The 973,129-nt window shown below is 39.8% G+C and overlaps 6 protein-coding genes, 3 long non-coding RNA genes, 1 other non-coding gene and 5 pseudogenes across 41 annotated transcripts; 10 read left to right on the top strand and 5 right to left on the bottom strand.

Moving 5' to 3' along the window:
* Positions 1 to 22,677: 22,677 nt before the first annotated feature.
* Positions 22,678 to 135,781, top strand: CACNA2D4 (calcium voltage-gated channel auxiliary subunit alpha2delta 4). Of its 8 annotated transcripts, XM_003988301.3 has the most exons (38): positions 22,684 to 23,412; positions 27,197 to 27,278; positions 29,055 to 29,171; positions 34,430 to 34,489; positions 36,667 to 36,829; positions 37,191 to 37,322; positions 47,249 to 47,309; positions 47,969 to 48,119; positions 49,835 to 49,909; positions 50,820 to 50,909; positions 51,019 to 51,132; positions 51,609 to 51,687; positions 53,169 to 53,302; positions 55,047 to 55,124; positions 55,913 to 55,993; positions 56,569 to 56,643; positions 59,750 to 59,836; positions 60,380 to 60,451; positions 71,716 to 71,777; positions 73,051 to 73,118; positions 75,367 to 75,412; positions 75,506 to 75,603; positions 77,904 to 77,997; positions 86,120 to 86,215; positions 88,264 to 88,391; positions 92,037 to 92,117; positions 118,942 to 119,003; positions 119,994 to 120,038; positions 120,203 to 120,265; positions 127,524 to 127,594; positions 127,982 to 128,057; positions 128,583 to 128,635; positions 128,989 to 129,044; positions 129,361 to 129,381; positions 131,899 to 132,016; positions 133,651 to 133,763; positions 134,086 to 134,168; positions 134,956 to 135,781. In XM_003988301.3, exons 1-38 carry the CDS (start codon positions 23,237 to 23,239, stop codon positions 135,058 to 135,060), a joined length of 3,366 nt encoding a protein of 1,121 aa, XP_003988350.2. In that variant the 5' UTR covers positions 22,684 to 23,236; the 3' UTR covers positions 135,061 to 135,781. The 8 variants fall into 8 exon arrangements, 6 of the variants coding, with proteins under 6 accessions (XP_044917142.1, XP_044917141.1, XP_044917143.1 ...); XM_045061205.1 differs by lacking the exon at positions 134,956 to 135,781 and having other exon boundaries at positions 22,680 to 23,412; positions 133,651 to 134,169; XR_006600471.1 differs by lacking the exons at positions 131,899 to 132,016; positions 134,956 to 135,781 and having other exon boundaries at positions 22,681 to 23,412; positions 134,086 to 134,169.
* Positions 95,377 to 114,388, bottom strand: LRTM2 (leucine rich repeats and transmembrane domains 2). 4 transcript variants are annotated; one of them, XM_019834298.3, is made up of 6 exons: positions 111,559 to 114,388; positions 104,702 to 104,885; positions 104,100 to 104,237; positions 100,879 to 101,469; positions 97,508 to 97,921; positions 95,377 to 96,434 (listed from the first exon to the last, which is right to left on the bottom strand). In XM_019834298.3, exons 3-6 carry the CDS (start codon positions 104,164 to 104,166, stop codon positions 96,412 to 96,414), a joined length of 1,095 nt encoding a protein of 364 aa, XP_019689857.1. In that variant the 5' UTR covers positions 104,167 to 104,237; positions 104,702 to 104,885; positions 111,559 to 114,388; the 3' UTR covers positions 95,377 to 96,411. The 4 variants fall into 4 exon arrangements, with proteins under 4 accessions (XP_019689857.1, XP_003988312.1, XP_019689856.1 ...); XM_003988263.6 differs by having other exon boundaries at positions 97,444 to 97,921; positions 111,559 to 114,386; XM_019834297.3 differs by having other exon boundaries at positions 95,377 to 97,921; positions 104,702 to 104,881; positions 111,559 to 114,387.
* Positions 135,782 to 139,452: 3,671 nt separating the features above from the next.
* On the bottom strand, positions 139,453 to 219,587 carry ADIPOR2 (adiponectin receptor 2). 5 transcript variants are annotated; one of them, XM_019834302.2, is made up of 8 exons: positions 219,453 to 219,587; positions 177,612 to 177,868; positions 155,601 to 155,720; positions 150,758 to 150,929; positions 147,028 to 147,214; positions 146,582 to 146,769; positions 144,083 to 144,276; positions 139,453 to 142,301 (listed from the first exon to the last, which is right to left on the bottom strand). In XM_019834302.2, the coding sequence occupies exons 2-8, from the start codon at positions 177,780 to 177,782 to the stop codon at positions 142,173 to 142,175; spliced, it is 1,161 nt and encodes a 386-aa protein (XP_019689861.1). In that variant the 5' UTR covers positions 177,783 to 177,868; positions 219,453 to 219,587; the 3' UTR covers positions 139,453 to 142,172. The 5 variants fall into 5 exon arrangements, with proteins under 5 accessions (XP_019689861.1, XP_006933453.1, XP_003988313.1 ...); XM_006933391.5 differs by lacking the exon at positions 219,453 to 219,587 and adding an exon at positions 217,269 to 217,401; XM_003988264.6 differs by lacking the exon at positions 219,453 to 219,587 and adding an exon at positions 217,202 to 217,335.
* On the top strand, positions 195,212 to 213,701 carry LOC109501899 (annotated as a pseudogene).
* A 305-nt stretch (positions 219,588 to 219,892) lies between the features above and the next one.
* On the top strand, positions 219,893 to 270,369 carry LOC102900339. 2 transcript variants are annotated; one of them, XR_002159458.3, is made up of 4 exons: positions 219,893 to 220,026; positions 254,228 to 254,326; positions 264,880 to 264,963; positions 269,963 to 270,369. It is a non-coding gene; the product is annotated as an uncharacterized LOC102900339 (long non-coding RNA). The 2 variants fall into 2 exon arrangements; XR_006600473.1 differs by lacking the exon at positions 269,963 to 270,369 and adding an exon at positions 267,565 to 269,916.
* Positions 270,370 to 273,873: 3,504 nt separating this feature from the next.
* LOC111561310 lies at positions 273,874 to 282,427 on the top strand. The gene is made up of 2 exons (XR_002743740.2): positions 273,874 to 275,687; positions 281,024 to 282,427. It is a non-coding gene; the product is annotated as an uncharacterized LOC111561310 (long non-coding RNA).
* Positions 276,034 to 382,089, bottom strand: WNT5B (Wnt family member 5B). Its single transcript, XM_023256605.2, has 5 exons — positions 381,442 to 382,089; positions 289,534 to 289,691; positions 288,058 to 288,305; positions 282,631 to 282,923; positions 276,034 to 277,454 (listed from the first exon to the last, which is right to left on the bottom strand). The coding sequence occupies exons 1-5, from the start codon at positions 381,445 to 381,447 to the stop codon at positions 276,996 to 276,998; spliced, it is 1,164 nt and encodes a 387-aa protein (XP_023112373.1). The 5' UTR covers positions 381,448 to 382,089; the 3' UTR covers positions 276,034 to 276,995.
* LOC109501418 lies at positions 285,248 to 286,978 on the top strand. The gene is made up of 2 exons (XR_002159460.3): positions 285,248 to 285,709; positions 285,836 to 286,978. It is a non-coding gene; the product is annotated as an uncharacterized LOC109501418 (long non-coding RNA).
* FBXL14 (F-box and leucine rich repeat protein 14) lies at positions 325,749 to 332,510 on the top strand. 5 transcript variants are annotated; one of them, XM_045061215.1, is made up of 3 exons: positions 325,749 to 326,119; positions 326,221 to 327,228; positions 332,265 to 332,510. In XM_045061215.1, the coding sequence occupies exons 2-3, from the start codon at positions 326,294 to 326,296 to the stop codon at positions 332,326 to 332,328; spliced, it is 999 nt and encodes a 332-aa protein (XP_044917150.1). In that variant the 5' UTR covers positions 325,749 to 326,119; positions 326,221 to 326,293; the 3' UTR covers positions 332,329 to 332,510. The 5 variants fall into 5 exon arrangements, with proteins under 5 accessions (XP_044917150.1, XP_044917145.1, XP_044917149.1 ...); XM_045061210.1 differs by having other exon boundaries at positions 325,749 to 327,228; XM_045061214.1 differs by having other exon boundaries at positions 325,749 to 327,181.
* LOC111561497 lies at positions 342,796 to 342,847 on the top strand (annotated as a pseudogene).
* A 28,789-nt stretch (positions 382,090 to 410,878) lies between the features above and the next one.
* On the bottom strand, positions 410,879 to 926,303 carry ERC1 (ELKS/RAB6-interacting/CAST family member 1). 13 transcript variants are annotated; one of them, XM_023256607.2, is made up of 20 exons: positions 926,135 to 926,302; positions 884,496 to 885,320; positions 829,387 to 829,803; positions 813,329 to 813,403; positions 806,425 to 806,580; positions 805,070 to 805,162; positions 801,336 to 801,503; positions 779,522 to 779,689; positions 749,804 to 749,941; positions 748,300 to 748,440; positions 746,239 to 746,379; positions 736,373 to 736,566; positions 716,392 to 716,403; positions 698,567 to 698,702; positions 679,194 to 679,325; positions 640,422 to 640,582; positions 536,622 to 536,766; positions 495,460 to 495,558; positions 456,465 to 456,653; positions 410,879 to 416,495 (listed from the first exon to the last, which is right to left on the bottom strand). In XM_023256607.2, exons 2-20 carry the CDS (start codon positions 885,162 to 885,164, stop codon positions 416,358 to 416,360), a joined length of 3,372 nt encoding a protein of 1,123 aa, XP_023112375.1. In that variant the 5' UTR covers positions 885,165 to 885,320; positions 926,135 to 926,302; the 3' UTR covers positions 410,879 to 416,357. The 13 variants fall into 13 exon arrangements, with proteins under 13 accessions (XP_023112375.1, XP_044917156.1, XP_023112374.1 ...); XM_045061221.1 differs by having other exon boundaries at positions 805,079 to 805,162; positions 926,052 to 926,302; XM_023256606.2 differs by having other exon boundaries at positions 926,052 to 926,302.
* On the top strand, positions 476,825 to 477,176 carry LOC123386508 (annotated as a pseudogene).
* On the bottom strand, positions 557,448 to 558,179 carry LOC101086574 (annotated as a pseudogene).
* Positions 926,304 to 928,151: 1,848 nt separating the features above from the next.
* On the top strand, positions 928,152 to 928,254 carry LOC111561537. The gene has a single exon (XR_002744186.1). It is a non-coding gene; the product is annotated as a U6 spliceosomal RNA (small nuclear RNA).
* Positions 928,255 to 940,128: 11,874 nt separating this feature from the next.
* LOC101096577 lies at positions 940,129 to 941,216 on the top strand (annotated as a pseudogene).
* Positions 941,217 to 973,129: the final 31,913 nt, after the last annotated feature.

The following is a 973,129-nucleotide window of genomic DNA, read 5'->3' on the forward strand; positions in this document are numbered from 1 at the left end:
AGCAACAATGGTGTGTAGCTGGATGGGAAGGAGGGAGGTAGAACACAAGCCACTTGGTGTTGCTGGAATTTAAATGGAAAGCTAGAGGGAGGCAGGAAACGTGGCTGGAGAAAGCCCAGGCCAGACTCCGCAGATAACAAGGAGCCTGGGCGATTCAGGCAGGAAGGGCCATGGTCAGATCCCTGGCAACTGAAGAGAGGGCAAAGGCAGGGAAAATGAGCAACAGGGACACTGTGGGGAGGTGTGGCAGGGGTTCACATGGAGGAGGATGATGACCTGGTCTGAGGCAGGGGTAGCTGAGGTTGTTTGAAAAAGAAGGGACAGTTACAAGAAATATTTAGGAAGCAAAATCAGTAAGACTTAGTAGTAAGTAAGATGATTAATTACTCATCTGCGGATAGTAGAGAAGAAATCAGGTTTCCTGCTTGGTTGCCTAGGTTGATGATCATGAGATTAGATGAGGAAATGCTGGCTAGAGGTGAATAATAATAATAGCAGATAGCACCTATTAAGTTCTTCATATGTACCAGGCACTTTTCTCAGTACTTAGTACTTTATTTCATTTGTCCCTCACTGAAATCCTGCGAAGCATCTCCTATTTTATGGCTGAGGAAACTAAAATTCAAAGTTCACTTCTTAATTGGACCATTTTACTAAGTCATTCAGAGGCAGGGCCATCCTTCCCCAGGGGCCCAAGCTGAATGGGATGGGAGGCAGGAGGTGGGATGGCCATGTTGGCAGGCTCGCCTAGGCTTGGGGAAAGGAGAACACACCGCGTGTGCTTCCCCAAATCCAGATTCCTCCCTGGGGCTGATGACAGCAGAGCAGGGCCAGTCCTAGGAATGAGGAAATCTGGGCCCAGACTGACGACCTCATCCTGAGCAAATGGGAACAAATGGTCACCACATATATTCTTCTAGAGATCCCCTGGTTCAGCTATGCAATTAGCACCAGCCTTAGACCAAGCCTAAAAGAAATCAGACTGCACACAAGGAGTCTAAAGTCAGGAGGCCACAGTCCGGGCCTGGCTCTGTCATTAATCTGCTGTGTGTAACTAAAGCCAGGTCATGTCAATGTTCCGAGCCACAGCTTCCTCTGTCAAATGAAGGGTTTGAACTAAACGTGGTTTCCTCCAATCTCAGCATCCAGCGTCCTTGCTCCTTTTGGGCCTTTCCTTTTGGATTAAGATGAAAGTTCAGAGGAGGTCACTGTCAAAGGTGGTCACTTGTCCTGAGTGTAAGGTGGCTCCCACTTTCCCTGCCTTCACTACCACCTGGAGACAGGCTCCCTCCATGCCCAGGATAAGGATGCTCTAGACTGTGGAGGGATGGCTTTACAGCCCCATTTTGGCTCTGCCATTGATCAGATCTGAGGTGTTGGGCAAATTATGTACCTTTTCTAAGCATCCCTTCAAGAACCCCATGGGAGGTCCTGCTTGCTTCTCTCAAATGCACTTTGTGACCTTGACCAAAGGCACTCACTGATCATAAAATGTAACCATGAGAAAGGCTTTTGTGATCATAATCTGACCCTTTCATTTTACTGATGAAGACAGGGCCCAGAGGTGAGTTTTGACCTGCCCAAGGAGGTACAACCAGTTAATGGCCAAACCAGTACCAAAACCTTGGCTTCACGGCAGCTGCCTCCTATGCCTCTTCTCCCAGCACAGCACAGCACAGCACAGCTCTCTCCTCCCCCCTAAGGGACTCCAGCATTCGTCAACCTTTAGAAGTCTGTGTTTATTTATAAAGCTGCTGCTTTCCTTCCAGCATCTGAGAGCATTTTACAGGCATTAATTAAGGAAGGTTCACAGCAAGCCCAAGAGGGAAGGAAGGGTTTGGGGCGGGGGTGGGGGGATTCTTTAAAGGACCAGTTTCTCCTGCTATGTGCTTCTCCCTGTTTTTCTTTAACTTCTCACTCTCCTCAGTACACACATGTGTGCACCCATACGTATGCACACATATACATGCATATACACGTATGTGCACACTCATACATATGCACGCATACACGTGTGTGTGCGGTCATGTATAAACACATATACATACACATATATGCATACACATGTGTGCGCACACACACACACACATACACCAGCCATCTCCAGCAGCCTTCTAGCATCCTTCATAGCAAACCTCTGCTGACTCCGTCCTGATTGCATCTCTGACGCCTCCCTGAGCCCCTTCCCTTGTGGTTTCACCCAACCAGCAGTGCCCAGAGGATGCTCCAGGGTCAGAGTCACTTCACCCCACACGACCCTCACCCCTCACCCCTCCTCTTTCCCAAATTCACTCCTAAATGTTGCGCACACTTCAGCTCATCTCCCACGCTGTGCAGAAATAGTCCTTTCCCCCTCCCATTAAGGCAGAAGAGGTTCATAGGGGAAGGCCAGGACCAATAAGGCACTTCAGTGTCGGTGGTAGGGCCACTGCACTGGGTTCCAAAGTACCACAGACTGCCAGACTTGCACAACAGAAGGGTATTGTTCACAGTCTGGAGGACAGAAGTCAGACCAAGGTGTCAGCACGGCTGATTCCTTCCAACCTGAAAGCCACGGTGGGGGAAAATGGGGGGGAGGGTGGAATCTGTTTCATGCCTCCGGCTTATCTCCTGGGGGTTTGCTGGGGATCTTTGGCATTCTTTGGCATTCAGAAGCATCACCCTGAGCTCTGCCTTTATCTTCACGTGATGTTCTCCCTGTATGCATGTCTGTCTCCGAGTTTTCACTTTTCATAAGGACACCAGTCACATTGAATTAGGGGCCTACCCTCATCCAGTATGACCCTGTCTTAACTAATTACATCTGCAATGACTCTATTTACAAATAAGGTCACATTTTGAGGTACCGGGGGTTACAGCTTGAACATCCAAATTTGAGGAACACACAGTTCAACCCAAAACAACTATGTCACTGAAACCACAGGTCCTCCTAGGCTAATTAGTGTCTGTCACTGGTGGCCTGAGTGACTCACATGAGAAATGTTCCTATTCAGACACCAAGATTATAACCCACTGGCTAGTGGCTGAGCCTCCTTACCTGGAGAACCCAAACATAGTTGTACACGAGTTTCTTCAAACTGGCCTTCGTGTATATGTGTTAATTGCTAGACACACAGTTCAGCAGTCAGTTTAGTCTGATTTAATTGCCAGACATGGGAATTAAACATGGGACATGGGAAGTTTTAACCCTGAGTGACCAGAGCCGGGGACTCTTCCTTGCTTGTGCCTGTCACTGTCTTGGATTCCATTCCTGACATCGAACGGGCCAGGTGTCCTTCTCTTGGCAACAAGCCTGGAAAGGATGGTGACCTCAGAGTCCCACTGCCTGCTGACTGCAGAGACTCTTGGGGTCCATTGAAGTTCAAGTTTCTAAAGCCTATGCTTTCTGCCTGCATTCTGCCTCCACCTCACTGCTGCTGTTGCTCTTTGGTTTTCAATTTTTCTGTCAAACTCTGTCCCTTTCTACCTTGGGCACAGAAAAAAACTGGATTATTCATACTCCTTAGTTTCTATAAACCTTCATTATTGGTTTGGACAAGAACATTTTTTTTTATTTTATTCATTTCTTTTCTTCTATGTTCAAACCACACTGCATTCCCTTCCTTCCTAACAGCCTCCCCACAACCATTCTATTGAGCCCAAATGTACTCAACACTCTTAATTATCAGGGAAATGCAGACTGAAGCCACAATGTGGCACCACACACGGCCACCAAAGTGGCTAAAAATCAAAGGCTGACAGTATCTTGAGTTGGCAAGGGTGGGTATCCATTAGAATTCCCATATGCTGCTGGAAGAAGTGTCAAATGACACATAGCCTGTCAGAGAGAGGACAATGCCTACTATCCTGTGACCTTTTTGTTTGTATGTGTTCTTACAAAATGTGTATTGTTTTGTACAATAAAGTATGGATTTATTTTTTATTGAAGTATAACAGATACACATAAATAATGCAAATGTTAAGAGTACAACTTGACAAATTTTATAAATAACTGTGTAAGTATGTCTGGGTACACCACCCAGATGAAGATATAAAAATATCTGCATGGGTCTCTCATAGCCTTGTCGGTCAAAACTAACCCCAGAGAGACCATTTTTCTGATTCCTACCATCAGAACTTCACACAGTGAAGCCCACCTGGGCTTGAACTTCACACAGTGGAGTCATACAGATTTTTTGTTACCGGCTTCCTTCACTCATCACTATGTTCATTTTTTTTTTAAATCTCTGTGTGGTATTCAGCCATGTGGACCTTTGAATTGTTGGACCTATTAATAGACCGTCAAGTGTTTCCAATTTTTCTACTCTTCTGAATAATAAAGTTACTGTGCACATTTTGGTACATGTCTTTTTGAGCTTCTTTCTTTCAGGTGTGCACTCAAGAGTAGTACTGTGGGTCACAGGATAGCAGGCTTTGTCCCCTGTCTGACAGGTTACATGCCATTTGACACGTCCTCCAGCAGCATGTGTGAGTTCTAACGGATACCCATCCTTGTCAACTCAAGATACTGTCAGCCTTTTATTTTTAGCCGGTTTGGTGGGTGTGTATGGTGTCACATTGTGGCTTCAGTCTGCATTTCTCGATAATTAAGGGTGTTGGGTACATCTGCTGTACATGCGGTTATTGGCTAATCCCATATATGGGCTGTAAAGTGCCTGATCAGGTTTCTTGCCTATTTTTTAAGTGGCCTATTTGCTTTTTCATATTGATTTGCCTTCATTCTTCAGATGTTCTCATATAAGTTATTTATGTGCACCCACACTTTGTTCACACAGCCCCCCATCGCTCTGTGCAGTTGCTCCTGTGTCTATGACTGAAGTGCTGGGACAGAAAGGCACTCAATCCAGGACACTTTTGTCCTTAAACTTGATAACATGCAAACTGTTGTACAGAATCTCCATCTCTCCACACTTCACTGACTCTAGGATGTGTCAACCTCCCACTCCTTTGTACTTAAGTATTATAGTCCCAAAGCTGAACTCTCTTGTGTCAATGCAGGTAAGCCCAGAGGAATGGCTCTCAAACTCTGGACACTGCACTGGGTTCCCCCAGGGAGACTTGGGGCCTCACACCTCAGTAGGTCTGGGACAGGGCCTAGGAGCCTGCATTTCCCACAAACTCCCTAGATTATTTGATATGCAACCAGGTTTCATCTACTCAAGAAGTATTTATTGAGCATTTACTAATAATGCCAGCTACTAAGCACCAGGAATAGAGCAGTGAACAAACAAATATTTCCCCCTTGAGGAGGAGATGGATAAAAAGAAAGACAAGTAAAATATATAGATATTAGAGAGACAGAAACACCAAGGAGGAAAATTAAGCAGAGAAAGAGTATGGCAGATTCAGAATGAGGATTGCACTCTTTGATAGGGTCACAGACGGTCTCACTGAGAATGAAGCATTCAGTAAGGACCTGAAGGAGCTTCAGGAGTGAGCTGCAGGGGAATCTGGGGGAGGGCAACTGGACAAGGACACAGCTGCTGCTCCTTAACTTCTTAACTCTTTGCTGCCTCTAACTTGTTGGCTACACCTGGAAAACCACTTGCAGGGCCAAATATTTCTGAAACCTGTGAAGAGGCCACCCACCAGCTGGAGGCAGGCTCTACTGCCCACCCTCCAGTGCCCACACCTCACTGGTTGATCACACAATACCTGTCCACCACTCCCTTTCTCCATCCTATCAGACCTCAATGTTTTGGGTATCCTTTGTGTGGTCACATTCTTTTGGGGAGGTGGGCCCAGCCCCAGCAGGAGGGGAATTATGATTGCTTTAAGCTAGTTGTGGCGGTTCTTCTCCCTTGCCCTTTACTCCTTCAAGCATGACCCTAGAATACAGTCTGGCTGTTGAAAAAGAAAAGTCTGCTGGATTATTTCTGCAGCAAATATTCCTCACAGATAAGCAATGCCAGGTAAAATCAGTCCTTCAACTCCTTCAAGATATTATGATGTCTGACCATAATGCCTAGAACAATGGCAACTCTCTTGTGACCATGAAGGGAGCTAGGCTGAGGACAATCCAAAATACTGAGGATGACAGGGAAGAAAGATGGGAAGAACTTGACCTTTGGTACATCATTGAGCTGCTGTATTAACCAACTTTGAGACTGTCTAGAGTTCTTATGTAAGATATTAAATTGCCATCATTTAAGCCAAGTGAATAGGGGTTTTCTGTTATTTTCAGGCAAAAGCACTAACTGATATCCACTCCATTGATATACCTTGAGCCTATTTAAGACATCCTTCCAATAGTTCCCTGAAGATACGGGCTAAGCAGAGTCTACTCTCTACTCTTACGACCTAGTGGACCATCAGGTGTTTGGGATATACTCGGGCTTACTTTTAGACTTCATCTGCCATCACAACAGCATAAAGGAAGTTGCATGGAGCAAAGGGCAAAGAGAGTCAGCTGCGCCAGCTCTGGGTTCCCACACTCCCCTATTGGGTTGGGATTTTTTTGTGTGTCTCCCTCGTCAGCAGCCTATGAGCTTCCTCCAGAGCAAGAAATTACCATCATCCTAGTGGCTCTGAGTCCTCAGGGTCTTGCACAGTGCTGGATGTATACTAGGTGCTCAGCAAAGGTTTGCTGAGTGTTGGCAAGACATGGAGAACAATTGAGAAACAGGAAAAGAGGAGGAACAGAAGGGGAGGCAGAGAGGGGAAAGCTAAGAGGGTTAGGGAAGTGGAAGAAAGTGAGGAGTGGGGTTCCAGACAACTATTTGCAGAGAAAAATATGTGTAGCGTGTCTTCTTCATAGGGACCATAAAGGAAGAAAGCAAGGCTGTGAAACAGAAGGTTGAACACCCAAGGGACCCAGAGGCCAGTGGTCATGGACAAATGAGCCTGAGCACACACCTCATTATCAGCAAGCCCATCTGGTCCCCCTCCTCCCTCCCTCCCAGTATGCCTCCTCTCTTGTCCCTGTTCTCTCTCTCTCTCTCTCTCTCTCTCTCTCTCTCTCTCTCTCTCTCTCAGAAATGAGGACACAGCTTATGCTTATAGGGATGAACTTTTAGTTGTGTGTAACTCTAGCTATGGTTCCCAGAAATGCTTTGGGGATTCATCAGAACCAATAACTGCCTTTTGTCTCCTCACCTACATTGCTCATTCTGCTGCTCCAGAATAGTTGCTGAAGCAAGCACAGATATCACCCACCCCCACCTCCAGGGATGTGCTGCAGTCTCCCTGTGAGACTGCCTACCTGCATTATGGGTAACTGATCCATGGACTGTGGCCAGGAGTATGAGGATTGTGACAGTGACAAGGAGAGCCGTGATGACCACAGGATTTAGTGAGTGCTTGCCATGTGCCAGGCAATGTGGAGGATGTGGCACATATCCTCTCACACACCCCTGACACCACCCTTCGTTCTATTAAGCAGGAAATTTAGAGTCTCCCTCTGATCCCCCACATAATCAGAGTGGTTCCAACTCTCATTTGCCACTTGACCTTCTGAGATTTTGTCTCCCCAAGGTAGAGGCAGAAGCCCCTTCCCCAAGCCTCTGAGGTGTTCCCAAGGGTATTGTGAATTGGAAGGTTAGCTCAACCAGGGCAAGGCATGGGAACATCCCACTGGAGGATGGCTGGCCAATGGAGTGAGAGTCCATTAATGAGGGCAAGGTACCACTCACCAGCTGGTGCTTCATTCAGTTTCCCAGCCAGAGTAAACTGACAAAGCTTTGCCTCACTCGTGTGGTCTCCCTGCTCAGGATAAAGTAGGTAAGAACTTCCTAAGGTTAATGGGGTTCATTGTAATCACACATCAGTGCAATTGATGGGCAATATTTTCCTTACAGATTGCATCAGGAAAGCCCTGGACAGCAGACCTGGTGCCTGCAGGGTCTCTTCACTTTGTTTTGCCCTAGATAGTGCCAACCTGAGGGTTCGCTGCAAGTAGACACTTAACAGGCCCTTCCTGGCCTTTCTGGAATGCCATCCCTGGGAAGCTCCAAGCTGCAATTTCTGAGCAAACTTGCAACCTGAGTGAGGTAATTTTCACAGAACCTGGCCCAGCTCTGTGAGGAAACACTCCACTCCCCGCCAGGACCAAGGCCTTGCCATCCTCATTGCTTTTGCCTCCAACTGCTCCCACCTGCTGTGGCCCATAGGGCTTAGCACTGGGGTTCCTAGCTGAACACTACTACGTTTCAGCACCTGCTTCCAGCACCTTGCTCCAGCTGGCATGGGCCCCAGGATTTTTAATGACAGGGCCAGGTTTTGAGAACCACATTGCCAGGATACGGCTGAACAATTCTAATTTAAGCTCATGCAATTTTTCAGACACAGGCAGTGGCGTGGCCTGTGGGACTTATTTCCACTCCAATCTTGGCTGCCAGTCCCGGGGGGGACATTACACACGCAGGCTGCAGACTGCCCCCACCTGTTTAGGGGAAGTCCACAGCTAATTTCTCAGGGACTCTCCCAGGATTCCTTCCTCCTCCACCAGGACCCGTGGGGGCATTCAGAGGTCTCTCCCTGGGGTGCTGCCCGGGCCTCTCTGCTTCCCCCACCGTTTTTCACTTCAGCCAAGTCTCACTGCTCAGCTTCCTGCCTGCCCAGGAAGGAGTGGAAACACTACAAACAGAAGTGATGGAAGTGACTCGAAGGCCTTCCTAGTGACGCAGTCCTAGCAGCAGTCTCCTCCGGAGGACAGTTTCCAAGGGAAACGGACATAGTTTCCACTTTCCCCCATGCAGAGATTCCGGATGGACACTGCCTGTTGGCCTCACATGATAAGAATCACCAAGACCCCTTTACCACAGGCAGCTGACCTCAGCCCCAGCCTGCTCTTCCTCTTTGCCTCCACTTTGACAAGCCCTTTTGCACCTTGTATCCCCTGGCCCATCTTCCTCTTCCTTTTTGATAATTGACATATAACATCATATTAGTTTCAGCTGTATAACGTAAGGATTTGATAGTTGTCTATCCTGTGAAATGATCTCCATAGTAAGTCTAGTGAACAATATTTTCTTGCAATGAAAACTTTTAAAGTCTACTCCATTAACAACAACAACAAGAAACTTTCAAATATACAATAGAGTATTATTAACTATAGTCACCGTGCTGTACATGACATCCCCAGGGCTTATTTATTTTCTAGCCGAAAGTTTGTACTTTTTGACCCCTTCACCCATATCATCCAACCCTAACCCCTTGCCTCTGGCAACCACCAAACTGTTCTCTGCATTTTTGAGTTCAGGAGTTTAGATTTCACGTGTAAGTGAGATCCTACAGTATTTGTCTTTGTCTGACTGATTTCACTTAGCATAATACCCGCAAGTCCCATCCATGTTGTCAGAAATGGAAGGATTTCCTTCTTTTTATGGCTGAGTACTATTCCATTGCACATATAAAATATTCAGCTGAACCTTGAACAACATGAGTTCCAACTGTGCAAGACCACTTATATGTGGGTTTTTAAGAGCTGACAGCAAAGGCCACAAGGCATTTATTTAGGACTGCCCGCCCTGTTCTCCACGGAACCAAACCAGAGGTGGCTGGCACAGAGATTGTGTCTGCTGCTGAGTAGCCAGGAGTCCCACAGGGGCCACCGGCAGCCTGTGGGTAGGCCTGCAGGGCACCTCACATGTCCACAGGGCAGATTGGTCAAGTTCCCAGGACTGGAGGTAGGAGGCCAAGCTGAAGCCGAGGAATGTGCCCAGAGAGCAGGGATATTGCTGTTCAGGGAGCCCTGCACCCTCAGTACCTTCATCCCTGGAGCCCTCTTCATGCCAGTCTCTGGGGCTGCTCAGGGGAACCACTGGCCTCTGGCCACTCCTAGGCCAAGTGAGAACCCCTGTCCACAATGGTGCCTTGGCCCCGTGGCTTCCCTGAGGCTGGTGCATTCATGTGTGGCCACAGCTGCCAACGACCAATGGCTGGTGGTGCACCTCCAGGCCACCGTTGCTGCCCACAGACTGCCCAGTGGCTGCCACCGCTGGGTCAAGGCCACCAGCGTGTGGAATATCGCCATCCTGAGAAGTCTGGCTATATGCAGAGTGTTTTTTAAATATATATATATATATATATATATATATATATATATATATATGTGTGTGTGTGTGTGTACTATACTATAAATGTGTTTTCTCTTCCTTATGATTCTCTTAATAACATTTTATTTTCTTAACATTAATGGAATAATCCATTACCACATTTTCTCTGTCCATTCATCCATCAATGGACACCTAGGTTGCTTCCATGTGTTGGCTATTGTAAAAAATGCCACGATGAACATGAGGGTGCAGGTATCTTTTTGAGATAGTGAGGAACCTCTGTACTGTTTTCCATAATGGCTGCACCAATTTACTTTCCCACCAACAGCATATGAGGGTTCTCTTTTCTCCACATCCTCACCAGCACTTGTTATTTTTTTTTGTCTTTAATGCTAGTCATTCTAAGAGGTGTGAGGTAATATCTTATTGTGGTTTGATTTGATTTGCGTTTTGCTGATGATGAGTGATGTTGAGCATCTTTTTTACATACCTGTTGGCCATCTGTATATCTTCTTTGGAAAAATGTCTATTCAGATTCTCTGCACATTTTTCAATAGAATTGTGGTATGGCTTGGGGGGGGCGTTGGTTTGGGGTTTTTTTGTTTGTTTTGCTTTGTTTTATTGATATTGAGTTGTATAAGTTCTTTATATATTTTGGATATTAACCCTTTATAAGATATATGATTTACAAATATTTTCTCCCACTCTGTGGGTTGCTTTTTTATTTTGTTGATGTTTTCTTTCCTTTGCTGTGCAGAAGCTTTTTAGTTTGATGTAGCTCCATTTGTTAATTTTTGCTACCTGGGCCCATCTTGACAAACACTTTACATATGTTTTAATGTGTATGAAATTTCCCTTCATCTATACATGCTGCATACATGTGCTTGAATGAGGACCTTGCGTGTGTGTGTGTGTGTGTGTGTGTGTGCACGCTTACTAGACTCCCAAACCACTAAGGCCCTGAGGTGCTTCTTCCTCCAAGGATTCAAATGTCTTACATTTGCATAGAACATCACATTCTCATGTCCACTATCTTACATGGTCCTCTCTTATAAGAATCACACACATCATTGTATATAGATGACAAAATCAAGAGGTTAAAGTTTTAAGTCATGCAGATGACTAGCGTCATGGCAAGAACTAGAACTAGGTCTCCTGACCCCTAGGTGGATGCAGCTGCTCTTTCCAGTGATCCAAACTATGAAGGAAGTTGGTAGCCAAGGAAAAGCTCCTAGACTCCATGGATCCTCGTGCCCTGCAGCTGAGTCCTCCCCTTCCCTGACCTTTCTACATACCCTGTCTTCTCCCCTGAAAAAGAGGGAAAAAGCTCTTTGCCAGCTCCCCTTAAAATGTCCTGGGAGTTAAGGTCTGCCTGTCAATCCTTCTATGGAAGAGAATTTATATGTAAATAGTAATAGAGGATGTTTTTTAGGGCCAGATCCTGATTCTGCTTAGGGAGTGTGGTATACCAGTTGCCCACATAACACCCCCTTCTCCTGTTCTTTCTTGGTAACAATGTCCAGCCCCGGGCAGGACATCATGATTTATTAAACCAGGTGAAACAATCCTGTTCCCATATTTCCAATATACCTTGTAGCTCATTGTGACTATGTGACTCACTTCTACCCAATGGGTCAGAAACACAAGCCTGCTGGCAAGGGGCAGAGAGGTGAGTAAAATTCTGGAGAAATTTTTTGTCTCATGTTTAAAAAATGAACAGAAGCATCTGGCATTGTGCTTCACCTTCACTCTACCTTGAACTCAGGCATGATGTTTGGAACAGCAGCAGCCCTTTTGTGACAATGAGATAACAAACAGAAGAGGACTGTAGCAAGTGAAGGAGGGAAGGGTAGAAAGAGGGAGCTCTGGAGGACTTCTGGGAGCATCACAAAGCAGTAAACCCAGACCAGCAACTGCCAACTGCAGACTCCTGGCTCTAGGTTAACAAATCCTTATTTGTTAGCTGTGTATCTTGTTACTTGCAGCTGAATGCATTCCTACCTGACAGGGAGTATCATCCCTATTTCACAGATAAGAGAAATGAAATCCCTTGGATGACAGAATAAGGAAGAAATAGTGCTAGAGCTCAAACCCAGATCCCTGCACACAAGAGCCTGAGCTCTCTTATTGTCTAAAAAGAGTTTTGTTAAACAAATTATTAATATAAATAAGTTTGCAAAGAGAACGTTTATCCTATTTAAAAGGATAACTACAGGTTAATTACGAATGAAACTTATCTTCATATTAAATCATGCACATTGGCCCCTGTCCCCAATGCTATGCGTGTCCTCCCCTAGCCATGGCCACATGGCTGGCCCCTCACAAGAGGATCTGGGATTCACTGGGGCTGAGCAAACACAATCTTCCTTCAGATACAGGCAGTGAGGCAGGAAGTCAGGGTAGCCTGAGGAGGACTCCAGCACACCAAATTAGCCTAAGCCCCACTACCTACAATGAGGAAACTGAGATCCAGAGAGGGGAGCACTTTGCCCAAAGTTACCTCTAGCTAAGGCCAAGCTGAGACCCAACACCAGGCCTCCTTCCCCAGGTGGGTGCACTCTCGGCCCTCCCAGAGGCTTCCAGAGTTCCTCTGTGTACTGTGACTCCAAGCCCACGTGGTCAACAGGTGGACCAGGTTTGAGGACAGAGCCCTTTGCTTCCCAGTGTGTGTCTCTACAATGAAGCTGCTGTCCTGTGAATGCCCATCGGTTTCTGGCATGGACAATGTCACACTGCCACACTATCCATACATGGGGGTCCTGAGTCCCCAACACCAGAACTGGAAGCACACAATCCTGGCCCATTGCTCATTGCAAGCCCTCACTTGGTAAAATGAGGGAATTACTGGCTTGTGGCTGGTACCTCTCAGCAAGCACTTCCTTTGGTCCTTCCTCTCAAAGCCTATTTCTTGAAGCCTGAATTTCCTCGAGACCCCTCCCCACACTCCTCCTGGGGCTCTGAGCAGGAGGGAGATGCAGAGAACTGTGGACTTTCACCATCTCCTTTATCACAAGTGCCCCTCTCTCCCCCCTCAGGGACCTCCTCCTGGGGTTTCTTTTTGCCCCAGTCTCCCACCCTCCTTTCTTGCCCCTCCCAAACATGCACGCGTGCACACACACACACACACACACACACACACACCTGCTCACCTTCCTCTAATAAGCCACCTGTCAGGTATTTACAGACCCCACAGGTCTCCCAGTGACCTTCTCCAGCTGCCTGCTTGGCCAACCTCTAATCAGCCTTGTGCCCTCTGCCCTGGGGCTTTGATGTGCCTCAGACCCTCCAGGCAGAAGTGACAAGTCAGGGGCCTGATGTCCCACAGGCAATTGCACCAGCAAATCCAGGTTGAAGTTAGGCTGGTGCTGGGTTGTCACCTGCATCCATGTGGTGTTTCTATGTGGTCAGGGGGGAGGTTGTGTGTGCAGCTGGGTGGAAGGAGGCATGTTGAGTTAGACCACAGCACTTTGTTCTGTGGCCATATTCTTCCTCCCTTTTCCCTTGTAAGAATTGGCTAAGCCATGATTAAAGGCATTGGCAATATGAACATTACTCTCTCTTTCAAAGGTCTAGAATCCAGCCAGAACCAGTATTTTTTAGCAATGGACATTTTAAAAATGGGAAGCAGCCTCAGGAAGACAGAGCAGAGTGTCCAAACTCCCTTGGCTCTGCTCATGGCAGCTATACATGCTTCCCCTTTTTTCCTACTTAAAACAAAAATTGTGGTTAAAAAAAATCTCACAAAATTTACCATCTTAAGTGTTTGAGGGTACAATTCAGTAGCATTAAGTACATTCACATTATTGTGTGACCAAGACCAACCATCAGGATTCTTTTCATCTTGCAAAACTGAATCTGTCTACCCATTAAACATTAACTCCCCAGCTCCTGGCAACCACCACTCTGCTTTCTGTCTGCATGAACTTGACTCCTCTAGAAACCTCATATAAGTGGAATCAGACTTCTTTTGTTTTTTTTAAAAAAAAAATATTTATTTTTGAGAGAGAGAGAGAGAGAAAGAGAGCACGAGCAGGGAAGGGGCAGAGAGAGAGGAAGACACAGAATCCAAAGCAGGCTCCAGGCTCTGAACTGTCAGCACAGAGGCCGGCATGGAGCTTGAACCTACAAACTGTGAGATCATGACCTGAGCCAAAGTCGGACACTTAACCGACTAAGCCACCCAAGCGCCCCCTTCTTTTGTCCTTTTGTGACTGGCTTATTTCACTTAGCATAATGTCCTCAAGGTTCATCCAAGTTGTAGGCTGAGTCAGAATTTCCTTCTACTATGTTCTATTGTACGGATTATTCTGTTGTATGGAAATACCATATTTTGCTTATCCACTCATCCATCAGTGAACAATTGAGTTATTTCCAGCTTTTGGTTCCTGCAAGTAATATTGCTATGAACAAATATTGTAGTGTCCAAATATTGTAGATGCCCTTTGTGATGTCCTCTGTCATTTGAAGATGAAATGAACCACCCAAGACACATTTGCAAAAGGAAGGGGCAATGAGTGCCTTTGCATGGTTATGCGGTGGTTTCCAAATTGAGTTCAGGGCCCTGGGAAGGGAGGGGGGAAGAGCAAGCAGGACCTGGACTGACCCCCCTCACACTGTCTCCTACCAGAGTATCTCCACTTCCAACCGTTCATCCATTTCCCATGTATTCTCCCATTTGCACTGAGCACTGATTTAGACGGTGGTGGGAATACGGCACAGAGAAAATCAGACCACAGTCCCTGTACTCACAGAGGTTATGCTTTGGTGGAGTGGACAACAGATGAGCACAAGCCATAACGAAATACTGTACATGATATGTTTGATGGCAACCCCTAAGCAAAAAAAGTGCAGGGAAAGCCCAAAGCAAGAAGAGTCTGGGAAGAGGGATATGAAATGTTGAAGGCAGGCAAAATTTTAGATCCTGTAGCCACGGAAGGATTTACTTACTGAAAAAAACATTTAAAAAAAAAGAAATGTAATTCACTCACCACAAGAGTCCCCATGTTAAAGTGGCTTTCAGTATATTTACAAAGTTGTATACCACCACTATTATCTAATTCCAGAACATTTTCAGCATTTAAGGTGATTTTTGAGAAATATCTTATGCTGGATACCTTCCATCTGCTCCTCCCTCCATGCTGTCTGCCCCTCTTGGCCCAGAACATGGGTGGGCTGTATCAATGGGTTCCTTCTAAGGGGGCCTCCAGGTGGCTTAAATAGCTGGGAGCACCTGCTGGAGAAAAGAGGAGGACTCACTCTTCAAGTTCCCTCTGGGTGGGGTCCCCACAGACTGGCTGCATCCTGAGGCCACTGTCCCTGTGAGATGGTCATCTCCATGGAGCTCACTCTCCAGGTTCCAGGGACTCCCCTCCCCTTGTCCCTTCATGCCTAGGGATTGGGTGCCTGCTGTTTCCAGCCCAGGATAAGGCAGTGTCCCTGTCATTTCCACACACACCCTGTCCATACCTCTGTAAATAGTCCCTTTATTACACTCTTCTCAAGGCACCCAATTCAAGTATGCCGTCTCTTCCTGCCAGGAACCCTGACTGACAGAGGCCTGATGGAAATGAGGGAGCCAGCCACCCAGGGGCAGCAGGGCAGGCAGAACCACTGAAGGGACTGCAAGCTCAAAGGCCCTGAGGCGGAAGCAGGCCAGACTTGCTCAGGCAGCAGCGAGATGCCACTGTGGGAGGGGGCCCATGAGTAAGGGCAGACAGCACAAACAGGCCAGGGATGAAGCCAGGTCCAGCTCATGTAGGGCCTTGTAGGCTGTGGCAGAAACTTTGGCTTTTACCCTAAGATGCATAGCCTCTGAGGCTTCTGAGCAGAAGAGCGACACGGTCTGACTTACCTTTTAAAAGGAGCCCTCAGTTGCTGTTCTAAGAATAGACTGAAAAAGGGCAAGAGCAGAGGCAGGGAGACCATCTGTCAGACAGAGGCCCAGCAGGAAATATGTGGGACACTCATAATGGGAAAATTGGAGGAAAGTTTCTTACAAAGGTGCAGATGTAGAGGAAACACAAGGGTAACCCAGAGCTTTGGAGCCACTGAGATGTTAATATTTTCCAAGTCATGGGAAGGAAGCAGTTACTAGTGGAGCCCAAAGAGAGCATGGAGGTCAACTTTATATGTCAGCTTCACTGGGGCACAGAGTGCCCACCCATTTGGTCAAACATTAATCTGAGTGTGTCTGTGAGGGTGTTTCTAGATGTGATTAACTATGTATGTATGTATGTATGTATGTATGTATGTATGTATTTATGAGAGCGAGAGCATGGGAGAGGCAGAGAGAGGGTAAAAGAGTCCCAAGCAGGCTCTACGCACTCAGCGAGGAGCCCAACACAGGGCTCGGTCCCACAAACCATGAGATCATGCATGACCTGAGCCAAAATCAAGAGTCCAACAGCTCAACCGAGCCACCCAGGTGCCCATAGATGAGATTAACATTTGAATGGACAGACTTAAGTAGATTGCCTTCCCTAATGTGGGTGAGTCCTATCGAATCAGTTGAGGGCCTGAATAGAACAAATGCTGATCCTTTCTGTGAGTAAGAAAGAATTCCTGCCTGACAGCCTTCAAGCCAGGGTATTGGGGGTTTTTTCCTTCCTTCAGACTCAGGAAACATCAAAGCTCCCCTTGGGTCTCAAGACTGCTGGCCTTTGGACTGAAACACCATCAGCTTTCCTGGTTTTCAGACCTTTGGACTCAGACTGGAAATATACCATCTACTCTCTTGGGTCTCCAGCTAGCTTGAGGCTTGTCAACCTGCTTAATTGTGTGAGCCAATTCTTTATAATAAATCTGTATATACACACACATACTCTCTCTCTCTCTCTCTCTCTCTCTCTCTCTCTCTCTCTCACACACACACACACACACACACACACACACATCTTATTGGTTCGGTTTTCCTGGAGAAGACTGGTTAATACAAAGAGATGGTTGTTCAGAGGTGCCCTCCTGAAGAAGCATAGTGGTGTTGGGTTGAAGATCGTGGCCAGCACAAGGAGACCTCACTCTCTTTCCAGGCACCTGCTGAGGCTCCCTGTTAGCTGAGCTCCCTGTTAGCCTCAGCAGAGGTGGTCCATACAGATGAGACTCCCAGGGCACCGAGCAGGATACACAGCATAGAGCCTAGATCTGGAGAGACAAACAGAAGGTGTCCAGCATAAGTAGTAGGAAGGATGTCACAATCCAGGGAAGAGACAATGGTGGCTTGGGCCAGGGTGGTGGCTGTCGGTTGGGGAGCAATGGCTGGATTCTGGATATATTTGTAAGGCAGAGCTGGCAGAATTTGTTAACGGCCTGGATGAGCAGGAGTGAGAAGAGAAGGGTCATAATGACTCCAAGGTTTCTGGGTTGAACAACTAGAAGAACAGGGTTGCCATTAACTGAAATAGTTTTCTTTGGTTTCTGCAAAAATTTCTTTTGAAGAAATGACTCAATTGCTAACAAAATGTTCTGAAATCCTTGATAGCATATTTTATATTTTGTCAATGAAATACACTGCTCTTGCCTCATTTGATCTTCACTATCCCCTGAAGCAGGTAGGGGAGGTATTCGATGACCAGTGGGGAAATGGAGCCTGGGCACAGGGCCTCGCCTGCAGCTGTGCTCATTCATATTGATGGAATGAAGGGGAAATTGACATGGAATGGTGGGAAATACTGATTTGTCATACTCGGTTATAGAATCAGGCCTAGAGACCTGATTCGTTCCATTGTCTGCCCTTTCATTGCTCAGACAGGAAGAGCCCAGAGATGAGTGAGCTCCAACCTAAGCTTAGTCCTTGAGGAGCTAGTAGACCAACTCCACAGGGACAGTCACCAATAATATAAAGAAAGTGTGTGTGGAGAAGAGGGGGAGAGTGGGAGTGGGGAGGCGGGGAAAGGGGACAAGGGAAGAAGAGGGCAGGATGCACACCTTAAAGAGGAGAGCTTGGGAATTCTCACTGACCAGTGCTCACTGAGCGATAGACAAAGAAGTACACTTGTAGTCTGTGCACAAAGGAGCTTAGCACAAATACATGACTCTTTTATATCTTTTCCTTCCCTGTTTCTTTTCCTTCCCACCCACCTGTTCCCCTGTACTGCCACACCCATAAATCGGTACTTTCTAATAGATGTGGACTTGCAGCAGGGGAGATTTGAGTTATATTTTAGAAAGAACTAATATAATCCCTTCATAATTTAGGTATAATCTAACTTTTCTTCAGCCTCATCTCCTACAGCACCTTTCTCACCTCACTTACCCCCAACCCTTCCACCCTTGCCATCCTCCCTTATCCCTCACCCTACTACCCTCACAGTGGAACCACGTCTGCAAATTTTTGACCCTCTTGCCATTGAGAGGTAGGGTCTGTGTCTCCTCCCTTTGATAATTAACTAACCAATAAAACACAATTGAAGTGATGCTCTGGGACTTCCATGGCAGACCATAAAAGGCAATACAATAACCAGTATATTCTCTTGGGATTCTAACTCTTGGACCCCAGTCACCATGCTGTGAGGAAACCCAAGCTGTCCACGAAGAGGAAGTCTGAGCAGCCATGTGGAGGAAAACTGAGTCTCCTAGCCCTCAGCCTGAGCTGGGTTCCTAGCCAATAGTCGGCACCAACTTGCCACCTTGGAAGTGGATCTTCCAGCCCCATTAAGCTGTCCTGCTGACACCGCATGGAAGAGCCTTCCCTGCTGGGCCCTGCCTAAAATGCACATTCATTAACTAAATAATATATTGATTTATTTTAAGCCACTAAGTATAACTTAGTATACAGTTATGGATATCTGATATTTTGACTATTTTCCAACAAGTGTATACAACATAACATGACCATGGTTTCCTACTCTTGTTCCTTCTGTTTCTTGTATGCTGTCTGTTCCTTATAACTATCCATTGAGGAGTCTCCAATTGGTGAACTCTATTCATCATTTAAAGCCCAAGTCAAGGGGCACTTGGCTGGTTCAGTTGGAGGAGCATGCAACTCTTAATCTCGGGGTCGTGAGTTTGAGCCCACGTTGGGTGTAGAGACTACTTAAATAAATAAAACTTTAAAAAAATAAATAAAGACTTGGGAATGCAAGCTGGTGCAGTCACTCTGGAAAACAGTATGGAGGTTCCTCAAAAAATTAAAAATAGAACTACCCTACGACCCAGCAATTGCACTACTAGGTATTTTTCCAAGGGATACAGGTGTGCTGTTTTGAAGAGACATATGCACCCCAATGTTTATAGCAGCACTATCAACAATAGCCAAAGTATGGAAAGAGCCTAAATGTCCATCGATGGATGAATGGATAAAGAAGATATAGATATAGATATAGATATAGATATAGATATAGATATAGATATAGATGATATAGATATAGATACACACACCTACAATGGAGTATTACTCAGCAATCAAAAAGAATGAAATCTTGCCATTTGCAACTACGTGGATGGAACTGAAGGGTATTATGCTAAGCGAAATTAGTCAGAGAAAGACAAATATCATTATGACTTCACTCATATGAGGACTTTAAGAGATAAAACAGATGAACACAAGGGAAGGGAAACAAAAATAATATAAAAACAGGGAGGGGGACAAAACATAAGAGACTTAAATATGGAGAACAAACAGAGGGTTACTGGAGGTGTTGAGGGAGGGAGGATGGGCCAAATGGGTAAGGGACATTAAGGAATCTACTCCTGAAATCATTGTTGCACTATATGCTAACTAATTTGGATGTAAGTTTAAATAAATAAATAAATAAATAAATAAATAAATAAATAACGCCTAATTCAAATGTCTCTTTCACTGTGAAGTCTTCCCTAAAACTTCCCTCCTCCTTTTTCCCCACCATAAGGAGAGAATAATGTCCCCTCCACTACATTGCCAAATACTTCGCTTATGCATCACAGCACTTAGCTCCCTAAGCTGTTGTTTTGAGATCGGCCTTCCTGTAAAGACTCTGAGCCCTATCTCATGCACCATATCCAATCTTCATGCCGGCTCTATGCATCATATCTCCAGTGCCTGGTGCCAAGATGCCCTAGGAAAGTGGGTTAGGATGGATTGATTAAATTGTGGGGGGTTTGATATGAAACACTGACCAAGAGAAAGTTGCAATACTCCTTCTCTTATGGCCCTTAAAAATAAAGCCATGGGGCACCTGGGTGGCTCAGTTGGTTAAGTGTCCAAGTCTTGATTTCAGCTCAGGACATGATCTCACGGTTGTGAGATCGAGCCCCATGTGGAGCTCTGAGCTGATTGTGGAGCCTCCTTGGGATTCTCTCCCTCCCTCTCCCTCTGCCCCTCTCTTCCACTTGCTCTGTCTCTCAAAATAAATAAACTTAAAAAAAATAAAGCCACAACATCAGTTCTCTCCTAGCCAGCATGAATATGCCATCCTGGCCTGCAGCTAAGGGATGAGCCCCTGAAGGTTCTGAGTTTCAAACATCTGTCTTAAGGACTGATCATTCCCTTAGCTCTATGCTCTGCTCCCATGCTTCATTTTATTCCTACTAAGACATCTCTTCTCTGGAGTTATTCGGCTCCCAAGTCCTCTGCCCTCCCTTACTCCCCCCGCTCCCACCACAATCCGTAGTGTTTCCCAATATCATGCAGTATACCTCTGGGTCATAGTCCTAATGAGCAAAATGGGCCAGAGTAAACAATGATACAAAGCAATTATTTTAGAGTTATTTAAAAGGTATTTTTCTCTAGACAGCTGGTTAGGCACTTGCAGAGTGAAATACCTCAGTAGGTCATTCAAAATACATCACTTTCCTTTACTCACCATTGTAACATCAGTGTTTTTCTTTACAAGAACCTTGAGGTCTTCCCAAGCAAATCTAAAGGGCCAGGTAGGACCTGGGCCACTGTTGTATCTGTGAAGTGAGCAAAAGTTTCTATGTAGCTCCATGCTTATCCCGTTAGAAGAAGTCAGTGCCTTCAGTGAGCAGGTGCCACAAAGGGGTCAGGGGCCAGATGCTGTGGGGTCAGAAGCTTGCAAAATTTCGGGGTGGTTATCTATAGTAGAAAAGGAATGCAAATTATAAATACAAAAATAGATATTAAAGTGAACATTTATTTAGAATGAAAAAAATCACTTGAAACTACACATTTTAAGGTGATGAATACTACAGAAATCATAAACCTAGAAAAAGTACGTGTTCTTATTTATTAATTGTCCCATAAGCCTGTGTAGTACTTTTTTCTAAATTTGCTATGATTTGTATTTTTAAAATGTGCAAACTTCATCTGAAATTAGGCATTCATAGAAACAATTCAAATGCATTTAAAAATCGGCTGCCATGTTATGTTGAACCAAATAATTGCGTAACCAGATTACTCTGATGCTACAACATTGACTTATTGATAAATCTGTGTAGGAGTTCTGTCACTAGAACACTTGCTTCTTCAGGCATTTCTCTGCGTTGGTGGCAATTTTGTGTGCCACTTTGCTGGAACCCGCATATTTTGTCAGGACAAGATGTATCAGATCCACTAAGAAGCACCGATACGTGTTCTGTGTAAGCTGAGACTTCACATGCAGTGCCCGTGTAGCACCAGTACCAGACTGGGCCCACAAACACAACAGTTTTGGTCAAATTATGTTTTGTGTAATCCCCATCAGAAGAGAAGACAATATAAGCTATATTTATAATTACATACATTCAACATTGACTACTTTCCTAACAAGAGAGAACTGTTTTGGCCAGGCCTTGATAAGAACCAAATCCTCTGCTGGCAATTTTACTTGTTTGATCATTGGAAGAATCTGCAAGACTAGCTTCTGGCTCAAAGTATTTCCAAACCTTATTTTTCCCTCCCCTCCCACATACTTCCAATGGTGGGTGCTGTAGGACATTCACACCATGATAAACTTAGGCTGCACCTGCACGTCCTGATGAACAGTGTAGGCACTGGCAGTGATGAGAGTGTTCCTGGAAACCATTCCTATACCCGGATGGTTGCAGATAAGTTATCTATACATGGAAGTGACAGTGAGCTACAGAAATATATCTCTCTAAGCCCAAATTAAATGTTTCCCCAATTCAACTTCCTCTTAGCTGGATCCCTGAAATGCCCACAGGCACTCAAAACATCACCCAACTAAAGGAAAATCAGACAGAGAAGTTGGAATGGAAAGAGACAGAGCTATTAACCACTTGTACTTGGACAATCTTACTTTTGCATATATTAACGCAACATTTGGGTACAGGAACATGCTGCCCCTCAGGGAGGGGCCCTGAAGCTTCATCAGCTTCCCAGCAAACATGTCCCTTAGCCTAGGACCAGGAGCACATGGGGGAGACAGGGGCCATAGGATATTGACATTATCTATGACCTCATCAAAAGGCAGCAGGCCTGGAGCCAGAGTTACAGTCTCAGCTCCGTCCCCAAGCCTCCCTGTGCCTCAAGAGCCCCCTGAAAACAGGGATGATGACACTGAACTCCCAGAATGGCTCTAAGATTTAAAACACCAATTTGTTACATCTTTTTTTTAAGTTTATTAATTTTGAGAGTGGGGGGAGGGGTAGAGAGAGGAGGAGGAGGAGGAGGAGGAGGAGAGAGAGAGAGAATCCCAAGCAGGCTCCATGCTGTCAGCGCAGAGCCCAGCACAGGGCTCAGTCTCATGAACCTGAGATCATGACCTGAGCTGAAATCAAGAGTCAGACCCTTAACCAACTGAGTGACTCAGGCGCCCCAATTTGTTCCTTCTCTTGATAAGTCAGAGCACTGGACAGATGCCCCCTGTTGTTCTCAGGCCAGTGTCACAGTCTTCTCCTCCCCTTGGGTCCAGAAGAAACAAGTCTACAGGAACGGGGCTGTCTCTTTAAAGTTCTGGCCCCTAATGGAATGAACCGAGTCCTGTCTTCTCAAATCAGGGTAATCCTGCTGAGGTCATTTCTGCCACCTCCTCCTCCCTGCTGTCAGGCAGGGGATTAGAGGAGAGGCCAATGGATTAACGGGTCCATTTTGTCACAACCACCCCCCTCAGACCATCAGCCCCCTCTTGGAGCCTGCTGGTCAGGTGGGGCGGCTCCTCTGTGCACTGTACTCTGTGGGCAGAGAGAAACCGCCACCCCTGCCAAGCGTTGCAGCCAAGACAAGACAAAGCTGGGAACCCCAGCCTTGCCAGGAAGGCAGAAGGCCTGGGGCTGTCCCAAGGATCTAGGTGACAGGCAGACAGAGCTGGCGGTTGGAGACTGCTCTCTTCTCTCCCTGCCTTCACCCCGAGCCCAGCAGAGACACCATGCCAGGACTCCCCAGGTTCCACTTAGACACCAGCGCCCCCCACAGCAGGAGGCCCTGCCACCAATGGCCAGGGTCCTGGGCCTCCTTGCAGAAGACCGTGGTCATCCTGTGCCTGCTACTCTCCAGTACCTCCCTGTCCCCCACACACGCGCAGACCGAGATTCCTCTGGAAACGTAAGCATCAAGTTCACCCCAACCCTCTAAAATCTTCTGGCCCTTTCCTCCCTTCCTTCCCCCTGTAGAGCTCAATTCTCTGTCCACCTTCCCACCTGGACCTCTAGCTTCCCTCAGGGCTCCCCCTGGGGGTTTCCACTCTCCCTTTCCCTCCCTTCTTCCCACATTCTGCCATTCAGGAGCCCCACCTGCCACTCCTCACACCTGCTGACTTCAGGCAGAACTGAAGTGAGGGTCCTCATTTCTCTGGCTGGCAAGCAGCATCTCAAGCTCCTGCAGGCCCAATGGATGCTCCTTCCAGGATAATCGCTGCCATTACGCCCCTGGCAGTGGGAGATGTGCTAGCTCAAAATGATCGTCGTGGCTCCCCAAGGATTTGTTGGGAAATTTGTGTTTTGACATTCTGAAAGGGTAAAGCAGTTCTAAACCAACAAAATGGCTCATGCAACCGGGAGCTGAGTAAAATTGGACTTTGGTCGCCTTAGTCTTCCCTTCTGCCTCCTTCCAGGCCCCCTTCTACATTCTGTCAATCAGCCCAGCTCCAGGAAAGAATCTGCTCTCAGTCATTTACATTTTGGTATAAAGTTTAATTGCTGTGCAACCTCTCTGAGAGTGTCTAGTTTTCCGTCCTTTGATCATGTGGTCCTATTAAGAAATGCCGATGTATGTGGGGAGCAGAGAACTCTAGAGTAAAGGGGGCAGCTTGCTCAGTCCATATCTAAGCCCAGCTACTCACGACCAGCAAAATAGGCTACCAGAGCCAGCTGTCAACCTCATTTCTTAACAGAAGTGGAGACAGGGAGGACAAACAATGCACATTATGTCTAGCTTTGTTGAGCAATGGATTTGAGCAGCCTTGTTTACACTGGATTGTATAACCTCTACTTTTTCTATGCCTAGTACAGCATTAGGTGCTTTATAAATAATATATTTACTCCACACAGCAATGCAATGAGGTGGGTGATAGCTTCCCTATTCTGTACTTGAGGAAATAAGCTCAGAGAGGTTGGATGACCTCCCCAAGTTCACACAGGCAGTAAACGGAAGTGCCAGAATCTAAACTCAAGTCAGCTTGGCCTGTGCTTCACCTGTTGCTGGGCTATAAGACTATCTGATGCTGAGGGAGATGTTGAGAATAAGTTTCCAGCCCCAGAATACACACCAAAATTGTAGAAGGGGAACTCCAGGAATAGGCTGAGTGCTGAGTAAAGATGGCTGGAATCCAGGTCTTTGTTGAGGAGAATGGCAGACTGGACCATCTACTTAGAAACCTCCACAGTTGGCTGAGATTATTAGCCCTCAAACCTGCCTGTATCTGCACCTGCCCTCTTCCTGGGAGCCGGACCTCTGCCAGGCCCTTGACACAACCCCACCTCTCTCTCCTGCTGAATCCTCTTCCACCCCGATGACATTTCATCTCCCTTGTGTCCAGCTGTGCCCTTGCTTCCTGCTCAGCCCTCAGCCTCCACCACCTGCCCAGGCTTCTACTGCCCTCCCAAAACTGTTCCCATCGAGATCTCCAAAGATCTCTTCCCTGCCCAACCCAGTAGACATTCCTGGCTCCATCTCCCTGGACTCTCTTTTACTTGAATCTCAATGCCTCAACTTCCATTAACATTGTGCTCCTCTGGGACTCCTTGGGCACCTGAGCTGACCTTCTGTCCTCCTCAAGCAATACTTTCCCTTTGCCTGCCCCCCAGATTGTTGGTGCCTCCCAGGGTTTTTCATCAACTCACAGGTCTTCTCATGCTCCACACTCTCCTTGAGAGAGCCCATATACCTTCAGAATTTCAACTCTACCTATGTACTAATGACTCTCAGCCCTATCTCTATTTGTTAGACTCACATACCATTGCCTGTGGACAGCTCTTTCTAAATATCTTGTGAGGTTTTAAGTTTAAGTTTGTGTCTTCCAAGATATAATGCAATTGGTACCTTCTGGAGTTGTGCAGTGCACAACATATCCTACAGCACTCAGTAGCTTTGCAACAGGAACCTCACATTCTATATATCCCAAGAGACACTCATCACCTTCCACCCTCTCAAACTTGTTCCTCCTGATCTTCCTGATAATTCTCAATAGCACCACCATCAGCTCAACTACCCAAGCTAGAAACCTGAAGTCATTTTTGACCCCTCCAAGCTCTTCTATACTCTCTACCTAGAAATCTCTTTGGCAGGCTAAACTCTCCCAAACTTCTTTTACTTTTCTTTCTTTTCTGTGCTTTTCTTTTCTTTCTTCCCTCCTTTCTTTCTTTCTTTGGGTGACAGGGAGAGTATGAGCAGGGAAGAAGGGCAGAAGGAGAGAGTGAGAATCCTAAGCAGGCTCTACACCCAGCACAGAGCCCAATGTGGGGCTCGAACCCTTGACTGTGAGATCATGAGCTGAAATCAAGAGTTGAATGCTCAACTTACTGAACCACCCAGGTGCCTAAACTCTCCCAAACTTCTAACACTGAACTCAGATCCCACTTGTCCCAAGAAGCCTCCTGGTACCACCACTACCCTCCCCAGCCCTTTGCAGGGCTGGGATCAGCCCTGCAATGGCACCCCTCCCCTTCAAACATGTATTATGCTATCTGTATATGGAGGGGTGTCCTTCTAACTGAGGGTTTTACAAAGATGAAGAAGGACCGTGATGTGACTGCAGTGCTGTGCACAATGGCTGGCACACAGGAGGACCTTAATAATTATTGGTTGAGTGATTGAATTAATGTGGACCTTGACAGGATCATGAGGGCAAGCTCCTTTTGCTCCATCTGGAGAGGCTCAGACACAGTCCTATGTATTCTCCCCAGGATGCCACCAGCCTGCCCAGGTGGCAGGATCTTGGTGCACTTCTGGGAACGGATCAGAGGTCAGGGCTTCTCTACTAGGCTGCCTGCACCCAGGGTGAGGGGTTGCTTCCTCACACCCTCCCTGTCTGGCCTGCTTTCTGCCCCACAAAAGCAGCTCAGAGCCTCTTCCTCTGTCCCTGGCCTCATGTCCCCTCTGAAGTTTCAACAGAGGATTTGGCAGCCAGTCGTGACCTTGAGCAGGGCACACTGAAGGACATAGCCCATTAAGAAGCTGCAGTGGTGCCGGGGCACCTGTGTAGCTCAAGTCAGTTCAGCATCCAACTCTTGATTTCAGCTCAGGTGATGATCTCAAGGTTCCTGGGATCAGCCCTGCAATGGGTTCTGTGTTAATGGTGCGGAGCCTGCTTGCAATTGTCTCCCTCCCTCTCTCTCTCTCTCTCTCTGCTCCACCTCTGTGCTCTCTCTCTCTCTCTCTCTCTCTCTCTCAGAATAAATAAGCATTAAAAAAAAAAGTTGCAGTGCTACCAAACAGTTCCTGTTTCCACCCTCAGTATCCTCCCCACCCTGGTCTGGGCCTGTCCATAACCTCTTTCCTTTCTCTCCTCTCTGTTCACCCACAAACCAGAACCCTTAGGGGTTTGGGATCAGGCTTTGCTTCCCAGCTCATCTGCCCTGCCCTGAGGGCAGCTGCTGTGCCCCCAAAGGGTCCTCTAGGTCTTCTGCCTGGACCAGGAGGGATGGTAGCTCTTTGTGGGTGTTTCTGGGTGTAGGTGGTATGTACGTGCATCCATGTATGCATGTGGGTCTCTCTATGTGCTATGTGTGTCTCTGTGTGTGTATCAGCGTGTGTGTGTGTGTGTGTGTGTGTACACGCTGGTGTTCTATGTGCATGTGTGTGTGCATATATGTGTGTGCATATATGTGTCTCCATATCTGTGTGTCTGTGTGGTGCATGTGTATACACATATACTTTCATTCCCCGGCAGAGTGAAGCTGTGGGCAGACACCTTCGGCAGGGACCTATATGACACGGTGACCAAATACTCGGGCTCTCTCTTGCTGCAGAAGGTCAGTAACCCTCTTCCAGGGAGCTCACAGGGGGCAGTCAGTCAGGGACTTCCTCCTGATGGAGAAGCAGAGTTCTCAAGTCCCAATGTCCATGCTGTAAGGGGTCTTAGAGATTATCTAATCCATTCACCTCATTTGCAGATGGGGAAACTGAGGCCCGGGGAGGGAATGATTTGCCCAAGTCACAGAGCAAGTCAGTGGGGGCAGTACGGTGGAGTGGCCAAGAGCACAGTGTAGTGTCAGCTCAGATGCCCCAGAGGCTGATGCCAGGATGCTGTTAGAGAGATGGGGGTGTGTGGCTATGAAGAAGAAAAGGGAGAGGGAGCAGGTGTAGGCAGAGTGGGATGCTCGCCTGACTGTGAAGGGGTATGCAGAGGAAGGAGAAAGGGGTAAGTATCCTGCAGGTGCTTGGGTAGTAGAAGGAGATGAGAGGGCCTATGGCCTCTGCAGAGAGAGCTTCCCTTACCTCCAGTTCTCAGGACCTCCAGCCCTGCCGCAGCACTGCCAAGCGCCCACACAGGCCCTCGCTGAGGCCTAGCCCGTGCATGGCTCAGGGCGGGAAGCAGTGTCTGATGGACAGGATGCTGCACGAGCTCCCTCCACACCTTTATTTATTAATTGCTTTTTGAGCAGATTGACACCAAGCTTGTCCTCTCACTGGATTATAAACAACCTCATTCTAATATTTATAACTTCCAGACTGGTTTTAGTAATAGCCTGCCATCCTTTATTATTACCATTTGCTAAGAGCTTTATATTCACGCTTTAATTTATTAGGTGAGTACGATCTTCACCATTTTCTAAATGTTGCTAAGAGTAAACCCCCAGGGTTTTATGCCTTCGCAAGGCCACACTGCAGCCCTTTCCTCCGGCCCGCTGGTCCTTGGCTGGCGGGAGTGGGCCGGACCGGAAGTCCTGCGCTCCCTGTAGGCCGCTCCAGCAATGACAACTCAGACCCTTTAAGCTCACTTGGAGCTTCTACATTGCAAAGCACTTTACTCATTTGTGCCTTCTAACCCCGGGTGAGGGAGATACAGCAGTAATTACGTCGGTCGCCGTTTTGGGTAAAAGCATTCTAGAGCCTGCTCTAAAGCCATGCAAATGTGACGTTTTGTAGATGAGGAAACTAAGTAACTCGCCTGTCACATGACCACTAGCTGGCCAAACTGGGTCATTAGACACACGCCAGGTGAAAGATTATCTCCTGCGGGCCCAGAGAGTAGATTTGATCCCAGCTCTCTTAATTCCTAGGCCTACTGGCAGTTCTTTGGGCAACCTGCAGCTGCTGTCAAGCTCTGCCCCAGCAGTGAGAATCTCAGTTCACATGGATGTGAGAAGAGACCACACTGATACCACTAGGTGTCAGGGAAAGATGAACTGATGTCTCACAGTCCCTGTGAGCAGCCCAAGGGAGGCAGCATGACTGCACAAAAAACATGGAATTCTGGGCGCTCTCCAGAATTCCAGGATGAGGTTCTCCATTCACTAGCTGTGTGACCTTGGCCAAGTTTGTTGACCTCTCTGAGCCTCGGTCTACTCCCTTTTAAGGATATTAACCACAACATCTCCAGAGTTCCTGGAACAGAGAGGACATTTGATAAGAGACAACTATTAATGTTAGTGGGGGAGATTATACAAGAAGGGGAGGGCCTGTCCTTGCCTCTAGTCCAGTCAACAAGATTTCACAGGTGTGAATACACTAGTTGGGAGGTTGGAGGCCACACATAATCATGTACAAGACCACAGGTGCCCATCTCTCCCACTTCCCCTACACAGAAATACAAGGATGTGGAGTCCAGTCTGAGGATCAAGGAGGTGGATGGCTTGGAGCTGGTGAGGAAGTTCTCAGAGGACATGGAAACCATGCTACGCAGGAAGGTGGAGGCTGTCAAGGTACTCCAGGTCCTATGATTTGTGGGGGTTCCACCCCAGCGCCCATGACACCAAAATGACACTCAGTGTTGTGGCCCTGAATCCTCTTTCCCACACCATCCTCTTCCTACCTTATGAGTGTCTGCTTTGTATCCCCATGAGCCTAAAGATCCTTGTAACGGAGAAAATGATGGCAAGCAAGGGGAGCGAGAAGGGGCCTGAGATTTGAGTTCTGCCTTAGGGAACAATGTCCAATACAATAGGATCAACCTACAGTGTTAAGAGGGACTCTGCATCACAATCTCACATTCAGAGACTGGCAAAGAGCAGGTACAGAGTGAGGGCTTAGGAGTCAGCTGCTGAATGAACAGGTGGATGGCTGGATGGCTAGTGGGTGGGAGGGAATATAGCTAGATGGAGAGCTCAAAAAGCGAAGCTCCCTCATCTCCTCTCCCTTCTGTCCTCTCCCCTTTTCTCCTTCCCCTACTCCTCCCCCCACCTTCTCCTCTTCTGTATGCCAAACCATCCGCCATGGCTCTCGAGTGCTCAGAGGGCCATCCAGGCAGCAGAAGTACTTATAGTGTTGGGCCTCATGCACAGGTGATTCCCTCACTGCACATCCACCAAGCCTGGCTTGGCCCTGCTAGAAACAGAATGTGTCCCTTCCCTAGCATGAAGGGACTGCCCTGATATCTGTGGGGACTTGGCTGCTTGGAGAGACATAGTTCCTGATCCACCCATCCAGACATCTGGCCATCCAAAACCAGTGTTATCCCCAAAAGGACTCCCTTTGGGGAGCCAAGAAAACAAGGAGAGAGGAGATGGAGCTGGGTGGTAGGTTGTGCAGGAGAGGCTGAGGACAGGAGTTAGGGAGAGATCTGGCAGCGCTGACAAAGCAAGCTGCAGCCTGACCAGGGTCCTGCCCGGCTCCACACATCCCCATCAAAGCCCACTGCCTGGGAAGCATCAGTGTCAAAGTCACTGAGAACTTCTTTCCCACAAGTGACAATTTGCAGCCTCTTTTCTATAGCTTAGGGGCAAGGGATCTCAGCATCAGAGAAGATACTTGGGGACTGGAAAGCCCATCCTGGACAGTAGGGGGACAGTGACCTCACATACAACCAACGTGGGCAGTAACGCTTGCCTCCTTCCACCTTCAGTGTTGTTTAAAACATCTCTCTGGGCACAGACATTGGGCCCTTCCATGGGGATGCCCTGTGGACTTTCTTCATCACATCCTAGGATTTGGTGCTTGAATTATTTGACCCAATATACAGTTATATGAATAGAGACCCAGAGAGGCTTGGTAACTTGCCCCCTAAAAAAGCCAGAATAGGAGCTCAAGTCTTTTTTATTCCCCAGGTTTATTGAGGTATAATTGACAATCAAAAATTATGTATATTTAAGGTGTGCAACCTGATTACCCAATAATATACATATACATTGTGAAATATTCACCTCAACCAAGCCAACCAACATCCATACCTCGCACTTTTCCTTTCTCCCTTCCTCCTTCCCTCCCTTTCTGCCTCCTTGCCTGCCTTCCTTCCTTCCTTCCTTCCTCCCTCCCTCCCTCCCTCCCTTCCTTTATTTATGTGTGATGAGAACACCCAAGATCTACCCTCTTAGCAAACCTCAAGAATGCCAACATTCAAAACTGCCAACTAAAGTCATATTGCTGTACATCAGTTCTCTACAACTTATTTATCTTGCATAACTGAAACTTTATACCCTTTGACCAACATCTCCCCATTTTGCCTTTCCCCCATCAGCTCTTGGTAATTGTTTCTATGAGTTTGATTAGTTTAGATTCCACATATAAATGATATTATACAATATTTGTCTTTCTGTATCTAGCTTATTTCACTTAGCATAATGTCTTTCAAGTTTACCCATGTTGTTGCAAGTAGAACGGTTTTCCTTTAAGGCTGAATAAAGATAGAATAGAGAGAGAGAGAGAGAGAGAGAGAGATCATGTTGACTAACATTTAGGTTGTTTCCCTATTATTGGTATTATCTTCAGTGAAATGGGAGTGCAGATATCTTTTTGAGATCCTGATTTCATTTACTTTGATATGTACTCAGAAGTGGGATTGCTGGATCATATGATAGTTCTATTTTTAAGTTTTTGGGGAATGTCCATGCTGTTTTCCATATGGTAGTACCAATTTATATTCCCACCAACAACGCAGGGATTCTCTTTTCTCCACAGCCTCACCAACACTTGTTATCTTATGTCTTTCTAATAACAGCCTTCTAACAGGTATGCAGTGGTATCTCATTTGTGGTTTTGATTTGCATTTCCCTGATGATTTGTGAAATTGAGTACCTTTTCATATATCTATTGCTCATTTGTATGTCTTCTTTGGGGAACGTCTATTCAGGTCCTTTGACTTTTTTTTTTTTTTTAACATTACTCAGTGCTCATCAAGTTGTACACTCTTAATCCCCTTCACCTATTTTACCCATCCCCCACTCACCTCCCCTCTGGTAACCGTCAGTTTGTTTCCTATAGTTAATAGCCTTTTGTTGTTGTTGTTGTTGTTGTTGGTTTCTTTTTTTGTTTGTTTGCTTTGTTTCTGAAATTCCACATATGAGTAAAATCATATGGTATTTGTCTTTCTCTGACTTATATCACTTGGTATTATACCCTCTAAGTCCATCCATGTTGTTGCAAATGGCAAGGTTTCATTCTTTTTTATGACTAATATTCCATTGTACATACACCACATCTTCTTTATCTATTCATCTATCAGTGGACACTTGGGTTGCTTCCGTATCTTGGCTATTGTAAGTAATGCTGTAATAAACCTAGGAATGCATATATCATTTTGAATTAGTGTTTTTCTTTTCTTTTCTTTTTTGAGTTCTGGAGGTGGATGGTGGTGATGAATTAGTGTCTTTATTTTCTTTTGGTAAATACCCAGTAGTGGAATTACTAAATCATCTGGTAATTTTATTTTTAATTTTCTGAGGAATCTGCATACTATTTTCCACAATGGCTGCACCAGTTTACACTCCCACCACCAGTGCACAAGAGTTCCCTTCTCGCCACATCCTCATCAGTACTTGTTATTCCTTGTGTTTTTTATTTTAGCCATTCTGACAGATACAAAGATATATCTCATTGTGGTTTTAGTCTGCATTTTCCTGATTATTAGTAATGTTGAGCATCTTTTCATGTGTCTGTTGCCCATCTGTATGTCTTCTTTGGAAAAATGTCTATTCAGTTCTTCTGCCCATTTTTAATTGTATTATTTGGGTTTTTTTTTCTGTTACCTTGTATAAATTCTTTATATATTTTGGATATTAAGCCCTTATCAGATATCATTTGCAAATATCTTTCCCATTTGGTAGGTTGCCTTTTTGTTTTGTTGATGGTTTCCTTCACTGTGAAAATCCTTTTATTTTAGTGTGGTCCCAATAGTTTAATTTTGCTTTTGTTTCACTTGCCAGAGGAGACCTATCTAGAAAAATGTTTTTATGGTGAGTGTCAAAGAAATTATTCCCTGTGTTTTCTTCTAGGAATTTTATAGTTTCAGGCCTCACATTTAGGTCTTTAATCCATTTTGAGTTTATTTTTGTGTATAATGTAAGTAAGTGGTCCAGTTTCATTCTTTTGCATGTAGCTCTCCAGTTTTGCCAACCATAGGTTCACTCTGTTGATTGTTTCCTTTGCTGTGCAGAAGCTTTCTGGTTTGATGCAATCCCCTTTCTATTTTTGCTTTTTGTCTGTGTTTTGGGTGTCACACGCTCCCCCAAAAGACCAGTGACAAAAAACTTTTTCTCTATGCTTTCTAGTAATTTTATAATTTCAGGTCTTGCATTTAAGTCTTTATTTTGAGTTGATGTTTGTATTTGGTATAAGATAAGGATCCAATTTAATTCTTCTGCATGTGAATATTCAGTTTTCCTAACACCATCTATTGAACAGACTATTTTTTTCACCATTGTGTGTACTTAGCACCCTTCAAGATCAGTTGTTTTAAATGCTGGATTAGAGGTGCATGTGTATTAAGTGTCTGACTTCAGCTCAGATCATGATCTCATAGTTTGTGAGTTTGAGCTCTATGTCAGGCAGCCTGGAGACTGCTTTGGAATCTGTGTCTCCCTCTCTCTCTGCCCCTCTCCTGAGCTTATGCTTTCTCTCTCTCTCTCTCCAAAATAAATAAATAAAACATTTAAAACATTTTTAAATAAATGTATGGATTTATTTCTGGGCTCTCTATTCTCAAATTATTTCATTTGTTTATATGTTTTTTCTGCCAATACCAACTGTTTTGATTATTGTAGTTTTGTAATATATTTTGAAATCAGGAAGTGTGATGCCTCCAGCTTTGTTCTCCTTACCCAACATTGTTTTTGGCTATTCATGGTCTTTTGTGGTTCCACATGAATTTTACGGTGGTTTTTTTTTTCTGTTTCTGTAAAGAATGATATTGGGATTTTGATAGGGGTTGCACTGAATTTGTAGACTGCTTTGAGTAGTATGGACCTTTTAACAATATTAATTCATCCAATCCATAAAAAGGGATCTTTCCATTATCTGTGTCTTCTTTAATTTCCTTACTTCCCATCATGTTCTGTAATGCTGACATCCTTCTTTAAAAAAATTATGGTAAATACACATAATATAAAATTTACTATTTTTACCATTTTAAAATGTACAATCCTGTGGCATTAGATACACTCTATGCATCTATGCAACTCCGATCACCACCGAGTTCCAGAACTTTTCATTACTTCCAGACTGAAACCCTATACCCATTAAGCAGTCACTCTCACTCCCCAGCTCCCAGAAACCACTAATCTGCTTTTTGTCAATAGATTTTCCATTTGAATATTTCACAAAAATGGAATCATATAGTATGTAACTTTCTATATCTGGAGTCTTTCACTTAGCTTATTATAGGTCATACAGAATAGCTTCACTGCCCTAAAAAATTGTCTGTTTTCTGCCTATTCATCTCTCCCTCCCCCAAACCTCTGGCTAACACTGATCTTTTTACTGTTTCCATAGTTTTTCTTTTCCATAATGTCATAATGTCACGTAGTTGGAATGCAGCAGGTAACCTTTTCAGACTGGCATCTTTCACTTAATAACATGCATTTACCTTTTGGCTATTGTGAATAGTGCTGCTACAAACATTTGTGCACAGGTTAGTGTTTGAGTACCTGTTTTCAGTTCTCTTGGGTATATTCTTAGGAGTAGAAATTGTTGAAGACCTACTGGCCTTGTTTTGCCCATTCATTCTCCCCTTTGTGTTTCCATCCTTCAGAATCTGGTAGAGGCTGCTGAGGAGGCTGACCTGAACCATGAATTCAATGAATCGCTGGTGGTGAGTCCTGCTCCCAGAGCTGCTGCTGGGAGGGTATGATGACTAATCACTAAACCCCCACCAAGAGCCAGGGTCCCTTGGGTATAAGATACAGAGGGGTGGGGGAAGGTAGACAGTCCAGCACCATCTTTTAATGTGCATAGGATACGTATGACCATATAATAGCTTGATTCTGAAATACTCTCCAGTCTTTTCAGAAGAGATTTATGGACCAGATAGGAGAGAAAATTTTCAAGACTTTTCAAGACTTCCATAAACATTTTTTGCCCAACCACCATGTGCTAGCCTCTGGATAGATAAAAAGTCAAGAAGCTCATAGACCAAATAACTCTAGCATAAGGCATATGTAACAAGTCCATGAGAGTTGGTAAACAGAGTTACAAGAATGCAGAAGGGAAGGAGTAGAGGCTCAGAAAGTCCTGCAGACAGGGTGGCATTAGGACCAGCCTCAGGCTGAGTGGGATTTGAACAGGAAAGGCATGGAGAAGCTGAGGGAAAAGAAAAGACACTGAAATAGGAAAACACAAGATAGAGGAAATTGTGAATGGTCAGTTCTGTATGTCCAGGGGATGGTGAAGTAGGAAGTGACTGTGGACAGATAGGAATCTGGCCTCAACTCAGCCTGGAATGTCACAGACTGAAGGGTTTGAGCAGGGGAGGGACACAGCTGGATTTGTGCTTTAGAAAGCTCTTGTACCAAAATGATTCTTCATCCTGATTTGGGACATCAGTTCATTTAGTTGGCCCTTAAACTGGGTAAGTGCATTCAGTGCACACTGAATTGTATCTAGCTGAACTCCCAACTGCTCTTCATCAGCTTGAATGGCATACCCACTCTTTCTCTGAATTTCCTGTTTGATTAGAACCTGTAAAGTTCTATGGGAAAGGTCCATGAGTTTCCTCTTGTATTGTGCAATTTTGGCCATAGTTGTGGTTTGATTCTTCTGTAATTCGCTAATCTTCAGATATGATATCTAATCTGGTCTGCTGTTGCTTAGTCATCTGATCTTGAAACTTCAGTCTTCGAAGAAGTTTTTTGAAACCCACCATGAGTACCAGAATTAACTTTTCAGAATCAGGGTTATTCACCTTGGCTTGTTCCCAGATAATAGGATCAACACCAGCAGGAGGATAAATGTATGTCAGTTTTTATATATTTGTGAATTCATCTGTGGGAGGAGTAAAGGAAATCCAGGAGTATTTAATGATTGTGGTTTTCTTTTCATTCTATAAAGATTTGAAAATATTTTTTATATTATTTTACTTATTTGGAATTTACAGAACACACTTAAGCAATTAGGATATAACAAAACTACATTTTATCATTTTTTCATTTTTGCAACTTTTTTGCTTTAAAAAGCAAATCTGTCCTTAGACCTTTTTATTTCTAAAAAAATGATGAAAACTTAAATCAATTCTTGATTGTAAAAAAAGAAAGAAAGAAAGAAAGAAAGAAAGAAAGAAAGAAAGAAAGAAAGAAGAAAGCTCTTGCAATCAGCAGTATTGTGGTGTGGGGCAAGACATAAGGTGCCCTGAGGGGGCTGTTCAAGATGTGAACCAGGTGGTGTGGAGGGAGTGGGGTAGGTCTGATCATGGCTCTAAGTGTGGTATTCCAAGTAGACCCTTTAACACTACATGCTAGAGGCAGAGAGCACACTGCTGGCTCCTCAGAGGGACACGGGGGCCACAGACCCTGCCTCGGGCCCAGGCTGAAGGCTGTTTTCTAAAGAGAGAAGCCTCACCTCTCAGGACCCACCACTCTGGGTTCCTAGGAGCCCTCCTACACTGGAAGAAAATTGATGGTGCCCATGAGGCTGCCCCTGTCTCTTTACTTCACCTTGGACCTTTACCTACCCGTCTCTGGCTCTGATCTGGTCATGCCCACACATGACAAACAAAGTGGAGAACTGAGGCAGTAATCTAGACAACTTACATCAAAAACCAAGTGAATCAACCATGCTCTCCAACTGTCTGGGATCTGTATTTGTCCAAATGTGTAATACAGGTCACTGCCTCAGTTGTCCATGGATGTTGCTTGTATGGATGCTGTCAGCCCGTCTGACCCCACCTCTCACATCTGAGTGCTCTGATCTGTGCCATTTCTCTTTCTCTTTCTCACCTTGTATGTCTCTTGTGTCCACACTGTCTCTGTGCTGCTATTTTCCCTCCACCCCTAGTTTAACTATTACAACTCTGTCCTGATCAACGAGAGGGATGAGAATGGCAATTACGTGGAGCTGGGGGCTGAGTTTGTCCTTGAATCCAATGCGCACTTCAGCAACCTGATGGTGAACACCTCCATCAGCAGCGTGCAGCTGCCCACGAACGTGTACAACAAAGGTAGCTCCTTTGCCCCACCCCGCAACCTGGCACTCTCTCTTAACAGTTGTAGTTGTTAGGTGGTACTGGTGAGTTTTAAAGATTTGCCTCCATTTTCCTGAGAAGACTTGAGGAGTCCAATCTGATTCTCCAACCTCCTTGACTGGGGAGAACAAGAAAAAGTATTCTACGCCAGTTTCGGCTGGGAGAAAACTCAGCATTCCTCGATTAGAGGGTGTGAGTGTGGCTCGCCAAATGCAACGTAGCAGAAAGTTGTAAACAACAGCACTGCAGGCTGCGTGTGTGTTTGGCAGGAGAAAGATGGTCACTGTTTCTTCTGATTTAGTTTCTCTGCAGTTCTTTCTATAATTTCAACTTTTAGACCCAGACATTTTAAATGGAGTCTACATGTCTGAAGCCTTGAACACTGTTTTTGTGGAGAATTTCCAAAGAGACCCGACACTGACATGGCAATATTTTGGCAGCTCCACTGGATTCTTCAGGATCTATCCAGGTAGGGATATCAGGAGGCATCTCCATGGTCTTCTGAGCTTTTCTGGGACAAAGGCAATAAAGACATTGAAGATGGGCCCTGGCACTCAGACCCCCCAGTGAATGGACGCCCCTCCTGTCCAAAAGCATCTCCAACCCACATTTTGACACCCTTCACAACATGATAAGCACATTTACAATAAATAGCTGATGAATGAATGAATGAATGAATGAATGAATGAATGAAACTATCAAACACCATGGTAACTAATCACAAAATGCTCACATTAAACTCTTGTCCTATGAAAATCACTGTGGAAAATGCAAAGGAAGATAAAACAATTCTGGATCTTAAGAAGTTTACATTCTAATTGGAGAAAAGAGCATATTCACTTGAAGTTTTCAACAGCAATGCACAAAGTGTCACCAGTTAATATGTGGTTAGTGGCAAACTTAATAGATGGCACGGGAAAAGTCCCTTGTCCATCAATAAAAGTAGAAAACAGAAACATCTACCACAAGGTTTGCATTTTACTCCAACCCATTTTTATATTTTAGCACACTCCTGAAAGTCTTGAAGTTGCCCTGTTTTTCTGAGACAGGAAATCAGAAGTCCTTTAGGACCCTTCTGTGTCCCCAGGCTGGAAAAGCTAATTCTTCTGCAGGAAGACACGTGATCTTAGAACTCACACACAGGGTTTTAGCATGCCCCTGTTTCTCTGCCCAAATCCACAACCAGTCACTTTCTTTCTCTGCTCTCTGCAGCCTCAACAAGCAAGCTCATCCCTCTTCCTTAGAACAGCCCTTAAAATGCTTGAAGACAACTCACATGTCCCTCAGGTGTTCTTCAGGGTCCAATTCCTGCACATTTCTGCCACATCCAGAGACATCAACTTGTGTGCAGACAAAACAGTCCAGATATGGCCCATCAGTCTATGAAGAGGGGAGGGCAACTTCTCACATCTGCACCCACATTTATAGATATATATCAGCCCTTAGGTGCACAGTATTGGGGTGACCATAATCCACGGTCATGGTACACTGTTCTCATGGGTCCATGCAGGCCTATTTCTGTGTTTTTTTTAATTTTTATTTATAATACAGTGAATGCTTGTATTTACATCACCAACGCAAAAACTAGAATGTCACCAAACCTCTATTTACTTATGTGCTCCTCCTCTGGCCTCTGCCCCTCTGACTTCTCCCTGATTTCACCCCCTTCAACTGACCAGGTAACAACTATTCTCCACTTTGAACTTATCCCTCTATTTGACTTTTTTGGCTCTCTGCTTAGTTTTATATCATTTTTACAAACACACAGACATCTCCCTAAACAATATATTGTTTTGTTTTGCTTGTTTTTAAAATTTATTAAACTGGTTTTGAGTATAGACTTTCAGAGTTTGCTTTTTCATTCAGTATTATACTAGCAAGATTCATCTGGGCTGTCACATATGTCACATATGTACTTTGTCATTTTTTTCTATATCATATTCTTGTGGGCCAATATGGCAGTTTATTCATCCTCCTGATCCTATCTGGGTTGTTTGCAATTTTTTGTTTTTCTTCTCTGTTTTTTTTCCTTTTAAGAACAGTGTTGCTATGAATGTTCTTATACATGTCTCCTGAGACATATTCTGAGAATTTCTCTTGGGTATGTACCTAGGAATGGAATTGCTAGGTTATGAGATATGTGACTCTTCAACTATGACAAGAAAGTGCAAAATTGTTCTCCAAAATACTTGTACCAATTATATTCCCACCAGTCATGAATAAGAGAGTCTGTTGACCCACATTTTCTGAAATCCTGGGTATTGTTAAACATTAAAAGATTTTGTTAATAACCCTTTAGTATAAAATGGTATTTCACTGGTCTGGCATTGCATTTGGCTGATCAGTTGTGAAGCTGAGTATCTCTTTCTTCATATGTCATGTATTGTATGTATTTCTTCTTCTGTGAATGCCTATTATGGCATTTGTCTAATTATCTATTGACTTTTCCAATGTTAATCCATCCTTACATTGATATGAAAACATAACTTGATCATAGTAAACTAGTCTTTGTGCATTGCTGGATTTAGTTTATTAATGACCTTGTTTGGGATTTTTTTGCACTCATGAGTGAAATGGTCTTGTAAATTTTTTTCTTATACTGTCTTTGGTTTTCAAAATTATAGTAGCTTCAAAAAATAAACTGGGAAGTATTCCCTCTTTTTCTGGTTCTTAGAAGTATTTAAATAAGTTAGACTGATCCTTTCCTTGAAAAGTTTGTTAAGATTCATCTATAAAACCATATAGACCTGATGTTTTCTTTATGGGGATATTTTAAATTACCACTTCAATATATTTAATACTTGCAAGACTCATAAGATTTTCTATTTCTTCTTACTTTGGTAAAATTCTTTTTCTAAGAATCCATCCCTTTCATCTGGGTTTTCAAAACTATTTCCAGGAAGCTATTATTCTATCATCTTTTTAATCCCTGCTGTATCTATAATTATGTCCCCTTTTATCTATAGTATTACTCATTTTTTTCTTCATTATCCTGCCACTGGTTTCTCTATTTTGTTAGGTAGGAATCATCTTTTGTCTTCGTGGACTGCTCTCTATTGCATCTTTGTTCTCCAAGTCATCTGTTTCAGCTCTGAGCTTATCTCCTCTTTTCCCTTTCCTTGAGTGTGTTCTACTGTTCTTCTTTCTAACTTATTAAATTGGACACTTAGCTTTAATTTTAAGACTTTCTTTATGTCTAAAATAAGCATTTATGGCAATACCTTGGCCCTAGAAGCTCCACTTTTGCTGCATCTCACAGGTGCAGTTAGTAGTGGTTTTTAAAATTTTTAATCATGGTAAAATACATATAACATAAAATGTGCCACCCTAACTTATAAAATGGAATTATGATTGATATATATTATATTAGTTTCAGGCATACAACATAATGATTCAATATTTTTATACATTATGAAATGATCACCTAGAAAGGTCTAGTTACCCTCTGTTACTATACAAAGTTATTACAATATTATTGACTGTATTCCCTATGTTGTACATTACATACTTCTGACTTATTTATTTTATAATTGGAACTTTGTACCTCTCAATCCCCTTCACCTCTTTTGCCCATTTCCCAACCCCTTCCCTCTGGCAACCACCAGTTTGTTCTCTGTATCTATGAGTCTTTTTCTGGTTTTTGTTTGTTCATTTGTTTTTAGATTCCACATATATGGTATTTGTTTTCCTCTGACTTATTTCACTTAGCATAATACTCTCTAGCTCCATCCATGTCTTTGAAAATGGCAAGATTTCATTCTTTTTATGGCTGAGTATTATCCTATTGTACATATACACCACATCTTCATTATCCATTCACATATTGATGAACACTTGGGTTGCTTCCATATCTTGACTATTGTAAAGAGTGCTGCAATGAAAATAGGGGTGCATATATCTTTTCAAATTAGCATTTTATTTCTTCAAATAAGTATCTAGATGTGGAATTGCTGGATTGTATGGTAGTCCTGTTTTTAATTTTTTGAGGAGCCTCCATACTGTCTTCCAGAGTAGCTGCACCTATTTACATTCCCTGCCAAGAGTGCATAAGGGTTCCCTTTTCTCCATATTCTTACCAGCACTTGTTATTTCTTGTCTTTTTGATAATGGTTATTCTGGCAGGTGTGAGGTGGTATCTTACTATGGTTTTGATTTGCATTTCCCAGATGATTAGTGATGTTGAGCATCTTTTCATGTGTCGATTGGGCATCTCTTTGGAAAAATGTCTGTTCAAGTCCTCTGCACATTTTTTAATCACGTTGGTTTTTTTGTTGAATTTTATGAGTGTTTTTGATATATTTTGGATATCAACTCCTTACTATATATCACTTGCAAATATCTTCTCTCATTTAGTAGGTTGCCTTTTGTTGATGATTTCTTTCACTGAAAAATTTTTTTAGTTTGATGTAGTCCCATTTTTATTCTTATTTTTTTATTTTAGAGATAGAAGGACCACAGGTGAGCCCAAGTTGGAGAGAGGGGCAGAGGGAAAGGATGAGGGAGAATTTCAAGTAGGCTCTATGCTCAGTGCAGAGCCCAATGCGGAGCTTGATCCCATGACCCTGGGATCATGACCTGAGCTGAAATCAAGAGTTGGACATTCAACCAACTGAACCACCCAGGTGTCCTGATATAGTCCCGTTTTATTTTTATTTTTGTTGCCTTGCTGAGGAGACCTATCCAAAAAAAATATTGTTAAGACTGACGAACTTATTGCCTATGTTTTCTTCTAGGAATTTTATGGTTTTAGGTCTTACATTTAGGTATTGAATTTATTTTGAGTTTATTTTTTTATATGGTGTAAGAAAGTGGTCTGGCTTCATTCTTTTGCACTTATCTGTCCAGCTTTCCCAGCACCATTTATTGAAGAAATCATCTTTTCCCCATTGTATGTTCTTCCTTTATTGTAGATTAATTAACTATATAATTGTGAATTTATTTCTGGGCTCTCCCTCCTATTCCATTGATCTATATGTCTATTTTGTGTCAATGCCATACTGTTTTGGTTACTATAGCTTTATAGTATAGTTTGAAATCAGAGCAATTGATTCTTCCAGCCTTGTTCTTTCTCAAGATTGCTTTGGCGATTTGGGGGGTCTTTTGCTGTTCCATACAAATTTTAGTATTATTTGTACTAGTCCATCCTACCTACCTTTAAGTGTATGACTCAGTGGCATTAAGTACATTCATAATATTTTGCAACTGTCACCACCATCCATCTCCAGAGCTGTCTTAATCTTACAAGATTGGAACTCTACCAATTTGAAAAAATAACTCACCGTCCCTTTTTCCTCTCAGCCTCTGGCAACCACCATTCTTCTTTCTATCTCTCTGAATTTGACTACTCTAAGTATCTTGTATAAGTGGAATCCTACAATATTTGTCTTTTTATGCCTGGCTTATTTAACTTAGTGTAATGCCCTCCAGATTCATCCATGTTGTAACATATGTCAGAATCTCCATCCTTTATAAGGCTGAATAATATTTCATTGTATGATAGATCACATTTTATTTACTCATTCATCTGAAGATGGACACTTGAGCTGCTGCTTCTACATTTTAGCTATTGTGGATAATGCTACTGTGAACAGGGATGTACAAATACCTGCTTGAGACCCTGGTTTTGGTTATTTTGGGTATGTCCTGAGAGGTGGAGTTCCTGGGTCATATAGCAATTCTGTTTTCAATTTTTGGAGGAACATCCATACTGTTTTCCATAGTAACTATACCATTTTACATTTCTACCAAGTGCATAAGGGTTCCAATTCCTCCCCATCCTTGTCATGTGAAAAAAAAAAAATTGAGAGTAGCCATCTTAAGGATATGAGTGGTATTTCATCATGGTTTCAATTTGCATTTTCTTAATGATTAGGGATGGTGAGCATCTTCCCACCTGCTTATTGGCCATTGTGTGTCTTCTTTGGAAAAATGTCTGTTCAAGTCCTTTGCCTATTTTTGAATTGGATTGTTTGCTTTTGTTGTTCTTTAGTTGTAGTTCTTTATATTTGGTAGATATTAACCTCTTATCAGATAAATAATTTGCAGATATCTTCCATTCTGTGGTTCTCTTTTCACTCTATTGATTGTGTCCTCTCATACACAGAAGTTATTATCTGTGTTTTTGGTGTTATGGTAGTGTTTAAATTATCATTTGCTTCTAAATATTGTTAAATTTCCTTGCGATTTCTTCTTTGATCTTTTAGTTATTTAAAAGTGTATTATAGGGGTGCCTGTGTGGCTCAGTCAGTTGAGCATTCCACTCTCAATTTCAGCTCAGGTCATGATCATGGGGTCATGGGATCAAGCTCCATGTCAGGCTCCATACTTAGCATGGAGCTTATTTGGGATTCTCTCTCTCTATATATATAATATAAAAATTTTTTTAATTTATAAAATTTCTAAGTATGTAAGTATTTTATACTTATCTTTTTTAAATATGAAATTTATTGTCAAATTGGTTTCCATACAACACCCAGTGCTCATCCCAAAATATGCCCTCTTCAGTACCCATCACCCACCCTCCCCTCCCTCCCTCCCACCCCCCATCAACCCTCAGATCCTTCTCAGTTTTTAAGAGTCTCTTATGGTTTGGCTCCCTCCCTCTCTAATTTTTTTTCCTTCCCCTCCCCCATGGGTTTCTGTTAAGTTTCTCAGGATCCACATATGAGTGAAAACATATGGTATCTGTCTTTCTCTGTATGACTTATTTCACTTAGCATAACACTCTCCACTTCCATCCATGTTGCTACAAAAGGCCATATTTCATTCTTTCTCATTGCCAAGTAGTATTCCATTGTGTATATAAACCACAATTTCTTTATCCATTCATCAGTTGATGGACATTTAGTCTCTTTCTATAATTTGGCTATTGTTGAAAGTGCTGCTATAAACATTGGGGTACAAGTGCCCCTATGCATTAGCACTCCTGTATCCCTTAGGTAAATTCCTAGCAGTGCTATTGGGTCCTAGGGTAGATCTATTTTTAATTTTTTGAGGAAACTCCACACTGTTTTTCAGAGTGGCTGCACCAGTTTGCATTCCCACCAACAGTGCAAGAGCGTTCCCGTTTCTCCACATATACTTATCTTTTTATTATAAATTTCTAATTCAATTTATTTGCATTCAGAAAACATGGCATATGTGGTACTGATTTATGTGAAGTTAGTTGAGATGCCATCAAGTACGTCATCAAACTTTATAAGTATTCCATATGTGCTTGAGAAGAATATGTGTGCTCTAATTGTTGGATGAAAAATTCTACATATGTTGGTAATCAAGCTTATTAATTGCATTGTTTAAATTTTCTATTTCTTTGCTGATTTATGTCTGCTTGACTCTCTTTAGCCCCTTTGACACTTTTTGTTATAAATCTATTTTGTCTCATATCCACAGAGTGATACCAGTTTGCTCTTGGTTAGTATTTGGGTAATACATATTTTTTGCCTCCTTTTACTTCCAACCATCTATGTCATTTTCCTTTAATCATATGTCTTGAAAATAGCTCATAGCTTTTCAATTTTTATCGAGACTGACAATGTCTTTTACTGGTTGGTAAGTTAAACTTGTTTACATTTATTGTATTGAAATTTGTAAACATGCTATTATATGATATTTAAAATTTTTATTGGTCCTTCTATTTTTATGTTTCCTCTTTCCCCTTTGTCTTTTTCAGAGATTGGCATTTTTGATAAATATCTCCTTCCCTCATTACTTCTCTATTTTTCTATCAGTTTAGAACTTATCCTTCTGTTTCTTTTAGTAATTACCCCTGAAATTTTATCAGGCATACTTAACACATGATGTTAAAAGTAAATAATATTTTTACTCTTCCTCCAGTCACAAAAGAGCTTTAGGACTCGTGCTTACATCCACTTCTCCCACCTTGGCTTCCATTCTATTGTCACGTAATATATCCCTTTTTTGATCCCCACAAATTAGATACTATGCTGTTACTTGAGACAGACATGCCTATTTGGAATGGACTCTTTGTTTACTATTTTATTTGCCCACCATTCCTTCATGCATCCCAAGCTGTCTTTTCAAGATCCTTTTCCTTCTTGAAGTAAATGTCAGAAGTTCCTTTCTGGTGGGTCTCTTGGTGGTAAATTGCTCCTGCTTTGTTTATCTATAACCGCTTTATTTTATCCCCACTTTTTTGTTTTGCTTTTTAATTCATCCTTTTTTATTCTTAGGAGTTACATAAATCATTTCCTGTTGTCATCTCATTTAAACAGAAAAGGCCAAGTCTTTTTTTTTTTTTTTTGAAGAGGAGTGACTAAGCCTACATTTGATGACACACCCCTGAGAAATAGCACAGAGGAACTAGAAACCCCCAAGCAGATTTCAGAAAACAACACTGTTGTTCTCTATCAAAACTGTTGTATTCTTTAATGATTGTTTGGCTGGGAATGCATTTCTAAATTCACAATTATTTTCTCTCAACACCTTAAAACTGTGTTTCTACTGTCTTCTGACTTCCATTGATGTTGTGAAAATCTGCTATCAATTTAACTGCTGTTCCTTTGTAAGCATTCTCGCTTTTCTGGCTGTTTTCAAGGTATGTATGTATGTATGTATGTATTCGCCCTCGGAGTTATGCGGTTTCACTACTATGTGTCTACATGTGGATATCTTATTTATCCTGCTTGGGATATGCTGTGCCTTCTAGATCTATGGATTCAGACTGTTTCTCAGTCCTAGAGCATTTGCCAACATCAGTTCTGTGACCATTGTCTTTCCTCGCGCTCTCCCTTTTCTCTTTCTACAGCCCCAGCCAGATATATATTAGACCTTCTCATTCTAGTCTCTGGGGGAATCTTTCAAATGCATGGATTTTCTCTTATGCAGACCTCTGTCTGCATAATCCGTTATGCATTTTTTTCAACATTTAGAAAAATGTTCCATATTCTTAAGGCTGTTTCTTTGTTCCTAATCACTTCTTGTTATTTATTCTTCCTGATGATTTCTCCAACATAGCTATCTTCTACTTTGTATTTGGTAGTTTCAATACCTGTAATCCTTGGGAGGATACAGCTGATAGTTCTTGCTTCTGCTGCCTCTCACTCACACTGCCTGTTTCTTGTGTTTTTGGTAATCTTTACCTGTGAGGCCACACCATTTCAAGAGTCAAGCTTCCCCCCAAGAGGACCACTTCTGTTTCTTCTTGGAGTTGAGGGTACCCCCACCAGGACCACTAAACCCCTCTTCCAAGGTTTTGGTTCAGAACTGAGAACCTTAGACACAGTTTCTCCTCCTCATTATTGTTCTAAGAATCAGATTCCCCACACCCGTGCTTCTGCTATAGGAATGTGTCCTTTGGAAAACCCTACTTCTCACAGCTGCCTTCAGGTCTACATAAGAGCCATTGTTACTCAAGCTCCCACCATGCTCTGGTCCTGTTTCTTCCTTCCAGGCCTTGGCTCCTGGCTGCCCGGGCCCCTGCCTCTCACTCTTGAAACTCGGCTTTCACTTGTTTGGTTTTGGGGGCATGATCACTGAAAACATCTCCTACCTTTGAGACAAGCAATGCTTCAGAGGGTGTACCTCATCTGAAGTCTAACTGTTATGGAAAAGGATGATCCCTTGGAGCTTCTAGACATTCGTGATACTGACACAACCTTTTTTGTAGCCCAAACATAACCAACTACACTTTCACCTGTTATTTTTAATCTCCTTATTTTGAACTCACTATTCCCAACCATTAAAATCTTTCAAAAGAGATTCTATCATTGATCATGTCAGTGTTATCTGTGCATTGTGTACATTTATCCAAGTTTTTGATCAGATGAATAAGACAAAAACATTCTGTGAGTGCTCAAGGTAAGACCTTTCGTACTCATTCATTCATTTTGCATTCAAGTAACAAACATTTATTGAGCATCAACTCTGCTAGGTACTATGTTAGACACTATACTAGGCCCTGGAATCCTTGACTTCAAGGAGCTTACAGTCTTATAGCCAAATCACTTCTTCCAGCGATCTTAATTAAGCTGAGTAAAGCGGGTGAGCTAGAGAACAGAGTACCTGGCTGTTTATCGCTCTGTCCATGTTTTGCTGATGGTAGTGGATGTTAACTGTCACGCCTCCTTCAAGCTTCCCCTTCTACAACTTGGTGTGAGGTTCAGTCACAAATGAGTCCCAGGTATCACATTTTGAGGGGCCTGTAAAAGTAACCCCAACTCTGGGTCTGGGCAGTGTTGGTGGTAGGTATCCCTCCATAAGTTGCCCTTCCTCCTTGCCTGCTGCCTCAGTTTACAGGGTGTGATCTAGTGGTCCCACACCTGCTGTCCAGATCCGCTGCTGGCCCTGCCTTGGGGTGGCCAAACTGGACATTCTGTGCTCTTTACTGAGTGCTCTTTATTGAGCTGGTAAAAGAACCAGCCCTTATTTCCCCAGGCATCAAATGGACGCCTGATGAGAATGGAGTCATTGCCTTTGACTGCAGAAATCGTGGCTGGTAAGAGCTCCAGGGGAACGGTGTCTGGTGCTGGTATCTCTCTTATAACCTTTGGGTTCTGCCCAGTTCTCCTCCAGTCACTGCCCTACCCCCACCACCAGCCAAGGGCCTCAGGTGTGTAGAACCCGAACCCAGTGCAAAAGCAGGAAGAGTTGCCAGCTGTACTTCCCTTCTCTGCAGCTGCCCTTGCTCTAGGATTCATCACATTTGTCTTTCTTACCCCAAACCTCCTTCCAGCACATTGAGCTGTCTCCAAATCAACCCTCTGCCAGACACTCCCCTCCCTTCACACCCCTCTTCTGGCAGATTTGTAATGGAATCTGAAGGTGAAATCCAGCTTTCTCCCTTCCTGCTGCCTGTCCCTCCAGGACCCTGGCTGGTCCAAAACAAAAAGGACAAGGGTTACCACCGGGACTGCACCTTCCTCCCACCTGATACGTCCATTAGATGAGCACAGTCCCAACTTTTGACCCCAAAATGGCTTTAGAACTGTGCTGAGTGGTTATGGGACATGATAAAAGCTAGCATTGATGTATCATTGCCCTGAAGCTTGGGTACACCTGAGCCACAATCTGAATAGAAATAACAAGAGATTCAGTTGGGTGGCTGTTCTGGCTTTAGTTTTCCCATTATTGGCCTGTGCTTTCTTTCTGTTAAAGGTATATACAAGCTGCTACTTCTCCCAAGGACATAGTGATTGTAGTGGATACGAGTGGCAGCATGAAGGGGCTGCGGATGACTATCGCCAAGCACACCATCTCCACCATCCTGGACACACTGGGGGAGAATGATTTTGTTAATATCATTGCGGTAAATGTGCCTTCCTATTCTAGAATAGCTCTCCCCAGAAAAAAAAAAAAAACCTTTCTGCCTGCACTAGAATGACCTATACGCACAATCACTTGATGCTTCGCACTGTAGAATGATTCTCTTCTCTGAAGCTGGGGCTTCTAACCTAAACTGGACCAAGGATGGGCTTTAAGGGATCCACAGAGTTTCTGAAATTGTGTGTAAAATGTGTGCATCCACTTTTCTGATTCCACAGATTTCATCAATTTCTCAGATGAGTCTGAGAATAAAAATTAAGAGACACTTGCCCTGAGCAGATACTTAACTCACCCCCATCCATGTGCTCTTGACTGGTACCCATCCCTGGAACAGCCTCTCCATTATGCTTAGGATGAGTGAGCCCTGCGCTCTTGCTTTTTACATTCCCAGTCCCCCATCTTCTTCGTCCCACCAAATCCAGACACATTAGGAGAAGGGGAATGTAGGTAGTGGGGGCTAGAAAGGGACCAGCAGACCTTGGTCCTGCTTGCATGGCAAATCTTCCTGAGGATAGCTCTAGACAGGATAGGTCTTCCTGTCCTAGAAAAATAATGAAGGAGAGGGATGAAGCAGAAAGAAATGGGAAGATAACAAGTCAGAAGAATGCTTTCAATGCAATGAAAGAGCAGACCAGTTCAGCCCTCCAAGGAGGCAGAGTTGACTGCCACCTTGGGGGCATCAATTTGAAGGCACCTGATCCAAAGCTTTCCCCATCATTCTGTCACATTGCTGAAAATGCTTGTCTTCAATGGAATTTATATATCTAGTAAAGAAATACCAAGGCAAAATGGGCCCCTCCCCCATCTCTGAATTGCTCCCCTGAGGCCTGCATCATTTACCCACCCACACCACCCCTGGACCTCGCCCTCCCCAACTCCACCACCTTTCCATCCCTAGACATGACCTGCAGCAGTGACAGGACAGTTACAAGGACAGGCCTCAGTCTTTCACAAGAGTGGGAGTGTGCTCCTCCTGCAGAGCCTGCCCCACCTTTCTCCCAACCCTTCTCCTGCTTTTGGGGAAGAGAGGCAGGAGAAACATTTGTTCCCTACATTCCCCAAGAACACCCCAGCACTTGCCCTAGAATCTGCCTGCACTCCTACCACCATGTCACCATCATCTCCCTTTCTCTCCCTCTTGTATTTAAACAGAAGTAGATTAAAGACATCTTCAAGATTTGAATTCTAACTATAGGGAAATGGAGAGATTAAGAAAAGAGGGCAGTAGTCATTCATTTCCCCCCTTCCCATTCCCTGTTGACAGCTAGAGGATCTTGATCATAAATGCAAGACAAAAGGTAAGGTAAAAGAATTCAGTTCCTAATCCCTATACCCAGGCATTGGGGAGGGGTCAGAACATAGAAGAACTAGAAGGCTCTGGGATTCTTGTGGAAGGCACTTTGTCTTGTCCTAAGGGCGGAGACCAAAGGAATTCTCTCAGTGCCTTCAGGTTCTCTGTGTATTCTAGGAGATGGACATCACTCAGCCATCTGAGAAGACCAAGACCAAGATTTGAGGAGAATTTTTAGAGTTAAAGCCCCACTGTCCTCTGTACCCCCTTCTCTCTACTCAGAAAAACTGCCAGAAGCATAGGGTACTCCAAGATAATATTACACAGGTGCCAAGTTAGCCTGTGAGTTTCCTGAGCTTCCAAACTGATCCTATCTCTTCTGTCCCCTCTGCCCTCTGCAACGACAGTACAGTGACTACATCCATTACATCGAGCCTTGTTTTAAAGGGATCCTTGTCCAGGCAGATCGGGACAATCGCGAGGTGAGTGTCCACCATAGGTGAGTGCCTGATGCTTCTGAACCCCTGCTTGATTAGGATGGTGGGCAGTCACCTGAACAGACTTCCTGACGGCCCCCTTTACTTATTCCCATTGCACTTGGAAAGAAGGAAAAGCAGTTACCCATGTAAATACCCCCAAGAAATTGCCTCATAAATATGCTGCCTGCTTATCAGAATAGTGAGCAAAGAGAGACCTCCCATCCAAAGGAAATCTCACTTATTCAGAACTGCTTTTTCACTCTGTGGATTATCCATGACTCAGTTTCCCTCTTTGCCTCCTCTGTGGGTCTTTCCACTGTATCAGTCCTCATGAAGAACTTCCCCAAAAGGAAGAGAAGTTCAAACCCATTGGATTGAGTCTTTCTCAAAGGCCAAGGAGGAGAGGATGTGGTAACTTTTTTGAAAGGAAAAGTTTGCAGGTCACAGATCCTTCTTTCTGTGACTGGAGAATTTGAGTTTGGCTTCTTCTTGAATCCCAGCCTCGGGTTGGACACTGGAGCCCCTGGCGGCCTCCATGGTTTCTTCTGTGAAATGCTCACCATTGGGTTATGTAGGTCTGGGTGCTGAGGATGCTGGGGATCTGGGCATTGGTTCCCAGCAGGTCTGCCTGAACTGTCCTCCCTGCTCTGGATGGGCTCACACTTGGCATTTCCTTCCAGTAGTGGGGATGTGTTTGCACCTAGCCACTTGCACTCTTTCTGTTTATCTTGGGGGCATTTAAGAAACATCTGTTGTAGGGTCCAGCCATGAAATTAGCTGGATCATGAAGAGATGGATCCTGTAGTCATGTTCTGGGCAAATAGCTCTAAACAGCCTCTGAAATTAAGACCACAGATGAAAGTTCCTTGGCCATCAATCCACTGACTCTCCTCTAATTTTTTACCCATGATAGCATTTCAAACAGCTGGTAGATGAGCTGATGGTCAAGGGTGTGGGGGTTGTGAACCAAGCCTTGACTGAAGCCTTCCAGATCCTGAAGCAGGTACCGACACCTGGTGAAGCTCCAGGAGAGTAAAGGGTTAGGAGACGGGGTGGAGGTGTGGGGGGGACAGTTGGGCTGTAGTCATGTTACCTGTCCTTTCCCCACACAGTTCCAAGAGGCCCGGCAAGGAAGCCTCTGCAACCAGGCCATCATGCTGATCACCGATGGGGCTGTGGAAGACTATGAGCCAGTATTTGAGAAGTACAACTGGCCTGACCGCAAGGTTACCCTTCTGGTGGAAGTCAAGGGGGCAAGGGAAGGGGCCAAGGGAAGCGTTCTCTTACTGCCTGCATAGGATAACCAGTGGTGCCCAGAAAAACCAGGCCTGCCCTGAGTTCAAATGTCCTGCTCCATTAGACACATTAGTAAATGTCCCAGATTGGTGTTCCAAAATTATGGTGACCCTAGGCACAGAGGACTCATGTGAGAGAGTGTTCTGGGTGAGAGACCAGATGTGGTGTTCAGATGAAAACTGTCAGGCTGTGACCCTCCACGCTATACCTGGCTCACATTACCATGGTCCTGGCAAGTCCCATTGCTGCCTAGGCCCCAGGGTCCTTTCTGGTCAAAAGGATGAGAGTGGAGAATTCAAAGTCAGCAAAATGCTTGACCTGACATCCAAGTCTCACATAAATAATATTAACACTACTTATGGCCAGGATCTATGTCTGCTGAGTGCATCTGTGTCTTGTGGATTAGGTTCGAGTTTTCACTTATCTGATTGGAAGAGAAGTGACTTTTGCTGACCGCATGAAGTGGATTGCATGCAACAACAAAGGTAGGTGGTGTGTGAGCAGAGCTGCTTGCAGCCTGCACCCAGTCATCGGAGGTTCTGAGCCATGGCTCCTGTATTGGGGCCTTACAGAGGTACTGTGTCAAGATAACAGTATCTGCCCCTCCTTCTAACTTGGAAAAATCTAGACAAAATGTAGATTGCCCCAGGAAACCTTGAGTAAATACATGATCACCCCTGCAGGACTCTAACTTATAAAGTCACCTGAAATGAAACTGAGAGGTCATCTGTCCAGTGTTTGCAGAAGACAAAATTCTCTCTTCAAATAAAGCCTGTATGAATCATAATACAGACAGAGTGATGCAGGGGTGAGACCTACAGTTTAAATGTCAGTTCTTTCTGATGTCTAGCCTCCATTCCTCTGTTGCAAATTAAGTCCATTTACTCTGGTTCTGCTTCTAGACAAAGCAGAGGGTCATAATTTTCTTTAGAATAATGTTTTGGGTGCAGTCCTCATCTGTCTCTGGCCAGAGCCAAAGATCTGGGCTGTGCAATGCCAACTTGGTCCCTATTGATTCGACCAAAGTTTATTGAGAATGTACTGTCATGCCTGGCAAAGTTTCCAAATTGTGGTCAGGATGGACTCAGTCTTGCTCTTGTTGCTGTCCAGCAGAGCAAACAGACAAATCAGCCATCAGTGGTGATATAAACTGTAAGGGCAGAGGGGCACAGACCTTACAGGGGCTGGGAGATTGATGGGAGAGGCACTTCCCCCATTTGGAGGTGGCAGGGAGGGCTTCCTAAAGGAAGAAGTGTCTATGCTGAGATATAGAGAACGGTAGGAGTCAGCCAACATAGAGAGCATTAAAGAGTGTTCCAGAGAGAGTGAAGATCATGTTCAAAGGGTGTGAGATAAGAGCATGCTGGGAATGGAAAGCAGTTTCACTTTTTGGAGGGTGGAATGAATGTTTTGTGGGAAGTGATGCACAATGAGACCAGACAGGTAAACATGTACTAAGGCATTCAGAGCCTTATAAGCCATTTGCTCTTTTAAATATCACTGTGGCTACAACCAAAAGTCTATAGCACCCCTCCCTGTAAACAAGGAAGGACAGTAGTCAGAGATAGGGGGGTTAGGGGACACCAAGCTACTGTCTTAGACTGGACCCCAATACAGAGCTGCCTGCAGGAGGGGGTGCTCTTGGGAGATGACCCTGTAAGGAAGTGAGGAGGGCATAATCATGAGAGGGAAAAAGAGCCACAAGGCCCCTGCTGCTCCTGTGGCATTTCTGGACTGAGAGGTCCCCCCACAGTTCTCCCAGATTAAGGCAGCACCACTGGCCTCCAGCTGCCCGCGGGAAAGGACACAACCTTGGGGGAAGTAGTTCCCTGTGGCCCAGGGCAGCTCCCAGTGAGAGCCCAACCTGTAAGCTGAGAGCAGCTGGGGGAGCATTTGTGGGCCCTGCAGAGTGATTCCAAGTTGAACCCCCAGCTTTTCACAACCACACAACCCTTTCCTCTGCCAGGCTACTATACACAGATCTCCACACTGGCAGATGCACAGGAGAACGTGATGGAGTACCTGCACGTGCTCAGCCGCCCCATGGTCATCAACCATGACCATGACATCACCTGGACAGAAGCCTACATGGACAGCAAGGTGGGGGCCTGACCCTGCTCCAGAGTTAGGGGCCCCAGGGAGTAATAGGTAACTTCCTGGGTCAGGAGAGGGGTGAGCAGAGCACCTCCTCAGGAGATGGCGTGAAGGGGTGAATACCTTTAGCCCACTAGAAGACCCATTGTCTGTATGTTACCCCCAGAGGCCCAGAAACCCCGTGAGCAGACATGTCCAAGGCTATTCTCCATGGATAGAACCCCTTTTCTCTAGACTTGTGCCTCCCTTCTTCCCATTGTCCTCACCTCCCTCATTGTTCTTCTCTCCTACCTGTTTCAGGAAGAAAGGTAGCCAACCAGTAATTCAAGATACTATGGCTTCATCAGGTGCTCCCCTTCCTGCACTTTCAGAGACTGCCTGTGGGTTGCAGTGATTTACACAAAGGAATAGATAGCCAAAGTAGATGAGATGTGTGGGGGCAAGAGGGACCTTCCTGGCACTTTTCAAATCATATCACATACATAGCCACCTGCTTCAGTGGTAAAGTCTCAGACTGGGATTGAGAGAGACCTGAACATAGTGGCTTAAATAAGAGAAAAGTGTACTTCTCTCTCATGTAAAAGAACTTTAGGGGTGGCATCCCAGAGCTGATGAGGAACTTCCTGGTCATCAGGGACCCAGGCTGCTTCTTGCATCCCCTTGGTCAACCCCAGGGTCCTCCTGGTTCCAGTAGCTACTAAAACATTAGTTAACTGAAACTACTCACTTTCAGAAAACCTTACTTCCAAACTCTAAAGTGAAAAACCAGATGAGGAAGGGGAAGAGACTTGATGGTTAATGATCTATGCATAGTATAATGAATATAGACAATATCTTACTATAATTATGTAATGTAAATAACATCACTACAATGGCAATCATGTGACAATATGTAAATGTATCAAAGCAACACCATAAGTTTACACAATATTATATGTCAAATATATTCAATTTTTAAAAAGTTATTCATTCTCCAAGAAAGTATACTATAGACTTTCATGGCTCAGCACCCTCCTTTGGTTGATCCTGATGAAGATCACACATATTAAACATACCTGTGCATGCCACCTGTGAGGACCTATCTTCATGATAAAGTGGGGTGCTTGTGCAGAGCCCCTTCCAAGGAGGCTGAAGGAGGCTGCACAATGAGATGAGGCAGTCAGGGAGGAGGGCCATTTGGGAGGTGTGGAATGATGTGGCTCTGGTGTTCTGAGTGACGAAGAGGTTGTGGGTCTGTCCCATGTGTGTTGGGAGTGACCCTGAGGTCAGCTACAACTATGCCTGCCCTTGAGCTATGCTTCCTCATGCATGTGCTTGTGTTTGTGGGTGGCTCTGTGTCAATGTCCTTCTCCCTCTTAACTGCCCTGGGCTGTCATTTGGATCCACAGCAGAGATTTCTGGGCATGTGTGTGATGTGCCCCTTCCATGGCTCACGCTCATCGTTGGCATGGCCAAGACAAGAGTACTTCATGAGCATGTTTGGGAGCTGGGTTGTGGGCTCTGGAGTTTTGACACTTGTCCTGGTTTAGGACTATCGTTGCTAAGAGACACTGGCCTGGTCCCCTTTCCAGCCCACCTCTCTCCTTCAGCATTTCTGCCAGCTGTCCTTTTGCAGAGAAGGGGAACCTCACTTGTGGTTTCGTCTTCCTGTTGGAAGGTGACACTTCAGCGATAGTTGACATTGGTGACTGTGGGTCCTCCACACTATGGACTCTGAGATCTCTGTCCTTTGCTCTTTCCTCCCTGGCAGTTATTCACTTCACAGGCACAGAGCTTGATGCTCCTCACCACTGTGGCCATGCCAGTCTTCAGCAAGAAGAATGAAACGGTGAGTGGCTGCTCTCTGAGAAGTTCCAGCAGATTTTAAAAGTTGGGGTCCCTGGCTGGCATCATTAGACCAATGGTTCTTGATTGGATGGGCATCAGAACCACCTCAGAAGGGTTTTATATTCAGATTCCAAGCCCTATGCCCAACCATTTATATCAGAATCTCTTGGTTGGGAGGGGAGTGAGGGTGGGAAGTGGAGTGGGGTCCATACTTCCCAAACTCACCCCTTGATTCTGCTTAGTCATTTTGGGGTTGTCTTATTTCTCTGCACGTGGGACCACTGTCCTGAGGATATAAGGCTAGAAAAGTCACCTGCCAACTTTCTGGCAAAACAACACTTAGCCTACCAGTTTGGACAGCCTCTAATTTGTAAAGGCCTCTGGTAAAGGACTTTCTAGAACCTTCCATCCTCTATCTTGTCAGAAAATGTTTCCTTATAGGCCTTGTGTGTTCAGAGCATCCATAGATTATGGTCCTTCAGATTCTGATACTCAGCCTCTGCTATGAAAATTAATATTTTATTCAACTTTGTATTTCTTTTAAATATTATGATTTAAATATTAATACTGGAAATTAATCTTCCCTGCAGCTGAGATTTCTCCTGGGGCCTCTTCCAGTAGGTTCTAGATTTTTATTCCAGAGAGCTCAGCCTAAAATCCAACTGCAGAGGAAGGGTCATATAAGGAAGTGGCTTATATCTTCCAGGTTCTGGGAAGGCCAAGGGTCCAGTCCAGCCCTGTGCACAGGGAAGCCTGGCCTCCCCCTGAACCAGGTATTTTTCTTTCCAGCGATCCCATGGCATTCTTCTGGGTGTGGTGGGCTCTGATGTGGCCCTGAGAGAGCTGATGAAACTGGCACCCCGGTACAAGGTGAGCCTGGATCAGATGCCTGAGTGGGGGGTCACAGGCTCCCTGGGAGCTGTGCTACCAGGCTCAAGAGTCTTTTTGCAGGCATTGCAGCCAAGCCCAGAGTTGGGATGGGGCCCCTCAATCCCACCCCACAGAGAAGTGCAGGCACTGAGCCTGGTGGCAGTGGTTTGGATTTCTGGGACCCTGTGTCACCACCAGCTCTGACTTGCTCTGTGGGCTTCAGAAAGTTCTTTCCCTTCCTGGTGCCTCAGTTTTCAATCTGCTCCTCAATGCCATGCAGTCCTGTTTGGGGAACAAATGAGATTAAATCATCAAAGCACCTCGATAGAGCATGTGATGGGGAAGAGGCTGAGTAATGATATGCATTATTGTGGCTGCTACAAACACTAAAACTTAGAAAGGAATTCAGAATCAATGGCTAGAAGCATGACGCTGGCTCAGTTATATTCTAATTTGAAAAACTCACTGCTGTGAGCTGCCATCTTTAATAGTCCTGCAATCCAACCCTCACCCAGCTCCAGTTCTCCAGCCCAAACAACAGGTCTGATGCCCCTCAATCCCTGTTGTTTTGGCAGCTCGGAGTGCATGGATATGCCTTTTTGAACACTAACAATGGCTACATTCTCTCACATCCTGACCTCCGACCCCTGGTAGGTACAGATCTTACTTGCATTGGGATCTTAACTATATGGGATTTGGGGACAGTTCATAAAATCAGTTAAAACAATGAACATACATTGGGCTCCATTTAAGAACCCAATAGATAATATAAGAAAAAAAATTTAAGTCATGGTTTCCGTCTTCAAGCTGTTTGTAATCTAGCAGGAAAGACAAAACAAAAAAAATAGGTGAACTGATTAATGAACAGTCCAGAAAGCATATAATGAAATGTGCAGTTTTCTCTGAAGGACAAGCTTCCACTTACATTCCTGTCACTGCCTCAGTTGCTCCACACTCCTCTTGGAGTCTTACAGTGGTATCAGCAGGACTCCAGGGACTGCCCCCTCCACAAGGGGGTGTGAACATTGAGTTAACAATAAAAATGGCAAGGGAAGAGTCTCATGAGAGGTGGGGGGGAGGGGCAGTAAAGCTGAGGCTCCCCAGAGTTTGTCTTGGGATGATATGTTCCTTAGCACTCCTGCCTCCTTCCTAGCTCGCTCCATCCTGATGCATGGGGCTGGGAACATTTTCACATGCATTCAACAGAACAACTGATGACCAAAAAAGTTGCATCATTCTATCTAAAAGTTCTGCCTCCAGGGCTAGGGGCTCCCTGATGCCTCTGGTCTGGGCACTTGGCTGCTATTGATGACAATGGCCACACCTTTCAGTGTGATTGTTCAGGGAAGTAGGAAGAAGGCAGTTAAGTCCTACAGGAACCTTAGCCCTTTCCCCTTAAAGTCTCACACTAAATTGAAATGGCAGCTGAAGACAATACCAAGCAGAGCATCTTTGTGAGAACTTACTAAGGGGCTCATCTGCCCCAGGTACCACTTGAAGAAATCATTCTAAGCCAAATTCCATTTCAATTTGGTTCAGATAGATACTGAGTGTCCATAAAGCAACTGACTGAGCTATTTAAGGCAAAATATAGAAGTTCATAGTAGAGATCAGGGCACACTGGAAGCCATGTTGTCTTCCCAATTCAGACTCTACTGGGCAAGCATCTGAACCCATAATGGGTCACTGACCTCTACCAGTGGGTTCTATAGGGAGCATTCCCAGTGGCAATAAGATGATTCACTAGGAAAAAAAAATAATATGTCAATCATGGAGCTGACTTGTAAAATTGAAGGGCAATGGTCAGAAACTCATCGGTCACCATCTATATAATCTAGATGAATATAAGACTTCAACCAATCAATTAATATTGTGGACCTACTGGGTGCCTGACCTTATAACACTCTGAGAATACTATAAACAGAAGGTTATATCTAATTAAGGAAATAGAGTATACACAAATAGACTTGAACAAATGAAACGATTAGAGAAAAATAGCATGTAGAATATTATTACATAACAAACATTATTATGTAAAGCCACCATGATGAGATTCCTAAGGAAAGCACTATCAATTTGTGGTAGGTATTAAGAAGAATAACAGTTAAGTTAAAAAATAAAAATAATAGAGGATTTGCCTAGTAATAAACTGAAAGTGGATCAAGAGCCATACTTCTGGCCTGAAATCTCTCTGTCTGTGCTCCAAGTTATACAAAGTAGAACTGTGGTTTTAATAAAATGAGCTAAAGATGATCTTTCATGTATCATCAGGAGTTAGAAAATAGAAATGAATGACGAGTATTGCACCTTACTCAAAAGAAACAGATCTGGTGTAAAATATGGCAGGGCAGTGCTGTTTGCTATAAGCACAGCATCACCAAGGCCAAGAACAGAAGCATCATCCAAGCATGGATGCAGAGAAAAAGAGAAGAATGAAAGAATACTACTGGGGCCATTATCATGCAAATCTCCCAGAAATAAGGTGACACTTTCTTGAAAAAAGAAAAAACTGGCAGAAGCAAGATACACAGTGATAGGGGACTTCAGTCTTTTAAGCATCTTCAGGGCCCCATTCTGCTAAAAGTAGACCCTCTGATTAATTCTTAATTTACCCTGACAATAAACCATCCTGTTTCCTTTTTTGATCTATTATTAAACTAAACCTGGGAAGTGCTGCCAACCTAGTAGCAGATACCTTGACAATATCTGTCTTGGTATCAGAGAGAGGGTGGCAGGGAGAGATGGAAGTCAGGGCCAAAAAACAACAACATTCAAAGACTTGATTAATGGCTCTATGTCAAGCTGGAGGGAGGTCTTTATTAGGCACTGTAGAATCTGCCTGTCCTTGGCTTTGTCCCATTCAAGAATTCAATCAACAAGATGAAAACATAGAAATCAGATGACACCAAGTCTGGAAGGTGTGGATAATACATTAAGGGAGGAAATTAGTATTCGGGCAGTATTATAAACAATGGGCTGAAACTAACAAGATGAATATATTAGGATGCATGGAAAGTTCTGCAAAATATTCAATGCTCAAGCATAATATTGAAAAGATGCAATTTAACAGTGTACCATGTGAGGAAGGCCAAGGGCACTTAACTGACTGAAAACTCTATTTGGGCCATTAGGGCAGTGTAGCTGCCCTGAAAATCCAGTAGAATCAGAGGCAGCAGTCAAAGCCATATGATATTTTGGTCCACACAGGTCACACCCACACTACACTGGTCAGAACCCCATCTAAAATATTGACTTTCGTCCTGGGCTCTTCATTTTGGGAATGACATGGACAAAGTAGAGCATATTCAGAGGGACCTGAGGGATCTACAACCTGAGAATGTTTAGCTTATAGAAGTGAAGTCAGGAGTAACAAGCACCTTCCAAACCTTAAGAGTTGTCAGGTGGAAAACATGTGCAGCTCCAGGGAAAGAATAAGACCAATGGGTAAAAGTAACAAGGAGCCAGATTTCAGCTCTGTATGGGGAAGAGCTTTCTAACGATTTAGAGCTGTCCAAAACCAAAACAGGCTGACTCACAAATAGAGAGCTCCTCATCATGGGAAATACTCACTCAGAGGCCGTGAGACCATCTGTCACAAATGTTGGGAAGGGAAATGCTGCATCAGCTGGAAGGTTGACCCAGATAACCTTTAAAGAATCACTGAGATTCTTTGATTTTATGAATATAACTGTAAGGCTTTATAGCAGGGCCTTATGTTTTAACCTCATGTCTTTCTTCATGACCTGCCCACTCCAGTACAGAGACGGGAAGAAACTCAAACCCAAACCTAACTACAACAGCGTGGATCTCTCTGAAGTGGAGTGGGAAGACCGAGCTGAAACTGTGAGTGGGGAAAGCAGGAGAAATAGAAGCTGGTGTAGCTCTACAGCCAGTACTCAAGCCAGCTGTGGGGCCATGAGCTCTGAGACCACCCTGTTCCTCCCCATGGAGGCTTTCCAAGTCCAGACCAGAAGCAGTTCTGTATGACTGCTGTAACAACATAGCAGTATCTTACTGAATCCCAGGGGGGTGCTGAGGCTGAATGAGCCATGTCTGTAAACCACAGAGGCTGAGCTCCAGTGGTATTTCATTCTGACTTTTGGGGTCAATAGCTCATTCAGAAAAAATTGTGTCTCAGTAATATGGCACTATGTTCTCTCATACATCAGTGTACTTGGGAGCATTATCTTGGTGAATGTCTGGAACTATAAGCTGAGTGGAACCTAGAATCATATCTATGTTCCCTCCTGTGTATTCTGCTTAAAGGAAAAAAGGAAGAACTGAAACTATTCCTAGGGATCACCTCCAGTCTGGTCAATAAAGCTCAGTGCCTTCCGCCCTCCAGTGTGAGCCAGGGAACTAATACCATTATCTTTCCTCTTGAAGCTGAGAACAGCCATGATCAATGGGGAAACAGGGTCTCTCTCTATGGACGTGAAGGTTCCACTGGACAAAGGGGTAAGGTGCTCGAAGGAAAGAACCAGGGTCTGGTACCAGGAAGGCAGCTTCCCAGTTGATTGAGATTTGGGGAGGTGACAAGGGACTTTGACCTAGCTTAATTAGAGCTTAAGTCTTGAGTGCTTGCTGTAGTCTATGGGGCTTGACTAGAGAGTATATCCAAAATGTGCATCAACCCCAGAGAAACATCAGGCCACAAAATGATCAGTTCTTTGGAGACTACCAAGAGAAGCAGTAGGTTTAGCTCAAGGCATTTACAACGCTTTTTTCTTCCTGATGCTGCCTGCTATTTGGCTCTTTTGTTGTTTGTTATGGAAAGGGGAAAAGCGACAGTTAATTTTATAAATTGTTAGCAACTCTTGAAATCGTGTTATATGGGAAGAGGTTGAAAATAATTGCCACTCCTTAGAGCTGATTTTCATCCACTGTAACCACAGATAGTCAAGAATCAATACACTCACTGATGCCATTGCTGTCTTCCCAGATCTACACATCATTTATAAAAGATCATATCATCTTCTCATTTAAAAGGTTCCACTGCATTTGTGGTGAATTTTCATTGTCCCTTGACATATTTACAAATGTCACCTCCTCCCTCACAACCACCCCCACCTCCTCCTCTTGTTGCCCATCTGCCTCAGCTAAAAGAACACAGGCATCTGTCTGCAACAATTAGACCCAAGTTCTTCCACAAACACAAACCTCCATGGAAGCCAAACAAGAAAGCATTGGAAAGGAAAAGCAATTCATTGCATTCCCTTTAGACACATGGGCTGAATTTCACTGGGACCAGTATCTGATTTCTGTGGCAGTTGCCTGCTTTTTATAAGCTCTCGGCTGAGAAAACCCTCCTTTAGGCAGACTGGAAAATATCAATGATGTTACCAGTTATGGCAGCTCTTTCTCCTAATCCAAAAGAGTAAAGGTTTCTTCCATGTACCTCCACCTTTATCCCAACAGACTCCTGCTTACATGCATGAAGGAGCTCTTCCTTAGCCCAGCCCAACCAAAACATTTCAGGTAGCTATAATGAAAATTTTAACATGCACATGGCAGACAGCAACTCCCAGATAGATTGGAATATAGCTATACTATATCTAATTCAGACTGACTTACAAAGTAGGTACAGTGTGTCTTCTATTCTTTCCTCCCAGTGCCCAATGTTCTCATGCTGCCTTCACACTTCTCAAAGCCACCAATTGAGCAAGAGTTCTAACCAGATCCAGACAGTCTGAACTTCTCCTCAAATTTCTGCCCATCCCTTTGAAATGTGTTCATTGCTGATAATAAACCATCCAGGTCAAATGTGCTATTTAACAAAAGCTTCCAGACATGTGGGTGCTTTAACATGAGTAGGGTGATGCTGATGATGATCATGATATAATGCACATTTCATAGCACATAGGTGTTCATGCCTTACTACTACTACTAATAATAATAATAGTGGTAGCTAACATTTATTTGAAACTTGACTAAGCATGTTATAAGTATTCACTTAACATTCACAATCCTATGAAGCATATACTATCCTATCCCCATTTTATAGATGAGGAAATTTAGAGAGGCTAAAAACTTGCCCAGTCATCTAGATGATTAATTGCAAAGCCCTCATGTGTCTGATTCTAGATCACACACTCTTTTTTTTTCTGAGAGAGAGAGAGAGAGATTGAGAGAGAGAATCTTAAGCAGGCTCTGCACCCAGACTGGAGCCCGACATGGAGCTTGATTCCACGACCCTGGGATCGTGACCTGAGCTGATTTCAAGAGTCAGATGCTTAACCAACTGAGCCACTTAGGCACCCCTAGACCCCACACTCTTAACCACTAATGTTTAAGGCTTTTTTGTAGGAGTAGCCCTGAATTCTCTACTCACTCTCCAGCCTTAAAGAATTCCCAAGAGTCTCTTTAGAATTCTGTTTCCATCTTTAAAATTCATTGTCTTCTCCTCTCCCTCCACCTCATTATATCATAACTCAACTCTAATCTTTCATCTCTTTACTTCCATGCTCAGAAGCCATCACACCTGCACTGTGTGTGTAGGACATTTTGCTATGTGGCCACTACTGTGGTATCCAGCCTCCTGCTGCTCTGATCTATTATGAGGCCACTCTGCGATGTTGCTACATTTTTTTCACTACCAATTGCTTTGTCTGCCCAATGTGTCTTCTCTTTTTAAGAGTCACAGACAGTTCCATTGTTTTCTCGCCTGCCACTCTATCCCATCCTTCACAGCTCAGTGGTGTGTCTCACCTCACAAACTCGTTCCTCACTAGAAACACTCTTCATATCTAGGCCAAGGGAAGCTTTCTTAAAGCATTGTGGGAATATCTGTCATCATTCAAGCCATCCTTCTGGCAGGTGTAGTTTGTTTTGTTGTTTTCTCTAGGGGATTTTACATGTATCCTTACTTCCCGTGGATCAATTTAGACCTTTTTTCCTAAACACCAGACAGGTAAGTATGGTGGCATTCACAAGACAGTAATGGCAACCCAGCAAGATTTAGAGCAGGGCTCACAAACTCAAAAACCTATGGGGTCAGATAGGCTGTGTTCAGAAATGTGAGTAATAGAGACAAGCCTCAGTATTTGTGGTTCTGGGAACTGAAGAGTTACATGTATCATCTAAAGGAGACAACTAAGAATCTGTATTTTTTAATGTGCATTTAATTCCAAAAATATTGAAAACACAATCTGGGCCAATATCTAAGATATCAAATTGAAAGGAATCCAGCTTTGGCTTGTAGGCCTCCTATTGGCCATTTTGATAGCTGTCTGTTTTCCGCAAAATGTGGACCAGTAATAGGTATCATAATTTCTAAACCATCAGTAGCATCCTGGGCATCCTAAGACATGTTTAAAAGAAAAGACAGGGACACCTAAGTGGCTTAGTCAGTTGAGTGTCCAACTCTTGGTTTCAGCTCAGGTCATGATCATGGGATCAAGCCCTGCATCAGGCTCCTCACTGAGCATAGAGTCTGCTTAAGAGTCTCTCTCTCTCTCTCTCTCTCTCTCTCTCTCTTTCTCTTTCCCTTTCTATTTCTCTCTCCCCCACTCACACACACACTCTCAAAGAATAAAAGGAAGGAAGGAATGAAGTTCATTAGTTTAATTTAAAACTTTATTTAAAAAAAAAGAAAAAGAAAGAAAAAACAGGTAAAATATCCTGAAGTATCTTATCCGGCACGCTTTTTATCATTTTCATCTTGTTTGATAGTTTAGGACAAATAATTAGCAGTGGGAGAGGAAGAGAGACAGACAGTGTTCTTTACTAGCCTTTAGATTTTTCCAAGTTAGCCCTGCTGATGGGTTCATGGTGTGTATACACACACACACACACCCACACACACACACACCAGCAACTGACATAGTCAGTTAGGACAGATTTGCCGCATATTCCTCCAGTACCTTCTAATCCCTATGCACTGGATTCAGGGGGGTAGCTCTGTAGCACTTTCTCATTCTCTCTGTGTGTTACACACTCATTCACTTTTTTTCCAGCAAAGGAAGGCAATCTATTAAAGGAGGAGATTGTTCTGACACCTCTTTACTTGTATTTTCCAAACCTCTCCAGTTCTTTCTTTCTGTTAACAAGATTCAGAGACAGCACCACTCCTCTCTTCCTTTTGCCTCAGCCTTAAAAGATTATCTCAAAGTTATGATTCTAGTTATGAGGGAGCAGCTTGCAATAGACTAATTCTCCAGTATATAACAATTATAAATTTGAACAAAATATTAAAAAACAAACATTTAAGGACATGCGAAAGTGGCCAAAAGCAGGCAGAAGCAAGGGTTGAAGAAGCTTCAACCCTTGAATCAAGAGAACTACACTGGGTGAAACACACATTTATGTGTTTTTTTTTTTTCTTAAGGGATGCCCCAGTCTGTTTAAATGAAATAGCTATAATTCAAGCAGAAAGCTATAGTTACCATCTTGAAGTATCAACTAACAGAACTTGGGCTCTCAGAGTGTATTGAAATGAAAGAAAATACCCTAGAAATAAGGGATCCTACAGTTGGGCTGGCCCTAATATATGTAAACAAACTCCTCTCAAATTCTTGACCGACCTTAAAGTACATATACGCAGGGGAGACTCTAAGTACCCAGGGGAAAGCAACAGTTGAAAGAGTTGAAAATCAGGGGCGCCTGGGTGGCGCAGTCGGTTAAGCGTCCGACTTCAGCCAGGTCACGATCTCGCGGTCCGGGAGTTCGAGCCCCGCGTCAGGCTCTGGGCTGATGGCTCGGAGCCTGGAGCCTGTTTCCGATTCTGTGTCTCCCTCTCTCTCTGCCCCTCCCCTGTTCATGCTCTGTCTCTCTCTGTCCGAAAAATAAATAAACGTTGAAAAAAAAATGTTTAAAAAAAAAAAGAAAGAGTTGAAAATCAGAACAAGGATTTCAACTGTTGCCTATGGTAATGAAGACAGTTTGGACTCTAAGTCACACCAAGGTGAAGAGGCGTGGTGAATACCTCAGGATTTTCTTTGAAAGCACAGAAGAGTTATACTTTAGGAGCAAAAACTATGTCCCAAGACCAAGAGATTCACTCTAGACCTAAAGACAAAGTTGAAACAGACCCACCCTAACAAAAATGTAAATCCAAGCCTCCACATGCTCAAGGTGATCAGCTAATTATTTATCTGCTGATTAAAATAAAAATCAACACTTGTCAGAGGAAGACAAGGTATCTCCAACCTATTCTTTACAATAGCCAGTATAGCATAAAAATTAGCAGGTGCATGAAGAAAAAGGAAAATGTGACACATAGTTAAAAGAAAAAGCAGTCTTAGAAACTGACCCAGAGATGACCAGCTGTTGGATTAGAAGGACTTTATAGCAGATATAACACATTTGCACAAGGAATTAAAGGGCAGTCAGAATGAGTGAATAAATGGAGAGTCTCAGCAGAGAAATGGTTGGGGTTTAATCAAAGTAAGTCCACTACAAGTGATATGAATATAGGGTTTTATTCCAGGGGTTAAACATTATGAGATTGTTATTGCTGGTAAAGAAGTTTGTAAGGCTGGTGTCTCTGCATCTAGTGGTGAGTTTGAAGTCATCATAGGTCAGTAGGACTAGCAATTTGAAAGGAATGCTGGATGAAATGGTGGGGGGAGGGTGGTGCAGGAGAGGGAACAAGAACAGACTGAAACCCATGAGGAAAAATAGGAAGCATAAGCACAACTAAAACCCACATCTGTCTCTCACTACCTCTAATCTCAAGAATATGGGCAATCTGCAAGAAAGAGCTAATGCCATTCATGTGGAGCTGCATAGTCACCAGGCTCAGATCTCAGGAAAGCTGAAGGAAGAGATCCAGTGGCAGCTGGGGAAAGTTTCTGTTGGGAAAGCCCAGAGATCAGAGCAAGCTGCAAGTGCTCGATATGCTATACTTACCTTTAGCGTGTAAAATGGCTGTTACTTCCCTTCTGCCTTACAAATCTCATGCAAACTTCTCTCTTGGCCAGCCCTAACTTGGAACCATTCAGGAAAGTAAGTCTGGAAATGTAGATCCAGCTTAGTTAATTTGACACAGTATATAAAACCACAAGAACCAAGTGGAAATTCTAAAACTGATGAGTACAATATCTGAAATGAAATTTTTACTGGATGGGCTTATCAGCAGTTGGAGGAAAAAAGGACAGTGAATTTGAAGACAGATAAATAGAAATTATCCATTCTGAAGAACAAAGAAAATTTTGAAAAAATGTTTGAAAAAAAAATTATCCCTCAGTTACCTATGGTCTGGCATTATGTCCTAAGAGTCCCAGAAGAAGGGAGAAGGAATGGAACAAAGGTATTTGCAAAAAAGAATGCCCCAGATATCTTGAATTTGGTGAAAAACATCACTCAGAAGATATAAAATTTTCAGCAACCCCCCAAGCAGATAAAAAGAAAAAGAAACCACATCTAGGCTCACCATAATATACCAGCTGAAAATCAAAGATACAGGAAAGTCTTAAAAGAAGCTAGAGGAAAGCAGTAATAAAATTATGGCTGACTTCTCATCAAAAACAATATAAAATAAAATGTTTTAAATGCCAAAAGGAAAAAAAACCTCTCAACCCAAATTTCTATGTATGGAGAAAATATCCTTCCAAAAGATGTGTATTTAGACATTTTCTTATAACAGAGAACAGAGTTTATCACCATCAGATCTGCTCTATAAGAAATGCTTAAGGAAGTTCTTGAGGCTGAAGAAAAATGACACAGATGGAAACTCAGATCTATATGAGGAAATGAACAGCACTGGAAATGGTAAATATGTGCACTAATATGAGACTCTTTTTGAACTCCTCAAAAAGACAACTATTTAAAGCAAAGGTTTTGACATTGTATTGTAGGGCTTATAATGTACCCAAGTATAAGATAAATGGGAATGATAGCACATAGTGGAATTATCCCAAGAATGTAAGGCTAGTTTGACATTCAAAAAAGTCAATTAATGTAATTCATTACATTAACAGCATAAGGGAAAAGCACCATATGGTCATCTCAATAGATGCTGAAAAAGCATTTGACAAAATTTAACTGGAAACAAAAGGAAACTTCTTGAATCTGGTAAAAGGCATCTATGAAAAGGCTAACTTTAAATGGTGGAATATTAAACACTTTCTCCCGAAAAGTGTGAACAAAGGAAAGATGTCTGCTTTCACCACCTCTGTTCAACATTGCACTGGACCCTGCAGGGATCTATCCTTACAATAGGTAAGGAAACAAAAGGCACAAAAATTACAAAGGAAGAAGTAAAACTGTCTTTATTCATAGACAAGATGATTATTTACACAGAAAATTCCAAGAATCTGCAAAACAACTACTAGAACTAACAGATAAATTTAGCAAGTTGACAGAACACAAGATCAATACTATAAAAATCAATTGCATTATATATATCAGCAAACAATTGGAAATAAATTATTTCTAATTTCAAATTTCAATAGCATCAAACAACATAAAAAACTTACGAATAAATTTAACAAAGTCATATATGACCTCTACGCTCAAAACTGCATAATGTTGCAGAAAGAATGTCAAAAAGTTAAATTAATAAAAATATATAACCATGTTTACAGGTTGTTAGTCAATATTGCTAAGTCATCCATTCTCCATCCATCAGACTGACCAGTAGATCCAATACAATCCCAATCAAAATTTGAACAGACTTATTCTAGATATAGCATAAGAAGTGAACAGGAGGTGATTCTAAAACCTATATGAAAATGTAAAGGACCTAAATAATGCCCAAAATGACCTTGAAAAATAACAAATTTAGATGTTTCGTACTATGTGATTTCAAAACTGACTGTAAACCTATAGTAGCCAAGCAGGGTGGTATTGACATAAAAATAGACAAAATAGGGGCACCTGGGTGGCTCAGTCAGTTAAGCTCCTGTGACTCTTGATCTCAGCTTAGGCCATGATCTCATGGTTCATGAGATCGAGCCCCACACTGGGCTCTGCACTGACAGCACAGATCCTGCTTGGGATTCTTTCCCTCTCTCTGTCCTTCCCCTGCTTGTGCTCTCTAAACAAACAAACAAACAAACAAACAAAAAGAACCCAGAATAGACGAAGGGATAGAGAATCCAGAAATAAACTTACATATTGTCAGCTGATTTTCAACAAAGCCACCTTGTCAAATCAATGTAGAAAGGAAAGTCTTTTTAACAAATGGTGCTGGAACTACTAAATAAATGTATGAAAAAAATAAATAGTGAGCCATATCTCACACCATAAAAAAAATTAACTTGAGGGGCACCTGCATGGCTCAGTCAGTTGAGTGTAGGATTCTTGATTTCAGGTCAGGCCATGATCTCACACAGTTCATGGACTTGAGCCCCATGACGGGCTCCAGCCACTCTGGCAGTGCACAGCCTGCTTGAGATTCTCACTCTCCCTCTCTCTCTGCTCCTCCCCTGCTCTCTCTCAAAATGAATAAACTTAAAAAAAATTTAAAAAAAAAATTAATTTGAGATGGATCATAGCCTCAATGTAAAAGCAATAATTGTTAGTCTTCTATAAGAAAACATAGAAGATCTTTACGACCTGAAGTTATCCAAAGGTTTCTCTTTTTTTTAAGTTTATTTATTTACTTTGAGAGAGAGTGGGGGGTGGGGGGAAGAGCAGAGAGAGAGGGAAAGAAAATCCCAAGCAGGCTCCACACTGTCAGCATAGAGCCCAGTGTGGGGCTTAGTCTCACGAACTGTGAGATCATGACCTGAGTCAAAACCAAGAGTCGGAGGCTTGACCGACTGAACCACCCAGGCACCCTTATCCAAAGATTTCTTAGATAAAACATGAAGAACACGAAACATAAAATAAGATTTGATAAATTGTATTTCATCAAAAGCAATAAGTTCTGCTCATCAAAAGGCACCATTAAGAAAATGAAAAAGCAAGGCTCAGACTGTGTCCAGAATACATAAAGAGCTTGTACAGATTGTTAACAAAAAGACTAACAACCCAATAAAAAATGGGCAAAATACTTGAGCAGACCCTATGCATCCTTAGTCATCAAGGAAATGCAAACTAAAGCTGCAGTCAGATTCCATTCCATACCTTCTGCTAGAATTTAAAGGACAGATAACACCACATCCTGGCAAAGATGTAGAGAAATTGGAACTCATATATTGCTAGTGGAAGTATAATAAAAACAACTTTGGAAGATTGTTTGGCAGTTTTTTATGAAGGCAAACACTTTTAGCATATCACCCAGAAATTCCATTCCTAGGTATTTATCAGGCAAAATAAAAACATGTCCATAAGAAGACTTGTCAATAATATTTGGAGCAGCTAAAGCTGCTCAGTATAGCCCCACACTGGAAACACTCCAGATGCCCATCAATAGGTGAATGTAAAGGCAAGCTGGCATGCCCACACACTGGAGCGCTACTTAGCAACAGAAGGAAACACACTGCTGATACACACAACACGGGTGGTCTTAAAGATGTTATGTTGTGCAAAAGAAACCAAGCACAAAAGGTACACACTGCAAGGACAGACAAACCTAATGTAAAGTGATAGAATTCAGAACAGAGTTCACCCTTGGAGGGGTGGGGTGGGGATGGGCTGGAAGGAGGCAAAAAGATTTTTAGAAGATGCAAACATTCCATACCTTGACTGGGGAGGTAACTACATGGGTATATATATATTTATCAAAACTAATGGAAGAATACACTTAAGATCTGTACATTTTGCCTTTTTCTTTAATAAATCAAAAAAGGAGGGGCCCCTGGGTGGCTCAGTCAGTTAAGCGTCCAACTCTTGGTTTCAGCCCAGGTCATGATCTTGCGGTTTCATAAGGTCAAGCCCCGCATTGGGCTCTGCACTGGCAGCATGAGGCATGCTTAGGATTCTCACTCTCCCTCTCTCTCTGTGCCCGCCCCAACTTGCACTGTCTCTGTCTCTCTCAAAATAAATTTAAAAAAATCAAAAAAGGAAAAATTTTATTTTTTTTCAATATATGAAGTTTATTGTCAAATTGGTTTCCATACAACACCCAGTGCTCATCCCAAAAGGTGCCCTCCTCAATACCCATCACCCACCCTCCTCTCCCTCCCACCCCCCATCAACCCTCAGTTTGTTCTCAGTTTCTAAGAGTCTCTTATGCTTTGGCTCTCTTCCACTCTACCCTCTTTTTTTTTTTCCTTCCCCTCCCCCATGGGTTTCTGTTAAGTTTCTCAGGATCCACATAAGAGTGAAACCACATGGTATCTGTCTTTCTCTGTATGGCTTATTTCACTTAGCATCACACTCTCCAATTCCATCCATGTTGCTACAAAGGGCCATATTTCATTCTTTCTCATTGCCATGTAGTACTCCATTGTGTATATAAACCACAATTTTTTTATCCATTCATCAGTTGATGGACATTTAATCTCTTTCCATAATTTGGCTATTGTTGAGAGTGCTGCTATAAACATTGGGGTACAAGTGCCCCTATGCATCAGCACTCCTGTATCCCTTGGGTAAATTCCTAGCAGAGCTATTGCTGGGTCATAAGGTAGGTCTATTTTTAATTTTTTGAGGAACCTCCACACTGTTTAAAAAAGGAAAAATTTTAAAGGTAATCTCCAGTTCTGACCTTCAAGCCAGCCCCATCTTGGAACACCGGGCTCCTGAGGCCACCACAGCCCTTCCTGGCCCCCGACTGCCCCAGCACCACTGTGAGGGAGGCTCTGACTGAGACAGTGGAGGCAGGAACATTATGGGGATGAGGCTGGTGCTGGAGAACTGTTCATTCAGGTTTGATCTAAAGCTGGTTTCTTCCAGAAACAAACTTTTTTGCCACCCAAATTCCACTGCACCCCCTTCGGACATCTTATTCTAAAAGCCAGAAAGAAGTGAAGGGAATAAGAACATGTGGCTTTCCCAACAGCATAAACTTCTCATGGACAGGACAATCCACAGGACTTCAGACCCCAGAGCAAATCCTGCTCTTCCCTGGACCCACCCCTATCCATTAAAGTCACACTCACCACCTCATGGCAGCCTTATGCATGGGGTGCTATTATTAATCCTGATTTACAAATGAGAATTCTGAAGCTTAGAATTGAAGTGAAACAGCTCACCCAAGAGCACACAGCTTGTAAGTGACTGAGCTGGCTCTAAATCCAGGTCTGCCTGATGCCCAGCCCAGTCCCTGAACCACCGTGTGAACTACCTGATGCCCTAACTTACACAATTCTACTGAAACTGAAAAGATGGCAGCTTTGAAAGGAAAAAGAAGTTGTAAAAGAGTGACGTAGCCCTGGGAAGGGGTTAGTGGAGGGAATCATGCTCCCTCTCCCTCGGCTGTATTCCAGAAAGGGGGAGGTTGTAGGTGGGTCATACACAAATGAGCTCCAGAAGCTTTTAGCACCAGCTGGTCCTGTATGAACCCTAGCATCGCTGTCCACACCTGCACTGTTCAATACAGTAGCCACTAGCCATGTTGGCTATCTAAATTTATATGAACTCAACTAAAACTTAAAACTTCAGTCCCTCAGTTGCACATTTCAAGCACACAATAGCCTCACATGGCTAACAGCCACTTCATGGGACAGCAAGGGTGTAGACATTGGTCCTTTAATCAGGCAGCCCCAAGGCTACAGCCTGCTGGGCCTGGTGGTCAACAAGGTGAGGCATGCCCCTGGCAGTCAGGGAAAGGGGTCAGAGGTGAAGGAAGTGGCACAGAGACAATGAAAGCCAAGGGCATTAGGTGAGGAGGTAAGTGGCATGGTCAGGCACTTCTCTCTCCAGCAAACCTCCTTTTCTTTTCTCTCTTTCAGAAGAGAGTTCTTTTCCTGACCAATGACTACTTCTTCACAGACATCAGTGACACACCTTTCAGGTGAGGGACCCATGTTTTATTTGGAAGGGAGAGGTGGGATGGCTGGAACATAAATTCCAATAACTCCAAGCAGAAATTCCAGGTCTGGGGAAAGAATTTACTCATATTTAGTTGGCAATTTTATGGTAACAGAAAAAAACCCCAGGCTTGCCTTCAGGAAACTTGAGGTCTAGACCTGCTTTGCCAGTGTATCCTACTTTGCAGGGTCTGGAGCCAAACTGCCTGGGTTTGGGTCCCAATTGCACCCCTAGCAGTCTGTGTGACCTTAGTTCAAGTTACTTAACTTCTCTTTGCCTTTGACTCTTGTTTGTAAAATGAAGGTAAAAATAGTAGCTACTTCTTTGTGGTTTGTAGGACATAATCTACTTAAAGATCTTAAAGCCATGCAATGTAAAAGATTGTAAGATGAAAGATCAAATCTGAAAATCTCTTTGGTTCCTTCCAACTGTTGTCAACATGAGGCATTATACAGCTTAGGAAACAAATAGCCCTTATCTCTGAATTACCTCATTTCTCAATAAAGTGTGGTGCCCAACCTGACTGCTCATTAGAATACCTGAGGAATTTTGCAAAACTGTCAATGCCCTGGCTCCATCCAAACAAATGAACTCAGAATTTCTAGGATATACCTGTAATTCAGATATTCAGCAAACATTAACAGCAGTGTTCTACTAGGAGAGAGAGGAGGGCATGGTGGTGTTCACCAGGCAGGAAAGCAGTCTCCTATTTGTGAAAGCCTGTGAGACATAGAAACCTCTCCACATTTCAGGAGGTCCCTGAGAGGTTTTGGATGAATCTTGTCTAAAATGGTAGGTGATGGGGCATCTGGGTGGCTCAGTTAGTTGATTGTCCAACTTCGGCTCAGGTCATGATCTCACAGCTCATGGGTTCGAGCCCCACGTCAGGCTCTGTGCTGACAGCTCAGAGCCTGGAGCCTGCTTTGGGTCTGTGTCTCCCTCTCTCTCTCTGTCCCTAACCCACTCACATTCTGTCTCTGTCTCTCTCAAAAATAAGTAAACATTAAAAAAAATTTTTTTTAATAAATAAAATTAAATGGTAGGTGTTGGGGCTCTTGACCTACAGAACTGAGAGTCCTTCTCAGGAAGAGAGGTTGATGGAAGCATAGAACTGCTGCTTTAGTTCTAGAGGAGACAACTTGTGAGGCCAAGGGCAACATTCATAGAGTCCAAGTTGCTGAAGGCCAAGGAAGTAGGCTGGACATTGCTTGGCCCTTGTTGCTGCTGAGCACTTGTGTTCTCTGTTCTCCCCATAGCCTGGGAGTGGTGCTGTCCAGGGGCCATGGAGAGTACATCCTCCTGGGGAACACAACTGTGGAAGAAGGTGGGTCTGTGCCCAGTTCTGGTGGGCAGTGTGAGAGGAAAATGGATTCTCCTGGGACACTGAGCAGGGCCATCCTGGGGACAGAGCCAGAGTCTCCCAGGTCCTGGACTTGAGCAAACTCTCAGAGCAAGGCTGCCTGGTGAGAAGGGGTCTGTGTGTCCTGTGTGCCAGGGCTGCAGGATCTGCCAGTCGGTTGTCAAAGCCGGCAAAGCCTAGGACTTGCCATTGTGGAAAGCTTTGGTGGACCAGAAGAGGTAGGTCAACGGGATATGTTTCTTCTTTGAACAAAGCTGAATTTCACCTAAGTCATGACAAAGGAGGCCGGAAAGAGTAAAGGAGCAAATCTGTAGCCGTTGGATAAGGCTAACAAAACAAAGTACCACCAACTGGGTGGCATAAGCAACAGAAATGCTTTCTCTTGCAGTTCTGGAGGCCATGCCCCCTCCAACACCTCCAGAGCAGGATCCTTCCTGGCCTCTACCTCCTGATTGCCCCAGGCATTTCTTGACTTGAAGCTACAGTTCTTCAGTCTCTGTCCTCACCATCACATGTAGCTTCTCATCTCTGTCTCTCTAACCTTGTACAAGGACACCAGTCATATTGGATTAGGGCCCACCCTAATGACTTCATCTTAACTTGATACGTGCCATGACATTATTTCCAAATAACGTCACATTCACAAGTACTGGGGTTCATACTTCAACATATCTTTTGGGGGGGACACAGCTGAACCCCTAGTAGGGAACTTATGGGAAGTGAACTGAGAGGGGCAGCAAGGAATGGTGGGGAAGGATGGGGGACAAGGTCCCCACCCTCCCTAACCCAACCTGTTCTTTACTTACAGCTGCCTGAGCACGTTGAGAGAACAAAACTAATATCCGGGATTCAGGGATATCTCAGGAAGTCCTGGGATGGTTTGGTCACAGTTCCATTTAACACCCACATTCTGTCCATTCTTCCTTTATCATCTCTTGAGTGCATCTCATGTCTCCATATCCCTGCCACCGCCCTAGTCATTGTCACCTCTCTCCTGGATAACCACAGCAGCCTCCAACTGGTCTCCCTGCCTCTCTCTTCCTGTAAATCTCTGCCAGAGAGATCCATCTAGAAATGCCAGATCAGATTGTGTCACTGCTAAATGACCTTTAATGGCATTCTAGGGTTTTTTTCTATTTTTTGTCATTTCTCCATGCACTAAGCTTTAAGATCTTCCCATGTGGTTTGCTCTCCCCTGAAATGCTCTCTTCTCCAGTGCCCACCCTCTTAGCCCACCTAACTTGGACCCACTCTTCATGTCCCAGTGTAGATGTCACTTTTCCAGCAGCTGTCCTTGGCAGACCCCCTGTGCCCAGCCACATGCTCCCATGTGACCCCTGCATTCACCCTTTCACAGCATACATCCATGGCATTAGACCACACTCCTTCCCTGTCTTCCACTGTCCCCAAAACGATCAAACTCCCTGGGCCTCCATGGTGCATTCTCTCTTCCTATACTTTTCTTTCTGTACTTAGATATTCTCAGGGCACATTCCTGCAGGGGACAGAGACCAACTTCCATGGGTGAGACCAACCAGTGATCCAAGGACTTGGAATTATGGACTCAACCAGGCTTACTGTGGGGAAAGGAGCATCACCCTGTAGCTATTTGCCTTATGTCTATGTCAGTCCAGTACCCCTTTTAATAACTCCACAAATTTCCCCTTGGTATTCATATCATCCTTTCCTTCAATTTAACAAACCTCAATTGAGCACCTATTTTTGAGGACTGAGTAGGTGCTCAGTAGGGCAATTGTTCATTTACTCATTCAATCAACAAACATACACTGAGCACACGGTTAGTGTAGGTACAGCAAGAGGCTACAGAGATTACACAAAACAGACTTGGCCCATCTCTGAGTTCTACTTTTGACTGGCCATTTAACTCAGTTGGGTACAATGCAGACAATGAAGCAAAAACCACTGGTTTCAAAGTATCAGCTCTTTGAGAGATCCAAATAGGTGGGATTTGGGCACAAGACAATGGGAAGAAAAAGCATTTCAGGAAGCAGGAGCAACATGGACAAAAGCGTGATTTGTACAAACCCAGCACCATCCTATGGGTTGAGTCCCTACTCCGAGCTGAGAACAAGGAAGAATAAAACCCAGTCCTTCCCTAGAGAAGCTTCCTGGCAGTTGTTTGTAAACAATTCAGGTGCACATCCTCACAACAGTGGGTGAGCACCGTACTGAGTGTGAACTCTGGTTTCAGGCCTGCATGACTTGCTTCACCCAGATCTGACCCTAGCCAGTGACTGGTAAGTGGGAAATTCGCTGTTCACAAAGAGTAGAGAATGGGAAGGAGAAAGGTGGAATTTTCTTGAGGTAACATTGATTCTCCTGGGCTCCAGGATCTACTGCATCACAGATATCGACCCAGACCATCGGAAGCTCAGCCAGCTGGAGGCCATAGTCCGCTTCCTGACAGGGGAGGACCCAGATCTGGAGTGTGAGTGCTGACCCTGCCCACCAAGGACTTTCTTTTTTCTTTTTTTCTTTCTTTCTTTACTTATTTATTTATTTTATTTATTTATTTTAATTTACATCCAAGTTAGTTAACATATAGTGCAATAATGGTTTCAGGAGTAGAATCTAGTGATTTGTCCCTTATGTATAACACCCAGTGCTCATCCCAACAGGTGTCTTCCTTAATGACCCTTACCCATTTAGCCCATCCTCCCACCCATAACCTCTCCAGCAACCCTCAGTTTTTTCTCTGTATTTTAAGAGTCTCTTAGGTTTTGTCTACTTTTTTCTTTTTTTAAAAATTTGACTACATGTGAGTTTTAATATGCCATTTATCAAAAATAATATAAGAAATTTAAGTGAAATCAAAAAAAAATACACTAACCTTGATGGGTAAGGTCTTGACGTGTGGTTTTTTTTAAGTGTTGACTTGTTGACATCTTATCACATTCATTATCACTGTCAACTTTTTTTAGTTCTAATTAACATAAGTATTATATTAGTGTCAGGTGTACAATATAGTGATTCAACAACTCTATATATTACTCAGTGATCATCATGATAAATGTACTCTTTAATCCCCATCGCCTATTTCACCCATCCCCCACCCACCTCCCTTCTGGTAACCAAGTTCTCTGTATTTCAGAGTCTGGTTTTTGTCTGCCTATTTTTTCTTTGTTTTGCTTCTTAAATTGCATATATGAGTGGAGTCATGTGGTATTTGTCTTTCTCTGACTTATTTCACTCAGCATTATACTCTCTAGATCCATCCATATTGTTGCAAATGGCAAGATTTCACTCTTTTTTATGGCTAAGCCACTGAGGACTTTACTTACTGCCAAGTAGCCTTATCCCTGGAACTCACCCATGGCTTAGGGAGAAGAGGGAGATTTTCAAAGAAAAAAGCAGAACTAGCCTCCCTATGGGACCACGAAGTTGCCTAAGTTCCTGGCACTGTGGCAGCATGAGTGTGTCCCCATGTCAGGGACTGAGATTGCTTTAAGCCTCTTTCACCAGGCACTGTTAAGCCTTCAAAGAGACACTCACACAGTGTAAGGGCATCAGCAGCCTGCCCCTAGATCTGTCCCTACTACCATCTAGCTGATACTGATGCTCTGTACTCTAAAGTCCTCATCTCAGCAAAGGAGAGCATTTGGCCAAGTGGCATCTTGTAGCCTGTGGTCTGTGAGAGTTTTCCAGTGCCTGGCTCTCAGGCTAAACTTAAATTCCCCAACACAGATGCAACTGGTGAAACCACAGGGCCACACCCTCAGCAGGGTCCCTCTTCTTCCTCTTTGGAAGAGGGACACACAAATGTCACCCCTAAGACAGGACCTTGCTTCCATGCTGGCCCAAAAGGGCACTCATTTGTGCATTCACTCACTCCATCAGTAATCAGTACTGAGCATGTACTTTGTGCCATGCCTGGGGTAGGCGCTGAAGCTACAGAGATGACCCAGATGAGTCCCTTATTCTCATGGAGCTTGTAATCTAGTGGAGAAACTACACAACAAAGAAGCAAGCATGTGTGTGTAGGTGTAGGTTATTCCAAATTGTGGTAAGTGCCATGAGTAGGATACTGTATGGGATCCTATAGAGCGCCCAACTCTGTCAGGTAGTGTTACTTATGCTGAGGATAAAAAAGAGTGACCCGAGTGCCTTCACAGGTACAGGGTCTGTTTTGGGGGCGATGACAGAGGTGATGACTGCACATCATTGTGAATGTACTAAATGCCACTGAGTTGTATACTTTAAATTGGTTGATTTTATGTTACATAGATTTCACCTAAATAAAAGTAGATAATTTTTTTAAAGAGAGAGGGAAAAGAGCCACACATGCAAAGAGTTGGGGAAAGCATCCAGACCAGGGAACAACATGCACAAAGGCTCTGAAGCAAATTCACGTGCACAGAACTGGCAAAAGGCCAGTGTGTTGGGAGGGTGATGATCAAGTTGCAGACTGATGGCAGCAGAAAGGAGAGGTAGCCTGGGCTCAGGGCAAGGTCTGATGTCCCTGAGAGATTCTAATCTCATGGAATACCAGAACTGGGAAGAGCCTTAGAAATCAGTTCTGCTCACATGTTGTTTGGGATTGAGGATGTGAAGGCTGAGGGAGACGACATGATTTCTTCAAGCTCACATAGATGGTTTTATGTGTCCCAGATACATGTTTATGAGACACATCCCATTCCCTGAAGTCAGGATTCCTTACAAAGGTGGATGAGCTGTATTCAACATCATAGAGGAAATAAGTGGTTTGGTCTCCTTTTATTTTGTCCCCAGGCGATGAGGAACTGGTGCGGGAGGTACTGCTTGATGCGGTGGTGACGGCCCCCATGGAAGCCTACTGGACAGCGATGGCTCTCAACACCTCTGAGTATGTCAGTCCAGGGTGGGGCTGAGGGTTCTGTGGAGCGAAGCAGCTCCAGCCCCTAGGATTCCCTTGACTGAGTCAGGGTCCCTCCCACTTCCTGGCTGGCAGCTCAGGAGACAACTGGGTCCAAGATGAAGGTGATGACAGTGGGCAGACATGGGAGGAGTGAGAGCTTCCTTCACATGGGCCCCAGTAAAGCAGGGACTTGGCACAGCTTCCACATCCCACATGTGCTGCTGCTCTCCCCTCTGGAAAAGCACCAAATGTGGGTCCCCCTGGCATAGCTCCAGATCCCCCACCCACACTGCAGCAGCCCCGTTCCAAGAACACCTCTCTCTCGGGGTTGGTCTGTAGCTGTGTAAGCCTGTTTCCAAGTACCCTAGAAAGAGTGGTTCAAGCAGGACCCAATTTCCAGCACATAAGGTCAAGACACTATGAAGTACAAACTTGGCCTTTACCAGTGCCTTAGATTTCCTCACTCCCTTTGCTGATATTTATCTTGTGCTATCAGGTTTAGTGAATAGGTAGAAAGAAGAAATGAATGGTGTGTGTGTGCACACGTGTGTGTGTGTGTGTGTGTGTGCTTGAGCACGCATGTGTGTTGGGAGGGTACAAGATATTAATGAGGTTAAGAATACAGTGGACTACACCTTGTTCCTGAATAGGAAGATTCAATGTTAACATCATGAAGATGTCAAACTCCCCTAAGACACTCAAGTTAATTAATGCTCTCCTAAAGAAAAGAATAGAATTTTGTATGAAACAACCACCTATTTTAAAAAGCAAGATGCAGACTACTGTGTACAGTTTGAAACCATTTCTATAAAAAGGAGGGAAAACAGTATATCTGTACGTGTGTGTGCGCATATGCATGTGTGTGTATAAAGTCTATGAAAGTCCAAATAGGAAATAGTTCACTGTATAACTTATAACTGTTTGGTATAATTTTGAACCATGTAAATGTATTACATATACAAAATTAAATGAAGCTAGAAAAAATAAAAAGAATATAGCAGGTCAGGCACTAAGTACTTAGTGTATATTAACCTCATAACCACCTTCCAATGTAGGTACTATCATTATCCCCATTTTACAGATGAGGAAACCAAGGTAAGGTGTGATAAACAACTTGCCCGAGGTCATACGCCTCACAAGTGGTGAAGTTGGAGTCAAACCAGGCAGTCAGGGGATTGGATCACTGGTTTGGAGAGAAGGGGCATGATCTTCATCTTTCCAAGTTCAGAGATTAACCAGAGACATTTTTTTTTAAATTTTTCTTTAATGTTTATTTTTGACAGAGAGAGAGAGAGAGAGAGACAGAGCATGAGCAGGGGAGGGGCAGAGAGAGAGGGAGACACAGAATTGGAAGCAGGCTCCAGGCTCTGAGCTGTCAGCACAGACCCGACACAGGGCTTGAACTCACGGGCTGTGAGATCATGACCCAAGCTGAAGTCGGACGCTCAACTGACTGAGCCACTCAGGTGCCCCATAGCCAGAGACGTTTTTAATGTTGAGAAACACTGAAGAATAAATATTCTTAACCAAGGTGTATATTAGAAAAGAAGACCTAGAGAATTAATATAAAATAGCATATTAATAAAGCTAGGGTGATAAGTCATATAATCACTCTCATAGATGCAGAAAGATATTTGAACAAATGTTAATATCCATGCATGTTTTTAAAAACTAATCAGTAAAGTTAAAATTGACCTAAGCATGAAAGTCAACATCTGAACGGGGCTAGAGGCTCTCTTAACTAAAGACAAGACTAAGATAGGCATTCCCATATCCTTATTACTATTTAACAAGGTCGGAAGGTATTAGTCAGTGCAACCAAACAAGAGAATGCACCTAGAAGCAATGAGAAGGGAAAGGGAGAAGTGAATTATCTCTAAGAAGGTGATATGATTATATTTCTGGAAACCCCAGAAGAATTTATAGGAAAGCTAGTAAAACAATAACAGAATTTAGTAAAGTAATAGTTTATAATATGAACATCCAAAAATTAATATCCTTTACCTATAAAAACAAAATTAAACTTAAAATATCATTAGAGAATTCCTATTTAAGAGGGCAAAAAATAAAATGTAATCAAACACCTAGGTATAAACTATAAGAAATATCCCAAAACTTACATAAGGAAAATATTAAAACACTCCTGGAAGACACAAACATAGTCTTGAACAAATGGGGAGGTATTCAGTGTTTTTGGATAAGAAGAATCAACATCACAAAGACATTGATCCTCCTTAGATTAATTTGTAAGTTTAATGCAACCCCAATAAAAAACATAATCAGTATTTTTATGGATCCAGATAAACTGATTATAAAGTTTATTTGAAAGAATAGTCAAGAAATTCCTGAAAAAGAAAAACAACAAAGGAAGTTTTGTGCTCCCAGGGTATTAAAACATGTAATTTATGAAGTGTAGTACTGACACATGAATAGAAAGGCAGACGAAGAGGAAAAAATAGAAAATCCAGAAATTCATCTAAATGCATGTGGAAATTTAGTATATGACAAAGACATCATGTCAAACCAGTGAGAGGAAAAAAATGGACTCTTTAATAACTGATTTGAGAGCCATCTGGAGAATGATAAAATTGTATTATTTCCTCACACCATACACCTGGACAAAGTCCAAATGACTCAGAGATTTAAATGTAAAAAATGAAACCATATAAGTACTAAAAAAAAAAAAAAATGAGCCAGTTGCTCTAAAATCTAGGAATTAGGAAATCTTTCCCAATGATGACTCAAACTTCAGAAACAAGAGAATGACTGATAAATTTAACAACATAAAAATGTTTATTTGGCAACAATAAAAACATAAGCAAGGTGAAAACATAAATGACAAACCAGAAAAATGTTTGCAACTTAAAAAACAAAAGATTACAATCTTTTATTCTCAAAAAATGAAGAACTTCGAAAATAGAGAAGTAAAAGACCAACCACTTTATAGGAAAAATTACCAAGGTATTCGGACAGTTCTGAGAATATATACAAATAGTCCTTAAACATATGAGAAAATGGTCAATATAGCTCATAATAAAAGGAATTCGTATTAAACGGTACCAAGATTATATACATCACTCATCAGATTGATAACCATCTAAGTTTGTTGACATGCACTACCGGCAAGGCTGTGGGGAATCAGGCTCTTGTATATTGTCAATGGGTATACACAATGTTTCAAGGGCTATGGAGAAGAATTTGGCAATATCTAACAAGTTAAAAATGCATTTACACTTTGACTCAGCAAGACCACTTCTAGGAACATATTCCAAAGATACACTAATAAAAATAGGAAAAGATATATACATGAGCTTTTTGTTACAGCTCCATTTAGTGAAAGATAGGAAATAACCTACATCCATCAGCAGGAGCCTAGTTAAATAAACCATGGTAGATCCACATAATGGAATACTATGTAACTGTAAAAAATGAGAAATCTATAAACTGTTATGGAATGGTCTCATCAATGGAGAAAAGTGTGTATAACACCTCCACTATTTATTTAAAAAGAGGAAATTCAAATATATTTTCATAGTTACACATATATAAACATAGACACATGTATGTATGTACATATGCACACATATATGTTTAATGGAACAATAAACAAGCAAACAAAAGTTACTTTAGGGAGAGTGAAAGACAGGCTTATAAATATGCTTTATTTTGCATATTTGACTTTGGAACGATGTAAATGCTTTATATCATTATAAAACAAAATTAAATTTTAAAAAATAAGCTCTAGGGGCGTCTGGATGGCTCAGTCAGTTGAGCGTCCGACTTCAGCTCAGGTCATGATCTCACAGTCCATGAGTTCGAGCCCCGCGTCAGGCTCTGTGCTGACAGCTCAGAGCCTGGAGCCTGCTTCCAATTCTGTGTCTCCCTCTCTCTCTGCCCCTAACCCACTCATGCTCTGTCTCTCTCTGTCTCAAAAATAAAAACATTAAAAAAATAAAATAAAATAAAAAATAAAAAATAAGCTCTAAAAAATTGAAAACAAAAGAAACAAATAAACCTGTGTATCAAGTTCATGAAATAACTGTACATAGATGAATTCCCTCAACGGACTTAAAAACACACACCATAAACAATAAATAAAATCATAAACCGTGCTCAATAACCACATTGCTAGAAACAACATTGGCACTGTTATTCTCAAACTATATAGATGGGTAGGGCAAATAGTATTGTGTTAATGTCATTAGGAACCAAGGTTTTCAAGAAACAAAAAAAAGAGACGCAAATTTTTTTAAATCAAAGAAGTTAAGATGTACTGCTGAATACGAATTGGAAATATCAATGAACTCACGATTATTTTCTCTGAAAGAAACAAAAAGGATATCCTTGCCCTGTACACTGAAAAGACCAACCTCAGTGAGCACCCCAGACCCAGATTGTGGACTTTCAATGTGCATATTAAGAAATTCTTATTAAAATGAGTCAGCGATCCTTGGAGAAATGTCTGATTTCAGGACAGTGACAAATGTACAAAATGAGCCAGGAGTATCTTGTCATAACCAGAAGCAAGAAGTTACTGAAGACTATAATGAGATTGTGCCAGTGAGACCCCAGAGCCAACTGGAAGCGACTCTCACTGGTTAAAGGTGGAAAAATTAGAGCAGCAAAAGCAGTGACAACTGCAGTGGATTAAAACATATTAAGTATGCTAAAATCCTGTGTTCACAATGATACTGGGGAGAAAAAAAGACTTTTGGTCATCTTCAGAAGATGTTAGGAAACCAACTCTTATTCTAAACTGGCAAGTAAACAGAGAGACAATTATTTATCCTGGCTCTCCTGTAGAAGCTGCATCTCAGGATAACCAAATATTGATGAGGAGAAGTCTATCTTTAATCAAGTATTTCAGGTACAAATAAAATAAGGAAGAATCCTGTCTTGCAACCTCTGGTCAATGAGAGAGTGTGCGCCTCTTGACAAAGAACACACCACCTATAACTCAAACCTATGTCAAACCCATAGCTCTAACTGCTAGTTTATAAGAAATACATGGGACAAGAGAGCATGCTAAATAACACCACAGCATCATGATCAGCTAAACCCAGAATGCAGAAACTCTACAGAACCAACAACCTACTTCAGCAAATAAATTGCAAAGAGAAGAAGAGAGGGAAAGAAGAGAAAGGAAGGTTGAAAGTGACTAAACATGACTGATAACAAGTATGGGGTTCCTTTTGGGGATGATGAAAATGTTCTAAAATAGACTGGTGATGGCCATACAACTCTGTGAATACACTAAAAACCGTTTAATTGCACACTTTAAATGGATGAACTGTATGGCAAGTGGATTACAGTTCAATAAATATCTAAATTGAGATTGAGAAATGAGAGAGAGAGAGAGAGAGAGATGAGAAAAAAAAAGAGACATATGAACTGTGGACCTTAGTCTGATTCTTATACAAATAAGCTTTAAAAAAGTCATGAGGATTGTGGATTATTGGATTATTTGATGCTATTAAGGAATTGTGGATTTTTTAGATGTGATAATGTCATTAATGATTTTTCCATTCCTTATATTTTAATGATAGAAATTAAAATATTTATTAATGAAATGATATCTGAGATTTGCCTCAAAATAATCTGAGGGCTGCAGGAGGCTGTAGATGAAACAATATTGGCATAGACTGGTAATTGTTGAAGCTAATTTATGGGTGCAGGAGTCTCATTAGACTATTCTGTACTACTTTTGAGTAAAAAATTGCATCAGGCAGATTTTCAGAGAAAGAGTCCCTTGGGCCCCACCCCTGGAAATTCTGGTTACTACAACATCAGAGGTGGGCAGGCAGTCAGTCCCATCTGCATCTCCAGACCTTGGTGCTTTTCCAGAATGTAGACCAAGTGTTTCAACCCAGCTCCAGGTACTATCAGTTGATATTGCATGGTGCAACCTTCTTCACAATATTCCTTTAGGGATACCCTAATAGCCATACAGCTGAGCCTTGATTAAAAAAAAACAAACCCAGGGTGCCTGGGTGGCTCAGTCAATTAAGCATCTGACTCTTGATTTTGGTTCAATCAAGATCTCAGCATTCAGGAGTTCAAGCCCTGCGTCAGGCTTGACTACTTTATACACTCACTAAAACCGCTAATCTAGGTACTAAGAGAAATTAGGTAGTCTCCTGCAGCAAATTGGGCTAGGCATATGAATATTAATAAAGTTAGAAGTAATTAAATAAAAACCATATATAACAAGCCCACAGCTAATACCATATTCAGTAGTAAAAACAATGAAAAGCTGAAAGCTCTTGCTCTAAGATCAGGAACAAGGAGTTCTTACCACTGTTACTCAACATAGTAGTGGAAGTCCTAGCCAAGCAAGAAAAAGAACAAAATGAAAAGGCAGCCTATGAAATGGGAGAAAATATTTGAAAATTATATCTGATAAGGGGTTAATAACCAAAATATATTTTTAAAAACTCACACAACTCAATAACAATAAAACAATCTGATTTTTTTAAAAGGGCAGAGGAACTGAATAGACATTTTTCCAGAGAAAAACCTACAGATGGCCAACTGATGCATGAAAAAGTTCTCAACATCAGTAATCATCAGGGAAATGCAAATCAAAAACACAGTGAGGTATCACCTCACATGTTAGAATGTTATCAGAAAGACAGAAGACAAGTGTTGGCAAGGATATGGAGAAAAGGAAACCCCTGTGCACCATTGGAATGTGAATTGGTGCACCCACTATAAACAACAGTTTGGAGGTTCTTCAAAAAATTAATAATAGAACTATCCAGCAATCTCACTTCTGGTTATCTATCCAAAGGAAATGAAACCATTATCTTGAAGACATGTCTACACCCCCATGTTCATTGCAGCATTATTTATAATAGCCAAGATATGGAAACAACATGTCATCACTGGACGAATGGACAAAGAAGATGTGGTGTATATATATATATATATATATATATATATATATATGAAGATATATTATTCAGCCATGAAGAAGAAGGAAATCCTGCCCTTTATGACAACCTAGATGAACCCTGAAGGCATTATGCTAAGTGAAACAAGCCAGACAGAGAAAGATAGATACTACATCATATCACTTATATGGAGAATCTATAAAAGAATAAAATAAAGTCAAACCCATAGAAACAGAGAGAAGAAAAGTGATTGCTGTGAGCTGGTTGGGTGAAGATAGGTCAGTACAAAGTTTAAACTACAAGCCACATAAGGCCTCAGGATCTAATGTAAAACATGGTGACTGTAGTTGGTTAACATGGTATTGTATAATTGAAATTAGCTAAGAGAATATTCTCAAATATTCTCACCCCCCCAAAAAAGATAAAAATACCTAATATGATGGATGTGTTAATTAACTAGATGGGAAGAGTCCTTTCACAATATATCAAATAACCATGATGGACACTTAAAAATTTTACAATTGTATATCAGTTATACCTCAAAAAAGCTGAAATTAAAAAAAAAAGAGGTGATGACTCCCACCCCTGGTGCCATCATCGCAGAAGTATGGCTTTGAGACCATAAGAAAAACTAGTTACACTCCAGCTAGCGAATGGATTTTCTTTCTCAAATCTTGCTGGCAAGGTTATAAAGTTCACTGGGTTCCCATAGGTAGATGTAGACAATCTACAATTCTTTCACAATTCAATAATAAGGTAAACATGTGAAAAGGGCTTTAAAGCTGTGGAGTGTCATGTATGTGTCAGTCATGAGAAGTTCCTGTTCCTGAAGTCCCAGGACAAAATCCCTTTTCCTTAATTCCTTCTGTCCTCCAGAGCCAACTCCCCTAAAACCTGGATGGACAAATTAGGAGCAAAAAAAAAAAAAAAAAAGCAGAAAGGCAGAGGCCCAAGGGACCCCATTAACAAGGGAAGATGCTGCCCAGGGGAGCCAGGTCAACCAGATGTAACAAACATGATGCTCACAGAGGATGGCCAGTGCATGTGTGTACAACCCCCTGAGCAAGCAACGTGTCTGTCCATTTCATGCTCCCCATCCCAAAGATCAGGCCAGAAACTAGGAGAGGCCCACAGGTCTTCCCCATGCCTCCAGTGCCCTCTTCTTAGTCCTGTCACTGCACTGCATGATAATGACACCTGTTCTGTCTGCTTCACAGCGAGTCTGAGCAGGTGGTGGACATGGCATTCCTGGGCACCCGGGCTGGCCTCCTCAGAAGCAGCTTATTTGTAGGCTCCGAGAAGGTCTCCGACAAGTGAGTCATGCTGGAGAGGGAGCGGGATCCCCGAAAGGTGTTCCTGTGGCATGTCGTCAGGCTGACTCTTGGAGTCCAGCAATGCAAGGAGGGTGGAAAGGTTATGGCTTGCAGATTGGGAGGGTCAGAAAAGTAACTCTTCCACCAGGTTTTAGATGCATCCTGGAGGTATCCCCAAGAAAGAAGGGACAGCAGCCCAGTCAGAGAAGAGAGTGGATGAGACTAAAGTTGGAAGGGTTAATCACTTCCATAAAGGGAAAACCAGAAGTTGTTTTTCCCACTGGGACCAGTGTCTATGTGACAAGCAAAATTATTTGGCTGTGTCCCCTTTTTTAACAACTTACATATCCCCTAAACCGGGGGTATTTTCCCCCATCCCCACCCCAGGGACATTTGGCAATGTCTGCAGACATTTTTGGTTGTCACAGCTAGGGGATGGGGGCTTGCTACTGGCATCTAGTGGGCAGAGGCCAGGGATGCTGTTAAACATCCTCACAACAATTATTTGGCCTAAAATGTCAATAGTGCTGCTCTCGGCAAAGCCTACATTTTGGGAGACCAGGTTGCCAGGGTGTCCTCCCCACCAAATACTGAAGCAAGGGGAGGATGGGAGAACAGAGCCACCTGCCACTCCACAAACCACCAGACTGAAATAGGCAGAGGCCACCAGGCACTTGGAGGAGAACAGTGAGGAGGCACCTCACAGTCTTCCATCCACACATGGCTGCTCTCACTGAATCCAAGCACACTCGGCCGCAGAGTGCCATCTTTAAGCTTCTTCCAGGACTCTGAAAGATCCATACTTGCTTGAAAGCTGAGGCTTTCTAGGAAAACAAAGTTGCTTCTCCCTCACCCACTTCCCCTCACTCCCAGAGAGGTGAACAGAGGAGAGCGCTGTCTCGCTAACCCTTTCCATGGCCCTGTTAGAGACACAGCAAATGACTCAATGGACCAAATCTGGTAGGTAAACTGTAGATTCACTCTAAGGCCTTGAGCAGTGTGGGGAAGTGACCTCCCCACACTTACTACCCCTCCTGCTCTCCACCCACTTGTACTTCCTCATCTGCTTACACTTCCACCCCCACACAGAAAATGACATCCATGTCATTGCTGGCCAAAGTTGGACAGGGTGAACCATACCTGGAAGTAGGAAGGGAATAAAAGCATCCTTCGTATTTCCCTAAATCCTCTCTGAAAGGCTTCTATGAATGAAAGAGGAAAATCTCAATACAGAGAGACCCTCCTGGCTTACAAACACAGCCACCATAAATGGCCACATGGGCACCATGCAACTCCAGAAGTCTCCCTTCACCTAGACCATGATACACCTGGCTGCTCAGGAATTGTGCAGGAGAGCTTCTTTTGAATATATAAGCCAAGCACTCTTAAAATCAAACTTCAATTATCCACCTTGTGGGTTATCCACAGTGTCTTTTTTAATCCACAAACCAGCTTTTCTCCCTGCCTCCCACTCTGCTTCTGGACCAACACTCCCTTCTGCTGGCTGCTGTGTGTTCAGGGAATGCAAAACCATAATTAGCAAGGTAAAGCTGTTCAAAAAAAAAAAAGATAACTCATAATGCATTCTAAACTCTGGAGGCAATGACTTTTGAAGTAACCATTTGGGGGGAATCTATGCCCTTCTATTAGTGCAGTGGTAGAATTGACTATACGGTTTCCCCATTCACACATGCTGATTAACCAGACAAAAGGAAATTAGGCTATATCCCAAAGAAATAAACCCTGCAGGCAAAGGAGTTTTCATTAAAAAAAAAAAAGTGTTCTTTCACAATACAGGCTCTATACCTCCTCTACCTAGTAATATGTCATCAGGTACAACAGCATTTGATTCTGGAAAAGGCAGGAATTGCTGGGGAACATTGTGTGGGGTAAAACTAGTTTAGGGGCTAATGTTTTCTACCTGCAACTCTACCAAGGCAGAGATGAATCTCTCTTCTTGGCCCAGCCAAGATGACCTTGTGTAAAAAGAAAGAGGGATGAACATATTCCCAGATTTAGGGGGAGGTACCAAATCTTTCTCCTTGCAGAAAGTTCCTGACTCCTGAGGATGAAGCCAGCATATTCACCATGGACCACTTCCCTCTGTGGTATCGACAGGCTGCTGAGCATCCTGCTGGCAGCTTTGTCTTCAATCTCCGATCAGCAGAGGCACCAGGTGATTGGCACCCCTGTGCTCCTGGGGCTGAGCTGGGACCAGGGCATGTCTCTTCCTGAGGCTTTTGGTGGGAAACAGGAGCAGACATGGAAAAGAATGTCCACACCTCGGGGTCCAACCTTCCCTCCTGACACCTGTCAGCAACTTGGAAAAGCTTACTCATGCCTTATCACACAATTGGCCTCTACTCTGAATATAGGACAGATCATTTTATCTCCTCTCCAGCAGCCAAAGTTGGTCCCTAAAAATCCAGCATGGCACAAAGGAAGAAATTTGACCCAAAAGTCAAGAAGAGCTGGATTCTAGCCCAAAGTCCAAACAGGTGGATATTAGAAAAGTTTGTCTTTAACATTCTTCTATTTCTAAACATCTATTTTTGAAAATGTCTTAAACCACCCAGATGAAAGTAACAGACCTTATTCCATCAGAGGACTTCTGTACTTACCAAGTTCACTGCCCCCATTGCACTTCTGCCCAGAGAAAGCAGACTGGTCTCCACTCCCTTGGGGTCTCCCAGGAAGGGCAACATTGGGCTCCCCGTCTGCTCCTCAGGAACTCCCAGTAATAATTGGGTGCCTCCTGGCTGGTAGGCCACTGGAGGCTCAAGGGGTAGGAAGAGTGGCAACTAAGATTGGTCCCATGGACCAAGCTACCAAATCCCTACTCGTCCAAGGCCCAGGAAAGGTTTCAGAGCTGCAGGCACCCAACTCTCAACCCCCAGACCCCACTCTGAAAAATAGCCCAAGAAAAGTTAAGTGACTTTAACAGAGCACCAAGAAAATTGCAAAATGTTTAGAACAGAAAGGGACTTTGGAGGATGCAAGACTTCACTTTCTTAATGTACACTCAAAAGATTCTATGGCCCAGAGAGGTTAAGGGACTCATCCAGGGGTCCAAGAGTCTGCAGCAGAGCAAGCTCTCCACCAGGTCACCTTGGGGGAAACTGACCCTAGCACAGTGGAGCAAGAGGGCCTAGAAATATCCATGTCCAGGTCAGAGTGCAAAGAGATAGAGAAAGAGAGGGAGGAGGGGGAGGAGAGGGAGGGAGAGAGGGAGGAGAAGAAAGAGAAGGGGGAGGAGGGGGAAAAGGGAAGGAGGGTGAAGGAGAGGAGGAGGAGAAGAAGGGGAAGAGAGAGGAGGATGAGAAAGAGGGGCAGGGGAAAGGAGAGAAGGAAGAGAAGGAGGGGAGGAGGGGAAGAGGGAGAGGTAGAGAACTCAGCTGAGTCCACCTGGAATGGAAATGTCCTTTCACCAAAACCCTCCAGCCACCACTTCCACCAAAACCATCCTCAGCTTTCTGGTGGAGAAATTCCCTGAGCTGACAGCTGGGGAGACCCAGGAGGTCCCCCTCTATGTCCTTTTGACTCCTTCTTCACCTTGTGCCTAAGCTCACCTCACCATCCCATGCCTGTTCCCCTCACTGAATGCAACACTAATAGGCTTTACAAAATGTTCTAGAGCATATAACTCATTTAATCTGCACAACTCTGTAAATGTTGTTATTCTCTTCTTGCACAGGAAAAATTTCAGGCTCAGAGAGGTTCTGTGACTTGCCTAGGATCATGCAGCTAGAGAGCCACACAGGCCAGGCTAAACCCAAGTTCTACCCACCTTAAGTATAAGCCAGGAGAGGTTAGAGGAAGGGAGTCCCAGTGAAAGCTTACAGGGGAGGCTCACAAAGCCAAGGTGATGGTCCCCTCCCCACATTGCCCCCCAGAGCCAGAAAGAGGCAGCCCTTTCTTCCTGTCGCCTTCTATAGCAGGATCAAGGGCTCCCCAAGGAGGGGCTCCCGCAAGGTCCTGGGGAGGTTCTCTAGAGTGAAGCTCTGGCCCCCCACCCCCAGTCCATGATGATGGCTCCCTCCTACCCGCATTGTCACTGGGCCCATGCCTGAAGGCTGCTGGGGTTGCTTTTTGTGGCGGTGAGGTAGGAGGGCGGTGGGTGGGGAACCAAGCCGCAAGGAGAAGAGAGGGAAGCTGGCAACCCAGAAGGGGGGACGGTTGAGTAGGGAGGCAGGAGCTTGCTCTCTTTTCACACCCTCGCTTGCTGCTTTAGCTCCTGCCTATGCTTAGAGACACGTGGACACCTCTGCACACTCCATTCTCCCCCAAGGGAAAAGACAACAACAGCTTCATTGTAATGGGGAGTGGGTACCCCGGGGAGGTGGAGGAGTCACCTCCAGGGTGAGTGGAGTCTTCGCTCTGCCTCTGCAGGCTGACTCTGTTGCCCTTTGCCTGAGGCCTGGTGGGCTGAGTTCTGCCCACACAGAGCCATCCTTTGCAACCAGTCCCTGAGAAATCTGCCAGCACAGAGCAGTCTCACCAATGCCCAGGTGCCTCAGGCTCATCACTCCTGCTTCTAGACATTTCTAGAGGCAAGGTGGGGAAGCTGACTTCTGTGTTTATTGTGGTTTTATCATGGCAAATTCCTCGGATCAAGGACAACGCTACATATTGTAAGTTGCTAGTATCAGAGTAATTTTGGGTTTCTGTGGGATATTTGATTATAGCGAGGTGCGATAGATGAGCTTAGCAAAAGAGATATGAGAAAACAGTGGTTAATTTAAGTTCTGCTATAGCAGACGATTTCCACACGAGCTTCTCATGACCTATTTGTTTCGAGCAACATTTGATATATAAAGACATTCTAACAAGATAGCACTTGATAAAATTTTTCCCCTTTCTTGGAATTTTTAGTAATGGAAATTGGCCTGTGGACAAGAATGCTTTGAAAAGCGAAGCCATGTCCCTGGACTGATGAAAATTAAAAAGCCCGAGGTCAGATACTAGCCCATGTCTTGGAGCCAGAAAGCTCTGTTTTAATGTAGAGCTGAAACTGCCACGTGAATTTTGCACCTGTGGTGGCCAGATTCTCTTAGAAAAGGTGGGGGTAGCAGCTCAAGGCAAGCCCCTTGCCCTTCAAGAGCCCAACAGAGTGTCCCAGAAGCACACCAACCATCTGCAAAGCGAAAGACATGGCTTGATAACGGGGTGGTGGTGGCAGGTTGGCCACCAATGACCAGGATTTATGGAGTGCCTCAGAGGTGTCAGGCACTAGCCAGCCTTCTGTGCCTGGTGCAGCCCTAGCATCCGGCCTCCAGAGGGGCTGGCTGTCAGTGTCACCCTGACTCATGTGACTGTTGAAGGACAACCCAGGATCAGCCACTGCCGAGTCCTGGAACGCAGCCTGTCCTTCTGCTAGAAAGAATCATTTGATGCAAGGCAAGTCTTCTGAGTGGAGCATGTGCTGAGAGGGTCAGAGCAGTGTCCCTGAGCTCAAGCGAGGCAACAACCAGCAGACAGTTGCTGCCCTGAGACAGAGAAAACTCACAGTGTCCTTGTGACATGGACAACACTGCATTGTCCAGGTGGGCAGGGGCTGTGGTGTATTTATCTGTCAGGTTCAGATCTGCACAGGAGGGGCAGTGCCTGACACTCAGGAGGGGCTCTGCAAAGACCAGTGGTTGATGGTAACAGAGCCACCATGGCGACAACTTCCCCAAACACTGCCCCCTTCGCCCCAACTTATTCAAGGAATGCCCTCACCTGGTATTTATGTTGTCTTTTCAGCCTACCCAATCACTACCCAATGACAGGCTCTTCCTCAGGTACTGAGAACTTGACTTAGCAATTTTTGTTTCCCCAGAAAGTCCAGGCCAGCCAATGGTAGTAACAGCGAGCACTGCTGTGGCCGTGACGGTGGACAAGAAGACAGCTATCGCTGCAGGTAGGAGCTGCCCTTTGCGCCACCATGGTCGAGGAGCTGTGAGTCAATGTCAAGAATAAGGCACACAGTAATAGCAAGAGGACCCTACCTATGGTCTGCAAGTGACACAGCCCTCAGGCCATAAGTTTTCCCAAGTGAAATGTGGGACTAAGGGAGAAAGGAGTCCTCCCAAGCCATTTTGGTTATAAAACCATAAAATCTTAGATCCAAAAGAGTTTAGGAAGTAAAATGAAGTTCAGACAGGTTAAGAGATCTGCTCCAGGTTGCACAGGACAGAGACTGCAACCCAGACCTCCTCACCACCCCTCTCTGCTACTTCCCGCTTCTATCACCTTGGGTCTAGCATCCTTCTGTGGAGAGAGCTGGGCCTGTGACTGAGACCCTAAAGTAAGAGCCCGGGACACATGCTCAATATGTGTCAGGCACCTCGGAAACTGCTTCCTGGCTGCATCTCCTTCAGCCCTCAGGGTGATCCAATGAAGCCGATACTTTTGGCTCCATTTTACAGATAAAGAAACTGAGACATAGAAAAATTATTTGCCCAAAGTCACCTAGCTAATAATTAATGAAGCTAGAATTTGAACTCAGGTTGCCTCTCTTTAAGCCCCAGCTTCCTACCCCATGTTGCCATTTGCCACAAATGTGATGAGAGTACCCAATGACCCTCCCACACTGCCCTGACTTGGTAGTTTCTTGGTATCTAAAAGAGTCCTTTGCATGGGTGCCTCCCTGCCTGAGTGCTGTCAGGCCTGTGTGGTGAAGCCCTCAGCCCTCAATATAAATCCTAACTTCAGTTTCCATGTCTCAGAGCCAGCTGTGTTCTGCAAAGTTGTGCAATCCAGTGGGCAGTCAAGCATCAGCCACCCCAGGTCCTGTCCTGCCTCACCAGGGGCCCGGAGCCATGTGAAAGGGCTCCAGCAGCTAGAGCAGGCAGGGGCAGGCAGGGGTGGTGCGCCTTGTCCCTCAAAGCTGGATTCAGGGCAAAAGAGGTGGGAGGAGCCGGCTAGGGTCTGGCAGAGATTTTCCAAACCTGTCTTACTGCCTGAGGAAACACCAGCACCACTGCTGGCCTTCAGGATGTACCACTACAGCATTTGGAAGGGGCCATCTCAGCCACCTTTTTAAACTCAGGCCACAGTGTGCTAACTTCAGACCCATTTCTAGGCCAAAACTGGACCTGAACTTGTCTCTCTAAAGACTATTCTGTGGTCCCAGCTGAAATCTGTGCCTGTCCTGCTCCCTGTGATATGGACCTTCTAGCTCCTGCTAGACTTGAGAGTCTAGAAACCAGAGGGGACAGGGGTCAGGCTGCCGGCTGCATTCTCCTGCACTCTCCAATCATTTGGTATCATTTTTAACTCAGAGCTGAATCAGAGCCTCCAGGGGTTGCCATAGAAACTGTGTCCTGGTGCCTCCGGCTTAACTCACTGCAGACAATGGCTCTGACGCTCTGGGATGCATGGATGTGATAGGAAAAGAGTGAGGCACTGGAGACCTCAACTTTTTGGGGAGTGTCTCCTTTTGCAATTTCCCTTCCATGGCAAATGGCTCAACCTCCCTGATACTGGGGCCAGAGGAGGCCAATAGTTGAAAGCAGAGTAGGCAGCTTATTTGCTATCCTGACAGTTTCATCCCTTGGAAATAAGTGACACCATGTGCATGTGAGCTGCAGGACCAGGTGAGCAAGGTGGCTGCCGGGCGGGCTGCATGTGTGATTTTGCACACTGAGCAAAGGGAGAAGGTAGGAGACAGGTACTCAGACCAGCTACGGGGACCGGCTACATGCCAGATGTATGCATAATGACACGGGTTCACACAGAAGGGCAGATGAATAAAGAGGGATCATTTTGATCTTAAGCAGGTGGTTTATCAACTGTTTATGCAGAAGTTCTAGGAATCTTTTTGATCAGGATCCAGTTTCGATTTCCCATGCCCTCCAGACCTACTTGGAGAATATTGCCCAGCATAATGATGGTGGCACCATAAATTGCAAGTGTGTTTCTCTAGCACGTGTCCTGTAGTACACACATGCCCCTGCCTGGAGGCCTTTAGCGATGAGCCTGCTGTCTGGAGCCGCACGAGGTCTCCTCCACTTTGCCTACATGCAAATAGGCCTAGCTGTCAGACCTGTGTGTGTACATGCACAGCAGTGACGTGCATGACACACCTATGCATTCCCCAGGCCTGTGCCAGGCTGCTGAGGGACCTTGGTCTCTGCTTCTGCAGCAGGGCTTGGGGAGTACTGTCTGTTGGGTCTGATACACCTGTTAGGCTTCAGGAGGCAGCACCCCACAATTATCACTGCCTCTGAAAAGCAAACAGCCCGGCTCTGCTGGGAGTCCAGCTGAATGCCAGGAAGGGGCCTGGATGGCTCACTTTTCCCTAGGGCTTTCTCCTGGCTCACTGGGATATCATCCAAAGGAAAGCTCCTAGGAAGGAGAAAATTCTGTCTTGGTCTCTGATGACTAATGAACCATAGAGCCCAGGCCCAATTAGCCAGAGGCCGGTCCAGGCCAGGAGATGAGTCACTCCAGCTTGGGATGGATGAACAACCCCAGAGATCTGGCCCTCTGGCTCATCTCCCCTCCCAGTCTCCCAGCCCCAGCCTCCAGTTTATAATTCTGGTCCCGTCCCACCACTGAACCTGCTCAGTCCTGTGGAAGATCATATTTGTAAGCTCAGAGTGTCATCTGCCTGTCCCTAAAGTCAGTCTTGAAGGTGCAAGAGGATAATAGTTTAAAAGGGATTCCTCTTTCACGTTAGCAACACCCCAATCTCACCAAAGCTGATAAAACCTAACCAATAGCTCTTGGAGAGCCCTTCCCCCGCCTCCCATCACACAGTGGTGTCCTCTGGGCAAATGCATGCCTTCCTACCACATCCACTCATCTGTCCTTGACTGTCACAGTGGATGAGCACACAAAGGGCTCGGAGCAGTGACAGGTCTCCAGCTGACCTTCACTGCCCAGTGCTACATGGAGACCCAACCTGAGGCTCACGTACCCATACTGTGAGGCCAGCACATGGGTGACTTGTCACACTCGGCTACAGAACCCGTTCTAACCCAGGACTCAGCCCTCCACATCTCTCCTGGCAGTGCCCCAAGGCATTCCCTCAGGCAGGAGTTTCCTGTCTTATGGAGGTCTGGACACTGGGGTGACATCCTGAAGCAATTTTTGCAGCTGCCTGGGGAGGTCAGGGCACAGGAAGCCACTCTCCCAGCACCTACATGCCCTCCCCACCCAAGGAAACCAGGAGGTACGTAGGAAAATACAGTCTTTATTGTTCTTCTGAAACAACAAACCAGAAATATAATTTTGCCTTTAAAAATCTTCTGTCTCTGGCTGAAGGTACCACAATTGACAACACCCACCCCTCCCCTCTCTTTCCCTTAGAAAATGCCTAGATCTGGTATTAGCTGGGAAGAAGGAAGACTGTGCCCCCAGCCTCAGGAGACATGTTTAGCAGCCTGCTAAGCGGCATTCCCTGCCTTCCCCCACAACATCCTTCACCTACCATGGTCCTCTATGAGGTGGAAGGATCGAGGGGTGCAAGGCAAGGTGGACATGCCCTGTCCTTCCCTGTTCCTCTTCAGACCCTTGACCTCAGTGTTCCAGTGGCCTCTTCCCAGGCCACCACCAAGACTCCTGTCTTGGAGCCAGAAACCAGCCTGATGCCTCCCGACCCTCCAAAAGCCTTGGAAAACTTGTGTCCAGCAGAGGGAGACCTAGTACTCATCTGAGATCAGACTTGCAGGAGGGCACAGACCTACAAGAGGGGACTAGTGACCCCCAAACCCCATACAGCCATCTTCTCACCTGCCGCCCCTTTTGTGTAGGCTGCTAGTAACAAACAGGCCCCCTGGCCCATGCTCTGGTTTGGAGCCCAGTCCAGGTGCAATTAAAACCTCCAGAAAGCCAGACTGAGCACGTAAAACCCTGGGAAAGGGACCCCACAACTGATGCTTCTGAGCAGAATGTGGCAGCCCTCTCTCTGCCCCTGGGGCCTGCTTGGAATATGCTGGCAGGCAGTGAGCTTTGGTGAGGGCCACCTGCTTTCCCAAGATGCCACCAATCATGACTCAGTCCCCGCCCCAAGGTCCCAGGCCTAGAGCTGCTTAAGATGGAGGGGTGAGGGGTACAGAGCAATGGTTCTTGGGCTGCAGGCTATAGGAGTGGAACTGGTGGGTATCCCCATGGGGCCTGGCAGTGATGATGTCCTTAGCGCTGAAGAAATGCCCAGTGGTGTATGTGCCTGGGCTCCCGGGAGGCTGCCATCCACACATGCTGTAGCTTCAAGGCCTCTGGGCCGGTGTCCCTGGAAAACCCAGCAGGAGAGGTGTGAGAGGGTTACCATGGTGACAGGCAGTCTCATCCAGCAGCACCACTTTGGCCCACTTCAGAGGATCTCAAAGGAAGCCTTGTGTTGTCAGTGTGTGCTTCTCCCCCTGTTGACTTGAGAAGATTGCGGTGAGCAAGCAAAAGGTTCTGTGGCCTGAGGGCTAGAGATCCAAGGGGAAACATGTCTCTACTGCCCAAGTTCTCATGACCTGTGTCCATGTGATTCTGTGTGTGTATGTGTGTGAGAGAGAGAGAGAAAGAGGGAGAAAGAGACAGACAGACAAGACAGAGACCAAGAAAGAGAGAGATTTCCAATAGATATAATTGTGCTGGTGATGCTGAGTGTGTGTGAGAGTGGATAAGTGAATCCAGGAGCAATGCAGTCGGTGTGGCCTATAGCAGATAGAGAGACCTAATGGCTTCAGCAGAGGGGTGTGTTATAATCATGTTTCTTAGAGCTGGGTCCAGATGCCATGGCTGGTGTGATTGTACATTAGTACTAGCAGTTGAAAGCTGGACCCAACTCCGACACTAAGGGCAGCTGAAAATATATTCCTGGCTTAGAAGAGGGTCACAGAAGTTGACCCTTGGCCCCCCTATCACTTCCTCCCCACCCCTAATGCAGATGAGGTGCTATGAGCAGGAGGTAGGGAGAGTCACCCAGTCTACAGCCAGGGCAGGAAGGGCAACAGGGGAACACTGAGTCCAGAAGCCTCCACTTGCACACATATCCTTTCTTCCCTATGGCCAGAAGCTTAGGGAGATCCCCCAGGTGTTCCAGAGACTTGGTGGCTCAGAAAGGAGCATGAGCAGGAGCCTTTAGCACAAGTGTGGCTTCCGCAGAGACTTGGAAGTTCATGGAGACAGCCGCACTGTGGCTTGTTTGCTGGAGGGATGGGGAGGAGAGGGGAGGGGGGGGCTATGGTGGAGGGAAGGGCAAGCCCTTACTGAAGCAATCCCCAGCGTGCTCTCCCAGCCCATCCTACCTAGGCCAAGTGGGGCTGGGCTCTCATGCCACAGAAGAGATCTGCTTCTGGTCTTCATGCTCACCCTCCGGGTCCCCCATTAGGGGCTGCCTCTTCTTGAGCTCCCGGTGGTACTTGGCCATAAGGGAGGCATAGATGCAGCCATAGGCAGCAGCCACCACCATCATGATGCAGACAATGCCACAGACAACCCCCGCGATGATCACCGTGCCGATGGCCCGCCTCACGCTCACCGGCCGATACCTCTGCTTCTGGGGGCAAGCAGTGCTGGGCTCGGGCTCGGGCTCAGCCCCTGGCTTGGGTTTAGCAGGTTCAGGGCTTGCCTTGGTACAGGGTGGCCCAGGAATATCCAGCCCAGCTGAGCTATTCTCATCCTCCAGCTGGGAGCAGTAGTTGAACATCTCCATGGGGACCACACGCATGTCCTTCCCCCTCAGTTCCTTAGGTAGGGTGCAGGCAAGCTGGTCCAGGCGCCCCCCTGCATCCAGGGAGAAAAAAAGGAGGAGATGACGAGACATGCAGAACTTGGACTCCCTCTCCCCATCCCCAGAAAGCCCAGAAGGTCTAGTTTCTATCAGGAATGCAGTCAGTCCTGAAATCACATCAATAGGAGAGGAAGAGAGAAGAAAACTAGCATTTATTAAGCCAAGGATCATGATAGGTGAGGTACATATATCATGTCATTTCATCTACACAGAAGCCATATGAAATGAATATTACCATTATTCCCATTTTAGAGCAGCACACAACCATTTCAGTCAAGCCTGCTCCCTCCAGTGTCAAACTGATGCACAAGAGTAAGGCAATGTTTATATATGGAGGTACTCAGGGAAGAGTTGACAATGCAAAGATAGAGCCAAGAACCCTGCCCAGGCTATAATTCTTCTCTTCTCCTTGCCCCTGAATCTGCCCGTTCACTATCTGTAAACCCAGGGCACTGTTCTCCGCAGTATCTAATTACTCCAGAGCTCCTCCCTCTCACAAACAGGACAAGTTAAAGTCACTGTCACAGTGACCATGCTTCCATGCAGAACCTTTTGGTTGCCCAAGACCACCTACTTGGAGAAAAAAGGTCGGGTGACAATGTTTTCTTTTTCCTTTTTAAGAGCAACTATAACCCATTAGCACCCCAACCACAGCATCTCTGAGTGAAGCAGCATCTTGAAAGGAAATCCTGAAAACCCATGAGGGCAAAGGAGAGGGGGCCAGTGCTAATGAGGGGGTGTGGGCAGCAATAGGTGCATGGGCTAATCACAACAATAGTGATAGCCACACAATGGTGAAGTCATGAGGGCATGTAGATGAAGAACATGGGTGGGGTAAGAGAGAAAGTAGCTGAGGAGAATCCCCTAGGATGTCAAAGTCAGATTTTGGCATTCTATCCACTTCCAGGCAAGGGACACCCCCCCCCCTTCTAAATGGCTCCTGCTAAATGTGCTCCTGCCAGTCCATCACTCCCAGGTCCATCTCCCAGCACAGCTGCTGCAAGCCTCCTCATACAACAGATATGCTTCTCCTGGGATGCTGATGAAAACACCCTGGGATTTTTTTTTAAAGAAATGCAAGGTTGAAAACAACTGTACTATTGAAATTTCCAAGAATATATATTCCCATTCCATGCCCTTTTGTGCTGAGAATTTAGTTCCTGATGACTATATGAAAGGACAAGGACATTCCCTTGGGATAACACATGGGTCTGAAGACACCTGGTCTCTAGTTCCCCTATGCCACTGACTGCCTGGGTGACCTATGGCAGGTCTTACATCCAGTGAAATGTGTCCAAGAGCCACCTTTGTACAGGCAGGAACTGGGTGCTGAGATGGGGACAACCTCACCTTCCTGCTCCAAAACCTGAGGTTGAATCATCTTGCACAAATTATTTAATTTAATTGCATTTGAGTCTTGTTTTCTTGGCCATAAAATAAGAACAGGTAACTCACTTAACTGCTATAGGGATTAAACAGATAATGTACATGAAAAAATATTTGTAAACTGGAAGCTATATTAATTATTATTTCCCAACTCACAAAAATGGGAGAAATTATCATAGTGACTAATATTTTATGGCACTTTACAGTTTGTAAAATTTAATTAACTAACACATGAGAATATCACCCAAATAATTGAGATGGTGGCTGGATATGAAACAAAAGGAGTAAGACTGAGGAAAAGCATTAACACTCTTCATATTGATTTCACTCATTCAGCAAATATTCATGGAGTGTCTACTTTGTGCTGGGCACAAATTATGTCTTATTAAGTCCATTTGCTATTATGGATATTACTAACAAATGAACAAATAAGTGAATAGGTTTCATGGAGGACTTACTTTATGCTAAGTACTTGTCAAGACACTTTTTGTGCATTACTATTTAATCCTCACAATGATTCTATGAGGTAGGTGGTATTTGCCCCATTTTACAGATGAGAACACTACCACAAAGAGGTTTCTCAGGATCCCACAGCTAGTAAGTGAGTGACAGGGCCACACATCAAACCCAGATCTGGCACTTTTAACCATTATGCTCACTTCCTTGCCCTCCTTTTCCATTCCATTTTATAGTCATTCTAGAACTTTCCCAGGTTAACAAAAAGGGGAAGGGAAAAGAGTAAAACTAAAGATAGGTGGGGGCACCTGGGTGGCCCAGTCAGTTGAGCATCTGATTTCTGCTCAGGTCATGATCTCGCAGTTTGTGAGTTTGAGCCCTGCATTGGGTTCTGTGCTGACTGCTCAGAGTCTGGAGCCTGCTTCAGATTCTGTGTCTCCTTCTCCCACTGGCTCCTCCCCCACCCCTGTACTCTCTCTCTCTCTCTCTCTCTCTCTCAGAGATAAATAAACATTAAAAAAACCTAAAGACAGTTGGCTTATTAAAGCTTTGAATATAAAACTTCTTGAGACAGAGAGTTGAGATCATCATCAAAGTGAAAATTTGGTTTTATCTGTGGATTTAAATTACATTCCACCCTCCTGAAACTGTAGATATTTAAGAAGGTATTGTATTATTCAGAAGAGCAAGGGTGTTTTTTCTTCCTCCTATCATGCCGGGGAAGCCCAGAGGCATACCTGGTGGGATGCAGAGAAAAATTATACTGAGTCTTTAAGTTGCCTCATGAAACCTACAGAAGTGAGATCAAGTTACAGTGAGTCAGTCTAAAAGAAAAAGAACAGGAAGGAGGCTGGGAGCTGGGAGGGGTACACAGGGAAGAAAGCGTATCAGTAGAACAGGAGGGAAAGCAGCACGGGCCTCTCAGCCCTGCTGATGATTTGGAACCGAGGCTGAGACTCTTCCAGCCAGCCCTGCTGGTAGAGAGGTAGGACCACTCCCTTCTCCCTGGACCTCAGCCCTGAGTCAGCGCTCAGCCTCCAGGAAGTGTGTTGGGCCAGGGGGTGACCCTCCCAATTCCTCACACCCAGGCAGGACTAGCTGTGCTTACCTCGGTAGGAAAACCACTCCATCCAGTGCTTGAAATCACGTAGGTTACAGTCGCATTCCCAGGGATTGTCCCCAACCTGCAGCAGCTGCAGGCTTGCGAGGGGTTCAAATGTCAGCCGGTCCAGGTTCTGCAGACGGTTGGAGCGAAGTGATAGGGAGCGCAGAGCCGGGAGTCCATCGAAAAGGCCAGGGGGCAGCTGGGCCAGGCCGTTGATGGACAGGTCCAGGTGGCGAAGCAGGGGCGAGTGCTGCAGCAGGTCCCTGTCCAGGGTCCTGATGCTGTTATTGCGCAGCTGCAGCTCTGTAAGATTCGTCAGGTCCCGGAAAATGGAACGGGGCAGCTGGTCCAGGAAGTTGTTGGATAGGTCCAGCCGCTGCAGGCTGGACAGATTGGCGAATGCCCAGCTAGGCAGGGCACTCAGCTTATTGTTCAAGAGTAAGAGGGTTCGGGTGGCAGCCGGCAAGTCCGGGGGCACCATGGTGAGGCCTAAGCCACTGCAGTCCACCTCCAGGCTGCGGCTGTCACACTTACAGGAGAAGGGGCAGGCGGGGAGGGCCTCCACAGCATACAGGGTGATCCAGCAGGTGATCCCTGGAGGGGAAGAGAACAAAGAGGTGGAAAAAAAGCAACAGGCTGGGGGTTATCACCTCCTGCTTCTATGCCCTCCTTTCTAATTTGTATCATAATGGCCTCTTGACTTTATCTGTTTTGGCCCAAGCCACAGTCAATACACAAACCTTTACTGACCACATAAAAAGATAATTAACAAACCCAAAGCAGGTCTATATTATTGGACATCACACAGTGTCAGTAGGGCTTCTTGCCTCCCAGCATATCTGGCAAAAGAATCCCTTTAGTGGAGTACAGTCCTGCAGAATGGCAGACCTGAGTCCAGAAGACAAGCAATGTTGTTCCACAAAAATGTCCCAGCTTGCAGGGCCTCCCATGGTTGATCTTCTTGGGAGTTTGGGCCCCACTGACACCATAGATGTTGACAAAATAAAGGATCTAGTAGTCAAAGAAGCCTCCTCCCTTGTTCCTCTCCCAGTGTCACAGAGAAGGATTCTCTTTCCAAAAGAAAATGGCCACACTACTGATTCCTTCTCCTCTGTACCCCCACCCCAACTTGGAGCTGTACTAGGCTAAGACATGCCATGCATGGAAGCATGAAGACCAGAAGCTTGAGCCCATCTACAGTCCCACTCCAGAGACCACTGTGGAAATGATGAGGATAAGATGCACAATTCTACTTCCATGCTGAGGAAGACTTGGGCACAAGCCACTTCACACCATAGGTCTAGAAGTTTCCTATTTATTCTCATTCTAAAACCAGCCATGAACTTAGGCTGGGTTCCTGTTCCTAAGGGCTGCAGAATGGACCCATTAACAGCATTCCATTAGTGGTCCCATGTTTTGCCCAGGACCCCTCTGAGTAAGCTCAGAGCCTAGTCTGGGGAAGGGCTGGGGGGTGGGAGAGGGGCCTAAAAGAACAATCACAACAGAGCAGTTCATCCTATTGCCCAGCAGCCCTTTTTCAGAGTGACTGCAAAAGTTAAGTGTCTTCCTGAGTATCAGAGAAGCTTGCTCACTGTGAAAGAGTTTTCTCTTTCTCATCCCTGGGATGAGCTCAAAATAGTTCAACTTCACTAAGTCAGCACCCGGTCTGGCAAATTACTGGCCCCATCTTGGATGTGGGATTCATGCAGATCTGACAGCACGTGGGAGGCTGTAGAGGGCCAGGGGTGGGAGTGCCCTTTTGTGCTCTCTCTCTTCCGTTAATGGCATGTCTTAGGCTAGTGCAGCTCCAGGTGTGGGGATGCAGAAGGGAAGGAAGAAGTAGTGTGGCCATTTTCTTTTGGAAAGAGAAGCCCAGAGGAAAGACCCTAGCCAGGGAAGTGGCAGAGAAGTTCAGACCCAGTTCGTGGCCCAGGTGGCCCCACCCAGACAGGCAGCAGCCACCCTGACTTGAGTGCCTGAATGAATCTGTGTCTGGTAGATGTCTGACTGTCTGGTGTCCTCAAGAGCAAAGCTTGAAGGAACAGTAGGGGACTGTCCCCCCCTCCACACACACACACACACACACACACACACACACACACATACACACATACCTGCAGGGTCACTGACAGCTGAGAAGCAGACTGCAAGGCTGACACCTGAGCCTCTTCATTCTCAGGGGGAAATGAGCACAGTCATGGCCATGGGAGCCAACTGGTGACCCTCCCTGGCCACATGTGGACACCTGATGCTACCTGTCACCCTCTTACCCCTCTGAGCCCATCTGCTGCCAGGTCAGCCTGCCCCCACACTACCCCCACTATTCCATTTGAAAATCAACATTCTTCAGACTTTACTTTCCACAGGAAAAAATTCAATCCATCCAGCTTCCCTCTCAAAAGGATCAACATAACCAGAAGCCATTATTCTCCCCACCCCTGAGAAATTCAGGGTGACATAAAAGCTCTGGTGACAAGAAAACATAATCCTGTATTGCAAGGTGTTGAATGATTCCAGAATGAGGTTGAAAGGGGATCTGAGCAGCTTGGGGATCAGCCATTCTCACATGATGAATAATTCAGGCTGCTTATGTAGTGGGGCAACCACATCACAGGACTGACCTTACGAGGGGAGAAGTCAGGCAGAATAATGTCTTTTAGGACTATGTCTTACCTCTTAACCACACAGCCTTGGGCAAACCGGTCCTTACAGACCTCAGCCCTCTCCCTCATGTGACGAGAATTCTCAGGGCTTCTTTCAACCTGACAACTTAAAGCCTTTCTTATGGGAAATCGACACCTCAGTCTCCTCAGAAGGAGGGGTGGGACCCAACCTGTAAGGTCCTTCCAACACCACGACCCAGGAGCTCTCTAGCTCCCTCCATTTCAGAGCTGGGAAGTCTGAGGCAGAAGAGAAGTCTCCAGGCTCACCCAGCCAATGGAAGAAAAGAGAGAGACTCGCCATTAGAACAAAAGGACTCTCCTAAACTGGACTTCTGGGCACAGGAACAGACTCACCTAGGAAAACAGGTCCACCCATCATGGCCTCCAGCTCCCAATTTAACCACTAAAGCTCTCAGTGTCGACTCTTCCTTTGCCACAGATGCGTAGCATGGGCAAGATTTTAGAGGGCAACCTCTGGCCCCCAGAGCCCCCTGCAGCCTGGCATGCATCCCTGCACGCCAAGCTAGCCCCTGCCGCTTGCCCCCACCCCATGGTACTCACAGTAAATCTGCCTCCACAGCACGGCAAGCCCGGTCCTTTGCTCGGGGCCACTGCCCCGGGCCAGCATGGTGAATGCCACAGCTCTCAAGGCCCTGAACCTCTGGGGAGAGAGGAGCCTCTCGGTGTGTGCTGTCAGTCCTGAGAGAGAGAGAGAGAAAGAGAGTGGTGAGCAGGCACTCAAGGCCCCATTCCAGCCCAGGGGTTAGGGAGAGGGCCAGGTGTCTCTTTACACTCCTTGTCGTCCCCTCTCCTGTTCTTCTCAGCTCAGCTATGGTTCCCTGGGGGGTGGGGGTGGGGTGGGTACGAGGGGCAGAGACGCCAGGAATCCTTCCACTTCCCTGGGTGACTGGGGAGGCAAGGAGGGCAGGCTCCGGCCTTTGGCATAGCACTGGGCTCTGTGTGTGGGACTCTTCTGCATCCTCTCCCCTGTCTCTCTTGTTGTCTCTCTGGTGTGTTGATCTCTAAAATGTTTTGGAAACATTTTATGGTCTCCTTTGTGGGCTTTCCCCCATGTCACAGATGGGGAAATTGAGGGATCTGTCTACCAGGTAAGCAGAGTGAGGCCATAGTGACACTGTTGCCAGGCCCGGCGCTGCTCTTACCATGGCCCCCGAGGAGGCAGAGTCTGCTGCTGAGTCAGGTGTGCAGCCTGGGCCTCGCTCTTGCTGCCGGATGGCCTCCTGCTTCCCCTCCACCTTTGCCTGAGAGGTGAGGTGCAGTGCTCTGTCTTCCGCCCGCTGGGCTATAATAAGACTCATCAGCTCAGGGAGTTCATGCAGCAGCTGTCTATGCAGGAGACAGGGGCAGGAAGGAGAAGAGGAGATTTTGGAGCACAGGGAGGGCTAGGAGTGGCCCTGGGGCTGCAAGAAGGCAGGTTTCTCTCGCAGATGATGAAAGAGGGGTACTCACTCTGTCTAGGGTCTCAGGACCTGCCCTGCCCCAACCCTATGGCTAATAAGAGGGACACGGGCCCTCCTCTGGTCCTCATTTCCTTCCAGATATGGCTAAGGCCCTTAGAGGCCAGAGCCTCCACTCTCCCAGCCCCAGCAGAGGAATGGGAGAGGAGACTGTGGTGGGCTGCCCTGCAGCAGGATGGGACAAGGTGGGGAAGGGGACAGGGGAAGGGAAGACTCTGCCCACAGCCCAGCCCCTCCGGCTCCCAAAGGGCACCGTCCTCTCAGCCCACTGCTTCTGGCTGGCTCCTCTGGTTTCCTGCTGCAGCCTTCCCTCTCCTCGCCCCCCTCCCCTGCCCCCATCCTCCAGAGCCAGGGGCAGAGTTAAGCAGGCAGCTGAGGAGGTGGAATGGGCTGCTGGGAAGCTAATGCGTTCAGCTCTGAAGTCTCTGCACCCAGTGAAGCGGGTTTCCCTCAGGCATTTCAGGTCCTGCTGCAGCTCCTGGTGTCTCTCACTGCCTCCCCAGCTCCCACTCTTGAATCCAGCTGCCTCTGGTGACAAAACCCACATAAAACACAGCAACCCCTGCGAGAACTTCAGCTGTACTACCAGCAAGAGCAGCCTGGTGTGTGGGGGTCTTGGCTTTGCCTTCCCCCCACCCCTCCACCGGGGAGGGCTCCAGGTTGTACAGGCCTCCCAGAAGCTGGCAGAGACAGCCACAACTGGCCCCTGACATGGGGCGTGGGGAACAGCCAGGTTCCCCACACTGCCTCTTGACTGAGGTGTGAAGAAGCCTAGAGCAGCTCAGGTATCTTCTCCAGCTGTTCTCTCAGGGCCAGGCCCCCATAGGCTCCTAGTTCAGAAGCCCAGGCAGGCAGGACTCCTAGTTTCCTTCTGGTCCACCACTCCCTAGCTGTGCAACCTTAAACAAACCCGTACACTCTCTGAGCTCCAATTATCTTATCTCTAAAAGTGGTGATCGTAATACTTCATGGGCGGAATCTCTGTGTGGATCCATTTAATTAAGGGAGGAGAGTTAGCATTTACTATATTTAGTACACATTACCTTAGGAGAGAATTCAGGCGAATGTGCCCAGCTTGGACTTGAGCCCATGATAGATGTGAGGAAACACCAGTTCCCTTCTTCTGTGGGTAGGGGAGAGCAGCTTGCAACAGCTCTAGGTAATGTCTCCTTCCTGGTCCCACCAACCTCACGCATGTGTTTACTTCTCTATTCCTGAGCAGATGGGCCATCACATGATGCTCATGGCCAGACACCCCACACACACAGGCTTCACAGACTTCCATCGCAGATGACAGTGTCCACCCTCTCTGTGTCCCTCAGGCCCTGACCCTCAGAACGATCTGTTTCTCCAGCAAGAACCCTCACATCCAGAGCTCACAGCACCCACACAATATTAGGCAGCTTGGTGGCCATCCAAGGCACAGAGATGAGGACCAACTTGCTCAGGGTCACACGCTAGATCAGAGATAGGTCATGGGCTTCTGAGCCTGGCTGCTCATCCACTCCCTGGCAACTGTGGGGTCTTAAGGGAAGACACATATGTGTGCACAGGGCAGGGTGCACATAGGCTCCCAGACACGTGTGTGGAGCTTCCAACATAGCACCTGGTGCAAACACACACCCACAGAGAGCTGTGCAGTTAGGCACGTGCTCACACACACACACACACACACACGCGCGTGCACACACACATGCCCTGCCAGCAGCCCTCCAGCCCTCCTCTTCAGATGCCAACAGTCAGCACAGTGAGATGCCTGGCAGGTCCCAGAAGCCCCCAGCGGACAGATGTACAGGGGCACCTCCAGCCTAGAAGGGAGGTCTAATGAAAATCCTGAAGGGCAACCTCTACCACAGGACTTTTTCTATACCCAGACCCACAAGGGTGCTGGAGACCCAATCCAGGCCTCCGCTCTGCTCTTTCCAGCTTTCTGCAAGGAGACAGGTGGCAGAGAATCCCTCTCACCCAAGCCCAGGCCCTATGTCCACCTGAACCTCCTCCCCTCTTTCAAGCAGGTTCTCCTTTTCCACCCCACTTACCCCTCCCTGACCTCAATGTCACCCCCATGGTGAGCCGAGGAGTTGACCAGCAAGCACCCATCAGTGGAGACAGTGGCCTGGAGCAGGTCCTGATGCCCCATCCCCAGACTTAGACAATGTCACCTATGCAAGGCAAGTCAGGCAAGTTGCCACAATGCAGACCCATAGGCATCATCTTTCGAGGTGGCAGGGCACTGTTGACCCTAGTATCTCTGGAGATATGTGATGAAAACAAAATCCCCCAGGCCCATGGGTGGGGGATGGGGGCTTCACCTGTGCTCCCTAGGGAGCTGGCCCTGCCTCCGTGGGCACCATGGAAGTGACCTTTAGGGAGATTTGGGGCTAGAACCCAGCACTTCCTGGCTCCTTGGCCCTTTGCCCACAAGCACACCTCCAACCAAAGAACCCCTTCTTACCCCCAGAAGTATCTAGCCTCATCAGGAAAGGGGGTGACCTACATTAGGAGAGCAGCTGCTGCAGCAGGCGCTGGCCAGCTGCTGGAATAAATTTACACTGTCTGAGAGGGAAGTCCCACCCAGGATGGAGAATGAAGGACAGAAGAGAGCAGAGAGGTCCTGCCAGAAAGATCTATCTCCAAGTCCTACAGCTTCCTGGCTCTGGATGCCAGACCTGCTCCTAATCATCATGGGACTCACTGTCCCAGTCCCAGAGACAGAGACACCAGAGAGAGGGGCTGGGCCCCAGCAGGAAACCCCTGCCTCCTTTGCCAGCCTGTGCTGAGAGAACCAGGATTGGAGGATGGGGCCAAGGAGCTACAAGCAATCAGACGGAGAACCCCTGAGAACCCTTTGCTACTCGGCATGGTCCATGGGCCTCACCTAGGCATTTCTTAGATGTGGAATCTCAGGTCCCACCCTGGTCCAAATGAATTAGAATCTGAATTTTAACAAGATCCCAAGCTTGAGAAGCACAAGACGAGATTGCTTCTCCCCCAGCAGGCCCCAGCACCTCCCAGGAGGCCATGCCAGTCAGTCTCTGGAAGCCAGGCCCCATCTCAGAAGCGTCAGTGACCTGGGCCGAGTGGGGAGGATACTGACACTGGCGCCCCCTTCAAAAAGCCTCTGTATGGGAAGAAGCGATGACCATAGCCACAAACGTCTGTGTATAGTGTCCTTGGTCCTCATAACAACTCTCTGAGGTTGGCATTACTTTTAACACCATTTTTGCAGATGGGGGAAACTAAGGCAAAGGAAATTAAGTAATTTGCCTCTGGATAGGCCCTGGAAGAATGAATACAGCTTTGGGTTCAAGCAGTCTGGTGACAAAGCTACTAACTCAGCTGCCTTTATAGGCTTCTCGGGCTGTTCTGTTCCTGGTCTGTTTACACACGGAGGTTCCGGGTATAAGAAGGAAAAGGCAGAAAAGGGAGATGCAACCTTTCACTTATACAGTACTTCACAGTTTACACAGCATTCCCTCACCCACTGTCTCACTGGGTCTGAGGAGGCAGAGGTTTAATGCCCCTCCTCCTGATGAAGAAACAGGGTCTGTGAGGTCCTGGACTCAGACACAAGCCCGGTCTCACCCTCCCAGCCCCTCCTTCCAGTAGCATCATAGATGTAGGGAGAAGCCCCAGGTGGCCAAGATCTTAGGAAAGGAAGGGAAGGGGGCTTTCTAGAAACCTTCCGGAAGAAGGTTGGGTGCTGAGGTGAGGAGGGTAGGCTGGGAGCTCCAGGGAAGCCAGGGGTGGAAGATAGTGATAGAATGAGAGGCAGCAATAAGAGCAGAAGGTTCCACGTGCTCCTGCTGAGCTGAGTGGGTGCAGCATCCCCTGGAGACTGGGAGTGGGGGCTGCTTCCCAGGTGGGGCACCTCACCTCAGCCCCCTGGGCAAGGAGCAGCCAGCCAGAGCCCCCAAACCCGAGTGCTCAGGTTAGGTCGGTGCAGAGCCATGGCCTCTCTGTGCTTCTGCCCCTTCAATTCCTCCTACAGACAGAGATAATCCTCCAAGTGGAGCTGCCTCAGACCCCAGCTAGAAATCTCCAGCACACCCACCAGCAGCCTGGTGTCCACACCCTTCCCCTGATGCCTCTGTCACATCCATCTCCCCAAGTCAAGTGTCCAAACCATACAACTGCTTAATGCCTATTGTACCTCAACCCAGGGTTCCTGACTCCTGGGACATCATGCTGTCCCTGCCATTCACCTCCACTGGTATCTCTCCCTTTGGTCAAGTATCCCTAGTTGAGGACAAGGCTTCTGCACGCCCTCAGCATCCAAGACTCACAGGACTTACAAGCAGAAAGGGACTTCGTAGTCGCCTATGCACCCACTTCACTCTGCAGAAAGGTGAAGGTCACAGGCGGGTGAGAAGCACCAAGAGGGTGAGAGGCACCTGCACCGCAGAGCGGCCTGAGCTGAGCCCTGTTTGGTGGGGACTGTGCAGGGCTGAGCTCTGCACCTGCTGCCTCCAGTCTGGCCATCTGGGCCCTTCCAAGAGACATTCTCAGTCTCTTCCTGCCTGTCACCCCCATAACATACACTGCCCAGGCAGCACGGAAGCAGGTTTTTTTTAATCTCTCTATCTGTACTTGGAACAGGCAAACCTTCCTGGTTCATTTCAAAATGCATACCCCATTCTCACCCCCAGCTTCCTGCATCCTGGTTTCCTTGTTGAATATTCCTGATCCCAAACAGATCCTCTGCTAATCAGAACAGAAACACCCCCTGAGTCATTCCTCACCGGAGCCCCTCTCCGTTGTGAACAAACTAAGCATGTTCATTGAGGTCATGGATCTGGGCTCAGGCCATGGCCTTGGGTCCATTGAGGTCATGGATCTGGGCTCAGGCCATGGCCTTGGGTCAGGGCGGTGGGGATTGGGGAGGGGGACAGAAGAGGCTTGATCTGGGTAGAAGGAGGGAGAACCCGAGAAGAGACTGCCTCCGCTCCAAGTCCTTCCTCCCCAGACACCCCAACATTACATAAAGGCCCTCCCCTGCCTCCTCCCCATGATACCCATTCCACCAAAAACAGCCCAGTAGGGCCCCTTGGCTTTAGTGCCTAGGAAATGGGAATAAGGTTTGCTTATCTGGGCCCCAGACACAGCTTCCAGCCAAACCCCAAAGAAACCAGATCGGTTGCTTAAGAAACCTCCCTCCTTCTCCTGCCACCCCCAGGCTGGCTTTCCTGGGCTCCCTCTTTTGGCAGTGCCCGAGACTGAGACTGTGGCAGCGGGGAGGTGGGGTGGGAAAAGCAGGAAGCTGCTTCGGGTTTCCCTCCTGCTGGACTTCCCCCGCCCCCTCCACGTGCTCAGCCTCCCCTCCCCTCCCCCAGCCTATGTAGTTATCTAAGCTGCCGGGTGTCAATCTGAGTCATGCCAAGGCAATGCCCAATGCGCCCTGACAGCCAGGTGCCACCTTCACCATCACCCCCAGAAACTCTGAAAAGCTTAGCCCAAGGAAAAGACAAAGCAGTCACTGGAACTGAGCTGGGTGGTCTGGACTCCTGGTCAGACTATCCTCTCTGCATTGTCAAAATGGGCCTCGGGGCTGCTGAGAGCAGCTTTCCTGATACAACTCAGGGTGTCCATGCCCCACTGGGTTGGGAAACCAGGTAGGAATGGCTTGGCCATATACCACCCTCTCCCCCTAAGCTGAGTCCACAATTCCCACCATGGCATAAGGCTTCTGAACCCATTTATGGATAGAGGACCTGGTGTGTAGCTGGGGGACACCCCGAGCGAATTCTCACAAGCCTGGATCCATCCCCTGCCCCTGGGACCCTGGAGGGCTGGGAGCAAGGCCTCAGGCTCACCAAGGAAGAGCTGCAAGGCTTTTCTCCATCATCCACTCCCAGCCACGCCCCCACCAGGGAGGCTTCCCCCACAGCCGCGTGGACCCATGTCCATGTAGGGAAGAGCTCCACTGCACCCTGTACAAGGGCAGCTTCCTGAAGGCCAATCCCGTGCTGAGGGCATCCTGAGGAGAGGCTGCCCCAGGTCTATTCCCAGACCTCAAACAGCATAGTCCTCCAGCCTGCCATCCCCGCCACCACCACCGCCCCCCCCCCCCGCCCCACCAAGCTGTCCTCTGTACCAGCCCTGTCACCAGCATCCCTTTCCATAGCACCCAAGCTCCTCAGGCTGTGTCCGCGAGCCGGACAGGCCGACGGCACAGGGCTCTCGGCTGGCACTCCCCGTGCTGCAGGGATTGGTTTCTATGCCCCCCCAGGGCCTGTCATCTGGCACTGGCACTGCCCTCCTCTCCCCTCCCCTTCCCCAGCTGCCCCCTCCCCAGCAGAATCCCAGCTTACCTCCCCAATGCTGTGATGTCAGAGTACCCCTGGGTCCTGTATCTTTGGGTCGCCCAGATGTCCAGTACTGAGCACTTCCCCAACCCCAGCCATCGCTCCCAGGCAGCAGGCAACAGCCACTGTCTGTGCAGGGCCAGGAGACCCAGCAAAGATGGGCCCTGTTCCCTGTGACCCAGCCACCCTGCAGCCCCACCGGCCCTTCATTCCTTCTCTCCAGAGGACAGCACTCACCTTTCTTCACCCTGACCGCAAGCTCCTTAAATCAAGTAGCTCTTAGCCGTCCGGCGAGTCCCTCCTGGGATTCCTGGAGAAATCCAGACAGCACTGCCCAGCGGAGCGCTGGGGGCACTGAGTCTCCAGTCGCCCGGCCGGGAGCAGGGACCTGGCACGCAGCGCACAGCACGGGGGAGAAGGAATGCCTGCCGCAGCTGCCAGGGGGACGGGGCTGCTGGGTCAATAGCAAACTGAGAAGGAAAGAGGGAGGGACAGAGGGAAACCGATAGGAAAGGGGAAGAAAGGGAGAGGAGGGGAGCGCGCGCGTGTGCGCGCGAGCGAAGAGACGGAGCAATGGAGTGACAGCTGGGGGTACATCTGTGATGACAGCGACAGTAGCACACACAGGCGCCGCGCGCACAGGCGCACACACACCGGAGGCGCTTGCGGCCAGAGGGCAGCGCTCACCCTTGAAATGCTCACATTTCGGTGGAAAAAAGCACCTATGGATTAACCGCTTCCAACTCGAAAGGAGGAAAGCTGTTGAAAGCCCTTGTACCCTGTACCTCCATCTTCCTTCCCCAATGTCCTCCAAGCTCTCCCTGCCCCGACCGCAGCCCCCCTCTCCTGTCTCTCCCCTTCCCTTTGGAGAAAGAGGGCCAGGACCCAGAGGGCAGAGAGGCCCCTAGGAGGCTGGGTCTGTCTCCCGTTCAGAGATCTGCAGGGTAGTATCTTCCATCCTGCCTGTGGAAAAGGAAAAACTAAACCCTTTTCTCGGTCAAAGGGTGATTTATTCCAGAGAGGGTCATTGGAGGGGTGCAAAGGACAGCCCATATGCCTGGCAGTCCTCCAGAAAGGGGCCCTGAGCCACACAGAGCTAGTGTCATGGTCACACATAGATCACTGAGCTTCAGTGACCCCAGACCAGGGCTATTTAAGGAAGTAAAATGCCAAGGCTGACAGGCTGGGAGCTAAGGGGACTGGAGCTGGTTGACAGGTTGTCTGTAGTGCCCTGGGGTGAGCCCTGGAGGAACCAGGGGTAAATGCAGCCCCGCCCCATCTGACTTGGCTTCTTTAGGCTCCTTGTTCTTATCTAGATGAGGTAGGCTTGCAGAAGGGAAGAGACTGGTATTCAAGAACTCAGAGGCCTCGTTGCTAACCAATCAGGACAAAGAAGTTGAGGAAATTGATATTCCAAGAGATGGCAAGTGTCTGATCCAAAGGCAAAAGACACCAGCAACTAAGCCAGAGGAGGAGTCCCAGCCTGGGGCACAGACCCCTAAGTGACCCTTCCTTGCATCTCTTAAAATCTGCCTGACAAGCAGGTGGCATGGCACATTGATAATATATGTCAGGGGTATCCCGGTGTCCCTCTTCCACTTTACCTGTGTTCCTTGGGGGATTCACCATCAGGACTGGGGTAGAGGTGAGGGTCAGGTCGAGAAACCCCCAAGATGCCTCTGACAGATGCTCCTGCACCATCTTTTCTGTCTGCCCTGCTGCACAACACAGCAGCAGAGGCTCAGACCACTGTTCCAGGAGGAAAGAGGGCATCTTCTACCTGGGAATTCACCTACACAGAGGTCAAGTGCATCCTATCCTTCAGGCTAACTGCACCCACTTACCTCTAAACAGATCTTGGCTCTCCCAGCTTCTTCCCTGAGTCTGAAACACCCTCCGTCCCCATGGGTAGCCTCCCCCTTCTTAAAAGCTCAGCCAGAAAGTCACCACCTTTACCAAGTTTCCCTGTACGGTCCACAGACTTGACCTTCTCCAATCTATGGCCTTTCTTTGGGGCACCCTTGCGGTTCATATCACAGAAAATGTACAGCAGCTTTCTGTGGGATGGCTTATCTTCTTTCATATACTATGAGCTGTATCAGAAAATGGACTCTGCCTCTCCCACACCCCAGTACATTCTTGTCAGCTGAATCAGGGCTAGAAGGGAAGAAAGAGCCCAAGCCTAGGCATCAGGAGACCCGGAGTCTAGACTCTGCTGCTCATTAACTAGCTATTAGCTAGTTAATGAACCTGACAGCCCTGGGCCTTATTTTCCTGCTCTATAGAATGAGGAGGGAGAATGATTGAGATCTTGGGTCTCCCTTCTGTTACTGGCACTCTATGACCTTGAGCATCTGCTGGAAAACCAGCCTGTAGGGTAAAAGATGGGCCCCTCCTAATCTCACAGCTCTTGATCAGTTAAACGCTCTCCAGGCTGAGTTATCAAGGCAGAGAGGGGGGAAGGACAAAGTAGCTATGAGAGCTAGGGGGTAAAGTGTGGAGGTGCTGGAAGAATGGCTCCCAACAGGGATCATTTCTGTGTGTGTGTGTGTGTGTGTGTGTGTGTGCACAGCTGCTTTGTTTTGCCATCTGTAATGACAAAGCAGCACTGAGGTGACAGCCAGGACCCCGAGCAGATAGGTACATCTTGATAAGCCATCTGCTGCCTGTGGTCTTATTGAGGCTTTTTGTTAGGTTGTCTGACAGTCAAGGGAATGTTAAAGAAAAGCTGCTTCAGAGGAAGACACAAGATCATTGTGGAGGAGAGATCCTTGTGCAGAAGCAGGGGAGAGAGGAAAGGCAGGAGGAGGCCAGAGGAGGGAGAAAAACAGGCACGGCTAGGGGCAGGAGGAAGGAGCATCATTTCTCTGCCTCTGTCAGGTTGTAGTGGGACCTGGGGTCCAACGTCTGTCTCTGAAACAAGGACCAATCACGCACAGAAAAGAGGGGGTCTCTTAATAACCCACTGGGGGTGGCAGCCCAGAGAGGCCAGTGCTGCACATTCCCATGGCCCCTTTGCTTGGATTTCTCTTCACCACTAGTTCCGTGCCTGCCTGCAAACATAATACCATGAAGTATTATCTCCTGCACACAGCAGGCTTATAGGAGGCACTAGGAGGGGGGTGACCCCCTGGTGCTCCCCTGAGACAGGTGTCCAGTGAGGTTCTGACAGTCGACCACCTGAGCAAGCAGAACAGGGACCCAAGGGCCACCTTGGCAGGTCTCCCAGGAGAGAAGCCTGGACTCTCGCAGTGTCTGGGGTGGAAAAGTACAGTTTGGGTTGTAAGGCAGGAATTGAACAGGATTTGAAATGATGAACAGCAGAACAGACGATTTGTTGTTGAAGATGCTCCCGTGATCCTCACTACCTCCCCCACTCTATACCAGCCCCTGCTGTCAGGATCTAGCAGATCCTACCATGAGGAAGCTCTTTTTGTCTCTCCTAAAGTCCCTGTTTCTTAGTGGGCTCCCTCCTAGGCCTTCAGGGGAATCAGAGCACAGCTAAACCTCTAGGGTCTCAAGTCCAGATCTATAAGAGGCCAGGCTCCATATGGGAGGAAGGAGCTCAGCTCAGTCCTAAGCCCTAAAGGTAAGGGATGAGATGGCAAGATCTTGTAGAATTTGCTTCCCAGTCAAGTGGCTGACTCAATGGAATTCACAAATATTTACTTAATTCAAAAAATAGTTATGGTGGGGAGCCTGGATGGCTCAGTCAGTTAAGCATCTGACTCTTGGTTTCAGCTCAGGTCATGATCTCATGGTTTATGAGTTCGAGCCCTGTGCCGGGCTCTGCACTGACAGTGCAGAGCCTGCTTGGGATTCTCTCTCTGTCCCTCTCTCTCTGCCCCTCCCCTGCTCTCTCTCTCTCTCTCAAGAATAAATAAAATTTTTAAAAACTTAAAAAAATGTTTATGGGCGGGCGCCTGGGTGGCTCAGTTGGTTAAGCTTCCTACTTTGGCTCAGGTCATGATCTTGTGGTTCTGTAATTTGAGCCCCACATTGGGCTCTGTGCTGACAGCTTGGAGCCTGGAGCCTGCTTCGGATTCTGTGTCTCCCTCTTTCTCTGCCCCTCCCCTGCTTGTGTTCTCTCACTCTCTCTCTCTCTCTCTCTCTCTCTCTCTCAAAAGAGAGTATGTTAAGTATTATACTAGGTGCAGGGATCAGAACTCACTCCCTCTTCCCTACTTTTAGCCCCCATGCTAATAAGGTGAGGCAGGCAATAAATGGGAATAAAATAAATCTGTTGCTGAGAAACTAAAAGTGATGAAATAGAGAGTGGAGGGTGAAGGAGTGGTCTGCTCTGTCTGGAGAGGTCAGAGAAAGCCTCTCTAGGAGGCAATGTTTGGGCTGAGATCCGATGATGAGAAGGAGCCAGCCATGTAAAGTTCTAGGGGAAGAGCATTCCAGGAAGGAAGCACAGCTTTGATGCACAGCCATTTAAGGGAGAAGATGATTCAGGTTGAAATCAGAGAGAATGGCAGGGCAGGCTCCTGTGGGGCTTTGAGGCCATATTACAGAGGAGTTTAGATTTTGTTCCAAAACCAGTGGAAAGGCACTGGAAGGTTTTAAGCAAGGGAGTGACATGACTTGATCTTCAGAAAGATCATTGTTATGGCTATTGGGGAACGGAAGGCAGAGAGGCAGGGAGACTGCTTAGGGATCTAGCACATTAATCCAAGTGAGGGATGTTGGTCTGGCCCAGGGTGGTAGCAGCAGAGGGTGGAGTAGACAGACTTACAGTGTTTTGGAATAAGGGCTGCCGAACTTGGATGGAAGAAGGGAACATGAGAACGATTAAGTGGAATATGCCCCAAACGGAAAAGTCTCAAGGAAGGTCACATTTGGGGGAGGAAAAGCCAGAGTTCAGTTGTGAAATGCTTCTTGGTGACCCAAGTGGAGATGTAGGCAGTTGGAATGTCCTCAATTCTGCAAAGGACACCCAGATGCAAAGGACCTGGAGCTCGCCTTAGAAGAGCTTCTGGTCCAGTTGTGAGACGGAACCTAGGGGAGAGACAATCTGCTTGGTTCCCCACTCCTCCCATTTCTAGCCAAGAGCCTCAAAAACCTGTTTCATTAGGGAAAAACTAACTCCCACCCTCTCAAGCCTCTCTGTGTTAGAATCACAGAATTTCTTCTGGCTCTGGAATGTCATGATTCCATGAGAATTGGCTCTGAGCAGGCAGGTAGAAGGGCAGGGTCTTCCTCTAGGAATCGTCTGAAATCTCTTTGACTATGGAAGCCAAGGACAAGGGTCAGTGGCCCAAAGATCTGATCATTCTAAGCATTAGTGTGACTCCTCTCTGACAATTTTTAAAAAGTTTCTTCCTTCACTCAGCTTTCTTTTGTTGGTGAAAGAAATGGTCTAAAATGAATATAATGGGTGGTCTTAAAAGGAAGAAAGGGAGAGAAAGAAGTCACCTGCAAGTTTAGAGGGAAGCATGGAAGGGAGGATAGGGTGTGGTCACCAGCGCTGGACTCTCCAGCACAAGCCTCGTGTGTTGATCATGTGCTGTGTCAGTGCATCTCTCGTCTTTGTCATGACCAAGAAGTGGGTGTGCCTGCGCCCTTCCCACCCCTCCTCTTAGTCATCAGACCTTGCAGCCCAAAGAAGTGCACAAAGAACTCAAATGTTCCCATATCATAGAACTTGTTCCAGAAGGCTAGCCAAAGTTCCAGCCACAGAAGTACCATGAGACTCCAAAGAAGGGGAGGGGCTTCTTGGGGCCTTGGTTTCATCATCTGTAAATTCATGTATCTAGAATTGCATTGTCCAGTATGGTGGCCATCAGCCACATGTAGCTATTTAAATTTAATTAAAATTAAATTAAAAATCTAAAATTCAGGCCCTCAGTCATACCAGCCACATTTCAAGGGCTCAATAGCCACATGTGTCTAGTGGCTACTGTATGAAACAGTGCAGGTCTAGAACAGAAAGTTCAATCAGATAGCATTGCTTTACAACAGTGGTTCCCAAAATATGGTCTCTGGGCCAGTAGCATAAACATCATCTAGAAACACTTTAGAATTGCAAATTCTCAGGCCTCACCCCAGACATACTAAATGAGAGACTCTAGGGACAGGGGAAAACCTTCCAGATGATTCTAATGCATGCCAAAGTTTGAGAACCAAGGCTCTAGTGTAAAATAATATTCTCCTCCATTATCTGTTTGAGCCTCAACAATCTTATACTCATTCTGACTTCCTAGGGCGAGTATAATCATGGTTCATTTTGTAACTGAAGAAACAAATCCAAAGATCACAGCCTTGGCAAACCCAGGGCCAGAACTCTGGCCCCTTGACCCTTCCTTGTCTCATTTTTTTTTCATAATATTTGTCTAGGATCATTCCATATTGAAAAAACAAAAAAATACAATTCTGTATCTCTGTGCCATTCTAGAACTCCAGCCCATTTAGAAGAGCCTGTTGCTGAGTTTTGGCAAGTCAGAATGGTCACAATGGAAGATCTCTCCAATGAGTGGTCATTGGGGTGCCTAGAATGTCTCATGAATATAGTATAACAGTCAAGAGCTCAGATCCACGCCCACTGTGCTGATGAGGGGACCGCAGCCCCAGGTGGGAGAGTGCTTGACTAGAGAACAAAAAGTTAAGAGCCTTAGGAACAGACCCAGCTGAGTCCTGGTTCTGCCTTTAGGGGCTGGGTGACTTAGGCAAGCACATCACCTCTGCAAGCCTCCATTTCCTCAGCTGTGAAGTCCGAATAAGAATAGAACTGGTCCGCTGTGTGGATGAAATAAGCTCATGGATGTGAAGGTGACTGGCACTCAAAATTTTCAATATTATTATACCAGACAGTAGGAAGTCGACCTAGTTTTTTTATTCCTTTTCTTTTCAATATAACCTGCCTTTTTGTTATGTTCTCTGACCTCAGATTTCTCTTAGCATGTGAGCTCCAGCTCGCATCCTCTGAGCCTATTTGGGAACCAAAGAGGCACAGGTGGCCCTTGGACGTGGCATCATCAAGAGTAGCTTTTGCCAGTTGGTAGCATCTCTAGTTTTCTGGAACCTACTTGGGTAAACCTGATCGTACCTTTCAGCAAGGAAAGAGACTTCTTACAAAGTGGGGGAGACCCTGAGCAGGAATGGGGTACAAGACAGGCTGTTATGTCAGGCTTGAAATCTAGAAAGCTCCATGAAGGGCGCTGAATTCCAGTCTCAGCCTACCACTTCTGGTCCGATGACCTTGAACAAATGGCTCAGTCTCTCTGCCTGTTTTTCCATCTGTGGGAAAAGGGAGAATGATGTGCCTAGTGCACCTGCCTCAATTTTCCCAAGATCAGAGGAGAGTGCTGTCCTCATTGTTCTGTAGAACCTGGGACTCATCTTTCTCTTGAGCATTTTCTGGTGTTGCCTGCTGTGGAGAGACAGAAGCCACCAGCCGGTCTGCTTTTCTCCCCACTCCCACTCCACAGGAGCCTCAGCTCTCGAGCACACTGCCATCTGACTCAGCTCGATGCTACCTCTCCCCTCAGTTCCTGCTGATGCACCTCCTCTCTCTGACTTGGATCTATTTTTTTCTCTCACTGTCTCTTCCCTCCCACCAACCCCCTCCCCAAAAAACACGCCCATGGTTTTGCCCTCCCTCTTCCCACTTCCTCGTAGCGGTGGGAGTTCAAATGAGGCTGGAGTTCCTACAACGCACGTTCTGGGCAGCGACCCGGCAGGTGGGTGTGAAGGTGCCAGGTCAGGGCCAGAGGATTGGCCGACACCTTGGGATGAGGAGGGCCCGCTCCCTCGGGCAGCGCCCACCGCCTCTTGGCCCACCTCCTGGGCCCTCAGTCTGCTGTCCCAGATCCCTTCCTTCTCTGCCTGGCTCAGTTCTCTGCACCTCAGCATGTGGACTCCTGACCTTCCTCACCAGGGGCTCTGTCTCAGCTCAGACCCAGAGAAAGGGCAGGACACAATGCTCCCACCTGCCCTGCCCCATCAGGCAGAGGAGAGAGCACCCCTCGTCCCTCCAGCCAAGACCCAGGCTTTGACTGCTGTCCATCCTGTGCTTCCCACTCCACCCCATCCTTCCCCACCTCTGCTTTTCCTCCCCAGAGCCTGGAGCCCTCGCACTGGGCTCTTCCCCCACTTCCTGGGTCTCCTCACTGTCTTCCTCAAGCTCCTCTGGCCAGAATCTTCCCCTCTGTGCCATGGCCCCCCCATCTGTGTGTTGCTGCATCCTCCCTTTGAGTGGGTTTAGGAAACCACAGAATGAAGATGGAAGGGATGGGAGGGGAAGGGGCACCAGCCCCATAACCTAGCAGCACCCTTCACATCAGGTGGGATCACAAAGAACAGGAGCCTCTGAAGCCACCCCATGAGGCTTCCAGTGCCCCCCTCACACATGGGCTGCAGTGGCCATGGCCCCTCAGACAAGGCTGAACCCGCCAGCAAGGGCCTGCTTCTCCTTGCCCTGACCCCACTAACACAGCTTCACACGTGCATCACACCACACGTATACACCACACATGCACACATGCACACTGAACACAGACGCCCTACACATACAACACACACACGGCATACATACCACATATACCATACACACACACCAAACACATACAGTATAAACCCCACATCAGTATACGAATATAACACACACACAACACCATACAGATGCACATACACAGGCATACACAGTTTACAATTTCTCCTCTTCCTTCCAGTGCGGCACTGTGGAGGGGCCATGCCCAGAGAGCTGCCAGGACAGTGTAAGTTCTTCCACGGACCCCCCAACCACATCCTTCCCTGAAGTACTGGGCCACACTGCGTGCCTCTACACTGGTCACGCAGGCCTGCCTTCCTGAACGCCGGGACAGGCACGTTACCCAGGGGTCATGGCCCAGCCATGACCTCCTCCTGGGTTTCTCCCCAGCACCTGGACTGCTTCGTCATCGACAACAACGGGTTCATCCTGATCTCAGAGAGGTCCCAGGAGGTAAGGCATTGGGAAGTAGAATTAGGGGGCAATCAAGTCATCTGGCAGCCAGGACAGCCAGGGGAAGGAAGTAATCCTGGCTTAGAGCAGATGAGAGTAAATGGTCTGAAGAAAACAGAGTCTCTTCTTGAAACCAAGTCCATATAGCAAGATCACAAAATTCAGACACTGTTCCACTTGGGTGGTCAGAGAAAATGTTACTTCTTATTTTGTCTGTACCTCATCTGGCCTAATCCCACGGTTGGTAGAGAATCTGCCCACATGATGAGGAGAGGCAAGACCAAACTCCACCTCAGGGTAGCGTGTGTCCTGTGCCGAGGCCGTGCCGCTGACTCCCAGAGTCCACACACCCTTGTACTGCCCATCGCCCCACTGCCCTCCGTCACGTCCCCTCCCCACTTAGTCCATTCAGGCCACTGCAACATGAACAGACTGTGTGGCTCATCCACAGCTGGAATTTATTTCTCAGGGTTCTTGAGGCCAGATGTCAGAAGCCAGGGTGCCCATGTGTTCAGGTGAGGGCCCTCTTCCAGGGCACAGAGTTCTCATGGTATCCTCACATGGCACAAAGGGCAAGGGAGCTCTGGGGGTCTCTTTGATAAAGGCACTGATCCCATTCCTATTCTACCCAGATCACATTTGCTCACAAGTTGGTACAACTTTGGATATTTGTAAAAACAAATAGAGACATATTTTATAAAGTATGTGTTTATTTAGCTTATTTACCCCTATTTTCTCAACTATTATAACATTGTATGTACTTTTAAAAGCCATCCCAAATCCTTTATAGAATGAAGCAGGGTGTAAATGAAATGAAATTTAATCTCATAATAGGGTTGGGACCATCCAGAAGCTCCTCCAGAGCCGCAAGCCCCCAGTGTGCTTGGTTACCCTGGCCTCTGACACTCCGGTGCTTCCACTGCCTCCCTTCCCCCACTTCAGGGCCCCACACCACCGCCACCATCATCTCCAGTAGTGGTATTAGTCTCATTTTGTCCTGGAGTTAAAACTGAGGCTGCAAGGTGAGGTTAGCAACCTGAAAACCAACAGCTGCAGAAAAGTCAGACTTTGAGCCTAGAAATACGAGTGAAGGGCAGTGACAGTGACCAGGGAGATAAGGCCTTCTCTGGGGGGCGTGGCAGACCGCAAGCCCCAGCCTCCGGGGTGGTCCTCCTGTGGCCTGGGCACCCACCCCAGGCTGCTCTGTTACTGCTTGGGGCAGAGTTCATTCACTTTGCTGCGCTTGGCTGAGTCTGATGGAATTAGGACCAATGCCTCTAGGACGCTGAATGCCAAGGCCAGGCATCCCAACCCCCAGATTAAACTCGAAGGCTGGTGCCAGGGCTCTGGGAGCAGTGTCTTGACAGAGCTCCTCTTTCCTCACTCTGGACAACTCTCACCCTGTGACCGGAGCTGTGTCAGGTTAGGAGAGAGCCGGAAGGGAGGCACCAATGGTATAGCAGCACCAGGCACAACACACACACCACACACACCAGGCACAACACACACTTAGTTACTACATGGAGAATCAAACTGGCCTAAAGGTAAGAGAGGCCTGGAAGAAGCAGGGACTGGACTGGAAGGTGAGTGGAGGGGCGCCTGGGTGGCTCAGTCGGTTAAGCGTCCGACTTCAGCTCAGGTCACGATCTCGCGGTCCATGAGTTCGAGCCCCGCATCGGGCTCTGGGCTGATGGCTCAGAGCCTGGAGCCTGCTTCAGATTCTGTGTCTCCCTCTCTCTCTGCCCCTCCCCCGTTCATGCTCTGTCTCTCTCTGTCTCAAAAATAAATAAATGTTAAAAAAAAAATTTAAAAAAAAAAAAAAAAAAGGAAGGTGAGTGGAAACACAGTGGTGGAAAGCGGGTGCTGATGCTGTAGATCAGCTGTCTATCCATCCATTTTTGCTTTTTGTTTTAACTCCTCCATTCAACAACTCTATAACAGTTATCTGTTGCATGTAACAATTTACCCCAACATGTAGTGGCTTAAAGCCACCTGACTTACTGTCCCACAGTTCTTGGGCGTGGTTTAGCTAGCTGATTCTGGCTCAGGGTCTGTCATACAGCTGAAAGGAAGGTGTCAGCCAGGGCTGTGTACTCATGTCAAGGCTTGGCTAGAGGACGGTCAGCTTCCAAGTTCACTCACATGGTCAGTTACCACATGGGCCTCTCCACAGGACAGCTCACAACATGGCAACTTGGTTCATCAGAGTGAGCAAGCCAAGAAGAGCCAGAGACAGAGAGAGTGAGAACAAGGTGGAAGTCACTGTCTCCTGGAACCTAGTTTCAGATGCGACATCCCATCACTTTTACTATGTTTTATTCACTAGAAGCAAGTTACTATATCCAACCTACCAAGGAGCCATTACAGAAGTGTTCTACCATAAACCCCTTCCCCTTCCCCAAACACACCCAAGTGCTGTCAAGGACCACATGGTCTGGCCCCTCCTCCAACTCATTCATTTCCCCCCCTTTTACTCCTAAGCCTCCAAGTGTTGGGGGGCAGGGGTACTGGAAGCAGCAGCAGCAGAAATACAAGTTAACAGAAATACAAGTTCTCGGGCCCTACCCAGACTAAGGGAATCAGAAAGTCTGGGGTGGGGCCCACCAACTGCGATGTGACAAGGCCTCTGATGATTCTGATGTGTGATAAAGTCTGAGAGCCACTTCCTAGGCCTTAATGCCAGCTGCTGTTGATCTGGATGCACTTTCCCAACTGGGCTAATGTGCCAGAAGGTCCAGACTACTCGTTGTCCCTGCTGAGGTCCATCCAGGGACCGGAGGAGAGAAGACTGTCACTGCTCTGGATGCAAAGATTCTTCCCAAAGTCCCTCCCAGCCCTTCCTCACTGCGGCCCTCCTGCCCAGCAAATGTGAGTGCAATGCCCAAAGGCACCATCTGTGGTCTGCCTGAGGGAGGGGCAGCCTGAATCTCTCCTGGCCCTGGTGGTGTTCCAGTCCTGCTGATTAGACATTTGGTCCCACTGAGCCTCTCTTCCAGCTCAGGGCTCATTCTTTTAATAAAGAACTACAGATGACAGGATTACAGCCCTCTGTTGGGGCCTAGAAAGAGAAGCAGACAGCTGGGGCCAAGAAAGTGACAACAGCTCTATAGATCTTTGTAATGTTTACAGTGGATCTGTCACCCTGGATTTGGGGACTCCAAGTCCTGTCATTTGCCTGTGGGTAGCACCCACACAGGAGAGCTTCAAAGTGGACCTCAAAGGGACAGCAAAGGTAAAAAATCAGATGCCCCATCATGATGTCTTTCCCTGAGGACTTGAATCTCTCAGAAGGAATGCACCCCTCTACCCCCAGCCCAAAATGCTGAGCTTGTCCTCAGACCAGGGCCTCTGATGTGCCTGTCTTGAGCCTCAGCTCCTGTTTTCCTTGGCTTCCCCTTCTCCTTCCCTGCCTTCCTACACACCTACCAAGCAAGTGCCCCCCACTGTCTTCCAGTCATACTCCCAGTGCAGTGGGTACGGTGGACACAGTGCAGGAGAAACCTCCAGCCTCCCTGCCTGGCTCATGCGTCTGACCGTGCCGCTCCAGCCCCCATCCCTCACCACCTGCCTCAGCACATCCCAGGCTCCCCCAGGCTCTGGCAGCAGAGCCTTCCTGGGGTCAAGGCAGCCTCATTTGGGCAGCTCAGGCTGGGTGTCTCTAGAGAAAAATTCAGCTGGCCACCTGCCCCAGAGATGACCCATCACAGCAGAGGACCTCTGGGTGCCTCTCTCCAAAGTGGTGCTAATGGCCACTCCTCCACATGCTTCCCTGGTCCCACTGTGGGGCCAAAGGCACTTGTCAAGAGACTGAGAAGCTCAGAGGAAACAGGCAGGGCTGTACAGTAGTAAGGAACAAAAAGAAATTGGTCCTCATGAGGAGCCACACACAGTGACTTCACTCTGGTAACTCATTTAATCCTCACACCCCTTAATTTTTTAGAGAAGAAACTGAGGCTGTCCCTGGGTAAAAGGCTGTGAGACATTTGCCCCATTTCAGAGTCAAGGGCTCCCCCACTCACCCTCTGGCCTCCCTTCCCTCTGGGGATAGTAGCTTCACAGAGGCATGCAAATTAGCCTATGCACAGGGCTGCTGCTCAGTCAGCAGGAATACTCATCAGTTCTGCCCCCTCTGCCACTACCTGCCCCATCTGCTTCCTGCTTGAGGCCCTGGGTGGTACCTCGCAGGACCCCATCTCACTCCTGCCTCATAACAGACAGGAAACACAGAAAGCCCCAGGCCCTTTGGATGCAGTCCCAGAGCTCAGGCAGTCCAAAGGACATTGCTTATCTGTGGACTGTCCCCTGTACACAAGTGGAGCCCTGACCTGCTGTGAGCAAACCTAGATGGCATGGGGACCTGGAGCTTCCAGAGACCCTGTACTGTGCTGTGGGTGGACAGAGGCAGGAGACCCTGTGCTGTGCTGTGCTGTGCTGTGCTGTGCTGTGCTTTGGGTGCTATGCCACAGTCAGTCTGGGGGACCTAAACTGACAAGGGTACTCAAGTTTGAGTGTTTCAACTTGGGCTTTGCAGGGTCAGGAACTAAATCAGTTTACCTATTTGAGGCACTGATTCACTCTGATGAAGCTCAAATGAAACTATCAGCACAGAATAGTGTTCTGCTGTCAGGAATAGTGCCCCCACTACAGTGTTTTTTATGTGGGTTTTTTTTTTAACTTATTTTTGAGAGCAGAGGAGGGGCTGAGAGAGAGACAGACAGAAAGACAGAATCCGAAGCAGGTTCCAGGCTCTGAGCTGTCAGCATAGAGCCCACTTGGGGCTTGAACCCAGGAACTGCGAGATCATGAACTGAGCCAAAGTTGGCTGCTTAACTGACTAAGCTACCCAGGCGCCCCTACAGTGTTTTAAACAAATTAAAGGTTTATTCTCTCATGTGAAAGAATAGAGAAAAGTAGCCCAGGCCTGGTATGGTGTGGTCACCAGGTGTCCCCATCCTCAAGATCACAACATGGCCATAGGAGTTCCTGCCTTCTTATCCACTTTCCAGACAGGAAGAAGGGGGAGGTCAACAGCCATGAATGAGGTGCTTCAGCAGATCTCCCTTTAAACAGATTCCCAGAAGTCTCACCCAGGAACTTTGCTCACATTTCATTGGCCAGCCCCAGCTGCAGGGGAGTCTGGGAAATGTAGTGTTTTAGCGAACACATTGCTACCGTAATTCAAGTCAGGATTGCCTTACCTAAAGAAGAAGGGGAGGATGGATATGCTCTGCCAGAGTGACATATCCTAGAAAGTCACTCTGTGTATGTGTAGGTACAGAGGAGGACACATTTTTCCCAGTGTCCAGGAGCTTGTCTTCTCAGAATCAAGTGTCTGAACAACAAAGAGAGATAAAGGGACAGCCTTGTGGGAATTTGGGCCGGCAGCTTCATCAGGAGCCTCTTTTCCATCCCACTGCACTTTCCCAGCAAGAGTACTCAGATCACTCATTCAACGCCCTGTCCATTCACTCACACATTCCTTCAGCAAATACATGCTGAATAGTGACCATGAACAAGACACTGTGTGGTCTATGAGAAGCCAGGAGGTGGATGTCTGCCCTGGAGGATCTCGCTGTCTAGTAATGCAGGAATGCACAGACACCTGGTCACTGGAACAGCAAAATTTAGCAAACCGCAGCTGACGGAGAGGGATGACTTGAACTGGAGGGACTCCAGGTGGGTTCAGGGCTGCACTGTGAGGAACAGCAGGACTGGATGCCTCTCACCTTTTCACTTGCTGTTCCTTCCCTTAAGTGCCCTCAGCCCCTCTCTGCTGTCCCCTGTGTTCTGGCCTCAGAACACAATGAGCCTCTGGCCAAAGAAAGCACAGAGCTCAGAAAAGCCTGAGTGTCTCATTGTATCCAGCTCTCTCATGGCTACTGCCTCGTGCCTTAGTCATTAGCCTCTAGGTTTCCAAGTGCAGAGGAGGGATGCCATCACTCCAGCTGGAGAGGGGAGAAAGAAAGACTTTTTAGAGGAGGACAAGTAAAGCTCCTTGGAGTGGGACTGAGGAAGGGTCATTGAGGCAGAGAGAAGAGCCAAGGCCTGGAGCATCTCCTGTCATATGGCCACCACATACAGAGCACTCACTGTGTGCCAGATGCATGGTACACATTATCCCCTAACTTACCCATGGCCACACAGTGGGCAGTGCCAGAGCCAGGATCTGAGTCAAAATCCAGTACCTAAGTCCAGACTCTTTCACTCTGCCATGCTGAGAAATCGGCAGAAGAGGCCAGGGCAGGTGAGGAGGTCAGTGTAGGGGTGCAGCTGGAGGGCAGTCTGAAGCCAGAGCACAGCAGGCTTGGGTGTCAACCAACGTGGAGGGACTTTGCAGGCTTGGAGGATACCGCCTAGCCTGGCACACTGGCACATTGGTCGGTGCTCACCAGTGCTGGCTCATTGGGTAATGGAGGGACGGAGCAGGAAGGAGACCAAATCCCAGCTGTATTTGAGAAAGGTTGTCTGGCAGCAGGGCTGGGGACTGGGAGACAGCCCAGTTGGGAGGGTGGAGTGAGCTGCCGTTGACAAAGGTCTGGGTTCAGTCACTGTCCACGAGTCAGAAGGTGAATGACAAACCCGCAGGGCACACTGGTAACTGGAAAGGTGGGGGGAATGGGGAGGGAAAATCAAAGGCAGCTCCAGAGTTCCGAAAACAGGATTTGGCCGAGTGATAAGGATGCCAGTGTGAGAGACAGAACTCTGCGTTTGAGCCTTTTTAGACCATGATTCACAGAAAGAAATACATGTTACATCTGATCTAGGACATACACATGCACCAGATACAACAAACCAAATTTCACAAAACCTTGTTTAACCTGACTGCATGCAGTTCACATGAAATTGTTCAAAGGAATTCTGTGCCTAAAAAAAAAATCAGACTGCAACCCCCATATTGATTTCATGGCCAACTAATGGATTACAACTTAGAGTTTAAAAAGGACTGAGAATATGGCAGGGGAGCAGGTTAAAGAGGGAAGGACCAGGTGGAATGGATACAGTTTTGATTATATTGAAAGGAATCTGAGGGGAAACCCAACCAGCAACTAGTCTGGAGCTCAGAAATGAGCCTGGCCTAATGTGGGGGACCTAGAAGTCCTCATCCAGTGCCAGCTCCCTCCCTCCTCTCACCACCCATCTCTCACGCCCCCTCCTCCTCCGTCTTTTCCCTCCCCTTGTTCTCCCCCTCTCTCCCTCCCTCCCTCTCCATCCATCCTTTCCTTCCTCTCTCCCTCTCCCCCCTCTCTCTCCCTCACAGATGGGAAGATTCCTGGGGGAGGTGGATGGCGCTCTCATGACCCAGCTGCTCAGCATGGGGGTGTTCAGCCAGTAAGTGGGACATGCTTCTCCCCAGACTGAATACACACAGAAAAGGCAGGAGCTGATGCTAAATGGTCCCGACAGATATCGGGATCCTGACCTCAAAAACCCATAGTAAAAGCCCCAAAGAGCTCCCAAAGCAACCTTTCTGAAGCCAGGGACTTGACATGAGGTGGAGAGGGGTATAAGGTCATATGGGCCCTTAGAGGGAAAACCAAATTTGCTGTTCAACCTCTTTAAAGCAAAGTGCCGAGATGTAATTTTCTGATCTGCCTATCCTAACCCATGCACCCTCATGAATCCTGGTGAATGAAAACCCTGCAGCAAACTTCCCCTGGGTGGGGGCAGGGAATAGGGGAAGGTCTGGACTCCCCAGATTCTGTTTCTGATTTTCAGAGTGACTATGTATGACTACCAGGCCATGTGCAAACCATCAAATCACCACCACAGCGCTGCCCGGCCCCTGGTCAGCGTAAGTGTCACCCCAGACTTTCCTCCCACCTGCTAGCCCCAGGACCCCACTCTTGACTCTGATCAGAAAGTCCTGTCCAACCTCTTCCCACACCCCTGCTCCCTGTTCTCAGCCTGCCCCCTGCCCCCAGGTCTTCTCTCTGGGGCTTCAGGGAATTGTTCTGGCAGCTCGTGAGATAACCAGGGATCTCTGGCAGAGAAAGCAGACCACATAGCTCCTTTCTTGCTTCGTTCCTAACCTCAGTTGCTAGTGCTTTCACTAGCACAAGAAACCTAATTGGCTCTTCAGGAAGAGAACTTCACTAGTCTTCTAGATGGGCATTGTCTAACCCCAAGTGTCTGCCCTACAATAGAAATTTATCAGATAACTCAGTTATAAATGTTCCCTCTGCTGGGAAGGGGTGGGGGGTGGTGGCAGCAGGAGGGGGATCCCCCCCCTCCGTGGTCGTTAATGGTGGTGCTGAGGGGAGCCCTCGCCAGGGTCCTGGGGTCCTGAGCTTAACTGTGTGTCCCCTTTCCTTCCCAGCCAATCTCTGCCCTCCTGACTGCTACCAGGTGGCTAGTGAATGAGCTCTTGCTGTGAGTGGGGTCTGCATCTGGGACGGGGGGTGGGGCCCTGGGGGAACTTCATGCAAGTGTGGCTTATGAGGGAGCCCTTTGAGCAGGAGCTGTCCAAAGTCCCCACAACCCCAGAGGAGGCAGGCAAGATCCCTGGGTGGAACTGGCCGGGCATGTATGATGCTTGCCTCCTACACTCTGCTGCCAGAGGTTGTGAGGCTCTCTGCTCACCTACGAGCCTCAGGCAGGGAGAGGGTGTCCTGGAGGAGAGGGGCTTGACCAGGGGCCATCAGGGAGCTCTGGTGCTCCAGCTGGCTGAGGGCCCAGCTGGGGAGGACATGCAGGTCTCTGGGATTCCGCTCTGCATCTGACAGGCTCCTGCTCGAGTGGAGTGCCTGGGGCTCCTGGCGTGCAGACAGCAAGGCCGAGGGTGAGTATACAGGACCACAAAAGGGAGTGCTTACTATCAAAGCCATTTCAGTAGAATCTGTCACTTCTGGGCGGATGACAGAGGGGATGGGGACTCTGGAAAGTCCATTGCTCACCTCTCACCCTGCTGGGCCATCTCTCACTCATCACCTCCCTGTCACTCCTGGCTCCCCTCACCTCTCTGTGTGACATCACACCATCTTGGGACACCCACTGCTCCATGTGACATCATTCATCCCATGTGACATCACCACCCGTGCCATCCTGCCCTCATGGGACATCATGCCCACCCTGTGCTGGGCCTCACATCTGGACAGCCAAAGCGGTCTTCCATCAGTGTAAGTAGCATTCACTGGGGAGCCTGGGAGTGTGGGGGGTATGGGAGGGACTGCAAAGGGCCTGTCTTCAGCTCTCCATCCCAGGCGTGCATCTAAGGAAGGCTGAGCTCTCTTCACTGGGGACACCCTAACTCAGAGGGCCTCTCCCAACCTAAAGCCCCATTCCTCACGGGGCAGCGGGACAGCCCAGATCTTATCCCACACAAGTACAGCCCTACCCCAGGGGAACCACCTCCTTGGGTAGGAACATTTATGATTCCAAGTGGAAAAGGATGAGCAGCCACCAAATCTCCTTGCAGAGCAAGAAACAGTGATGCCTCCAGCTCAGGTGTCCACCGAGCCCTCAGCAGCGCTCAGGGTTGAAGGCATGGTAGGTGGAGGCCTTGGTCTGGTCACAGGAACACTCTGGGGACAGTACATCTCCTGTGACCTTGTATCTGAGGACAGTGTCCTCCAAAGGCCTGATCACAAGCCAAAGATCAGCTGTGACTCTAGACTGCCCCCCTCCCAGGAGAGTGCAGCCACTTGATCTTTAAATGCAAAAAGGAAGCTAGTGGCTTCCACTTGCCTGGCTAACATGGGGTTCCCCTACCACACAGGACTGTCTTGCTTTAGCCAGTTTTACTCAATTCTCCATGTTAATAGAGCCTTTGCCGTGGGGTTCTGGAACATTGCCACTGCCTGGGCTGCACTCCCCACCCCATTTTTGTTAAGACTTTGGCTTCCTGATGGTGTCTGTGACAGGAACCAGGAACCATGTGTCACAACCCATTTAGAAACAGGTCCCTCCTCCCCTCTGCATGGGAACACAAGGTGGGGGACACAGCTCCCTCCTTATCTTTCTCTCTCTGCCAGCAGCTGCATCTTGCAAAAACTGGGAATGATCTCCCTCAATCTGCTTGTTCAGAATTTTTCATCTTCAGGGCAGCTGTCCCTGGAGCTTCTCCCTCCTGCCTAGGAGGCCTGGTCTGGCCACTCATCCATGTCCTCAGTGAATAGCGCTGGACTTGGGAGTCCAAGGACATGGATGAGTGAGGCCCTGATGCCCTTTCCCAGCTGCATGGGAGCCACTTCACCCTATCGTGGCTGGCATTGTTACTATCACTGTCACTGAGATAACCTACCCACACAAAGGGGCTCAGGTGACAGGCTTAGGGGACAAAGCCAGTGCAACTGGCCCCTGGAAGGAGTGGAGCCAGCCCTGAGTCTTCTGCAAGCTTTAGCCAGAGCACCCACTCTCAGGTTCCAAGGGGGCCCAGACAGCCACACTGCCCAGCAGGAGCCCTTGAAGGTCTGGTGGAACCTGACCGAATATATAGACACCCGACTTCTCTGCCTGCAGACTCCCCTCCCCTCCCCTTCAAGGTCTAGTGGGAAGTTTCTGGGTCTGGGAGTTTAGGAGACCTATAGCTCTCCTACTAACCCTGAGACCTACTAACCTATGTAATCCTGACTTAGGGATCTATCAAATGGGAGTGATATTGCCCACCCCTACCCCCCTATTTCACAGATAGGCCCTGAGAGCAAAAGGAAAGGCATGAGAAGTGCCTGGAAGAAATAGAAGTGCGGTTAACAAAACAGTGCTGCTATTTTGAACAGAAATAATGTCACTCAGCCTGTGAACCAGCCTTGTTTTGCTTTTGCTCACCTCAGGAGCAAATGTGGGCCCTTTAGGACTGGGCTTCCTGGGCCTCAACTTTTCCTTTTGCAGAGTCCTGTTCACTCATTCTTTGTCCCCTTCTGAGTGAATCCAAGTGTACCACACAGATACTAAGGAGTCTAAAAGGCTGTGGCTCCTGGGCTTAAGCAGCTCTGGGCACTGGAACCTCCCCTGCCGGTTCTCTCCCAGTCCCCGGCAGTCAGGCACTCAGCCCTTGCTGCTCTGCTCATAACTGGACACAGGGGTAAGACAGCAAGCCTAGGGCTTGTCCGGGAGCTGCATATGGAGAACACTGTAGCTAGACTTGAGAAATGTCACCTGTACACAATGGGAATGGGAGGGCTGATAGCATTAAGGGACCAAAGTCTCCCGCAGCCACCCCTTGACACTCCTACTACTCACCTCTCGGACCCTGGATGTCAGTGCTCATGGGTACCTTCAAGGGGTCCACTTCCACCCCTCCTCCCAACCAACCAGCTTACATTGAGGATCAGGCTTCCAAAGAGAGGAGGTGGTTTTTTCCAAGGTCACAGGGCTAGTTTGCTAATCACACACAACTGAGAGCCGAGGCCCCCAACGCCTTCTCTGCTGCCCTTTCCACTGTGATATCATTTGCTCCATTTATTCTGTTCCTTTTCCTTCCCTGTCTTCCTCCCACCCAACCTCTCCTCTACAAGCCCTGAGAACTTCTGACAAGGGGGCCATCTGCATGCACATGGACAAAGGGGTGTTTCATTGCATAGGGACTGCACCTGCCCTGGCAGTGCTGAAGCAGAGACCCCCACAGGCATGGCTTCTTGAGGCCCTCCCAATTCAGCAACACCCCATTACCCATGTGTGACTCTGTCTCTCTGCAGCCCACAAGCACAAGAAACAGGACATGCTGCAGCCCTGTGACACACAGTACCCTGTGTTTGTGCACCAGACGGCCATCCAGGAGACCAACGGGGCCATCGAGTGTGGGGCCTGCCAGAAGTAAGACCCAAGGGCAGCTCCCAGGGTCCCCAGCCATGCTCCCAGGGTCTTTGCCTCTCACTTGCCTTAGTGAAGGAAACACAGGCTGTTGCAGAGGGCAGGCCAGCTGGGGGCGCTGATCGGTTCCGTGTGCTGCTGTCTTAGGGAACCTGGGGAGAGCTGGTCCAGAGGCCAAATCCAGGCCCACCCACCCCACCACAGCCTCCCAAGTCATGCCACACAGAAGAAAGGCTCCCACAACCTCTCTCGGTGACCCCCTCAGTGTGGATCTCACTCACACCTGCATAGCCCACAGCAGCTCAGTGTCAGGGCCAGGCAAGCTTGGCTGCATCTGCAAGCCCTTGGAAGTCAAGGATAGCTTTGAGGAAAGAAACCAGTCAGCTCTCCCTCAGAAATCTCTGTGCAGAGAAACTGGCAAGCTTGAAGGTGTTCTCAGGAGTGGGTGGGCTAGAAGAGGGCTCGTAGCGTTGTCACCTGGCCTCTCCACTCCTGGGCCTGGAGCCTGTATGTGGCCCTGCCTAGACTCAGGCCTTCTCCCCTGTACAGACCACTAGATCTGACCAGTTCTGCCAAGCCCTGGCCCAGGAGGGCAGGAAGGCCTGACAGAAAGTTCTCTCCTGCTGACTCCCACCCCGACCTCAAGGACCTCCCAAAAAGCCCTGCCATTACCAGGGGCTTCCCAAGATGTACCTTAGAGCCCTAGACCTCAAGCAAATTATTTTATAGTGTAGCACCTCAGACTGTGGTGTGAGATAGACCTACTAGTGTGCAATGCCTGCGATTTTAATCTCACCACAGCAGCTTTCTTGGAAATATTGTTATTTATCTCAAAGTCTTGTTATGAGGATAAAGTAAATGGTATGGTATAAGGCAAAGACTTTATAGAGTAGACACAACTACTTCCTAGTTGTGTAATCTTGGGCAAGTTATTTAACCACTTCTAGCCTGTTCTCTCAGCTACAAACAGGAATAATACCAACCTCATACAGAGTGGTGAAAGTTAAATATATATGCGCATGTGTGTGTGTGTGTGTGTGTGTGTGTGTGTGTAAAATCATCCACCCCAATAGGAAATGCTCAAGAAGTGGCAGCTACTGTTATATAATGCGCCAGGCCTAGTGCACAACAAGCTTTCCCTAATCCTTCACTCCCTTCCTCTGGTGGGGCTCCGGGCTGTGTGCAGGTGTGCTGTGTGTGCCACCTTGTGGCCAAGCCTGAGCACTGCATCCCAACAGTGCTTGCATCCCAACAAGGCCTGGCCTCCACCATCATCCAAAGCAAGGACAGCCACACATCCCTATTTGCTTGGGACAGTCTTGATTTATGCTTGTTGTCCCTGCATATATTAATAACAACTCCTTTCACTCTCAAAATGTCCCAGTTTGGACTTCCTCACCTCTGATCTGCTAGAAAGGAGCAGTACAACTGCAAAGGCTTGTGGGTAAAATAAGCCAAAAGTCCTGAGTTCCTTGCCTAGGACTGTCCCTGCAGTCATGATCTGACCTGCCTCATGTTTCTGTTCCTTCCTCTGCCAGTCCAACTCCACACTAAGTCTCCAGAAATTCTCTCCCTAGAAACTCAATGTGATGCTTGCCATAGAGAAGTTTCATGACCCATCTCTCTCTCTGCTGCAGGATATTTGTGATGCAACAGATTCCCAGTAGTAACCTTCTCCTCCTGGTGACAGACCCCACCTGTGACTGTAGCATCTTCCCACTAATCCTGCAGGAGGCTACAGAAGTCAAATATATCCTTCCAATCCTCCACGATATGCCGGCTGAGGGAAGGGTGGAGGTGAAGGAGATGTCACTGAGGGGCTCAGATTTTGAGAAGATGAGGCCAGCTTCCCTCACCGTCAGCATCCCACCCTCCCCCACAGAGCATTGTGATTTGTTCTCCAGCCTTCCACCCCACTCCGACCCCCCACCTCTGGGTGCTGCCTCTGACCTTAGAAGCCACTTGCAAGACAGCTGGTCCCACCAAGGGGAGTTTCTTCCTGAACTTAGTCTCTAGAATCTCCAGAATCCATTCCTGTCATGAGGTGTTCACCTTAACAGTGAATTCTTCACATAATGCCTCTGTCAAGTGTGACAGGATGCGCTCCCAGAAGCTTCGCAGGAGACCAGATTCCTGCCATGCCTTCCATCCAGAGGTGAGGGCTGGAGGGGAGATAAGGGGCGGGGCTTGCTCTTCATCCCCAAATCCTCAGCTCTGGGACTGTGCCAAGGCACTTGCAGATAGGAGTGCTTCTGGACACTTATGAACATAACCGTACACGTGATCTCTGTGGAATACATTTGTGCATGTGCATTTACATTTAGGCCCCTGTGTCATTCAAATACTAAGTCAACCAGGAGCCAAGGATACTCTTACAAGGAGGGCCAAATTTCCCAGGGTTTGGGCCCTCAGTGGTTTAAAACCCAGCTTCCCCATATTGCCGTTCTTACTACTGCACTTAGCTCCAAATGATCTGATCAAATAGAAGAAACCATTATATGCATAATACTAATGGTGACCAACATTAATTGAGCACCCACTATGTAAGGTGCTTTTAGCTTATGGCCTTAACCTGGGTGCTTTATACATAGTATTGTCTTTGCTGAATATGACTGCCACAAATTATCCACCTCAAAGAAACTTCCAGAGTTGATGGCTTCCCTAAAGTCATTCTAAGGCATGGCCCCACAGCCACTCCAAGACTAGGGACAAGCAGAGGCTTGAGCCCAGTTTTGGGCTGAGTGTACAGCCTCTACTTTTCCCTACAAGGCAAACAGCCTAAAGGTGCCAGTGCTTCCTCCATTTTCTGGAACTTCCCTCTTACTCTAGGTTTTTGGTTCCTATTAGTCCCAGAGACCCTCCTCCCTACTCCTTGTCTCTTCTGGTGGGGATGGTTGCCTCATCTTGAATGCTACCCTTTCATCTCTGCTCTGGGTTCACAGGAAAATGCCCAGGACTGTGGTGGCACCTCGGACCTCTCAGCCTCGCTCCCCATGCTCCTGCTGCCTCTGTGTGCCTGGGTCCTTCCACCCCAGTTGCTGCGGTGACACCTGCCCAATCTGACCTCTGTTTTGATGAGATGGTCCTTGCAGAGATATTCTAAAGAGTCAAAAACTGGTGTGGGACCCACCTCACTACACCTGGGTTATCATCCAGGTCACTGTTCATCTCAATCTTAGGCTAATGGTCCCTGCCTCCTGAGCTTCCTGGACAGAACCAGAAACCACTTCTCAAAGACCTTCCAGGGTGTCTAGTACCATCCACCCCAAGTCTCGATGGGCATGCTCCCATCCTTCCTACCTCCTCTTCAGGAGCCCAGCATGAGCTCAACTTGGACCAAGACAAAAGAATTCAATTCCATCTATTTTCCAGAAGTCCAGAGCCAGCCAAGGGTCAGCTGTTTCTAATGAACCTGGTCGGACTTTGGAAGAATCCAAGAACTTAAAGGTACTGAGAAAGAGGGGCAGAATGAGGCCAACAGCAGAAAATGAGATGAAGAACATGCTTCATCAACCTGAAATACAGCTTTCTCAAAATGAGATGCATGGTAGAGGGTAGCTCAATTTCCTAGCTGCTACTCAAAAAAGTTGTGTGTGCGTGTGAGAGAGAAACAGAGAGAAAGAGAAAAAGAGACAGAGAGAAGGCAGGAAAGTAAATAGTAATGGGAAAAACTCTTTTCCTACAGGTATTAAATCCTTTTATATTACTGTGGTATATGCAAACTATTGCCATTAAAAAACTTCTAAAAATGTCTTTACAAAGCTCTAACATACAGGAACTTTTTTATCTAAGAAAATGCCAATAGGGTAAAATATACAGCTGCTGCACTAGAAGGTGATGTAAGTGGCGTAAGTATAGATGTAGCTGTAGCCAAGCATAGAGGTCCCAGAAAAAAGAACAGTCCTTCACAGTGGACTGGTGAGGGGTCCCCTGAGGGGTAGCTCCAGACTCTGCAGGAGGTCCAGGTCCCATGGCAGTCTTTTTCTAGCCACTAATCGGTGCAAGACATTACCAGACTCTATCCCTCGGGTTGGAACTTCGGGGAACATTCCAATATGCAAAGCAAAGTCCACTGAGAGGGGAACTCTAGCTAGCTAAGAACTTACTCTCCACATGCACAACTCCCCACAGGAGTCTCAAGGCCCTGGAGCTTCCTCCTCCTTCTCCCTCAGACCTGGCTCCTGAGAGACAGCAGTCTCCACTGTGAGAGCAATATTAAAGATAGAACCATGTAGAAATCTTTAGGTGGCCTCAAATCTTTAAATTTAACCAACCTCCAATGAGGAGGTCTAGCCAAATCCCATGACAGGCACAGACAGCATGCAGGGCCTCAGGGAACCCTTCCTTCCAGTCCTCCACAATTCAGAGTACAAGCTTCCCACCAGCAAATAGTGCCATTTCCCTAGAGTAGGCTGACTCTGTATGGCCTTGTTCATTGCAGTGTTTGTAACATGCCTTGTATTATTGATTACCTGACGTTGTTTTCACCATTTAGTCTCACAAGCCTGCGAGGTAGGCATTAACAGCCCCATTTATAGTTGAAGAAATCGAGCCTCAGAGAAGACAGTGACTCAAGCTCACTTGCTCAGCCAGTTTAAGTGGCAAAATAATGCTAGGAATGGCCAAGGCTTACAGGTACCTGGTAAGTAACAGGTATTGACTCAGTTAATCCTCACAACAACCCTCTGAAGTAGGTACTGCTATTAGCTCCATATTATAGAAGCACAGAGTTGAAAATTGACTGCCAATTACTGAAAGAGGTTTATGAAGTTTGAGTGCGATATTCATGTAATGTGCTGGGCATATAGTAAGCATGAATTACATGCTAACTACTATTATTCTATTCCCTCATTTTGTGAAGGTGGGGGCAAGATATGACACTTTGGATGCCAAGAATAACATGCAAAGATCACAGGTGTCTGTCTGCCTGGCACAGGTGGTTAAGAAAGCATCAGGGAACCCTTTCTCCAGCCCCCTCGATTGCCACCACCTTCATGATAAGACTTTACTGTGACAGGCATGGCAACATGAACACTTCCTAACTGTTGCTCCAGCAACACCCCCCTGCCCGCCCCCCCCCCCCCCAAGCAGGACCCATGGCCTTCCCTCTGCTTTCCTTTGTCTGTTTCTGGCCTCCAACAGGATCCAACCTCTACTACCAACTCCCAGACACAGGCTGCTTATCTTTCTCCCTAAAACAGCAAGCCTGTCTTTTGAAAGGCCTGTCTTCCCTGCCCAACCAGGGAGAGCATTTTCAGGCAAATTTATCAACCATCTCAGCTATGTAATTTAAAAACCAAGATTAGAAGTACTGGGGCAGTGGGGGTGAACAAGTGGCTCAGTTGGTTAAGTGTGCATCTGATTTCAGCTCAGGTCATGATCTCGGTTCATGAACTCAAGCCCCGCGTCGGGCTCTGTGCTGACAGCTCAGAGCCTAGAGCCTGCTTCAGATTCTGTCTCCCTCTTTCTCTGCCCCTGCCCTGCTCACGCTTTCTCTCTCTCAAAAATAAAAAAAATTAAAAATTAATTAAAAGAAAAAAAAAAAGAAGTGCTGAGGCAGCTCCTGGCCTTGTTTTGTCTGCTTCATCCCCATGCCTCTGCATGGCCAAGAGGAGACCGTAAAATTGGGAAATCACTTTTAGAACCAATGGAAGGAATGAACTACTTCTGATAACTAGCCTTGTTCCTCGCCTGGCAGAACAGAATGTTCTCTTGAGCTCCTGAGGTCAAAACTATTCCTTTCTTCTTTTAACAGAATAAAGGACAGCAGGTGGCAGCCTAGCCCAAGCTAAAGAGCCATCACTTTGATTTCAGAGGAACAAAGTTAAAACCAAAGTCATTTAATAAAGAACAAGATTCTGGAAGACAGAATCTTGACATTTCTTTACAATGTTGCACGCCTTTGGATGACCAGTAACTCAAAGCTGCTTTCAGATCCTTTTTCAGTACCAGTGATACATTAACTAGTAGATCCACCTAATAATTTTGTACATTTTAATAGAAGTGCTTTCAGGTTAAGAGTTCACTACTTCATAATGCTAAGTGAAGTTTTGGTTTAGGAGGACAAGGAAATGGACATATCTTAAAGCCAGAAAAGTAAATACAGGGAAGAGGGTGACAAAAGGGAGGGATAAGAGTAAGAGTTTGGCAGAAATGCCAGCCAATCACTATGTAAACTTTGAGAAATGTTAATCTCAGTGAAAGATGCAAAGAATAGAAGCCCATTTTAACAGGTGAGAAAAGGTGCATTAGGAAAATAAAACAACTCTTCCTAGTTCACTGGCAAATGGCAGAACCTAACTCTGAACCTACCTCTTTTTTCAGGTAAGCATAGCCAAGGCAAGGGATGGTAGTGGGCCATAATGAGAGGCTTTCATGTTCGTGCAGCTAGATTTCCTGTTTCATCAGTTTCCCCTAGGCCATCATAAGTAGAAGTTACAAGAGGCAAACTGACCTTGTTTCCACCAAGTCAAAAAGTTGAAGGCAGAAAAACTTTGCACATTAGGAAACAGGGAGCAGTGGTCAATAGTTCATGACCAGTGAGGGAAGGAAAATACAGAATGTGCTGTAACTGAAGCACAATATTCTAGAGACAAGGATATTATTTCTGGGATAACTTTAAAGCAACATTGCCAGGAGCTTCTTTAGGGAACTCAGAGCCCTAGCAGTCTATAAAGTCAAAATTCAAACTTACCCTTTATTTCCTTTATAATATCCACAGAAATCACCTGAGAAAGGGAGCATATAGACCGTTTTTAGCAAAAGACTAGGAAAAAAACCAAGTGTTTTTTTAAAAGGCCTCAGAAGAGAATGCAATCCAGTGTTCTATACATAGATAATATATAGGGAAACCCTAAAGTTAGATCTATACTTAAAAACAAGAATTCAAATATTGGAAATTCCCCTTGCAAAACAATTTACCCAAGGCAAAGGGGTTGGGATTCCTCTTTTGTAAATTACACAAAGGGTTAACAAATCCCAAAACCTTTAAGTCAACATACATGAAACTATTTAACCCAAACTTTCTTCTTATTGTGAAGAGTGCTGGCACAAGAGACTCAAACCTGGCCTTTCTGAGCTTCAGTCTCCTCATCCAGGTAATGAGGGAATAATACTGATCTGTTCACAGGGAGGTGGTTACAGGTATCTGAGATGTCAAGAGTCCTTCAACAGAAACTTTCCCATGAAGTGTCCATTATGTTAGGTATTATTCTTATAAACTTTAACCATAAATTGAGAACTGGCCTTGGAGTTAGCTCTCCCCTCCATTCTAACCTGGTCCCAGTTGTCATGAAAGTTTAAGAAAGGTCAGGAAAAGTGAGTTGGGCATACTTTGACTTATACACTGAGAATGGGAAGTCTCTGAAGATAAGCTTCAGTGTCTAAATTAAGGCTTCAAGGGAGGTGAGCTGAACCAGTAAAAAAGTACACAACAAAAGTTCATATTCCATTTGGTTCTTTTTATTAGAAGTTGAGAATACAGCAAGTAAGGGAAATCCCATGATGAATGGAACCATCACACAGAGGCCTCTCTGGAACCCCAACCTTCTATGATCCCCAAAAATGTGCTTTGTGGCTTCAGCAATTTATAAAGGGGGAAGGGGAAAATACTGAAAAAGGCCACTATTTAATGGTGAATGAAGCTGTAGAGGTCCTAACCAGCCTAGGGCCAACAAAGAAAATTAAAAATCTGCACAGAGCAAGCAAGCCTCTGATGCTGAGAGTAAGGCATTCAGGCGCCAACCTGGTGAGAGTTCTCAGCAAGCACTGTGAAGACCAAGTGCACAGTGAGGCTACTGGTAGTGAGTTGCACATAGACACACACATATAAATGGGCACACACACCCACACACGCGCGCACACACACCCTAAAGAGGGAGATTTTTACTGGATTACGCATCATTGATGTTAATTTCATTTTTCCTAACAGTTTGTGCTATATTGAACCAGATTCAGCTCCTCCTTTGGGGTGTGGGGTGACTGGGCCCGGAAACTGCTACTTCTGTTGGTGTTGTTACAGGGCTGCATCTTACACCCTGTATCCCAAAGTGCATGACCGAAGAGCAAGTCTGGCTTCTGATATGTGCTGTTGCTTCCATGAGACTAAGTGAGCTTTCTTCCCGATGGCCACTGACCTGCTGGGCTGTTCCCTCAAAGGGAGTAATACTGTTCTTTATGTTGTCAGGCACTGCACCAGTCTTGTCACCCACTCAGTCTTTTGCTGGGTCCCCTAGCACCCAGGGCAGTTACCTTATTCAGAACCAAAACACTCAAGTTCCTTCCAAGTTCTACCAGTGGAGTCCTTTTCCTGGTTCCCACCTTTTGCTGGAGATTGGAAGGGGAGAGAAAGGAGAATGACCAAGGAAACTCATTACTGAAAGGAGGCCCTCCCCATATTCCCAAGCACCTATTTGGTGCCAGTCCCTGTGCTCAGGGCCTCAACGTTTCCCTCTAAAGCCCACAATCCCCAGGGTGTAACTCAATCACCTGGAGTCTTGGATGATAGCAAGTAACCTAAGACTCAAGTGCTATTTTGGTGGTTTGCCTATGAGCCAAGCTCAGGGTTCTATGAACCAGAACCTTCCCCTACCACTCTCCCTGAGGGTACCTCTGGGGCACGAAAACTCATTTTTCTATTCCTGGCAGCTCTTTAAAGATATAGCTTAAGGACTGTACCAGATTCCCTGGCAGTAACAAACAACTTTCTTTTCAAACTTCCCATCATGCTATCCCCCAAAACTGGGGTTCAGAGAATACTGAAAACTCCATGGTGGGTACTGGACTTCGCTTTTATAAGAGTTCCACTGGCCTTCTTGTTCGAAGGACAGCTGATATGTGTATCACAAACTAGGCTTACTAAGCGATGCTAGAGGTGAAATTCATCTTTCCTGTCTAAAGGAAGCATTCTCCAACCTATGTAAATGAGCTCAGGAGGCACCTGGACAAGTCAGAATCTCTTTTGTAGCTGGCTCCATGCCAGAAACTGTGATGCCAGGGAAAGGTCCATTTACATTCCCAGGAGGAAGAAAGGTAGTTAGGGCAGTGACTTTAACAGAAGGAAATTTCTAGGGCAATCCAGAGCTCTATAGCAAGGATATGGAAAACTCACATCCCTTCAATCAGATAAAAATCACCACAAAATTGAATAGGATGCCAGGAAGTAATCAGATCAGGACATTTCCAGAGCTCCTCCTACTGTCTCCACTACCCCTTTGCTGGCATAACTGATTTTCCCAAGTAGATGGCTCTACTTTTTAGAAGGGGTCACTATCAGCACAACCAGTCAGTCTCTCAAATGATACCTTAACTAGAGCCTTTATCTAACACATCCTGTTAGCCTCACGTGCTGCTTCCACTGAGAAAACACATACAGCTTCCCTCTACCACAGGACTCTCAAAAGCTCTCAGACATGAGAGTGGTCATGTGATCACTGGGTTAGGGCTGTACTTTCTGCCCCCCAGGGTCCAAGGTATGTCAGCCTTTAGAAGGCACCTTGGTGTACCAAGGCATTATACATTCTGGGGCCATCACCTGAACCTCCTACAGTCACCTTGTGCAAAATTGAAACAGTGTGTGGTACTTGCATGTTTCATTCTATACAAAAATTCCCTTCCCTCCCCTACCCCTATGTTTTAAACATTTATATAAATTCTTATTTAAACAGTAAGTTAGAAATCTTATTTACATTAATTTCTTTGTTCTCCCAAAAGAGCATCTAAAATCACATTCCCACCCTTTAATAGGATACAAATGTTCACCTAAATTTGTTTGTATTACTGATTTAAGGAGAGAGAAAGGGAGAACAAACCACCAGCTAAACTGTTTTCCCATCTTCTACAAATAAATATGAACACGGATCAGAAGCCAGTTTGCCAAGGGTCTTGCAGAGCCCTCAACTGATAGATCCCAAGTGTAAGTCAAGGTCTGGGCCATTTCTCCTTTTCTCCAAATTGATGCACTCCATCCTTTGAGGTATGATTTATTTTTGTTTTTCTCTTCTCAGCCATGTACCAGGTGGAGCCCCAGGGGCATCACAAAGCCCATGAGGCTGTCAAAGTTTTGGGGCTCCTCTGGCACTGGCATCGATGGCCAGTAAGAGAGGCCTGCAGGTACCACAGGCCTTGGTTCAGGGTCACAGTCCCTGGCTTCTGGAAGGTGTCACAGTGCATCTTCTTCACTGCAGCCTCCGCCGATCATGAAACGGAACTCCTGGAGGTTTGAGACACCATGGAAGTGAACGAAAGCGCCAGCAACCACAAAGATGTGAAACAGCTGATGAGAGTGAAACTGGAGGCAAGGGGGAGTGGGGAGGGGGAGAGAAATCCATTCGTTATTAAAGTCTGCTAAAGAGTCTTCAGATCATTTGTGCTGAGCAGGGCAGGGAACGGAGGTGACAGAGCTCAAATTCGAAGTGTGCACAGATCTTGGAACATCCATTAGGCATATCACATTCTGCTGAACCGAAGGCTAGCCATCCCCAAAGAAATCAAAGTGCTGCCACTAAGTTTTAACCATGAAGATTTGCACACGTAACACTGGAGTATCTGGTGAACTCAGAGGCAAATGGCATACACATACTCTTGCCAACAGACATCAAAGGCCCAAGGATTCCTCCTTGCCCAGCAATGGACTGCAGTTAGACATGGGGAGGTTTTTCTCATTGCTGATGGAGATTTTTATCATGGACTGAATAAAGCACCAGAGCTATGGCCATTTAAATGTTGCTCTCTCCCAGGAAAACTACAGGGATTTCTAGGATTAGGTAGAAGGTCAAAACATATGTCTGCTCAGCAATAAGAGTCTGGAATTACATGAACATACTGTATCAAAAGACTAGGGAAGCCAGGGCTTTTTAATTCCTTCTCAAATAAGAAATTGGTCTATAAGCATGTGATGTTTTTTTCTGACTTAATCTGTTCTTTTGAATGCTAGTTCATTTCTTAAAAAGGGTTATCAATTGCTCAGTGCACCAAACATCACTTCAAAAATTACACTGTTCTCTCATTATACTCTCAAAATGAAAAAGTACAGTTGCAAAAACAGTATTCATCAAGGGAAAGATATTGATTTTAAAGGTGTAAACTAGAAGTACCCACAAGTCACATCCCAAGAAAGGCTTCCTAGGAAACCAATGGGGATTCATTCTCCCAAAAGTGGGGGGAGAATTATCTCCATAATCAACATCAAAATGACGATGAGGCAATCTCCAAAAGATAAATTAACTAATTTGAACCTGAAAGATTGCCTAAATTAGTATTATCTTCATTTTAGGAGGGCTAAACTTTGAAGACTAGGTGATCAACTTAGCCTACAATAATCAGCAACAGGTTTGAGGAACAGAATTCCAAAGGTCAGACTTCATATCCAACAACACTCCAATTCTACACCTATTGAAAATGTTTCAGGCCAATTTCAGTTATAAAATTTTCCATCTGTTGGTCCCTTCTATTTCTTTTCCATCCCTTTTTCCTTCTCTCTTAACCACAATCTAGTTAACTCTACCTCCTATTGTAACCAAACACACATATACACACTCAATCTCTCATGACAAATCACTGCGTTTTAGTATCAAAAAGGACTTTGGTAAAAACTCTAGTCCATCACCCTCATTTTACAAATGAGGAAACCAAAACAAATTAAATGCATGGCCAATTCAGTGTAGTATACAGGAGCACAGATTCTGATATCAGAAGACTAGCCTGATTCAAATTCTGCTCCTACCACCCAGGAGTAACTTGTCCTAATGTTGCTAGTCTCCCTAAACCACATTTCCTAATCTGTAAAATGAAAACATTAATAAAAGTTGCCATACCTTATACAGCCGATGTATTAAATGAGGTAATCTATGTAAAGTGCTCACTCAGTACCATGCCAACACCAAGTTAGTGCTCAGTAGAAGTCATCACTGTACTTATCCAGAGAAACACTAATGAGGGATAGTTACAACTAGAATACAGGTCTCTCAATTCTTAGTCTAAAACTTTTTCAATTATTTCACTCCCCGGTCTTCCAATAACAAACTAACAGATATGTATGTATACACACTAACTGCCCCTGATCATACTTACCCAGATATCACACTTGCCGGGAAAGAAGCGTTCAGGGATGCGGGCAGCATACAGGGCAGCGCCTGTGATATAGAGGCTGGCCATCAGCATCAGCCAGCCAATCTGCCCAATGGTGGCAGCCTTCAGGAATCCCTCCGAGATGACATAGTGAAAGGTAGGAATGATTCCACTCAGGCCAAGGCCCAAAAACACTCCTAGCAATCATAAGAACAGAATAAAGCAAAAATGCAGAAGAGAAATAAGGAAGGAAGAAGTCAGTATTAAAACACAGTACTAGTAATTCTACAAACTGAATATTTCAAGTGTGATGCAACACTGGCTTCTTGTTTGAAAGGAAAAACGTTCTTCAAACTCTTGGACACTGCCACACCAGACAGCACAGCTAAGTTCTAAAAGACAGATCTATTTACAAATGCAAGGAGCCTCCCGCTAAGAGATGCTTAGTTTAACAAGTCAGCAGTCCTCAAAGGGTACAGAATTGTGTCGCTAAGGTTTCAGGAATAGACAGTTCTAGGAGTTTGTTTAAACTTCCCTAAATGTTGCCTCTTTATAGACAAAGATTGCAAAACAGAGAAGTTTTACATATTTTATCTTCCCTGTGAAACACCAGATATTCCTGGCGTTTAAGCAGAGTGAAAGGGTGGAGGTGGCAACTGGGCGGAGGGGAGGGCACGACTGCTCCTGAAAGCTCCCAGGCCCAAAAAGTACCAATCCGGTACAGAAATCTATCAGAATCACTCCACCACAGCCCTACTGCTTTCCAGATCATTTATAGCAGTGTTTTTCAAACTTCTGGATAGGACCTAGGTTATAAGATCAACTAAGTGATCTCAATCAACAATTTTTTTTTAAGTGAACTAAAACAAAGTAAAAATTACCAGACTGTCATAAATAGAATGTTAAGTAAAAGTCTGTAAAAAGCTGAGTAATTTATATGTGTGTGAACTTATGAATATATACACAAATATGTGTCCATCAAAACACCACAGGAACACCTCTCAGCAGCCAGTAACTGCTCCTACATTTTGACACAGTTAAAAATGATCTTTAACTCTCAAAATACAAGAGGCATATTGCTTGCTTTGGACATTACCAAATACACTGCTGGTATGCACCAATATATGTATACACATACATCTCCAAGAGAAGAGGAAAATGGCAATACTCCTCACAGAAGAAAAATCATCATGATCCTGTTTTACTTGTTATTTCCCTCTACGTATTAAATAAAGGCTCTACTGGTCTTTCCTATCATTCTTGGAAGTCAGAGCCTCAGGAACTTGGTTCTTCTGATTTGTATCACAGCAGAATGTTTCTTATCTCACATGCTTAAGCAGGCTTAGCACCACAGTTAAGTACTACTGGACGCCAATCCTGACCACTGGTTATCTGCTCATATAATCACTTAAAAAGGGAAGTCGGGGGGCGCCTGGGTGGCGCAGTCGGTTAAGCATCCGACTTCAGCCAGGTCACTATCTCGCGGTCTGGGAGTTCGAGCCCTGCGTCAGGCTCTGGGCTGATGGCTCAGAGCCTGGAGCCTGTTTCCGATTCTGTGTCTCCCTCTCTCTCTGCCCCTCCCCCGTTCATGCTCTGTCTCTCTCTGTCCCAAAAATAAATAAACGTTGAAAAAAAAAAAAATTTAAAAAGGGAAGTCGGTAGACTGTTGCTAACAGTGGTCATTAACAAGAAGTTAAATTCTAACTTCTAACCTTCTAGGTAACCGTAGAAGAACCGCAGCTTGGATTTTAATACTCAATGTTTTGTTTTTGTTTTTTTTAAAGGTCAAAAGAAAACATACTCCTTTTACTACTAATTGTTCATTCTCAGCACCAGGCTTGGCACTGTGGATAGAAAACTGAAGACATGGTTCTGGCTACAAGGAGTCCCCAGGCTACTGGGAGACAAAAACATGTCTCTCTGAACTCCACACTTCTACAGGAAAGCTCAGCCAAGGCCTTTTGGCTTTCCATATGATCTCCAGCTAAACAAGCCATTATCCTAAATATAAAAAGCCTCTTTATCCTTACATCAGAAGAGATGTATGGTGCCTACTTGAGTAGAATACAATCAGTATGGAGTGAAGTTTTTATTTACCTAAGCAGTACACGTTAGAATAAAAATATAAAACAAAACAAAATGATAACAACAACAAAAGAACGAATTACTAAAAAAAAAAGTATACTCCAAGCTGACAGACTAAGAATAATCATTGTTTTACAAAGGTTACAGAGCCACTTGCTGCCTTATGGACAGCATATAGTCATAAACTCAAGTGAATTACAAAATATATACATCAGCTCATAAAGCTCACAATACCCTAAACTCTAGTGCTTTAAGATAACTGATGAACACTACTACATAAAAAGCCCTCGAAGAATAGAAACTATGACTTATTTATATTTGCATCACAAGTACACAGCATAAGACTTGCCAAGTGGGCCTTTAATAAATGACTGGTAAATAAATCAATGTCCAATGCAAAACTCCCGTATCTCTTACCTGCTCTTACTCCTCGATACTGAGGGGTAGCAAACATGTCCCACTGGGAAACTATGATGGCCGCAATGCCCAGCACACAGATGACAATCAAGTAGATGAAGCAAGGTTGTGGATTACAGTAGAAAGAATAATAAAGCCATGGAACAAAACTTCCCATAATCAGAAGAGCAATACCAGAGTAATCCAGTCTAAATTAAGAAAAAAAAAATCCATTTGATGTTAAAAAGTACTGCCCACTACAGGTTCCAATTAATCCCCTATAACATGAGCTAGCAGTAACAGCCAAGAGGCAAACTAGGATGCTTGCTTTAAATTAAAAACTAAATAAATAATTTTTTTTTAAGTTCTCTTCAGATGGTATCAAGAATTCTCCCTACTCTACTGGATGTTTTTCCCTAACCACTGACTCTAATATTTGATTACAATGTAGGCTTTCAGATACGTACTTAGAGAAGAGCCGGGAGACCCCTTCTGAGTGGCAGTAGACTGTGTGGAAGAGCCATGAAAAAGAAAGGCAGAGAATGGCCCCCAAGAAGAATAATCCAAAGACCACCTTCTCTTGCAGAGGGGCCACAAAGGAGATGTTTGGGCGAAACATATAAAAGATCCCCAGGCACAGGAAGAATACACAACCTATGAAAAGAGTGTGGGGAGAGAAAAGATTATCCTTGTGAAGAAACAGTGCTGTATATTCATTAGGCTTTCAGTCCTTCACAATCATAATGATATCTAAATCAAAAGTTCCATAAGAGGGGCGCCTGGGTGGCGCAGTCGGTTAAGCGTCCGACTTCAGCCAGGTCACGATCTCGCGGTCCATGAGTTCGAGCCCCGCGTCAGGCTCTGGGCTGATGGCTCAGGGCCTGGAGCCTGTTTCCGATTCTGTGTCTCCCTCTCTCTCTGCCCCTCCCCTGTTCATGCTCTGTCTCTCTCTGTCCCGAAAATAAATAAACGTTGAAAAAAAAAATTAAAAAAAAAAAAAAGTTCCATAAGAAAAATGTTCCAAATAACTGAGGCTTATCCAAAATTTTGGTCTACTTCATACATGGTTGGTACCCTATACTCCTCAGCCTCAAAAAACGAGTTTGTAGAATACAGTAACTTATTTATCTAACAGCATAATCAAAAAAAAAAAAATACAATGCTGCTACTTCTTAGAAGGCTAAATTATTCCACTTCTACCTCTAGATCTAGTATAAAATTTCATTTAGAAAGTTTTTGGTGGGGCACCTAGGTGGCTCAGTCAGTTAAGCGCCTGACTGCTGATTATGGCTCAGGTCATGATTTCATGAATTTTGAGTTTGAACCCCATGTTGGTCTCTGCACTGACAGAGCAGAGCCCGCTTGGGATTCTGTCTCTCCCTCTCTCTCTCTGCCCCTCCCCCATTCACACTCTTTCTCAAAATAAACTTAAAGAAAGAAAGAAAGAAAGAAAGAAAGAAAGAAAGAAAGAAAGAAAGAAAGAAGAGAAAGTAAGTTAGTTAGTTTTTAGCACATATATTGGAGTCCAGCTTTCAAAGGTCCATTTTATGTTTGCTTTGCAATGAATTCTAATACCTCCAAACCCTGGCAAGACATACAGCTTTCCTCCACCAACAGGTGTCAAGGAATATTATGCTTCTCTGGTCCTGTCCATTGACCCAATAGATTCAAAAGATAAGGACAATAAATTATGCCCATTTATGTTATTTCATAACCAGTTTTTCAACTGCTCTTTTTCACAATGAGATACATGTTTTTATTGCTTAGGGAAAAAGGCCACTTAACACAAGGAAGGCACACAGAAATTAAGAAGTTAAACATGTGCTCCCTCTCTCTCTCTGTCCCTCCCCCACACATGCTGTCTCCCTCTCTCTCAAATATAAACAAACATTAAAAAAAAAAAAAAAAAAAGAAGTTAAACATGTGCTATGTGACTGACTGTTCAATCTATTTAATAAATCTTTTACCCCTGAGTTGGAAGTCAGCAACAAGCTGGATTTGATTCTCTATTCCACTCTTACTACACTAGCAGGCAGGAACTTGGAGACACAATGGAAGCCAAATGTGTGATATGAAATGCAAGTCAAATCAGGTAAGCCAGAGGGGCGCCTGGGTGGCGCAGTCGGTTGAGCGTCCGACTTCAGCCAGGTCACGATCTCGCGGTCCATGGGTTCGAGCCCCGCGTCAGGCTCTGGGCTAGTGGCTCAGAGCCTGGAGCCTGTTTCCGATTCTGTGTCTCCCTCTCTCTCTGCCCCTCCCCCGTTCATGCTCTGTCTCTCTCTGTCCCCAAAATAAATAAAAACGTTGAAAAAAAAATTTTTTTTTTTAAAAAATCGGGTAAGCCAGAAAAGATTTAACATATTCACAATGTTATGCAACCATCACTATTATTTAATTTCAGAATATTTTCATCACCCCAAAAAGGAGCCTATACCTATTACATTCATCTCCCACTCCCCATTACCCCACAGCCTTAGACAACCACAATCTACTGTGTCTGTGGATTTTCCCATTCTGGGCATTTCATGTGTATGGATCATACAGTCTGGCTTATGCCACTTAGCATAATGTTTCAAGGCTCACCTATGCTGCAGCACATATCAGTACTTCATCTCTTTTTACAGTGAAATAATACTTCATTTGTATGGATATACCACATCCTGTTTACCCATTCACCAGCTGAAAGATGTTTGGATTGTTTCTACTTTTCAACTATTACAAATAATGTTGCTAAAAACACTTGTATACATGTTTTTGTATGAACATGTTTTCAATATTCTCGAGTACCTAACTAAGGAGCAGAACTGCTAGTGACTCAGTTTAACTTTCTGAGGAAGTGCCAAACTGTTTTCCATAAAGACGGTACCATTTTTACATTCCTACCAGCAATGTATGAGAGTTGTAATTTTTCTACATCCTTGCCAAGATTTGTTATTTTCCATTTTCTTGATTATAGCCATTCTAGTGAGTATAAAGTGGTATCTCATTACATTTTTCAAAGTTTTTGATTTGCATTTCCCAAAATGACTAATGATGTTGAGCATCATTTTTTTTTTTAACTGAAACAGAGTTGACACTTCAGCATCTTTCCATGTGTTTACTGTAGATTTATTTGTAGATCTTTGGAGAAATGTCTATTCAGATGTTTGTCCTTTTCTTGTTTAGTTGTAGAAAGTTAGTTACTAGATCCTCATCAGTTGTATGATTTGCAAATATTTTCTCCCATTTTGTGGGTGATCTTTCCACTTTCTTGATAATGTCCTTTGACATACAAAAGTTTTTAACTTTGAGAAAGTCCAACTTATCTATTTTTAATTTGGTTGCTTGTGCCAAATTTAGGCATCAATTCTAAGAAACTGTCACCTAATTCAAGGTCACAAAGATTTACATCTGTGTTTTCGCCTAGGTTCTATAGTTTTAGTTTAGGTCTTTGATCCATTTTGAGTTACTTTTGTATATGGAGTGATGTAGAGGTCCAACTTGATTCTTTTACATATAATTACTGTTTTCCTGAATACCATTTGTTGAAAAGATTAATCTTCCCTCGTTGTACTCTTTCTTTAATATGCAATCATGATGGAAAAAAAATTATAGATCACATTCTACTTCAAGTGAAACTAAAATTGTGACTATTTTAAGTAATGACTTTGAAAAATCAGGGTTTTTTTAAATGTTTATTTTTGTTTTTGAGAAAGACAGAGACAGAGTGCAAGCAGGTAAGGGCAGAGAGAGGGAGACAAAGAATCCAAAGCAGGCTCCAGGCTCTGAGTTGTCAACACAGAGAGCAACACGGGGCTCGAACTCACAAACTGTGAGATCATGACCTGAGCCGAAGTTGGACGTTCAACTGACTGAGCCACCTAGGCTCCCCCAAAATCAGCTTATTTCTATTAAATAACCACCCTCCTCACATTGTTCATTAAAATATTATACACATTTTGTATAGCAAAATGGCCTTGGCCTGGTTCAAGGACACTGTTGACAATCTAAGTAGAGAAAAATATGACTCAGCTATAATAAAATCAAAGTGCAAACTAGGATAACCAGAGTAAACCAATAAGAAATTATCATTAGAAATTCAGAAAACAAAATGGCAAGTCCGAAATACATTTTAAATTTTATCCTTAACCCTCAAATACATGGGGGGAAAAAAAATATAGTGAATCATTAATTCCTGACACCATTGATATTACATACCCAAGAGATGGGTCCAGATGTTTCCTGTCTCTGTGTGTATTCTGAAAATGCTCTTAAAACAGGCCCGGAAAGAAGGCATTGGGGGCCGATGTCCATGTAAAAGGAAATCGTTATCCTTGAGCCAGTCTGGTAGTACATCATGAGGGATTACTCGCCACCGGCCTTCCCATACCTGGAAGAAGAGTATCAAATACATATGTGGTTGTGTCAACATAGCAACACTGGTTGCCCTAAAGGAGTGGTTTCAAGCTTGGTTTCAGTCTGGCTAAAGGCAGGGTGAGAGGTCCACATATACAAACTCTCCTTCCTTCATTATCCACAACAAACTTTACCTCTGAAAATTCCCTGTGGTATTAAATATGACCGTTCTTATATTTAATATTTCTGTTGGTGGAAAAAAGAACTACAGTTGACCCCTGAATGTGGGTTTGAAATGCATGGGTCAACTTATATGCAGATTTTTTACAGTACAGTCCTATAAATGAATTTTCTCTTCCTTATGATGTTCTTAGTAACATTTTCTTTCTCTAGCTTACTTTATTGTAAGAATACAGTATAGTTGAGTTTATGTTATTGTTAAGGCTTCCAGTCAACAGAACCCTATTAATAGTTAAGTTGGTATACAGAATTGATGTAAAGAACAAAGGCAAAAGAAAAAAGTAAATTTCCTTACAACTTACAGCCCACTGACAAGTACTTGGGACAGGCAGAGTGGCCTTCTTCCCGGAACTCACTGATCTCAATGTTAATACTTTTCGAGAGGCAAAAGGCAACCTTAACTTGACATTAGCCTGAACTCCAGGATCCTATAAGTCTTCTTTAACATATGAAGATCTCTTTGGAAACTTTCTTTATCTTTACCCACTCTGCAAGATACATATTAGCAATCACCCTCCAAGCATATGGCCCACTGATATACATCTGAAGGGTCTCATGACAAGTGGTTTTACTAGGCAGTAGTAAATGATCTTTTCTTAATAGCAGCTAATCCCTCAAGGTCCTGGAAATCTTGCTCCCAAATTCCTTAGAGACTTATGCTATCCCGAACCTCCTCCCAACTTAAAAGTATATAATCAGTCACTCATAACCCCAATGCAGCTCTTTCTGCCCACAGGTCCTATCCCATGCTTTAATAAAACCACCTTTTTTGCACCAAAGATGTCTCAAGATTTCTTTCTTGAACATTTGCTCCTGGACCCCAACAACATATCAGAATCACTTTTGTGTCTTCTGCTAAAATCTCTCCCTCTCCCTTCTCTTCCTACCACAACAAACACGATGAAGAAAGAGCACAGCAGTCAAAATTTTGGATCTCGGCTATTAACTAGTTGAAGGAGCTTTAATCAGAAAATCACCAAGGGGTGCCTGGGTGGCTCAGTCAGTTAAGCGTCTGACTTCAGCCCAGGTCATGATCTCACAGTTCGTGAGTTCGAGCCCCGCTCTGTGCTGACAGCTTAGAACCTGGAGCCTGCTTCGGATTCTGTGTCTCCCTCTCTCTCTCTACCCCTCCCCAGCTCATGCTCGCACTCTGTCTCTGTCTAAAATAAACTTAAAAAAAAAAAAAAAGAAAAAGAAAATCACCAAGCTTCAGTTTCCTCATTTATAAAATGAAGGTAACAATACTTTGATTACTTCCTAAGGATCAAATGAAATAACCCAAAGCAAGCCCCAGCATCCACCCCACAGGTGGTATGTAATCCTGACCATCCCCAGAAGGTATTTATTACCTACCTAAGAGTTAGTGACTAATCCACCCTCAATCATGCTGGAGAGATGGCAAAGAAACTCAACCTTCACTGCCCTTCAAGTCTCGTCACCACCTCCCCTTCTCCCTTTTTCTTCACTGTCCCTCCCCCTAAGACTCTAACAGGAAAGGGTCAGGAATTTGGTACTCTTCCTTAAAATAAGTTTGTCAACCTCTGCACTGTTTCTTTTAATGTCTCTCAGCCCAGAGAGCACACATCACAAGGATCACTTAATCCTGAACTAACTTATTTCTACTAACCAGAAGGATACAAGGAAAAATGCCAGGTACGTGGTCGACCTACAGGCTTCAGGTTCAGACAATGACCCCCACACTTATCCCCCAGGGTTCTTGTGACAAATAACACGGCTAGGCTATACAAACTTGGCGCGCTCTCTCTCTCTCTCTCTCTACTATGCAAAATGACTTTTGTTCCACATCTTCCTGTTCTCTGCTATCCTTAATCCTTCTTACTGAAATACATTTATAAAAGAACTGATCTTCTGTGTAACTCCAAAGGAAATGAGAACAATTTAAGAGTAGACGTGGCCCTCTTAACACTATTGAAACTCACTCACTCTCTAGCCTCCCCACTTCCTGTCTCACCTTCTAGCTCAAACTGTGAGGCCTGCAGTTACGAGTGCAAATCTGACCATTCCATGCTTGTTCATAACATACAGTAAAAAAATAATAATGCCCAAAAGACTAATCTAGATTTTTAATGTCTACTGGTATAAGGACTTTCTGGAGAGAAAGAGAACATTCCAAGATAACTGAATTTCTTTCATCTAATTTTTACTTGAAAAAAGATAGTTACTGTTAATGTTAACTTTACAAGATGCTACTCTGTTTCACTTTGGGAGAATTTTATATTCTAACAGGGAGAGAAAAAGAGAAATCAATCCTCACAACTGCTCCGTAGTTCACAATATGCAAACAGCTCTGTGTGACCATATGAAAAGTGCTATTGTGTTATCCCACACAGTCAAAATGAACACTTTCTGCAGTCAGAAAGAATATGTTGAGTTTCTTACTAGTTGTATTTGCATATAATATCAATTTTTTTTCTCCACTGTTTCTAAACAAACATTCTAATGGACTAAACTGAGCCAAGGTGATATACTTTCATAATTATACTGAAATTAGTGTCATATTCAACTGACATTGCAACCTCAATTCTCAACTTGGGAGTCCATCCAAATGCCAACCCAAACAGGCATCCTCTTTTACCTCTCCATCATAAAAAGGATAGGATCACAGCTTAGGCAAATACATATTCATTTATAAGCAGAACAAAGGCACTGCATATAAGAAACATCTGAGCAATGGTCCACTGGATTCGTATTAGACCATTAACGCACAAAACATTTATTCTTAATTGAAGGCTGGGAAAAAAGAGACCATGATCAAACTTGGACACTCAATAAAGATTTTATGATTTTATTTCCCCTATTCCTATAAGAAAAGCTTTTCCAAAAGGGATAGTAAGTATACGAGCAAGGCCACAGGACACTTCATTTTAACTACTGTTTACTTGCTTCCAATACAAGAAAAAAATTTTTTCTAGTGTCAAGTACACTCAGGTGCACTAAGGCAGCAGGTGAAGCAAGCCTGGAGAATGTCATGTCACAGGAAGCCCCTTCAGACCACTCTCACAGACAAACTCTAGAGGGTGATAAGGGAATGGTAATAATTTTTGTGCTCCATTCAGTTTTCTTCAGTAAATCATAGTTTGGAGCAAACAAATGCCCTAGTTATTCTCCCATTAGCTGTTACACTGTAAGTTTTATTTGCTTTATTCTTTACTTAGTTCAGAAAAAGAGAATAAAAAAGAATAAAAGAGAATAGGACCCCACTGATCTATAAATATTAAAAATTCCTAATGGCCCAGACACTAAATATCCAACTTTGAGAGATTTACCATCAAATTTGCTTGTTGAAAAACAAAATGTATCTTCTATATACTTTTGTATTCATTCTCCTAAGACAGCAATCACTAGAAAGAATGCATTGTTTTGCTTGGCTTTTTGCTATGGTTTTGCTTGGTTTTTTCTTCACCAATTTTCAAACACTGATTAAAATTTCCTAGGCTCTAAGTAGACCCATAAATATTTATACCCCTCCCTCACCACTCTTCATCCATCCCTTTATCTTAGAAGGGGTGTCTATAATGTCCTCTTCTCATCCTCTTCTCCAAAGTATACTATTCTAGAGTCAACTGGCCCCAATTATTTCTACCACCACTGTGAATATAAGCAAACCTAATTTAGTTTTCAGGATCCAAGACCACAGGCATAAAAAGTCTTGGTTTCATGAAACCCATGAAAAAGCTAAGAGTCACAAAAATTTCTCTCTAAATGATCAAGAGTTCTCCAGAAATATTTAACAAATGAATTTATTTACACATACAAACATAGATTGACTTATGACTTTAGATCTGTCAAAGCCCTATCTAATGATCAGATTATCAAGTAGCTGTAAATTTACCAGTGTCCCTATTTTCTCTAAGAAAGCACCCCCAATTCCAGTTACCGATTTAGAAGGAAAAAAATCCCCACAATAGGTCTTAAAGAATCAGATAATGTGTTAGAAGAAAAACTTTAGAGACTGAAAACATGCCAGCTAAATTGGAAATCCTGGATGTTCATGAAAACCAGGAAATTTCTATCTAAAGAGTAGTTTGATTAGCCAAATAATCTTTAGCAAAATTAGCACATTTGCCATCACAGTCAAATAACAAAAGAGATTCAAGGCCCTTGGGACTTCAGTATCTCTAGGCATCATCTCCCCCCCACCCCCCACACACACACCTTTCATCCTGTCTTATCTAAACTATCAACAAGACATCTATTCTGTTAACTTACATCAGGAAACACTTGTTAATAGATGGATGTTCTAGTTTTATCACAACCTTATCATGGCTGCTGCAGGCAAACAAATGTATTTTGTCTTAAACAGGGTTAAAGTCATGATATTGTTTCTGTCTCCATTTTGCTACAGATTATCCCCAGAGTAAACCAAAGGCAGCTCTCCTTAAAGGTTTCTGTTTGGGAAGGGTTAAATATATAGCATAGGAATAACAAGAAACTGTCATCTTACCTTACAAACAAATTCTTCCATTCTTTCCATAGCATGATGTGCTTGTAAAAGAGGGGATATACCCATAAACCCCTCATCTTCCTGAGAAATTTCATCATTGCACTCATGTTCCTCAGAGATCTGTAAGGCAATCAAAGAAACAGTCAGGGACAGAGACCAGGGCCAATGAAAGAATCAATACACTTTCTTTGAAAAATTATAAATGAAGTAATTCTCTCTTAAGGTCAAAGCAAAGCCTCAAACAAGTAACAATATAGGAAGTAAAGTTAGTTTATTATAGAATTAGGACTACTAAAAATGAACAACAGTTAATTCTTCTCTAACAGACAAATGAAATACAAGAGCATTCCTATGTTTGTTTTAGTAGCGAATTCCTGGGGTAGCTTGAATGGTTCATTTTTTGTTTTAAGAATATATTCACAGTTCACATATTATTACTATAAAATTGATAAATTACTGAGGGGAAAATCTCCAGGAACCCCACCTGGTGTATATAAAATAAATAATTGTAATGCAATGTGGTAAGTGCTCTAGAGAGAAAAAAGGGGAAAAAAAAGAAAAAAATTTTACTCAATTCTTAAGATATGCCAAGCATAAAAGAAAGGACTTTATAAAGGCCATCTAACTTAATCCTGACAGCCACTTTATCATTAGATAAGTTTTCTTATCCCCACTTAACATATAAAGAACATTAGGCAAAAAGGTTAAATAAGTTGCCTAAGGTTAAGACTAATAAAGTGAAAAAGTAAAAACCCCCCACCCACTGCCTTTCTACATTCTTGACAAAATGAAGAAAGAAATGATAATCTGGTTAGACCTTAAGAAATAAATCACTAAAATTAAGACTTCTGCTTCCAGATGAAGCTTCTACTAAACAGAAGGATACTGTGAGAAGGGCAACTGACCAGAAGTCAGAAGACCTAAGTCTGGTTTTGCCACTAATATCCATGGAACTTTATATAGGTCTCTCAACCTTTCTGAGCCTCAAGTTCCTCATTTCTAATCTAAGAGGAGTTTAAAACTAAACAATCTCTACAGTTTTCCCTATTCTCTAAAATTCTGATATTCTGCAACTTAGTGAATAAATGAAAGCACAAGAGAACGGTAACTCCATATCTAATAAGTCTGCTAGATACATAGTACTGCTAACATACCTGCGTGAAGAAATGAAATGACCTTCTACCTCCAGTCAGAAAACTGGTAAAGGATGAACATGTAGGCACAATAGGTAATCTACCACAACACTTGAATTTGGACATGTTTAAAATGAAATCCTAAGATTTTATTTTCCTACTCTTTACTCTTCAAGATAACTAGATGCTTAGTATTAAGACACAGGTAAGACATGTTACATACCCAATCTCAACTGTTAAAAAATTATCTTCTCCAAGAAATCTATCTTGACTCTGCTTCTCTACAATTCTTACTTATAAAACACCCTCTTTTCATTACTTACCTAAAACTTATTGTCTGTCCTTCGGTGCCCAGTTTCTCATGATTGCCACTTTCCCCCAAGGCACTTTTAGTTTGCTTCTCCCATTCCCAGAAAATTTTATTAACCTAGATATACTACATGTTTATGTGCTATGGCTCTTCAGAGGGCTACAAACCACTGTAAAATTTAAGACTTTTTCAAATCCCCCTCAATCAAGAAGCAGTTTTCACCAGAGAATGTATATGCCCTAATCCATAGCAACTGCCTCCCTTTCTGAACTTCTCTAACACTTGAAGGCTGCAGCTCTCATTTGACAACGAATATAATATCTGATTTACAGCTCGTCTCATTGACTTATACTGTTTTATTTCGTGTTTGACTGGATTTTACTTTTTTAGTGTATCATTTCCTAAACAAAACTTTAAGTGTCTTTGTGGTCTTCTTTCCCATGGCCCCGAGAACAGTTCTCTGTAATATGTTATATACTTCATGGTGGCCTCAATTAATTAATTAATGCTTTAAAATTTTTTCAACAAAAATTGTTAAAGGTTTGTGCCTAATAAAACATAAGATTAAAATGATAAACTTCATTAAAACATCAAATACAGGGCACCCAGGTGGCTCTGTCGGTTAAGCGTCTGACTTCAGCTCAGGTCATGATCTCTCGGCTTTTGAGTTCAAGCCCTGAGTGAGTCAGACTCTGTGCTGACAGCTCAGAGCCTGGAACCTGCTTCAGATTCTGTGTCTCCCTCTCTGTGCTCCTTTCTCGCTCCCACTCTCTCTCAAAAATAAATAATAAAAAAATGTTTTTAATCAATTATATGAAAACTGAAAATAGATAATAGTTTAAAATGATTGGCAGACTGATTTTAAAGTATAAAATATAAATTTATATATAAAATGTAAAACAGCTCAAATATTTATACATGTTCAACATGTATTTAATTCTTCACAAAGAGTAACAGAAACAAAGATTCAGTCTGGACTTTCTCACAAATAAATTACGCCAGCAGTTTCTAATGAAACTACAGATGAGCACATAAAGTAGAACTATAGTTAAATGTTTCCTGTACTATCATAAGTAAAATCCTATTAAAAGTTGTAGACCTGTCTGACATATCAATGGGATTACTTACAACCAGTTAGTTTTGAGTATCAGGTTAATAATGCATTTGGGTCCACAGAAGACTACTGATGGGAAAAGGTAAGCCAGCCTCCCTGGCAAACTAAAGTCATTTTACGCACTTAATCTTAAATTATAGACTTAGATAAGAAAGAAATGAGGATAAGGTGACCTTTCTCCATAGGTACTCACCACTATACCCATATACAGAAAAGAGAGATGAATGGTTCAACTTCCCAATCATGGGGAGGGAAGAGGAATAATGACCCTGTTGCTGGGGAAGAAACAGGTTCACATCTTCAGCAAAGCTAATACATGTTTATTGAAAGAAAACAAGTACATTCAGAATGCAAGATGTATGGTCTAAGTCAAATACCAACTAGTGTACAAAAACACTGTTTATACATTTAGTCAAATATTTTTTTAGGAAAAGGTGGCTTGCCAAAATGGATTAAGAGTGAGTCTGAAGTCAGATAAACAGTGACTACTGATAAATTCTATCATCTTTGACAAGATTATATTTAACTAAAGCATCAGTTCCCTTACCTGTGAGATGATTTTAACAATATTGTACCTACAATACAGAAGTTTTCAGGATCAAAGATAATAAATAAAAAGAAACTATCACAGGGCCCAGGACTCAGAAGGCAAGAAATAAATGATGGTCCTTACTATTATGATGATGGGCTAGGTACTGAGAACATTAAAGTTAGTATCACAACCTAGTGGAGAAGCCATGCATGTAAGTAAATACAGCAAGGAACTAGTGAACAGTAAGAACTGTATGAAAAAGGTCTGATGCAAATAGAAAAATATTTAACTTTGGCACTGCTGGGAAGTTTTCTAGAAAAGTAACATCTGAACCAAGCCCTGGAAAACGTGTAAGAATCTGGAGCAGAGGAAAAGTAGGACAACCATAAAGGCTGTTCTCTTTATCTGATTTAATACCTTGAAAATTCAGAGACCTGGGAGCACGGGGCGGGGGTGGGGGGGGGGGGGGGACAAACACAAAACTAAAGTTCAGGGCAACCTGGTTTCAAATGTCTCTTTTGTGATTTTTTTTTTTTTTTTTTTTGTCTAAGGAAGTTTACAAAATGCTTAACTATATACTTCAACAAATACAGTTAAAAGAGTCCAGGTTTTAGAGTCAGAGGCCTGGAAGAAATGGCCTATTCATTTCAACCAATACACCATATTATACATTTCAAAAAGAATTTTGGATGATAAAAAATATTGCACCAGGACTCTAGAGATCTGCATTTTAGGCCTCAATCGTCTAGGCTTACTTACTACCAAACCCTCCACTGCCTTGTACCTTTGACCCTTCATTCTAGCTATGCTGAACATTTAACAGGTTTAGACACCAGTACACACCAGTACATACTCGATACATGTTAGCTATTATTGGTACTATTCCCTAAAAGCATCATGCTATTTACTTCTGTGTCTTCACATCTGCTGTTCCTTCTGTCCAGAATGTCCTTAGGCTTTTCTTAGTTAACTCTGAAACTCAAATTTTACCTCCCTAGATGCCCAGTTGAAATTAGAGTTGCTCCCATAGTACACTCCACAATCACATAGCACTTAGCATAAATGTATCAATATACTTGTCTGTCCTTCTGACTAGAGTGTCAGCTGCTTAAAGGCAGACACTATGTCTTATCTTTGTATTCCAAGAGTGCTAATACATACTTAAAAAAAAAAAACACCCAGAAACATCTGCAGAAAATTGATGCATCTTTTTAAAAAATTTTTTTAATGTTTGCTTATTTTTGAGAGAGAGCGAGAGACAGACAGAACGAACAAGCAGGGGAGAGGCAGAGAGAGAGGGAGACACAGAATCTGAAGCAGGCTCCAGGCTCTGAGCTGTCAGCACACAGCCCCCACAAACGGTGAGATCATGACCTGAGCCACCCAGGTGCCCCAATTAATGCATGTATCTTTACTAAAACTAAATGACTCTTGGTATTCCCTCCATTCTGATATTCCAGGAACCAAGTTTAGGTACTTGGAAGAAAGTTGGGACTTTTTTTTTTTTTTTTTTTTTGAGAGAGAGAGAGAAAGAGGGGGCATATGGGGTGGGGGGAGGAGGGGATCTCACGAACTGTGAGATCATGATCTGAGCAGAAATCAACAATCAGATGCTTAACTGATTAAGCACCTTAACCAGGTGCCCCAGGTGGGACTATTTAATAGGAAACAGTAGTGTGTCAGAAGGAAAAGCTTACGAGGTAGGGGGTAGGGTTGGGGTTGTGGGGAAGCAGGCTAAATTAGTTCAGTTTGAAGCAATTAAAGGTCCAATATAGAGGTCAGTACTAAGATGACAGATTTAGAAATCACTTTTGTGAAAAGACTACTGAAGTTGAGGTGGCTGAGATAGAAGAGTAAATTCAGGATGTGTTTACCACAATCTATTGCAACTACTCGAGCATTATTACAAAGGAAGGACAGCAAAACAGAATTGTTACTTATTGTGTACTAACCACATCCCAAACACTGTACTAAGTGCTTTCACAAATTAAGTAATCAAATCCTCAACAACTTTCTGGGATGAGTATTTCCATCCCCATTTTATGATATGGAAATCCAGACCAAGTGTGGTACATAAAGAAATGGAATCTAAGGGAAGTTACACAGCCCTAAGTGATACCTTGATTCCCAACCTAATGACATTATCTTACATAGATGAATTAAATTCCTTGTCAATTTCTATCATGCATTTTTTAAACTAATATTACAAATATGGCCATCATGTGGGGGTCTGTTAAATGTTTCTGATGTTTAAAGAAGGAAAGGGGTTATTCTTGAACCAGCAAGTCCATTCCTAAGTATACAGCTAACAGAAATGTTTCTATATGTTCACCAGAAGTACTAGAATATTCACAGAAATACTCTTTATAATAGCCTGAAACTTGAAACAACCCAACTAGCCTTTAATAATAGAATAAAGGTGTTATAGTCACACAAAGAAAAGCTATAGATAGAAAAGTAAAAATGAACAAACTATAGCTACACAAAGTACAAATGAATTTAATGTACATAATACTGAATGAAAGAAGCCAGATACAAGAGTACATATTGAATGGTTCAGATGACATAAAGTACAAAGACAGGCAAAACTAATCTATACATTAGAAGTCAAGATAATAGTTACCTCTGGGAAAGGGATAGGCAGGCATCACTATGAAGGAGGGAAGGTATTAAGGGGGCCTCTAGGGATACTGGTTACACAAGTAGTGTCCAGTATATAAAAATTTACTGAACTATTCACTTATGACATATCCACTTTTCTGTATGCATATTATATACTTCAATAAGGGTTTTTTTTGTTTTTTCTTTCTCAAAAAATTTGGGAAATGATGCAGAAGGGATTAGACATTCAAATCCAGGTCTCTCTGAACTCAAAACTCTGGGTTTTGGGTTTTTTTTTTCCCTTTTACCGAACTGCTTCCTTTGAGATTATCTACTGAAGCACAGAAATGGCTTCACTAAATAAAACCAAATTTGGTAAAAGTGATAAAAGTAGCTATTAAGTAGGGCTATTTAAGCAAAGATACCTAATTAGGTCAATCTATGAAAAACTAATTATGACCCTCATTCAAGTTTTATCCTCTAACAAGAGTTAAAACTACAGGGGGGTTGAGGAAACTTTAGATATCACCTAGTTCCAACAACTTCATTTCAATATTAAGAAAATGAGGCCCAAAGAAATAAAATTGGCAAAAACCACACAACTGGCTGGCAGCAGACCAGGACTAAAACGCAGGTTCAATCATTCATTCATTTTTTTCCTTACTTACTGAGCAAATACAATATTCCCAGACTATTTAGGTGCTGAACATAGAACATAGACATGTTCAGGGCGCCTGGGTGGCTCAGTCTATTAAGTGTCCGACTTTGGCTCGGTTCATGATCTCATGGTTTGTGAGTTTGAGCCCCACGTCGAGCTCTGTGCTGCCAGCTCAGAGACTAGAGCCTGTTTCGGATTCTGTGTCTCCCTCTCTCTCTGCCCCTCCCCTGCTTGTGCGCGCGCGCTCTCTCTCTCTCTCTCTCTCTCTCTCTCAAAAATAAACATAAAACAATTACAAAAAAAAAAAAGAACACAGACATGTTCAGGTTAGTGAAAACATAACAAAGTCAATTTTTTTAAAGATGATTACAAAGTCTAATAAGAACAATATCCAACAGATTATGTCCTGTTCTTTGGATTGGGCAATCTTCCTTTTTAAGGTGAAACTTAAGCAAATCTTTTCTTTCTGACACAAATACAGGCCTCCAGTGATGTACCGTATCCAACATTTGTAAGTACTTTCCATGTACCAGGCATTGTTCTCACTGCTTTACAGGTCCTATGCTCACTACAACACTGCGAGACAAAGTACATGTTATCAGATACTCCATTTACAGAAAAGGACACATTTAGTTACTCTGGGCCAAGGTTTACTCTGCTGAAGTTCCATCAGTCTAGAACTATACATATGTATCATGAAAAGGAAAAGGCTATAATCGCTTGTTCTCAAATTTTAAGTGTGCCCCAGAATCATGTGAGGGAGTTTGTGAAAACTAGATTCCTACTGCAGAGATTTTAATTTTAAAGTACAACCGGGGATGAGGCACTGACCTCCCATGTAGTCAAAAATCCTGTATAACTTCTGACTCCTCAAAAACTTAACTACTAACATTCTACTATGGATCAAAAGCCTTAAAAATAACATAAACATTTGACTAACACATATATTGTATGTTACATACTGTATTCTTACAATGAAGTAGGCTAAAGAGTTATTTAAAAAGGGAATATATATACATTTATAGTACTAGTACTACATAGATCAAAAATCTCTATATAAGTGGACCCACACAGTTTAAATCTGTATTGTTTTTCTTTTCTTTTCTTTTCTTTTTTTTAACATTTACTTATTTATTTTGAGGGAGAGAGAGTGCAAGCACAGGGGAGGGGCAGAGTAAGAGGGAGAGCGAGAATCCCAAGCAGGCTCAGCACTATCAGTGCAGAGCCTGATGTGGGGCTTGATCTCATGAATGGGGAGATCATGACATGAACCAAAATCAACAAAGGGACGCTTAATCGACTGAGTCACCCAGACGTCCCTAAACCCGTATTGTTTAAGGGTCAACTGTATTTGATTTCCAGTACAGTCCTCTTTCTTAAACCATTTTGCTTCTTAAGGAATCAAGCAGATTAACCTCTCCATTCCCTCAAAGAAAGGACTCCCATACACAGGGAAATGAATGTAACTGTGCACACAGATATTTCATTTGATGCTAAGAGTCAATTCTACAATTACAATGGATCACTACCACTTGTCAGTCTCTTTTCCCACAATTTTGACCATCTATGAAAACAGTGTCCTTGAAAATGTATTAAAGGCAAATAAGCAAACTGCCAAATCACACTTTTGACAATAAACCAGTGAAAAGAAAAACTCCAGCCCCCGTGAAGAGTATATGATCCTCCAATAAGAGTCCCTTTGTCACATAAATTCAATGGAACCTCAGTTCCATCACCTGTAAAACAGATACTATTAATACCTACTCTATAAGGCTCCTCTAGGAATGAATGAGATGATATGTGCAAGAGAGCTTAGAAAGTTGCCTCATACATTGCATAGGCTCGGTAAATATGAGCTATCATTCTTCTGATAAATAATAAGAATGCACTTATTTTATCAAAGATTAAATAAGTGTGTTAACTAATTTTCCCTGATCATCAAAATAGCATACCCCAATATTCTCTTTCTATACATCTCTTTATGGAAACTACTTGAGACAATTTAGACCTAGAATACTATATTGGCTACTGATAAACTCATTCACCTATATGTTATACGCCTACCATGGATCAGAAAGACTGGTCTAGGATCTGAGGATGGGGTGAGCAAAAGGCAAGATTCTTTCCACTATGGAACACAGTCTACAAGCAAAAATAATTACTAAACATCTATCTAATGATAGAAATACATAATTACAAGCTGTGATATGTATTGTGATGAAATATAAAAGTTATGATTAAAGATAAGAATGGGAAAGATGAAATAGAATAAATTAGGGAATAGAGAATTTGTGAAAGGTTTCTCTAAGGAAATAATACTTAACCTGAATACTAAAGAATAAGCAGCAATTAGCCAGAGGTGTGGATCTACAAACACCCCAGGCAAAGAAAACAGCCATATTTGAAGACTCTCAAGCTGGAAAGAGCCTAGCCTGTTTAAGGAACTGAAATAAGGCCAGTGTGGTTGAGGCTCACTGACCAAGGAGGAGAACACTGTGAAATAAACTTAGGCAGAGAGGTGAGATCATCAGAGTCCTGGATTATGGAAAATTATGGAAGATTATGGAAAAGAGTGGGGTTTTTGTCCTAAGTGCAAGGAGAAGCAAATGATTTTTTAAAAATGGAAATGGCTAATAAACTGCATTTTTAAGAGTTCTCTTAGGGGTGCCTGGGTGGTTCAGTCAGATGAGTGTGCAACTCTTGATTTCAGCTCAGGTCATGATCTCAGGGTTGTGGGATCAAGCCCCACATTGGGCTCTGCACTGGGCATGGAACCTGCTTAAGATTCTCTCTCTCCCCTTCCCTCTGCCCCTCTCCCCTGCTCACACTCTCTCAAACAAACAAATAAATGAACGCATTCTCCTTTGCAACTGTGTGAAGAATACACTGGACAAGAACAAACAAAACAGAAAGCCCTGTTAGAAGATCTACCCAATATTCCAATATTCCAGATGGGAGATGACAGAAACTTAAAGTAGTGACAGTATAAGTGAAAAGAAATGGATCATTAAAAGTTGAACAGACACAACCTGAGTTTTGTAATAGATTTGAATTCGGTTTCTATTTCCAAAGTCTTCAAAGAGGTTAAATAATTAAAATCTTCAGCCACAGCTAACCTAGGAAGGTCTCCTGATAAAAACTCAAGAGTCAACTGTGACCACAATGAGATGCCACTTCACACCCACTAGGATGGCTATATTCAAAAAGGCAGATAAAAATAAGTGCTGGGCAGGACATGGAAAAAATGGAACCCTCAAACGTTGCTAGTAGGGATGTAAAATGGTACAGTTGCTATAGAAAACAATCTGGCAGTTCCTCAAAATGTTAAACAGAGTTAACACATGGCCCAGTGAAAAATCACTCCTGTGTCTATACCCAAGAGAAATGAAATCTTATGTGCACACAAAAACTTCTACATGAATGTTCATATCAATATACTCGATAAAGTATAATATGTCCATACAATGGAATATTACTCAGCCATAAAAGAGAATGAAGTTCTAATATGCAAACAACATAAATGAATCTTGAAAACATTATGCTAAGTAAAAGAGCTGGTCATAAAACACCACACATTGTGTGATTCCATTATATAAAAAGTTCAGAACAGGAAAATCCATGGAGACAGAAAGTAAACTGGAAATTAGCTGTCTAGGCTTGGGGTGTGGGAACAGGGTATGACAGCTAATGGCTAAGAGGTTTCTTTTAGAGATGATAAAAATGTTCTAGATTAGATTGTTGTGATGGTTGCACAATTCTGTGAATATACTGAAACTTTTGAATTATACACTTCAGAATGTTATTTATATATGAATTATTTCAATATTTTTTAAGAGTCAACTGTGAGTAAATATGACATTTTCCTTTAACAAACAGCAAATAAATTCAACTTGATTTCCCAAATATTCCTCGGAGAACATGTATAGATTTGTCTTTTTGTAAATCATGTTTCTGAGAAGTTTTTAGTACATTTTAAGTAAAACAGAACTATAACTTTAGGCACTAGTTTTTAAACAGAAGTGAGCATCTTAATCACTTGTGAAGCTTTTAAAAACTACATTCATCCAGGACCCAAATATGCTGATTTAGTAGGTTAGAATTAAATCCTGGCATTTGTGTTTATTTTCCTTAAAGGGCCATAGGCGATCAGATAAGCATTCCTAACAGATTCACTGACTTAAAGGAACCTGTTGATATACACTTGAACATAAAGACATATCACTCTGTAATGGATTACAACTACCTTTAACCCATTTTTTTTAATAAATTCAGAATTTCACTTTTTATTTAAAAAAAAAAAGACACTCCTGTTATCTTTTCTATTACATTTTTATTCTTATGCACAATTGGCATTTAATGTACCTAGAGAGTCTAATGGAAACTGCCACATTTTTTAAAAAGCCTATGCAATCTATTTAAGTTGTACATCTTTAAAAGAGGGAACATATAGACAAAGAAAATAATGCAAAATTATCAGAAATGTGGAAGACCGCACCATGATAACGTTAGGTTTATTGAATTTCAAAGTAAGCAAAAAATCCATTGAAAGGTTAGAATGCATCTGAGAGGCAAAATTGTCCTGGCCTAACAAAAAATAAGGTGTGTGCAACAATTCTGTCAAAATACAAGTACCAATAGTTGAATCTAACCTCTGGGTTCAACATAAATACTCAGGCAGAGTTTGGAATTGAGAAATATGAAGTCAACCTGCTGCCAATTTTTATAAAGGCAGCTTTATTCAGATGAGAGTGCAGAGGACTAATTAATTAGCACATGCTCTCGTATACATGTGACCTTAGACAAATTACTCTTAAACTTTCTAAATCTTACTTTTATCCACGTTTTAAAAGAGATCATATCTGTTCTTCCTATTTCAGAGGGCAATCTTGAGAAGCAAATTAGATGTTTGTGAAAGTGCTACATACAAATTTAAGGCACTATTATAATTTAGAAGGATACTCTCCATCTGCTAACAGTTCACATACTTCCACTTCAAAACTGGAAATTTCAAGAAATTAGTCCTTCCTTCAAAAACAAACAAAAAATTAGCGTATGGAAATCATTAAGTCCCTTGAAGATATTAAGTTAATATTTTGTGTTTAATTCCCAGTCTCAAAATTACAGTTTTCTGTAACTCTACCTTCCTTCTTTTCTAATTCCCATGATTATTCTATACTAATAACCCTGAAATTAGCAGCAAGGAACAGTGCTGTATATAGAGCAATGAATGAAGAGGAAGGGCCAAGGGAGAACTAGCGCAGCAGAAAACTTTTCATTGGATCATTTAAATGATCCACTAAGTTTTCTATCAAAACTATCTCCCAAGTAGGTAGTACCTACAGATGGACTGGTTTTTTCAGAAACCACCTTCTTTTTTTCAGCAAAGAACTTCTACACCAAAGAGAAATAATATATAAAGGGCAAAGGAACAAAAAGACACAATTTCCTCATTAGTAAATTGAGGAAGGTAAACAAGATGGCTTCAAAAGAGACTTTTCAACTGTAACATTCCACAATCTATGGATCAGATTCTCTCAACTCCATGATTCCTCACAGAAAATCTGTTACAACAGATAGGAAGAAAGAAATGGTTTTGTTCAAGCTATTGGCTTCTGGGTTAACTTAGAGTAAAGGAAAATGAAATACAGGTTTTCAAGGCAATAGAATGAGTTCATTCGTAAGGATGAAAAAAAATCACATTCACTTAATTATCTGTTAGTGAAACAAAGAGCACAAACATTGTATTTAGAAGATACCACTCTATCAAATGAAGATGATAAACAAACATACATAGTATAATGAGAAACAGATAACCACTGTGAATCTGACACAAAAGGACAGGATGGATAAATTCTCAACTCTAAAAACATTTTACTGTCTCATAATTAATATTATAAACAGAATTTTGTTGCCATTCTTAATCTCAGTCAAATTGGCTAGTCTGAAATTCCTTCTAGTTTTACAATTCCTTAGCTTCAATAAGAACATGTATCAGTTTTAAATATAGTTAAGAAAATAATAATAATTTTAAAAAATAAATATAATTAAGAAACAGTGGTACATTAAAAATCATACAGTGATACAGCTACTGACTATTCAATTATCTCTAAGATGACTAAAGAGAATCTCAAGTCTCACATTCTAAAACAAAAGTCTTGATTCCTCCCCCACTTTCAAAAAGTTTTTTATTTATTTATTTTAATGTAATCTCCACACCCAGCGTGGGGCTCAAATTCACGACCCCTAGGACTGAGAGTCACATGCTCTTCCGACTGAGCCAACCAGGCACCCCTTGATTCCCCTTTTTAAACCTGCTCACTTTACCAATCCCACCCAGTTTTTGCTGAGTTAAAATATCCAATAATCATCCTTGATTCCCCTCTTTTCCTCACTGTCCACATCAAACCCACCAGAAAGTCCTGCTGACTTGACCTCCAAAATATATTCGGAATCTATCCACTTCCATTTCTGCTGCTACTATCACCCTGTTTCAAGCTAACATGGAATACTGGAATATATTCTCACCTGGAATGTTCTATAGGCTCCTGTCCTTCCATTCTGTCTTTTCACAATTCATTCTCCACAGTGAGTCATCTTTTTAAAATCATCAATCCCGGGACACCTGGGTGGCTCAGTTGATTAAGCGTCTGACTTCGGCTCAGGTCGTGATCTAACATTTGTGGGTTCGAGCCCCACGCCAGACTCTGCGCTGACAGCTCAGAGCCTGGAGCCTGCTCTGGATTCTGTGTCTCCCTCTTTCTGTCCCTCCCCTGCTCATGCTATCTCTCTCTCTCTCAACAATAAACAAATAAATAAAATAACCAATCCCTACCCCTGTTTAAACACCCCAAAGGCTGCCTACTTTCTGGTGGATTTTATTAAAATAAAATCTAAGCTTTTTCTATACACCTATAGAATCCTGGTCCCTCTCTGGCCTACTGACCTCATTTCACTCTTCCTTCTTGCTCCTCATGCTCTAATTGCACTGGTCTTTCAGTCCTGGGGGGGGGGGGGGGGAGGGAAGAAGGAGGAGATAGGAGGAAACAGCAGAAGCAGAGGGAGGAAAGGACCTCTGTACTAGCTTGTTTCTTCTATCTGGAAATACTCTTCCCCTAAGGTCTTTGCTGGTTCCTTATCATTCAGGCTTCACTTCAAACACGCTTTCCTTAACTATATCTAAAGAATTGCTGGGGGTGGTGGAGGGAGTAGGTAGAGCACAGAGGATTTTTAGGGCACTGAAACTATTCTGTATAATATCATAATGATGGATATATACATATCATTATACATTTGTCCAAATCCATAATATATACAATGTCAAGAGTAAACCTTGGGTAATTACAGTTTGTCAATATAGGCTCATCAACTTTAACAAAGGTAGCACTCTGGTTGGGGATGGTGACAGTGAGGGAAGCTATGTATATGTGCAGGCAGGGAGACGGCAGGAAATCTCTATATTTTCCCCTCAATTTTTCTGTGAACCTAAAAACTACTCTAAAAAAATAAAATCTTAATAAAAAGTAATTCTTTTAAATCACCTCACCTCATTACCTTAGCATACTTTTCTCCTTGTAGCACTTATCACTGTTTGTAATTATCTTATTCATTTATGTGTTTCACGGATTTATTGCCCATGTCTTCCCTACCTCTGCACTGGCACCATGCAGGGAAAAATTGTGGCTCTGACGCATCACCATATTCCTAGCACTTAGAAAGGCAGCTGGTCCAGACAGGGCCACCATATTCTACCCTCTAGGCTGTACACAGCACAACTTAAGATGGATCATTCACATGGATTATGATTTGATGAAAATCTCTTGAAGGTTTGCAAAAAAACAGACCTGGATCTGAAAAATGTATTCCTACAATACTTCCATTAATAAAACTATAATATTTCTAGATATGCTAATGCAACAATGTGCTACCAACGTAGCCAGAACATAGGTTAGGTTTCTCAACCTTGGCACTTACATACTTGGCTAGGTAATTCTTTGCTGTGGAGGCTGTCTATGCATTGTAGGATGTTTAGTAGCATCCCTGGCCTCTACCCACAAGATGCTAGTAGCATAAATTCGCTAGTTTTAACAACCAAAAATGACTCCAGACACTGCAAAATATTTCCTGGGAGTCACAACTGCCCCAAATTGTAAACCACTGGAATGGTCACTTGGGCTTACACCATCTCAGTTTTCTCATCTATAACACACAAAGGCTCAACTTATCAAAGAGGCTCAACATATCATAATTCAACTGTACACACTCGTTTACATCGTCTGAAGAAACCTCTGGATATTTACACAACTAAGTTTTTTTTGTTTTTTTTAACCCAATGCTCATTATTTGAATTTAGGGCAACAAAGTGGTATAGCAAAGCAAGCATCAAATCTAAAAACTAAAAGAATTTTCACAAATCTTCACATTATTCATATAACATGCATATAGAAGATATACACAATGTTATTTTGCTCTTTTCCAAAGAAACTGATGCACTGAAAAATTCTGCAAAGTCATAATTAGGAGTTCGATAAATAGAAGAACCTAGATCTTCCAACTGTCATTCCAATATTCTGTGGTACAAGAAAATTATCTCCAGCATGTGGCACAACACTGAAAACTTATTATATGAAGTATGATAACCTATATAAAGATACTGGGATAGGGAATGCCTTTTTCCTTTAGAAACTGTGGCAGATCATATATTAAAGTTCTCAATTATTCACTTACTCCTTCCCCTCAGAGGAATATAATCCCACCCCATTGTCATTGGACCTAGCTACATGACTGCTTTGGCCAACGGAACATAAGTAAATGTAACACACATCATATATGAGCAGGAACTTTGAATGCAAATGCAATTTGATTTGTTCTCTGGGACTTTTGCAATCTGCCACAAGAACATGTGCCAACCAGCCTCCTTCAACCTGGGTCCCAGAATGGATTCACAGAGCTGACCTGCAACAGACCGGCAACACAGACTAGTAACATTTTACCTACTGCCCTCATGTATGTTTGTATTGTTGTAAAATCACTGAACTTCTGGAGTATTTAGTTTCTGCAGCAAAAGCAGAATAACACAGGGATGTACTTTTTTGAGTACACAAACATTAAAATACTTACATAACTCTGAATTTCAGTGTATAGGACGTTATAAGTTGTTCCCTCTCCCTCCCTCTCTTTCTCTACACACACACACACACACACACACACACACACACACACACACACACAGGCACACACACAGAATCTTTTGCTTTTCTTTAACATTATTCAATATACATATTATGAATGTTTTCAGAGATAAAAAAAATTATCAGAACATCTGTCTGCACTGAAGACAGTTGTTTTAAAATTCTCAATTCACATTTCAATATTTAAATACCACAAAGATGGCTCAGTTGGTTGAGCGTCCAACTTCAGCTCAGGTCATGATCTCAGTTTACGAGTCTGAACCCCACATCAGGCTCGCTGCTCTCAGCCTATCAGTGCAAAGCCCACTTTGGATCCTCTGACCCCCTCTCTCTGCCCCTCCTTGGCCTGTGCTCTCCCCAAAATAAATAAATATCTAAAAAATAAAAAATTAAATACCACAAAGATAAGCATAGTATAACTACCAAGTACACAGAATCCAGGAAAAAGTGTTCACAAATCTAGAGAGTTGGAATATAGTAGGCCTGTGTCCTCCAAATTAGTCTCAGTATTCCTTTTATAGTCAAAAAAACACCAAAAAATAAATACTTGTATCTACACATTTGCCATCAGCAGACTAAAATGTGCTCATTTATAAAAGGAATAAGCAAAAAATTAAAGGCTTTGTGTAATTTTATTATTATTCTATATGGGAAACCAGAAAGTTTAAAATAATTTCAGCACACAGGAAACACACTTGGAAAAAAAGCTCACATGTTTTTTTACATGACAGAGAAAGGACTGCTTAGTACACATGCTATTGAATACTCATCACCTGCTATTCACAATCTGACCTACTCCAAGGTCTGGCTTCTGTTCCCACTCCTCTACCAAAACAGCTCTTAAGTTCACCAATGACCACCATGTTGCTGGAACCAGTGGTCACTAGCCTATCCTTTTTGTCCACGATTTCTTTAGCAGCAGTAGAAATAAACCAATCACTGCTCCCTTCCCTCCTTCTTGAAACACTTTTCTTAATTTTTGTGATATTACACTTTCCTGAGTTTCCTCCTACCTTATAGGCTTGTTGTCTTTAGCTTCCTTCCTCTACTTGCTTTCTCTCTTTGAAATGCCCTGTGAATGCTGGTGTTCTTCAAGCTAGATCTTAGGACTCTTAAGTAACCTTAACCATTTCAACAGTTTTAAATATCAGCTACACTGCAGCTACTTCCTAAATAATTACTTCAAGCCCAGGCCACTCTTAGGAATGCCACACTCCTACCCAACTATCTTCTAGACACAGCCAGTAAGATGTCTCACATACATTTCCTATTTTTTTGTAAGTTTATTTATTTTGAGAGAAAGAGAATATGAGCAGAGGAGGGGCAGAGAGAGAGGGAGAGAGAGAATCCCAAGGAGGCTCCATGCTGTCAGCACGGAGCCCAAAGCAGATGAGATCGTGACCTGAGCCGAAATCAAGAGTCAGATGCTCAACTGAATGAGTCCCTGCGTTTCATATTTAACACAGCCAAAAGCAAACTTGATCCTCCCATTTATACCTACTTCACCTCTAAACTTATCCTCTAGTTCTTCCCATCTCAAAATACAGATTCTTACCCCAGCAATCTAAATATTCACATCATACCCCAGACTCATTCTTGTCATTTCCTTCTCTTCTCCCTTAACCCATCACATCCAATCTACCAGCAAACTGTCAACTCTATCCCCAAGGCATAGTTCAAATGTATCCACTTCCTGCCAACCAACAATCACCATCAACCCAGAATAAGCTACTCTCATGAATTTCTGTAGCAGCCTTCTGACTCATCCCCAAGTTTCTCTCCCCACCAACAGCCCCCAAAATCTGTCTTCACATCAGAGCCAAAAAGTGATCTTTTCAGAACGTAAATAAGATTCTATCACTCCCTTGCTTAAAACTTTCCAATAGCCTCCAATGTACTTTCTCCATATCATGGTCTACAAAGGTCCTACTACATTTTTTCCTCATCTCTTACCATTCTCCCCATTATCCACTGACCACACTTGTTAAATATGCCAAGATTTTTTCAGATTCAAGGCGTTGAACACACTACTCCTATTATTCGAAATGCCCTATACATACTTCCTCCTTTCCTCTTCCCTCACTTTCAACCAGCCTTTACTAAGCATTCAGTTACATAATCACTTTTAGAAACTGCCAGAGGTACTACTTATCACCATCAGTTCTTTAAATTAGTTATGGGTATATTCCAGAATAGTTCGATGTGGGGCACCTGGCTAGCTCAGTTGGTAGAGCCTGTAACTCTTGATCTTGGAGTTGTAAGTTTGAGTCCCACCCACATTGGGTGTAGAGATTAAACATAAAATCTTAAAAAAAAAAAAAAAAAAAGGAATAGTTCAATGTGTACACTCTAGAAACCCTTGAGAATATTTCTTAATATCGAAAACTTGGTAAAAACGTAGAATCCTATCACAACTGGAAATGAAAACAGGCATCAACTATTATCCTATTGTATATGACAAAAAATAAATCCAGGGGAATTAAATAACTTGCCTATTTTATAAGGCTAAATGATAGGTCTTCTGACCCTGTGTTCAGTAAACTAGTCAACCCTCTTCCAATTCTGTTTATTACATTTCCACTTTCTTTAAGATAACCTCAATCATTAAAAAAAAAAAAGTCCTGAAATTCATATGGGATGACAAAGGGCCTCAAAAGTCAAAACAGTCTTGAGAAAGAGCAAAGCTGGAAATATCCCACTTCCTTCAAAACATACTACAAAAGTACAGTAATCAAAATAGTACGGTACTGGCATAAAGACAGACATATATATAAACCAACAGAACAGAATCAAGAGCCCAGAAATAGATTCATGCATATGTAGTCAAATGATCTTCAGCAAGAACAGCAACACTATATAATAGGAAAGAGACTATACAATCTCTTCAATAAATGGTGCTGGAAAACTGGATTACCTACATGCAAAAGAGTAAAACTGGACCCTTATCTTACATAACATAAAAAAAACAATTCAAAATGACTTAACTCAAAAAGAACTTAAATGTAAGACCTGAAACTACAAATTTCCTTGAAGAAAATATAGAGAAATAGTTTCATAATATTGGTCTTGGCAATGATTTCTTGGGTATGACACCAAAAGCACAAATAATAAACGCAAAAATTAGACAATTTGGAGAATGTCACACTAAAAAGCTACTACACGGCAACAACAGAAAAATCAACAGAATGAAAAGATAACCTACAGAATAGGAGAAAATACCTGCAAACCATATATCTGATAAGGAGTTAATATCTAAAATACATATAACTCAACAGGGGGTAGGGGGCCTCAATCACTTTATACTGGCTTAAAAAAATGGGCAAAGTATGTGAACAGACATTTCTTCAAAGACACATACTGGTATATGAAAAGGATGCTCAACATCACTAACATCAAAGAAACCTATCACAAAACTACAATGATGTTCCACATCACATCTGTTATGATAGCCATTATCAAAAAAGAAAATAGTAGGTGTTGGTGAGGATATGGAAAAATTAGACCCTTTGTGCTCTATTGACAGGAATGTAAAATGATGCAGCTCCTATGGAAAACAGTATGGAAGTTCCTCAAAAAAAAGTAAAAATAGAACTCTTATGACCCAGTAATCCTACTTCTGGGTATTTATGCAAAAGAACTGAAAACATTATTGGTAGCATTATTCACAATAGCCAAGACATGGAAAAAAACCTAAATGTCAATCATTGGATGGATGGATAAAAGCAATGTGGTATATACCTACAATGGAATATTATTTAGCCTTAAGAAAGAAGCCTCGGGGCACCTGGGTGGCTCAGTTGGTTGAGCGTCCGACTTCAGCTCAGGTCATGATCTCATACTCTTGTGAGTTTGAGCCCTGCATCAGGCTCTGTGCTGACAGCTCAGAGCCTGGAGCCTGCTTCAGATTCTGTATCTGCCCCTCCCCTGCTCATGCTCTGTCTCTGTCTCAAAAATAAATAAAAACATTTAAAAAAAAAAAAAAAAAGAAAGAAGCCTCATCACATGTTACAACATGCACAAACTTTGAGGATATTATGCTAAATGAAATAAGTCAGTAATAGAAAGCAAGATACTGTATGATTCCACTTATACAAGGTGTCTAAAGTGGTCAAACTCATAAAAGCAGAGAGCAGAGTAGTGGTTGCCAAGGGCTAGCAAGGGCAGAGAAAAATGGGGAGTTGCTATTCAATGGCTATAGAGTTTCAGTCATGTAAGATGAAAAAGTTCTAGAGATCCAATGTGCATATAGTTAGCAATAATGTACCATACACTTAAAAAATGTGTTAAGAGGGTAGATTTCATGTTGTGCTCACTATAATAAAAAGAAAAAAAAAAAAAAAAAAGATAACCCCAGTCACTCATCCAAGCTTAGTAACATTGCTTAGGCCTTAGCAGCAAATGAGGAAAACAGCTGGCTCAGCTTGGATAGGGAAGTCTTAGTTGCTAGTACTTATTACAGTAAAATGGCAGCAAGAAGGCAAGGTCTTAAGTGTTGATACAAGTTCTTGACCCAGATTATCTGGTCAACTTTTTAAAAAAAAATAATAATGCTGGCTTAAAAGCCAAATTGTATCATATGTAGTGTAGGCAAACAGCTTTTTTCTTTTAATCCTACTAATCTGTCCTGTGTATGTATGGGTATATATACCCACATGCATGCAAATAATCCTTCACCATAGTACAACCTAGCCAAGAAGATAAAGCTGACTTATAAAGAAAGTGTTACCAAGAATAGAAGAAATACTTTAAATTTCCTATTCTGTACCTATACTACTACAATGCTCTGATGAAATTCTTATAAAAGACCTGAAAGGACAAGACAACCCTCTGGGGTTCAAACCAATACCACTATTACCCACACAACCAATGTATGTCTTAGGACGGTACAGATGCAATTTGGAGTAGAGGCTTTCAAAATGTTTTTAGCTACAACTCACATGTATGTATTTTTCATATCTGTATACATATCTATATAAAACTAAACAATTTCATCAAATAACATAGTTTAAATGAACATTACTACATATATGCACCTCTTTGTTCTATTTTGCTGCTTAATATTTTAAACACAGCGTACAGTACCAAAATTTCACAAACCACTAATGGACACAACCTAGTTTTAGAAACATTGTACTAGAGCCACAACACTGAACACATGCTACGTGATTCAAAGTTACAAAGCATATAGCTAAATATCTATAATAAGGGCTTATTGTATACAAATATTTTACTATATTTTTTAATAGTTATTTATTCTTGAGGGAGAGAGAGCATGAGCAGGGGAAGGACAGAGAGAAAGGGAGACAGAGGATTGGAAGCAGGCTCTGCACTGACAGCAGAGAGCCCAATGCGGGGCTCAAACTCACAAACCGTGAGATCGTGACCTGAGCTGAAATCAGATGGTCAACCAACTGAGCTAGCCAGGTGCCCCTATAATAAGGACTTTCTGATGCTGTTCACAAACACTTATGCCTTTGCTCTCTAGGTAGATGTGCTTAAATAATTTAAAAGCTGCTCTTTTCTCTGGGAAGTAAAAGGAAAGATTAAAACCTACCTTCTGTTCCCAGAATTCTAATGACTCCCAAGGTATGCACTGGAGATAAACCATATTTGGAGAAGCAGTTCCAGCACAGAGTTAGAATTTCTCCAAAATTATAAATGACAATGTCGTAACTAAAATACAGTTTAGGGGTGCCTGGGTGGCTCAGTCGGTTAAGCAACCAACTTCGGCTCAAGTCATGCTCTCACGGTCATGGGTTCAAGCCCCACGTAGGGCCCTGTGCTGACAGCTCAGGGCCTAGAGCCTGCTTCGGATTCTGTGTCTCCCTCTCTCTCTCTACCCCTCATCTGCTTGCTCTCTGTCTTTCTCTCAAAAATAAATAAAACATTTTTAAAAATTAAAAAATAAATAATAAAGTTGAATTATAAAGACTAAATAGTAACTACAAAAACCCATTTCCCTTCTCAAACAAAATAAAGCAGATAAAGTATGATTTTAAGTGTCAGCAGAAAAGGATTATAAAATCAAAGAATACCTAGCCAATTTAAAAATGGGACTTCAGGGGCGCCTGGGTGGCGCAGTCGGTTAAGCGTCCGACTTCAGCCACGTCACGATCTCGCGGTCCGTGAGTTCGAGCCCCGCGTCAGGCTCTGGGCTGATGGCTCAGAGCCTGGAGCCTGTTTCCGATTCTGTCTCCCTCTCTCTCTGCCCCTCCCCCGTTCATGCTCTGTCTCTCTCTGTCCCAGAGAGAAAAAAACGTTGAAAAAAAAAATTTTTTTTTAAAAATAAATAAAAAATAAAAAATGGGACTTCAAATCATCTTGAACAAAAACAAAAACAAATATGCTCAAGATTCCTCTTCAAAACCCCATCCTCTCTCCAGCAATGTCTCATACATTTTTTTTTTAATATGCTCCTTCCAACCACATTCCCATAAACTTTGTTTTACTTACCATCCTTCCCCCTTTAACTTACTTTTTTATGATACGAAGAAAGAACAGATGCCTCTAAAATAGGCTCCAAATTTCCTTGGTGGTTGTCATTATCACTTTTCCTTGTACCATCAAGTTGGTGCCCTTTTCTGAGCCTTATATCTGGCTCTGGAGTCCTGCTGCACCCCAATCGGTTTTCTGCTGTCTGGTTCATGGGACAATCAAGCCTTTCTTACAAAGAGATGTTTCTTTCTGTCCCTTCTTCTTGGGAGGATGGATTTTCTGGATACTGAGTTGACTCTAAGGAGAGGAAAGTTATGAATTAACATACTTTAAATAAACACATTAAATGAGTGCTGGAGGAAGACACAGGTTATGTTATTATACACTCAAACAAAAGAATGCTAAGCAATCATTAAGAAAAATAAAACAATGTATATAATATCTAGGAAAGATTGCCAAAATCTATTTGTAAATAAAAAAAAAGCAGTATACAAGACAATGCAGATAATGTTCCCAGAAGTTATAAAACTATAACTGTATATGTACACAGAGTAATTATTGGAAAATACTCAAAACTGTGCTTGGTACACAGAGAAGAACTTATGGTCTCAAGTGAGAATTCAAATTGGACTAAAAATCAGCCAACTATTTGTTTAACAAATCATTTTGTTCTGTCTGCATTTTTTTTTTTACAATATGCCATTACTGTTTCAAATATACTATTTTACAATATACCATTACTTTTTCAATGAAAAACATACCTATCTGCAGAAAGAATACAGCTGGGTCTTACATATCTAATCTCATTTAAACATCACAATGACCCTACAGGGTATATTTTTTGTGTTTCTACCTTTCAGGTAAGGAAACAAAAATTCACTATACTTTGTATGAAACAGGACAAAGTCTGTGACTTTTATAGCACATATTATTGGTAATATTTTGCATATAAATTGCTTAAACGTCTGACATTTCAATATTTGAGTTGTTCTGAATTCTAACTAGACTACTCTGGAAGGCAAGAAACTCAGGACCAGAGAGAGCATACTCCTTTTACATTCCTTGAGTTCCCAGAAAGTACTATGCACATGAATGTTTAATGAATATATGATAAATAATATTTAAATGTTCTTTGTGTAAAAACACTTCCAGAAATCATCACTATCTCTCTAAACTAGACTGTAGTACGTTTCCTAGGTGTTAAATTATTTCAAGTCCTTGACCCTCTTAACTCACATGCAAAACTTAATTTAGACATGTAGTTATATATACTAATAAGGTCATTATCACAGCCAATCCAACTAGAAACACTAAAACATGATAAAGCGAGGGTATGTGTTATGCTATAAATCCCATGAGATTCAAAGTTCTTACTGGGGAAAAGGAGGAGTAGGGCAAAGTGGAAGGGCCTGGATATTATAAAAAGAAGGTAAAATGTGGATCTGGTTTTCATATATATGGGTACTAAAACTAAGAATCAGTCCTAGAATTCAAACTGGACTAAAAATTAGCCAACTATATGTTTAACAAATTATTTGAGTTTGCTTCAGGATTTCTCTAAGGGCTTTCAAAGTTCTGGAGCAAGAACAAATACAAATCTTTAAGGATCACCAAAACTTAGCACGTTCCTATCACATAAGGACCTAAGCAAGCATATTAATAATATTGAGATTATAAACTATGCTATTAATGCCAAATTCTGAAAGAGAAAACAATGTTAATGATTTCTGTTTATTTATGTACACTTCACAAAGCTATTTCACACCCACCATTTCATTTTGTTTCAGGGAAGAGGAAGCTAACATTTACTGCAGATCAACAATTCAACAAAGTTAAATTCCATACCAGAGAATTTACATGTGGTATCTCACATAACCCTAATATATAGCCCCCTGGGATATTTTATCTCTCATTTTATAGATGTGGAAACTGAGACTTGGAGATTAGTTAATTTATTCAAGACCATTAGTCAAGAGGAGCAGCTGGAATTTATATCCAGGTCTTTCTGGCCTGCACAATATCCATGTTCTTTCTATACCCAAAAGATTAAGATTGGGGGGAAAAAAAGATAAAAACTTGAACCCTAAAGTCATTTGGCTCACATGGCAAGTAAACTACAGAATCAGAATCTTTATTCACAAATTGTAGCAAGTAAAATAAAGTTTACTGCAAAGTAGCCTTGAAATATGACCACACTAAACTTCTCATAAGTGGGAGCTATACATGGAGGAGTATTGCTCATTTATGAGAATATAAATGGAATGTTCTATTAAGTTAGAATTGTTTTGTAATCCACAACTCAGGAAAAAAAAAAAAAGCAAATAATAAGAAATAAGTTTTCCAGGGGCACAGTTGACTAAGCTCTCTGATTTCAGCTTAGATCATGATCTCGCGGTTTGTGAGTTTGAGTCTTGCGTCTGGCTATGCACTGACAGTACGAAGTCTGCTTGGGATTCTCTTCTGTCTCCCTCCCTTTCTGCCCTTCCCCTCGCTCACCAGCACTCTCTCGCAAAATAAATAAATAAACCGAAAAGAAAAGAGAAAAAAGAAAGGAAAGGAAAGGAAAAGGAAAAGGAAAAGGAAAAGGAAAAGGAAAAGGAAAAGGAAAAGGAAAAGGAAAAGGAAAAGGAAAAGGAAAAGGAAAAGGAAAAGAAAGGAAAGGAAAGGAAAAGAAAGGAAAGGAAAAGAAAGGAAAAGAAAGGAAAAAGGGAAGAAGGGGAAGGAAGGGAAAAGGGAAGGGGAAGGAAGGGAAAGGGGAAGGGAGAGTAGAGTGGCAGGAGCAAGGAGGAGGAAGAAAATCTTAGTTCTGTCCCACCAAATATCTTATAGATCTTCTGCTGCATGGCCTTCATAAAAGAAACACCATGACAACTGGACTTACTCCTAGAATGAAAGACTAGTTCAATACAGATAAATCCATCAATGTAATACATCACATTAATAAAATGAAGGAAAAATACATAAGCATCACAACTGATGCAGAAAAAACACTTGACAAGATTCAACACCTTTTCATGATAAAAACACTCAGTAAAACAGAAAGAGAAGGAAATGTTCACAAAAATCATATATGAAAAAACCCATAGCAAACGTCATAATAGTGAAAGACTTAAAACTTTTTCTCTAAGATCAGAATTTTGTACTTCGTGAATCTGTTCCAATATAAATTTAATAATTCTAAAAATTAATAAAAAATGAAAATAGTCACAAGCACTAAATATAGTTTTTACTACCAAAATCATTAAGTATAGGTACCTTTTAAGATTTTCCAAGTATTCAGGGGTGCCTGGGTGGCTCAGTAGGTTAAGTGTCTGGCTCAGGTCATGAGCTCACGGTTCGTGGGTTCGGGCCCCACACTGGGTTCTGTGCTGGCAGCTCAGAGCCTGAAGCCTGCTTTGGATCTGTGTCTCCCTCTCTCTCTGCCCCTCCTCTGCTCATGCTCTCTCTCTTTCTCTCCCTCAAAAATAAGTAAACATTAAAAAAAATAAAATTTTCCAAGTATTCAGAACATAAAAGAAAATTAAGCATTCCTTTCTGCATTTTTTTTCTTTTTTAGAGAGAGAAGCGCACGCACTTACAAGCAGGGGAGACGGGCAGAAGGAGAAAGAGGGGGAGGGGGAGGGGGAGGGGGAGGGGGAGGGGGAGGGGGAGGGGGAGAGGGAGAGGGAGAGGGAGAGGGAGAGGGAGAGGGAGAGGGAGGGAGGGAGGGAGGGAGGGAGAGGGAGGGAGGGAGGGAGGGAGGGAGAGGGAGAGAGAGAGAGAGAGAGAGAGAGAGAGAGAATCTCAAGCAAGCTCGACACTCAAGTGTAAAACACGACATGGGGCTCAATCCCATGACCTTGGGATCACGACCTGAGCCAAAGTCAAGAGTCTGACACTCAAATGAGCCACCCAGGCACCCCACCTTTCCATATTTCATATAAACTGTCCTATAACCTCTGAGTCTGAAACAATTAAAAGACTGATCATGAAATGACAACCCCAAAGGTCACATTTTTAATGTAATAAAAAAAGTTACATTATTTTATATATATAACTTTTGTACATAGTATAGCCTATTCATCACATACAGCTCTCTTAAGCCAGACCTTTATACAGATAGAAATCACCAAAAATGATCAATTTTTAGTTTTAACAATTCAAAATAACACCTACCAATAACAGTATGTGGATATCTGAGTTAGATGTTTCACAGAATTTGAGCTATTGGCTGCCAATGCCACTTGACAAATTTGGGGCTGTCATAAATCTCTTTTCACAAGCAGTATTTTTTAATGATTCTCTAAGAGTTGTACTTTGCAAATGCCTTTAGAATTGCTATAATCTCTAGGGGAGGAGTCAACATGGTGGAGAAGTAGGGGGACCCAAAGTTCCCTCATCCCTCAAACACAGCAGTATTAAGGCCAGAAGACTGGGAATTCCAGGAATCTGGGCTACAGTGACAGAAACATCTCCAGGGACCCATGGGACAACTAGGCAGGCTATAGGTGTGTGATTGCAAACTAGGAGAGATAAAACGGGTGGCACAGGCACAGACGGGAGGTTTCCCCTGGGTGGAAAGACAAAAGGAAGAGAAAGGGAGGCTGTGGAAACGTAGGACTGTATTTGGACAAGAGAAAAACCACAGACCTGGGAACAGAAAAAAAAAAAGAAGGAACCAATTTCTACCTCATTCTAGGGTGGCAGGGCTTTCTCCAGACTGGAGCCACCCTGTGCACGCACCTGGGGAGGAGGGGAGCCAGCACCAGTCTCCGTAGCCAGCTCAGAGGCACAGTCAGAGACAGCAATCCTCTCCCTTGAATGCTGTGGGAAGAAGGCAAAAAGCCATTCCAAGAACAAAAGACTCTGCAGGTTCCTGCCAGCCAGAGGCCCCTTACCAGCTGAGCAGAGTAGTGCTACCCCAGAACTGGGGCGCAGAGCAGGATCCTTTAAGACGTCCAACAAACCTGCTCACTCATGCCCGCCTAGCACTGTGAGGAGCCAGAGGCCCTTTGTTGGCTTCTGGAGTGGCACTTCCCTGGAACCAGGGCACTTGGAGCGGGATCCTTTAAGATATCGGGGTTTGAATCCCAGCCAAGCACTTTGGAGGTGCAGGAGACTGTGGAGCACACTTGCCCAGCACAGTGAGGATGGCCTGAACAGAGTGGTTGGGGACACCCGGTCCAGGGGGAAAGAGACTGGGATATTGCCATTTTTCTCCCCATCACCAACAAGGTGGGGCTTCAGGGAACGGATGAGGGGCCCACAGTGGAGGCAGGACCACCTACACCAAACCACACCCCTCTGGGCCTGGTAACTGCATGTCTACCTGAGCAAGACTGACAATGACCAGACCAGACAGACCCTCCTCCAGACCAGCACTGCCACCAGTTCCAAGGCACCATCAGATACCAGTCCTGCATTTTTGCATTTTCTGATTTGATTCTTGCAATTCTTATTTTATATATACATATAAAATAATATATATCTTTTTCCTTCTTCCTTTTCTTCTGCTTATTCCTTCCCCTCTCTATTCTGGTTACTAAGGTTATTGAGTTGTTTAAGCAGACATTTTTAATCTATTCTTTTTACACCTCTTCTGTATCTCCTTCTTTATTTTCCTCTCTCTCTCTCTCTCTCTGGATTAAGCCGTCTAGTTTCTCTGATTCTCTGCCTAGTCAATTTTTTTTGTTGTTTGTTTTCTTTTTCCCTACCCGTCATTTCTCTTTTTGTATGGGATAGCCTTCTTCTACCACACCCCCTTTTCTTTTTTTTAAATTTTTTCCAGGGCTACTTCGATGAACAAATCAAAGTTTACCTGGTGGAAGGCTCAAACCACCACTACAAGTAGGAAGATAAAGCACCCAGAGTCACAACAACAGACATCACGCAACACACTCCAAAAACACCTCCTAAAGGACTAGGCCCTGGATAGTGTATGACCCCACTTTAATATAATAATGCTTCCAGGTGTAGGACACATAATAAGCTTTTAAAACACATATGGGGCGCCTGGGTGGCGCAGTCGGTTAAGCGTCTGACTTCAGCCAGGTCACGATCTCGCGGTCCGTGAGTTCGAGCCCCGCGTCAGGCTCTGGGCGGATGGCTCAGAGCCTGGAGCCTGTTTCCGATTCTGTGTCTCCCTCTCTCTCTGCCCCTCCCCCGTTCATGCTCTGTCTCTCTCTGTCCCAAAAATAAATAAACGTTGAAAAAAAAAATTTAAAAATTAAAAAAAAAAAAACCACATAAGGTACAGAAAACTACCCAAAATGAAAAAATGGAAGAATTCTCCTCAAAAGAAATTCTAGGAAGAAATGACAAGAGAGGAAGAAATGACAGCTAGAGATTTTAGATTAATAGTCATAAGATTAATAGCTGGGCTTGAAAAAAGTGTAGAAGACAGCAGAGAATCTATTGCTGCAGAGATCAAGGAACTAAGGAATAGTCACAATGAATTCAGAAATGCTGTAAATGAGGTTCAAAATAAACCAGACGCAGTGACATCAAGGATGGAGAAAGCAGAGGGGAGAATAAGTGAAATAGAAGATAAAATTATGGAAAATGATGAAGCCAAGAAAGAGATAAGAAAATACCACACCACAAGGGGAGAATTAGAGAACGAAATGATTCAATGAAACGTAGTAATATCCATATCATAAGAATTCCAAAAGAAGAGCAAGAAAAGGGGGCAGAAGGTTTATTTGAACACAATTACAGCTGAGAACGTCTCTAATTTGGGGAAGGAGGCAGACATCCATATCCAGGAGGCACAAAGAACTCCTTTCAGATTTAACAAGAATAAGTCTTCTCCAAGGCATTTCATAGTGAAATTGGCAAAATACAAAGATAAAAAGGTAATTCTGAAAGCAGCCAGACACAAACAGGCCTTAATCTACAAGGGTAGACACATAAGGGTAGTAGCAGACCTGTCCACTGAAACTTGGCAGCCCAGAAGGGAGGGGCAGGAAATATTCAATGTGCTGAATAGGAAAAATATGCAGCCAAGAATCCTTTATCCAGCAAAGCTGTTATTCAGAATAGACGGAGAGATAAAGGTTCTCAGACAAAAAATTAAGGAGTTCATGACCACTAAACCAGCCCTGCAAGAGATCCTAATGGGGACTCTGTGAGTGGAATGCTACAAAGACCACAAGGGACCAGAGACATCACCACAAGCATTAAACCTACAGATAACACAATGACTCTAAATCCGTATCTTTCAATAATGCTGAATGTAAATGAACTAAATGCTGCAATCAAAAGATACAGGGTATCAGAATGGATAAAAAAACAAGACCCATCTATATGCTTTCTATGAGAGACTCATTTTAGACCTGAAAACACCTTCAGATTGAAAGTGAGAAGATGGAGAACCATTAGCATGCTACTGGAAGTCAAAACAAAGCTGGAGTAGCCATACTTAGACAAACTAGATTTTAAACTAAAGGCTGTAACAAGAGATGAAGAAGGGCATTATATCATAATTACAGGGTCTATCCATCAAGATAAGCCAACAATCACAAATGTTTACACCCCCAACTTGGAGGCACCCAAATATATAAATCAATTAATCACAAACATAAGCAATCTTATTGGTAAGAATACAGTAATTGCAGGGGACCTTAATACTCCACTTACAACAATGGACAGATCATCTAGGCAGAAAATCAATAAAGAAATAATGGTCTTGAGGGGCACCTGGGTGGCGCAGTCGGTTAAGCGTCCAACTTCAGCCAGGTCACGATCTCGCGGTCCGTGAGTTCGAGCCCCGCGTCAGGCTCTGGGCTGATGGCTCAGAGCTTGGAGCCTGTTTCCGATTCTCTCTGTCCTTCTCTCTCTCTCTGCCCCTCCCCTGTTCATGCTCTGTCTCTCTCTGTCCCAAAAATAAATAAACGTTGAAAAAAAAATTAAAAAAAAAAAAAAAAGAAATAATGGTCTTGAATGATACACTGGACCAGATGGATTTGACAGATATATTAAGAACTATTCATCCAAAAGCAGAATACACATTCTTCTCAAGTGCACATGGAACATCCTCCAAGATAGATCATATACTGGGTCACAAAATAGCCCTCAATAAATATAAAAGAATTGAGATCATACCATGCATATTTTCAGATCGCAATGCTATGAAACTTAAAATCAACCACAAGAAAAAATTTGGAAAACCCCCAAATGCATGGAGGTTAAAGAACATTTCTTCAGAAAAAGAACCAAGCAATTAAAGAAGAAATTTAAAAATATACGAAAGCAAATGAAAATGAAAACATGACAGTCCAAAGGCAGTCTTAAGGGGAAAATACATTGCCATCCAGGCCTATCTCAAGAAACAAGAAAAATCTCAAACACAAAATCTAACCATACACCTAAAGGAACTAGAAGCACAACAGCAAAGAAACCCCAAAGCCAGCAGAAGAAGAGAAATAATAAAGATTAGAGCAGAAATAAACAATATAGAATCAAAAAAAAAAAAAAAAAAAACCAGCAGAACGGATCAATGAATTTAAGAGCTGGTTTTTTAGAAAAATGAACAAAACTGATAAACCCCTAGCCAGAATTCTCAAAAAGAAAAGAGAACCCAAATAGATGAAATCACGAATGAAAGAGGAGCAATCACAACCAACACCACAGAAATACAATTATTAGAGAATACTATGAAAAAGCATGCCAACAAACTGGACAACCTGGAAGAAATGGACAAATTCCTACACACCCACACACTACCAAAACTCAAACAGGAAGAAACAGAAAATTTGAACAGACCCATAACCAACAAAGAAATTCAATCAGTTATCAAAAATCTCCCAACAAATAAAAGTCCTGGGATGACTTCCCAGGGGAATTCTACCAGACATTTAAAGCAGAGTTAAATCTCTATCTTCTCAAGCTGTTCCAAAAAAACAGAAACGGAAGGAAAGCTTCCAGACTCATTCTATGAAGCCAGCATTACCATGATTCCCAAACCAGAGAACCCACTAAAAAGGACAATTACAGGCCAATATCACTCAGGAACATGGATGAAAAAATTCTCAACAAGATACCTGCAAATCGAACTCAACAGTATAGTAAAAGAATTATTCACCATGATCAAGTGGGATTCATTCCTGGGCTGCAGGGCTGATTCAATACTTGCAAATCAATCCATGTGATACATCACATTAATAGAATAAAGGATAAGAACCATATGATCCTATCAACAGGTGCAGAAAAAGCATCTGACAACATACAGCATCCTTTCTTAATAAAAACCCTCAAGAAATCGGGATAGAAGGAACATATATCATAAAAAGCCCATGAAAAGCCCATAGCCAATATCATCCTCAATGTGGAAAACCAGAGTTTTCCCCAAGATCAGGAACATGACAGGAACACGGCAGGAATGCACTCTCACCACTGTTGTTTAACATAGTGTTGGAAGTCCTAGCCTCAGCAGACAACAGAATGAAATAAAGGGTATCCAAATTGGCAAAGAAGTCAAACTTTCACTTTTCGCAGATGACATGATACTCTACATGGAAAACCCGTAAGACTCCACCAAAAAGCTGCTAGAACTGATACGTGAATTCAGCAAAGTCACAGGATACAAAATCAATGTACAGAAATCAGCTGCATTTCTATACATCAACAATAAAGCAACAGAAAGAGAAATCAAGAAATTGAGCCGATTTACAATTGCACCAAGAACCATAAAATACCTAGGAATAAACCTAACCAAAGATGTAGAAGATCTGTATGCTGAAAACTACAGAAAACTTATGAAAGAAACTGAAGACACAAAGAAATGGAAAAACATTCCATGCTCATAGATTAGGAGAACAAATATAGTTAAAATGTCAATACTACCCAAAGCAATCTACACATTCAATCCCAACCAAAATTGCACCGGCATTCTTCTCAAAGCTAGAACAAACAATTGTAAAATTTATATGGAACCACAAAAGACCCCGAATAGCCAAAGTAATGTTGAAAAAGAAAACTAAAGCGGAGGCATCACAATCCCAGGCTTTAGCCTCTACTACAAAGCTGTAATCATCAAGACAGTACGGTATTGGCACAAAACAGACACACAGACCAATGGAATAGAACAGAGAACCCAGAACTGGACCTACAAATACATGCCCAACTAATCTTTGACAAAGCAGGAAAGAGTATCCAATGGAATAAAGACAGTCTCTTCAGCAAATGGTGCTGGAAGAACTGGACAGCAACATGCAGAAGAATGAAACTGGACCACTTTCTTACACCATACACAAAAACAAACTCAAAATGGATGAAAGACCTAAATGTGAGACAGGAAACCATCAAAACCCTAGAAGAGAAAACAGGCAACAACTTCTTTGACCTCAACCGCAGCAACTTCTTACTCAACCCGTCTCTGAAGGCAGGAGAAATAAAAGCAAAAATTAACTATTGGGACCCCCTCAAGATAAAAAGCTTCTGCACTGCAAAGGAAACAATCAACAAAACTAAAAGATAACCGACAGAATGGAAGAAGGTATTTGCAAATGACTTACGGATAAAGGGTTAGTATCCAAAATCTATAAAGAACTTATCAAACTAAACACATGAAAAATAATTCAGTGAAGAAGTGGGCAGAAGACATGAATAGACACTTTTCCAAAGAAGACATCCAGATGGCCGACAGACACAAGAAAAGATGCTTAACATCACTCATCATCAGCGAAATACAAATCAAAACCACAATGAGATACCACCTCACACCTGTCAGAGTGGCTAAAATTAACTCAGGAAACAACAGATGGTGGCGAGGATGCACAGAGAGGATCTCTTTTGTACTACTGATGGGAACACAAACTGGTGCAGCCTCTCTGGAAAAGTGTGGAGGTTCCTCAAAAAATTAAAAATAGAACTATCCTATGACCTAGGCAATTGCACTACTAGAAATTTATCCAAAAGATACAGGAGTGCTAATTCATAGGGCCATTTATACCCCAATATTAATAGCAGTACTTTCAACAATAGCCAAATCATGGAAAGAGCCCAAATGTCCATCAACTGATGAATGGATAAAGAAGATGTGGTTTATACATACAATGGAATACTACTTGGCAAAGAGAAAGAATGAAATCCTGCCATTTGCAATGACACGAAAGGAACTGGAAGGTATTATGCTAAGTGAAGCAAGTCAGTCAGAGAAAGAGATATCATATGTTTTCACTCATAGGTGGAACTTGAGAAAATTAACAGAAGACCATGGGGGAAGGTAAGGGGAAAAAATTGTTTCAAACAGAGAGGGAGGCAAACACAAAAAAGACTCTTAAATACAGAGAACAAACTGAGAGTTGGTGGGGGGGGGGACAGAGAAGAGATGGAAATGAGTGATGGGCACTGAGGAGGGCACTTGTTGGGATGAGCACTGGATGTTGTATGTAAGCAATAAAGCACGGGAATCTACCCCCAAAACCAAGAGCACACTGTATACAATGTATGTTAGCTAACTTGACAATAAATATTAAAAAAAAAAAAAAAAAAAAAAGGGAAGAAAGAATTGCTACAATCTCCCTGAATAAGAAAGTAACACAACTAAACCCTTCAATTCCCTACTTTTCATAAGAAACATAAAACTTGGTGGTCTTGAGATAAAGAAGGCTGCTATCATATTAACCTTACTTTTGTACATTCCATTCAGAACCTCGAATTACTAAATGCTTTCTTCTAGTAGGTGCCTATCTTATGGCTGGGGGACCTAAGCCTCAGAGGTAGAGATCTAACAACGGAAGTAAGTAGCAAAAATCAGATCCAGATCTCACAACTGACCCCCAATGAGTTCAAATTCTTGGTATTAGATAGAATGTTTCAATTCTCAAAAAGACCATCTTAATCTATTAAAGCTCATCTTTACCTATCATTATGTTATATACCATACCTACTTTCACCTAAGGGCTGTTCCACTTTAAAAACATTTACCTTGGAATAAAGAACTCTATCTCTAAAGAAAATCACTTAATGGCATTCATGGTCATTCCATTAAACCTGACATTTATTATTTTATAAGACTCTCCAAGGCTTTTTAGTTCCAGACAGGTTATTTGTCCCAAAGGTACACTTTCTGGCAAAGTATGAATGCCCTACATGTTTTCTAGTGATTCCTAGCCTGTCAGTTGGCCACTGAATTAAATAAACCAAACCACTGTTTATTAACCTTATATTTTCCTGCTTAATGATTTAAGGCTTTACCTTTCTAAGTTATACTCTTCAACTTGCTGACTCAACAATCAACTTGCTAATACTATAGATTTACTTGCCTTAGAGGATAGTATTACACAACATTATTGCTAAAGATATTCCTCCCTTATCTCAAATCGCCATATCCAATCCATTAGCAAATGTTATAGATTTTACCTCCAAAATACCTCTCAAATTATTTCCATTTCTTTTCCTTTCCTCTGTCACACTTCTTAAGCCAGGTTATCCAGTATTCTCTGACCAAGAATACTTTTGATAGGGGCACCCAGGTGGCTCAGTTCATTAAGTATCTGACTCCTGATTTCAGCTCAGGTCATGATCTCAGGGTTCATGAGTTCAAGCCCCGCACTGGTCTCTGCTGACAGCACAGAGCCTGCTTGGGATTCTCTCTCTTCCTTTCTCTCTGGCCCTTTCCCACTCACACTCACTCGCTCTCAAAATAAATAAACTTAAGAAAATAAAATTTAATTTGAAAAAAAAAGCATACTTTTGATAATCCCCTAATAGGTCTCCCTGTCTTATACCTACAGTCCTCTATACAATGGCCAAAGTGCTCTTTTTTTTTCAACTTTTTTTTTTTTTTATTTTTTTTATTTTTGGGACAGAGAGAGACAGAGCATGAACGGGGGAGGGGCAGAGAGAGAGGGAGACACAGAATCGGAAACAGGCTCCAGGCTCCGAGCCATCAGCCCAGAGCCCGACGCGGGGCTCGAACTCACGGACCGCGAGATCGTGACCTGGCTGAAGTCGGACGCTCAACCGACTGCGCCACCCAGGCGCCCCCAAAGTGCTCTTTCAAACAGAAAAATCATACCAATTATCCCACTAAAATCCTTCCAGTACATTTTATTCCTTGTGCAAAGGAAAACCAAAATCTTTTCCATAATCTCCACAAGGTCCTTCATGATTTTGCCCCTGTCAATCTCTCCAATTTAACTCATAAAGCTCACTCATCGGTTCACTTACTCTTTTAATCCTTGTCTATACCAATCTTGATCATCATCAGGACCTGGAAAAAGACCTGATCCCTAGAGTCACCTTTTGTAAAAACTCTTACATGACCATTCTTACCTAACACAGCATTACCCCATCCTCCATACCAGTCACTGATAGCACTTTACACTGTTTAATTTCCTTCATAGCACTTCCCACTCTCAAATCATATTTTTACTTGTTCCCTTTTTTATTATCTATCTTGCCCCACTAAACCATCAGTTCCAAAAGTGTTAAACCTGGTCTGTCCTGTTCACCACATGTTCACACTGTCTGTCATATAGTACACCCTCAAAATTTATTTATTTCTCTTTCAACTCAATTACTGCCCCTTCCCTCCCCTCCTCCCCAAAAGAAGCCTTTATGGAAGTTATTTTCCCCACCAAAAAAAAAAAAAAAAAAAAAAAAAGAATTTTTATGGCAGTATAAAATTAAACAAGAAATCTTGAAGAGAATCTTTCAAAAAATGTTATTCTTTAAAACAAGTGACCTACCCCCAAATATATTTGAGATGGGTTTTTTATTGTTACTTATTAATGTAACTATTTATTCTTATTTTTAAGAAAAATATTCCTTTGCTCTTAAAAGGAAATACAAATCTGAAGAGTTAAATAGAGAAAAAAATCCATGAAAATGGCTTCATCATTCAACACAGAAGAAAATCTTGTCTCTTAAATGTACCCACTCCATTAATAAGCATGCTTATGAAGCTGCCAGATAGTTTTGAGTAGCAGAGTTTATCCACCGTCAAAAGGTGATGGTGGGAAGAAAGGAGAAACCAACATAACTAGCAATTTGAGATAAGATGGTTTCTGCTGGCTGGAGAATTCACCTAATATAGTATTTTATTCTTTTAGGTTCTGGAATTCTTCCAGACACACTTTAAACAAAAACAGTAAGAGAGGGAGGAAAATACAAACTCCCTAGGCAGGGGGATAAAGGGTTGTTTTGTTTTCTCTAAAACAAGAAATGACAGAATTGGAGCTTTATTGGCTGACATGACAAATTAAATACAATTTGTAAATAAAACAAAGTGATAAAACTCATCAAGGTGTGCCCATAAGGGAATAACACATTAAAATCAAGTAGTGATAATATTCTAACATTTACTTCCACCACTGAATAGGAAAAAAAAAAAAAAAATTTAAGTGAATTTGACACCTGAAAACTCTAATAAGACACTGACCAAATCTTAAATTCCAAGTATGAATATGGAAAAGTGTTGGAGTAATGCTGTCTTTAAAAGTCAGTATAACAAACCGTGTTTTTTGCATTATAGGAAAACTAATCATTCACTGACTTCTTTGAGGACCCATACTTCTATTTGGTAAACTTGGAAATTATTATAACTAATACCATGAAGACAACTAGGTACCAACTCTAGAGGGAATGGACTAATTTTGAAACAATTCAGCAGAAAACCTAAAGCCTGGTAACAAACATACATTTTCTATATGACAAATTATTAATACTCTTTGCTTAAAAAAAAAATCCCCAAGTATCTTGGGTACTCTCTTTAAAAACAAAAACAAATACAAATACAACTTCAACTATGAAAAGCACACTGAAATATACTTAAACGATCTGTCTGAAGAACAAGTATTTAGACATTGAGTATCTAACAAAAGGAGACCACCATTTCAAACAGAAATAAATATACATTATTTAATATAAACATATGTTGTCAAGTATCCTTTAACTGATTTATTCTTCGTAACCACTGTAAAGATTCAATACTTCCCATCTACAGCTGAGGAATCTGAGGCTCAGACAGGTTGAGCAGGTAACTCAAAGCCTCACAGCTGGCAAATGGAAAAAGAGAGTTCAAACTCAGGTGTTTCACACTTTCCAGTCAGCCATGATGCTCTAAGTGGAAATGAAAATAGACCAACAATATGCACAGTAACTCTGACCAAATTTTTTGTGCCAAAAATAGGGTGCAAGGTTTAACTAGAAACATATTTTCCTGATTTTAAGTTTATTTGGTTATTTTGAAAGAAAGAGAAAGCACACATGGGGGCAGGGTAGAGAGAGACAGAGAAAGAGAATCCCAAGCAGCCTCTGCGCTCAGCAAAGAGCCCAAGACAGGGCTTGATCTCACAAGTGTGAGATCACGACCTGAGCCGATATCAAGAGTCACACACTTAACCGAATGAACCACTCAGGTGCCTCTGTATTTTCCTAACTTTAAATTTCTATACTTGAAATGCAGCTCCAAAAAATCTAATTTAATAACCTACAAAAAAAATTTTTTTGATTCAGTAATTCTATTGATATTGATATTTAAAACTTGCAAAAAAAGAAGTTAATGCAGGTCTCAAGAGTCTAATTACTCTTAGGGCTATCTCCAAGAGCATGCTATCTCAAGGAAATCCTGTTTCCCCACCTATAAAAAGCAGTATTTGTGAAAAAAATCTTATTTAATTACACTAAATGCACATTTAGTGTTCTAAAGTAATCAAGAACAGAAGATACAGATAACAAACATTAATTTTTGAACAAAAAAAACCACAGTATCACCACTTTCTTAAGGGAAACCATTGAGAAGCTTAAAAGCTAAACAGTTAGACCTTAGAATTACAAATAACCTGGTATTACTCTTGTTTAGATAGCAATATAAACTGCAGTAAACCTCGAATCTACATAGAACAAGACCTGCAGACCTAATTATATACCAAGAATTATCTAAAAAACAGCCATGACTCCTTGACCTAAAATCCTACTCTTTCAAATTTCTCTTTGAAACTGATACAAAAGCAATACAAAAACAGGAAAATCCATATGCACAAAGGTATTTATTTTGGGGAGAAAAAAAAGCAATTAACCATCCTTGTGTTTTTTTATTAGAATATTAAATAACATTTAGAAATGTATAAACAGTTTATTTATGGTATCTTAAAATTAAAGAACAAGATAAAATGCTTATCACAATTAGATAAAAATAAGTTTTACAGCTATATAAAAATGTGTGTGTATAATACAAAAGTTTAAAAGGCAATTTACCAAAATAAGTTGAAAACTTACGTCCATGCAAAAAACTACACAAATAGTTTATAGTAGCTTTATTCACAATTGCCAAAAGTTGTAGCAACCACATGTTCTTCAATAGGTGAATAAACTATGATACATCAATACAACAAAACATTACTCAATTAAAAAAAAAAAAACAAGCTATTAAGTCATGCAAAGAAACTTACATAGAGGAAATTTTGCTAAATGGAAAGAAGCCATTCTAAAAGGCTACATACTATATGATTTCAAAGCTGACATTCTGAAAAAGGCAAAATTAGGGAGACAGTAAAAAGATGAGTGATTAACAGGAGTTCATGGGAAAGAGAGATGAATAGGTGGAGCACAGGACATTTTTAGGGCAGTGAAACTATTCTGTATGATCCTGTAATGGTGGATACATACACACATGTCACAACCCACAAAAAGAATAAACCCTACTGTAAACTGTGGAATTTAGTTAATATTAACATTTATATTGGCACATCAAACATAACAAACACACCATACTAATGAAAGATACTAATACTAGATGAAACTGGAGGAAATGAGAGGGTATATGGGAACTCTGTATTTTCCACTCAATTTTTCTAAAAACTTAAAATTGCTCGAAAAAAACACAAGGTACTAATTTTTTTAAAAAGAAACTTTGACAAAAACAAATATAAAAAAAATAAAATCATTCAGATAGAGTAGTGGATTAATCAGTGATATTTTTTCCTTTTAGAATTGGTTATTTTCATGTATTATATTTAGCAACACATCAGCCATGAAATATAATTCTAGCAATGTCTGAAGTAGCTGCCCAGTCCCCAAACAGAAATCAATTCATTCCTAGTTTTACCTACATAAAACCGCACACAAATTATCCATCTGTGATTTTTTTAATTGTCCTCAATTTGGAATAGAAAAAAAAGTTGAGCGGCAGCTTTCAACTATTACACCACATATTGAGGGGCAGAGAGGGAAGATGTGAGGAATCTATATAATTGCCAGCTAATTTCAGTCACTTAGTGACTACGAATGACTAATGATTTCAATGGAAAGTGAAGAATTTGATGTGAACAGTAGGGACATATGCCTCCCTCAAATTTTTAAGACTTTAGAAGAAATGTCTTAAACTTTTACTCATCTCTTACTTAGTTTATAATTACCAGAAAATCATCCACAGACTACAGCTCAACTGATGACAAGATACCACATAGTTATGATGAAAACCAATACTGAAAATAAATGTCCGACTTGGTCTATCACATTTTTCAAAGCTAGAGATTTATCTCAACACCACTTTAAAACTGTTTTCTATAGATAGGAATTTATACATCAATTTCTTAAAAGTTCAATATAAAGTCCAATCTAAATCATTGTAAACATTTCCAAAATCATTTTATTATCTGAGTTAACATGATCAGTTAAGTCATGCAAACATCACGAAAAATCTTACAATCTAATATGTTGCTTAAAAAGGAATCGACAGAGAGTGATATCAACAAGAAGGAACAGGAGTTTTCAGCACTCATTTCCCACAAAACAGCAATTTTGATAATTGCCCATGGACTAGAGTACCTTTGTGGGAACCCTGGAGTCCCAGAGAGGTCTCATAAGCTCTTTGGAGGAAAAAAATCTGCAAGTAAGTACACTGAAGAAAGTAAAAAGAACAGTTACAACTTCACCAATGGCATACTTTCCCTAAAGCAGCACAAATCAGTGCCAAGAAAGAATCCTTCCACCTGTGATTTCTACCACAGGGGAAAGTGAGAACAAAATGAGCACCCACTTCCCCAGATCTACAGGATGCTGCTCAGGGGCCCCTTCATTCTCATTCCACCCAGAACACTGAGACAAAGCAGGGAAGAGAAACAGGGCTCACAGCAACTAGGGCACAGAATTCAATAAAGTGCCATGGATGTCACTGACCACTCACAGGCTCCAGCAAGAGGCCTACCCACAAACCTCCTAAGACACATTACCTGAAGATAACCCCAACTAGGCCCCATGTGCCCCCAGCACTCCATGTGCTCTTCCCCAATGAAACCAGCTCACGCAAAACACGGAAAATCATAGACAAAGCAATCACAGACGGCTGGCTCAACTCTCCTGGACTGAAAGATGGTACATGGCCTTCAAAACTTCAGGGCACTGCCCTAGGAAAAAATAAATGGGAGCCTGTCAGTATAAACAACAAAATTGCTTTTTAAGGAAACTCAGTGACCTACAAGAGAGCACAGATAAACAACTCAATGAAATCAGAAAAAGACATAAAAACGAGAAGTTCAACAAAAATATAGAAATCACAAAAAATAATCAAACACTAATTCTGGGGCTGAAGAATACAATAAATAAAATGAAAACTGCAATAGAAAACTTCAAAAGCATGTTCAATCAAACACAACAAAGAATCTCTGAGCTCAAACATGTCATTTCAAATTACTGAGTCAGAGAAGAAAAAAGAAAAACAAATGAAAAACAATGAAGAAAACTTACAGGAATTATGGGCTACCCTCAAATGAACCAAAATACCCATAGTGGGAGTCCCAGAAAGAAAAGAGGAAGAAAAAAGGCAGAAAACTTATTTAAAAAACAATGGCAGAGAGGTGCCTACGTGGCTCAGTTGGTTAAGCGTCCATCTCTTGACTTCGGCTCAGGTCACGATCTCACGGTTTGTGGGTTCAAGACTCCAAGTCAGGCTCTGCATGGACAGCGCAGAGTCAACTTTGTATTCTCTCTCTCTCCTCGCTCTCTGCCCCTCTGCCATTCGTGCACATGCTCACACTCTCTCTCAAAATAAATAAATAAACTTTAAAAAAAATTAACGGAACAATGCCTGAAACTTCCCATATTATGGGAAGGATATAGACCTCTAGATACTTGAGGCTCAGAGGTCCCAAAATAGGGCTATCCTAAAATGATTACACAACAACACATTATAACCAAATCTCAAAAGTTAAAGACAAAATGAGAAGTTCGAAATCAGAAAGAGAAAAGCAACTCATGATATACAAGGAAACCTCCATAAGGCAATAAGCAGATTTCTCAGCAGAAACTCTGCAGGCCAAGAGAAAATGGGATGACATATTAAAAATGCTAAAAGAAAACAAAAACAAAAAACCATCTTCACCAACAATACCCAGCAAAACAGTCCTTCAAAAACAAATGAGAGATAAAGACTTTCCCAAACAAAAGCTGAGGGAGTTCTTCACCACCACACCTGCCCTACAAGAAACGCTAAAAAGAGTTCTTCAAACTGAAATGAAAGGATACTAATTAATAACATGAAAACATATGAAATTATGACACTCACTGGCAAAGGCAAGTATAGACTCAAATACAGAATACTCTAATAGTGTAATGATGTTGTGGGCATCACTTTTAACTTTAAAAGTTATAAAACAAAACTATTAAAAATAACTCTAGAAGCACCTGGGTGGCTCAGATGGTTAAGTGTCAATTATATTAATATGTAATATTAATATATATTAATATTAAGTGTCAATATATATTAACATGTAATATTAATATATATTACATATAATTATAATAACTGTTAATAATTACTTGACATTATGTTCAGTAAAATAAGCCAGACACAGATCAACAAATATCGCATGAGCTCACTTAACATTTGTCATCTAAAAAAGTCAAACTCAAAAAACAGAAAGAATGGTGGTTGCCAGGGGCTGGGTAGTACAGGACACAGAGAGAGGTTAATCAAAGGGTGCAAAGTTTCAGTTACACAGGACGAGTAAGTTCTGGAGATCTAATATACAACACGGTGATTACAGTTAATAATGTTGTATTGTATACTTGAATATTGTATACTTGAATACTTGTATACATACTTAACACTGTATATTAAGAGGGTAAATCTTAAGTGTTTTTACTAGACAGATAGATAAGGGAGGGGGAGGTAACTGTCAGTTGATAGATGTGTCAATTACTGGACTGTGGTAACCACCTTACAAAATGTGTATGTGTGTATACATATAAATATAAAGCTAGAGGAGGGCAGAGAACAAATCTACATAGCAGGACTGGTCACAACGGGTGAAAAGCTGAAAGAACAGACGAATGGATAAACAAAATGTGGTATAATCATAATATGGATTATTCTTCAGCCATAAAAAGAAATGAAATTCTAATACATGCTATAACATGAACCAATGTTGTAAACATTATGCTATGTACTAAATAAACCAGACCAAACACAAAAGACAAATATTGTATGGTTCCACTTACATGAGGTTACTGGAATAGGCAAATTCACAGAGACTGAAAGTAAAACAGAAGTTACCAGAAGGAATGGAAAGGAAGGAGTAGGAGTTATTAATTGGTACATATTTTTTTTAGGATGATGAAAAAGTTCTGGAAATGGTGGGGATGGTTACACAACATGTAAATGTATTTAATGAATTGTACACTTAAAAAAGGGTTAAAATGGAGACATGTGGGTGGCTCAGTCAGTGTAGCGTCCGACTCAACTTCAGCTCAGGTCATGATCTCACGATTCAGGAAATCAAGCACTGCTTTGGGCTCTGCGCTGACCTATAGAGCCTGCTTGCAATTCTCTCTTTCCCTCTCTCTGCCCCTCCCCCAACTCGTGCTCACTTTCTCCCTCTCTAAGTAAACATTTTTTTAATGGTTAAAATGTAAATTTTATTTTTTTCACAATAAAAAAAAAAGTAATGAAGTACTGACACATGCTACAACATTTCTCCCAAAAAAAATGTTCAAGGTTTTATAGAGGGGGTTTGCCAGTCACAATAGATGAAAGGTATTCTGTGCAAAGAGCATATGCAAACAAGAATAGTAAGGTCTATTCAAAAATTAGAGGACAAGGGACAGATTCAAGATATACTCAGTAGAGAAATATCAACACTGGATGACTGATTAAATGAGGGTCAATGAAGAATACAAAGACATTAGATGACTCAGGTTTTTTGCTTAGGCAGTTAAGTGTATTTAGAGAATACCATTCATTGAGATGAAGGGATGTTAAAGGGGAAAGTAATGAATTTGTTTTTGGAAATGAAGTTTGAAGTAACAAATATTCAGCTGATATCAGGAAGCACAAATTAAGAAAAGAGAATAAGCTTGAAAATAGTACTGGGTGTTACCAGTAACAAAAGTGATCTAACATAGTTACCAGCCTAACAACAGTGGCCAAAATCCTTTAAAAAGAAGTGAGGGACAAAAATGAAAGTGAAGAATCCAGGAGAATACCAAATATTACATGATGGACTGGAACCTAGATCTCTTGACTCCCAGGCAAATGTACTAACACCAGGTTGCCTTTCTAATGGAAAAGCAATGGAAAATTTTAAATTCCCACTTCATAGACTTCACTTTCCCTTCAAATAATACTGCATAAAGTTATTACACTGCTTAAAAACACCGAGGTTACTTACATGTACCTCAAAAGCAATTTTTTCTACCTGAAGAAATTGCTAACTTAATTGTTTGACACTTCAGGTCTAGAAATATAACTCTATTCTAGGAAATGTATTTTTTAAAAAACAATAGTTTGCATGTTGCATAAGGGCAAGGATTCCTGTTTTGTTCACTGCTGAAACACAAATTGCAAGATATACAGGAGACATTCAATATAGGTTTCTTGAATGAACGAATAAATGTCCCATTCTCTAGGGGGACAAATGGAAAAAAGAAAAGGATTTAAAATTATTTATATTTAATCATAAGTTGGGCTTGTTATTAGATATTAGTATGATGTATTACTTCACCTATTTTGTGATTTTGATTTTTATGTTGCCCTCAATTTTAAAAGAACAGGCAAGATGTGGAAAACAGTATGGTAGTTCCCTCAAAAAAATTAAAAATAGAATCACTATATGATCTAGCAATTCTATTTCTGGGTATACACTCAAAAGAATTCAAAGCAGGGTCCAGGAGAGACATTTATACACTCATATTTATAACAGTGTTACTTATAACAGCTAACACATGGAAGCAACCCAAGTGTCTTATCAATGAATGAATCAATAATATAGTCTATACATACAAAATACTTAGCCTCAAAAAGGAAGGAAATTCTGATACACACTACAACCTGGATGAACTGTGGCATTTTGCTAAGTGAAATAAGCCAATCACAAAGAACAAATGCTACATGATTCTACTTGTATGAGAGAACTTATTAAAGTAGCCAAAATCACAGAGAGAGAAAGTAGAATGATGGTATCCAGGGTTTGGGGGGGGGGGGGGGGGGAGAGACAGGGAATTACTGCTTAATTTATAGTTTCCATTTTGTAAGATGAAAAGAATTCTATAGATAAATGGCTGCACAAAATGCACAACATGACTGCACATTTTAAAAATGTGTAGTAAAAAAGACAGTAAATTTTATATACATTTTACAATTTTTTAATTGGGGAGAAAAAAAACAATCCCAAAAAGTAATACACTGTATGATTCCATTTTTATGACATCCTTGAAATAACAAAAATACAGAAATGGAGAACAGACTAGTGGTTGTCAGGACTTAAGGAAGGCATAGGAGTGAGAAGTGGATACGGTCATAAAAGGTCACCATGAAAGATCCTTGGGGTAACAGAATTGTTCTGTATCTTGGGGCGCCTAGGGGGCTCAGTCAAGCGTCTGACTGTTGATTTTGGCTCAGGTCATGATCTCACAGTCGAAAGATCAAGCCCCATGTGGGGCTTTGCGTTCAGCGTGGAGCCTGCTTAAGATTCTTTCTCTGCCCCCTCCCTGCTCTCTAAACTAAATTTCAAAATTAAAAAAAAAAATTGTCCTGTATCTTAAAAATGTCAATATCACAAAAAGAAACAACAATGTCAGTATCATGATTACAATATTACACTAGATATAGTTTTGTAAGATTTTAGCAGTGGGAGAAACTAGGCAAAGTGTATGGGGATCTCTGTATCATTTCTTACAACTGCACATCCACCTACAATTATCTCCAACAGAAAAGTTTAATTCAAAAAAAAGAGAGAAAGCAGGCAAGTCCAGCTCCACAGTTTTATACATAATACTCCACACCAGAAATTTCAATGCAAGGAGTGGAAAATCATGCACATAGTTTCCGATAAAAATACATACCACGATGCTAATAGCACCTGGGTAGTAATTTCTAAAAAAAAAATCTCATCAATACATTTCACCAAATAATGGCGACCATAATGATAATAAAAACAAGAGTAACAGGTTCCTCAAAAGTTCCTCAAAAAGGTAAACAGAATTACTGTGATTCAGCAATTCCACTCCTGGACATATACTAAAAATTGAAAACAAGATTTCAAATAGATACTTGTATACCAATACTCCCAAGAGACAAAACATGGAAACTCTACTAGCATCCATGGACAAATGAATGGATAAACAAAATGTAATATAAACACGTAATGAAATGGGGTGCCTGGGTGGCTCAGTCGGTTAAGCGTCCGACGACTTCCGCTCAGGTCATGATCTCCAGGTTCCTGAATTCAAGCCCCATGTCGGGATCTGTGCTGACAGCTTGGAGCAAGGAGCCTGCTTCGGATTCTGTGTCTCCCTCTCTCTCTGCCCCTCCCCCATGCGTACTCTCTTCCTCTCTCTCTCTCCTTCTCAAAAATAAAACATTAAAAATTTTTTAAAAACATACAATGAAATATTAAGCTATTAATAAATAACAAAAGAGGATTAAGTTTGGATTCATGGTACAATTGACAGAACACAGATTATCAGGGCTAGTGAGAGGGGCTAATGGCGAGTTATTGCTAATGGTTAGTTTTTGTTTTAGGTGATTCAAAAGTTTTGGAATAGATACTGGTAAAGGTTACACAACATTGTAAATATATTAAACACTAATGAAATATAAACTTAAAAATGCTCAAAATAGTAAACTTCATATGTATATTTTATCACAGTAAGAAAAATGGTAATAGCAACTATAGCTTATTTAGTGCTTACGATACACCAGGCACTGTGTCTTTTAAGTAATATACAAGAATTAAGTCAGTTAAAACTCTGTGAGATATGAGATGGGTACTATCAATCCCCACTTTATAGATGAGGACATAAAGCAAAACAGTCTGAGTAACTAACACACAACTAGTAACTGGTGAGCTAAAATTTCAATCTAGTGCTCTAGTGCTCATTCCTGGTGCTCTTATTAATCAATGCTACTTCTATAGTTTTATTAATAAATAATTAATATTAGCAAAGAGAAAGCTCAATTCACTGATCCCTACTTGGGGAATAAATGAAAAGAAATTTTAAAATTGTAAGTCAAATTACCATTAAAAATTGGATGAATAAAGAAAATAGAAATATATTTCAAAAAAACATGCTCAGCTTAGAGCCCATAAAGTCCACAGCCTGTAAAATATAGAAAAAAGGTACCAAATTAAAGTTTTAAGAACTGTGAAATAAGATGTCAAGGCTGCAATCCAGAAAAATATACTACAGTACTGCATTGCCTCTTTGCTAATAAACTTTTTATTGATGTAAAAAATACATTCAAGAAAGCACACAGAGTTCACAAAGATCACAAAGCATAAATGTCACATAACCAGCAAGGAACAACATTCTAGTATCCAGAGGACACCTCTCCCCCATCACTGTACCGTTCTGTAAGTATTAATTTTAAGAGATCAACCACTTTCCCTGCAGTTAGTGTGACAGAAATCTTCCATCCGAATTCTGTAAAAACTTAAGCCAGTCAAGTAACACACATCAGTACTTCATTGATAGTGGTTAAAAAGGAAAAAGCTAGGGTTCAAAAGAAAATCTAGCACCTTTAATATCCTTACTGATCCTACTGATGGAATAAACTATTCCATCCTAAAAAATAATCCCATTCCATTAGTTGAACAACTAAATCTGAACAATTTGTATCCACTATATTTTACTTCACAATGAAGTCTGAAAGAGGAGGTAATAAGGGACACAACATACCAAAACTTCCATGTAGAACATTTTGTACCATTCAGGTTTCCAATGAAGGAAAAGCATGAATTTGATATCAGGAATCTCATTAACCATGCACCAACTTCAAAGGCATACCTCAGTGTGGAATGATAGACCACAGAATAGTTTCAGTATACAACTTTCCAGTCACTTTGAAATTGGCTACTTTCACCTTAGAGGAAGCCAACAAAAACCTGGGGACATATTTGGCAGCCTGTCCTCTACCACTGAATAATCTAATTATAGAACTAGAAAGTGATGCTCCTAGATTTCAACTATTACACCCTACTCACTGTGTCCCAACTAATACAAAGAGACACTGCACTACTGGCCCTCAGAATCTGAAGACTTAATATACTAATTTTTAACAACTTCAAAGGTCCATGGCAGATGGCAAATTAATGTGTAAAAGAGTCAACAATCTCCATGTCATGCATAGTTGTGAGAACTGAATAAGTTAACAGAGGCAAAGCACCAAGAATTAACTTAAATCATGCCCTGTGAGGTTGGCAATAGAATGAGATCACTAGTGAGAAAGCCCAGCTAAATACCACACACCAAGTAGCAATAGTCATATTTGAAGATTGTGAAGTTTCTGGTCACAACAAACACTAATGACAAACCAGTATTAAAAAGACACCTTAGGGGTACCTGGGTGACTCAGTCATTTAAGCACCCGACTTGGGCTCAGGTCATGATTTCATGGTTCAGGAGTTTGAGTCCCGCGATGGGCTCTGTGCTGACAGCTCAGAGCCTGGAGCCTGCTTGATTCTGTCTCTGTCTCTCTCTCTCTCTCTCAAGAATAAACATTAAAAAAATTTTTTTTAATTTAAAAAACCACCTTAATGCCATTTCATTAAATTTGTGCATTTCTTTCTGCCATTTTTTTATTTGGAAGATGAGGTACCCATAGTATACAAAAGAATTAGCTAAGTATAAATGTAGTGTTTAAACTAAATGGCGGAAGCCCTAGCTTATAATCACATAATGAAATGCAAAAGTATGGAAATGATAACTAACCAATACCTACTCTTCTCTCACTAAGCAATATAAAGAATCAAACCCAATACATGATTTCAAAATATGTGATGGGTTCAATTCTTTATACCAAGTGGAAATCATTCAATAGATTCTCAAAGGTCTCCAAAGATGAGGCTCTCCCACAAGCATTTCTTCAAATATTTGATACTCCTTAAGGTCTAGAAATCCATAGTATTCAGGATGAATATCAAAAGACATCATCATTTTAGTTTTCCACAATGATAATATCCATTAGTTTGCTGCAAATCATTATTGTTAATTCAACTTTGACCAATCCAGGCTAAATAATTCTTATTCATTAAGCTTTTCCATAAAGGACTCATTTTTTAATTTCTGATCATTTCCTGGAGACTTTACTAGACTCTACCCAATTTTTTCATATCCTATCTAGCATAAGAAGCTCAAAATTAGATACAATATTATTAAAATGTTTACATAATACTCTTCACAATTATTACCATGTGATATGTGATGCAACATATACCTATAAAACATTATTTAGGCACCAAAGAACGTAATAATAAGACCTGTCATAATACACTCAGCAAGTCCTACTAATTCAGTCTTCAAAACATAGTCCAAATCTACCCATTTCTATTACTTTCTGGTTTCAGCCAGAAAATAAAATCTCTCACCTGTCCTAATACACTAGCCTATAAAGGTCTCCTTGGTTCCATCTTTGTTACCCAACTATCCCCATTCCTTATGCTTTAGAATCCAGAATCCACTACTCACACAGCAGTCACAGTGATCTTTATCAAAAGGCACCCCCTTGTTTTGAGCCCTCCAATAACTTTCCTTTATAACTAGAAAACCTTTATCCTGGCTTACAAAACCTTAATTGATTTTAGCCCTACCTTTGACCTCTTCTTGTACCACTGTCCCCCTTGCACACTACATTGCATCCACTGACCTGTCTGTTCCTCTAACACTCCAAAAGCTCAAAGGGCTTTATGTCACCAGGTTTCCCAAACCCTGGAATGCTCATCCCTCTGATCACCCCCATTGCAGGCTCCTTCTACACATGCTGATCTCAATTTAAAAGTCACCTACTCAAAGAATCCTTCTGTCTACACAATCTAAATTGGCACCTCCTAACTCAACTTATTCCTTACCATATGACCTTTTTTAATCTCTTTCTTGTCTGTGAGATTTTTGTTTACTACTGCTCTTTTCCCATTAGAATGAAAGCCCCTGAGAGAACAGACATTGTCTTCTTTATTCCTATATTCCTAGCACCTAAAACAGCAACTGGCACACACTAACTATTCAAAATAAGTATTTGCCAAATAAATGTATAGGGAATTACTACTCAAAGTTTGTAAGAAGTTCAGGGGCAGAAATTAATTTCCCTGACCTCCCCAGGCTCCTAACACTAACTCCTTTATTCTTATTAATGTTTTTATTATAGCACCTGTCACAATTTACTGCATTTATCCATTTACATGTTTGCCTTCCCTTCCTGGAAACTTCTTAGGGTCAGAAAACCTTTAGAATCCATTTTTGTTTCATAACACGGATGCAAAGTAGGAACTCAAAACCTTTGTTGGGTGTGTAGGTGGAGGAGAAAGAGGAGGAGTACTTACTACATGCAAAGAACATTTCTCATGAATTATCTCTTTAATCTTTACAACAATTCTGGGGGATAGGTACAATTATTTCCTCCATTTTGGAAATGACAAAACCCCCAGGAAACTTCTAAATAACTTGCCTGAGTTAACTATATTTACAAGTGGCAAACTAACCCACCTAATCAACCTACTCTGCCTAACACCCAAGTCAATGCTCTTATTCACAACCCTCTGTTTCCATGAAACATAAGCTCTACTAAATGCATACTACTTAAATGCCAAAATCAGGAGTTTGAACACTGATAATATGTTGTACTTTACAACAACGTTGAAAATATTAAGAAACAGTCAAAAAATAGGGAAAAACATAGAGCCTTGCTACATACCAGAACCAATGAAACGACTGATTAAAATTGGAATTCTTCCCCAGACACTCAAAACATTTCTGAGTAGAAAAATGTCAATAAAACAAAACTGGAATGGGGGGGGGGGGGGGAGGAAGTGACTGATAAAATGGGAAAGGTTCCCAACATATACTACTGATACAGCCCTTAAGAAAATGGTACAGCTGACAACTAAGAAGAAGAAATACCTCAATTTTTAAGATAAGCATTCTCAAGCCTTCATGTTCATAAAACCTTAACTGCTATAAACACAAAGAAACATTTCAAATCAAACAGTTTATTTTTTAAAATTTACTTTGAATAGGGGAGCCTGGGTGGCTCAGTTGGTTAAGCATCTGACTTCAGCCCAGGTCATGATCTCACAGCTCGTGGGTTCGAGCCCTGCATCAGGCTCTATCTATGCTGACAGCTCAGGGAGCCTGTTTTAGATTCTGTGTCTCCCTCACTCTTTTCCCCTCCCCCACTCACACTGTCTCTCTCAAAAATAAAAACATTAAAAAAATATTTTTTTTAATTATTTTGAATATATAAAGACAGGCAACACTTGGAATCATTTACACTACTTTTTTTTTTTTTTTGCCCTAGCATGAAGTAGGCCAACTTTTAAGTAAAATCACATGGAACCTGTTCTAACTGCCATATCCCACTTGACCAACTTTCTTGAGGGGAAAAAAAAAAAAATCCCATCATCATGTGAATGACAGTTGGGGGAAAAGTCAGTGGAGCAGACCACACAACTGGCCTATTGTTATGCCTAATGCAAATCTTCCTATAAAGATTTCTAAAGTTATAAAAAGATGCCAACTGTTATTTGCTGCACTGCTACTTTATAGGCCTTTCCACTAGTTATCAAGTCCACTTTGGCATAAAAAATCCTTCAGGAATGTTTGCAAAAATTCACAGAACTGTACCTCTAAAAAAAGGGTGAATCTTATAGAGTGTAAACTATACTCAATAAATTTGACTTTTTAAAAAGCTAAACCATAAACATGACCAAAAAAGTTTCTACTCCTCAGTAAAAAAAAAATCTGAATTTGTTTTGTCAAATTCCCAAAATATAAAGTCAAGTTCTAAGCCTTTAAGAAACAGAATTGGAGGGAAGACACTGGACTTATGCTATATGTATTATATACTGTACCATTACAATAAAGTAAGCTAGAGGAAAAAAAAGGTTATTAAGAAAATCATAAGAGAAAATACACTTACAGTACTGCACTACAAAAAATTCACATATTAAGTAGACCTGCACAGTTTAAACCCATGTAGTTCAAAGGTCAACTATATTCTGAAGTTTCAAGTATCAAGATGTCAATGGAACACCTGCTTATCTGGTTTCCAAAGTCTGTGGATATTAACCAGCAATGCAAAAGACAGAAATCTGTTTCCTCAAAGTGTATCCTTAAACTGCACACCAGTTCTACTACAAAAGTGGTTGAGAAAAATGACATGGGTGAGATCTACAAATATGTTCTGTATCTATCTACTCCTCTAGGTTGTACTTCTGAATCAAGTAATCGCTCAATCATTTCCTCTTGCCCAGAAGTCACAAACTTGAACATGTGAAACAGCCTGAGTAAAGACAAAGGCTGTTACTGTGTTGAACCAAAACTGCTTAAAAGATTAACAATTCAAATTCTAAAACACACTGTTAAATGGTGCTGTAATAACTGATTATGCATATAAAAAATTAGATTAAATCTGTAGTAACTGATTATGCATATAAAAAATTAAATTAGATCGCTGCCTCGTATTATATAAAAATACCTTTTTTTTTTTTCAGGCAAAATATTCAAAACATTTTTTCAAAAACTTTTAGAAAGAGGGGCGCCTGGGTGGCGCAGTCGGTTAAGCGTCCGACTTCAGCCAGGTCACGATCCGTGAGTTCGAGCCCCGCGTCAGGCTCTGGGCTGATGGCTAGGAGCCTGGAGCCTGTTTCCGATTCTGTGTCTCCCTCTCTCTCTGCCCCTCCCCCGTTCATGCTCTGTCTCTCTCTGTCCCAAAAATAAATAAAAACGTTGGAAAAAAAAAATTAAAAAAAAAAAAAACTTTTAGAAAGAAATATGGAAGACTCTTAATGACCTTGGGGTATGGAATAGATTTCTTAAGACACAAAGGACACAAATAAGGAAAATGGTAATAGATTTAATAATCATTTATATTCAACAAAACCATCTAAAAAGTTAACAAATAAACCACATAGCTTGGAAGAAAATATTTGCAATTCATTTAGCAGACACAACTAAAATATTTAATAAGCTCCTATAATCAATTTAAAAAGACAAAGGAATAGGCAGGACAGGTAGCAGATAGTCAATTCAAGAAATGGAACTTGAATAGTCACTCAACAATTGAAACATGTTCAATCTCATAATTAATCAAGAAAAATAAAGATGATATGATACTTTTCTGTAAAAATATCATCTGATTTGTAAACACATAAAAAAATCTGGCAATGCCATGGATCCTAATGATTTGGAAACAGCAAATTCTCATATTCTCGTGCTAAAATAAAGTGGCACAATTTGGGAGGATAATTAGGCAATCTATGACATAGTTAAAAGTTCCCATAATCTCCATAATCTCCAACCCAATAACTTCATTTCTGGGTAATTTTCACTTCATTTCAAACTTAGTAACCACAGGGGCACCTGGGTGGCTCAGTCAGTTAAGTATCCGACTTCAGCTCAGGTCATGATTTCCCAGTCTGTGAGTTTGAGGCCTGCATCAGGCTCTGTGCTGATAGCTCAGAGCCTGAAGCCTACTTTGGATTGTGTCTCCCTCTCTCTCTCTGTCCCTCCCAGCTCAAGCTCTGTCTCTCTCTCTCTCTCTCTCTCTCTCTCTCTCTCTCTCTCTCTCTCTCTCAAAAATAAACATTAAAAAAAAATTGTAATAAACTTAAAAAAAACACTTAGTAACCACATAGATACACATACACAAAAAGAAACAAAATTTTCACAAAACATTTTATCCATACTGCCTGTAATACAACCTAATACTTTTCTATCCTATTTTAATTCCTGATTAAAACTGATTTCAGAACCCATTAATGGCTTCCAACATGCAGTTTAGAAAACCTGCCAAAGAGCTGAAATATGTGCACAAGGATGCCTAATCAGGAATGTTCAACGTAGCATTGTTTTTAAAAGAGGAAAAATTGGAAACAACCTAAATACCTATCAACATGATAAATTAAAAATGGATGTATTCATATAATAATGTAATTGTACCCCAGATAAAAGTGATGACTATAATTAGGCTGAACCACAGGAAACTGTCATTCTTGTAGGTCAAAAATGGTAATGTATCAACAGTTTCATATGAATCTAAAAGACATGTTTCATGGGGTGCTTGGGTGGCTCAGTTGGTTAAGCCTCCAACTTCAGCTTAGGTCATGATCTCATAGTTCATGAGTTCCAGCCCTGCATGAGGCTCTCCACATCGGGTTCTACGCTGTCAGCACAAAAGCCCAATTTGGATCCTCAGTCTCCCTATCTCTCTGCCCCTCCCACACTGTCATGCAGGCTCGCTCTCTCTCTAAGATAAATTAAAAAAAATTAAAAATAGGGGCACCTGGGTGGCTCAGTCGGTTGAGCATCCGACTTCGGCTCAGGTCATGATCTCGCGGTTTGTGAGTTCGAGCCCCGCATCGGGCTCTGTGCTGACAGCTCAGAGCCTGGAGCCTGCTTCGGATTCTGTGTCTCCTCCTCTCTTTGCCCCTCCCCTGGTCATGCTCTGTCTCTCTGTCTCTCAATAATAAATAAACGTTAAAAAAAAAATTTTTTTAAGTAAATAAATAAAATACAGATATTTCATGAAAAACAAGTTACAGAATATGCAGAACATTGTTTACATCAAGTTTGAAAATATGCAAAACAATATTATGATCTGTTTATAAACGTTATTTCTATGCAGTTATTACATAAAAATAGGCATTAGGAATGATCAACACCAAATTCATGATAATCATTACTTCTGTAAAGAGACTGAAATGTAATCCAAGAAGGTGCTTCAACTGTATGTGCAATTTTTTTCTTAAAAAAATGGAAATGAGAAAAATGTTAAGATTTAATACAGCTGTAGAGTAGATACATGAATGTTAATTATATTGGTCTCTGTATTCTGAATGTTTGAAGTATTTTGAAGAAAAAAAAAATCTGTTAGCCAAATAAAAAACACATGTGCAGCCCAAATTCAAACCAAACCCCATAAAAAATTTCTTCCATTGGCTTGAAATGCTAATGCTTGGTCCTAGCCCTTTAACTAGGGCCTCTAGCAAAAACAAACAACAAACAAAAAATTAAAGAAACAGCTTTTTATGTAATTCCCATTTTAAACAGTTCTTTAAAATCTGTCAAGAAAAGATTTACCCCTGGAAAATTGGTCTTATTCCTCCTTCCAGTTTAGTGCTATGTATTTTACCATATTTCCATTTTTACCTTTGCTGCCAAGAAAACCCAAATCCAAATTTTATTCTTAGTCATTGAATTATGCTTCCTCCTTTTCCTCCTTATATTTTATTACATTTCTGGATGAAAATGGATATAAATAAATTCCAAGAAAATAAAAGTAACCCTCTTGTTCCAACATGCTAAACAGTTTTTACTACCACCACTTTCTTCCCTGACCCAAGGAATATACAGATACAATTATGTATACATGCTCACTAAAGTAAGATTTCAGAGCACATAGGATTAAAGTGAATATGCTGCCAGTGAAAAATAATCAGCAATATACTAACAAAAAAATGCATACAAAAGGCCTAGCTGGCCAAAATTTAATAAGGTAATTAAGTTTGTCTCTTCGAGACCATATGCTTTATATGCTTTGTTTTCTAGCACATAACGTGGAAAATACAGAAGTCCAAAAAGAATATGCAATACTGTAAGTCAGCTATTAAAAAAATCTTATTGTTCTGTGCTCTTACATCAAAAAACTTCAATTGTCCTTTCCCACAGTTATTTTACCCATGTCTGAAGACATTCTGGCGGTTTCCAGAATTTAGCTTCACTTTTCCTTCTGTCTGGACGCTTAAAATGTCTAAATCAGGCTATATAATCACTAACCAGCATACATCCCTTCTAACGCATGGTATACTACAAAACAGAAAAATCAAAACCATGGGTCACGTGAAACAAATCCTCTATTTAATCCATTTAACTTCCAAAACTGAATACTAAATGTACTTATTAAATAGATTAGGTTAATTATTCCTAACAAACAGGTTCTAGGATATCAATCAGCCTTATTTCATTTTAGAATTAAAAGAGGAGATAAAGCTGCAATTTTTCAAGTTTGTATTTCACAAAGACTTTGAAAAGGTTATTTTTAACAGAATTGAAGCACTTCACTTAGCAAAAGAATACAATCCAGTTTAGGTTTTAAAAAGACCATTTACTCCCTACTTGCTATACACCAGGACTGCTGTTTGATATAAAGAAAGCTATCCTCTCTTTACCCTCAAGAAATATACAATCTACTGGCCATCACTCAGATTTTTTTAAGAGGGGTGGCAAAATCACACTGCTTTCAAGGGCTAAGTAGGAAATCTTAATAGATGAACAGATCTAAGAAAGTACTAGGAAGAATAACTACAGAATGTAAGCACCACCTAAAATAATTCTAAATCAACTTCAATGCAAATCTCAGTAGAGATTTTCAAACTGCAACCAAATAAACCCAGCAAAGAACTGGCAAAGTGGTGACATTTATGGCACCCATTGGTCACTGCTACCCAGAACATCTAGACAACTTTCCTCAAGAGTTGAAAGATCTGCTCTCCTACAATTACACTATCTTGAACACAGATCTTCCAATAACATTTTGCAAATCTTTGATCTCTGGGAGAAGAATCTGATCAACCCATCAAGTTTGCTTTTTTCTTTTTGAGAGAGAGAAAGAGAGCAATTAAGAGAGAGAGAGCACACAAGAGTGAGCAGGGAAGAGGCAGAGGGTGGAGAGAGAGAATCTTAAATCTATATGCCTAGCACAGAGCCAATGTGGGGCTCAATGTCATGACCATAAGATAATGACCTGAGCTGAAATCAGGAGTTGGACGCTTAACTGCCACCCAGGCACCCCACTACTGTTCTTCTTTTAACTTCTACATTGCCATATAAGCTTCTAAGATTTTATACACTCATTTGTAACAGAATAGAACTGTGAAATACTGGGGCACCTGGGGCACCTGGGGCACCTGGGTGCCAGTTAGTTAAGCATCCAACTCTTGATCTCAGGGTTGTGAGTTCATGCCCCTCATTGGACTCTGCACTGGCCATGAAGCCTCCTTAAAAACAATAAAAGAGGGGTTTTGGGTGGCTCAATCGGTTAAGTATCAGGACTTGGCTCAGGTCATGATCTCACAGTTCATGGGTTCCAGCCCTACATCCAGCTGTGTGCTGACAGCACAAAGCCTGGAGCCTGCTTCGGATTCTGTGTCTCTCTCTGCCCCTCTCCCACTCATGCTTTGTCTCTCTGCCTCTCAAAAATAAATAAGTGTTAAAAAAAAAAAATTACAAAAAAAGAAAAAAGTGTAAAATACAAGAATACTAGATGGCTCAGTCAGCTAAGAGTCCGACTTTGGCTCAGGTCATGATCTCATGGTTTGTGGGTTTGAGCCCCGCATTGGACTCTGTGCTGACAGCTCAGAGCCTGAAGCCTGCTTCAGACCCTGTGTCTCCCTCTCTCTCTGCCCCTCTCCTGCTCATGCTTTCTCTCTCAAAAATAACAAACATTAAAAATTTTTTTTTAAAAAGAGCCCGACTTCAGCTCAGGTCATGATGTCACAGCTCATGAGTTCCAGCCCTGCATGGGACTCTCTGCTGTTAGTGCAGAGCCCACTTCAGATCCTCTGTCTCCCTCTCTCTCTCTGCCCCTCCCCAACGCTCTCTCTCTCTCAAAAATAAACAAACATTAAAACAAGAAGAAGAAGAAAGTGAATATACTATTGCAGAATTCCATATGCACATTTTAAGAGACAGCAATGCAACTGTAGCCAAGATATCTTTGAAAGTGATGACTGAACTCCAGAAGAAACATCTGAAATGATGCCAAGACTGCCAGTGTTATCACAATTCATGCTTCTCTAAGGTCACCAAAGTATTAGTTGCTACCTTGACCTTCCTCCTAGGAAAAAAAGAACAAGAGAAACAGGACAGTGACTAAGAATCTTAGTGCAGTATGCCATAAGGAAAACAGGCTCCAAATACAAGGAAAGGTTGAAAAGGTTATGGAAGTGCTTAGAAACAAAAGAAGAGAAAAAAACAGAGGTGTTTAACTTCTCAGCTATCCATTTGAGTCCTGATTCCCCAAGGTTTTGCAGAAATACTATTGCCGCTAAAGAGCTCTAAAGAGATACTCTACAAACTCTCCAGATTGGTGGGAATTCATGAGCTTTTTCTAATTTCTATCCCTTTGTGCAAAGGTTTCTATAGCAGCACCAAAGAGAAGGAGCAAGATCCTTCTGTTTGTGCACAAACATCTCATAAGCTGGTAGTCCCAGAAATCAGTCATTGCTCATAATTGAGGCCACCCATTTTGTTGTGGACAAGAACTCTGAGGAAATCATGACAGTAGGAATCAATGAAGGAGATTCTAAGAAAAAGATAACCGCTCAATGACTCCATTTCCCCAAATCCTGGCCTAGTATAAAACACTCAAAGTAAAGAATCTGATGATGTCTGCTGCAACTTTGACTCAGTTCTTCTGAACAATGAATTTCTCAGATGCAGAAGAAATTCCAGGGTAAGACTAGATAAAATCAAGAGTACAAGGATATGGAGAATTAGATGCTAAAGCTTATATTCTAGGAACTGAAGTGTTGGAAATTGAGAAAGAGGAAGAGAACAAAAAAGATGCATGGGGAAGTAGCTGTCTCAGTGAGGCAGAGAATGCTAATGGTAAATAGGTTGACGTGTTATCACGCTTCCAACGAAGAACAGCAACAAAATCTCCAAGAAGCTGAACAGCTTCAAGGAGGAGCCACAATGTCCAATCAGAAAATAAGCATTCCTTCAGAGAAAAGCAACTGGCACTATAACATAAACTTTTGAAAAAGAAAAAAACAGAATGAAGTAACTTTCAAGCAACTTTTCCATTCCAAGAAGACTGTTAAATATGTGTCATAAACCTGAAAATTAGTGAAACAATGATGTTCATTTGCATTAAAAAGTCCAGAAGCACTGTATTTTGAAAACCACAAAGCACACTATAGAACAATGACTGGTTGAATCCCTTTTTAAAAAACTCTGCAACACAAAGAGGAGCCCTATTATAATCAGATTTTAATTAATGACAATGTAACAATATTGGTTCATCAACTGTAACAAATATGCCACATTAATACATGTTATTAATAAGGGAAAACAGAGTAGGTGATATGGGAACTTTCTATACCATGCATAGAAATTTCTGTAAACCTAAAACTTCTCTAAAAAATGAAGTCTATTAATTTTTTTAAGACCTGCACATGTGGACAGATTTGGGAATAAACATTTGTATAAGCAGACAAAGAGGTGGCAATCTCTATATCAAAGTATTAACAGTGGGTTTCTACGGAGAGTGAAGCTGAAATAAAGTGTGTAACAAATTTCTACATCATGTACCCCTGGACTGTCTAAACTTTCTACCCTGAGCGGAAAGGCTCTGTAGCATATTGGGAGCCTGGGTCCTAAAACCAGACTGCATGGATTTAAATCCCAACTCCACTATTAAGTAGCTGACAAACTTGGGCAGTTAATTTCTCTGTACCTCAGTTTCCTCATCTTCAAATATGGATACTAGTACATGTCTCTACAGAGCTGCTGCAGGTAAGTAAGTTGATACACGTAAAGTATTGGAAAAGTACCAGTACACCAGAAGTGCTCCCACCACCACCATCAAGCATCTTTCATTCTTGATTTTATTTTTATCTTAACTGGTAAACAAATTAGGAAAACCTGGTTCATCCAGCCCCTTTCCAGTGAGCTCTTTGATGCAGAAGTACAAATGTATTCCATAGCGATGTAACAATAATCTGAGTTTGGGGGCACCTGGCAGGCTACATCGGTAGAGCATATGACTCTTTATCTCAGGGTCATGAGTTGAGCTCCAGGTTGGGCATGGAGCCTACTTAAAATAAAATAAACAAATACACAAATAAATATAAATAAATAGACAATGAGGGTTTTTTTAAACCAGATTACAAACCAACACTTAACAATATGAGCCCATTTATACAAAAACAACTAACAGATTCTATAAGAATAATCACAAAAACAAACCCTTCTGAGTGGTGTGATTCTAGACAATTTTTACTTTCTTCTTTATACTTTTCTGATTCATTTTAACTTTCTATACGGGGCGCCTGGGTGGCTCAGTCAGTTGAGCGTTAGACTTCAGCTCAGGTCATGATCTCGCGGTCCCTGAGTTCCAGCCTTGTGTCGGGCTCTGTGCTGATAGCTCAGAGCCTGGAGCCTGGAGCCTGGAGCCTGGAGCCTGGAGCCTGGAGCCTGGAGCCTGGAGCCTGCTTCGGATTCTGTGTCTCCCACGCTCTCTGCCCCTCCCCCACTCACACTCTGTCTCTCTCACTCTCAAAAAATGAATAAATGTTGAAAAAATTAAAAAAAAATTTTCTACATTACATATGCATGATTTTTAATAAAATAAACTAGGAGTCAGCAAGCTTTTTCTATTAAGGACCAGACAATACATATTTTAGGCTCTGCAGGCCATACGAGTCTCTGTCCCACTACTCACTCAGTTCTACCCTTACACTGCAAAAGCAACCACAAACAACATCAAAATGAATACATACAGCTATATCCCAATAAAAACTTAATTTACAAAAACAGCTAGCAAAAGTTGCCCCACAAGCCATAAAGTCTGTTCCCGGAGATAAAAAATAAAATTATTTTCATTTTGGAAAACCTGATGTGATTTATACCAAAGAAAGTGCAACAGCTAAATTGATACCATTTGTGGGGGAAAGAAAAAAAAAATCCATCCATTTACTTATTCATAGTCTAGGAATAGAAAAAGACAAACTCTTAGGCTCTGGAAATCCTTTTCTCATCCCTAACATTCAGGTAAGAAGAGAAAATTTGCTACTAAATAGCCTATAAAGTGTAGATATAAACATATACTGGTGGGTATGTAGTTACAAATAGAAGCTAAAAGAAATGTCTTTCATATTTAAATCAATCTGAAATGTTTTCAAAGTTTGCAATAATTCACCACCAAGCAGCTGCCAACACATGTGCGGAAGTCCCAACTACTGATGAAATTATTTTAGTTACAGATCATCAGTCAGCACTCTGACATATGTATGAGAAAGCACGAAAATATCTATGAACAACAGCAGTAGAAATGAAATTTCTATAAAATAAATACTATGGATGAAAATTTTCATTTCTATGAAATGAGAAAGTAGAAAAATCTATCAAATTCTAACAAAAAAAGTCAGAGGGTGGTAAAAGGAGACATAGAGGTGGCCTTTGGATAAGAGAACACTTCAAACTTCAGAAATAAGTTTAAGATCTCCCCTCCAAAATTAAAGCTTTGCGTTGAAGGAAATTATTTTTAACATTTCACTGAAAAGTTCTGTGATCAAATTATTTTAAATGTTACAACAGATTTCTTCAAATTTTAAACAGTTTCTTGGGGATGGGGGCACTGTTTTTGGAAGAGATTTAATGGGGCTAACATAAGGCTGAGAAATCCAGCATCTAAAAATAAAAATATTAAAAGGCCAGTGTACTAAAAAAAATGCCAACAACCTGCACTGAAGTCATCATACCCAGTAAAATTCCAATCTGACATTTGAATCCTTCTACCAAAAGTCACAGTTGGGCCGTCTCATAAAGTCAAATTCCAGAGACAAACGTATTTGTATTTAATGTCAAAAACCAAAAAGAGGAAAAAAAAAAAAAGTTACCTGACAGTTTCCAATCCAAACTCTCTCATGGACCCCTAGATGAACTGATTTAAACCTTGTTAGCATCAGTTTAAAAGAAGCAAGCAATGACAGACGAAAGGCCAAACCAGTTTTGGGAAAACAGGGCCCAAGGTACTAACTATTCCAAGTAGGTTGCCTGAAGCGCCACCAAAGAAAAGGTAAAGAAAATCTTCCTACCCCAGGGACTAGAAAAGTAGCACTAAGCAGATCCCATTCGAAGCCTGCCACCAAAGAAATTCCTAGAGCTAATGAAAGAGACAAAAATGAAGAAAGGGAGGGCAGATTCTCTCGGTGGGCAGTAAGGCAGGGCAACTGCACGCGAAGGGGAGAAGAGCTGAGACAGTGCTCCGGACGCTGTATCAGGAGGGGCGAGGCAGGTGGTGGGCGCCAGGCGCCACAGACAGCGGTTGAAAGGAGGGCGGCTCCAGGCCCCTCTCGGTCGGTCCCCCCGGTCACAGCACAGCACGCCGTGCAGGGCGACAGGTCAGGTAAGGAGGCCGAGTTGAAGGCTGGGACGGAGCGCGCGCTCCCCGGCCCGCGCCGGGGACACTCTCCCCCTCAGAGCCCTCACCTCCTTCTCGACCCCGGGCTCTCCCTCTTCTCCCCTGAAACGGCGCTCACACTCCAGAGACCCTCACCCAGAGCTTGTCGCCGCCTCGCCGCGCGTCTCGGACTCCTCTGGAACCAGAGCTGAGGGGAGGGGGAGGAGGGGGGAGCGGAGGAGGGAGGGGACCGAACCCGGGGTAGCCGCGCCGCTGCCGCCGCCGCGATACCGCGTCTGGAATCGTGCTCGCGCCGCCGCGACCGCCGCCGCCGCGTCTTCCCGCCCCCACGACTGCACGTCGCCGTGACGCGCATCGCACGAGGCGGTTCGAACCAATAAAGTCAGAGCTAGTGCGCAGGCGCGCTTGCCAAAACCGGAAACTGCTCTTCTGACCGCTCTAGATCGTGGTGGCATCTTGGGAGTTGTGGTTCGGCCAGGAACTCAACGAAAACAGTACTGAGAAAGTGCTCCGCGGGCACTCACACAAATCTCCTTCGTTTTCTTTCTCCCATAGAAAGCGGAAGCATTTAGATCAGAAGAGGCAAGGGGCCCGCCCGGCTAGGGGACGCTTTTTCCGGTCTCTATGGATACGGGCTACACACCTTGGGCGGAAGCCAAAATTTTGGGATTTTTAGGGTGGCTCGTGTTTCTGTCAACGGCCAGTATATTGTTAGGCGTCGTCTGTGAGAGCTTCCGAAATAAATCCGAAAGTATTAGCCAAGTCTTGTGCAAGACAATAGCGTTTACCTTTTATTACCTTGTTAAGGTATTATGATTTATGCCTTCTAAAAAACAAATGTGAACCCACTCATTCTTAAAATACATGTAATTCGGACTAATTTGTAAAATGTTTTTAACGTAATAGCAGATCACTATAGCAGAAATGTAATAGCAGAAACTAATCTGGCATTAAATACTGTGTCTATTTCCCAGAATGAGTGAGTTTCTATTGAGCTCTAACTTCTAAGAAACCAAGAATGGTTTGGTTACATACTTATTCTATAAGAAAAGAAAATAAAAGCTCCCCACCCCCCAGCCAAAAGTTCGCTTTTTCACTAACCGGAAGAATTAAAAAAAAAAAAAAAGTTTTCGCTTTTCCGAAATGGTAATTGTTTCTTTGTTTTTCCGCCTTGGCTTTGGAAAGGCTTCAGTGAGAACACTGTACTTTCGGATAGCCAGGTGAAATCGGTTGGCATAGAAAAATGTGTTTCTCACGTTCAAAGATGAATTTATCACACTCTGAAGAGGTAATTGCCTTAACTGTCAAAACTCTTGTTATTGATATAGAGGAAATCCATAAGCTTTCAAGAACACTTATGCCCATACCTTGCTTGTCTTTCCCTGAACCACAGCAGGAGAAAACAAAGAATTCTGGAAAAACCTGCACAGATCTCATAACCAAAAGGCCTAGAGTCTAATGTATGAGGAACCTGCCCCTAAAAAAAACAGGGAACTCTTCAAGCCTGGAAATGTGAATTCTAAGAAGTGATTAAAGTCACTAAAATCACGAGGACCATGAATAAAATGCTCTTAATACGATAAATTAGGCCACCCAGTTAAGGTTGCAAGAGATAAAATTAATGCAAATAAGATTATAGAAATTAAAAGAATAAATTCCCTTCAAGGAGTAGTTTACAATGAAAATGTAAATTTTTTAAATTTACATATTTTTTTAATTTACATAATTTGTAAAAGATATAACAATAATGACTTCTGTTTTTCCAGGTAAAGACATAAAGCTTTTGAGATTGATATCAAGGAAGACATTGATACACTTCCACAGCACATTAGAAATGAAACACAGACACCTTTGGATGGCAAATTTGACCCGGTATACCAAATCACATAGGGAAAAGATGAGAAGAACAAGAGCCTGAGAGTTAATAAAAGGTCTGCTAAAGGGAACAGAGCTATATAAAAAAGACAATTAGAAAAGATCCAAGATCTCAAATTTTTTCTCAAAGCATTCTTCTCTTTTAATGATTTGCTTTGACAAAATGCTCAACTCAAAGAAACTTCCTCTGGAACAGTCCATTGTGTGCTGAAACATGTGAGAAAGAGTGTTATTTTCCCACCAAGATTTTACCTCCCATTCTCTGTCACCTTGATCCCATTCCCAGATCACTACTGCCAATTCTTGATGTTCACCATGATAAACCACTTCATTTCCTCAGAATGCTCACACCTTCTCAGCTATTGAGGGTGTTGCCAACATACTTCACCTGAGGGACATTCCCCTGAGGCCCATGTCAATACTGGCTTCACCCATATCCCTTACCTAAATGTCACCATTAAATGTTCCAAAGCAGATTTCTCAGGACTCTCTCCCAGGCTGTACTTCAGTTGCTAATCTTTATATATTAACTTATGACTCGCTGTCCAAAAACCAAGGAGAATTCAGGACAATTCTGTGTCTTCAGTGTCAGCTGTGGATCTTTAGAATCTCTGCTGTCTCCATTCTTAAAGTGTCACACTTCCCCACCACAGGAGAGTGGAGTTCTTCATCTTCCACAGCACCAAGAAGAGTCCCTTCCACCCCTACTCTCCATACCAGTCACCAATGACACAATAGTGCCTGTGGCACAGCTAGTCTGATGTAGTCATCTCAACAATTATCAGATATTGTTGACAAAGAGAATGCATCACTGGGTGAGTAACGTTCATAATCTAGTTGTAGCCATCCCAGAATGAGGCTTGAGTGACATTACAATATGTTGCCAAAATGTTGATATTGGACTCGTTGGAGGAGCAGGCTTAGGTTCCATTGTGATATGTGAGTCAATAGCCAATGGGAATTGAAGTTGTATCTAAAATGACAAGCAAATGAAGGTACAGCTTTCAAATTCTAAAAGGTAAGAAAAAAGTACTCTACACTCCATTGTGAACTTAAACTTGAGTTCACAACGGTTTTTGTTACTTCTGTAAAGAAAAGAAGAATTATTTCATTCATTATTTTCCTAATCAGAACAATTGTTATTTTCAAGAAGAAAAAAGGTCAAATTATCTGCTAGAGAAAACCAAAATTAGTAGTCTTCTTTGAGAGAACTGTTTGTATGACTTTCCCCAAAAGATTACAAAGGAAATCAGCTTCATTATTACAAAATACCTAAAACCAGCTAAACTCTTCTTTTGTCCCTCAAGATCTATAAGCTTTTGAAATATGAACATTAGAACTGAAGGAAAAAAATCTGGACAATATAGAAGTTGGACCATAAAAAAAAAAAGATAAACCAAAAGTAAATGCAAGACATGTCAAATCAGTCCCTGTGTCTGTGTCATATACATGTTGTAGGAGAGGAGAGATTGTCCTCTTATGTTCCATGGCTGGCATATTAATTAAACTGACATAAAATAGATTAGAAGGAGAAAAGTATGCAAATGTATTTAATATTTTTCATGTACACAGGAATCTTCAGAAAGAAAATGAAGACCTGAAGATGACTTTAGACACAAAAGCTTATATACTTTTTACACAAAAAATGAAGGACTCTAGGGATGTAGCAAGATCAAGGGGCTTGCACTAAGAACAATAAACTGTGGGAAAATGACTAGGAACTGTAGTGGAGAAGCTAAGGGTTACTTTAGCAGGTTGTATATATCCACTTGGGCATTGAATCCGGATCTCTGATATGAATGTTCTTAAGTGATGGATGTCAACCAAACTTTTCGTGGTGATCATTTCGCAATGTATACATATATCCAATCATTATGTTGTGCACCTGAAACTTATACAATGTTAAAATGTAATTATATGTTGATAAAACTGGGAGAAAAAAAAGAATGTTCTCTTCCTGGTACAGAAAGACTACCTTTCTCATAGGAAATTTATGGCCTGCTTTTAGGTAAAAAGGGACAGGGTAGAGTGCTTCGTGCATTTGCTGTTTCTCAAGTACTCTCAGCTCAAAATAACTAACATGCCAAAGTTTCATATTTTGGAGTGGCATGTTCTGAACCCCTCCAATGCAAAACAGTCAAATGCAGCCAGCTAATTGGAGTTTGAAGCATTAGGAATCAATGGTGTTAGTTGCTTTAAAAATTATCTAGTAATCTAGGGGTGCCTGCATGGCTCAGTCAGTTAAGCATCTGACTCTTGATTTCGGCTCAGGTCATGATCTCACAGTTTGTGAGTTTGAGCCCACATCAGGCTCTGCGCTGATAGTACAGGGCCTGCTTGGGATTCTCTCTCTCTCCCTCTCTGTCTGCCCCTCCCCCACTCATGCATTCTCACACTCTGTCTCAAAATAAACATTAAAAAAAATATAAAAATAGGGGCGCCTGGGTGGCTCAGTCGGTTGGGCATCCAACTTCAGCTCAGGTCATGATCTTGTGGTTCATGGGTTCGAGCCCCACATCAGGCTCTGTGCAGACAGCTCAGAGCCTGGAACCTGCTTCTGATTCTGGGTCTCCCTCTCTCTCTGCCCCTCCCCCACTCTCTCTCTCTCTCTCAAAAATAAATAAACATTAAAAAAAATTAATTAAAAAATAAGAAAATAAAAATAATCTAGTAATCTATATGGCAAAATTAGAGTGAAAAACATAAATATCTGCATTCTTTCTTAATTACAATTGAAATGATATCAAACATATATTGATAAATATCACATTAGTCTGAAAGTTTTCAAGGAGTCCATTTTAAACACTTAGAGAAACATCACAACACACTAAATTCCCATTTAAGCCACATTTTTGTAAAGTTTAAAACTGAGGATAAAGAGCAGTATAAACGTCCTCATAACTACATAAATTACGATAGAAGCTCCACAAACACAGGTTAGGTAACATAGTCCTGGAGAATGAGCATATGACTGGGAACATTATTACCAGCTGTGCTGCTAACTGACTCCCTGTTTAACTATGACCTATACACAGTTCTTGTCAAGCTTTGATATCTTCATTAGTAAAATGAGGATGTCTATTAATACATTTTATTAATGGACAGAGAAAGAAACATACAACTTTATGAATGTGCTTGCTGGTGGGAAGGGGTGGAAAATAGATCTGGGAACTAAGAATTCACCTTCATTGGTAATAATTCATTTCTCCTACATGGAGAAAGATAAAGCAAATGACAAAATGTTTAACATTTATTAACCCTGGGTCGTGTGCACATGGATGTGTGTGTGAGAGTCTTCTTTAAATATTTTTTGTAGTTTATAAAAATCAACTTTATTGAACTACGCTTTACATAAAATAAAATGCACCAATTTTTTGTGCACAGTTCAAATAACAGAATTTTTTTCAGCTTTATTGATGTATATTGAACAAATAAAATTATAAAATATTTAAAGTTTACAACCTGACAATTTGATATACATGTACATTGTGAAAGGATTCCCCCCCACACACAGTGAGTTAACACATACATCACCTCACATAATTACGTGTGTGTGTGCGTGTGTGTGTGTGTGTGTGTGTGTGTGTGTGTGTGTGAAAAGATTTAAGTTCTATTCTCTTAGCAAGTTTCACTGATATAATATAGTATAACAACCGTGGTGACCATGTTATAATTTAGATCCTCAGACCTTACTCAAAACAGAAAGTTTGTACTCTTTTACCAACCTCTCCCTATTTCCCCTACCCTACAGCCCCTGGCAACCTCTCTTCTACTCTATGATTTTACAAGTTCAACTTTTTTTAGATTCCACGTGTAAGTGATACCATGCAGCAGTATTTGTATTTCTCTGTCTAGCTTATTTCACTTAGCATAATGAACTCCAGCTTTACCCATGTTTAGCAAGTGACAAGATTTTCTTCTTTTTAAGGATGATAATATTCCATTGTGCATGTGTGCATGTTTGTTTATATATACATATATACGTATATACATATATATACCACATATCCTTGATCCATTCATCCATTGATAGACACTTAAGTTGTTTCCACATCTTGGCTACTGTGGATAATTTTGCAATGAACACAGGGGTGCAAATATCTCTTCAAGATAATGGTTTTGTTTCCTTTGGATATACATCCAGAAGTGGGATAGCTGGACCATATGGTAGTTCTACTTTCAATTTCCTAAGGAACCACTATAATGATTTATATTTCTACCAGCATTGTACAAGAGTTCCCTTTTCTCCATATTCTTCACAGCACTTGTTAGCTCCTGTATTTTTGAGAATAACCATCCTAATAGGTGTGAGGTTATATCTTGGAGTTTTTATTTGCATTTCTCTGAAGGTTAGTGATGTTGAGCCTTTTATGTATTTGTCATCCATTTGTATGTCTTCTTTGGAAAAATGTATATTCAGGTCCTTTGCCCATTTTGAAATTGGGTTACTTTTTTTTTTTTTTTTTTGCTATTAGCTTCTAGGAGTCCCTTCTATATATTTTTTAAGTTTATTTGTTTATTTGAGAGAGAAAGTGCACACAAGCCAGGGAAGGGCAGAGAGAGAAAGAGAGAGAACCTCAAGCAGGCTCTGCACTGTTAGGGTGGAGCTGGACACGGGGCCAAACCCACAAACCACAAGATCACGACCCCAGCCGAAATCAAGAGTCAATCACTTAACCTAGTGAGCCACCCAGGCACCCCTATATATTAGATATTGGCCACTTATCAGATATGTGGTTTCCAATATTTTATACCCTTTCATATGTTGCCTTTTTATTTTGTTGGTGGTTTCATTTGCTGAACAGAAGCTTTTTAATTTAATGTAATCCAACTTGCTTATTTTTGCTTTTGTTGCCTTTAGTTTTTGGTGTCAAATCCAAAATATCACTGCAAAGACAAATGTCAAGGAGCTTATCCTCCATGTTTTCTTCTAGGAGTTCTATGATTTCAGGTCTTATTGTCAAGTCTTTAATACATTTGGAGTTGATTTTTCTATATGGTGTGAGATAATGTTCCAATTTCATTCTTTTGCATGTGGATATCCAGTTTTTCCAACATCATTAATTTTTTTTAGTTAAAAATTTTTTAAATTATATATATATATAGAGAGAGAGAGCACGTTCAAGCAGGGGAGAAGGGTAGAGGGGGAGAGAAAATCTCAAGCAGGCTCCATGCTCAGTGCAGAACCCCATGCGGAGTTCCATCCCACAACCCTGGGATCATGACCTGAGCCAAAATAGTCAGTTGCTCAACCAACTGAGTCACCCAGGCACCCTTCCAATATATTAGAGAGACTATCCTTTTCTCCTTGTATATTGGCTTCCTTGTCAAAAATCAATTTAGCATATATGCATGGTTTTTTTCTGTGCTCTCTATTCTGTTCTATTGATCTATGTGCCTCTTTTTATGCCAATACTATACAATACTATATAGCTTTATCATATAGTATATATTATATGTAGTATAATCAGGAAGCATGATCCCTCCAGCTTTATTCTTCTTGCTCAAGACTGTTTGGCTCTTCAGTATCTTTTGTGATTCCATACAAATTTTAGGATTGTTTTTCTATTTCTGTGAAAAATGCCATTGGAAATTTGATAGAGATTATATTAAATCTGTAGATCACTTTGGATACTATGCACATCTTAACAATATTAATTCTTCCAATCTGTAAGCATGAAATATCTTTCAATTTATTTGTGTTGTCTTCAATTTTTTTCATCATTGCCTTACAGTTTTCAGCATATAGAACTTTTACCTCCTTGATTAAATTTACTCCTAAGTATTTTATTCTTTTTGATGCTATGAAAAATGAGATTGTTTTCTTAATTTTCTCTTAGTTTATTGTTAAAGTATAGAAATGCAATTGATTTTTGTATACTGATTTTTTTTATCCTGTAAATTTGCTGAATTCATTGATTAGTTCTAGCAGATTTTGGAAGGAGTCTTTTGGATTTTCTACATACAAGGTCATGTCATGTACACATAGAGACAATTTCACTTCTTCTGGATGCCTTTTATTTCTTTTTCTTGCTTAATTGCTCCAAGACTTCTAGTACTGTGTTGAATAAAAGTGGCAAGAGTGACATGCTTGTCTTGTTCCTGATCTTAGAGAAAAGCTTTCAGCTTTTTACAATTGAGTATGATGTTATCTGTGGGCTTAATAATGGCCTTTATTATGATGAAGTACGTACCTTCTATACCAAGTTTGTTGGGAGTTTGGTGAAATGTTTTTTCTGTATCTATTGATATGTCATATGATTTTTGTCTTTCATTTTGTTAATGTAGTGTATCACATTGACTGATTTATGGATGTTGAATCATTCTTGCAACTCTGGAATAAATCCCACTTGATCATGGAGTTTGATCCTTTAAATGCACTAATTTGGTTTGCTAGTATTTGTTCAGGACTTTTGCACTTATATTCTTTAGTGATATTGGCCTCTAATTTTCTTTTCATGCAGTGTCCTTGTCTGGCTTTGGTATCAAAGTTATGCTGGCCTCATAAAAGTAGGGAACTGTTTCTCCCTATAATTTTTGGAAAACTTCAAGAAGAAGAGATATTAATTTTTCTTTAAATATTTGGTAGAATTCACTAGTGAAGCCATCTCATCCTGGATTTTTGTTTACTGGGAGGTATTTGATTACTGATTCAATCTCTTTAGAGAGATTGGTCTCTTCAGATATTCTATTTCTTTACAATTCAGGCTTAAGAATGTATCCATTTCTTCTAGGTTGTCCAATTCATTGGCATATGATTATGATTACTCATAGTAGTCTCTTTTTTTATTTTAAAGTTCATTTTTTTTATTTTGAGAGAGAGAGAGAGGGAGAGAGACAGAGAGAGAGAATCCCAAGCAGACCCACACTTGGTGCCCCTTGTTCATAATAGTCTCTTAAGATCCTTTGTATTTGTGTGGTATCAGTTGTAACTCCACTTTTATTTATAATTTTGTTTGCACTCTCTATCCTTCTTATGATAAATATAGCTAAAATTTTGTGGATTTTGTTTATCTTTTCAAAAAAAAACAGCTCTCAGTTTCATTTATTTTTTCTATTATCTTTTTAGACTCTTTATTTTCACTGTGATTTTTATTGCAAATCCTTCTACAAAGTTAGATTGTTCCTTCCTTCTACAAAGTTAGATTGTTTAATGGAGAGCTTTCTTTTTTCTTTCTTTTAAAAAATTTTTTAACTTTATTTATTTATTTTTGAGAGAGACAGAGAGAGACAGAGAGAGAGAGTGCACAGAAGCAGGGGAGGGGCAGAGAGAAGGAAAAACAGAATCCCATGCAGGCTATGCACTATCAGTGCACAGCCCGATGCGGGGCTCAAACCCACAAACAATGAAATCATGACCTGAGCTGAGACCAAGAGTTGGATGCTTAACCAACTGTGCCACCCAGGTTCCCCCTTTCTTTTTTCTTACTATAGGCATTTATCACTATGAATTTCCTTCTTAGAACTGCTTTTGCTGCATCACATAAGGTTTAGTGTGTTTATTTCCATTTTCATTTGTCTCAAGATACTTTTTAATCTTTATTTTTGAGAGAGAGAGAGAGAGAGAGAGAGAGAGAGAGAGGAGGGAGGGGCAGAGAGAGAGGGAGACACAGAATCTGAAGCAGGCTCCAGCCTCTGAGCTATCAGCACAGAGCCCAATGAGGGGCTTGAACCCACAAACTGTGAGATCGTGACCTGAGCCAAAGTCAGACACTTAACCGACTGAGGCACCCAGGCACCCCTCATTTGTCTCAAATATTTTTTTATTTCTCTCTTAATTTATTTGATCCATTGGTTGTTCAGTAGCATGTTGTTTACAAGACCAGTGCTCTAACCCCTGAGCTATGGAACCCAGTAGCATGTTGTTTAATCTCCACATATTGGGTTAATTTTCAGTTTTCTTCCTGTAATTGATTTCTAGTTTTGTACCATTATGCTCAGAAAAGATGCTTGATATGATTTAAATCTTCTTAAAGTTTTTAAGACTTGTTTTGTGGCTTAAAATAAAATCTACCCTGGAGAATGTTCCATGTGTGCTGGAGAAGTTCCATGTGCACTGTGTATTCTGCTGCTATTCAATGAAATGTTCTGTAAAATGCCTATTAGATCCATCTGATGAAATATGTAGTTTAAATCCAATGTTTCTGTATTGATTTTCTGTCTGGATGTTCCATCCATTGTTGAAAGTAGAGTACTGAAGTTGCCTACTATTATTGTATTGCTGCTATCTCTTTTTCCCTTATTAACATGTTAATATTTGCTTTATATATTTAAGTTCTCCTATGTTGGGAGCATAAGTATTTACTAATGTTATATCATCTTGATGAATTGACCGTTTTATATAAAAGGCTTATATATAAGCCTTTTATATAAAACAGACAAATTTCCAGAAACAGATGTAAATGACACTACAGAGAAAAGTAATTAACCTGATCAAATTCAAAATAAGGGTCATAAAGATGCTCACCAAAATCAGGAGACTAATGCATGAACAAAGTGAGAATTTTAACAAAGATTTTTAAAATATTAAAAAGTACCAAACAGAGGCACCTGGCTGGCTCAGTTGGAAGAGCATGAGACTCTTGATCTCAAGGTTGTGAGTTCAAGGCTTATATATAAGCCTTTTATATAAAAGGCTTTTATATAAAAGGCTTATATAATGGCTTATGTCTCTTGTTACTGTCTTTGGTTTAAAGTCTGTTTCCTGATATAAGTATAGTTTAGCTCTACTTTCTTTGGGTTTCCACTTGCATGCAATATCTTTTTCCATCTCTGCTCTTTCAAGCTATGTGCGTCCTTAAACTTGAAATGAGGCTCTTGTAGGCAGCATAGAGATGGGTGTTGTTTTTATGCATTCAACCAGTCTATATCTTTTGATTGGAGAATCTAGTCCATTTACATTTAAAGTAATTATTGAAAGACAAGAACTTACTATTGCCATTTTGTTCATTGTTTTCTGGTTGTTTTATAATTCTTTTATTTCTTTTGTCCCTTCCTTTGTGTTTTAATAATTTACTTTTTAATTGAAGTATAGCTGACATACAATGTTACATGAGTTTTCAGGTGTACATGTGATATGATTATTTTCTATCAGCACCATGAATATGTCATGCCACTCCCTTCTGACTTGCAAAGTTTCTGCTGAAAAAACTGCTGATACTATCATGGGGGCTCCTTTGTTCATAACAAGTTGCTTTTCTCTTGCTGCTTTTAAGATTCTCTCCTGTCTTTAACTTTTGACAGTTTAATTATAATGTGAGTTGGTATGGGTCTCTTTGGTTTACCTTTTTGGAATGCTCTATATTTCCTGGATCTGGATATTCGTGTATTTCTCCAGGTTTGAGAAGTTGTTAGCCATTATTTCTCTGAATAAGCTTTCTGACTTTTTCTGTCTCTCTTCTCCTTCTGGGACCCCTATTATGTATATATTAGTCTGCTTGATGATATCTCATAAATCCTTTAAAGAATCTTTACTTTTTTCATTCTTTTTTCTTCTTGCTACTCTGGATGAATTTCACTGCCCTGCCTTCTAGTTTTGCTGATCTTTTTTTCTATTTGATGTAATCTTTTGTCAAACCTCTCTATTGAAATTTTCAGTTTAGTTATAGTATTCTTCAGCTCCATATTTTTTGTTTTGTACTTTTATTTTACTTTTTTAGTAATCTCTGCACCCATCATGGGGCTAGAACTCACAACTTTGAGATCAAGAGTCTCATGCTCTTCCAACTGAGCCAGCCAGGTGCCTCTGTTTGGTACTTTTTAATATTTTAAAAATCTTTGTTAAAATTCTCACTTTGTTCATGCATTAGTCTCCTGATCTTGGTGAGCATCTTTATGACCCTTATTTTGAATTTGATCAGGTTAATTACTTTTCTCTGTAGTGTCACTTACATCTGTTTCTGGAAATTTGTCTGTTTTTTTAAACATATTTCTTTTTCTTCATTCTCCTTGATTCTCTGTGTTGGTTTCTGTATATTAGATAAGACAGCCACCTTTCCCAATTTTGACAGAGTGGTCCCATGTAGGAAACTAATCAGCCTTGTCAATCAGCCTGGCCTGAGCTCCTGGTTGTCTCCCAAACCTGTGTGATTATCCAAGCCACCTTCTTTGTTCTTAGTGGCTCCTAGCAGTTGAGAGTGTGCCAAGACCCATCAGTGCCCCAAAGGGGAGGATCTCATTCAGCACCTAGATAAGGGCTGATTGGGAGCCAGACCCTCAGGCAGGAGCTAAAAAAGTATGTAGTTAAGGGGTGCCTGGGTGGCTCAGTTGGTTAGGCGTCCAACTTTGGCTCAGATCATGATCTCACAGTTGGTGAGTTTGAGCCCCACATCAGGCTCTGTGCTGGCAGTTCGGAGCCTGGAGCCTGGGCCTCAGATTCTATGTCTCCCTCTCTCTGCCCCTCCCCTGCTCATGCTCTGTCTCTCTTTGTCTCTCAAAAATCAATAAACATTTAAAAAATTAGAAAAAAGAAAATATGTAGTTAAGCCCCTTCCAGGGAGAAACTAGGAGATGGACATTTTTGTTTGCTCCTTCTGCACTGGGTCCAAGTCTAAAATTACAAGGAGATAACTCTTGCACCCATGAAGAGCTGCTTCTTGTTTGCTATAGTCCTGTGGGACTTACGAATGTGAATCCCATTGGCTCTGAGAGTCAGGTAATCTAGACACCTGTGCCTTGGGCAACAGCTGAAAAAGTTGGGGCACAGTGTGTACACACTGACTCAAGGGGAATACTGGTGACTTGGAGGGGGCTGGAGAGAGAGAGTGGGGGAGGTGTCCACCAGTTTCCCTGGTCTCTGGGGAGGTCACAGTCAGCCTCTAGATGTGTGCTAAATTAGAAGCTTGACCCTCAGGAAATAGCTTTCAAAGTATACAAATGGACCCCTTTCAGGAAAAGGCTGATATATATACAAATTTTTGCCTTTTTCTGCTCCGAGCCTGGGGGGATAGCTGTTGAGTGCTAACTGCCAGTTAACGACTGCTTCTTTGTTTGCTATATTCTTTTTTTTTTTTAACGTTTATTCATTTTTGAGAGATAGAGAGAGACAGAGCATGAGCGGGAAGGGGCAGAGAGAGGGAGACACAGAATCCAAACAAAGCAGGCTCCAGGCTCCAGGCTGTCAGCACAGAGCCTGATGTGGGGCTTGAACTCATAAACTGTGAGATCAAGACCCAAGCTGAAGTCAGACACTCAACCAACTGAGCCACCCAGGCACCCCTGTTTGCTATATTCTTGAGGGTTTTGTGGATGCAAGCCTCATTGGCTTTCAGAGCTAGGTGCTTTGGGAGCCCATCCTTCAGGTGGAAATCTTAAAAGCTAGGGCACTAAATGTGAAGTCCAAATCCTTTGCTCTTCAGGGAGAAGCTAGAAGTTGGGAGTTCCCTCCCCATGGTGTAATGTTGTGCTGGGGATGAGATTAATAGTAAGAGTGTATTTCACCCTTACCTACACATTCTGATGTGAGTATTTTCTCATTCACCCAATGTATAGGTAGTTTCTGGATTTCTTTCAGTCGTATTGCTCTGTGTGTAGCTATGCACTTGGTGTGTCCATGAGAGGAGAGGAGTTCAGCAGTCATCCAGTTCAAATGAGTTTTGACAAAGGTATACACTCATGGAAGCATCACTTCAATCAAAATATAGAATGTTCCAACACCCCCCTCCCAAATTCCCTCATTCCCCTTTGAGTCAATAGCCCCCTCCCAAACCAGGCAAGCACTGATCTTTCTGTCACTGCAGATTAGTTTTGCCTCTTCTAGAATTCCAAATCAATGGAATCCTGCAGTATGTATTCCTTTGTGTCTGGCTTCTTTCACTCAACATAACGTTTTGGAGATTCATTCATGTTTTTGTACGTATCAGTACTTCATTCCTTTCTAGTGCTAAATAGTATGCATATATCACAGTTTCACCTATTCACCCATTGATGAATGTTTGGGTAATTTCCAGTTATTGACTGCTATGAATAAAAGCTGCTATGAACATTTATATATAAATCTTTGAAAAGACATATGCTTTCACTTCTTTTGGATAAATACCTAGGACTGGAATAGTTGAGTTTATGGTAAGTTTGTGTTTCTTGCATAGAACTTCTTTGCCCAAATAAAAAGCAAGCAGGATATATTTTTTAAGAATTTCAGGGTTACATAATATTCCAAAGTTACAAAGAGTTGTTTTCATTTAGTCTCTCATTTACTGTGAGAATGGAAATAGAAACAGAAAAGTTTACATTACTTTAAAAACATAGAGTAATATGAGACACCTGGGTGGCTCAGTCCGTTGAACATCCAACTCTTGATTTCTGCTCAGGTCATGATCTCACAGTTTGTGAGTTTGAGCCCTGCATCAGACTCTGCACTGACAGCATGGAGCCTATATGGGATTCTCTCTCTCCCTCTTTCTCTGCCCCTTCCTTGCTCAAGTTGTCTCTCTCTCAAAATAAATAAAGTTGAAAAATAAATAGATACAAAACATAAAAACACAGTAATAAAGCTCTGTGTTAAAAAGCTATAAATACTGGAGGGGGGGAGGACAGGAAACAGAGGTAAAAAATCAATAAAGATAAAATTAATCTCATAAGTAATTTAGACACAACTGCTAGTAAAAATCTGTCAGCTTTTTATTAAGAAAAAAGTCAAGACAACATCTGTTCTGCTTAGTGACTACTTAAGCAATCACCCACACAGAGAAAACTGCGAGCCAGTAAGAAAAAGAAAAAAGAGCATTTTTTGTGCTAAAGGAGGTTTCTTAATCTTGAAATATCTTGATGATGTACAGTTAAACTCAGAACTTACAACCAAGTGCTTAGGGTAAGTTGATAAGAATTCTCTCATCAGGTTACCCAGTATGAATTCCCGAGCCCTTGAGGTTGCAATTTAGTGAAGAGACATTTTGCAGAAATAAGTGCCAAGAACTGACAGGCATTTACCATGAAAGAAACAGGACTGATCTGGAATTAGATTCCAATAAATGTGATCAAACAGTCACTGAGAGTGAGGCTGGAAATTGGGGGTTGTTCTCACAGCATTGTTTCTCAAATATTTTTCCTTTTCTATTTTTTTGTTTTGTTTTTTTTTCGTTTTTGTTTTTAAGTAAAAGCCAACTTAGTAAGAAAAGGGGGCTCTGGCAAAACACACACACACACACACACACACACACACAATCCCTACAGAAAAAGTGCCTAAACCATTGAAAGTCTTACTCACTCTTCTCAAATTTTCTCTTTGTTTAATAGTTTCATATGCTTTGGGTATCATCAGCCAAGGTTAGCCATGCCTGGCATACTACTGACAGGCCCGAAACAAATGTAGAATAGAAGAGCAAAGGGAAGAAAGAAAGTAAAGAGAGAAAGAGAAAAGAAAGCAAAAAGAAAAGCTGAAGGTGGTGTAAGGTAGCCACCTCAGGTAGCTATCAAGGCAAGTAAGCCATACACTTTTAAAAGATAGAATTGCTTTCTTCTTTCCCAGCAAATGAAAGAAATAGGTGAAAGGTTATCAGTTTTGTGTGTTTCTACAAAATTAACATTGGAGAGCTTCTTAAGAATGTTGATTCACAGACACTATCTCCAGAGATTCTATTTCATTAACTCTCTGGTAGGCCCCAGAAATCAAATTTACCAGTCAGATACCATATTTTCTGATGCCATGGGCTCCACACAGGCTTAGTCTCATGGACATACAGCCTGTGCCATTGCACAGGGCTCTGTGCTCAAAAGGACTCTTCACTTGTGTTTAATGCTCTCTTGTAGCTGTTGAAATTCTTACTTTTGAACAAGAGACCCTTCCCACTGGGTCTTGAAAATTATGTAGTTGGTCCTGTCCCCATGGACCACACTTTGAAAAACATGCAATAGAGTTTAGACTTTAGGCTTCAATCTTTCACTACTGAAAATATTCAGGCAACTATCTATAGGTCTATTGGATTTTAAGACTGACAGATACCCAGCATCTGAATAAAATCGCTTTACACAATTTCTACTTGGCACTCTTGGATCAGGGGTTCCTAAGTGGGTTTGTTTCCAGAGGGAGAGCCCAGGGAGAGAAGTAGCCATTATTACAGGAAGCAAATTCCTGGGGGCAGTTGTTACAGGAATTGGAAATTATTTGCTCAAGGAAGAAAGAAAAAAAAAGGTAGAGACCTCAGAAATAATACAAGGAGAACAATCACTCTCAGGCATTTGAGGGGAGGCAAAATTGACCCAACAAAGGTGAACAGATAACCCTGAGATTCAATTGTCAAAAGAAAACTTTGGTCATCAAAAGCTAGAAAAAGTTAAAGACCTTTGGAATAAATTTCCATCTAATCTAATTCACCTAACCCTTTCAGCAGTAGAGATGAGTGGGTAGAGATGGGGACTTAAAGAAAATGTTTGTCAGATTGTCACAGTATTTTATAGGAGCACTGGGACCAAAAAACTTTGACTGCCAATCAAAAGTTCCCATTTCCCCATTCAATGTTTACCATTGGTAAACCATCAACAATGCACATTCCATGGGGTAAAAAAACAACCGAGGCAGTGAGTCAGTTCCATTCCAGGCTAAAAAATAGAACCAGCGCACATGTTAGTTAAATCTAAGAGTCAAAATGCAACTTGAATACACTCATCTCAGCTGTCAAATAAGATTACCCAGGCTTAAGAGCCTAGCTATCCTTAAAGTAGAATGAGAAAAGCTGTATTAGCTTCACCCAAAATGGTCAGCTGGTTATTCAACATTTCTTATGGTTGCTCATTTTTATTCACTCTTAAGTGGCTTTGGGAAGATATAAGTCATCATGATTTTCACCATCGTTATCATCAATGCCACATGCATGTAATAATTATAAAAACAATAGCTAATATAGATAGACTATGTACTATATGCTGAGCATTTTCTGAGCTATTTATACATATATATTATATATTTTACATATATATTAATATACATATGTATATATTAATATATATATATTAAATCATGTAATCCTTACCACAACCCCATGACACAGTACCATTGTTATCTCCATTTTACAGATGAGGAAACTGATCACAGAGAGGTTAAGTGACTTGTTTAAGGTCACACGGCTATTACATAGCAGAGCCAAGAGTCAAACACAGGGACTATGACTATATTACTCAAGCACTTAACCACTAGACAAGGTAGCAAAGAGCACTAGTCAGGGAGCTTAATGAAGCAAAGCAAACAGAGTTGTTTGGAACATTTTTGGGGTTATGGACTCCTTTGAGAATCTATATCCCTCAGAAAAATAAATATATACAGCACATATTTACAAACTGTCAGAGGACTGCCTTTGTTCCTCCAAGACTATACATTTACGTTTATGACTCAATCTCAGGCTAAAAATGCCTACTCCAGACACTAATTATTTAAAATCGTAAAATAGCTATAACTGCCAAAGACAAAAATAAATTAAAAATCTAATGGTGGGGCACCTGGGTGGCTCAGTCAGTTGAGCAATGGGCTCTTGATTTTGGCTTAGGTTATGATCCCCCAGGGTTATGGGATCGAGTCCCACATAGGGCTTTGAGTGTGGAACCTGCTTAAGATTCTCTGTCTCTCTCTCTCTCTGTGTCTCTCTCTCTCTCTCTACCCCCTTTCCTCCACTCACGCTCTATCTCTGTCTGTAAATAAATAAATAAATAGAAAAATCTAATGGTTCTGTGAAGTGTGGACTCAGACCATTAATAAAACTGTAAGCCTTATGCTTGTACCATATCATCAAATCCAAAAACAGCCTATTTTTAAATAACAAACTTTTTTTTAGTGTTTATTTTCAGAGAGAGAGAGAGAGAGAGCCCGCATGTGCACACAAACATGGGAAGGGCAGAGAGAGAGGGAGAGAGAGAATCCTAAGCAGGCTCCGTGCCATCAGCTCAGAGCCCAACACGGTGTTCAATCTCACCAACTGTGAGATCACAACCTGAGCCAAAATCAAGAGTTGGACACTTAACCAGGTGCCCCTAAACAACAAACTTTAAAGCTTTTTATCAACTGACAAATTATTTCAAAATGAAAGAACAAATCACTGTAATTTCTAGCATGTAACATGGTACTTATCTATACTAAGTGCCAATAAATGTTGATAGAGAAGAAAAGGGAGAAAAGGAAGGTAAAAGTATCTTAATGTTCCTTAGTAGTATAGTAAATATGATTCCAAAATATCATTCAACTTTTTTTTTTTAAGATTCTTTTGAAGTAATCTCTACACCCAATATGAGGCTCGAATTCACAACCCCAAGATCAAGAGTTGTATGTTCCACTGGCTAAACCAGCCGGGCACCCCTCAGCTCCTTTTTAATAGTATTCACCTATTCAAATATTTATTTAATAAGATTTGTTGAATATTTATTATGTAATATAAACCATGCTAGGCATCAAGGGTATGAATTTAAAAGGCACTGAGGGGGGCGCCTGGGTGGCGCAGTCGGTTAAGCGTCCGACTTCAGCCAGGTCACGATCTCGCAGTCCGTGAGTTCGAGCCCCGCGTCAGGCTCTGGGCTGATGGCTCGGAGCCTGGAGCCTGTTTCCGATTCTGTGTCTCCCTCTGTCTCTGCCCCTCCCCCGTTCATGCTCTGTCTCTCTCTGTCCCAAAAATAAATAAAAAACGTTGAAAAAAAAAATGTAAAAGGCACTGAGGAAAAAACACACCAAAAATGTGAAATCTGTGAAATGCAAGTTGTTACATGATGAACAAAGCTAGCAATTAGAAAAACACACAAAAGAATATATAAAGGTTGAAAGCAAAATCTACATAGGTGTTGCAAATCTGGTAAGGGAGCATCAATGTTTGCCTTTACTTTCCACGTTCTTTCTTCCCTCAGTCCACACCCACACCTTGACAACTCATTCTCACAATTAAGTTATTTGAGTTTTCTCCAATAAACTTCTTAGCTTGATAGTTCTATTGCTTTTCATTAGTTCACTCATTAATTAAATACTAAATGTGGCATTTCTGAATAGCAGGTGTCCATTTAAATTTAGCCAATTAAGGGGCACCTGAGTGGCTCAGTCAGTTAAGCGGCTGACTTTGGCTCAGGTCATGATCTCGTGGTTTGTGAGTTCGAGCCTTGGGCTTGCTGCTGTCAGCACAGAGCCTGCTTCAGTTCCTCTGTCTCCTTCTCTCTCTCTGCCCCTTCCCTGCCTCACACTCTGTCTCTCTCTCTCAAAAATAAATAAACATTAAAAAAATAATAAATAAATAATTTAAAAAATTAATTTAGCCAATTAAAAAACAAGTTAGAAAACAACCCACAACAATTTGGGGAAGGGAGACTCATACTCAGGACACGTGTATGACAATAACCTTAGAATATACCAGGGTATTGAGAAAACAAGTGCAAACCAAGACAGTTTAGGTTGTCATCATGCCAGCTAGACATATGACCCAGTAGAAACAGGTGATTAAATTGGCCTGCTAATAAATTTGGTGATAGAAAGTCCAGATCAATGATTTCAGAAGATCTCGTTAACAATAGAAACAAACAACAGGGGACTCCTTAAAACTCTTACTGCTGATGCTAAGAACAGTTGTTTATACTCTGTAGAGCAATGGCTCTCTCTGTTTTGCTCTACTTTCCCTGTTTTTTTTTTAATTTTTTTTAATGTTTATTTTTGAGGGAGAGAGGAAGAGAGTGAGCAGGGGAGGGGCAGAGAGAGATGGAGACACAGGCTCCAGGCTCTGAGCTGTCAGCACAGAGCCTGACATGGGGCTCAAACCCACAAATCATGACCTGAGCCAAAGTCAGATGCTCAACTGACTGATCCACTTAGACACCCCTCTATTTTTCCTGTTTTAAAACTATTTTTCAAGCTGTACTGATGCATGTTTTTCAAGCCTGGGTTCAATCACAGGAAAGCTCTAACTAGCTCAACAGGCTAATGAGCAGACATTTTATAAATAGCATGTCTGAGAGTTCATAATGCTACTCCATTGGGAAGCAACTTAGCTCTAGAGAATGCTATCATTTGTCTATAACAGCATCTTTTGTCAGCCCCAATTTGGTTAATAACTACAATTATGCTTTGGTCATTTCAGCAGCTCTGAGTCTTTGTCAGGCCTTACCCCTATTATGTGCCTTCATACCTTCTTCTTGGTCTACTGCAATAAGTTCCTAATTGGTCTCTCTGCTATCAGTCTCACCACCCTCTAAACCATTCTATATGTTACTGCCAAGACTAACCTTTAAAATGAACCAAGTTTGAAAACTTTCAAAGACTTTCAAAGTCCAAATTCCCTTAAGCTGACAGCCAAGGCCCTCCACATTCTGTCACTAATTTACTATTCCAGAAATTTGCTCACATCATTTCCTGTATCATGTACTGTGTATTCCCAGACTATGTCCTCCACTCTCTGCCTCTCTGCCTTTCCTTCTTTTGGAAAACCTTAGCTTCCTACTAACTTATTAAGAAGTCCTTTCTAATACTGCAGCTAAAAATGGGCACCCTTTTTGCAGTTTTACCCATCATTAAAAGCTAATTCATAAATTTTATGGTATGTATTTTACCACAATTCAAAACTTGTTTAAATTAACACACATACACACAGTTAATTAATAACCTTCAAGTTTGGCAAGTTGGCAGACTAGATGTCCTGAAATTTTTCCTGTGAGGAATACCTAGAACTGCTGAATAAATTCAAAAGCTTTCTTTCAAATGCAACACTGAATACTCAAGAAAGAAATTTAATTACTCAGGTTTCACAAAAGGAATGAAAACCACTGTAGTAAATGTGAATTAAAGCTTAACTTTCCCCTGAAGATAGGGAACAGGGAAAAGAAAAAAGTCTTCCCTGAGAAATTAATAACCTTACAATAACCATGTAAGCCTAAGATTTAAATGTAGAACAATATTATTGATGCTAAAAAATAAGCATTTTAAAATTATAAACTATCTAAAAGAAAAACGTAAGAACAAGAATAAATGAAACAAGAACAAGTAGAAATGCAAAAAAATCAAATTTCTAAAAATAATAAACAATCATTTAGTGAATAAGTTGAACAGCAGATTAGATATAGCTAAAGAGAAAATCAAAAGACTGGCTGGATTAACCTAGAAGACATCACAGATGAGAGAGAAAGAATAGACTTTTAGAGAAAAGAGGAATATATGTTCATTATAAGTCTAATAAAAGGTGATCTAGAAGGAGAAAAGGGAGAAGAGAAGATGGTGGCAGAGTAGGAGGACCCTAGACTCACCTTGTCCCATGAATACAACTAGATAACTACCAAATCATCCTAAATACTCTAGAAATTGATCTGAAGACTGGCAGAACAAACTCTACAACTAAAGGTAGAGAAGAGGTCACATTGAAGAAGGTAGGAAGTGCAGAGATGTGGTTTGGGAAAGAAACAGATTGTGGCTGCTGCAGTGAGGAGGGAGCTATGGACTCAGAGAAGGGCGAGAGATAAACTAGCACACAAAGGAGCACACAAGGAAAACAAATCCCTGTAGCAACTGGCCTGGAAAGAAAGAGAACCCAAATTTTGCAAATTCTTGCAACCAATGGGGCTTAAAGCCTGGAGTTTTAAAGGTCAGTGTGCTTGGCTCTAGGAGAGCTCAGAGGCCATTGGGGCTGTTCTTGGAGAGAAGGCAAGCAAACAACCCATGGACATACAACATGGAAACAGCAACCTGAAGAGTATCCCAGGCACACAGTGGTGAGGACAGTTGCTCATATCGGAGCATGTCCCAGAGAGGCAGCATACATAGAGGGACCCCTCTGGAAACAAAGGAGCTAGCTGCTACCATTTCCCTCTCCCCCAACTCAGCATAAATACAGAGCCACCTGCAGGTACCAGCACAGTGCCCACACTTGCTACCTAACTTGCTTACACCAAGCCTCTTCCCCCATGCTCCAGAAAACCACTCTTCCCAGTCAGACCTGCCTCAGTCCCAGTGTGGTGGGACCCTCCCCCAGAAGACCAGCGCACACCCTTCCCAACACAAAGTCTCCTGACTCAAGAGTTTTGTGAGCCCTTTGTTGTGGTGGTGGTAGCAATGGGTCTCATTTCACAAGCTGACCAGAGCACACATAGTTAAACTCACCATATTCAGGCCAGGGACCAAACACTGCCCACACAGGCAAAGAGAGCCTCTGCAAATGACTGGCCAAAAGGATAAAGTGGCCAGGACACAACAGCAGAACACATGCAGCACACATTGGTGGCACCTTCAGAAGTGTCAGGCCCTGTGGAAAAGAGGACATTACACTGCAGAGCACTAGAAGACCTCTTCTTCATAAAGCCATTAAACTCAAGAACAGGAGATGTAACTGACTTTCCTAACACAGAGAAACTGGCACAGAGATTTAGACGAAATGAGAAGACAGAGGAATTTGTCCCAAACAAAAGAACAGGACAAAGCTGTGGCCAAAGACCTAAGCAAAACAGATATAAGTAACATGCCTGATAGAGAACTTAAAGCAATGATCATGAAGATACTCACTGGACTTGAGAAAGAGTGGAGAGCATGAGTAGACCCTTAACACAGAAATACAGAATAACAGGGGCACCCGGGTGGCTCAGTTGGTAAGTGTCTGACTTTGGCTCAGGTCATGATCTCACTGTTTGTGGGTTCAAGCCCCACATTGGGCTCTGTGCTGACAGCTCAGAGCCTGGAGCCTGCTTTGATTCTTTATCTCCCTCTCTCTCTGCCCCTCCCCCATTTTCTCTCTCTCTCTCAAAAATAAATAAACATTAAAAAAAAAGAAATATGGAGTGACATAGCACAGATAAAGGACTCAATAGATGAAATGGGAAACATACTTGATGGAATAAACAGCAGGCTGGAAGAAGCAGAGGAACAAATTAATGACCCAGAAGACAAAGTGATGGAAAATAATCAAGCTGAATGAAAGAGAAGAAGGAATTATGCAAAACAAGATTAGATTTAGAGAACTCAGGGACTCCATCAAATGTAGTAACATTCATATTATAGGAGTCCCAGAAGAAGAAGAGAGAGAAAGCAGGCAGAGAATTTATTTGAAGAAATAACAGCTGGAAGCTTTCCTAATCTGGAGAAGGAAACAGATATCCAGATCCAGGACTCACAGAGAACCACTATCAAAATCAACAAAATCAGATCCACACCAACACATATTGTAATTAAAATGGCAAAAATATAATGATAAAGAAAAAAATATTAAAAGTTGAAAGACAATAAAGACAGTAACATGCAAAGGAAACTCCATGAAGCAATTCGGTGGATTTTTCAACAGGAACTTTCCAAGCCAGAAAGGACTAACATGATATATTCAAAGTGCTGAAAGGGAAAAACTTGCAGCCAAGGATATTCTATCCAACAAGGCTATCATTCAAAATAGATAAAGAATTCCCCAGAAATATAAAAACTAAAGGAGTTCATGAACACTATCTAGCCCTGCAGGAAATACTAAAGGAGACTCTTTTTGAGAAGAAAGACCAAAAAAATGACAATATGAAGTTGGAAACACAAAAGCAGTAAAATGAATATTTCTGTAAAAAATCAGTTAAGGGACTCACAAAATAAAAGGATGTATAATATGACAACATATACCTAAAACATGGAGAGGAAAGGAGTAAAGAATGAGTTCAAACTTCAATGACCAACAACCTAATATAGACTGCTATATGTAGAAGATATTGTATACAAACCAAATGGTAACCACAAATCAAAAAACAGTAACAAATATGCAAAGAATAAAGAGAAAAAAATCCAAATATATCACTAAAGAAAATGAGCAAACCAGGAAAGAGAGAAAGATAAGAAAGGGTCAGAGAAAACCTTCAGAAACAACCACATAACAAGTAATAAAATGGCAATAAATACATATCTATCAATAATTACTTTGAATATAAATGGACTAGGTGCTCCAATCAAAAGACATAGGATGACAGAATAGATCAAAAAACAAGATCCATCTCTATGCTGCCTACAAGAGACTCATTTTAGATCTAAAGATACATGCAGGGGCACTTGGGTGACTCAGTTGGGTAAGTGTCCAATTCTTGGTTTTGGCTCTGGTGATGGTCTCACAGTCGTGGGATCGAGCCCTGTGTTGGGTTCCACACTAAGCACAGAGCCTGCTTAAGATTTGCTCTCCCAGGGGCACCTGGGTGGCTCAGTTGGTTAAGTGTCCAACTCTTGGTTTCAGCTCAGGTCATGATCTCATGGTTTTGTGAGTTTGAGCCCCACATCAGGCTCTGCATTGGCAGTGTGGAGCCTGCTTGGGATATTCTCTCTCTCTCTCTCTCTCTCTCTCTCTCTGCCTCTCCCCTACTCGTGCTGTCTCAGTCTCTCTCAAATAAATAAATAAAATTTTAAAAAAAGATCCTCCCCCCAAAAAAAGAAAGATTTTCTCTCTTCCTCTCTCTTTGCCCCTCACCCCCCTCTTCTCTCTGTCTCTCTTTCTCAAAATAAATAAACATTTTTTAAAAGGAATTTAAAAAATACATGGAAACAAATGAAAATGAAAACACAACAGTTCAAAAACTTTGAGACTCAGTTGGTTAAAGGTCCACCTTCAGCTCAGGCCATGATTTTATGGTTCATAAGTTTGAGCCCCGCATCAGGCTTTGTACTGTCAGCTCAGAGACTGCTTGAGATCCTCTGCCTCCCTTTCTCTATGCCCTTCCCCATTCATGATCTCTCTCTCTCTCTCTCTCAAAAATAAACAAACATAAAAAAAACACCTTTGGGACACAGCACAAGCAGTTCTAAGAGGGAAGTGTTTAGCAATATAGGCCTCCCTCAAGAGGCAAGAAAAATCTCAAATAAATAACCTAAACTTACACTGAAAGGAGCTAGAAAAAGAACAAAAACAACAACAACAAACTAAAACTAGCAGAAGGAAGTAAATAATAAAGATTAGAGCAGAAATAAATGATATAAAACTAAAAAATACAATAGGACAGATCAATGAAACCAGGACCTAGTTCTTTGAAAAAAATCAATGAAATTGATAAACCACTACCCAGACTTATCAAGCAAAAAAAAAAGACCCAAGGAAATAAAATCACAAATTGCAGAGGAAAAATAACAACCAACACCATAGAAATACAAACAATTATAAGAGAATATTATGGGGGCACCTGAGTGGCTCCAACTCTTGATTTCAGCTCAGGTGATGATCTCACAGTTCATGGGTTCAGGCCCCACATTGGGCTCTGTGCTGAGAGTGTGGAGCCTGATTGGGATTCTGCCTCTCCCTCTCTCTCTCTCTCTGCTTCTTCTCCCACCCTCAAAAATAAATAAACTTTTTTTCAAAAAAGAGAATATTATTAAAAACTATATGGCAACATATTGGACAACCTAAAAGAAATGGATAAATTCCTAGAAACATACAAACTACCAAAACTGAAACAAGAATAAATAGAAAATTTGAACAGACCCATAACCAGCAAAGAAATTGAATCAGTAATCAAAACTTTTGAAACAAAGAAAAGTCCAGGGCCAGATAACTTCCCAGGGGGATTCCACCAGACATTCAAAGAAGAGTTAATATCTATTCTTCTCAAACTTTTCCAAAAAATAGAAATGGAAGGAAAACTTCCAAACTCATTCTATGAGGCCAGCATTACCTTGATTCCAAAACCAAACAAAGACTCCACTAAAAAGGAGAATTACATGGGGTGCCTGGGTGGCTCAGTCAGTTGAGCGTCTGACTTTGGCTCAGGTCATGAGCTCACAGTTCGTGAGTTCGAGCCCCACGTCGGGCTCTGTGCTGACAGCTCAGAGCCTGGAGCCTGCTTCGGATTCTGTGTCTCCCTCTCTCTCTGCTCTTCCCCTGCTCACATGCTGTCTCTCTCTCAAAAATAAATAAAGATTAAAAAAAAAAAAGGAGAATTACAGGCCAATATCCTTAATGAACATGGATGCAAAAATTCTCAACAAGATACTAGTAAATCAAATTGAACAGTACATTAAAAGAATTATTCACCACGATCAAGTGGGATTTATTCCTGGGCTGCTGGTGTGGTTCAATATCTTAATCAATCAATGTGATATACCACATTAATAAAAGAAAGGATAAGGACCATGTGATCCTCTCAATAGATGCAGAAAAAGCATTTGTCAAAATATAGCATGAATTCTTGATAAAAACCATCAACAAGGTAGGGACAGAAGGAACATACCTCAATATCATAAAGGCCATATATGAAAGACCCACAGCTAATATCATCCTCAACAGGGAAAAAATGAGAGCTTTTCCTCTATGGTCAGGAAGAAGAAAGGAATGTCCACTCTTACCACTGTTATTTATCATAGTACTGGAAGTCTCTAGCCTCAGCAATTAGACAACAGAAAGAAATAAAAGGTGTCCAAATTGGAAAGGAAGAAATCAAACTTTTCACTATTCACAGACAACATGATACTCAATGTAGAAAACCCAAAAGACTCCACCAAGAAATTGCTAGAACTGATACATAAATTCAGCAAAGTTCCAGGATATAAAATCAACATACAGAAATCTGTTGCATTTCTATACACCAATAATGAAGCAGCAGAAAGAGAAATTAAGAAGGCAATCCTCATTTACAATTGCACCAAAAACCATAAGATACCTAGGAATAAACCTAACCAAAGAGGTAAAAGATCTGTACTTTGAAAACTATAGAACACTTATGAAAGAAATTGAACAGGATGCAAAGAAATGAAAAGACATCCCATGCTTATGAATTAGAAGAACAAATATTGTTAAAATCTCTATACTACTCAAAGCAATCTACACATTTAATGCAATCCCTATCAAAATACCACCAGCATTTTTCCCTGAGCTAGAACAAACAATACTAAAATTTGTATGGAACCACAAAAGACACTGAATAGCCAAAATAATATTGAAAAAAAGCAGGGGCGCCTGGGTGGCTCAATTGGTTAAGCGTCCAACTTCAGCTTAGGTCATGTTCTCACGGTGTGTGTTCGAGCCCCAGGTTGGGCTCTGTGCTGACAGCTCAGAGCCTGGAGCCTGCTTTGGATTTTCCCTCCCTCTCTGCCCCTCCCCCACTTGTGCTCTGTCTCTCAGAAATAAACATTTTTTTTTAATTATAAAGAAAAAATATTAAAAAAAAAAAAGAAAAGAAAATCTGGAGGCATCACAAGCTGTAGTCATCAAGACAATATGGTACTGGCATAAAAACAGACACATGCATCTGTGAAACAGAATAGAATACCCAGAAATGGACCACAACTATATGGTCAACAATCTTCAACAAAGCAGGAAAGAATATCCAATAGAAAAAAGACAGTTTCTTCAACAAATGATGTTCAAAAAACAAACTGGACAACAACATGCAGAAGCATGAAACTGGACCACTTTCTCATACCACACAGAAATATAAATTCAAAATGGATAAAAGACCTAAATGTGAGACAGGAAACCATCAAAATCATAGAGGAGAATACAGACAACAACCTCTTTGACCTCAGCCATAGTAACTTCTTATTACACACATCTCTAGAGGCAAGAGAAACAAAAGCAAAAATGAACTATTGGGACTTCATCAAGATGAAAATCTTCTGCACAGTGAAGGAAAAAATCAACAAAACTAAAAAACAATCTATGGAATGGGAGAACATATTTGTAACTGACATATCTGATAAAGGGTTAATATCCAAAACACATAAAGAACTTATCCAACTCACCACCCAAAAAATAAATAATCCAGTAATAAATAGGCAGAAGTGGGTCACCTAGGTGGCTCAGTCAGTTAAGCATCTGACGCTTGGTTTTGGCTCAGGTTGTGATCTCAAGGTTCATAGGCTCAAGCCCCACATTGGGCTTTGCATTGGCAGTGTGGAACCTGCTTGGGATTTTCTCTCTCCCTTTCTCTGCCCCTTCCCTGCTTGTACCCATGTGCACATACTCTAAATAAATAAATAAATAAATAAATAAATAAATAAATAAATTTTTTAAAAAAGAAAGAAATAGGCAGAAGACATGAACAGACATTTTCCCAAAGACATCCAGATGGCTAACAGACACATGAAAAGATGCTCAACATCACTCGTAATCACGGAAATGAAAATCAACACCATGATGAAATACCACCTCACCCCTGTCAGAATGGCTAAAATTAACAACACAGGAAACAATAGACGTTGGCAAGGATGTGGAGAAAGGAGAACCCTCTTACACTGTTGGTTGGAATGCAAATTGGTACAATCACTCTGGAAAACAGTATGGAGTTTCCTCAAAAAGTTAACAATAGAACTACCCTATGACCCAGTAAATGCACTACTATGTATTTACCCAAAGGATACAAAATACTGATTCAAAAGGGTACATGCACCCTGATGTTTATAGCAGGCATTATTAACAATAGTCAAATTATGGAAATAGCTCGAATGTCCATGGACTGATGAATGGATAAAGAAGTGGTGTACACACAGACACACACACACACACACACACACACACACACACACAGTGGAACATCACTCAGATATCAAAAAGAATGAAACCTTTCCATTTGCAATGACATGGATGAAGCTAGAATGTATTATGCTAAACAAAATAAGTCAGTCAGAGAAAGACAAATACCATATGATCTCACTCATATGTGGAATTTAAGAAACAAACCAGATGAACATAGGGGGGAAGAGAGAGAGGGAAGCAAACCATAAGAGATTCTTAACTACAGAGAACAGACAGGGTTGATGGAGGAAGGTGGGTAGGGAATGGGCTAAGTGGGTGATGGGTATTAAGGAGGGCACTGGGTTGTGATGCCAGTTGTGATGTTGTGATAAGCACTGGGTGTTATTGTAATTGATTAATCACTAAATTCTACACCTAAAACCAATTTTACTGTATATGTTAACTAACTATAATTTAAATAAAAACTTGGGAAGGGGTGCCTGGGTGGCTCAAGTCAGTTAAGCATCTGACACTGGCTCAGGTCATGATCTCACGGTTCATGAGTTCAAGCCCCATGTCGGACTCTGTGCTGACAGCTCAGAGCCTGCAGCCTGCTTCAGATTCTGTGTGTCCCTCTCTCTGCTCCTCCCCCACTCATGCTCTGTCTCTGTCTCTCTCCTCCTCTCAAAAATAAACATTAAAAAAAAACTTGGGGAAAAAAATCCCAACAAACAAAAGTCTAGGACCAGATGGCTTCACAGACAAATTCTGCCAAATATTTAAAGAAGAGTTAATACCTATTCTCAAACTATTCCGAAAGATAGAAAAAGAAGAAAATATCCAAATTCATTGTATGAGGCCAGCATTACCTTGATACAAAAACTGGATAAAAGCACCACACAAAAAAAGAAAACTACAGGCCAATATTTGAGCATAGATGCAAAATTCCTCAACAAAATGCTAGCAAACCAAATCCAACAATACATTTTAAAAAACATTCACCATGATCAAGTGGGTTTTATGCCTGGGTTGCCATGGTGGTTCAATATTTGCAAATCAATCAATGTGACACATCACATCAATAAGAGAAAGGATAAGTATCATATGATGGTGGGGCACCTGGGTGGCTCAGTGGGTAAAGCGTCTGACTTCGGCTCATGTCATGATCTCACAGTTTGGAAGTTTGAGCCCCGCATCGAGCTCTGCACTGACAATGAAGAGCCTGCTTGGGATTCTCTCTCTGCCTCTCTCTGCCCCTCCCCCACTTGTTCTCTCTCTCTCTCTCTCTCTCTCTCTCTCTGTCTCTGTCTCTCCCCTTTTCCCTCTCTCTCACAAAATAAATTAAAAAAAGAGAATTGTATGATTGTTTCAATAGATGCAGACAAAGCATTTGACAAAGTACAACATCCATTCATGATAAAAACCCTCAACAAAGTTTAGAAGCAACATACCTCAACATAATAAAGGCCTTATAGAAAAAACCCATAGCTAACATCATCCTCAATGGGGAAAAACTGAGAGCCTTTCCCCTAAAGTCAGGAAGAAGACTAAGATGTCCACTGTCACCATATTTATTCAACATAGTACTGGAAGTCCTAGCCACAGCAATCAGGCAACAAAAAGAAATAAAAGGAATCCAAACAGGCAAGGAAGAAGTCAAACTTTCACTATTGCAGATGACGTGATACTATATATAGAAAACCTCAAAGACTCCAGCAAAAATATACTAGAACTGATAAGCAAATTGAGTAAAGTCACATGGTACAAAATCATTCTACAGAAATCTGTTGCATGATTGTACACCAATATTGAAGCAGCAGAAAGAGAAATTAAGAAGACAATCCCCATTTACAGTTACAATAAGATACCTAGAAATAAACTTAAGCAAAGAGGTGAAAGGCCTGTGCTCTGAAAACTATAAAGCACTGATGAAAGAAATTGAAAACGGCACAAAGAAATGGAAAAATAACCCATGCTCATGGATGGGAAGAACAATTGTCTATATAACCCAAAGCAATCTATACATTTAATGCAATCCCTATCAAAATATCAACAACACTTTTTACAGAACTAGAACAAATAATCCTAAACTTTGTAGGGAAACACAAAAGATCCTGAATGGCCAAAGAAATTTTGAAAAAGCAACGCAAAGCTGGAGGCATCACAACTCCAAAATTTAAGTTATGTATTACAAAGTTGAAGTAATCAAAACGGACATATAGGTCACAAAAACAGACATATAGATCAATAGAACAGAATAGAATAGAAAGCCCAGAAATAAATCCCTGATTATGTGGTCAATTAACCTTTGACAAAGCAGGAAAGAATATCCAATGAGAAAAAGACAGTCTCCTCAACAGATAGTGTTAGGAAAACTGGACAGCAACATGCAAAAGAATGAAACTGAACTACTGTCTTACACCATACACAAAAATCTATTCAAAACGGATTACAGACCTCAATGCAAGACATGAAACCAGGAGCGCCTGGGTGGCTCAGTTGGTTAAGCCTCTGACTTTGACTCGGATCATAATCTCACAGCTAATGATTTTGAGGCCTGAATCGGGTTCTGTGCTGACATCTCAGAGCCTGCTTTGGATCCTCTGTCTCCCTGTCTCTGCCCCACTCATGCTCTCTCTCTCTCTCTCTCTCTCTCAAAAATAAATAAACATTAAAAAAAAAAAGACCTGAAACCATAAAAATCCTCAAAGAGAGCACAGTCTGTAATATCTCTGACACTAGCCTTAGCAACTCTTTTCTAGATAGGGTCCCCAGAGGCAAGGGAAATAATAATAAACTACCGGGACTACAGAAAAAAAAAAAAAAGAAAGAAAGAAAGAAAAGAAAAGAAAAAGCTCAGTGAAGGAAATAATCAACAAAACTAAAAGGCAACCTTTGGAATGGGAGAAGATGGTTGCAAATGACATATCTGATAAAGGGTTAGTATCGAAAATATATAAAGAGCTTGTAAAACCCAATACCCAAAAAACAAATAATTCAGTTAAAAAATGGGCAGAGGGGCACCTGGGTGGCTCAGTCAGTTAAGCAACCTACTTCAGCTCAGGTCATGACCTTGAGGTTTGTGAGTTTGAGCCCCGCGTGGGGCTCTGTGCTGACAACTCGGAGCCTGGAGCCTGCTTCGGATTCTGTGTATCCTGCTCTCTCTCTGCCCTTCCCATGCTCATGCTCTGTCTCTCTCTGTCTCTCAATAATAAATAAACGTTAAAAAAAATTTTTTTTTAATGGGCAGAAGACATGAATAGAGCAGCAAATTTTGGGTAGCCACACACCCAGAGGCTACAGAAATGCTCTCAGGGAATGTAGCCTGGGGATGCCATCTTTGCACTGTCCCTTGGCCTTGCTGCAGTTTTCTGGTACTTCCCAGAAAGGACTCATCTGGAGTCCTGATTTTTGCAACTGTCTCCAAGGAGACACTTTCAGATTTCCTGATCTGGAGGCCAGCAAGGTTAACCTTTATGGTACCACAGGACTGTATATATTTGCATACCTTTAAAGCTGCTGCCTGAGGGTCTACTTTCCAATTAGCCTGAAATTAGGGGCTGAGACTGTCCCTCTGGAACTGGAAGCCTCTCAATAACTAGGACCTATCAGGAATAAATCAGGTTGGGGTGCCTGGGTGGCTCAGGCAGTTGTTGAGTGACCGACTTCAGCTCAGGTCATGATCTCACTATCTGTGGGTTCGAGCCCCATATTGGACTCTGCTAGCAGCTCAGAGCCTGGAACCTTCTTCAGATTCTGTGTCTCCCTCTCTCTTTGCCCCTACCCTGCTTGCACTCTATCTCTCTCTCTTTCAAAAATAAACATTAAGGGGCGCCTGGGTGGCGCAGTCGGTTAAGCGTCCGACTTGAGCCAGGTCACGATCTCGCGGTCCGTGAGTTCGAGCCCCGCGTCAGGCTCTGGGCTGATGGCTCAGAGCCTGGAGCCTGTTTCCGATTCTGTGTCTCCCTCTGTCTCTGCCCCTCCCCCGTTCATGCTCTGTCTCTCTCTGTCCCAAAAATAAATAAACCTTGAAGAAAAAAATAAATAAATAAATAAACATTAAAAAAAAATTTTTTTAAAGGAATAAATCAGGTTGCTTAGACAATCACTAAAGTTGGAGAAACAACCAAGAACTAAGGCAAAGTTAAACGATAGGTTTTCTTTCCTACAAAAGGCCACTCCTTTAACACTGGAAAAGATAGCTGTTTCACCTAATGTATAGAAAGAGAGAGTTAAGCAAAATAAGGAGACTGGGGTATATTCCCTAAAAAAGAACAGGGTAAAACCCCAGAGGTGAAAAATCTTAATGAAACAAAGATAAGTAATTTATGTGATAAAGAATTCAGGATAATGATCATAAAGATGCTCACTGAACTCAGGAGAAGAATGGATGAACATAGTGAGAACTTCAACAAACAGACAGAAAATATAATAAAGTACCGAACAGAAGTTACAGAACTAAAGAGTACAATAACGGCACTGAAAAAATACATTAGAGGGGTATAACAGCAGACTCGATGAAGCAGAAGAAAGAATCAGTGAGCTGTAAAAGAGGGAAGTAGAACTCATCCAATCAGAGTAGCAAGAAGAAAAATTAATTTTAAAAAGTGAGACAACATCACGCAGAATAACATCTGCATTAGAGGGGTCCCAAAAGGAGAAGAGAGAGGAGAAAGGAGCAGAAAATTTCTTTGAAAAAATAATAGCTGAAACATTCCCTAACTTGGGGAAGGAAACAAACGTCCAGGTCCAGGAAAGCCAAAAGACTTCCAAAAAAGATAAACCCAGAGAGAGCCACACCGAGACACATTATAATTAAAATGTCAAGAGTTAATGGGGCGCCTGGGTGGCTCGGTCGGTTAGGCGTCCGACTTCGGCTCAGGTCATGATCTCGCAGTCTGTGAAATAGAGCCCTGCGTCAGGCTCTGTGCTAACAGCTCAGAGCCTGGAGCCTGTTTCAGATTCTGTGTCTCCCTCTCTCTCTGGCCCTCCCCCGTTCATGCTCTGTCTCTGTCTCAAAAATAAATAAACGTTAAAAAAAAAATTTTTTTTTTAATGTCAAGAGTTAAAGATGAAGAGAAAATCTTAAAAGCAGCAAGAGAAAAAACAAAGCACAATGTGAAAAAGAAATGCTGTGGCCAGAATGGAGTGTCCTGATATATTCAAAAGTGCTGAAGGGGAAAATCTTCCAACCAGGAGCACTCAATTTGGCAAGGTTATCATTCAGAATTAAAGGAGAGATAAAGAGGGGCACCTGACTGGCCCAGTCAGTAGAACCTGTGACTCTCAGTCTCAGGGGGGTAAATTCAAGCCCCATGTTAGGAATGGAACCTACTTTAAAAAAAAAAAAAAAAGAGTAAAGGAGAGATAAAGAGCTTTCCAGACAAACAAAAGCTAAAGGATTATTTCATCACCACTAAACTGGTCCTACACAAATGTTAAAGGAATTTCTTTAAGCTAAAAAAAGGGGGGGAGGGGGGCACAAATTAGTAAGAAGAAAACACATGAGAGTAAAATTCCAATAAAAGTATATAGTAAAGGTAGTGGGTTGATCACTTACAAAGCTAGCATGAAGGTTAAAAGGCAAAAGTAGCAAAAATAACTATAACCACAATAATTAGTTAAGGGATGTACAAAATAAAAAGATGTAAATTGTGATGTCAAAAAGCAATCCATTTTAAGTTGATAACAAGTTTGAATGCATTCTAAAACTCTACATTTTTAGTCCCTCTCCATAACTTTTTATATTTTTGATGTCACATTTTGCATTTGATAGCAAAGAAATACAGGGAATCATAAGACACTACTATGAACAATTATATGCCAACACATTTGACAACCTGGGAAAAAACAGAAACATTGTTAGAAACATATAGTCTTCCAATACTGATTCATAAAGAAATAGAAAATCTGAATAGGTCAATTACTGCAAAGGATTTTTTGAAGTGGTAACTAGACATTGTGGTGATCATTTTGCAATATATACAAATGTCAAATCATGTTGTATATCTGAAAACTAATATGTTGTACATCTAAAAACTATACTTCAATTAAAAATTTTTTTAACATTTATTTATTTTTGAGAGACAGAGAGTGAGTGGAGGAGGGGCAGAGAGAGAGGGAGACACAGAATCTGAAGCAGGCTCCAGGCTCTGAGCTGTCAGCACAGAGCCCAACAGGGGGCTTGAACCCATGAACTGAATCAAAATCATATGTTTAACCGACTGAGCCACCCAGGTGCCCCTGCTATAAATTGCAAAACATAATGTGTTTTGAGGTAAGCAAGTTACAGTAGAATACATTCAATATGATCTCACACAAAAGTTGAAAAAAAATAGATCTCAAAAACACATAGACTAGGCAAACCATAAGAGACTCTTAAACACAGGAAACAGAGGGTTGCTGGAGGGGTGTTGAGTGGGGGGTGAGCTAAATGGGTGATGGGCATTAAGGAGGACACTTGTTGGGATGAGCACTGGGTGTTCTATGTAAGTGATGAATCACAAAATTCTACTCCTGAAACCATTATTACACTGTATGTTAACTAACTTGGATTTAAATAAAATTAAAAAGAGAATAAACATATACTATCAAAAGAACACACACGTGGGCATGCCTGGTTGGCTCATAGTTAAAGGTGTCCAACTTCAGCTCAGGTCATGATCTCACAGTTTTTGAGTTGCAGCCCTGCAACAGGCTCTCTGCTGTCAGCACAGGTCAGCACAGCTGTCAGCACAGTGTCTGATCCTCTGTCCCCCTCTCTCTGCCTCTACCCTGCTCATGCATGCTCTCTCTCGCTCTCTCTCTCAAACACATACACACACACACACACACACACACACACACGAACTAAAACCAAGTGGCAAAACAACCTGAACAGTAAAATGGCATTGATTTGAATTAAAAAGAACTTACCTGCTCATGGGATGGAAAGGGAGAGGGAAAAGAACTAAGAGTCGTGGTTAAAGGGACTTTAGCTACATTCATAACGTTTTATTTCTCTGCGGGAAAAAAGATAAAGCACATAAGACAAAAATTTAACAGAAATTTTGGATTGTGAGAGTAGAGGTGTTTGTTATATTATTTGTGTTTTCTATATTATTATCTGTGCTTGAATTTTAAAAATATATTATAAATGTCTGAAAATTATATAGTGTTTTAAAAAGAAGAATTAGGGAGTCTAAAGAGCAATCTAAAGTTTTGGCCTAATGTCATCTATGTTCTATAAATAATCCTTGCTAGCATGTGGATTTTCTTGGAGCTATGCACCTGCTCCATGGGAGGACATACACCAGTTTTGCTCTCCATCCTCCTATTTCTAGATTCTGACCAAGTTGATCCACATTTTCAGATTTCCTCTCCTCACAAATTTAACTCCAGAATAGAATTCAGGGTAAGTTAGAAAAAAAACATTCTATTTGCAGTGCAAAGATAACATCACGAATTAAGGTGAAATGTTTATCTTGCACTTATTTTTTATATTTGCTATATTTACCTTGTCATAGTAAAAGTGTATTCTGTTTCAGATATGTAGGTTTGTGGGCAAGAGTACAGCCAAGTGTTAAGTAGACCAAAGGAACTGAAGAAACAGATCCAGTGACAGAGGCTGGATCTAAAAAGGGCAGCATCCAAGGGTTAGGGCAAGTTCAGCTGTAGTTAGGACAGATATCAGCCCTTAGGACAAAGGACAGATGATTATTTGGCAGTTGGAATACACCAGCTCTGTTAAAACTGTTGGGTGTTGGGTCAGATTAAAGGTCAGGCTGTGGCAATAGTGTTATTGCTTGTGATCTGACCACTTACATCAGGATGCTAGCAGATATACAGAACCAATATTCTGAGGGAGTGATTTGGTAAGGACTAGTGAAGATTATAAGACTATATCCTGCGAGCTTACGAAGGATTTTTGCATTGGTTGGGACCTGTTTAGTTCCTAATAATAGAAACTCACATAATTGGGTGGCATTAACTTCAGATGCAATGTGATCAAAGGTTTAAATGATACACTCACAACTCTTTTTCACTGGCCATCTATGTTAATCACTTTTGCTGTAAACATGTTTTGTAGCAAGTTAGCCCCCTCACCTCAATGCTGTGTAACAAGTAACTCAAAATCTCAGTGGCCTACAACAATGAAAATTTATTTCTTGCTGACAAGTCTGTAGATTGGCTATGTTTAAGCTAATATTGGCTGGTCATGGATGGGCTTAGCTGGACTACAGTCTTCAGGTTAGCTACAGATCTGCTCCATGTGTTCATCCTGGGACCAAAGCAGAGGGATGAACAGCTATCTGTTCTTTCCATGGGAGAGAGCAGAAGATCCAAAATTGTTGGTGGAAACTCATAAGGCCTCAGCTTAGAATGGGCGCATTGGTCATTTCTTTCTTTTTTTTTTTATGTTTGTTTATTTTTGAGAGAGAGACAGAGCGACAGAGTGTGAGCAGGGGAGGGGCAGAGAGAGAGGGAGACACAGAACTCAAAGCAGGCTCCAGGCTCCATGCTGTCAGCACAGAGCCTGATGTGGGGCTTGAACTCATAAACCATGAAATCATGACCTGAGCCGAAGAGGCTTAACAGACTGAGCCACCCAGGAGCCCCTGCACTGGTCATTTTCATCCCTGCTCTACTGGTCAAAATAAGTCATATGGCCAAGTCCAAAGTCAATGGGCACGGATGTAATTCCATTTACTCTAGTGGGAGGCAATGCAAAGTCAAATGGCAAAAGATTAGAGAGAGAGAGATGAATAGAGATAGATGATAGGTAAATAGATAAATCTATCTCTCTCTATATATATAATTTCAAATTAAGCATGAAGATTTGGAAGCTATAATCCAATCCACCACTCACTCTATCTCTGAACTTTCCTTGCCTCTGCTTGGCTTCCCTAGCATGTAGGCTCTGTTGCCAAAGTCAAGATGGCTGTTAACTGTTCCTGTCTCACTTTCCCCAAGCTCAGCAGTCCTAATGGATAGAGAACATCTTTCCAGGTAACTTTAGTTAAAAAAAAAAAAAAGTCTAAGGAGAGTTCTGATTGGACTGGCATGGGTTTTACCTATTCCTGAACTGACCGCCACCACTAAGGAAGATAGGGCCCTCTGATTGGCCAGCCTAGGCCACACACCTATCGCACTTTATTATCCAGGGATTAGGAGGAGGTCTTCATAGCCTCACCAGGATCACATAAAACTTTAGAGGGGTCCTTAAAGGAACCAATACGGAAAGACAGACACTGCAGTCTTTAATCTCAGCAGGAAACTAGAGGCCTAGACAGGGAAACTAAGTAAAAACCCAGCCCTATGGCATCAATGTGAAAAAAGTAGGAAGGAACAGCAGACCCTTGAGCACCAAAGTTACAGCAATGGGACTTAGGCTGAAGCTTCTGTGTACTTCTTATCCCTACTGTGGACCTGAGATAGGCCTGGTAGAGACATAGAACTCCAGGAACATCCAGCTTTAGGAGCAACTGGGAGGAAAAACAATGTGTGTTTAGCTGTATTGGTAAAGTTAAAATGCTGGGGTTTTTAAAGGTGAAAAAGTACATCTGAATCTTAGGGAAAAGCTATACTGTGCCAGCTTCAAGATTCAGACATTGGTGCCAGTGAGAACCACAGGGTAAAATGAACACAGCACTTACAGGTGTAAGTACACTGGGGCCAACGTGGCAGACATTTTACCAGATGTCAGGAGTAGACTTGTGACTCACAACACTGTCCTGAACACTAATAACACACCAACAACTTCATACTGCAAAACAAAACAAAACAAAACAAAACAAAACAACTATAATTTAGTTGAAGTGAGAAACTTAACAAGCAAAGTCTTTCCAAATGAGTTGTAAACTATATCATTTCTTAAATAATGGAATGAAGTCTAAACCTCCAGTGGTTTGTAAATTATGTGCTCAGCAAATATAAGGTGAATGAATGAACAAATCATCAGGATTCCCTCCGTTAACCGGTTTTGTGGAAGACCTGTACCAGTAACGAGAAAAATGTAGGGATAAAAATAGAGAATGGGGGAGAGAGTGCCTGTCTGAGGGACGTTATAAAGAATTGCTTGCATTGGAAACAAAGTCAGGCACTATTAGCTTTGGAAGTGAGTGAAGAGGAGGTGACAACTGTGGTTGCTCCAAGATAAAGAGGCTTTTGCCTCCAGGCAAGGTCTTCAAGGAAAGCTTTAAAGGGCCCAAACAGGTCCATGAATCCCCTTTCTGGTTTGGTTCATTCTCCCTCCTTCAGGAGCTGATTCTCCTCCACCCTCAAATCTTCAGCCCACAGAAGGAGATGTGATATTAGTACTTGCCTCTCCATGTTCTTCAGAAAGAGAGTTGGATTGGAGTGTGGAAGAAGCCAAGTATCCCCTGTAGCCTGAATGTTTGGAGGTAGTAAGAGTATAGAATGAGCCCTGTTTTTTCTAACACCAAAAGAAATAAGATGTGTTGAGGTGTTCTTTGGTCTATGAAAGCAAAAGCTGGTGATGTTTCTGATAATCAGAGATTATTTGAAGGTAATACCAAAACAACAACAACAAAAACAAAACAAAACAAAAAGAACAAAAACACAAAAAACAAAAAACCTAATGTGTCAAGGATTCAAATTGTACCCAATTGCTGTAATAGTCTGTTTCTACCCAATCCTCCTCCCTGAGCCAGAGCTCCCATTTGTAAGACAAATAAACGCCAACTGAAATAAAAGTTCTTTTTAGACAAGGGTCAAGGCAGATTAGAAATATTCTAGCTAGGTTTCCCAATCAAAGATGGGTATTTTTCAATTTCTCTCTAGTCAGAGTCCAATGGCAGTGATGTTTCCATGCCAGTAGGCCATGTACGGATCCCATGGTGCTGAGTGGGAGGCTCGGGGACCAGAGCACAGGCCTGGGCTGGGCACACCAAATGGGCCCTGTCATTGGTAGAGGCAGTATAGGGTGACATGCCACAGGACACCTTGGCTCTCACTCAGACTGTTATTTTGAATAACAAGAGCACAATGAAGTGGGCTAATCAGTGTTGGGGCAAGCAGGGATTGGGTCATGGCTACACAAAGTTACAAAACCAGCATTTGGCTGGCATAAGTAGACAGCAATATCACTTTCAGATACCAGACTCCCTCTGCCCTAGTTCTGTTCAAAGTCCAGAAACCAGGACTCTCCCTAAAGTCTAGAGCTTGAGATATGCTCGCTCACACATATTATGACACTGTCTTTGAAAGGAAATTCAGTTAGGACACTGGTGGAAAGGTCAAAAAGCAGTGAAATGTCATTCACCTGAACATTACCAATGGATAGTTGCTGTGTGGAAGGAGTGAGGGGCCGGGGGGAGGTCCTCCCACAGTTGCAATGTTTCTCCCCTTTTGGCCATTACAGAAAACAGAAATGGCTTCATTTGGTTCATCCAATGGTTCATTGGATGTTTCCACCTGTGTGAAGGAAATCTGAGTAAGGCTCACTATCTTCATCACTTAAAAGCTGTTTGTTTAGTTTAGTTTTGTTGTTAGTTATATATATATATATATGTATATATATATATATAGTTATGTTAATAGCTCGCGCATGCACGCCTGTTTATGTCTGAATGTCAGAGTTGTAACTCACACTCTCATCAAAAAATTTATAGAGAAAAAAATAAAGAAGGGTTTGGTTAAGGTTCATGGGGCAATAATAAGACCGGTTAAGCATTGCACCTTTTTTTTTTTTTAAGTTTATTCATTTACTATTTGAGAGAGAGAGAGAGGAGCACACAAGTAGGGGAGGGGCAGAGAGAGAGACAGACAGACAGAATCTGAAGCAGGCTCCAGGCTCTGAGCTGTCAGAACAGAATCCTATGTGGGTCTCGAATTCAGGAATGGTGGGTCTCAATTCAGGAATTGAGATATGAGCTGAGCTGAAGTCTGAGTCTTAACCCATGGAGCCACCCAGGTGCTCCACATAGCACCTTTAATGACTAGTTAATGGTTTTATGCTCGTCAGGACTGTCAGCTAGGTAGGCAACTTCTTTTTTTTAATTGTGGTAAAATGTACATCACATAAGATTTATCATTTTAATCATTTCTAAGCATACAGTTCAGTGCAGTAAGTACATTCACATTGCCGTGACTCCATCACCACCATGCATTTCCAGAACTTTTCCATTTCCAACTGAATCTCTGTTCCCATTAAACACGAGTTCCCCATCCCCTACTCCCACCTCATCCCTGGCAACCTGCAGTCTACTCTCTGTCTCTTCTGACTACTGTAGGTCCCTCATAGAAGTGGAACCACATGGTATCTGTCCTTTTGTGACTGGTCTGTTTCACTTAGCATAACGTCTTCAGGGTTCATCCATGTTTGTCATAAGGTTTTCATAGTTTATTTTCCATTGATTGGACTGTTTTGTTTTCTTGCTGAGGACTCTGACTTGAAAACAGAATAACTATCTGAAAGTTTGCCTGGCCATGGGCTTCCTTCTCACTCCCTAAAATATACTTGTCTTTGCCATACTGGACATTTTTCAGTGTTTTTTCCTGCCTGTGCACTACACAACTGGTGTGGTAATAGCTGCTCCCGGCTCTCGGCAGGGGTTGAGGGTGCGCACCCCATCTTTCCCCTTCTCTCTCTCCTCAGGCAAAGACTTCAGAGAACCAAAAGATGCCCTTTCTTCTCTTGGTAAAGTCGAGGCAACTCCAGATCTAGAGGGCAGGCAATGCTTATCTTGCTCTCTAAGCAGAGCTGGCTCTTAACACATGCTTTTTGTTTGCTCTTTATGATTATTAAGTAATACACTCACATGGTTAAATAAATACAGAGTCAGAATGTGCAGTGAAAAATTAATCTCCTTCCCACCCCTCACCCACTTCCTTGTTCCCCTTGCCAGCGATCAACCATTGTCACCTTGTCTATCTTTCCAGAGATGGTTCCATGTAACCAAGCACACAGGTGCCTTTTTTTTTTACACAAAAGATATCACCTTATACCCACTGATCTATATCATGCCTTCTGGAAAAATACAGAAAAGTAGGAGGCAATACACAAAGTTTCAGAGCTGATGAGAATGCTTAGTCATAACGGTTTTTTTTTCTTACATAAATGAGGTAAAATGTTACAGAGAAAGTTGAAATAGTCTAAGACCAAAAAAAAAAAAAAAAATTTCTATGATCTTCACAGTCAATCCTGCCCTCCTCCTCCCATCCAGTGCTATCATGAATCTGTTGTATCCTTTCAGTAAGCTTGTATATTTTCACATGCATTCATAGATATGCCCATGAACCATTTTGTGTATTTTTCAATTTATATAATAGCCATGTTTAATATTCATTCCCTCTATTGATAGGCATTTAGGTTCTTTCAGACTTTTCCTCCCCAAATACTGATGTAAGAAGGTTTTTTGTGCAAACATCTTTGTATACACATATGTTTAGGATAATTCTATAGAGGTGGGTTCACTGGATCAAAAGATGCGTGTATTTTTTTTTTAATTTCTTTTTTTTTTTAATTTTTTTTCAACGTTTATTTATTTTTGGGACAGAGAGAGACAGAGCATGAACGGGCAAGGGGCAGAGAGAGAGGGAGACACAGAATCAGAAACAGGCTCCAGGCTCTGAGCCATCAGCCCAGAGCCTGACGCGGGGCTCGAACTCACGGACCGCGAGATCGTGACCTGGCTGAAGTCGGACGCTTAACCGACTGCGCCACCCAGGCGCCCCAAGATGCGTGTATTTTTATTTTGATAGATTATTCCAAAGTTGTGGTACCAATTTTTACTCCACTAACAATGCATGGAGTACCTGTTTCTCCACATCCTCTCTCACACAGTGATTTATCCAAAAATTGTTCATCTTTACTCATCTATTAGGTGAAAAATTACATCTCTTATAATTTGAATTTACATTTCTTTCGTTAAAAATGAGGTGGACCAGGGGCACCTGGGTGGCTCAGTCAGTTAAGTGTCCAACTCTTGACTTCAGCTCAGGTCATGCTTTCACAGTTCCTGAGGGTTCAAGCCCCCACTTCAGGCTCTACACTGGTGCTGCTGGCACAGAGCCTGCTTGGGAGTCTCTGTCTCCCTCTCTCTCTGCCTCTCTCCACCTCGTGCTCTTGGTGTCTCTCTCTCTTACAAACAAATAATAAATAAACATTTTTAAAAATGAGGTTGATCAATTATTTATGGTTTGAAAGCCATCTGTATTTCTTCTTTTATGATTTTTTGAAGGTCCTTTGTCCATTTTTCTTTTGGGTTTGTCATGATATACACTACAAATATTTTCTCAGTTTATTGTGTGTGTTTTGATTTGCCTTCATTATTTTTGCCACATGGAAATTTTAATTTGTATGCAATCAACTTAACAATCTTTATGACAGCTTTAAAGTGATGATACATTTATTGCTTTCTCTTCCTTCTCTGTCTCTCCCACCTTCTCATTTTCTCCAAATACCAAAATTAATCTGATACCAGTCTAACCAAAAGCTCACCTCATATTCCTGGGTCTAGGGTTAGATCAACAGGAGGAAGTCACCCAGAGTTAAGCCATGTGAACCCTGGAGGTTTGACATAATCACAGAGGCACCAGTTGGCTTTGGCTCAGCTTTGCCCTGGTGTGCATTTTAAAGGGTATCCTAAATCGGGGCACCTGGGTGGCTCAGCCGGTTAAGCGTCCGACTTCAGCCAGGTCATGATCTCGCGGTCCGTGGGTTCGGGCCCCGTGTCGGGCTCTGTGCTGACAGCTCAGAGCCTGGAGCCTGTTTCAGATTCTGTGCCTCCCTCTTTCTCTGACTCTCCCCTGTTCATGCTCTCTCTCTGTCTCAAAAATAAATAAATGTTAAAAAAAATTTTTTTTAAGTAAATAAATAAAGGGTGTCCAAATCAATCTGAAGCACTGACACATCTGGGACTTTTTACAATCTGGGGGTGCACCCACAGCCACGCTGGTCTGCTTAGACTGCTTCTGCCCTAGTCTGAGCTATGCCCTTGCAGGCATTACAAGAAGGCTGACACGGGAGCTAGGATCGTGGTGACCCATTGCTTCTTTTTTATTCTTTTCATTGGAGCCAGTTTCTCACTGTCAGAGAAAATGAAAATGAACTTTATGGTGTTGACTGGAATTGGAATATGGCTATCAATGCAAACGCGCAATTTCTAATTCCTAGAGAAAGCCATAAAGGTAAATACAGGTGTACAGGTGAGTGCGCAACTAGGAATTTGCTTTAGTGTATTCTTTGAAGGTTTCACCCACACACATCCTTTTCATTTTTTTCGTCAAATCCTTCTTCCCTAGTTTGTAAAGACAAACTGCCCCAGTCAGCTATTTCCTTTGCTCTTTCCATATCTCTTCTATCACAAATACAAAGGGCTGCACAAAACATCATTATTTAAGCATTGAGTATTAAAAAATAAGACTGAAAAAAAAAAGATCATTAGTTGTTCTGGACTGAGTGGTGTATTCCCTCATCGTTCTTGCCTTCAACGGTGCTTCTCAGTAGAAGGTTCCAATCTGGGGGCGCCTGGGTGGCTCAGTCGGTTAAGCGGCCGACTTCGGCTCAGGTCATGATCTCGCAGTCTGTGAGTTCGAGCCCCGCATCGGGCTCTGTGCTGACAGCTCAGAGCCTGGAGCCTGTTTCGGATTCTGTGTCTCCCTCTCTCTGACCCTCCCCTGTTCATGCTCTGTCTCTCACTGTCTCAAAAATAAATTAAAAAAACGTTAAAAAAATTTAAAAAAAAAAAAAGAAGGTTCCAATCTGAACCTTCTACTAGCCCTTAGCATGGCTGCACCCTCCCTAGAAATATTTACCCCTAAGCAACTTCCCTCTTCCTTTCTTTCTTTCCTCCCTCCTTTCCACAAATGTTTACTGAGCTTTTAACATGTGTCAGTCACATGTGCCATGAACTGGTGCTGTATCCAACAGATCCAAGCACTGTCTTCAGCACCTGTACAATCTAGCAGACATAACATAATGAATCACTGGGGCACCTGGGTGGCTCAGTCGGTTAAGCGACCGACTTCGGCTCAGGTCATGATCTCGCGGTTTGTGAGTTCAAGCCCCGCGTCGGGCTCTGTGCTGACAGCTTGGAGCCTCCTTGGAATTCTGTGTCTCCGTCTCTCTCTGCCTCTCCCCCACTTGTGCTCTGTCTCTCTCTATCAAAAATAAATAAAGTGTTGAAAAAAAAGTAAAAAGAAAACACCATAACAAATCACTAAATAAACTTCCTTCCAGTAGCCAATCCCTCACTGGAACAGGGGTTATTAGCAGATCCCAACTGTAGCCTCAAGATATACAGACACCTCCACTGCACATGATGAGGGGGATCTAGTGGAGGTGTGGACAAAATCCCATTGGGACCTTCCCTGAATTCTCTCTTCTCCACAGTGAAGGCTGTCGGGGAGGAAGAGTGAAGTTAATGGACAATTCTGGAGGGAGAAGGGGTTGCGAAATGGCAGGAATTCGTGTTGCCCCCAGTCTCAGGGCCAGGGCAGAGCAGCATCAGCGGAGAGGATGAGGACACCAGTGGGGGAGCAGTGGGGGGGCAGGGGTGAGAAACCGAAGAGGGGAGAGGGGCACATCTGAGGAGAAGAGAGGTCCAGCCGCAGGAGTCTGTCTGAGGGCGAATGCCTAGGTCTGTGGTTTTTCTTCAGCAAACCACAGCAGGAGAAAGGAACAGAGAGAAATCAGACAGTGGGTGGCCAAGGTAAGGAGGTAACCATTCAAGGTCATGCCCCAGGAAAGCACTTTGAGCATTTGAAAGCTGTTTTTATACAGGTGCAAAAGACCCTTTCTACCCTGCAGGGGTCAGGAATCGGATCTAAGAAGGCTCTTTGCCCCAGTGGGAGAGAAAGTGAAGTGTATTTCCTCAGTGGCTGGATGCCACCGGCTCACCCCTGTAAGTCACACGCTGCTGAGTGCTGCTTCTCAACAAGATGGCCAGTGGAAGGTGGAATCTGAGGGTGCCGGTGGGGTGGGGTGCTCATGACTGGCCATGAGGGCCCGGTCCTGAGAGCAGAAAATGAGGGCAGACGAGGGCAGACAGCCAGGAAGTGTAGTAATGAGAGGACGTGGCACGTTTGGAAGCCATGAGGGAGAGGCAGGGGAGCTGGGGCTCAGGGATCCAAAGGGGATCTAGGCTTTGAAACTGCCAGATAATACAAAAATCAGGGTACAAGTTCCACAGGTGTGGCCAGCTTGTGAGTTGCCAACATGGCCCAGCTTACTGTCAGGAGACTGGCTGGGAGGAAGAGGTAGCCACGTGCCTCAATCCCACTGCCTTTGCAGAGGAATCCCCAGGTGCGGAGAGGGGAAGGTCTGGAGGCTTTGCTGGCTAGTTCTGAAATTGTGGGGTATGCACGCAGCACCTCCCCCTCCTCAAGCCCCTTAGCATAGGGGCATGAGAGAAAGAAGAGCCTTTACCCTAGAAAGCTTTTCTTTCTTTCTTTCTTTTTTTTTTTTTTTGATAGAGGGCTCAACTGAGCAAAGGGCAAAGAGAGAGAGAAGGAGAATCCCAGGAGAGGCAGAAAGAGAGAGAGAGAGAGAAGTGGGGCTCCCCCAAAACAAAGCTGGAGTTCACCTGATGGGGACTTGAACTCACGAACTGTGAGGTCAAAACCTAAGCTAAAGTCAGATGCTTCATGCCTGAGCCACCCAGGCACCCTAGCAAGTTTTCAACTGAGGACATTGTCAAGGAAATTCCAGAATTCACTTAAGGCAAGAAGGAGTGAGAATGTTTTACAAAAAACAACTTTAGCCTCTATAAGATTTTCATGGAATCTTCTGGATGCTTTCCCTAGAACCAGAGTGAAGTTTAAGCTTCAGGGTGTCTCTCTTGCTATTCATAATTTGGTATTCATTATTTTTTTTATTGTCTCCCCCACCTCCATTGTATAGCCTTTAACTCCCACAAAATCTTAATCTATGTCTGCCTAGAACTCTACAAACTGGGATTTGGAAAAAGCCCGGGTTCTATAAATGAGTCCTGGGGACGTAATGACAGCGTGATGGCTGTGGTTAACACTGCTCTATGCGGTTCACCTAAAAGTTGGTAAGAGGGTAGATCCTAAAAGTTCTCATTATGAGGAAAAAAAGCATTTTGTCTTTTTCTTTCCTTTTTCTTTCTTTTTTTTTTTTTTTTTTTTTTTGGTATCTATCTGAGATGATGGGCGTTAACTAAACTTACTGTGGCAATTATTATACAACATAGGTAAGTCAGGTCATTATGCTGTATACCTTAAACTTGTACGGTACTTATGCCAATGATGTTTTCTTAAAAAGCTGAAATAGAAATAAATAAAACTCTCTACATGAAATGCAAAAAAGAAAGAAAGAAAAGAAAATGAAAGAAATGCAAAAAAGAAAGAAAGAAAGAAAGAAACTCTCTACATGAAATGCAAAAAAAAAGATAACCTCAGTGTTTTGATTTCCAAACAGTTTTTCTACTCCTGTATTGTCAAAAGACAGGAGAGGGGTGCCTCGTTGGCTTAGTCAGTAGAACATGCTACTCTCAATCTTGGGGTTGTGAGTTTGAGCCCCATGCTGGGTATAGAGATTACTTAAAAATAAAATCTTAAAAAAAAAGATAAGCAGGAAAAATGATAAGTGTGCTACTTGGGAGTTAATTTTTTCTAAACATTGTTAGCCTGAATAGTATCTGAAGGTGTGTTACTATGACCTCAGTGGAGGTCACGGTTACCCAATATTCTTCAGCTCAGAGCAAAGGTTAGGTGACACGTTAGGACGTGTGACTGTCACATGCACAGGCCATGTTCCTCTGGACAGGTCTGGACCTGTCTTTTATGTTTATGCATCCCTAACAAACACTAGGAGTTGAGTTTCTAAACACACCCCACTCTGTAGTAGGGGTGACACGCTAACCACCTCCCTGTCCTGAGAATTGTGACAGCTGACCAGCCATTGTTTGTACAGAATGTCCCCAACTCATGAATGGGCATTGTTTTCGGAAAGGGAATTTGTAAGTCAAATGTTTAGAATTGGGAGGCATTTCCCCTAGATAAACAAGGGAATGTGTAATCTTAATTATTCAGAACAGCCCAAGAGAACTTCCTGTGTCCTTAAAATCATCATTTGTACAAGGGTAACACAACCCCCCCCCCCCCCGCCCTGGGGGAGTTATCCTTCAGAAAATGCCTTCCAACGTCCAACCTGAGATCCTGAGAATCTTCTTCCCCCATCAGAGAACTTTTCTGGAGGGCGGGGGCACTTCCCCGATTCTCAGCCCTCTGTGTGACTGCCACAGCATGGGATGGAGGCCACAGAAAAGAAAGAGTTATGAGCAGCGTGGCCAGAACCTGAAGAAGGCAGAGTAAATCCCAGAATTCCTCTGAGCATCTGGCTCCCCGTCCACATCTTCTGAGAGCCCCAAGGATAACCCTACTTTCCTTCTGCTTCTAGTCCAGGTTTCTTGGTCCTTTTAAGGTTTCCTAAGGTCTTTGTACCCCAGAAACAATGCTAAGCAGACTGGAGATTTAAAAAATGGCTCCCTTTTGAAGAAGAGCGTGTTTTCTACTTAATTTTGAATTTTCACGTTTTTGAAATTCTAATTTATAAACATTCACTTATTTTTCAGTTAATGACCCTCTCAGAAAAGACCAAAGTTGACACAGGAAAGAAGAGTGGATTTCCGGGTATACAAAAGACTAAAGACATCCAGGTGAGATTCCTTACAGATGTAGTTGGCTTCAATCAAGAGATGATTCCCAAGATCTTACATGTCATAATTCTGTACTTTTTAAAAATCATGCTTTCTTTGCTTTTGCCTCGATACAGTCTCAATGTATCTATACCAATATCTCAATCTCTCAAAGGATTGTATTTCACAAAAGGTTTTCACATCCATTATCTTATTTGAGGTAAAGATATTATTATCCCTGTTTTATTGCCAGGGAAACTGCATGAGATCACTTAGCTAGTTGCTTGGGAAGCCAAGTATCTGCACCAGATCTGTGCCCTTGCTAATGTTTTTTTAGAGGTTGGTTAATTCCCTAAGGGAGGCAGGACTCACAGAGTTGAGTAGCTGAGCTGAGTCTCCAGAGTGTGTCTGGTTTTCTCCCTGTCCCCAGATTGTACTAAATTCTCCCAAACATCTAAATGTACCTTATTTTCTTAACTTTCTTAGGGAATGAGATCTATAATTCTCAGTTACCTGTCCTGGTGACAAATAGCCTCTGTCTGGCTATTCTATATCCACCTTGGGTTTTTTTTTGTTACCAAAAAAAAAAAAAAGTTTGTTTGGCAGAAGAAGTGTTTTTTACTACTTTGTTGGGAAAACGCAATAGAAGGCTTAGAAACAGGGATTGGGTCAGTTCACAACACTCCACAGCATAACTGAAATAACTGACACCAGAATGGATTGTGTGCATTTTCAACATTACTTCCTCATCTTCTGTGGCAGCTAAGCCTTACACAACCCCTGAGTGGTAGGTAGAGCTGGCCAGGAGCTGATAAGCAAGCTAACGCCTGGAAGCCTGATGTTTTTGTCTTACACAAATTGTCAACAGAGCTGATGAGAATTCTGGTCTCTGGCCCTGGGTCTCCATGCCCATCAAAAGTTCATATTGACTCTACAGGTTAACCAAGTTTTTATTGGGGTGAGTTCTTAATTTGGTGCCAAACCCAAATTCAGGACTGCTGAAACAGAAACAGAGATGCTCCCTGGGGACTTTGCTTAGAGAACACAAAGCCCCAGTTGGCTTCTGCCAGTCGGTCCTGGGGCAGAGCCAGCCAGTGTGTGCAACTGTTCAGTTCAGCAGAGCTTTGCCCTGCTCTGGCCGGCATGGGAACCCACAACGTTCAGAGGCTTCTCTTGAGCTCTTATCTCTCAGGTCTGCCTAGATCTGCACACAAGGCGCGTAGTCTTGTACAATCTGAGAGCAGTGCTGCTTGTGCATGCTGTGTCTGGTGCAACTCTCCAAAACTTGGGGAGTCAACTGACCACAGTAGAGATTAGCAACGGGTCTAGGAGGTTACACTTACACATCTTCTCATGTAGGAGGATCTGGGGACAGACTGTACTGCTCTTAGTCTCTTGGGAGATTCTAATCCGGGACAGTTTACCAGTCTCCCTCCCAGTTCACCCTTTTTCTTTCTCTTTTTAGGCCTTTGTCAAATGTAGGGGAGAATTCTTTTTTTTTAAGTTTATTTATTTTTGAGAGAGAGTGAGAGAGAGCACATATGTGCAGGAGGGATGGAGAGAGAGGGGGAGAGACAGAGAATCCCAAGAAGACGTGGCACTGAAAGCATGGAACCCAATGCGGGACTCGAACTCAGGAACCACGAGATTGTGACCTGAGCCAAAATGAAGAGTCCGATGCTTAACTGACTGAGCCACTCAGGCACCCCTCCCAGTTGACTCTTGAGTGTGTAGACATTGATGATTGACTCTGAATTCCCATCCTCAGACCTCTAACACCCTGGGACTTGGGTCACTCTTCTAAGCCCAACTGTTCCTGCCAATAGCCAATCTTACTGCATGGAACACTTGGGTGTAGTCAGACATGGTAACCTATCAGCAATTCCCAAACCTTGCTGGTGAGCACAATCACCCAAGGGGTTTTTTTAAAACACAGGTTCCGAGGCCCCACCCCAGATTCACTCAGCGGTATCTCTAGGTCTAGATCCTGAGAGTCCCAAGTTTTCAATTCAGCCAGATCAAGGGCAAGCAATGAGGAACCAGTGCCTAGCAAGCAATGAACTCCCTCCTTACCACCACCACCAAAAGGGGAACATAACTGCTTATTTCACTGTTTCCACACACTAGATAGAGAGAGCATTGCTTCAGACTGAACTCAAAATAACCAGCTGCAATCCAAGCTCTGCTCGATGTCCGTTTCAAGCTTCCTCTCCTGTGACACTAAACCCCATCTTGCTTTGACCGGGGCTCCTTTCTCTCCGAGCAGCTGGATGATGGGGAACCCCAAGAGCTGCTCACTCCACAGCACTCCCCTACTCTTGCTCTGAGCCCAGATGCCCGGGTGAGCCACTCCCTTGGGCACACCTGGCAAGTGTGACGAGAAGAGCTCCACGTTCTCACTTGGCATCAAAACACCCTCTGTGTCCTGCCCTCAGTGTCCTGCCCTCAGTGTCACTGTCCCCACAGTGCCTCTGACCCCATTGTGGAGCACACAGCCTCCACGCTTTGACTGGTCTGGTCAAGGGCCAAGGCTATACTGGGTTTGGAGATGGGGCCTTTCAAATGGCTGAATGGGTCACGTAATTCAAAAGTATTTCAGATTGTCTCCTTTCCTTGTGATAGAAATTACTTCTTTGTGAAGAAGAATTAAGTCCTGGCATAGAGACTGGACAGCTGGAAGAACACTTGGGGAACGGAAGTTCAGAAGCTCAGCTCATGGTTTTGTCTGTTTGCCATCAGACATTTTTAGAGCCCTTGTGAATTGTAAAGACCACTATTATTCAAAACCTCAGACTCCTAATACCTGGGAAAGGCAATGGAAAGAGAATTTTCCTTTGGGTAAATACAGGGGAAGCAGCAGAGAAGAGAATGGCCTCTGAGGCCCCTTCCTGAGGACTGGCCAGATTTCCACCCTGCTGGTAGGGAAAGGACATTTCTGCCAGGAGACTTGGCTGCTTTTTGACTGGAAAGGAAATTCCTGGAGAGAGACTTTACTGTTCCAAGGCTTTTGAGATACAAGGGAATCCCAGTAACCAAGGATCATGGGGAAGGCCAGAAAGCTGATGCATCCAGTCCTGAGAGCTCAGGCCATCTCCTCAGAAGGAAGAGATGCTGCTCTGGCCTTGGGGGATGAAGGCCAGCACAGGGACTGACTCATAAACCCGGGAACTGTGTGACTCCCCTTCCCACCCCTGCTCTCCCACCAGCCAATCCCCATTCTTTCCTCTGTTCATAGACCCTGTAAGTCCATAGAAGGGCAAGCAATGAGCAACTTGACTTGTCCCCTTCCCCTCAGACCTGTCCTTAATAATTGAAAGGAAGGGTATTTTTTTCTTTTAAAGCTCCACATTAAGGCTGGTACAGTTCCTCCTCTCCCTCTTAGCACTTGGGATTTGACACATGAAACCTACCCATTGTTCATCTGTACGGCTCATCCCCTTTCCATGAAGAGTCCATCTCACCGCCTCCTGCCAGCTTGGTGCTTTCTCCAAGGGCCACAATGTCTCACCTAGCCTGAGGGCTTAAGTCCTAATGCTGTGTTACTTACATTGCCAGAACAAATTAAGATTCGCAAAGAAAAAAAAAAACTGGGGTGCCTGGCTGGCTCAGTCGGTACAACACATGACTTGATTTCAGGGTTGTGAGTTGAAGCCCCATGTCAGGCGTGGAGCTTATTTAAAAAAAAAAAAAAAGCCACTTCTCTTGTGTACAATGACCCCACCACAAAGGCAGCTCTGTAATTCATACTGTGAGTTGCCTAGTTGGTTGCACTGTCCTAGACATGTAACTCCCCAAGTTCAGCAATACACAGCTCTCTCTTTGCTTCAACACGTACATAAATATACTCTGGTCATTTTGTGCCTGATTTCCTGTAATTGGCTCTGTATGCTTTGTCCTTTTACTTTATCTTTTCAATTTTTTTTAAAGATTTTATTTTTCAATACTCCCTGCACCCGACATGGGACTCAAACTCACAACCCTGAGATCAAAAGAGATCAAGAGTCACATGCTCTACCAACTGAGCTGGCCAGGCACTCCCATCCTTTGACTTTAGATTTGAGATCACCAAGTTCCTTCCACCGTGTGCCCCATCAAAAGAAATTTCCTCAGTCGCTCTTCTCATCCAAAATTCATGCTGGCTAGATGAGGAAGATTACTGTACACACCTTGAGACTTAAAAGGAAATAGGCACCTCTTATTTCAGGTGACTAGATGCTATAATTACCCAGAAACCCACTAAGGAACCAGAAAGAGCTCCGGTGTCAGCATCAATTATTAGCTGTGTGAGTCAAATGATATTACATAGCCTCTCTGAGTCTTAGTTTTGCCATCTGTCACATGTGGATAATAATGCCTAGCTTACAGAGGTACTGAGAGAATTATGTGTAATATATATAAAGCAGCCAGTATACAGTAAGCACTAGATAATTGGTAGCTATAATTATTCCCCACGTCTATAATGATAACCTTCAAGCAAAGCATGCAAAGTATTTCGCAGCATAGAAACTACTTAAGAGCAAGGAATAAACTTTGGCTAAAGGCATGCCCAGTATGCAGCCATTTCCCTGACCCACACTCCATTGTCATCACTCAAGTTCAGTGGCCCAGCCAAGCAGGACTAGGCATTGTCCTCATGGTTTCCTTCTCCCTCCCCCAATGGTTGCTTGATTTAAATTTTTTTTTACCAGTGGGGAAGAGGGGCAGAGGGAGAGAGAGAAAGAGAATCCCAAGCAGCTACATGCTCAGCACAGAGCCCAACATGGGGCTTGATCCCACAAGCCTGTGATCATGACCTGAGCCAAAACCAAGAGGTGGACATTCAACCAACTGAGCCACCCAGGCAGCCCGGTTGCTTGATTTTTTAATCTCATGGTTTCCTTAACTCTATTACTTTCCACACTCATCTCTAAAAATAAGTAAAATAACACCTCTTTCCAAATTGGTTCAAACAAACAAATAAAAATCTAAAAGTCAGATTTCGTTTGGTGTTCAGATTTCGTTTCTGCCATTAATTCACCAGGACCCCATTGCCCAACTGTTGAACTAAGGTGTGAGCCACGCAGACGTCTGGCTAGAACTGGTAAAACAGCGACCCCGTGTGGTCAGATAGAAGCACAGCCCAGCGCCCAGAGGGAGCCTCATGAGCCCACAGTCTTGGCGCCTGCGGATGAGCCATTAGATCTGTCAGTCAGAACGTCAAATGAGGAAGGAAACATAGCACCTTGCAAGTGTGAGAGGAATTACTTTCTACCTTACAAATGGGTCTTCCCTGTCCGCAGCTCAAGATCTGAAGGCTGGATGGCTTGTGCTCTCAAAGCAAAAAGGACAAAAGAAGGCTGGCCACAGGGCATGGGTAAAGTTTGAGATGTTTGCTGTGTCACTCCTTGGGAGGTATGGAAGATTTACAGAAAAATCTTGTAATCCTTATCTCTCATACGTATTCTTTTTGTTTGTTTTTATCTCTTACATGTTCTTTTTGGCGTGTACTTAGACTTCGAAGAACTAGGGAAAGTATGAAGGAAGCATTTGACATTGTAGTTACACCACCAAAAGGAAGATATCTTTAAATCATTAACAGGAATGGCTGACTCTTCAAACAGAGTTCAGTGTAAAAAAAAATTGCTACGTCTGCGGGATGGAATGTCAGCCAGGCGTTGTCACTGAGTCTCATCTAGTCATCTGTTTCTTAGCATCCTCATCTCCTCTGTGTCTGTCAGACACATCAATGGGCATCCGTCTCATCCCTGCAGTGATTTAGGGAACAGGAGCCTTCCTCTTCACACTGTTGGGCTCAGGTTTTTACCTCTTTGAGAAGAGTCTCAGGACTTGTCCCATAATTATGCATTTCCACAGATAAAAGGGTGAATTGCCTAGGTTATTTTAGAAAAACAAACAAACAAACAAACACCTAGGTATTTCCATGCACAACAACAAGCTAGATTATGCATGCTGTCTGATCTGTCATCAGGGAAATTGATGGAGGAAGGAGTGGCTTCTCCTGCTTGGATGAATTCCTTTTTTTTTTTTTTTTTTTTTTACTTTTAAAAAATATTTATTTTGAGTGAGAGAGAGAGAGAGAGCAGGGGAGGTGCAGAGAGAAGGAGAGAGAGAATCCCAAGGAGGCTCCACACTGCCAGCACAGAGCCTGATTCAGGGGCTCGAACCCATGAACTGTGAGATCATGACCCTAGCTGAAATCAAGAGTCCGATGCTTAACTGACTGAGCCACCCAGGTGCCCCTTGGATGAATTCATAAACTCCTCTACTTCATTGACCCTGAACCACTGTAAGGTCACAGGATGGTGGAGAGAGCCCTGGCCCAGGAATTTGGCACAAGGTTTAGGAGAGATTCAGAGTCACTTCCCATGGCTGGAGCTGGAGCTTGTTAACTCAAATTCTGTTGGCTGCCATGTTTCCCCATGAGGGGCAGAGGAAGCTGGTCTGCAGAGGCACAAAGGAGAGCAGACCACAGAGAAGAGTGAGGAGGAGGGAGAGAGAGCCAAGGTATCTGCCTTCAGCCCCACAAAGACCCTGGAGTCAATGAGACTCTCCTAACTCTTATACTACCTGACTCCCTTTAAACTGATTCAAGTTGATTTTTGCTGCTTACAACTGTGAGAGCACAAACTACACAATGGCCTGGGCAGTTAATCTCATCTGTTCAGTAAGAATCATCATTCATTCATTCATTCAGAAAATATTTACTGAACATTCCTCTGCGCTAGGCACTTTTTAAAGTTCTGGGAGACATAGCTGGAAGCATGGGAGATTTTTCAAAATCCTTTCTTCATGAAACTTCTCTTCCACTTAAACAGTCTCTGGAAATGGTATAAGTATATGAGAGAAGATATAAACTTCAAATCATGTACTAGCCAAAGGACTGATTGACCCAACAGATAGGGCACACGCCGGGCATCTTAGAAAATGTACTGGAGGGCCAGGGACACTTAAAACAATATTCATTCCTTTTAGCTTTACAATATGATTGGATTAAAAAAGGTTCACCCTTGCCATTTGCAACTACGTGGATGGAACTGGAGGATATTATGCTAAGCGAAATTAGAGAAAGACAAATATCATATGACTTCACTCATATGAGGACCTTAAGATACAAAACAGATGAACATAAGGGAAGGGAAGCAAAAATAATATAAAAACAGGGAGGAGGACAAAACATAAGACACTCCTAAATATGGAGAACAAACAGAGGGTTACTGGAGGGGTTGTGGGAGGGGGATGGGCTAAATGGGTAAGGGGCACTAAGGAATCTACTCCTGAAATCATTGTTGCACTATATGCTAACTTGGATGTAAATTTAAAAAATAAATTAAATAAAATGATAAAAAAAAAAAAGCTTCACCCTTTCTATAGTGTCTTTTCTTTTACATCTTAGGCCCTTTCCGATGCTTTGCTGATAGGCCCCACACCTAGACAAACTCTCTTGATAGATACTGTGATTTCCTACCTGCTTTGGCTGTGGACAGCTTCAGTCTATTTTCAGTTATCATGGGGAGCAGCAGATAATACACATAAGTGACACATTAAATTCACAGATAATTTTAAAATCTAATTTTAGCCACTCCTTTTCCCACTCAGTTATTTATCAAAACTACTTAGGAGGCCCAAATGAACTGATTTGGTTCTATCTTCTGTTGCTGCCTCTGGTAGAGTTGCAAATGAACAGATTGAAGAGCAAAAGGCAGGCAGCAGGAGGGAGAAAGCAAAGAATGTGGATAATCTACAGGATGAATGCCCAAACTCTCAAACAATCTAGAAAATTAACCGTGGGAGAGCTCAGTCTTCCCTGTTGCCTGTCTGACCCTCATATCTCCCTACTTATGGGCAAATTACCCATAGTTCTCATGTAAAACCAGGAATGAAAGCAGCCTTTACTTATTGTTTTGGTATAAATACAGCACAGGGATTCCTTCACTCTAAAGGAGTAAGAAAAATATTTAGCAAGCATGTCTCTGGTGGCCCTTCTCAGCTTCCCAACATCCCTTCTAGAGATAGGAAGTTTGTCATCACTAGCCAACCAAGGCACAAAGATTTCCAATAAAGATGGACAATCCACATCCTGCAACATCTCAGCCAGAAAAAATGATGGTTATTTTTACTTTTTTTTTTTTTTTACAGCTTCCTTGCCTCAAGTGCCTCCCCATCTCTCCTCCCAAATTAATGAAAAACATTCATTCCTGTGTGCATGGGTGTGCATGAGCACGCATGCACATGCCCACACACCCACCCACAGACACACATACACACACTGAAGTTCTCCCAAAATACATGTGACCAATGTCAGTGGGGTCTGGCTATGCGTCAGAGACTGTTTTAAGATGGAAATGACTATTTTCTTCCACCTTCTCTGGATCGTGTGGCTCTCTGCCCAAGAAATAGATTTCTTTTTTGATAAGCTACTGCAGCTGTGAGATCTGTATCTCGTGGAGCAATCTCAACCACAGATGTCTTGCTAGCTCCTAGAACTCCAGCAAATGACAAAGCTTAAGACAGTGAGCAGAGCAGAATTTCAGAAGCAATAACTAATTTGGGGTTTTAATACAAATAGCAGGTTTTGTCTCTGACCTCAGAGGATAGGCAGCGGATGACCACTGAGTTCTCCAAATTAGGGTTTCGAATCCAAGTTCTTGAGAGACTTGCATCAGAACGCTTTTATGAATGTAGGCCCACCCTCATCTTAACCCTGGTTGTGACTGCGTTCCTACCCTCTTATCTACTTTTTTTAAAAATGTTTTTTAATGTTTATTCATTTTTGAGAGACAGAGAGAGACAGAGTATGAGTGGGGAAGGGGCAGAGAGAGAAGGAGACACAGAATCGTAAGCAAACTCCAGGCTCTGAGCTGTCAGTACAGAGCCTGACGCAGGGCTCAAACTCACGAACTGCGAAATCATGACCTGAGCTGAAGTTGGACACTCAACCGACTGAGCCACCCAGGCGTCGCCCCCCGCTTATCTACTTTTAAGTGGAGGCAGTCAGACATACCTTTCTCCGAATTTTATCTTGAAGACAAGGTGAATACATGCAGACAGTTAAGCAAATATGACCGTACTATATTTGTAATAGATCTGTAGGTTTCCCCCGACCAGTCCTAGGCAGAAGAGGGAGGTAGAACATCCCAGGGCAAATCGGTTCTGCTCTATGCCAGAATGCTCTTTCCCCTCCCAATAAAAAGGATCCCTGAGATGGTTAGGACTGCTTGGTCCAGGCATTACATCCAATTCAGTACGCTTTCAGTTAGACTCTAGGTTAACCATAATAAATTTCAGGTACGAGGAAATAATCTTGCACAGCGTTGCTGAGACGACTCAGATGCCTGTCTCCCTGTGGATGTTGGGCTCGCTTTTACTGACCATAGGTCCAGTGTAGTGTCTGGAACACCAGCAGAGGATCCCCTCAGGGTCTTGTTAAAGGTTCAGACAGTTGTTCTGGCTCCACTCCAGACCAACTGAATAAAAATCTCTGATGCTCGAGGCCCAGGCCTCTGCATTTTTACACACACTAGACTTTGGGACCTACTCAAGATTTGGAGGCCCTTATCTGGAAACCCAGGAGCAGGAGATCTGACTGCCACCTTCTGTTCCTGCTCGAACACTGTGTGGTTCTGAGCAGAATCTCATTTTCTTAGGTTGGTATTTTCCAGCCACATTCCTACAGCATTACTGGTCACAACACAGACAACCGCCAATTCATCAGGATTTAACAAGCATGTAACTATTACTCCATCCCAATCTATTTTGAAGGTTACATCTTTCCTAACCTTGGTGGTCAACGGCTGCAACAGTCACATTGGTATTGGAACATATGACTTGCTTTCTCAAGAAAACATTTAATATTTACTCAATCCCCTTGCCATGACTCTGCAGGAAAACCTCAACACAACAGGGATGATCTATCTCCTTTTCACGAACGTGAAAGTCACTTTTTGTGGACCAGTCACTCTCACCTAATTTCCTGAAGTTTCTAAAGATGAATTGGATTTCAGCTCTTAGACACTTTGAGCACCTGACATAAGGTAACTCTCCAGGAGTTACAACAGTGATGTAGGAAATAATGCCAGCCAGTGTTTCAAAACCCTTATTGTCATGGCTGGTCTGTGTGACCACGTTAGTTTGGCTAAATGCCAACTAATGAAGATGAGGACACAGCGTTGATCTTGTGTATGCCAGATGAGTTCAATCCCTTTCTTTCATGGACTACTCATCTTGAAAATGTCAACCAAAGAATCTGAGTAACAGTGTGAGGAGCAGTTGCTAGTGAAATAACCCTAGGTCTGGTGTTCTTTGATGTCGAGTCAGAAGGTTCTTCTTTAGGCACTGAAGATACAAGTAGTATACATGGCCATGAATACCCTCAGACAGAACCTCTTTTACATTGTTTTGCAATATAATTTGTTCATTACAACCCAAAACTCCTTTAATTCCATTATTTCCCCAGAAGTAAACTTTTCTAGAATAAAACTGGTGTTTTTATGTGGTTACTTACTGGGTCACCTGCAGGCTAGCCACTCCGTTGCACCTGGATCAATGTGTCTCCCATAACTACTTCCTCCCGTTCTAGAATATAACATCTCCCTTTGTGGATCACCCCTGAACTCTGTCTCCCTCTCTCTCCCGTCTCCACATCCTGGAGTCCAAGACAGGAGATCGCAACATAGAGAAGGCTGCAGAGAGTGTCCCCATCACCTGTGCTTTACCAAGGACCCAGTGACCAAACCAGGGATAACTGGGTGAGCTGTAAAATGGAAGAAGGGAAGGTAGACATGAGGTTTAAACTGAAATCTCTGAATTCTTTTGCTTATAATTGTGATATTTTTTTCATAATAGTAATACTAATAGCTATCATTTATGAGTATTTAACTTTGGGCTAACCCTTGGGGAGAGTGCTTAAATGCATAAACTTACTTAATTTTCATACTGTTCTGTCTCCAACCACCAGGCTAGAGTTCTAAAGCATTTCCATGCCCTTACCTTCTCCCATACGTGCACCGTGGAGCAGGGTTCTAAGGATCAGATCAAACATAAAAGGAGACTCATGAAACATAATTGCATGTCCAAAAAGGAAAGGGAGAGAAATTCCAGTGAAGGGTATTTAATATCAGAGAGAAACTGTACATCTGGGGCAGAGATGAAAAGACGGTGCCGGGCCAGCGGAGCCTGACTTGGCCACGCGTCCTGTCATTGGTGGGGCCCCCGTGATGGAGGAAGTGACAGCAACACCCCAGCTGCCCCTCCCTGCGGGAGCACAGTGCAATGTTTGCTTGGTCCAGTTACGCTCCTGGCTCTCTGCAGCTGTGGCACAAATACTCCGTTCACATCTCTCCTAACAAGTCAGGCCAAGGGACTCGCTTTCCCCTCGGCGCAGGGAATGGGTGGCAGGAGCTAGTGAACTGTGGAGGGAGAATAATTCTCGCTGGAAAGTCAGGCCCAGGAGTCTGGGGAGATGCAGGTCTACTTCGTGGCCACCGGTCAGAGATGACATGGGACCTGTCCTCATTCCTGTAACTGTGGATTCTGCAAGGGTGCACATAAACCCAAGGGTAAGCAAGCCCTGGGCCTCTTACAGAAATGATCGGTTTTCTGGACAAGACCCTGAGGATGCGATGGTTTGAGCTGAGTTCTGCCACCTTGCACAGGGCCTCCTGGCTAACGACGGGGGTCACAGGGCGGCTGTCCACCCAGCAAAGACTCCAGACTTCAGACAAAAGCATCTTCTCCATGTAACCACCATGAGTCTCCTCGAGGCCGTGGTGGCCTGACAGTGAATATCCCCGAGTCCCTACCCACTGTGACGACCCACCAGAGGGAGGGGGAGAATCCCCTTTCCCCACCCACCCAGAGTAGAGAACCAGCACAGTTCAATCCTCAAAGGTCTCCAGCGTCTCTTAAATAAGCTTTTCCTTTCCATTTTCTTCTTTTAATTATTTATCATCCATCCATTTATTTATACAAATATAAAATAGATTTATATAGATTTCTATAATATAAACTTTGTGAGGCAGAGCAGAGGCGAGGCCAGAGGAGTGGGCCCTCGCTGGCTATTTGCACACGTACTGGTCGACGATCTCAGTGCATTTCCTGCACTTGACGAAGCAGCACCAGTGGAACTTGCAGTGACAGCGCTCCACCTGGACACTCTTGAACTGGTCATAGCCACGGCCACAGCACATGAGCTCGCAGCCGTCCATGCCCTCCGAGGTCTTGTTGCAGAGGCGGCCCTGAGTGCCCAGGGAGCCTGTGGTCTCGTTGCGCAGGCAGTAGTCAGGGCTGGGGTCCACGTAGACCAGGTCCTCCGGGGTGGGCTGGTTGAAGCGGCTGTTGACCAGCTCCAGCTTGCCTTTGCGGGTGATGCGCATGGCGGCCGCGCTGTCGTACTTCTCCTTCAGCTGGTCCCCCACCTTGCGGAACTCGGCCAGCTGCAGCCAGCACGTCTTGAGGCTGCAGGACCCTGAGACGCCGTGGCATTTGCAGGCCACGTCTGCCATCTTATACACAGCCTGAGGGGAGGAGAAAGAAGGCGATGAGAGGGAGCATGCTGCTGGAAGATGTCAAGAGGGTGGCTGGGGGTGCCACAGGCCAAATACTGAAGATGGCTAATGGTTGGGGAGGTGAGGATTAGTTTTTCAAAAGTATAGAAAGATCTTTCCAGGATCCTCAGTCACCCAAATCGAAAGTGGATAAAGGGAGCACCGCATAGAAAAACACAGGGAGGCAGTGTCTGTGTCTGATCAGCTATAAGGATGGCATCTGGTGCACTTGCCCTTTCTACTTTGCCCATTTCTTTTTTGTGCTTTTTTTTTTTTGAGAGAGAAAGGGGGCATAAATGAGTGAGGGGCGGGCGAGGGGTGGAGAGAGACAGAAGTGGGGCTCGAGCTCACAAACCGTGAGATCATGACCTGAGCCAAAGTCAGATGCTTAACCAACCGAGCCACCCAGGTGCTCCCTTTTTCCCATTGCTTATTACTTGAAACTTGTTATGATCAATGTGTCATCTTTACCATCAGGAAAACAGGGATATTTCTATCTTGACCAAAGTCTCAGACAAACAAACACAAACCAGCAAACAGTGTCCAGCTTTTGCATCATATGGAATACAATCGGGGAAAAAAAAATCCGGTCGTACTGCTAGCCTGTCACAGAAACTGCTGGCATGGCCCTGGTTAGCAAAAAGCTCTCTCTGACTCTGCCAAATCCCCTAAGAACTAAACAGTCCCTTTTTCTGTGTTAACATTTGGTCCTCAACTCCACAGTCACAGGGGCCTCGCCACACACCACACGGTGTTTGTGAACAAGACCGTTTTCTTGCACCACAGCACCCGCAGACCCCCCCCCCCTGGAGGGACTGAGTGTGGAGGCAGAGAGGTAAGGCCCTGTGCACTGCAAGAGTAGGTCAGTGGGCCCACTAACAGAGGTGATGTATTTGAAAACAAATCCCTGAAGCCACTGAACCACAACAATGTGGAGTGGATTTGAACTTGGGTTATCCCAAATCAAAATTTTAAAAGCAGGCGCAGACCAAAAAGCTGCTTACAAAGTGCTTTTCAATGAAAGCATACTGATGCATTGTGTCCAATAGCCCTGGAGGCAGGCCCGGGTGTACAGATGGCAAGATAAAAATGCAAGCCCGCTGCAAAACATTTTCTTATACCACAGCTATTGTCATGGACGGAGTCAGGACTCATTTTTTCAAGGGTTTCTCTAGGATTTCTTTTCAAGAGTCCCCAGATTGTGTCTTTATTCAGCACTGCGCAGAGACCACTGCAGGTGCAAGAAATAGCTTAACCATCATCAGCTCATCTTACTATTGTCAAAACTCTTCCTGATTTTTTTTTCTGGTGTGGAATTATCCCCACTATTTTGTGGTGGAGGAACTGAAGCTCTAGAGAGGCTCAGTAATCTGGCCAGGGCCACCCAGAAGGGAGTCAGGATGACTAGCACTTTTGCACTCCAATCTTGGGGCTTAAAAACAGCTTAGGGTGGAGAAGGAAGGAGCCTCCTCCCCAGCGTTAAAGGACCGGCACTTGGCTGGCAGCTCCAGGCCCAGGGCGTAAAGGAACCAACACCCCATTCCAACAGGCACTTCAAAGACAGGGTCTGCAATTACCCTCTTCTGGCACAAATCCCCCAGTCTGAGCCGGGGCCTGACATTCCCCTGGAAATGGTCCTCGGTTTGGAGAGGGAGGTCAGGCATCTGGTGCTGCTGGAAAGAGGAAACATTAAGGGCCTAAAACTGTATACCCCACCACTAAGTGACCAAGGGAACAGGATAAGCATCTCTACTGGAAGCAAACACTTAGGGAGATTTGGGGAAGGAGAGCCGGAGACGACTCCGCAGAGTAAGAACGGAGCTTTTGTAAAACAAATCCAAGAGGAAGAGTGTCACGGATCTTCACTATGCAGACATTCATTCCACCCTTCATCTATGGAGACACTGTAATATTTGTATATTCAAACAGTTTACTATTGATAATATATATAAGCTCCTCTTTTTTTTTTAATTTTTTTTTTTAACGTTTATTTATTTTTGGGACAGAGAGAGACAGAGCATGAACGGGGGAGGGGCAGAGAGAGAGGGAGACACAGAATCGGAAACAGGCTCCAGGCTCCGAGCCATCAGCCCAGAGCCTGACGCGGGGCTCGAACTCACGGACCGCGAGATCATGACCTGGCTGAAGTCGGACGCTTAACCGACTGCGCCACCCAGGCGCCCCTATATAAACTCCTCTTACAGGAAAAGGGGGGAAAATCTCAATGTTTGGCCTTTTCTGCTAACTGAAAAAGCAACAAAGTTTTAAAATATTTTCTTGGTTCTACATCTTGCTCCTTGGCAAAGCCCTAAGTCCCTCTTCTGCACTAATGGTGTGACTGAGCTTGGTAACTGATAGGAATGTCACAAGGATTAGGCAGCTTTTATCTGGAAAATGCTTAAGCCCTTGAGTGACAAGGCAGTATCAACCCACTGCTCTTGCCATCGATGTCTAGAATGGGGTTACTAGAGACTCTCAAAGGCCAAGAGAAATTGCTTGCAAAGTATGCCCAAGATTTATTCTGTGGCCAACATGTCAGATCCTAGATAGTCTGTTAAAAAAATGGTTTGGGGCTCCTGGCTGGCTCAGTCGGCGGAGTGTGCAACTCTTGATCTTGGGGCTATTGTGAGTTTGAGCCTCACGTTAAGTGTAGAGATTACTTAAAAGTAAAATCTTTAATTGGTCGTAGAATACGAGTGCAGGAAATTTTCGATCCCTGCCGCCATTTTAGTCTTTCTTAAGGAACTGTTTGTGTAGGTGTGAGGAGGTGGGAGGTGAATACCTTTGGCCTCAGATGGTGATTGATGGCAGAGGCCTGCTCCTCAGAGAGGGGAGAAAAAAATAGAGAGGGACAGGAATTCCCAACCTGGAGCAGACAGGAGCAAAGGGAGAGATAAAGGCTGTGGAAGAGGTGTGGAGACTGGAGGAAGGGGGCCCAAAGGCAGGGAGACAGACAGAGGAAGACAGGAAAGGTGTGTAAGTGAGAAACAAGGCAGATGGAAGGAAGGTTTGCCAAGATAAGGGCCAGAACAAACAAACAAACAATTAAGGGCAATAAAATGAGGAGCCAGCAGAAGTGGGGTCAAGACTGTGACTGAAATGGAGTCCAGATTAGGATGAATGCCTAGTCACCTCAGCATCTGCCACAACGCCCCAAGGATAGCACAGAGCAGAGACGGGAAACAGCCTTCCATGAATTTGACCTCTTCCTAGGAGGCAATACGGGGGCTTTGCTCTGCACATTTGCATGTGCCCACTCATGTAAAGCACAGTGAGCGTTGTTTCAAAGAGCTATAGATGGAATCCCTGTCCTCAGGAAGTCACAGCCAGTGGGATGAGGTAGAGTAAGGAATACCTCAAGAAACATAGCAACTGCTCTACTGTGGTTCAGAGGCAGAAAGACTACTAATTATGAGGGGTGGGGAAGATTTTAAGGAGTAGGTGCTGTTTGAAGTGGGATCTTGAAAAATGGATAGAATCTGGGCATTCAGGAGATAAAGTGAAGATCCTAACCTTTTTTGCCAAATGTCTCATGGTAGATACGCAAAGACTGGCAAGCAGACTGCCAAACAGAGACAAAGTCCTGGGGGACGGCGGAAGGAAGTGGCCCCGGAGATGCCCTGAGAATGGAAGGTCATCTAAGACAGTGCTGCTCTCTCTGCTCTGGTTTGTACTGGAGCAACACCCAGAATTCCTAACATCACCACAGATTAATACCACCCCCCACACCCAGATCCATAACCACCCGCCCAACCCCAGATTCAGCCTCCGGGTATGGGCTTTGTAAGAAAGATACTGGCCAAGTAACCAATTCTAATTTCAACTTGACATCACACTATTGATGATAGTAAGTTTACACAAGTGCACCATGTTCTACCAAGCCAACATCACAGATCCCAGTTCCTATAAAAGACATTTCAGTTCCGTTTATTGAATATGTGTTCCTATGAAACATGAGTTGATTTTTTTTAAGTTGATAAACTTTTTAAGAAATACATCCATATCCTATTGCTGAATCACCAATGAACCAACATTAAATTTCTCAATTTATTTCTTCTCAAGAAGCTGCTGGCCCCACTGTTTAATGGGTTCATCTCTGGTGTCCCTACAGTACCTTGCAAACTGGCTTGATGCAGACCTGAGTGCAGACAGAGCTCCCAGAAAGAAGTCTGCGTGGTTTCCTAAGAGGTCTGCAGTCCCCTGGCCCTGTGCCAGGAGGGACTCCCACCACCCAGTGCTCAGACCTCAGACCTCTCTAGGAGGAGACCTGGACGCACATCCACACTCCCCTGCACACGGGATGTACCAAACCAGCAGAAGGAGAGCTTCTGCCCCAGCGAGCCCTTTGGTTTCCTGCAGCAGAGACAGATCATGTCGGGAGCAGCAAAGGGAAGGGGAGGCAGAGCATGTGCTCAGCGGTGAGGCCTTCATGAGCGAGGGGCAGGCAGAGAAGGCCCGTGCTCCTCAGCACACCACAAAGGAAAGCTAGAGCCATCGCCCAGGTATGCTCTGCATGTGCAATAAACCACGCTCACCTCAAACCCCACATTATAGTTTCCACTGAAACGGAGGCTCACCCAACAGTCACGTCTCACATCACATTGGTGACACAGCCTTGAGAAGGTGGTTACCCATCCTGCTTCCACTCATGCACAGAACTGTGTTTGATGTTAGCACTTGCGTGTGCTTTTGGATTGGGCTTCTGGATATGCATGGTGGCAGCTCTTAAAAGTCAGCTCTGCTTTTACCTGAGCCTCCAACAAATCATAAACCCTTGGCTAGGTCAAATGGCCTAAACTTCCCACCATCCTATCTGCTCACGTTACAAAGGAAGGGCAGACAAGAACTCTACTCTGTATGGCTGGAATCCTGATGGCAAGGAGCCTCCTAAGTCTCATAGGGACAGATGTCCTGTGAAAAATAAATGAGGTTTATAAAAATTACACCTGCATGTGTCCGTTGGGAAACAGAGCCTTGTGAAATGGAATGGGGCATTAATGCAGGAATCCAGGTCAGCCACGGTAGGTAAGAATCACCATGGTCAGACCTACCCCCTTTTTCACAGCCAGGCCACTGTTCCTGGCTCAGCCCAGGAACAAGCCAGGGACCCCACGGTATGTGTGGAGGTGGGGGAGCTCCAGCTTACCCTCCGACCTGCCTCATTGTTCTGCAGGTTCATGAGTACTCGGCCCTGCTCCTCCGACCCCTTGGCAAAGTTCTTCTCCCGCTCGCGGGCATCCACAAACTCCTTAGCAAAGCGGTAGCCATATTCCACATTGTCCCCGCAGCCGCCCCACAGCCAGTCCCGGGGAAGGTCCTTGGGCCGCGCTGTCCGGCTGCAGCCACACGTGGAGAGCTCACCCTCGCGGCAAGCTCGGCTGATGGCATTCACCACGCCTGCCGCGCTCACTGCGTAGGTGAAGGCCGTCTCCCGGCTCCCTGCAAGAGAAGGCAAGAGAGGTGGTGAAGGATGCCAGCTCTCTGGGAAGGCCCCTTCCTTCCCTCTGTCTCTCCTGGACCCAACACCATCGCCTGGGCCTTAATACTCCAGGGGAAATGATGGCACCTTTCACTTCCCATGGCTCTAATGGTCAGAAACTTCTCCTGATAATGAGCATAAATTTGCCTTCTCGGCCCTGTGAACACACACAGTAGAATGAACCCCTCCAGCCTTGGCCCACACTAACATCCATTCCAGGGAAGGGTACATAGCCAGCAGATTCCTAGGAGGCAGACCTAAGTGGAGGGGACAGTGGGCATTAAGGAGTTTATAGAACCTGTGGGAGGAAGATGAGACAGAGTAGCAATCATGGGACCAATAGTAAGACTGTATCCTAACACAAACCTCTCCCTCACAGATGCCAAGTTCTCACCACTCTATGGGCCATGCATCTGCCTTTTTCATTGCTGCCATTATCTAGCTAGATAGTGGCAAAGACCAGGAGTAGAAGTGAACCCGAATTACAATGTCCAGGATCATCCAAGCTGTTTCCCTCTGTCTTCTATGGGGTCCACACTGCCTCCCAACTCATGAACACTGGGAAACCACATCTATAGGACCCTCAGCATGGTCTCTCCAAATATCCAAATCACTCCCCGTAGAAAATCTGAACTGTATTCCTCTAACCACTTAAAAACTCATATGATGTAGGAGCGCCTGGGTGGCTCAGTCGGTTGAGCATCCAACTTGATTTCGGCTCAGGTCGTGATCCCAGGGTTCTGGGACCGAGCCCCACATCAGGCTCAGCATGGGCTGTGCACTGAGCATGGAGCCTGCTTGGGATTCTCCCTCTCTCATTCTCTCTCTGCCCCTCCCTCACTTGCATGCACACTCCCCACCCCCAAAATAAATAAATAAACTTAAAAAGAGATCTTACTGAGATTAACAAAACAAAACAAAAACACAAAAAACTCCTGTTATGTTCCACTTCAATAAAAAATGTTATGAAAAAATAATATTCAGCCACTAGGGAAATGCAAATCAAAATCACAGTGAGATACCACTGTGCACTCACGAGGATGGCTATAATCAAAAAAGCAATAGTAAGGTGCCTGGCTGCCTCAGTGAGTACAGCATGTGACTCCTGATCTCGGGATTGTAAGTTCAAGCCCCACAGTGGGTGTAGAGATGACTTAAAAAAAATAAAAGCTTTAAAAAAAAAGGCACTAGTAACAAGTTGGTGAGGATATGAGGAAGCTGGAATGCTCATGTAGTCCTAGTGGGAACCTTAAGCTTTGGAAAACAGTCTGGCAGCTCCTCACAAGGTTAAACACAGAATCACCATATGACCTAGCAATTCCACTCTTAAGATATATCCAGGATAAATAAAAATACACTCACACAAAAACTTATACATGCATGTTCACTGAAGCATTATTCATCATAGCCAAAAAAATGGAGAGAGCTCATATTGTCCATCAGTGGATGAATGGGTAAACTCAAGGTGGCATTATCCAAGCGGTGGAATATTATTTAGCCATACAAAGTAATCGAGTGCTGGTACAAGCTACAATGTGGATGAACCTTGACTCATTATACTGAGTGAATCACTTAACATTTTTTAAAAGATTTTATTTTTCAGTAATCTCTACACCCAACATAGGGCTGGAACCCACAACCCTGAGATCAAAAGTCACATGCTCCAGCCAGGTGCCCCTAGCATTTGGCATCTGTACTGAACCAGATACAAAAGACCACATAGTGTATGATCTCATTTATATGAAATGTCCATAATAAGAAAATTCATAGAGGCAGAAGATTTGTGATGGCCTAGGGTTTCAGCAGAAGGGGAGGGAGGGAGAGTGATTACTAACGGGTATGCAGGTTTTTTCATAGGGTTACGAAAATGTTCTGGAATTGGACAGTGGCGATGGTTGCACAATCCTCTGAATATACACCAACCTGTATGTACTCTTTAAAATGGTGATTGTACAGCATGTGAATTCTGTTTCAGTAAGGCTGTCATAATAAATACCACTCATAAAAACTCAGGTATGGAAGAAAAGGGCTAGGTTCTTAGCAGGAATCTGAGATCCAATCTTGATCTCAGGGATTAAGCTAGGCAGAATCTTCTGTTCTCCATTTCCTCCTCTCTTGAGTCTTGTGGTCAGAAGCAGACATCCCATAATCCTGTCTTGGCAGGTGGACAGGGAAGTGGCCTGCATTCATCAATAGGTCTAGAGTGATCTCTCAACTTTGCCCTACTTCTCAATTGTCTGGGCAGGACACGGTGAAGCTTGCAACCAGACCAGACTGGGCAAGTCAGTGTTTCTCAAGTAACCAGGGGTCAGCTTCTGGTCAGATGTGGACTAGCAGCCACGCAAGAAAAACCCAGGTGATGCAGGAAGTCACTCTCATGATTCAGCCATCAAGCTCGACATGTAGTCAGTGCCGAAACCACTGGAGCTTTATCTAATCTAGGGTAGTCAGACTATGAGAATGAGCAACCAGGATGCTAGGATGACCAAAAGGCCTTTAGGGAGGAGGGCCTAGGCCCCTCTTTGAGGGAGCCATGTCTGAGAAGTCTTGCTAAAATGGAGCCTCAAGCCCCTGACTGGGCCTTCTGGGACAGGAAGGAGCCTCTGATCTGCAGCCCAATGACAACCCACCCACCGTGAGTCTTCCTTTCACGCATTTTTCAGGGGAGCAGGCTGGATTTTCAAGGCAACCCATCCCATCCCATCATCTATTAATGACTCTACTCACCAGAATATTCTTTCTTACAGTAAGTTGAAAAATGCCTCCCTATAACTTCCACCCACTGGAGCTAAACTGTCTAATCCCTTTCCGTTTGACAGCCTTTCAGCTTTTGAAAACAACTGATGCGCCTTTTATGTTTTCTCTTTTCCAGGCTACACGTCTGACTTCTTCCTCAGTTTTTTAGGAAACATGCTTTTCAGAGCCAAATCACTCCTCCCAGAACTGCCTTTCAAAATAACGTACCTGCAACTGAGCGTAATACTGCAGCCACTATGTGCTCTGATGGTCCTGGTCTGTCCTGATGGTTTCAGATCCCAGTCTGTCCTCAGGTGGATTAGCTGTCCTTGCAATTACTCTGCCTCTTTTGGTTGGGGGCATCATTAGGTACTGAGTGTGGGTAGCTCTGCATTCAGGGGGAGCATTTGGGTCCTCCGACAGGCCTGGTTAGTACAGACCATAGTGCCATTCCCAGAAAGCAAGACATGATGCAAGGCTTCAGAGTGGACGAGCAAGGTGGGGAGTTTCTCTATATGTGGAACAACTCAGAGTGGAAACTCAAACCATCTCAAGTAAAAAGTCTAAGAAACCAGCAGCCATGGAACTGCTGGAGATACCTGCCATCTATCCCCTAGAAGGAGACAGCAGGACAGTTCCATGCTCTCTGTCTCTGCTCCACACCCACTGCCAAGAAGGTGCCCCCATGGTCCCCTGACCAAGGCTGGGGGCAGTGTCAGTAGCTCCCTCCAAGCTACTCTGCTGCCCTCTGCTGGTGGAGTCTTGCAGCAGCTTCAAAAAAGGCAGGACTTTCTGGGAAGTTGTAACACAAGATAGCAGACAGAAGACTCACTAGGAGCCACCCTGGGCCCAAGGGGATGACTGGAGGATAACTTCCTGGGTAGTATAAGTCTGTCTGCAGGGAAGCTACAAAAAGAAACTGTGGAAAGAAGGCAAGCGGAGGGTTCCATTTGTAACAGAATAGCATACAGAGACAATGGTAGGATCTGCTTTCATAGGTCATTCCCCCAATCAAATCTGGATTCTTTCCTGAAGTAAAGCTCAATTCTTGGCCTTCACTCAAACAAAATTACACATGAAAAGGATCTAGCCAATGTCAGGCACACATGAGGTCCCAAAGAAACAGGAGTTCCCTTACAGTGATTAGTGGATGCCTCTCTCTATACCTGGGTCTCCTACTTTCCTCCCCCAGAACCCAGAGCAGGCAGTGCTGCTAAGACTTCACCATATACCGAGTGTATTTAGAAGAATCAATAAACTACAAACAATTCTCACTTAACCCAAGTCCATTCTTTTTTAGGAAAACTGCCTGATAAGACTGTTGCAGGAACACATGAGAATTCCTTGTATGGCCCTTGAGTGAATACTGAAGGAAGGAAGAGAACAGCAAGGTTCAGAGCATACTTTCCCCTGGTCCTCGCTTGTCAATATGGGGCAGGGGAGGTAGGGAAAAGGGTCAGAAAGGAGAGGTCTTCCAAACACCCTGCTTGTTGCTAAAAGCATTCTTTGGGGAAAACTCAGCCTCAGGTAATTCCGGAATGCCATCCTTGGAGGAGAAACTTTTTTGGGAGAATGGCAGACAGAAGAATACAGTGCTCTAACACCTTCCTTTTATGGCCCTGGGGATCAGACCCAGTAGAATAGGGCCGGATTTCTCAATTTCTTGCCAGGGAGAGGAGGATTGCATTTCAAAAGGACCTAAAACAATTAGACCCCAGATCACACCTCCATCCAAGCAATAGGGCAGCCAGAGGGTCCAAGTGGGAGAGGGGAAGGGACAGGAATCCAGGAAGAGGTGGCCTCTCCTCTTTCTTCTGGGTCTGTCCCCTTCCCCCACTTTCACACACATCCCCTTTGGAATGAAAAAGCCAGGACTGGATCTGGGTCAGGTTAATGATAGCTATCAGCAATTTGGCTCAAAGTTTCTATCTCTCTCAGGGTCCAAGTGGAAGAGGCAAAAGTCATACAGGCTTTTTTGGTTTTCTACCCAATGCTGCCACCAGAGCAGGAGCACGGGAGCTGCCCTGTGCTGGGGCGAAGGGCAGTGGCGGCAGGCAGTCTTGCTAATCCACTCTAACTCAGCTCGGCTGTTCTGCGACCTTCCTCGAGTGAGGAAGTTTGGTTGTCCCAAACAGGATGAGGCCAGCAGCGGAGCACCAGCTGAGCACTGAGCTGTGCCACCCACACATCATCCAAGACTCTGCTTCCTGAGTGCTTCCCCGTCGCCTTGCACACTGCTTCCCAGCCTCGAGAGAACTGGACGCTTGTGAGGGCTCTCCGCACCAGTCCCGAGGTACTTGCACCCAGGCCGGGTGAGCCCAGTTCCTTCAGCCAGGCGGTGTCTGGGAGGCCTCTTACCTATCTGCATGACTCTCCCGAAGACAGACGTGTTGTCCACGATGCTGCAGTTCCAACGCCTCTGCCGGAACTGGTACTGGCATTCCTTGATGCCTGTCTTGGCTCCCTCCCCTATGTAGGCCATGTGCTCCTGGTACAATTGGCACAGCTTTCTCTGGCCAGGGGACAGCCCGGGAAGCTGGCTGCACACGGGCTGGGCACCGATGATAAACACCTCGGGTCTCTGCACCGGGTTCACAGCTAATGACCTACAGCAGAGATCCAGAAAGCAGAAAAAAGGCCAAGGAGTGAGCATATGCCATGTGCAGCATTAAGTCATTCATTCAACGCATTTATCACACACTTTCTTTCTGTGTACAAGGCCCTGTACTAAGGGCTTGGGAAGAAAAATTGGTAAAACAGAGCACCTGCCTTCAAAGGGCAACGGAGGAAAACTGAGGCACGGCCACAGATGACGCGTGAGATGTCAAATGCCAAAGGCAGACTTGAACTTCTGCATCCACAGTGATCAGATAGAGAAAGAGCTCTTACAGCTGGAGAGAAGCTTTTACAAGGCGATGGTGTGAACCGGGTCTTAAAAGGGAGAGGGCGGGGGACAGGCAGAGAAGGTGACAGAGAGGGCAGAGGACATTGATTCCAAGCAGAGGACAGAAACGGCCAAACCTCAACAGGAGAGCACGTGACTTGTTCAAGGGGTAGGGGCGACTTGTTCACTTTAGCCCAAGTGCAGGATATGTGATGGAAAGCGAAAAACTCCTTGAAATAGAACTCCCCTTATGCCTCGAAAACAGAAGCCAATTTTCATACATCACAACATAGTCTAAATGTTTTCACTTCCATATCCCACCCACAAATCCCCTAACCCACTCTATCAGTTCACGGGCTCTCCCTTTGGCTCCATCCTCTACCAGACATAGTAAAGTGTTCAGTTAAATTTGCCATCAGAATAAAAATGTGAGCGGGGCAGGGGGGGGGGTGCAGACCATGCAAAATAGGTGGGGTGTGCCTGCCATTTCCATGTTGACTTGGCAATGACATTAGTCTTCAAAACATAAAAGAAAGCCACGCACAGTCCTGCATATCTCTCAATTTCTCATCTGGTCATCAGACTTCTAAAATAGGAATTCTATTCTTCTTGCCCCCACAGAAAAAAAAAAAAAATCAATATCCTTATTGATCCAAGAGCAACACAAGAGCTATTTCTAACAACCCATGAGGACGGAGGAAGGTCCAGGAAAAGGGGAATGCAGACAGGATCAGAGGAAAACACCAGATGAACTAATCCTTTATTCTTGGTGAACCTTTACCTCTGGGGGCCTGTGAGAGAAAAAGCTGTCCTAGTTTTCCTGGGATAAAAGCAGTCCTCAGGATTCCTATGAATAAAGGAATGATCACAACACACGGTGACCCTTCTCCACATTTAATTACCAAAGGAGGCGTAGGTTGTAGAGAAGGACTTCAGCCCCTCTCACTCACCACCAGGAGCTGGCTTCGGCCGGAAGCTGAGCCCAGCTGGACAGCAGTGCAGCGGCGAGCAGCAGCAGACTGGGCATGGTCGGCCTCGGCCTCGGCCTCGGCCCTCCCCAGTGCCCTGGGAAGACCCCGGGGGCAGTCGGCTTCTGAAATGGGGCTCCCTGGAGAAAGCAGAACAGAGAGAGAATCAATGTGGAAATGGAGCAGATGAGGCAGGACCAGGGGAGAGGAGGAGGGAAGCACAAAGGATGAGCTCTGGGTAGGTCTAATGTCAAGTTCTGCTCCCCCCCCCCACCTCCCCCAAAGAAATTCAGCCTCTTTCCAACCTCCATTTCTTACTGCTACTCTGCTCACCATAGGAGCCTCCAAGTCTCTTACCCCAAACTGTGGGAACCCTACTCAGGACCTAATTCCAAAGGAAACAATGAGCTGAGAAACTAGAAAAGAGAAATGAAAACAAGTCATTCCAAGAATGGTGGCTCCGTGCACCATGAAGGAGGATGCTTTGGTTGCTGCAGCAGACACCTGCCGTTCCCCAACATCCAAAGAAACCAGGGTATCCATCGCCTCCTCTCTCTATGTCTCACTGCAGTCAGAGGCTCTCCTTCGCGGGCTAAGAACAATTGGTGAGTTGGATTTACCTATAGCCAAATAGGTGTCTTCCCTCCCAATCTGTACTCTTCTCACTCCAAGAAAGTTCCCACATTCCAGCATTCCCACATTCCCATTACCAGGAATATAGCAGACAGAAGGGCGAGGATTTTGCACCTTCTCAAGACAACTTCTCTGAGAAATGTGAAAGCCACAGCCAGCCGTGTGCCCCTAAAGCCCCTGCGGATGAGGCGGTGTCTTCCTGGGTGGCCTCTTTCCCCTCCTGTGCGCTGTGGCCCTGCAAGGGCAGCCAGGAGCACAGACAGCAACAGTGGGGCACAGCCAGCTTTGGTCTGCAACTTTTGCCTCAAATGTCTGTGCCCAGGACGCATCTTCCAGAAGCAATGACCCCTTCCCTAGTAGCTCAAGAGCTTCCCACATCTTTGCCATATTTTTTGTAACTGACGCCTGTGCCTGTATCCGCGAAAGAACACCTTTCCTCCAGCCCTTGGAAACATACGAAAAATCGTTGCTTCTGGATCCTGGAGTAAGTCTATAAAAACACACCCCCTCCCATTCACCCCCCACCCCCATCTCGTTTCTCCCTTAGCTTCCATCCAGGGCGTGACCCCACATCCCCAATGAGTCTTCTTCCCAGGACCCCTTAACACCTCCGACTCTACACGCGCAAACACACATCGGCGCGCACGCTCCACGCCGCCCCCGCCTCATCTCACCGCACTGCTCCCGCAGCCCTGGGTCTCCAGGCTCTCCGGGAGGGGGCGGCAGGTGCTTCGGATCATCAGCCTAGGAGATATTTTTGTCCTGGGGCCACCAAGAGAGGAAGGTGGCCTGAGCAGGATCCAGGGAAGCTGGGCCAAAGCCTGGTCCCCACCCCCTTTTGGTTTTCCTTCTTGAGATCTCAGCTGGGGCGGGAGCACCAACAGGCAGGTGTGTGGGGCCGGCAGGGGGCAGATCAAAGAAGAAACTTGCTCCTTTCCCCTTTGTCATGCAGAGCCAGCTCGGAAATGATCCGGCCTCTAGCCCGGCTGACTAACAGCTCCCCACACCCTACTTTCCTAACAGACCTCTCCTCCTCTAAAGGATGCCCCCTCCCCCTCTCCCCTCTCCCCCCCATAAATCCTCCCCCTCCCTCAGGGCAGGAGGTCTGTGAATGCACCGACTGGAACCAAGAGAGATGGAGCAGAGATAGGGCTGGCACCAGAAGCTAATGGCTTTATGGAGGGGAGGGAACCAGGTCCAGAGTGGGGAGGACCAGAGAAGAGCTTCAAAGAGTTTCCTTGTGCAAACATCCTCAACTCCACCTACCAGTCCTTCTTGGGGACTGAGGAGTCAGAGCTGCCCCCATTCCCTGTGGTCCTCCTCCCTCCCCCACCCCAGCCTTCCCACCGCCCTGCCTCTTGCAAAACCCCTGCTCCCGCCTGCCCCACATACATCCTCATACATTTCCACTGCCAGAGTGCTCAGTTGTGTCTCCCCACGGGTGACACTTCTTATCCCCAGGGATGCCCCCCTCATACCAGCGTCTCTCACTTCTGTCACACCTTTTCTTCAAGCTCCTGTGAAATCTTTTTGGTTCTGCAAATCCTAGGTTCAACTGAGGCCATGGCGGGGGGGGGGGGGGGTACTGTTTCTGAGCCAAGGACAGGAGTCAGTGCCTGCTAATGGTCACTGTGGCTTTGACTCCCCAGTGACAGGCCAGCTAAGGCCAAACTTCCCAATAGCTTCTAATCCCGCCCCTCGCAAACAAGAGCTGAGACCGGACTCAGACACGGACTGAGATAGGACTCACTGCTGACAGCTGTTCCTACCACCCTGCGCTCTCCATCAAACTCTCAGCTCATTAAAAAAAAATATATGTTAAAAACTTGAAAAAGAAAGGAAAAAAGATGGTAGCACATGTGGGGACTTCTTTCTCTGTCTTCCAGATACATGACACCTGAAACTGAACCCCAACGCCCTCCCCCCAGGATGCTCTCACTCAGGATGCAGGCAGACGTGAGCTGCCCTCTGCATGGTCACAAAACCCCAGGGCCACTCTGCCCTCACTTACATTCTTTGCTTTCCTTGTGCGGAGCTAGGAGGAGAAGAGAGAAGATTGGGGATTGGTTTCATCAGCATGGGCAGCATAGAAACTTCTGCCTCAATCCCACTGGGGTGGAAGGAAGCTGAGCAGGGACTCATGGTTTGGTCTTAATGAGTGAGACACATTGAAAGCTCGGTTTGTGGGTCATTGGTGAGTTTTACAGCAGGACTCAACCAAGGGATGCTGTCCTCTGCATAGGAAGAAAGAGCTAGTAAATACTGAAAAGACAGGGAAGGGAATTCCTTGTGCTGCCTTTTGTCATAACTACAGATCTCCTCAGAGAACCAAAGCAGCTCCCCTTCCTAGGAGAGGTGAATGTCATGTCAAACAACAAAGTTAAGCACGAGAGAATCCAGGGTCTCTGTCCTTCAGTAGTAGAGGTTCGGGGATGGGAGAGATGCTTCCAGAGGGCCAGAAGGAGCTGGTCAGACATCTGCTCTGCCCTACTTCTTCAGTCAGTTATTCATTCATTCATTAAAGTCATTAATCAGATGCACACAGGGGGCCTAGTATGTGCCAGCTACAGCTCTAAGTGCCAGGGATATGGCAGGGAACAAGTGAACACCCGATGTGTTAGGGGACAAGGATCAAGAATAGTAAGGGGTGATGGCTTACATTATTTAGGGTCCTTTATGGAATCTAAGGAAAGCCCTACTCTGCAATGTCTGCCCAGCCCACCTCTCTTCAAACTGCTGTGGGGACAGGCAGGTGGCCAGGGGGTGGGGGTGGGAGAGACGCCGCTGCACATCCCAGACCCTGCTGTGCCATGTCTCAGGTCCCTTACTGAGATGTGATGCCCACCTTTACCCAACCAGAGGGGTGCATATTTGAATACAGGGCTCCAGGTCCTCTTCCTTTTGCTGGGTGGACTCAGTCACCAATTTGCATTCCTTTAAGTGGCCACATGCAGTTAGTCCAGAGATAGGAGACCAAGGAGAGAGACGTGGGCAAGTGGGGCTGACCCCAGCCAGGCTGTCCTCAAAGGGACACCTCCGTGCTTCCACACACACACCTCAGAGCAGTCAGCAAGGGCTGAAACCATGAGAACCCCACCCAGTTGGCAAGGGCTTGACATGGTCATGAACTGTTCACAAAAGCCACCACCACCGGGTGTTCAGGACTGACCTGCCCCAGAGCCTGAGGACTCAAGTGACATACAGGAGTCGCACATGAAATGGTGTCACATCCCACACCTGCCCTCTTGCCCCAGACAGGCACCTCACACCTAGAAACTTACCCAGAAATAACCAACAGCCTCCATGGGAGCCTTTTCCTGGTTGCCACTGGCTAATTCTTTCTGTGTGACCCAAGGAGGAGCTATGGAATGTGTAATTACAAAATACATTTGCAGGGTGCCTGGCTGGGGTCACTAGGTAGAACCTGGGACTCTTGATGTTGGGGCTGTGAGTCCAAGCTAGAGTGTGGACTCTACATAAAAAATACATTTATAGGGCGCCTGGATGGCTCAGTCAGTTAAGCATCTGACGTCAGCTCAGGTCATGATCTCACAGTTTGGTTCGTGAGCTTGAGCCTCGCATGGGGCTCTGTGCTGACAGCTCGGAGCCTGGAGCCTGCTTTGGATTCTGTGTCCCCCTCTCTCTCTGCCCCTCCCCCACTTGCACTCTGTCTCTATCTCTCTATCACTATCTATCACTCTCTGTCTCTCTCTAAAAAAATTAATAATAAACATTAAAAAATACATTTCCAATGTTGTTAACATTCCTGACATAACAAGAGAGACCCTCTTAACAGTCTTTGGGAAGGGAGTGCCTCCTTTTGTGATCTTCTAGCTGCACTCATGTCCAGGTATCTGCCAGTTATTGGATGATCTCCATGGCGGTGCAGGGGTGGGGGAGGGAAGGGACAGGAGTGATAGACCCTTCTCCTCTCCCCGTGGCTGCTTTTACCACTGTAGAGAGAGATTCTTTTTTTTTTTTAATGTTTATTTATTTATTTTGACAGAGAGGAAGAGAGAGGATCACAAGCAGACTCTGTCAAGCGCAGAGCCTGATGCAGGGCTCTATCCCACAAACTGTGAGATTATGACCTGAGCTGAAATCAAGAGTCAGACCATTAACCAACTGAGCCACCCAGGTGCCCCTGTAGAGAAAGATTCTTTATGGATCTCAAAACACTTGACAAGCACCTCCTAAAAGGCACTTGGTTCACATATTTCCTTTCCCTGTTTTCAGGTAAGTGCTCACCCTCCTTACACAGACCAGTTCTCTGTGGTCTAACCCATGGCTCCCACATAACCCATGTTAAAATACTAATCCTAAAATACTAATTGTGCATCTTAATATTCCCATTTGAGGACCTACAGTGGTTCCCAGGTCTTCAATCATTCTAAACTTCCCAGCCTGGCATCATTTTATATTTCATCCTTCTCCTGAAATTCCTGCTATGGGATATCTTTTCCAGTCTCCCTCTGCTCCTAGAATAAGCCCTCTTTTCTCTCAAGCCCTCCTACTGATCCTCTTCCCAGGATGCTTTCTCATCTACAGCAATACTTCCAAATCCGTGCTCAAGATTCACTTTCTCCATAAAGCTGTCTTTGATTAATCCCACGCCATGAAAATCTTTCCATTGATTTGGGACTTCCTCGGCACCTGTGAAGACAGGGAACTAGTCTGCAGCACCCCATCCCACACAGGCTGTCTTGGTACTGTGCATATTTCTTCCAGTAGATCCAAAGCTCCCTGAAGGTCAGAACTCACCTCCCCTACTTTCCTGTATGCCCCCATTGTGGCTGGTATAGTTTTACTAGACAATAAAAAACAGGCTCTTGGTTGATAGCCGGTGACAATACTAAATATGAGCAAACACTTACTGACACTTCCTACATGCACTGAGCCAAACATTTTACATCCAATTCTCCCATTTATTCTTCACTAAAATTCTATGTGGTATATGCCATTATTATCCTCACTTTGAATATAGGGAAACTAAGGTATAAAGAGGTTAAGAAACTTGCTCATACAACAAGGGAGGCTAGATCCTGGCTTGGAATCCAGATCTTTCTACTTCTCCCCGAACATAGGCAAATATATCCCATGCTTGGTAGTTCCCCTGTCACTGGAACATAACACCTCTCCGCTTTGTTTTTGTTCTTTCCACCATTGTCCTGCTACTGGGGCTGTGAACAGTATGACTGTCAGATCACAACATCCTGATATATAGGAAGTAGCACAAAAAGCAATGTTTATCAAAAAAAGGCTGATTGCAAAGTTACTAGTATAAGTGCGCACGCACACACACACACACACACACACACACATACACACACACAAAGTGTGTTTGGGGGGAATCCAGACTTCTCTTCATCCAAAATGATATCTGGATTGTGAACAGGTCTGGCTGTTTAAAGTTGGAGATACTAAAATAGAAAAATAGAGGCGCCTGGGTGGCTCAGTCAGCTAAGCATCTGACTTCAGCTTCATGATCTCATGGTTCTTTTTTTTAAAAAAAAATTTTTTTAACGTTTATTTATTTTTGAGACAGAGAGAGACAGAGCATGAACGGGGGAGGGTCAGAGAGAGAGGGAGACACAGAATCTGAAACAGGCTCCAGGCTCTGAGCTGTCAGCACAGAGCCCGACGCGGGGCTCAAACTCACGGACCGTGAGATCATGACCCGAGCTGAAGTCAGACGCTCAACCGACCAAGCCACCCAGGCGCCCCATGATCTCATGGTTCTTGAGTTCAAGCCCGGCGTTGGGCTCTGCACTGACAGCTCAAAGCCTGGAGCCTGCTTCAGATTCTGTGTCTCTCTTTCTCTCTCTCTCTCTTTCTCTCTGTTTCTCTCTGCCCCTCCCCACTCACACTCTGTCTCTCTCAAAAATGAATAAACGTTAAAAGAAAAATTTTTTAATAAAATAAAACAGAAAAATAGTTTTTAGAGAGCTGGAGTTTATGTATATGTTGGGTGGGAAAAGACAAACCAAGAGATAAACGTCAGGAAAGATGGCATGATGTGAGGTGCTCATGGGAAACCCTGGCAGAGGTGAGGAGCAGAGTGGTTATGTGAAGAAATGTAAAGTTCGGAGAGAGCATGGAAAGAAGCTTTAGATGCCTCATAGCAGAGAAGCTAAGGGGCTATGTCTATTTGAGAGCATAAAATTGCATTACCTTTCAATGACTATAGCTACCTAGAATCTCCTTTCAAAACTCATATTTGACCATGTGACTCCCCTGCTTACAACCCTTCAAAGGTTCCCCACCTCCTAAAGGATGAAATCAAAACTCCTCACCACATTATGCAAGGCTTTGCAAAAATCTGACCCTTGTCAACCTTTCCATCCTATTTTGGTTTTCACTTTGTGCTCCAGAAACTGCAAACTGCTATGTATACTTCCTTACCCACCCCTCATGCTGTTTCTCCCCTCTGTGCCTTGCTGACTTCTGGGAATTGTTCCCTTCTCTCTGTGCAGATCAGGCTCCTTTGTCCTGAGGTCACACCTTCAAAGAAACTTTCCCTGCCCGTCCTATCCAGAGAATGGCTCCACCTCCATCATCCTCTCCCTAGCTTCTTCCATGTTTTTGTCACAGCATTTACTATAAGGCGGCATAATTTGGCATGCTACCCGTTTATTTGTATTTTGTTTCTTTCCAACGGTTTTGTTCACCATTTTCTCCCCGGTGGTTAGGAGCGTACCCCAAGGGTAACTGGAAGGTGCTCAGTAAGTCTTTGCCAACTGAACAACAAGAAAAGCCCTCCTTGGCTCCCACGAAAATAGAAGGCAGGCCATCAAGGCCAGCCTCTCATGGAGACAAAGGAGCCCTTTTGGCTTCCATATGGCCCAGCCCACAAAAAAGCTGTTTCTACTGACGTATCTATCCCCTTAATTGGGGACAGAAAATTTCAAGGTGCTTTGAGAAAGGTAGGAGAGGTACTGCAATAAATAAGGACTTCAGAGGCTCCCGTGTGGCTCAGCTGGTTAAGCATCTGACTTTGATCTGGCTCAGGTCACGACCTCATGGTTCATGGCTTTGAGCTCTGTGTCGGGCTCTTTGCTGACAGCACGGAGCCTGCTTGGGATTCTCTCTCTCTTTCTCTCTGCCCTCCCCTGCTGGTGCTCTCTCTCTCTCACAATAAAAAAAAAAAAAACATTTTTTAAAAAAAGAAAGAGGGCTTCAATGATTTCCAGTGTTCTCAGAATCATTCTTATTCGTTAAATTTATGTAGTCCCTCTGAACACTGTTACTGAATTCCCACTAGGCATTCATTATCAATGGCCCAGGAAAACTCTCCTGATCTCTGGCTTCTGGTTTCACCCTGCAAGAATGGGACCTGAAGGCAATAATCAGTCACCTTTTGACAGTGAATTGATGGTTGGGGAAATCCTCCCAGAGAGTCAAGAAGCGCAGAAGTTGAGACACTGATCGACCACCCTCTTCTCTTCTTTCATGATCTTGCTCCATCTTGCTAGTTCTCTACCAATTCTCTCCCTGGATCCAGGCCTAGAATCTTGCTGCCCATTTTGACTCCTCCCTGTCCTTTACCCTCCAGGCCAAACCAACTGTCAAGTTCTCTTGACTGTGTCTCCATAGTATTTACAGCACATATTTTCTCCTCTCTTTCCTGCTGTCAGACTCTGAGCTACTACAAGGACCTGTGAATTGCCTCCTTTCCCTTCAACAATTTGTAAGTGTCTTTTTCCTAATTCTTATCTATTTAATAATGGAATGAATTCCTTCTGCCCCCAGTCCTCTAATTACCAAGGTAATAGCCAGCTACCAGAAGTACGGTCCCCAGACTAACAGTATCAGTATCAGTTGGAAACTGATTAGATACACAAATTCTCAAGCCCCACCCAGACCTATTGAATCTGAAACTCTGAGGGTGGTGCCTAGCAATCTGTTTAAACAGGCCCTCCAAGCAATTTTTTTTAAGTAGGCTTCACACTCAGCGTGGAGTCCAGTGCAGGGCTTGAAAACTCTCCATCCTGAGATCAAGACCTGAGCTGAGATCAAGAGTCTTAACTGAGCCACCCAGGCACCTCCAGGTGATTCTGATGGACAATAAAATTTGAGAACCACTGCCCTAAAGCAGTCTGTAGTACTATGGAATTAATTAACGCAGCAAATCTTTCAAGGAACATGTATCTATTTTAATGACAAATTTCTACCTGTCATTCCTTAAAGCAGTGGTTCCTTACCTGGGGGGCCACAGAACCACAGAACATACGCAAACCAAGCATTACCTCTGGAATGAATAAATATGTCCACCTACTTTTACTGCAATGGTCTACATGTATGTAGACCCTTGTAATTAATCAAATACTAATTCATTTAAAAGTGTTACCGATGGAGGATCCTGGGTGGCTCAGTCTGTTGAGCATCCATCCAACTCTTGATTTTTTTCTCAGGTCATGATCTCACAGTTTCATGAGTTCCAGCCCCATGTCAGGCTCTGCACTGGCCACATAGAGCGTCTCTCTCCCTCCCTCCCTCTTTGCCCCTCCCCTGCTCGTGCTCTCTCAAAATAAATAAATAAACAAAAAAAAATTTTTAAGTGTTACTGATGATTGTGGTAATGGTTGCACAACTCCAGGAATATATTATAAAACACTCAATTGTATACTTTATACAAGTGAGCTGTATGGTCAATAAAACTGTTACATTTTTTTAAAAACATTCATTTATTTTTGGGAGAGAGAGAAAAAGGGGAAGGAGGGGCAGAGAGAGAGGGGGACAGAGGATCCAAAGTGGCTCCATACTGACAGCAGAGAGCCCAATGTGGGGCTCGAACTCACAAACCGTGAGATCATGACCTGAGCCGAAATCAAGAGTTGGACACTTAACCAACTGAGCCACCCAGGCTCCTCAGTTAACATTTTAAAAAAGTGTTCCTGGGGCTCCTAGGTGGTTCAGTTGGTTAAGTGTCCAACTTCGGCTCAGGTTATGATCTCATGGTTCTTGGGTTCAATCCCCGTGTTGGACTCTGTGCTGACAGTTCAGAGAGCCTGGAGCCTGCTTCGGATTCTGTGTCTCCCTCTTTCTCTGCCCCTTCCCCACTCACACTCTTTTTCTCTCTCTCGAAAATAAATAAACCTTTTAAAAAAAACAAACCAAAAAAAGTGTTCCTGATGAGGCAGCAATTCCATTTTCCTGGAGACATCTGCCCACGTGCACACCAGGACACATGTCAAGAATAGCTGTGCTATTAGCAGTTTCATACTGGAAGCAACACACATATCCATCAACAATGCATGGACCAATTAATTGTGATATATTAACACGATGAAATATTAGGCAGTGATGAAAATGAATGAACTACAGTTCCATGCAACAGCATGCATGAATCTTACAAACATCATGTTGAGAAGAAGCAAAAGGATATATAACAAAAGGATACATAAACTATGATTCCATTTACAGCGAAACTATATTGTTCAGGGACCCATACATGGGTGGCTAAGCCAGAGAGAAAAGCAGGGAAACAATTACGGTAACTGTCATCAAGAGAATGGTTTCCTTAAGGGTGGAAAGGGAATTGTGAGGAGAAGAGGACATAAGAGAATTAATTTCTGGAGCACCAGCAATGTTCTATTTCTCAACCTGGGTAATGGGTACATGGCAGTTCCCTTTATAACAACTTATTAAGTTGTGGGTATACGCTCCATGCACTGTTCTGTATAGGTTATGTTATACAACAAAAAATATTTTAAGATAACAAAAAATCGGGTGCCTTGCTGGCTCAGTTGGCAGAGCATGTGACCCTTGATCTGGAGGTCAGGAGTTCAAGCCCCATGTTGGACCTAAAGAGTAGTTTTTAAAAAAATAAAATAAAATGAGAAAAAAATCTCATTAATACCTAATGAGGGGATCTTTATGTCTTTTCTTAGTGGAAAGTACAACTATAGCCTCATGGGGCACATGACCTTTTGGTGGAGAGCTTAAAAGAGGGTCCTCATACTCAAAGAGAAACCTCTGCCTTAAATGCATGTTCAACAATTTAGGCACAGAGACAAGCACCTGGGATAACTATTTGAGGGCAGGTTCAGTGCAAACCACATGGGTACTGTACACGGAGTACAAGGCCTGGATTAACTATACATGTAACAGCAGCTGCCATGACCATGCCAGGGGCTGGCTCAGCATTTTGTTTCTTCTCTTCTCACTCCAGGAAATGCAGATCTGGCAAAATCACCTTCTGGCAAAACCAGCGCTGTCTCCTCCCCTTTTATTTTTTCTTCCAATATTTACCATTTAGTCTTATAGCTAGCTGTTTCTCTTATATGGATTTTTTTAATTTATTTTGAGAGAGACAGAGAGAGCACAAGTGATCGGGGGAGGGGCAGAGAGAAAGAAAGAGAGTCTCAAGCAGGTACGCTGTCAGCACAGAGCCCGACGCGCACGTTCAAACTCACAAACTGTGAGATCGTGACCTGAGCCAAAGTCAGATTCTTAACTGACTGAGCCACCAGGTGCCCCCCAAAAATATATTTTTAAAGTAGTGATGAAAGATGAATGCAATTATGTACCCAAGACTTGATCAGACAATCCTGCAACCTCTCAAAAGAATCCCCAGGTGCTCATCTTTCTTCTCAGCTCAATTAACATAGCCTTTCCCCGCCAGCCTTAATTATTTCTCCCAAGGGTCTCTCTCTCTCTCTCTCTCTCTCTCTCTCTAGGTGTCTCTAGTTCTTCCTTCCAGGCTTTTCTCAATGAATCCTCTCAGCCCGAAGTCAGAGCATTCTTTTGTGTGATCTACTTTCCTGAGGCTTGGTAGAGATGAAAATTAAAAAATATTTTTTGGGGGGCGCCTGGGTGGCTCAGTCGGTTGAGCGTCCGACTTCGGCTCAGGTCATGATCTCGCGGTTGGTGAGTTCAAGCCCCGCGTCAGGCTCTGGGCTGACGACTCAGAGCCTGGAGCCTGTTTCAGATTCTGTGTCTCCCTCTCTCTCTCTGACCCTCCCCCGTTCATGCTCTGTCTCTCTCTGTCTCAAAAATAAATAAACGTTAAAAAAAATTTTAAAAAAAAATATTTTTTGGGGGGCGCCTGGGTGGCTCAGTCAGTTAAGCGTCTGACTTCGGCTCAGGTCATGATCTCACAGTTTGTGAGTTCCAGCCCCGCGTCGGGCCCTGTGCTGACAGCTCAGAGCTTGGAGCCTGCTTCGGATTCTGTGTCTCCCTCTCTCTCTGCCCCTTGTCTGCTCATGCTCTGTCTCTCTCTGTCTCAAAAATAAATAAAGCATTTAAAAAAATGTATTTTTTTGGAGCAGGTATCCCAGCTACCAACATATTGCTCATCTCCCAAATAGTGTGTGTGTTTTGTTTCTCTCATTTGCAGGAGAAATAATGCCCTGGGGACGGGGGATGAAGGGGATTAGAAGGGGGCAGGAGCTCGATGAGATTTTAATTCTAGCCCTCAAGAAAAATGCAAAACTGCCCGTTCTCAAAACTGTGTTTGCCATTCCCGATGAGAAATTTCCCACAATGTGGGAAATATGGAGCAAAACGGATGCAATCACAGCACAGGATGACAAGGACACAGAAATAGATCCTGAGGCCTCCACACTAAAATCTAGTTCTTGATGTTTCAGAGAAAAATGATTCCTGAGTCTCTAGTTTCTAGTGTCTGGAGAAGTGTGAAAGTGGCCTCTCCTACTGGGCGAGAATAACCCCACACCCCAGGCAGAGCAAATCCCAGAGACTTCAGGCCCTGTGTGGTTCCCAGATGTGGCCCATCCCAGCTGACTCTTCCTCATCTGTTACAGTTGGGGGGGGTGGGGGTGGGCAGAGGAAATCAGTCATTTCCCTGGGGACCAAGCAGAACCTCATCAGAAGTCTTATTCTGCACAGAAGATAAGAAAGGAATTTTTCCTTCTCCTAAATCCTGAATAATTTCAAAAGATGTTCTAGCAAAGAAGGCAGAAAAGGTATAGCCACAGATCGGTGTGGTACAGGAAATTGTTCAAGAAGCATGGCAGCCATGGGTGTGGACTTTGTTTCAAGAGACTTAGGGAGTTGAGGCGAAAGCTGTCTGGATGCACTCATCTTTCTTCAAAGTAACCTGTTTTCACTGGGTCTGGTCCTATGGGGAAAAAAAATTTCCTGGGAAATTGCCACCCACTTCTGCAAATTTCCTGGCTTGGATAGTGAAAGAAGCAAAGAAATAGAATTCTGGATCCCCATCCTGGGCGGGGTGATGACCTCTCTATGCCACAGGCTAATGAGAATAAAAATGTATCTTGTGCTGTTAAGTAAACGTGTTCCTGTTTTTGCAAACTGAAGTGTATTGTAAAAAGACCTGGGGCAATCTTACTGTTTAAAAAAGCAGGATCACCAACTGGCAGACAACAAAATCTCTTTGGCCAACACAATATTTTTAAATTTGGGGAATATGACTGCCTCGGTGAGTGGGTGAGAGGTACACAGCCCTCCTCATCTCCCCAAATCCCTGCTGTTTTCTATTGCATCTCTCCTGGCTGCTTCACAAACTCATCCTGCTTGTCAGGTGCCCAAAGGCTTTTAAGTATGCCACTGTTAGTTAAAGGAACTGTAATATGTGTATTATATATTATAATTATATATATTACATATACAACAGTCATTTTACTAATTGAGTAGTCATTCTGAACTATTTATAAATCTGGATTTGCACACATGGAGTTTTAGGAACACAGTTATTCTAGTTCTTCTTTTCTTCTAAACAGTTCTGTAATTTCATCCCAGGAACTAAGTTTGGATGAGAATTTATTGCCTCACCTCATCCTAGTCTTCTTGCTCTCTTGGAATCTTGCTGAAGCTGCCAACCTTAGGCTTCAAAAATTGGCAATTTCCAAATGGAAAATAGGATAGTTACTTCGTTTTTTATAAACAAGTGGGAGGTGACTATTACAGTGGAAAGAACAGCAGAAGCAGCCGCCCTAGATCCAGAGGCCTTGAGTGGTGAGTGCCAGGGCCTGTCTTCCAGCTGTCCCGGGTCAGGTGTGCCCGGAAGGAGGAAGGACTGGCTGGCAAGGCTCCAATGGCAGTGTGGGAACAGACAGACTGCAAGCTAATTCCCCCCCCCCCCCCAGAGCTTACTGTTCATGCAGAAATGACACTTCAACGCTTTTTTTTTTAAGTTTATTTATTTATTTTGAGAGAGAGACAGAGTGAAGAGATGGAGGAGAGAGAGAGAGAGAGAGAGAAAGAGAGAGAATCCCAAGCAGGCTCTGTACTGTCAGTGAGGAGCCTGACACGGGGCTCAAACTCACGAACCATGAGATCATGACCTGATCATGACCCCAGCGAAATCGAGTCTGACGCTCAACCGACTGAGCCACCCAGGCACCCCTACACTTCGTTTCTATGTGGGGGGAAACCAATAACTAAGTTATGCGGGTCTACCTATTACTCACCCTAGCTGTTATTCCTGCGTTTCAAACTGACCCTTAGGTGGTGCTGTGGCTCAGAGGGAAGAAGTGCCAGGCAGCTTTCTAATGAAAACCATAGACAGAAATCCTTCAGTCCCTCTCAGATGCAACCTCACTTCCTTCCTCACCAGGTGAGAAGCCACGCCAGCCACCTTTCTCACCTCCGCTCATGCTGAACACATGCCCATCTCCTTCACCACCGCTGGAGTCTCTGCCAGCCGTCTTCAGGCCAGGTTTGTGGGCCTCACAGGTTCTGATTTGGGGAATTCAATAAAATCCAATTCTGAGGCTTCTTCAGGAAAAAACATGATCACCAAATTCAGGCCTGGGCACGTTAAAGAGGCTTTTGGTTTACCGCTGAGATTCTTTCATTTCTTTTATGGCTCTGCCAGGCCTGTTTCACAGAGCTCCAACCCTCTTGCTAAATGGCTCCCAATTGCTGCCTGCTTCCCTGGTGAAGGTTGCAGTGATGGACGCCAAGCCTCAGGGTCTGGGCCACCTCAGCTCAGGGCTCCGCAGAAAATGGAGGCAATGCACAAATGGCCCCCGGCAAGCACCCTGAATTCAGCAGCCATTCGATGAATGTTAAATGTTCATCATTTCACACATATTTATTGTGGGCCTGCTGAGCACCTAGCACTATATAGGAGATTATAATAAATTATTAAGATGTTACTCTCCCAGGAGCTCGATATCACTGTCTTGTCCAGTATGGTAGCCACTGGCCACATGTGGCTTTTCAATAGGACATTTCCATCATCACAAAAAATTTATGGATGGTGCTGGTCTAGAGTGGAAGCTAAGCAAATAAACAAATTATTACTCATATGAAACCAAAAGCTCCATTTGAAGTCTACTATTTAAGGTTGGCACAACAAAGGCTGTAATAGAGGGAACATGTAAACTATGGGCACTTGAGTCAGGGCAACTAACTCTGGAACCCATGGCCCAGGACCAACATCCCACCTACCAGCTAGGGATATAGACATTTTCTACTTCAATGACAACCTCCACTCATCATCTTTAGACTTGTCATTAGGAAAAGGAGACAATGTAATGAATCAGGAAGCAATTTTTCATGATTAGAACTAAATGAGTAGCTATTTTACATTTGCTACTCAAGAAAAAAGGAAAAAGTTCAGACCCAGTGAAAATGCCAGAAAGTAATGTAAATGGAATTCTTTCTGTGACTCCAATTCAAATCAATAATATATATTTTTTAATGTTTATTTATATTTGAGAGAGAGAGTGCGAACAGGGGAGGGGTAAAGAGAGAGAGACACAGAATCCGAAGCAGGCTCCATGTTGTCAGCACAGAGCCTGACACGGGGCTCGAACCCACAAAGATCTCGAACCCATGACATCATGACCTGAGCTGAAGTCAGATGCTTAACCAATCGAGCCACCTAGGCGCCCCCAAATCAATAAATATTATTGAGCACCTACCAGTTCTTACCCAAAGAGTAAGAGAAATTGTTATAATCTTGTAGACTTGAGACAAGACATGTATGAGTTACAATATTTAGCCGAGTAACATGTTACAATGGAGATACCAACTGCTATCCAATTGTTATGCTAATATTTGTATCCAAGTATTAGTTCTACAATCAACTTATTAATTCCAAAGGAGGGCATTCTTCATGATAGAAGTGGTATTTGAACTTGTCCCTAAGAGGACAGGCAGAATTCCCACAAGTGGAGATGGAAGAGGGAGACCCTCCCATTGGGCAAAGGTGCAGAGGCCTGAAAACACATAACACATTCTAAGAATGAGAAGAACATCACACAACAATTTCATGTCCACAGAGAAAGGGAGAGAGAGAGGGAGGGAGAGGGGTGGGAGAGAGAAAGAGAGAGAGAGAGAGAGAGGGAAAACAAAGCCAAAATGCAAAGAAAAACAAATCATTAATTCTTGGTGAAGCAGGACCTTCATACTGGGACTTGCCCATGGAAGACTTTGAGGTCCCACCTGGGAGTTTGGGCTTTATTCTGTAATCCTAGGAACCATCAAAGGCATTTAAACAGAAGAGAGGCATCATCAGATCTGTATTTAGGAAAACTGCTTATAGTTTGCCAGCAATAATGATTGATGGAGTATAGAGGATGAGAGTCTAAGGGTTGAGAGCCCAGCTGGGAGGACTAATCCAGCAGAAACATGATAAGGGGCAGAAGGAGAACACTGTCAGCCTGAGTGGAAAGAAGGGGAGGAGGTGTGGTCTGTGCATTATGCAGCCATGAGAATAATGAATGTTAGTGGTGGAATCAACCACCAGTACAGGCCCTCAGACCACTGCCTTTGGTCCCTATTGAATTGAAATAAAAAATACTGATGATAGTATATGTGCATGTGGCTTTGGGGAGATCCCACTATTTAAAAAAATTGTTTTTCAATATTTATTTTGAGAGACAGAGAGAGATAGAGCGTGAGTGGAGGAGGGGTAAAGAGAGAGAGACACACACACAGAATCTGAGGCAGGCTCCAGGCTCTGAGCTGTCAGCACAGAGCCCAACATGGGCTCAAACTCACAGAGTGTGAGATCATGACCTGAGTTGAAGTCAGATGCCCAGCTGACTGAGCCACCCAGGTGCCCCAGAACAGTTTTGATATCCATGAAATCTGGCCATCTTGCAAATACATGTCATTGATCAAAAAGTCACCACTACTAAAGAAATAAACAGCTTGAGGTATGTATAACACCTCGAATGAGTCCGCAGAAATACCTATATCAAAATTAACAAAAAATTATAGTTAATAGTAGAAATAGGGGTGCCTGGCTGGTTCAGTCGGTGGAGCATGTGACTCTTTTTTTTTTTTTTTAATTTTTTTTCAACGTTTATTTTTTTATTTTTGGGACAGAGAGAGACAGAGCATGAACGGGGGAGGGGCAGAGAGAGAGGGAGACACAGAATCGGAAACAGGCTCCAGGCTCTGAGCCATCAGCCCAGAGCCTGACGCGGGGCTCGAACTCCCGGACCACAAGATTGTGACCTGGTTGAAGTCGGACGCTTAACCGACTGTGCCACCCAGGCACCCCAGCATGTGACTCTTTATCTCAGAGTTGTAAGTTTGAGACCCACATTAGATTAAGAGATTCTTTAAAAATAATTTTTTTAAAGTTCATTTATTTATTTTGAGAGAGAGAGAGAGAGAGAGAGAGCGAGCAGGAGAGCGGGGGAGGGGCAGAGAGAGAGGGAGAGAGAGAATCCCAAGCAGGCTCCATGCTGTCAGCGCAGAGTCTGATTTGGGGCTCCAACTCACACACTGTGAGATCCGACCTGAGCCAAAACCAAGAGTCAGACACTTAACCGACTGAGCCACCCAGGCACTCCTTAAAAACAATCTTTACAAAAAATAGTAGAAATAATTATCAATAACTTCTACACTCCTGGGTTTGTGTGTATATACACATATATGTATATTTGCCTAAGAAGATACTTCACCCCATATGCTGTCTTCCTACTTTGGACCCTCAAAGTTATTCATGGCAGAGCTCACTTAACAGTCACTGAAACCGCACAGGGCTTGACTACATCCTCCAGCCTCCAACGCACTAAGATGCCATCATGTGATTGGGTTCTTTCTAATGGAATGTTAGAAGAAATGATGTCTACCACTTCCATGCCTGGCCCACAAAATTCACCCACAAATAGTCATCCATGCTCGCTTTCCTTCTTTCACCTTGATGCAGATAAGCATAGTGGCTTTCTATTTTTTTTTTTTTATGTTTATTTTTGAGAGAGACAGAGACAGAATGTGAGTGGCTTAGGGGCAGAGAGAGATGAAGACACAGAATCCAAAGCAGGCTCCAGGCTCCGAGCTGTCAGCACAGAGCCCGATGCAGGGCTTGAACCCACGAGCTGTGAGATCATGACCTGAGCCGAAGTCGAACACTCAACCGACTGAGCCACCCAGGCGCCCCAAGCATAGTGGCTTTCAAAATGAGAGCTAAGGATAGAGTCACAAGACAGGCCCCCAAATTACCCCTTGGAGAACTGCCTGCCAATAGGAACATGCATTTTGCCTTTTACTTGGGCTAGAAACAAACTTTGATGGTTTTAGAGCCAACTTACATTGGGGTGTTTGTTCATTACAGAAGCTAACATTTACCTTAACAGAAACTCTGCCTGATGTTAGAATCATCTATATACTTTTAAAATATCCCCCTTTTGGACTGTAAACACCCTATTTTTATTTATAATTGCTCAAGTGGTTTCCAACTAAGACTATCAAAGGGACTTCAATTACAGATAGATTGCTATCCTCATTAAAAATATATAGAGGTATGCAGCCACTCAGTCACATAAAGGACAGATTGAGTGAAGGTAACAATGCCTGAATTCCTGTTCTTTGAGGTCTATGACATTTTGTCTGCCCAGAAAGATAGTAAAGCACAACATCCTTGAGGTATTAAAAAAGACAAAAAAAGTTGAATCCTGTATTAAGCTCTTTATCTACAGCAAGGTCTAAATAACAGCCCATGATATTTTACGAATGCAGTCCCAGCTCTTCATAACTGTGCGACCCTAGACAAGTCACACAGCTACTCTAGGTCCCTGATTTCTCAATTACAGAATAAAAGGTTGAACTGTATGATTCCTAACATCTTTTGCAGCCCCTAACATCTCTGGCATCTATTGGCCAGTCCACCAATCCAGCTAAATTGGCTCATTAAGTACATTGGGCAATTTATTGCTCTTTCAAAATAAACTATTTTTAAGATTTCCAACCTTTAATGAAAATAAAGCCTAATAAAATACTAGACTAGGTTATAGTTTTAAATGACAAAAGGTAATTAAGATATTTAGATAGTGTCATTTAAAAAAATCTTTTCTCATAATAGGTGAAAATGCCTATCTGATTTTAAACTGCATTTCTTTGATTATTAGTGAGGGTATGTACACTGTTAGATGGTTATAGACATTTGTATTTCCTCTTTCATAGGTCATTTAGTTTTAAGACTAGAACACTGGCAGTAGGATCACAGAAGAGGATATTATTGCCGGCATCTTTCAGCCAGTAGCCAACTAAAGGGGCATAAAGTGTCTTGCCCACAACTGTCACCAGCTCAACCGACAGAACTGTAGGGCTCCTCGCATTGGTTCAGCCCTATGCCTCCCAAAGTATGCCTGCCTTTTATTATGTGTCCAATTCAATGGAATAAAAGTAGCTGCAAGCATAGCATTGTGGGGTTCCATATTTATTCTCTTTCTGTGACAGCCGCATCCAATTTTCTCAGTTGAGAAGTCAAAGGGGTTACAAATTCCACTCAGGACCTGGAAATCCAGCTGGGCTGTTAGAGCTTCTTTCTACTTCTCCATGAATAAAGATTCTATGGAGAGGCCCTAAGCCAACAATGCTGCTAATGATGTATGAGGCAGATGGGTCCTCAAACTCAACTGGCCAAGGAGACACTGGCTTTGCCCGGCTAACTCTCACACAAAAATTTGTTTTTGCCAAAAGAAACCCTGTAACTAGATATGTGCTGAAGTCACACAGAGAACGGAAGTGTTGAATCAGAAGGCATTTTTTGGCTCCGCTGCTTTCCCGAGCGTAACCAGGCTCTGTGGCCACAGCACTGTCCTGACATCACCCTTCTGTGTCCAGGTGATACAGTACATGTGCAGCGATTCAAATGATGGAAAAAAACCACTCTCTCCTGCCATCTGGGTTCTATCAGCAAAATAAAACAACACTGTGGGTTTCAAAAGCATTTAGAGATTTTGTTTAAAAAACAGATTTAAAACACTGACACAGAGGGGAATTCTAATGAGGATCCTCTGCAAAAAAATGCCCAGTAGCCAGTGCCACCGAGCTCAAATCAAGAAAACATTAGCAGGAGTGCTGTCGGATCTCAGCCACTGGAGCACGAATAAGGGAGGCGTGTCCTTGATATTCTGCAAAAGGGCCTTGTCCTTGTGGATGTCACTGTCTGGGATGGCGGTAATAGGCAAAGACAGCTGGACCTGAAGCTCTGATAGACCACAAACAAATGTGCGTTAATAGCACACAATATTACCATGGTTTCCTTGTCTTCTTGGCTGCATCAGAGAAGCTGCATTTTTCTACTTACATGTAGCACATCCACCACACCACAGAAAGCCTAATGCCATGGGTGGCACACAGATGAAAGCAAGAACAGGAATGTGAAAACGTATCCCGAAGACAATTTCCAGCTTCAAATGACCAGACTCCTAGGAAAATTTCAGTGGTAAATGTGTTCGTGTTTGTGTCGAGAGAAACCACACACCAAACCCTAAAAGCCAATATCAACAACCAAAAAGTCAATGAAAAACAGCACGGGATAACATAGCAAGTATAATGTGGCCTGATTTGGTTCGTAGGGAACAGCATGGAATGGTGTGCAGCAAATGATAAAACTATTGCATTTTTTCAATATTAAGAAAACATTCTCAAAGACTGAGGCAAAATGTGCTCTCTATTCCAGCTCCTGCCCCCACCCCAGATTGCTTCCCACAATACAGATTCATTCACTGATCTATTCTTTAAAAAACAGCTTGGGGCGCCTGGGTGGCTCAGTTGGTTAAGTCTCCAACTTCGGCTCAGGTCATGATCTCACAGACAGTTTGCGGGCGCATTGGACTCTGTGCTGACAGCTCGGAGCCTGAGCCTCCTTCCGATTCTGTGTCTCCCTCTCTCTCTGCCCCTCCCCAGCTCGTGCTCTCTCTCCCTTTCAAAGATAAATAAATAAACTTTAAAAATTAAAATACTTAAAACATTAAAAAAAACCAGCTTCCTCTTCCCCTCCCACTCTGGTCCCCACCCCCAACACATATTAACCAAAGAAAATGATCAGAATTAGAGGCAATATTTGTTGAGTGCAGACTGCACACACTGTACCAGGGGCTGAGGGATGGGGATGAGGTTTGCAGGTGAAGAGTAACAAAAGAGATACAACTCTCGCCCTAGTTCTGGAGTGAGAGCAGCCAGGTCAGGAAGGTCCAGGGTGGGAGTGACAGTTACAAGCAAGACAGGGCTGTGGGGTTGAGGGGTAGGGCCGAGTTCCCATCACAGTTAAATTCTAGGCAGCAGCTGCTGCAGAATCTCTACCTGTTTGGTTAGCCTGTTGAACAAACAGAACTTGTGATAATTTGTATGCACAGAAGTAAACTTTCCTTGACCCATTAAACCCCCTTCTGACTTAAACACACAAACAGCTTTTTTAAATTATTATTACTATTGAGACAAAACAGAAAAATGCACAAATTTTAAATATACAGCCTGATGAATTTTTTACATTTGTATACACCCATGAAACCATCACTCAGACCAAGAACCATTTAACCATGAAGCAAATCAAATTGATATGCTACAGAAAAATGCAGGAAGAGAATCCAGTTGGATCTCTAACATGCCTTTCAAAAATTGTTTTATTGTTGTGGATTTTATTTGGATGTTAGAGATAGTTTACTCTTTTTTTGTGAGCAGGAGGGACATTAAAAGGAGGTCCACTCAGCAGGATCTAGGACCACAGACACTCATTCAAAGTAGAATTTTCTGTTTGTTTGGGAATCTTTCAGGATCCTTAACATTTAAGAAATGTTTAAGAAAACATTCAGGCTTCAACCTACTGCTGCCACATATTTGCATATCCCTTATGTTTAGGAACAGGGTGTGAAACAGTTTAACTTTTATATGTAATCTGGATGCCTTCTCTTGCATAACACCACAAATCTAATTCCTGCCAACCTCCTTTTTTTTTTTTTTTTTTTTTTTTTGCACGCCATTTCTTTTCCATGGCAGAACAGCAATGGCAGACAATGTTGTTTTCAGGTCTTCAATTCTCCTGTTTCCAGCTTTGTCTTAGAATTTAAATAAACAGAATTTTAAAACTTGATTTTTTTAATTTTATTTTTAATTTTATTTAAATCCAAGCTAGTTAACAAATACTGGAGTAATGGTTTCAGGAGTAGAATTTAAACTTGATATTGTTAAAAAACAAAACAAAACAAAACAAAACAAAACAAAACAAAACAAACAAACCCCTCAGTTTGGAATATGATCTATGCATTAGAATGAAAAACCAGTTCGCTCCCAGAGCCATGGAGAATTTAAGATGATCTAATGTTAAGCATGCGATTCTTTACGTTGGTCAAGGATTAAGAAACACTCAAATTTTAAGCACTTACTATCTTCATGCTACAGAACACAGAAAAACTTTAGTTCACATATTAATTCATGTAGTAGTTGCAACTATCTACCAGTTTAGGCCACCTTACAGAATTTTTTTTAAGTTTATTTATTTATTTTAATAATCTCTATACCCATTGCACAAGGGCTCAAACTCATGACCCCAAGATCTAGCATCACACACTCTTCCGACTGAGCCAGTCAGGAGCCCCCAGAAAGTTTTTAATAAATGCTATGTTTATATTGAAAATTATGATAATTAGGATATTAAGGGTAGCATATGACAGCTGATATGCCATCTGTATAGTGAAGCATTACAGACTAAGGCATGTTGCTGATGAAAACACAATGCAAGCTAATTCACTTGCAAGCAAATCTCTTAGTCTTCATATTGTTTTTCAAACTATGCCAAACTTTTAAAATTTATAGCGTTAAAATCAGAAAAATGGAGGACTAGGCTGAAAAAGGATTCCAAAGATTGTTTTCTATTTTCCCAAAGCACTTTGTCAGTAACATGGTTGGGTGACACGCATAATCACTCTTTCTAAAATAAAATGTTCACTTGTCCTCCTTTATTGTAGTTAAATCAACTGGCAATCCTAATCACTTAGTAGCATAAGTGATCAAATTTAATTCTATGTACTTCTGCCAATAACTGATTATGCTTCCCACGGCGTATGAGTTTTCTTGAAACATCGCGTACAGAGGTGATCCTGAGTGCGCACCTGAGTGAGGAATTCAAAGATGCTCGCAGGTCAGAGGAACGATGCACTCAACCTCAACGGTTCCCAGGACCCTGAGAAAATCCCTTCTTTATTCTATGCCTTATTTTCTCCATTTGCAAAACAAACAAATAAGTGCTGTCATCAAATGTCTACACAGTGCTCTCAAAGCTTTAAAGGGAAGGTGTCACCTAATTACTAAGTTTTGTTATTATGTCAGAATGTTGACAACTCCAATTTCGGGTCATGCCCTCACCTAGCTAAATCAAAGAATTCTTGATGGTTACAACAGATCTTTTGAGTAAGTTACTTGAACACTTTGGCCTTAAATGGTAAGTGAAGTTTAAAAATAAAAAGTAAGGGCGCCTGGTGGCTCAGTTGGTTAAGCGTCCGACTTCGGCTCAGGCAGGTCATGATCTCACAGGTGAGTTCGAGCCCCGCATCAGGCTCTGTGCTGACAGCTTAGAACCTGGAGCCTGCTTTGGATTCTGTGTCTCCCTCTCTCTCTCTGCTCCTCCCCCGCTCATGCTCTGTCTCTCTCTCTCCTTCAAAAATAAATAAAAACAGGGGCGCCCGGGGGGCTCAGTCGGTTGAGCGTCCTGAACGTCTGACTTTGGCTCGAGTCATGATCTCACAGTTAGTGAGTTTGAGCCCTGCATCGGGCTCTGTGCGGACAGCTTGGAGCCTGGAGCCTGCTTCAGATTCTGTGTCTCCCTCTCTCTCTGTCCCATCCCCACTCATGCTCTGTCTCTCTTTGTCTTAAAAATAAGTGAAACATTTAAAAATTTTTTAAAAAATAAAAATAAATAAATAAAAACATTTAAAAATTTTTTAAATAATAAAAATAAAAAGTAAACAACAAATAAACTTCACTGGATTCTAGGTCTCAAAACTAAGAGAAGTTGTTTTAACTTTAGAAAAAATTTGAACAGAGTTTTTGTACTGTTTTCACATCCCTCTTTGAAGAGGGGAAAGCCAGTGCTTGGTGTATTGGCAGTTTGGGGAATGACTGGTATCCAGAAAAACAACAGTATCACATGATGTAAAGATTTGCTTTTTATCTCTTTTTTTTCTTTTAATTCTCTTTTTTTTTTAATTTTTTTTCAACGTTTATTTATTTTTTTGGGGACAGAGAGAGACAGAGCATGAATGGGGGAGGGGCAGAGAGAGAGGGAGACACAGAGTCGGAAACAGGCTCCAGGCTCCGAGCCATCAGCCCAGAGCCTGACGCGGGGCTCGAACTCACGGACCGCGAGATCGTAACCTGGCTGAAGTCGGACACTTAACCGACTGCGCCACCCAGGCGCCCCTAATTCTCTTTTTTTAAAAATTTTTTGTAACTATCTTTTTTCTGGGGTGTGAAGAGTTAATTCTGGCTATTTTCTAAACCTTTAACCCTACCCTCTTGGCAGAAAAGGGAAGCTGGCTGTGAGCTCTGCAACAGAGCTGGTGCCTCAGACTCCTCTGGGTCTGGCATTATGTAAGAAATGTAAATGCTTTGGTTCATCCACATAGAACTTTCCAGAAAAACCTGGCTCAGCCCCAGTACCTTTTCAAAATAGGAATAACCTTCAAACTCTGGCTCAGTAAGGTTTTAGACAGCAGAGTTCCAGACCCGATGTGGAGTTACAAACCAGTTCTGAGGAAGATTGATCGTGATTCCATCCTTGCCTTTTGAAATATTTATCAAGATATGACAGATCTATGAGGATGACCTTCACTGGCAGAGAGAACACAGCCTCAGGCTATGGAGAAAGAGGAAAGTTAGCTGTCCATTCCAGGGTGGTGAAAACCTGGAAAGTAGCCAGCCTTTGTTAGCCCCACAGTCTGTGCTTACTTCCCTTGGAAAAGAGAATTGAAACTGGCTAAGAATATTCCTTGTGTAATCCCACTTCAGCCCTCAGTACTGAAGCTCTGGAAAGAGCTCTAGATGCACTAACTGTCCCATCCCATAAATACAAATGGTACTGGGTGAAAAGTGATATCAGGACTCTCACTTGAGCCCATCTTCCTTCCTTCCCCCCCCCCCCTTGCTCCAAAATGTTCTGCCTTTCCTGCCTCCCCTTCTTCCCCTGCCAGAAGTGAACTACTGGTTATTTCCAGTGGTGCGTTCCCTTCCTTCACACTCTTCCTCTCTCTTCTTGCCCTGGGCCATGCTCCCCTTCTCTCAGCCCCTCCGTGCAGTCTCCCTCAGGTTCTGCTCACTGAGTCTCATTTGGAAGAAGCACTGACACGGAGTGGCGGTTTCATGGAGGAAGGGCTAATGGAGAAGTAACCACTAGAGGGTGACATAATTACACACAAGTGCATTCCTTGGGGACACTACAAGGCCAGAGCCAGCCAGGCATCCAGCTGTAGGTCTGGAGATGTAAAATGGATTATCAACATATCTACCCACAGTGTGCACATCACACAGGCTTGCACATGTTCTCTCTCCCTCTCTCTCTCTCTCTCTCTCTCTCTCTCTCACACACACACACACACACACACACACACATACAGGCACACAAATACCAACCTACCTTGGCTAGCAAATCAAACAGTGTCTTCAAGCGTTTTGTGTGAAAGCCACACCTTGCCCTGGCCTAATATTGCTTACAGTACAGTCACTATCTCATTCACTGTTAACAAATTTTTTCCTGGACCCCTTCTTCTTTGATGTCATACAGAAACCACATCCTAGCAAGGTATAATGATGTTCAGTATAATGAAAGTTCAGATTCCAGTTCCGCTACCTGTTTTGTCTTGAGCAAGTTACTTCTCTGTGCCATAGTTTCCTCATCTGTAAAATGGACTTTTCTTCTTAGTTCAGATTCCACTTATTAACTGATTAGCTGTTGCTAGCCTGTACTATTTAGCTGTTGTGAAGAATAGATAAGTCCATATATGTAAAGACCTTAAAAGAATGATTAATACACAATAAATGCTCAATAAATATTAGCTATTTTCATTATGGTCAGGAACTGTACTCTCACAAAACTCCCAAGATACAAAAATCACTAGTCCCATTTCATAGTAAGAAAACCAAGGCTCCAACTGATTAAAATAATTTGTCCAATGTCACAGAAGTAATAAGTGATAGAATCAAGATTTTAAACCAGAATCTGACTACAAAACCTATATTCTTTTCACTCTATCACTGGGGGGAAAAATTCAGTCATCATGAGCTTATGATCTAAAAGATGAAAGATGAGTGGTGGGAAACATCGTTTTTTTTCTTCTGTGAATTATTTTTATTTTGCTAAAAAGGGAGAGACTTTAGGAAGTATCATTTAATGGAAGTCTTTAATTTTTTTTTAATGTTCATTTATTTTTGAGAGACAGAGAAACAGAGTGTGAGTGGGAGAGGGGCCAAGAGAGGGAGACAACAGAATCCAAAGCAGGCTCCAGGCTCCGAGCTGTCAGCCCAGAGCCCAACGCAGGGCTCGAACCCACAAATTGCGAGATTAAGTCGGATGCTTAACCACCAGGCGCTCCTTAATAGAAGTCTTAAAGCAGGAGAAAGAAAACTGGGTAGTAGGAAGTTCACCAGGGTTGTCAGTGCTGTGATCCCAGTCAACAGCATCAACATCACATGGGATCGTGTTAGAAATGCCAATTCTCGGCCCCACCCCAGACCTTCTGACTCAGAAGTGTTCAAAGTCATTCTGCTCAAGTTTGAGAACCGTGGCTCCAAGCAAGAGTGTGAGAGTTGGTAGTGAGATCATACATTGAAGGCAACAGGATGGATGTTGTTCTGGCGGAAGTGGTCTGGGACCTTTCCTTGGTGACTGAATGGAATCTGCTGCTCTTCCTGACTTTTGGAGGAGAAAATGAGATGGAGAGAGATAGATGGCTTGCTCTAACTGAAAGATCATTTTATTATGTTCTTGCACTTTTGCTGTGTTTCCACCCCTTTAACCTGCACATTTCTTAAAAACAGGAAATAACGTTTAAAAAAATGTTCAACTGTCAGCAAATGTATATCTGTACAAATTGAGGGCACACCTGTGTGGGTTTTTCTTTTCCCCCACAGTGCATTTATAAAAGAAAACCCAAAACATAGCATTTATTTGATCTCTACTATGTGCCAGGTCCTACACTAGGCCCTTCCTTTCCTGTGGATTGTTTTTTCCTCAGGGAATTTGGACAACAGCTCTGTGAAAGGAATTACTTTCACTTTATAGATGAGGAAATTGAAGCTCAAAGAATTTCAGTCACTTTGCCTGAGGCCATGTGTCTAGTATAATAGGAGAGCTAGGATTCTAATGCACAACTTCAGACTCCAAATCTGGTGTAGATTTAGCTCATGATGCTATCTTGGGAACAGAGGTGACCTCAGGGGCTGCCATGTTGCAAGCACTTACGGGAGACACACGTGGGAACCACCTTTGCACCTTTTAAGGGGCCTTTTAAGGGGCCAGGCAGAACACTGAATGGCTCCTCTTCTCCATCCCTGCCTGGATGTGTACTATCAAGCTCTACTGTCAGAGAGCAGTGAATTGGGCAAATGAAGAGAAAGACTGCCAATCAAGAAAAAATTTTTTCAGGGCAATCGGGTTTGTAAACACAGCAGAAAATCCAAACCATGAACTAAAATTTTCTGACTTCAGATACTGAATTCTAATTCCAGATGAATAAGAATTAAAGTTTCCTGGGGCGCCTGAGTGGCTTAGTCAGTTGAGCATCCAACTTCGGCTCAGGTCATGATCTCACCATTCATGAGTTCGAGCCCCGTGTTGGGCTCTGTGCTGACAGCCGGAGCCTGGAGCTTGCTTCGGATTCTGTGTCTCCCTCTCTCTCTGCCCCTCCCCTGCTCGTGCTCTCTCTGTCTCTGTCTCTGTCTCTCTCTCAAAAATAAATAAACATTAAAAAAATTAGAAAAAAAGAATTAAAGTTTCTTTATTCTTGAAGGGAAAAAAAGCCAAAAATTCTTTGAAAAGATGATTTTTAAAATTAACCTGGTGTCTCAAAGGGGAAGAACCGTAACAAAGTATGACAATGTATGGCTGCTGTTACAGTGTTCTTATTTCTTTCCAAACAAGTAAGGAAAAATTTCAGCCTGTTGTCTAAACAAGTTTCTACTTGATGTAATGACCTTCCTTCCATCAAAACGATTCATAAATTCTAGGCTTCCCTATGGTTACCCTCTCAATGGAAACATTTTATTTCTATCACTCTGTCGGCACTGTAACACCAACAGACACATCACTATGAGTAGGCGTTTTCTAGCTCATTGCTTGGTCTAAATCGTTAAAGACAGAAACATCACTTCAACATCTTTGTCTGCTTCAAAGCACCGAGCAGTGCACAAAAATTGTTTCAACATTTCCTGAACTACTGAATGAGTGAAAATCCACCTTTTTAGGTGTTCATTGCCCTGGAAATAGCTATATTTACAACACAGGTTTGTTTTGTTTTTTTTTTTCGAAGATGCTACCTGCTTTGTAACAAGTATCTAAGGTTTTTGTTAATATTAACAAATAATAGCTGGTATTCTATCAAAGTATTTCTTTTTTTTTTTAAGTTTATTTATTAATTTTGAGAGAGAGACAGAGTGCACGAGCAGGGGAGAGGCAGAGAGAGTGGGAGAGAGAGAATCCCCAGCGGGCCCCACACTGTCAGCACAGAACCCAACTCAGGGCTTGATCCCATGAACCCGTGAGATCATGACCTGAGCGCAAATCAAGAGTGGGATGCTTCATGAAAAGATGCTCAATGTCACTCCTTATCAGGGAAATACAAATAAAAACCACACTGAGATATCACCTCATACCAGCCAGTCAGAGTGGCTAAAATGAACAAATCGGAGACTATAGATGCTGGAGAGGATGTGGAGAAACGGGAACCCTCTTGCACTGTTGGTGGGAATGCAAACTGGTGCGGCCGCTCTGGAAAACAGTGTGGAGGTTCCTCAAAAAATTAAAAATAGATCTACCCTATGACCCAGCAATAGCACTGCTAGGAATTTACCCAAGGGATACAGGAGTGCTGATGCATAGGGGCACTTGTACCCCAATGTTTATAGCAGCACTTTCAACAATAGCCAAATTATGGAAAGAGCCTAAATGTCCATCAACTGATGAATGGATAAAGAAATTATGGTTTATATACACAATGGAATACTACTTGGCAATGAGAAAGAATGAAATATGGCCTTTTGTAGCAACATGGATGGAACTGGAGAGTGTGATGCTAAGTGAAATAAGTCAGGCAGAGAAAGACAGATACCATATGTTTTCACTCATATATGGATCCTGACAAACTTAACAGAAGACCATGAGGGAGGGGAAGGAAAAACAAAAAGTTAGAGGGAGGAAGCCAGACCATAAGAGGCTCCTAAAAACTGAGAATAAACTGATGGTTGATGGGGGGTGGGAGGGAGGGGAAAGTGGGTGATGGGCATTGAGGAGGGTACCTGTTGGGATGAGCACTGGGTGTTGTATGGAAACCAATCTGACAATAAATTTTGTATTTAAAAAAAAGAGTGGGGTGCTTTTTAAAAAAAAATTTTTTTTAAGTTTATTCATTTTTGAGAGAGAGAAACAGAGCATGAGCAGGGGAGGGGCAGAGAGAGAGAGAGAGAGAGAGAGAGAGAGGGAATCCAAAGCAGGCTCCAGGCTCTGAGCTGTCAGCACAGAGCCCGACATGGGGCTCGAACTCACGAACCATGAGATCATGACCTGAGCTGAGGTCGGACGCTTAACTGAGCACCCAGGTGCCCCAAAAAAGAGTGGGATGCTTAACCGAGGCACCCCACTATCAGAGTACTTCTAATCCTTTGGTTAGGTGCCTGAAAATATGAAAACATACATTAAAGTTAATACTCAAAAGTTGCAAATTACAACTTACAAATGGCAACCCCACTTCCAGGGTAGAAGGAGGGAGAGACCATTCAAATGGGGGTGATCATTATTGGCAATCCCTTTCACTCTCATGAATTTTTCTAGTTCAGACAATAGAGTGCACAGTCGCCTTTCATGGTGGTGGCGACAGGCCGAGAGTGCCCCACGAAGGCCTCGGGCACCCTGCAACGGTCCAAGGTGATGGGGGTCGGCCTGCCCACCCCCAATGCAGCACTCAGCCCCTCTATGGCCAGGGAATCTTTTGCACCTAATCATATTGGGACCAAGCCCCCCCTTCTGGTACTTTGTGTCTCAGCTGAGGAAGACGAAAAAGTCTTCAGGCGCAACTGTCTGCTGCAGACAGGGGTGCAAGAAATGCCCCTTGTGGGGGAAGAGCTTCAGAGCCTGGCTGAGCTATGACTCCAGCAACGGCACCCAGGGCACCGGTACCCGAAGTATGGGGACCGACCACTGCAGGCTCTGGCACCCAGTGCTGTCCTGACATAGGCACTGGCACAGCGCTCACTCGATCCAGATCATGAAGGTGAGGACTGCAGCCAGCAAGGGCAGCCCACTGGCAGCCAAGCAGTTCCAGGACTCCAAGATCAAGTTCCCACTGTCCCATCTGGTCCTGTGGCCCCAGGGAGAGCCACACTTCACCACCAAAAGGCCCAACATTTTCTTTCAGATGCAAAGCTTCCCTGTCCCCAAGTTGGCCCAAATAAATTCCTTGGGAAACCTCCCTCTGCCCCCCTCAAATAATAATAATAGTAATAATAATAATAATAAAGTGCACAGCTATCCTAATGAGAGGGCTCTACCTACCCAGACCCCAAGTCCTTATTTTTATTGTGGTGGATAAAGCCCATGTTTACAGGATATAGCAAATTAATAACCTAGGAAGAGTAAACAAATATTTCAGGGTATTCCTGGCAATTTGTTGATATGAGAACAATTTTCACCAATTTTTTCCTTTTATTCACATCTTTATTTCAAAATGTTCGTTCTGTTTAATTTTTTTTTTTTTAAGTAGGTTTCATGCCCAGTATGGAGCCCAACGAGCTCGAACTCACCATCCTGAGATCAAGACATGAGCTGAAATTAAGAGTCAGACCCTCAACCGACTGAACCACCCAGCCACCCCTATGGTAATTCTATTTTTAAGTTTTTGAGGACCCATGATACTAGTTTCTACAGGGGCTGAACCATTTACATTCCCACTAACAGTATGCCAGGGTTCCAGTCTCTCTACATTTTCACCAACTCTTGTTATCTTCTATTTTATTAATAGTATCCATCCTAATAGATGTGAGTGGTATCTTATTGTGCTTTTGATTTACATTTCCCTAACAATTACTGATGTTTAGCATCTTTTCATATGCTCATTATCCATTTGTATATCTTCTTTGGAGAAATGTCTGAGAGATGCCCCAAGAAACTCTCATTTAGTAATACAGTAAAACCTTGGTTTGCGAGCATAATTCGTTCCAGAAACATGCTTGTGATCCAAAGCACTTATATATCAAAGCAAATTTGAAGAACCATTGGCTCAGTTATGATCATGTGACATTCGACCTCACACACTACTTGTATTGCAAGACATAGCTCTTTTTATCAAGTTAAAATTTATTAGAAATGTTTGCTTATCTTGCGGAACACTTGCAGAACAAGTTACTCGCAATCCAAGGTTTTACTGGACTAGGAAGGAATAGAAAGAATATTTCCATCAAGAAATCTTGAAGTTGGAAAGTAGTTGGAAAGGTACCATTTTATAAACCTCAGATGTCCGTTGCTATTGGTTGTCCAGATTCTTGGAGACGTTTTGATATGCATGAAGTCTTTCATAAAGATATTATGTTATTACTGTTCTCATTCATTTCAGTTCAAAAACCTTTACAGAGTGTCTACTACACAGTAGTGCCATGGATACTTTAGAGTTAATACAAAACACACACAACATATTTTAACTCCTTTGATCCAACACTTACCAGCTAGACTCAGGGTCACTAGTTTTGGATCTGTATTTTTTTGAATGACTTTAAAAAGCTGCAGATCTCTTCCGATCTTTCCTGCCAGATCTTCCTTCTCTGAACGAGGAAGTACACACACCCTTAAGTAAGCTTGATATCCGGGTTGGGCCTCTCAATTTTCCCAGGCCTCACCCAGATGAAAAACACACCCATCTGAAAATCTAGTTCCTTTAAAATTCTTGATAAAGTTTTGGAGAGACTTCTTATACAGGGCTCTCATTTTTGTTTCTATACAGAATAGCTCATTCAGAAAAAAACTCCTTTCTGGTTGCAACTTATTGAACCATATACGAAAATCTGAACAAGTCCTTAGAACACGAACAGTGCCTGTGCTGCCTGCCCCTCCTTGCCTCCCCTCTCCCAACCCACGCCCAGGGAACCAAAGCAAGAAGCAGGGACCACGTTCCAAGGCAAGCTGATGGCCCTCAACTACCACAACCCTGCTGGCTTCAACTGAAAAACTGAAACAGAATTTAGAAACCTTATTGTTTGACTTGAAGACCAGAAAATCAAACACCACAAGATTGAAGGCAGAGGTAGTTTAAGAAACATCCACAGCAGTGACTGGTCCAAGTCCTTTGAAAAGTATCTCAGACATGTTAACTGTCCTTTCAAGATTCAAGATCAACAAGAAGTAATTGACTGGCTTCTTGGTTTAGCCGTTAGACTTGAGTATGGAGACAATGCTGAAAAATACAAGGGCTTGCTACCTGATAATACAAAAAATGCTGACAGTGTAGAGGCACTGATCAATTTGGATGTAAATAATCCTGATCTTAAGGCTGGTGTAATGGCTTTGGCTAACTTTCTTCAGATTCAGCATCTTAATGGTTACCTGGTAATGCTTAAGGCAACTCGCATTTTGGTCCAGGAGCACCTGAGCAGGATGCAGTTGCTAGAGCAAATCAAACAAAAGAGGGTTTGCCTGTTACTTTAGATAAATATATTCTTGGTTTTGACACTGGAGATGCAGTTGTTAATGAAGTGCTCAAAATCTGTAATTGCTGCACATAGAAGAGCTCAGAGACCTACAGGCAAAAATTAATGAAGCCATAGTAGCTGTTCAGGTAATTACTGTTGATCCAAAGACAGACCACAGACAGTTGGAAGATGTACATCTTAGGATTTCAGCTTCTCACTGACAAGTATAGTTGGGAACCATGTACACTCTAGCATGTGTTTGGAAATCAACTGTCATATTTTTGAGGGAAGAATCCCAGAAAATTGACTATGTTCTAGAGATTTACCTTCACTTTTGCTTTAATAAAGTTCAGCAAAGTGGCGGGGGAGGGGGGGAATGAACAGCTATCCATAGGATTTTCTACATTGGTATCCATCTTTCTCAGATAATCAAGGTCTCTGCTCTCTAATATGCTCCATCCATTTTTGTGTCCCAAATCCGAGCCTAAACCAAAATCCCCAAGGAGCCATTGCACGTGAAAATATTTTAAACTCTGGCCTGTCTTGAGAACAATGCGCAAGCTCCAGGGTTGAGAAGCCAGTAGGACTAATCTAGGCTCATGGTCTCCCAGGGTGTTAATACTGGAAAGGTCCCTGAAGATTATCCAGTCAAATCACCCTACTGTTACATAAGGAAACTGACACCCAGAAAGGGGAGACATTTTCTCAATGCTATAAAAAGTCACCGTATCTCCAGACAGCATAGGGCTCATTTGATGCCACACTTCCTTTTCTCCACTAATGTTCATTTTCTGAGATGCTTCTTGATGTTTATTTTCCTATTTGTTGAACATGAAAATAATCATATTACTGCAAATCCTTGAAATATGTTTGAACGTCTTCAACAAAAGGCTCTGTATTAATAAAACTCAGGAAAAAGTTTTGGTAGAACTAGGATCAAGTGGCCAACTTCTAGAGAAAGTGTTTCTGGGCATCACTGAATGACTCTTCAGAATTGAGAACAATACCCTGTCTAGAGGAGGAAAACCAGTAAGCTCCTTTTCTTCAGGTCATGCTCCCAGTTTACAAATCCGCTCCCCCTACCCCATGTGTGGTCTAGCACTTTGTTTTGTGTTAAGTAGGATTAAGTTGTTTTGGACTGATACTTTGACATCAATACAAATACATCTACATCTACAGAACGACAAAAAAGTGACTTTCATGTAGAGTTTAAGGTAAAAATTTAGTCATAAGTGACTGAGACAAACATGAGGCCAGATACACTCTAGGAGAAGAGTGTTGGCTCAGGTATGGCCTGAAATTATTGCCTCAGCACATCTGGATCATCTAGGTGACTAACAGTACAGTCCATTATTTCAGAGAGGTTATAAAAATCTATGGGCCTCACATCATGTGTAATGTGGGTGAGGTGGCAAATGTGTAAGAGTTTTTGCTTCTGCATTTCCTGATTTATAGACAGGAAAGGTAGGGGCACCTGGGTGGCTTAGTCAGTTGAGCGTTGAGCCTCTGACTTTGGCTCAGGTCGTGATCTCACAGTTTGTGGGTTAGGGCTCTGCACTGAGGGTGCTGAGCCTGCTTAGGATTCTCTCTCCCTCTCTCTGCCCCTCCCCCACTTGTGTGCACAAGGTCGCTCTGTCTCAAAATAAAGAAAACTTTAAAAAAATTTTAAGAAATAGGAGAGGTGGATGGGGTGTGTGTAATATATATTATGCCTATTAGTGAATCTGTATGCACTTGTATTGGTCTCTTGAGCAAAGAGAAGTGGCCAAAAGCTAATCTCATATACTGAAAATGGAGCCCATTCAAAATTTTGTTCAGGTCCTCAAACAATCAATGAAACCATTTTCCTTTTCCGATAAACAGATCAGGTTGTCCTGTATCAAGTTGTACGGACCCATAAGTTCATTAAAAATAGGGTCATTTTCTCTGATGCGAAGATTCATGGTTTGGGGATAGTTAAAAGGAAACTCTGAAATCCTATATTCAGTGTGGCATTTAAGACTCAGGAGCCACATTGTAGAAGAGAGCACTGCCCTGGTTCAATGAAACAGTTGACAGACCAACAGACATTTGCCTGGAGCATTTTAAACCAAGCCCAATAGTCATTGTATTTTATCTAAACAGTATCTTTGTGTTTGTACATACAAATATACTATCATACAACTGTCCGTAAAACTGTATGTAGTCTAAAAGGCTGGGGAGAAAGGAAAAGATCACAAAACAAGGCTTAGGGACGGCTGCTCCCTTCTAAGTGTAAAGCAGGCTGAGGAGATGGGAGGACATCTGTGGCGCTCCCGACAGTTCAGTTCACAGTTCAGCAGCCAAGTGCGGAAGTGGAGGGAAGTTTTGATGTATAAAGTACTCACAGAGGCGTATGGACACAACCAGAAGATGCTAGATGGAAGCAGTAATGGATACTTCTAGTATGAGGGCCGGAGAGGGTCAGTGATAAGCTAGGGCAGAGATGAATAAAGTCGAGTTTCTTCATAATTTGAGGCACAAGACTGGAGAGAAAGGAATCGTAGGAAACAGCCCCGTTGGAAGAATTGGGGGTGTGATAGCAGAGACAAGGGGCATTAAGGACAGTAAAAGAAGGAAGGAGAGTCGGAGTGATGATTATTGAGTACTACCACTGGAAGAGGGTCTTGCAAGGATAATAAAGGGAGAAGGGTGTAAAGTAGGGGTCAGGAATTGCAGGGGTAAACTATGGGAAAAGACTGCGCAGACGTCAGCAGCAAAGAAAAAGAGAAGGAATGGGGTTGGGGCGTGGCCCAGAAAGGGAATGGCTCAATAGCGGGCTACGGGGTGAAAAGGAGAAGGGTGGGGAAGAGCCTGGCTGACAGCTGCTCTCAAATGGCGCCTACAGGGTTAAAAATCGGGGCGGCCAGACTAGGAAGAACTCGGTTTCCAGGGTAACGGCTCCGACAGTTCCGGCAGCGCAGGCTCGTACCATTGCGCGAGAGCGCGCGGGGGGAGCGCGGCGGGAGTGAGGGAGGGGACGCGCGAAGGAGCAGTCGGGCAGAGGGGTCCGGCCCGGACTCTACCAAACGCGCGGCCCGCCTGCTCGCTCCGGGCCCGGCGCCGAGCCGCGCTCCGGCCGCGCCGGCCGCGGCGTCCTCCGTGCCCGGGCCGGCAGCTCCCAACTGGCCGCGGACGGCGGGGGGGAGAAGGAACGTGCGCCCGGTGGCCCGGATTGGCCTCCAGGTCCCCCCGCCTGGGCGGCGGAGTGCGGGCGGCCCGGGCTGGGAGGTTTGAAAAGCGGGCGAGAGACAAAGGCAGCAGGAAGCCTCCTCGGCGCCCGGAGCCCGTGCTCGCAGCCCCCGGGGCCCCCCGGCCCGGAGCAGCAGCGGCGGCGGCTGGCGGCGGCAGTGGCAGGAGGCAGAGGATGCGGCAGGGGGCGTGGGAGCGGCGGCGGAGCGGGCGGAGCGGCGCGGCCCGAGCGCGGTGTGGTTAGACCCGAGGCGGCGGAGGCGGCGGAGGCGGCGGCCCGGCCGGGCTCGGGAGTGAGTGAGAGGGCGCCTTCCCCGCCCGGGATGTGAGGACCGAGCGGAGCCCGGGGCGGGGGGAGGGAAGGGAAGGGAGGCGAAGCCGGCAGGAAGGAAGGAAGGACGGACGGACCAGGAGGAGGAGCGGCGGCGGCGGCCGGAGCCGGAAGGCGGGGAGGAGCCGTCCGTTGGGCCCGAGGCGGCGGCGGCAGCGGCCGGGGCGAACCGCTCTTGTCGCCTCTCGGGGCAGGAGCGGCGGGGCCCGCGCCTCCTCCCCCCGGCGCCGCGGAGGGGGGAGGAGGAAGATGGAGACCCACATCTCGTGCTTGTTCCCCGAGCTGCTGGCCATGATCTTCGGCTACCTGGACGTCCGGGATAAGGGGCGCGCGGCGCAGGTGTGCACGGCCTGGCGGGACGCCGCCTACCACAAGTCGGTGTGGCGGGGGGTGGAGGCCAAGCTGCACCTGCGCCGGGCCAACCCGTCGCTGTTCCCCAGCCTGCAGGCCCGGGGTATCCGCCGTGTGCAGATCCTGAGCCTCCGCCGCAGCCTCAGCTACGTGATCCAGGGCATGGCCAACATCGAGAGCCTCAACCTAAGCGGCTGCTACAACCTCACTGACAACGGGCTGGGCCACGCGTTTGTGCAGGAGATCGGCTCCCTGCGTGCCCTGAACCTGAGTCTCTGCAAGCAGATCACCGACAGCAGCCTGGGCCGCATAGCCCAGTACCTCAAGGGCCTGGAGGTGCTGGAGCTGGGGGGTTGCAGCAACATCACCAATACCGGCCTCCTGCTCATCGCCTGGGGCCTGCAGCGCCTCAAGAGCCTTAATCTCCGCAGCTGCCGCCACCTCTCGGACGTGGGCATAGGGCACCTGGCCGGCATGACGCGCAGCGCCGCCGAGGGCTGCCTGGGCCTGGAGCAGCTTACGCTGCAGGACTGCCAGAAGCTGACTGACCTTTCTCTAAAGCACATCTCCCGGGGGCTGACGGGCCTGAGGCTCCTCAACCTCAGTTTCTGCGGGGGCATCTCGGACGCGGGCCTCCTGCACCTGTCGCACATGGGCAGCCTACGCAGCCTTAACCTGCGCTCCTGCGACAACATCAGTGACACTGGCATCATGCATCTGGCCATGGGCAGCCTTCGCCTCTCGGGGCTGGATGTGTCGTTCTGTGACAAGGTGGGGGACCAGAGTCTGGCTTACATAGCTCAGGGCCTGGACGGCCTCAAGTCCCTGTCCCTCTGCTCCTGCCACATCAGCGACGATGGCATCAACCGCATGGTGCGGCAGATGCATGGGCTGCGCACGCTCAACATTGGACAGTGTGTGCGTATCACAGACAAGGGCCTGGAGCTGATCGCGGAGCACCTGAGCCAGCTCACTGGCATAGACCTGTATGGCTGCACCCGAATCACCAAGCGCGGCCTGGAGCGCATCACGCAGCTGCCCTGCCTCAAGGTACTCAACCTAGGACTCTGGCAGATGACGGACAGTGAGAAGGTCAGGTGAGGGCAGCAGCACCTGCTCCCCTTGTCCCACCCTGTTCATCCTCCGGTCACCACCACACCTCCCTCCCCCCCCCCCCCCCAACACTTGACATGTACACTTACACATAGATCATTGTAGTGGATGAGATGGGGGCAGTGACACGAAGCCTCAGGCTCATTTTCTCCCTCTTCCAGCACCTCGGCCCACTATGCACCCATTCTCATTGCATCTGGGGTTCCTCCGCTACCCCTACCTTAACTCCCCTCTCTTTTTCCCTGAGGATAGAGAGATTGAATCAGCTACTTACCCACCCACTCCTCTCGGCAGGGGGATGGAGGACTGTTTGAGCTACTGTGTCCCCCACTGCTTTGCATTTGGAAATGGGGGAGGGGGTGGGGAGTGACTAGTCCTTAAAACCCTGGGGAGTTGAGGAAAATGTCTGCCTTCACTTAAGCTTTCATTTGAATACTGTGATCTGGTTTTTATTTTGAAATGTATAAAGAGCAAACCCAACTACCACGGCCTTTTCACCCTTCTTCCTTCCACTTTGTAACTAATCCCAGGCTCTTCTCCTCCCTTCTCCTACAGTGCTCTGCTATTCACGTTCATTTCCTTTTTATTGTCTTTCTTTTTCTTATTTTCATTTTTTAGAGAAATTCGAAATCACGGTCCTTTTTTTTTCTGCTGAATATAGTCTATATATTATATATATATAAATTATATATATATACATATATATATGTCTGGCTACCTCGTTTTAGTTTACTTTTTTCTCTGAAGCCCTGGAAATCTACAAGAGAGATATTTTGAGACTGAAACATTTTTGTGCCTAGACTGGAAAGATGCCCATTGGGTTTGTACGTCCATTTTGTTTTGGCTTCTTCCCAAACCCCATCCATCCAGTGTGTCCACTTCTACATTCTGGCTAGAATTTTTTCTCCCCATCCATTGGGATTTGAGGGCCCAATGGTGTCCATAAATCTTGACTTAATTTATAGCACAAATGTGTGGAAGAAATGAGAGTTGAACTTTTGTTTGTTTGCTTGAGACGCAGATTGTGTCTTGAAAATGATTATTATATATGCAAATTCTGCCCTACCCTCACCCTCTTCCAAGTTTCCCCACAAAAAGGTCACACAGTGAGGCTTCCTGTTGGAAGCAGAGGGGCAGAGTTGGCCTACGGAGCCCCTGGGGCTGTAACGTGAAGGGGAGGAGACTGAAACTCCTGTCTCATCTCTGTTCTGTTAATAAAATGGGAGTTTGTGGGTTTTACAAAAATCTGTTTCTAAATGGAGGAATAGATGGCTTTCTTTATTTTGGTGGGGGTTGGGACTCGTGGCTTTAAAAAAAAAATTGCTTTTGAGTAGGATGTATATTTCTGTTGGAGTTTTTGTTTGTTTGTTTATTTTTTTAGAATCCTCCACAGCAACCTGTGAGACCATGGAGTTAAAGAAACCCAGAGACCTTTATCAATTAATTGTACTGTTTGTGAATTTGTATAAATAATAACAAAGATCCTCTTAAAACGTTTATATTCTTACAGTAAAAGGTTAAACTGATATTTATATAATAAAAGAGGAAATATGAAGTATGTTTTTGAAAAAAAAAAACAAAAACAAAAAACCTTGTATCTGTGAATTATTTTGAAGGCAGTGTGTGTTTGGGCCCACACCAAAGTAGGAGGTGCTGTTTGTGTACTCTAAGAGGAAATAAGGTATAGGGTTTGGTGCATCCTATGTGGTGTGAGTAAGCTCACGGTTAAACATTTATTCTGTATAAGGTTTACCACTGACACCTAAATGTTTTGTTTCTAGAAATGTGACTGGACTGGAGATTGGTATAATTCTTGGTTTTAAACTGTCAACAACATGGAAATTTTAAAAAGCTGAACAAAATGGAACTTTTTAAAAACGTGATCTGTAAGAGTCACGGTTTCCCCAGGGTGGAAATGAGATCGAGGGGTCCTGTTGAAAAATGGCTCATGGGATGTGGAAGTGGGGGAGAAAGAGGGGTTTCTTTCCACTCTGAGTGGGTGTGGGGAGGATGTGAAATGGTGAAGGGTGGAGGGAACTGAAGCCATTGTTCAGAAAGTTAAAAGAGCGCTGTCCTTGCTCGCTCTCTCTCTTGCTCACTCATGCATGCTGAATCTCACAGTGTGAGTGAGGGTCCTAGTGGAGAGGAGGAAGGCAGTTCAGCCCCTCTTTTTAACATTCTCCTCCAGGCCTGGCTGTATTTAAGCACTTTCCTGGGGGATGGGGAGGTTGGCCAGGAGTTCTTGCACATTTGCATTTTAAGCACTTCCAGCTCTGAAGCTGGCCACTCGATCCACTGTGGTGAGGGTTCTTAGAATTCTTCCGGGCAGATAAATGAATACCAACAATTCTAGCAAAGAGTTCCCTTTGGTAGACATTAACTAAATAATCGACACCCTGTAGAAGTGGAAGGGTATAAGCGCTCAAACAGTGGAGCAGTGCATATTCCTGGTTTCACATAGGTCTTTCTCGTTGTTTCTGAGATTTTTTTTAAACCAAAAATACTGATCCCAGCAAGAGCTAGTTAGAGTGGTATAAAACTTTCCTGCAAAGACACCTCTTTCCAGGAAGAGAGCTAGAACCCAAGTTTCTCTCGGGGTAAGGTTGTTTTGTAAAATTTCCAAGCTTTCTGCTGGAGCCTATCACAAAAGCTGCATTGTTCCTTTTTGGAGAGCTATCACAATTGGGTCTAATTGAGCCTGACACTAGATCCATCTTCCTTTTCTTTGGGGAAGGTGTGGATCTCTTTCTTCCCTCTTAGGTTGCAAATGCTTATGGCCTGGGGGGGGGGGTGATGTGTGAACCCTAATAAGAAGTCTGGACTTGGAATTAGGGTCAGCTTTCTGATTTGGCACTATAATGCATGAAGGTTCCATAAGCTCTAAGTTCTTAGAGGATCTTTCTTTCTCCCAGACTGCATGACTGTACAGATTCAGTCCATCAAAATTTGAGCACCCCCTAAGTCTTAGACTCTGTGCTCACATTCTTCATTTTAATACACAGTCCTACCAACTAACAGGAAGTTTTCCACTTTTCTGTTTGGTTTTGTTTTTTACTTGCAAGGCTAAATAAATATAAGCCTGATTAAAGGTCGGTGAATGAATGTTTGAAAGTTAAGATCATGGGCCTACTGTCCTCATGCTGAACTGGGTATGCTTAATATATCTGGAGTGTCTCTGGAAACGATGAATAAACCATTTACTTTCATCAGTCAAGGTTAACTGTTTATCTCTCAACCTTCATGGGTAGAAAGAAATGAGTATGTGTTGAGAACCTATGGTATGCTTTGCATGGTACCTGAATATTTCTCCTTTTAGTCTTCAAAGCAACCTGTTGAAACAGGTATCCTTATTTCCAGATAAGGCATACTACTTACCTTAAGTCACCCAGCCACTAATTGAGGGGAACCAGGACTCAAACCAAGTCCAGTTCCAAAGTCCAGCTCCCTTCCGTACCTAAGAAGGTTTAGTTACTAATCGTACCTTGGTTTCCAGTAAGGTGACCTCACAGAAATGAGTGGCAACTGATTGATCACAGTGTGGACAAGCTCATGCCACAGGGCACTACTTAAAGGGAATATGGGTGGATCTGATCTCCGCCATACCTACAGCAATTAGAAGCACTAAAGAAAATAAGATGTTTTGTGGGCACTACAAAAGTTAAAAAGCACTTCAGGGCAACTTTTAGAATAACAGGAAAACCTGGTTCAGGTATTTGCTGAAACTTCAGAAGTGAAAAACCTTAGTGTAAACTTTATCATCTAGAAGTAATAAACCTCATAGAAACTGGGTAGTGGTGAGGACAGGGCTCCACATACCTTTCTTTTCTGAGCCTCATTGGGCAATAGCCCTTGAAGTCTGTCTGGAAAAGATTATCAGTGCAACCTCACTGGGGTCCAGACAGTTTCTGCAGCCCCATAAGGACCATGCTAGGCCTCTAGCTAGAAGTGCTGGGCATTGTTGCATGATGCTCCCTGCTGTGGACTCCCTCCTGTGGGATTCCTCAGTCCTAAAGTGGGGGAGCCCCCCCTGCCCCGCACCTGATTTACCCCACATTTGGCAACAGAGACAGGGATGCTTGCCTAACTTACAGCCTGTCTTTAAATAGTTTAGAAAATTCAAACTGATCATATTCTTTCCTGATTCAAATCAACAAAGATCTGAAAAAGCAAATGTTTCTTTTATTGGAGTTTCCTTTTAAAGGTAAGGACTTTTCTCTTTAAAAAGGACACTTGATATGGAAACTGAAGTATGGCCTGTTCCCTAAATCCTGGTGCTTTCCTGCAGCATTTACTAGATAGACCCTGGTCTCAGAATTAGTAAAACTTTTTTACTTTTGACTTAGAAAATGTGAAGTCAAGTTTTCAAAGGGGAAAGGTATGGCCCCCAGAGACCACTGTGTTTTCAAGGAATAAGAACCTCTTGATTAAAAGATCAGATTTGTAAAACAAAACCAAGACCTCATGCAGCCTCTGACAACCGTCTTTTGCCAGTCCCCTGAAAGGGGGAGCCCCTGGCCTCTGCTCTCAGCTGCCCTGCTGGAGAAAGGGAGGCTACAGTAAGTCATGTATCAGTCGCCCTCTCTGGTGCCCTTCTCTTCCCTGCATCTCACATCAGTCCCTTTTAAGTTCATTCTATCCACTTAGTAGAGGGCAAGGCCTAAACTCCGTATGCCTCTGAACTCCTATGGAGGCAGGGGTGAGGCTTTCTGTTGAGATAATGTGGAGCACAGGATTAGAAACTGGAAAGCTATGGTCAAACACAGGCCTATGCTTGGGTCACATATCTTGTTTTTGTTCCAATATGATGTAGCAAGTTAAAATATTTTGAAAAGTGGTATCAAACAGATAAGACATTCATATTTGGGTCACTGGCAACTACTAGTTTAGAACTTAGCAAGGGTAAGTGCACAGCTGGAAAGAGCATGTACTTTCAGGTCTTGCATAGAAAACAAGTATTTCTAGACAATGATAAATTTAAATGTCCACAAATGATCAGTTTCAGTCTTTTCCTCTTTTCCAGGGATTGCTCTGATTTTGCCTGGTGGAGTTGCCTGTACCAACCCAGAACATTTGGTACTATGTAAAGTCAAGTCTTCCTGTTAAGGTGGAAGAGAAAGTAAGCTTGAGATCTTAACTGTGCAGCACTAGTGTGGGGGTATGTTGAGCATCCCCACAAATAAAACAGAAGTGGAATTCCTCTGCTTGCTGTTTGTTAACCCAGAAAATTGCACATTCTTTTCTTAAAAAAAGACTTCTGTTTTTATTATCTCATTGTGCTTAGACTATAATTGTGTAAAACACAAATGCCACATATCCTTGTAAGTTCACTTTTATTTGTGATGGTGGAAAATAGTGTCAGTTGCAAAGAAAAGAATGAGGTCTTCTGCAGCAGCAAAGAAACTTAAGGGGGGACAGTGTTAGGGATGTGAATGCAACCTGCTGGAAGAATTTAGTCATGACACAGTGTTCACTTTCTGTCTCAAATGTTTGTTTTCACAAATCTGGTTGATACTGCACACTTAATTTTATAAATGGGGAGAGAAGCTTGACAAAGGTAAGGTTTTGCCACGGTGATATGAGGAGTACTTATCAGAACCGACTGCTGCAGACTTGACTGACCACCTCAGAGGGTGATAAGCATGCCGGTAGCTCTTTGATCTTTCCCTGAGGTATTGTAAAGGGCCACCCTAACCCCTGGCTTCAGAAAGGTGCTAAACCAGGGCCTGTTTTCATTGGGAGTAGGGAAAAAACAAAAACAAAAACAAACCCCACCAACTGCTGAAAGTTACTACTATTTAATATGTATTATTACGTTTTATTACGTTGTGCAAACTTAGATATGTCTTGTCAGCATCATATATAGAGTTATTTGAGAAGCTGGAAAACTAGTGCAAGTTGGTAAATGGGCTCTAGGGTACTGAAGTAGCTAGTAGTGTTAAATCTGTCCCCTGTTGTCCTCAGAGGAATTGAGCCGGTTTCCAGAACACTGCTTTGTCACAAATAGTGATGCGAAGTACGAATGCTGTAAGTCTGTGCTGGTGTTAAGAGTTCGCACATGTTCAGCACACTACAATGCCTGTCACACAATCCTTATAAAGTAGAATCAAGTTGCAGGATCACCAGCTATTTCCTCTTCATTCAAAGGTAAAAAGGCTTGACTTACCAGATGTTTTAGTTACAAATCCCTCTTGTCCAGAAAGAGTACAAGGGTCTAATTTGTTAATATCAGGCACTCTTGTTATGTTTATTGCTCCTCAGTTTATGTAATCCACACTCCAGAAGGACGGGGCCTCGCACACAGCTGTCTGTCAGTAATTACTACTCATATCATGGATTCGAGTCACTGGACCTGGCCTGTGGGAAAATCATTCTTTGAGACCAGATTAACTTGTTATAAATAGCAAGGGATAACTCAGCATGGCTGGCAAGTACTATTTTCCTCATCTGAAAAGAATATGAAAATATTTGCAAACACCCATAATATTTCTCCTTAGGAAATCCTTACCCCAAACTGGCATTTTAATGCACACATTTGCGTGCTACCATTTGCTTTTTGAGAAATGGTCTCTAAATAGGGAGGAACCAAAAGAATTAGTCATAATATTCCTGGACTCTTTAGTAAAATCACTGAGGCTAAAAGTGGACAGATGGATGAAATAAGGGAGGAATTAACAACAGTTATGCCTCTCAAATTCTTAATGTTCTTAGATGGAAGGCAACTAATTTGCACCTTCCATTATACTTCAGTGTTTTAAACCTTAGCTTCATAGCTCAAAAGCTCACTACTGTGAACCAAAAAAACAACAAAAAAGAGGACCAGACCAGTAGGTGTGTCCAAAGGAAACAACATGGAAATGAAAAAATTAAAGTGATAATTTCTAGCTCTTCTAGTTCATTCCAAATGCACACAATTTCGAGAGTTTCAGGAATACTCTGTAAAAATGGTCTGACCAGATTCTCTGATGTAAGCTTTATCAGGCTCACAGCTTGCTGCTGCAGGAAGCAGACAAGGTCTCCTCATTCTGTGAATCTGGAATAGATGACTGGCTCTTCCAACCCTAGCTGACGTCTGTGCACTTTAGCCAGATGCCCTGCCATTGTACTCAGAGTCAACTGGCGACAATTAGAGCAGCATGGCCCAAAGGAAGACAGCTGCCCTATCTTCTTCCCACACATGAAGGTCTAAATTTCAGTGGACTCACAAGAGGAGCCGCAGAAATTCACTTGAGTAAGTACGACATAGGATTTAGCAGCAAACAGCCTCATTACTGCTTAGTTTAGAAACAAAAATTGAGTCAGTAGAGCATGCAACTCTTGATCTTGGGGTTTTAAGTTCAAGCCCCACGTTGAGTATAGAGATTACTTAAAAATAAAATCTTTTTAAAAAATTGAAAAAATGCATATATGCGAGTTAGGAGACAGAAGTCAAGCACTACATTTTACTGAAAGGCAGGGGTGGAAAATAAATGTTGACTTCTTCTACATTGCTCCTTGACCTTCCCCCTCCCCGCAAAAAACAAGAAACCTTTCCCACTCACCCAAGACTGATCCTCCCCACTGTGACGCAGCTATGAATCAGGTTTACACCAGTATCAGAGGTAGCTGGGAGTCCAACCTTGTATTTTTCTTTCCTGCTAGTCTACTAAGATGATTTTAAGATCCACTATAAGGCAGAAAAATAGAGCATAGTTACTACAAATGAATGGAAATTTGTTTTCCAATGTGGAAGATGGAAAGTAGAAAGAGGAAACGTATTTATCCACAAAGCCTGCAAGCCCTATGTTTTGTCAGCAGGTGGCAGCATTGTCTGCGAATTGGAGGTTATTTCCAGTGGGGCGCCCAAACCTTCCCCCTCAGACAAATGCCCTCCAGTCACCACCCCCGCCCCATCTTCCCCCCAACCCAAAGAATTTCCCCAGGGTCTAAGAGCTGACAAAGGAGGGATTATTACCAAAAAGATGAAATTAAATTTTAAAACATCAGTGAAGCTCTTCAAAGGAGCCCAGGTGTACAGCACTTTGTTCTCTGAGAAAGGTAACAGATGTGACCTCAGAAAGGTTCCCTGATTTAGCTCACAGTGCTCTGCTTTTGGAGGCTGTGGGAATCAAACATCAATTTCTAATTTTTCTTAAAGACCATCTTGTACAAATCTGGTTAGATTGTCATATTTGGGAAGTTTGGGAGAACAAATGGGCTGAAATTTTAGTCATACGTGGAGAGAGGTTTGTTTTTTTTTTAATTTTTAAAAATGTTTTTATTTTTATTTTTGAGACAGAGAGAGACAGAGCGTGAGCAGGGGAGGGGCAGAGAGAGAGGGAGACACAGAATCCGAAGCAGGCTCCAGGCTCCGAGCTGTCAGCACAGACCCCGACGCAGGGCTCGAACTCACAGACTGTGAGATCGTGACCTGAGCTGAAGTCGAACGCCCAACCGACTGAGAGAGGTGCCCCCGTGGAGAGAGTTTTAACAGCAAGAGTAGAAGTTCTGGCTTTTTTTATGGCAAAAAAAAAAAGCGCATATCATCTGTAATGAAAAATTCTAGAGAGCCTTTGAGGAAAAACAAAAAAGTATTTTTAAAATTGTAGGAGTGTCTATTTTTATTACAAAATGAGCATCTTTATTACAGATGAAGACATTTTCATAAAATCTAAAGGAGTCTATGACATTGAAAATGTTTAAGAGCCTGATAAAGGTGTGAGGTTGCTCACATATCTAAATTCTTCCTATGGAAAACAGACATTAGGAAAAGGTAGGAGAAATTAAAAAGAAAAGAACTTCTAAGCCAAGTTGGCCAGATTCCATAAGCCACACAATAAGGGGCAGGCTGAGGGCTGGAGAGGCCTGAGGGCTCTTGCTGTCCAGGTGCTCCGTAGTCTGGCCTCAGGGAATCAAAGCGTGGATCTGAAGAGCAGTTGGTGCAAACATGGAATGAAAAGGTGGAAGGTGGAAGGTGGATATCCCCCATGGCTACTTCTACAAGCTGCATTCACTGTGGAGGGCACAGCTTTATTAGCTAATACAGAGGATAGTTTGGGTTGGAGAATGAGAGAAAAGGAAAAACTTCTGGAACTCAGGGCCCAGCCACGAAGCAAATTAGCAATCCCGGCATCATCCATGAATGTCTTACAAAAGCAGAAAATCTCCCCAGGCAGCTCTATGGACACTGTAGCTGAAATATGCCATTGTTAGTGACCATGCCAAACACAGCCTGAGGGACAGCAGCCCAAATAAAGAAAAGAGGTGGTAGCAAGGCCGGGGAGCCTGCATCCCTCCACGTGAGGCTGAGGACAAGACAACACGGGGCAGGCTGAGGAGCCAGAATAACCAAGAGCGATTGCAATGAAATTAAGTGAGGGAAAGCACAGACTAAAGACTCGCAGTTTCTCAGGACGGTCGTTGGAAGGAACTAGCAGAGTTGCTCTTTGATTCACAGCCTCCAAGAACAGCTCTCCTGGGCTAGCCACATCTTCAAGAAGACAGGCCCTCTTGCTTTGTGTGAATCTGACTTGAGACAAACATTCCGGCTACCAGGCCACCAGGCTGGCCTGAGGTGAGCCCGAGGCTGAGGATGTGCATGGAAGGTGACGGTCCTGTGCACCTGCCAGCATCCTGCTCCGACACAGGGGCCACCCCCCCCCCCCCAGCCGTCAGCGTCTGCGGTCAGGAGAGCGGTATGTTCTATCCCGCATCCTGGTTGTACAGGGAAAGCAAGCTAGGGCGACAGTGTACACGGGGAGAAACAGAAAACAGGCGTTTCCAGGGCCACTGGCGAGTGACATCCCTCACACGGGCCCTGCAGACAGCGGTTGGCTCCAGTGGCCTGAACGCTGCCTACCAGCTGCCTACCAGCTCCACGCGGCTCAGCTTTGCACGCTCCGTTTCAGCAAAGAAGGTATTGTAACAACTCTAGTAACCCAAGAAGACAATTTCAGGTAACTCCGCAAGCCCTGACCCAAGAGGGCTGCCAGTCCACACAGCCAGACTACTTATTTGCACACAGGGCAGCCACTGCCGCTGCTCTCCTAACCTTCTTCTGTCCCCTCTGTTGCTGCCCCACAGAAATAAAGGTGTCTACACACACATCCACGTCCTTAATTTAAAGTGATCCAGGGGCGCCTGGGTGGCTCAGTCGGTTAAGCATCCGACTTCAGCTCTGTGGGTGATCTTGCCCTCTGTGAGTTCGAGCCCCACATCAGGCTCTGGGCTGACAGCTCAGAGCCTGGAGCTGCTTCCGATTCTGTGTCTCCCTCTCTCTCTCTGCCCCTCCCCTGTTCATGCTCTGTCTCTGTCTCAAAAATAAATAAACATTTAAAAAAAAAATTTAAAGTGATCCAGCACAGCCCCTTCCAGGCTCCTTGAGTTCTGGTTGCCCCATCTACAGAGAGTGTAAAGAGGGGCCCAGAGAGTGGTGTATGTGTGTGTGTTGTGGGGGGAGGGTTCCAGGTGACATAGAGGCACATAACCTACAATGAAGCACGTCTGGGGCCTCTCATATACCACCCAGCAGGTACCCTGCATTTTCTTGCAATCCTCCTTCATTTGGGTTGCCTCGCACTTGATGCCCTGGAGGTAAAGCCCCATGGACCATTCCCAAGCCCGGCAGCTCCCACTCCTGTGCCCACTCCTGCCTCTACACCTGCCAGGGAATTGCAGAGAAACCACAGCACTTGTGCGCAGGGCTGCAGACACCTTCCCACCCCTCCACCAGTGCCCAGAACAAGCCTGCTAATGCTAATCTACCCCCTCACTTGCAGCTCAACAGCTTTTCTCCTTTAAGCCCCTGATAATGGTTTTACTAAAATCCCCTTTTGATGGAAAAAAATCCCAGCTGGACATTTCAGGCCTCAGCACAATGTACAAGGCCGCGGGTCCCTTTCCCGACCTCACAAAGGCCTCTAATCAAGTGGAAAATGTGCTAGAGGCCAGAGGTTTGGGTCTGCAATTATTTTTTAAGGGATTACTAGAGAAGAATAGGGGGCAGCAAAGGACCCCCCCCCTACTTTGTTTTCCATTTGGTCCTTCTCTTAGACATATTGAACCAGTACAGCCGTCCAGTTCCCCAAGCCCAAGAGCCCCATGCCTCCCTTCCCTGGTGGAAGGGTGTCATCTCTGAACGCCATCACTTCAAAAAGATTTAGAGGGTTTGGAAGCAATACGCAGGTCCTATTCTGACCCCATTTAAGCCCTTATTTATAAAACCACCATAGAACAGGATCTCGTGGGTGAGGAGAGCACTCATTCATTAACCTCTAACCCCCACTCTGTATGCAGAGGGGAGAGTTCACACCGTGTCCATACACTGCTAAGATTGGGAGCATTCACTAGGGCTTCCCAGGCTTTGGAGGGCAAGAGGTCATGTTCCCAATCTTGCCAGATATCCTTCTTCTTATTTATATACATTGACCCTTCCCCTCAACACAGAGCAAATATCCATGAAAGTCCTAATGCAAAACATAGATGAAAATATAAAACCCCAACCATTCTTATTAGCCTATTTTAAAAAGTACACTATGGAAGACAGTTTTCTTCTCTCTATATTTTCATGCTACATAAATGCTCATTAAGGGCTAACTGAGAAATGAACATTTCAGGTTGGTCCTAAATTCACATCATTCTATTTCAGCACAGAGAGACTGCTGCTCATCCTTCTAAACCTAGCTGGTGAGTGATGTATGCAAATACCCAGTAAAAAGGAAATGATCACAATTCCTAAACTCATTCTGGGATGATCAAGGATTAGGCTGGTCAGCTCTGAAAGTTAGAAGTCAGCATATGTTGCAAAATAAATACCAGGCTGAGTGATAATTTTCAGGTCCTTTCTTCAAAGTCCCTAAAATATCCCTAGTCAAAAGCAAAAACCAAAAAATCCCAAACCAAACCAATAAACAGAAACCAAAAAACCAAAAAAAAAAAAAAAAACTCCTGTCTGTTTTCATCAGTATAAATGCCTTATTGATATATTTTGCCTTATTGATTTTTCAGTTTTCCCTAAAACCCTAAGCAATAGAGAACCAGATGGATAAAAGCACAATTATTATATTTAATTTATTACATTTAATACTAACACCATAGCAGTACATTATGTTGGCCTTCAAACTTCTTTTGGTGGGTGCTGCAGGAGGAGGGGGCCATATAGTTTCCCTAAAGAAACTCCACCCTCTGGAGTCCTCTCACCAGATAATGACAGACAGCCTTGCTGAATCACTTCTGCTGGTTATCAAAATGTTGTGACAGCTTTCTCCAGGAGCGAATAATCTTCACCCTGCTTTACATGAGGATGAACTTGTTCAGCAAGGTGAAGTGATACATTCAAGGGCATCAGAGAGGACAGTGGACTGTCTCTAAAGAAGAGTCTAAGTGGGCCTGGTTCCTTAAAGAAGGAGCAAATCATGAGGTAAGTCTGCCTTATAGGTAGAGTTGTTCAAAATCTTCCTCTCCCGGATACGCTTCCCGAATCATTACTCAGAATGCCTGTTTGCTTCTTTCCTGGGCTTATCAGTATTATCTTAATACTCATCACTATTCTTATGCTTCTCCACCCTTTTAACATACTACATGGAACAAAGTATGGGTTGTTTCGGAAGTCACTCTTCCTACCAAAATCAGTTTGGGAAAGGGTAAAATAGCAATTTGAAAACAGTAATTTGTTAAAACAGTGATGACAATGCATCTCCGATTTTTCAGGGCGGTTGAATATTGGGATGTAAACATCTTTCAGACTCTTATTAGATCACAAAAGTATGTAAAAACCAACCTAAGGCCATTCAGAAAAGAAAATGACCACAATTAGAACTAAGAAGTACAAAGTGTGGGCTTTCAAATTAACTAACAGAAAATTTTGTTCAAGGCCTCCTGAGAGAAGGAAATTGTATCTTGAGGCTGAAATGTTATCGGTCCAGAGTTCACTGTGTCCGGCTGGCACACCTAAAATGGTTGGGAAGTGCCCTTGAGTCCATGGAGAAAATATGAAGTGTTCTTCAGGTTGCACCAGGCAGGGTAGCCAACAGGGAGAAATGGAGCCTCGTTTCTCTACAGTGTTTTTCTCTAGATCCTTCTCTCATGCTCTTAATAACCAAGGTCTGTACCTAACTCCTGCTCAAATCACCTGTGCTGTATTGCTTCTTATTTCTGAAATTCTCCCTGTGCACTCACTTTCCATTATTATGGGCACACTTATCATCTGGTTCACCTAACTCCCTAAACCACCGCTTCCATGCCTAACAATCTGGTTTCAGCAACCACAGACCCTGCTTGGGATTGCTGTGCACCTGACTCTGGTTCCCTGCTTCCCCTGCTCTGCCCCAGCACCTCCCAACAGCTATGGAACTTTCCAGAATCATCCAGATTGTTGGTGGCCAGATGAGTGACAACTGCCATGACTATATTTGATTGGCAATCTTGACACCACAGTTTATTATTTTTACTAAAATATGCCTACTTAAAATATGCCTGCTGTTCTTAAAAGTGATACATAAATCCTTATCTTAAAAAATCATCCAGAATAGAAAAATCTGGATGACAAGGTAAAATTGCCCTTCAGTCCCCATCTAATACCATCTCCCTGCCCCAAGATGCCCTAGGAGATGGAGTGGTCTGTGTCCTTTTGGACCAACTCCAGCTTTCAGAGTTGCCAACAGCAGTGAGGTGGCAAAATGCCCCAAATTTGGATCTGATGCAGAATCTTATCCTTCATTTGTATAAGATCTTGAAATTAACCTTTTGTCAGAATACGTTAAGCCCCCAAAGGGTCTATGGTAATGAGGCAACATTAAGAATCTCTCTCCCTTGGTTTCCTGCTTAAGAATCTCTTAAAAAGTTCCTCTCTGGGAACTATTATGAGTTTATCTACATAGTGCTGACAGTCAAGTGGCAGGACTGATAAAGCTTGTGCTTGGCTTTATCAGTTTTAGAGCTAAAACTACTTTGAGAGCCCATAAAAATGCTAACAAATATTCCTTCTGCCCAACCTACAATAACGGCCCTTCGCAATCACAAGATCCTGTTGGCTTATTGGGATTAATTGCCAACTAATAGTTAAAATGCTAGAATTTATGAATGACTGTTCAAAAATACAAATTAGTGTGGATTCAGGCTATCTTTCACTTAGTAAATATTTATTTGGCAGCCACTATTGGCCAGAATCCTGCACCCAGGGCTCGGGATACAGAGTAACGTCTTACACTTACTTGTATGGAGGTCTGAGTGGGAGAGAAAGAAGTGGAGTTTCACTGGGAACTGCTCCCAACCCACAGCCTGATTTATCTGTGCCGCAGCCTGTAATCTGGATATGCCCATGGGAGTGTGCCTCATGTGTGTTTTAGGGGGAAAAAAAAGAAAGTTGGGGGTTGCTGCTTTACAGAGTTCTCTGCGCAGGAGGAACCAGCCAGTGACAGATAAGGAGGCAGAACTGAGGTTTGTAGACATACAACACTAAATTCTTTCCAGCTTCCCCAGAGAGTGACAGCCTAGTCCGACTCCACACCGGAACTACTCTCTTCCTCATCTCTCCTGACCTCCTGGTCTCTCCCCCACCTCCTGGAGGCTGCCCTCCATGTCAGCTTCAACTTGATTTCAATGGGACAAAAATATTGAGTGAGGGGCCAAATGAGCCACGGTGGCCTACAAGACCTCCTCCCCCCAGCCTCTGGAACGGCCACTCTGCCTTTCACTCAGGTCAGCTTAGCCTGCCTGGCCTTTATTAGCACAGCACAAGCTAAAACGTCTCCAAGGGAGGCCGAGCCAAACCAGGTCCTTGATTTAAATGACTGTTTTAATTATTCCCTGCTTTATCTCCAGTAATTTTATTAGAGAAAGGGTTTGTGAGAAGAAAAGAGACATTTAAGGTTTCCTCTTGCTGTTCAAAGCTAGTTAAATGTAAACAGAAAAAAACCTGTTGGTCTGTGTTGAGGCACTGTGTACACTTTGTCATGTGCATCTCAGTGTGGACACAAACACACATGCCCGCAGGCTTCACAAGCAAGGGGAAGTTTCCCTGAGTTGCCTTCTTAGGACGGGACCTTCTCCACTGAAGACCCTGTGAAGGGAGGAAGTTCAGAGTTTGTGCCCAACCTGCAAACCACCTTGTTTATTTGTTATTATTTTTTATTAAAAGAATGTTTTTAAGTAATCTAACCCAACCTGGGGCTCGAACTCACAACCCCAAGATCAAGGCTTGCTTGGTCTACCTACCGACTGAGCCAGCCAGGTTCATACCACTTTGTAATAATTCCCCAGGACCCAAGTACAGACAATTCCCCAAAGACATGCCCACAGAGATGGTAACCCTCTGTGCGCTTCCTCCAGTGCACATGTGAAAACTGACCACACACTCTCCACTCACTGTTTTCCTCCCGACCAACCACCAGGTGCCTCCATAAGCTCCCACGACTGTCAGCTCTAGATGCTGACACAGCGTGGACAGGAGCCAAAAGCAACTCCAGGGGCAAGGATCACAGTGTGCCAGGCAGTGGGGGTGGCGAGGTGCGAGGGGTGTGATTCGGATCGCAGAGCCCTCCATGAGCTTCAGATATGGGCTTTTGATACTCTGGTTACTCTTCAGATGGTATAAATCTTTCGCCTTTTACTAAATATTTCCGTGGACAGATATGGGCTTTTGGATGGGGGTAGAAGCGGTGAGCACAGTATTCTCACTGACCAATGAGGAGGATGGCTTTTTTCCTGAGTGGCAGTGTTAGTATTTACTCAAAGTGCCATTATCCCAGCCACACACGAAGTTCTATGCTTATGGCTGGAAGATTCAGGGCCAGAGATAGGTAGGCAGGAAGGTAGGTAGGTAGGTAGGTAGGTAGGTAGGTAGGTAGATAAATACATAAAAATACTTTCTTTTTGTTCAACTCTTAATCAGCATCCCCTGAGAAACTGAAGTACTTTTATCTCAAAGTGGAATAAAGGGACCCCAGTGAGCAAAGGATAAAGCTGTGGGGAATCTTTATTTTTATTTTAATAGAAGTTTTTTCTCCCTTGGGGTTTTGCTTAGCTGTCCATATATGTCCACAGAAAATATTATTCTTAGAGTCCAGAGTCTGTTCATGTTTGTTTGTACAGATTTTTAAGGGCAAATAAAGGCAAGTGGAGATACTTTTGATACTGTTGTGCTTAGATGATGTCCTTAGATCTTTCCCATCTAGTTCAGGAGCAATTTGTTGGTCATTGCTGGCAAAAAAGTACCTTCGAAATACACTGTTAAGCTCGTCAAACATGACTTATAAAGAAGACCCCTGCCTTTTCCAATGAACTCCTACCAAAACTTTTCTGACAGGAATAATCATGCTCACATTAGACTAAAACAGTCATCAGAACACCAGGAGCTGTGACCAGATTACGTCTGAAGTAAGGTAGGATCCTTCTGGCCGTGTCACCAAGGTTTTCTGCCCACATCCGACCACTAAACCATGCCCGTGGCGGGACCACAAAGTGTCGTGTGACATAAGCATCACTGATGCTCTAGGCCCTAGGAGGCCCTGAGTTTTAGATGCCTCAGAAGAGGGTTCTAAAGGCTCCTCTGGATGACTAGCTGGCCCTCAGCTCCCAGCAGATTCCTGCCTGCCTCCCAAGGCACCTCTCCCCTCCCCCTTTCTCATTCATCCCACTGCTTCTCCAGGTGTAGTCTTGTGTTGACTTGTGGAAGAACCACCTGGGTGCTTGGTGCTTGCCCAAAATGCATTCTGCAGGGGGAGGGGTTCACAACCTCTCTACTCTATCCCAGAGATTTCTTCCTAAAACTGTAATCTGATCATATGGCTATCCTGCTTAGAAACCTCCACTAACTTCCTGTTACATTAAGAGTCAAGTCCCAACTCCTCGCTATCAGCTGCCATAAGCCTGCAGGGGTCCCAGTTACTCCTCAAGCTGCATTGCCTGCAAGTCTTCATCCTTCCAAATTCCAGCCTCTTCTGCTGGTCACATGCAACCTTTTCACGCTTTTGTGGCCTTGTGTATTTTGTAGCCCCAGGCCTAGAATGTTCTTCCCTCCCAGCTTGAAGAACTTGTCCTCACTCCTCAAGGCCTGGCTCAAATGAACTTTGTAGAACCTTCCATTACTTTCTGCTATGCAGCCTTACAACACCTTGTATGAGGCTCTGGTCTTAGTGCTTCTGGCCTGTCTGGTAGTGTCCTCTCTGCATCACTCCCTCTCCCTAGAAGGATCTCCTAGTCATGGTGGTTCGGGAGACATTCAGCTGACAGGCATGCAAATATGTGTTGAGTTTCTACTAGGTGCTCTGTGAGAGGGGCTGAGGATATAGCAGTGAACCAACCTTAGCACCAGTGTCACCAGCCTATAGCCTTGTGGAGAAAGGAAACAATTAGTAAGTAATTACCAAAATGGGGAGTGAATTTTTTTTTAAAAACATTTTATTTTTTATTTTAAAGAGAGAGACAGAAAGAGAGCATAAGCAGGGGAGAGGGGCAGAGGGAGAGAGAAAGAGAATCTCAAGTAGGCTCTACTCTCAGCATCGAGCCTCATGTGAGGCTCAATCTCACAACTGTGGGATCATGACTTGAGCCAAAATCAAGAGCAGGACACTCAACCGATGGAACCACCCAGGCGTCCCAGGATGAATGTTTTGACAGGAGAAGTACCTTGTATAGGTTGGGGGTGAGAGACTCAAATCAAAAGGCCCTAACCTGACCTAGGAATCAGAGAATGCCTCGCAGACAATGCCAGGACTTACCTTTGCTTTGCTTTTCTAACTGTTGCTTACACATTGAGACAAGAGTCAGACAGCCTACTGAGCCACCCAGGCACCCTGAGTTTTAAAAGGCACGTTATTTGTATTAAAATGTTTGCAAAGGTACAGGAGGAAACTTTGGGATGAAGAAAAGTTCTGTATGTTGATTGTGGTGGTGATTTCATGGGGCATATGCCTGTCAACACTCACCATATTGTATACTTTAAATGAGTGCACTTTGTTGTACATTAATTAGATCTCAGTAAAGTTATTATAAATAATGTTCCCTCCAGGGGTGCCTGGGTGGCTCAGTCAGTTAGGCATCCAACTTTGGCTCAGGTCATGATCTCGCGGTTTGTGGGTTTGAGCCCTGAATCGGGCTCTGCACTATGGATCCTCTGGCTCCCTCTCTCTCTCTGCCTCTCCCCCACTCATGCTCTTTCTCTCTCCCAAGAATAAACATTAAAAAAATGTTTCCTCCATCAAAACCATTGCATGCATTGTCATACCACCACCTACACTGCTCCATCCCTGCCTACCTGCCTGTAAATCTTCCTTTCCTCTTTGCTACCTCCATGAAGCCTTTCCTGACTCCTCCAGGCAAACTTGGCTGTCATTTCTCTTGTTCCCTACAGTTTGGATCATCCCTCCCCATCCTTGATGGTGAGGTCTCTGAAACCCCCTTGGTAAAAGCATTTCCAGTCATGGAGCTTAAGACTTCATAGAACCACCAGGCTCAGGGCGGTGAGGTCTCATGGGACCAAAGCGCAGGAACTGTCTTCACCCTAGTGGCCCCTATACTCAGGGAAGTGCCTGCTATGTTGCAGGTGTTCAGTAAATATCTGAGGAACAAGTGGAGTAGAAGACACATACTTTGCACACTAGGTTCAAATGATTTTGACTGGAAGGAGGCAGATGAAGCCTGTAGTAATGACTACAAACTTGCACTAACCTAAGTAGTGAGATATCTATTAAAAGCCCAGATTTATTAATAAGTCACTCTTTGATAACTGCTGTGTCCCTATCCCAAGGTAACACTTCAAAGTCAAAGCAACAACATAAGATGATTAGAATGTTTCAAGGATTTTTTTTTAAGTTTATTCATTTATTTTGAGAGAGAGAGAGAGAAAGGGAGAGAGGGAGTGCATAAGCAGGGGAGGGGCAGAGAGAGAGGGAGAGAGAGAAGCCCAAGCAGGCTCTGTTCTGTCAGTGAGGAGCCCTATGCGGGGCTCGAACTCATGAACCATGAGATCATGACCTGAGCCGAAATCAAGAGTCAGATGCTTAACCGACTGAGCCACCCAGGCACCCCAAGCATCTGACTCTTGATTTCGGCTCAGGCCATGATCCCAGGGTTGTGGGTTTGAGCTGGGCCCGCACTGGGCTCTTTGCTGGATATGGGGCCTGCTTAAGATCTTCTCTCTTCCTCTCCCTCTGCCCCTCTCCCCTGCTCATGCTCTGGCTTACTCGCTCTCTCAAAAAAGGCAAGAAAAAAAAAGCAAGTGTTTCACGACTACGGCTATACAAAACATGCTTTGGGAGATATACACAAGTATATCTAAAATCTAAGATATACACAAGATTCAAAAACTGTGATTGAAGGACTGTCCAGTCAAACGGTCACGGCAATGACTGATCATTGTAATAAATGCCACACGGTACGAGGACTGTTGACAATAATGTCATATTTAATGTGCCACTGTCTTGCAGGGATCTCTCACTCGATTCAGCAGACAGGGGCAGAGGAGCTGAGCTGTGACAAGGCTGGCGTCTCTCCTTGCCCCTGGCGCCACGACTCCCCCCAGCATTACCACAATCACTCAGGAGACCACTGAAGGGGTAAACATCAAGAGAGACAGAGGAGAATTAATACCATTTGGTCTCCATGATCCTATCGTCAAAGATTTATTGAATATTTAGTGTATGCTCAGACTAAAATAAGTGAAATTGCTCAGAAACTTGGGTTCTATTCTGCTTTGCTCACTTAGTCCTTGGCTTAGCTTGACTGGCCTTCCCTTGCCTCATTTTTTTTCACTTGTAAAACCACACAAAGTACAATACATAATCCTTGCCATTAGATCCAGGAAAGACTGTAGGGAATCACAAAGAGTGAAATACAGAACAATTCAGCAAATACACATTGCAGGTGTAGAGCACGCAGCTGGTGCCCACCCAGGCCCCTCCCCTCCACACTTCAGGACACAGAAGCCCACCTTTTAACTGCCAGATACCACATTTCTTAGCAAAGCTCTCTTTGCCCATACTGGTAGGAATTAGGCACAGGGAATTAAGGGCTCCCTGGGATGGCCCTCGGCCACTAACAGGAGTCCCTGGGCCGTGTGTTCCATTCTGGCTACGTTCTCCAGAGGATTTAACCTCAAAGGCCCCCAGCAGTAACCAGCTTAGCAGCTCACCTGCTCCTGGCCGCCTTCCTTCTCCCGCTTACTCTTCCACTCCCTGACCAGTGGCTCCCTCACAACACAGACGATCTGCACAAACCACCACTACCTTTCCTCAACTTAGAAAGAGAAGAAAATAAAACGGAGAGAAATGCTAAGGCAAGACAAAGAGATGGGATGAGCTCAGGCTATCGCATTCTTTGACTTACACACAGTCTCCATAAATACATATACATTTGCACATAAGGGTAATACTGATTATATTAGCAAGTATAGAGATAAAGATGCATCCTTTTCTGTTCTGTAGTTCTTTATACCTCATCCTCATGAAGATGCTTTTAAGATTATTATGATTACATTATAAAAGGTAATTATTCTAGGTTATTCTTTTTTTTAATTTTTTTAAAGTGTATTTATTTATTTTGAGAGAGAGACAGTGCTAGTGGGGAGGGGCAGAAAGAGAGGGAGACAGAGAATCCCAAGCAAGCTCTGCACCACCAGTGCAGAACCCGACACGGGGCTCGAGCCCATGAAACCACGAGATCATGACCTGAGCCAAAACCAAGAATAGGACGCTCAACCAACTAAGCCACCCAAGCACCCCTATTCTAGGTTATTCTTAATGTTTCAGGACTACACTTTGTACTGCCCAGCCCAAAATGACCTCAAAGAAGCACACTTTAATTATATATATATATGTATATGTTTATATATGTACATATGTATATGTGTATATGTATATATGCACATATATACATAAAATTATGATACATACAATGATGACATATATTTCTGAGAGAGAAAACTGAGATTACACAGTGACAGCTGACACACAAGGAATTCACAACCCCCACCCCCACCCCCAACAGCATCTGGATGGTCTGCCTAGCAATTCCCCATGGAGTATAAGAATGTCTCCATTTTTCTATCCCTGTTCCTTCCCTGAAAACACTTTCAGTCATGTGACAAATCATTATCATTCATTAATAATGTTTCCTGAGTGTCTATATGTGAAAGAAATTCACCATATATTTCACAGTTGCAATGGTCTTCCCTATGGAGCTTTCGTTTTAATGGAAACTACAGAATACGTACGTCTTCCTTTCACGTATTCTGTTTGGGTTTGTTGTTTCTTGTTTTTCTCTCTTCTCTCTCTCTGGTCCAGAAGAATAATTTCCCGGTTTACAATCTAAATTGGATCATTTCACTTCCATGAGTCAGGGAATACTTCATGAAAGAATAAACATTTAAGAGGACTGGGGACAAGGGGTGGAAGGAAGTGGAGTAGAGGCAAACGAGGCAGCTGAGCAGTGGTGGCTGCACGTTCTCAGTACAGAAGAAAGTTCCTGGTGGAGGGTCATTGTAAGCAGGGATCAAGGAAGAATCACTGGGGACAGAATATGCATACACCAAGGGGAGGCCAGGCTGATAACAAGAAAGAATGGTCCCATTGTCACATCTCACATTGCCTTTTCTCAAATTACCTTGTCAATTTGATGGGACCAAATTCTCCTCGTCCCCATCTCAGAGCCAAAGAGACTGATTTACATACTACACAGCTTAGGAAGTCCGGAGAGGTGGAATCTCAAGTTCTCTTCCAAGTTCTGCTTTAGTCGAGCCAGGATGGCCAAGGTGTTGGAGAACGTTGTCTCTTATGATTGTTCTAGAAACTGCTGCCTATGCCCAGTATAAGGACACTGATAAGAATCCTCTCCCTGCTGCCCAAAAGGACCTCCTGGCTTGGACTCTAGTATAAGGACCCCAAGGTATGAGTTTGAATACATGGTGAACGTGGCTGACTTGTGCTTTTGGTATAGAGACCCTTCCCAAAAACATGAAAGTAGGGACACCTGGGTGGCTCAGTCAGTTAAGTGTCTGACTCTTGATTTTGGCTCAGGTCATGATCTCACTCTTTGTTGAGGTGGAGCCCTACATCGGGCTCTGACAGCACAGAGCCTGCTTGGGATTCTCTCACACGCTCTCTGCCCCTCCCCTCCTTGTTCTCTCTCTCTCTCTCTCTCTCAAAATAAATACATAAATAAACTTTAAAAAAAAAAAAAAACACGAGAGGGGCACCTGGGTGGCTCAGTTGGTTAAGCGTCCAACTTTGGCTCAGGTCACGATCTCACGGCTTGTGAGTTTGAACCCTGCATGGGGCTCTGTGCTGACAGCTCAGAGCCTGGATCCTGCTTCAGATTCTGTCTCCCTCTCTCTCTGCCCTTCCCCCATTTGCACTCTGTCTCTCTGTCTCTTTCAAATATAAATAAACATTAAAAAATATTTTTAAAAAAACATGAGAGTACTATCCAGTGGTGTAGACAATTTGATGGGTAGACCTATTTATAGTGCATCACAAAGAGAGAGATGGTGATTATCTACTCTAGTGGCTTTAAACTTTTTTCCCCTAAGAAATAGAACTCTGCTTTTCCACCAAAAATTGTATGTTGAAGCAAAAGAAATAAAAGCAGGGGTGCCTGGGTGGCTCAGTTGGACGCTTAAATGTCCAACTTTAGCTCAGGTCATGAGCTCACAGTTCATGGGTTTGAGCCTCACGTTAAGCTCTCTGCTGTCAGTGTAAAGCTGGCTTTGGATTCTTTGTCCCCCTCTCTCTCTGCCTCTCCCCTGCTCATGCTCTCTCTCTCAAAAATAAATAAACATTAAAAAAAGAAAGAAAGAGAAGCATTTATGCAGTTGAACCTTGGAGAGGGAAAGGATCTCCATACAAGTTCCTTAGTAAGAACTCTCAAAAACCACTTGTGCAGCCCGGTCCATCTACATTATAGGTGACTAAATGGGAACACAGAGAAGTCAGGTAGACTACCCAGCATTGCAGAGCTAGGGACCAATCTACTTTCTGGATGCTTCATCTCTTGCTCTTTCTGCTATAGCATCCTGTCTCGGAGAATCCATTCTGAGCCTACAAATCTACATGCGGCAATATTGAGCCACAAAAATTACTGACTTGATGCTTTCATTACTCACTCCTGTTCATATCCTGAGAATGAGAAGCTTGGGGTTCTCTGTACCACATTAACTTCAGTGGTTAATTCTGAATTCCCTTGTGGTGGAATAATATAGGTCAGATTCCATTTAACACATATCACTACAATAAAAAAAAATTAGAATCCAGCTCATGGTCTACAAACTCCAGTAAGATTTAATGAGCAAGAGCTTAGTACTGTTCTATAAAGAAATGGGGATAGTGTTTTGGATTTTACTGTAAAAAGACTTTGCCTATAGTGTAAATATTGGCCTTGTGGTGGTAGATCTGATAACTCAGATAGCAGATGGCTTCCAAGTCCCTCACCATAAAAGGGCCATGTATTCCACAACCCAACACTGAAACACCACTCCCTGGGATCCCTGACTTCATTCAGCTTCTCCAGGTAGTCAGACATGATATGCAATTTGCTATCCTGGCACAGAGAAGAGGAAAGGAACTGTCAGCACTCCCAAGGCCCACCCATGGCCTCAGTGGGACCCCTCCAGGAGTGCGCTCTTGATCCCAGCTTCGTCAGTAAGGAGCCTTAGGTTATTTATAAGACCAGAGTCCTTAAAGTAATTATGTTCAAGTCCATTAAAATGAAAAGAGGAGGGGCGCCTGGGTGGCTCAGTCGGTTAAGCATCTGACTTCGGCTCAGGTCATGATCTCACAGTCCGTGAGTTCGAGCCCCACATCAGGCTCTGTGCTGACAGCTCAGAGCCTGGAGCCTGCTTCAGATTCTGTGTCTCCCTCTCTCTCCGACCCTCCCCCATTCATGCTCTGTCTCTCTCTGTCTCAAAAATAAATAATAAAAACATTAAAAAAATTTTTTTAATGAAAAATAAGTAGGAATTTGAATGAAATTAAGTGAAAAATTTAAATGAAAAATAAGTAGGAATTTGAAAGAAATGTATGTACATATTTCAAAAATTCAGGGACAGAGGGGAAGTGGGCTTAGAAGTAGGAGGAGGTAGGGTATCAGAGTGGGAGGCTGGCCCCTCTGGGAAAGAACCTGCAAATGGGCTTCCCGCTTACTCATTCCCACACCTCTGAGGTTGGGTGGGGGAGGGAAGATGTTGCAGGCTCAGAAAGGATGGTCACGGAAGTAACAAAGAGGAGGCCACAAGGAACGAGGAAACTGTCGACATGGAGAATAGACTCAAGGCCAAGATCCAAGTAAAACATCAAATTGGAAAGAAAGAAAAAAACAGAAACATTTCAGATGACAGAGCTGAAACTGTCTCTGGGATGTGGCTACTTAGGTTTCCCTCTCATGCCTGACAGCTAGGATCAGAGTGCTGCCATTTCTAGCACTGAGTCCTTGACATGTGATGCCTCTGGTACAGATGGAACCCACTCACCACGCAAGTGATCTGGGCAGGGGACGGGGTGTGTGGAGCCAACTTGCACCCCCGACTCGGGTTTCCCAACCATTAGTTTGTATTTGAAACCTGGCATTAGAATAGTTCATGCTGGGACACTCTCTGAACTCTGCTTGCCCTGGTCCTGGCACTTCTGCCCTACAAAGGGAGGGTAATCTTAAAAGCATTTTTAAAAAAAAGCAAGGAAGAGGATGAAACACTTGTAAAAGCTTTTGATAGTACTGAGTCACACACACAGAAGCAATCAAGTGGTCAGGGTACTGTATGTTCTGTAACAGACACAGTAAAACTCTCAGTGTATCAACCTTTCATATTACCTCATGGGGCAGCAAGGCTGAGCTACAGCTGAGAGATACACTGAAGTTTCTAAACATCTGGGGCTTTTAAACACCTTTGCACTAGATATTGGTTTGGGGTGACATACAGCTTCGGCAGAGAGCTGAGCCCTGAGTGTGTGTAAATTCTGCAACACTGAATACAGAACTGGGGTTTAAAATTCAGTTATGTCAATTATTGGCTGCATGACTCTGAGCAAGTTATCTAACCTCCGGTCCTCAGTTTCCTTATCTGTAAAATGGGAGTATTAAAACCTACTTCAGAGGGTCATAGTTGAGATAAATGAAATGAGATGATATATGCAAAGCATCTACTATAGTGCCTGGTAGGTGGTAGATGCTTCGTTCATTCAACCAATATTAACTGGGCACCTTACTATTTTCCAGGCACTATGCCAGACGCTGCAAATACAAAGTAGCAAAGACAGCCTTGGCACCTGTCCTCTGGAAGCTTTTGGCATGGCCACTAGTCTAGTCACCTAATAGTAGCATTTACTGTGAATTGCTCGTCTTGACTGATGTATGTGGATGGTAGTATGTAGGTTACAGAAATAAGAGAGGTCCAGGCTTTGTTCCTCAACTGCTTCCACTTGACTGAGAAGGTAAGAGAACCATATAACTGGATGGCTCTGCTACTAATTATGTGACCTTGGGCAAGTCATTTAACAATTTTGGAGCAGGGCGCCTGGGTGGCTCAGTCAGTTAGGCATCTGACTCTTGATTTCAGCTCAGGTCATGATCCCATGAGTTTGAGCCTCATGTTGGGCTCTGTGCTGGCAGTGTAGAGCCTGCTTGGGGCTCTCTCTCTTCCTCTCTCTCTGTCCCTCCCCAACTCATGCATTCTTTCTCTCTCTCAAAATAAATAAATAAACTTTAAAAAATCTTAAAAAAAAATAATTTTGGATTTCAGTTTCCCTGTAAGTACAATAAGGAGCTTGGATTGGATGACTCATTCTCAAACTTGACTGGGTATCAGAATCTCCTGGAGGAGCTTTGGAAGTATAGATTCCAGACCCCCACCCACACCTGCTGGTCAGAATGTGGGGCTCAGGGATCTATCATGATTTTTTAAATGTTCCCAAGTGATCAAATGCAGACATCTTGGTTTTGGTCCATTTGTAAGATTCCTTTTAACAGGAGTAAAGTTCTGTGACACCTCACTGCCACACGAAGCTGAAGCTAACAGAGCCACAGAAGAGGCACCAGCACAGCATTATGAGCGAGGGTGAGGAGAAGGTAGACAATGGCTGGGCCAGTGGCAGCACGGAGTGAACTTGCGATGGGCCTTGGCTGAGGGCTAGAATCTGAACTTGGGAGAGGGAATAATAGCATGGAGAACAGAAGCCAAAAATTGGGCCAGAGGACAATGCGCTTGAATGGGAATGATGGGACAGAGGTTGCCAAGTTGGATTAAGACCAACCTCATTCATTCATTTATAATGTGACCTCATTCAGAAATAGGGTCTTTACAAGGTAATCAAGTTAAAAGTGAGGTCATTAGGGTGGGCCCTAATCCATTATGACCAGTATGTTTATAAAAAGGGGAAATTCAGACAGAGAGACATTCATGGAGAGAAGACTATGTGCAGAGACACAGGGAGACCGTCATGTGAAGAAGGGGGACTGGAGTGTGTGTGCAGAGGCCAAGGGATGCCAAAGATTGCCGCTAACCCACCAGCAGCTGGGACAGAGGCATAGTACATTCTGCCTCACAGGCCTCAGAAGGGACCAATGCTGCTGATGCCTTGATTTCAGGCTTGTGGCCTCCAGAACTGTGAGATAATACATTTCTGCTGTTTTAAGCCACCTAGTTTGTGGGATTTTGTTACTGCAGCCCTAGGAAACTGACACATGATGTAACAGAAATAGAGGCAAAAGAGCTGTGAGAGACTGTGGATTAGAGGCTTGACAATTCATTTCCTGGAAAGGTTGGATTAACCACTAATTATGTACTGAGAATGTTGGCACTCACCATTTGGTATCATCCAGTATCAACAGATATTTGCTGGGTAATTAATGAGATGTTGGGGGTCAAGGAAAAGAAAAGATGGATTCCTGGGAAGGACGGTGGCAGGTGGGAAGAAATGTAGGTGTCGTGTCAGACATGTGAACTTCTCCAGATAGAAATATCTAGAGGCAGCTGGAACACAGAAGTGAAGCTCAGGAGAGAAGTCCGGGCAGAGATTAAGCTTTGGGAATCACCCATATCGAGACAATAGGTTAGATGCAGTGAGAAAAAATTATCTAGGGAAAGAAAAGACAGCTAAAGGCAGACTCACCATAAGTTAGGGTCTCCAAAGAGTATGGAGAAAAAGAGGAAAATAGGAGAATCTGGTGGCTCAGAAGCCGGTCATGGGGGAGGCCCTAGCTATGGCAGAAACAGAAAAAAAGACATGGATTTTGGCATATTTCAAGGCATTTTCTTTCCATATTACATCAGGTCCTTTTTTTTTTTTTTTTTTTAACATAAATCCATGACAAGTCTTGAATGGTTTTAAATGGAGCAGGTTTGATTTCTTAAATTCAAGTAGAGGTTCTGGGGAAAAAGAGTGTTAGTGTTGATGTCTTGAGTGTTTTCAATAGCAATTTTAACCTGAAAAGCTCAAAGAGCATTCGATCAGGCAAATGATCTAATAGCAAGTACGATGTCCTAATGTCACAGATACAAAGGCTCAGGAAAGTAAAGATTTGTAGCTCCATTTGCCCAGAACATAAGGTTCAAGTGAAGAGCAGGTTCTGATTCAGGGGCAAATGTTCAAATCCAAGCACCAGCCAGTTCATCCATTTATCCACTCATTCAACACATTATTGATCACTGCACTGCACTAGGAGCACAAAGATGAATAAAATCATCAAGGAACTTACAGTCCAATGGGCAAGAGAAACATATTATCAGGTGTTAAACATCTTAACTAGAGAAACTTTAAAAAACAATAATGTTCAAACATGGATGACCAGATAAACAAAATGTGGTCCAGGGTGCCTGGGTGGCTCCGTCGTAGAGCATCCAACTTCAGCTCAGGGCATGATCTCACCGTTTGTGAGTTTGAGCCCTACATCGAGCTCACTGCTGTCAGCATAGAGCCCACTTCGGATCTTCTGACCGCCCCCCCCACACACACACTCTGCCTCTCCCCCACTCATTCTCTTTCCCTCAAAAATAAAATAAACATTTAAAAAAAAATGTGGTCCGTGCATACAATGACACATAAATGAACTTTGAAGACATTATGCTAAGTGAAATAAGCCAGACACTAAAGGACAATTATTGTATAATTCCACTAACATTAAGTACCCATGGTCGTCAAATTCATAGAGGCAGAAAGCAGAATGGTGCTTTCCAGGAGCCAGAGGGAAGGGAGAAGATTGGAGAGTTAGTGTTTAATGGGTTGAATTTCAGTTGCGGATGACAAAAAATTTCTAGGGGTAGATGGTGTGATGTCTGCAAAGCAACATGAATGTACTTAAAGCCACATAAGTGTATACTTTTTTTAAATCTTTATTTATTTATTTTTGAGAAAGAGAGAAAACAAGCAAGGGGCAGAGAGAGAGAGAGAGAGAGAGAGAGGAAGAGAGAGAGAATCCCAAGCAGGCTCTGCACTGTTAGCACAGAGCCTGACTCAGGGCTCGAACTCATGAACCATGAGATCATGACCTGAGCCAAAGTCGGACGCTCAGGCGCCCCCACAGAAGTGCAATACTTAACAGTGGTCAATTTTATATTGTATACACTAAAAATGTTGTTACTGTGTTTAAAACAACAACAGCAACACAGTAATGTTTGTGACCCTGTCAGACGATAATTGAAAAATTAAAGGTCTTTTTCCATGATTCTGATCAGAACATACATCTTCTTCAGCTCAGTGAATAGCTAGGTCCATATGCCACCAGATACAAAGTTGGGTTGAAAGGAGAATGTCCCACTTCTATTGCCCAAGTTGATAGGTGGCAGCACCCCAAGGATCAAAAGACACATGGAGGCCTTCTTGACTGTGACCTCATGTGTAATCCATTCTTACCTCACAATCAGGGATCCAATGGACCTGATATAATGTTCCAGGGGTTCAGGAATTGTTGCCCATCATCAGGGAGAAATAAGAACTCTCTCAAGTGGCCTCCTCTCTCCCACTGCCACAGAAGTGAGATTTTGACCACAGCCCTCTCAGAAAGAAGCCAAACTCAGACTGCAACCAGGGGTACTGTCATTGAATTTCAATGGCACTTTACCACTGGCATTAACTGTTAATATTTGTCTTAATAGATGGCATTCTAAATTTCTTTTTTTATGTTTATTTATTTATTTAGGGAGGGGAAGGGGAGAGAGAGAGAAAGAGAGGAGAGAGAGAGAGAGAGAGAGAGAGAGAGAGAGAGAGAGAGAGAGAATCCCAAGCAGGCTTCATGCTGTCAGCGCAGAGCCTCACAAGGGGCTTGATCCCACAAACCATGAGATCATGACCTGAGCCAAAAACAAGAGTTGGCCGCTTAACTGACTGAGCCACCCAGGCTTCTCCTAAATTTCCTTTTAATACACGGGAAAGGTATGGAGAAGCTGGCTGCCAAATATTAAGTCAATGTCAAAGTCAAGTAAAGAGCAGGTCAAATCTGTTATCCCAATACATACTACATGTTTTCAAGTTTTATTACAATTATTTAGCATTTGCATACTTAAAAGTAACTTTTCGGTTTTATTTTATTATCTCTTTACTTTTAGAAATGTTAGAAAATAAGAAATAGGGAGAAATAACACTTAAAACTCTACCATTTAGAACTTTTTTAAAAATTTGATCTTTTTTTTAAAGTTTATTTTGAGAGAGAGAGCACAGGTGCACAATTGAAAGTTGGGGAGGAGCAGAGAGAGAGAGAGATGAGAGAGAGAGAGAATCCCATGCAGACTCTGCACCTGTCAGTGCAGAGCCTGATGTGGGGCTTGAAGTCATGAACGCTGAGACCATGACCCAAGCCAAAATCAGACACTTAACCGACTGAGCCACCTAGGCACCCCTAGAGAGAACTATTATTAACACTTTGGTGTAGCATCTTTTAGCTGAAAAATGTCCTATATTCATTTTTTTTAAGTTCAACCCTTTGTATGGGAATTTGCAATTCTTCCTACGTACAAATGGCAAAGAGTGATCTAGAAGAAAGGATCAGGTGGCTTTCCCAGCACCTCACAGTCTGTCAGGAGGAAGGTCAGAATTAGAATTCAATTCGAACTCGGCCATCCAAGGCTCTCTGACACTCCAGTAACTATCAGGATGATTAGAGTCATTGCTTACCACAGCCAGAGCCCCTGGCTAAAAATACACCCTCCTCTGAGATGGTTTCTGTTATTTAAATGTTTGAGAGCCAGCCAGAGCCTGCCCTGGGCACGGAGCGAACATCTGGGCAAGGGATTGGCCAGAGAACCACCCGGCAGCTGGAGGCCATATGGGTCCAGAGCCTCCCCAGTGGGCAAGACCTCCCTCCACCTCCCTTCACCTCTCTGCACAGCACGTTGGGCCTTCAAAGCCCTCCACCTTCTCTTTTGCCAGATCACAGCTCTCCTTTGCTCCTCTGCCCTACCTCACTTCCCCACTCTGTCCAGGAGAATAATTTCTTCTGCCTTCTTTGTTCCTTTTCCCTGTCATGCCTCCATTGACTTCCTTTTCCACTCTACCCTGCACCTGGAAGAGTTTTTCCCTCTCTCGCTTGTCAGTCTGATGGTTTCCTCCAAGTGCTTCCTCACAAGCCATTTGTCTCTGAAAGGCTTCCATGGATTTCCCACACTGGTGGCTTTTATGCCACTTCCTCTGACTGGTTAGCCTCACCAGAGAGGGATCATGCATTTAACCAAATTCACCAAGATCTATTCTGGGTCAAGCACGGTGTGCTTCTGCGGGCACAGTAATGAATGGGAAGAGGTCTCTGCCTTTAAGGGCCCAAGTCCAGTGAAGGGAAAGATGAATACAAATAGTTAAAGGGATGTGCTAGATGTGTGTTAGAGTTTGGGGGGACAATTTTGTTAGATTTTGGGAACTTTGAGAAGAAAGCAACCTTGCCCATGGAGGTCAGGGAGGCATGAAAAGAGCACCCCTCTGAGTGAATCTAGTGGTAAAGGTCATCATTTCACGGGTTTGCAAGGTGCAAAGGGGCATTGCCAACAGTGGGGAGGGCATGTACAAAGGCCCATGGGCAGGCTAACTCAGGCAGGAAGGGCTTGGAACTCCACACTCAGGAGTGAGGGTCCAGCTCCTCGTGGGGCCTCACTGTTGCTCCTGGGTCCCTAATAAAAGGGCTTAAACTGGCTGTGAGCTCTTCAGAATCTGTGGCTAGTTCTTATTTTCAGTTGGGAAAGTTCAGAACAGTTTTCCCCAGACATCACAACAGAGTTAAAACCATTGCCACATGCATTGTCAGAGGTTCATAAACATCAAGGAGTGGCCATGATGCAGTCACTGGAGTCTACTGGAGGCAAATAACCTCAGTGATGTCAGATTCTCAGAACTTATGAGTTGGCTCATCTACTAAATATGGTGATGGACGAGGGCAGGGACTTGCTCAGACAAAAGAGGGTTTCATAGTCAAGTAAGCATGGGAAACGCTCGCCCTCCTGAGGGATTCACATTGCATATGAACACATTAAAGTTCTGTGGTAGGGGGAAACAAAAGTGTTTAATTTGGTTGAAACCAGCATTTCTCAAACTTATGTAATTCTCCACCACCCCTCTCCCCCCGGACCAAATATCTATTAACCTCTAGGGAGAAACACATGTGGGAAAGTGCTGGATGAGATGGTTTCCAGCCTGCCTTTCAGCCATTAAAACCCACTGCTGAATGGATTGAGAATAAGTAGTCGGGCTGGAACTAGAGTAATCGAAATACAATTGGGTTTTTCTATACACTAACATTTATTCTAAGAAGATAATGGAACTAGAAGCAGGCGTGACTCTGAGAAAGGGTGTGATACTAATGATGAAGGGTCATGCGGGAGGCCCAGAGTGAGCAGAGAAATAATACAGAAAGCCTGAAGAAGTCCCACAGGGAAGACAAACTGGTTAAACGCTGAAGCCAGGAAAACTTCGATCAGAAGGAAAAAAGGACCCAATAAGTTAAGGAAAGTTTAGAAATCCCACAGAGGTTCTTTGGGCACCAAGAAAGGCTGAGCTAGGGATCAGGAGAAGGTGGGGGGGGGGGGGAGGGATGGGCTAAATGAGGGATGGGCTAAATGGGTGATGGGCATCAAGGAGGGCACTTGTTATGATGAGCACCGGGTGTTGTATGTAAGTAATGAATCATTAAATTCTACTTCTGAAACCAATATTATACTTTTATGTTAACTAACTAGAATTTAAGTAAAAATTTGAGAATAAAATTTTAAATAAAAATTTCCTGTGAGAGGGAAGCTCGGCAGCCCAGTAAGGGTATGCTTTCTCCCAGTGAGAAAGCATAGCATGATCACAGGTAGGAGGGGAAGAATCAGATAACCTTGGGGTGAAAGAGCTACTGAATATCTGGGGCTGAAGGCTGCTGGTGACCTGTAATCTACAGCCCTTCCCCTCCCCAGGCCTCTGGGACCTTGCTCCACTGCCCACACTGGTCTCTCAAGTATCTTATGCCCCTTTCTGACCCACCTCCAAGTTATCCTTACCTCTGCTGACCCCTCATGTTACCTGAAGTTCCTGACCTCCACAGCTCAACTTGAAAGGGGTTCCAGTGCCGTATTTATGACTTCCTGGATGGACTAGCCACCTCCAATTCAACATGTCCAAAAGTGAATCCTCCCACTTCCCCTCAGTCCAGCCCCTAACATCATCATCCACAACCATGTTCCAATCAGGCAGACTTCAAGTAGACCAAGTCACTGCCCATGACTACATAGGTGACCAGTCTTATCAAATCTATCCCTGTGCCACACTTGGTGGAATCTCATTGTGCCACCTGACCCCTATCATAGTGGTCTTCTAAATGTTCTCCAGACTCAAACACTGGGAGGGCAAATCGTCACATATAGGCCCCTCTCCCTCTAACCTTACCCAGACGCCAATCGTAAGACATCAGGAATGGATCACGGCAATCTTTCCTGCTAAACCCACACCTGGCCTCACAATCTTTCTTAACAAAGTATACAATCCAAGGAAGCCAGCATCAGTCAATGAAAGTTGACACTCAAGCACACATTTTATCATAGTTGAACAACTCCGAAATCTGCATGCAAATGTCAACACTGCCAAACAAATCTCAATGTTGCAAATTATGCCATCGTGACACAAAACTGTTATCACCTCTGAATGGCAGAATTGGTCACAGTTCTTCATATTGTTGTCACTTCACGTGAGTAATGTGACTGAAGAAATGACTGAGTTATTCATTCATTTGTTTATTTATTTATTATTTTTAATGTTCATTTATTTTGAGAGAGAGAGAGCATACTCATGCAAGGGGGAGAGGGGGAGAGAGAGGATCCCACGCAGGCTTCGTGCTGTCACTACAGGGCAAAGGGTGGAGCGCCAGAATCACTGTGCAGGTCCTGGGATGGCAGTGGCTCCCTGTCACAGCATCAGAGCCATTGTCTGATGCTGGACCCTCCGCGGTGGCAGGGCAGGGCATCTGCCCGGTGACTGGTGAACTGACTTCAGTCTGTGAACCCAGAGCTGCCATCATGATTCTAAGCATATGTGCACCTTCACCGTAGGACTTCTTCCACGACAGTGCCCTGAGGGGCCCCAGCGTATTTCAGGACACCCGATTTGCCTTCTGCTAGAACAACCGGACACAGTAAAATCCCAACTGTCTACACGCAGCTTAATGCATGGGTGTGAGCCACATGGCTCAGTTATCTGTCTTAAAAAGGGTTTTTATTTCCCCTCTAGAGAAAGATCCCCTCTGAAGAAAGCACAGCGTATGTTGGAGGGAAAACGGCTGTCCACAGGAATTCATTTACTTCACTTCACCTCATGTACCCTTCTAAATCCTGAAGCTGAGGCACGGATGCATGTTTGATATGGGGTGGCTGACAGAACACGTGTCCCCAGGGAAAGAGCCAAGAAGGAACTCCATAAGGATTCAATGGATCTGCCGTGCCGCCATGCTGACAAGCCTCTGCAGCTGTGAAATGACAGCAAGTTCAGAACACAGGATTCTCAGATCTCCCAAGACCACAGAAATCACCTGGGGGAAGCGACACGTGAGACAGCCTAGTAAACAGGACTGTACAGAAACAATCTGGGCCCACGTTGTCCATCGGTTTGGAGAACTCGCAAAAGCCCCAAAGTGGGAAGTTCCCACATTCCTTGTCCCGGGCCTCCTGGGCCTCTCTCAATGCCCATTCTGATGTGGGCAATCTGTGCAACAAGGTGGCCACCGACAAAAAGCCCTAACAGTACCTCTCGTGATCCTTCGCATCTGAGGACAAGAGGGCCATTTTCAAAGTCCCCTCACACATCCCTGCACTGATCCTCACAACACCCCAGGGAAGTGGGGGCACACACATGAGCTCCTCAAGAAACTGTTCCTCAGGAAAGGCAAGTATCGGCCTGAGGGCAGATGGTGAGCTCTCCAATCCAGACCTCTCCAAGTCAGGACCTGTCTATCTCATCTTTAATCCAAACACCTCAAAGCCTTCTTACTACCATACAAATGGGCAAATGGCAGAGTGAAATGATTTGCCTGAGGTCACACACACATGTAAAGCATTATCGTATTATCACCTGCTCTGGGAAAATGATTCCCATGAACTACAAGCTTGCTAGTTGATGGAAAGAACAGGCTGGCGTGGGAGACTTGACTCACGCTCAATGATGGACATGCCATTGAAATATGACTCCTAGAAATACTTTCCAAAATATTTAGCAAGATGATAATGTTCAATTAGAATCCTGTGTTATCTCTAATTAGCTCCAATTATCTTGAGAGGTGTCATGAAACACAGAACTAAACTAATTTCAATTCACATTTAACAGACACACACCATGTAGTATTTTGTGGGAACGGAGGAAGAATTCTCACAACACATAATGATACATGCTTCCATTACAAAAAATTAACTTTTATTTTCAGAGGACTTTCATTCACCTATAAGCTTCTAAAATTATGCAAAGACACTATGGACATAAAGCTCAAGTTACTGTGGAATTTGGACATTCCTAAGATCCCTGAGCTCTAACCACTAGGTGCCTCATTCAGCCAACACTCCTACTCAACAAGCCAACTGTCAGATGGGGCTTTGATGCACAAGTCATCTGTTCCAAAGGAAAGTCCCTAGGCTTCTGAGCTCCTGGAACCTTAACAATATTAGTGACAATTACAGGATTTTCTACTTATTAACAACATTAAATACTCTCTCTATATAAGCAATTTGTATTTTGGCAATTTATCACAGCTTAACCAGCTTCTCTCAACACGTTTAGGTCACTTCATCTATTGATAACAATGCAGGATGTCTCAGAGACCTGTATTAGCTGCTCAATATGTTTTGAACTTTCCTCTTTAGTGGTGCAAACAATGCTCCCAAGAGGAAGCAACCCACAAAACAGGAGAAAATGTGTGCAAATATAAGATCTAAAAAGCCACAACATGTTAACAACACTCACAACTCGGGGTGCCTGGGTGGCTTAGTTAGTTAAGCATCTGACTCTTGATTTTGTTTCAGGTCATGATCTCACTGTTCATGAGTTTGAGCCCTGTTGGGCCCTGCACTGACAGAGTGGAGCCTGCTTGGGATTCTTCTCTCTCTGCTCCTTCCCCAAACACAGGTCCACGTGCTCTCTCTCTCTCAAAAATAAACATAAAAAAAAAAAAAGAGAGAGAGAGAGAGAGAACACTCACAACTCAATAATTAAAAGACAATCCAGTTTTCCAAATAGGCAAAGGATCAGAATAGACATTTCCCCAAAGAAGATATACAAATGGCCAATAATGCAAATCAAATCAAACCCATAATGAAATATCATTTCAAATGTGTCTTAATCTGCTCAGGCTGTCATAACAAAATACCATAGACTGGATGGCTTAAACAACAAGAATTTATTTTCTCACAGTTCTGGAGGCTGGCAGTCCAAGATCAAGGTGCAAGCATGGTTAAGTTCTGGTGAAGTCTTCCTTCCTATTTTGTAGACAGTCACCTCCTCAACAAGGCAAAGACAGAGTATGTGCATTCTGGTATCTCTTCTTATAAGGACACTAATCCCATCATGAGAGCTCCACCCTTATGACCTTCCAAAAGGCCCCATATCCAAATCCCATCATACTGAGAGTTATGGCTTCAACATGTGAATTTGAGGGGAACATAATTCAGTCTATACCAATACCTACTAGGATGGCTATAATAAGAAAGTCAGATAATAACAAGTGTTGACAAGGATGTGGAGAAATGGGAAGCCTCATACATTGCTGGTGGCACTGTAAAATGGTAGAGACACTTTGAAAAGCAGGCTGCCAGTTCCTCAAAAGGTTAAACACAGAGTTACCAAATGGCCCAACAATTCAACTCCTAGGTGTCTGCCCAAGAGACTCAAAAACTTGCATACAAATATTGGTAACAACATTGTTCATAATAGCCAAAAAGTAAAAACCCTAATGTCCATCAACTGATGAAAGAATACAATGTGATATATCCATACAATGGAATATTATTCAGCCAGAAAAAGAAATGAGGTGCTATAACATTGATTAACCTTTAAAAACATTATGCTAAACAAAAGAATCCAGTACAAAACACCACATATTGCATGATTCCATTTTTTGAAATGTCCAGAATAGACAAATATGTAGACAGAAAGCAGATTGGTAGTGGCCTGGGACTGGTAGGGAGACTGGGGAAAATGGAGTGACTACAAATAGGGGTGGGGTTTCTTTGAAGGGGGGAGGATGAAAATGTTCTAAAATAGATTGTAGTGATGGTTGCCCAACTCTGTGAATATAATAAAAAACACTGAATGGTACACTTCAAATAATTGTATAGAATGTGAATCATATCTCAAAAAACTTTATGTATATGTATATGTATATGTATATGTATATGTATATGTATATGTATATGTATATGTATATGTATATATGTATATATATATAGTAAGTGGTAGTTAACACCCCTGGAATTGAGCTGACACACGCCATACGAGTAAGGGCCATGCCCTACAGTAAGACTTCTTCTAGACTCAATCTAATAAAGTCCAAAACTGAGCCCTAGGGAACTTGGGTGGCTCAGTCAGTTAAGTGTCCGACTTCAGCTCAGGTCATGATCTCACTGTTCATGGGTTCAAGCCCCAACATCTGGCTCTGCACTGACACTGTGAAGCCTGGAGGATGCTTCAGATTCTGTCTCCCTCCCTCTCTGCCCCTCCCCCACTTGTGCTCTTTCTCTCTCTCAAAAATAAAATAAACATTAAAAAAAATTAAAAAATTAAAAAAATTAAAAAAATTAAAAACGCTGAGCCCTAACAAGACCTGCAGGAAAGATGAAGTTACAGTTTGAGTCCTGCTACATTAAAATTTGTGCTTTCTACAGATCCTCACTAACAAAGTGTTAAACCAAACCTACATTGGCACAGTAATTAGCCAGCAATTTAACTGTCTGCCAAAACAGGAATCAACACACTTCAGAGAATGCTAACAAAATCCAGAGTCTTTAAAACTTATTATCATCTAATATTCAATAGAAAATCACCAGACAAAAATAAACAAATAAATAAATAAATAAACAGGAAAAATTTGAGACAAAATAGTCAAAATAAATCAAATTTGACAGGCCTAGGTGTTCAACTTAGCTGACAAAAACTCTGATGTTGCTATTATAACTACATTTAAGTAAGCAAAGGAAAGTATGTTCAAAGAACATAATAAAAATGTGGTCTTAATATGGAAATAAGGGAATCTCAGCAGAGAAATGGGAACTATATAAAGAACCAAATGAAAATTTAAGATCTAACGAGTACAGTAACTACAATGAAAAATTCACTGGATAATCTTCACATCACATTGGAGATGGCAGAAGAGTCAATGAGCATTAAGACACAGCAACAGAAACTAAATGCAATTAAAAGATAACAATAAAAGGATGATAGTGGGGCATCAAAAAAAAGAAAAAACCCATCAGAAGAAATAATGACTAAAATTTCCCAAAGTTGATGAATCCTGCTATAACTGATGGATCTAAGAAGTTCAGCAGATTCCAAGAAGGATAAATGTAAAAAGAACCACGCCTAGGCACATCATGGTCAAAATTCTGCAAGATAAAGATAAAATCTTGAAAGCAGTGGGGACTGGGGCTTGTGGAAACACATTGTGTCCAGCAACAAAAAACGTTTAAAAAGCTAGCCAACTTCTCATCAAAAACAGCAGAGGTCAGAACACAACGAAACAACAGCTTCGAGGTACAGAAAGAAAAAAAAATTATACCCCGCAAAACTAGCCTTCAAAAACAAGGATGAATGAAATAAAGGCATTTTCAGATAAATGAGAGCCGAGAGAATTCACTTTCAGTAGACCTGCACTACAAAAAAATACTAAAGTATATCTGTCAGGCTAGAAACGTGGATCTGCAGGAAAAAATGAAGAGCAACCGAAATGATAAATAAGACCGTAAAGTAGAAAAAACTATTTTCCTTCTTCTCATAATTTACCTAAAAGACAACCAACTGTTTAAAGCAAAAGCAATAACTATAAATAGGGGTTTGTAACCCTATAGATTAAATCTATAGGTAAAATATCAACTCTGTAAAGTGTGGACTGTGAAGAGGTGTGATGTTGATTCTAAACAGACCCTGAGAAGGGCGCCTGGGTGGCGCAGTCGGTTAAGCGTCCGACTTCAACCAGGTCACGATCTCGTGGTCCCTGAGTTCGAGCCCTGCGTCAGGCTCTGGGCTGATGGCTCAGAGCCTGGAGCCTGTTTCCGATTTTGTGTCTCCCTCTCTCTCTGCCCCTCCCCCGTTCATGCTCTGTCTCTCTCTGTCCCCAAAAAATAAATAAACGTTGAAAAAAAAATTTATAAAAAAAAAATAATAAAAAAAAAAATAAACAGACCCTGAGAAGCAAAGGATGTTTGCAGCCGTAGAGGACCACCCAAACCAAACAATAACAACAACAAAAATGGGAGGAGATCAGTGGAAAACAAATAGCAATATGGTAGACTTTAATCAAACCATATCAAAAATTAAATGATTAGGGGTACTTGGGTGACTCAGCCAGCTAAGCCTCTGACTCTTGATTTCAGTTCAGATCATGATCTCATGGATCCATGGGGTCCATGCTGACAGCACAGAGCCTCCTTGGGGTTCTCTCTCTCTCTCTCTCTCTCTCTCTCTCTGACCCTCCCCCACTTGTTCTCTCTGTCCAAATAAATAAACTTAAAAAAAAATTGAATGATCAAAAGTTAACATCACCGGTAGTAAGAAATACTGACTTTATGTACCTTGTGATATGATGCATTGAGAAGGACACAGCATCACGTCTGTAGTAGTCCTGCCAGAAATGCATAACCACAATCTAATCCTGAGAAAACATCAGACAAGCCCAAACCGGAACATTCTTTAAATGTGCACATCAAAAATGTGAAGGTCATGAAAAACAAAAGAAACATTGAGGAAGTGTCACTGACTGGAAGTGAGATACTGGGTTGAATCCAGGGGCAGAAAAAGACAATAGGAAAAAAATAGGCGAAATTGGAAGAAGATCTGTGAATTACTTACGAATACTCAAACGATACTAATTTCTTATTGTGGACCATTGTTCTGTGCTTGTGTAAATTTTTTGCTTTTAAGAGAGAGCACAAGAGTGGGGGAGAGGGGCAGAGGGAGAGAGAGAAAATACCCCAAGCAGGCTTCACGCTCGGCATGGAGCCCAACAGAAGGCTCCATCCCATGACCCTGGGATCATGACCTGAGCCAAAATCAAGAGTTGGACACTCAACTGACTGAGCCACCCAGGCACACCGGTTGTGTAAAATGTTAATACGAGGGAAATTAAGGGAAGTATATACAGGAATTCTCTGAACTATTTTTGCAGCATTTTTGTAAGTCTACATTGATTTCAAAATAAAAATTGTAAAGATGGAACTAAATGCAAAGACTAAATATCTCAATTAAAAGCCAGATTACTGGGGTGCCTCGGTGACTCAGTCAGTTAAACATCCGACTTTGGCTCAGAACATGATCTCACAGTTGTGAGTTCGAGCCCCACATTGGCCTCCCTGCTGTCAGCACAAAGCCAGCTTCAGATCTTCTGTCCTCCTCTCTCTCTGCCCCTGCCCTGCTCTCCCTCTCTCTCAAAAATAAATAAGCATTAAAAAAAAAAGGTTGTTATATTAACCAAATATCTAGAATGATCCAAATATCTACCAAAAGGGGATACACTGTCTCATATTCATTCAATAAAATACTACTCAGCAATAAAAAGGAAGGAACTACTAATACCTCAACAACACAGGCACATTTCAGATACTGTGCTAAGCAAAAGAAGCCAGACACCAAGAAAAAACTGAGAATTCTGGTATAATTCTATTTGTGTGAAATTCTAGAATAGGTAAAAGTGACTTACTCACATAAATCAGATCAGTGTTTGCCTGAGGCGGGGAGGGTGGGGAGTCTGTGGAGACTGCAAGTTGCCAGCGGACTTTCTCAGGAAGTCAAAATATGATTGGGGTGTGGTTGCATGGTTGTATATATCTGCCCAAATTTATTGAAGTGTGTGCACTCACAACCTGTGAATTTTATTGTATGCATATTATATCTCAATAAAGTTGACTGAAAAGGAAAAGTAAGCATCGCTGCTGCTCAGCTGTGGCAACAGAGGGCGGCATGTGAAGGAACAGGGCAGAATGTATGAAGTCTGAATTGGGGCACTAAGACTTTCCCTAACCTGCAGCTATAAACAGACTGTGGAAGTAAGTTCACGGTATTTTCTCAGAAGCGTGTGTCCCCTAGTGAGCCAGACATCTCAGCCGGACACCATCTCTCCACAACTCCCTCTCTGAGGGCAGGCATCGCAAGCTGTTGTGTTTTTTTAATGTTTACTTATTTTGGAGAGAGAGAGAGAGACACAGTGCGAGCAAGGGAGGAGCAGAGAGAAGGAGTCACAGAATCTGAAGCAGGCTCCAGACTCTGAGCTGTCAGCCCAGAGCTCAATGTGGGGCTTGAACTTGTGAACTGTGAGATCATGACCTGAGCTGAAGTTTGATGCTTACCTTGACTGAACCACTCAGGCACCGCCAGGCATCGCAAGTTTTTAAGGATAAAAAATGCCACTTAAGGCTACTCCTCAGCACGTGGATGGTTAACAGGACGCTTCAAGAATCTCATATGAAAGAAAAATATTTAACAGCTGCCTGGTAAGCTTTTGACCAGGATTCTCTTGATTTGGCTACAGTGTAATACACTGTCCGTATCTGAAAATGCAATGTTATTGAGGTCAGATAATTGCTGAATTGACAGGCTTGTGTAGCTTATTAAAGCCCGTGCTTAACTATGAAAATAACACCAACTCCGTCCCTTCTTTCCAGACACAACCAAGCTTTAGATAGTGTCAGCAGAACTAGTTACTGTGACTGCACAATAGCATTTCTCATGGTTGTTCAGGAGCACAATTAGAGCAAACATCTACTGAGTGATTTCTATGCGCAAGGCCCTGCTAAGTGCTTTCCAAGCATTCTGTGTAATCCTCACAACGGCCTTTTAAGGGCTTCAGCAGATGACAAAACTGAGGTCAAGTTTGTGGGTAACTTGCTCAAGGTCACCTCTGTGCGATATTCCCACTCCTGGTCAGTTTTGGGGCCAGGATTGGGCCAGTACCTTTTGGGCTCAGAATTTGATTTCTTAAGCACTGTACATAAGAGATTAGACTTACTCTTTCATGAGAAAGATATTTGTGTTAATATTAATGATACTTTATCTGACTAAATTTCCAATGTCAAGGCAGTGAAACAGGAAAATACGAAATGGAAAAAAAGCAAAAAAGTGCATATTCTAGTTGTAGGATGTTACTTCTCTTTGATCCTTTGGGATACTATTTTACCTCACCAGACAAGCTTCTGCAAAGTTTCAAAGACTCTTTCCTAGAAATAAAGAAATAAGACAAGTGCCAGGTATGAATCACTGCTGAGTCACCTAGAACTGCATTTTGTCAGTGGACTTAAAAAAAGTCTCTGTCTGGGTCACATTTCCACTCCACACATCCTCCTACAGGTAGGCACAGTGCCTTACATTGGTTAGAAACCACTTTCACACACACTGTCTCAATCCTAATAACTATTCTATGAGTTAGGCAAGGCAGGGCTACGTTATAAACCCATTTACGGATGAGGACAGGGAGACTTGTCCAAGGTATCTTCTGCCCAAGATCCCTGGTAAACAGGGGCAGAAACCACAGACTTCTGATTCCCAAGTGACTGCCTGGGAGACTGAGAGTCCTCGAACACCAGCGTCCAGGATCCACGGGACACCTGGTCTTTGCCTAATATTTCCTATCTCAGTTTTAACTCTTAGTTGGTAGATGCTCAACATGAAGGTGACTCTCTAACTCTCCTATTTGGCAAAATAACAGTAGCACATTTCCAAGGGAGCACTAAGGCGGGTACCAAGAAATGACATGAGGTCATCTTAGTAAATAGTGATCAATGACATTACCTTATTTATGAGATGCTACAGATTCTAAATTGCAAAGTTCTCCCAAATGAACTATGACACATACTGATTTTAAGTTGCATCCTACAGGTACCTGGGTGGCTCAGTCAGTTAAGCATCCAACTTCGGCTCAGGTCATGATCTTGAGGTTCATGGGTTGGAGCCCCGGTTGGGTTCTGTGCTGGCAGCTCAGAGCCTGGAGCCTGCTTCAGATTCTGTGTCTCCCTCTCTCTCTGTCCCTCCCCTGCTCACACTCTTCCTCTCTCTCAAAAATAAACATTAAAAAATGTTTTTAAGATGCATCGTAATCTCAGATATATGAAAATGTATCTTAGTATCGATGATATAAGACAATTCAAAAAATAAAATAAAATAAAATAAATTAAAAAAAAAAAGACAATTCAAGACCAGCTTTCTTAAACTGGGGATTATAACCTCTTTAGAAGCCACCAGCTCAGGGCACCTGGATGGCTCAGTCATTTAAGTGTCAGACTTTGGCTCAGGTCATGATCTCATGGTTCATGGGTTTGAGCCCCACATTGGCCTCTGCACTGACAGTGTGGAGCCTGCTTGGGATTCTCACTCTCCCTCTCTCTCTGCCCCTCTTCCACTTGTGCTTTCTCTCTTTAAATAAATAAATAAACTTAAAGATTGTTTTAAAAAAATTGAAGCTACCAGCTCACTAATTTATCAATATTATTAAGCAAGTAAAAACAGTGTTGAATGCTGGGACTGTCACTGGGAAGAGAGAAGCAAAGATATGTAGGGTATCATTTCTGCTATTCAGAACCCACCTCTCAGATTGGGTCCTCATGGAAAATTCCAAAGAGCCAGGAGCTGCAGAGCTTTGAACAGTACTTTGATAAAAAGTTGCTGGCACATAAGTGAATTTTCAGGTCTCCTTTGCTTCCTCAATGTTGAAACAAATCAAATTATACAATACTCAATTCTTCTGTTTTTTTTTTTTTTAATGTTTATTTTCGAGAGAGAGAGAGAGAGAGCAAGCACACACATGAGCAGGACAGGGGCAGAGAGAGAGGGAGACACAGAATCTGAAGCAGACTCCAGGCTCTGAGCTGTCAGCATAGAGCCCCACGCAGGGCTTGAACTCACAAACTGTGAGATCATGACCTGAGCCAAAGTCAGACACTTAACCAACTGAGCCACCCAGGCACCCCAGCTAATACTCTGTTTAAACAAGTACATAGTAAATAACAAAGCCTCTTCTGGCTGGGCACCCGTTTAATCAGTAGGATGGCTGAGGGAAATCACCTGAGGTGATTTGGGTACATATAGTCCTAGCTGCACGTGGGAACTCACCTAAGTTCTTCTACCTGAGAAGAAAGCTTAGCCAACCACATAACTAGTGGTGAAAATAAGACCCCATCACAAGTAATTACAATATAGGGCAAAGTGTGAAAAGGGCCATTATAACGAATGTCTCCTGATATAACAGCTCTTCGGGAAGCCAACTCCAAGCCACAGTAAGATCATTTCTGACAGAGGTGGCCAGGGAGGTAGCATCTGAGCCATACCTTGAAGAACAGGTAGGTTCTTCAAAAAGGAAGGGAAGGGGTCTGAGAGGAACAAGAGGCATGAGCAGACCCTGAGAAGTAGGGGAAGCAGTAGGAGAGAACTCTGGAAAGGTGGTAAGTTAGGGTAAGATTTTGAAGGGCACTGAACAGCAGAGTAAAGATGTCTGTTCAGTAGGCAAAGGAGGAGTCACCCAAGAATTATGAGCAGGAGAGGGACCTAGAGCGAGCAGGGTGAGGGGTGCCCTTGTGTGGGGAGACCAGGGACAGACAGCAGGTGAGAAGGCTGGGGCCATAATTCACATCTGATGCATAAAAACTCACACTCAGGCAATGGCACAGAAACAGGATGCAAGACGAGTGACAATTCCAAAGGATTTAGGGGACGTGGAAACAAGGGAGACAAGAGAGACACTTTAGGACAGTGGTGCTTAGCCAGGGGGAGGTTTTGCCCCCACAGGACAGCTGGCAATGTCTAGCAACACTCTGACTTAGCACTACCGGCATCTAGCGGGCAGGGGGCAGGGATGCGGCTAAACATTCTGCAATGCACAGGACAACCCTCCTCAACCAAGAATTATCAGGTCGAAAACAATCAATAGGGGTGAGATTTAGACATACGGTTTTAGAACTGTAAGGAAACACAAGTGGTAGAGATGCTACGCTGGTCCTGCGGCTCATGAGACGAAAAGGCAAAGAAACCCAGGGCCTGGCTCCACACAGACTACAACTGCTTACCAGGTGACAGACCACACACTTGTTCCTCGGCCCTATGTGCACCTGCTCCGGCCAGGCCCTGTGAGGTACTGAAGGGGAGCGGCACGGGCACCGTCCTCATCCTCAAAGTGTCACCATTGGGAAAGGAGCAAGCATGTAAGGAACACACACGTCTACAAACACATATGTGCCTGTACACGTATGTGCAGAGAAGACTGAAAAGGAATGCTCCAAAATATTATCCATGATTACCTCTAACTTGGAATTAACGTTTTTATTTTTCCAATATTTTTCCCTGAAAATATGAATGGATTGAAAAAATGAAAAAAAATTCTGTTTTTCAATGAACCTGTCTTAATTTCGTCAGTTAGAACAAAGAGAAGTATGCCACACAGTCTCACCAGCTGCCCTGTGTCTGCCCTCCAGTGAGGGAGGGGGAAGAAGAATGGGGAAACCACAGAGCCGAGGAAGGACCACCTCTTCCACTTGTAGCCCTTCCATGTGATGTGAGAGACCCTCACCGTTCTTTCAATTCCTTCACCCACTACGAGTCAGGCATTGTTCTACATAACAAAACAGACAAAATCCCTGCCCTTGTGATGTGTATATTCTAGAAAGAGGAATCAGACAAAGTACAAATATGTAAAATATATATAAATATGCACGTCCAATGGTTATAAGTGCTATGGAGAAAAGTAAGGCAGAGAAGGGGGTGGGGAACAGGTAGGAGGTTTGGGGTTTATACAGTGGTCAAGGAAGATCACAAGCACATGACATTTGACGGAAGGCCAGAGGAAGGAGCAGGAGAGTGGGATGCAGTGCAGGTAGAGGGAAAGCAAAGTGCGGAGCCCCAAGGCAGTTGCGTGCCTGCTGGGTTCACAGACCAGCAAGAAGGTCACCGTGATGCAGCAAAGGGAGAGAACAGAGGTCACGGAGGGAAGCAAGAGTCAGATCGGCCAGGCGAGTGAGCTGTCGTAAGGACTCTGCATTTCTCCTGCACCAGATGGAAGGCCAGCGGAGGGCTCAGTGGCACAATCTGATGTGGTTCAACAGGGAGACCAGGGAGGAGTCCGTCCATCACTGTGATCCCACAGAGAGCTGCTGGTGGAATGAGACAGGAGAGGGGTGGGGAAGGTGAGAAACAGTCAGGGATCTGAGTATCTTCTGAAAGTAGACTTGGCAAGATTCCCTGGTGGGTTGGATGCGGGCAGTGAGAGGGAGAAATCAAGAACGACTCCAGGGTTTATGGTGGAGCAACTGGAAGGGTGAGGAGAAGAAGCCTGTGCGAAGAGCAGGTTTAAGGGAAGAGGTCAGAAGGTAGGCTGGGATGCCTCTTCGACTTCCTAGACGAGACACTGCTTACGCCGTTGGGCACACCAGTCTGAAGGTCAGGGGAGACCAGCAGGCAGGAGATTAAAATGTGAGATGGGAAGGAAGGGGACAGTACTTACAGCCATCAGAATGGATGCAGAGGAGAGAAGAGGTCTGAGGAGATAAAGGAAACCAGGACAGCCGCTGCCAGTGACAGAGAAGGGAAACTAGGCTATGACACATCACAGGAGGTAGTGGTACAGTTGCCTGTGGCAAACTAGAGAGCTTTTCCTATCAGTTCTTTTCGAAAGATACTCGATGTGGCTTTCCTGGATGCTTGTGCTCAGCAGTCTAGGACCAAAGAGATGAGATCTAGTAACTTCTAGATGGTGCCAATCTGGAATGACTGAGTGCCTGGGATACAAGATACCCAGGGAACTCCTAAATCAGTTTCTTCACTGTCTCTCAATCTGGTCACACACATGGGTGAAAAATATCCCACCAGTAATGGCAGCATGGAGGGATGTTCCAGATCCCCTTGAGAGCAAGTGAGGACCCAGCTTGAGCAACAGGTCAGGTCAGTGCTACAAGTCATGGATCTACCATTGGGCCTCGACGGCTTCCTCTGGCTTCCTGTTCCTTCTGCATTTCCGCCCTCTACTGCATCCCCAAACTGCCTGTGATGCGCACGATCAAAGATGGGTCTAACGCATAGGCTGTGGGAGAATAAAAGAGTTGAGAGCTTCTGAAGTACTGCACACTTGCTATCTGCATGCAGTAGAAGTTTCTAGAACAAAAGCTACTGAAGTTCAGGAACTATGTCTTATATCTCTAGCACCTGGGACATGCCTACATCAATATTTGTTATATGAATAATTCAACCATCATCAGAAAATCAGTAAGGGATGGCATACTTATTAGGCAAAATGGGCTTATTTCTAGCAATGAACATGCTACACAATTCATTGCCCTCAGATCAACAGTAACAAATATAGCTTGACTATCTTTTAACCTCAGACACTGTTCAGACACTGTTTTCGCTCTGAGGATGCAGTGCAGAACAAGACAAACATGGGGCAGGGGCAGACTTTTAACAAGAACTAATAGGGGCGCCTGGGTGGCTCAGGTGGTTAAGTGTCTGACTTTGGCTCAGGTCATGATCTCGAGGTTCATGAGTTTGAGCCCCACATCGGGCTCTCTGCTATTAGCACAGAGCCCACTTCGGATCCTCTGGCTCCCTGTCTCTCTGTACTGTACCTCCCCTGTGAGAGCTCTGTCTCTCTCAAAAATAAATAAACGTTTAAGAAAAAAAAAAAAGAATAAACAGGAGAGTTACAGATGGTGGTAAGTGCTCCAGAGGAAACAGAGTGCCTGGGGGCAGGTGACAGTTCTGCTTGGCAGGATCTCTCTGAGAAGCTGAGACCCAAATGGGGGGGTGGGGTGGGGGAGGAGGGCATGAGCAGTCCAATCAGAGGGAGCAGCAGGTGCAAAGGCCCTGAATGAGGTGGGGGGGTGTGGGGGGGTTCTGTAACATCATGCACACCTACGTGTGGCAGGAAGTGGATGTGGAGAGGGAACTGCTGGAGGCTGTGGTGAGCTTGGGAGACCTTTGTGCAGGGCTGGGTTGTATTTCTTTCAAGTTGCAGTGAAGGTAAGGAGGGTATTCTCTGGGAGGTGTGAGAGCTCCCTGTGAATATCACGAATGATACACAAAGTCTATAAGAAACCCCATTTGTAATGGCTCTGTTTCTGACACCTCTGAAAGAGGCCCCATTCTCTTTGAGAAACTGGGAGATTAGGTTAGGAGATTAGGACTAGGGATGAGTAATCTCTGGGTTTTGACAAATTAAAGGACCCAATGCAACCCTCTAGAGGCAACCTCACGTCCATTCTGGAGAAGGGATCTTAGCTGGGAAAGCAAGGGGGTCCCTGCTTGTCAGCCTGAGGCTCCCTAACACAGAGAGAGGTGTTGGGAGGGTTGACCATGAGTTTAAAAAAAAACATTTTTTTTTACTTTATTTATTTTGAGAGAGCAGTGCATGCACAAGGACGGAGCAGAGAGGGAGAGGAATCCTAAGCAAGCTCCACACTATCAGCACAGAGCCCAACTTTGGGCTCAATCCCATGAACCAGATCAGGACCTGAGCTGAGATCAACAAGGGTCGATGCCTAACCAACTGAGCCACCCAGCCCTCCCCCCTCCAACAAAACGAATTTTAAATGTCTCAACTGGAATGCCTTTAAGTGGGAATACGCTCTCAATTTGCCACAGGGAACTCTCCTTCACTCACTATTGTATTACAAACTCTCAGCTCCTCCCTCATGCATTCCGGCTACCTGCTTGGCCTTTGGGGACACAGGAGAATGAGACCCTGAAAGTGTCTCTTTTCTAAGTAACTGTACTATTTGTTCTCACGGTGGTAGACACATCCAGCCCAGGGGAAAAAGGAAAAGTCTCAAATCTGATCTTCCCCTTTATATTTAAAGCTTATTTGAGATTTGGTATCACAGAGGTTACCTTTTTAAGAATAAGAAAACACAAACGTCAAGAATTTGAGTGGTTTCAAATACAGGGAATGTTTCAGCATCTGCTTAGTAAAAACAACAGACTTTTTGAGATGGGGTCAGCAAGACCCCTTCCCTCTCAGCTGGAGACTTGTTCAGTCCTCAACTCTACAGGACCACATCAGAATCCACTCTCCTCCTAAGAGTGCCCCACTTTTCCCTCCCTTCACGACAGCCACCCCTGAACATCTATGCTCTCCTGTTATGGGTCATTACACAAACAGGGACCCTCAATTCCCACTGATGCGACGATCAAAACATCTATGCCTGATTGGACAGGGTCGGTGTTCTTCATGAGGCTCCCTGGAGAACTGGAGGGCACATGCTGACTTAAGCGATGAGTGTGCTGCTAATGTCCCACACAAAACAGCCTCCATCTTTAAATGCAGAGCAAGTAGGGGGCAGGGGCCAAGTAGTTCTCCCTGTCCTGCCAACAGGCCTTCATCAGTAGCATGGTAACATTGCACTTCTACAGTCCTACAAAATCCTGGACACAGTTTTAGTGCTTTATATACACTAATTCTTACTACACCCCTCCACACAGCAAACACATAAGTATCATGTTACTGTTTCTACTTTACAACCGAGGAAATTGAGGCACAGAGAAGTCAGGTAACCTACCTGGCCGGAGGTTCTACCTGTGCTGGGGTTCCACACCCAGGCAGCCTGACTCCAAAGCCCAGGTCTTCATTGTCTTTGCCTTCTATAGCTTCAGGTCTCAGGGCATAATCTGATAGTGCAGTCTAGAACTCCTCCCCATTCTCTTCTCCCCTCCTCCCAGCCTGAGTCCCATTCACCAGCTCCTGCTCCAGAGTGCGACCTGGAATTTTCCAGTTTTAACCTTATATACAAAATCGCTCTAAGGTTTCATTACCTTGATTGCAACTCATGCACCCCAAACAAGATCTGGGTGAAATATTTAGTAATTCATTACTCAGTTTTTTCCAGGAGAACTTTCTCAATGAGTATAGGTGAAGTACATAATCTTAGAGATGATCTATGAGGAGACCCCTCTGAACTGCAGCCCCCTGCAGCAATGGAAGACGGATCGCGTGGGATATTTGCTGGAAAGAGAAACGCAGGAGGGTGCAGGAGTCCTGGTTCAAACCCAGGAGATGCCCCAAGTGCAGGGAGCCGAGCTCCCCTTCTGTGGAAGGAGAGCAAAGGACCCTCAGCAGCACACCTGATTACCCCCAGCTAGTGTCAGAAAAGCTTTGTTACCGTATCTCTTGCTCTCCCAGCAGGAATCAGCAAATCTACCCACTGAACATTCTAGATAACTCCACAGTGACCTTTGGGGACTAACGTTTGCAAACCAAAAACTTCTAACCCACTGCCTTTTCTAACTAAGCTTTCCCAGGCCTGGGGAAATCCTCTCCTGACCCTTTATCAATTAGTCAGACAAGAGCAACCTTTGAGGGGTTCGCATTTCTGGGGCTCAAGGGGGCTGTAGAGGAGAGAGGGCTGGAAACCCAGCCTCAAGTCACCCGAAGCTGGAGACGGAGCCTCGCGGTAATCCTCTCCTCGGGAGGCCGACTAACCACAGAGGCCCCTGCCAGGCCGGAGCCCAAAGCCAGGAGCACAACCAGAGCCTCCGGCGCGACCACAAACCCTGCCTGCGCGACCACGGTTTGTGAAACAGTAACTCTGTGAAAGCAGCCGGCCGGCCCGCCCCTCCGGTGGGAACGCACCTCCTCTGATTGGCGGCTTCCCCTCCCCAGGCCCGGCCAAGGCAGAGGGATTTCCGAAGCGGAATCGGCTAAAGCTGTTGAAGACGACAGAACGCTAGCACGGGAAAGGGCCTCCAGCGCCCTCATTTTATGGAAGAGAGAGCTGACACCTCAAAAGGAGAAGCTGCAATGCACCTCGCTCCCGCCCCTCTCCCCTGCCCCCCATCCCCACCAGGGTAAATAACCTTCCCTGCAACACCACAGGGAAAGACGCTGATGCCAAGAACCGGACATACAGACAGGTTGAGATCTGAGGGGGGCCGGGGGCGGGGGTTGGAGGTTTAGGGGTGCAAAAAGAAATTGAGAAAACACTCCTGTGCCTTTAAGGACTGCAACTGCCGCCAGCACTGTACTTGCTCTTAGGGGGTCCCAGACCAGGCGGGCGGGGCTGGGTAGTGGTCAGTCAGCACCGGCAGCCCTGGGGACCTTCGGTGACAACATGTGTCTACGTGTCCTAAAACCTCCGTGCGCGGCACTTGGAGGGTCTCCCTCGAGGACCAAACCAGGTTCCAAGTCACCCAGGAGGAAAGGAGTTGGGAAGAACGCCACATGGGTGGAGAAGCAGGGAGGAAAGAGACCAACTTTAGAAAGTCTGGAAGAGGATTCATGCAGCACAAAAAGACCCAACTGCAACCGCAGGGGCAAAGAAGTCAGGAAATGCTGCCGGATCAGCCAGCCCAGTGGCCAGACAGCCAGCCAGAGGGTCAAACTGGGATGGAGGGGGCGGAGGTTTAAATTTAGCCAGGTAAACAGAGCCTCTGCCCGGGAGGGAGAGGGCCCTGTAGGAGCGGAGCAGTCACCTGCTCTGCGCAGTTGGGGGACCTGTCGCTGAAGGAAGGGCACAGGAACTACCCCCAACAGCAGGTGGGCTCCCAGGTTGGCTCCTGGCTCCACCAACAAGCTAGAAACCATGCCCCTCAGAGTTGGATAGAAGGTTATTATTACTTTAAAAGGTGGCTCAGTTTGGAAACAACCAGACCTTCTCATCTCTATCATGGTATCTACTCCCAACCCCTCTGCTGGATTTTTCTGGATTCCTACATACAGTTTAAAGATGCTCAGTAGAAACCAGGCAGGGATGCCCAGATGAGGCTGGGGAGCTTCCATATTCTCTCCTCCTTAGAGGATCTTTATAGCTTAGTGCTGTTGTGAGTCTTAAAGAGACCTGAAGGAGTTACAAACACTCAGGATTGTGTTCAGGTGTGGGGGTGAACAAAGGTGGAGTCTGAGGGAAGACCTGTTTAGAAGACTACAGAGATAAATGGCAGGTAGTTTGAAAAGGAGCTAGGGAGGACCAAACCAGAAGAGTGAACAGGAAAGCTTTTGTGGACATGTTGTTTTTTTATTTCAGAGAAGGCAAGGACTATCACCTCATATAAAAATTTCCTCCCCTGCTGGAGATGCCAGATGTGGCAATCCAGAAACCAACAGAACTATCTTAGAAGCAAAAATTAGAACAGACTAGCCTAGTCCTCTGCCCTTCTTGAAGAAGAGCAAACAAAAAAATCTTTCAGCTGCCACTAGAGTTAAAGGGGGGGGGGGTGGATATTCAGGTGAATAACAATCCCAGATTTTTGCTTTTCACAGCATATGGCGCCCAGCAATTTGGCAGTATCCCTTTCACTTACGCTTTTGGGCTTTAAAAAAATTTTAGAAAACTTTTTTTTTTTCAAGTCAGTGAGATACCCTTTGAGATATTACAGCCACCAAAGGAACTTAAGAGGGGACTGGTTTCAGACATCCTGAGCAAACACCTAACACACACACACACACACACACACACACACACACACACACACACCCTCACTCACCCTCACTCATATATTCATACTCAAATACATAAGAAGCGAAAGCCTGGGAAAGTAGGAAATCCACGGATGGAAGAGGGCCAGCAAGCTCTCCAACGCTGACTTCTGCACCCCTGGCAGTCAGAAGCCCCTGCTTCCAATGCCCTCAGTGTGCCACACACCCTCTGTCTGATTTTCTTCAGGAAAGAAAGAGGAGCTGTCTCTCACAGCTGCCCTTAGGTATTTATCCACCACTGTCTCTTTAGGTCCTTGTATTCCATTCAGCTCCTACCCTGGTGTGAGTTCCACCTGCATGTTTGAGTGTGGAGACAGACCCCCTGTTAAGTCTGCTTCTTCTCTTGGGCTCATGGACTTGGCATCACAATGAAGGGCCTAGCTACATTGCTCCTGGCTCACAACTGTGCAAAAGAGGTCTCTTGGCATTGCCTTTCCTTCCCAGGAGACACACCTCCCTCTTGCTATTTATAACCACAAATCTTCTGTGTCAAAGAGAGAACAGACACTATTTTGAAATGGAGAAAAACCACCACTCATAGGTTGGTGTGTTTGCCAGGACTTGTGTGTGTGAGCCTTGGACAGGCGTGTGGGCACAAGCTTGAGGCCTGGCATCCACTCATCCCTGGCTGAGATTGGGAGTCTTGCCTTTGATAAGTAAAGCCCACAGCTGAATCAGACAGCAGGAGGTGTGGCTGGGTCCAGGAAAGGGTCCTCACGCTTTCTGAGGGTGTGTCTGCTGCTCCCAGGGCCCTATGTTGCCTTAGGGGCCAGCCACAGAAGGAGTCACCCTAAGGTTCCACCCACGTGTGCGCATTAAGTGCTGGCGTTTGGCCCTGCCCTGCTGGCCCAAGGTTTTCTGCACCAACATGGATGACATGGCACAGATGCCCCATGACAGCTCTCTGTCAAGTGGGCACATTCCTGGGCTACTGTAGCAGTTCAAGGGACTGGTAACATGATCCTGAACCTTTCTCTCCAGGTACCAGGTTAAAACTCTGCCCAGGGTGGTAGTAACTGAAAGCTATTGCCAATGTGATCAGGTGGCAAAGCAGTGAAGGGGGGGGGGGGAAGGCAGGCAGGGACAGGGTGGAGAGCAAATGCCTCCATTCACAGCTGGGTAACCAACCCACGGCCTGAGCCACCTCAGTTTCCCTCTTGCAAAACAGAAGCAATCATGCCCCAAGCAAATTGAATCATCTCTCACAGTGATTCGCAGGATGGAAATATCTAGGAAATGTGGCTCTGACTAGAGTGCATGGCCAAATATCCACTGAGGTTCCACGAGAAAATGGAGAACTAGGGCACCCTCCCCCCACCCACCCACCCGCCTTCTCCCAGGGCTGGGATGGATGAGGCACAGGAGTGGAGGAGCAATGAAAGAAAACAGAAAGCTCCCAATTCCACTCAGCGCCTTACCTGCTCTGAGGCTTAGGCAGGAATTCGGGCACCAAAGTAACCCCGCTCCTGGGGGTTAAAAAAATCCAGATGTAGTTCTCGCTCCAGTCTGCTGATGCGGGGCGCAGACCTCAAGCGCAGAAGTGCAGCTGGGCCGACTAAGCCCGGAAAAGTGACCAAGAAGCTCCAAGGGGCTCGCACTCAGCAGGGACCAGAGACGGTCCTTGGGCGCGCCCGGGGGTTACAGCTGCCCTGGCCCCCTCCTCGGTCGCCCTACCCTGGGGAAGGACTGCGGCGGGCGCCGGGGCTGCAGGGGGAGGGCGAGCAAGCCCTAGCCTACCTGCCCGCGGCCAGGAGCGCGCCCTCGGTGTCCAGCCCCGCACGCTCACCGGAGGCAGTCGCGCGCGGAGAGTCCGTCGCCCCAGCTTTGTTCGCGGCCGGGGCACTACGCTTTCCCCGGCGCTCCCTGCCCCCCACCTGACCCGGGGCCGCCAGCTCGAGCCAAGCGCCGCGAGGTTCCCCGCCGAGCGCAGGGCCCCGCTCCCCGGAGCCTCCGCGCCGCCCCTCGGCCCTTCCCGCTGCCGGGAGCCGAGCGCAGGCGGACGCCCAGGGGGCCGCTAAGTCGGGGCGCTCCGGGAAGTTTCGGCCGCCGAAGCCAGGACGAGGACGCCTCTCGGGCGGCGACAGCCGGGGGCCAGGGTCCGGGGCCGGCGACGGAGGCCCGCCGGCTCCCTTTCCCACAGCTGGCAGCCGGGCGCTTACCTGCATGTCCCGCCGCCTGGCAGGCCCGCGGGCTCTGGCTGGCCGCTCCGTTCGGCCCGGGTCTTCCAGCGCCCGGCTGCGCTGGGTCGGCCGGGCGCGCCGGCGTGCGGTCTGGAGGGCTCTGCCCCGCCGGGGACGCCCGGAGCAGATCCTACCGGCTCCTCTCAGCGAGCGGGCCGCTCAGGCCCCCGCACCGGACTCTTCATCCGCCGCCCGGCGCGGGGCTGGCGGCGTGGACCCGCGCGCTCCGCTCCGGGGGGCCCGCCGGGGCGTCTGCTCTGCCCCTCAGACGCTGGAGCCAACTCCGCGGGGGCCGCGGAACCTCCCCTCCCCCGGCGGTCCCGGGTCTCGGAGTCCGCGCACCGGGCTGCCGCCGGGAGGGCTCCCTGCTCGGCGCCCGGGAACCCCCGAGCTCAGCGGTCGGGGGCGGTCGGGGAGCGGAGCCCGCGGCCGAGCCGGAGGGAGGCCCTGGGCCCGGGGCGCCTGGCTCGGGCCGCCGCCGTCGGTCGTCGCAGGGCTGCGCGCTCTCCTCCGGAGCGCGGGACCCGAAGAAGTTTCGGCCCCAAGTTGGCTGCGGGGCGGGTGGCGGCCGCGGCTCGGAGTGCAGAGGCCGGCGCTGGGCGAGTGGATCCCGGGGGCTCCGCCGCCTCCGCCCCGCCTCCCGCGCCTCCTCCCCGCCCCCCGGCAGCCGCGCCGGCCCCTGGCTCGCTCCTTCCCACCAGCGGAGCCCGCGACACCCCTCCCCAGGGCTCCTCCCAGGCGCGGGGACCGTGAACTCCGCACCTGCCTCCCGCCCCACGGGCGCACTCGCCTTGCCCCTCCGCCCCTCGGCAGAGCGGCCCCGGGCTTGGACGCGGGGGTGCCGGGGGGTGGGGGCCCGCCTCAGAGGCCAGCCGCCCTCCCCCTTCCCCCGGCCCAGCACAACCGCGGCCTCCTCCCGGAACTCGACCTGGTCCTCTGCGAGGACCTGAGGGACTCACTCTGTCCAGCAGCCCCCTCGGGGCACCCCGCGCTCCTGGCTGGCGCTGCGGAGCTGGAGGCGCTGAGAGCAGGGAAGGTTCCGGCCATAGCTCCTGAATTTACATCAGCCACTCGCACGCGTTCGTCCTCCTTTGAATACCCCCAGAGAAGATCTGTTATATCCGCTTTACAAACTCAAGTTATCCCCTCTTGATCTTGGACCGCCCCCCCCCTTCTCCTACAGCACCCAGCAGAAATCTCTGGGACTAGGAAATCTGGTGGAGGAGGGGGTACACCAAGTAAAATGTTTCCAAATGGGAAATGCATTCTCCGATGGTTTCTGCGACAGCTCTGGGGCTGAAATATTCGCCTGCCTTTTTATGAGGAAACTGAGGCACAGAACATTGGCACGACCAGTCCATAATCACTGAAGGGAGTTAGTAGCCTGAAAAGTCACTAGAGCCCAGTTTTTAGCCTGAACTCAGACCGAAGTTTAAATACTTTCATTGAGGTCCCCAAGTCCTATTGGTAGATTAGCTCATAGCACCTCTGGGTGAGCTGTCCAAGGAGTTAGCGAAGGCTTCCCAGGAGGCGGGAGCTCCAGCCCAGGCTGCTGGACCCTAGTAACAGGGCACCAACAAAGAGCAGCCAGCAAGGTTTGAGGCGTGCCCTCCAAATGCCTTTTCTTTTACATTCTGAGACCCAGTCTCTTCCCTGAGTGAGTAGGAGGTCACCCTGCTAAAGAAATTGCCTTTGAATGCAGTACAGTGAGGAAACAAAACAAAACAATAGTAATAATCGAAGGCTTTGCCTTTTCTTAATTAGTAACCAAACAAGGTAACAGCCTCCCCTTTCAGTGGGGGAAGGGGCCACAGGGAGCGTGAGGGAATGAGGGACCAGGAACCCACCACATTGGCCTGGCTGGCTATAAGGACCTATTGTCCTCTGGCTTTTACAATAAGGAAAGTAAGAGCTGTTTTAGCAAATACCTGACTAATTAGAGGGAAAGGCTTCCTTGGAATTGTGCTGCCTTGGGCCGGAGGTTCTCTACGACTTTTCTCACCTCACAGTGAATGGGGTTTATGAGACCAGGTCCAGCAACTTTAAATGAATAGCCTATAATTGCCATTGGGGGGGATAGTCCTGCATTCACTGAGGGGAGCTAGTTCAAGGCTTTATCTTTGGGGACAGATGGAACTGGGAGCAGAACTGGTCTAAAGCAGCCATAAAAGCTTTGAATCCACTTTGTCAAATTACAAATAGGCTCAGTTCCTCTCCTCCTCAGAAGAAAGCATCAGTTCCGGGGGTAGGGTCTTTGCAGGAGGTCAAGGGAAGGTCTCATCCAGGAGGCTCCTATCACTCTGGACTGCAACCTGGGGGGATTTGGAGGTCCCCTTCATGCATGCGTTTATTGAGCCCTTAACACACAAAGATGACTCAGACCAGTTCCCAGCCCAGGGAAGTTTCAATCTAAAGGAGTGGGGTGGAGTTAGGGGCCAAACTTCTCATTTGGGGGGTAGAATGAGCACAAGAAGGGACACCTTTGCTTGGTCCCCAGCTGATGACCCAGGAGAAGAGCAGGTGACAGATGACAGCACTCCCACCTGAATGCCGGTACCTACGTAGTCCCTTTCCTCCTACCGTAGTCTCTGTCCAGGATGAGTCAAAACTTGTGGCCCACAGAGGAAAGCTGCAATGGCCCCAGGAAAGGGGCTTGTGGCCCAGTAACTGGGAAAACATTCGAATGAGGAGCCAGCAGAGTCCTGGGCCAGATTCCCAAGGGAAGTGGTGAGCGCCCCATCGCTTGAGTCACTGAACTGCTGGGGAGTCTAGAGCCAGCCCTGGAGGCAAGCTGATGGGAATGCGGACAGATCTCACCCATGTTTTGTCTGTGATTGCTGGGTGGGGTCTCTCGCCTTCTCCCCCAAATAAAACATATCCTGACTTGGCATTTGTGGTTTAAACAAAGAAAGAAAAAACAAATATTTGGGCCTATGAAAACGTGTACTGATTCCTGCCCCCCCCCCTTCCTGGCCATGCCCTCACAGGCCACCAACCACCCCCAGAGGTCTCTTCCAAGCCAGATGGGCTAACAAAACCTCGTCGGAAAGAGTCAGAGAGGAGCCAGACTCCATCTCCTAAGCTCTCTGTGGCTTTCCCATGGGGGTACGTCTAGAGCTGACCTCTGGCCCTTGGACTGTGCATTCTTAGGGCAATTGCCCCCTTACCCGCCCCAGCCCCAGCAGGAAGGGCTTCAGGTAGCACTGCTGCTCTGGCTCCTTGGCGGTCCCTGTTGCTGGAAAGTTCTTCATTCTGCCCCAGTCTGTTCTCTGGCCCCTTTCAAAGGATTTATTTGGGATGCACCGAAAATTTCTTGGGGAACCAGCCTGATGAGCGTCTGCAGCCCCAAACAATCATAGAGGCAAAGCTAGTGACCTTATATCCTGACAGCTGGTTCATGGTGCTGTACCTCTGCTGTCTAAGCTACTCAGGGCTCCTTTTGTGCTTGTTATCTGGATGTTTTTTTAGGAACAAGGGCTTGAAAAAACTGGTGGATTCTTCTTTTTTTTTTTTTTTTTTTTAATGTCTTTTGGGGCACCTGAGTGGTTCAGTTGGTTGAGCTTTCGACTTCGGCTCAGGTCGTGATCTCACAGTTGGTGAGTTCGAGCCCCAGGTCACACTCGGTACTGATAGCATGGAGCCTGCTCAGGATTCTCTCTCTCTTCCTCTGTCTCTGCCTCTCCCTCATTCTCTCTCTCTGTCTGTCTCTCAAAAGTAAATAAATAAACTTTTGAAAAAACAACAACCCCTCCCCAAGAATCATGCTTTGTGTGGTATATGCTCAATAAATATTAATAATAGTCTTTTTACTGTTAAATAGACATGACTTGATTTTCCATTTAGATAGTCTAATGTTGCTCTTGGTTCTTGAACTCTTGGATTTTAATCCCCATTTTTTTCACCCAAGAGAAGACAGAGTCCTAAATTGTCCCTTGAATGAATTCTTGCTTTACAAATATCTAGAATGAAGGAGGTGAAGGTGTCACTAAAAATCAGCAAAACCCAGAGACCCCCACTGACTGGGACGGCAAGAATTTCAAGTCAGTACCACCTGTCAAGGTCCAATAAAGGGACAACCAGAAGGGCTAACGAATGTGGTCCTGATAATAAGCTGCTCCAGGGGCACCTGGGTGGCTCAGTTGGTTAAGCGTCCGACTTCAGCTGAGGTGATGATCTTATAGTTTGTGAGTTCTAGCCCAGCGTCAGGCTCTGTGCTGACAGTTCAGGGCTTGGAGTCTGCTTCAGATTCTGTGTCTCCCTCTCTTTCTGTCCCTCCCCCACTTACATTCTGTCTCTCTCTCTCTCTCTCTCTCTCAAAAATAAACATTAAAAACAATTTAAAAAATAAGCTGCTCCAATGCTTGACCAAAAATGAGGCACTAATTGGAATTGTTATCAGGAAATGATATTTTTCCTTGTGACAGTTTAACAGTGCCACGTCCCTCCTGTTTTCCCCTTCTCAGCTTTGACTGAAGTCCTCTTGTGTATTCTGTACTGAGGAACCCACTGAGGAAAGGGGGACAGAGCACCACCCTCAAGGAGCTTTACTCTAGTGGTGGGGCCGGGGTACAAGCGGACAGAAACAAAACAAAGGACCAATGCCCATGCCATATACCCCTAGGTGCTGAAGCCGTAGCAGCTTACGGCCATCGGGATTAAGGGTAGAGGCCTGGGCTGTCCCCCCCCCTTCCTTCCTTGAAGAGCTCTTTTACCCTGGACACTTCATCTCCTCTCTCTGGACCTCAGTGTCCTCACTGCTAAAGAGCATGGATCTCACTAACTAATCCCTAAGATTTCTTCCAGAACTAAATGAATCTATGGTTGAGTCAAAGGGGAAATGGAGAAAAATGGAAGTGTGGGTGGAAGATCATGAATTTGACTGCAACATTTTGTGTTGCAAAATGTGTGTCAGTAGGGCCATCAAGTGTTGACAGCAAGAAATAGAGAACGGGAAGGAGGGTTAAAGGTCAGGGTGGTGGGAGATGGGGTCTGAGTGAAGGGAGCTGGGAAATAGGAGAGCGGGTGTGAGGGTCAAGGCTGGAGGAGCTGGCAGAGCACTTGCTCAGTAGGTGTGGATAATCCTTGCAAGTTTAGCTAAGGAGGGTGGGGGAGGGACCAGACCGTGTGGCGGGGGCAGGGGCAGGTGGTGCATGGGGTCAAGTGATGTGGTTTTCACGGTAAGGGAGCCCTGGACACGCTTGAAAGCAGAGAGAAGAAAAGCGGGGAGGGTGGGATATCCCTGCCGTTAGAAAGGGAGGGGGCAGGGCTGGAGCAAGATCCAGTGGGAGGAGGGAGGCCAGGAGCTCAGCTGGGGGGGGGGGTAGCATTCCAGAGCCTGAGGGGCCCCTTCTTCCTTCTTCTCCAGAGACAGGACGCCAGGAAAGGCAGATACCCTGAGAATGAGGGGGGAGGAAAGGAGGCTGCGTTTGCAGTGAGGAGCACTGAAGTGGCCCCAAGCAGGAGACACACCTATGCCAGTGTCAAGGTCACTAGCTCTGAAGTAGCTCCTTGGGAGGCTTCCTAGGACACTGATGGGTTGAATTGCTGGTTTATCAGAATTTCTCAGGAAAGAATGTATGTTAAAACCAGATTCCAGGCGGCACCTCCAGCCTTCTACGTATATGTGGTTGCAGTCTGTAACTGTTAAGGCCCCACAGATGATTTCTGATCCTCAGCCCAGTGTGAGACTCAGTCACAGGGTCCCAAAGGTCCGGCACCCAGCCTACAAGGTGGAGAGGCACTTGCTGGAATGTGTAAAACCCTGGGGAAGGCTGTGGCCACCCCCAAGCCTCAGGAAATTACTAGTTAAGTCCTCTCAGGCTACACTGCAGTGGTGGTAGAAAGAAAGGGGGTGGGGTAGAGCTCAAATCTACCTGGTTTTCCACCAGCCTGGTTTCTTCCTGCATTGGCCTTGGCCAGGTCTAGCTGGGGTGCGCTCTGCCCAAATGACACTGGATTCCAGGTTCCGCCATCATCACCGTGTTTGAGTTAACTTTTGCTAAATGGTACTAATAAGGATGATAAAGGAAATCCACAGGTAATCCAAACATCTCAAGGTAAGTAACAGTTTGTCTCCTGACCTGTAATTATCATCAAAAGCATTTATAAACTCCTGAATTCCGCTCCATGGGGCTGGGACGCTTTGCTAGGCAGTTTCCTATCTGAAGTGTTTGTTGGGCTTGAGGAAAGTGGTTGTGCCCCAAGAAGCAAACAGTGACAAGTGAAAACATATCATTGTGATGGACAGTTGTTAAGGTTAAACTTAACATATGTAGTTTAACACTCTTCCTTGTTATCTGGTTTTCACTATGCATTTATGCAGCCGCCTGGGTCCTAACGCAGAACTAGCTTGGGCATCCTGCATTAATTCTTGAGGTTCTTAAATATTTTGGCTAATAGGATCACCTACATCTGACTTTGGCTCAGGTCACGATCTTGCCGTTCATGAGTTTGAGCCCCGTCGAATCCCGTGCTGATAACTCAGAGCCTGGAGCCTGCTTGGGATTCTGGGTCTCCATCTCTCTCTGCCTCTCCCCTGCTCACACTCTGTCTCTCTCAAAAATAAATAAACATTTAAAAAATTAAATTTTTTGATAAAAAAAATGACTCCTAAAAAATAGCAACCAGCTCCATTGTGAATTAGATTTGAACATTTCTCCAGTCCTGAAAGTCCTTGAGACTTCATGTGTCTCCATAAAGACACTGAAATCCAGGGGCACCTGGTTGGCTCAGTAGGTGGAACATGTGACTCTTGATCTCTGGGTTGTGAGTTTGAGTCCCACACTGGGTGTAGAGATTAGTTAAAAATAAAGTCTTTAGGGAAAAACAAAAAAGACACCAAGGTTGAGAAAGATGGATCAAAGGAGACAGAGTGCGAATTTCCTTTCCTGCCAAGTTTCAAATATGGGCCTTGAACACCTTGAGATCTAAAAGGAGAAGGGACAGGGGTGCCTGGGTGGCTCAGTCGGTTGAGCGGCCGATTTAGGCTCAGGTCATGATCTCACGGTCCGTGAGTTTGAGCCCCGCGTCGGGCTCTGTGCTGACAGCTCAGAGCCTGGAGCCTGTTTCGGATTCTGTGTCTCCCTCTCTCTGACCCTCCCCCGTTCATGCTCTGTCTCTCTCTGTCTCAAAGATAAATAAACGTTAAAAAAAATTTTTTTTTTAAAGGAGAAGGGACAGATAAATGCCAGTGGTTTTTACAGGTTTAGTAATGTGCGGGAGGTGCTGACTTGTTTTTCCCAAGCCTGAGTAGGAAGGAGGGAAACAGATAAGGAGAGAACAGGGCAAGAGGCAACTGGCCCAGGGAGGGGAAGAGCTGGTAGTGACCTCACCCTCATGCAGAGTGCTGAGGTCCTCCTTCATGCCTGGCCTCCTACCTCCCCCTTTAATTTCCTTTTTGCCTTCTTGTAGCCTGATAACCATACCTGTATCCCCACCTGCCTATCTCATTCTTGGGCTGCCGTCTGTGGTGTGCTTTAACAGGAAATTCTGGAAAGAGAAGATCCACCAGATCCACAGCAGATGATTCTCCAGTGGTGGAATTTTAGGCACTGAGACCTCTGAGTGCAGGAGATATTTCAGGGCCCCAGGGATAGGTAGGGGGACCTACGGGAGCCTCCCAGTGCCTCTGGGTCTTACCACCCAGGCAGCTACTTGCCTCTGTTGGCTCCCCACTGCCCCAACCACTGGCAGGCAGCCAGGAGCTGCTCGCTTGGCTTCCTTAATTTAAATGTCCTTTTGGGGGGCACCTGGGTGGCTCAGTGGGTTAAACGTCCGATTTCAGCTCAGGTCATGATCTAACCGCTCATGAGTTCGAGCTCCGCATCGGGTTCTGTGCTGACAGCTCAGAGCCTGGAGCCTGTTTCCAATTCTGTGTCTCCTGCTCTCTCTGCCCTTCTCCTGCTCACACTCTGTCTCTTTCTCTAAAACATAAATAAACCTTAAAAAAAATTTTTTTAAATGTCCGTCTGGCTTTGCAGTAAGTTCAGGGTCTCCAGAAGCTAACAGTGAAGGCCCAGGTAATTGAAAGCTAAGCCAGGCAACCCAGTCCTCAAGATTTTCCCTCCCTGGGAGGGATTTTGACTGTGTGTTTCAAAGATGCCTTCATTCTGCCAAATAAAGTATCCGAACAAATCTGGTCATAATCGGTATTTTAAAACCTTCTCCCTTTGCACTTAGAGAATTCTCGGCTTGGCCCTGCTTGCAATGATGGCTGATGACAGTGACCCAGGCAGACAGAGGCCACTCATTTGCTCCAAATACCAAGCACATAAATATTTACTGCGGTCCAAGCCAGATCCGTGTGCCTTTTATGTGGTGGGAAAGATGAATGAACCAGGTAGACTGGCAGTTGGGCCGGGAAAGGAAGAGGAAGGGGAGTTTCTTCTCTGGGGAGCAGCCATCTGAGAGCTGGCAGAAGTAGGAGAGGGAGGTGTGCAGCCAGGGCTACTTGGGCATGGGGTGTCCTGAGAGGGTGCACAAGAGGGGAGCCTGCAGACACTGTAAGGACTGAGCCTCGCCTGAGAGGGCTTTGGGTCACTCTTAACAGCAGATGCCAGGGCTGGAGGGGCCCCTGCGGCATTCTCTCCACTGTTCGAAACACTGTGATCTCAGCCTTGTCAAAGGGCCAAAGACAGGAGGAAGGAAGGGAGTCAAGGGAGAGTATTGACCACAGGCCCTTGCTTCCTGCCCCAGGCCAGCAGTGCCACCTGCTGAGGACTGGGTTTCAGAGTCCATGCTGCTAAGAAGGCGGTCCTGATGTAGGTCGTGCCAGAGATGGTGTGTCTTCCCCTACACGAGTAACACTAACACCGCACTCACACCCCAGCCCCCAGGGTGAGATTCACAGAACCCACTGCAACTTTATTTCCAATCTCATTGGGGTCAGGGAGGGGCTGGCTGGGAGCAGTAAAGGATGTTCTGAGCAGCTGACCTCACAGGTAGAAACTCGGATCCCGGAGCCCCAGGATGAGATACCGGGCAGCCCCAGGGTGCCATCCTTTCTGTCCACTAACTCCTCCCCACACAGGATGCTACAACAAGGGGAACCACTTAACCCGGGGCTGTTTCTGGGACTTCCCACTTGACCTCTGCTCTGCTCCAAAGGCTGGCCGAGAGAGACAGAAGCAAAGCCGTGGAAGGAACTCCATTCGGCCTCTGTTTCTAACTAAAGGAGATGTCCATCTTCTCCTGAACCAAGCCCGGAAGCCTCCTCCTCTCTGGTTTCCCTTCAGGGGCCCAGGCATGGTGGTCGGGGTGGAGCTGAGGTCTTCTGTGGGTGGGGGAGGGAACACCTTCTCCAGCAGAACCCAGCATTAGAAGCACAGTCTTGGTAGCATGGATTCAGGAGTTCAGTCGTCAGGAAAAGTTTTGGGATTAGGATAGTTTCCATGGCTGCTGATGAGGGGGGCACTGTCAACTGTGCTGTACCGTATAGATAGTTGTTCATTTTTATAAATATTCTATTGGCCTTTGGTGTGAGAAAGTATGCCTTAGTCCAGGACTCACTTCTGCAGGAGAATTATAATAATAGCAGCACAACAATAATAACGACCTGTTCTAATTAAGCACTTGCAGTAGGCTAAGGGATTTAATCCTCACAACAACGCTATGAGGTTGGCGCTTTTATTATCCCATTTTAAAGATGAGAAAACTGAGGTAAAGTTACCTACACGCAACTCCGTGGCTAGCATAGATCCAGGTCAGCTGCACACTGGCTGTAAAAGAGCCTGTCTGGAGAGAACCCTTGCAGCTGGTTGGGTCAAACTCCCTGCCCCAGACCACCACAGACCAGAAGTTAGTCTCCTTTCCTACCTCTTACAGTCATTCAGGGACAGGAAATCTACTCTGGCCCTAATTCTATAAATCATGGGAGAGGAAGAGGGGGGCCAGGGAACTTGAGAAAAATGCCGAAGATAAAGTGCTTTTTATATATATAATCTGTTCAAGTTCACAATGAGGCGGGAAACCAATTTTCCCCAAACTAAGAATTGAGGAAAGGGCAGTTCTTTGATTTTTACCTCAATCTCTCACCCCTGGGGGCTCAGACGTGTTCCTTTTAATAAAGCAATTTCGAGGGTGTGTTTGGAACTCCAGGGAACAAAAGCCCCGAAGTCTGCCGAAGATGTGAATGGGTCAGACCCATGAGAATTGGCCTCTGAGAGCGTGGGAGGGCAGCCATTTCCTTCACTGTAGTCTTACTGTGTCCTTTCTCACCTCCACCAAGCTGCAAAGGAAGACCCCACCAAATCCCAGGGTGGGGAGCTCCCCCTAGTGGCCCAATGGACCCACTTGCTGATGGCCCCTGGGGTCTTGAAAGGAGAAGGAAGCAAATGTTTGAACAAGTCCGGAGTCAGGCCTAAGAAAGAATGGGCCACTTGTAGGTATTATGCCCAAAAGAATTGAAAGCAGGGACTTGAAGGCATATGTGTATACCAAGGCTCATAGCAGCAGTATTCACAAGAGCCAAAAGGTGGAAACGATTTAAATGTCCATTGACTGATGAATGAGTAAAAAGGAACATTATTCGGTCTTAAAAAGGAATGAAATTCTGATACGGGCTACAATGTGGATGACCCTTGAAGATGTTATGCCAAGTGAAAGAAGCCAGACACGAAAGGACAGATATTGTACAATTCCACTTACAGAAAGTACCTACTTAAACTCTTAAAAACAGAAAGTAGACTTGTGGCTGCCAGAGGCTTGAGGGAAAAGAGAGTGGGTTTTTAGTTATTTGATGGGCACAGAATTTGAGTTGGGGATGACGAAAAAGTCTGGAGATGGATGGTTGCATAACCATGTGAATATACTTAATGGCACTGAATTGTACACTTAAGAATGGTTAAAATGGTAGGGGCTCAGTCAGTTAAGTGTCCGACTCTTGATTTCAGCTCAAGTCATGATCTCACAGTTCCTGAGTTCGAGCCTCACATCAGGATCTGTGCTGACAGCATGGAGCCTGCTTGGAATTCTCTGTCTCCCTCTCTCCCTCCCCCCCCCCCCCCGCCCCGCCCCTACTTCTGCTCATTTTCTCTCTCTTTCTCTCAAAAATAAATAAACATTGAAATAAAATAAAATAACTAAAAAGTGGCTAAAATGGGGCACCTGGATGGCTTGGTCGGTTAAGTGTCTGACTTCAGCTCAGGTCATGATCTCATGGTCCGTGATTTCGAGCCCCACGTCGGGCTCTGTGCTGACAGATCAGAGCCTGGAGCCTGTTTCAGATTCTGTGTCTCCTTCTCTTTCTGTCCCTCCCCTGTTCATGCTCTGTTTCTCTCTGTCTCAAAAATAAACGTTAGAAAAAATTTTTTTTAAAGTGGCTAAAATGGTAAATTTTATGTTGTGTATGTTTTACCATAATAAGAAAAACAAACAATAAAAAAAGAGAAAGAATGGGTTCACTCATTTTCGTGGAAAAAAACACACCTTTTTACAGCTTCCTGAAAAAATTTTCAAATCACCCCATTTATGTGGAAATTTCCTGTGCCTGGTCTCAGCCTAATATGAAATCTAAGATGAATATTGTCTTAAAATCCACTCAGTTTCAAAGAATAAAGTGGGAGAAATTACTCTACTCGATGTGAAAACTTACTATATAGTTACAGTAACTGAGACAGTGTGGTCTTAGTGGAAGGACAGAGAACCCAGAAACAGATCCCCACAAGTGTGCCCAACTGACTTTTGGTGAAGATATAAAAACAATTCACCTTTTCAACAAACGGTCAGTGCTGGAGCTACTGGACATCCACAGATTAAAAATGTGAACTTCGATCTACATCTCACACTTTATACAAAATTAATGTGTGTGTGATTAACTACTAGGGAAATGCAAACTAAAGCCACTATGCGCTATCACTACACACGTATTAATGACTAGCTAAAGTACAAATAAGTGACAATGGCAAATTCTGGCAGAGTATGGAGGAACTGGATTTCTCATACATTGTCAGGGAACATATGAAATTGTACAGCCACTCTGGAAAGTGGTTTGGAAATTTCTTAAAAACCTCAACATACACCGACCACACAATGCACAATTGCACACCTGGCCATTTATCCCAGAGAAATGAAAACTCATGCTCACACAGAAACCTGTATGTGAGAGTTCATAGCAGCTCTATTTGTAATAGCCAAAAATTGGAAACAGCCCAGATACCCTTCAGTAGGTGACTGTTTACACAAACTGTGGCATATCCACACCATAGAATACTATTCAGCAATAAAAAGGAACCAACTATTGGAACATGCAATGATTTGGATGGATCTCAGAGGCATTATGCTGAGAAAAGCCAAACTCAAAAGGTTGCTCCATGATTCCATTTATATAAAAGTCTCAAATGGATAACATAAAAATGAGAATGGATTAGTGGTGTCAGGGGTTAAGGATGAGGTGGGAGGGAGGAGGATATGTGTGGCTATTTAGGATAGCATAAGGGGGTGGCAATGAAGCAATTCTCTATCTTGACTGATGAGAATCTACACGTGATAACATTGCTTGGAAACACACATGCATGCAATGAGCATACTGTTGAAATCTGAGTAGGGTCTGGAGATTACACCATCTCAGTTTCCTGGTTTTACTACTGTACTATACTTATGTAAGATGTGGCCATTGGCAGAAACTAGGTGAAGGGTACAGGGGACATCTCTGTACTATTTTTGTAACTTCCTGTGAATCTATAATCATTAAAAAAAAAAAAAAGACTGGAAAAAAATGCACTTAGCTCTTCAAGAGACAAAGAAGAAAAGGGCCAAGTAAGTGTGATGGAACATTTACCCTTTGCCCAGACCTGAGCCAGGCACTCTCCAAGGATCAGCATTTGACCTCCTCATGGCCCTGCAAAGTGTGTATTATCCCATTTTATAGACAGAGAGACCAAGGCCGAAAGTGGCAGAATTGTGTTGCAAACCAAGTCTGTCTGACCTTAAAGCCTGTCCTCTTTTAGGGAGCTGAAATGCATATGAGCTTCCAAGGTTGAGTGTGAGAGGAGGAATAAGTGATCATCTTTGCTTTGCCTGCCAAAGCACTCAGAAATGAGCCCTGTGCACATATTGCAATTATTGTGAATTGAATGGCTCACTCCTCAGGCTATCCTGTTTGATGGCATCCATGTAAGCTAATCAGAACAAATCCTTGCCTTCTGAAAGCTCATGAATTTTCTTCAACACCACTTTTGCATGTTACTCTCCTGCCCATAAGTCTAGGTGGCCACTGAGAATGAGGGCTGAATCTTTGACTTGGTGCTTGGGCACTTGAGGCCCTGACCGACTGTCTCCTTAAGAAATGTCCAGGGGGCGCCTGGGTGGCTCTGCCGGTTGAGCTTCCAACTCTTAATTTTGGCTCAGGTCATGATCTCACGGGGTTCGTGGGATCAAGCCCTGAGTTGGGTTCTGCGCTGACAGCACAGAGCCTCCTTGGGATTCTCTTTCTCTCTCTCTCTCTCTCTCTCTCTCTCTGCCCCTCTCCCACTCACATGTGTGTGTACATACGCACACACACACTCTCTCTCAAAATAAATAGAAAAATTTAAAAAAAAGAAAAAGTAATGTCCAGTGGTCCCTCCCGCTGCTGTCCATGTGGACTGTCTTCTCCAGCTGAAATATTTATGCCTCCAGACTGACTTACACACATCATTGTTTCCAGAGATCCTTTCACTGTCCTTAGCCTATCTAGATTCTATCCATCTTCACAGTCCTCACTGTCTGCGAAGCCCACTCTGCTACCCCAACACTCAAGAGCTTTTGTCTCTACCTAGCACATGGGAGGCACTCAGGTGCATTGAAACAGTGAATTATGATCTTATCACATATGGCCTTGTGTTGACACTGAATGTCTATTTATATGTCTGTTTTACCTTTCTAAAACAGGATGGTGAGTTTCTTAGCTAATTAGCCCACTTTGTATTCTCAACAGCCCTTAACCCAATTGGTTAACTGATTTTAAAACAGCCACTAAGGGTGCCAGGGTGGCTGTCAGTTAAGTGTCCAACTCTTGATTTCAGCTCAGGTCAGGATCTCACAGATTCCTGAGTTGGAGCCCCACATCAGGCTCCACCAGGCTGTGTGCTGACAGCACGGAGTCTGCTTGGGATTCTCTCTCTCTCTCTCCCAAAATAAATAAATAAACATTTAAAAAAATAAATAAAACAGCCACTAACAATGAGAGCTTATTCTCACACCCACGACTGGATATCCATCTTTACCCCTGGTCACCTATTTGGATGAAACTGTCTCAGACACAGTCACCACAGAGTGTAGTGGTGGCCTGAGATACAGCCGCCAGTGATGTTCTAATTCTTTCTTCTTCTCTTCTTTCATGGAGAATTCTGAGTTGCAAAGGTCCCAGATGTGCAATATCTTCACCATAACCCACCCCCCCACCCCTCTCCTCATGATTATTTCCTTCAGCAATTATAACCTTCCTTGGGGGGTTGACTTGGCTCCTTCAGTTTCAAGACATGAGTCTGGAATGAACTCAGACACCAGCACTTAGCCGCGGTCATCCATCTCTCGGGATGAGCACATTAGGAGGGGGCCATAGAACGTGTAACTGAAGAAGAATTAGTGGCTGGGGAAAGGGCTGGGCTGTTACTGAGTGAGCCTGATCTCATCGCCTTTCATAACATAAGTCAAGGCTGAGGCTCTGAGGGAGACAGGCCAGCAGGAAGAGGGTGTTTGTGAAACTCAGATGCCTGGAGTAGCAGCTTGTGTCAAAGGCAGTGAGTAGGAAAGGCTGCCTCTCCTTTCTGTCTCCATGTTCTTCTTGGAAGGTTCTTGAGCCAGTAAGCTGTAGTGGACATCTGCTCAGGGATGCCATTAAGACAGAAGTTCTGGGTGTTCCTGAGCCTTGATGCTCTGGGGCCAGACTGGGGTTCTGCCATCAACATCGCTTCCCAGAGAAACACATGTAAGATGCTTTCAGGAAGGATTCAGCACATGTGTTGACACTGAGGTCTCTAGTGCCCCTCCTGTTCTCTGATCAAGCAGAAGAAGCAGACCCAACATCACAACTTAGAGACTAAAGTGGCTTTGTAGGGTGAGGGAGGTGGAGTGGTGGCTGAATCTGCATCTCTACTTTCATTGGTTGGGTCAGATCCAGGGTGTCAGAAGGAAAAGGTGAATTCCCTGGAAAGGTATTCCCAGAAGGTACATTTCCCTCCTCTCCACCATGATGCAGACACACACAGCTCTTAACTGATAACATGCCATTCCAATATGGCGGCATAGTAGCATGACCTGTGTGTAAGCCCAGTAACTTCCCGGGAATCCTAGCAAACATCTGGAATTTCAACAAGAGGAAAATGGCGGTCTCCACAGATTTTTCTCTAGACTAAGTGTTGGCCAACTATATCTCAGGGGTGAAATCCAGACTACTACCTATTTTTGCATGGCCTACAAGCTAAAAATGGCTTTTACATTTTTAAATGGTTGGAAAAAATTTTTTTGAAGACTGATATTTCATGACATGTGAAAATTATATGATATTCATGTTTCAGTGTCTACAAATAAACCTTTATTGGAACACATGCAATTATTTACACATTGCTTATGGCTGCTGTAGTGCTGCAGCAGCTTGGCTAAGCAGTTGTATTAGAGACTATATGAACCTGAGAGCAAGCATGGCTACCAAATTTACTGTACAAAGTGAAAATGTGTGGCCACTTGTTAAAAAATTATTAAGAATTCCACGATGGCAACAATAGAGCATTAAACCCAGTGTGATGGCCCCTCTAAAGGTAGGGTCCTGTGTGACTGCCCATGAAGCCAACACTGACTAAAATATTTACTTTCTGGCTGCTTTCAGAAAAAGTTGGCTACCTTCTGCTCTAAGGATTCAAACACCAACCTAAAAAAAAAAAAAAAAAAAAAAAAAAAAAAAAAAAAAGATTAGGTCCCCTGGGTGGCTCAGTCGGTTAAGCTTCCAACTTCAGCTCAGGTCATGATCTCATGGTTTGTGAGCTCAAGCCCCGCACTGGGCTCTGGGCTGATGGCTTGGAGCTTGGAGCCTGTTTCAGATTCTGTGTCTCCCTCTCTCTCTCTCTTCCCTTCTTCCGCTCATGCTCTCTCTCTCTCTCTCAAAAATAAACATTAAAAAAAAGATTAATGTTATTCTCCAGCAAAACATTTAGAGAAAATTACTAAATTATTTCTGGACACTTTGAAAATAAATTATTACATATTAGGACTCAATTTAGAGTCACTAAAAATCATTCCAAATTACACTCATTTTCTTTTATTTTTTTTAATGTTTACTTATTTTTGAGAAAGAGAGAGAGAGAGACAGAGTGTGAGTGGAGGAGGGGCAGAGAGAGAAGGAGACACAAAATCTGAAGCAGGTTTCAGGATCCAAGCTGTCAGCACAGAGCCTGATGTGGGGCTTGAACTCATGAACTGTAAGATCAAGACCTGAGCGGAAATCAAGAGTTGGAGGCCTAACTGACTGAGCCACCCAGGTGCCCCAAAAGCATAAATATTTTTTAGTCTTCTTATTTCTCAGATACCACAATAATTCATTTGAAAGACTATTCCAAATACCTTTATAAGGTTGGAAAGTTAATTCTGAAAGTTATTTCAAAGTTACTTGGGCTTTTTTTCCTCAAGCCATTTCAGGGGCTCTCTGTGAAGCTGAATATATATTAACATTTTTTTCAGATACAGAAATTGAATTTGGTGCAAACCTAGGTAGCAGATATAGTTTATGGTTCCAAAATGGAGAAGGGGTGAATCCCCATCTAATCCCCAAAGGTTCGTATCTACTGACAATTTTAGAATCTAAGTGAACATTATAGTTTGGAAGCTGCACACAGTGTTTTGCTGTTTCCACTAGATATCATCAGCTTATTAAATAAATGTGAGCTGCAGTTTCCATAAGAGGCCCTGATGGGGTATCCATTTCTAGGTGCAGTAAATAATATTGATCTTTGCTATTTCTCGTAGAACAGATTTATTCTTGTTGAGGTAGAAAGAAAGGGCTGGGGGATGGTATCCAGGCTCAGGCTGTGTCTCGCCTCTAGCAGACTGGCTCTTGGGTTAACCTCAGGGCAGATGTGCTCTTCATTGCCTGTGGACAGGGAGGTTCCCTGAGCAGGGGGGCACGTTGTCGGGCTACGGCAGGAGGGAGAACTGGCTGTAGTGGGGGAACTCTAGCCAGTGTCTAGTTTAGCTGGAGCTGGGTCACCCCAGCTCAGAAGTCTCATGTGCCATGCTGGAGGGAGCCCAAGGCTAAAGAGCAGGGGCCTGGGTGTTGCCGAAAGTGGGATCTTGACCACATTGCTTATTATTTCTAGACCCTCTTATGTTTATCTTTATTTAGTTTTTCAAGTTTATTTATTATTTTTTGAAAGAGAGAGAGAGAGTTGGGGAGGGGCAGAGAGAGGAGATAGAGAATCCCATGCAGACTCCACACTGTCAGCAAAGTCCGATGTGGGGCCCGAACCCATGAAACTATGAGATCATGACCTGGGCTGAAACCCAAGAGTCAGACGCTTAACCAACTGAGCCACCCAGGCTCCCCTCTTCTGTTTAAAATGAAGAGAGTGGACAGGACTATTTCTAAGATCCTTTCCAGCTCTCGTTATCTATGAACCTCTAAGGAAGCGTTTTCTAACATACATATCTGTTCAAAAATAGAACCGGCTGCTTTAGAGAGTAAGAGGGGAAGTTAGGGCAACCCCCACTGTTCTCTGACGATGCCCTTAATCGAAAGCAGCCTTTCTTTAATAGAAAGTGAATTCCTCAGGAGCATTCTGCTCTAAACCAAACAAATCTAATAAAAGGTAGTTGTTTCAACCTCCTAGTGCCCTATTCCCCATTTAGAAAATGGAAGAAGCCCTCAGGTGTAGTTTTAGAGCAGACAAGAGGGAGCAAGAGTGGCCAGATGGGCATCAGGGATGGAAGCCCCTGGGCAGCTTGGGGAAATGGCTGGGGCTGGCATGGTGCTGCCTGAGCCATTCACTATTCCAGAGACACTTGCTTTAAAGGGGCCAACGCTGAGCAAAGGAGGTGGGAGGCCCGATGAGCAGTGACCAGACCAGTGGAGAGGCCTTGGTGCCAGGCTGATGAGTTCAGGCTTTATCCTTGGCTAAAAGGAGCCTTTGAAAGATTCTAGTCGAGGGAGTGACAAGGACCAAGTCGCTTGGACCAAGTGTCCAAGACTGTAAGAATCGGGTATGGGAGCAGCTTTTAAAATAAAAAACATGATTGTGGTAAAAAATACATGACATAGAATTTATAATTTTAACCATTCGTAGATATACAGTCCAGTGGCACTAAGTATCACAATGCTGTATAACCATGGAGCACAGTCTACACCTAAAACTTTTCCATCATTCCCCAGAAAAACACTAAATTAACTCTATTCTATTTTCTGTTTGTATTTATTATTGTTATTTAAGATTTTATTTTATTTTTTAAAGTTTATTTATTTATTTTGAGGAGGGGTTGCAGAGAGAGAGGGAGAGAGAGAGAGAATCCCAAACACTGTCAGCTCAGAGCCCGAGGGAGGGCTTGAACTCACAAACCATGAAAGCATGACTTAAGCAGAAATCAAGGGTCAGACGCTTAACTGACTGAGCCACCCAGGCACCCCTAAGATTTTAATTTTAAGTAATCTCTACACCAACGTGGGGCTCAAACCCACAACCCCGAGACAAGAGTCACCGGCTCAGGGAACCTGGGTGGCTCAGTCAGCTGAGTGCCCGACTCTTGATTTTGGCTCAGATCATGATCCCAGCATCATGGGATCGAGCTGAGCATGGAGCCTGCTTAAGATTCTCTCTCCCTCCCTCTGTCTCTCTCCCTCTGCCCCTCTCCCACCCTAAAAAAAAAGAGTCACATGCTCCACTGACTGATCTAGCCAGGTGCCCCCGGATTTATAATTTTTAATTAAATTTTATTATGATAACATTTAGATAACATAAAAATGACCATTTTAACCCTGTTTAAGCAGCTCAGTGGCATTAAGCACATTCACATTGTGGCCCCACAATGGCCACTATCATCTCCAGAACACTGTTCATCTTCCCAGATTGTAACTCTGTGCCCACGAACCACCAACTCTCTTTCTGCCCTTCCTCCAGCCCCTGGTAACCTCTAATCTACTTTCTGTCTCTGTGAATTTGCCTGCTCTAGGTCCCCCATAGAAGAGGAATCACACAACATTTGTCCTTTTGTGTCCATCCTAATCACTTAGCATAATGTCTTCAAGGTTCAGCCACATTGTAGCATGTGTCAGAATTGTCTGCCTTTTTAAGGCTGAATAATATTCCACTGAGGGATATTTTGCTTGATGCATTCATCCATTGCTGGCCACTGGGGTTGCTTCCACCTTTTGGCTGTTGTGAATGATGCTGCACAAGTGTACAAATATCTCTTTGAGACCCTGCCTTCAATTCTTTGGGGGATAAATACACAGAAGTGGGATTGGTGGATCATATGGTAATTGTATGTTGAATTTTTTTTTTTAAGTAGACTCCATGCCCAGCGTGGGGTCCAACATGGGGCTTGAACTCTGTTACCTGGGCTGAGATCAAGAGTTGGACGCTTAACCGACTGAGCCACCTAGGTGTTTAATTTTTTGAAGAACCACCATACCGTTTGGGGGAATCTTTGAAAGAGCCCCATGAGCTGCATCCTGAGAAGATGAGGAAGATCCATGGAAGGTGGAAAGGAAGGAGCCTGGGCTGAGGGCCAGGCAGGCATAGACCGCTATCCATCTGGTCATGGCCAGGATGCGAGATTCCACATAAGCAGCATCCCCCTCTGTGCCCCTGTTTCCTTTCCATTCGTTTATGGAACACATTTTTATTGAACACCTAGAATGCTCCAGCCACTCTTCTAAGCACGAGGATGCACTGATGATAAAACAGATGTGGGCTGTGTTCTCGTTCAGCATCTGTATAAAACGTGGACAGTGATCTCAGGAACATATGAAGGGGTTCGCTCAGTGTCTGACTCATCATAAGCACTTAATAAAGGCTTCTTTCCTTCCCTTTAACTCAGCAGCTGGATGATCAAGGATGCTGTATGTTCTCATATAAATAACCTCTTGTTGAGGTATTCGTATAAATAACTCTCTTCTAGTTCTCATTTTTAAAATTCACAGAGGGTCACTGTGAACAACAACAACAACCCCAAGGGGTGCTTTGTGTGAAATGAGAGCTGTGTGCGGTGAAGGGGAGGAAGAGGCAGGCACTGGTGGCCTCACCAGTTTGGGTCAGCTTGCCGCCTCTGGGCTGGGAGGCGTTAGGAGGCGCAGAGGGGAGCTGGCGGGGCCCAGGTTTGCCCTGGTAACTAAAGTTACCCACAGTCAACAGTGGCTGACGCAAACCTGGAAACAGACAGACACATATCAGCAAACCTCAAAAGGCATCCCAAGAAAAGCTGGTGAGAGGCACGGAACGTAAATGATGGAGTTTCTCCACCAACCTGGCCCAGCTGCCAACAGCTGGGATTCTGTGTCCTGGAGACTCAGGACACATTCCTTCCCAGACTTGCTGGGAACACATCAGACCTTGAAACCATCCCTAGTCCACACCTGAATATAGTGACCTCCAGCTTGCAGACCAGCGTAATTCCCAGCCCCTGTGTTTTCCTAATCTGGTTGCTACATATGGAGGAAGAGAAGAAAACAATTGTGTGTGTGTGTCTGTGTGTGTGTGGTGGGATCTTTTTAGGCAAAGGGAGGAAATGGAAGAGAAAGAAAATAAGGGCAGCTGCTGGGGAAGGCTGGGCAGGTTTGGGTTGGAGAAGCTGTCTCCATGGGGCAGATTAGTGGCAGGTGTGGGTGAGGAGGGCTTAGGTAGAGCAGCCCAGCCTTCCTTCGGTCACGGGCTATCTCCCAGCTGTCAAGAGGAAGTGTGACCCATCACTACAGCCTGTGTGAGCCACCTCTGGGCCCTCATTTCATATGCAGGGCTTGAGGCACACACCTCTCTTTTCTTCCTCTCTCTCTCAGGAGGGAGAATGCAAAGAAACTCCGGGAGGAAGTAATTACATTTAATAGAAGCCCTGCTTTGCAGACACAGATATCCAGGCAAGAATATTTAATCGCTATTTACAGAGGCACCCACAAACACACATATATGGGAAATTGTGCCGAGGGGATTAGATGGAGTCCAGCCGGACCCACCCCCACGTTTCAGATCTTTGAAGGTTGCAGAGATTCTGGGCAAAGGCCCTCGGTGCTCCCAGGAGATTACATGAAGGAGACTTAGAAGAATGCTGTGGCTAGTCCCCAGCTATGATTTTTTTTAAGAATACATTTTATTTTATTATTATAGTAATCTCTACACCCAACGTGTGGCTCAAACTCATGACCCCAAGATCAAGAGTCTCTGTTCTATTAACTGAGCCAGCCAGGTGCCCCTGTGCTGAAGATTTTAACACGTTATAATAAAACCAATATTTTTATTAAGATAGGAAAGATGGCTGAATTCTAGCTGACCAGAAGAAGACCAGTGTGGTCCTGTGTCTACTGACCACAGCTCCTGCCTTCCTGCCCCCACCAGTGTTGCCTGTGGGTCCTCACCAGCCCCCTCAGATCAGAGATCTCACAGGGGCCAGCTCAGGGATGGAGGGCTTATGTCATGTATAGAATGGGGTGGCTTATGCCAGGCACCACAGGGCTCTGCAGAGGCAGGCTCTTGTCCTTGGCTGGCTTGTGTTAGAGACAGGAGATGAGACTCTTCAAGTTCAATGACACAAAGTCACAAGAGACTCTACTGGTGCAGAAACGTCCTCAGAGCTGAAACAGATGGAGGACGGGAGCTGGGCTAAGTGTTAGTGAAGTGCCCGGGGTTGGCAGAGCCATTTTAGGAAGACATCTTGGAGCTGAACTTGGGCTGGAGCTAAGAGTGGTTCCCTCTGCACTGTAAAATCTCCTCCTCTTGGTCCCCTCCACTCTGATCCCATCCTGAGTTATGCTGCTCACTGCTGATTCATGTCTTTGTTCTGATCCCTCAACTGGATTCAGAACTCCTTGCACACAGTGATTTTGCTTATATTTCTGTGTCTTGTGGGCATAGTCCCTGCCCCCAGTAAAGGGGCAGCTGATCTTTGGAGGAGGGAGGCTGCCTCAGGTTGGGTGGAGAGGGCTTGGTAGCTGAGCGGCTGGGGCTTCCCTTTCCCGCTTGTCTCTCAAAGGCAATTTGGGCCAGTTCTGGGACTGGCTGGACTACAAGTTCTGCTGCCCTGCCATGAGTCCTTCAGGTATAAATGAGTCTCCATTTGTTAAGGAAACAGTAGGAAAGGTAGAAAAAAATTCAGTACCCTGAAGGCCTTACCTGGGCTCCGGCCGCATCTCCTCACTCAGCCAGGGTGTGTGGCTGGATCGGAGCGTGGCAGCCCCCGCTCCGCCTTCCATAGGTTGGATGGCTTGGCTCACTCCCACTCACTGTCTTCCTCTACTTGATTCCTTCTGGATTAGCTCAGTGTAGCTTTACCCCAAAGACTCTGTCCGAGTTGGCAAGAGTCACACATTGGGCTGTTTGGCTTTTAATAAAGTTTATGATTTAAATCTTGTGCTCTTAACACCTTCTTTGCAAGCCTCAGAGGGAAACAGAAATGTTGAGGTTGTTTACTTATTTCCTTCATAACATGGAGACCCTCACACTTGGCCAGAGCCTACATATACGTGTGTGTGTGTGTATTAACATAGAGTTAGGGTGTATGGCTGTATGTATACACATACTCAGAGGGACAGGAGGAACCTTTAGAAAGACTGGCTGCATTTCAGTCCTTGGCAAGTTCCCAAGACTTTAAATGAGCCCTTCAGCATGAAGATTTTCCTCTGAAGAACTAATACCTGCATTAGATTCTGAGTCTTTGCTCCCTCACCAAGGTCAGTGAGGTCCAGAAGGAGCCCTTATCAGACTTCTTAAGAGCCAGTGGAAGGAAATAAAAGCTCAAAGACACCAGAGGACCCAAGCAAAGAGTTCAGCACAGGGGAGAATAGAAAGGCCCTGGTAAGACCCTCAAACGGGATCTCGAGGCTCGGAGGTCAAACCTGAGCTGCTTTTCTCCCAGCTGTTTGTGTCTGAGATGCAATAACAGGGAGGCTGCTGCTCCCTGGCCTGGCCTGGAAACAAATAATCTGACAGAAGAAGCAGCCGACGGGACTCCCCATGACATCAAGTAGCTCTGGCACAGGCTTGTTCTGACCTGTCCTGCCCACAGGGGAAGTTGGGTTCATGACAGATGTCTGTGTGAATATTTCGGGGATTGATACATTTCCAGTGACATAGGCTAAAACCTGGCCAGCTGTGGAAAAGCGTATCCCAGAATACAAACCTCGAGGGAAGCCGACAATGGAGCGAACCAGCTCAAAAGGCTTCGTAAGCTCTGGAGTATGTGCTATGGGCCCGCAGGGGAGCCAAAAAGGAGGCAGACACATTTCCTGCCCTCAGGGGCCTTCCCGGCAGAGGGGACAGGGAGAAGAAGACAGGGACAGAGCAAAAGGAAATGGAGGTCAAAGTGTCCTGTCACTTCTGGGGTTGAATGGGGACAACTCGAGTGCCTTTTGCAAGTTTTAGTCCACGTAGGAGAGCTCAGAGGTATTGGACCCAGGGTTTGTTTGCACGCTGCGGCCTGGACTCCACGACGTGACGTCCTGGCCAAAGAATCCAACGTCGGGCTCCAGTCTCCCTGGGTCTCTTTTGTCACAGTGACTAACAGGCAGGGCAGACAAAGCTTGCATTCAAGAGCCCATCCCTGCAGGAGGATAACACGGCCCCAGCTGATGAGGCAGGCACATTGGCATCTGGGTTTTTTTTCCTCCTAAAGCAGAAGCAATATGATTGTTGGCATCTGGCTCCCCTGGGGGAGGGCACTGCTGCCTAAGCCCGGGGGCCAGACTCCCAGAAGGCAGGCCCAGAGCTGTCTGATGTGCTTTCCTGAGTTCGGGCAGGGCTGGGAGGGAGCCTGGGACAGGGGGAGGGGGTGGAGGTGGGTGGCGATTCCCCCATTTGAGACTCCCCATTCCAGGCCTCAGTTTTCCCATCTGTAGGATTCCACACAGTGGGAAATAGCACTTGTAGGCTCTGGTCAGAGTGAGATGAACTTTTAAACAGGTGATGGTTCATTTTCAAGTCTTGAGGCAAAACAGTATGTAGATTTACTCATAGGCCACGGGGATAATTCTACCCTACCATTGGTGGGTGCTGCCCAGCAAGCGGTTCCCAAGCAAGGGACAGCCCCCCTCCCCCCCACCGAGCTTATTAATGCAACAAATAGCTGCTGGGTGCCTCTCCTGCACTTTCCTGTGTGCTATCTTGCCTCACTTCACCATGCACCTGTGAAGTAGACACTGTTATTTCTATTTAAAAAATGAGGGGCACCTGAGTGGCTCCAGCTCCGTCGGTTAAGTGACTCTTGATTTTGGCTCAGGTCATGGTCTCATGGTTTGTGAGTTCCAGCCCCGCATTGGGCTCTGGGATGGCAATGTGGAGCCTGCTTGGGATTCTCTCTCTCCCTCTCTCACTGCCCCTCCCCTGCTCTCTCTCTCTCTCTCTTAAAATAAATAAATAAATTTCAAAGAAAAACACATTAAAAAAGTGATAAAACTGAAGGCCAAAGAGGTCTAGTGAATTCTCCAAGGCCACACACCTAATGAGCAGTGCAGATAAGACGAGAACTTAGGTCTTCTTTCATTTTCAAAGCCAATGAAAATGAATTCATTTTCATTTCCACGTGCCGATCCCTACATTGCCCTTGTTCTCTACCCAGTAAGAGGGATAAGCATCGTGTTCCCCACAGCCATTTGGCCCCACAGACGCTGTACTTGGGCAAGGAGCTAGTGTGGCCCAGAGACAGCCTCCCTGGGGTAGCACAGCCTCTCCTGGACAGGTGTCCTTTCAGAAGCTTCGTGTGGTGGGAATGTCCAGGAAGATAGACTGGCTTCTTGAGTTTTCTTCTTTCCTAGAGTCAGATGACTCCTAAAGCTGTAGGATCTTCCTGACATCCATACTTATGATAACGATCAAAGAAAAACTTCAGTCACTCATTCACCCTGGAGCCTGCCCTGTGTTTCCAAGGTTGCTGCCTTTGTCCACTTGGTTCTCCATTTACCTGGACGCCCAGCTCGCTGTCATGGGAGGGACAGCAGGGCCGTAGCACGTCACACAGAAGTTCTCATCGCTGGGCTTTGTTCCCAGCACATCTATGCCACACAAACACACAGTAAGGAGTTCAGGGATGCCACCCCATTAAATTGTGCACACAACTCCAAGATTGCAAATGGACTCCCTCCAAAGCTTCATTTCCGACAATGCTAAAGAATACAATCATAATAGGGGCACCTGGGTGGCTCAGTAAGTTAAGCATCTGACTTCGGCTCGGGCCACAATCTCATAGTTTGTGAGTTCAAGCCCTGCGTCAGGCTCTGCTGACAGCTCAGAGCCTGAGGCCTGCTTCGGATTCTGTGTCTCCTTCTCTCCGCCCCTCCCCAATTTGTGCTCTATGTCTCTCAAAAAATAAATAAATGTAAAAAAAATTTTTTTTTAAAGAATAAAATCATAATAAAAAAATCAAGCCCAAGACAAACCAAAAAGGAACCACCTCTTGAGTGTGAATTCCATCAGGGGCCACAGAGGTGGCTTTTTGGCATGGAAACTCTGCAGACATTTGGTGGACATTTTTTCCTCATGTCCAACACTCCCTCTTAAATGAACATGGTTCAAGTTCTTCACCCTCACAAGCAAGGTTGAAGGGCTGGGGGCACTGAGACTGAGAGACGGGAAGGAGTGTTAATGCAGGAAGGGAAAGATGAAGCATGCTGTCGTGGCACAGCTGGAAGCAAGACAGAGGACCAACGTGAGGATGTGCGGATCCCTCAGTCACCCTGTGAATGTTGCTTCTGGTGGGGCAATTACTTCTTCCATCAGACATGGCAAGGGAATGGTCTCTGTGGACAGGGAGGGCTGACGTGGTATTACCAAGGCTTCAAACCTCATTTCTTTCCCATCAAGGGCCGAGAGCATTCATAGTGCTCCATTGCCTGATTCTTGGGGAGAAATGGCGCCCAGAGCTTAAGAGCACAAAATCCTGTGTGACTCATCCATCCTGCTTGTGAAAGAGCAAGACACATTATTTTCCTCTTCCTTTGAACACCCGCAGCCCCCAGGCTGGCCTCGATGCCTCACACCCTGCAAGGCTAGCAGGGAGTCTCCTCAGAGTCCCGGATCCCACAGAGCCTTCTGGAGAAGGGAACCAAGGACAAAGATTGGCAAACAGACGGACCCAGGTTTGACCCTAGGCCCATCACTTCTTGGCCTTGTAACATTGGGCGATTTCCCTCCAACAGCTCCAGCTACAGCCTGCTCCTATCTCCAGCAGCCTCCATGGTCACTAGGACTGGAGACTTCCTGGAGTTGACCCACCCAGGTGCTTTTCTTTTTCTTTTAATTTCTTTCTTTCTTCTTTCCTTTCTTTTTCTTTCCTTCCTTCTTTCTCTTTCTTTCTTTCATCAGCTCTTGTTGTGGCTGTAGTTATGGTCACTGGTGGTGTGGGTAATGCTCTACCTTGCCTTCCTTTCCAGGAAGGTAGAGATCTCTCACAGTATGGGCCCATCCAACCTCCTTTTAAGCCATGTTTGCGGCCTCCCTGTCTTCTCCTCCATGGTTTTGAGCCAAGCAGTATTTGACCTATTGACATTAGACTGCTTGCTATCCCCAAATACATGGTGTCCTTTTCCACCTCCCTGTTTTTGCTCAGGCTCTTTTCTGCCTTCTCCATCCTTGAACTCCTTTGCTGGCAAAATTCAGTTTATCTTTCAAGGTCAAAGTTGAAATTCTGTGAAGAGCATTGCCTGCTCCTCTGTGTTCCCACAATTTATTGGGATTCGTCCTGTACTGACTGTGAGCTCCTTAAGAGAAGTGGCCACAGGAATGGGCTGAAAAGCACAAGCTCTGGAGACAGGGCTGGGTTTAAACTCCAGCCCTACTACTTACAGGCTGCAAGACCTGGGGAAAGTTGTTTAACTGGCCCGCGCCTCATCTGTAAAATGGGGGTAACAGCACCTACCTCATAGGATTGCTATGAAGAGGAGATAAAACGTGTGTGGTGCTGAGAGCTGAGCCTGACACATGGGAAACGTGCCCCAAGCTGGTATTACTTGCATGGCTGGTACCCAGAATACAGCAGAGCATGCACACTGAACTGAGTGCTCTGCTGGCAATTTGTGAAGGTGGGTTACTTGGAACCTTGGGGAAAAGGTGCATGTGTGATGACTGGGCAAGTATAATTGGAGGATGTGACTCTTGAACTCAGGAAAATTCCCAGCACCCGCAATCACAAAATGGTATAATGAAGCCGGTGCACCCAGCCCCCAGCTTCAACAGTTACTGATTCGTGGCCAATATTTCTGTACTTATAACCTGCTCCTCACCACCTCTCAACACACATACTGGATTATCCTAAAGCAAATTGCAGACAAGAAAAAAGCAATTTTATGCTTTACACTCTTAAAGGAGCTTTCAAAAGGGAAACACATAATCATATATTATCCTCATTATGGCTGTGGCTTGTGACCTCGATGAAGGCGGCCTTATTTTCAAGGGGAAGGTTGAAAAGAGGGTGAGAGATCAAGGGGCAGCCAAGGGCTCTGGGCTGGGAAACCAGGGCTTTTTCCAGGACATCTGGGAAAGCTCGTGGATCTCAAACCAGTTCAGAACACTCCCTCACCCCCGGATCTAGCTAGTTCTTAATCATCTTTGAGCCAGCCTGGGACATTCCACCTCAAAAATCAAATAGCAGTCTTTTCCCAATTCAGAGAAAAAAAAAAAAACCAAGTTAATGGATGGAATTCTCAATTGCAAGTTCTCTTCTCACATATTTTCCTTAAACCTTGTGGTCTCTGTGTCCATTTGTCTGCAACTGAGTGCTGGTAGACCGCAGAGTGAATAAACAAATAGTGAAATAAGATTAATGGAAAACCCTGGAAACAGCTGACCAGTGTAATCTGACAGCTTCCTGTGGACACATCTGCTGGCGGTTGGGATTTTATATCCTGCAGTATGATACACGTTCTGTAAGTGGAATCACTCCTGCTTTGTGACGAAATGACGAGCAACGTCAGATTTCCAGTCCTGCAAATAGCACGGCCTCCCAGGTGCTCCTCCACCTGGTGGGACTTCTCAGCAGCTGTGCCAGCTGGAGGCAGGCAGGGCTAGAGCCCAGGTGCTGGGAGAACCTGCCAGGAGGGGCGACGTCTGACTCTCCTGTCCAATTCCCAAGTGCCAGAGCACAGTGGGCAGCAGTTTCCATGGGAGAGGGAGTGCATGCAGCAAGCAGGTTGATTCCCTTGTGGAGTAGACGCAGAAACGGAGCTAAGTAGAAAGCGAATTCTCACAAAGAAGTCCCCCAGAGTAACTTCTTATTGAGCGTAAGACCAAGACAAATACCAAAGCTGGGGAATTTTCACACACAGGTTCTCTAGCTCCTTGACTCTTGGTATTGGCACCTTCTGTTGGTTCCTACAAACCCCACATCCCTGAGCTAATACATCAGATGCACCCCTGTGAAGCCCGAGTCCCAGTTAAAAAAAAAAGTTCATTCATTTAGAGAGGGCAAGTGAGCATGAGCAGGGGAGGGGAAGACAGAGAGAGAGAGAGAGAATGAGAAAGATCCTCAGTAGGCTCCCCTCTGTCAGCGCAGAGCCTGACTCGGGGCATTGATCCCACGAACCATGAGATCATGACCTGAGCCAAAATCAAGAGTCAGACACTCAACTGACGGAGCCGCCTGGGCGCCCCCTTAGTCCCAGTCCTGAATGAAACCACCTCAGCTATGCCATGGCTGCTCCTTCACCTGAGTACAAGCTCTGGAAACGCAGTTAGATGCGGAATGGGGAAACTGGCTCAGGGCCTAGCATGTAAGGGAGAAAGGAAGGTGGAAATTGACTTTGAAAAGCAATTCAGGGGGCTCCTGGGTGGCTCAGTTGGTTGAGCATCTGCCTTCGGCTCAGGTCATGATCTTGTGGTTCATGGGTTAAGAGCCCCATGGCAGGCTCTGTGCTGACAGCTGAGCCTGGAGCCTGCTTCAGATTCTGTGTCTCCCTCTCTCTTTGTGCCTCTCCTGCTCACATTCTCTCTCTCTCACTCTCAAAAATAAACATTAAAACAAAATTTTTTTTTAATTAAAAAAAAAAAAAAAAGGAACTCAGGGGCTGCCAATCCAGAGTTCAGATGGGAGCCTGAAGGAGGCCTACTCATTTGGGGGCATCACCCCGCCAGGCCCTTCAGGACTGAGCCAGCCTTGGGCTCCTCTGGCCCCACCTTAACCTGGAGCCCCACTGGTTCTTGGCTTACTTACCAAAGTGTTAATCTCTGGGAGACCACTGGCTTCTCCCTGCTTTTCTGGCATTTGAGGACTAATCTCACTTGGATAATCAGGCTGAATGAGACTCAAAGAAAGACACAGCACACAATTTTTAAATAACTTTATAATTTCCTGATGGATTTAGTTTGTGAATAAAAAAGAAAAAATGGACAAAGTGTTTACAATAATTATCAAGGCAAAGTTGACTATAACACAATTTCTTTGTAATGTCATTATCCTGTCAGTAACATGACTCTGGCCATCACACACACACGCAAACACACACGCACGCGCACACACACACACAGTTGAAGGCAGCAGGTGCATCTGCATCACAGACACCATCATTGCGGCTGCTACTGTCACCAAAAGGAACTCAAGCTAGGAGTCAGTGCCCAGTGCTCCTCAGCTCCTCACTAAAGTGCAGCTCCCCTCTTCCAAAGCAGAGGGGGCGAGTCCCAGGGAGACCCCCGAGTCCCCATCCTGGACATCCCGGTGTGCTCAGCAGGTTCCTGGGCTAGTCGGCTAGTCCTGCGTGGGCAGACAGGCCAGAACGGATGGTGTGTTGCCCTCAGGTAGGTCTGGCTGCATTGGAGCGTGAATGCAATACTGGTGCGGTGTGGAAAGAAGGGCTGGGCTCAGAGCGCTTGTTCTGGCCCGGGGCGAATTCTCTGGCTTCAGCAGGGTTCCCGTCCTTTCCTGATCAGGGCATCTCTAGGGCCAAGAGAGACAGCCTGGGCCTGGGAGATGTAGGGTCTAAAAAGCTTAAAGGGGAAGGAATCTAGGGACTGAAGCCAGAAGGAATTGAGATCTGAGTACAATTCATTCACCTGGATTGCAGGCTCCAGGCTGGCCACTGCTTGGCCCATAGTGGATGAGTCACTGGATGATATAGCACCAAGTGGGCAGGAAAGAGGTTCTGTGGCCTGTACAGGGCTGCCGGGTGTGGCGCTTCCGAGTCAAGCCTAGGTTACCACACAGTATTAGGCACACTGAGCTGGGACCAATGTGGGTTTGAGGGTGGTTATGGGGTCACAAAATTTGAAACCTCTACCCAGGGGTCCTGAGGATGTATAGGAAATCTCTGGCACAGTGGGGGCTTTCTGAGCCCCAGATTCCAATTCCTTTTACTCAGCAGTTGTCTCTTTCACTCAGGCAGTCCCCTACCTAGAGTGTGGTCATCGTGTTTCCCAAGTGGCTAGCCCAGGTGCCACCTAAGCCAACTTGGGAGGAGGGGGAGGAGTTGGGCTGCCCCATAGCTTGAATTCCTTTATTAACATGATATCATTTTGCATTTTTAAAAACACAGCTCTTTAACTTTTCAGTTCTACAAACTACTTTTTAATATCTTAATAATCTCAACAATGGACACAATGTAACTGCCCCAATGCTCTGAGCCACACAGACAATATCGACAAGCAGAGAAACAAAGAGGAGGTGGGATGGGACAAAAATCCGCTCCCCCCAAATCAATCCCTAAAACCACCTTTCCCCCAAAAGAGTCAGAAGAAATACCTACAATAGGGTCACAGCACTCACCAAACACGTTGGAAGAAATCAGGAGACGCTTGGTTACAGTTTTGACACTAAAAAGTTTGGAAACAGTTTTTGCTTAAAAAGAGTAAATAAAGACAGCCATTTTGTTCAGAAGGATTTCCCTGTAATGTGTGTGTGTTTTTGCCCAAACATTCCCCTAGTCCGCATGGGGAAAATGCCAGATTCTTTTTAGAACATGTCTTTGACCAGTTCAAGTCGCTGTTCTGAGAAGCCCAGGGACTGGCAGTGATGGAGGGGTCGGCCTTGCAGGCTTGCAAAGGGTAGCATCCACACCACATCTACTGTCTCCTTACCTGCTTCTCCAGTTCTGAACTCCTGCAGGAGGGACATGAGGCTGGGGAGGCAGACGTGGGAGTTACTGATATTGCTGACACAGGGCCCATGGTAACTTAGGAAGTGCCACATGAGGGTCACATTCGATGCGACAACATATTCTTTGATTTGCTCTTTCCTCAAAACCCCCGAGAGGGGAGCCAGCGGGCCTATGCTTCACTGCTGGGGTCAAAGGGGAGGGCAGGATGGTTCTGGGATCAGCAGCAAATCCAAATGCCAATCCTGAATGTCGCAGGGGAGGGATGACTAATAAAACTTTGTAATGACTTCCTCTTCTCTCTGGGGAGTGGGTGAGCCAATGAGCTCCCGTGGAAAACCAAACAGACTTTTATTGACAAAAGGTGTCAAGTCCCACTGCTACTACTGACACCAAAGGCAGTCTTGGGTCCAGTTTGCTTCACTAATATTTCTAAAGACCAACTGTAAGGAAGAGAGAGAAGCACTTCGATCTTTGTTAGGTTATAAGGTACTAGGTTAAAGGTTAGAGCTGAGATGGATTTAGGGATTCCCATTCATATTTCTTAATATATTAAAGCCTATTTAAAATCTTTTCCATTTCAAATAGTATCCAAGTCTTTGTAAATCTCAATTCAGATACTTCATCAAGAACTCAATGAGTACCTGGAATAGAGGTATATGAAAAGATGAGAAAATCACATTGTATTTCTTCAGCCCCACATTGGATTCCACTCACTCTTCTTCATCTTGTCCCCTTTCGTGATGACCTTGATCTTTAGGTGCTAAGGGGCAACTAGACTTGCCAATGGAACGGATGAGTTTGGTGAACATAATAGGCAATGTGCAGTGAGCTTTCAAGGCTCTAGACCTTCGGCAGCAGTTGAGTGACCTAGTGAAACCATGAACACCAGAAGAGTGTCATGCAATGATAAGTCTTTGTGTGATGGGAATAGTGCATTTAGTAAAAGTTGGCTCAATGAGTTATCTCAACTCAAGAAGATACTCTAAGTGCTGGACACTGTATTAATTTTGTCCCTATAACATACAGTCAGGTCATGTTCACTACTAAAGTTTAGCCAGAACCTACTTTCATCTAGAACCAAACAGTCCCCAGAACCATTTGAGATGCTAGAATGACCACCCAAGAGAAATCAAGGAGATCCCTGCTACGGTTCACAGAGACCACACAGATAATGTTTGCCCCAGATATTTTTCTTACTAGAAGTATTTGTCCAGAGGACTTCAATAAAGTTTTGGAGAAGAAGTAACAAGAAGGCTTGAAATGAAAAGGGGAAGAAAGGTAGTGCAGTGAGAGTCATGCACCAAGTGGGCAAAAGTGACAGGCATTGTATTTGACAGCAAAGACAGAACGAGCAGGACCCAGGGAGACCTGCTGATGCCTTCCCTTGCCAAAGCTGCTAGAGAACAGCCAGAACCAGGCCACTTCTTTGTGGATGGCCTCTTCTCCTGCCTTCTCTGTTCTGCCGTAGTCCTGTGAAGGCTATTATCATACCTCAGTTCCTTGCATTATGGTAGATAAAGTGAGATGCTAATACACCAGGCTTAAAATACTGGGGGCTATCTACATGATTTATGGGCAGTGCAATAAATACATGGAATTGAGGTGATTGACCACAAACGACCACCACTTACTATCTTACCCCTACATCTCCCACTTCCCCTGCTTCTGGCCAGCCTGGCTATCAGGAAGCATCTCAGTAAGAAGTTTATGAGCAGAGTCCACTTAAACCTTCGATAAGAAACAGTCTACAGCTTCTCATAGGAGAGGCTGTTTTACAGCAGGGAATCAGGGCAGCTGGAGATATGACCATATAAGTTAATGGGACAGTCAAGGGCTGCTGGTGGGAAGATACTGGACTGAAGGCTTGTGATGACTTTACAGGCAGCATCATTCTTTGGGTGAGTAACTGGGGAGGGGGAAAGGACAAAACGCAAGACAAAAGCATTTAGCCCAGCAACTCTTATCAGAAGATGTGAGTATCTGGTGGGCGTCTGGCTGGAGAGGTGGTTAAAGGCTACATTTGGGTTAAGTGGTCTCTTTCTTGGTGCCTGATTATTTATTTACGACTGTCATTGTCTAAGCCTGGGAAAAATGCCCCTCAAAATGCCAATACCTTCAACTTGATTTGCAACTTTAGGGTCAATTTTTTGATCTGCAACATGGAGCTGGCCAAGTTCCACGTGGTGTACACAGATGTGTGAAGAAAACACTATCTACTACTGCAGCCCCCCTAAACACTATACTCCTGCAGGGTAACGACGACAAATAAAAATCCCGAACCACCAAATAAGATCCTGCAGGCAAGTAAGTGACTCAGCTCCCTGCCCCTGAACTCATCAATTACATTATAGTGAGAAATGCTCATCTGTAAAACATTTTTTTATGAAAAAGATAACTTCTACTCAGAAGGAGTAGGGAGAGGATAGGTATACCTTTTACTGCTTTGACTCAAACAAGGTATGTCTCAGAGTCCTTTACATTTCTCCCTCACTAAAAAGAGACTTTTTTTCAAGGATGGATACCTAACAGTGACTTGCACATAGTAGGCATTTCATACATACTATTTGAATGAAAGAATGGAGGAAGGAATGTGTGTGGGATGAGAAACATTCATTTGTGCCAGAAGGGAGGTTCCAGACAATGCACGAGGCTATGGTTATGGGAGTGCACATCAAGAGTAAAGCTAAAAGGGTAGAAGGTGGGTCATAAACTTCAGCAACTGCTGGGCCGCAAGAGCATACATAGAACATGGATGGTGGGAAGGCAGAAGCATTCTTTAGGGGCTCAGGGGACTAGAATGCTGATGAGGGAGATGTTTAGGAGAAACCAGCCTGGGCCCAAGGAGCGGTCATCTTCTACAGAAGCAGAGCAGCAGGTGGTTGATGGCAAGGTTCGTGTCAAACCCGTCTTCTCTTTCAGACTGAGATGTATAATCTGACAGATTAAGTATAATAAGGTCAAAGGTCTTAAACAAGAGGGACTGGGGGAGAACTGTTCACACCATCTTCTTATTAACTGGTTGAGAAGAGCAAGGATGAGTGAGACAGACAGGACTGGGTGAAGACTCCAAACTTGTGGTATTAGTGTTCACTAAGCCCTCATGAGGCCTGCTTGCAGCTCCCCTGCATAAAACATTACATGTGAAAGTGAGCGAAAGAAACAGTAAGAAGAGTCAGTTTCTCTTTGTCCCTGTTCTCTCTTTTCCCCCTCTCTCTTTTTAAGATTTTTTTTTAACCCTTTTAGGAGAAAGCACCTGTTGTGATATTAGAACACTCAGCTCTCTGGTCCATGGGGAAGTTTCTTTCAATATGTTGAACTCCAAGGAGATTCCAGATTTAGTTCTCATGTCAAGGACAGAAGGTAAACAGGCTATCTACTCCATGTCCCACTGTAAGGGCAGAACCACCAGCTTCCACAGTCCTCCACTGTTGACGACCAGATGGCAGTTCTTCACGGAAACTTGGCCACTTACCTACCCTGGACATCAAGAAAATTAGTGTAGAGACAATATCCAAAGTAGAAAGGCAGAGTTAAGATGAGAGCTGTAGAAAGGGTGCTGGAATCATACTTGAAGGACCAACCAAGATGGGATACAGTTTGTAGTGTTTGCTGGGTGCCAGAAGCTCCTGGGAGCCTGTTCCTTCCAGCTCTTCTTTCTTGGCACCTGGATTTACTATAGCAGGCTGCTGGGCTGGCTACTCCCCATAAAGCAGGGTCAGGATGACTCTTCCAATGCGTTGACCACTTGCTCCAGGATGTCGGGGCAATGATCTGCTATCTGCTGGAGAATGGCATTGGCAAACTCCTGCAGTTCTGCATTGTCCCGTTCACCTTTTTCTAGCTCATTCTGAAGCTGAAAGGGAAAGAAAAGATGGATTTCAGATAAAATAAAATTATCCTGTTTGCACTGGGTTAAGAATTATTGTCCATGAATAAAGAAATTGCATTTCCAACAACATGGATGAACCTGGAGGGCCTTGTGCTAAGTGAAATAAACCAGACAGAAAGGCAGATACTGCATAGTATCACTTATAAGTGGGACCTGGGGGGAAAAAGTCAAACTCACAGGTTGCTATCAAGGGCTGGAGGGTGGGGGAGATGGAGCAGGTTGGTAAAAGGGCACAAACTTTCAGTTATAACATGAATAAGGTCTGAGGATCTAATGTATAATACGATGACTACAGTTGATAACATCATACTGTAGAATTAAATTTGCTGAGAGTAGAACTTAAGTGTTCTCATAAGGGGAAAAAAGGAAGTATGTCAGATGACAGATGTATTACCTCGACTGTGGGAATCTTCACAATGTCTATCAAATCATCATGTGCACTTAATAGATCACAATTTTGTCAATTAAACCTTAATAAAGCTGAAAATTAAAAAAAAAAAAAGAGAGGCACTTTCTATGTGAAGTCTTCCTGCATCAACGTTAACAACCAGGAAAGTGTAAACGTTAACATCAAGTGTTTGTTCGTGAAGGTGTGACTAGTTCACCAGTAATCTGCGGAGCTGGAGCCCCAGCTCCAGTCCCCTCATTCCAGGTGGAACATTCTCTCCACTGTGTCCCAATGTCACACCTCTGTCCAGGATGGGGAAAGGGATACATGCATGACCTCAGGTAGGATCTTAATCTTGTGTAATGGTTCTCATCCTAGGGAAACTTACAATTTAAAAGACTTTCCCCATTTGCTATATACCACTTTTGTTCAGTACATTAGACTATCTGCTCATATAGCTAAAGAGATTATTTTGAGAAACATTTAAGATGCTTAGAAATATAATTCTAACTTCCTGTTGTTTCAAACACTCTTTTGAACATTCCTTCAAGCATTAAAACAACATTTATTGAGGGCCTACTACTTGCTGAAAGATGGAACGGATCTGGTCTTTTCCCTGAAGACCCACTGGGTTAATGGAAGAAAACACACAAACAGATCATTACAACACAGGATGGTAGGGGCCATGGCCGAGGCTCAGACATGCACTGTAGTGGAAGACATAATAGGGCTGTTTGCATCCTGGAGGAGTGTAAGAAGATGCTACTGTAGGCAGTATGTGGTGTGAATCTTGAAGGCTGAGCGGGAGTTTGCTGGGAGGTCAAAGGCAGAAGAGGCTTTCAAGCACATGAAACAAGGGCAGGTGTGTAGGGCTAAGAAAGGGCGTGGGACCTTGGGGATGAGGGAGTTTCTCAGCATGGCTGGAGCATAAGGTAAGGGGGCTGGGCAGAGAGTGACAGAAAATGAAGCTGATTATGCTAACTAATTTGGATGTAAATTAAAAAAATAAAATTAAAATAAAATAAAAAATTAAAAATAAATTAAAAAAAGTAAATGAAGATGAGGACACAGACAGGGCCAGACTGTTTGTAAAGCTAAGGAGTTCAGATTGAATCTGGTTAAAAAACAAAGAAAGAAACACCCACAAAAAGGAAGTCCAAGAGTTTTCAAACAGTGTAGTAACATGGTCAGCTTCATTTTTTTAGAAGAGACCTGTGAAGATAAAAACATGTTAGCCTGAGTGGAGGGAACACTAAGCTAAAAGAAGTTTTGTGGCAAGCCCAGGTGAGAGTTAAGGAGGGCTAACATGGGGGCACCTGGATGGCTCAGTCGGTTAAGCTATCTGACTTTGGCTCAGGTCATGATCTCATGGTTTGTGGGTTTGAGCCCCCACGGCGGGCTCTGTGCTGACAGCTCAATAGATTGAGCCACCCAGGTGCCCCTGTTTTAAGGACTGAATGAGCTATTTATATAAACTGCAGTACAATACCTGACACACAGAAAATTATGTATGTTAGATGTTGTTACAATTATTGTTGAATAGGTAAGATTACCTAGACAGAGCATGTAGATTAAAAGGCAAATAGAACCAAGTTTTTTTTTTTTTTAAGAACCAAGTTTTAATTATACTGCTGACAGAATCCACATGCTGTGAGCCAAGAATTAGCATGCTGCGTCTTCAAATATATCAAAAAGTTGGGAACAGATTTTGCAATCTTTATTCTGTTAAATGTTGACTGAATACCAGGACATGCAAAGACCAGATTTGGACTACTCTAAGTCTTGACGCATCTCAAGGTCTGACTGTGTCATATGAATATGAATCTCTGAAATGGGGAAACCAAAGAAGCAAAGTGTCTTTTAAATACAGCTGCAAAGAATATAACCCAGAAATACTGCTAGGTGAAAAGGCCACTATTCTCAAATCTCTTGAACAGAACTGAAGTCAATCACACAAAGTAACAGAGGAGGTTGTGAGGTTGTATTGCTTCAGTTTCCCATCTCAGTCCTTCCTAGGAATATTGTGAACATCTTTGGTTTATATTCTGAGTCGGGTATCTGCACTTTACTCTCTACAAGTCACATATTCATTTCCTATGAAATATTTTTCTAATTTGGCTTCTGCTAAGCAGATAATCACGAAGTTACTTAATGGATTCATTTTAGTTTAAAAATTTTCAGTTTTTTTTTCTAATTCAAAAAGTATTACGCATGCATTGTAGAAAAATTTTAAAACAAAAACACCAAGAAAAAAAATTAACTGTAATATTAGCATCAGGAGATAACCACTGCTACATATTTTGTCATATATTCTTTGAGACTTTGTTTTATTACACACACATACACACACACACACACACACACACGTGTAATTTTAGAAACAAAATGGCAATGATAGTATATAGATTATTTGTGAGCTGATTTTGTTTTCACCTAAAAATATACTACAAATACATTTCAGACCAAATCCCAAAGGCTCTTTCAGAGCTTGCTAACTAATTCTAAAATTTATCCCTATGTATAAATATACAACAGGAACCAAGAAAATATTTTAAAGGAAGAAAAACAATGTGTAGACTGGCTTACCAGATTACAAAACATACTGTAAAAAGCCACGAATTAGAAGAGTATTGTACTGATGAAATTAGATCAATGGGATTTAGAATATGATCAGGAGGCATTTGAAATCAGTTAACTGTATTAGGTCAACTGGGCCCAGTTGTGGTCAGATTCTTGCTCATATCATATATAAACATAAATTTGAAATTACCTAAAGATCTAAGTTTAAAAATTATACTGTGAATTCATATTCTTCTCATGTGCATACAAAACATTCTCCAGGATAGATCATATGAAAGCCACAAAACAAATCTTAATAAATTTAAGACTGAAATCACATCAAGCATGTTTTCCAACCACAATGATATGAAACTAGAAATGTTACAAAGTGAAAACAGAAAAATTCACAAATATTTGTAGATTAAACAACATGTGACTGAAAAACCAAAGGGCCAAGAAAGAAATCAAAAATTACTTGAGGAGCGTCTGGGTGGATTAGTTGGTTAAGCGTCTGACTCTTGGTTTTGGCTCAGGTCATGATCTCACGGTTTGTGGGTTCAAACCCTGAATCAGGCTCTGTGCTGACAGTGCAGACCCTGCTTGGAATTCTCTCTCTCTCCCTCTCTTTCTGCCCTCCCCTGCTCGCACTCTCTCAAAATACATAAATAAACTTAAAAAAAATTACTTGAGACAAAAATGAAAATACAACATACCAAATCTATGGGCTCAGTAAAAACAGTTCTTAAGAGGGAAACTCATAGTGACAGATGCCTACAGTAAGAAGCAAGAAAGATCTCAAACAACCTAACTTTATACCTCAAGGAATTAGAAAAAGAACTAAGCCCAAAGTTAGCAGAAGGAACAAAATAACAAAAAAGACTAAAAAAACAATAGAAATGAAATTGAGACTAAAAAGACAATAGAAAAGATCAATGAAACTAAGAGCTGGTTTTTTGAAAAGATAAATAGACCAAACTTTAGCTAAATTTACCAAGAAAAAAAGTAAGAGAACTCAAAATTGGAAATTAAAGATGAGATGTTATAACCTGTACCAGAGAAAGACAAAGAATCAAAAAAGATTACTACAAAAAATTATATGCCAACAAACTGGACAACCTAGAAGAAATGCATAAATTCCTAGAAACATACAACCTACATAACTGAATCATGAAGAAATAAAAAATTGGAACAAACAGATTTTTAGCAAGGGAACTGAATCAGTAATCAAAAACCTCCCAACAAACAAAAGCCCAGGACCAAATGACTTCACTGGTGAATTCTATCGAACATTTAAAGAAGAATTAATACCAATCCTTCTCAAACTCTTCCAAAAAATAGAAGAGGAGGGACAGTGCCAGACTCATTTTACAAAGCCAATATTACTGATACCAAAATCAGAAAAGATACCACAAAGAAAGAAAATTGTGGCCAATACTGCTGATGAACATAGATACAAGATCCTCAATAAAATATTAGCAAACTGCATTTAATACTACATTAAAAGGATGTACACCATGATCAAGTGGGATTTATTCTAAGCATGCAAGGATGCTTCAACATCTGCAAATCAGTAAAATGTGATAAACTACAGTAACAACATGAAGGCCAAAAGTCATATGATCATCCCAACAGATGTAGAAAAAGGATTTGATAAAATTCAACATCCATTTATAACAACTCTCAACAAAGAGGGTATAGAGAGAATATACCTCAACATAAATTAAAATAAATAAAGGAAAAAAAAGACAAAGGATTGGGATCAATGTATTATGAAAGTATTAGGCTTGTATACAAGCCTAATAATAGAAAAATGGGTGGAGGATATGAACAAAAAAACTCATTGAAGAAAAACAAATGGCTAATAAGCACATAAAAAATACACAACCTCACTGAGTATTAATAATTACTAATGAGTAGTTAAAGAGATACAAAGTAAACAAGATAGAGTTTTGTTCCCCCTATCACACTGGCAAAAGACTGTTAATCCGTGTTGGTACAGATTTGGGGAAGTGGGTACTTTGATACTGCTAAGGGATGGAAGGACTTTCAATTTTACTCTCTATACGTTTTTTTTTTTTTTTAATTACAGTTGACACACAATATTACATTAGTTTCAGGTGTACAACAGAGTGATTGAACATACCTATATGTTTATGCTATGCTCACCACAAGTGTGGCTACCATCTGTCACCATTACAACACTATCACTATACCACTGACTATATTCTCTATGCTGTACCTTTTATCCTCATGACTTATTCATTCCATAACTGAAAGCCTGTATCTCCCACTCCTCTTCATCCATTTTGCTCGTCACCCATCCCCATCCTCTCTGACAACCACCAGTTTGTTGTCTGTATTTATAGGTCTGTTTATGCTTTTTGTTTATTCAATTGTTTTGTTTTTCAGATTCCACATATAAGTGAAATCATATGGTGTTTGTCTTTCTCTGACTTATTTCACTTAGCATAATGCCCTCTAGGTCCATCCATATTGTTGCAAATGGCAAGATTTCATTCCTTTTTTACAGTTGAGTAATATTCCATTGTATATAATGTGTATGTGTAGATACATCTCTCCCTTCCTCCCTCCCTCTCTTTATCTTCTTTATCAATTCTTTATCCATTCATCTATTGACAGACACTTGGATTGCTTCCATAATTTGGCTATGGTAAATAAAGCTGGAATAAACATAGGGAAGAATGCATCTTTTCAAATTAGTATTTTCATTTTCTTTGGGTAAATAGCCATTAGTAGAATTACTTAATCATATGGTGTTTTTATTTTTAATTTTTTTGAGGAGTCTCCACACTGGTTTCCACGTTGTACCAATTACATTACTTCCAAGAGTGCACAAGGGTCTTCTTTTCCCCATAGCCTCATCAACACTTGTTACTTCTTGTCTTTTTGATTCTAACCATTCTGACAGGTATGAGGTGATACCTCATCATGGTTTTGATTTGCATTTCCCTAATGATCAGTGATGTTGAACACCTTTTCATATGTCTGTTGGCCACCTGTATGTCTTCTCTAGAAAAATGTCTAGTCCTCTGCCCATTTTTAATAAGATTTTTAATTAATTAATTAATTAATTAATTTTTTTGGTGTTGAGTTGTACAAGTTCTTTATATATTTTGGATATTAACCTCTTACTGGATGTATCCTTTGCAAATATTTTCTCCTATTCAGTAGATTACCTTTTTGTTTTGTTGATGGTTTCCTTCATTGTGCAAAAGCTTTTTATTTTGGTGTAATCCCAATAGTTTATTTTTGCTGTTATTTCCCTTGTCTGAGGAGACAAATCTAGAAAAATGTTGCTAAGGCAAAAATCCAAAGAAATTACTGCCTGTGTTTTCTGCTAGCATTTTTACAGTTTTAGGTCTCAGATTTAGGTCTTTAATTAATTTTGTTTACTCTATATACTTCTATATTATTTAATACCACAAGCAGCATCAATTTTATAAGAAATTTGGATAAAAAGATATAATATAAATATTCAAAGCTGCATGTGTTTTTAAACATGTAATTCTGATATTCCAAGACTGAAAAGGGGCAAACAGAAATGTATAGAATATTCATTCAAAAAGTATTGATTGTTTTGCCAATGAAAAGGAATTTAGTTCTGATACATGGTATATAACATGAACCATGAAAACACTATGCTGAGTCAAATAAGCCAGTCAACAGAAGACCACATACTGTATGATTCCATTTTTATGAAATGTCCAGAATAGGCAAATCCAGAGTCAGAAAGTAGATTAGTGGCTGCCTAAGGCTGGGGTGGGATGGGGTAATTGGGAGTGACTGCTAATAAATATGTGTTTCTTTTTAGAATGATGAAAATGTTTGACAATTGATGTGGTGACAGTTGTCCAATTCTGAGAATGTACTAAACCTATTGAATTGTACACTTTAAATAGGTGAATTGCACGGTGTGTGAATTACAGCAAAATAAAACTGCGAAGACAGAAAAAAAGGAAAGAAGGAAGAGGAAGTTTCTTGAAGAGTGTGGCTGTTGAGATGAGGGCAGGAAAGAGGGTCTGGAGAAATACTATGAACTATTCACAGAGGCACAGAGGAGGAAATGTACTTGGCTGTTCACTGAAGTTCAGGAATACAGGAATTACTGGGTCTTGACAGAAGCAGTACCAGTTCTTTGAAGGTGACAAAAGGTCCTTGGGCTGGCTAGGCTTGGGCACTATCCCTCAGACGACCCTCACTCTATTACATGGTTTCAGTGAAGCCACACCTAGGGCACTGCGTTCCATTTCAGGCACCTTATTACCAGAAAAATGGAGACAAACTGGAATGAGTTCAAAGGAAAATGGCAGGCATGACTAAGAAGCTGAAAGGATCATTTTATGGGGCAGGATTAGAACTAAGTAGTAGACCTGAACTAACTGAAGACTAAGCGAAGGGAATGCGATTATTACCTACAAATGTCAGGAGGGTGTACACAAGAAGCTGGAGGAGTGGTTTAGCAGTGGAGGAGAAAGTATAAGTAGAAGTGGTAGAAAAAGATTAGGGGGAAAAAAAAACAGAGGCAGACTATAGGCTATGCTTTTTCCAAGGGCTAATGAATGGTTTGCCTGGGAAAAGGTGTTTAAAAAGAGGATCAGAAGAATCAAATAGTTCAGAGAAGGAAAAAAAGAGTTTAGAGAAGGAAGTGTTCCTTCATTAGCTGGAGGTGCTTTCCATCTGGTGGAGCTTTCTCTATTCTCCAGGGATTATGCATGGTTTGCGTTTTATCTGAAAGCAGTATTAGATGTGGGCATGGCTGAGCAGGGAGAGAGTTTATTGGCACTTGATCCAATATATGCTAAGATTTCCTGTCTTGAAAAAAATCTCAAAGATCATTTTTTTGTGTGAAACCTGAATTATATTTAAAATGAGGCTTTTTATTTTGACTTCGAAATGCAAAGCTTTAGTCATTCTGAAGTCAAAGGAGTACAGGAATGTGTGAGAGAAAAAAAAGACCACTTAGGAAAGAAAGGCAATGTGAAGCCATCAAACTAAAAATGTAGACAGATGTGTTATACAGCACAGGTGTGAAAACAAATCTTGAAATATATTAGTACCTTGTTATTTTAAAATATTTCTTTAGCATACACATCGCATGTTTAAAAAAGGAAGTTTTTATACGGTATCAGTATGTAGTGGGTCCTATGGATAAATTGGGAAAAGTGTGTTCTAGCTTCTGAAGTATAATTTACCAGATATCTCACTCTTCTTGATCCCTCTACCCCTGCCCACACCCTGCCCCTATGCCTGCCTATTCAACTCTCACCTCCTCCCCAAAGAAGGCCCCTTTAGATTTAACATCAGAAAAGAATTTCCCAAAAAGTACAAACATGTAATATTTGGGGTTTAACGTAAATTCTTATTACACCCTAGCTGCTAGGAATTAAATCCTTTCCCCTCCCCTCTTTCCCTTCCTTGTTAAAGCTACATATCCAAACTTAGTGGATATTAAGATTGAGTAATCCAACAAGATCTTCTATTTCCTATTCTCTACTTTCTAATATTGGCAGGCTAATTCCACCACTGCAAGTACTGAGGTGAAAAATACTGTCTTCTTGGTTTACTTTCTTAAAACACCATAATTATATGCAGCACTTAAGTTTGCACGATGCCCTCTCTAGATAGAAAGATGCAATTTTCTGTGTACATATTGAAAGCTTTGCATCTAAACCAAACAACAAACTTAAAAACACTTCCAACGTAAAATAATTTCTACAAAACTGCAAAGTGGATTTGTTCCCACGAATCCCGCAAGCTCCTGCTGCAACTTAAGCATTAAATCCCTTATCTCAGCACCCTCGTTTCCCTCCATATATAAAATATCACTACAAAATCTTCCTCAAATCTCTTGGGTACCTCAAGATTGAGTGGAAAAACCCAATTCTACTAAACCTTAATTTGATGAAGATACTCTGAAGGAAGAGATTATTGTAGTAATAGATGAATAGGTATGTACAGTAGAGAAAATATAAAATAACATGCTTTGTTCAATGAAATAGGGATTTGAAAATGTGGATTAGGGATGACTATGAGGGCAACAAGTCTTGCTGCTCCAAACATTCTGCACATGGGGTCTGGGGCCATTAGTGACCAAGAGCACAGCACTCATGATGGGTTAGTACCATTCACTGAATAAGCAACCAGTGAGTCTGAGGAAATTGTTACTAAGGTAATGCAGACATGAAACAACACTACACCTCAAAACAACCTCACAACACTCCTTGTTCCTAATCTATTTTCCAGGTACCCTGTAGCCACCCTTCTATGACCCTGTCCCTTCAATTAACTCTGTGTTTCCAATCTCTCCTCTCCCCTGGTCTTTCACCATGGCTTCAGAGGGCACTCTCATCCTGAAATGACCTGTTGAATCTGCTTCCCTCACAAGCTAGTCCCAATTTTTCTCTTTCTTTCACTACCAAACATCTCAAAAGAACAGTCTATATTTGCTACCTCTGTTTCCTATTTTCCTCGTTAGCATCTAAGAATTTAGTTTTTGCTATTCACTGAAACTGCTCTCTCAAAAGGTTACTAAGCTAAGACTCCCACACTGAAAACTGTAAAACATTATTTACAGAAATAAAAGAGATCTTAAATGGAGGAATACAATATGATCATGGATCAGAAGACTCAATAGTATAAAGAATTAATTCTGCCCAAACTAAGCTACAGATTCAATTCAATCCAAATAAAACACTCTGGCATGTGTGCATGTAAACTGACAAGCTAATTCAAGGCGTAAGTGGAAATGCAAAGAACCAAGAAGAGCCAAAGCAATCTCAAACAACAAAGTGATAAGAACATGAACTATGTTACTGTTATTAGCATAGCTTGCTATTGGCACGAGAACAGGCAAACAGACCAATGGAACAGACAAGGGGACCCAGAAAAACAGCCCAAATCTGGGAATAACCCCAATGCCCACCAACAACTAGGTGATAAATTGTGGTATATTCATTCATACAATGGAATATCATACAGCAATGAGAATGAACGTATATGTATATCATAATAGACACATTTCATAAACATGACATTGAATGAAAGAAGCTAGACACATACTCTGTGATTCCAGGTATATAAAATTAAAAAACAGGCAAAATGAAGTGTTAGAAGTCAGGTTACCCATGGAGGGTGGAGTAGTGGCATGACAAGAGATTTCCGAGGTGCTGGTAACTTTCTGCTTCTTCAGGTGTTCATTATAGGAGTGTGTAAAAACTCATTGAGCTGCATACTTATGATTTGTGTAGTTTCTGTATGCATGTTATAAAAAAACAAACAAACCAAACCTCAAGGATTACCTAACAGCACAATCCAGTGGTCTTAACTGTCTTATCCTTGAACTCCTCTGTGATACTTGTTCTGATAACACCTCCTTCTAAAATCTCTCTCCCACTTGACTTTCTGGCTCTTTTCTGCCTGTCCCTATATTTCTTGTCTGTCTTGCTGCTGTTCCTCTTCTTTCTGCTTCCTCCCACACATGCAAAACCTGAGTTTTAGGGGACATTCCTCTGTTCTTCGTCTTTTGTCCTCTGCTTAGACTGTTTTCCTTGAGCTTTATTTATAAAGTGGTAATAATAACAGCAACTAACTTACTGGACATTTATTGTGGACCAGGTATTATTCTAAGTGCTTTAGTGCATTGACACAATCTACTTTCTTTGCCCATTTTATGATTTCTTTTGGGGTAAGTTTTTGTGGGTTTTGTTCAACTTTAAGCATAGAAAATTTCACACATACACAAAAGAAAACAGTAAACGAACCCTCACGTGACCTAAATTTAAGGATTATCAGGGTATGTCAACATAATTCTAATTCCCTTCTCTCCTGAATTTGACTATTTTTCAAATGCTTAATAAATACTTCTTTGTGAATGTTCCACTTATACATCAACTCGTACTGCTCATACTGTTTAATAAACTGTTGTTTTCACTTAATAATTACTACAAGGAGTTTTTCATGTGATTATAAATCCTTCTAAAATACAACTTGTATTTTTATTAAAAATTTTTAAAAAATATTTATTTATTTTTGAGAGACAGAGACAGAGTGTGAGAGAGGGAGGGACAGAGAGAGAGGAAGACACAGAATCCAAAGCAGGCTCCAGGCTCTAAACTATTAGCACAGAGCCTGACGCAGGGCTCAAACCCCCAAGCCATGACCTGAGCTGAAGTCAGACACTCAACCAACTGAGCCACCCAGGCGCCCCTAAAACACAATTTTTAAATGGGTCATATTGTAATCAAGTTTATTGATGTATTTTAATTTAAATAATTCCATTATTAGAAATTTAGTTTGTTTTCAATTTTTTCTTTTTATAAATAGTGACATGTTGAGTTTGCTAGTACGTAAGTCTTTGCGTATTTATGATCGTTTTCTTTAAATTCTTGGATCAAAGGGTATACACCTCTTTAAAGCTTTTGACATCTTACCAAACTGTTCCAGAAGAGCTGAACTAATATTCAGCCCACAGACAACAAATATGGGTGCTCATTTCCCCACCCACTCAATATAGTGGGGCAACACACATGCACACACGCACACACACACCCTGATCTTGCAGATATGACAGGGCTATTTTCATTTGCAGTTCTTTGTAATTCTTTTCATTTATAGCGAAGCCAAAAATTGAGGCAAAACATTCATAAATATATTTATTGGCCATTTCTTCTTCTGGGAAATTCCTGTTAACGCCCTTTCCAGGCTATGTTTCTTTTGGTTTAGTTTCTTCCTTGCTGATCTCACGGTCACTACCCTAACACAAGCTATCTTATCCTAGATCTTTTGCTTATTGTAATAGCGTCACATGCACATCAACCCTGGTTTTAAGAGCACTCTTTCTAAAAACATGTTGGATTAGGTTCCCTTCTCCTCTTCCAACATCTTAAATGATTTCCTACCTACAAAACGGAGGCCAGTCTCTTTGGCATGGCAACCACAGTCTGGCTCCATCCTACTGTCCCAATTTCATCCTCTGTTATAGCCTTGCCACGTGCAAATAGCCTCCTGGTATGTGCTCTTGTCTTTGCTTTTACTTTGATGTGGTTCCCTCATTCTAGAATGTGGATAATCTTCCCTCCTACACACCTCTCTTCCCTGTCTTACTCATTCTTTATGATTGAGCTCAACTGGCTCTTCTCTCTATGAAGGTAGAGGTAAATATTGCTGTTCTTCTCTGTTCTCTTCAGAGGTAAATATTGCTGAAGTATTAATTTTGTCTTGAGTTTCAAGAATTGGCTATTTAATTCCCCAACTCTTCTTCAAACTCCTTGATGGATTCTTTTTTACATATCAATGCTGCCTAGCAAAATACCCTGCACATAACTAGCAATTGAGAAACGACTGGTGTATAGACGGAAGGAATGCATGCTAATCCTGGATGGGGGAGGGGGACACTGATAACTTTCCAAAGAGTTTTTTTTCTCTAAATTTGTTTGTTTGTTTGTTTAGAGAGCGTGCTAGCAGGGGAGTCGCAGAGAGAGGGAGAGAGAATCCCAAGCAGACTTTGCACTGGCATCAGGCCCAACGCGGGGCTTGAACCTATGAACCATGAGATCATGACCTGAGCCGAAGCCAAGAGTTAGGCGCTTAACTGACTGAGCCACCCAGGTGCCCCTCAAAGAGCTTTTTAAGATAAAATGTGAAGCATCTCAAAATCAAGACTGTGTGATGATACAGACCTTATAGCAGGGCACATAAACCATATACTGTAGCATCTCACTTTGTTTAAAGTTCTCAAAAGATGGAGTATGGGCCAAGTAAAGGATACTAAGGTGGTCTCTGGCAAGAATTTTCTGGCTTTGTCTGCTGAATGTTATTATAATGTATTCTGTTCCTAGTAGCTATTCCAGCCCTCCCTGAACTCAGAGTAGTAATATGATTTCTAGAGGGACTCGAGCCAAGAATCACAAACGCAAAAGCAACTCAATCTGAATGCTCGAAGCAACACAAGCTGGAAGTGTGTGAATACAAGGGAAGGAGAGAATGCTTCAGCCTCCACCACTGCTCAGGGGACCAGCAGGCAGTGGAAGCTCAGAATGAGGTTTGTCAGAGATGATGTTCTACAACCTCACACCCACCAAAAATATTCTTATGAAAGCCTAGCTGTAAGGGAAACCAACCGAGTTCCCTTTCTGCCTTCAATGTTAGGACTGTTCTCTGTAGGAGAACAGAGCTGATGGTATGAAGAATGAATAAGGAACATAGCTGGACTAGATGGAGGAACAGAAGTGCAGCTGAAGGATGGGCGGATTTGTTCAGGAAAGTTGCCCCTGCTCAGCACAGGTCATGATTTCAGAATAACTACCATATCTCTCCATAGCCAAGTAAAGGCATAGGGAGAGCTAACAAACTCACTAATTTGACAGTCTTAAAGGAGAGAAAATAGCCTCATTTCAAGGTAAACAGCTCTATTCACAGTCATAGGGGATGAGGTGAAAGAAAAGGACGTATGGATGGATATACAGAAGGGATGGTTACAAGAGAGGTAACTGAATAAATTCAGTTGTGGTTGGCAGTGACTCAGATTAATTCCTTTCCGGAGATAGCTTTGTGGTGGGCAGAAAATTATACAGAGATGCTTAGTTTGGTTTAAGCAGACAAGAATCTGAACTTGAGGTTTTTAACAGCTAGGTCTCAGGATGCATGGGCCATGAGGTCTGAGCTGGTCACCGGCATGATAATTGGAGCCTTTCAGCGGTGATGGATCAAGCTGAAACAGTCCTCCACCCTGGCCAGATCTGGGCTAGAGTCCCCCAGCCCAAATCAGCAGGCTGTTCAACTACATCTGCTTAGGTGATATGAAGACATGAAATAATTTCTGAGGTTGGATTTTTGAGAAATGAGAATAAAATGAAACACATTTTTTAAAAGAGTCCTTCACTGTTTTGGTATCTTTTTTTTTTTTTTTTTAAGTTTATTCATTTTGTGTGAGAGAGAGAGAGAGAGAGAGCGAGCATGTGCAAGCAAGTGCATGCACGGGGGTGGGGGGAGGGGTAGAGAGGGAGGGAGAGAGAGAATCCCAAGCAGACTCTGTGCTGCCAGTGCACAGTCCGATGTGGGGTTAAAACTCACAAACCAGGAGATCATAACCTGAGCTGAACTCGAGTCAAATGCTTAACCAACTGAGCCACCCAGGTGCCCCTAAAATGAAATGCATTTTGCCATAATATCTATTCATAAAATACAAAATGTATGTGGTCAGAGGGATCTGAGCACACAGTGGGTATTTCTTGCCTAGTTATTTACTTTTCTAGAGGTATCTGGCCACTTTTTCACTCTGTAGAATCCCTCTAGCATTTAGTAACACGGAAAACTAAAGTTGTTCTTGAAGTATTTGTCCTGTGATTATTTCCCACAGATTAAGACCAATTCCACGGGTGCCTGGGTGGCTCAGTCGGTTGAGCGTCCGACTTCAGCTCAGGTCATGATCTCACAGTTTGTGGGTTCGAGCCCCGCATCAAGCTCTGTGCTGACTGCTTGCTCAGAGCCTGGAGCCTGCTTCAGATTCTGTGTCTCCTTCTCTCTCTGCCCCTCCCCCACTCACGCTTTGTCTCACTCTGTTTCTCAAAAAAAAAAAAAAAAAAAAAAAAAAGACCAATCCAAAACCTTCTCTTCCCTGGTATTCCAAGTCTGAGCTTGCAGCCTAAATCTCCCAGTTTTCTTCCTAAAGTCTCCACCCGCCCCAGTTGCTTGTCATGTTACAGCCTAAGGCAACTGCCACCACAGCCCTAGGCTCTGTGTAATGCTGAGTGGAAGTGGTAATGACCATGAGGTTGCTACTGGGCCTTCTCCTTCTCCTTAACTTGTAATGAACTCCTTTGTCAGGCAATATCTGATTTTGTTCTCATAGGAAAAAAAGGCTTTTGCTGCTTAGGCCCAAAGTAAACAGATGCTGCTGCTCCTCCATGACTAATCTTAAACAAAACGGCATAACAAAAATAAGAGTTTAGCTCCATTCCAGCAAGGGGACCTGCATATACATCATCCAAACTCAAAATTCCACTCCTGAACAGTGTGATATTCCAAAGTGATCTCCCCAAGATTCCTTTGGTTTTATATCACTAAAGGAACTTCCTCCTATCATTCCCTTATGACAGAAGCATCAAGGTAGGAGGGAACTCCAGGTACTTAAGCCTTTCAGAGCAAGAAAATCATAAATTACACCCTACTATTTTCTAGTACTTTCAAGAGCATGTCATCCCTGGCACATATGAGGTGCTCCCTAAATATTGATTAAATGAATGCATGCCATTTGCCTTGGGGTAGCTAGATTTTTCAGTGTAATATCATCATGTATTTTTACCTTTAGTTTTCAAAGGTTAAAAAGAAAACAAAAACAAAGCAACTAAAAAGCTGCTCTCTTTCTTAGCTATAGCTCTGCAAATTCTGCAGTTCTACCCTGGCAGCTCCCCAACTTTGAAGGAAATAAAGAGTTAAGATTTTTAAGGAGTCTATATTAATACAAAGCATAAAACTTAGTTTTCTACACTAACCCCCACCAGTTCAATTCTCTAACCTTGTAAGTAAGACAACTACAGCCTAAGGGGATAAAGTGGCCAGTATAATTTAGATTGACAGAAATGTCTGCCTCAGGAACACTTATGCATCATCCTTCCAGCCCAACCACTGAGTAGCTAGGGGATCAAACTCTACTGTCTCCAGATGCACAAGGTCTCCATAGAAAAGAGGAAGTCTCCCCTGCCTCAGAGGAAAATCCTACGAGAAATTTGGTCTTGCTAGCTAACTATCAGACATCTAAGAGTTGTCATATTACTCACTGTTGCTTATTATTCTTTTGAAAGTTAGAATGAGTCATGATTTTGTGAAAGGCAACAAGTGAGAGGTCAAGTAGCCCAGGTAAAATGAATTGGGGTCAGTGGCAATCTAAGGGACCAAACACTTGTTGCTAACACCTGCCACTCTAAATTAATCTCCTTACACAGAGCAGGAGCTGGAACCAGGCAAGTACAATGGATGTAGCAATCCAGATTTAGAAAGTTATGTGTACATAAACCAGCACAAACTTTTGCTTTCTGATAACTCTAACTCTAGTTTGTATTTGCAGATGTCACTAACATTTTAAATTCTAAGCTACTTACGTCTAGACACCTCAAAAATGCTGGCTGCTGCTTTCCTGCCTAAAGCATTCTTCCCGCTGAGATAATTTGAGCTTTTTCTATGTGGTATTCTGTGCCTGTAAGAACCTCGCAGGTTACCAACTTTCCTACAAGACTGTATCTTGATATAGGTGTTATACCTTCTCTGTGCAAGTGAAGGGAGTGAACAGAGGAAGAGTAGGACAAGAAAAAAGAAGACGTGACTGCAAAAGGTAAGAGTGGAAATAGAAAGCCCCCCAGGAAACCCAATAGGAGATTTATATTGGTCTGACTGGTCTCTGATACAAGAGAATGGGATATCACCTTTAGTGTAAAAATGTTCCTGGAACATCAAAGGAACTGTGATGTATCATCCCCTCAAAGAATAAGCCTACAGTTGGTAACACCGTATTGTATAATTGAAATTTGCTAAAAGAGTAGGACTTAAAAAACAGTAGATACGTGAAGTGATGGATTGTTAATTAGCTCAAAGGGGGGAAATCCTTTCACAATGTATAGGTATATCAAGTCATTACATTGTATACTTTAAACATCTTACAACTTTTTCAGTTATACCTCAGTAAAGCTGAAAAGAAAAAGAATAAGCCAGTTACCCATCTGGGTGGAGTGCTCACACGAAGCACACTCCTAAGGCAAAGAGATGGATAGGTTGGTCTCCACAAGGCTTTACCAGCCCAAAGACTTGTTGAGGTAAAACTTGAGGCTTGAGAAAGTGTAGAGTGTTATAAACAAATAACCATATTTTCCACTGAGGCAGAATTTTAATATGGCTGCCTAAGTTGATTTGGTAGTATCTCACATTATCTCTTACAAATCTGTTAAGTGAGGTGAATAGAGACATTAATATTAGGGGTCTGTCATTATCAAAATGGAGAAAAATTTCCCTCTTTGCCAAAGGGATCCATCAGAACAGCAGCACAGTTCTGGGAATCTCAGACACAGACAGGCCGGCCAGCCCAGTGTGTTTGGTTTGGCTCTCAGAAAAGAAAAGTGTCAAAAGGGAGAGAGTAAAAAAACAAAACAAAACAAAACCCAAACAACTAATAAGAAATCTAATGCCGCAACTGTCAGAGTGGTCAAGAGCAGGGTTTTGTTGCAGCTGAGATTTTAGTGCTAAACCGGCACAGTGCCTAATCCAGTTCCAGAGAATCTCTCTGGCCAAGCAGGGAGAAGGAAATTTCCTCCACCACAGTGGCAGTGGCATGTGCTCAGTGCACACTCTATGTTCAGGACTGCTGTGTGTTGTTTCCAGCACATGGATCGGATTCTGATGAGACTGAGGCAGGGAGAGACTGGAAAGCCTCCCACAGGGAACTGTGGATCTTGCTTGAGTTTTTCTTTTTAATTTCTTTAATTTTTTAAACGTTTTTATTTTATTTTTTGAGAGACAGAGCATGAACAGGGGAGGGGCAGAGAGAGAGGGAGACACAGAATCTGTCAGCACAGAGCCTGATGCAGGGCTCAAACCTATGAATGCAAGACCATGACCTGAGCCGAAGGTGGATGCTCAACTGATTGAGCCACCCAGGCACCCTAAGTTTTTCTTTTTTTACTGCCAACCTGACACATTCCTTGGGTGGTGTCTCCTGATTCCTTGGTGAGATGACAGAATGATTCTTTGTGTGGCACAAGTTCCTGGCCCAGTAACAAGGGCCTTGGAAGGGGTGCTATTACTGACCAAGGCTCTGGAGTCATGTGGGTTGTTCTGAGCGACTCCCCTGGGTACACATGGCCATCTTATGGAGGATCATGAGCAGTGGTGAGAGGCAAGCGTAATACAATGATATGGCAAACTGGGTCTCATGTGACGTGGAGAAGGTTGAGGATGAGGTGGGGGTCTGGAGTTGTATCTTGTGGCTCAGTCGGTTAAGCGTCTGACTTTGGCTCAGGTCATGATCTCACAGTTTGTGAGTTTGAGCCCCGTGTCAGGCTCTGTGCTGTCAGTTCAGAGCCTGGAGCCTGCTTCAGATTCTGTGTCTCCCTCTCTCTCTGCTCCTCCCCCACTCAAGCTCTGTCTCTCCCTGTCTCTCAAAAAATAAATAAACTTTAAAAAAATTTTTAAAAAATAAATTAAAAAAAAAAAAAAAAAGAAGGGTGAGAATGAGAGGCTCCAGGGCCATCTCCAGGCCAGCCTGGCTCAGTGAATGCTGAGGTTCACCATGTTCATGAGCACAGTTCCCCCAAAATGTGAGGGAAAAGCCATAGCAGTCCAGAGCTCAAATGGCCTCACCCAGCTTTATTTCCACATGGAAGGAATGACCAAGCTTGTGAAGGAAAGTCCACACCACAGCCAGTACTTCTGGGAAGTTTCACCTAGATTATCGAAGAGAAGGATCACCAGATCTTTTCTCTCTACTTCTCTTCCTGAGAAAGCAGCTGGAGGGAGATGAGCTCAACCTTCAGAAGCAGCCAAGTGAGAAAGTGAGTTCTTCAAGAGAAGATGGAGAAGGCATAGGATCATCCCACCCCACACAACCTAAGGAGGCCAAATAAATAGCCCCAGTATCTCCTGCATGTGGCTCTTTCCAGTTATGCCCAGTGCCTACAGGACTGCTGCCTGTGGGCTGCAGTATCGTAGATGGTATTAAAGAGATAAACACTAAGGGTTCAACTGAGTGTGCAGGGTGCAAGAGAGGTGGTGGCAAAGATACAGCCCTCAAGGAAGTTAAAGAAACTTAATAGATATTTTAAATTATCTACTATTTACTTTTCTCCCCCAAAGAAAGTCACAGTGCTTAGTCTGCACACAATGCAGGAACAGACATGCATCTACGTGCTGTTATCTGTTGCTGACACATACTCTGCTTGGGCTCGAAGGCAAATGGCCTTGCAGCGTCCTGCAGATTATTTAATATCACTATAGGAGAATACAGTTATTACTAGAGCTTCCTCTGAGGGGCTAAGAACATCTTCTTCCAAAGAGGGCTACAAGGTGCAATAATGGGAAAATGTCTGAAATGGAAGGAGACGTCCAGTCCCAACTGTGCCACTAAGCTTTATCATCTTAGGCAGGTCACTTCACCTCTCTGGCCTCAGCTTCTTTATGTGCAAAAGAAAAAGGTGTGTGTGGGGGGATCCAAAGATCTCTAAGTTCTCTCCAGCTTTAATCAATCCATGAATAAATATAGCTCATTCCTGATATTAAAATAATATTAGAACAGTGATCCCCAACTTAAAGCCTGCAGGCTATTTCTAGTTAGAGGAGTTTTTCGGTTCTCATGAGGATTTCTCATTGTGCCTTCTGTGTGTCTCATCATAGGATGCTTGAGAAAACCCAAGCATGCAAATGTTGCAAAAGTTTCTTGCATCATCTTTCTGATGATTCCCTACCTTCCTGCTAGGTGCATCCTCACATCCAGCTGTGGTGAACTTCCTTCCTTCCTTTCCTTTCTTTCTCCTTTCCTTCCCTCCTCTTCTCTCCCCTCCCCTCCTCACCTCTCCTCTCCTTTCCTTTCTTTCTTTTTAATGCTTATTTATTAATTTTGAGAAAGAGAGAGAGAGAGCACACAAGTAGGGGAGGAACAGAGAGAGCGGGAGAGAGAGAGAATCCCAAGCAGGCTCCACACTGTCAGCGTGGAGCCGGACACCGGGCTTGAAACCACCATGAGATCATGACCTAAGCCCAAACCAAGAGTTGGATGTTTAACCTTCTGAGCCACCCCAGCGCCCTGCTGAACTTTTTTTTTTTTTTTTTTTTTTTTTTTAGGAATAGTATCTGTTGGCTCAAATTTAGGCTAAAAGCTCCTGAAAGGTTGGTGTGATTTCCCACATACTCTTGATGTATCAAATAGCTGAAAATCAGAGAATTCAAAGTATAATGATGCTTTATCACCAGGCCTGGGTTATGCTGAGGAGATTAATTTTTTTTATTTTTTAAATTTTTTAACGTTTATTCATTTTTGAGAGACAGAGACAGAGCATGAAAGGGGGAGGGGCAGAGGGGGAGGGGCAGAGAGGGAGGGAGACACAGAATCTGAAGCAGGCTCCAGGCACCAGGCTCCAAGCTGTCAGCACAGAGCCCGACATGGGGCTCGAGCCCAAACTGCAAGATCATGACCTGAGCCGAAGTCAGATGCTTAACTGACTGAGCCATCTAGGTGCCCCTAATCTGGTTTTTAATCTGGCAATTTGGTCTTTTTTGACCTCTTCTGAGTTACTCACTATTCTAATCATTCTGGTGTTCAGATACCCCACCAGACATGCTAGGTGGTAATGTCAATGTGCTATCCTTCCTAGAAATTCCTGCATTTAAAAAGGCAGTACTTTGGTGGGATACATGATTCAAAGGAATAAATTGAACAGTGAAATTTAAGAACAGATGAAATCAGGCAGGAGCTTTATCAAACATCCTATGATACTACTTTTAAGCCACTACCATATCATACTTTTCTGTTAAGTTGGCAACAGGATGTTAGTGTCTGACCTTTGGCTTAGGGTTTACATTAGAAAAGGGTAGGATTTTTTTTTTTACTCTGATAACGTTAAAACCTAATCTATCAATCAAAACCTAATCTTTAGGGCTTCTGAGCATCACTACAATTTATAGCAAGATCTGTTCAGTGTTAAAATTAAAGGCTCCCTTTCACCAGGACAGCATATGCTAGATAGGGAGATATGCCTAGGTGGTCTTTTGTATAAAAATTAGTAGACAAAGCAATATGATAGCATTCATACAGTGTAGAACATCTCCAAAAATTCCTGATTTGATTCATTCACTAAACAAGTGTCTACTTTATGTTTGGTGCTTTTATATCTATTACACAGCTTTTAAAGAAAGGTCCAGTTGCTAAGTTCTTTTCGTAGTATTCTGGATTGAAGTCACCAGTACGCCCTGCAACTCCCCTAAGGGAGTATTTTGTAATTAGTGGGTGTGAGTAACAGATTGTGCAGTACCCTCCTACCTTTTAATAGGCAGGGCCCCAGGATTTATTTGGAATGCCGTTTCCAGAGTTTGAAAGTCAGTTGTTTGAAACCCAGAAACAATTACCTAAGTAGTAGTTAGGTTCCCCAGTAGTCCCCATGAGACTACTGACCCATAGTGTTTGTTACAGGCTGAATCATGCTCCCTCCCCCAACTCACATGTTGAAACTCTAATCGCATATCCTCAGAATGTGACTGTAGGTGGAGATGTGACTTAAAGAGGTGTATTTAAAGAGATAACTGAGTTAAGATGAGGCTGTTAGGGTGCGTCCTATTCTGATGACTGGGTGTCTTTGTGAAGAAGAGGAGGAAATCTGGACAGAGACATCAGGGATGCACATACACGAAGGAAAGGTCACGTAGAGATATGGTGAGGAGGTGGCCATCTGCAAGCCAAGGACAGAGGCCTCAGGAGGAAGCAAGCCTGCCAACACCTTGATCTTGACTGCTAGCTTCCAGAATGGTGAGAAATAAATTACTGCTGGGGCGCCTGGGTGGCGCAGTCGGTTAAGCGTCCGACTTCAGCCAGGTCACGATCTCGCGGTCCGTGAGTTCGAGCCCCGCATCACGCTCTGGGCTGATGGCTCGGAGCCTGGAGCCTGTTTCCGATTCTGTGTCTCCCTCTCTCTCTGCCCCTCCCCCGTTCATGCTCTGTCTCTCTCTGTCCCAAAAATAAATAAAAAACATTGAAAAAAAAATTAAAAAAAAAAAAAGAAATAAATTACTGCTGTTCAAGCCACCCAGTCTGTAATGTCTTGTTATGGCAGCTTTGCAAACTAATACAATATTGTTGGTGTAAGGGGTCACAGAACTTAACCACCATTCATAACGTTTTACATACTGCAAGATGCCTTCTGGATTCTAACTCCAGACATCAAAAATACATCTTCACTTGCCCCAGTGGCAAGTGAGTATGGCCTAGTCCCACCTTTCTGACTTAGCAGAAAACCTCACTTCTATGGCAGTGGCTCCAGCAAACAGGCTGTTCTTATAAGGGGTGCAGGAGGTTCTCTTAGAGACTCAGGGAATACAGCAGTAATAGCTAGTGGCTGTTGTGAAGGGCTAGGTCATTCGAGTAGCAGGGACTCTTCAGACTAGTGAACAGTATAGGAAAAGAGGTTGTGGTAGCATTTCCCCTCTACTTTCTGGGGGAAGCAGGGCTTTACGTTATGGGGCACAGGAGAGCCAAGTCAGGAATGGCAGTACTGTCTGTATGGAAAGACTGCTTACATTTTATGGTACCCTTTTGATTTTACACCTAAGAGGTCATGTCCCACTGGGAGAGGGGTTTGGTCCCACACCTTTTGTCTTTTCTTAAGTTTAAACAGGTCTCCCTTAGAGAATTACTTTTGTACCTCGCCACCGTTACTATAGGAGCTTTGAATCCTTCTGGTATGCTGGGCCAGAAACATGGCTGTGAGTCCCTGGCATACACCAGAGGAGATACTCTGCCCATAAAAAATTTGTTACTTCTATTTCTGGACTGTCCCACCAAACCTTTGGTAAAGAATTAAATAGTTTGGAAGAAAACTAAGGACCATTTATTTCAAATGCTCTGACTAGACCAAAAAACTGTCATTTCCAAGTTTCCGTGCCTATGCTGGTCATGTTTTTTTTTTTTTTTTTCCATCCACAGCATTAATTTTCTTCTTTGCTTAGTTGGAGGAGCATTATCTCTGCAAGATGACATTGGAGACGACAGACCCGTGTTTAATGTACTGCACTGTAGTAATTGTTAAGACTCATTAAAATTCCAAGACGGTAAATAATTGCTCCTGTAGGAGCTCTACAGAATCAGGAGTGTTAACCTCTTCTCCCATGGAAATACTTTAAACACAAAGGAAAAAATGCAATTAGGGCAGCTAGAAAACATTAAGATCTCTATAAATATAGAGCTTTGTAATTAAAAAATATTCCACATTCATATTTTAGAACTCTAAAGGGTCCAGTGCAAGACTGAGGTAATAAAAACTGAAAAAGTTTCTTGCATTTTTTTGCTGCAAAGCCAAGGACACGTGAGACCTGAATTCAGAGTAGGTGTTTTATGTTCACTTTTATTTAGTCCAGGCTAGTTGGAGGTAGGCACCAGTAATGGGGACCAAGAGCTATCCTAGGCAAGAAGTGGAGGGCAAGATCTACAGACAAAACAGAAACAGGAGAATTCCCCTTCTCTGAGGCAAATTAAAAAAGGAAATGGTTCAATGGATCCTTTCTATCAAAAAAAGTTTTGGTCTAGCAGGGTCTCTTAACCTCTCTCTCCACAAGCAAGATTATTCTACATTCTGCCCCAAACCTATAGTTTTGTCCCTAGTTAACTGAAGCCTTTCATGTGCACACCATAAGGCTACTCTCACATTGAGAGCGAGCTGTGGATAATGCTTAATATCTGTGTAATTTCAACTATGTAAAAGACGTCCTTATTGCTTTTATATTCAAATCCTCATTTCCTCTTCCTTTCCCCAACTCAGCTTTCGGGGATTTTATCAGCAGTTAAGGCAGCAGTTTTGTGTCCTATGGCCCAGCTTAGTACCCTGTCAGCCCCTGTCCTCTCTCGTGGGGTCTGCCCAGCTCATTCCTATCTTTCTTTCCTTTTTTTTTTCTTTTTTTGAACAAGCTTTTCTCTGCCAAATTTTCAACATCCAATTGGCAAGATACTCTGCTCTTTGCACAAAAAGGTTAATGGCAGCTGTCAGAAGGAGGAGAAAGTGCCAGACTGTGTGAGAGCAGATAGGAGAGAAACAGTGAGGCTACTCCACAGGATTTTTCTCATAAATTTGTTAAGACACACACGCGCACGCACACACACACACACACACACACACACACACACACACACACACACTTCTCAAGCCCAGTCCTGATACAGGCACACATTTATCTTCGCAGCTCTGCAGTTATTTTTGCTGGATTGCTGGTCTTGCCTCTCTCAGCCTCTCACACTCTCCTGCTCTTAGTTTTTTGGACAAGAGTTCAACATTGGAGCTAAGGAAACAAGTTCAAACATCACAAAAAGAAGAAAACCAGATCAGAAACATTCAGGCTGGGAACCAGAACAAAGTTTGTTGCCCCACAAAGAACCATTCTTTTTCTTTCTTTCTTATTTTCTCTTGCTGTTGCCCCCTGTCCCTTGCCCCCCAACAGCTCCTAAGTCCATTTGGCTCACTTCTGTGGTACAGCAATCTGTGCAGATGCTAAAACAGGAGGATGAAATGTCATGTTGTGACTAATGACTGATGCACTCCCTGAGTGAGGGAGAGGACTTTTAGGTCCTGTGCCCAATACTGGCCCCAGCATTTAACCCCCCGATTCACCACCTTGAAAAGAGAGGAATACATGCCAAAGAGTGATTGATCAAAATCAAGAAAACAAATGGAAGAAGAAATCCAGGGAGAGGGCAAGGTCTGAGCCAAGTTTTGGAACAATACTTCCCTGGAAATTAAAAAATGGGACAGAGTGCTGGGAAAGGGAGATGGAATCCAAAGCTCCATGACCCACAGAACAGACTGGCTGATACAAGTTCATTCCAGTGTGGTTGGGCCCCTGATGGGAGGCTGGCATTCATGGTGGAGAAAAGGAATTTGTACTCTAGGGAGAAATTCCATCTTAAGTTTTAGCAGGATCTGCTTATCAGTCCAACTTCTTCAAAAAGTTAAAAAGGAGCCTGGCAGTGGGGAATGATTTTTCAGTTTTCATTTTTTTTATTCAAGTTTTTTTTAGTTTATTTAATTTTTTTTTTTAGTAATCTCTATACCTAATGTGGGGCTCAAACTCAAGACCCCAAGACCAAGAGTCACATGCTTGTCCGACTGAGCCAGCCAGGTGCCCTTCTGTTTTCATTTTAATTTAACTATTGTTGACATATTGTGAAATGCACAGATCTTTAAGTGTACAATTTGACAAATTTTGATAAATACATATATCCATATAACCATCACCCCAATCAAAACACAGAACATTTCCAACATCCCAGAAAGTTTCTTGTACTATCTTTCAGTCAATTCCTACAGGAAACCAGTGTTCTAATTTTACCACCACAGATCAGTTTATTCTGTTCATACATTAATTACATTTTATTTTGTATCTGGTTTCTTTTGTTTGATATTGTGTTTTTGAGATTCATTCATAAAGTTGCTTGTATTTAGTTCATTGTTGTTTACTGCTTAGTAGTATTCCATTTCATGATATAAAATAATTAAAAATACCTGTTTTGTTAATGAACATGTGGAATGTTTCCAGTTTTGGACGTTTACAAATAAAGTTGTTATGAACACTCTTGTACACATCTTTTTGTGGACACATCTCTTGAGTAAGTAAGAAGGGAACTGCTGGATTACAGGATAAGAGTATATCTAATTAGGAGTATTAGAGTATTTCTAATTTAATAAGAAACTGCCTAATGGCTTCCCAAAGTCTTGTACCACTTTAAATTCTCACCAGTATCAGAGTTCCAGCTGTTTGACACCTAACAAGTGGCATTACCAGTTTTGTCAATTTTAGCCATTTTTGTGGGATTATAGCACAATCTCATTGTGGCTTTCATTTGTGTGAGCATTTTTCCATGTGCTTAATTTGTGTATCTTCTTTGTGAATTGCCTATTCAAGTCTTCTGCCCATTTAAAAATTGTATCGTTTTGTCTTTTTGTTACCAACTTTTAAAATATCTTTGCGATAGAAGTCCTTTGCTCAATATACACACACGTGTGCGCACACATATAAAGTGAATGTTCTGATGAGCACAAGTTTAAAGTTTTGATAAAGTCCAATTTTTTTTTCATTTTTCTCTTATGTTTAGTGTTTTATGTTCCCTATGTCTGCCAAATTGGGGGTAATTTTAGCTATTGATGGGCCATTTGGCGAACATCTGAAATTAAAAAACATTTCTTTATTAAGACTTAAAAACAACTACCCATTGCTAATCCTTGTTTACAAAGGCTCAATTTTGGAACCAAAAACACTGGCTTTACCAAAATTCCAGGGCTACTAAAGTTTTACAAATGAAAGGTTTACTTTCAAAAATATTTGCATTCAACATACAGGTCATATATATTTACTGACAGCATGAGATGATCTATATCAAATGGGCACAATATGATAAGTGTGATGGGGTTAGGGAGGGGGGCACTAAGTGTCTGGGACTCAACTTTAGTTTTTAAATCTCTCTGAAAGGAAATTCTACCACATCCCTTTGAAATTTATTCCATGTCCACAGATTTTTCCCTATGTTTAACTGAAACATATCTTTTTGTAATTTAGTATACTCTCTCATTCTGCCCTTAGATGAATAGAAAAAAGGAGAAACCTGGGCCCTCGCCATTTAGACAAAAGCCTTTACCCTATAATTAAGTTCTGTACTTTTAATTTCTCTATGTAAGCTGCCCTTTTGAAACAATTGTTTATTTTTTTTTATTTTTTTTTCAACGTTTATTTATTTTTGGGACAGAGAGAGACAGAGCATGAACGGGCGAGGGGCAGAGAGAGAGGGAGACACAGAATCGGAAACAGGCTCCAGGCTCTGAGCCATCAGCCCAGAGCCCGACGCGGGGCTCGAACTCACGGACCGCGAGATCGTGACCTGGCTGAAGTCGGACGCTTAACCGACTGCGCCACCCAGGCACCCCAACAATTGTTTATTTTTAAACTATTCCTACCTTCTGCTTTTCAAATCTTTTACCTAATTTATTTTTTGAGTTTGAGTTACAATGTCATATTCAAATACAGTCTTAAAATTTTGGGGGCTAGGGCTGTTTACATTCCCTTTACACTAGAATGACAGACAATCAGGATTGGGGGTAGGGGGGAAACATCTTGGAAATAATCTGACTCAAATAATCTCCAAATGCTGAATTCTTTCTTTCTTTCTTTCTTTCTTTCTTTCTTTCTTTCTTTCTTTCTTTCTTTCTTTCTTTCTTTCTTTCTTTCTTTCTTTCTTTCTTTCTTCCTTCCTTCCTTCCTTCCTTCCTTCCTTCCTTCCTTCCTTCCTTCCTTCCTTCCTTCCTTCCTTCCTTCTTTCTTTCTTTCTTTCTTTCTTTCTTTCTTTCCTTCTTTCCTTCTTTCCTTCTTTCCTTCTTTCTTTCCTTCCTTCCTTCTTTCTTTCCTTCCTTCCTTCCTTCCTTCCTTCCTTCCTTCCTTCCTTCCTTCCTTCCTTCCTTCCTTTCTTTTTATAAAACATCTCTTTTAAAGTCTTATTTATTTTTGAGGCAGAGAGAGACAGAGCATGAGCAGGGGAGGGGCAGAGAGAGAGGGAGACACAGAATCCGAAGCAGGCTCCAGGCTCCGAGCTGTCAGCACAGAGCCCAACGTGGGGCTCGAACTTACGAACCATGAGATCATGACCTGAGCTGAAGATGGACACTTAACCAACTGAGCCACCCAGGTGCCCCAATACGCAAGTGAGCAGCTTCTCCAAGAAAGAACTAATTTCCTATATGGCTATCCATTTTTTTTTTTTTTTTTGGTTGACAGATACAGAAGTTTTTCTTTCCGTTAAACTAAAAGCTGCCTTATAATGTCTACCCACTGGTTGTGGGGTTACACAATTAGTCTATATATAAAACGTTCATTCTTTTTTTCCCCCACAATTTTATTTATTTAAGTGATCTCTATACCCAATATGGGGCTTGAACTCACAACCCCAAGATCAAGAGTTGCATGTTCTTCCCATTGAGCCAGCCAGGTGCCACACCCCCTGCCCCCAACCCAATTTCATTCTGTAAAGGGTTGCATCATCTTGTTGCTGCCTATGGGTAATATTTTGGAGTCGTCTAGACTAATACACTTCTTAATATTTTCAATACTCTAAAGCACCTCCATTTTCACAAGACGATGAAAAGCTGAACCCCATATTTACTGACTTAAATTTTTAAAACTTTTTTGCTTTGAAATAATTTCAAACTTACAGAAAAGTTGCAAGAATACAAAGAACTCTCCAACCCCTTATCCAGATTACTTAACTGCTAACATTTTGCTATCTTTGCCTCTATCATTCATTTACTGTATCTCTATATAACTTTATATGTTTCCTAATTGTTAAATTTAGATTACATACTGTGTAGCAGAAAAACACCTGTGTTCTTCTCAGTGCATATAATCAGAAAGCATGTAATGTTGATTTGTACCACTAAGGGTGATGTTAAACTTTAGTTACTTGGTTTAAATGGTATCTATTGGGTTTTTCCAATGCAAATTAACTAAAAGAATTTTGTGCTAATTAAGTGGGATAGTTTTTTTGTGAAGAGATACTTTCAGACTATGTAAATACAAACTTCTACCTACTGTTTTTCACATTTATTGATGATTCTTGCCCAAAGCAGTTACTACTATGATGGTGGCTAAATAGTGATTCTCTAATTACATCATTCCTTCCACCTTTACTAGCTCACATTCTACTATAGGATACAGCTTTTTCCTTTCTCCCCCATTTGTTTATTCATTCATTTCTTCATACCAGTATAGATTCACAGATTTCTATTTTATTCAATGGGTTATAATCTGCTACTATCAATATTTATTTTGCTGCTCAAATTCTTCAACATTTTGCCATTGAGAGCCCCATGTCCTTCTGAAATATACCACCGCTCTTGGAACACTTTCTGGTATAACATAAGATGTTCTGGATTTATGCTGTACTATTGCCACACATAGCCTTAGACTCTGTCATGGCTCCAAGGAGTCCTGAATACCTGAGTACTTGGGCAGCAATATTTAGGGTTTCCTGAAAATAATTTCTGTTGAAATGAACTCTGGTGTTATGATATTGTTGAGATGTTAAAGAAAAAAAGACTATGAAACTCATTCATAGTAGTATATACTGGAAAGACGATAAAGATGTTGCTTGTAATTTGATTCTGTATGAGCACCCATGGGGGCTCCTGGTATGTTTTAATCTTTCAGGATACTACAAACTGCATAAGTAATCAATTTTCTCTCCTGACAGTGCCTGAGAGTTCACTCCTGGATTCACCTTATTTTTCTCTAACCTCTAACCTGATTGTTAGAATCACGAAGATGGGAATGTAGAGTAGAGGACAGTTCTTTGGGAGATTCTGATATCCTCTATCATTTCAGAGAAGCGCTGCTCCAGAAGTATTCACTCAATTTGGAGTACAGTAAGGTGTACGACTGAGTTTCTGGTTATTCATTCTATCCTTTTGGAACATGCTTCCCTTTAACCTCAATGCTGAATGAATACAATATTGTGAATATAACTTCTAATTTTATATGATAAGAAGTAAAAATGAATAATGTGAGTTAGAAAAAAAATTACCTGAAAGATAAAATAGTGGATGTTCTTTTGTGTACCCAAGATATTTAAAAACAAGGCTTCTCTGGCCATAAACTATCTCAAATGTGACCTGTACCAAATTTACTTGGTTGTTGGAACTTGACAAGATCACAGCTAGAGACGAAATAGCCTTAATTTCACTATTTGAACAATGTATGCCTGGTAAAGTGTAGAGATAAAAACCCAAAGGAATAGGACCCAAGTCTTCAAAATATAATTTCCATGTATCCATTCACTTGCAAACCAAAATACTGAAAGTGTATATAATTAACTATAGGTATTCCCAAATGAATCAATTTAGTCTTTGATGATTATATTGATTCTGGCCAGTGTGCATAAAATCACAATACACACAATTTCTTCAAACCAGGATACTTTGACCCATGAACAATATTATGCTCCAACCTGGTTACCACATTCACTTTATATGAGCCATTGTGCTGGTGACAAGTTGAAAAGCTGTTCATTGTTGCAGGGAAATTATGTTATACAAAACAGAAGTGTATGAATAAGAGAGTCATAGGAGACTTATAAATGCTTCCTGTCCTCACTGTAAAGCTGAACATAATCACTTGCAGCTATGTTATACATAGGAGTGTGGTCTTTCAGATATCTGTACCTACAAATATCTGGAGTGTCCCACCTTGTTACATCTTTCTGAAAACAAGGAACTGTTATGTAGCAATATAACCTTTAAAAAACATATATAATACTTATGTTAAACTCATTGTTATCCCTCCCAAATACACCAAGACCCAAATTCTCAAGCTCTATTGAAAGTAAGTCTGAAAACTTAAAGTCTCAAATTGTCTACATATACAGAAAAGTTTTAGTTGAAAAGTTTCCACAATTTTCCCAACAGTTCTATAATACTTGCCCCAAGAACCAATAATCCAACTCCTTGAGTAGATGTTAGTTATATGTTAGCTAGTATCAATTCAGTGCTGGATTTATGGAGACACTAACAAGATTTCCTGCCTAAGAGCTGGCAAGAGGACTTGGCAAAGAAATGAAGGCACCTGGGGTGCCTGGGTGGCTCAGTTGGATAAGTGTTCGACTTCAGCTAAGGTCATGATCTTGTCATGAGTTCGAGTGCCGTGTTGGGCTCCATACTGACAGCTCAGAGCCTGGAGCCTGCCTCAAATTCTGTGTCTCCCTATCTCTCTGCTCCTCCCCTGCTCATACTCTGTCACTCTCTCTCTCAAAGAGAAAGAAACATTAAAAAAAATTAAAAAAAAAAAAAAGGAACAAGGCACCTTATGTAGGAGAAGAAGATAGAAGTGTAGTGTGGGAAATACAGACCTGCAATTTCCATTGTGAGCTGTGATACTGGAAGATAACAGACAGTGGTCAAATATGGGACTAAAATAAACAGAGAAGATGTTCAAATCTAAAATTGAACTTAATAAAACTTTTTCTTAATGCTAGGCACTTTGTACCATAATAGCATTCTACTTTGACACTATCTCAATCTAGTTTTTCAAACTTTGTACCATAATAGCATTCTACTTTGACACTATCTCAATCTATTTTTTTAAAGACAGCTTCTTTAGGGCTCCAGAACCATATGTAAAATGGTAAAAAATGTATATTTATTTGAAAAAATTTCAACAATGTCTCTTTTTCCAATACTAAGTGACTAGAGAGCCTGGGAATAGTAAACAATAAAGAACAGAAAGATGGTCTAAGTAGTATGATGCCACTTATTTCAAATTTGTATCATACTAAATCATATTGCATATTGTTTATGGAAACAAATATGTACATTATTAAAAAGGTAAAAAAGTAGACTGCAAAAATGCATACCAATTTTGGATAGCAGTTGCCACTACAGATGAAACAGGAAAAATGCAACTGAGAAGGGGTATGAAGAAGACTTTAACTATATTCAGCATTAAAAAAAGCTCTGAAGGGGTGCCTGGGTGGCTCAGTTGGTTAAGTGTCAGACTCTTGATTTTAGCTCAGGTCATGACCTTACATTTCATGAGATCGAGCCCCACATCAGGCTCTGTGCTGACAGTAGGGAGCCTGCTTGAGATTCTCTCTTTCCCTCTCTCTCTGCCCCTCCCCCATGGTCGCTCTCTCTTCCTCTTTCTCAAAATAAATAAGTAAATACTTCAAAAAAAATTTAAAAGCCCTGAAGAACCCTCTTACATGTTGGTGGGAATGCAAACTGGTAAAGCCACTCTGGAAAACAGTATGGAGATTCCTCAAAAAATTAAAAATAGGACTACCCTACAATTTAGCAATGGTGCTACTAGGTATTTACCCAAAGGATACAAAAATACAGATTCAAAGGGATACATGCACACTTTTATAGCAGCATTGCCAACAATATCCAAACTATGGAAAGAGGCCGTATGTCCACCGACTGATGAATGGATAAAGATGATGTGGTATATATACACAATGGAGTATTACTCAGCCATCAACAAGAATGAAATCTTGCCATTTGCAACAATGTGAATGGAGCAAGAGCATATTATGCTAAGTGAAATAAGTCAGTCAGAGAAAGACACATGCCATATAATTATACTCATATGTGGAATTTAAGAAACAAAATAAATGAACGTAGGGGGGAAAAAAAGGAGGTAAACCATAAGAGGGAGACTCAACTATAGAGAACAAACTGAGGGTTGATGGAGGGAGGGGGAAATGGGCTAAATAGGTGATGGGTATTAAGGAGGGAACCTGTTGTGATGAGCACTGCGTATTATACATAAGGGATGAATCTCTAAATTCTACACTTGAAACCAGTATTATACTACATGTTAACTAACTAGAATTTAAATAAAAACCTGAAACAAAAACAAAAATTAAAAAAACCTAAAACAGATATAACAAAGTAGTGTTTGTTAATTCTGAGTATAAAGCTGATGTTATATTAATCTCTATGCTTTTTCTGAAAGCTTGAAATGTTTCATTAAAAATAATTTGGTATAACCACGAAGAAGAACATGTGGACATAAAAAATGGCAACTATAGGTTTTCTCAATCTTCTGCAAACCATTTTTGTGATTCCTAAAATATCTATACTTAAGACTGCTCTCTTAGATCACAACATGGATACACAATGATAGGAAGCTTGAAATTAAGAAAGCACAGGTATAGTTAAAGATTTAGGGTCAGACTTTTTCATGCTCAAGATTCTAGAACAAGGCAAAATTCCAAGGTTGATGTGGAACTCAACAGGCAGTCTTAGTAAAATATTAACCAAAAATAATGAGCATGTAAATAGTAATAACTATCATCTACCATTTATCATCTCCCATGAAGCTGACACCTGTAGCACATGACACTAATGTATACATGCTTGCCTGTCATCCATGTCAAGTTCAATCCAATCAAAACTAATATATCACACACAAAGACAACTCCAAAGAGTATAAAATTTGGGGGCAGACCTACAAAACTTCAGAAATTAAAAGTCACTGCTGTGAACAATTTCAAGGTAGAGCCTAGAAAGAATATATCACATTCTTCCATCTAGCTATTCTATAATTATCATTAAGCTACCAACCTATTGATAGGTTGAGAAAAAACTTTAATAGTTCTATGGGTATACATAATCTTCCACCTTTCAAAAAAGGGATGTTTTTATTGGAGTAAGTCCATGCCAGTTCTGTGAACATAGCACGAGGAGTAAAAATGACATCAATCCTCGTATTTCCTAAATGGACCGTTAGAGAATTCTGTACAATGTTAAGACTTTACTTCCTAATTCTATTGGCTGTTACAGTGTGTTAGTTAGAAAGATTAGGGTCAGAGTGGGAATCCCAAGATAGCCCTACCTCCATGGTACAGGAAGTGGGGTCTGGCAAGGTTTGAGGGTAGAACAGTAGCACTACAGAAATCTATCCATACTTTAGACGCTGTCTGAGCATAAGTTGCAATGCCTGCCATGAGAGGACAGGTACACAAGACCCACTTGCACCCTGGACTCTTCTTGGGTATAAAGCAAGAGTAGTGTGCTAGGGGAGGCAAGAAACCTTTCAGTGCCTAGGGCCTGATTCTGCTTTGACAAGAAAAGCAGTGTGTGCTGGGGGCAGGGCAGGAACCCTGTTCCTAAAGACTGGATACCACTGCAATAGTAAAAAATCTATCCTATCTTGCATTGACACTAGGCAAAGGAATCTATCACCAGAGAAGAGATAGGGAGTCCACTATGCCCCCAAATTCTGAACTGATTCAAAGCAGAAGTCTGCTGCTTCTGGAGAAGAGAAGGAAATCTGCCTGCAGTCTAGACCTTGAGAGTAGGGAGAATTGTCTGTCACTGGGGTGGGGCAGGAACACTGAAATGGAGGCTGCCTACGACTGAATCTGGAGCAGAAAAACGAAGAAACCTCCCCTGACCCAACCATGAACAGTGGACTGAGTAACAAGAGCAGTCTGCTACTTGGAGAAGGGCAAGAGGATAAAGAAAGAGCCCTCCATGACACAGGCATGAGGAAAGTACTGAAAACTGAGAACAAAGTAGGAAAACAAAAAAAAGTCAATACTCTAGAACTTATATTAAATATATGATAGTGGCAATTTGCTGGAAAATTTAAAGCCTGTGTGCAATGAAGTAACTACTGCTAAAACAAAACTCAAATCCAGCTCAATTACTGACTTACTTGACTCAGTTCCCAACACTAATGGCCTGATGGAAGAGGAATGCCTATTTCCAGACATAAATATTATTGACTTCAGTTTCAACTGTTCTTTTACATATAGCATTTGCCATTTAATAAAAAAATTATGAGACACACAAAAAACGCAAGTGAACTTGAAGACAGATCAACAGAAATCACCCAAGTTGATAGTAGGAATCTCTAAATATAACATGAAAGACAAAACAAAACAGATATCCAAGAAATGTGGGACATGATCAAATGACCTAACAAATATACAACTGTAGTCAGAGAAGGAAAAGAGACAAAGAGGCAAAGACATATATAAAGAGAAAATGGCCAAGAATTTTCTAAAATTAATGAAAGACAACAAAATGCAGGTCCAAGAGACTCAGAGATCCAAAACAGGATTTTAGTCCAAACAGGAAATACAAAGAAAAACACAAGTAGGCACATTAGTTTCAAATGGTTGAAAACAAAAGATAAAAAGAAAATCTTGAAAGCAGTCAGAGAAAAAAAGAAACATGACAAAGAAAAAGTATATATATGAATATAAAAGACTTTTCATATGAAACTTATGTAAGCCAGAAAAAAATGTAACAGCATCTTTAAAGTATTAAAAAACAGAAGAGTCAACCTAGAATTCCATATCCAGACAAGAATAGCTTTCAAAAAGAAGGCATATTAATATGCAAGGCCGTAACAAAATACCAGACTGGGTGGTTTAATAAGAGAAATGTATTTTCTCACTGGTCTCAAAGTTAGAAGTCCAAGATCAAGGTGTTGGTTGGGTTGGTTTCTTCTGAGGTCTCTCTCCTTGGCTTGCAGATGACTGCCTTCTTTCTGTGTCTTCACATGTTTTTTTTTCCTCTGTGATCACATACCCCTAGTGTTTCTCCATATGTTCTAATCTCTTCTTCTTATATGGAACCAGTCAGATTGGATTAGGGCCCGCACTCTCAGTCTAATTTCAACTTAATTACTTCATTGAAGGCTCTGTCTCCAAATACAGTCACATTCTTGGAGTTTGGGTTTCAATATAAAAATTTGAGGGGACATAATTCAGCCCGTAATACCCCACCTCCATGTGTTTCTCACATGCAAAACACATTTATCCCCATCCCAATAGCCCAAAAGTCCTTTTTTTTTTTTTTTTAAGATTTTATTTTTAAGTAATCTCTATACCCAGCCTGGAGCTCAGATCTATAACCCCAAGACCAAGAGTTGCACACTCCTCTGACTGAGCCAGCTGGGCATCCCCCAACAGCCCAAAAGTCTTAACTCAGTTCAGCCTCAACTCTAAACTGCAAATCTCATCTAAATATTATCTAAATCAAATGTGGAAAAGACTCAAGGTATGATTCATCTTGAGGCAAAGATTCCTCTGTAGATGTGAACCTGTTGAAACCAAATTATCTACTTCTAAAATACAATGGTGGGACAGGCATAGGCTAGCCAATCCTATTCCAGAAGGGATCATGGGTCCCAAGCAAATTCAAAACCTCACCGGGCAAATTCCACTAGATTTTAAGGCTTGAGAATAATCCTCTCTGGCTGGATGCTCTGTCCTCCAGGCCCACTGGGGTAGCAACTCCACCCCTCTGGCCCTGGGTGATAGCCTAGCCTATTGAAACCTAGGAGGTAGCCTTGCCCTCTGGAACCAAGGAGGAAGAGACAGCCCTTCCCCCTAGACCTGTGCCCTCTGGGTTGGTGGGATATATACTAGACAGTATATACCTGTGACAAGAAACTCATTTCACATATAAAGACATAGATAGCTTAAAAGCAAATATATGGTAAAAGATATAGCATGCACGCACTAACCTAAAAAAAGTTAGAACGGTTATGTTAATATCAGGCAAAGCACATGGAATACCATCAGATTTCAAGAAAGACATACAATGACAAAAGAATCAATTCATCAAGAAGATATAATAATCATTAATGTATATGCACTCAATAACAGAGCTTCAGGATACATAAACCAAAACCAGTGAGTAAAAAAAAAAGAAAAAAAAAAGAAATTCCAGGAACGCTTATAAATAAATCTTATAAATAAGATTATATTTCTATAGGCCAGGAGGTTGTAGATTATAGGATTATGACTCAGGATGAGTCTGAAGGGTTCCTGACATCAATAGTCAGATTATCCAAAGCTACTGAATGGCACTGAGAAAACTGTCTTGGATTGCCAAATAAATAATCAGCTAAGTATATAGTAAACATTCTCTATACATGTAGTATTCTGCTAGGGACTTTAGAAATATAAGACATGGTTCTGGCAGTGAAGGATCTTTTGTAGTTGGAGAAATAAGAATCTCAAATATGAAATACAAACTAGTAAACTACGCAGAACTCACTGGAATTCACTCACTCGTTTAAGTTACTGAGCAAGTGGTACTTGTTGATGTGGTGCTAATTTTAAGATGAAAATTATATAGCTCATGTCTTCAACAGACAGAAAGCTTAAAATGGGAAGACAGATATGAAAACAAGTAAGTGTAAGTGTTACAGGTACTACAAAAACCCTAAAGAGGGAGCAGCACATTCTGCCTGGGGTTTCAGGAAAGGATGCATAGAAGAAATGATGTCTTAGCTGAGCTTAAAAACACAGATTCCTAGGATGCCTGGGTGGCTCAGTTGGTTAAATGTCTGACTTCAGCTCAGGTCATGATCTCATGGTTCATGAGTTCAAGCCCTGCAAGGGGATCTCTACTGTCAGTGCAGAGCCAGCTTCAGATCCTCTGTCTTCCCTGCTCCCTCTCTGTCCCTCTCCTGCTCACACTCTCTAAAAAATGAATAAACATTAAAAAAAAACCCCAAAAACAAAAAACTCAGATTCCTATTTAGGTACTGTCCAGGGAGACAAAGTAGGGAAGGGCACATTAGGCACAAGGATCAATATGATCAAAAGAACAGAAGTATAGAAACTGTAAATAGTTTAAAACGAAGTGGCTGGGTATGCTTCACGGCTAGGATGAGAAGGGACATGAGAAGCCAAATGAAAGAAAGTCTTGCAGGATGTGATAAGGAGTACAGAATTTACCCTACTGTCTTCTGTCTCTTATTCATTCAACAAATATTTACTGAGCAGATACTATACGCTAAGCATCTTTCTTGATATAGACAAGATTCCTGTCCTGTCCTCATGAGGGTGTTACTGGGGACAGTGAAATACACTGGACACACAGATTTGGATAACAAATGTCAGTTGCAGAAGACTCTACATCCCCAAAACAAAAATGTAAACAGAATACATACACATAAAATAAACCAATGGGTGTGTCTGGCAGTGATTCATGTCATATGTTTCTAGGGCTTCAAAAAGTAAAGTCAAACCTTGAACATAATACTTTCATAGACAAATCATTTTGTAGTATTAAGGGTCATCTTTCTCAACAGCCTGCATTGTTCCCTTAAATTCTTACTTGTGGTGAGGCAGAAAATTGATTGGTTTCTCCACCAATAGAAGGTGGTGTTGGTTGCTGTATTCTTTTACAGATAACCTAAGTCCCCTGTTTCCCAGGTTTTCCAGGGAAGCCTGCTAAAGATACAACTTCATACACTTCAAGCAATAACTTCAGTGACTGAAGCACATTCTCAATCAAGAAGAAACATATTAACACAATTCATGTATATGAGCAAAATTGTTTTGATGTTTACAGTAGCTTGATTTTAACATAACGTGTAATGCAAGTCTATTAGTGAATTCCTGGTTTCATTCACTCAAAACTTTTTGAAAAATTCTTAGTTTGAAATTTTCGATTTTGGCCTCATCCTGGAGATATTTTTTTTCCCCTTAGAGAGACTGAGTTAAGCCCATTCAAGCATATTTGAAAAATGGAACTAAGCTAAAATACTTTTTTCATTTCAAAGACAGGCTGTTACACAAAGAAATAATTTAATGCTGGTTAAACTTTGATACATTACTATGGTCAGTGCTTTAAGAAGCATTGTTCTTCTGTAAAATTTTGAAGTAAAAGTTTTTTAAATAAAAAAATTTTAATGTTTATTTGAGAGAGAGCGAGTGAGCACGAGTGGGAGAAGGGCAGAGAGAGAGAGAAGGAGAGAGAGAGAGAGAGAGAGAAGGAGAGAGAGAGAGAGAGAGAGAGAGAGAGAGAGAGAGAGAGAGAGAGAGAGAGAGAGAAAATTTGAAGCAGGATCCAGGCTCGGAGCTGTCAGCACAGAGCCTGACGTGAGGCTCGAACTTCCGAACCATGAGATCATGACCTGAGCAGAAGTCAGACGCTCAACCGACTGAGCCACCTATGTGCCCCTGAAGTAAAAGTTTTGAAAATTAACCAGCCATGTGTTCTGCTTCCAGTGGGCTTTCAGTTGCATCTTCACTACATGGTTATTAATATCCAAAGGAGCTACTCGGAATCCAATTTCATTCTGTCCTTTGGATTTTTCTCTTTCAAGAAGAGAGAAATTAAAATTTCAATGGCAACATGCTACATTTGAGAGGCAGGCCTTACCTTTTTACTAATTAAATAAGTGAGGTAGATAACTAATTAGGCTGTTAAATAAATATGTGTTCTATGAGGCAATATCCATATCAGGGGTAAGTAAGCACCGCTCTACAACTCCAGTCTGCATTTCTTGATCTGTGGGTTAATACTGCTGTCTTTACCATTATACCATGGAAGTACTGTATTTAACACAATTTTCCTTCACACATTGTAAGTGAACAAATAGTGCTTAACAAATAGCAAGGATTTAGCTGGACAACAGCATACCGCTTCAAAATTCTGCAGAATTTTAGTAAATTTACACCACCAGTGCAGTTAAGTCTCTTGGTTAGTATGATTATAGCCTAGTTAGGGATATCATCAACTCCATCTATAAACTAGGAACAAAAGGAGCTTAGACTTAATGTTTTAAAAACTGTTCTCTTTCTCTGTATTTATTCAACTTTTCTTTCCTTCACTTTCTATGTCTGCTCTCTATAGCTCTCCTTTTTCATTTTTATGTTTCTTTTATTCACAGTTTTTCTGTCCAGAATAGCCTTTCTCTATTAAACAAAAGAACAAAAAATAAAATAAAATCACAATATGAATAAAAGAGAATCACTGGGTATTTTACAGGCAACAGTAGGCAGAAAATGTAGCATGGGAAGCAACATTAACTAATTCATCAAATGGTTCTTTTACTTAAAAATTTAAGTGTGTTGTAACCCACTGTTCCCTAGAGACAACTGAAGATATATGCTACTGACTTGTCAAGAATCCTTTATCCAAGTATCCTTAACTCAGATTTTCCTTCAGTATCCATAATTATCAGTGGTCATTGCTTCTATGAAACAACACATGGCATATGAGCAGACTGTCCTTAACCCTCTCCTTTCTAAGCAGCCCTTTTTTCCCCCCAATATATGAAATTTATTGTCAAACTGGTTTCCATACAACACCCGGTGCTCATCCCAAAAGATGCCCTCTTCAATACTCATCACCCATCCTCCCCTCCCTCCCACCCCCCATCAACCCTCAGTTTGTTCTCAGTTTTTAAGAGTTTCTTATGCTTTGGCTCTCTCCCACTCTAACCTCTTTTTTTTTTTTCTTCCCCTCCCCCATGAGTTTCTGTTAAGTTTCTCAGGATCCACATAAGAATGAAAACATATGGTATCTGTCTTTCTCTGTATGGCTTATTTCACTTAGCATAACACTCTCCAGTTCCATCCACGTTGCTACAAAGGGCCAGATTTCATTCTTTCTCATTGCCACGTAGTACTCCATTGTGTATATAAACCACAATTTCTTTATCCATTCATCAGTTGATGGACATTTAGGCTCTTTCCATAATTTGGCTATTGTTGAGAGTGCTAAGCAGCCCTTTTTGATACTTGAGCAAGTCACACTGAGGGAAGAATAAAGTGGTACTTTTGCAAATGGTAATTCCTATTATCTGTTGAAGAACTACCCTTTGCTAAGAATCCTGAATCTGGACACTGAGTTTCCAAAGGTAGCTCCTACTGCATCAATCTAAATAGCAGCTGAATTTTAAGTGTCTTGTCAAAGTTCAAGTGAGAGACTTACCTGCTCCTGGGTCATCTTCTGCAGCTCATTCTCCCAAGCTGCCTGGTCATCGTCCAAGTTATAGGAAGCTGGTGGAGTGAGTCCACGAAGAATCAGGGGGTCTCGGTCATGGCAGAGGGCTGTCAAGTGTCCAATATACAACTTTAATTTGCTTCTATTCTGGTCAAGTTCTAAGAGGGGCTGGATGATCTGAAGTGAAAAAATTGAGGAAAGTCAAGGTCAATCTGAAACAAGAAGTTCAAATATCTTTGTCTTCCAAGTCAAAGAAAACTGGCCAAAGACTCAAACTGCTCTAACCACCACTGAAATCTTCAGGATTATAAAAAGATACAGTTCCACACACTTGCACATTTACACTGTCACATCTAAACCCCCTTTTGGGAGACAGGTAGGGAATGCTGGCTTAGTCTATCAAGATGAAACTGAGAGTTCCGTACTTAGGCAGGGGATTAAACACAGGACTAACTTGTTTTTACCACGATGACATTCATGATACAGAAAGACTCCAGTTACCTCATGATTTCTCTTCCCATTTATTTATAAGAGGTTACAAAAAAAAATGCTAGCGAAATTTGCTCACTGAAAGCCTGGACAGCATATACTTCATGTGTTCCTTCACCTCCCGGAATGGAAGAAAAATTCTGTCTCTGGAGAAGGTGCAAGTTTTTCTTGGCCATGAGATGTGATGAGTGAACTCATTACTAAATCTGCCTCATCCTGGCTTAAGCGCCCCTCATTCATTTCACAGAGGTATCCAATATTCTTTTTAAACAGTGATTGATAAATTCTTATATAACACCAAACACCTGACTCACAGCCAAGGACTCTGAAATTCTCTCAGTTGTAACACTGGTTTGATGTTTATCTTGAAAAACAGTCCTGCACTTTTTTTTTTTTTTTTGGTATTCTCTTTACCCTGGATGAGTAACTATCCCTTGATTCCACTTGGAAGCACATGACAGATGACTTCTACCCCAGAATTTCATTTGACAGCTCTCATGACAATACTCTGGTCAGGTACTTGGTAGTTGGTCAAAGCCTGGCGCGTTTAGGAAGAGTTGGGCCAGATCTCACATCTCAGAACGAGGAAATGTTAGAGCAGCACCTGCTTGATACATAGCAGCTGTGAGAGTTGCGAAGCTCCACCAAAATGCTGGCAATTCTCAAAATGTTCCCAGGGCTTAAAAGGCAGAGGTCTGCACCTGTTACATGTCACTAGGCTGGCATTTTTCATGTACAGGACACCTCTAACCTACCTAATGAATAAAGGAGCTCAGTTATCTTCTTTACAGAAACAAGGACTGGCATTACTTTCAAAAGTGACACTGATTTCTCCTTGGCTCCCGAGAGGCCTGCTCCTGCTGCTTTCCTTTATTTCTCTTTAAGAGTTTTTTTTAAATGAATAAAGTTTTACATATTTTATGAAATTAATACATATTTACTCTGAAAAATATGGGAAAAAAGTATAAAAGAAGTGACAAAATAGGCTATAGGCATTACCATTTGCAATGTTGGGTGATTTTCTTCTAAATCTTCTAATAAACTTATATAAACCAACTTTAACAGTATCACACTTCATATTTTGCTTGATACACTGTTTATCCATTTAATGTTATAAACATTATGAGTACTATTCAAACATTACCTATTCCTGGAAAAACATGGTTTTTAACGGTGGCTTTATAAATACATCACATTTCCTGTGTTTTCTAATATTAATTCCATGAAATAATTGAGAGGGAAGAGCCAGGGGCAACTGGGTGGCTTAATCGGTTAAGCATCCACCTTCAGCTCAGGTCATGATCTCATGGTTCGTGAGTTCGAGCCCTGCATCGGGCTCTGCATCTGGACAGTGTGGAGCCTGCTTGGGATTCTTTCTCTCTCCCTCTCTCTCTGCCACTCCCTAACTTGTGCTCTCTCTCTCTCAAAATAAATAAAAACTTAAAAAAAAAAAAAGAGAGGGAAGAGCCAGGGCATAGTGACTAAAACAATCTTTAGCTTACTAAAGAGATCAGAGTTCAGAGGTTAGGCCTATCTAGTATTACATATTATAGAAGTTGAAGCCTGGCTAGACAAACCAGAGAAAGTAAATCAACTTAGCATTATTTTGTTTTTTAAACTCATACACACATTTCTATAAGGATAAAGGTTAAACACTTAGGTGCTGGTATGGAAAGCTCTTGGGTTCTATAAGAAACCCCTAATCAGCAGGCTCATGGTACCAGTTTGTGCTGGCATTTCCTACCTATGATAGACATATTGGCCCTGCCAATCACAGAAGGAAGGGACTCTTTGAATAAAGCAGAGGATTTAGAGAGTGGGGAAGTTGGACAATTTTTCACTAACATCACCAATCTCTCAAAAAGAATTGTATTTTATTTCTGGCCACAAATGCATACTCACTGCAGAAAATTTTATAAAGAATTCCAAAGCATAATCTTTAAAAGCAATATAAAGGCAATATTCCCTTAAATGCATGCACACTTTGCACTTCAATAACTAAACTGCCTAGTCATGGTAATAGAACCATAACACACCACATCCCTGAGGCCTCCACACAATGTAGCCCTATTTCTTTTCTTCCTTCCTTCCTTCCTTCCTTCCTTCCTTCCTTCCTTCCTTCCTTCCTTCCTTCCTTCCTTTCTTTCTTTTTTGGTTGTTGTTTTTAGCTTGGCCTTGTCTTCCATTGATAAAAAAAAATTTGGTGGGGGAGGGGGAATTCACTTTTGGGACTACCACTTATTCTGTGTGTGTGTGTGTGTGTGTGTGTGTGTGTGTGTGTGTGTGTGTGTGTGTGTTGGGGGGGCACTATAGATGTTATCACATCTGGGCTGCAAGGCTGAAAAAGCTGATATTTTAGGTAATTACTGTTTGAATAAGCAAACTGGCATGAAAGAATATGACCACAGAGGAAGGGGACAATGTGATAAATGGTAGTAATGGAAAAGTCAAATTTCTGATAGTAAATGACATTTAGAAAAATACTACCTCATTACTACATGACTTGAAATGAAAAAACTTATTTTTCAGGTCCTTGTTCTTAAAGGTAAATTTAAATTGATTTAAATGCATTTCATGTTGAAGTGCTAACTGACTAAAAAACATGATAGTCTTTTGCACTCTATAATTCCTCAAAGTCCAAATTGAAAAGTTAAAAAATGATGGAATTTGAAATTCTTTCCAGAATAAAAATTCATCTATGCAATAGCCCAGATGTCTGTCCTTTCTTCCCATGGCTAAAGGAATTGCTTTAACAAAACAAAACAAAAACCCCATAGGGCTTACTATGTGAAGGCATAGGAAACAGCCCAAGTAGCACAGCTCTCAAATCTACCCTCTTAAAAAAATCACTTTGGCCTCTCTGGGACACATTTAACCACGTCAATCATGTGGGAAATGCCCTTATCTCTTCCTTTTCCCCCTATCTGACTTGGGCAGGCCACTTAGAAAAGAAATTGCATTTCCCACAAGGTAGAACTGCCACTGCCTAATCTCAAGAGGGAAAAGGGACGCTTGTCAAGTGGAATGAGGATGCCTTACAGGATCTGTAAGTTATGTCTTCTGTCCACATGCAACCTCAGTACATTGGCAAGAAGTCCTACCAAAAACTATCAGAAATGTGGTCAGGCTTAGTTCCATAGCTATGCAGAAAAATAGTTATACATCTTTTTTTGTCAAAATGAAGTTAAAAAATGAACTTATCAAGATTAATTTCTGCTTGTATCAAATGTAATGCCAAAAGGCAATGTTCCCCTAGTCTTAATATTTACCAAATTATTAAGGAAAAGAATTTAAATTACAAAAAGGGATAAGATAATTTTGGTTGACTTACTGATAGCTTTGTTTCTTCTCTAAAGGATTTATTTGCTTTTGTACTAGATTCTCAAACTGACTTCAGAGGCCAGCATTTGATGACATATGGTGACAGAGGACAGTGATCTTCTGAGGTATTTATTTTAACCTCCTTTCCACTTAAGTGAGATTAGATGGGTAAAGGTCTTTTGGAAAACAGATGAATTGCTCCTGTATTGTTCAGTGTAGACTGTGAGTGAAAATTCCACAGTTTTCCATTTCTGCAACCCATGTATCTATGATATCTGAACACACTTTCTTAGACCATTTGACTCTTCAATACCAGGATGGAATGTGCACAGTGAAAGACTTTTAACTAGTCCATTATTTAGCCTCCTTTTCTCTTCTCCCTCTACTGTTTCTTTGTCAGACACTTACTCTAAGTATAGATAAGTTCGTTGTAACACATTCTAGGCACTGGTTTTATTTTTTTAATTTTGTTTTTTATTTATTTCCTTATTTATTTTGAGAGAGGATGTGAGAGCATGAGCAGGGGAGGGACAAAGAGAAAAGAGAGAATCTTAAGCAGGCTCCGCACTGCCGGCATGGAGTCCGACACCAGGGCTTGAACCCACAAACTGTGAGATCGTGACCTGAGCCAAAATCAAGAGTCAGAACCAACTGAGCCATCCAGGCATCCACCCTAGGCACTCATTTAAAAAGGAATGGTGTAGCTTCATCATAAAGGCTGAATGAATAGGTACTCAATATTATTTGGAACTTAAGATTTTGGGGTAACTAGTATTTTGCTGTTTGGAAGATGCCATTTGTTATTATTTATTATTTATTTATGTTAAAGTAGTCTTCAGGCCCAGTGTGGAGCCAACATGGGGCTTGAACTCATGACCCTGTGATCAAGACCTGAGCTGAGATCAACAGTCGGATGCTTAACCAACTGAGCTACGTAGGCACCCCAAGAAGATGCCACTTTAAAAAATATTTTATTTTTGAGAGAGAGAGAGAGTGCAAGCATGAGGAGGGGAGGGAGAAGGAGAGAGAGAATCTCAGCCTCCATGCCCAGCACAGGCCCAATGTGGGGTTTTGAGATCATGACCTGAGCCCAAATCATGAGTTGGACACTTAATGGACTAAGCACCACCCAGACACCCCAAGAAGATGCCATTTTTAAAAATGTTTATTTTTGAGAGAGAGTGAGTGAGTAGGAGGAGGGGAAGAGACAGAGGGACAGAAGATCTGAAGCAGGCTCTGCACTGATAGCAGACAGCCCAATGTGGGGCGTGAACTCAAGAACCATGAGACCATGACCTAACCTGAAGTCAGACACTTAGTTAAGTGACTTAAAGTTAAGGGTGACTGAGCCACCCAGATGCCCTGAAGATGCCATTTGTTAAAAAGCTAACATTTATCCATCATTTACTGTGTTCCTGGAAAATTATTTTTACATTTGCTGTGATTCTTCTGTGGCCAGCTGACTACCCTTAATTGGCTATAAAATCTTCTTGTTCCTCTTTATATCTGCTGCTGAAGTCTTCAGAGACAGGTTCACCTGCCCATATATTAATGGCAAAAATGCTAGTGGTAGTTTTGATTTCTCACTGGGTTATCAATACACTTCTGTCCCCCAGTGTAGGTGTATCAAGAAAGTCCCAGAACAAATAACATTAACTGCCTAGAGACATTAGTTTCTTAACTGTATTTTTGTCTAGAGGCTCCAGCAGAGGGCTAACTCTGAAAAGTAAAAAAAAAAAAAAAAAAAAAAAAAAGAACCAAATAAATAAATAAATAAATAAATAAATAGATAAAATTAATCAATCTAGTCTCAAAGTCTTTTCTCCTTCAATAACTAAGTTTATCTTCTTGGCCAATTATATACTTCAGGATAAGAAAGATGAAGGCTAGTGTTAAGTTTCTTTACAAAAGTCTGGAATTTTGTGTTATGTTCTTACTTAAATGCAGTTATTTGTTTAAGAATAGAGTTCTTTCAAAAAATATAGTATATCAAATGACATATATTGAAACTAAAAAGTTATATAATTCACTTAACAAACATTTAGTGAATGCCTTTGTGTCATGCCATATCCAGTTTTAGCTGGTGGGAATATTAAGAATAAGGTGTGGTTCTACTCTACATTAAAAAAGTCATGAAATAATGGAGCTAATGTGTTGAGTGTATACAAGAATTAAAATGCATAAATTCATGGTTTATCTTCAAGTTTACTTTTGAAATCAACTTCAGGCAAACAAATTGCTAAATAAACCTCTGTGCCGTGCTGTGAAGCTTAGTTTAACTTTGTCTTCATATTAAGGTTATAAAATTCAAGTTTTTTCTTCTTTAAAAAAATTTTTTTAATGTTTATTTTTGAGAGAGAGAGAGAGAGAGAGAGAGAGAGAGAGAGAGAGGCAGAGAGAAAGTGGGGGAGGGGCAGAGAACGAGGGAGACACAGAATCCGAAGCAGGCTCCAGGCTCTGAGCTGTCAGCACAGAGCTCGATGCGGGCTTGAACTCACAAACCTCGAGATCATGACTTGAGCTGAAGTCAGATGCTTAACTGACTGAGCCACCCAGGCACTCCTCAAGTTTTTTATTCTTAATGGTCTCTGAGATCCAACTTCTTAATTAGCTTTCTCATTTGAAGCCCAAACAGAAGGACAATTAATGGATTCCCTAAATGTTTTTGGTGGTACAGTCTTACCCATTTTTAACCCTACCAAATAGAAAAAAATATACTTTTGAGAATGGCCCTCACTAGACACTTTTCCTGCAAGAGAGAGAATAGCTTTAGACTTACTTTGTACTTAGAGGGCTAGTAACTGAAAAACAATTCTAGTATAGCATAGCTGCCTTTCTTTTAGGGGTAAGTTAATAAACTTCCAAAATTCCAGGAAAAATTAACAGATAACCTAAAGTTAAAGGCAAGTTAAAGTTAAGGGCTCCAAATCCTAACCCTTACTTCATTAACTATTTTTCATGTTTAACTATTTGACTCCCCAAATTTTATAGAATGTGACTTTCCTGTATTTGTCTCCTAAACCAAAAATAAAAATCATGACAAAAGCAAAACAATCATTTATATCATAAATATTTTCTAAGTACCTAAAATAGGTGTGTTACAGTAAGCAGAATCTGTTCTTTCAGCCTCCCTTACAGATGACCTACTATTACTACTATAGTAAATGAAATATTTGGACTGGGGAATCACTTAGGCTCACTTAACCCTCTCATTATGTTATCTATATACTGGTGGCAAAGATTCTCACCAAACTTTAGTTAGGTTCTCCCTGAACTCTCTTCTCAACTGGCCCTAATTTGGGGCTCATCTCTACATTGTCTAGCTCTATCAAGAATTCTGCTAAATTGGTTTATCAAGAATCTCTCATCCTTGATATTTGATTACTCTCAATATATGATAAGGTTCCTCATCCTCCCTCACTCTCCAGGTGATCGCTGGCCTGCCTTCAGCAAGGATCTTATTAGGTCAGTTTAGCCAGAATGTGCCCTTATCCCTGGTGTTTTGTCTTGGTAAGTGTCCATATACTGATCCCAACCCTGCTTCTTGGCCATGAATTTCCAGTTTTCCTTACCGTATTCAGTTCAAAGATTGTTAAGCACAATCTTTCTCCCCACTGAACAACTCCATTGCACTGCTTCCTATTCCTACCACAGTTGTCTTGAATAAAGTCTGTCTTACTGTTTTAAAAAGGGAATGGATAATTTTTTTCTTTAACACTGAGTAAAGGAATAGTAAATACTCAGTTACACTAGGAATTCAGGTTCAGGGACTATTGGGTCACTGAGATGAATAAATGTTAATCAGAAATCTTACTACAAACAGAAATATCTACTTTTTAAAGTAAAAACTCTCTCCAAAGGTTTTAGATTTTAAAAAGGCTTTATGGTTTGTTAAAGTTTAAATGTATCTATCAAAATTGCCAAAGGCTACAGGTTTTGAAGTACAAACAAAAGTGGTAATCATTTTATAAAAAACTGGGGGCTCAGTTGGTTAAGTGTCTGACTTCAGCTCAAGTCATGGTTTCACAATTTGTGGGTTCAAGCCCTATGTCAGACTGTGCTGACAGCTCAGATCCTGGAGCCTGCTTCAGATTCTGTGTCTCTCTCTCTCTCTGCCTGTTCCCTGCTCATGTTCGTTCTCTCTCTCTCTCTCTCTCTCTCTCTCAAAAATAAACATTAAAAATTTTTTAAATAACATGTGGTCATTTCCTCTTAGTTTCATGGCTCAGAAATCCGTTGTCAACTTTTCTTTAAGTATATACTACCACTTCAGCAAAACAAAACATTTTCTACTTCTTGATCTGGATACACAGAGAGAGAAAAAAAAATCTGTACTCAAAGTTGTAAGGAGACAGGAAACAGGGTACAGAATAAAATGAATCTTGAAATCTGAACTACAGAGCTGCTCACTATATTTTGCCTAGTTACTCTTCGTTTAGTTAAAACCTATCCTATTTTATGCAGTATAATAAATGCTACTCAAATACAGCAGAGTGTTGCGGGCCTGCCCACTGGTAAGGGAAGGGCATCTCCCACTGGGCCCTTTTATTCATATGCTCATGGAGGATGTTAAAAGCTGTAGGTATTTCAAGTACCTGCTTTAACACTTGGAAATTTGTAAGATACGTGAAAATAAGATTATTTACCAATAAGGGGGCAGACAAGTATGTACAAATGAAGAAGTGCAGATAAATGGACATTAGGTGGAGAGAATGCTACTATGAGGCACAGAAGCTACTACAAGCTAACCAATCAGGGGGACACATAGTAGGCACCCTGAAGACATGGTCAGATGAGAGAAAGAGAACTAGATTCAAGAAAACCACCCACTCTGCTAGATTAAGAAATGCTAAGAATAGGTGCATGCTCCAAAATTCTTCCTCGCTCTTAAGAGCTAATAAAGATGGAAAGCATCTTCAATTCAGTTCTTGGCTGAAGGCTTGCCTCTCCACAATAAATCATTTATTGTATTTTAGTGAACAATGTAGGGGTTAAGTATTTGTGTGTACACCTAAAAGTGTACACAATAAAACAGGTAAGTGACCACCCCATTCTATACTAAAGTTCCATGGCTATTCACTCATGAATGAGAAATTACAGGGAAAAAAATCTAGGCATGGGGGAGAAAAATGAGGCAGAAGAGGGAGAAAAGAGGTTTACACTTTTGGAACAGGCGAGCCAAATGAATACTGATGCTGCATTGAAAAGGAAAAACTAGTTAGGAAGTTGGCCGCAAGCAAAAATGGTGGCCTCAACTCCTTGCATGCCTGTGCACCTACCTGAGTGTTGAAATTAATAACTCACACTCCATTCTGATCCTTTGAGGTGTGGGGCCTAAAGTACTCCTGCTATAATTGTTTGTTGCAGTCATGCACAACAACACTTCTTGGCATTATTACATGTCTGCTAGACAGATGGATCTGAAAAACAGCAACATGCTTGTTGCCTGTTGGGCAAACCACAATAACAACCTTATCACAACATTTCATTTTCTTCTCTTTCCAATGCAATGTACCAACTGCACTGGAAGAGGAAGAGAAAGCCAAGTGGAGGTACCCAGGGTAAACAAAAGGAACCTCCTGGCTTTGACAGTCTTTCAATAAATAGGGAATGATCTAACAAAGAATGTACATTATAGGGAACATATCCACTAGCTCCTTCTCATAGTCTAGTCTACAGGAATACGGAGAAGAAAAGGGCCAAGTATGATTATCTAGTAACTATGAGATTTGATAACATATCTGTATAAGGGCTCCCAGAGGCCAGTCTCTGGAGGAGACTGTTTTGTGATTAGCTTATTTTAAGGTCAGGTTAAAGCTGTGTGTGTGTGTGTGTGTGTGTGTGTGTGTGTGTGTGTACACACACCTAAAAGAGTTGGAGGAGTAGACAGAGATAGTTTGCCATTAGTCACATTATTATTTCAACTCTAATGTCAAATCAAACACAGCAGGACCATGCAGATATTTAGAAGTCTACTATAGAATGCTCACTGATAGGCTGTGGCCACTGAGGGGCTCATTCTATCTGAAGACAGACATGGTAGACATGGCTCCTCATCAAACAGTGCTTAACAAGAATGTACCCCCTACGAGGGTACAGGTGGGAGAGGACAGTTTATCTATCATTTGGAACACAGGGGAAAATATCTATAGCTGTGGAGAGATATCAGAAATGGGTATTTCTGCTATTTAGAGAAGAACTAATTTTCATATAGGAATTTGATCTCTTAATGCTAAAGTTAGAAATAACCAGGAAACAAACTGTGACAGGTTAGACACGTGATTTGGTGTGTATAAGAAGGCACACGGATATCCTTGCAGTGGGAAGAGGATGGCAAGGGCAAGATGGAAGGAAAGATCTGAGCAAAATGGCCCTTAGCCATTATATTCAGGTTTAGCACAGCTTAGAAATCTGCAAACTGAGAGGATGGAAGTGTTTCTGAATATCATAAAAGAGCACTTCAAGAACTGAAACCAGTACCAGGACAGGAGACACAGGGTGTCTGTCTCTTTAACTTCTCCTTCTCATTAGTATACATTAAATAAAGCTAGGCCCCCCGTGAGCTAAGGCTAATTCCAGGAAAGGTGCCCTATTTTAGCCCCAGTAGCACCATCATTCTCTTCCTTTCCTCTTCTACCTCTCTCTCCTCCTGACCTACTCACACGAAGAATCTGTATTTCCACTCCACACATACACACCAAAAAATGTCAGATATCTGAGAATTGGAAAGGGATCTTGGCTGCTCTGACAGAGCCATCCTTCCTGGATTTATGTCTGCCGTAGTCAATCAGGAAATCATATTTAAAAAGCAAATTCTTTCTGAAAATCTTATACACCGTGAACAAATCCCATGGATTAATGATTTCCAGACATTACCCTTTTGCCTTGGGAGTAACCCAGGCTTTGGGTGGAAAAAAAAGGATTTGGGAAAAACAAAAATTAAGAAGATGGTTTTCTCTACCCATTTTCTTTATTTCAGAATAAAACCTCCCAAATAGTCACTGAATTAATCTCCCCTCCTCCTCCTCTCTGAAAGTTAAAATTGCTTAGCACAGCACAAACTCTGATAGATATCACTATTACATTATTACTAGTAGTTGATGCTTAAGCAAAGCTTTTATTATTTGAGGATAGAAAAGTTACTATGACAAAATACCAGAAATCCTGTTATAAGTTAACAGCCAGAGGAATTCAGGATTAAGTAACCTGGGGCAAATCAAGCCTTTTTGTGTATATATGACCCAATTTTTGGAAGAAGGATTCATGTGCCCAGATTCCCTCTGATCCAGTACAGAGTTCAGTAAATGCTGACTGAAGATCAGCTCTGAAGTACAGTGGCAGAGTGCAGCAGTCCCACTGGAAACTGAGGAACAGAGGAAAGAGCAACACACTCTGTGACACAGCTGACAGATCCTAAGAGAAGAGCAGCGGAGTACTTGCAGGTAAAAGAATGGAGTGCCAACAGACCAAGGGAGAAAGTTCCAAGGAATTAGAAATGGGGGTGTATCTAGACTGCAAGAAGGTAAAGTTACACGATATTACAGAGGAAGGAGGCTCTTAGTATAGTTATAAAGTGACTTGACAGTGGGGGAAAAAGGTACGTTTGTACAGAATCTTCCTAATTTGTTTCATCTACAAGCCTCTAGCTCCAGCTTTTGGTACTCATGATAAAGCTACCATACATATGGACCCACATCCAATTCTGTAGCAGTTTTCATGGGAAACACAAAGGACAGAGACCATGTTTCTAAAATAATCAGAGTACCTAATATTTTATTGGGCTTAGAAAATAGGAAACAATGAAAAAGTGCAGTGGAAACTCCAACCCTGAAAATCAGCCAAAGAGGAAAAGCAACAAGAGAATGTAGAACACACCTTTTCTTTACCATGTTAATCTGTTCATGTCACTAGTGCTTTTCCTTGGTCTCTTTCCAGGGAGTATACTTTTAGTGTCATAAACTTTCACAGCAACTAACAGGAGGAACAGCTCTCTCCACGCTTCAAGCAATCTGCCCAAATATATGCATCCCTCAATTCTGGGGGATTCTTTACACTAAGTTGCTTTGTAGGCTTCAGCAGCTGTAATCTTCTGTATGAGATGCTATTGCTGACAACAATTAGAAAGCCCTAGATCATCCACAGGCAGCAAGGTCTCTGCCATTCTCACCTAAACAATAAAGTCTCACGCCATTTGGTCTGGTGTACTTCTGTATTCATCTATCTAATACACCATCCATATACCATTTCCCAGATGTACCCTTTCAAAGAATACTGCAAAGCCATCCTAAGGCTGACATTTGTGTCTCAGACTATCTTGTGAGTTCAGTGCTGTACATTCTATGTACCTGAAGGTTTTCAGCTCTGATTTAATTAACATGCCCATCTAAACAATCATACTTTTTTGTGCACAACAATAGAGCATCAGGTTCACATGTTACACATGCGTGCGTGCATACACACACACACACACACACACACACACACACACACACACACACAAAATATGCGGTTTGATTACAGGGGCCAGGCTCCTCTAAACTGGAACTCTTGCATCCCAGTGTCTCCTGAAGCAATTACAACTTGTACCTTCTAGGAAAGCAGAGTTGTTTGCCTGGCTGCTTGCCTTATCTGCTCTCATGTTAGTTACTTCACTCATGAAATTTTTGCTAATTAGCCATGGAATTAAAGTAACTTAGATGGTCTTCTGTATCTTATGATCTTACTATGAATCTTATCGACTTGAATATTTCTCCAGAAAAAGCTGCTAGGGCATCTCATACTTTATAGCACTATAATCCAAGCAGACACAGTAGTCTCCATTCTTTACTGCCAGGGAAGGCAATGTGGCTGGCTGTGGCCACAAGCATGACTCATTCAAACACTGTAGCCATAAGCATGTAGGCCCTTAGCTGGTAATGTTAATTACTGGGCATCCAGTTTCAAAGACTGGTGAAAAAAGGCTTTTTCACCCAGAGGCTGTCCTCACCAGAAAGACAGATTTGTATTCCTCACATTATGTGGCTATAAAATGTCTGCATTGTACCAAAAACTCTGTGAGGAAGTACAGAACTATGGAGCAATACTGTGCAGTAGTTAAAAGCATGGGCTCTGGAGACAGACTGGTTTAACTCCAGGCTCTGCAACATTCTAGCTATGAGACCAAGGACAAGCTACTTTGGGGACAGTGTATTTTATGTGATTGTAATAATCCATGTGTCTACCACAGAGGAAACTTGTTCAATAATTATTAACTATTACTATTATTTTTAACTATTACTATTTTCAAGAATCTGTTTCATCATCTATAAAATAGATCTGAATAGATGTAAAATACAAGTTATTCTTGATAATTTTAGCTGACACTCTGATCCCTAAGACATTTTAACCCTATCACTGTGCTTCGCTCCACCACCAACTGTGGATGGTGAGACAACCACTGGATGCGGAGTAATGAGAAAAACAAAGAAGAGCTGGATCAGCAATAGACCAGAGGCTGGTAAATTACAGTCCGTGGACCAAATTTAACACCACTGCCTGTTTTTCTGTAATCCATCTTCTAAGAATGGGTTTTACATTTTCAAATGGTTGAAAAAAATGAGAGGAAGAATATTTGGGTGACATATGGAAATTACATACAAATCAAATTTCAGCATCCATAAATAAAGTTGTATCAGATTGTGAGTCATGCTAATTTATTTACATATTACCTATGGTTGCTTTTAATCTACAAACCTTTACCCAAAACTTTGCCAATCTGTACAATAGATCAATTCCAGACAGTGGGGTAACTATAATATTAGGAAATTCTTATAACTGTCTCACAGATTAGTTAAGAAATAAATAATAACTACCATTAAAAAATTCAATTCATAACTACAATGAGACATCACCTCACTCCTGTCAGAATGGCTAAAATCAAGAACACAAGAGACAGCAAGTATTGGTGAGGATGTGGAGAAAAAGGAACCTTCATGCACTGCTGGTGGGAATGTAGCCTGGTGTAACCACTGTGAAAAATAGATGGAGGTTCTTCAAAAAACTGAAAATAGAACTACCCTACAATCGAGTAATCACATTACTGGGTATTTATCCAAAGAATACAAAAACACTAATTCAAAGGGATACATGCACCCTTATGTTTATTGTAGCACTATTTAAAATAGCCAAATTGTGAAAGCAGCCCAAGTGTCTGAAAGATGAATGGATAAAGAAGATGTGGTGTATATATATATACAATGGACTATTACTCAGCCATAAAACAGAATGAAATCTTGCCATTTGCAGTGACCTAGATGGAGCTAGACAGTATTATGCTAAGCAAAATAAGTCAGTCAGAGAAAGGCAAACACCATATGATTTCACTCATATATGGAATTTAAGAAACAAAACAAATGAGCAAAGGAAAAGAAAAGAGAGAGAGACAAACCAAAACAAAGACTTAACTATAGAGAACACATTGATGGTTACCAGAGGGGAGGAGGTAGGAGGATGAGAAAAATAGGGGATGGGGATTAAAGAGAGTACACTTATCATGATGCAAGAAAAAAAAATATATATATATATAAAAGAATCAATTCATAATGAGTATTATTTGCATCAATAGTGATATTAACATAAAATAAAACGTTGATGTAATAGAAAAGTGAATTTGGCAATAGGCAAATGGAAAAGAAAGGATACTAAAATGATTCAGCAAAATACTAGAATAAGAATATTGAATAAGAATATTGAAAACGTTAGCCATTTTCAATTACATGTATGGAACACTGATAAAGAAATTAAATAGAATTAACTTAGTTTCAGCTCCCGCAAAAATTCAGTGAAAATTCCTTGACACTGGTATATCCTGATTTAAATGTTTGTGAATAGGTCAAATATTTCTATAGAGTCAAACATTCTCAAGGTTAAACAAGCGTGAAACACTAATTGGACCAAAACAGCATCTTGTACTCATTTTCAGTACAGAGCTAAAAGATGGGAGGAATTTTAAAGATCACGTAGGTAATCTATTCCCCTTCTCCTTGCCCTACTTTCTAAATGAAAAATTCAAGACCTGGAGAGGTAACCTGACTTGTAAACATGGTTAGGAGCTATGTTACTCAGCTAGTGGCTGTGGATCACAGCTTGATGCTTCTCCCCTTGGCTTTATTCACTGCTGTTTATTTGAATAGTTCCTGTGGGCAAGTTAACTTCCTAAACCATAACTGGGCTTTTATACTATGTTCTCTATTTTCTAACCCAAAGAAGATTGGAAACGGTTGGAGACATTTCTTAGAAGAACCAAAGTTTCTTGATAATGAATATATTCCCACTTTACTAACTCTTCCATCCTTGCATCTATTCAGGCCTTCAGCATCACTCTCCAAGACAAAATAAGAAGCTAATCTTAACTGACCTTCTCGTTTCCAGTATTCTCTTTCTGTCCATCCTGTACAGATTACATGGCATACTAAGGTCTTCATGATCTACCTGCTGACTGCACCAGCTTTCATGGCTTGCCCTCCTCCTACCCTGATACTCTCTGGTGTTTTAAAATAACTCCAAAATTCTTTTGACATGCCTCTCTTCAAAAAGTAGAGCCTGAGATACTCTACTCCATTAAATGTGGGATGGTCTTAGTGACTTGCTTCTAAGAAACAGAATATGGTAAGAGTGCTGGTATGTACCCTCTGATTCTAGGTCACAGAAGGCATTTGTGGCTTCTTCCTTATTCTCTTCTCCAGATTCATTCATTTTGGCTGAAGTTGGCCACCATGTCACGAGGATATTCCAGCAGCCTTATGGAGAGACCCATACAGGGAGGAACTGAAGGCTCTTGCCAACAGCCAACATGAGCTGTAGATGAGCCATCTTGAAACTGAATGCTCCATTCCCAGTCAAGCTTTTGGATAACTGCAGTCCCAACTGACATCTTGACTGTAACCCCATGAGACTCTAAGTAAGGACTACCCAGCTAAGTGGCTCCTGAATTCCTGACCCACAGATACCTCTGAGATAACAAAGGCTTATTATCTTTTATGCTGACAAGTTGGGGTTAATATGTTATGTAGAAATAATTAATTACACCTTAAGCATTATCCACAGTGAACTACTAAGAGTATACCAAATTTGTTGTGCTGTTTATGCTTCCTTGTCTAAAATTATATCTGTTTGGCAAATGAGAACTGCTCCTTCAAGAGGCAGCTCACTGTTACCTTCTCTGTGAAACCTTGAGTTTCTTGGAGAGGCCTGGGTTTTCCTACTGTACCTTGTATAATTTTTTCTGTTGGAGAAAATGTGGTTTAATATTTGTTTTACAGTCTTGAAACATATATTTTAATCCATATACCTAGTGCAGTATTTGGATTGGAAGTAGACTCCCAAAAAATATTTTTGACTTAATTTTCTCATTTCAGTCAGTTTTAAACCAAACAATAAAAACCTCAAACCACACTTATGGAATTATTCTATGTGAACTTAGGACCCAGATGTCAATGATAAAGGAGTATGGAGAATGTGCTTTTCAGCTTGTTAAAACATGAAGTGAGGGATAAACATTCTGATTCAATTTCTGGAGGATATAACAATATGAATGTTAGATTCTAAATAGTGACCCACCAACAAAATGACTATGAAAATTTAAGCATTTAAGATGTTTTCACTTAATATCCAAAATGACAAAAGCAAAATTTGAATAACTTATTTTATATTCACATGAAAAGGAACGCAGACAGTCCAAGTGCTTTCTAGGTTTGCCAAATCCCTCCTCATACAAAAAGTTTGTAATTCTAGTCTTGAAATTGAGGAAGAAAGAGTGGTACATATTCAATGTTGACTATCTTTCAATGAAAAGAAATGAAGTCTTGCTAACAAGTGGTTTGCCTTAAAACCTGAATTTTCACCAAAAAGAACCAGCCATCTGTTTCAAATATTTTAAAGACTAAGCCCCATTTTGTGCTCTGCTTTGATCTCCCAGGATAATAGGAAGACAGTGATACAGTCCAGCTACACCTCAATCAAGTGTGCTCATTTAATTTATCCCAGAAATGCTAACTGCCAAATCCAGCTGGAAACTTTAGCCTCGTCATCTTCGGATCAGGAAGAAGGAGGAAGACACATCAATGGAGAATAACTCTTTTGTTTTGGTTGATGATGCATTTTTGTATTTCAGAAAATATTCCTTTAACCCAAAACAGATAGTAATCCTAAAGACAGAGAGAATGTATAGAAAATAACAAATTAGTGAGAAGCTGAGGACAAGTTAATGAAAGGAATACTGTAGAACCCTATTGTAACAAGATTGTTGTTTAATAGTTCAGATAAAATGTGATTCAAATCATGTCCTCCAAAACATAACTCCACAAAATAAAAATGTCATATAATAGGCAACTGCTAAGCCTGTCTTCCAAAACTATTAAAAGGGGGCCCTATCATATGGTAACTGGTGGGTGTGCATGGTGAACTTAATGGCATATTCTAGAATGTGCACTAGATACTGACTGGAGCTAGATCAGTCTGGAAAACTGATACACATGAATAGAGTCAGATTATAGGATAAATAACCTGTTAAGGTACAGAAGAATTTAAAAGATTAAAAATATCTGGTACTAATGCATAAAAACTTAAACAAATTATATGCAACTTCCCTTTATGGTAAAAACTCACCAGCTTTTTCATTTGATAAATATATACTGAGCTCTGCAGGGTCTCCACATTTTCAGATGACTGTGAAAATCAACTGAGATGTGAAAACTTTTATTTTGCACAAAGTGTAAGGGTATTTTTATTGTCCAGGAAGAATGTCTCAATCACAAACTGCACCTCAAACAGGAGAAAGACAGCTCTTCCCCATTAGTCAAATGCTCATAATCATTAAGATAAGGACCAATGGTGGGGCACCCATGTGGCTCAGTCGGTTAAGCGTCCAACTTTGGCTCAGGTCATGATCTTGCGGTTTGTGGGTTTGAGCCCCACATCGGGCTCTGTGCTGACAGCTTGGAGCCTGGAGCCTGCTTTGGGTTCTGTGTCTCCCCCATGCTCTGCCCCTCCCCCCACTTGCATTCTGTCTTTCTCAAAAAAAATAAATAAAACACTTAGAAAAAGAATTTTTAAAAGGATCTGAGAGCATATGTTCCAGAAACATTTAAAATACCGTAGTTCTGAGTCTAAGAAATAAATCACATGAGTCACAGGACAATGTCACCTTAAATCATTCAGTAGAAACTATAAAAATGTAGGATGTACCTATGGAACAGTATAAAATGATGTCTTAAGAATACATCAAGAGAAAGGTTTCTCTCCCAAATTACTTACAACTTTCTCATGTAGTCTAAGAGGTCTTTGCCTCTGTGGAACTTACGTAATTTTCAAGTGTGTCCAGAATTACTTTAGACTCCAGTATAGAGGTGGTGGTTTCTACTTCTTACTATTGCCTGAAAATCACCTTCAGGTCAGAAAACTCCAGAAGAAGAAGACACCTGCCATCATGGGGTGCTCCTTAAAGGTAATCAGGTCTGACTTAATATGTATGGCTAACATCCCATGCCTTGAGGCCTTGGAGAGGTACCTATATTGTTGCTCAGGTACTACTAGTAAACTTTAACAATTCAATTAGAGATTCAGAAAAGAAGATTAATTTCTTTTGCTGCAGGAAAAAATAATTACTAGGATTGTGGGTTACCTGTGCAATTAAAGTAATGTTACTCTAGGGGCGCCTGGGTGGCTTGGTTGGCTAAGCGTCCGACTTCGGCTCAGGTCATGATCTCACGGTCCGTGAGTTTGAGCCCCGCGTCGGGCTCTGTGCTGACAGCTCAGAGCCTGGAGCCTGTTTCAGATTCTGTGTCTCCCTCTCTCTCTGCTCCTCCCCTGTTCATGCTCTGTCTCTCTCTGTCTCAAAAATAAATAAACATTAAAAAAAAAATTAAAAAAAAAAAGTAATGTTACTCTATTAGGAGGCAGGAAAAATCTATAAAATAAATAGTAGCATCAATGGATCTCATAAATATTCCAGGGTTGTATCACAGCCACTAAGAATGTCTTTGCTACTGTCATTTATTTAGCACTTCCTACTGCCAGGCAAAGGGTTAAGTGCACTAAATACCTTATTATATTTAATCTGCACAACAGCCTTTGCTGCAGGTTTTATTATTGCCATTTAACAAATGAGGAACACTTAGAGAAGAGGTTAAGTGATTTGTGGGAAATTACATAGCTACTGAGCAGCATTCAAATTAGGTCTAAAGACAAACACCCTTTACCACCAAGGTAAAAGGCCATAAAAATAATATAACTGCCTTATAAAGGACACAAAAGAAAAAATATTTTGTCAGTTTCATAGGTGGGATATAATAGTACATTAAAAAAAAATTTTTTTTTAACATTTATTTTTGAGACAGAGAGAGAGCATGAACAGGGGAGGGTCAAAGAAAGAGGGAGACACAGAATCTGAAACAGGCTCCAGGCTCTGAGCTGTCAGCACAGAGCCCGATGCGGGGCTCAAACCCACGGACCGCGAGATCATGACCTGAGCCGAAGACGGACGCTTAACCGACTGAGCCACCCAGGTGCCCCATAATAGTACATTTTTAAGAAAGTAGAAATTTTTTTCTTTTTTTAATTAAAAAAATTTTTTTTTCATTTATTTATTTTTGAGAGACAGAGTGTGAGCAGGGGAGTGGCAGAGAGAGAAGGAGACATAGAATCTGAAACAGGCTCCAGACTCTGAGCTGTCAGTACAGAGCCCCACGCAGGGCTTGAACTCACAAACCGTAAGATCATGACCTGAGCCAAAGTCAGACACTTAACCAACTGAGCCACCCAGGCACCCCAGAAAGTAGAAATTTTTAAGTGCACTAGTGTGCATGTATCACAGTTATGACAATACCTAAGAAAGAAATACCTAAGAAAATACCTAAGAAAAACAATAACACTGGACTATGAGACAAGAGAATGTTAACTGAGATTGCATCAGAGTGGTGGGATTATGGGTAATTCTTTCCCTTTCGAAGTTAAGTGATTAGTGTTGACTACAAATCCAATTTTTCTCAATCTGCCTTCCTTAAGACTCCTAGTTCTCACACAAAGAAAGTCCCCACACAGTCATTTATGCACAGAAGTGTGCATTCTGACAAGTAGAGAGAAGAGAGTATATATAAATCTAGGAGATACAGTGAGACCTATTCCTTTCCTGTCTGCTGCTGGAATGGGGAAATGGGGCTGGGCATGCCTCTATCTATCTTCATGGTCATCCAGTTCTGGAAGACCATCTAGGCTTTAAGGGAAAAAAAAAAAAAAAAAGTGAAAGGCCAGGGAGGGGGGAAGTTCTGAGATACTTCTAGGTTGGTGACCAGTTATCAGAGAAATCCTAATCGGGAAGAAGATGTATAAATTCACCAGGAGTACCAGTGTGTTGTGGCTCCTGGGGGCCTAAATACCCTAGTGGGCTTTTAGAAGGAGAGCAGAGGCAGCCATCTTGAAGGAATCCCAACAGTTATAATACCTCTACAGCAGAAAAATGTTTTCATGAGAAAAAGCGGAGCTCTTGGGTGCTTGCTTCCAAGATGACCATGGAAAGAAGAAACAATTATCATGAAGAAAAAGGGCCGCCAACATTATGTGCAGCTTGTTCATTGCACCCACTGTGCCTGATGTGTGCCCAAGGACTAGGCCATTAAAACGTTCATGGTTTGAAACACAGCAGAGGCTATAGCTATCAGGACATTTCTGAAGCAAGGGTCTTTCACACCTTTATGCTTCTCAAGCTCTAAGTGAAACTACATTACTGCAGGAGTTGTGCCATTTGTAGCAAGGTAGTAGGGTATGACTTTTGTGAAGCCCAGAAGGACCAAACACCCCCTAATGGGATTTAGATCTGCAGGTGCTACCCCATCACCTCTGCCAAAGCCAATGTAAGGAGGTGAGTTTTTAAGTCTGAAGAAAAGCTATCCTCTGGAAAACAAATAAAATGGAAATCATACTTTAAAAAAAGGAAAGAAAAAGAAAAACATTGAAGATAAAATCTGGTTCAGTCACAAATCATTCTAAATCATGAAGGAAGAAAGAATGGTAAGCTGAATTTAGAAGTACAAAGGTACACAAAACAGTGAAAAAACTGGGGAATGATTACAGTTAGTAAATAAAAGCAGTATTCTATTTCTATGATAATGTTGATAGAGCTTTCATATTGTAGCTAGCATGCATTACTTTATCTTACTATATCAACTATTACAGTCCACAAAGCGTGTAACATAGTTATAGTCTGAATTTGGCAAAAACTGTAGTCTAGAGCAAAGGTTCTAGAATTCTGAGAGTATCTGCAGGCTATCACAAAGCACATTGACTTCAGAAAATGTTGACTAACGCTAAAAATACAGAAAGTTGGTGTTTAAAATACAGAGATTTGGTGTCAAACAACTATATCCTTTTCCCATCAGCATTCCTTTGATGTATCTGTAAAAAATGTTCTAAAACTAAAAATGAAGACTGCCTGTGTTACACTTCAAATACCACACAAAAGCTATCTGAAGTGAATGCTGGCTGTGCACCTACTATTTGCATAGCAGCTTATGGACTTATAAACACCTTTCACACTCACTACACTGCCTTAAGAGAAATAGGACAGTTATCATCACACTCATTTTAGAGATGAATAAACTAAGGATCTAAGAGGTTAATGAATTACTTAAAATATCTGACCTTCATTTAATGTTTTTTTAATTATACAAACAGCTGTCTACATTTTTCTTGGATAATTCATGTGAAACAGAAAAGACATATTTGAAGTTTGAGGAATTTAATATCTAAGGGCCAGAAAAATGATAGTTGATCCTAACAGTCAGTCTGTCAGAGAAAAAACAACTTTGGCAGTTGAAAGGTTGTGCTAAAAACCTAACAGCTCTGTCCAAGTCATATAAACAGATCAACATTGTCCCACAGTTATTCTGGAAAGGCCAAAACACATCAAGGAGGAATGATGTGAACCTTTGTTCACAGAGGAGTGATTATTTTTGTGACAAATTCTTTTTGTTTCACTCTTTGCTGTGAGATAAGGCTGAGCAGGTATAGATGACTGGCACCTCTCTTAGTTGAATAAAAGAGTCAGGATCTGGTGAGGCTGGTGAGAACACTGGTATACAATGCTTGGTTCTCTGCTCTGTTTATCAAGGGCTCTTATAAGTTTGGGGGAAAGAGGACAGCAGGAAGTAGAAGCGGAAGCATCCACTCTTGCAGGAAAATATTACTATCCCCACAGGACAAGTAGCAAAATCACATACCAAAAAGTACTCTCACTCCCAACTATTAAACACAATTCAGTATAAGTGCCTTAACAAAATTATATACATGTACCCTTTTATAGAAGAGAAATACCACTTTGAAAGAAATAATTCCTGACAGCAAACAATCTTAATTTTCCTCTAGTCTAAGCAGAAAAGTGCTATTCCAAAGCTAAAAAGAGATTAACAACCAATTCAACAGAAAGAAAAGAAAAGAAAAGTTTCTTAGGTTTTAAAGATTCAAATAAAAGCTTCTTGAGGTCCCAAGCCATTCTGGTATTTTCTCTGGCTATGGGTTAGTGAGTTACTGTTGACCTGTGAAGTATATATATCATCAGCTCTTCTCATGACATAATGTTTCAGCAGATGGCCAGTAAAGAAAATCACAGGGGACTACTTCAATGTTTACTTTATTTCTCTTTAAAATGTTAAAACCAATCTAAGAGGGAAGTTCATAGTGATAAATGCCTACCTCAAAAGACAAGAAAAATCTCAAATAAACAATCTAACTTTACACCTCAAGGGGCTAGAAAAAGGACAAATAAAGGCCAAAGTTAATAGAAGGAGGAAATGCTGAAGATCAGAGCAGAAATAAAGGAAATAGAAACCAAAAAGACAATAGAAAAGATCAATGAAACTAAGAGCTGGTGTTTTGAAGTGACAAACAACAGCTAGACTCTCCAAGGAAGAAAAGAGAGAGGATTTAAATAAATAAAATCAGAAATAAAGGAGGAGATGTTACAACTGATACCACAGAAATACAAAGGCTCATAAGAGACTACTAGGAACAATTATATGCCAACAAATTGGATAACCTAGAAGAAAAGGATACATTCCTATAAACGTACAACCTATCAAGTTTGAATAATGAAGAAATAGAAAATCTAAACAGACCAATATTGAGTAAGGAGATTGAATCAGTCATCAAAAATCTCCCCAAACAGAAAAGCCTGGGACCAGATGGTTTCACTGGTGCATTCTACCAAACATTTAAAGAATTAACAGCAATTCTTCTCAAACTCTCCCAAAAAACAGAAGAAGGGAAACTCTTGAAAACTCATTTTATGAGGCCAGTATTACCCTGATACCAAAACTAGAAGAAAACAGAAATGCCACAAGAAAGAAAATAATTATAAGCCAATATCTCTGATGAACATAGACACACACACACACACACACACACACACACACACACACACACAAATCTCAAGAAAATATTAGCAAACTGAATTCAACAATACATTAAAAGGATCGCATCTTGGATCTGGTGGGATTTATTCCAGGGGTACAAGGATACTTCAACGCCTGCAAGTCAGTCAATGCAATACACTGTTAACAAAATGAAGGATAAAATGATGATAGTCATCTCAATAGAGGCAGAAAAAGCATTTGACCATATTAAACATCCATTTGTGATAAACTCTCAACTAAGTGGGTATAGAGGGAACACACATCAACATAATAAAGGTCATATATGACAAGTCCACAGTTAACATATTCAGTAACAAAAAGCTGAGAGCGCTTCCTGTAAGATCAGGACAAAACAAGAATGTCTATTTTTACCAGGGCTCCTGGGTGGCTCAGTGGGTTAAGCGTCCGGCTTCAGCTCAGGTCATGATCTCACAGCTTGTGAGCTCGAGCCCTGTGTTGGGCTCTGCGTTGTCAGCACAGAGCCTGCTTCGGATCCTCTGTCTCCCTCTCTCTCTGCCTCTTCCTAGCTTGCACACACACTCGCTCTCTCTCAAAAATAAATAAACATTAAAAAAAAAAGAATGTCTATTTTTACCACATTTTTTTTAGTATTGGAAGTCCTAGCCAAAGCAATTAGGCAAGAAAAAGATATAAAAGCCAACCAAATCAAAAAGGAAGATGTAAAACTGTTATTATTTGCAGATGACATATTATGTATAGAACACCCTAAAGACTGTGCCAAAAAATTGTTAGAATACATGAATTCTGTAAAGTTGTAGGATACAAAATCAATACGCAAAAACCTGTTGTGTTTCTGTACACTAATAATAAACTATCAGAAAGAGAAATTAAGAAAACAATCTTGTCTACAATTACATCGAGAAGAGGGGCACCTAGGTGGCTCAGTTGATTAAGCATCCAACTTCGGCTCAGGTCATGATCTCATAGTTTGTGGGTTCAAGCCCTGTGTCGGGCCCTGCGCTGACAACTCAGAGCCTGGAGACTGCTTTGGATTCTGTGTGTGTGTGTGTGTGTGTGTGTGTGTGTGTGTGTGTGTGTGTGAGAGAGAGTGTGTGTGTGTCTCTGCCCCTCCCCCACTTGTGCTCTCTCAAAAATAAATAAATGTTAAAAAAAAAAAAGAATAACATACCTAGGAATAAATTTAACTAAGAAGGTAAAAGACCTGTATACTGAATACTGTAAGTCATTAATGAAAGAAATCAAAGAAGACACAAATAAATGGAAAGATATTCCATGCTCAAGGGCGGGAAGAACTGATATTATTAAAATGTCCAAACTATAGAAAGCAATCTAACCCATGGATTCAATGCAATCCTTATTTAAATACCAATGACATTTTTCACAGAAATAGAATAAATAATCTTAAAATTTCTAAGGACCCATAAAAGGTCATGAATTATCTAAAAGTAATCTTTTTTTTTTTTTTAACATTTATTCATTTTTGAGAGGCAGAGCATGAGTAGAGGAGGGGCAGAGAGAGAGGGAGACACAGAATCCAAAGCTAGCTCCAGGCTCTGAGCTGTCAGCATAGAGCCTGATGCAGGGCTCGAACTCATGGACCGTGAGATCATGACCTAAGCTGAAGTCAGACGCTTAACTGACTGAGCCACCCAGGCGCCCCTATCTAAAAATAATCTTGAGAGAGGTGCCCAGGTGGCTCAGTCAGTTAAGCATCCGACTCTTGATTTTGGCTCAGGTCATGATCTCACGATTCAGTTCGTAAATTCTAGCCCCATGTTGGGCTCTGTGCCAACAGACAGGAGCCTGCTTGGGATTCTCTGTCTCCTTCCCTCTCTGACCCTCTCTCTCTCTAAAGTAGATAAATAAACATTAAAGAAAAGAAGAAAAGCAATCTTGAGAAAAATTAAAGCTGGAGAAAGTCAATATTCAAGAAGTATTCATTGAATGCCTGTTAATTTGCCAGACAACACTTAAGTGACCTCTACTGTCACTTTACATTGCTCCCTGTTGGTTTAAGACTAATAATTTAAAGACAAAGGGTATTATTAGAAATAAGGATATTTCATAATGACAAGAAGAATAGTTTAATAAGAGTACAATCAGGGGCGCCTGGGTGGCGCAGTCGGTTAAGCATCCGACTTCAGCCAGGTCACGATCTCGCGGTCTGTGAGTTCGAGCCCCGCGTCGGGCTGTGGGCTGATGGCTCCGAGCCTGGAGCCTGTTTCCGATTCTGTGTCTCTCTCTCTCTCTGCCCCTCCCCCGTTCATGCTCTGTCTCTCTCTGTCCCAAAAATAAATAAAAACGTTGAAAAAAAAATTAAAAAAAAAAAAATAAATAAGAGTACAATCATAAATGGGTATGCAAATAATAACAATGTCAAAATATATGAAGCAAAAATCGAAGAATTCAAAGGACAAATACAAAAATTCCAATTATACTTGAATATTTTAATATTTCTTTCTCAGCAACTGATAGACATCTCCATCTCATAAGTTTTTGGTAAAGTCATGCAATTTGTGAGCAATTTTATCAACCACCTGGACCTAACTGATATTTATAGAACACTATATGCAATAACTAAAGAATACCATTCCTTTCAGGAGCACATGTATTTTCATCAACATGGACTGTATTCTGGGACATAAAATGAAAGCCTCAGAAAATATAAAATATTAAAATAATACAAAGTATATTCTCTGATCACAATGAGGTTCACCTGGAAATCAATAAAAATATGACCCAATTTGCAATTAGACACTTTAGCAAATCTGTAGGAAGAAGAGAAAATATTTTAAACTAAATAATAATAAAACTGCCAGGATAAGTGAGGTAAGCAAAACTGTAAGGTATTTCAATATAAAAAACAACAACTGTATTTTTATATATTTGCAGCAAACAACTGAAATAAAACATTGTCGATACAAGTTAAAGAAGATCTAATTAAATGGAGAACTATACTATGTTCATGGTTTGAAAGACTTAATAGTGTTAAAATGTCAACTATCCCCAAACTAGTTTACAGAATCAATGCAATCTAAATACCCTCCCTGCATGATTTGTCATAGAAACTGACAGATTAAAATCTATATGAAAATGCAAACAATCTGAAATAACTATAACAACTTTAATAAAGACTAACAATTTGATGCGGTACCTGGGTGACTCAGTCAGTTAAGTGTCCAACTCTTGATTTTGGCTCAGGTCATGACCTCATGGTTTGTGAGTTCAAGCCCTGCATTGGACTCTGCCCTGACAGTGTGGAGCCTACTTGAGATTCTCTCTCTTCCTCTCTCTCTCTGCCCCTTCCCCACTTGTGCTCTCTCAAAATGAATAAATAAACTTAAAAAAAAAAGATTAACAATTTGAAAGACTTACACTACCTGATTTTAACATATTATGAAACTATAGCAAGCAATTAAGGCAGCGTGGTAATATAAAACAGAAGAGGCACAAACATAGACACATATTTACATCTTTGATTTTTTTTACAAAGGTGCACAGGAATTCTATAGAGAAAGAATAGTATTTAAGAACAACTGGATATGCATTTGGGGAAAAAAAAGAAACTTGACCCCTTACCTTACCAAAATATATCAAACCTAGAGGTGGATTACAGAACTAAATGTAGACACAAAATGATAAAGTGTCTGGAAAAAGGAAAAAAAAACCAGAATATTTTAGCTCTTATGTGTTAGGCAAAAGTTTCTTAGAAACTAGAAAGCAATAACCATTAGAAACTGATAAATTAGACTTCAGTAAATTAAAGACCTGATAATGAAAAAATACCATTAAAAAACTGAACACACATGCCACAGACTAGGAGAAAATATTTGCAAGATATGTATCTCAAAAAGGACTGGTATCTAAACCATATAAAGAATGCTTACAACTTAATAAAACAAAAATTCAATTAAAAATAAAAATGTGAACAGATGCTTCAGAAAGGAAAACATGCAAATAGCCAGTCAGCACATGACAAAGTGCTCATCACTAATCAGTGACAGAATTAAAATGAAAACCACAATGAAATACCTGTATACAGCCATAAAAATGGTCAAAATAAAAAAAAAAAAAAAAAAAGGAAAGTATCAAATGTTTAGAAGGATGTGGAACAACCAGAAGTCTCATTTGTTGCTGGTGGGAGCAAAAAATATGATATAACCACTTTGAAAAAGTGGCAGTTTCTTATAAAACTCAAGAGATACCTATCAAATAACAAAGGTAAGTCCATTTGTAGGTAGTTACCTGAAGAAATACAGGCATCTGTCCACCTAAAGATGTGTTTAAGAATAGTTTTATCCATAATTGCCCCAAACTGGAGACAGGCCAGACATGAAAGAGATCTAAATGAACTGTGATCAGTCACCACACAATGGAATACAACTAAGCAATAAAAATGAACTACATCTACAATTAAAAAAATGAATGATTTTATTTTTTATTTTATTTTATTCTAGTGTAGTTAATGTACAGTGTTGTAATAGTTTCAGGTGTACAATACAGTGATTCAAAAACTGTATACATTAGTCAGTGCTCATCATGATAAGTGTACTCTTAATCTTCACCTATATCACCCATCCTCTCACCCATCTCTCTGCTGGTAACTACCAGTGTGTTCTCTATAGTTAAGGGTCTGTTTTTTGGTTTGTCTCTTTTTTTTCCCCCTTTATTCATTTGTTTCTTCAATTCCACAGATGAGTGAAATCATATGGTATTTTTCTTTCTCTGGCTTATTTAGCTTAGCATAATACTCTCTAGATCCATCCATGGTACTGCAAATGATAAAATTTCATTATTTTTTTATGGCTGAATAATATTCTATTGTATATATATACCATATATTCTTTATCTATTCATCTGTTGATGGACACTTGGGCTACTTTCATAATTTGGCTATATTGCAAATGTTGCACTAAACACAGGGGTACATAAATCCCTTTGAATTAGTGTTTTGTATTCTTTGGCTAAATACCCAGGAGTGTGATTACTGGATTGTAGGGTAGCTCTATTTTTAATTTTTGAAAAACCTCTGTATTGTTTTTTACTGTGGGTGCGCCAGTTTGTATTCCCACCAACAGTGCATGAGGGTTCCTTTTTTTCCCACGTCCTTCTAACACTTGTTATTTCTTGAGATTTTGATTTTACCTATTCTAACAGGTGTGAAGTGATATCTCATTGTGGTTTTGATTTGCATTTCCCTGATAATGAGTGATGTTGAGCATCTTTTCATGTGTCTGAGGGGCATCTGGAGGTCTTCTTTGGAGAAATGTCTGTTCATGTCTTTTGCCCATTTTTTAATTGGATTATTTATTTTTTTAGTGTTGAGTTATGTGTAAGTTCTTTACATCTTTTGGATACCCCTTATCAGATATGTCATTTGCAAACATCTCCCATTCAGTAGGATGTCTTTTAGTTTTGTTGGTTGTTTCTTTGCTGTGAAGAAGCTTTTAATTTTGATGTAGTCCCAATAGTTTATTTTTGTTTTTATTTCCCTTGTCTAAGGAGACATATCTAAAATGATGTTGGTACATTCGATGTCAAAGACCTGTGCTCTCTTCAAGGACTTTTATGGTTTCAGGTCTCACATATAGGTCCTTACTCAAAAAAAATGAATGAAATTTAAATGTATTATGCTGAGTAAAATAAATCTTACACAAGAGGACAGACTGTATGATACCATTTATATGTGGTTCTAGAACAGGCAAATTAATTTATGTCAAGCAAACACACAAACATTAACTGTGTTTGCTTCTAGGTATGAGTACGTAGGTACAGACTGGGCAACGACAAGAGGTGAGAGAAAATTTTCTTGGGAGATGTTAATATTCTGTATCAGGGCCTGGCAAGCAACAATGACCAAATGATCTAAATCCAGACAGCCGTTATTTTTGCATGTCTGTTGGCTAAGAATAATTTTTGCACTTTTTAATGGTTGGAGAAAACTATTTCATGATATGTAAAAATTCTATGAAATTCAAATCTCAATGACCATAAATAAAGTTTTATTGGAACAGAACCATTCTTATTTAATTACTTATTGTCCACTAATGCTTTCTCGCTACAGTGGTAGACTTAAGTAGCTGCTACAGAAACCTAAATATTTACTATGTAACTCTTAAAAAAATATTTGCTAACCCCTTTCTGTATCTTAATAGGAGTTTAGGTCACACAAAACTCATAGAATAGCATAGCTTAAGATTGGTGCATTTCACTAATAAAAAAAGAAACCATAAATTTTTGAATTTTCATAAAATTTTCATAAAAATTCATAAAATTTTGAATTTTAATTAATAAGCAGGGGGTGATGGATACAAGTGTCTCTTACTTTGAAATGCATGAAAAAATGAGACCGGTTGACATACAGATGGGAAGATGTGATAAAGTAAACATAACAAAATCTTAGAGACTCTAGGTTTAAGACACAATTTTTTTCAACTTTCCTGTATGTTGGAAAAGTTTCATAATAAGATGTTGAAAAAAAAAAAAAAAGCAAAGATCCCATATAATTGAAGTTGGTAAAATTACTTAGTGTTTCAACTCACTTAAAAACTCAGCATGTAGCTGCTAGGTTGGCTACATAAAGTCTTGGTAGTAAGTATGGGCTGTGTACCTTTGTTAAAGTAAGCCCCAGCGTGAACATATTTAAAAACAATAAATTATGTAAATGATCCTTTTGGAGGAGCTTCCTATCCTAAGTAGTTCAACTCACGGAAGCCCCGCAAACAGTACAAATTCTTTAATATGCTAAGAGATCAACTACTAAAATCAATAGCTCTGTTCCCAAGTAGAGAACAAAAAGCTAAACAAAAGCTCAAAGGCAGTCCTTTTCCATTTCAAAACTTTAAGATATTTATCTGGGAAAGAAGGGTGCCTCTCTGTCTTACTTATATAATGTTTCAAATAATAGTGCATATTTTGAATACATTTTGCCAGAAGATCACCATTAGTTGTTTTTCACTAAAAACGTTGTTTAAATTGTGGCAAAAACCCCCCACAAAAAACAAAAAACCTGTAGTAAAACACACATAACATAAAAATTTCCATTTAACCATTTTTAAGTGTACAGTTCAGTAGTGTTAAGTATACTCACACTGGTGTGCAACCAACCTCTATATTTTTCACCTTCCAAAACTGAAACTCTAAACCCATTAAACAACTTCCCACTTCCTTCACTGCTTCTGTCTAAAAATTTTTTTTTACTTTGAACAAAATCTGATTAAAAACATAGCTTCCATTTTGATACGGAAAATTAATTGAAAAAAATGAGTTTCAATGCAGAAATTTATTTTACAGAAGACAAAATTTCCCCCCAAGAATAGGACTCTTCTTTAAACATGGAGATGACTAAATAAAATAACAGGATGTGAGTGCCAGGTTTAAAAAGACCTTATAATTTTGGAGTCTTTCTCTAATACATGTTAGCGATATTTAAAGCAAGCAAGGAATATTGTATCTACATAAAGAAATTTATCTAGGACTTATAATTTTTTAAGGAAAATGCATTTGTAATCTAACTGTAAGATATATTATTATAAAGATTAAGGTAAACATCTAAGAAAGTAGTTACATCAGAGGGGTTAACTGATAAATTTTACCCATTTTCCTTAAATGGAAGAAATTATATCAATTCTCTACAATCCCTTTCAGAGGACAGAAGCAGAGGGAATACTTCCTAACTCACTCTATGAGGCCAGCATTACCCTAATACCAAAACCAGGCAAAGACATCAGAAGAACAGAAAACTACAGACCAGTATCTCTCATTTACATAGATGCAAAAGACCTCAACAAAATATTTGCAACTGAATCCAACAATGCATTAAAAAAAAAAAAATTATACACCAAGACCAAGTAAAATTTATCCCAGGTATACAAGGCTGGTTCAACATTTGAAAATCAATTAGTGTAAGCCATCATGATCATCAGCAGGCAAAAGAAGGAAAATCACATAATTGTATTAATAGATGTAGACAAAACACCTGACAAAATCCAACACCAATTCATGATAATAGTAAACTGGGAATAGAGGGGGGAACTTCCTCAACTTGATAAAGAATGTCTACAAAAAATATATATAAAGCTAACATCATACATAATGGTGGGAAATTTGAGGCTTTCCCACTAAGATCAGGTATATACAAGGATGGTCCCTGCACCACTTCTTTCCAATATTGTACTAGAAGTTCTAGTTAATGCAATAAGACAAAAAAAAAAAAAAAAAAAAAAAAAAGGAAATAAAAGACACACAGATTGGGAAGGAAGAAATAAAACTGTCTCTATTCAGAGATGACATTATTGTCTAGTAGAAAATCCAAATGACTGAAGAACAATAAAAAAAACTCCTGGAACTAATAAGCAATTAATTACTGTTAGGATGTCCTTGGAACCACAGTAGAGGGGACAGCCATCTTGCCAGTGCAACCCAAGGAAAAGCCCCTAGTAGCTGCCAGAACGAATTGGAGGTCAACCAATCACCAAGCAACAGCACCACCTGACGCTAAAAAGGCCCACCCAGACCTAAACCCCGAGCCGCTGCAGCTTAAAAACCCCACCCCACCACACCTGGGTGCGACTTCCCTGACTCCTCTCTCTCTCCCTGAGTCACTGAACCTCGCCCGAGACCTTAGTTCCCAAATAAAGCCTTTGACTGCTAAAATTTTCTAGCCTCTGACTCCTATCTTTACCCTGCCTTACGCCTGACCCTAACAATTACAATAATAAGGTTGTAGGGTATAAGGTTAATATAAAATCAATTGATTTCTGATATACCAACAATGAACAAGTGGAATTTGAAATAAAAAACACAACGCCATTTACATAGCATCCCCCCAAATGAAATACTTAAGTATAAATCTAACAAAATATGTACAAGATCTATATGAAGAAAATTACAAAATTCTGATGAATGAAATCAATGAAAAAATTAAACATGGAGAGACAGTCCAGGTTCATGGATAGGAAGACCCAGTATTGTCAAGATGTCAGTTCTTTCCAACCTGATCTCTAGATTCAATGCAATCCCAATCAAAATCCCAGCAAGTTATTTTGTGGAAAACAGAAAACTGATTCTGAAGTTCATATGGAGTGCCAAAAGATACAGAATAGTCAACATAATTTTGAAGGAGAAAACAAAGTTGGAGATCTGACACTACCTGACTTCAAGCCTTACTATAAAGCTACAGTAATAAAGATAATATAATATCGACAAAAGAACCAGCAAATAAATCAGTGGGAAAGAACAGAGAGCCCAGAAACAGACCCACATACCTAGAGTCACCTGATCTTTGGCAAAACAGTATAGGCAATAAAATGGAACAAACACAGCCTTTTCAAAAAATGATGCTAGAACTGGACATCCACATGCAAAAAGATCAGTCTAAGCACAAACTTTACACTTTTCAAAAAATCAGTTCAAAATGGATCATAGACCTAAATGTAAAATGCAAAGCTATAACATTCCTAGAAGATAATATAGGACAAAACCTAGGTGATCTTGGGTATGACGATGACTTTTTAGTCACGAAAGGCACGATCCATAAAAGAAATAATTGAAAAGTTCAACTTCATTAAAATAAAAAACTTCTGGGGGCACCTTTGGTAGCTCAGTCAGTTAAGTAAGTGTCTGACTTTGACTTAGGTCTTGATCTCGCAGTTCATGAGTTCGAGCCCCATGTCAGGCTCTGTGCTGACAGCTCAGAGCCTGGATCCTGTTTCAGATTCTATGTCTCCCTCTCTCTGCCCCTTCCCCTTTGCACTCTCTTTCTTTCAAAAATAAAAAATAAACATTAAAAAAAATGGGGTGCCTGGGTGGCTCAGTCAGTTAAGCATCCAACTTTGGCTCAGGTCATGATCTCCCAGTTTGTGGATTCTAGCCCCACGTCGGGCTCTGTGCTGATAGCTGGAGCCTGGAGCCTGCTTTGGATTCTGTGTCTCCCTCTCTCTCTACCCCTCCCTCACTGCTGTCACTCTCTCTCTCTCTCAAAAATAAACATTAAAAAAAAATTAAACATTTGTATTAAAAGTTTGTCTTAACAGTGATATCTCTAAGAAAGAAAAGTTTCATAACATACTGGTCCAAAACATGTTTTGAGATGCTATAGTGCTGATCGAATAGTCAGGCAACTCATTTTCAGATTTTAGTCAATGGAATGGTCTTATTCCAAGACCAAATGCTAAGTCTCTTGACAAGTACATCCTTTATTTGAGGGCGTCTGCTGCTAGTTTACATAAAGCGCTTCCACGGAATGAAGTATACAAAGAGCACATGGCCATGGTACCTACTATGCTCCAGGTTCTTTCTAATGGCTATGAGTCACAGGTTCTAGGAGGAAAGTTTCTACCCGAAGGATGTTCAGTTTTCAACAAAAAATATTTCTCAATTATAGTCAACTCTTTTTTATTTAGAATGAAATTATGGGAGCCTGATTCTAGGGCTTAATTATGGCTTTCCTTTAAATTCTTAACATTTCTCTGTACAGGTCTTTTGTTTCTAGACACTTTTCCTATCTTCCTTTTCAAAACTTCCCTTTCTTGTACTGGTAATGCTGACATTAAAGCTAACAGCTAATTGTATGCTCTTGGTTTCAGTGTAAACTTTACTGTTTCTTCTCTGGATTTCATGAATTCAAAAGTTAATTAATTTAATATAAACTTACTGAGGGCCTACTATATACTAGGCATTACTCTAGATGATAGAAATATACATTTTTTTTAACGCTTATTTATTATTGAGAGACAGAGAGAGACAGAGCATGAGCATGGGAGGGGCAGAGAGAGGGGGAGACACAGAATCTGAAGTGGGCTCCAGGCTCTGAGCTGTCAGTACAGAGCCAGATGCGGGGCTCAAACTCACAAACCGTGAGATCATGACCTGAGCTGAAGTCAGACACTTAACCAACCGACTGAGCCACCCAGGTGCCCCAAGATGATAGAAATAGAAAAGTAAACATATTGAAGTCCCTGCGCCCATGGGGACTACTTTCTACTGTAAGGGAAAAACAAGAAAGAAGAAAACACAAATTAAAGGGATGGAAAATAGTGGGAACACATTTCACATGGATTTCCTATAGGCTGAGGGGAGAGAGAAGGGACTCTCATGCTTTCTTTTTAAATACATTTTTTAAAAAAATGTTTACTTACTTCTGAAGGAGAGAGAGACAGAGCATGAGTGGGGTAGGGGTAGAGAGAGAGGGAGACACAGAATCCAAAACAGGCTCCAGGCTCGGAGCTGTCAGCACTGAGCCTGACACAGGGCTCAAACTCACGAACCACGAGATCATGACTTGAGCTGAAATTGGACCCTTAACTGACTGAGCCACGCAGGTGCCCTGGGACTTTCATGCTTTCTAACTGGAGGTAACACTTGCATTATTCTGTGTGTCTGAGGAGGGTTTCTTGACAGTAAACTCTTTCAAAGAAAGTTTCAATGAATAAATCTCTTTTATAGAAAAATTCAAGGTGTTTTCTCGAGGGAAAAAAATTCCTCAGCATACAAGAGATTAAACTTTTGGTGACAAAAAGGGAGATATAATCATCAATATGTCTTAGATTATCTCTTTCACTGTCAGCTACTAGTTCCTCTTTCCATACCACAGAAATGCCTGGGGGCTTTAAAGGCGTATCTAAATCTTTTTTTTTTTTTTTTTTAGCACCCTTACAATATAAAATGAGGGCACTGGAATAGATATTAATAAAAATGGTAACTGACACTTACTGAATGCTGACTACTTCCTGGAGGTGGATTCAAGTTAATGATGACAGCAGCAACAACAAATATAATAATATAAGCAGAGTACATGGTGGAAGACACTGTTCAATTCATTTTACATACATTAACTTATTAATCTGTCCAACAACCCTACAAAGTAGTCCATTAATAAACCCAGTTTTACAAAAAACTGAGTTAATTTCCCCAGGCCACGACGAAGGTGGAGGAGTCTAGATGCAAAGCAGTGCTGTCTGACTCCACAAAGTTTATGCCTCTCACAACTCATCTGCTTCTCACAACAACACCCATTTGAAAGATGAAGAAATTGAACTGCGGGGAGATAAAGTATCTTGTCCGAAGTCACAAGTTAAATATGTGGTGGTGTTAAGATTTCACCAGAGACATTCTGCTCCAAAGCCTAGAGTCTTAACCATCATGTTCTGCCACTTCTTATGAAATTACCGAGACCCCTCTCAGCTCCGTACTTCTATGATTCTCTTCCTGAGTATTGATTATATCTAGTAAGACCTAGGTTTTGCTGTTGATATGTACTGTGTTTTACAAAAGGTTTGAGATGTAAAGTATTATTTATATTCTTAAGTTTTACAAGGTAAATCATCAATTTCAGAAGTTTAAAGTTTTGTTAGGAAAAACTTCTCTGCAAGAAAACAAGTGAGGAAAACTGGAGGTCAAGTCATTACATCTGCAGTCACTCACGCATTTCTTATGAAACCCTTATGATAATATGACATTTATAGCACATTTTAGAAAATTGGAAGTACTGTATCATAGGAACTCCACTTAAGACCAGCTAATTACAACTCCACTGTGTTAAACCAATGGTAGTTAACATTTTAGTGCAGTAAGCTGTACTTTTATTTGGAAAAAATAAACTTTTGGAATAAACTTATTTGGAAAAAGGAAACTTTTATTTGGAAAAAAAATTAATAGCATTTCAACTCTCTGTAGGAGTTATTCTACTAGGGAAGTAGAGAAAATACGGTGGAGACTTTAGGAACAAGTGTACGTGAAGGTTTGTTCATTTTTCAGTCTCCTGAAGTTATATATGGGCCTTCTTCCTGTACCACTAACTTGTTTCTTCTGATTGGCTAGAAAAAGGGTATACAATCAATACAATCCTATTCATATACATCAGGTACGTGCTTCCTGCTAAGGCATGCCAAGAGGCTCCTATGTTCTGCCAAAATAGACATGGCAGGTTCATTTAGAAGGAGGGGACTGGTAAACTGTATTCAACTACCGTATGGCCCCCACATCCTTCACGATGACAAATAGCTACCCTTACAGGGGGTAGTGTAGATAAAGAGAATTAGCACACTAATTTTCTCAGCTTTAGCTTTGTCTGGCATGCAACACTCTAACTGAAAGAGGTTTTTGGCTGGTATACATTTCGCCTTTTACACCCTCAGGATAAAGTCATTTGGAAAGCTTCCCATCTTTACAGTATATGCCCCTTTCCACAACTTACCTCATCATCCTTCTTGGCTGTGTTTGCTAGTGAGAGGTCTACACATGTTCTCATCATTTTAAGAAGTATAACACTAAGACACAGAATTTTCAGGGAGAACTGACTCCAAAAGAGTGAGATCACCAATAAGCAAGGGCAGTGAATCCAGGGAGTGCAAGGCCACCAATATGTGTGAACTTATTAATTGTAATTATTTTTTTTTCTAAGAAAAGGATTTCCTTAGTCAAACCTCCAGGGCATCAGATCAAAGGGAGATACTGCCACAGCTGGACTGTGTTTTCCAGCCAATTGGCCTGGAAAGGAGAATCTAGACAGTGTCCTGGCAACTGTTTAACACAGCAGCAATCCATAAAAGAGAGGGAAAGAATTCTTTAGACCGATTTTTTAAAAGGTCTTCCTTTACTTCTTTACTTCTTAAAGGACAGTTTGAGAGTAATGTCAAAGCCCTAGGGGATGTAGGCACTCTGTAAGAACCACTGACCCTGGGAATTCAGAGCATCCTTCTACAGATAGAAACAAAAAGTTTTAGTTCACAGCACAATTTTTTTAAAGACATATATTTATAATTAATTATCATAAAAAGTATATCCCAAACCTACTGGCAGAATATTTGAACAACTTTCTACTTCCAGTTTGATGTAAGTCACTATGAACCTTACCAGGACACTGCTGAATCACACTAGATAAGGTAGTTTATTAATAAAATCACAAAAGGAGAAATTTATTTATATGCCCTGGAAGTTCTCCCAAAAATGTACATAAAGAAATTATAAAGGTGACTATTAACACACAAGAAAAAAAAAGCCACAAAACCCAACCGCACTATGTCAGAAGCATAGCAATACACACAGGAGTCATGTGAAAATGAGAACACAGAAAGCACACCAAACAATTTCATGAATTACAAAGAAACAAGATGTGAGAATGATTGTGTAAAAAAAAAAAATGAAAGCAAACAAACAGAAAACATTTCTATAGTTAAGGAAAGGTGTTTCTCACCGTTCTGAACAAAATGGCTGAACTAAGAGCATCTGATTGGCTATGCCCATATACCCTCCTCCTCATCCTAGGGGAGAGAGTTGACAAAGGGAACAATGTCCCAGAGCAGCATGGGAATGAAAAAGAGTTGGTTAGTATTTAAAACAAAGACATAAGCATAATGTAGTAGAAGAAAATGGTCTCTAAATTCTTGACTCTTCTTATATTAGATTCTAATTCCCTAAATTCCCTAACCTACTCAAATTAGTAATTAGTTTGTTGTTACACTTCTACTCTTCCTACCTTTCCAGGATACTGTCTCCATTTCAGAGCAAGATCTGGGCAACATTATCAGGTTGAAGGCTTTTCTTTATTTTTGCCTTTTCTTCAAACTTTCCCCATTTCTGTTTGCCTACCACTACTCCCAGGCATCCAATTCTTGTATTTATACATTATCAAAACCTATTTCAAGGAAAGAATCTAATACTCATCTTATATGCACTGGCATAAATTTAATTCTGGGTATCAAGAACAGGCAGAGATAGCAAAAGTATTTCTTGGCAAAGAAAGACTGCTGACCTCAGACAGACAGTTCTCCATTCTGCCTACATTAAGATTGGTATTGTTTTCCCTCTAAAACATAAGGCTTGCCTAAACTGGTTTAGTAAATGTCATCAAACTATGACTCTGCCTTCTGTATCTTACAAAAAAAATTGCAATTTGGATATTATTGCTGCTTTCATCTGCAATATTTCTTCTTCTAAGACAATGCCATGGCTATCATTCAGTGGAGATGTTTAGTGGGGGAGTTTCCCTTGACTTTTTAGTCATATGGATGTAATTACTTAACTATTATTATTATTTTTTTCCTTCAGCTATACATTTTAAGATTGAGTGTGATGGAGATGTTGAAATCTGATTTTTGGCAATGGGATATGAGGTAATCTGTTCACCACTCTCTCCCATCCATCATTTTCAAGATCTTGGGAGAGTTCAGTTCTTCCAAAAGACTGGAGTTGAATATGGCTCCCTTTAGACTCATCAATGCCCCTTTTGCATTGATGAGAAGCTGAAGGCAATAATTTTCCTTAAGAATGACAAATACTGGAGGGATCAACCAAGGAAATGAGAGAGAAGAAATTTTCACTCTTTATAATGGGTGATGATTAGAGATTTTAAAATTTGCAATTAAACAATAGTTATCTCTAAACAGAGTTGTGCCTTATTGAACTCAAAAGAGTTTTTTTTATAAGGCATTGTTTTAATAAGAAAAGTAGGACATTTACAAATTAGTATATATCTGTGAGATTAATCTTTTTTCTCAACCCAATTCAACGATTTTTTATAGTCCTCAAACTTTCAAGTATCTCCTCTTAAAATATTCAGAATCACCCACCACCACCTTCCTATACAAAAACTGAATCTGTGTTTAAAAACATGAGTGAAGGAGATATCAGAAACTGATGATTTAATTTTATTTTTCTAACTTATATTCTGGAATTTGTAACATGCTGGTATAAAATATAAGGAAATAAAAGCGCATTTGTTTCTATAAAACATTCAAGAGCAGTCTTACCTGGTCTGGGGAGGGCTTGTGATTGGTTTGATTGGAACGGGAGGACATGAAGCGGTCATCCTCATAGTTGTCCGCCATTAGCTTCATTCTATTTTGTGTCTAAGAAGAAATGGTTCATGAAGTTAAAATGAAATAAAAATTTCTATGATACACTGAAAAGTAACAAGTACCTTAAGAATGTCATAAGAAACAGGGGTGCCTGGGTTGCTTAGTCGGTTAACCATCTGACTTTGGCTTAGGTCATGATCTCGCGGTTCGTTAGTTCGAGCCCTGCCATCAGGTCAGCATCAGGTCAGGCTCTGTGCTGACAGTTCAGAGCCTTGAGTCTGCTTCGGATTCTGTGTCGCCCCCTCTCTCTGTTCCTCCCCTACTTGTGCTTTCTCTCTTTCTCAAAAATAAATAAGCACTAAAAAAAATTAAAAAAAAAAAAGAATGTCATAAGAAATGATAAAACTAATTCTGTCTGAAATAAAATGAACATCAGATTTCTGAAGATATCAGGGAAAATTTAGGCACTGCACTGAACTGAATTGTGCACCCCTCCTCTGTCTCCATTCATGTTGGAGTCCTAACCCTCAATGTAAGTATATCTGGCTAGAGTCTTTAGGAGGTAATTAAGGTTAAATAAGGCTATCAGGGTGGAGTCCTAATCTGATAGGACTGTGGTCTTTTAAGAAGAGGAAGAGATCATTCTCATTCTCACTTTCATTCACCACCCCCCACCCCCACTATAGGAGAAAACATTATGAAGTTGGCTTCTGCAAGCCAGGAAGAGAACTCTCACCAGGAACTGAATCAGCTGGCACCTTGATCTTGGACTTCTCAGTCTCCAGCATTGTGAGTTTATGGTATTTTGTTATGGCAGCCCAAGCAAACTATGACAGGCACCAAAATTAGTATAGAGATTTTAGAGGGAAAGAGTAATCTTCCCAAATTAAGCCCTCTATGCAGTGCTTGCTTTATTTTTTATTTAAAAAAATCTTTTTTTTTTTAAATTTTTAATGTTTATTTACTTTTGAGAGAGACAGAGACAGAATGCAAGTGGGTTGGGGCAGAGAGAGAGGGAGGCACAGAATCTGAAGCAGGCTCCAGGCTCCGAGCTGTCAGCACAGAGCCTGATGTGGGGCTCGAGCTCACAAGCTGTGAGATCATGACCTGAGCTAAGTCTGACGCCAAACCGACTGAGCCACCCAGGCGCCCCTAAAAACATCTTTTTAATGTTTATTTATTTACAAGAGAGAGACAGAGAGACAGCATGAGTGGGGGAGGGGCAGAGAGAGAGGGAGACACAGAATCCAAATCAGGCTCCAGGCTCTGAGCTGTCAGCACAGGGCCCGATGCGGGGCTTGAACACACGGACCATGAGATCATGACCTGAGCTGAAGTCGGATGCTTAACTGACTGAGCCACCCAGGTGCCCCAGTGCTTGCTTTATTTTTAAAAATAAAGACTGGAATGGTGTGCCTGGCTGGCTTAGTCAGTACAGCATACGACTCTTGATTTCAGATTCATGAATTCATTGCCCCACATGGGAGTAAGGCCTACTTAAAAAAAAAAAAAAGGTTTAAAAAAATAAAATACAATAAAGACTGGATTATATTATATCTAGGATAGGACTCTGTAACTCTTTTTTCACTTCATGATATGTATGACCCATATTTCCATGTTACTATAAAAACTACTCATTTTTTAAACAACTATTCAATTTGGGGGCATGTTATATTATATAAAGACCATAAACATTGGGGGGGAATAGTTCTGTAAGTGAAATGACATACCTACAAAATCTAAGAGAATCAACCAAAAAACTTACAACTTATAATAAAGTTCAGTGAGATGATTAGACAGAAGCTACATATATAAAATTCAATAGCTTTTCTTTACACCATCAATAAGCATTCAGTTTTTCAAAATAAATCACATCTCCCAACCAGAGAGTTCTATAGGGCCTCAGCTCTGGTGGAGCTGGTGTCAGGTTTTATTTCACAACCAGACCAGAGTATACCTGGCTAAAACTTGCCACAATCAGGCCAGGGACCAAACACTGCTCACAGCAGGCAAGGAGGAACCTCCACAGATGACTGGCCTGAAGGACAGATCAGCCAAAACACAAGAGCAGAGTGCATGCAGCACATACCAGAGACATTTCTTAAAGTGCTAGGCCGGGGCACTACATGACTCCTTCTTCCTAAGGACAATAGTTTGAGGAGCAGGAGACATAACTGGATTTTCCTTTTAAAAAAATTTTTTTTTCAACGTTTATTTATTTTTGGGACAGAGACAGACAGAGCATGAACAGGGGAGGGGCAGAGAGAGAGGGAGACACAGAATCGGAAACAGGCTCCAGGCTCTGAGCCAACAGCCCAGAGCCCGACGCGGGGCTCGAACTCACGGACTGCGAGATCGTGACCTGGCTGAAGTCGGACGCTTAACCGACTGCGCCACCCAGGCGCCCCCATAACTGGATTTTCTAACACAGAGAAGAAGGCAGAGACTTAGACAAAATGCCATGATGGAGAAATTCATCCCAAATGAAAGAGCAAGATAAGGTCACAGCCAGAGATCTAAGCAAAACATATGTAAGTAACAGGCCTGATGGAGAATTTAAAGTAACAATCATTAAGGATACCCACTGGGCTTGAGAAAAGAATAGACGACATCAGTGAGACCCTTATCACCAGTATAAAAGAGTTAAGAAAGAATCAATCATAGATGAAGAATGCCATAAATGAGATTGGAAACAGGCGTGATGCAGTGAACAGCAGGCTGGAAGAAGCAGAAGAATGAATTAGTGACCTAGAAAAAATAATGGAAAATAAAGAAGCTGAACAAAAGAAAGAAAGAAGAATTATAAAACACAAGAACAGACTTAGGGAACTCAGTGACTCCTTCAAATATGGTAACATCCATCTTATAAGAGTCCCAAAAGAAGAGACAGAAAAGGGGGCAGAAAATTTATTTCAAGAAATGATAGCAGGAAACTTCCCTCATCTGGGGGAAGGAAACAGACATCCAGATCCAGAAGGAACAGAGAACTCCCATCAAAATCAACAAAGCAGGCCAATACCAAGACATATTGTAATTAAATTTGTAAAATATAGTGGTAAAGAAAAAAGTCTTAAAAGCAGCAAAAGAAGTCCCTAACTTACAAAGGAAAACTCAAAGCCTAGCTGGACATTTCTCCACAGAAACATGGCAAGCCAGAAGAGACTGGCATGATATATTCAAAGTGCTGGATGGGAAAAATCTGTAGTCAGGAACACTCTATCCAGCAAAGCTATCATTTAGAAGAGGAGAGATAAAGAGTTTCTCAGACAAACAAAAACTAAAGGAGTTAGTGACCACTAAACCAGCCCTGCAAGAAATATTAAAGGGGATTCGTTGAGTGTAAAGGACAGCCCCAAAGTGACAAAGACAAGGAAGGATCTGAGAAAATTTCCAGAAATAATGACAAAACAAGTAATAAAATGGCAATAAATACATATCTACTTATAATTACCTTGCATGTAAATGGACTAAACACTCCAATCAAAAGACATAGGGGGTCTGAATGGTTAAAAAAACAAGACCCATCTATTTGCTGCCTATAAGAAGACTCATTTTAGACCTAAAGACACCTGCAGATTGAAAGTGAGGGGGTAGAGAAACATGTACCATGCAAATGGATGTCAAAAGAAAGCTGGTGTAGCAATTCTTATATTGGGCAAACTAGATTTTTTTGTTCTGTATTGTTTTTATCCTGCTTTGGTATCACGGTGATGCTGGCCTCATAGAGTCATTTTGAATGTGTTTCCTCTATTCCATTTTTTGTAAGATTTTGATAAAGATTATCTTTATTATTTTTTTGTGATACAGAGTGAGAGAGAGAGAGACCTGAGCTGAAATCAAGAGTTGAATGCTTGACTGAGCCACCCAGATTGTCATTATTTTTTTTTTACTTATTTTTAAGTTTATTCATTTTTTTTTTTTTTTGAGAGGGGAGGAGGAGGCAGAGAGAGAGGGAGAGAGAGAGAATCCCAAGCAGGCTCTGCACTGTCAGCACAGAGCCAAACTCAGGGCTCAAACTCATGAACCGTGAGATTATGACCTGAACTGAAACCACGAGTCAGATGCCTAACCAACTGAGTCAACCCAGGCACCACTGTCATTATTTTTTTTAATGTTTAAAAAAATTCTTTTAAGTTTATTTATTTATTTTGGGGGGGGGGCAGAGAGAGAGAGAGAGAGAGAGAGAGAGAGAGAGAGAGAGAGAGAAAGGGAGAGAGAGAATCTCAAACAGGCTCTGTACTGTCAGTGATGAGACCCATCAGGGCTTGAATTTGCAATCTGTGAGACCATGACATGAGCTGAAATCAAGAGTCAGACACTTAACCGACTGAGCCACACAGTAGCCCCAGTTTTTAAAAAATTTTTAAAGGTTTGGTAGAATCCACCAATGAAGCCACATAGCCTTGCACTTTTCTGTGCTGGGAGATTTTTGATTTCCTAATTCAACTTTCATTCTTTCATGTTATTGGTCTAAGAAGAATTCTTATTTTTTTGGAGTCAAGATTCATGATTCATTCTCAGTAACATGTGTGTTTTTAGGAATTATGTTTTTTCCTAAGTTATCTGATTTGTTATTATTATTGTTTACAGTAATCTGTTATCACACTAGGTATTTCTGTGGTTATCTGTTGTATTATTTTCTCTTCCATTTCTCATTGTGGTTTTTGAGACTTCTCTTTTTTTCCCTTAACTAATGAAGTTAAAGCATTGCCAATTTTGTTTATTTTTTTTTTTAAACTGGTCATTACTTTCAATGTTATGTTATTGTTTATTCTGGTCTCTATTTTATCTATTTCTGATTTTTTCTTTGTTATTTCCTTCCTCTACTAAATTTCAGCTAAGTTTCTTCTTTGTCTAGTCCTTGTGGAGTAATGTTAGTTGTTTATCTGAACTTAAAAAAATTTTTTTTAATTTTTTTAACGTTTTATTTTTTGAGAAACAGAGTATGAGCAGGGGGAGGGGCAGAGAGAGAGAGACACACACACACAGAATACAAAGCAGTCTCCAGCTGAGCTGTCAGCACAGAGCCTGACACGGGTCTCAAACCCATGAACATGAGATCATGACCTGAGCCAAAGTTGGATGCTTATCCAACTGAGCCACCCAGGTACCCCAATGAACTTTTAAAAATAGAAATAACAACATAAAAATCAGGTTCTTTGAAATTAATAATAGATAAATGTTCAGCAAAACATGTCAAGAATAAAAGACATAGACCCATAATAGAAGGAACCAAATTGGAGGGTATAACTATAGACAGAAATTCTAAAAACCATCAAATACTGTATGTATGCCAATACATTTGCATACTTAGGTAAAGGGGATACTTTTATTAAAAAATAACTTACCAAAAATGATGCAAGAAGAAATATTAAATATTAATAAATCAACAGTAAATGAACTCTCTCATTTCACTATGTAGGTAATGCAAACATCTTGCATAATGGTAAAAGTTTTGAAGTGAAAGCATTAAATTGAAGGACAAAAAAGAACTATCTTTTACCACTGCTCCAATTCAACATTATTTTTTTAATAAAAAAGTTTTTTTTAATGTTTGCTTATTTAGAGAGAAAAGAGAGAGAGAGAGAGAGAGAGAGAGAGAGAGAGAGAGAGAGAGCAAGCAAGCAGGGAAGGGGCAGACAGAGCTGGAGACACAGGCTCCAGGCTCTGAGCTGTCAGCACAGAACCCAATGAGAGGGTCAAACTCACAAGCGATGGGATCATGACCTGAGCTGAAGTTGGATGCTTAACCAACTGAGCCACCCAGGTGCCCCATCCTATTCAACATTATATTGAAAGTTCTAGCCAGGGCAATAAGGAAATCAAATGAAATCAAAGATATAGAAATTGAAAAGGAAAAGATAAAACTTTCAATATTTGCATTATCTCACTGCCTAAAATATCCACGAGATCTACAAATTATGAGACAGATGACAGTTAAAGTATTAACCAAGTAAATATGTAATATGAAAAAAGAAAACATAGCAATAGCTAGTAAAATATGAAGAAATTAGGAAAGTACGTATTTTTCTAAACAAAAATGATCTGTGAATGAAATCATAAAATAGTAATTAAGAGCACCAAAGAATAACATCAAATGGAAAGACAGAACATGTTTTACAAGTCATGATACCCTTCACATAAAGCTTAAAAGCATATGAAATAATGGTATCAGCTGCTCTGGAGTATGTACATATACAGTACAAGTGTACAGAAAAGGAGATATTAGTGGTGTGGAAGGTGGGAAAGGGTAAAGGACTGATGTATGTGATCAGGAATGGGTGACACAGTTATCTCTAGCAGTTTCACATATGTTTCTTTCTTAATCTGTGTGGTGAGTACATGGATGGATATTATTATTTTCTGTACTGTCACAGTCCTATTTATTTTATGTATCTTATTGTTCTCTAAGCTATTTTTTTATTACATATGTTTTATAGTTTAAAAATATTCATGGAACAATGTGGTCCTTCTACAGGGTTTAAAAATTACAAGCAAAAAATGTGAGTTATAAAATTTTTAAAAGTCAGTAGGCTGACACATTCATTATATTAAATTTATTCCTGCAGTGAAGAGGGAGAAAAGAGAGAGAGAGAGAAACAAACCAAAAAATAGACTCGTAACTATAGAGAACAAATTGATGGTTACCAGAGGGGAGATGTGGTGAAATAGGCGATGGGTGAAATAGGTGATGGGGATTAAAGAGTCACTTATGATAAAAACAAAAGAACTGAAAGCAAAAAAAAAAAATATTCTAAAATCTAATTTTAAGTGGCTGCATAGTATTCAGTTGAATGGACACTGAGTCTCATATAGTTGGGCATTTAGGTTCTCCACATTTTTACCTAACAATACATGCACATTAGTAAGTCGTTTGCTCTCTCCAGTATATAATGTCAGCAAAGAAAATACTTAACCAAATTTCTCTTTTCTGAGATGACTTAGGGCAACCTTGAAATATGTAGGGTAATTTTTCTTATGTCATGTGGTATTTCATGACAAATGGAAAGTTTTCTACAAAGTAGCTCTTGGGAGACAGGAGAGAGGAAAGGGCAAAGAGGTGTACCCGGAAAGTGACCAAAACACTTGCTCACTTTTGGTTAAGAATGTGGTTAAGAAACTTTTTCATGTTGACTTTAGTAGTAATGCACACTGAAAATAAACTTGGCTAGTTATTTTCTTAGAATACAACACAATCTTTAATATGTGATACCCAGTTTAAGTTTAAAACCAACTTAAAAGAAGTGCTAATAAAGAACATACAAATCCACTTTGAAGGCAGAATGTATTTCATATATTTCTTAGGAATGAATATGAAATCCTCCCAAAGGAATTGATCACCAAAGATTACTTATTAAATACATGTAAGTGAATGAAGACATAGTCTTATGACATAGTCATAAGAACTTAGCTCTCCATTTCTGTAAGACATAAAGATAATCAAAGTCTAGTGTTTCTATGTCTAGTATTCAGAAATTTGATTTTTAAGTTTGCTTCCTGCATAGTCATGAGATTGAGCTCTAAAATACTGACAGCTCACAGAACATTAGAAATTATACAGATTGTATAAATGATTCTGTGCTCCTAAGGAGCTCTTGTTCTATGCTCTTCTAAAGATAAGACCAACAAGCAAAAGGAAGAAGTCTTTTATGTTTCACTGACATGAAAGATATTGTACACCCAGATATTTTCCCTCTTAAACCATGCCATGTGCATGTGCAGACAGTTAAATTCCTCTGGTCCTAATGACATACAGAATAAGATTGTCTGAAGGGAGAGAAAAAGAAAGGAAGAAACTTACTAAAATAAAGTTCTGTAGTTGTAAATGCATATCCATGAATACAGGCATACATACTCACTCAGAGGAAAAGGAGTTCATTATTTATTCCGTAATCTTTTCTTTTAAGATTAAGATGCCAGTGCTCAAACAAGGTATTAGAGAAACTGTATTTCACAGAAAAATACTTAGTTAAGGTAAGAAATGGTATATGTTAGTTATCTGAACCCAGATAGTAAAAGAAAAGGTTTGAATTCTAATCAGTTATCTAGTTCACTAATCTTTGCTTTTCAGTTTGTGATAATATTATTAACCTACCTAAATAAGTTTTAGAAATAATAATAGTTGGAAATATTTTGATATATTTTAGAAAACATACTGTGAATAAATTTTACCCTTACTAATTTGGGTTATTTCCAATTATAATTATTAAGAAAATATTAAAATTACTTCTGCATATATTTGTTGAGCTTTGGCAATAATTTTATCATAGTGAACTGTAATTAAACTTTAGTTATATTGATATCTGATACACAAAATGAAAAAAGCATAACTCCTAACAATTTCAGTTAGGTGTGTCAAATTCAGTGCTGGTTATACATTTAACAAAATCTCAACAGGTTACCTTCGAGCTTTGTTTTAAACTTCGTTTCATGAAAAAATATAGATTAGTCATTATTTTTTTAAATTTTATTATTTTTTTAGTAATCTCTACACCCAACGTGGGACTCAAACTTAAAACCTCAAGATCAAGAGTTGTATGCTCTAGCGACTGAGCTGGCCAGGCGCCCCAGTCATTAAGTATTCTTGAGTTGTGCTATATATTTGTCTTTTTATACACAAATGACTGAACATTATCTTTGTAGTTGGGAAAATTTCTTTTCCACTGGCTGAACAGCTTTTGAAAGAACAATGTGAGGCAATGTAATAGGAAGGGGATGGCAATAAGATTAGAAGAAACATGTGCTGAATTTAGCCCAACAGCTGTCATAGTCAGATTACCTTTACATCCTATTTTATTTTCTCAACTGGCATTTAAGTTCTATAACAGTGAAGTGTATTTTCCACTGATTCCGTTTTGACTCTTAAATAAATTGGTTTGGTAGTTTAATTTTGGTCCTGATTACTATTTTTAGTTTACTGATGAAATCTTGAAGCTTATTATCTGGCAAGCACTTTCTATTATACACCAAGAAAAATGAAACCATAAAGAATCTCAGCTACAGAAACTCAAACTGACCAATTCTCCCCATCACTGCCTTGTTATTTTAAATAACTTAATTATTATTCTTTTGAATATTTTTGTACATTTATGTGATACAAGAATTTACAACCATAAAATTATGTCTACCTCTTACTCCTGACAGTTCCTCTTCAAGGGGCTACGACAGTTACTAGCTCTTTGTGTATACTGCAAAGATTTCACGACATTCCATGGCTATGTAACTGCACAGCCACGTGCGCGCACGCACACACACACACACACACACACACACACACACACACACACTTGCCTACACTGACCCAAACTAATGTCTAAAATGAGGCTGTTCAAAAACAAAGTACGACTGAAATTTTATTCCCGATCACTACCTTACTTTCTAGCACATATTTCCTCATCCTTTAAGAAGCCTAAAGTAGCCCTATTCCAGTTTTAATATCATCATGATCATTTCTGCCAGCTATATTTATTCTCAAAGATATGGTCACTCTACATTCTGGAAAGCAATCAGAATGTTTAAGGGGAATATTAGCTAGATCCAGTGAGAATCACCATAATACCTAAAGAAAAAAAGAGCATGTAGGCAGTTGTTTTTTATTCTAGGTATCAACAAAGGCCAGGATTTGGGAACATTTACCACAGAGTTTTATCTATGGCTAAGGCTATCTGGGTGGCTGAGTATAAGTTAAAATTTTCTAGACATAGAAGGCCAGGAAAAAAGAGAAGTGACACTAAATTTCTTCACATGTAATCGGAAAGACACTTAAAAAAAAAAAGCACTTTAACATCTAAAGGAACCAGAAGCAGCAGAACAGCAGAGAAACCCCAAAGCCAGCAGAAGAAGAGAAATAATAAATATTAGAGCAGAAATAAACAGTATAGAATCCAAAAAAACCAGCAGAACAGATCAATGAATCTAAGAGCTGGTTTTTTGAAAGAATAAAAAAAATTGATAAACTCATATGTATAATTTGAGAAACTTAAGAGAAGACCATGGGGGAAGGGAAAGGGGAAAAACAGTTTCAAACAAAGAGGGAGGCAAACCATAAGAGACTCTTAAATACAGAGAACAAACTGAGGGTTGATGGCGGTGGTGGGGGGCATTGAGGAGCGCACTTGTTGGGATGTGCATTAGGTGTTGTATGTAAGTGATGAATCATGGGAATTTACTCCTGAAGCCAAGAACACACTGTATACACTGTATGTGTATATTATATTAGAAATTATATTTTAAAAAACCACTTTAGATCATGTGAATCAGAAATCCTTAAAGTAATAGGTTTTGAGGAAATTTTATGGTTTCTTTTTACAAAATCATGGTTCACGTGTGGGAAAGTAAGGAATGAAACTGACTCAAAATATAAGTTATTTACAAATTGTACACTCAAGTGTATGTACACGGAAGTATATTTAAATAAATCCAGGGGATATGAAAGTATTCAGATTCTTACTGGAAACCATTCATACTGAGAGCAACTGACATTAAGGCCAAAGCTTGCAATACCACCTTTTCTTCCTATTCTGTGAGAATTCAGTATGAAAGGCTTTCTCTGTACCTATGTGATTGTACAAACTTCTATATGCGGGTAAATTGTTAAAACTGGTATATGATGATTCTTGGTGCCCTCTCCATTCTCCCAAGTTACTTCTTAAATTACAGAGAAGTACTTTAAAATGATCTTATATATTTATGATTCAAATAATTCACTTACAATTTGATAAACTCAAGTATCTTAAAAACTTTGATTTCTAGGGGCAACTGGCTGGCTCAGTCGGTAGAGCATGTGACTCTTGATCTTGGGGTTGTAAGCTTGAGCCCTACTCTGGGTGTAGAGATTACTTAAAAATAAAATCTAAAAAAGAAAAAAAGCAACTTTGATTTCTAGAAATAAGAAGCCACAGGTATACAGATACTAAGAAGGAATGGATACCGATTAAGGACCATTGAGAAGAAATTAGACACTGAATGAATTAATGATACTAGACGGCAAAACTTGTCTGCTACTAGAAGTAACATTTACTAAGACACATAAATATATGACTGGGGCTGGGGGAAGGGTAGTGATAAAAATTACAATTCTAAAAACACTGGATTATCTAAAATATAAGCGCTACTGGGGCGCCTGGGTGGCGCAGTCGGTTAAGCGTCCGACTTCAGCTCAGGTCACGATCTTGCCGGTCCGTGAGTTGGAGCCCCGCGTCGGGCTCTGGGCTGATGGCTCAGAGCCTGGAGCCTGTTTCCGATTCTGTGTCTCCCCCTCTCTCTCTGCCCCTCCCCCGTTCATGCTCTGTCTCTCTCTGTCTCAAAAATAAATAAACGTTAAAAAAAAATTAAAAAAAAATAAATAAAATATAAGCGCTACAATTTAGCCTATTGATTACTTGATGTCTAAACCCAAAACACACCTATGTTTTCCTAAATAGAAAAGGAGTTCTGCCTGTCTTACTTCAAGAATAAATGTTAGCTTTAATGTCTGCTTCCAGAAGATGAAGCAGATATACTTTTCCCTAAACCTTGTAAGAAATACAAAAGTACAACTAAAAACTGTCTATAAGCTATGTATATATACATATAAAACTATACCCAAAACAAACCCAAACCCACACAACATAAAAATGGTGGAGAAAAGGTAATAGATTGATTAGGGAGACTGGGACCCAAAGAATGATACAAATGGTAAGTTCCTTGGATTTCCTTTTTGTTCATATATCTAGACTTGGAGCTATAGAAACCAGCAACCTGGAAATACCAACTGTTAACAAACAGCAAAAGCCTCTGTTCTCTAGCAACAGATCTAGAAAGGAAAGGGGCATGGTAGCAAAACAAAAATTTTAGACAATAATCACTTGATTCCAAAGACCACAGAAAAATACTATGGCCCTATTGTTACAACTGGGTTCATCTAATCACCCAAAACTCATGTTTGACATTAGTTTCATTTTAGAAGTACAGTAAAACCTTGGATTGTGAGTAACTTGTTCTGAGGGTGTTCGCAAGACAAGCAAACATTTCTAATAAATTTTAACTTGATAAACTAGTGATATCTTGCAATATGAATAGTATGTGATGCCAAATATCACATGATCACACCTGAGCCAATGTTATTCTCTCTCTCCCTCTCTCCCTCCCTTTCTCTCTCTCTTTTTCTTGCTGCGGGATTGTGGGTGAGCATCAATGCAAAGTCACATTTCCGTGAAATCCTCAAAAGGAGGCAAAAGCAACTGGATCCAACCTATCATTGGATAGGTTCCTTGTTAAAGCTGCACATACAAAAATTTCATTCAGCCAATAAATAGCAGTGATTCCATTAGTGACAGTGAAAGTCATCCTACACAGTAACCCTCCTCTCTCTTGTCTCCCTCACATGAACCATGAAGGTTTTCAAAGGTAAGTGCATTTTAATTTACTTTTCTTTATATTTTGTCTTTTATTATTTTGTATTATAGTATTGTAATAATTTTTATATGAATATTTTTGGGTTGTGGAATGAATCATCCATTATTTCTTATGGGGAAATTTGCTTTTATATACAAGTGCTTTGGATTACAAGCATGTTTCTGGAATGAATTATGCTCGCAAACCAAGGATTTACTGTAATTAAATGTCCTCTACACCCTTCCAGAAGAATTGACAATACCTCTGGGCTTCCTAAGCATGTTGAGGTAGGTATGTTGAATTTTCTTTCCTGTTTTAGGTTAAAAAAAATTCCTTCTGGGGCGCCTGGGTGGCGCAGTCGGTTAAGCGTCCGACTTCAGCTCAGGTCACGATCTCGCGGTCCGTGAGTTGGAGCCCCGCGTTGGGCTCTGGGCTGATGGCTCAGAGCCTGGAGCCTGTTTCCGATTCTGTGTCTCCCTCTCTCTCTGCCCCTCCCCCGTCCATGCTCTGTCTCTCTCTGTCTCAAAAATAAATAAACGTTAAAAAAAAAAAATGAAAAAAAAATTCCTTCTTTGGTCCACATGTAGCTCCTTCCCATTTAGATTTATGACAATAAATACTAATTTTTCAACTCAGTAATTTATCAATACATTAATATTTACTTTTATAACTTAAAAATTACTAATTTTTAAAGTTGTTGACTTATTAATCAATGTTAATGGACATTTGGTGTTTACTATATAATTGATTTTTTAAAACCTATTAATTTATCTTATTGGGGATTACACTGTTTTAGAAATATGCAGAAATTTACTGGCTAAAGATCAGTTCTAATTATATCAAGAGATAGGATCATCACCAAACACGCTGACTTATCTCTGTTAAAATGTTTTTTAATAAGCCATTTACTATTCATAATATAGACTTTTTATTATGATTAGAAGGAAATAATTTACCAAAAAAAAAAAAAAAAACCAACTTCTACTGGTATTTTGAAGTTCAACTATCTAAATATATCAAAGAATTAAATGGCACTTAAAATGAATAGGTTAACCGGCCCAAGAGTATAAACAAAAGGACATTTCATAGTTTTGCTAAGGAATCAAATGCAGAAATATTGAAAACTTAAGACGCTTTAAGAGAAACAAAGAAAATAACCTGCAACTGATAGGATTTGGACTGAATTATTTTCTTTAAGGAATTTCTTTGGCCTACATTTATTTTACCTCTTTGAAATATTAAGTGTAGCATTTATACCCCCATCCTCCTTGGGACATATTAAATTTATAATGTCAAAACAGTGAAATGACTATGGGGTACATAATATCACAACTGCCTGTGATATATTATGCCATAAATGTTTGAGGCATTTTTAAGACATACAACATGGAAAAAAGGTCTTAAAAGCCCTGAAATCTCATTAAAAAACTGTAGCAGTTCATATCCAATAAAGTAAATTCTGAAATTAGTTAACAATAAGTTGTATAGTGGGCATATGCTCATTGAGTTATATTATGTAAGGATGAAAAGAATGGGATGTGTTAATTAACATTTTAATATACATCTCAGAAAACAGTAAAAAGTAAAATGTGCCTGTATTTTCTCTTGAATAAGGTAATCTATTTTTATGGTGTTAACTATAGGCATTTCTGTTTTGATGACTCCAAAATATCTAGCTCTCATCTTTATCCAAAACATCATACTTATCAGTCTAATAGGCTTCTTGATATCTCTACCTGGGTATATCCCATAGATATAATACATTCAACTCTACTAAAAAGCAATGTGCCATATTCTCCTCCATATATGGTCTTTCTTCTGGAATAATTGTCTCAACTAGTGGAACTACCTCCACTTACTCACCCAAAACAGACATTTGACTGGCGGATGGTGTGTGGGTAGAAGTACCTCAGGGTTTAAGCATAGAAGAAACAGCACTCAATCTTCCAGCTGTCTCTTCCTTTGCCGCAATGACTAAGGAGACTTCATAGTGACAGAGTTAAGATATAAAAACTTAAGTAGGTTGAGATCACTGAATTGCTGCATGGAGAGCAACACCTCAGAGTCAGCAAGAAATGCAGTAGATTCTACATAACTGAGAAATTAACTTTTACAGTGTTACACCACTGAGATTACGTGGTGTTTGCTATCATGTTATAACCTATGGTATATACTATCTCATCTCAACTGCCCTATATTTTTAAAAAAATTTACCTTAAGACCTTTTTCTTTTTTTTATTATGGTAAAAGATACATAAAAAAGTGTAAAACCATTTTTGCACTTACAGTTCAGTGTTATTAAATACAGTCACACTGTTGTGCAAACAATGCTACCATCTAATTTCATAACTCCCTTTATCTTGTAAATCTGAAACTCTATACCTATTAAACAATAAGTGCCCAATATCCCCTCTCCCTAGTGCCTGGCAATCACCATTATACTTTTTATCTTTATTTATTTTGATTACACTAAGGACCTCATATAAGTGCAATCATACAGTATTTGATTTTTTGTAACTGGTTATTTTTATTTAGCATATTGTCCTCAAGTTTCATCCACGTTGCATATTACAGAATTTCCTTCCATGTTAAGGCCAAATAATATTTCATTGTACATACAGTTGACCCTTGAACAACATGGAGATTGTAGGCATTAACCTACCATACAGTTGAAATCTGCATACAACTTTTGACTCCCCAAAAATTTTACTAGTAACCTACTGGTGATCTAAAGACATATTGATAACACAAAGAGAAGATTAACACATATTTTATATGTTGCATGTATCATATACTGTAGTCTTACAATAAAGGAAGCTAAAAAATGTTAAGAAAATCATAAAAATATATTCATAGTACCATATTTACTGGAAAAATTCATGTATAAGGGGACCCATGTAGTTAACACCTATGCTGTTGAAAAGTCAACATTATATACCACATTTTACTTATCCATTCATCCCCTGACAGACACTAGGGTTGCTTCCACATTTTAGCTATTATGAATAATGCTGTTATGAGCATGGGTTTACAAATATCTCTTTGAGATCCTACCTTCAATTCTTTCGGGTATATACCCAAAGGCAGAACTTCTGGATCCATAGCTGGATCACATGTTTTTCATACATTCTGCCAATCTGTTTTTTGGAGAGCTTAATCCATTTACATTTAAGGTAATTACTGATAAGGAGGCACTTACTTTTGTCATTGTGCTATTTGTTTTTCATATGCTTTATAGCTTTTTTATTCTTCAATTCTCGTATTACAGTCTTATTTTGTGTTGGCTTATTTTTGTTCTGTAGTGAAATGTTTAAATTCCTTCATCATTATCTTTTGTGTATATTCTATAGCTGTTTTCTTCATGGCTACCATGGGGATTACATTTTAACATCCTGAAGTTGTAACACTCTAATTTGAATTTATACTTAACTGCAGTAACTTAAGAAAACTCTGCTCCTTTTCAGCTGTGTCCCCAAGCTTTTCAGTTTTTGATGCACAAAATTACATCTTTATATGCTATGTACCTTTGAAAATATAAACTAGTAATTTTTTTAAATTACTCATCTCCTTGGGGCAGCTGGGTGGCTCAGTCAATCATCTGACTCCTGATTTCAGCTCTGGTAATGATCTCACAATTCCTAAGTTCAAGCCCTGCATTGGGTTCTGAGCTGACAGTGTGGATCCTGCTTGGGATATATTCTTTCTCTCTCTCTCTCTCTCTCTCTCTCTCTCTCTCTCTCTCTCTCTCTCCCTCCCTCCCTCTCTGTTCCTCTCTCTCTGCCCCTGCCCTGTCCTGCTCTCTTTCTCTCTCTCAAAAAATAAATAAACTAATAAAAAAATTTTAACTCATCTCCTAAATTACACAGAAAACAAGATGTGGAGTTACAAACCTGTTAGAGTAATATGAGCTTTTACATTAATAACTGTTTTCTGAAAGTGTATTAGCCTCTTAAATCATACAGAAAACAAAAGTACAGCCACAAACTACTGTTACAATAATACTAGATTTAAAAGTCCCCTTTTATTTACCTATATTGAAATCTTTATTTCTCTGTAGGGTTTCAAGTTACTGTCTAGGGTCCTCTTATTTCACCTTGAGGACTCCCTTAAGCATTTCTTGTAGGGCAGGTCTGGTGGCCATTAACTCGAAGCTTTTGTTTAATTGGGAATGTCTTCATTTCTCCCTCATTTTTGAAGGCCAGTTCTACCAGACAGAGGATTCTTTTTTTTTTTTTTTTCTTTTATCTCTTTGAATACATTGGACCACTGTCTTCTGGCTCCAAAGTTTCTGATGAGAAATCTGCTGAAAATCATACTGAAAACCCCTTGTATGTGATGATTCACTTCTCTCTTGCTGCTTTCCAAGTGCTCTTTTTATCTTTTGAAATTATAATATGGCTAGGTATGGATCTCTTTGAATTCATCCTACTTGGAGTTTGTTGAGATTCTTGCATGCTTATGTTCATGTCTTCCATCACATTTGAGAAGTTTTAAGCCATTATTTCTTGAAATATTCGAATCCTTTCTCTTCTCCTTTTGGGACTCCTCTGATGCATATATGTTCATTCATTTGTTGATATCTCTTAGGTTATGCTCACTTTTCTTCAATCTTTTTTCTTTCTGTTCCTCAGCCTTGACAATTTCCACTGTCCTATTCTCAAGTACACGGATTCTTCTGCCTTATTGTACTTATTATACTACAAAAGTTATTGCACTTTTCAGCTCCAGAATTTCTTTGGTTTCTTATTATATATTCTATTTACTGATTGATATTTCCATTTTATTCATACTTTTCTGGACTTTTTCCACATCTCCCTTTAGTTCTTTCAGCATCTTTAAGACTACTGGTTTAATGTCTTTGTCTAATATAGCTGCCATTAAATTTTTTTCAGGTACAGTTTCTGTTGATTTATTTTTTTCCTTTGGCACACACTTTGCTTATTTCTTTGTGTGCCTTGTGATTTTCTTTGCTGAATACTGGACATCTGAATCTAATGCAGTAACTCTGGAAATTAAATTATTCCACTTCCCTAGGGTTTGTTTTTGTTTTTTTTTTATTTTTTAATTTTTTCTATTTTAAAAATATTTTTTTATTGACTGATCGTTGTAGGCTGTGTATGAGCACGAGGTGTAAACTTAAGGTCTTTTCAGGTCTTTTCTGAATGCATGGTCATTTTCTAATTTTTCCTGTATATTCAATTGTTTTTGATGTCCTGGTCTTTAAAGTCTGGCTCCCAATAGTGAAAAATGCAACGAATGAAAGCGGGGAGAATGGTGCTAGCTGGTTAGGTCCCCTAGAAGACATTTCAGCTAGAGGAGGAGGGCCTTAGGACAATGGGGGTAAGGAAGAAACAACAACAATAGCTACCTGCTTCTTTGTCAGCACCTCAGTGATCTGAAGCAGCAATCAGTGATCAGAACACAGATCCCAAGAATTTGGAGGACGGGGCCCGTTTTGCCAATCCTGTCTCCCAAAAGCTGTGTGCAAGCTGCTCCAGGAACACATGCACATCTGCTTGCCACATGGCTGGTAGTGGAGGATGGGTAGCTGTTAGTCTGCTAAGAGCTGAAATTGACTGTAATTAACCATAATTTACCAAGTCTTCCCCTGGAAACTGCAAGCCTTCAACAGATTCCAGAGTTCCAAAAAAGTTACACTGACAGATTCTGCCAGTTCAACTGTTTTGGTGGGGATTCCTGGTGCTTCCTACTATGCCATCTTACCAGAATCCTCTTGATTCTGCCTTGTATTCTTAGTTTCATCATATCATATCTGGATAAGTGGAAAAGACTCTTAATCTTCCTGTTTTTAACCTTACCATCCTCTTATCACTTCAGGCTCCCTCCAACTTCTATTAACTGCCATAGTGAATTACCTCAATATTCTGAAAACATCAGTGAGACTAAAAACCTCTCCACAGGTTGGCATTACCTACAACAATTCCAAACTAACCTCAAGCATTGTTAATACAAGGCTTTCTATGATATTCTTTTCTAGTTCTAGAGTCTCATCTTATGTCACTCCCATGAGCAGTATATCCTTGGTAATAATGAATCTCTTATAGTTCTCTGATCTCATGATGCTTCATGCTTTCAGCACTCCTGGTCATGTTGATGCTTCTGCCTAAAAAGGATTCTTTTCCAGTTTTCTTTTTCTTCCCATGAAGCTACCTCTTGTTAGTCTTTTAGGATTCTCCTTTCTCAGAAAATATTATTTGACCCAGGCTACTTCCTGGTTGTCTCAACAAGGCCTACTGATAGAATGCATACCTCTATCATTGAATGCTAATCATTACACAGAAATAATGTATACTTCTCTTTCAGATAAAGAGCAAACCAAACGCATTCAAAGTCAATAAATTTGTACCATTCATCTTTGCATCCCTACACCTAGAAAAATGCTTGGCACAAAATAAAAGGTTAAACTGAATTCCTATTCCACATCCCAGAGTAAGCTTGAGACAAAATAAAATTCAGAATATAAGTGTTAGAAGTTCTATATTTTGGGGGCGCCTGAGTGGCTTAGTCAGTTGAGCGTCCAACTCTTGATTTTGGCTCAGATCATGATCTCACGGTTTGTGGGATTAAGCACCACACTGGGCTCTATGCTGGCGGTGTGGAGCCTGCTTGGAATTCTCTCTCTGCCCTTCCCCACATACACGTGCTCTCTCTCTCTCTCTCAAAATAAATAAACATTTAAAAAGTTATATATTTAGAGGTGCCTGGGTGGCTCAGTTGGTTAAGCATCTGACTTCGGTTCAGGTCATGATCTCACCATTCCCAAGTTCGAGTCCTGTGTCAGACTCTGTGCTGACAGCTCAGAGCCTGGAGCCTATTTCAGATTCTATGTCTCCCCCTCTTTCTCTGTCCCTCCCTGACTCCTGCTCTCTCTCAAAAATAAATAAACATTTAAAAAAAGTTATATATTTTTATAACCAGTTCTATTTATATATTATAGAATCCTGAAGATATAGGAGAATAAAACTGTTAATATGAAGGACCCAAGAAGCTATATCGTGTACACCCAAGTATTAGTTTCCTAAAGCTACCATAACAAATTACCACAAACTTGGTGGCTTAAACCAACAAATTTATTTTCTCATAGTTTTAAAAGGCAAGAAGGCCGAAAGCTGGTAGGGCCTTACTCCCTCAGAAGGCTCTAGGGGAGAATTTTTCCTCATCTCTTTCAGCTTCTGGTGGCTGCTGGTATTCCTTGGCTCATGGCCACATCACTCTGGTCTCTCTGCCTGTGCCTTCACACCACTTTCTCCTGTGTCTGTCTTCTCTTCTGAGTCTTATAAGGGCTTGTTATTGGATTTGGGATCAACCCAGATAATCCAGAATGATCTCATCTTGAGATCTTTAAGTTAATTCCATCTGCAAAGACTACTTTTCCAATTATTTGGAAATTATTTGGACCTGATGGTCATTTACAGGTTCTAGGGATTTGGACATGGACATATGCTTTTAGGGAGTACCATTCAGCACATTACAGCATGTTCTCTAGCCCCCCAAAATTCATATCCTTCTCATATGCAAAATACATTCACTCTACCCCAACATCCCCCAAAGTCTTAACCTATTACAGTATCAATTCTACCTTTAAAATCTCATGTAAATAACATCAGCTCAGGTCTCAAATCTCATCATCAAAATCAGATCAAGAATACTCTGGGTATGATCCATCTTAGGGAAAATTCCTTTCTATCTGTAGACATGTGAAACTAAAAACCAAATTATCAGTTTTTTCTAAACTACAATGCCAGGACAGGCATAGACAGGATAGACATTTCCATTCCAAAAGAGAAAAACTGGAAGTAATAAAGAGGTGATCAGTCTCAAGCAAATTTGAAACCCAGCAGAACAAATTCCATTGTTTCAAGACCTGTGAATAAGCCTGTGAGGCTCAAAGCTCTGACCTCTGGCATGAGCTGGCTCTACTCACCCTTGCCTCTGGGCCCCCCTACCTGAAGCAGCTCCACTGACATAATATCTTAAACTTAAAATTTTGATTTTAAGGTAGAACTAATCAATACCATTAGAAGTCAGGAGAGCAATTACTCTTGTAGGTCTAGGCAGAGGACAGTGCCTGGAAGGGAGAATGAGGGTTAGTTTTTGGGGTGTTGGTAGTTAATGGTCTGCTTTTCAGATGTGCATGTTGGTTACATGAATATGTTCCTTGGTGAAAATTCACTGACAAGTACACTTATGATGTGACTTTTCTATGTGCTAAATTATATTTTAATAAAAAGATTTTTTCAAAAGGTTGTATCACAAGAAGCTTTAAGCAAGAGAGGAAATAATCTCTGATGGAGAGTCATTTCTTTCAATTATAACTCATGTTTTCTCTTTTCTGTAATTATAATATTATGGTAATGTAAAGATGCTAAGTTATGATTACTCTCACCAACTGACATAAAAGTGAGAAACCCATCTTAGTGTCAGATTAAAAGATGTAATTTAGCTTTCTCTCCTATTATATATTAAGAGAAAAAAGTTATTTCACTGCACAGCCATAGGAATAGCTGCCAGGGTGGTAGCTAGTAATATCGTTACTATTCAAGATGATAATCTGGGATTAGGAAATACTGCTATGACCACTGTTTCAATGTCTAAATACAGTCAATGATGGCAATCAGCTGAAGTGCAACCAGCAATGAAAACTGGTTTCCTGTACCGTATAATTCTGCTTGGTTATTTTTTCTAAATAATAAGGCAGATAGAGAGGCAAGTGTGGGAAAACCATTACAAAAGATAACTTGATTTTAAGAAGCACCTATTTAGCAATGACTGATATTAACAAATGTTGAACACAGAGTAGAGGGATATAGTATAACTGTGTGCTTTCACTGGTTTCAGGCCAGTGACTGAGAGCCAATGAAGAGTCAACTAGGCTTCTAAATATGTTCATTGTGAGTCTTAATAGACAATTTGGTATTGGTTTCAGGTACGCAATTTGGGTAAACTTGTTAAGAGAACATCTATATAATTAAACATAGTACTATCAATACAATCTCTCTTGTATTTCTGATGAATCAGCTAGTTAAAAGCTAGGGAGGTCTAGAAGGTACATGATCAAAATTGTTTTCAGAGATCCCATAATTTTAGATTTGGCCATTAGTAGGTTGTAATTTTATACAAGTCCAGGAAAACCATCATATCCAATTCAAAATGCCCTATTCAGAAACATGACTGGTGATACCATAAACTTTAAGCACTGAAAACCAACTATCACACATACTTTTTTTGTACTAAAGCTCACCAATTTACTTAATTAAACTCTTAATTTTGGGGTTTCAATAACAACTTTTCAGTCTCTCATCTCTATGAGTTCTTCCTGAGAATGCAAATTTATTGTTAAATCTAAAAAATTTTGGTGAACAAAAGCTATTTTAATAAATTCTGTGTCATATTTTGAGGCCAGATTTCCATGTATAAGTATATATGGTAGTAACAGTATTTTAATGCCAGAATTATTTGTGATGGTAATTTAGGGTTACTTTTCAAACTGGGCTATCTGATTTCAAATACTCTCTGAATCAGAACTCTCTGACCTCTAGCTTTCATTAACCTAGTCAATAATTTCTAAGATTATTGCTGAAATGAGAAGACATCTTTTGATATAAGATGGGGAAGCGATCTTGACCTGTCAAGATTCTGAATAATTTTTCAAAATTGAGAGAAGTCCTTTATGGTAATTTATATATTTTTACTGTAATTTAAAATAAGAGATGATTACTCCAAACAAACAGAAGTCGAGGACCAGAGGGCTCCACAGTGAATTCTACCAGACATTTAAAGAAGAGTTGATGCCTATTCTTCTCAAACTATTCCAAAATATAGAAGAGGAAGGAAACCTTTCAAATTTATTCTATGAGGCTAGCATTACCCTGATCCCCAAACCAGATAAAGACACTACAAAAAAAAAATAATAATAAAGAGTACAGGCCAATATCTCTGACGAACACAGATGCAAAAATCCTCAACAAAATATTAGCAAACCGAATCCAACAACACTAAAACAATCATTTACCACAGTCAAGTGGGATTTATTCCTGGGATGCAAGGGTGGTCCAATATTTGCAAATCAATCAACATGATACGTGACATCAGTAAGTGAAAGGATAAAAATCATATGATCATTTCAACAGATGCATAAAAAGCATCTGACAAAGTACAACATCCATTCATGTTAAAAACCCTCAATAAGGTAGCTTTAGAGGGAACATACTTCAACATAATAAAGGTCATATAGGAGAAACCCACAGCTAGCATCATACTCAATGGTAAAAAAACTGAGAGCTTTTCTCTATGGTCAGGAACAAGACAGAGATGTCCACTCCCACTACTTTTATTCAACATAGTACTGGAAGTCCTAGCCACAGCAATCAGAAAACAAGAAGAAATAAAAGGCATTGAAATTGGTTAAGGAAGAAGTAAAACCTTCATTATTTGCAGATGACATGATACTACTATACATAGAAAACCTTAAAGATTCCACCAAAACACTACTAGAACTGATAAATAAATTCAGTAAAGTCACAAGATACAAAATCAATCTACAGAAATCTGTTGCATTTCTATACACTAATAATGAAGTAACAGAAAAATAAATTGAGAAAACAATCCAGGGAACTTGGGTGGCTCAGTCAGCTAAGTGTCTGACTTTAGCATAGGTCATGATCTCACAATCTCACATTTCATGGGTTTGAGCCCCATGTCGGGCTCTCAGCTGTCAGTGTGGAGCCCACTTGGGATACTCTGTCTCTCTCTCTCCCTCTGCCCCTTCACTGCTCCTGTGTGCGCCCTCTCTCTCTCAAAACTAAATAAACATTAAAAAAAGAAAACAATCATATTTTAATTGCACCAAAAATAATAAAATACCTAGGAATAAACTTAACCAAGAAGGTGAAAGATATGTACTCTGAGGGGTGCCTGGGGGGCTCAGTCAGTTGGGCAGACAACTCTTGATCTCCACTCAGGTCATGATCTCATGGTTTGTGGGTTCAAGCCCTGCATCAGGCTCTGTGATGCCAGGGTGGAGCCTGCTTGGGATTCTCTCTCTCTCCTTCTGTCTCTGCCCCTCCCCTGGCTCGCATGTGAGTATGCGCACGTGCTCTCTCTCTCAAAATTAATAAACTTAAAAAACGAAAGACAAGTACTCTGAAAACTATAAAATATTGATGAAAGAAATTGAAAATGACACAAACAAATTGAAAAATATTCCATGATCATGGATTGGAAGAATAAACATTGTTAAAATGTTTGTATTACCCAAAGCAATCTATAGACTGAATGCAACCCCCATCAAAATACCAACAGCATTTTTCACAGAACTAGAACAATCCTAAAATTTGTATCAAATCACATGAGACCATGAATAGCCAAAGAAATCTTGAAAAAGAACAAAACTGGAGGTATCACAATCCCAGATATCAAGTTATACTATAAACCTATAGTAAACAAAACAGTGTAATACTGGCACAAAAACAGACACATCGATCAATGAAACAGAATAGAAAGCCCAGACATAAACCCATGATTATATGGTCAATTAATCTTTGACAAAGGAGGAAAGAATATGCAATGGGAAAAAGACAGTCTCTTCAACAAATGGTGCTGGGAAAACTGGAGAGCTACATGTACTGGACCACTTTCTTACACCATACACAAAAACAAATTCAAAATGGATTAAAGACCTCAATGTGAGACCTAAAACCATAAAAATCCTAAAAAAGAATATAGGCAATAACTTCTTTGACATTGGCCAGAGCAACTTCTTTCTACATATGTGTCCTGAGACACGGGAAACAAAAGCAAAAATAAACTATTGGGACTACAGCAAAATAAAAAGCTTCTGTACAGCAAAGGAAATAATCAACAAAACTAAAAGGCAACCAATGGGATGGGAGAGATATTTGCAAATGACATATCAGATAAAGGGTTAGAATCCAAAAAACGAATAATCCAATTAAAAAATGGGCAGATGACATGAACAGACAATTTTTCCAAGAAGACATACATACAGATGGCCAATAGACACATGAAAAGCTGTTCATCATTGCTCATCATGAGGGAAAAGCAAATCAAAACCACAATGAGGTATCACCTCATACTTGTCAGAATGGCTAAAACTAACAACACAAGAAACAAAAGGTGTTGGTGAGGATGTAGAGAAAAAGAAACATTTGTGCACCGTTGGTGGGAATGCAACTGGTACAGCCACTGTGGAAAATAGTCTGGAGGTTCCTCAAGAATTAAAAACAGAATTACCATATGATCCAGTAATTGCACTTTTGGGTATTTACCCAAAGAATACAAAAACACTAATTCAAAGAGATATATGCACTCCTAGGTTTACTACAGCATTATTTACAACAGCCAAATTATGGAAGTAATCCAAGTGTCTATCCAATAGATGAAATAATAAAGAAGACATGGTATGTATATATACCATGGAATATAACTCAGCCATAATAAAGAATGAAATCTTGCCATTTGCAACAACATGGATGGATCTAGAGGGTACAATGAATGTAAGTGAAATAAATCAATCAGAGAAAGACAAATGCCATATGATTTCACTCATATATGGAATTTAAGAAACAAAATAAATGAAAAACAAACAAACAAACAAGAGACAAGCAAAAACCAGACTCTTAAACACAGAGAACAAACAGGTTGTTGCAGGAGGGATGGGGGGGGGGGGGAAGACGGGGGATGGGTGATACAGATGAAGGGGTTAAGAGTACACGTATCATGGGGCGCCTGGGTGGCGCAGTCGGTTAAGCGTCCGACTTCAGCCAGGTCACGATCTCGCGGTCCGTGAGTTCGAGCCCCGCATCAGGCTCTGGGCTGATGGCTCAGAGCCTGGAGCCTGTTTCCGATTCTGTGTCTCCCTCTCTCTCTGCCCCTCCCCCGTTCATGCTCTGTCTCTCTCTGTCCCAAAAATAAATAAACGTTGAAAAAAAAAATTAAAAAAAAAAAAGAGTACACGTATCATGATGAGCACTGACAAATATATAGAACTATTGAATCACTATACTGTACACCTGAGACTAATAAAACACTATATGTTAATTATACTGGAATATAAACAAATAAGTAAAAGATTATTAAAGTAATATTTATCACAAGAGAATTATAGGGTCATTGATAATGGCTGACGGCTACTGAAATCTCTAACCAAAAGCACACAGTGATGGCAACATATTTTGGTGGAGTGATTAGTAGTGTCAGCACTGGAGTAATAGCATCTGTTATGATTCCTAGCTCAGTCACTTACTAGCTATGTAAACTGGGGGAAATTACTTAACATCTTTCTCTCAGGATCTCCTTAGTAAAATGAGGATTTCTACTTAACAGCGTTGTTATAAAGATTAGTTAATTCATGTGAAGCACTCAAAACAAAGCTTAGCTCGATAAATGTTAGATATTATTATCTGTGAAGTGACTAATGGCATGAGTACTGTTTTTTTTTTTTAAACATTTATTCATTTTTGAGAGAGAGAGAGAGTCCAAGCACGAGTGGGGGAGGGACAGAGAGACAGGGAGACACAGAATCTGAAGCAGGCTCCAGGCTCTGAGCTGTCAGCACAGAGCCCGACCTAGGGCTTGAACTCCTAAACCGTGAGATCACAACCTGAGCCGAAGTCAGTGCTTACCCGACTAAGCCACCCAAGTGCCCCCTTAGTACTGTTTTCTAGAGAACCATGTAGCAGTACAGATGATTTAATTGGTTGTGTTAACTACCCATGTAAAGGGCACTCTGTGATAGCAAATGTTGTAGTTTACCTAATACCATTCTTCCTGTTCTTGAATATAAGTATCATTCAATTCCACATTCACTTAAAAAAATTTTTTTAAGTTTTTATTTATTTTTGACAGAGAGAGAGCAAGCGTGATCTGGGGAGGGGCAGAAAGAGAGGGAGACACAGAATCTGAAGCAGGCTCCAAGCTGTCAGCACAGAGCCCGACATGGGGCTCGAACCCACGAACCATGAGATCATGACCCGGGCCAAAGTCAGACGCTTAACCGACTGAGCCACCCAGGTGCCCCTCCATATTCACTTTTAATAAGTATTCTCATTAGTTAAAAAGAGACCAAAAGAGGCAGTAGGAATATTCTCTGTGGAAAATACTGGTCTGACTGATTCACCAAGAAAAGTTTAGTAGAGGAAAGGGGAAACATTCTCAAACCAATCTTTCTAAATTCTACTTATGCTTAATGAGATCCTCAGACCAAGGTCAATGAGCACAAGAAACAGTTATAAATCATGCCACCTGACAGACATAGACCAAGAAGCAGGAATAGGAGAGGTACAAGCATGGGGACAGGAAACCTAGGCTGATTTATTTGCATTGAGACAATTCAAGAGGGATCAGGAAACTCAGAAGATTTATAAATTCCCTGTTGCATCATAAAAGGCAGCAGTCTGACAATAGGAAGGGCAAGTTAGATTTGATGCTAGAAAAAAAGGGAAGAAAGAGTCTTATCAAATTTTTGTGAAGAATTTTCCTACATCTGGAATTGATGACAAAAAAGATGGAACAGATGGATGAAAGGAGACTGGGAGGAATCCAGATTTCCCCATATCTCCAAACCTCTGGACTTCACTTAGCTCCAAACAAGCAAAACTCATCAAAAGATGATCTATTTCTTTGTAGAATACAAAAAAAGGCTTTAAAGGGATACTAAGTAACCAGGATTTTTAAAAAAAATTCAGAATGCAATACTTACTACTTTCATAAAGTAAGCAAATCTCTATAGACAGATTTAAGCAGTCTGTTTTCTTATGCTTTATAATTGCATCTTTTAAAAATATTCCTAATGTCAGCAATTAGCAGATAATATCACTCTAAGTAATTAATTTGTCAAAACATGGAAAATAAAGAACTTTTAGACTTCAAAACTTCAAAATTAATTTTATCTATCCATACAGTATTATAAATGAGGAAGATAAAACAGAGAGAGGTAAGTTAGGCAGCTTATGGCCTGGCTTATATAAAAAAAAAAATTAATTAAATGGCAACATTCAGGTATTGAGAGATTTATAGGTGAAGAGGGTCAAAAAAAATACAAATTTCTCGGGGCGCCGGGGTGGCTCAGTCAGCTAAGTATCTGACTTCAGCTCAGGTCATCATCTCACGGTCCTTGGGTTTGAGCCCCACGTTGGGCTCTGTGCTGACAGCTCGGAGTCTGGAGCCTGCTTCAGGCTCTGTGTCTCCCTCTCTCTCTGCCCCTCCCCCACTCATGCTCTGTCTCCCTCTGTCTCAAAAAAAATAAATAAATAAACATTAAAAAAAATTTAAAAGAAACCACAAACTTCCAGTTACAGTATAAATAAATCCTGGGGATGTAATGTACAGCATGGTGACCACAGTTAACAATACTATGCTGTGTATTTGGAAGTTGCTGATAGCAGGTCACAAGAAAAAAAATGTGTAACTAATTGTGCGATGGATGTTAAGTAAACTTATCATGGTAATCATTTCACAGTACATACATATATCAAATTGTGCTCACACCTAAAACTAATATGTCAATTATATCTCAAGAAAAGAGATTTATATAAATTTGTGGACTCTGAAGAAAAGAATGGACGCCTGTGTAACACAAAGCTCACATCATGTATGGCCACAAGTTGGAATTAAAACGTGGCGGCTTTTACTACTAGGAATTTATCCAAAGGATACAGGAGTGCTGGTTCATAAGGGCACATGTACCCCAATGTTTATAGCAGCGCTTTCAACAATAGCCAAATCATGAAAAGAGCCCAAATGTCCATCAACTGATGAATGGATAAAGAAGATGTGGTTTATATATACAATGGAATACTACTTGGCAATGAGAAAGAATGAAATCCTGTCATTTGCAACAACGAGGATGGAACTGGAGGGTATTATGCTAAGTGAAATAAGTCAGTCAGAGAAAGACAGATATCATATGTTTTCACTCATATGTGGAAATTGAGAAACTTAACAGAAGACCATGGGGGAAGGAAAGGGGGAAAAATAGTATCTAACAGAGCTGGACGCAAACCATAAGAAACTCTTAAATACACAGAACAAACTGAAGGTTGATGGCAGGGGGTGGGGGAGAGGGGAAAATGGGTGATGGGCATCGAGGAGGGCATTTGTTGGGCTAAGCACTGGGGGTTGTATGTAAGTGAAGAATCATGAGAATCTACTCCCAAAGCCAAGAGCACAGTGTATATACACTGCATGTTAGCTAACTTGACAACAAATTATATTTAAAAAAAGAAAACATGGCTGCTTTTACAGAAAAAGCATTTGGCCCCTAGTTAATCACAGAGTCTCTCTCTCTCTTATTGTCTTACACACTTTATTCACTTCTTTAACTTAACGATATTTGCCTGGCCCATTTAGCCACAGGGTTAGGTGCTCTAAGGTATTTGACTAATACTTTGTAAACTGTAAACTGTGCATATTAGATGGTATTACTATGGTTTAAGATTATATGCTTAGCTATCAACAGAGTTGGAGCTCTGTTGAAGCTCAGGTCTCTTGACACTCAGTTTGGTGTTATTTCTACTGTACCACATGGCTTCATACAACAAGAAAACCAGACAGCCACAGTTACAGAATGGGAATTCCTATATTTGAAGAAACAGCCACACCAATGAGAATAATTTGTCTTAGAATACATAACGTTAAAAACAACTATAGTACAAGTGAATAATTTCTTTTTCTTTTTTCCTCCCCTCCCATGTTTCAACTCATATCCAAAGGAGGATGAATGTGTGAGTGAAAAAAGGCACAGAATGAATTTGCTAATGGTTAAAAAAAAAGAAAAAGAAAAAAAGATTTCATGGCTAGGAAATTCCAAACTACAAAGATAAGTCTTGAAGTGAAGATTAAAGTAGAGATTAAGACGAGGAAATAGAAGGCAATTGCAGAGGTGAGGACAGTGAATGGAAAATGCTTTGCATCCAGTTCCTTTCAAATAAATCTGGATATCATCAGTAGGAAAAATCTAGCTGATCTTAATGTTTGTAGTGGTGTAGAGAAAGAAGTATGTATACTGAATACCTAATACAAAACAACAACAACTAACCCTAGAATCCTTCAGGGAGATAGGATAACTAAAAAGAGATTAACATTTTTATCTGACCAAATCAGAAAGGGCCACTGAATCATTAAATACTGACTGAACTGCAATCTTCTATTCTGGCAATGTCTGAATACTGTGTATTTTAACTAGACAGAAGGTTTTCACTTTCTCTGATCATAAAATAACAGTCACTATCAGGAGATAATGTCATACAGGACAGCTGAGACGTGGACATGTGTATACGGCCAATACAGGAGAAAGCAGGCACAGTCAAATGCAACATCAAGGGGTTCTCCAGCAGTGCCTAACGTATATGTCTTCTCAGGAATGCCTGCCCAGTCAAGCAAAAGATACCTGGCACTATATATGTGTGGTAGACAAGTGGATACGTGAATGCTCTCTTGGGCTGGTCTCATCATCAAGAATTTAAACTGCTTAGTGAGACAGACAGATGCCTACTAAATTCTGCTTTTCACCAACAGCTACAGAGTAGCACTTGAGTTACTTCAACACTTGCTATTTATTTTCCCCTTTGTTCATTAACAGCTCAGGAGCTCTTTGTAGCTTTACCTTATTAATGTTCTCTTTCTAAAGAATGCAACACAATTTTATTGTTCTCTCTCCAATTTTAGATGCCACTTTTAAGCTAGTTTTAATACTGTGATGAATGGGTTTTTCCAGCTATTCCAGAATTAGTGACCAGGGACCAAAGCTGGGGACAAAGAAGAGCTAACCAAGCCATATTATATAGAGCTACTAAGAGGTGGCAGAAAAGGCATGACTGTCCACTAGTTCAACACGTCAGCACATACCTTTTCAGCCTGAGACAGCTGGGAGTGTGGTGCCAGGACTGGCAGAGTAGTCTTGATGGCACAGGGATCTATGTAAGTGTACACTAGGGTCCCTGTGTCCAAGCTAAGCGAGAGGGCTCGAAGAGAAGTCAATCCTAAATCCTAGTATATTCAATCCTAAACTCTGGGTAAGAGTAAAAGAAAAGGAAATTGGCATCTCGTTCCTGTCTTTGGTACCTCCTTAGGCATCAATCAGCCTTGTTGATTTGCCTTGTGCTTATCCGAGAAGGAAAAAAGAAACTGGTGATAGATGAAGAATGGACAGAGAAGTACTGAGGCAGCCTATAGATTCTCACTCTCACTATCTGGCATGGCAAGGATATAGAACTTTCCTGTGAGTCAAGTAACATTACAGAAAGCAGCCAGGTTTGTGTCTTTCAGTTACTGCTTTCCTCAAGGAATTGGGGGCCAATGTTGGTCAGAGAGGCAGCATCAGCACTGCCCAACACCAAAGGAAGCGGAAAAAAAAAAGAGAATGGAACTTGTTCCTTTCCCAATGTAGGCCCCGCTTATGAGTCGGGGTAGGGAAGATGAAATCAGTTCTGCCTTATTGTCTTACCTGTTTTCTGAGGTCATAAATTAAAAGTCTTTTCTAGAGTTTAATATAAATATGGAATATTCTTCTGTCTGGATTCTTTTGTCCAGTTGTGTTTTTGAGAATCACCCGCATTGCTGTGTTTTAGTTCATTCCTATTTATTGTTGAGCAGTATTTCATTGCATGAGCATACCACAAATTGTTTATTCATTCACTTGTGGTAGCCAACCTTCAAGACAATCTGCAAAGATCCCTGTTTACAGTTATTCACACCACTGTGTTGTTCCCTCTCACATCATAGACAGTTGGTTTATGTAATTAATAGAATAAGGTTGAAGTAATGGTATGTCACTTCTGAGATTAGACTACAAAAGACATTGTGGCTTCCGTCTTTGTTGCTCTTTTCCTCTCTCCTGGATCACATGCTTGGGGGAAGCCAGCTACCATGTACTGAGTAACCTTCTAGAAAAGCCTTAAATGGTGTAGAGCCAAGAGTCATATGGGTGAATCTGGAAGTGAATCTTGTAGTTCCAGTCAAGCATTCAGGTAGACCCGGCCAATAGCCTGACTGCAAATTCATCAGGGATCCTGAGTCAGAACACCCAGCTAAGCTGCTCCCAGATTCCTGACACTAAGATACAATGTGAGATAATAGATGTGTGTGTGTGTGTGTGTGTGTGTGTGTGTGTGTAAGATTTTATTTTTATTTTAAGTAATCTCTACAACCAACATGGGGCTTAAATGTACAACCAGAGATCAAGAGTCACAAGCTCCACTGACTGAGCCAGCCAGGAACCCCTAAGTGTTTGGTGTTTTAAGACACTAAATTCAAGGTATTTTTTATGCAGTAACAGATAATAGATTTTGGTAACTGCCACAACAAAAACCTAAAATGTGGGAATGGCTTTGGAATTGGGCAGTGGGGTGGAAGCTGGAAGAGCTGGAAAGATTTTGAGGAGAGTGTTAGTGAAGATGTAATGTGCCTTGAATAGACTGTTAGTAGAGATACAGGTTTTGATGAGACTATCAATGGGGTCTTCAAAAGAAGTGAGCCACATGTTATGGGGATCCTTGTTAAGTAGGAGCAGAAAGTTCAGCAACAACATTACCAGCTGTAATGTGAAAAGTAAAAAACTGCACTTAACGAACTGAGTGATTTAGTTAAGGAGACTTCCAACTAGAGGCCTGAAGGTGTATCCTTGTTCGTTCTTGCTTCTTATGTAAGAGGAAAGAAAATGAACCATGTTTCCACCCCAAAGACAGCTTGGTCCTTTTTTGTGTTTATTGGGAACTTAACAAATAATAAACTTACTGGCAACACACTTCCATGACAAATTTCATTCCTATGGAAAAATCTTTAACATGAGTAAGGACCCTACTGAAATGTCTATTTTCTTGGCTAGTTAAAAGGATTTTTCATAATTTTTTTTCTTTTAGTAAAAGAAAATGATAAATCCAAAGTCATGGCTTTCACCAAACTGAGTTCATATTAATAGATGATTAGTATGTCCTCACATTATTTTAGCTCTGTTCAGAAACAACTATGCATACTACAGAGAACCAACAATAAGTCTGAAAAGTAAGAATCCAATTATTTATTATCATGCTCTAACTCAGCAGTTCTAAATGTCACTTCAGTAAGTGGGTTGGGGCCTGGGGCTAAGAATATGAAAACCAAATCTGAGTTGATGTGTTTTCTTTTAACATACCTGACCCATAGTTTCATTTTTCAGAACAAACTTGAGCCAGTTCTTCCTAAAACTTAGTAAATAAGAAGCAATTACATTTTTACATACAAAGCAATAGATTTACATTCTTTACTCAAAACTATGAGATAGGTAGAGGAAGACACTTCAAACAAAATAAAATTATTTAAGCTTGGCTTACATAGAATCAATACTGAAATAGCATTTTCTTTCATTGAAACTGTGATAAAAACAAAACAAAACATGTGCCTCAAAGTTGGAGTTGGAACAAATGATATTTTTTTGCACCCTAACCCTCAGTACCAAATAAAAGGAATTTACTGAACTTTCAAAAATTTATTCTCCTTTGGACCATGGATAAGCATGAAAAATTTAATCCAAAAGATAGTTTATTTGGAAAGTTCCAAATGCCTGGAGTGGTTATGAGAAGTACCTTTTCAACTATAACTTCACAGTTAGCATATCATGCTACTATAATGGTAGCCTTCAATGCTATGAGGAGGAAGAGATGACATATCTCTCTTTGTCATCTGGGCCAATGGTCAGCCTTATAACATGAGAAAAGGGGTCTACAGTCAAAATAAGAACGGTGTTAACCTATACACACATTCAGTTTACTATTAACAAAAGTAATAAAATAACCCAAATAAAGGAAGCAAAAGAGAACAAGTCTATATTATAGAATAAGTTGTTTCTGAGTGAGCTATGTGGATAGAACATTGAATACTGTCATTATCAGTAACCAGCATTCTAACAAGGATAAGGAAGTCTGAAGAATGTATAGATACGGGTTTACAAATGCATGAAGGTATAATGCTAGATGCAGTAAGTGCCAATTCAAAGCACAGGCCAGTTTCCTGGGCCTAATTAGTGGCTGTCAAAGTCCTTAGCACTATCCAATAAAGCAATAAATAAAAGTATCATGCAAGGTATCACATATGTCACATGTAGCTCCTTGCAAGAGACTAAAAATCTTATCTAGAGAGTGAGCAGAACTGAATAAAAGACAATTACTTAAAGTATAATTCACTTCAGATAGTTTTCATACTGTGCTTCTTGAAAATACTTGGAGCAACACTGAAGAAACTCATTTCCATCAATAACTTAGAGATTAGGGAAATAAAGTGGTCTTGTGAGGGTTAAACAAATAAAATACACACAACACAATAGAAAAGTAAGAAAGTATATGGAAACACTTGACTGAAGAGTATAGGATTACCTCCAGTATCAATAGGGATCACCTGGGTGTAACTGCAAGGCAGCAGAACTGGGACAACTGGGAAAGGATTGTGTGAACAGAAAGGGATATTCAGACTGAACAGTGAGAAGAGATCAGGAGCAGGCTCTGGTCAGCTGAGCACTGTGCAGATGAACCTTGGCATTAGTATCTGTCTGACAGCTAGCTTCCCTGAGTGATACATTTATCTGTAGGTATATATACACATCACCCAGCTCTGTACTTATGTATTACTGTTCTCCAGAAGATCTTGGTTCTAACTCATCTTCAAACTTCCTGAACAGAAACAGGACAGAGATAATAATCATTTTACTTGGGGGAAATGAAGCACAGATACACAGCAACTTATCCAAGGTTTTTCTGTATCCACTAAAATATGTATATGCATTATTTATGATTCTTCACACCTACTCAGCTAGTGAACTTAGCTATCCTTAATCTATTTATAATTCTTCTATTTGAGCATTTTGGAAACTGACAATTTGTTGAGAATATATAAAATAAGGACAAATTAAAATTAGTTTAGAGTTCTTCAAATGAGACAGATTGAACAATCTGAAATTGTGGGACAAATCACTGATATATGTTTTTGCTCAATTTTCTTGTGTAGTGTGAAAGAACAGCAACTTCTTTGCCACATTAGGTGACGTGAAAATTCTTATGTGACAAAATACCTAGAAATGCCGAAGTAGTTGAACATACAATAAAGAGAAGTCTCCAAGAGCCATGTTTGCTTGCACCCTTCTATCACCAGCACCTAGAAGAGGGCTTGGTACATAGTAAAAACTAAATAATAATTGGCAAATGTTGCTAAAATTAATTTAGGTGAGTGTCTAGAAGGATCTGTTAACTGTAAAGGGTATGGGTCAAGGAAGAAGAGATTCCTGGACAGCAGGGAAAATGTTAAGGTTGTCTTGAATTATAGCCACAGAGTTCCAATTAGGAACACTGATATGATGGTGTATGCTATCTGTGCTAAAGTACAGATCTACTCTTCTTATAAGCCTTTGATACCTATAGGTGATTTATGCTGTTAGCTGGTCAGTGGCCTTGATTTTACCTTCTGTGAAATGGAACTACACTATTTTTTTTTAATGTTTATTTTTGAGAGAGAGAGAGAGAGAGAGAGAGAGAGAGAGAGAGAGCGCGCGCACGAGCACATACAAGCAGGGGAGGGGCAGAGAGAGAGGGAGATACAGAATCCCAAGCAGGCTCCAGGCTCTGAGCTGTCAGCACAGAGCCCGCCATGACGCTCAAACCTACAAGCTGCGAGATCATGACCTGAGCCAAAGTTGGATGCTGAGCCAGCCAGGCGCCTCTGGAACTACATTATTGTTATTTTTTGTTGTTGTTGTTACTGTTTTTGTTTTCTTGGGGTAGGTTTATTTTATTTTATATGAAATTTATTGTCATATTGGTTTCCTTACAACATCCAGTGCTCATCCTAACAGGTGCCCTCCTCAATGCCCATCACCTACTTTCCCATCCCTCCCACCCCCCATCAACCCTCAGTTTATTCTAAGTTGGAACTACATTATTAATAACCTCTTTTCCTCACAGGAGATGTTGTTAGAAAATGATGACAATATTTTGCGAAATTTTTCTTCCAAAGGGGAGCAAGATGAATGTTCCGCGTCACATATAGCCAAATGTGAGGGTATAATAAAAGATGTGAGGCCATTCTGACTTTATAAAGATCTTTTAAAAACTCAACTGATTTTTGATGTCAGTACACCACACAGGACATTTCCTGATAGTTGTCTTAATACAACATCAATGAGAATAGTTCAGGTCTTGCAGGAGAATGAGAATATAGAAGGTATAAAGAATCACAGGTTTAATGCTGACAATGATTTTCATAATAAATTATGAATATGAGAAATTAATATTTGAGAAGAAAAGGTTAAACCTTAAAACATTTTATGTGATATAACTCAAAAGCAATGATTGTTTAAAAAAAAGGAACCAATCAAAATTCTGTGCTTCTCATTATGAGTGAATTGACTACTTATCTTACTTATACCTAATTTAGCATTATCCTATTATAGAAAGTAGAGCATTTGCCTACAGAACTCAAGAGTTGAAAAGTTCACAGTGGATAACATCATCAAGTTTCCAGGGTAATCTGTGATTATGAAAAATTAATATTTTAGAGGTAGCTACTACAGATTATTTTTCTCATTTTTGTTTTCTTCAAAAAGAAACTCAACCCGAAAAGCAACTAAATTAATTCTGTCTAAATCTCAAGTGGGTGGTCAGCTAAATATTCTTTAAGAACAATAGTTTTAAACCCATAGGACCCTGAAATGACTACTATGACTGTCTGCTCTTAGAAGGAACCTGTAATTGTTCTTTATTTCATGCATGTCATGTTCACACATGATAAAGGTCAGGGATAGCAGAGCTTATGTGGGCAATTTTCTTAACCCCACATAAAGGCCAAACAAACTGGCCACAGAGGCTACCTGCTGGACAGCTGCAGGGTTAGAATATCTCTTCACTACCCGTACACTGGTCAGGGATCCAGAGGACCAAACACTCTTTTATAATCACTCTGGAGTTGGAAAGTCTCCATATATTCAGGGTGGTCAAAGTCTCTGAGAGGCTGGCTCCCAGCTGGTGCTTTTAGGAGCCATTTGCAGATGGTTCAAAGAAGGCAGGACGTGAAAGTGAAGGTGCACTGTTAGAACAACAGCATGTTTAGTCCTGATAGAGTACTGCCATCTCCAAAGACAGAAAAGAAGCTAAATTATACCTCACCGTACTTTTGCAGCTTCAAGTTCATATCATTTCTCTTAGTAATTTGGAGAACAGAGTCAAATCACACCATTTCTTTTTTGTTTCAGGTTCTTCAAAGGAAGAGAGGGGAAGTACTGAAATATAAAAAATACCCTTTCCCATCTCTCAGGGGAACAAACAACTGTCATAAAAACTTAAAACAACATTGTTTGTATTATTCGAATTGCAATACAACTTTCCTAATTACCAACTGTCTGGAATTTCCATGTAAGATGGAAAGAGTAAGAAGAGAATGAACTCTGGTCCTTCCACTTAGTCCTTGTGGAAATTTAGCCAAGAAATTTAATCTTTTGGAGTCTGAGGTGCTTCATCTACATAATGGAGATAATACCATACAGAACTGTGGTGAGGATTAGATATGATGTGTATAAAGCAACTATGCCCAGCATATTATAGTCACTTGATAAGTGGTAGCTATTTTTGTAGTTATCCTATTTTCACATATTTCTGAGAACTTGTATGAGTCAGGGCTAGAAGAGGCATGTATGCAAGCAGAAAGTCACAGAACTAGAGAGTGAGAATACATGTTTGGGTGTGGTAACGTTCCTAGCCCTGACAACTTCAGGCAGGTGGGCGTTTAAACAATGATCTTCTATGATGAAACTATAAGACTTAAAAAAGATATATCAGAATTATTTTTGAAAAATGCTGTATTATAGTTCTATCACTGAAGAAACAGGTAAAAAGAAAAAGGAAGGATAAAAAGTACCACTTATTCTCTTAAGTGCTCTGAGAAATATGTTCTTCCTCACAGGAGTAGAACACAATGTGCTGGCTATATAATTCTAAATACAATAGTCATACTGAAAAGTAAACAGCTATCAGAGATGACTGAGAAGGAGAGCCATAGTTACTGAAGCTCTCCCCTCCCTCAATGTAGCATGTATCACCTAGAGATAGCACAGTTCTCACTGTGAAACAGGGATCTCTGAAAGTGGAAATCTAAGTGCTATGGGTTTGCTGTGTTCTTTAATTTCACACCAACCCTGTGAGGCAGGTAACATTATCCAAATTCTATAGATGAATCTCAGAGAAATAATTTGTCTCTTTGGTAAAAGAGACAGCTAGAGAGAGGTACAATCTAGGTCTGATTAGCTTTCTGCCAGGTTGTTAACTAGGAAGACATTCATTTTCCATTTATACAATATTTGACACACAGTAGATACTCAAAGAATGTGAAATGAATGGGCAAATAAATCACGTAATGCAGGGATGATTTGCTGAGACTGTCAGCAGGAAATGATGGTAAGACTACTTTCTACAGAATGGTTTTGCCAAATGTTTAGAACAACTAGTATTTTAAGCACTACCCTGTGAGCTGCTTCTTTAAGGCAAGTACTGTGTCTTTATATCCCTCATGCCTAGACAATGCTGGAATAAAAGAATATACTGTTGACATTTCATCCTAATGCAGAGGATTCCAAAATTATAGTTGTAAATGAGACTGTCTAGATTCAAACCACATCAGTTTAAGTTTGTAGCATTTACTCATAAAGTTACAGTTGACCTTTAAAAAAACAGAAACAAAAGAAAGCAAAACAAAACAAACCCAACCATGTAGCTTGTCTCAAAAAGCCCAATCTGCCCACGGCACATCTGCATAGAGCACACACAGGGGCAGAGCCAGACTTCACACTAACAGCAAATACAATATGGAGGCTATAAAATTCTTGAGGTGAAAAGAAGAAAATAATGCTGAGAGAAAGGCCATCTTGTGACAGCTGCTGTGGCTCAACAGATTGTGTTAATGCTTTCCAGGGTTCCATGTGAGTTTACATTAAATCCAGCGTGGGTGCTTGACAATCACAGCAGGGGCTTCTTCATGACTTATAATCCGAACACACTGGTTGGCACCCACCACAGCACATCTGGAGTTTGTTAGACAACCTTTAGGTTTTATTTTTTTCATTGGCTCTGGCCCCTTCCTCTGATGCAGCCTCTCCAAGTGCTGCTTTGCCATGAATGAGTCACGGAAATAAGTTACCCTGGGGTGGGTATGTAAATTGGGACCATCTTAGAGGGTGACCCCCAAATCTGTAAATCCCTTGTTGCTTCATCTCTTTCTGACAATAGGAACTGCCCATGAATGCCAAGAGCCCATCAGGCAGTGGCAGCTCCATTTACTGGAAAGCCCGGTCAACGTTGCCTGCTTCCTTGTTAGGAAATGGCCTTTAGATTGAGGCACATTCCAGCAAGTCAAGGACTAGAAGCTTTAAATTAAAACAATATTGATGCCATATCCGCTTTCCAAAAGGCCTCTCCCTTGTCTAAAAGTTAGTACACACACTTAGAAAAATTAAAGAATCAAATATCTTTGGCAAGACCGGTTCCTTCTTGCTCATAGCATCCTAGATACTCTTTGAGACAGCAGGAATATGAAACTTTACATGGAAAGGAGACAGGAAAACACTGTTAGGAAGGACTCCCAAGAACTACATTTATCTTTCTCCTTACATAGATCACATCACTATAGAATACTCAGGGCATACAGTTAGATGTAAAGGCATTAAGCCATTATTTTTAAAGATTATAAGTTCATATCTTCAACTTTCACCTACTGAAAACATATAGCCTTGAGAACCAAGTAATCAAAAGCTACTATGAATGAGATGCAGTACTCTAGTCTGCTAGACATTTTATAGAGATAGTGTGAGCAGGGGAGGAGCAGAGAGGGGGAGACAAGAATCTGAAGCAGGCTCCAGGCTCTAAGCTGTCAGCACAGAGCCTGATGTGGGGCTTGGGCTCATGAACCACGAGATCATGACCTGAGCCAAAGTCAGATGCTCAATCGACTGAGCCACCCTGGCACCCCCAGATGTCCTTAAAATTAAGCACATTCTTCCTGCTTTACTTAACCGGTATCCAAATACTGGTTGATGTCTTCTTATGACAAATTATTTTAGGACACTGGAAAAGTTTCTTTTGCTTATAAATGAGCAGTGGGTTGGGTTTTCTTGCTGGTCATCTATCTATCCTGTAGAAAGGGACATCCTCAGAGAAAGACAGATACCATATGTTTTCACTCACAGGTAGATCTTGAGAAACTTAACAGAAGACCACGGGGGAGGGGAAGGGGGGAAAAAAAGAGGGAGGGATGCAAACCATAAGAGACTCTTGGGTACTGAGAATAAACTGAGGGGTGATGGGGGGGGGTGTGGGGGAGAGGGGAAAGTGGGTGATGGGCATTGAGGAGGGATGTAAATGTAGCATGTATGAACACTGGTTGGGATGAACACTGGGTGTTGTATGGAAACCAACGTGTCAATAAATTATATTTAAAAAAGAAAAAAGAACAGAAAGGAAAAGAAAAGAGAAGGGACATCTTTTGGTATTTTCTCAAGCAAAGTTGGCCACAGAAACATAAAATCTAGTTCTACACAGTTTTAATAATGGCCCACAATTATTTTTATTGTGTAAATACTGATTCTTGTTAATTTGAACATTAAATATTATGTAAAAATACTATCAATTAATGATCCCCTAGAGTAGAAAAAGAAATTCCTTCACTTGAAAAACTCTTTCCCAGTCTTATTACTTCAGACAGAAGAGCAAATGAAGGCAGACACAACGCACAGAAAATGTATCTGAGAATAAAGGAGATGATACTAGAAGACATGACTTGTGGACACTGCAAACAGTACAAGAATGGCCAGTGAAGAGCATTAAAGATAAAGAAGGGGACTTAGATTCAGCTTTCTGTTTATTTTCAAAGATTTTCCCCCCAGTTTAAAAATTGTGGTAAAATATATATAACAAAAAATTTATCATTTTAACCATTTTTAAGTATACAGTTCTGTCCACTAAGTACATTTACAACACTGTCCAACCATCAACAAAAGGGAAGTGTTTAGCTTTTATTTCCACAGGTTTTACATAAATATTGAGCATTACATTTGGGGAGGGTTTAGGTTGGAAAAGAAAAGGGCAAAACTTTGCCCTTACCTTCAGAACATACTTAGCTCTGAATAGCTAGAATTGTTTAAGTAAAAATATGCCTTCTACAGTGGGACTCTGGTTGGATCATTCAAAAGAAATGAGCCTTTTTCATTTCACCCGGGCAGAATTTCATTAATTTCATCCAGCCATTGCACAAGTTAAAAAATGCTCTCAGGAATGCCTGGGTGGCTCAGTTGGTTAAGCAACCAACTCTTGATTTTGGCTCAGGTCACGAGCTCATGGTTGTGGGATTGAGCCCCAGGTCGGGCTCTGTGCTGGGTGTGGAGCCTGCTTAAGATTTTCTTTCTCTCCCTCTGTTCCTTCCCAGCCTGAGCATGTGCATGCTCTCTCTCTCTCAAAAACAAACCAAAAAAACTTTCTCATGAGAGACTTGTGACATCTCTAATTCCTAGATATAGCCAGAGATTTGTGAAGATTAAAGTCTCTGCTTATGAAAACTAACTAGATACAAAGATCAGATGTCTAATATGAGACACGAGACCTTAAAATACAAGCTGGCAAAGATAAAGGTAGGGAACGGTGTGAAAGCTGGACCTACTGACCCTCTATGGTGGGGCCCTCCCTGGCATTTAGTTATACCTGCTGTTTGAGCTGCTGTACCAGACGATCCTTCTCCCGCTTCAGTGCAGCCACTTCCTCTTGGGTCTTTTTCTTAGAGGATGAAAGCTCCAGAAGAGCTATGTTGGCATCTTTTTCACTAATGGCAGCCAGAAGAGCTTCTTGCCTACAAAATAAGGAAAATTCCAGGGCTTTCATTTATCCTGAAAACAATCCTTTGAAGTTACTATTATCATCACACCATTTTATGGGTGATGAACCCAAAGCTCCGAGAGCTTATATAGCTTGCCCAAATTCACACCAAGTAATGGTGCAGCCAGGAATCCCACTCAGGTTTCTCTGATTGTAATGTCTTTATCACATGTTATACAGACATCTTAAAAAAGAGCTCCTATAGTTATAGTTAAACTCGAAAAGTAAACAAAACTAACGACTTTTAAACTAAGAATAATACTGTCACCCATACATTTGACTCATTTAACTTATTCTTTTGATAAGCATTTGGTACCTTCCAGGCAAATTGAGGCATTACTGAAACTGAAAACATTTTTATGTACAGAGTGAATAACAAATTGTAAACATTAGTAGATAGGATTTAGAAAATCAGCCATCTGTTCTTGGAGCATTCTAAACATCTACAATTCTCTTTCTCTCATCAATGCAAATACATTTCCAGTCATGGCTTTATTTGGCAATGATCTGTGCACTTTGAAACAATAACTTAAACCTTACAGATTCCTTGTGGTTTGGCTAACGACTTTTTGGTTCACATCCAGAGGAAAAGAAGGTGGCATTTAAAAGAGGGGTGAACAGGAGAAATTTACAAAATAATCAGAATGAAGTTGGTGAACAATTAGTCTCACAGTCAAAAATGCATTCCTCAATAGCGCATCTTTTATTTAAGTCATCTCTAAGAAGGCAGATTTGACTTACAGGAACTATTTAAGTGGCCTGAGCTTTTGACCTAAGGAAATGCTGAATCTGAGAATGAACTGCCCAAGTTTAACCTTGCTTCTGTCTTTTGTTAAGATAATTATGCTTCAATAGGAGTCATCTGGAAGAGTTTTAGTTTAGCCACAAACTGGAAGACTATCTTTTGCATATTCTGACAAGGATTTTCTATTTTCTGGATGGGTAGGTCTGGAGAACTCTGAACAAGCAGTACTAACAAATAGAGGATATAGATCAGCTTACATCATGGAAATGAAGATTTGTTTAACCAGTCTTTGCTGTTGGAAGGAAAGAAGATTCTCAGTGACCCCAGTCTAATTTTCCACTGTCCCCACACTCTATATAATTCTAAAAAAATGGCAGATGGCTTATCTCGTGAAGTTCTAATCAACACCAAAGGGACAACAATAGTCTAAATATATCCACTGACCACTTGAAAAAATGTTAAGTGGTGAAATGAGCTTAAAGGTGGAGGAGTTCAAGTTGGTCTCACTATGCACAATTTCCTGCTGATTGCTGTCATCTGTTCCCTTTGGGGAAGCTCAAAGACTGACAATGCTGGAATGAGAAATGTGTTTTCTCAATAAGGGTGCTGCAGCATTTCTGTGCACCAATAGTCAGAATTACACATTTAGCAGCAGGCAAATAACAGAAGATGAATGAAAGATAAATGACTGTATGCAATTAGATCAAGTAATAAGCATCTTTGCAAATGCGAGATACAAAGGTGATGGGATCTGAGTTCCATTCTGTGCTCAAGGAAAGCCTCATAATGTGAAATAGTAAACATTATTCTATGTTGGTGAAGCATCTTGACCGAATTCCAAATTCTTTTATAAATGATATGCTTGGCCAGCTAGTGCGGTACAGTTAATCTCTGGGGTAAAATGTCACATTCCCAAACTGCAATATGATATAACAGGTGACAATTCAGATTCTAAATTTTAAAATAAAGGATGTGGCACTAGAGTGTGAGCCACTACAATAATGCCTTTTTACTAAGATATATCATTTTAAATCTTTTTCTCTTTTTATATAAAATTCAAATTGAAATTTTATTATTTCATTTATGTTATTTTTTATTAAGCATTGATAATATGCTACAAACTGCACAGAATAAAACTTCATCTCCCATACCCATTGCTCACAATCACTGAAAATTCCCTAACAGTTTAACATACCATTGTCCTTTCCATTTTAAAAGTATACCCTTGATACTGATTTCTGCATGTGTATGTGCCTACAAAGGGCAATTGATAGTCCAGAATAAAATATTTTTATTATATATTGCACATATATATTGGGTAATGTCAGAATCTTTAATGAGTATATTAGTTTTTAGGTTTTTCTTTTGTTTTTGGAAAGAAAGAGATAGTATTGTTCTCTTGTCTACAATTTTGGTAAATTTGAAATGGACAACTATAGGGGAGAACAACTTCATTAAAAATTCAGAAGAAAAAATTCCAAAGAGAGGCAAGAATATTAAATGTAATGAATAGTAACAGCCATCTAATTTTTGGGAATAAGAAAAATTGTTGTTCTCTCAATACATCTGGTAGTAAAGACCATGGGGTATAGGTGAACTTACATGGTTAAGTTTTACAGAGAGCACTCAAAAGTGTCAAAACAAAAAAATTTTAGCCAACACCCTGCTTTTCAGAGGAAATGGAATTTAGCGTGGAAAAAAAAAAAACAAATTACAAAAATAATCTTATTTCAGTAGCCACTTAACTCTTAAATATAACTGGTTCTTTGGAAACAAAAAGGGTAACTTTGATAAAAGTAATTTGCATTCATGGAAGAACTGGAAGACACAGAAAACTATAAAGAAGAAAATAAAAATACCAGAAACAGCTCCTTTTTATTCAGAGTCAATTGCTTGAGATGTGGAAGTCACCTATTCAAAATCAAATATGGCTATTTTAAAGAAAATGAACCTTGATGAGGATTAATAATTACTGGCTTTAAGAGTCTTACTAACTCAAGTCTATCTACAGAAGAGGAAGACTGGCTAGTGAAGCACATTCTGACTTCATTTCCCATGAGCCCCAAGGGAGTAATATACGCACATATAATATGAAAGGTAATATATGTATGCCACAGCCCAGAGCAAAATAAGAACTGCAATGCTCTTCCTGCTAAATTACTCTCCTTGTTCTTCTGTTAAAGTCTTTCCCTCAGTTAAAAAAAAAAAATGTATACACAGAACCTTTCAAAGTGATTAGTGACCCCCTACTGCTTGACTAACATGCCATATTACTTGCATAATGAGTGGGTAGTAGCAGAAACCCAACTTTAAGTCATTAAAGAGGTCTTTTCACTCCATCCCTGGTGCTTTAAACTACATAACAGTTGAACCTGCCCTTTGACCTGAAAAATCTAATAGAATCAAGATGTCTCTAAAAGTACTCTTCTGTGTCATTTGAGCTTCAAGAAATAGTAAGACCACCTCCTTCGTCCCCTTCTCCCTTCTGAGAAATTTTGGAAACAGGAGGCAAATACTCAAAGCAAATGGAGCTCAAAATCTTTTTGAAAATGCCTGAATCCTTGAGAACAACAAAACATTAGACAGCTATCGCTAGTAAATAAGAAATATAATCAGTGTTGGAATGATGGTGGTTAATTTAACAGTGAATCCCAAATATGTGTTTTTAGTAGAAACACCAGACAGAAAAGGAGTGTGGATGAAGGGATGCCACCAAGGTTTATTTTTCCCTCTTCCTCCAACTGGACATTTCAAATTGAATGATTACACAATCAAGTTTCACAAACTCCTGAAAACATTGGGAGATCAGATGAAAGCAAGAATACGTCAGTTGCTTTGGATGTATTATTGTCATGGACATGTAAACATAGTTTAATCTACTTCAATTTTAAGATAAATCTGAAATCTAGATTCTCATCGATGCCTCCTTGATTTTAATGCCTCCTTTACTTGTTATTTAGACATTTAACTATCCAGAGTGAGTAGTAAACTACTGTGATATCTCTTCCACTCTTCCATCAATGAGATGAAAAAAAAATCCTTTTGATTATTATTTTTTCCAACTTCACTTACAGAGGTCTCAGAGTATGGCACACACACTACCTTAATTAAGCTCAGTAAAAACCAGTTTGCAGGTGAGGCTACTTGGGCAAGCCTGACTGAAATGCCTGACCTTTCAAGCTTCGGTCAATGTCTTATTATCTCCACTGTAGGTACCCAGAAATATCTTTAATGTAGAATGTCAACACTAAATAAAATTTTCCATCTACCATAACAAATTTCTCTTTCAGTGTTAATTAAATCACCATTATTTCTAGATCCACTAACTGACAACATCTAAATAATTTGAGTTCTTTGCTTTTCATAACCAATATTCACATTTTGCTGGTTCTTCCTTTCTAATAATTTTTAATGATATCGTGGCTTTGTATCTCCAGATTCACTATCATAGTCACTACCATCCTTTTATCATGGGTCAATATCATTCTTGAACCCATTCTGATTTCTCTGTCCTTGTATAATGTCCAACTCTCCCAATTCATTTTAATCTGGTTTCTTACCAGGTCAAGTGCTTTGGCTTAATATTTAACCAGCTACAATTTTCAACCCATTTCTTCTTCACTGTCCTTCAAGGACCCTATATCACTGAGTTACCACTTTTCACTCAGATTTATGCTATGCTTTCTACCTGAAATGCCTGTAGCTTTCTTGCCTTTAAAACCTGACTCCTCACTTGACTGCTAACTTTTCTCTATTTAGCATTTCCTGTCAATTCACAGTTTAAATGATACTAACAGGTATGTGCTCTGTAAATATCAGTCAATTCATCTACATGTGCAGGGCTGGCTTCCCCAACTATATTATGTTTATGGCTTATATCTTTAAATTTTTCTTCTAATGTTTCTATGGGTTTGTTGGTCTTTCAATTTATTAGCTAACTTAATTTTTTTTAAGTTTTTATTTTTAATTGTGATAAAATACACATAACAAAAAGTTTACCATTTTAACCATTTTTAAGTTTACATTCGGTAGTGTTCCATACATTCACACTGTTGTGCAGCCAATCTCCAGAACTCTTTATCTTGCAAAACTCAAACTGTAGCTGTTAAACAACTCCCCATTCTGCCTCCCCAACCCAGCCCCTAGCAATCACCATTTATTTTCTGTCTCTATGAATTTGATCTCTCCAGGAACCTCATATAAAGGGAATCCCACTGTATTTGTATTATTGTGTCTGGCTTACGTCACTTAACACAGTGTCCTCAAGGTTGGTCCATGGGTAGCATGTGTCATAATTTCCTTCTTTTTTGAGGCTGAGTAATAGTCTACTGTAGGTATACACCACGTTGTTTATCCATTCATCAGCTGATGGGACTTTGGGTTGTTTTCGCCTCTGGCTATTGTAAATAATACCCCTATCTTTAATTTTTAAAATATACTATTTTCCTTCTAGAGTCTTAATTCATGGCTTTGAACACCAGAAGCTTGTAAGCATAATTAATTTTCTGTATTTCATGTGCCTAAAAATTTACAATTTTTTTCTTTTATTTGGTATGAGTTACTCTCTATACTTTGGTATTATTATTCACCAGTGTTCCTTTTTGCCTAAAGCCTTTATTTTGAAATAGCTGGAATGCAAGCTCCATAAAGGCAGAATCTTCATCTGTCTTGTTCACTAATATACCCCAAGTGCCAAGAATAGTTCCTGGCATGGAGTAGGTACTTCACAAATGTATTCTGAACTAATACCTCTTTCAACTCTGACTCCATTTCTATCCAATGTGGTGGTTGTTTTCCCAATTATTCCAATGTATTCCCTTATTTTAAAGCTATGTTTCATTGTATTTTTAAAGTGGGGTTTTTTTTTGGGGGGGGGGCGGGCCCCAGTAGCATGGAAGGCAAATGAGCAGTGAGAACAGGGAAAAATTTGAAAATATGAAAGAAACCAAGACTGGAAAGAGACACTAACTTTGGCTAATTTACATTTCATTTAAAGAAAGATTTGTTTTACTCTAAGTAGACAGATGACAACTAGAGTTGTAGGCTCAATTCTGGATGACATAATTTAAGATACAGTGTTAGAGGGTATCCAAAGGAAGGTGACAGGATAGGGTTATAAAAGGGCATGCTAATCCAAAAAGATTTATCCACACAACATGATAAAGGCTGTCCGAATAACAAGGAATAGCAGAAATAAGACATTTAATGTGTATTCCTCTAGAGGGCACAAATGGCACTGAAGGGAGGAAAGTCACAAAGAGATTTCAGTTTATATAAAATGAACATCTAATGTGTTAACTCTTGTTAATAAGTAGTATTGGGAGGCCTAAAAATTGGTAGAGCTTCCCATGACTGGGTGTTTGGAGAGCTTATTAGAGATACTGTATAAATGGTTTTGTTTTTGCGTGGTATGTCTACCCTCTTTAACTGTAAGATTTCAATATAACTAATAAGATGAGATAATAAATGGTAAGTGCCAATAAATCATATGGGTAGTGGATGCTCAAGGAATACAGTAGACAAAGAAATCACCTTAGGCCGAGGATATAGGAATTGAGAGGGACCTTATTCTGACAGAGATAATGAAAAAGACAGAAAAAGTGGCAAGTGTAAAAGCACAGGCATATGTGAGGACACATGGCGTAACTGGATTAGAGGGTTTCTATGGGGAAAGGAAACAATGAGAGAAGCTGAAAAGGTGGCTTTGAATCAGAGTAGAGATGGTCTGGAATAGCAGAAAGGAATAAACATGGATTATGAAATCCTTGAGGGTTCGGACCAAAACTTGGCATATAGGGGTTACTCAAAATACTGAATAAAGAGTAACTTGATTTTGATAAAATGGAAGCACCAAAAGTGCTAGAAAAGTAAAATAGAGGTTTAGAAAGACTGATTCAGAGGCAAAGAGGGGAGACTGGAACGGATGATATTCAAAGCAGAAAGGTTAGGATGCTATTGCTGGAGATTTATTACGAATCAAATTCCCATATTACAAGAATAATTTTTAAGGAACAAAGAATAAAATTATGTCTAAATTTTGGATTCAAGATCACATGTGGGACTATGATAAACTGATATATTATACAATGAATATGAAATATAAAATAAATATCACATTTATGTTTTGATGCTGGAAAGTAACTTTCAAATGTCACCAAACAGAGACTATCTTAGGGCATTTGATCCAATAGTGTCTGCTGGGGTTCTGCCTTGTGTAATCTTCATACATTACAGTAGCCAGGCCTTTGCCCAGAACAATGTGGAATCTTCTCAATCTTCTCTTGCTTTATATCTACTGCCTGAAATAAGGGAAGAAAACTGATTTATATTAAGAAATACACTGACATAAGAGTGGGTAGAGGAGCTATCCCAATACGGACTACCTTATTTTTCAGAAGTCCTTGAAAAGAATCAAAGTTAAAAGAAACCGGTAGTAGTTATAGCTTAGTAAGTACGGTTGATTAAACAAAATTTTGCAGGGAAAATCTGTATTCAGTTTTTCTCCTCACTTTTTCTAAAATATGAGGGTTTTGATATCTCCACACACTACAGATTATGACAAGTTTGGAAAATTTAATTCGACTGTGACATTATTGACACTTCTGTTATGAAGCTTTGCCTGCTTCTCAGACTGGCAAAAAACTTGATGTTTGTATCTACATTTGTTTGAAAAAAATAAAAGCTCGTATCTTTTCCATTTGTTTTAAAAAATAAAAATTAATTGTAATCTAATCCACAAAGAGAAAGGAAATCAGAGGTTCCCAGAGGTTGGAGCTGGGGGCTGCAGACTGACTAGACAGGGAAGCAAGAGAACTTTCTGGAAATGTATTATAGCTTGACTATGGTGGTTGTTACACAGTGTATACATTTGTCAAAACTCCTATACTGTACCCTTAACATGTATACATTTTATTGTATTGATATTGTAACTTAATAAAGTTATTTTTAAAGTCATTAAGATTTTCTAAAAGAGGAATGTTACACAGCAAACACAACAACAATAAGCACAATGTATTTTTTCATTATGGTAAAATATACATAACATCTAATTTGCTTTTTTAATCATTTTTTAGTGTATGATTCTGTGGCACTGTATATTCACAATGGCCTGCAACCATCAAAATCATGATCTTTCTCCAGAACTTTTTTTTTTCCAACTGAAACTCTGTATCCATTAAACACTATCTCCCCATTCCCTCTTCCCCCAGCCAGGGCCACTGCCATTCCACTTGCTTCTCTACAAATTTAACTACCCTAGTTAACCTGATAAGTAGGACCAGATAGTATTTGTCCTTTTGTATTTGACTTATTTCATTTAGCATGTCTTTAAATACAATGTATTTTTATTCCCCCCAATTTAAGTGACCTTTAAGATAAAATATACACTGTTAAGTATTTTTCCCAAGTCTTCTTTCAAACTTCTTTTCTTTACTCATGTTTTGAAACAAGAAAATCAGATCTCTAAGAATCTATGCCTTTTATTCAGTCATTGTTGGACTAGGAAGTGGCGGTGACAAGAGGCAAAATCTGACGGACTGAACAGATGGGGAAAGGTCTGAGGTGGAAGCACTGACAGGACTTAGTGAATGAAACTGGCCTTCTGCTCTCCCTTATTAAGTCTAGTTTAAAAGTATAATATAGAAACATGGTTTCAGCGCTACATCTACAGACTGGAAGTAACTTAGAATTTCTGTGAAAAAATTGTTTTCTGTCAATGTTAACAGTCATTTACAGTAATACTAAAAATCTGTTCAAGAAATAGAAGGTTAATATTTATAGAAGTTCTACTATTTGGTTAAACTTGAAATAAATATTAAATTACACAAAAGCTTCTCTGCAGCTATAAGACAACACCACCTGAAAAAGTACTAGCAACAGAATAAAACAATCTGGAGATAAAAGGTCTAATAAAGAACTTCATGCAAAAATAGAATGGCTTCCTTTTAAGAAACACCAGAATCCAGCTCTTCCTCCATGAATACTTTAAGTAAAATGCAGCTTCCCTGACTGTAAATAAGGTCTCAATAAACTCTGGACGTTCTTTCTACTCTTTCTCCCCTTGTTTCGTAATGAAGAATCAGCTATTAGTTTCATCCTTTATGGGGCTGATTAGCTGACAATAAGTAAAAAGTTCAAAAACTACACCTTCAACTCAATAAATAATCACAATCATATCAATGATGCATTATGTGGTGCAACGCTCCAGAGTTTTGCTTTCCTGGAGACACTTTTATAAAACCAATTTCATGAAAATTCTAAATAGTAAAATAGACCATATACCTGGAATCTAAAAACTAGAAATTAAGAGATCAGAATTAGTCTCAGAATATGTATGTGTGTATACATGTATATATATATATATACATGTATATATACATGTATATATATATATGTATATATATATTGTTTATTTATATTAGAGAGACAGAGTGTGAGCGGGGGAGGAGCAGCGAGCGCGCGGTCTTGCGAGACAAAGAATCTGAAGCAGGCTTCAGGCTCTGAGCTGTCAGCACAGAGCCTGGTACCGGCTTGAACTCACAAACCCTGAGATCGTGACCTGAGCCAAAGTCAGCGCTTAACTGACTGAGCCACCAAGGCACCCAACTCAGAACACATTCTTTAAAAAAATGCTAGGAAAAAAGGATTACTTTAAGATAATATCTACTCATTTAATGTGTCATTTTACTTGATTAGAATATGATCCACTAAAAATTTACAGAATCCACACTAATTTGTAAAATAATGGTACATAGTACCTATCTTTAAAAGAAATCTAGAGGGGCGCCTGGGTGGCTCAGTCGGTTAAGCGTCCGACTTCGGCTCGGGTCATGATCTCACGGTCCGTGAGTTCGAGCCCCGCGTCGGGCTCTGTGCTGACAGCTCAGAGCCTGGAGCCTGCCTCCGATTCTGTGTCTCCCTCTCTCTCTGACCCTCCCCTGTCCATGCTCTGTCTCTCTCTGTCTCAAAAATAAATAAACATTAAAAAAAATTAAAAAAAAATAAAAGAAATCTAGAGCTATAAATTATTCAAATACCAAACTGTATATAAAATGCATCTACATAATCTCCATATTAAAAGATTCTAGTGAGTGATATATTTTTTTGTGATATCCAGATATGCAGAGATCAAAACTCCCTTCAATATTTTATGCAGTTGGTTGAGCGTCTAACTCTTGATTTTGGCTCAGGTCATGATCCCAGGGTCATGGAATGAAGCCCCATGTCAGGCTCTGTGCTGAATGTAGAGCCTGCTTAAGATTCATTCTCTCTCTCTCTTTCTCTCTGCCCTTTCCCCTTGCTCATGTTCCCGCTCTTAAAAAAAAAAAAAAAAAGTGTACTTACCACAATGACATTAAAATGAACTACAACTTATAATGAAACAGTTACAGAAAGGAAAACAATATCATTTAGGTAAGAATCTTAGACTTTGTTCTTTATGTAGTCACAGTTCATTAGAGTGAGTTGTCCCTATCTCTGGTTCTGTATAGAAGTGATTTCTACCTAATGTCCAGCTATTTCCAGAGAGAACTCATATAAATAAAAACATATGTTTTATTTGATCTAAAATGACTCACTGTTCATGCTACAATTCCTCATGCTACAATTATTGATGTTCATCTTAAAAGAAAAAAAAAAAAAAAGACTCCACCGACCCTACTTTTCCCTAAACTTCTATGCCTTCTTTTTTTCCCTCCTGGTCAAAATTAAAAAAAAACTCTAATAGAGTTCTAATTAAAATTTTGGATTCCTTATTTCAAGATGGCAGACCAAAAACCTCTCAGCTCCCTTCTCCTTTAGAAAAATCACTCTCAAATATCAGGATAACAACAAATAGAAACAAATCCTAACCTTGAAAATACAAGAGTTATGGCAAAGTGTAATATAAAGAGAAAATGGATAAGCAAATTCTTAGAACATGAAAAGCAATCCAAAGTGTCTACTGAGGAAAACAGCTATGAGAGGGAAATAGATTTACCTGCAAAACCCAAGAAGAGCTCAAGAATGATTAGGTCAATAGCTGTGGAAAGTTGTATAACTTTAAAAAATGTTTCAGACTTGCCTTACAAAGAATGGTTCTCCATTATTTGGTTCTCCAACATAAAATAAATTATTAAAAATGGGAGTCTCTGCTCTACTGCTGACCTACTACACCTGAATTTCAAAGGATGGGCATCTATAACTTTTAAGAAGCAGTCAAGGTAATTTTGAGACCCACTACTTTACAGAAAGATGAACTAATTTAAAAGACCAACAGTAAGGTATTATAGGTACCCCTGATTCCTCACATGCTTGCCAAGCCTCAATTTTTATTTAGTATTTGCATTTACTGTTCCTAATTCAATAAATACATAAAAACCTTCTAATTCTATAGTGAAAATAACCAGTTATTTTAAACTCTTAAATTCTGATACTGCAGACATTAATAATATTGACCATCACTGGACTCAGAAATATCATGCAGAGATGACTTTTCTGCAGTGTAATTCTACCCAACAGATTATTTGAAAAAAGGTTTAGGCAAACATCTCATAATGCATTCATAGGCAAATTTCCTCCTTTATGGCAAGGGCCATCACAAGACAGACAGGTGAACTCAGAATTTTCTACTTTCTAAATCTCTGTCTTTAAAAATAGCTGGCAGTCAAGGGAGTTTTTGTTGGGGATTATTCAAATCCTATCAAAATCCCTAGTGAATTATGTTCTTAAACCCACTGATTTCTGCTGGAAGTGCTGGGGGTGGGGGGAACAGCTTAGCATGAGCCTCAAGAGATGAAGCTAAGTGGTGGGTTCACAGTAACATCTGGGGATGATATGTACAAAAAGATTTATATTGTTTTTTTTTATTTTGTCTTTACTGTTTCATAATAGTATGTCTGTTCTGCCTCAAGGTTAATGGTGTAACATGAACAGAAAATTTCAGAATATGAACCTCTCTTATAATGATGTAGTCCCTTCAAAATAAGGCACACCTGTTATTGTCCTACTCACACTTTCAGGCTATACCATTTATTGTGTCTTCTTAAGGATGTCTCTATTTCCAAAGGAAAATAAACTCTTAACATTGTTTCTCAGAATTCAAACTCCAGCATACCTCCATTTATTTAGATGTCTGTTTTAAGAATTATTGAATGCTTTAAGCAATTAATCCCTGTACTTTGTCACTGTCCCACTGTTTAGTTAACCTTTTCCAGTCATAGATGGATAACATGTCCATAGCAGCTGTCCACACTATGCTACCGTGGAAGCTTGCTTTTTTTTTTTTAAGCTTCCACTGCATTCCAAGTCTGTTTGCTATGACATTTGCTAGAAGAATGCCGATGGTATCATGGCACTCATTTCTCCACCTTGCAGAATGATCCAGAGCTAAGTGTGTTCTTGATTTCACAAAATATCCAATATCCAACATTATACATAACATGTAACGTTTGAATTGTTGGTGCACTGCCTGAAAAAAGTGGGTACTGTTCCCATGACTAAATACTCACAATATTCCTCAGGTTATAGATGAAATATATAAAATTTGCAGGCATATAGATTAGTAATGTGAGGTGTGCTGAGAGAGGACTAGAGACACTGGTGTTGCTGAGATCTTGAAGGCGATCAAAAGCATTTATTGGCCAAAATAGATGAAAACAAATTCAGTAATTTATTACCTTCCTCTGTTAATTATTCAACAATTGTATTATCCATCTGCTATTAATTTGTTGGCAAAAACTGTAAGACCAACTCCTCTCCAACACAGCTTTGGAATGAAACATCTGGTGGAGAAATTCTATAGGCATGGGCAAGGAGTTGTGCCTGCATTTGGCAGATGAATTATTATTGTTGCCAGCTTGGATGATCCCACCTTCTCTGCATCTCTTCTTAGGTTCTAGCTACTTGTAAAATGCCAAACATAATTTGAAAAGCATGGTTATTATACCTAATTTTTCATATGGCACATGATTACAGTAAGCATAAAACAATGGGAAACGCAGAATTTTCTGATAAGTGTTTTTTGACATTTTCTGCATAGCAATGGTATTATTTTTAATAGGAAAAATATTACTCAAAAGTAGTAAAGCAATAAACATCACTGCTTACTAAGTCACACATTTACTTCTCAAAGATATAGGAAAACGACCACTGAAAATATATATTTTTTTAATATTTATTTTTGAGAGAGAGAGAGACAGAGTGTGAGGTGGGGAGGGGCAGAGAAACAGGGGAACACAGAATCTGAAGCAGGCTCTGTCCAGGCTCTGAGCTGTCAGCACAGAGCCTGACATGGGGCTCGAACTCACAAACCGTGAGATCATGACCTGAGCTGAAGTCGGGACGCACAACTGACTGAGCCACCCAGGCCCTGAAAATATTATTTCGAAACAAGTTTTGGGATTTTACTATATGTAAACTTAAATAAAAAATTTGGTTCGGGGGCTCCTGGCTGGCTCAGTCAGAGGAGTGTAAGACTGTTGATCTCAGAGTTATAAGTTTGAGCCCCATACTGGGTGTAGAGATTACTTAAACGCAAACACACACACACACACACACACACACACACACACACACACACAGAGTAAAGATTTTAAAACTAGAGAAAATGATAACTATAACTGATTATATTTTGTTTATAGCCTCTGGGCCTCTTCCTCCTCAATTGAATATTTTATTTCTCTTAGAGTCCCTCTACTTTGTCGTATGTTATAGCAATATATGCATTTTCTCTATTTCTGAAAGCTGATTGATGGCATAAATGTTATCAAGTCTACCTTCAACTCAGCCAATCTGACTTGGCTATAGCACCTAACTGGTGCCTTCCTTATAGGGGTAATTCCATTTTCCATAGTGCATCCTCTCTATGACTGGTTAGCTCACCTGATCAAAGGAGTAATAAAGACAAGATACCTTCTCTTATTTCCAGTCTGTTCCACAGCCCCAAATTTCACTTCTAGCACACACAGTTGTTCTTTAAGTCAGTATTTCTCAAAAGTGTATTCCACGGAAGTACGGAAAGAGATGTTAACAAATGTCCCATGAAAAAAAGATTTCCATGGTCAAATAAATAGAAGGAACACTGGGCATAATAGTACCCTGGTGAAGAACTCACAAGAGCTTTTTATGGTGTAGGTTACACATCTTTAATGGGAGGCTACATTTTAAAGCAGGGGTAGCCAAACTACTGCCCACAGGCCAAATCAGACTAACCATCTGTTGACATACAGCCTGTAAGCAAATAGCTTTTACATTTTTAAGTGGCTGAAACCACAAAAAGAAAATTATTTTTTTCTAAATGGTTAATTTTATGTTATGGGAACTTTACCTTATTTTTTAAATGTTTATTTATTTTTGAGAGAGTGAGAGCAAGTAGGTGAGGGGCAGAGAGAGAAGGAGACGGAAGATCCAGAGCAGGCTCTGTACTGACAGCTGAGAGCCCGACATGGGGCTCGAACTCACAAGCCCTGAGATCATGACCTGAGCCGAAGTTGGATGCTTAACAGAGTGACCACCCAGGTGCCCCCTCAAAATACTTTTATGACATAATGTAATTTGTAGTATATTTTATGAATATGATTTGAAATGCAATTTTCAGTGTCCATAAACAAATTACAAATGGGAAAAAGCATATCCATTTGTTTATGTATTTTCTATGACTGCTTTAGCAAGGCAACAGAAAATCAGAGTGGTTGTGACAGACACCAAATTGTCCCCAAAGTTCAACATATTTACTATCTGATGCCAACTCTTTTATAAGACATTTTCCAAACCTAGGTGACCACGGAACCCTACTTCCTCAGTTTTCTGGGGAATACCAATAAACAACTGTAGGAATACCAGTATTCCAAGAAAACAGTTTGGAATATGATGACTTAACAATAAGCCAACGATCTCAAAAGAATGAATAGAAGAGTATAAATGCACTGGGAAAAAATTCACCATGATCAATACAGCCAACTTGATTACCACAGAGTTGGCTACTCTGTTAAGCATTTTAAATAGATTAAGTAATTTAATCCTTACAATAACCCTATGAATTTGAGAAAAGAGATATCTAGTAGGCAGTTGTACTGATGGGCCTGGGGCCAGGCCTTGAATTAAAGATGGATGTGGAAATGGTCAGTAAAGAAGGTAGCTGAAATAATGAAACCACCAAGATCAGAAGAGAGGCATATAGCACTGGTAGAGTAACAGTCTATAAAAGAACTAGGCGGGGGGGGGACAGTCTTAGAGGAATAAGAAAACAAGAAGACAGTGGTATCTTTGAAAGCCAAAGAAAGTATGTTTCAAGCAATAAGAAGTCATCAAATACTTTAAAGTGTTTATAAACAAGTCAAAATAAGGAATGCAAAATTTCCATTTGATTTAGTTTTTAGAATATTTCTAGTTACTGTGGAAAGCAGTTTCATGGCTAGGAGTAGAAGCCATATTGAAAAAGGTTGAGGAGTAGACACACACACACACACACACACACACACACAGTGAAATACTACTCTGCCACGAAAAAAAAAGAAATCTTGCCATTTACAACAGCATGGATGTACTTTGAAGATGTTATGCTAAGTGAAATAAGTGAGACAAAGAAAGACAAATACCGTAAGATTTCATCCATATGTGGAATCTAAAAAAATCAAAACAAATGAACAAACATAACAAAATACAGAAAAACTCATTATCTATATCTATATTGATATATAGATAGATATAGGTAACAGATTAGTGGCTACCAGAGGAGGAGGGTGAAAGTGGGCCAAATGAGTAAAGGGATCAATTATATATATGTATGTTTGTATGTATGAATGTATGTATGTATGTATGTATGTGTATGTGTGTGTAAACACATATACAATATTTTCTTTATCCATTAACCCATCAAGGAACATTTAGGCTGTTACCATTTCTTAGTTATTATAAATAATGCTATAATAAACATACCTCTTTTTAATATACTTTTTCAAATCAGCATTTATGAGTTCTTTGAATAAGTACCCAGAGCTGGTTCATATGGTAGTTCTATTCTTAATTTTTTTTTATTAATCTCTACACTGTTTTCCCTAGTGGTTATACCAATTTTACATTCCCACCAAGAGTGTATCAGATATCCTTTTTTTCCACATCCTCTTCAACATTCGTTATTTCTAGTCTTTTTGATAACAGTTGTAATAGCCATTTTAAATGGTATGAGGTAATACTGCATTATAACTTGAAGTTACACTCTCCTAATCATCAGTGACATGGAACAACCTTTCATGTGCCTGTTGGCCATCTCTATGTCTCTTTGGAAAAATGTCTTTTCAGAACGTCTATCCATTTTTAATTTTTTTTTTGTCGTTGTGTTGTATGAGTTCTTCATATAATATGGATATTAATCCCTTGTTGGATATATGATTTACAAAAACATTTCCCATTTACTATGTATCCCTTTTGTTTTGATGATGGTTCTTTCACTGTGCAGCTTTTTAGTTTGATATAATCCCATTTATTTATTTTTGGTTGTTTCCCTTGCCTCTGGAGTCAGATCCACAAAAATACCACTAAGACCAATATCAACATTTATCAACTATGTTTTATTCCAGGTATTTTATGTTTTCAAGTCTAACATTCAAGTCTTTCATACATTTTGAGTTAATTTTTGTGTATGGTGTAAGATCGTGGCCTAGTTTCACTATTTTGCATGTGGCTGTCCAGTTTTCCTAATATCATTTACTGAAAAGATTGTCCTTTCTCCATTGCATGTTCTTGGTGCCTTTGTTGTAAATTAGTTGTCCATATATGTCTGAGTTTAGTTCTGGGAGGGACCTCAATTCTTTCTGCTGATCTGTATATCTGTTTTATGCCCTATATCACACTATTTTATAGCTTTGTAGTATAGTTTGAAAGTAGGGAGTGTGATTTTTTCAGCTTTGTTATTCTTTCTCAAGATTTCTTTGGTTACTCAGGATCTTTTGCGTTTCCATACCAGTTTTAGAATTATTTCTTCTAAAAAAAAAAAAAAGAGGTTAGAGTGGAAGAGAGCCAAAGCATAAGAGACTCTTAAAAATTGAGAACAAACTGAGGGTTGATGGGGGGTGGGAGGGAGGGGAGGGTGGGTGATGGGTATTGAGGAGGGCACCTTTTGGGACAAGCACTGGGGTGTTGTATGGAAACCAATTTGACAATAAACTTCATATATTGAAAAAAAAAGAATTATTTCTTCTAGTTTTGTGAAAAATGCCATTGGAATTTAGATAGGTATTGCCCTGAATCCATAGATTCCTTTGGGTAGTATGGACATTTTAATAATATTAATTCGTGCAATCCATGAGCATGGAATATCTTTCCGTTATTTGTGTCTTCTTCAATTTCATCATACAGGTCTTTCACCTCCTTGGTTAAATTTTTTCTTGGTTATTTTATTCTTTTTGATGTAACTGTAAATGGGAATGTTTTCTTCTCTTTCTGGTAATTCATTATTAGTGTATAGAAATGCCACTGATTTCTGTAAGTTGATTTTATATACTGCTATTTTGCTGGATTCATTTATTAGTTTTAACATTTTTTGGGTGGAGTCTTTTGGGTTTTTAATGTATAGTATGGTGTTATTTGTAAATAGTTTTATTTCTTCCTTTCAGATTTGGATGTCTTTTATTTTTTTTTATTTGCCTAATTTTTATGGCTAGGACTTCCAATACTATGTTAAATAAAAGTGGTAAGAGTGGGCATCCTTGTCTTGTTCCAGATCTTAGAGAAAAAGCTTTCAGCTTCTTCATCAGAGTATCATGTTAGTTGTAGGTCTGTCAGATATGGCCTTTATTATGTTGATGTATGTTTATTCTATGCATAGTTTGTTGAGTTTCTGCCATAAAAGGATGTTGAATTCTGTCAAATGCTTTTCCTGCATTTATTGAGAGGATGACATAGTATTTTTTCATTTTGTTACTGTGGTGTATCAAGTTGATTGACTTGTGGATATTGACCCATCCTTACATCCTTGGAATAAATCCTATCTGATTATGGTATTTGGTCCTCTTAACGTATTACTTAATTCAGTTTGCTAATATTTTGTTGAGAATTTTTCCATCAGTGTTCATCAATGATACTGGCCTGTAATTGTGTGTGTGTGTGTGTGTGTGTGTGTGTGTGTGTGTGTGTGTTTGTGTGTGGTATCTTTGTCTGATTTTGGTATCATGGTAATGCTGGCTTCATAAAATGAGTTGGGAAATGTTCTTTCCTCTTCTTTTTTTTTGCAACAGTTTGAGAAGAGTAAGTATTAAATCTTTCAACGCCTGGTAGAATTCACCAGTAAAGCCGTGTGGTCCTGGACTCTTGTTTGTTGGTTTTTTTGATTACTGATTCAATCTCTTTATTAGTATAAAGATTTTCTATTTCTTCATGATTCAGGCTTGGAAGATTGTATGCTTATAGGAATTTATCAATTTCTTTAAGGTTATCCAGATTTTTGGCATAAAATTGTTCATAGTAGTCTCTTATGATTCTTTGCATTTCTGTGGTGTCGGTTTAACTTTTCCTCTTTCACTTCTGATTTTATTAAAGCTTGTTCTATTTTTTTATTGATTAGCCTAGCCAAAGGTGTGCCAATTTTGTTTATCTTTTCAAAGAACCACCTTATTGTTTTATTGATCTTTTTCTTTTGTTTTTGTGTGTTTCTTTGAGTCTCTATTTCATGTATTTCATGCTCTGATCCTTATAATTTCCTTCCTTTGACTGATTTTGGACTTCATTTGTTTTTCTTTTTCTAGGTATAAAGTTAGATTGTTTGAGATTTTTCCTGTTTCTTGTTAGATCTTTATTGCTATGATCTTCTTTCTAAGAACCACTTTTGCTGCATTTCAAAGATTTTTATATGTTGCATCTCTGTTTTCATTTGTCTCTAGGTAAGTTTGATTTCTTTGATTTCTTTGATGACCCACTGGTTATTCAGTTGAATGCTGCTTGATGTCTACGTTTCTGTGGTTTTTCCACTTTTCTTATGATTCATTTCAGATTCATACCACTGTGTTCAGAGAAGATGCCTAATATAATCTTCTTGAATTTATTTAAACTTGTTTTGCAGCCTAACATGATCTATCTGGAGACTGTTTCATGTGCACTTGAGAAGAATGTGCATTCTGTTGCTTTTGGATAGAATGTTCTGTATAAACCTATTAAATCCATTTGGTCTAATGTGTCATTTAAGGCCAATGATTCTTTAAATGATCTACCCAGTGATGTAAAGGAGAAGTAAAGTCCTTTATTGTTGTATTGCTGTCAATTTCTCCTCTTAGGTCCCTTGATATTTGTTTTATATACCGTAGTACTCCTATGTTGGGTGCATATATATTTATAAGTGTTATGCCTTCTTGTTGCATTAATCCCTTTATCATTATGTAATATCCTTATTTGTTTATTATGACAGTCTTTTTTTTATTTAAAAAATTTTTTTTAATGTTTATTTTTGACAGAGAGAGAGAGAGACAGAGCATGAACGGGGGAGGGGCAGAGAGAGAGGGAGACACAGAATCCAAAGCAGACTCCAGGCTCTGAGCTGTCAGCACAGAGCCCGAAGCAGGGCTCGAACTCACAGACTGCAAGATCATGACCTGAGCTGATGTCGGACACTCAACCGACTGAGACACTCAGGTGCCCCATGACAGTCTTGTTTTAAAACCTGTTTTGTATGCTGTGAGTATAGCTACACCAGTTTTATGTTTCCATTTGTATAGTTTCTACATCCCTTCACTTTCAGTCTCTATGTGTCCTTACTTATGAAGTGAGTCTCTAATAGGCAACATAGAGATGGGTCTTGTTTTTATTTACCCATTCATCACTCAATTTCTTTTTTTCTTTAATGTTTATTTTTGAGAGGAGCTGAGGAAGGTGGGGGTTGAGGATCCAAAGAGAGCCCAAAGTGGGCTCTCTGCTGTCAGCAGGGCTCAAACTCACGAACCATGAGGTCATGACCTGGGCTAAAGTCAGATGCTTAATCGACTGAACCATACAGATGCCCCTCACCACTCAATTTCTTGACTGGAGTTTAGTCTCTATATTTAAAGCAATTAATGGGGTGCCTGAGTGGCTCAGTCAGTTAAGCGTCTGACTTTGGCTCAGGTCATGATCTCACAGTTCATAGGTTTGAGCACCACATCAGGCTCTGTGCTGTTAGCACAGAGCTTGTTTTGGATTCTCTGTCTCTCTATGTCTCTCTGTCTGCTCCTTCCCCACTATGTCTCTGTGTCTCTTGAAAATAAACATTTATATAAATACACACACACACACACACACACACATGCATATATATGGTAATGATGTAATTATTGATAGGTATGTACTTACTGCCATTTTGGGAATTGCTTTCTGTCTGTCCTTTCTCATGTGCTTTTCGGTATTTAAGTCTTTGTTTTGTGGTTACTGACAAGTTCACATATAGCTTCCTATGTACAGAATGATCTATTTTTTTTTAATGTTTATTTTTGAGAGAGAGAGAGACTGAGTATGAGAGTGAGCGGAGGAGTGGCAAAGAGAGAGGGAGGCACACAATCCAAAGCAGGCTCCAGGCTCTGAGCTGTTAGCATTGAGCCTGATGCAGGGCTTGAACCCATGAACTAGAGATCATGACCTGAGCTGAGGTGGATGCTCAAGCGACTGAGCCACCCAGGTGCCCCTAGAACAAAATATATTTTGAGTTGACAGCAAGTTAAATTTGAACACACTCCATAATTTTACATTCCTGCCCTCTTGCCCATGCAATCTTTTTTTGATGACACATTTTACATCTTTTCATTTGTGAGCATCCCTAATGCCTAAACTTAACTAATTATTGTAGTTTTAATTTTCCTATTTTTGTCTTTTAACCTTCATATTTAAGTGATTGAGCCATTACTTTTACTACATATTTACCTTTTCCAGTGAGATTTTGTTTCTTATGTTTTCTTGTAATTAATTAGTGTCCCCCCTCTGTCCCCCCCCCACCCAGTTTAGAGAGGTCCCTTTATCATTTCTTATAAGGTCAGTTGAGTAGTGATGAACTCCTTTAACTTTTGCTTGTAGTAATAGTCTCAAAATAGTCTCAAAAATCCTTCTCTTCATCAGATCTTTGATTCCCCTGCAAAGCTTTTGGTCTCTGAGCGTGAATATGGAGCTTTACTCCACCAATAATATGGTATTCTTGTTGTAGTGCACTCTGAAGTTCTTCTTCTGAAGAAAACTGAATCCAACCCATGCCTCTGTAAAATCCAGTCTCTGTCAAAAGATACAGTGCACTTTCATATATGGCCAAACTGGGCAAAGTGTTCTCTCAGCTCACTCGAGGCTGCGGTCCAGGGAATTTTTCTGACAGAAGCCACAGGAGGGCTAGTACTCATGCACAGTGCCACAGAGTCCCTCACTAATGAAGCTGCCATCTTTAGATCTGTCTGGAAAACTCTTAATCTCTCCCTCAAGTCTGAATGATAATTTTGCTAGGTTGAGAACTGTTTGTTGGATGCCATTCTCTTCTGGTTTCAAAATCTCTGCCAAAAAATCTGATGGCCTTATGGAGTTTCCCTTGTATATATTAAGTTGTTTTTATCTTGCTGCTTATAAGATTCTAACTTTGGGGCGCCTGGGTGGCTCAGTTGGCTGAGCGTCTGACTTCGGCTCAGGTCATGATCTCGCAGTTCATGAGTTCGAGCCCTGCGTTGGGCTCTGTGTTGACAGCTCAGAGCCTGGAGCCTGCTTCAGATTCCGTGTCTCCTCCTCTCTCTGTCTCTCCCTCCCATGCTCATGCTCTCTCTCAATAATAAATAAATGTTAAAAAAAATTTTTTTTAATTTATTAAGATTCTAACTTTTACCATTTTAATTGCAATATGTTTGGAGCCTGCTTTGGATTCTGTGTCTCCTCCTCTCTCTGTCTCTCAACAATAAATAAATGTTAAAAAATTTTTATTAAAACTTATTAAGATTCTAACTTTTACCATTTTAATTGTAATGTGTTTGGTGTGGATTGCTTTGTGTTCATCTTTTTTGGAACTGTCTGGGTTTCCTGGACCTGTATGTCTGTTTCCTTTCCCAGATTAGGGAAGTTTCCAGCCTTTATTTCTTCACATAGTTTTCTAGCCCTTTCTCTCTTCTTCTTCTGGGAGCCTTCTGTTATTCTACTTGAAACTGTCCCCAAAGTGAATTTATCTTCATGTCTAAAAATTCTTTTTTGTTTTGCTGCTTTATCTGGGTATGTTCTACTGCTTTGTCTTCCAATTTGCTGATCTTGATCTTCAGTTTCACCCACTGTGCTGTTAAACTCCTTCTAGTGTACTTTACAGTTCAGTCATTATATTCTTCAGCTCTGTAACTTGTTTGAACCTTATGTTTTCTCTTTGTTGAGGATCTCACTGTGTTCAGTCATTCTTCTGCTGAGTTTGGTGAGCATCTTTATGACCATTACTTTGAACACTTTACCAGGTGGATGATTTATCTCCATTACATTAATGTCTTTCTCCAATGTTTTGTCTTGTTCTTTCATTTGAGACATTATCCTCTGTCTCATTTTGCCCAACTTTGTTTCTATGTATTAGGCAAAAGATATATCTCTCCCAATCTTAAAGGAGCCACCTTTTTAAGGAGATGGTACATGGATCCCAGAAATGTAATCCCCTCTGACGACCAAAGCTAGGCACTCAAGGGATGTCTCCTGTGTGGGATGTGCACTCCCATCTACTAAATGTGGCCATATCTGTTGTGTAGTGGTTGGCAAGGTTATTGCCCAGCCCAGCTCCAATATATGACTGGCACTGGAAAGTAGTTGTGGGCTAGGCTGTGACACATCCTTGCACGAGGATGTGGGGCAGAGTTCTCAGCAGGGCACACTCACTGACTCCAGCAGGGTAGAGGGACAGTTCCAAAATGGCATCTACTGGCTGTGACAATGGAAAGGCAGGATGAAATTACAATTGGATCTGCCAATGATTCCATCCATGAAAAAAGTCCCAAAAGCTTCCTACCTCTCCAGTAGGCATTTTAAGATTAGTAAGTGAGTCTCCTCCACAACCGGTCTACATGCTTTTCAAATTGGTATTTTTGAATTAGGTTTCAGGGAGAATGAGTCTGTGAGTGAGCCCTTTGGGGGAGGGGAGGTCTCTGTTACCTATAAATCTACGGTTTTCATAGTCCTTGTTTTTCAAAACCTGGCATTTAGGGGTCTTATCTCTCTTCTGCAGGATTTAAGAGCTGGCATGCCTGATATGGAGCATCATGAGAGAATAGTTCAGTATTTTTGAGATCCTTCATGACTGTGAACTGCTCCAAATAGGATGGGTCTTTTTTGGCAAGACAGGGTCTCTGCCTCTCCTACGCATCTTGATGCTGTCGTTTTGTGTGGGGGCTCTGCTCATCCAGTTTTCTGGCCTTTTCCAGAGGAAATTATTCCATATGTAGCTGTCCATGGGAGTGAATTTATGAACTTCCTATGCCACCATCTTGAACTCAACTCCCTTTCCCTGATATCTTATTTAAAGCAATCTGTAAGCTGTACATGTATAAAGCCTATTCTTACGATCTCAATTAAACAATAGTTAATTGATGTTGGAACTCCTCCTTTGGTTATTTTGGAGAACAGAGTAAGGCTTAAGAAATTACTATAAACAGTACAAAAAACAAATGTGCCTCTTCTATGGCTCTTTCATGTTTAGACTATACTATTAAATTTTGTGGAGATTAAAATATAACATTATTGGGGAATGTTCTTGCTTGAGTCAGAGGAGGCAAAACGAAATAACTTCTAGTGAATTGTATCACAGTTGACAAAGGGGCTTATTATTATCTATTGACTGGATTGGAGTTGTTATCTGCTCTATGGTAGTTTCTTTTTTTATTATTTTTTTAATGTTTATTTATTTTTGAAAGAGAGAGGGAGAGAGGCAGAGTATGAGTTGAGTAGGAGCAGAGAGAGAAGGAGACACAGAATCTGAAGCAGGCTCCAAGTTCCAAGCTGTCAGCACAGGGCCTGATGCAGGGCTTGAACTCATGAACTGAACTGCGAGATCATTTAACCAACTAAGCCACCCACGTTCGCCTATTGTAGTTTCTGTTACATTCTCTGCAGAGGAGGAATTCTGTTTTTTTGTTTGTTTGTTTGTTTTTTAAGTGGGCTTCACACCCAACATGGAACCCAATGTGAGGCTTGAACTCATGACCCTGAGTCAAGATCTCAGCTGAGATCATGAGTTGGATGTTTAACCAATTGAGCCACCGAGGCACCCCCAGTGCAGGAATTCTTAATACATTTTATCTCTGCTACTCTTCTAGCAAGATAAGAAAATTAAAAGCTTTTTGTGAAGTTGTAAAAACAACTACAACAACATTATAACATTATATATTAATTTATAGTTGATTATTTGATTTGCCCAAGTACACATCTGTGTAAGAAGACTTAATTGCTTCTCATACCCTAGAATTTTATCACGATGAGAACTAAGAGACTGGATTGAGTACACATGTTGAATTGGCATTTAATATTACATGTGAAAAAGAAGGTATTTAAAAACAGTTCTATTATAAACACACATTGTCTTACACAGGAGATGATGAATATAAGAAGTTTTATTTGGATGTACTTTGAAAAAAACAAAAAGAGAGAAAGCAACAAAACCAAGTGTAATAGTCTCAAAAAATATTCCAGATAATCTCTAATTATGTGTTTCTAGTTTTTGCAAATTTCTGTGAATTCTGGTTGCATGTGCCAGTACACTTGAGGATACTTGCTTTAACAACCTAAGACTGAAGCAGGGGGTGGGGGGGGGTGGTGCCTAGGTGGCTCAGTTGGTCAAGCATCTGACTTTGGCTCAGGTCATGATCTCACAGCTTTGGAGTTCAAGCCCCACATTGAGACCTGTGCTGACAGCTCAGAGCCTGGAGCCTGATTCGGATTCTGTGTCTCCCTCTCCCTCTCTCTGCCCCTCCCCACAAAAATAAATGAACATTAAAAAAAAATTGGAATGCAAACTGGTGCAGCCACTCTGGAAAAAGTATGGAGGTTCCTCAAAAAATTAAAATAGAACTACCCTATGACCCAGCAATTGCACTACTAGGGATTTATCCAAGGGATACAGCTATGCTGTTTCGAAGGGGCACATTCATCCCAATGTTTATAGCAGCACTATCAACAATAGCCAAAGTATAGAAAAAGCCCAAATGTCCATCGATGGATGAATGGATAAAGAAGATGTGGTATATAGATATGCAATGGAGTATTACTCGGCAATCAAAAAGAATGAAACCTTGCCATTTGCAACTACATGGATGGAACTAGAGAGTATTATGTGAAGCAAAATTAGTCAGAGAAAGGCAAATATCCTATGACTTTACTCATATGAGGACTTCAAGATACAAAACAGATGAACATAAGGGAAGGGAAACAAAAATAATATAAAAACAGGGAAGAGAACAAAAACATAAGAGACTCTTAAAGATGGAGAACAAACAGAGCATTACTGGAGGGGTTTTGGGAGGGGGGATGGGCTAAATGGGTAAAGAGCATTAAGGAATCTACTCCTGAAATCATTGTTGCATTATATGCTAACTAACTTGGATGTAAATTAAAAAAAATAAATTAAATAAAGTTAAATTTAAAAAGAACCTAAGACTGAAGGAATAGGAGAATGAGAAATTATGAGAATCTAGTGACAGATCTCAATCGGACGTTTTTTGGATTAACAATATAAATTCTAAATATCTTCTAGCTATAAAAATTCACCATTCTATGTAAAAGTAAGTACACAAATTTACAAGCTACACGACAATCAAACCATTCACAATTTGGCTACAATCCAAACGTTCCAGCATGATGCTTTAGTCATTTGAAAATTGTCATGTTTCCCAAACACATACTTTCCTTTCTTAGTGCCTTTTTCATCCTTTTCACTTAAAATTCAGTCTTCTAATTCCTCTTGCCCTTGGTGGTTCAGCTCAGTTCAGTACACATTCATTAAATGTCTTATATGTGACAAAGGTCACATTAAGCACTGAGCCAAGATAAGGCCTCCATCTTAAAATGTTACCCCGAGAAATCTAGGTAACTAGAACACGGGTACATGTGAAGTCTGTTGGTAGACTGAGCCTGGAGTGCCCTAAGAACTCTGTGAAACAATAAAGTAGGTTGAAGCTTTAGGCCTTTTGAAACTCCGGGGAGAACAGGGAATTTCAATATGTTGTACTGGGTTGAAATTGGTGGCCTAATGGATTTTGAGGCCTTTTGAGGCAGTGCACACTAAGTAGTAATTTATTTATCAGCTCTTCAATTATATTTTAAAAAGGAATTGCTTGTTTCCTTCTAAAAAGTTATCTGTAAATGACACTTATAAAATTGGAAAATAAACTCCAATTTGGTTAACATGTGTATCTAAGAATTACTTCTTCTACATTTCATTAATATTGTCTCTCCATTAAAACAAAAGAATCTTAAATTATTTAATTTAAGCAAATAAGTCTGTATTCTGGATACTTATGTTATAAAATAAGCATATACCATTATTTCATAAAACACATGTGTTTAAAAATTTCAAGTATCAAGAGATTGGGAAGACAAGCCACAGACTGGGAGAAAATATGTGTAAAATAAAGAAGATATATATATGAAAAAATGTTCAACATCATATGTCAATAGAGAACTACAAATTAAAACACTAATGAGGTATCGCTACATACCTATTAGAATGGCCCAAATCCCAAACACAAACAATGTCAAATGCTGGTGAAATAAAACGGACTCTCATCATTGCTGGTGGGAATGAGAAACTGCACAGCCACTTTTGAAGACAGTTTGGCAGTTTCTTGCTCAAAAAACTAACCCTTACTCTTACCATACAATCTAGCAATCATGCTCCTCAGTATTTATCCAAATGAACTGAAAACTTATGTTCACATAAAACTTACATCCCAAAACCTGGACAGGGATGTTCATAGCAGCCTTATTCATAATCGTCACAATCTGGAAACAAGTAAGATGTCCTACAGTAGGTAAATGGATAAATTGTGGTAGATCAAGACAATGGAATATTATTTGGCACTAAAAAGAAATGGGCTATAAAAGCCATAAAAAGATGTGACAAAAACTCAAATACATATTACTAAATGAAAGAGCCATTTTGAAAAGTGTACGTACTATAAAATTCCAACTACACATTTTGGAAAAGGCAAAATTATGGAGACAGTAAAAAAAAAATGGTTTTCAGGGGCAAGGGAAAGAGAGAGATAAATGAGAGCATGAGGATTTTTAGGTCAGTGAAACTATTCTATATGATACTACAATGGGTGATACATAACATTATACATTTTTCAAAACCCACAGAATGTACAAAACTATGAGTGAATTCTAATATAAACTATGGACTTTGGGTAACAACAATGTATTAATGTAGCTTCATTGATTGTAACAAATATACCCTGGTACCCACAATTGATGGGGGAGATTGTGTATACATGGGGATGGCAGCGATGAAGATTCTTTGTACTTTCCACCCAATTTTGCTATTAACCTAAAACTGCCCTAAAAAAATAAAATCAATATAACAAATATATTTAGTAACTAAAGTCATGGTTAAGAGTCTCTGTTTAGAGAATGATACAGACTCGGAGAAAATATTTGCAAACCACATATCTGACAAAAGAGTAGACTAAAGAACTCTCAAAACGCAACAATAAACAAACTCTCTAATTAGAAAATGGAAAGAAGACATTAAGAATTATTTCACTGAAAAGAATATACAGATGACAACCACATGAAAGGATAGTCAACATCATTCTCCCTTAGAGAAATGCAAAGTAAAAACCACAATGAGCTAGCATCATACAATTATCAGAACTGCTAAAATAAAAATAGAGACAACACCAAATGCTAGCAAGGATGTGGGAAAACAGGATCACTTACACACTGCTGCTGGGAATGTCATATGGTGCTACCAGTCTGGAAAACAGTTTAACAGTTTCTTAAAATATTAAATATGCAACTACCATATCATCTAGAAACTGTACATCTGGGCATTTATTCTAGAAAAACAGAAAACAAGTTATACAAAAACCTGTACACAAATGTTTATAGATTTTTTCCATAATAGACAAAAACAGGAAACAACTCAGATGTCCTTCTACAGGTGACCGGTAAAACAAACTATAGCACATCCATACCATGGAATATCACTCAGGAATAAAAAGGAATGAACTACTGATAGATGCAACAATCTGGATTAATCTCCAGATAACTATGCAGAGTAAAAAACAATCTGAAAAAATTATACACTGTATGATTCCATTTATATAACATTCTTGAAATGAGAAAATTATAAAAACGGAAAACAGATTGGCTGCCAAGAACAAGGAAGGTGGGGTGAGAGGGAAGTGGGCGTGAGTATAAAAGGGGATCTCTGTAGTGATAGAAGTGTTCTGTATCTTGACTATATCAAAGTCTATATCCTGGTTGTGATACTGTACACAATATCACATCCTGGTTTTGTAAGATGTTACTGCTGGGGAAACTGGGGATCTCTCTGTATTATATTTTACAACTATATGTGATTCTACAGAATCTACAATCATCTCAAAATAAAAATATTAATTAAAATAACGTGATTTCATTCAGATTAAGGTGAAAAATTAATTAGTATCTTGTCCGTTTTGGCTCAATATCTGACTAGCCATACAAATCCTAAATATAATTCTAAGAGCATCTCTTTATTAGTGCTGGGAATCAAATGAAGTTCAAATGCTAGGTAAAATTCTAATCTTGTTGCAATACTGGCAATCACAAGCATAGATGCAGAAGATGATGTAAGTAATAAATCCAAGACTGGATGGACTAAAACATAGCACACAAAAAACCCAAGGACACATTCCAAACAAAATGCTAAACTTACCCAGTTCTAGAACTATACATCACTATAAAATAGGAAGAGATCTCTTGGACATGACATGAGCTGCGGCTGCTCTGCCCTATCTCACTTTATGGATTTATGACAGTTTTCCTGTTAAAGAACCATCCCAGAAACCATGTGTGCCTTACATATTTGCCATTCCTACTCTGGTATGACATAAATAAATCATGGGGCTTGGGTCAGTACAGCCAGCCTGTAAAGTGATTCATGAGGCCAGCAGTACCATCCCCTAGGACTGTGTACTTTATTACAGTAAACCTCAGAACAAGATACAATTTCCTGACTCAAGAAGCAGCCTTTAAATCAGGACACCTGGACAGCCCTGGAATCACTTAAAAATACAATAGATCTCAATCCACCATTGTTACTCAGTGCTGGCCTGCACTTGCCCCAGCTCTGTTCCTTTTAACACTAAATACGAAATTCAAAATGAATCCCCTCTGAGTGAATTATTATGGTAACAGAACTACAGAATAAATTTGAATGCATCGCATCCTTTTATCTCTTTTGTTCCCTGTTTTTCCCTAACTTTATTCACCCATTCAAAAAATAATATTCCCCGTGTCAAATTTCCCAGGCTTTAAAACTCATAAAGCAAGAGCACCATTCGGTACCTAAAATAAAAAAGCAAATGACTGAACCTGGTTTCCCTCTAGATAACTCAATAAGGAACACCATTTAGAGCAATCCTAGAGACAAAGTTGCCAGGGCATTCTTTGGGCTTGGAGACCTATTCTGCAATCAGTATGATTTATATAGGTATCATGTATACTTTAAACCAAGACTGGCAATAATTCCATACTCTTGTTTGGGAAAACTGGCAATATAACCAGTTGTAAAAGGCATGATTTTTGAACTCCTAAGGGCTTTTTACATTAGCATCTAAATATAATCATCAAACTATCTTTTTATGTCCTCAACTCTTTGAATAAAATGCTTAAAGCCACTAAAACAAACAAAACCACATTCCCAGTTATCAAAAAGAACTACTGATGAGTAAGATGCTGAACAGTTTATAGCTAGATTTGCGAATTTACTGAGGCTTCCAAATCAAAGGCCCATCACATACTAATATTATTTTATACTTCTTGAAGAAATCCTGGAGAAAAAGTGTTGGGGCTCCCCATGATGGCCACAGAACTGATCCCAACGCCCTGATCTTCTGTGATACAACTGAGGCAAATTTATTTTGATTCAATAAAGACTTACTGTGTTTATGTTTTGGGCACATGCAGCCAATAGGTACAAAAAGCTGCAGTGCTCTACTACATTCTTTTGCAATAAGAATCAGACTAAGAGAAAATACGGAGTCTTGCTCCTTAGCCTCTTCACACCTTCCCAAGTCATCAAAATGACTGGACTGTACACATGCATGAGGTGTTCAAAAATTTGAGCATGGCAATTGGAGATCAAGGCAAACTAAAATAACAGATTCATAGACCTATCGAGGCAAAAGCTTTCCAGTGAATCAAAAAGAGAAAAAAGAAAGGACTATGGGAATTCTCAGCAACTACAAACAAACTACATGTTGATGATAATATGACTGCTCATAAATCTTAGGGGACACAGGTCTTTGTAAATCTTGTCATATTATGTTTTAAGACATTACACAATTTTTTCCTTAAGCTGATACTTTACCACTGACCATACAGTTGAACAAGTTTCCTAGAAAGAATTCAATAATAAAAGTTCTTTAATTAATAAATATTAAAGCTTCAGTAAACAAAAGGGGCAGATATGTTCCTTTTTAATGACCTCGGGCTCACTTCAAGCACCTGTATCTTGCTAGAAAAGACACTCAAATCAGGAAGAGGTAGTTGGCAGATCACTTACATCAGTCATGCATGGAGTTGTTTCTCACTAGGAAATGCCACAAGCGTTCATGGCCTGCCAGACAGTATAAATAAACACTGCAGATAAGCTTTAAAATGGATCACCCAAAAGATTCTTTAAATACAGAGGACAAACTGAGGGTTGGTGGAGGTAGGGGAGTGGGTTAAATGCGTGATGAGCATTAAGGAGGGCACTTGTTGGGATGAGCACTGGGTGTTATATGTAAGTGATGAATCACTGGGTTCTACCCCTGAAGCCAAGACTACACTGTATGTTAACTAATTTGAGAACAAAAATAAAAAATAAATAAATAAAATGGATCACACTCTAAACAATCAACATATTGGAGAAATATTTGAAAAATGTCGAAAAGTTCTCTTCTAGAAAAGCCTTGAATTCTTAACCTGACAACAAATGAATACTTTCTGGGGTACTGTGAAACTTGATAACAATCACAAAATTTATTTAGTATTTTGTAGGAAATACTTAAGGATTATCAAAACAGACATGTTTGAGTTTTACAGAATTTCTCTACCTGGAAATTACCATATTACTTCAATTTCCCTCTTCAAGGTAGTTAATTTTGATTTGGATGCATTTAAAGACATTTTTGGAGGGGTGGGTGTCTGGATGGCTCAGATGGTTAAGCATCCAACTTTGGCTCAGGTCATGATCTCACAGTCCATGAGTACAAACCCCAGGCCTGGAGCCTACTTCAGATTCTGTGTCTCCCTCTCTCTCTGCCTTTCTCCTGCTCGCACTCTCTCTCTCAAAAATGAATAACGTTAAAAAAATTTATTTTTGAGAGAGAGAGACAGAGTGTGAACAGGGGAGGGGCAGAGAGAGAGGCAGACACAGATCCAAAGCAGGCTCCAAGCTCTGAGCTGTCAGCACAGAGCCTGACGCAGGGGTCAAATTCACAAACCATGAAATCATGACCTGAGTCGAAAGCTACCCACGCGCCCCTTGATTTGGGTGCATTTTAAATTGACTAATAAGGTAAGCACAGTTTGAAAAAGTAAACTGTGGCTCTAGTACACTAGTACTGGCACTAAAATATAACCTAGTATTTCAATGATATATTTCAAAAAATACATTTGAAAACTGCCAAGAGTCTACCGAAAGATGAACAATTGTGCTTGTCTCAATTCTAAACTATGAACTATAAAATACCATCCTCAGTTGATTCTGGCCCAAGTCTAGAAAAAAAACACAAAACAAAAAAAAAACAAAAAGCAAAAGACTTCAAAACTATCTAGCTATTAAAAAAACAAATGTCAGGGGCATTCACTTTCGAATGTCCCCTCTGTAAAGAGAGCTTCCATACTATTTTTACTTTCTAATCTTATACTCTAATACACTTTTTCCTACTGCTCAAAAAATAACAACAAAATCCCACAAATGTCACAACACACTCTGTTTCCTGAGTATCAGCTAACTGATAATATCTACTTACTCTGTTAGGGTCAATCAATCAGTGATTCTCCTAGAAATGAAAGGAGGATTGTCAATGTTTTGACTTGGGCCATAGCTGACTAAGGTTTTTAATTGAAACATGAAATTCCTCCTGTCATTAAGGATTATGATCCCCTTTAAAGTTTATCAAGTTTTACCCTCTCAGTTTCCTCCTTTGTAAAGAGGGACCTATATTAAATATATATGAACATTAATAAATATTTACAAATAGCACTGAAGAAATGTAAAGGATATAATGTAATATGAAAAAAGTACAGGTTTTCACCTAAGAAAAACCCTTTCAATATTCTCTCCAGTATTAGTGATTTCTACAGATCGACATGCAGCTACACAAGACGACAAACCTATTCTTGTCACTCAGGTCCACTTCTCACCCAGACTACTTACTGTCACTGATTCTACCATGAAGATAAGCCAGATGGGGTGCCTGGGTGGCTCAGCCGGTTGAGTTGTCCGACTTTGGCTCGGGTCATTATCTTGCGGTTCGTGGGTTCAAGCCCCACGTCAGGCTCTGTGCTGACAGCTCAGAGCCTGGAGCCTGCTTCAGATTCTGTGTCTCCCTCTCTCTCTCTACCCCTCCCCCGCTTGTGCTCGCTTTCTCTCTCTCTCAAAAATAAATAAACATTAAAAAAAAAAGATAAGCCAGTTACTGTGCAAAATGTAAGGCTTTTATTTATATGTGTAAAGAGAAAACATAAACATGTTATGTATAATATGAGCTTACCAGAAACGACATTTTTCACAGTTATATGGAGCAATCAGAGTCATTTAATGTTTAATGACAAAAAAATATATGGGGCGCCTGGGTGGCTCAGTTGGTTAGGCATCTGCCTTTGGCTCAGGCCATGATCTCACAGTTCATGAGTTCGAGCCCTGCATCAGGCTTTGTGCTGACAGCTCAGAGCCTGGAGCCTGCTTCGGATTCTGTGTTTTCCTCTCTCTCTCTGCCCCTCCCCCACTCGCACTCTCTCAACAATAATAAACATTAAAAAAAAAAGTTTTTTAAATATTTTTTTCCTCCTGTGATCTCTAGACATCATAGAGTAAATGTGTTCAATCTGCAATAAAAAATTAAGTAAGTACTAAATAAACATTAAGCAGACTATGAAAATAAATACACAGGTAAAAAAGGAAGACCCAAATTCTTAATTTCATTTGGCTACGTTGAACTTCTGTACATCTTCAATAAAACAGCTGTAGGTGTTGGACACTATGGTATAAGTTGAAAGAAACACAATCTCTGCACTCAAGAATTTATGGTCCAGGGACTGGTAAACTATAACCCAGGAGCCAAATTTACCTGCTGCCTATTTTATTATGATTATAATTAGTAGTAGTAGTAGTAAAATGTACATAAAAGTTACCACTGTAACCATCAAGTGTAAGATTCAGTGGCATTAAGTACACCGCAATGTTGTACCACTACCACTATCCATTTCTGGAATGTGTTCATATCTTTAAACAGAAACTCTACACCCATGAGACAATAATTCCCCAATCCCCGCTTGCTCAGCTCTTGGTAACTTCTATTCTGTATTCTGTCTGTATAAATCTGCCTATTTTAAGTACCTCAGATAAACAGAACCATAAAATATTTGTCCTTCTGTGTATGGCTTTTTTTCACTTAATGATTTCTTTTTTTAAAATTTTTTAAACATGTTTATTTTTGAAAGAGAGTACGTGTGGGTGCATGTGTGCAAATGGGGGAGGGGCAGAGAAAGGAGGAGACAGAGAACCTGAAGCAGGCTCCATACTGTCAGCAACAAAGTCTCACAAGGGGCTCAAACCCATGAACCACAAGACTGTGACTTGAATCGAAGTCGGACGCTCAACCCATTGAGCCACCCAGGTGGGGACCCCACTTAGCATAATAATTTCTAGGTTCACCCATGTGGCAGCACATGCCAGAATTTCATTTCTTCTCAAGGCTGAATAATATTCCATTGCATGTATACACACACACACAAACCACATTTTATCCACTTATTTGTTGATAAATACTTAGGTTGCTTCCACCTCTGACTATTGTAAATAATGCTGCAATGAACAGTGGTGTACAAATATGTGTTTGAATTCCTGCTTTCAATTCTTTTGGGTATACACCTAGAAGTAAAACTGCTGACACTTGTTCTTGTAAATGAAGCTGTCCTGTTACACTGCCACATGTATTTATTTACATATTATTTATGCTTGCTTTTACACTACAATGACACAGTTGAATAGTTATAAAACAGACCATATGACCTACAAAGTCTAACATGTTTTCTATCTGGCCCTTACAGAAAAAAGTTTGCTGACTCCTTTTATTGTCCATCGTCTTATGATGTGGAAGAGGTGGAGAAGAAGCTAATTTTGTCTTGTAAAGTTATGTGGACTGTGTGTGTGTGGGAGGGTGGATGTACACGTGTGTGTGTGTGTGTGTGTGTGTGTGTGTGTGTGTGTGTGTGTGTGTGTATTTTGGAGGGGGTAATGGAAATAGTATCCTAAGATCCTAACAATACTACCTTGGAAAAAATTATTTATATTTTGTTTTCACACTGAGGTTAGGGTTACCATATAACTCACTAAATTAAAGCATTTAGTTTAGGCTTTCCAAACTATACTTCAGAGCTTCACTGAGCTTCTCATTTTAATGATTATAGGTTAGCTATACTTCCTTGTTTTCTCAACACTATATTCTCCCTTGGCTTCCTTAAAATCATACTTTGCTGGTTTACTATCTAGCTCATAACATTTCTTCTTCATTTTGCTGGGTCATTTCCCTCGCATCCACATGTTGAATTCCCTAGTGATCTATCTTACGGTCCTCCTCTCATTTTTACTCTTATTCATTCCCTTCTGTTTGAACTTCAGACCTACGATATCCAAATGTCTATTGGCTATATCTATCTTACTGTCCTGCATTTCAGTGGACCAATATCCACCTATTTCTCAACTCAGACACCTAAGAGTCATCCTTAACTCCTCTACTTCCTCCCTCACCACAACCAATCAAAACCAATAAATTATTATGTTTTTTCTTTCAAATATTTCTCCATCTCTTAGATCTCATAAGCACTGCTTCATTTCAGGATCTCAAAAACTCTGGATTACTACAGTATTTTCATGACTTTAATTTTCTCCTCTATACCTCATTCTTCACAGCAGAATCATATATGTGAAATGTAATATAAATGTCACTTCTACGCTCAAAACACTCAATAGCTTTTTATTGCTCCTAGGATAGGATAACCAGCCTCCCAATATGGCCCCCATTGATCCCCACAATCTGGTAATCATACCCTTTTGTACCTTCTTTCTACATGATACCAATGGTGATCTGTGTGATCAATATAAGATGGTACAAGTGATGTAAATCACTTCAAGATCATGTTATAAAAAATACTGTGGCTTCTGTCTTCAGTGTCCCCTCACCCAGGGATCACCCACTCTCTGGGAAGCCAGCTGCCATGCTGTGAGCATCCTACAGAGAGGCCCATTCTGTGAGGAAATAAAGTCTCCTGCAAATAGCCAATGAAAAAATGAGGACTCTTCTCAACAGCTACATGAGTTTGCCATCCTGGCCAAAGTTTTTGATACCATAATCGAACTTCAGATGACTGCAGCCTCAGCTGACATCTGAACTGCAGTCTCGTGAGAGGTCTGGTATCAGAAGCACACAACTAAGAGGTTCCCAAATTCCTGACCATCAGAAGCTGAGATAATTTTTGTTTTCGGTAATTAAATTTGGGATAACATGTTATGTGGAAATAAATAGCTAATATAGGATAAAGGCTAAATTCCTTAGTTATGGTCCATAAGACCTTTCATGAGCTATGATTATGGCTCTATCTCCCTCCTCACCCATTTTAATTTATGCTTCAATATTACTCAGTTACTTGTAATTCTCTATGTCTTATCAACCGTTACCCAGCTTTCAAAATCCTTTTCTGACATCATAACCTTCTAAAGCTGTCACTGCCCATCAATTCCTATGTCCCTTCTCATGTAATTTGATGATGGCCAGAATTCTGTACTACTTTTATACATGGCCAACTGCACAGTACAATTTGAGTTGTTGTCAATATGTGAATGGTACAATGTGGCCACACACAACCATAAATATGTTTCTATTTTTTATCTTGACCATGCTTTAGTGTATTTTATACATCCCTCCTTGGCATCTAAAATAGGTATTTGGTAAACACTTATTGAATTAACAGACTTGTGTTAAATTTTCAATATAACCAGATTACACAAACACTTAAAATATGTAATTTTAGGGGCACCTGGGTGGCTCAGTAGGGTAAGTGACCAACTCTTGATTTCAGCTCAGGTCATAATCTCACAGTTTGTGAGTCTGAGCCCCACACTGGGTTCTCTGTTGTCAGCACAGAACCAGCTTCAGATCCTCTATCTCCAGCTCTCTCTGCCCCAACCCCTCTCTAAAATAAACATTTAAAAAAAAGTGAGGTAACAAAATGCTGAGGATTCTGAGTAACAACTCCAAATCTGGAGAAAGTAAGATTGAAGGGTGAATTGACAGCTCAAGAAATGAAAATCAAGAAAAATACTTATTTACAGAAGCCTCAGTACAGGCAAAAAAACCCTACCAGGATAGGTTGTTGTTTGGGGATCACTAAAGAATTTCACAAATGATTTGAACTCTCCTCACTCCTACCAAAGTGAGTATGTGACATTTTATCAAATTTCACAAGACAAAAAACTGAGCCCAGGTTGTCCAACAAAGACTGTGCAGGGCCCTAGCTGAGGGCTGTGCCTTCTCCTTACACCTCTCAGGCTATATAAAAGCAGAGTGACTCCATTTGGAGCCCTTAGGCTACTGTCTACAAGGAGGAAGCAATCAGGTTTCAGATAAGGTGGGGGTAGTAGGAAAGGTATCAGGGAACACTCACTCACTCCATGTTAGAAAAATATCCAAGAATTTCATAACCAGCTAAATAATTCTTTAAGTATAATGGCAAAATTAACATCATCAGGCATGCAAAAACAAAAACAAACAAAAAGAATTCAGTATCCATAAATCTTCCCTGAAAAAGCCAATTAAAGATAAAATTCGTTAACAAACAAAAAAGAAACAAAGAATTTAGGAAAGTAAAGAGAAAATGTGATAACAGTTAGTGGTAAGCACTGAATTTAAATGTAGAACCCAGACTTAAGTAAATCTGGGAATTAGTTATAAATTCAAATGTAAATGTTACAAACCTTGGTGAAGGTGAAATGAAAAAAATCTTTATATACTGGTAAGAAGTGTTAATTTCCTAATTTTTTAGAGCACAGGGTGAATTAAAACTTAGATTAAATGTTGAAAAACATGACCCTAATCTCTTAATCTTTTTTCTTACCCTTGAGAGGGTATCTTGGAAATTCTTTTCCTGTGTGGTAAAGAAATACTCAGTTGAAATTCCATTTGCTCATTCTGTTAAAATTAAATTCAACTTATATTCAAGCTGGAGTATTATTATGGTTCCATTATGTTCTCCTATTTTCCCTTTTGTATATGTGCATAGATACATGACAAGAATCAGTACTCGCCTACTTGATTTCGTTTTTGTTTATTGAATTTTATCTTTAATTGGCTTGTTCAGGAAAGATTTATGGATACTGAATTCTTTTTTTTGTTTGTTTGTTTGCTTGTTTTTGCATGCCTGATGATGTTAATTTTGCCATTATACTTAAAGAATTATTTAGCTGTTATGAAATTCTTGGATGTGTTTTTTCTAAGGTGGAGTGAGTGTTCACTGATACCTTTCCTACCCCCACCTTAATCTGAAACATGGTTGCTTCCTTCTTCTAGACAATAGCCTAGTGCAAATAATGTTTACTTCCTAAGCACTTTACTTTGAGCTAATTTTTGCCTTATTCTTTCTACTTTTGCTCTAGCTTAAACTTTCAAAAAGAATAACAAATAGATAAATAAAAAACTCTGACTTGAGGTACACTATCAGACACAATAGCAGGTGCTTTGGACTTCAATGTTGTCATATACTTCCTGTGTGACTTGAGACAAGAGACTTCTCGAACTTCATTTTTCTTATCTATAAAATGGGAATACGGATTCTTAAACTTCCCAGAGTAGTTGTTAAGACTGAGGCAGTTACAAATAATATGCTTCATTACAACTGTGAATCTGGCACATGGTAGGAACTTAACAAATATTAATATTCCTTACAGAGTTTGGGCTGTGAGAACAAAAGCAGAAAGAAGAAACCCAATTATAGCCTGTGTTTTATATTTGTCTCCAATTATATCTTTTAACCTCTAGTCAAGTCATGAGTCTTATTTCCCTAGACTCGTGTGGCTAAGGACTGTTTGCTTTGTTACATTACAACACGATGACCAAAATGTACTGTAGAAGGGTTTCAAAATATAAACTATCATTTGGTTCCAGAGTCTTTCCTCCTGCTAAGAAATCTGTATCTTCTTGATTCAAAGCAAAGAAAATATTATTTTTATTTAAAAAAAAATTTTTTTTAACATTTATTTATTTTTGAGACAGAGAGAGACACAGCATGAACGGGGAAGGGGCAGAGAGAGAGAGAGACACAGAATCGGAAGCAGGCTCCAGGCTCTGAGCCATCAGCCCAGAGCCCGACGCGGGGCTCGAACTCGCAGACTGAGAGATCGTGACCTGAGCTGAAGTCGGACGCTTAACCGACTGAGCCACCCAGGCGCCCCGAAAATATTATTTTTAAAGTGTATTAAAAATCTCTTTTCCCCATTGAGATGCTGACAGGATCTACTGCATCCTGAAAACAAGGTCATGATTAGCAAAAAAACAAAACAAAACAAACCACACGCACACACACACGCACACCCACGCACACGCGCGCGCACACACACACACACAAAACAACACATAGGAGTGGATCAGTGAACTTAAAAAAAAAAAAAGAGAGAGACAAAGAAAAAAAGACCTTCCCCTAAAAGTGGACACTCCCCTGCCTTTGGTTCTATGAAACTATAGTTACATGTTTTATTTATGAACAAAGATAAAAATGTTTTTACACATGAAATCCATGATTAAAAGATAAGCTTCGGAATATAGGCTTTTTAAGCATATTAGCATGTAGTTTAGAAGCACTATTAAAGGGAAGCCCAGCACTATCATGAATTCTATATGAGCTGATCTTTACCACTGCAGAGAATGAAATATTTAAAGTATCTGAGACTTGAGTTGGGAGAGAATGAAGAAGTTGCAAGACACAGATGCGCAGGAGGGTAGAAAGTAAGTGATGGTAAAAAAAAAAAAGGTGATGAAAGTAATGAGTTGACAGTAACCCCATAACTTCCTAAAAAATAACTCAATATCAATACCAACATAAATAAACTCTAAAGTTATAATCTGCTTCAAGGAAGAATAGACATGTAGTTTCTATGCTAGATACGACGCTCCTGATGTAGCTTATAGGAACCTTTTAAATTAAAAGCAGCATGATGACTGAATGTGATATTTTCATGCCAAAATGATGAGAGGCAGAGTTCTGAAGCTATAAAATACAAAGACTGGTATCAAAGCTGATGCAATTTATTATTTTTTAAAATTTAAATGTCCCATGAAATATTTTAAAATCAGTGATACAGGTAAAAGGGGAAATACTAGTTTTAACAAATGGTACTTTCTTTGGAGTGATGGAATCTATAATGGAAAAAAAATGGTCACTTGCTTATAAAGCTTATTTGCACAAGGCTCTGTTGATCTCATGTTGCCTACATGAGAAATCCCCAGAGGAGCTGTAAAGTCGCCTTTAAGTCCAGGTGCTCCTATTCTTGTCTGTCAAAACAGGGACATTTTCTTAACAAACATTTCAAAACTGTCTAGTGGCAGGACAGGCTAGTTTAGGGACTGGAGGGAGTTATAGACAACATGAGTGACAGTCAAAAAAGACAGACTACATATATATTGATATTTATTTCATTCAAATTCTATGAGTGTGCCAATTCCCAAATTTAGAGAGTATTCCCTTCTGGACCCATCTAATGGATTCCTTACTGGTCTTTCTCCATTGTTAACAGAGCCAGCATTATCTTCCTGAAATTTGGATTGGATCATGTCACTTTCCTGCTCCCTAAGCCTACAGAATAAAATTTATAATTAGTGGTGTAGTACCCAAGGTCCTTCCAGCTTTATCCTTCAGAATTCACCTTGAATATTATTTGTTCCACCTTGAACATACCTTAATATTTCACACCTTTGTGACTTTTCATCTTCTATTTCTCTATTAAGAATACAGGACTTCCACTGCTTTCTTCTCTCAGTTCTCCTTAAGAAATAGCAAAAGGGTCTATGAAGCCTACCTTAATTCCAGGTAGACTTGGGTGCCTCCCACTCTTCAAGCTTCCATTGAACCCTGTTTATATCTCCATTATATCTATCATAACAATATATTATGATTTCCTATTTTCCATGGCTTTCATCTATGAATTCTCCCAAAAGACAAGTAACTGGCAAACTGTTTGACATTCTGTGAAATATAAGAAGTTCTTATAAACATTTTTCAAAAGTTCAAAGTTTGAAGTATCTATTCTGTGATTCAGAAATAAACGTGTCAAATAGAAATACCTACAGTATGCCAAGCTAATCTCAAATTCCTAGCCTATTAAAAAAATATAAACCCTGTCACATGCTACAACATGGATGAATCTTGAGGACATAATGCTAAGAGATACAAACCAGTCACAAAAGACAAATATACTGTATGACTCTACTTATTCTTATAGTAGTTAAAACCATAGAAACAGAAAGTAGAATGGTGGTTACCAGAGGCAGAGAGGAAGGGGAAAAGAAGTGCTTAATGCAAAATTAAAAAAAAATCTGGAGATCAGTTTTACAACAGTGTAAATATACATAACACTAGGGAAGTGTACATTTAAAAATCACTGAAATAGTGTATTTTATGTTATGTGTTTTTTATCTCAGTAAAAAATCTCTTGAATTAAACAGACAACTGCAGGGTGCCTGGTGGCTCAGGTGGTTAAGCATCCAACTCTTGATTTTGCCTCAGGTCATGAGATTGAGCCCCTCATGGGGCTCCATGCTAAGTGTGAATCCTGCTCAAGATCCATTCTCTCTCTCTCCCTCTCCCTCTCTCTCTCTCTTCCTGCCCCTCCCCTGCTCGTGCATGCTCTCTCTCTCCCCCCCCCAACCCTGTCTCTCAAAATAAATAAACTTTATTAAAAAGACAACTGCAAGCTAAAAAAAGATAAATATAATCACGAGAGTCTGCTTTAGAGCAACACCTGATACATAGTAGACATTCAACAGTTTTAATGATTGAATATGTTAAATAACTAAATTTCTCTAGCAGATAATGTGTATTTCTGGGAGATAGGTTTTAATTCTGAAATTCTGAGAATCTTCATTCAATTCACAAATTCTGTCACATATTTCATATAGCATAGAATGAACAATTTCAAGGGAAAATAGAAATGTTAATATCTAATGTTTTAAACCAATATGTATTTGTTCCTCTGGAAGAGCAGTAAAGACAGAAGTGGAACAAAGTGTCAACACATCACTTAGAGTTAAAATAACAGGAAATAGAAAACATAATATCCTTAACATAAGGGGGCCAAAACAATAATTCATGGTATATCATTTAGAGAAATATTATGTTACCAGTGAAAATAATGATATAGATCAACATTAGTTGATTTTAAAATATTTTTTTTAAGATTTAATTTTTTAAAAGTAATTTCTGCACCCAACGTAGGGCTTGAACTTACAACCCCCAAGATCTAGAATCACAAGCTCCACCAACTGAGCCACCCAGGCATCCCTGAAAGATTTTCATATTTTTGCTAAACTGGAAAATTCTTTTCCTGAAGACACAGAATGAAGTCTGAACAGTTGTATAACAATTAATTAGCTCTAGATAGGATTACAAGTGATTTTCATTTCCTCTTAAGATATTTATCTTGGACTTTAAATATATCAGCACTCTTTTATAAAGAGAACATTTTAACAGCATTATAGTCATCATATTGTACATTACATTATATCTCCAGTACTTATTAATCTTATAACTGGAGGTTTGTATCTTTTGAACATCTTAACCCAGACCAATTTCCCCATTCCGCACCTTTGGAAACCACATAATTTCTCTCTTTTCTTTGAGTCTGGTTTTTTAGATTCTACATATAAGTGAGATCATAGAATATTTGTCTTTTTCTGACTTAGCATTATGCCTTCAGGGTCCATTTATGCTGTTGCACGTGACAGAATTTCCTTTTTTTTGAATCGCTGAATAATATTCAATTGTATTTTTATCTGCCACATTTTCTTCATTTACTCATCTGTCAATGAACACTTAGGTTGCTTCCATGTCTTGGCTATTGTAAATAATGCTGCAATGAACATGAGAGTGCAGATATCTTTTTGAGAAAGTGATTTTGGGTTTTTTGGATATATAGCCAGACATGAAGTTGCTAGATCATATGGTAGGTCCCATTTTTAAGCTTTTGAAGAACTTCATACTGTTTTCCATAATGGCTGTACCAATTTACATTTCCACCAACAGTGCACAAGACAAGACTTTCCTTTTCTCCACATCATTCCCCACACTTTATATTTCTTGCCCTTTTGATGGAACCCATTCTAACAGACATGAGGTGATATCTTCTTGTGGTCTTGATGTGCATTTCTCTGATGATTAGTGATGTTGAGAATCATTTCATATATCTATTGGTCATTTGAATATCTTCTTTGGAATAATGTTTATTCAGGTCCTGTACCCATTTTTAATTGGATTATCTAGGTGGGTTTTTTTTTTTTTTTTTTGCAATTGAATTGCATGAGTTCTTTATATATTTTGCAAATTAATCCTTAACAGACATATGATTTGCAAGTATTTTCTCCCATTTCATAGGTTGCTCTTCGTTTTATTGATGGTTTCCTCTGTAGTATAGAAGATTTTTAGTTTGATGTAGTCTCACTTACTGATTTTTGCTTTTGTTTCCTTTGCTTCTGGTATCAAATACAAAAAATCATTATGAAGACGAATGTCAAGGCGCTTATCCCTATGTTTTCTTCTAAGAGTTTTATGGTTTCAGGTCTTATGTTCAAGTCTCTAATCAATTTTGAACAGATTTTTTATGTATGATAGTGGTCCAGTTTTCCCAACACCATTTATTAAGAGACTGTGCTTTCCTCAGTCAGTATTATTGGCTCTTTTGTCATAAATTAATTGACCATATATGTGTAGGTTTATATATGGCTCTTAATTCTATTCCAATCTTTTTGTACACCTACATCATACTGTTTTGATTACTATAGCTTTGTAATATCATTTGAAATCAGGGAGTGTGAGACTTCCAGCTTTGTTCACTCTCAGGAATGCTTTGGCTATTCATAGTCTTTTGTACTTCCATACAAATTTTAGTGTTGTTTTCTTCTACTTTTATAAAAAAAGGCCATTGGAATTTTGGTGGGTATGACGCTGCATGTATAGATGGCTTTGGCTAGAATGGACATTTAACAATAGTAATTCTTCCAACCCATAAACACAGGATATCTTTTCATTTATTTGTGTCTTCTTCAATTTCGTTCATCAGCGTCTGGTAGTCTACACTGCAGAGATCTTTCACTTCCTTGGTTAAATTCATTCTTAACTATTTTATTGTTTTGATGCTATTGTAAATGGGATTGTTTTATTTCTCTTTCAGATAATTCACTGTTAGTGATAGAAATACAACTAATTTTTATATGTTGATTTTGTATCCTGTACTGTACTGAATTCATGGACTATATCTGTTTTTTGGTGGTACCTTTAGTATTTCCTATATATAAAAGTATGTTACCTACAAATAAAGACAATTTTACCTCATTCGTTCCAATTCTGATGCCTTTAATTTCTATTCCTTGTCTGATTGTTTGGGCTAGGACTTCCAGTACTATTGCATAGGAAGATTTCTTTAAGTTGATTTTGGTGACTTATACAAGCTTCATGAACTTCCATATCTATACTCTTCTCATATTTTGGAAGTTCTGTTTTTATTTCATTAAATAAACTTCCTGTTCCCTTCTTACTCTCTTCTCTTTCTGGAAATGCAATAATTCACAAATTGGTCCTTTCGATGGTATCATATAGATCATGTAGACTTTATTCTTTTTTCCTGGGTTCTCCTCTGACTGGATAATTTCAAAGCTCCTGTCTTCATTTTCACTGATTCCTTCTTCTGCTTGATCAAGTCTGCTATGGAAGCATTTTTCAATTCATTCACTGAATTCTTCAGCATCAGAGTTTCTGTTTAGTTCCATTTCATGTTTCTATCTCATTGTTAAACTTCTTGTTTTGTTCGTGCATTGTTTTCATGATTTTGCTGAATTGTCTGTGTTTTCTTGAATTTTTCTTGTAGTCCACTGAATTTCTTTATAACAGTTATTCTGAACTCTTTACATCATAAATTGTAGATCTCCATGTTTTTGGGTTTGGTAACTGGAAGATTACCACGATCCTGTGGTAGTGTCATGTTTACTTGATTATTGATGTCCCTTTGAGTGTTATGCTGTCTTCACATTTGAAGTAGGAGCCATATCCCTCACCAGTATATACAAATTCACATTTTGTTTGTTCCAATGGAGTACTGCATTCTCTGTGTACCTAGACTTCCACAAAGGCCTTCTTTTCTGTTGGTGACTAAGCTAGTGTTCTCCGGGAGCTCCCACACCTCAGTTAAGAGAGGCTGGAGCTGATTCATGGATCACTTCAGTGTCCACAGGCAGGAACAAGGTCTGTCTGCCTATTACATGATACATGGGTGGGCAAGATTCTTTCCAGGTCCTTTGGTGTACAGTAGGAAATCCCATAGCTCCCACCAAGGGACTTCTGTTTGTGTATGGATGCCAAGTATTTATTGTTGGGGGTATGTGGGAAGGACTAAAATGAGAAACATCTTACGCAGCCACAAAGCTGATGTTACTTCTCTGTCTTTGCACTCTGCCCCCCACCCAACCTCAAGAACTGAAAGAAATTGTAGAGAGATATCAGAAATCGTGTCCTGTGGTATAAATATGGATTCCTATATTTTTATTTGCATGGCATTTGTTTTTCAATGAACTGGAGTACCTTAGACTGTCCCACTTCGATTATTATATTATGTCTCATTTCAGTAATTTATATGATCTGTTTGGTCCTTGAATACATCTGAATTTGCTTCTATAGGCTTACAAGATTGAAAAACTGGAGCAAACAGCCAAGGCAGAATCTTCTTACTTATGTGGACTTAACAGTGCACTCCTTACATTCACATAACTTCTTAAAAATTTAAATTCAGGGGCACCTGGGTGGCTCAGTCGGTTAAGCATCTGACTTTGGCTCTCATAGTTTGTGGGTTGGAACTCCGTGTCAGGCTCTGTGCTGACAGCTCAGAGCCTGAAGCCTGCTTCAGATTCTGTCTCTCCCTCTCTCTCTGCCCCTTCCCTGCTCATGTTCTGTCTCAAAAATAAATAAAAGTTAAAAATTTTTTTTCTAAATTAAAAAAAAAACATTTAATTCAAAAACATGACAACTTGGTGGGAAAAGACTAGTTCCAGCATACTGGTAAGCCCATAAGTCCTTATGGTTTCACCCACCCTGGATATGCCAAATAAATGTCTGCGAATTTGAGTGTAAACTAGAAATCTTGGAAGTAGGGGTCACCACTATGGCCAGAGCAGAAATCTCAGCCACCCAGGGCACAGCACCACAGGAAAATAAAGAGCATTCCTAGAACTAAACAGGATCAATTATTCGAGACAAAAATAAATGAGCCATTCTTGATTCCTTTGTTTTCTTAATCCCCAATATTCAATCCATGAGAATGCCAAAGGCTCAACCTACAAAATACATTCTGTATCTATAAGCTTTAAAACCATAAAATGGACCATGCCAAACCCCATTTAAAATACTTCAATGGCTTCCTATTCCACTTAGAATAAAACTCAACCTCCTTTAAAACCTTAAATGACCTGGTGTTTCCAACCTCTTTGGACACATTTCCTATGTACTATTTCCTCTTTGGGTACATTTCCTATGAATCCCCTCTTTCACTATACTCAATGGTCATTTTTCTATTTTTCAAATAGCCTAAGCTTAATTCTGCCTCAGGGATTTTGTATTTGCACCATCTTCTGGGAATGCTCTTACCCCAGATATTCACATGGCTAATTTCTTTTCAACATTAAGGAGACAAAATTCAAGAAAGACCTAAAGATGGTTCAAGAGTCACAAATCAATCAACATGACACATCACATTAATAAAACAAAGTATAAGAACCATATAATCATTTCAGAAGATGTAGAACAAGCATTTGACAAAGTATAACATCCATTCATGATAAAAATCCTCTCAAAGTAGGTTTAGAGAGAACACACCTTAACATAATAAAGGTTGTACATGAAAAACCCACAGCTAATATCATTGTCAATGGGGGAAAACCGACAGCTTTTCCTCTATGATCAGGAACATCAGGGATGTCCACTCTCACAACTTTTATTTAACAGATGTACTGGAAGTCTTAGCCACAGCAATTAGATAACAAAAAGAAAAGGCATCCAAGTCAGCAAGGAAGAAGTAAAACTTTCTCTATTTACAGATGACATGATCCTGTATATAGAAAACCTGGAAGATGCCACCAAAAAAACTGCTAGAACTCATAAACGAATTCAGTAAAGTTGCAGGATACAAAATCAACGTACAGAAATCTGTTGCATTTCTGTACAACAATAATGATATTCCATGCTCATGGATTAGACAAACAAATATTGTTAAAATGTCTTTACTACCCAAAGCAATCTACACATTTGATATAATCTCTATCAATACCAAGAGCATTTTTCAGAGAGCTAGAACAAATAATTCTAAAATTTGTATGGAACCACAAAAGACTGTGAATAGTCAAAGCAACCTTGAAAAAGAAATTACAAAAGTAGAGGCATCACAAAATGGACTTCAAGTTATATTACAAAGTCGTAGTAATGAAAACAGTATGGTACAGGAACAAAAACAGACACACAGATCAATGGAACAGAATAAAAAATCCAGACATAAACCCACGATTATATGGTAAATTTATCTTTGACAAGGCAGGAAAGAATATGCAGTGGGAAAAAGACAGTATCTACAACAAATAGTGTTGGGAAAACTGGACAGCCATATGCAAAAGAATGAAACTGGACCACTTTCTTACACAATACACAAAAACAATTTCAAAATGGATTAAAGACCTCAAGATGAGATAAGAAACCATAATAATCCTAGAAGAAAACACAGGCAGTAACTTCTTTGACATTGGCCATAGCAACTTCTTTCTAGATATGTCTCCCAAGGCATGAAAAACAAAATAAAAAATAAACTATTGGGACTATATCAAAATAAAAAACTTCTGCACAATGAAGGAAACAATCAACAAAACTAAAAGCAAACTACAAAATGGGAGAAGATATTTGCAAATGACATATCTAATAAAGGGTTAGTATCCAAAATATATGAAGAACTTCTAAACCTCAACATGCAAAAAAATGAATAATCTAATTAAAAATGGGCAGAAGAGGGGCACCTGGGTGGCTCAGTTGGTTAAGTGTTGGACTTAGGCTCAGGTCATGATCTCACAGTTCGTGAGTTTGAGCCCAGTGTTGGGCTCTGTGCTGACAGCTTGGAGCCTGGAGCCTGCTTCAGATTCTGTGTGTGTGTCTCTCTCTCTGTCCCTCCCCTCCTCACGCTCTGTCTCTCTCTTTCTCTCAAAAATAAATAAACATTAAAAATTTTTTTTTCTTAAAATGGGCAGAAGAACTGAATGGACCTTTTTCCAAAGAAGATATACAGAGTGCCAACAGACATATGAAAAGATGTTCAACATCTTTTTTCATCAAGGAAATGTAAATGAAAACTACAATGAGAAATCACCTCCCATCTCAGAATGACTAAAATCAACAACACAAGAAACAATAGATGTTGAGGAGAATGTGTAGAAAATGGAACCCTCTTGCACTGTCAGTGGGAATGCAAAGTGGTGCAGCCACTGTGGAAAACATTATGCAGATTCCTCTAAAATTTAAAAATAGAACTACTCTACAATCCAGCAATGGCACTACTAGGTATTTACCAGAAGAATAAAAAAACACAAATTCAAAGGGATACATGCACCCCAATGTTTACAGCAGCATTATCTGTAATAGAAAAATTCATTTACAACAACATGGATGGATCTAGAAGGTATAATGCTAAGTAAACTAAGTCAGAGAAAGACAAATACCATATGATTTCACTCATATGTGGAATTTAAGAAATAAAAACAAATGAGTAAAGGGGGGAAAAAAAGAGAGATAGAGGCAAACCAAGACTCTTAAATATGGAGAACAAACTGATGGTTACCAGAGGAGAGGGGGCTTAAATAGGTGATGGGGGATTAAGGAGGGTATCGTTGTGATGAGCACCAGGTGATGTACGGAAGTGTTGAATCACTATACTGTACACTTGAAACTATTACACTGTATGTTTACTAACTGGAATTCAAATTAAATTAAAAAAAAATGCACTAAAAGCTTTCCTAGACCTAAAATTTTTTCCTAGATCTAAAATTTTTCCCAGTACACTATCAAACTGCTCTAGTAGTCTATCTTCATGAAAGAACTCTTACAGTTTCTTCTTGTTACTTAATCGTTGCTAAAACTATTTAGTTACTTATTGTATTTACATTCTCCCCACTAAAATGCAAACTCCATAAATACAGGGACCTTGTGTATATTAATCCCTTGTATATCTCTTGATATGAGAACAGTTTCTAACACATAAAGGATATATAATAAGTAGTGAATGAATCAATTGGTATTAAATAACCGCATCATTTGTCACTAGTGATATGAACTTTCCAATTATCTCTTTTGGCTTGGTGTCTGAAAGCTCTTCTACTCCAATGGAGACCCCATGGATATAATACTAAAGAAATACAAAAGGTAATAGCTTTGCTTTTAGGGGTTTATTTTGTATTTGTATTTCTTTAGTATTAATATCAGATGGGGGAGTTCAACACATTTTGGAAGAAATAACAAGAAAGCTAGTAGGCTGACAGGAACAGAAATGGTGGGATTCACGCAGTAGAGGACTAATGTTGAGATGTGAGCAGATCTTCCTCTGCAAAACTCCAAAGAAATTCAGGATTTGAAATCCACATATGTAAGGGATAGAAATGAGAAGCCAAAAATAAGGGATTCCATTCAAAGTCTATCTGCTGAATAGCTGGAATGCTCCTCCTCACTTTCCTATCCTCTTTTTTGGACAAGCACCTTGTTATTTTCCCCACCTATAACACGCAGGCCAAGAAATCTGAAGAGATCTTCTCTATGATACTAAATAAACTAGCTGGGGAGATACAAGTTGCATATGGGTTGGTGGCCTTGAGTAAATTTTTCATTCTTGGATTTGGGGATAACCTCCAACCGAATAGCTGAATCTACACCCATCCATCCTAAACTGATCTCTGCCAGTTGACAAGTTCAGCTTAAATATATGAAAGTACATATCAGCTAAATCATTCAGAGGAGATACCTAGCAGAGAAATAAACCTACAAACACCAACAAAGGAACCTCAATTCATCCACCTACTACAATCAACTCAGTTCTTAAATATAAATGACAGTTAAGGATCATCAGATATATGTGATAAACCTCTAAAATGAGAAAAATTTTTAGATGTTAATAATTGAGGTAGGAGGAAAAACAATTCAGGAAACAATAGTTTTTAAAAAGATATAATTCCTTTTCTCAGAGAAATTCAAGAAGATATTGAAGCTACAAAACAAGATTTCAGAGGCTGTGAAAAAGAACATTCAGATTATAAGAAAGTTAGAATTTCATTACCAAAATAAAAAAATTCAAAAGGAGGAAGCTAATGTCAAGAAAATAAAACCAGAACTGAAGGAAGAAAAAAAACAAAGAGTTAAAAATGTAAGAGTAATGGAGGATTAATCTGATGAGATCCCAAATCCAACTACCAGAGGCTTTAGAAGGTAAGAATCATGAAAATAAAGGAAAGGCAATGGCCAAAGAACTAATACTAGAACTATTCTGAGCTTAAACAAAGGGGGAAAAACAGATATGGATATACTCCAAAACCCAGGAATCTTCAAAGAAAGACTTCTCTTCATGATGTTTTACTAAATTCATGCTTTCAGGCATAAAATATATGGCAGTGACAGATAAAATAGAGAGCAGTCTAAAAAGCTATGGCTGGGATCAAATATAACTTAAACATATGTGTGGATCAGAAATGGATCAGAACTATAAAGTGATATGCAGGGGCTGGATACACAGCCTGCCTGGAATCTGGATCAGCAAGTAGGCTGGGGTGGTCGGAATTTGGCTCCCATAGGATGATGGGTCTAAAAGCAGTTTATGGAAGATACAAGTTCATTATTTAAAGCTAGAAGCCAAAATTCTCCATCCCTCACCCTTCCCAATAATTAATTGCTCTCCAGGATCAGGGCACAGAGAATCAAGAAGACAGACTCAAGAACAGAAACAGAACCAAGGCATTTACTGGCTCTGTGACTTGATCTTTGCAAAAGCTTCAATATCATGCTGGGTCAGGAACCACCATTATACTGGACATGTTCCTGGCACAACTGTTTTTAAGTGCCCTCAACTAAATAATCTATGTCTCCATCAACACTACAAGAATTATTAGGCAGATAGATAAAGAAGTGATACAGTCATACAATGTAATAAAATAGCATGAGACTGGAAGAACTATTAACTACATGGAACAAGCTGAATAAAAATGTACAATGAAAGAACTCAGACACAGTATTTACTTTATGATTCCATTTTATGTAATACAAAAACGGGTAAAATCGATACATGTTTTCAGAAGTCAGAACGCTGGTTACTGAGGGGAAATGTTACAGATTGGAGGGGAACACAAAGATGGCTTCTGAAATACTGGTAATATTGTGTTCCTTGAACCGAGACCAATTTATATAAGTTGTCAACTTGTGAAAATGTAGTGAACTGAACAAAATACATTCTCCTATAAGTGTAATATACTTCATAACAAATAAGTTACTGAAATTAAAAACAAAATCTAAATAAGTGTGAGACTTACCACTAAACACAGTTTAAGGACAGAATAAATGAACTGGAAGACAGTATTAGGAATTCACTCAGAACACAGAAAGGAGAAATAAAGAGATAAACACAGGTAGAGAAATTAAGAGACTTGGAAGAAAGATTGAGAGACTCTAATATAAGTCTATTAGGAGTTGCAGAAGAACTCTCAAGAGACTGGGAAAAGAATATTTGAACAAGTAATTGTTGCTAATTTGCCAAAACAGAAAACAAAAATGAGTTTTCAATTTTACAAGTTTTTAAAACCTAATACATTTTTAATTAATATATTTTTAGATTTTTTTTAATTTAAATTTTTATTTTTATTTTTTTTTAAATTTTTTTAACATTTATTTATTTTTGAGACAGAGAGAGAGACAGAGCATGAACAGGGGAGGAGCAGAGACAGAGGGAGGCACAGAATTGGAAGCAGGCTCCAGGCTCTGAGCCGTCAGCCCAGAGCCCGACGCGGGGCTCGAACTCACGGACCGCGAGATCGCGAGATCGTGACCTGAGCTGAAGTCGAACGCTTAACCGACTGAGCCACCCAGGCGCCCCTAATTTAAATTTTTAGAGAGAGAGCGCACAAGCAGGGGAGAGAGGTGAGGGACAGAGAGAATCTTAAGCAGGCACCACATTCAGTGCAGAGCCCGATGTGGGGCTCCATCCTGGGATCCTGGAATCATGACCCGTGCCAAAATCAAGGGTCAGACACTCAAGTGACTGAGCCACCCAGGTGCCCCAAGTTTTCAACTTTAAAGTACTGCTGTAGGTCTTGATAAAATGAATAAAAATATAAGTTCTACTGTCAAAATTTAGGAGCTGAAAGCTAGATGGGGAAAGAAGTGGAGACGAGTAGATGTACTGATGAACTAATTTTGCATAGTAGCTCATCAGAGAGCCTAGGAGACGTTGATAGAACAGAAATTAGAGTTTTAAGTGTATAATTCAAAGTAACACAGGCAACAAACAGCAGTGCTAAAATAATTATTATGCTAGTATAAACACTGGGAGAGTGGGGGAAGGCAGGCAACAGTTTGAGCTAAATTTTGACCTTTGTAGCAAGGAGGCAGTAAGAAAAAAAATGGTACTGAGCATGGAGTGATGAAGAGACTTCAAAATGAAACATAACACACTCCAGGGAGTGGGACTAGGGGCAAAAAAGGCAGTATTGTTGCTTTTCCTAAGTGCTTTTGTACTAGTTGATTTTGCACCAAAGTCATATACCATGTTAATTATCTATTTCACGAAAGAAGATAATAGAAAATAGCAATGGTTTTTAATTTCCTATAAAAAGTGAAGTTGCTGTTCCTAGCTACATTATACAGGATATTGATTCTCAGCCATAACACAAAAGATACTACTTAAAATTTCAGCACTGAGTCCACTACCCCTGGCTCTAGGATTTAAATATCTCCATCTCAGATACATGCACCCCCATTTGTAGCAGCATTATTTACAATACCCAAGATATGGAAGCCCAAGTGTCCATCAATAGATAAATGGATAAAGAAGATGTGATGCAATGGAGTATTACTCAGCCATAAAAAGAATGATGTTGCCATCATTCTTTCATCATCAAAGCTAGAGAGTACAATGCTAAGTGAAACAAGTCAGTCAGAGAAAGAAAAATACCATATGATTATTTGTTTTTAAGAAAAAAAACAAATGAGCAAAGGGAAAAAAGAGAGAGAAAGAGAGACAAACCAAGAAACAGACTCTTAACTATAGAGAACAAACAGATGGCTACCAGAGGGGAGGTGGGTAGGGGGAGGGGTGAAATAGGTGATGGGAATTAAGGAGTGCATTTGTCATAATCAGCACCAGATGATGAAAATAAAACTTAAAAAAAAAATATATATATATATATAGAAAGAGTAAAACTACAGTTCACACAAAATTTCAATACTTTGTATTTGCTAGAATCTTACTACTGAACACTGACTACTGAATTTAAATGTAATAGATATTGACGCAAAAAAGACAAGAATTAGGACTTGAGGGTTAGAGGAGACAGAAAAAGATGATGTCAGATATGGTTTTCCAGAAATGGGTGACACACATACTGAGTCTTAATGGAAAAAGAGTTAGCTAGGCCAAACAAGGAAGGGCACCTTACACATTTAGAAAAGGACAGCAGCATACATAAAGACATAGGGGAAAGAGTGCTTTTCTTTTATTTTATAGAGAGTACGAGTGTGTGTGGGGGGGGAGATGGGCAGAAGATGAGAGAGTGAATCTTAAGGAGGCTACTTGCTCAGCATGGAGCCTGATGTGGGGCTCAAGCCACGACCCTGGGATTATGACCTGAGCCGAAATCTGAAGTTGGATGCTCAACTGACTGAGCCACCAAAGTGCCCAGGAAGTGAGAGCTTAATATACTCAAGAAGAGCAATATCCACTAGAACTTTTACATAATAATAGAAATGTTCTTTATCTGTGCTGTCCAATACAGCAAGTATTGGACAAGTTGAGGAACAGATTTTACTATTTTATTTAGTCTTAATTAATTTAAATTTAAACAGCCAAGTCTAGGGGTGCCTGGCTGGCTCAGTTGGTACAGCATGCCACTTTTGGTCATGAGTTCAAAGCCTTACATTGGGCACAGAGATTACTTCAAAATAAATAAGTAAATAAATAAATAAAATGTGAGGATATTAAAAAAAATAAACAAACAGCCATATCTAGGAATTGAAAAAGTACGGCAAAAATAATGTGAAGAAAGGGCAATGTAAAAAGCTACAGAGATGAGCACAATGCAGACACTGAAGGGCCCAGCACATATTGTTGCCAAGTAGTTAATTTTTATCTTGAAAGTCAGAATGAGCCAGGCTAAGCCTTTAAGCAGTCAAGAGACAGGATTAGCTTTACATTGAGAAAAGATCACTCAAACAGCAAGTGATATACCGAACTAAATGGGAAAAGAATAAAGATAGATTATAAATTTGCAGAAATACAGCAGAGAAAAAACAAGAACGTAAGTTTAGGCAGAAGTTTACTACTTAAGAGAAAGAGGATGGCTTTGAGTGATGTAATATGATTAAGTGGAAATATTGATTAAGTGGTGACACAGCTTCATTATTTTAAGGTGTGGTTGAGAAGAGTACTGATTTCTGGCTTGAGAAATTGAGAGAATAAGCATTCATTGAGACAGGCTAAATAATTAAATAAATAAATATTTTCATCTCAGGTTTTATAATTTGCTTCCAGTGGGAACTGTTAAACTCTTCTCCAGTCTCTTTATTTACTTACATTTTTCAACATTTACTTATTTTTGAGACAGAGAGAAACAGAGCATGAACGGGGGAGGGTCAGAGAGAGGGAGACACAGAATCGGAAACAGGCTCCAGGCTCTGAGCTGTCAGCACAGAGCCCGACGCGGGGCTGGAACTCACGGACCTCGGAGATCATGGCCTGTTTAACCAACTGAGCCACCCAGGCGCCCCTTCTCCAGTCTCTTTAAAGGAGAAACCAAGCACACCAGAACAGTGAGGTCAAAAGTCTTGGGACCTTTTAGCTTAAATCATCTTTGACTCCTCCCTTTCTTTCAGAGTCCACATATCCCTTTGTCATTAAATCTTCTGTTCATTCTGCCTCCTCAAATTTTCTTTATTGTCTCCCTCTAACACAACCCTAATTCATTACCCCTTCCCTGGATTACTTTAACGTCTCCTTTATCAGTATCTTCGTTATTCACGTTTTCCCTATTCCTCAATAAGGTAAGATTTATAAGGGTAGCATTAGGTAGCAAAAGGGAACCAAAGTTTTAGATCTGTTCCTTTCCATTTCTTAGTATAACTGGCAAAATTACTCTCACTTTATTATACCCTCAGTTTCCTCAGTTATAGGAGTACACTGAAGGCAGCTTTCTCACAGGCTGCTGTGAGGCTTCCATAAATTAACAACACAGTATATATTCAGAAAATGTGAAATAATCTAATGATATTATCATTGTTGTTGTTGTACTTATTGCATCTTTCTGCATACCAAATAGGATTTCATTCATAGAAGGCTATCACTAAATATTTGGTTTAGGCTGTTATAAAATTATTTTTTTAAGTTTATTTATTTATTTATTTAAATTTTTATATTTTTTAAATTTACATCCAAGTTAGTTAGCATATAGTGCAACAATGATTTCAGGAGTAGATTCCTTAATGCCTCTTACCCATTTAGCCCCCCACCTCCACAACCCCTCTAGTAACCCTTTGTTTGTTTCTTCATATTTAAGAGTCTCTTGTTTTGTCCCCCTCCCTGTTTTTTTAGAATTATTTTTGAAATATTAGATGTATATACAGAAACTGACAAAAAAATAAAACTTTTTCTAAGATTTAAAAAAAGTTACCTTTTAAATAGACATTTATTCATGTATCAAATGAACTCTTGAGGAGTTCCAAGAATGAAAAAGAACTCTCCCTTCCTCCTTCAGAACATCTTATTCACAGTTATACTGCCAGGATATAAAACAGCTCCTAACACTCCTTCAAGATGTTTACAATTTAATAGAAAAGAAAACATGCATACAGATAATTTCAATTGGTGGTAGAAAATGATAAAACAGTAAGACAGGTTCATATCAAACTCAGAAAATGGTGACTATTCCTGCTGTGGTACCAAACTGAAAGAGAAGGATGGGTGAAGGGAGAGAGAAAAAAGAAAAACAGAGAGAGGAGTTAGGGAGGAAGAAACAGGATGAAAGTAAGGTACTAAGGGCCCTGCAGTGGTGAACAAAAGGAAAGGGTCAGATTAAGAACCCTGAATAACATGCTAAGGAGCCTAAATTTTATCATGAAAGCAATGAATAGTCTTTGGAAAGTTTTAAGGGGAAATAATATGACCACACATGTATTTTAAAAAGTATTAATCTGGAGGAAACAGAAGAACTAGCAAAGGAAAAACTGGTTAGAGGGTCAATTAATTAAGCTGGTGTTACAAAAACAAAAGCAATAAAATATGAGAAACACTGCTACAGGGAGAAAAGCAATGTCATGTGGAGATATAATTCAAAGGATCAATAAGACACAGGATTGAAAAAGCTGTTGGGGGCAAGAGAAAGTAAGTCATTAGTACTTATTTACTAGTTTTTGCCTTGAACAACTGAGTGAATGGGTTACATTTATTACTACTGGATATACTGGAGTAAGAGTCGTTTTGTTGTTGTTTTATTTTATTTTTTTAATGTTTATTTATTTTTGAGAGAGAGAGAGAGAGAGAGAGTGAGAGAGGCGTGGGGGTAGAGAGAGGGAGACACAGAATCCAAAGCAGGTTCCAGGCTGTGAGCTGTCAGCACAGAGCCCAACATGTGGCTGGAACTCACCAACTGCGAGATCATGACCTAGCCAAAGTTGGACATTTAACTAACTGGGCCAACCAGGTGCCCCGTTGTTGTTATTCTATATTAGAGTAATCTCTACTCTCAGTGTGGGACTCAAGCTCCCACCTCTGATATCAGGAGCTGCGTCCTCCACCGACTGAGTCAGCCAGGAAGCCCAAGAGTGTTTTTGTAAAAGAAATGAGTATAATTTTAGCCATGATGAGATTGTTGGAATGTTTAGTAGGTCATTTACAATTGATTGTTGATACAAATGTCCAAAGCCTGGAAGAGACACATGGGCTGGAGTAAACAATGTGTGTGTATCTATTGGTACTTGGAAGTCATCAGTGCATATAGATGGTAGAAGCCATTAAACAGTTAAAATTACTTGGGGAGAAAATATAAGGGAGGAAGTAGAAAAGAACTAAAAATGGACTCATGGGGAGCATAAACCTTAAGGGAAAGAAAAAGGAGCCTTTAAAAAATGGCCAAAGAGGTAGAAAGAAAATCAGGATAAGTAATTAAAAGAACCAAGATTAATCTTCAAGCAATGTGAAGAACTTTCTATTGAAGAATTTATTCAGGCTAGATATCATTTAATGCTTTATATTCATGAAGGTAAAGGGCCTTTAAATGCTGCTCTAAGTAATTTAAATACTTGTGAGTATACATTTATTGTGCTAAAAATAATCTGTAAGAAGTTCATTGTTATAAAGATATGAGAAATGCTTCTAAAGTGATAGGTCCACAAAGACATGTAAAAATCATTTTTGTTACCTTAATAGAAACATCTTATGGTTTCCTCTCCAGAGTAACTGGCCCTTAAAAAAAGGGGAGGCTATATATTGAAGTAATATGGCAACTAGAAAACTTAGGACACAAGATTTAGAACTAAAACCATGCCATGAAGTAATTTTAAATTGTGTTGATTTTCAACATTAGATATAAAAAGAGCAAAGAAAAACCCCAGAATTTATGGACCACTATAAATGAGTTAACATGATAGGTGCTATGCAGTTGTTACCAATGGAAATAATTTAGTTTTAGTAGACTGTAGATAATCTTATGTGTCATCCACAGACTTTTGAAATTAATTTAAAAAAATAGCACAGTAAAAGATTATTGAAAAATTGAGCCTGGAGTAATGTGACTGTGCCATATTTTTCATTTTGGAAAAGGACATCTAGAAACAGGAAGTTTTACTTTTCTGTTGGCAATCCCTAACCTTTTCAAGAGGGAGAAATTATTTTAAATGACTGAAGATATTACTCTATGAATTATTCATAAACAGGAAACAAACCAAAAAATACATGGATTTTTAACCAAAAACATTTGCTCTTCTAAACAGTTCCTATTAAAATTCATGGGAGAGTTTTTGCTCTACATCTAAAATCTCACATTTCAAACACAGAGAATTACGGCACCTAGCCTGTCCCAAGTTCTTCTGGCGTATAATCTTTCTGGGTTTGATAAAGAATGTTTTAACAAAGTTCAATGTGGAAACAGTACTATCATGCAGGACCAGAACTTAGTTTGCACCCTTTCTGGATTAATTGCTTTTTTGCTTCAAACGCAGTATACTAAAGTGACCTTTTATTATGAATACTTCTGGCTTTATAGATTCAGGATCATCCCAAGGCTGTCTAGAAGTTATCACGTGATGATCAGGAAATTTAGGTGGAATAATGGGATTTAATGAAGTTAGTTCTTCAATCTAATTTGTCAGGCCAAGGACTTGTTAAACCAAAGTCTGACATACTCCTTTTTAACTAACAGGCTTTGAGTAAAATGTCTTGCTTCTAACCTTATTCCACTTTGCCACAGGTTACAGATCAGTATAGTGAGGCTTTTTCTACCTTACTCTCATAAAATAAGGATTCACACCATATATGTAAAAAATTCATAATTTAAGGAAATTTAAGAAAATAATTTAAGGAAAAGAAATAAATGTAGTTTTAGGACTGATGCCATATTAGATTTGGCCTCATTTTCTCCAAAAAAGAAATGAGAAGCCTTTGGATCATGAATATCAAAGTAGAAGATTGATTGTTTCATATCACAAGCAGGTCCCTGAAACTGAGAAGGTTTATTTGACTTCAGTGTGATTTTGCATATTATAAAATTAAAGCAAATAATCAAACTGAAATAATTGTATCCTATAGTTATAATTAATAATGAAAAAACAAACAAAAGAAAGAAAGAAAGAAAGAAAGCAAGCAAGCAAGAAGACACAAAGAAGCAAGCAGGCATGGGGAAGTAAAGAGGAATCAGTAGACAAATTTCCATATACTATGAAAGAGATAAGGAATAAGCTATATTCATGAAAGGAGAAATGCTGAGTCAAAACTATTATCCTTATTCTTTAATGTCTACACACTTTTGTTTATTCATTTTTTCCCAAGAAGGAGGAACAGGTCAATTATAAGAACTGTAATCTTTAAAAATCAAATTGAGCATCCGACTTCAGCTCAGGTCATGATCTCACAGTCTGTGAGTTCAGCCGCGTGTCGGGCTGTGTGTTGACAGCTCAGAGCCTGGAGCCTGCTTCAGATTCTGTCTCCCTCTCTCTCTGCCCCTCCCATGCTCATACTCTGTCTCTCAAAAAAATGAATAAACATTTTAAAAATTTTAAAAAAGCAAATTGAATTCATAGAATTGGAGAAGTTAAAATTGTAATATTCTTTTTACTGAATTGGCTTTTCCAACTATGCCCTTCTAATGTTAAACTTACAGAGTTCTATGAAACATGCCCTCATTTAAATGCTTGACAATAAAATCAGTTGTTTTGGCTTCTGAGGTTTTCCTATGGTAGAAAATGCTAATTAAATAGAATGAGACACAAAGCCAAACTCAGGGGTTACTGGACAAGATCAGCAACTTTGACCAAACCTCCAGACACAGTCGGCATTTTTTTCAACCTCTAATCTAGTTTAAAATGGTACATTATAGGTTCCATTTATCAATGGAAGCTAAACAAGAAAGGTCCTGACATTTTCTGTCTGAAATGTGCATTAATATAGACTCCAAAAACACTGATGCAAACTCCTTTTCTTCAGAATATTTTCTTTTTAAATATGTGGTTTCTCTGTTTCTTCTTTATCAATCTCCTAAACTGCTGGACCACTACTGCAGATTAGGGAAAAACTGGATGGGTATTAAGATATTTTTTAAAAACTTTCCAAATTTCATGTTCTGCCTAAAATTGAAAAAGGGAAGCCAAAGAGCTTCTCTACAAATACCAAAAAGGCAAATTTTTCATTATATGGTAGGACATCGTTCTATCAAATATTTCTCGAAATCCATGGGCCAATTTCAAGCCATTGATGAATCTTTTGATTACTATGATCATGAATGCCACAACTACAGACAATAATGATAATAATTTAATTTTTACAACCCAAAGAGGTAAGTATAATTATCTTCATGTTAGAGATAGGAAAGCCATAAATAAGTTAATTAACTTGTTCACATTTATAGAGCCAAAAATGTGGCAGAAATTTTGTCTCTAATATTGACCTATGTCTTTAAATACCAGCACTACCAGCAAGAATATGATTAGTGAAAACAACAATTGAATGGACAGGCCTATAAATCTAAGAATCAATGTACAGAAAATACTATGGAAGAATATGTTAAATGTCTTCACAGTGATGCAATTAGCAAACTCGAGAATGCAGAGCTAAGAACTTGTTGTTTTTTTTTTCCAACAAATATATTGAAAGAGGTAAAAAAGATGGAAGGGTAACTTAAAATACAATTAAGAGACCCATGACCTAACTGAAATATATAGACTGATTTTGATGCCAAGCTCAATAAACTATAAATAATCAAAAGGACAAACCATTTAAGGAAGAACCTGGGAAATACTAACACTAACTTTGGTGAGAATAAAGAATTACTGTTAATAATTTTTAGTTGTGATAATGGTACTGTTGCTATGTTTTTAAAAAGAATTCTCATCTTTTAGAAATATATATGGGAAGATTTAGGATAAAAATAATATGATGTCTATAATTTGCTTCAAAATTTGGGGCGCCTGGGTGGCGCAGTCGGTTAAGCGTCCGACTTCAGCCAGGTCACGATCTCGCGGTCCGTGAGCTCGAGCCCCGCGTCAGGCTCTGGGCTGATGGCTCAGAGCCTGGAGCCTGTTTCCGATTCTATGTCTCCCTCTCTCTCTGCCCCTCCCCCGTTCATGCTCTGTCTCTCTCTGATCCAAAAATAAATAAACGTTGAAAAAAAAATTTAACTAATTTGCTTCAAAATAAAATAGAATGGGAGAAGTGAAAATAGAGATAAAATGAAATCAGCCACAAGTTGATAACTGCTGAAGTTGATATGTAAATACAAAGATTCATTGTTCTATTTGTTCAACTTTTGAATATTTTTAAAATTTTCCATAGTAAAACAAACAAAACATCCCACGTCTTAAACATTCAAATCACATAAAATGTTATTGTTTGAATTATACACGAAGTATCAGAAATTTTAAAACTATCTTATACTTTCATTTGAGTGGCTTATTTAAAAAAAAAAAATCACAGTTGCCAAAGTAAAGGAAGAAACATATAGCTCTTCTTGTCTAGTAGAAGGTGACATTTCAACTCATCAGAGAAACTTTTCCTATTGTAAAGATATTTTATTACAAGAGTGTTTATAAAAGAAACATTGAGTAATACAGAGTATCATACATTACAAAAATCTTCACATTTGTACTACAAATAATTGAGATTTTTAAATTTTAGAGACTTTCAAAGTCCATCAATATTTCATGTTTAGTTACATATCTAGTAGTTAACTTAAAAAAATTTGGTACATTCACTTCAAGTTGCCTACTGTGTGGGCTACAAAGCACATGTGTATGAGGTGCTATTCCCAGTGGAGGAAGAGTATGTAAACGAGGATAGAGGTATAAGACATTAAATACTTCACTGTTGCGAAACCTGAAAAAAGGGGGGTGAATGGAAGTATAAACTGAATTTGGGATTATAAGAGATTCACCAGCACTCATAATGAAAACAAAACTAGAAGACTTATTTTAAATATTGACATTGTTTTGAACTGATTTTGGGATTGTTAGAAAACATTTTCAGAAACTGAATATGAGTAGCTAATAATTCTGATGTCTTATTTAGCATACAATATGTATCAGATAATTTTTTAATGTAATGAAAAGATATACATATTTATACATGTTATAATATCTTACAAGGGTATTATACTTAAAAATGTATATACTTATAAAGGTAACTTATATGGTATAAAGCTTCCATACAGTATGGAAGCTCAAAGGAAGAGTCGGCTCATTGGGAATCTGAAGAGGGAAGATCAGCATGGAGATGATATACATATTTATCTCAACCACCTTGTAAAATGTGGCTAGTGTTAATTCTTTGCAACTAATTCTCTTTCACACACATGCATGCGCACACACACACACACAGTTAATCAAATCCTACTTACAATGTTTTCTCTATGACTAGATTACCCCAGTGACTGTGACTAAGACCTCTGACTTGCTAGGTCCAGAGTAAGATAACATTGGTATCCATGAATGACAAGTTACATTTCTGACAAGTATCCAGCAAAGTCTACCTGTTAACTTTGAAATGCATTCTATTAAAAAGTAAAAATCTTGGCAGGCTCCAGAGTGAGTCATGCCTACTGTCTGGGTTCTTTTCCCACTCAGGCGCTGGTCAGACTTTTTTTTTTTTTTTTCAACGTTTATTTATTTTTGGGACAGAGAGAGACAGAGCATGAACGGGGGAGGGGCAGAGAGAGAGGTAGACACAGAATCGGAAGCAGGCTCCAGGTTCTGAGCCATCAGCCCAGAGCCTGACGCGGGGCTCGAACTCACGGACCGCGAGATCGTGACCTGGCTGAAGTCGGACGCTTAACCAACTGCGCCACCCAGGCGCCCCCAGACTTTTGAGTTCATCATCACCTCATCAGTATTGGTCTGTCAGCTGCCAATGGTAAGAGAAGACTAAGCCACTCACCAACAGCCGGACTTTCTGACTTCCCTAAAGCAAAAGCAAATCCATAAGTTTTTAAGCTTACTATACCTTATTTATTAATTTTAATTTATTGGATTAATTAACTCAAAATAGGAAATGACTAACACTAGAGATGAGATTAAACAGGCACCAAATACTCTATTATCAGAACTAAGAGCAAGACAATCAAGATGTAAACTGGGGGAGATAAAAGCACTAACCTACCTTTGATATAATGCTAATACTTGGGTTCAAGTCTGACAGAGATTCAGAGAAAAGATTCAGAAGGTAAAACAGCAGAAGTGAAATCGTAGGAAAGGCAATGAAGTATCTTAGGAAGTAGAAAAGCTAACAATATAGGCTTCAAGAAAATAAGTGGTTACATGTTGCACATTTAAAATGAGGAGTATGTGTGGATTTCTGGTTTGTTTGTTTTCAGAGAAGACAACAAAAGCAATTATTCTGTCTAAGCAAAATATTTTCCTAATGCCTTTTCTATCTTGGAATGTGGGTTGAAGTTTTCAATTTTTCTCTGGGTAAAATGTAGCCATAGTTAATAACTAATCTAATCTCTAACTAATTTGCTACATTTTCTGCCCATACTTAGAAAACTTATTTAAAGAATACTGAAAAAACATATTTTAGAAGTATTCTAGATATGACTGCTTTTCTTATACAAATATAGCATATGATTCCCAATGTTTACAATATGCACGGAACAATAACCTTTGAAGTCTTTTTCAAATGGTGTGGCAGTAAAAGAATAAAAAACATTGGCCATATTTTACACTGAAATATAATTGTTTATTTACATATGTACACCATTAGTACATAAAAGTGCTTTGAAAAGTTACAATATGTAAATGGAAGAAGTTAACAACTTACCTTGGCAGGAGGGAAAGCTAATCCTTAAAGCGAAGGCACAATACATGACCAGTAACTATAAATGTGATATCTTTGGTTGTAAGCTTTCATTTTTCTATCACCAGCCTTATAATTCATCAAGCATGTTTACATTAAAATTAGAATTATTCTATACTTTACACATGTCCAAAATTATTTGTCAAAAGTTAAATATTCATAATCCTCTTTAAATATGTACTATTGGGGCGCCTGGGTGGCGCAGTCGGTTAAGCGTCCGACTTCAGCCAGGTCACGATCTCGCGGTCCGTGAGTTCGAGCCCCGCGTCGGGCTCTGGGCTGATGGCTCAGAGCCTGGAGCCTGTTTCCGATTCTGTGTCTCCCCCTCTCTCTCTGCCCCTCCCCCGTTCATGCTCTGTCTCTCTCTGTCCCAAAAATAATAAAAACGTTGGAAAAAAAAATTTAAAATAAATATGTACTATTTATCAACTTGGGCCCTTTTTTTAAAAAAAAAATTTTTTTTAACGTTCATTTATTTTTGAGACAGAGAGAGACAGAGCATGAACGGGGGAGGGTCAGAGAGAGGGAGACACAGAATCTGAAACAGGCTCTAAGCTCCGAGCTGTCAGCACAGAGCCCGACGCGGGGTTCGAACCCACAGACCGCGAGATCATGACCTGAGCCGAAGTCAGCCGCTCAACCGACTGAGCCACCCAGGCGCCCCTGGGCCCTCTTTTTTAAGATACTAAATTACTTTTCAAATATAATTTTTCCTATTGTGATGCTGAAGAGGCCTGGCAATAAGAGAGATGCAAAAGAGAGTTGGGTTTCTTAATTCCTCGAGTTTTCTTTTTATCAATCTACTATTAAGGCATACAAATTCACATTAAAATTGAACCAGCAAGACTAAGGAAAACCAGATGTGAAAAATGAAGTCAGATATAATTGAATTAATCTAGCAAAATCTGGGATATTTTGGGTCTTCTAACATGGGCAAACTGAGTTTAGCAAACTGGAAAACCAAGTTAGAAGTAAAAATTTAGAAAATATAAACATGCCCAAATTGGAAAAATGACTACTGAGCCAGTTATAGCACCTTTCACTAAGGATAAAAATTCAGATATGGACAATTTCATCAGTTGAGAAGAGGTGAACCTAAAAAAAACCTTCTGAGAATTATGGAATTATCATTAGTGAAGATGATTATGCTGGAACTCAACACCCACCTTTCTGGAATGGGGTTAGTATAATGAATGCTTAATCTTAGCAATTTCTACAAGTACTACTAGATCTTATAAAGAGGGGAAAAAAGATAAACCAGTAGTTTTTGTTTTTTCTCACTGAAAATTGTATACATGAGAATAAATGAATATGGATGTTGTTTGGTATAGTGGAAAGAATCTACGGGCAATCAAAGTTGCAGATCTAGTCCCAGTTCAGTCACTAAATTGGCCTTTTGACTGTGCACAAATTACTTAGCCATTCTGAATGCCTGTTTCCTTAAATGTAAAGTAAAAGAACAGAAAAGAAGAAAGGAAACCAACATGCAGAGACCTACTATGTACACCATGCATTTGTAGTTTTTTTCACGTGTTGATAATACTCATTTTATGCTTACAACATCTTTGTGAACTGGTTAGTATTCTCATTTTCATAAGTGATGAAAATTGATTCAGAGATGAATTTGCCCAAAGTCACACCTATAGAATTGTGTCCAGCTCTATTTGACTCTGAAGTCCGTGATTAAAAAAATTTGTATGTTACATGCTTCTTAACACCCTCAAAAGGTATCATTAACCTTATTTCTCTGTTTTGCTGATTAGGAACATGCCATCTCTTTTGCCATTTTCTTACTGAAGACTTTTCCTCTGGCATAATGTACTAGCTCCCTGACAGATTCTTCCTGCCCCAATCTCTACTTTCCTTCTACTTCCCATTTTGTGATCAGAGTGATCTGCCAAGGAGATACAAGCTTGTTTTTACATCCTTGCATAAAAGCTCAAAACACAGAGAAAATGCCAAGATCTTTGGAAACACATATTAATGTTTTTATAGCATGCTTCTAACTTTCCCCCCAACCTCATTATTCTGGTCATAATGAGCTACTTACTACTGCCCATTGTCAAAGGATTAAAAGGAATAGAAGACAAACAAGAAGTTTGTATCTCATAAAAGTGAGGTATCATACAGTCAAAGGGAGGAAACAGCTTCAAGGAAAAAAAGGGGGTGGTAGGAATTAGCAGGGTAACAAATACTATAGAGCATCCGCACAGAATGAGGACCAAAAAGATAATAGTTTGCTCCTCAACTTTTGTAAATAAACAAATTCTGCAATTTCATACTGAAAAGGGTGGTGTCTCCAGTCAGGTATTCCCCGCCAAGTGTAGATTAGAAATTCCCATAATTCTAAACACTGGATATGTCTAATTCAAGTGTCAAATACTTTAACAGATGGGGGACTTAGATCACTTAATTGAAAAGTAAGATATCAATTCAAGTATACAATCCTATATGAGCACAGGGACATTTATTCCCTCTCCTATAACAAACTTGGAAGAAGATGACTACATCTCAAAGCATTAAAACACAGAAATTGCTCTGATCATTGGTTCTAAAAGGATTAGCATGGCTGAACATAATACGGAAAGAAATAACCCTTTATTTCTAGGAATATCCTATTAATATGGGAGTGAATCTTCATCTTTAATTTTCTTAGCAAAAAAGGAGAGAAATGCTTAATACCATGCAGTTGGGGACAGTGTGCTCAATAAATTCATAGAAGAGGAGTAGGAAATGTTAAAGGAAGAGAAATATGTATTATACAAATACTCAAGTGTTATTTATAAAGGCTTCTAAGGCAACTGCATGTTTTCCCAGTATATCACCTAAAACCATGTGTAAAAAATATTCTGATTTGAAGGACCCACAGAGAACATTCATCAGGAATACAACACGTTTTAGAGGTCTCAAGTTTCTAGGAATGAAGCTACTTTGCCTTGAAATTATGCTCTGAAGTAAAACAGAATTCAAAGCAGAAGCTGCATTTTCTATGCTGACAATTCAATGCATAATTGATTAAAACCATCACTGACAATCAGGCTCCACTGGATATATGTACAGCAAGCAACTGCTACTTTTACAAGAGATACCTGTCCCATATGAGAATATGTAGCAAAAGAAATTTAAGCTTGAGATTAAGTTACATATATTAACAGCAAAGTGAAGGACAATTGTTTTGTAGTAAGTGCTAAAGGAAAAAAACTGAGAAAATAGGAATACATTTAGTTTGATGACAGTATGAGTAAAAGGCAATCAAGTATAGTTAATATTCCTTATTTGTAGTAATTATATTGTATAAAGTAGCTGCAAACACTGAAATAGCAAATACTGAAACTGTGCTCCTAAGGGAAATACAGACTTAGGACTGGTGAAGCTTCTGGTTGCAACATTTTCATCATATAACTGTATTTTATGTGTGTTCTTGTTTACAGGTATCTTACTGAACATGAACATACACACACATACTGACAATTAAATGTATAATTGATTAAATAAAACCATCACTGACAATCAGACTCCACTGGGTATATGTGCAGCAAGCGACTGCTAGTTTTAGAAGAGATACCTGTCTCATATGCAGCAAAATAAATTTAAGAACATATATATGTAAGTATTTAAGACTGTATGTGTGTGTATATGTATATGTGTATATATATATATAAAAGAACATATATGAAATATATGTAACTTTATCTCAAGCTTAAATTTCTTTTGCTACATATTCTCATATTCATATATATATATATATATATATATATATATATATATATTCATTAACATTCAATAACACTAAATTTACCACCAACAGCACTGTATCTCATGCCTGAATGGAGGTTCACTAACACACATACTTTCTCTACAAGGTACAGCATAGCCTTTGTGTCTTAGGAACACTAAACAGCACTTCGTGCAAAAATGTGAAACATGTGGCCTAAACAGAATGTGAAAATGATACTTGTTTACAGCTTGGGAGCTACACAAGAAGGCAAAACATCAGTTCAACCTCAGCTGGTGATGGGCATATAGGGTGGTTCATAAAGTTTCGCCACTCTGTCCATGTCCACAAATGACTATGAAAGTGTCACGAGTACTGATTTTGGATTTACAAGTAAGTTTTAGTGAGCAGGTAAATTGGCAGAATCCACAAACGAGGGTTGATTGTATTGTTTCTCAAATGTATTAAAGGCAAACAAACTTTTATTTTCTACCCAGTTACTCAATCCTGATTCCTATTAGAGTGACTATGATCTGAAAGCGTTACCTTTTTTGCCTCAGTTTTCACTTTTAATTTGGAAAACAAGCAATGTAGCAGCATATCAAGAAACTAAATCTACAACAAAATAGCTATTCACTATGCTTCAATCACATCATCATAATTTCCTGAATAAGAACATGCAATACAATTATGGATAAAGTTAGTAAAGACTGAGTTTATGAATGGATCTGAACAAGAAACTGGAATTCATAATTCTTTATCTCCTCAGATTATAATCCATGATAAAGATTCTCTTTTGCTAATTGTAAGGTTAATTCATTCATTCCTAGTAGATTCTTGGGAAGGAAATGTTCAGAAAGGTGTAGATTTGATTCCATGTCATCAGTATTCTTCCAGCAAATGTAACAGCTTAACTGTATATATGAATATTCTACCAAATTTCACGTAGACAACTCTGTCTCTAAGAGAAATGAAATGTGCTCAATAGTCACAGAAGGAGTGGAAGGTTTACTAAGTATAGATATGGAGAAGTGGCATCTTAATAAATCCCTAAACTTTTTAAGAGATACTCAGAGTTTGCTTCTCCATTACAAAGGCCTATGAGTGAACACAGCTGCAGTAAGGAGCCTGAGAAATATAGGGCAGATGTTTGTTTGTTTTTTTTTAACTACCATTCTACAAAGGTCAATGGTATTGTCTGATTTGTGTTACAACAGTAGAGTAACCTTCCCCCTCCCTCTCTCTCCATTCTTTCAAAATCACTTATATGCAATGTGCTAGAAATGTGCTGGAAATTAGAAAGATAAAAAGAATATATGGCTTTAATAAATTCAGTATCTATATGGAAGAGATTATAGGTAAAGAGGCAAATAAAACATGTGTTTTACCTGTATTACCCCCAAGCTGGAAACAACCCAAATTTCTAACTATGGTAGAATGAATAAATTGTGCTATGACGTGAACACTACATAGCAATGAGTAAATGAACTTGAACTACATGTAGGTATGGCAGAAAGCAAGAAAGAGATCATGAAGGTCTAAAAACACCATGATAAGAAAAATATTTTTGTGTGTGAGGTATATGAGGAGAGGAGATAGAGACATCAAAGAAGTTTAAGTAGAAGATTCAGCACATCTGAACTATTATATTAGGCATTATAGCAGGCAATATGAGGCATGTACTACAACGAGACAAATAGACCATGTAGGAGGCAATTAAGGAAATTCAAGCAAAAATCATCATGAAGGTACAAATTACAGTAGTGGCAGTTGTGCTAAAAAGAAGAGGACAAGAGAAAGCAAGTATATTAGAGTCAAAAGGACTCAGAGCTAAAATGATTGTGACAGAGGGACGAGTCCAAGGTGAATCGCAGAATCATTCTGGAAAGAGCAGGAGGCATTTTATTCTTCACAGTATTTTTTGTCATTTTAAAGACTCTTTAAAAAAAAAAAGGCAACAAACCAACTCTTTATTGTTAGCCAAGTTTTGCAGCCACATGAAAAAATTCTGAAATAGGGGCACCTGGGTGGCTCACTTGGTCGGGCATGCAACTAATAATTTCAACTCATGTCATGATTTCAAGTTTCGTGGGATTAAGCCCTGCCTAGGGTTCTGACACTGACAGCACAGAGCCTGCTTGAGATTCTCTCTCTCTCTGCCCCTCCCCTACTCGTGATCTCTCTCTCAATATAAACTTAAAAAAAAAAATTCCGAACCAGAAATTGTGAAAATTTCCCAAAAGTGTTTTCAAATGTTCTATAAATTGGATGGTTCTTCCATAAGATATAGGTACAATGGGATACAAATAGAAAACTACAGACCTGCTGCATAGTTGTGTATGTTGTAGTCTACATGTAGAAACTATGCTTGTAAGTAAGGCAGCTTATGTCCAGACTGACCTTACAAGGAAAATACTTGAAAGCCACTGAGGTGTTACAATATCTTCAAAGAGTTAGAAATGCTGGTCACCAGAACTTGTGATAAACAAAGTAAAGAACACAGTAATATATCCATTAATTTAGTGCTGCTCTAACTGTATTAAAACAAGTGAAAAAAAATATCAGAATGCTCTGCATTTGAAAATGAAAGTATCACTGAATAAAATTATTTTCAATAAGATAGAATGCAATGCGTGTATGTATTACATGTTTAGATATTTTACTGAATTGGCAAAGGTCATCCAAAGACTTACAGGAAAAAAAGCAGAAAGCAAATTAATTCTACAATAAGTTACAGTGCTTGAGTATGCCTCTGAATATGAATTCTTACAACATTTCAAAGGAAAGTTTAGAGAATAGTTAGATTAATATCCTGCTGAGTCAATTTAAATCACCTAAAATCATTTTCTATTCTCTTAAGTATAAAAAGAGAGACTTTCATAGCTACACATTTAGTGGTGTTAGTAAATAATTTATCTTTTACAGTTGCTGACCATCCAAAGTGGCAGAGGGTGGACTGGGTAATCTGAAGCACTCCCAAGCAAACCAAGGCAGAGAAAAAAAAAAAAAGATGAAAATTAGTGTATAGGATACAAAATTTTAGGAGGAGCATAAAGAAAACAACAACAACAACAACAACAACAACAACAACAACGAAGAATTGCATTTAGGACTTCTTCAATTCTTTGACATTGGAGACTTATGCCCAAGGCATAGAAATAAACTTGTCAGCAATCTTTTCTAATTTGACATCCCTGACAAGAAAAGTTTTATGAAGTCTTTGAAGTACAAATGATTTAGAAGTAAAAATTAATGAAGTGAATCTGGAAGAAACATAAGACATTTAAACATATTGTAGTGATAATATGTAATACTTGTTATTTTATGTATATATGTATGTATGTATATGTGTATGCTTGTATGTATGTATGTAATCTCTACACCCAACGTGAGGTTCGAATTCACAATTCTGAGATCAAGAGTTGCATACTCTACCAACTGAGCCAGACAGGCACCCCTGTAGTACTTGCTATTTCAAAAAACTGATACTCTTCTACTATGGGTATATACACATCACTAATTCAAAATTTATTTCTTTACAGAATTTCCCAGAAGTTATCACTGGCTAAATTTTAGTGGCTCATAAGCAGCTCCAGTTCACTCACTCACACACACACACACACACACACACACACACACACACACACACACACTAATGTAAGACTGCAACATACATGCCTGATAACATAAGAACCTGGCCTGAGGACTGCTTGCATCAACCACAGCTCCTGAATAAGTGTGTTACTGAAAGAAGCTCTTACGTGTGTGTGTATGTGTATACATGTTTCTTAGTTTCCCATTCACATTCATTTTTTTCACCATCTTATAACATGAGAAGCCACTGTCAAAAAAATCAAGCCATGGTAAAGGCCTCCTTCCTAGTAAACTAAATGGTTTGCCTCTGCCTCTATGTTCACATTTAAATAAAGTGGAATCGGGTGCCCAGATGTCTCAGTTGGTTAAGCGTCTAACTTCAGCTCAGGGCATGATCTCACAGTTCATGGGTTCAAGCCCCGCACCAGGCTCTGTGCTGACAGCTCAGAGCCTGGAGCCTGCTTCAGATTCTGTGTCTCCCACTCTGTGTCTCCCCTTCTCTCTCTCCCCTGCTCACATTCTGTTTCTCTCTCTCAAAAATAAATAAACATTAAAAAAATATATTTTTAATACAGTGGAATTGACAACAGACATTCTGTGACTAAGTTTCATCACTCTAGACATTACCTCTCAGAATTTCATACTGCAGGAATAACTCTGGCAGAAGGAGTAAAAGAAATCTAAAAGACCTTTCTATTTACTTACATGTGTCAAGTGCTGGCCACTGTATATACTCTCCCATACAATTTCTTATTTCAGTTTCCTAACTCTACAAGACAGTTTTCACTCATTTCATATACATATGCAAGGAATCTGAGATCCAGAGTAAACTAAATGCCTAAGGTCACACAGTGTAAATTTAAACTTAGTTCTAACTTGAAAGCTCAGGCTTTTATCACTATATTAAAAGATACTTAAAATATTATATAGATAATATATTCTCATGGTTAAATTATTCAAAAGTGTGTGTGTGTGTGTATATATATATATACACACACATATACACACATATGTGTGCATATATATACATATATAGTGAAAAATATCCCTCTAACCCTTGTCCATCATTCTGTCCTCCATTGACCCAGAAAATAACAAGTATTTGTGCCTCCATATGTATATTCTTATGCCTCCCTCTTTTAAACAAATGGCAGTATGCTATGCACACCGTCTTCCATTCTGCTTTTTTCATTTAATAATATCAACTAGAATTACGGACACATATGCCATCTAATCCTACAATTCCACTTCTGGGACTTCATCCTACAGATATACCTGCATACAGGCAAAATATCTTTTGTACTGGGTTTTTCGTATCTTTATACAAATTTTGTATTACTACAAATTTATTATTATTTTGTAGCACTGTATGTAAAATAGCTAGGTATTAGAAGTAACTTAAATGCCCAACAACAGAGAACTAATTAAATATGGTACCATGGAATACTACACTACTAGAGAAGAAACAGAGTAATGATATGGAAGGATATCCTGAATATAAAAACAGGTCAGCAAAAGTTTAAAAGATAGATCACACACAGTGTGCCCAACAGTGTGGGGAAATATATATTCTCATCCACAGTTGGCAAAAGCATATGTGGTAGACTTTGTTGAGAACAACAACAGATACCAAAATAAATATATATTATGTTTTGACTCAACAATTCCATTAAAGAATCTATTCTAGAGAGAGATGCTTACATGTGAAAAGATGCAAGTATAATCACGTTCTCTGCAGTACTGTTTGCAATATTGCAGAACTGGAAATAATCTAAATGGCCTTCCGCAGAGAAAGCATTTTAAAAAACAATGTAACATCTATATAATGGAACACTAACCAGTTGTTAAACAGAATATAACAGATCTTAATATTGATGTTAAAAAATAACCATGACATATTCAGTTAAAATACAAATAGCAGAACAATGTACCTAACATTCCATTTACATACAAAAAATCAGAAACACAAATGTAAAATAAAATGAAACAATAACCCTACCCTATCACAAAAACATAAACAGATACACAAGTATCCTGTATGTTTTTCCATTTCTACCAAATCTTCAGCTACTTTGAACATGAAAATGTATAATAATTAAGTAAAGAAATGCAGAATTTAAACACACAAGTATATTTTTGTGATGGCCAGAAGTTTAAAAACAAGAATCAAATTATTAAAATTCCAAGTCTTTTATTTTCCAATGATAAAACTCAACTTGTGATGTTTTAGTCATATATAAAAATGTAATATATAGGAACCTAAATGGAAAGATGAAATCTGAAATAATACCTCGTTACAATAAATTCTTGCAACAAAACCCAAGTGATACTTTTAGTAACACAAGTTTACGGGACTAACCAGCTAGAAGTATATGAGGCTGCTAACTGGTAAATTACTTGAAAGAAAAGAACAGGTATATCATACAGCACCTCACACTGTTCTGAATACACTAAGGGCTTAGAACATAAATGGCATGGGGCGACTGGGTTGCTCAGTGGTTAAGCGACCGACTCGGGCTCAGGTCATGATCTCACGGTCGGGTTCAAGGCCTGTGGTGGGCTCTGTGCTGACAGCTCAGAGCCTGGAGCCTGCTTCTGATTCTGTGTCTCCCTCTCTCTCTGCCCCTCCCTGACTCTCTCTCTCTTTCTCTCTCAAAAATAAACATTAAAATTTTTTTCAAAAAAAGGAACATAAATTGCCAAAAAAAAAAAAAAAAAAAACAAAACCCAAAAGGGTAAGGAACAAAAATTCTGTAATACAGAAACTCAGTCTGCGTCGTGTAATAACAGGCAATCATGTGTTTTGAAGCTTTCAAATCAGTAGTCAGATCAGAGATAGAGTAAATGATTTAAGATTTTTCTATTTGGGATGTGAAACAAAGCAGAAAGTTAACCAATAAGACAAAATGCTATCCTTAAAGCACACATACAAAAATATACCCATCTATAACAAACAATAGGGGATAAACATCAAAATTGTTTCTTAAATTATAATCTTAGAATAACTGGATAATATCACTGCTGACTTAAAAATAGGCAAAATGGACACTGACTTGACACTAAGGGATGAAAAATGAAGAAGATAATCACTGTGGAATACAAAATAGAAATAATAAGACAGCAATTATAAAGCAAGCATCAGTAAGTTCAAAAGTCAGGAACACAGAAGAAATATGGGCTCAAAATTCTCTTCTTTGGGAATTTTCCTCCTTTTCGTTGGGAATAACATATTCTGACAATTACTCCCACAGAGGAAATGCTTTTCTATAAACTCTTTTTCAAAATTACAAAGAGCTGAGAATTACACAGTAGATTTTTGGCAGTTAACCTTGGAGAGACTGTTGCTTGGAGCTGCTACACCCAAACACTAAGCTTCTCAGCAAACAGGGCCTGCTGCGGCCCATAAACTAACCTCTATGGAGGGCCCCACTGAGAGACCCACATGTTCTACAGCTAGTGCCAACACCCTTTTCAATACTCCAAAGGTTCACTTGCAACTCTGCATAAATTGCCAGTTTCTCTTGGCTCCAGAGACAGCTTCACCTGCAGGGTTTCATTTTTCTGCTTGACACCTTAATGTTGATTTTCTTATATACTACAAAAGAGCCCTCTCCAGTGCTTCTCACACAATTACACAATCACTCCATTGTAACTCAGGAGAGGATTAATGATTGGGTTTTATTTGATTGTAGTTTTGATTAATCCCGACTTTGTTTAATTTGTGACCTTTGCTGGAATCCCAAGGGCTGGGAATTAGAAAATGCACACTGTACCACTGTATTCTGAGCAGTTTGAGCTTGCCAATTTATTTCATGCCTCATTAGCCACAAAAGCTATGAAATCTTAGTCCAAAACAGCTTCACATTTTTTCAGGGCATGGGTACAAAATTCTGTAAGCTGTTCATTCTGATTTAAATATAGTAAGCCAATAATTAAGTCTATCCTGATTATACCCATAGAGTCTTAATTCCAATTGGCAGGTATCTCAGTAAAATATCAAACCTAGGCAAGTCATATCATGATGAAGCTGTCCTGACTTTCCAAGGATTAGAATTACTTTTTGTGAGAGTTGAAAAAAATATTAGAATGTAAAAAATTAAAATATCTGTGGATAAATTCATCTTTGGAATTCAAACTAAATCCATACGAAAAAAATTAGCCTAGTTTGTAGTACATCTTAAAGATATTACATCACAGAAAAGGTGCTGTAGGTTTTAGTTATTTATCATTTCAGAATCAGGTATTTACAATATTTTTATCAATAATTTATACTATACAACATTCTATATAAAAACTTTCCCTTTTGAGGTTCCCAGAATCAACAAATTATTTATAAGAAACTATACAAGATGCCCTTTTATATGACACTCAATTCTGCTTGTTGATTTTTTAAAAGTTCACTAAAGAATGGAAAAATTATATATATAAATGTATACTGCTTTACAAATTTTAGTTGTAGCCAAGGTCCAAAGCTCTCACCATATGACCTATTGACCTAAATTGTGCACTTTTTTGTATTCTGTCCAGTTCATTTTGTTAAAGTAGGACTAGAATCTAAAGATATTTGAAAGCAATTTCAGTTTAAAACCTGTTGATTTAAAAAATTCTCCCAATATGTAATAATTATTTCACTTTTAACCTGATTCAACAATGATTCTTACATGCCTTCCTTGTATCCTCTTCCCACAATATTTAGCTTCAGTTTCTTTTTTTTAAGTTTATTTATTTTGAGAGAGCGAGTGAGCACAGGGAGGGGCAAATAAAGAGGAAGAGAATCCCAAGCAGGCTCCACGATGATAGATTTCACCAACTATGAGATCATGACCTGAGCCCAAATCCAGAGTCAGACACTTAACCAACTGAGCCAATCCAAGAGCCCCTAGCTTCAGTTTCATAAAAATATTTGGTCTTATAAACGCCATTTGTTTCATGTAATAATAAAAACACTTATTCCAGTTATTGATACTGTAATTAACAATATATTTTTAAAAATTTATTATTACTTTTTTATTCTAGAGAGAGAGCGCAAGCCAGGGAGAAGAGCAGAGGGAAAGAGAATCTTAAGCAGGCTCCACACTCAGTACAGAACTGGACATGGGGCTTGATCCCACAACCCTGGGATTTATGACCTCAGCTGAAATCAAGAGTTGGACACTCAACCAACTGAGCCACCAAGGCACCCCTAATTATATTGTTGATACACAGGCAAACAAACATAACAATCATACAACTCAAAAGATTAAATGAGATATGCAGAGTATATTAGAGAGTAGTCTAATAGCTGTTCTGGTATTCTGTTAGTATCTTTAACAGAGTGAAAATAAAGGCTCAATCTAACAAGTATGTCAAGGGTTAAGGGCAAATTGATTACAAGGGTTTCTTATATATTTAACAGTGCTCAGTTGGTCTCAAAGTGCCTATTAGCATAAAAAAGAGGTTTACCATTTAAACTGTGGATTTGTGCTTCTGGAGATAATATAATTATCAATTTTATAAAGTGATAAGAAGTAGGAGCCATGATTCACCTTCCTTTCTGTAAACTACATTACAACGTGTTTCTTATCTTTCTCTGTCTCTCAATATACCTAGTCTAGAATGTAAATAAATAGAATATTGTGCAGGTAGAACAGCACCAGGAAAGGAAAAACCTTATCTATCTATCTATCTATCTATCTATCTATCTATCTAGTATAATCTAATTGTAACAGGGTATTATGTCTGTTGTTAGATGTTTGAGAAAGACATCTTTTAAATTAAATTTTCTTTTGTCATAAGAGAGGCTTAATATTTTTAAAATAGTTTTATTGGCCAAATGCATTTCCACTTTTGTGCATTACTTATTTATGTTTTTGCCTACTTTTGTCTCAGGACCAATACTCTCATTTCATAGATAAAGAAACAAAGGATGGAGCACCTGGGTAGCTCAGCTGGTTAAGCATCTGACTCTTGACTTAGGCTCAGGTTATGATCTCACAGTTCGTGAGTTCCAGCCCCACATCAGGCTTTGCACTGACAATGTGGAGCCTGCTTGGGATTTGCTCTCTCTCCCTCTCTCTGTGGCTCCCCCTTGTTCCCTCTTTCTCTGTCAAAATAAGCTGGAAGGAAGGAAGGAAGGCAGGCAGGCAAGGCAGGAAAGGAAAAAGAAAGGCAGGCTCAGACAGGTTAAATAACTTCCTCAAGGCTCTACAGTGAATTAAACATATCCATGAAGTTAAAATGTTGGCATCTTTCTAATACAACAGGTATATAGGAAGTACTGCTGAAATACTGGTAGGCAGTAAGCTTAGCATGTAGGCTCATAACACCCTCTAGCCCAACGCCACCACCACAAAAAAGGAAAAAAAATGTTTTAAAAATAACATTTGTTATTTTTGAAAAAATACTAAAACAGTAATGGGAAACATCAGAACATTTTTGATCCTTTTTTCACATATTTTGTTTAGTTTATAATAAAATTTGAATTACATATGGGAGGCAACTACCCTCTTTATGCTGAGTGGTTTACTGCCTCTAAACGTCTGACTCTGGTCTTCCAACTCTATCTCAGCTGAAGACTCTAATATGCTAGGCAAAATGGAGTGATTTTTCTGAACAGGAAACTTTGGTAGACACTGTTATAGTCACCTGTTCAATATCTATTCCATCATCTTTGTTTACTAATGGAATCTAGATTTTGAATCAGAGAGTCCTTGCCCAATGAAAACATGATTTTCTAAGCTCCTTTGTCAGTAAGAAATAAAAGGAAATCTAGCGGGTGGGTCTTTAAGTTAGACTCAGTTGGCAAATGCCTTTTGCTGCTTGTATGTCTTTCTTCATCATCTGCAATATGCATGCAAAGTCACAATACCCAGCCATTTTGCAAGCATAAGGAGAAAAGCCATGTACGAGAGAACAGTGGAAAACAATCAGCCCAGACCCTTTTGATATCATAGAACCACAAAAGCTGTATGAGACTGCCTTCCTCCATAGTTCGTGTTAGGGGAGAAAAAAAAAACCTGTTCTATTAATATTTTCTTATACTTTTATCGAAATAAGGGCATTATTTGGATTTTCATTAAAAAAGAAGACAATGCTAAATTACATTAAAGTACTGTCAAAAGTAATTATTGAGAAAAATCATTCCAGCATTTATATGTCAGATAGCTGGGAGTTGAGAGGAGAGTTGGGAAGATGGGTTGCAGTTATTCAGGCAGGGATAACAGGCTAAATGCTAAAATATAAGTGGCTGAAGCAGAAACAAAGGAAACACAAACCTAAGACACTCTGAAAGTAAAATATTTCAAAACAAATTCAATTCATGTGAAAGAATGGACCAATTCATATCTATGGTAGATGATTCAAGCCTAAAAATAAATGTAATTTAATAGAAGTAATTATTTTAGGACTGAGGAAAGAATCTACCAAATCAATATATTAAATGTTTCTAAAAAGAACAACTACTTTACTTCTTTGAGAGACAAATACATTGGAGAAGTCATTACCACCCTCAGTGTGTTTGTGGGTTACAAGCAAACATATCATTCTCCCCAGCAAATGTTTTTTTCTATCACCTTTCAGTCGTAAGACCAGGGGTGAAGATTGAGGTACTAAAAGTACTTTCAGCAGTACTAAATTTACAACAAAAACTCTATATGGGGGTATACAATCATATCCGTGATTACAAATAAAGAGCCCCATTTATTCCTGTTACTGATGAAATAATACAAACAGTAGCCATAGACAGGAGAAAATGTACTGCTAAGAGAAGGAAATATGCCATCCAACCTTTGAACTGAAATGCAAAAGACGAAATTATGTTTTGGGGGGTAAAGGGGTATATAAGTCCTCAAACAATGCAATTATGTATTTTGGGAAGCATAAATAATATTTGGCTTAATCTTCCATAGTACAAATTCAATCATATAAACCAACAGGAAAGTTTTCAAATTACTCACACCTAATGAAATACCATTCTCTTCAGCTGTTGAAAACACTTATTTTGGGCTATATACCTCCAGAGAAAAAAGGATAGCATGGCTAGTTCAAGTGCAATAGCCAGAAGGATAACTGATAACTCTATATAAGAAAGCAATCACTCTTTTTAAAAAAATTTTTTTAATCTCTATTTATTTAATTTTTTTTAACGTTTATTTATTTTTGAGACAGAGAGAGACAGAGCATGAACGGGGAAGGGTCAGAGAGAGGGAGACACAGAATCCAAAACAGGCTCCAGGCTCTGAGCTGTCAGCACAGAGCCCGACGCGGGGCTCGAACTCACGGACCGCGAGATCATGACCTGAGCCGAGGTTGGACGCTCAACCGACTGAGCCACCCAGGCGCCCCAATGTTTATTTATTTTAGAGGGAGACAGAGCGCAAGCAGGGGAGGGGCAGAGAGAGAGAGAGAGAGGGAGACCAGAATGGAAGCAGGCTCCAGGCTCTGAGCTGTCAGCACAGAGCCTGACATGGGGTTCGAACCCACAAACTGCAAGATCATGACTTGAGCCGAAGTTGGCTGCTCAACCGACTGAGCCACTCAAGTGCCCCGAGAAAGCAATCACTCTTTTTTGAGTAAAAAAAATAAATAAAATAAAGTACAATAGTGCTTGTAAATTTTCTGCCATGGATACCAACCATTTCCAAGAATTTCTAGTCTAAAATAAGATATCATAAGCAAACCAATAACCGCTGCCACATTACACTTACAATAACAATAATCAATCTATTACCCAGTATGTAGCTGAAAGAAATAACTTTATTTATTTTTTATATGAAATTTATTGTCAAATTGGTTTCCATACAACATCCAGTGCTCATCCCAACAGGTGTCCACCTCAATGCCCATCACCCCCCTTTCCCCCTCCCCCCACCCCCCATCAACCCTCAGTTTGTCCTCAGTATTTAAGAGTCTCTTATGGTTTGCCTCCTTCCCTCTCTGTAACTTTTTTTTTCTCCTTTCCCCTCCCCCCTAGTCTTCTGTTGAGTTTCTCAGGATCCACATATGAGTGAAAACATATGGTATCTGTCTTTCTCTGCCTGACTTATTTCACTTAGCATAACACTCTCCAGTTCCATCCATGTTGCTACAAATGGCCAGATTTCATTCTTTCTCATTGCCAAGTAGTATTCCATTGTATATATAAACCACATCTTCTTTATCCATTCGTCAGTTGATGGACAATTAGGCTCTTTCCATAATTTGGCTATTGTTGAAAGTGCTGCTATAAGCACTGGGGTGCAAGTGCCCCTTTGCATCAGCACTCCTGTATCCCTTGGGTAAATTCCTAGCAGTTGAAAGCAATAACTTTAAAGACTAATTTAATTCCAAATAAAACCAGAGGCTTTTCACTGTGTTTCTTAAAGAACAAAGTCTCAAAGGGAAAATGGGAAAGGAAGTGAGAAATTATTCAGAAATAGTGCATCCATGTAAGTGAACACATGTTACATCAAAATTGTAAAATTCAACATTAAAGATGGAGCAGGAAACTAAAACTAAGCCAATTCTCTCAAGATTTATGTGTAAAATCCTTGACCCAGGCTAAAAGATCCCACATGATGTAAGTCCTGCCATCTTCACATATCTTGGATATTTTCAAACCCATTGTCTACACTTCCCACACTAGCTTTCTTTCAGATCCTCAAATAAACTAAGCTTGTTGCCACCACTGGACCTCTGTTCATGTTGATTCCTTTGCTTGGAATATTCTTCTCCTCTTCTAATCCTTTACTGGCCCCCATTTAGTAATATGGCACTCCTACTCATTCCTCAGGTTTTTTTTTTATTTGAATCTTTAAAAATTTACTTTAAAAAAGTTTACTTTCTTCAGCTTACTGAAATATCGGTATATAACATATAAGTTTAAGGTGTACTACATGATGATCTGACACATGTGCATACTGCAAAATGATTACCACACACAAATACCATTCTAACTCATTTCTATGAATTCAGTTTTCTTAAGACTTCATAAAAAAGTGGGAACATACAGTGTTTGTCTTTCTCTGTCTGACTTATTTCACTTAGCATAATGTCCTCAAGGTCCACCCATAGGATCGTAAAAGAGAGAATTTCCTTTTTTATGGCTGAATAATATTCCACTGTATATACCTATACCATATGTTCTATACCTAGTCCATTGATGGACATATTGTTTTCCATGTCTTGGCTATTGTAAATAACACTGCAATGAACATGAGAATATGGATAGCTCTTTGAAATAGTGTCATTTCCTTCAGATAACACAAAGAAGTAGGATTGATGAATAATATGGCAGTTCTATTTTTAATATTTTTGGGAATCTCCATATTGCTTTCTATAGTGGCTGTACCAATTTACATTTCTATCTATAGTACAAAAGGGTTCCCTTTTCTCCACAGACTTGCCAACACTTGTATGTCATCTTTTGTCTTTTCATTAACAGCCATTTTATCAAGTATGAGGTGATATCTCATTGTGTCTTTGATTTGCATTTACCTGATGATTAGCGATACTGCACATCTTTTCATGTACCCATTGGCCATTTTTGTCTTCTTTGGAAATGTTTATTTCAATTCCTTTGCCATTTAAAAACTCAGATGCTTTGTTTTTGGGGGATTGTTTTGTTTGCTGTTGCATTATATGAATTCCTTATGTATTTAAGCCCTTATCGGATAGATGGTTTGCAGTATTTTCTCCCATTTCAAAGGTGGCCTTTTCACTTTGTTGATTGTTTCTTTGGCCATAAAGAAGCTTTTTAGGTTGATGTAGTCCTAATTATTTATTTTTGCTTTTGTTGCTTTAGCTTTTGCCATCACATAAAAAAAATCATTGCCAAGACCAATGATCAGGATTTAACGCTCCCCTTACCTATTTCTGCTAGTAGTTTTACACTTTATGGTCTTACATTTAAGTCTTTAACTCATACCAAATTAATTGTGTGTGGTACAGATGTCCAATTTCATTATTTTGCATGAGAATATCCAGTTTTCCCAACCACATTCACTGAAGAGACTAATGTTTCCCCATTGAGTATTCCTGGCACCCTTGTCAAATATTAGTTGACTGTACTGTGCAGGGGTTTATTTCCAGGCTCTCAATTCTGTTCCACTGTTTTGTTTGTCTGCTTTCATGCAAGTACCATACTGCCTGTGCTTGGAGGAGGAGTGATGGGAGTAGTGTGAATCTATCTTTTCTACCCTCCTCAGTGTGTCTTTTCTTATTTCTGTGTTTTATGCAGATGCTATAATGCCTCACATGAATCCTTGGTTCCTGTGAAGGTATTTTTGCACAGAGACTGTTATTCAAATTGATATTTCTGGCAGGGGTAAGAGTGCTAGAAATTCCTATGCCATCATTTTGCTGACATCAGTCTCATTCCTTAGGTTTTAAATGCCACTTCACAAGGAAGATCACTGCAGATTAGTTCAGACTCTGTTATAATTTTCATTTAATACTACACTTTTTGTTAGTTAGACATCACAATTGTAATTAAATTATTTGTGTAATGTGTACTCTCCTCACTAGGGTTTTAGAGACAGGGACTGAACACATCTTGTTCAAAATTATATTATTAACGTCCAGTATGGTTCCTGAGACATAGGTACTATTCCAGACATTTATTAAAAGACAGGAAAAAAAAACACAAAGAAACAAAGAAACAGGGGGAAGAGGGATGGCCATGGTTGTTTCAGCCCCCTGTGCCCTCCTTTCCTCTGATTTGTCTATGTAGAAAGTCATCCTGTTCTGCTCTCTGCCATATAGTAAAATAGTAGTTATTCTATACTACTATTCTATAGTAAAATGTAGTTATTCAGCTGTGCTAATGGGTAGATCTAATTCTGGAGTAAAATATTAGAAAGGCCCCTGGCTGCAAATATAAAGTCATGTATTCTGATCAGCTTTATCAGTATAAACATTATTTTCATCTCCCTTTTCTGACTTCTCTAACTCTCAACTAGATCCAAACTCAGAAAGGTAAATGCAAAATATCTTTGGTAAGTGCTACAAAATTTATCTGCCTAGGAGTAAAACCCAGAAAAAAACTTGGTCTTTTACCTATATACAGTACCATTTTTAGAGGTTGAAGCTACTAATGGTTTTCTTCTAATTCCGTAATGTACTAACCTCATTAGGATATTTGGGGATTATTCATTGAGATTATTCAATTAATATTTTAGTAATAAATAATACATCAGTAATTAATAGCCAAAGTCTGTTTGAAGTGTTTCACATACATTTATTTAATCCCCTCAACACTGTAGATTATTAATTCCCATTTTATAAATGAGGAAACTCTCATTAATTGAGAGTTATTTAATACTCTCATTAATTGAGAGGTTAAATATCTTGCTCATGGTACAGATAGGAAATGGTGAAGGCTATTTTAAAACCAAACCAGGTCCCAGAGTCTTAGTAAATGCACTATTTTGTTAAACGCATGTTTCAGTTAACTGTGTGTGTGTGTGTGTGTGTGTGTGTGTGTGTGTGTGTGTGAGAGAGAGAGAGAGAGAGAGAGAGAGAGAGAGAGTGAAAGAGAGAGACATGAAAAGAGGGGAGGAGCAAGAAAGAAGACAGAACAGGACAGGGAGATGTAAAATGTTTTTGTACTGGGGTCAAAGTCAAAGGAATTTGAAAGCCATTGTTCTTAATTAATATGTCATGCTGTCTCCCCATAGGTAGATGAAGAGTCTGTTAATTGCAAGTATACAATTTACTCACTTCCCCTACAGTTTGGCAGGGCATAGTTACTCTTGAACTAATAAGATGCCATCAATACTTATTATTAGCTAATCTTACTCTTTATGATACTACCACAGTCCCCAAAGCACCAGGCGAACTCACAGGTGCACTGCAAAATATTTTAAATTTCTGGGGGAAACATAGTGACATCTGTCAGACAATGTGAAAATTACTAGCTCAACGTAGTTTATAGTTTCAACACTAGATGATGATATACCTTCTCATGAGACAATCTATCTTTGTGAAACTGAGTTTTTGATGGTTATTGTGATTAAAAGCAACTAAGATGTGAAAAACTGCAGCACCCAACGAGCACACACCCCATTAGTAAGTTAAAGTGGTGATTTAAGAATGAAATTAAAATGTTATTTTTTCATTCAAAGTATCTCTATTATTTTTTAAGTAATCAATAAGTTAAGTAATTAGAATACAAATATTTAAATTGTGTGAACTTAATCACTATTAGGAACTGTTGGGTATTTATTTTGGCCAAGAAGTCATGAAAAATTTACTGATTATACTGAAACCAAGAGAGTTTGGGAACCTCTGCCCTACTATAAGTAAATGGACTTCCTTTAAGGATGTTATAAGATCATGTCTAGCATGTAACTTTGAAGAAATATCAAGTACTCCATTTTGTGCATGTGGAACAACATAAATGGTCTTTGTTTTTCATTAAAAATTCCTCATTTTAATATAATTGAAAGTGAGCTCATTTTAAATCTCAGGTCTTTATCAGCTTCTAATCTGCTGCAAAACTGATCCAAGGGGAAACTGCCTATGAAGTGATCACTACCATTCATGGAAAAAAGCTTAGAAACAGAGCTAAAACAGAAAAAGAATCTCAACTGCAAAACTATCATAATTCAGCAGCCACTCACCTCCCATGTTCCCTCTATCCCTGTCAGAGGCTAGAACATTGCCCTACCTTATGAGCTATACCGCTATTTTTTAAATAATGAAATAAGGTCTTGCATATGCACAATGAGCCTTCCCACAAATGTGACCTTTGGGATTTATCTCCTGATATTTTTAACCATGTTGTCAGTATTCAGATGGGATTTACAATGAATCAAAGCTACTACTGTTCACACTACATTACATCTACAATAGAATGCAATAAGATACCATAATATTTTCATTTGGTACTTTTTATTAGCCTACAGTTCAGTTCTAGTCAATGAAATACACAGTGCTTTCTAAGTTGAAAGCCTCTATTTATAGCACTTCTTTAAGAAGCTGAGATGAAAAAGGAATAACACAGATGTCAGGATTCCTCTGACCTAAAAAGCAAGTAAATTACTAACTGCTCGATTTTAAATAAAAATCTTGGGTGGAATAAAGGAATCATCAACTTACCTAAACGGTGACTGGTGACTATAGGGGTACTCTGGTGTTAGTTTAAAATAAAGACCAAACACAGCTCTGGAACTATCTTATGATTTAAAACTGAAAACAAAGATGTAATTATTAGAAGGATGCAACAGGTAAGCACTAAAGCTAAAAAGTGGTAGGATGAGAAGAAACTCCTTCAACTGCTGGTGACACCCAGAGTTAACTTCAAAGGGAAGTCACTTTATTCGAAACTCAGTGTGTAAATTCTACTCAATCCCAAGTACTAAAACATGATAAACACAATTCCTGGGCCTATGGACTCACTAAAAGCATTATGTTCAAAACCACAAAGAGGGGGATGGAGGAATGGAGAGATTTGGGGGGTTGAAAAAAAGGAAGAAAATACCTCAACTGAGAATCAAATAATAAGGAACTTATTTTATGAAACACTTACTAAATTTACCTATTCCTTCTGTATTTATTGGCTCAAAATTAAGTGACCCGATTACCTGCACAAAAACAGAATTAATTTATTTTTTATCCAAAGAAAGTGACAACAATTGCCATTTGCTAAAATAGCTCTCAACTTAGTGATAAAAGAGATGGGTTATAAATGGTCTCTAGGGCTTTTCTTGCTCTGGAGTCCATCAGTACTTTCCAGGATGGTGACTGGGAAGAAGAGGGTATTTACCCACACTATCCCTATATGAAACCTGCCCTAACACAACCATGTCAAAATATTTCTATTGTTTGCATATGACAAATGCATAAAAGAGAGAGAGAGAGTGTGTGTGTGTGTGTGTGTGTGTGTGTGTATGTGTATGTAGTGCAATTATTTGGATACTTTCTAACCAATAAAGTAACAATAAAATGAGAGGAAAATACTCTTAATTAGCACAGACCCAACTAGAATGTGTGTGTTTGTTTTGGTAAAGAAACACTCTGATTAGTCTCTCTTGCACATCTGGAAATTACTGACATCTTTGAACAATATTACTTCACTCCTAGCGAGAAGAGCTGTAGAGTCTATTTAATAGTGTAACAATTTAACCCACCTCCTGGTGTCTTAGAATTTTAATACTGAGGGTTTTAATTACAGTAAGCCTGCCAACAAAATAAAAGTAAAACAAAAAATCAGACCCAGAAATAACAAGAAAAGTCCTGAAGCACATTTTTTACATGGAAAGATAGAAATACACAAGCACAGTGTGACTGTCTTATCTCTTCAGGAAATTAGTAGCCAAAAAGGTTCACTCCTCCAGTTTCTACTTCAGTATTAGTGGGTTGAGCAATTACCACATGGAACAAACCCCTTTAATACCACCTGGTCTACTTCCCAGCAGTGAATTCCACTCCCAGGCTTGTCATGGCTCATTTAGATAGTACAGTAAGTTTCCTCTGTAAGTCGGCTCCTAGAGCTTACAGAATTTAAGATATAATGAGATACGAAGGTGTTTATCATGAGGTAGAATGGAACTCTGAGCCAAAGCAACAGGAGTTGGATATCATGAGCAGGCTGGGAACAGAAAGGTTTTTTTTTTCCTCTAAAGTATATTGGAAAAATAAACTATTCCATAAGACGCACAAAGTTTGGGTAAAGATGAAAGTTTTTAAGCAGAAGTAAATCTCTACCTTATAAAAACTTAAAGAGAACAAAATAACATTTCAGAAATACAGATCAAGAGGGGCGAGCACATCTTTCATCATTGCCTTTTGCTACCTTTCCACATAAAATTTTGGTTCGAGAGAGTTGTAATCTACTCCATCCCTTAAGAAAAAACAAAATTTTTGAAACATATAATATGTCTAAAAAGTAGCAATCAAAACTCTTGTTATGGATTTCAAAGACTTCAGGAAGGAAAAGTATGTATACAAAAATAAAGGCCAGCAAAAATTAAGAGAGAAGGAGAAAAAAAACTACCATATTGAAAATAAATTTAGTTTAAATGGAACTTATAATTCTGATTAATGTTATGAACTAAGCCAACATAAAAAGGCCCTCCCCTCATGCTCCAAATTCATGAAATCACTCATAAAACAGAAATTAGGTATCAAGCACGAGCTAAACCAGAAATGCCAATAACGAAGACCAAACTCAAAGTCAAAGCACTGATGGAGTTTAAGTGAAATGGCTCATGAGGGGTAAAAAAAAAAAAAAAACCAGGTTAGAGGCCTTAATAGCTAAGGACTAGGGAAGAGATTCCAGGATTCAGGCTCAGGAAGAGATGGAAATGATCTATATGTATAAAGCTAAAGAAAGTCACAAAGGTTTGTTCCATCTGTAAAATGGGGACCAGAAAAACTCTGCCTACCAGGCCAATGGAGCAGCAAAGAGTCTACAGTTATGAGTGGGAAAACAGTCATCCGTGAAAAATCATTAGGTTCACGTGACACAGAATTCCAAGCACAGCGATTCATATAAAAATTGATCCAGAAACAGTGAATGTATTTGGTCCCTGCACAAAGTCAAAGCTGATCTAAAGAAATAAGACTTCTAAGAAAAGTAGTCCCACAGAAGATGAGTTCATTATCAAAAATTACAAACCTATATATATAAGAAAAATTCTCATGAGAAAAACTTAAAAGTTACAACAAACTGTGGAATTCACATTGTAAAAATTGGAAATAACTGAGCTGTGTCAAAGGGCATTTAAAAAGAAATAACAGGAGGCGCCTGGGTGGCTCAGTCGGTTAAGCGTCCGACTTCAGCTCAGGTCACGATCTTGCGGTCCCTGAGTTCGAGCCCCACGTCCAGCTCTGGGCTGATGGCTTGGAGCCTGGAGCCTGCCTCCGATTCTGTGTCTCCCTCTCTTTCTGTCCCTCCCCCATTCATGCTCTGTCTCTCTCTGTCTCAAAAATAAATAAACATTAAAAAAAATTAAAAAAAAAAAAAAGAAATAACAGAAGCTCTCCTAACAGAATGCCATGTATCATCCTCTTTATCCCTTCCAATCAATTTGCTGATGCTCAAGGCATACTGAAATGAGGCAAGTAGGAGGCAATTGTAGAAGACTATATTGGGATGTCTGGGATGTCTAACCAACATCCATACTACTCCTACCTCTTAGCTTCTTCCTTCCAACATTTTTAATGTATTCACTCCTTCCACAGTGTGGATCAAAGATAAAGACCCCATCTTGACCTCAGAGGTAGATTCTAATTAAAACAAGGTAAAAATGGTAATCCTATTTTCCTTTCCCAATCACTTGGCATATGATTCAGGCTGGCCAAATGGATGTCCAAGGGAAGCCTGTATGGAGGAGGCGGGAGAAGACTTCTGAAAAAGTGGTTCTTGTATCTAAGGAACACCTGAAAATGGTTGGCATCATCTTGGTAACAGCCTGAGGATACAATCAACATACAATCTGAGGCCAGTATACCCATTCGGTGGATAATTTTAAACATTTCTACTGTAGCTATATTTATGTCTCCTTTGCTTACCTTTTATAGATTATGCTTTCTCACTACAATGCAATAATATTGTGAAATCAACACTAAGTACTTTCCCTAATTTCATGAAATGAAACTACCCTACCCTCTATAACACATGGATTAAGGAGAAAAGCTCAGGAAACCAAAAGACTATTATAATACAAAATGAGAAATTTTTGTATATCAAAATATGGATATAGCTAATGGGAGTCTTAGAAAAAAATTTATAGCATTCAATAATAACTAAAAATATTCAACTCAAGTAACTTGTGGGACGCCTGGGTGGCTCAGTCGGTTGAGCATTCGACTCTTGATTTGGGCTCAGGTTATAATCCCAGGGTCATGGGATTGAGCCCTGCATCAGGATCCACTCTGAATGTGGAACCTGCTAAGATTCCCTCTTTCTCTCCCTCTGCCCCTCTCCCCTGCTCATGTGCGTGCTCTCTCTCTCTCTCTCAAAAAAAAAAAAAAAAAAAGGAAGAAAGAAAGAAAAAGAAAAAAACGTTTTAAAAAAGAAGAAAAGAGTAACTTGAAAAAACCAAACATTGTAAATGTAAGAAAAATAGAAGAGGGACGCCTGGGTGGAGCAGTCGGTTAAGCGTCCGACTTCAGCCAGGTCACGATCTCGCGGTCCGTGAGTTCGAGCCCCGCGTCGGGCTCTGGGCTGATGGCTCGGAGCCTGGAGCCTGTTTCCGATTCTGTGTCTCCCTCTCTCTCTGCCCCTCCCCTGTTCATGCTCTGTCTCTCTCTATCCCAAAAATAAAATAAAAAACGTTGAAAAATAGAAGAAATTCATAATAGAAGAGAATCTAGTGGAGTAAAATCAAATAGATATTGAACAACATCCAAATCTGGCCCCTTAAAAAGAAATATAAAGGAGTCAAACTTCTAGTGACATCGAACATGGTGGGGGGGGGGGGAGTCAAAAAGTATATGAATGAAAACAGGACATAAATACGGTATAGATTTTGAAAGTACCCACTAATCAGAAATAATAGCACTGAACTGTTAGGTAAGTGAGAAATAAACTTTTATTGTGTTAAGTCACAGAAAGTTTGGGGTGAGTTTTTTACAACAGCTTGTGCTACTCTAACTAATAAAACTAATAAAGGGGTAATAGGGTATACAATAGCAACATCTGCTTTAAAAAAAAATAACCCTTTTGCACACCAGCAATAAAAATCAGAGCATTTAACTGAAAAAAAAAATAGCATTAATATGAAAAGAGTAAGGGTTCCAGACAATTCAGACACAGAACACTGAATAGAGATTGGTTCTGCCACTACCAGAACTTAAAAGTAAAACAGTAAATAAAATCATAATGAACTAGCACAGCAATAACAAATAGGTGAATGGAAAATTGTACAGAGTCCAGAAACAGACTCAAGCAGGAACTCACTATGTTATATGGATGGCAGCAGAACCGACTTTCCAAAGGGGAAAAACTAAAAACATTTTCCTCACACCAAACAATTCAGATATATTAAAGACTTACACGTAGAAACAAAACTTTCACACATATAAAACCAATTCTTTTAAAATATATGATCTCCTCCAGAATGTCTTATCAAAGGATGTACCCCACTCATACTGGCCATTTATTTTTATATTCACCCACAGAACCTTATGCTTCATTCTATAAAAAACTCTGTGTTTAAGTCTATAAGCTCTGTAAAGTTAGGAACATACAAACACATATCTCAATGAGTACTTTATCCACCATATTTAGCATAATTTCAGAAATGTATTAAGACTAGAAACAAGGCATAAATATTGTAAAATGCACTAAAGAAACAAAACAGAGACTGAAGTTTAGGGGAACTAGGGCTGACAAACAAGATTATGCAGGTTTCTCTATAGCCAATGTGATGTGGTGTAAGCCATGAGAAAAAAGTAGAACCATAAAAGGCAGAATTATGAAGAAAGCATTTAAGACTGAAGAATGGTTTTAGCAAAAGTATTTAGGGAAGGAGAATATAAGGTAAATTTGAATAATTAGATGTTTCTGGAGAAGGAAGATAAAAAGTATAAAGGGAAATAAAGCCAGAAATTTATCTAGAGACAAAATTACAGGTTTGATTGGAATATGGACCTTCTAAAGGTTTTTAAAGACAAACCTGTAAGTACAACATAATTAGATATAAAAGTAGGAATAAATAAAATAAAAATAGGAATTGCTTATAAATAAATGTTTCAAGTAGAAGCCGGGATATTAGGAGCACCTGGGTGGCTCAGTCAGTTGAGCACCCGACTTTGGCTCAGGTCAAGATCTTGTGGTTCATGAGTTTGAGCCCCACACTGGGCTTGCTATTATTAGCAAGGCAGAGCCCGATTCAGATCCTCTGTCCCCTTCTCTGTGCCCCTCCCCTACTTGCCCTCTCTCAAAAATAAATAAACATTTTTTTTTTCAACGTTTATTTATTTTTGGGACAGAGAGAGAGAGCATGAACGGGGGAGGGGCAGAGAGAGAGGGAGACACAGAATCGGAAACAGGCTCCAGGCTCTGAGCCATCAGCCCAGAGCCTGACGCGGGGCTCGAACTCACAGACCGTGAGATCGTGACCTGGCTGAAGTCGGACGCTTAACCGACTGCGCCACCCAGGCGCCCCGAAATAAACATTTTTAAAAGCACCTGGATATTAGAAAGGTCATGATAGTACTTTTATCTAGTTCATATTCAACTCAGTAATATGCATTATACTGGTCACTCCATAAGATGAAAAAAAGAAAATGAAAAGAGTAACATGGAACTTTATTATATTTTATGTTATGGGAGCAGGGAAATGAATATTTCTAACATCAGCCTTTTGACAAAAGAAAAAAGAACAGTGAATACAGATCTTGATTATTTTTAAAAAATAATATCCATAGAGCATATATGAATCAATCACACTTTTATAAGAGAATAATCTTATTTGCACTGTCTTGCTCTTTTTATGATTTTAATGCCCAATTCCAAATTTAACCATTAGATAAACGCAATTTGATAATCCTAAGGATTCAAATGTTTTATAAATGAGCTAAGAAAATGCATATACAAAGAAAAAGAAATGAGAGCAAAACAAAAAACAAAAGACTCCAAAAACCCAAAAAACAAAAGGCAACCGAAAAAACCAAAAACCAAAAGAACAAAACCCAAAGAAATAACAAAAGAAAAGGAAGGTTGTATGAGGTAGGTGTACCCAAAGACAAAGGAATACCAAAGGACTGCTATATTTGTGGGTACTTTGAGCTTGAAAGCTAACACCAAACATGGCGCCAGAGCCCTAAAGAGGGAGATATATTTTGGTAAATCCATTCTACATGTGTACATTACCACCTATGAAACTCAAGTTCAATTTCAAGACCAAAAGTGCTTGCTATCTCTAATAGTTAGTAACCAACCACCTAGCTCTAAAAAGCAACAGTATCTCTAACCAGAAAATGCATTGGTCAGAAACACACTGAGAAGAAATAACTTCATTCTGAGTGGAAAATTATACCAATGTTGATGGGGTATTATAAGAATGTCACTATGTGGAAGAAAAGACAAAGAATGAATCCAGCCACAACTGCTTTCATATGCACAGCAAAGATATCCTTTGTTAAAATAAGAGGTTCATCTGTTTTCCCTCAGAGAATGACTTAGGTCTAAAATTGATGTGTGTATCACAAATATTTTCCATAGCAACAGTTCCTAACCAAACAAGGATCTTTTTAAAAAAAGTAAATTCCACGCCCAATGTGGGCCTCAAACTCACAATGGCGAGATCAAGAGTCTGATGTTCTACTGACTGGGCCAGCCAGGAGCCCCCCAAATAGGCATCTTTTATTTAATTTCCTAGATTATTAAACCAGAGAGAAAAGATGAATCCTGGGCTAAACAATGTTCAATGTGTCCTGAAAATCTAACTTGTAGAATAGACAAATAACGCAAAGGCTATTTTAAAAAGTTATTTGCCTTTATATTCTCTTAGAATACTTTCACTTTGAAGATAAAAATAATTTAGTACAATTCAAAAAATATATACTGTGTGCCAGTTATGTGTTGGGTACTAGGCTTATTTCCAGAGATCCAAAATAAGCAACACTTCTGAATGTCAGGTGTCTGGAGGAAAATAAAGCCTGCAAAAAAATGACTTTAACACAATGGGGTAAATCCTATAGAAACACACATGCAGGGGTGCCTGGGTGGCTCAGGTGGTTAAGCATCCAACTTGGGCTCAGGTAATGATTTCATGGTTTGTGAGTTTGAGCCTTGCATTGGACTCTGTGCTGACAGCTCAGAGCCTGGAGCTTGCTTTGGATTCTGTGTCTCCCTCTCTCTCTGCCTCTCCCCTGCTAGCTCTCTCTCTCTCTCTCTCTCAAAAATAAACATTAAAAACAATTTTTAAAGAAACACACAGGTAATAGATATTTAACATCATTTGTAAACTTCTGTACAAAATCCTTTACACATATATACCTTTTAACATTTAGTTATTTCCATTTTCTTAATGGTGTCTTTTGAAGAACAGCTTTTAATTTTGATGAAGTCCAATTTATCAATTTTTTTCTTTTATGGTTGGTGTATTTTGTATACTGAGAAATCTTTGCCTACTCCAAAGCTTCCTGTTTTCCTCCAGAAGATTATGGTTTTACCTTTAAGCCTAAGATGCATTTTGAATTAATTTTTGCATATAGTATAAGGTTTTTACCTCATGTTGACCCTACAGACATCAATTATTGAAAAGATGTCTGTTTCTCCATTGGTGCCTTTGACTATTAATAGGTAAGTCTATTGCTATACTCTTTGTTCTGTTTTATTATTTTATATGCCAGTCTTCATGCCAATACTACATTTTTTTATTACTGTCATTTTATAGCAAGAGTTTAAATTAGGTAGTACAAGTCTTCCAACTCAGTTCCTTTCAAAATTGGATTCACCCTGCCATATCCATTGCAATGCCATATAAATTTTAGACTCCAATTGTCAGTTTCTATCCAAAAGCCCCCTGTGATTTTGGCTGTGATCGAGGTGCAAATATAAATCAATTTGGGGAATATGGGTATCTTAAAGTTTCCTTATTCAAATCATAAACTAGATATATCTCTATTATGTAGGTGTTTTTAATTTTTCTGAGTATATTCTGTAGTTTTTAGAGATCTTATATGATTTTTGTTAAATTTATTCTGAAATACTTTATGTATTCTGATGCCATTATAAATAACATTTTCTAACATCTCAGTTTCCATTTATTTGCTGCCAGTATATGGAAATACAACTGATTTTTATGTATTGCGCTGCTTAGATAATCACATTATCTGTGTTTAAAGACTACTGTACTACCTTTTGAATTTTATTCTTTCTTTTCTTGACAAAATTACGTAACTAGGATCTCCAATGTAATTATGAACAGTGGGATAAAAGTGGACATCTTTTTTTCCATTTATCTATTTAATATATTGTCAAGTTAGCTAATATACAGCATATACAGTGTGCTCTTGGCTTTGAGGATAGATTCCCATGATTCATCGCTTATAAAAATGGACATCATTATATCCTTTGCAATCTTACAGGGAAAGTGTTCAACTTTCATCATTAGGTGCGACGCTAGCTGTGAATTTTTCATTTGTTTTCTTTATTGAACCGAAGAAACTATTTTCTACTCCAAGTAAGTTAAGAGTTTTTATCATGAATGGATGTTGCCTTTTGTCAAAACAGGTTTCTCAATGTACTGATAATTGTATCATTTTTATTCTCTTAATGCAGTGAATTTAATAAATTCATTTTTGATACCTGAACAAACCTTATATTCCATACATAAGCCTAATTTGGCTGTTAATATGTTAGCTTTCTTCTTAGGTTAGATTCAATTTTCCAAGACTGTTGGGGACTTTAATGTCAATGTTCATGAGGTAGACTGACTTGTAATATTCTCCTTTTATCATGTCCTTGACAGATTTAGATGTGGGGCAAATTCTGGTCTCAAAGATGAATTAAGTATTTCCTTCTCTATTTTCTGAAAGAGTTTCTATAAGACTGTTATTATTTCTGGGGTGCCTAGGTGGCTCAGTCGGTTAAGCGTCCGACTTCGGCTCAGGTCATGATCTCAAAGCTTGTGGGTTTGAGTCCTGTGTTGGGCTCTGTGCTGATAGCTCAGAGCCTGGAGACTGCTTCAGATTCTGTGTCTCCCTCTCTCTGCCTCTCCCCCGCTTGCACTCTGTCTCTCTTAAAAATAAATAAAGATTGGGGCGCCTGGGTGGCGCAGTCGGTTAAGTGTCCGACTTCAGCCAGGTCACGATCTCGCGGTCCGTGAGTTCGAGCCCCGCGTCGGGCTCTGGGCTGATGGCTCAGAGCCTGGAGCCTGTTTCCGATTCTGTGTCTCCCTCTCTCTCTGCCCCTCCTCCGTTCATGCTCTGTCTCTCTCTGTCCCAAAAATAAATAAACGTTGAAAATAAATAAATAAATAAATAAATAAATAAATAAAGATTAAAAAAATTTAAAAAAAGATTATTAATATTTCTTACTTAGACGTTTAGTATAATTCACCAGTGAAGACATCTGGGCCTGGAGTTTTATTTGTGGAAATGTTTTTTATTATAAATTCAGTATCTTTAATAGATACAGGCTGGTTGATTTTATATTCCTAATTTTGAGCCAGTTCTGATGAACTATTTTTCAAGGAATTTGTCTATTGTACCTAAGTTATCACATTTATTGGTATAAACGTATTCTAAATGTTCATTTAAAAAACACTTTTTTTTAATGTTTGTTTATTTTTGAGATAGAGAGAGAGTATGAGTAGGGGAGGAACAGAGAGAGATGGAGACACAGAATCCGAAGCAGGGTCCAGGCTCTGAGCTGTCAGCACAGAACCTGACGCGGGACTCAAACTCACAAACCATGATATCATGACCTGAGCAGAAGTCAGACGCTTAACTGGCTGAGCCACCCAGGTGCCCCTAAATATTCTTATTGTCTTTTCAAATGTCCTTAGAATCTTGAATGATATCCCTTGTTCCCTCTTTCATTCCAAATATTGTTAATTCTTGTGTCTTCCTTCTTCCTTGGATGAGTCTTGCTAGGGGCCTATCAATTTATTAATTCTCTGACAAACCATGGTTGATTTTGTGAATTTTCTGTGCTGTTTTCTATTTCCTTGATTTTTGCTCTTATCTTTATTATTTCCTCCTTTCTATTTACTTTTGTTTACACTTTGGTCTTTCTTTTTCTAATACTGTAGTGTAGAAACTCAGATAACTGAATTTGTACTTCTTTTCTGATACAGGCATTCAAAAGTGGAAGTTTCCCACTTAAGTACTAGTACAGCTATATAACACAAAATTTAACATTTATATTTTCATTAAGTTCAAAATGATTTCTCATAATCCTTATGATTTCTCTGAGCCGTGGTATTTAGAACTGTATTATTTAATTTCCAAACATTTGAGAGCCTTCCCAGATATCTTATTAATTTCTAACTTAATTCCATTATGGTCAGAGAACAATTCTGACATATTTAGTCTTCTGAAATTTATTAAATTTATTTTTATGGTCCAGCATATGGTCTACCTTGGTGAACATTCCATACATATTCAGAAAACATATATGTCCTTCAGTTGTTGGGTGTACTATTCTATAAATATTAAATAAGTCAAGTTGATAGTCTCAAATAATCTGTATTTTTACTGCCTACTTTTTTTTTTAACATTTATTTATTATTGAGAGACAGAGAGACACAGAGCATGACAGGGGAGGGGTAGAGAGAGGTAGAATCTGAAGCAGTCTCCAGGCTCCCAGGAATCAGCACAGAGCCTGATGCGGGGCTCGAACTCACAAACTGCGAAATCGTGGCCTGAGCCAAAGTTGGTCACCCCACCAACTGAGCCACCCAGGTGCCCCTACTGCTTATTTTTTTATTCACTTACTCTATCAATTTCTGAGAAAGAGGGGTTATAATCTCCAGTGATGACTAAGGGCTATGGATTTGTCTGTTTTTCACATTAGTTCTTTCAGTTTGCCCTTCATGAATTGTGAAGCTCTGTTATTAGGTATATACGTTATGTAAAGAACCGCTGTGTCTTTCTAATGAATTGTCTCCTTTATCATTATGATAAATCCTCCTTTAATTCAGGAAGACTCTTTGGAAGTCTCCTTCATCTGATATTAATATAGCCATACCAGGTTTCTTTTGGATTACTGTTTACAAGGACCATCTTTTTCCATTCTTTAATTTCAAGATCTGTGTTTATAACAGTATATGTCTTACAGACAACATTGCTTCTTTTTTTAAATTCATTCTGATAATCTCAATCCTTAATGTTTAGCCCATTTCACTTTGACATAAGTATTGATACACTGAATTTCTATCTATCATACATTTATCCCTTCTATTCTTTGTTGCTCTGTTGTTCCTTTCTTGCCCTTTTTTTTCTGAGTAAATGAAATAATTTTAGTATTATGTTCTATTTCCTCTACTGAATTTTCAGGGAAGGTTGTTGTTTTTTTTTTTATTTCTGTTTTTGTGGTTAACTTTTTGAAGTTGCTTTACAGCTAACAATATGCATCCTTAACTTACCACAGTCCATTAAGATCAGAAATTATAAATCTTCACAACTGATACTTCCTACTTTCTATTTCACAAAGGTAACAACCTTAAAATATAAAGTTTCTCCCCAACCTCTTGTGCTATTATGGTCATATTCCCTTTTATATACATTATAAACTCCACCAAATAATGCTGTTACTTTTGCTTTAAATAGTCAGTTGTCTTTTAAAGAATGATAAAAAAAAAAGTTTCTATAAATCTCAACTAATTTACCAGGTTTGGTGTTCTTTATTCTTTCCTACCGATTCATGTTCCCATCTGGTTTCATTTCCTCTCAGCTAGAACATCCATTCATAACTTCTTATAGAAGAGTGTGTCTTCTAGAAATAAAGGCTTTTCATGTTTGTTTATATGAAAATGTCTATATTTAATCCTAGTTTTTTAAGAGTCTTTTTATTTGGCCATAGAATTCTAGGCTAATAATTTTTTCTCACTATTTTAAAAGAAGCTCCATTTCTTTTGATCTCCAATTTTTTTTTTTTTGAGAGAGAGAAGGGAGGGCCGGAGAGAGGGGGCCATTCTTACATACAAACCATATATATTCATGGGGCAGAGAAAGCACTGTAAAAGCTGAAAAAGAGAGGTACTTTGGGAGTCTTTATCTGTAAAGCTCAATGCTTTACTTGCTACTTAGAGATTATTCCAGTCATTTGAGGCTCTTCACATGAAAAAGATGATTAAGAAGCATGATTTTTTTTTAAGAATATGGTTTCTTCTGTTTAGAAGTTACATCTGGGGGCATCTGGGTGGCTCAGTCAGTTGAGCGTCTGACTTCGGCTCAGGTTATGATCTCACCGTTCATGGGTCTGAGGTCTGCGCTGACAGCTCGGAGTCTGCAGCCTGCTTCACATTCTGTGTCTCTCTCTCTATGTCTCTCTCTCTGTCCCTCCTCCACTTGTGCTCGCACCCTCTCTCAAAAGTAAATAAACAAACATTTAAAAAAAAAAAGTTACACCTGACTCTAAATGGCAAAAAAGTGGATTAAGGCTTTAAGGGAGGAGAAAGGCATGGGATATTTGGGGTTATTTGTAACTGATTCCAATTCAGGTCACAAGAAAATAAAAAGATTTGAGAAAAACATTTGTAATACACATGCCGTTTTGTGAGAAGCTGAGCATCATGATCAAAGTTTAGGAGCAGAAAGAGGTAAAAAATTCTAATAATTACTACATCCATTAAAGCCATTTCTTCCACTGTTCTATAACAACTTAGAGCCCCAAGTAAACTATCAGTCTGATGAGGAAAGACGCCAGTAACAGTTAAGATCATTCCATAAGATGGGTATATAAGTGAGCTGGAGATCAGGGCTGAAAAAAAGGGGGCAAAATTAAGGAGTTAATCAAGACTAGAGAAGAAAACCCAAAGTCCCAAGGGATAGTTGATTATAGACACACATCCTGCTTTATCATTTCAACAAGGATGGGTCCCACCAGTGTTGTTGATGGTTATGCTATACAACATACTTTGTTTCCTTTTTCAATTCAAGTATAGGAAATTTTTATATTTATGTGATTTCCTAAAGAGTATTTAAACTTCTGTATTTTAGGCCGCTGTGAAAAATGCTTCCAACTTCACCATAAGTCTTTTATCATAGGTCTACTGCTTCCAAGATAGGCATCTGATGGAACCATAGATAAATGTGGCTTTGCAAAAAGTACACATATTCTTATGTAACTTAGAATGCACTTCAATTGGTTACTAGGGTATAATTGTTCCTGGGATATAATTTGTGTAACTCCCCAATTTTGTGGTTAATTTGGAAGACTATCATCAATTTCCAAATGGGATTCTTTTTATAATGTCAGCAACTTTACGATAAATTTAAAAATGAAATACTACAGGGTATCAGAATAAAAATAATTAGTAATACAAAAATAATTTATAACACAAACTAATTTTAATTATTCAAGGTATAACAGATTAACACCTAACCTATACTAGCCCCAAAGTATTAGACAAAAAAGCCTGGACTCTTTTGAGTAACCATTTTCTATAGCTTAAATTCTAAACATATTCTATTTTTCTCACTTAAAAGGCAAAGAGTCTTTAAATGTCAGAACTTAGATTATATTATTGGACTCCTTCTAGGTACATGCAAAAATTTATTTTATTTGTGGGAAGTCAGATCTTTCTTTAGCCAAAAGGCATCTCAAGAATATATAATTTAGCCCCAGAAGTTTGAATTTCTCTGCCAACTTTACTAATGGAATGCTACTTATCAAACAACTCTGGATTCTCAAAGAAACTAAAGAGGTTTTCCACCACTTCCCTAAATAAACCTGTTCTCAGGGTAGTCATATTCATAGTTTAATAAAAATTTTTATTAAAAATGAAAAATTAGTCTTTTTATTCATAGTACTGACATAAGGTGAGACAGCAGCAGGAGTGTGAGTGTGAGGCAGCAGAGGATGAACCATATCTAGATCTTACTACTCAAACTCATGACCTGAATTGATACCTAACATTTATTATGGTTATAAGCATTGTTATTTTATTATTTTTTTCCTTCTCCAATTCATCCTTCATTTCTTAGGGAAAGAGACTAATATAAAAGCAGAATAAAAAAATAATGGCTAACAAAACCACAGCATAAGTAAAAGAAGAACCAACATGGGATCTGCCAATAAAAATGCTCCTTTCAAAGCTGGCTAACCAACTCAAATGTTTCTACTGACTCATTGGCATGCTACCAAGTGAACAGTTTCATATGTCTCCCAAAACTCATGGCCACCATTTGTTTGAAACAGATGCTCAAAAATTACAATCATAAATGCTAGGGTTGGAAAAGAATGATTAGGTCATTCCATTTGGTCTGATGTGGTCAGGATTATTGCAAAAAACTAGACTATTCTAGCACTTTGCTAACAAATTTTCTGTATTTTTTTATATATACAGGCCAGCTGCCTTCTCCTCAGGGGAGACTTTTCTTACTCTAGGTTTGAAGTCACACATATGCATGTTTCAGTCTCTTGTACATTGCATTCCTCTCATATTTCTTCTGCATTTCAAGTTCTCTGGTTATAGTGAACAATTCTTTTCATGTATTCAATGATCAATAATTAAACACTGTAAACATTTAAAATATGGTGGGTCCTGCCATGATTACAGTGAAGAATCTGGTTGTCACTGTCAATATCCACAGGTAAGGTTATTGCCTTTTTCCTTTTTAATTTCTTATTTTATTGTCATGAAAATTCTATGAAGCAGAAGCAATTATTTTTGCCATTTTTTTAATGTTCATTTTTGAGAGAGAGAGTGCAAGTGGGGGAGGGGCAGAGAGAGGGAGACACAGAATCTGAAGCAGACTCCAGGCTCTGAGCTGTCAGCACAAAGCCCGATGTGGAGCTCGAATGCACAAACAGTGAGATCACGACCTAAGCCGAAGTTGAACACTTAACTGACTGAGCCACTCAGGTGCCCCATTACTTGCCATTTTAAAAATGAGCAGATTGAGGCACCAAGAGGTTAAAGAACTTGCTGAAGTCATAGAGCTAATAAGTTCTGATTCAGGCTCTTTTATTCCAGGAAGTATGTTCTTCCTAGTTGCCACAAGTAATTAGAGGCAGATATCATGTAGAACTAGTTGGACGTAGTAAACATCTTACAAATTGACAAAAGAATGAAGTAAATTCTGAGCAAAGTTGTAGAAACTGAGATAAGCTCAAATGAGGACAGATTAGCAGAACTTGCTCAACATATGGAGAAAAGGAGTCCAGAATATAGCAGAAGAAAGGCTATTGTCTTGGTTAGCTACATAGTGAAAACGAATCAAAAGCTCACTGCATTAGAACCCACTATATGTCAACCATAGTGTTTTGTGTATAATTATACTTAGGTTGTAGTTTTCAACTGAGGTTTTATGAATCATTTATAAGTATGCCATACTTTGGGAATCTACATTTTTAAAATTTATTTATTGAGGGGGGCGGGGAAGAAAAAGAACAAGCAGGGGACGGGCAGAGAGAGAGGGGGACAGAAGATCTGAAGCAGGCCCCATGCTGACAGCGGAGTCCTATGCAGGGCTTAAAACTCACGAACTGTGAGATCATGACCCAAGGAAGTCAGCCACTTAACCGACTGAGCCACCCAGGTGCCCCTGGAAATTTACATTAAAAAAAAAAAAATAGGGAATTCAATTCACTGTTCTAGGGTAAAGAATAAAATACCTGCTGCTTCACAGACTTGGTAGTGCCATGTGGGTTGGCTTACAGGGCAGTGCAAACAGAGAGGATCTGCTAATAAAACCTCCACTCTCTTAACAATATTTGGATAGAGGATTAGGTCTAATGTGCTGAGAGAACTTATTAAAAGGAAGGTATTAAACAACAATTTTACTAACATATGAAACTAAAAGACAACAAGGGGAAATTTAAGTGCAAATTAAAGCAAGGACTACTTTTAGAACTTTATGTTGGCAAATCCGCATGACACAAAACTTATGAAAAAATGACTAAGAACATCATGATACCACAGAATATATTCTGAGCAATGGAAGAAGGTGATTTAAAAGATAGGTCATGGGGCACCTGGGTGGCTCAGTCGGTTAAGCGGCCGACTTCGGCTCAGGTCATGATCTCGTGGTCCATGAGTTCGAGCCCCGCATCGGGCTCTGTGCCGACAGCTCAAAGCCTGGAGCCTGTTTCAGACTCTGTGTCTCCCTCTCTCTGACCCTCCCCCATTCATGCTCTGTCTCTCTCTGTTTCAAAAATAAATAAACATTAAAAAAAAATTAAAAAAAAAAAAAGATAGGTCATATAAGAGTGCCTAGGTGGCTCAGGTGGTTGAGGGTCCAACTTTAGCTCAGGTCATGATCTCACGGTTCATGAGTTCAAGCTCTGCATCGGGCTCTGTGCTGACAGCTCAGAGTCTGGAGCCTGCTTCAGACTCTCTCTCTGCCCCTCCCCTGCTCATGCGCGTGCTCTCTGTCTCTAAAAATAAATAAACATTAAAAAAAAAGAGAGTTCATCTACCAGAGCCAGGTTTTAGCACTTTATTTCTAGAACTTTCATTTAATGTGTATTAAATTTCAATACTACTTATAAATTTCTCTACATACTTTAATCTTTTATGCCTGTCTTATTATGCAAGTGCTTGACATCACCAAAAATAGTTTTGCTAATCACAGTATTTTTCAGAAATGTAATCTCTGACCTGCTTTGGAAAGTGAAGTTCAAAACAGAGTGTAGCACTGTGGTACCAAAAAAGAAAAAAAAAAATTACAACTTCCTTTTCATAGCTTGAAGTCAAACATTCTTTTACAACTTCTTTCATGTCTTTGCAAGGTCCTAATAATAAAGGAAAATTTCTATACAAATACATCACTATTTTGCTATATACAGATTTGTACTTAGTAGGAAAGATCTGACAGGTGAAGTCAAGTACATGGAGACAACAAAACAAAACTTACACACTGTTACTTTAGTGAGGGCTGTTTCTGCTTCGGAAGATCACATGTGATACTTGGTTTTCCACAACATTATATCCATCATTCGTCCATTTCCTTAATTACTTTGGGCTCTGATTTAATTTGCTTCTCAACTCCTACCATGTTTTCAGTAATGGGTCCCAGATCTCTTAAACTCAAATGATTGTATGCTTTATCACCAAAAGTTACCTCTATTACTCCATCTCCAAAATATCAGGTTTTGAATTTTAACCACCAGTGACAAAAAACTTGTCTTATATTTCCTTCACTAACTGCTCCCTAAGAAGCATATTCACAAACTTTTATTCTCCTGATGATACTCAGAACCCTAACCTCTCTCTCCATTCTCCCAAGCATGTCGATTTCTTTCTGGCTTCAAATATGCATCACTTCCAAGAGCAGGTCACCTGTAATGCTTTTCTAAAAGGTTAGAATCTCTTAACCTTGCACTGTGGTCTAAAAATCCATAAATGCAGGTGACACCACAAGAATTTCTTCCTTGACTCTTATGTTGCTATCAGAATATCACATGTGCCATGGAAAATTCACACTAAGGTATAATGGTAAGGTCCTCTTCTAGTCTATAATTTGGATATTAACCTAAAGCAGAAGTTTGTTCATCGTAGGTCAAAGAGACCCAGTATTTATGGAGAGAAGAAGAAACTAATAGAAAGTGAGCACAGATTATACGAGAGAAAATTAACAAAGGAAGGCTGCAGAGCTGTGGACCTGGGCTTAAAATCTGTGACAGAGACCAGAAGCTGCCCAGACAGCTGCCAGAAGCTGCTGAAGGAGAGAGAATATCTCTTCTAAAATAGAAGGGAAGACAACAAAAATACAGGTAGCTGTTGAGGTAAAGAAGGTAACCGAGCTATCCCAGGATAAATTTTTCATAAAACCTGGGAGCAGGATGATGACGCAGAGGTGAAGGTTGGGAATAATAGAAAGTACTACTGAACTCTCAAAAGAGACATATTTGTTTTAAAGAGAAAGAAACCAGAGCTCCAAAGTTCACAATGAAGGAAAAGAAGCATCTATTGTGTACCAGCAGACATGTACATGCTTCACTACAGATTATCTCAGGAGACTAGTAGGAAAATGATGTACAGCAAAGTTCTGTTAAAATTGACGACTTTGTAAAAATTGACTGGAGAATGTGGCAATCTATTAGCTCCTAAATATGGAGGATAAGTACATACGGGCTCATTATACTATTCTCTCTACTTCTACATACTTTCAGAAGTGGTTATAATAAAAAATGTTTTAAAAAAGTCAAGTCCCTAGCTATCAGATGACCTCAGAACCAACAGTCATGTTCCTCAGTAAACTCAAAAATAATGGCTGAATTTTCCATACAATTTTAGAAATTTCAGAGATGCAACTGGATATGGTTACACACACACACACACACACACACACACACACACACACACACACGAGGACTTTAAAATTCAATGAAGAGGCAAAAATAATTCTATTTTGACCAGAATTTGTTCCAAATTTGTTCTAGGGAAAAATACAAGTTTACATTAAAATTAAGCTAAATGTGTTAGGAGTAATAAGTAGGGCCAGAGGATGAAAGTAATGAGAAACAGGTTTTCTACTATGCATATACCTGAAAAGAAGATTATAAACACTTACTTCATCTCCAGAACTTCCTCTAAGTGTTTTCTTCTCTCCGCCCGAAGATTGGTCAAATGAGTTTCCTTTTCTGCCAGAGACTGTTGGGTAGAGGACAGCTTTGCTTTCATGGACTCCAGTTCCTGCTTTACTTTCTCCATAGCCATCAGTAACTCCTCCACCTATGGTAAGTATGGAAAAAAAAAAAAAAAAACTGAACATTTTGATTAATTAAAGACAGAGGAGCAAAGTAACGGGCAATTCCTGGGTCTACAAATTACAAACACACACACACATCAAAAATTCTGTACTCTTTCTGGATCAAACAAATATATCAAGAATATACCAGATAAAGAAATAAATCTCTGGTCTTCCCTCCACTGTAGTTCCTTTCAGGTTCACCAAAAAGAACTTCATTTCCTTTTTGATAAGCACAATTGCATATAAGGCATCAGTTCAAGAAGTCACACTCTGCCACAGTCAGTCCCTTTTGAAGATTTGGAAGTGGTCCACAAATACTCATGAAAATAACAGTATAACACAGATAAAAATAGAGGAACAAAATCACAGAAAATATTTCTATAAGGATTTTAAGAAATAAACTTGACTATAATAACATTCAGTATAAACATACATAAGTCATTTTTATTCATCCAAAAATTTTTCTGTTTACACCTTTAAAAAAATTTCTTTTTGAAGAAATAGCTAGAATTCAATCAGACAGTTTCTTGCTCTAAAGCCAGGTAGATAGAGTTTTCTCAAGGAAGGCAGGAAGAAAAAAAGAAAAATACATAACCACCTAGAGAGAAGACAGAGGAGACCAAATGCTTTAAAAAGATTTGAAAAAAATCCTGAGGGAAAGAAGACAGAACTCTAAAACACAAGGAACTAAGAGAACACAGTATGTACTTCATCAATCTTTTCCACTCAAGCTGGGTGGTGTCCAAATCAGAATTACTTAAATAGACATGTTCATTTTAATTCGGAAAGAAAATATATGCTGGCAAAAATGTGTTAATACCAAAAATCAACCTGAACCAGGTAATCAACCAGCCAACTGCACCAATCACAAGAGTTTATGTCAGGTTGCTGCTTGCCAAGAAATAATTTTGTTGACAACAAGCCTTTTCAGAGGAAGAGGTGGGGGATTTGCCATTCACTAACTCCTACATAAAACCAACTTGTGTGATACTAAAACTGAGAACAGTGTAGAGACAAAACTGCAATATAACAAATCAGAGTTGTTAACAGACCCCAGGATGTTAGTGCCTTATACCCAACCAAAGTTTCCACGTTGATTGGTAACAGCTGCTAAACAGTGATAGCAAACAGACACATTTAGTGTTTTGGCACCTGAATCACCTTACTTTGTGCATATTTTCAGAAGTGATCAAGTTAATTCTCAGCTAATAGCTGTGAAAATAACTGTTGTAAGAATATATATGAATTCACATATCTACAAGCTTTATGTAAATATAAATCACTATCCACCCTTTAGAAAACTACCAGTAAGGATGATTCCATTTTAATCAGTTTAATTCATGGAAAATCTTATTTAAAACTGAAATGAAATGATATACCAAGGTACATTCTTGTAACAGAAAATCAGTAATGGACAGCACCCTTTATAGAAGCTCTAATAAAGTGTGGTATGTGTCCATCTATGATGAACTCACCTTAAATCTCAAAAAAATCTCCCTCTCATCTTTCACTACTCCAAGCAAGGCATGGTATCAGTTTCTTATATAATTTAGATATTATGTATATACATAAGCAAGCATATAAAAACAACTTATTCCTCCTTTTCTATACAAAAAGGAAGTCCACTTTATATATACTCTAAAATTTTTGGTAAGCTTTTTATTGAAATACAACACAAATACAGAAAAATCCATAAATGAAAAATCCAACTTGAAGAATTTTCTCTAAGTTGAACACACCTGTGTAATCAGAACACAGACTTATAAACAGAATATGAAGAGTTCCCCAGAAATGCATCTCATATCCCCTTTCCAGATGAAGAGTAGCCATTATTCTAGCATTCTACCTTATTATTGCTTATTCGTTTATACAAATGGAATTACACAGAATGTAATTTTAAGTACAGATTTTCTTCACTCATGTGTTATGTCTATGAGATAGGAATTCCACTGTGTGAAAATAGCAAAATTTACTGAAGGAACTTTTGATTAAAAAAAAAAAAAACTTTTTTCCAGTTTTACTGAGAAATAATTGACATACATCAATCCCTGTGTAGTATTAAGGCACACAGCATGATGGTTTGATTTACATATTTATACGTGAAATGATTACAATAGGGTCAGCTAACATGTATCGTCACATATAAATACAATAAAAAGAAAAGAGTGAAAAAAGCTAATTTCCTTCTTTTGAAATTTTTTTAATGTGTTTTTTGAGAGAGAGAGAGAAACAGAGTGTAAGCAAGGGAGGGTAAGTGAGGGAGGGAGACACAGAATCTGAAGTATGCTCCAGGCTCTGAGACATCAGCACAGAGCCTCACACGGGGCTTGAACCCACGAACTGCAAGATCATGACATGAGCCGTAGTCAGATGCTTAACCGACTGAGCCACCCAGGTGCCCTGATTTCTTCCTTTTGACGAGAACTCTTAGGATTTGCTCTCTTAACAACATTCCTACATTTATCACAGAACACTATTAGCTATAGTCATCATGTTGTACACTACATCCCTACTACTTATTTTATCTTATAACTGGAAGCTTGTGCTTTTTGACTACCTTCCTCCACATCACACTCATCCCACCTCCTACCTCTGGTAACAAGACTCATGTCTTTTTCTGTGAGTGTGTATTCATTTTGTTTTGTTTTAAATTTCACATATAAGTTAGATAACACAGTATTTTTCTTTCTCTAATTTATTTCACTTAGCATAATACCTGGAAGGTAGGTATATCCACATTTTAATTTTTTTAATTAAAAATAATTTAAAAACTAGTTTTTAATATTAATGGGGTTTAGCTAACTAATTTTTTTCATTTATATTTCTTTTACGTTCAGAGCTTTTTGTATACTGGATAAGAAAATTTTGTCTACCACAAGATCATGGAAAGATTCTTTCTTCTAAATCTTTTATTAAATTACATGTTTCACATTTAGAGGTATAATATATACGCAACTGAATAAATACAGTTGCATGGTCAAATATTATTTTTATCAATTTGGATATCCAACTAAGTCAGCACTCTGAACAGTAGGAGGACTTTTACAGCCACGATAGTAAGGCACTTTCAGCCTACTGGCAAAAGATCTGAAATTATGTGAAAACTACTTACAAACTATAGAAAAGATAATTTGACAATGCTTCATATTGTTCATAAACACCTTAAAATTTAATGAATAAGCAATGTGAAATGTTATATGTATATAAAAAAGGAATATGTATATATTCCAGAACCAAGAGCAATACACCCATCTATATACTCACTATCCTTTATACTTTATTATCTTTTATACTCACTAGCTTTATAAGTGCAATTATCCAACTGTATCCCCCAAGTCCCCTATGATAGGTCATTACTATTCTTTTCTTTTTTTTAACGTTTATTTATTATTGAGAGACAGCGAGAGACACAGCATGAGCAGGGGAGGGGAAGGGGGAGAGGGAGGCACAGAATCCGAAGCAGGCTCCAGGCTCTGAGCTGTCAGCACAGAGCCCGACGTGGGCTCCAACTCATGAACCGCAAGATCATGACCTGAGCCGAAGTTGGACGCTTAACCAACTGAGCCACCCAGGCACTCTGGTCATTACCATTCTTAATTTGTTACTTAATCTCTTCCATTTCTTTATTTTTGCCTTTCGTATGTATTTAAAAATAAATCACTGCTTTATTCTATTAGTTTATGAACACTGTATAAATGGAACCTCCTGACTTTATTTCATCCAACATTATGTTTTTTCATGTAAAAAAGGGACCTATTCTATGTGTGTATTTCTGAACCAAAAGGACAACATACACCTATATAATTCACCACTCAGGAATTAAAAGCAATGAGAGCCAACAACTTTGAACACCACAGCACCCAGGCTATAGTTTCTCACTAAACTGAAAGGGCTCCTTAAAAATACAGCTGATTCTAGATTTGGGCAAGAAATGTACAAAAGGTGAACTTTACACAATTTAGGCCAGAAAGCAAGAGAAATGGGAATCATGGCAAAAAGGGATCATGACACAGAAATCCTTATGAGAAAACAAGAAAAATATATCACAAGAAAGGAAACTACATAAGAATATACCTTCTGAATACAGAAGGTATTCAAAAACTAAAATCAAACTAAAATACTAAAAAATCAAACCCAGTAAGATCTAAAAATTGAGATTTATCCTAAGAATGCAAGGTTGGTTTAACACATAAAAAATAAATGCAATAAACCATATTAATAGAATATAGGACAAAAACACCATATGATTGTCTAAGTAGATGTAGAAAAAAAGCATTTGGCAATTTCTAACAACCTTTCATAACAGAAACAGTCAAGAAAATACAAAGAACCTTCCTTTGGGTGCTTGGGTGACTCAATCAGTTAAGCATCCGACTCCTGATTTTGGCTCAGGTCATGGTCTCATGGTTGTGAGATCAAGCCCCATATTCGGCTCCTTCCTAGGTGTGGAGCCTGCTTAAGATTTTCTCTCTTGTTCTGCCTCCCAACAGCTCTGCCTCTACACACGCTCTCTCAAAACAAACAAACAAACAAACAAACAAACAACAAAAACAAAAAAAAACCCAAAAAACAAACACTTTCTCAGCCTGATAAAGGGCATTTATGAAAAACCCACAGATAATATACTCTTTAATGATGAAAAACGTAATGCTTTCCCTCTAAGGCCAGCACCAAGAACAAGACTAGAAAGAATGTCCTTTCTCACCATTTCTGTTTAATATTGTACTAGAAGTAATAGCCAGGGAAATTAGAATACACAAAAAATTAAAAGGTACCCATGTTGGAAAGGAAGACAAAACTTTTTCTGGTTGAAAATGACAATCTTATATAGTGAAAAATGCTAAGAAATCCTCTAAAAAATTATAATCAACAAGTATACAAAAGTTGCAGAATACAAGATCAATACACAAAAATCAATGGTCTATCCATACATAAGCAACAAACATTCCAAAAATGAAATTAAGAAAACAATTCCATTTAAAATAGCATCAGAAAATGGGGCGCCTGGGTGGCTCAGTCGGTTAAGCATCTGACTTTGGCCCAGGTCATGATCTTGTGGTTTGTGAGTTCGAGCCCCGCATCGGGCTCTGTGCTAACAGCTCAGAGCCTGGAGCCTGCTTCGGATTCTGTGTCTCCTTCTCTCTCTGCCCCTCCCCCCTTGTGCTCTGTCTCTATCGAAAATAAATAAATGTAAAAAAAATTTTTTTAAATAACATCAAAAAGAAGGAAATAGCTAGGTATAAATTTAATTTTTAAAATGCATAACATGTATAGTGGAAATTCTAAAAGATTACTGCAAGAAATTAAAGAAGATTTAAATAAATGGAAAAACATCACATTCACCAATTGAAAGACTTAATATTGTTAAAATGGCAATACTCCCCAAAATGATCCACAGGTTCACCATAATCCCTATCAAAACTGTCTTTTTTTGCAGAAAGTGACAAGTTGATCCTAAAATCCACATGAAAATGAAAGGGAGCCAGAATAAGAAAAGTTATCTTGAAAAAAATAAAATAAAATTGGGAGACTCTTACTTCTTGACTTCAAAACTTACTACAAAACTTCAAGGTAGTGTTGGCATAAGAATGGAAAAAGAGATAAAAAAAAAAAAAAAAGAACTGAGAGTCAAGAAATAAACCCTGTTATGCCAATATGATTTGACAAGAGTGTAAAGGCAATTCAATGAGGAAAGGATATTCTTTTGACTCAAAGGTGTTTGGACAACTGCCATATTGCTTAACATTTTTAATTTTCCATGCCATTAGATTCATGACAAAATTGAGTCACATATCCTATAGAATGCCCCACATATTGGGTTCAGTCGGTTATTTTTTCTATGGTGCTATTTATGCTGTTCCTCTTGTTTTCATGTTTCCTATAAAATGAAAGTTATATCTAAAGTCTTCATTAGATTGAGATTCAATTTGTCTTTTTAACAACAGTACTCCACAAATAAAGTTGTGTACTTCATGTTATAGCATATGAAGAGACACATAATGGTTGTCCAACTTTTAGCAACAACATTGATCATTGGGTGCAGATAGCAATAACCTGATTTCCTCTTTATAAATTTCTCAAGAAATATTTTATCAAGTTCTTTCATCACTTCAATAATAACCAGTATGGTTAAACATGTTTCATTTGTTTAGGGACCATATGTGCTGCTGCTTCTTTGCCACTCAAATCTTTGCCCCTCCCCCTGCCTCCACTGGCTTTTCTTACTCTCGTTGATTTGAAGGAATTTTAAACATATATTCTCAGAAACCAACATTTCATCAATTAAATATTTAGGAAATTACTTCTCCCACTTTGTACACTATGTGTTCCTTTTCATTATGGTATCTCTGTATGCTCAAAAATATCTTAATATAGGGGCGCCTGGGTGGCGCAGTCGGTTAAGCGTCCGACTTCAGCCAGGTCACGATCTCGCAGTCCGTGAGTTCGAGCCCCGCGTCAGGCTCTGGGCTGATGGCTCAGAGCCTGGAGCCTGTTTCCGATTCTGTGTCTCCCTCTCTCTCTGCCCCTCCCCCGTTCATGCTCTGTCTCTCTCTGTCCCAAAAATAAATGAACGTTGAAAAAAAAAAATAAAAAAATAAATAAAAAAAAAATCTTAATATAAACAAATTCATTAAGCCTTTAAGATTTGTGACATTTACATCCTGTTTAAGAAATCCTTCTTCTACCCAGGGTCATACGATATTCCCCACTTTTGTACTGCCTTCAGTAGACTGAATTAGCGGTCCCAATTATTCATTACACTACACTATTAGTATTCATCCACATCCTTCCCATAGTATCATGATGGGCAGAGTATACTGCCTTTAATGACCCTTATTATGGCTTGGCTATATAACTTGCTTAGGCCACTGGGATGGCAACTCAGACACAAGCTGAGGCTCTTAATACATGTAGCTAGGTTGTAGTTCTAACGCTGCCAAAAAATCCCAACATTCTGAGTAGCTGCTGCCTTTCAGTTGGGTCCTAGAAAGAGCCACGTAGGCACGGCCAACCCAGTCAAGGACTAAAGCAAAGCCAACTCTACTAACCTTCCAATCTTTGTGATTAAGAAATAAATGATTATTATAGGTGTGCTAGAGTTCTGAAGAGAAAGAGAAGCAATGGGATATACACTGAATACAGTATGTGTGTGTGTACAGACATACCTTGTTTATTGTGCTTCAAAGACCTTGTATTTTTTACAAACTGAAGTTTTGTGGTGACCTTGTGTCAAGCAAGTCCTTCTGTTGCCATATTTTCAACAGCATTTTCTCAATTCACGTCTGTCACATTGTTATTCTCCCAGTATTTCAAACTTTTTCATTATTATTATTTTAAAAAAATCTTTTTAATGTTTATTTTTGAGAGAGAGACAGAGCATGAGTGGGGGAGGAACAGAGACAGAGGAAGACACAGAATGCAAAGCAGGTTCTAGGCTCTGAGCTGTCAGCACAGAGCCCGACACGGGGCTCGAACCCACAAACCGTGAGATCATGACCTGAGCCAAAGTTGGATGATGCTTAACCGACTGAGCCACCAGGCACCCCACTTTTTCATTATTATTATTATACGTTATAGTGATGTGTGATCTGTGATCTTTGATGTTATTACTATAATTCTTTTGGGAGCACCATAAACTGCACCCAAATAAGACAGCAGACGTCATTTGCCAAATATTGTGTGCTCTATCTGCTCCACCAACTGGCTATTCCCCTGTCACACTCTCTCTCCTTAGGCCTCCCTATTCCCTGAGATACAACAATACTGAAATTATGCCAATTAATAACCCTACAATGGCACCAAGAGTTCAAGTGAAAGAAAGAGTCACAGATCTCTCACTTTAAATCAAAAGCTAGAAATGATTAAGCTTAGAGAGAAAGGCATGTCCAAAGCTGAGAGAGGCTGAAAGCCAGACCTCTTGCACCAACAACCACATTGTGAATGCAAAGGAAAAGTTCTTGAAGGAAATTAAAAGTGCTAGTCTAGTGAACACACGAATGATAAGAAAGTGAAACCACCTTATTGCTCACACGGAGAAAGTTTTAGTGGTCTGGACAGAAGATAAAACCAGCCACAGTGTTCCCTTAAGACAAAGCCTAATCCAGAGCAGAGCCCTAACTTTCTTCAATTCTATGAAGGCTAAGGGACGTGAGGAAACTGCAGAATAAAAATCTAAAGCCAGCAGAGAACTATTCATAAGGTTTAAGAGAAGTTGTCTCCATAACATAAAAATGCAAGGTGAAGCAGCAGTAAGTGCTGATGTAGAAGCCACAGCAATTTATCCAGAAGATCTAGCTCTGATAATTAATAAAGGGGGCTACACTAAACAACAGATTTTCAATGTACATGAAACAGCTTTCTACTGGAAGAAGATACCATCTATGACTTTCATAGCTAGAGAGGATAAGTCAATGCTTATCTTCAAAGCTTCAAAATATAGGCTCTTTTATTATGGACTAACACTTCTGATGACTTTAAGTCGAAGCCAGTGCTCATTTACCATTCCAAAAATCCTGAGGCCCTTAAGAATCATACTAACTGTGCTCTGTGTTCTATAAATGGAACAACAAAGCCTAGATAACAGCACATCTGTTTACAACATGGTCTACTGAATATTTTAAGTCTACTGTTGACACTTACTGCTCAGAAAAGAGATTCTTTTCAAAATATGACTGCTCGTTGGCAATTCACCTGGTCACTGAAGAGCTCTGATAGAGATGTACAATGAGATTATTGTTGTTTTCATGTCTCTAAACCAATATCCATCCTGCAGTCCATCAAGAAGTCGTTTCAGCTTTTAAGTCTTATTATTTAAGAAATACATTTCGGAAAGGCTACAGCTGCCACAGATAGGAACTCCTCTATGGATCTGGACCAAGTAAACTGAAAATCTTCTGAAAAAAATTCATCATTCTAGATGCCAGAAAGAACATTTGTGATTCATGGGAAGAGGTAAAAATATCAACCTGAACAGGAATTTGGAAGCAGTTGATTCCGATCCTCCTGGATGACTGTGAGGGGTTCAAGATTTCAGTGGAGGAAGGAATGGTAGATAGAATAAAAACAGCAGGAGAACTAGAATTAGAAGTGGAGCCTAAAGATGTGACTTAATTGTTGTAATCTTATGATACAATTTGAACAGATGAGAAGTTGCTTCTTTTAGATGAGCTAAGTAAGTGGTTTCTTGAGATGGAATCTACTCCTTCCTGAAGATGCTCTAAAGGCAGGTGAAATGACAATAAAGGATTTAGAATATTATGTAAACTCAGTGGATAAAGTAGCAGACTTTGAGAAGACTGACTCCAACTCTGAAAAAAGTTCTACTGTGGGTAAAATGCTACCAAACAGCATCATAGGCTACAGAGAAATTGTGAAAAAAGAGCTGATGTGGCAAACTTCACAGTGTTCTTATCTGAAGAAATTGCAATAGGTAGTGGGCGAAAACAGCAGACCTCAGAGAGCTCTGAGCAGCTCCACCAACTCTAGCCTAGTCACCATCAACATCCCAGGAGGAGCTGCAGCTGCCAAAACCAGCCCCGTCACCATCACAGCAACCATGAGCAGCAAAGTGGAGACCTTCCAGTCACCCAACCACTGCCCCTGCCCCACCACTGCTGACGCCAAGCCTGACCCCACAGCTGATGATGGTGGCCTCCCATCGGGGTGCCCACCAGCATGTACAAGAAGGTTTTGGTAACAGTAGGATGGTTCAATGTAAGAAATGGATATGGTTTCATTAATAGTAATGACACCAAGGAAGATGTATTTGTACACCTGACTGCCATAAAGAGGAATAACCCCAAGAAGTACCTTCATAGTGTGGGAGATGGAGAGACTGTACAGTCTGATGTGGTTGAAAGACAAAGGGTGAGGAGGTAGCAAATGCTACAGGCCTTGGTGGAGCTCGACTACAAGGCAGTAAATATGCATCAAACTTTAGCATTATAGACACTATCCACAGTGCAGGGGTCCTCCATCAATTACCAGCAGAATTACCAGAACAGTGAAGGTGGGGAAAGCATGAGAGATCAGAGAGTGCTCCCAAGGCCAGACCCTACCGCAGGCAAGAGTTCCCATTTTACTCATGTGGAGACCCTGTAGGCATCAACCACTGTCTTCCAATCTGCTTGTGCAGGGAAAAGTGCTCAAAGTGCTGACAACCAGAATTCAGGAGAATAGGTAGACCAGTGAGACAGAGTATGTATCAGGGTTATAGACAACAATTCCACAGGGGCCTCCTCAGCAGAGACTGTCTAGAGAGGACAGCAATGAAGAAGTTAAGGAAATCAGGAAGATGAGACCCAAGGTAAGCAGTCACCTCAATATTGCTACCTCCACAACTTCAATTACCTACACATATGCCCAAAAAACCCCAAACGACAAGGTGGCAAGAGACAAAAGCAGATGATCCACCAGCTAAGAATTCATCTGCCTCCCCCTGGGCCCCTGCCCCACAGACTAGGGCAGGGCCAAGTAAATGCTGGTATAGCATCTCTACCATCATCTGGGTTAGTCATCCAACAAGAAGAAATGAATAGGATATTCCGGCAATAAGAAATGAACAAAGGACTGGAGGGGAAGATTTTAAGTGCTTGCTTTTTGCCCATTAATCAGATAACTTGAACTATCAGCATTATCTATGGAGCATCACAGGGTTTTTATTATTCTTGCTGAAAGACATCTCTTTTTAGTAATGGCAAATATGCTAAAAAAAAAAACCTGTTTTTTTCTCAATACACCTTTAAAGGTTTTTAAACTGCTTCATATCTGGTCAAGCTAATATTGTTAAAAGCCTCATTCCTGTTTGTAATAAAAGATTACAACTTGATTTTTTTCAAAAAATGTCAACAAACAGCAAGTACCTGTTAATAAAGGTCTTAGAAAGTTGTCCAAAAAACACAAAAAAAATAGAAAGAGGAATTGCCACAGCTACCCCCACCTTCAGCAACCACCATCCTGATCAGTCACAGACATCAATATCAAAGTAAGCAATCTCCACCAGCAAAAATATTACAACTTGCTGAAAGCTCAGATGCTAGTTAGCATTTTTTAGCAATAAAGTATTTTTTAATTAAGGCACAAACATTGTCTTTTTAGACATAATGCTATTGCACACTTAATAAACCACAATATAGCATAAAAATATTATATATATATATGTTATATGTATATGTTATGTGTTATATGTTATATGTATATGTACACACACACACACACACACACACACACACACACACACTCTAAGAAACCAAAAAATTTATTTGATTCACTTTATTGGCACATTCACTTTATTGTAGTGGTCTGGAACCAAACTGGCAATATCTCCAAGGTAGGGCTGTATATGCATGCATATACATACATACACATACACACACACATTTCATTCAATATATGTCCCAATAGTTTTGTTTATCTGTGGGAACCTAACCAATAAATAAATATATATAAAAACTATATTAATGTTAATAAAATTAGATGTAATTACATTAATTACATTAATATAACATACTATAACTATTATACTAATATATAAATGTTACACATATATTAAGATGTGCACATTTTATAAGAAATTATATATAATGTGTAACATTCATATTATAAAACACACACACACACACACACACACACACACACATATATATATATATATATATAACAATATATAAAATAAGTAATTGGCTCAGGAGATTATGGAATCTGACAAGTGCCGAGATTTGCAAACTAAATAAGCAAGCTCAAGACCCAAGAGAGATAGCTGTGAAATTCTGGTCCAAAGACGGGCGCCAACTCAAGACTCAGGAAGAGCCAGTGTTCCAATTAGGGTCCGAAGGCAGGCAAAAGCCAATATCCCAGTTCAAACACAATCAGGCAGGATTTACTCTTACTTGGGAGAGGGGAATCAACTGACCAGAAGGCCTGAATAAAACAGGATGAGGGCCACTCACATTAGAGAGGGCAATCTGATTTACTCAACTGTTATCAATTTAAATGTTAATCTCATCCAAAATACCCTCACAAAAACATGTACAATAAAGTTGACTAAATATCTGGGCACCCTGTGTCTCAGGCAAGTTGACACACAAAACTAACCATCACAATTTGCTGTTGTTTTGTGGTTGTTATACACTATCTGACTGAAAAGCTATCTAAGAGTGTTAAGTATTGTGTTTAACATCTGGTCTTTAAACTCCTTGAAATTGCTTTTTTGTGTATGGTGTGAGGTAGGGGGCCAATTTCATTTTTCCCCATAGGGACATCCAACGTCCATTTTTAAACAATCCATTCTATCCTAACCTTTGACATGTCATCAAGTATTTTCATAAGTATGGGTATGTTTCTATGCTATTATGATCCACTAGTTTGTCCATTCTTACACCAAAACATTAATTTAACTATAGCTTTATAAGGCTTAATATCTAGTAGAACAAGTCCTTCTCTTTTCAGAAGCTTAACTATTTTTTAATTTCTGCAAAAAATATTATTGAGTCTACCATAGGCCAGGCACAGTTCTACAACAGTTCATGAAAGAGACATAGATTTAGGACTATAACATATTTCAAAAAGTTTTATAATTTTCACCACAAAAATCTTGAACATTTTAATGATATGTATTCCGAGGCACTTTATACGATTTTCTTGATGTTTTAGTAAACAGCACCTTTTTTTAAAATGTAATTTTCTCTTTGATACAGGTTATAGAAATGCAACTGATTACTATATATTGATACTGTCTCTAGTAATCTTCTTAAATGCTCCTATCTATAGGTTTTTAATTTACTATTTAGAAAACCACATCATATGTACAATAAGAAAACAATTGTTTTCTTTCCTTCCAATCTGTATATTTGTTACTTTTGCTTGCCTTTCTGCATTGCCTATGTCTACCACAATGTTGAATAGATATGATGACAGTGTGTACTCTATTTTATTCCTCATCCTAAAAGAAATGCTTTAACAGTTTTATTTGTATAAATTATAGTATAAATTATCTGTATAAATTAAATTATAGTATAATTTTTAATAGATATGTTTAATAGATATTTTTTATCAGGTTAAGAAGTTTCCTTCTTAGACATTTTTCCAAAAAAGACATACAGAGTGTCAACAGACACATGAAAAGAGGCTCATCATCACTTATCATCAAAGAAATACAAATCAAAACTACAATGAAGTATCACCTCACACCTCTGAGAATGGCTAAAATCAACAACACAAGAAACAACAGGTGGTGGCAAGGATGTGGAGAAAAGGGAACTCTCTTGCACTGTTGGTGGGAATGCAAACTGGTACAGCCATTCTGGAAAACAGTATGGAGGTTCCTTAAAAAAAATTACAAGTAAAAGTACCCGATGATCCAGTGATTGCACACTAGGTATTCAAAGGGATACATGCACCCTAATGTCTACATTTACATGCAGCATTACCCACAATAGTCAAGTTATGGAAACAGCCCAGTGTCCATCAATTAATGAATGGATAAAGAAGATGTCATGTGTGTGTGTGTGTGTGCATGCATGCGTGCGTCTGTGTGTGTATACAATGGAATATTATTCATCCATAAAAATGAATGAAATCTTGAAATTTGCAATAATGCGGATGGAAATAGAGAATATTATGCTAAGCAAAATAAGTCAGTCAGAGACAAATACCATGTGATTTTACTCCTATGTGGAATTTAAAGAATGAAACAAACAAGCAAAAGGAAAAAAAAGAGGGGACGGGGTAAACCAAGAAACAGACTCTTAACCATAGGGCACAAACTGATGAGTATCAGAAGTGAAGTTGATGGGGGGGTGGGGGGGATGGGTTAAACAGGTGATGGGGATTAAGGACAGTACTTGTTGTGATGAGGACCAGGTAATGATGTATGGAAGTGTAGAACCACTATATTGTATACCTGAAACTAATATTACACTGCATGTTAACTAACTATAATTTAAATAAAAACTTAAAAACAATTCTATTGCTAGCTAGTTTTAAAAAATTAAGTAAAGTTCCTACATTTTTGAGATGATCATACGACTTTTTCCTACCAGCTTTTAATGTCATAGACTATAGTAATTAATTTTCTAATGATATCAATCCTGACTCCTGGAATAGGCCTAAAATGTCTTCATGCATATTTTTCTCTTTCACATACAGTAACTTTAAATGTTTATTTATTTATTTTGAGGGTGGGTACGGGCAGAGAGAGAAGTCTAAGCAGGCTCCACGCTCAGCATGGAGCTCAATCGTATGACCACAAGATCATGACCTGAGCCAAAGTGAAGAGCCGGATGCTTAACTGACTGAGCCACCCAGGAGTCCCCACATACACTAACTTTAAGTTGGCAATATTTTGTTTAGAAAATTTTCATTGATGTTCACAGTTGAGACAGGCCTACATTTTTTCTTTCCTTGTATTAACTCTGTCAAGTTTTGATATGAAGTTATGCTAATCTTATAAAGTATGTTGGTGATTAATTACTCCCTCTTTTTTATTTTCTGGAATTCTTTCTGTAAAACTGAAATTATTTGTTCCTTGTATGTTTATTAAAACTCAGCCAGGGCGCCTGGGTGGCGCAGTCAGCTAAGTGTCCGACTTCAGCCAGGTCACGATCTCGCAATCCGGGAGTTCGAGCCCCGCGTCAGGCTCTGGGCTGATGGCTCAGAGCCTGGAGCCTGTTTCCGATTCTGTGTCTCCCTCTCTCTCTGCCCCTCCCCCGTTCATGCTCTGTCTCTCTCTCTGTCCCAAAAATAAATAAACGTTGAAAAAAAAATTAAAAAAAAAAAAAAAAAACTCAGCAGTATAATGCTCCAGGCTTGAAATTGGTGGGAAAATTTTATTATGGACTCATTTTTTCAGGTTTTCTTTTTCACATTTAGCTAGTCTTGCTAAGTTTCATTCTTTCTGGCATTTTCTCATTTAGTCTAAATTTAAAATGTATTGGCAAAAATATCCTTGTATCTTTTTAATACTTGCAGGACTTGTAGTTAGGAGCTCTTTATCACTTCAAAAATTGTTCACTTTTTAGTATCACCAAAGGCCAGTCAATTTTCTTAATGTTTTCAAAGGACCAATTTGGGGCACTGTGCATTGTTTTTAAAAAGGGTCGAATGGGGCGCCTGGGTGGCTCAGTCAGTTGAGTGCTGGACTCCTGATCTGGGCTCAGGTCATGGTCCCAGAGTCATGGGATCAAGCCCTGTGTCAAGCTATGCACTAAGCATGGAGCCTGCTTAATATTCTCTCTCTCTGCCTCTGCCCCTCTCCCCGACTCAAGCACACTCTCTCTCTCTTAAAAAAAAAAAAAATGGATGGGGAAATTGGTTGTCTACTAGGCTCTCTACCTTGGGCTGCCATGACCTTTTATTTCTTCTGCCAAGATACAAAGCCTAATGTTCGAGTACAACAGCTTATCAAGTACTTATATTTGAATTTCCTGACTAATCATCTCCTGAGAGTTTCTTACTTTCTTGCCAATTTATGATACATATTTTATCAACCATCTTCAATTCTTTTTGTGGCAGTTATTTTCCCAGCATCTAGTCTGCTGTGTTTACAGGCATGTTTTAACTTCCATACTTTCACTTATAGAATTTTGCTTGTTAGTAAAATGTAACTTTCTTAAAGGTTGCTTAACATTCTCGGCCATTATAGTGCCAGACCCACAGGGTATTCCTACTTCAGATTATATATACAACCAAATAAGTGTTAAAACATTTTTGTATTTAAGGCTAGAGTGGTACCACAGACCAGGATTTCAAAATAATTATCTCATTTGTGCTTGGGCTCCAGCCAGGGAAATAGTTTCAAGGTCAAATTGAAATACTCTGTTACTTTTCCACAACCCAGAGAACACATTCAACTACCTTCATTTGGGTATCTAGTCCATCACACGCCTACCACACAGCAGCTATACAGTTTTAGGTATAGTCACTGAGAGACAAAAGCTGAGTAGAAGAAAAGAAGAGATATATACCACACTAAAGAGCGAAGAAATTCTCCACCATTTAAAAACGTGCTCCAGGTCACAGTATGTCTTCAAAAACATATGTTTTAAGACACAAAAAAAGTCCAGGCCAGAGCTGGGATTCAAGTATGTAACTTAACTGCCTCCAGTAACATATTAAGAGAAAGCACAGGGCTTGACAGTGTACAGTGCCAGCAGGACCAGATGGTTTGCTTAAATCACAAGCTAATAAACTTTTACTCAGAATAAGAAGAAACAAATTATGGCTTTACCACAGACCCATTTTCCTTAAGAAAGCAAAGCAATTAGGTGCTTCAGGTGTTGGCAGAGACCGCATCTTCAAGTTTCCCACCTTCTTCTGTTCCCCAGCCGAGGGGAATATACTCCTTTGCAGTCTCCAAGATGCTTGTGGAAAATCTTGCTATAGTTTCTTAGGAGGGTAAGAAGCATAAGTCTCCAAAGGAGTGAAGTGATTAGAAGAAAAGAGTGCACGAAAGAAGTACCTAGAGGTTAAACATTCATCACAGAAATCATTCCACTTGAGAAGTCCACTCACTCTTTTGATTTCAAAGAAATTCTAGATTACGACCCACTCCATTATACAATTAACAAAAAAAATTTTTCAAAAGAAAAAACTGTTACCAAGCTCCTGAGTTGAGAAGCATTTTTGAAATATTAGTGAGAGCTTACTTACATGCATACATATATACTTCCTACCATCCTCTCCCAACACACACCTTAAGGTATCACACAATTACTTCTGTTGAGAATTTAAATTTACAGAACTTCTGAAACAGATATATGCTAGCATTTATACTAGAAACCTTCTTTTTCCTGTTATGTTCTTTTTGTCAATGTATGGTAATTCTTTGACAAGATACACACCAATAGTACAGTATTTTATGAATAGGGAATAGCTGGAGCTATTGTAATAATAACAGTAACAACTTACATTATTTGAATACTTTGAAGTGTTCTAATAAATGCTTTACAGATACTGTTTCATTAAATCCTCATAATGATCCTATGAGTCTGGATATTAGGTATTATTATTATCTCACTTTTACAGAAGACAATACAGGTTTGGAGGGTTAAAGTGCCTTATTCAAGGTCATACAACTAGAGGAGACAGAACCAGGATTCTAAGCTAGGCAGTTAGACTTCATTGCATTCAGAGTTAATGTTGCTTTGTTACAATACCAGTCTTCTAAAACAGTTTTCCATAATTATATCTAATAAATCATTCTGGGAAGTGTTCCCAGGCCCAGTCCTGCATCTTTCCATTCTCCCTTCTCCCTCTTTTCTCCCATCCCCTGAACATTTAATTCCTACCCTGTGCAGGTACTATGTGTTAGACATTGAAGGTGCAACAGAAAACAAAACAGATGTATTTCTGTCTAGCTGTTGAGCTCTGAGTCCACAGTCATTAATTAATAAAATTCATAAATATTTAATTATGAATTGTGTATAGTGTTATGTAGAAGATATATAACACCATGAGAATAAGTAACATGAGGCCTTGATCTATATTTTGGGGGCCTAGAGACTTTCCCCAAAAAAGTAAAGAGGAGATGGGGACAAAAAGGGCATTCCAGCTTGTAGAGTAGCCTTAAAGTGGGAAAGCACATAGAGAAAAGATACAAGGTCTGATAAAGAGAAGGGTGCAAATGTGGCAGGAGAGGGAGGAAGGGGCTAGGTGTAGAAGAATCTTGTAGGGCATTATTAGAAATTTTGGCTTTTATCCCAAAATGCAACAAGAAGGTACCAATGGGATCTGATTAAATAAAGGAACAAGAGGATTCAGAATGTGAAAATGAGAATTACTAAAATAATGGAATAAGGAATATAAACTAAATACAGAGGGAAGAAAAGACAGGGAATACAGACGGAAGGAAAGACGAGGCTACTGGATTACAATAAAAAAAAGGGGGGGGGGAGAAGTTCAAATGAACAAGAAAGCTGAAATAACAGGCAATTGTGTTTAGAGAGGAAGGTACTGTAATCAGCGAATGTGGAGGTGGGCTAGATTACAACAAGGTTTAGAATGCCAAATATGGGATGAAGAAAGTCAAGGGAGACAGGCTACTGGTCAAGAACCTGAAAGGACAAAGTAACAAATTATCTATGCAGATTCTGAAGTCAGTGAGATAACAAGTCTTCAATGAAAGCCTTCAATGCTCTACCTGCACAGCATGAGACTAAAAGAAGTAGGGGTTCTAACCTTAAGAATGTGATGGAATAATGCTCTGAAGGTAGAACAGGAAACAAGAAGGATGAGAGTCCTACCTTTAACCCTGAGGTTCAGAATAAACACGTATTTAACACCAGAAAGAGTTGCTGGAAGTTGCCAGGGGAGAGGCCAAATTATACTCCAGACAAATAAGGTGAAGGCTGGCTCAGGAAGAAAAAGAGAAAGTCAAATACAGTACGATTTCACTCATACGTGGAATTTAAGAAACAAACAAACAAATGAACAAATGAGACAAAGAAACAAACTTTTTAAAGAAATGTAGACATTTCTTTTTCTTTTAATTTTTTTTAATGTTTATTTATTTTTGAGAGAGAGAGAGCATGCAAACAGGGGAGGGGCAGAGAGAGAGGGAGACACAGAATCTGAAGCAGGCTCCAGGCTCTGAGCTGTCAGCACAGAGCCTGAGGCAGGGCTTGAACTCACAAACTGTGAGATGATGACCTGAGCCGAAGTCAGACGCTTCACCAACTAAGCCACCCAGGCGTCCCATAAAGAAACTCTTAAATACAGAGAACCAACTGGTGCTTGCCAGAGGAGTGGGGGGTGGGGTGGGGGGTGGGGTGGGGTGGGGGGGTGGAATAAAGGGGGTGAAGAGTTCCCTTACCATGATGAGCACTAAGTAATAGAAGAATTGTTGAATCATTATACTGTCTACCTAAAACTAATATAACATCATATGTTAATTATATGAGGAGTAGGAAGAAGTTAAGAATGTATGTGCCAGGGCCTGGCACAGAGTAGATAATAACTATCTGGTGAATCAGTGAATGAATGAAGACAAATGAATTTGTGACTTTTAGTACCTTAGTAGGAAGATGTAGAAGGAATAACAACAGTTGAAGAATATGTTAAGGCAAGAAAGTACTGAACAGATAGGGAAAATGGTGCAGTATAGACGACTGAAAGCTTATTCTTTGGGCAATGTCTAATGAACTATAGGATGAAAGGCACAGTAAAATTAACTCTACTAGGTTTTTTCAAGAGGGTGGACACTGGTTCCATTGGACCAGAATTTCAAAATAAAGCAGATGATACCAAAGTAAGAATTATGAATTATTTTCTTTTAGTCCTCATTTAAATGCATAGGACTAGGGTACCTGGGTAGCTCAGCTGGATAAACATCCAACTTCAACTCAGCTCATGATATCACAGTTCATGAGGTTGAGCCCCACATCAGGCTCTCTGCTGTCAGCACAGAGCCCACTTTGGATCCTCTGTCCCCTCTACTCTCTGCCCCTCCCCCGCACATACGTGTGTGTGTGTGTGTGTGTGTGTGTGTGTGTGTGTGTGTGCTCTCTCTCAAAATAAACATTAAAAAAATAAATGCATAGGACTTATAGGATAGCATGTGATTATAATTTTCTGTTTATTGAAAATAAGATATTAAGTGATACCTGAAGTAACCTAATGGTAACAGATACCGCTGAATTTAGCAATATATTCAAGTTAGGAATTGTAAGGTATTACTGCCATCTTTTACTCCTGACTTTATGAAGAACCCAAATATGAGTAGGAGTCACATATATAGCACTGAAAAAGAAACCATATTTCTACAATTCATCTTAGGAGTCATTAGATTTCTTGACTTTTCAAATAATGGTGCATTTCTCTAATAAGTCACCATGTCAAAGGTTTTTGAGGGTGAATAAAATCAACAAATGACACTTTAAATAATTAATGTGCTCCATGGGTGAGGAATTTACAAAATGTTTTTACCATCCCTCAAAATATGGTTCACATTCCTATAGGACACTTAACAATGCTGGGTATTTCTATAAAAGCCTTATGGTTTATAAGAATCCACAGAGTTAAGACTGACTTTTAGAGGAGGTAAGTGCACATTGATTGACTACATTTCTTCATTGCCAACTGCCTTTAAGTTTCCAGTAATACTGTGCTATGGTAATAAATCTTCAGCTGAAGATAGTATTTTTTTTTATTGAGGTATAATTGACATACAATATCCTTTTAGTTTCAGCTGTACATCATGGTGACTCAATTATTTTTACACATTATGAAATGATCTGCACAATATGTCTAGTTACCATCTGTCACCATACAAATATAAAGTTATCACAGTATTATTGATTATATTCCATATGCTGTATATTACATCTCCATGACTAATTTATTTTATAACTGGAAGTTTGTACCTCTTAATTCCCTTCACCTATTTCACCCACTCCCCTCAAGTCTTCCCTACTCTAATAACCAATAGTTTGTTCTCTGTATCTATGAGTCTGTTTCTGTTTTGTTTTGATCACTTGTTTTGTTTTTTATATATAAGTGAATCCATATAGTATTTGCCTTTCTGTGACTTATTTCACATAGCATAATACATTCTATGTCCACCCATGTTTTGCATATGGCAAGATCTCGTTTTTAAAAATTTAAAAAGAGACACAATGTGAAAGAAATGCTTTTTTTCCCCTAAGCCATCTCAATTTCTCTTTTTTCTTTATCAACTCAGAAAGCTTAGGAAGATAAATCCTATAATAAGCCCTCATCATTCCTAAGGGGAGCTTTAAAAATCAGACATCAATAAAATGTGGGTGCACATTTTCAAAGCAAAGCAAATGTCCCCCCGCTGCTATGAATCTCATAATTTGTGTCACTGAGGTTGGAAAGCGGCTTTAAGAAGGGCTAATGTTTATCTTAGTGCCAATTCCAGTTAGGTGATTTTTTGGTAACAAAGCATCAAGACAAAAAACTAAAAATCTGAATTAAACTCCAAACTATTTTTTAAAGAAAACTGTTACTTGATTAATATCTTCTATAATTCGCTTATTTCAGCAACAAAGAGTTCATACCAGAATCAAGTAAAACAAAAATAATTGCCTGGGTTGACACAGACTCCATGACTCTACTCCTAGAAGAAAAAAGGACAGAAATAATCTAAATAACATCACATTTTCTTTCTCCAGCAGCAGCAACAAAGATGTGGCAGCCATCATTTTACACTCTTCTGCATCTGGGTCTGAGACCTCCTTATATCTCATTAGAATTTGACAAATGAGTATATCAGGGAAATACAAATAGAGATGGGATGACAAGACTTTCCCTCAAACTTCGGGCTCTAGTAAATTCTCTTCTGAAAAAAGTTTGGTTTTTTTCCTGAATTATTAGGAAGTCAAGACAACAGGATAAAGTACATGGTAGGAGGGCTGTACAAGCTGTCCAGTTTTTAAAAACAAATTTCCTTTGTAGTTGAAATCATTTGGTCATTTCACACGGAAAAAACATTAACTTCATTTCATCACAGAAAACAACAATCCCCTCAATAGCATAAAGTCATCAACAGAGAACAGAGCATTTAGGGCTTGAGCCCTTTTTCTAAGATCAAATGACTAATTTGAATAAAACAGCTTCATACTCTTTCCTTAAGTTTTCAACAATGAGAGTTTACTGGCATTTTAACTGAAAATTTTAATCCTTCTCATTTGCATTGCTAGAAAAACAAAGTCAAACAGCTATCTAGACATAAATGGAATGTTATTTCATCAATTACAGATATATTTAATGGAGAAAACATTATTTCAATATAACCCCTGGAAAATGGTTACCAAAAAAAATGGCAAATTAAATGAGAGCTATTTGACCTTACCAAAAATTTACTACTAGAGAACAAAAGTAAAAGGGTGGGATTTAAGGTCTGGAAACCCAAGGATACCAAGAGAGATCTCGTAAGTATCACATAAGTGTGTATGTACACACACACAAACACACACATGATTATTTCGGTCATAATAATAATGCTCAACATTTGTATACTGCTTTTATAGGCTACCAAAGCAAAATTATTGTGGGGATAAGAATTTACTTCACTCTACTACAGAGGCTTAAAAAGATTATGAGCCTTACCCTAAATCACAGACAGTAAACAGAAGAACTAGAACCCATATCACTTGACTTCTGGTTCAGTGCACTTTATACTAGCCTTTATTACCTCTTATTCATTCATTTAAAAAGGTAGAGATAAGAGGAAAGGACAAGTGAATGCCAAAATAGAGCCCAGGACATGCCACACACAAAAACTATCTGTTGTGTAGGATAAATCCTGCTGTGCATATTTCTCTAGGAAAATATGTTTTATTGAAAACATCCAGGAAGGTGCAGCCAAGGAGAACATAAACTGCATATAAAAATCAGTGGGACGCCATCTGGCTTTCATGACTTCACCTTCAGCGATATCTTGGATGACTGCCTCTATCGTCAATAACTTGGTTTATCAAACTTCTCAGTAGGAGATAACAGAATAAGGGCCAAACACCCCAAGAACTCATTACAAGCAAACTAAATATCATCTGTTACAGATCTGCCACATAGATTCCAAAAGGGCTTCCCAGTGCAGTAGTGGTTATGCAGTTTAGTCAGAAAGTACAAAAATATGTCTATTTTGAAAACCAGTATCTATAGACTCTGGCACTCATCTCTGTGGTTCAATTTTGGGGTGTGCCAAAGTTTTATTTCTTTTCCACTTTAGTTAATTTTTCATTTGATTATAACTTCTGAAAACACAGATGTGGTCCTTTTGTTGAAGGAAAAGGAAAAACTTAAGCCAAAATTTAGAAACATAGGTATTTCTTGAAGTTCTGGGATAATATAATCATGTACTATTTTATCAAATAATTTTCAAGAGTAAAAACCTGTAATAAAAAAGGCAAACACAAAAGCATTACTTTAAAAACTACTGTTACAAACCACTCATGTGTAAAAAGATTTTTTTGGTCATGTGGTTATTTCCTGGGAGCTTCAGTCTCCCTTCAGAATTTCTTGTTGTCTACTGACCCCATCTGGCAAAATTATAGAGGAAGTTATAGTGACTAAAGCTACTGCCAAGCCAACCCTTTTATTTTATCTAAGGAGACATTTTAAGAGAAAAAAAGAAAACAGAAGATCAGGTAAAATAATCTAAGGATTCTTAGCTTGATCCCTCTATAATACATAGGATGATAGGGAAAAACATGTAATATTAAAAAGGTCATGCCACTGAGTTTTAATGATTTTATATCATTACAGGCTAAGCTCTACTCCCACTTAATACCATATATAGAATCTCCATATTTTTACTGCTCTGTTATTTATCTGTCTTCTTTTTCAAGTGTACTACATATGACTCCAACAAATGAACATCTTTCAGGGCTATCAGTATTCTAAATGACAGAATTCGTGTGCTGCCTTTTCACTGTTATTCTTCAAGATGCTTTTTAGTATTCTGATCTTTTATTGGAAAAGTTTTATTAAAACTCTGAGATCTTCTCTTTGTTTAATACAATGATAAGGTAATTACTTCAAAATCATATCCAACAAAACTGGATGAAAAACATTTTAAACAATACAAGGTAGTTCAAAACTTCAAGTACGGAGTTACTAAAAGGGGAGAAATGTCTGTTTAACCTATGCAAATTGGTCTTGAGACTACAGGTTTTCATTGTCTGCCATTCTTACTATCAATATTCAGAATATGATCCTACCAAAGGGGATAAAAAGGAGAAACTGAAGGGGAGTTTTAAAAACACATTGAGAGCTCCATTTTATTCACCATCTGACTTATTCCACATTTGTGAAAGTGGCTACAACATTAATACGAAGTTTCAATTCTTCTTTTGAACACTCCTCCTCTGAGACATTTGAGTTTTTAGACCTACTGTTATTTGAACATATTTGGGTAATTTCCATTAATAAGTGGATTGAAATGCAGAATAACACTGGGTTGCCATTGCTACAGACTATATCATTCCCCTAACTTAAAGCCCATTTCATACATCTTTCTAAGATCAAAAGAAGGAGAAGTCTAAACATGGAGATTTCTGCTATGGCAGGGTATAGCCATTTAACTTCTTCTTTCAACAAGCCAGAGATGGCAGAATTCTCTTTGAAGTGGCAGCCCTGTTGGCCTTTGAAGTCCCTTGTCAATTGCAGAATGGCTCTGGTGGGGTTTGTTTTGTAGCCAGCTGTCACCATGAAGGCAGACATGACGTATTTCCAGCAGTCTCACTTCAGGGTCTGTCAAGTGACTGATTTCATAACCAGTCACCATAACAAAGGAGATTCAAACTCATTGACATTAGAGCAAGAGTCTACAATGAAACTTACTAAGTTCCCCTTGACAGAGCTTGATTTAAATACTGAAATGATTACACAAAGCCAATGAGAAAATGATTGTCAATTTAACTGTCACCATCTAAGATTCTTAGAATATTAATGTACTTTCCATAAGTTTATCAATGAAGTGGTTCATTAATAATATCTTGTTTTAAATGAAGCATCCTTGAACAATAGTACCTTCAATCTGCACTGACTAAAAACGATGACTTCTGCAGAAATCAGTAACCTGTTTTAAAAGCAGTTCATACTGCTAATTTACAACTGGATTTACTTCTAAGACTGAATGATTCTATGTAGTTCTGAGAAACGTGTTTGTATTTATAATACTTTTAGACTGTTCAGCGACTTACCTCAAAAATCCCCAGCACTACCAACATAGAAAACAGTTTAAGACATAAAAGGATAAACAGTGGGAAAAAAATGGTAGGTTAAGAAACTTCTATCAACCATAAATGCAGCCCATTAGAGTACTACATATAAGGAAACAATCTTAAATTACAAAACCATCTTTAAGGCAGGAAAGATGAGACAAATCTTGAAAAACCTAATGCCAAGTTCACCAATGATAATCAGAAGTATTAGTTCCACTGGAAGGAAATAAAGCAAGATCAAAAACATTTTCATCCTAATTTAATCACAGTTTATATCTGTTCTGTAGAATGTTTTGATTTTTCTTCTTTGAGAGAGAGAGAGAGAGAGAGAGAGAGAGAGAGAGAGAGAGCGAGCGAGCACATGCAAGCAGGGTAAGGGGCAGAGGGAGAGAAAGAGAGAATCTTAAACAGGCTTCATGCCCAGGGTGTAACCCGACACGAGGCTTGATCTCACAGCTGTGAGATTATGACCTGAGCTAAAACCAAGAATCAGACACTCAACTGACTGAGACACCCAGGTGCCCCAGACTGTTTTGAATTTTTACGTGTTTTTATGACATGTAAAAACCACCATTTCAGAGTTGAAGACTACATAATACAGACTACCACTTTTAGGTAGCTCCTACTATCTGAAAGATCAGCCACAATAGGACAGAGTACTACACATTCATCCCATGAGACATAATAAGTCCTCTTATTTCCCACTGAAGGACAGGTCATGGATAATGAGGATTTCTATATTTTATTTTTTCCATTCTGGCTACCATGCTTTAAAATCACGCTTTAAAAATAACCTTTCAAATAATATCTATTCTAGTTCTTTAAATCTACAATTGTGAAATCTTTTGAGTTCTTCTGGTCAGATGACAAAGTGCTTCATCAAATCCTGTAGATAAGAGTTGAAAGAAAGAATAAAAACAATTCAAAATATTTTTGTAATAATTCAACATATTTTTGTAATAATTCAAAATATTTTTTGTTAGCTAATGTAAAACTCATAAAACTGCAATTAAACTTTACATTGTTTAGTAAATAAAGCGACACTTCTATTACCAGAAGTGTAAACATTCAGGATGTCAGAATAAAATTTCACTCATTCACTCATTAATTAATTCATTCACTCAACAAGTCTTCCCTGAATGCCACTATGTATCAGACATAATGGTAGGTATTCAGGATACAATAGTAAACAAGACACAATCCCTGCCCTCAAGGAGCTTTCATTCTAATAGAGAAGATGGAAATAGTCTCTTAAAGTGACAGACAGTAAATAAGTAATAATAACACAGTGTTGCCAAACAAACAGTACAGGGTACTGCTGAAAAACACGGGAGAGACATGTAACTCAGACTCAGGAGATAAGAGAAGGTTTTATGGAAGGAGAAGTAGGATTTATCCAGGTAAGAGAATGAAATAAAGATGAAGACACTGTTTCATCCACAGGTGACATGTAGTTCAATAAATGCAAACTATTCTTCGTTCTTCTGCAAAAGGACTCAATGAGCACTGATGTTCTTTTTCTCTCCAGGAAACATTAATATATCTAAGAATTTCGTTCAGTGATTAAAAACTAGTATTTATCATGATGACCAGCAGTTAATAGGTAAGCAATAAATGTCAATATATCAAGCCTTGTAATTATATTAAGAGTAAAATTCTATATACTTTCACTGTGTCACGTTTTCTAGTAATAATAGAGAGTAAAGAGGTACCTCCTCAATTTACGTGTATTTGAGAGTGACTGGTTTATAGTTTTTAGCTCATAGCACACTTCTAAGCTAAAGCCATGTATCCAACTCCCTACTGGACAACTTCATGGGAAATAGGGCACAGGTATCTCAAATTTAACATACACATAGTTGAATCCCTACACTAAACTCCTCCTCCTCCAGCTTTCCCCATAGTTCAATAAACACCACCACCATCAACTTAGCTTTCATGGCAGACAACACGGGCATCAGCCCTGCCACCTCCTTCTCCTTCATCGTCCACATACAAAACATCAGCAAATCTTACTGCATCTACCTCCAAATAAATCTCTCCATTTTCACTGCCAACACTCTACTATGTTCCTGGATTATGCAGTATCTTCCTAACAGGTATTCCCCCTTCTACCCTTATTTATTTTTTCCCTATCCATTTTTCATATAGTTACCAGAATAATCTTTTCAAACTATAAAATGGATTTTCATCATTCTTCTGCTTAAAATGATTTGAAGGTTAACCATTATGATTAAGATAAAACCTGAAATCACTGATGTGACCATCCTACATAATCTGGTTTCTGCCTACCTCTGCAGTTTCATGTCATAGGATCTGTTCTCTTACTCCTTCATTTGCTCACTCACTCATCTACCTACCCACTCAGCCACCAACTCACTTCTACTCAATTATTCTCCACTAACTGGTGGTTCTCTTTTTGCTCTATAGCATGACTATACCATGCTCTTACCATTATTAAGGTGTCCACACAAGTGGTTTCCACTGAAGTAAATTTCTTGACATTTTGAATCTAATTCCTATTGACTTTTCATGTGTCAATTTAAATACCAGTGTCTTAGAGATGCCTTCCCTGACCATTTATTCTAAATAAGTTCCCCTTGTTATACTTTTTATAATACTATACTTTTATTTGGCTATATCACAATCTCAAAGAGTAAGTTTATGCCTGTGATCATGTGATTAATCTCCATAACATATAAACACCAGGGGGAAAAGGGACCATATTTTTTTGGTTCACTAATGTATTTTCAGTTTCTAACACACAGTAAACTCTCAATTAGCATTAATAGAATGTATAACAGAGTAATGGACTAAATGGTATCTTGGAGGCCATTAAACTATTCATGCTGGGATGGCATATTCTCTCTATGGACAAACACCTCTTTCTCACTTCTATAACCTTTCTACTCCTTTTTCCTATACTAATTCCATCACACATGCTATAAATTGAAGTGTCTAGTATTACACGAACACGGGGTAATACACACACATGCACACACACACACAATTATGGTATCACTTTGAAAGTGACCTAGTCCTTTACTAGTCTAAAGGATTATTTCACCATTATTTCTTAAAGGAATAATTACTTTTGACAAACAGGTTTGTAGACTACAGATGTTTTCCCAAAAATGAAAATTAAAAAAGGATCAACTACATCAGTGCTTGTCCTTCTACATTATCAGTACTACAAAACTCTGTCAGGCTCAGGAGGAAAAATTAAATGGTAGTTTCTAAGTACACATGTATATATGGAAGTATCTATCCATCCAACACACTATGGAGTTCAGCCATCCAATACAGTAGCCACTAGCTATATGTGGCCATTTAAATTTAATTGAAATTAAATAAATGTAAAAATTTGGTTCTTGGGGCTCCCGGGTGGCTCTGTTGTTTGAGTGTTCAACTTTGGCTCAGGTCATGATCTCATGGTTTGTGAGTTCAAGCCCTGTATCAGGCTCACTGCTATCAGTGCAGAGCCAGCTTAGGATCCTCTGTCCCCCTCTCTCTCTGCCCCTCCCCTGCTCATGCTCCCTCTCTGTCAAAAATAAATGTTAAAACAAATGTGGTTCTTCAGGGGCTCTAGCCACATTTTAAGTATTCAACAGAAACGTGTGGCTAGGAGTTGCCATACTGAACAGGAGAGATATAAAACATTTCCACTTGCTCAAAGTTCTACTGGATAGTGCTGGTATAAAGACTACCAGAGACTTTGGTAACAAATAAGCATTTATGAATAAAAATGTATATTCCTAGAATTCACTTAATATCAAAAGAAAAAAAGTAACTTCTGTTTGGAATTCAAATCTTTTTAATAGGGAATGGTATTTAGATACCACATCTGAGCACCAGAGAGGGTACACTGCAACTGAAATAATCAACTTTTTTAGGTACTTTCAGTACACAGGAAATGTGTGTGCATATGCATCTAAGTGTTTAAGAAAAAAAAGACATGAATATTAAACAGATATTTCCAATTCAAGATTATGAGGATCAAACACAATTTTCTTTAATCTTAAATTTTCTGTATCTTCTTACTTCTAGGAATAAGCTCCAAGCATACTGTTCTCAAATCCACATTTTGTTTTAAATCGTGCTAATGAGAGTGTTATTTTTCTTTCCCTCCCTACATTCCTTCCTAAAGGAAACCATAGAGTAATAAATGACTTTGCAAAACTGAAAGATAGCATTAGGATTCAATTTCACAGTATATATTTGTAGCCGTTAACTAAAATCACTAAAATTATTTTTACGAGGAGAGCCGAAAATTGGAAAATAAAGGACAGAATAAGATCCTGAATTAACCTAAGACAGACTCTCAGAGGATGGATAACCCAGTGACAAGAACGATACCTTGTTGACTGACTTACTAGTTGGCTATGGCATTCCCAGGCGATACAGATATTACACATTTTAGGCTGAGCAATGGATTAAAACTTGCGACTTAACGTCACAAGGATTAAAACTTGATATATGGAAATGGGAACTTTTAATAAAAACCATGTTATCACCAGTACTGAATCGACTAGGTGGGTCTGTAGATACTAAATTTCTCTGGGGCCTTAAGCCTTCCTTTAGAGCTATCAAGAGTCATGGTAGTAACAACAGAAGCTTCAGTCGTAGCTAATGTTCACTGGGTGCTTACTATATGCCGACTTTAAGTGCTTTATACATACCACCTCTCTTTAGTGTGGCAGATATATTTAGTATCTTTGACAGCTCAGGGAACCAACACAAATAACTTGCCTGGGGGCACTAGGGTGGCACAGTCGGTTGAGCGTCCAACTTTGGCTCAGGTTATGATCTCACAGTTGGTGAGTTCAAGCCCCATATCGGGCTCTCTGCTGTCAGCACAGAGCCTGCTTTAGATCCTCTGCTCCCCTCTCTCTCTCTCTGCCCCTTCTCTACTCTCTCAAAAGTAAATAAACATTAAAAAAAAAAAAAAAGTAACTTGCCTACAATTACCATTTTTAAGTGATGGAAGCATAATTCCAACCAAGAATTCTAACCCAGAACCCACTTTCTTAGCTATGTAGTACAACTTCTCTAAAGTTCTGGAGTAGCTTTATACTACAGAACCAGAGTGTACAATCTATGTACCTAACCTATCACTTCTGCCTTTCTCAGACTTGCTTCTCCTAACACTCACCATGACTAATTTCAACTTCATAGAATAAGAGTGTTTTGTCACATGAGATGAAAAAGCCTGAGGGAAAAACTGGTTTGAGGCAAGGAATCAAGAATTCTGGATTTGGATGGTTTCAGGTTGAGAAGTTAATGAATTATATGAAAAAAGGTATGAAGTAGACATGTATACAACTGTCTACTTCATTAGTTTGGACCTCAAAAGAGAAAAGTGGGCTGATCATAAATCTGATATGGTAACAATTTTATTACTTACACTAATGTAGCTATCATTTCTTTAGCATAATTTCTTGGTTTTTATCCTCAAACAAGTTTTTCCCTCAGGCTTTCTCCTCTCAGAAAATGGAACTACATCTGCCCAGCTGTCTAGCCAGAAATCAGAGAATCATCTTTATTCTCTCCTTCATCCTTATCCACACATGCAATTTTACTTAGCTCTATTAGTCTTTTATTTAGCTCTATTTCCAAAAGACATTCTAAATCCATCCACTTTTCTCCATCCCCACTGCCACTATGTAACTTACTCACCTATTACCTAATTTACAACTTCTTGCCTAAACCAGAAGCCTACATGATTTTGCTTGTACACCCACTAAATGTTTATATTAACTATGCTTTTAACCTGGTATCTATTTTTTTAACATAAGTTTAAAGAGTTGTAAAGAATGTGATTTCTTAGGAATTTTTTTTAATGTGTATTTATTTTTGAGAGAGAGAGAGAGAGCATGCTCATGTGTCATGCAAGCGGGAGGGGCAGAGAGAGGGAGAAAGAGAATCCCAAGCAGGTTTCTCACTGTCAGCACAGAGCCCCACAAGGGACTCGAACCCACGAACTGTAATATCATGACCTGAGCCAAAATCAAGAGTTGGACGCTTAACCAACTGAGCCTCCCAGTTGCCCTGCTTTCTTAGGTATTTAAATTTTATTTTTAAAAAATGAAGCATCACTCTTTTTCAAGAAAGTATCCAATTAAATGTAAATATTATGGAGACTTGATATCTTTTATCTATTTAAAAACTAACTGTAAAGACAAACTGTTATTAATTAAAGTTTTTATGTTCCTTTTTCCTCTTTGACCTTATGTTTCTGTTCCATTTCTTCCTAAAATTTTATACTGACATAATTTATTTTATGCTAGACTGTTTGTATAGATCCTGTCTCGTACTTCTGCACCAAAGATATATATATAAATTTAAATTTCTTACTTATAAAATCTCCTGTGGTCATAACTCTACTAGTAAATTATTTCAAATTGAGTTATCATTATAACTACTATAACATAGAATCAATAGAAACTAACATACATATTTTATATTTTGAAAAAATATTAAACATAAAAAGTAAAATTTTATTAAAAATGTAACTTATCACTAAACATTTATCTTAATGAAAGTAATGAAACTTTTATTAGATATTCCTTGATAAATATTTCTTATTGGAAAAAAGACCTAGGATTCAATACCAATTCTATTGTATGTTTCATTTCCACAGGTGTAAGCAGTAGGAAACCTTTATATAAATAAGTAAATAGGAATGGAAGGAGCTTTTTGTTATAGCAGTATCTCAAAATTTTGCACTCCTTCAGAATTATATGCCCCAAATCACATATTAGCCCATCATTAAAAATTATTTATAATTATCAGCTGGCAACTTAATTAGGTTATCCTTCAATTTTATTGGAAACAAAGAATTATAAACAATCTGAGGGTTTTTTTTTTTAATGTTTATTTAATTTTGAGAGAGAGAGAGAGGCAGAGCATGAGCAGGGGAGGGGCAAAGAAAGAGGGAGACACAGAACCCAAAGCAGGCTCCAGACTCTGAGCTGTCAGCACAGAGCCCGACGTGGGGCTCAAACTCATGAATGGTGAGATCATGACCTGAGCTGAAGCTGGACACTTAACCAGCTGAGCCACCTAGGCGCCCCCTGACTTTTCTGATCCATCTTCTTAACACTAATATTTGGAATTATCCATTTGTTACTGTTCCAGAGGGTTTTTTCCTCCTAGAGGAATATAAAATACTAAGATTCAGGAGAGGTGTGCCTATTGTAAAGTGAGGGATGCACACTGAAAAGAGAAGTGAAAAAAGAGAATCTGCACATCTTAGATCAATTTGAAGGAACAGTATGTTTAGAAGCTGAAGACCTGTGCCCGTGCTCCTTTTTGGAAAATGTTCATGCATCTCCAAGTCTATGTGCACCTCAGTTTGAAGACCTCTGGCCCAGGCTACTCTAACAACTCATCTGATCTTCTTACTAAGTCCACTCAGCCTTATTGAATCCATTTTCCAACCAGCAGTCAGATGACCTTTTAAAAACACAAATCAGCGGCACCTGGGTTGCTCAGCTGGTTAAGTGTCCGACTCTTGATTTTGGCTCAGATCACGATCTCACAGTTCATAGGTTCAAGACTCACATCGGGCTGTGCACTGACATTGTGGAGCCTGCTTGGGATTCTCTCTTTCCCTCTCTGCCCCTCTCCCACTCACATGAGCACTCTCTCTCTCAATAAATAAACTTAAAAAATTTCTTTTAAAAAACCCCACAAATCAAAGAATGCCATGCACTGATTAAACCTGTTTAACTGCTTCCACCATTCTAAAAAAAATAACCCTGACTTCTGGCCACCCCTTACATAAGACCCTGCACACCTTACACTGCTCCCACCCCCTAGTCATACCAGTTGTCCTCACACATGTCTAGTTCTTTTCACCTTCCTGCTGTCGCAACACTGATTTCTCCCCACTATTCACATGGCAGGCTTCTCACCCTTTCAGACACAGATTAGGGTGTCTGGGTGGCACCCCAGGTTAAGTATCTGACTTCGGTTCAGGTCACGATCTCACGGCTCATAAGTTCAAGTCCTACATTGGGGTAAACCCCGCCCTTCTCTCTCTCTCTCTCTCTCTCTCTCTCTCTCTCTGTCCCTTGCTTACTTGCTCCCTCTCCCCCTCCCCTTCTCAAAAAAAAAAAAAAAAAAAAAAAGACCCAGGTTAAATGTTACTTTCTCAGAGAATGCTCCCTGAGCATTCAATCAAAAATATGTGCTAACCTCTCCAAATTCACCAAATTATTGCCTATTACAGAAAACCTGTTCCTATTCTTTACAGACCTTCTGACAAATTGTAATTAAAAAAAAATTTTTTTTTGTTTTGGTTTAGGATCTGTATCTCTCTGCAGACTATAAGCTCTCTTAGGGGAGAGACCACATATTCATCACAATATATCACCCCAGACTACCACAGCACCACTGGATACTCAATAAAGATCTGTTGATCTGTTGAATGAATGAATGAATGAATGAGCAAGCAAACCCATGAAAAAATATTATCTGCTTAAATTCCTTCAATAGTTTTCCACTGCCTTGAACATAAAATGAAATGCTGGAGTAGAACATGAGACTAAATTTGCTTAAGCATGATCAGATTGCAGGCACCTCCCTATCCCTCCCACAGTTCTCCCTCCCATAGATCATGCCATACATATTTATCCTAAATTATAGCTACTAACCACTATTTAAAGTTTCCTGGATGCTTCCACTTTTCACATATGCTGATCCCTCTGCATGGAATATGATAAATATCCTTCCACATCTTTTTTGCTTAGTTCTTTCTTTTTAAGACTCAGCTCATGCATTGGCCATCTCCTCCAGGAAGCCTTCTATGGATCTCTCCAATCTGGATTGTATGCCTGTCCCTCCTCTTCTTATTCAGATCACTACCACGGCACTTACCAAACTGAACCATAATTATAGGTTCATTCTTCAGTCTTTCCAAACAAACTATGAACTTCTTGAGACAGAGGCTATTTTTATTACCTTTTTATTTCCAGTGCTTACTATAGAGTCTGGAAAACTACAAGGTATTCAATAAAAGTTTGTAGAAAGGGCAGCATAAGTAAAAGGGTCATTATTTTATTTTCTGTGCATTACTGCCACTTAATTTAAAAAATGAGAAATATAACTTACTATAAATATTCAGACCAGTACAAGACTATGTTTATATGACCAAAGAATAAACTGTCAACTCTGGGAATAGCTAAAAGTTAATAAGGCAATGGAAAAGTTTGAAGAGTACAATGATAGTTTGATTAGCATACATCACCTTCTGTAGGCTACCCAGTTACTAGTGATGCTTCAGTAGTGGCAACTGTTCTGTTTGAAAAAGTATTTGGGTATCATGGTGATAAATGCTGTGTAACTGATTGGATAGATATGCAACCAATAGGGAATTTATATATCTTTAAGAATAAAAAAAGAGATGGGACACTTGACAGTTGCCAGTTGCAGACTGGGCCCCATTCACTCATGTGCCTTGCTCCACTTCCTCCACAACTGTGTCTGACAAACCAGACATGACTGAGGATAAGAAATTTGATTAAGTCAAAATTGAAGAAGTTAGAAACACAAGAAAAAATACACTGCCTTCAAAAGAAACAATGGAACAGGAGAAGCAAGCGAATCATAATGAAGCAAGCATTTGTCACCAATATGCACTGTACATTCCATAAGCACTGCCTTCTTATTATTATTATTTTTTTTTAGCTATTTAACTTTGCAAAATGCAAAGAAACTGGATCAAGTTTAAATGACTATACTGCCCATTTTCACAATAAAGAATCAAGAACTTCTGACAGGGAAGGCCAAAAGCCTGTCTTTCCCACCTGCCTGTCTAGCTGGCAGGAAAGGAAAAGAACTTGGATGTTGAAGGAAGAAGGTGGATAGTACAACTGTGAGATCCAGAGTAAAAACCAAGCTGGCCCAAGGTAGGCTGTAAAATGCAGTTTAATCAAGAGTGCCATTTTTTGTTGTTCAAATGCTTTTAATTACTGGAATGCATAATACCTGGGAAAAAATTTTTAAGATGTAATCCTAAAAAATGCTCATTAATCTATAAGTACCTGCATACAAATCACAGGTATAACCTTATGATCTTCTGGGTCAAAAATTTAAACTTAACATACAAGCCAAATAATATCAAAATGGCAATTTCAAAAATGAATACCACTATTAAAAATGAGATTTTAAAACAAAAGTCAGAACTCGTATAAATGTTAGTTATATTGAGAGGATATATCTTTATCCCTCAAAACATTAAAAAATGCACTTTAGGAACATATAAATCCAGCCTACTGAGCCACAAGAAAATATCTTACTACGTTAGAGGGGTTTTTATTTATTTATTTTTTTTTATTTTTAAAAAATTTTTTTTTCAACGTTTATTTATTTTTGGGACAGAGAGAGACAGAGCATGAACGGGGGAGGGGCAGAGAGAGAGGGAGACACAGAATCGGAAACAGGCTCCAGGCTCCGAGCCATCAGCCCAGAGCCTGACGCGGGGCTCGAACTCACGGACCGCGAGATCGTGACCTGGCTGAAGTCGGACGCTTAACCGACTGCGCCACCCAGGCGCCCCTAGAGGGGTTTTTAAATCCTTGGTTAGCAATGTAGTTGTAAAAGACTTCTTCAAAAAATAATCTTAGTGAAGATATTTAAAGTATTCTTTTCAAGTTAAAAAAAAAAAAAAAGCATTTCAAAAATTTAACCTTACAGCAGCACTGCTGAACTAAAGAAATTGCTCCCTACCTCCTCACAATTATGAGACTTAAGACAGCCAAAATTACTCTATTCTCATTTTAGGAAAATGGATTCTCATATTCAACAAAACACAAAACCTGCTAAAACTTGAGCAGAGAGAAGTTTCAGAAAAAGAAAATCCATGTGGAAAAGCACAAAGCAAAAGTAAAAGGAGCCCTTGGGTTTCCCTCCATGGGATTATATTCACTTTCACTTCTCCATTTGCCAACACAGGTTATAGGACATCTTCCTTCACTGGATCATTATATTTGTATATTTATATTTTATATTTTTATATCATTTATATTTTATATTTTTATATCATTATGTATCTTTATATTTGGGGGCATAGGCTCAATATGGAACAGCATGTATTGGGAATAAAGAAACTGTAACGGGATCCTGTAAGAAGAAATGTTTTCCCTTGACCCTTTTTTGCCTCTCAAACTTTAAAAGGCTCTGTATTTTATTTTAGTAAGAGAGACTGTTCCCAAACAATTTTACTCTGCACTTTAAGAAATCAAGAAATGCAGGTATTCTCCTTCTATTAGAGGGTGTTATTTCTTCTCAGAGGCTAAATTTAAGAGACAGAAATGTCCCTAGCCAAAAAAAAAAAAAAAGCTTTACCCATTTAAGATGTTTCAAATGAGTATTTCTAGATTACCCTGGTGTATACAATTAATACATATAAGTAAAATTAACAGCAGAGCTGAAAGACAGAAAAAGATAAAAATAAAAGAACAGAAGATGACAGCAGGAGGGGACAGTGGATTAAGATTATATAGCCTCAGAAATACAAACATAAAAGAGGCTTCTTCATACTTTAAACCACTGAGAGCTCAAATGACTGGTCTCATGCAATATTTTACTCAATAGCTTCAGATAGGCAATGAGTAGCAGCATGGTAGAAAAGAAGAAAAAGATAAACAGGGAGGAGAGAAAGAAAAAAGCATGTAATTAAAAGCAAATTATATATAGCCACTTTGGAAGACAGTTTCACAGCTTCTCACAAAGTTAAATATAATCTCACCATACAATCCAGCAATTCCCAGGTGTTTACCTAATTGAGTTGATAATTTATGTCCACAAAAAAACCTACACACAATGTTTATAGAAGCTTTATTCATAATTGCCAAACAGTGGAAGTAAATCTAGATGTTCTTCAGTAGGTAAAGGAATAAACAAATTGTAGCATGTCAATACAATGGAATATTATTCAGAAGTAAAACAAAATGAGCTTTCAGGCCACAAAAAGACACAGAAGAACCTTAAGTGCAGAGGCTAAATGAAAGAAGCCAGTGTGAAAAGGCTACAAACTGTGTTTCCAACTATATCGACATTTTGGAAGAGGAAAAACTAGAGAGACAGGAAAAAGACCAAGGATTACGGAGGTGGAGGAAGGATGAATAAGTGGAGCACAGGGGACATTTAGGGCAGTGAAACTATTCTGCATGATACTGTAATGGGGAATACATGATATTATACATTTGGCAAAACCCAGAGAAGTGAACAAGATGAAGAGCGATCCAAAATGTAAGCTATGGACTAGTTAATAATGTATCAACACTGGTTCATCAATTTTAATAAATCTGTCACACCAATGTTAACACTAGGGAAAAGAGGTGGAGGAAGGAATATATGGGAATTCCATGAACTTTCTGCTCAACTTTTTTGTGAACTAAAAAAATAAACTGATCTAAAATAAGTCTATTATAAATAAACAATAAACACATAAATTTATAAATAAATCTACCCCCCAAAAAGCAAATTATAACTACGTTCACACAATAATACGTTTTAAAAACACATACCAGTTTACATGTCATAATGACAGGATGTATTATTAATTGTCAACATTTCTATGATTCCCAATATGTAAGACTTGTCATTACATAATGATTCCTAAACAGAAAAAAATCTTCACAGAAAGAAAAAAATGGGGTCATTTTGAAAATAAAGGTAAGAATGTACAAAAGGTAAAATCAATAAAAGAAAACACCTCTTCACCCTGGAACAATGACTGTCACCATCCCTTCTCTGAAGCTCTCCACTACCCAAGCTCTACTTAACTGTACATGAGGAAATATTCAAATTACAAGTGGACAAGGCATTTATGTAGGAACAAGGCACTGAAAGACACGAAAAGTTCAATCTCTGCTAATAAATATCAGTTTGTCTTTCTACACTTAACATTAAAGAAAACATATCCTCATACTAACAGTTAAGAAAGGACCTCCTTAAGGCGCACACTACACCATGCCTGCTTTCAGAATGCACCTTCTTCCTTGTTATCCAACAGTATACCTTAACTCACAAGACCACTGGTGGTCTCATGATGGGGGTTCCCAAAAGATTCAGCTTACTCTCTCAATGAACTCTTTTTACCATATTTCTCCAACAAAGAAATGGAAAGGAAACAATAACTAAAAAAATTAAATGTCACGATCTCTGTGTAAGGAAGATTCAAAATCTCTATTCATATTCTCAAAATGGAAACTGATATTAGAGACTTCACTTGTTAAAACCATTTTTCCATTCACATTTCCCATCTTTAGTTATTCCTCCTAACAAAAAAGTTAAAAGCCACTGCACAGGGATCTAAAAGATGTAGAAAAATATATAAAGCAAACACCACACACAGCAACAGTAGAACTCTTTAATAAGTCACCTCAGGGTTGAGACATACTGATTGGTTAGTCTCAAGTGTCATGATATCTATGTCCTTCATACTTGCTATTCACCTTTACTTGTTATAACTTTAACTGCTCTCTTGAACAAGGCAGGGTATAAATAAACTGTCTGCTATTTAAAATTAACATTTTAACTCAGATCTGTTTGTGTTTTCCCATTCAATTTAAAAGCAGGATTGTGACCAGTCTTGCAACACACAGACAAGCTCCATTTCATCTCAACAGATACATGAGCATATACTACATATATATATATATATGTGAAATAAGTCCCAAATTATGAATGCAGAGATTTTTAACATCATAAGTCAATTAACATGAGCCAAGTCTTATGCAAACATAAGAATTCCAATTCTTATTTAGGTCCAAATACTTGTACCTGATGAAGTGCTTCTGAAACCCTATAAACATATGCAGAGTTTGCCTAAACTATACTGGTTGGGTTTTACCTTTTGTTTAACCAGCAGCATTGCCAGTAACTGTATAAAATTGCAGACCTGTTTTTCAGCACTGGTCCTGGCTGACTCCTCTTGTGCTAGCACCATTTCTCGCTCTGCAGTTATCTGTACACTTTCTCTTAGTGCTTCTTCCAGCTCTTCAATCCTGTCATCCTTCTTACGGAGACTGTCCTGGAAAACGATGGAAGACCAGGTGAAGTAGACTAATTAGTTAACCCAAGAGAGCCTATTTATCAAGAAAGGTTATTTGCTTATTAAATATTCTTCCCTTCAGAAATAAATCCAAGCCAGAAAGATATCTTCACAGAGGAAAGAACAAGGGAAGAAAAGAAGTCTAACAGGAGGTTGAAGAAGAATATTATTAAGAGCAAAGCATCAAGTTAGTTAAGCAAGAGAAACTTGTGATGGATTTGTTCCCTGTAACACAGAGAATAAAACCGTGTTAAGCAGCACACACAGCAAGGGCTTGATTACTTAAAAACACAAAGCTGTTTTTGAACTACTCTCTAAACTGGGCTTTAAGCCAGCTTTGATGAAGCCTAAGTAGTAAGACACAATACGAAAACATTCTCTCTCCCTGAAAAGTTCAGCCTAGATGAAAAAGTTAGATAAACAGCATGATTTTTCAGATTATATTCTTCATATTGACACTCATTAGCAAACTAATTTAGAAAAAAAGAAATAAAAGTGATGTTTCCTAATGATTTCAAGACAGCAAAGTTTTCTCTTAATTTCATATGAGAAAACTAAAAATGATAACTGGATATAAGTGATCTGGCTAAGGATGAGTAATTTCATTAGCCAACCAATTCCCACTAGCATTGATATTCTAAATAAGCTGAAAAATTAACTCTTGGGAAGGTAAATATGGATTTCTATCAGAAAGACAAAATCCTATAGGACTTTAAGAACATGTAATAAAGGAAAGATCTTAAAATAAGAAGGATAAATGAAGCAAAGACCAAGCAATGTTAAGAATTAGATTCATCAGATTATAAGCATTTCCTCTTTAAATTCTTCTAGAACCAAAAGATTAAAAATAAAGTGCTGCCTTTTATTAATACAATTAAATTAAAAGCACAAGAACAAGAGTTACTAAAACATTCTCCAACTTTCAGAATACTTGCCATCAGTAAAAGATATGAAAGGATTTTGTCTTTTTTTGTGCAACTCTCACTTAATTAGATTGTAGTTCACTTTTATAAGTGCAAGGCACAGAAAGTCCTTCCTAACAACTTTGTCTTCAAAAATCCAGAACTTGAAATCTGTCAAAGGTTAGTCAGATTTTTCTTCCAGCACTAAAAGAATAGCATCTTTAAAAAAAAGAAGATTCACATTTCAGTAATGCATGCCATGTCCCCCCCCTCCTTTTTTTAAGTGTTCATTCTTCTAGTAGAAAATGTTATAAAATACCCTGATTTGGTCCTGTAAGTAAGGTTCTGCCTTGTACAGGACAGTTTAGCTCTATCAAAAAATGCTTTCTTGAAATCTTAATGCTTCCAGGTGGCTTGCCATGAGTAGCAGAGTGCAGCTTCTAAAACCGTTGAAGCTTCAGCTGAAGGTTCCTAAAACAACGCCAGGGGAAATGAAATGATGCCAGTAAAAACAAAGGCCAAGGTAGTTTCAATTCAAAGAAAATGAAATGTAACAGAAGGATTATGTAGAAAGAGACAGATCAGTGAGTTCAGTCCTCTCAAAATGTCTAATGAATAACTTTATTTGTAGTAACATGGGATTTTGAATTACAAATTGTAAGCAAAAAGAATCACTAATGTTTCCCATTATCAACTGGTTGTGAATAACTCAGAATTATGTTTTTGTCCGGTCAGTTATTTTCTTTACTCTTAAGCTGTCTTTTGAAGATCTCCTGAGAGGCTTCTGTTATTCTAATCTAAATTATCCCAAAGAACTTCCCAGAACCTATTTCAAACAAACAGGCTTATCTGCATTTCTGCATGGACTGCAGCTTTGCAGTTTTATCAGTAAAACTTTTTTAGAGAGAGTTTACTTAATAATTTATCATAATGCAGATCATCAGTACAGGTTTTCATACTGAAAGTTTCATCAAAACCAGTAAGAAAATCAGTCTACCATATGAGCTCAGTGCACCAGGCCATTTATTTAAGCAAAGTTTTCCAGAGGGGGCACCTGGGTAGCTCAGTCGGTTAAGCATCTGACTCTTGGTTTCGGCTCAGGTCATGATCTCAAGATTTGTGAGTTAAAGCCACACATTGCGCTCTGTGCTGACAGTGTGGAGCATGCTTGAGATTCCCTCTCTCTGTCTCTCTCTCAAAATAAACTTAAGAAAAAAAAATTTTTTTCTAAAAGTTTTCTGGACTTTGTGGTAAACAAAGCCGTGCTCAAAATCTGTGTCCATAATAAGGACAAAGAACAAAAGCCAAGAAACACCATAAATAAAAAGAAGAAAACTATTAAACAATATTCATGAAATACGAAAAATTACATAACTTATACTATCTAAGATCAATGTAAAACTAAGTATGGAACCATTTGCTCTAAGGAAGCTGTAATAAACCAGGGTAGTAACAGAAGAATGAAGACACCAAATACCCTCATCACCTTCAAAACCAACACCAATAAAGTCCATAACTACTTAATCCGTCTAGTGAGTAAAATTTGGCTCCAGCTTTATTTTCAGAATCTTAATAGATGTTTGATAAGGTAAACAAGGAAGTTTCCTTTGTACTGAATTACACACCTTGAAACTGTTTCATTTAATAAAATATTAGTTTTTAATAAATTAATAAAATATTAATAAATTTTCATTTAATAAAATAAAATGAATCTGTTTCATTTAATAAAGTATCTAAATGCCAAAAATGAATAGAATCTTTCAGTTCTACAAATACTGGCACACTGGCACACCTAAACACACTGACAGATCATATTTGTAATTATCTGTTCTTGTTGTTACACTTTCGGTGACATTTTCTACACTTAGACCATAATATGGGTATTCTCTCTCTTTTCTTTTTTTTTTAAGTTTAGAATACTAGAGAAAAGATTTTTAAAAGTTTGGAAAGACCAAAAATGATCACCCACAAAGAATAAAAAGTTGGAAGGTACTGGAATTTTTTATTGGAAACACATAAGGGAACTAGAAGACCACTGAAGTAATACCTTCAAAACTCTGAAGGAAAGATGCTTTCCGATCTAAAATTCTATATCCGAACTATCATTCAAATGTAAGGGAAGAATTCACTTCACACCACAAACTCTCTCAGAAAGTTAGTAGGAATGTGCTCCAACAAACTTAAGAAGTAAACATACAAAGAGGAAGACATGGGATCCAGAAAAAAAGGAGTCTACCACAAATGAGTGGTGAAGGGAACCTAGAGGTAATGACAAGCTTAGAGAATAACTACAATTTGGAGGAGAGGATAGATACTCACAGAACGGTGTTTCCAAGAAAAAACGGTGGATGAATAGATTACCAGGTTAATAGATAAGGGCTGATGTATTCTACAATAGTACCAATAATGAAAGGAATGTTAGAGTAGGAGAAAGGAATTTGGGAATAAACTGGTGATATGTATACAAATACATAATAAAACAAATTTAAAAACCGAAAGCTGTTGTTATCAACAGGAAAAACTAAACGTAAACTAAAGGAAATGTAATCATAATATACTACGTGCTTGAGACATAATAAGGTAAAACTTAATAAACTACGAGATGGAAGGAGGGAAGTGTGTGTGGTAACTTGCATTAAAAGGCTAATTCCTTATCATTCACGGTAAGAAGTCAGTAGGTAACTAATGTCCAAATAAGGAAAATAAGAAAACAACAATATAAGAATGTTATTTGGAAAGGGAGAAGTAAACAGAAGAAACAACCAAAACGGTGAAAGTACTTGTCTCAGGGGAGCAGGAATCCAGGTTAGACAAGAATGAGGTTGAGGGCTACCACAATTAATTGTCAGCCATGTAGCATTATTTCACTTTGTAAATGATATAAATAGGTATTGTTCAGAAAAAACAATATCAAATTTAAAAATATGTTAAAAGAGAAGCACGTAATGCAAGTAAATTAGTAAAAATACAAGAATTTCTGGCAATAGTTATAAATGTAGTAACTATTTCAGGTACGGATACTCTAAACATATGGGTTAACTATATACTATGGAAAGAGAACAGTCTGGGCAAATATACTGCAAGATAGTGCTAATGGTGAAAAAACATATACGAATTTTAAGGCACTCTTCCTCGTTTTTTTTATTCAAAAGTTGAATTTTTTCATGCCAATAATTTGTATAGCATGTCAAAATTATCAGAAATTCTTTTCCGGGGCGCCTGGGTTGCTCAGTCGGGTAAGCGTCCGACTTCGGCTCAGGTCATGATCCTGCAGTTCATGAGTTCGAGCCCCATGTCAGGCTCTGACAGCTCAGAGCCTGAAGCCTGTTTCAGATTCTGTATCTCCCTCTCTCTGCCCCTCCCCTGTTCATACCCTATCTCTCTCTCTTTCTCTCAAAAATAAAATAAATAAATTAAGAAATATTTTTAAAGAAATTCTTTTCCAGTCATTAGGTAATGATGGTATATTTTAATAAGAACATTTTTGAGAGAAAAGTTTAAACATCCCAACAGCATATGTGTAAGACACAGCACCAAGCCCTAATTCAAATAGCACTAACTATTCTGCCAACAGAGAAAAACAAACTATGGATTTAAAGGAAAAAGAATTCAGCATATGGCATATCACTTTAATACCTAAGATATAAAGTGCCTAGTATTAGCTGTTTATTGTAATATAATAAGTTGCCTCGAAAAATAGCTGCTTAAAACAACAGTGAACATTTTTTTAATCTCACACAGCTTCTGTGGGTCCGGAACTCAAAAACAGCTTAGCCAAACAGTTCTGGTTTCTCATGGGGTTACAGTCAATACGTCAGTCAGGATTCAGTCCTCTGCTTCCATTTACATGGTTGGCAAGTTGGTGATAGCTATTGGCAAGGGGTCTCTGTTCCTCTCCACAGGGCTGCCTGAGTGTCATTACGATATGGCGCCTAGCTTTCCTCATAGCAAGTGATCCAAGAGAACAAGGCAGACGCATCAATGTCTTTTATGATCTAGCTTCAGAAGTCACATACTATCACTTCTGACATTTTCTACTGTTCACACAGACTAATCCTGACACAATGTAGGAGAGGTTACACAAAGGCTCAAACACCAGGAGGTGACAATGATCTGGGGCCATCTTGGAAGATGATAATCATAGCATGTTAGAGTATACCTTTAGTATAAGAAAAGTGAATTATCAAATGAAGCAATGAAGCATGACAACAGTGAATATCATAACTGCTTGAGAGTAGAATACCTGTTAGGATAACAGGGTCTTACTAGAAAGACACAGCTTTTGCCAAGAGAGTATATTAAAATGGAACCAAATTAACACTAGATTACCTAAAATGTAAAAGACAAATATTAAGCAGACTTCACAAAATTGGGATATCCATTGGCTATCAGCAAAATATACATTTTGTCAACAATTATTCAGAATAAAACTCATGATGGGATGAGTTCTAATGAAATATTTGTTTTATAAATTTTTTAAAATGTTTGTTTCTGAGAGAGAGACAGAGACAGAGAGACAGACAGAATCTGAAGCAGGCTCCAGGCTCTGAGCTGTAAGCACACAGCCCAATGCAGAACTCAAACTCACCAACTGAGAGATTGTGACCTGAGCCGAAGTCGGAGGCTTAACCAACTGAGCCACCCAGGCACTCCTCTAGTGAAATATTTTCTTATGATTATGGTAAAAATTAAAGTAATCCAACTTAATTTGTTAGTAGTTCAGTACTAAGAATACTCAATTGCCAATCAATCAAAGATCAACTGAAAAAATTACTGGGCAAATGTTTAAATAGCTATATGTAATAGAGAATACTAATAGGTTTAGTCCTCACATTTTAGTTAAGTTTCTTTCTTTTGGAAACAAACCCATTTTTAAGGAAATTGGCCCTCACCTATGAATTCCCTATGAATTTTCATTACAATTGATTTTACTCTTAAGGGGGAAAAAAAAAATCACAAAATTTAGCAAAAAAAAAAAAAACAGTCTCATTTAAAATTACATAGAGAGGAATTATTTGTACTATTTGGAGTTAGCCAACTGTCTAGCCCTCACTATTTAGAAAAACATTAAATTGGCAGGGTGGGGGGAAAAAAACCACACAGAGGAAGAAACTTCAATTTCATTCACCTGCTCTAACTTGGAATTTCACTCTATTTAACGAATTTAGGCAACCTTAAATTTAGAATGTACAGTATACCACAGACAACTCACTTAAAAGCCATCTGGAGACAGGAAAGGAACATACTTTACCATTTTAAATAGTTTGTATCACTTAAAATGAGAGCAATATCTTTAGAATTTTACTTCAACTGCTGTAAGTTATGTTTGCACTCATCAAAACTAACAAAGACCAGTTTTCCTACAATGAGATTAGGTGCTGAAGCCTACTTACTATGACAACTACACTTATCAAATAAGGTCAAATAAGATCACTTCATTTACAGAATATAGGGTTCAAAGCAGGGGGTATGTATGACTAGTTTTGGGGGTATGGTAGAGGGAGAGAGGAAGTGGGAAGCTACCAAAGAATTCTTCATATCCTTAAATAAGAAGACTCCTATAGTCGAATGAGATTAGGGCAAAAGCTGTGGCAGCTGTAACTTGAGGCAAATTAACAAGAAGACCAGATTTTGGCAAATCCCATACTACTAATTCCCCTAATAGACTCATCTGAACTTTGCTTCTTGACATCAGCTCTGTCAACATCAACTATATACCACTGCAGCTCTAAGACTCTAGTCTCCACAGCCTTTCCTTCAAATCAAACATTCGTTAAGGACAGCAAAGGCAAACCAAACAAAAAAAACCCCAGCAATTAAAAATAATTTTTTGTTCTCTTCAAACATCTTCCTCACAATTAAAAGGAAAAACGGTACAATACTACAGTACCATAAAAAGAAGTCACCTGAGGAGCACTTGGATAGCTCTATCAGTTAAGCGTCCAACTTCGGCTCAGGTCATGATCTCATGGTTTTTGAGTTCAAGCCCAGAATCAGGCTCTGTGGTGACAGCTCAGAGCCTGGAGCCTGCTTTGGATTCTGTGTCTCCTTTTCCCTCTGCTTTTCCCTCCCTCCCTCCCTCCCTCCCTCTCTCTTTCTCAAATATAAACAAACATAAAAAAAAAAAAAAGAAAGAAATCACTGGATAATGACAGATCTTCTTAAGCTTCTCCCTCTGTCAACAGCAGAGGGAAGGTCACTGCAAATCTCACAAAGATTCTCCAAGGTAACCCAGCCTCCCATGTTCACTCATCACTTTCCCAACTTGAACTCTGCCTTGGTTATGGAGGTCATTTATTTGGGTTAATAGTAAGAGTTCCTTCTTTGGAATAAACACCACTTATCAGAGAAGCTTTAACATGTTCTGAAAGATATTAATGTTAACTGCTATCCATTATCCTTAACATAAAGAGACAGTAATTTTTTATTACTCTCAACCCCACTGCTTATTCTTCCTCTCTTTTCCCCATCCTCCAAGCATACAAACACATACAGAAGATTTCATTAGAATCATTCAACATGTCAGAATTCAATTACCAACTGCTTAGATGCAAACTGGGAGAAAAAAATTGAAGCTAGATGCACTGATGAAGTCAATTTTATGAAAAGAAAGCCACCCTAACACAGAGACAGAATTTGGTTATACACCAACTATTTTTTATTTTAAGGAAATGCTTTGGCATAAAATTTAAAGGTATTTTCTTCCCCCTTCTGTCCATAGTCCCTCAAACATCTCCCGCACTCAAAGTTGAACTCTGTTATAACCTTAATTTTTAAAAATCAAAGTCAAACAAGAGCAGATGCATTTCATTAAAGAGAAATATATACATATACAATGGTGCTTATTTATTTATTTGAGGGGGGAAGGGCAGAGAGAGAATCCCAAGCAGGCTCCGCACTGATAGCATGCACCCCTACATAAATTTTACAGAATATATAGTAAAAATATCCCATGTAGATGAGCCAGGTTTTTATCTTAAAAATTCTGGTATCAAAAACTTGAGCAAGGACTTAGGGTTAGCCTAATCCTAGTACATGTCTCCTCTGATCAATAATGCTTATAGAGGGGCACAGGGGTAGTTGACTGAGTGACTGACTCTTGATTATGGCTCAGGTCATGATCTTGTAGTTTGTGAAATTGAGCCCCACATTGGGCTCTGTGCCGTCAGATTCCTTCTCCCTCTCTCTCTGCCCTCCCCCTGCTTGTGTGCATACTCTCTCTCTCTCTCTCAAAAATAAATTAAGATAAAATAAAATAAAATAAAATATAATGCTTATTAAAAGAACAAGCATAAATTTTCAAAGTCTTTACCAAACATGCCAAAGATAACCTTTTATTTAAAATAATGAATAACTGATGTGGTCTATAAGAGGATGACTTTTGCCTTTGAGGTCTTAGCAAAAAGGATATATAAAGCCTGCTTCTGCTCTCTCTTAAAAATAAGAATCTTATTACAGACTTCACTTTCCAAATACAAAGGAGGAGTTTCCACAACAACACAAAGGAAAGGATTAAACCATTCATTTTACTGAGGTGAGGATATAGTACTTGTAAGAATTTTAGTGCCAAATGTAACTTTAACCAGCCATTATTTTATGGGGAGCATTCTTATAATAAGCTAAAAGGATGTGGCTAAAAGTTCCCATAGAATAGGGCTAACCTTTGGGCACCTGGGTGCCTCAGTTGGTTAAGCGTCTGAGTTCAGCTCAGGTCAGATCTCAATGTTCATGAGTTCAAGCCCTCCATCGGGCTCTGTGCTTATAGCTCAGAGCCTGGAGACTGCTTTGGTTTCTGTGTCTCCTTTTCTCTCTGACTCTCTCTCTCAAAAATGAATAAATATTTAAAAAAAGAGAGAGAGAGAGAGAATAGGGCTAACCTTAACAGTAGGAAGCATCTTAGTAAACTACACATGAATATTATCAATAAACATTCTTTCAGTAAATTTCACTGGCAATCAAATAGAACTGAACTTTGGCCAGAGAGAAAAGTATCTGCAGAGTCTATTTCAACCACTGTAGAGTTCCTTAGAATAAATTTATGACTTGTTTTTTGTTTTCTAAATGGTAAAAAGCAGCACAGTTCGGGCTACAACCTTTTAAAAACTGCACACATGCCAAAAATTTGAGTAGGTGCTTCACCTACAGGAAAGCCAAATTTTCAACTTAATTCCAGCAACTATGCACAAGGTTGTAAAAATGGACCTAATTTGTATATACTTTTCCAGTGTGATCCCTAAGTCCATTTAATATTTCTTGAGAACACCATAAACACCCACCTATGTCCATATTCTAGACAGAAAAAGACCTATTTTGCCAAAGAAAAAAATTAAAGAGGAAGAAATGACATAGGATTAAATCTTTAAATAGGTCAAGGAGAATATTTGTTAAGGAACCAAAATTGATTTTTACAAGAACATCATTAATATATTACAGGTACCTAATATATTAGGTGACACATCACATACTATTTCTAGAAAGAGATCAGAGAATCTTAATTTTTTTAATGTTTTCTTAAATAATTACCCCCATGGCCAATGTGAAAACCAAACATAAGTAATCTTCATTTCAGAAAGGAAAAACATCTCTTACCCAAATGGAAGAATGTTTGCTTTTGATACAGCAAATCCAATCAATTTTTAAAGAAAAACACAAATGTTTCACTGATAATGCTTCTGAAAAGAGAATATGTCTAAATATACATAAAGTTTTCCTGTCACTATTTCTATTGTTTTCATTTTCTTTGAACTTTGTTGTTAATATTCATTGGTCTCAGGAGGGCTGACTCACAAGAGCCACAGTGTTCTTTCAGCAGTCCCATTAATCTCTGTGACAGTACCCTCTCTCAAGGTTAAATTCAAATACTTATCTTTGTTATAAATAAAAACAAAGCACCAAACCACTATCAAACCAAGCTTCATCCCTACCCACCTTCAGTCTACTTTGTCTTATTATTAGAATATGACTAAAACTTGTAGTTTTGTCAAAAGACAAAGTGAGTGTTACTACTTAAAAAATAAAAACATATAAGGTAAATATTCTCAACTAACTGCAGATAACATTTCTTTGTTAAAATATTTGAAGTCCTGGGTGCCTGGGTGGCTCAGTTGGTTGGGCGGCTGACTTCAGCTCAGGTCACGATCCTGTGGTTCATGGGTTTGAGCCCCATGTCAGGCTCTTTGCTGACAGCTTAGAGCCTGGAGCCTGTTTCAGATTCTGTGTCTCCCTCTCTCTCTGCTCCTCCTTTGCGCATTCTCATTCTCATTCTCTCTCTCTCAAAAATAAACATTTAAAATATGTGTGTGTGTGTGTGTGTGTGTATACATATATACATACATATATATATATATATATACATATATATATATATATATATATATATATATATATATATATATAAAGTCCTTAAAGAGTAATCTATGAAATTTTAAAGACTACTAGAATGCTAAATACTGTAGCATCATACAATTTTTTTTTATTTGTAACTTAAATTTTATTATAACAATTATAGCTGCAGTTAGTGAATGGCTGCCTATGTAAAACAATATTTAAGAAAGGCTGAAAAGATATGTTTAAAACAGCCCTTAACCTAAGGCATATATAAACTAGCACAGAAGAGAAAGTGATTAAATCATACAAAAGCAATTATAATATATTAAAAAGTATAAAATGACAAAGTATAATTAAACATATAGGCTGAGGAACAATAGATAAGACAATAACAAAACAGGGTACAGATCATAAAGATTAATTTTAAGCCAGAATGTTTAGGTGGTAAAACTGGAAATCCATCGGGAAAAGATTCTGTATAAGAAAAAGAGCATAGATTAGAAAATCAACAAACTGTATTTACGAAACATCAACACTATAGCTTCTCTAGAATATAGTAGCTATACTAGGAAGTATCTCACCTAAAAATGAGGTTAGAAATACTTAAAGGTTTGGTTGATGGGAGACTCCAAAGGCCAGGCTAAGATGCTTGTGAATGAGGGTTCTGGACATGTATCAATTCAACTGAAATCAATAAACACTTTTAGAGAGAACCAACTATGTACAACATACCAAGACCTAATTCCCAAACTCAAATATATGGGGGAAACAACACACAAATTATTAGTATGTAATATAAAGTAGGATAAAACAGATATCAAAGCAGAAACAAAGTCTAATGGAATTACAACAGAGGCCTGGTTAATACCAACTGTGAGGATTTGGGCAGGCTTCACAAGGGAGGAAGCATCTGATCTGAACCTTATAAAGATAGGCAGCCTTTCAACAAAGAGATTTCCTAATCGCAACATCACCATCAGTCAAATCAGCTAAGATTATGCTTTCATATAATGTTTATTTAGGAGGTCCTTATTGCTGGGATTTGCCTAATTTCGTTTTTTTATACAGCAATTACTTACAAATTGCACTATAACACACCTTTTGACAAAAAGAGCATATCACAGCACTCAGCACAGTGACAGTTCCATAACGGGCACACAATAAATGTTTACTGAGGACAACTACAGATTATTCTGAAATCTTATTTAGCCAATCAAGGTGAAATACAGCTTACAAAAAAATATTAATGAAACAACTCAGAACTAAATTTAATACAGAGCTAAATTCTTGAGTAAGGGAAACAAAGTTCAGCAAAATTAAATGCAGACTATCAAGAGAAGAGGCATTATAATTAAAAAATACGATAGCAGAAAAGGCTCATCACCAATATGCGTCATCACCAATATGTGCAGCATTGTTTTTATCATTCATGTACTTTATTCATGAATATTGAATGGAATTGTAAAATAGTTTAGATGTATATATGGATCATACTAGAAACACTTTAAGTAACCATTGTATAATCAAGTCTTAATATCAGTCACATATATACCTAAAGATAGACATTACAAAGACTTGGTGAAGGGCAGTGAATTTTGGTGAGTGTGTGACAGAAAAACTGGCCAAGGCAAGTGTATAGATCAGTATAGGACCATCTACTATCTCCAAGGTCAATAAGATAGAATGGAAGACATTTATCTACTTTAGCCCAGGGAGATCACTGCTCTTTCTTGACCACTTTGAATACACTGGATCAGACCACTCAATGATGCTGTCCTCTTTCTCAGACTCTCAGCACCATTACCATGATGTACTTACTCCCCACTCTGGAGACCATCTTCTCTCTTGCCTTCTATAATGCCATATTCTCCTTTTTCTCTCCCATCTCAACTGGCCTTTTCATTTTAGTTTCTTTTCAAACACTACCCTCTCCTACCCAAACCCATCTCTACCTACTGAGGATTCCAACAGCTCAGCTCTAAGTCCAGGTTCTTCTGTTAATATTTTACCTCTAGACAATGTGACTGATTCCTACAGACTTCAATGATGATTTTTAAACTCAAGTCCCCAAAATTAATTTCTATGGACTTTTTATCATTATGTTACATTGTCTTCCCCATAAGGCAATATGCTCCAGAGGCTGTAGGGAGCATGGCTTTTCACTACTATATAATCAAGTCTAGCAACAAACTTTTACACGTAGAAAGCATTTGATAATTTTATACTGAATAAATAAAAGACATCAAGTATGTCTAAGGAAAATGAGTAAAAATTAAGCCTGATATCTTGGAGGGATATAGACTAATCAAGGTACATCAACTCTAATAAAATAGCCATATTTTCATATCATAGCTTTATGATTTAGGTCAGATTTTCAGAACAATCAACTTGTTCAATATGGAGAACACAGTAATATCTGCTTTGCAAATTTAGAAATGGTATTTGAAAAAAGCCCAAGATATCTATCCTGTATCATTAAGCTTGGAGGTAAGATGTTTTTGAAATTCACAGCTCATTTATTTCAAGGGAATGAGAACATGAAGTGGATAATTAAAAGTGCTGAGATGGGTGCCTGGGTGGCTCACTCGGTTAATTAAGCCTCTGACTTCAGATCAGGTCATGATCTCACAATTCGTGGGTTTGAGCCCCACATCAGGCTCTGTGCTGAGAGCTCAGAGCCTGGAACCTGCTTCAGATTCTGTATCTTCCTCTCTCTCTGCCCCTCCCATGCTCAATCCTCTATCTCTCTCTCTCAAAAATATATAAACATTAAAAAAAAAAAAGTGCTGAGAAAAGAGTCAATGACAATTTGAAATAAATTTTTAATTCTGAACTAATTATAAAAATACAGAGAGGCTGCAAAATTAGTACACAGTTCCCATATACCCCTCCACCCAGCCTCCTCTAATGTTAAGAGCTTACATAACCATAGTACAGTGATCAAAATTAGGAAATTTACATTGGTACAATACTCTTCACAAAACTAAAGACCTTCTTCTAATTTCAACAGTTTTCCCCTAATGTCCTGTATCTGATTTAGGATTCAATCCGGGATCCCACAGTTCATTTAGTTAACATTTCTTCTAAGTGCCACTCCATCTACAATAGTTTTCAGTCTTTGTCTTTCACAATCTTGACACTTTTAAAGTGTACTGCATAGTTATTTTATAAAAATGTTCCAGAATTTGGATTTGTCTGGTATTTTCTCATAACTGGAATAAGATTATACATTTTGGAGAAAGAGCACAGATATGAGATTGTCTACTTTCTCAGTACATCATATCAAGGGGACCATGATGTCAATATCTGACTACTGCTAATGCTAACCTGAATCATTCTGTTAAGGTGGTGTCTATTAGGTCTGTTCACAGAAATGTTAGTCTTCCCTTTACACCTAATAAACATCTCAGGGAATATATTTTGAGACTATTATTCCTCAAATGTTCACCCACTAATTTTCACAACCATCACTGGATCTGGTCTGCAACACTTATTACTGAGGTGTTTGTTTCGTGGTGATTTTTAAAAATCTGCATCCTTCTACACTTACTAATTAGAAATCTTCTTCGGGAAAGAACTGCTCTCACCCCCCTACTTACTTATGCATTTGATTATTTATATCAGTATGAGCTCATATTTATTTCATTCTATGGATTAAATTCAAATATTACCATTATTTATCTTTTTACTCAAATTGTTTTAACATGAGACATTAGGTGCTCCTTCAGGTTGGCTCCTATGTTCTTTCACAAGCCTGCATTCTTTTGTTGAGCATTTTCCTATTTTCTGGAACCACAAAGTTATCCAGGCTCACTGCATATTTTCCCTGCCCCAACCCTGAAATCAACCATTTCTTCAAGATGCCTTGGTTCATCTTACTGAAGAAAGGTGTATAGAAACCAGAATCTGGGTGTTAGGTGTGCTTACTACTTCTAAGCCTTCTTGGTGGACAAAGAGGAAATATAAGCATATATAACAACCCCATACATATATACATATCAGTATTTCTATATTTATTTGCATATAAATTAAATACCATGAATTCATACTAATATCTCTGATTCCAGTACAACGCTACAGGGTTTACTTAAGCCTTCCCACTTCACTTATTTATAACTTCTTGCTTGAACAATGAAAAGCTCACCCTCATTATATTTACTTGAATTCTAGTACACATATCAAGTGCTCTCAGAATGGCTAGCCTATCCTTTGTGAGAAACACATTTATTACTAGATTACAACATTTATGTATAGTTCTTTGTCTTTAGCTTTCTAGCATTCAGTCAAGACAATGTCTTCCAAAACTATTTAGGTTAGTTCCTTTCTTCCCCAGCCCTTTGAGGGTGTTTGTATTATACATTTATAAAACAAGTTTACCTGTTAGTGTTTGTATTCTTTTTGGCTTTTCCCCCCACCCCACCCCACCCCACATCTTGATTGGTTTTGTTTACCTAGTTTTTAGCATATGTGAAATAGTACTATGGTTCGGAGAGTCAAAGTCTTTATTACATAACAGAAGGTTCTCCTCAAACCTACCACCCCAATCCCATTTCCCCTCTTTCCACTCTTCTCATCACTACCATAGATAACTGGTCTCTTTAGTTTCTAGTTTATCCTTCCTGTTTTCTTTTGAAAAAGAAAAAAAAAAGATGAGATATAAGTGTATTTTCTTATACCAAGAGTAGCATACTATAGATAGTCTTTGTGCTTCCCTCCTCCCCCCAACTTAACAGGATGTCCATATCAGGTCATTAGAGATCTTCCTCACTTTTTTTTAAAGCTGCCAAGTCTCCAGTTTGTGGATGTACCATAGAAGACTCAAGTACTCTCCTACCTACAGGCAATTAGATTGTTTCTAATATTTCACAATTACCCACAATACTGTAAAGAACCGTTTATATAAGTATTTTTATATTGCCTGAGCTGTATCTTCAGATACAACAAGATGATGGATAGCTGAGTCAGTAAGTTAACTGCATATGTATATATGGTAATTATAACCTACATTAAAAAATCATGTTTTGAACTTTAATAATTTTTAAGAGTAAAAGGGGGCTTCTACAACCAAAAAATCTCAGACAATATACATAACACAAAAGTACAAACAGAATACAATGGAATGTCAATGTCCTACATTAAGAAAGGGCACTCGTATCTAAGGCCATGATAAACAATGCCAAAGTTTACAGTCTGCAGGATTCCTAGGTTCTCTCCACTTTCAGGTATCATTTTCATTTCATATGTAAGGAATTTGTTTAATCTTTTTAGAACATTTTTAATGTGTTGAACCAAAAACAAGGAGTAAAGTAACAACTTATTTCCAAACTCACGTTCTGCCAAAAAGTAATACTTTTAGTTCCATCTGAATATTCAAAAAATGGAAAATTGAAAGAAATGAAGTTATCTTTTCAAAACACTTTTAAGATAAAACATGGGATTTTGAATTAAAAAAAAACAGTACAGCAAGGACATCAAATGTGCAAATGCTACACTCAACTATCATGAATAAACCTCACATGTGATGCTGAACAAAAGTCACAGAATAAATATGATGACTCATTTACATAAAATAAAAATATGCAAAACTAACCTATACTTATTTAATATATACACAGGTTGCAAAGAAAAGCAAAGAACAATAAAAGCCAAAATAATAATTTCCTCTAGAGGAAGGGAGGAAAAAATGATCAGGAAGGAATATACATATGATTTCTGGGATGCCAGTAATCTTCTAATTTCTTGAGATGATCACTTTACATGTATTATTTACATTGTGTGTATATGTGTATTTTATGTACTTCTTCTAACGTATTTAATCTTGCAGAATAATGAAAGACAAATTTAAAAAGTAATATCACTGCTTTGTGGCAAACTGTAACTTCTACTAGGAAGAGTGAAGACACCAATGAACTACCATAACTGGCAGTCACTGAATAACAAAAAGTGAAAATTAACCTTCTTGTCTTAAACCAGGTTTTAATCTTCACAAACAAAAGAAAACATACTATGTATTTACTAATATCATCAGTAGAATTAAACTTTGGAAGGCAAGGTGGCACCTGATAAAGATTATTCATTATTCATCAAATCTGAAAAAATTAAATATACCATATTTTTAACATGATAAAGAATATACTTTAATCCTAGAATTATTATGCCTATAGTGGAAATACTAAAATAATTCCTTCCCTCTACATTTCCTATTTCACAAAAACATCAACAGATGAACCCAAATATATATGCAGAAATTTAAAACACACAAAAAAATTCAGGTATTAGAACTATTTTTAATACAAGTCCAAAATCAATTGCTTTTCTACTATTATACTTTCATGAATTCTGATTAGCCATTTCTCCAAGATCACTAGCTTTTTTTAGTGGAGATTCATATTTAGAGATCACAATCTGGGTGCTAGGGATGTTGACTACCACTGGTTGTCATTTGCAACAACATGGTTAAGTGAGTGGCAGAGCTAGTTAGTACAAGAGCTGAGATCACATGGAAAATATCCTAGTTGTAACCCTATACTCTTTTCACTATATTTAAATGAACTACATCCATGTGTATCTTGCATATGGCCATGAGCTATCATTTGTCATTATTTTTATATCCATCACTTACTGAGACACCTTGGAAAAGTCATTCATCCACTCTAAACTAGTTTTCTATATAATATATAAAATAAATAATCTGATGTCCTTATTTCTCAAATCATACAAAGAGTAAAGAGGAGATTACATGTGAAGGCTCTTTTGATAATAACATAAAAACTGACAAAAGATTAAAAGGGCATCTTTTGGTTTACGCAGACAGACTGGTAACAGAAAACATTAAAGGGGTGGAGGACAGAAGACAAATGAAAAAATTAAGGAGGTAACATAAATAAGGGCCTGTCTTATAAATTAAATATTTTCAGTAATTAAAAACATTGTGATACTAGTTCAACAAAGGAGGCTGAATGAAATCCTAGAAATAGCCTAATTGTTCAATGAAATGAGCAATGAAATAATTTCCTATCAATGATCTAGTTAAATTGTTAGCAATGAAGAAAAATAAGACCCTCACCACACAAAATATCCTAAAATAATTTAAATTAAGAAGGTAAAAAATGGAAGTCCAGAGCAACTTAAAAATATTTATAGGCAAATATTTATATGTTCTCAAAACAGGATAAACAAACCAAAAAAATCCTTGGGGAAAAGGCCAACACGGAAGAGAGAAAGCATTTGATTTATATTAACAAATGAATATTTAAGACATGAATAAATACTTAGCCTCACTGGTAATCAAATAAATGTAAATTAAAACAAAAATTAAATATTTTCCGGGGCGCCTGGGTGGCTCAGTCGGTTAAGCGTCTGACTTCGGCTCAGGTCATGATCTCACGGTTCATGGGTTCGAGCCCCACATCAGGCTCTGTGCTGACAGCTGGGAGCCTGGAGCCTGCTTCGGATTCTGTGTTTCCCTCTCTCTCTGCCCCTCCCCGACTCGCATGCTGTTTCCCTCTGTCTCAAAAATAAATAAACATTCAAAAAAAATTGTTTTTAAATTAAATATTCTCCATCCATCAGACTGGCACTTTAAAAAAAGGGAGGGGGGGCACCTACATGGCTCAGTCAGTTAAGCGTCCAACTTCGGCTCAGGTCATGATCTTGCCATTCCTGAGTTCGAGCCTCATGTCAGACTCTGTGCTGACAGCTCAGAGCCTGGAGCCTGTTTCAGATTCTGTGTCTCCCTCTCTCTCTGCCCCTCCCCTGCTCTCTCTCTCTCTCTCTCTCTCTTAAAAATAAATAAACATTAAACAAAAAAAAAAAAAACTTTTTAAAAAGGAGGAAGAAAATTGATAATATCAACTACTGTTGGCAACAGTGAGGGAAAACCGGTACGCTGCTTCTATCAAAAGGTGCTGCATTTGAAAAGATGTGTATTGTTTCTATAAGGACCATGCACTGTATAATAAAATTTATATAAAACAGGAATGAAAAAAGAAATTAAAAAGTCAGATTTTTGTGTCTGAAATGGATCTGTTGTGAAGTCTAAAAATGTCCCACAAATCTCTTCAGTAAAGATTGCAGGATAATGCAATTGTGGCATAAATACTCTCTCAAACCAAATTAAAAGTTTCAACGAGAGAAAAACAAAGTGGCGGCAGCTTAGCAGAATTAGCAGATATGCTTCTCTAAAATTTAAACTTCATTCTGACAGGTTACAGATCCAGAAAGTCTCAGGTAAAATCATGGCTGAGCCACTTACAGAGCTGTGTGCATTCAGGTAAATAATTCAATTTCTCAGAGTCACTTTCTTACCTGTAAAACGTGCACAAAACCACCTGCCCCACAAGATCAATGTCAAGGTTAGAAATAATGAATGACCAAAGGCCTTAGTTCAAGTAATGGGCACATAACAGGAACTTACCATATCATCACTAGTACTGTTATGGAGTTTAGTTACACCTAATTTTTGAAAAATTATCACTCCACTGAAGTGAAAAAGTATAGTTTATACATCCTGTATGATTGTGAAATATGGTCTCTAAAGTGAATATTTAAAAAGGAGGGAAAGAAAGTGAGAAAGGAAAAAGCAGAGAGAATAAAGGTAAAAGAAGAATAAAAAAACAGAATGAAGTTAAACAGACGTTAACCAAGATTAGCAATGTACTCTAATGAAGGAAAATGGCAAATAGTAATACTGACCACCCTGAAGCTTAAGAGAACCCACTCATTAAACTGACGTTGAACTTACCAATTAAATGCGATCAACTTGAAGATGAACTTTCTCCTATGCTGAGGTGTCCTCACAAAGCTGTGGAATAAAACTTGCCTTTTCTATTTAAAGCCATTCCTTTATTGCTAAACAGTTGGTCTCAGAGGAAGGCAGCAAGCAGGGTTAGAAAGAGAAAAAAGAGGAGGATAAAGATGAAGAGAAAAACAACATGCAATCATGGATCAATCTCTTCACCCGATCCTTTCGGATTCTCCTCAGGTTCTAACCTGTAGTTGTTGGGAGCTATCATTGAGGTTATCCTCCCTCCGTCGAGCCTCCTCAAGCATCTGCGCACTCTTCTTCTTTTCCACCTGTTCCTTGTGCTTCAGATTTGCTACCTTCTTATTCTGGTCTTTCACTTGCCTATTGATAAGGGAGGAGAAAAATCAAGCTTTTCATGTATCTGCATAAAAAAGAATATTTTTATTTAGAAATATATAGCACTTATGCCAAAAACTGGCTGAAAACAAACAAAGAATTTCTGCTGCAAAATTTTTCTAACAATTCAAAATTCTTTCCTACCAATGGAAACAAATTGGTAACAATGGTGTTTCAGAAACATGTGTTCAAGCACGTACTTTATGAAGCACAAAATTATAAAACAAAAGAAAGACATAGGATAGTCTGAAATAGCAGAAGAAAAGAAACCAATTCAGAGATTTATGTTGGAAATAGGGAAAGGCTACTGACATCAATGTTATGAAATATTTTCTCTTTTTTATTTGCATATCTATTACTGGTTTTTGACTTGCAATTAACATTAGGTTTCAACATAACATCTTATGCATATATCAGCCTATATTAAGTTGATGGTCACTTAAGCTTGAACCCGTTCTTTACTGATAGAGAATTTAAAACAATGGACAAAAAGATACGCACTGGACTTGAGAAAAGAGAGTAAGACCTCAGTGAGACCCTTAACAGAGAGATAGGAAACATAAAAAACCAATCAGAGATGAACTCTGTAAATGAAATTAAAAATACACTATATGAAATAGACTGGAGGAAGCAGAACACCAGATCAGTGACCTGGAGGACAGAGTAATGGAAAACAATCAAGCTGAACAGGAGAGAGGAAAAAAATAATAGTAACAAATGCAAAGAGACTTAGGGAACTCATTGACACCATCAAGTGTAGTAACATTGGAAATATAGGAATCTCAGAAAGAAGTGAGAGAAAAGAGGGTAGAAAATTTATTTGGAGAAATAATAGCTGAAAGCTTCCCTATATGAGGAAGGAAATGGAAATCCACATCCAGGAAGCCCACAGAAGTCCACAACAAAATCAACCCAAGGAGGTCCACACAAAGATACACAGTAATTAAAATGGTGAGGAGTGACAGAGAATTTTAAAAGCAGCCAGAGAGAAGAAAACAGTCATATACAAGGGGACCCATTAGGCTATCAGCTGATTTTTCAGCAGAAACTTTGCAGGCTAGAAGGGAGTGGCATGATATATTCAAAATGCTAAAGGAAAAAAACCTGCAGCCAAGAATACTCTATCCAGAAAGGATGGCTCCCCAGAGCTGATTAATACAACAAACAGCTGCTGGGTGCACCTTGTGCATTTTCCTGTGTGCTATCTCACCTCACTTCACCATACACCTGTGAAGTGGGCACTATGTTATTTCTATTTTAGAAATGAGGGGCGCCTGGGTGGCTCAGTCAGGGGTCCAACTCTTGACCTCAGCTCAGGAGATGATTTCACAGTTCGTGAAATCAAGCCCCACATTGGGCTCTGCACTAACAACGCAGAGCCTGCTTGAGATTCACACTCTCCCTCTGTCTCTCTGCCCCTTCCCCACTCATATGCGTGCACACTCTCTCTCCCTCAAAATAAATAAAACCACTTAAAAAGTAGTAAAAATAGAAAATTTATTCAAAATCAAACAGTAAGTTAGTCACATAGATGGTAAAATAAAAGGTCTGATGGAAGTGCACACTAATAGGCTATGCTAAGGTCACATTTCAGGTCTGTACTTTCTGCCATCTTGAATATCCACAGAAATATTTAGCCACAGAGAATAAAAACAGATACCAGTAAAAGAAATAAAAATGCAAATCATGTTTATATTTGATTCTCCTCACTATATAATTTTCTATGCTAATGTTTTGATTTTTTTTAATCTGATATCAATTATATCCTAATGGAAAAAAACAGATTGGGACCTTTGCATTAGAAAAGACCAAAAAATGAAGCAAGATTTTTTCATGAATCAAATTGCTCTTTCTCAAAATTAAACTTCTCATAACGTTAGTTTACTGATACAAATATTTGCTGTTTTTAGAGTGAAAAAAATTTTAGATGGTATATAAATTCTTTTCACCCTGCATCTATGGATTATTCCAGATGGTGCTAGCAACCACTAAAGCTATAGCAGTAACCTGGTTATTTGGAGCATTATGACACATGGAGGAAGAAACCTAATTAAAATCACCTGTGTATTTTTTGGTTAGCGGGCCAACCTTAAAGACTCAACTGTTGATCCAATCAAAACCCTTTTTATTCTTCAGTACTTTTTATCATTATTATTATCTGAGAATGAGTGGTTTATTTTCATCCTGACTTTACCCGCAAGCCATAGAACTAGGTCAGGGTGTTTTTAGTGGTGTTTCAGAAATGAGAATAAAAAAATCCCACTGCCCCTATCCTATCCCAATAATCATTCCAATCAAACTTGTAGTATGCATTTAAAAACCAAAACTGTTTGGGGGTGCCTGGGTGGCTCAGTCAGTTAAGCGACTGACTTTGGCTCAGATCTTGATCTCTCAGTTCATGAGTTTGAACCCCCCTGCGGGCAGGCTCTGTGCTGACAGCTCAGAGCCTGGAGCCTGCTTTGAATTGTGTCTTCCTCTAACTCTGCCCCTCCCCCACCCTCACTCTGTTTCTCTCAAAAATAATAAAAAAAAATTTTTTTTAATGTTTGTGGCACCTGGGTGACTCAGTAGGTTAAGTTCCAACTTCAGTTCTTCAGTTCAGTTCATGAACTCACTGTTCGTGGGTTCAAGCCCCACATCAGGCTCTGTGCTGACAGCTCAGAGCCTGGAGCCTGCTTCGAATTCTGTCTCCCTCTCTCTCTCTGCCCCTCCCCAGCTCATGCTCTCTCTCTCTCTCTCTCTCTCTCTCTCTCTCTCTCTCTCTTTCAAAAATAAATAAACTTAAAAAAAAAAAAAGATAATTTTAATCTTCAAAATATTGGTCATAGGATTTTTTTAATGATTATCTCCATCAACTCCAAAAAGACACGACAAAATACTAAGTAATAAATATAGAATATGAAGCTGAATACAAAGCATGATCCTAAACATATGTGTGCATACACACATACATAACTGAAAAAATTAAAAAGGAAAAACTTAGGATGTTTTTAATGTTTCTTTTAATGGTATTCTGTAGTTTCTAAATTTTTTAAAATAGACAAAATACTTTTAAAAAACATTTTAAAATTATGTTTTTAAAAATGAGATGTGGTTTTACCTCAAAATAGGATCTTCATCTATATCAGACTAACAGAAAGTAGTCCAGTATGGCACATTTAAGTTTCCCTTATTTTTTTTGGTCTTTAATTTTCCACTTCCAACTCCATTTTCTTTTCATGTTTTCAATTTCTTTTCTTTAACTTAGTTTTCTGGCTTTAGCTCTACATTTTCATTCTATAGACTAAAGGATAATTAAATAGGAAAATAAAATGATTTTATCTAATAAGTCAGGCAACCAAGAAAAGTATAGAAAATTTTAAGAGTATTAAATCAATATATCTCCCATTGTCTCTCCTACCCCACCTTCTTGTATAATGTTTACATGCACATGCAACACAAATATATGCAAAGTTCTGAATTCACAAATTAACTAGAGTGGATGAATACAACCAACTTTCTTGTCTAATATCCTTTTCAACACTGTTTCTTGGGCAAAGAACACAAACAGCAGTATTATCACAACATACGTGATAAGTAAAAGGAAAGATGTAACTTGAGGAATTGTTTGGGAATAAATATTCTGAGACATAATAGAATATGTGAAACATGAAATTACTTTCTCTTATAAATAGATCAATATGTAATTTGATTTAAATCTGGGTAGACAAGAAAACCCAAATATGTTAGTAAACCCATACCTTAAACAGAAAGAAAAGGATTTAAATGGCTTAGTATAGATTTTTTTTTTCACTCTCTTAGACTGCTTTAAGCCTGAATTAATTAACTGGGGTTAAATTCAAAGTGAACTTATATCCTTTAATATCCTTCAAGCAAGAAAAGGAGAAAGGAGATTCAGAAATGAATTAATCCTTTAAAATGTGATTCTCAATTGAGGAGTTCCCAACTATTATAATAATAATGAAATAATGAATGAATGAATGAATGAATGATGAATGAATTTAACTCTCTCCATTCTCACACAGATATGAATAAATTAATGTGTAAAAAGAGAGAAATGCAAAAATGGAAAAGAAGAGATTTATCTCTACTGGTCTCTATCACAAGAAGTTTTATAAGATGTGATCTACCACCTTGCCATTCAAAGTATGATCCATGAACATACATCATCAGCATCACTTGGGAGCGTGTTAAAAATACAGAATTCTCAGGCTCACACTAGATCTACTAAATCTGCCCCTATTTACTTTTTTACTATTCCCTCAGCCTCTGTCTCTTAAAATCCAAACTCAAACTTAGGTAAACCTCTTAGGTCATAACTACTATTGGCTCTCCTCAGCTCCCATAGTCATTTTAACTAAATATATCTTAGGACATGTTAGTTTGTTCCTCATATTAGTGTAATCCACATGTATATCTCATTATACCTATGAAAATGCCTTCCTAGGGGCACCTGGCTGGCTCAGTCAGTAGAGCACACGACTCTTGATCTTGGGGCTGTAAGTTCGAGACCCACATTGGGTACAGAGATTACTTAAAAATAAAAACACCTAAGGAAGGATGGAAGGATGGAAGGATGGAAGGATGGAAGGATGGAAGGATGGAAGGAAGGAAGGAAGGAAGGAAGGAAGGAAGGAAGGAAGGAAGGAAGGAAGGAGAGAAAATGCCTTCCTAGAGGTCATGGTCCATGTCTGATATATTTTCATAACTCACAACTCATAGCATAGTTCCTCCTTGTGTGTAGATACTCATTAAATATTTGTTAAACACACGCATAAAAAGGAAACTACATCCCCTCTATTGACAAATTTGCCCAAAACACGGCTCTGAGGGAAAATACAGTTTAACATTACAAAACAATGTAAGCACTGAAAAATGAACATCTTCCTTATCTTTAAGTAACTAAGAAAGTTTATTAGGAAAGGACTAGTTCTTGTTCTCCTTCAAAACTTACATTCTATTAAGACACCATCATACTTTTTTCAGAAACTACACTCCTAGTGGCTTTTTGCTTTGTCAAAAAGACAGATACATAATGCTAGTGTAGTAGGTCACCCTACCATAAAAATCTCCCAAGCACATTTAAGAAAAAAATAGAATGCTACTATTGTCAGGTTTAAGGAAATACTAAAAATCAAATCTGACTCAGCTATGTGAGCTTTCATTAGAGAAAAGCAGTTTAAGCTAGAAAAAAAAAGCTTAAAAATACATTAATTTCAAGCAAAATATTGTTCAAGTATTACATATTAAACATCTTTATTATGCATAAATGTTTACATATAGAGAGAATATACAGATATTGCATGTGCATGCACAGACACTCCCTCTCCTTCAACCTTCCCAGGAACACCCTCCATTGACACTTAAAATAAAAACTAAGACGTGAAATTTCATAACACTACCTGAATACCTACACTTGGCTTAAAAAAAGCAATTTCATATTATATCATCCCCAAAAGTATATAAGAAACTAAAAATAATATTTTTTACATATTCTATGTCTAATTACAATGTTTTGGGTTATTTAAGAGCTGCTTTAAATAAGGATTTTTATTTTCATGGCACTGTATCCCTAGCAATCTAATGATAAGAAGCCATACCAAAAAAAAGAAAATATTTCATTATAGAATATAAAATCACTAACAATTTGGAGTTTTATATAAACACTCTTAAATTCTACCGAAAAATGCTTTAGTTATCAATTCAACAGTTTTTGTTTTTGTCTTTTTAAAATCTGGAACACTTCTCAAATTTGCCTGGCATCCTTGTGCATTCTTAGCTTGCAGGCTATATAAAGGGTACAGGAGGCCTGTAGTTTGCTAATCCTTGCTTTAGAGCTTTGTAGGTTACTGAAAAGGCTTTGCTTTAGGAAGCAATTCCTTGGTATCATAAAGTACTAATAAAAATTACCCAATAAAAATTCAAATTTCTATCAAATGAGAAAGCTACATACTTGTCAATAATTTAAAACTAGCATGCATTCTAAACCCAACCATGAAATTTTCTAAGAAAGCGTTAGCCTCCACTTAGCTATTTGGCAAATATTTACTGAATGCCAACAAGGGGTACATAGCTTTTTTTCTTCCTTCAAATTTTTATTTAAGTTCCAATTTGTTAACATATAGTGTAATATTGGTTTCAGGAATAGAACTGAGTGATTCATGACTTACATATAACACAGTCCTTATCACAAGTGCCCTCCTTAATACCCATCATCCATTTAGCCTATCCCCCACCTACCTCCCCTCCATCAACCCTGTTTGTTCTCTATAGTTAAGAGCCTCTCTTAATTTTCTTCCCTTTCTTTTTTCCCCTTCCTCTGTGTTCATCTGTTTTGTTTCTTAAATACCACAAGTGAAATCATATGGCATTTGTCTTTCTCTGATAGACTTATTTTGCTTAGCATAATACACTCTAGATCCATCCACGTTGTTGCGAATAAGGGCTGCTTCTCTTTTAAGGAACAGAATACAACCTCACTGCCCTCAGGAATTTATTGTTGAAAGAGGCAAAACAATTTCAACTAACAAAGAATCTGCATCACACAGCACAGTGGCATGTCCTTTGGGAAAAATCAAATGGAGCAAAGTAATAGAGATGCTGAATGTGATAATAGTTTATTTAGCTACAATGGTCAGGGTAGACATCACTGAGGAACTGCGATGGTGGATGTGAAAAGCAAGCCATGTAAAGGCCTAGGGAAAGAGGGAGAGAGAACATTAGTACAAATACTGTGAGGACAGCAAACGCTTGGCAGATTTCTTTTAAAAGTCGATATGGTGGTGTATTACAAAGGGTAAATAGTAAGTGGTGAGGTCACAAAAGGAGCAAGAAGTCAGATGATGCAGAGCCTTATAAACCATGGTAAGGAGTTTGGGTTTTATTCTGAATATAGAGGGCAGAGCAAGGTCTTAAGGAGTGACAGCATTTACTGTATGCTTTAAGAGTTCAGTCTAGCTGCCATGGAGAAGAGACTAGTAGAGCAAAATGTAGAAGCAAGGGTACCAGTTAGAAAGCTACTCTGATAGTATGAGTAAGAGATAATACTTCATAGGAGGGCATGGAGAGAAATGGCTGAATTTCAGATATATTTGTGACATACGATAGGACTTTCTGATAGATTTAATATAGGGAGTGGCAGGAGAGAAAAATCAGGAATTAGTTGATTTATTTTTGAGCAATGAGTGAATGGTGATACCATTTACTGAACTGGGGAATACTGAGGAAGAAATTTTGAAAAGAATGGAAAAAATGAAGAGATCTGCTCTGGGTAAAGTTAAGTTTGATATCTAATTAAAGACATCATGGAAATAATTAGTATATTACTCTGGAGCTCCTTTGTGTACATGTAGACATATGTATATACATGATAGACATGTCCCACATACACGATAGATGGGAGCTATAAATACATAAGTAATACTGAAAGCCACAAGGCTTGAAGACATCTTCTGAGAAAGTATATGTAAAAACGACAATAGGGCTGAGAATGGAGCCCTTCAAGCTTTAGGGGAATACGGCAGAGCCAGAAATGACAACAGAGTAGGCATGACAAGTGAAGGACAGAGAAAATAAGTAGAATCTGCTATCAGAAATGCCAAAAGAAAATACCTTTCAAGGAAGGGAGTGCGTATAATGATGCTGAAAGGAAAGGCAAGATGGTGACAGTAACTTTTGGACCTGGCACCTGAAAATATACCACCGTAAACCCTGGCAAAAGCAGTTTCAGGGAAGTGATAAAAATAGATTAAAAAATAGATAAAAGAGAAGTCTGACTTGGTAAACTTGAAGAAAGGTGAAGAAATGCAGACAGCATTTATACACAGTCAATTTTTTAAACAAGATTTGTTAAGAAGGAACAGAGAAAAATGGTGTGCCAGCTAGAAAGGACTATCATGTCAAGGAAAGGACTTTCAAAGATGGAGGGTGGAAATGTTAAATCATGCTTATGATAATAAACTAGGAAAAAGTAAAGTTTTAAAAATAAAGCAGAGAGAAGGATAATTGAGAAAGCACCATCCTTGAACTGGGTAACTAGGATAGGATTATGAGAAAAAGTGGCAGAGTTGAACTTAGAACAGTGAACCACTGTAAAGAAAACACACAAAACACACCTGTACAGATGCATGTAAGCCAGGAGATCTAAGGGTGGGAAGATGCAGTAGGTAGCATCTGATTCCTATTTTCTCAATGTAATATGAAGTGAAGTCAGCAGCTATGAGGTGAAGGCAGGGATTTTGTGGATTTGACAAAAGAAGAGCGAGCAGGATATAATCATCTCTGAAAATGTAAAATCAAATTTAACAGACATTTGTATTAGAACTGCCTGTATAATTGGGAGCACATTTGAAATATGTGGCCATAAATCTGCAGTGAGACCTGTCAGGACAGTTGTGTGACTTTTTTTCCCAAGAAATATGCAGTATCTCAGTGCAGAGGCTGTAGAGTACAGAAGTGGTGGTCACAGCTGCACTGTACTTTGCAGCATACTAAGCCAAGGTGTAGAATTCCAAAAGAAAACAATCAACTCCACATACTTAAAGTCACAGGAGAGAAAAGAGGGAAGCTTTATGCTGGCCAGAACAGGTATACAATCCCCCAAATGTAAGAAAAGACACTGCTTAAGAATGGAACCAAAACAGAGGAGAAAAGAAAAACAGAGAACCCATTCTCACATTTCTTAGTATAATTTGTGGAATTGTTTTACTACAACGGTTGATGCCTGTTCCCCAAACTGTATAAAGATAAGAATCCATGACTGTCGGTATATTTAAAATCAATTTAGGGGCGCCTGGGTGGCGCAGTCGGTTAAGCGTCCGACTTCAGCCAGGTCACGATCTCACGGTCCGTGAGTTCGAGCCCCGCGTCAGGCTCTGGGCTGATGGCTCGGAGCCTGGAGCCTGTTTCTGATTCTGTGTCTCCCTCTCTCTCTGCCCCTCCCCCGTTCATGCTCTGTCTCTCTCTGTCCCAAAAATAAATAAAAAACGTTGAAAAAAAATTAAAATAAAAAAAAATAAAATCAATTTATAAAGTCTAAAAAAAAGCAGACCAAGGATATGTCACAGTGCTATGACTGAAGTGTGCCAAGAAATATGAATATGTGCTAGAGAAACAGAGAAACAAAAAAAAATTCCTGTCTTAAAAAACTGACTTGACTTTTTGGATCTGTGACAGAATAAATATACTGTCAATTGTTTTTATTCTTTAAAGAAAGCTGCTCTGTGTTGCTCACTCTGGATTTCTCCTTGATTTATTGATAATGACAGAGGAAAGCATAAGCATTTTTATGGAGAGCATCCATTTATTTTATGCATTATCTTAATGTCTATCATCTAAAACAGGACATACAACTTTATACACTTTTGAGCAAAATTTTGGTACTAAGAGATATATACATATCCTCATGTCTCTCTTCTATTTTTTTTCTCCCTTTTCAATTTTATTCTTCCCCAATACTCCTACTTTATTTAATTTTCTTCTCCCTTTCATATATTTTCTGTTTATATGCCTCAGGCCTCACAGAATCATCCAGAGATTCAACCATTCTTGGTGGCAGTCAGACCTATGAGAATGCTGACCCCATGACCTAGGAAAAGTAACATTCTAGCATGAACAGAACAATGAAACAGACAATATGGCTTTTTATTTCCTGCTATCTTGTTTCCCTCTTTATGTCTGAAAAGTGCTTTGTAGATACTAATGAATGCAATTACTTTCAGTACCCCAAGCCTCTGTCAGTAATGAGCACTGTGAATGCTACAGTTTAATCACACCACAAAACAGTATACTAAGCTATGTGTGCAGAAAGAGTATGCTGTTTGTACTTTTTCACCTGGTGGTTTCACAGGGAGCAGCTTAAAAACTAATTTAACTTGGACATTTCTCTATAACATGCACATGGAGAGGTAATAGCTGGAGGCTACCTTGGGAAACAAAGCATTAATAAAAAGCAGATAATAAATTAAAAAGTAGATAATGGTAACAGTTTTTCTCAGGTGCATATAAATGCGAGTAATCAGCAAACTCCATAACTGGTTTTCTTCATAAATTTTGGGTAAAATACAATGAAAATCATTAAATCAACTGGGGAGAAGATTATTAATCACTAAAGCATTCCACTGAAATGAGAGAAAAGAATAAAGTTTAGTTTCTGATTTCATTAATAAAGCATTGGCCTAGGGGTACCTGGGGGCACTCTTGGTTTCAGCTCAGGTCATGATCTCACAACTCATGAGTTTGAGCCTGCATATGGCTCTGTGCTGACAGTGCAGCACCCTCTTGGGATTTTCTATCTTCCTCTCTCTCTTCCCCTCCCCAACTTTCTCTCTGTCTCAAAAATAAACCTAAAAAAAAATAATATAGTACGGGCCTAATGGAAGAAAGGGAGGCAAAAAAAAAAAAAATCAAAACTGTAATCTATGAATCTGAAATTTTACATTGTATTTTCATCACAAAAATATTTAAACTCCACTTCCAAGGGGTCTTTAACCAATAAGGATATGACTACACACAAACATAATTTATAAAAACTCAGCATGCCGTAAGTGAATTATAAAAGTTTAGTTTACATTTGCCTGCTTTTTGTTTTTGTTAGAGACATACTGACCTCATAATAAAACTCAAGCTTCCTTAATTAGGACCAAAGGCCCTCAAGAATCTTTATTTCTATCACTCCCTCCTGCCGCAGGTTTTTTGTTTTGGGGTGTTTTTCTTTTGCTTTGGTCTCTTCAGTTGTCCTAATGTCTTTACACTATCTCTGCCTAGCATACAAGTACTCATCCTTCAAAATGATATTAAAATGGCAGCATACTGGCAAAGCATTCCAGCACCCCCTGAGCAGAAGTGCTTCATCCGCATGACTAAAGGGTCTGTACCTGAACTATAGTATGGTACCTTGTGTAAAGGATGTAAAGTGTAAAGGAAAGTGTAAGGAGTGTAAAGGAAAAGATTTTCTAGGTTCTCTGTTCACAAATTATAATATTTGAAATATACAAATATTCTAGAGCTACAAATTAAAGAAAGACTAAAATATACAGTGAAATTCAAATTGCCAATATTGATTTAATATACAGGTAAATCACTGATCACAGTGCACTTAAGGTATTTACTACTATGGTCCAAGTGCTTTTGAAACATAAGAAAATTAAACTGTCCCAAAACTTTTCTTTGTCAAATTGGTAAAAACAAGTTTGCTTCCCACAGCACATCATAATATCATCTGAACTTTGCTTGAAATTAAAAGACCATTATTAAGCCTACCACCTCCTTTTTTCATTGGCCCATCGCAATTACAGCAGTTAATACTTGATAACAATATCATAACCACAAAGCAAATGCTTATGGATAAATATGCCATTTAGTTATAGGATTTCACCCAGATGATCCAAAATATGTACATAAGTTGTGTTTTACATTGTCACTGAAATGAAAATACAAAATAATAACCCATCAGCATGATAAACTCGTAAATCTCAAAACATGTTCAAAGTCCCCAGGGAGGTGAGAGCCCCTGATAGGAATACTGTAATGAAGAGGTTAAAAACAAAGCTTTTAAGAGTTGGAGAGCTCTGAATTAAATATCTGATTTACTATTCATCACCTATGTGATCATTAACCTCTTTAAGCTTCATGTTTGGTTTTTGTTGTTTTTTAAACTTTTAACTTATGATATGGGAATAATGCCCATCTGTCATAGAGTCGTTATGTGGAATAAATAAGATAACGTATGGAAAATGCACAGCATAGGATTTGGCACAGCAAGCAGCGAGAAACATTACTTCTCACACGCATATGCATGCATACAAACACATATCCACCTTATTATTTTTTTTTAAAAAAACTGTCCTTTAATACAAAACAAGATAGATAAAGCATTCCTTCTCTATTGTATTTTATCACATAAATTTAAATACCTAAATTCCCCATCATCAACTTGCACAGAATATGCTTTTTACTCTGCAGGTGGTGGGAAGGGTGTGTGTGAGATTGAATACTCTGTGTTTGAATGTAAGTCTAGCATTATGTTAGATAAAATAACTATAATAACCACCTTTATAAGTTTCTCACCATATACCAACCACCTTAATGTACATCATTACATTATCTCTTTTGTCACACCTTATTCAAAAGACTTTTATAAGGCTTTATTATTTATTTATTTTGAGGGGAGGGAGAAGTGTTTTAGTATAAGTATGTCCCAGTATTTGTATGATATTAATACTAAAAAAGTATCCATTGCTTATCTGAAATACTAATTTAACTGATATCCCATATGTATATTTGCTAAATCTGGCAATCATATACAAATTCAAATTTTAACTAACTGTAAATTTAATCTTTCTGCCTTTCTCTACTGAATTTATCATGTTTAGCTACAGAATGCCAGATAATAGTCTATAATTGCCACCATGAAAAGCTACATTTGCCACTTCTCAATGCATGATAACACAAAACTCAATACTTTTCAGTAGAACAGTTAGGTAGATCAGTACAAGTATGTGTTCACACATTTTTTTTTTTTCCTACCAATGAATCATTCAAAATAATAACACTGTATTTCAGGAGAAGGTAGTTATGCAGGCTGTGGCTACACTGTGCTTGCGTGACCCATTACAAAAACGCTAGGCAATATTATTGCTTGAAAGGAAAGAAAATAAGGAAATACACTCTTCAACAATAAGGCTGTTTAAGAAAGCCAACAAGGGGCACCTGGGTGGCTCAGTCAGTTAAGCCTCTGACTTCGGTTCAGGCCATGATCTTGCAGTTCACAAGTTTGAGCCCCACATCAAATAGCTCTGAGCCTGGAGCCTGCTTTAGATTCTGTGTCTCCCTCTCTCTCTCTGCCCCTTCTCTGATCACACTCTTTCTCTCTCTCAAAAATAAATTAAAGAAAATTTTTTTAATTAAAAAAAAAAGAATGCCAACCAAATGACAAGTAAAAAAGGCAATTAACAACAGATCATTCTCCTAGATTATACTCGTGTCTATAAATCAAACTCCTTGTAAATAGATCCCACAAGGTCAGAAATGCTCTTAGGCCTATAAAGTTCTGAAGACTTTAGCTAAAAAAAAAAAAAAAAAAAAAAAAAAAAAAATGAAGGCTTCAAACTATAGTTCTCTTTTTGTGAATGACATGAGGTTTTAGTGCCTACTGTCAGACAACAATGAAAAAAATTCTAAGATGTGCAATCAGAAAACTGGCTAGTTGACTTAGACTTTGGAAATCAATGTAGAACCCTTTCATCAAATTAGATGAAAGAGACTATATAAAAACAGGAATGCATCTGAGCAAGGCATAAAGTATTTAGCTTTTATTACATAACAATAGAGGTACTCTGGTCTAAATGCTGTTGATACAAAATATCCCACAGATTCCAAACATTTATTTTAAAGATAAATCTGCAACAGGCACTGTCAAATAAAATAGGGGTAATAATAATATTGAGCTCAATTTGTGTAAACTAGGAAGTAAATGAAAGGATATTTATAAGCCTCACCTACTGAATGTCTTGCCTTTAGCCAAAGGTGCTAAATCAAAAGTAACAATGAATTATGAATGAAATCATATATTTTCATCTATTCATGGAATCATTTCTTTGTATTCTTTCTCTGGGGATAATGTCATTGAATAATAACTAAAGACATGTATATATGTTTAAGACAGAGAATGTGAATCTTCACTCATTATCACACTAAATGAAATCTCTCTGTACTAAATGGAAGCAGGGACAGAGGAAAGGCAGTAAAGGACAAGAAAGAGAAAACAAATAAATCTATACAAACCAAGAAAGCTTAGAGGAGGACACTAAAAAGCAAACACTACAGTTAAGTGTCACTATTAACACAAAACAGGTGGTTAAAACAAACACTTAAGGGTTAAGTATCCTGCCCATGGTCCCATAATGAAGTTATCCAAATATCCAATCCAATCTCAAGCCATCAATATTCTCTTAATGATCTGTTCAACTGGACTTGGCAAAACCATAATTAAAATGGTGAAATGCTTCTGTATAGAAAAAAGTACTGCACTAAATTCCAACCCGGAACAAAGAAAACCTTTTTTACATACTACAACCAAAATGATCTTTGCCACTGGAAAAACAAAACCTATTTTGTATATCTTGGAAAATAAAACTATTGAGAAATAAGTATAGCTTAATGGCATTTACTGCTAGAGTAACAACTACTAAAATGAACCAGCTAACAACATTATAATTAACATAACCTGTAACTCACAGAATTATGTATACAATAATGACTTTCACACACAAATGCTTCTGGGGCTTTTTGTAGGGCTTTGTTTAGAGATATTTAGATCAAAACCTGTCACACAAAAGACAAAAGCGATAAAATTTTCCTGTAAAAATATGTCCACCTGATGCTTAAGTTAGAGATGAAAGTTCTCCAAACACAAGGCAAAATCCTTCATGGTATTTCATTACTAAAGCTGAATTGTGTTCAGACTGTACCACCCTCAAAATTACTTAAGTGGTACCCATACTGCTTTACTATAATGTGTGGAGAAAATGTTTACAGTAGAAAATGGGAAAGTCACTTTTTAAATTTTTTTTTTAATTTTTTTTTTCAATGTTTATTTATTTTTTGGGGACAGAGAGAGACAGAGCATGAACGGGGGAGGGGCAGAGAGAGAGGGAGACACAGAATCGGAAGCAGGCTCCAGGCTCCGAGCCATCAGCCCAGAGCCCGACGCGGGGCTCGAACTCACGGATCGTGAGATCGTGACCTGAGCCGAAGTCAGAGGCTTAACCGATGAGCCACCCAGGCGCCCCGAAAATCACTTTTTAAATGCAGTATTTGTGCTTGCTATTTTTTTTTTTTCAACGTTTATTTATTTTTGGGACAGAGAGAGACAGAGCATGAACGGGGGAGGGGCAGAGCGAGAGGGAGACACAGAATCGGAAACAGGCTCCAGGCTCCGAGCCATCAGCCCAGAGCCTGATGCGGGGCTCGAACTCCCGGACCGCGAGATCGTGACCTGGCTGAAGTCGGACGCTCAACCGACTGCGCCACCCAGGCGCCCCAATGTGCTTGCTATTTTTATTGCAAACAATGTAAGATTTGTTCTGTAATAAATATGGTTTGAAATAAAAGTTCCATAAAAACCTGAACAAAACAAAATAAATAAAACTGAGTCTTTGGTAGTAAGTAATAAGGCAGGTAACCAATAATGTAAATGAAAATGAAATTTTTAAAAAGAATATGAGAAATCCCAAGAGTTAAGAAACATGTAAAAGAAGAAAAGCAAAACAGACTGAAAAATGTCAATGAGGTGGTACCTGAGCTAGCAGAAAACAGTATCACATAAACTACAAAAGAAGGGTTCCTAGAAAGAAAAGAGGTAATTGATAGTATCTAACACCCCAGAAAGGTCAATAGACCCAAGACAAACAAAGTTACTAAACTTGGCAACCAGTATATCACTGAAGCCATTTTACCATAGCAGTGAGAGAAGAATCCAAATTACATTTGAAAAATAAATGGAAGTGTGGAAGTGGAGGCAGCAAGCATAAATGATTCTTTCAAAAACTGTGCAAGTCAACAGAATAAAAAGGTAAAATGTAAAATTAAGATGGTGTACTGAACTAAGGCCAAGGAAAAGATACTGATAAGGATTATTTACATTTCTTTTTAAGGATGAGGGGAAACTAATACATGTTTTATGTTTGGGAGAATCTGTGGAGAGGAACAGAATGGAAATAAAGAGAAGGAGAACTTAACCTATGGGGCAGGGGTTTAAAAACTGATAAGAAGGAAGTAAAAGAGAAAAGGAAAATTTAGCTTTTGAAAAGAGCTGGGCCATTAGTTCCACAGAAACAAAAGGAAGGTCAATATCAGTGAAAATATAAACTCAAAACTGTGGATACCCTAAAGGTCTGTGTACTTGGCAAAGGAGAGGTGGTCCTCTGTTAATAGAGAAGGAAGAGGATAGTGTAAATCTGACTGACAAAGTCAGATCAATATAGGGGTGGTTCAGTTGGTTAAGCGTCCAACTTCGGCTCAGGTCATGATCCCACAGTTGGTAGGTTCAAGCCCTGTGTGGGGGTCTGTGCTGACAGTTCAGAACCTGGAGTCTGCTTTGGATTCTGTGTCTCCCTCTCTCTCTGCCCCTCCCCCACTCCACTCTGTGTGTGTGTGTGTGTGTGTGTGTGTGTGTGCGTGTGTGTGCGTGTGTGTATCTCAAAAATAAATAAGCATTAAAAATTTTTTAAATTATATCAGTAAATTACGAAAGAAGGGTTTGTTTTTTTAATGTATTTTTTTAATGTATTTACAACCCATACAAATTACTTTATTCTTAAATGAGTCAAAGGTAAGGAGGGGACTTTTTCAGAAATATCATTTAGGTCATCAATTTAAACACTGAGAAGAAATACCACGGAGTAGAAATGGGAAAGAGAATCTTTTCCCTAAAAAGCTTCAACACATATTTTACCTATAGCAGAAATTTAGCGCCTTTAAAGATAAGTGGAGTCTTAACAAAAATATCATTACAGAAGAAGTATCATGCTTTCTCATTTTCTACACATATATAACTTTGCATAGGGATTCTACTTTGCACTTTCTATTAACAGTGGTATGAGTCAATAAGGAACGGTATAGTGTTTTAAAGAACCTGAAATATATCACATCATGCTATCATATCCTGGATCAAACAGGACTCCACAAAAAACACAAAAAGGAGTAATCATAATAGCTCTATATATTGATTGTTTACCCTGTATCTTCTAAGCGCTGTTCATATGAACTCATTCAATGTTTACAACAACCCTTTAGATAATTATCCCAAATTTACAGATGAAAAAACTACAGATGAGAAACCTAAAAAAATTCAAGTTATCTAGGGCTCTATAGCTCACACTCTTAATTCCTATGGTAGAGAGCACAGAATACATAAAGCCCTGAGGCCAAAATGAGATCTGGCTTCAAATACAAATTCCATTATTTATTCACTGGTTGAGCCTACAGAAATCATGTTCCCTAATCTTAGTTCCTTATCAGAATGATAATCTGTGCTGTTAACTTCTCTTCATAATAAAGATGGACAAATTACTTAATGGGCTTGGTCGGCCCTTGTGTTATTCACCTAAAGAGTGGAAATAATCAATCTCTCTACATACTTGTTGGGAAGATCAATGGAAATAAAATATGTAAAGGTCTACCACAGTGCCTCTGGCACATATAAACAGAACTAGGGGTGGCTGTTTATATTCTCATTTATTCTACCATTCAGCAGAATTACAAAACAAAACCAAATTTAAAGGGTGTATAAGTTTGTGTATATAAAATAATTTCAAGTTTCTTCTAAAAACCCACAGACTACAGCACTTTCTCTCCAATATTCACGCTACATTTTATGTCTCTGATGAAATTTTAATGACATTAAAACCATTTTTCTTCTCATTCCCCTTGTGGCTCCTTTCATCTTCATTTTGCTCTCAGTCAAAACATGCTCAGTCCGATTCTTGATTTCTGACTACATTTGAAGCACAGAACTTTGAACCTACTCTTCATCTATATCTTATGCACTCATAACTAGATTTCTAGACATGTCTTTCCTGCAGTAGTAAGTGCTGTCATTTCAGTTCTTTATTAGAGTTCAAGATAAAGATAAGAGCATGGTATACTAACATTGTTTTAGTGCAAGCATACTGACCTTGAAGTGAGACTGAAGAAAACAGCAAATCCAGGAAGAAAATGTGAAAGAGAAAGTTAGAAAGAATTATTAATAAGGACAATATTCAGGAAATAATGTTATTCATAGACACAGACAAAACATAAAGCACAGGATTAGAGGAGGGAAAGGTATAACACACATTCTGCACAGGCATTAAAAATTAGTAATTTCAAACTTATAACGCTCAAGTGTGTTTTCATATTAGATTACACCATTGTACCTTAATTTAAGTTTCAAAGAAAAAATTTAGTCTAAAATTTACCATTTCTTGGAGCAGGGGAAAAAAACAAACACGAAGAAAAAGAAGAGAAGGTCAGCAGCTCCCCTTTTCATTTAAGTAGCAAAGTGTGATCTCACAACTTAAATCATCTTAATTTTATACATATCCACCTTATAACTGACTACTCCTTTACCCACCCCACTCCATTTCTTGGATCCAGGTTATCTATAACAAAAGCAGAAAAAAATCAATAATTTCATTCTGTAGAATACAGAATTCTAGTTTATTTCACTAGTGGAAGTGAATTGTTCCCAAATGTGAAAACAGTAACAATTTTTTCCTAATTAGAACTTAATTATTTTCTCATTCTGAATCTACCTAAATCCACCTCAAATGGTGCAATCTAAAAGCAATAATGAACAAGAATACACAGCTTTATAAGTATCAATCTGTTTCTAATGCTGCTCAGCAGTTAGAGATGCGAAGTTGCCATGCTTAATATTGCTATACAGCATGTAGCCCTGGTGGTTCATTATTGCTTTTTTATAATTAACAGGCAGTTTTCCCTTTCTAAAAATTAATCAATTTCACTGAAGTTAGTATTATCCTCCAAATAACTCAGACATCGAATGGCCAGTGCCATCCAGATTGTCTTCAGGATCTAAATTTTACTTATTAAGAATCTAAAACAAAAGGTTTATTTCTTGAATGCAAGCACCATTTCAATTTGTACTTTGTTTTCTAATGTTTCAATACTTAAAACCAGGGATTTTAAAAGTCACTATGAAAATGGTGAAAGGTAAGCATGACAAGATTTATTATTCCCATTATGTGAGACAAAGAGAAATGAAAAACAGAGAATAAAAATGACTTCCTCACAATCACACAGTGGGTAAGTGGCAGATCCAGGATAAAAATGTAGTCTGCTGACATCTCCCTGGGCATATTTACATGTTCTGTGAGACTTACAGATTCCTAAAGGAAATGTATAAAACAAATCCATGGATCTTTGGCATATATAAAACAGTAGAGAATGCAGATAATGTTCAAAGGCAAAAAAAAAAAAAATACCATTCTCTAAATGATTGTTTCCAATTACCTTTTCTATTTTGTTGGTTATTACACAATAAATTAGAATAATTTTACATTAACAATGACATTAAGTGAAATTTTCTATAGTTGCAAGGCTTTAAATAAGACTTGGGTAAATCCATGGGGGAAAAAATTAAGCTTAGTCCTTTCAACAATGAGCAACTTCTTACCCATTTTATTGTTCATGAGTCATACATAGTTCCTTTTGGCATCAAACTATATAGCTCTAGGAAAATTAATTTTGAAGGAAAAATGTGCATGTAGAATAATTGTATATAATTCTAATATTTGTACTTTTAAGTAAAAACTTAAGGTAACTACTAAACAAAAATTCCTATCAAGATTGTAGTAACCAATGATAAGGTGCTGTGCCCACAAGAAACTTTGGGAAGATGACATAATAGAACTATGTAACGCTGTGTAATTTATTCTTCTTTTAAATGAAATCAGTGAAATTCATCAAGGAGAAAGAAGAAAGAAACAAGCAGCTTCCTCAGAAAGCAAGCTGAAGCAAGCAGGATCAGATAAAGAAGCAGTCATCTTCAGTTACAATATTCTTAGTATCTTTCTTTCCCTTTTTCTTTTTTTTTTTTAAACAGTCCATTCTCCCTCAAGCAAGAACACACAACCCCCAAAGCAGCAGTAGTCATTTCTCTTCTGTTCAAACTACAGGAAGACCATATGCTCTGACACTGAACTTCATGGGTCAAAGGTACATAACCATGAATTTAAAAGTAAGGAAATTCTTCCCTAAGGAACCATTTTCCTCATGAATCATATGCTAGTTTATGCCAAAGCTATATATAGCTTAATATTAATTTCTATACAGAAGATCTCTGAAGACATTAAACTGAGTATCAATTTAGCATTTCTTTACCAAAAAAATTTTACAAATATGAAGACTAAATATGTGGGTAATCGTTGTTAGATTATATTGTGTAGATGCCTAAATATACTATGATACCAATATAAAACAATCAGAAACACAAAGTACATTTTTCCAAAGACAAGGTCCAAAACATTTTTAGGTTGACCTACATAAATAAAAAGGAAGTAGGTAAAACAGTCAAATATCTAATTATGATAGTAAATGTATTCATTTGGCTGTACACACATTTAAAATGGGGTACAAAAGAAAGTAAATTTGGAAATACTTTCTTTCACTCCCATGTTCTCTGAAACAATTTTATTTCCTCTTTGCATGCATCTTCAGTATCAATTCAACAAAGACAGAAGATGTGCCATTACTTTATGTATCACTCAGAAAGAAAAAATTATACCAATTAAATTATGCCATGCCATTATTTATACATGTATCTCAGATTCAGAGAGGTTAAAATGTAAAAAATGAAAGTTATAGTTGGTATTTCATTATGAAAAAAGAGGAAGGAGGTTATCTATATTTCTATGTAACATACAGACCAAAAAATAATCCCCTGGATTATACTAAATTATATAAAAATATTTTATAGATATGAATTTACTTATATTCTTACAGAAGGTAAAGTATATGCACAATTGTAAACACATTACAAACATACAGAAAAAAATGAATAAAATAATATTTGCAATATAACTAACAAGTGATAAGGGACAAAAACATCCATCTGTTTGATTGATGAATGGTCTGAATATACAGGTGACAGATTAAAAAGGGAAGAAATGTGGGATGATCAGATAGTGAAATGAGAAAGGAGCTCTGTCTTTAAGTATTAACATATATATTGATTAGACCCTCAATAATGTATAGTCACAGGAAAACATGATAAACACTATAAGAATGGCACACATAAAGGAAAGAGAAACTACTATATCAGAGAGGTCAGTATAGCTGGCTTTCTTTTCCAAAAAGATAACAGTTAAAAGGGGTCAGATTCCCACAAAAGAATATGAAAAGAGAACATTTTAGTCAAAGAGAAAAGAATAAAAGCAGTAAACAAAAATGGACTCATCTAATTTTGAGGTCCATTTTTTCTGAAAAATGAAATAATTCTAAGACTACCAAACCAAAAATTGAAAATAATCATCCTGTAAACTAGTTCACATTTGTCAACATATGTTAGAATATTTATAAAAAATAAAAACTCCATTTTCATAACATAAAATTTCAGACACTAGTAATCTTTAAAATCAAATCAAGGGGCGCCTGGGTGGCGCAGTCGGTTAAGCGTCCGACTTCAGCCAGGTCACGATCTCGCGGTCCGTGAGTTCGAGCCCCGCGTCAGGATCTGGGCTGATGGCTCAGAGCCTGGAGCCTGTTTCCGATTCTGTGTCTCCCTCTCTCTCTGCCCCTCCCCCGTTCATGCTCTGTCTCTCTCTGTCCCAAAAATAAAAATAAAAACGTTGAAAAAAAAATAAAAAAAAATAAAATAAAATAAAATAAAATAAAATCAAAAACTCAAAAGGCCAAATCCTTGAGCCATGAGATTTAAGCCTAGCAACTACCTTCCCTAATTTCTCCAAATACTACCAGAAAAGTTCTTTCTCTTACACATACACACATGCAAATAACACCCCAGATTATATCTCACTCTTGGAAGGATAGGAAAACAACCCCCTTCTTTCTGTTCAAGCTCAGCTCAGTACATTGACCTTAATCTACCAAAGTGCAGATTTACCTCGCTTACTAATATGAGACTGAGTTACTACTTTAGCAGCTCAGACAGCTAATTCAGGGGCTGATTACCTTGAGCCTAAATTCTGAGCAAAGCGAAAACACAAAATCAGGGATAGGGGGACAAAATCAGTTAAAGTAACTCCAAATGTTTGACTAGATCATATTCCACTTTTTAAATAAAGCCAATTGTTAATGAATCAGAATTTAATTCCCTTGGAAATAACATTATATATGTAGTTTAGGTTTTCTTGCTAGCCCATAAAATTTAAGCTTAGTCATGATGCAAAAGCCTAAAACTAGTAGTTCTAGATGAGGTCTAAAAAAAGATGGTTACCAAAGAAAATACAATTAACCATCAAAAAGTAAAGAAAACTAGAAGCCTCTGGGTGGCTCACTCGGCTAAGCATCTTGATTTAAGCTCAGGTCATGATCTCACGTTTGTGGGATTGCACCTGTGTCAGACTCCACACTGGGCATGGAAGCTGCTTAAGATTTTCTCTCTCCTCCTCCCTTTGCCCCTCCCCCAAGTGCTCTCACACTCTCTCATTTGCTCTCTCTCAAAAAAAAAGTAAAAAAATGAAGTTTCCTCCATTATAATTACTTATATAACTGGACTGATAATGTGTGTGTGTGTGTGTGTGTGTGTGTGTGTGTGTGTGTGTGTATACATGAATGAATGAAAGAATGAATGAATGAATAACAAAACTTGTCCCTGATTCTCTTGCTTTCTTAGAACAGTAGCAGTAGTAGTATCCTGGCTTTCTCTGTTTCATGTCTCTACCTACACAGAGTTCTAGGGTCTGAAATTAAAAGTCCAGGATCCAAAATTATCTACTGGTCTTCACACCAAACAACCTCTCAGCCATTATCATTCAATATTGATCTTAAAAATTAAAAGACCACACTTAAGAGTACAAAGTTCAACAAGAAGTCCCTTGTCTATGATAATCCTATATCCAAGGGTACATATTAACTGAGTAGGTTAGGGAGCATGTGCATGGCTCAGTCAATTGAGGGTCCAACTTTGGCTCAGGTCATAATCTCGTGGTCCATGAGTTCGAGCTGACAGCTCAAAGCCTGGAGATTGCTTCACATTCTGTGTCTCCCTCTCTCTCTGCCTCTCCCACACTCATGCTCTGTCTCTCTCTCTGTAAAAAAAAATTTTTTTTAATTTAACTGAGTATGTTGAGTATTACTTCGCAGGACAGTTCAACCAAACCTCAAACTGAAACCTTATCACTGAAATTTCCAGCTACTACATAAGCCATGGAAAGATGCCTGTGCTAGCATCATCACAAAGGAAAAGACAACAGCTGCTCCTTGTTGGGAGTCTTAGTTTTCTGGGGCCAGAAGTATCTCTTTAATGAGTCTAGACTGACAGAAGGGCTAACAGTCAGACATGTGACTGACACCTGTTGGCACCTGGCAAAAAGCAACCCAGTTCCAAAGTACCTGTCCTCTAAAGACAGCATCCCAGCACATGGGAAAAGCCTTTGGCCTCAGCAAGATCATCAAGTGAATAGCCTCTGAATCATCTAGTTGCCTCTGTCTTCCTCTTCTAGAAGGTAAGCTCATTAATAAAAACTTGAACACAGAGAGGAGGGGGGAGGAGGAAGGAGAAAGAGAAGAGAGAAAGGAAGGGAGGGAGGGACGAGGAGGAGAAAAAAAGAAAAAGACTTTGGAATTCTTAGGTACAACTCTATTACCACCAACATGCTTATGTGATACAGGACCAGTCATTTCATCTGTCTGCACCTCAGCTTCCTTATCCATATTTTTAAAATCTATATAAGAACCCTTTCCAAAAACAAAACAGTCATGAGACAGAAGGGGCAGCAAAAATTAACAAATGCAACTATTAAACAAATTACATTAAAATTTTTGGGACATCTTTCTTAGAAAAATAAGATCTACCTGACACATACCAAAAGAAGACCTATAAGGCTTGCAGAGTTCCTACAGGAATTCTCCACCCACAATATATGCCAGTTTGCTTTTTAATGTTTTTACTAAAGTAAAGAAAAAGAACTGATCATTGAATACAAATGAGGTAAGAGTAATGCCCACATTTCAAAGGAAATAAGGCCATTTCTGTCACAATAAAAATTTGTTTTGGGGGCACCTGGGTGGCTCAGTTGATTAAGCATACGACTTTGGCTCAGGTCATGATCTCACAGTTCATGAGTTCAAGCCCTGCAGCAGACTCTGTGCTGTTAGAATCCTCTGTCTCTTTCTCTGTCTCTCTGCCCCTTCCCTGCCAGCATGCACACACATGCACGCACTCCCTCTCTCTCTGCCCCTTCCCTGCTAGCATGCACACACATGTGCGCTCTCTCTCTCTCTCTCTCTCTCTCAAAAATTAATACACGTTAAAGCTGGGAGGAGCCAAGATGGAGGAACAGCATGGAAGTTGTTTTTGCATCTTGCGTCCATGAAATACAGCCAGATCAACACTAAACCATCCTGCACACCTAGAAAACTGATTTGAGGATTAACACAACAATCTACACAACCTGAACCACAGAACTCAGCAGGTACGCAGCACAGAGAGGTGAACTGGAGGAGAGAGAAGCCACGGAGGGCAGGGAGCTGTTTTTGCTTGCGGAGAGAGGACAGACAGGGGGAGAGTACCAGAAAAGCACCCCCTCCAAAAGCAGCCGGAGAGAAAGTGGAAAGTGGAAACAGCCACAGGGACTGAACTAAAAAGGGAGAAAGGAGAAAGGAGAGGGTTTAAATTCCACTAAGACTCTATAAACGGGGGTTGGGGTGGGCGCAGAGTCTGAAACTCCGCAGCTCGATACCTGGCGGTGCTCTGGTGGGAAGGGCAAATCCCCAAGAGAGTTAGGTCTGGGGCTCCTTGGGCCACATGGGGAGAGGCAGTTCCCCTGCTGGAAGGACATTTGGTAGAGGCGGTGTGGCCCACCCACAGGCAAAGGTGCCAGCAGACCCCAGAGAACAACCACATTCACTGGTGCTGGAACAAGGTCATTAAGGGTGAAGCCTGGTGCCAGATATGTGTTGAGATTTTCCATAATCCCCGAAACGCTGCTGCTACACGATCACGTGAACATTTTCTGGGGTGGGCTGGCACGCAACCACAGTCTCTGGGCATCGGCACCAGCACAGTCCTGTGAATATTCCTGGGTGCGACCGGCACCCAGCCATTGCTTGGTGAGACCCTCCCCCAGAAGGTCGGAGGGGGACAAAGCCACAGTCCCTCAGAAGTGAGGGGTTAGGAAACACAGCTGAATGTGAGATAAAACTCAGGAGGGAGGTGCCACCTGGCAACCTGACAGCTTGATCACCAACAGTGTAAAAGCAGGGTGTGGACAGAAGCCAAAGACAAAGGACAAGTGCATGATTGCTGACCCGGGAAAACAGAGTTCCAATACTAGAGACTGGGTAGCTGGGTGACATTTTTCACCCCTCCCATGAATGCACATACACACCTACAAGCACCACAACAATCCACCCCAGTAAGCTAAGCAGTGCCATCTAGTGGAGAACGGAGCCGTTACACTAAGCCTGGCCCAACTGGGCCAACCTGGCACTTTCAGGAACATCACAAGTCTCTCCGCCTGCTTAGTTTATGGACTATAAATTGCTTTACAGTTTGTTTTCTAGGGGAAAACAAAGTAAATTCAATCGTATTTCAGTCTGTTCCCTTGTCCATCTATTCAATTTTCTTTTTTGTCCCTCTTTTTCATTTCTTTTCTTTTTCTTGAATATAGAAAGAGAAAAAGTTTATTTTTATTTTCAATTTTTATTAAAAATATTTTTCGTTAATTTTTTCTACTATATTTTATACTTTTAGTAAATTTTTCAAATTCCATTTTACTTCCATCATTTCATTTTATTCTATTTCATTGTATTCATTTTTTCAAATTTTCAAAGGTTTTCCTTTTTTTCCTTTTTTTTTTTTCCTTTTTTTTACCTTTTTTCTCTAATCTATCAAGCTCCTTTTCAACAACCAGACCAAAATACACCTAGGATCTAGCATCATTTATTTGATTTGTGTGTGGTGTGTGTGTGTGTGTGTGTGTGTGTGTGTGTGTGTGTGGTTTTTAATTTTTTAATTTTAATTTTTTTTACCTTATTAATTCCTTTTCTCCCGTCAAAATGATGAAACAAAAGAATTCACCCCAAAAGAAAGAGCAGGAAGAAACGACAGCCAGGGACTTAAGGATACAAGGAAGATGGATACAAGGAAGATGACTGAACCAGAATTTAGAATCACAATAATAAAAATACTAGATGGGGTCGAAAATAGATTAGAATCCCTCTCTGTGGAGATAAAAGAAGTAAAAGCTAGTCAGGATGAAATAAAAAAATGCTATAACTGAGCTGCAATCTTGAATGGATGCCACAGCAGCAAGGATGGATGAGGCAGAACAGCAAATCAGTGATATAAAGGACAAAATTATGGAGAATAATGAAGCAGAAAAAAAAGAGGGAGACTGAGGCAAAAGAGCACAATTTAAGAATTACAGAAATCAGTGACTCTTTAAAAAGGAAGAACATCAGAATCATAGGGGGGTCCCAGAAGATGAAGAGAGAGAAAAAGTGATAGAAGGGTTATATGAGCAAATCACAGCAGAAAACTTCCCTAACCTGGGGAAAGAAAGACACAGACATCAAAATCCAGGAAGCACAGAGGACTCTCATTAGATTAAAAAAAAACCTGACCATCAACAAGGCATATCGTAGTCAAATTCACAAAATACTCAGGCAAGGAAAGAATCATGAAAGCAGCAAGGGAAAAACAGTCCTTAACATACAAGGGAAGACAGGTAAGGTTTGCAGCAGACCTATCCACAGAATCTTCGCAGGCCAGAAAGGAGTGGCAAGATATATTCAATGGCTGAATCAGAAAAATATGCAGCCAAGAATTCTTTATCCAGCATAGCTGTCATTCAAAATAGGAGAGATTAAAAGTTTCCCAACAAAAATTAAAGAAGTTTGTGACCACTAAACCAGCCCTGCAAGAAATTTTAAGGACTCCTCTCTGAGGGGAGAAAAGACAAAAAAAAAAAAAAAAAAAAAAGATCAAAGCAACAGCAAAGATTAGAAAGGACCAGAGAACACCACCAAAAACTCCAACTCTACAAGAAACATAATGGCAATAAATTCATATGTTTCGGTACTCGCTCTAAACATCAATGGACTACATGCTCCAATCAAAAGACATAGGATAACAGAATGGACAAGAAAACAAGATCCATCTATATGCTGTTTACAAGCAACCCACTTGAGACCTAAAGACACCTTCAAACTGAAAGTAAGAGGATGGAGAATCATCTGTCATATTAATGGTCAACAAAAGAAAGGTGGAGTAGCCATACTTATATCAGACAAGCTAGACTTTAAAATAAAGACTGTAACAAGAGATGAAGAAGGGCATTATATCATAATTAAGGGATCTATCCATCAAGAAGACCTAACCATTATAAACATTTGTGCTGCAAATGTGGAGGCACCCAAATATATAAACCAGTTAATCACAAACATAAAGAAACTCATTGATAATACCATAATAGTAGGGAACTTACAGCAATGAACAGATCATCTAAACAGAAAATCCACAGGGAAACAATGGCTTTGAATGACACACTGGAACAGATGGACTTAACAGATATATTCAGAACATTTCATCCTAAAGCAGCATTCTTCTCCAGTGAACATGAAATATTCTCCAGAATAGATCACATACTGGGACACAAATCAGCATTCAACAAGTACAAAAAGATCAAGACAACACCATGCATATTTTCAGACCACAATGCTGTGAAATTTGAAATCAACCACAAGAAAAAATTTGGAAAGATAACAAATACTTGGAGGCTAAAGAACATCGTACTAAAGAATGAATGGGCTGACCAAGAAGTTAAAGAGGAAATTAAAAAGTACATGGAAGTCAATGAAAATGATAACACCACAGCCCAAAACCTCTGGGACACAGCAAAGGCAGTCATAAGAAGGAAGTATATAGCAATCCAGGCCTTCCTAAAGAAGGAAGAAAGGTCTCGGATACACAACCTAACCTTACACCTTAAAGAGCTAGAAAAATAGCAAATAAAACCCAAAAGCAGCACAATCTGGGAAATAATAAAGATTAGAGCAGAAATCAATGCTATCAAAACTAAAAAAAAAAAAAAAAAAAAAAAAAATAGAAAAGATCAATGAAATCAGAAGCTGGTTCTTTGAAAGAATTAACAAAAATTGATAAACCACTAGCCACTCTGATCCAAAAAAAAAAAAAAAAAAAAAGGAAAGGACCCAAATAAATAAAATCAAGAATGAAAGAGGAGAGATCACAAGCAACAGAAATACAAACAGTAATAAGAGAATATTATGAGCAATTATATGCCAATAAAATGGGCAATCTGGAAGAAATGGACAAATTCTTAGAAACAAAAACTACCAAAATTGAAACAGGGAGAAATAGAAAATTTGAACAGACCCGTAACCAGGAAAGAAATCAAATTAGTAATCAAAAATCTCCCAAAAACCAAGAGTCCACAGCCAGATGGTTTTCCAGGGGGATTCTACCAAATATTTAAAGAAGAGTTAACACCTATTCTCTTCAAGCTGTTCCAAAAAATAGAAATGGAAGGAAAACTTCCAAACTCTTTCTATGAAGCCAGCATTACCTTGATTCCAAAACCAGACAGGACCCCACTAAAAAGGACAACTATAGACCAATTTTCCTGATGAACATGGATGCAAAAATCCTCAACAAGATATTAGTCAACCAGCTCCAAAAATACATTAAAAAAATTATTCACCAAGACCAAGTGGGATTTATACCTAGGATGCAGGGCTGGTTCAATATCCGCAAAACAATCAATGTGATGCATCACATCAATAAAGAAAGGACAAGAACCACGTGATCCTCTCAACGGATGCAGAGAAAGCATTTGACAAATTACAGCATCCTTTCTTTTTTTTTTTTTTTTATTAAATTTTTTTTTTCAACGTTTATTTATTTTTGGGACAGAGAGAGACAGAGCATGAACGGGGGAGGGGCAGAGAGAGAGGGAGGCACAGAATCGGAAACAGGCTCCAGGCTCTGAGCTATCATCAGCCCAGAGCCCGATGCGGGGCTCGAACTCCCGGACCGCAAGATCGTGACCTGGCTGAAGTTGGACGCTTAACTGACTGCGCCACCCAGGCGCCCCACAGCATCCTTTCTTGATAAAAACACTCAAGAAAGTAGGGATAGAAGGAACATACCTCAAGATCATAAAAGCCATATATGAAAGACCTATCAAAAAAAAACACCAGCATTCTTCACAGAGCTAGAATAAACAATCCTAAAATTTGTATGGAACCAGAAAAGGCCCCGAAGAGCCAAAGCAATCTTGAAAAAGAAAACCAAAGCAAGAGACATCACAATCCCAGACTTCAAGCTGTATTACAAAGCTGTAATCATCAAGACAGTATGGTACTGGCACAAAAACAGACACTCATATCAATGGAACAGAATAGAAAACCCAGAAACGGACCCACAAACATATGACCTACTAATCTTTGACAAAGAAGGAAGGAATATCCAATGGGATAAAGACAGTCTCTTCAGCAAGTGGTGCTGGGAAAACTGGACAGCGACATGCAGAAAAATGAACCTGGACCACTTTCTTACACCATTCACAAAAACAAACTCAAAATGGATGAAAGACCTAAATGCAAGACAGGAAGCCATCAAAATCCTCATGGAGAAAGCAGGCAAAAATCTCTTTGATCTTGGCCACAGCAACTTCTTACTCAACACGTCTCTGGAGGCAAAGGAAACAAAATCAAAAATGAACTACAGGGACCTCATCAAAATAAAAATCTTCTGCACAATGAAGGAAACAATTGGCAAAACTAAAAGGCAACCAGCAGAATGGGAGAAGATATCTGCACATGACATATCAGATAAAAGGTTAGTATCCAAAATCTATAGAGAATTTATCAAACTCAACACCCAAAAATCAAATAATCCAGTGAAGAAATGGGCAAAAGATATGCATAGACACTTCTCCAAAGAAGTGTCCAGATGGCCAACTGACACATGAAAAAATGCTCAACATCACAGAAATACAAATCAAAACCACAATGAGATACCACCTCACACCTGTCAGAATGGCTAACATGAACAACTCAGGCAATAATAGATGATGGGGAGGATGCACAGAGACAGGATCTCCTTTGCACTGTTGTTGGGAATGCACACTGGTGCAGCCACTCTGGAAAACAGTATGAAGGTTCCTCAAAAAATTAAAAATAGAACTACCCTACGACCCAGCAATTGCACTACTAGGGATTTATCCACGGGATACAGGTGTGTTGTTTCAAAGGGACACACGCACCCCAATGTTTATAGCAGCACTATCAACTATAGCCAAAGTATGGAAAGAGCTCAAATGTCCATTGATGGATAAATGGATAAATTTACACACACACACACACACACACACACACACACACACACACACAATGGAGTATTACTCGGCATTCAAAAAGAATGAAACCTTGCCATTTGCAACTACGTGGATGGAACTAGAGGGCATTATGATAAGTGAAATTAGTCAGAGAGGGACAAATATACAACTTCACTCATGTGAAGACTTTCAGATACAAAACAGATGAACATAAGGGAAGGGATGCAAAAATAATAGAAAAACAGGGAGGGAGACAAAACATAAGAGACTCTTAAACACGGAGAATAAACAGAGGGTTACTGGAGGGGTTGTGGGAGGGGGGATGGGCTAAATGGGTATGGAGCATTAAGGAATCTACTCCTGAAATCATTGTTGCACTATATGCTAACTTGGATGTAAATTTAAAAAATTAATTAAATTTAAAAAAAAGAGAAATTCCCAAAGAACATGCCACCAAAGTTACAGACTCACACTAAATTGCTCTCAGACATTGTTTGTTTTATTCTCCACATAATTTTGTTAGAGTGAGCATTTAGTAAAACCAAATTAAGCAGACAGAAATAAAAGTTTGTATACATAATTTTGAAAGTGGCTAAATATAGTCTCTCTAATTTGAGATTATCAATTTAAGAAGTATTTTGCTAAATAAAAAACAATTTCTAAAACCGAAAGAAAGAAAGAAAGAAAGAAAGAAAGAAAGAAAGAAAGAAAGAAAGAAAGAAAGAAAGAAAGAAAGACACGTTAAAAAAATTTGTTTAAGGTCAAAATCTATCACTCTTTAAAGTAGTTGTCTGATTGAGGGCAAAAATCTCTTGTATAATGCCCTTTCCAAAAGTGAAGGGACAAGGTCTGTTCCAGGCATTCAGGTGGGGATGAAGGAAGAGAAGAGACAAAGAAAGAGAGGACTAAAACAAAGGTAACAAAGGACTGAGAGCTGTGTGCACATATCTGAAGACATCAGCATAGTAGAATAATTTGTAACTGCTTTAACTGGTATCCTTGAAGTACTGCCTTATTTAAAAGAACCAAAATTGTCATAACAATTTAATCACCCCTGATTTGAGGCACTAAGTAAAAGAGTGAGGAAGTTAATTTTTGATTCATAAAGTATTAGGTAGAGAAAGACAGCTCAACCTTGGTCAAGGTCCCTAACCTGTGTCTGTCTTAACACTTCCGATGCTTGTTTAACTTCTCAAAACTTTAAATCTTTTCAAAATGGTTGCTTCTACTATAGAAACATTTTTTAAAGAAAAAGAGGAGGAAATAAGTTTGTAAATAACTGTAACAGTTTGAAATCTTTGGGTGTTAAATTACAGAAAATCTTGTTTCAAAATAGCTTAAACTTTTTCTAATTTTTTTAAGTTTATTTCGAGAGAGAGTATGTAAACAAGGAAGGGGCAGAGAGAGGGAGAGACAGAATCCAAAGCTGTTAGCTCAGAGCCTGACACAGGGCTCGAACTCATGAACCATGAGATCATGACCTGAGCTGAGATCAAGAAGAGTTGGATGCTTAGCCAACTGAGCCACCCAGAGTAAAACCCCAAAATAGCTTAAAATTTATGAAAATATACTCTCTCACAAAACATAAGTCTAGTTTCAGAAATACTCCTAAAGTGAGTTCAGGAATATTACTGAACTGAAGATGGCAGAAACAAATGAAAAGATATAATATGTTCACGGCTGAAAGAATATTATTAAAATGTCCATGCTATCCAAAGCAATCTATATTCAATGCAATCCCTATCAAAATACCAATATATTTTGCACAAAACTAGAATAATCCTAAATTTTGTAAGAAGCCACAAAAGACCCTCAATAGTAAAAGCAATCTTGAAAAAGAAATACAAAGAGAGGTATCACAATCCCAGATTTTAAACTCTACTTCAAAGCTAATCAAACCAGTATGGCACAGAAACAAAAACAGACACACAGGTCAATGAAACAAGATAAAGATCTGTGAAATAAACCCACACTTGTACAATCTACAACAAAGGAGGCAAGAATACAAATAGGGAAAAGACAGTCTCTTCAGTAAATGATGTTGAGAACACTAAAGAGCTATACAAAAAAGAGTAAAACCACTTTCTTTCGCCATATTAAAAAAAAAAAAAACCTCAAAATGGATTAAAAATGGTCTGACCTGAAACCATAAAATTCCTAAAAGAAAATATAAACCATAAAGTATTCTGACATCAGTTTTAGCAGTATTTTTTTTTCTGGATATTTCTCCTCAAGTAAGGAAAACAAAAACAAAAATAAATTATTGGGACTATATCAAATCAAACAGCTTTACACAGCAAAGGAAACCATCAACAAAATGAAAGGCAACCTACTGAATAGGAGAAGATACATGCAAAAGATATATCTGATAAGGGGTTACTATCCAAAACATATAAAAAATTCATACAACTCAACAACAACAACAAAATGATTAAAGGGGCACCTGGGTGGCTCAGTCAGTTAAGCCTCCGACTTCGGCTCAGGTCATGATCTCGCAGTTGGTGAGTTTGAGCCCCGCGTTGGGCTCTGTGCTAACAGCTCAGAGCCTGGAAAATGCTTCGGATTCTGTGTCTCCCTCTCTCTGTCTGCCCCTCCCCCGCTTGTGCTCTGTCTCTCAAAAATAAATAAACGTTAAAAAAAAATGATTAGAAAATGGGCAGAGGATGGAATAGACATGTTTCCAAAGAAGACACAAAGACGGCCAACTGACAAAAGATGCTTAATACCATGAATCGTCCAGGAAATGCAAATCAAAACCACAGTGAGATATAACCTCCCATCAGTCATAATGGCTAGTATCAAGAAAGACAAGATATAACAAGTGTTGGTGAAGACATGGAGAAAAGAGAACCCTAGTGCACTACTGGTGGGAAAGCAAACTGGTGCAGCCACCAAGGAAAACAGTATGAAGGTTGCTCAAAAAAATTAAAAATAGAAATACCATAAGATATCTATTTCTGGGTATTCACCCAAAGAAAGCAAAAAAAAACAAAAAAAAATTCAGAAAGATATATGCACCCCTATGTTTGATGATGCATTATTTACAGTAGCCACAATATGGGAACAACCTAAGTGTCCATCAATAGATGGATGAATATGACTTGTATATATATTTATAATGGAATATCACTCATTCATAAAAAAGAATGAAATCTTGCCATCTGGGACAACTGGATAGACCTAGACAGTACTATGCTAAGTGAAATAAGTCAAATAGAAAAAGACAAATACCATAACAAAAAAAAAAACAAAACAAATACCAAAAACACAACAAACAAAAAAAGAAACAGACACATAAATAAGAGAACAGACTGGTGGTTGTTAGAAGCAGGGGCAGGGATGGGGGGAGGAGGAATGGGAGAAATAGGTAAAAGTGAAAAAGAGGTACAAACTTCCAGCATAAAAGAAGTCATGGGGATGAAAATCACAGCATAGAGAATATAGTCAGTAATATTATGATAACTTTGGTGACAGTAACTACACTTATTGTGGTGAGCATTTCATAATGTATATATAAACATCAAATCATTATGTTGTCTACCTGAAACTAATATAATATTGTATGTCAACTCTACTTCAATTAAAATATATACACACACAAAGAAAAACTAATTCATAGATAAAGAGAACAGATTAAGTGGTTGCCAGAGTTATGGGTTGAGGATGGGTGAAGATTGTCAAAAGGTATAAACTTTCTGGGGATGTCATGTACATGAGTATAGTTAACAATACTGTAGGGTGTATTTGAAAGCTGCTAAGAGAATAGATCCTAAAAGTTCTCATTACATGAAAAAAAAACTCTGACTTTTTGCAGATGTTAAGCACAGTTATTGTGATTATTTTGCAATCTACACAAATATTGAATCATTATGTTGTATACCTGAAATTAATATAATGTCATATGCCAACTAGACCTCAATAAAAACAATTTCTTTAATTAAAAAAAATTTTTAAACAGTTATTGCAGAAGTCTGAAAAGATAGTAAACCAGAAATCTGAAAAGATATTAAATCAGAGTTCTATCACTCCACAATTACTCTTCTCTCAATATTTTAAACATTATGCCAAGATAAGCCTCTCCATTATAAATCTAAATATAAACTCTAATATAATCACTTTAGAAAAGAAATTCTCAATTACAATCAGAGTTTCTAAGGCTAATCTAAATTGATCTACTTACATAAGGACAGGTAAAGCTCTAGGGCTTTTTAATTATTATGTTTTTTTCTCCCTTAAATTGAGCTATAAAGGCTATCCAAAATCACTAGGTGAAAACTTTTTTAAATGTCAACTTGGCTAGCCTAAAGTGCTTAGTTACTTAACCAAACACTAATTTAGATGTTGCTATGAAATTTACAATTCATCTTCTAAAAATAATAATAATCAATGAATCAATCAATCTTCTAATCCATTTAAGCAAAGGAGATTATCCCAGATAATGAATAGGCATAACTGAATCCTTTGGAAGGCTCCTAAAAACAGGGCTGAGGTTTTCCTAAGAGAGAAAAAAAATTCTACCTGTGGACTTGGCTGAATTTTTGCCCATGCCATGGGATTTCTATCTTAATGCTGATGTTCTCTTCCTGTCACCTTGCCATCCAGATTTCAGACTTCCTTTGCCAAGTCCCACACAATCATGCAAAACAACTCCTTGCAATAAATCTTTTAAATCTCCTTGTATAAACGATACGTAGATATATATAGATATATAGATATATATAAATGAGATTATATATCTCTCTATATATTATTTATACAAGGAGATTTAAAAGATTTATTGCAAGGAGTTGTTTATATAGATATACAGATATATATATATATATACACACACACACACACACACACACACACACACACACACACCCTACTAGTTCTGCCTCTGGTTGAACTCCCAATTTATATACACCACAGTTTAGAATATGAATTTAGAAGCAGTATCTCTTACACTTAATTGGGAAGATATTTTGTATGTCCAAACATATGGGTGGCCTTACATAATCCTTTTAAAAACTGCAGTAGGTCAACAGAACAACAGTGGTACAACACTGAATCATCCTCTACAGGAGCTACTATTGTTCTACAAGAGCAATGTAGGGGACTATTCATTTTTATCTAGGTCACAAAGAAAAGGCCTAGGAATTCTTTATGATTTAATCTAAACCTTTTAACACTGGAGATTTTTACATAGATACTAGGAAATTTGCAAAGAACACTAAGAATTTTCTCTAGTTCAATGATCATAACAGTCCACTTTTTTTTTTTTTTTTGCATTTAGAAGGTTGCTGAACACCCTTTAGAAATGAATTCTATATCCCGAATTATGTGTGGAACTACCATCACATTAAGGGGCCACAACTTAAAGGGCATGTCAGCATTGGAACAACCACATACAAGATGGGCTAGAAACAAAGACAAAGACAATCATAATCAACAATATCTGAATCTTACCACAGAGAACACATACTTTATCCTCAAAACAATGTCCCAAGAGGTACAGTTCAACTGACCTATACTGGCTGTTCTTTAATTCTGATCAAGCAAAATTCCCAGCAAGCCTCAGCAGTAGCAAAAGCAGCAGTAGCAATTCAGTTTATTACAGAACTGTAGCCTTACATAACACTCACTTTCCCAGGAAGTCCCAAACAAACCCCCCTGACGGTGCAGGGACAGAAACCTGGCGTGGAAGGTACAAATTGCGGGAGACTGGCTTTCTGAGAAACAGCATGGCCAAGAGGGAATACACATAAAAAACACACAGAGACCAAAATCCCAATGGATTAGGACCATGATAAGACAAATCAAAAGAAAGGTGAAGAAACTCAAATGATAAATTATGGGGAGACAGACACCCACATATAGGAAATAGTGGAATGGCAACACAAGAAGCAAATGGTTAGTAAGAAACACAGCAGCCACACACATGCATCTCAGTACTAAATATGGGAACAAAAGGCATAAATAATATAATCCTGACTCTCTTTGACTATTATTCAAATCTTAAACTGTATTACTGAACAAGAAATTATAAAGCCAGTAACAAAAAGTGAGTTTTAAAAACTTCCTTTTTTTGGCAGCCAAGAAACCTTGTGTCAAATCCTAAAACAAAATTACAGTGCGACCTGGCGAGAGGATAAAACTGTAGTGCTTTTCAACCTTTTAAGTTACATTCTGTGGAAAGCACAGATCATTCACAAGTTTCTCAAAATGTGAGAAATACGGTGGATAATGAAAGCTATTTGTTGTGCTTTGAGTCTGAAATATAAATTTAATCCTATTTCTTACTCTCTTTCAAGTCACACCCATCTCCAAAAATCAGCATTAGATCCAAAAATGAATCAAAGTTTCTCCAAGCAAGCTGTCTGAAATAACAAGCAATAATTTCAATGTAGATATCTAATACAAGAAAACAAACGGAAAAATGAAACTTTATCAAGGAATTTCTTTTCTGAAATACTAAAATATTCAGTGGGAAGTCACTAATCCATCAAAAGTATTGTATTTTAAAACCTATGCAGTACTGCTGCTGATTTCAGGCCAACACAGAACAGGGAGGCATGTATCCATGTGAGTATGTAAATGTGTGTGTGTCCTGGGGGGGAAAGTGCAGTGCAAACATGAAAAAAGGCACATAATCTCATCTTGAGACTCTAGTAATTTCTTAATTCTGACCTGAAGAATTCTATCCATTCATCTTATCCAGAACCAGAAATACAAATAGAATTAATATCAAAGTAAAAGGAATCTAGCGAGTATGCAACCAGCTATGTTATTAACACTTTCAGTATAGTGAAGAAAAATTGTGAGGATTAAACTTTATTGTTTTGGTTTCTTGAAACTCAAAATTCTATGGGTACAGAATAGGAGAAAAATTAATTCTAGGGGAGTATTAAGTCTACCAGTCACCCATAAATTTTAAACTTAATTTATGAAAGTTGTCTCAGATTTCCCAACCTTCAAGAACATGAAAATAAAATATTCCTAGAAATCAGCTCCAAGAAGCTACAGAGGTTAGTGACTTCACTCTGTCACTGTCATCTCTGACTATTTAAAAGAACATGGGTGGTTAATGAAGTTCTACTAGAAGAACTGCTTCTATGTACGTGTAAATTTATATTAAATACATGCTGTAAAAGAAGAGGTCAAAAAACAAATACATAATCTTTAGTATAAAACACTCTAATTAGAGGGAGAAATAAAAGAGCTGTCTAGCTAGATCTATAAGCACAGCTCATTTTAAAGAATTCATCTACTTTACTATGTATATAAAGTAATTAAAAAGCAAGTAGCTATTTGTACTCTACTGATTAGCCAGTAGAAAACTTCAATTTCTCAATCAATGAATACTTCCTCACTTTCCAATTAATGATGCTGATGTCCGGAGCTTCCTAATATATTTCCATCCTATGTCACCTTTTAGATGTTGCAGCAATGAATTTACAATGACTTATAATAAAAAGCAGATTAAAAAAAATAACATAAGCACTCAAGAACCTAAATTCCAAGAGGCAGATACACTGAAAAAGTACACCCCCAAAAGTATACAGTTTTAAAAACATACTTTAATCTTTCTAACATAGAGAGTCCACCATTCAGCTTCCCTTTCCTTACCTTTCCAACTCTGCAATCTTCTTATCTTTGTCATTCTTCTCATTTTCCACTTCTTTCAAGATTTCCAAGAGGCGGTCAACTTCTGCCTGGGCCTTGCTAGATTCATCTTTGTACCTGGCAGTCTCTCTCTCCAATTGCTGTATTCGGTCATTCATCTCTGGACTGGCTCTGGCTTCCAATGTTGCCTCATGTGCCTACAAAGAAAAGTGTTCAAATTCTATGATTCACATATAGTGGCAGTGAACACTACAGTTCCAAAGCACTATCTACATTTCAAATTATTTATTTTTTAATGTTTATTTTTCAGAGACAGAGTGTGAGCCGGGGAGGGGCAGAGGGAGAGGGAGACACAGAATCTGAAGCAGGCTCCAGGCTCTGAGCTGTCAGCACAGAGCCCAACACGGGGTCTCAAACTCATGAACTGGGAGGTCATGACCTGAGCCAGAGTCAGACACTTAACTGACTGAGCCACCCAGGAACCCCTACATTCCAATTTAAACATAGCATTATCAAATATCTAATAGCTCATCTTCAATTTATAAAGTTTTTCTCTGCTTAATTATATAAATAAAATATTAGTAATAAGTTGAGAAATAATTATCATGAATTTCAAACAGGTTTGGGTTTATATGTACTACTGTACATCTCTGAATATTAGGCCAAAAATCATCATAAGACAAGAGATTTTTCTGAGTCTAGTGATGCAAACAAGGCATTAGACTACTATTGACCTCTCCAAGATAATTTCTCCCATCTCTCAAAAAGGGATCACCAGAGATCCACTGCTGATGTTACTATAACCACTGCCAATGCTGAGATCAAATTCGCACTTGACCCTTACTTTCCTTCCCTTTTCCTATATACTGCTTTATCAAACATGTATGAATCACATAGAGCATACAGAATCACATAGATGCTGCAGATGAAATACTTCCATGAAAATGAAGTTAGGTTAAGAAAATGGCTATCCACACATAGGTACCTTCCTAAGGCAAGAATTCAGGGTTTTACAAAGTAACATGGAACAAGCAAAGTTAGAAGTCAACGATCACCTTCAGAACCAAGAAGAAAACTTTTATTCAGAATCCTGTTGCAAATGCCAACTAATAACTCCAATGCATTTTGGAATGCAAAGCAATTTCAATAATTAAAAACTAATTATCAAGTCTTCAATTTTCCTTCTGAATATGTATAATGTATTTAATGAAAAGGTCATGGTGAAGATGTTTCATTTTCCCTTATTTAACAGACAATAGAATATACTCAGTTCTTTAAAAAGGTTTGAAAAAATACTAAAGGAGTAAATATATGTTGTTAAGAAATAATCTGGAAAGTTCTGAAAACTAACTTGAGAAATGTTTCCACAAATTGGGCTAAATGCTTTGTCAAAGCAAAAGCTGTACTTCTAAGATTAAAATCCTGACAATAATTTTTGTTTCAGGTGTAACCAGTTTTAAAAATCTAGTTACTAACAGTGGCCTTTAAAAAAGAGTCCACTGGAGTACTTGGGTGGCTCAGTCAGTTAAGTGTCCGACTTTGGCTCAGGTCATGATCTCACCGTTCATGAGTTTGAGCCCCATGTCGGGCTCTGTGCTGACAGTTTGGAGCCTTGGAACCTGCTTCAGATTCTGTCTCTGTCACTCTCTGCTCCTCCCTTGCTTGTGTTCTTTCTCAAAAATAAACACTAAAAAAAAAAACAAAAATGTTCACTGGAAGATGTATTTTAATGTGTTAGCAAAATTCTACCTTAAACTGGTGGTGTTAAAAGCCACAAGATAAAATCTAGCATAAAGATAGGTAGGGCGCCTGGGTGGCTCAGTTGGTTAGGTATCTAGCTCTTGATTTCAGCTCAGGTCATGATCTCACGGTTTGTGGGAATGAGCCCCTTGTGGGGCTCGGCACTGACAGCACAGAGCTTGCTTGGGATTCTCTCTCTCCCTCTCTCCCTGTCCCCTGTTCACGCTGTGCTCTCTCTCAAAATAAATAAGCATTTATAAATAAATAAACAAATAAATAAAATGAAAAGAAAGGAGGAAAGAGAGGCAACTCTGAATCAATTAATCATTAAGAATAAAACAAGGCAATGGGGACACCTGAGTGGCTCAGTCAGTTGAGTGTCCGACTTGGGCTCAGGTCATGATCTCACTGTTGACAAGTTCGAGCCCCCTGTCAGGCTCTGTGCTGACAGCTCAGAGCCTGGAGCCTGCTTCGGATTCTGTGTCTCCCTCTCTCTGCCCCTCCCCCACTCATGCTAGGTCTCTCTTGTCTCAAAAATAAACAAACAAAAAAAAAAAAGAAGAAGAAAACAAGGCAAAAGCAGCAGAAATGCAAACACATCTCAAAGCCTGGGGTGGGGGTGGGGGGGGAATTTTGATCTCAGAAACTTTTCCAGTTTGTATTCAATCCAAATCTATACTTTGTATGCTTTAGACAGGAGTCATTTTAGAAAGTCTATAGAATTCCTACTTGAGGAAGGGAGAGAGAAGGTCTTGTGCATTCACTTTTTTTTAGAGTAGTAAAAAAAAACCTCTCATACAAAATACAGAAAAAAACATCTACCTAGGCTTTATGGCACTACTCTGTCATGTCACTTACTGGTCTGAATGAGTGGCTTAAAACTATTTTCAGGACCGAAAAGGAAGAAGAGTCAGGAAGAAAAGAAGAGAAAAAGGTAGAATGAAATGGTATAAGAATAGAACAAGAGAAAAAAAAAGTAAAAGGTTAAAAAATATAATTTAAAAAATTAACAATAAAAAAATTCTCTAGGAAGAGAGATTTCTTCCCAGAGGAGAAAAAAAAAAGAAGTTAGCACTTTTTACAATTCTGATAATTCAGAAGTTGAATTTCAAGACTGTTCTTAATAATTTTAAGGTCATTATCTCATGCTGAAGACATAAAATACCCAAATTCATATCTAGGATATAAATTCCTAAGCTAGAAGTAAAAAATGTCTTGAATGTATCATTATCTCAAGATTAGTTCCCTTCTACTACAAACAAAATAGAGAAATTTCTTTGAAAATTTCAATAATAATCAGAGCCTTATGAATAAATATAAGTTAGAACTCCAACCTTATGCCACTTACGGTTTTTAGCAAGAAAATGTGCCAAATATCACTTCATATCAACCTACAAATAAATGTGGGTTCATTTCTGAATTTTCTATTCTGTTTCAGAGCATGAATGGAAGTGGAGCAGAGAGACAGAGAAGGAGACATGGAATCCAAAGCAGGCTCCAGGCTCTGAGCTGTCTGCACAGAGTCCAACGTGGGGCTTGAATCCATGAACCATGAGATCATGACCTGAGCCAAAGTCAGACACTTAACCAACTGAGCCACCCAAGCACCCTTCAGAAAATAGATTTTAAAAGTTTCCACAACCGGGGTGCCTAGGTGGCTCAGTCGGTTAAGTGTCCAACTTCAGCTCAGGTTGTGATCTCACGGCTCATGAGTTTGACCCCCACATCAGGCTCCCTGCTGTCAGCATAGAACCAGCTTCAGATCCTCTGTCCCTCTCTCTTTCTCTGCCCCTCCCCCTTTTGAGAGCACTCATGCACGCTCTCTCTCAAAAATAAACAAACATTTAAAAAAGTTCCCACAACTAAAAAATAAGCTGTATCTATGTAAAAAAATAAAAATAAACCTACTAGTAAGCTATAAAACAACAACAAAACGTTAACACAAAAGACAAAGATAACAAAACCCTAGGCCTAATAAGCTACTAAGAAGAATTAAAACTGTAGCAAATTAAAAAATATATATATATAACAATATTTGGTTCTATTTATTTTAGATGAAATTGACATATTAGTTTCAGGCATACACCACAATGATTTGACTATGTACAGCATATTGTGAAATGGTCACAATGTACCTAATTAACATCTATTACCACAAACTTACAAATAATTTTCTTCTTGTGATGAGAACTTTTAAGATCTACTTGCTCTCAGCAACTTTCAAATATACAAAAAAGTATTATTAACTACAGTCACCATGCTGCACATTACATCTTCAGGACTTATTTATTTTGTAACTGTAGGTTTTTACCTTTTGAATCCCTTCCCCATTTCACCTATACACCACCACTTCCCACCCCCGGCAACCACCAATCTGTTCTCTGTATCTATGGGTTCAGGTTTTTGTTTTTGTTTTTACATTCCACATGTAAGCGATATCATGTGGTATTTGTCTCTGTTTCACTGCTCTGCTTTTAAAATGTGCAAGGGAAGTATTTATTACGAGAATGAGATAAAAATTGTTCTGAGTCTCACATTTTATTGCCTAACTCTTATCTCAATCGTACATTGGAAATACTCATTTACTCTAAGACATATTTTAAGTCAAAATTGTCTTTTTTTCCTTTCTTGAGAAGTAATTTCCAACGTAAATTAATGGCTTTAGAAACACTTTGACAATATATAAAGTATTCAAGTTCATCTGACATCTAGTAGAACTCAAAAAGCTACATAAGACATGTATATTGTTAACTCAGACCTCTGTGATATACTCTCAAATCCCCTGGGAGAGGTAACCTACTGATTCCATAAATATTTATGTATTAATTAATAAAACTAAATCTGATTCCCAAATATAGGCAATAATTGTATTTTTATTGCAGGTTTATTTTAGATGTTATTCTAAATGGCAAAACTCACATATATATCTTCATAAAACAAGAATGAGTAAGTCTGTTCTATATGGAAAACAGCTATAAATTCAGCTCCAACATGTAAAACACTTGGAAGTCACCACTACCATTCTTAAAATAAGAAAAAACTAAAAAACTGAATATGAGTTACTTTTCTTGGACCTATCAGAGAACTGAGGGCAAAGGGCAAACTACAACTCCAAAATCAAGAGACACAGGCAAATCCAGGGGGTCACAGCTGGGATCTACTTACCCGGAGCAAAGCTGTTGGCAGAAACACTTCAATTGGTAACTTTGAGGAAATACTAGAGGCTGAGTGTGGACAAGCATGACAGTGAGAAAGCCCTAGAAGCTGCAGTTTCAGGGCAGACCCACCACTCTTTCACAGTCTTTACCCCCAGGAACCTCACCAAGTTCTCACAGTGAAGAGCTCGCAAAAATCCCCTTGTGGTTCTGGTAAGGGTGTGGAGGGGTAATAAATGCCCAAAGCATACTCTACCCAAAGGCAGACTCTCCAGGAGCAAAGATTTTAACAGAGTTTTATCCCACCTGGCAGATGGGCATTCCTCCCGTTCTAGCCCCCTCTAGCTAAGGAGAAAACCTTAGTGAAGGTCACAGCGAGGGACACAGACTCATAAAAGACCAAGACTTAATCATCAGATTATAGAAAGTTTATCTTTTCCCACATCTTACCACCACAACAATAGGGTTCTAGTATGATAACAAAGGGTAACAGCTGAAAGAGCTACAAGATGCAGACTCTCTGAAGACAGAAGCACAAAGTCAACAAAGACAAGGACACTTAGAGGAGACTGAAGCCTCTGGCACCTACAGCTACAGCAAACATTAAATACAGCTCAACTTCTAGCCAGATTAAAACCTCACACATAAGCCTATTTACCTCAGTTTCTGCAGGTACAGTTTCTACCTGATACACTTTCTCAGTTTCTACCTGATACAACATATCTGGCTTTCAACAAAAAAATTACAAGGTGTGATAAAGGACAAGAAAAGACACAGTCTGAAGAGATACAGTAAGCATCAAAATCAGACTCAGATATTTGACAGAAATGTTGGAATTAATCAGGGAATTTAAGACAACTGATGAAAAGTTAAGGTCCCTAACGGGAAAAGAGACAATATTCAAGAACAAATGGGTGATATAATCAGAGAGGTGAACACTTTAAGAGTCAAAAGGAAATTCTAGGTATAAAAAACCTGTAAGAGAAATTAATGCCTTTGATGGACTCATTAGTAGGCTGGATTTGGCTGAAGAAAGAATCCGTAAGCATGAAGACAAGTCAATAGAAACTTCCCAAAACAAAAAGATTTTTAAAAATGAAATAAATAAATTAAAAACCAGTAGAGAACATCCAAGGAACTACAGAGTAATTTCAAAGGTGAAACATATAGATAATTGGAATACCAAAAGGAAAAAAAGAAATATATTAAGGGCACCTGGGTGGCTCAGTCAGTTAAATGTCCGACTTTGGCTCAGGTCATGATTTCATGGCTCATATGAATTCAGGCCCCACATGGGGCTCTGTGCTGACAGCTCAGAGCCTGGAGCCTGCTTTGCATTCTATGTCTCCCTGTCTCTCTGCCTCTCCCCTGCTCACTCACTCACTCACTCACTCTCTCTCTCTAAAAAATGAACATTTAAAAAAATATTTTAAGTAATTATGGCTGAGAATTTTCCAAAATTAATGACATGCACCAAATCAGGAAGCTCAGAACACCAGGCAATATAAATACTCAGCATCTACATGTAAGCACATCATATTAAAACTGTAGAAAATGAAAGACAAAGAAAAAAGGTTAAAAGAAGTCAGAGGGGGAAAAAAACACCTCACCAGCAGAGTAACAATGTTAAGAACTACAGTAGACTTCTCATCAGAAATCATGTAAGAAGACAACAGAGTGAAACCTTTAAAGTGTTAGGAAAAAAGCCCACCAACCTAGAATTCTATAACCATTTTTAATATCTTTCAAAAGTGAACAAGAAATAAAGACTTTCTTAGACAAACAAAAACTGAGAAGTTCATAGCCAGTAGACTTACCCTGCAAAAATATATTAAAAGAAGTGCTTCATGCAGAAGGAAAATTATATAGGTCAGAAACTCACATATACATATAGAAAGAAAGAGAACTGAAGAAAGAATAAAGCTAAAATTTCACCTTTTATTATTTTTATTCTTCGTCTAAAAGGTAACAATTTTAAAGTAAGGATAGTAATGTATTGGGGTGATTATCACATATGGATAAATGAAATGAATGATAACAATGTCATCAGGGAAGGGAAGAAGGAATTGGGAGGATTCTGTTGTATGGTACCTGCACGACACAAAGTGGGATAACATTTTCTGAAAGTGAACTTTGATTAAAAATGTTTACTGTGTGATTTTTTTGATAGGACACCAGAAACACGGGCAACAAAAGCAAAAATAGAAGTAAAAAGCTTCTATATGAAAGTAAAAAGTAAAAAGCTCCATCAAAGTAAAAAGCTTCTATAAGAAAACTATCAACAAAATGAAAAGGCAACGTACAGAATAGGAGAAAACATTTTCAAAACTTATAGCTGACATATTCAAAATAAGTAAGGAACTCATACAACTTAATAGCACAAACACAAATAATCCCATTAAAATGGGTGAAAGACTTGAATAGATAGTTCTTCCAAAGAAGACAGAAGACAAACTATGGCCAACAGGTACATGAAAAGTAGCTAAACATCACTAACCATCAAGGAAATGCAAATCAAAATCACAGTGAGATAACACGTAGCACTTGTTAGAATGGCTATCATCAAAAAGACTAGAAATGAGAGTTGCCAAGACTATGGAGAAAAGGGAACCCTTGTACCCCACTGATGGGAATGCAGATTCATACAACCATTATGGAAAACAGTACAAAGCTTTCTTAGAAATTCTTAAATGGAGCTACTATATGATCCAGCAATCCCATCCCTGGATATATATCCAAAAGAAATGAAATCAGTATCTCAAAGAGATATCTACACTCTCATGTTCACTGTAGCATTACTCACAAGAGCCAAGATATGGAAAGAATCTAAGTACCCATCAACAGATGAATGGATAAAGGAAATATGTGTCTCTGTGTGTGCATATACTATATATATATGATACATATATATCATATATATCATAAATATTATTTAATCATAAAAAAGAAGCTAAAAATCTTTTTTTAATCATAAAAAAGGAGCTAGAGGGTAGAGAAATGAGGAGGTGTTGTCTACAGCCATACCACCCTGAACGTGCCTGATCTCGTCTGATCTCGGAAGCAGGGTCGGGCCTGGTTAGTACTTGGATGGGAGAAATGAGGAGGTGTTGATCAAAGGTTACAAACTTTCAGTTTTGAGTAAATTCTGAGGATCTAATGTATAGGATAGTGACTATACTTAATAATACTGTATTATATACTTGAAATTTGCTAAGAGAGTATATTTTAAAAGCGCTCTCACCACAAAAAAATAAAATAATAACTATGTGAGGTGATAAATGTGTTAACTAGCTTGACTGTGGTAACCATTTTGCAATGTATACATAAATCATCATGTAAACCTTAAATATATACAATTTTTATTTGTTAATTATATCTCAATAAAGTTGGGAAATAAGTAAAAAATGCATACTGCAAACTCTAGAGCAATCACTTGAAAAAACTGAAGAAATACAACTGATATGCTTAAAGGGGCAAGAAAAATGAATTACATAAAATGCTCAATTAAAACCAGGGAAGGTAGGAAAAGAGGCGAGAAAAGGCAAAAAACAAACAAAACAAATAAAAACTATACAAATAACCTCCTTGTTGGACTTGGGAACTGTGGAAGCAGTTTAAAAGGAAAATATCAGTAATGAACTAAAATGAAAAGAAACAATGATCCAGAATGAAACAAAGAAAAATATGAAAAGAAAAATGGCCATTACTAAAACAGATAATAAATCAAAGTAGAGGAAAGCCATCAGCCTCCTCTACCCAAAGATAACTTTATTTTTTCTCATAAACCTACAGATAAAGCCTAAGATATAAGAGGCCATGATAACAAGAAGATTAAAAGTAAACAAATAGAAAATGTGGGATTGTCACAAACAGGGGAGTTTAGAATATTAATGAATAACATTACTCTTGATAGTTCCTGCTCTGTTTTATAACTCTGAATACATGTAACAGCTTCACCTTTGATATTCAGGTATTAAATAGAAAATTATTTCCACCTTTCCAGTGAGGAAAAAAAGCCAACTATCAAATGTGACTTGGTTATAATCGGAGTCCATAATCTCACAAATAGTATTTTCCTACTTATTCAAAAGTAACTATAAGATACTGGATTTTCTTCCTCTCTTTAACTTAAAAATGTGATTTTGCTTTAGACATACTCTACATGAAATATTCATTATAAGGATATCATGTTGAATACACCCAATACATAGAAAGAGAACATAACTTAAAGTCTTGGGGAGCCTGGGGAGCTCCATCAGTTTAGCATCTGACTCTTGATTTTGGCTCAGGTCATGATCTCATGGTTCGTGAGATCCATGTTGACATATTGACAGTGAGGATTCTCTCCCTCCCTCTCTCTCTGCCTTTACCCCACTCGCACACGTGTGTGTATACACGCTCTTCACTAACTCTCAAAATAAATAAACTTTAAAAACAAAAAACATCTTAAAGTCTCAAGACTAGGCTGTACCTGTTTTAATTAGTCATCATATGAATTGAACCCAGTTAACTGTTCCAATACTCACAGAGTTGACAGCTCGGAGATTATAAATATGAAAGTGTTTTGAAACCTACAAACTGCCATATAAATCTTAGAAATAAATCAGAGAAATGGACAATAAATATCTATATCAATCCTAATACTCACCCCTATGGGTGACTATCACTGCTAAATTATCTCCTAGGAAGCCCGATGCTAATGGAAGAAAAATACCAGAAAAATTAAGATTTTTACATTGTGGTCTTATATTTTACTCTTCCTCTGAACTGTCAATTTTCTAAGAATTTGAGGATTTTCAGTAGTAAAATAAAACAAGGTAAATACACTAAGAGAACTGATGAAGGTATAAATGACATGTTGAACTTTAGGGGATTATTACATCATTGGTAATTTATTACATGTGAACCCTGTAGAGCTTTCTACTATGTTCTTATTTAAAGCAAAGTAAGAAAAGTATAAAAATTTTCTTTAACCTTTTTCAACTGAGATTCCATTTTCAGACACTCCTCCTTCTTCTGTTCTAAAGCAATCTCCAGTGTCTTAAGTCGTGAATCCTTTTTCAGTCCTGAGGAAGCCAGGGAAGAAGCATGCTCTTTCAGATCCAAAAGTGAAGCCTAAAAAAAGCAATACACATCTAGAATAAATACTAATTACAAACAAAATGGAAATAAAATTTTTAAATTTATTATCTTGGTGGCTTATATTTTCTGTTCATTATTATATACTGAAGTTTCCATTTCAAGAACATTCATGAAATATAAAACAATGTTAGCCTCAGCTTTCAAGTCCCAACTAAAATAAGTTGAATTCCCAAGAAATACCAATTGAATTGTGATTTAAGAGTTCTATCAGGGTGCCTGGGTGGGTCAGTCAGATGGGCGTCTGACTTCAGCTCAGGTCATGATCTCACATGGGTTCGAGCCCTGTGTTGGGCTCAGTGCTGATGGCTCAGAGCCTGGAGCCTGCTTCGGATTCTGTGTCTCCCTCTCTCTCTGCCCCTCCCCCACTCAAGCTCTGTTTCTCTCTCTCTCTCTCTCTCTCTCTCTCTCTCTCTCTCTCTCTCTCTCTTTCCTTCAAAAAAAATAATAAACATTCAAAAAAATTAAAAGAGGGGCGACTGGGTGGCTCAGTTGGTTGAGCATCCGACTTCAGCTCAGGTCATGATCTCACAGTTTGTGGGCTTGAGCCCCATGTCGGGCTCTGTGCTGACAGCTCAGAGTTTGGTGCCTGCTTCAGATTCTGTGTCTCCCTCTCTCTCTCTGCCTCTCCCCCTGCTCGCTCGCTCGCTCTCTCTCTCTCTCTCTCTCTCCCCCCCCCCTCAAAAATAAACATTAAAAAAATTTTTTTTAATTTAAAAGAGTTCTATCAATACATATCCATTCCCACAAAATAAATGGAAGGAGATCAAGCTTTGTGAATGAAAGTAGTCACTAGTAGTAGGAGTCACTACTAGTTACTGTGGTAGCTACACCAACATAAATATAAAACACTTTTCCCTTTTAGAAGGGAAGTTCCACTAGAAATAAAAATTACCATAAATTTTTTCCAAATGTTTATTTATTTTTGGGAGAGAGAGAGAGAGAGAATGAGTGGGAGAGGGACAGAGAGAGATGGAGACACAAAATCTGAAGCTGGCTCCACGCTCTGAGCTGTCAGCACAGAGCCCAATGCAGGGCTCAAACCCACGAACAACGAGATTATGACCTGAGCTGAAGTCAAACACTTAATTGACTGAGCCACCCAGGCGCCCCACCATAAATTTTCTTAAAAGATATAAGAAAGAAAACCCAAGAATGTTTCTAAAGCTCATGTATTATTACATGATCATAAGGCATTAGGTATTTCTACTATTTAGGTCACATTAACAGGATCCTCCCAAAGCAAGGCTACTAAGTCACCCAACTGGTGAGCAATCACTTAAGATTTCTCTGCCAATACTGAGATGTACTTAAGAGGTACCATAGGGGTGCCTGGTGGTTCAGTCACTTGGCCATCTGACTCTTGATTTCAGCTTAGGTCATGATCCCAGGGTTGTGGGATTGAGCCCTGTATTACACTCCATGTTAAATGTAGACCCTGATTAAGATTTTCTCCCTCTCTCCCTCTGCCCGTCTCTCCAACTCCTGTGCTCTAAAATAAAATTAAAAATTAAAAAAAAATTTTTAAGAGCCATTGTAAATAAGTTGTCCTCCATTTGCATATTCTTTTCATCTATCACCCTTCTTACCATTAGCACAGTATTTTTCCATGTGTAACTGCTTCAGTTTTTTAGAATCTATAAAAATGTCATTAACAAGTAAGAAACCAACTCATAACATATTGAAAGAGAGAAGACTTAGGAAATGAATGATCCAATCTACTACACCTCTGCAAAGCTTTCCAAAATACCCCTTAAGGTCTTCTGAAAAGGCATACTATAAGAATATTAAGAAAACCTTTTCTCAAATACATTTTTATATGCATTACATAAAGACCATCAACATATACATACAATGCACCAACTAAACAAATCATTCTATTTTGGTGATCTTAACCTCTTTTTCTGAGAGGTCGCCTTGCAATAAGCTGACTTTTTCTTTCAAGTCTTTAAGATCTTTTTTGTAGTTATCAATTTCCTCTTGCTTCTCTCGCTCATCTCTGTCCCGCTGTTCCTTTAAGCGTTCAATTGTCCGCTCCTGATAAGAGAGCACATCAATACATAAGAAAATTCCTTTCCTACTTATACCATATGAGTGTAATTCAGCTTTTACTGATAAAATTTCACACTCCCATGCTTCATTCAAAAGACAGTGGTAAGTTGTTAATAATTTACTTTTTAAAGAAGTCATACCTCCTACTCATCTTGCTATAACAAAGATGTGGCCTTGGTCTTTTGACTCCCCTGGGTTTCTGTTCCTATAATCTCAAATAGTATTAGAATCCCCTAAAGTATTCTTTTGGAAAAACCCATTTAACTCCCAAGTATCCAAAAACTTTACACACGGGCACAAGCATGAATGCATGCATGCGCGCGCACGCGCGCGCGCACACACACACACACACACACACACACACACACACCCCTACCTTAAGGGCAACAGTCAACAAATACTCCTTTTTTATATGTAATTCACATGTTGCCCATAAGGCAATGGAAACAACTCACAATTCACACACCAAAAAAGGAGGAGGTTGGGGAGATTATGACATACTGAGCTCAAAGCATAAAAAAGCAGGGTAAAAGAGAGGAGCCGTTAAAACTTCTGTCAACAGATACTTAGGAAGTCTAAAAGTTGAAGCAATTTAAGCATATTTCTGGGTATTATTTCTGAATTTATTCAGGGATCAAGCCTTGATCCCTGGCATACAGTCTGAAGCATTCTGAGTCCAAGACGCTTAAAAAACAGTGACCCTATTCCTTTAAAAAAAAAATCCAATTAAAACGCCCCACCAAGATTCCTTAAACCTCCTTCCAAGACATAAACACTTGTCCGGCTGGGCCACTTATTTACTTAGTCAACCATTCCTGAAAGATTAGGTTTGCTCATAAACACAAAATGCGGTAGCAAGGCCAAGACTAGAAAAATAGCAAGTATGTATTAACGCATTAATACTAAATGTATTAATACTAAAATCCATGACTATATTAGGTACCAGTGTGGTATAGTAAAAGAGAACTAATAATATAGTGCTTCCTGATGGTCAATGTCTAATATTCTACATCCCCAAATCCTAGTTGATGAGATAAATAAAAAGAACTTTTCTTTTTTTTCAGAAGATAGTAAATGGGGAAAATATGGCTTACTGTTTACAAAGTTGAGCCACTGCCCTCTACTGTGGAATCCATCTTGCCTAACAAGAGATGCTTAAGTTGACAAAAACAGAGTGGATTTTCTTTCCCCTATACTATCTATGTCAGCAATAGTACAGAAAGCTTTCTCTTTTGCCCCAAGGGACGTCTTCTGCCTTTTATTTCCAAGTCTCATTACTAGAGAAAATTTTACATTAATGAGAAAGCAGAGGAAATGTGTCTATGAAGAGTCCAAACCAGTCACTCACTTTCTCTGCAAGGGCTTCTTCCAAAGTTGTCAAGGCAGTGTCGGTGTTGGTAGTGTCAGCCTGCAAAGATTTGACTCGTTCTTTCAAGCTGCTCATTTGCTTTTCCTTATCTCTAAGTTGCTCTTGAAGATTTTCAATCTGAGCGGGAGGGGGGGAGGAAATTAAGAGAAATATAGTCACAATAAAAATAATTTTAAGTTGAAAACAGGTAGATCAGGGTTATCTCTGAGTGTGTTCCATAGAAATAATTTAATCCTAAGGGTTTCAAAACTGCATGCAAAATTTTAAAGTTAGAATTTATATCCAGAACAGAGAAAAGATGCACATACACATATATATAAGTCTCTAAAGAAATAAGGAAAATAGCTAGAGAGAAAAGACCCAAGATATAGAGATGGGATGGAGAGAGGAATTATAGAGAGGAAAAACATGAGAAACTGGATTACTTCAATAATGACATTGTAAATCACAATGAATTGAGGATTAGAACAAGCCAGTAAGACAGACAAATTAGCTGTATAAAGAAAAACTGTTCTTAAACACTAGTGTTAAGATATAATCTTAGATCTTCTTTTATCCAAACAGGAAGCATTTTCAATGAAATTCCTTTTGAAATTATTCATTCCTTCATATACATTATGGAGCTGAACGCATGCTATGGATGGCTCTGTGTGTGATCTATACTAGACAGATTTTATTCTGACAGAGGACAACCATTAGGTGTTTTTAAACAAAGAAATGGTCTGGTCAGTTCTGTCTTTTAGATAGATAATTCTGATGGCTATGGAGAAATAATTTAAGGGGACTTACATGGAAAACAAATAGAGCTTATCAATTCAGGTAAAAGATTTTCAAGACCAGATGAGCTAAGAGAGATGGAAAGGAGGGAGTAGGTTTGAGAAACATTATGGAGATAGCATGTTATCATAGGAAACTCAAGTACCCATAATGAAAGACACTGAGTAAAAAAATAAATAAATAAAGGGATTATAGAGAGATAGCCTTTTTAAAAAAATTTTTTTAATGTTTATTTTTGAGAAAGAGAGTGAGTGGGGGAGGGGCAGAGGGAGCCTGCCTGAACACACAAACCGTGAGATCAAGATCTGAGCCAAAGTGAGATGTTCAACCGACTGAGCCACCCAGGCGCCCCAAGAGACAGCTTTAATAAACTAAAAGAAATAATAAGGCAATTACTGTAGAACTCACAAATTTCATTCATTCATTCAACACATACTTGAGCTACTGCTTGCTATAGGCCAGAAACTTTTCTAGGTGTTGAGAATACAGAAGTAATAAAAACGACAAAAATCCCTATCCTCAAAGAGATTACATCCTAATGCAGTAGACAATGAATGAATGAAATAAATATAGAATGTAGGATGGCAATAAGTTCTAGAGAGAAAAATCAAGCTGCAGAATATGATTAGTCTCTTGAGCTAATACTAGAACTAGCTGGTTTACTTTACATGGCTTTCAAAAAGCAACATAAAAGTTATCTCCTTTGAAAAGATTACCTTGCTTTTACCTCCATGAGAATAAAACGCTCTTTGTATTTTATTACACATATACATGTTATATATACATACACATACACACATGTTCTCCATTCTTTCATATATTTATATGTTTGCCACATTTATCTCTATTCTCCCATCTGTATATACACATTGTAACACTAACCCCTGACCATATTATAATTCTTTGTTTGATACATGTCTTCACAAGTAGACTGGATCCTACACCTCCACCCCAATTTTCTATCATCATATCTGGCACACGTTAGGTCTATTATAAATATTGGTTCATTAATCAGTAAATGAATAATATATAAGCTCACACTTTTAGAGACTGTATTTAGGCATACACATAAACTCCTGCCAAGAAAGTAACTATAAAAGAAGCCTAGATACAATGTTCAGATAACTTTCTGCAGTCATCAATTTAATATAAGCTCTTTAAGGAACTTCCTCATTCTACAGGGGAAGAAAAAATCAACTCCTTCTCTAAAGTCAATGAGAATTCCACAAGCAGAATAAATAAGCTATGCAAAAACATTTGGTAAATTTAGAGTAAGGTACCCTAAATACTGTGTAAGGCTTAGATTTTTATTCATTTTTTTTTTTTTAAGGTAGGTAGGTAGGTTGGTTGGTTGGTTTGGTTTGTATGGTTGTTTATTTAGAGGGGGGAGGGGGAGGGAGCGAGGGAGGGAGGGAGGGAGGGAGAGGGAGAGGGAGAGGGAGAGAGAGAGAGAGAGAGAGAGAGAGAGAGAGAGAGAGAGAGAACGCACGCAGAGCAGTGGCAGAGAGGGAGGGGGAGAGAATCCCAAGCAGGTACCATGTTGTCAGACCATAGCCCAACGCAGGGCTCAATCTCACAAACCATGAGATCACGACTTGAGCCAAAATCAAGAGACGGACACTTAGCTGACTGAGCCAACCAGGTGCCCCTAGATTTTTATTCTTTAACAAAGAAACAATCATACAGGTAAACCACTGAAATGCTTGAAATGGGTTCCAGTCTTTTCAATGACATTAAAAGTTGAAACCTACTATCAGAAAAAGACCACCACAAATGAAAACCATTAGTCTACCTTAAATCAGACACTATTATTAGAATCTCATATGGATCACCACTTAGGTATACTCACAACCACTAAAGAGAATTTTGGCACTCAAAAATATAATACTCCATATGCAATAGAGAATGCAATGCCCTGCTTTTTACATGTTTAACCAGCTATGCATGTCATTCTGGTTGTTAACATACAAACCTTATTAAACAAAGAAAAGATATGACCATGCTATTAATCAGACATTCTTGTCAAGAAAGAGCATACAAGAGCCATTATTTAAAATGAAATTTCACAGAAACAACCAAGTTTTACATGCAAGAAAATAGAGATTTGTTTTAGGAGACCACCTAATATACAAATAGGCCTTACAAGCATCATAAGGATATCTTTCTTTCTCCCCTATCATCAGCATCTAAGAAAGAAATTAAGAAGTTAAACTGCTAACAATACCACTCCTATAATTTATACATAGTAAAACTATTAAAGGAATCCATTATTCTTTGCTGGCAAAAACGTTTCATAATATACTCAGGTGCAGAAGCTGCTAAACTTGGTAAAATCCCCATTAACACGTTCTCCGTAAGCTACTTTCTTTTTCAATTACCCAGCTGTCTAAACAGATTGTTGAGTTGGAGGAGAGGAAAAGAATGGCTATTCACTTCTAAGGAGGCGGAATAAACATTCCATACTGAAAAGAACTGACAAAATGAAGGACGATGGACAGTAAAATTGCCTCCTTTGGGCAAGCTGCCATCAGCAAGGAAGAGTTGAAAAAGACATAGATATGTGCAAACTAGCCACATATGCACTGAATAAACCCAAAAGATGCTGTGTGTGGTATCTGGGAGGAGGAGTATGTACAAAAATACTTCTCTTTTAGTTTACCTAGCAACACGATGGATAACATGAAACGTACTAAAAGCTGCTGTTATACACCCTCACTTTGGTTGTGATTCAAAATCGTGTTCTTACCTAATGTTGAAGATGTAAAAGCTGATCACCCGGATAGTCCCATTATCATGTTATTTCAGTATTTATTTGGCAATTTCTATAAAATACACAGTTTCCTATTTCTATACTAAATTCAATTATCCACAGGATCTAAAATAAATGATTTACAAAAAGTCTGGAATACAGTCAAGGAAAAAACTAGAATACAACAGCCAAGAAAAAAACTAGATCAGCTGTGCACATAACTGAATATGAACAATATGGATATTTGGAATCATGTTAAGTAGAAAAATACTCCCCTAAATATACTCAGACTATCTACAAAAACAAAACAAAACAAGACACCTCCATTGTGTAGGAACAGAAACCACAGAATCCTTAAAATAACAAAATAATATAACAATAACAACAAAAATAATAATAAGGGATGCGGGTGGCTCAGTTGGTTACGCGCCTGACTCTTGATTTTGGCTCAGGTCATGATCTCACAGTTTATGAGTTCGAGCCCTGTGTTGGGACCACGCTGACAGGGCTCCTCCCCTGCGTGCACACGCTCTTGCTTGCTCTCTCTCTCTCAAAATAAATCAATAAGCTTAATAATAATACTAACGATAATAATTGTGGTGGTGGTGACAAGGAGGAGGTTAGTGGTGATAAAAGGGACTACTAACGCTTAAAAAAAACATTGTATATGAGGTACTGTTGTAAGAACTGTATATATAACAAAGATTTAAGCATCACCAGAAGACTATGAGATAACTACTAGGCAATGCACCTCTAGAATCCTACTCTTAATCACCATGCTATAAATAATATGTTCTGTGATTAAAAAAAAAATCAATCATACAAATGACTCAAGCCATCTTTACAGAAACTATCCCTTATTATTAAGTAGTGTTTACTAATAGACATGGTACATTATTACTGTGGTCACTTATATCAAAATCTTATCCCCTACTGAAGAAAAGCATGAATGGTGGAGATAGGAAACCATTGCAAATGCAAAAGTACATCTTCCATGTAAGGAACATATATCCAAATACAGTACACTAAAGCTAGTGGGCAGAGCCAAAGACACTTGATAATCAGGACTTCAGTATCATCATACTACTAAAATAGTCAGTTTAGCCTGACTTCCAAGGGGTAGAAGGAAGCTAGTTTGGACTAGAAAGCACTTGACAATGAAATTGCAAAAAAAGATTTTCCTTCACTCACTTGTTTTTTTTTTGTTTTTTTGTTTTTTTTGTTTTTTTTTATTTTTGGGACAGAGAGAAACAGAGCATGAACGGGGGAGGGGCAGAGAGAGGGAGACACAGCATCGGAAACAGGCTCCAGGCTCCGAGCCATCAGCCCAGAGCCCGACGCGGGGCTCGAACTCACGGACCGCGAGATCGTGACCTGGCTGAAGTCGGACGCTTAACCGACTGCGCCACCCAGGCGCCCCTTAATTACATTGAAAATGAATAAATGATTGTTGCAGAAAATTATGTATTTTATAATTCTATGGGCTTTTTTTCTACTTTCCACAAACCCTATCTGATATAGAAATAGATCATGAAGTACCTATTAGTGTATATTCAATTGCTGCATGAGTTTAAATTCTGTAGAGATCAAAGGAATTGCTGTTTATTCCATATATCTATGTCCTTGATAACAAATAGGGAAGAGGGGGATCACCCAGGTTTATACATACAGTTTTTTACCATAAAGAACAATGAAGAATTCAAGATTTTTTTTAAAATAACTATTCACAAAAAGATGACATTGCCCTCTCTAATCATAGTATAGCTCTGTCAACTGGGTTGAAGAAAGAAAGAAAGAAAGAAAGAAAGAAAGAAAGAAAGAAAGAAAGAAAGAAAGAAAGAAAGAAGAGAGAGAGAGAGAGAGAGAGAGAGAGAGAGAGAGAGAGAGAGAAAGAAAGAAAGAAAGAAAGAAAGAAAGAAAGAGGAAAACCTAATTATTGTATTATACAGAACCTTTTTCTCCTCATACAATTTTTATTTTACAGAGAAAAAAATGTATGAAATCAGAGAAAGACTAATGCCAAACGCATGCTACATGTGAATTCATCAAATCTGCATACCAATTCCACATTGGCACAGATTTCTTCACATCTTTTGTTTTGGCTTTTATCAGCATTGCCAGTTGTCAGGAACTATCATGTTTCAATGTGAATGATTTATTCCTAGTCAAGTGGAACTGATTACTCTGCCTCCGAGGTTCTAATCACTGAGTAAAGGTAGAAGACACTTCCTCTAGCATACAGTTCTAAGGACAAGGTATCCAAAAAAACACTTTTTGCAATCACCTAGCTACTTTAAACATCATTTAAAGAATGTTTTTGATGATGTCTCCACAGTTGTTCTAAGTAGTCATCAGCATCAATTTACTATGTAAATCAAATTATTCAGAAAGGCTCTGACCTTCACCTACTAGGTTAATAATACCTTTCAATATCAATGACAGAAGTACAGTTTACATGAATGATCATAATCAGGAGCAAAGAGGGATCTACAGTAATTAATAAAATATAAAAAGGAAAAATTCACTAAGTCCCCTAATTTCTAGGCAATTGTCTACTACCCTATGATCTGGCAAAAAGTACCAACAAGCCCAAACTATACTGGCCTTTAACTTTTACTTGTCCAGGACTGTGTTTCTAGTGATTAGAAGACACAACAAAATCATGAGCAATTCTAAGCAATGTTTTCAATTCAGTTTAGGTTGTGAAAAGCTTCCATATCTATATTGTTAATCACTGTTTATGGTCTTTAATAAGTCCAGCAAAGATTATGGATGGTAACCAATTATTTCTTTGGTTGAGTTTCCTTCTCAACTGTACTGTTCTCTCATCATGAGTTAGAGTAGATTACTGTAATGAAAAAATAGCTGGCTACATCATACTGGGAAAGTTACTTGATCTTTCTAATTATTTTATCTGTAAAACAAAAGAACACTAACATTCCTTCAATTCTAAAATACAACTATATTCTCAGGGGGAAACTGAGAACATTTAAAAAGTAATAAATTTCATTAGAGTACTACTATATTTTATTTTAAAAACTGTTCAGTTCGAACTATACAGAAGGTGTAGCTATGATCTTTAGGAAAATACATTCAGAATCCACTGCTCCTGACAGATTTCATTAATTGCTGAGAGGGAAAATAAGTTTCCTGATAAACCTGCTCTGGGACAGATAATGGAACTAGGGACCTCTTGCATTAAAACAACTGGATAATATGGAACAAAAGCTGGGGAAACCAAAGGTCACTGCCAGTTAAGATCTGCTTGGTAGACAATTATATAAATGTCTCAAATACTTCTTTTTTATCTGGCAGGCATATATAAAAATTTGCCTGACTTTCCTGTCAGCAATCCTTCTGTTAATAGTGACACTTCGCTTAGGAACTCAATTCACATCATCCATACGAATGCTACCCCTTTAAGTTGTATAGTAACAATGGCTATCTAGATAAAACAGTCTTGGAGCACCTGGGGGGCTCAGTCAGTTGGGTGTCCAACTTCAGCTCAGGTCATGATCTTGCAGTTTGTGAGTTCAAGCCCTGCCTGTGTCAGGTTCTGTGTTGACAGCTTGGAGCAGGGAGCCTGCTTCAGATTCTGTGTCTCCCTCTCTCTCTGCTCCTCCTCTGCTTGCACTTGCGCTCTTGTTCTCTGCCTCTGTCTCTCTCTCTCTCCAAAAATAAACATTAGAAATTTTTTTTAAAAAGTCTTACATCTAATAGTTCCCTACATTTTAGTGATAAAACAACTCAATATTTTTAAATAACTAATTAAAGCAAACACACTAGGCTTAGTTTCAAAGAAAAAGCAATCATTCTGTGTTATTTATTAACAATAACAAAGTAGAGAAAAATCAAATACATAACAATAGGTGGCTAGCTAAGTTACATACGATCTATCCACTGAATGTAATATTATGCAACCATTACAATTCATATACTTAAGGATTAAGTGAAGATGTAGAAACCTGCTTTTCATATACTATTAAGGAAAAAGACAAGTTATCAAAAAGTATGTACAATATTACCCCAATTTGAAGGAGGGAAAAGTTTAGTTTTACATAGAATTTTCCTTGTTACAAGGTTTTCCATCTTTCAAATATTTAGAATACATCTTTTCAATGATAACAATAAAAGCAATAATTTTTTAAACATTGTCCAAGAAAGAAATCTTAGGATTTGTGGAAGGAATATGATTAGGATCCTAACAAGAGTTCCCTTATCATATGTACTTATCAACTTGAGAAACCTCTAGGGGTTTCTGCAGGACGGGTGAGCAACTCTTTACTTAACCCACATCTTTCACAGGCTCATACTGTGTGGCAAACAAACCAAGCCGTCAGAGATTTTGGCGGTTTTCTGCAAGGTCAAAAAAAAAGAGTGGGAGACAACTAATGAATTCAAAGAAACCTAGATTTCCAAAAACCACTGGAAATATAAGGTCTGAAGGAATACTGATAAGATGCTTCACATATTTTGAGTCTAAATTAAAGTTCATCTCACTGAACTTTTTTTTTAATGTTTTTATTTTTGAGAGAGACAGAGACAGAGTGTGAGTGGGGAAGGGGAAGAGACAAAGGGAGACACAGAATCTGAAGCAGGCTCCAGGCTCTGAGCTGTCAGCACAGGGCCTGACACAGGGCTCGAACTCAATAACCATGAGATCATGACCTGAGCCGAAGTAACTGGGTGACTGAGCCACCCAGGCGCCCCTCACTAAACTTTTATTTTAGCCAAGCCTCTTTTCATGGCCTGTACGATAACTTGTACTAATACTCAACCCTAATGTGACAAGGCTGGGTTTCCCAGGAAGCAGACCTTGAGATAGACTTTACTTGCACGAAGTTTATTAGAGGGTGCTCTTAACATCAATACCAGTGGAAAGGAAGGTGGTAGGGAGAGAGCCTTATTGTGCAGAGGGAGAAATTCAGATGCCACAAAGTCCCAAAAGATTCAGATGACCCAATGAGGAACTCTGAATCTGGGATGATCTTTCAGAGTTGTCTCAAGTCAGGGCAATGGATTCAAACCCTTATATCCTCAGAGATAAATCTAGGACATCCATGGAAAGCGGTATGCCTTTATGCAAGGGAGGTCTCTTTAGCCCACAGGGGCTAACAAGTAAGGACTATGTCAACAGTACTTCCAGCACCTGGGCGAATACATCTTTAGACCCTCAGGGGGAATATAGGTCACTCACCACAGTATCCACTATATCCAGCAGATATACTCTTTCTAGTTAAATTACAGTTAACATGAAATTGTAACTGACCTCAACTTACCTTGTATTTGAACCACATACATAATTTTATGGTTTTGTAAAACCTAGAGACCTTTGTATCTCAAACTTGTCTGTTTCATGGATGGTGGGCATTTTTTTTCTTTTTTTTTTTAATTTTTTTTTTCAACGTTTATTCATTTTTGGGACAGAGAGAGACAGAGCATGAACGGGGGAGGGGCAGAGAGAGAGGGAGACACAGAATCGGAAACAGGCTCCAGGCTCTGAGCCATCAGCCCAGAGCCCGACGCGGGGCTCGAACTCACGGACTGCGAGATCGTGACCTGGCTGAAGTCGGACGTTTAACCGACTGCGCCACCCAGGCGCCCCATGGTGGGCATTTTTAATCAAGAGTTCATGGATGACTTGGATGTATGATGTCCCCAAAAATGAGCTATGCGCATTTTTATATGGAGAGAACCCACGGCTTTCACCAGATTGCCAAAAGGGTAGAGAAAGTTAAAGCTCATTCATCAGTGGCATTCTTTTACCCAGAATGTTGTTTAAAATGAATACACACTTCACTTAAAATTCCTCACTTAGCTGCTTTATAAAAAATACTATGTTACTGGGGCACCTGGGTGAGTCAGTCAGTTGAGTGCCTGACTCTTGATTTCAGCTCAGCTCATGATCCCACAATTGTGGGACTGACCCCACATCAGGCTCTGCTGAGCATTGAGCCTACTTAGGATTGACTGATTCATTCATTCATTCAATCATATTCATTGTCTGTCTGTCTGTCTGTCTGTCTCTCTCTCTCTCTCTCTCCCCCCCCCCACCCCCGCCCCTCACCTGCACTTATGCACACATCTCTCTAAAAAGAAAAAGAAAAAGAAAAAAAAAAAAAAAAAAAAAACCATGTTGCCAAATTTGTTGTATATAAAATAAGAGTCTGGCCTGGATGACATGCAGGGAAAATAGATCCAAACAACGGTTCCTGGTGTATATGCAATAGAAACCTAAGGATCTTACCAGATTTAATAAATTTTCCTTGGTAGATTTGGATGAATTTTCTAATCCAAAAAACTCCTCTAGGAAAAAAAGGATTAGGAGAAAAAAGTAACCAGATCTGGCAAGTACAGGAAAACAAAGGACAAAACACATGTCTGATGCTTGAAGCTATTTTCTAGTTAGGGTGTACATATTGATATGGTAGAAAGAAGAAACAGCACAAAAAGCTACTCCATCGAAGTCTGATTTATTTAATAACTTCTTCAGGTGGTTAACTATTTCAACTTCTTAACTAAAGTTGACAGGTACCTGGGCATCTATCCAAACAGCCATTCCCACAGGTGAGAATGCAATGCAAGTTAATTCATGTCAAATTATAAGCAGTTCTTAAGCAGAAGAAAATACTGACTGTGCTTCAAAACTTTGATCAGGTATTTTTTTTAATCCTTTGTCCCTCTCTAGATACTTATCTATCTATCTATTTATTACTCTGACAAGTTCCTGCTACAAGGTCTCCTGAGAGACCTGTAAGAATAATCTTTATCATGATAGAGATCTGACCCTTTCCTATTTGCATGCTAACTACCATTTTCCAGTTTAAAATGTGTGCTCAGTCAAAACAGGGCACTCTGAACTAGAGCTTGTAAGACTCTGAGAGTATTTATATGGCACTCTATCAACAGCAAATGGACCCAGATAAACATAGATCTTCAAGTTATTCACTAAGTATTCAAACACAGTTAAAAGTCAAAGGAAACAGTATTTTAACAAAAGTCAAAATTACTTCTATATTTTACAAAGCACTACGGTATAAGCTCTTAAATAGCTCTTATTTATATTATATTACAACACTTAAAAATAAAGCATTTATCCAAAGGCTGTATTCTCTCAGGTCCACTGCTACTGCCAACATGGTAATTTTGGTAGAATAAGTTTCCACAATTCTCCAGATGAGGACAAGGCTATTTAAAATCACATCCATCCCTATCCTAAGAATGCAAGGTTGGTTCAAACATACAAAACTCAATCAATATAATGTACCATATGAACAGAATAAAGAACAAAAACCACACAATCACCTCAATAAATACAGAAAAAGCATTTTACAAAGTACAACACTTTTTGGGGCACCTGGGTGGCTCAGTCGGTTAAGCCTCCAATTTCAGCTCAGGTCATGATCTCGCAGTCTGTGGGTTCGAGCCCTGAGTCGGGCTCTGTGCTGACAGCTCAGAGCCTGGAGCCTGTTTCAGATTCTGTGTCTCCCTCTCTCTCTGCCCCTCCCCCACCTGCACTCTGTCTCTCTCTCAAAAATAAATAAACATTAAAAAAAAATACAACACTTTTTCATGATAAAAACACACAATAAAGTAGGAACAAAAGGAAACTTCCTCAACATGATAAAGGGCATCTATGAAAAAATCCAAAGTTAACATCATACTTAATGACGAAAAACGAAAACCTTTCTCCTAAGATAAAGAACAATTCAAGGATACAGGCTTCACTACCTCTATTCATCATCGTACTGAACAACTTGGGAATAGCAATTAGGAAATTTGAAAAAATAAAAGGCAGCTACATTGGAAAGGAAGAAGTATAACCATCTCTTTGCAGGTGGCATAATCTTACATACAGACAATACTAAAAAATCCACTAAACCACTGTTAGAGCTAATAAACAAGTTTAGCAAAGTTGCAAAAGGCAAAATCAATATACAAAGGTCAGTTGTGTATCTGCACACTAAAAATTAATAATCTGCAAATGAAATGAAAACAATTCCATTGGCAATGGCATCAAAAAGAACAAAATATTTAGGAATAAATTTAAAGAAGTTCAAGATTTATAAATTGAAAACCACAGAACATTGATAAAGGAAATTAAAGACAACCTTGAAAAGTTGAAAGATACTCCATGTTCATCAACTGAAAAACTTGATATTGTCTGGCAATACGCTCCAAATTGACGAGCAGATTCAACACAGTACCTACCAAATTTCCAAATTTCTTTTTTACAGAAATGGACACACTGATCTCAAAATTCATATGGAATTAAAAGGGACCCCCAAAAGTAAAAAACAATCTTGAAAAGGAACAAAGGTAGAAGATTCACAATTCCCAATATCAAAACCTACTAAAAATCTATAGTAATCAGGGGTGCCTGAGTAGCTTCATCAGTTAAGTATCCAACTTTGGCTCAGGTAATGATTTCATAGTTCGTGAATTCAAGCCCCATGTCGGGCTCTGTGCTGACAGCTCAGAGCCTGGAGCCTGCTTCAGATTCTATCTCTGCCTCCTTCTCTGTTCCTCCCCCACTCTGTCTGTATCTCTCACAAAAATAAACATTAAACAAAATTTTTTTTAATCTAGAGTAATCAAGACAGAGTGGTATCACACATGGATAGACATATACACCAATGGAATAGAATTAAGAGTTCAGAAATAGAATTAATGTTCAGAAATGACCACACATGTCTACAACCAACTGATTTTTAGCAAGGGTCCTAAGACCACTCAATGGAGAAAGAAGTCTTTTTCTTTTTTTTATGTTTATTTTTCAGAGAGAGAGAGAGAGAGAGAGAAAGAGAGAGAGAATGAATGAATAGATGAGCAGGGGAGGGGCAGAGAGAGCAAAGACAGAATCAGAAGCAGGCTCCAGGCTCTGAGCAGTTAGCACAGAGCCCGATGTAGGACTCAAACCCAAGAACAGCAAGATCATGACTTGTGGCCAGAGTCAGACACTTAACCAACTGAGCCACCTGGTGCCCCAAGAACAGTCTTTTCAACAAATGGTGCTGGGACAACTGGATATATCCACATACAAAATAATGAAGTTGGACCCCTACCATACACCAAGAATTAACTTGGAATGGTCAAAGATCTAAATATAAAATCTAAAACTATATAAACTCATAGGGGCACCTGGGTGGCTCAGTTGGTTGAGCATCCGACTTCGGCTGAGGTCATGGTTGCATAGTTTGTGAATCCAAGCTCCATGCTGGGCTCGCTACTGTCAGCCTGTAGGTGCAGAGCCTGCTTCAGATCCTTTATCCCCTTGCTCTCTGCCCCTCTCCCACTTAAGCTCTCTCTCAAAAAATAAAATATTAAGGGGCGCCTGGGTGGCGCAGTCGGTTAAGCGTCCGACTTCAGCCAAGTCACGATCTCGCGGTCCGTGAGTTCGAGCCCCACGTCGGGCTCTGGGCTGATGGCTCAGAGCCTGGAGCCTGTTTCCGATTCTGTGTCTCCCTCTCTCTCTGCCCCTCCCCCGTTCATGCTCTGTCTCTCTCTCTGTCCCAAAAATAAATAAAAAAAAAAAACGTTGAAAAAAAAATTAAAAAAAATAAAATAAAATATTAAAAATAAATAAATAAAACTATACAACTCATTGAAGAAAATGTAGGAGGAAATCTTTGTGACCTTCAATTAGGCAAAGGTTTATTAGATAGGACACCAAAAGCACAAGCAACCAAGAAAAAATCAGATAGATTGACTTTCATCAAAATTTAAAACTCTTGTGCACCAAAGGACTCTACCAAAAAAGTGAAAAGATAACCACAGTAGGGGAGATATATTTGCAAATCCCATAACTGATAGGGGTGGAGTCTCCAATATATAAAGACTTTCCAGAACGCAACAATGAAAAGATAAATAGCTCAATTTAAAAATAAATAATATGAATAGGCATTTCTCTAAAAGATACACAAATGGCCAAGTACATGAAAAGATGTTCAACATCATTAGTCATTATGGAAATGCAAATGAAAACCACAAAAAGATACCACTACATATCTATTAGAATGGCTATTTATAGAAGAAAAATAACAGATGTTGATAGGAATGTAAAATCATATAGCTGCTTTAGAAACAGTTTAGCAGTTCCTCAAAAAGTTAAACTTGAAGTTAACATCATTTCCATTCCTAGATATATACACAAGAGAAATGAAAACACCAGTTCATACAAAAACTTGTATATCAATGTTCGTAGAATCATTATTCATAACAGGCAAAAGGTGCAAACAACCCAAATGTTCACAAACTGAAGAATGGATAAACAAAATGTGGTATATTCATTCCAATTCAGCCATTAAAAAGGAATGAAGACTGATGCCTGAATAAAGTACAACAATATGAATGAATCTAAAACCCATTACCTTTAAAAAGCCAGACACAAAAAGCTGCATGCTGTATTATTACATTTATATGAAATATTCAGAACAGCCAAGTCCATAGAGAAAAAGGGTAGGTTAGACATTGCCAGAGGATAGGGGTTATGACTGCTAACAGGAATGGGTTTCTTTTTGAAAATGTTCTGGAATTGAATAGTGGTGATGGTTACACAACCTTGTAAGTATACACAAAACAACTGAATTCTACAGTTTAAAATGGTAAATTCTATGTTATGTGAATTATAGCTCTATTTTTAAAAACCTATTTAATTAACCCATAGTGCTGGCTTAAAAGTCAGAATTCCACAACACCCATCAATGAAGCATGAAACTTCTCTAAGCCTGAGATGTATTCTGTTTTACTCCTCAAATAACACAAAACAATTTAGCCAAGTTTCTCTATTCTTAACAGACTTTAAAATCCTTTTGCATTCAATGTATCATCTACACACATAATCAGTCCAATTATCTTCTAGATGGCACTATCTTCCACATTAGAGCACTAATATGCAAACTTTTCATCTAGACAGCTGTACTTCTCACCTGAGGTGAATCTTTAAAATAAATGTGTAGCATTAATTTACCTTCTGCTATGAGTCCACACTTTGTACCTTTTTTTAACACCTTATTCCTTCGTACTCTTTTTTCATATTTTTATACCCTGTGATAATTCCTGAACTTGGTAAAAAAATTTCAACTGCTTAGAATTTTTTCTGATTTGAAGGAACTTGTTAGGAACAATGGATGATAGTAGAAACTCTATGAATAACAGATTAAAACACTGAGTAGAACACAGAAACAGAAAAGTTCCTCTTCCATTATGATTAATAAAGCTGCAACATCAAAAGACAACAAAAAAGAGAGGAGTTTTATCACCATATCTCTCTCTCACACACACACACACACACACATACACACACACACACACTCTCTCTCTCTGTCTCTCTGTCTCTGTCTCTCTCTCTCTCTTATTCAACATTTTTATTGAATTGGAGCAGATATTTTCCAAAGATGGCCACAGCAATACCTCCCACCTTACATGCTCTTCTGCAGTGTGGCTTTGCCATGCCTCCATTAAGAACTGAAGTCTAGGGGCGCCTGGGTGGCGCAGTCGGTTGAGCGTCCGACTTCAGCCAGGTCACAATCTCGCGGTCCGTGAGTTCGAGCCCCGCGTCGGGCTCTGGGCTGATGGCTCAGAGCCTGGAGCCTGTTTCCGATTCTGTGTCTCCCTCTCTCTCTGCCCCTCCCCCGTTCATGCTCTGTCTCTCTCTGTCCCAAAAATAAATAAACGTTGAAAAAAAATTTAAAAAAAAAAAAAAAAAAAAGAACTGAAGTCTATTTCTTGACCCCTGAATCAAGATCAATCCTGTGGCTATTATGACAAACAGAATACAGCAAAAGGAATCCTCTCACACTTCCAAACCAATTCACAGCATATAACCCTTAACTCATCAGGCAGCTTCTGCTTCTAACACCTGTGACTGTGGAAATCAGGTGGCACATAAGAAGTGTGACTACTCCCATCATGCTGTGGTATACCCAGGGCATATGCAGAAGCCCTGAGGCAAAAGACAACATGTAGCCATGTAGCCAGAGGCCAAGAAGTACCTACGCAGAATGTATGCAAGTGAAAAAGCCAGCTTGGCAGTGGATCATCCAACTGCAGACACCCCTAGCTGTCACCAAACAAATCAGGGACAAACTACTTGAGAGCCCTTCCTAAATTCATGATTCACAAATAAGTAAACAATCTGAAATGGTACTTTAAGTCACTAAGCCTTAGAAATAGTTCATTTATATAGCAATAGGTTTTTCTCCATCTATTGTAAAGCAATGCTATTGCTGTTTTAATTGCTTATATCTGAAATTTATTGTTTCTAGATTATCAGAATTATCAGAATGTAGGGTGATGGGTGCTGTGTTTGTTTTATTGTTTCCATTTTTTCAGATAAAAATGTTCTGGAAGGAGAAGCGATGGTAAGCAGGAATATATCATAACTAAAACAATTTATAACACGGTAAACTTTCCATAGGGAATAACGCATCAATCATTACAAAATGTCACTTGTATAAGATCAACATCACTTAAAAATAGTTATCTGTTGACAAACTGGAAGTTAAATTAGACTTTCCAAGTTTAGCTGTTGACCTCCTTAAGGTTTACTTGAAAAAGAGGTGGCGGGGTGGGGAAAGGGAAAGTTATATGAAGACTGACTTTGTCTTCTCTCAATTTTAGCTTCATTAACAGCTGGGTTGTGACTTAAAAATAACATTTAGAAAACACTGCAATTAATCCTTATTAAAAATAAGATTTTTTTTAAGGATATTAACTTTCTCAGGACACCTGGGTGGCTCAGTTGGTTGGGTGTCCGACTCCAGCTCAGGTCACGATCTCATCGTCTGTGAGTTCAAGCCCCGAGTCGGGCTCTGTGATGACAGCTCAGAGCCTGGAACCTGCTTCAGATTCTGTATCTCCTTCTCTTTCTGCCCCTCCCCCCACTCACACTCTGTCTCTCTCTCTCAAAAATAAAATAAAAACATATACATAAATAAAATATTAACTTTCTCGGAGTAAAATTACTAAATGTTGTTTTTAGTATAAACCATATTCTCCTTTCCATTTTAAGGAAAAAGTGAAGAAATGAACACTACCTTAGTCAATACTATGAAGAAAACAAATAAAATATATTTAAAAACCTATTCTTTCTGACTTGCTACCCAAAACTTTCTCTGTTACCCAGTAGCAGAGAAAATTTTAAGAACCAATCTATGACCAAACAAACCAACTGCAACCTTCTAATTCTATATATTAACTTTCTGCTACTCTTAAATCTAAACTCTACATACCAAAACCAACAAAACTGGAGAAACAAGTAAGGCAAAACACAGAAGTTACAGAAGCACAGACGGGAATGATGGTAACATCTGCATCAGCAAATTAAACTCCAAGCAACATTATCATTTATAATCAATCAAGCAAGAAGCTGTACAATTTTAACACAGATTTCTGAATGCAGCTCAGATTCAAATGCTCAATTACATTTTCCAGGTCAGTAATTTATTATAAAGGTAAGAAATTTACTGTAACACAAAACTACTTTAAAACATAGGGGAGAACCCTGAGAAGGAGGAGCCCAATGCTAATCCCATTGTACAGCATGCCTAGCCATCTGCTATTGTCCCATTTTATTCTCTGAGCACAGGGCTATTCCAGTGCACACAAATACATAAACTACCTAGAGATTTAGAAGATTGTGGGTGGGCAGTGGTGGCTGAGACAGAGCCAAAAATAGTGCAGAGTATGTGACTCACAATCCAGCCACTATCACAGCTGCTACTATTCTCAGAAAACAATGATTTTTTAAATGAATATCTAATATGCCAAAAGTAATGCCAAAGTAATATGCTTCCTGGCATTCCTTCTTAAATATTAAAATATTTAAATATTACTTAAACATACCATTATAAATATTTGTGAAAAAAAAGGATTACAAAATGCAGATGTCAGAAATAGGAAAAAAGATGAAAGCAATTAACTTATCCCTCTTCCTTATGGACTAAGTCTCTGTATAAAGAAGCAAAGTAGGTTAAGTGTGCAGAATTAAGACTTTGCTCCAGGAATAGCTGACGTTCTACCTGAAAGGTTGTATCTCACTATCTACTGCAGATAAATTTCTAGTTTTTGACAGTAAATATTCAAGGCCAGAGAAAAGTGGAACTCTATTTGTTTCCTAAATAAACTAAAAGGAAAATAAAGATGAGTATATTCACTGAAAACTTTCTCCTTATGTAAGAACGGGAAATAAGTGTCCCAGTGACCAGGTAATAGGAGAGTTCATAATAAGAAAGAAAAGTCATTTGTAGACAGTGCTCTACCAGAACCTTGTAAGAATTCCTATTACAAAATGTTTGAAGAGCAAAGGCAGAATTCCAAGGCATGACAATGTGGAAAAGAACACTATTTCATGTTTTCATTCACACTGCTCTCTTAGCTTGGGATGCCTCACTCCTTTCCCATCTGCTTAGCAAATATTCATTCAATTTCACACAAGCTCAAATCTAAAATTCCTTGCTTTGTACCCCACTATACACTATCTGTATCACCACTTCTTTGACTCCCAGAAATCTAAGACTTTAGATTTCTAAAGTCTTTCTAAAGTCTTTCTGGAGAGCAGAAACCACATCTTATTTGTCTTTGTACTTAGCACAGTGCCTACTATATAGTAGAAGGTACTATGCTGAATGGATGAATGAAGACAGTTTAGGAATACTGGGAAGCCACAAACACAATTTGACTATGCAACTGTAAGTGGACGTGGTAGTGAAGAAAATGGAGAAAGAGCAAACAATATTCCAGTGTATATAAATATATACATTGCTTAGAAATCTAGAAAAATGTATGGGTAGTGGTCCTGAAAAAGCCAAAAACAGTTGAGTGTATCACTGGCTCATAACCCAGGCATCACTATAAGAAAGAATTATACAGAGTGATCTCTCCAATTAACTCAGATTTTTTTTAAGCTTATTTATTTTAAGAGAGAGAGAGAGAGAGAGAGAGAGAGAGAGAGAGAGAACGCGCACGAGCAGGGGAGGGGCAGAGAGTGAGGGAGAGAGAGAATGCCAAGCAGGCTCTGCACTGTCAACACATAGCCTGATGTGGGGCTCAAACTCAAGAACCATGAGATCATGACCTGAGCTGAAATCAAGAGTCAGATGCTTAACCAACTGAGGCACCCAGGTGCCCCAACTGACTCAGATTTTTAAGACAGATGTGTAAGAGTCTGAATGAGGAAGAGAAAGAAGAATCTTTAAAATGGCTAGACCTACAAATTTACAAGAATAAAAATTTTTAGATGACAAAAAGAGCTTTGAGAATTGTTTTGAGAAATAAATCTGACAGATGTACAATATACCACAAAAGTCTTTTCTGGCCCTATTCAATATATTATCACTTATATGAAAGTATAAAGAATATGCTCACAGATGGGTAGAAGGCATAAAATTGAAGGAGACAAACTAAATAAATCAAGATTCAAAAAGATCCTCAAAGATTAATTGGCTGAATTTAGCAAAGTAAAATTGAGTAAGAATAAACAATATTAACACCTTATATCCACAGTGTGTAACACTTTATAGGTTCCAAGGTACTTTCATACACATTACATCATTTAACAAAAACCTCCTGAAATAACTATTATACCCTGTCTATAAATGAAAAAACTGAAGGTTAGTGAGTTTCAGAGAGTTGCCAATATCACGTATCAGCTAGGACCAAGAACAGAATATTCATAATGTTCTAATCATCTCTCTTGCAATTAGATCCAAAATTCCAACTGGTCAAGTAAAGAATGGAAGAAAAATAAGTTCAGACAAATAACTCCCATCAGAAAAATTAAGGGCAAATGAGAACATTGAGAGGAACAGAAATATTTCACCTAGGAAAATAAGATGTGAGGGCTGTCCAAGAGCAAGCTCCCAATATCTAAAAAGTCATCCTACAGAAGGAGAATTATACTTATTCAATATGGCCCCAAGTTAATCTCAATCAGCAAACACTGTAAGTAGCCAAATTCTGGTTCAAGGATAAAGGATCAAACTGTCCGAGTCATTAATTCATCATAATTGGATACATTTGACCATAAGATGAATAAATCCACTTGCCAGAGAATTCATACAAAAAATTTTAATCAGACAGCTGAACTTCATCAAATAAGCCTCTACATCTGTATAAGACACTGTTTCAAAATGTACAAATGAACTTCTAGAGAAAGATGGCTCTAATTTTAGAATTATAAAATTAGGAACAAATTTAAAGTGAAATATATGAAAAGTTTTTTCTTTTTTTTTTTTTAAAGATACTTTACCCTCTTTTTTTTGTTTGTTTCATGTTTATTCATTTATCTTGAGAGAGAGACTGCAAGCTAGGGAGGGGCAGAGAGAGGGGGAGAGAGAGATCCAAGCAGGCTCCACACTGTCAGCACAGAGCCTGATGAGGGGCTCAATCTCACAAACCCATGAGATCATGACCTGAGCCAAAACCAAGAGTCAGTTTTTCTTTTCCAAAGAAAATACAGATATATACAAAGAGAGATGGGGTTTTTCTTCTTAAGCCTTTTTTAAGTTAATATTCAAACAAAGGGAAACTAATAAACACCAATGTACCAACCATGCAAGTTTAACAACACTTAATCTGCTTAGTTATTTTCATTTATGTCAAATAATATTTATTATATACATATATGTTATGAAGTATGTGAATAATAAGTTAAATACATACAAACTCATTCCCTATCTTAAGATAGTTACATATCCCTTCTTATGCCATTTCCCTTGCCTTCCCTACATCTAGAAGAATGACTCTGCTGAATTTTTATCCTAAACATTCCTTTGCCCTAAAATAAGAGGCTCCATTGTGTGACTATACCAAATTTACTTACTCATTCTTCTCTTAATGAACATTTGTAGACTGTTTCCCAGTTTTGTTTTGTTATAGCCAAACAAGGCTACTATGAGCATTCCTACACGTATACTGGAGTTCATCTAAGGTATCTGTATCGGGGAGGGTATGCTTATGTTTAACTTCATAACTCCTTCCCAAAATATTTGTACCAATTTAAAAATCCAACAGTGCTCTTCAAGAAAACCAGGTGCCATATTTATTGACACTTGATACTGTCACAGACTTCTTAATTTTCACCAACAGAGCATAAAAGTACAGGTATAAAATTGTATGTTAATCTGGTCTTATTTTACGTTCTCTTGGTTACAGTCAGGGTAAATACTTCTCATATTACCTACGTTTTACTTATATATACATAGGTTATAAAAGTACAAAAGTATGCATCCTGATCCAATATATGAGGGCATTCATAAGTACCAAAATTAAGTGTTCAACTCTGGGACAGAATGGAGGACAATACTATCAAGTAAAGATATGCCAAGGAACATAAACTGTATTTGAATTTTCACTTCTTTTTTTAATTTATTGTGGGGGAGGTGGTGACTAGCAGAGAGAGAGAGAGAATGTCAAGTAGGCTCTGTGCACTGAGCCCAACACGGGGCTCGATCTCACCAACCATGAGATTGTGACATGAGCTGAAATCAAGAGTAGAGTCAGATGCTTAACCAACTGAGTCACCCAGGCACCCCTGAAGTTTTACTTAAGCTGAGTAACTACCATTACTCATTATTCTCTATATTCTTTGCATCTCTGTAACAATTAGTTATAAAATGTAAAGACGCTAATATAAATAACATAATAAGCAAGAACATAGAAAATATCATACCTATGACCTTTCTTGAAAACCTATTCAAAGGAATTCTAGGGCAATCAAAAATTAAATAAAAATTTAAACCTTGGGGTACAAAGCAGGAAGATGGCAGGGAAGACCCTAGGCTCACCTCCTCCCATGAACACAACTAGATAACTATCAAATCATCCTAAATTCCCCCAAAATCAACCTGAGGATTGACAGAACAAATTCCACAACTAAAGGCAGAGAAGAAGCCACATCCACTGTGCAGCTCCTGGACAGAAGGCAAGCAAACGACCTGGGGGCAAACAGCATGAAAACAGCGATGTGAAGAACACCTGAGGTACACGGTGCAGAAATTATTCACTCTTCTTGGAGCGCTACCCTGAGAGGCAGCATTCATGGAGACACCTCTCTGGGAACAAGGGAGCTTACAAAGCCATTTCCCTCCCCTACCCCCTCATCTTAAACACAGAACCATCTGCAAGAGGCAGCACAGTGCCCAAAGGCTGACTAACTTGCTTACACTAAGCTCCATGCCCCTGGGCTCTAGTGGAACTGCCCTTCTCAGTCACCCTTGCCCCAACCCGAGCATAGCAGGCCCCTCCCCCAGAAGACCAGCACAAAGCCCTGCCCATACCACATCTCTGGACCAGAGAGTTTGGCAAGGCCTCAGTTACAGTGGATATGATGACAACTCTCATTTCACAAGCCAACCAGACCACACCTAGCTAAAACTCACCACATTCAGGCCAGAGACAAAACACTGCCCACAGGAGGCAAGGAGAGCCTCTGCAGATAACTGACCCGAAGGACAGAACAACCAGAACACAAGAGCAGACTGCACAGAGCACACACCAGAGACAGTCCCTGAGATGCCAGACCCTGGACACTACCTTAACTCTTCTTCGTAAATCCATTACTTTCAGGAGCAGGAGACATTAACTGGCTTTTCTAACATGGAGAAGAAGACAGAAACTTAGACGAAATGCAAACACAGAGGAATTTATCCCAATGAAAGAACAAGATAAAACCACGGCCAGAGATCTAAGCAAAACAGATATAAGGAACATGACTGATGAAGAATTTAAAGCAACAATCCTGAGGCACCTGGGTGGCTCAGTCAGTTGAGCATCTGACTCTTGATTTGATTTCAGGCTCCATGCTGAGCATAAAGCTTGCTTAGATTCTCTCTCTTTCCCTCTGCCCCTCTCCCCCATTCACACACTCTCTCTCTTTCTAAAATAAAAAATAAAATACACATTCCTTAAAAAAACAAAGCAACATCATAAGGATACTCACTGGGTTTGAGAAAAGAAGACATCAGTGACACCTTTACCACAGAGATAAAAGAGCTAAAAAGAATCCATAAGAGAGAAGAGTGCAATAAATGAGACTAGAAACATACCTGATGCATTGAACAGCAGGCAGGAAGAAACAGAGGAATGAAATAGAAGAGAAAGTAATGGAAAGCAATGAAGATGAACAAAAGAGAAAAAAGAATTATGCAAGACAAGAACAGACTTAAGGAACACAGTGACTCTGTCAAATGTAGTAACATTTGTATTATAGGAGTCCCAGAAGAAGAGAGAGAAAAGGGGGCAGAAAAATTACTTAAAGAAGTAATAGCTGAAAACTTCCCTTATCTGGGGAAGGAAATAAATATCCAAATCCAGGAGGCACAGAGAAATCAACAAAAGCAGGCCAACACCAAGACATACTGTAATTAAATTTATAAAATACAGTGATAAAGAAAAAATTTTAAAAGCAGCAAAACAAAAGAACTCATTAACTTACAACAGAAAACCCAGAAGGCTAGCTGGAGATTTTTCAACAGAAACTTGGCAAGCCAGAAGGTAGTACCATGATATATTCAAAGTGTGAATGGGAAAAATCTGCAGCTGAGAACAATATATCCAGCAAGACTATCATTCAGAATAGCATGACAAATAGTTTCCCAGCCAAACAAAAATCAGAAGAGTTCATGAGCACTATAAGCCAGCCCTGCAGGAAATATTAAAGGGGACTCTTTGAGTAGTAAAAAGAAACCAAAAGTGACAGTATGAAGGCAGGAAAAACAAAAGCAGTAAAAATGAATATTTCTGTAAAAAACAGTCAAGGAACTCACATACAAAGGATATAAAATATAGTAACATATACCTATAAATGGGGAGGAGAGGAGAAAAGAATCGGTTCAAACTTGAATGACCATCAACTGAATATAGACTGATATTTGCAGAACACGTTGGTAACATATATATATACAGACCTAATGGTAACCATACATCAAAAACCACTAATAAACATGCAAAGAATAAAGAGAAAGAAATCCAAATATATCACTAAAGAAAATCAGAAAAACATGAAAAAAAGAAAAAAATGAAAGGATCAGAAAAAATCTCCAGAAACACCCACAAAACAAGTAATAAATTGGCAATAAATACATATCTATCAATAATTAGTTTGAATGTAAATGGACTACATGCTCCAATCAAAAGACATGGGTATCAGAATAGATTAAAAATACAATATCCATGGGGCGCCTGGGTGGCGCAGTCAGTTAAGCGTCCGACTTCAGCCGGGTCACGATCTCGCGGTCCATGAATTCGAGCCCCGCGTCGGGCTCTGGGCTGATGGCTCAGAGCCTGGAGCCTGTTTCCGATTCTGTGTCTCCCCTCTCTCTCTGCCCCTCCCCTGTTCATGCTCTGTCTCTCTCTGTCCCAAAAATAAATAAACGTTGAAAAAAATAAAATAAAAAAAAAATACAAATACAATATCCTTTTATGTGCTGCCTACAAGAGACTCACCTCAGAACTAAAGACACCTCCAGATTGAAAGTGAGGGGAGAAACATTTATCATGCAAATGATGTCAAGTAGCAGGAATAGCAACACTTATATTGGAGAAACTAGACTTCAAAACAAAGATTGTATGTAACAAAAGACGGAATGGCACTATACAGTAATGAAGGAGACAATCCAACAAGATATAACAATTATAAATATATATGCACCCAACATTATTATAATGGCTTATAACACACTGGACCAGATGGATGTAACAGATATGTTCAGAACATTCCATCCTAAAACAGAATACACATTCTTTTCAAGTGCACATGCAACATTCTTCAGAACAGATCACATACTAGGTCACAAAAGAGGCCTCAACAAACACAAAAATTGAAGTCATACAAGAACCTTTTCTAACCACAACAGTATGAAACTAGAAGTCAACCACAAGAAAAAAGTCTGGGAAGACCAGAAATACATGGAGGTTAAACAATATGCTACTAAACAATGAATGGGTCAACTAAGAAATTAAAGAAGAAATAAAAAGTACCTGGAAACAAATGAAAATAAAGACAAAATGGCCCAAAACCTTTGGGATGCAGCAAAAGTAGTTTTAAGAGGGAAGTTTACTGCAGTACAGGTTTATTTTAAGAAGAAAAATCTCAGATAAACAGCCTAACCTTACGCCAAAAGGAGCTAGAAAAAAGAATAACAAATGAAGCCTTAGGGTCAGCAGAAGGAAGGAAATAATAAAAATTAGAGCAGAAATAAAATGATATGGAAACTAAAGAAAAAAAATAGAACAGATCAAGGAAACCAGGAGCTAGTTCTTTGAAAAAATTAATAAAATTGATAAACCTCTGGCCAAACTTGTCAAAAAGAAAAGAGAAAGGACCCAAATAAAATCGCAAAAAAGAGAGGAGAAATAACAACTAACATCACAGAAATACAAACAATTATAAGTGAATATTATGAAAAAATATATGCTAATAATTGGACAACCTAGAAGAAATGGATAAATCCCTAGATTACAAATTACAAGAGCTGAAACAGGAAGCAATAGGAAACTTGAATAGACTGATTACCAGCAAAGAAACTAATAATCAAAAATCTCCCAACAAACAAAAGTCCAGGACCAGATGGCTTCACAGGTGAACTCCAGCAAAAATTTAAAGAAGAGTTACTATTCATTCTTCTCAAACTATTCCAAAAATAAAAACTTCCAAATTCATTCAATGAGGCCAGCATTACCCTGATACCAAAACCAGATAAAGACATCACAATGAAAAGGAGCTATAGGCCAAGATCCCTGATGAACGTGGATACAAAAAGTCATGATAAAAACCCTCAACAAAGTAGGTTTAGAGGGAGCATACCTCAACATCATAAAGGCTATATATGAAAAACCCACAGCTAATAACATCCTCAGTGGGGAAAACTGACAGCTTTTCCTTTATGGTCAGGAACAAGAAAGGGATGTCCATTTCTACCACTTATATTCAACTTAGTACTGGAAGTCCTAGCCACAGCAATCAGACAATAAAAAGAAATAAAAGGCATCCAAATAGGCAAGGAAGAAGTCAAACTTTCACTATTTGCAGATGTCATGATATTATGTATAGAAAACTTAAAAGACTCCATGAAAAAGACTGCTAGAACTGACAAATGAATTCATAAAGTCTCAGGATACAAAATCAATCTACAGAAATCTGCTACATTTCTATATACCAACAATGAATCATCAAAAAGAGAAATTAAAGAATCAATCCCATTTACAATTGCACCAAAAACAATTAAGATACCTAGAAATAAACATAACCAAAGAGACAAAAGATCTATACTCTGAAAAACATAAAACATGGATGAAAAATTGAAAACACAAAGAATGGAAAGACATTCCATGCTCACCATTCAGAAGAACAAATATTGCTTTTTTTTAATGGTTTGTTTTTTTTTTTTTAAGAGAGAGAATTTGAGCAGAGGAGGGGCAGAAAGAAAGGGAGACATAGAATCCAAAGCAGCTCCAGGCTCTGAGCTGTCAGCACAGAGCCCAACATGGGGCTCGAACTTCAGGGAACTCTGAAGTCAGAAGCTTAACCAGCTGAGCCATCCAGACGCCCCAGAACAAATATTGTTAAAATGTCTATGTTACCCAAAGCAATCTAAACATTTAATGCAATCTCTATCTAAATACCAACAGCATTGTTCACAGAGCTAGAAAAACAATCTTAAAATTTGTATGAAACCACAAAAGACCCTGAATACCCAAAGCAGCCTTGAAAAAGAAAAGCAAAGCAAAGCAAAAATCACAATTCCAGACTTCAAGTTATATTACAAAGCTGCCGTAATAAAAACAGTATGGTACTGGCACAAAAACAGACATACAGATCAATGGAACAGAATAGAAACCCCAGAAATGAACCCACAATTACATGGTCAATTAATCTTCCACAAAGCAGGATAGAATACCCAAAGGGAATGTCTCTTCAACAAATGGTGTTGGGAAAATTGAACAGCAACATGAAAAAGAATGAAATTGGACCACTTATACCACGCACAAAAAGAAACTCAAAATGGACTAAAGACCTGAATTTGAGACCTGAAACCATAAAAATCCTAGAAGACAACACAGGCAGTAACTTCTTTGACATTAGCCATAGCAACTTCTTTCTAGATACGTTTCCTGAGGCAAAGGGAACAAAAGCAAAACTAAACTATTGGGACTACATCAAAATAAAAAACTTCTGCACAGCAAAGGAAACAATCAACAAAACTAAAAGGCAACTTATGGAATGGGAGAGATATTTGCAAATGAAATATCTGATAAAGGGTTAGTATCTGAAATATATAAAGAACTTATAAAGCTCAACACCAAAAAAATGAATAACCCAATTATAAAATGGGCAGAAGACATAAACAGACATTTCCCCAAAGAAGCCACAGAGATGTCCAACAGACATATGAAAAGATGTTCAACATCACTTATCATCAGGGAAATGCAAATCAAAACCACAATGAGATATCACCTCACATCAAAATGTCAAAATGGCTAAAACCAACAACAGAAGACACAATAGGTGTTAGTGAGGAGGTGGTGAAAGGAGAACCCTCTTGCACTCTTGGTGAGAATACACTGATGCAACCAGTCTGGAAAATAGTATGGAGGTTCCTCAAAAAGTTAAAAATAGAACTACCCTAAGATCCAGCAATCGTACTACTTGGTATTTACCCAAAGAATACAAAAGCACTAATTAAAAGGGATATATGCACCCCTATGTTTATAGCAACCTTATTACAAAAGCCAAGATATGGAAGCAGCCCAAATGTCCATCAACTGATGAATGGATAAAGAAGATGTGGCATATATATACAATGGCATATTACTGAGCCATAGAAAAGAATGAATCTTGCCATTTGCAATGATATGGATGGAGCTAGAGAGTATGCTAAGTAAAATAAATCAGTCAGAAAAAGACAAATATGGTATGATTTCACTCATCTGTGGAATTTAAGAAACAAAATAAATGAGCAATGTAAAAAAAGAGACGGGGGTGGGGAGAGAGAGGGCAAACCAAGAAACAGACTCTTAACTATAGAGAACTGACAGTTACCAGAGGGGAGGTCAGTGGAGGGATGGGTAAAATAGGTGATGGGGATTAAAGAGGGCACTTGTAACAAGCACCGGATAATGTATGAAAGTGTTAAATCACTACACTGTATACTTAAAACAAATATTACACTGTATGTTAACTAGCTAGAATTTAAATAAAAAATTTAAAAAACAATTTAAAAAAAGAAAAAAAATTATACCTTGGCAATAGTTAGCTGTGACACTGTAAAACTAGTAACAAACATTAAATTCACTTAAACACAGAAGTAAAAGCTAAACAATATGAATTATAATTATAGTAAAAATGTCTTTCCCCCTTGAAAAGCAACACATTGTAAATCCATAAAGTATTATGGATTCAATAAGACAACAAGGCTTACCAACAAAAATCAAGATGGGAGAGATCATAAGTAAACTATTTTTCATAAAAAGTAGTCAACAGATGCAGATTTTTAAATTTGTTAAATCAAAAATACTAATTTGAAAATATATATGCACCCCTATGTTTGCTGTAGCATTACTGATAATAGCCTAATTATGGAAGCAGTCCAAGTGTCCCAACAATAGATGAATAGATGACTGGTGTATATATACATACAATGGAATATATTCAGACATTTAAAAAAATGAAATCTTGCCATTTGCAATAACGTGGATGGAGCTAGAGAACATAATGCTAAGTGAAAAAAAAGTCGGAGAAAGACAAATACCGTATGATTTCACTCATATGTGGAATTTAAGAAACAGAACGAATAAAAAAAAACAGACTCTTAACTGTAGAAAACAAATCAATAGTTAACTGAGGGGAAGTGTGTAGGGGATGGATGAAATAGGTAAAGAGGATTAAGAGTATACTTATCACAATGAGCACTGACACAGGTATAGAATTGCTGAATCACTATATTGTATACACTGTATGTTACCTATACTGGAATTAAAATTTAAAAAGAAAAAAGAAAAAATAACAAAAATTATTTTAAAAGTAAGCATGTCAGGAGAAAGAGTGATGAGGAGATTATATGCATAATAATTTAAATAATTTATCTTGTTGACAAGATATAGTCAACAGATATTTAAAGTGATCAAATATTTATGGTTACATACAGGAAGCAAATGAAAACCAAACTAATATACTATTGGTAAAATACAGGACATGGTCTTCTGTACTACAAAGAAAAGGTGAGGGACGCCTGGGTGGTTCAGCTGGTTAAGGGTCCAACTCTTGATATCCTCTCAGGTCATGGTATCATGGTCGTGAGATCAAGCCCTGCATTGGGCTCCAAGCTGAGCATGCAGCCTGTTTGGGATTCTCTCTCTCCTTCTCTCTCTGCCCCTCCCATGCTCATGGGCACTGAATGAATGAATGAATAAATAAGAACTGAATGTGAGGTTTAGTAAAGAGAGTTTTATTCCTTGGCTATTGTTAGAGGTTAAAAATAAAAAAAAATTTTTTTACATGTATTTATTTTTGAGAGACCGAGAGAGACAGAGGAAGAGTAGGGGAGGGGCAGAGAGAAAGGGAGACACAGAATCCGAAGCAGGCTCCAGGCTCTGAGCTGTCAGCACAGAGCCCAACGTAGGGCTCAAACCCATGAACCTTGGGATTATGACCTGAGCCAAAGTCAGACGCTTAACTGACTGAGCCACCCAGGTGCCCCAGGTAGAGGTTAAAAATAAACTGGAACAAGATCGAATATTTCTAATCTGTCATCTCAGTGGAGATGAACAATAAATACTACTGTCTACTATAACTGTTATCTCAAGAGTATCCCTTACTTAAGCTTAAAAAAAGGGAGGGGAATAATTATTGATACTTTTCTTATTTACTCCAGAGTTAGCCTCTTACAATCATGAAGAACCTACAAGTAACCTACAAAGCGACCTATGAGGCACTTTTCAGAAACAGCAGCATCAAAAATACTATGGACACTAAGTGCATTTACTTTAAAAATTGAATATGCAGAGCAGTTTTAACAATCTACCTACTGCAACAACACTTTCATTTACTAACCATAAAAATATAAACAGTGGAATAAGAAAGAAACTTTGACAGAATTTAGGTATAACTTAGTGGTAGGAATGGGGATGTATGGTAAGTGTAGGAAACTAAACTCAGAACACCTGCACCTTACCTTCTTCTGAAGAACATTAACCTTTCGCTCCTTCACATCCAGCATGTCCTTGAGGTCATGTATCTCTCCAGCTTGTGTCCCCTTCTCCTCGGCCATATCCTGAATTTGTTTTGTCTTCTTATTCAGCATGGTTTCCTTCTCTTCCAAACGCAATCGGAGAGCATCCACCTAAGAATGTGACATTTTTACAAATGATTAAATGAAAAGAAAGGAATGTAATTCCTTCCAAACAGATGTGTACAATTGCCCAAATGATACTTATATACTAAGTGTTCATTAGAATCAATAAAATACCACTCTAAATATAATCATTGCTATTTAGAAACTAAACCATAAACCTTATGAGCAGTTTTGTAATAAAAATAAAATTTACATTAGTTAAATATACGATATAGCAGGATAAATAGATCTGAATCAAGGGACAAAATGGAGACTTGTTATAAAGAGACTGAGTTTTGCCACTTCTATAAAAGTAGTATAATCTACAACTATGCTTCTCAAACTTTAGGTGCATTACAATCATCTGGAGGGTTTAAACAGATTGCCAGGCCCAGCCACCAGAGCTTCTGATTCAATGGGTTTAGGGCTCATGAATTAGTTGTGGGGTTTTTTTTTTTTTTTTTTTTAATGAATTAGTTTTTCCAACAAGTTCCCAAATGATTCCACACTGCTTTAGAAATCTAAAATTAGAAAGAAAACCCTAAGTATCAATCACCAAGCATGACACTTACTGTATCACATAATACAAACTAATGGTAGAATATGATGCTTTTTAGACAGACAATCCCATAATGCACTGAGACATCTGTACAAAGGAAAGCAAAGGTCTATTTTCAGACCCCAAGCCTAGTCAGCTGAAGCCTAGCATCCAGTTACCTTTATCCCCCCCAAGTTTAACACTTCTCACTAAATATAATTTTCAAATAACTAGAAACCTAATAGTAGTGCATATTTTTAAATCCACTCAAAGCAAATTTTATCAAGCATACTCATTAAATTTATTTTGAGTTTGTTTCTTTGTTTTGCTTTTCCACTAGATTTAAAGTTCAGCAAGTAGTAACACATCTATTATAGCAAACGAGGGAGGTACATTTCTTTCATTTTAAGACAGTGTGTTGTTCAACAGAAATATGTTAAGTCCTATGCAAACCACAATGAAACTTAAGCTTTCTAGCAGCTACATTAAAAAATAAGAGATAAAATTAATTTTAATACTGTATCTTGTTTAATCTATCTACAATACTGTCATTTCAAACATGTAATCCATATTAAAAACTATTAATGAGCCATTTTACTTTATATTCTTTGTTTCATACCAAGTCTTAAAAGTCCAATGCATATTGTAATTTTTATTTACATCATATCTCAATTTGGACTACCATATTTCAAGTCTCAATGGCCACATGTGGACTGGTGGCTTCCACAGTGAAAGTGCAAATCTAAGACATCAAGTATATTTCTATAAAACATCTTTTTTTTTTTTTTTTTAATTTTTTTTTTTCAACATTTATTTATTTTTGGGACAGAGAGAGACAGAGCATGAACGGGAGAGGGGCAGAGAGAGAGGGAGACACAGCATCGGAAACAGGCTCCAGGCTCCGAGCCATCAGCCCAGAGCCCGACGCGGGGCTCGAACTCACGGACCGCGAGATCGTGACCTGGCTGAAGTCGGACGCTTAACCGACTGCGCCACCCAGGCGCCCCAAAACATCTTTAACCTAGAACTTGTCCTATATTATTTTTCCTGGCTAATTAACCAGCCCACAAAGAAAAAACAGGTAGCATGAGTAATGACTCACATTTAAAGTACACCAAAACTCTCAAGGACAATCTAATATTATATCTAAACTATAAGGTATTTGAGACCCAATACTGTGTATGGTAATACTTACTGCTAAGTATTATGGAAAATATCCTATGAGACTAGTCTCATTTGAGACTGCTATAGTTAAGTCATTACATACTTACAAATTATGTTGGTCTGTGCTGGAAAGGAAAAACATGTAAATAAACTAAATTTTACTCTGCTAAACTACACTTCTACCAACCACTTCAACGTCACTAGTCCCACCAAGCCAGAAATTGGGGAAGTAATCTTTTTAGGCTCCATTTATAATTCTTTACCACAAATTCTACCATGTCCCTTCAATAAATACCTGTCACTTCTAATTTTCCTGTATTCTATTTTAATAGGAAATATGGTAACCTTATTATATTCTGGAAAGGTCCACCTAAGAACTTTCAAACTCTTAAATTCTTATTTCTGAAACACAACTGTTTTCTTTCTTCTAGCCTACTAAGTTGTCTCTTTGTGCACAGCATAACCTCTGATCTAAAATCTCTTTTCTATCATTCATCCCTATTCTGGTTTTACTTCTTTTTCTCCCAGCCTGAACAATCATTCAACACAGCCTCATAGCACCTCCTTTTTATTTTAGTCATATTCATTTTACACATCTTTTCTTCTCTATTAAATGGTTTTCTTCATCCTACTCTCAGACTTCTGAACCTTTCTGCATACGGTCATGTATGTGCTTGCCAACCATACCTACGGTAAATTAAAAATCCTCACAATTCTATCCTCAAGCATCATATCTTCTTCACTTGCATTCTCCCTGTGGAAAACTTCACTCTCCCCTGGCGACCTGGAAAACTGGGACTGAGAAAAAGTAGCTATAAATAAACAATAGCAGGAATTAAGATTAACTCGTCTGTCTCCAGATCCTTCAATCTTAACCACTAATTCTGTAATACACTACCTCACTAACAACTAGAGAAAAAAGAGTATATATGATTTCATATATGTAAAATTCGAGAGAATGTATATTAATTACAGTAATAGAATAGAACACTAATAGATCAAGGTTGCCTGGGAAGAGGAAGAGGGGGGAGTAGTAAAGAATATCAGGGAAAAGCAAAAGAAAGGAATTACAAAGAGGTACACGAAAATCTGTAGGACATATTCATTATCTTGACTGTGGTACTGGTTTCACAGGTGTGTGTGTGTGTGTGTGTGTCAAAACTCACCAGACTGTACATTTTAAATATATGCAGTTTATGTCAATAAATTTTTTTTAATTTTTTAATGTTTATTTATTTTTGCGAGAGAGAAAGAGACAAAGCGTGAGCTGGAGAGGGGCAGAAAGAGAGGGAGACACAGAATCCAAAGCAGGCTCCAGGCTCCAGTGGTCAGAGCCCGATGCAGGGCCTGAACCCACGAACTGTGAGATCATGACCTGAGCCGAAGTCAGAGGCTTAACCGACTGAATCACCCAGGTGCCCCAATAAATTTTATTTTTTAAAAAGCAAAAGCAGAAAGTATGGTATTTATTAAGAAATAAACCAACAGACCTTTGCAAGAGAAACGGGAGCCGAGCTCACAGACCCACACATACAGGAACCCATACATATAAAAAACAGAGGTGATACTATAATCAGCAAGAAAAGGACAGAGTATTCAATAAACTGTCTTTAAACAATTGGCTACCCATACTGATGAAGGGGGTCAGATCTCTAACTCATACACAAAAATAAATTCTAGGTAAATTAAAGATTTTATATTTGAGAAGCAAATCTTTAAAACTTTTAGAAGGAAAATATACGAAAATACTTTTAAATTTAAATTTAAAACTTCTGCACATCATGATACTATTTTAAAGTGTTTTATTATTTAATCTCTATTTATGTGCCTGAAATATTTCATTCTTAACAATACTAAGGAAAATACAGGAATATTTATAGTTGCTTTAAAAATGTAGATATTTTATAAGCTGGCAAAACTAAATAGGATCCAATACTGAATTTCAATTTTCAAAATTTATGACCATTTACAATCACTCCAAAAAAATTTAAATGCCTAGGTATAAGCCTAACAAAACTTATAAAGGATCTATATGCTGAAAATTACAAATAAGAAATCAAAGAAGATCTAAATGTGTTCTTCCCTTGAATACTTTATGAAATGTAAACGACATGTGTTAAGATAGCCAGCCTATTTAAAATTTTTCTCAGAGATATGGAAAACTAAAAGATTAAAGTGATTTTAAAAAAAATGTGTTTACTGACAAACAGTAGAACTACAATAAATAAAACCCAGTGAATCCAAGAAATATAACAACTAAAAATATACAGTTTTGGTGCCTGAATTCAGCACTAAAGACCTCAGAGCAAGAATTAAAATTCAATGCAAAAAAGATTAATTACATGATTTCCCCAATAGTCCTTTCTAAAGTGCAAGATGACAAAAGTCTTTACATTTCCTTGGTTTTCCATCACCAACCTATTAAAATCAGAAACACTCTACCATGCAAAGAAACAAAAAAAGTCCACAAGACAATGTCAGAACTGAATATTGATTCAATTTGAAGAAATGGACCACCACCACAGAGCAAAGACCTTTGTGGAATATGAAATTCACAACCAGGCTGCTTAAGATGCCAAAAGAGCCCACTGACCCTTATCCACTTGGCATTCAGGCACAGCTCAAGCTGGCCTGTGTGGCTACTAATCCTATTTGACAGTATCAGATTTGGTTCCTATTAGCTGAATCTATTACAGGGCATCAGTCACGGTGATTCAAGAATCACTGACCCTTCTGCACAGTTAAAGAGGTCAAAGTCTTAAAAAAGTACACGTCAGAAAATTTTAAAATAAATCATATACTAAATCATTTGCACCTAATTTCTACATTCTCATTTGTATTTTGTATACTGCATATTCTACTTCTCTCTTTTTTAATGCTTATCTATTTATTTTGAGAGAGGGAGAAAGACAGCAAGCAGGAGAGGGGCAGAGAGAGATGGAAACAGAGAATTCCAAGCAGGCTCTGCACTGTCACTGTCGAGTCCAATGCAGGGCTCAAAGTCATGAACCATGAGATCATGACCTGAGCGAAAGAAGTGGGACATTTAACCGACTGAGCCACCCATGTGCCCCTGAATATTCTACTTCAAACACATATACTATATATCCCAATAAACACAAGCAAAGACAAAGCAACCTCCTAAAAGACATTTCACTCAATATCCCTGAAATATATTACTGAATTCTTATTATAAAGGCAAAAAGTCCAGACATTTAAATTTGTAGATAAGTCTTAACTGCCTAATTTCTTTGTCTCTCAGTTCTTCTCAGCATTAATTTCAGAAAAATGAAATGTTTTCCTTCTGTGGGTAAGAAATCAGAATACAGGGGCGCCTGGGTGGCGCAGTCGGTTGAGCGTCCGACTTCAGCCAGGTCACGATCTCGCGGTCCGGGAGTTCGAGCCCCGCGTCGGGCTCTGGGCTGATGGCTCAGAGCCTGGAGCCTATTTCCGATTCTGTGTCTCCCTCTCTCTGCCCCTGCCCCGTTCATGCTCTGTCTCTCTCTGTCCCAAAAATAAATAAACGTTGAAAAAAAAAATTTTTTTTAAAAAGAAATCAGAATACAGCAGAAATACATCCCTCAGCATTTCTACGTTTCTCATTCTGTTGGTACCAAAGTCTCATAGGACAATAACTATAAGACTTCATATTTCTGCTTCTTTACCAAAAGTACCTAGATATCCTAGCTGCATTTGTACATTAGATCCCTCACTCAGCTAAGTGACCTTGGAAATGTGCCAGTGCTAACCAGTCATAGATACCTGCATGCCATTTTGAGGGAATGTCAGGTATGAGACCCACAGGAATTGGTGACTGAAAAAAAGTAAAAAATGAAAACTCTTGTATTAAACATACAAACCTTCAGTGTAAGAGTAGCTGGAAATGCAGGCTTTGGTATAAAATAGATCTCATATAACAAATATTAGGTACAGAAATACTCAAGTCCATAGTAATTAGCATTACTAAATGATCTTGTCTTTACTAAGTATTCAATTCGAATCACTTACTGTAATACACTTTTTCTTGGTCTACTTTTTTTGTGCATTGAAGAATTTAAATGTGTTTGTCTGGAGATCTAAGATAAAAATAACCACAAAAACCACTCTGCTACTACTAGATTAATTGCTCTGAATTCTACATTGATCTTTTTGGTTTGGAGTGAGCTAAGTTCATAGTACAATTTTGTGTGAGGTCCATATTTTGCAAACCACAAAAAAAAAAACACATTCAGGAAAGCCCCTCAGAGACGAGCTGGACACATAATCATCACCCTAATACCATTCCTGGTAGGAGGAATAAGACCTTGTTTATTCACATCAACTGCACTGGAGGAACAGCATCCACCTAGCTTGCCAAGCGTCAAGGTCTGTGGCAAACAGGTTATGCCAACTTCAAAAACACAGAAGGTTTTTCTCTACAAGATTTTCTCTACCATTGGACATGAACAGAAAAATGGCTACCCGGCTCTTCTGGACTCACTTCTGATCAAAAGCTATCAACTCTCTTAAGCTATCTTATTTACATCATGAATCTAAATACACAATAGCAGTAGTAACTGCATGGATACAATAGCTTGTTTACTAGAACTCCTATCTTGGCTTTGCCATGATTCACTCCTTTCTGATTCTCTGACCACAACTTTTCAGTTTTCTTTGCTGGCTCCTCTGTCATTTTCCCCTCCTCACACCTCACTTTATATAACTTCCTCTGGAGAAACCAATTCAATCCTAGGCTACAGACACCACATCCATTATGACAGCTTCCAAATCTTTATTCCTAACCTCAACCAGTTCTAAAACCCTGAGATTTTAACAAAATATTCTACTTAACCCAGATTTCCACTGAATATTTAGTTTAGACTGAGATTTTGGAGTGCCTGAGTGGCTCAGTTGGTTGAATGTCCGACTCTTGACTATGGTTCAGGTCATGATCCCAGGGACAGGGGATCAAGCCCAAGTCAGGCTCTGTGCTAAATGTGGAACCTGCTTGGGATTCTCTCTCTCTGCTCTTCCCCTGCTCACACTCTAAAATGAATAGAATAGAATAGAATAGAATAGAATAGAATAGAATAGAATAGAATAGAATAGAATAGAATAGAATAGAATAGAATTTTTTTTAGAAACTTTTCCTTTAAAGAACCTTTAAAGATCCCCTAGTGAGGTCAAACATTAATGTAGATTAAATCTGATGGTGTTTATATTACTTTCTGCATTTCTTTCTGTATTTGGCAGTATTTCATAAACTTTTTAAAAATTACTAATCTAAACTCTGTATTTTAAAGCTGATGAGGGGCACCTAGGTGGCTTGGTCAGTTAAGCATCCAACTTTAGCTCAAGTCATGATCTCGCAGTCCGTGAGTTCAAGCCCTGTGTCAGGCTTTATGCTGACAGCTCAGAGCCTGGAGCCTGCTTTGGATTCTGTCTCCTCCCTCTCTTTGCCCCTCCCTCACTCATACTCTGTCTCACTCTGTCTCTCAAAAATAAATAAATGTTAAAAAAAAATGTTTTTTCAAGCTGATGAATCAACGCCCAAACTAAGTGATTTGCCCAAGATCACTAAGTATAATTTCCTATCACCACATTTCTCACTAATCTCATCTAGAACGGAGGCTGAATGAAGGACGCTGGACCACAAGACTGACAACACCCACAAGTAAACGTTCTTTTAAAAGGCTATTTTGGCAAACAGCATTGAGCTGTTTAAAGCCTTATACCTGACAAAAAGTTGAAGAGCTCAGAGAAACATCAAAAAGGCCAAGGATATAGATGTGCCTTTCCACAGTACATAGTTTATTTGTACTTTACTCACGAAGACACACACACACACAGAAAAGTTGCAAATTTAGTCTAAAAAACCAATGTCAATATTGTCTCCACCTGAAAATTCATAGTAAAGACAACACAATAACAACTACACAAAGTATATAGTAATAAGCTATATTCAGCTATGTAGCCTCAGTAGAAATGTTAATGTTGGTCTCTGCAAATCTGATAATGCAGGGCAGTTGGCCAATCTAGTTCTTCTACCCTGACCCCTCTAAGCCAACATATCTGTAACACTTCCTTATTCTGGTACCAGACTAAAATTAAGTAAACCTTATAATCGTGCCGGAAACCCTTAGAATCACAGAAAGAGACCATTTCTTCATTGGAAGGACCTGGTAAGCTTACCTGATTGAATCTCTCCTCTAAATCCTGGGTCTCTATATCCCTTTTAAGCAGGCTTTTCTAGTATCTGAACACCTCCAGTAAAACTCAGGTACACAGTTCCTCTCCAGAGGCTGCCCATACTCTGCTTTTACCAGGCATAAAAGCTATCTCTTATCCAGAAGTTTTAAAAGAAAAGAAAAAAAAAAGAAAAAAGGCTTTTTCTGTACTTTTATCCACTGGCCCAAGTTCAGCCCCTTAGGCCAGATGCTCTTCTACGTAATAGCCATTCAGATACATGCAGACTATCATGTACTCCCAAGAGCGTTTCTTTTCCAAGCTACCCTTCAACTATTCCTTAATATGCCATGATTTCAGACTCTTTGCATCTAAACATGCTTAAATGTGCCAACATCCTTTAAATCACTGTATCCAGAACCAATATTTTACGTCTGATTACTTTACCCTTATATCTAGGCACTTTCAAAACAAATGAAGATTGCATATGGTTTTTTGTTTTTGAAGGGGTTTTCTGGCAGCCACTATACAGATGCTTTTGTCAGTTTTTATGGGTTTGGTAGACTGATTGATTGATTGATTGGGCTAGCTTTTTGTTGGAGAGAGGGAGAAATAGAAAATTAACAATTTTTACAGTCATCCTTTTAAATTTTTATCCTGCTTGGTTTAGCCCATTACTCTCTTTAAAGATCTTTTGGAATGCTGAATTTCTTATCTAATATGCACATTACCCATCCTTCCTCCATATTTTTTTCCATCTGATTAATAAAAATATTTAACAAGGAAGAGTTAACATTCGAGGGATACATAATAAATACTACCAGAAATTTTTATGTAAGTTAACATACATCATTAAACATCACCTTTTGGGAAAAGTAAATTTAAGGTTATGAAGAAACCTAATTACCATCTTATCCAGCTTCCATTTCTCCATCTTATTTACACTGCCTTGCCAGTGCCTTGAAGAGGTATAGGTCTACTACATTTCTCATATACTCCTGATCTTCCAGACTGGAAATCCTAGATATAGGATAATAAACTATAAGATATATCTTATATATCTTACCAGATACAAGAATAATATAAAATTAGCCTGAGATGACCTAATTTTTTTTTTTTAGTTTTTAAATGTTTTTATTTATTTTTGAGAGAGAGAATGTAAGTGGGGCAGGGGCAGAGAGACAGGGGCAGAGGACCCAAAGAGGGCTCTGCACTGACAGCAGCAAGCCGAATGTGGGGCTTGAACTTGTGAACCCCAAGTTCAGGACCTGAGCCAAAGTCAGATACTCAACTGAATAAGTCACACAGGTATCCCTGAGATGACCTAGTTTTAATGTTGACTTTCAGTAATGACCATTTCCACCTCAAGATCCTTCAATATTCCATTCTAAAATAGCACTTAGGGGGCAGGACACCTGGGTGGCTCAGTCAGTTAAGCGTCTGAATTTGGCTCAGGTCATGATCTCACAGTCTGTGAGTTTGAGCCCCAAGTCAGGCTCTGTGCTCACAGCTTGGAGCCTGGAGTTTGCTTCGGATTCTGTGTCTCCCTCCATCTCTGCCCTTCCCCCACTCATGCTCTGTTTCTCTCTCTCTCTCTCTCTCTCTCTCTCTCTGTCTCTCTCTCTCTCAAAATTAAACACTAAAAAATTAAAAAAATAAAATAAAATAACACTTAGGAAAAAGCTTAGGTGCACAGAGGTGGCAATCCTCTTTGTTCTCTTGTTTGAAAATCATAGTGCCATTTGCTCAAAGCCAATCTTAAAAACTGCTATCATCTTCATGATTCCTAAATGATAATCAATAACTGATTAGTAATTTAATTTGCACCTGGGATTTAAACTGTCCTAGCCAAAAACAAAACAAAACAAAACATTTTACAGCACTTTACAGACTAAGGACGCTTAAAATGTAGACTCTGATTCAAAAGTCTCAAGTATGACTCAAGATTTTGTTTCCAATAAGTTCTTAGGTGAGTAAACACTGCTGATCTCAGAATCACACTTTGAATAGATCTCTTGAATACTTTCTTATAATTTCTCTTCTCACACATCTTGGGTATTCATTTTCATTTTTCCACTATTAGAATATACAACCTACTCTTTTCAGTCCTATGATATTCTTCTGGATGGAGAAGACAAAAGCAATCTAGATGCAGAATTTCACCTGCTCTATCATTTAGCAACCTCATACCAACAAGGAGAAGCAAGTGACAAGCTCTACCTTTTATGATCTTTCTCCAAAAGTCTTCACTTTTACTGGATAACCTTAACTAATTTTGGAGTTCTGGTATTAATGACACTATTGTTGTTAGGTTTGTGACAAATTCTTACATTGATATTTGATTGTTTTTTTTCCTACTTGTCACATTAATATCCCTTTTCTACTATTGTCTCTTGAATCTCACCCATTCTTTGTAGAGACAATTTTTTCTTTTTAGCAGTTCTTTCTATGTGATCCATAGGGAGTAAACTCTCAGTCTGTGGTAGTCTGGAAAGAAGTCTTTAACCTACTTCGAGTGATAAATGATAGTTTCACCGGCTTCAGAATTATGAACTGAGAGGGCACCTGGGTGGCTCAGTCGGTTAAAGATCTCTTCTCAGGTCATGATCTCATGGTTCTTGAGTTCAAGCCCCGCATCAGGCTCTGTGCTGCCACCTTGGAGCCTGGAGCCTGGTTCAGATTCTGCATCTCCCTCTCTCTCTGTCCCTCCCTCTCTCTCTCTCTCTCAAAAATAAACATTTTTTTAAAATTAAAAAAAAGAAAGAAACAGGAGTTGTCTAAGGTTTTCACTGACTTTGAAGGTTTTACCCTACCATATTCTCTCTTGCTCCTATTGTTGCTGTTGTAAAGCCTACCGTGGGCCTGTTAATCCTTCATAGGTAAACTATCTTTCCTCTCTCGTGGCTTTTGTTCCTTAATGTTTATTTATTTATTTTGAGAGAGAGTGAGAGTGAGTGGGGAAAGGGCAGAGAGAGAGGGAAAGAAAGAATCCCAAGCAGGCTCCACATTGACAGTGTGGAGCCCAACACGGGGCTTGAACCCACAAACCATGAGATCATGACCTGAGCCAAAATCAAGAGTCAGACATTTAACAGACTGAGCTACCCAGGTACCCCAAATTTCTGGTGGCTTTTAAAATCAGTTTATCTATGGTTTCATTATGACTTTTGGTAGGTGAGGATATCTTCCTGCTCAAGAATTATTTGCTCCTAAACAGAAGGCCCATTCCTATCATCTGGTCAGAAATATTCTCAGCAATTATCTCTTTTAAAATTGCCTCCCATTTCGTCTATCCTCCCCTTTTGAAACTCCCTTATATATGTTAGATTTCTATTTTGACAGACTTCTCTTTAATTTCTATCTTCTTATGTGTCCTATTGCTCTCCGGATAACGTCTCCTCAGATGTATTTTCCAATTCACTGTCTCTGCAGCTCTACTTTGCAGTTTACTACTACATTGTTCTTCCACTTTAGTTATTATGTATTTCTTTTAATAGTTTTAATTAATTTATTTATTTAAGAAAGAGAGAGTGCATGGGAGGGGGAGAGAGAGAGAGAAGAGAGAGAGGGAATCCCAAGCAGGCTCCACACCATCAGCATGGAGCATGATACAGGGCTCGAACTCACAAACCATGAGATCATGGCCTGAGCCGAGATCAAGAGTCAGATGCTTAACTGACTGGGTCACTCAGGCACCCCTAGTTATTATATATTTCATATCTAAAACTCTGTTTTGTTCTTTAACAACCTGCCTGGTATTATGTACAGTGTTTTCCCTTTGTTCATGTTTTAAATCCTTCCTTCATGTATGTAACAAGGTAGTATTTACTGAGTGCTATATGTGCATGCACTAACTCTCATAACATTCTAGAAGGTAATGCTATTCTCACAAATGAGGAAACTGAAGCACAGAAAGTATCAACTTACATTAACAAGTAACTGGCAAAGCCAAGATTAAAAGACACTAAACAACTACAGCTAGTGTTGCCCTTTATTACACTGCTCAGCTTTTACTCTCAATGGTCCTGAAACAACAGCCCAATAAGTTGTATTTTTTTCTTCCATTCTGAAGAGTGCTCCTATGCTTACTTCTCCATCCTTTAGTTTAATCGTTTCATTTATGGTCTCTTTCTATTATCCAACGTTCCTAAGGGTCTAATCATTCTTATTTGTTCTTACTTCTGATATTGGTTCAGAATAAATTCCATAGGTGATTAACTAATTTGGGGTAGTAAGTTCATTCTAAGCAGGGCTCTTACCTGTGGGAATCTGTGTGGACTAGGCTGAAATCTATGTTGACAGCAGCTATGCATATTCAAACTCAAAGCTCATGAGAAGACATCTTTCCTCCAACTCTAAAATCAGGTAAGTCAGTTTCTAATATTGTCAATTAATACTGGTAGGATTAATTTTTTTCTAATCCACTTTTTCTCACAAAACTCCTAGATTTACTCGGTTTCAAATCTGTACCCCATTTAGGGCCAATGTCTGCTCTCCACATGTCAGCATTAAAATATAAGCCCCTTGGTTACCAAAAAGAATAACCCTTCAGAACAACTGTAGAGTCCTTGTTGACAGACGCTCGGTGTTGGAAGGGATGAGAAAAAACAGAGACATCTGCCCTGTCAGAGAGATAAACCAAACAACTCTGAGAATCAATGTGGTAAATACACCATACCCGACATACCTCACAGTAGTTACACAGTCAGAATTACTGTTTTCACACTTTCATCAACTTGGAGAAAGAAATAAATTACTCAATCTTCAGTTCACTTAAAACTATCATTGACCCATGCAAAGTTCTATTGTGCCTTATTATTTTTCCATCCACATCCAATATCCATTCCTCCATCAATATGCAGCCATTCTAATATATTTAATATGTAACTGAATATGCATTAACTTAAAAATATAGAGGCTTATTTTTTATACATATTTTTTAACTCATATGAATGCTATATACCTCTTTCTCTTACTTCTAAATATATATATATCCATGACTTTATGATTACTTCTAAGATCACTGCTTTTGACTTTTACATAGTATTCCATGGTATATACCCACTATATTTTACTTATCCAACCCCTCTAGAAATAACCGTTGGGGCCGCCTTCAATTCCTTGTTCTACAGTGAGCACCCTTATAATACATGTTCTCCTGTGAGCCAGTGGGAGCCAACTATGCCATATACCTTACAAGCACTGAATATTAACTCAATTTCTAATTTTTACCAATTTGAACAATGGAATATATTTCATTGTCTCCAAAATTAAGGATCCCATGCTATATTTATTTGCTAACCCTTAGGTTTCCTTGTTTGTTAATTGCCTACTTAAATCCTCTCTCTCACCCTATAGTCTCTTTTTCTTACTGATTTATAAGCATTGTTTTTTTATTCTATATTCCAATCTTTGTTATTTTGGGAGGCAGTGAAAATATCTTCTAATCAGTCACATATTTGTTAACTTTGCCAGTAGAGTTCTTTCTTGAATGGAAATACTTAAATTTGATGGCGTCATTTAAAATGTATCTTAAATGTATCCTACCTAATATACCTTTTCATTAATTAGGCTTATAGGTTTCCCTTTCACACTGAGGTCTTTAATCAATATGGAGTCCACTGTTTTATCTGGTATGTGATAGGCGGCCAATTTCATTCTCTGTATGTCAATTTTCTAACACTCTTTTAACATGCACTAGTTTATGATGGTCCCATCTATATACACGTCTAAACTCTCTTTTTTCCCACTGGTCTATTTGCCCATTCCTTTGCCAGTACTACACAATTCCAGGGTGAATATTCAGGTATGTTTATGGCTCTGTGGTATATTTTCAAATCTATTAAGGCAGATCTACCCATCTTTTCCTCTTTTTCTTCACTTTAATGTTAGTATAGCTTTATTTGTCAACGTAAGTTTTAAAATTTTTCAATTGTGGTCAAATACACATAACATAAAATTTGCCATCTTCACCATTTTTAAGTGTATAAGTCAATGGTGTTCAGTACATTCACAATGCTGTATTACCAATCTCCATAACTCCCTTCATCTTACGAAACAAAAACTGTTCCACTTAAAAAAAAAAAAAAAAAACCTTCTCCATTCTCCCCAGCTCATAACAACCACCATTCTCCTTCTATCTTTATGAATGTGACTTTTCTAGGTCCCACATACAAGTGAAATGATACATCTTTTGTGACTTGTCCATGTAAAACTTAAAGTAAAATGAGTTTCTAAAAAAATACTGCTGAGTATTTTCATTGGAATTGAAAAATATGTAAATACTAATTTGGGGAGAACTGATATCTTACAGTATTAAATCATACCACTTATTGATAACAACAGATCTCTGAATTTATTTATTTTTCCTGGTATCCTCTTGTAGAGTCTTGGGCTTTCTTGCTTCTTCTACTTTTTGGAAAACATTAAATATAAAAAATGATTATTTTTTAATGTTTTATAAAGCTCTCCTGACAAGCCAAGTCACAGGATTTAGAAGGAGATAGGGTTGAGGCTGAATACCATTTTAATTTTCTATAATGATTGCTGTTCATGTTTTCTATTAATTCTTGAACCTACTTTGTCATATTTTCCAGAAATGTATTCTTTTGTTCTGTATAAGCTTATCAGAATATAATTGCTTATAAATGTCTTTTATTATTTTTAAATTGTATGGTGCTAGTAGTTCTTTATCATTCTGTAAGAGACATTCCTATCTGATTAGACTTTTTAAAACAACACTTAGTTTATTCTATCCTCTACTGATTGCTTACTTAGTATCTGTTACCCTCCATTTTACTGTTTTTTTGGTTTTGTTATTTTTTTCCTAGTTTCCAGACTTATATACTTAGCTTATTTGCATTTACTCTTTATTATTTTCCAATAAACATAAAAACTAGACATTTCCCTCTAGATACTAGACGATTAGTTGTACCCCACAGATTTTCTTTTGCTTTCTGTTCCATTCTCCTTCAACCCATGGTCATTAAGTAGTATATTTTCATCACTAATTCAAAAAGATACATGCACCCCTATGTTTACTGCAGCATTATTTCCAAAAGCCCAGATATGGAAGTAATCTAAGTGTCCATCAATAGACAAATGGATAAGGAAAACATGATATGTATACAATGAAATATTACACAGCCATAAAAAGGATGAGATCTTGCCATTTGAGACAATATGAATGGGCCTAGAGAATACTATGCTAAGTGAAGTAAGTCAGACTGAGAAAGACAAATACCATATGATTCCACTCCTAAGTGGCATTTAAAAACAAAAAAATGAATAAATAAAAAAAGCACAATCAGGCCTATAAATACAGAAGACAAACTGATGGTTGCCAGAGGGCAGGGGAGTGGGGGGTTAGGCAAATTGGGTGAAGAGGAGTGGGAGGTACAAGCTTCTAAATATGGAATAAATAAGTCACAGGAATAAATGCACAGCATAATGAATACAATGATACTGTAACAGCAACATAATGGGACAGATGGTAACTATACTTGTGGTGGACACAGCATAACATAAACAAATCACTGAGTTGTACACCTGAAACTTAATGTAATATTATGTGTCGATTATACTAAAAAGTACTACATTTTCAGATTCCAAATTTATTTGTTTCATGTTGCAATTCTTCATTACTGATTTTTTTTTTAATTTATTTTTGAGAGAGAGTGTGTGAGTAGGCAAGGGGCACAAAGAGAGGGAGACACAGAATCCAAAGCAGACTCCAGGCTCTGAGCTGTCAGCACAGAGCCCAATGTGGGCTTGACCTCATGAACCATGAGATCATGACATGAACCAAAGTCGGACATTCAACCTACTGAGCCACCCAGATGCCCCTTCATTACTGATTTCTAATTCTGCTACATTGGCGTCAAAGAACACAGTCCAGGTGACTTTAATTCTTGGGAATTTTGACATATCCTCTGTGGCCTAACACATTTGATTTTTATGACTATTCAAGAAGTTCTTAAAAAGTGTTTTCTGTATTTGTTAGTGCAATATTTTACAGAATACCTATTTGAGCTTATTAATGTTATTGAAATTTTCTGAATTGTTTTTTACTTTTGTTTCTTTGATCAAGTTCTGAAAGCAATCTGTACTAATGAGCAACTGCAACTGTTGGTTTCATCTATTTCTCACCACTGTTGTTTTACACATTTAAAGGCAATGTTGTTAGATGCATAAATGTTCACAATCATCTTATTTTCTTGATCTACTGCTCTTTTATCAGGACATAACATCGCTCTTTGTGCTTTATAACTTCTTTGCCTTAAAAGATAATTTAATTAATGTTAAAATAAGTGGGAGGGCATATTTTCTTGATAAACCTTTTATTTTATTTTTTAAATTTTATCTATTTTTTTAATTTTTTTTAATGTTTATTTATTTTTGAGATAGAGACAGAGCATGAGCAGGGGAGGGGCAGAGAGAGAGGGAGACACAGAATCCGAAACAGGCTCCAGGCTCCGAGCTGTCAGCACAGAGTCCGACATGGGGCTTGAACTCACAAACTATGAGATCGTGACCTGAGCCGAAGTCGGACGCTTAACCGACTGAGCCACCCAGGCACCCCAAATTTTATCTATTTTTTATTTTTAATTCTGCTATTTTTTTGTTTTATGCTTAACTCTTATTGACAGGATATTTCTGTATCTTATTTTTTAGCCCAATTGAGGTCTGTATTTTTTTTAGTTTATTTATTTCTTTAAGTTTATTTATTTATTTTGAGAGAGAGAGGGAGACAGTGCAAGTGGCGGGGGGGGGGGGGTGGGTGGGGGAGTGATAGGGAGGGAGATAGAGAATACCAAGCAGGCTCCACGCTGACAGCACAGAGCCCAATGTAGAGCTTGAACCCACGAACTGTGAGATCACGACCTGAGCTGAAACCAAGAGTTGGATGCTTAACTGACTGAGCCACCCAGGCACCTCGAGGTCTGTATTTTAATCTACGTTTAACTCATTGCATATATTGCCTTTCCCATATTCACACAATTTTGGCCAACATTTTTGGTGTCTACATACCATCTTGTTTCTCCCCATCCTCACTGCCTCATTCTTTTCAATTCTCCACTAGATAGACTAAATTTTATACTGCACATTTGAAATTTATACACTGTTTTTATTCTCCTAGTATATTAACAGCAATACTTAACACTTATGTTTTCCTGGCATTTTCTCAAGTTTATCATTATTAGCATCTCCACAAACAAGACACGTTCACCACTGTGAATGGTGCTAATTCACCACTGGAGTTGGGAGACTGGTGGTGGTGGCAGGGAGCCCCCCAGATCTGCAAGCCTCTGGTATAATAATATGTACCTCTACTCTGCCAACACTCTTTCTCTAAAATGATCTTCTACTCAGGTATAGAGGGAATGAGAAGGAAGAAGGGGCACTCAGAAGCTAGACAGGCCATCTTCACAAGCTCACTTGAATACCACACCAATGTTATACTGCAGTACCTGCCCCCACCACTACCCCATGACTCATACCTGGCTAAACACTGCTCACAATGGTAATGAAACAATGATCCACCTAGAACACTGGGAGAGAAACAGTCACTGAAAAATATCCCAAACCACCACATAATGCCAAATCCTCCTTTATTCTGAGTTGTTTCATATATACACATATATTCAGATTCCACACAAGGAGGCATTATAGCATTATGATCAAGAACATAAGTTTCAGGGGCGCCTGGGTAGCGCAGTCGGTTAAGCGTCCGACTTCAGCCAGGTCACGATCTCGCGGTCCCTGAGTTCAAGCCCCGCGTCGGGCTCTGGGCTGATGGCTCAGAGCCTGGAGCCTGTTTCCGATTCTGTGTCTCCCTCTCTCTCTGCCCCTCCCCCGTTCATGCTCTGTCTCTCTCTGTCCCAAAAATAAATAAACGTTGAAAAAAAAAATTAAAAAAAAAAAAAAGAACATAAGTTTCGGAGTTTCAATTGATCAGACTCTGAATCCCAGGCAGTAAGTCATGTAACCTCCATCTCTCCAAGCTTAAGTGTGCCACCTATAAAACATTATGACAATTCTTATATGCTAGAAGATTACTGTAATGCTAACTAAGAAAATGAAAGAAAGTATACACCCCTGCATGATACGCAGAAAGCATTTAATGTTACGTATTATCAAATATGTTTTTTAACTAGATTATCTCTCAAATGCACTCTAGCCCTAAGGGTGTATTACTAACTCTAAGTATACTGGGGAAGTCAAAACTCTAGTTTGAAGAGCACAGCATATTGGGGCGCTTGGTTGGGAATGCAAGCAGAAGATGCATGTCAAACAACAATGCCTAAGCTCCAGTGCCTAAACATGCTAGAGCCTGGGCAGTTCTTTACTTTGTGCTGGATGCTGAGTCTCTGACCAACTCTGAAAGAAAAGCCACTTCCTGTAAACTGTCAGTAAGAAATGGATGATACCATTCACCTATAATAAACAGAACTCTAGGGATGCCTGGGTGTCATCTGATACTTGATTTTGGCTCAGGTCATGATCTCAGAGTTTATGAGATCAAGCTCTGCACTGAGCATGGAGCCTGCTTGGGATTCTCTCTCTCTCTCTCTCTCTCTCTCTCTCTCTCTCTCTCTCTCTCTCTCTCTGCCCCTACCCCCCTTGTGTGTATGGGCATACTCTCTTTCTCTCTCTCAAAATAAACATTAAAAAAATAAAAAATAAATAGAATTCTAAAATTAAATGTTCTGGAAAAGAAAAAAATTGTACTACTTTGAGGCAATAAGGCTTCCATTATTTTAACATACTGATAAAATCAGCTCTGCTCATTGAGAACTCAAACAAAATAAATTCATTGTAAGGTCCATGGTACGTCATCAAGACTTAGAAACAAGAAAGTGGGCATAAAATAGAAAATTTCTTGAAAATATTATATTATAATTTCCTGAAAGTCCCAGGGTATTAGTGAGAGTGGCCCCAAGTGCCAATCAAAAGTAATGTGCTAATTTAAAACTTCATGTAACTCTCAACAATAAAAACAACAATCCTTATCTTACCTAATCCATACCATTAATCTGAGGATCACATAAAACAACAGAGATCAAATAAAAGTGCTTATAAATATTTAAAAATATTTGAAATCCACTGACATTTAATAATTCCCTCTAAATTCAGAGGAGAGCTACATAATTAAACATCTATTTTAGCCACAGAAACCTTAGGAAGCTGGTACTATCATTATCCTCATTTACAGATGAGGAAATAAAGGATTAAAGAGGTAAAGTAATTCATCCAACATCACATAACTAATGAACACAGACAGTTGCATTTCAAATTTAGGTCTGACTCCAAAGCCCATCCTTTTAACCACTATGTTACTAGATCCAGACCACTTCTGTGAAGGTTAACAGATTAGAAGAGATGTTCATAAAACAGAAGCAATTCCAGAGATACTATGTATATTGTACACTGCCCATCACAAGAGGGCCTCATTCCCTGGACCATGAACAGGAAAAAAAAAAAAGAAAAAGAAAAAGAAAAAAATCAGGTCTTTTCCCATATCCCCATTTTACTTTAAGGATTTTTAAAAACTCCTTGATCCATGTTCTTTTTCACACATGCTTAGTGATGTGACCATTAGATCAAAGTCCAAGACAGCTGAAGAAATGAGAACTAGATCAGTTAAGAGCAACTTACAGAAAATATATGAGAATTTGTTCAAAGAGCTGGTTCAAACTGCCTTTTATTGGGCTCTCATGAGAAAGATGCTTTGGAAAAAGTGACCTTGGTCAAATGTCACCAATGTAATTTGAGAAAAAAAAGTACATGCTAACAAATAGGCATATCACATTCATATAATCATCCTAGATTCAAAAGGGCATTAGCTTTTACACTGTCATCCTTTTGGATGAGATAGTCATATTTGAGCAATTTGTCCTAGTAACTTATAGGGGTAATCACTGAAACTCAGTTACTTCCATAATGGCTAAAAACAAATATAAGAACCATTCAAGAATGACCACAAATAGTCTTTAGTCTCTATGGTACAAGAAATCAATCACGAGCCCATCTGTGTGAGACCTAGCGAATAAGAACATTATTTGAGAGGGGTACAAAGAAAAGGATGGATTGCCAAGAGGAAAAAGTAATTTATTAGACTGTGACAAGCTTTTAAATGTTTGCATTATCATTAACCAACTGCCTGGTTCTCTGATTCACACACCTGCCACCACCAGCCAATGCTATCACAGTAGTAAACTTGGACGTAGGCTCACCTCTAAAACACTGGCACCCTCTTCTGACCTTTTTGCAGTACTGCAGGCACACCAGTTACTGGGGCGAAAAATTCTAATAAAGCCATTAGTAATTTTGCAGGTAACATTTTCCAGATAATTTTATATTTGTAATTCCCTGGATGAACATAAAATTAGCTTAATAAACATATGAAAGAGCATATCTTCTAAACAAAGTGTATGCCAATGAAGAGAAAACCAACTGTGTTCTCTTAATATTTTCAAAGATTATATATTAGCTGATTTTATTACAATAGCAATAATGATGACAATAACGAATAGACAAAGATTTTATGGCGTGCCAGGCACTAGGCTGATGAGGCAGACACTCCTACTCTTGCCATCTTACAGATGTGGGGAAAGTGAGGCACAATGAAGTTAAATAACCCAGGATCATGTACCTGAGAATAAGTGGTAAAGCTGAATTTCAAACTATGGCCCTGCAGCCAAAACCTAATTTTATCCAAAATATCCCTGTGAGGGAAAATGAAGTTATCATGATAACATGAGACATGACTGAAATAGAAACAGTATAGGTTATAAGGAAAATTACAAACATATCATCCAAATCCCTCATTTTCAGCAAAGTCCCAAACTGTACAAAAATAAAATATTACATGAAAGAGTTTTGGCCATTTACCCATTCCTCCTCACTTGAAGATTCTCAATCTTCTGGGTCTATGTTTTTATACCTTCTTTTTACTCCTAATTCCTCTTTTCCCTTTTCCCTAACTATGCCCTTATTTACCTATCTGGTTCTTTAAATGAAAAGAAAAAAACTAATCCACATTGTATGCCTTTTCTTCTATAAAGCAGAACTACTCACCTATTTCTACCTAAATTCCCTATTTCACTATATCTTTAAAAAAATATTTAAGATAGTAAATCAAAATAACATCATCAATTCCTTCTCTTTGATCATTACAATTATGACAGATTCTCATCTGTATGGAATTATTTAGGGTATTCCTACCTAAAATCAGGGCTGAAAAACTAAATAATCTAAGATCTCTAAAAATAATAACTTTATTTTCAAACAGGATATGAAGGCACATCATCTAACAATCTATGATTCAAAACAAGATCTAAAACACTTCTAGATTCTGCAGTTTGCCTACATAAAGCTATTCATTATATCAAAAATTAAGAACACATAATAATCTAAACACAGGGTAACCAAGGTCACTGTCATTCACGACTAGAAAATTCACATGGGTCAGAACAAAATACTCATTTAGATTTCTTTTTAACAACTATCGTTACATTTCATAATGTTAGAGGCACAAACTTAGGGAACGTCTAAAGAATTAAAAACATGCACAAACTGCACCAGATTTAATTTATTAAATCTAAGAACTGAAACAAGATAGTTACATTTTTACTACAGTAACTGATCACACTGCTAAAGAATTAATCATTACATTATTCATATCTCCCAAATCTAACAAAAACAGCACAGGTAAAGGTGCCAAGGAATTGGCACGTGAAAGGTGCCAAGGAATTGGCTCCCTGAAAATTCCAGAATTCATTTTACCTCGGTCTGTAGGATGGCAGCCCTTTGTTCTTTAGCAGTCAAGGACTCCTTCAGCACTTCAATGTGTTGCTTACTGTCTGAAAACTGGTTTGTGAGTGTTTCTAGCTTTGTCTGTAGGGCCAGTAGTTCTGTGTCCTTTCTGGACAGCTCCTGCTTCACCTGACCAATCTAGAGGAAAAAACAGAACATTGTAAGTAAAAAAGAAATGAAACAATCACCTCTGATCTGAATCTTTTTGACAGATCTGAGTCACAAAATACTAACTATAGCATTAGTTTTATGACAAAACACAATTTATCTTTTTGTATCACCTAATCTTGGATAACCACCCACCACAAAAAACAACAACAACAAAAAAAAACAAAAACAAAAAAAAAAAAACAGGTTTTCAACAAATAGGGATATCCCAGTTTTCAATTATTGTGTTTCCTAAATACTCTTCAAAATCTCTTAGAAAAAGAATAGACAGAGAAAAATCCCAATTCAATTAGACTACTATGAGATAGGAGGAAGCACCTGAATACTATTGTGCTGATCAGTTTTCATTTTATTAAGTCAGACTTCTTAAAACATAAAGCAGGATTAGTGTAGATGTAAAACAGAAGGAAAAAAGAAAACCTCCTAGCATTGCCATTTAAAGCGAAATTCGAAAGCTGCTGCTAGTATACTTTTTATTTTTTCATTCACAAACAAAAGTTTACATAAAATCCTTATCTTAAAAAGCCACCACTAGTGTTTTAAGGCATTATAAACCTGTGCCTTTTAGAAATCACATAATTTTGAGGAGTTAGAGATATACTGACCTAAAAAAAGATTCCACCAACAAAGTTCTATCATCTACAACACGTCGTATGAACTAAATGGATAAAAGTATATGACTTAAATGCATAAAAGCTCAGCCATAAGAATCTACATGTGTAATTTGAATCTGAATTATCTGACAGAAAATCCGTAAGTCAAGAGGTGTCCATTCATTCTCCCATAAATTTCTCATCTTAACTTTAAAAAATTTTTATTTCAAACATCTCATTTACATCTAAGAATTTTCTAAATAGTCTGTTATTGTAAATGTACAACAAATAAACAAAAATCAGAATTGCTTTTACATTCTGTCTAGTGCCTACCAAGGTAGCTAGCTGTGCACTAACAGATTAATGACCAGAAGTGTAAATCCCATAAGAAGTCCAAAATTTATTTCAGCATTACTGATGAAATAAAAAGTACTTTGTATTTTTTTACATCTACAGAATCTGTACTATAATAATCTGAGGTATAAAGGACAATTTTGAGAACAATTTCACATGAGGAAGTGTGAAATAAATATTACTTTAATTAAAATTAGACTTTTGGGACGCCTGGGTGGCTCAGGCAGTTAAGCGTCTGACTTCAACCCAGATCATGATTTTGCAGTTCATGAATTTGAGCTCCATGTCAAGCTCTGTGCTGACAGCTCAGAGCCTGGGGCCTGCTTCAGATTCTATGTCTCTCTCTCTCTGCCCCTCCCCCGCTCATGCTTTGTCTCTCTCTCTCTCTCTCAAAAATAAATAAAAATATTTTAAAAATAAAAAATAAATTAAAATTAGACTTTTAAGGAGCACTAAAAATGAATTTCTAATTTACTCTTCTTGCTTAGCAACAAGACAAGCCTTTTCTCATATGCATGAAAATTCTATTTGCAGATTTAATTAATTATTCATTCATTCAACAAATATTTCTATATGTTTATTGTATGCAAACTACTATAGGATACTAAGAATGTCAGTGGAAGATAACTGTAAATTGCAGCTATCTTCATCCTGTAATATACAGATGTACCCTGAGTTACCACATACTGTAATGCTGTGGCATCTTTCATGACATCCCTTTCCTAACAAAAAACACATATTAGTATTTTTCTATCCTTAACATACAGGTTGCACTAAAAATACACTTATGGTATGAATTGATTAGGAGAAATGTTTAAAATTTTATCACTTCCTCAGCTAAAGAACTATTACAGCTTAAAGATTACTCAAATTTCCAACTACTTCCAATCATGTGATTAAAAATAAATATAAAATCCTTGTTTCCTCAGCATCTACATTTTTAAATGATCTTCAAATATTACTATATTGACCATAAAGAATGAAAAAGGAAGAAAATATTCTAAATGGAAAGCAGAGTTTAGAAGCACACATTTTCCATAAAAGTTAGGAGCACAAGGCTTTGCAATCACACCTGAGGATAAGTGTGTCTTTGAGTAATTACCTAAGTCTTGTTTTCCTAATCAGTAAAATGGAGCAAGTAAACTAATGTTACTGTATTTAGACATTAAATAAAATAATGTATGGAATGTGCTTATCCTGTTGTTTGGTATAACAAAGAAATATTTATAATAGGTAAGAAAAAAAAGTAAAGTTATAGATCAACTACTCCTCTAGATAATACAGTTACTGTAAACCAAAACCAAATTAGTCCCTTTTAGACAAAATATGTCACTTTATTATCTGTATTATAAAGTGGTCCATAAATAGCAAAAATATCAAATTAGCACAAGTTTTGTTTTGTTTTGTTTTGTTTTGTTTTGTTTTGTTTTGTTTTGTTTTAATAATGCTGCATTCCTGTCTTATCCCACAATTACTTTCAGGAGCAGTTTTTCCTGACATTTGTGTGACATATGTGCACATGGCCTAGCCACAGAGCAGTAAGTAGACTGAAGAGCTTACCAGCACGGGTTCTGGAATCAGACTGCTTACATAAAAATCAAACTCTGCCTCTTACTATATTTCTTTTTTTTTTTTAATTTAAATTTTAGTTAACATACAGTGTGATACTGGTTTCAGGCACTAGTTATATTTCCTAAGCACCACTCTGTTACCTCAGTTTCCTCATCTATAATTTGGGGGTGATAATATACCTACCTTAGCAGGTTATAAATGCTTACATGTTAGCTACTTTATTATTTTTTTATTATATTTTGAAATGGAATTTAAGTTCTTTAAACAGAAGATTAAACTAGATTTAGACACTTAAAGTATGTTTCATGCTAATTCTAATTTACTAGATAACTCTAAATAAGCAAATCACTTTCTATATATCTGTTCTAAAAAAAAGTAACATCTGTTGTAAAATCACCTAATGGTGACTTAAAGATAATACATATGAAGTTAAAGCACTTTACTCAAGAATTTCAAATTCTACGAGAGTCGATATTAAAAGTTCTCATCACAAGAAGAAAATAAAATTGTAACTATGCATGGGTACTATGTAGGATGTTAACTAGACTTACTGTAGAGGTCAGATAGATAGATATATCTCAAATCATTATGTTGTACATGTATCAATTATACCTCACTTTAAAAAAAAAGAATTTTAAATTCAGATAAACACTACAACCTAGAACATCTACATATTCTTATACCAAAGAAGAGAGATCATCATTCATATAAACAGCAAGTATCTACAAAAGGAAAGGACTTAAGAAAAAACAAATTTTGAAGTACAATCCATACAGTGACAAAAGCAACAATAAAGGACCAGATATAGGGCTTCCAGAACATGTGAAGGCTCACTGCACACAAAGTGACATATGGGTCAAACTGGTGAACATGAGTCGGTTAAAGAGCAGAGCAGGCTGGTTAGTGCTAGTATTGGGCAAAGCTGCCAACCAAAGAGAATGAAAGTATAAGCCACCCAGAAGCCAGAGCCAGCAGGGTCCCACTGTGGGATCACTGCTCACAAAGAGTAAATCTTACGGCAAAGACCTCAGCCTGAAGACCAGCCGCTCTCTTTTTCAGCTCCTCCCCTTGAGCCTCTTTCGAACTTAGCTCCTCCTTCAGTTGTTCTACCTGTCACGACATTGTTATTCTTTTTCACTTATGTGTCAGTTTAGGTATTATCTGCTTTTCAGCCAGAGCAGTAACTGGAAATGACAATAATTTAAATAACACAATCAAATCTGTTCCTTTAATTCCCTCTTCAAAGGACCCTAGATGATTCTCTATTTTCAGTCACAAGAATTTTTTAAATGGACTCAAATGTGCCCATCAGCAAATGGAAAGCAGAAATTATACTGTAGCATATTTTGTTCTCAAATTAGCGTGAAAAATACAAACTAACAGAAAGTTGGATATGTGAATTGTTAAGTTCTAAAATTAATATAAATTGTCAATAGTCACTGATAACAGATTCTTAAAATAATAAAGGAATATTTTACAGACTTTTATGCCAGGTATAGATACCACAGCAAGAAACTAGAAACCAGAGAGGGAGTTAGAATAATGGTGTATCATTCCTTTATAGTTTTCTGTTCTGAGAAACTGGGGAACTAATACAATTGGGATGCAGGAGGTATTTATTTTCTAGCTAATATTTTATCATCACAATTAGGTTTTTAATTAAACCAAAACAAACCTGGCAAATTGATAGCCATAATAAACTAGATCTTCCAATTTGCCTAAATAGGTATAGAATCAAACCAAATGGCTTTGGATCTAAGGAAAAAATATTGTGCCTAGTTAATACATATGAACTGACATGTCTCTCTGGTATGTATCCTACTATAGATATATCAGAAGTACACATGGGAAACAATAAACCTGATACAAATGGATCTTTTCTAGGGAACGGACCAAAGGGCCTTCCTTTTTATGTAACTGTATTTGAAGGGAAAACATGATTTAAGACATTTCAGGGAAAAAAAAAAAAAAAAAAAAAAGGTAGGGGGACTGGGTTCAGCCTCTCAGGGTTTGACTATTAAAATACAACTACACAAGAGGTAAAGAACTTGGTGTCTCATGTTGTGAGAAAAACTCAATTTGATGGAATTTATTGAATCACCTCTGAAGTACTAACAGATAGAAATGTTAAACTGTGACAATACATATCAGCATTATACGATGAATAATTTTCTTTTAAGGGAAAACTTGAAATAACTATATATCAGTAATTCTGACTTTAATTCTGGGGAAGTTCAATTCCAAAGAATTATAAGTCTTCTTCCCTGAAGTTTGATAAAACAATGTGAAGCTCTTCATCATCACTAAGGAAACAGAAATATGCATCAACTTCTCAAACCTCTTTTAAAAATTACAGTATCACACACCATTACCTTATTTTTCATAAATTTAGAATGGCTCCGATAGACCTCCATTTGTTTCATTTCTTCCTCCCGTTCTTCAGTACTCAAGGCTCCATTTGATTTCAGCATCTGAATTTCCTCTTCCAAGTCTCGGAGTCCACGCTCCATAGAGGAAATTTTTGAATCCTGAAGACAATGGAAGATTTAGACATTATTCACAAAGAATCAGAGAAGTTGAAAATCTCAGTCTTTACAGATGTTGAATTTAATAAAGATAAATATGCAGGAAAACTGCTGTCTAGCAACTGGTGTCTTGCTTCTAAATTAATATATCCTTTTGGCCACTTAGGTGAAAGGAAGATAGCTCGTATCTATATGATTTTTCCTCTGTCTCCTCCTCCAGTCTGCACCCTTTTGTTTAAAGTTGAGAGTATATGGGCGCCTGGGTGGCTCAGTTGGCTGGGCATCTGACTTTGGCTCAGGTCATGATCTCACAATTCGTGGGTTCGAGCCCCACGTCAGGCTCTGTGCTGACAGCTCAGAGCCTGGAGCCTGTTCCGGATTCTGTGTTTCCCTCTTTCTCTGCCCCTCCCCTGTTCAAACTGTATCTCTCTCTCAAAAAATAAACATTAAAAAAAATTTTTTTAAATAATAAACATTTAAAAAAAATTTAATGGAGTCCACCCTCTCAAACCCTGCTGCTACTTTATCAACTAAGATTATGTAATATTCTAAATACTTGGTTGTCATTTCAACAATCTTCATGGCATCTTCACTAGGAGTAGAGTCCATCTTAAGAAACCACTCACTTTGCTCCTCTATAAGAAGCTACTCCTCATATGTTCAAGTTTTAGCATAAGAGTCAAGAAACTCAGTCACATCTTCATGCTCCACTTCTGATTCTAGTTCTCTTGCTATATCTACTCCATTTGCAGCTCTTCTTCCACTGAAGTTTTGGACCCCTCACAGTCATCCAAAAGGGTTGGAATCAACTTCTTCCAAACTCCTGTTCAGGTTGATATTTTTACTTCTTCCCATGAATCACAAATGTTCTTACTGGCATCAGGAATGGCAAATCCTTTCCATAAGGTTTTCAATCTACGTGGCCCAGATCTTTCATAGGAATCACTATCTATGGCAGCTGTAGCCTCACAAATATATTTCTTAAATAATAAGACCTGGAAGTCAAAATGACTCCCTGATCCATGGGCTGCAGAATGAATATTTTGTCAGTATGCATGAAAACAACAATAATCTCTTTGTACATCTCCATTAGAGCTCTTCAGTGAGCAGGTGCATTGTCAATTGAACAGCCATATTTTTAAGGCAATCTTTCTCTCTGTAGTAGGTCCCAACAAGTGGGCTTAAAATATTCAGTAAACTATGCTGCAAACAGATGCGTTGCCATCTAGGCTTTGTTTACAGAGCACAGCCAGAGTAGAATCAGCATAATTCTTAAGGCCCTCGGAGTTTTTGGAATGATAAATGAGCACTGGCTTCAACTTAAATGTCACCGGCTGAGTTAGCCCCTAACAAGAGAGCCAGCCTATCTTTTGAAGCTTTGAAGCCAGGTACTGACTTCTCCTCTAGCTATGAAAGTCCTAAATGGTTTCTTCTTCCAATAGAAAGCTGTTTCACATAGGGGTGCCTGGGTGGCTCAGCTGGTTAAGCATTTGACTTCGGCTCAGGTCATGATCTCACGGTTTGTGGGTTCAGGCTCCGTGTCAGGCTCTGTGCTGACAGCTCAGAGCCTGGAGCCTGCTTCAGATTCTGTGTCTCCCTCTCTCTCTGTCCCTCCTCTGCTTGTGCACTCTCTCGCTCTCGCTCTCTCTCTCAAAATAAATAAGCATTAACAATTTTTTAATTAGCAATAAAAAAAAAAGAAAGTTGTTTCATTTACATTGAAAATCTGTTGTTTAGTGGAGTCACCTTTATCAATGATCTTAACTAGGTCTTCTGGATAATTTGCTACACCTTCTCCATCAGTACCTGCTCTTTTACCTTGCACTTTTATGTTATGGAAATGGCTTCTTTCCTTAAACCTCATGAACCAACCTCTGTTGGTTCAAACTTTTCTTCTGCAGCTTCCTCACCTCTTTCACCCTTCACAGAACTGAAGAGACTTAGAGCCTTGTGCTGGATTAGGCTTTGGCTTAAGTGAACATTGTAGCTGGTTTTATCTTCTATCCAGACCACTAATACTTTCTCCATATGAGCAACAAGGTTGTTTCACTTTCTTATCATTCATGTGTTCACTAGAGTAGAACCTTTCGTTTCCTTCAAGAACTTTTCCTCTGCATTCACAATTTGGCTGTTTGGTGCAAGAGGTCTGGCTTTCAATCTATCTCAGCTTTGGACATGCCTTTCTCACTAAGCTTAATCATTTCTAGCTTTTGATTTAAAGTGAGAGATATGAGCCTCTTTTCACTTGAACACTCAGAGACCACTGCAGGGTTATTATTTGGCCTAATTTCAGTATCGTTGTGTCTCAGGGACTAGGGAGGCCCAAGGAGAGGAAGAGAGACGGGGGAACAGCAGGTCAGTGGAATAGGCAGAATGCACACATTTGTCAAGTTTGCCATCTTATATGTGCACAGTTTGTGGCACCCCAAAACATTCAGTAGTAATATCAAAGACCACTGATCACAGATCACCAGAACAGTAATGAAAAGTTTGAAATATTGGGAGAATTACTAAAATGTGACACAGAGACACGAATTGAGCAAATGCTATTGGAAAAACAGTGCCAAAACACCTGCTTGATGCAGGGGTGCCATAAACCTTCAATTTGTAAAAAATACAGTTTCTGCAAAACACAATAAAGTGAAGCAATAAAACGAGGTATGCCTGTAAACTATTTCAATTGCACTATCTGAAAATTCACCTTTAACATTATTATAAATCTTCCTAGAAAGATCAGGATGTAGTCCCTTAAGAATAACTAAAGAAGCACCTGGGTGGCCCCGTCGGTTGAGCATCCAGCTCTTGATTTTGGCTCAGGTCCTGATCTCACAGTTTGTGGGATCAAGCCCCACATCAGGCTCCATGCTGACAGCACAGAGTGATTCTCTCTCCCTTTCTCTCTGCCCCTCCCCCCCTCAAAACAAATAAACTTAAAAAAAAAAAAAAGAATAATAACTGAAATACTAGGCATACACATGCGACTAACCTGCAAATGAAATGTGTTACCTCTGACATTAGTTTGGGGAGGGGAAGATGGATAATGAAAGGGAGCCAGTGGAAAGAAGGAGTGTATTTCTAGCATCACTGGTGCTTCACACAAGACAAAATCACCTTCAGCAATCAACTCAAGCTCCACACATCACACAGACAGCCTCTAACTCTACAAAGCCACCATAAGGCCCCCAAGACACATTATCCATTTTCTCCTCTAACTCCAACACAAACAAACACATGGGCAGCTCTTGAGACCAAATCAGTACCCTCACTACCAAATCATGTCCCATAAAAGCTTCTCCCCAAAAGGGACCAAACTGTAACTGAAAGTCACGAAGAAGGCACTGACTGCCCAGATAAGAGACGTGTCAGGCTACTCGCTGAAATCAGGACAGAAAAGTAGTATCTGATACGCTCAACTAATTCTAGCACCAACTCAATCAGACTGAGACTGGGTTTATTTGAGAACAGTCCTTCCAACAAGGTTTCTTACTCCTACAATGTATAATAACTAAGTAAATAAATTCCTTTTCATCTTACCACTCTGTACTTGCCCAGCTCTGGGTCTCCCCATCATTAATCAGCCAATGCCACTAACCTATTGAAATCCCCTGTTGCTTGCTAAATTTCCCAAATCCTCACTTTTTCTTTTTCAAAAGTTGTCTCCCTACCCCAAGTAAAACCTGGCTTTCCAAAAGGATGTAATTTCCCTGAACTCTCTCCAATGAGGGTCACTAATCCCCCAGTACCAGAAAGGAGCAGGGGAAAAAGTATAGGCAACCTCCCGGTTCCTCAATGCTGCTCCCTTTATTTTACAGCTCATACTCGTTTTCACTCTACCCCCTCCTCACTACTTCCCCATCCCTCTTGGCCATTTGAAAAATGTCTTTGGCACCTGGCTCACAATCAATCTTCCCTTCAAATGCCACTCTTGCCATCATCCTAGGATTTCAATGTCCGAATTTCAATGACCTCAACCACCAGTCCACTTCAGCTATCCAGTCGACAGGACTACCCTCTGGATCCTATCATCACCCAGGCCTACTGCAGGCTTCTCCCCAGGCCTAGTGCACCATCATCCTCTATTTGCCATTCCTCAACCTCACAGAGATCTTCACCTCACTAATGGTCACATTTTCTCCCAACCTGTCAGTACAGTCTGAATTCTCTTCCTTTCTATCCACACTACATTCTTGGACTGATCATGCAAACTCTTCTCTCACCATCATCCTCAATTCATGTGCATTCCAATAATTCTGCCATTATCTACCCAGAAAAACTGTGACCTATAGCAGTACAGTAATTCTTCCCTGTTCCTCCACTGCAAAAGGAAAAAGAAAAAAAATTAGAGGAGGAGGAAGCAGAAGGGGAAGTGGAGAAGGAGAAGATGGAAGGAAGAAAGCAAGAGAAGGAAGGTGAAGGCAAAGATAGGAGGAAGAGGAGGAAGAAAAGGCAGAAGAGAGAAAAAAGAAAACTACATCACCTTGAAGATAGTTGGGCTCTTTTACTGTCTATCAATCATCTTCTTTTCCCATTTCCCCCCAAGACTATTCTAGATCTTCATAATTCTCTCAGGATCATGCCACACTCTCAGCAACTCAACTATTTCAGCTGTGATTTCAGGATAGCATCCACCTGACCCAACAGGGCCACCATTATCTCAGGCTTTCTTAACAGAATGGCTGGAAGTTAACACAACTTAAAATAGCTCCACTGCCTGTTAATTATTACACTTCCACATTCTATCAAAAGGCAAGTAAAAGAATTTTGGAAACATAGGTATATTCATGTGTTTTATTCTTACGTTTCAACAGGCCTCAGGAAATAAAACATACAAATAGATTTGTGGGAAATAAGAACATACAATTGAACCTTTCTAAAGACTCTTTACAAGATTATGTTCAAGACTACTAATTGCCTAACTACAAAGAACCCAGAATTCCACTAATTCAGAATTTGTTTGGTAAATCTTTCCCCACTGGAAATAAAAATACACACAAATAAACAAAATTTTAGAATGAAATCACTTAAATTCAGAGAGAAATTCTTATAACCGTACTTAAGAAGCATCTCTCTACATAAAACTATATACTACTAACTAAATATTCTTGTCATACCAACAACTATTGAATAAAGGCCCACAAAACAAAAACAGTGTCAAACTTTTTAGGGAATAGGAAGAAGCTAAGATTTAGGGAATATGAAGAAGCTAAGACTTACCTATAAGTCTTTCAGCTTTTGTAAGAAAGAGTATGTTGTTTAAAAAAAAAAGCATATGTTTTTCATAAAGATAATAACAGGAGCAGCAGCTAAGAGTTTACTATATGCCAGGTAGTATTCAAAGTGTTTTACTTGCTATAACTAATTTAAACCTCAAAACAACCTATGGGATACATACTATTACTATCGCCTTCTAGCCATAAAGAAATTGAGGCATAGAGAGGTTAGGAATTACTTGCTCTATTGTCATACAATTGATTCAAGTAAAGCCAAATTTTGAATCCAAGGAATTTAAGAAGACAAGTCTTAATCAACCTAACATAAAGCCTAAAGATTTCTACCTATTCATTAACTTAAAGCAGAGGTTTACAAAGCATGGTCCATGTTCTATGTTCTGGATCCCCCAGACCTTTTCAAGAAGTCTGCATAGTCAAAACTATTTTCATAATAATACCATGATTTGATTTGCCCTCTCCACTATGTTACCATTTGCACTTCAGGTATAAAAGCAATGGTGGGAAAAAACTGCTTGTGTCTTAGGACAACAGGCAATAGCACCAAACCACGCTAGCAGTGACTGCACTCTTCAGTATCGGGTACTCACACACACAAAAAAAAAAATTTATTAAAAAAAGCTTTTTTTTTTTTTTTTTTTTTTTTTTTTTAAGTAAGCTCTAGGCCAAATGTAGGGCTTAAACTCATGACCTCGGGGTATCTCACGACCTCGAGGTCAAGAGTCGCATGCTCGACCAATTGAGCTAGCCAGGAGCCTCAAGAAATAAAAATTTTAAAAGACTACTTCCTTTGGGGGATGCCTGGGTGGCTCAGTCAGTTAAGCATCCAACTCTTGATCTCAGCTCAGGTCTTGATCTCAGGGTCATGAGTTCAAGCTCCACATTGCACTCCATGCTGGGTGTGGAGCCAACTTAAAAATTTTTTAAAAAAGACTGCTTCCTTTGAGAATGTCCTTAATGAAGCAGTAAAAATTATTACTTTTAATTAATCTCAAACCTTAGGAACACATCTTTTTAATATTCTGTGTGATGAAATGGGAAGGAGCTAGGCATTTCTGTACATTGAAGTATGATAGTAGTTCCTTAGAATAGCACTTGTGTGCCTCTTTGAATTGCAAGCTGAATTAGGTAGTTTTTTCATGGAACATCATTTTCACATGAAAGAACAATTGACAAACTATGGTTACTAGAGTTAATATTAGGCAGACATTTTCTAAAAATAAATGAATGAACTTGTCATTTTAAAAGAATAAAAGGGTCCTGAGATCAAAAGTCTTAAACACAGCCGATTTAAAGGAATTCTGGACAACTTTTTGGTCCCATCTGACTTATGATCTATAACTAAAAGGGAATAAAACCAAAGTTCTTTCAAAGTGTCTTTTCATTGTCTTACTATTTCTTCTTAAATCTACAAAATAAGCAAAATATTGTTACATACCACTTTCTAAAACTCACACATGAAAGTATGTAATCACTTCAAAGTGTAAACTGACTCATAAGCTTCTTTGGAGACTCTTACTTACCTTCATTTCAATAACAGTTTGCAGAGCTTTTGTTTTGGCAGAATCAGGAGCATTCTCAAATCTCCGATGCATCTCCTATACAAGAGAAGCAAAAGAGAGTAAGTGTCTCCTTTTCACTCTTATTTTTGCTCATGGGGAGGGTAGGGAAGGACAGGGAAGAGGGAATAATTGAGTAAAACACATGATAACCCCAGTCCCGTGTGACACTTTGATCCCTGTCTACCAGACCTTTCCCAGCAGATCAGAGAAGGCTAGGGAGGTAGGTGGGTCAAATACACAGGCACGAAGAGTCCCCATCTCGAATACCTAGTTATTTAAATTTAGTCACAGAGATGACATTAGAACAACAGATGAAAACTACACCACAACCCCAGATTGGTGTATCAATCCTCCACATGACTCTAAGATATACAAATCAGAACTCCAAACAATCCAAAAGAAAGATTAGAAATAGCCTTTTTTCAAAGGAGAAATAAAGGTAGTCACAATCAGTCTGCATCACACAAAGCTGCTTTTAGTAGCTTTTAGCATTTGTGTTAACCACATCCTTTCCATAACATACACACCAGCGTAACAACCTGGCTACCTATGATGAAAATCTCTCTCCAATAAGGCAACAACTGGGAAGAAAAAAGAAGATAAGGCTGTTGGACAAGTTTCCTAGGTAGTTCATATTTAAATTTATAAAATGTCATAAAAACATAGCTATTCTTTTTAATCTAAATTTTAGTGAGTTCAGAATCAGGAAGAAAGGAACTGATGGTAGTAATATCACATTCATGGCCTTCAAGGGTTACCAGCAAAGTTATTGGACCACCTCAGGCTATTTCCTGTCAGATTTTGTGAATGTCTCTGAGTTAATCAGTCAACATTTTCAAAATACTCTGGGACAAACTCTAGTGACCCAAGAATACACAGATGAATACTTTCCATCTGAACCATACTTAGCCATAACAAAAGGGATGTATAATACTTTAATTACACCTTTCACCTAATTTATTCATTCTTGCCTGACCAGAAAGAATGGTTTGAGAAAAAGAAAACAGAACTGCACACTTCACTGAGTTACCTCTTTCTGAAAGACCGACAGAAAGAACTGATAAAAGTTCTAAATTATAAACAGTTTAAACACCAGTTTAAACACCAGTATCTTCTTAACATCCACATTCACACCAGCTGGCTGCTGAAAGTATAGTGCAAACCACTATTAATACATACCACCCTTTCTGACCACGCTTTCTGCTACTTTTCTTCCTAACTCCAGCCTTAAATATTCAACAAGGTATTCCATCCACATGTGTGACAAACACTTCAAACTCTCCAGGCCCAAGAGTAAACTCTTGGAGGTGCTCCAAAAGCTGTTCCATCCTTCCACATACTCAAGTGAAAAACCTGAGTCTTCTTAATGCCTTCCTTTCTCCTTCAAGTCAGTCAATCAGGAAATCCACTTAACTCCACCTTCAAAACATATCTGAAATGCAAGCACTCCTTGTCATTTCCACTATGACCATTTGGAGCGAGCCACTAACAAAAATATATCTTCTAATCCAACGACAAGCTCCTAATTAGGCCCCCCTCTCTTTATCTTTCTCCCCTACATTCTATTCTCAACAGAGCATCCAGAGTCACCTTTTTATTTTTTTAATGTTTATTTATTTTTGAGACAGAGAGAGACAGAGCATGAATGGGGAAGGGTCAGAGAGAGGGAGACACAGAATCTGAAACAGGCTCCAGGCTCTGAGCTGTAAGCACAGAGCCCGACGTGGGGCTCGAACTCACGAACTGTGAGATCGTGACCTGAGCCGAAGTCAGACGCTTAACCAACTGAGCCACCCAGGCGCCCCCAGAGTGACCTTTTTAAATATAAATTTAATTTTGTCAAATTAATTAATTTTGACAAAATTAATTTTGTCCTTTACTCAAAACTGTCACAGCTCTCTGACTCACAGCAGAGTCACAGTCCCCTCACAGTGGCCTACAAAACCTTCTCTCTTACCACTCTTCCCTCAGTCACCATGCTTCAGCCACACAGGACTCCTTGCTGTTTCTCAAATACGCTAGGCATTGTCCTGTTCCTTAGGACATTTACACCAGATGTTCCCACTGCCTAAACTCTCTTTCCTGAGCTCATAGAGAGGACTTTGTGTCCTTCAAGTCTTGACTCAAATGCCTCTTCTGTATTAGTAGGTTTATGAGTTGTGATAATCATACTGTAGTTATACAAGAAAACGTCCCTATGTTTTAGAGATGCGTACTACAGTGTATAGAGGTAAATTACATCGTGTCAGGAATTTTTTTTAAAATCTTTGGTAAAAAAAGAAGAAAAAGCAAAAATAGGACACATGAAGCAAGTGTGGCAAAATTTTGGTAACTAGTATATCTGAGAGATAAGCATATGGAGATTCATTATGCCATTCTCATTACTTTTGTGTAAGCTTGAAATTTTTCATTATAAAATTAATGCTTAATGTTAGTGTAATGTACCTTATTTGAAAACTTAAAATGGACAAAAAAGAACCCATATGTCCTTTTCCCTCTACTTTACTCAACTTTTTCTTGTCCCATAGCATGTACCCTCTAACGTATGTTATGTGCCTCTATAAGAACATAGAGGGCCAGGGTCTTTGTTTCATTCACTGTTTAATCCAAAGTGCCTAGGACAATAGCTGGTACATCAGGAAGTGCTTAAGAGATATTTAAAGAATGAATGATGAATGAATGAATAATGAACAGATACCAAACTTTCAAGAATTAACTAAAGGGGGAATCTTCTCATGTGCTGAATTATGTACACCTCCTCTTACTTCTACACAGCCCTCCTCTAACACTTAGTACACTCTATTTGGAATAATCTTCTCTAACATACCAGCCTGTACACTCCTTCAGGGCAAAATTGCCTTTTGTATTCCAGACACTGTCTGACATGTAAGCAATCATTAAAAATGATTTCTCCCCCACATCCATTCCTCTTTGGCTAGATGAAGGAAAGACTGAATAAATGAATAAATTATCAGCTAGTATTCATCTTCATCCCTCTATTGGAGCACTCTCTCTAAAGTATCAAAAAAGGATCTCTTTATTTCTAAATCTAAGAGCTGTTGTCCATCCACATCTTTTCTGAACTCCATGTGCCTCCCATTAATGAATTATCCTAGCTCTAAATGCTTATTCTCTGCCCTTTCTCCTATCCTAAGCACAGATATTTTCTAAGTTCCATCTTTGGAACTCTTCTCAATTCTATTGCCCCAATCCAGGGACTCCACTAGCCCACAGAGAAACTTGAAATGAATTAGACAATAGCAACCCCTCTGGGGTAGATGCAACCTCACCATGAAGCACTGATTGAGTTTTAGGCCACATCTGCTCCATCAGCAGGAAGCTTTTGTTTGGTTGAACAATGTGCACACCAATCATACAAGGAAGCCCTTCCCCAGTCCCACAGATTCGACTACAGTTGATCTCTGAACAACAAGGGTTTGAACTGTAATGATCCACTTATTTTTTTAATAAATACAGTAAAATACTGCAAATGTGTTTTCTCTTAGGATTTTTTAATGACATTTTCCTTTCTCTAGCTCATTTATTATAAGAATACAGTAAATAACATATAACACACAGAATGTGTGTAAATCACCCACTTATGTTATCAGTAAGACTTACAGTCAGTAGTAGGTTATTAGTAGTTAAGTTTTGGGGGAGTCAGACATTCTACACAGATTTTCAACTACACAGGAGTCAGCTCCCAACCTCCTCATTATTCAAAAGTCAACTGTATTACCTTTCCATGGATGCGCTGGAAAATACATTTTTCTAGTCTTGTAGTGGACACCTATCACTTTTTCTTGCCATGGTATCTAATCTCCCTTCTACATTCGGGGATTCTACATTTTAAGCCAAGAGTCCTCCTTCTGCAAAAGAAGTTAAAAATGCCACCTACTTTTTTCCCCAGCCTTTCCTGCAGTTAAAGCCCAGACACAAGACCTAATCTCCCCAATGAGACACATACATCACTTACTTTGAATCAGAATCTTGTAACAGAAGCAGGGACATGAATAGAGACAACTCTGTCAATGAGTGGCAGAGGCAACAGCCACCTCAAGTTCCCAGTCTCAGGAATGGCAGATATTCCAAGGGTAGGGAGCAGTGTCAGTGGTGTCAGCCAAACAACCTACCGTGTTTGTGTCCTGCACCAGGAGCACCACTGTCTAGACCAAACCAATAAAGGAACATGATGGATTTGAGGCTATTTTTTGGCTATATAACTTCTGAACCCAGACTCTTCAGCGCTCCTAGAGATTATGGAACCATCATCTCTAGCCTGGATTACAGCAACAGTCTCCCAAAGTTGATCTCCTTAGTAACACAATGGAAGACCGTTACTTTAATTATTTTAATTAATTCTTTCTCGACCTCCCCAAACAATTCATCCATATCACTAATGAATTCCAGGGTGCCAAATCTAGTGGACCCCTTTCTGTCCTCATCTTCCTAGAACTCTCAGAGGCATTCAAAGCAGTGGGGCCACTCCCTCCTATATACACATTTTCTCTGGACTATTATGACACCACACTCTCCTATTTTTCTTTTTCTCCAAGGGCTCCTCTATTTCTCTTACAGGTTCCTCCTTCAAAATTAGACCACTAAATACTATAGTGATCAGGTGACCAGTCCCTAAACTCTCTCCTCTTTTTCATTGAAACTCTCTGATCTTCTACACTGCTTAAAATTCAATTGAAATGCTAGTGAATTCCCAGGCCTGTGCCTCTGCTCTGATTTCAAGACTCCTTTATCCAACTGTCCATTTGACATCTCTATTTAGAGGTCTAGTAGATAATTTAACTTTTATTATCTGTAACAAAACTTAATTTTACCTTCCTTAATCTAGCTCTTCATCTGATGAGTGTGACGAGAGGTAAGTCTTCTCCATCTCACTAAACATCACTACCCTCCAGTAGCTCAAGCCAAACACCAGTTTCTCCTTTCATTCTTCCCAGATGTTCAAAATTCAGTAGCAGGCAGTGATTGCTCCATCTTCAAAATATTTCTTGAATTATTCCACTGTACTCCATTTCCAGCTCAGTTTAACCCCACATTACTACAACAGCTGTTCATTTCCTTCCATTTCTTCTGTCCACTCTCAAGAGAGCACCAGAGTAGTCTTGATAAAGCACCAACAAACCATGGGAGTTTGGTCTGCTTTGAATCTTTCAACAAGTTTCCCATTCACTTCTCATTCTCTACAAAATCAACATGATCTGACCAAAATGAATAGAAGACTGGCCGTCCTATTGTACTCATTTTAAACTATTTTAAAATTAGATAAAATGCATGAAATAACTGTTTTCAGACACTGGAAAAAGGCACACTGATCTATGATCCTTGAAAGAATAGAAACAAATGTGATGGCCCAAACCAGATCTTCAGAATATGATGCAAGGAGAGAAAGCCAAACAGAAAATAGCAGTCATACAGAGCTCAGAAGACAGATCAATGGATAAGACTCCTAAAGACAGTGAAAATGTGCAGAGCAGAGTATCACAGAGAAGGAAGCTAGCCATAAAAGCAGCAGTATCTAATTTGACAGGGGTCCCCTTGAGTATTTGGCCAAATACTAAGTGTGTACCCACAGGGCAAAACTCCACAACATCAAACAACAACTACTAAGGATAGAACAACTACCCAGAGAGCTATGAATTGAGCAACTACCTGAACTCACATGAGGCTAAGGAAATTTTAGTTCCAAAGGGCCAAAATAAATAAAACATCAGAGGCATTTAACAGAGACACCAGGAAGTCCAACTCTTAGAAGTCGCAATCATCTGATGAGTGTGATGAGAGATAAGTCTTCTCCATCTCACTAAACAGCACAGCTCTCCCAGTAGCTCAAGCCAAACACCAGTCTCTCCTTTCATTCTTCCCAGATCTTCAAAATTCTCTATATAGAAATTAAGGCCTCAATAGGAAAGGCTATCTAGATCAGCTCTAAGAGAATTTAAAAGCAAGTCCTATAAAGATCAAGTTAATCCACAACACTTCATTTAAGGAAGACAGTAAAATCCAGAACACACTAATGCAGGACAAAATCTCAACACGTTAGTTTAAGCCATAATAATTTCTCACCTACACTAAAACAACAAATCCACCGACTTCCTATGAGCCTCGAGTTTGTACACATTTAACCTATTCTCCACACTGTAAATAAGATGACCAACTGGACACACAGCAGATATTTAGTAATATTTATTCAATAAAATGAGTGTACATATAGAAAAATAAAATGAATCCTACTAATTGTAAATAATCTTCATCGATTAATAAAATCCTATAATCTATACATTTCTCATTTGGTATTTCTATATCTACTTGAAAATATTAAAACTGCATTTCCTTGATACTTCACAATTCAGATACTGAACAAATTAATTTTATCTGACTTCTTTCCTATTACCTAATACCAAATAAGGTCAATTTCCAAATGTTTTATAAAGTTAAATTATAACAATTTTACTTTAAATCCTAGCAACCACATATGCAAAACATAAAGAAAATAGAAATCCATTTGAACAAAAAATCCTCCTTTGCTAAGGAACTAGGCTGCATTTTAAACCATCCACAGGCATAAAGCTTTCCTATTAAGACATTTGAAAACCTATCATTCGTAACAAATTTCCATTCAGAGGCCTGCACATTAAAACTCATTATGAACACATCTTGCAGTCAGTGAGCTGATAAACTCCCCTTTCCAACTGAGTACATCAAGCCTCTGACTCATGCACTGTTAATAAAGAGACTGGAAACAGAAATGAATGTACTATTCAAATAAATATAAGGACTAGAATATTCTATTTGCTCACTCTATTTCACTCCATTGGCCTGAAATTTCTCATCCAAAAACAATTAAAGTACAGGTAGAATTATCTGGATCTTGTTACACTGTCAACTGTGGTAAACAACAGAAAATATGTTCATTTTCTCTCATTAATTTACCACATAATAACTAACCTAGAGTTAGAAAACAAGCAAGTTAGGAATAAATCTTCGTATTTTTCTCTCTTTGGCAGTTTCTTTTAAAAAGTCAACTTTTACTTACACGACTGAGAGAAAGAAGTATTTGTGACTGACAAGTAGTACTTATGTCTGAAATTTTTTTCAAGTTTCAGGTTTTAGCCTCCAGCACCCTTGGTTCAAGGGTAGAAGCTCCAGATTACTTGTGAGGCCCCTTTACAGATTCAATCTTCCATACAAGTTCTGGCTTTAGTGTACTCAAAACACAAAGGAGACAGAAATAAAGAAGAAGGGGAGAATAAACAGAAAGAATCCTCACTGTTTTCTGTATCTCTCAGACACCATTGTACTTTTAACCCTTTACCACCTCTAGTAATGGCATTATTCTGAGAAAACATCATCTTCTTGTCAAAATAGAAATAGGGCACAAATGACACAAAGAAAAGGGAAGGAATAACCTGAATAAATAAGGTATGCAACTGTCCTCATTTTCCAAAATCACTGCAAAGCAGCAAACTAACTTGGGGCCCCTTTTTCTTTTCAAATTCTTCCTATGCTTTGTCTGTTGTTTCTTTTTTTTCTCTCAATCTCCTCTGCTTATACCTTACAACTGCTAATGATAAAAACAGGCATCCCTCAGATACACTAGTTAGATTCAGAATTCCTATGCTGGAACCTAGTCAAATATTAATACTTTTAACCTCAAACATTTCTGTAAACCCCAACATGATAGAAGTTATACTAACAAGGTTTGTTGACTGAAATACTAGAGAGATAAAAACCAGCATGAATGTATTAATGTTTTAAAACAAATTTATATTTTATTTACCACAATAGCATTTACACTTTTAAAACTGAGAGCACATATAGGTATATAAATAATGTGTTTAGTTGGCCAACAGATAATGTTTGGTAATGCAGATCCGAAAAAGTTCATAGTCAGCTTAGGTGTGTTCTGCCAACAGACTGAGAACCAAAACTGGGTTTTCAAACTATGGTGTCTAACAGAATTACCTGTAAAGCTCTTTAACACTCTGTATGCCCAAACCCCAAGCACAGAACAAGCCAAGTCTTGACTGTAGTTCAATGTTTGTCCACCACATGTCTTCACTATTCTACCAATCAAAGGAAAGGTACTACAGTAAACAATATAAAATCTAACAATAAGTAGTCCCACAACAATGTAATTTAGTATAAAGAAAACACAATGCTTAATTTAAATTTATTATTTTCTTCTTTGGCTTTTCTTTGATGGGATTATTTATCTGTTATCTACAGAATAATTTTTATAAACAAAATAGAAAACTAATCACAAATGCTAATGGAATGCTATTTTAATTTTTTTTTTCAACGTTTATTTATTTTTGGGACAGAGAGAGACAGAGCATGAACGGGGGAGGGGCAGAGAGAGAGGGAGACACAGAATCGGAAACTGGCTCCAGGCTCTGAGCCATCAGCCCAGAGCCTGACGCAGGGCTCGAACTCACGGACCGCGAGATCATGACCTGGCTGAAGTCGGACGCTTTACCGACTGCGCCACCCAGGCGCCCCTGGAATGCTATTTTAATGTTAGACTATTTCATCAAATCTAAGATGCCACTGATTATAATATATACTATTGTTTCATGTACTGGAAAGAAAGGGGGGAAATGCCTCCAAATAAATAATTACACAAAGCTTTATCATCCAGAATTTTTATTTTATACTGACTATAAAGTAGAACTTAGAGTTCTCTTTTACTTATTTAACCATATTTTAACTATATGCCATTTTGAACTGTTTCATAACTTTCCCCATGCCAGCAACTCTGGTGTCAATGCTGATTCATCACATGATATTACTGATGACATACTGAACAATTAAAGTTAACGTGAGAAATACCAACAAAGCTCACACCCTCAACTACAGTGGTAACAAACTGAGCAGCTATGACTGAATGCACAGGCAAACAAATCAGCACCACTACTGCCTTGTTGACAGACTGTAAGATACTGCCAAGGATAAAATTTAACTCAATGCCATATTGCTAAAGTAAGAAAAACTGTGAGTCTTAGGATTGATGAAATACTTTTTCTTTAAAGATGAACACGAAATCCAATAAATAACAAAACCTATGGATATCCTGGTATTGCCAACTCACAATTCTTTTTGACTTCCTTGATCTACTAGTGCAATAATGTGCAAAAGTCATTTCAAGTCACCACTCACCTACCCTAGATTAGAGCTGTTAAGTTATTAGACTTCCTTGTCCAGTCTTGACTCTCCCTCCCCTATTTATTTTCAACACGACCAGAGTAAATTGTAAAAAGCAAACCTGATCTTTACATTCCCTTGGTTAAATACTGGAATGGATTTTTCTTGCACTTTGAATATAACTGTTGCATTACCTGCAAGGATCATGAAGGCAAGTGCTTTGTCTCCCAGAGGGCATGTTTTGTTCACTATTTCCCTAGTGCTTTGTACATGCTTAGTGCCAGTAAATATCTGAAGAATGAAAGGAATGGATTTGTCCTTGGATACCTCTTCACCCTGTCATCTGATGCCAGCCTTCACCTTATACAATTTGCTTTTGCCCTCTAGCCTCCTTGTTGCTCCTTCAAAATTCCTTCCCATCAGGCCTTTCGCAACTTTTAACCTTTATTCATGAAACAGTTTTATCCAAATGTTCAGCATGACTTTCTCCTTGTCTTTCCTCAAATCTCCTTACCTCAGGGGTACCTCCTCATACGAGCTTATCCTATTTACAGAAATCCCCTCCCCCAACAAAATTAGACTCCACCCAATCATGTAGTTTCATCCCATAATTATCAGTTTACTGTCTCCCACTAGATTTTTAAGTTCTAGGAGGGCAGAGACCATGTGGTCTGACATAAAAAAATGTATACCCATGCCCATCCTAGGATCAAATACATATCAAAGGCTCAATAGTTATTTGTTGAATAAATAAAAAAGGAAAAGTGGTGCCTCTAGTCTCTTGTTTTAGAAACAATCTTGGGGCGCCTGGGTGGCGCAGTCGGTTAAGCGTCCGACTTCAGCCAGGTCACGATCTCACGGTCCGTGAGTTCGAGCCCCGCGTCAGGCTCCGGGCTGATGGCTCGGAGCCTGGAGCCTGTTTCTGATTCTGTGTCTCCTTCTCTCTCTGCCCCTCCCCCGTTCATGCTCTCTCTCTGTCTCAAAAATAAATAAAAAACGTTGAAAAAAAAATTTTTTTTAATTAAAAAAAATAAAAAAAGAAACAATCTTTATGTATCAGGTTAGCCATACATTAGAAAACTTTACCCCAAATCATCATTTTAACTTTTTGTTAACTGTATTTTCTAACATACACGAATTTAATTCTTTTTTTTTTATTTTTTTATTTTTAGAAAGAGAGAGAGCATGCATGAGTGGGGGGCAGGCAAAGAGGGAGACGGAGAGAGGGAGAGAAAGAATCTTAAGCAGTCTCCACACTCAGCATGGAGCCCAAAGTAGGGCTTGATCCCATGACCCTGGGATCATGACCTGAGCTGAAATCAAGAAACGGACACTCAACCAACTGAGCCACCCAGGTGCCCCCACAAATTTAATTCTTTAAGGTTCTTCCTATGGCAGTGGAAGATTCTTCCCTCTCTCAAAATTATATTAAAAGCTTTTTACTTACATTTTCTTCTAGTTTTTTATTTTTTATAAAGTAGCTCTTTATTTCATCTAGAATTTGATGTAACTATGTAACTGTTTTCCAAATGGATGGCCACTATTTAAAACATCCATCATATACTTAAAACTGTATTATTTCTGGGGTGCCTGGGTGGCTCAGTCAGTTGAGTGTCTGACTCTTGATTTTTGGCTCAGGTTGTGATCCTGGGGTTTTGGAATGGAGCCTGCTTTGGGCTCTGTGCTGAGTGTGGAGCCTGCTTGTGATACTCAGTCTCTCTCCTGCCCTGCTCCCCTGCTCTCTCTCTCTAAAACAAAATAAGATTTTTAAAACCATATTATTTCTGGTTTCTATTTTGTTTCATTGATCTAGCTATCCACTGCTGTGCCAGTACATTTTAAGATCACTGGGTTTAAAATACGTGTATCATGGGGCACCTGGGTGGCTCAGTTAGTTGGGCATCTGACTTCGGCTCAGGTCATGATCTCACAGTTCATGGATTCGAGCCCCACATCAGGCTCTGTGCTGACAGCTCAGAGCCTGGAGCCTGCTTCAGATTCTATGTTTCCCTCTCTCTCTGCCCCTCCCCGACTCACTTGCTTTCTCTCGCTCTCTCACTCTCTCTCAAAAATAAACATTAAAAAAAATTTTTTTAATAAAAAATAAAGGGGCACCTGGGTGGCTCAGTCAGTTAAGCACCCAACTTCAGCTCAGGTCATGATCTCATGGCTCATGGGATCGAGCCCTGCGTGGGGCTGGGCTGACAGGTGGGAGCCTAGAGCCTGCTTCAGTTTCTGTGTCTCCCTCTCTCTCTGCCCCTCCCCTGCCTGCTCTTGTTCTCTCTCTCTTTCTCTCTCTCTCTCTCTCTCAAAAATAAACATTAAAAAATTAAAAAATAAAATAAAATAAAAATAAAATATGTGTATCATGATCTGCTTAAGCAAGTGTTCCTACACTGTTCTTCTGCAAATAAACTACAACATCATTAAGGCATGTTTGAAAATCATTTCCAGTAGGATTACATTAAATTTACAGATCTGGGGTAAGGTGACATCTTTATATTGATGTTCCCATCTACACTATAATGAAAATTTAGCCTTTTCCTCTCCATTACCATTACTGATATTATTTATTACATTTCCTTACTAATTGTACCATGTAACACACCCAGAATAATGTTAAATACTGATGAACCCAACCATCTTTGACCTCTTTCTAAAAAAAAAAAAAAAAATTTAACGTTTATTCACTTCTGAGAGACAGAGAGAGACAGAGCATGAGTGGGGAAGGGGCAGAGAGAGAGAAGGAGGCACAGAATCCAAATCAGGCTCCAGGCTCTGAGCTGTCAGCACAGAGCCTGACACGGGGCTCAAACTCACAAACTGCAAGATCATGACCTGAGCAGAAGTTGGACACTTAACTGACTGAACCACTCAGGTGCCCCTGACCTCTTTCTAACTTCAGTGGGCATTTCTAGTATGGCACAGTAAGCCTGATGCTGGCTATTAGTTTGAAATGTGGTTATTATATACATTTATTATGTTATTATTTATTTAAATCTTATTTAAAAGTATTCAATTCTTATTTTTAGTTCATTTTGTTTCATTTTCAATCAAAATTCTGTAACATTTTATCTAATATATTTCAGACAGCCATCAAATACCACAAGATTCTCTTTTCCTTTTATCTAATACAAATTGTAACTGTGTATGATAAATTAAGCCATTCTGGCATTGCTGGAATAACCTCCTTTTGGTCAGAGTATTATCCTTTTATCATAATGCTGATTCTATCTGCTAATATTTTATTTATCATATGTATAACTAAACTCATAAGTAAAATTAGTTTTGAGTTTAACTTGTTTTCCAAACTTCATCAGATTTGAGAATCCAGTGGTTTCACTGGGGGAAAAAAAAAACTTGAAATGCTATCCTTCTTTCTGTAAGTTCTAGGTTTAAATTTAAAATCTTAAAAATAAAAATTTAAAATTAATTAAATTTAAAATCTTAAAAATAAAATCTTTAGGGGCACCTGGGTGGCTCAGTTAAGTGTCTGACTTCAGCTCAGGTCATGATCTCACAGTTCATGAGTTTGAGCCCAGGATCAGGCTCTGTGCTGACAGGTTGGAGCCTGGAGCCTGGAGCCTGGTTCAGATTCTGTGTCTCCCTCTCTCTATATGCCCTTCCCCCCATCATGCTCGCGCTCTCTCTCTCTCTCTCTCTCTCTCTCTCACAAAAATAAATAAAAATATTTAAAATATATATATAATAAATAAAATATTTAAAAAATGTATCTTTGATGCAAAAAATGAAGCAAACAATGAAGAAACATACAGGTAAATATAAATATACTATCATAGGATTGGTTCATCTACATTTAAGTATACAGCTACATGAGGAAAACTTCAAAGAACTAAAATTTGGTCTAAGTCTTGAAGGTAAATAGGAGAAACAGAAAAGAGAACTAGAATTCTAAACATTTGTTTCTGAAACAATCATTTCTACCTGCTCTTAAGTAATTTTAATTTGTAAGACTGTGTTTTCCTATAAGATGATGCTATGTTACTAACAGCAACTAGAATTGTGTGTTGGTATGATTGATAAGGCCTACCTATATTTCTTCCACACTATGTACGTAAGTGGGACTTGATTTTGTAGAGCTTGTTAGTTGAAAAATCAGTCTTATATTCATGTTTTTTTCTACCACTTTTTCAAATTCACCACATCTCTGTTCTCTGCCAGAGTAACAATGTAGCTTTTCACACTCCTTAACTGTTCACCATTTATTAACTCCAAAACTCAAAAGTAAATAGGTATGATAAAAAAGAATGCAATCTAGCCACTTACGACAACATGGATGGACTTAGAGGGTATTATGCTAAGTGAAATAAGTGAAAGAGACAAATACCATATATTTCACTTATATGTGGAATCTAAAACACAAAATAAATTAACAAAAAGCAGAAAGAGTCTATAGAGGACAAACTGCAAGAGGGGAGATGTGTTGAAGGATAGGCAAAATGGGTAAAGAGGAGTGGGAGATACAGAATGAATAAGTCACAGGGATAAAAGGAGAGCACAAGAAATATGGCCACTGGTACTGTTCTACACTGTATGGTGACAGATGGTAGCTATACCTGTAGCGAGTACAGCACAATGTACAGAGGTGTCAAATCACTATACTGAACACTTAAAATTAATGTAATGTTCTTTGTCAACTATATTTCAATTTAAAATCCTTTCAAATAAATAAATGGGCATAGGTTGAAACACTCAGAACAGAAGCACTAAAACCATAACATTCAAAATTCATGATGCTGGGAAACATTTCAGGTTGCATGCTGTGTGAGATTATTACAACTTCTCTAACAAACGTCTATGGCCAGGCTCTAAGTAACCTCATTAAAATATAAAGTCTTTAATGTAAATTGAAACAAACTCAGGATGTGCCTGTAACATACCAGTTGACTGAAAATTTCCTAAAATATTACGGTCTGATAATTTGAAGAGCCTAAAATGTACATAGCTGCTGATTAATCCTAACAACATGTTATATACACTGCTAGGAAGATAAACTGGTCCAATCACTCTGGAAGATGAGATTATTCAGTTTCAAAAATGTACACACCTTTCAAGCAAATTCATTTCTAGGAATTTATCCTAAAGAAAAAAATTAATGTACAGAGATATATGGTTAAGGATATTCAGCACAGCAGTTTTATACTACTGAAAAATAGTGGTCTAAATTTTCAATATTCAATCAAACGTTATAAATTCATCTGAAATTACAAAACTCTACACATACCTGACAAAAGATGGTCAAATACATTATCAAGAAAAGCATGTGACATTACATTATGCATACCTACACTAACACAGAAGCCACAAGCTGCACATAGATACTTAAATTTAAATTTGATTAATTAAATTTAATTCCAGATTAGTTATAGTGAAATAAAATTTAAGTCAGTTCCTCAGTCACACTAGCCACAATTCAAGAGCTCCATAACCATATGTGACTAGTGGCTACCATAATGAACAAAGCAGATACAGAACATTTCCATCATCACAGAAACTTCTATTAGACAATACTAATGTACAGTATTCTATCTTTTTTAAGAGAAAGAAATAGAGAAGGGTGGCGAGCTGGGTGGCTCAGTTAGTAAAGCATCCGAGTCTTGATTTGGGCTCAGGTCATGATCTCACGGTTGTGAGATCAAGCCCTGCATCAGGCTCTGTGCTGGCAGCAAGAGGTCTGTTTGGGGTTCTCTCTTTCTCTCTGCCCCTCTCTCACAATAAATAAATAAATAATTTTTTTAATGCAGAAGGAATGTATACATAATAAAAATGACTGGAAACATATGCATAACAGTTATCAGTAGCTAATGATACCTGGGATTTTAAGTTTTTGCTAATTTTACTACAATAAGCTACCATGAATTTACTATGTAATAAAATCATGTTTTTAAAAAACACTGAATTTCCTCTTTATCAAAAATAAAATGTCCTCACTGTAAATATTTCATATTCCTTACAAAAGGAGAAGTTACAGAACTACAAATATAGAAGTATCCTTTTACAGTTACTATTTTGCTGCTTTGGGAATATTCCATGCTTTTAATTCCTTTCCTCATACTTCATTCAGACTGACAGTAACACAATTCTGTGATTTTTTCCCTATCCAAATGGGAAAGTTATCTGAAGTCTCTGGCCACATATAGAGAATTACAGCTGTCAATTTTTTTTAATTCAAAGGAAGATGTATTTTTCATTTATGTTTTCTTAAAATGAATCATTACCTAGAAAAGTGAAAGATTATCAACAGTCACAGTGGCCAGCTTAAGTCTGAGTTTCCTCTATAAAAAATAACTGACAGTGTGCTCTATATCATTCTTTCTCACTGTGCCTCCATGGCAGCAAATGATTTTTATTACATATCTTTTAGAGCAAGGCAAGTTTCTATGGCAACCACAGAGCAAACATCCATTACTACTACCAAGGACTATACAAGCACATCTCAACTGAGGTAAACACTTTTTCTCTTAATAATATTCTGAAATTAAACAATAATTAGGTAATCTGATTCTGTTTTTGCTGTGTGTGTCTCTATGAACAAATCAAGAGATGAGTAACAAACTAAGAAAATTCTGTGTCCCTCTAGCAATAAAATGTGTCTACAGAAACCAGATTGGGGGCGAGGGACAGAAAGATCCAGAAATTTATCAAGCCAGTATACATACTAGTCAATGCCATCTCATACAAGAGAGCAAATCAGAAATCAGTGAAGCACTTAAATATCAAAGAAGAAATTCCCTTCGGGCTAACTCAGTGGAGTATGTAAATTTATCTAAGCCAAGACGCTGACTAATGCGGGATGGGAGAGACAATCAGTAAGTCAAGACAACTGAAAAAGCACTCACCTCTCTCAACATACTGTTCTCTTTTTCCTTCTGCTCCAAAAGGCTTTCTAGGTGGTGGACGTGCATCTCTGCCTCTGCCAGTCGTCTTGTTCTCTCATGATCTTCTTCAGTAGCCTTAGCAGAAAGTCCTTTGCTCTGCAACATCTCCAGAAGTTTCTTGATGGATTCATCCCGAGCATTTAGGGTTTGCTTCTGGGTCTCAATACGCAACTCCATTTCCTCCAAAGTCTTTCGAAGAAGAAACAGCTCTTTGGCCTGCCGCTCATGCTCAGCATGTAACCTCTGAAAGTTCTCCTCTGTCAGCTCTGCCACAAAAGGTTCACCAGTCCTACTGCTACTATCTTGCTGAAACAGCTGGTTCAGGTCCCTCTGGATCCGCAATTCATCCTGGAGAGCCTGGATTGTCATTTGCATGTGCTAGAACCAAGACAAAACAGAAAACCCCAAGTCAGCTTCCCTCCTCAAGAAGAAAAAATAGGGGCGCCTGGGTGGCGCAGTCGGTTAAGCGTCCGACTTCAGCCAGGTCACGATCTCGCGGTCCGTGAGTTCGAGCCCCGCGTCAGGCTCTGGGCTAATGGCTCAGAGCCTGGAGCCAGTTTCCGATTCTGTGTCTCCCTCTCTCTCTGCCCCTCCCCCGTTCATGCTCTGTCTCTCTCTGTCCCAAAAATAAATAAACGTTGAAAAAAAAAAATTAAAAAAAAAAAAAAAAAAAGAAGAAAAAATAAAGCAGACTGGGAAGGTCAGAAAGTAGCTACCAGGGCTCTCAGAACTTGAATTTAACAAATTCGAATTCATGTTATTTTATACTGTCTTAAAATATGATTGAGATAATCTATAAAATGTCAATAATTTAACCTGTATTACTCCCAAAAGGAAACAAGAGAAGTATGGCAGAACTTCACTTTGCATAAGCCATGACAAAATAAAGGCATTGTTCAAAATTAACAGAAATATTCACAGAACTAAAAGGGAGGGGAGGAGAAAGGGGAAATCTACAGGAATACAAACACATCATACAAAAGTTTCACCAAATAATACAAAGGATATCAAAACACAAAATGACTTTTTAAGTAAGTTTACACATTAAATAATACTAACATTTAATGAGTAGCATCTACATGCCACACACTTTTTATGTGTTGATTCGTTTAATCTTCATGACATGTGTACTATTAATTTTTTTACTACTTTTTTACTATTATTATTATTATTATTCTTACCGATGATGACACTAGTCTTGGAGATTTTTCGCTGTTTATTTTTTTAATATTTTTTAATGTTTATTTATTTTTGAGAGAGAGAAAGAGTGCAAGTGGGGGAGGATCAGACAGAGAGGGAGACAACAGAATCAGACGCAGGCTCCAGGCTCTGAGTTGTCAGCACAGTGCCTGACATGGGGCTTGGACTCACGAGATGTGAGATCATGACCTGAGCCGAAGTCAGACACCCAACCGACTGAGCCACCCAGGCACCCACTACTGTTTATTTTTGAGAGAGAGAGAGAATGAGAGAGCGTGCAAGCCAGCAGGGGAGGGGCAGAGAGAGAGAAGGAGACACAGAATCTACAAACTCCTATCTCCAAACTGTCAGCACAGAGCCTGATATGGGGCTCAAACTTAAGAACTGCGAGATCATGACCTGAGCCAAAGTCTGTCAGGTCTTTTTAAATCTAGAGATTTAAGTAACTTGCCCAAGATCACACAGTAAATGATGGACCTGTCATTGAAATCAAAGGAATTTTCCCAGCCCACAGAAACTAGTACTACCTGAAGAAAATAACATAACTTGAAGCTTTCATAAGGGGAGGAGAAGGAGTGCCTGGGTGGCTCAGTTGGTTAAGCTCTGACTCTATCTCTGCTCAGGTCTTGATCTCACAGTTTGTGAGTTCAAGCCTAGTGTCAGGCTCAGCACTGACAGCACAGAGCCTGCTTGGGATTCTCTCTCTCTGCCCCTCCCCTGCTCACACTCTTCCACCACCCTCCCCCGCCCCCCCCCACCCCGTCAAAATAAATACTTTTTTTTTTAACTTTAAAAAAAAACCAGGGGGATGGGGAAATACCTCACCATGTGAGCTTTCCATACAGGGAAGGATAATAATATAGGTGAGTAATTAAACAAAGATGTTAATGCAGTTAAATTACAAAATGTTTGAGACAGCATATCTTTAGCCTGTACACCTAATGAAGGTATATGAACCTTTAATCTGAATGGAAAATTTCCAGCACGTTAGACAAAGAATCTAAAAGTATTCACAACATTCATATTTTTAGAAATGAAGAAACAACAACAAAAATCACTCTTTGTATTAAAGGTTTAAAGACTGGCAGTATGCCATAGTGGAAAGAACACTAACCCACAATCAGAAGACATGACTTTTAGTTCCAGCTCTCACACTAACTGCTATGCAATTTTGGATACAATGCCACTTTCTGCACTTCAGATTCCTCATATTTAAAATAAGGATTTATATACCTGCACAATTTTTTCACAGAGATTTTAATATCATGGAAATCTTTGCAGATTATAAAACATACATTGTTGAAAAATTCTGGCAGACTACAAAATAGCAGCATAGTAAATATCTCAAATAAATGATCTGGCAAGGATACAAAGATGTATGTACAAAGATACTTATTCTTATTTATAATAGTGACAAAATTAGAAACAACCTAAATAGATATTAATAGGTGATGAGTTATAGTAAATGAGAAATGTCCACATAATTTAATACTATACATCCATAAAAAATAACAATGTAGGGGCACCTGGATGGCTCAGTCGGTTAAGTATCCAACTTTGGTCAGGTCACGATCTCACAGTTCGTGGTTCAAGCCCCGCATCAGGCTCTGTGCTGATAGCTCAGAGCCTGGAGCCTGCTTCTGATTCTGTATCTCCCTCTCTCCCTGCCCCTCTCCTGCTCATGCTCTGTCTCTCAAAAATAAATAAACGTTAAAAAAAATAACAACAACAATGTAGATTGGTATTTAGTGATTTAAATCTATCATCACAATATACTGTTTTAAGTGTAAAAAAGCAGACCACACAAGACTAAGTATAGGATGATCTCAATCTAATTTTTAAAAGTGTATATACATCTAGAGTAAAGTCTAAAAGGATACCAGCAATTAATTACCAATGACTATCTCTGGGTATGAATAGCTTTTACATTTTTTCTTCATACTTTTTTGTACTAGCTAACCATGTAATCCTTTTGTAATTAAAAAAACAACAACAAAAACCACCTTTTTACCTAAAAATAAGAGAAACAGATTTCAGAGATAATTGCTTGGGTACAGAAAACCGTGTTCAATTTACTACCACTTTTGTTAAAGAAAGGGAATAATATTTACTATCTACTGTAAGTAAAAAATAAAATATTCTTAAGAAATAAAAATATTTCTGGAAAGTTACACAAGAAATAATTTTTTAAAAAGTAAAACTAGAATAGCTGAAGGACAACTTATAAGAACACTTTATTAGAAATTTATTCTATTCCTCTTGAAATTTTTTTATTCCTCCAGAAATTTTTAATTGAAGTATAATTGACATTGAAATCTTCTTAGTAACAGCTTTATTGAAATATAACTCACATATAATAAAGTTCACCTGTTTTAAGTGTATAATTCAGTTTTCAACATATTAAAAGTTGTACATCAAACACATATCTAATTCTAGAACACTTCCATCACCCCTTAGTGAAATCCCAGGCCTATTAGCAATCATTTCCCATCTTCCCTCCTCCCAACCTTCCTCTTAAATTTGAATGAAATAGATGTGCTACCCCACTCAAAAATTAAATTTAGGGGTACCTGAGTGGTTCAGTCAGTTAAGCATTCAACTTTGGCTCAGGTCATGATCACCCAGTTCATGGGTTCAAGCCCTGCATCAGGCTCTGTGCTGACAGGAGCCCAGAGCCTGCTTCATATTCTGTGTCTCCCTCTGTCTCTGCCCCTCCCCTGCCTGTACTCGGTCTCTCTCTCAAAAATAAAAAAACATTTAAAAAAAAATATTTTTCAATTTAAAAAGGGCGGCTGGGTGGCTCAGCTGGTTAAGCTCAGGTCATGTTCTCACAGTTCTTGGGTTTGCATCCCACATCAGGCTCTCTGCTGACAGCTTGGAGCCTAGAGCCTGCTCCAGATTCTGGGTCTCCCTCTCTCTCTCTGCCCCTACCCTGCTTGCACTCTCTCTTTCAGAAATAGACAAAATTAAAAAATAATATAAAAATAAAATAAAAAACAAATTTTTAAAAGTGCTTACAATACTTTTCAAACTTAAAAAAGAATGAAATTCTGACATGCTACAACATGGATGAAACGTGAGGATAATGCTAACTAAACCCCAAAAGACAACTATTATATGATTCCACTTAACACGAGGTATCTAGATTAGTCAAACATATAAAGCAGAAAGAACAACAGTGGCTGCCAAAGCCTGGAAAAAGCAGGGGTTGGGGAGGGATGGGAAGTCACTAACAGGTATAGTTTTACAGGATGAAAAGAGTTCTGGAGATGGATGGTGGCAATGTTTGCACAACATAATGTACTTTATGCCAACGAACAATACACTTGAAAAGTAGCTAAGATGGTAGATATAAGATGTATTTTACAGTAATAAAGAAAATGAGGAAAAATGATATCTGCCATAAAATTCCAATTTATGGATATTAAATTATTTATGACTATTGATAAATATTTAGGTTGGTTCTGTTTTCACTATTACAACAGGCACCTTCATATGTATATCTTTGTACATGTATCCAAATTTTTACTGGGGATAAATTCTCAAAGGGGAATTGCTGAATTGGAGGATATGCAATTGTAATTTTGATTATATATTAAAAATTATCTCTAAAAGGGTCTGACACATTTAAACTTCCACCAAACAATATCTGGGAGTCGCCACTTCCCCATATATTTGAAAACTGTAGGTATTTTCTTTTTCTGGCATTTCTTTGATTATAAGCACAGCTAAATACCTATTCACATATCTATTGGCACTTTGTATTCCTTCCTTTGTTACTCATCTGTCCTTGTTCTTTGCCCATTTTTTAATTTTCCTAATCCACTTAGGAAAATAACCTTTTGCCTACTGTGTATGTTACAAATATATTTTCAAGTCCGTCATTTTTCTTCTAACAAATTTTATGGTGATTATCATAGAGATTTTTTTTCTTTCAGTGCAAACACATCAACTGTTTATTTCATAATTTCTAGTTTTCCTATTAGGCTTAGCAAGTAGTGAATTTTCAATTCTGGTAATCTTCAAACTTTTGAAAACCACTGCTTTTTTCTTACCAAGAATACATTTATAATAAGACTATCAGATATTTTAATTCAGGAATAGGATTTTTTTAAATGCATTTAACTTTCAGCATCACATTGTAAAGATTCTTAACAGTTGTTGAACTTCAAAATCTTTAATGAAAAGATGTGTCAAAATGCTAGTAATTCTCTAGAGCTTATCATCAATTCTATTTTCCTTCTTTACATCTGAAAGTCAAAAAACCCAGTTAAAGCCTGAGTGAGGGTAGTATCAGAAGTTAAATTCAACAATGAAACTGACTGGTAGGTACAACTGTTCCTCCTTTTTTGGACATTCATCACCAATTCATTCAGGTTAGGAGAAACAGGTGTTGACTACAGCTAATAGCCTCACATATACTTTAGCATTTACAATTTGATTAAATCTGGCATGGCAATTATTTTGACAATATAGAAATTATAACCATTAATGTTATAATTTCAGCTCTGCTTGCACCCATTTATCTACAAAATAGAAATAAAATGATGGTCTGACTGGTAGCCTAGAAAGGTACACAGCAATTTTCTCCACTGAAATAAATCCCTACTTTAGGCTACATTCAAGCTAGCTTTACTTTACAAAAATTCTTGCCAAATTCCTTGGGAGAAGAAAGAAGCAACAAGCTAAGAAACTATGCTACTGTTTCTCCAGCATATTCATACAGATGATAAACTGAGCAAACCTATACATCCCATAGACATTTATAATGATCAACCAAAAAAAAAGACATACTGAATTTAGTGGGAAGACCTCAGTTGTAAGACATTAGGAGAATTTCTATTTGGGAATTCTGCCTCATGACATTCTCCAAATGATCTCCGACTTCTGATATTCCAAATGTTATACCAACACTCAGTAGTCTACCACTTTTCACTCTGACATTCAGGTGATCTGGAAAGACTGGAAAAGTAACTGCTTAAATTTTTTTAATTGTTTTTTTTGTTTAATGTTTATTTTTGAGAGAGACAGAGACAGAGCACAAGCAGGGGAGGGGCAGAGAGAGAGTGAGACACAGAATCTGAAGCAGCTCCAGGCTCTGAGCTGTCAGCACAGAGCCTGAAGTGGGGCTTGAACCCACAAACCATTAGATCATGACCTGAGCCAAAGTCAGACACTCAACCGACTGAGCCATCCATGTGCCCCAGTAACTGCTTAAAATTTAATCCAAGGATTGTGCTATTATTATATGACACTGTGCCTCAATGAAATGATAGAGTATTGTGAACAACAGAAATGAAAATTTTTAAATCTCCGACAGAGACTATGGCTTCTATTAGGAAAGTAATACATCTGAAAAAAATGGCCGAAAAATCACCACAGCCCTTCATATAACGTATTTTAGATAAATATCAGAAGCTCCTCTAAGGCATAACTTCCCAAAAATAATCATTAATTTCTTGGAATAACAGAATGCTTTGGTCCAGTTTATCCTGATTTCTAAATTGACAGAATTTTGTAGTCTAGAGCTATTTTTAGTTAGAAAAAAAGAATACAGTAGTCCCCTCTTTATCTACAGGGAATATGTTCCAAGACCCCCAATGGATGCCTAAAACTGTGCATAGTACCAAATCCCACATATACTATGTTTTTTCCTATACATACATACCCATGATAAAATTTATAGATTAGGCATAGTAAAAGATTAACAACAAAGCTAAAATAAAATAGAACATAACAGTATACTAATAAAAATTTATGAGAATGTGGTGTCTCTCCCTTAAAATAATCTCATATTCTGTACTCAACCTTCTTCTGATGATGATGTGACATGATAAAATGCCTACATGACTAAAATGAAGTGAAGTGAACGAGGTAGGCATTGTGAAGCAGTGTTAGGCTACAAGGGACCTTCTAACAAGAAAGTCAGAAGGAAAAATGAGGTCTGCTTCCAGACCACAGGTGACCACCAGTAACTGAAACCACAGGAAACGAAACGATGCAAAGGAGAGACTACTGTATTATGGATACAAAAAGTGATCATCATTTCAAACAATATATCACAGAGAACTCCATGAACTATGTGTCAAGATGACCAGTTAAAAAAAATACAAGTATAGGGGTGCCTGGGTGGCTCACGTGGTAAAGTTTCTGACTTCGGATCAGGTCATGATCTCACAGTTTGTGAGTTCGAGCCCCACATCAGGCTCTCCGCTGACAGTGCAGAGCCTGCTTTGGATCCTGTCTTCCTCTCTCTGTCCCCCCCCCCAAAATAAACATTTTAAAAAAAGAAAAAATACCAGTATTGCACCCTATTATGTTAAATCAAGAACAATTTATTCTGAAACATGTAAATGTATATATTAAGTAAATTTCATTAATGTAAGATGCAAAAGAGCCCATAATAATTCTTACTGAAGTCATCTGAGTCAAGCTTACAGCTTCCTCAGGCCATTTGAGGTTCTGATCTGTACCGCTACATTACTATATCCCTAACAATAGCACTTACCAGACTAATCTGAAATATATTTGTCTCTGTCTTCAATAAAAACTTTCTAGGACTTTAACGGTTGTCATCTCTTTACTATGAGGTACAGCACAGTACTCAGTATATTAAGTGCTCAATAAGTTTTTGATGAAAGATTGAGAAAAACAAATTTTGAGAAATTATTTTGAAAGTAACAGCTAGTAGAACATGCAAATCAAGTCCCTGGAAAGCTGTATCTTTCCCCTATAATACAATGATTAACTCATATTCTGTAACAATTCTTTACCAACTAACACAAAAAATTCTATCTTAGGGGTGCCTAGGTGGCTCACTAGGTTAAAGGTCTGACTTCGGCTCAGTTCATAATCTTAGGGTTCATTGGTTCAAAACGAGAGTCAGGCTCTATGCTGACAGCTCAGAGCCTGGAACCTGCTTTGGATTCTGTGTCTCTGTCTCTCTCTGCCCCTCTCCTACTCGTTCTCTCTCTCTCTCTCTCAAAAAATGAATAAAACATTTTTTAAAATGCTATCTTAAATAAAAACTACCCAAAATACAAAACACAATCCTAAAAAAAAATTTTAAATATATACTCTGGATTTATTCATGATTTTTTTTTAATAAAATAATCTCTATACCCAACGTGGGGCTCAAACCCACAACCCTGAGATCAAGAGTCACATGCTCCACTGACTAAGCCAGCCAGGTATCTCTGGATTTATTCATGTTTGATCCAAAGCAAAGAGAAGCATTTTCAGATAATCAACAGTCAACAGGAATCTTTCATAGTTTTAGTACTATACAAAGCACATGGAGTTCTTATCCAAAAATAAAGCTTACAAATTGATAAAACATAATAGTTAAAAAAAAAAAGAACATAATAGTTACTCATCAGCACTACACCTTATTCTAAATTTTAGATTAAGAATAATATTCAAGCCTGGGTGGCTCAGTCAGTTGGGTGCCTGGCTTTGGCTCAGGTCATGATCTCATGGTTGGTTCATGGGTTTGAGCCCCGCATTGGACTCTCTGCTACACAGGACCTGCTTTGGAACCTCTGTCTCCCTCTCTGCCCCTCCCCAGCTCACACTCTCTCTCCCTCTCTCAAAAATAAATAAACATTTTTTTTAAAAAAGTTAAGAATATTCAAGACAGAAATGAGACACATACATGTAAGGCACTTAATTCTACATACAAAATATTCAAATGAAGCTTAAGAACCTATCAGAGATCACTATGAGCTAGACTCGTGAATCTTTAATATGAAAAGAAAGTATTTTAATTTCTATCACTTTAGAAGGAAGTCGGTGAGAAATTTAACCAGTCTAAACCTCAGAGACTGAGGAAAAGCCTCTAAGGTAATTCATTTCTTATAATCATCAGTCTACTATTCTTTCAGTTGATTACAAGGATTTATTTTCTGTGCAGCAAAGTATACTGCAAACTATCAACTATTAACCAAACCTAAATTCTCAGATTAAGATACAACACACCAGAATTCAAATGGTTAATTAAATTACCCTTATGTTACGCTCATTCTCTTCTAAAAAAAGACAAAGAGTGAAGATAATGAACAAGCAATTATACCAGAATTCTACCAACTACTCTCCACTACTGAATCCAGGAAAAACATAGAACCTCTATCTTTATGCTAGTACAACCCAGACTGGAAGTTAAAGAATAAATGAAAATGCTATCAAAATAAGTTGACCCTTGAATGAACAACATGGGTCTGAACAGCATGGGTCCATTTACACACATATTATTTTCAATAAACAGTACAGTAAATGCATTATCTCCTCCTCATGATTTTCTTTCTTTTTTTTTTAGGGGACCTCATGATTTTCTTAATAACACTTTCTTTTCATCTAGCTTGCTTTATTGTAAGAATACAGTATATAATACATAATAACATACAAAATATGTGTTAACTGACTCTATGTTATCAGTAAGGCTTCCAGTCAATAGTAGGCTATTAACCGTTAATGGGGGGGGGGGGTGCGGTGAGGGAGAGTCAAAAGTTACATGCAAATTTTCAACTGTGCAGAGGACAGTGCCCCTAATCCCCACATTCCTCAAAGGTCAACTGTACATTTAATATTTTATGACCTCAGAGATAATCAACAATTCAAGTAACAATAAACTGCTTTTAGTACAAGTCCTAGAAATTCCAAATTGCTTTTAGATACCCAAGCACCATATTATTTATTATTTACCCCTTAACTTCTACTTATGTGATCTCCTCTGCCCTTTCCCTCTTTCACTCCCAGTTTAATCCTACTTTCCTTTTATTCTAAAAGAAAGACAGAAAGAGGAAAGAAGGAATTGGTGAATGAAGTACAGAAAGAAAGGACAGTATCCCAAACCAGAAATTACAATGGTAAAAATATTATGCTAAGCAATATCAGGACTGAAGAGATTCATTTCACTATAAATGGCATCAAAATAACTGAAAAAAAAAAATCTTCAAAGTAAAATCGACCAGCAAAGAGATCCTAGGACAACCACTTCCATTGTATTTAACTTGAGAACACTCAGCAGTAACAATGCAATGGCAGAACTGTAAGCAACCAAAAAGATAGTGTTCATTCCAGCAGCATTTCAAGTATCAAACTCCCTTCTTCCTTCATTCTCTACAACCCAACAGTTTCAAACACCTGAAACAAAGGTAAATGAAATCCCCAATCTTGGTCACAGAAATACTGGTATATGAATCAAAAAGAAAGAAGAGTAAAGAACAAAGAGTTAAGTGATGCCAATCAGCTATGAAAGTGATATAATCTTGGCAATGCTGCTTTGGAGAGTAGATTTTGCTGAATGAATACACACAGAAGGCAAGAAACTTGGCCATCTGAAGGGAGTCCCTGCTGACATTCAGCTGCACACAACGTAAAGCTGACAGGGTCTAATGTCTGTCCCACAGAGCTATGTCAACAATGAAGTCACTGTGTACCCACAGCTTATCAGAAACTATAGAATTTCGCTCTCCTTCCCCCACCTTTTCCCCCAGAGGAAGAGAAGCAAGGAAGACTGATATTGAAGGTACAAAAAGATCATAACCTTACAGTCTTAGAGAAAAGCATTCATTTAAACAGTACTACTGTTTAAGATGTTTTGACATACACGATCACCAAAAAATTTCAAAATGAGATGAAGCCAAACAAAATTACTTGTAAAATTAATTCTGTCTGGAGAAAATTACGTAAAACATATACAGAGAACATCAGTAAACCAGAGCAAACCAACCAAAATTATTCATATCTTATTTCAATACTTATATTTTTATTAAACGTGCTTTCCTATAAAAATCAAATCTAGCTATTAAGCAAATCAGAATGAAACTGAATACAGGCAACTGAGAGACTGCCATAGTCCACTACTGTAATTTGTTCTAGAAATACTAAGAACAAGTGTAGTAAGATGAGAAGACAATAAAGGGTAGAAGAATTAGAAAAGAAGAAACAGTCATTATACAAAGATTATATGATGAAAATTCAGAAGAAATTACAGACGAGACATCTATATCATTAAGAGTTCAGCAACCTGGTAAACGTAAGATCAACATGTAAAATTTAACTGCATTTCTCTACACAAATGTTTTAGAAGTGTAATTAAAAAGAGACAGAAAGAGAAGCTTGATAAGAACAAAAAGGCACCTGGGGATAAAAACATGAACAACAACAAAAATATGACGCTTTTATAGATAAAATCTTGAATCTTCCCTGAAAGTAACTGAGATATAAATATAAATATTTATTGTACACAATCCTTTAATAATTTCCATGGCAATCATCAAACAAGGTATGTCTAAGACCCTTGCACATGCTTCTGTAAAAATGTTCAGCAGATAAAAGAAATCTTTAGTAATTAATCAAAATTTTTTGAAAAATTAATAAACAGAAAAATGAATTTAGGTAGTAAAGAGATAGTATTAAAGACTGCTTCATGATTCAGCGGCACTGTTAAGAGCAAATAAGAACACCAGATGGAATCTTCATGGGGTATTTAAAGGGAAAATAAATTTGCTTTCCTGACTCTCACCAATCCTATCATACAAGCCCCAATAAATGTATTTGTGACCATTATTTTCAAACAACTATTTAACTCCTGCACCCATATTTGCAAGGAGTTTACTTACCACATCATATTTGCATTTGAAGTGATCTTCACCATCACTTCATCTCCCTGCATACTTCTAAATAAAAGATATTGAGATATCTATGTTAGAAAGCACACTTGGTATAATTAAAAACTGACAGGGGCTCCTGCATGGCTCAGTCAGTTAAGCATCCAACTTCAGCTCAGATCATGATCTTGCTGTTCATGTGTTCGAGCCCCGTGTCAGGCTCTGTGCTGCCGGCTCAGAGCCTGGAGCCTGCTTCTGTGTCTCCCTCTCTCTCTGTCCCTCCCCTGCTCATGCTCTGTCTCTCTGTCTCAAAAATAAACAAGCATTAAAAATAAATAAATAAACAAACAAACTGACACACTGGACTTAATCAAAATAGAATTGTATCAACATTTTTCTCAAAGTGATCATTATAAAAATAAATTGATAGGCCACATACTGGGAAAAATACTGTCAAAGGACTTGTGTCCTGAATATATAAACAACTCCTGAAACTCACAAATAAAAATAAACAACTTAAAATTTTAAAAATGAGTGAAAGATACTTTGGAAATGAAAAACTAATATCACTAGTAATTAGGAAAATGAAAATTAAAACAGAATGAGACACCACCACACACCCACTGGAATAGCTAAAATTTAAACAACACCAAATGTTAGCAAAGATGTGAAACAACCAGAATGTGAAATTACATCAATGCTCTGGAAATTAGTCTGCCAGTTCCTCATAAAATTAAGCATACATCTATTCTATGACCCAGCAACTATACTCCTAGATATCTCCTCAAGAGAAATAAAAACATGGCCACAAGCACATGTGTATAAAAATGTTGACAACAGCTTCATTCAGAATAGCCAAACACTAGAGAATGTATAAACTGATTATGCAACATCCATATAAAGAAAACTACTCAATGTTAAAAAGAATAACTATCGATACATTAAACATGGATAATGTAAAAACAACACACTGAAAAGAAGCCAAACACAACAGAGTACAGACTAGATAATTCCATTTATACGAAGTTCTACAACAGGCAAGACTAATCTAAGGTGAAAGAAATTAGAACACTATTTGTTGGAGGGCAGGATACTAACCAGGAAAGGGTGCAACGAACTTTATGGATGATGATAATGTTGTGTCTTTATAAGGTATTGGCATTTGTCAAAATTCATAGAATTATGATGCTGGAGTATTTCCTGTATGTACACTACACTCAAAAAAAAAAACATTAAAAACGAAAAAGATACAGGTTTGAAAAGGAAAAAATAAATATTCAAGATAATTTAACAACTAGTAATGACTTCACTTAAAAAGACAGTAATTTAGGAAAATTAAGAACTTTTCCAGTTCTAAACATGCTTTGTAGGATGCTCTATCACCTAATTCAGTGGTAGCCATACATTCTTAAAAAGGTAAAAGAGAAAAAGACAGAAGCTTAGGGTTATAAAGATTCATTCAAACATGCAACAAAGTAAGGAAATCGCCATCAACAATTTGCCTTATTTTCTTCAGATCTCCCTCTCCCCCCCCCACACACACACACATACACACACAATTACTTGTTTATAATTCACATAAATGATGTCATCTGTACATGCTTCTCTTTGCAACTTTGTTTTGTTACTCAACTTAATGTGACTGAGAACGAAAACTGGAGCAACCACTATGGAAAACAGTATGAAGTTCCACAAAAAATTAAAACGAAAACTACCATATGATCCAACAAGCCCTCAATTGCTGAGACTATGAACCATTTCTTTATTCTCATTTAATGTGAATACTCCCAAGTTTCACCACAGATACATTATTAGTATGTTGGATTACTTAGTGCTGGCAACACAAATGTAATATGTACTGGATTACCCCTCAAAACCTGGAAGAATCTAAATTTCAAAATACATCTGACCTTAGTATTTTGGAGGAAGGGATTTTGTACCTATATTCCATATTATGAGTAAATACCAATTTGTCCACTGGCCTACTGAGGAAGAGTTAGGTATTTTTCCAAACCTTCTCACTATTATACTAAATGCATGTATATCTATCTCCTTGTACACATGTGATGGAACTGCTAGGTAGCAGAGTGTGTTCTTTAACTTTACCAGTCATTTAGCTTTTTTAATTTAATATACAACAAGCTGCATAATACAGATGATGAAAGGGTACAAATATCAAGCCTAGAATTTTCATACCTATAGAGTCATTAATCATACAACACTTTCCATTACTCATATAACCACTTTCCTAGGAAGAAACTTTTGGTAGAAATGGAAGGAGTTGCTATTTGAAAAAAACAAACAAACAAAAAAAAAAAGAGCAAAAAGCCAAATGATTATGTATTCAATTCCACCCATAAGGAAAAAACAGTATTCTCAAAGTTTTTCATTATGAAGCTGGAGAATGGAAGGCAGAGCAGAATGCCTTCATTCTGAGGCATGAGAATTCTTTAAAAATACACATACATTCTACCCATAGAACCTTCTGTCTCTGAAAGAAAAAAATGAGAAAAGAAAAAGAGATTGGGAAGAATTCTAATTTCTCTCTTCCTCTCACCCTTCATCTGAAAATGACATCTTTCTCTGAGAATCCTCGCAACAGGAAACTAATCTTAATACTAAAATTTTGATCTCAAAGATTCCTATAAAATCATCTTTGACATGAGGACCCTGAAAACTTGAAAGCAACAATAATCAACAGTTTCAACAGTTTCCCTATCCTATTCATATTTATTGCAAAAATAAACAAACACACAAGGTTTCCTTTTAGTATCAAGTATTTGAAAATGTCGAGATACCTATTGATTACTAATATTTAAAGCATTTTTAAACAATATATGAACTGGAATACATGCCTCTATCATTTTTTTTTAACTTTTTTATGATTTATTTATTTTTGAGAGACCAAGACAGAGCATGAGTGGGGGAAGGGCAGAGAGAGAGGCAGACACAGAATCCAAAGCATGCTCCAGGCTCTGAGCTATAAGCACAGAGCCCAATTGTAGGGCTTGAATCCAAGAACCAAACCATGAGATCAGGACCTGAGCCGAAGTCGGATGCTTAGCCACCTGAGCCACCAATGTGCCCCTATATAATTGTTTTTCTTGACAGATTTTCATAACAAATTCTTTGATCCACATATTACAGGGAAAATTCGCATGTTAAATAAACCTACTTGTTTAAACTAAGATATCTAAACAAAAAAAAGGAAATAATTTTTAACATAGTGTTATATTAGTTTAAGGTGTAAAATATAGTGATTCAACAATTCTATACATTAGTCAGTGTTCAACATTGTAAGTGTACTCTTAATCCCTATCACCAACTGCACCCATCCCCCCACCACCTCCCATCTGGTAATCATCAGTTTGTTCTCTATAGTTTAAAGTCTGTTTCTTGGTTTGTCTCTATCTTATTTTTTTTCTTGCTCATGTGTTTTGTTTAAGTTCCACATGAGTGAAATCATATGGTATTTGTCTTTCTCTGACTGACTTATTTCACTTAACATTATAGTCTCTAGCTCAATCCATGTCATTACAAATGGCAAGATTTCATTGTTTTTTATGGCTGAATAACATTCTGTTACATAATATATACCACATCTTTTTTATCCATTCATCTACTGATGGACACTTGGGCTGCATCCATATTTTAGCTATAGTAAATGATGCTGCAATAAACATAGGGCTGTGTATATCCTTTCAAGTTAGTGTGTTTGTATTCTTTGGGTAAATACCCAGTAGTGTGATTAGCAGATCATAGAGGACTTCTATTTTTAATTTTTTGAGAAACCTCCAAACTACTTTCCACAGCGGCTGTACCCGTTTGTATTCCCACCAACAGTGCACGAGGGCTCCTTTTTCCCCACATCTTCATCAACACTGTTTCTTGTTTTTGATTTAGTCTTTCTGACAGATGTGAGGTATGATTGGCATTCCCCTGATGAGTGATGTTGAGCATCTTTTCATGTGTAATGACCATCTGTATACCTTCTTTGGAGAAACGTCTGTTCATGTCTTCTGCCTATTCTTTAATTGGATTATTTGCTTTTTGAGCTATTGAGTTGCATACGTTTTTTACATATTTTGGATACTAACCCTTTATCTGATATGTCATTTGCAAATATCTTCTCCCATTCCACAGGTTACCTTTTAGTTTTGTGACTGTTTCCTTCTCTGTGCAGAAGGTTTTTATTGTGAAATAGTCTCAATAGTTTATTTTTGCTTTTATTTCCCTTGTCTGAGGAGACATATCTAGAAAAATGTTGCTATAGCCAGTGTCAGAGAAATTATTGTCTGTGTTCTCTTCCAAGATTTTTATGGTTTCAAGTCTCACACTGAGGTCTTTAATCAATTTTGAATTTATTTTTGTGTGTGGTGTAAGAAAGTGGCCCACTTTTCATTATTTTGCATGTAGCTCTCCAGTCTTCCCAAAACCATTTGTTGAAGAGACTGTCCTGTTCCCATTGCATATTCTTGCCTCCTTTGCAGAACATTAATTGACCATATAATTGTGTGTTTATTTTCTTTTAATTCTGTTCCATGAATCATTTTTTGTGTCAGTACCATACTGTTTTGACTACAACAACTTTATAATAACTTAAAATCTTGTGATACCTCAAGTTTTGTTTTTGTTTTTTGCTTTTTGTTTTTTTGTAGGACCACTTTGGCTATATGGGGACATTTTGGTTCCATACAAATTTTAGAACTGTTTGTTCAGTTCTGTGAAAAATGCCATTAGTATTTTGATAGGTATTGCATTAAATCTGTAGATTGCTTTAAGCAATATGGACATTTCCACAATATTTGTTCTTCCAATCCATGAGCATGGAATGTCTTTCCATTTCTTGTGTCCTCTTCAATTTCTTTCATCAGTGCTTTACAGTTTTCAGAGCACAGGTCTTTCACTTCTTTGGTTAAGTTTATTTCTAGGTATTTTACAATTTGGGGTACAATTATGATTGTTTTTCTTAATTTGTCTTTCTGCTGCTTCATTATCACTGCATAGAAATTAATAGTTTTCTGTAGATTGATTTTGTATCCTGTGACTTTACTGAATTATCAGTTCTAGCAGTTTTGGTGGTGGGACGGGGAGTCTTTCGGGTTTTCTATATATGATATCATGTCATCTGCAAGTAGTGAAAGTTTTCTTTCTTCTTTGCCAATTTGGATGCTTTTTATTACTTTTTCTTATCTGATTGCTGTGGCTAGGACCCAGTACTGTGTTGAATAAAAGTGATAAGAAAGGACTCCCTTGTCTTGTTACTGACCTTAGGGGAAAGCTTTCAGTTTTTCACCATTGAGTATGATGTTCACTGTGACTTTTTCATATATGGCCTTTATTATGTTGAGGTATGGTCCCTCTAAACCTACTTTATTGAGAGTTTTTATTGTTTAGTATCATGTTATTTAACCTCCATGTATTTGTGCTCTTTCCAAATTTTTTGCTTGTGGTTGATGTCTGGTTTCATAGCATCGTGGGCAGAACAGATGCATGCTATATCTTCAACCTTTTAAATTTTGTTAAGGCTTGTTTTATGGCCTAATATGTTATCTATTCTGGAGAATGTTCCATGTACACTTCAAAAGAATATGCATTCTGTCATTTTAGGATGGAATGTTCTGAATGTATCTGTTAGATCTATCTGGCCCAGCGTGTCATTTAAAGCCATCGTTTTTAGGGGCACCTGGATGGCTCAGTTGGTTAAGCGTCCCGCTCTTGATTTCAGCTCAGATCATGATCTCATAGTCTGTGAGATCAGGCTCCGCATCGGCCTCTGCACTGTCAGCACAGAGATATTCTCTCTCCGTTTCTCTCTCCCCTCCCCTGCTCACTCAGTGCACATGCTCTCCCACTCTCTCTCACAAAATAAACTTCAAAAAAAGATTAAAAATGAAGCAACCATTTCTTTGTTGATTTTCTGTTTGGATGATCTGTCCATTGATTTAAGTGGGGTGTTAGAAGTCACCTACTAGTCGTGTAGTAAGTTCCTTCATGTTTGTTATTAACTGTTTTATGTATTTGGGTGCTCCCATATTGGTTGCATATTTACCATTGTTATATCTTTTTGTCCCCTTTATTACTATGTACTGTCCTTCTTCATCTCCTGTTACAGACTTTGCTTCCAAGTCTATTCTGTGGGAATGCAAACTGGTGCAGCCACTCTGGTAAACAGTATGGAGGTACCTCAAAAAATTAAAAATAGAACTACCCTACAACCCAGCAATTGCACTACTAGGTATTTATCCAAGGGATACAGGTATGCTATTTCAAAGGGACACATGCACGCCAATGTTTATAGCAGCACTATCAACAAGAGCCAAAGTATGGAAAGAGCTCAAATGTCCATCCATGGATGAATGAATAAAGAAGATGTGGTATGTATATATACATACACACACACACACACACACACACACACACACATACATACACACACATACAATGGAGTATTAAACTCCATTCAAAAGAATAGAGAATCTTGCCATTTGCAACTATGTGGATGGAACTAGAGGGTATTATGCTAAGGGAAATCAGTCAGAGAAAGACAAATACCATATGACTTAACTCATATTAGGACTTTAAGATACAAACAGATGAATATTAGGGAAAGGAAGCAAAAATAATAGGAAAACAGGGGGAGGGACAAAACATAATAGACTTAAATATGGAGAACAAACAGAGGGTTACTGGAGGGGTTGTGGGAGGGGGGATGGGCTAAATATGTAAGGGGCCTTAAGGAATATATTCCTGAAATCATTGTTGCACTATATGCTAACAAACTTGGATGTAAATTTAAAAAAAAAAAAAAAAAAGTAAAGTAAATAACGTGTATTCTGGGGGCACCTGGATGCTCAGTCAGTTGAGTTGTCTGACTTCAGCTCAGGTCATGATTTCATGGCTAGTGAGTTCAAGCCCCTTCTCGGGCTCTGTGCTGACAGCTCAGAGCCTGGAGCCTGCTTTGGATTCTGTGTCTCCCTCTCTCTCTGCTCCTTCTCCACTCACACTCTGTCTCTGTCTCTCTCTCTCTCTCTCAAAAATAAATAAAACATTTAAAATAAATAGATAAATAAATAGATTGATAAATAAATAAATGAATGAATGAATGAATGAATGAATGAATGAATGAATGAAGTTTACTTTGTCCAATATAAGTATTGCTCTCCCTGCTTTCTTTGGACATCTATTTGCATGATAAATGATTCTCCAACCTTTCACTTGCAATCTACAGGTGACTTTAGGTCTGAAAGGAGTCTCTTGTAAACAGCATATGATGAGCCTTTTTCTTTTATACACTCTGTCACCCTTTTGTCCATTTACATCCAAAGTAATTGCTGACAGATATATATTTATTGCCACTTTTGTTACTTTTATAGTTTTTCTCTGATCCTTTCTTGCTCTTTTTCATGGTTTGCTGGCTTTCTTTAGTGATATATTTGAATTCCTTTCTCTTTATTCTTTGCATCTCTTTTACTGGATTTCAATCTATGGCTACCAATAGATTTGTATATAACACTTTCTGCAGGTAGCAGTCTATATTAACTTGATGGTCACTTAAGTTTGAACCCATTCTTTACTCTTGTCCCACACCATGTTTTAAGTATATGGTGTCATATTTTACATCCTTTTGTGAATCCCTTAACTGATTTTTACAGATATACTTATTTTTACTGTTTTTGTGTTTCCTACTTTTCATACTCTCACTTATGGTCTTTCCTTTCCACTCAAAGCGTCCCCTTTATGAATTCTTGTAGGGCTGGTTCAGCGGTCATGAACTCCTTTAATTTTTGTCTGAGAAACTCTTTATTTCTCCTCCTATTCTGAATGATAGCCTTGTTAGGTACAGTATTCTTGACTGCAGATTTTTCCCTCTCAGCACTCTGAACAGATCACGCCACTCCCTTCTGGCCTGCAAAATTTCTACTGAAAAAATCCACAAATGGCCTTATGGGGGTTGCCTTGTTTGTAACAGTCTTTTGCTGCTTTAAAAAAATTTTATCGTGGCGCCTGGATGGCTTCAGTTGGATGAGCATCTGACTTCGGCTCAGGTCATGATCTTGCAGTCTATGAGTTCAAGACCCGCGTCAGGCTCTGTGCTGACAGCTCAGAGCCTGGAGCCTGCTTCGGATTCTGTGTCTCCCTCTCTCTCTGCCCCTACCCCACTCATGCTCTGTCTCTCTCTCTCTCTCTGTCAAAAATAAATAATCATTAAAAAAATTTTTTTCAATAAAATAAAATAAATCTTTTATCACTACTTTTTGCCATTTAAATTACTATGTGTCTTGGTGTGGACCTCTTTGGGCTGATTTTGTTGGGGATTTCTGTGTCTCCTGGATCTGGATATCTGTTTCCTTCCCCAGATTCAGCTATTATTTCTTCAAATAAATTTTCTGCCCCTTGCTCTCTCTTCTCCTCCCAAGATCCATATTATGGAATCACTCAGTTCTCTAAGTCTGTGTTCATTTTGCATTTTTCCCTCTCATTTGCTCAGCTTCATTACTTCCCATTACTCTTTCAGGTCATTAATTTGTTCCCCTGCTTCCTCTAACCGGCTATCTATTCCATCAAGTGTATTTTTAATTTCAATTATTGAGTTCTTCATCTCTGATTGGTTCTTTTTTATCTGTGTTACGGGTTTCACTGATACCCTTCACTCTTTTCTCAAGTCCAGTAAGTATCTCTATAATCATTACTTTCTCTATCAGTTATATTACTTATCTCCATTTCGCTTAGGTCTCTTGCTGTGCTTTTTGTCCTGTTCTTTCATTTGGGACATATTCCTCTGTCTCATTTTGCCTAACTCTCTGTGTCCGTTTCCGTGTGTTAGGAAAGTCAGCTAAGTCTCTTGCTCTTGAAAGGAGTGGGCGGGCATACACTCTTAACAAGGTGAGGCTGGTTCTCTTCCACAGGGATAAGCAGCTGCTGCTAAGATCAGACCAGCCAGGGCTGCTCCACAAAGTGCATGCACGGGCAGCAGGTACAGCTTTAACAAAGTGTGGTCATCCTCTGCAGGATGTCAGGAGACATAGTGTTGGCAAGATTTCTGCAGGTCTTCTCTAGGTGTGGACACACAGTACTGACTGGAATTGACACAGGCCAGGTTGGAGGGGGTGGTGCATAGTATAAGCAAGTTAGGTAGTCAACGCCAGCACAGCTCTAGTTTGATTATGCTGGGGGGGCAGGGGAGGGAACCAGTGCCAGTCAGTTCCTTTTTTCCTAGAGAAGTCCCTCAGCAAACTGAGTTTAGTAAACAACTCTCCCTCCCATAGCCCCAGACATTTTTCAAACTGCTGACTCTAAGCAGCATCTCCAAGGGCTACTTGTGGTGCTGTCTCTTTCAGAGTGGGGTCTCTGCTTCCTACTGCCCTCCAGGGTCTCCTGGAGGTGAGTCTGCTGATTTTCTAAAGTTCCAGGCTTTCCCGTTGGTTGTAAGAACTCAGAAAATTTGGTCCCTATGATTTTCAAAGCCAAATGCTTTGGGGATTCACCTTCCCCAGGCAGGTTCCCCAGTGTGCTGCTAGTCTATTTCTCATCCCTCTTCACACCCACGGCTCCCTCCCTCCAGAAGTCAGACCCACTGAGTCCTCAGCCTTCCTACCCTCTTTGATGTGGCCTCTTCTCTATATTTAGTTGTGGAGTTTATTCAGCCAGTCTTCAGGTTGTTTTCTGGTTAATTTGCACTGATGTATTACCCAGTTGTATGTACGGGAAAAGGTGAGTTTAGGGTCCTCCTATTCTGCTATCTTCCCCAGAAGTCAAAAACGAGAAAATTTAAATGAGATGTTTGCAAAGGAATATTTAATGACTTTAGCAAACCTAAAATATTTCATATTTATTTCTAATATAGACTTAAGCAAAAGAAAATTTTAATTCCAACCTATAGAGCAGTGCCACAAAAACATGAAACCCCCAGCAACTCAAGACCAGTACTTTATCATAGGAAGAAAAACTAACCCCTAACCTATTTCAATACCAGAAGAATAACACAGATCCTGAGAAGAACAACTCTGGCCACCCTAGGACTCCTCACTATCAGTAACAAGAGCTAGTAATTAACATGAATGAATCTACATCAGACAGTTTTGCCTATAAAGATAAGGAGGCGGTACCATGGAAAAAGAAACTTAACTAAACAATGAAAACTGTAAGAAAAAATACTAAAGTATAATCCCGCACTGATGGAAGAAATATTTTTAGTAGCTACTATGTATCCGGCATTATGTTCCTTGCTAGAGACACAATGGTAAGTAGGAATAATAAACATGGTCTGTGTCCACATAAAGATAGGTAAGATGGTCATTAATCAAAACACGTACACACATGCATGCACATACATATACACAATTATAAATGCAAACAGGGAGAAAAGCTACAAATTCAAGGAAGTAAGAAAATATATAACAAAGAGACCTTACCCACCTTGGGAGGGTCTCAAAAAGTTCACCAAAAAAATGTGATTTGAGGACTAAATGAGATTTGAACAAGTTAACTTATGTTAATTAACTATTTAAAGAAATGACACTTATTCTCTGAAGAGAGGACAACTTACGTGAAGACCCTACAGAAGGATGAGGCAGGACACATTTGAGGAACTAAGGAGACTGAAGCACCAAGAACTTTAAAGGAAGTGTGGCAAGAGTTTTAATAGACTTTAAGGGCAACAGGAAGTCACTAAAAAGTTCTGAGCAGAGTACTATCATCATCATCATCACTAATATTTACCAAGTGCTTACCACACACCAAGCACATATTATGCCATTAAATTACAATAGCTACATGAGGTAAGAATTATTATAACCGTTTTACAGGTGAGGAAACTAAGGTTTGGAGAGACTAAGAGGTAAGGAGAGACTAAGGTTCAGAGAGACTCACATAACTAGTGAGTGTGAAGCCAGGACTCAAACATCACTAAAAGTTAAAACTGGCTGCAATGTGGCTGCACATTATGGGGAAGGAGAAAGACTGGAGAAAATTGGGAGACTGTTGCAATAATCTAGCTAACAATGATGACCAAACTATGATGGTAGTGGCAGTGGGGGTGGAAAAACAGATGGCTTAGAGAAATATTTAAGAAGGAAAACAAATCACCAGAATTTGAATGTCCACGTGAAGAGAATCAAGGAAGCCTCTAAAGTTTATGACTTAAACACCCTGGACAAGTGGTAGTACCATAAATAAAAATGGGAAAAATTAGGGAAGGACAAGAATTGAGGAAAAATCATGAGCTGAATTTAAGGAGCCTTTGAGATACTGAGAAAAGGTTTCAAGAGACCAACTGAATATGTGGGTCTGAAGCGTGGAGGAATGACATGAAGGGAGGAGGAAGGGGAGGAAGAGGAGGAAGAGGAGGAAGGGGAGGAAGGGGAGGAAGGGGAGGGGAGGGGAGGGAAGGGAAGGAAGAGGAGGGGAGGGAAGGGAAGAAAGGAAAGAGGGGCACCTGGGTGGCTCAGTCAGTTAAGCATCCAACTCTTGACTTCAGCTCAGATCATGATCTCCCAGTTCATGAGTTCAAGTCCCACATCGCCTGGGATTCTCTCTCTCCCTCTCTGCTCATGTGCTCGTGCACTCTTTCTTGCTCTCTCAAAATAAATAAACTTTAAGAAGAAAAGAAAAAAAATAAACAGGATAACATGGCAGGTTAGGAGCAGGTGGTCCTACTTTAGATAGAGTGGACAGGAAAGGTCCCTTTGGAGAAGTAACATTTAAGCTGAGACCTGAGGCAGCTAGCATGTAAAAAGAGTGGGATAAAAATATCTGGCAACACATAAGAATAAAAAGTTGAGAACGCAAATATTTACATAAAGGAAAATTTTTCAATGCCAAACGAGCATTAGTACAATGTAGTACTAGAAAAAGAATATTGACAGGCTAATGGAAAAGATCTTACAATAATTAAGCACTTAATTAAGAAAAAGGAAATGCCACAACCAAACTCATTCAACAATTATTAGGAAATTATTAGGAATTATTATTAGGAAAATATCAAAATAAGTATGCTATCCTCACACAAAATTATAAAATAAATTTCAGGAAGATTAAGGAAATAAGTGTAAATTCAGATTAGAAAATAAAAAGAAAATATTGGGGCACCTGGGTGGCTTAGTCAGTTAAACTTCCAACTCCTGATTTCAACTCAGGTCATGATTTCAGCTCAGGTCATGATCCCAGGGTTATGGCTTAAGATTCTCTCTCTTGCTCCCTCTGCCCCTCTCCCCTGCTCATGCTCTTTCTCTAAAAAATTTTTTAAAAAAAAATTTTTTTTTTTTTAATTTGGCCTATATGTAAAATCTGCTTCCTGGGAAAATCCCCTCCCCACCTAGTGTCATCAAGTTTCTAACCAAGTTCAAAATTCACACTAGTGTTAAACTTAGCAAATAACCTGAAATCAATACATAAAAGCTCCATTAGACAATATAAATGTAATCTCTAGACTCAAGTGAAATTCTCATCTAAGCAATACACAGAGAGTTTACAGACACAGACAGAAATAAAGAAACTGTAAAATCATCTTATGCTCCAACAAAGCACTAGTAAGAGTTTATGTCTATCATTCAGAAACTCTGAAGTCACTGCTTGACATTTGGAACAAGACTATAATAAGATCTTTGAAATTGAAATGTCAAGCTAACACAACCAGCTATGGCAATTACTCTAAAAAGCAGGGGCTAAAATGGAATACAGTCAGAGCGGCAAACTCCAAAGGACACACATACAGTCTGTTTTGCTATAAACTATGTTTTTATATTATGTATTAGCTCATACATAATTATGATAAATAGAGAACTATCATCACATCAAAGCTGTGTTGATTCATAAGCAATTTTTCCTAGGCAAAGAAACAACAAAGGGCAGAAGCAGAATTACAGCCTTCAGCAGAAAGGAAAGTGCCCTCAGCTTGGCTGTTGCATAAACAGGAATCCTTTCTGCTCTATTTTAGGAAAATTAAAAATGAGCACCTGCAGCCAGGGCACTCCCTTCCAACAGGAGCACACCCCTAAGCACTCCTGGCTCTCTGCTCAAGGCAGGCTGCACTTCCTCTTGTGCTCAGAAATCCACTTCCATCTGCATGGTCTCAGCACTGCAAGCAAGCTTGTCTACTCAATTATTTTTATGAGTTTTCAATAGCTGCTGGAACAGCCTCCAGCCAAAATGACCTGCCACCCTGGAGCTATCCAAGTTATCTCCTGAGGTACCATTTATTACTTCTGTTAATTGTTGTGGTTACAAAGTTGCATATGTTTTGAGTAGTCTCCCCCAAACCCTAACCTTCCTATAGTGAAATTTTCCAGAACCTGATGGTGTCCATGTGATAGAAGAAACACGATACTAGTGATTTTCAAGCTGACTTGTTACAAAATGAGTTGTAAAATCAATTTAGTGGTTGATAACCAACATTATTTTCTCAGGAAAAAAAAATAACATTTAAAATATCTAAGTACAATTCCCATAGATAGCAAATGTTTTATCATGAAACTTGTTTATTTAGGCATATATAGGAAATATGACATATCTCTACAAATTATGACCAAAAAAGCATTTAGTTTATGTCAAATTAAAATACATATCGCTAAAATGATTCAAAATTTTAGAATCACTATGGCTTAAAAAGAAATATTAATGTTAACGCCTAAATGTTACTAAAATTTTTCATAAAAATGACCACCAGGGGGCACCTGGCTGGCTCAGTTGGTAAAGCATTCAACTCTTGATCTCAGGGTCATGAGTTCAAGTGCCACATTGGGCATAAACCTTACTTAAAAAATTTTTTTTTCATGAAAAAAATGACCACCAGTTTTTAAATTCAAAGTGCTAATGGGGCGCCTGGGTGGCGCAGTCGGTTAAGCGTCCGACTTCAGCCAGGTCACGATCTCGCTGTCCGTGAGTTCGAGCCCCGCGTCAGGCTCTGGGCTGATGGCTCGGAGCCTGGAGCCTGTTTCCGATTCTGTGTCTCCCTCTCTCTCTGCCCCTCCCCCGTTCATGCTCTGTCTCTCTCTGTCCCCAAAATAAATAAACGTTGAAAAAAAAATATTTAAAAAAAAAAAAAAAAAAAAAAAAGTGCTACTGAAGGAGGCAAACTTTCATTCATACACTGTTTTCAATGGAATAGCCATGCCTAAAACATCAGTATCTGACAAACACTAAAAAGTATATTTAAAATCAAGATTTAGAACTAGGTACAAACAAACAGGGACACCTGGGTGGCTCAGTCGGTTGAGCATCAAGCTCTTGATTTTGGCTCAGGTCATGATCTCATAGTTCCTGGGTTTGAGCACCACATCAGGTGCAGAGCCTGCCTAGGATTCTCTCTCTCCCTCTCTCTCTCTGTTCCTCTCCCACTCACTCACTCTCTCTCAAAATAAATAAATAACATTTTTAAAAAATAAACAAGGCAACAAAAAAAGAAAAGAAATGGACTACCAAAAAGGAAATCACTTTCCAAGTTTAAAAAAAAAAACTAATTCACTATTTATTTTAAACATGCCATAGAACACATATTTTTACTAAATTCTTAACTGTAATTTTCATAGTTTCTTTTAAATAAAGAAAACCGAACTTCAAATACAAACTTCTATGGCAAAAAGAAAACAGCTTTTCAACTGCAATATTGAAAATTAGAAGATAAAACACAATTCAAAGAACTACAAGTTCATAATCAGCATCATCAGCAATTTCCAAAGTATCAAATTCATACAACAAATCTAAACTTATGACTTAAGATGCTCTAAACATAATCAGAGCAAGGTTAAGTAACAAGAGTGCTCCCTACTGGCCAGTCTTTGATTAGATTTCAAAAGTTCACTCTATTTGATTGATAAACTAGGTTTAAAGTGAGTCAATGTCAGTATTTTAAACTGTAAAGATTTTTTTTAATCCACTAATCGAGTTGTTTTCTTGTCCCTAACATTAGAAGCAATGTATGTGAAGCCTTCAGCCCATAGTAAATAAATCATCATCATCTTCACAGTGAACATCTGTTGTATTAATGGCTGTTCATAAGCTTTTTTTTTTTTTATTTTTATTTATTTATTTATTTTTGGGAGAGAGAGAGACAGAGCATGAACGGGGGAGGGGCAGAGAGAGAGGGAGACACAGAATCGGAAACAGGCTCCAGGCTCCGAGCCATCAGCCCAGAGCCCGACGCGGGGCTCGAACTCACGGACCGTGAGATCGTGACCTGGCTGAAGTCGGACGCTTAACCGACTGCGCCACCCAGGCGCCCCTGTTCATAAGCTTTTTAAAAAATAATTGAGGGGCGCCTGGGTGGCGCAGTCGGTTAAGCATCCGACTTTAGCCAGGTCATGATCTCGCGGTCCGTGAGTTGGAGCCCCGCGTCGGGCTCTGGGCTGATGGCTCGGAGCCTGGAGCCTGTTTCCGATTCTGTGTCTCCCTCTCTCTCTGCCCCTCCCCCGTTCATGCTCTGTCTCTCTCTGTCCCAAAAATAAATAAATGTTGAAAAAAAAAATTTTTTTTAATAATTAAGAGGTGAAATTCACATAACATAAAATCAACCATTTAAACTGAACAATTCAGTGGCATTTAGTATATGCACAATGTTGTGCGACCACCACCTCTAATCTAGTTCCAAAATACTTCCATTCCTCCAAAGTAAAACTCCTTACTTATTAAGCAGGTTCCATCCACTACACCCTCCCCACAGCCCAACAATCACCAACTGGTGTTCTAGCTCTGCAGATTTGTCTATTATAGAGATTTCATAGAAACAGAATCAAACAGTATGTGACCTTTTTTATCTGCCTTCTTTCACTTAATATAATGTTTTGGAGGTACTCCCACACAATAATAAGTTATCAGAATTTCATTCCTTTTTACATCTGAGTAACATTCTGTTGTGTATATACACCACAATTTGTTTATTCATTCATCCACTGATGGATATGTAGACTGTTTCCAACTTGGCTTATTGTGAATTATGCTGCTATAAACAGGTATATATACGTAACTTGTTACAATGTCAGTTCTCATTTTTTTTTTTTTTTTTTGGCGCGTATACCTAGGAGTAAAACTGCACGGTCATATGGTAATTCTATATTTAACTTTTTCAGGAACTGCCTAATTGATTTCCACAGCAGATGAACCATTGTACCTTCCCACCAGCAATGTAAAAGTGTTCCAATTTCTCTACATCCTCACTTGTTATCCTTTTTTTTTTCATTATTATGCATTATTATAGCCATCCTAATGGACCGTTTTTATTTGCATTTTCCTAATGGCTAATAATGTTGAACATATTTTCATGTGCTTGTTCTCATAATCTTTCATAGCCTTTGTACACGAGTCCTGCTTCCCCAAGGTAAGAGTAAAAACTCAAATTCCCACACTCCCCTGTAGCTAGAACCAGGCATGTGACCTGGACCCTGCCACTCAGATGTATGCATATAAGACTGACATGGAATTGAGTAACAAAAAGAAAGAGGCTCTATTTACATTTTTACTGGTGCAGATGGTGACAGAGGAATCCAAGTGGGGGAGATGCAAATAGCAGCAGTTTCCCAGTGATTACAAGGTCAATTCTTGGCCATTAAGTGGCATCAAAACATCAGCTGAAGAATTTCCCCTAGGATCCGGTGAAGCAATGCCAGCTTTTCTTTATGGCCCCAGTATACAGAACATGGTAGAAGCTAAGTCTCACAAGCCTGCCAGCAATTCTGTAAACTACTCAAATATCCACTTGATAAACTCCTTTTCTATTATATCATTATCCTGGAATAAGCATTAGATTTATCCTACCTAACTCCAAACTGAAAACCTACAATAAATGTCAAGTAGTTACAGAGGCAAGTACATCTAGCTCAAAGAAAATTTCCTAACATTTAGAGGTCTATCAAAAAAAAAATTTTTAAGTTGTATTCAACCTTAAAATAGAGTAAACCAGTCACTGCAAATTTAATGTTGGTATTGCACCTGCCAGGCACACTCTGAAAGAGGTGGATGGAGAATTGAAGAAGACAGCCTTTAGAACTTCTTCCCCTCTGTATTCCTACCATGTTTCCTATACTAAATTGAGAATAACTTAAAGATAAAATCATACCCTCATAGCCCATTCAATACCACTCAAATATTTACTAGTTCACTAGCAAGTAAATGAAAGTCTAGCTTTCATTGTATAACAATTCATATGAACATTCAGACTAAATCTTATTTCTCATTATCTTTTACTTTATAAGAAAAGCATGCCCATCATAAGAGGAAAAAAAGGAATTAAGATAAACAAAAAGAAAAAAATCATAACGCTACTCATCAGAGAAAATCACTTAAAATATTTTGGTGAGTATTCTTCAAAAGTTTTTCCTATGCTGAATTTCACCTTTTAAAAAAAGATTATTAGGGCCGCCTGTGTCGCTCAGTCAGTTAAGTGTATGACTCTTGATTTCGGCTCAGGTCATGATCTCAACAAGTTTCACGGGCCCCACATCAGGCTCTGTGCTGCTAGCACAGAACCTGCTTGGAATTCTCTCTCTCTGCCCTTCCCCCACTTGCACTATCTCTGTCTCTCTCAAAGAAATAAAATTTAAAAATAAAAAATAAAAAAGATTATAATAGGGGCGCCTGGGTAGCTCAGATGGCTCAGCATCCAGCTCTTGATTTCAGCTTAGGTCATGATCTCACAGTTATGAGATCCTCAAGTTGGCCTCCACACTTAAGATTCTCTCACTCCTTCTCTCTCTGCCCCTCCCACCCCATGCATGTGCACTTGTGTGCATGTACTCTCTTTCGTTCTCAAAAAAAAAAAAAAAAAAAAAAAGATTATAATAAAAATAAAACAGCTAACATTTAATTAGTGCTCACCACATGCCAGTCTGTATTTTAAACACTCTATGTATTTTATATTTTAACTCATATAAAACTCACATATCCCCCATGATGCCCTATTATTATTTTAATTTTACAAATAAGGAAACCAAGGGGTGCCTGGGTGGCTCAGTCAGTGTCCAACCTCGGCTCAGGTCATGATTTTGTGCTTTGTGGGTTTGAGCCCCATGTCGGGCTCTATGCTCACAGCTCAGAGCCTGGAACCTGCTTCAGAGTCTGTATCTTCCTCTCTCTCTCTGCCCCTCCCCTGCTCACACTGTCTCTCTCTCTCTCAAAAATAAATAAACATTAAAAAAAAAATGTTTTTAAACAATTAAGGAAACCAAGACACAGAGAAGAAGAGTAACCTGCCCTAATTCTGTCTCTCCCTCTCTGCCTCCCCTACTCACAGGCTCTCTCAAAATAAATAAATAAACATTAAAAAAAGTAACCTGCCCTAAATCACCTTGAGAAGAACCACCCCAGCCCTACTCCATAGTTCGTGTGCTTTTAACACTATGTTATGACTCCACACTTCTTCCAAAAATTTATATACCATATATGAGTACCCCTCCATTTCAGTAACTTTTTTAAATCCTGAAATTGTGAAATAAGTAAATAAATAAATAAATACATAAATACATAAATAAATAAATCCTGAAACTGTGGGAAATACAGTATGTATTTTAAGATATATTATTTTAGATCTATAAATTCCAAATTTAAGGAAATTCTTAACATTAAATAATATTCCACTTACATAAACAAGTGGCACCTCAGTGAAGAAACAGCTTATTCTTATGAATAATTCAAATCTTGAAGCTGGTCTAAGCCAAAATACTCTAGAATTCTGCCATTCCTAAAACTCATCTTTATGAAACCACAGAGCATATATATTTCATGACAACATGGTTTTAAACTCCTCACAAGCATGCCTGTTTCTCTTTCTCCCCACTCCCCTTTTCTTAAAAAAATCACTCAAGGCACTCAGCATACTACTGGGCATTCACAGTAGGCACTCAATAAATATTTATTGATAGACTGGTTAGACAATGGTATGTTGAAGTAGAGACTAGTAGAAACAAAGGTCATCTTGTGACAGTGAATGCAGCTGGACCAGCTTTCTTTCATCAGGAAACCACAGAAGACCCACAAAGCATTCCATCCCATATAATGCACAGTGACATACCAGAGAAAAACAGTTAACACTGCCACCCGCTTTGCCTAAATGCTGAACTTTGACTGCACCATCTAAGGTCAGGTAAATATACAAAGAGACAAGGTACAAACTAAGTGATTTATTTTTAAAAGGGGTGTTGGGGCAAGAATCCTAGTGACACATGAATGACAGGCAAAAACGAATATCTTAAAAGTGCTATTTCTAACCAAATGTAGTTGTTTTGTAATGTTCATCATAAAACATACCCAGATCCTAGAAAATCATCTGGCTTTAGAGCAGGCCTCTACAAGGAAGGCAGTCAGCTAATGAATGACTAGCCTTAGATTTCAAAGTTTGGCTAATTCTCATGAACTGAAAATTGTGATAGTTCAAACTTTGAATACCTGTATTTCTACAGCATATAATATGTAAAATAATGTCTTCTTTGTGAATTTTCAGATCCTTATCCATAAATATGGGAAATTCAGTTAAGAAAAAATGATAATACCCTAATTTTTTTCTGAATCCAGAAGACCAGGAAACCAGAAATACAATAAGTAGTGTGCTTTGACACATTGGTTCCAATTACTACAAACACTTGAAAAATAATCAAATAACTACCCAGGAAATCAAGGCTGGCTTAAAGACCACACTCTCATTTGCCAAAAAAAAAAAAAAAAAAGAAGAGGCAGTTTCCGCAGAAAAGAGTAAATCCTCAGATTGTACGAAAAACTGAAGCAAACATCTCAGCAATCTGTATGGTCTCTGCTTTTATCTATCTATACGTGCACATACTTACTATGTGAGCTGCAAATATAAGCTAGCCTCCCTATTGAAAGAAAAATGGAAAGCATTATTTTCCTAAGGTATACTCTATGACTGAAGATAAAGAATTCTAGGAAGAAGGAACAAATAATCTAAGAAGGAAAGCAAACAGGAAGAGTCTAGAACGAAAGGAGAAAGAAACAAGTGTGTCGAGATTATAATTACAAGACATACTGTGGTATGATGAATGAATGAATGGACAGATGGATGTATGGATGGGAGGAAGGGAGGGAGAAAGGAAGGGAAGAAGAGGAAGGGAGGGAGAGAGGATTGCTATTAGATAGTAAGTCCATACTTTACAAAGCTATGCACAAATCTTTACTACAAAAAATGGTGAGGGAAATTCACAGAAGCTAGCAAGTTTGGGGAATCCTTACATTAACTCCAAGATGTAAAAAAAAAAAAAAAAAAAAAAAAAAACCACAGAGATGATTAACAATGTCCTTCAGAAAAATATAAAAACAGCATCATAGCTATCTCACAAAACTAACTTGGCTGGAGAGATCTGTACCAAAATGAAACATCTATTTAAAGCATGACAAAAAGCCAGGCAATGAAAACTACCATAACTGTTCCAGAATCAAGTCGATGGCATGGCACTGATTATGAATTTGTGTTTACTAAATAAATAACACCCATCAATACTCTTTCTTCTTGACATTCTTTGTTCAGAATGTCAGTTATATTTAGGGAGAACATGCTATTTTAGAACTGAACAAATGATACAGTTATCCCTTTAGGTTCTGAGTTCCTGTTTTCACAACACTGTCAAACTTCTTATACCACCATACATAACAGCTTACCCTTCCTTCTCCCAGGTTATAAATACAGCTTATTAATTCTGTAAACTATTCAAATAAATGATAAATAAACTATTTAAATAGAAAAATACAGCTTAATGTAAAGAGCACTGATCTTAAACGCAGAAAAATCACCATATTTTATTCCTGTACTCAAAAGTGTGAAGACACCTATAGCCTGAAATGACCAAAAAGGGAATATTAATTCATAATAAATACTTCTCAACACACCATTAACATCTGCTAATTCTAGGTAATGGAAACACGGGTTTATATTTGTTTTATCATTTTTTTTAAGTTTTCTGGATGGAGAAAAAATAAGTCCAAGTCTAATGTTCTAGATTTCTAGCCCAGACAGTCCAGCAGCATAAGCATCACCTGGGATACTGTCGGTACAAATTCTTAGGCACCCTCCTGGCCACTCCAGAAACTATGAGGGCAGTGGGAATGCAAGCTGGTGCAGCCACTCTGGAAAACAGTATGGAGGTTCCTCAAAAAACTAAAAATAGAACTACCCTACGACCCAGCAATTGCACTACTAGGCATTTATCCAAGGGATATAGGGGGTGCTGTTTTGAAGGGACACATGCACCCCCATGATTATAGCAGCACTATCAACAATAGCCAAAGTATGGAAAGAGCCCAAATGTCCATCGATGGATGAATATTTAGAGAAGATGTGATATATATATACAATGGAATATTACTCAGCAATCAAAAAGAATGAAATCTTGCCATTTGCAACTACGTGGATGGAACTAGATGGTATTATGCTAAGTGAAATTAGTCAGAGAAAGACAAATATCATATGACTTCACTCATATGAGGACTTTAAGAGACAAAACAGATGAACATAAGGGAAGGGAAACAAAAATAATATAAAAACAGGGAGGGGGACAAAACAGAAGAGACATAAATATGGAGAACAAACTGAGGGTTACGGGAGGGGTTGTGGGAGAGGGGATGGGCTAAATGGGTAAGGGGCACTAAGGAATCTACTCCTGAAACCATTGTTGCACTATATGGTAACTAATTTGGATGTAAATTTAAAAAAATAAAAAATAAAATTAAAAATAAATAAATAAATAAATGAAATGAAATGAAATGAAATGAAATGAAATGAAATGAAATGAAATGAAATGAAATGAAACAAACATTAAAAAAAAGAAATTATGAGGACAGGCTCCAACAATTTGTGCTTTATCAAACCCTCCCCATGTATTCTTTTTTTTTTTTAATGTTTATTTATTTTTGAGAAAGAGAGAGAGGGAGACAGAGGGTGAGCAGGGGAGGGGCAGAGAGAGAGGGAAGCACAGAATCCGAAACAGGCTCCAGGCACTGAGCTGTCAGCACAGAGCCCGATGCGGGGCTCGAACTCACGAACCCATAAGATCATGACCTAAGCCGAAGTCGAATGCCCAACTGACTGAGCCACCCATGTGCCCCTCCCCAAGTATTCTGATACACACTCAAGTTTGAGGGCCGTCTGACTAGATAAAAAAAAAATCTTACCATTCATCAAGAATAGAAAAGAGGAGAAGTGGGGTGCCAGGGTGGCTCAGTTTGTTAAGTATCCAACTCTTGGTTTTGGCTCAGATCATGATCTCATGGTTCATGGGTACAAGCCCTGCATCAGGCTCTCTGCTATCAGCATAGAGCCCACTTTGGATCCTCTGTCCCTCTCTCTGCCCCTCCCCCATTTGTTCGTTTTCTCTGCCCTCCCCCAAAATAAACTTTTTTAAAAAATAATAATAAATTGGGGCACCTGGGTGGCTCAGTTAAGTTTCCAACTTCACCTCAGGTCATGATCTCATGGTTCATGGGTTTGAGCCCTGCATCTGGCTCTGTGCTGACAGCTTAGAGCCTAGAATTGACTTCAGATTCTGTGTCTCCCTCTGTCTCTACCCCTCCCCCATTCATGCACATGTGCATTCTCTTTCTCAAAAATAAACATTAAAAAAAGATTCTTTCAATAAAATATATACAGACTACATATAAAAACATAAATTGAAAATATATATATATACACACACACATAAATGAAACTCTAAATTCTCAGCCTAAAATATACCTGAGAGAATGCTTTAAAAATACTGATGCCTAGCTCCTATCCTATACCAGCTAAATCAGATTTTCTGGAGGTGGGGACTGGCTAAAAGTATCTTAAAAGCACCTGTGTGGCTCAGTCACTTCAGCATTCAACTCCTGATTTTGGCTCAGGTAATGATCTCAATTTGTGGGACTGAGCCCTGCGTAAGTAAGGCTCTGCACTGACAGTGTGGAGCCTGCTTGGGATTCTCTCTCTCCTTCTCTCTGTCCCTCCCTCACTCACGCAGTGTTCTCTGGCTCTTGCAAAATAAACATTAAAAAGAAAAAAACAAAACCACCACAGGCAATTCTAGTGTGCAACCATAGCTGAGAACTACTCAGTCCAAATGAAAGTTTTTCTCTATTTGATATATTTCCAAATATAATGAGAAACTGCTATATCAGAATCACTACACAGGGGGCACCTGAGTGACTCAGTCAGTTGAGCATCCAACTTTTTTTGTTGTTGTTCATTTATTTCTGAGACAGAGAGAGACAGAGCAGGAGCAGGAGAGGGGCAGAGAGAGAGGGAGACACAGAATCAGAAGCAGGCTCCAGGGTCTGAGCTGTCAGCACAGAGCCCAATGCGGGGCTCGAACTCACAAACCGTGAGATCATGACCTGAGACGAAGTTGGTCGCTCAACTGACTGAGCCACCCAGGTGCCCCAAGCATCCAACTCTTGATTTCTGCTCAGGTCCTGAAACTGAGCCCTGTGTCAGGCTCCACACTAAGCATGGAGCCTGCTTAAGATACTCTTTCTTTCTTTCTTTTCTTTCTTTTCTTTCTTTCTCAATCTCTAAGATACTCTCTCTTTCTTCCACCCCCGCCCATTCCCCTGCTAACACTCTCTCTCTAAAATGAAAAAAAAAAAAAAAGAGGGGCACCTGGGTGGCTCAGTCAATTGAGTGTCCAACTTCGGCTCACATTATGATCTCACAGTTCGTGGGTTCAAGTCCCATGTTGGGCTCTGTGCAAACAACGCAGAGGCTGGAGCCTGTTTCGGATTCTGTGTCTCCCTCTCTCTCTGCCGCTACCCTGCTCACACTTTGTGTGTGTGTGTGTGTGTGTGTGTGTGTGTGTGTGTGTGTGTGTCTCAAACATAAATAAAAATTAAAAAACAAAAAAAAAAAGAATCACTAGGAAGACACTTCTCAAAATCATATTCAAGATAATCTTCAGTGATAACATACATATACAAACCTTTTTTAAATAATTGTGTATTGGGGCGCCTGGGTGGCTCAGCTGGTTAAGTGACTGACTCTTGATTTCAGCTCAGGCCTTTATCTCATGGCACATGAGTTTGAGCCCTCCTTGCTACTAGCCGCAGGGAGTCTGCTTTGAATGCTCTATCTCCCTCTCTCTCAGCCACTCCCCTGTTTGTGCTCTCTCTATAAATAAATAAGCTTTATTAAATAAAGTTATGTATTTACTTTTACAGCTTTTTGTTAAGTCCAAGTGATATGTTTTCCACATGTATCAGTAAGGATTTCACAAATAAGATTCCATTTTTTTTAAACTGAGTCAATTTTTTTAAAAATTTAAATAAAGAACCGTTATAAGAAATAAGGCAAGCATTGTGAAGAAGGTAAGCAAACAAAAAAAGTCTGGTTAACTTTGACCAAGGCGCTTATTAAAAATACAGACTTAGAGCCCTATCCCAGCAGTCCTGAACCATAAATGTTGGAAGCAGGATCCATAAATGTAAAGGTGATCCTTATTCACTAAAGCTTGAGAAATGCTCTAATAATAAGAGGGATTTCAGTCTTTTGCCACTGGGCAGAGAACAAGTTTGGATGTGAAAGGGAACCCTCTCATTCCATTCATTTCACTACCATCACTTCCTGGTCTCTAGAAGGGTAAGCCCCGGCTACACCTGCCCAGTGAGGAAGAAGTACAGTTTCTGCTTCAACACTTGGATCCCATCCAGACTTCCCAGTCCATCCCCTTATTACAAGTGGCCCAGAACCAGAGCTCATTCTGATTTTACTCTGTTCCTTTCACCCGTCTCATCTTCTTTACAAGAGCCCCATGCCTTGGGTATTCCCACTCCAATATGACCACCTCTTGTTCCATGCTCATTCACCTTTCTAATTACCCTGTGAAACTAATTCTTTCAAAATTTCACAAAATACTTGGGGCACCTGGATGGCTCAGTCGGTTGAGCATCCGACTTCGGCTCAGGTCATGATTTCTCAGTTCACAAGTTCGAGCCCCACATCAGGCTTGCTGCTATCAGCCTGTCACAGCGCACAGCCTACTTCAGATCCTCTATTCACCTCTCTCTTCCCCTCCCCTGCTTGTGCTCTCCCCAAAATTAATAAATATTAAAAAAAAATAAAATTTCACAAAATACTGGCACAACTTAATCACCCCCAGGTTACATTTATACTCTCAATTTCCAATGTTAAATATACTCTGTCCAAATTGTAAGTTATTTTTAAATGTTCAAAGATTACGGTATATTTATAAACCAACTCACTGGACAGAGGATTGAAAAACAGGTTTCAGTTCAAGTATCAACTCTTATACATTAGTAGTATCCAGAGGTTCTCAACCTTAACCAAATATGAGAATCATCTAGGGAGCTTTTAAAAATCTCCACATGGAGGCCATGCTCCAGTCCCATTTAAATCAGAATTTCTGGATGTGAGGATGAGACTAGGCATCTTTTTTTTTTTTAATTTCTCAAGTAATGCCAATATGCAACCAAGATTGAGAACCACTGAGCTAGCTAGGTTCAGCTAGAAAGATTAACAAGATAGATTTAGAGGCTGTCTGCCATGGGTGGACAATACGTTTGCCATTATTACACTAAATTTACTCAGCCAAATACAGGAGACTCTTGAGAGAACAGCAACTTCTGAGGACAGAAATTATAAACTTCAACACTAATGACAGGAATATGCAAGTACTTGTTTATAGTTTCCCTTTTTATCAAGAAATACCCTGTATTTGTTTACTCTGAGCTAGAAGGTGTTTTTTTAAGCCAAACATCATACCTCCAAATATGAATAGAATTTTTACAGATTTAAATAGGCTCAGATTAAACTTACAATTTTCCTCAGTGCCTATAATATCTTTTATTTTTATTTATTTTTATTTTTTATTTTTTTTTTTGAGAGAAAGACAAAGTGCAAGCAGGGGAGAGGCAGACAGAGACGGAGACAGAATCTGAAGCAGGCTCCAGATTCTGAGCTATCAGCACAGAGCCCAACGTGGGGCTTGAACTCACGGACAGTGAAATCATGACCCGAGCCAAAGTCAGATGCCCAACCAACTGAGCCACCCAGGTGGCCCCCTACGATATCATTTATATCCACCAATGAACTAGAGAGATACTAAGCAAGAAAGTTAAAATGAACAGAAACTGTTGCCCATATGTACCACAAAGCATATTCAAATATAGTTCAATGCCATCAAAGTTCAATACCATACATCACAAACAATTTCAATTGTTTTTGGAGTCTCAATGATACAAATCCCTTTCAAGATTATATTTATTATACTCAGTAAAATTAGATCTATTCAATATCTTGTACAAACAGACTGCACTCTATATCATGAATCTTTGAGTATGTGAAATTCAGGTTTAAAAACCTATTTTGTAATAAATATACCACCAAATATTATTTACTATTCATTATGAAGTAAAAAGTATATCCAAAAAGTAATAATAAAAAAGTAATAAAATTCACTTTATTTTTTCCACTTTACTCTTGGTATGACAAAGAAATAATGTTTAATTTTAGGAAGCTACAATTCTTCTAATAAATGAACACCTGGCAAAGAGAGTCACAGTTGTATCCACTTCCTGCCATAAATGCCAGCAGCAAGTACATCCAATTTCAAGTTCCTCTGAAGCCAATGAGTGGGCAGAAGATAATCACAGCCAAAATGGAGAACACATGGCATTCATTCTTTGAAAAAAATCAGCCGTGGATTACAACCAGGAGGGGAAGCCATCTGTCACAAGAAAAAGGTGGCAATAGCTGTCAAGGACTATAACATGCCACCTTAACCTGGGCATAATCAAGCGTTAGATTTTAATTCCAGCTAACTCTTGTAATAAAAAACATTTTTTCAAACTTTTTAGTGTCAAATCATGAATGGAATGGATAAGAGGAAGAAAAGCCACCAACACTCTATAATTCTTCCAATACTGTGATTCTTATCTCACTACTAGGAAGAGTAACAACACAGCAGGTATAAACCATACACATGCAAAAATTTAGAAATAAATTCAATTCAAATTCTACAGAAAGCACTGGCAGTTTTATCTGCATTACATTTCCAGCCTATGAACATTTGCCCAAAATTTAAAAAAAAGAAGAAAGAAAGAAAGCAACTTCCCAAATACGGAGGTAAAGTGAACCACAAGGCAAAATTCAACCTTTACCACTGCCCCACCCTTCACCTAACAACACCCCTCCAACCACCCTAATCCCTCTCAATCCCTGCAAAACACTGTAATGCAACATTTTTAAGATCAATGTGAGCAAAGCATCCTTTTTAGTGACATATACTTATGCAAAATTCAGCAAAAAAAAAAAAAAAAAAAAAAAAGGACAGCACACAAATTGTTTAAAATAAACCTGATGGGTAAATATAAGCATTGTGTTACCCATTCTCAAAAAATCTCCACCGCCTTGTTGAAGGTTAAGTCTTCTTCATACAAAGGCACATAGTTTAAATTATTTATGGACAGTTTTGGGTCTAACTAACCAGCCAGGAACTCCACCACAAAAAGAAAACAGAGCAGTAAAAAAATTATTTCCAGCAGTATTACATTCCTTTTGGGAAAGCACTCTATAATTCATGGATGAGTCATTATGGAAATAAAAATGTTAAATAATGGATATGACTGTAACTGAAAATTCTGAGCACTAATTACCCTACTCAAAGTTCCTGGTAACTCCTTCAGGAATATTAAGGCTATACTGCTAGTGATTAGTTATCCAAATGAAACTTATTATCTATTGTGACCCACTTTCCAGAAAAACCGAACAGATCCCACGCTACAGTTTCCCTTCTCAGAGCAGACTATAAGGTACATTGTATACTTCAAAAAGTGTTATACAATTATTACTTGTATTGATGAAATATTTGACTCATTCAACATCTATTGCATTGCATACCTATTATGTCAGGTAACCCTGTCCATAATTTTACACGTATTATCTCCTTTAATTTCATTTACTATCACAACCATAACAGCATTTTTTCCATTTGACAACTGATAAAACTCCATGAAGATTCTCTGTTCTTTATATACAAGCATTAGTTTTATGCTGCCTACCTTGGAAAGAACATCAATAATAGTCAAGTACTTCTCATTCCCATAAGTGCTAACTTGGTTATATGAATCGGTCTTGAATTAGGGCATTATAATCAAGGGGAAGAGACTACTAGAGAACTCCATTCAAATGACTGACAAAAATAAAAACAGATCATTTTACAAGAAAGACTCTCTAGAGACCACCTGTCCAGCTCTCTGGGTTTTACAGATGAAAAAACTGGGTCCAAAAAGATTAAACAACACACCTAGTTACTGAATAGCAAGGACAGGACCAAAAGAAGAATGCAAGTCTCCCCCTTTAAAATTCATTGTCCACTACACCAGTGATTCTCAAGCTCATCAGACCCAAAGCCACCCCTCCCCTTTTAATAACAAATATTTTGTGATGTGCCCTTTACTATTCCAAAATGAAAATTCATAGGATAATAAGCCCATCCTCACAGAAATCAAAAAATATAATGCTCTATGAAAAAAAAGGATTTTATAATAAAATGTGTGTTAATATGTCAATGTTAAGTGTGTGTGTGTGTAAATGCTGTGGCACAGCTACACCCAGAGACACATGTACTCCCAAATAGGGGCTGAATAAGTGGTTGCTTCCAACAAGGCAACGCTGCTGCTAAAGTGATTTTCCAATAAGAAAAACTCTAGGTAATGTTCCAAACAAAATACAATCTTCCATCAACTTACACAGTAGTCCCACTGATAGAAAATTCAGCATATGTTGAAGCCATTCAAAACACGTTAATATAATTATGTACATATTTATGTAGTTAGGATCTTAAAAACAGATATTTCACCTACATAAATTTCTGGCAAGACATTTGAAAATCATGGGATGTGGGGGAATTTTTTAATACGAAGGGCTATCCTAAACGTCACAGGCCCTCTCTACCCTAAATCCAAAAAATATCTCCTGCCTCCAACTTATTTGAGCAGCCAATGTTAGCATAATTTTCCAACAACTGAGAACCAATACACCTCATCTTGAAAATAAGTACCTATTGTCAGAAATACTAAGAGAAAATCAGGAATTTATCTGCTATAATTTAAATAGATTCCTTCCTTATCTGACTCATCTACTGAAAATGCTCTGTACTGTGGATAACACACTTTCACAGAGAAGTAAGAAATATACCCCAGGAAATTACAGGAAAGAACGGAAACACTCATAAAAGTGTGCTTCTCTCCTAAGAATCCGGCACCTATTCTAAGTTCCTATGCCCATGAAGAAGAGCCATGTGGCAAGAGTTAAGTTCCTAATTATTCAGGTGATCAATCTATGAAAAATAATCAAAGTTAAGAATGTTTTCTGAATATATTCTTACAACTTCTCAGATTTTTTAAAGTTTATTTATTTATTTTGAGAGAGGGGGAGAGCGTGAGCAGGAGAGGGGCAGAGAGCAAGGAAGGGAGAGGATCCCCAACAGGCTACGCACTGCCAGTGCAGAGCCCAACACGGGGCACAAACCCACAAACCATGAGATCATGACCTGAGCCGAAATCAAGAGTCGAACACTTAACCAACTGAGCCACCCAGCAGGCCCCCAACTTCCCAGATTTTAAATCTCATACAACAGTCTTCACTTTGCTCCCAATAGGTTTATAGTGTAAACATACATAATACAACTGTGTAAAGTTATTTTCAATATTATGCTTAAACAAATATTTATCTGTGACCAGCTAATTAAAGTTTTACTTTCATTTTAATACCATTATCTCAGACCAACAACAGCAATGATACTGGTATACAAAGAAAAATAGAGAGAGATGGCTGTCCAAAACTCGTTACTCCAAACTATAACACTATTTATATTTTTTTGACAATGAAAATACCTGAGTTACAGATATTTCCCCTAGATTTCATAAAATGTGTAATAAAAACTCAATATAAACAATGAAGAAACCTGAAAAAAACACTTCCTTCAGTTGTGCTTTTAAAATACTATGAAAATTAAAAACAGGGGTCCCTGGGTGGCTCAGTCAGTTAAGCATCCAACTCTTGGTTTCAGCTCAGGTCATGATCTCGTGGTTTTATGAGTTCAAGCCCCGCATCCGACTCTACTGGCAGCACAGAACCTGCTTGAGATTCTCTCTCTCCCCCTCTCTCACTGCCCCTGCCCCACTCACACTGCCTCTGTCTCTCTCAAAATAAGCTTTAAAAAAATGAAAAAGTTTCTTCATCACAGAATTTTACAGCATGAAGGAAAACTTACATGTTAACCTGTCCAATTCTCTATTTCAGGGCCAAAAAAAAACAGGTATTGTGTAGTAAAACAGTGACAACTTCTCTTCATATCTTATGCCAGCAGTATTAGAAAATAAAAATACATAATTTCTCTTTTTTACCATACAGAGAATCTAAAAACCAAATCAAAATGAAACATACAGAATTAACAAGCCTAAACATATACAATGTAATTTCAGCAGAAGGCAGCATAATCATGGACTCACCGTTCAAAAACAGTCCCTTATTTTAAGTTTAGTGAGAGGAAAAAGATATTGTATTGCTCAAGTACGAACTAAATAGTAAAAGTTACACTAAAAAAAAAAAGAGAGAGAGAAGGGGCGCCTGGGTGGCTCTCTCAGTTGTGCATCCCACTCTTGATTTCAGCTCAGGTCATGATCCCTGGGTCATGGAATTGAATCTCACTCACACATCAGGCTCTGCACCGAGCACAGAACCTACTTGGGATTCTCTCTCTCTGCCCCTCTCCCCCACTAGCATGCAAACACTCTCTCTAAAAAATAAAATACAAAATAAAAATATAAAAAAACTAAAAAAAGATACAAACCAAAAATCAGACTTGTAACTATACAGAACTGATGATTTACCAGAGGGAAGGTATGTGGAGGGACAGGTGATTTAGGTGAAGGGGATTAAGAGTATACTTATCTAGATGAGCAATAATATATGGAACTGTTGAATCACTATATTGCACACCTGACACTAATATAATACTGTATGTTACTACACTGGAATTAAAGTTCTTAAAAAATATATTTTTAACTAAAAAAAAGTTATATAAAATTTTCCATGAGTATGGCTTAATATTCATTGCCTGCCAATATTCTTAGTCTTTAAAACTGAGCTCTCTCTCTTTCCAAATTTTACAATGCATTCCAATAGCTAAGCAATGGTAATACAGATTCCTAATGTCAAGAAATTCTCGATGATTTGCTCTCTTCTTTTTTGGGGCAACAAAAAAGAGCTCAGGCACTGCTCATGAGATAATTCTGTGGACTCGTCTATGGTTTTGCCATAGCTTGGCCAGCTCCAGATTGCAATTCTCTGTTATTCCCAAATAAACCTATCTTTTGCTGGTTTAAAAAAAAAAAAAAAAAAAAAAAAAAGCTAATTTTTAAAGTATGCAGTATTCTTGAAGAATTTAGGTCTTCTTTCTTTCAGGGTTATGGATATAGTTATATTAAACAAAGTCAGAGAGTGAAGAACTAAATTAACTATTAGTGTGAACACAATTCCAACCAAAAATGTATCAATATATACTGCCCTTTTTAACTTCTTTACAGTAAAAATTGGGTAATTGATGAGACAAAGAGGAATCCTTACCACAAACCACTCAATAAGGAGAATAGTTACTGATTATCCACCTGTAAAACTAACTGGCTATTAAGAAAGCCTACCCAAGAAATCTCAAAGGACAAAGAAATATATGCCATCAACAAACAACAACAACAACAAAACACTGGTTCTTTTGGCCTTTTTCAACTTGTTGCTCTTTCTTTCACTGATGCTTCTTCTAAGGATTACTATATATTTCTAGAAATCTATTATCTTCATATCCATTTTACCCTATAGAATAAGACAATGTTTGAAAAAACTCCAAGAGAAAAATGTTTGTATTCTTTGCACATATCCTCCAAATCACTAAAATTACTTTAATTTTAATGTGTTAATTCAGGAGTCTAAAAACCCAAGGCAACAAGTTACCACCTTACCAAGTTTTCACACTGCTTTCAGTTTTATTTCTAGTTAGGGTAGTTCACCAGAAAAATACAATGATATAAAGTAGATGCCCAATATTTGTTAAATCAAAAATAAATAATAAACATTAAAACTAGCATTTAATGGGGCACCTGGTTGGCTCAGTCGGTTAAGCATCCAACTTCAGCTCAGGTCATGATCTCGCAGTTCGTTGAGTTTGAGCACCACATCAGGCTCTGTCCTAACAGCTCAAAGCCTAGAGCCTGACCAGATTCCACGTCTCCCTCTCTCTCTCTGCCCCTCCCCTGCTCATGCTCTGTCTCTCTCACTCTCTCTCTCACACACACACACACACAAAAACAAACATTAAAAAATTTGTTTTAACTAGCATTTAATAATAGATGAATACTTAAAAGCAAAAATGAACTACTGGGACCTCAACAAAATAAAAAGCTTCTGCACAGTGAAGGAAGCAATCAGCAAAACTAAAAGGCAACCGATGGAATGGGAGAAGATATTTGCAAACGACATATCAGATAAAGAGTTAGTGTCCAAAATCTATAAAGAACTTAAACCCAAAAAGCAAATAATCCAGTGAAGAAATGGGCAAAAGACATGAATAGACACTTCTCCAAAGAAGACATCCAGATGGCCAACTGACACATGAAAAAATGCTCAACTTCACCAATCATCAGGGAAATACAAATCAAAACCACAATGAGACACCACCATACACCTGTCAGAATGGTAACATTAACAACTCAGGCAACAACAGATGTTGGCGAGGATGTGGAGAAAGAGGATCTCTTTTGCACTGTTGGTGGCAATGCAAGCTGATGCAGCCACTCTGGAAAGCAGTATGGAGGTTCCTCAAAAAACTAAAAACAGAACTACCCTACAACCCAGCAACTGCTCTACTAGATATTTATCCAAAGGATACAGGTGTGATGTTTCAAAGGGACACATGTACCCCAATGTTTATAGCAGCACTATCAACAACAGCCAAAGTATGGAAAGAGCCCAAATGTCCATCTATGGATAAATGGATAAAGAAGATGTGGTATATATATACAATGGAGTATTATTTGGCAATCAAAAAGAATGAAATCTTGCCATTTGCAACTACGTGGATGGAACTAGATGGTATTATGCTAACTGAAATTAGAGAAAGACAAATATCATATGACTTCACTCATATGAGGACTTTAAGAGACAAAACAGAGGAACATAAGGGAAGGGAAACAAAAATAATATAAAAACAGGGAGGGGGACAAAACAGAAGACACTCATAAATATGGAGAACAAACTGAGGGTTACTGGAGGTGTTATGGGAGGGGGGATGGGCTAAATGGGTAAGGGGCACTAGGGAATCTACTCCTGAAATCATTGTTGCACTATATGCTAATTTGGATGTAAATTTAAAAAAATAAAATAAAATGAAATTCTCATAATGAAAAAATAAAATAAAAAAATTTAAAAAAAGAAGGCAAAAAAAAATAACAGATGAACACTTGCATAGCTTGGCAGGAAAAGGAAAACATTATCAATAGATCTCAAAGCAGGACTTTTTATTCAATTACATAAACTCACTCTAAAACTCTGAAGTACTTTTTTGGCTTTCTAGACTAGTGAAGCCTTCTCCTTCTATTTCATTTGTCTGAGCTAAATTTTGACCTATTAGGTTTTACCCAGTCTTTTCCCATTAGTCACTATGACTGAAGAAATAGTATAATTTCCTAAACAACGACAAAGAAGTTAAAGTCTTGTTGATGTCAGCAAAAGTCTATGCTGTCAGCAGAGCCCACTTTGGATCCTGTCCCGGGTGCTCTCTGCCCCACGCACTCTCTGCCCCACGCACTCTCTGCCCCGCGCACATGCGCATGCACTCTCTCTTTCTGTCTCTCTCAAAATAAATAAATAAACTTAAAAAAAAAAAAAAAAGACTATAACATCTTATTACAACATTGAACAGACAAGAGAACAGGAACATTAAGCTAAAGAACAAACAAGTAAAGAACCTGAGCGGCAACCTCTTCTCAGAGTCATTAGATCCCTAAGGCCTTTGGAGTGTTTGTCCCTTCTGCCTGTAATATTTTACCCCAGTCACATCACTCAGGTCTCTCTTTGCTCAAGTAACATATTCAAAGAGGCATAAAGCACTTTTGCTGCATATTGAAATACAATGGTTACGTCAATGAACATCATTTTAATGTAAAAGACTGAACTGACAAACTATGATTATTTAAACTCATCCATGGCTAAATTTTTCTCAAAAATTAATGAACCAAACATGTCACTTCAAAAACAGTAACTGACAACTTTCTTGCCAATAATAAAATCTGAATTTTCAAGCAAAAATTAGAATTTTGAAAAGCTTCTATTTCCTGTCTGGTGAGCTTCACAGCTTACCAAATCTTTTTGGATGAGATAAGAATATTAATGAATGTAAATTTTTTTAATTTGTCTAATGAAATATTGCAACATTTGGAAGATCTGCACAACACAATGAGCCAGTATCTTCCAAATGACCAATACATAATGTTTCAAGTGTTGGAGAAAGTATATGTATTCATGTGCATCCTCTACATATGAAAATCTGCTTAAAGTACAAGACAGACCAATTTATTTTAATGTAACAAAATATGGAAAACTCACTGATAAGATTTCAAATTCCACAGTGCAACTACCACTTGCTGATGAAAATGTTCTATAACTGGATTATGGTTATGGTTGCAACCTCAGTAAATTTACTTTAAAAAAGTCATTGAACTATACACTTAAATGAGTTTTATGGCACATAAAACATACCTCAAATGAAGTACCAAGAAAAAAAAAACTACTACTACTATTCGTTGAATTTTGGTGTGGTTTCAAAATATATCCACAATTATCTAAAAAGGCTTTTAAAATCCTCCTTTTTCCAACCGCATTATTTATGTGAGACCTGATTTTCTTCAAATACTTTAACCAAACAAAAACTACAATAGATCACTGAAAGCAGCAGCAGTTATGAAAATCAGCTATCTTCTATGAAGCTAGACATCAGACTCACAAAACTATTTTTCATTAAAAACGTTACTTTTGCTAACATTTAATGGGTTTACTTTTAAATATATTAATAATAAGTTGTTTTAAATTTCTATTTTACTCTCTAATATAGCAAATATTGATAAAGCCCACAGAAACAAAAGTTGATTGGGGCTCAATAACTTTTACAAGTATACAACATCCTAAGGCCAAAATATTTGAGAACTGCTGCTAAAAGGGATCATACAAGTGTCTTAGGGGTCATCCAAGACCAGAACAGTTATCCAAAGGGTGATTTCAAATGAAATAGGTCTCTGCATATCATAAACTCTAGAAGTATATAACCCACCAGCTGCTGTTAAAGGATGGTACAGTGTGCATATCAAAGTTGAACTACTTCTCACCTTAGCTCACAAGGCCTCCACAGATGACTGTAAAAGCTAGACAGGTGTCACTTCAACCCAGTATTTTCCATTAACTGTCAAAATGTAACAATTTACCATGAGCCTAGTAAGGAGGAAAGAGTGCCAGAACAAAGAGAAAGAAGTAGTTTCAATTAGCATTACTGCGAGTAATATGAAAAAATTATGACAGACCTGTTAAAAACTTCCCAACTCCAAGAAAAAAAATTGGTATTTTTAGAGATGCATATGGCAACACAGAAAAAGAACAATACAGTTCAAAAAAGCATTTTTAATCTTGTCCATAAGACGAGATTAAGGACAACAACAGGACATATAACAATACAAAGTTAATCATCTTCTCACTGAAAGCACATTTTCTGCAATATTTCCCTTTTTGACAAATGTACTCTAAATTCATCATGCAAAGCTCATGATCTTCAATGAGCTTGTTAACTAAAATAAGATAAAGGACATCTATTACTGAAGTTTATTTATGACAGGAATATCAACCATTATCACCGTTTTTTAATGAACAGTGATTTTTAGGAATTGACTCACTCAAGTTGTCTGCCTTCAAAGAAAAATACCACAATGAAGGAGATCAAAACACAAAAATAGATCAGTGAGAAAATACATATAAAACATAAACCATTTAATAGCTTCTCTCCTCCTCTCCACTCCTTACTCCCACAAGCAGAGTTTGTGACACTGAACTAACTAGATCAGTAAATTTTCCAACATTAACAAGCATACACATAATAACAACTATGTGTATGGACCTAAGGTCAAAGTCATTAGTCTCTTATTTCCAAACACGCTTTCCAGTTCCACTTTCTAATTTCTATCCACTTTGCATCAATGGCAAAAACATTTCCCCTATTTCAATACCACGGTCCATCACAGTCTTCTCTTGCCGTAATAGTCTATATCCGAATATTCATTTGAAAATACCCCATGATTATGCACCTTCTTCTCCATTCCTATTACCCACATTAATCCAGGCCTTTTGCAACAAAGTCAATTTCTTTCCCTGCCTTTCATGATTCAATCCATTCTGCTGACAACAATAAAAGCTGCACCTAAATAGTACTTTTTGTTATGTCATTCATTTCCTTATTCAAGAAATCCCTGGGGCAACTTCCTATTACTTTCTTCAAATTCCTCTTCAAATAAATACCAGATTAAGAAAGAAAAATATTACACACTTTAAAGGATGAACTGAATTGTATCTCAATAAAGCTATCAAAAAGAAGAGAGGGAAAAAGTAAGGGAGGGAAGGATTAAAGGGGGTGGGAAGATGGGGAGTGCAACTCCCTAAATGGTTCTTCACAAAGTACCACTTTACTCTACACCACTTCAGACATTCTGAAGAGCTGATAGACTAAGCACACCCACACAATTGCCAGAGACATTCTGGCTTCCCTGTAACCAATTCTAGTGATGGTCAAGCCTTACTTTCTGAAACTGACTCTTCCAACAAACGGATATAGCTTTGTTAGAAAATACAGTATATTCTTCAATGGAGCCAGAAATCTATAACCCTCTTATTTGCACTCATTTTTCTAGCATTGCCTTCCCCCCCAAAAAAGTAATGAAAAAGAAAAAACACTCCCTTCTACATGGCTGCGTATCAAATACACAGCTTATAAATAAAATGTCGTAAGTCTTCCCTTCTTTAGTTCTCTCAACCACCTCTTGTAAGCATGGTTTCTAGGCCCCTCCAATACCCTTCTGGGCAAACAGGGCACCCATAACATGATGTCAAGTTCTAGGAGCAGTATGATTTTAAAAAGTAAGGGGGGGGGTGCGCAGCCTGGGTGGCTCAGTCAGTTAAGCATCTGACTCTTGATTTCGGCTCAGGTTATGATCTCGGCTCAGATCATGATCTCAGGTTTGTGAGACTGAGCCCTGTGTCAGACTCTGCGCTAACAGCCCATAGCCTGTTTGAGATTCTCTCCCTCTCTCTCTCTTCCCCTTCCCCACTCATGCACACTCTCTCTCTCTCAAAATAAACAAACTTTAAAAAAATAAAATAAAAAGTAAAACTCTGTCCTCCCTTATTCAACATAACTAAAAGAAACAAGTTCATTTTCTGGTTTCTTTGACATAAGAAAATCAAAAGGGGATTTCCCAACTCATATTTAAGCTACTATCTGCAAGTTACTATAAATTAACAAATCCCTAAAAACTATTCTGTCACTGAGATGAAATCACTAGACTGCACTGTGAAATGCAAGAAGAGAATGTGGAGGGAAGAAGCAGCTGAGATCCTCTGGCAAACTCCTCCTCACAAATAAGCCTTATCAGATATTTACACAACATTTTTTATTAGATTCACTGAATCATTTTTCATAACATTTCACTACATTCCAAGTAGAGCAAATTTACCAATTCTGCAACAAGCCAATTTCTTATCCCCACCTCATACTTCGGATATGACAAAATCCAATGGAAAGGTAGCTTAAACTTGTAGAAGCCAAACATGAACAAATTTTCCTTCTCAAAATAATTAACTCCCCCAAAGGAACGTATCTATTTTACATCTGACTTAATTTTCTCAGGGCATACTACATAGTTCCTTTAACACATCTCACTTTTGAAACACCAAAAAAGATTACATCCAGAAAATAGATTCGGATATACCAATTTATCCACAATAAATAATTTTGCTTTATCATTCATAATTCATCTCTATGTTAAAACAGAATTATCAAAAAGAAAAGTTAAATAAATAGTCCAAGACACAGATTCCAGATTTTAAGATCAGACTTTAAATGAGAGTAAAACAGGGGCGTCTGGCTGGCTCAGTCAGTAAAGTGGGGGACTCTTAATCTCAGGGTCATGAGTCCAAGCCCCACACTGGGCATGGCGCCTACTTAAAAAATAAATTAATAAGTGACAGTGAAATAATTAGGAACCTCATGAAAAAGCTTATTTAAATTCAAATAGCTTTCAGAGAGCCTGGGTGCTGCAGTTGGTTAAGCATCCTACTTCAGCTCAGGTCATGATCTCACAGTTCGTGGGTTTGAGCCCCGCGTCGCGCTCTGTGCTGACAGCTCAGAGCTGGAGCCTGCTTCAGATTCTGCGTCTCCCTCTCTGTCTCTGTCCCTCCCCTGCTCACACTCTGTCTCTCAAAAATAAATTAAAAAAAAAAAAAAAAAACATTAAATTCAAATAGCTTTCACCATGTGACAAATCAAGGTACAACCTAAAACTAAAAATGTTAATAGCCACCAGCAGCCTAACAATGAGAACAAATGACCAAAGATTTATATAGGGTTAGTTTATCTTTTTGTATTTCTGAACTTGAAAGTTTTCTTGATCCTTAAATAAATAAAATCAAAATTCAAAAATCAAAGTCCTGAATAAAATCAGAGTCCAAAAACAAAAAAATACACAAAAACATTAAATTCACTTGCCACACTAGAGTATTAGAATTTACTCTCACCACACAAAATCCCAATGAAAGTGCTTTAAAATAATTATTTTCAAAACTAAGCTTCCAAGTGAAATCAACATAAGAGAAATATTACAAGGCATAATATCAAAAAAAAAAAGTATGACAATATCTTGTTAAATGTTGGTTAGATAAAATAAAACATAAATCATCCAAAGCCTTAGCTCTGCAATTCAACCAAGCTCATAGCTGGACTTTTATTCTTCACCAAACATACACTAAGAAACTTCCTCATTCTCAATTTAAGGAAAGAAAAAGAAAGGTCTTTCCTATTAAAACATGTATTGTCCCAGGGCACCTGGGTGGCTCAGGAGATTAAACGACCAACTCTTGATTTCAGCTCAGGTCATGACCTCACGGTTTGTGGATTCGAGCCCCAAGTCGGGCTCTGCACTGACAGCATGGAGCCTGCTAGAGATTCTCTTTCTCTCTCTCTCTCTGTCTCTCTCTCTCTGCCCTTTCCCCACTTGTACGCTGGCTTGCTCTCTCAAAATAAATAAACTTAAAAAAATGTTTTTAAATAAAAAAATTAAAAACCATGCATTGTTTCGTATCTCTAGCCACCAACATTTGAAAGTTCAGTAACAAAAGGAGTATGAGATATAAAAACACCTGGGTATTTATTTTAGAAACAATTTTCTAAAAGGACTCCATAATAATGAACCATACACATTAAGCAATTTTTAGCAAATGTGTTTTTACATTTGACAGGATTCTAGAACAAACTTCTGTGGCCCAATCAGATCAAACATTTAGAATGCATCTAAATCCCCGCTCTCAAACTGGAATGAGGAAATTTGTTTAATTACTGTAAATCCTATTAAACCAATCTTCTTTGTAAAGTGGAAAATGTCCGACCTCTCAGGGCTCTGGAGGGTATAATGAATGCAGAGTTTAATTAGGGCCCACTGTTGGCTCACTATAATCTATTAATTAGCATTCCCAGTTCTCTTTATCTCACTGCAATGTCTCACTTTACTTTAAAATTGCACCCTTTGCTTTTTGGACCAAAGTTATACAATTTTAGGATTGTGTGGTAATTACAGAGGGTACAGGAAGAATATATTCCTGCCAGCACTGGTGCTTAATTAGGGCAAGGGGCGGAATCTAGATAAGGCTGTGTTCACCCTCCTTCAGTGCATATGGTTTTTTTGGCATCATAGCCTGTGGACTGTTTCACTTCCACAGGACTGAAGTGTTGAGTCCCCACTACACCCTTTGCAGAAGACTCAAATACTCTGCCTTTCAATGTAGCTTGGTAATTAGAAAGGATATTGCTTTTTACCCACACAGCTTTCAAAGGATAGGCATAATTAGCTGCCTCAATTATTTGAAAATAAAGATATATACCATTAATTTTTTTTCCTGTTAAAATGGACATTTCCAAATTGTTTGATAATAAAAACCATCTTGGTGAAAGGCATATTTTCAGCATCATCAAGAAAGGTACACGGAAGCTAGCTAATTCAACAATAAATCCAGTAATCTCCATTCAACTTCTATCAAAGTCCACTTTAAATTATATATACACTTCCATTTATACACATTACATTTATTCACACAAACACACTATCAATATATTCTTGAAAGGTAGAAACTATAAAGGGAACTGTTCATTCATTCACTATTTATAACAATAAGTTATAGCTCAGCCACTTTTCAGGTAAATGTAAGTAAACTGATTTTTATTAACATTGGAGATTAAATAATACTCAAGTATCATGCACTATGACTCCTGTCTAAATACAAAGTACCTCATATTTGAGCATTGATATACTATTAGTACATACTCCAATTTATCAATCTGATTTTTACAAATTAAAAAAACCTAGTACCTACCCTCAAAATACAAACCCAGTTTTTAAGACCTGTGCTATATTGATACCTTACCACAAGACCAAATAAAGCAAACTTATTTTTTCTCTCTTGATATTTATAATTCAACACCAAACTGTAAAAACTTTCAGAATGTTATCTATTATTTCTTATTTAGGAATGATAAACTTTTGGTGTTGTACTTCACTTTCTGAGAACATAAATGTGAACTGAAGAAAATGTGTTTCCCCATTCTATTGTCATATATCACCTAAATATTTTATCTTATACATTAATGATTCTCAAGGTGAGGAGATTCTCAATCACCTGGCTGGCTTTTTTTTTTTAAATAAACATATCTAATACCTAAGATTTTAAATATTTTTTTTTGTACACACATTCCTTCTACTAAGGGTCACTGTCACAGTTAATAATCATTATGTATAGGAGTCTGTCACTACCCTGAAGTGGAGTAGGCAGAAAAAAAGGTTGAAAAGCATCAGGCCAACGGTACCTTGTTTCTTTTCCCTTCTGTCACAATTGAGCTCAAAGATGACCAGAGAATCATCATAAATTCCCTATGGCTAGACTAGTTAAAGAATTAGAAGCACTCCATTCTAAAGATCCCAAACTTGGGGCACCTGGGTGGCTGAGCCCCAGGTCAGGCTTGCTGCTAACAGCACAGAACCTGCTTCAGATTCTCTGTCCCCCTCTCTCTCTCTGCTCCTCCTCTGCTCGCATGCCCTCTCTCTAAAATAAATACACATTTAAAAGAAATAAAAAATAAAATATAGGTTGCTGGATTCTATCTCCAAAGCTATTTATGAAGCAAGACCAGGATATCTATATTTTAAATAAATTAATATATCAGAACCAACATTAGGAACCCTGTCCTTACTTTTAAGATCTAACACAGGGGTCTCTTTTAGTTCTTTTCTTTCTTTTCATGTTGTTAAAGTCTTGAAGACTCAAACTCAAGAAAATTCCTAAGAAATACTTTTTAAAGGACATTTCCTCTTTTTTTAAAAGGTTGGGTTGGGGCGCCTGGGTGGCGCAGTCGGTTAAGCGTCCGACTTCAGCCAGGTCACGATCTCGCGGTCCGTGAGTTCGAGCCCCGCGTCGGGCTCTGGGCTGATGGCTCAGAGCCTGGAGCCTGTTTCCGATTCTGTGTCTCCCTCTCTCTCTGCCCCTCCCCCGTTCATGCTCTGTCTCTCTCTGTCCCAAGAATAAATAAGCGTTGAAAAAAAAAAAAAATTAAAAAAAAAAAAAAAAAGGTTGGGTTGCTAAGAGATTTAAGTATAATAATAAAACATTCAGATTGTGTGTGATGACAAATTACATTTAATCACTGGTTAAAAAGTAAAAGCAAAGTAGTTGAAATTATAATATATCTCACAAAGAAGAAAATTCTCATACTTTCTAGTTATTTTGAAAGCTCATTCAAATGAATTAAAGGTTTAGTTTTTAATTCATATTGTACTATCAAATAAATTTGAAACATTTTAACTGTGATGTTAGCTTAACTAGTACACGCACAATATATAGGCATTAAAATAATGATTCCGATATACATCATAGGGCTTTAATATACAGCAGAAATGTTGGCTAAAAAAGGTCAAAATGTTAACACCTATAATATTCTACTTGTATAAATTTTATATGTGTATATGCACAGAAATAGTTCATTAGGGAGAAACAACAAAATGTTAATGATGGAAAAACAAAGTTATAAGAGGATTTGAGATAAATTTTGATTTCATACCTGTGTTTTCCAGTACTATTTTTATGATCAGAGAAAAGCGATTTTTATTACTGAGAAAGTAAGTTTGGGGCTTTAAAATACAAAACAATACAACTAGCAACCTTCTTCAAAAACCAAGATTTGGGGCACCTGGGTGGCTCAGTCAGTTAAGCATACAACTTCAGCTCAGGTCATGATCTCATGGTTCGTAAGTTCAAGCCCCGCATAGGACCCTGTGCTGACAGCTCAGAGCCTGGTGCCTGCTTTGGATTCTGTGTCTCCCTCTCTCTGCTCATGCTCTGTCTCTCTCTCATAAATAAATAAGTAAACATTAAAAATAATAATAATGACCAACAGAGCAGATATAAATGCCTGAACTGAGTATTAGTAATAGAATGGTAAAATAATCAACAGAAATCTTGAATCAGATTTACATCATCAAAGACAGATCATTTCTAATTCCTTCTTTAATTCTTAGTATCATTCAGGAACACTAAAGAAATCCAAGTAAGTTTATCACTTCATAATTTTTAACTAACCCCAAAATAAAGTATAAAATCAACAATGAGGTGGCTACTGTAAAACTCTCCTTTAAGGGGCACCTGGATGGATCAGTTGGTTGAGCATCTGACTATTAATTTTGGCTCAGGTCATGATCTCACAGTTCACGGTCTGAGACCTGTGTGGAGCTCTGCGCTGGTATCTGCATTGATAGCACAGAACCTGCTTGGGATTCTCTCTCTCCCCCTCTCTCTCTCTCTGCTCCTCCCCCATACACATGTGCATCTTTCTTAAAATAAACTTAAAAAAAAAAAGAAAGAGAATAGCTTATTTCATTTATATACATGAATCTGATCAATAAAGGTAAACATATATATATAAAACTAACCTGGTTTTCCTCCTGCACAACTCTATACTGTTCCTTCCAAATAGTGATTTTGGAAGCTTCATCTTTTCTCAGGGCTCTTTCTTTCTTCAGCTCTGGGCTCCAGAAAGTCTTGATGCTATTCATTGAAGAACTTAATTTGCTCTCCTTTACTTCTACATCCTTCCGCAAGAGATCATTTTCTCTCAGTACTTCCTTCAGCTGTGTCTGCAGATCCATGATTGTATTATCTCTTGCCTGACGAAGAGAGTGAGGAACAGTAGATGCCATACTCACAGGAGGGAGGTGATGTTCTCCAAATGCTATGGTGTCACTAGCAACCCCACTGCTAGCTATATTGGGGCTACTGCCCATAGCAGTCATCCTGACACCATACGGCAGACGTCCCCCAGAACGGCCAAGCGTCATGGTGCTTTTAGGTGTTTCTGAACCCACATTTTCATGGTCACTTAGGTACATAGGGCCAGATGTGGCATAGGCAGCATTTAAGGATTGAATATTCTCCATTGAAAGGGTTTTCCCACTGCCACCTCCAACACTGCTTCCAGAACTCCCTCCTGTACTATTGGTTCGACGATGACCCAAGCGAGGGGAACGTGGAAGCCTAGGTGAACGCCCAGGGCTCTGGTTGCTTGGTTCCACCTTCCCAACTGAGCGAGCACTTCCATACATGGTTGCAGGTTGAATGTAGGTGCCAAGAAAGATATACAGCAGAAAGCAAAATATGAAATTCTGTGAGGTTTCTCAGTGGCTATAAGTCTGCTTAAGGCTAATCAGAAATAACAGGTCTTCAGCTGTCCAGTCTTGAAGAAATACCTTACACCATATCTGCAATGAAAAGATCACACATTAAATCCTCCAATAGTAAACATTTCCCTCTCAGAAACTTTTCTTGAGATTTCCCTATCATCTATTTATTCATTCATTCAAAATTTGTTTATAGCGCATTTCACTGTAAACATTTTAACAGTATTTTGCATGTCTCAAAACTGAATACTGAAACCATACCATGCAAATGGAAAAGAAAAAGAAATAAGAGGTATAAAGACTAGCAATGGAAAGATAAAACTCAATGTATGAATATATGATTTTCTAACTGGAAAACCCAAGTCATCAACTGACAAGTTATTAAAATAATAGAACTCTACAAATCAGACACAAGATCAATATATAAGTATCAGTACTTTCCTGTACATTAATCATAACAATTAGAAAAATGCAATTTTTTTAAACCCACCAACAATAGCAAGAAAACCATAAAAACTGGTATAAATCTAATAAAAATATGCAAGCATTTTTGGAAAAAACTGTAAAACTCTACTGAAAGAACACCTGAACAAAAGGAAAGTTATCCATATTCATGGACAAGAAAATAATGTACAAGTTGTCAGTTCTTTCCCAAATACTGCAAATCCCAATGAAAATCTCCCAGAATTCTCCATATATCTCAACAAGCTAACTCCAAAATTCAAATAGAAGAGTAAAGGTGTAAGAATAACATAAACAATTTGCAACAGAAAAACAAAGAAGGAAGATGTTCCCTAAATAACAAGATAAATTACAGGTCCATGATCCTTTACCTGTTATGCAAAAATCAAAAAAGCTCTAAAAGTAAGTTTTGTTTCTTCTTAACTCACTTAGCAGTAAAACCTAACCTGATCTGGTATGAAGTCACTACTGTTTATAGGTTATCTCATTTAGTGTGATTATTCATACACTCATTGAGAAAACAATGTATATGATTACAGGATACTGCATAATGCCCACTGGGTACTGGAGGTAGGGGGGGAATCTGGACTCCAAACCACATCTGACTGACCCCCAGGATTTCTCATAAAGACTTACAGCCCCCCCCTCCGTTTTTGTTTTTGTTTTTGTTTTTAGAGAGTGAGCAAGAATGCAAGGGGGCAAAGGGGGAGTGGGGAGAGGGGAAGGGAGCCGGGGACAGAGAGGGAGAATCTCAAACAGGCTCCATGCTCAGCACAGAGCTCAACACGGGGCTCAATCCCACAACCCTGGGATCACGACCCAAGCCGAAATCAAGAGTTAGATGCTCAACAATCTGAGCCACGCAGGCACCTCAGGACTTACAGCCTTTTAAAGCCATAGTATTTAAAATTGTACAGTACTAGTCCAGGAATACGTCTAAATTATATATGTAAGTTTAGTATATCCTAAAAGTAACATTTCAAAAGAGTGAGGAAAAGACAAATCATTCAATAAATGGGGTTTGAACAACTGGTGTTCTTCGAAAAATAAATTATATCCCTACTTCACATAATGCACAGAAATAAATTCTATGTACATTAAAGATATAAAATTTTAAAACTATCAAAAGTACTAGAAGATCCTTGTGAACTTGAGTTAAGGTAGGGCTTCTTAAATAAGAAACAAAAAGCAAAAACCATAAAGAAAAACAAATAATAGATTTGATAATGTCAAAATGGCAAAGTATTATACCAAAAAATACTATAAGCAAAATTAAAAGAAAAGCCAAAAACTAGGTGAAAAATGTATCTAACATGGGGCACCTGGGTGGTTCAGTTGGTTAAGTGGCCGACTTTGGCTCAGGTCATGATCTCGTAGTTCATGAGTTCGAGCCCCATGTTGGGCTCTGTGCTGGCAGCTCGGAGCCTGGAGCCTGCTTCAGATTCTGTGTCTGTCTGTCTGTCTGTCTCTCTCTCTCTCTCTGCCCCTCCCCCTGCTCACGCTCTTTCTCAAAAATAAACATTAAAAAAGGTTTTAAAAACATTATATATACACACACACCTATCATATGTATAAATATCTATACAAAATATATAAAAAAATTCTTACAAGGGAAATGCCAAATTTGAAAACGTGCCAATGCCAAATGGAACTAGCGGAAAGTAACTTGTATTGTAAGGGGAGGTTAGGGACAAAATGTTGGTGGAGACTTTAGGTTCACTTTATATTCACATTACAATAAAACCTGAATTATTTAAAAGGAAAATATGTTCATATTCTACAAGTATAATTAAAACACGTATCACAGATATCTACTTTCTACACTTCTCTCAAAAATAAATCAGGGGTTGGGGTGCCTGGGTGGCTCAGTCGGTTAAGGGTCTGACTTCAGCTCAGGTCTTGATCTCACGGTTCGTGGGTTGCAGCCTGGCATCAGGCTCTGTGCTAAGAGCACAGAGCCTGGAGCCTGCTTTGGATTCTGTGTCTCCCTGTCTGCCCCATCCCCACTCACACTCTCTCTCAAAAAATAAATTAAAATTAAATTTTTTTTTAATAATAATAAATCAGGGGCACCTGAGAGGCTCAGTTGGTTGAGCATCAGACTTGATTTCGGTTCAAGTCATAATCTCATGAGATCAAGCTCCATATCGGACTCTGTGCTCAGCATGGAGCTTGCCTGGGATTTTCTCTCTCTCTCTCTCTCTCTCTCTCTCTCTCTCTCTCTCTCCCTCCCTCCCTCCCTCCCTCCCTCCCACCCTCACCCTCACCCTCACCCTTTGCCCCTCTCCCTGACTCACACTCTAACTCTCTCTCAAATAAGAAGTATTCTTCACTGAAAACACTACCCAAGAAACTCACAGTCAAAAATATGATTTTAAAGAATCCATATACTTTAGTCAAACTCCAACAGGTTATTCTTTAGAAATACGAATACATGGGGCGCCTGGGTGGCGCAGTCGGTTAAGCGTCCGATTTCAGCCAGGTCACGATCTCGCGGTCCGTGAGTTCGAGCCCCGCGTCAGGCTCTGGGCTGATGGCTCAGAGCCTGGAGCCTGTTTCCGATTCTGTGTCTCCCTCTCTCTCTGCCCCTCCCCTGTTCATGCTCTGTCTCTCTCTGTCCCAAAAATAAATAAACGTTGAAAAAAAAATTTTTTTTAAAAGAAATACGAATACACTGGCAGTCTCATCTTAATAAAGATAGCCCTAGGGTAACAACAAGCAGAAGAGAAAATACATAGAGCCCAAATCTTTACGGTTCCATCTCAGAAATAGCAATAGTACACCAAGTTCAGAAATTGCAACATTTTACTAGTAATGTTAGGAAATTCTCTCCAAGACTAACCTTAGCTCAAAAAGTAAAAATTTCTTTTCATGATTTTTTTTTTAAAGTAAGCTCTATGCCCAACATGGGGATGGAACTCACAACCTGAAGATCAAGAGTCACATGCTCTACCAGCTGAGCCAGCTAGGCACCCCTCCTTTCTCATAATTTATCTGGACTGTGAGGTAGGTGACAAGTAATTACCTATATATTACTGTTTGAATGAATTCTATTTCAAGATCAAAGAGGGATGCAAATCTTTTTCTTTTTTTAAGTAATCTGAATATTGCTTAAAATAAGAGACATTTATTACCCACAATCCCTTCAATAATAACAAAAGCTAACATTTAGTATTTACTGCATGTCAGGCATTATGCTAAAAACTTATATGTAGCTTAATTTAATATTTAACATTAAGATCTAATTTAATATTTAAAAGCCTCCCTTGGGGCACCTGGGTGGCTCAGTCAGTTAAGTGTCCAACTTCCAACTTCGGCTCAGATCACAACCTCACAGTTCATGGGTTCAAGCCCCAAGTCAGGCTCCATGCTGACAGCTCAGAGCCTGAAGCCTGCTTTGGATTTGTGTCTCCCTCTCTCTCTCTGCCCCTCCCCCACTTGCACTCTGTGTCTCTCTCTCAAAAAATAAACACTTAAAAAAAATTTATAAAAGGCTCCCATAACACAGGTACTGTCATTATCTCCATTTTAGAGATGAAGAAAGTGAGTTTTTTAGCTGTTAAGTGATATCTAAAGTGGTAGGGTGAAGATTTGAATTAGGGCACCTAATTCCAGAGCCCTGGAAGCTCTTACCTACTGTACTTAACCACAATCATCTGCTGATGAGAACATCTCAACTGTCCATAGAATATTAAAGGCTTCCACAGTTTTATGGCAGTGTGTCCTGCTAATCTAGTACTCTTTGGGGCAATTTTAGGTTTTCCAGGTATAAAGCTTAAATAATCACATTTACCTTTCTATTAAGGAAAAAGTCTTTTTTAAAAGATGTTGGGCAAAAGAACAAAGTAAAACTAACAAAATAAGGAGGAATAATTCAGTCTCAGGAATCATGCCATCAGAACATTAAAATGCCACATTCAAGAAAAAAATTCCCAACTGTGCTTTTGTTCAGAATTCTGTTTTCATGTAATCATATAACTAAATCATACTGAATAGGCTAAGATCCAATAACAAAAATTCCCATCAAGTTTTCAATATTAGAAGGTGCACTCTAATGTCCAAGTCACTTTCAGATCCAAAACGGTATTTGCATGTGGAGTCTTTGTTATTATCAGGACTATATTCATATACACAACAAAAGAAAGAAATTTACTAGTTCTGAATTCTTCATACTGGCTTTTTAATCTCATAAGCTTCAGAGAAGATAGTGTTAAAAAAAATTCTTTTTTAATATGCCAGGCATACAACCACAAAATAATAACTCTTGCACTTTAAATAACTGACAAGAATTCTGACCCAAAAAAAGTTATACAGTATGATTCCATGTATGTAAAATTCTAGGACTAATGTATTATGACAGAAAGCAAATCAGTGTGTGCCTGGGGATGGGGTCGGGGGAGGCATGGATCAAAAAGGAGTAGGAGGAAACTTTTGGGGTGATGCAAATGTTCATTATCTTGACTGGGGTAATGATCTCACAGGTGTATACATGTCAAAACTCATCAAATTATATATTTTTTTAAGATTTTGTTTTTTTAAATAATCTACACCCACCATGGGGCTCAAACTTACAACCCCAAGATCTAGTCACATGCTTTACTGACTGAGCCAGCCAGGTACCCATCATCAAACTATATACTTAAATACATTCAGTTTAGCGTACGTTAATTATACCATGAAAGTCTGAAGAAAAAAATTTCACGCTCCAAACTCCCCTGTCCTTGATTAATCCAAAAGAAATACCTTCATTGATTATACAACTGGAATCCTGATTGCTACTGGAGAAAATCATGCAGCTGTACAGTTTGAGTCCATAATGTTGTCCCTAGGGTCCTTTAATTAGCTTCCTATCCATATTTTCTTAGTTCCCTATCTAGTATCTGTTGTGGTTGTTTCAAATCTCCCTCTGCTTATCAGACAGAACATATGAGTCTCCTGGTTCAGAAACAAAAACAATTTATTACTCACAGCTCAGCAAACAGTATAAGCATCATGTCTACATTGGCTCACTGTTACCCCGAAGTCCCACAGGTAGCAAGAGGAACTCAAAGAGATGCTACACATGCAATGGCTTTGCGTTGCAGCTGAAGACACTGAGTTTAGGGAGTCCACCACTCATAACAAGCAGTAAACCTTCTCTGTCCTAGTGGAAAACATTACCTCATTCCTCAATTTGGTTTGCTACAAACACAATCCTGAGAAATGGCCCAGGTTAAGAGCACTCAGGGCCTTGTATACTTAGCATACCCAGCAAGGCATGCAGGAAAGAAAAGACTCATGAATGACTCACTCTCCTGACAAGTACTGTGATAGTTTTAAGGTTATCTCCATAAATTCTTTGATACTACTCCCTTCAAAGGGGAAAGCAAAATTGCTCTCTCTCTGAATATGAAGTAGACTTAATAATTTGCTTCTGATGATGTTATCACTTTCAAGGCTAACTCATAAAGGACAATGGTGCTTCTGTCTTGGGTAACTCTCTTGGATCACTCATCACTTTGTGAGGAGCTAGCTGTCATGTTGTAAGGATATGCAAGCTACCCTACACAGAGAGCCACATAGTAAGAAACTGAAGCCCCCTGCCAACAGTCATGTGAGATAGCTTTGAAAAAGATCTTCTAGGGGCGCCTGGGTGGCGCAGTCGGTTAAGCGTCCGACTTCAGCCAGGTCACAATCTCGCGGTTCGTGAGTTCGAGCCCCGCGTCGAGCTCTGGGCTGATGGCTCAGAGCCTGGAGCCTGTTTCCGATTCTGTGTCTCCCTCTCTCTCTGCCCCTCGCCCGTTCATGCTCTGTCTCTCTCTGTCCCAAAAATAAATAAACGTTGAAAAAAAAAATTTTTTTTTAAAAAGAAAAAAAAAAAGATCTTCTAACCCCAATCAAGCCTTCAGATGACTGCAACCTTGTGAAATACCTTGAGCTGGAACCCTGAGCCAGCTATGCTTTACATAACAATTGTGAGATGTTTGGTTTTTTAATCTAGTAAATTTTAACTTTTAACACAACAAAAGATAACTAATACAGAATTGTTTCCTGAAACCTTCGTTTCAGGTAGCCATATGCATACACATGTGCATGCTCCATCACAACTGAAAATGTGTTGCTTTTTGTAGGTTCTAAACAATTCTCAACATCATTGCCAGAATCTTTTTTTTTAAAGTTCATTTATTTATTTTGAGAGAGAGAGAGAGGGAGGGAAAGGGTAAGGGGGTATGGGGGGGGGGGGGCAGAGAGAGAGAATCTGAAGCAGGCTTCACACTGTCAGAGTGGAGTCTGATGTGGAGCTAGAACTCACAAACCACGACATCATGACCTGAGCCGAAATCAAGAGTTGGACACTTAACCGACTGAGCCACCCAGGTGCCTCCAGAATGATCTTTTTTTTTTTTTTTCATTTCATTTTATTTTGTTTTTACATTAAAAAATTTTTTTTCATTTACAACATCCAAATGATTTATATTTTTTTTAATTTATATCCAAGTTAGTTAGCATATAGTACAATAATGATTTTAGGAGTAGAATCCAATCATTGATTCTTCCCCCACATACAACATCAAGTGCTCATCCCAACAAGTGTCTTCCACAATGCCCCTTGCCCATTTAGTCCATTCCTCCACCCACAACCCCTCCAGCAACCCTCTGTTTGTTCTCTATATTTGAATCTCTTATGTTTTGTCCCCCTCCCTGTTTTTATATGATTTTTCTTCCCTTCTGTTCATTTGTTTTGTATCTTAAATTCCATAAGTCAAGTCATATAATACTCATCTTTCTCTTAATTTCGCTTAGCATAATACACTCTAGTTCCATCCACGTTGTTGCAAATGGCAAGATTTCATTCTTTTTGATTGCTGAATAATAGTCCATTGTATACATATGTACCACATCTTCTTTATCCATTCATCTGTCAATGGACATTTGGGCTCTTTTCATACTTTGGCTATTGTCGATAGTGCTGCCATAAACATTGGGGGGCATATGCCCCTTTGAAACAGCACACCTGTATCCTTTGGATAAATACCTAGTAGTGCAATTGCTGGGTCATAGAGTAGTTCTATTTTTAATTTTTGAGGAACCTCCATACTGTTTTCCAGAGTAGCTGCACCAATTTGAATTCCCACCAGCAATGCAAAAGAGTTCTTTCTCCGCATCCTTGCCAGCATCTGTCATTGCCTGAGTTAATTTTAGCCATTCTGACTGATGTGAGGTGGTATCTCATTGTGGTTTTGATTTGTAGTTCTCTGATGATCAGTGATGTTGAGCATTTTTTCACGTGTTTGCTAGCCATCTAGGTGTCTTCTTTAGAAAAGTGTCTATTCATATCTTTTGCCCATTTCTTCACTGGATTGTTTTTTGGGTATTAAGTTTGATAAGTTCTTCATAGATGTTGGATACTAGCCTTTTATCTGATATGTCATTTGCAAATATCTGCTCCCATTCCATCAGTTGCCTTTTAGTTTTGCGGATTGTTTCCTTTGCTGAAGCTTTTTATCTTGATGAGGTCCCAATAGTTCATTTTTGCTTTTGTTTCCCTTACCTCTGGAGATGTGTTTAGTAAGAAGTTGCTGTGGGCGAGGCCAAAGAGGTTTTTGTCTGCTTTCTCCTCTAGGATTTTGATGGCTTCCTGTCTTACGTTTAGATCTTTCAACCATTTTGAGTTTATTTTTGTGTATGGCTTAAGTAAGTGGTCTAGGTTCATCCTTCTGCATGTCGCTGTCCCGTTTTCCCAACACCATTTGCTGAAGAGACGGTCTTTATTCCATTGGATATTCTTTCCTGCTTTGCCAAAGATTAGTTGGCCATACGTCTGTGGGTCTGTTTCTGGGTTCTCTATTCTGTTCCACTGATCTAGGAGTCTGTTCTTATGCCAGTACCACACTGTCTTGATGATTACAGCTTTGTAATACAGCTTGAAGTCCAGAATTGTGATGCCTCCAGCTTTGGTTTTCTTTTTCAGGATTGCTTTGGCTATTCAGGGTCTTTTCTGGTTCCATACCAATTTTACAATTGTTTGTTCTAGCTCTGTGAATTCTGGTGTTATTTTGATAGGGACAGAATGATCTTTTAATACAACGATTCCCCAAGTGGGTCAGGAGCCTCCAAGACTTCCTAAGACCCTTTCAGGAGAGCAAAACTATTTTCACAATACTATGATATTATTTGCCTTTTTCACTACACATTCTTACAAATGTATAGGAGTGTTTTCCAGAGGCTATGTGACATGGGGTATATCCCACTGACAACTAATGGAATGTATGCTTGTATACTCTAATGCTTTAAATTTTTCTCAGTTTTACTTTCCAATATAGTAAATAGTAATAGATACAGCCTACATAAACAAAAGCTATTTAAAGTCCTCATTGATTTTCAAGAGTATATAGGGATGTTGGAACAAAACAGCTTAAGAACCACTGCTCTAAAAATTAAATATGACATGAACACACCTACATACTTCCTTTGATGGCTTTCCAAAATAAGAATCTAAATTCTTTGGCAGTGTATATAAGATTTTTCATGATTTCGGTCTTGCCTACCTCCTGAAGGCAGCTTACTTAACCACTCTCCTTTTCCATGTGACAACCATGATCAAGTACGTGCAATTTCCTAAAATATCATGCCCTCTTCTTGCTTCTGTGACCTTCCTCCTCCCCAGCAACTGGCTAACTACTTACTACTCATTGAGTACTTACTACTCATTCTCCCAAACTAAATTTAATAGTCACGGTCCTACACAAACCCGTAAATCCTTCAGTCTAATTTAGGTGCCCCTCTTATGGAACCAAGCGCTTCTAAAATAATGTACTTACTATATTTTGGTTAATTAATTGCTTCTTTAAAAGCAAAGGAATGTCTTATCTCCAAAACCTGGCATAATGCCTAATACATATCAAATATGTAATAAATGTGTGCTGAATCCACAAGTTAACATAAATCTGAATACAATTCATTAAGATAGTTCTTATATTCAGAAGGTGGTAGTAAGCTTGAAATTCATTTATGGAAACCGCAACTAAATGCAATGTAAGACAAATTCCATAAATTGACAACCTCCTTCTCTATACGCATTGCTATATATTTTTGTCTTCTAACATTATGCCTGAAAATCATAAAGAAACATACTGAATGGTCAAGATTTCAATTTTTTAAGGGGCACCTGGGTGGCTCAGTCAGTTAAGCATCCAACTCTTGATTTTCAGTTCAGATCATGATCTCACAATGCATGAGTTCAAGGTCCATGTCAGGCTACACACTGACACTGAGAAGCCTGCTTAGGATTCTTTCTCTCTCCCTCTCTCTGCCCCTCCCCGACTCTTGTGAGTGTGTGCACTTGCCTTGCATGCACACACGGTCTCTCAAAATAAACTTAAAAAATTTTTTTTAAAGATTTCAATTTTTTAAGAAAACTGTTCTTCTTGGGACCCCTGGGTGGCTCAGTTGGTTAAGTGTCCAACTTTGGCCCAGGTCATAATCTCATGGTGGTGAGACCGACCCCTGCATAGGGCTGAGTGTGGGGAGCCTACTTAAGATTTTCTCTCTTTCTCTGTCCCTCTCTCTGTTTCTCTCTCTCTCCCCCCACCGCCCTTTCTCTGTGCACATGTGTGCATGTGTACCCTCTTTCTCTCTCAATTAAAAAGAAAATACACATATATACACATGCACAAGACAATCAACATTTAAAATCATTAGGTTTACTTTTGGGGCACCTGGGTTGCTCTGTCATTTAAGCATCTGACTCTTCGTTTCGGCTCAAATCACAATCTCACAGTTCATGGGTTCGAGCCCTACAACTGGCTCTGCAGTGACAATGTGGAGCCTGCTTGGGATTCTCTCTCTCTCTCAAAATAAATAAATAAACTTTAAAAAAATGATGGCGGGGCGCCTGGGTGGCTCAGTCAGTTAAGCGTCCGGCTTCAGCTCAGGTCACGATCTCACAGTTCATGGGTTTGAGCCCCGCGTCGGGCTCTGTGCTGACAGCTCAGAGCCTGGAGCCTGCTTCGGATTCTGTGTCTCCCCCTCTCTCTGCCCCTCCCCTGCTCATGCTCTGTCTCTCTCTGTCTCAAAAATAAATAAAAACATTAAAAAAAATTTTTTTAATAAAGAAATGATGGGAATCATATAAAAAATTAAAATTATTAGGTTTATTTTTAAAACAATAAGTGTCATTTTTTAAATTTATTTTTAAGTCAGTTTTTTTAATTCCCCAAATGAAGTGCAATGGCAAAAATTAAAAACAGAATTCCAAATCATCAAGCAATAGTGTTCAGAATACATGGACATAATTTTTATATTATCCTCCTTAACACTGTTGCCCTTTGTATTAAGGCATATCAGTAATACTATGCCCAACCAGGAAAAACAAAAATGAGACCTGAAATCTTTTCTGGGGAATAAGTATAAAAATATGCAGTAACAAAATTCAATACACAGACCTTATACACATTTCATCCCAACAAGCTTCTTGTGAATTCTTACTGTGCTCCTGAGGCTTAGTCATGCAGTAACTAGTAGGAAAGGCTTGGGTTGGTTTCGCTCCACTATTTAAATGTATAAGGTTCAACAAATAAATACATCTTTTAGACCTTCAATATCCTCATCAATAAAATGGATGTAGTATCTTCCTCAAAAATTAGCTATAAGGACCAAATCAATGAGTGAGTAAGTATAAAATATCTATGTAGTTCTTGGTAGGTTTTCAATAAATGTTAGTCATCACATTTCTAGGAATTCATCTTACACATATTTTCACACAAGTGGGAAAACTGAGTAAGAAAAAACTGCAGAATTCTTTGAAATAACAAGACTCTGGTAATAGTCTAAAATTATAGTAATACTGTGCAGCTATTAAAAAGAATAAGGTGGGGTGCCTGGGTGGCTCAGTCAGTTAAGCGTCCAACCCCAACTCAGGTCATGATCACAGGGCTCGTGGGTTCGAGCCTCACATTGAGCTCTGTGCTGACAGCTCAGAGCCTGGAGCCTGTTTCAGATTTTGTGTCTCCCTTTCTCTCTCTGCACACCCCCACCTCGTTCGTGCTCTCTCTCAAAAATTAAAAAAAAAAAAAAAAGGTAAGTCTGTATGTAATAAGATATACAAGATATACAAGATATGTTCTTTAATTTAGAAGAAAAATACAAGAAGCCATGAGGAGACATGGGTTTTTACATTATTCTTTTCTACACTGATTGAGGTTGTAACAGGAATATGAGTTACTTTCATAATTTAAAAAGTAACATAGAACCACACATATATGGACAACTCATTTTTGACAAAAATACAAAGGCAATACAGTGGAGACAGTGAGGCAGTTATGCTACCCACAACAGGAGATCTGAACAGTACAGTCCACCCCTTGCACAGCAAAATTATTTGTCCACACAGGAAAAGGAAGCAGCTTCTCCATGATTTTCATAAGCCTCTGTTTTTGAGGGGAATCACAGAAGAGGAAGGTTACTAGAACAAACTACTGCTGCTATCAATCTCTCAAGAACACAAATCGTACTCATCTTCTCCCTCCTGTACTAATTTCTCCCTGTTTACAGCTCTTAGTGACTTATCTGATAGCAACATCAAGTTTCATTCCCAAAGGGGCCTCAGCCCTTGATCATCATATTCAACTCAGGCCAGGACTGCCACACATGTCCATCCACTGTTTAAGATGGGGCAAGGGAGAGCCAAAAGGTGCCCAGCTGGATCACCTGGGTTCTATTGCATATATTATTTTCTGTCCCCATTATGTTCACAATAGTGAAAAGTTACAATCTAAATATCCAACAATGGGGCATTGGCTATATAAGTTAAGGCAAAACTATAAAATGAATTACTATCTGCAACAAGTTGAATAGTGTCACCCCAAAATTCATGTCAATTAGGAACCTCAGGATGTGACCTTATTTGAAATAGGGTCTTTGCAGATATAATCAAGTTAAGATGAGTTCATACTGGATTATGGTATGTCCTAAATCCAATGAATGATGTGATTCTATGAGAAAAGAAAAAGAGATTCAGTCATAGAGAGACACACAGGAAAGACACACATGTAAAGATGGAGGCAGAGACTAGGGTCACACAGCTACAAGCCACAGAATGCCAAGGACTGTCAGGAGCCACCAGAAGCCAGGAAGAAAGCAACCAGGGATTCTCTCTCCAGCCTTCACAGGGAACAAGGCCTGCCTATACTGACTTTGGACTTCTACCCTCCAAGACTGTGAGAGAATAAATTTCTGGTTTTTTACATCACTAAGTTTATGGTAATTTGTTATAGAAGACCTAGAAAACTAATATACCACCTCATTATAAATGATGATGTAGCTCTATACTTAATGATACAGAAAAATGTTTGTGATCCTATTGTCAAACCAAGGAGAAAAAAGAAAAAGTTATAAACACAGACACCACCAATTTTTTTTTTTTTTTTTGGAGGTTTCAGCAGGATGTACAACCCTGGGTAGTAAGATTTCTGGTGGTGATCTTTCTCACTAAATTATAGATTTTTCTCAAGCACATACTATTTTTATAATCAGGACAAAAAAATAAAACTTTTTCAGGAATGGGTGGTATAAAGATATCCAACAGAAATACATTGGCATGAGGCCCTAGGTACTATAAACTCTCACTACCACTTCTAGGATAAAGCTAGAATGGTTTCCTTATAGCCAAAACCAACGGATTCTCTTTACTTTCACTGCATTTGACACTACTGACCACTTCTATCTTGAAACTCTTACCTGGGTCTCTCTGATACTACTCTTCTGGTTTTACTATTTCTCCAAGATAATCCCTCTTTCATACATTTTATTGGCTCCTCTTCCTCTATCTTTAAAACACTGTTATACAGCATACAGCTCTATCCCTAACCATATTGTTGTCTCTTGCTATTTTACTTTCCCTGGGCAATCTTATCCACAACCACTGTCTCAACTTGCTTCAACTATCACCTATTTTAGGTAGGTGCTTACTTTAGTTTAGGTTTTCTCAATCAATATTCCCAACTCTTGCTTCTCCCTTGGCCTGCAAACTTGTATGACCAACTACTTACTATATATGTCTGCCAAGATTTTCCATAGGCAACTCAACACCTCTAACTACACATACATCTTCCCTAAGATAAGTGCTTCTCCTCCTATGTTCCCTACTTTGACAGAATTCATTTTGACTCCTTTTTCCCTCCTCCATTCAACTCTCATTAATTAATCACTGTGTACCATCAATTTTTATCTTTCTAATATATTTCATTTTCCTACAGCTACAACCTCATCCTGTCTGGCCAGTACTACTACAACAGTCTTCTAAACAGCCTATTGCCTATACAGGCTTGCCTCTTTCCAAGCTGCTGATGCTCCTTAATTTTATTTTCCCAGCCCAACATATTTAAGGGCTATGATACATTATCATCAACAACAGTTCACTGATAGACATTATCAAATTGAAAGTGGGAGACATACTAAAAAGGCCAGATGGTCATTTATTTGATAAAAGCCCCTTATTCTAATACCCTTGTTTTTCTCCTTCCACGCTCCACTGAGAAACAACATATTTTCTTTGTATGCCTTTGTATTTTTATTTCAACATCTTTTAATTGATGTTAATTTGATATCATAAAATTCACAATTTTAAGGTGTACAATTCAGTGATTTTTAGGATAGTCACAAGGCTGTACAACTATACCATTAACTGCAGAATATTTTCACCACTGCAGAAAGAAATCCCACAAACCCATAAGTAGTAACTCCCCATTTCCCATTCCCAGGCCCTTGCAACCAATATACTTTCTGTCTCCATATGTTTGCCTACTGTGGATATTTCATATACATGGAATCATATAATATGAGGCCTTGTGTGTCTTATTTCTTTTCATTAGGATAATGTTTTCAAGGTTCATTCATGTTGTAGCATGTATCAGCATTTCATTCCATATTATGGCTGCATAGTATTTTATTAAATGGAAATTCTACATTTGCTCATCCATTCATCACTTGATAGACATTTGGGTTTCTGCTATTATAAATAATTCTACCATGATACATTCATGTACATATTTGTGTGGACATATGTTTGCAATTCTCGTAAGTATATACCACAGAGTAAAATTATTTGAGCAATATGAAAACTCCCTGTAACATCTGAAGGAAATGCCAAACTGTTTTCCAAGGCATCTGCAACATTTGACATTTTTTTTAAGTTTATTTATTTAAGTAACCTCTGCCCGCAACCTGGGGCTCAAACTCATGACCCCGAGATCAAGAGTCCCTGCTCTTCCAACTGAGCCAGCCAGGTGCCCATGCAACATTTTACATTGTCAGTCGCAAAGTATAAGAGTTCTAATATTTCCACATCTTCAACAACACTTGTTACTATCCTTTTTACTACAGCTGTCCTAACTGGTATGAAGTGTTATCTTGTGATCTTGATGTTATGACTTTCCTTTTAAATAATAATCTTCAGGGGTGCCTGGGTGGCTCAATTGGTTAAGGATCTGACTTCAGCTTGGGTCATGATCTCATGGTTCATGAGTTCAAGTCCCACATCCAGCTCTGCACTGTTAGTGCAGATCCTTTAGATCCTCTGTCTCCCTCTCTCTCTGCCTCTCCCCTGCTCATGCGTGCATGTGCTCTCTCTCTCTCCCTCTCTCAGAAATAAACATTTAAAAAAGAAAGAAAGAATAATCTCCAAAAAATCATAAGCATATTTGCAGTCAAATATATTTGGTGTCCAATTTGGTACTATATGTTTATAGCTATAACATTAAATATTACTATTAAACAGCACATGCACGTAGAAATAAAAGTTCAAACAATAAAAGTTAAAGTCTCTCCTCCTCAATCCTTCTCATTACAGATAACCACTCTTAACCATTCTGCTTTTAAGTCTAGTGGCTATCTCCATAATTCTAAATTATTTAGCCTTTTCTACATAGCTTTTATTACCACATATTATGCAATTTGTTTCACCTCACCATTTTGATACTATCAGTCTCCTTCACTAGACTGAAAGAAAGTTCCACGGGGCACCTGGGTGGCACAATCGGTTAAGTGTCCTACTCCCGATTTTGGCTCAGGTCATGATCTCACAGTTCTTGGGATCAAGCCCCACATCAGGCTCTGTGCTAATACCGCAGAGCCTGCTTGGGGTTCTCTCTCTCCCTCTCTCTCTCTCTCTCTCTCCCTCTCTCTCAAACCCTCCCTCTCTCTCTCAAAATAAACTTAAAAAAAAAAAAAAAAAAGATAGGGGCGCCTGGGTGGCTCAGTCGGTTAAGCGGCTGACTTCGGCTCAGGTCATGATCTCGTGGTCCGTGAGTTCGAGCCCCACGTCGGGCTGTGCTGACAGCTCAGAGCCTGGAGCCTGTTTCAGATTCTGTGTCTCCCTCTCTCTGACCCTCCCCCATTCATGTTCTGTCTCTCTCTGTCTCAAAAATAAATAAACGTTAAAAAAAAATTTTTTTTTAAAAAGATATATTTAGGATGAAAGCTATATGAGGCCAGTGAATTTTCCCTTTTCTATTCACTGTTGTACCTATGCACTTAGAATGGGGCATAGCACATAAAAGATAGGTGATAAATATATTAGGTGAATCAATAAGCATTTATTTGTTGATTTATCTAAACTTTAAGCATTTTCTTGAGTCTCTCCCCATAAAAGACAAGGAATTTTGCTCCTAACCACCTTTTTCCCAATTTTTATTGAGTTACAGTTTATTTTTAATTATTCTAATGGTTACCTTTATAATTTTAAGTAATATGCTTTGTTTGTTTTTTTCCTCCACCAAATTTAAACTCTTAACCTCCCATCACCTACCTCAAGGTAAGATGAGGAACCTAGGTTTCCAGTACACCCAAGTACCTCACATGCATCACCCTAATCATTACTTTTACATCGTATAGGTGTATAACATTTATTTTCTGATCTACAATTGTCTTCTTTGGTCTACAAATCAATTCTAAAAAGAGAAAACCAATAAATAGTTTAAAATATGATGATAATGTAAACATTACTCACTGCAGAACCAAGTAGTAATAGGAACTGCAGAGAACATGTAATTCTGCCTGTTCCCTTCCTAGAATGTACTACAATTTATGAATATACTTTATGTGTTTTGTCTGTATTTCTTACTATACCATATGCTCTATGAAAATAGTATTTTAGTACACACACACACACCTCTTACCCATTAGCACATCACAGCATGCATTCAGTCACTGTATGTTTATAGACAGATGGATAAAGTTGGGGAGAAAAGAAGTGGGAAGTTCAGGCCATCAAGAATATGAAAGCCATTCTACATCTCTGTATAATATCCATTCACCAGCATCAACTTGAGACAGAGTTGAGGTGGAAGGAAATGAATCTATATACTACATAAGCTCTAACCAGTCCAACAACTATCAACTAAAGATTAAGTTAGAATAAGAAAGTAGCATCCTGTCTGTAAATTTATAATTTTTACAATAAACATGGACTGCTTTTAACAAACCATTTCTCATATTTTTCTATATGGGGGCAGGTGAGATTTGGAGTTTTCCTCCCTAAGTTCTTTTAGTAAAGTTCCTTCAGGAAATTTTCAATTTTAACTCCTCCTAGGAAAAGTGTTTTTTTTCTATCTCTTAACCAGAATATACAGATGGCCACAAGGAAAGTAGTAATGACAGGGATGCCTGGGTGGCTCAGTCAGTTGAGTGTCCAACTTCGGTTCAGGTGATGATCTCACAGTTCATGAGTTTGAGCCCAACATCGGACTCACTGCTGTCAGTGCAGAGCCCACTTCATATCTTCTGTCCCCCTTTCTCTCTGCCCCTTCCCAGCTCGCATTAAGAAAACATTAAAAAAAAGGGGGGGGCAGTAATGCTGAAAATAATGCACTTCAAAGCCTCCAAAAGGAAACAAACTGTCTCAGCAGAGACAAAACAGAAAAACATGGAAGGTGAAAGACACATAGCTTGTGGAGGTCAATTCTTTGTGATCTAGGGTTTTTCTTAACATGCTAAATCCTACTTCCCAAATCTCTGCAAGGTCTTAAAACAACAACAAAACTCAGTTCAGACCTGTGCGTTATAAATACTCACCACACAAAGCCTGTGAACTAAGTTAGGAAAACCATAAAAAGAAGAATACCAGAAAGTCTCAGAATCATTTTTCCCTATAAGAAGAGCACTGGTACCAGTATCTATATACATCCTGAGAGAAAACACACCCCAGCTGGGCCCCACCCCACAGACACCCATATACACCCTCTCAGAATCCTGGAGTATACCACAGGCCTAAAAATAAAAAGGCTTCCACACACAATGATTGTATGTCAGCCTTTAATTCTCATTCATCCCACAAATAGCTACGAGCATAACATACAACTTACAAATGGTAGTCTCAACTCTTTCCTCACAGATTAGAAAGATAATAATAGCTCTCTACAACCTGAATCTCCAAAGGAACACCAAATATTCATAAGTCTAACAAAAGCAGAAAATCCTTCAATAGCAACATAGCAACCTACTTCAAATTAATTACAACTGGATAGGCTGCCATAGACATGCTATGAGTTATTTGTAAGGTGAACTAGAAAATATATCACCCATTAGCTATTTAAAGCACTATATATGAAACTATGACTAAATCTCAAAATTACTAGTCCAACCTACTGTGATGGGTTATACTCATCACTAATTAGCATTTATTATCAGAAAATGAATTGAATATTTTAAACACTGTATTTAAACATCTTTAAGATCCTGCTCATTTTGTTAAAGGGTTATACAAATTTACTAGGGGCAAGATATACGCTGCTGTCTTAAGCACTCCATGAAAAGATTAACAGATCAAAATTGTAAAATCCCATTCAAGTTTGGGGCACTTGGGTAGCTCAGTTGGTTAAGCATCCAACTTCAGCTCAGGTCATGACCTCGCAGTTCACGGGTTCAAGCCCCGGGTCGGGCTCTATGCGGACAGCTCAGAGCCTGAGCCCTTTTCAGATTGTGTGTCTCCCTCTCTCTGACCCTCCCCCACTCATTCTTTCTCTTTCTCTCAAAAATAAATAAAAACATTAAAAAAACCTTTTTAGGGGCGCCTGGGTGGCTCAGTCAGTAAGCGTCTGACTTCAGCTCAGGTCATACCTGGAGCCTGCTTCAGATTCTGTGTCTCCCTCTCTCTCTGACCCTCCCCTGCTTGCACTCTGTCTCTCTCTCTCAAAAATAAAGAAACATTTTTTAAAAATGGTTATTTTTTTAAATCCCAATCAAGTACAATTTGGCAGAATCTATCAATAAATTTTAAGTGTGCACGCCCTCTGACCTAGAAGTCCCACTTTAAAAATTTCACAGGTTTAGGGGCACCTGGGTGGCTCAGTCGGTTGAGCTTCCAGCTTCGGCTCAGGTCATGATCTCACGGTTTGTGAGTTCAAGCCCCGCATCAGGCTCTGTGCTGACAACTCAGAGCCTGGAGCCTGCTTCGGATCCTGTGTCTCCCTCTCTCTCTCTGCCTCTCCCCTGTTCATTCTCTGCCTCTCTGTCAAAAATAAATAAATAAACATTAAAAAAATAAAAATAAAAAAAATTTTCACAGGTTTGGGGTGCCTGGATGGCTGTTGGTTAAGAGTCTAACTCTTGATTTTGGCTCAGGTCATGATCTCCCAGGTCCTGAGATAGAGCACCACATCGGGCTCTGTGCTGACAGTACAGAGCCTGCTTGGGATTCTCTCTCTCTGTCTCTCTCTGCCCCTCCTCCACTCACACGTGCACTTGCTTTTTCTCTCTCTCAAAATAAGCATCTTTTTACAATTTCACTGGTTTAAGGATATATGTGCAATGATGTTCATTATTGTATGATTTGTACCAGCAAAAAGAGAGAAAACAAGTTTCTACCAAGAAGTTAAATATTGATATCTCAAATCTATAAAATACTGCTATTTAAAAAAGTTCTTAAATCTCTGTATCTGACCTCTATAAAGACATCTATGATGTTTTGAGGGAGTAGAGAAAGGAAGTTACAGAAGAACTGTATAATGCAATCCCATCAGTATACAAAAGGTTACACATATGTATGTTTGTATACACACAGAAATGATGAAGATAGACACTATTTCTGAAAGGTCAGATGGAACCACTTTTTCCCTTGCACATATACTTTTCTTTTTAATTGTCTAACAGTGAGCATGCATTACTTTTATACACACACACACACACACACACACACACACACACACACTCTCCTCACTATAAAGATGTAAATTAGGACCTCAACCATTCAGCACTATTATACACTAATTAATGGGTTAGGTCCCTGGCTGATAAAGTAGGTTAAAAGTAATAATAATAATAATAGTGGCGCCTGGGTGGCTCAGTCTGTTAAGAACCTTGATTTTAAGAACTCTTGATTTCGGCTCAGGTCATGATCTCATGGTCGTTAGATCGTTAGATCGAGCCCAAGTCTGGCTCTGTGCTGGGCAGGGAGCCTAAGACACTGCTCTCCCCCACGGCCCCTCCCCACTCATGTGCACACTCTCTCAAAATCATCATCATCATCATCATCATCATCATCATCACCACCTATCAGTTAAAGAAAGCACAAATGTCTCTGCTTCCAGCCTCAGTACATGTATAGCTTATCAACTGTGTTAAACACCATGCATCAGGTTGTATAACCTTAATCTGATTCTCCTAGAGAACAAAAATTACAGAACTATGTGGCTATAGTAGCACTGTTTTTAGTGACATCCCTAGCCAAACGCACCTCTGCTGGCAGCAGCGATAACACTTAACACTTATCACAGCTGCGATTTCATTATTCCTTGTAGAAGGGTGAGAAGGTGATTAACTCAGTTATAGTCCAGGTAATTGTGGCTTTTAATAATTCTTATCGATCAGTTAATCAAGTTAATTGTAAGGTCTATCAAAGTTCTCACCATGACAAACACCTTATCAAACAGATACTTACAAGCATATACAAGGTTATTAATCATAGTTCTTCTCTACTTATATCACAATCTGTGCCACTTAGTCAAAAGAGTCCAGTTCTAGGTTGTATAGCCTTTCCAAACCACTTCAGCCCTTACTGATATTCTGATATCTTAAAATCCTAAAATATTAAATTGTTTGAATTGTAACCTTATTACCTTTCACTTTATACATCTCATACTACGCTATGATCAGTTCAACAGAAAGATGAACAAATCCTACAAGACTGATTAAATAATAAATACAGTGAACAAATAGATGCACATGTTCATAAGTCCTTATCCACAAACCTGAATTCCAAAAATCTCTGAAAATCAAAAAATTTTATAACCAATTTGGTGGCAAAACCACACCTGAACAGATGCAAAAACACCTCTGTGTTTGATGAAGGAACTGGAAGATGCTCCCTCAATCTTGCTTGGAAAATTAGACAACATATAGTAAGTATATCCCCTTTCTAAAATCTGAGAATTTATGAATTCTGACCCAAAAAAATCTTGTATTTAGACCTGTATGAGTGGAGAAAATTAAATATCCACACCATTGTTGGTCAAGACATTTATAATCAGTGAAAGCTACACAAGGAGCCTTGTTTTTTTGAGAGAGAGAGAGAGGGCACAAGTGAGTGAAGGGCACAGAGAGAAAAAGAATCCTACGAGGGGCAGAGAGAGAGAGAGAGAGAGAGAGAGAGAGCGCGCGCGCGCGCAGGGCTCACTTGAAGCAGGGCTCGACCTCACCCAATGAAGAATTCAAACTCATGAACCATAAGATCATGACCTGATCTGAAGTCAGACGCCTAACTGACTAAGCCAACCAGGCGGCCTACACAAGGACCTTTTAACTCTACACTATTTTATTTCTTAATCTAGGTGGTGGGTACACAGGTATTAATTATACAATTCTATCTTTTTGCATGTCTGAAACATTTTGTAAATGTTACAAATTAAAGTGAAAAATTGTAGGCACCCAATATTTGATTTTCTTCCCTAAAATAATAGAAGCATGTGTATTCAAAGTACTTTGTTTCCTAATATAGATGCAAAATGTCCAATATTATTTCGGACCTGAGTATACAGGCACTACAGTGAAAAAGACAGCAAGACTTCCTAGCACATACCAGGTATACAACACATATGGGGTAAGCATTATAAAAATGTTTCTTATCAGTAAGTGTCCAAATTCGGCTTGGATCATGATCTCACAGTTTGTGAGTTCAAGCCCCACACTGGGCTCGCTGGCAGCGGGGAGCCCGCTTCGGATCTTCTGTCCCCCTCTCTCTCTGCCCCTCCCACACTCATGCGTGTGTGTGTGTGTGTGTGTGTGTGTGTGTGCACGTGCTCTCTCTCAAAAATAAAACATTTTAAAAAAACGTTTCTTGTCTTCTCAGTACACCTGAAAAATGGCACGCTGACAGATGTAATGGGCAAGATGGGACTTAAGGAAAAAAGTTGAAAAAAAGAATTTGTGGAACCATTAAAAACATAATTCCTTTCTCTTTGACCTGGGAGAGTCCATTCTGCTCCTGTTACCACGCTTCTCTGAATAAACTCTACCAAGGGTATTTAATCATAATTCTTTTAAAAAAATTTTTATTAATGTTTATTTTTGAGAGAGAGAGGGAGAGATACAGCATGAACAGGGGAGGAGCAGAGAGAGAGGGAGACAGCATCAGAAGCAGGCTCCAGGCTCCTAGCTGTCAGCACAGAGCCCGACGCAGGGCTCGAACCCACAAGCCGCGAGATCATGACCAGAGCCAAAGTCGGACGCTTAACCAACTGAGCCACCCAGGCGCCCCTAATCATAATTCTTTACATGTATATACACAAATGAAGAATTACAGACCCTTAAATTCTATAGATTTAGCCTAGAGTACTACAAAATCATAAACTTAAGAGTATCCAAAGAGACACAAGCAGAATTCAACAGTTCCTGGAGTAACTAAAACAAAAACTTAGACCATAATACATTTCAAAGTTCCAGAATTAAAACAGATTTTCTATTACAAAATCTGCTTATGTGAAACTTTACAACAGAAATATGCTACACTGTATTTTTAAAAGCTTTTCAGATCACTGAGGCACCTAGGTGTCTGACTTCACCTCAGGTCATGAACTTGCAGTCCATGGGCTCAAGCCCTGCATCAGGCTCTGTTCTGACAGCTCAGGGCCTGGAGCCTACTTTGGATTCTATGTCTCCCTCTCTCTCTGTCCCTCCCCTACTCATGCTCGCTCACTCTCTCTCTCTTAAAAATAAACATTAAAAAAATAAAAACTTTTCACATCATGTAAAGCATTCAACATAGCATGTGGATCATAAAGAGTACTCATCAGTATGAACAATAAGTACCTCTATTGTATTTTAAGATATATATTCTTTCATAATTTAAAGTTTCTGAAATTAGGATTCAGCTTATATCAACATGTATAATTTTAATAAATTATTAAATTGATGGTACACTCCACAAGAAAGAAATGGCAAGTTAAAAATGACACATGGTATTACATGTGGTAAATACTCATCATGAATTCTTCCTTTAACTTTTCCAGCAAAGCTTTCAGGGGAAAGATTTTATTGTCCCATTTCTAGATGAGGAAAATAAGGCTTAGGAAGGCTCAGTAAGTTGCCCGTGATCACACATCTGATTCTAAAGTCAGACTCTTAACCACTACAATATGCTGCATATTCATCTTACTATTTTACTCATACCAGATGCATTTATAGATTTTTATAATGAAGCACAGAAAAAGTTAATGTTAGTTTGTCCAAATCATAAACTTATTTTTTATCTCCTTCTTCCTCAGAGTCTCTGCCATCTAGCTATGTCTATACCTCTTTCCTGAGCTACTAGACCTGAATTTCCAACCATCAAGTGAATGCACTTGGTTATTCCAGAGCCGCACTCCTCAATATGGTAGTCACTAACCACATGTACTTACTGAGCACTTAAAATGTGGCTAGTGAAACTGAGGAACTGAACTTTTCACTTTATGTCACTGTAATTAAAAGTTAAATTTAAGGGGTACCTAGGTGGCTCAGTCAGTTGAGCATCTGACTCTTGATCCTAGCTCAGGTCTTAATCTCAGGGGTCCTGAGTTCAAACCCCACAGTGGGGTCCATGTCCAATTAAAAAAAAAAAAATGTCAAATTTAAATGCTGATAATTCAGTTACTAGAAAACTTTTAAGCATATTTGGGAAAAGTTGGATATGTGTACCCACTTTTCAACTGTAAATTTTATGAAATCTAAATGCAGATTAAGTATTCAAGTTTTTATTTATTTTGAGAGAGGAAGAGAGAGAGAGGGAGAGAGGGAGGATGAGTGGGGGAGGGGCAGAGAGAGAGAGGGACAGGATCTGAAGCAGGCTCTATGCTGACAGCATAGAGCTGACGCCAGGCTCGAACTCACAAACCATGAGATGCTGACCTAAGCCATAGTCAGGCACTTAACCGACTGAACCACCCAGGTGCCCCAGATTAAGTATTTCTAATTAAAAACTTAGCATATGAATTAAGATATGCTATAAAACTATACAATTGATTTCAAAAACTTAGTATGAAAAAATAATGTAAAATTGCTCATTAATAGTTTTTCAAATATGATACGTTTCAACATATTGAAAATGATATTTTGGATGTACTGGATTAAATAAAATGTTATAAAAATTATAAAATCTAATAATTTTACTTTATAATGTGAATACTACAATTTTAATTACATATGTGGCTCACATTTCTACTATGCAGCACTTTCTAGAGGTTCCTGTTGCCCCTACCACAGCAATCAATAGCTCAATCACTATCCCTCTAGCTCAGTGCTCCAACAACAGCCTTCTCTGATTATGGAAGTGTTCTATATCTGATGATGAGTGGTTGTTGGTGGCAGTGGTGGTGATGACTGTGTGAGACTCACAGAATCCCTTAAAATGTACTGTGGAGCCAGAATTCTTGGGAAACTTGGGCAAATACCACCTGTTATTCTGACTTGAGGGGAAAAGGTAGTAAGTACCAAAAACTGCAGACCAGTGCTGTACAACAGAACTGTGACAATGGAAAAGTTCTATATCTGCATTTTCTAATATAGAGGCCACTAGTCTCACATGGCTATTAAGCACATGAAATATGGCTAATGCACTGAAGAACTGAATTTTAAATCTTATTTCACTTAATTTACTTTAAATTTAAATAGTCACATATGTCTAGTACCTACTAAAACTAGACAGCACTATTCTAGCCTACCTGCTCCATCTGAAAGTCTGAAAAATCACCTTAGTCTCCTCCCTCCCCATCAACTGCCAACTGTCCTTTCCCCCCACAAAAGTGCATGTACATATGTACGTACATGCACACACACCACACACACCACACACACACACACACTGATTCTGAATTACCCAGTCCTGTGTTCTTTAAAGCTTCCAACTCTGTATGTGTCTCTATTTCCACTTAACACTATTTTGGTTTTCAACCTTTAATGGGATTAAGGCCACAGCCTCCTAGTTGGCCTCCTCACTTAGCTTGCTCCTACATGCTCTTTATAAAATGTAAATGTAAGTTTATATATACTTTATTCAAAAGTCTCCAAAGCCTTGCCATTGCCCCAAGGTAAAATGCCAGACTCTAACATGATTTACATAGCTCTTCATGATCCAAGCCCAATCTCCAGCCTCATCTTTCACCACTCACTTCTACTCCAGTTCTTGTCCATATCATTAACACTTATCACGCTCCATTAAAATTGCCTGTTTACTTGTCTTCCTTCCCAGTCACTAGCATTCTGAGGACACAGAAAATGTTTCAAACATTATATTGTTAACACAGAATACAATATACATCATAGTACATGAATAAAGTATATTGGAGTTTACATAAATTTCTTTTGAATGAGGGAAGAAAGGGGAAAAAAGAAAAAGGGAAATAGACACATACTCTTGAACAACTATGAAACTAAAAATTTGGTAAAGGAGATATTTTTGTTATGCTATTCAAAAGAATTTTAACATGAATTTGTTAAGAACCAATCCACTTTTGAATTTTTCAAGGAAATCCTGACCAATACTTTAAAAAATACACATAATAAGGGGCGCCTTAGGTGGCTCAGTTGGTTAAGCATCTGACTTCAGCTCAGGTCATGATCTCGCAGCTTGTGAGTTCGAGCCCCACGTCGGGCTCTGTGCTGACAGCTCAGAGCCTGGAGCCTGCTTCTGATTCTGTCTCCCTCTCTCTCTGCTCCTCCTCTGTTCTCTCTCTCTCTCTCTCTCTCTCTCACAAAAATGAATAAACATTAAAAAAAATTTTTTTAATAAAAAATACACACATATACTTGCTATGTAGAACTATTTATACATATATAGTTGTGACCAAAAATTATATTATACATATATAGCTGTGACTATAAACCCAAAGAATTTATATCCATTTTCCATTAATTTATTTTTTAACTGTTAATATCATATATTAATATATATTATATAATTTAATATTTATTATATACAATTATATATATAATATTGCTCATTAATAGTTATTATATATAGTTATGTGTTATATATAGTTATACATAACATATAAATTATATATATAGTTATATATTATATATAGTTACAATAGTTATGTATAATATTGCTCATTAATACATAATATATGTAAATTATTTATTTAATATATATTTTATATTATTTATTAATAAATATAATTTATTTTTTAACTTAATATTATATTAACACATATAGTGTTATATGAGTTTCAGCTGCACAACATATTGATTCAACAATTCTATACATTACTCAGTGCTTACCAAATGTTATTACAATATTATTGCCTATACTCCCTATGCTGTACCTTTCATCTCCATGGGTTACTTATTTTATAACGGGAAGTTTTTACCTGTTAATCCCCATTATCTATTTCATCCATCCCTCCACCCACCTCCCCTCTGACAACCACCAGTTTGTTCTCTGCATTTAAGAGTCTGTTTTCAGTTAACTTATTTTTAATAACCAGAAAAACAGATAAAAATTGCTGCTCTATTAAAATTAAAAAATACCAAGCCCTAAGCATAAGAATAACCAAATTATTTCAAAATGGACTCAGCAACATGGCAATACTATAAAATTAACCACAGCAGACCAGTAGAAAAGCCACCAGAAAAATTGAGTGAAACAGTCAAGAACTCTACTTTCTCTACTTACAAGAACTTTCTGTACTTATTTTCAACTTATTGAGGGGAGAAAAACATCAAGCAAAAGTCCAGCCCAAATTTAAGACAGCAGTTTAGAAAAGGAAAGCAGAACTATTTGAAATACTCAAAATTATCTGCCACTAATGAAAGTGAAATCAGTATTGCCATAAAGATAGAAAAGTCACCTGTGTAACATCTGTACGGATGTATCCTAAAATATCTGCAGTGATGTACTCAAAAAGATGTAAAACATAGCTATTTCTTGTTTCATAAGAAATCCTGTGAGTCTCTTCTATCTCTAATAACTTCTTATTGATTAATCATAAGTTCATATTAGTCTTTCTTCCTTGGAAAGGTCAGCAACAGTAAATTCTATATGTACAAGGACAAAATTACATGTATACTTATGGGAGGAAAAAAGGCAAGCAGCCAAAGAAAGTCTCATCAACAGTTTTTTTTCCAAATAAGTGAAGGCTAATAAAGGAAAACAAACGTTTAGAAACTCTTTACCCAGTAAAAATTCTATTTCAAAATCACGTAATAAACCACATTAATATGTTAAAAAAATTCTTACTGTCTCAATAGATATGGAAATGCATCAGGTAGATTTTTAGTATTAATGATTAAATACTTCTATTCTTACAATAGGAGTAAAAGGAAACTCTTAATCTAACAAAGAATATGTGCAAAAGCCAACAACAAGTATCTGTAGGGGAACAGTTCTGCTATTCCATACCAGGCAATTTGGAGCTTATTAGAGTCTTGGCAGAACGCCCTGTGATCCCCCAAATCAGGAAAGGATAGGAGGCCCATAAGGAGCTGCTACCAGGCCATCTCCCATCACTTCCCTATCTCCCTTGGAGGATGACATGAAACAGTTTCTCATAACTGTCTGGATTCTGATGAGGCATGTGACTTTCAGCCTACCCATCTCAGAACAGAGCTACAGATTGCAGAACCCTTTTGTGTCAAATTAGAACAGGCCCCTCCATCAACAGGGTGTCTCACAGCTCATAGTGTAGTCGTTGGCAATATTTTTGATCTGGTGTTGACTTTTTTGATGTGTGGGACAAGGGTCACAGGGAGCTGGCACCTTTGGCTTATTCATCTTTCCACTGCCCACATAAGTGATAAACTACTTAAATCTACCGAGTTCCATGGTTCAGGTTGTACAGATTGTTGTGTTAATCCTCAAATCAGTTTTCAGGTGTGCAAGATGGTTTAGTGTTGATCTTGCTGCATTTCAGGGACAAGAGATGCAAAAACAACTTCCATGCTGTTCCGCCATCTTGGCCCCTCTCCATCAACTGCTTAAATCTGAAGGGCTCATTATACCAGTCAAATCAGTAAGGACCTATCCTACCTTATGTGTATATGCTTGACAATATCATACTTAATAGTGAAAACTTAAAAAAAAATTCCCTTTGAAACGAGAAAATAACAAGGATCTCTCCTATCACCAACCCATTCAACATGCCAGAGATTCTAGCCAAAAGTAAGACAAGAAAAAAAATATAAGAATTGCAGGAAAGACACAAAACAGTAATTATTCACAAATGACATGATTATATACATGGGAAAGCCAAGAGAATCTACAGATAAAATTATTAAAAATCATCAGATTTGGTCAAAACCTGGCAAAATAGACTGAATATTCAAACTCAACTTTATTCCATCTACCAACAACAAATAGAAAATAAATTTTAAAATCCCACTTATAATAATACCATCAGAAACCTAAGACTAAATCTATGAAAGATATGTAGTACTACACAGAAAACTATAAAACATTACTGAGATGTGAAATGAAAAACATAAATAAATAAAAATGCCACATTCAATGATTCAAAGACTCCACATTATAAAGAAGTAATTCTACCCAAATTAATCAATGGGGTGCCTGGGTGGTTCAGTCGGTTGAGCGTCTGACTCTTGATTTTGGCTCAGGTCATGATCCCAGCATCATGAGATGGAGCCCAAAGTTGGCCTCCACACCGAGCATGGAGCCTGCTTAAGATTCTCTCTCTCTCTCTCTCTCTCTCTCTCTCTCTCTCTCTCTCTCTCTCTCATATGCCCCTCTCCTCAGCTAGTGCTCTTATGCACTCTCTCTCAAAAAAAAAAAAAAGTTAAAACCAAAATAAGCTACAAATGCAATGTAATTTCAGACTCCAGAGTGCTAACCATTACACAATGCAATGTAATTTCAAACAGAACACCAATGTTTCTTTTTAACTTGACAACTGATTCTAAAATTTATATGGAAATACAACAGGCCAAGAATAACCAAAACATTATTTTTTAAAAATAGCTTTATTGGGGTGTCTGGGTGGCTCAAACACTAGACTCTTGATCTCAGCCCAGGTCACGATCTCACTGTTCCTGAGATTGAGCCCTGCATCAGTTTCCATGACATCAGCATGCAGCTTGCGTGAGATTCTCTCTCTCCCTCTCTCTGCCCCTCCCCTGCTCATGTGTGCATACACATGCACTCTCTCTCAAAATAAATAAATCTAAAAAAAAAAAGCAAAACTTTTTTTTAACTTTGATAAAGGTTAATTTGTCAATATTTTTCTTTTATGAGTCATGCTTTTGGTGTTATATCTGAGAAATCCTTCCCTAACCCAAGGTCTCAAATATTTTCTCCTGTGAGGTAAGGTCTGAGGTTCACTTTTTTTTTGCATATTGGTATCCAATTATTGTAGTACGTTTTGTTAAAAAGACTATCCTTTCCTCCGCTGAATTACCTTGGTACCTTTATTGAAAATCAACCAACCATAGGGGCGCCTGGGTGGCGCAGTCGGTTAAGCGTCCGACTTCAGCCAGGTCACGATCTCGCAGTCCGTGAGTTCGAGCCCCGCGTCAGGCTCTGGGCTGATGGCTCAGAGCCTGGAGCCTGTTTCCGATTCTGTGTCTCCCTCTCTCTCTGCCCCTCGCCCGTTCATGCTCTGTCTCTCTCTGTCCCAAAAAGAAATAAACGTTGAAAAAAAAAATTAAAAAAAAAAAAAAAAGAAAATCAACCAACCATAAATGTGTGGGTTCATTTCTGGACTCCCTATTCTTCTACTCTTACATATAGCTATCCCTATGATGATACCATACTATCTTGATTACTGATTATGACACTGAATGTCAAGAAGACATTCTCGGGGGTGCCTGGCTAGTTCAGTCAGTAGAGCATGCAATTTTTTTTGTAATTTTTTTTTTTTACATTTATTTATTTTTGAGAGACAGAGTGAGACAGAGCACAAGCAGGGAAGGGCAGAGAGAGGAGGAGACACAGAATCTAAAGCAGGCTCCAGGCTCCAAGCAAGCGGTCAGCACAGACCCCGATGCAGGGCTCAAACCCACGAACCGTGGGATCATGACCTGAGCTGAAGTCGGTCACTTAACCGACTATGCCACCCAGGCGCCCCTAGAGCATACAATTCTTGATCTCAGGGTCATGAGTTTAAGACCCATGTTGGGCCTACGGCTTACTTTAAAAAAAGAAAAAGAAGACAACAACCTTCTTGGGAAAGAAAAAAAAAAAGAAGGGAAAAAAAAAACGTGAAAGCACTTCAACAGATATTAAGACTTACAATCCAGTTTGGCACTGGACCAAGATAGGGAAACCAGTAAAACAGAATAAAGAGCCTTTATTTATTACAGAGCAGTTTTGAGAAGGAAAGAATTGTCAATAAATGGTGCTGAGAAAATCAGCTAACTATATGGGGAAAAAAAAACCACACGCATACACAAAAAAAATCAACTATAGACAGACTATAATATTAATAGGCAGTGCTATATAAGAAAGGTATGACTTCATGACCTTAGGGTAGGAAAAGATTCCTAATATAGACATAAAAAGCACTAATAATAAAAAAATATTAGCTAGAGTATACTAAAATTAAAAATTTTATTCAAGGGGTGCCTCGGTGGTTCAGTTGGTTGACTGCCTGATTTGATTTCAGTTCAAGTCATGGTCTCACGGTTCATGGGATCGAACCCCAAATCACACTCTGCACTGACAACCAGAGCCTGCTTAGTATTCTCTCTCTCTGCCCCTGCCCCATGCACATGCACGCACACACACACACACACTCTCTCTCTCTCAAAATAAATGTTTTAAAATTTTCAAAAACAAGAATCTTGTTCTTCAAAAAACACTATTAAGAGAGCAAAACAGCAAGCAGAAGAACAGAGTGGAATATTTGCAACACAAAAACCAACAAAGGGCTCATATCCAAAATATATAACTCCTATAAATTAGGACAGAAAAGACCAACAGAAAAATTGAGCAAAGTATTTTAAAAAGCACTTCACAGGGCGCCTAGGTGGCTCAGTCGGTTAAGTGTCAACTTCAGCTCAGGTCATATCTCACAGTTTATGAGTTCGAGCCCTGGATCTGGCTCTGTGCTGACAGGTCAGACTGGAGCCTGCTTCAGTGTCTCCCTCTCTCTCTCTCTGCCCTTCCCCTGCTCATGCTTGCTCGCTCTCTCTCCCTCCCTCTCTCTCAAAAATAAACATTAAAAAAAAAATTTAATGTAAATAAATAAATAAATAATAAAAAGCACTTCACAAAAGGTCTCCACATGACCAAAAGACATAAAGTTATTCAACTTCACTAGTAATCAGTGAAATGCAAATCAAAACAATGAGATACCACCATAAATCCACCAGAATAGCCAAAATCAATAACACTGACAATATCAAGTACTGGCAAAGATACAGAACAAAAGGACTCTCAAATATTGTTTTGGTGCATGTAAGTTTGTACAACCACACAGGATTATTTGGCAATTATCTATTAAAATTGTACATATGCATACTCTATTACCCAGAAATTTCACTCCTGGCTATGTAGTCATCAGAAATAATGCACCAAGAGCACCTGCGTGGCTCAGTCGGTTAAGCATCTGACTTTGACTCAGGTCATAATCTCACAGTTCATGAGTTCAAGCCCCAATTCAGGTGCGCTCCAGCCCTGCATTGGGTGAGCCCTGCTTCTCTCTCTCTCTGCCCCTCATGGGATTCTCTCTTTCTCTCCCCACCCCCATCCTCTCTCTACCCCTCGCTCACATGCACCCTCTCAAAGAAAGAAAGACAGACATGCACCTAAAAACTTGCACCAAACAATGGCCATAACAGCATAATTCTTAATGATCCAAAATTGGAAACAACCTAAATATTCATCATTGATGAATATTGAAACATACAATGGAAGACTATTTAGCAATGAAAATAAACAAACTACAGCTCCATACAGCAAATCTAAATCTCGCAAACAAAATTTTAAGTCAAAGCAGCCAAGCATAAAATATATACAATATGATTCCATGTATAAAAAATTGGAAACAGGCAAAACTAAATACAGGTTTATATAAAGAAAAGCAAGGAAATGATTCCCATAAAAGTCAAGGCAACAGTAACCTTTATGGCGGAAAGAATAGGTTGTGATTGGGAAGAGGCAAAGAAAGTATCTGGAATGCTAGCAAGGTGCTAGTGTTTGATCTAAACGATGGTTATTCAAGTATTTATTTGATACATTAGTGAAGCTACACATTTGCTTTATATACTTTTCTGTATGTGTGTTACATTCAAGAAGGGCTTCAAGGGCATCTGGGAGGATCAGTCAGTTAAGGATCTGACTCTTGGTTTCAGCTCCTATAAATTAGAACAGTTCATGAGTTTGAGCCCTGCATCAGTCTCCTCACTGACAGCACCAAGCCTTCTTGGATTTCTCTCCCTCTCTCCCTGCCCCTCCCCGGCTTCCTCTCTCTCTCTCTCTCTCAAAAATAAATATATAAACATAATTCTAAAAATTAAAAAAAGGACTTCTAAGAGAAATTAATTCCTTTACTTGATAAACTATATTCCTATAATAAAATTATGTTTAAGGTCCAAACTTATTTCTTGAAATATTTTCACAATTTCAGAGATATTTTTTTTTATTTTTTTTTTATTTTTTTTTTCAACGTTTATTTCTTTTGGGGACAGAGAGAGACAGAGCATGAACGGGGGAGGGGCAGAGAGAGAGGGAGACACAGAATCGGAGACAGGCTCCAGGCTCTGAGCCATCAGCCCAGAGCCTGACGCGGGGCTCGAACTCACGGACCGCGAGATCGTGACCTGGCTGAAGTCGGACGCTTAACCGACTGCGCCACCCAGGCACCCCCAACAATTTCAGAGATATTTAACTAAAGTTCAGACAATCTTTTTCCATTAGTTACCTAATTTCCACACAAAGGGCTTTCACACCAAAAGTAAAACAATAAGTGAAAAATGAAAATGTATATACATAAAGGACTGTCTGATGAAAACTACTGTCCATTTGTCACAAAGCACACCATAATAAAGAAAAATAAAAGGAATATAGGATTAGTTTTATTCTTGGTGAACCACTAAAAGTGAAAGTTCATATGGACTTCAAACCATAATGATGTGTTGATCAAGGCTCATCAATTTTAACAAACGTACTACTCTGGTGGGAGATGTTGATAATGAAGGAAGCTATGCATGGGGGGGGGGGAGGGGCAGTCTGTGGGAAATCTGTACCTTCCACTCAGTTTGGATGTGCACCTAAAATTGACCTAAATAACAGTCTTTTTTTTTTTTTATGCATTCAAGAGTTGCTACATCTCTAAAGCACACCTCTGATCATGTTTTCTTAATCAAAACTCTGCACTAGTTGCCAACACAGCCTCAAAACTGTGGAAGGAACCTTAAAAATCACCTAGCAAACATTCATTCAAAGCTTGGAATCTAACAAGGGATGCACTACCTCATAAAAACATTTACACCATCATTGGACAGCAATGACTTTTATAAAATCAACAGGAATAGTAAAACAGAAGGTAGAGGAATGAGAAAAATCAACAATACTACACACATTTCTAGCTTGAGCAACTGATAGTGTCACTTAATTAATTAAGGAACACCAGAGAAGGGCAGGAATAATACATTTAGTTTTGGCTGTTCTGAGTTTAAGGAGCATCCAAATGGAAATATTAAGTAACAATGGTCCTTACACTCAGCAAAGAGATAAAAGCTAAAGTCAGATAAATGAATACTCAGCATATAGATGAAAAATGAAATAGAAGATGAGATCACTCATAGAAATTCAAACACTTAATGAATGGATAGAGAAAAATTCAACAAAGGTGGCAGAAAGAAAGCCCAGAAAACCAGGAAAAAATATAGAAGCATGATCTGAAGATGCCAAAAGTGAGAGTTATAAAGGAAGAGGAAATAAACTGTATCAAATGCTGCTGTGGTAGGCAATCTTGAAAATGGCTCTGAATGATCTCTGCCTCCTTGTATTCATGCTTTTGTGGAATCTCCCTGTGCATATGTTGGACTTAGACACTCCAATCTAATGAACAGATCAAGTGATAGAATGGCACTTCCGAGATTACGTTACAAAAAACTGTAGCTAATATTTCCCATCCTTCTCCACAGAGCTCTCAATCTAGAAGCAAGGTGCCATGTTGCAAGTACTCGTCTGCAGAGGCCCAAATGGCAAAAAACACTGATTTCTCCAGCAAACAACCAACAAGGACCTCAGGCCTGCCAACAGCCACATGCTTGAGCTTGGAAACAGACCCTCCCCCAGTGGAGCTTTGAGATGACTGCAGCCTTATGAGTGACCCTGAATCAGACACACCACACCCAGATGCCTGACCCACAGAAACTGTGAAACAATAAATGTTTGTTGTTTTAAGTTAAGTTGGGGGGTAATTTGTTGCATAGCAATAGACAAGTAGTACAGCTAACAGGTTAAATAAGAGGATAAAAAAATAGCCATTGGCTTTAAACACATTAGTAACCCAGCAAAACAGTTTGAATGAAATTGTGGAGACAGAAACAATACAGAAATAGGGTGAGAAGAGAGTCACAGGTGAAAAAATGGAGACATACAGCAAATGTAGACAAGTCTTTCAAAAACCTGTAGCTATAAAGCAGAGAACAACTAAGAGAAAGTATGAAGAAAAGAGATTTTTGTTAAGACAAGAGACATTTTGTTTTTTTGTTTTTTTTTTTAAGACAAGAGACATTTTAAAGTTTAAGTGATGGGTGCTGTTGTCAGCCTGTCAGCATGGAGCCTGCTTCAGATCCTCTGTCCTCCTCTCTGCCGCTCCCTGGTTCATGCTCTCTCTCAAAAACTAAATAAAACATTTTTAAAAAACAGGTTCTGGGGCGCCTAGGTGGCTCAGTCGGTTGAGCATCCGACTTCGGCTCAGGTCATGATCTCTCGGTCTGTGAGTTAGAGTCCTGCGTTGGGCTCTGTGCTGACAGCTGGGAGCCTGGAGCCTGCTTCCGATTCTGTGCCTCCCTCTCTCTCTGCCCCTCCCCCCACTCATATGCGCGCGCTCTCTCTCTCTCTCTCTCAAAATAAATAAACTTTTTTTTTTTTTAATTACAATAAAAATAAGTAACAAGGGGCACCTGGGTGGCTCAGTCAGTTAAGCATCCAACTTCAGCTCAGGTCATGATCTCACAATTTGTGAATTCAAGCCCCCCAGTGGACTCTCTGTTGTCAATGGGGAGCCCACTTCTGATCCTCTGTCCCCCTCTTTTCCTGCACCTCCCCTGCTCGTGCTCTCTCAAAAATAAACATTAAAAAAAATAAGTAATAAATAATAAAGTTTAAGTGATGATAAGAAGCCAGTGTAGAAAAATACTCAAGGAAATTCATTCCATCATGAAGATAGTCTTCTGAAAGTTCTCACTACCTCTCTCACTTAACTGGCTTTCCCAGGACACCTTTCAAAGCAGCCCTTTCAAACGGAGGTTATCAAGTCTCTCACACTCCACACCCAATATTGGGAAATGAGACTGGCACCCCTCTTTCTTCCAATGCCACCTCCAGACCATATAAAATCTTGAACCCCCATGTAAAATCTTTGTAAAAGCATGACTTTCATGTTTTTCAGCAACACAGACTTCTACCTCTGCCTTTTCACTATCAGCTAATGACCACCTGGACATCCTCCACACTCAGTGAGGAGATGTTGGCACCTAGTTCACACTGCCACTACCTTTTTATACCACCACCCCTGGGTTATTTCAATATATACATGGATCTAACAGCAGTTCCTCAAACCCATCAACACTCTATTCTCTGGGTATAGCCATTCACAGCCAGTTGGGAATTCACTTAATTGTAGTCTCATCTATTCATTCATCAAATATTTAGCAAGTATCTACTATTTGCTCAGTAGAAAACACATGACAGTCCCTGTCATAAAATAACTCATATTTTCCACAAAGACAGCATGAAAAGATCTAGCTGAAGTCTAGATATCTTATAACTACTACAAATCCTTTATTCATCAGTTTAGGGACCATGTCAATTCTAGAAAACTAGAATTGTTGTCTGAAGTGACCTCGTAAATCCACGTCTTATCCCAGTGATCACTGTATCCCTTAACAAGGCTTCTAAAACTATCTTTTAAATAACGTATTCTAAAATACTGCCAGAGTACAGTATTAGATTCATCAATCTATAAATGTATCAGTGTGCTGCCAAATATAGTAGTCACTAGTCACAGTGGCTATTTAAATTAATTTTAACAAAATTAATAATTTTAATTGTTTTTTTTTTTAATTTTTTTTTCAACGTTTATTTATTTTTTTTGGGACAGAGAGAGACAGAGCATGAACGGGGAAGGGGCAGAGAAAGAGGGAGACACAGAATCGGAAACAGGCTCCAGGCTCTGAGCCATCAGCCCAGAGCCTGACGCGGGGCTCGAACTCACGGACCGTGAGATCGTGACCTGGCTGAAGTCGGACGCTTAACCGACTGCGCCACCCAGGCGCCCCGATTAATTGTTAACAATTACACTAACCACATTTAAAGTGTTCAGTGGCACATGGGACTAGTAGCTACTGTATCGAATGGTATATAGAACATGACTATCATCACAGAAAGTTCTATTGGACAATGCTGGCCTAAAGGTTTCAGGATTCACTTCCTTCCTCCTAGAAAAAAAGGTCTTGTTTTCCAGACTCCTGAGAACTCCCTGAGGTTCCATAATATCCTAAAGGAATTCCACAAATCAGGCATCATTATCACCATCACCACACCCTATCATCACCATCAGGGTAGCTGATTTTTATGGAGTATTTACTATAATCCAAGCACTTTATCAAAAGCTTTAGGAGTAATAAGTGAAGGAATAATGAAAACAAGACACTTAATCACATTTCACAAGTATGTACTCAACCAAATAAAATGCTAAGTTGACTTTTACACAAACTTATGCACAGAATATTTAAAAATACACACTAAGTGGCTTAATTGCCATTTAGTTGGTAATCAAGTATTTCACATTTTCCCCCCATGATGTACAAAACAATACTTAAAAATCAAAAGTCAGGGAAGTGACTGCTAATGGGTTTGGGGCTTATTTGGAGGATGAAGAAAATGTTCTAAAATTGATTGTAGTGGTAGTTACACACACCAGAAAACTGAATTATACACTTTAAATGAGTAAACTGTATGGTGTGTGAATTATTTCTCAACAAAGCTGTTAGAAAATAAAAACAAAAGGTATGCAGGTAGCTAGACTTAAATTATGAAAATACTAAGGTGGAAAAAAAAACCTAGAAGATAAAATATTTGTTCTATTCATGCGATTTTAAAATAGTTACACCAGATGGGGCGCCTGGGTGGCTCAGTCAGTTAAGGGACCGACTTTGGCTCAGGTCACGATCTTGCAGTTTGTGAGTTTGGGCCCTGCGTCAGGCTCTGTGCTGACAGCTCAGAGCCTGGAGCCTACTTCAAATTCTATGTCTCCCCCTCTTTCTACCCCTCCCCTGCTCACGCTCTGTGTCTGTCTCTCAATAATAAACAAACGTTAAAAAAAAATTTTTTTAAATAGTTACACCAGGGCGCCCAGGTGGCTCAGTTGGCTAAGGGTCCAAGTTTGGCTCAGGTCAGATCTTGTGGTTCATAAGCCCTGCATCAGGCTCTGCGCTGACAGCTCAGAGCCTGGAGCCTGCTTTGGATTCTGTGTCTCCCTCTCTCTCTGCCTCTCCCCTGCTCTCTCTCTCTTTCTCTCTCTGTCCCTCAAAAATAAATAAACATTAAAAAAATAAAATAAAATAAAATAAAATAAAATAAAATAAAATAAAATAAAATAAAATAAAATAAAATAAAATTAAATTAAATATCTAAACCATATTACTGCACAAAATTTCACTGGTTAGGAAAAACAAGAAATTGGAAACAGTGATTGCCTTCAGGAACAACGTGATGGGACAGGAGTCTTACTCTTTTCTACCTATATCTTATGATTTGGTAAGTGTATTACCTATTTTTTTAATGAGTATAATAGTTAATAATATATTTAAAAAACAAAGTTAATAAAAGATCATATCTGTCCTTAGTATTATACATTCATAGACTGCCTATTTTGTTCTGAAAAAAATAAAAAGTGAAATATATGTTTTTAAAAAAATCAATCTAGGTAAGTTAAAAACTGACAAATTCTTACATCTGTGTCACCTCATACTAAAAAGCATTTAGTCATATTTCTATTAGACACAATAATCATGCAAAATCCTCCCTTACCCAACACTCTGACACATCTTTAAACAATGACACGCTTGATCATGCCCTCCTCCTTGAAAACTTATTTTCTTTCACTTCTAGTAAATCACACTCTCCTGGTTTTCCTAACCCAATGACCTCTTACCAATCTTCTTTGCCAGGTTTCTCTTCATTTCCCCAAAAGGTATCTGGAAGGTAAGTTCCATGAAGGCAGGGATTTTTGACAGCTTTGTTCACTACTGTATCCTCAATGGCTAAAAAAAGTACCCAGAAGCATACTCAGTAAATAACCATTGAATGAGTCAGTGTCCCAAGGCTCGGATGTTGAAGACTTAGAGAAATAAGTTATATTCTACATAACCTTGATGCTGTTTATTACATTATATTTGTTTGAAAACTGATAATCAATGTACGGATTTGGTTAACCAAAATAATTCATTCTCTGGTCTTCCTCCATCAAGGTGTTTGATACAGTATGTGAAAATGCACATTTAACAGCTCTTTTACTCCTTATAAAAGCATTAACTGAGAGTAGAAAAAGAGCAGCTGTTGCTACAGAACCTTCACTTTTATCCTGCTCCCAGTATTAATGTTGAATTAACACAGACATACCTACCTGACTTTAGTAAAAAAAAAGGGGGCAAGGGAGACTTCAGTAGATTCAACAAGAACATCACAGTAATGACTAGCAAGTGACTTTTCTTGCAAAATAATAGGTAGTGTTTTTTCTGGCATAAAAAAAAAAACTCTAAGGAGAAATAGATCACTTCTACCTTATACTTTCCCCCAAATCCCATGACTGCATTCCTACAAAGAATTGCATCCCACTGCCAACAATGTAAATGTCATGTTAGCAATATATACAGTTTCACCTGACATTTTAGTTCACATTTGTCCTCATGCATACCCAATTAAACCAAAGTATAATTTAAAAGGCAAAACTAGATATGTGAATTTTAATTTTTGCTTCTAAGTAATCCAAAAGTATTCATTTACCAACTTATAATTTGACCTGTCTGAATACATTTAATTGAATCTTTTCTTTAGAATTACAAACCTGACACACTCTTTCTCACTTAATATCTATTATATCATCTGTTGCCTGTAAGTTTCTTCAAGCAGAACTATTTTCTAGAAGATAATAGTCTGCTCATTAATTAGGCATGTTAAAAAAGGCAATGATCTACAACTACTGATACTCAAATCTGTATATTTCTCTCTTGGGTAACAGGAAAGCACTTCTCTGGCTATGTTCCCAAATAAATTGAGTAAGCCTTGGGAAAGTCACTGCTTAAATTCCATTTCATGACGGCTGCTCTTCCTCCATAAATGAATTATTGAGAATCATGCCTAATTCCACCCATTACATAATACATGTATATCACAGGACCTATTTTCTGAGCAAGAAACAGCTTAAATGACACTGATAGGTAAGGTCAGTGAATACTGTAATCTAATAGGGAGCAGGAATTGAGAAGAGATTCTGATTTAATGCATAAAGTTGTGAAACACTGATGTGAAGAACACTGAATACTGTTTACTCTTAGTAACATCTCTCCATGAAGTGAGACACATGCCCCCAAAATGTTATTAAAGAGCATCTTAAGAGCACTTGACTCCAAGAACATTTCTCAGAAATTGAGGGACCTAGAAAAAAAAACTATTTCAGTTCATTTTTAAAGTGTCTAATAGCATCTGCAATTGAGAAATAAAAATAAGCACGAATAATTGTGCTGAACACAAAATGCCCAAATGTCAAAGTCTACTGAAAAACAAGTTGTAAAAGACAGCTGTGCTTTAAAACATCTAAGTATTTTTCATATAATTAGCTCCAAAAGAACTGTTCAAATTATCCATCCAAAGCAGTCAACCACAACCACCTGCAACCATTACTCAGAAACGTGTCTTCCAAAGCAACCACCTGATTTTCAGGCCTTCTCTTAAGAGGCCAGGATAAAGCTTGCAAATAAGGTGGTATAAAGTGATCTTTTAGGCACAGAAAAAAGACTGGAAGGTAACACCTTTAAGGAACTAGGTGTAATGGGACCTATTCCCTAATGTTGCTGCCAGAATGAAGTTGTCTTAATCCAAGACCTCACTCTTCTTGAAGGGTGTAAAACTTTAAACCCAGCCACCCTCACCAATTACCCACCTGCGCCAAAAGCAGAGGGATTCTCTGTCCTTCCGACCCACCCCGCCAGGAAGAAGAAAAATAATAACCATAATAACCCTAAAGTAGAAATGTGAGACCTAGCAACAGCTTCTCCAACTGCCTCAAAAGCAACATCCACAGCTCTTCTTCCTTTTGCAATACAACCCTTCATCTCCTATCTTACCATTTAACAGAAGGGGGAAAAAATCCTCACCTCTTTCAATATTTTACATCAGTCGCCTAACCACACAGATCCACCCTGACCGCACCCCAACCTCCTCATGGCTCCCCAATTTCTCCATCTCGCCACTACCTCGCCCTCAACATCACGTCTCAGAAACCCTCCGTTCTCCAAGCACCCAGAACCCCTATCTCCCACCTCCCACCTCGGGTTCCCCTCATCTACCGCTTCAGCTCCCGCCCAATCCTGGAGCTCTGTGGGGTGGAACCCGCGGGTAGGCTGGGGTGGGCTGGGGTGGGGTCCGCCCCTCCCCGGACTTTCCCATCCCCCCTCCCCCGGTAGGGAGAGGAGGGGGAGGGGGTCTTGTAGCCTCACCTACAGCTCCGCCCCTCCCCGGGGGCGCGCTGCCCAGCCCTAGCCAGGGCCGTGAGGAAGCAGGCTAAGAAAAGGCAAAAAACCTCAGCGCCAGCGGCAGTCGGGAAGCTCTCGGTCCCGCCCGACTTCCGAGCTGCCGCCACGGCGGCCGTCTCACCCTCCTCAGGGCTGCTGCTGTTGCTGCTGCTGCCTCCCGGGCGCCGCCACCACCGCCGCCACCACTACCGCCGCCGCCGCCACAGCCACAGTACGGCCCCAGCGCCCGCCGACGTCACTACGCCCCGCCCCCTGCGCGAGACACCTAGCCCCGCCCCCGGGCCCGGGCCCGGGCCGCGAGACACTGCGAGCTCCGCCTCCTCGTGGCCGGGCCACCTAGCTTTCCTGCACTCTCCTGGGAGCGCGACTTGGCAGCCCGCAGGCCTCCGGCGACTTCCAGAGGAAGACGGGTCAGGGGCTGGGAGTGGGGTGATTCAGGGTTCCGGCGGCGGCTGTGCGCCCAAGCAGGGCAACGGGCGCGGGGCGTATACACCCCCCACGCGCGGCCCCTGCGGCCACGGGAAGGGAGAGCGGGAGCCAGCTACGGGAAGAGGCTGTAGGTGGGAGCGAGGCAAGGCGCCGTTTGTCTCCTTCTGCTTGCCGTAGGAAGTGGACCGGCCAGGCCCGAACAGCGGAATCGTCGCTTTCCCAAACCTTAGAGTCGCCCAACCCCCTCTTTGGCGGGGCCCGTTACACAAGCCCCAGGACAGTCACTGCTGTTGAGAGTTGGTCTAGAATTGTACATTCCGGGCTGTGCTCCCGCGGCCGCGGTGGGAACTCTTTGTCGGAGGGAAATTGGATTTTTTTTCGCCCTCACCCTTAGCTTTTGCGAATGTGGCCGTGGGGCTGTCCACTGGACCTTAAGGAAAGAACTTAGGCGTCGCGGAAGACCCACGCCAGTGTACGTGGTTTTTGAGCGCAGCGGGAGAGGAGAACGTGGGCGGAATTTGAGGTCCACTTTCAGTTCCTGCGATGTGCCAAATGCGGTGCTACGTTGTCTCACTTAGTCTTCACAGCAGCTAGGCGAGTCGGCCAGGCAAATGGTACCTTATTCAGGAAACCCAGTTTTCTTGTGCTGTCTCGTAGATTTTCTTTTGTTGGAGCTATGCAAAGAGGACAACTGCATCCATTAATTTAAGAATTTAGGTAAACTATCCCTGAACCAGAAAGAAGGAGTGATGTAAATTATATTTGTTCCCAGCCTTTTAGGTTGCATTGAATAATTTAAAATGACATTAAAAGGAGTTGAGTCCTCATTTGCCCCTACTTATTCTGTACAATTAACCAATTCACACTCCTTCATAATCCCACTAACATTTTCCCCTCCCTCCCTCAGTATTCACATTCATTCATTCACCAAATTCTGTTTCATGCTGCCTAGACTCTGTTTCCTCCCAGATCACCAAGCACTTGGATTATTGCAGTTTCCCGTCCTGCTGTACAGTCGCCCCCTTCAGTACATTCCACATATGCCTACCAATTGTCAGACTGTGCTGCCAGAGAAGATTGTATAGCTGCCAAGCAAGCATCCGAAAATACTTCTTTTTTTTTAGACATATGGCTTTTTACCCCCAAAAAAATCCATGCTATGTCGATTATTTTTCAAAATCTTCCTCATCTAACTGCTGATCTGCTCATCCTGTTACTCCCCAGAAGTGTGGTAAGGTAAAAGGAAAGTAGGAGTCACATCCTAGTGTCCCTTCTGCCACTCTCTATTTGTGTGACCTTGGGAAAATCACTTCACTTCTGAGTTCTGCTTTTCTTAACTGTAAAATGGGGTGTGAACTAGATGTCTGAGATCCAACATGTCACTAAATGTGTGGATCTGAAGCGTTTCTGTGCTAAGCCCTAAATTATACATACACAGGATACTATCAATATCACAGACTCAGAATTGTGGTAGTATGTTTTTCTGTGTTTTGGGAGGGAGTTGTTTGGTTTTTTGCCATTCCACTAGTTGTTTTTTCTTATGTCCTACTCTGCTCCACTTGTCTTTTTTTAAACTTACATTTAGTATTTTTTTTAACTTACATTTAGTATTTTTTTTTATTAAAGCTTGGGTGAGTACTCCCTTTGGCAGCACATATACTAAAATTGGAATGTTAGAAGTTTAGCCTGTCCCCTGTGCAAGGATGACATATAAATTTATGAAGTGTTCCATATTTGCAAACTAATGTAACATTGCTTGTCAACTGTACTTAAAAATATATATAAGCTAGCTAACTAAGCACATGCATTCATTACCTCTTCTTCCTGAGACCCCATTAAAATGCTAATAAAGGAATTTAAAAATGATACAAACTCATACATAATAGAAAATGAGAATGAGACCACCAAAATTTTTTAATTTTACATACCAAGTGAGTGCAGTCTGACTAAACAAAATGAAAGAAACCATAATGTAGAATAGGTTCAGATGGTGCTGTAGCCAACAGGGAGATTAAATAAAGATCTCTGCATAGAACAGAAGAGCCCTCCCTTATCTCAGATACCGTAACCAGGCATTTATCCCAGGCTAAAAATCAAGAGTTCTCATAATCTCTGGGGAGGAGTTGGGCAGCTATTTGAACATTTAATGACTACAGCAGTCTTCATCTGGCACAATAGCTAGTTTTCTGCCCACTCACCCTTGAGTGAAGTTGTGCAAGTTGGCAAGACCTTCCCAAGTTCACAAGATTCCTAATCAGCATTCCAATTACCTCATCTTAAACATGAACAGACAACCAAGGATTAGATAATTAGATACTCAAAAGAAGTCTCCAATTTAGGGGGCGGGGGAAGGGGAGAAAGATAAACAGAGAATGGCCATAGAAGAAATAGAGAAACTTCAGAGAACTTTAAAAATAATAACCGGGATGCTCCTAGACTTATTACACCTAGGAAACAAGAATAGTATACCAGTATAGCCAGATGAAGTAGCAATCCAAGAATAAAAAGTAAGTCTTAAAATTAGAAGAAATTGCCAAAATTATAAATTCACTTGAAGTGTTAAAAGATTAAGCCAATGAAATCTTTTTAAATAGAAAAAATATGCAAAGAGATGGAAATTGCAAGAGAAAATATAAGAGTAAGAATACAAAAGGACTAATATAAAAAAAGAGGAAAACAAAGTAAATAGAAGATGGAAAATTGCTCAAAAATCCTGGAAGAAAATCTGCCAGAGCTTAACGTGTCTACTAGTACAGAGCAAAAACAAATAAAAAACAACCTTGTAAATATTACAAATGCAAAGACAAAGAGAAGATCCAGATCCTAAATTTCCAAAGAGAAAAAAATAAGTGACCCATAAAAGAACAAGAATCAAGCTTATATTAGAATTCTTATCATCAACACTAAATGAAAGAAAACAGACTTTCAAGTTTCTTTTTTTTTTTTTAACGTTTATTTTTGAGACAGAGAGAGACAGAACATGAACGGGGGAGGGTCAGAGAGAGAGGGAGACACAGAATCTGAAACAGGCTCCAGGCTCTGAGCTGTCAGCACAGAGCCCAACATGGGGCTCGAACTCACAGACTGTGAGATCATGACCTGAGTTGAAATCAGACGCTTAACCGACTGAGCCACCCTGGCGCCCCTGGACTTTCAAGTTTCTGAGGGAAATATTTCTTGACCTCAAAACCTAAGAAAAAAATTTAATTTTCAAAAAAGTCCCATTCCTACCTGAATCATCATTAAGTAAAAGAGCAGAATGAAAACACTTTCAGATAAGCAGGGACTCCTAAAGTTAAACTCCCACATACCCCCTTTTTTTTTAATGTTTATTTATTTATTTATTTATTTTGAGAAAGAAAAAGAGCACAAGCAGGGGCGAGGCAGAGAGAGGGAGAGAGAGAATCCCAAGCAGGCTCCATGCTGCCAGCACAGAACCTGACATGGGGCTCAAACCCATGAACCATTAGATAACAACCTGAGATCACAACCTGAGCTGAAACCAAGAGCCAGACACTTAACCAACTGAGCCACCCAGGCACCCCTATACTCCCACATAACCTTTTTTAAAAAAGAGTTTCTTGAAGATGTGCTCAGGCAAAATGAGGTAGAAAACAGCGTATTTGACAATACATTTAGGGGTCACTAGATCTAATTCAGGAGGACAGGGAAGATCTAATTCAGGGAAGTCCCAGAAGCTTAGGCTACTGGGAGAGAAATCTGAAGAAAAGAGAATTCAACTGAATGACCGTGATAGAAAGCTTAGAAAATGCTGTTTTCTGGTGTTCAACTTTTAGACCCAACATATTAATAAATTATAAATAACTTGACATAGTTAAAGCATAGTTTATAAAGTATACTGTTGTTGACAATATAAAGGTAAAAATACCCTTTTACGGTATTTTAACTTTAAGATGTGGAACATAGGAAGGAAAGGTAGAAGATAAAAGCATTCAAGAGATTATGTTTATTATTGACAAAACTTTTCTGGTTGTTAAAATGTATTGTCAGAAGTAGGAAAAGTAACCAATGGAGGAACGAGAAATTGTTAGTCTATATTGAGAGGGTAGGCAGACACACGGTACAGGATTTATAAGTAAGCTAAATCATCAATCTAGATAGTTCATCAAGAAATGGTGGCAGAAGATTTAATAGTATTTAACTGGCAATATTCCCCTATTTTTCTGCAGATTCTATACAATTCTATCAAAATCTCAGCTGCCTTTTTTCCCCCACAATTGACAAGCTGATCCTAAAATTCACATGGAAATGTAAAGGGTTCAGGATAGCCAAAACAATTAAAAAATAATAATTAGAACAGGGGTGCCTGGGTGGCTCAGTCAGTTAAGCATCTGACTTCAGCTAAGTTGCAATCTTGCAGTTCGTGGGTTTGAGCCCCACATCAGGCTCTGTGCTGACAGCCTGGAACCTGCTTTGGATCCTGTGTCTCCCCCTCTCTCTTTGTTCCTCCCCCACTCTCTCTCTCTCTCTCTCTCTCTCTCTCTCTCTCTCTCTCTCTCTCTTTCAAAAATAAACATTAAAAAAATTTAATAAAAAAATTAGTCATTCTTCAAGATTTCAAAACTAACTACAAAACTACAGTAACCTAGATAGTATAGTACTAGAATAGTGATAGACATATATATCAGTGAAATAGAATTGAATGTTAAGAAATAACCCATACATTTATGGACAATTGATTTTCAACAAGAACTTCAAGATAATTTGATGGGAAAAAATAATCTTTTCAACAAAAGGTGCTATAACAATTGTATATCCACATGCAAAAGAATGAAACTGGACCCCTACCTCACACATACCAAAATTAATTTAAAATGGACCACAGACCTAAATATACATGCAAAAACTGTAATACTCTTAAAGAAAACATAGGTATAAGTTTGTGTGACCTTGGATTAGGCAATTGTTTCTTAGCTGTGAAACCAAACCTATAGGTGACAAAAGAAAAAAAATACGAAAATTGGACTTCACCAAAATGAAAAGCTTTTGTATTATTCAGCCTTAAAAAGGAATGAAATTCTGACACATTACAACATGGATGAACCTTGGAGACATTACACCAAGTGAAATGACCCAATCACAAAAGGACTGTATATTATATGATTCCATCCATACAATAAACCTGGAGTATTTGAAGTCATAGAGTCAGAAAGTAAAAGGGTGGTTGACAGGGGTTTGGAGCAAGGAGAATATAACATTAGTGTTTAGGAATTAGAGTACTTCCCAAACTTCAGTTTGGGGAAAAATGAAGTCCTGGAAATGATAGTCATGATAATTGCAGATCAATGTGGATATATTTAATGCCACACAACTGTATAGTCAAAAATGGTTCAAATAGTAACTATTATGTTGTATTATATTTTACCACACACAAAAAAATCTTTTGTGCTTCAAGTATACTGGTTTGGACTGAATTGTGTTCTTTCAAGGTTCCTCACCCTTTCCCTTAACCCTCAATTTATTTGGAGAGAGGCCTTAAAAGAGGTAATTACAGTTAAATAAGGTCGTAAGAGTGGGAATCCTAATCCCATAGGACTGATGTCCTTGCAAGAAGAGGAAGAGACACTCGGGGCATATGCACAGAGAAAAGGCCACACAAGGACACAACCAGAAGATGGCCATCTGCAAGCCAACCAAACATGCTAACATCTTGATCTTAGTTAGACATTCAGCCTCCAGAACTGTGAGAAATAAATTTTTGTTGTTTAAGCCCCCAGTCCCTGATGTTTTGTTATGGTATCTTTACCAGACTAGTACAGATTTTGATACTGAGAAGTGGGATTTTGCTGCAACAGATACCTAAAAAAATGTGGAAGTGGCTTTGGAATTGGATTATGAATAGAAGCTAGAAGAATTTTGAGGTGCTTGTTAGAAAAAGCCTAGATAGGGGCGCCTGGGTGGCTCAGTCGGTTGAGCGTCCGACTTCGGCTCGGGCCATGATCTCGCGGTCCGTGAGTTTGAGCCCCACGTCGGGCTCTGTGCTGACAGCTCAGAGCCTGAAGCCTGTTTCAGATTCTGTGTCTCCCTCTCTGTCTGACCCTCCCCCGTTCATGCTCTGTCTCTCTCTGTCTCAAAAATAAATAAATGTTAAAAAAAAAAAAAGAAAGAAAAAGCCTAGATTGCCTTGAAGAGAGGCTGTTGGTACAAAAATGGATGTTAAAGGTGATTCTGGTGAGATCTGGGGCAGAAATGAGGAGCATGTTACTGAAAACTGGAAGAAAACTGACCCTTATAAGATGGCAAAGAAATTGGCCAAACTGTGTTCTAGTATTTTGTGGAAATAATTTCAAAGTAATAAAGTTGATGGGGCGCCTGGGTGGCTCAGTCAGTTAAGCCTCTGATTTCAGCTCAGGTCGTGATCTCACTGCTCAAAAGTTCGCAAGTTCAAGCCCTGTATCCAGCACTGTGTTGACAGCTCAGAGCCTGGGGCCTGCTTCAGATTCTGTCTCCTCCCCTCTTCCAGCTCTCTCTCTCTCTCTCCTTCTCTCTCTCTCTCTCTCTCAAATTAAAAAAATAAAGTAATAAAGTCGAATATTTCTAAGCAAAGTGTTAAAGGTGCAGTCTCATTTCTTCTTACTAGTTATAGTAAAATGCAGGAAGAGAGAGATAAATAGAAGGTATTATTCAACAAAAAGGAACCAAAGTGAAGATTTGGAAAATTATTAGTCTATCTGTGATATTATGATTTATATTTGGTCATTCAGAGGACCAAAAAATATTTCTCAAATATGTTCAGTCTTTGTCCACTGTTCCTGGTTCTCAGTTCCCAAAACCCTTGGCATTTCCTGAACAATAAAAGCAATGGGAACATCTTTCGTCATAATGTTTGGTCTCCTGTCTTCAGTTCCTGAAATCACTTCAGAGACATAAAGGTGAAATAGGTGTCTTGTTATTCATAACAAGTCCCTTTCCACCACAACTGAGATTATGTTAATGAAGTGACTTTTGGAAAGCACCTAAGGATGAGAGCTGGTTACCAGGGGAACCAAACAGGAATAGAGGTTTGGAACTTTCAGTCTCCCCACCAATCCCCAGCTCTTGGGAAGAGAGAGGTGCTGGAGTTTGAATCGATTACCAATGGCCAATGATTTAATCAATCTTGCCTACATAATGAAGCCTCCATCAAAAACCCGAAAGAATGAGATTGGAGAGCTTCTGGGATGGTGAACACAAGGAGGGTATGAGTAAAGTGATGTACCTGGAGAGAGCATGGAAGTTCTGTGTCCTTTTACCATGTTTTTACCGTGCCTAATGCCTCTCTTCCATCTGGCTGTTCCTGAATTATATCCTTTTATAATAAACCAGTAATCTACTAGGAAAATGTGTCTCTGAGTTCTGTGAGTCACTCTAGCAAGTTAATCAATCCCAAAGAGAGGGGCATGGGAACCTCTGATTTATAGCCAGTTGGCCAGAAGCACAGATCATAACATAGGCTTGCATCCGACATATGAAGGTGTAGGGAAGAGAGGTGGGTGACAGAAGTCTTGTAGGACTGAGTCCATAACCTATAGGATCTGATACTATCTCTGGGTAGATACTGTCCACTGAGTGGAAATGTAAGATATCCAGCTGGTATCTGGAGAATTACTCCTTGATGATGTGGGGAAACCCACCTCCTTCCCACAAGTTGGAGTTGGGTGCAGAACCCAATTACTATCCATGTTAGAAATAAGAAAAGGTATATTCTGGAGAGCACACTAAGGGTGTGGCTAGAAAAATCATTTGATAAAGAGATCATAGGTGCTGTAGAGTCCAAGGACAGGCTGCCCTAAGATGGGCCACTTTAGCATAAACATTATTTTGAATTAAAAACAAAACCCAGCAGATTCAGAAAAAAAGCATTTTACCTCCCCCTCAACTGCCTCTTTGTACCAGGAAGAGAGTTATTAACAGAGATTTCTCTTTACCTAAGAAACTTATCTACATATTAGAGTAACCTTGGTTTTCCAAACATCTTTCACCTTCCTGCTAGTAGTCTTTTCTCCCCTTTATATCCTCAGATACCTCTTTTTTAGCTCATATAAGCATCATGTTGCCTGAATGTCTTTGGAATTTCCTGTCTGTGTGGATTCCCTGTATGTACGCAATTAAATTTGATTTTCTCTTGTTAATCTGTCTCATATCAATTTGATTCTTAGTCCAGCTAGAAGGACCTTGAAATAAGAGAAAAAATTCTTTCTCCCCATAGTGTGATTCATGGACTTAGCCATCTCAGAAGTATCCAGGAAAGAAGTGAGATTATACCAGAAGAAACACTGCCAGCTGGGAATAGAGGGGATAGAATCAACAAAGTAAAGGAATCTTGTCAGACTTCTGGGATTCTACAGGATAAAACAATAGAGTTCTCTGGCTGCCAGTCCCCATTATCCTCAAGAAAAGGGAGGAATAACACCAAAAGCTATTCAGAGATCAGCAGGGCTGTATCACTCCTACCATGAACTCAGAGGATACAGGTCTGGGGGGGGCAAGGCTGTATCCTTGGCTTCAGTAGGTCAGGCTGCTACCAACCAATCTCTCAGGAACAAAACTGCTGCCCAGGACCAAGAGGACAATGCTGCTACCCCCTTAAGCCCAAAGGGCAAAACACTGAGCCAAAAAAGACTACTTTGAGCCTTAAAATCTAATGGAATTTGCCTTGCTAAATTTTGGACTTCCTTTGGACCCACCCCCTTTCTTCTTTCTGATATCTTTCTTTTAAAATGGGGATGTCTAGGGACACCTGGGTTGCTCAGTCGGTTAAGCGCCTGACTTTGGCTCAGGTCACAATCTCATGGTTCATGGGTTTGAGCCCCGCATTGGGCTTGAAGCCTGGAGCCTCTCCCTCTCTCTCTGCCCCTCCCCCCACCTGCATTCTGTCTGTCTCTCCAAAGTAAATAAACATTAAATTTTAATTTATTTAAAAAATTAAAAAAATTGTTTAATGTTTATTTACTTTGAGAGACAGAGACAGAGCATGAGCCGGGGAAGAGCAGAGAGAGAGGGAGACACAGAATCTGAAACAGGTTCCAGGCTTTGTGAAGCATCCGACTTTGCAGGTCATGATCTCACAATTTGTGGGTTTGTGCCCCGCATCGGGTTCTGTTCTGACAGCACAAAGCCTGGAGCCTGCTTCAGATTCTGTGTCTCCCTCTCTCTCTGCCCTTCCCCCACTCGTGCTCTGTCTCTGTCTCTCAAAGTAAATAAACATTAAAAAAATTTTTTTTAATTTTTTAAATAAATTTAAAAAAATAAAGTGGGAATGTCTATCCATGCCTATCTCACCTTTCTGTCTTGGAAGCACATAATTTGTCTCACAGGCTCACAGCTGGAAGAGGAATTTTGCCTCAGCATGAATCATATTTCAAGTCTCATCCATACCTGATTTAGATGATATTTAGATAAGGCTTTGGACATAGATTTGGTTCTGAAAGAGTTAAGAATTTAGGATTGGGGGTGAATGTATTTTGCATGTGAGAAGGGTATACCCAGAAGGCAGATTGTTTGGACTGAACTGTGTTCTCCTAATTAGTTATATGTGGAAACCTTACCCCACAACGTGGCTGTATTTGGAGACAGGGCCTTTTATTTATTTTCTTTTTTAATGTTAATTTTTGAGAGAGAGAGAGCTTGGGGGAGGAGCAGAGAGAGAGATGGACAGAGGATCTGCAGTGGACCCCACGCTGATACCACAGAGCCAGATGCAGGGCCCAATGCAGGGTGCAGTGTGGGGGCCCGAACTCGGGGAACCACGAGATCATGACCTGAGCCAAAATCAAGAGTCCGACACTTAACCTTCTGAGCCACCCAGGCACCCCCAGAGACAGGGCCTTTTAAGAGATGATAAAGGTTAAGTGAGGTCATATCCAGTCTATGGGATTTTGATATGGCAGCCCTAATAGACTAACTCAGACACTGTCAGAAAAGTGAAAAGACAACACACAGAATGGAAAAATTTTGCAAACCATATATCTGATATTATAGCCAGAATATATAAATAACTCTTAAAATTCAACAATAAAAATACAACCCCATTAAAAAATGGGTCCAAATTATGAATAGATATTTCTCCAAAGAAGATACATAAATAGCCAAAAATCACATGAAAAGACACTCAACACCATTAGTCATAAGGGCAATGCAAATTAAAATCATAATGAGATATCACTTCACACCCACTAGGATGGCTATAATAATTTTTTTTAAGACTTATATTAACAAGTGTTAGGATGCAGAGAAATCAGAACCCTCATACCCTCCTGGCGGGAACACAAAATGCCATAGGCCACTTCGTAAAACATTCTGGCACTTCCTTGAAAAGTTAAACATAGAGTTATGATAAGACCCAGCAATTCCACTCCTAGGTATATACCTGAGAGTTTAAAACGTCCAGAGAAAACATGAAAATTTGTATATGAGTGTAATAGCAGCATTATTCATAATAGCGGAACAGTGGGAAATAAATCATTAAAAAACATAATTTCAATAAATTGCTGGCTTGCAAGAAAACAAAAGAATTGTCCTCAAATACTCAATGCCTTATGAATAACAAATATTTATTTCTCACCTAGTCGGAAATTGACAGCTGGAGGGAGGGGCAGTTCAGCTGCTGTGTCCCTGATCTAAGTGCAAGTCAAATTCAGTCTCACATGTCTCCCATTCAAGGATTGGGACATAAGGAACACTAGTCACCTGCGTTATATTTTCCTCATGATGGAAGACAGAACACAAGAGGCTGAGCCACAAAAATTCCTTGAAGGGGTGCCTGGAGCTTGCTTCAGATACTGTCTCCCTCTCTGCCCCTCCCCCGCTTGTACTCTGTCTCTTTCTCTCAAAAATAAATAAATATTAAAACAAAAACAAAAACCTCTGAAGGCTGCAATCAGATGTGTCATATGTCCCGCCTGCTCACATTATATTAACCAAAGCAAAAGTAAATCGCACGACCAGATCCAAAATAATTGTGGGAAAAGTATACTCTTCTCATGGAGTAGAATGGGGGAAGACAAGAGAGAAGGAAAAAGACATGACCTTACCTTTATTTTATTTATTTATTTTTTTAACGTTTATTTATTTTTGACAGAGAGACAGCGAGCGTGAGTGGGGTAGGGGCAGAGAGAGAGGGAGACACACAATCCGTAGCAGGCTCCAGGCTCTGAGCTATCAGCACAGAGCCCGACGGCGGGGGGCGGGGGCTCAAACTCACAGACTGGGAGATTATGACCTGAGCCGAAGTCAGACGCCCAACCCACTGACTGAGCCACCCAGGCGCCTCTTGACCTTATCTTTAAAAAATTTTTTTCTAAAACTTGTGCACACCACTTCTGCTTATTTCCATGGCAAAAGCTCACTACATGGTCATTCTTTGCTCAAGGACAAACTGGAAATATAGCCTTTATTGTGGATGGTCATGGACCCATCAAAATTAAGAAGTTCTATTACTGAAATAAGGGGAAAAGGGCTAGTGAGCGACAACTATCACTCTCTGCCACAAACCTCTACCTAGAAAGCATCACAAAAACACAAGGGAATGAAAATGTGGCAGGCTAAGGACATGCAGGCAGTTTCCTAATTTAAATCTGCCTAAAGTCCCCAAAAGAGAATTGAGAGAATGGAGGTGAGCTTATATGCATGTAATGGGTGAGGACTTTCCATGTGTATAAAAGACATAAATCCACACATTAGAGGTCACTAAAAATACTAAGTAAGAAGAAATCCAGCCTAGAATATTGACTGAAACTGACAACATAAAAGACAACACTTTTTTTTTTTTTTTTTTGGACAACATACTGTAAAATCAGTTGCATTATTTTCCTAGGGCTGCTGTAACACAGTGCCACAGAGTGGGTGGCTTAATATATGAGAAATTTATTGTCTCATAGTTCTGGAGTCTAGAAGTCCAAAATCCAGGTGTCAGCAGTCATGCTTCCTCTGAACTGGTGGGGAAAAGCCTTCCTTGCCTCTTCCTAGTTTCTGATGATCTGTAGCAAACCTTGTCCGTCCTTGGCTTGTAACTGCAGCACTTCAGTCTCTGCCCCCATTATCATATGATATCTCTTCATATGTGTGTGTCTCTTTTCCTCTCCTAACAGGACACCAGTCATATTGGATTAATGACTTCTCCAATATAACCTTATCTTAACTAATTATCCACAATTGCCTTATTTCAAAATAAGGTCCCATTCTTAGGTACTGGGGCTTAAGGCTTTAGCATATCTTTTTGAGTGATACAATTCAACTCATAACATCAGACAAATAAAAGATCAGCTTACTTACAAAGGCACAGTAATTAAAGTGACAGCAGACTTGTTAACACAAAAGGGAAGCCAGAAGACAGAATAATATCTTCAAGTGAGGAGAGACATCTTGGAATTGTGTACCCAGTAACGCTATTTTATAAGACCAAGGACAAAACAGAGACATTTCAAATAAACAAAAGCACAGGGTTTATTACTAATTGATCTTCATTAAAGGAAAATATAAATGATATTTCAGAAAAAAAAAAAATCCTAGGGGCGCCTGATGACTCAGTCTGTTGGAGGTTCAACTCTTGATTTCAGCTCAGGTCATGATCTTCCAGTCTGTGGGATAGAGCCTCAAGTCAGGTTCTGTGCTAACAGCGTGGAGCATGCTTGGGATTCTCCCTCTTCCCCCCCCCCCCCCGCCCTTCACCCATTCATGCACATGCACTCACTCTCTCTCTCTCAAAATAAATAGACATTTTTTTAAAAAGAGAACAAATCCTAGAAAAAGTTCTGAAAGGAGTATGGTGATCATAGAAATTAGTGAACACGTGGAGATATCTAGAAAAATATAGTTTATAACTTCCCAAAACTGATCGAAGAAGAAATAGTAGGCCCAAATGTTTCTATAACAAAGAAATTTTCTTGGTATTAAATATTAAAAACTCTTGCATTAAAAAAAAAAAAAGTCCAGAAGGCTTTACAAATCAGGTCTACAAAATATTTAAGGAACAAATAATTTTAAACTTATTTTCAACTCTTCTGGAGAATTTATAAAAAATAGAGTTAGAAAATGCCCCCAATCCAACTCATTTACTGAAGTTAATAAAACATTAATACCAAAGTCAGACAAGGACAATATAAGAACGTTGTTACAGAGTAATAATACTCATGACTAAAGGTGCAAAAATATTAAGTAAACCAAATGCAACAATATATTTAAAAGACAGTGTATTATAATTCGGTTGGGCCTACCCAGGTGTACAAATGTGATTTAATATTAGAAAATCAATTAATTTACTACATTAAGATATTAAAAAGTTATATCAAAGATTCACAAATAAAATAATATTTGATAAAATCCAGTACCCATTTATGATAAAAACTCTTAGCAAAACACCTCGTGTCCTAGCGACGCGCCTCGTTGCTAGGGGCGGGGGCCTGTGAGGCTGTGGAGTGTGGTGGCTGTGGACCCCTCCACCCCGCCCCCAACCGGTCTCAGCTTCCAGCCTGGCCAGCCCGCTGTAATTACAGAGATTAGGAAGTGGCTGCCTGAACTATTTTCCAAAGGATAAACATTACAAAGCATTGAATGGCAGCCTCCTAAGAAAATGCTATTGGTTTGGGAGGAACACAACTTCCAGCCACAAGGAATGCTGCTGCTCAGGCGCCATCCAAAGCAAGCTCCTCCTCAGAAGGCTTTGTGTGGGTTCCATGCAGTGATGGGGAAGCTGCAAAGCAAACCCAAACACAGCGCTTATAAATACACAGGCTCGATGGAATTGTAGAAGAGAGAATTCAAACTAAAACTTGTCGGGAGTATAGCCCAGCCCACATGGATACTGTCTGTCTCTGTTGTTGCTGCTCTGAATTCATACCTGTATGTCTCTGCAGGAAAGATAAGACAGTTGTGGCCTATAACTGGAAAACTAGAAATGTGGTTCAAAGGACATTAAGGAGGAATCATTAAGATAGGCTGTATTAACAAACCAAGCCAGGTCTTCAGCCTGACAGCCATGACAGGATGGTCATGATGTAGGGCTTGGATGGTGCCCTACAACAAAGGCAGTGGTTCTCTTGCCATCACGCTATGGTGCTCACTGGATTGGTTGTGAGTCTAGACTCATCACACCTGTGCACTGGCTCTCAGGACAACACCCTGCTTCTGTGGGATGTTGGGACTGGACAGTGTTCAAAGAAAGCTTCCACCTCCTGGAACCTGGTCACAGACCTGTTCTGGGTCCCCCCAAAACCATACAGGCTTCTGAAGATAAAACCATTAGATTATGGGATGGTCAAGGGTTACAGGTAGCTCATGTATTTCCTGCAAAGAAGCATATTCAGACCTACTGCAAGCTCAGTGAGGACAAACACAAGTATATCTCCTACAGCAATGGCTTTGGAAGGCAAGGCTGTGGAACTACACTGGTGGGACCTAAGGCAGATGCAAACAGAATATGAATATAAAGAGCATTTCCTATTGCATCCTGTGTCTTTCTACCAAGACCATTGGCCTTGATGTCTATAACTGCTACCTCATTACATGACTGCAAAGTGAAGATTTACTGGAGCCTGCCTGTTCACCTTATCCCTGGATGGATCAAGACCTTTGACTTCCTTGGCTGTTGCTGACAGCGTCTTCTCACTGTATGCAAGTTTTAGCAGAGGAATTCACCTACTCAGATACATAACCATATCGACAAAAATTTCATTCAAGTTACTTCTGAACATAGCATGCTGACTATATACCCTTAATGATATATAGTTGAGCACCTGGGTGGCTCAGTCTGTTAAGCATCTGACTTTGGCTCACGTCATGATCTCATAGCTTGTGAGTTTGAGCCCCGCATGGGGTTCTGTGTTGACAGTATGGAACCTGGAGCCTGCTTCAGATTTTGTGTTTCCCTTTCTCTCTGCCCCTCCCCTGCTTGTGCTTTCTCTCAAAAATAAACATTTAAAGAAATTAAAAATAATATATAGTCTAATAACTACAAAAATATTTGAAAGTTACTTAGATTTATTGTTAGTGGCATCAATGGAATAGTAATTCTGAAACTATTTATTTTTTTAAGTAGGCTTGAGGCTTGAACTCTGGACCCCAAGATCAAGACCTGAGCTGACGTCAAGAGTCAGATGCTTAACCAACTGAGCCACCCAGGAGCACTCCCCATCCCTCCCCCCATCCTTTTAAAAACTAGATCACATTATTTCACCTTCATGCTCAAAGCACTCCAGTGGCTTTCTACCTTGCTCACAGTAAAATCCAAATTCTTATAACGGCCTTTAATTCCTACACGATTTAGTTCCCTCTGACTCTTTGACTTTATCTGCTATTCTCCTTCTAGTTCATTCTGTGCCAGTTGTACTGAGTTCCTTGCTGTTTCTCAACCATGCCAAACATGCTCTTGCCTCAAGACTTGCTCCTTCTCATGGGCACATCTTCTGCCAGATGGCTTCAAGGATTGTTTTCTTACTTCCTTCAGGTCTCAGTTGTAACCATCCCTGAAGCCTCCCTGATTCCCTATGCAGAACAGCTATCTCTCTACATGCTGGGGCAATAAAACAAAAAACAAACAAACAAAAGAAAAGCCATCTTTCCATGTCCTCCCTGCCCCCCCCCACTTGTTTCATTTTTCTCCATTTGACATACTATATATATAGATATATATGTACTATCTGTATCTGTATATATGTACATACAGATACAGATATATATGTATATCTACATATACATCTATATATGTATATCTATATATACATATGTAGATATACATATATATCTGTATCTGTATGTATTATGCTTGTTTATTTATTTTCTATCTCCTCCTCTGAAATATAAGTTCTATGAGGGAAGGAACTTTCTTTTATTCCCTGTTTTATGCCTAGTACTTGGAACATAGTTGGCACTTAGAAAAAATTGCTTAATGAATAAATGAATGAGCAAATAATATTGGACATTTGGGTTACTTCAAGCTTTGTGTTTACAAAGTTTTGTGTATATTCCTTCCATATTTTATAATTAATTCCTTTGTATATATTCTCAAAATGAGATAATTGAAAAAAATATTTTTTGGCTTTTAATAAAAGTTACCAAATTGCTTTCCAAAATAATTAATATAATTATGTAGAAGATACTAGTTATAAGATGTTCCTGTTAGGCATTATACTTTTGAACTTTTCCACAAATTTTATAGGAAAAACTAGCCAATGTGATCATTTTCCCTTTTTTTAAAATTTATTTATTTGTTTTTTTTTTTTTTTTTTTTTAGTAATCTCTAAACCCAATGTGAGGCTTGAACACACAACCCTGTGATCAAGAGTCAAATGCACTCCCGACTGAGCCAGCTGGGTGCCCCTCCATATTTTTTTATAACTATCATTAGTATATTTAAATAAACAAATAGAATATAAATAAAAATGATACTTTTAAAAAATTAAAATCTTACCCACAGGTTTTGTCAGGTTTATTCACTTTTGTGGCTTTTACCTATCTAACTGTACTTAAAGGTGAACTTAGTAATAGATTCTAAACATTACTTTCTGGGGCGCCTGGGTGGCTCAGTCGGTTAAGCATCCTGCTTTGGCTCAGGTCATGATCTCATGGTTCTTGAGTTCAAGCCCTGCATCAGGCTCTGTGCTGACAGCTGGGAGCCTGGAGCCTGCTTCTGAATCTGTGACTCCCTCTCTCTCGGCCCTTCCCCCCACTCATGCTCTGTCTCTGTCTCTCAAAATAAATAAATATTAGGAAAAAAATTTTTAATAAAAAAAATAAACACTGCTTCTTATTTCCTCCATTAGGGGTTGTACAGGATTCTAAATTCTACTTATTAATTTTATCTTAGTTACCAAATCTCACACTAGAGGGAGAGGTAGTTTTTCTGCCTTCATGACAATGCCTTTAAAAAAAAAATACCATGTCCCTCCCAACAATGGCTTCTGTACCCTGTAACATATGAATGTATACATATGGATTATATGTCTCTGCTTGAGTAACTTCCTACAATTATATTTTCATAGAAGAGAGTAGTTATATACAGCCATCCAAAGTCTCAGCAAGGGATATGCTTGGCTTTGGTTTTTGATGAGAAAAGTATTTAATATAATGTTAAAATTGCTATGATACCCTACCCAAAATAACTCATTTGTCAGTTCACTTTCTTCAGATAGCACCTTGTCTCATGAACCACCTACTCCCAAATGTTATTCTCAATTACCATTTGCAACCACTTCCTCCTAATGCCCACTCCCAACTGCCTTTCTAAATCAATGTTTCACAGTTCCTACTTTGTTGCTGTTCTTTCCAATTGTTGGAATTTTTTTTAAGATTTTATTTTTTTAAGTAATCTCTACACCCAACATGGGACTCAAACTTACAACCCTGAGATCAAGTGTTGCATGCTCTACTGACTGAGCCAGCCAGGGATCCCTCCAGTTGTCATTTTAACCAAACAGCTAATTATCTTTGTCAACCATAATTGCTAATAGGCCAACCTTTCTTTTCTTTTTTTTTTAAATTTAATGTTTTTATTTATTTTTGAGACAGAGAGAGACAGAGCATGAGCAGGGGAGGGGCAGAGAGAGGTGAAGACACAGAATATGAAGCAGGCTCCAGGCTCCGAGCTGTCAGCACAGAACCCGACGCGGGGCTCAAACTCACGGACTGTGAGATCATGACCCGAGCTGAAGTCGGACGCCCAACCGACTGAGCCACCCAGGCGCCCCTAGGCCAACCTTTCAAACTACAAGAATTTCAGGAAGAATTTTGGTTAAAAGAAATGTTCCTTTATTTTTGGCTATAAATATCTTGCTTTTTTTTTTTTAATATAATCTACGGATAGCTTCTTGACTATATTACATTGTGCTATGTAAGAATCCAAAGCCTACATTAATCAGCAAAATGAGATAATAAAACAATACCAAAAAAGAATGTGATTCTGGAAATAAAGACTAAATTAAGATTACATCACTGGAAGAGTAGGTAAGTTATATGAAGAAGACATTTCTCAGTTCTCACTAAGGGACCCAAGCTCCAATTTTCCCACTTTGCTATCTTTAGTTCATGGTTTCTAATCTCAAGATCCCCTCAGGGTCCAAGACAGACACTAATAAATCCAATAGTAAGTAGGTAGAAGAAAAGCAGAATACATTTTTCATATTAAGGAGATTTCCAGAAATTCCATACAACACTCCTACTTAAATCATATTGGTTGGAAGTTAGTCACCTGTTCAGATCTACATATAAGGAAAGTTGAGAAATAAAATCTTTTATCTGGGGGCGCCTGGGTGGCTCAGCCAGTTAAGCATCTGACTCTTAACTTTGGTTCAGGCCATGATCTCATGGTTTGTGAGAGCACCCCACATGGGGCTCTGTGCTGTCAGTGCAGAGCCTGCTTGGGATTATCTCTCTCTGCCCCTCCCCTGCTCTCTCTCTTATTCTCTCTCTCTCTCTCTCTCTCTCTCTCTCTCAAAATAAATAAATAAACAAATTTAAAAATATATATCTAACTCTTAAAAAAAGTTTGAGCAGCTAAAATTTGGAATTCTGTTCATAACAAAGAGGGAGATAATAGATTTGGTAGGCAATTAGCAGTCTCTGCCAGAGGGACAATAATCAGGAAGCAAAAAGACTAATTCATGTGTATCAGGAGGCCTTGAGCACGACATAACCATAATATATAATAATACATAAACTAATAATAGGTGTTAATAATACAGATCCTGAGACAGCAAGAAAATGTTGAATTATGTATACCAATCTTCTGTAAAGAAAGCAAAGGTGTGTCTGACACATTTTCTGTAGATGTCTATCTAAAATATTAAATATTTAAAACTTGGGGCATATAAAGTTTAATAACCTATGTAACTCACATTGTACTATAATGCGCTAATACTTTTTTGCTTTTTTCTTTCTTTTTAAAGTAGGCTCTAGGCCCAACATGGGGCTTGAATTTACCATGAGATCAAGAGCCATATGCTCTACCAACTGAGCCAGCCAAACACCACTAATCTGCTAATATCTTTAAAAAGGAGATTGATTATATATGATACATATATATATAACAGAGATTTTCACTCAGAATTTGCTCAAATTTAAGTTTTCAAAGCAGCTATATTTAATCCTTTCAGGATTCATTTGTAAGAAAAAATGGAAAAGAGGTGAAAATCTGTCTTTGCCCCATAAAATTCAACTTTGAGGCAGCTGGGTGGCTCAGTTGGTTGAACGTCTGACTTTGGCTCGGATCGTGATCTTGCAGTTCATGAGTTCGAGCCCCACATTGGGCTCACTGCTGTCAGCCTGTCAGTGCAGAGCCCACCTGGGATCCTCTGTTCCCTTCTCTCAGCCCCTTGCCCACTTGCACTTTCCCCGAAATAAATAAATATTTTTTTAAAAAGGAAAAGAAAAAGAGGCCAACTTAATAGCAGCAATATGAAAAACGAATTTAATAAATAAATAAATTTAGTTTAACAGCTTTGCCTAGACTGATTTGGACATTTTTCTCAAATGCTAATAACTCAGTACATTTTGTAGAGCAAACAATATATTCCTTAGTTAATCCTTGGGCTTGTTAATTAAAAAAAAAAAACCCTTTGGCTTTATAAACAGTAAATGCAAACATTATTTCAGGAGCTCAGCAGTAGAAAACCAAGTGACATGGATTGTGCTAACACATATGTATTAAGTTGGACTAAATTGCTTTGGTTCTAATAGCTGAATAACCCTCTCAACAACTAAGTAATATTTATGATTAAAACAAAAATCACCCTGAAATTTTTATAAAGTTAAAGAAAAATTCTTGACTCCTCTCTTGCTCCCAGCCCATACCAAATTCATCAGCAAATCTTTGAGTTACACCTTCAGAAGTTATCTAGAATCCAACTACTTCTGTCCAACACTTCTATTTCCAGCTCAGGTCACTATCACTTCTCATCCAGGTTATTGAAATAGGCTTCTAACTAATCTCCTTTTATGACATCCTTGTTCCCATTAGTTTGAACACAGAAGCTAGTAAGATTCTTTTAAAACTTACATAGGTAATGTCACTCTTCCACTCAAAATACTTCAATGGCTTTCCTTCTTACTCAGAGTAAATAGAATTACCGTATGATCCAGCAATTTCATTTCTGGGTATATATCCAAAGGAAGCAACAACACAAACTTGAGAAGACATACTCCCCCTCCCCACCCCTATGCTCATTGCAACATTATTTACAACAGTCAAGATACGGAATAAACCAGGGGTTGCTGACAGCCTCTGTGGCCTCCCCATATACTCAGAGGACAGCAAGCCTGTCCTCTGTGCCAGTCACCCTCGGTTTGGTCCCATGGGGACTGAGGTAGGCAGTTGTAAGTAAATGCCTTGTGGCTTTTACTCTCAAGTCTTAAAAAAAAAGTCCAAGTATAAGTGAAGCCAGGCAGTTCAACCCCATGTTGTTCAAGGGTGAACTGTACAAATAAAATGGAATATCATTCAGCCACAAAAAAGAGAAGGAAATCCTAACGTTTGTGACAACACAAATGGACCTTGAGGTCATTATACTAAGTGAAAAAAGTCAGAGAAAGACAAATACTGTATCATCTGATGTATACGTGGAATAAAAAAAAAACCCTAAACTTATGGAAACAGAGTGGATTGGTGGTAGAGGGGACAGGGACAAGGATGGCTGAGGGTGCTCAAAGGGTACAAACTTCCAGTTATAAGATGAATAAGTTCTAGAGGTGTAATGTACAGCATGCTGATTCTAGTTAATACCATGTTGTATACTTGAAAGTTGCTAAGAGAACATATCTTAAAAGTTCTTATCACACAGAGGCACCTGGGTGGCTTAGTCAGTAAAGCATCTGACGCTTGCTTTCAGCTCAGGTCATGATCTCTGTGTCAGCACAGAGCCTGCTTAGAGGTCTCTCTCCCTTTCTCTCTGTCCCTACCATGTGTGCTCTCTCTCTCTCTCTCAAGGTGGATAAACTAAAAAAAAAAATTTTTAAGTTCTCATCACACAAAAGACAACTTGTGAGGTGATGAATGTGTGAACTAACCTTATTGTGGAATTATTTTACAGTACATATGTATATCAAATTTATCACATAATACATCTTAAGCTTACACAATGTAATAAAACTAGAGAAAGAAAGAAAAAAATATAAAAATATGTTGCTTTCTATCCTTGGTTCCTGGCCCAGAGTTCCTAAAACCCTTATATTTTCCAAAGTGATGAGAGCACTAGCAGTTATCATTTGTTCTAATATTTGATCTTTGACCCTGGTTCCTGACACAGAGATTTGGAAAACTTGGCATCTCCTGGGTAATAGAAGAATCTCTTGTTTTAATAAAGTAATTCTTGGTGGGCTTCTAAATAGCTTCAGGATGGGGGCTGGTCACCAGAAAGATCTTTCATTCCACCTCTCATTCTCTGGGAAAGGGAGAGGGGCTGAAGATTGAGTTAGTGATCAATCATATCTATGTGATGTGGCCTCCACAAAAATCTCAAAACTGGGGTTTGGAGAGCTCTTGGGTTGGTGAACACATCCATGTGTTGTAATGGTGGCACACCCCAAGTGCATGAGGACATAAGTTCTTATGCTCAGGACCCTTTCAGCCCTCTTCATATGTATCTCTTCTTCTGGTTGTTCATCAGTATCCTTTATTATATCCTTTATTAGATAGTAAACTAGTAAACATAAGTGTTTCTCTGACTTCTCTTGAGCTGTTCTAGCAAATAATTGAATCCAAAAAGGAAAGTTACTGGGAACCTCTGCTTTTGTAGCCAACTTGGGCAAAAATGGTGGGCAACCTGGGGACCTTCTACTTATAATCAGAGTTTGAAGCGAGGGGCAGTCTTATGGATTGAGCCCTTAGCTTGTGGGGTCTGCGTAAGTCAGGTTACTGTCACAAATGATTTGAACTGTAGAACACCCAGCCAGTGTTGCAGAGAATTGCTTGATGTGTGGAAAACCCACACATCTGGTATCAGAAGTGTTGTGAGTATGACAATATCATGAGAGAAAAGGAGACACACAACAGGAGAAAGAGTGTAGTTCTCCCTATACCCTCTCACTCATTTCATTTAGTTATTTGCAAATGTCACCTTATCAGATGGCTTCCCCAAGGAATCACTCCATCTAAAAGAGTACCATTTCTGGGGTTTCTGGTGGTTCAGGTAGTTAAGTGTCCAACTCTTGATCTCAGCTCAGCTCTTGATCTCAAGGTCACAAATTCAAGCCCCTAACTGGGCTCCACACTGGGCATGAAGCCTACTTAAAATAATAATAATAACAACAATAGTAATAGTAATAGTAATACCATTTCTGTCATCACTCTCTAGCTTCTGCCTCATTTTTTTCATTGCACTTACTTCTACCAGCCATATTACATGCTTATTTGTTTACTTATTATGCTTCTGCCTTCTAGAACACAAGCCCCATGAAAGCCTGGACTTCTTTTGTTCTTTGCTCTATCCTCCATGTCTACGTTGCATCTTCCACAAAGGAGTATCTTAATAGATATCTATTTAATGAAAGGTGAATACATGAATGAATGAGAAATGTTAACTATTACTGTATACTATAGGATCCTGTAGCTGGTAAAATATTTGTTAACTGGCATTTTATACAGCACTGTATGCAAAACAGAAAGAACCCACACATTTCACATGGAAGCATGAGACTTAAGCTAAATAAATGAAATGTTTTCTTTAAAAAAATTTGCTCCTCTATTTTTGTTACAGTCTCATTCATACTCCTTAAATCTCAGAAGAATAAGCCCAGACAAACCTGCACTAACAACTGTCTTAAACAATGTCTTCCTTGACTTCACATTGCCCTCCATCTACACCCATTTCTCGGATTACCTTCCTGACACTTCTTGAAAGTGTGGTCCATGGGGGCCATTTCAGCTTCCTCATTTCCCATTTTGTCAATTCCACTTGGGCTTCCACAGAACTGTTCTTTTCAGAGTCATCAAGATATCTTCTTGATCATTTCTTCACCCTTATCTCATCCTGACCCTTGTCAAGGTCCTACGCAGCTAAACATTCCCTCCTTCTCAAACATGTTCTTCTCTTTATTTCTGGAATAAAATACCTTATTGCTTTGCTGGGCCTGCCATCATAAAATACCATAGATTGGGAGACTTAAAAAACAGAAATGAATTTTCTCACAGCTGTGGAGGCTAGAAGTTCAAGACCAAGGTGTGAGCAGGTTTGGTTTCTCCTGAGGTCTCTCTCCTTGGCTTGCAGACGGGTTCCTTCCTGCGGTGCCATCACTCGGTCCTTCCTCTATGTTTGTTCATCTCTGGCATCTTTCTGTGGGTCTCAATTTCTTCTTATAAGTACTCCAGACAGATTGGATTAGGGCCCAGTCTAAGAGCTTCCTTTCAACTTAATTACCTCTTTAAAGGCCTTATCTCCAATGACAGCCACATTCTGAGATACTAGTGTTTAGGGCTTCAACATACACATTTTGGAATAACACAAATCAGCTTAAAATAAATAACTTCCTGGCTTTCCTCACTGGCTATTCTTTTTTTTTTTTTTTAATGTTTATTTATTTTTGAGAGAGAGAGAGTGAGTGCCAGTGGGGGAGGGGCAGAGAGAGAGAGAGAGAGAGAGAGAGAGAGAAAGAGAGAGGGAGACACAGAATCTGAAGCAGGCTGTAGGCTCTGAGCTGTCAGCGCAGAGCCCGACGTGGGGCTCAAACCCACAAGCTGTGAGATCATGACCTGAGCTGAAGTCAGACGCTCAACCGACTGAGCCACCCAGGCGCCCCATCATTGGCCATTCTTTTTCCTTTTCCTTTCCTTTTTCCTTTTCTTTTTCCTTTTTTTTTTTTTTTTTAAGTTTATTTATTTTGAGAGAGAGAGCACTCACACATGCAAGCAGGGAAATGGCGGAGAGAGAGAGAATCCCAAGCAGATTCCATGCTGCCAGCACAGAGCCCAATGCGGGTCTCAAACGCACGAACTCATGAGATCATGCATGACCTGAGCCAAAATCAAGAGTTGGACACTCAACCAACTGAGCCACCCAGGCACCCCTCATTTTTCTTTGTTTATTCTTTCTGTCTTGCCTCTCCATGTTAGAGTACTCAGAATTCAGTCTTGGGGTTCCTTCTCCTCTTTCTATACACTTAATTCTTACATGATCTCATCCACTTCCAGGCTTTAAATATTATATATATATATATATCAATGACACCTCCTGATTTCCTCCAAACCTGCTCCACCCTCTGTGTTCCCCATTTCAGTAAATTGCACCATCACCTACTCAGTTACTCAAGCCAAGAACCAAGTGCGATCCTCAGTTACTTTCTTTATCTCCATTATTCAAACTATGGTCAACTGCTATAATTTGGAAATTTGGATTGTCTACAGATTCTCTGTAAACACATTTCCCAAATCTGTTATCTTTTCTATAGCTTCACTAAACCACCATCTATCAGTTCCAAAACAGTCCTTTTCATCTGCACTTACTCCCCTACAGTCTGTTCTCCACACAGCTGGAGTGATGTTTTTGCCCAGAACAGATCATTTATCCTCTTCTTTTTTTAAGTTTATTCACTTAAGTAATCTCCACAACCAACATAGGACTCGAGCTCATGGTCCCAAGATCAAGAGATGCAGGCTCTTCTGACTGAGCCAGCTAGGTGCCCCAAATCACTTATCTTCTTTAAATCTCTGAAGGACTTCTCCTATCACTTAAAATAATGTCCAAAATCTTTACCCTGCTTATAAAGCTTGCATAATCTGACCTCTGTGCCCTTGCCCCCTACATCTTGTACCAATTTCCCGTTGGATTCCCCCAAATCCTTCCCACCTTTGGACCTTTGTATTTGCTGTTCCCAACAGAATTGCTCAGTTTGCCCCCAAACTTAGCCACGTCTTCCTTCTTCCAGTTACTCAGGTATTGACACCAAGTCATCATCAGATTTCACTCTCATTTAATGTCATCTTAACACCTCAACTGGCATGTTATTCTCTTCCCACTAGAAGTAGGTTCCATGACAGAACACACTATACCTGCTTTGTTCACAGGTGAATTATCATGCCTGCAAAAATGCTAAGTCACCATAGGGCCTAACAAATGTGTTAAATGAATAAAAATATTTATTTAAACATAAAAAGGAGGGTAGAGTTAAGAGGCACTGGAATCAGACTTGGTTTGAGTTGCTATTCTGATACTCCCTAACCTTGCCAATTACCTCACTTCTCTAAAATGCACTTTCCTTAACTATGAAATAGCAGTGATAATAGTGCCTAGTTCTCAGAGAAGTTGTGAAAATTAAATGAGATAATGCATATTGAACACTTAGTGTACTGTTGAATAAACAAGGTTAAAATTTTGATTTCTTCAGAATTCCTCTGTGAAAATATTAAACTATAAGCCTAAATGCATCTTTCTTTGGTGAATAGAGTGGCAGTGACTCAGTAAGTAGTGTAGCTGCCATCATACAATAGACAAGGACAGGAAACAGAAAGAATGCTATGTCCCATGGGGATCATGGAGAATTCAAAGAAACAGAATGTTATTCCTGGATTTGGAATCTGGCCGAGTTACTAATACCCACATAGTGATGTTTGAGGAAAATGCCAACCAATCTCCTGAAGCCAGACTCTATCCTATCACTGAAGCACCCCACCCACCTTCATTTTATGTAAAATAAAAGGACTTCTGAATCACTGCATCAATTCCACCCCCCAAATTGGAAGAAATTGATTCTTCCAATTTCAGCCTGAGTTAAATGTAAAGTACATGATGGGTTTGCCAACCACTTCATGTCCTGGCCCGAATCATTACTATTCTGTGGCAGATAGTATTTGCCAAAAATGGAATATCTCCCATTTCACACATTCTTCTTAAACTGTGACTTTGCCACTATCTCATTGAGAGGCGAGGCTATAATTTCTCACATAAGCACAGCTTATCGTTTCCAGGTGGATGTTATGTGACTTCTAAAGCTAGGTCATAAAAAGCAACACACGTTTCTGCCGTTCTGGAATGCTTGCTCTTACAGTCTAGTCATAGGCTGTGAGAAATCCTAAACAGTCTGTGGAAATGCCCATCTGGAAAAGAATCTAGGCCCCCAGCCTCTATCTACAACAGAAATCTGAGTTGAGAGTCAGCACATGTGAATGAGCCATGTTGAAAAGCAACTCCTCCAGGCCCCAGTGGAGCCACCCCAGCTGAGGCGCAAAGAGCAAAGATAAAGCTGCCTTGCCAAGCACTGCCCAAAATGAGAGCAGTGAGCAAAATAAATAAATGATGGATCCCTCTCCAAACAAATATTATTTATAACAGGAGAAAATGAATGGGATAAAGCCCATTTTTGCCAATGTCTATACCAAAATGGTAATTCTTAATAAGTAAAAATTGTATTTCATTCTTCAGATTCTTTTAATTCTTCAATTTAAACAATGTTATCTACTTGTTAGCCTCTGAAATGTTTGTTATTGTTGCTGTTGTTGTTGTTGTTGTTGTTGATATTATTACTGAGATCTGAAGGCAATTTTCCCAAGCAAGGACTTTGATCTGCATGGAATTCTAATGCTTTTATCAGGTGGGCTTATTGTAAGGTATAGAACTGAGAACAAATGTAACAAACATTACTGGAAGATCTATTAAATATTAGATAGAAGCTGTGTGCTTCACACTTTAACTCATTTAATCCTGCAACTCTGACTAGAGTCAACTGTTCCCATTTTAAGAAAAAGGAAACTGAAGTTCAGAGGCTTAAAGCAAACTGCTCAGGTTGTACGAGCTGCCTGACTACAAAATTCATGCTCTTTCCATAATTTCAGTCTTTATCTTTCTGAAGTGAGAATCCAGTGATTTCTATTAAAAAATTTTTTGTAACTAAACTGTGCATCCAACATGGGACTTATACTCATGACCCCCAAGGTAAAGAAAGGCTCTGTATAGACTGAGCCAGCCAGGCACACCAGAGAATCCAGTGATTTTATTGGAAACATTGTTATAGGTAAATCTTGCTTCAAATTTATATATTGTATCAAAATGTGTTTAGCTGCAAGTAACAGAAAACCCAACAACAGTGCGCTAGTCCACAAGATACTTACTGTTAACAAGAATTTTGGAAATAAGAGATTCCAGAATTAACATTGTCACTCCAATTGGGATTTGCTACATAATTTATGAGGCCCAGTGCAAAATGGTAATGCATGGTCTCTTCTTAAAAATTATTCCTAATTTTAGGACAATGACAGCAGAGTACTAAACTAAGTATAAATTTGCTCTAAGTGGGGGTGCCTGGGTGGCGCAGTCGGTTAAGCGTCCGACTTCAGCCAGGTCACGATCTCGCGGTCCGGGAGTTCGAGCCCCGCATCGGGCTCTGGGCTGATGGCTCAGAGCCTGGAGCCTGTTTCCGATTCTGTGTCTCCTTCTCTCTCTGCCCCTCCCCCGTTCATGCTCTGTCTCTCTCTGTCCCAAAAATAAACAAAAGTTGAAAAAAAAAATTTAAAAAAAAATTAAAAAAAATAAATTTGCTCTAAGTGCTGAGGCCTGTGTGACTGGGCCCATGAAGCTGAACCTGGTTCTGATGATGTCAGGACTCTGGGTTGGCAACTGTAATTTTCTTGTCCTTTCCCATTTGGACACAAGATGCCTGGTATAGTGCCAAATAGAAGTGAATAGACAGAGAAGAACCCAGGAGATATTCACTGGCATTTTGTTGTCCAGAACTGAGTCATATGGCTACCTCTTGTTCAAGGGAGTCTAGGAAAGTATCAGGCAAAAGGGGACTGAATTGCCACAAGAAACTTAGATCAATCAAGATTCATTGTCATCCCAAATTGGGGTTCTGTTAGCAAGGTGAAGAGTTGGGATAATTGCCATTGGGCAATTTGTCCTCTACAAATACTTTTTTGTGTCCAATGGTCCAAATATGGCACATTAGTCCAATTAGGACACAGTCCTAATTTCCTTCCCTTGGATTTTTATTGTTTTTTTCTACTTAAAAGTCACTACACATATAATATCTTATGTGTCTAAATCTTACCCATACTTAGTCCATTGAAAATGTCATTTCTGTCATGAAGAATTATCTGATTCCTCAAATAGGGTGCAACTGTTCCTATATCTGAAGCCTAAATAACTTTTAACTTTAAATTCTAATTAATAGGTACATTTATCTTATCGCTTCTTTTTTTTTTTTTTTTTTTTTTGAGAGACAGAGAGAGAGAGCAATTAGGGGAGGGTCAGAAAGAGGGAGAGAGGATCCAAAGCAGGCTCTGTGCTGATGGCAGAGAGCCTGAGGTGAGCTCAAACACATGAACCGTGAGATCATGATCTGAACCAAAGTTGGATGCTTAACTGACTGAACCACCCAAGCACTCCTTATCTTACCACTTCTATAGTTGACTATTGTTTTGTCTACCTAGCACTTGGTAAGGGTAAGCACTTACTAATTGGGCCATAATAATGGGCATTTGACTCAAGCTAGTCAATCAGAGTCTTTCTCTAAAAATTTTAGAGGAAAAATTGGATCTAAGAATCTCTTGCCCTATTAGTAACAGAATTAAGAAGCTGCAAATCTGGAATGCTTTGGTCACATCCCTCATGGATCCTTAGCAAATACTGCATTTAAGGGAAAATTCTAGATTAAAGACTAAATATAAAAGATTATACTATTGGGACGCCTAGGTGGCTCAGTCAGTTCAGTATCTGACTATTGATTTCAGCTCAGGTCATGATCTCACAGGTTTGTGAGATGGAGCCCTACATTGATCTCTGTGCTAGGAGCAGACAGTCTGCTTGGGATTCTCTCTCTCTCTCTCTCTCTCTCTCTCTCTGCTCCTCCCCTGCTTTCTTTCTCTCTCTCTTTCTCTCAAAATAAATAAACATTAAAGAAAAAAAGAAAATAAGATGTGATTAAAAATTGTAGGTCTAGCTTCCACTATAGGAACTAGAAAAAAAGAAAAAGGAAATTCAAACTAAAGTAAGCAGGGCCTGGGGGCTCTGGGTGTCTCAGTTGGTTGAGCAGCTGACATGATCTCATGGTTCATGAGTTCAAGCCCCATGTTGGCTCTGTGCTGACAGCTCAGAGCCTGGAGCCTGCTTCAGATTCTGTGCCTCCTTCTCTCACTGCCCCTCCCCAGCTTGCATTCTGTCTCTCTCTCTCTCTCAAAAATAAATAAACATTAAAAAAAATTTTTTAATTAATAAAGTAAGCAGGGGCTCCTGGGTGTCTCAGTCAGTTAAGCCTCTGACTTCAGTTGAGGTCATGATCTCGTGGGTCTTGAGTTTGAGAACTACATTTGGCTCTTTGCTCTCAGCACAGAGCCTACTTCAGATCTTCTCTCAGTTCCCCTCTCTCTCTGCCCTCCCTCCTCCTCCCCTGCTTGCACTCTCTCTCAAAAATAAATAAACATTTAGGGGCTCAGTCGGTTAAGTGTCTGACTTTGGCTCAGGTCATGATCTTGTGGTTCATGGGTTCAAGCCTGGTGTCAGGCTCTGTGCTGACAGCTCAGAGCCCTGAGCCTGATTCAGATTCTGCATCTCCTCTCTCTCTGCCTCTCCCCCACTTGCACTCTGTCTCTCTCTCTCAAAGATAAGTAAATATGAAATAAATAAATAAACATTGAAAAAATAAAAAAAAAGAAAAAACAACTAAAGTAAGCAGGAGAAAGGAAATGATCGAAGAGTAAAAAAAAATCAATAAAATTTAAAAGTAAAAAAAAATAGCAATTAATAAAACCATGAACTGGTTCTTTGAAAAGATCGATAAAATTGATAAACCCCCCAGCTAGATTAATGGAGAAAAAAAGACACAAATTACCAAAATCAGGAATGAAAGGAGACATCACTACAGGTACTACAGATATTAAAAGGATGAAGGGGAATTACTATGAACAACTTTATGCCAATAAATTTAACAACTTAGATAAAATGAAAAAATTCCTTGGAAGGCAAGCCTACCAAAGCTCACTCAAAAATAAACAGATAAAGCAAATATATCTACATCTCTAAAAGAAATTGAAGTTGTACTAAAAAACCTTCCCAGGGGGTCCTGGCTGGCTCAGTTGATAGAGTATACAACTCTTGATCTCAGGTTTGTGAGTTCAAGCCCCACATTGGGTATAGAGATTACTTAAAGATAAAATCTTAAAAAAAAATTTTTCTTTTTAACCCAACAAACCTTGGGTGCTTGGGTGGCTCAGTTGGTTAAGTGTCTGACTTTGGCCCAAGTCATGATCTCACAGTTCCTGAGTTTGAGGCCCAAATGGGTCTCCACACTGCCAGTGCTCTCTCCTCTAGCTCTCTCTTCTCTCTCTGCCTGTCCCACACTCCTGCTTTCTCTCTCACACAAAATAAATAAATAAACTTAGAAACAAACAAACAAAACAAAAACAGAAACAAAAACAAAAACCTTTCCAGAAAGGCAACCTATTGAAATGGGGAAAATACTTGTAAAACATATATCAGATAAGGAATTAATAGCCAAAATATTTTTAAAAGCCTCATATGACTCAATAGTAACTAAACAACCAAATCAAAACAAAACCAAACCCAACTGTTAATAAAATGGAAAGAGGAACTGAATAGACATTTTTCCAGAAAAGACATGCAGATGGCCAACAGATACATGAAAAGATGCTTGACATCATCAGTCAATAAGAAAATGCACAATGAGATATCACCTCACACCTGTTATAACGGTTATTATCAAAAAGACAAGAAGTAAGAGTTGGTGAAGCTGTGGAGAAAGGAGAATCCTTGTGCTGTCTTCTGTTAGTGGGAATGAATATTGGTGCAGCCACCATGGAAAACAGTATGGAGTGTCCTCAAAAAATTTAAAGTAGACCTACCATATGATTCAGCAATTCCACTTATGAGTATATATCCAAAGAAGGTGAGGGGTGCCTGGCTGGCTCAATCAGTAGAGCAGGTGACTCGATCTCAGGGTCAGGAGTTTGAGTTCCATGTTGGGTGTAGAGTCTACTTAAAACACACACATGCGCACACACACACACAGTGAAAATACCTACTTGAAAAGCTATATTCACCCCCATGTTTACTGCAGCATTATTTACAATGGCCAAGACATTGAATCAACATAAGTGTCCATTGATGGATGACTGGATAAAGAAATTGTGACACACTAACGCACACACATATGAATATTATTTGGCCACAACAAAGAAGGAAATTTTGCCATTTGTGCCTACATGGATGGACCTTGAGGGTATTATGCTAAGTGAAATAAATCAGATGGAGAAAGACGAATATTGTATGATCTCACTTACCTGTGGAATCTAAATAAACAAACAAAAAATAAACTCATAAATACAGACTGGTGGTTGGCAGAGGCAGGGGATGGAGAGTGGGTGAAATGGGTGAGGGTGGTTAAATGGTACCAACTTCCAGTTATAAAATAAATAAGTCCTGGGAATGTAATGTACAGCATAATGACTATACTTAATAATATTGTATTGAATATTTGAATGTTGCTAAGAGAGTAGATCTTAAAAGTTCATCATAAGAAAAAAATTCATAACTATGTGTGGTGATGGATGTTAACTAGACTTATTGTAGTGATCATTTCACACTATACACAAATATATAATTATTTTGTTGTACCCCTGAAACAAATATGTTATATTTCACCTATATCTCAACAACAACAACAACAACAACAATAATAATAATAATAATAATATTTTCAGAAATAAAATTTCAGCCTTTTCAGAAATAAAATTTCAAGCTCAGATGACTTCACTAGTGAATTCTGCCAGTCAGTGATGAAATAATATATATTCTCTGTAAACTATTTCAGAAAATCAAAGAGGGAATACTTCCTAGATAGTTTTGTGTAACAAGTTTCAACCTGATACCAAAACTAGACAAATATAAGAAAACAATATAGACCAATATCTCTCATGCACATAAATGCAAAAATCTCTAATAAGCTTTAGCAAATCAAATCTAGCAATACGAAAACCATCTCATGACTCAGTGAGGTTTTCCCCAGGAATGAAAGACTGATTTAACATCAGAAAATAAATTAATGTGATTCATATTAACAGGCTAAAAAATAAAAATCATATGATTTCTTAATAGCTTCAGTAAAAGCATTTGAGAAAATTCAACATCAATTCATGATTAAAACTCTCTGTAAAGTAGTAATAGAAAGGAACTTTCTCAATCTGATAAAGTACATCTATTAATAAAAAACAACCAGGGGCGTCTGGGTGGCTCAGTCAGTTAAATATCCAACTCTTGATTTTGGCTCAGGTCATGATCTCACGGTTTATGAGTTTAAGCTCTGTGGGAGGCTCTGCACTGAAAGCCTGGAACCTGCTTCAGATTCTCTCCCACTCTCTCTGTCCCTCCCCTGCTCTCCTTCTTAAAAAATAAATACACTAAAAAAATAATAATTTACCAAAAAAAAGAACAACCAACCTACAGCTAATTTTAGGTTTAATGATGAAAGACTGAAAGACACTAGATTGAGAAAATTTTTAAGAATGTCTGCTTTTTCATGTCTATTCAACAGTCAAACAGGAATCCTAATCAATACAAGAAGCCTAAATAAACAAAAACGCATATGACTGAAAAGTAAGACATAAAACAGTTTTTATCCACAGGTGTGACATAATGGTCTATGTCAAAATTTTAAGGGAACTACAAAAAAAAAGCTACTAATTAGGGATCCTGGGTGGTTCAGTCAGTTAAGCAACTGGCTTTGGCTCAGGTCATGATCTCGTGGTTTGTGAGTTCAAGCCCCATGTCGGGTTCTGTGCTGACAGCTCGCTCAGAGCCTGGAGGCTGGTTAGGAATCTGTGTTTTCCTCTCTCTCTGTCCCTCCCCTGCTCATGCTCTGTCTCTAAAAATAAATAAACATTAAAATTTTTTTAAAAATAAAAGCAAAACAAAAACAAAAAAGCTACTAATAAGTAAGTTTAACAAGGGCAGAAGATAAAAAAATCAATTACATATTATGTAGACTAGTAACAAACAACTTGAAACTAAAAAAAATACCATTTAAAAAGCATCAAAGATATAAACTATTTAGGGATAAATTTAATAAACTGCAAATATTGCTGAAAGAAATGAAAGAATACCTAAATAGGGGTGTCTGCATGGCTCAGGTGATTAAGTGTCTGACTCTTGATTTCAGCTCAAGTCATGATCTCACAGTTGTGAGTTCAAGACCCATATTGAGCTCTGCACTGACAATGTGGAGCCTGCTTGGGATTCTTTCTCTCTCCCTCTCTCTTTGCCCCTCCCATGTCTGCTCTCTCTCTCTCTCAAAATAAATAAACCTTAAAGAAATAGTTTGTAAAAAAAAAAAAAAAAAAAAAAAGAATTCCTGGGACACCTGAGTGGCTCAGTTAGTTGAGCATCCAACTTTGGCTCAGGTCATGATCTCCTGGTTCGTGAGTTCAAGCCCCCCATCAGGCTTGTTGCTGTCAGTGCAAAGCTCACTTCATATCTTCTGTCCCCCCTCTCTGCCCCTCACCCACTTGTGCTCTCTCAAAAATAAAGTGAAAAAATAAAACATTAAAAAAAAAAAAGAATACCTAAATAAATGGAGAGATATACCATGTTCATGAACCAGAAGTATTGTTAAGATAGTCTCCCTCAAATGGATCTATAGATTTGACATAACCCAAAGTGAAGTTCTGGCAGGATTTTTTTTTTTTTTGGAAGAAATTGACAAGCTTATCTTAAAATTTACATAATGCAAAGGACCTAGAATAGGCAAAATAATTTTGAAAAATATTTAGAAAACTTAAGGGCACCTGGGTGGCTCAGTCAGTTAAGCATCCAACTTTGACTCAGGTCATAATCTCACACACACAGGCCCATGAGTTCGAGCCCCATGTCAGGCTTTGTGCTGACAGCTCAAAGCCTGAAGCCTGCTTCAGATTCTGTGTCTCCCTGTCTCTCTGCCCCACCCCTGCTTGCACTCTGTCTCTCAAAACTGAATACACATTAAAAAAACTTTTTTTTTTAATTTAGAAAACTTAAGCTACTTATTTCAGAACTTACTAGAAAGCTGCAGTAATCAATAATCAGTAATCAGTAGTCAATGGTGGTATTGTTGTAAAGGTAAGCATATAGACCAATAGAATAGAATATAAAGTCCAGAAATACACTGTCATATACTTGGATAATTTTTTTGTTGTTGTTGTTTGTTTTATTTTATTTATTTATTTAAAAACTTTTTTTTAACTTTTTTTAACGTTTATTTATTTATTTTTGATGAGCAGGGGAGGGGCAGAGAGAGAGGGAGACACAGAATCTGAAACAGGCTCCAGGCTCTGAGCTGCCAGCACAGAGCCCGACGCAGGGCTTGAACTCACAGATCGAGAGATCGTGACCTGAGCCGAAGTCAGATACTCAACTGACTGAGCCACCCAGGTGCCCCGAGTTGTTTGTTTTAAAGTTTATTTATTGATTCTGAGAGAGAGAGAGAGTGGGAGAGGGGCAGAGAGGGAGGGAGAAAAAGAATCCCAAGCAGGCTCTGCACTGTCAGTGTAGAGCTGACACAGGGCTCAATCTCAGAAACCATGAGATCATGACCTGGGCTGAAATCAACAGTCAGATGTTTAACCAACTGAGCCACGCAGGCAACCCTGTTTTGTTTTATTTTTGACAAAGGTGCCAGTACAATTCAACGGAGCAAGGATAATCTATTCGATAAATGGTGCCAGAACAATTTAATACACATATGCAAACAAAAAGAATATTGACATCTAGCTCACACCGTATACAAAAACCAACTTGAAAAGGAACACACACCTAATACAAGAACTAACACTAAAAGAGTTATTGAAGAAAACATAGGAGGAAATCTTTCTGACACTGAGTCAACTAAAGATTTTTTAAATAGACATAAAAAGCACAAACTATAAAAAATTGATAATACTTTATCAAAATTAAAAATGACTTTTCTTCAAAAGACACTGTTAAAGGATAAAAGGCAAACCATAGTCTAGGAGAAAATATTACAAAACAATAAGACTTTATAAAATAATTACACTTCAATAAGACAATCTAATTTCTTTAAAAGGGACAAGTTAAAATAAACAAATTACATTAAATTTAAAAAAATAAATAAAAGGGACAAGTAATTTTATAGGCACCTCACCACAGAATATACAAAGATGGGAAATATACACATGAAAAGATGATTGCCATCATTAATCATTAGGAAAAAACAAGTTAAAATCACAGTTAGAGAGAGCGAACTGCATACTTACTAGAACCGCTAAACTTAAAAAGATTGGTAATACCTAGTGTATATGAGGATGTGGAACAAGAACAAGGCTAACTTCCGTGCATCGCTACTGGGAAACCAAAATAGTACAACTGCTCTGGAAAATAGTTTGGCAGTTTCTTATAAAGTTGTAAAGTTATAATAGTTGTATCGTTTCAATGACATAAATCAAACTGATTTTTTTTTAATTGAGATATACTTGAAATATAACATTATGGGTATGCTCGGCTGGCATAGTAGGTAGATCATGTGACTCTTGTTCTCAGGGTGTGAGCTCAAGCCACATGTTGGGCATGGGGCCTACCTGAAAAAAAAGAAAAGAAATATAACAGTATGTAAGTTTAACATATATAATATGTTGAGTTGACACACTAGGTATTGAGACATGATTACCACTGTAGCATTAGCTAACACCTCCATCACGCCACGTTATTATCATTTCTTTTTTTTGGTGAGAACATTTAAGATGGGGTCTCATAGCAACTTTAAAGTATATAATACAGTATTGTTAACTATGATTACAATATGCATTAAATCCCCAAAAGTTATTCATTTTCTAACTGCAGATCTGTCACTAACACTCCCTATTTCCACCCTTTGCCCCAGCTCCGGGTAACTACCATTCTACTCTATTTCTACAGATTCAGGTTCTTTAGATTCCACATGTAAGTGATATCCTGCAGTATTTGTCTTTCTCTCAGTACAATGAGTGTACTCATTATACTGAGAGTATACTGGGTATAAGACTTAGTATAATGTCTTCAAAATCCACTCATGTCACAAATGGCAGAATTTCCTTATTTTTTTTTTTTATGGCCGAATAACATTTGATTGTCTATCTATCTATCTATCTATCTATCTATCTACCTATCTATCTATCTACCCACCACATCTTCTTTATCCATTCATCCCTCAAAGGATGTAACAACTTAAGTTGTTTCCATATCTTCTTTATCCATTCATCCCTCAAAGGATGTAACAACTTAAGTTGTTTCCATATATTGGCTATTATGAATAATGCTGCAATGAACATGGAAGTTCAGATATTTTTTCAACGTCCTGTTTTCATTTCTTTTGGATAGTTACCCAGAACTAGGATTGCTGGATTATATGTTAATATTATTTCTTTTTGAGGAATCTCAATACTGTTTTCTAATTAACATTACCACCAACAGGGACCAAAGGGCTCCCTTTTCTCCATATCCTTGCCAAAACTTGTTATTCCTTATCTTATTGATTACAGCCATTCTAACAGGTGTGAGGTGATATCTCATTGTGGCTTTGATTTGCATTTCCTGATAATTAGTGAGTGATGTTCATCAACTTTTCATGTACCTGTTAACCATTTGTATGTCTTCTTTGAAAAAACATCTGTTCAGTTCCTCTGCCAATTTTCTTTCTTTCTTTTTTAATGTTTATTTCTTTATTTTGAGAGATGGAGACAGTGAGGGACTGGAGGAGGGGCAGAGTGAGGCAGAGGGGGCAGAGAGAGAGCCCAACACAGGACTTGAACTCACAAACTGTGAGATTATGACCTGAGCCAAAATCAAGAGTCAGATGCTTTAGAGCCACCAAGGCTCCCTTCTCTGCCCATTTTCTAGTTGAACATTTTTTTCTAGTGAGTTGTATTAATTCTTTAGAATTCTGGATATTATCCCTTATCAAATATATGGTGGGCAAATATTTTCTACCATTCTATAGTTTGCTTTTTCACTTTGTTTCTTTGGCTGTTCAGAAGCTTTTTAAGTTTGATATAGTCCCATTTGTCTATTTTTGCTTTTATTGCTTGTGCAAGTTGATTCTTTTAAATGAAAACATAACTAAGGCATTAAAGGGACAATTTATGAAAGCTACCTTTAAGATTCTGGACTGAGAGATAAAAATACTTACCTTGAGGATGCTAGGTGGCTTAGTTAGTTGAGCATCTGATTCTTGATATCACTTCAGGTCATGAACCCAGGGTCATGGGATTGAGCCCCATGTTGGGCTTCCTGCTGAGCGTGGAGCCTGCTTAAGATTCTCTCTCTCCTTCTGCCCCTCTCTCCTGCTCAAGCGCTCTCTCTGTCTCAAAAAACAAAAAACAAAACACCCAAAAAAGCAAAACAACAACAAAAAATTTACATTAAGTCATCTATCCCCACCCTCCGCCCCTACTCCCCCCCCCCCGCCCCCCACAGTAGCTATTTATGGGTAACCTGCTCTGTGCCTAGCACCATACAAAATTCCTACCAGGAATTCATAGTCTTGAGGAAGATACATACAAGTAAACATAAATTACAGTCCAACACAGTGAAAGCCTTATGTAGATAAGGAATTTGTCAACAAGAAAGACTGAAATGATACCAGGCAGAGAGCCCAGATTCTTGCAGAAGATTTCTTTCAGAACTTAAACAATGGTGCCTGTTTTTATTTCTGCCATTGATATGCAAATTAGTTCCTCCAAGACTTTCATTAGCTTAAGAACAATTGCTTACAACCAACTTTTGATTTTACTTGGCAACAAAGGAAACTGATATTTCATGAACAATGAAAATCTACAAGAATTCCCAGGTTACATTGAAGGCAATAATCTCAACCTAATTTACCTAATGTTTTGCCAGAATTGCTATAGCAAAATAGGTTATAGTTCTCTGCCCACTTTTTAGTAGGAGGATTAATGAGTTGTTGAAAGGGCCAAATTCAGTGGGGGAGGGAAAGCAGCCTAAATAATCCAAGACTACAAATCTGTTAGTCCCAGAATAGAGAAATAAGGAACACCTCCTAATATATATGTAATAAATCAGTTCAAATAATAAATTACTGATATTCAACCATTTTGGACCTGTAAAAAAAAAGGCTATTTCTTATGGTTCTAACTAATATATCAGGCAAAAGAAGAAACACATCAGAAATAAGGAAGAGGGGCGCCTGGGTGGCTCAGTTAGTTGGACGTCTGATTCCTGATTTTGGTTCAGGTCATGATCCCAGGGTTGTGGAATCCAGCTCCAAAGTGGTGCTGAGCTGAGCTTAGATCCTGCTTAAGATTCCCTTTCCCTCTTCCTCTTCCTCTGCCCCTCCCTTGCATGCGTATGCATGCTTTCTCTCCCTAAAAAAGAAAGAAAAGGAAGGAAGGAAGGAAGGAAGAAAGGAAGGAAGGAAGGAAGGAAGGAAGGAAGGAAGGAAGGAAGGAAGGAAGGAAGGAAGGAAGGAAGGGCTAGGTCAAATTTGCAGAAGTCTTTCACTCTGCCTTCTAAGGTTTATTTATATATATTACAGTATGGAGCACCTACTCTGTGCCAGCCTACCATAGTTTGGTCAAATAGTGCATAGTGTCAGAGAAGACAGTGTCATGGCTCAGCTGTGAAATGGGACAGGGATAAGAAGCACCAGGCCTTCCATATATAGCTTTTCTGAATTGCTTTTGTTAAATCATGAAATTCCAGTGTTGGAAAGGGACGTTGGAGGACATTTAGTCTCAGGCAGTAAATACAGAACGAGAGACAATTTCTTAGGATATAGATTTTTTTTGTAATAAATGAGGTAATAAAGTTACTGTTGATCACTGACCCTCTAAAACAATGAAACCAAAGGGCAATCCTTCTTGACTATTAAAAGCCTTCTCTCAGAGGAGCAATAATTGAGTTAATGGATACAGAACTAGATTTATTCTCTGTGGAAGCTATAAAAATGCAGTAAAAATAATTGTTTTACATTTGTAGAGAGCCCTATAGCTTATAAAGCTCTTTTCAGTAGCAGTAATTATGTTTTACATTTGTAGGAAAACTTACAGTTTATAAAGCTCTTTGACTCACAAGACTTTATTTGATCTTTCTCAAAATTATATGAAGTACATAAGCAGGTATTACCTCCACTGTAAAAGCATTTCATTTTAACATAATTTCAGTCTTAAAGAAAAGTTGTGGTAGTATATGGAATTTGCATAGACCCTACACTCAGATTCTCCAACTGTTGACATTTAACTACATTTGCTTTATATTTGTTTGTCTGTTTTCTGAACTATTTGCAAGTTGTAACCTTTTACCGCTAAATATTTCAATGTGTATTTTCTAGAAACAAGCATATTCTTTTATACAACCACCACATAAATTTCAAAATCAGGACATTAATATCAATATAATTCTGTTAGCTAGTTTACAGGTATTATTCAAATTTTGACAATTATCCCAGTAGTACCATCTATAGAAAAAGAAGAAACTGCGCTGAAGGCTCAGAGCCTGGAGCCTGCTTCAGATTCTGTGTCTCTGTCTCTGTCTCTCTGCCCCTCCCCTGCTCATGCTCTGTCTCTCTCTCTCAAAAATAAATAAACATTAAAAAAATTAAAAAAGAAAAAGAAAATTTGAAATCATAGATTTCATTCAGTTTTCATGTCTCCTTAGTGTTCAAGTCCTCAGTTTTTGTTATCTTTCATGACTCTGGGTTTTTTTTTTTTTTAATGATTATTAATTTTTGCAGGAGGGAGAGAGAGACAGAGCATGAGAGAGCGGGGAGGGGCAGAGAGAGAGGGAGACACAGAATCTGAAATGGGCTCAAGGCTCTGAGCTGTCAGCACAGAGCCGGACTCGGGGTCTGAATTCACAAATTGCGAAATCATGACCTGAGCCGAAGTCAGATGCTTAGCTGAATGAGCCACCCAGAAGCCCCGACTCTGGCATTTTTATGAGTACAGGCTAGTTATTTTGTACAATATCCCTCAATCTGAGTTTTTCTATTTTATTTCCATTTTTTTAAGTGAGGAAAATAAGACCCAAAGTTTGAAAGACGTAAATAAATGGAGGAGGTAAGACTCAAATTTGGGTCTTTGATTTCAATATAATTGCCCTCTACGGTACTTCCAAAATAATAACTTAGTGCACTTAGATATATGTAGAACTTACCTTTGCATAAATTATGATAATCGATCAAGACACATGTTCAAACACTGGCTGACTTGTTTGCCTTGACTATTTGCTTGACTGTTTGCCAGTTAATTTAAGCTTTGAATGGGGCGTGGGGAGTGGGGAGTGATCTTCAGATTGTTCTGCAGAGGTGCATTAAGGCTAAGAGAGCAGGGCTTCACGTTCCCAGACCAATTTCATTGGGACAGAACCACGGTGTTTTCTCTGTTGATTATATTTACAATTTCATTCTTTAAAATGTTTATTTATATAACACGGGGCTCTAACTCACGAGCTGTGAGATCATGACCTGAGCTGAAGTTGGATGCCCAACCAACTGAGCCACCCAGGTTCCCCTCAATTTCACTTTTTAAAAAAGGATACTTTTTCTAAGATTTTGAAAAACATTAAATGAGATGATCCTTAAGCTTATTTCAAGCAGTAATGAATGGAAGAATGGAAGAATAGGTAAGAGAAGTAGAGGTAGAGACCTATTCATTGTTAAGCAAGAGGAAGAAAAAGAAAAAAAAACCAAATTACTAAAATTACTTCAGAAAAAGCATTTCCAAAAATTTAATAAACTTTAAAATAATGTTCCTAAGATGTTACATTAAGAACAGTGTCTATCCTTCTACAGCCTAAGTTCTGATATCAGTTCAGACAGATACTAAATTCCAGTTCACATGTTGCTTCCTCCATGAAGTCTTCCTGGTGACTCTTTGGAAGTAACATCTTCATTCACCTCAAATTCCATTATCTGGACCTCTTATCATTAGTATTTTTAGACTGTGTAGTAGTTATTTCTGTATATATCTTATTTCCCTACTACATTGTAAGTTCCTTAAGAGTAGGTACTGTTTTGGGGCGCTTGGGTGGCTCAGTCTGTTAAGCGTCCCACTTCAGCTCAGGTCACAATCTTGCGGTCTGTGAGTTCGAGCCCTGCCTCGTGCTCTGGGCTGATGGCTCAGAGCCTGCTTCCGATTCTGTGTCTCCCTCTCTTTCTGCCCCTCACCCGTTCATGCTCTGTCTCTCTGTCTCAAAAATAAATAAACATTAAAAAAAAATTTAAAAAAAGAGTAGGTACTGTTTTTCATTCTCTTTGTATTCTCTACAGTTCCTTGCATGTTATTTTGCACATAATAAATGCTCATAAATACTTGTTGAGTGAATGCAGTAGAACCAGTCCCCTCCTTATTTGGGAAAATAAAATGAAAACACTGTCATATGAGAGAGGCATTCAACTTGTTTTTTGTGGTCTCAAAGAATGAATAAAGAAGGACAAACGTTTGATATAGAAGCACTTTCTTCCAATTAAAGTCAAAAAATAGATTTGCTGACTTGTGAGACAAGGTTTCTTACCTCGTGTGGTTTCTACTAGCAGAAATGGAACGATTGTTATTTAAAAATTTTTTAAAATGTTTATTCACTTCTGAGAGAGAGAGAGAGAGAGAGAGAGAGAGAGAGAGAGAGAGAATGAGCAGGGGAGGGGCAGAGAAAGAGGGAGACACAGAATCTGAAGCAGGCTCCAGGCTCTGAGCTCTCTGCACAGAGCCAGACACGGGGCTCAAACCCACAAACTGCAAGATCATGACCTGAGCCAAAGTCGGAGGCTCAACCGACTGAGCCACCCAGGCACCCCAGAAATGGAATGATTATTGAAGATGCATAAAGTATAATCTTATTCAGCTCTGAAAGTCTCTTGGTGGCCAGAGCATTAACTCTGAAGCCAGACCACCTGAGTTCAAAGTTGGGGCTAAGTCACTTACTACCTGGGTGGGTTTTTGGTAAACCACTAAATCTCTGTGCCTGTATCTGCAAATTGGGGATAATTTATGTGATTCTAAGATACAATTATTTTAACATTTCTGAAATCAGGGTGCTTATTTCAATTAATGTCACCCAGATGGCAATTGTGACATAATTGTCAGTTCATATTGTTCATACTTGAAATGAGCTATATGCAATCTTAGTACACCAGATGTGTCTTTCAAAAGATTACAGTATAAATTGGCATTGAAACTAAACATTTTTGTACATGCAAAAAGGCAAGGAAACAGAGTAATGGGGTGTAAATTTCATATTAGTGAGCAAGTATTTATCATTAATTGTAAATTTTTTCTTTTCCTTCTTAATGGTAAATAAAATAATGGTAAGTCTTTTTTTAAATTTTTTAATGTTTATTTTTTGAGAGGCAGAGAGAGAAAGAGAGAGAGAAGGAGAGAAAGGGGGGCAGGGGCAGAGAAAGAGAAGGAGACACAGAATCTGAAGCAGGCGCCAGGCTCTGAGCTGTCAGCACAGAGCCCGATGCAGGGCTCGAACTCAGGAACTATGAGATCATGACCCGAGCCAAAGTCGGAAGCTTAACCAACTGAGCCATTCAGGCACCCCAAATAATGGAAGTCTTAAACTTGACATCTTAGATCCAGTGAATCTGTTATCTCACTGGTTATCTCCTGAGGTTGTTGTAAAGGTTGTAAGATTAAACATGTTAATACATGTAAACTGCTTAAAACAGAGCCTGGGACAAAGTTAGCACCATATAAGTACTATAGTTATTATATATTTTATCTATGTAGTCACCATTAATTTTAAGAGTTGCACTCTTGAAAACAGCTTCTAATGGGATGTCATAAGTGGTAAGGTCATGGGGATTGCAAAAGAAAAACTAGGGGTTTCTTCAAGGTGAAAATATAGCTTTGGAAATTAGGAATTAATGCCCTTAAAGTAGAGGAAAGTCTCTGATAATACAATAAGTTCTTGTAGAGCCAGACTTCTTAAACTTTTTTCAATGAAAATGAAGAGTCTGGAGACAAAGACAACAGGTTGTGGTGGTATCTCCTGCCTTATCTCTCTTTAACACTCTACAGTGTCTGTGCTGTCCATTTCCCAAGGCATAGCTGCCTTTTTGAGATTTCTACTTCTTATCGTCTCAGAAATTTCACGGCCTTTCTTCTGTGTTGGGTCCTGTTTCCTAAATCCTATGCCTTCCTCTTTCTTAGTTTTGTTTTACATTTTGATGGAGATAGTCTTTTCTCCCTGCTGAGAAAAGGTGGGCAACAAGTGAAAAAAAAATTTTTCTGAGGATATGTTTGTCTAAAAATATCCTTACTTTTGGGATGCCTGGGTGGCTCAGTTGGTTAAAGTGACTTTGGCTCAGGTCATGATCTCACAGTTATGAGTTCAAGCCCCACCTTGGCCTCTGTGCTGACAGCTCAGAGTCTGAAGCCTGCTTCAGATTCTGTCTCCCTCTCTCTGCCCCTCCCCTGCTTGTAGTTCATCTCTGTCTCAAAAATAGATAAACATTAAAATAATTTTTTAAATAAAAATATCTTTACTTTTACTCTCAGTTTATTGATAATTTGGGTATTGAATTCTAGGTTGGAAATTGTTTTCCTTCAGAATTTTGAAGGCATTGCTTTAGTGTCTTTTAACTTCTATTGCTGTGCTAGGGAAGTCCAATGTCATTCTGATTCCTGATACTTTTGATGTAGCTGGATACTTTATATGTAATGATACTTTTTTGGTTTTCATTCTGGATATTTTCATTTAAGATATTTCCTCCACCTCCTATGATCTAAAACTTCTCAGTGTAGCTTTTTCTTCAAATATTTGTTTTTGTTTTATTATTATTATTATTTTAGTGTATTTATTTATTTTGAGAGAGAGAGAGTGCAAGCAAGCACATGTGGGAGAGGGGCAGAGAGAGAGAGGGAGACAGCGAATCCTAAGCAGGCTCAGCACTGTCAGCACAGAGCCCATGGGGCTTGAATTCATGAACTGCGAGATCATGACCTGAGCTGAAATCAAGAGTTGGATGCTTGATTGACTGAGCTGCCCAGGTGCCCCTTTCAGTGTAGCTCCTTTTTAATTAATCATACCCAGCCCTAGAGTGGGTCCTTTCAGTTTGAAGATCTATGTCTTTCAGTTCTGAAAAGTTCTTCTGTGTTTTTTTTGTTGTTGTTGTTAATTTCTTCCTGGTGTTTTGTTATTCTCCTTTTCCAGAATAGCTATTCATCAGATATTATATTTCTTTGATACTTTAATTATCTTACTGTCTATTATCCATTGTTTTGATCAATTGTCTGGAAGATTTCCTTGACATTATCCTCTACACTTATTAGCGAGGTGTTTATGCTAGCTGTCATATTTCTAATTTTTAAGATCTTTTTAAATGTATCTTTCTTTTTCCTAGAACATACTATTCCCTTCATGAATAGAATACAATATCTTGTTATCTGAGAATATTATTTATGTTTTTTTTTTGAAAAAAGTATTTTTATTTTAAAGTATTTTTATGCCTTGTCTCTTGGGTAGCTTTTGCATTTGTTTGGATAGCTTTTATGTCAAAGATATTCCTTGGATCTTTTACTGCTCTCACGTTGAAGAATGAGGTATTAATCAGTTCACTGGAAACTTTTGAGGGTATGCAATTGATTTGCTTCATTGTAGCCAAGCTTTTAAAAGTTATTTTATTTTAATTAAAAAAGTTTAATTGTGGGGCACCTGGGTGGCTCAGTCGGCTGAGTGTCCGACTTCAGCTCAGGTCTTGATCTCACAGCTTGTGAGTTCAAGCCCCGTGTCGGGCTCTGTGCTGACAGCTTGGAGCCTGGAGCCTGCTTCAGATTCTGTGTCTCCCTCTCTCTCTGCCCCTAACCCACTCACATTCGGTCTCTGTCTCTCTCAAAAATAAATAAACATTAAAAAACATTTAATTGTGGTAAAATGCACATAATATAAAATTTACCATCTTTATCATTTTTAAGTTACACTCAGTAGTATTAACTACACTCACATTGTTGTACGACCAGTCTCCAGAACTCTTATCCTCTTGCAAAACTGAAACTCAATATCCATTAAATAACAACTCTCCATTTCCCCCTTTTCCCTCCCCTGGTAACGTTCTTCTACTTTTTGTCTTTATGAATTTGACTACTTCAGGTATCTCCCATAAGCAGAATCATACAGTATTTGCCTTTTTGGGATGGGCTTAATTCATTTAACATAATGTCCTTAAATTTCACCCATATTGTACTATGTGTCAGAATTTACTTTTTTTTTTTTTTTTTAAGTAAGCTTCATACCCAGCATGAACTACAACATGACCTGAGATCAAGACCTGAGCTGAGATCAAGATTAGGTCGCTTAACAAATTGAGCCACCCAAGTTCAATTGGTTACTTTAGCATTTACTTCCTTTTTAAGATTGAATCATATTCCTTTGTATGTACTTGCCACATTTTGCTTATCCATTCAGCTGTCAGTGGACACTGGGGTTGTTTTCTCCTTTTGTCAATTGTGAATAATGTTGCTATGAACATGGGTGCACAAATATCTCTTTAAGACTATGCTTTGGGGGCACCTGGGTGGCCTGGTTAAGTGACAGACTCCTGATTGCAAACTCACAGTTTGTGAGTTTGAGCCTATTTCTGTGCTGACAGCATGAAACCCACTTGGGATTCTCTTTCTGCCCTTCCCCTGCTTGCACACATGCACTTCCCCAAAAATAAATAAACATTAAAAAACAGAAGACTAGGCTTTCAATTCTTTAGGGTATATGCCTGGAAGTAGAATTGCTGGATCATATGGTCATTCCCTTAATATTTTGAAGAATGACTATACAATTTTCTGTATTTTACATTCCCACCATTTTACATTCCCACCAATAGTGTACAGGGGTTCCAATTTTTCTACCTTTTCATCAATACTTGGTATTTTCTATTAAAAATTTTTTTTATTTTTTTTTATTTAAAAAAAATTTTTTTAACGTTTTATTTATTTTTGAGACAGAGACAGAGCATGAACAGGGGAGGGGCAGAGAGAGAGGGAGTCACAGAATCGGAAGCAGGCTCCAGGCTCTGAGCCATCAGCCCAGAGCCCGACACGGGGCTCGAACTCGCGGACCGTGAGATCGTGACCTGAGCTGAAGTTGGCCGCTTAACCGACTGAGCCACCCAGGCGCCCCTATTAAACATTTTTTAATGTTTATTTATTTTGAGAGAGACAGAGTGTGAGCAGGGGAGGAGCAGAGAGAGAGGGAGACAGAGAATCCAAAGCAGGTTTGAGGCTCTGAGCTGTCAGCACAGAGCCCGACACATGGCTTGAACCCACGAACCGTGAGATCATGACCTGAGCCAAAGTTGGACACTCAATCGACTGAGGCACCCAGGTGCCTCAGTATTTTCTATTTTTAAAATTACTATTAGCTATCCTAATGGATGCAGGCAGGCTGTTTTATATGCATAGTTTGGGACTCTGCTTTTTCCACAGGAAAGGATCTTGAACATTTTTGCATGTCAATGGACATTTTTCTAAACATGATTTATTTTTTATTTTTATTTTCTTAAAGAGAAAGAGACAGAGCACAAGCTGATGAGAGGGGCAGAGGGAAAGAGAGAAAATCTCAAGCAGCCTCCACCTTGGGATCCTGACCTGAGCTAAAATCGAGTCTGATGCCCAACCGACTGAGCCACAGAGGTGCCCCTCAAAACATGATTTTTAATGGTTGTATTATTATTATTATTATTTTTAATTTTTTAATGTTTATTTATTT

Source organism: Felis catus, chromosome B4, assembly GCF_018350175.1.
Source record: "Felis catus isolate Fca126 chromosome B4, F.catus_Fca126_mat1.0, whole genome shotgun sequence".
In the NCBI taxonomy this organism is placed as follows: Eukaryota; Metazoa; Chordata; class Mammalia; order Carnivora; family Felidae; genus Felis; species Felis catus.

Coding starts and splice junctions, on each gene's coding strand:
- FBXL14 (XM_045061210.1), top strand. CDS start 326,030: ATGGAGACCCACATCTCGTGCTTGTTCCCCGAGCTGCTGGCCATGATC. Junction 327,229..332,264: donor ACGGACAGTGAGAAGGTCAG/GTGAGGGCAGCA, acceptor CCTCTTTTCCAG/GGATTGCTCTGATTTTGCCT.
- WNT5B (XM_023256605.2), bottom strand. Junction 288,306..289,533: donor GCCGAAGCCAGCTCCTGGTG/GTGAGTGAGAGG, acceptor TCTCTGCTGTAG/GTCATTAGCTGTGAACCCGG. Junction 282,924..288,057: donor CGGGAGAGTCATGCAGATAG/GTAAGAGGCCTC, acceptor CTTCTCTTGCAG/GGAGCCGGGAGACGGCCTTC.
- ERC1 (XM_023256607.2), bottom strand. CDS start 885,164: ATGTATGGAAGTGCTCGCTCAGTTGGGAAGGTGGAACCAAGCAACCAG. Junction 806,581..813,328: donor AAACTGTTATTGAAATGAAG/GTAAGTAAGAGT, acceptor CATTGTCTTCAG/GATTCAAAAATTTCCTCTAT. Junction 679,326..698,566: donor ATAGCTCCCAACAACTACAG/GTTAGAACCTGA, acceptor ATCGTTTTCCAG/GACAGTCTCCGTAAGAAGGA.
- CACNA2D4 (XM_045061205.1), top strand. CDS start 23,237: ATGCCAGGACTCCCCAGGTTCCACTTAGACACCAGCGCCCCCCACAGC. Junction 27,279..29,054: donor GCTCTCTCTTGCTGCAGAAG/GTCAGTAACCCT, acceptor TCCCCTACACAG/AAATACAAGGATGTGGAGTC. Junction 92,118..118,941: donor GAAGACAGCTATCGCTGCAG/GTAGGAGCTGCC, acceptor ACTTCCTCGTAG/CGGTGGGAGTTCAAATGAGG.
- ADIPOR2 (XM_019834302.2), bottom strand. CDS start 177,782: ATGAACCAGACAGCAGAAAACCGATTGGGGTGCAGCAGGACTCCAGAG. Junction 155,721..177,611: donor TTTCTTCGTATCATAAAAAA/GTAAGTTAAAGG, acceptor ATTGCCTTACAG/ATCTCTGAGGAACATGAGTG. Junction 142,302..144,082: donor CCGGCAAGTGTGATATCTGG/GTAAGTATGATC, acceptor CCTTGCCTCCAG/TTTCACTCTCATCAGCTGTT.
- LRTM2 (XM_019834297.3), bottom strand. CDS start 104,166: ATGCTGGCCCGGGGCAGTGGCCCCGAGCAAAGGACCGGGCTTGCCGTG. Junction 101,470..104,099: donor GCTGTGGAGGCAGATTTACT/GTGAGTACCATG, acceptor CTTCCCCTCCAG/GGATCACCTGCTGGATCACC. Junction 97,922..100,878: donor GGAGTGGTTTTCCTACCGAG/GTAAGCACAGCT, acceptor CCCTGGATGCAG/GGGGGCGCCTGGACCAGCTT.